The sequence below is a fragment of the Eubalaena glacialis genome, chromosome 18 (assembly GCF_028564815.1).
Source record: "Eubalaena glacialis isolate mEubGla1 chromosome 18, mEubGla1.1.hap2.+ XY, whole genome shotgun sequence".
NCBI lineage: Eukaryota > Metazoa > Chordata > Mammalia > Artiodactyla > Balaenidae > Eubalaena > Eubalaena glacialis.
This window is the reverse complement of record NC_083733.1, coordinates 56,909,537-58,007,443: the sequence shown is the minus strand read 5'-3', so window position 1 is coordinate 58,007,443 and position 1,097,907 is coordinate 56,909,537. Positions and strand designations below refer to the sequence as shown.

The window sequence follows — 1,097,907 nt, the reverse complement described above, 5'->3', positions numbered from 1 at the left end:
AGGCCCGCGCACCGCGATGAAGAGTGGCCCCCGCTCGCCACAACTAGAGAAAGCCCTCACACAGAAACGAAGACCCAACACAGCGAAAAATAAATAATAAATAAATTTATAAAGTTCCTACCAAAATTCTAAAAAAAAAAAAAAAAAAAAAAAAAGTATTTGCTGTTTATCTGAAATTCCAATTTAACTTGGTGTCCAGTATTTTTATTTGCTAAATCTGGAAACTTACCTTCAAAGAGGGGAATCCAAGTCCCTGGGTCTTTTCCCAGAACCCAGGAATCCCTCCTCAGACTCCAGGTCCCACTCCCACTCCTCTCCTCCCCTAGAATCCATGAATGAGGTACCCAGCCCCTACTCCCTCAGAACCCAGGAGTCCAGGCTCCCAGCCTCTTTCTCCCCAGAATTCAGGTGTCCAGGCCAGTTCAGGGTACAGTTGCCCAACGTGGGTTTCACAAGGCGGGTGGTGCCATCTATGGCACTGGCGGAACCGGTCTGGCTGAGCAGGCAAGTGAGGTGGCCCCCTTCCCATTGTAAGCCTGCTGCATCCTCCAGGGCCAGCCCAGCGGGGCTGGGAGCGGAACAGGAGGGACTCGGAGCCCTGGATGCGTCACCGTGTCTGGGTTTGGGTGTGTTGTATCTCTTTTGTGTGGTGTGTGCTTCTCTGGGTGCTGTGCATCTGTGTGGGGTTTGTCACGATGTGTCTCTCTTTGCGTGTTCCCGCATTCTGGGGTGTGACACGTGAGGAGGTCTTTTCTATTTGCGTGTCTGTATTGCCCTCCTGTGATCCTCCTTACTGTGCATCTGTGTTTGGGTGTGGTCTCAGTTGTGAAAGTTCCCTAATTCTGACTAGATTAAGGCAGGAATTATTTTTTGAGTGGTAGCTTTGTGTGCTGGACTCCAGAGCCAGAAAACCTTAGTTCAAATCTTGATGGCCTCTGAATGGCTGTGAAACCCTGGGCAAACCACTAAACTTCTGTGGACCTCAATTTTTCCATCTACAAGATGGGTTGCTGGGAATAGAGATGCTGAGAGGATTAAACGAGTTAATCCATGTAAAGAATTGCACCTGGCCCATAGGAAACATTTTTGTGTTTATGGGGATGACGACGGTGCTCTAGTTGCTGGAGATACAATAGTGAATAAAACCAGGTCTTTGCTCATGGACCTAGTAGGGATTAGATGAATGGCCTGTCTATGGCTGGGCATATAACTGCATAACTGGGGTGTCTGTTTTGCATGAGGAATGGGATATTTCTGTGTGTTGTCAGTGCGAGCGATTCCACGATTGTGTGCCTATGTGTGTGTTTGTAGGTAATTGCACGTGCCGTGTGCGGAGTCTCTGCTTGTGTGGGTGTAAATGCAAGATCACACCAAGCGGTGTTGTGAGGACACATGTTTGCTGTGATCTTACACTTCCGACTCTGAGGTGCCAGGGATGTGCCTGTATTTGGGGTCTTGAGAACTCATCTCTCAGCCACTCCTTTACATGCCCTGTAGGACAAGCTCATTTCAAAATGAGCTGCAGTTTCTCCCTAATGGGGATGGTGGGCCCAGTGGCTTCAGGAGAGACACCAGGGTGAAAGGGAAGGTGGGAGGAGACAGGTCAGGCCTGGGCGAGGATGAGAAAGAACATGATGGGAAAACAGAGAGAGATGGCGGATGGGGACAGAGGAAGAGCCGCACAGAGAGATGTGGATGTTCGTCCGTCCATTCCATAAGCATTTGCTGAGCCCCTGCAATGTGCCAGGACCTCTGGCAGGCATTGGTTCAAGGTAGAGAGACCTAGAGGGATGAAGACCCACCAAGAAAGCTTTTGCTGCCCCAGGGTGGCCCACCTGCGTCCACAGTGGGCCTCAGTGACAGTTCTGAGTGATGGGGATGCAGCAATGGGGAGGGACAGAGAGGGACCTGCCCCGTCTCCGATCCTCCCTGAGGCTGATCTGTCCAGATCAAAGAACATAGGCCGTGGGGGAAAGGATCCTCCCAGGCCAGGGGCACCCCTGTGAATCCTTTTCTTATCATCTCCTAATAGGATAATGACCCACCTGTACCCTCCTAATCACTATTTTCGACCTCAGTCAGGCCCAGCACCCACAGTGAGAAGGGTTGAACAAGCCTGGTATCTTGCAGTCGAGGAGGACATACCTGGGAGTCCCCATCCCTGGTCCTTCCTCCCCCAGACCCCAGGAGTCCCAGACCTCAAACCCCCACCCCCATCCCCTGGGAGTCCCAGCTCTCAGTCCTTCTGTTTTTGCTGTGTACCTTCTTTTCTCTCTCTGGGCCTGTCTGTCTTTATCTGTTTATCTCCATCTGTGTGTTGTGTCTCTCCTGTCTCTTTACATCTGTATCTTGATTCTCTCTCACTGGGCCTCAATTTTCTCACTTGTAAAATGGGATTAATAATAATAATAATCCAATCTCTTAGAGCTGTTAGGAGGAAGACATGAGATAATTATGTAAAATGCTTAGCACAGAACCTGGGCCACAGTAAATCCCATACAAATGAGTGTTATTATTTTTTATATATATATTTTTTAATTAATTTATTTTATTTATTTACTTTTGGCTGCGTTGGGTCTTCGTTGCTGCATGTGGGCTTTCTCTAGTTGTGGTGAGCAGGGGCTACTCTTTGTTGCGGTGCCCGGGCTTCTCATTGCGATGGCTTCTCTTGTTGCAGAGCACGGGCTCTAGGCACGCGGGCTCAGTAGTTGTGGCGCACGGGCTTAGTTGCTCCGAGGCATGTGGGATCTTCCCAGACCAGGGCTCGAACCCATGTCCCCTGCATTGGCAGGCGGATTCTTAACCACTGTGCCACTGGGGAAGCCCCTATTATTTTTATTGTTTTCAGTATTTTAATCTCTCAGTTGTATGCATGTTTTTCTCTTTGTTTCCACATGAGTCTCAAGTCTCCTCCTGCTCTGGGTTCCTTTTGCACACAGCACCCGCCCCTGGGTTCCCTTTCAGGGATGAGGAAAGGGCATTATCGAGGCCAGAGCTTCCCCTAAGCCTTTTCCTCTTCATCTCTACTCCAAGCCCCACCTCAGGACCCAGAACTCTGGCCTGGGGACAAGGCCTGGCTCCAGTACAATACAGAGCCACATAAAGTCCCGAACCCCAAATCTGTCTTCCTTGGTCAGGCCAGTGACTCTTGGGATCCAGGAATCCCTGTCCCTAGAGCGTGACCCTTCCGGTTCCCAGCTCCTCCCTCCCTCAAGATCCAGGAATTCGGACGCTCAGCCTCTTCCTCAATCAGACTCAGAAGTCTAGGCTCCTCAGTCCCTCCTCCCTCAGGACCAAGGAATCCGGACTCTCATCCTCCCTCAGGACAGGATCAGTCCGTCGAACAGCCCAGCTTCGTGCAGCCGAAAACCTCGTTCCAGGTCCTTCTGCAGTCGACCACGCCCTCAGCTATCTCCCATTTCTGTCTTTCTAGAGGCGTGTCTGACACGCGAGCACTCCGCGGCAGTCAGTCGAGCTGTGAAAAGCTACCCACGACGTCAGTCACTATCTTCCAGCCAATAGACACTCCGCCTCCTAACTCCCTGGGCCACTCAGGGCAGGGCGAGTTCCCTAGTAGGCGGGGCCCACAGCTCGAGTCTGACAGCGATAGACCCAGTCTCCCCGCCTGTCCTGCCGGGGTGTCAGGAGGCCGGGCCTTTGCCGGTTGGTGTTGGGGTCTGCTTCTTAGACGCTGGAGCGGCTCTTGAGTGGACAGGTTCTGCGAGGCTGTCCTGGTAAGCCCTTCACAGCACACCCAGTATTGGGGTTCTGGACATAGCTCGGATGGGAAACGGTGAGCCTTGGTGAGGCTTGAGGCGGAGCGGGGAGCTGGGTGCACAATCTAAGAAATTCATCCATCCATTCCCTTCCTCCCACCCTAAACTTGATTCTCGTCTGCCCCTACCCATCCTGCTCACCCATGCGTTCAGTCCTTCCTGCCCTCATTAAGTACCTCACTCATTGATTTCCTCATATAGCCACTCACTGGCACCCGTTCATTCACACACTCAGCCACCCATTACTTAAACATTTCCTGAGGCTTCCAATGTGCTAAGCCTCGTGCTGGGCGATGGTGGTAACCACGATGAATCAGGCCTGGGCTGTGTCCTCAAGGAGGCCAGGTCAGATGGGAGGACAGACCCACATATTGATATGCAGGGGTGGGCAGAGGCAGGGGAGTCCAAGAGAGTCTTTTTTGGGTTTAGTGGGTCAGGAAAGGTTTCAGAGGAGGGAACCTCCCTCTCCTGACTCCTCCTGCCTCCTTGATGTACCCCTGGATTGTCTCATGAAGACTTTTTTTTTAAATTGAAGTACAGTTGATTTACAATGTGTTAATTTCTGCTGTACAGCAAAGTGATTCAGTATATATATATATATATATATATATATATGTTCTTTTTAGTATTCTTTTCCATTACGGTTTATCATAGGATACTGAATATAGTTCTCTGTGCTATATAGTAGGACCTTGTTTATCCATTCCATATATAATAGCTTACATCTGCTAACCCCAACCTCCCACTCCATCCCACCCCAATCTCTTCCCCCTTGGCAACCGTAAGTCTGTTCTCTATGTCCCTGAGCCTGTTTGTGTTCATGAAGACCTTTTGATCTGTGTGCAAAACAACCCTCAGTACCTCACCCACCTCTCACACGCCTGAGTCTCCTCCCAGTAAAGAGTCTCACCGTCCACCTGCTCCCCCGTCCAGACCTGAGTGTCCCCTTCATCCCCCTGCCTTCCTGTAACCTCTGCTCCACCCTCAGTAAGTCCCATTTATCCAACCTCAGTTATGGCTCTGGGATCTGCTGCGCCCCTACTTCTACTCCTTACCTTCATGGCCTCTGCCCCAGCTCAGGGCTTGTCTTCCCTGTCCCCAGCCTCCTCTTTTGCTTCCAGGGCTCTAGTCTTGCCCTTTTCAGTCCGTTCCCCAGTTTCCCACTAGGCTCTTTCAGTGCCTGAACTGATCCTGTCCCTCCCCTGCTCAAAGCCCTTCTGTGGCTCCCACTGCCCTTCATTTATAGTCCAAACTGCACTCCAGGCCCATCACGATCTGCTGCTGACCACTCCCCACTTTGCACCTGAACTTCTGGCCAGGCAGAAGCCTTGACCACTGCCTGCTGGCTCCCACAACGTTGCGTGCTTCTTCTTCTTAGCAAACTTTTGCTCATCCTTGGATCACCTCCTCTGTGAAGGACTCCCTGACTACCACAGATGGAGTGCGGGGACTGTGACAGCCTGTGTCTGGGTCTCTCCCCACACCCTCCCTGAGTCCAGGGTCGGAAATTTCTTGAAGGCTGGCCCTGGATGGAAATCTCTGCTCCAAACTTAGGGCCTACAAAGGGTGAGGGACTGAGTGACTGTCACAGCTGGGCAGAGCTTGGGTTCCAGTATTTTGGGTGACCAGTTTGTTTCTGGTTTCCTGTTAGCTTTGCCCCAGTTCTCTACGGAGTTCGGGTTTTCTTTTCCTGGTGTATGCTGGGGCTGGGTTTGTAGAGAGGAGTAGCTGAGAAGCCAGAGTCCTGTGGCACTGTACCTGAATTAGGTCTGAGGGGGAGGTGGGTCTGTGTTAGTAGGGGGCGGTCCTGCCCTTCCTCACTAGAGAATCCAGGCCCGGAGACCCCTCCTTCCTCAGGATCCAGACCTTGAGCCTTCTGCTCTCCGGTGCCAAGTTTCTCGGTTTCCAATGCTGCCCCCTAGTGGGCGACCCCCACCCACTCTATTTGCGAGAGAGCAAACTAATTAAACACTTTTATTTACAAAAACAAACAAAGCAAACCGTTCTGCAAAGTAGGGTCAGGCCCCGCCCCTGCGGCGGTCGCGGCAGCAGAAGGCAGTGGTGGAGTGCAGGTCTAGCTGTCTCGGAGACTGGTTTGTGGGCGCCCCCCGCCCGCAGGCCAGGGTCTTAGCTTTCGGGGGCCCTTGCCCCGCCCCCCCCCTTGCCGCACCCTCGATTTAAGGCACAGCCCGCCCCCTTCCGCCCGGCCCGAGGGAGTGGCCGGATGGGCCGGGAGCCGCGGGCATGGGTCCCCGCCGCCCTTTCCGAGGCGCATGCATTACGGAGCCCTGCGCAGATGGGTACAAGAGGCCTTTAGTGTCGCCCCCCGCAGCCCCCCTCTCCCCGCGTGGCCTGGCTCCGTCCCACGGCTCAGACCGGCGGGCCCGGCGGATTGAGGACGAGGCGGATGCGCTCCACACACAGCGCCGCGGCCTGCCGCGTCTCATGGCACAGCGCCGCCAGGCTCAGGAAGCCGTGCGGCAGGTCCTCCACCACGCGCAGCGTCACGGGCTGGCCCAGGCTGCGTAGCCGCCGCGCGAACATGACTGAGTCGTCCAGCATGGGGTCCAGCGCGCACGCCTGCGGGACGGCGGGGGTGGGGCACAGGGGCAGGGTAGATGAACGCGGGCAAATACGTGGCCATGGGGGTGGATAGAGGCAGGAGACATGGGGAGGGGGGCGGAGAGTCGGAGAATGAGTTTAACTGGCCTCTGCTTAGCTTCTCCCTTCCCCCAAAGACCCACCCTCTCTTTTCCCCTTCCCCGACTCTCCAAGCCCAGCGCCTGCCCCAGGTACTCAACAAGACTCCCTTAGTCCACCCGTTGCCAGGCCTTCCCTCCTCTTCAGCTAGGCTTAGGCAGGCTTCCTCCATTCCCCCCACTCTGCCCCCGCTGGGGGCTCCCTTCTCCAGGTGCACCATTGCCCCGCCCTCCCCGCTCCTTGCCAGCTCCACCTTCCCTGTCTGGCACTCACCACGATGTGCACAGGTGGCAGGGTCTGCAGCATGCTGTCAGGTGCCAGCAGCGGTGACATGAAGGGATTCTTGACGATGGGCGACGAGTAGAGGGTCATCCGTTTGGTACCGTGGCTGGAGCGCCTGGGGTGGAAACCCTCAGGGAAGGCAGCACACACACCTTGAACTCTGTCCTTGGTGCTCAGCTCAGCCTCGGCCTCAGATTCTTCAGATGCAACCTCGGGCCGAAGTAAGAAGTTGATGGCTGAGGGTGTGGAGTGGCCACGTGCCTCCGCTGACAGTGACAGCTCTGGGGTGTCCGGTGTCTCAGAGCTGCCCCTTAGGCTCAGGTCATGCAGTGTCAGGCCCTTGAGGGAGTCCGTTCCCAGTGGGCCCTCAGGCTGGGCCAGTGCTGTTTCAGACACACTGCACCGCATCGGCTCTGCGAGAGGAGCAGGGTTAGGGGGCCAGCCAGGGACACAGATAAGCCTGGCTCTGTTGGCTGTGTGTATGGTTGGCTGGCCGGGAAGATCATGGGAAGAGCAGTGGCCGGTGGAGGAGTTGCACCCTAGGGCTGTGGAGGCCTAGAGTGTTCCCCCAGACTCCTTCCCTGGGAGTGGGCGGGGAACTCCAGGGTGCCCCAGGCTGCAACTCCAAGGGGGAGGTGGAAGGAGTCGCAGGTCTTGGAGGTGGAGCTGTGTGCTAATAGAGGGGTGTTTGTTTACTTCTGGGAGCCTGTTTCCTTCTCTGTACAAAGGGGATAAAAATAGCCCTTACCTCATAGGAGGTGGTGAGAACTCAGTGGGATAATAAGATTTGGGATTAGGTAGTGCTACCCCTGGGAGGTCATAATATATCAATATTTATGTTTTATTACCAGGTGCCCAGTTCCAGCTGCCTCCCTGGACCCAGCACAAGGCCCAGTCAACTTTTTATTGTCACTTGACACAGAGGGTATGAATGGATCAAAGTGGAGTAGTCAGCAGGCCCACATGGCTTGAAAGGAGGCTCTGTTCACAGGGAGCTAAAAAGAATCTTGAGGACATATCAGGTTCCTAGAGATCCCACATCTTTAGCCACGTAGATATGCTCCCAAAAGTTCCTTCGTGTTCTTCACTTCATCTCTTCCCTTTGTTTCGTTTTTTTGGGCCACGCTGGGCGGCATGCGGGATCTTAGTTCCCTGACCAGGGATCAAACCCATGCCCCCTGCATTGGGAGCATGGAGTCTTAACCACTGGATAACCAGGGAATTCCCCATCCATTCCTTTTGAATGACCAGACAAGCAAGTGCCCAAATGATGCTAAAGGTATGCTTCAGGCCTGCCTGGTATACCCACCTTGGCCTCAGCTCCATTGATTTTATCAGACTCATGCTGCTTACCACTAGGGCCAGGACCTTACATTTTTCAGTTTTTTTTCCACTTGCCTTTATAAATCCATAAAGGCAAAACGCAAGACGATATGAGAATAACTGCATAGGTGCCCTGTGCCCCAGAGGGTCACTGGAACAGAACTGTTGGCTAGAGTCACAGGGCACCAGTCAGGGGACCAGCATCTTCAAGGAGCACCTACTGTGTGCCAGGTATTGTGCTGGGTGCTTGGCACAAATAGGTGTGTGCAGTCCTTACAACAACCTTATGAGGCAGGTATTCTTATTGTACCCATTTCACAGAGGAGCAAAGCAAGGCTCACAGATACCGTGACCTGCCCACGTCAGCCAGCAACCAGCCAGTACCTGGTACAGTAGGGAGCTAGACTGGCGTGTGCGCCTCTAGGGTTTGCTCTTGTCACCTTTCTCCTACAAGGAAACCGCCTATGCCCAATGGTCCATGTGCCTAAAATTCAAAATCTCTTTTGTTTTTGGGTATATTTATTTGCAACCATTGGAATATCCTAATATTAAAAACTGAATTAAAAATAAAGCACATTCAATTGGAATGTTTTTCTGAATAACAGGAACTGTATCTACTTCTTTTTTTGGCCGCGGCTTGGGGGATCCTACTTCCCCGACCAGGGACTGAACCTGCACCCTCGGCTGTGAAAGCGCAGAGTCCTAACCACTGGACCACCAGGGAATTCTGTGGGAACTGTATCTGGTTTTTTTTTTTTTAATGTCTCTACTTTTGAACATGCAATTTCTATTACCCAGAAAATACTACTGAAAGTGATTTGAATTGGTTGTGCTTTAAAATCCTTAAAATGTTAGGAAATGGTGGGAAAAAATGGATCCCTGGATGGAAGTGATTTTTGGCTGCCTGAGGGTCCTCCTACCCACCCAGGGCTGGGAATCTCCTCCACTTCCTGAGGTCTGTCCAATCTTCTGATCTCCCCACGCCAGGGCCAGCCCCTGGAGGGGGTATATCCCCATGCACTTCTGTTAAAAGTCTGGAAAGAATCTAGGAGGGTTGGACTCCCACCGAGGGCCCAAGGGATTTGGGTGGGGTTCTTGGGACTGAAAATCAGGACCCTCGGCAAGCCTTCTGAGTCATTCCCCAGGGTGCCTTTCTGAGAGAGGCTGTTTAGAAAGCTAAATCTTACAGTTCCTGGGATTCTGAGTTGACCCGGGGGACCAGAGTCCTGGAATTTCTAGGATGTGGGCTGTCGTGGACAATCAAGGCTTTGTGGTAGGGACTTGGCACAGATATGGGGCAGAGCCAGGAAGGTGATCTCTGCTTCCCTGAGGGCCCAGGGCACAGCCTCTTGCCTCCCCCAGGACTTTTGGTGTGCCAGGCTGTCCCTCCTGGCCACGCTGGACGGGTGTGTGAGGAAAGGGCGTCACTCACCTGCTATGGGCACCGAGTTCGGGTGGGACTTATGCCCGCTCAGCTCCAGAAAGGAGTTGAGCCACGAGGAGGCGCCCAGGCGGAGGTCTCGGAAGAGCAGGGCTGTGTCCCGCTGCACCAGCCCCATCATGCCCAGCGCCTTCTGGCCCGAGTCAGAGTGGTCCTCGGTCTCCCCACCTGGGAGTGTATGTGGGGGGCTGAGTTGGTCTCTTCTCTTTCTGGGCCCAGTCTCAACACCCAGAACCTCAGGCATCTGTGCCCCCAGGGACCCAGAATATCTGATGGCTTCAGCAGGAACAAGGAGTCTCAGATTCCCTCTCCTTCATACCCAACGAGACAGGGCTCTAGTCTCTGACCCCAAAGGACCCAGGTATCCAAGCACCCGCAGGGCCCCAGTCGAGTGGGTGTGGGACTAACCAGCATAGGCACTGACACACTTGGAGAGTATGCTGAGGGGCAGCAGGGGGTCCATGAGGCTCAGAAGGCGGGAAGGAGAGGCGGTAGCCTGCAGCATTGTGGCCGGGTAGGCTGCCATGATGCCATCTGGCAGCCGCACCCCATAGGCCGCTGCCCGAAGGGACACGGTGAAGCAGAGATTCCCTCCTGCGCTGTCTCCTGCGAGGCATATCCGCTCACCCGTTGAGCCTGGTTTGGAGGGGGCTTGGTCAAGCCTGGCAGGGAGGAACTGGAGCTCTGGGCCAGGAGCACTGGGCTCTCAGAGGTCAGGTGTCGGGGGCCCAACCCCAGGGTCTAGCCAACTGCAATTTTAGACACTGGTGAAACTAAGGCAGGGATTTGGACCCATTTGGGGGATAGCGGTCAGAGGATAAGGCAGCCTTGGGACATGGAGAGGCCTGGAGATCAGGAAGCTCTGGGACGCTTGGGAGGCTGGAGGTCAGAAGCAAGGAGGGAGGGTGGTGGAAAGGGGAGACCAAGGGCACATTTCAGGAGGGAGGGGCATCGAGGCCAGCAGATGGAAGCCAGGGTTCAGGCTGACTGCACGCAAGGGCTACGGGCCCTGTGCCCTGAGGCACGGCCTCATCCTGTGCTTCCCAAGCTGTGGGAAGTGGGAGGTCGGAGGAGCTGGGAGAATGGGCTGGAGGGAGGCCAGGTGGCTGCCAGCACAGGACAGCAGTGGGTAGAGAAACAGGAGGAGGGAAGGAAATGTCGGAGGCCACGGGGAGGTGGGGGACTAGAGTGGGCGGAAGCAGGAGGCAGGAGGAGGAGGTGGTTGAGATGGAAGGTGGGAGCACCGCGGCGGAGCTGGAGGAGTGGGCGGGGGCGACAAGCGGGGTGAACAGGCGGCAGAGCGCCGGGTGGCAGGAGATGGAAGGGGAGGCGGGGCATGCAAGACTGAGGCCTGAGCAACTAATGGCTCGTTCCCCCTGCAGCAGGCCGGGGCGGGCCCGGGGAGCCGGTGGCAGTGAGGGGCTCAGGCTCACCGAGGAGGGCACAGTGCTTGACGGCCCAGCAGTAGGCGTAGAAGCACTCCTCCAGCGCCCGGGGGAAGGGGGCCTCGGGGGCCAGGGAGTAGTCGATGGAGAGGATGGGGGCGCCCAGCTCCTGGGCCCAGCTCTTGAGGTAAGGCTCATGGGATTTGGAGGTCTGGGCCACGAAGCCGCCGCCATGGATGTGCACTACCAGGCACCTGGAACGGGGTGCCTGCTGGGGGCGTGACCGCAGCTCCAGGCTCCTGGGGCCCTCGGACCTCACCAGGCTGCTGAGCTCCTCGCTGTCCTGGGGGTGAGGAACGAGGAAGTGGGTCAGGCCGGTGTGGTCTTCCTGGGCCTCACCCCACCAAGGGTATGTGCTCAGAGACAGGAGTCGGGGCAGGTGTGGGCAGTGAGAGGCGGGAGGACATCTGGGGAAGGTGCGCCCGTGCTCCTCAGCTCTGTACCTGTTCTGGCTGAGGCAGGGACCCTACCTGTCCTTCACGCAGGTCATAGGAGATGAGCCTGACGAGGACAGGCCCGGGGCCTGTGTGGGCCAGTGGGGGTGAGATGGTGACCATGACCTTGGGGTCAGCAGTCAGCGGCATTTCAAAGGCGGTGGGTGGCAGGCTGAGCAGGCGGCTTACCCTCACGGTGGCTGATGCCATGTTTGCTAGAGACTGGTGGGAGGGAAGAGAAGGCGCGCTGGAAGGGGCTGCTGGCAGGGGTTCCCCTCACACCTCCCCCCCGACCCCCAGTCTTTTTCCTCCTGTGCTATCCCTGGACCTGGAACACTGCAGAGGCCCGGGACGTGTCTCTGGGCCTCAGTTTCCCTATCATGCACCAGGTTGGGGCCCTCACCGTGCCCCACGCTCACCGATAGCACCTGGATCTCTGTGATATTCCAGAAGGCTTTCCAGAAGTGCACGTCCAGGTTCTGTACGATCCGCTCAAACTCGGCCCCACGCAGCTCTGGGTCGATGGCAAAGCGGCCGCCGGTGAAGAGGGAGCTGGCTGTCACACCTGGGGGTCAGGAGGGGTGTCAGGGAGCCCCTGGCAGCCTCGCTGGGGCAGTGGTGCGGAGGAGGGACAGGAGGGGAGGGGAGGCTGCAGGCAGGTCCCTGCAGGGACTCACTCAGGCCCGTCTCGTTGCGTTTGTAGTGCTCCCCGAAGGACACCAGCCCGATGGAGATGGTCTGCAGGAATGGCCGGATGGCGGGCGTGAACTGTGGAGACATGCCTCCAAGTCAGGGACCAGGGGTGGGCAGGAGTGGGGTGGGGCAGAGACGTGGGGGGTAGATGTGGTCATTCAGCAAATATTTAGTGAGCTCTGGCTGCGTGCCAGGCACTGCTCTAGGCGCCTTCACGGAGCTGATGTTGTCGAAAAGACAGACAATACTCAAATAAAGGCGTGCCATATAATGTGAAGTAACGATCGATGTTTGAAAAGACGGTAGGTGGAGGGGACAGACTGATGATTAGGGGTCTGACTCCTCATACGGGTCTCCAGGAGGGGACTTGAGGAGGGATGGGAATGAAGCGAGGGAAGGCTGTTCCCTGCAGGGGGCGGGACACATGCAAAGGCTTTGAGGTGGCTCTGTGCTTGGTGTGATGATGTGTGTGGCGGGAGCAGTGAGCCAGGGGAGGGGGCAGGGGCTGAGATCAGAGAAGCAAAGGCGGCTCACGTGGGGCCTGAGGATTTGGATTTGTTCTAGATGTGGATGGAGCCATAGAGGGTGGTGAGCTGGGAGAAGGATGACGCAGGGATCCCTGAAACTCAGCGAGGACAGAGATGAGGTGACGCAGGCAGTGGGGGCCAGTTAAGGGGCAGCAGGGAGACAGAAATGGGAAAGGTCAGAGACAGGGCCCGAGATCCTGAGGCAGAAAGAGTCAGATGGGGAGACCCAGCATCTGAGAGGAGCCAGACAGCTAAGAAAAGACAATAGAGAGACCAGATCAGAGGAAAAAGAAAGCCACAGAAGGCTGGGCAAGGGGCCCGCAGGGTTCTTCTGTTCATTCAGCAAATACTGGCCTGGGTCCTATTGCGTGCTAGGCACTGGGCTGGAGCAGGGGCCGAACGAGACCTAGACAGAGAGGGCCTCTGCCCCCTGGGGCTGGCATTTTACAGGGGCAGGCTGTCCTGCAACATGGCACAGCTGGGCCCTCAGAGAGGAGCCGTCAGGCATGGACCTGCCCCTGGCCGGGGGCCCAGTGGGCCAGAGAGCACAGCCGGGCTCAGGTGGCCCTGGGTTCTCACTCCCGAGCTTCGAGGGGACGGCCGGGACACAGGGAGGAGCAGGCTGGCCCAGCTGGGCCGATCAGTATTTGTAGATTCAGCTTGGGCGAGGGGAAGTTCCCAGGAAAGCCCAGGCTGGATTGGTGAGGATGGGCTGCCCCGCATGGAAGCAGAGAAAGGTGGGGTGTGGTGGGAAGAGGCTGAGAGACTGCCAAGCTCAGCTACACTGAGGCTGGGGGAGGCCCAGAGAGGGTCTGAAGGGGTACAGGGTTACACAGCTCCATATACTCCTGTTGGGGTTCCCAGATGTGGCTGGGGACTGTGGACCTAGCACTGACCCCAGATGGGGGCAAGTTGGGCCTTGGCTCTGAGCCTGGTGCCCCAAGTGCCTCCCAATTCTGAGTCCCCGAAATACTCCTCCTGTGAGTCCAAAGGCCTCAGGGCTGCTTCCCTGTCAGTTCTGAGATAAGCTGTGTCTCCCTGAGGGTGGTTTGGGTTGGGCAGAGGACAGGAGAAGGCCTGCAGCTGGGGGTCAGGGCCCCGGTTCAGGGAGGAGAGGGGCCACAACCAGGTCTTCCTCACTGCCACCAACTTGGATATGCTCCCTGGCTCTCCCTGAAACCTGAACATCTGGATTCTACTGTGCCTTAGGTGAGTCGATATGCCCAGGCTGACGTGGGTCCAGTTGAGAAGCTTGGGGCCCCTCCCCTTGAACCTCTGTAAAATGGGGCTGGCACCTTTCCTCCCTGCCTGCCAGGCCTCCGGTGGGGATGACTAAGTGGGACGTGCTCTTACAAACTGGCCTTGAGAACAGTACTGGCTACTCTCCTAGAGGGTCTCCAATGAATTCAGGTGTCAGACAGGTCACATAAAAGAGTGAATGGGGCTTCCCTGGTGGTGCAGTGGTTGGGAGTCTGCCTGCCAATGCAGGGGATATGGGTTCGAGCCCTGGTCTGGGAAGATCCCACGTGCCGCGGAGCGGCTGGGCCCGTGAGCCACAGTTGCTGAGCCTGCGCGTCTGGAGCCTGTGCTCCGCAGCAAGAGAGGCCGCGATGGTGACAGGCCCGCGCACCGCGATGAAGAGTGGCCCCAGCTTGCCGCAATTAGAGAAAGCCCTCGCACAGAAGCGAAGACCCAACACAGCCATAAATAAATAAATAAAATTAAAAAAAAAAAAAAAGAGTGAATGAATCTCCTGAGTGTAGGACGATAGGGAGCAGTGGAGATCCTGGTGCAAGAAGCGATGCAAGTTAAAGATTTCTTCTTCCACGGTAGATTCGGCCAAAGGGCCACAAGTTTGAGACCCTTCGTGCAGTGCTGTCTGAGCCCCAGACGGCTTCCCCTTCCTGCATCTGCTGTTTGCTGAATCCAGTAACACAGACCATTGTGGTTCCTCTACTATGCTACTGGGCCTGGTTGGGGCCCACCGTGTGCCTTCACCATGGGCCCGGAGGGGCAGGGCAGGGGGCTCACCTGGAAGCCCAGGCAGCGGCCGTAGAAGCAGCCCTTGTGCAGAGTGACGTACTCGTGCAGGAAGTCGGCAACGAGCCTCTCATCACCCTCGAAGAAGAGCCTCCCGGGCTGGTTGGTGGCCAGCAGGTGCTGAGCGTAGTAGGCCAGAGCACGGAGCTGGGTGAGAGCGGCCAGGTAGGCCTCGAGTTCGGCCAGGTTGTGGCTGGTACGGAAGAAGATGCTGCGGCGGTTAGAGGCCACGTAGCGGGACTTGTGCAGCAGGTGCCCCAGGCAGCAGCGGGCTGTGTGCACCAGGCTGCGGTACCCGTTGGCCGGCGTCTCTGCGTCCAGGTCAAAGAGGTGTGCCACGCTCAGCAGGCGGCCCAGGGTTGGCTCCAGCCCCAGTGCCTGTTCCCGAACACCTGCAAAGACGCCTGACAGCCGCCGTGCTGTCTCCCCAGGGCCCTGGCTGGAGAAGAAGGCCATGTTGTCCTCTGCCAGGGTCACCAGCGACTGTGTCATTGTGCGCAGGTCCATGCTGTGCGAGAGCCGTGAGGCTGCGGGCAGGTCGGGAGGCACATTAAGGCAGGGCTGGATCAGCTGGGCCCTGGCGTCCAGGAGTCCAGGCTCTACCCCCTCCTCCCGCAGACTCACGTCAGGCCACAGCCCCTCCTTCAGACCAAAGGATGGAGTCTAGGGCTCCAGTTCCTTCCTTCCTTGGGACCCATGAGTCCAGGTACCCACTTTCTCCCTCCTCAAGAGCCAAGTTTGATCCCTCAGTCCCCACCTTCATAAGACCCAGGAGTCCAGGCCCCAGAACCCTCTTCTTCAGGCCCCAGGAGTCCCTGTTCTCTCTTATTTGGGACACTGATTGATTCCTTAGCTCCAGCATCTGTCCTACAGCCCAGGAGTCTATGTAACCCTTTCTCCCTTCTAGGGACCCAAGTTCAGGCATCTGTCTCCATTTACTCTCCCGGGGCCCAGGACTCCCTCTAGGTTCTGAGCAGTCTGGACCCCCCGTTGGTCCCCTCTCTCAGGACCAGGAGTTCAAGCCCCCATCCTACCTCCTTCTCAGGTCCCAGGGGTCGCCCACAGGCCCTTGCCTTCTGCAATATTTGGGAGAGTTCAGCCCTCAACCCACCGATTCCCATCCACCTGGTGGTGTCCCAGGACCCTGGTCCCAAGCCCAATTCTCTTCCTGAACCCAGGAGTTCATATTTCTAGCCTTACGTACAACTGAGGGGTCACTCCTGCCCCCTCCTGGTCCCTCCAGTCTGGCTGTGGAATCCCCTCCAATCTTCTCTGGGGGTCCCCAAACCTTGGTTCCACTCCTCCCCCAGCTGGGTCCCTGGCCTTCAGGCCTGGCTTAGCTTGCACGGGCCAGCCCTGCTCCCTGCCTAGGATGGCATTCATCCCTGCCATTAACCTTGAACTCACTCTGCATCAGACTCTGTGCTAAGAGCTTTCTCTGTTTGCTCCTTTAGGTTCTCACTAACCCTCTGAGGCCCAGGCTGCCTCGGTTCATGTTTCAGCTGTTACTAGGAGCATTCCCATCTTACAAGAGAGGAAACTTGAGGCTCAGAGGTGTTAAGTAAGGAGATGAAAGTTGCATTGAAAGCGGCAGAGCAGAAGTCAGACCCAGATCTCTGGGGCCAGAGCCGTTACTTTTGCTGGTCCCCGTCCCAGGGCTCTGGAGACTGGGCCTCTAGCTCTGGCCCTCAAAAACTTGCCCTGGACTAGGCCTGACTCCCCACACTTCAGGGTCCCCGGTTAATCTTCCCTTCAGGATCCCTGTCCTGTCACCCAGGTCCTGGACAAGCTGTTCTTGCGCCCCTTGGCGGGGATGCTGCCCTCTGCTTCAGATACTCTTCCCTCCTGAAGCCCATCCAGCACCTTGCCTGACTCCCAAGTCGAGGGTCCCCTGATCCCCCAGAAAAAGGTGTCTCTTTTCCCTTCTAGGCCCTGGGGTTTGGCAGCGGCCACTCCTGTCTGTCAGCTGGCAGTGAACTCACCCCTCCCAGGCCTCTTCAGAGCTCCCCAGGGCTGGGACTGCTGACTGTGGCTACTGCCAGTTGCAGCCTGGGGTGATAATCCCAGGGAGGGGCCCAGCCTGCCCGGGGTGTGGCCGCCAGCTCCACCTCCCACCCAGAAAGGACAGTGAGAGCCCAGTGCTGTAAACAGAGCCTGGGGCCCGACTCCCAGGCTCCTCCTCTGCCTTTGAACCCTGGAGTTTGGGCCACCAAGGCCCTCCTCCCCCAGTCCCAGGAGTGCAGACCCCCAGTCCCCTCAACAGTTAGAAACTGAGGCATGCAGGTCCCCTGTCCCCTCCTCCCTTCGACCCAGAAGTCTCACCCTAGTCCTGAACAAAGTGTGCCCTCTCACCCAGCCTGGCTGCCCTCCTTCTCCCCAGGGTGGATTCAGGGAGCAAAAGCACCATGACTGACCGCAGCTCCTGCCCCCAGACTGGCCGTGGCACAGCCGGCCCCAGCTGGTGGGGAGAGAGAGGGCAGCCAGCCTTGCCTGTCCCTCCCAGGAGGACAACAGCCGATTAAGGGCAGTGCCAAGCTCAGCTAGGGGCCCAAGCCACAGGTCCTGCCGTGTGGTGTTCCCACCCTGGGCACCCTGCACCTGCCACTTACCCTTCCAGCCCATCCTGCTGTGACTGTCATTCCCACCTCACACATGGGAAACTGAAGCTCAGACACACTTCACCTTCGTTATGCCACGTGCTCCTTGCCTGGCCAGCTCTTTCTCACCCTCAGGACTCAGCTTCTCACCTCCTCCAGGAGGGCGTTCCCTAATTGCTCCTCCCCATCTAAGATGCACCCCCTACCACTGCTTTCTGCCATCATCTTTAAGTTGTTCTTCTTCCTAGAATTTTACATATTTGCAGTTTTCCATTTATTTGTTTCCATGTTTGTTGTTTGTGTCCCCCCAGGGGCAGAACCAGGCTTCATGGAGCTGTGACACTTTTACAAGTGGAGGTGGGGCTCTTTAGGAAAAAGAATAGAAAACCACAAGTATGATATTAGGTACAGGGCCTTGGAAGAGGCCTGTGCAAATGAGAGGCCTCAGTGTCATGTGCTTGGCTGTAGGTGAATCCTCCCCTGTCACTCTGCCTGGGATATCATCCCCATGGGGGCATGGGATGGCCCCAGGGTCCATCATGGGGCCTAGCACATAGCAGGTGCTCAGCAAATATTTGAAGAAGGAAGGAAAGGGAAGAGTCAGAGTGGGGGCAGGAGGGACTGGATGGGAGTTTGGGACAGGCCCACCCCTCCCCAGGACAAACAAACGGATGGACAGACAGAGGCCTCTGGAGTCAGCTCTGAGCTTGGTGGCTGTGACAACAGAACACCGGCCGAAGCCACCGGCCAGGTGATCCTAGATGAGCTTGGTCTCCTCATCTGGAAACTGCGCTTGGCCATCCTGCCCACTGAGGGCCGGAAATGATCTTCGTAAGCAGGACCCCACGGCGGCATTTCTGCTCGTGGTTTGCTTTGTGGTTCTCACTCAGCCTCACTGAGATGTATCGGGTCATTTTTCCATCTAACATACTGTACAATTTACTGCTTGTGCTGTTTGCTTTCTGTGTCTGACACTAGATTATAGGCTCCCTATGGGCAGGGATTTTGTTTTGTTCACTGCTGTACCCCCAGCCCTTGCTCATGCCCGGCACAGGGCTAGCGTGGTATTTATTGCATGGCTGCGGTTTCCCATTTTATAAAGCAGCTGTCATTTACTTCCTGTCTCTGGGGTAGGGCTCCTTATCGAACATGAGGGCACAGGAGACCTGGACAGAAGAAGTAACCTGCACAAAGCAGTGAGGAAGAGGCTGGATCCCAGGCGCTGCCCTTTGCCCTGTTCCAGGCGGCTCCCTGGGGGCTGGGCCGGATGGAGCAGGGAGGGTGGGATGCTGAGGTTGCCAGAGGCTTGCCAAGAATCTGAGGCAGAGGGCACTGGGGCAGGGGCAGGCCATCAGGGCCTTGGGTGAGGACTGGGGCAGAGGGAAGGGTGAGGGTCCTGCTGCCTGGGCACTAGCCCTTTGCCCTAAACGGTCACAGGACAACTGGACCCGGCCTGGATTTTGATCCCTGGGAACTGAGCAGGAGAGAGAAGGGTGGTAGGGAAGTAAGTGGGGGGAAGATGGAGGAAGGGCCAGGTATGGGGCCTGGGAGGGGCAAGGCCTTCTGAAGGGCAGAGGCCTGGGGGCAGATGCAGGCGAGGGGGCAGTGACCGTGGCTCTATCCCTGACTGTGTCTGCACGAAAGAGCAGACACTGCTCTAAGACAGCTGTGTGCCAGGCACTGCTCTCTTTCTGTGCTTTAGGCCAGGTAACTCGTTTCATCCTTTCCACAACCCGTGAGGTAGGAACCATCATGACCCATTTTGGCAGATGAGAAAACTGAGATGCAGAGAGGTGACATACCGCCCAGGGTCCCCGAGCCAGCAAGGATGGCACAGCTTCTCTGCTGTGTTTCCGTGTGTATCCGTGTTGCTCCTTCTGTCATGTCTCAGCTCTGTGCTTTCTGGGTGGGCAGGTGTGAGTATGTCTTTGAGGTTCACATGGAGGTACATACATATGTAGGTTCCTGTCATGCCTAGCATTGGTCCCGGCCTGTGTTTGTGGGTGAGTGTGTCTACATGTTTTCTCAGTCTGTGTGTTCTCGTTGCTCAGTACGTCTGCAAGCATATTTGTATGCATGTGTCACGGCCTATCTGTGTTGCTCAGCCTGTGAGGGTTTCTGTGTCTCTATTTCTCTTGGCCTGTGAGATTGTGTGGCCATGTGTTTGTATGTGTATGGACGTATATCTTTTGTGTGTGTGTGTGTGTGTGTGTGTGTGTATGGTACCCATCTCTTCCCATTTGCTCCAGTTCGAACCCAGGGCATCAGCATGGCCACCTCCCAGTCCCATCCAATCCATCATGAAGTCCTGTTCCCCCTGCCTCCCCTAGAAAGCACTGGAACCTGGCCCTTCTCCCACCTCCACTGCCCCTTTCTCTAGATGACTGTAACAACTCTTTCTGTGTCTGTTTTTGCCCCCTCCATGTCTTTTCCACATAGCAGCCAGAAGATTTTTCTAAAACTTAAATCTGGTCACACACTCCCAACCCTTCAACACCTCCACCTTTGCTCTCAGGATAAAGAGAGTCTGAGCTCTGAGCCTGTCTGAGCTTTCCTGTGTGTGTCTGGAGCCAACTCCAGTTCTATCCTTGGCTAATGATGATGTCTATGGCAGGGAGGATGATGAGTCTGGGGGTCTCTGGGCCCGGGGGCTATGTCAGTTTCTTTCCTGCACAGGAAATTCCCGTAGGTCCTCACTTGGACTGACATATACTCCTAATCCAGCAAGGACTTCATGTGTGCCTCTGCCTGAGGCTTGCAGCATCTCTGTTGGTCTGTCAGTGTTTCTCCAGCCCACTGAGATCTGTAAATAATGTGACCCCCTAGGGAACCCAGGTGACAGCACTTCCTTCTCCCAAGTGAAGGTTAGGCTGTCCAAAGCCAACCCAGGGCCCCTTAGTCCTAGGAGTAGGAGTCAGGAATTTAGGTCCTAGGGCAGCCAGGCTGAGGCAGGCAGACTGACAACGAATGGATGAGTGGATTGAATGAAGGATGGTGGGACAGGACAGTCTGAAGCTGTACTGCACCCCTCCTCCAGGCATTCCCCACTATAGGGCACCCCTTCCTCCTACCTGACTCACCCCTAAACTTCTTCTTTGGGCCACAGCTTCTAAATCTCTTCTCCATTACCGTCTCAAGAGTGTCAGAGACCTGAAAATCGGCGTTTGAACCATCTCCCACGTTGAAATCACAAGGCAAGAGCTGCCACGGTCACACAGCGAATACGGAGCTAGAGCGGGAACCCTGGTTCGGGACACTAACATTCTGGACTCTACTCCCAAGACGGTACTGGGGCGTCCGAGAGTTTCTATGCTGGAGGTGATATTTCCCTCTCACATCACCCGCTTCTCACAGTGAATTATCCCCGCAACCCCGCCCCGCAGGGCAGCAATGAGCCAGTCCACGGGCCCCCCCACTTCTTGTGGCAGGAGGTCAGTCCACTCGGTCCCCAGTTTCCCACAGGATGTCTAAGGTTCCTTCCGGCCTCCTCCCACTCACCTTTGGCTTTGCCTTGTCGCCACCGCCCGCGCCTTTGACTTTTGGACCCCTCTTGAACCTTCTTCGAGCCCGGAGCCCCAGCGACCACCGGGAACCTCATTTCCCTGGCCAACTCCATCAATTTTCCGCGGTCCGGGCCCCGGGGCCAATTCCACCCACCTGGGCCAATTCCAGCCGCCAGTCACCGCCCCGAGGATCAATCCTCGCTACGTACCACCGTCGGGCCCCCACACCACCCAATCTTGGACTTGCTTCTCTCTGGGTCCCGCCCTCTGAGCAAGGAGAGCCGCCCTCCACAGTCGGGTCCCGCCCCCCACCGCTAGTGCCTACAACCTGGTCCCGCCCCCTCGCACGCATTAAAGGGCCCGCGACCAACAAAAAAAGCATCCCTGGAGGCGGCTAAAAGCGTATTCGGTTAGAGCTAGTGGGGAGTCCCACGGGGGTCACCCCAGCAAGGAAGCCCCGATGTTGTCACGTGTTGGCTGTCATCCTTGTCTTCCCACTCACCTTCCCACGTAGGGATTGTCTAGAACGCACCGAGTCTGCCCGCCGAGAGGTGAGCCGGATGCCACTTATCCTCCGCCTAGGGGCGGGGAGCGGGCCAGGTCCTCGGGCAATTCAAAGCCGAGGCGGGGCTGCAGTGCAGGAGGCGTGGCTCTGCCAGGGAGCCTTTGGAGGAGGAAGCCCCGCCTTTCCCCCCTGCCCTCTGTCTTTTAGTTCTCCTATTGCTCCGTTTCTTGGGGTTCTCCTCTCTGCCCTGTCCCTCCCCGCGAGAATGGAAGGGAGGGAGCTGTAGGGTGCTCGGCGCCTGCGCACTAGCTCCAAGCCGTGCACTGGCCAGCAGGGAGGAGAGGCGGCCGCGGGAACTGCGCGAACCTGGAAAAGGCGGGAAACAGAGGAGGCTCGAGGCTCGCGCGTGCGCACACACTCAGTTGTCTTTCTGAGGGTCCCGGAGAGGCGGCTTTGTCTGTGGCGGCGCTGTGGTGAAGGCGTACCTTGAGACTGGGTTCGGGAGGCCCAGGGAAACCGCTGTTTAGCACCAGAAGCACCATCCCGTCCCTCCTCCCCGCCCTTCCAAATCACAAGAGCAGCTGTGGCACTCAGAGACACCGATGACCCTCTTCTCCTCAGTCCTGAGAGAGGAGGCCCAGCCCTTACGGGGGACACAGGCCTCTGGGCTGAGACCCCCATTACCAGCCTTCGGACTAACCGTCCTCACAGCGCCCTCAGCTTCCGGATTGGGGCCACCTTGTTTCCCCCCCTCTGGCTGTTTCACCAAGTCTCCCCACGTTCCCCGGAGAGAACTTGCGGCCCCCGCCTTGTGCAGGGCAGGGCTTCTGAGCGCAGAGAAGGAGCTCAGGGCCCGAGCCTGCTCCCCGGGGGCACCATGGCCGGCTTCGGAGGAGGGGCGGGGATGCTGCCGCCGGCGGAGTCTTGTGCCCACGACCCGCCCACACCGCTCCCCCAGCTCTCCCTCCCGTCAGCGCCGACCTTGCCTGGGACTTGGGCGGAGCCCCAGCGCCTCTCCCAGGCGCCCCCTTCCTGAGATCACAACCCACGAGGCCATGGGCCCGGCGGGCCTGGGACTCCCTGGGGACAAGTGTCTTCCTGCCCACTGGACAACCCAGAGAGCTCAAGGGTCGCTCCTGCCCGGTTTTCGGCCTGGCCTGCGTGGACACTCGCCGAGGGTAAGGGTCCACGTTCAGCAGGGTGCCGCGGTGGCCCACTTGGTGCCCGCCCCAGAGCGGTGCTCAGAGTTGGGGGCCCAAGGGATGAGTACGGGGCCCTCGCCCAGGGCCTTTTTTAGTTTCTGTTTGATTTCCCCCAGATCCCCGCGGGGAGGCAGCCTGGAGCAGGGGAAGGAGTCAGAGGCTAGCTGGGGATCCTGGCTTGGCCCCTAACTGCCCAGCCTCCTGCAGGATCCCTCTCTTCTCTAGGGCTCAGCTTCCTCCTCCGTCAAATGGGGCTGTTGATCTGTGTCTGCCGGCACTGTTGCGGGGTCACCTGAGCTCACCTGACATTCTGGCAGGTCTAAGTTCTTCCTGACCAAATGAATGACCATCCCTGGGAGGCCCCCTTCCTCCAAGCTCAACTTACCTGGGTTCCGGTAGTGTCTGGGGTTCTGGCTGCTGGTTTTCTTACTGGGTAATGACGTCCCACCAAATCCTGACATCACTTCATAACCAGGTTTCCCCTTGAAGACCAGCTTCATTCCCTGGGCCACTGTTCCACCCCTCTTGGCTGGCAAATTGGTCTCTAACATGAACCCCAAATCTGATTCTGGGCCTGAATCTGTGACCCATTCAAGAAATGTCTTATGTTCTGAGGCCGGTTGCTGTATGGATGGTTCGTTTGGTTTTGACAGAAATTGCCACTCAGCCAAAGATCCCTCTTGGGATTTGGCTCCCTGGGCTGGAGCTGCATGCTGGGCTGTAGGGTCTGACTGTCGCCTTCTCTCTTGGGACATCAGTTCCGTCTGGGCAGGTGGTCCATTTTGGGGTCCAGGTCCTACCTGGGCTCCAGCTCGCTCTCTCAATTCCGGCTCCTGTTGAGTTCTAGAATCTTTTCCCGGCCCAGGTCTGTGCTGTGAGGCAGCTTCCCGTTTCCTGAAGGGCACCCTTTGGATGGGAGGTGACTGCTGTGGTGCAGGCTCCTGTGGGGCAAGAAATTCCTGCTGCAAAGCAGATTTTTGCTGTGCTCGAGGTTCCTGCTGGGATTCAGCTTCATGTTGGGCAAGGGGTCTTTGCTGTGCAGTGTGCTTCTGTTGGGTATCGGGTCCCTGCTGAGCCTTAGATGCTGGCTGAGCTGTGGGTGTCTTTTCTGGCCCAGACTCTGACTGGGTGATGGGTGTCTGGTGTGGCTCAGGTTCCCAGTCAGGCCTAGAAACTAACTTAGAACCTGGCTCCATTGTTGTTATTTCCCTGAAGGGAGATGTTGATCTCCCAGGCTTCATCCTTCTCGGCCCCCACAGGCCTCCTTTGTCACAGATCCCTCACTGATTGCTCACGATGGCTCCCCCCTTTGGGTTCCACTCCTTCATCCTGGCATCCCTGCTCTTTCTTTTTTAAGGCAGTTGGCAAGTGGCCCCCTACTCCTGTGCCAGGTGATGTGCTGTTCCTCCTGCTTTGAGAGGAGGATTGGGAACAGGAGGAGGCTGTGTGCCCAGCACACTCTCCTATCGGAGGGGAGGGGCTTGCCCTGTTGTGTCATAAATAGGATCCCACCCAACTCACCACTCAGTTAAAATGCTGCTCCTCATAAGGCCAGCATCCCAACTTAGTCCTCTGTTCAACCTGGATGACAGAAGCCAGATTCTGGCTTGGTGTTTCTTTTCTTTTCTCCCCTTCTGATGTTTGAGGAAATGGTCAGAGGGGGAGGCAGGATCTACACATTTTTTTTTTTTTGGCTGCTGCGGTTTGCGGGATCTTAGTTCCCCAACCAGGGATTGAATCTGGGGCCACAGCAGGGAGAGTGCTGAGTCCTAACTACTGGACTGCCGGGGAATTCCCAGGATCTACACTGTTTTAATGTTTTCCTCTTTATTCATTCTTTCAAATGGTTGCCATTTTATTTCTTTATATTATCGTTCTGATCATTTTACTCCCATGTTAAAAAAAAGACACCCTCTCATTTTTTCACTTGAAGCCCTTTTCAGGACCACACCATGTCTCTAGCTTTCAACTCTGCTTCTGCAAATATGTATTCTGTAGTAGATTGGAAAGTTACAGAGTCAGATGACCATTGATGATGATGATGATGATGATGATGATGATGATGATGATAATCATAAATACTGGAAGCATTTTACCTGCTAGGAAATTGTGCCAGGTTTTTTTTTAATCTATATTATCTTTACTAAGACAATGTCTGATTCATTGCTTTAACTCCTTTCTTTGCCCCACCTAGCTCTTAGCTCAGAAGGGTTTGTTGAATGAGTAAAGGAATAACAGGTTGGGCAGTGGAGAAAGATTGAGGGTGGTGTTGGGGAGAGGTGTGTGTAGAATCTGGATTAAGTTTAGAATTTACAGGGTAAAATGGGTCGACTGGATTGAACGTGAATTTCCGGACCCCTTTGAAACAAAATGATTTTGCTCTATTAGATTTAAATATATTAATTGACTTACGTTTGCTACTTGCCTGGTTGTATTTAAGGTCAGGTGGTGCCAGCTAGGAAACCTGGATTTCCTGGTTTCTTTCAGGTAAGTAAGCTTAAGCCTGGGTAGGTAGAGGGCACAGGAAAAGACCGTCAGGAGAAGGCATTAGAGGGAGCAATAATTTTGGTGATAATGCTTTTTTTTTGAGAACACTAGAACGGTTTAGGGAGTAGAGACAGGGATAGGGAGCTTGAGGTGGGAGAAGAGCATCTTAAGGTGCGCTCACTGCTTTGTTGACTGAGAATGTTTCATCGGGAGGGTGGGCTCTCATAGCTTCTGTAAGGGCAGAGCAAAGCTTGCCAGCTGAGAAATTGCTGGCAGGCTCTGGAGGGCTTGGTTGGCTTCTTGTGGTGTCTTTAGTGTCCTAGGTTGAAAAGAAAAGGGGGAGACTACTGTTAATGCATTTTTTAAATTTAATTTTTATGAGAGCTTTTAAAATGTTAAAAGTAAGACTCATCTAGTGGAAAAATTAAAATGAAACTTATTTATTTTATACATAATAGTTTGTTCTCCATATCTTTTTGTAGGTAAACATAATAGTTTACTTTTAAAAAAACGAGCTTATACTGTACATATTGTTTTGCTCTGTACCTTTAACAAATCTTTTACTATTGCACAATATTTTATTTATTTATTTATTTTTGGACTGCATTGGGTCTGCATTGCTGCGCGCAGGCTTTCTCTAGTTGCGGCAAGTGGGGGCTACTCTTTTTTTAAAAAAACAATTAATTAATTAATTAATTAAATTTATCTTTTGGCTGCTTTGGGTCTTGTTGCTGTGCGGGCTTGCTCTAGTTGCGGCGAGCGGGGGCTACTCTTCCTTGCGGTGCGTGGGCTTCTCATTGCGGTGGCTTCTCTTGTTGCAGAGCATGGGCTCTAGGCTGTGAACTTCAGTAGTTGTGGCACGCATGCTCAGTAGTTGTGGCTCGTGGGCTCTAGAGCACAGGCTCAGTAGCTGTGGCGCACGGGCTTAGTTGCTCCGAGGCATGTGGGATCCTCCCGGACCAGGGCTTGAACCCGTGTCCCCTGCATTGGTAGGCGGATTCTTAACCACTGTGCCACCAGGGAAGCCCCTATTGCACAATATATATATATTTTAAATTTATTTATTTATTTGGCTGTGCCGAGTCTTAGTTGTGGCATGCAGGATCTTCGTTGCCACGTGCGAGATCTCAGTTTCAGTGTGTGGTATCTAGTTCCCTGACCAGGGATTGAACCCAGGCCCCCTGCATTGGGAGCATGGAGTCTTAGCCACTGGACCACCAGGGAAGTCCCTATCGCACAATATTATACATCTATAGAAGTCCATAAAACTTATGTGTGCAGTTCAATAAATAGTTACAAGGAAGATATTCATGAAACTACTACCCAGGCCTAGAAATAGAATATTGCCAACAACCCTCCTCCTTTTCTGATTACTAACCTCTCTCTCCCCCTCACATTGGTAATCCCAACTTTTATAGTAAACATTTACTTTTTTTCTTTATAGTTTTACCACCTACATATAAATTCCTAAATAGTTTAATTTTGCCTTTTTTTGAACTTTATGTATATGAAATCAAGCAATAACTATTTTCTTTTGTTTTTTTTTCTTTTATTCAACATTATGTTTGTAATATTCATTTATGTTGTTTTTTATTGTTCATTCTCATAGATGTATAATATTTGAATATAGTACTATTTATTTATTCATGGATCAGTTTTCAGTTTGGGGTAGTTATGAACAACGCTGCTATGAAATCCTTGTTCATGTCTCATAAGCAAGCATTCTTTTTGAGAATACATCTAAGAGTGGAATTGCTTGGTCACAAAGCTTAAACTTTAGTAAATAACCACCAGCACTTTTTCAAAGTGATTTAGCAATTTACACTCCCATTAGCAGGAGATGAGAGTTTCTCTGTTCTACTCTCTGCCAATACTTGGTATTGTCAGACATTAAAATTGTTGCCAGTCTGATGATAGATAATGATCTCTGTTTGGGTTTAATTCATATTTTTCCAGTTACTAGAAGGGTTGAGTGCCATTTCACATGTTTATTAGCTACCTGGATTTCTTGTCTCTGAAGTGCCTATTCAAATCTTTTTCCTATTTGTTGTGTTACCTGCCATTGATCTACAGGAATTCTTTATATAGTCTGAATAGTAATCCTTTGTTGATCATATATGTTGCAGACATTACTCCTACTCTGTAGACTGTCGTTTTATTCTTCCTTTTGGTTTTGTTTTGTTTTGTTTGTGCCACGCAGCTTGTGGGATTTTAGTTCCCTGACCAGGGAGCAAACCCGGGCCCTTGGCAGTGAGAGCGCTGAGTCCTAACCACTGGACCACCAGGGAATTCCCCATTTTATTCTTTTGATGATCAAAATTCTTAATTTCAATGAAGTCAGATTTATTAATCTTTTCCTTTATGACATATTTTTTGTATCTTGTTTCCTACCCCAAGGTCATGAATATATTCTCCTACATTCCTTTGTCTTTCATATTTAGATCTTTAATTCACTGAATTTTATTTTTGTGATGGGTTTAAAATAGGGGGGTCTCTGCACCTTTATTTCACTTAATGTATTGTGGATATCTTTCCAATGAATACATAATGATCTACCTAATTATTTTTGTCAACTGCAGAAGTGCCCAATTTGCTTTTGATGAGTTTTTAAACTGAGGTATAATTGACATGTAACATTATATTAGTTTCACGTGTACAACATAATGATTCGATATTTGTATACATGGTGAAATGATCACAGAATAAGTCTGTTAATGATGAACATTTAAAATTTCATTTATTTGTCAATACAAATACTGGTATAATTGATATGCTTGTACATATATCTTTGAGTATGCATGCTAATATTCCATACTAGAGATTGTGAAGTGAGATCACTGGTTAAAAGGTACACACATTTAAGTTTTTTTTTTTTTTGGCCACGCCTCTCGGCTTGCAGGATCTTATTTCCCTGACCAGGCATTGAACCAGGGCCCTGGCAGTGAAAGCGCCGAGTCCTAACCACTGGACCGCCAGGGAACTCCCTGTTTTTGATAGGTATACTACCAAATTGTATTTTACCTCCATCAACAGTGATAAAGATCTTGATTTATCTTATTCTTTTTAAAAAATTTATATTTTATATTGGACTATAGTTGATTAACAATGTTGTGTTAGTTTCAAGTGTACAGCAGAGTGATTCAGTTATACATATACATGTATCTATTCTTTTCAAATTCTTTTTCCATTTGGGTTATTACAGTGTATTGAGCAGAGTTCCCTGTGCTATACAGTAGGTCCTTGTTGGTTATCTATTTTAAATATAGCAGTGTGTACATGTCAATCCCAAACTCCCAGTCTATCCCTCCCCCACCCCCCTTCCCCCCCATAACCATAAGTTCATTCACTAAGTCTGTGAGTCTGTTTCTGTTTCTGTAAATAAGTTCATTTGTATCATTTTTTTTAAAGATTCCACATATAAGTGATATCATGATATTTGTCTTTCTCTGTCTGATTTACTTCACTTAGTGTGATAATCTCCAGGTCCATCCATGTTGCTGCATGGCATTATTTCATTCTTTTTAATGGTTGAGTAATATTCCATTGTATATTTGTACCATATCTTCTTTTGTAAAAAAATTTATTTATTTAATTTATTTATTTCTGGCTGCATTAGGTCTTCGTTGCTGAGCACGGGCTTTCTCTAGTTGCGGCAAGCGGGGGCTACTCTTCATTGCGGTGCGTGGGCTTCTCATTGCGGTGGCTTCTCTTGTTGTGGAACATGGGCTTTCGGCGCATGGGTTTCAGTAGTTTGGCACGTGGGCTCAGTAGTTGTGGCTCGCAAGCTCTAGAGCGCAGGCTCAGTAGTTGTGGCACAGGGGCTTAGTTGCTCCGTGACATGTGGGATCTTCCCAGACCAGGGATCAAACCCATGTCCCCTGCACTGGCAGGCAGATTCTTAACCACTGTGCCACCAGGGAAGTCCCCAGCGTATCTTCTTTATCCTCATCTGTTGATGGACATTTAGGCTGCTTCCATGTCTTGGCTATTGTAAACAGTGCTGCAATGAACACTGAGGTGCATATATCCTTTCAAACCATGTTTTTCTCCGTATATATGCCCAGGAGTGGGATTGCTGGATTGTATGGTAGCTCTATTTTTAGGATTTTAAGGAACCTCCATACTGTTCTCCATAGTGGCTGTACCAATTTACATTCCCGCCAACAGTGTAGGAGGGTTCCCATTTCTCCACACCCTCTCCAGCATTTATTGTTTGTAGACTTTTGGATGATGGCCATTCTGACTGGTGTGAGGTGATACCTCATTGTAGTTTTGATTCGTACTTCTCTAATAATTAGAGATGTTGAGAATCTTTTCATGTGGTTTTTGACTATCTGTATGTCTTCTTTGGAGAAATGTCTATTAAGATCTTCCACCCATTTTTTTGAGTGGGTTGTTTGGTTTTCTGATATTGAGCCATATGAGCTGTTTGTATATTTTGGAGATCAATCCCTTGTCAGTCACTTCGATCGCAAATATTTTCTCCCATTCTGTGGGTTGTCTTTTCATTTTGTTTCTGGTTTCCTTTGCTGTGCAAAAGCTTTTGAGTTTAATTAGGTCCCATTTGTTTATTTCTGTTTTTATTTCCATTACTCTAGGAAACAGATTGAAAAAGATGTTGCTGCAATTTAGGTCAAAGTGTGCTCTGCCTATATTTTCCTCTAAGAGTTTTATAGTATCTGGTCTTAATTTTAGGTCTTTAATTCATTTTGAGTTTATTTTTGTGTATGGTGTTAAAGAATGTTCTAATTTCATTTTTTTATGTGTAGCTGTCCAGTTTTCTCAGCACCATTTATTGAAGAGACTGTCTTTTGTATACCCTTGCCTCCTTTGTCGTAGATTAATTGACCAAAGGTGCATGGATTTATTTCTGGGCTTTCTATCCTGTTCCATTGTTTCATATTTTTGTTTTTGTTCCAGTACCATACTGTTTTGATGACGGTAGCTTTGTAGTATAGTGTGAAGGCAGGGAGCCTGATTCCTCCAACTCTGCTTTTCTTTCTCAAGATTGTTTTGGCTATTTGGGGTCTTCTTTGTCTCCATACAAATTTTAAGATTTTTTTTTGTTCTAGTTCTGTGAAAAATGCCATTGGTAATCATTGAATCTGTAGACTGCCTTGGGTAGTATAGTCATTTTGACAATATTGATTCTTCCAATCCAAGAACATGGTATATCTTTCCATCTGTTTGTGTTATCTTCGATTTCTTTCATCAGCATCCTGTGTTTTTGGAGTACAGGTCTTTTGCCTCCTTAGGTAGGTTTATTCCTAGGTATTTTATGCATTGTGATGCGATGGTAAATGGGATTGTTTCTTTAATTTCTCTTCTGATCTCTTGTTGTTAGCACATAGAAATGTGACAGATTTCTGTGTGTTTATTTTGCATCCTGCAACTTTACCAAATTCATGGATGAGCTCTAGTAGTTTTCTGGTAGCATCTTTAGGATTTTCTACGTGTAGTATCACGTCATCTGCAAACAATGACAGTTTTACTTCCTCTTTTCCGATTCGTATTCCCTTTATTTCTTTTTCTTCTCTGATGGCCACGGCTAGGACATCCAAAACTATGTTGAATAAAAGTGGCGAGAGTGTCTGGTTCCTGGTCTTAGAGGAAATGCTTTCAGCTTTTCACCATTGAGTATGATGTTAGCTGTAGGCTTGTAATATATGGCCTTTATTATGTTGAGGTATGTTCCCTCTATGCCCACTTTCTGGAGAGTTTTTATTGTAAATTGGTGTTGAATTTTGTCAAAAGCTTTTTCTGAATCTATTGAGATAAACATATGGTTTTTATTCTTCAATTTGTTGGTGTGGTGTATCACACTGATTGATTTGCAGATATTGAAAAATCCTTGCATCCCTGGGTTAAATCCTACTTGATCATGGTGTATGGTCCTTTTAATGTATTGTTGGATTTGGATTGCTAGTATTTTGTTGAGGATTTTTGCATGTTTGTTTATCAGTGATATTGGCCTGTAATTTTCTTTTTTTGCAGTATCTTTGTCTGGTTTTGCTGTCAGGGTGATAGTGGCCTCATGGAATGAGTTTGGGACTGTTCCTTCCTCTGTGATTTTTTGGAATAGTTTCAGAAGGATAGGTGTTAACTCTTCTCTAAATGTTTGATAGATTTTGTTTGTTGGGAGTTTTTAAATCACAGATTCAATTTCAGTACTTGTGGTTTGTCTTGTTCATATTTTCTATTTCTTCCTGGTTCAGTCTTGGGAGATTGTACCTTTCAAAGAATTTATCCATTTCTTCTAGGTTGTCCATTTTATTTGCATACAGCTGCTTGTAGTAGTCTCTTATGATCCTTTGTATTTCTTTTTTTTTTTTGAATTCCTTTATTTTTATTATTTATTTATTTATTTATTTTTGGCTGTGTTGGGTCTTCATTTCTGTGCAATGGCTTTCCCTAGTTGCGGCAAGTGGGGGCCATTCTTCATCGCGGTGCGCGGGCCTCTCACTATCGCGGCCTCTCGTTGCGGAGCACAAGCTCCAGACGTGCAGGCTCAGTAGTTGTGGCTCACGGGCCTAGTTGCTCCGTGGCATGTGGGATCTTCCCAGACCAGGGCTCGAACCTGTGTCCCCTGCATTGGCAGGCAGATTCTCAACCACTGCGCCACCAGGGAAGCCCTGATCCTTTGTATTTCTGTGGTGTCTGTTGTAACTTCTCCCTTTTCATTTCTATTTTATTGATTTGAGCCCTCTCCCTCCTTTTTAATAAATTTATTTATTTATTTATTTATTTTTGGCTGCACTGGGTCTCCGTTGCTGCGTGCTGGCTCTCTCTAGTTGCATTGAGTGGGGGCTACTCTTCGTTGCGGTGCGTGGGCTTCTCATTGCGGTGGCTTCTCTTGTTGCAGAGCACAGGCTCTAGGCATGCAGGCTTCAGTAGTTGTGGCACGTGGGCTCAGCAGTTGTGGCTCATGAGCTCTAGAGAGCAGGCTCAGTAGTTGTGGCGCACGGGCTTAGTTGCTCCACGGCATGTGGGACCTTCCCAGACCAGGGCTCGAACCCATGTCCCCTGCACTGGCAGGCAGATTCCCAACCACTGCGCCACCAGGGAAGCACCCCCCTCCTTTTTCTTGATGAGTCTGGCTAAAGGTTTATCAATTTTGTTTATCTTTTCAAATAACCAGCTTTTAGTTTCATTGATCTTTTCTATCGTTTTCTTCCTCTCTATTTCACTCTTTCTGCTTTGATCTTTATGATTTCCTTTCTTCTACTAACTTTGGATTTCGTTTGTTCTTCTTTCTGTAGTTGCTTTAGGTGTAAGGTTAGGTTGTTTATTTGAGATTCTTCTTGTTAGGTTGTTTATTTGAGATTCTGCTTGAGGTAAGATTTTATTGCTATAAACTTCCCTCTCTCTTAGAACTGCTTTTGCTTTGTCCCATACGTTTTGGATGGTCGTGCTTTCATTTTCATTTGTCTCTAGGTATTTTTTGATTTCCTCTTTGATTTCTTCAGTGATCCATTGGTTGTTTAGTAACATATTGTTTAGCCTCCACGTGTTTGTGTTTTTTACAGTTTTTTTCTTGTAGTTGATTTCTAATCTCATAGTGTGGTTGGAAAAGATGCTTGATATGATTTCAGTTTTCTTAAATTTACTGAGGCTCTCTTTGTGGCCCAGCATGTGATCAATCGTGGGGAATGTTCCATGTGCACTTGAAAAGAATGTGTATTCTGCTGCTTTTGGATGGAATGCTCTATAAATATCAATTAAGTTGGTCTGGTCTAATGTGTCATTTAAGGCCTGTGTTTCCTTATTGAGTTTCTGTCTGGATGATCTGTCCACTGATGAAAGTGGAGTGTTGAGGTCCCCCCAATATTATTGTGTTAGTGTTGATTTCTCCTTTTGTGGCTGTTAGCATTTGCCTTATATACTGAGGTGCTCCTATGTGTGGTGCATATACATTTTCTTTTTTTAACGGTGCATATACATTTACAATTGTTATATCTCCTTCTTGGATTGATCCCTTGTTCATTATGTAATGCCCTTCTTTGTCTCTTGTAACAGTGTTTATTTTAATTAATTAATTAATTTTTGGCTGTGTTGGGTCTTCGTTTCTGTGAGAGGGCTTTCTCTAGTTACAGCGAGCGGGGGCCACTCTTCATCGCGGTGCGCAGGCCTCTCACTGTCACGGCCTCTCTTGTTGCGGGGCACAGGCTCCAGACGCGCAGGCTCAGTAGTTGTGGCTCACGGGCCCAGCTGCTCTGCGGCATGTGGGATCCCCCCAGACCAGGGCCTGAACCCGTGTCCCCTGCATTGGCAGGCAGATTCTCAACCACTGCACCACCAGGGAAGCCCCAACAGTGTTTATTTTAAATTCTATTTCTTCTGATATGAGTGTTGCTACTCCAGCTTTCTCTTTTTTTTTTTTTTTTTTTTTAAATTTTTATTTATTTATTTTTTTGGCTGTGTTGGGTCTTCGTTTCTGTGCGAGGGCTTTCTCTAGTTGTGGCGAGCGGGGGCCACTCTTCATCGCGGTGCGCGGGCCTCTCACTATCGCGGCCTCTCTTGTTGCGGAGCACAGGCTCCAGACACGCAGGCTCAGTAGGTGTGACTCACGGGCCCAGTTGCTCCGCGGCATGTGGGATCTTCCCAGGCCAGGGCTTGAACCCGTGTCCCCTGCATTGGCAGGCAGATTCTCAACCACTGCGCCACCAGGGAAGCCCCTCCAGCTTTCTCTTGATTTCCATTTGCATGGAATACATTTTTCCATCCCCTCACTTTCAGTCTGTGTGTGTCCCTAGATCTGAAGTCAGTCTCTTGTAGACAGCATATATATGGGTCTTGGGTTTTGTTTTTTTTTTTTTGGCTGTGCTGTGTGGCATGTGGGATCTTAGTTCCCTGACCAGGGATCAAACCTGTGCCCCCTGCTGTGGAAGCGCACAGCCTTAACCACTGGACTGCCAGGGAAGTCCCAATACAGGTCTTGTTTTTGTATCCATTCAGTCCGTCTGTGTCTTTTGGTTGGAACATTTAATCCATTTATGTTTAAGGTAATTATCAATATGTTTGTTCTTATTTCCATTTTGTTAATTGTTTTGGATTTGTTTTTTGGGATGTTTTTTCTTCCCTTCCTCTCTTGTTCTCTTCTCTTGTGATTGATGAGTAACTTTAGTGTTGTGTTTGGATTCCTTTTTCTTTTTTGTGTGTGTATCTGTTGTAGATTTTTGGTTTGCAGTTACCATGAGGTTTTGATGTATTGATAGCAGTCTATATATAAACAAGATTGTTTTAAGATGGTGGTCTTTTAATTTCAAATCCATTTCAAATATCCTGCATTTGTACCCTCCTCCTCTCATGATTACTGGTTTTGATATCATATTTATGTGAGGATGATTTCCTACCTTTATAGTATGTTTGCCTTTACTAGTGAGCTTTTCCATTTGTAATTTTCTTGTTTCTAGTTGTGGCCTTTTCTTTTCTGCCTAGAGAAGTACTCACAGCATCTGTTGCAAAGCTGGTCTGGTGGTGTTGAATTCTCTTAGATTTTGCTTGTCTCTAAAGCTTTTGATTTCTTCAATTTTGTTGAATCTGAATGAGAGCCTTGCTGGGTAGAGTATTCTTGGTTGTAGGTTCTTCTCTTTCATCACTTTAAATATATCATGCCACTCCCTTCTGGCCTACAGAGTTTCTGCTGAGAAAATGGCTGATAACTTTATGGGAGTGCTCTTGCATGTTATTTGTTGCTTTTCCCTTGTTGCTTTTACTATTTTTTCTTTATCTTTAATTTTTGTCAGTTTGATTACTATGTGTCTTGGCGTGTTCCTCCTTAGGTTTATCCTGCCTGGGACTCTGTGCTTCCTGGACTTGGGTAACTGTTTCCTTTCCCATTTTGGGGAATTTTTCAGCTATTATCTCTTCAAGTATTTTCTCAGGTCCTTTCTCTTTCTCCTCTCCTTCTGGGACCCCTATAATGCGAACGTTGGTGCATTTAATGTTGTCCCAGAGGTCTCTTAGACTGTCCTCATTTCTTTTTCTTTTTCATTCTGTTCTGTGGCAGTGATTTCCACCATTCTGTCTTCCAGCTCACTTATCCGTTCTTCTGCCTCAGTTCTTCTGCTATTGATTCCTTCTAGTGTATTTTTCAGTTATTGTATTTTTCATCTCTGTTTGTTTGTTCTTTAATTCTTCTAGCTGTTTGTTAAGCATTTCTTGTATATACTCTATCTGTGCCTGCATTCTTTTTCTGAGATCTTGGATCATCTTTACTATTATCACTCTGAATTCCTTTTCAGGTGGGTTGCCTCTCTCCACTTCACATAGTTGTTCTTCTGGGGTTTTATCTTGTTCCTTCATCTGGGATATATTCCTCTGCTGTCTCATTTTGTCTAACTTCCTGTGATTGCAGTTTCTGTCCCACAGGCTTCAGGGTTGTAGTTCTTCTTGCTTCTGCTGTCTGCCCCCTGGCGGATGAGGCTGTCTAAGAGGTTTGTGCAGGCTTCCTGGTGAGGGGGACTGGTGCCTGCCTACTGGTGGGTGGAGCTGCGTCTTGTCCCTCTTGGGCAGGGCCGTGTCAGGGGGTGTGTTTATTGGGTAGCTCTTTATTCAGGAAGACTTTAAGCAGCCTGTCTGCTGATGGGTGGGGCTGTGTTCCTACCCTGTTGGTTGTTTGGCCTGAGGCGTCCCAGCACTGGAGCGTACAGGCTATTGGCTGGGGGCAGGTCTTGGTGGGAAAATGGTGGCCTTCAAGAGGGCTCATGCCAATGAGTACTCACCAGAACTGCCTCCGCCAGTGTTCTTGTCCCCACAGTGAGCCACAGCCACCTTCTGCCTCTGCAGAAGATCCTCTAATACTAGCAGTTAAGTCTGGCCCAGTGTCTTATGAGGTCACCGCTTTTCCCCCTGTGTCCTGGTGTGCACGAGACCCTGTGTTTACCCTCCAAGAGTTGAGTTTCTGTTTCCCCCAGTCCTTTGGAATTCCTGCAGTCAATCCCCACTGGCCCTCAAAGCCAGATTCTCTGGGGGCTCCTCTTCATGTTGCCAGATCCTTAGGCTGAGGAGCCTGACATGGGGCTCAGAACTTTCATTCCTGTGGTAGAACTTCTGTGGTATAATTTTCCAGTTTGTGAGTTGCCCACCCGAAGTGTATGGGATTTGATTTTGTTGCGATTGTACCCCTCCTACCATGTTATTGTGGCTTCTTCTTTGTCTTTGGATGTAGGATATCTTTTTTGGTAGCTTCCAGCATTTTTTTATTGGTGGTTGTTCAGCAGTTAGTTGTGATTTTGGTGTTTCTGTAAGAAGGGGTGAGCTCACGTCCTTCTACTCTGCCACGTTGTCTCCTCCTCCTGATTTATCTTATTCTTGATAATATCATAATATAAATCAGTTTAAGATTTGCCAATATACTTTTTATATGACATTTAATAACAGACTAGGGAGCAATCAAATTCTGTTTGACACCAACACTGGTGTCATCTCCAAAGATCAATGGCCAGGTCCCCAACAGCCCCATCTCCCTCCACTTTGATAAGCAATGGCATTCTATCATTAAAGAATTTGGTTATACCTCTCTAGTTGTAAGAGAACTGTATTCTGCTTTTCTTGTCTTCCTCTTTCCCCACAAGTTGACACTGAGTAGAAAGGGCTGAGGAGTGTGCTTATCCTGATCTTCATTTCATCTCTCTTATCTCTTCGCAACCCCTGCTTCAACCCTAGTTGATTCCACAGAGTGACTCTCGTTTAAGGAATGTCATTCTTTTGCAACTTACTGGTTTTCTTCACTCTGCCCTTGAAATGATCACAGGGACATGACTTCTTTGGCAGCCCGGGCACTGTCATGAGTTTTCTTTCAGGGGCTCTCAGGAATCAATCTGAAGTAAGGGGGTTGCTGCTTAGGAGGGTCAATAAGTTTGAGGGCTAGGACTTTACTTGCCATCTTCCTTGCCTCTTGATTCGTTTTCATACTGCAGTGGGTGTGGGAAAGGGTCAACCAAGAACAGTGGAGATATCCAGTTATATGAGCACCAGGGTCTCTAAGTTGTTTGCCTGACCTGTATGGGCAAAGAATTTGGTGGCAGGTTTGGAGGAGGCATCAGGGTATCATTAGGGAGACTGAAAAATAAGGAATAAGACCTAGGTGTCTGCCTTTTAGTGGCTGCTTTACCTCAAGCAAGCCTTGCCTCTCTGATTTCAGTCTTGCCTGTGAGTAAAATAAGGTTGAGAATGGCATCCAGGAAGGTCTTGGAAGGCAGCCCTGGGTTGTTGGGGAAAAAAAAGGGTAAGGGAGAGGGGGCAGCCAGAGATTCAGCCAGCTCCCCCTTGGACCTTGGAGGAGTCCAGCTCTTGCCTAAGACTCAGAAAGAAAATAAGTGTTGGTGCTGCATGTGATGGTCTTGTGGAGAGGGGAGAGGATGAGGTCAGCTCAGATAACATCTGCTCTGGTCTCAGAGGGATTCAGGGGAAAAAGCTGGGATGTTGATGGTGCATCGCTGTTGTCAATATTGAATTACTGACCTTTGCACTCACATTCTTGGGCGCCTTCTCAGAGCCACCTCCCAGAAGCCTGGCGTTGGTCCCTATGGCCTCTGGTGACCCATGTCGGAAGGAAACAGATCATTTCCAGTCACTGGAAAGCAAAGGCGCCAAGAGAATTGGTCCCCTGTCATTGTGCTACCGAGGTCAGTGCAGCTCCATTGCTCTTCCTTTTTTACTCAGGGATCTAGGGAACTTCAAGAGAGGAGTATTTTATATGTATTTTATTTATTTATTTATTTAGGCCACGCTGCGCGGCTTGTAGGATCTTTGTTCCTTGACCAGGGATTGAACCCAGGCCCTTAGCAGTGAAAGTGCAGAGTCCTAACCACTGGACTGCCAGGGAATTCCCTGTTATATTTTTTAAATTGTATAGTTCATTTATAATGTTGTGTTAATTTCTGGTGTACAGCAAAGTTATTCAGTTTTACACACACACACACACACACACACACACACACACACATATTCTTTTTCATATTCTTTTCCATTATGATGTATTACAGTATATTGAATATAGGTCCCTGTGCTATACTGTAGGACCTTTTTGTTTGTCTATTTTATTTTATTTTTTTTTAAGTTTATTTGGCTGCATCGGGTGTTAGTTGTGGCACGCGGGATCTTAGTTGCGGCATGTGGGATCTTTCGTTGTGGCACACAGGCTTCTCTAGTTGCGGCGTGCGGGCTCAGTAGTTGTGGTGTGTGGGCTTAGTTGCCCAGCGGCATGTGGGATCTTAGTTCCCAACCCACGTCACTGCATTGGAAGGTGGATTCTTAACCACTGGACCACCAGGGAAGTCCCCTATCTATTTTATATATAATGGTTTGTATCTGCTAATCCCAAACTCCTAGTTTATCCTTCCCCCACCCCCTTTCCCCTTTGGTAGCCATAAGTTTGTTTTCAATGTCTGTGAGCCTGTTTCTGTTTCATAAATAAGTTCACTTGCGTCATATTTTAGGTTCCACATATAAGTGATATCATATGGTATTTGTCTTTCTCTTTCTGACTTACTTCACTTAATATGATAATCTCTGGGTCCATCCGTGTTGCTGCAAATGGCATTTCATTCTTTTTTATGGCTGAGTAATATTCCATTGTGTATATGTACCACCTCTTCTTTATCTATTCATCTGTCAATGGACATTTAGGTTGCTTCCATGTCTTGGCTATTGGAAATAGTGCTGCTATGAACATTGGGGTGCATGTATCTTTTCAAATTATAGTTTTGTCTGGATATATGCCCAGGAGTGGGATTGCTAGATCATATGGCAATTCTATTTTTAGTTTTTTGAGGAACCTCCATACTGTTTTCCATAGTGGCTGCACCAATTTACATTCCCACCACCAGGGTGGGAGGGTTCCCTTTTCTCCACACCCAAGAGAGGAGTATTTTAAATGGATAAGGAATTGAAGTTTAAAGTCTGGCTTAGAGAAAAGCTTACCTGGAAGTAGGTTGAGAAAGAATGGCTTCTGGATGGAAAAGAGCACAAAAGGTAGGGGTTAATCAAGACCTTACATCCTCCCCCCATTAAAATCCTCAAGACTTAAGGAATGAGAGCAAGGAGTAGATTATTCCATTAACCAGTCAGGAACTTCACCTGACCTCCATGTTTGGTTGTATTTGAATCCATAATCCCAGTTCAACTATAAGAGGATGGTGTTTACCTTTGTTCCTCTGGAACAAATCCATTCTGTTTTGGCCTCCATTCAGGTCTGTCTTATCACCTGATGCTATCTTATTTGCATTTTGTGATACCTAAAATATTTTTATGACAATCAAGGATGATGTTTTATAGAGATTCTGGGACTAGAAATGGGCCCAGATGATGCTTCCTCTGTATAGGAGTTGCTCATATTTCCTGTCAGACTTAATTATGCCTTCACATGTTTCCCCATCACATTTGAACGCAGCTGTATCATTGCACAATTACACTCATAGTTTGTTGTTTGAAATGTGTTGTGGACTGAACTGTGTCCCCCTAAAACTCATTGAAGCCCTAACCCTTAATAACTCAGAATGACTGTATTTGAGGATAGGGACTTTAAAGAGATGATTAAGTTAAAATGAGGCCCTGATGGTTGGGCTCTAATCCAATCTGACTGGAGTCCTTATAAGGAGAAGAGATTTGGGCACACAAAGAGACACCAGGCATGTACATGCACAGAGGAATGACCAGGTGAGGAAACAGTAAGGAGATAGCCATCTGTAAGCCAAGGAGAGAGGCCTCAGAAGAAACCAAAGTTGCTGACACTTTATCTTGAACTTTCTAGCCTTCAGAATTGTGATAAAATAAGTTGTTGTTGTTTAAGCCTCCTAGCCTGTGGTATTTTGTTATGGCAGTCCTAGCAAACTGAAAATCTTTCTCCCTCATTAGAGTCTGAACGAATGGCTCAGTAGTCATTCAGCTACAGGGTTCCTGACACATGGTAGACACGTGGTAAATGTTTGTTTGATAAGCGGATGGACAGGTTGTCCAGAGAGGGCCCTTAGAGCAGCATCTGGTTCAATCCAGCCCTATTTCCCAGACTCTTTCTGCCCTTTCTGTCACACAGATGGAGGGTGTTGCATCATTTCCCTAAGTGCTGGTTTCCAAATGTTCTCATGTGCTGTTTTGAGTGGTGTTAATTTCAACAAGCATGGCCCCTGCTGTCTAAACTTTTCTAATATTTTACTCTTGCCTGACCTCTACTTCTGGTTCCGGAGAAAAGCCACAGAATATTGGAGCCAGAAGGTATCTTGGAGATGAGGTATCTTGGAACGCCTTCACTGATGAGTTTTTCTTCTTCATTTTAAAAAAAAATTGATCTTCATTGGAGTATAATTGCTTCACAATACTGTGTTAGTTTCTGTTGTGCGCAACAAAATGAATCAGCCATATGCATACATATATCCCCATGTCCCCTCCTTCTTGAGCCTCCCTCCTACTCTCCCTATCTCACCCCTCTAGGTTGTCACAAATCACTGAGCTGATCTCCCTGTGCTATGCTGCTGCTTCCCACCAGCAATTTTACATTCGGTAGTGTGTATATGTCGATGCTACTCTCACTTCACCCCAGCTTCCCCCTCCCCACCCCATGTCCTAAGTCCATTCTCTATGTCTACATCTTTATTCCTGCCCTGCCACTAGGTTCATGAGTACCATTTTTTTTTTCAGATTCCATATATATTCATTTTTAATGGGACATAACTATATTAGAGAAAATTTGTTAAGTCCAAAATAAACTTTACTCTTACCAACTGTTGGAATTTTAGTGTGAATACAATTTTTAAAATATAGTGATAACCACAGTATGTGAACGAATTTCTTTTTGTTCACTTTATAAGCTTGTTCCCATGTTGTCTTACAACATTTATAACAGACATTTTGAATGACTACATAACACTCCCAAGTATGCATACTTCAGATTACTTTAAAAAAAATTTTATTTATTTATTTATTTGGCTGCGCCAGGTTTTAGTTGCGGTACGTGGGATCTTCATTGCGGTGTGCGGGCTCTTAGTTGCAACATGCAAGATCTAGTTCCCTGACCAGGGATCAAACCCAGGCCCCCTGCATTGGGAGCTTAGAGTCTTAACTGCTGGACCACCAGGGGAGTTCCCAGATTACTTAATTGTTCTCTCATTGTTGAATATTTAGATTGTTTTATTTTTGGATATTGATAAATTTCTTTGTAACTGTTTTCTAAATGTTGGATTTCTGTCTCGGGGAAGATTTCCCAAGTGGAATTACTGGGTCAAAAGTTAAGAACAGTTTTATGTTTCTTGATATCTTTACCAAGTTGCTTTTAAAAGAGTTGTACTAATTAACTAAATCACTGTCCCTTTTATTTTCAGGTGAGGAAACTGAGACCCAGAGAGAGCAAATGAAATGTCCAAGTTCACAAAGGTAATGGTGACTCATCTGGAGCTAAAATCCAGGTCCAAGACTCCTACTCTGCTGTTCTTTCTACAGCCCTACATGACCTAATGTCATGGTGTAACTGAAAACGAAGCCGTTACTAAAGTATTATGTCCCCCAAACGTCAGGCATTTTTGGACCACCTTAATGATTTTTGCTATAGCTTATACCACCTCTACTATTATTTATTTCATACTTTTTTCTTTAAATAAATTTAATTTACATAACATCGTCATTCTATGCAATATTTTTTGTGAGATTATCCGTTTGATATATGCTTAGATTTTTTTCTAACATGCGTTAAAATAAGCATGTAACTATTAAAGTAAAAACTAATTTATGTTCTACCTAAAATCAGTTTTGGAATATATTGATACAATGTAATAAGCATGGACTTTATATCCAGGCAGACCTGGGGTCAACTGCTTCCTCTGTCAGTTAACTCTGCAGTCTGGGAGAAGTCACTTAGCTTCTATGATCTTTGGTTCTCTGGTTTGTAAAGAGTGGATATTAGTATCCACCTTGCAGTGTTGTTAGGAATAAAGGAGCTACTGGGGGCCTGGTGCCCAAGTAGGTATTCAGTACATGATGGTTATTATTGTGGTTATTATTGCAGACTTCTAGTTATTTCCCAAAGGGTGTGTCTATTGCTGGAATGTTTGTCTTTATTGCTTTCTGCTGATTTGCATGTGTAAAGAAGTAACTTCCACTTGTTAGTTTTTGCAGTAGATCTATTATTTTTTTGACTTTCCAGTTCTACTACATATTAGCTTTGTGACTTTGGACAAGTTGCTTAACTTTTCTGTGCCTCATTTACCTAATTTATAAAATGGGGCTAAAAAAAGTACATTGGTGTGTGTATGCATACATCTGTCCACCACAGGGCTTAGATGCAATAGCCCTTGTAGCAATGGGCAATACCTTGTGCCCAAGGTTTGTGTATATCATTCTCCCCTGGAAGGAGCCGTGGCTCTGAGGAGAAATGGCTGACTCCAAGGACAGGGAAGGAAAGTAGAAGATGAGCTTGGAACATCTAGTGGTGTCAGAAAGTCAGAAACTGCTAAAAAAAAAACCCTATATGTCAAAATGATGCAGAAGCCAACTTGAAGAAGTTCTTAGTGGCCGGTTTTGGGACAATATGAATGACATTATAAATAAGGATACTAATGGATTATAATCCACAAATATCCCTGAGAATTTACTTATATAAATAAATAATTGAATACCTGAATAAATGAGAGAGAAGGAAGAGCTCTTTTTTTTTTTCCCCTTGGCTGTACCACACAGCTTATGGGATCCTAGTTCCCCAACCAGGGATTGAACCCTCACCCTTGGCAGTGAAAGCACGGAGTTCTAACCACTGGACCACCAGGGAATTCCCCAGAAGAGCTCTTTCTTATAGTAGAATCCTAATTAATACATTTAGAAGGAATGTTGGAAATAGAAAATCACCATTTGGCTAAGACTATAGTAATACCTGTTGTAGGCGAGAATCATCAATGGATTTTAAAAATTAATGGGCAAAAGTATGACGAGAAGAAACAGGCTATTTGCATAGTTTCGAAGTATCTCTCCACAAGATACTTATTAACTACAGTGAGAATATAGTACCTTTATGGACACCGCCTTAACTAGTGTTCAAACTTAACATCACCCATAAATGAGTATTGTTACCGTGGGCCTCTGATGTGCTGAGAAGGCAAACGTCACTTCTGTGGTGTTCTTGCCAAAAATGCATAATCTGAAATTAGTCATGAGGAAACATCAGATAAGCCCAAGTTGAGGGGTATTCTATAAAATAACTGACAATACTCTTCAAAAGTGTCAAGATCATGAAAGACAAGGAAGGCTGACAAAGTACCCTAGATTGGAGGAGACCAGGAGAGATGATATATTTCTTCAGTGTAGGATCCTGGATTGGATTCTGGATCAGAAAAAGAATACTAGTGGGATGAATTGGGAGATTGGGATTGACATATATACACTAATATGTATAAAATAGATAACTAATAACCTGCTGTATAAAAGAATAAAATAAAATAAAATTCAAAAAAAAAGAACACTAATGGGATGATTAGCAAAATCTGAAAATTTGTACATTAGTTAATAGTACTGTATCATTGCTAATTTTCTGGTTTTGATAATGATATTATGGTTATGTATGATGTTATTTGAAAAAAACTGCATGAAGGATATATTGGAACTCTGATTATTTTTACCATATTTTTGAAGTCTGAAGAATGAAAAGTTAAAAAAAAAGACATTAGGGACTTCCCTGGTGGCACAGTGGTTAAGAATCCACCTGCCAATGCAGGGGACATGGGTTCAATCCCTGGTCCGGGAAGATCCCACATGCCGCGGAGCAACTAAGCCCGTGTGCCACAACTACTGAGCCTGCGTGCCACAACTACTGAAGCCCACGCGCCCTAGAGCCTGTGATCCGCCACAAGAGAAGCCACCGCAATGAGAAGCCTGTGCACCGCAACGAAGAGTAGCCCCCACTCTCCGCAACTAGAGAAAGCCCGTGCACAGCAAGAAAGACCCAACACAGCCAAAAATAAATAAATAAATTTATTTGTTAAAAAATCGTATCAAAAACAAGCAAACAAGACAAAAACCCTAGGGATAAACTTAACCAAGGAGGTGAGGTGAAAGATCTACATGCTGAAAACTATAAAACATTGATAAAGGACACTGAAGATGATTCAAAGAAATGGAAAAATATCCCATGCTCTTCAACTGGAAGAACTAATATTGTTAAAATGGCCATACTACCCAAAGACATCTATAGATTTAATGTGATCCCTATCAAAATACCCATGACATTTTTCACAGAACTAGAACAAATAATCCTAAAATTTATATGGAACCACAGAAGACCCTGAATTGCCAAAGCTGTCCTGAGGAAGAAGAACAAAGCTGGAGGCATAACCCTCCCAGACTTCAGAAAATACTACAAAGCTACGGTAATCAAAACAGTGTGGTATTGGCACAGAAACAGACACATAGATCAATGGAACAGAATACAGAGCCCAGAAATAAACCCACACACCTACGGTCAATTAATCTACAACAAAGGAAGCAAGAATATACAATTGAGAACAGACAGTCTCTTCAACAAGTGGTGTTGGGAAGACTGGACAGTTACATGTAAATCAGTGAAATTAGACCACTCCCTCACACCATATACAAAAATAAACTCAAAGTGGTTTAAAGACCTAGTATAAGACATGATGCCATAGAACTCCTAGAAGAGAACATAGGCAAAACATTCTCTTACATAAATTGTAGCAATATTTTCTTAGGTCAGTCTCCTAAGGCAAAAGAAATAAAAGCAAAAATAAACAAATGGGACCTAATCAAACTTAAAAGTTTTTGCAGAGCAAAGGAAACCATAAACAAACAAAAAGGCAATCTGTGGAATGGGAGAAAATATTTGCAAACAATGCGACTGCCAAGGGGTTAATATCCAAAATATACAGACAGTTCATACAACTCAATATCCAAAAAACAAACATTCCAATCAAAAAATGAGCAGAAGACCTAAATAGACATTGCTCCAAAGAAGACATACAGATGGCCAACAGGGACATGAAAACATGCACAACATCTCTAATTATTAGAGAAATGCAAACCAAAACCACAATGAGGTATCACCTCACACCAGTTAGATTGGCCACCGTCAAAAAGTCTACAAGTAATAAATTCTGGAGAGGGTGTGGAGAAAAGGGAACCCTCCTACACTGTTGGTTGGAATGTAAATTGGTGCAGCCACTATGAAAACAGTATGGAGGTTCCTTAAAAAACTAAAAATAGAGTGACCACGTGATCCAGCAATCCCACTCCTGGGCATATATCCGGAAAAGATGAAAACTCTAATGAAAAATTACATGCACCCTAATGTTCATAGCATCACTATTTACAATAGCCAAGACATGGAAGCAACCCAAGTGCCCATCAAAAGACAGTTGGCTTAAGAAGATGTGAAATATATAGATATAGATATAGATATAGATATAGCTATATACACACACAATGGAATATTACTCGGCCATAAAAAGAATGAACTACTGCCATTTACAGCAGCAACATGGTTGGATCTAGAGAATATCATACTATGTGAAATAAGTCAGAAAAAGAAAAATATTATATGATATCATTTATATGTGGGAACTAAAAAATAATACAAATGAATCGATATACAAAATAGAAACAGACTCACAAACATAGAAAACTTGTGGTTACCAAAGGGTAAGGGTGGGGAAAAGATATATTAGAAGTATGGGATTAACAGATCCACACTGCTATGCATAAAACAGATAAGCAACAGGATTTACTGGGAACTATATTCAATATCTTGTAATAACCTATGATGAAAAATAACCTGAAAAAAAACCCCAAAACTGAATCACTTTGCTATACACCTGAAACTAACACAATATTGTAAATCACTATACTTCAATTTGAAAAAAAAAAAAAAAGAATTGAGCCCGGCCACCACCGATCCCCTCTGCTTTGTAATTGCGCCACCTGGAAGCTCAGTGAGCTTTCCCCAACTCATTGCCTTTTTGCCTTAGTAGCTACTTTACTCACCTGATTGACTGAACCCTTACTAAGTTCACATTATCAATCGTTGACTCGTTACAACAGTTGTACATGCTAAGTGGTATTTTATTCATTTTAAGATGATAAACCTGAGGCTGAAGAATGTTAAGTATCTTGTCCAGGGTTGCAAAGTAAGCGACGGAGCCAGGATTTGAATCGCTTGAATTCAAGTCTGAGTGTCAAGGTCCAGGTGAGTCTAAACGTGTCGCCATGTTTGAGAATTATTGGTAGAGAGCACTGGCTCCACTGGGCAGTGGTTCCGCCTCCAGGGGACATTTGGCAATGTCTGGAGATATTTTTGGCTGTACTAACTGGGCGGGGGAGGGTGGTAGGGGAGAGGCTGCTCTTGGCTTCTAGCAGGTGGAGGCCACGCGGATGTTGTTAAACAGGTTACAAAGCACAGAGCAGCTCCCCCTCCTTACAACAAGGAGTTATCCAGCCCTAACGTCAGTGGGGCTGCTATGAAACGCGGGTGTCGAGTCTCCTAAGGGCAACATTTTGAACTCAGAAACCTGAGGATTGATTCTTTCACTTGGCAAATATTTACTGAGCACCGTGCGGGATAGCATGAGGGACGTGGAAACAATACACCAGATTGTGCCAGAGGGGAGGTTACAGTGTAGAAGGGCAGGGGTGGAGGTGGGAGAGGCACACCAACACTTCAACTTAAGGTGGAACATGAAAAGGGCAGAGAGTCGAGTTAGGCTTAAGCTTGTTCACAGGAGGGAGGGCTCACATATGGTCCTGGGATGAATCAAGGGAGGCTGTGGGAGGAGGTGGCTTGGGGTGGGTTTTGTGAGCAAAGTTGAGCTGGTGGGAAAGCACAAGACCAGCTCGGGAGCAGCCCGAGGTCTAGTTGAGCGGAGCACAGAGCACTTAATGCGAGGAGGGCTGGACTGGAAAGAAAGCTGTGGCTGGAGCTTGGAATCCAGGCTCAGGACTCTAGCCTTGGTGTCTGTCATAGTGGTGGAAAAGCCTTCCCTTCCAGAATGGTGGTCTAGGCCCCAGGGCTGGGGGGCCCAGCAGCTTCCAGAGAGCTCTCTCTATAAGGGACGGAATGTTGGAAATTGGGGTGGAGTCGGGAGAACTCCTGATTTTAGGACAGAGTTGATGCTCAGTATATAACAAAGCTATTTCACCTCAAAGTAGCCCTTGGGGAGATGTTCCCCTCGAGTGGTGACATAGGTCGGGGTGAGGTCTCTTCTGCACAGCTGTTCTGCTAAGGGCTAGGCCACTTCAGCTGTAGTGAAAAGTGGAGCCGATTCGGAGCCCCTAACCCAGGGTCTGCTTCCCAAAGGTGAGTTGTTCAAACAGGGCTTGGTGTGGCTACAGTTTCAAACGTGGGTGCTACCTGGTGGTGTGATTTTTCTAGTTTATCACCATACCGTGAAATAGCATTAAAAATAGTTGGGGCACGTCTGGTGCACTGTAAAGAATACAATCGAGGATGACTTATTGTCTGTGGTTGTACAGTTGCCTTCAACACCCTCCCACCACTGCCTCCAAGCCTGGCCCTGGGGACATTCATTACTCTCTAGAACAGGGATTGGGGGGAGGTGAGGCAGCAAATCTTTGTTGGGCCATTATTTTTTTCTCCCCCGCCAGCTACAGTTGCAGACACTTCCATACACACGGGCTTCTTTAACTTTCACAACACTCTTTGGATTTATGTACAGTTCTTTCCTTTTTGTAAGTGAAGAAACAGGCACTGAGACAGGCTAACTTGCCCCTAATCCCTGTAACCTAAAGGGGCTACATTTTACTGCATGTGTGGTCATGTTCTTTTCTGTTTTGCCATGTTTCTCCCCCGTCTTTATCTTTCATAGAAAAAAAATTTTTTTTTACCTGGATTTGAGCTGCTGTGGACCGTGGACACCAGCATTAGTGACAGCAACAGAAGGAGGGAAGAGATTAGAACTTTCATTTCAAAAGTTGGTGCTGCTGTGTGTTGCTTGAAGAGTGTGTGGAAGGTTCCCAGTGAGAGGGTCCCGAGTTCTTGGAGTGGCTCAGGCCATGCGTGGTACGTGGCTTGGGGGTCTGCGCTTTACTCCCAGGCCAGTGTTCCCATTAGAGGGCGAGAACGGCCAAGTGACGCTGGTCTCATTAGGTAACTGGACCATGTGATTTATGGGAATCTGGAAGGTAAAACTGGCCAAAGAGAAGGAGTGAAGCATATTCTTAGGAACATGAGAGGGTGACTGATAACTTGGCAGCAGTTCTCAGCCCCTCCCCTCCTCCCTCCCGCCTCCCTACGCGCCAGTGTGCTATGATTTCTTCCCCAAGTCTTTTTCCTTTTTTGAATTTCCTTATACATGTGAGTGACATTTTCTAGCTTAGTATCTGGCAGGAAAGAGAGTGCTAAGGGGCGGCAAAGAGAGAATCACGCGGCGTGTTTCCCCTCTGTCCTCCCCACTCCCGTCCTTGGATCAGCAATAGCAGTGCTGTTGTTTGAGAAGTTGCCGTGTCCCCACTGTTTACAGTTTCCTCCAAATCTGTGGCCACATAAGGAGGGAAGCAGAGAGGATCAAGGAGGAGAGGCTCTTCTCTCTTGCCCCGAACCCTGGCCTGGAGCACTGGGTCAAAGCAGGCCTCCTTGTTGTTGGTCAGGCAGGTGGCTGTGACCTTGTGGCTCCCGCCTAAAGGAGAGGGAACTGGGTTAGTGGAAGACCCTCAAGGCTTCAGGTCCAAGAGGGTTTGAGAAACAGGAGCCACAGTGGGGAAGGTGTTTGCCCAGGCTGCTGGGGCTCTTGTTTCAGACCTTGTTTGGAAACAGCCCAAAGTGAAAGAAGGAGGTGATACTGAGGCTGGGACCTGGGACCCTTTGCTGCAGTGCTGCAATGTTTGCGCCTGGACACACCTCTCCTGGAGCAACAAAATACAAAGAAACTGTATGGGACTAAAAATAACTGCATGCACTGGCAGTTGGGGCAAATTCTTGACAAAAGATAGAGACCAAGAAACCCAAATGCCACTTTTGAAGAGCCCAGAGCAAAAGCAGGGGGTCGGGAGCAAAAGCAGGGTACTGTGAATGCCCCCTGCACACAGTACCACCTAAGGAATGGGGAAACCACCTAAGCTACCCCTGCAGCCCGACCCCTGGACACACCCCTACCCTCACCCCATATAAGGAACAAGCTCACCCCCACTCAGGGAACAAATGAGCAAGGGAACCTGTTGTTTGTTCTCGCTCCCCCCTGCTGCAGCAGGGGCCCCAATAACCCCTTGCCTGAATTTCTTGTCTGGCCTCTGATCAATTTCCATTGATTAAGGAGGCCAAGAACCCTGGTGGGTAACAACATTACTTGGAGCAAACATCAAGGGTACAGAACATCAGCACTTACTAAACCTTACTAGTGCACGACTCGATGGGAAAGTAAAGCACCCCCTCAGGCTCCATGTGTGTGAAAAAAATTTTTTTTTTTTTTTCTGGTAAGGGACTGCACTTTCACATGCTTTCTAACATAGCAGGCCTAGTTAAAGGGTTACAAAAATATCACTCAACTCAACAAACATTTACAGAGTACCCACAAAGTGCCAGGCCCTACATAAGTTCAGGAACGTAAAAATGAACAATTAACAGCCCCTGTCTCAAAAATCCCCACCCAATTAGCTGCATGCTCCTCCTCGGCCCTGCCCTCCTCTCTGCCGTCCACCAACACAAATCCTACCCCACCCTCCAGACCCAGCCCGAGTTCCACCGAACCCAGAGTCCGTTGAGCTACTCACCGTCCATGGTGAACTGCTGCCACTTCTGAAACTTGGTAACACTGTATCTCTAGATTTTATGAAGTGTGTGTCATCTCCCTGGCTAAACTTGAGCTTCCTGAGGACAGAGACCATTGTTAGAATTTTCCAGGGAGGAGTCACATCAGTGGTTTACATCAGACCAAGCACAGACCGAGCCTCCAACTCAAGGACAATCTCCACTGCCTAGCACAGTGCCTGCCGCCTGCAGACGCTTTATAAAGTCTGTAGTAGCAAAGTCTACAGTCAACTCTCCAACATGTCCATAGGCAGAAATAATCTGAAATTGAGAGGGTAAGAATGAGCAAACAATAACCACGCCTGGCCTCTTCCCTCCTCTTGGCTGGAACAAAAGTCACACCACCTTTACTCACTCCTGCGTGGAGGAGCCAGGGAGGACTTCCTTGTTAACCTTCCCCTCAGCCCCATAAATATCACCCAGCACTTAAGCCCAGCCTCCCGCCGTCTTTGAACCCATTTCCTAAAGTCTCTGGAATGAGTCATGTTTAATAAGTGCTGATGTTTGGGGCAAGAAGAGCCAACCCTCCCAGCTCCTTAACTGGTGAGAAAGGTAAGATGAAGTGCATTTACAGATTTTGGCCACAGGGTGGCAGCACTGCCTAAGTGCTGGTATTTCCCAAGACTCCCCAGACGTGGGCGAGTCGGAGATGAAGTTAGGATCAGGAAAAGGGCACAAGGGAAGTGACTAGGTAAACTTTTTTTTTTTTTTCTGCGAAGTGAGAGAGTTGAGGTGAGTCTCAAACCATTGCATTTTAGAACTGGAAGACACTTTAGAGAAGTGTCTCAAACTTTAATGTGCTTATAGACAGATCACCAGAGAATCTTGTTCAAATACAGATTTGATTCTTCTGGTGGAGCCTGAGATTCTGCATTTCTCATAAGCTTTCGGATGATGCCGTTGCTGCTGGTTATTGGACCACACTCTGAATAGCAAAGCCTTAGAGGTCATGTAGATTAATTCTCCTTTCCCCCAATTTATGGATGAAGAGAGGCAGAAGTCCAGAGAGAGAAGGTGCCTTGCCTGACGTAGCCATGACTTCAGCACTTAGCTTTCTACATCTCAGCCCAAGCTTCTCACTCTTAGTCCACTTCCTGCCCCACTATATCGTGTGGCCCCCTTTCCTGTTGTGGTGGCATCTCTGTAGCTTGGGAACCAGAACTCTCACTTTTACCACCATTTGGTTTAATCTTTGCTCGAGGCATCACTTTGGTTACTCCCTTATTCGAAACCTTCAGTGGCTCTTCTTTTACCACAAAATCAAGTTCAAATGTCTCAGTCTCATTTTCATGGCTGTACAACATGTGGTCCCACTCTTGCAAGCTTACTTAAATCCATTGTTCCTTAACCCTGTGTTTCCTCTGTAGCTTTCCCTGCTCCTTCCTGTTCCCTAAACATACTGTGTTCAGTCCTCTCTCAGTGGTAGTGGTACTGGCGTGGGCTTGGAGTTAGATATACCTACTTCCTAATTCCAGATCCATCGATGACCTTGGCAAGTTACTTCACCTTTCTGAGGACCAGCATCCTCCTCTGAAATAACCCCTAAGTGGAGTAAATAAAATAACATATGCAAACCCACTCTCATTTCTGAAATCCTTTTCAAAACTTGCATCTACAGTGGTGCCTGACACTTGGTTCTCTGTGTTTGTGTTTCTCTTTGTCTGTTTCCATGAGACTTAACCAGTCAAAGATCTAACCTGAATCCTGCCCCTTTCGTGAAACCTTCCCCAGCCATTCCTCACCTAGTTGAGCCCACGCTTCTATAAGTTATTTCATCTGTCTATTAGCATTTTATTATTTGCCAGCCCTTTCAGTGAGACCCCATAGCGAGGCTTCAGGGATAACTGGCTGTGTAAGAATTGAGGGATAATGAATGAACTCTTGTTTTAGTATTCGCTGAGTTTTAGAGTACTCCCTGCCTTTCCTTTTGTCACTTATTGCCTAGCAGCACCAGATCCTGGTAGTCTGTGAATTCTTTAGGGCTAGTTCTTGTCAGGCTCCTTCCAGCCTCTGCATTTTGGGTAAGTTGGTGTTTCCCTTTGTATGTTATTGAATGCCCCCTCCAAGGAAGGGGTTGATGAAATCTCTTTCCAGAAACCCCCAGAAAATAACGGTAAGGAAGTAGAGCACAGTATCATTGCTTCAACAGCCTGGTGACAGGAGATGTGTACACTTTCCTATTTCATGAAATTTTTAACGAAGTCCTTTCTCTCTTTTATTTCAGAAGAGATTAAGGACAAAAGACCAGGTGGGGAGGGCAAGGTCGTTTAAGGGAGGTCACGTACCTCTGACCTAGATTCTGTGAATTATTCATTCAACTGTACCCGAAAGTGTTCACCTTTGCATGTGTGGTCATATATTTATATCACGTGATCCATGATTCCCTCCCTCAGTGGCACTTAGGAGCTCACATCAGGCTCATGACAGTACAATTATATGGTGTGTGCTTTCACTGCAGCAAAGGTTTCTCTGAGGTCTGGAAAGAAAATAGACCAGGAGGGCTGGACACTTTACCTAAGCATCCTGCCTTCTCTTTTACGGGACAGTAGTCTACTCACCCATCACTTTCTCAATCAGGCGATTTTTGGCCTTTACTTCCCCCTACCATGGGTTCATGCCAAAATCCAGTTATGATTATCTGTGCCTGGAACCAGCTGTTGTTTTAAAAAGAGAGGCCCAAGGAGTGGCTTCCTTGCTGATTTCCAGAATTCTAATCTTCTTGTCTCAGCTGGTGGTTTCCAACCCTGGATGCTAATTAGAATCACCTGCAGGACACCTAAACCTAGCAACGCCTGTGCCTTATCCTCAGAGAGGCTTTTTTGATTGGTCTGTGGTGTGGCCCAGGCCCTGGTAGTTTTAAAAAGCTTCCAAGCAAAATAATAGTCATTTCAGAGTGGAGGGAGCAGGAAGGGAAGGGTATTATAGGAAGAAGGAAAAGAATTTGAATAAATGCAGACATGGGAATGTAAAATGTGGGTTCAGATCTTACTGCATAGACCAAGGGAGCAGACAGGGTCATACTCTGGGGATTTTTGAATGGCAGCTTCAAAATTGGAACTTCATCTTAACAGATGATAGGAGTCACTAAAAAGTTTTGAGCCACATTAGCCAAGTGTTCAAAGTTAACATCACCAGTAATAAGATAATATCATGGGCCTGATATGGGCTGAGAAGGCATAGCACTGCTTCTGTGGTATTCTTGCCAAAATTGCATAACCTAAGTCTAATCATGAAGAAATATTAGATGATCTCAAACTGAGGGTCATTCTACAAAATAACTGGCTAATACTCTTAAATATGTGAAGGTTAGGAAGGTATAAGGAATTCTGAGGAACTTGCCCAGATTAAAGGGGATTTAGGAGACAAAACAACTAAATGCAATGTGGTATCCTAGATTGGATCCTAGTTCAGAGAAAGGGCATTTAGTGGGAAAGATGATGAAATTTGAATAAAATCTGTAGATTTGTTAATTGATTATATCAATAATAATTTATTGATTTTGATAATCTCTGTGGTTTTACCTACAGCATTAATATTTGGGGAAGTTGAGTGAAGGGTATATGGGAACTCGGACTATTTTTGAAACATTTTTGAATGTCTAAAATTATGTTAAAATGAAAAGTTAAGAAAAGAAAAGCAAAATAAGAAGCTTCCAGGTAATTAATGAGTTTCCAGAGTTGAGAACCACTTTCCTAAGTCATCTTGCCTAATACTGTCAGAGTAATCTTGCTGAAAATGCTTTTTGTCATGTTTATGACTTTCTCAAAACTTTTTAGTGACTCCTGTCATCTGTTAAGACGAAGTTCAAATTTTGAAGCTGCCATTCAAAAATCCCCAAAGCATGACCCTGTCTGCTCCCTTGGTCTATGCAGTAAGATCTGAACCCACATTTTACATTCCCATGTCTGCATTTATTCAAATTCTTTTCCTTCTTCCTATAATACCCTTCTCTTCCTGCTCAGCCTCCTGAATTATTTTTCATCCTAAGGCCTATTTCAGATCCTGTCCCTTCACTGAAGTCTTTTATGAGTATTTCTGTTAGAAGCAGTCATCTTTCCTCTCCTTGAATTCTGGTAGGTAGGATGGTGTGGAGTGAAAACATGAGCTTTAGATTCAGAAATATGTGAGTCTGAATCCTGGTTCCACTTCTACCAGTTCTTGGATAAGGGACAAGTTAACTGATCTTCTTGGAGTTTTGGTTTCTCATTGCCAAATGGGGATAATATTAGTACCTACTTTAAAGGGTCATTGTGAGCATTAGAGAGGTATAAACATAAAGGTCCCAGCACACAGGAGGCGCCATCCTCCTCTTGTTCGTAGCTCAGTTGTCCTCACAGAGATGGTGTGTGGTGAAAGGCTCTTGTCAAAATTTCCTCCAGAGCCTGTAAAAGATATTTGTGTCTGGTCAGCACTAAGATGACAGACACACTTGAACTGAATTGAGTGCCTGAGTCTTCAAGCAATTCAACTGAGAGTTTTTCCCCTGGAAGCCAACTCAGAAATAAGTGACCTATGGATAGAGGAATGTAACCCAACGGGGTGGGGGCAGGTAGAGAATGGGTTAGAAACATTGGGAGAAAGCTCTGATGCCTCCCACACCCACCTTTGCTCTCAGCAGGACAGCACTGAGGAAGTAGACTCCTTAGTAAGACTCCCTGAGCCATGAGTCCTGCATAGCAACCCTTCACTAATCCATTCCTTGCCCAGGTGATGTGTACACAGGTGTCAGGTCCCCTGTGAGTTGAATACTTTCACCTTTTCTGCTCCCTCTACCCACACAGCTCAGTGTTGGGTGCTGTGGTTCGGTCCCAGGTCCCAGGCCCCTACTACGGGTCTAAGAAGTCAGGGCCAGGAAATGGGGCTGAGGAGGAAGTCAGAGGCCAGCAGGCACTGAAAGAGGCAGGTGGGGCTGCCATTGTTCAAAGGCCACAAACTGGGTGTGTTTTATGACTGTTTTTGCATTTGGAGTCTCCTCTCCTTTGTGATCATTCCAGGGACTCTCCGTCCTCTTTTTCCTTCTCATTACACATTGTTTTCTTAGTGCACCCCCTATATGGCCAGAGAATGGCTGTGCAAATGTTGCAGGAAGGGGGACCCCTTCCACGGCCTGAGAGTGGGCTCTTGTCTAACACTCAGAAATGAATTGTCTGAGGAGACACACGTGCTGTTAAAGCAAGAGACTTTACTGGGAAGGGGCACCTGGGCGGAGAGCGGCAGGGTAAGGGAACCCAGGAGAACTGCTCTGCCATGTGGCTCGCAGTCTCGGGTTTTAGGGTAATGGGGTTAGTTTCCAGGTTGTCTGTGGCCAATCATCTTGCTTGGCCCATAGTCTGACTCAGGGTCCTTCCTGGTGGCTCACGCATCTATCTCTCAGCCAAGATGGATTCCAGTGAGAAGGACTCTGGGAGGTTGGTCATCTCCTCCCTCTTTTGGCCCCTCCCGAATTCTCACCGTTAGTTTTCAGAGGCAGCACCATGTTCCTTATCAGGATCTCCTGTTGTGAGACAACTCAGGCAAGCAGGCCTGGGGCGGGGGTCTCGGTCAATGGTTTCGGTCAACAAATAGTTGACAATTCAGTAAAAATGACTTTTCATGGGGATGAGGAACCTGAGCCTGTTTCTTTCCCAAGGAGATTGAAATTCATAAAAGCTAGCTCTTATGAAGGGATGTGTAATTGTGAGTGTAATGTTAGGGAACAGATGTGTAAGTCAAGGGCAAGACAGAAAACAAAATGCTGTGTTTGTTGAATCCTGAAAACAGAGGGGGCAAAATCATTCTGAAAGGTGGATTTCATTCAGGAGACCTCAGAAATCTTAGAGTGTCCTTTGCCCAGATTAGATAATTAATATTTAATTGAGTGAGAGATGAAGTTAAATTATGGAGTTGTACGACGCTGGGTAAATATTAACTTCTCTGTCTCAGTTTTTTTAATCTGTAAAAGCAGAGATTTTTAGTGAAGACTGTACCTACATATAAAGTCCTTAGGATAGTACCTGGCACGTGGTGAGTGTGAGTGAGTGTGAGCTATAATAATTATGGGAACAGGCAAAGATGCCACCCTGGTTACCTGGGCGGGGAGGCATCTTCTAGCCAGGGTCCTGGCAGGCCAGCTGGAAAAGAAATGACAGAGGGAGGTTTACCTTCCAGGAATGGAAGGATTAGGTAGCGGTAACTCATAAACAACGTTCTGGAAAATGTCTTAGAGCAAAATGTCAGGAATACCCGGAGGGTGTATGGCTTGGGTCACCGTTATTGTCCCTGGGAGTCTGGGAATGTGTCCTAGAGTTAAATGGTTTCACTGAAAGCCAAGCCTAGAAACAGGCTTCAGGGGATGTCTTGCAAAATGCACTCATTTGCTTAAGGAATTCCCTGTTGTGGCCAGGCATTACTTTTGTCTGTGTACTATCCTTATTCATAAGGTGTAAGGGAAAGACTGAAAAAGGATAAAATAAAGAAATGTATGTATAAATTAACAGGGCAGAATTAGGACTGGCAGGTGTAAGTTACGAGGACGTATATAAAAGCTTCATGTGAACGTAAAAGGACTTTTTAAAAAACAGATCTCTCCGTATAAATATAGTGAGCTATCTTGAGTGATATCAGATTCCATCCAAAGAAGCACTGAAGCAGAACCACAGGAAACGGATGTGTGACCATTTTAGCTAAATGGTTAGACTGCGTCACTGAAGTGAAAGGAGATGAAGGAGAAAATGGACAAGGGTGAGAGAAAATGGGACGGAAAAAGGCACGGGTTGAAAGGAATATTTACTGAGGGCTCATCACGTACCAGGCTCAGTGTTTAATGCCTTAGATATCTCACCTACTCTTTTACTGTCATTTCCTAATGCAGTAAGAGTTACCCTTATGTTACAGGTGAGGAAGAAGAGGCTAAGGGAGGTGAAGTGACTGGTCCAGGGTCATCCAGCCAGTTAGTGACAGAGCTAGTGTGTTTCACCTCGAAGCTTGTGCTCCTGCCTCAGCATCGGAAGAAAAGTTATTTCATCAGCGTCTTATAGTTTTTGGAGTACAGGTCTTTTGTCTCTTTAGGTATGTTTATTCCTAGGTATTTTATTCTTTTTGATGCAATGGTAAATGGGATTGTTTCTTGAATTTTTTTCTGATCTTTCATTGTTAGTGTATAGAGATGCAAAAGATTTCCTTGTATTAATTTTGTAAACTGCAACTTTACCAAATTCAGTGATGAGCTCTAGTAGTTTTCTGGTAGCATTTTTAGGATTTGCTATGTATAGTATCATGTCATCTGCAAACAGTGACAGTTTAACTTCTTCTTTTCCAATTTGGATTCCTTTTATTTCTTTTTTTTCTCTGATTGCCATAGCTAGGACTTCCAACACTTTGTGGAATTAAAGTGGCGAGAGTGGGCATCCTTGTCTTGTTCCTGATCTTAGCGGAAATGTTTTTAGCTTTTCACCGTTGAGTATGATGTTAGCTGTAGATTTGTCGTATACGGCCTTTATTATGTTTAGGTATGTTCCATCTATGCCCACTTTCTGGAGAGTTTTTATCATAAATGGGTGTTCAATTTTGTCAAAAGCTTTTTTTGCATCTATTGAGATGATCATATGGTTTTTATTCTTCAATTTGTTGATGTGGTATATCACATTGATCGATTTGCGGATATTGAAAAATCCTTGTATCCCTGGGATAAATCCCACTTGATCATGGTGTATGATCCTTTTCATGTATTGTTGGATTTGGATTACTAGTATTTTGTTGAGGATTTTTACATTTATGTTTATCAGTGATATTGGCCTGTAATTTTCTTTTTTTCTGGTATCTTTGTCTGGTTTTGGTATCAGTGTGATGGTGGCCTTGTAGAATGAGTTTGGGAGTTTTCCTTCCTCTGCCATGTTTTAGAACAGTTTCAGAAGGATAGGTGTTAGATCTTCTCTAAATGTTTGACAGAATTCACCTGTGAAGCCATCTGGTCCTGGACTTTTGTTTGTTGGGAGATTTTTAATCACAGTTTCAATTTCAGTACTTATTATCGGTCTATTTGTATTTTCTATTTCTTCCTGGTTCAGTCTTGGGAATTTGTACCTTTCTAAGAATTTGTTCATTTCTTCCGGATTGTCCATTTTATTGGCATACAGTTGCTTGTAGTAGTCTCTTACGATCCTTTGCATTTCTGTGCTGTCAGTTGTAACTTCTCCTTTTTCAAATTGAAGATGATACAAACAGATGGAAATATATACCATGTTCTTGGATTGGAAGACTCAATATTGTCAAAATGACTATACTACCCAAGGCAATCTACAGATTCAATGCAACCCCTATCAAATTACCAATGGCATTTTTCACAGAACTAGAACAAAAAATCTTAAAATTTGTATGGAGACACAAAAGACCCTGAAGAGCCAAAGCAATCTTGAGGAAGAAAAATGGAGCTGGAGGAATCAGGTTCCCTGACTTCAGACTATACTACAAACCTATAGTCATCAAAACAGTATGGTACTGGGACTTCCCTGGCGGTCCAGTGGTTAGGACTTCACCTTCCAATGCAGGGGGTGCGGGTTCGATCCCTGGTCCTGGAAGTAGGATCTCACATGACCTTGTGGCCAAAAAACCAAGTCATAGAACAGAAGCAATATTGTAGCAAATTCAATAAAAGACTTTAAAAATGGTTCACATCAAAAAAAAAAAATCTTAAAAAATAAAAACAGTATGGTACTGCACAAAAATAGAAATATAGATCAATGGAACAGTATAGAAAGCCCAGAAATAAACCACACACCTATGATGAATTAATCTGTGACAAAGAAGACAACATTATATAATGGAGGAAAAACAGTCTCTTCAATAAATGGTGCTGGGAAAACTGGACAGCTACATGTAAAAAAATGAAATTAGGACATTCTTTAACACCATACACAAAAATAAACTCAAAATGGATTAACGACCTAAAAGTGAGACTGGTCACTATAAAACTCCTAGATGAAAACATAGGCAGAACACTCTCTGACATAAATAGCAGCAACATCTTTTTTGATCTGTCTCCCAGAATAATGGAAATAAAAACAAAAATAAACAAATAGGACCTAATTAAACTCAAAAGCTTTTTGCACAACAAAGGAAACCATAAACAAAATGAAAAGACAACCCACAGAATGGGAGAAAATATTTGCAAATGATGTCTCTGACAAGGGATTAATCTCCAAAATTTACAAACAGCTCATGCAGCTTAATATCATCAAAACAAACAACCCAATCAAGAAATGGGCAGAAGACCTAAACAGACATTTCTCCAAAGAAGATATACAGATGGCCAAGAGGCACATGAAAAGATGTTCAACATCGCTAATTATTAGAGAAATGCAAATCAAAACTACAACGAGATAACACCTCGCACCAATCAGAATAGCTATCATCAAAAAATTCACAAACAATGCTGGAGAGGGTGTGGAGAGAAGGGAACCCTCCTATACTGTTGGTGGGAATGTAAATTGGTGCAGCCACTATGGAGAACAGTATGGAGGCTCTATAAGGAACTAAAAATAGAGCTACCATATGATCCTGCAATCCCACTCCTGGGCATATACCCGGAGAAGAACATGGTCCAAAAGGATACATGCACTCCAATGTCCATTGCAGTGCCATTTACAATAGCCAAGACATGGAAGCAACCTAAATGTCCATCGACAGAAGAAGGGATAAAGAAGATGTTGTACATTTATACAATGGAATATTACTCAGCCATTAAAAAGAATGAAATAATGCCATTTGCAGCAACATGGATGGACCTAGAGATTGTCATATTGAGTGAAGTAAGTCAGACAGAGAAAGAAATATCATATGATATCACTTATATGAGGAATCTAAAAAAAATGATATAAATGAACTTATTTACAAAACAGACACAGACTCATGGGCTTAGAGAACGATCTTATGGTTACCAGGGGGGAAGGGTGGGGGGGGGTATAGTTAGGGAGTTTGGATTGTCATATATACACTGCTATATTTAAAATGGATAACCAGGGATTTCCCTGGTGGTGCAGTGATTAAGACTCCGAGCTCCCAATGCAGGGGGACCGGGTTTGATCCCCGGTCAGGGAACTAGATCTCGCATGCTGCAACTAAGAGTTCGCATGCTACAACTAAGGAGCCTGTGAGCCGCAACTAAGGAGCCTGCTTGCAGCAGCTAAGACACAGTGCAACCAAATAAATAAATTAAAAGAAGAAAAAATAATAAAATGGATAACCAACAAGTACCAACTGTATAGCACAGGGAACTCTGCTCAGTATTATGTAACAACCTAATTGGGAAAAGAATTTGAAAAAGAATAGGTACATGTATATGTATAACTGAAAAAAAATTTTTTTTAAATTAAATTTTAAAAAAAGAAGAAACGTGAAAGAGGAGGAAGGCAAAGCAAGTTTTGGATGTGGGTAAAGTTTAGGCAGATAATGGTCCTCCCCAAATGTCCGCATCCTAATCCCTGGAACCTGTGAATGTTACTTTATTTGGGAGAAGGGACTTTGCAGATGTGATGAAGTTCAGGATCTTGAGATGGGGAGAGTATCCTGGATTATCCAGGTGGGCCCGATGTCATCACAGGAATCCTCATATGTGACAGAGGGAGGCAGGAGAGTCAGGGTCAGAATGATGCAGCGTGAGAAAAACTCCACCAGCCATCACTGGCTTTGCAGATGAAGGGGGCTGAGCACCAAGGAATGTGGGTGGCTTCTAGAAACTGAATCAGGTAAGGGAGTGGATTCATTCCTTGGCTCTCCAGAAGGAATGCCATCCTGCCAACACCTTGATTTTAGTCCAGTGACACCCATTTTGGACTTCTAACCTCCAGAACTGTAGGAACAGGGGAAAGAGTATATCGTCATTGCATTCCAGGAGGTTACAGTTTGCCACCCAGAAAAGGAGACTGGAAAAAATATGCCAAATTGTTAAACAATGATTAAGTCTAGATTATGGGTAGAAAATGGAATATAGGTGGTGCTTTATCTTTTCGTAGTGTATCTTAATTTTCAAAAATAAAAAATTAAACATCATTACTTTGTGATGTTATAAATAGGGGTACGTTCAACGAACTGTGGGAGCATGGAGAGGGAACCACTACTCATCTGCCTGTGGAGCCCCTTCCCGCTCTCTGAGAGAGCATGACATTTGAGTTTGCTGAGGCCAAAGGCAGAAGGTTACATGTAGAGGAACAGCTTGCGCCAGGAAAGGAAGGGAGGAATGATAGACTTTGTCTGGGGCTGAGCACGAGACCTTGTTCTTCAGTCTAAATGTTCAGTCACTTCAAAGGATCAGACCCAAGGAATGAATCTCTAGGCATCAAGGAATATGGTCAGAGATGGCTTAGGGGGCGAAACAAGACATTCTGGCAATTTGAAATCATATCAAGTAGCTTCAGACTTGGTGGCTGCGGAGGATGTGCTCATGAAATAGTTGTTGTTTAAGGCTCAGGCTTTTCTGCGTTTCCCTCTTCCTGTTTCTTGCACTACTGAGGTGGGCAGGTGGGCAGTTTCCAAATGAGTCCCCTGTATTTTGCAGGAGGGTACGTTTCCTTTGTTGAGGGATAGAGTTGGTTTTTTGTTTTTTGTTTTCTTTTACTTGTAATTAGGGAGATGATGGAGTAGCTTTCTTCTCTGTTAACAGTGTCATAATGGAGCCATCAAATCTCATCCTGAGCCCTCTGCCTTGCAGGGAACCACTCCTTTTCCTGACCCTCCTAGACCCTAGGAGACTCAGAGGCCTATGTGAGAAAAGAAAAACAAAACACTAAAAAACAAGAACCAGGGGTGAGAAAGAACTGTTGTAGTGCCCTTATTTTCTTAAAGTATGTGTTTCTTTCTCGTTTCCCGCTTCTCCACTCTGATATTTTCAGGCCAAGTCCTGATCTCTGGGCATAGAACTGGCTTCCTTGATCCTGCTGTGGTTTGGTTCTGCCCATCAAAACAATAGGCCTATTTTGTCCCTATAGTCAAAGGCCCTTGTGTTTGTCCCCAGGAGTTCCACCCTGAACTGGTGTCACAGTTTGAGCTTTCCTGTTCTGTTTCTTCCAGGTCATCTTAGAATCTGCAGGCTTGTGTGGTGTGGTAGGGGGTCCTGATTTGCATCCAGGGAATGGGGAGGGTTGTGGGGATCCCAGACAGTTGTGCTTGGGAAAGATTTCTAGGCCTGTTGGCAGAAGAAGCAGAACTGTGGGCCAGGGAACCTGCGCCCTGGGGCTGGTGACTAAGCTCTGACCTTGAATTGGTAGATTTACTCTTCTAGGCCTTACCTTTGCCTGCTGCAAAATGAGGAGATTTGACTAGATGAACTCAAGCCCTACAGCTTGAACGCCCTCCCATGCATTTTCTTTCCTCTTCCTCATTGAAATCTGTATCATCCCTTCGGGGCCCAAGGATCTACCATCAGATAAAATAAATTTGACTAATGCCTGTATGAGAGGGGACCCACTCCCAGATATCATGTAACCGGTTGCTGGTTTTTTAGGATGGAGTGAACGGGGTGGGTGTTTTTGGCCTGGTCTTATTTGGGGCTCTTTTTGGTGGCAGGAGGGATAGGGTTGTATGAAACAGTGAAAGTCTTGATGAGGAACAGCCAAGGAGTTTGGACTCTCATGAGTGAGGAGCTACCAGAGGTTTTTTGGTTGTTGTTTTTTAAAAAATTTAATTAATTTATTTTTGGCTGCATTGGGTCTTCGTTGCTGCGCACGGTCTCTCTCCAGTTGTGGTGAGCAGGGACTACTCTCTGCTGCGGTGCGCGGGCCTCTCATTGTGGTGGCCTCTCCTGTCGCGGAGCACGGGCTCTAGGCGCGAGGGCTTCAGTAGTTGTGGCACACGGGCTCAGTAGTTTTGGCTCATGGGCTCCAGAGTGCAGGCTCAGTAGTTGTGGCGCATGGGCTTAGTAGCTCTGTGGCATGTGGGATCTTCCCGGACCAGGGATCGAACCCGTGTCCCCTGCATTGGCAGGCGGATTCTTAACCACTGCGCCACCAGGGAAGCCAGCTACAAGAGTTTTTAAGTGGAAGTGACCTGGTCAGATCTGCGTTTCGGGGCCTGCTCTCTGGCAGCTGTTATGTTGGGAGAACTGTGGCTGTGGAGAAGTCCCCATGAGAGTCTGAGATCTGTAGTGGGAGAGCAGAGGGCACGGAGATCAGGGGACAGGAGAGCTTTGTGACGAATTGGCAGGCCTTGGTGAGTGACCAGAGAGGAGAGGGTGGTGAGGAGGAGGCCGGAAGATGAGCGGCAGCTGCGTCCAGTTTGGGCTCTTGGGTGATCAGATGTCATGAGCCCTGAGAGAAGTATGAGCGGTGGTTGCCTAGGGACCGAGATGCTAACTCAGATTTGGATATGTTTAGATAAGATGCCTGTGGACTGTGCGGGTGGAAATACTGTATGGGCAGTGGGGAGAGGTCTACAGGGAGGCTGGGGCTGCAGCGAGTGAGCGGTGGAGGCCGAGGTGGAGAAGAGGGAGCGAGCCCAGAGTCTATGCCTGTGCCGTACTGCTCGGCCTGGTCTCCTTGTCAAGGGTCCAGGGCTGAGTTCTACTCTTCATCAACCTTTTCTCTGTGATAGGGGTGACTTTTGAGGGTTTTGGTCAGATAGATATTCTTAACCTGGGGTCACATCCTAACCGCCTGTAAGTCTTGTGGAAAATGGGAGCTGTTAGTCGACGAGGGGGGAGGTGGAGAGGGGAGGAGGAAAGGAAGGACTTGTGGAGAAGATGGGAGAGAAGGGCAGGCACTCCGAACACACTATAAAGCACTGTAACATTCATTATGAAACAGAGCACAACGTGAATGTAAGGTTTTGTTGAGAGCACCATGTCCACGGGCAGAAGAGGGAGGGGTGAGACTGGGAGGGCAGAGGGGAAGAAGTATCTTAGAAGGATGAAGCTAGTATCTAGGCTACTAAGTCTAGAAACCTCCTTGGAAGGCTACTTTTTGCTGAAAAATTACTTGACCTGTCAATTTCTTGGGAGTAATGAGTTTTATATGTACATATTGCAATATGAACTCCTAACAGCCAACAAATTCAGCCTGCTTGCTAATAATTACAGAACAATTGACAACTAGTACCACTAGTCATGTACTAACAGAACAACTAATAGTCAGCAAACATTGTGTGCTTACTGCAGGCCAGGCAGTATGCTACAAACACTTTAACCGCAGTTGCACGGTGGTTCCTCTCAGGCCCGGCCACACTCGATGTGGAGGTGGAGCTTTGCGTGAGGTTCAGTGAGACGACCTCACTTGATCTTCACGAGGGCACGTGCAGTGTGTACTTTTATTAGCCCTTTTTTACAGATGAGGGGACTAAGGTGTAGTCTGTTGCCCAGGGCCTTGCAGCTGCAGTGCTTGAGCCAGAACTTGAAGCCAGGTTGCCTGGGGAACTTTCTACTTGTGCTCTAACCACTTAGCAGTCCTGTGGGGCAGTGATGAGGCGGGACTTCTCATGGGGTTGTCCTCAGATCATCTGCATCAGAGTTACCTGGGATGTTTGTCAAAAATTCAGATGTATAGGCCTCACCTTGGAGCAACCAAAAGCAGGACCTCAAACACTGATATTTGAGACTAACTGAGTTGGGGCTGGATGTCTGGTTCTGGAAGGCAATGGAATCCTGCCTTCTCCAGCCACCTGCAGTTTGGGTCTCGTCCCTCTGTGAGGTCGACACTGTAGTCTCTGCTTTCTTTCTTTCTCTGGGCCGTTGGAGGGGTACATTCCGTCCTGAGAATGCGTGAAATCGTGCTGATGCTTATGCTAGAGGAGGCGTTTGGAGACAGTGGCTTTTATTCCCATTTTCCTTTCACCCTTCATTTGCTTCTCTCCTCGCTTGTAGCCCCTCCCCACCCACTCCCCCTCAGGGGTGGGTTTCACTTCTCTTCCTGTCCCGGGTGGCTTCCCACCTGTGTGGGACCGGACTGGGGGAGGGCGGGGCGCCATCTGTGTGGTTTGGCGCTGGGGGGATGAGCGCTGGGACAGGAGCAGTTGCACGGTGGTTCCTCTCAGGCCCGGCCACCCTCGATGTGGAGGTGGTGCTTTCCATGAGGTTCAGCTGCTTCACCCCATGAGGAGCGGGGACATGCTGAGGGTTGGGGATGGTGGAGTTGAAGCCTGGCATGTGAAGTGGAAATCCTGTCACCCACACAGAGGTCTGCGTGCTCCCCATCTTTTCTGAAATGGAGGGTTAGTCTCCCTCAGGGCCCTGAGCCGGGCAATGCAGATAAACAGGAGGAAATATGAACCATCCCCTACGCGTTTGGAGGGCTGATCCAGTTACACTGCCTGCCCTGAGTGAGGACAACTGAGAGTTTATAGAGTTCAGTTTTGGGGATGTTCACACACTGGGTCCTTGGGGACATCCAGAGATGGGGCAGGGCCCTGGGCTGGGAGTGAGGAGAGCTGGTTCTGAGTCAGCTAAGCGACCAATTTCCTTTGTTACCATGAGAAAGTCACTTGCTCACTCTGGACTTGAGTTTCTTATCTGGAAATTGTTGGATTTGGGTGAGATCGTCTTTGCTCTCAAGTTCTGTTTCTGTGATTAGTAGCAGGGAGGCCAGGGTAAGTGTGGCAGAGCCCTGAATGCTTCTTTTCTTTTGGTCTCACGTGCCTGTGCCCCACCAAACGAGCAGGTTGTGAGTTCTGTTTGTGCCTCTTCTTGCACAGCCCTGTGTCTCAGTGGCCTGAAGATGTCCACTGTGGGTGTGGTGAGGAGAGTCTGTGGAGCCAGGAGCCACCCTGGCCCTGGGGAAGCAGGGCCTAGTCGGTAGGTTTCCTGCCATTTCTGAGAGTTCTCCTGTTTTGGGGTGATATGACTTCCCTTCCTGTTCTCGCATCGCCTCCTCAACCTACCCCTGAGCATGACATTCAGTTTCTGGAGTGGGCTATGACTGCTAACTTTCCTGGCTGTTTCTTTCCTGCCTGTGGTTTCCTGAAACATATAGCAGGAAATTCATTTCACAGCCACCAGCTTCTCTACTTCATGTTTTTCTCTTTCCCCATAGAACCTGACAGAACACACATGGGTCAGAGGGACACACGTGCGTGCTCCAGCTCCCAGCATTCGTGTATGGTGAATCAATATTCTTAATGTTGTCTGGGGGCCTGCATATCACATACGTGAACCCGTGTGGAGTCCTAATGTCTTCTCTGTTGCTGCCACTTAAGAGCTGAGGGTGGGTGCTACGAATGAGCAGGAGAGTATTACATGTACCTGGGTGTGTGCATGTGGGGCAGAGTGTGGAGTCAGTGGCAGTGATGGTGAGAAGAAGTGATTCAGGAACTGGGTTTGCTCTTTATGTTTCTGCTTTTTACTCAACATACCGGTCACTTGTGTTGTCAGAGGACTGATTAAAAAGGTGTCAGAAATTTCCTTAATGTGGTCTGAAATTCACTTTGTTTTATTCTTGGTTGCGTAATGTGTGAGGGTGTGGGGAGTGGAGGATGAAACACCAGGCCTTCTTGAACAGTCTGAGGTCGGCTCTCAGAAATTAGATGTTGAGTATTTAGCCATTACCACCCATGGATTTGTAAGTAGGACCCAGAGGATTTGAGAGCTTCTGTGACAGAGGAGTCATCCTGTTCTGGGAAGGTTAGAGGCACACTGACAAGCAGGAAACAGGCCACATTTGTGGCGTGTTTCTAACCTATATTTAGGCATTCTGACCTTTAAAACAACTTAATTTCACTGATACTGTCACCTACCTACCAACTGCCAGGTGCTGAATATTCAAAGCTAAATGTAATTCAGTCCCCGTCCTCAGGAGCTAGTAGTTGGTCTTTTCTTGAACCAAGGCTTTCTGGGCCTAGTTGCCACGGTTCCCAAATGTGTCTCACTAGGAAGCCTTTGGGGACTCTCAGGACCAGACTGATGAGGTCAAATGCTGGAGCGGCTGATGGAGAAGACCATTCTCCTGGAGCAGGAGCCCAGCTCCTTGTCCTTTCTAACCCTCCTTTTCAGCAGCACGGTGACCACAGGAAGTAGGAAACTGGACTCCTTACGAGATGCTGTGATAGGTAATGCGGTGGGGATGGCAACTCGATTGTCCCTCAGCTTGTCTCTCGGCTCCTCGAGACACGAGAGCCTGCCACAAGCATTGCCAGAGATGGAGAATGAGTGTATGTTCCTTGGGGACCTGGAAACAGGGTTTGTTAGCCACTGTTAAGAACAATAGCAGTGGGACTTCCCCGGTGGCACAGTGGTTAAGACTCCGCACTCCCAATTGCAGGGGCCTGGGTTCAATCCCTGGTCAGGGAACTGATCCCACATGCATGCTGCAACTAAGAGTTTGCATGCTGCAACTAAGAGTTTGCATGCCACAGCTGAGTTCGCATGCCACAACTAAGGAGCTGGCAAGCCACAACTAAGGAGCTGGCAAGCCACAACTAAGGAGCCTGCCTGCCGCAACTAAGACCCGGCGCAACCAGATAAATAAATAAATAAAATGTAAACAAATAAATCAATAAATAAAATAAATATTAAAAACATTTAAAAGGAGCAATAGCAGTGAGAAGTCAGGGCAGTGTGAGGCCTTGTGGAATTGTCTCTAGGGAACCACACTTTCCTTACCTGTTCAGAACAGGAGGATGGGCTGTAGCTAAGGGTGGGGTAGAGAGAAAGATGCACAAAATGCTCAGAGGGACTGGTGCCAATTTTTTTTCCTGAGGCTCCCATACTAAGCTCATATCCCCTCGACCATACCGAGGCACCAAGTCAACTTGGGTAGGACCTCCCCTCTCCACTGAAAATCCATTCTGCTAAGACTTCATGGTGCCCTCATGTGACTTCTTTTCCCCTTCAATACTGTCTTGGATATTCACTTTAGCCTGATGTACTTGTGTAAAATCACTGGGGTAGGGTGAGTGAAAGTTTTCCAGACCCCACATTCCTAGGATTGGCTCTGGGCCTTGCACATTTCTACTTCTCCAGGATGACTCTAGGAACTTAATTAAAACCTGGGTCCTACTGTGTCTCTTTCACCACCCAGCTGCTCCCTAAGGACAGTTTACCAAGAGACAGAGACAGGGATAGAGACACAGACAGGGAGAGAGACAGAGAGAGATTTCACACACTGGGCTGTGTCAGGTGTCCATGTGCCTCTGGAAACAGGTAGACCAGGCCTGGATTTAAATCCATGCTTTGTCCTTCATTAACTGTGTGACCTTGGCAAGTGACTTAAGCTCTAAGAATCAGTTGCTACATCCGTAAAATGCAGAGGATGCCCACATAATAGTTATTATAGTAGCCAATATGTATTGAGCACTTTACACTTAATTGAGTTAATCCTCATACGTTTCTAGGAATTAGTAGGGTAGCTGTCATTTGTCAGGTAAGAAATTGAGGCACAGAAAAGTTAACAGGTCCAAGTTAATGTAACTTGTAAGTGGTGGATCTGGGATTCTGAGTTTGGACAGTCCGACCCCAGGGCCTGTGTTTAACTACTGCAGTAGACTGTGTAGCTCACAGAACATTAACAAGAATTAATTGAGAAGAACATTTAAAGCCCTGGGTATAGTGCTTGCCACACAGTAGGCACTCAGTAAATGATAGCTGTTACCACCACAGGGGAGAAACCTGCTTCCACATCGGCATGTGGAAGATGTGGTCCTGGGTCAGGGCGAGGCAGGAGAGACACAGGGCTTCCTGCCAATCTGGGGTTCCCACAGTGTCAGAGCTTCTTCCAACCCACTCTGTTAGACAGGGCTTTTGGCAAAGTCTTGTCCCTGCAATCCCAAAGTTGTCTGACAGGCCCCGAAAGGAAAACACAGGAGCTGAGACTAGGTGGCCATAGGGAGGGGCTCCCTCCCAGGGAACCAGCTGCTCAAGAATCACTTTTCTGACTCTGCTTTCCGAGGAATTTGGCTTTTAATTTCCTGTCATCTTACGCATTTGGTCAGGGCTCCCAGATGAACTACCTGTGAAACAGAGTGGGGCTACTGCCTGGATGGGCACAGGGTGAAGGGTTAATACCATGAAGCTCAGGGGACCCTGCAAGGACCCTGGCAAACGCAGTGTGCGCTCAGAGGAGGGGTGTATCAAGCTTGCTATGTTTCTTGTCCTGTGTACCTTGGCTCCCCACCTGGCCTGGGACCAGCTCGGTCAGCAGTGAGCAGTTCCAGCCCACCCATCCTCGCAAAGTGCCAGCCGGGTTAGGGGCAATGTGGCTTATGACTAAGGGCTTTTCGAGGCTGGGGGACCTGGATTCCCTTCATGGCTCTGCCACTTCTTAGTTGTGTGACCTTGGCTGTTTATTCATGTTCTCTGAGCCTCAGTTTTCACATTTTTAGAAAAATTGTGAGGATCAAATGAAATACCATTAAACAAAGTACCTAGAATAGCAGCTTCCATACAGTAGGCGCTCAGTAAATGTTCTCAGTCACAGGTAGGTATAGTGACTGGGAAGGTGGAGAAACATAAAACACAACCCTTGCCTTTAAGAAGGTTTTAGTCTGGGTGGAGGGAGGGGTAATAAGACAGGTGAACATAGAAACCAGAGTGTCAGGACTGCATGTAATTAAACCCAGGCCAACAGGTGTAATGGACGGTGAAGCGCTTTGGGAGTTCAAAGGTAGGAGAGCTGCCCCATGGGCTAAGCTGGTCAGGGAAGTCTTCCTGAGCAAGTGAACCTTACATGTGTGGAAAGGTTGGAGAGGGAGGTGGAGGGACATTCCAGGAAAATATCTGAGATGAGGCCAGGTAGCGTAAGTGCAAGGGATGGAGAAGAAACCAGTTGGATTCAAGGGTCTGTGGGGGAGATTAGAGGGGGAGGAGGTTCAATAGGTAGGTTAGAGTGGGGTGTGAAGGCTTTGAATGTTATGCTAAGGAGTTTGGAATTTATCTGAAGGCTTTTTTTTAAATTAATTAATAAATTTTAAAAACATCTTTATTGGGGTATAATTGCTTTACAATGGTGTGTTAGTTTCTGCTTTATAACAAAGTGAATCAGTTATACATATACATATGTTCCCATATCTCTTCCCTCTTGCATCTCCCTCCCTCCCACCCTCCCTATCCTACCCCTGTAGGTGGTCACAAAGCACTGAGCTGATCTCCCTGTGCTATGCGGCTGCTTCCCACTAGCTATCTATTTTACGTTTGGTAGTGTGTATATGTCCATGCCACTCTCTCACGTTGTCACAGCTTACCCTTCCCCCTCCCCATATCCTCAAGTCCATTCTCTAGTAGGTCTGTGTCTTCATTCCTGTCTTGCCCCTAGGTTCTTCATGACCTTTTTTTTTTCTTAGATTCCATATATATGTGTTAGCATATGGTATTTCTTTTTCTCTTTCTGACTTACTTCACTCTGTATGACAGACTCTAGGTCCATCCACCTCACTACAAATAACTCAGTTTCGTTTCTTTTTATGGCTGAGTAATATTCCATTGTATATATGTGCCGCATCTTCTTTACCCATTCATCTGTTGATGGACACTTAGGTTGCTTCCATGTCCTGGCTATTGTAAAGAGAGCTGCAATGAACATTTTGGTACATGACTCTTTTTGAATTCTGGTTTTCTCAGGGTATATGCCCAGCAGTGGGATTGCTGGGTCGTATGGTAGTTCTATTTTTAGTTTTTTAAGGAACCTCCATTGTTTCCGTAGTGTATCTGAAGGCTTCTGAGGACGGCAGTGACATTGATATTAGGACCTTGATTCAGTGACTTATTCTTTTAACCTCTCTGGGCCTTAGACCCCTTATCTTTAAAGGAAGGAGTTTGGACCATGTGATCGTAAAGGAGTCCATGATTCAATGATACAGGAAGATTATTTTGGTGATAAAGTGCAGAATTGGTTGGAAGGGAAAACTGGAGGTAGAGGTATTATTTAGGAAGCCAGTGCAGTACCAGGCATGAAGCTTGTTGTTGCCTCTTGAAAGAGACTCCAGGTGTAGGTAGGGAAGGTCTTTACTGTATGTTTTAGGTACCTTGACATTCTAACTCTATACCAATTTGAGTCCTGCAAGATGCCTCCCCCGGAGACACCCACTCTTGGGGCACCTGGGGAAGTGGGGAAACTGGTAAACTGTTCTGGGAAAGGAGTGATTATTCAGTGGGTTTCAGGTTTATATCATTCCCCTTCTGCAGTAAACCGAGAAGGGCAAAATAACAGTAGTCCCTTATTGTTTGTCTTTAGATGTTGTGTAGAGTTTACAAAATAATGTCACAGGCATTATCTCCTTTCCTTTGCACCAGAGTCTCCTGAGGGGAGTTAGGCAGTGCTCCCTCCATTTTCTGGGTGAGGAGAGGCCATAATTTCTCAGTGTCTCGAAACTAGGCATCCTCATTCTACGTGCAGTTACCTTTCCCTGCTCCATGTTCCTCAGGCAGCAAATAGGAGCTCACTTCTTCCATTAATTAATTAATTCACCTCATATGTGTTAAGTGCCCAATAGGCATCGGGTACTGTACTAATTTGAGTCCACAAGAGAGCATATATTTAAGAAAAAATACTTTTTTTTGCTGATTGTAAAAGCAATACATGTTTATTATAGAAACTTTGTAAAGGTAAAGATTTTCCTCATCACACCACCTGGAGACATGGATGTGTTTAGACTTTTCTTTGCCCATTTTTCTATTTACTGAGATGACACTAGGTATATAACTTTACTGATTTTTTTTCACTTGTTATGATTTTTTTAATGTTATTTAAATTTTAACAAACATTTAAAAATGAGTGTATAACATTATATTAATGAATGATTCACAACATAATAATCTCCCTATTGTTGGACATCTGGGTTATTTCCAATTTTTTTCTCTTTTAAATATTGCTATGGTAAACTTCTTTGCATTAAGTTTGTTTTGCATTCTAGTTATTTCCCTAGGCTTTATTTCTGAACATGAACAGATAATTTGGTCAAAGGAGTTACTTGGGCTCTTGACAGATATTGCCACATTGTTTCCCAAAACTTGTTAGAATTATCTGTAATTGCATTGGCATTATATGAGTGAAGGTGAGTTTTGAAGTAGGAAAAGAAGCTGTTTTCTATTGTTTTGGCAAGGGTGGACATGAGGAAGACCTCTGGAAGATGAACCTGTCATTGGAGCCTGGCCCCAATACTGCCCTTGGTGAAAAGTATTAAGACACCCTAAAGCAGGGGTCCCCAACCCCCGGGCCACGGACCGCTACTGGTCCGTGGCCTGTTAGGAACCCCGCCACACGGCAGGAGGTGAGCGGCGGGCAAGCGAGCGAAGCTCCATCTGTATTGACAGCCTCTCCCCGTCGCTCGCATTACCGCCTGAGCTCCACCTCCTGTCAGATCCGCGGAGGCATTAGATTCTCATAGGAGCGCGAACCCTACTGTGAACTGCGCGTGCGAGGGATCTAGGTTGCGCGCTCCTTGTGAGAATCTAATGCCTGATGATCTGAGGTGGAGTTGAGCCGGTGATGCTAGCACTGGGGAGCAGCTGCAAATACAGATAATCATTAGCAGAGAGGTTTGACTGCCCAGAGACCATAATAAATCAATTGCTTACAGAGTCATATCGAAACTCTGTCAGTGAGTGGCAAGTGAAAACAAGCTCAGGACTCCCACTGATTCTGCCTTATGGTGAGTTGTATAATTATTTCATTATATATTACAATGTAATAATAATAGAAATAAAGTGCACAATAAATGTAATGCACTTGAATCATCCTGAAACCATTCCCCTCCGTTCCGGTCCGTGGAAAAATTGTCTTCCATCAAACCGGTCCCTGGTGCCAAAAAGGTTGGGAACCGCTGCCCTAAAGGATAGAACCATCCTTGACAAAGATCAGGCTAAGGCATATATTCCACAGAGGTTTTTTTCACAAAAAAGAGGAGAAAAGGTGTGTTTCAGGCAGCAGAAGAAATTCCAAGACCTCAAAATTAGAGTGATTTTGGGGTAGGGCAAAGGAAGCTGCTGCCAGGTAGCCTCAGGTGAGGCTACAGTACAGGAGAGGAGCCTAGAGTACAGAGAGGAGGGCTCTTCTCCCCCAGTGATCAGGACCAGCAGAGTTTACGTACAGCATCACCCAGGGGTTAATGAAAGGGAGGGGAAAGTAAGTCAGGCCAATCCCTTGGGGAGCTGGTCAGGGGCCTGAGCAGCTAGATCTGTTTTCCAAGGAAGTTCAGACAAGGCACGAGGTATCCAGTGAAAATTCTCTAGCTAGCCTTCAGTTATACTTGGCTGACAATTTCTATCTTTAAAAAAAATTCTTTTGTACTTTTCCTTTTCTTGTTCCTGTTGTTAGTGCCTACTGAAAAGTTAGTCAGACTTGGCTGAACTGAGTAGAAAAGATTCATTCTTACCTAGACACCATAACTAGGGTGGTTGAAAGAGCAACTCTAGAAAACAGATGGTGGTCCCATGGCCATCCCATAGCCCTTTTTTTTAACTTTAATGGCACCTTTTGCATTGTCATTATGCCTTGTTCTTTATCTGAGTACATATTTACTTACCCTCTTCTGAAAGCAGCTTAAGGATAGAAACTACGTCTTTGTTTCTGATTTTTTAAGTATTTGGCAAGATACTATTTACACTTTAGGTAACCAATGAATATTTATTACATTGAAGATTTTTCCATGTGCCTCACACTTGGATTCTAGCCAATGCTTGGTACTTTTCATTCATTCAGTCATTCATTCAATCCCTTAATAAGTATTTAGTTTCCTGAATGTCTACTAGATACTAAGCATATATAAAGTACTGGGTATACTAATTGGAATAAAAACTAAGGCTTCTAGTGGCCCTTAAGGAGCTCATAGTCTTGTGAGAGAAAGAGTCACTAAACAATTACAGAACAGAGTGTTGTGATTGAGGGACAGATGAGATGTTATAGGAAAACAGAGGAGGGTCTCCGAAATCATCCTGGGATGAGGGTGGAGGTGTTGAGTCTAGTAAGAGAAGGCTTTTTTTTTTTCTTTCTTCTTTTTTCAAGAGCTAAGCTCTAAAGGAGAAGTGAAAAATGAGGGAAGAGCTTTTCAGGCAGAGGGAATATCATGTGTAAAGTCAGTGACGTGGGAGAGTACCTCTATTCAGGGAATGCAGGTGGTTGAGTATGTTGTAACAGAGTACAGAGGGTGGTGGTTGGAAATAAGCAAGGAGCAGACTATGAAAAGCCTGGCATGCTGGGTGTAGATTTTGGATTTTATCCTCAAGGTGATGGAGAGCTGCATCTAGATTTGAGGCAGGACATTGATGTGATCAGATTTGTGATTTAGGGAGATCACTCTGAATACCAAAGTGGCTAACAGATTGAGTCAATGAGCTGGGGGAAGATGAGCTAAAGCTGGGACAATTTAGCAAGGGAAACCCCAGGAACAGGGTAGGTTGAGTTAGCTGTGGTTGCTGCTTCCTTCTTCTCTAGGCTACTCTTTTCCATCTGTAGGGACTAGGTCTTCAGTACCTGCTATAGCACCCGGTAAACAGGAGGCATTTAATAAATGCTTCTTAGATAGCTCACTCCTCTTTGTATCTCTCAAGCATAACATGATGGCTGACACAGGGAGGTGCTTGGTTCGTGTTAGGTAGCTCCACTGCTGTAGCTTGTGCTAGCAGCTACTGAGCCCTGATTTGAGTGTAGGTGGGCACCCTTTTTTTTTTTTTTTTGGGCACCCTTTTTCCTGTGGTCACAAACCAGGCAAATTTGCCTTGCAGGTTAGAACTGACCTGGAAGATATATTTTGCATGACCCTTCTCAAGATGTCTCCAAAGACATTCTCCATCTTGTGATGAGTTTTCGTTCCAAAGTAGACATGAGAGAGGCTGGGACCTAAGACTTGGAACCCTTTGCTGCAGAGCTTGCACCTGGACAAATGTCTCCTCAAGCAACAGAATACAAAGAAACTATAAGGGACCAACAATAATTGCATGCATGCACAGCTGGAGCAGATAAGCAACAACAAGATCCAAAAAGACCAAAACCTAACTGCCACTTCTGAGGTGCCAGGAGCAAAAGCAGGGTACAGTGCAAGATCCCTGCACACAGCACCACCAAGGGGGTGGGCAGACCACCTAAGCCACCCTTCAGGCCTGACCCATGGTTCTGCCCCTACTCTCACCCCATTTAAGGGACGAGCTTGCCCCTGTCCCCCACCCCAGGGAGCGAGCAAGGGAACTGGTTACTTGTTCTCGCTCCCTTGTGCAATTCCCAATAAAGCCTTGCCTGAATTTCTTGTCTGGCCTCTTATCAATTTCCATTGATTAAAGAGTCCAAGAGAGTAGAGTTATTTGGTGGGGCTAATGGCAGACTCTGAGAGGGCTCACGCCAAGGAGTACTTCCCAGAATTTCTGCTGCCAGTGTCCTTGTCCCCACGGTGAGCGACAGCCACCCCCCGCCTCTGGAGGAGACCCTCCAAGCTAGCAGCATACAGTTGTACCCTGCTTCTAAATTCATTCTAACAATTGATCACTTTTGATTTGGAGGGCAGACAGCAAAAGCAAGAAGAACTACAATTCTGCAGCCTGTGGAAGGAAAACCACATTCACAGAAAGATAAACAAAATGAAAAGGCAGAGGACTTTGTACCAGATGAAGGAACAAGATAAAACCCCAGGTAAACAACTAAATGAAGTGGAGATAGGCAGCCTTCCAGAAAAAGAATTCAGAATAATGAGAGTGAAGATGATCCAGGACCTCGGAAAAAGAATGGAGGCAAAGATCGAGAAGACACAAGAAATGCTTAACAAAGACCTAGAAGAATTAAAGAACAAACACCTGGAAGAATTAAAGAACAAACAAACAGAGATGAACAATACAAGAACTGAAATGAAAAATACACTAGAAGGAATCAATAGCAGAATAACTGAGGCAGAAAAACAGATAAGTGACCTGGAAGACAGAATGGTAGAATCCACTGCCATGGAACAGAATAAAGAAAAAAGAATGAAAAGAAATGAAGACAGCCTAAGACAACATTAAATGCAACAACATTCACATTATAGGGGTCCTAGAAGGAGAAGAGAGAGAGAAAGGACCCGAGAAAATATTTGAAGAGATTATAGTTGAAAAATTCCCTAACATGGGAAAGGAAATAGCCATCCAAGTCCATGAAGCACAGAGGGTCCCAGGCAGGATAAAGCCAAGGAGAAACACGCCAAGACACATAGTAATCAAATTGACAAAAATTAAAGACAAAGAAAAATTATTGAAAGCAACAAGGGAAAAACGACAAATAACATACAAGGGAACTCCCATAAGGTTAACAGCTGATTTCTCAGCAGAAACTCTATAGGCCAGAAGGGAGTGGTATGATATATTTAAAGTGATGAAAGGGAAGAACCTACAACCAAGATTACTCTACCCGGCAAGGATCTCATTCAGATTCGTTGGAGAAATCAAAAGCTTTACAGACAAACAAAAGCTAAGAGAATTCAGCACCACCAAACCAGCTCTACAACAAATGCTAAAGGAACTTCTCTAAGCAGGAACCACAAGAGAAGAAAAGGACCAACAAATACAAAACCATAACAATTAAGAAAATGATAATAGGAACATACATATCAATAATTACCTTAAACGTGAATGGATTAAATGCTCCAACCAAAAGACACAGGCTGGCTGAATGTATACAAAAACAAGACCCATATATATGCTGTCTACAAGAGACCCACTTCAGACCTAGAGACACATACAGACTGAAAGTGAGGGGATGGAAAAAGATATTCCATGCAAATGGAAATAAAAAAAAAAGCTGGAGTAGCAGTACTCATATCAGATAAAATAGACTTTAAAATCAAGAATGTTACAAGAGACAAGGAAGGACACTACATAATGATCAAGGGATCAATCCAAGAAGAAGATATAACTATTATAAATACATATGCACCCAACATAGGAGCACCACAATACAAAGGCAACTGCTGAAAGCTATAAAAGAGGGAGTCAACAGTAACACAATAATAGTGAGGAACTTTAACACCTCACTTACACCAATGGACAGATCATCCAAAGAGAAAATTAATAAGGAAATGCAAGGTTTAAATGACACAATAGACCAGGTAGATTTAATTGATATTTATAGGACATTCCATCCAAAAACAGCAGATCACACTGTCTTCTCAAGTGCATATGGAACATTCTCCAAGATAGATCACATCTTGGGTCACAAATCAAGGCTCAGTAAATTTAAGATAATTGAAATCATATCAAGCATCTTTTCTGACCATAATGCTGTGAGATTAGACATCAATTATGGGGAAAAAAACATAAAAAACAAAAACACATGGAGGCTAAACAATACGTTACTAAATAACCAAGAGATCACTGAAGAAATCAAAGAGGAAATCAAAAAATACCTAGAGAAAAATTACAAGAAAAACACGACAATCCAAAACCTATGGGATGCAACAAAAGCAGTTCTAAGAGGCAAGTTTATAGCAATACAAGCCTACCTCAAGAAACAAGAAAAATCTCAAATAAACAATCTAACCTTACACCTAAAGGAACTAGAGAAAGAAGAACAAACAATACCCAAAGTTAGTAGAAGGAAATAAATCATAAAGATCAGAGCAGAAATAAATGAAATAGAAACAAAGAAAACAATAGCAAAGATCAATAAAACTAAAAGCTGGTTCTTTGAGAAGATAAACAAAATTGATAAACCATTAGCCAGACTCAAGAAAAAGAGGGAGAGGACTCAAATCAATAATATTAGAAATGAAAAAGGAGAAGTTACAACAGACATGGCAGAAATACAAAGCATCTTAAGAGACTACTACAGGCAACTCTATGCCAATAAAATGGACAACCTGGAAGAAATGGACAAATTCTTAGAAAGGTATAACCTTCCAAGTCTGAACCAGGAAGAAATAGAAAATATGAACAGACCAATCACAAGTAATGAAATTGAAACTGTGACTAAAAATCTTCCAACAAACAAAGTCCAGGACCAGATGGCTTCACAGGTGAATTCTATCAAACATTTAGAGAAGAGCTAACACCCATCCTTCTCAAACTCTTCCAAAAACTTGCAGAGGAAGGAACACTCCCAAACTCATTCTATGAGCCACCATCACCCTGATACCAAAACCAGACAAAGATACTACAAAAAAAGAAAATTACAGACCAATATCACTGATGAATATAGACGCAAAAATCCTCAAGGAAATACTAGCAAACAGAATCCAACAACACATTAAAAGGATCACACACCATGATCAAGTGGGATTTATCCCAGGGATGCAAGGATTCTTCAATACATGCAAATCAATCAATGTGATACACCATATTAACAAATTGAAGAATAAAAGCCACATGATCATCTCAATAGATGCAGAAAAAGCTTTTGACGACATTCAACACCCATTTATGATAAAACCTCTCCAGAAAGTGGGCATAGAGGGAACCTACCTCAACATAATAAAGGCCATGTATGACAAATCCACAGCAGACATCATTCTCAATGGCGAAAAACTGAAAGCATTTCCTCTAAGATCAGGAACAAGACAAGGATGTCCACTCTCGCCACTATTATTAAAGGAATCCAAATTGGAAAAGAAGAAGTAAAACTGTCACTGTTTGCAAATGACATGATACTATACATAGAGAATCCTAAAGATGCCACCAGAAAGCTACTAGAGTTAATCAATGAATTTTGTAAAGTTGCAGGATACAAAATTAATGCACAGAAATCTCTTGCATTCCTATATACTAATGATGAAAAATCTGAAAGAGAAATTAAGGAAACACTCCCATTTACCATTGCAACAAAAAGAATAAAATACCTAGGAATAAACCTACCTAGGGAGACAAAAGACCTGTATGCAGAAAACTGTAAGACACTGATGAAAGAAATTAAAGATGATACAAACAGATGGAGATGTATACCATGTTCTTGGATTGGAAGAATCAATATTGTGAAAATGACTATACTACCCAAAGCAATCTACAGATTCAATGCAATCCCTATCAAATTACCAATGGCATTTTTTACAGAACTAGAACAAAAAATCTTAAAATTTGTATCGAGACATGAAAGACCCCGAATAGCCAAAGCAGTCTTGAGGGAAAAAAGCGGAGCTGGAGGAATCAGACTCCCTGACTTCAGACTATACTACAAAGCTACAGTAATCAAGACAATATGGTACTGGCACAAAAACAGAAATATAGATCAATGGAACAAGATAGAAAGCCCAGAGATAAACCCATCCACCGAAGGTCAGCTAATCTATGACAAAGGAGGCACGGATATACAATGGAGAAAAGACAGTCTCTTCAATAAGTGGTGCTGGGAAAACTGAACAGCTACATATAAAAGAATGAAATTAGAACACTCCCTAACACCATACACAAAAATAAACTCAAAATGGATTAGAGACCTAAATGTAAGACTGGACACTATAAAACTCTTAGAGGAAAACATAGGAAGAACACTCTTTGACATAAATCACAGCAGGATATTTTTTGATCCACCTCCTAGAGTAATGGAAATAAAAACAAAAATAAACAAATGGGACCTAATGAAACTTAAAAGCTTTTGCACAGCAAAGGAAACCATAAACAAGACAAAAAGACAACCCTCAGAATGGGAGAAAATATTTGCAAACGAATCAACAGACAAAGGATTAATCTCCAAAATGTATAAACAGCTCATGTAGCTCAATATTAAAAAAACAAACAACCCAATCCAAAAATGGGCAGAAGACCTAAACAGACATTTCTCCAAAGAAGACATACAGATGGCCAAGAAGCACATGAAAAGCTGCTCAACATCACTAATTATTAGAGAAATGCAAATCAAAACTACAATGAGGTATCACCTCACACCAGTTAGAATGGGCATCATCAGAAAATCTACAAACAACAAATGCTGGAGAGGGTGTGGAGAAAAGGAAACCCTCTTGCACTGTTGGTGGGAATGTAAGTTGATACAGCCACTATGGAGAACAGTACAGAGGTTCCTTAAAAAACTAAAAATAGAATTACCATATGATCCAGCAATCCCACTTTGGGCATATACCCAGAGAAAACCATAATTCAAAAAGACACATGCACCCCAATGTTCATTGCAGCACTATTTACAATAGCCAGGTCATGGAAGCAACCTAAATGCCCATCAACAGACAAATGGATAAAGAAGATGTGGTATGTACATACAATGGAATATTACTCAGCCATAAAAATGAACAAAATTGGGTCATTTGTAGAGTCGTGGATGGATCTAGAGACTGTCATACAGAGTGAAGTAAGTCAGAAAGAGAAAAACAAATATCATATATTAATGCATATATGTTGAACCTAGAAATATGGTACAGATGAACCGGTTTGCAGGGCAGAAATAGAGACACAGATGTAGAGAACAAACGTATGTACACCAAGGGAGGAAAGTGGTGGGGCAGGAGGTGGTGGTGGTGTTGTGATGAATTGGGAGGTTGGGATTGACATGTATACAGTAATATGTATAAAATGGTTAACTAATAAGAACCTGCTGTAGAAAAAAATAAATAAAATAAAATAAAAAAAAGAGTCCAAGAATCTGGGTTGATAACAGAGAGCGGGTCCTTTAAGATAGGAAATGTGTGTTTTTTTAATTGATTTTTTCTTCCCCTGACTTAATCACAGTGTATGATACATAGTAGGTTGTGATAGAAATTTGTTGCATGAATTTGAAATTAATTGTTTTGAACTTGAAATATGTTTCATGAAATATGTTGTAAATGTTGATTAGGTGGTGATTCCCCCTCAGAAGGCTTTTACATCTATAGCCTAACAGGGGTAATTGTGCATATTGAAGGCCTGAGAAAGAGAGCAACTCTAGGAGGTGGGAGAATTTAGCAGAATGGAAAGTAAGTTACTTCTCAGAAATATTTAGCAGTTGAACTGAAACAGTTTCAGAAAGGTGCTGGACCAGAGGTAGGTTCTTACAAAGTCCTAATGGGGAGATAGGGAAGCTCTGTGTTCCCTTTACCAGCTACCCTTATACAAATGGCTTTCGATTTTCCTCATACTCTTTAAGATTTTTTTAAATTGAAGTATAGTTGAGTTACAATATTATATTAGTTTTGGGTGTACAGCATAATGTTAAGTATTTTTACAAATTATACTCCATTAAAAGTTATTGTAAGATAATTGCTGTAATTCCCTGTGCTATACAATATATCCTTGTTGCTTTTCTGTTTCATACAGAGTAGTTTGTATTTCTTAATCCCATACTCCTAATGTGTTCCTCCTCATTTCCCTATCCCCTCTAGTGACCACTAGTTTGTTTTCTGTATCAGTGAATCTCTTTCTGTTTTGCTATATACCTTCATTTGTATTAATTTTAGATTCTGCAAGTAAGTGATATCATGTAGTATTTTTCTCTCTGTCTGACATATTTCACTAAGCATAATATTCTCTGGGATCATCCACGTTGCTGCATATGGCAGAATTTCATTCTTTTTATAGTTCACTAATACTCCATTGTGTGTGTATGCATATATATATGTGTGTGTGTGTGCATATACACACACACACACACACACAGACCGCATATTCTGTGTCCGTTCTTCTATTGCTGGACAGTTGGATTGTGTCCATATCTTGGCTATTATAAATAGTGCCAGTATGAACATTGGGGTGCATGTATCTTTTTAAAAAAATATATTTATTTATTTATTTATTTTTGCCTGCGTTGGGTCTTCGTTGCTGCATGCGGGCTTTCTCTAGTTGTGGCGAGTGGGGGCTACTCTTCATTATGGTGTGCGGGCTTCTCATTGCGGTGGCTTCTCTTGTTGCAGAGCATGGGCTCTAGGTGCTCAGGCTTCAGTAGTTGTGGCACGTGGGCTCCGTAGTTGTGGCTCACGGGCTCTAGAGCACAGGCTCAGCACACGGGCTTAGTTGCTCTGTGGCATGTGGGATTTTCCCGGACCAGGGCTTGAACCCGTGTCCCTTGCATTGGCAGGCGGATTCTTAACCACTGCACCACCAGGGAAATCCCTGCATGTATCTTTTTGAATTAGTGTTTTTGTTTTTTTGGATATATACCCAGGAGTGGAATTGTTGTCTCATATAATAGTTCTATTTTTAGTTGTTTGAGGAACCTCTATACTGTTTTCCACAGTGGTTACACCAATTCACATTCCCACCAGTGTACAAGTGTTCCCTTTTCTCCACATCCTCACCAATATTTGTTTCTGTAGCCTTTTTAATGATAGCCATTCTTTTTTTTTTTTTTTTGTACTGCTTGCTTTTATTTTATTTTTATTTTTGGCCATGTCACATGACATGCAGGATCTTAGTTCCCCAACCAGGGATCGAACCCATGCCCCCTGTAGTGGAAGCACAGAGTCTTAACTACTAGACTGCCAGGGAAGTCCCAATGATAGCCATTTTGACCTGTGTGAGGTGATACCTCATCCAGGTTTTTATTTGCATTTCTCTAATAATTAGCAACATTGAGCATCTTTTCATATGCCTGTTAGCCATCTATTTGTCTTCTTTGGAAAAATGTATATTCAGGTCTTCTGCCCTTTTTTAGATTGGGTTGTTTGTTTTTTTGATATTGAGTTGTATGACTTGTTTGTATATTTTTGGATACTAACCCCTTGTCAGTTATGTAATTTGCAAATATTTTCTCCCACTCTGTAGGTTGTCTTTTCGTTTTGTGATTGTTTCCTTTGATGTGCAAAACTTTTAAGTTTAACAAGGTTCCATTTGTTTCTTTTTCTTCTATTTCTTTTGCCTTATGTGACAGACCCAAAAAACTATAACTACGATTTATGTCAAAGAGTGTTCTGCCTATGTTCTCTTCTAGGGATCTTATGGTTTCAGATATCACATTTAGGTCTTTAGTCCATTTTCAGTTTATTTTGGTGGAAGGTGTGAGGAAATGTTCTAATATCATTGTTTTACATATAGATGTCCAGTTTTCCCAGCACCACCTATTGAAGAGACTGTCTTTTGTCCATTGTATATTCTTGCCTCCTTTGTGGTAGATTAATTGATCATACAGGTGCATGGGTTTATTTCTGGTCTCTCTGTTCTGTTCCATTGATCTATGTGTCTGTTTTTGTTCTGGTACCATTCTGTTTTGATTATTGTAGCTTTGTAGTATAATCTGAAGTCTGAGAGGGTGATTCCTTCAGCTTTGTTCCTTTTTTCTCAAAATTGCTTTGCAATTCAGGATCTTTTGTGGTTCCATACGAATTTTGGGATTGTTTAAAGTTCTGTGGAAAATGTCATGGGTATTTTGATAGAGGTTACATTAAATCTGTAGATTACTTTGGGCAGTGTGGCCATTTTAACAATATTAATTCTCCCAATCCAATAGCACAAGATATCTTTCCATTTTTTTGTATCGTTTTAATTTCCTTCATTATTGTTTCATGGTTTTCAGATTATAGGTGTTTCACCTCCTTGTTAAGTTTATTCCTTGGTTTTTTTTTTTTTTTGATGTGATTTTAAATGGGATTTTTTTCCTTTCCCTTTCTGATTGCTCTTTATTAGTGTATAGAAAAGCAACAGATTTCTGTATCTTAATCTTGTATCCTGCAACTTTGCTGAATTCATTTATTAGTTCTAATAGTTTTTTGGTGGAGACTTTAGGGTTATCTACATAATGTATAATTTCATCTGCAAATAGTGATAGCTTTAACTCTTCCCTTCCAATTTGAATGCCTTTATTTCTTTTTCTTGTCTGATTGCTATGACTAGGACTTCCAACACTATGTTAAATAGAAGTTGCAAGAGTGAGCATTCTTGTTTTGTTCCTGAATTTAGAGAAAAGACTTTCAGCTTTTCACCATTGCGTGTAATGTTAGCTGTGGGTTTGTCATAAATGGCCTTTATTATGTTGAGGTATGTTTCTTCCCTGATGACTGTTTTATCATGAATGGTTTTGAATTTTGTGAAATGCTTCTTCTGCATCTATTGAGATGATCATGTGATTTTTATCCTTCCTTTAGTTAACATGGTGTATCACATTGATTGACTTCTGAATATTGAACCATCCTTGCATCCCTGGAATAAACCCAACTTGATCATGGTGTATGATCCTTTTAATATACTGTTGGATTCAGTTTGCTAATATTTTGTTGAGAATGTTTGTATCTATAATCATCAACGATATTGGCCTTTAATTTTCTTTCTTTCTTTCTTTTTTTTTTTTGTAGCGTCTTTGCTGGTTTTGGTATCGGGGTAATGGTAGCCTTATAGAATGATTTTGGGAGTGTTCTGTTTTCTTTAATTTTTTAGTATAGTTTGAGAAAGATAGGTATTAGCTCTTCTTTGTATGTTTGGTAGAATTTACCTCTGAAGCCATCTGCTTCTAGACTTTTGTTTGCTGGGGGTTTTTAAAATTACCAATTCAATTTCACTACTAGTGATTGGTCAGTTCAAAGTGTTTATTTCTTCTTGATTCCATCTGGGCAGGCTGTATGTTTCTAGAAATGTGTCCATTTCTTCTAGGTTGTCTAATTTGTTGGCATATAACTGTTTATAGTATTGTCTTATGATTTTTGTATCTCTGTGGTATCAATTGTTATTTCTCCTCTTTCATTTCTTATTTTGTTAATTTTGCTTCTCTCTCTTTTCTTCTTGGTGAGCATGGCTAAATTTTTATCAATTTTATTTATTTTAAAAAAAGCCCCAGCTCTTGGCTTACTTTATCTTTTCTATTATGGGGGGGTCTCTATTTTATTTATTTCCTGTCTGATCTTTACTATTTCCTTCCTTCTGCTGACTTTGGGCTTTGTTTGTTCTTCTTTTTCTAATTCCTTTTGGTGGTAGGTTAGGTTGCTTATTTGAGATTTTTCTCGTTTCTTCAGGAAGACCTGTATCACTATAAACTCTCTCTTTGAACTTCTTTTTCTGCATTCCATAGATTTTGGATAGTTGTGATTCAATTTTCATTTGTCTCAAGGTATTTTCTCATTTCCTCTTTTATTTCTCATTGTCCCATTGTTTTTTTTAAACTTTTAATTTTATTTTGGAGTATAGTTGATTAACAATGTTATGTTAGTTTCAGTTGTACAACAAAGTGATTTCCTTATACATATACATGTATCTATTATTTTTCAAATTCTTTTGATCCATTGGTTTCGTAGTAGCTTGTTTATACGTGTTTGTTCTTTTCACATGTTTTTCCTGTAATTGATTTCTAGTTTCATACCATTGTGGTGGAAAAAATGCTTGATATCAATTCTATCCTCTTAAATTTGTTGAAACTTGTTTTGTGATCTAGCATGTGATCTATCCTGGAGAACATTCCATGTGCACTTGAAAATAATTATATTCTGCTGGTTTTGGATAGAATGTCCTGTAGATATCTATTAAGTCCGACTGGACTATTGTGTCACTTAAGACCACTATTGGGACTTCCCTGGTGGTCAAATGGTTAAGACTCCACATTCCCAGTGCAGGGGGCATGGGTTCAATCCCTGGTCAGGGAACTAAGATTCCACATGTTTCAGGGCATGGCCAAAAAAAGGAAAAAAAGACCACTATTGCCTTATTGAGTTTCTGTCTGGATGATCTGTCCATTGATGTAACGGGTGTTAAAGTCTCCTATTATTATTGTTTTATTGTCAATTCCTCTTTTTATGTATGTTAGTTTTTGCTTTATATGTCTAGGTGCTCCTGTATTGCATACATATATGTTAATGAGTGTAATATCCTCCTCTTGTATTGATCCCTTTATCATTATATAGTGCCCTTGTTTGTCTTTTGTTATAGCCTTTCTTTTAAAATCTGTTTTGTCTGATATGAGTATTGCTACCCCCACTTTCTAATCATTTACATTAGTATCCCCTCACTTTCAGTCTGTGTGTGCCTTTAGCTCTGAAGTCTATCTCTAGTAGGCAACATATAGACAGGTCTTTTTTTTTTTTAATCCAATCAGCCACTCGATATCTTTTGATTGGAGCATTTAGTCCATTTGACATTTAAAGTAATTATTGATAGGTATGTACTTATTACCATTTTACTACTCATTTTCTGGTTGTTTTTGTAGTTCTCTGTTCATTTCTTCTTTTTGTTTCTTCACTTGTAGTGTGATGATTTTCTTTAGTAGTATGCTTGTGTTCCTTTCATTTTAGTTTTTGTGTATTATTGTAGGCTTTTTTTTTTTTTTTTTTTTTAATTTAGACTGCCTGGAATCAGACTGCCTGACTGATTTATTTATTTATTTATTTATTTTTGGCTGTGTTGGGTCCTCGTTTCTGTGCGTGGGCTTTCTCCAGTTGCGGCGAGCAGGGACCACTCTTCATTGTGGTGTGCGGGCCTCTCACTGTCGCGGCCTCTCTTGTTGCGGAGCACAAGCTCCAGACGCGCAGGCTCAGTAGTTGTGGCTCACGGGCCTAGCTGCTCTGTGGCATGTGGGATCTTCCCAGACCAGGGCTCGAACCCGTGTCCCCTGCATTGGCAGGCAGATTCTCAACCACTGGGCCACCAGGGAAGCCCTATTGTAGGTTTTTGATTTGTGGTTACCATGGGGTTCACAAATGTCAACCTATAACTATATCTATTTGTTTCAATCTGGTAGTCATTTAAGTTCAAACACATTCTTAAACATCTACAGTGTTTTACTCCCCTCCCCAACAATTTGTGTTTTTTGATGTCATATTTTACATCTTCATGCTTATCCCTTAACTATTTATTCTAGTTATAGTTGCTTTTTACAATTTTTTTGTCTTTTAATCTCTGTACTGACTTATTTAAGTGATTGATCCTCAGTCCTTATGATATAGTTGCCTTTCCTAGTGGGATTTTTCCTTTCCTATAGATTCTTACTTCTTTTCCACTTAGAGAAGACCCTTAAAATTTCTTTTAGAGTAAGTTTAGTATTGATGAACTCTTTTAGTTTTTGCTTATCTGAGAAATACTTTATCTTTCCGTCTATTCTAAATGATAATCTTTCTGGGTAGAGTATCCTAGGTTGTAGGTTTTTCCCTTTCAGCACTTTGAAAATATTGTGCCATTCCTTCAGGCCTGTAAAGTGTCTGCAGATAAATTAGCTAATAGCCTTATGGGAATTCCTTTGTATATGACTCTGTTTTTCTCTTGCTACCTTTAGAGTTCTCTCTTTATCTTTAACTTTTGCCATTTTAATTATGATATGTATTGATGTGGATCTATTTGGGTTCATCTTGTTTGCCACCCTCTGTGCTTCTTGTACCTGGATATCTGTACTGTTCTTCAGGTTTGGGAATTTTCAGCCATAATTTTCTCAAATACATTTTTGATCCCCTTCCCCCTCTCTCTTCCTTTTTGGGATCCCTATAATGTGAATGTTGGTATCCTTAATGTAATACCAGAAATCTCTTAAATTGTTTTCATTTCTCAAAATTTGTTTTTCTTTTTGCTGTTCTGATTGGGTGATTTCCTTTATTTTATTTCCCAAATGACTTATGTGTTCTTTGGTATCACTTAGTCTGCTATTCATTCCTTTATTTATTTATTTATTTATTTGGCTGTGCCAGGTCTTAGTTGTGGTACACAGGATCTTTGTTGCAGCATGTGGGATCTTTAGTGTGGCATGTGGAATCTTTAGTTGTGGCATACGGAATCTTTAGTTGTGGCATGCAAACTCTTAGTTGTGGCATATGAGATCTAGTTCCCTGACCAGGGATCGAACCTGGGCCTCCTGCATTGGGAGCATGGAGTGTTAGCCAGTGTACCACCAGGGAAGTCCCTGCTATTCATTCCTACTAATGTGTTTTTAATTTCATCTATTGAATTCTTCATTTCTGATTAGGTCTTTTTTATATTTTCTACTTCCTTGTTAAAGTATTCACTGTGTACATCAATTCTTTTCTCTAATTCAGTTAACATTTTTATTACCAATTCTTTGAATTCTTTATCTGATAAATTGTTTCTTTCTGATTTATTTAGTTTTTCAGGGGTTTTCTCTTATTCTTTCAATTGAGAGTAGTTCCTCTGCCTTTTCATTTTGCTTAACTTTCTCCACCTCTATGAGTTTAGGTGAAATAGATACCTACTGTGGTCTTGAAATGGTGTTCTTGTGTGGGAGCATCCCTCTATAGACTGCATGTACCCAGTGCCTTTGGTGGGAAAACTGGATTTGACATGGACATAAGTCATGTCTTGCCTCTGAGTGTGCTGGTATCTATAACCTTTGTAGGGTGTGGGGCTGGAGATGGAGGGGCTAGAACTGGAGCCGGGTGTCTGGTGGGACTTCCCCTCTGCTCAGTGGCCATCACTGCCCTATTGGAGGCGGGGTCTGATACCAAGTTGCTGGAGAAGAAGCTGTGAGGGTTGGCCTGAACTGGCTCTGTTCCCTTTAAGTGTATGTTTTTCACTCTCCCCACACTGAGACCCCTGCCCCAGAGCAGGGGAGGGCCAAAGCAAGTGGGGCTCTTGTGAGCTCTTGGCTTGCATTGGCCACAGACAGAGGTCCAATGCACTGCCTGTGCAGACGCCTGTGGTTCTGCTCTGACATAGCTTTGGTTGCAAGTCCTCTTTGTCCCTCACAGCTGGTCACTGTCCCTGGTCTCTGCTACCCCTGCTGTGTTGTAGAACCACGCTGCAAGGCAGGTGGGGCCTATGTGGGATCTCAGCATGTATCAGGGTGAGCTGTGGTGGAGTAGCTGCCTTCAGAGATCTGGGCTGCTTCTGAGGAACTATTTGAGTAAGCGCCAACAATGGCCACCACCACCCCACACAGACTCTGCCCTGGGACTAGGTTGCCTCTGTGTCCCATGGTTGATTCTTTACCAATTCTTTATCACTGAAGAATTGATGTAAACAAATTTCTCTGTCTAATGTAAACTAACCAAAAAATGCACAAAGTCTAACACTCCAGTGTAGGGTAATAAAGCCCTTCTTGGGTTTAAATGGAATTGGGAGACTTTAATGTCTGTTTCTGCCCATTTCCACTCCTACTTCACGTCATCCTGGACCACACAGGGCTGGGTGACAGCATTACCCAGAAAAGTTTCAGCTGGGGAAGGGGGCCTATTAGCTGATTTTAGTCATAATTAACACAGTGCTTCCATCTCTGGAATTTATTGTTCCCTTTGTATTACCCTTTCCTTTGGGTCTTCTTTTTTCTTATCTACAAATTGCTGCCACCATTTACACTCCTTTTTCCCCCCTAATCTTCCCTTTCTCCTTAAACTCCTAGTTGTATCAAATTGTTCTTCAGTCCTATGTTAAGACAAAGTTATGAGACTCAAGTGAGTTATAGGATTCCTTTTACTATATCCAAGTATATCATATCCAAATAAGTATGGGCACCTTAAAAGTAGTTGTCCTAGTTGGCTACCTTTTTATTCCAAAAGTTCTGTCATTACTGAAAATATTTTAGTCACTTACGTAGAGTTGCTCTCAAAACTAGTCTGAGCCCTACAAGAAGACCAGTTTCACTTCCTTATAATCACACTGAGTATTTTAAGAGTCCTGCCACTCTGCTTTTTTCATTTGTCTTCCTGTTCCCAGTTCCCCTTTTCCTTGACTTCTCTAGTCCTCAAGCAAGAAGAGTTCTGAGTTCAGTGGGGCTCAAAGCACAGGGCAAGGCTCATCGTCATAGAGAGCCCAGGCAGGGAAGGGAGGTTGGCATGGTTCACAAGACTTTGACCTTTAAACAAAGCATGCTTACCCAGTTCTTTTTAGTCTGTCCTTTCCAGTGTCCCATTTCTGCTCTGTGATCCCTCCCCAAACGTTATAAAAGAAAAGAACCATCAAACCTAGGGCTGGGACATGGCCTTGAATCGTCCAACTCTTAGTGGTAACTTGGGGAGAATATGTAGGGAGAGACCCTTCAGAGAGCCCCATTTCCTTCTGCTCTCAGGTAGTTAATTAATGTTCTACCAGCACTTCCCACTCATGGGGAGACCAGGATCATGTTCCAGCCCCAGATTGCTGCTCAGGGCAGAGGGCACTTTGTACAGACAGTTGCGATTCAAGAGAGACCTGCATCTGAGCTTCATACTTCATCTTTAGAGTCTATATGTCTGTTGTCTTGTGTCTTCTGAGTTCTCAGACTCTGGATCTTCCTCTCTAAGTCTCTGCTTTGGAGGGTAATTGAGGATATCTACTAGTGGAGGAGAAAGAAATTATTTTGCATAGCAAAAATTAACATAAAACTGGACTCCTGGCCCATTGTGCCTCTCTCTCCTCCCCAGAAGTTTCTGACTACCCCCAAACCCTAGTGAGGTGTTAGCTGATTATTACTAATATGTCTATGGGTTCTCCTCAGTAGTGGGGCTATGTTTGAAGGCTTTATGTTCTGGCTACCATCTTACTTGCTTTTCTCTTTTCCAGAGATGTCTACTTCTCACAAATAGGTGTGAGGCCAATGGTCTATAAATTCATCCTCCTTTCACCCTTTATTAGTTGCAGAATAAGTGTTGCAGTGTCTGTTTAGATAATACAGCGGTGGGGAGAGAGATAAAGGAAGCGTTGGATCACCTGCCAGGGGGTGGACCAGAGAGCACCATTAGTGAATGAACATCTCTGGAGCAGAGTAAGGGACAAGGTGCAAACAAGGAAGGGAAGTGAAAGGAAACCAAAGAACTGTAAGAATTCAGGGTCTAATCCAGAGAAGAATAAATAGGGGCCTAGACAGAGCCTTTGGGTGGTCCCACCCCTGCTGCCTGAAAGAAGAGTTGCCTGATTGGTGCCTGTTATGGCCATGACCTTAGGCTACGTTCTGGGCTGTAGAGATCAATAGACATAGTCCCTAATTTGCAAATATACAGTCTAATCAAAGAAGATAAGTAACAAATAGAAATTAGATGAGATTTTCAAGATGTGTGGTATTGTGGGCTGGGATACTGCTTCCATCACTAACAGCTAATGTTTATTCTTCACCCATTTTTTTCTTAACTCTTTGCACATGGATTAACTCATTGACTCCTGACAACAGCCCTGTGAAGTAGGTATTGTTATAATCTGCATATTATACGTGAACAATCTGAGGCACAGAGACCTGACAGACAGCTTGCCTGAGGTCTCACAGTAGGGACTCAGGAGCAGACACTCCAGCACAGCTGGTCTGGCTCTAGAACATGTGCTCTTAAGTAACATAGCCTCTAGTAAGTCATCCGAAGAGTGTGCGGAAGCTCTGTGGCTTCACATCCGCATGCTTTGTACCTGCTTGCCTGCCCTTCTGCCTGGAAGACTCTTCCTTGTAGACTCTGATCAAGGGAGCCACTCATTTGACATCTTGTCTGACTCCTTCTGCCTATTCCAGGGCAGTCACTGTCCTCAGAGCTGGACTAGCAATTTGTGTAAATTTTGTTAAACTACTTAGCAGTCTATTTGTTGGAATATCTGACTCTTGTGTTATAAGCTTCTGGAGAGCAAGGATTTTTTGTCTTGAAAATTTCAAATAGTTGCAAAAGTAAAGCTAATAATACAATGAATCTATGTGTACTCATCACGCAGCTTCAGCAATTATCATTTCATGGCCAATCTTTTTAAAAAAATACTTATTTATTTATTTGGCTGCATAGGGTCTTAGTTGAGGCATGTGGGATCTTCATTGCCACATGTGGGATCTTCGTTGCAGCATGTGGGATCTTTAGTTGCGGCGTGCGAACTCTTAGTTGCAGCATGTGGGATCTAGTTCCCTGACCAGGGATTGAACCCAGGCCCCCTGCATTGGGAGTGCAGAATCTTAGTCACTGGACCACCAGGGAAGTCCCCTTCATGACCAATCTTGTTGCATCTATACTCCCTTCTCCAAATCTGGATTGTTTTGAAGCAAATCCCAGATATCAAATCATATCATCTGTAAATATTGCAGTTGTTTTACTAAAATATAAGGGCTTTTTGAAAAACATCATCAAAGTACCATTGTCACACTAAAAAGTAGTACTTCCTCAGTACCATAAAATTTTCAGTATTTGAATTTCTGCAATTACCTCAGAATTTCCCCCTTTCCTTCCCTTCCCATTTTTTGTTACTCCTTCATTTCTTTTTTGTCTCCCCCTTTTTTTACAGTAGAATTTTTTGAATAACAATCCAAATAAGGGCTTTATTTTATAATCATCATGTGTTCTCAGCAAGTGGCTTAGTGCTTGACATATAGTACATCCTCAATAAATGATGTTGAATAAATGAATCATCGGAAGTCTATAAAATGTCCTGGTTGAATTAGTGCAGCCTTACTGTAACTTTTGGTTGGTTTATTGGGATGGCTTTTGGTTTCTGATAACTTTAGTTAGGGGTTAACTTTGGTGCTGGCTCCTATCAGTGCCTGTGAACATTACTAAAGGTTTGAGGGCAATGAATGCACCTGTGACTCAGATTTACAGGCTAGCAGGAAATGGGCCATTGCTTTCTTGTCTCTGTTTTTTGTCTTTAGTCTCTTGTAATATCAAATTGAGTTTGGACCGACCCCGTTTGGCTTTTTCGCCATTTCTTCAGAACAGGGACCCTGAAGGAACTCCCTGAGAGCATGAACAACTTTCATATGGTGCTGTGGTAGGCAGCATTCTAGGATGGTACCCCAAGATTTACTCCTAACCCCTGGACTGTGAATATACGATGAGTAATCATGCATGTGATTGTGTTACCTTATGTGGCAAAAGGGATTTTGCAGATATAAATAAGGTTACTAATCAGTTGACTTTAAGTTTAACAAAAAGAGATGATCTAAGTGGGCTTAGTGTAATCACAGGAGCCCTTTAAAAGCGGGCAGTTTTTTCCAGCTGGTCTCAGAAGGGGAAATCAGAGAGATTAGAAGTGTAAGAGGGATTGGATTTAAGGGATGTTCTCCATCACTGAGATAGAGGGGGCCTCATGCCTAGGACCTGAAAACGTCCTGTAGTAGCTGAGAGTGTTTGTAACAGGACAGTGAGGACCTCGGTCTTAAAACTTCAAGGAACTGAATTTTGCGAGCTAAAAAAATGGGTGTTGTTTTAAGTCACTAAATTTGTGGTAATTTGTTTTGCAAAAGTAGAAAATGAATATGGGTGCTTTGTACCTGATAGGTTGAATTAGCTGCTCCTTTGTTTATTTTATTTTTAAAAATTCAGATAAAATTAAAATCCATTAAAAAGCACACAGATCTTAAGTGTACAGTTTGATTTTGGGTAACTGTACACACCCATGTGATCACCGCCTGAATTGAGGTGTAGAATCTTTCCATCAGCCCAAAAAGCTCTTGTGTGCACCTTTATAGTTAATTCTACTCCACTACGGTGAATTCTAACACCATTAATTACTATTGCTTAGTTTTGAACTTCATTAAGATGACATCATAGAGCATGTGCTCCTTTGTGTCTGGCTTCTTTTGCATAGCAGAATGTTTTAGAAATGCATTCATCTTATATTAGTAGTCATTTGTGCCCCCTCCCCTTTTTTTAAATTCCTATTTAATATTCCGTTGTATGGATATACCAGTCTGCTTATCCATGCACACGTTGATGGATATTTGAGTTGTTTCCACTTTTTGGCTATTGTGAATAATGCTGCTATGAACGTTCATGTATAACTCTTTGTGTGGTTATCTGTTTTCATTTCTCTTGGGTAAATACCTGGGTGTTGCATTGCTGGACTGTATAAGTGCATTTAAATGTATAAGACAATGCCAAACTCTTTTCCAGAGTGGTTGTGCCATTTTATGTTTCTACCAGCAGTCTGTAAGAATACCCGTTGTTTCCCATCCTCAACAACACTTGGTATCATCAGTCTTTCATTTATTTATTTATTTTTATTTTTAATACATCTTTATTGGAGTATAATTGCTTCACAATACCATGTTATTTTCTGTTGCACAACAAAGGGAATCAGACATATGCATACATATGTCCCCATATCCCCTCCCTCTTGAGCCTCCCTCCCATCCTCCCTATCTCACCCCTCTAGGTCATCGCAAAGCACCGAGCCAATCTCCCTCTGCTATGCTGCTGCTTCCCACCAGCCAACTATTTTACATTCGGTAGTGTATATACGTCGATGCTACTCTCACTTTGCCCCAGCTTCACCCTCCCACCCCATGGCATCAAGTCCATTCTCTATGTCTACCTCTTTATTCCTGCCCCGCAACTAGGTTCATCAGTTGATTGATGAACCTAGTTGTGGGGCATTTTTTTCTTTTTTGGATTCCGTATATATGCGTTATCATACGGTATTTGTTTTTCTTGTTTCTTCTTTTTGGATTCCATATATATACGTTAGCATACGGTATTTGTTTTTCTTTCTGACTTACTTCACTCTGTATGACAGACTCTAGGTCCATCCACCTCACTACAAATAACTCAATTTAGTTTCTTTTTATGGCTGAGTAATATTCCATTGTATATATGTGCCACATCTTCTTTACCCATTCATCTGTCGATGGACATTTAGGTTGGTTCCATGTCCTGGCTATTGTAAATAGTGCTGCAGTGAACATTGTGGTGCATGTCTCTTTTTGAATTATGGTTTTCTCAGGGTGTATGTCCAGTAGTGGGATTGCTGGGTCATATGGTAGTTCTATTTTTAGTTTTTTAAGGAACCTCCATACTGTTTTCCATAGTGGTTGTATCAATTTACATTCCCACCAACGTGTAGGAGGGTTCCCTTTTCACCACACCCTTTCCAGCATTTATTGTTTCTAGCTTTTTTGATAATGGCCATTCTGACTGGTGTGAGGTGATACCTCATTGTAGTTTTGATTTGCATTTCTCTAATAATTAGTGATGTTGAGCATCTTTTCATGTGCTTCTTGGCCATCTGTATGTCTTCCTTGGTGAAATGTCTATTTAGATCTTCTGCTCATTTTTTGACTGGATTGTTTGTTTTTTTTAATATGGAGCTCCATGAGATGTTTGTATATTTTGGAGATTAATCCTTTGTCTGTTGTTTCATTTGCAAATATTTTCTCCCATTCTGAAGGTTGTCTTTTTGTCTTATTTATAGTTTCCTTTGCTGTGCAAAAGCTTTTAAGTTTAATTAAGTCCCATTTGTTTATTTTTTTTTTTATTTCTGTTACGCTAGGAGATGGGTCAAGAAAGATCTTGCTGTGGTTTATGTCAAAGAATGTTTTTCTTATGTTTTCCTCTATAAGTTTTATAATGTCTGTTCTTACATTTAAGGCTTTAATCCATTTGGAGTTTATTTCTGTGTATGGTGTTAGGTAGTGTTTTAATCTCATTCTTTTACATGTAGCTGTCCAATTTTCCCAGCACCACTTATTGAAGAGGCTGTCTTTTCTCTATTGTATGTTCTTGCCTCCTTTGTCATAAATTAGGTGCCCATATGTGTGTGGGTTTATCTCTGGGCATTCTATCCTGTACCATTGATCTGTATTTCTGTTTTTGTACCAGTACCATACTGTCTTGATTACTGTACCTTTGTGGTATAGTTTGAAGTCAGGGAGCCTGACTCCTCCAACTCCATTTTTCTTTCTCAAGATTGCTTTGGCTATTCGGGGTCTTTTGTGTTTCCATACGAATTGTAAGATTTTTTGTTCTAATTCTGTGAAGAATGCCATTGGTAGTTTGATAGGAATTGCATTGAATCTGTAGATTGCATTGGGCAGTATAGTCATTTTCACAATATTGATTCTTCCAATCTAAGAACATGGTATATTTCTCCATCTGTTTATGTCATCTTTGATTTCTTTCATCAGTGTTTTATAGTTTTCTGAGTACAAGTCTTTCGCCTCCTTAGGCAGGTTTATTCCTAGGTATTTTATTCTTTTTGTTGCAATGGTAAATGGGAGTGTTTCCTTAATTTCTCTTTCTGATTTTTCATTGTTGGTGTATAGGAAGGCCAGAGATTTCTGTGCATTAATTTTGTATCCTGCAACCTTACCAAATTCATTGATTAGTTATAGTAGTTTTCTGGTGGCATCTTTAGGATTTTCTATGTATAGTATCCTGTCATCGGCAAACAGTGACAGTTTTACTTCTTCTTTTCCAATTTGTATTCCTTTTATTTCTTTTTCTTCTCTGATTGCCGTGGCTAGGACTTCCAAAACTATGTTGAATAAGAGTGGCGAGAGTGGACATCCTTGTCTTGTTCCTGATCCTAGTGGATCAGTTTTTCACCACTGAGTATGATGCTTGCTGTGGGTTTGTCATATATGGCCTTTATTATGTTGAGGTAGGTTCCCTCTATGCCCATTTTCTGGAGAGTTTTTATCATAAATCGGTGTTGAATTTTGTCAGAAGCTTTTCTGCATCTATTGAGATGAGCATATGGTTTTTATTCCTTAATTTGTTAATGTGGTGTATCACATTGATTGATTTGCATATATTGAAGAATCCTTGCATCCCTGGGATAAATCCCACTTGATCATGGTGTATGATCCTTTAATGTGCTGTTGGATTCTGTTTGCTAGTATTTGTTCAGGATTTTTGCATCTATGTTCATCAGTGATATTGGTCTATAAGTTTCTTTTTTTGTGATATCTTTTTCTGGTTTTGGTATCAGAGTGATGGTGGCTTCGTAGAATGAATTTGGGAGTATTTCTCCCTCTGCAATTTTTTGGAAGAGTTTGAGAAGGATCAGTGTTAGCTCGTCTCTAAATGTTTGATAGAATTCACCTGTGAAGCCATCTGGTCCTGGACTTTTGTTTTTTGGAAGATTTTTAATTATGGTTTCAATTTCACTACTTGTGGTAGGTCTGTTTATATTTTCTAATTCTTCCAGGTTCAGGCTTGGAAAATTGTACCTTTCCAAGAATTTGTCCATTTCTTCATGGTTGTCCATTTTATTGGCATATAGTTGTTTATAGTAGGCTCTTATAATCCTTTATATTTCTGCAGTGTCATTTGTGATTTCTCCTTTTTCATTTCTAATTTTATTGATTTGCATCCTCTCCCATTGATGAGTCTGGCTAAGGGTTTATCAATTTTGTTTATCTTCTCAAAGAACCAGCTTTTAGTTTTATTGATCTTTGCTATAGTTTTCTTCATTTCTATTTCACTTATTTCTATTTCATTTACGTTGTTCTTTCTCTAGTTGTTTTAAGTGTAGGGTTAGATTTTTTATTTGAGATTTTCTTGTTTCTTGACGTGAGATTGAATTGCTGTAAACTTCCCTCATAGAACTGCTTTTGCTGCGTCCCATGGGTTTTGGGTCATCGTGTTTTTGTTGTCATTTGTTTCTATGTATTTTTTTATTTCTTCTTTGATTTCTTCAGTGATCTCTTGGTTATTTAGTAGCGCACTGTTTAGCCTCCATGTATTTGTGTTTTTTACAGTTTTTTTCCTGTAATTGATTTCCAATCTCATAGGGTTGTGGTCGGAAAAGATGCTTGACACGATTTCAATTTTCTTAAATTTTCCGAGGCTTGATTTGTGACCCAAGATATGATCTATCCTGGAGAATGTTCCATGTGCACTTGAGAAGAAAGTGTATTCTGCCACTTTTGGGTGGAACGCCCTATAAATATCAATTAAGTCCATCTGTTCTAATGTGTCATTTAAGCCTTGTGTTTCCTTATTTATTTTCTGTTTGGATGATCTGTCCGTTGGTGTAAGTGGGGTGTTATAGTCCCCTACTATAATTGTGTTACTGTCTATTTCTCCTTTCATGGTTGTTAGCATTTGCCTTATGTATTGAGGTGCTCCTATGTTGGGTGCATAAACATTTATAATTGTTATATCTTCTTCTTGGATTGATCCTTTGATCATTATGTAGTGTCCCTCCTTATCTCTTGTAACTTCCTTTATTTTAAAGTCTATTTTATCTGATATGAGTATTGCTACTCCAGCTTTCTTTTGATTTCCATTTGCATGGAATATCTTTTTCCATCCCTTCACTTTCAGTCTGTATGTGTCCCTAGGTCTGAAGTGGGTCTCTTGTAGACAGCATATAAATGGTCATGTTTTTGTATACATTCAGCCAGTCTGTGTCTTTTGGTTGGGGCATTTAATCCATTTATATTCAAGGTTATTATCAGTTTGTATGTTCCTATTACCATTTTCTTAATTGTTTTGGGTTTGTTTTTGTGGGTCTTTTTCTTCTCTTGTGTTTCCTGCTTAGAGAAGTTTCTTTAGCATTTGTTGTAAAGCTGGTTTGGTGGTGCTGAATTCTCTTAGCTTTTGTTTGTTTGAAAAGCTTTTGACTTCTCTATCGAATCTGAATGAGATCCTTGCTGGGTAGAGTAACCTTGGTTGTAGGTTTTTCTCTTTCATCACTTTAAGTATATCCTGCCACTCCCTTCTGACCTGCAGAGTTTCCACTGAAAAATCAGCTGATAACCTTATGGGGATTCCTTTGTATGTTATTTTTTGTTTTTCCCTTGCTGCTTTGAATATTTTTTCTTTGAATTTAATTTTTGTTAGTTTGATTAATATGTATCTTGGTGTGTTTCTCCTAGGGTTTATCCTGTATGGGACTCTCTGTGCTTCCTGGACTTGGGTGACTATTACCTTTCCCATGTTAGGGAAGTTTTCCACTATGATCTCTTCAAATATTTTCTCAGACCCTTTCTTTTACTCTTCTTTGTCTGGGACCCCTATAATTCGAATGTTGGTGCATTTAGTGTTGTCCCAGAGGTCTCTGAGATTGTCTTCAATTCTTTTCATTCTTTTTTCTTTATTCTGCTCCTCGGCAGTTATTTCCACCATTTTGTCTTCCAGCTCACTTATTCGTTCTTCTGCCTCCGTTATTCTGTTATTTATTCCTTCTAGTGTATTTTTCATTTCACTTATTGTGTTGTTCATCTCTGTTTGTTCTTTAGTTCTTCTAGATCTTTGTTAAACATTTCTTGTATTTTTTCAATCCGTGCTTCCATTCTATTTCCGAGATTCTGGATCATCTTTATTATCATTACTCTGAATTCTTTTTCAGGTAGATTGCCTATTTCCTCTTCATTTATTTGGTCTTGTAGGTTTTTACCTTGCTCCTTCATCTGTAATGTATTTTTTTGCCGTCTCTTTTTTTTTTTTTTTTTTTAATGAGTGGGATTGTGTTCTTGTCTTACTGGTTGCTTGGCCTGAGGCTTCCAACACTGGAGTTTGTAGGTTGTTGGGGAGAGCTGGGTCTTGGTGCTGAGATGAGGACCTCCGTGAAACCTCATTCTGATGAATATTCCCTGGGCTCTGAGGTTCTCTGTTAGTCCAGGGCTTCCAACAGGGAGCTCCCACCACAGGAGCTTCAGCCCGACCCCCAGCTTGTGAACCAAGATCCTGCAAGCAGCGGGGGGTGGGGGTGGGGGGGGTTGGCAAAAAGAAAAAAGAGAGAACAATAGCAAAGTACAAAATAAAATTAGACTAGGAAAATAACAGATATGTTAGAAAGAATATAAAAATGAAAATATAGAAATATAGATGAATCAACAACCAGAAGGTGCAACAGTACCACAGTAGTAAAAAAGAGGAGGAGGGAAAAGAAAAAAAGAAAAAACAAAGGGGGAAAAGGCCTTGGCTGTGGAGGACGGGACCTAGCCAACGGTGAGCAGTGGGCGGGGCCTATGCTTAGGACCCACAGGGCTGGAAAAGGCCCTGGGGGCTGTGGGGGGGTGGGGCTTAGTCTCAACAGAACAGAAGGGGCCCAGGCGTGCCCCCCACCCCTGGTATCAGAGGGTGGGGGACCTCACCTGGGAGCCCAGCAGGCTTCCTGGGCTTGAGTGGGCAGGGCAATCGCCGCCCTCTGCTCGTCTCCTGCTCCTCCCAGAGGGCCCCTCCTGCCTGCCTCTCCTGATGTCCCCCGTCTCCCTCCTGTGCCCCCAAGGACCCACGTGGCCTGGAGAGGGGTTTGGAGGGCAGGGGATCTGCCTGCGAACTCAGCAGGCTCCCCAGGGCCCAAGTGGGCGGGGCAAATGCCCTCCGCTCCTCTCCTGCTCTTCCCGGAGAGTCCCTCCCACCTGCCTCTCCTGATCTCCCCGGCCTCAGGGGTGCTGATCTTGTCTAGCCTTCACTTCTCCTCCCCCTTCGGTCCCCCTACATCCTACCGGTTCACTCTGGGGTTCCTCCCGTCTCCTTGGGGGTCATAGTTCCCCACCAGTGGCCGGCAGGCGCCCTAGTTGTGGGGAGATGCTAACTCCGCTAACTTCAGTACTGGAAGCAGTACTTCCAGCAGAGGTGTTGAGGGCCTGGGTTATTTAGGTGTATGGGAATGGAGAGAATGACATAACTGAGAGATGTTAAACAAGGAATCAACAGGCTTCGACGATGTATTGAATCTAGAAAACGAAAGAGCAAGGGCTGAGGAAGCAGTGGCGTCACTGAGAGAAATGAGTGACCTGTGGGGCAAAGCCAGTTCAGATGGGGAGCAATTTCAGAAGGTATTTGGATGTGAGTGTCATGAGTTCTGGGAAGTAGAACCGGCTAGAGATATAGATGAAGAAGCCACCTGCAGAGAGGTCATGGAAGCTGTGGAAAGAGGGTGGTGTGGAGCGAGACAAGCAGGTCTGAGTAGGAAATCTGACGTCGGGGTGCAATGCACAGGGGGTGCTGATAGGAGGAGAGTGTCCAGAAGGAACAAGTTGTGTGTGGTCTCAGATGCTGTAAAAGTGAACAGTGTGAGGACAGTGAAAGTACCTTTTTTTTTTTTTTTTTTTTTTTTTTTTAATGTCTGAAACATTTATATTAACATATTTCCATACAAATAACCCAATGAAAGTTTAGTATTAGTTGTTTTGTTTGTTTGTTTATACTGCAGGTTCTTATTAGTCATCAATTTTATACACATCAGTGTATACATGTCAATCCCAATCGCCCAATTCAGCACACCACTATCCCCACCCCACTGCAGTTTTCCCCCCTTGGTGTCCATATGTCTGTTCTCTACATCTGTGTCTCAACTTCTGCCCTGCAAACCGGCTCATCTGTACCATTTTTCTATGTTCCACATACATGCATTAATATACAATATTTGTTTTTCTCTTTCTGACTTACTTCACTCTGTATGACAGTCTCTAGATCCATCCACGTCTCAACAAATGACTCAATTTCGTTCCTTTTTATGGCTGAGTAATATTCCATTGTATATATGTACCACAACTTCTTTATCCATTAGTCTGTTGATGGGCATTTAGGTTGCTTCCATGACCTGGCTATTGTAAATAGTGCTGCAATGAACATTCGGGTGCATGTGTCTTTTTGAATTATGGTTTTCTCTGGGTATATGCCCAGTAGTGGGATTGCTGGGTCATATGGTAATTCTATTTTTAGTTTTTTAAGGAACCTCCATATTGTTCTCCATAGTGGCTGTATCAATTTACATTCCCACCAACAGTGCAAGAGGGTTCCCTTTTCTCCACACCCTCTCCAGCATTTGTTGTTTGTAGATTTTCTGATGATGCCCATTCTAATTGGTGTGAGGTGATACCTCATTGTAGTTTTGATTTGCATTTCTCTAATAATTAGTGATGTTGAGCATCTTTTCATGTGCTTCTTGGCCGTCTGTATGTCTTCTTTGGAGAAATGTCTATTTAGGTCTTCTGCCCATTTTTGGATTGGGGTGTTTGTTTCTTTAATATTGAGCTGAAGGAGCTGTTTATATATTTTGGAGATTAATCCTTTGTCCGTTGATTCGTTTGCAAATATTTTCTTCCATTCTGAGGGTTGTCTTTTCGTCTTGTTTATGGTTTCCTTTGCTGTGCAAAAGCTTTGAAGTTTCATTAGGTCCCATTTGTTTATTTTTGTTTTTATTTCCATTACTCTAGGAGGTGGATCAAAAAAGATCTTGCTGTGATTTATGTCAAAGAGTGTTCTTCCTATGTTTTCCTCTAAGAGTTTTACAGTGTCCAGTCTTACATTTAGGTCTGTAATCCATTTTGAGTTTATTTTTGTGTATGGTGTTAGGGAGTATTCTAATTTCATTCTTTTACATGTAGCTGTCCAGTTTTCCCAGCACCACTTATTGAAGAGACTGTCTTTTCTCCATCGTATATCTTTGCCTCCTTTGTCATAGATTAGTTGACCATAGGTGCGTGGGTTTATCTCTGGGCTTTCTATCTTGTTCCATTGATCTATGTTTCTGTTTTTGTGCCAGTACCATATTGTCTTGATTACTGTAGCTTTGTAGTATAGTCTGAAGTCAGGGAGTCTGATTCCTCCAGCTCCGTTTTTTTCCCTCAAGACTGCTTTGGCTATTCGGGGTCTTTTGTGTCTCCATACAAATTTTAAGATGATTTTTTCTAGCTCCGTAAAAAATGCCATTGGTAATTTGATAGGGATTGCATTGAATCTGTAGATTGCTTTGGGTAGTATAGTCATTTTCACAATGTTGATTCTTCCAATCCAAGAACATGGTATATCTCTCCATCTGTTGGTATCATCTTTAATTTCTTTCATCAGTGTCTTATAGTTTTCTGCCTACAGGTCTTTTGTCTCCCTAGGTAGGTTTATTCCTAGGTATTTTATTCTTTTTGTTGCAATGGTAAATGGGAGTGTTTCCATAATTTCTCTTTCAGATTTTTCATCATTAGTGTATAGGAATGCAAGAGATTTCTGTGCATTAATTTTGTATCCTGCAACTTTACCATATTCATTAATTAGCTCTAGCAGTTTTCTGGTGGCAGTTTTAGGATTCTCTATGTATAGTATCATGTCATCTGCAAACAGTGACAGTTTTACTTCTTCTTTTCCAATTTGTATTCCTTTTATTTCTTTTTCTTCTCTGATTGCCATGGCTAGGACTTCCAGAACTATGTTGAATAATAGTGGTGAGAGTGGACATCCTTGTCTCGTTCCTGATCTTAGAGGAAATGCTTTCAGTTTTTCACCGTTGAGAATGATGTTTGCTGTGGGTTTGTCATATATGGCCTTTATTATGTTGAGGTAGGTTCCCTCTATGCCTACTTTCTGGAGAGTTTTTATCATAAATGGGTGTTGAATCTTGTCAAAAGCTTTTTCTGCATCTATTGAGATGATCATATGGTTTTTATTCTTCAATTTGTTAATGTGGTGTATCACATTGATTGATTTGCGTATATTGAAGAATCCTTGCATCCCTGGGATAAATCCCACTTGATCGTGGTGTATGATCCTTTTAATGTGTTGTTGGATTCTGTTTGCTAGTATTTTGTTGAGGATTTTTGCATCTATATTCATCAGTGATATTGGTCTGTAATTTTCTTTTTTTGTAGTGTCTTTGTCTGGTTTTGGTATCAGGGTGATGGTGGCCTCACAGAATGAGTTTGGGAGTGTTCCTTCCTCTGCAATTTTTTGGAAGAGTTTGAGAAGGATAGGTGTTAGCTCTTCTCTAAATGTTTGATAGAATTCACCTGTGAAGCCATCTGGTCCTGGACTTTTGTTTGTTGGAAGATTTTTAATCACAGTTTCAATTTCATTACTTGTGATTGGTCTGTTCATATTTTCTGCTTCTTCCTGGTTCAGTCTTGGAAGGTTATACCTTTCTAAGAATTTGTCCATTTCTTCCAGGTTGTCCATTTTATTGGCATAAAGTTGCTTGTAGTAGTCTCTTAGGATGCTTTGTATTTCTGCGGTGTCTGTTGTAACTTCTCCTTTTTCATTTCTGATTTTATTGATTTGAGTCCTCTCCCTCTTTTTCTTGATGAGTCTGGCTAATGGCTTATCAATTTTGTTTATCTTCTCAAAGAACCAGCTTTTAGTTTTATTGATCTTTGCTATTGTTTTCTTTGTTTCTATTTCATTTATTTCTGCTCTGATCTTTATGATTTCTTTCCTTCTGCTAACTTTGGGTTTTGTTTGTTCTTCTTTCTCTAGTTTCTTTAGGTGTAAGGTTAGATTGTTTACTTGAGATTTTTCTTGTTTCTTTAGGTAGGCTTGTATAGCTATAAACTTCCCTCTTAGAACTGCTTTTGCTGCATCCCATAGGTTTTGGGTTGTCGTGTTTTCATTGTCATTTGTCTCTAGGTATTTTTTGATTTCCTCTTTGATTTCTTCAGTAATCTCTTGGTTATTTAGTAACGTATTGTTTAGCCTCCATGTGTTTGTGTTTTTTATGCTTTTTCCCCTGTAATTCATTTCTAATCTCATAGCGTTGTGGTCAGAAAAGATGCTTGATATGATTTCAATTTTCTTAAATTTACTGAGGCTTGATTTGTGACCCAAGATGTGATCTATCCTGGAGAATGTTCCATGCGCACTTGAGAAGAACGTGTAATCTGCTGTTTTTGGATGGAATGTCCTATAAATATCAATTAAATCTATCTGGTCTATTGTGTCATTTAAAGCTTCTGTTTCCTTATTTATTTTCATTTTGGATGATCTGTCCATTGGTGTAAGTGAGGTGTTAAAGTCCCCCACTATTATTGTGTTACTGTCAATTTCCTCTTTTATAGCTGTTAGCAATTGCCTTATGTAATGAGGTGCTCCTATGTTGGGTGCATATATATTTATAATTGTTATATCTTCTTCTTGGATTGATCCCTTGATCATTATGTAGTGTCCTTCCTTGTCTCTTGTAACATTCTTTATTTTAAAGTCTATTTTATCTGATATGAGTATAGCTACTCCAGCTTTCTTTTGATTTCCATTTGCATGGAATATCTTTTTCCATCCCCTCACTTTCAGTCTGTATGTGTCCCTAGGTCTAAAGTGGGTCTCTTGTAGACAGCATATATATGGGTCTTGTTTTTGTATCCATTCAGCAAGCCTGTGTCTTTTGGCTGGAGCATTTAATCCATTCACATTTAAGGTAATTATCGATATGTATGTTCCTATGACCATTTTCTTAATTGTTTTGGGTTTGTTTTTGTAGGTCCTTTTCTTCTCTTGTGTTTCCCACTTAGAGAAGTTCCTTTAACATTTGTTGTAGAGCTGGTTTGGTGGTGCTGAATTCTCTTAGCTTTTGCTTGTCTGTAAAGCTTTTGATTTCTCCATCAAATCTAAATGAGATCCTTGCCGGGTAGAGTAATCTTGGTTGTAGGTTCTTCCCTTTCATCACTTGAAGTATATCATGCCACTCCCTTCTGGCTTGTAGAGTTTCTGCTGACAAATCAGCTGTTAACCTTATGGGAGTTCCCTTGTATGTTATTTGTCGTTTTTCCCTTGCTGCTTTCAATAATTTTTCTTTGTCTTTAATTTTTGCCACTTTGATTACTATGTGTCTCGGCGTGCTTCTCCTTGGGTTTATCCTGTATGGGACTCTCTGCGCTTCCTGGACTTGGGTGGCTATTTCCTTTCCCATGTTAGGGAAGTTTTCGACTATAATCTCTTCAAATATTTTCTCTGGTCCTTTCTCTCTCTCTTCTCCTTCTGGGACCCCTATAATGCGAATGTTGTTGCGTTTAATGTTGTCCCAGAGGTCTCTTAGGCTGTCTTCATTTCTTTTCATTCTTTTTTCTTTAGTCTGTTCCGCAGCAGTGAATTCCACCATTCTGTCTTCCAGGTCACTTATCCGTTCTTCTGCCTCAGTTATTCTACTATTGATTCCTTCTAGTGTAGTTTTCATTTCAGTTATTGTATTGGTCATCTCTGTTTGTTTGTTCTTTAATTCTTCTAGGTCTTTGTTAATCATTTCTTGCATCTTCTCAATCTTTGCCTCCATTCTTATTCCAAGGTCCTGGATCATCTTCACTATCATTATTCTGAATTCTTTTTCTGGAAGGTTGCCTATCTCCACTTCATTTAGTTGTTTTTCTGGGGTTTTTTCTTGTTCCTTCATCTGGTATATAGCCCTCTGCCTTTTCATCTTGTCTATCTTTCTGTAAATGTGGTTTCTGTTCCACAGGCTGCAGGACTGTAGTTTTTCTTGCTTCTGCTCGAAAGTACCTTTGAATTGGCCGAGAGATGGGTGCTGATTTTCTGCCGCTTCCAGTGGTCTTGGGAAGGGAGCCAGCACTGCAGAGGGCCAGGAGAAACCAGGGCACGAGGAAGGAGAAAGACAGCACACGTTTCAATTGCTTGGAAGTGAAGGAAATGAGATAACAGGCTAATTCAGGAATGAAGGTTATCCAGGTTAGAAGAGCTCTGACCCTCTGAGGGGCAGAAAGAAAGGAACAGGGTACAAGGAGGAGGGAGGGTGCTAGAGAGATTTCTATACCCCTGAGGCCGTGGAGACTGTTGGAGTGAAAGCTGTATCGCTGCATCTGATTCACTGGAGCCATCTGCGTGGGAAGTGTGATTTGTCCCTAGTAAAGAGGCCAGGAGATCTTCTACTCACGAAATCATCTTCTGTCCCAGAGGAAGACAGGTAGTTTCTTCCAGGCAGGTTGGAGCTGTGGCTTGTTGCTCTAGATAGACTCACTTTGTTAGCAGGTGTGCAAATGAATTTAGCGAATTCTCTGATCACTAGATCAGATACCATGTGGACTTAGAAATAGGCTCACGCTGACTCCCTATTAAGCAATTTCTGTTTCTTCTGCCTGTAAAGAAAACATTGTAGAAAATACTACCAACTGTGAGGCAGCATGTTGATGCCTGATATATAATTTTTATTATCAATATAGAGCAAATTTTACAAATAATTCAGAAGCGGCCTTAGCCAGGCAAAATTAAATTACACAGAATAGCGTGGATGAGGGGAGGTATATACAGTCTGTGTCAGGGTTAAAAAACCCTGAAAGAGGTTCCTGAGTACAGAGAACTCCCAACCAACCCTCTTTGAGGGGGCCAGTTCCACACAGCATTAGATCAAGTAATGAATATGGAATGAAACCTTTCTCTCAACAGCCTCAAGGAGGTTCCATCCATGCAGAAGGAGGCTGGGTGGGAAGTAGACGTGCCTCTCCTTCTCCTGCCCTTCCTTTTTATGCTGACACATTGGGTCTCATAGACCCCATGGGAGAAAACAAGTTTCAGAGGCTTTCACGGAGCCGAGAGCTGAGTTATAATCCTCCCCTTGTGTCCTAAGGAGCATCCGCACCAGTGCAGCTTTCTAGGTTGTAAACAATGCCAACTGCGTGGGTGGTCGTGTCCCCTTCAGGTGCTCCTGCTTCTCAAGAACTGAACACACCTTAGCAGAGGCCAAGGTTTCCTGAGAAGGTGAGTGGGGCAGATGGAACGTGCACAGGCAGAAGCACGGAATAGAATGGTGCTGATGGTTGGCCTGAGATGCCTAGAAACTGAGCGAGATCCATTTCTGGCCATGAATGTAGAAAACTGCTTCTTCTTATCTTCTTTTTGGAGCCCCTGACATAAAAGGCTTGAGGAGCTTCTGGCCAGAGGGACTTGAGGGGTTTTGGTGGCTTCTTTCACCTAAGGCAGTCAGATTGGCTTACACAGCAAATTAAGTAAACATAACCCCTTTCACATAAGCAAACAATTACAAAAATTTAAATGGCGAATGTCTCAGAAGGAAGGAAAAAACCCAATATCCCAAACTGTACATTCTTTAACCATTATTTAAATAATCTCTGCGGGGTAACTTTCTGATTCCTTTCCCAAATCCCAGCAGATTGTCTCTGTTAAGAGCTGATTGTCCTCTAAAGCAATAATCCCTCCATCTCTGAGCATTTCCTTTAATGAAGCCCATAAAGTTATTAAAACAGTATGTGCATTTTTTGCAATTTCCATTAGGATTCACTTATGGACTTTGAGAAGTTGTTTTCTAGTTGCTTCTAGTAAGTTCTCTGAAGACAGGCTTTCAAAGGTTTAGGTGGTATTCTAGTTAAGTAGTAAGTTGTTTAGCCCTGGTCCTGCAGGTAGACGACCCTGAAAGTGGACAAAGGTATAGAATTTCCCAGTTCAGAATTGGTTATGTATGTGTTTTCCTGTGAATGGTGGGTTCACACCGGGCTTCAGAGAGCAGGAGAAGTTTTTCCTTTTCCTCTCCTTTTCTGGCACATGCATTTCAGTGGATCAAGGCCATAATTTTCCAGGTTATGGCAAATTCAAGTTAAACTCCAATATGAAAGGACTGGGGTGGGAAGGAATGAGTGTGCTCTGAATAGGCAAGTTTAAAACCAGTTTAGGTCAGGAAATGGGGAGGCGTGGAGGTTCTGGCAACTCTCTCCCAAGGTCTGCTTTGCCAGAGTTCAATGACAAGGAAGGTTGGGTTTCCTACAGACCTCCTCCTGGATGTACCTTTTCATCTACTGACACTGAAGGAAGGGGCTGTGACCCGGCAGCCAGGATGTGCCTCATTAGGGATGAAAGGGGGGGGAAAGACACTATTCCCATTTTCCCCGGAGGGCAAAGGGATCTCCTAGGGATGGGGATGAGAAGCTTGGAATAAGTGCAGTGAGCAGGACTGGTTGCATTACTTATTTTTCACTTCTGAATAAACTGTTTCTGTGGCTGATGGGGAGGCTGAAGTTGGTTTCTTTGATTCCTGGGCATTGAAGTTCAGGGCAGAATATGCAACTTCGTCAATCTGAAAGGAATGAACAGCAGTCAATTAAATCAGTGTCATAGGCCAGGCCCTCACCTTGTCCAGTGTGATTCAGCACCACATGCTTTCACCACTTTGAAACTTTTAGTTCAAAGAAGTACTTTTATTACCCATTTTCTCTGCTTACTAACATCCTATTGAATGTTCATTAGAAGAGATAGATTATGGAATGCTACAATGGAATATGATGATACAACAATGAGAATAAATAAACGACAAAGGCACACAACAATATGAATGAATCTCACAAAACAATTTTGAATCAAAGAAGCCAGACACATGTATACACTGTATTTTTCATTTATGTAAGTGCATAGTCAGGTAAAACTAATCTAATGCACTGGAAATAAGGATAGTCATTACTCTTTGGAGGGAAGTAACTGGAGTGTTTTCTGTGTGTGTTTGTTGGGGGGGTTGATTTTTTTAAAATGACTTGGGTGCTGTTTACATAGGTATGTACAACTCGTAGAAACTTACACATTGTTAAAGTATACTTATGATTGAAACATTTTTCAATATAAATGTATATTCTATTGAAGGTTAAGATGAGAAAAATTCAGTACAATTATTAGAAAGTAAAGGAACTAAGACCTCAGATCTATTAGATTGGAAATTATCATTTGATAGTAAGAGCAGGGTCAGATTGGAGGCAGAAGAGGGAGAATGATCTAGTGCCTTCCTTGAGCTGGGCATTGTGTCAGGTGCTTCACCTTTGTTATGTCATTTAATTCCTTGAACTTCTCTTTGAAGGAGGCAGCATGTCCATTTTACACATGAAAAAGCCGGGGATCAAAGAGGTTAAGTTACCAGCCCAAGGTCCCAGCCAGGATTCAAGTTCACATCTTGCAGTGAGGTAGACTGGTGGGGGCAATACTTCTTTGTTTGTTGCTGAAGTGAGGAACTTTGACCCAAACTTGATCTCACTTTTGTATCTTCAAGAATAACCCATTCTACACAGAGATATGTCCATGAGAAAAGGAGCCAGTGAAACTGGCTGTGCTTACCTTGTTAGGTGAATTGTCAGAGTGGCCCTCACCTAGGGAAACAAAGGAGGGTTATCAACCCATGAAAATGCAGAGCTGACTTATGGCCTCAGAACGTCGTGTTCCTAAGCTGTTGTGCTTCTAGCTGAAGGAGGTGGCAGGTGGTGAGAGGGTGGGGTGGGGAGGTGGCCCATGATTAAGACTTAAGGAATTTGCTTCCCTCAGTCTGTGGTCCAGACCCCAGGGCATTAGACCAAGGAGGGGTGGGGAGAGGCCTCAGTGCACTTCTGAAGATTTCTTCCAGTTCACAAGGCCTGAGTTTTGCCCAGGTGTGTATCTCAGCAGCAGACTCCAGTGGCAAAGAGGGGCATTGAGGCCCACAGTACCCAGAGCACCAAAGGCAGGGAAAGTCTCACCAAAGGAGATGCCCGCATCTGTAATAGAGGCAGGAGGGGGAAGGAGGTAGGATAAGGAAATGGCTCCTGGAAACATGTCCATCTCATGGCCTGCTTGGCTTGCCTGGCCTAGGAGGGGCGAGTACCTCTCCCCCAGCTGTGTCTCAGGGGAATCTTTTGCAGCAGGAAGGGTGTGAGGACCTATGCCAGTTGTAAGACTGGGAAACTGAGATCCCCTCTAATAATTCAGAAGGTAGGGATTCACTTGGAAATCCGGGATTCCCTGCTAGGGCAGGGTATATAGTAGAACATACGAGCTCTCACGAGGTGAGCAGGTTTACTTACTCTGGTTGTGGTCTGAGGATTTGTGCTCTGTGAGGTCTCGCTGGTCACTTGCCCTAAATAAATAACAGACACTGTGACTGCTATTCCCAGGCACAGGGTCTTTGCTCCTTGAATTAGGAAGGACACTGTCAGCATGATTCCTTGGGGCTCCTCAATGTTCATTTATACCTTGGTTGGTCCTCTTTCCTCTGAGGACCTCCTTCTTCAATCTACCTATCATCCCTTCTAGTGTTTACTCCTCTCCTGCTTACTGGCTGTTCACATTTAGGGCCATTCATGCCAACTGCTTCTATTTCTACCCTGACACCTTTCCCCTTTTATAGATAGATGCTGTTTTTTTGTCACTTTATTTATTGCCCAGGAGGCCTTTGGTTGTTTCTGCTTTTCTTAGGTTCTCTTCCTGTCCTGTCCCTCTCTCCTTCTGCTACTGTTGTCGACAGAGCACAGGACTCCCTTCCTCCTGCTTCTTTCATTTCCTCATTAGTTTTCCTTCTTGGACCTTAGCTTCCCTGACTGGGGACAGAGGAACATAATTGGTTCTGCCCCCTCTAAACCAGATGGGGATGGGAATAACTATGTCCAAGAGAGAGTAGGGCACAGGAAGCATGAAGACCAGGGAAGAAGAGACCCACAGGAATTAATGCCAAGAAGAAAGACTTTAGGAAGAATGAGGAGCAGATCCAGGTCCAGAGACAGAGATGAAGTCTCCTTCCCTCTCCCGAGCATGGCAGTTAGCCTCGGAGAAAGCAGAACAAGAGGAAAGGCATCATACCCTTCAGTTTTTCTGAGGTACAGAAAATACACCAAGCCTGCTGTCAGAGCTATCCCAGCCAGGACTGCAATCACGATGCCGGCAATAGCACCACCTGAGAGGCCAGAAGAACTTCCTTGTGTTGAATCAACTGTCATCGAAAGAAAAACGAAGAGTCAATGAAGGTGACATTATTTTACAGTGGGGGTGCTCTGGAAAATAACTCTCAATATGAAATAGTCTCGACTTGTTCCTTCAAGGAATAAAATTTCTGTGGAAGGTTGCTGTGAGGTGACTAGCCGACTATATTTTTGTAATTTTTTTCTCTCTGACTGTATTTCTAGGTTGGTGGTTGGACATGCCTCAATTCTAGTGTGGCCTTTCTGCACTCAGATATTTTTGAAGGCTTTGGAAATGGAAGAAGCACTGATGGTTATTTTTCTATGTTATAGCTTCCCATCTTTTCATGATTACATCTTTCTCTGGGTGTGGCCCAGGTGTGGCCACCATGAATATGTGCCTGTTAGGTGTCTTGGTGGGGATTTATTGATGGAAGGTCCTCTGAATTCACTGCCCCTCTGCACAGAGACCACCCTTCACACAGGTTCCCAGCAGAAATATGAAATCAATCCCAATTCTGCGAGAAATGATTTTTTTGTGATGGGTGACTTTAGTTCAAGGACTCCTCACCAGATTTGCAGACACTCTCTTAGAACTGCACTGCAGCCTAAAACTTCCTCCTTCCCTTTCTCCGTCTCAGGGATCCAATATGCATCATGGTCTGAGGACCCTCCCAGGCTCCTCCCACTCCTGCCCCACTTTCCTTCACAGGCATTTTTCCCAATGAATGTCTTGTATGTCTAATCCCATCTGGGCTGCATCTCACGGGGTGAAAACTAACATACTAGACATGAAACTTTGCACTCAACTCCTTTTTTTCTCTCTTCCATATTTACTCAGTAACATGTTCCTATGGGTCTTTTGTGTTATGCCTTCCTACCTTTTGCCTCTTTGTTCTTTTTTATTTCAGTTTTCCTCACCATTCAACTCAAAACTGAAAATTAATCCTAATGTTAGCTATTGTTATGATGTACTTACTATGTGCCAGATTCTGTGCTATATATAATATTTCCCATGTATCTCATTTAATTCATATAATAACCCTGTCAGATAGACATTATTTCCATTTTACAGATGGAAAATCTGAGGCTTCCAGTAGTGAAAAACCCAAAGTCATATGGCTAATAAGAGGTGGATCTAGAGTTAGGTAGTCCTTGACTCTAGGAGTACCCGATTTCACATAGCCTAATGATAATAGTAGTAATTATAGTAGCTAACATTTTTGGAAAATTTTTCCTTTGTGTGTATTTTGCTGTGGGTTTAATTGAATATTACATTAAATCTGAAACAAAACCATGAAGCAGGTACTTTTATTGCAATTTTCAGTTGAGGAATCTGAGGCTCAGAGAAGTCAAGAATCCTTTGCAAGAATTTATAATTGTAAATGCTTACATTAAAAAAGTAGATCTCAAATCAGCAACCTAAATTTACAAGTTAAGGGACACACAAAAAAAAAACAAGGAAAAAAACCAAACAAACCAAAGCTAGCAGAATGAAGGAATCAATAACAATTAGAATGGAGATAAATAAATTAGAGAATGGAAAAACAGTAGAGAGAATCAATAAAACCAATATTTGGTTCTTCAAAAATATTAACAAAATTGACAAATCTTTAACTAGATTGACTAAGAAAAGAAGATTCAAATTACTAAAATCAGAGATGAATGTGGGAACATTACTACCAATTCTACAAAATATGAGTACTATGAATAAGCATTTGGCAACAAATTGGATAACTTCTACAAAATGGACAGGTTCCTAGAAACATGAAAGCTACCAAGATAAAATCACGAAGAAATAGAGACTATGAATAGACATATAAAGTAAGGAGGTTAAATCAATAAAAAACACTTGACAAAAATCCACTAACCTTTCATGATGAAAACACTCAAACTAGGAAAAGAAGGAAACCACCTCAACATAATAAAGGCCATATATAAAAAATCCACAGCTAACATCATCCTGAATGGTGAAAGATTGAAAGTTCTTCCTCTAAGGTCAGGAACAAGACAACAATGCCTGTTTTTTCCACATCTATTCAAAATAGTATTGGATGTATTAGCCAGAGCAATTAGGCAAGAAAAAGAAATAAAGGACATCCAAATTGGAAAAGAAGAGTAAAATTATCTCTGTTTGCAGATAACATGACCTTATATGTAGAAAACCATAAAGATCCCCTAGAAAACTGTTAGAACTAATAAACAAATTCATCAAAGCTGCAGAATACTAAATCAACATGTAAAAATCAGTTGTTTTGGGACTTCCCTGGTGGCGCAGTGGTTAAGAATCCTCCTGCCAATGCAGGGGACATGGGTTCGATCCCTGGTCCGGGAAGATCCCACATCCTGCAGAGCAACTAAGCCCATGCACCACAACTACTCATCCTGTGCTTTAGAGCCCGCGAGCCATAACTACTGTGCCCATGAGCCACAACACATAGAAGCCCACGCACATAGAGCCCGTGCTCCGCAACAAGAGAAGCCACCGCAACGAGAAGCCCATGCACCACAATGAAGAGTAGCCCCTGCTTGCCGCAACTAGAGAAAGCCCGCGCACAGCAACGAAGACCCAATGCAGCCAAAAACAAAAATAAATAAATAAATACTATTAAAAAAATCAGTTGTTTCTATACACAGACAATGAAACATTCAAAAAGGAAATTAAGAAAATTTTATTTACAGTACTATCAAAAATAATGAAATATTCAGGAATTAACCAGGGAGGTGAAAGATTTATACACTGAGAAACTATAAATAAACACTGCTGAAAGAAATTAAAGAAGACATAAATAAATGGAAAGACATTCCATGTCCATGGATTGGAAGACTTAACATGGTTAAGATGACAGTACTACCCAAAGTGATCTAAGATTCATCGCAATCCCTATCCAAATTCCCCAATGACTTTTTTTTTTTTTTTTCTGAAATAGAAAATCAGCCCTAAAATTCATATGGCATTTCAGGAGACCCCTAAAAGCCAAAATAATCTGGAAAAAGAAGAACAGAGTTGGAGGACGCGCATTTCCTGATTTCAAAATTTGTTGCAAAGCTACATCATCAAAAGTGTGGTACTAGAATAAAGACAGACATGCACAACAATGGAATAGTAAGCCCAGAAATAAACCTTCGTATATATGGTCAGATGACATTGACAAGTGTGTCAAGATGATTATATGGGAGAGTCTTTTCAACAAATGGAACTGGGAAAACCAGATATTTATACAACAGAATGAAGTTGAACCCTTACCTAACACCATATACAAAAAAATTAACTCACAATGCATAAAAAAAATCTAACTGTGAGAGCTAAAACTAGAAGTAAAACATAGGCTGAAAGCTTCATTACACTGGATTTGGCAATGATTTCTTGGATAGGAAACCAAAAGCACAAGCAAGGAATAAAAAACAAAAATCAGTAAATTGGACTTCATCAAATTTAAAAACTTTTATGCATCAAAGTGAAAAGACAACCCACAGAATGGGAGAACATATTTGCAAAACATATATATCTGTTAATGGATTAACATCCAGAATATGCAAAGAATTATTATAACTCAACAACAACAACCCAATGTAAAAATGGGCAGAGGAGGGCTTCCCTGGCGGTGCAGTGGTTAAGAATACGCCTGCCAATGCAGGGGACACGGGTTCGAGCCCTGGTCCGGGAAGATCCCACATGCCGTGGAGCAACTAAACCCATGCACCACAACTACTGAGCCCGCGAGCCTAGAGCCCGTGCTCCGCAACAAGAGAAGCCACCGCAATGAGAAGCCCACGCACCGCAACAAAGAGTAGCCCCCGCTCGCTGCAACTAGAGAAAGCCCGCATGCAGCAATGAAGACCCAAGGCAGCCAAAAATAAATAAATTAAATAAATAAATTTAAAAAAAATGGGCAGAGGAACTGAAGAGACATTTCTCCAAAGAAACAGTCTCTTCAATAAGTGGTGCTGGGAAAACCGGACAGCTACATGTAAAAGAATGAAAGTAGAACACTCCCTAACACCATCCACAAAAATAAACTCAAAATCGATCAAAGACTTAAATGTAAGGCCGGGCACTATAAAACTCTTAGAGGAGAACATAGGCTGAACACTCTTTGACATAAATCGCAGCAATATCTCTTTTGATCCAGCTCCTAGAGTAATGAAAATAAAAACAAAAATTGACAAATGGGACCTAATTAAACTTAAAAACTTTTGCACAGCAAAGGAAACATAACAAAATGAAAAGACAACCCACAGAATGGGAGAAAATATTTGCAATCGAAGTGACCGACAAGGGATTAATCTCCAAAATATACAAACAGCTCATGCAGCTCTATGTCAAAAAAACAAACAACCCACTCAAAAAATGGGCAGAAGATCTAAATAGACATTTCTCCAAAGAAGACATACAGATGGGCAAAAAGCACATGAAAAGATGCTCAACATCACTAATTATCAGAGAAATGCGAATCAAAACCACAATGAGGTATCACCTTACACCGATCAGAATGGCCATCTATCATCAAAAAGTCTACAAACAGGGGCTTCCCTGGTGGTGCAGTGGTTACGAATCCTCCTGCCAACGCAGGGGACACGGGTTTGAGCCCTGGTCCAGGAAGATCCCACATGCCATGGAGCAACTAAGCCCGTGTGTGCCACAGCTACTGAGCTGCGCTCTCGAGCCAGCGAGCCACAACTACTGAAGCCCGCACGCCTAGAGCCTGTGCTCCGCAACAAAAGAAACCACCGCAATGAGAAGGCCGCGCACCGCAATGAAGAGTAGCCCCCCCTCACCGCAACTAGAGAAAGCCCGTGCGCAGCAACAAAGACCCAACTCAACCAAAAATAAAATAAATAAATAAATAAAATAATAATTAAAAAGAAAAAAAGTCTACGAACAATAAATGCTGGATTGAGTGTGGAGAAAAGGGAACCCTCCTACACTGTTGGTGGGAATGTAAATTGGTACAACCACTATGGAGAAGAGTATGGAGGTTCCTTAAAAAACAAAAATAGAATTACCATATGATCCAGCAATCCCACTCCTGGACATATATTTGGAGAAAACCATAATTCGAAAAGATACATGCACCCCAATGTTCACTGCAGCACTATTTACAATAGCCAAGATATGGAAGCAACCTAAATGTCCATTGACAGAGGAATGGATAAAGAAGATGTTGTACATATATATACAATGGAATATTACTCAGCTGTAAAAAAAGGAATGAAATAATGCCATTTGCAAAACATGGATGGACCTCGAGATTCTCATGCTAAGTGAGGTAAGTCAGACAGAGAAGGACAAATATGATATGATATCACTCGTAAGTGGAATGTAATTTTAAAAAAATGATACAAGTGAACTTATTTACAATACCGGAACAGACTCACAGATTTCGAAAACAAACCTAACAAACAAACAAACAAAACAAAGGGGAAACGTCCAGGGGGGAGGGAAAAATTAGGAGCATGGGATTAACATATACACACTACTATATATAAAATAGATAACCAACAAGGACCTACTGTATAGCACAGGGAACTCTACTCAATATTCTGTAATAACCTATATGAGTAAAGAATCTGAAAAAGAATGAATATATGAATATGTATAACTGAATCGCTTTGCTGTACACCTGAAACTGACACAACATTGTAAATCAACTATACTCCAATAAAATTTTTTAAAAGATATACAAATGGCCAATAAGCACATGAAAAGATGCTCAACATCACCAATAATTAGGGGAATGCAAATCAAAACCACAGTGAGATATCACTTCACACCCTTTAGAATGGCTATTAAAAAAAAAACAACAGGGCTTCCCTGGTGGCGCAGTGGTTGAGAATCTGCCTGCCAATGCAGGGGACACGGGTTCGAGCCCTGGTCTGGGAGGATCCCACATGCCGCGGAGCAACTAGGCCCGTGAGCCACAATTACTGAGCCTGCGCGTCTGGAGCCTGTGCTCCACAACAAGAGAGGCCGTGATAATGAGAGGCCCGCGCACCGCGATGAAGAGTGGCCCCCACTTGCCGCAACTAGAGAAAGCCCTCGCACAGAAACGAAGACCCAACACAGCCATAAATAAATAAATAAATAAATAAACCCAAAGGTTAAAAAAAAAAAAATTTATAAAAAACAACAACAACAACAACAACAGAAAACAAGTGTTTGCAAGGATGTGGAAAAATTGGAACTTCTGTGCATTGCTGGTGGGAACGTAAATGGTGCAACCACTGTGGAAAATGGTATGTCAGTTCATCAAACAGTTGAACAAAGAATTGCCATTTGACCCAGCAAATCCACTTCTGGGTGTGTGCTCAAAAGACTGAAAGCAGGGATTGAACAGATATTTGTACACCCATGTTCACAGTGGCGTATTCACAATAGCCAAAAGGTGGAAACAATTTAAAAGACAATCAACTTACGAATGATAAACAAAATGTGGTATATACATACAAGGGAATATAATTCAGTCTTTAAAAGGAATGAAATTCAGATATATGCTATAACATGGATGGAACCTTGAAGACATAATGCTAAGTGAAATAAATCAGACCCAAAAGGATAATTATTATATGATTCCACTTATACAAAATAACTAGAATAGTCAAATTCATAGAGCCAAAGAAAGTAGAATGGTGGTTGCCAGGGTTTGGGTTGGGGGACTGGGGAGTTATTGTTTAATGGGTACAGAGTTTTAGTATGGTAAGTTCTAGATGGATAGTGGTAATGATTGCATGAGAATATGAATGTACTTATTGCTACTGAGCTGCAGTCTTAAAAATGGCTAAAATCATATATCTTATGTATATTTTACCACATTAAAAATGGTAACAGAAAAAAACAAAACAAAACAAGAAGAATCTTGTGAAAGTCACACTAAAATGCCAAACCCAGGATAAGAAACTTAAGTATATTTGCTTTAGAGATTAAGCTCTTATCTATTTTGCTATCTGTTTACTGTAATGGTCTCTTATTTGATATTCTGCCCCCTGTGACCTCTATCCATTTTGCACACCGTTTGTAGAGTAATTCTCCCGGGAAGATGTAGCATGGGGCGAGTGGTCATTTACATTTCACATCCAGCCTGAGGGGGTCACTTTTGCTGGAATTGCCCTGGTTGGAGACCTCACACTGATAATCCCCGGCATCCTCCCTCCTGACAGGGTTGATGGTGAGGGTGCTGTTGTCTGGGGACAGCTTCATCCTCTCTGTGAGCAGTAGCCTCTGGCCATTGAAAAACCAGCATATGGAGATCCCAGTGTCATTTGTGCGGCAGGTCAGCACCACGGTATTCTCATGTTCTGTGACTGTGGTGTTGCTGGCTTCGATGGAGGGCTGTGCCACTGGGTCTGTGGAGAGACAGAGGGGTGACTGACTGAGAACAGGTCAGGGGCCTGGGGCCACGCTCCTTCCTCAGAGGTCTCAGCCACTCCCGGGGCCCAGTGAGCTCTGTAAAGGTGATGCAGAGATTGGCCCTGACCCTGTGAACAAGGTCGTGGGTCTCTCTTCAGGTGACGATCCATAAGGAGAGGGCTGCACCTCCTCTCTGAAACCCAGATACCCCAGGGTGACCCCTGACCAGTCTCCCCAGACAGCTCTGTAGTATCGGCACCAGGAGCGTCTTCTCAGCCCATATGTCTAGCATCTTCAACATCAAGTGGGATTTTTCATTAACTTTCATTGACCTTTTCCCACAATTTTCTTTGACTTTAAAATAATTCAGGTCCTATTCCTTATATACACTTCCGAGTACACTGGGGAAGGCAGGCTTGCCAGCTCTGTGCATCTCTGGGGCCAAGGGAACTTTCCATAAAGTAGGGGAGGCATCTACTTCCTGTTAAATAATTTCTTAGACTGGCCCAACACAGTCTCCTGGACTGTAGAAGGGTTAAGTATCCCTCTGAGCCAAAGACAGTCTTGTTTTAAAATTCCCCAACAATAACTACCCCACATTTTCACTCATCCTGAGTCTGAGACATTAACTTTTTCTCCCATCAGAGGATGGTGACCCTGAGCCTCTCAAGACAGGAGCAGCTGTTGCCTCCCAGTCTTGGCTCAAGGCTGGGCCTGCCCAGATTTGCCTGGGACAGGAAGTCATGGCCAGCCTGATATCCAGGGGTGAGGGTCCATGTACTTGGACCTGAGAGGGATGGGTGTGGTCTGGCCTCCGGCAGTGGAGATTCAGTCGGGCTGCCTGGGGCACATAGGAACAGAGGTTACTCACAGATGACATTCAGGGTGAATGGGTCACTGCGGCTGACACTCACTGGGTTCCGAGTTTCACACATATAGGGTCCTGTGTCATTCCTTGTGACATGGAATAAAGTGAGAGTCCTGCTGTCCTCAGACAGTTCCAGCCTGGTGCTGTTGGGGAGGCTCTGATTGTTGATCCACCACATGTGGGAGGTGTTCGGAGTCTCAGGGCCACATGTTAACACTACAGTGTCCTCCTGCTCCTTGGGGTTGGAGTTGTTGCTGGTGATGACGGGTTTGGGTAACACCGCTGTGAAGACAACAGAGAGAACATTGCCCCTTTTATACCTTGATTCCTCCAATGGCATCTTCAATCAGAGTTGGCATTTCTCACCTTTGAGCCAAACTGAGTCCTTAAAGAATAAGGCAGGTCTGTGTATCACAAGACAAATGCATGAACATCTGAACTCAGAGAATATAAGGCCACCTGCTCTATGTCTGAGAGAAAGCACAGACTTCCTCAAGTGTCTGTCATGCATCAAGGTTTGATAGCAGTAACATAGGCCTGGAAATCAGAGACCCCTTGCTTCCTCATTTAGTTTTTTACTGACCAGGTCACTACCTGACTGACCTTGGGGTGTTCACCTGGAACATGCAGGTCCTGAGACCCTTCAAGCTGCACAGACCTACATTGCCTGGTGGAGATGTGTTTTCACTGAGTCCTCGATTTCCAAGGTTCCCTAGAGATAGGTAATGATGGGCCATCCCATAGTCCTTAAACCCCAAGAAGACTGGGCAGCATGGCCTAGAACTGGGTGTTTGAGCAGAAATAACACACGGGACGACCCAGAGCAAGCCTGGTGGTCAGTCCATTATTCAGGCTGCAGGGCCATGAGGTGGGGCAGTTCTGCACAGATGTTAAAGGTGATTGACAAGACAGTGACCCCATAAAGGCTAGGCGAGTCCAAGGAATGATTAGAAAAGAGTGAGGGGGAGGGACTTCCCTGGTGGTCCAGTGGGTAAGACTCTGCGCTCCCCATGCAGGGGGCCCGGCTTCGATCCCTGGTCGGGGAACTAGATCCTGCATGTATGCCCCAACTAAGAGTTCGCATGCCACAACTAAGAAGCCCGCCTGCCACAACTAAAAGATCCTGCATGCCGCAACTAAGACCCAGCCAAAATAAATAAATAAATGAATAAATATTAAAAAAAAGAGTGAGGGGGACATGCAGGAGCTGGCTGGCTTTGGCAGCAGAACCAATGTCTCTGCCCTTAGTCTTGGACAGAATTGATCGGGGAGAGGTCTGAGTCTCGTTTTATAAAGAGAGGAATGATTTAAATTAGTAGAAACGTTCTGTGTTATGTTAATAACTTTAGGAGAAGAGGTCCCTGTCACCAATTTCTGTGGACAGTCAGGCAGATGGGGAGGAAGCCCACCACTGGCATGTGGCATGTTTTCTTTTCTTTTCTTTCTACCTCAGGAAACACAGCTAGAGCTGGATCAAATTTGTCTGAGTTGGGCCAAGTCTAAGTGAAAGGACAGTGGCTTGGGCACCTCATCGTCGGAGAGTGTCCCACCTTATGATACACGTGCCATCATGAGGACACACGGGCAATGAAATAGGCAGTAAAGCAGTCAGATGGCACAGGGTCTGTCAGCCCCACCCTGGGAAGGTCTCGGGAACCCCTGAGAGGAACGGGAGGCCCACAGAAGGACGAGAATTTGAGTCACAAATCAAAGAGGTGAAGTGAGCCACTGGGGACTGCAGACCTGTCTTTCTGCCTTTGACTCCCTGGTTGAGTCATGTAGGGCTTAGATTCAGGGGTTGCATAACCCTGTTATGTGGTGTGTTCCACTTGTTGGCATCATGGAGGGAAAGAGCCCTGGACCAGGGCAAAGTGGGAGCTCATTCTCCTGGTGACCTGGGGAAACTGGCTCATGTTGGAGCCTCGCAGAGGCTGCTGCTCCCACTGATTTCTGTGTCCTTTACTATTGCCCGGGAGGGTAGGCCTGGCCACAGGTGTTAGCAGGACGGGAACAGGGCAGTCAGCCATTTGTGGGAGTATTTGTGGAAGGCTTAAGGGTAGGGGAGCTGTCAGGAGCAGGGCCAGTCCTGGCTGGAAAGAAGGAGGAGGAAGATGAGAGACACGGAAGCAGCAGAGAGAGCAAAAAATGTCCATTTACAAGTGACTTCGAAGTGGGGGTTACAAGTGCCTTCAAAGATCAAAGATCCAAGAGCCCCACCGCTGCCCAGAGGCAGGACCCCTGCAGCCCTGGAAAACCCTCCCCTGGCCGAGCAGCCCCACAGTCACCGTGAGACCTGGCTCCCAACGTGCTTTAGGGGCGGGTGGTCAGAGGATGGAACATGGGTCCCATCCCTGGAGAGACAGGTAATAGGTGTGGCCAGTACCTCCTAGGATTCTGCATCCAGATTCCAGTGCCTGAAGAGATTATAGGTCATTCTTCATTCTTATTCCTTCCATCCTTCCTTCATCAAAGAAAGATTGAGAGTTTACCTGTTGGGCCCTGTGCTGGTTGCAGGTGTAGGTTGGAGAGTGAGGAAACCGAGTCCTTTCCATGTTATTCCAGCGGGAGTGACACCCGGCACATTAGGAAACAAACAAATAAATGATTTCTCATCCAGTGCAAGGAGCTTGTGCATTGGCCACCTGAAGAGGGAAGGCCTGGACATTCCTGTCACTGACTATGATCATTGATGCAGGTAATTTAGTTCTAGAGTAAACAGGATTAATTTTCCATTTCCTTTCACTTTCCATGCCAGAGTCTCCCTCTGAGCTGGGGATGCCCAAGAAGAAAGGATCTGAACCAACAGCTGGTTTCTGGGTCCAAAGATGCACAACAAGGCCCCCGGGATGGAGGAGAGGATGGGGCTGTTATCTTGGCATGACTCTGATTGGCCAGTTGTGGTCTGTGTGACTCTGATTCAGTGAGTGTAATTCCCTTTAACTCAGTTTCTCCTCATTAAAATAGAAAAAATGGTAAATTGTCTCAGGATTGCCATGTTGCCTGTGTATTAACCTTAAATCATTAATAATTAACTGACCTAAAGCTGAGCAAAGAGGAGCTGACCATAAAAACTGCATCTACTATTAGTTGCATCCACAGGAGAGGGCTCCCTGGGCTGTGCCCCCGTGGTCAAGGAGCTGCCAGGAGCATCTTCTCTCCTCTGTTCCTCCCTAAGGATGCTGACCTTCCCCTGGAGTCTCCTTAGTCCCCCAGGTGGTCGGCTAATAACCTGGGGATCTAGCCCGTCTTGCTCTCCAGGCTGAGTCTCAGGTGAAGGCCCAGACTCCACCCCTGCTCAAATGTGGCTCTTGGGGCTGAGCCCTGGCTGGTGACCAGCTCTGAAGCCTTGGGACTCAGGCAGCTGGGAAATCATTGCTCCCAGTCAACCCCGTCCAGGAGGCTAAAACCCAACAGTGGCAAATGTTCTCCGGGGTCACTGGAGGCAGGAGCTGAGGAGCTGGGAAGGGGCTTCCCGGGGCTGAGATTCTCTGTGGGGATCCCAGGGGGCCCTCAGGCCAGGCCCATACTGAGTCCTACAGGGTCTTCCTCAGCGTCATGATCACAGGCAGGGGCCCAGGGGGTTGAACTGAGACTGATCTTCCTCTGCTGTGTTACTCCCATCAGCCCGGTCCTTCTTTCTGCACAGAATGTCTTCAGGGTCCGGATTCTGCGAAAGAATTCTGATCCTTTGAAGTTTGTCTCCACTGTGTGTGTGTCCTGAACTAAATGTTCAAACGCCAACCTGGGATGTAATACAGAGGGGGATGGAGACACAGTCCAGGCCTGTCAATCCTCTGTGTGTGAATAGAATTCACCCCACCCAACACCCAGAGGTCAGAGAGGAATCACTCACGGTATACGTGGAGTTGTCCAGTTACACTTTCAATCTGTAAATCATTCTTTGTAATGAGCAGGGTGTAGTATCCTGTGTCGTTCTGGGTGACGTTCTGGATCAGCAGGGATCCATTGGGGTATATTGTCTCTCGACCGCTGTGTGCAGGCCCAGTGGCATTTGCACTACCGTCTATTCTACGTGATGCAATTAGTTGGTCCTCTACCCTTTCTCCTCTGTACCAGCTGTAGCCTAGAAGATTCCCTGTCACATTGTGGACCAGTAGAAGAACATCCGTCCCTTCTGCAGCATTGAAGGGCACCGATTCAATAGTGAGTTGCACAGTGGTGGGCAGGTTCCAGAAGGTTACGAGTGAGACTAGGAGGGAAGAGAGAGAAATTAATATTCTGACCTATGTGTTGGGATGGAAAAATGGGGCCCTGGGTCCTGAGCAGGTCTCTTCATCCCTCAGCCTTGGTGTGTGTTTTTGTAGTGCATGTGTGTGTGTGTGTGTGTGTGTGTGTGTGTGTGTGTGTTTGCTACTGGTTCAGGGTCAGCAGCATGACCCCCATTACTTCAGCCCCTCTGAGCTTGTTATTTCCTCTGTTTCCCCAGGTGTCTGCCTGGCTCACTCCCTCGCTGCCCTCACATGCTTGCTCACACTCAGGGGCCTGTTGGGAGCTGCCCTCCCTGACACCTGCTCCAAAGACCCTCCGTCTTCACTTTCTGACCTTTCCCTGCTCCGTTTCCTTCATGACACTTGTCAGCACCTGACAGCACATTCTAGATCTCTTTGCTTGTCTGTCTTCCTCCCCATAGAGTGTGAGCTGTGGGATGGCAGGGACTTGTCTGATCCTGGTTGTAACCCAGGGCCTGGACCAGGCTCCAAATACCTGGTGAGGAAGGAATGAGTGTTCCTGGGCCTCCACCACCTGGTGTTTATTTGTCAATTTCTAAGGGTGGTGGGTAAGGACAGTGTTTAGCTTCCTGGTTGCGTTCTTTTCTGGATTGACACCCTGACATAAATTGTTATTGTCACCAGTTTTGAAAAATTACTGCTCAGTGATGAATAATTTGGAAAATGTACAGTAATTGAGGCTTTCCTGCCCCTCACCAATTCCAGTTCATTGAGATTTTCCTGTTGCTCAGTCCCTCCCCCCACCCTCCCCTGCTCCCATGTCCTCTCCCCTCAGGTCCAAACAGAAGCCCTCTGTCCCCTCTCAGAGCCCTGTCTCCCCCAGAGACCTCAGCCAGTCTCTGTTCTCCCACCTCTGCCCACACCCTGAAAATTGTCCCCTCTCACCTGCCAGCAGGAGCCCGTTCCAGGGGATGCACCCTCTGCGGGCATGGGCTAAGGGGGGCTCCATGGTGTCTGCTGTGTCCCTCCCTCTGTGAGAAGAGCTTCAGCTCCCGAACCGCTCACAAGCACTGCTGTCTGATGTGTGAGCTCTGCTGTCCTTCCTCCCTCTGTGCTGGGCCTCCTCCTGGGGCAGGAGCACTTTGCTGGGTCACATGGGCCGGGGGCGGGGTCTCTGCCCAGAACCCTCCCTCTCCCTCCCCTCTCATTCCTGCCTGCCTTCTCTCTTCTTCCCTCTTCTTTCTGCCTTTTTCAGCTTGACTTCTCAGCCTAGAAACACACACACACAATTTGCCATTGGTTGGGGGAGCACAAGCCTGGGGCTCAGTGTCCTGGGCATTCCCCACAGTTCGCAGTTGGGGTGCGCAGTCAGCCTCTCCCCCACAGCCTCCCCTTCCCCTTCTGGGTTTTCCCTTTAGAGCAGGAGCCCTGCGGCTACATCACGAACCCTTGTCACAGGAATGTCACCCACACTGTGCATTGGAATCACTGGGGAACTTTATAAAGACTGTGAATGCACAGATGACACCTTAGAAATGCTGTTTCAGCAGCTGCCCAGGTCACATGTATGCCCAGCCAGGCTGAGACCCCATAATGTGGGCTGGGGTAGACTCTTCCCCTCTCTTGTGCACACAGAGGGTCTGCAGATCCTGTGAAAGCGCAGAGTCTGCCTCAGCAGGTGTGGGGTGGACCCGAGAGTCTGCATCTAACTAGCTCTCAGGTGATGCTGATCATACTGGACTGCGGAGCACAGTTTTAGTAGCAAGGCTGATGGGGGCTCCTGTCCCCCCAGAGGCCGACCCACCCACCCCAGTGTTGGCCTCTGCTGTGTTCTGGCCTGGGGTCTGTCAGCACCACACAGACACCTAGAGGTCCCCAAACCAGGATATTATTTCCCTTTGTGACACAGAGGGTCTTTCCAATGTTCTCAAATGCTCTGAGACGGTTTCGTTCTGTTCCTGCCAGAAGGCTCCAGGAAAGGATTGAGGGGCTGGAAAGGGTGCAAAGTGAGTGATGCCTGGTGAGAGGGACGCTCCTTCTCTCTCCATGGGGGTCTAGCTGGGCCACAGCTTCCTGGGACACACACTGATGACCTGAACGAATAGTAGTTCCTAAAGGTGTGAAGTGGGCCAACTCCTGGCTGGATGGAGGAACTGTCCATTGTGGGGAGCTTGGAGAGCGCGAGGAGAGCTATGGACTAAGGTGACACTGGTGAGGGTCCGATTCTGCTGGGCTGAGGGAGGTCTGTAGCCCCTGGGGAGGCTCTAGCCTGTGGAGTAACTCTGCCGTTCTCTGGTGGACAAGGAGGGAAGTGCAGCAGTTACCGTGCCGTGCTGCTCTGCATGTTTGTTCAACACCATGAACTTTTTACGTGGGTTACATATCATGTTAATGCTCCATCATGTTCCAGCTCTGTGAGTCACAGTCTCTGTTGCTCCAAGAACTCCAGCCCCGTTCCTTAATGAGATGTCACCAAGCTCAGATTTCCAGGAATGTATATGAGTTTGTGTTTGTTTCCAGTAAGTTATACTGTGTGCATCCCTGGGAGACAGTAGTGTATGTGGCTGGAGCACTAGGTGATGGGTCTATGGGAAGAAGAGGGAGGAGCAGGGAACCAGGCATGTCAGGAGGGGAAGGTCTGTGTCAGGGGAGCAGAGGGGGAAAGGATGGACAGTCAACTTCCCCTCTCCCTCCTGGGGCCTGGGTCAGGTGAGAAGGGAGCTGGTTCACTCTTGTTCATCAAGAGCTGGGCCTCCTGTGTGCCCTATGCCCATGGCTGAACTCTCAAGTGTTAAGTCCACTTTTATCCAGGGTTGTTGTTGGCGCTCTCTGTACACATAGGCTATGAATGGAGAGGCCCCTGGTCTTGAGGTGGCTTCACACACACAGTCCCACCCAGGGCCTCGGGGTAGCTCCCACAGCGCCTGTGATCCTCTGCTTCTCCCTCCCCCATTCCTGGGGTTTCTTTCCTGTACCACCTTCTCCCTGGGCCTCTGTGGACAGCCTCAGCCAGTGACCTCACCTGCTTCCGTTCTAGGCAGCTATCCCTGTGATCTCTGCCCCCTCACAATCTCTGGGCCTCACTAGTCTCTCTCATTTTTTCTGACCCCTGATCCCTGTGAGGAAAGGGGGTTGAAGCTGAGATTGGTACTCTCCAGGTTCTACACTTTTTGGACAGCTTGAAAGCTAGGAACCCTGATGTGTCAGTGGAATCATTTCTGTGTCTCCCGGTGGAAGCATTCCTCCCTTTGGAACTAAGACCCCTAGGCCAGCAGAGCATAAAGTCATGGGAACAGGAAGTGTAAATTTTGCTAGTGGATCATTAGCGGTAAGTGAGTGGCATCACTTCCATTTTCACCTCTTGATTCCCGGACCTGAGAATCCTGGCTATGGGAGAAACAGCCCCACATAGTGGACTCTAATTCTGAGCATATCCAGCCTCCTGGAGTACCTTCCCCTGGCCCTGCAAGGTATTGCCACCTAGCTGGTGCTGAAATTGAGTTTCCGAAAGACCACTCTACTCTTCTGTCAAGCCAGCTGTTTCAGGATGGTAAGACTAGTGAATTCCATGAGCATGGGCCCACTGCTGCATTTCATTTGCTATGATCAGAAGCAATGCTGTGTGGAGAACCATGCTGGAGGATAAGGCATTCTGTGAGTCCATGAATGGTAGTTTTGGCAGAAGCTTTTGCTTTCAGGGAAGGCAAATCTGTATCCAGAGTAACTGCCTATTCCAGTAAGAACAAAATGCTGTCCTTTCGTAACAGAGGTGCTTCACTATGATCAACCTGCCACCAGGTAGCTGGCTGATCACCCTGGGGAATGGTGCCCTATCAGAGGCCCAGTTGGTCTCTGAGCTGACAGATTGGGCCCTCAGCGGTGGCTTGTAGCCAGGTTGGCCTTGGTGACTGGAAGTCTGTGTTGCTGAGCCCATGTATAACCTCCATCCCTGCCGCCATGGCCACTTTGTTCATAAGCCCACCAGGTGAAGGCAGGGGTGGCTGGGGAAAGAGGCTGACTGGTGTCCACAGAATGGGTCATTCTATCCACTTGATTATTTAAATCTTCTTCTGCCAAAGTGAATGGTGAGTATTCAGTGAGGTTTATCCACATATTTCTTCCCCAGACCTCCTTGTCACCAATTTTCCAGTCATGTTCTTACCAAATCCCTGACCATCCAGCCAAACCACTGGCCATAGCCCATGAATCAGTATATAATCACACGTCTGGCCATTTCTCCTTCCAAGCAAAATGAACCATCAGGTGCACTGCCTGAAGTTCTGCCCACCGAGACAATTTCCCTTCACTCTGACCTTTAGGGAAGTTTCAGAAAGGGGCTATAGTGCTGCAATTGTCCCCTTTCACGTGGTGCCTGCATATCAAGCAGGACTATCTGTAAACTAGGCCTAGAGTAGTTGCTACTTCTTGCTCTCTTAGTCCAATCAGCATAATGTCATCAAGGACCAGAGTGATGTCTTGTGAAAGGAGAAGGCTATCATGATCCCTGTGGACTAAATTATGACTTAGGGCTGGAGAGGTGATAAACCCCTGAGATAGGACAAGCGTATAATAATCCACTGTGCCTTCTCCTTGATCCATCTGTCTTCTGTACAGGCCAAATGGAATTGAAAGAGGATATGGTGGAAATCACCTCCTCATGATTCTGGTCACCAGTTCCACTGTGTGGGCTTTTTCCTCACAAGATTGCCAACCCTTCCCCTCCCCCTTCAGATGCCAATCACAAGTCCACGTTGTCACCTGTGCTTCTGACAGAGAGGCTACAGATCGGAGTGTCCAACAGCCCTCTCCTTGGGTTTGATTAATTTGCTAGAGCGGCTCACAGAACTCAGAAAAACATTTTACTTACCAGATTATGGGATTATTATTGAAAGATGTAATTCAGGAACAGCCAGATGGAAGAGATGCGTAGGACAAAGTATGGGGAAAAGGCACAGAGCTTCCATGCTCTCTGAGTGTTCCACTCTCCCCAAATCTCCATGTGTTCACCAGTCTGGAAGCTCTCTGAACCCTGTCCTTTTTTTAGTGAGTGCTTTATTTTTTTAAAATTTAAATTATTTTAAATTGAGGTATAATTGACATATATTACTTTCAAGTGTACAACGTAATGATTCAATATTTGTATATGCTGCAAAAATGATCACCATAAGAGGTCTAGTTAACGTCTGTCACCATACATAGTTATAGAATCTTATTCCTGTGATGAGAACTTTTAAGATCTACTCTCTTAGCAACTTTCAAATATGCAATACAGTATTACTAACTATAGTCACCATGCTGTACATTACATCCCCATGGTTTATTTATTTTAAACCGGAATATATACCTTTTGACTCCATTCACCCATTTCACACACACCCCACTCTCACCTCTGGCAACCACCAATCTGTTCTCTGTTTTTGAGCTTGGGGTTTTTTGATTTGTTTTAAATTCCACATATAAGTGAGATTATACAGTATTCGTCTTTCTCTGACATTTCACTTAACATAATCTCCTCAAGGTCCATACATGTTTGTAGTAAATGGCAAGATTTCATGTTTTTAATGGCTGAATAATATTCCATTATATATATATACAGCACATTATCTTCATCCATTCACCCGTCGATGGACACTTAGGTTCGTTTCATATCTTGACTAATGTAAATAATGCTGCAGTGAACATGAGGGTTCATAAATCTTTTCAAGTTAGTGTTTTCATTTTCTTCAGATAAATTCCCAGAAGTGGAATTGCTAGATCATATGGTAGTTCTATTTTTAACTTTCTGAGTAACCTCCATACTGTTTTCCCTAGTGGCTGCACCAATTTACGTTCCCACCAACAGCACACAAGGGTTTCCTTTTCTCCACACCCTCACCAACACTTGTTATTTCTTGTCTTTTGGATAATAGCCATTCTAAAAGGTGTGAGGTAATATCTCATGTGGTTTTGATCTGCATTTCCCTGATGATTAGTGGTGTTGAGCACTGTTTCCTGTACCTGTTGGCCATCTGTATGTCTTCTTTGGAAAAATGCTTACTCAGATCCTCTGCCCATTTTTTAATCAGATCGTTTGGTTCTGTGCTACTGAGTTGTATCAGTTCTTTATACATTTGGGGTATTTACCCCTTATCAGATATATGATCTGCAAATATTATCTCCCATTCAGTAGGTTGCCTTTTCATTTTGTTGATGGTTTGTTTCCTATACTGCGCAGAAGCCTTTTAGTTTGATGTAGTCCTACTTGTTGATTTTTGCTTTTGTTGCCTTTGCTTGTGGTGTCAAATCCAAAAAATCATCACCAAGAGCAATGTCAAGGAACTTACTGCCTATGTTTTTCTTCTAGGATTTTTATGGTTTCAGGTCTTACATTCAAGTCTTTAATCCATTTTGAGTTAATTTTTCTTTATGGTGTAAGATAGTCACCCAGTTTTACTCTTTTGCATGTGGCTGTCCAGTGGCAGGATGGGACTGAACGTTCCAACCCTCTAATCACTCCTTTGGGTCCACTAGCCACCAGCCCTCATCTTTAGATGCAGTCCAGTAGAGACCTCATTAACATAACAAAAGACACCTTCGTAGCTCTAAGCACTTAGGAAATTCCAAGGGTTTTAAGGAGCTCTGTGTCAGAAATGGGGATGAAGACCAAATGTATGCTTCTTATTATAAAGCACAATATCACACCTCCCCTGCATTCTTCAATTCCTTGATGGCAGTAATCTCTGCAGTCCCTCCAGGAATGTGGTATTGCTTTTGATTTATTTTCCTAGGTCGAGGCAGTTCTAGTGGCTTCCATTTAGCCTATCCCCCCAAAATAGCCCTCACTCCACAGGTCAGGGAACCAATGTGGGGATTCTGCCAGTTGCTGAATATATCTACTCCAATTATGCATTTCAAAACTGGGGAAATAACCACAGGATGAGTTCAGGGACCCACTGGGCCCTTGTGAGATGGCCTGGAGCTAAAACTCCCTTGCTTGTCTGATTTCCATACGGTCCTACTCTGACTGGTGGGCTACCGTGACATTTTGGGTCACCTGCAATTAGTGTCAGTTCAGAGCCTGTGTCCATCAATCCCCCCAAAAGTCTGATTATGTCTTTTTCCCTGATGTATAGTCACTCTGGTAAAAGGTCAAAGGTCACTTTGGGGAAGAAGTCTGGGAGAAATATTAACAGTAAAACAAAACAAAACAAAAGACCAAAACCCAAACTAAAAAAACAAAAGAAATATTAACAGTAAAAATTTGGGTAGTATAGTGCAGTCCTTCCTCAAGGAGACCTGGCCTCCCCTTTATTTAGGACTCTGGGTCTTTTTATTTTTTATTTTTCTAATTTATTTATGGCTGTGTTGGGTCTTCGTTTCTGTGTGAGGGCTTTCTCTAGTTATGGCAAGCGGGGGCCACTCTTCATCGCGGTGCGCGGGCCTCTCACTATCGCGGCCTCTCGTTGCGGAGTACAGGCTCCAGACGCGCAGGCTCAGTAATTGTGGCTCACGGGCCCAGTTGCTCCGCGGCATGTGGGATCCTCCCAGACCAGGGCTCGAACCCGTGTCCCCTGCATTGGCAGGCAGATTCTCAACCACTGCGCCACCAGGGAAGCCCCTGGGTCTTTATTTTTTATTTTTTAAATTTTTATTGGAGTATAGTTGATTTACAATGTTGTGTTAGTTTCAGATGTACAGCAAAGTGAATCAGTTATACATATACATATATCCACTCTTTTTGTTTTTAGATTCTTTTCCCATATAAGCCATTACAGAGTATTGAGTAGAGTTCCCTGTGTTATACAGTAGGTTCTTATTTGTTATCTATTTTATGTACAGTAATGTGTATACGTCAGTCCCAATATCCCAGTTTATCCCTCCCCTGCCTATCCGCTGGTAACCATGTTTGTTTTCTACATCCGTGACTCTACTTCTATTTTGTAAATAAATTCATTTGTACCCTGGTTTTTAGATTCCACATATAAGAGATATCATATGATATTTGTCTTTCTGCGTCTGACTTACTTCGCTCAGTATGACAATCTCTAGGTCCATCCATGTTGCCGCAAATGGCATTATTTTGTTCTTTTCTTATGGCTGAGTAATATTGCATTGTATATATGTACCACATCTTCTTTATCCATTCCTCTGTTGATGGACATTTAGGTTGCTTCCATGTCCTGGCTATTGTAAATAGTGCTGAAAAAGATACATGTACCCCAAGGATTCTGGGTCTTTAAACTGGCCCAGTCTGGGAATTGATTGAAGGACATTGACTCTTTTTTTCTTGATTCGATTAAACTTTTGTTCACTTGATTTAGAACTCTTTCACTTATATGGATCAAGTAAGAATTTGGTAGACTTCCTATTTCTTTCATTTCTAGGAACACCATGATCAATTAACCAGTGCCATTGTTCTCTGTGGCAGACTATTCTGATTGCAGCTTTGACTCTGCTGTCCATTATGGTGAGCATGGCCCACCTTGCCTTTGGTGATTAAGTACTGCGTCTTAGCCCTGCTACCTCTTGATCCAGTTTACCCCCATTGCATTGAGATTTCCCACTTCTGTGGCAGCAGTTCCCCCTGTAATTTCTGACCTCCAGAGAAGAGCCATCACAGAGCTCTTCAAGGCTGCTGGGGCTCCCTTACAAACTCATATCTCACAGTCATGGTGAAAGGTGTGTCCTCTGAACACTCCCAGGGTGGGTGAGCAGGTCTGAAATGATAAATCCATACCACATTCCAATCTCTCCAAGTCTTTGGATCCCTTTCTCTCTCTCTGAGTAAATGGTCTCTTCTCTGATACAGATACCTCGTGTTTCTGTCACGATAAACACATATAGATGGAAAACTTAGCAGTGACCTGGTGAGCTGAGTGGGAAAAACTTGGAGGTATTTTTCTCTGAGAAGACCTTCACGTGTCCCAGACCATGGAGCCCCAGAGGAGGGAGAGAGAGAATACCTCACACAAGTCCCAGGTGCTCCTGGAGTGGCTGAGGGGAGTTAGCCAGATGAGGAGATGCTCACAGATGTGGGCCCTCTGGTCAGGCCTGACACAGTCAGTCTGGAGGGTCCCCCGTTGGGGGTTTCTGTTTTCCTTGAGAATGTCCTATGCCGTGAGATCTTTTGTGCTTTTGACTTGAAGGGGACTTGGGCCATGGTGACAAGATCCCAGTGCAAGGAGGGAGGAGGTGGAGGATGTGGATGACCTGGGCTCACACGATGGAGTTGGGGGAAGTGCCTATTGAAAAGTCATCCTGTTTAGATGAGTGCATGAGAATGTCATGCAATTGAGAATGAGGGATGAGGACAAAAAGGGAGACCCATTTGCAGATGAGAGAGGGCCCTCTGTCTCCCCACAAGCAGAGGAGGAAGTCTGGCAGAGGAGAGCCTAGTCTGAAGAAGGGCGCCACTACCCCACAGGTTTCTGGGAACAGAAGACAGTCAGGGGTTTTGTGTCAGAGTCAGCCCAGCTTGGACCCCAGTCATGATGCCCAAAATAGCCTCTGCAGGGAGAAAGGTGCTGAGGCTCCTCGGCAGGTCCATTAATGGGAAAAGAGCAGGGAGAAGGAAATCTGCAGTGTTTGCACTTACAGGAGACTCACCCCTACCCCATTCAGATGGGATGCATGTCTCAGCACCGCTCTCCCTAGGAGGTGTGCGCTGGGACATCACTTCTCATGAGAGCAGGATCGTTTTTAAACAAAGGCACGTCTATCATTTTGTCTAAGGATGGTGGTTACTCTCCTCCCCAAATCATCCTGTCTCCACGCTTAGGCTACTTGAGGACATTTTTGGGTCGAGTGAGTCTAGCAGTTCCCACGGGGTGTGTGTGTGGGTGTGTGGATGTCTGGTGTGTGGGTGTGTGAGAGATACCTTTATGTATCCTGATGTCACCCTCTGGTTCAGATTAGCACTCTGGACATCAACTGCCAGACAGAGATGGGCTCTGACTCTTGCCTGCAAGGCAGGCAGTGCAGGACTGTGGCCACCCTGGGCATATCCTGCAGCACAGTAGAACTCTGGTAGGACCGGATGGGCCACATTCCCTTGGTCTCACACTTCAAAATGGTTAAAGTGGTGAATATTAGGTTATGTGAATTTTACCTCAAAAACAAAAAATTTAGGAGAGGATCCTACACCTTACCTTGTATAAAACTGGCACCAATACACTGCTGTGGGTGTATGTGAATGTCCATTTCTTCACACCCTAAGCACTCCCATAGTAATTATGCGGGCGCTGAAGGAGGTGTCCACCCATTTATCCATCGTTCTTTCCTTTCCTCCTACTCTGAACACTTTATAGCCATTTTTCTGTGCCAGACCCTTGAGTAGGAGTGATGGCCCCATTGAGAAACACAGCTAGACTCAGCCTGCCTGTCTCTCGGGTACTCAGGGATCCATAGGACACATGACGTGAGTATAGGAACTGCTCCTGAACATGTTGTTACAGCACAAAGGAGAAGAGAGTCAGAGGTGGGAGTTCGGAGGGGGTCCCTATTGTCCACCTTTGGAGGTTGGGATGAACTGTGGCAGCCGGCCAATGAGCCTGGCTGTAAAAGGGGAAGGAGCAGGTTGATGGAGAAAGGGGAAGAGGGCATCCCAGGCGGGGACTGTGTAATCAGATACGTGGAGGCAGGAGCAAGTCTTGATGGACCAATAGTTACGAGGGGACAGTGCATGTGGAAATGAGGTGATAAGGAGCAGGTGAGAGGGAGTTCTTGGGGAAAGGTGAGATGAAACAGATGGTGGCTTTTCTGAAGAGTTGGTGTGTTTTATAGGTATCTTTTCCCCCAGAGCCTGGGCTGAAGAGGCCAGGAGGGCTCAGGACACTGGAAGGGGCTAAGAAGAAGTTATGTTCATGATGTGTCTACCACCTATGGTTGCTTCCTCCTGCTCATATTTGTGTGGACATCAGCTGGCCCCGTTTTCTTTTTTTTCATCTTTATTGGAGTATAATTGCTTTACAGTGCTGTATTAGTTTCTGCTGTACAACAAAATGAATCAGCTATATGTATACATATATCCCCATATCCCCTGCCTGGCCCTGTTTTCCTGTGTCACTTCCTGCATTTGCAAAGGAAAAAGGCTGGGAGCTGTCCATGGTCTCTTGGTCCTCAGGGCAGTGTGAGGACAGCCCAGAGCTGTCCTCCCTGGGCAAGAGCTCTTGTGAATGTCATCCTTTCCTGTTAATATTCTCCCCACCACATTCTGCCACCAAAACTTCTCTTTCCCAGGAAATAAGGATGGGAGTTGGGATAATTTAGACATAATATTTTCCTGTGTGCCCCAGGAAAGAATGGACTCAGAGTTACAGGTGAATTTCTGCTAAGAGAAAATTGCCCTGAGCAAAAAAACCCAAAAACACAAAACAACAAAGGAGAGCAAGGGTCCTCTCTATTCAGATCACTTCCAGGTGATCCTGGGTGGGTCACAGACCTGTCTACTTTCCCAGGAAGTCCCTTACTCCCCAAAGAGAAGGCAAAAAACCCTGGAGATAAATGTTAAAGATTTAGAATTTTTTCTCAACTGGCGATGGCACTGACCGCCACTCAGAGAGCATTAGAAAATGTAGGGGCGGGCCATAGTTTGGCTCTATCTGTGACTTGACAGGCCTTCCAGAGCTTAGAATGTGGGGGCACGAGATTTTAAAATGTGGTAAAAGTCTCAGGACTGTCCCACAAAACAAGGAATTTCCCACCCAAAATGCTAGTATGTCAGCTCTTCAAAGGAAATGAATCCGTTAATTTTCTTTATAGTCCATATCTTCAACTGACACAGTATACATTTATTTACTTGTTTATCTTCTGTCTCCATAACTTTTAGAGAGTGAGCTCCATGAGAGAAGTGACTTTGCTTTATTTGCAGCTGTATTTTCTGACTCTATAATTAGGGAAAACCATGAGACTCATGTTTAAACAGTGTTTAAAGATGCTTTGAATGAAAAGAACAGAACATGAAAAGTGTCCAAAGGACCTCTTACCTGGTTTCTGATCTGCTGTATTATGCCTGAAATATTATTTTGTATTTATTGAAATGGCACTGTGCTACATATAAGGTTTATCTATCTCTATTTTTTCATTCATTATTATCTTCGTCGTTTAGATTTAGCCTTTAAAAAATATTTAAGTCTAGTTCAGTGGTTCTCAACGGTGTTGATTTTTCCTCCTAGAGGTATTTGACAAGGTCTGGAAGTATTTGTGGCTGTCAGAACTGTGGGTGAACTACTGGATAGAGGCCAGGGATGTTGTCAAAAATCCTGCAATGCACAGGGCCATCCCCTACAACAAAGAATTATCTCATCCAAAATGGGAGTATCCTCGCCCCGCAGTGAAACACCTTCTGCAGGCAAAAATCTTACTCATATACGTTTAACAGTAAAGACCATGGCAATCTCTATGATAATAAAGCAGCCTCTTATATTTCATATGAAAACAAACCTATATATATACAAACTGGGCAAATGAGGGAGATGCAGAAGGAAGCATGACTTCCTGGCAGGTCTGCTCCCCGGGGAGAAGGCAGGAAGGAGTGAGCAGGCAGGGGAAAGACAAGGGTTTTGAGAGAAGCAATGCCTCTCCAGTGTGGAGAGTAGGACAGTTCATGTCCAAAAGGGTCCTGCCTGGTTTCCTCCTGGGTCCCCACAGAGGCCTTGGTCACTTAGCTTTTTGGAAGAGAGGGGCCAGGAACCCCCATGGCAACCACTACCTCCTGGATGGCTGAGCCAGAAATCTGGAGGTGCTCAATTCACAAAAGTGGAAGGGGCTGAGACAGCTGAGATCTAAATTGGGGTGGGAGTGACAGGGACACAGGCTGCTTCTTGTGGGTGGGATTCCCTTGGGGCTGGCAAAGGTGGGTGCTGAGGTGTTGAGAGGGGTGGGGAGGGCGGGGCTGGAGGGGCTGCAGCTTGCAGCTTTGATGGGACTGAGACTGCAGAGGGGGCCCCAGTCTTCTGTGGGCAGGGCCCCAAAGTATGGGGGGAGGAGGGTGTCCACGGGAGGTGCAGAGCGGGGTGGGAGAGAGTTGGGATCTCATCATTCCAAAAAAATCCTTTGCTTGGCGGTCTCCACAGGAGTACAGGGAGTCGTGGAACTTGGCAGCCCTCGGTGGGAGCTGGTGGAGGTGGCCTGTGGTGGTCAGTGACCCCTGTTGATGAGATGCAGGGCCCAACAGGGTGAAAGCAGCTGGAACTTGAGTCTCCAGAGGTGCCTGGAGGGCCTCGACTTTTAGGGGAGACCCCAGTAGGTAGGCGTCCTCAGTAGAAAATGGGCCCTCTGCTGTTGACTGAGGTAAGGCCAGGGGCCCTGGAGTTTGAGGCTCACCCAGCTGAGGATTTGGGCCCTGGGCGGCAGGTGGTCAGTAGACAGGGGCAGCTGGATATCGGGCTGTGCCTCATTCTCCCAGACAGGAGGGAAGGCTTCTGTTCAGAGGCCCGCCTGGGCACAAGGAAGGAACCACCCCTTTCCTCCTCTGGGGCTTAATCACAGAGAACCCGTGCCCTGGCTCCGCCTTCCGCTCTCACTGCCAGGCTCCCAAAGAAGAGCGAGTCCTTGTCCAACATTGGTCTCCCTTTCTCATTGTCTGAGGACCTCAGCACGAACTCCCTGGCACTGGGGTCCGGGTGCTCCTCTGATGGTGGAGGCCTGCAGATCTGGGTACCTGCCCCGAGGATATGGAGGGGCCCCCTCTGAGCTCAGAAGAGCGACCATGAGGTCCTGAGGCCCTTCACGCCTCTCCAGTGTGGAGCAGACCAAACCTTGAGACTCCTGTAACTCTTCCTGGCATCAGGGAGAAGGTCGGATGATGGGATCCAGGATGTCTAGTAGGAAAGCGCCTCCAAGCCTAGGTGACCGCCATGTGCCAAGATTGGTGAGTGCCAGTTCAGCCACATCGTGGCGGGTGGTCGCAGGGACCAGGTGGGAACCAGCGCTCACAGTGGATGCTCTGGATGCAGTGCAGATCCAGGGCGTGGAGGCAGGGCAAGGGGAGTGCCTTTGAACAAGGACTCTACTTCCAGAAGTTCCCCAAGTTCTCAGATGCGGCAGGATGCCAGTGACAGCTTGCATCACAGGCAGGTGCCCCTGAGGACACGGGGACATCTTGGTGCAGTGGCAGCCCAGAGAGTCCTGTTCCCCACCCTCCCCCTCACCGCCGCTGACTTTAGAACCAGGGAAGATCAGACCTCAGCTCATCCCGAGTCTGGTTGCAGGTGGCTGCCTCTGGGAGAGGGGTCAGTAGCTGCCTCTAGTCTTATATTTGAGATTTAAAGGGAGGAAAGATAATTTCTGCCAGGTCAGGAAAATTACACATAGCCAGCTGCTTCAAGATGACGGAGAACACATGAGGACAGAAAGGCAGTCCCTTTCTACATGGTAAATATAAAGATAATAATCCACTGGAATGCTCTTTGAAGGACAAAGAAATAACTTAGTTTCATCAGTAACTGTGATGCGTGTTTTATTCTTCTAGCTCGTTATTATGTCACTTTTTGCAATTTTGCTTTTAAGGAAATGGTGAAAGTCGACGAATGAGTCACATTTTTTTAAAAAATTATTTGCTTTATTTATTTATTTATTTTTAAATATTATTTATTTATTTATTTATTTATTTATGGCTGTGTTGGGTCTTCGTTTCTTTCTCTAATTGCGGCAAGTGGGGGCCCCTCTTCATCGCGGTGCGCGGGCCTCTCACTATCGCGGCCTCTCTTGTTGCGGAGCACAGGCTCCAGACGCGCAGGCTCAGCAATTGTGGCTCGCGGGCCTAGTTGCTCCGCAGCATGTGGGATCTTCCCAGACCAGGGCTCGAACCCGTGTCCCCTGCACTGGCAGGCAGATTCTCAACCACTGCGCCACCAGGGAAGCCCCATGATTCACATTTTAGCATGGAAATGTTGATTTTACGTTGACTCTCCTATGATTTTAAGCTTTCATGAACCCATATACAACACCTCCCTCTGTGAACGCTCATACAATTTCTCTTTGTCCATTTCTACTAGTCATCCCTGTGGAGAGAGTCACACTTCCCCCTAAGGGTTGGAAACTATCTGACTACCAAAAAAAAAAAAGGCAAAAAATGTCCAAATGCTGCTGGGTAATGATGATGGCACTCAAGGTGGGGGTCTGTTCAAGGTGGGTGAAGGCAACTGTTTTTGAGAACTTTCCTCTCAAAATCATGGGCAGAAGGGACCTCCTGGGCCTGTCATATGTTGGAATGGAGAAAAGACAGAAATAGAGGTCAGTAATTTAAGGATCAAATCCAAGAGTAAACAACAGATTCTGCCCAGGGTCTGAGAGGCAGACAGTGAACGGTGAGGATACTGAAAAGACTTCCCTCCCCTGTTAATGAGGAAGCATCGAAGGCTCCTGTGGTTCAGAGAGGGCCCAGAGTTGGGGGGCAAGTGCTGTCAACTCACAGGTGCTGGGAATGAGATGCAGACATTTTCAGTCGCCACCTAAGTCCATTGTGTGGGGGGGGATAGATTCCCATTTAAGGAATGAAGCCAAAGTATATTATTCTGAAAATAAAAAGAAATTCCTATGGTATAATTTTCTTCTTAGTAACATATTTCTTCCAAATGATAAGGGGTTTTGCATTCATTGCCAAGACCCCTCTTCAGATGATAATAACATCAGAATAGCCTGTCTAATGACAGTGCATATAAATTTGTAATGTATTGTTTCTTTCCAATGTCTACAGAATTTCCCTCATCTGACTTTCAGTATAACCCAGTGAGTGACATTCTGATTCGTGGTTACACCCTTTGGGAAACTTGTCTTCCTGCTTGTGAGCTACAGCAGCCATAAGTTAATCACCCCTAAATATGCCTCCGGCTGAACCCGAATGTGCCCTCTGGCCAAGGTCAGCCCTAATCCCGCAACTCTCCGGGGCCCTCTTTGCTCTTCTTCTAGCAGAAACAGTCCACTAGAGGGCACTCATGCTCCTCCTTGAGCTCACCTTGGCCTCCTTTTCCATCACCTGAGAAAAATGCAAGTATTTTCACTGCCGCAAGCACCAGCCTTCAAATACTATAGATTTGCTCGGGGTGAAGCTCCTGGGACAGACATCAGGGTCCCCTGGGAAGAACCTCACTTGGAGGATGTGGCAGGATGGACTGGTGACTGGGAACCAACACCAGGATCCAAGTCACTGGTGAGGGGGATGGTTCCAGGCAGAGTGGGCAGGTGCCGGCACTGGGAGAAATGTCTGTGAGCCTGCGGCCCTGTCACTTAGGATCTGTGCACGTGGGCATTGGCTGGGCTGCTGTGGAATATTCCAGACTGGGCCTTCCATAGCAGGAGACGAGTCCTCCCTTGTACTTCAAGAACCTTCCTACTGGGAAAAATCAGGAGAGATGCATCCATCGCTGTGGCACAGGTTCTCTCAGGGCCTGAGGGGGCAGGTGGTGTCTGAGGTTCGCCATCAACTCCAGATCAGGACCCAGGGTGTTGGGAGTGTGAGGTCCTGCCACCCCGCCACTCAGGACACTGTTCCTGAACTTGGCCTCCCCTCCCCCTCCCTGCAGTGCAGGAAAGAGACCCCAGAGTCCCTTCATGTAGATTGGACAATGAAGGAGCACAGGTGAGATTCGGCAGGTGGACATGAGGAGAGGCTGGTGTTCCTGGAGGGGGAGCAGTTAGATGATGGGCAGACACCAGTGCACGGTCCGCCTAACCTAACTGCTGCCGCTGAATCCACGGGTGAGAGGTTTTCCTCTGGAGACTCCAGCCTCTTCCCTGCAAACATTTGAGAACGTCTCACTTCATCGCTTCCAGCTGAATTGCCTCAATTCTATCCCCCGACCCAGTCCTGCTTCAAGTCTCTGCCCCCAGCACACCTGGGCAACTGTGTTTGACAGCCCAGCTTTCCAGATGCGCCCAGGTCGTCAGAACGGTCATTAACGCCTCTGTCGCCACCAGAATGTAGGCTGAGTCCTGCCCTCCTGGTGGGCTGTGGGACCAGGCTCTCAGCCTCCATATCCTGATTATCAATCATCTCCCAAGAAGAGGCAGCCGCTGAACAAAAGAAAGATGCAGGGACAATTGTTATCCACCCCTTGTGTCTGCAAGTAGACCTGTGGGGGAGGAAGCCAGGAAATGGCTGAACTTCCTGCTCATTTAGATGTGGGTAGTGTTGCCCTGGAAATTTAACAAGGAACGCATGGGTGTTTTCTTGTTCTGTGGACACAAGATTTTGAGTTTGGGATCATAGGTTTCCGTTGGATGTCACCATCAACGTCAATCCCACCCATCTGGGGCACACACTGAAAATTCCTCAACCTGGGGCAAAGCTGGTGTTGGGGCCAAGGCACCGCCAGCCTGGCCACAGCGACCCTCTGTATGTGCAGCTGCTGCAGAGGTGTGATCTCTGTTGGGAATAGTGCTGCCTCCTCCCTGAGTGTCAGTACCCAGCTCCCTGGTGCCCTCCCCCATCCCTGCAGTCCCCACCCCTCTGAGGCCATCTGCCCACCACAGTCCCATCTCAACCCTCAGCAGACTCTGAGCGACTGTCCCAGAGACATCAAGTGGGTCATTCCCTCTCTTTGCTTTGCTCCTGAGGCCCACCTGGTGCTATACAGGGTCCTGTAGGTTTCCTGCAGGTTTCGTGTGTGTGATTGGCCCCTGCACACAAATGATATCTCGAGCTGAAGGAGTTTGAGAGTCACTTAAAAATATTTATTTTGGGCTTCCCTGGTGTGGTGGCACAGGGGTTAAGAATCCGCCTGCCAATGCAGGGGACACGGGTTCAAGCCCTGGTCCGGAAAGATCCCACATGCCACGGAGCAACTAAGCCTGTGCGCCACAACTACTGAAGCCCGCGTGCCACAACTACTGAAGCCCGGGCGCCTAGAGCCCGTGCTCCACAACAAGAGAAGCCACCAGATTGAGAAGCCCGCCCACCGCAACCAAGAGTAGCCCCCGCTCGCTGCAACTAGAGAAGGCCCGCGCACAGCAACAAAGACCCAACACAGCCAAAAATAAATAAAAATAAAATAAATTTATTTTTTAAAAATTTATTTTAAATGCAAGAATTTGTGATTAGGACTTCTACATCTAGTCAACCAGGGTTCATCTTGGAGACTGGATCACTCATCTTTATCTTCCCGCCTTCTTCAAGTTAGGATGACACATCCTCACCCTTCATCTGCCCCTTGCAGCTCCTCCTACTAGGAGAGCATATCCCCACCCAGCCCCATTCATCTCAGGCTTGGTCATAAAAACATTCTCAAAAAGCACGCCAGGATATTCTCAAGAACACTGAGAATTTGAGAACGTTTCCCTAAATAGTATAATTTGAGATATTTCACCAGTAAAACAGATTATTGCTATAGATTACAGGGGATTTGCAAATTGGGTACCTTATCCTAATCTATAAAACTAAACCAAAATACTTAATTATGTAATCAATTATGTAGAGTTATGTGGAATATTAGGAGATAAAAATATTACTTGTGAATCTAAACCCCACAGAAACAACAGAAAAAGGTCATTTGTTAAGGTACTGTTCTCCATTCTCCCACACTGAGGACTTCAGACAAGCATGTGTCACGGACTTCATTACTGTTTTGGACAGCTGCACCAACACCTCACATGTTTTGGACTAAGGTTAGGACCCAGACTTTAAAACTTTTGGAACGTGCACTGCAAATGATCATAGCAGGGCTGCCTGTATAAATTGCTACACCAAAGGGAGTCTTCATGGAGAAAATGGTCATGAGATTTAGTGTTCATGACCTTGCAACAAAGTTAATAGAAAAGGGAATCATCTAAGGAATGAAAGGACCTGGAGACCCACCCTCCCTACTCAGATAGGTTGAAGATGGAATCAAGTTGCTGATCGGCTGACCTTTCAATTTGATTATTTAAAATGATCCCTATGGATATATCTGTGTCAGGCTTCTGATCTACAGAAATGTAACATAATAAATTTGTGTTATTTTAAGCCACTAAGTTTGTGGTAACTTGTTACAGCAGCAATAGGAACCTAGTACACGGGAAGGCTGGTTAGACCTTGCTGGGTCCAAGTAGGAAATGATGGTTTGGACTCACGGTAGTAGCAGAGAAGTAAGCAGTAGAGAAATATGAGAAATGCTTTGGAGGGGGAGCTATAAGGCTTTGTTGACGGATTCCATGTTGGGCAGGAGGGAGAGGAAAGAAGCAATAGTGATCCCATGATTCTTAATTGAACAAGCAGGGGGATGGAAAGAACAGGATGAGATGTATGAGGAGGGAGCCTGTGTGGAGACCAGAAATGAACTTTTTAATTGTGTGCAGTTAAGGTGGCTGAGAGTGAAGGGTTTGACTGGTGAAGTATGGGCCCAGCTTAGATGAGAGGCCAGAGAGGAGTGGTGGGTGCACGTCCACCCAGAGTGATATGATCTTACAATGTTGACCTGGGTTGAGGTCTTCTGGCTTATAAGGTGTGGCTGAAATTGAGCGGGTAGTGGGACAGCTAACAGGGCACACAGACTGGAGATCTGACCTCCACCAAGAACTTCCTGTGCTACAGCGTGTCACGCTGTTTCCTGGGTGCCCTGCTGGTGGCCAGCACTGTCCTGTACGTTACAGCTAAGGAGTCGTACAGTCACTGGTCAGGTCATTATTAACCACTGCATTCTCCCCGTCCTCCTTGTTTTCTGTGTTAAATTGTGAGTAATTGCATGTCTGTACTTTAGTGACGCAAGTAAAAGTGAAAGTAATTCAAGGGGCACTTTGTCCTGAGTGTCTTTTCCTTGTGCACCTTGAATATAATTTAAAAAAAATAAATAAAATCTCCATCACCAGGGTACCGGTAGAAGCGAACACCCTTTTATTCCCCTCAGACACATTTCTTCCCACACAATCAGGACCAATAAGAGGAAATGCTGAATACGTACAGGGGTTTCTTGAAAGTCTATGACCGTGCACCTCACAGCAGGCACACTTCCAGCTCATGGAGTCAATGCTGCTACTCCTTGTAGGCCCATGACCAAGCATGACCTAGGGAACACTCAGCCTCACATGGAGGTCCCATCCTGACATAAAGGAAAAAAATGACAGGAACGCTGCTTGTGTGAGGGCTGCCATTGCCCAAGGAACATCCTCGGTTCTCTCTGGTGACCAGCATACGGGAAAACTTGTTGGGCTCAGCTTTCTAAAACATTAGACCCACAGGGTACCTACCCAACTCTGTCAATTTACTGTTTCTTTGTCTAAAAGGTATCAAAACTGCCTACTGTGGTCACTTCGCTGAGTCTCATATTTTTACTAGCTCCCAGACACATGAAATTAAATTTGTTTTTCTCCTGTTAATCTGTCTTATGTCAATTCAATTATTCGATCAACCAAAGAACCTAGAAGGGAAGAAAGGAAAAGATTTCCTCCCCTGCAATAGCAGAACCAGACAAGAAAACTAGAGACCAATTTCACTTACAAATGTACGTACAAAATCAAGTTAAATATTAGTGAACTAAATACAGAATTAATAATGAACAAATAAACAAAAAGTTCTCATGACCAAGTAGGGTTTATATCAGGAATGCAAGTATGTTTCAGTATCAGAATGTAAGTCTCCAGGTCCACAGTAAAGGAGAAAAAGTTATTATCTCCATAGATTTAGTAAAATTATTTTATCAAATTCAGCCCTATTTTATGAAAAAAAAATCCTTTGAATCTCCTAAAATACTGGGAAAGGGAAACACATACATCCTCATACAGTTGTCTGAAGACTAAATTAATCCATATAAGTAACAGACTTAGAACAGAGCCTGGTGCCCATGAAACACTAAACATATGTGCACACATCCTGGTAAAACTTCTCTCACATCCCGTCTTTGTCTTTCCCTGTGTCATGGTTGCTTTTCTCAGTTACATCTTCCAGGTCATTTGGTTGGTCTTTTAGAAATTCCATGCCAGTTATTCAACAATTACACTGAATATTTTTTTCTGTTTACATTTTTAATTTCCAGGAAAACTTTCTTATTCTGACTGCACCCTTCTCATGGGAGTTCATCCAACAATCTTCCTGACTCCCTAAAAAGTCATCACTATGTTTAAACGTTTCCTTCTGAACTTTTAAGTAAAGTTTCTGCCCATCATGAACTCCACTTGTCATCGTCTTTTTGCTCCACATCCTGCCTACACTTGATGTCATCAGAAGGTTTCTGGATTGGCTACCTAGTTTTGTTCATTACCCTCTCTTCCTGTTTTGTTACTGACTCTCTCGGGTGTGTTATGATTCTTGGTTGTAAAGTGCATATTTATTAAGGACTCAGTGATTGTCATGGGCATATGGCAAAAGTTCGCTCTGTACTTTCATCCAGTCTATACCGGGGTTTTATTTTTTTCTTCTTAAAAAGTAAGCCTGATAAAAAAAACTTAAAACTTTTTTTGTTTTCATATTTCATATTGAATATACTTAAAAGATTTATTTGTAACATCTATGAGGGTATGGAGAGTGACAATAAAAAAAAAAAACCCATCCACTGTGTGTCTTCACCCAAAGGCCCTGAGGGCTCTGGCCCACACCCACTGCCCACCCAGCCCCCAACAGCAATATGCAAACCAGTTGTCTACCCTTATTTTTTCTATTTCTCAATGATTTATTTCATTTTGAGTGTTTCTGAACTTCTAAAAATGAAATTACACTGAATTTTCTACCACCTGCTTCGTTCAGTCAAAATTACATTCCCAAGACCCACTCAGGTACATGTGCGTGGCTGGCTGTGGTTTTTGCATTTTTCATTGTTATATAGTCTCCCATTGTATTAATTTACCACATTTTATTTCTCTTATATTGGTTACTTGTGAACATTTGAAATTTTTTGGTTTTGTTTTTTGCCATACAGACATACTGCCACTATGAACATTCCTCTTTATACATGTCTGCTGTTGCAGGCACACACATTTCTAGGGCATGACATCTTTAGCTTCTCTACTGGGCTATGTCTTCCTTATTGATCGTAGGGGTTCTTTATGTATTCTGGATACAATTCTTTGTCAGCTAGATGTGCTTTCCCCAGTTGTGGCTTGTCTTTTTACTTTCTTTATAATGACGCTTCATAAATAGATGTTAATTTTAATACAGTAGAATTTACCTTTTTTGCCTTTTTATTAGTGCTTTTTCTACTTAATTTAGAACACTTTCCCAAGGGAAGGTGTAGGCAGTCGTTGCGCGGCCTCTCGGGCTAGAGGGGCGGGAGCATGTCTCCCTCCTGGCTGACCAAAGACGGACGACGGGAGTTCTAGAGGCTGGGAAGTCCACGATCAAGGTGCTGGCAGATGGCAGATTCAGTGTCTGCCGTGTGGATGAAAGGCTCTTGGTGCTCCAGCCAGGCATCAGGGCTGTGCCTCTGAGGTGGGAGAGCCAACTTCAGGACACTGGTCCACAAGAGACCTCCCAGCTCCACGTAATACCAAACGGCGAAAATCTCTCAGAGATCTCCATCTCAACATCAAGACCCAGCTTCACTCAACGACCAGCAAGCTACAGTGCTGGACACCCTATGCCAAACAACTAGCAAGACAGGAACACAGCCCCATCCATTAACAGAGAGGCTGCCTAAAATCATAATAAGGCCACAGACACCCCAGAACACACCACCAGACATGGACGTGCCCACCAGAAAGACAAGATCCAGCCTCATCCACCAGAACACAGGCACTAGTTCCCTCCACCAGGAAACCTACACAACCCACTGAACCAACCTTAGCCACTGGGGACAGATACCAAAAACAACGGGAGCTACGAACCTGCAGCCTGTGAAAAGGAGACCCCAAACACAGTAAGATAAGCAAAATGAGAAGACAGAAAAACACACAGCAGATGAAGGAGCAGGGTCAAAACACACCAGACCTAACAAATGAAGAGGAAATAGGTAGTCTACCTGAAAAAGAATTCAGAATAATGATAGTAAGGATGATCCAAGGGAAGGTGTATATATATTCGTGTGTGTCCAATTTTTCCAGAATCTTTTATGAATAATGCTTCCTTTCCCCATCTTATCTGTAATGCCACCTTCATTATAAAGTTTCTATGTGTATGTAGGAGTGGTTCTGCATTTTGTATTGAGTTCCCCAGTGTGCCGATAGTGTTAAATAGTGCAGCATGATGGTACATCTAGAAAACTAGTAGGTCAGTTTCTAGTAGGCAGCCTTGTTACTTCTCTTCAGGACTCCTTGTTATACTATTTAATTTTAGAATTGGCTTATCAAGTTAAAAGGGTACTACTAGTAGGATTTGATTTGGAAGCTCATAATTCTATATATAATTTGGGGAGAACAGATATTTTCATCATACTGAGTCTTACTGTTAATGAGGATAGTCTTTCTCTCTTTACCTTTTTAGTTATTTACAATCTTTTATTTATTGCTGAATGTCTTTCAGCCAATTTCATGTTTTTCTTTTTTTTTTTTTAAAGCATATTCATTTTTATTTATTTATTTATTGGCTGCACTGCATGGCTTGTGGGATCTTAGTTCCCTGACCAGGGATTTAACCCGGGCCCTTGGCAGTGAGAGTGCTGAGTCCTAACCACTGGACCACCAGGGAATTCCCCAGGTAATTTTTCTGTATAAGGCCTTTGCCATAATGTTCCTTCTTTATTCCTAGATTGTTATTTAAAATATTATCTTTTAAAAACTACATTTGCTTTTATAAAGCACCGTCATCAAGTCTCGCATACGGAATTTATTTCTGGCAACCTTGATGACCTACAATATTGGTTCTTATAATTTATTGGATTCTTTTCAGTTTTCTATTTAGGCAGTTATATCACCTGTAAATTATAACATTGTTTCTTCTTTTTTAGTGTTCAGAACTTTTATTTATTTATTTTTTTGTCTTGCTGCATGGCAAGAATCCCCTATATACCATTAAAAGTGCTGATGGTGGCCACCTGTGCCTTTCTCCCTGATCTTTAAAAGTATGCTTGCTGTAGGATTTTGTAGACTCTCTTTATCAGATTAAGTAATGTCCTTTTATTTCTGGTTTACTGAGTTTTTGACATAAATTGAGGATGAATTTTATGAAGAGGCTTTTTTTAAACATCTTTTGAAAAATTCATATGGTTTCCTCCTGTAAACCATTAAAGCTGTGTCAGTAAAGTGTCAGGATACAAAATTACTAATTAATACACAGAAATCTGTTGCTTTTCTACACACGAATAATGGACTCCAGTAAGAGAAAGCAAGAAAATGATCCCATTTACAGTCACATCAAAAAGAGTAAAATACCTAGGAATAAGTTTAACCAAGAAGGTGAAAGACCTGTACTGTGAAAACGTTAAGACACTGAGGAAGCAAATTGAAGATGATGCAAATAAATAGAAAGATATCCCACTTTCATGGATTGGAAGAATTAATATTGTTAAAATATCCATACTACCCAAAGCAATCTACAGATTTAATGCAATCCCTATCAAAATACCTATGACATTATTTCACAAAACTAGAACAAATAACCCTAAAATTTGTATGAAACCACAAAAGACCCTGAATAGCCAAAGCAATCTTGAGAAAAAAAGGATCAAAGCTGGAGGTATCACATTCCCTGACTTCAGACTACACTACAAAGCTACAGCAATCGGAACAGTGTGGTACTGACACAAAAACAGACAGATAGATCAATGAAACGGAATAGAGAGCCCAGAAATAAATAAACCCACGCATGTCAATTAATCTACAACAAAGGAGGCAAGAATATACAATGTGGAATAGACAGTCCCTTCAACAAGTGGTGTTGGGAAAACTGGACTTTGGCATGTAAAAAATGAAATTAGGACATTTTCTTACACCGTATACAAAAATGAACTCAAAATGGATTGAGGACCTAAATGTAAGACCTAAAACCATAAAACTACTAGAAGAAAACATAGGCAGGGACTTCTATGATGGCACAGTGGTTAAGACTCCAAGCTCCCAGTGCAGGGGGCCCAGCTTCAATCCCTTGTCAGGGAACTAGATCCCACATACATGCCACAACTAAGGAGCCTGCGTGCCACAACTAAGGAGCTGGTGAGCCACAACTAAGGAGCCTGCCTGCCACAACTAAGACCCAGTGCAACTAAATAAATAAATAAATATAACAACAAAAAACATAGGCAGTACACTCTTTTACATAGGTCTTATTTTTTTTAAGATTTTTTTTGATGTGGATCATTTTTGATGTCTTTATTGAATTTGTTACAATATTGCTTCTGTTTTATGTTTTGGCTTTTTGGCCATGAGGCATGTGGGATCTTAGCTCCCTGACCAGGGTGGTGGAACTGCACCCCCTGCATTGGAAGATGAAGTCTTAACCACTGGACCTCCAGGGAAGTCCCTACATAGGTCTTAGCAATATATTTTTTATCTGTTTCCTTAGGCAAGGGAAACAAAAGGAAAAAGAAATAAATGGGACCTAATCAAACTTAAAAACTTTTGCACAACTAAGGAAACCATCAGTGAAACAAAAAGGCAACATACTGAATGGGAAATGATATTTACAAGTGATATGTCTGATAAGGTGTTAATATCTAAAATATATAAAGAACTCATACAACTCAACATCAAAAATCCAAACAACCAGGGACTTCCCTGGTGGCGCAGTGGTTAAGAATCCGCCTGGCAATGGAGGGGACACGGGTTCGAGCCCTGGTCCGGGAAGATCCCACATGCCGCGGAGCAACTAAGCCCGTGCGCCACAACTACTGAGCCTGCCCTCTAGAGCCCATGAGACACAACTACTGAGCCCACGTGCCACAACTACTGAAGCCCACACGCCTAGAGCCCGTGCTCCGCAACAAGAGAAGCCACTGCAATGAGAAGCCTGCACACAGCAACGAAGAGTAGTCCCCGCTCGCCACAACTAGAGAAAGCCCGTGCACGGCAACAAAGACCCAACGCAGCCCAAAATAAATAAGTAAAATAAATAAATGAAAAAAAAAACATGCTCATCATGTCTTCCAAGGATTCAGTTATTTCGTTTATGGAAGACAAAGCTTTAGGATTTCTACAGGACACTTTGGCTGCATTCTCATGGATAACGTACAGATACTTCCAACAGACAAATTGGTGAGCTGTCTAATGAACCAGTCCCCAACACTCTTAAAACCAATGTCTACTCTTCTATTGAAAAGGTTCTTATTTTAATGGGAAATTTTGTTCCCATTAAACTTGAGTTGGCAGAAGGAAAAAGAGGATGAATACAGAATGAGAATCACTCATGGGATTTACAAATAGTAAAACCAGAGAGGAAAGAAAAAATGAAAGGGGCAGGGAAAGAGTGCACCTTGCTTAATCTCCTCACACAATCCCCGGGTCTGAAGCCCTGGAAGCCCTGTCCTCTCCTCACCTCAGGAAGTCCTTGAGTGGGGCAGGAGAGATGCGTGAGCCCCCTTGGAGGGTTGAGTACCAAGACATTGCAGGAAAGGCAACCAGAGCAACTGCCTCTTTGAAAAACCATCCTCATTAGCAACAAAACCATGGATTGGAAGACTTAATATTGTTAATGTCAATACTGCCCAAAGCAATGTACTGATTCAATGCAATCCCTATTCTAATCCAAAGGACATTTTTTACAGAAATAGAAAAAAGTCATTCTCAAGTTCATATGGTATCTCAAGGGACCCCAAGAGCTAAAACAGTCTTGAAAAAGAGCAAAGTTGGAGGCTTGCACTTCCTGATTTCAAAACACATTACAAAGCTACAGTAAAATAACATGGTACAGGCATAAAGACAGACATATGGACCAACGGAATAGAATAGAGAGCCATAAATGAAACCTCCTGTGTATGTTCTAATGATCTTTCAGAAGAGCACCAAGACTAGTCAATGGGGAAAGGACAATCTCTTCAACAAAAGGTGTTGGGAAAACTGGATATCCACATGCTGAAGACTGAAGTTAGACCCTTATGTTATACCATATACAAAATTAAATCAAATGGATTAAAGATATAAATGTAAGACCCCAAAATATAACACTCACAGAAGAAAACATGGGGGAAGAAACCTTCATGACATTGGATCTGGCAATGATGGCTTCGATATGACACCAAAATTTAGGGAACAAAATCAAAATAGACAAATGGGACCACATCAAGCTTAAAAACTATTGGCCATCAAAAGATACAATCAACTGAATGAAAAGCGAACCTACAGAATGGGAAAAAGTATTTGCAAATCATATATCTGGGGGCCCCGGTGGCGCAGTAGTTAAGAATCTGCCTGCCAATGCAGGGGACACGGGTTCGATCCCTGGTCCGGGAAGATCCCACATGCTGCGGAGCAACTAAACCTGTGCGCCACAACTACTGAAGACCTCGCACCTAGAGCCTGTGCTCCACAACAAGAGAAGCCACCGCAATGAGAAGCCCGTGCACCGCAACAAAGAGTAGCCCCCGCTCGCCGCAACTAGAGAAAGCCCGTGTGCAGCAACGAAGACCCAATGCAGCCAAAAATAAATAAATAAATAAATAAATAAAATTTATTAGAAAGAAAATCATATATCTGTTAAGGGGTTAATGCCTAGAATATATAAAGAAACCCTACAATTCAACAACAACAACACTAAAAAATCCCCAAATTACCTGATCAAAACATGGTCAAAACACTTGAATAGACATTTCTCCAAAGAAGATATACAAGTGGCCAACTAGCTTATGAAAAGATACTCAACATCACTAATCATTAGGGGAATGAAAATCAAAATAACAGTAGGATATTACCTCACACTCATAGTAGGATATTACCTCACACTCATTTTATAGTGGCCATCATGATGGCCACTATAAAATGCATGCATGCACACACACACACACACACACAGGCATGCAGCAAATAACCTGCGTTGGCAGGAATGTGAAGAAATTGGAAACTTTGAGCACTGTTGGTGGAAGCATAAAATAGTGAATCTGCTGTGGAAAACAGTATATGGAGTTTCCTTCAAAAATAAGAAATAGACTTACCATATGATCCAGCAAACTCACTTCTGGTTTTATATCCCAAAGAATTGAAAGCAGGATTTTGAAGAGATATTTGCACATCCATATTCACTGCAGCATTCTTCACAATAGCCAAGGGATGGATGCAACCCAAATGTCCACAGACAGAGGAATGGAAAAAGAAAATGTGGTCTATACATACAATGGAGTATTATTCAGCCTTAGAAAAGAGGGCACTTCTGGACTTTATGCTAAGTGAAATAAGCCAGTCACAAAAAGACAGACACTGTGTGCTCCCACGCATATGAGATATCTGAAACAGTCAAATTCGTAGAAACAGAAAAAGAACAGTGGTTGCCTGTGGCTAGGGTGGGGAGTTGTTAAAGTGTAGAATTTCAGTTCTGCTGATGAAAACGTGCCAGAGATCTGTTGCACAACTAGGAGCCTACATATACAGCCACTGAACTGTATACTGGTTAAGGGTTATGATGGTAAACTTAATGCTATGTGCTTTTTACGATAATTAAAGTTTTTTGAGGGAGAAATTTGGGGTTAAGAACCCTGGGGCTTTTGAGAACCTCCTGCCTTGAAGGGGAAGCTCTGGGCACGAAAAGTACAAAGTGTGGGTGGTTTGAGGGTTCATTTCCTGTTTCCAATCAGCCTGCTTCAGCCTCGGGCAGTTACTCTTGGGGCCTTTGAGATGGGGGTGGAGGCCCAAAGCTCCAGTGATTCTGGAGAGTAGAGAGGCCAAGGTGGACGGGGAGAGGTCTGGCAGGGGTGGAGAGAGGGGTGGAGGCAGTAGGAGTGTGGACGGCGGGATGGATTAAAGGATTCAAGAGAGCTGAAGAGGCTAAGGTCTAAAAGAAAGGACGAAAGAGGATCAGAGGTGGTGAGGAGGGAGACAGCTTAGATGATTCCACAGAGTACTTCCCAAGTCTATCACCCTGTGTGGCCATTGAGGTTCCTCTTGTATTGAAGTGGTTTGCCTTTTCTGAAGATATTAGATTGTGTTAGCGCCGCAATGGTGAGGCATGTAGTCAGCGGCAGGAGAGGAGAGAGGAGGAGAGTTACCCATGGCATTAAGAGATAGTTAAGGCAAAGAGAACATTTTTCAAAGGGACACCAAAAAGATCTCCCTTGATTCATTTCTTGCCAGGCACAGTCCCCAAGTTAGGGCAGCAAGGGAACCCTCTCAGAGCCTGTGGGAGCTGTAAAGTCACGTGAAAGGGAACCAGAACAACCGCTCAGAACATCAGCCATCGTCAGCACCAGGAGAGCCAGATGATGCACTTGGGACCATCTTCATTCTGTATTCAAGGGTACCATTTGACTTCACATTAAGAGACATGACTTCTGTCTTTTTTCTTTCTTTATTGTGGTAAAATGCACATAACATAAAATTTACCAACTTAACCATTTTTACGTGTACAGTTCACTGGTGTTAAATAATTTCACATAGTTGTACAACCATCACTGCCATCCATACCCATAACTCTTTTCACCTTGTAAAACTGAAACTATAGCTATTCAACAAGAACTCCCCATTCTCCCTTCCACACAGTCCCTGGCAACCACCATTACACTTTCTGCCTTTATGATTTTGACTACACTTAGTACCCCATGTAAGTAAAATTGTAGCGTATTTGTCTTTTCTTACTGGCTTATTTCACTCAGCATAATGTCCTCAAGTTTCATCCATGTTGTAGCATATTGCAGAATTTCCTTCCTTTTTGAGGCTGAATAAATTCCATTGTATGTATCTACCACATTTGGCTTATCCATTCATCTGTCCATGGTGACTTGGGTTGCTTTCACATTTTAGCTATTGTGAATAATGCTGCTGTGAACAAGTGTGTACAAACATCTCTTTGAGACCCTGCTTTCAATTCTTTTGGGTATATACCCAGAAGTGAAATTGCTGGATCATACAGTAATTCTACATTTAATTTTTGAAGAACTGCTGTTCTGTTCTCCTAAGCAGTTGTTGCATTATACATTCCCAGCAAAGTGCCCAAGGGTTCCCATTTATTCACATCATCGCCAACACTTGTGTTTTTCTGGGTTTTGATAAGATCCGTCCTAATGGGTGTGAGCTGGTGTCTTGATGTAGTTTTGATTGCATTTCCCTGGGAGACATGATTTCTTGCCACAGTTTCTGAACCTCACCAACAGCCCTGGGCCATGGTCCCCACGCTGGACTCATATGCCCTGGGCTTGTTGAACTGACCTTCCCTTTCCCTGGGAGTTTTTGCAGCTTTCAAGTCCCTAATGCCTGGCATCACTGCCTGCCAGTGGTCTGAGAGACCAACTTTGCAGGGGCTGCCCTTCCAGATAACACATAGCAGGGGTTTGGGGTAGTGATGGATCTCTGAAGTCACAGAAGGAACCCCTGCAGGAGTCAAGAGAGACTGTGGAAGGGAAAGGGTGTGAGAGGAACAACCACCCAGTGGGGAACCTCTCCTGGGTCTGACCTGCAAAGATGCAGCCTGCAGTGCTCTGGCTTTTTAGCCTTTAACACTCAAAACATAGCTTGGAAATATCCACCTCTACAGCAACAATGAGAGGTCCTGTCACTTTAAATCAAAAACAGAGGGAACAAGTCCTGATGGTCCTTTTGCTCTCGAGCCTCAGCCTAGATCCCTGTCATATTAAAACTTTGTCAGGTGGCCCTAAGAAGAGGGCGTTCCATGCTCCTGAGGGAGAGAAGTCTTTAAACTGGACTAATTTGAGGACATGGACTTTATACACAATTTCTGAATCCTAGTAGGTTTAATATCAAACCAACCGTTGAAGGGAAAGGGCAAGTTTGGATTAGTGTTTGCAAGAGCATGTTATACTATGGAAGCCGTTAATGTATGAAGAAGGAAAACTGTATGGAAATAGTTTTGACTCCTGGGGAGTTACCCTCCCTCCAATTTTATCCCAGATCCTCTGGGGTATTCCCCGATTTTCTCTGTTTTCGAGGCTCCACTCACTCTAAGGTCATCTCAGCCCTCAACCCCTTCTCACCTCTCCCTGCACCCAGGCTGCTCTTCAGCATCTCCTGGGGCCTCATTTTCACCTCCTCAAAGCCCCCTGAGGATCTTGCTAACTTGCAGGCTGGGCCACAGGTCCTACTGAGTGTCACACCAGCCAGTCTGGCTAGAGGGTGATGACTGCAGGTGGCTCACGGATCTGGGCGCTGTGGCTCATGCTTATTGGCTGGGAGCACCTCTGATGTGTGGGATGAGCAGAGGCCATATCTTTTATTTCTTCCACGGCTGACTCTCCAGGGATGAAGTGAGAACCGGGACTGAAGCAAAAAAACACACTCACTGTGTTTTGCAAGCGTTCGTGTATTTCATGTGCAAAGGACAATGCCATGGAAGGGCTAGTGGATATCATGGGTGCATTTCCCATGGATGAGATAAGGATATCCCTAACAGACAAATAATGGTATAGCCAAAGAAATAATCAATGCTGTTGTTGAACTAGAAGTCTAATTTCTAATCGAGAGGATGCTTATATTTGTGGTGGGCAAGATGGCTCCAGTTCTATACAGCCAGTCGGTCATGGAATGTTTAAAAACAATGTCATCTTTTGTTTTTTTAAGATAATGAGTTACAAACCAGTAGCAATGATTGTAGTTTAATATTGCTTACAAATGAATCACCCTGAACTGTTGAAAAGACAAAATCACATCTGGAAATAGTGCTCATGGTTACACAACATTGTGAATGTACTTAATGCCAAATGAATTGTGCACTTAAAAATGTTTAAAACGGCAAATCTGATTTATGAGTATTTTACTACAGTAAAAAATAAAGGTAAAAGAAAGGAATGACCCCTACTTGCTTGAAACTTACAACCTAATAGCGAGTAAAAGATTCAAGGTAAGTTGACACTCGGAGTATGATATGTGTTATTAGAAGTTCAAGAAAACAAACTCTAAACCTCAATCTCTAGATTCAGGTGTAGTTGGGAAAACTGTGAAGTAAATAATGGAAATGACCATGAATTCAGGGAATTGTCACTTCTAGGTTAAAGGGAGTTTGTGGAATGTACACAGAGATGCTTCTAAATGACAGCAATGAACTATTTCCTGACATCAGTGGTTACCCAGGTGTTAGCTTTATCATATTTTATTAATTTATATGGTATGACCTTTCTCATACTTTCTAACTAAACTAGCTTATAAAGTACTGTTCACTGTTTTGTTTCATAATCATCTTGTTTTTAAACATATGATTGCCTTATCTTTAATATAAATAATATTTTTAAACATAATGACCCATTTTTGATAAATGACATTCTATTGCCTTTTACAATTAACAAACTCTTCTATTAAAATAAGATTATATGATTCTTTCCAAATATAAAATAATCCTGTCTCCCAATACAATCCCACGTTCTTGAAGAGTAATGAGCTTGTGCTTACAGAAAATAAATAGATCATATCTCCTTATTAACTGTAAAAATATTGCCCTTTGAAAAGTGTAATATGCTTTTAAAAGTACAATGACCTTTTCCATTTAAAGTATCCAGATCACGCCCATAGACATCTGATGATCCTAACTTTAATAAATATAGGTGTCATTTCCTGAGGAAGTGTAAAAATCCTGCAGCGATGAAAATGAGAGAAATAAGACCACACACGCCAGCTTGGCTGTATCTCAGAGAAATAATGTTCAGTAAAAGGAAGGCGGACACTAATCAGTGTGTCTAATATATGTAAGTTGTGTGAGTGTGTGTGTGTAGATCAGTACAGAGAACGAGAAAAGAGTCTCACTGAATCATGTGGCTTGGTTAAGAGATAACACCAGTGTGAGCCTCTCTTTCCTCTTTATAAAAGCAGCATGAGAACAGTGTGACTCTCCCAGGGTTGCTGCAGAGATGATGTGAAGGGAGACATGATAAGCAAGGAGAGTGGAACCTCCAAAAGGATGCCACTATTCCTTCTCCAGCCTGTATCACCCAAGATTTTGGTTCCTCAGTATCCCCCATACAAAAATTAATCATGTATTATCATGGCTGTAGTATCTAAAGTTTTCAGGTCTCTCATCATTTCAGACATGGAGCAATTTTAATATCGGGGCGTTTTGTTACATAGTAATGCATATAAGCAATGAGGACCAATCTTACACGATTCCTACATGTTGACAGGGCTGGAATTATTTACATTTTACAGGCAGTGAAACTGAAGTAACTATACTCAATTCCAACACGCAATTATTCACAAGTGAGTTAATTCATTTTTTGAATAATGAGCACCCCTTCTGTGCAGGTTTATAGTGGTTGTAGGGGACACAAAAGTGAATGAAACAGTCACTGGCCTCATGGAGGAGATAGCGATAAGTCCTGTACAGGGAAATGAACTGGGATGAAGGAGATAGGGACTGAGTGAGTTGGGGGGTGGGGGTGGGGTCTCTCTATTTTATAGAAGTTGGTCAGAAAAATCCTCCATGACAAGATGACATTTGAGGGAGACCTGAAAGAAGAGAGGGAGCAGTCATGTAGGTCTCTGGAGGAAGATTATTCCAGGGAGTGGGAAAAGGCAGTGCAAAGGCTCTGGGGCAGGAGCTAGCTTGGCATGTCTTTTTTTTTTTTTTTTTTTTTAATATATTTATTTATTTATTTATTTATTTATTTATGGCTGTGTTGGGTCTGCTGCTGCGCGCGGGCTTTCTCTAGTTGCGGTGAGCGGGGGCTACTCTTCGTTGCGGTACGCGAGCTTCTCATCGCAGTGGCTTCTCTTGCTGCGGAGCACGGGTTCTAGCCGCGCAAGCTTCAGTAGCTGTGGCGCACGGGCTTAGTTGCTCCGCGGCATGTGGGATCTTCCCGACACGGCTCGAACCTGTGTCCCCTGCATTGGCAGGCGGATTCTTAACCACTGCACCACCAGGGAAGACCTAGCTTGGCATGTCTGAGGGTCAGAAGCCACTGTGACCACAGTGTATGGGATAAGTAGAATGATATGAGAAGTAGAGGCAGGGACCAGATTGTACAACGTAGTGTTCCTCAGTGGGTGATCTGCAAGGAGCTAAGGAGCTTGGGCCAGGAAGTGAATCAAATCACATCGCTAGCTGCTCTGTTTATTTCACCTGACATTTTCTTCACTGTAGACTTTCTAATGTAGGGCCTTGTGGGCTGTGGTGAGGAGTTTGAGTTTTGGTGTAATTGAGATGTAAGCAACAGGGAGGGGTTGAGTGGTAAAAGAATGACCTCACTTGGGTTTTAAGAGAATTCATCTCTAAGGATCGAGTGATCCTACAGTGAGGAGATTGCTATAAGGGAAGGGGGTGGGAGCAAGGAGGCAGCAGGAAAACCAGTTAGGAGACTGTTACAGTAACCCCATGCGGGACTGATGGTAGTTTGGACCTGAGTGTTTAGATTCTATTAATATTCTGTAGACAGACTGCAGTGTTTGCCAGTGGATTGGCTATTAGTGCAAAAGCGAGAGAGGAATCAAGGATAATGCCAAGATTTCTGACATGAGCACTTGGAAGGATCGAGTTGCCCTTGACTGAGAAGAGGAAGACTTGGGAGGATCAGGTTGGGAGGTGGAAGGAATAAATGTCTTGCTTGTGGACATGTTATGTTGGAAGAGACCCATGACGGGTAGGATAGGTACCCCAGATTGACTTAGCTCATTCTCTTCCAACCCCATTAAAAAACACATGAAAGGGACTTCCCTCGTGGCACAGTGGTTAAGAATCCGCCTGCCAATGGAGGGGACACGGGTTTGAGCCCTGGTCCGGGAAGATCCCGCATGCCGCGGAGCAACTAAGCCCGTGCGCCACAACTACTGAGTCTGAGCTCTAGAGCCTGCGAGCCACAACTACTGAGCATGTGTGCCACAACTGCTGAGCCCGTGCACCTAGAGCCCGTGCTCCTCAACAAAAGAGGCCACCGCAATGAGAAGCCCGTGCGCCGCAAGGAAGAGTAGCCCCCGCTCGCCGCAACTAGAGAAAGCCCGTGAGCAGCAACAAAGCAGCCCAATAAATAAATAAATTTATTTAAAAAACAAAACAAAACAAAACACATGAAAGCCTGGGAAACCGAAGACAGCAATTCCAGGATTCACTGACAGCAGATTCACCCATGGTATGTTGTGGAAGAGGGAAGTGGTTCTTGTGAGATAAATGTTGGGTTTCTCCCACCTCTCAGGGCTGTGGAGGTATTGGATCCCAAGTTTATTTTCCCCAGAAGCTGAACATGGGAAAGCATTTGCTGGTGCAAATCACAGCACAAGTGCTCTGGCCCAAAATCACTGTGGCAGCAGTGTCCTGATTCAGCATCCTGAGTCTTAAACCCAATGATAAGTGTCCTAAGAAACAGAAGAGGAGAAGACACTCAGAGGAGAGGGCCACATGAAGATAGAGGCAGAGATTGGAGTGATGCTGGCACAAGCTGAGGAATGCTGACAGCCACCAAAAGCTGGAAGAGGAAAGGAACTGAATTTCTTCTAGAGCCTGTGGAGGGAGCGGGGTTTGGCCAATAGTTTGATTTTGGAGTTCTGGCCTCCAGAACTGTCAGAGAATAACCTTCTGTTGTGTTAAGAAACCAAATGTGTGGTAATTTGTTGTGGCAGCCACAAGAAACTACTGCACTGTCCCCCTCAAGGGTGAGGAGACCACCCCCGGTACAGACAGGGACAGCCCTGTCTGCCCAACATAACCTCCATAGTCTCTCAGATCCTGTGCAGGCTTGAGGGGGCACCTAAGTGCCTGTGGCTATCACGTCCCCAGCTCCACCCGCCTGACCACTGCTGCATCCCCCAACCTGTTCCTGGCCTGAGCCTGTTCTGTTGTCCAGGTGCACAAGGACAGTCACAAACTCTCTCCTCCCTCCTGCATTCAGATGCAGGCACCTCCTGTGCAAAGGGGCTTCCTTCATCCCTCGAGCCCGGTCGTGCTAGGAGGACAGGACCTGAGCTGGAAGCCTTGACTTTCAGGGTGAGGAGTTTGCCATCTCTTTTTTGAGGAAAATTATGGCTTTTTATAAAATCAGTGTGTTTCATTTATTTTTTTTAATTAATTTTTATTGGAGTATAGTTGCTTTACAATGTTGTGTTAGTTTCAGGTGTACAGCAAAGTGAATCAGTGATATGTATACATATATCCACTCTTTTTTAGATTTCCTTCCTATTTAGGTCACCACAGAGCATTGAGTAGAGTTCCCTGTGCTATACAGTAGGTTCTCATTGGTTATCTATTTTATACATAGCAGTGTTTATATGTCAATCCCAATCTCCCAATCCACCCCACTTATTCTTTTTGATCCTAAAATCATCTCAAATTTGCTCACTGATTTGGTGAGACAGAGCCGAATACCTGCCTATTAATTGTCAGCGCCCCAAACATGAAGCTTTCAAAAGAAAGAAAACCCTTCTGTTGGGGATTTAAAGACAGTCAGAGCTCACCATTTCTGTAGGTTTCTTATGGATTGAGATTGGAGTAGATTCACAAGGAGCATGAACACATCCATTTGCCCTGTGAGGCAGGGTGGGCTTCAGGGGCTGGCAATCTGAGCAGTCACAGTCACTCAGAAAGACCTTGCAAGGTTAAGACTCTGCTTTCATCATCTTGAAATTCGTAATAATTTTTTGAACAGGGAGCCCTGCATTTTCACTTTCCACTGGGTCCTGCAATTTATGTAGCTGGCTCTGCCCCTAGGAACGACCATGGGTTGATGGGCTCCTTCTGGGAAAAGAAAGGTTTGATCTTAGTAGGAGCTGCAGTTTGTACTTTTGACACCAGAGGGCAGCACCACCGCAGGGTAACCTGGAGGGTTGTGCATGGAGACTTGGAGGAGTTTGACCTCTTCTACTCTGTCATTTTAAGTCTCTAAAAGTCGGTCAGACTGACTACCCTTGCTGCGCTCTGAGGCTCATAGTGGGAAGATGGTGCGGCTCTGTTGTCCTTCATGATGCAAATACCGACTTCACAATCCAAGGGAGTTGCGGGGCGGGGGGGGGAAGAAATCACAACTAGTTGGGTCAGATGTGAATAGCAATATATATACACATAATAAAGTTCATACTAAATGTTGGTCTTATGAAAATACTGCCGAAATGAGGATAGGAACGGGGTGTGTGTTGTGATGTGGAAGAAAATAGCTGAGTCCTCATTTTCCAAGAGGGAAGACCTTAGATAGTCCTAAATTTAAAAAACCCGTCAATAGCCCCAACACATGTGAAACAGAGATGCTTGGGTTCCATCCAGAGGAGCTGGTGCGGTTTGGAGCAGATTTGCACAGCGTGGCCCCAACTGGAGGAGCCAGAATGTTCCCCGTGATCACTCTGAAGCAGAGCACACAGAGACACAGGGCTTATCACACCACGTCCAGTGTTGTCACAAATCCTAGAGAAGAGAATATCCAACAGGAGGAGGAGGAACTGCTTTTGCTCACGGTTTGAATTCAGGAATAGAATGGTAATGTTGGGACTTCCCTGGTGGCGCAGTGGTTAAGAATCCGCCTGCCAATGCAGGGGACACGGGTTCGAGCCTTGGTCGGGAAGATCCCACATGCTGTGGAGCACCTAAGCCCGTGCACCACAACTACTGAGCCTGCGCTCTAGAGCCCACGAACCACACTGCTGAGCCCACGGGCCACAACTACTGAAGCCCGCGCGCCTAGAGCATGTGCTCCACAACAAGAGAAGCCACCGCAGTGAGAAACCCCGCGCACTGCAACAAGAGTAGCCCCCGCTCGCCGCAACTAGAGAAAGCCCGCGCGCAGCAACAAAGACCCAGCACAGCCAAAAATAAAAATAAATAAATTTATTTTTAAAAAAAAGATTCACTGTCAACAGCTTTCCTATATAACATACAGAGTGTTCATTATGTTAATCACGTTGTATATTACATCTCTAGTGCTTATTTATCTTATAACTGGAAATTTGTACCTATTGGCTGCCTTCATCCAATTCCTCCTCCCCCCATATCCGCCTCTAGTAACCACAAATCTAATCTCTTTTTCTATGAGCTTGTTTGTTTGTTTGTTTGTTTGAAATATAATTGACCACAACTCTATGCTAGTTCCTGGTGCACAACATAGTGATTCAATATTTCTATACATTACAAAATGTTCACCATGCTAAGTCTAATTACCATCTGTCACCATACAAAGATATTGCATTATTATTGACTATATTCTCCATGCTGTACATTTCATCCCCGTAACTCATTTACTTTGTAACTGGAAGTTTGTACCTCTTAATCTCCCTCACCTATATCACTTATCCCCCCACCCCTTCCCCTCTGGCAACCACCTGTTTATTCTCTGTATCTATGAATCTTTTTCTGTTTCGTTATGTTTGCTCATTTGTTTTGTATTTTAGATACCACATATAAGTGAAATTATATGGTATTTTTCTCTGACTTATTTCACTTAGAATTATACCCTCTAGGTCCCCCCATGATGTCACAAATAACGAGATTTCATTCTTTTTATGACTGAGTAATATTCCATTGTATATATACACCACATCTTCCATCTCCGTTCATCTATTGATGGACACTTAGGTTGCTTCCATATCTTGGCTATTGTAAATAATGCTGCAATGAACATAGGGATGCATATATCTTTTTGAATTAGTGTTTTTGTCTTCCTCCCTTTTTAAAAAGTATTACTTTTCTTATTTATTTGGAAGGATCTAGTTGCAGATTCCAGAAAGAACCCCAAAGACATGACTGAAGATCTGGCTCACCTAGGAAGCTCCTTTCTGGATGAACAACCTGGGAAATCAGGATGCTACTGCCACATTGATTTTGGGCCACAGCACCTCTGCTGCAATTTGCACCAGCAGATGCTTTCCTTTGTTCAGCTTCAGAAGGGGACAAACTGGGACCCTAAGAGCTGAGGGAAGCACAACATGCATCTTACAGGAACCACTTCCCTCTTCCACAACATGAATCTGCAGTCAGAGATTCTGGGAATTGCTATCATTAGCTTCCCAGGCTTTCATATGTTTTTCAAGGGGATTGGAAGAGAATGAGTTAAGTCAACCTGGGGTATGTGTCCTGGCTGTCATGAAGCATCTCCAGCATAACATGTCCACACCAAGACTTTATTCTCCCCCACCTCCCACCTGGTCCTCCCAAAGCCTTCCTCTTCTTTGTCAAGTGAACTCCATCCTTCTAGGGGCTCAGGTGGGAAAACTTGCCGTTATCCTTGGTGCCTCTCTCGCTCTCGCACTAATCTCTAATTTACTGCCAATCTACTTGCATTATATAATTAGAATGCAAAATTCAGGTCCAAACCACCCTGACTCCTACATGGTGTTGTAGTAATAGTCTCCTAACTGGTTAATTTTTGCTATTTTAGTTACAGTGGGTCTTGGTTCGGACCTCTTTGGATTGATCATCTTTGGGACTCTCTGTGCTTCCTGGACCTGGATCACTGTTTCCTTTCCCACGTTAGGGAAGTTTATAGCTATTACGTCTGCAAATATGTTATCTTCCCCTTTCTCTTTCTACTTCTTCTAGGATCCCTATAATGTGAATATTGTTATACTTGATGTTGTCCCAGAGGTCGCTTAGACTGTCCCCATTTTTAAAATTCTTTTTCTTTTTTTCTGTTTGGCTTGAGTGATTTCCACTACTTTGTTTCCCAGTTCACTCATCCATTCCTCTGTATCATCTAATCTACTGTTGATTCCTTCTAGTGTTTTTTATTTCATTTATTGTTTTCTTCCACTCTATTTGGTTCTGTATATTTTCTAACTCTTTGTTAAACTTCTCACTGTGTTTATCCAGTCTTCTCCCAAGTTCTTTGAGCATCTTTATGATCATTTCCTTGAACTCTCTATCAGGTAGATTGCTTATCTCCGCTTCACTTAGTTTTTCTTTTTTTTTCCTTTTTTTTTTTTGGCTGCGTTGGGTCTTCACTGCTGCACGCAGACTTTCTCTAGTTGCGGCGAGCGGGGGCTACTCTTCGTTGCGGTGCGTGGGCTTCTCATTGCGGTGGTTTCCCTTGTTGCAGAGCATGGGCTCTAGGTGTGCGGGCTTCAGTAGTTGTGGCACGTGGGCTCAGGAGTTGTGGCTCGTGGGCCCTACTAGAACGCAGGCTCAGTAGTTGTGGCACACGGGCTGAGTTGCTCCGCGGCATGTGGGATCTTCCCAGACAAGGGTTTGAACCCATGTCCCCTGCACTGGCAGGCGGATTCTTAACCACTGCACCACCAGGGAAGTCCCCACTTAGTTTTTCTTTTGGGGTTTTATCTTGTTCCTTTTTTGGACCACCAAAGAGATGAGTGGTTACCTTTTTAGGTTTAGCTGCAGCATGCTGCTCTGATTGACATTGAGTAATACTGGGTGAAAAGGAGTATTTATGGGCAGATTCAGAACAGGTATCATTAATTGGACAGGTAAGAGGGTCTTATTTAGTGATATTGGTGGTGGCTTGTCCAGAACTAGAATTTCTTCTAAAATAAAATCCCCAAAGGCTAGTCAATCTAAACTCTGGAAAGGTGAAATCCACCAGGGTAATCCAGAAGTGCTGGACATAGGTAATTGGCCACAAACCCAGCAATTGGATTGATTTTTTAAAAATTTATTTATTTATTTATTTATTTTTGGCTGTGTTTAGTCTTCGTTGCTGCCCCCGGGCTTCCTCTAGCTGCAGTGAGCAGGCTTCTCATTGCCGTGTTGTGGCTGTTGTTGTGGAGTGCAGGCTTTAGGTTCATGGGCTTCAGCAGTTGCGGCACGTGGGCTTCAGTAGTTGCAGCACATGGGCTCAGTAGTTGTGGCTCACGGGCTCTACTAGAACGCAGGCTCAGTAGTTGTGGCACATGGGCTTAGCTGCTCCGCGGCATGTGAGATCTTCCCGGACCAGGGCTCGAACCCGTGTCCCCTGCATTGGCAGGCGGATTCTTAAACACTGCGCCACCAGGGAAGTCTTGGATTGATTTTTGAAACTTGCATATGATTGAGCCCAAGAAAGAAATACATTTGGTTCATAAGCAAAAGTGTGAGCAATTATCAAATTAATTAGTATACAGGTCTGGTCTAGCATCTTCGGTCAGCTATGCACTTCAGATGTCATCTTCTTCTCATCCTGGTCTGGTAGTGCTGGTCTTAGTCAAAGCTGAGTGTCTGAAACAGGAGTTGTAGTCCCTTTAGGAGGGGAGGCCTTTTTGAGTAGAGAAATGTGAGTCCAAGAGCTTACTCCTTAAAGTTCTGCAGCACAGGGATTTGTTAATAAGACCTGATGTGGCCCTTTCCAACACAGCTGTTAAGAATCCTATCTGGGGCTTCCCTGGTGGCGCAGTGGTTGAGAATCTGCCTGCCAATGCAGGGGACACAGGTTCGAGCCCTGGTCTGGGAAGATCCCACATGCCGCGGAGCAGCTGGGCCCGTGAGCCACAGCTACTGAGCCTGCGCGTCTGGAGGCTGTGCTCCGCAACAAGAGAGGCCGCGATAGTGAGAGGCCCGCGCACCGCGATGAAGAGTGGTCCCCACTTGCTGCAACTAGAGAAAGCCCTCGCACAGAAATGAAGACCCAACACAGCCAAAAATAAATAAATAAATAAATAAATAAATAAATAAATAAATAAGGGGGGAAAAAAACGCTTTAAAAAAAAAAAAGCCTCTGAGAGTTTTGCCAGTTGAGTTTTGATAATACCTTTAGTTCTTTCTACCAATCCTGAAGATTGGAGATGCAGTAAAAATGCCTCATTATTGGCCAAATATCACAAATGGATTTAATTATTTGTCCAGTAAAGGGAGTCCCCCTGTCACTATGCAACTCAGAAGAGACCTCCCAAACAAGAATTATTCTTTCCAATAAGAATTTACCTACTGTTAAAGCCATTTCTCTCCTGCAGGGAAAACCTTCAACCTAGTTTGAAAACATACAGATCATTACCAAAATATATTTATATCTTTGAGATGGTGGCATTTGGACAAAGTCCAATTGCCATACCTCAAAAAGTCCCTTAGGAAGGGGAACCTTGAGTGAGCTTGAGATCCATGAAGTGGTTTTCCAGGATTATACTTGTGGCAAATGGTACATTGGGCATATGCCTTGTGGGCTACCTTAGGGGAGGGTTTCCAAATATATTGTTTATCCCATAAAAATCATTCTTTCAGGACCTCAATGGGTTGACAAATGTATGTGTAAAGGTAATTGAGCCCTAGAGGCACTATAGGCCTCTTATTTTGTTCAAACCATATTTTTGAGAGATCAGAGAATCCTCCTTTCTTCTTCCATATTTGTTTTCCATCTTCTGGGCCTTATTCTTGAGCCTGTAGAACGAATTTCTTAACAGTTACCTTGGGGTCAGTTTTGAGTAGTGGAGATTCTCAGAGCTGGACAGAAACAGAACTTAAAGCAGCTCATTTAGCTGCTGAGTCAGCAAATTGATTCCCTTTACTCTCTATTGAATCAGATTTGGAATGTCCAGGTATTTTGATAATGACCAATTGTTTGGGTAATTGTATAAAGTCTAATAATTCTCAGAAGAGCTGCCCATTTTTTATGGGTTGGCCTGAAGGAGTAAGAAATCCCCTTTGCTTTCCAGAGCATTCCAAAATAATGAGCCACTCTGAAAGCATAGCCGCTATTAGTGTAAACATTTCCTACTTGGGCCTTAGCTAGCTGACAAGCCCCGATTAGAGCAATTAATTCAGCTTGTTGTGCCAACGTTGCTTCTGGTAAGTAAGAACTTTCAGTTACATCCACAGTGGATGTTGTTGCATACCCAGCTCAGTAATGTTTCTGTTCATCCTTTAAGTAAGTTCCATCGGTAAATGAAACCAAGTCAACATTATCAATAGAAATTTCTTGTAAGTCACTCCTAGGAGTGAAGATAGTCAGTTAGTAAAGTGCACTTGTGGCTGTTTTCCTCCTGTAGTGCTGGAGGCAAAGTCGCAGGGTTAAGATGATTGCATTGAGCCAAATCTGTATTAAGTGAAGAAAGCCACAATACCTCGTAAGAAGGCAAGTCGACTCACGGAACGGCGCTGAGTATGATGAGAATTTATAAGAGATTCAATCGAGTGTGGAGCATAGATAGTCAAAGGTGACCCCATGAGAAGTTCTTTGGTAACTTTGCACAAGAGAGCTGTTGCTAAAGTAGCCTTCAAATAGGGTGAGAGTCCTTTTGCTACTGACTATAATATCCTATGGGTCGATGCAGGTCACCATGCCTCTGAGTTAGCCCATGTAGGGTGCTTCCTAGGCCTTCATGCACAAAAGGAAAAATGGTAATTTATAATTAGGATGGCCCAGTGCCGGAGCCTGAGTCAACGCAGATTCTAAGTCACCAATAGCTTTTTCTCCTTCTTTTGTTCATTCAGTTGGGTCTGATCAGTCAGACTTCAGTAACACATAAAGGGGTTTGGCAATGAGGGAAAAATTAGGTACCCAATTTCTACAATATCCAGTCAGACCTAGAAATCCTCTTAGCTGTTTCTTTGTTTTGGGAAACAAGAAAGCCAGTATTCCCTTAATTCTGTCAGAATCAATTAACAATCCTTCTTTAGATATCAAGTGACCTAAATATTTCACAATTGGTAAGCAGAATTGCAGTTTGTCTTTGGATACCTTAAAGCCCCTTAGAGGCTAATTGTTTTTACAGATAGTGTCTCTTTAAGAGTCCTGCTTGGTTCTAGAACACAAAAGCAAATCATCTACATATTGAATTAAAGCAGAGCCATTAGGAAAGTGCACCTCAGCCAAATTAGCTTTAAGTATTTGAGAAAAATAAGTAGGGCTTTCAGTAGAGCCCTGTGGCATAACTGTTCAGGTATACTGATGATCTTCCCACGTAAAGGCAAAAATAATACTGGCTTTCCTTTTCCACTGGAATACTAAAGAATGCACTGCATATTTCTATTCCTGAAAAACAAAAGATGTCTCCTGGAAGAGCTGAGAGCAGGGTGTGAGGATTAAAAACCAGGTGGGTGGTGAAGGATCACAATGTTATTTATAGTGCTTAGATCCTGAACAAACCACTAGCCTTTTTCATTTGGCTTTCTTACTGGCAAAATGGAGGTATTGCAAGGACTGGTAGAAGGAATATAATATTTCTTTGTACCAGTAATAAATATAATATAAAACATAATATTTTATACTGGTACAAAAATATAATATTTTTGTCAGGGAATTCCTGAATGACAAGTCTTATTCTATTTAATGCCTCTGTTCTAAGTGGATATTGTCGGATATTGGGTAGAGGCTTGGAATTACCAATATTTACATTAATAGGAGTAGCTGACTTGATTTCCCTAGTATCTGAGGAAGAAGATGACCATAATTCCTCAGGCACTTGTAAATTGTTATTTCCTCTCAATTTACCTGAACTTTTGTTTTCATAACCATCAATTTCTCTGTAATTATGTTCTGGTCTGCATCTAAGTTTTCTAAATCTAAAATTATATAGCTTTTAGGTCAAAAGGCAATATGGGCATTGTATGCCTCTTAAAGGTCTCTTCCTATCAAATGAATTGGAACACATTTCACCAAAAGGAACACAGAAGTCTTCTGTGATAGTTCCCAGCTGGAAAGTTATTGGCTCTGATTTTAAAACTTGCATAGGTAAGTTAGAAACCCTTACCATTTGAACCGACTGTTTACTCCAAGGAAGAGGGCAATGAATGAGGGTAGGGTTAAGAACAGATAAGGTAGCCCCCGTGTCTACAAGGGCCTTAGAAGTTTCCCCTCCGACTGTGACTTCAATTTCCTGTAAGGTGTTGGTGAGAAGGAGGGGAATGCCCTCTCATAATCGTTGGAGCATCCCTACTCCTTGTTAATCTTGCCTTGTTCTAACTCTCTTTTGCACTTGTGGCAGTCTCTTTTAAAATGCCCAGGTTTTTTTGCAATAAAAACCAGGTGTTCTCGATGGACCACTGAACGGTTGTAGCTGCACATTCATCACCTTGGCAGCTCTTTCTTTTTCTCGTTTCTGTAAGGTTTTAGAGAGCTTGTCAGCAATAGTGACAAGCATATGAGTATGCAGAGTAGCTCAATCAAGTTCATATCTTTTTTTTTAAAGTTCATATCTTTTAACCAGTCATGCCAATTCTTCATCTATTCATTCTAGAAAAATAGAATTTAATATTGGGTTGTTCTGAAGGTTCAGGAAACTCTTTGGATCCATGCCAGAATGTTGTTTGAATGTCTTTTCAAATCTTGCGATTTCAAATCAGAAATCGTCTCTCCTGGCCTTTGTTTGCATTGATGAACTTTTGGAATACCCTGATAAAGATTGTGGGCAATTTCTCTACATTTCTGGTGATCTTCAGTCTCATGTTTATGAAACTCTTCCATAGGCGTCTTCCAATCTATCTCTTGGAGCCATTCTTTTGCTTTACTTTCAGAGACTAGTAAATGTATGAGCTGGTACAAGTCTGAATATCCAGGCTTGTAAGTTCCTTTTTTTTGGCTGCGTTGGGTCTTCGTTGCAGCGCGCGGGCTTCTCTCTAGTTATGGTGTGCAGGTTTTCTCTCTAGTTGTGGCGCGTGGGCTCTGTAGTTTGTGGCACGTGGGCTCTCTTGTTGAGGTACGCAAGCTCAGTAGTTGTGGCGCGCGGGCTTAGGTGCCCCGCGGCACATGGGCTCTTAGTTCCCCCACCAGGGATCAAACCCCCGTCCCTTGCATTGGAAGATGGATTCTTTACCACTGGACCACCAGGGAAGTCCCCATTCTCTCCTCTTTTCACGCTGACTGCGTGCTTTACCATGCTGGCACCAATTCAGTGCATAATCCCAGAAAAGGCAAGTTTCCCTAAAAACAATGCAAAATTCAATAATCACTACAGGTGACTATGGAACTCCACAAGCTAGCTCTTCCAAGACCTCTCCCTCCCTTCACCCTGCTGGTTTTCCCCCTTTTCTCCACTTAGACCTTCCCTTTGCTTCTCTGCGCCTTTTGGTCTCTACTTTCAACAGCCTACCTGCCCCACTTCTTTATCCGTCACTCTCGACCCTCTCTTCCTGCTCTTGCCCCCTCAACTCCCTGCAGTCACCTGGGCCTTAGCCTTCCTCTTCGCGTTAGAGGCTCCCCAGGGTTCAAGACCTCAAGATCATCTGAGTCTGAGAAACCTAATGGGAAGCAGGCTGGATGTTTTATCCACTCAGATGGGCTTTGGAGACACTCACATGACCCCTAGTCACTCCTCAGAACCCTGTCTGCAATTTCCTTCACAGCCCCCATAGGATGGCACTCAGGGCAAAGGAAATCTTTCAAGGTCTCCTCACTAACATTGGTGGGAACGCTGCTGCCCTCATATTGAGCAAGTGACATCACCTTGCCCGAACTGCTGAATACACAACCCTGGTAGCTGTCTAGGTGGGACAGGGTAAAGCCACATATTATCTATGAGTCAGTGACTTGACATGTTTGAATTGAAGCTATAAGCTCTCTACTAGTGTCTGTCTGTATGTTTTTGTATGTATCTATCCATATTATGCATGCATAATATTTTGCTACTCTGGAAGGTTTTAATTAATTAGAATATAAAATCCCTTTAAGGAGCTCTATTCTGACAAGTCTAGTGAGTTCTCCTATGAATTGAATATTCTGAAAATGCTCATACACTAAAGAATGTGTATGTATTCTCTTGAAACATTATGTCAACAGTAATTACATCCTGAAGGATGTCTGACTGAAGTTAGTTTTCAGATTCTTATGTTAACTTAAAACCTTATCCTTTTCCTCAACAAGTACACTAATGGATAATCATTAAATAGCTGGATCCATTCTAAATAAGAAAAACACTGAAGTATGAATGACTAAGCATAAGTGTCAAGGTATGAATATTTTTCAATGTGCACATTTTGTCACATTTAGAAGGTATCCTATGAATTTATAGTTATTTATTCTGATTGTGCTTGTTCTTCCTGCTCATTAGTGAGAGAAGTTGCCCAGGTTCCCTCTCACACCCGCCCTCTCAGGGATCTGAACCAGACCCTGCACCTACGGCCAAGACCAGGGAGGAGCCCTCTTCTCAGTTGAGAATCTTCTCAAAAGGGTTCTGCCTTTCTGCCTTCCTCCCTCTTTCTTTCTTGTCTTTCTTTCTTCTTTGTTTCCTTCTTTCTTTCCTTCTCCCTTCCTTCCTTCCTCCTTTCTTTCTGTCTGTCTTTCTTTCTTTCTTTCTTTCTTTCTTTCTTTCTTTCTTTCTTTCCTTCTCTCTCTCTCTCCCTCCCTCCCTCCCTCCCTCCCCCTCCCTCCCTCCCTCCTTTCTTTCTGTCTGTCTTTCTTTCTTTCTTTCTTTCTTTCTTTCTTTCCTTCTCTCTCTCTCTCTCTCTCTCCCTCCCTCCCTCCCTCCCTCCCCCTCCCTCCCTCCCTCCTTTCTTTCTGTCTGTCTTTCTTTCTTTCTTTCTTTCTTTCTCTCTTTCTTTCTCTCTCTCTCTCCCTCCCTCCCTCCCTCCCCCTCCCTCCCTCCCTCCCTCCCTTCTTTCTTTCTTTCTTTCTTTCTTTCTTTCTTTCTTTCTTTCTTTCCTTCTCTCTCTCTCTCTCTCTCTCTCTCCCTCCCTCCCTCCCTCCCCCTCCCTCCCTCCCTCCTTTCTTTCTGTCTGTCTTTCTTTCTTTCTTTCTTTCTTTCTTTCTTTCTTTCTTTCTTTCTTTCTTTCTTTCTTTCTTTCTCTCTTCTCTCTCTCTCTCTCCCTCCCTCCCTCCCTCCCCCTCCCTCCCTCCCTCCCTCCCTCCCTCCCTCCTTTCTTTCTTTCTTTCTTTCTTTCTTTCTTTCTTTCTTTCTTTCTTTCTTTCTTTCTCTCTCTCTCTCTCTCTCTCTCTCTCTCTCTCTCCCTCCCTCCCTCCCTCCCCCTCCCTCCCTCCCTCCTTTCTTTCTGTCTTTCTTTCTTTCTTTCTTTCTTTCTTTCTTTCTCTCTTTCTTTCTCTCTCTCTCCCTCCCTCCCTCCCTCCCCCTCCCTCCCTCCCTCCCTCACTCCCTCCCTCCCTCCTTTCTTTCTTTCTTTCTTTCTTTCTTTCTTTCTTTCTTTCTTTCCTTCCTCCCTCCCTCCCTCCCTCCCTCCCTCCCTTCCTCCCTCCCTTCCTTCTTTCCTTTCTTACTTTCTGTAGTAAACAGCTGGTCTGCATAACATACTTTCTCAAACTTTTTTTCCCCACACGGACTGAACTGCAAAATGTTTCGCTTTTAAACCAAAGGAAGAAAATGGTACTTTTTTTGTTTATAATTCTTAGCTAACATAACAGAGTTGTACTCTAAACAAAAAGTCATTTAACTCAAAACAATGCAACAGACCACCATGACTAACATATTTTAAAAGCACACATTTTTCAGTTCCCCGCCAGGTAGCTGGCCTTTGTGCGCAGGATGTGAACTAGCACAGCTGCTGAAGCGTGATAGCTGGAGAGAGACCTGGATGAGCAGAGGCACACAGGCCCTAACCCCAACCGTGCTCTATTCCACGTACATTTCACCTCTCAAGAAGGGAGCGGACCCAACAGATTTTCGAGAGATATTCTGTTCTGGAAGCTCGACAGTGTGTGGAGTGTCGATACTCCTGGTGGGGCCTCGGCATGGGGCACACGTCCCACCCGCCCCACATGCCTGCACCGGCCTGCATGGGCCTGGCTCTGCCAGGGGGAGCCTCATCTGGGCCGACCTCGGCATCCTCACTCCTGGCTTTCTTTGTTATCTTCCCAAACTCCCTGTACATGTCCAATACTGAGTCCACGGGCATAAGAAGTAGAATCTACCGTCTGGGTTCTGTTGGATTTTGTCTGCTCAGGTTGGCCTCTGAACATAGGGTTGATGGTTGGAGAGTCTGGTGTCCCACCAGGTGGGATGTGGGAGCTCAGACAGGGCCCCTCCGTATCCTCGGGGCCGGTACCCAGATCTTCAGGCCTCCACCATCGAAGGAGCACCCAGACCCCAGTGTCAGGGAGTTCATGCTGAGGCCCTCAGATAATGAGAAAGGGAGACCAACGTTGGACAAGGACTCGCTCTTCTTTGGGAGCCTGGCAGTGAGAGCGGAAGGTGGAGGCAGGGCACAGGTTCTCTGTGATTAAGCCCCAAAGGAGAAAAGGGGTGGTTCCTTCCTCGTGCCCAGGTGGGCCTCTGAACAGAAGCCTTCCTCCCGTCTGGGAGAATGAGGCACAGCCTGAAACCCAGCTGCCCCTGTCTGCCGACCATCTGCTGCCCAGGGCCCAAATCCTCAGCTGGGTGAGCCTCAAACTCTAGGGCCTCTGGCCTTACCTCAGTCGACAGCAGAGGCTACCAGTGGGGCCCATTTTCTACTGAGGATGCCTACCTACTGGGTCTCCCCTAAAAGTCGAGGCCCTCCAGGCACCTCTGGAGACTCAAGTCCCAGCTGCTTTCACCCTACTGGGCCCTGCATCTCACCTGCAAGGTCACAGACCACCACAGGCCACCTCCACCACCTCCCACTGTGGGCTGCCAACTCCACGGCCTCCTGTCCTTCTCCTGTGGAGCCCACTAAGCAAAGGATTTTGTTTGAAATGATGAGATCCCAACTCCCCATCATCCCGCTCTGCACCTCCTGGGGACACCCTCCTCCCCCCACCTTGAATCCACTTTGGGCCCCACCCACAGAAGACTGGGAGTGGAGATGGGGGTAGGACTGAAGGCCAGAATGAACTTGAAGGGAGTGGGACCTTCTCCTTCTTTGTTGACTAGTCAGACTGAACATCCCAGGAGTCCACAGGAGAGAGCTGTGTACAGGTGTCAGTGCAGGAGTAGTAGGTGCCAATGGTCTGGGCCACCTGCCCTTGTCTAATCCTGGATGTACCACTTCCATTCGTCATGAATGCTGCCCTCCCCACCTGACCTTAGTTTGCGGGATGTGACAGAACGAAGGACATGATGACAAGTTCTGGCTAACTGGTCACATTACATCCCACGCCTGTCTCCTGAGGGTTAGGAGCAGATTAGGAGCTGTTTTGCTACTGCTGTAGAGAGCCATGGCCTTGCTGCATGGAATTCTCTCATTAGGTTCTGCCAGAAGCCCCACAAAGTACCATTCATCCTCTTACATGGAGTTTATGGAGATTTATGTGCAGTAACTTGTCCTTTACTCTGGAGGGTGGTCCAGCAGCCCTCAGACTGTTGGAGCCCTAAGAGCTTCATAGATGTGGCAGGTCCCTGAATGGTCACAGATGAGGATGCCCCACAGACCATGGAACTCTCACACACTGCTTAAGTTGCTGATAACTAGAGCTGAACCTTGTCATTGGCATCATTCTCACCAATGGATGTCATAGTCATCTTTGATGTCATTGTCACTGATCAATATTAGGAGTGTTACTCTACCACCCTTTGAAATGTATGTGTCATACTAGGCACTCAGAATACTTGCCATTTCTTGTTCATCAGGTCTGATTATCTTGTGGTTATCAGTATAGTGGACCAGGACTTATGCGCTGTTCTGCCGGTTGTCCAGATCTCTTGGGACTACATTGGGAGGGAGCCTGAGACCGTGGATGCAATGCCGTTGTGCTTCCATTGTAAACGCACACTGCTGCTTGCATACCTATGCCAAACAGTAAAAGATTTTAATAGTTAACACTGGAAGTGACTTGCCTGTAAAGAGTGCCTTTCTTTTGAAAGAGCTCTTTGAAAACTGAAAGATTTTTTTTTCATTTTTATTGGAGTATAGTTGATTTACAATGTTGTGTTAGTTTCAGGTGTACAGCAAAGTGAATCAGTTATACATATACATATATCCACTCTTTTATTTTTAGATTCTTTTCCCATATAGGCCATTACAGAGTGTTGAGTAGAGTTCCCTGTGCTATACAGCAGGTTCTTATTAGTTATCTATTTTATATATAGTAGTGTGTATATGTCAATCCCAATCTCCCAATTTATCCCTCCCCACCCCCTTATCCCCTGGTAACCATAAGTTTGTTTTCTTTTTTTTTTTTTTAATTTATTTATTTTTGGTTGCATTGGGTCTTTGTTGCTGCGTGGTGTGCGGGCTTCTCACTGTGGTGGCTTCTAGTTGTGGCACGCGGGCTCAGTAGTTGCGGCGCACAGGCTTAGTTGCTCCGCGGCATGTGGGATCTTCCCGGACCAGGGCTCGAACCCATGTCCCCTGCATTGGCAGGCGGATTCTTAACCACTGCGCCACCAGGGAAGCCCCATAAGTTTGTTTTCTACATCTGTGACTCGACTTCTGTTTTGTAAGTAAGTTCATTTGTACCCTTTTTTTTAGGTTCCACATATAAACGATATCATACGGAAGATTTTTCTTCTAAACAATAACAAAAAATGGCTTTATTTCTGTGATGGTTAATTTTACGTGTCAACTTGACTGGGCCATGAGGTGCCCTGATATTTGGTTAAACAATTTCTGGATGTGTCTGTGAGGGCGATGAGTCGGCGTTTGAATCTATAGACTGAGCAAAGCAGACTGCCCTCCCCAGTATGGGTGGGCACCATACCATCAACTGAGGAGCCTGAATAGAACACAAGAGTGGCGGGAAAGGAGAATTCACTCTCTGCCTGACAGCTTGAGTGGGGCTGTTGGTCTTCTTCTGCCCTCACTGTGGGACTAATGCCATTGGCTGTCCTGTTCTCAGGACTTTGGGCTTGGACTGGAACTACATCCCTGGCTTTCCTGAGTCTCCAGCTTGCAGACAGCACATCACAAGGCTTCTCAATTCCTTATATCGCTTAACATATATTGGGTTAGCCAAAATGTTCAGTTGGGTTTTTCCGTAAGATGTTATGGAAAGATTTTGGCCAACCCAACACATATATACATACATATATATGTATACATATACTTACACATGCACACACTCTGTTTGGTTTCTCTGGAGAGCCCTGATACAATTTCCTAACAATATTTCTGACCCTCCCATGCTGGCCCTAGGCAGTAGTCCCCTGCCGCCTACATACAAAACCCACAAGCCCTGGACATGGTGAAATGACCTTCCCTTTTCCTGGGAATCTCTGAATTAGGTGACTTCATAAGTCCCAGCTTCCTTGCCCACCAGATCATCTTACCAGGGGTTGTCCTCCAGGGACGCACTGAACCTCAATGACTGCCCAAGCATTTGACTCCTGCCCTTAGAGTTGTGGCTGAACTGTTCACCTGAGCCCCCCTGTTTCACTGCCACTTCCTTCTGACTTCGTTTCAGATTTTCTCCTTTCCACTTACGAAAAACTGTTTACTGGTCCTACCTTGGTGGTACAGTCTGTATTATTCTTATCTCAGAAGTATAATGCCCAGGCCATGCTGTTAAAAATAAAAATATATACTTAGTGTTTACCTGGTTGAAAAAGAAGCTTTTTTTAAAAAATAAACAATTTAGGTCTTAATGCTGAAGTCTTTAGAAATTTACATTTTTTTTAAAAAATTATTTATTTATTTATTTATTTATTATTTTTTACTGTGTTGGGTCTTCGTTTCTGTGCGAGGGCTTTCTCTAGTTGCGGCGAGTGGGGGCCACTCTTCATCGCGGTGCGCGGGCCTCTCACTGTCATGGCCTCTCTTGTTGCGGAGCACGGGCTCCAGACGTGCAGGCTCAGTAGTTGTGGCTCACGGGTCTAGTTGCTCCGTGGCATGTGGGATCTTCCCAGACCAGGGCTCGAACCCGTGTCCCCTGTATTGGCAGGCAGATTCTCAACCACTGCGCCACCAGGGAAGCCCCAGAAACTTACATTTTTGGCTGATGTGCATACTATTGGCAATAGCATGTATGGCTGCTGTGACAAATTACCACAAATTTAGCAGATTCACAGCACAGATTCATCCTCTAACAGTCAGCAGTCTTGACATCTCCAATAGGTTTCTCTGGGCTGAAATCAGCGTCTGCAGGACCACGTTCCCTTCTGCTGCTCTTGGAGACAATTGGATTCCTTGCCTTTCCAGCTGCTGGAAGCTCTCCTCATCCCTTGGCTCATGGCCCCTCACTACATCCATCACCTTTTCTCCCTCTGGTCCATCCTCACATCACCTTCTTCCTTCTTGTACTCAAATCTCTCTCTGGCCACTCCCAGTATAGGGACCCTTGTGATCCCATTTAGATCCTACCTGGATAATCCAGGATCATCTCCCCCAAGTTAAGATCCTTAACTTTATCCCATGAGCAAAGGCCCCTTGATCACGTAATGTAACTTTCACAGGTCACAGAGATTAGATTGTGGATATCCTTGGGGACCCTTATTCAGCCTACCACAGCATGAAAACAACTTCAAAATGTTTCGTTTCTTATATAAAAGCTTTTAAAGACTGTCCACTTCCCCTTCTGAGTACTGGATGGTGGTGAGATGTGGCCCCAGTGGTTGAACCACTCGGCGGTGCTGCCACAATACCGCAGGAGGAAGCGCTCGTTGCACCTCACGACTTCTGGCATGTTTATGATTAGACATCATGGCGGTCAAACAAGTGGGAGGGAAGTAACCTGGTACCTCAAGTGACGCCATGTACCGTGTCACAGGCTCATCGTCCAGGACCACTTCCTTTGTGAAATGCGCATGTCCCGTGACTTCTCTAAGAGGAAATAAACTCAGGACGGGGACTGAAATGAACAGACACACCTCACGTTTTCCCCCATGGATTTGTTTAGTTCGCTTATCAAGAACAAGGCCATGGAAATTCTAGCAGGTACGGTGGCTGAATTTCTCACAGGGAAGGTAAAGAATATCGTAAAAGATAAACTAATGATACATGGAATGGAGGGGGCCCTGACACCCTTAAACTGGTTGGTTACATACCAAACCAAAAGGATACTGATATTTCTGCTAGACAAGATAGCTTCGGTGGCATACAACCAGTTGGACATGAGTTGTTTAAAAAACTAAGATCACATATATCTTTAAAAAGATGTTTGGTCGCCAACCGGCAGAAGTGATGGTGCTTTAATTTCTCCTAATATATCTGTTCGGTATCTAAAATATCTTTGTGAAATCTTAAAAGACAACATCACGTATTATTGTATAAGACAACCCATCATAACAGCAGAAACGTAAGTTTTGGTGCTAATTATAAATCCCAACTCTGCCTCCCTGACAAAAAGAGGATTTGAAACTGGAAAAATATTTCAAATATTATGATAACCATGTTCAGAAGACACAGATAATTGTACTGGATTCTTGAACTGGTTCCCAAACTGTGGGATCATCAACCACTGGACAGGTATTTTGATTCTGAACGTTTGCCCTTGAAGTACTTGTACTGACACTGCCTCCCTGACAAAAACACAGACTTGAAACTAGAGTAATATTTCTAATATTATGATAACAATGTTCAGGAGACACAGGTTACCATCTTGGCTTCTTGTATTAGTTCCTACACTGTGGTTTCCTTAAACACTGGCAAAAATTTCGAAACCAAACTTTTGCTGTTACCATCAACGTACCAATTCTCTCTTCCTGAAAATGAATAGACTTGACAATGGAGAAATAAAGGATTTCCGAACTGTAACGTGGACTCATGCCTGTTTCTGTGCAGACTTCCTTCTCCTGCTGGGGTGAGTCTCCAGCTGGGCGCAGAGCAGGGGAAGGGTCAGACCTTGAGTGAAACCAGGAGCAGCGGGAAGGACAGCGCCCTGGGGCAGGAGGGCTGAGGGGTCTGAGCCCGGATGCGGTTGAGGGCTGGGGAGGTTTCCAAGGGGACATTCTGGAGGGGAGTCCTGAGGAGGCGTCCGTGTGGGGAGCAGGCGCGGCGCTGTGGGTGCAGAGCTGGGAGCTCGGGGCGGCCGCTTCCCCATCTGAGCCGAGGGGCCCCAGGAGCCACGGCGGCCTGGAGAGGAGTCGGGAATGCACAGGGCCCGGGCGCAGGTCGTCAAGGGACAGAATAGGGTCGAACAGAGGGAAGGAGAAGCTCTGCGCCCCGAAAGAGCCCTCAGAAGGGTAAGGACCCACGTGGGAGGGGAAGGGTGTGGACCAGTGTGGACTCCCACAAGCTCTGTGCTTCCCAAGGGGGCCCGTGAGGCTGACGCTTCAAAGAGCGCCAGATGGGACTGAGGCCTCTTTTTGCCTGAAGAAGTGGAACCGCCCAAGTAGTCCCACCCCTGCGGAGTTATTCCTCACCCCGACTTTCCCCGCCCATCCTCCAGGGCAGTGACCCTCTCTTCATCCCCTGCGCCCTGAACTCATCCCCCCTCCCCGGCTTCTCTAGATACTTCTGGGCTCTGCCCACTACAGTCTCTCTCATCCACCATTTCCTGCCCTCCCCACTCCCTGTGTTCTAGATTCTTCTGCCCACGATCCCCTCCACCCCAGGGCCCTGGCTCCTTTTCCACTTCCACTGTGGTCTCAGTTAGTTTCACCTACTCCCACACCTCAGCACCTTGCAAACTCGGCGGAAGGACGTTTGGAGCCCCGAGGTAGACCCGAGGTTTCCTACAGGGCTTCCCCAGATGCTGGAGGCCCCACCCAGACCCACTCTGAGAGCAACCCTGCCCTTCTCAGCCTGGTCCCAGCTGGAGCCTGGAATCCCTGCCCTCGTGTCCCCACCCCGGGCCCTCCCTTCATTGGCCTCCCTCACTTCCCCTGGGCTGGAGTCCAGGAACCTATTCTGGCCCCCGCCAAGTCCCCTGCTCTTTTGAAGGGCCCACACCCTCAGCTCAAGCCTTCTGTCTCCTGCTGGGTCCTGACATCCTCCACTGCCTCCTCATTCTCTGAATTTCTAGCCCCAAGGGATTCAAATCTGCCCCTGAACCTGGTTTCCTGTGCCCTTTCTCCACCCCCTGTTCTTCGGGGTCACTGGGACTCTTCTGTGCATGGAGATATGTGCCTGTGTCTTACTTCCTGCACAAACAGATGCACAGCACACAGAAACATACACGCACACACACAGGCATGTAACCACACGAATACGCACACACACACCCGTGTACACACACGGGTGTCAACAGGCACATACCTACATACATCCACACACATATACACATACATATACGTATTCACACACAAACCCGCACGGGCACACACAGACACACACTCAGCCCAAAGAGTTCCCACACCAAGGTCTTGATTGCTAGGCTCTAAGTGGTGCCACAAGGGGCCCTTCTCTGAAAGCCACTCCCCCTGGGCTGGGACTGGAGTGCATCCCTTCTCTTGCTGACTGTTCAACCCTGACTGTGCTTTGGAGTCAGCTTCATTTCAGACTCTCACCTGCAGAACTATAAGGTCAGGAATGTGACATGTGTGCGCTGGTTGGTTATAGCCGCCAAAGGAAACTAAGACCCCTGCCCTTCTTGAGAGATTGTGCAGATTTCAAAGGAAGTAAGTGCCCTTGTATTCTTTTTCAGGTAGACTGCCTATTTCCTCTTCATTTGTTAGGTCTGGTGTGTTTTGACCGTGCTCCTTCATCTGCTGTGTGTTTTTCTGTCTTCTCATTTTGCTTATCTTACTGTGTTTGGGGTCTCCTTTTCACAGGCTGCAGGTTCATAGCTCCCGTTGTTTTTGGTATCTGTCCCCAGTGGCTAAGGTTGGTTCAGTGGGTTGTGTAGGCTTCCTGGTGGAGAGGACTAGTGCCTGTGTTCTGGTGGATGAGGCTGGATCTTGTCTTTCTGGTGGGCACGTCCACATCTGGTGGTGTGTTGTGGGGTGTCTGTGGCCTTATTATGATTTTAGGCAGCCCCTCTGCTAATGGATGGGGCTGTGTTCCTGTCTTGCTAGTTGTTTGGCATAGGGTGTCCAGCACTGTAGCTTGCTGGTCATTGAGTGAAGCTGGGTCTTGATGTTGAGATGGAGATCTCTGAGAGATTTTCGCCGTTTGGTATTACGTGGAGCTGGGAGGTCTCTTGTGGACCAGCGTCCTGAAGTTGGCTCTCCCACCTCAGAGGCACAGCCCTGATGCCTGGCTGGAACACCAAGAGCCTTTCATCCACACGGCTCAGAATAAAAGGGAGAAAAAATAGAAAGAAAGAAAGAAAGAGGATAAAATAAAATAAAATAAAATAAAATAAAGCTATTATAATAAAAAATAAGAAAAAAATTATTAAGAAAAAATTTATTAAGAAAAAATTTTTTAAAATTTTTAAAAATAAACATTAATTTTTTATAATAAAAAATAAGAAAAAATTATTAAGAAAAAAATTTATTAAGAAAATAAATTTTTTAATTTTTTAAAAATAAAAAATATGAAAAACTTATTAAGACAAAATTTTTGTAATTTTTAAAAATAGAAAATAAGGAAAAAATTATTAAGAAAACATTTATTAAGAAAAATTTTTTTAAGTTAAAAAAACAAAACAAACAAACAAAAAAACGGACGGACCGAACCCTAGGACAAATGGTGAAAGCAAAGCTATACAGACAAAATCTCACCCAGAAGCGTACACATATACACTCACAAAAAAAGGAAAAGGGGAAAAATTACTATATCCTGCTCCCAAAGTCCACCTCCTGAATTTGGGATGATTCGTTGTCTATTCAGGTATTCAACAGATGCAGGTACATGAAGTTTTTTGTGGAGCTTTAATCCGCTGCTTCTGAGGCTGCTGGGAGACATTTCCCTTTCTCTTCTTTGTTAGCACAGCTGCCGGGGTTCAGCTTTGGATTCGGCCCCGCCTCTGCGTGTAGGTCGCCTGAGGGCGTCTGTTCTTCGCTCACACAGGACGGGGTTAAAGGAGCAGCTGCTTCGGGGGCTCTGGCTCACTCAGGCCGCGGGGAGGGAGGGGTACGGATGCGGGGCGAGCCTGCGGCGGCAGAGGCTGGCGTGACGTTGCAGCCGCCTGAGGCGCGCCGTGCGTTCTCCCGGGGAAGTTGTCCCCAGATCACGGGAGCCTGGCCGTGGCGGGCTGCGCCGGCTCCTGGGAGGGGCGGTGTGGAGAGTGACCTGTGCTCGCACACAGGCTTCTTGGTGGCGGCAGCAGCAGCCTTAGCGTCTCATGCCTGTCTCTGGGGTCCGCGCTGATGGCCGCGGCTCGCGCCCGTCTCTGGAGCTCGTTTAGGCGGCGCTCTGAATCCCCTCTCCTTGCGCACCGCGAAACAAAGAGGCAAGAAAAAGTGTCTTGCCTCTTCGGCAGCTGCAGACTTTTTCCCGGACTCCCTCCCGGCCAGCTGTGGTGCGCTAACCCCTTCAGGCTGTGTCCACGCCGCCAACCCCAGTCCTCTCCCTGCGATCCGACCGAAGCCCGAGCCGCAGCTCCCAGCCCCCGCCCGCCCCGGCGGCTGAGCAGACGAGCCTCTCGGGCTGGTGAGTGCTGCTCGGCGCCGAGCCTCTGTGCGGGAATCTCTCCGCTTTGCCCTCCGCACCCCTGTGGCTGCGCTCTCCTCCGTGGCTCCGAAGCTGCCCCCCTCCGCCACGCGCAGTCTCCGCCCGCGAAGGGGCTTCTTAGTGTGTGGAGACCTTTCCTCCTTCACAGCTCCCTCCCACTGGTGCAGGTCCCGTCCCTATTCTTTTGTCTTTTGCCTTACCCAAGTACGTGGGGAGTTTCTTGCCTTTTGGGAGGTCTGACGTCTTCTGCCAGCGTTCAGTGGGTGTCCTGTAGGAGCAGTTCCACGTGTAGATGTATTTCTAATGTATCTGTGGGAAGGAAGGCGATCTCCGCGTCTTACTCTTCCGCCATCTTGCCCCCTGATCCAAGTGCCCTTGTAGACAAGAGCTTCGGGAATTTCTGGGGGTCCAGTGGTTAGGACACGGCGCTTTCACTGCCAAGGGCCCAGGCTCAATCCCTGGCTGGGGAACTAAGGTCCTGCAAGCCGCTCAGCGTGGCAAAACAACAACAATCCCTAGAGTTCCTCAAATTATTGATTTACACTGTGTGTCTTTTTCTTGACTAGACCCTGCATTCCTGGAGGGCAGGAACTGAGTGTTTCTTTGGGTGAGAATCTCAGGCGTGTGGTCAACTGCTTGTGGTATACGAGCTTCAGCTCAGCCTTGTCGATCTTTAGGATGTGAATCTGCCAAGAGAACTGAGTGGAGCCTTTCTGGTTATGGGAGGGGCATGAGCCCAGGCCCAGAGTTGCAAATGGATGGAAGGCATGCTTGAGTGCACTGGGGGCACCCCGTGTAGTGTCTGCACACCCGGTACAGGACATGGGAGTTTTATGCTGTAGCCGCTGGGGACAGGGACATTGATGGCAGCCGAGGTGAGGAGTTAAGAAGAGAAACTAGGGACTTCCCTGGTGGCGCAGTGGTTAAGAATCCGCCTGCCAATGCAGGGGACACGGGTTCGAGCCCTGGTCCGGGAAGATCCCACATTCCACAGAGCTACTAAGCCCATGCGCCACAACTACTGAGCCTGTGCTCTAGAGCCGGCGACCCACAACTACTGACCCCCGTGCCACAACTGCTGAAGCCTGCGCACTTAGAGCCCGTGCTCTCCAACAGGAGAAGCCACCGCAATGAGAAGCCCCCGCACCGCAACGAAGATCCAATGCAGCCAGAAATTAATTAATTAATTTAAAAAAATGCTCTGTAATGTCCTATATGGGAAAAGAATCTAAAAAAGAGTGGATATATGTATATGTGTAACAGATTCACTTTGCTGTACACCTGAAACTAACACAACGTTGTAAATCAACCATACGCCAATAAAAAATTTTTTAAAACGTAAAAAAAAACAGAACAAAACGTTAACTAAGAAAAAAAATCTAAGTTAAAGCAAAATACTCAGTGGCTGGTTAATATGTATTATAAAACAACAATAACAACAACAAAGTCAGAGATGGTTTTGTATAAGCAAACTTTGGCAGGATTCTGAAGAAAAAATGAGACTGGGCACAATATGCCATATTAGGAGTGAAAAGGAAAGAATGACAGACAACAGACAAGAGGTGGACTTTATGAGCATCCTTATTGCAACTACTTGAAAACAAAGATAAAATGAAGAACCACTTACAAATGTGAACTTAAAGCAGACTTAAAGAGTCAAGAAAAATACAAACCAGGAGTAGCCCTACTGACCACAAAAGAGAAGCGGTTCTCTTTTTAAACCTTCCGAAAATGGACACGCCAAACCTTGATTGACAGGGGTGTTTTACAAACATTCAAGGAACTAAAACACACTCATTTCGACATGTAAAGAGAGAACAAATGACCTTATCTACAAAACAGAAATAGAGTTACAGATGTGACTCTACAGTTACAGATGTGAAAAGCAATCTTATGGTTACCAGGGGGTCAGGGGGTGGGGAGGGATAAATGAGAAGATTGGGATTGACACGTACACACTACTACATATAAAACAGGTAACTAATAAGGACCTACTGTATAGCACAGGGAACTCTATTCAGTACTCTGTAATGGGCTATATGGGAAAAGAATCTAAAAAAGAGTGGATATATGTATATGTATAACTGATTCACTTTGCTGTACACCTGAAACTAACACAACGTTGTCAATCAACTCTACTCCAATAAAATTCTTTTTTAAAGTAAAAAAAAGAGTAAACCTTTAGCTGAGAAAGAAAATATAAATCAAAGCAAAATATTCAGTGGCTGCTTTATATGTATGATCAAAGAAACACAAGAACAAAGTCAGAGATGGTTCTGTAAAAGCGAACTTCGGCAGGATTCTGAAGAGGAAATGAGACTGGGCACTAGAAGCCATACTAGGAGTGAAAAGGAAAGAGTGACAGACAACAGGCAAGAGGTGACCTTTCTGAGCATCCTTATTGCAAGTACTTGAAAACGAAGATAAAATGAAGAACCACCTGCCAAAACAAACCGAAACCTGACTGAGTCAAGAAGGAGGAAAACCAAGAGTAGCCCTATTAACCAGGGGGAGAAGAATGCCAGGTGCAGAGTATAATTCATATGAAATCAGAGAATGAATAGTTTTGTTTAGCTTTGTGAATGACAAGTCTAGCTACAAGTGTTTGTTAGCAGCTAAAGAATAAGCAAGGTCGCTTAAGTCTTGCAGCCTTTTTGGCCGGTGTGTGCCTAACGCCGTTTACTCATTTCCGTTTTTGGCTGCAGCAGTACATCAAATGGTGCCATGTACCGTGACGTGTCACACGCTGATTGGCCAAGACCACTTCCTCTGTGAAATGGGCACGTCCCATGACTTCTGTCAGAGGATATAAATTCAGGACGAGGACTGACAAGAGGCAGTCCTCACATGTTGTCCATGGGGTTACTTACTTCACTGATCAAGGACATGGCCATGGAAATGCTAGTGAATATGGTGACTGAATTTCTCACAGAGAAGGTAAAGAAAGTTATAGAAGATAAATTAATGATATATGGAATGGAGCAGGCCCTGACACCCTTAAACTGCTTGGTTATGTACCCAATTAAAGAGATGCTGAGATTTTTACTACACATGATGGCTTCAGTGGCATACAAGCAGCTGGACGTGAATTCTTTAGAAAATAAGGCCATATATATTTTTAAAAAGATGTTTGGTCGCCAACCAGCAGAAGTCATTATGGTTTAATTTCTACTTACATATCCGTTCGGTATCTATACTATCCTTGTGAAATCCTAGAAGATAACACCATATCTTAGTGTATAAGAGGACACATCATTGTGAGAAGCTGACAGCAGAGTTTCGGTTTCCTTACTAATTATAAATCCTAACTCCACCTGCCTAACAAAGAAGACTGATTTGAAACCAGGGGAACATCGCTAACATTATGATAACAATGTTCAGGAGACACAGCTTACTGTCTCGGCGTCTTGCACTGGTTCCTCAACTGCGGTTTCCGCAAACACTGGCAAAAATTGAGAAACCACACTTTTGCTGTTACCGTCAACATACCAACTCTGCCTTCCTGACAATGAATAGATTTGACCCTGGAGAAATAAAGTATTACCAAACTGAAATGTGGTCTCATGCCTGTTTCTGTGCGGACTTCCTTCTCCTGCTGGGGTGAGTCTCCAGCTGGGCGCAGAGCAGGGGAAGGGCCAGATGGTCACCAAGAAGGACCCTGTGAGGCCTTCCCAGAACAGGCCGCCACCCATGTCCTCTGCCTGTCTTTTGTCTGCAGAAAAACTTTAGTCAAAGAATAAATTTAGGGACTTCCCTGGAGGTCCAGTGGTTAAGACTCCGCACTTCCACTGGCATCTGTGTAAGTTCCCCGGCGTGTACTCCGAGGCCCCTTCAACCTTGTCTGCCTGAGGAACTTTTGGTTCCTTCTGGGGAACATTCGGTTCCCGTCTGGGGATTTTCCATTTTGGAAATCCCATCTGTAAGGTGCCACTTGGACTAAGGTCTTGGGCTTAACGGGACTTGGAAGCAGCCACTCTGAGCTTTATGCTGTCTGTTTTTTCCCTGGTGTAGGCTTCCATCATCTGGCGAGGTCTGGTTTGTATCTGGCTCACACGTGTCTGATCAAAACTGGGAAGCGCTTCTTTGATTCCACCTGACAGCCCTCTAGGAAAAATTTGGGCAGACTGGTCGACCTATAGTTATAAACCTATAAATAAGGAAAAAATGGTTTAACACCGTGTGGTCACAATTTTCTTTAGACTCTGGAGAAAACTGGTTGAGATGAAACTCTTGAAATTCCAAAACTGGTTACGATTGCATGTGCAGTTAGAGAAAGCTGGCTTGATAAAACACTTTTTTTTTTTTTTCAGAACACTGACCCTGAGAGAACAAAAGTATTCTTAGGAGAAAACTTGAAGTCTTATCATGTCCTTGAAGTACAAACACAGCCCACATTGGCTTGGGTTAATTAGAGAACTTAAAGCCAAGGGGGGTTGGGGGTGGGAGGAGGGAAGAAAAAGAAGCCTTTTGACTTCAAGTGTGTAAACTGGACTATCTCACTGGTAGTCGTAAACTGATAAGTTTAATTGCAATGCCTGGTTCATGAAATGTAAAAAGATGAAATAATGAGATCTCTGTTTGTCTGTCTGTATGTAATGTCTCAGTATGAGCCTTTGCCTTTCGATAGTACTGCTGAGGTGAATTTGTAAATGAGCTCTATTTAATTGGCTTGAAGAAAAGTAAGCACTTACAAATCAAATATTTCTAAGGTTCACATCATCTGGGAAATGTTCAATATTAAGTTACTCTCTGGTATTGAAGTCAGTTAAGTTTGTCGTTTAAGTACGTGAGTTAATACAGACATGTCTTTAGAGTCATCAGCGTTAAGTAAGTCATCAGCATTAACTTTCATTGTACCTTTCATAGGTATACTTGAAGTCAGTGAGGTCATATCTGTTGCAAAGTTTGTCATCCAGAAAATTAACTCGGTAGGATGATATTGTCCTAAGTAATAAAATAAACGGTATAGAAGATTTTCGGTAAGCTCTTTAAAATAACTATGTTTTGTTGTTCTGGATTCTTAGTAATTTAAAACTTTAGAGTGTTGCTAAATTAAGTTAAATGATGAGAATTCATTGAGGATCTAAATCATTTTAAGATAAAATCCTGAAACATTAACTGCTGAACACATCTACGTTTACTTACCTTTGCCTTCTTATGAAAAAGCACCAAACATATTGGGGTTTACTAAACACACATTTTGTACCACGTTAAAGAAAAATTGTGCTATGAAAAAAATGTACGTATTAGAGGTTATAAAATATAATGCTGGTTAAAAAAAAAACCATTCAGTTATTTGATTCTTGGTTTTGTTAAGGTTTTAGGGGTTAAAAATGGTAATATGTAATAACACCTACTAAAAACGATAAGGGAAGCATTTCAGTATGGAAAGCACGTAGGATATATGTTGTCGGCAAAAGAAGGTGTAGAAAATAAAAATATTTTTTGTTGAGAGATAAGAGGAGAATAATTTTGTCCCAAAACTTGCTGGTTTTGGATGGAGAAACATAAGGGACACATTCTATAGACACAGAATATGATAAAAGAAAAAGAAAAAGAGGGGACATTAAGAAGAATTTTGTACGTTTCAGGTTCAATTAAGATTAAATTAAATTTAATGAGGTAAATGAACTTTATTATTAATCGTAAGCTGCTACAAGACTGGAATTTGGTTTTCTCTCTCGGTTAGAGAACAAAGACTTCCTGGAATATTGAGCTGTCTTTGATTCCAGACTGATTCCCTAGCTAACTTAGAGTTTTCCAGAGGAACCCTGAGGCATCTCAGAGAGAAATATTAAATTAACTAGGGTTACTTGGTATGTTAAATTACATAAGAAGCGTTACCAAATGAATGGTAAGCCTTCTCAGGTTATACTGTGGATTGATGTTATTAATACAGATATTCTAAAAATTATGGAATTCCTACAAATCTGGTATGTCCTGAAATTACCAAGTCATAATTCTGGTTATCGTAACCAAGTTTCTTTATCGATTACACTGTGATCAGGTGTTTCGCCCGGCCTTTAATTCCTTCTGTCATTTATAGATAGTTGTTGTGGTACTCTGATGCTTTTGTAAAAGTGCTTCATCTCCAAGAAGAGTCATAAGAAAGACCGTTCTGACAAGCACTGGTCTCTGATAAATTTCACATTCTACCCCTGAACTGGGTAAGAAATTTAAAAATCCTAATAAAAAACCTGATGGCTTCATAAAACTGTTTAAGAAAAAAGATTAGTTACTGAGTACACTGGTAAATATGGTTATAATGTTCATGGGTTTTTTGTCTGGAATATTACCGGTTTTGTCTGTGATTCCCAGATACAGGGAAGCCCTTCCCCTCAAGCTACTTTATGACTTGCAACAAGGAGGTAAATTACCTCTGTGAGTAAAATTAAATTATTTTTCTTTTCTCTCTGCATGGTTCCTCCAGAAATTAGAGATTCTTGTTTTTTGAGCAGCCTTATCAGGTAAATAAAAAGGACTGTCTCCTGACATGTACAGGAATCTTAATATTTGGGGGACCTCTAGAAGAGAGAAATCCACCCAAGCAAAATCTGTCAGGCCTTTGGCATGGATTTCCTGAGCCTGAGAGGGTTTTGTTTTTGCTTTGGGGGAGTGCGGGGTGCAGGGGAATTCAGTCTGAGACTCTTGAGGAGTTCCACCACAACCAGTTTGGAAGAACCTATGTGGTGAATGGACCGGACTTATTTTAGAAACAAATTAGTCTCGTTTGATGGAGATGAAGGTAAAAAGAGATTATGCTTCAATAGGTATTAAATTCTAGTTCTGTTCATTGAAGTCAGTACTTATGAAAGTTATTGTGTTAGACACACTTTTGCCCTGACGTTCAGGAGAAAAAAAGCTTACCTAATGCAGTTTTCACAGTTTTCACAGAGTATAACCACTTGTGACGTATCACGGCCTGCTTTAAGTCTATTGCTAAAAGCACATGTACAATGCTTGTGGGACAACTGGATATAAATGATAAGATGTATGGCCTATAAAACATTTTCCCATTGACATACCTCTGAGCCGGTTCATGAGATCTGAATAGTCTTCCCCCAACGTGGAGGACTAGACAAAAAGAGGCCCAGCACTGAGGGACATGAAGGAACCCAGAGAAGGCAACTGGGCCACTCTGGCATCCTTGGGAAAATATATTGATTATCAATGCTGTTTATGAAAAGATTTACAATCGAAAGGGAAAATGAAGAAAGAAATTTTCACATATTGAACTCAGGGGAAATCATTCTGGCTTATAAATGATTAAATTTAAACTTTAAGCTAACCAAAACAGCTTCTTTGTGGCCTATGAAATGTGCGTTGTACGTGCTTTAGCCATTAAAATTTTTTGCATTAAAAAAAAAAGAAAAATCAAAATGGAATAACTGTGGTTCAGACATCCAAAATGGAGTTAAGTGGTCATTGTGGATGTGGGTTCAGACATGTTCCTATATTACTGAAAACTTGAGTTTTCTAAACTTTATCAGACTAAAGGACACCATCGGCCATTTTCAAAACGGTATCTGCTAGCAGCTTCCAACTGCAACCGTTATGATCTCAAGGTCTTCTTGTAACTATGAAACCTTTCTCCTACTTTAAAAATAGTAATGGCAGGGCTTCCCTGGTGGCGCAGTGGTTGAGAATCTGCCTGCCAATGCAGGGGACACGGGTTCGAGCCCTGGTCTGGGAAGATCCCACATGCCGCGGAGCAACTAGGCCCGTGAGCCACAGCTACTGAGCCTGCGCGTCTGGAGCCTGTGCTCTGCAACAAGAGAGGCCGCGGTAGTGAGAGGCCCGCGCACCGCGATGAAGAGTGGCCCCCTCTTGCCGCAACTGGAGAAAGCCCTCGCACAGAAACGAAGACCCAACACAGCCAAAAATAAATTTAAAATTAAAAAAAAAAAAAATTAAAAAAAAAAAAAAGTAATGGCAAATGAGACAGCTCAAGCTATAGCCTCTCAGCAAAAGGCTACTTGGTTACTAAATATATAGAAAAAGGAAACATTCCAAAACTCATTTTCCTGGTTGCCATCTAAAAGAGGAGGACTCTTTTGAGAAATACTACAAGTGTGTGTTTTAACTATTATCCTCATTGTAATATGTCTAATAATTTTCAAATATTTGTCGAGGGGCTATGAAAAAGCAATCAAAGAGAGAAATCATATTTTCTTAATACAAAATATTGATGCTAAGCTTGGAACTCGAGATTAGTTCCAACTCTGGGTTCATCCCCAAATTAGGTAGGACTACTCCCAAAGGAATTGTAACCGAGCAGGACCCTATGAGGCCTTCCCAGAATAGACCACCACCCATGTCCTCCGCCTGCCTTATGTCTGTAAAAGAAACTTTAGTCAAAGAAGAAATATAATCAGAGAAGTGAGAAAATATAGAAAGAAAGGAAAACAGTCAAGCAAGACAAAATACTAATACTTTAGCCATTACACAAAGTCAAGGGCCTTTCGTTCTTCCTCAAGGACTATAGATAATATTCTGAGCCACGTCCTTTGACCTGCTTTGCAGGTCCTGAAACCAGGCGGAAGAACTTAACTGTGTGCTGCCCACGAGCACGGAGACCCCAGACCAGTTGCAACCAGAAGGTTGATGATGCTGACTCCCAATTACCTCACCACCGACCCATCAGAAGAATGTCCACGAGCTGATCACGCCCTGCTCCTTGAACACGATAAGACTCCTCACTACTCGCTCCAGGACGGGACACACAGTCTTGAGGGCATTAGCCCGCTGTGGCCCCCTTTGCCTGGCAAAGCAGTAAAGCTATTTCTACTTCACCCAAAACTCTGTCTCTGAGATTCAATCCGGTGCCAGGGTACAGAGGCCAAATTATGGAAACAAGATGTGGAGGGAACCCAGCAGCAGCAGGAAGGACAGCGGCCTGGGGCAGGAGGGCTGAGGGGTCTGAGCCCGGATGCGGTTGAGGGCTGGGGAGGTTTCCAAGGGGACATTCTGGAGGGGAGTCCTGAGGAGGCGTCCGTGTGGGGAGCAGGCGCGGCGCTGTGGGTGCAGAGCTGGGAGCTCGGGGCGGCCGCTTCCCCATCTGAGCCGAGGGGCCCCAGGAGCCACGGCGGCCTGGAGAGGAGTCAGGAATGCACAAGGCCCGGGCGCAGGTCGTCAAGGGACAGAATAGGGTCGAACAGAGGGAAGGAGAAGCTCTGCGCCCCGAAAGAGCCCTCAGAAGGGTAAGGACCCACGTGGGAGGGGAAGGGTGTGGACCAGTGTGGACTCCCACAAGCTCTGTGCTTCCCAAGGGGGCCCGTGAGGCTGACGCTTCAAAGAGCGCCAGATGGGACTGAGGCCTCTTTTTGCCTGAAGAAGTGGAACCGCCCAAGTAGTCCCACCCCTGCGGAGTTATTCCTCACCCCGACTTTCCCCGCCCATCCTCCAGGGCAGTGACCCTCTCTTCATCCCCTGCGCCCTGAACTCATCCCCCCTCCCCAGCTTCTCTAGATACTTCTGGGCTCTGCCCACTACAGTCTCTCTCATCCACCATTTCCTGCCCTCCCCACTCCCTGTGTTCTAGATTCTTCTGCCCACGATCCCCTCCACCCCAGGGCCCTGGCTCCTTTTCCACTTCCACTGTGGTCTCAGTTAGTTTCACCTACTCCCACACCTCAGCACCTTGCAAACTCGGCGGAAGGACGTTTGGAGCCCCGAGGTAGACCCGAGGTTTCCTACAGGGCTTCCCCAGATGCTGGAGGCCGCACCCAGGCCCACTCTGAGAGCAACCCTGCCCTTCTCAGCCTGGTCCCAGCTGGAGCCTGGAACCCCTGCCCTCGTGTCCCCACCCCGGGCCCTCCCTTCATTGGCCTCCCTCACTTCCCCTGGGCTGGAGTCCAGGAACCTATTCTGGCCCCCGCCAAGTCCCCTGCTCTTTTGAAGGGCCCACACCCTCAGCTCAAGCCTTCTGTCTCCTGCTGGGTCCTGACATCCTCCACTGCCCCCTCATTCTCTGAATTTCTAGCCCCAAGGGATTCAAATCTGCCCCTGAACCTGGTTTCCTGTGCCCTTTCTCCACCCCCTGTTCTTCGGGGTCACTGGGACTCTTCTGTGCATGGAGATATGTGCCTGTGTCTTACTTCCTGCACAAACAGACGCACAGCACACAGAAACATACACGCACACACACAGGCATGTAACCACACGAATACACACACACACACCCGTGTACACACACGGGTGTCAACAGGCACATACCTACATACATCCACACACATATACACATACATATACGTATTCACACACAAACCCGCACGGGCACACACAGACACACACTCAGCCCAAAGAGTTCCCACACCAAGGTCTTGATTGCTAGGCTCTAAGTGGTGCCACAAGGGGCCCTTCTCTGAAAGCCACTCCCCCTGGGCTGGGACTGGAGTGCATCCCTTCTCTTGCTGACTGTTCAACCCTGACTGTGCTTTGGAGTCAGCTTCATTTCAGACTCTCACCTGCAGAACTATAAGGTCAGGAATGTGACATGTGTGCGCTGGTTGGTTATAGCCGCCAAAGGAAACTAAGACCCCCGCCCTTCTTGAGAGATTGTGCAGATTTCAAAGGAAGTAAGTGCCCTTGTATTCTTTTTCAGGTAGACTGCCTATTTCCTCTTCATTTGTTAGGTCTGGTGTGTTTTGACCGTGCTCCTTCATCTGCTGTGTGTTTTTCTGTCTTCTCATTTTGCTTATCTTACTGTGTTTGGGGTCTCCTTTTCACAGGCTGCAGGTTCGTAGCTCCCGTTGTTTTTGGTATCTGTCCCCAGTGGCTAAGGTTGGTTCAGTGGGTTGTGTAGGCTTCCTGGTGGAGAGGACTAGTGCCTGTGTTCTGGTGGATGAGGCTGGATCTTGTCTTTCTGGTGGGCACGTCCATGTCTGGTGGTGTGTTTTGGGGTGTCTGTGGCCTTATTATGATTTTAGGCAGCCCCTCTGCTAATGGATGGGGCTGTGTTCCTGTCTTGCTAGTTGTTTGGCATAGGGTGTCCAGCACTGTAGCTTGCTGGTCATTGAGTGAAGCTGGGTCTTGATGTTGAGATGGAGATCTCTGAGAGATTTTCGCCGTTTGCTATTACGTGGAGCTGGGAGGTCTCTTGTGGACCAGCGTCCTGAAGTTGGCTCTCCCACCTCAGAGGCACAGCCCTGATGCCTGGCTGGAACACCAAGAGCCTTTCATCCACACGGCTCAGAATAAAAGGGAGAAAAAATAGAAAGAAAGAAAGAAAGAGGATAAAATAAAATAAAATAAAATAAAATACAGCTATTATAATAAAAAATAAGAAAAAAATTATTAAGAAAAAATTTATTAAGAAAAAAATTTTAATTTTTAAAAATAGACAATAAGGAAAAAATTATTAAGATAACATTTATTAAGAAAAAAATTTTTTTAATTTTTAAAAATAAACTTTTTAATTTTTTATAATAAAAAATAAGAAAAAATTATTAAGAAAAAAATTTATTAAGAAAATAAATTTTTTAATTTTTTAAAAATAAAAAATATGAAAAAACTTATTAAGAAAAAATTTTTTAATTTTTAAAAATAGAAAATAAGGAAAAAATTATTAAGAAAACATTTATTAAGAAAATTTTTTTAAGTTAAAAAAACAAAACAAACAAACGGACCGAACCCTAGGACAAATGGTGAAAGCAAAGCTATACAGACAAAATCTCACCCAGAAGCGTACACATATACACTCACAAAAAAAGGAAAAGGGGAAAAATTACTATATCCTGCTCCCAAAGTCCACCTCCTGAATTTGGGATGATTCGTTGTCTATTCAGGTATTCAACAGATGCAGGTACATCAAGTTTTTTGTGGAGCTTTAATCCGCTGCTTCTGAGGCTGCTGGGAGACATTTCCCTTTCTCTTCTTTGTTAGCACAGCTGCCGGGGTTCAGCTTTGGATTCGGCCCCGCCTCTGCGTGTAGGTCGCCTGAGGGCGTCTGTTCTTCGCTCACACAGGACGGGGTTAAAGGAGCAGCTGCTTCGGGGGCTCTGGCTCACTCAGGCCGCGGGGAGGGAGGGGTACGGATGCGGGGCGAGCCTGCGGCGGCAGAGGCTGGCGTGACGTTGCAGCCGCCTGAGGCGCGCCGTGCGTTTTCCCGGGGAAGTTGTCCCCAGATCACGGGAGCCTGGCCGTGGCGGGCTGCGCCGGCTCCCGGGAGGGGCGGTGTGGAGAGTGACCTGTGCTCGCACACAGGCTTCTTGGTGGCGGCAGCAGCAGCCTTAGCGTCTCATGCCCGTCTCTGGGGTCCGCGCTGATGGCCGCGGCTCGCGCCCGTCTCTGGAGCTCGTTTAGGCGGCGCTCTGAATCCCCTCTCCTTGCGCACCGCGAAACAAAGAGGCAAGAAAAAGTGTCTTGCCTCTTCGGCAGCTGCAGACTTTTTCCCGGACTCCCTCCCGGCCAGCTGTGGTGCGCTAACCCCTTCAGGCTGTGTCCACGCCGCCAACCCCAGTCCCCTCCCTGCGATCCGACCGAAGCCCGAGCCGCAGCTCCCAGCCCCCGCCGGCCCCGGCGGCTGAGCAGACGAGCCTCTCGGGCTGGTGAGTGCTGCTCGGCGCCGAGCCTCTGTGCGGGAATCTCTCCGCTTTGCCCTCCGCACCCCTGTGGCTGCGCTCTCCTCCGTGGCTCCGAAGCTGCCCCCCTCCGCCACCCGCAGTCTCCGCCCGCGAAAGGGCTTCCTAGTGTGTGGAGACCTTTCCTCCTTCACAGCTCCCTCCCACTGGTGCAGGTCCCGTCCCTATTCTTTTGTCTCTGTTATTTCTTTTTTCTTTTGCCCTACCCAAGTACGTGGGGAGTTTCTTGCCTTTTGGGAGGTCTGACGTCTTCTGCCAGCGTTCAGTGGGTGTCCTGTAGGAGCAGTTCCACGTGTAGATGTATTTCTAATGTATCTGTGGGAAGGAAGGTGATCTCCGCGTCTTACTCTTCCGCCATCTTGCCCCCTGATCCAAGTGCCCTTGTAGACAAGAGCTTCGGGAATTTCTGGGGGTCCAGTGGTTAGGACACGGCGCTTTCACTGCCAAGGGCCCAGGCTCAATCCCTGGCTGGGGAACTAAGGTCCTGCAAGCCGCTCAGCGTGGCAAAACAACAACAATCCCTAGAGTTCCTCAAATTATTGATTTACACTGTGTGTCTTTTTCTTGACTAGACCCTGCATTCCTGGAGGGCAGGAACTGAGTGTTTCTCTGGGTGAGAATCTCAGGCGTGTGGTCAACTGCTTGTGGTATACGAGCTTCAGCTCAGCCTTGTCGATCTTTAGAATGTGAATCTGCCAAGAGAACTGAGTGGAGCCTTTCTGGTTATGGGAGGGGCATGAGCCCAGGCCCAGAGTTGCAAATGGATGGAAGGCATGCTTGAGTGCACTGGGGGCACCCCGTGTAGTGTCTGCACACCCGGTACAGGACATGGGAGTTTTATGCTGTAGCCGCTGGGGACAGGGACATTGATGGCAGCCGAGGTGAGGAGTTAAGAAGAGAAACTAGGGACTTCCCTGGTGGCGCAGTGGTTAAGAATCCGCCTGCCAATGCAGGGGACACGGGTTCGAGCCCTGGTCCGGGAAGATCCCACATTCCACAGAGCTACTAAGCCCATGCGCCACAACTACTGAGCCTGTGCTCTAGAGCCGGCGACCCACAACTACTGACCCCCGTGCCACAACTGCTGAAGCCTGCGCACTTAGAGCCCGTGCTCTCCAACAGGAGAAGCCACCGCAATGAGAAGCCCCCGCACAGCAATGAAGATCCAATGCAGCCAGAAATTAATTAATTATTTTTAAAAAAAAACTCTGTAATGTCCTATATGGGAAAAGAATGGATATATGTATCCACTCTAAAAAAGAGTGGATATATGTATATGTATAACTGATTCACTTTGCTGTACACCTGAAACTAACACAACATTGTCAATCAACCATACGCCAATAAAACATTTTTAAAACGTAAAAGAAAAAGAACAAAACGTTAACTAAGAAAAAAAATCTAAGTTAAAGCAAAATACTCAGTGGCTGGCTAATATGTATTATAAAACAACAATAACAACAACAAAGTCAGAGATGGTTTTGTATAAGCAAACTTTGGCAGGATTCTGAAGAAAAAATGAGACTGGACACAATATGCCATATTAGGAGTGAAAAGGAAAGAATGACAGACAACAGACAAGAGGTGGACTTTATGAGCATCCTTATTGCAACTACTTGAAAACAAGGATAAAATGAAGAACCACTTACAAATGTGAACTTAAAGCAGACTTAAAGAGTCAAGAAAAATACAAACCAGGAGTAGCCCTACTGACCACAAAAGAGAAGCGGTTCTCTTTTTAAACCTTCCGAAAATGGACACGCCAAACCTTGATTGACAGGGGTGTTTTACAAACATTCAAGGAACTAAAACACACTCATTTCGACATGTAAAGAGAGAACAAATGACCTTATCTACAAAACAGAAATAGAGTTACAGATGTGACTCTACAGTTACAGATGTGAAAAGCAATCTTATGGTTACCAGGGGGTCAGGGGGTGGGGAGGGATAAATGAGAAGATTGGGATTGACACGTACACACTACTACATATAAAACAGGTAACTAATAAGGACCTACTGTATAGCACAGGGAACTCTATTCAGTACTCCGTAATGGGCTATATGGGAAAAGAATCTAAAAAAGAGTGGATATATGTATATGTATAACTGATTCACTTTGCTGTACACCTGAAACTAACACAACGTTGTCAATCAACTCTACTCCAATAAAATTCTTTTTTAAAGTAAAAAAAAGAGTAAACCTTTAGCTGAGAAAGAAAATATAAATCAAAGCAAAATATTCAGTGGCTGCTTTATATGTATGATCAAAGAAACACAAGAACAAAGTCAGAGATGGTTCTGTAAAAGCAAACTTCGGCAGGAGTCTGAAGAGGAAATGAGACTGGGCACTAGAAGCCATACTAGGAGTGAAAATGAAAGAGTGACAGACAACAGGCAAGAGGTGACCTTTCTGAGCATCCTTATTGCAAGTACTTGAAAACGAAGATAAAATGAAGAACCACCTGCAAAAACAAACCGAAACCTGACTGAGTCAAGAAGGAGGAAAAGGTGCCCGCTTCTTCCAGGAGACACGACCCTGAGTCAGAGTGCAGCCTGCCTAACGAGCAAAGAGTGGGCTGTAGTTCACCCCTATTCAGTCGCTCTGCCAGGCACCCCTGTGCAAGGCACAACTCCACATCTGTGTATGGTGACCCTGTACTGAAGGAGTCCAAGGTATGTCCATTGTTCTCAGTCTTCAGGCAGACGATGTAAACAAAGAGCTTTGCAACTGTAAATAGGTAGCTATTTTAGTTTAAAAGTTTAAGCTATTCAGCTTAAAAATATGTAAATATTATTGGTATCTTTCTTTTTAACCAAATCTTTCTAGTTCTCTTAGAAGAAAACAACTGATGTGAAACACCTATTTCTTCTCTCCCTAAAAAATGTGCTTATGCTTGAACTGTATTGACTGTGTTATGCTGCATATACCAGACATTTCATTCTGAGCTCAATTACCCTAGACACCAATTACCAAAGAAAAAGAGGCTATGGTTATGTAACACTGTGCATTATGTATTTAGAGCTACATTACTCTTCAGGAACTAACTAAAAGCTTTTTAATTGCTTTAATAATGATCATAGAAGGAATATGAATGTTGCCCATAAATCACTGCTATTTAGAATAGTTTACTATAGTAAATCAAATATTCATATTGTGATATCTGTTTAAGCAATGGAATAATAAAGATGTGATCACAATAAATTTTTTTCATTACTTTAAAAAAAAAAAAAAAAAAAGACGGAGGAAAACCAAAAGTAGCCCTATTAACCAGGGGGAGAAGAATGCCAGGTGCAGAGTATAATTCATATGAAATCAGAGAATGAATAGTTTTGTTTAGCTTTGTGAATGACAAGTCTAGCTACAAGTGTTTGTTAGCAGCTAAAGAATAAGCAAGGTCGCTTAAGTCTTGCAGCCTTTTTGGCCGGTGTGTGCCTAACGCCGTTTACTCATTTCCGTTTTTGGCTGCAGCAGTACATCAAATGGTGCCATGTACCGTGACGTGTCACACGCTGATTGGCCAAGACCACTTCCTCTGTGAAATGGGCACGTCCCATGACTTCTGTCAGAGGATATAAATTCAGGACGAGGACTGACAAGAGGCAGTCCTCACATGTTGTCCATGGGGTTACTTACTTCACTGATCAAGGACATGGCCATGGAAATGCTAGTGAATATGGTGACTGAATTTCTCACAGAGAAGGTAAAGAAAGTTATAGAAGATAAATTAATGATATATGGAATGGAGCAGGCCCTGACACCCTTAAACTGCTTGGTTATGTACCCAATTAAAGAGATGCTGAGATTTTTACTACACATGATGGCTTCAGTGGCATACAAGCAGCTGGACGTGAATTCTTTAGAAAATAAGGCCATATATATTTTTAAAAAGATGTTTGGTCGCCAACCAGCAGAAGTCATTATGGTTTAATTTCTACTTACATATCCGTTCGGTATCTATACTATCCTTGTGAAATCCTAGAAGATAACACTATATCTTAGTGTATAAGAGGACACATCACTGTGAGAAGCTGACAGCAGAGTTTCGGTTTCCTTACTAATTATAAATCCTAACTCCACCTGCCTAACAAAGAAGACTGATTTGAAACCAGGGGAACATCGCTAACATTATGATAACAATGTTCAGGAGACACAGCTTACTGTCTCGGCGTCTTGCACTGGTTCCTCAACTGCGGTTTCCGCAAACACTGGCAAAAATTTAGAAACCACACTTTTGCTGTTACCGTCAACATACCAACTCTGCCTTCCTGACAATGAATAGATTTGACCCTGGAGAAATAAAGTATTACCAAACTGAAATGTGGTCTCATGCCTGTTTCTGTGCGGACTTCCTTCTCCTGCTGGGGTGAGTCTCCAGCTGGGCGCAGAGCAGGGGAAGGGCCAGATGGTCACCAAGAAGGACCCTGTGAGGCCTTCCCAGAACAGGCCCCCACCCATGTCCTCTGCCTGTCTTTTGTCTGCAGAAAAGGTGCCACTTGGACTAAGGTCTTGGGCTTAACGGGACTTGGAAGCAGCCACTCTGAGCTTTATGCTGTCTGTTTTTTCCCTGGTATAGGCTTCCATCATCTGGCGAGGTCTGGTTTGTATCTGGTTCACACGTGTCTGATCAAAAGTGGGAAGCGCTTCTTTCATTCCATCTGACAGCCCTCTAGGAAAAATTTGGGCAGACTGGTTGACCTATAGTTATAACCCTATAAATAAGGAAAAAATGGTTTAAGACCGTGTGGTCACAATTTTCTTTAGACTCTGGAGAAAACTGGTTGAGATGAAACTCTTGAAATTCCAAAACTGGTTATGATTGCATGTGCAGTTAGAGAAAGCTGGCTTGATAAAACACTTTTTTTTTTTCAGAACACTGACCCTGAGAGAACAAAAGTATTCTTAGGAGAAAACTTGAAGTCTTATCATGTCCTTGAAGTACAAACACAGCCCACATTGCCTTGGGTTAATTAGAGAACTTAAAGCCAAGGGGGGTTGGGGGTGGGAGGAGGGAAGAAAAAGAAGCCTTTTGACTTCAAGTGTGTAAACTGGACTATCTCACTGGTAGTCGTAAACTGATAAGTTTAATTGCAATGCCTGGTTCATGAAATGTAAAAAGATGAAATGATGAGATCTCTGTTTGTCTGTCTGTATGTAATGTCTCAGTATGAGCCTTTGCCTTTCGATAGTACTGCTGAGGTGAATTTGTAAATGAGCTCTATTTAATTGGCTTGAAGAAAAGTAAGCACTTACAAATCAAATATTTCTAAGGTTCACATCATCTGGGAAATGTTCAATATTAAGTTACTCTCTGGTATTGAAGTCAGTTAAGTTTGTCGTTTAAGTACGTGAGTTAATACAGACATGTCTTTAGAGTCATCAGCGTTAAGTAAGTCATCAGCATTAACTTTCATTGTACCTTTCATAGGTATACTTGAAGTCAGTGAGGTCATATCTGTTGCAAAGTTTGTCATCAAGAAAATTAACTCGGTATGATGATATTGTCCTAAGTAATAAAATAAACGGTATAGAAGATTTTTGGTAAGCTCTTTAAAATAATTATGTTTTGTTGTTCTGGATTCTTAGTAATTTAAAACTTTAGAGTGTTGCTAAATTAAGTTAAATGATGAGAATTCATTGAGGATCTAAATCATTTTAAGATAAAATCCTGAAACATTAACTGCTGAACACATCTACGTTTACTTACCTTTGCCTTCTTATGAAAAAGCACCAAACATATTGGGGTTTACTAAACACACATTTTGTACCACGTTAAAGAAAAATTGTGCTATGAAAAAAATGTACGTATTAGAGGTTATAAAATATAATGCTGGTTAAAAAAAAAACCATTCAGTTATTTGATTCTTGGTTTTGTTAAGGTTTTAGGGGTTAAAAATAGTAATATGTAATAACACCTACTAAAAACGATAAGGGAAGCATTTCAGTATGGAAAGCACGTAGGATATATGTTGTCGGCAAAAGAAGGTGTAGAAAATAAAAATATTTTTTGTTGAGAGATAAGAGGAGAATAATTTTGTCCCAAAACTTGCTGGTTTTGGATGGAGAAACATAAGGGACACATTCTATAGACACAGAATATGATAAAAGAAAAAGAAAAAGAGGGGACATTAAGAAGAATTTTGTACGTTTCAGGTTCAATTAAGATTAAATTAAATTTAATGAGGTAAATGAACTTTATTATTAATCGTAAGCTGCTACAAGACTGGAATTTGGTTTTCTCTCTCGGTTAGAGAACAAAGACTTCCTGGAATATTGAGCTGTCTTTGATTCCAGACTGATTCCCTAGCTAACTTTGAGTTTTCCAGAGGAACCCTGAGGCATCTCAGAGAGAAATATTAAATTAACTAGGGTTACTTGGTATGTTAAATTACATAAGAAGCGTTACCAAATGAATGGTAAGCCTTCTCAGGTTATACTGTGGATTGATGTTATTAATACAGATATTCTAAAAATTATGGAATTCCTACAAATCTGGTATGTCCTGAAATTACCAAGTCATAATTCTGGTTATCGTAACCAAGTTTCTTTATCGATTACACTGTGATCAGGTGTTTCGCCCGGCCTTTAATTCCTTCTGTCATTTATAGATAGTTGTTGTGGTACTCTGATGCTTTTGTAAAAGTGCTTCATCTCCAAGAAGAGTCATAAGAAAGACCGTTCTGACAAGCACTGGTCTCTGATAAATTTCACATTCTACCCCTGAACTGGGTAAGAAATTTAAAAATCCTAATAAAAAACCTGATGGCTTCATAAAACTGTTTAAGAAAAAAGATTAGTTACTGAGTACACTGGTAAATATGGTTATAATGTTCATGGGTTTTTTGTCTGGAATATTACCGGTTTTGTCTGTGATTCCCAGATACAGGGAAGCCCTTCCCCTCAAGCTACTTTATGACTTGCAACAAGGAGGTAAATTACCTCTGTGAGTAAAATTAAATTATTTTTCTTTTCTCTCTGCATGGTTCCTCCAGAAATTAGAGATTCTTGTTTTTTGAGCAGCCTTATCAGGTAAATAAAAAGGACTGTCTCCTGACATGTACAGGAATCTTAATATTTGGGGGACCTCTAGAAGAGAGAAATCCACCCAAGCAAAATCTGTCAGGCCTTTGGCATGGATTTCCTGAGCCTGAGAGGGTTTTGTTTTTGCTTTGGGGGAGTGCGGGGTGCGGGGGAATTCAGTCTGAGACTCTTGAGGAGTTCCACCACAACCAGTTTGGAAGAACCTATGTGGTGAATGGACCGGACTTATTTTAGAAACAAATTAGTCTCGTTTGATGGAGATGAAGGTAAAAAGAGATTATGCTTCAATAGGTATTAAATTCTAGTTCTGTTCATTGAAGTCAGTACTTATGAAAGTTATTGTGTTAGACACACTTTTGCCCTGACGTTCAGGAGAAAAAAAGCTTACCTAATGCAGTTTTCACAGTTTTCACAGAGTATAACCACTTGTGACGTATCACGGCCTGCTTTAAGTCTATTGCTAAAAGCACATGTACAATGCTTGTGGGACAACTGGATATAAATGATAAGATGTATGGCCTATAAAACATTTTCCCATTGACATACCTCTGAGCCGGTTCATGAGATCTGAATAGTCTTCCCCCAACGTGGAGGACTAGACAAAAAGAGGCCCAGCACTGAGGGACATGAAGGAACGCAGAGAAGGCAACTGGGCCACTCTGGCATCCTTGGGAAAATATATTGATTATCAATGCTGTTTATGAAAAGATTTACAATCGAAAGGGAAAATGAAGAAAGAAATTTTCACATATTGAACTCAGGGGAAATCATTCTGGCTTATAAATGATTAAATTTAAACTTTAAGCTAACCAAAACAGCTTCTTTGTGGCCTATGAAATGTGCGTTGTACGTGCTTTAGCCATTAAAATTTTTTGCATTAAAAAAAAAAGAAAAATCAAAATGGAATAACTGTGGTTCAGACATCCAAAATGGAGTTAAGTGGTCATTGTGGATGTGGGTTCAGACATGTTCCTATATTACTGAAAACTTGAGTTTTCTAAACTTTATCAGACTTAAGGACACCATCGGCCATTTTCAAAACGGTATCTGCTAGCAGCTTCCAACTGCAACCGTTATGATCTCAAGGTCTTCTTGTAACTATGAAACCTTTCTCCTACTTTAAAAATAGTAATGGCAGGGCTTCCCTGGTGGCGCAGTGGTTGAGAATCTGCCTGCCAATGCAGGGGACACGGGTTCGAGCCCTGGTCTGGGAAGATCCCACATGCCGCGGAGCAACTAGGCCCGTGAGCCACAACTACTGAGCCTGCGCGTCTGGAGCCTGTGCTCTGCAACAAGAGAGGCCGCGGTAGTGAGAGGCCCGCGCACCGCGATGAAGAGTGGCCCCCTCTTGCCGCAACTGGAGAAAGCCCTCGCACAGAAACGAAGACCCAACACAGCCAAAAATAAATTTAAAATTAAAAAAAAAAATTATTAAAAAAAAAAAAAAGTAATGGCAAATGAGACAGCTCAAGCTATAGCCTCTCAGCAAAAGGCTACTTGGTTACTAAATATATAGAAAAAGGAAACATTCCAAAACTCATTTTCCTGGTTGCCATCTAAAAGAGGAGGACTCTTTTGAGAAATACTACAAGTGTGTGTTTTAACTATTATCCTCATTGTAATATGTCTAATAATTTTCAAATATTTGTCGAGGGGCTATGAAAAAGCAATCAAAGAGAGAAATCATATTTTCTTAATACAAAATATTGATGCTAAGCTTGGAACTCGAGATTAGTTCCAACTCTGGGTTCATCCCCAAATTAGGTAGGACTACTCCCAAAGGAATTGTAACCGAGCAGGACCCTATGAGGCCTTCCCAGAATAGACCACCACCCACGTCCTCCGCCTGCCTTATGTCTGTAAAAGAAACTTTAGTCAAAGAAGAAATATAATCAGAGAAGTGAGAAAATATAGAAAGAAAGGAAAACAGTCAAGCAAGACAAAATACTAATACTTTAGCCATTACACAAAGTCAAGGGCCTTTCGTTCTTCCTCAAGGACTATAGATAATATTCTGAGCCACGTCCTTTGACCTGCTTTGCAGGTCCTGAAACCAGGCAGAAGAACTTAACTGTGTGCTGCCCACGAGCACGGAGACCCCAGACCAGTTGCAACCAGAAGGTTGATGATGCTGACTCCCAATTACCTCACCACCGACCCATCAGAAGAATGTCCACGAGCTGATCACGCCCTGCTCCTTGAACACGATAAGACTCCTCACTACTCGCTCCAGGACGGGACACACAGTCTTGAGGGCATTAGCCCGCTGTGGCCCCCTTTGCCTGGCAAAGCAGTAAAGCTATTTCTACTTCACCCAAAACTCTGTCTCTGAGATTCAATCCGGTGCCAGGGTACAGAGGCCAAATTATGGAAACAAGATGTGGAGGGAACCCAGCAGCAGCGGGAAGGACAGCGGCCTGGGGCAGGAGGGCTGAGGGGTCTGAGCCCGGATGCGGTTGAGGGCTGGGGAGGTTTCCAAGGGGACATTCTGGAGGGGAGTCCTGAGGAGGCGTCCGTGTGGGGAGCAGGCGCGGCGCTGTGGGTGCAGAGCTGGGAGCTCGGGGCGGCCGCTTCCCCATCTGAGCCGAGGGGCCCCAGGAGCCACGGCGGCCTGGAGAGGAGTCGGGAATACACAGGGCCCGGGCGCAGGTCGTCAAGGGACAGAATAGGGTCGAACAGAGGGAAGGAGAAGCTCTGCGCCCCGAAAGAGCCCTCAGAAGGGTAAGGACCCACGTGGGAGGGGAAGGGTGTGGACCAGTGTGGACTCCCACAAGCTCTGTGCTTCCCAAGGGGGCCCGTGAGGCTGACGCTTCAAAGAGCGCCAGATGGGACTGAGGCCTCTTTTTGCCTGAAGAAGTGGAACCGCCCAAGTAGTCCCACCCCTGCGGAGTTATTCCTCACCCCGACTTTCCCCGCCCATCCTCCAGGGCAGTGACCCTCTCTTCATCCCCTGCGCCCTGAACTCATCCCCCCTCCCCGGCTTCTCTAGATACTTCTGGGCTCTGCCCACTACAGTCTCTCTCATCCACCATTTCCTGCCCTCCCCACTCCCTGTGTTCTAGATTCTTCTGCCCACGATCCCCTCCACCCCAGGGCCCTGGCTCCTTTTCCACTTCCACTGTGGTCTCAGTTAGTTTCACCTACTCCCACACCTCAGCACCTTGCAAACTCGGCGGAAGGACGTTTGGAGCCCCGAGGTAGACCCGAGGTTTCCTACAGGGCTTCCCCAGATGCTGGAGGCCCCACCCAGACCCACTCTGAGAGCAACCCTGCCCTTCTCAGCCTGGTCCCAGCTGGAGCCTGGAACCCCTGCCCTCGTGTCCCCACCCCGGGCCCTCCCTTCATTGGCCTCCCTCACTTCCCCTGGGCTGGAGTCCAGGAACCTATTCTGGCCCCCGCCAAGTCCCCTGCTCTTTTGAAGGGCCCACACCCTCAGCTCAAGCCTTCTGTCTCCTGCTGGGTCCTGACATCCTCCACTGCCCCCTCATTCTCTGAATTTCTAGCCCCAAGGGATTCAAATCTGCCCCTGAACCTGGTTTCCTGTGCCCTTTCTCCACCCCCTGTTCTTCGGGGTCACTGGGACTCTTCTGTGCATGGAGATATGTGCCTGTGTCTTACTTCCTGCACAAACAGACGCACAGCACACAGAAACATACACGCGCACACACAGGCATGTAACCACACGAATACGCACACACACACCCGTGTACACACACGGGTGTCAACAGGCACATACCTACATACATCCACACAAATATACACATACATATACGTATTCACACACAAACCCGCACGGGCACACACAGACACACACTCAGCCCAAAGAGTTCCCACACCAAGGTCTTGATTGCTAGGCTCTAAGTGGTGCCACAAGGGGCCCTTCTCTGAAAGCCACTCCCCCTGGGCTGGGACTGGAGTGCATCCCTTCTCTTGCTGACTGTTCAACCCTGACTGTGCTTTGGAGTCAGCTTCATTTCAGACTCTCACCTGCAGAACTATAAGGTCAGGAATGTGACATGTGTGCGCTGGTTGGTTATAGCCGCCAAAGGAAACTAAGACCCCCGCCCTTCTTGAGAGATTGTGCAGATTTCAAAGGAAGTAAGTGCCCTTGTATTCTTTTTCAGGTAGACTGCCTATTTCCTCTTCATTTGTTAGGTCTGGTGTGTTTTGACCGTGCTCCTTCATCTGCTGTGTGTTTTTCTGTCTTCTCATTTTGCTTATCTTACTGTGTTTGGGGTCTCCTTTTCACAGGCTGCAGGTTCGTAGCTCCCGTTGTTTTTGGTATCTGTCCCCAGTGGCTAAGGTTGGTTCAGTGGGTTGTGTAAGCTTCCTGGTGGAGAGGACTAGTGCCTGTGTTCTGGTGGATGAGGCTGGATCTTGTCTTTCTGGTGGGCACGTCCACGTCTGGTGGTGTGTTTTGGGGTGTCTGTGGCCTTATTATGATTTTAGGCAGCCCCTCTGCTAATGGATGGGGCTGTGTTCCTGTCTTCCTAGTTGTTTGGCATAGGGTGTCCAGCACTGTAGCTTGCTGGTCATTGAGTGAAGCTGGGTCTTGATGTTGAGATGGAGATCTCTGAGAGATTTTCGCCGTTTGGTATTACGTGGAGCTGGGAGGTCTCTTGTGGACCAGCGTCCTGAAGTTGGCTCTCCCACCTCAGAGGCACAGCCCTGATGCCTGGCTGGAGCACCAAGAGCCTTTCATCCACACGGCTCAGAATAAAAGGGAGAAAAAATAGAAAGAAAGAAAGCAAGACGATAAAATAAAATAAAATAAAATAAAATAAAGCTATTATAATAAAAAATAAGAAAAAAATTATTAAGAAAAATTTATTAAGAAAAAAATTTTTTTAATTTTTAAAAATAAATTTATTAATTTTTTATAATAAAAAATATGAAAAAACTTATTAAGAAAAAAATTTTAATTTTGAAAAATAGAAAATAAGGAAAAAATTATTAAGAAAACATTTATTAAGAAAAAAATTTTTTTAATTTTTAAAAATAAACTTTTTAATTTTTTATAATAAAAAATAAGAAAAAATTATTAAGAAAAAAATTTATTAAGAAAATAAATTTTTTAATTTTTTAAAAATAAAAAATATGAAAAAACTTATTAAGAAAAAATTTTTTAATTTTTAAAAATAGAAAATAAGGAAAAAATTATTAAGAAAACATTTATTAAGAAAATTTTTTTAAGTTAAAAAAACAAAACAAACAAGAAAAAACGGACGGACCGAACCCTAGGACAAATGGTGAAAGCAAAGCTATACAGACAAAATCTCACCCAGAAGCGTACACATATACACTCACAAAAAAAGGAAAAGGGGAAAAATTACTATATCCTGCTCCCAAAGTCCACCTCCTGAATTTGGGATGATTCGTTGTCTATTCAGGTATTCAACAGATGCAGGTACATCAAGTTTTTTGTGGAGCTTTAATCCGCTGCTTCTGAGGCTGCTGGGAGACATTTCCCTTTCTCTTCTTTGTTAGCACAGCTGCCGGGGTTCAGCTTTGGATTCGGCCCCGCCTCTGCGTGTAGGTCGCCTGAGGGCGTCTGTTCTTCGCTCACACAGGACGGGGTTAAAGGAGCAGCTGCTTCGGGGGCTCTGGCTCACTCAGGCCGCGGGGAGGGAGGGGTACGGATGCGGGGCGAGCCTGCGGCGGCAGAGGCTGGCGTGACGTTGCAGCCGCCTGAGGCGCGCCGTGCGTTTTCCCGGGGAAGTTGTCCCCAGATCACGGGAGCCTGGCCGTGGCGGGCTGCGCCGGCTCCCGGGAGGGGCGGTGTGGAGAGTGACCTGTGCTCGCACACAGGCTTCTTGGTGGCGGCAGCAGCAGCCTTAGCGTCTCATGCCCGTCTCTGGGGTCCGCGCTGATGGCCGCGGCTCGCGCCCGTCTCTGGAGCTCGTTTAGGCGGCGCTCTGAATCCCCTCTCCTTGCGCACCGCGAAACAAAGAGGCAAGAAAAAGTGTCTTGCCTCTTCGGCAGCTGCAGACTTTTTCCCGGACTCCCTCCCGGCCAGCTGTGGTGCGCTAACCCCTTCAGGCTGTGTCCACGCCGCCAACCCCAGTCCTCTCCCTGCGATCCGACCGAAGCCCGAGCCGCAGCTCCCAGCCCCCGCCCGCCCCGGCGGCTGAGCAGACGAGCCTCTCGGGCTGGTGAGTGCTGCTCGGCGCCGAGCCTCTGTGCGGGAATCTCTCCGCTTTGCCCTCCGCACCCCTGTGGCTGCGCTCTCCTCCGTGGCTCCGAAGCTGCCCCCCTCCGCCACCCGCAGTCTCCGCCCGCGAAAGGGCTTCCTAGTGTGTGGAGACCTTTCCTCCTTCACAGCTCCCTCCCACTGGTGCAGGTCCCGTCCCTATTCTTTTGTCTCTGTTATTTCTTTTTTCTTTTGCCCTACCCAAGTACGTGGGGAGTTTCTTGCCTTTTGGGAGGTCTGACGTCTTCTGCCAGCGTTCAGTGGGTGTCCTGTAGGAGCAGTTCCACGTGTAGATGTATTTCTAATGTATCTGTGGGAAGGAAGGCGATCTCCGCGTCTTACTCTTCCGCCATCTTGCCCCCTGATCCAAGTGCCCTTGTAGACAAGAGCTTCGGGAATTTCTGGGGGCCCAGTGGTTAGGACACGGCGCTTTCACTGCCAAGGGCCCAGGCTCAATCCCTGGCTGGGGAACTAAGGTCCTGCAAGCCGCTCAGCGTGGCAAAACAACAACAATCCCTAGAGTTCCTCAAATTATTGATTTACACTGTGTGTCTTTTTCTTGACTGGACCCTGCATTCCTGGAGGGCAGGAACTGAGTGTTTCTTTGGGTGAGAATCTCAGGCGTGTGGTCAACTGCTTGTGGTATACGAGCTTCAGCTCAGCCTTGTCGATCTTTAGGATGTGAATCTGCCAAGAGAACTGAGTGGAGCCTTTCTGGTTATGGGAGGGGCATGAGCCCAGGCCCAGAGTTGCAAATGGATGGAAGGCATGCTTGAGTGCACTGGGGGCACCCCGTGTAGTGTCTGCACACCCGGTACAGGACATGGGAGTTTTATGCTGTAGCCGCTGGGGACAGGGACATTGATGGCAGCCGAGGTGAGGAGTTAAGAAGAGAAACTAGGGACTTCCCTGGTGGCGCAGTGGTTAAGAATCCGCCTGCCAATGCAGGGGACACGGGTTCGAGCCCTGGTCCGGGAGGATCCCACATTCCACAGAGCTACTAAGCCCATGCGCCACAACTACTGAGCCTGTGCTCTAGAGCCGGCGACCCACAACTACTGACCGCCGTGCCACAACTGCTGAAGCCTGCGCACTTAGAGCCCGTGCTCTCCAACAGGAGAAGCCACCGCAATGAGAAGCCCCCGCATCGCAACGAAGATCCAATGCAGCCAGAAATTAATTAATTAATTTTTAAAAATGCTCTGTAATGTCCTATATGGGAAAAGAATCTAAAAAAGAGTGGATATATGTATATGTGTAACAGATTCACTTTGCTGTACACCTGAAACTAACACAACGTTGTCAATCAACCATACGCCAATAAAACATTTTTTAAAACGTAAAAAAAAAAAAGAACAAAACGTTAACTAAGAAAAAAAATCTAAATTAAAGCAAAATACTCAGTGGCTGGTTAATATGTATTATAAAACAACAATAACAACAACAAAGTCAGAGATGGTTTTGTATAAGCAAACTTTGGCAGGATTCTGAAGAAAAAATGAGACTGGGCACAATATGCCATATTAGGAGTGAAAAGGAAAGAATGACAGACAACAGACAAGAGGTGGACTTTATGAGCATCCTTATTGCAACTACTTGAAAACAAAGATAAAATGAAGAACCACTTACAAATGTGAACTTAAAGCAGACTTAAAGAGTCAAGAAAAATACAAACCAGGAGTAGCCCTACTGACCACAAAAGAGAAGCGGTTCTCTTTTTAAACCTTCCGAAAATGGACACGCCAAACCTTGATTGACAGGGGTGTTTTACAAACATTCAAGGAACTAAAACACACTCATTTCGACATGTAAAGAGAGAACAAATGACCTTATCTACAAAACAGAAATAGAGTTACAGATGTGACTCTACAGTTACAGATGTGAAAAGCAATCTTATGGTTACCAGGGGGTCAGGGGGTGGGGAGGGATAAATGAGAAGATTGGGATTGACACGTACACACTACTACATATAAAACAGGTAACTAATAAGGACCTACTGTATAGCACAGGAAACTCTATTCAGTACTCTGTAATGGGCTATATGGGAAAAGAATCTAAAAAAGAGTGGATATATGTATATGTATAACTGATTCACTTTGCTGTACACCTGAAACTAACACAACGTTGTCAATCAACTCTACTCCAATAAAATTCTTTTTTAAAGTAAAAAAAAGAGTAAACCTTTAGCTGAGAAAGAAAATATAAATCAAAGCAAAATATTCAGTGGCTGCTTTATATGTATGATCAAAGAAACACAAGAACAAAGTCAGAGATGGTTCTGTAAAAGCGAACTTCGGCAGGATTCTGAAGAGGAAATGAGACTGGGCACTAGAAGCCATACTAGGAGTGAAAAGGAAAGAGTGACAGACAACAGGCAAGAGGTGACCTTTCTGAGCATCCTTATTGCAAGTACTTGAAAACGAAGATAAAATGAAGAACCACCTGCCAAAACAAACCGAAACCTGACTGAGTCAAGAAGGAGGAAAACCAAGAGTAGCCCTATTAACCAGGGGGAGAAGAATGCCAGGTGCAGAGTATAATTCATATGAAATCAGAGAATGAATAGTTTTGTTTAGCTTTGTGAATGACAAGTCTAGCTACAAGTGTTTGTTAGCAGCTAAAGAATAAGCAAGGTCGCTTAAGTCTTGCAGCCTTTTTGGCCGGTGTGTGCCTAACGCCGTTTACTCATTTCCGTTTTTGGCTGCAGCAGTACATCAAATGGTGCCATGTACCGTGACGTGTCACACGCTGATTGGCCAAGACCACTTCCTCTGTGAAATGGGCACGTCCCATGACTTCTGTCAGAGGATATAAATTCAGGACGAGGACTGACAAGAGGCAGTCCTCACATGTTGTCCATGGGGTTACTTACTTCACTGATCAAGGACATGGCCATGGAAATGCTAGTGAATATGGTGACTGAATTTCTCACAGAGAAGGTAAAGAAAGTTATAGAAGATAAATTAATGATATATGGAATGGAGCAGGCCCTGACACCCTTAAACTGCTTGGTTATGTACCCAATTAAAGAGATGCTGAGATTTTTACTACACATGATGGCTTCAGTGGCATACAAGCAGCTGGACGTGAATTCTTTAGAAAATAAGGCCATATATATTTTTAAAAAGATGTTTGGTCGCCAACCAGCAGAAGTCATTATGGTTTAATTTCTACTTACATATCCGTTCGGTATCTATACTATCCTTGTGAAATCCTAGAAGATAACACCATATCTTAGTGTATAAGAGGACACATCATTGTGAGAAGCTGACAGCAGAGTTTCGGTTTCCTTACTAATTATAAATCCTAACTCCACCTGCCTAACAAAGAAGACTGATTTGAAACCAGGGGAACATCGCTAACATTATGATAACAATGTTCAGGAGACACAGCTTACTGTCTCGGCGTCTTGCACTGGTTCCTCAACTGCGGTTTCCGCAAACACTGGCAAAAATTTAGAAACCACACTTTTGCTGTTACCGTCAACATACCAACTCTGCCTTCCTGACAATGAATAGATTTGACCCTGGAGAAATAAAGTATTACCAAACTGAAATGTGGTCTCATGCCTGTTTCTGTGCGGACTTCCTTCTCCTGCTGGGGTGAGTCTCCAGCTGGGCGCAGAGCAGGGGAAGGGCCAGATGGTCACCAAGAAGGACCCTGTGAGGCCTTCCCAGAACAGGCCCCCACCCATGTCCTCTGCCTGTCTTTTGTCTGCAGAAAAGGTGCCACTTGGACTAAGGTCTTGGGCTTAACGGGACTTGGAAGCAGCCACTCTGAGCTTTATGCTGTCTGTTTTTTCCCTGGTATAGGCTTCCATCATCTGGCGAGGTCTGGTTTGTATCTGGTTCACACGTGTCTGATCAAAAGTGGGAAGCGCTTCTTTGATTCCATCTGACAGCCCTCTAGGAAAAATTTGGGCAGACTGGTTGACCTATAGTTATAACCCTATAAATAAGGAAAAAATGGTTTAAGACCGTGTGGTCACAATTTTCTTTAGACTCTGGAGAAAACTGGTTGAGATGAAACTCTTGAAATTCCAAAACTGGTTATGATTGCATGTGCAGTTAGAGAAAGCTGGCTTGATAAAACACTTTTTTTTTTTTCAGAACACTGACCCTGAGAGAACAAAAGTATTCTTAGGAGAAAACTTGAAGTCTTATCATGTCCTTGAAGTACAAACACAGCCCACATTGCCTTGGGTTAATTAGAGAACTTAAAGCCAAGGGGGGTTGGGGGTGGGAGGAGGGAAGAAAAAGAAGCCTTTTGACTTCAAGTGTGTAAACTGGACTATCTCACTGGTAGTCGTAAACTGATAAGTTTAATTGCAATGCCTGGTTCATGAAATGTAAAAAGATGAAATAATGAGATCTCTGTTTGTCTGTCTGTATGTAATGTCTCAGTATGAGCCTTTGCCTTTCGATAGTACTGCTGAGGTGAATTTGTAAATGAGCTCTATTTAATTGGCTTGAAGAAAAGTAAGCACTTACAAATCAAATATTTCTAAGGTTCACATCATCTGGGAAATGTTCAATATTAAGTTACTCTCTGGTATTGAAGTCAGTTAAGTTTGTCGTTTAAGTACGTGAGTTAATACAGACATGTCTTTAGAGTCATCAGCGTTAAGTAAGTCATCAGCATTAACTTTCATTGTACCTTTCATAGGTATACTTGAAGTCAGTGAGGTCATATCTGTTGCAAAGTTTGTCATCCAGAAAATTAACTCGGTAGGATGATATTGTCCTAAGTAATAAAATAAACGGTATAGAAGATTTTCGGTAAGCTCTTTAAAATAATTATGTTTTGTTGTTCTGGATTCTTAGTAATTTAAAACTTTAGAGTGTTGCTAAATTAAGTTAAATGATGAGAATTCATTGAGGATCTAAATCATTTTAAGATAAAATCCTGAAACATTAACTGCTGAACACATCTACGTTTACTTACCTTTGCCTTCTTATGAAAAAGCACCAAACATATTGGGGTTTACTAAACACACATTTTGTACCACGTTAAAGAAAAATTGTGCTATGAAAAAAATGTACGTATTAGAGGTTATAAAATATAATGCTGGTTAAAAAAAAAAACCATTCAGTTATTTGATTCTTGGTTTTGTTAAGGTTTTAGGGGTTAAAAATGGTAATATGTAATAACACCTACTAAAAACGATAAGGGAAGCATTTCAGTATGGAAAGCACGTAGGATATATGTTGTCGGCAAAAGAAGGTGTAGAAAATAAAAATATTTTTTGTTGAGAGATAAGAGGAGAATAATTTTGTCCCAAAACTTGCTGGTTTTGGATGGAGAAACATAAGGGACACATTCTATAGACACAGAATATGATAAAAGAAAAAGAAAAAGAGGGGACATTAAGAAGAATTTTGTACGTTTCAGGTTCAATTAAGATTAAATTAAATTTAATGAGGTAAGTGAACTTTATTATTAATCGTAAGCTGCTACAAGACTGGAATTTGGTTTTCTCTCTCGGTTAGAGAACAAAGACTTCCTGGAATATTGAGCTGTCTTTGATTCCAGACTGATTCCCTAGCTAACTTAGAGTTTTCCAGAGGAACCCTGAGGCATCTCAGAGAGAAATATTAAATTAACTAGGGTTACTTGGTATGTTAAATTACATAAGAAGCGTTACCAAATGAATGGTAAGCCTTCTCAGGTTATACTGTGGATTGATGTTATTAATACAGATATTCTAAAAATTATGGAATTCCTACAAATCTGGTATGTCCTGAAATTACCAAGTCATAATTCTGGTTATCGTAACCAAGTTTCTTTATCGATTACACTGTGATCAGGTGTTTCGCCCGGCCTTTAATTCCTTCTGTCATTTATAGATAGTTGTTGTGGTACTCTGATGCTTTTGTAAAAGTGCTTCATCTCCAAGAAGAGTCATAAGAAAGACCGTTCTGACAAGCACTGGTCTCTGATAAATTTCACATTCTACCCCTGAACTGGGTAAGAAATTTTAAAATCCTAATAAAAAACCTGATGGCTTCATAAAACTGTTTAAGAAAAAAGATTAGTTACTGAGTACACTGGTAAATATGGTTATAATGTTCATGGGTTTTTTGTCTGGAATATTACCGGTTTTGTCTGTGATTCCCAGATACAGGGAAGCCCTTCCCCTCAAGCTACTTTATGACTTGCAACAAGGAGGTAAATTACCTCTGTGAGTAAAATTAAATTATTTTTCTTTTCTCTCTGCATGGTTCCTCCAGAAATTAGAGATTCTTGTTTTTTGAGCAGCCTTATCAGGTAAATAAAAAGGACTGTCTCCTGACATGTACAGGAATCTTAATATTTGGGGGACCTCTAGAAGAGAGAAATCCACCCAAGCAAAATCTGTCAGGCCTTTGGCATGGATTTCCTGAGCCTGAGAGGGTTTTGTTTTTGCTTTGGGGGAGTGCGGGGTGCGGGGGAATTCAGTCTGAGACTCTTGAGGAGTTCCACCACAACCAGTTTGGAAGAACCTATGTGGTGAATGGACCGGACTTATTTTAGAAACAAATTAGTCTCGTTTGATGGAGATGAAGGTAAAAAGAGATTATGCTTCAATAGGTATTAAATTCTAGTTCTGTTCATTGAAGTCAGTACTTATGAAAGTTATTGTGTTAGACACACTTTTGCCCTGACGTTCAGGAGAAAAAAAGCTTACCTAATGCAGTTTTCACAGTTTTCACAGAGTATAACCACTTGTGACGTATCACGGCCTGCTTTAAGTCTATTGCTAAAAGCACATGTACAATGCTTGTGGGACAACTGGATATAAATGATAAGATGTATGGCCTATAAAACATTTTCCCATTGACATACCTCTGAGCCGGTTCATGAGATCTGAATAGTCTTCCCCCAACGTGGAGGACTAGACAAAAAGAGGCCCAGCACTGAGGGACATGAAGGAACCCAGAGAAGGCAACTGGGCCACTCTGGCATCCTTGGGAAAATATATTGATTATCAATGCTGTTTATGAAAAGATTTACAATCGAAAGGGAAAATGAAGAAAGAAATTTTCACATATTGAACTCAGGGGAAATCATTCTGGCTTATAAATGATTAAATTTAAACTTTAAGCTAACCAAAACAGCTTCTTTGTGGCCTATGAAATGTGCGTTGTACGTGCTTTAGCCATTAAAATTTTTTGCATTAAAAAAAAAAAAAAATCAAAATGGAATAACTGTGGTTCAGACATCCAAAATGGAGTTAAGTGGTCATTGTGGATGTGGGTTCAGACATGTTCCTATATTACTGAAAACTTGAGTTTTCTAAACTTTATCAGACTTAAGGACACCATCGGCCATTTTCAAAACGGTATCTGCTAGCAGCTTCCAACTGCAACCGTTATGATCTCAAGGTCTTCTTGTAACTATGAAACCTTTCTCCTACTTTAAAAATAGTAATGGCAGGGCTTCCCTGGTGGCGCAGTGGTTGAGAATCTGCCTGCCAATGCAGGGGACACGGGTTCGAGCCCTGGTCTGGGAAGATCCCACATGCCGCGGAGCAACTAGGCCCGTGAGCCACAACTACTGAGCCTGCGCGTCTGGAGCCTGTGCTCTGCAACAAGAGAGGCCGCGGTAGTGAGAGGCCCGCGCACCGCGATGAAGAGTGGCCCCCTCTTGCCGCAACTGGAGAAAGCCCTCGCACAGAAACGAAGACCCAACACAGCCAAAAATAAATTTAAAATTTAAAAAAAAATTATTAAAAAAAAAAAAAAGTAATGGCAAATGAGACAGCTCAAGCTATAGCCTCTCAGCAAAAGGCTACTTGGTTACTAAATATATAGAAAAAGGAAACATTCCAAAACTCATTTTCCTGGTTGCCATCTAAAAGAGGAGGACTCTTTTGAGAAATACTACAAGTGTGTGTTTTAACTATTATCCTCATTGTAATATGTCTAATAATTTTCAAATATTTGTCGAGGGGCTATGAAAAAGCAATCAAAGAGAGAAATCATATTTTCTTAATACAAAATATTGATGCTAAGCTTGGAACTCGAGATTAGTTCCAACTCTGGGTTCATCCCCAAATTAGGTAGGACTACTCCCAAAGGAATTGTAACCGAGCAGGACCCTATGAGGCCTTCCCAGAATAGACCACCACCCACGTCCTCCGCCTGCCTTATGTCTGTAAAAGAAACTTTAGTCAAAGAAGAAATATAATCAGAGAAGTGAGAAAATATAGAAAGAAAGGAAAACAGTCAAGCAAGACAAAATACTAATACTTTAGCCATTACACAAAGTCAAGGGCCTTTCGTTCTTCCTCAAGGACTATAGATAATATTCTGAGCCACGTCCTTTGACCTGCTTTGCAGGTCCTGAAACCAGGCAGAAGAACTTAACTGTGTGCTGCCCACGAGCACGGAGACCCAAGACCAGTTGCAACCAGAAGGTTGATGATGCTGACTCCCAATTACCTCACCACCGACCCATCAGAAGAATGTCCACGAGCTGATCACGCCCTGCTCCTTGAACACGATAAGACTCCTCACTACTCGCTCCAGGACGGGACACACAGTCTTGAGGGCATTAGCCCGCTGTGGCCCCCTTTGCCTGGCAAAGCAGTAAAGCTATTTCTACTTCACCCAAAACTCTGTCTCTGAGATTCAATCCGGTGCCAGGGTACAGAGGCCAAATTATGGAAACAAGATGTGGAGGGAACCCAGCAGCAGCGGGAAGGACAGCGGCCTGGGGCAGGAGGGCTGAGGGGTCTGAGCCCGGATGCGGTTGAGGGCTGGGGAGGTTTCCAAGGGGACATTCTGGAGGGGAGTCCTGAGGAGGCGTCCGTGTGGGGAGCAGGCGCGGCGCTGTGGGTGCAGAGCTGGGAGCTCGGGGCGGCCGCTTCCCCATCTGAGCCGAGGGGCCCCAGGAGCCACGGCGGCCTGGAGAGGAGTCGGGAATGCACAGGGCCCGGGCGCAGGTCGTCAAGGGACAGAATAGGGTCGAACAGAGGGAAGGAGAAGCTCTGCGCCCCGAAAGAGCCCTCAGAAGGGTAAGGACCCACGTGGGAGGGGAAGGGTGTGGACCAGTGTGGACTCCCACAAGCTCTGTGCTTCCCAAGGGGGCCCGTGAGGCTGACGCTTCAAAGAGCGCCAGATGGGACTGAGGCCTCTTTTTGCCTGAAGAAGTGGAACCGCCCAAGTAGTCCCACCCCTGCGGAGTTATTCCTCACCCCGACTTTCCCCGCCCATCCTCCAGGGCAGTGACCCTCTCTTCATCCCCTGCGCCCTGAACTCATCCCCCCTCCCCGGCTTCTCTAGATACTTCTGGGCTCTGCCCACTACAGTCTCTCTCATCCACCATTTCCTGCCCTCCCCACTCCCTGTGTTCTAGATTCTTCTGCCCACGATCCCCTCCACCCCAGGGCCCTGGCTCCTTTTCCACTTCCACTGTGGTCTCAGTTAGTTTCACCTACTCCCACACCTCAGCACCTTGCAAACTCGGCGGAAGGACGTTTGGAGCCCCGAGGTAGACCCGAGGTTTCCTACAGGGCTTCCCCAGATGCTGGAGGCCCCACCCAGACCCACTCTGAGAGCAACCCTGCCCTTCTCAGCCTGGTCCCAGCTGGAGCCTGGAACCCCTGCCCTCGTGTCCCCACCCCGGGCCCTCCCTTCATTGGCCTCCCTCACTTCCCCTGGGCTGGAGTCCAGGAACCTATTCTGGCCCCCGCCAAGTCCCCTGCTCTTTTGAAGGGCCCACACCCTCAGCTCAAGCCTTCTGTCTCCTGCTGGGTCCTGACATCCTCCACTGCCCCCTCATTCTCTGAATTTCTAGCCCCAAGGGATTCAAATCTGCCCCTGAACCTGGTTTCCTGTGCCCTTTCTCCACCCCCTGTTCTTCGGGGTCACTGGGACTCTTCTGTGCATGGAGATATGTGCCTGTGTCTTACTTCCTGCACAAACAGACGCACAGCACACAGAAACATACACGCACACACACAGGCATGTAACCACACGAATACACACACACACACCCGTGTACACACGCGGGTGTCGACAGGCACATACCTACATACATCCACACACATATACACATACATATACGTATTCACACACAAACCCGCACGGGCACACACAGACACACACTCAGCCCAAAGAGTTCCCACACCAAGGTCTTGATTGCTAGGCTCTAAGTGGTGCCACAAGGGGCCCTTCTCTGAAAGCCACTCCCCCTGGGCTGGGACTGGAGTGCATCCCTTCTCTTGCTGACTGTTCAACCCTGACTGTGCTTTGGAGTCAGCTTCATTTCAGACTCTCACCTGCAGAACTATAAGGTCAGGAATGTGACATGTGTGCGCTGGTTGGTTATAGCCGCCAAAGGAAACTAAGACCCCCGCCCTTCTTGAGAGATTGTGCAGATTTCAAAGGAAGTAAGTGCCCTTGTATTCTTTTTCAGGTAGACTGCCTATTTCCTCTTCATTTGTTAGGTCTGGTGTGTTTTGACCGTGCTCCTTCATCTGCTGTGTGTTTTTCTGTCTTCTCATTTTGCTTATCTTACTGTGTTTGGGGTCTCCTTTTCACAGGCTGCAGGTTCATAGCTCCCGTTGTTTTTGGTATCTGTCCCCAGTGGCTAAGGTTGGTTCAGTGGGTTGTGTAAGCTTCCTGGTGGAGAGGACTAGTGCCTGTGTTCTGGTGGATGAGGCTGGATCTTGTCTTTCTGGTGGGCACGTCCACGTCTGGTGGTGTGTTTTGGGGTGTCTGTGGCCTTATTATGATTTTAGGCAGCCCCTCTGCTAATGGATGGGGCTGTGTTCCTGTCTTCCTAGTTGTTTGGCATAGGGTGTCCAGCACTGTAGCTTGCTGGTCATTGAGTGAAGCTGGGTCTTGATGTTGAGATGGAGATCTCTGAGAGATTTTCGCCGTTTGGTATTACGTGGAGCTGGGAGGTCTCTTGTGGACCAGCGTCCTGAAGTTGGCTCTCCCACCTCAGAGGCACAGCCCTGATGCCTGGCTGGAGCACCAAGAGCCTTTCATCCACACGGCTCAGAATAAAAGGGAGAAAAAATAGAAAGAAAGAAAGCAAGACGATAAAATAAAATAAAATAAAATAAAATAAAATAAAGCTATTATAATAAAAAATAAGAAAAAAATTATTAAGAAAAATTTATTAAGAAAAAAATTTTTTTAATTTTTAAAAATAAATTTATTAATTTTTTATAATAAAAAATATGAAAAAACTTATTAAGAAAAAAATTTTAATTTTGAAAAATAGAAAATAAGGAAAAAATTATTAAGAAAACATTTATTAAGAAAATTTTTTTAAGTTAAAAAAACAAAACAAACAAAAAAAAACGGACGGACCGAACCCTAGGACAAATGGTGAAAGCAAAGCTATACAGACAAAATCTCACCCAGAAGCGTACACATATACACTCACAAAAAAAGGAAAAGGGGAAAAATTACTATATCCTGCTCCCAAAGTCCACCTCCTGAATTTGGGATGATTCGTTGTCTATTCAGGTATTCAACAGATGCAGGTACATCAAGTTTTTTGTGGAGCTTTAATCCGCTGCTTCTGAGGCTGCTGGGAGACATTTCCCTTTCTCTTCTTTGTTAGCACAGCTGCCGGGGTTCAGCTTTGGATTCGGCCCCGCCTCTGCGTGTAGGTCGCCTGAGGGCGTCTGTTCTTCGCTCACACAGGACGGGGTTAAAGGAGCAGCTGCTTCGGGGGCTCTGGCTCACTCAGGCCGCGGGGAGGGAGGGGTACGGATGCGGGGCGAGCCTGCGGCGGCAGAGGCTGGCGTGACGTTGCAGCCGCCTGAGGTGCGCCGTGCGTTTTCCCGGGGAAGTTGTCCCCAGATCACGGGAGCCTGGCCGTGGCGGGCTGCGCCGGCTCCCGGGAGGGGCGGTGTGGAGAGTGACCTGTGCTCGCACACAGGCTTCTTGGTGGCGGCAGCAGCAGCCTTAGCGTCTCATGCCCGTCTCTGGGGTCCGCGCTGATGGCCGCGGCTCGCGCCCGTCTCTGGAGCTCGTTTAGGCGGCGCTCTGAATCCCCTCTCCTTGCGCACCGCGAAACAAAGAGGCAAAAAAAGTGTCTTGCCTCTTCGGCAGCTGCAGACTTTATCCCGGGCTCCCTCCCGGCCAGCTGTGGTGCGCTAACCCCTTCAGGCTGTGTCCACGCCGCCAACCCCAGTCCTCTCCCTGCGATCCGACCGAAGCCCGAGCCGCATCTCCCAGCCCCCCGCCCGCCCCGGCGGCTGAGCAGACGAGCCTCTCGGGCTGGTGAGTGCTGCTCGGCGCCGAGCCTCTGTGCGGGAATCTCTCCGCTTTGCCTTCCGCACCCCTGTGGCTGCGCTCTCCTCCGTGGCTCCGAAGCTGCCCCCCTCCGCCACCCGCAGTCTCCGCCCGAGAAAGGGCTTCCTAGTGTGTGGAGACCTTTCCTCCTTCACAGCTCCCTCCCACTGGTGCAGGTCCCGTCCCTATTCTTTTGTCTCTGTTATTTCTTTTTTCTTTTGCCCTACCCAAGTACGTGGGGAGTTTCTTGCCTTTTGGGAGGTCTGACGTCTTCTGCCAGCGTTCAGTGGGTGTCCTGTAGGAGCAGTTCCACGTGTAGATGTATTTCTAATATATCTGTGGGAAGGAAGGCGATCTCCGCGTCTTACTCTTCCGCCATCTTGCCCCCTGATCCAAGTGCCCTTGTAGACAAGAGCTTCGGGAATTTCTGGGGGTCCAGTGGTTAGGACACGGCGCTTTCACTGCCAAGGGCCCAGGCTCAATCCCTGGCTGGGGAACTAAGGTCCTGCAAGCCGCTCAGCGTGGCAAAACAACAACAATCCCTAGAGTTCCTCAAATTATTGATTTACACTGTGTGTCTTTTTCTTGACTAGACCCTGCATTCCTGGAGGGCAGGAACTGAGTGTTTCTTTGGGTGAGAATCTCAGGCGTGTGGTCAACTGCTTGTGGTATACAAGCTTCAGCTCAGCCTTGTCGATCTTTAGGATGTGAATCTGCCAAGAGAACTGAGTGGAGCCTTTCTGGTTATGGGAGGGGCATGAGCCCAGGCCCAGAGTTGCAAATGGATGGAAGGCATGCTTGAGTGCACTGGGGGCACCCCGTGTAGTGTCTGCACACCCGGTACAGGACATGGGAGTTTTATGCTGTAGCCGCTGGGGACAGGGACATTGATGGCAGCCGAGGTGAGGAGTTAAGAAGAGAAACTAGGGACTTCCCTGGTGGCGCAGTGGTTAAGAATCCGCCTGCCAATGCAGGGGACACGGGTTCGAGCCCTGGTCCGGGAGGATCCCACATTCCACAGAGCTACTAAGCCCATGCGCCACAACTACTGAGCCTGTGCTCTAGAGCCGGCGACCCACAACTACTGACCGCCGTGCCACAACTGCTGAAGCCTGCGCACTTAGAGCCCGTGCTCTCCAACAGGAGAAGCCACCGCAATGAGAAGCCCCCGCATCGCAACGAAGATCCAATGCAGCCAGAAATTAATTAATTAATTTTAAAAAATGCTCTGTAATGTCCTATATGGGAAAAGAATCTAAAAAAGAGTGGATATATGTATATGTGTAACAGATTCACTTTGCTGTACACCTGAAACTAACACAACGTTGTCAATCAACCATACGCCAATAAAACATTTTTTAAAACGTAAAAAAAAAAAGAACAAAACGTTAACTAAGAAAAAAAATCTAAATTAAAGCAAAATACTCAGTGGCTGGTTAATATGTATTATAAAACAACAATAACAACAACAAAGTCAGAGATGGTTTTGTATAAGCAAACTTTGGCAGGATTCTGAAGAAAAAATGAGACTGGGCACAATATGCCATATTAGGAGTGAAAAGGAAAGAATGACAGACAACAGACAAGAGGTGGACTTTATGAGCATCCTTATTGCAACTACTTGAAAACAAAGATAAAATGAAGAACCACTTACAAATGTGAACTTAAAGCAGACTTAAAGAGTCAAGAAAAATACAAACCAGGAGTAGCCCTACTGACCACAAAAGAGAAGCGGTTCTCTTTTTAAACCTTCCGAAAATGGACACGCCAAACCTTGATTGACAGGGGTGTTTTACAAACATTCAAGGAACTAAAACACACTCATTTCGACATGTAAAGAGAGAACAAATGACCTTATCTACAAAACAGAAATAGAGTTACAGATGTGACTCTACAGTTACAGATGTGAAAAGCAATCTTATGGTTACCAGGGGGTCAGGGGGTGGGGAGGGATAAATGAGAAGATTGGGATTGACACGTACACACTACTACATATAAAACAGGTAACTAATAAGGACCTACTGTATAGCACAGGGAACTCTATTCAGTACTCTGTAATGGGCTATATGGGAAAAGAATCTAAAAAAGAGTGGATATATGTATATGTATAACTGATTCACTTTGCTGTACACCTGAAACTAACACAACGTTGTCAATCAACTCTACTCCAATAAAATTCTTTTTTAAAGTAAAAAAAAGAGTAAACCTTTAGCTGAGAAAGAAAATATAAATCAAAGCAAAATATTCAGTGGCTGCTTTATATGTATGATCAAAGAAACACAAGAACAAAGTCAGAGATGGTTCTGTAAAAGCGAACTTCGGCAGGATTCTGAAGAGGAAATGAGACTGGGCACTAGAAGCCATACTAGGAGTGAAAAGGAAAGAGTGACAGACAACAGGCAAGAGGTGACCTTTCTGAGCATCCTTATTGCAAGTACTTGAAAACGAAGATAAAATGAAGAACCACCTGCCAAAACAAACCGAAACCTGACTGAGTCAAGAAGGAGGAAAACCAAGAGTAGCCCTATTAACCAGGGGGAGAAGAATGCCAGGTGCAGAGTATAATTCATATGAAATCAGAGAATGAATAGTTTTGTTTAGCTTTGTGAATGACAAGTCTAGCTACAAGTGTTTGTTAGCAGCTAAAGAATAAGCAAGGTCGCTTAAGTCTTGCAGCCTTTTTGGCCGGTGTGTGCCTAACGCCGTTTACTCATTTCCGTTTTTGGCTGCAGCAGTACATCAAATGGTGCCATGTACCGTGACGTGTCACACGCTGATTGGCCAAGACCACTTCCTCTGTGAAATGGGCACGTCCCATGACTTCTGTCAGAGGATATAAATTCAGGACGAGGACTGACAAGAGGCAGTCCTCACATGTTGTCCATGGGGTTACTTACTTCACTGATCAAGGACATGGCCATGGAAATGCTAGTGAATATGGTGACTGAATTTCTCACAGAGAAGGTAAAGAAAGTTATAGAAGATAAATTAATGATATATGGAATGGAGCAGGCCCTGACACCCTTAAACTGCTTGGTTATGTACCCAATTAAAGAGATGCTGAGATTTTTACTACACATGATGGCTTCAGTGGCATACAAGCAGCTGGACGTGAATTCTTTAGAAAATAAGGCCATATATATTTTTAAAAAGATGTTTGGTCGCCAACCAGCAGAAGTCATTATGGTTTAATTTCTACTTACATATCCGTTCGGTATCTATACTATCCTTGTGAAATCCTAGAAGATAACACCATATCTTAGTGTATAAGAGGACACATCATTGTGAGAAGCTGACAGCAGAGTTTCGGTTTCCTTACTAATTATAAATCCTAACTCCACCTGCCTAACAAAGAAGACTGATTTGAAACCAGGGGAACATCGCTAACATTATGATAACAATGTTCAGGAGACACAGCTTACTGTCTCGGCGTCTTGCACTGGTTCCTCAACTGCGGTTTCCGCAAACACTGGCAAAAATTTAGAAACCACACTTTTGCTGTTACCGTCAACATACCAACTCTGCCTTCCTGACAATGAATAGATTTGACCCTGGAGAAATAAAGTATTACCAAACTGAAATGTGGTCTCATGCCTGTTTCTGTGCGGACTTCCTTCTCCTGCTGGGGTGAGTCTCCAGCTGGGCGCAGAGCAGGGGAAGGGCCAGATGGTCACCAAGAAGGACCCTGTGAGGCCTTCCCAGAACAGGCCCCCACCCATGTCCTCTGCCTGTCTTTTGTCTGCAGAAAAGGTGCCACTTGGACTAAGGTCTTGGGCTTAACGGGACTTGGAAGCAGCCACTCTGAGCTTTATGCTGTCTGTTTTTTCCCTGGTATAGGCTTCCATCATCTGGCGAGGTCTGGTTTGTATCTGGTTCACACGTGTCTGATCAAAAGTGGGAAGCGCTTCTTTGATTCCATCTGACAGCCCTCTAGGAAAAATTTGGGCAGACTGGTTGACCTATAGTTATAACCCTATAAATAAGGAAAAAATGGTTTAAGACCGTGTGGTCACAATTTTCTTTAGACTCTGGAGAAAACTGGTTGAGATGAAACTCTTGAAATTCCAAAACTGGTTATGATTGCATGTGCAGTTAGAGAAAGCTGGCTTGATAAAACACTTTTTTTTTTTTCAGAACACTGACCCTGAGAGAACAAAAGTATTCTTAGGAGAAAACTTGAAGTCTTATCATGTCCTTGAAGTACAAACACAGCCCACATTGCCTTGGGTTAATTAGAGAACTTAAAGCCAAGGGGGGTTGGGGGTGGGAGGAGGGAAGAAAAAGAAGCCTTTTGACTTCAAGTGTGTAAACTGGACTATCTCACTGGTAGTCGTAAACTGATAAGTTTAATTGCAATGCCTGGTTCATGAAATGTAAAAAGATGAAATAATGAGATCTCTGTTTGTCTGTCTGTATGTAATGTCTCAGTATGAGCCTTTGCCTTTCGATAGTACTGCTGAGGTGAATTTGTAAATGAGCTCTATTTAATTGGCTTGAAGAAAAGTAAGCACTTACAAATCAAATATTTCTAAGGTTCACATCATCTGGGAAATGTTCAATATTAAGTTACTCTCTGGTATTGAAGTCAGTTAAGTTTGTCGTTTAAGTACGTGAGTTAATACAGACATGTCTTTAGAGTCATCAGCGTTAAGTAAGTCATCAGCATTAACTTTCATTGTACCTTTCATAGGTATACTTGAAGTCAGTGAGGTCATATCTGTTGCAAAGTTTGTCATCCAGAAAATTAACTCGGTAGGATGATATTGTCCTAAGTAATAAAATAAACGGTATAGAAGATTTTCGGTAAGCTCTTTAAAATAATTATGTTTTGTTGTTCTGGATTCTTAGTAATTTAAAACTTTAGAGTGTTGCTAAATTAAGTTAAATGATGAGAATTCATTGAGGATCTAAATCATTTTAAGATAAAATCCTGAAACATTAACTGCTGAACACATCTACGTTTACTTACCTTTGCCTTCTTATGAAAAAGCACCAAACATATTGGGGTTTACTAAACACACATTTTGTACCACGTTAAAGAAAAATTGTGCTATGAAAAAAATGTACGTATTAGAGGTTATAAAATATAATGCTGGTTAAAAAAAAAAACCATTCAGTTATTTGATTCTTGGTTTTGTTAAGGTTTTAGGGGTTAAAAATGGTAATATGTAATAACACCTACTAAAAACGATAAGGGAAGCATTTCAGTATGGAAAGCACGTAGGATATATGTTGTCGGCAAAAGAAGGTGTAGAAAATAAAAATATTTTTTGTTGAGAGATAAGAGGAGAATAATTTTGTCCCAAAACTTGCTGGTTTTGGATGGAGAAACATAAGGGACACATTCTATAGACACAGAATATGATAAAAGAAAAAGAAAAAGAGGGGACATTAAGAAGAATTTTGTACGTTTCAGGTTCAATTAAGATTAAATTAAATTTAATGAGGTAAATGAACTTTATTATTAATCGTAAGCTGCTACAAGACTGGAATTTGGTTTTCTCTCTCGGTTAGAGAACAAAGACTTCCTGGAATATTGAGCTGTCTTTGATTCCAGACTGATTCCCTAGCTAACTTAGAGTTTTCCAGAGGAACCCTGAGGCATCTCAGAGAGAAATATTAAATTAACTAGGGTTACTTGGTATGTTAAATTACATAAGAAGCGTTACCAAATGAATGGTAAGCCTTCTCAGGTTATACTGTGGATTGATGTTATTAATACAGATATTCTAAAAATTATGGAATTCCTACAAATCTGGTATGTCCTGAAATTACCAAGTCATAATTCTGGTTATCGTAACCAAGTTTCTTTATCGATTACACTGTGATCAGGTGTTTCGCCCGGCCTTTAATTCCTTCTGTCATTTATAGATGTTGTGGTACTCTGATGCTTTTGTAAAAGTGCTTCATCTCCAAGAAGAGTCATAAGAAAGACCGTTCTGACAAGCACTGGTCTCTGATAAATTTCACATTCTACCCCTGAACTGGGTAAGAAATTTAAAAATCCTAATAAAAAACCTGATGGCGTCATAAAACTGTTTAAGAAAAAAGATTAGTTACTGAGTACACTGGTAAATATGGTTATAATGTTCATGGGTTTTTTGTCTGGAATATTACCGGTTTTGTCTGTGATTCCCAGATACAGGGAAGCCCTTCCCCTCAAGCTACTTTATGACTTGCAACAAGGAGGTAAATTACCTCTGTGAGTAAAATTAAATTATTTTTCTTTTCTCTCTGCATGGTTCCTCCAGAAATTAGAGATTCTTGTTTTTTGAGCAGCCTTATCAGGTAAATAAAAAGGACTGTCTCCTGACATGTACAGGAATCTTAATATTTGGGGGACCTCTAGAAGAGAGAAATCCACCCAAGCAAAATCTGTCAGGCCTTTGGCATGGATTTCCTGAGCCTGAGAGGGTTTTGTTTTTGCTTTGGGGGAGTGCGGGGTGCGGGGGAATTCAGTCTGAGACTCTTGAGGAGTTCCACCACAACCAGTTTGGAAGAACCTATGTGGTGAATGGACCGGACTTATTTTAGAAACAAATTAGTCTCGTTTGATGGAGATGAAGGTAAAAAGAGATTATGCTTCAATAGGTATTAAATTCTAGTTCTGTTCATTGAAGTCAGTACTTATGAAAGTTATTGTGTTAGACACACTTTTGCCCTGACGTTCAGGAGAAAAAAAGCTTACCTAATGCAGTTTTCACAGTTTTCACAGAGTATAACCACTTGTGACGTATCACGGCCTGCTTTAAGTCTATTGCTAAAAGCACATGTACAATGCTTGTGGGACAACTGGATATAAATGATAAGATGTATGGCCTATAAAACATTTTCCCATTGACATACCTCTGAGCCGGTTCATGAGATCTGAATAGTCTTCCCCCAACGTGGAGGACTAGACAAAAAGAGGCCCAGCACTGAGGGACATGAAGGAACCCAGAGAAGGCAACTGGGCCACTCTGGCATCCTTGGGAAAATATATTGATTATCAATGCTGTTTATGAAAAGATTTACAATCGAAAGGGAAAATGAAGAAAGAAATTTTCACATATTGAACTCAGGGGAAATCATTCTGGCTTATAAATGATTAAATTTAAACTTTAAGCTAACCAAAACAGCTTCTTTGTGGCCTATGAAATGTGCGTTGTACGTGCTTTAGCCATTAAAATTTTTTGCATTAAAAAAAAAAAAAAATCAAAATGGAATAACTGTGGTTCAGACATCCAAAATGGAGTTAAGTGGTCATTGTGGATGTGGGTTCAGACATGTTCCTATATTACTGAAAACTTGAGTTTTCTAAACTTCATCAGACTTAAGGACACCATCGGCCATTTTCAAAACGGTATCTGCTAGCAGCTTCCAACTGCAACCGTTATGATCTCAAGGTCTTCTTGTAACTATGAAACCTTTCTCCTACTTTCAAAATAGTAATGGCAGGGCTTCCCTGGTGGCGCAGTGGTTGAGAATCTGCCTGCCAATGCAGGGGACACGGGTTCGAGCCCTGGTCTGGGAAGATCCCACATGCCGCGGAGCAACTAGGCCTGTGAGCCACAACTACTGAGCCTGCGCGTCTGGAGCCTGTGCTCTGTAACAAGAGAGGCCACGATAGTGAGAGGCCCGCGCACCGCGATGAAGAGTGGCCCCCTCTTGCCGCAACTGGAGAAAGCCCTCGCACAGAAACGAAGACCCAACACAGCCAAAAATAAATTTAAAATTAAAAAAAAAAATTATTAAAAAAAAAAAAAAAGTAATGGCAAATGAGACAGCTCAAGCTATAGCCTCTCAGCAAAAGGCTACTTGGTTACTAAATATATAGAAAAAGGAAACATTCCAAAACTCATTTTCCTGGTTGCCATCTAAAAGAGGAGGACTCTTTTGAGAAATACTACAAGTGTGTGTTTTAACTATTATCCTCATTGTAATATGTCTAATAATTTTCAAATATTTGTCGAGGGGCTATGAAAAAGCAATCAAAGAGAGAAATCATATTTTCTTAATACAAAATATTGATGCTAAGCTTGGAACTCGAGATTAGTTCCAACTCTGGGTTCATCCCCAAATTAGGTAGGACTACTCCCAAAGGAATTGTAACCGAACAGGACCCTATGAGGCCTTCCCAGAATAGACCACCACCCACGTCCTCCGCCTGCCTTATGTCTGTAAAAGAAACTTTAGTCAAAGAAGAAATATAATCAGAGAAGTGAGAAAATATAGAAAGAAAGGAAAACAGTCAAGCAAGACAAAATACTAATACTTTAGCCATTACACAAAGTCAAGGGCCTTTCGTTCTTCCTCAAGGACTATAGATAATATTCTGAGCCACGTCCTTTGACCTGCTTTGCAGGTCCTGAAACCAGGCAGAAGAACTTAACTGTGTGCTGCCCACGAGCACGGAGACCCCAGACCAGTTGCAACCAGAAGGTTGATGATGCTGACTCCCAATTACCTCACCACCGACCCATCAGAAGAATGTCCACGAGCTGATCACGCCCTGCTCCTTGAACACGATAAGACTCCTCACTACTCGCTCCAGGACGGGACACACAGTCTTGAGGGCATTAGCCCGCTGTGGCCCCATTTGCCTGGCAAAGCAGTAAAGCTATTTCTACTTCACCCAAAACTCTGTCTCTGAGATTTAATCCGGTGCCAGGGTACAGAGGCCAAATTATGGAAACAAGATGTGGAGGGAACCCGGGAGCAGCGGGAAGGACAGCGGCCTGGGGCAGGAGGGCTGAGGGGTCTGAGCCCGGATGCGGTTGAGGGCTGGGGAGGTTTCCAAGGGGACATTCTGGAGGGGAGTCCTGAGGAGGCGTCCGTGTGGGGAGCAGGCGCGGCGCTGTGGGTGCAGAGCTGGGAGCTCGGGGCGGCCGCTTCCCCATCTGAGCCGAGGGGCCCCAGGAGCCACGGCGGCCTGGAGAGGAGTCAGGAATGCACAAGGCCCGGGCGCAGGTCGTCAAGGGACAGAATAGGGTCGAACAGAGGGAAGGAGAAGCTCTGCGCCCCGAAAGAGCCCTCAGAAGGGTAAGGACCCACGTGGGAGGGGAAGGGTGTGGACCAGTGTGGACTCCCACAAGCTCTGTGCTTCCCAAGGGGGCCCGTGAGGCTGACGCTTCAAAGAGCGCCAGATGGGACTGAGGCCTCTTTTTGCCTGAAGAAGTGGAACCGCCCAAGTAGTCCCACCCCTGCGGAGTTATTCCTCACCCCGACTTTCCCCGCCCATCCTCCAGGGCAGTGACCCTCTCTTCATCCCCTGCGCCCTGAACTCATCCCCCCTCCCCGGCTTCTCTAGATACTTCTGGGCTCTGCCCACTACAGTCTCTCTCATCCACCATTTCCTGCCCTCCCCACTCCCTGTGTTCTAGATTCTTCTGCCCACGATCCCCTCCACCCCAGGGCCCTGGCTCCTTTTCCACTTCCACTGTGGTCTCAGTTAGTTTCACCTACTCCCACACCTCAGCACCTTGCAAACTCGGCGGAAGGACGTTTGGAGCCCCGAGGTAGACCCGAGGTTTCCTACAGGGCTTCCCCAGATGCTGGAGGCCCCACCCAGACCCACTCTGAGAGCAACCCTGCCCTTCTCAGCCTGGTCCCAGCTGGAGCCTGGAACCCCTGCCCTCGTGTCCCCACCCCGGGCCCTCCCTTCATTGGCCTCCCTCACTTCCCCTGGGCTGGAGTCCAGGAACCTATTCTGGCCCCCGCCAAGTCCCCTGCTCTTTTGAAGGGCCCACACCCTCAGCTCAAGCCTTCTGTCTCCTGCTGGGTCCTGACATCCTCCACTGCCCCCTCATTCTCTGAATTTCTAGCCCCAAGGGATTCAAATCTGCCCCTGAACCTGGTTTCCTGTGCCCTTTCTCCACCCCCTGTTCTTCGGGGTCACTGGGACTCTTCTGTGCATGGAGATATGTGCCTGTGTCTTACTTCCTGCACAAACAGACGCACAGCACACAGAAACATACACGCACACACACAGGCATGTAACCACACGAATACACACACACACACCCGTGTACACACGCGGGTGTCGACAGGCACATACCTACATACATCCACACACATATACACATACATATACGTATTCACACACAAACCCGCACGGGCACACACAGACACACACTCAGCCCAAAGAGTTCCCACACCAAGGTCTTGATTGCTAGGCTCTAAGTGGTGCCACAAGGGGCCCTTCTCTGAAAGCCACTCCCCCTGGGCTGGGACTGGAGTGCATCCCTTCTCTTGCTGACTGTTCAACCCTGACTGTGCTTTGGAGTCAGCTTCATTTCAGACTCTCACCTGCAGAACTATAAGGTCAGGAATGTGACATGTGTGCGCTGGTTGGTTATAGCCGCCAAAGGAAACTAAGACCCCCGCCCTTCTTGAGAGATTGTGCAGATTTCAAAGGAAGTAAGTGCCCTTGTATTCTTTTTCAGGTAGACTGCCTATTTCCTCTTCATTTGTTAGGTCTGGTGTGTTTTGACCGTGCTCCTTCATCTGCTGTGTGTTTTTCTGTCTTCTCATTTTGCTTATCTTACTGTGTTTGGGGTCTCCTTTTCACAGGCTGCAGGTTCGTAGCTCCCGTTGTTTTTGGTATCTGTCCCCAGTGGCTAAGGTTGGTTCAGTGGGTTGTGTAAGCTTCCTGGTGGAGAGGACTAGTGCCTGTGTTCTGGTGGATGAGGCTGGATCTTGTCTTTCTGGTGGGCACGTCCACGTCTGGTGGTGTGTTTTGGGGTGTCTGTGGCCTTATTATGATTTTAGGCAGCCCCTCTGCTAATGGATGGGGCTGTGTTCCTGTCTTGCTAGTTGTTTGGCATAGGGTGTCCAGCACTGTAGCTTGCTGGTCATTGAGTGAAGCTGGGTCTTGATGTTGAGATGGAGATCTCTGAGAGATTTTCGCCGTTTGGTATTACGTGGAGCTGGGAGGTCTCTTGTGGACCAGCGTCCTGAAGTTGGCTCTCCCACCTCAGAGGCACAGCCCTGATGCCTGGCTGGAACACCAAGAGCCTTTCATCCACACGGCTCAGAATAAAAGGGAGAAAAAATAAAAAGAAAGAAAGAAAGAGGATAAAATAAAATAAAATAAAATAAAATAAAGCTATTATAATAAAAAATAAGAAAAAAATTATTAAGAAAAATTTATTAAGAAAAAAATTTTTTTAATTTTTAAAAATAAATTTATTAATTTTTTATAATAAAAATATGAAAAAACTTATTAAGAAAAAAATTTTAATTTTTAAAAATAGAAAATAAGGAAAAAATTATTAAGAAAACATTTATTAAGAAAAAAATTTTTCTAATTTTTAAAAATAAACTTTTTAAATTTTTATAATAAAAAATAAGAAAAAATTATTAAGAAAAAAATTTATTAAGAAAATAAATTTTTTAATTTTTTAAAAATAAAAAATATGAAAAAACTTATTAAGAAAAATTTTTTTTAATTTTTAAAAATAGAAAATAAGGAAAAAATTATTAAGAAAACATTTATTAAGAAAAATTTTTTTAAGTTAAAAAAACAAAACAAACAAAAAATACGGACGGACCGAACCCTAGGTCAAATGGTGAAAGCAAAGCTATACAGACAAAATCTCACCCAGAAGCATACACATATACACTCACAAAAAAAGGAAAAGGGGAAAAAGTAATATATCCTGCTCCCAAAGTCCACCTCCTGAATTTGGGTGATTCGTTGTCTATTCAGGTATTCAACAGATGCAGGTACATCAAGTTTTTTGTGGAGCTTTAATCCGCTGCTTCTGAGGCTGCTGGGAGACATTTCCCTTTCTCTTCTTTGTTAGCACAGCTGCCGGGGTTCAGCTTTGGATTCGGCCCCGCCTCTGCGTGTAGGTCGCCTGAGGGCGTCTGTTCTTCGCTCACACAGGACGGGGTTAAAGGAGCAGCTGCTTCGGGGGCTCTGGCTCACTCAGGCCGCGGGGAGGGAGGGGTACGGATGCGGGGCGAGCCTGCGGCGGCAGAGGCTGGCGTGACGTTGCAGCCGCCTGAGGCGCGCCGTGCGTTTTCCCGGGGAAGTTGTCCCCAGATCACGGGAGCCTGGCCGTGGCGGGCTGCGCCGGCTCCCGGGAGGGGCGGTGTGGAGAGTGACCTGTGCTCGCACACAGGCTTCTTGGTGGCGGCAGCAGCAGCCTTAGCGTCTCATGCCCGTCTCTGGGGTCCGCGCTGATGGCCGCGGCTCGCGCCCGTCTCTGGAGCTCGTTTAGGCGGCGCTCTGAATCCCCTCTCCTTGCGCACCGCGAAACAAAGAGGCAAGAAAAAGTGTCTTGCCTCTTCGGCAGCTGCAGACTTTTTCCCGGGCTCCCTCCCGGCCAGCTGTGGTGCGCTAACCCCTTCAGGCTGTGTCCACGCCGCCAACCCCAGTCCTCTCCCTGCGATCCGACCGAAGCCCGAGCCGCAGCTCCCAGCCCCCGCCGGCCCCGGCGGCTGAGCAGACGAGCCTCTCGGGCTGGTGAGTGCTGCTCGGCGCCGAGCCTCTGTGCGGGAATCTCTCCGCTTTGCCCTCCGCACCCCTGTGGCTGCGCTCTCCTCCGTGGCTCCGAAGCTGCCCCCCTCCGCCACCCGCAGTCTCCGCCCGCGAAAGGGCTTCCTAGTGTGTGGAGACCTTTCCTCCTTCACAGCTCCCTCCCACTGGTGCAGGTCCCGTCCCTATTCTTTTGTCTCTGTTATTTCTTTTTTCTTTTGCCCTACCCAAGTACGTGGGGAGTTTCTTGCCTTTTGGGAGGTCTGACGTCTTCTGCCAGCGTTCAGTGGGTGTCCTGTAGGAGCAGTTCCACGTGTAGATGTATTTCTAATGTATCTGTGGGAAGGAAGGCGATCTCCGCGTCTTACTCTTCCGCCATCTTGCCCCCTGATCCAAGTGCCCTTGTAGACAAGAGCTTCGGGAATTTCTGGGGGCCCAGTGGTTAGGACACGGCGCTTTCACTGCCAAGGGCCCAGGCTCAATCCCTGGCTGGGGAACTAAGGTCCTGCAAGCCGCTCAGCGTGGCAAAACAACAACAATCCCTAGAGTTCCTCAAATTATTGATTTACACTGTGTGTCTTTTTCTTGACTGGACCCTGCATTCCTGGAGGGCAGGAACTGAGTGTTTCTTTGGGTGAGAATCTCAGGCGTGTGGTCAACTGCTTGTGGTATACGAGCTTCAGCTCAGCCTTGTCGATCTTTAGGATGTGAATCTGCCAAGAGAACTGAGTGGAGCCTTTCTGGTTATGGGAGGGGCATGAGCCCAGGCCCAGAGTTGCAAATGGATGGAAGGCATGCTTGAGTGCACTGGGGGCACCCCGTGTAGTGTCTGCACACCCGGTACAGGACATGGGAGTTTTATGCTGTAGCCGCTGGGGACAGGGACATTGATGGCAGCCGAGGTGAGGAGTTAAGAAGAGAAACTAGGGACTTCCCTGGTGGCGCAGTGGTTAAGAATCCGCCTGCCAATGCAGGGGACACGGGTTCGAGCCCTGGTCCGGGAAGATCCCACATTCCACAGAGCTACTAAGCCCATGCGCCACAACTACTGAGCCTGTGCTCTAGAGCCAGCGACCCACAACTACTGACCCCCGTGCCACAACTGCTGAAGCCTGCGCACTTAGAGCCCGTGCTCTCCAACAGGAGAAGCCACCGCAATGAGAAGCCCCCGCACCGCAACGAAGATCCAATGCAGCCAGAAATTAATTAATTAATTTAAAAAAAAAACTCTGTAATGTCCTATATGGGAAAAGAATCTAAAAAAGAGTGGATATATGTATATGTATAACAGATTCACTTTGCTGTACACCTGAAACTAACACAACGTTGTCAATCAACCATACGCCAATAAAACATTTTTAAAACGTAAAAAAAAAAGAACAAAACGTTAACTAAGAAAAAACATCTAAGTTAAAGCAAAATACTCAGTGGCTGGCTAATATGTATTATAAAACAACAATAACAACAACAAAGTCAGAGATGGTTTTGTATAAGCAAACTTTGGCAGGATTCTGAAGAAAAAATGAGACTGGGCACAATATGCCATATTAGGAGTGAAAAGGAAAGAATGACAGACAACAGACAAGAGGTGGACTTTATGAGCATCCTTATTGCAACTACTTGAAAACAAAGATAAAATGAAGAACCACTTACAAATGTGAACTTAAAGCAGACTTAAAGAGTCAAGAAAAATACAAACCAGGAGTAGCCCTACTGACCACAAAAGAGAAGCGGTTCTCTTTTTAAACCTTCCGAAAATGGACACGCCAAACCTTGATTGACAGGGGTGTTTTACAAACATTCAAGGAACTAAAACACACTCATTTCGACATGTAAAGAGAGAACAAATGACCTTATCTACAAAACAGAAATAGAGTTACAGATGTGACTCTACAGTTACAGATGTGAAAAGCAATCTTATGGTTACCAGGGGGTCAGGGGGTGGGGAGGGATAAATGAGAAGATTGGGATTGACACGTACACACTACTACATATAAAACAGGTAACTAATAAGGACCTACTGTATAGCACAGGGAACTCTATTCAGTACTCTGTAATGGGCTATATGGGAAAAGAATCTAAAAAAGAGTGGATATATGTATATGTATAACTGATTCACTTTGCTGTACACCTGAAACTAACACAACGTTGTCAATCAACTCTACTCCAATAAAATTCTTTTTTAAAGTAAAAAAAAGAGTAAACCTTTAGCTGAGAAAGAAAATATAAATCAAAGCAAAATATTCAGTGGCTGCTTTATATGTATGATCAAAGAAACACAAGAACAAAGTCAGAGATGGTTCTGTAAAAGCAAACTTCGGCAGGAGTCTGAAGAGGAAATGAGACTGGGCACTAGAAGCCATACTAGGAGTGAAAATGAAAGAGTGACAGACAACAGGCAAGAGGTGACCTTTCTGAGCATCCTTATTGCAAGTACTTGAAAACGAAGATAAAATGAAGAACCACCTGCAAAAACAAACCGAAACCTGACTGAGTCAAGAAGGAGGAAAAGGTGCCCGCTTCTTCCAGGAGACACGACCCTGAGTCAGAGTGCAGCCTGCCTAACGAGCAAAGAGTGGGCTGTAGTTCACCCCTATTCAGTCCCTCTGCCAGGCACCACTGTGCAAGGCACAACTCCACATCTGTGTATGGTGACCCTGTACTGAAGGAGTCCAAGGTATGTCCATTGTTCTCAGTCTTCAGGCAGACGATGTAAACAAAGAGCTTTGCAACTGTAAATAGGTAGCTATTTTAGTTTAAAAGTTTAAGCTATCCAGCTTAAAAATATGTAAATATTATTGGTATCTTTCTTTTTAACCAAATCTTTCTAGTTCTCTTAGAAGAAAACAACTGATGTGAAACACCTATTTCTTCTCTCCCTAAAAAATGTGCTTATGCTTGAACTGTATTGACTGTGTTATGCTGCATATACCAGACATTTCATTCTGAGCTCAATTACCCTAGACACCAATTACCAAAGAAAAAGAGGCTATGGTTATGTAACACTGTGCATTATGTATTTAGAGCTACATTACTCTTCAGGAACTAACTAAAAGCTTTTTAATTGCTTTAATAATGATCATAGAAGGAATACGAATGTTGCCCATAAATCACTGCTATTTAGAATAGTTTACTATAGTAAATCAAATATTCATATTGTGATATCTGTTTAATCAATGGAATAATAAAGATGTGATCACAATAAATTTTTTTCATTACTTTAAAAAAAAAAAAAAAAAGACGGAGGAAAACCAAAAGTAGCCCTATTAACCAGGGGGAGAAGAATGCCAGGTGCAGAGTATAATTCATATGAAATCAGAGAATGAATAGTTTTGTTTAGCTTTGTGAATGACAAGTCTAGCTACAAGTGTTTGTTAGCAGCTAAAGAATAAGCAAGGTCGCTTAAGTCTTGCAGCCTTTTTGGCCGGTGTGTGCCTAACGCCGTTTACTCATTTCCGTTTTTGGCTGCAGCAGTACATCAAATGGTGCCATGTACCGTGACGTGTCACACGCTGATTGGCCAAGACCACTTCCTCTGTGAAATGGGCACGTCCCATGACTTCTGTCAGAGGATATAAATTCAGGACGAGGACTGACAAGAGGCAGTCCTCACATGTTGTCCATGGGGTTACTTACTTCACTGATCAAGGACATGGCCATGGAAGTGCTAGTGAATATGGTGACTGAATTTCTCACAGAGAAGGTAAAGAAAGTTATAGAAGATAAATTAATGATATATGGAATGGAGCAGGCCCTGACACCCTTAAACTGCTTGGTTATGTACCCAATTAAAGAGATGCTGAGATTTTTACTACACATGATGGCTTCAGTGGCATACAAGCAGCTGGACGTGAATTCTTTAGAAAATAAGGCCATATATATTTTTAAAAAGATGTTTGGTCGCCAACCAGCAGAAGTCATTATGGTTTAATTTCTACTTACATATCCGTTCGGTATCTATACTATCCTTGTGAAATCCTAGAAGATAACACCATATCTTAGTGTATAAGAGGACACATCACTGTGAGAAGCTGACAGCAGAGTTTCGGTTTCCTTACTAATTATAAATCCTAACTCCACCTGCCTAACAAAGAAGACTGATTTGAAACCAGGGGAACATCGCTAACATTATGATAACAATGTTCAGGAGACACAGCTTACTGTCTCGGCGTCTTGCACTGGTTCCTCAACTGCGGTTTCCGCAAACACTGGCAAAAATTGAGAAACCACACTTTTGCTGTTACCGTCAACATACCAACTCTGCCTTCCTGACAATGAATAGATTTGACCCTGGAGAAATAAAGTATTACCAAACTGAAATGTGGTCTCATGCCTGTTTCTGTGCGGACTTCCTTCTCCTGCTGGGGTGAGTCTCCAGCTGGGCGCAGAGCAGGGGAAGGGCCAGATGGTCACCAAGAAGGACCCTGTGAGGCCTTCCCAGAACAGGCCGCCACCCATGTCCTCTGCCTGTCTTTTGTCTGCAGAAAAACTTTAGTCAAAGAATAAATTTAGGGACTTCCCTGGAGGTCCAGTGGTTAAGACTCCGCACTTCCACTGGCATCTGTGTAAGTTCCCCGGCGTGTACTCCGAGGCCCCTTCAACCTTGTCTGCCTGAGGAACTTTTGGTTCCTTCTGGGGAACATTCGGTTCCCGTCTGGGGATTTTCCATTTTGGAAATCCCATCTGTAAGGTGCCACTTGGACTAAGGTCTTGGGCTTAACGGGACTTGGAAGCAGCCACTCTGAGCTTTATGCTGTCTGTTTTTTCCCTGGTGTAGGCTTCCATCATCTGGCGAGGTCTGGTTTGTATCTGGCTCACACGTGTCTGATCAAAACTGGGAAGCGCTTCTTTGATTCCACCTGACAGCCCTCTAGGAAAAATTTGGGCAGACTGGTCGACCTATAGTTATAAACCTATAAATAAGGAAAAAATGGTTTAACACCGTGTGGTCACAATTTTCTTTAGACTCTGGAGAAAACTGGTTGAGATGAAACTCTTGAAATTCCAAAACTGGTTACGATTGCATGTGCAGTTAGAGAAAGCTGGCTTGATAAAACACTTTTTTTTTTTTTTCAGAACACTGACCCTGAGAGAACAAAAGTATTCTTAGGAGAAAACTTGAAGTCTTATCATGTCCTTGAAGTACAAACACAGCCCACATTGGCTTGGGTTAATTAGAGAACTTAAAGCCAAGGGGGGTTGGGGGTGGGAGGAGGGAAGAAAAAGAAGCCTTTTGACTTCAAGTGTGTAAACTGGAGTATCTCATTGGTAGTCGTAAACTGATAAGTTTAATTGCAATGCCTGGTTCATGAAATATAAAAAGATGAAATGATGAGATCTCTGTTTGTCTGTATGTATGTAATGTCTCAGTATGAGTCTTTGCCTTTCGATAGTACTGCTGAGGTGAATTTGTAAATGAGCTCTATTTAATTGGCTTGAAGAAAAGTAAGCACTTACAAATCAAATATTTCTAAGGTTCACATCATCTGGGAAATGTTCAATATTAAGTTACTCTCTGGTATTGAAGTCAGTTAAGTTTGTCGTTTAAGTACGTGAGTTAATACAGACATGTCTTTAGAGTCATCAGCGTTAAGTAAGTCATCAGCATTAACTTTCATTGTACCTTTCATAGGTATACTTGAAGTCAGTGAGGTCATATCTGTTGCAAAGTTTGTCATCCAGAAAATTAACTCGGTAGGATGATATTGTCCTAAGTAATAAAATAAACGGTATAGAAGATTTTCGGTAAGCTCTTTAAAATAATTATGTTTTGTTGTTCTGGATTCTTAGTAATTTAAAACTTTAGAGTGTTGCTAAATTAAGTTAAATGATGAGAATTCATTGAGAATCTAAATCATTTTAAGATAAAATCCTGAAACATTAACTGCTGAACACATCTACGTTTACTTACCTTTGCCTTCTTATGAAAAAGCACCAAACATATTGGGGTTTACTAAACACACATTTTGTACCACGTTAAAGAAAAATTGTGCTATGAAAAAAATGTACGTATTAGAGGTTATAAAATATAATGCTGGTTAAAAAAAAAAACCATTCAGTTATTTGATTCTTGGTTTTGTTAAGGTTTTAGGGGTTAAAAATGGTAATATGTAATAACACCTACTAAAAACGATAAGGGAAGCATTTCAGTAGGGAAAGCACGTAGGATATATGTTGTCGGCAAAAGAAGGTGTAGAAAATAAAAATATTTTTTGTTGAGAGATAAGAGGAGAATAATTTTGTCCCAAAACTTGCTGGTTTTGGATGGAGAAACATAAGGGACACATTCTATAGACACAGAATATGATAAAAGAAAAAGAAAAAGAGGGGACATTAAGAAGAATTTTGTACGTTTCAGGTTCAATTAAGATTAAATTAAATTTAATGAGGTAAATGAACTTTATTATTAATCGTAAGCTGCTACAAGACTGGAATTTGGTTTTCTCTCTCGGTTAGAGAACAAAGACTTCCTGGAATATTGAGCTGTCTTTGATTCCAGACTGATTCCCTAGCTAACTTAGAGTTTTCCAGAGGAACCCTGAGGCATCTCAGAGAGAAATATTAAATTAACTAGGGTTACTTGGTATGTTAAATTACATAAGAAGCGTTACCAAATGAATGGTAAGCCTTCTCAGGTTATACTGTGGATTGATGTTATTAATACAGATATTCTAAAAATTATGGAATTCCTACAAATCTGGTATGTCCTGAAATTACCAAGTCATAATTCTGGTTATCGTAACCAAGTTTCTTTATCGACTACACTGTGATCAGGTGTTTCGCCCGGCCTTTAATTCCATCTGTCATTTATAGATAGTTGTTGTGGTACTCTGATGCTTTTGTAAAAGTGCTTCATCTCCAAGAAGAGTCATAAGAAAGACCGTTCTGACAAGCACTGGTCTCTGATAAATTTCACATTCTACCCCTGAACTGGGTAAGAAATTTAAAAATCCTAATAAAAAACCTGATGGCGTCATAAAACTGTTTAAGAAAAAAGATTAGTTACTGAGTACACTGGTAAATATGGTTATAATGTTCATGGGTTTTTTGTCTGGAATATTACCGGTTTTGTCTGTGATTCCCAGATACAGGGAAGCCCTTCCCCTCAAGCTACTTTATGACTTGCAACAAGGAGGTAAATTACCTCTGTGAGTAAAATTAAATTATTTTTCTTTTCTCTCTGCATGGTTCCTCCAGAAATTAGAGATTCTTGTTTTTTGAGCAGCCTTATCAGGTAAATAAAAAGGACTGTCTCCTGACATGTACAGGAATCTTAATATTTGGGGGACCTCTAGAAGAGAGAAATCCACCCAAGCAAAATCTGTCAGGCCTTTGGCATGGATTTCCTGAGCCTGAGAGGGTTTTGTTTTTGCTTTGGGGGAGTGCGGGGTGCGGGGGAATTCAGTCTGAGACTCTTGAGGAGTTCCACCACAACCAGTTTGGAAGAACCTATGTGGTGAATGGACCGGACTTATTTTAGAAACAAATTAGTCTCGTTTGATGGAGATGAAGGTAAAAAGAGATTATGCTTCAATAGGTATTAAATTCTAGTTCTGTTCATTGAAGTCAGTACTTATGAAAGTTATTGTGTTAGACACACTTTTGCCCTGACGTTCAGGAGAAAAAAAGCTTACCTAATGCAGTTTTCACAGTTTTCACAGAGTATAACCACTTGTGACGTATCACGGCCTGCTTTAAGTCTATTGCTAAAAGCACATGTACAATGCTTGTGGGACAACCGGATATACATGATAAGATGTATGGCCTATAAAACATTTTCCCATTAACATACCTCTGAGCCGGTTCATGAGATCTGAATAGTCTTCCCCCAACGTGGAGGACTAGACAAAAAGAGGCCCAGCACTGAGGGACATGAAGGAACCCAGAGAAGGCAACTGGGCCACTCTGGCATCCTTGGAAAAATATATTGATTATCAATGCTGTTTATGAAAAGATTTACAATCGAAAGGGAAAATGAAGAAAGACATTTTCACATATTGAACTCAGGGGAAATCATTCTGGCTTATAAATGATTAAATTTAAACTTTAAGCTAACCAAAACAGCTTCTTTGTGGCCTATGAAATGTGCGTTGTACGTGCTTTAGCCATTAAAATTTTTTGCATTAAAAAAAAAAAAAATCAAAATGGAATAACTGTGGTTCAGACATCCAAAATGGAGTTAAGTGGTCATTGTGGATGTGGGTTCAGACATGTTCCTATATTACTGAAAACTTGAGTTTTCTAAACTTTATCAGACTTAAGGACACCATCGGCCATTTTCAAAACGGTATCTGCTAGCAGCTTCCAACTGCAACCGTTATGATCTCAAGGTCTTCTTGTAACTATGAAACCTTTCTCCTACTTTAAAAATAGTAATGGCAGGGCTTCCCTGGTGGCGCAGTGGTTGAGAATCTGCCTGCCAATGCAGGGGACACGGGTTCGAGCCCTGGTCTGGGAAGATCCCACATGCCGCGGAGCAACTAGGCCCGTGAGCCACAGCTACTGAGCCTGCGCGTCTGGAGCCTGTGCTCTGCAACAAGAGAGGCCGCGGTAGTGAGAGGCCCGCGCACCGCGATGAAGAGTGGCCCCCTCTTGCCGCAACTGGAGAAAGCCCTCGCACAGAAACGAAGACCCAACACAGCCAAAAATAAATTTAAATATAAAAAAAAAAAATTATTAAAAAAAAAAAATAGTAATGGCAAATGAGACAGCTCAAGCTATAGCCTCTCAGCAAAAGGCTACTTGGTTACTAAATATATAGAAAAAGGAAACATTCCAAAACTCATTTTCCTGGTTGCCATCTAAAAGAGGAGGACTCTTTTGAAAAAAACTACAAGTGTGTGTTTTAACCATTATTCTCATTGTAATATGTCTAATAATTTTCAAATATTTGTCCAGGGGCTATGAAAAAGCAATCAAAGAGAGAAATCATATTTTCTTAATACAAAATATTGATGCTAAGCTTGGAACTCGAGATTAGTTCCAACTCTGGGTTCATCCCCAAATTAGGTAGGACTACTCCCAAAGGAATTGTAACCGAGCAGGACCCTATGAGGCCTTCCCAGAATAGACCACCACCCATGTCCTCTGCCTGCCTTATGTCTGTAAAACAAACTTTAGTCAAAGAAGAAATATAATCAGAGAAGTGAGAAAATATGGAAAGAAAGGAAAACAGTCAAGCAAGACAAAATACTAATACTTTAGCCATTACACAAAGTCAAGGGCCTTTCGTTCTTCCTCAAGGACTATAGATAATATTCTGAGCCACGTCCTTTGACCTGCTTTGCAGGTCCTGAAACCAGGCGGAAGAACTTAACTGTGTGCTGCCCACAAGCACGGAGACCCCAGACCAGTTGCAACCAGAAGGTTGATGATGCTGACTCCCAATTACCTCACCACCGACCCATCAGAAGAATGTCCACGAGCTGATCACGCCCTGCTCCTTGAACACGATAAGACTCCTCACTACTCGCTCCAGGACGGGACACACAGTCTTGAGGGCATTAGCCCGCTGTGGCCCCCTTTGCCTGGCAAAGCAGTAAAGCTATTTCTACTTCACCCAAAACTCTGTCTCTGAGATTTAATCCGGTGCCAGGGTACAGAGGCCAAATTATGGAAACAAGATGTGGAGGGAACCCGGGAGCAGCGGGAAGGACAGCGGCCTGGGGCAGGAGGGCTGAGGGGTCTGAGCCCGGATGCGGTTGAGGGCTGGGGAGGTTTCCAAGGGGACATTCTGGAGGGGAGTCCTGAGGAGGCGTCCGTGTGGGGAGCAGGCGCGGCGCTGTGGGTGCAGAGCTGGGAGCTCGGGGCGGCCGCTTCCCCATCTGAGCCGAGGGGCCCCAGGAGCCACGGCGGCCTGGAGAGGAGTCGGGAATGCACAGGGCCCGGGCGCAGGTCGTCAAGGGACAGAATAGGGTCGAACAGAGGGAAGGAGAAGCTCTGCGCCCCGAAAGAGCCCTCAGAAGGGTAAGGACCCACGTGGGAGGGGAAGGGTGTGGACCAGTGTGGACTCCCACAAGCTCTGTGCTTCCCAAGGGGGCCCGTGAGGCTGACGCTTCAAAGAGCGCCAGATGGGACTGAGGCCTCTTTTTGCCTGAAGAAGTGGAACCGCCCAAGTAGTCCCACCCCTGCGGAGTTATTCCTCACCCCGACTTTCCCCGCCCATCCTCCAGGGCAGTGACCCTCTCTTCATCCCCTGCGCCCTGAACTCATCCCCCCTCCCCGGCTTCTCTAGATACTTCTGGGCTCTGCCCACTACAGTCTCTCTCATCCACCATTTCCTGCCCTCCCCACTCCCTGTGTTCTAGATTCTTCTGCCCACGATCCCCTCCACCCCAGGGCCCTGGCTCCTTTTCCACTTCCACTGTGGTCTCAGTTAGTTTCACCTACTCCCACACCTCAGCACCTTGCAAACTCGGCGGAAGGACGTTTGGAGCCCCTAGGTAGACCTGAGGTTTCCTACAGGGCTTCCCCAGATGCTGGAGGCCCCACCCAGACCCACTCTGAGAGCAACCCTGCCCTTCTCAGCCTGGTCCCAGCTGGAGCCTGGAATCCCTGCCCTCGTGTCCCCACCCCGGGCCCTCCCTTCATTGGCCTCCCTCACTTCCCCTGGGCTGGAGTCCAGGAACCTATTCTGGCCCCCGCCAAGTCCCCTGCTCTTTTGAAGGGCCCACACCCTCAGCTCAAGCCTTCTGTCTCCTGCTGGGTCCTGACATCCTCCACTGCCCCCTCATTCTCTGAATTTCTAGCCCCAAGGGATTCAAATCTGCCCCTGAACCTGGTTTCCTGTGCCCTTTCTCCACCCCCTGTTCTTCGGGGTCACTGGGACTCTTCTGTGCATGGAGATATGTGCCTGTGTCTTACTTCCTGCACAAACAGACGCACAGCACACAGAAACATACACGCACACACACAGGCATGTAACCACACGAATACACACACACACACCCGTGTACACACACGGGTGTCAACAGGCACATACCTACATACATCCACACACATATACACATACATATACGTATTCACACACAAACCCGCACGGGCACACACAGACACACACTCAGCCCAAAGAGTTCCCACACCAAGGTCTTGATTGCTAGGCTCTAAGTGGTGCCACAAGGGGCCCTTCTCTGAAAGCCACTCCCCCTGGGCTGGGACTGGAGTGCATCCCTTCTCTTGCTGACTGTTCAACCCTGACTGTGCTTTGGAGTCAGCTTCATTTCAGACTCTCACCTGCAGAACTATAAGGTCAGGAATGTGACATGTGTGCGCTGGTTGGTTATAGCCGCCAAAGGAAACTAAGACCCCCGCCCTTCTTGAGAGATTGTGCAGATTTCAAAGGAAGTAAGTGCCCTTGTATTCTTTTTCAGGTAGACTGCCTATTTCCTCTTCATTTGTTAGGTCTGGTGTGTTTTGACCGTGCTCCTTCATCTGCTGTGTGTTTTTCTGTCTTCTCATTTTGCTTATCTTACTGTGTTTGGGGTCTCCTTTTCACAGGCTACAGGTTCGTAGCTCCCGTTGTTTTTGGTATCTGTCCCCAGTGGCTAAGGTTGGTTCAGTGGGTTGTGTAAGCTTCCTGGTGGAGAGGACTAGTGCCTGTGTTCTGGTGGATGAGGCTGGATCTTGTCTTTCTGGTGGGCACGTCCACGTCTGGTGGTGTGTTTTGGGGTGTCTGTGGCCTTATTATGATTTTAGGCAGCCCCTCTGCTAATGGATGGGGCTGTGTTCCTGTCTTGCTAGTTGTTTGGCATAGGGTGTCCAGCACTGTAGCTTGCTGGTCATTGAGTGAAGCTGGGTCTTGATGTTGAGATGGAGATCTCTGAGAGATTTTCGCCGTTTGGTATTACGTGGAGCTGGGAGGTCTCTTGTGGACCAGCGTCCTGAAGTTGGCTCTCCCACCTCAGAGGCACAGCCCTGATGCCTGGCTGGAACACCAAGAGCCTTTCATCCACACGGCTCAGAATAAAAGGGAGAAAAAATAAAAAGAAAGAAAGAAAGAGGATAAAATAAAATAAAATAAAATAAAATAAAGCTATTATAATAAAAAATAAGAAAAAAATTATTAAGAAAAATTTATTAAGAAAAAAATTTTTTTAATTTTTAAAAATAAATTTATTAATTTTTTATAATAAAAATATGAAAAAACTTATTAAGAAAAAAATTTTAATTTTTAAAAATAGAAAATAAGGAAAAAATTATTAAGAAAACATTTATTAAGAAAAAAATTTTTCTAATTTTTAAAAATAAACTTTTTAAATTTTTATAATAAAAAATAAGAAAAAATTATTAAGAAAAAAATTTATTAAGAAAATAAATTTTTTAATTTTTTAAAAATAAAAAATATGAAAAAACTTATTAAGAAAAAATTTTTTTAATTTTTAAAAATAGAAAATAAGGAAAAAATTATTAAGAAAACATTTATTAAGAAAAATTTTTTTAAGTTAAAAAAACAAAACAAACAAAAAATACGGACGGACCGAACCCTAGGTCAAATGGTGAAAGCAAAGCTATACAGACAAAATCTCACCCAGAAGCATACACATATACACTCACAAAAAAAGGAAAAGGGGAAAAAGTAATATATCCTGCTCCCAAAGTCCACCTCCTGAATTTGGGTGATTCGTTGTCTATTCAGGTATTCAACAGATGCAGGTACATCAAGTTTTTTGTGGAGCTTTAATCCGCTGCTTCTGAGGCTGCTGGGAGACATTTCCCTTTCTCTTCTTTGTTAGCACAGCTGCCGGGGTTCAGCTTTGGATTCGGCCCCGCCTCTGCGTGTAGGTCGCCTGAGGGCGTCTGTTCTTCGCTCACACAGGACGGGGTTAAAGGAGCAGCTGCTTCGGGGGCTCTGGCTCACTCAGGCCGCGGGGAGGGAGGGGTACGGATGCGGGGCGAGCCTGCGGCGGCAGAGGCTGGCGTGACGTTGCAGCCGCCTGAGGCGCGCCGTGCGTTTTCCCGGGGAAGTTGTCCCCAGATCACGGGAGCCTGGCCGTGGCGGGCTGCGCCGGCTCCCGGGAGGGGCGGTGTGGAGAGTGACCTGTGCTCGCACACAGGCTTCTTGGTGGCGGCAGCAGCAGCCTTAGCGTCTCATGCCCGTCTCTGGGGTCCGCGCTGATGGCCGCGGCTCGCGCCCGTCTCTGGAGCTCGTTTAGGCGGCGCTCTGAATCCCCTCTCCTTGCGCACCGCGAAACAAAGAGGCAAGAAAAAGTGTCTTGCCTCTTCGGCAGCTGCAGACTTTTTCCCGGACTCCCTCCCGGCCAGCTGTGGTGCGCTAACCCCTTCAGGCTGTGTCCACGCCGCCAACCCCAGTCCTCTCCCTGCGATCCGACCGAAGCCCGAGCCGCAGCTCCCAGCCCCCGCCCGCCCCGGCGGCTGAGCAGACGAGCCTCTCGGGCTGGTGAGTGCTGCTCGGCGCCGAGCCTCTGTGCGGGAATCTCTCCGCTTTGCCCTCCGCACCCCTGTGGCTGCGCTCTCCTCCGTGGCTCCGAAGCTGCCCCCCTCCGCCACCCGCAGTCTCCGCCCGCGAAAGGGCTTCCTAGTGTGTGGAGACCTTTCCTCCTTCACAGCTCCCTCCCACTGGTGCAGGTCCCGTCCCTATTCTTTTGTCTCTGTTATTTCTTTTTTCTTTTGCCCTACCCAAGTACGTGGGGAGTTTCTTGCCTTTTGGGAGGTCTGACGTCTTCTGCCAGCGTTCAGTGGGTGTCCTGTAGGAGCAGTTCCACGTGTAGATGTATTTCTAATGTATCTGTGGGAAGGAAGGCGATCTCCGCGTCTTACTCTTCCGCCATCTTGCCCCCTGATCCAAGTGCCCTTGTAGACAAGAGCTTCGGGAATTTCTGGGGGCCCAGTGGTTAGGACACGGCGCTTTCACTGCCAAGGGCCCAGGCTCAATCCCTGGCTGGGGAACTAAGGTCCTGCAAGCCGCTCAGCGTGGCAAAACAACAACAATCCCTAGAGTTCCTCAAATTATTGATTTACACTGTGTGTCTTTTTCTTGACTGGACCCTGCATTCCTGGAGGGCAGGAACTGAGTGTTTCTTTGGGTGAGAATCTCAGGCGTGTGGTCAACTGCTTGTGGTATACGAGCTTCAGCTCAGCCTTGTCGATCTTTAGGATGTGAATCTGCCAAGAGAACTGAGTGGAGCCTTTCTGGTTATGGGAGGGGCATGAGCCCAGGCCCAGAGTTGCAAATGGATGGAAGGCATGCTTGAGTGCACTGGGGGCACCCCGTGTAGTGTCTGCACACCCGGTACAGGACATGGGAGTTTTATGCTGTAGCCGCTGGGGACAGGGACATTGATGGCAGCCGAGGTGAGGAGTTAAGAAGAGAAACTAGGGACTTCCCTGGTGGCGCAGTGGTTAAGAATCCGCCTGCCAATGCAGGGGACACGGGTTCGAGCCCTGGTCCGGGAAGATCCCACATTCCACAGAGCTACTAAGCCCATGCGCCACAACTACTGAGCCTGTGCTCTAGAGCCAGCGACCCACAACTACTGACCCCCGTGCCACAACTGCTGAAGCCTGCGCACTTAGAGCCCGTGCTCTCCAACAGGAGAAGCCACCGCAATGAGAAGCCCCCGCACCGCAACGAAGATCCAATGCAGCCAGAAATTAATTAATTAATTTAAAAAAAAAAACTCTGTAATGTCCTATATGGGAAAAGAATCTAAAAAAGAGTGGATATATGTATATGTATAACAGATTCACTTTGCTGTACACCTGAAACTAACACAACGTTGTCAATCAACCATACGCCAATAAAACATTTTTAAAACGTAAAAAAAAAAGAACAAAACGTTAACTAAGAAAAAAAATCTAAGTTAAAGCAAAATACTCAGTGGCTGGCTAATATGTATTATAAAACAACAATAACAACAACAAAGTCAGAGATGGTTTTGTATAAGCAAACTTTGGCAGGATTCTGAAGAAAAAATGAGACTGGGCACAATATGCCATATTAGGAGTGAAAAGGAAAGAATGACAGACAACAGACAAGAGGTGGACTTTATGAGCATCCTTATTGCAACTACTTGAAAACAAAGATAAAATGAAGAACCACTTACAAATGTGAACTTAAAGCAGACTTAAAGAGTCAAGAAAAATACAAACCAGGAGTAGCCCTACTGACCACAAAAGAGAAGCGGTTCTCTTTTTAAACCTTCCGAAAATGGACACGCCAAACCTTGATTGACAGGGGTGTTTTACAAACATTCAAGGAACTAAAACACACTCATTTCGACATGTAAAGAGAGAACAAATGACCTTATCTACAAAACAGAAATAGAGTTACAGATGTGACTCTACAGTTACAGATGTGAAAAGCAATCTTATGGTTACCAGGGGGTCAGGGGGTGGGGAGGGATAAATGAGAAGATTGGGATTGACACGTACACACTACTACATATAAAACAGGTAACTAATAAGGACCTACTGTATAGCACAGGGAACTCTATTCAGTACTCTGTAATGGGCTATATGGGAAAAGAATCTAAAAAAGAGTGGATATATGTATATGTATAACTGATTCACTTTGCTGTACACCTGAAACTAACACAACGTTGTCAATCAACTCTACTCCAATAAAATTCTTTTTTAAAGTAAAAAAAAGAGTAAACCTTTAGCTGAGAAAGAAAATATAAATCAAAGCAAAATATTCAGTGGCTGCTTTATATGTATGATCAAAGAAACACAAGAACAAAGTCAGAGATGGTTCTGTAAAAGCAAACTTCGGCAGGAGTCTGAAGAGGAAATGAGACTGGGCACTAGAAGCCATACTAGGAGTGAAAATGAAAGAGTGACAGACAACAGGCAAGAGGTGACCTTTCTGAGCATCCTTATTGCAAGTACTTGAAAACGAAGATAAAATGAAGAACCACCTGCAAAAACAAACCGAAACCTGACTGAGTCAAGAAGGAGGAAAAGGTGCCCGCTTCTTCCAGGAGACACGACCCTGAGTCAGAGTGCAGCCTGCCTAACGAGCAAAGAGTGGGCTGTAGTTCACCCCTATTCAGTCCCTCTGCCAGGCACCACTGTGCAAGGCACAACTCCACATCTGTGTATGGTGACCCTGTACTGAAGGAGTCCAAGGTATGTCCATTGTTCTCAGTCTTCAGGCAGACGATGTAAACAAAGAGCTTTGCAACTGTAAATAGGTAGCTATTTTAGTTTAAAAGTTTAAGCTATCCAGCTTAAAAATATGTAAATATTATTGGTATCTTTCTTTTTAACCAAATCTTTCTAGTTCTCTTAGAAGAAAACAACTGATGTGAAACACCTATTTCTTCTCTCCCTAAAAAATGTGCTTATGCTTGAACTGTATTGACTGTGTTATGCTGCATATACCAGACATTTCATTCTGAGCTCAATTACCCTAGACACCAATTACCAAAGAAAAAGAGGCTATGGTTATGTAACACTGTGCATTATGTATTTAGAGCTACATTACTCTTCAGGAACTAACTAAAAGCTTTTTAATTGCTTTAATAATGATCATAGAAGGAATACGAATGTTGCCCATAAATCACTGCTATTTAGAATAGTTTACTATAGTAAATCAAATATTCATATTGTGATATCTGTTTAATCAATGGAATAATAAAGATGTGATCACAATAAATTTTTTTCATTACTTTAAAAAAAAAAAAAAAAAGACGGAGGAAAACCAAAAGTAGCCCTATTAACCAGGGGGAGAAGAATGCCAGGTGCAGAGTATAATTCATATGAAATCAGAGAATGAATAGTTTTGTTTAGCTTTGTGAATGACAAGTCTAGCTACAAGTGTTTGTTAGCAGCTAAAGAATAAGCAAGGTCGCTTAAGTCTTGCAGCCTTTTTGGCCGGTGTGTGCCTAACGCCGTTTACTCATTTCCGTTTTTGGCTGCAGCAGTACATCAAATGGTGCCATGTACCGTGACGTGTCACACGCTGATTGGCCAAGACCACTTCCTCTGTGAAATGGGCACGTCCCATGACTTCTGTCAGAGGATATAAATTCAGGACGAGGACTGACAAGAGGCAGTCCTCACATGTTGTCCATGGGGTTACTTACTTCACTGATCAAGGACATGGCCATGGAAGTGCTAGTGAATATGGTGACTGAATTTCTCACAGAGAAGGTAAAGAAAGTTATAGAAGATAAATTAATGATATATGGAATGGAGCAGGCCCTGACACCCTTAAACTGCTTGGTTATGTACCCAATTAAAGAGATGCTGAGATTTTTACTACACATGATGGCTTCAGTGGCATACAAGCAGCTGGACGTGAATTCTTTAGAAAATAAGGCCATATATATTTTTAAAAAGATGTTTGGTCGCCAACCAGCAGAAGTCATTATGGTTTAATTTCTACTTACATATCCGTTCGGTATCTATACTATCCTTGTGAAATCCTAGAAGATAACACCATATCTTAGTGTATAAGAGGACACATCACTGTGAGAAGCTGACAGCAGAGTTTCGGTTTCCTTACTAATTATAAATCCTAACTCCACCTGCCTAACAAAGAAGACTGATTTGAAACCAGGGGAACATCGCTAACATTATGATAACAATGTTCAGGAGACACAGCTTACTGTCTCGGCGTCTTGCACTGGTTCCTCAACTGCGGTTTCCGCAAACACTGGCAAAAATTTAGAAACCACACTTTTGCTGTTACCGTCAACATACCAACTCTGCCTTCCTGACAATGAATAGATTTGACCCTGGAGAAATAAAGTATTACCAAACTGAAATGTGGTCTCATGCCTGTTTCTGTGCGGACTTCCTTCTCCTGCTGGGGTGAGTCTCCAGCTGGGCGCAGAGCAGGGGAAGGGCCAGATGGTCACCAAGAAGGACCCTGTGAGGCCTTCCCAGAACAGGCCGCCACCCATGTCCTCTGCCTGTCTTTTGTCTGCAGAAAAACTTTAGTCAAAGAATAAATTTAGGGACTTCCCTGGAGGTCCAGTGGTTAAGACTCCGCACTTCCACTGGCATCTGTGTAAGTTCCCCGGCGTGTACTCCGAGGCCCCTTCAACCTTGTCTGCCTGAGGAACTTTTGGTTCCTTCTGGGGAACATTCGGTTCCCGTCTGGGGATTTTCCATTTTGGAAATCCCATCTGTAAGGTGCCACTTGGACTAAGGTCTTGGGCTTAACGGGACTTGGAAGCAGCCACTCTGAGCTTTATGCTGTCTGTTTTTTCCCTGGTGTAGGCTTCCATCATCTGGCGAGGTCTGGTTTGTATCTGGCTCACACGTGTCTGATCAAAACTGGGAAGCGCTTCTTTGATTCCACCTGACAGCCCTCTAGGAAAAATTTGGGCAGACTGGTCGACCTATAGTTATAAACCTATAAATAAGGAAAAAATGGTTTAACACCGTGTGGTCACAATTTTCTTTAGACTCTGGAGAAAACTGGTTGAGATGAAACTCTTGAAATTCCAAAACTGGTTACGATTGCATGTGCAGTTAGAGAAAGCTGGCTTGATAAAACACTTTTTTTTTTTTTTCAGAACACTGACCCTGAGAGAACAAAAGTATTCTTAGGAGAAAACTTGAAGTCTTATCATGTCCTTGAAGTACAAACACAGCCCACATTGGCTTGGGTTAATTAGAGAACTTAAAGCCAAGGGGGGTTGGGGGTGGGAGGAGGGAAGAAAAAGAAGCCTTTTGACTTCAAGTGTGTAAACTGGAGTATCTCATTGGTAGTCGTAAACTGATAAGTTTAATTGCAATGCCTGGTTCATGAAATATAAAAAGATGAAATGATGAGATCTCTGTTTGTCTGTATGTATGTAATGTCTCAGTATGAGTCTTTGCCTTTCGATAGTACTGCTGAGGTGAATTTGTAAATGAGCTCTATTTAATTGGCTTGAAGAAAAGTAAGCACTTACAAATCAAATATTTCTAAGGTTCACATCATCTGGGAAATGTTCAATATTAAGTTACTCTCTGGTATTGAAGTCAGTTAAGTTTGTCGTTTAAGTACGTGAGTTAATACAGACATGTCTTTAGAGTCATCAGCGTTAAGTAAGTCATCAGCATTAACTTTCATTGTACCTTTCATAGGTATACTTGAAGTCAGTGAGGTCATATCTGTTGCAAAGTTTGTCATCCAGAAAATTAACTCGGTATGATGATATTGTCCTAAGTAATAAAATAAACGGTATAGAAGATTTTCGGTAAGCTCTTTAAAATAATTATGTTTTGTTGTTCTGGATTCTTAGTAATTTAAAACTTTAGAGTGTTGCTAAATTAAGTTAAATGATGAGAATTCATTGAGAATCTAAATCATTTTAAGATAAAATCCTGAAACATTAACTGCTGAACACATCTACGTTTACTTACCTTTGCCTTCTTATGAAAAAGCACCAAACATATTGGGGTTTACTAAACACACATTTTGTACCACGTTAAAGAAAAATTGTGCTATGAAAAAAATGTACGTATTAGAGGTTATAAAATATAATGCTGGTTAAAAAAAAAAACCATTCAGTTATTTGATTCTTGGTTTTGTTAAGGTTTTAGGGGTTAAAAATGGTAATATGTAATAACACCTACTAAAAACGATAAGGGAAGCATTTCAGTATGGAAAGCACGTAGGATATATGTTGTCGGCAAAAGAAGGTGTAGAAAATAAAAATATTTTTTGTTGAGAGATAAGAGGAGAATAATTTTGTCCCAAAACTTGCTGGTTTTGGATGGAGAAACATAAGGGACACATTCTATAGACACAGAATATGATAAAAGAAAAAGAAAAAGAGGGGACATTAAGAAGAATTTTGTACGTTTCAGGTTCAATTAAGATTAAATTAAATTTAATGAGGTAAATGAACTTTATTATTAATCGTAAGCTGCTACAAGACTGGAATTTGGTTTTCTCTCTCGGTTAGAGAACAAAGACTTCCTGGAATATTGAGCTGTCTTTGATTCCAGACTGATTCCCTAGCTAACTTAGAGTTTTCCAGAGGAACCCTGAGGCATCTCAGAGAGAAATATTAAATTAACTAGGGTTACTTGGTATGTTAAATTACATAAGAAGCGTTACCAAATGAATGGTAAGCCTTCTCAGGTTATACTGTGGATTGATGTTATTAATACAGATATTCTAAAAATTATGGAATTCCTACAAATCTGGTATGTCCTGAAATTACCAAGTCATAATTCTGGTTATCGTAACCAAGTTTCTTTATCGACTACACTGTGATCAGGTGTTTCGCCCGGCCTTTAATTCCGTCTGTCATTTATAGATAGTTGTTGTGGTACTCTGATGCTTTTGTAAAAGTGCTTCATCTCCAAGAAGAGTCATAAGAAAGACCGTTCTGACAAGCACTGGTCTCTGATAAATTTCACATTCTACCCCTGAACTGGGTAAGAAATTTAAAAATCCTAATAAAAAACCTGATGGCGTCATAAAACTGTTTAAGAAAAAAGATTAGTTACTGAGTACACTGGTAAATATGGTTATAATGTTCATGGGTTTTTTGTCTGGAATATTACCGGTTTTGTCTGTGATTCCCAGATACAGGGAAGCCCTTCCCCTCAAGCTACTTTATGACTTGCAACAAGGAGGTAAATTACCTCTGTGAGTAAAATTAAATTATTTTTCTTTTCTCTCTGCATGGTTCCTCCAGAAATTAGAGATTCTTGTTTTTTGAGCAGCCTTATCAGGTAAATAAAAAGGACTGTCTCCTGACATGTACAGGAACCTTAATATTTGGGGGACCTCTAGAAGAGAGAAATCCACCCAAGCAAAATCTGTCAGGCCTTTGGCATGGATTTCCTGAGCCTGAGAGGGTTTTGTTTTTGCTTTGGGGGAGTGCGGGGTGCGGGGGAATTCAGTCTGAGACTCTTGAGGAGTTCCACCACAACCAGTTTGGAAGAACCTATGTGGTGAATGGACCGGACTTATTTTAGAAACAAATTAGTCTCGTTTGATGGAGATGAAGGTAAAAAGAGATTATGCTTCAATAGGTATTAAATTCTAGTTCTGTTCATTGAAGTCAGTACTTATGAAAGTTATTGTGTTAGACACACTTTTGCCCTGACGTTCAGGAGAAAAAAAGCTTACCTAATGCAGTTTTCACAGTTTTCACAGAGTATAACCACTTGTGACGTATCACGGCCTGCTTTAAGTCTATTGCTAAAAGCACATGTACAATGCTTGTGGGACAACCGGATATACATGATAAGATGTATGGCCTATAAAACATTTTCCCATTAACATACCTCTGAGCCGGTTCATGAGATCTGAATAGTCTTCCCCCAACGTGGAGGACTAGACAAAAAGAGGCCCAGCACTGAGGGACATGAAGGAACCCAGAGAAGGCAACTGGGCCACTCTGGCATCCTTGGAAAAATATATTGATTATCAATGCTGTTTATGAAAAGATTTACAATCGAAAGGGAAAATGAAGAAAGACATTTTCACATATTGAACTCAGGGGAAATCATTCTGGCTTATAAATGATTAAATTTAAACTTTAAGCTAACCAAAACAGCTTCTTTGTGGCCTATGAAATGTGCGTTGTACGTGCTTTAGCCATTAAAATTTTTTGCATTAAAAAAAAAAAAAATCAAAATGGAATAACTGTGGTTCAGACATCCAAAATGGAGTTAAGTGGTCATTGTGGATGTGGGTTCAGACATGTTCCTATATTACTGAAAACTTGAGTTTTCTAAACTTTATCAGACTTAAGGACACCATCGGCCATTTTCAAAACGGTATCTGCTAGCAGCTTCCAACTGCAACCGTTATGATCTCAAGGTCTTCTTGTAACTATGAAACCTTTCTCCTACTTTAAAAATAGTAATGGCAGGGCTTCCCTGGTGGCGCAGTGGTTGAGAATCTGCCTGCCAATGCAGGGGACACGGGTTCGAGCCCTGGTCTGGGAAGATCCCACATGCCGCGGAGCAACTAGGCCCGTGAGCCACAGCTACTGAGCCTGCGCGTCTGGAGCCTGTGCTCTGCAACAAGAGAGGCCGCGGTAGTGAGAGGCCCGCGCACCGCGATGAAGAGTGGCCCCCTCTTGCCGCAACTGGAGAAAGCCCTCGCACAGAAACGAAGACCCAACACAGCCAAAAATAAATTTAAATATAAAAAAAAAAAATTATTAAAAAAAAAAAATAGTAATGGCAAATGAGACAGCTCAAGCTATAGCCTCTCAGCAAAAGGCTACTTGGTTACTAAATATATAGAAAAAGGAAACATTCCAAAACTCATTTTCCTGGTTGCCATCTAAAAGAGGAGGACTCTTTTGAAAAAAACTACAAGTGTGTGTTTTAACCATTATTCTCATTGTAATATGTCTAATAATTTTCAAATATTTGTCCAGGGGCTATGAAAAAGCAATCAAAGAGAGAAATCATATTTTCTTAATACAAAATATTGATGCTAAGCTTGGAACTCGAGATTAGTTCCAACTCTGGGTTCATCCCCAAATTAGGTAGGACTACTCCCAAAGGAATTGTAACCGAGCAGGACCCTATGAGGCCTTCCCAGAATAGACCACCACCCATGTCCTCTGCCTGCCTTATGTCTGTAAAACAAACTTTAGTCAAAGAAGAAATATAATCAGAGAAGTGAGAAAATATGGAAAGAAAGGAAAACAGTCAAGCAAGACAAAATACTAATACTTTAGCCATTACACAAAGTCAAGGGCCTTTCGTTCTTCCTCAAGGACTATAGATAATATTCTGAGCCACGTCCTTTGACCTGCTTTGCAGGTCCTGAAACCAGGCGGAAGAACTTAACTGTGTGCTGCCCACAAGCACGGAGACCCCAGACCAGTTGCAACCAGAAGGTTGATGATGCTGACTCCCAATTACCTCACCACCGACCCATCAGAAGAATGTCCACGAGCTGATCACGCCCTGCTCCTTGAACACGATAAGACTCCTCACTACTCGCTCCAGGACGGGACACACAGTCTTGAGGGCATTAGCCCGCTGTGGCCCCCTTTGCCTGGCAAAGCAGTAAAGCTATTTCTACTTCACCCAAAACTCTGTCTCTGAGATTTAATCCGGTGCCAGGGTACAGAGGCCAAATTATGGAAACAAGATGTGGAGGGAACCCGGGAGCAGCGGGAAGGACAGCGGCCTGGGGCAGGAGGGCTGAGGGGTCTGAGCCCGGATGCGGTTGAGGGCTGGGGAGGTTTCCAAGGGGACATTCTGGAGGGGAGTCCTGAGGAGGCATCCGTGTGGGGAACAGGCGCGGCGCTGTGGGTGCAGAGCTGGGAGCTCGGGGCGGCCGCTTCCCCATCTGAGCCGAGGGGCCCCAGGAGCCACGGCGGCCTGGAGAGGAGTCGGGAATGCACAGGGCCCGGGCGCAGGTCGTCAAGGGACAGAATAGGGTCGAACAGAGGGAAGGAGAAGCTCTGCGCCCCGAAAGAGCCCTCAGAAGGGTAAGGACCCACGTGGGAGGGGAAGGGTGTGGACCAGTGTGGACTCCCACAAGCTCTGTGCTTCCCAAGGGGGCCCGTGAGGCTGACGCTTCAAAGAGCGCCAGATGGGACTGAGGCCTCTTTTTGCCTGAAGAAGTGGAACCGCCCAAGTAGTCCCACCCCTGCGGAGTTATTCCTCACCCCGACTTTCCCCGCCCATCCTCCAGGGCAGTGACCCTCTCTTCATCCCCTGCGCCCTGAACTCATCCCCCCTCCCCGGCTTCTCTAGATACTTCTGGGCTCTGCCCACTACAGTCTCTCTCATCCACCATTTCCTGCCCTCCCCACTCCCTGTGTTCTAGATTCTTCTGCCCACGATCCCCTCCACCCCAGGGCCCTGGCTCCTTTTCCACTTCCACTGTGGTCTCAGTTAGTTTCACCTACTCCCACACCTCAGCACCTTGCAAACTCGGCGGAAGGACGTTTGGAGCCCCGAGGTAGACCTGAGGTTTCCTACAGGGCTTCCCCAGATGCTGGAGGCCCCACCCAGACCCACTCTGAGAGCAACCCTGCCCTTCTCAGCCTGGTCCCAGCTGGAGCCTGGAATCCCTGCCCTCGTGTCCCCACCCCGGGCCCTCCCTTCATTGGCCTCCCTCACTTCCCCTGGGCTGGAGTCCAGGAACCTATTCTGGCCCCCGCCAAGTCCCCTGCTCTTTTGAAGGGCCCACACCCTCAGCTCAAGCCTTCTGTCTCCTGCTGGGTCCTGACATCCTCCACTGCCCCCTCATTCTCTGAATTTCTAGCCCCAAGGGATTCAAATCTGCCCCTGAACCTGGTTTCCTGTGCCCTTTCTCCACCCCCTGTTCTTCGGGGTCACTGGGACTCTTCTGTGCATGGAGATATGTGCCTGTGTCTTACTTCCTGCACAAACAGACGCACAGCACACAGAAACATACACGCACACACACAGGCATGTAACCACACGAATACACACACACACACCCGTGTACACACACGGGTGTCAACAGGCACATACCTACATACATCCACACACATATACACATACATATACGTATTCACACACAAACCCGCACGGGCACACACAGACACACACTCAGCCCAAAGAGTTCCCACACCAAGGTCTTGATTGCTAGGCTCTAAGTGGTGCCACAAGGGGCCCTTCTCTGAAAGCCACTCCCCCTGGGCTGGGACTGGAGTGCATCCCTTCTCTTGCTGACTGTTCAACCCTGACTGTGCTTTGGAGTCAGCTTCATTTCAGACTCTCACCTGCAGAACTATAAGGTCAGGAATGTGACATGTGTGCGCTGGTTGGTTATAGCCGCCAAAGGAAACTAAGACCCCCGCCCTTCTTGAGAGATTGTGCAGATTTCAAAGGAAGTAAGTGCCCTTGTATTCTTTTTCAGGTAGACTGCCTATTTCCTCTTCATTTGTTAGGTCTGGTGTGTTTTGACCGTGCTCCTTCATCTGCTGTGTGTTTTTCTGTCTTCTCATTTTGCTTATCTTACTGTGTTTGGGGTCTCCTTTTCACAGGCTACAGGTTCGTAGCTCCCGTTGTTTTTGGTATCTGTCCCCAGTGGCTAAGGTTGGTTCAGTGGGTTGTGTAAGCTTCCTGGTGGAGAGGACTAGTGCCTGTGTTCTGGTGGATGAGGCTGGATCTTGTCTTTCTGGTGGGCACGTCCACGTCTGGTGGTGTGTTTTGGGGTGTCTGTGGCCTTATTATGATTTTAGGCAGCCCCTCTGCTAATGGATGGGGCTGTGTTCCTGTCTTGCTAGTTGTTTGGCATAGGGTGTCCAGCACTGTAGCTTGCTGGTCATTGAGTGAAGCTGGGTCTTGATGTTGAGATGGAGATCTCTGAGAGATTTTCGCCGTTTGGTATTACGTGGAGCTGGGAGGTCTCTTGTGGACCAGCGTCCTGAAGTTGGCTCTCCCACCTCAGAGGCACAGCCCTGATGCCTGGCTGGAACACCAAGAGCCTTTCATCCACACGGCTCAGAATAAAAGGGAGAAAAAATAAAAAGAAAGAAAGAAAGAGGATAAAATAAAATAAAATAAAATAAAATAAAGCTATTATAATAAAAAATAAGAAAAAAATTATTAAGAAAAATTTATTAAGAAAAAAATTTTTTTAATTTTTAAAAATAAATTTATTAATTTTTTATAATAAAAATATGAAAAAACTTATTAAGAAAAAAATTTTAATTTTTAAAAATAGAAAATAAGGAAAAAATTATTAAGAAAACATTTATTAAGAAAAAAATTTTTCTAATTTTTAAAAATAAACTTTTTAAATTTTTATAATAAAAAATAAGAAAAAATTATTAAGAAAAAAATTTATTAAGAAAATAAATTTTTTAATTTTTTAAAAATAAAAAATATGAAAAAACTTATTAAGAAAAAATTTTTTTAATTTTTAAAAATAGAAAATAAGGAAAAAATTATTAAGAAAACATTTATTAAGAAAAATTTTTTTAAGTTAAAAAAACAAAACAAACAAAAAATACGGACGGACCGAACCCTAGGTCAAATGGTGAAAGCAAAGCTATACAGACAAAATCTCACCCAGAAGCATACACATATACACTCACAAAAAAAGGAAAAGGGGAAAAAGTAATATATCCTGCTCCCAAAGTCCACCTCCTGAATTTGGGTGATTCGTTGTCTATTCAGGTATTCAACAGATGCAGGTACATCAAGTTTTTTGTGGAGCTTTAATCCGCTGCTTCTGAGGCTGCTGGGAGACATTTCCCTTTCTCTTCTTTGTTAGCACAGCTGCCGGGGTTCAGCTTTGGATTCGGCCCCGCCTCTGCGTGTAGGTCGCCTGAGGGCGTCTGTTCTTCGCTCACACAGGACGGGGTTAAAGGAGCAGCTGCTTCGGGGGCTCTGGCTCACTCAGGCCGCGGGGAGGGAGGGGTACGGATGCGGGGCGAGCCTGCGGCGGCAGAGGCTGGCGTGACGTTGCAGCCGCCTGAGGCGCGCCGTGCGTTTTCCCGGGGAAGTTGTCCCCAGATCACGGGAGCCTGGCCGTGGCGGGCTGCGCCGGCTCCCGGGAGGGGCGGTGTGGAGAGTGACCTGTGCTCGCACACAGGCTTCTTGGTGGCGGCAGCAGCAGCCTTAGCGTCTCATGCCCGTCTCTGGGGTCCGCGCTGATGGCCGCGGCTCGCGCCCGTCTCTGGAGCTCGTTTAGGCGGCGCTCTGAATCCCCTCTCCTTGCGCACCGCGAAACAAAGAGGCAAGAAAAAGTGTCTTGCCTCTTCGGCAGCTGCAGACTTTTTCCCGGGCTCCCTCCCGGCCAGCTGTGGTGCGCTAACCCCTTCAGGCTGTGTCCACGCCGCCAACCCCAGTCCTCTCCCTGCGATCCGACCGAAGCCCGAGCCGCAGCTCCCAGCCCCCGCCCGCCCCGGCGGCTGAGCAGACGAGCCTCTCGGGCTGGTGAGTGCTGCTCGGCGCCGAGCCTCTGTGCGGGAATCTCTCCGCTTTGCCCTCCGCACCCCTGTGGCTGCGCTCTCCTCCGTGGCTCCGAAGCTGCCCCCCTCCGCCACCCGCAGTCTCCGCCCGCGAAGGGGCTTCCTAGTGTGTGGAGACCTTTCCTCCTTCACAGCTCCCTCCCACTGGTGCAGGTCCCGTCCCTATTCTTTTGTCTCTGTTATTTCTTTTTTCTTTTGCCCTACCCAAGTACGTGGGGAGTTTCTTGCCTTTTGGGAGGTCTGACGTCTTCTGCCAGCGTTCAGTGGGTGTCCTGTAGGAGCAGTTCCACGTGTAGATGTATTTCTAATGTATCTGTGGGAAGGAAGGCGATCTCCGCGTCTTACTCTTCCGCCATCTTGCCCCCTGATCCAAGTGCCCTTGTAGACAAGAGCTTCGGGAATTTCTGGGGGCCCAGTGGTTAGGACACGGCGCTTTCACTGCCAAGGGCCCAGGCTCAATCCCTGGCTGGGGAACTAAGGTCCTGCAAGCCGCTCAGCGTGGCAAAACAACAACAATCCCTAGAGTTCCTCAAATTATTGATTTACACTGTGTGTCTTTTTCTTGACTGGACCCTGCATTCCTGGAGGGCAGGAACTGAGTGTTTCTTTGGGTGAGAATCTCAGGCGTGTGGTCAACTGCTTGTGGTATACGAGCTTCAGCTCAGCCTTGTCGATCTTTAGGATGTGAATCTGCCAAGAGAACTGAGTGGAGCCTTTCTGGTTATGGGAGGGGCATGAGCCCAGGCCCAGAGTTGCAAATGGATGGAAGGCATGCTTGAGTGCACTGGGGGCACCCCGTGTAGTGTCTGCACACCCGGTACAGGACATGGGAGTTTTATGCTGTAGCCGCTGGGGACAGGGACATTGATGGCAGCCGAGGTGAGGAGTTAAGAAGAGAAACTAGGGACTTCCCTGGTGGCGCAGTGGTTAAGAATCCGCCTGCCAATGCAGGGGACACGGGTTCGAGCCCTGGTCCGGGAAGATCCCACATTCCACAGAGCTACTAAGCCCATGCGCCACAACTACTGAGCCTGTGCTCTAGAGCCAGCGACCCACAACTACTGACCCCCGTGCCACAACTGCTGAAGCCTGCGCACTTAGAGCCCGTGCTCTCCAACAGGAGAAGCCACCGCAATGAGAAGCCCCCACACCGCAACGAAGAGCCAATGCAGCCGGAAATTAATTAATTAATTTAAAAAAATGCTCTGTAATGTCCTATATGGGAAAAGAATCTAAAAAAGAGTGGATATATGTATATGTATAACAGATTCACTTTGCTGTACACCTGAAACTAACACAACGTTGTAAATCAACCATACGCCAATAAAAAATTTTTTAAACCGTAAAAAAAAAAGAACAAAACGTTAACTAAGAAAAAAAACTAAGTTAAAGCAAAATACTCAGTGGCTGGTTAATATGTATTATAAAACAACAACAACAATAACAACAACAAAGTCAGAGATGGTTTTGTATAAGCAAACTTTGGCAGGATTCTGAAGAAAAAATGAGACTGGACACAATATGCCATATTAGGAGTGAAAAGGAAAGAATGACAGACAACAGACAAGAGGTGGACTTTATGAGCATCCTTATTGCAACTACTTGAAAACAAAGATAAAATGAAGAACCACTTACAAATGTGAACTTAAAGCAGACTTAAAGAGTCAAGAAAAATACAAACCAGGAGTAGCCCTACTGACCACAAAACAGAAGCGGTTCACTTTTTAAACCTTCCGAAAATGGACACGCCAAACCTTGATTGACAGGGGTGTTTTACAAACATTCAAGGAACTAAAACACACTCATTTCGACATGTAAAGAGAGAACAAATGACCTTATCTACAAAACAGAAATAGAGTTACAGATGTGGCTCTACAGTTACAGATGTGAAAAGCAATCTTATGGTTACCAGGGGGTCAGGGGGTGGGGAGAGATAAATGAGAAGATTGGGATTGACACGTACACACTACTACATATAAAACAGATAACTAATAAGGACCTACTGTATAGCACAGGGAACTCTATTCAGTACTCTGTAATGGGCTATATGGGAAAAGAATCTAAAAAAGAGTGGATATATGTATATGTATAACTGATTCACTTTGCTGTACACCTGAAACTAACACAACGTTGTAAATCAACTCTACTCCAATAAAATTCTTTTTTAAAGTAAAAAAAAGAGTAAACCTTTAGCTGAGAAAGAAAATATAAATCAAAGCAAAATATTCAGTGGCTGCTTTATATGTATGATCAAAGAAACACAAGAACAAAGTCAGAGATGGTTCTGTAAAAGCAAACTTCGGCAGGAGTCTGAAGAGGAAATGAGACTGGGCACTAGAAGCCATACTAGGAGTGAAAATGAAAGAGTGACAGACAACAGGCAAGAGGTGACCTTTCTGAGCATCCTTATTGCAAGTACTTGAAAACGAAGATAAAATGAAGAACCACCTGCCAAAACAAACCGAAACCTGACTGAGTCAAGAAGGAGGAAAACCAAGAGTAGCCCTATTAACCAGGGGGAGAAGAATGCCAGGTGCAGAGTATAATTCATATGAAATCGGAGAATGAATAGTTTTGTTTAGCTTTGTGAATGACAAGTCTAGCTACAAGTGTTTGTTAGCAGCTAAAGAATAAGCAAGGTCGCTTAAGTCTTGCAGCCTTTTTGGCCGGTGTGTGCCTAACGCCGTTTACTCATTTCCGTTTTTGGCTGCAGCAGTACATCAAATGGTGCCATGTACCATGACGTGTCACACGCTGATTGGCCAAGACCACTTCCTCTGTGAAATGGGCACGTCCCATGACTTTTTTTTTTTTTCACACACACCGTATTTTATTTTTACAAGAGATAAATACACTGACACCAAGCATTGTACATGGATGACCACAACAAAAGCAACAATGATTGCAATTGCCAAACATGAAACACACTCATACTATGTCATAATATTGACATTCAGTCCAGTAATCCTCCACTACGTCCCATGACTTCTGTCAGAGGATATAAATTCAGGACGAGGACTGACAAGAGGCAGTCCTCACATGTTCTCCATGGGGTTACTTACTTCACTGATGAAGGACAGGGCCATGGAAATGCTAGTGAATATGGTGACTGAATTTCTCACAGAGAAGGTAAAGAAAGTTATAGAAGATAAATTAATGATATATGGAATGGAGCAGGCCCTGACACCCTTAAACTGCTTGGTTATGTACCCAATTAAAGAGATGCTGAGATTTTTACTACACATGATGGCTTCAGTGGCATACAAGCAGCTGGACATGAATTCTTTAGAAAATAAGGCCATATATATTTTTAAAAAGATGTTTGGTCGCCAACCAGCAGAAGTCATTATGGTTTAATTTCTACTTACATATCCGTTCGGTATCTATACTATCCTTGTGAAATCTTAGAAGATAACATCATATCTTAGTGTATAAGAGGACACATCATTGTGAGAAGCTGACAGCAGAGTTTCGGTTTCCTTACTAATTATAAATCCCAACTGCACCTGCCTAACAAAGAAGACTGATTTGAAACCAGGGGAACATCGCTAACATTATGATAACAATGTTCAGGAGACACAGCTTACTGTCTCGGCGTCTTGCACTGGTTCCTCAACTGCGGTTTCCGCAAACACTGGCAAAAATTGAGAAACCACACTTTTGCTGTTACCGTCACCATACCAACTCTGCCTTCCTGACAATGAATAGATTTGACCCTGGAGAAATAAAGTATTACCAAACTGAAATGTGGTCTCATGCCTGTTTCTGTGCGGACTTCCTTCTCCTGCTGGGGTGAGTCTCCAGCTGGGTGCAGAGCAGGGGAAGGGCCAGATGGTCACCAAGAAGGACCCTGTGAGGCCTTCCCAGAACAGGCCCCCACCCATGTCCTCTGCCTGTCTTTTGTCTGCAGAAAAGGTGCCACTTGGACTAAGGTCTTGGGCTTAACGGGACTTGGAAGCAGCCACTCTGAGCTTTATGCTGTCTGTTTTTTCCCTGGTATAGGCTTCCATCATCTGGCGAGGTCTGGTTTGTATCTGGTTCACACGTATCTGATCAAAAGTGGGAAGCGCTTCTTTGATTCCATCTGACAGCCCTCTTGGAAAAATTTGGGCAGACTGGTCGACCTATAGTTATAACCCTATAAATAAGGAAAAAATGGTTTAACACCGTGTGGTCACAATTTTCTTTAGACTCTGGAGAAAACTGGTTGAGATGAAACTCTTGAAATTCCAAAACTGGTTACGATTGCATGTGCAGTTAGAGAAAGCTGGCTTGATAAAACACTTTTTTTTTTTCAGAACACTGACCCTGAGAGAACAAAAGTATTCTTAGGAGAAAACTTGAAGTCTTATCATGTCCTTGAAGTACAAACACAGCCCACATTGGCTTGGGTTAATTAGAGAACTTAAAGCCAAGGGGGGTTGGGGGTGGGAGGAGGGAAGAAAAAGAAGCCTTTTGACTTCAAGTGTGTAAACTGGACTATCTCACTGGTAGTCGTAAACTGATAAGTTTAATTGCAATGCCTGGTTCATGAAATGTAAAAAGATGAAATAATGAGATCTCTGTTTGTCTGTCTGTATGTAATGTCTCAGTATGAGCCTTTGCCTTTCGATAGTACTGCTGAGGTGAATTTGTAAATGAGCTCTATTTAATTGGCTTGAAGAAAAGTAAGCACTTACAAATCAAATATTTCTAAGGTTCACATCATCTGGGAAATGTTCAATATTAAGTTACTCTCTGGTATTGAAGTCAGTTAAGTTTGTCGTTTAAGTACGTGAGTTAATACAGACATGTCTTTAGAGTCATCAGCGTTAAGTAAGTCATCAGCATTAACTTTCATTGTACCTTTCATAGGTATACTTGAAGTCAGTGAGGTCATATCTGTTGCAAAGTTTGTCATCCAGAAAATTAACTCGGTATGATGATATTGTCCTAAGTAATAAAATAAACGGTATAGAAGATTTTCGGTAAGCTCTTTAAAATAATTATGTTTTGTTGTTCTGGATTCTTAGTAATTTAAAACTTTAGAGTGTTGCTAAATTAAGTTAAATGATGAGAATTCATTGAGGATCTAAATCATTTTAAGATAAAATCCTGAAACATTAACTGCTGAACACATCTACGTTTACTTACCTTTGCCTTCTTATGAAAAAGCACCAAACATATTGGGGTTTACTAAACACACATTTTGTACCACGTTAAAGAAAAATTGTGCTATGAAAAAAATGTACGTATTAGAGGTTATAAAATATAATGCTGGTTAAAAAAAAAAACCATTCAGTTATTTGATTCTTGGTTTTGTTAAGGTTTTAGGGGTTAAAAATGGTAATATGTAATAACACCTACTAAAAACGATAAGGGAAGCATTTCAGTATGGAAAGCACGTAGGATATATGTTGTCGGCAAAAGAAGGTGTAGAAAATAAAAATATTTTTTGTTGAGAGATAAGAGGAGAATAATTTTGTCCCAAAACTTGCTGGTTTTGGATGGAGAAACATAAGGGACACATTCTATAGACACAGAATATGATAAAAGAAAAAGAAAAAGAGGGGACATTAAGAAGAATTTTGTACGTTTCAGGTTCAATTAAGATTAAATTAAATTTAATGAGGTAAATGAACTTTATTATTAATCGTAAGCTGCTACAAGACTGGAATTTGGTTTTCTCTCTCGGTTAGAGAACAAAGACTTCCTGGAATATTGAGCTGTCTTTGATTCCAGACTGATTCCCTAGCTAACTTAGAGTTTTCCAGAGGAACCCTGAGGCATCTCAGAGAGAAATATTAAATTAACTAGGGTTACTTGGTATGTTAAATTACATAAGAAGCGTTACCAAATGAATGGTAAGCCTTCTCAGGTTATACTGTGGATTGATGTTATTAATACAGATATTCTAAAAATTATGGAATTCCTACAAATCTGGTATGTCCTGAAATTACCAAGTCATAATTCTGGTTATCGTAACCAAGTTTCTTTATCGACTACACTGTGATCAGGTGTTTCGCCCGGCCTTTAATTCCGTCTGTCATTTATAGATAGTTGTTGTGGTACTCTGATGCTTTTGTAAAAGTGCTTCATCTCCAAGAAGAGTCATAAGAAAGACCGTTCTGACAAGCACTGGTCTCTGATAAATTTCACATTCTACCCCTGAACTGGGTAAGAAATTTAAAAATCCTAATAAAAAACCTGATGGCGTCATAAAACTGTTTAAGAAAAAAGATTAGTTACTGAGTACACTGGTAAATATGGTTATAATGTTCATGGGTTTTTTGTCTGGAATATTACCGGTTTTGTCTGTGATTCCCAGATACAGGGAAGCCCTTCCCCTCAAGCTACTTTATGACTTGCAACAAGGAGGTAAATTACCTCTGTGAGTAAAATTAAATTATTTTTCTTTTCTCTCTGCATGGTTCCTCCAGAAATTAGAGATTCTTGTTTTTTGAGCAGCCTTATCAGGTAAATAAAAAGGACTGTCTCCTGACATGTACAGGAATCTTAATATTTGGGGGACCTCTAGAAGAGAGAAATCCACCCAAGCAAAATCTGTCAGGCCTTTGGCATGGATTTCCTGAGCCTGAGAGGGTTTTGTTTTTGCTTTGGGGGAGTGCGGGGTGCGGGGGAATTCAGTCTGAGACTCTTGAGGAGTTCCACCACAACCAGTTTGGAAGAACCTATGTGGTGAATGGACCGGACTTATTTTAGAAACAAATTAGTCTCGTTTGATGGAGATGAAGGTAAAAAGAGATTATGCTTCAATAGGTATTAAATTCTAGTTCTGTTCATTGAAGTCAGTACTTATGAAAGTTATTGTGTTAGACACACTTTTGCCCTGACGTTCAGGAGAAAAAAAGCTTACCTAATGCAGTTTTCACAGTTTTCACAGAGTATAACCACTTGTGACGTATCACGGCCTGCTTTAAGTCTATTGCTAAAAGCACATGTACAATGCTTGTGGGACAACCGGATATACATGATAAGATGTATGGCCTATAAAACATTTTCCCATTAACATACCTCTGAGCCGGTTCATGAGATCTGAATAGTCTTCCCCCAACGTGGAGGACTAGACAAAAAGAGGCCCAGCACTGAGGGACATGAAGGAACCCAGAGAAGGCAACTGGGCCACTCTGGCATCCTTGGAAAAATATATTGATTATCAATGCTGTTTATGAAAAGATTTACAATCGAAAGGGAAAATGAAGAAAGACATTTTCACATATTGAACTCAGGGGAAATCATTCTGGCTTATAAATGATTAAATTTAAACTTTAAGCTAACCAAAACAGCTTCTTTGTGGCCTATGAAATGTGCGTTGTACGTGCTTTAGCCATTAAAATTTTTTGCATTAAAAAAAAAAAAAATCAAAATGGAATAACTGTGGTTCAGACATCCAAAATGGAGTTAAGTGGTCATTGTGGATGTGGGTTCAGACATGTTCCTATATTACTGAAAACTTGAGTTTTCTAAACTTTATCAGACTTAAGGACACCATCGGCCATTTTCAAAACGGTATCTGCTAGCAGCTTCCAACTGCAACCGTTATGATCTCAAGGTCTTCTTGTAACTATGAAACCTTTCTCCTACTTTAAAAATAGTAATGGCAGGGCTTCCCTGGTGGCGCAGTGGTTGAGAATCTGCCTGCCAATGCAGGGGACACGGGTTCGAGCCCTGGTCTGGGAAGATCCCACATGCCGCGGAGCAACTAGGCCCGTGAGCCACAGCTACTGAGCCTGCGCGTCTGGAGCCTGTGCTCTGCAACAAGAGAGGCCGCGGTAGTGAGAGGCCCGCGCACCGCGATGAAGAGTGGCCCCCTCTTGCCGCAACTGGAGAAAGCCCTCGCACAGAAACGAAGACCCAACACAGCCAAAAATAAATTTAAATATAAAAAAAAAAAATTATTAAAAAAAAAAAATAGTAATGGCAAATGAGACAGCTCAAGCTATAGCCTCTCAGCAAAAGGCTACTTGGTTACTAAATATATAGAAAAAGGAAACATTCCAAAACTCATTTTCCTGGTTGCCATCTAAAAGAGGAGGACTCTTTTGAAAAAAACTACAAGTGTGTGTTTTAACCATTATTCTCATTGTAATATGTCTAATAATTTTCAAATATTTGTCCAGGGGCTATGAAAAAGCAATCAAAGAGAGAAATCATATTTTCTTAATACAAAATATTGATGCTAAGCTTGGAACTCGAGATTAGTTCCAACTCTGGGTTCATCCCCAAATTAGGTAGGACTACTCCCAAAGGAATTGTAACCGAGCAGGACCCTATGAGGCCTTCCCAGAATAGACCACCACCCATGTCCTCTGCCTGCCTTATGTCTGTAAAACAAACTTTAGTCAAAGAAGAAATATAATCAGAGAAGTGAGAAAATATGGAAAGAAAGGAAAACAGTCAAGCAAGACAAAATACTAATACTTTAGCCATTACACAAAGTCAAGGGCCTTTCGTTCTTCCTCAAGGACTATAGATAATATTCTGAGCCACGTCCTTTGACCTGCTTTGCAGGTCCTGAAACCAGGCGGAAGAACTTAACTGTGTGCTGCCCACAAGCACGGAGACCCCAGACCAGTTGCAACCAGAAGGTTGATGATGCTGACTCCCAATTACCTCACCACCGACCCATCAGAAGAATGTCCACGAGCTGATCACGCCCTGCTCCTTGAACACGATAAGACTCCTCACTACTCGCTCCAGGACGGGACACACAGTCTTGAGGGCATTAGCCCGCTGTGGCCCCCTTTGCCTGGCAAAGCAGTAAAGCTATTTCTACTTCACCCAAAACTCTGTCTCTGAGATTTAATCCGGTGCCAGGGTACAGAGGCCAAATTATGGAAACAAGATGTGGAGGGAACCCGGGAGCAGCGGGAAGGACAGCGGCCTGGGGCAGGAGGGCTGAGGGGTCTGAGCCCGGATGCGGTTGAGGGCTGGGGAGGTTTCCAAGGGGACATTCTGGAGGGGAGTCCTGAGGAGGCATCCGTGTGGGGAACAGGCGCGGCGCTGTGGGTGCAGAGCTGGGAGCTCGGGGCGGCCGCTTCCCCATCTGAGCCGAGGGGCCCCAGGAGCCACGGCGGCCTGGAGAGGAGTCGGGAATGCACAGGGCCCGGGCGCAGGTCGTCAAGGGACAGAATAGGGTCGAACAGAGGGAAGGAGAAGCTCTGCGCCCCGAAAGAGCCCTCAGAAGGGTAAGGACCCACGTGGGAGGGGAAGGGTGTGGACCAGTGTGGACTCCCACAAGCTCTGTGCTTCCCAAGGGGGCCCGTGAGGCTGACGCTTCAAAGAGCGCCAGATGGGACTGAGGCCTCTTTTTGCCTGAAGAAGTGGAACCGCCCAAGTAGTCCCACCCCTGCGGAGTTATTCCTCACCCCGACTTTCCCCGCCCATCCTCCAGGGCAGTGACCCTCTCTTCATCCCCTGCGCCCTGAACTCATCCCCCCTCCCCGGCTTCTCTAGATACTTCTGGGCTCTGCCCACTACAGTCTCTCTCATCCACCATTTCCTGCCCTCCCCACTCCCTGTGTTCTAGATTCTTCTGCCCACGATCCCCTCCACCCCAGGGCCCTGGCTCCTTTTCCACTTCCACTGTGGTCTCAGTTAGTTTCACCTACTCCCACACCTCAGCACCTTGCAAACTCGGCGGAAGGACGTTTGGAGCCCCGAGGTAGACCTGAGGTTTCCTACAGGGCTTCCCCAGATGCTGGAGGCCCCACCCAGACCCACTCTGAGAGCAACCCTGCCCTTCTCAGCCTGGTCCCAGCTGGAGCCTGGAATCCCTGCCCTCGTGTCCCCACCCCGGGCCCTCCCTTCATTGGCCTCCCTCACTTCCCCTGGGCTGGAGTCCAGGAACCTATTCTGGCCCCCGCCAAGTCCCCTGCTCTTTTGAAGGGCCCACACCCTCAGCTCAAGCCTTCTGTCTCCTGCTGGGTCCTGACATCCTCCACTGCCCCCTCATTCTCTGAATTTCTAGCCCCAAGGGATTCAAATCTGCCCCTGAACCTGGTTTCCTGTGCCCTTTCTCCACCCCCTGTTCTTCGGGGTCACTGGGACTCTTCTGTGCATGGAGATATGTGCCTGTGTCTTACTTCCTGCACAAACAGACGCACAGCACACAGAAACATACACGCACACACACAGGCATGTAACCACACGAATACACACACACACACCCGTGTACACACACGGGTGTCAACAGGCACATACCTACATACATCCACACACATATACACATACATATACGTATTCACACACAAACCCGCACGGGCACACACAGACACACACTCAGCCCAAAGAGTTCCCACACCAAGGTCTTGATTGCTAGGCTCTAAGTGGTGCCACAAGGGGCCCTTCTCTGAAAGCCACTCCCCCTGGGCTGGGACTGGAGTGCATCCCTTCTCTTGCTGACTGTTCAACCCTGACTGTGCTTTGGAGTCAGCTTCATTTCAGACTCTCACCTGCAGAACTATAAGGTCAGGAATGTGACATGTGTGCGCTGGTTGGTTATAGCCGCCAAAGGAAACTAAGACCCCCGCCCTTCTTGAGAGATTGTGCAGATTTCAAAGGAAGTAAGTGCCCTTGTATTCTTTTTCAGGTAGACTGCCTATTTCCTCTTCATTTGTTAGGTCTGGTGTGTTTTGACCGTGCTCCTTCATCTGCTGTGTGTTTTTCTGTCTTCTCATTTTGCTTATCTTACTGTGTTTGGGGTCTCCTTTTCACAGGCTACAGGTTCGTAGCTCCCGTTGTTTTTGGTATCTGTCCCCAGTGGCTAAGGTTGGTTCAGTGGGTTGTGTAAGCTTCCTGGTGGAGAGGACTAGTGCCTGTGTTCTGGTGGATGAGGCTGGATCTTGTCTTTCTGGTGGGCACGTCCACGTCTGGTGGTGTGTTTTGGGGTGTCTGTGGCCTTATTATGATTTTAGGCAGCCCCTCTGCTAATGGATGGGGCTGTGTTCCTGTCTTGCTAGTTGTTTGGCATAGGGTGTCCAGCACTGTAGCTTGCTGGTCATTGAGTGAAGCTGGGTCTTGATGTTGAGATGGAGATCTCTGAGAGATTTTCGCCGTTTGGTATTACGTGGAGCTGGGAGGTCTCTTGTGGACCAGCGTCCTGAAGTTGGCTCTCCCACCTCAGAGGCACAGCCCTGATGCCTGGCTGGAACACCAAGAGCCTTTCATCCACACGGCTCAGAATAAAAGGGAGAAAAAATAAAAAGAAAGAAAGAAAGAGGATAAAATAAAATAAAATAAAATAAAATAAAGCTATTATAATAAAAAATAAGAAAAAAATTATTAAGAAAAATTTATTAAGAAAAAAATTTTTTTAATTTTTAAAAATAAATTTATTAATTTTTTATAATAAAAATATGAAAAAACTTATTAAGAAAAAAATTTTAATTTTTAAAAATAGAAAATAAGGAAAAAATTATTAAGAAAACATTTATTAAGAAAAAAATTTTTCTAATTTTTAAAAATAAACTTTTTAAATTTTTATAATAAAAAATAAGAAAAAATTATTAAGAAAAAAATTTATTAAGAAAATAAATTTTTTAATTTTTTAAAAATAAAAAATATGAAAAAACTTATTAAGAAAAAATTTTTTTAATTTTTAAAAATAGAAAATAAGGAAAAAATTATTAAGAAAACATTTATTAAGAAAAATTTTTTTAAGTTAAAAAAACAAAACAAACAAAAAATACGGACGGACCGAACCCTAGGTCAAATGGTGAAAGCAAAGCTATACAGACAAAATCTCACCCAGAAGCATACACATATACACTCACAAAAAAAGGAAAAGGGGAAAAAGTAATATATCCTGCTCCCAAAGTCCACCTCCTGAATTTGGGTGATTCGTTGTCTATTCAGGTATTCAACAGATGCAGGTACATCAAGTTTTTTGTGGAGCTTTAATCCGCTGCTTCTGAGGCTGCTGGGAGACATTTCCCTTTCTCTTCTTTGTTAGCACAGCTGCCGGGGTTCAGCTTTGGATTCGGCCCCGCCTCTGCGTGTAGGTCGCCTGAGGGCGTCTGTTCTTCGCTCACACAGGACGGGGTTAAAGGAGCAGCTGCTTCGGGGGCTCTGGCTCACTCAGGCCGCGGGGAGGGAGGGGTACGGATGCGGGGCGAGCCTGCGGCGGCAGAGGCTGGCGTGACGTTGCAGCCGCCTGAGGCGCGCCGTGCGTTTTCCCGGGGAAGTTGTCCCCAGATCACGGGAGCCTGGCCGTGGCGGGCTGCGCCGGCTCCCGGGAGGGGCGGTGTGGAGAGTGACCTGTGCTCGCACACAGGCTTCTTGGTGGCGGCAGCAGCAGCCTTAGCGTCTCATGCCCGTCTCTGGGGTCCGCGCTGATGGCCGCGGCTCGCGCCCGTCTCTGGAGCTCGTTTAGGCGGCGCTCTGAATCCCCTCTCCTTGCGCACCGCGAAACAAAGAGGCAAGAAAAAGTGTCTTGCCTCTTCGGCAGCTGCAGACTTTTTCCCGGGCTCCCTCCCGGCCAGCTGTGGTGCGCTAACCCCTTCAGGCTGTGTCCACGCCGCCAACCCCAGTCCTCTCCCTGCGATCCGACCGAAGCCCGAGCCGCAGCTCCCAGCCCCCGCCCGCCCCGGCGGCTGAGCAGACGAGCCTCTCGGGCTGGTGAGTGCTGCTCGGCGCCGAGCCTCTGTGCGGGAATCTCTCCGCTTTGCCCTCCGCACCCCTGTGGCTGCGCTCTCCTCCGTGGCTCCGAAGCTGCCCCCCTCCGCCACCCGCAGTCTCCGCCCGCGAAGGGGCTTCCTAGTGTGTGGAGACCTTTCCTCCTTCACAGCTCCCTCCCACTGGTGCAGGTCCCGTCCCTATTCTTTTGTCTCTGTTATTTCTTTTTTCTTTTGCCCTACCCAAGTACGTGGGGAGTTTCTTGCCTTTTGGGAGGTCTGACGTCTTCTGCCAGCGTTCAGTGGGTGTCCTGTAGGAGCAGTTCCACGTGTAGATGTATTTCTAATGTATCTGTGGGAAGGAAGGCGATCTCCGCGTCTTACTCTTCCGCCATCTTGCCCCCTGATCCAAGTGCCCTTGTAGACAAGAGCTTCGGGAATTTCTGGGGGCCCAGTGGTTAGGACACGGCGCTTTCACTGCCAAGGGCCCAGGCTCAATCCCTGGCTGGGGAACTAAGGTCCTGCAAGCCGCTCAGCGTGGCAAAACAACAACAATCCCTAGAGTTCCTCAAATTATTGATTTACACTGTGTGTCTTTTTCTTGACTGGACCCTGCATTCCTGGAGGGCAGGAACTGAGTGTTTCTTTGGGTGAGAATCTCAGGCGTGTGGTCAACTGCTTGTGGTATACGAGCTTCAGCTCAGCCTTGTCGATCTTTAGGATGTGAATCTGCCAAGAGAACTGAGTGGAGCCTTTCTGGTTATGGGAGGGGCATGAGCCCAGGCCCAGAGTTGCAAATGGATGGAAGGCATGCTTGAGTGCACTGGGGGCACCCCGTGTAGTGTCTGCACACCCGGTACAGGACATGGGAGTTTTATGCTGTAGCCGCTGGGGACAGGGACATTGATGGCAGCCGAGGTGAGGAGTTAAGAAGAGAAACTAGGGACTTCCCTGGTGGCGCAGTGGTTAAGAATCCGCCTGCCAATGCAGGGGACACGGGTTCGAGCCCTGGTCCGGGAAGATCCCACATTCCACAGAGCTACTAAGCCCATGCGCCACAACTACTGAGCCTGTGCTCTAGAGCCAGCGACCCACAACTACTGACCCCCGTGCCACAACTGCTGAAGCCTGCGCACTTAGAGCCCGTGCTCTCCAACAGGAGAAGCCACCGCAATGAGAAGCCCCCACACCGCAACGAAGAGCCAATGCAGCCGGAAATTAATTAATTAATTTAAAAAAATGCTCTGTAATGTCCTATATGGGAAAAGAATCTAAAAAAGAGTGGATATATGTATATGTATAACAGATTCACTTTGCTGTACACCTGAAACTAACACAACGTTGTAAATCAACCATACGCCAATAAAAAATTTTTTAAACCGTAAAAAAAAAAGAACAAAACGTTAACTAAGAAAAAAAACTAAGTTAAAGCAAAATACTCAGTGGCTGGTTAATATGTATTATAAAACAACAACAACAATAACAACAACAAAGTCAGAGATGGTTTTGTATAAGCAAACTTTGGCAGGATTCTGAAGAAAAAATGAGACTGGACACAATATGCCATATTAGGAGTGAAAAGGAAAGAATGACAGACAACAGACAAGAGGTGGACTTTATGAGCATCCTTATTGCAACTACTTGAAAACAAAGATAAAATGAAGAACCACTTACAAATGTGAACTTAAAGCAGACTTAAAGAGTCAAGAAAAATACAAACCAGGAGTAGCCCTACTGACCACAAAACAGAAGCGGTTCACTTTTTAAACCTTCCGAAAATGGACACGCCAAACCTTGATTGACAGGGGTGTTTTACAAACATTCAAGGAACTAAAACACACTCATTTCGACATGTAAAGAGAGAACAAATGACCTTATCTACAAAACAGAAATAGAGTTACAGATGTGACTCTACAGTTACAGATGTGAAAAGCAATCTTATGGTTACCAGGGGGTCAGGGGGTGGGGAGAGATAAATGAGAAGATTGGGATTGACACGTACACACTACTACATATAAAACAGATAACTAATAAGGACCTACTGTATAGCACAGGGAACTCTATTCAGTACTCTGTAATGGGCTATATGGGAAAAGAATCTAAAAAAGAGTGGATATATGTATATGTATAACTGATTCACTTTGCTGTACACCTGAAACTAACACAACGTTGTAAATCAACTCTACTCCAATAAAATTCTTTTTTAAAGTAAAAAAAAGAGTAAACCTTTAGCTGAGAAAGAAAATATAAATCAAAGCAAAATATTCAGTGGCTGCTTTATATGTATGATCAAAGAAACACAAGAACAAAGTCAGAGATGGTTCTGTAAAAGCAAACTTCGGCAGGAGTCTGAAGAGGAAATGAGACTGGGCACTAGAAGCCATACTAGGAGTGAAAATGAAAGAGTGACAGACAACAGGCAAGAGGTGACCTTTCTGAGCATCCTTATTGCAAGTACTTGAAAACGAAGATAAAATGAAGAACCACCTGCCAAAACAAACCGAAACCTGACTGAGTCAAGAAGGAGGAAAACCAAGAGTAGCCCTATTAACCAGGGGGAGAAGAATGCCAGGTGCAGAGTATAATTCATATGAAATCGGAGAATGAATAGTTTTGTTTAGCTTTGTGAATGACAAGTCTAGCTACAAGTGTTTGTTAGCAGCTAAAGAATAAGCAAGGTCGCTTAAGTCTTGCAGCCTTTTTGGCCGGTGTGTGCCTAACGCCGTTTACTCATTTCCGTTTTTGGCTGCAGCAGTACATCAAATGGTGCCATGTACCATGACGTGTCACACGCTGATTGGCCAAGACCACTTCCTCTGTGAAATGGGCACGTCCCATGACTTTTTTTTTTTTTCACACACACCGTATTTTATTTTTACAAGAGATAAATACACTGACACCAAGCATTGTACATGGATGACCACAACAAAAGCAACAATGATTGCAATTGCCAAACATGAAACACACTCATACTATGTCATAATATTGACATTCAGTCCAGTAATCCTCCACTACGTCCCATGACTTCTGTCAGAGGATATAAATTCAGGACGAGGACTGACAAGAGGCAGTCCTCACATGTTCTCCATGGGGTTACTTACTTCACTGATGAAGGACAGGGCCATGGAAATGCTAGTGAATATGGTGACTGAATTTCTCACAGAGAAGGTAAAGAAAGTTATAGAAGATAAATTAATGATATATGGAATGGAGCAGGCCCTGACACCCTTAAACTGCTTGGTTATGTACCCAATTAAAGAGATGCTGAGATTTTTACTACACATGATGGCTTCAGTGGCATACAAGCAGCTGGACATGAATTCTTTAGAAAATAAGGCCATATATATTTTTAAAAAGATGTTTGGTCGCCAACCAGCAGAAGTCATTATGGTTTAATTTCTACTTACATATCCGTTCGGTATCTATACTATCCTTGTGAAATCTTAGAAGATAACATCATATCTTAGTGTATAAGAGGACACATCATTGTGAGAAGCTGACAGCAGAGTTTCGGTTTCCTTACTAATTATAAATCCCAACTGCACCTGCCTAACAAAGAAGACTGATTTGAAACCAGGGGAACATCGCTAACATTATGATAACAATGTTCAGGAGACACAGCTTACTGTCTCGGCGTCTTGCACTGGTTCCTCAACTGCGGTTTCCGCAAACACTGGCAAAAATTGAGAAACCACACTTTTGCTGTTACCGTCACCATACCAACTCTGCCTTCCTGACAATGAATAGATTTGACCCTGGAGAAATAAAGTATTACCAAACTGAAATGTGGTCTCATGCCTGTTTCTGTGCGGACTTCCTTCTCCTGCTGGGGTGAGTCTCCAGCTGGGTGCAGAGCAGGGGAAGGGCCAGATGGTCACCAAGAAGGACCCTGTGAGGCCTTCCCAGAACAGGCCCCCACCCATGTCCTCTGCCTGTCTTTTGTCTGCAGAAAAGGTGCCACTTGGACTAAGGTCTTGGGCTTAACGGGACTTGGAAGCAGCCACTCTGAGCTTTATGCTGTCTGTTTTTTCCCTGGTATAGGCTTCCATCATCTGGCGAGGTCTGGTTTGTATCTGGTTCACACGTATCTGATCAAAAGTGGGAAGCGCTTCTTTGATTCCATCTGACAGCCCTCTTGGAAAAATTTGGGCAGACTGGTCGACCTATAGTTATAACCCTATAAATAAGGAAAAAATGGTTTAACACCGTGTGGTCACAATTTTCTTTAGACTCTGGAGAAAACTGGTTGAGATGAAACTCTTGAAATTCCAAAACTGGTTACGATTGCATGTGCAGTTAGAGAAAGCTGGCTTGATAAAACACTTTTTTTTTTTCAGAACACTGACCCTGAGAGAACAAAAGTATTCTTAGGAGAAAACTTGAAGTCTTATCATGTCCTTGAAGTACAAACACAGCCCACATTGGCTTGGGTTAATTAGAGAACTTAAAGCCAAGGGGGGTTGGGGGTGGGAGGAGGGAAGAAAAAGAAGCCTTTTGACTTCAAGTGTGTAAACTGGACTATCTCACTGGTAGTCGTAAACTGATAAGTTTAATTGCAATGCCTGGTTCATGAAATGTAAAAAGATGAAATAATGAGATCTCTGTTTGTCTGTCTGTATGTAATGTCTCAGTATGAGCCTTTGCCTTTCGATAGTACTGCTGAGGTGAATTTGTAAATGAGCTCTATTTAATTGGCTTGAAGAAAAGTAAGCACTTACAAATCAAATATTTCTAAGGTTCACATCATCTGGGAAATGTTCAATATTAAGTTACTCTCTGGTATTGAAGTCAGTTAAGTTTGTCGTTTAAGTACGTGAGTTAATACAGACATGTCTTTAGAGTCATCAGCGTTAAGTAAGTCATCAGCATTAACTTTCATTGTACCTTTCATAGGTATACTTGAAGTCAGTGAGGTCATATCTGTTGCAAAGTTTGTCATCCAGAAAATTAACTCGGTAGGATGATATTGTCCTAAGTAATAAAATAAACGGTATAGAAGATTTTCGGTAAGCTCTTTAAAATAATTATGTTTTGTTGTTCTGGATTCTTAGTAATTTAAAACTTTAGAGTGTTGCTAAATTAAGTTAAATGATGAGAATTCATTGAGGATCTAAATCATTTTAAGATAAAATCCTGAAACATTAACTGCTGAACACATCTACGTTTACTTACCTTTGCCTTCTTATGAAAAAGCACCAAACATATTGGGGTTTACTAAACACACATTTTGTACCACATTAAAGAAAAATTGTGCTATGAAAAAAATGTACATATTAGAGGTTATAAAATATAATGCTGGTTTAAAAAAAAACCATTCAGTTATTTGATTCTTGGTTTTGTTAAGGTTTTAGGGGTTAAAAATGGTAATATGTAATAACACCTACTAAAAACGATAAGGGAAGCATTTCAGTATGGAAAGCACGTAGGATATATGTTGTCGGCAAAAGAAGGTGTAGAAAATAAAAATATTTTTTGTTGAGAGATAAGAGGAGAATAATTTTGTCCCAAAACTTGCTGGTTTTGGATGGAGAAACATAAGGGACACATTCTATAGACACAGAATATGATAAAAGAAAAAGAAAAAGAGGGGACATTAAGAAGAATTTTGTACGTTTCAGGTTCAATTAAGATTAAATTAAATTTAATGAGGTAAATGAACTTTATTATTAATCGTAAGCTGCTACAAGACTGGAATTTGGTTTTCTCTCTCGGTTAGAGAACAAAGACTTCCTGGAATATTGAGCTGTCTTTGATTCCAGACTGATTCCCTAGCTAACTTTGAGTTTTCCAGAGGAACCCTGAGGCATCTCAGAGAGAAATATTAAATTAACTAGGGTTACTTGGTATGTTAAATTACATAAGAAGCGTTACCAAATGAATGGTAAGCCTTCTCAGGTTATACTGTGGATTGATGTTATTAATACAGATATTCTAAAAATTATGGAATTCCTACAAATCTGGTATGTCCTGAAATTACCAAGTCATAATTCTGGTTATCGTAACCAAGTTTCTTTATCGACTACACTGTGATCAGGTGTTTCGCCCGGCCTTTAATTCCGTCTGTCATTTATAGATAGTTGTTGTGGTACTCTGATGCTTTTGTAAAAGTGCTTCATCTCCAAGAAGAGTCATAAGAAAGACCGTTCTGACAAGCACTGGTCTCTGATAAATTTCACATTCTACCCCTGAACTGGGTAAGAAATTTAAAAATCCTAATAAAAAACCTGATGGCGTCATAAAACTGTTTAAGAAAAAAGATTAGTTACTGAGTACACTGGTAAATATGGTTATAATGTTCATGGGTTTTTTGTCTGGAATATTACCGGTTTTGTCTGTGATTCCCAGATACAGGGAAGCCCTTCCCCTCAAGCTACTTTATGACTTGCAACAAGGAGGTAAATTACCTCTGTGAGTAAAATTAAATTATTTTTCTTTTCTCTCTGCATGGTTCCTCCAGAAATTAGAGATTCTTGTTTTTTGAGCAGCCTTATCAGGTAAATAAAAAGGACTGTCTCCTGACATGTACAGGAATCTTAATATTTGGGGGACCTCTAGAAGAGAGAAATCCACCCAAGCAAAATCTGTCAGGCCTTTGGCATGAATTTCCTGAGCCTGAGAGGGTTTTGTTTTTGCTTTGGGGGAGTGCGGGGTGCGGGGGAATTCAGTCTGAGACTCTTGAGGAGTTCCACCACAACCAGTTTGGAAGAACCTATGTGGTGAATGGACCGGACTTATTTTAGAAACAAATTAGTCTCGTTTGATGGAGATGAAGGTAAAAAGAGATTATGCTTCAATAGGTATTAAATTCTAGTTCTGTTCATTGAAGTCAGTACTTATGAAAGTTATTGTGTTAGACACACTTTTGCCCTGACGTTCAGGAGAAAAAAAGCTTACCTAATGCAGTTTTCACAGTTTTCACAGAGTATAACCACTTGTGACGTATCACGGCCTGCTTTAAGTCTATTGCTAAAAGCACATGTACAATGCTTGTGGGACAACTGGATATAAATGATAAGATGTATGGCCTATAAAACATTTTCCCATTGACATACCTCTGAGCCGGTTCATGAGATCTGAATAGTCTTCCCCCAACGTGGAGGACTAGACAAAAAGAGGCCCAGCACTGAGGGACATGAAGGAACCCAGAGAAGGCAACTGGGCCACTCTGGCATCCTTGGGAAAATATATTGATTATCAATGCTGTTTATGAAAAGATTTACAATCGAAAGGGAAAATGAAGAAAGACATTTTCACATATTGAACTCAGGGGAAATCATTCTGGCTTATAAATGATTAAATTTAAACTTTAAGCTAACCAAAACAGCTTCTTTGTGGCCTATGAAATGTGCGTTGTACGTGCTTTAGCCATTAAAATTTTTTGCATTAAAAAAAAAAAAAATCAAAATGGAATAACTGTGGTTCAGACATCCAAAATGGAGTTAAGTGGTCATTGTGGATGTGGGTTCAGACATGTTCCTATATTACTGAAAACTTGAGTTTTCTAAACTTTATCAGACTTAAGGACACCATCGGCCATTTTCAAAACGGTATCTGCTAGCAGCTTCCAACTGCAACCGTTATGATCTCAAGGTCTTCTTGTAACTATGAAACCTTTCTCCTACTTTAAAAATAGTAATGGCAGGGCTTCCCTGGTGGCGCAGTGGTTGAGAATCTGCCTGCCAATGCAGGGGACACGGGTTCGAGCCCTGGTCTGGGAAGATCCCACATGCCGCGGAGCAACTAGGCCCGTGAGCCACAACTACTGAGCCTGCGCGTCTGGAGCCTGTGCTCTGTAACAAGAGAGGCCACGATAGTGAGAGGCCCGCGCACCGCGATGAAGAGTGGCCCCCTCTTGCCGCAACTGGAGAAAGCCCTCGCACAGAAACGAAGACCCAACACAGCCAAAAATAAATTTAAAATTAAAAAAAAAAATTATTAAAAAAAAAAAAAAAGTAATGGCAAATGAGACAGCTCAAGCTATAGCCTCTCAGCAAAAGGCTACTTGGTTACTAAATATATAGAAAAAGGAAACATTCCAAAACTCATTTTCCTGGTTGCCATCTAAAAGAGGAGGACTCTTTTGAGAAATACTACAAGTGTGTGTTTTAACTATTATCCTCATTGTAATATGTCTAATAATTTTCAAATATTTGTCGAGGGGCTATGAAAAAGCAATCAAAGAGAGAAATCATATTTTCTTAATACAAAATATTGATGCTAAGCTTGGAACTCGAGATTAGTTCCAACTCTGGGTTCATCCCCAAATTAGGTAGGACTACTCCCAAAGGAATTGTAACCGAACAGGACCCTATGAGGCCTTCCCAGAATAGACCACCACCCACGTCCTCCGCCTGCCTTATGTCTGTAAAAGAAACTTTAGTCAAAGAAGAAATATAATCAGAGAAGTGAGAAAATATAGAAAGAAAGGAAAACAGTCAAGCAAGACAAAATACTAATACTTTAGCCATTACACAAAGTCAAGGGCCTTTCGTTCTTCCTCAAGGACTATAGATAATATTCTGAGCCACGTCCTTTGACCTGCTTTGCAGGTCCTGAAACCAGGCAGAAGAACTTAACTGTGTGCTGCCCACGAGCACGGAGACCCCAGACCAGTTGCAACCAGAAGGTTGATGATGCTGACTCCCAATTACCTCACCACCGACCCATCAGAAGAATGTCCACGAGCTGATCACGCCCTGCTCCTTGAACACGATAAGACTCCTCACTACTCGCTCCAGGACGGGACACACAGTCTTGAGGGCATTAGCCCGCTGTGGCCCCCTTTGCCTGGCAAAGCAGTAAAGCTATTTCTACTTCACCCAAAACTCTGTCTCTGAGATTTAATCCGGTGCCAGGGTACAGAGGCCAAATTATGGAAACAAGATGTGGAGGGAACCCGGGAGCAGCGGGAAGGACAGCGGCCTGGGGCAGGAGGGCTGAGGGGTCTGAGCCCGGATGCGGTTGAGGGCTGGGGAGGTTTCCAAGGGGACATTCTGGAGGGGAGTCCTGAGGAGGCGTCCGTGTGGGGAGCAGGCGCGGCGCTGTGGGTGCAGAGCTGGGAGCTCGGGGCGGCCGCTTCCCCATCTGAGCCGAGGGGCCCCAGGAGCCACGGCGGCCTGGAGAGGAGTCAGGAATGCACAAGGCCCGGGCGCAGGTCGTCAAGGGACAGAATAGGGTCGAACAGAGGGAAGGAGAAGCTCTGCGCCCCGAAAGAGCCCTCAGAAGGGTAAGGACCCACGTGGGAGGGGAAGGGTGTGGACCAGTGTGGACTCCCACAAGCTCTGTGCTTCCCAAGGGGGCCCGTGAGGCTGACGCTTCAAAGAGCGCCAGATGGGACTGAGGCCTCTTTTTGCCTGAAGAAGTGGAACCGCCCAAGTAGTCCCACCCCTGCGGAGTTATTCCTCACCCCGACTTTCCCCGCCCATCCTCCAGGGCAGTGACCCTCTCTTCATCCCCTGCGCCCTGAACTCATCCCCCCTCCCCGGCTTCTCTAGATCCTCCGGGGCTCTGCGCACTCCTATGCCTGGCCCATCCTTGATTCTTTCCCCCTCCCTCTCTCCACGTTCTAGATTTCAGACAGGCTGGGAGCCGGGACTGTTTGCTGCAGTGCTTGCACCTGGACACACATCTTCTTGAGCAACAGACTACAAAGCCTATCTAAGGGACTAAAAATAACTAAACACACATGTGCAGTCGGGGCAAATTATGAACAAGATACAAAAGACCAAAAACGCAGTAGCCACTTCTGAGGTGGAGAACAAAAGCAGGGTACTGGGCATGATGCCTCCACAGCACCACCAAGGGGGTGAGCAGCCCACGAAAGCCACCCCTCCCTGGCCCAACCCCTGGGCCCACCCTACCCTCACCCCATTTAAGGGAACACTTCCCCTTCACCCCAGGGAGCAGACAAGGAAAACTGTTGCTTGTGTCACTCCCTCGTGCTGCACCACCAGCCCCAATATGCCTTGCCTGAATTTCTTGTCTGCCTCTTATCAATTTCTATCGATTAAGGGGTCCAAGAACCCTGCTCCCTAACACACTCTTCTGGGTTCTGCACACTCCTAGGTCGGCCCCCTCCTCCATTTCCTCACCTACCCCCTCCCTGTGTTCTAGAGTCTTTTGCCCAGGTCCCCCTCCCCTCCCTGGGCCCTGGCTCCTTTTCAGCCTCCACCGTGGTCTCAGTTAGTTTCACCTCTTCACACATCTCAGCATCTTGCAAACTCGCTTGAAGGGACATCTTAGACTTCCCAGGTGGACATTAGCTTTCGTACAGGGCTTCCCCAGATGCTGGAGGCCCCACCCAGACCCCCTCTGAGAGCAACCCTGCCCTTCTCAGCCTGGTCCCTGCTGGAGCCTGGAATCCCTGCCCTCGTGTCCTACATCTCTAGTCCCAACCCCAGGCCCTCCCTTCATTGGCCTCCCTCACTTCCCCCAGAGTCAAGTCCAGGAACCCTCTTCTGACACCCCCATGCTCAAGGCCCTTCTTTTTAAAAATTCTAACATTAAAAGTTTATTATACTTTTTACAATTTTTAAAGGCTTTCCATTTACAGTTATTACAAAATATTGCCTATATTCCCTGTGTTATACAATACAACCTTGAGCCTGTCTTACTCCCAATAGTTTGTACTTCCCACTCCTTCTCCCCTAAATTGTTGCCCTCCCACTGGTAACCACTAGTTTCTTCAATGTATCTGTGAGTCTGCTTCTTCTTTGTTATATACACTAGTTGGTCATATTTTGCTAGATTCCACGTATAAGCGATATCATACAGTATTTGCAACTATTTTCTCCCATTCAGTAGGTTGTCTTTCTTTAGTCGGTGGTTTCCTTTGCTTTGCAAAAGCTCTTAAGTTTAATTAGTCCCATTTGTTTTTTGTGGGTTTTTTTGCTTTAGTTGCCTTTGCCTTTGAAGACACATCAAAAAAATTCTTGCTTCGAATTCTGTCAAAGAGTGTTCTGCCTATGCTTTCCTCTAGGAGTTTGATGGTGTCCGATCTTACACCCCAATCCGTGGCTGGTGGCCCCATCCTCACACAGCCTGTTGCTTCTGTATTCACTTCATCTTGTCACTTCTGAGGTCACATCTGCCTGTGTCTCTCTCTTACAAGGACACCTGTGATTTCATTTAGGGCTCACCTGGATAATCCACCATAACCTTCCCATCAATATCTTTAATGGAATCACATCAGCAAAGTCCCTTCTTTATAAGGTAACAGTCACAGGTTCCAAGGATTACAACGGTGATGTCTTGGTGGGTAATCATTCAGCCTACCATACTGCCTATCTCCTGTTCATCAGATCTTGGGGGTTCGCCCCCCACAGTGGCCTCCTGTGTGGGAAGAGCATATTTCAATGTCCTTAATAAGGTCCTACTTCAAAGGGCTTCACAGGTGGTTCCCACGCCCGCTCCGCCCAGTTTCTCCCGTTTCTAGTGAAGCTGTGGCAGCCGGTATTTGGCGCCATCTGGTGGACACAGGGTGCCACAGCAGGTGTGCGTCCAATAGAAATACAGTACAAGCCAGGTATGTAATTTTTCATTTTTTAATAGCCATATTGAAAAAGAGGTGAAAATAATCTCAATAGTATAGCTTACCTAACCCAATGTATCTAAAACACACTCATTTTGACATGTAATCCATAACAAGAATAGCGATTACTTTCAAATCTTTGTTTCATACTAAGCCTTCGAAGTCTGGCAGGTATTTGACACTTAACAGCACCTCTCAGTTCACACCAGCCACATTTCAAGTGCTCAGAAGTCACACGTAGTGGTTGGCTGCCATATTGGACAGCACAGAGCTAGAGGAAGATTGAGGGGCAGAGAGAGGGGTGAGTGGAGGGAAGGTGGGGGGAGGGGACTCTGAGAAGGGATACAGCCTGGGGGAGGGGTTGGCCTGGCCATAAAGACCAAGAGGCAGTGGAGTTAACATGTCCACGTGTGCGCACACACGAGATGGGCCTTTGCACGCCTCCCATGCACGCATTCAAGATGCAACAGAATAAAGCAGAAACTAACACACCATTGTAAAGCAATTATACTTCAATAAAGATGTTTAAAATATATATATATTAAAAAAAAAAAAAAAAGATGCAACAGAACCACAGATGTGATCTCCCCCCAGAATCACCCTCTTCTGTGTCCCAGTCCCCCAGTCCCGAGGCTAACACCCCTCCCCCCACCAGCCCTGCCCATCGGTCCCCTGAGCCTCCCTCCCCCGGGCTCTCCTCCCCTCCCCACAGCCCTGCCTGGTCCAGCCCCATCCTAGCCCACCAGGGTCCTCTACTGACCAACACTGTAGCTTTTTGAAATATAATTCACACATCATAAAATTCACCCATTTAGACTTCCCTGGCGGTCCAGTGGTTAAGATTCTGCTCTTCTAATGCAGGGGTTGCAGGTTGGATCCCTGGTCGGAGAAATAAGATCCCACAAGCCACGTGGCATGGTCAAAAAATATATACATATATATATATATATAAATAAATAAGATAAAATTCACCTTTTTAAAGTGTAGAATTCAGTGGTTATAGTATATTCATGTTGGATAACCATCACTGTAGCTAACTCCAGAACATTTTCATCACCTCAAAATAAAACCTTGTACCCATTAAGCAACATTCCTCATTCTCCCCTCCTCTCCACCCCTGGCAACCACTAAGCTACTTTCTCTGTGGATTTGCCTCTTTTGGACATTTCGTATAAATGAAATCATACCATATGTGGCCTTGTATCTGGCTTCCTTAGTGTAGCATAATGTTTTCAAGGTTCATCCATAATGTGGTGTGTATCAGTCCTTCATTCCTTTTTATGGCTGAATAATGTACAATTGTATGGATACATGACATGTTGCTTATCCATTCATCCTTGCCTTTGCCTTAGGAGACAAATCCAAAACAAATATTATTGTTGTGATTTGTATCAAAAAGTGTTCTGCCTATGTTTTCTTCTAGGTGTTTTTGACTTCAGATCTTACACTTAGGTCTTTAATCCATTTTCAGTTTACTTTTGTGTATAGTGTTAGAAAATGTCCTAATTTTATTCTTTTACATGAGTTGTCCAGTTTTCCCATTTACTGAAGAGACTGTCTTTTCCCCTTTGTATATTCTTGTATATTCTTCCCCTTTGTATATTAATTTTTTAAATTAATTATTTATTTATTTTGGCTGCACCAGGTCTTAGTTGCAGCACGTGAGATCTTCCTTGCAGCATGTGGGATCTTTTTTTTTTTAGTTGCGGCACGCAGACTTCTTAGTTGTGGCATGCATGCGGGATCTAGTTCGCCGACCAGGGATCGAACCAGGGCCCCTTGCATTAGGAGCACAGAGTCTTACCCACTGGGCCACCAGGGAAGTCTCTACCATGCTGTTTTGCTTACTGAAGCTTTGTAGTATAGTCTGAAGTCAGGAAGCATGATATCTACAGCTCCATTTTTCATTCTCAAGACAGTTTGGGCTATATGGGGACTTTTGTGTCTCCATACAAATTTTAAAATTATTTTTTCTAGTTCTTTGAAAAATGCCATTGGTGTTTTGATAGGGATTGCACTGAATCTGTAGATTGCCTTGGGTAGTAAGGCCATTTTAACAATATTAATTCTTCCAATCCATGAACACAGTATATCTTTCCATCTGTTTGTGTCATCTTCAGTTATTTTCATCAATATCTTATAGTTTTCAGAGTACAAGTATTTTACCTTTAGTTAGATTTATTCCTAGGTATTTTATTCCTTTTGATGCAATGGTAAATGAAATTGTTTCCTTAATTTCTCTTTCTGATAATTCATTGTTACTGTATAGAAGTGCAACAGATTTCTGTATATTAATTTTGTATCCTGCAACTTTACCAAATTCATTGATGAGCTCTAGAAGTTTTTTGGTGGCATACATCTTTCTATGTATAATATCATATCATCAGCAAACAGTGACAGTTTTACTTCTTCCTTTCCAATTTGGAGTCCTTTTATTTCTTTTTCTTCTCTGATTGCTATGGCTAGGACTTCCAAAACTATATTGAATAAAGCTGGCGAGAGTGGGCATCCTTGTCTTATTTCTGATCTTAGAGGGAATGCTTTCAGCTTTTCACCACTGAGTATGATGTTAGCTGTGGGTGTTGTCATCTACAGCCTTTATTATGTTGAGGAATTTTATCAAAAGCTTTTTCTGCAGCTATTGAGATGATCATATGGTTTTTATTCTTATTGATTGATTTGCAGATATTGAAAAATCCTTGCATCCCTGGGATAAATCCCACTTGATCATGGTGTATGGTCCTTTTAGTGTATTGTTGGATTCTGTTTGCTACTATTTTGTTGAGGATTTTTGCATCTGTGTTCATCAGTGATATTGGCCTGTAATTTCCCTTTTTTGTGATGTCTCTTTCTGGTTTTGGTATCAGTGTGATGCTGGCCTCATGGAATGAGTTCAGAAGCATTCCTTCCTCTGAAATTTTTTGGAATAGTTTCAGAAGGATAGGCATTAATTCTTCTCTAAATGTTTGGTAGAATTCACCTGTGAAGCCATCTGGTCCTAGACTTTTGTTTGTTGGGAGTTTTTAAATTACTGATTCAGGGAATTCCTGGCTGTCCAGTGGTTAGGACTCCACACTTCACTGCTGAGGGCCCAGGTTCAATCCCTGATCAGGGAACTAAGATCCTGCAAGCTGCACGGCGTGGCCAAAAATAATAATAAATAAATAAATAACTGATTTCATTTCAGTACAGCAAGTCCCCTACATAAGAACGAGTTCCATTCCAAGAGTGCGTTTGTAAGTCCAATTTGTTCGTAAGTCCAGCAAAGTTAGCCCCGGTACCCAACAAACACAATCAGCTATATAGTACTGTGCAGTGATAGGTTTATAATACTTTTCACACAAATAATACATAAAAAACAAACACAAAAAATAAAGAAAACGTTTAATCTTACAGTACAGTACCTTGAAAAGTACAGTAGTACAGTACAACAGCTGGCATACAGGGGCTGGCATGGAGTGAACAGGCAAGAAGAGTTACTGACTGGAGGAGGGAGAGGAGGTGGGAGATGGTAGAGCTGAAGCATCATCAGCAATAGGAGATGGAGGGCAAGCTGAAATTTCACTCACACCTGACGTTGATGGCACAGGTTCTGGTTCCTTGCTGGATTCAGTTCTATCTACCCTCTTGAAAAAAACGATCCAGTGATGTCTGGGTAGTACTGTACCAGCTACATCACCGCTGCTTTTACACTTACTTCTGGACATCCTGGGCTTGAAATAAAGATACTGTGCTACTGTACTCTATACGGTACTGTACAGTAAAGTACACAAAAGCACAACCACTTGTAGAGGATGCATGCACGTGACAATGTACACCAGACACATGAACTAACTTACGTGACTGGACATGCGAACGCACGTTCACATCTTTGAAAGTTCACAACTTGAAGGTTCGTATGGAGGGGACTTACTGTACTGGTAATTGGTCTTTTCAATTTTGATCATATATTTTGATGCACAAAATTATTCAGTTTTGATGAATTCCAATTTACCTATTTTTTTTTTTTGGTTACTTGTATCTAACCACCACTTGAAACTCCTCTAACCCACCCTCCACACAGCAGCTAGAGGGAGCTTTCAAAACTATGTCCCCTCCTGCTCAAAACAGTGCCATATTTGTGATTTAGAACAGTGCTTCTTGCATCAAATATGCAAAGGAAGCACCTGAGAATCTTACAAAATGTAGATTCTGATTCGGTAGGTCTAGTGTGGAACCTGACAATCAACACATCTACCAAGCTTCCTGGTGATTCTGTGGCAGTTTGTGTTTTCTGAAAATGACCACAGCAATATTTCCTGTTGTTACTGAACTGAACTTGATTTTGCTTGCCCATTGTGCAGCAAAGTCAATCTTCTGGCACCGAGTTGTGGTAAAGGAAAGTATAGCATTTATTTGCAGGCACCAAGCAAGGACAATGGGCAGCTTGTGCTCAAAAGACCCAAACTCCCTGATGGTTTTCAGGAAGGGTGTTTTTGGTTTTGTTTTTTGGCCATGCTGCGTGGCTTGTGGGATCTTATTTCCCTGACCAGGGATCAAACCCGAGCCCTCAGCAGTGAAAGTGCGGAGTTCCAACCACCGGACTGCTAGGGAATTCCCTCAAATGCTACTCTTAAACCAGGTTTGTCAGGGGAAAACAGAAACACAGTCCTCCACTACCACAGATTATGCAGTCAATTTCCCACATTTGGGGAAATCACAGGGGTCAGCACATCCAGAGTGCAATGGATAAGCCTCACCCTGGGAAAACCACCTTCATGATCATGGTATCTCCCCTGCCAGGTAAGTATTAGGAAGGATTTTTAAAGGCAATTTTTGAGGTTAGGGCTTCAGGATACATGACTTTCTTCTGTTTGGTTGGTGGTGAAGTAACAGGGTGATGTTTCAGGAATCTTAATCATCAACCTTCTGGTTCCAACCAGTCTGGGGTCTACTTGCTTGTGGTCAGCATTTAGTCACCATCCTCCACCTGAGTCGGGGTCTTAATTTCTGCAGAACAACTCAGAGATATGCATCAGACCGCTATATATATCGCCTGAGGAGGAACTAGCACTCTGCTTTATTGCTGAACCATTGTTTAAGCCATCATTACTTTTCTTGATTGACTGTTTTTCCTTTGTTTCTGCATTCTCTCCCTTCCCTAATTCCTAGTAACTGTTTGAATCTGCTCTTTGGAACTCAGGGAAGGTCTAGGAGACTAAAGCCTCTTTCTGCAAACAAGAAACAGGGGACACAGAGGGGCTTTTGTACCTGGGAGGGCCCCACAGGGTCCTGCTTGGTTTCCCTGGCCCACATGCTTCCAGAACCTTGCACTCCCCATAAAGAGGTGGGAACCATTTCCCCTTCCCCTGAACCTTTGCGATTGCCATAACAGGTGGAATATGGTGAGGGTGACTGCCTGGCATCTGAAGCTAAGTTTTACAAGGCAATATGGCTTCCACCTGGCTCTCTCTTCATGACAGTTGCCTTTGGAACCCACCCACCATGCTGTGTGAAAGCCAATCTCACCCATGTGGAGAGATGACCTGCAGAGGAACAGAGGCCCCAGCTAATAGCCAGCATCAACTACCAGACGTGTGAGTGGATGTGCCTCCAGAGGATTCCACCTGAAGAGCAGTAGCTCACCGTGGAGCAGAGATGAGTTATCCCCGCAGACTGCAGATTCATGTGCAAAATACATGCTGTCATTGCTTAAAATAACTGAGTTTTGGGGTTTTTTGTTATGCAGCAGTAGATAGCTGCAGCAATGCTCATCCTGCTGGTCCATGGACCGCACTTTGAGTAGCAAGAAGCTAGATCACTAGACCTTCTAGGACTTTTGCATGTGCAATTTTCCTACTTGTTACTCTTTTCCCACTCTCTTTCTTTGCTTGGCTCATATTTACTTATTCCTTAGGTCCTTTTCTAAGAACACTTTCCTGATGTTTCAGGCTGGGCCTCTTGCCTGATCTGAGTCCTCTCCCATCCTGCTCCATGCTCCCCGGTGAGGAAAAATGCACGCTTACATTTTTGCAATTCTTCTTCAAAACACTTTCTATTTGGGAGTGAGGATATTCCCAGAGAAGTGAGATGTTGGCAGATGGGGGAGTCCGTGCTCCCCCATCCCAGCCCTGATCATCTTAGCTATCTCTGTGTGTTAAGGGGTCCCCCCACCTTGCTGGGCTGGGAGCTCCAGAGGGCAAACTTGGTGCTGACTTGATCATTGCTGGATGTAGCTCAGTAAGTTGGCATTGAGAAGGACAGTACCGGGGAGGGGGAGCTGACCACATTCACCCAAACTTCCCTGAGTGTTTGACTGAGGTGATTCCCCCATAGATGTCACCTCTATGGCCCAGGACATGGCCCAGAGCAACTCCCATCCAGATATCAGGGGCCACCCACCATGCTGTTCTTGAATAGTAAGCATTCCCTCCCCAGTCGCCCCCTCCAGTCTCCCGTCTGTGCCTCCTTCCCTCCCAGTCTCTTTCCCCTCAAGAGGCAGAGAACCTTGGCATTTGTGAAGCATGACTCAGACCCTGTGGCCATGGAGCCCCACCTCCCCAGCCCTGGTGACCCCCACGGACTCGATGTAGCTACCAAGAGACCCGGACTGCCCCCAGCCTCTTTCTAGAGTGCCCAGTGTCGGAGAGGGGGCTCTGCTCATTTGCATGCTCTTGGGGTATCTCTCCCCTTCCCTGGGTATTGGGGTCTGACTTCCAGCATTCTCCCCAGTACCACCCCCTACAGGAGAACTCCCAGCAGCTGCAGACCTGGCTAAGGTAGGCAAAGGAGGACCAGTTTGAGGATGGAGCCCAAACCCCCAAACCCCTCGAGTCTTGGGTGACTCCAGTGCACAAAAAGAAGCCGGGTATTTTAAATTTTTATTTTATTTATTTTTGTCTGCATTGGGTCTTTGTTGCAGTGCGCGGGCTTCTCACTGCAGTGGCTTCTCTTGTTGCGGAGCATGGGCTCTAGGCGCGCGGGCTTCAGTAGTTGTGGCTCGCGGGCTCTAGAGTAGAAGCAGGTTTTTTTGAAGATGGAAATCCCCATGGACAGGAATTCAGCACCTGCCAGCATCTCACTTCTCTGGGAATAGCCTCACTCCCAACCAGAAAATTGCTTTGAAGAATCGCAGAAATGCAAGCGTGTATTTTTCCTCACTGGGAGTAATGGTTTTATGAAGAATGTCCAACTGTCTTCCCAGAAGAGCTGTCTCTCCTCAGGTTGGAGCCCTCCACCTGCTGTCTTGGGCATCTTTTCTACAAATGTGGACCTGGGCAGGAGTTATATTTGCAGCCCTGCTTCTCGTCGGCTGCCATCTGCAGATATCTGCCTGTCTCCTGCAGGTGGCGCTGTAACACAATTGCAACGCGTCTGGGAATATCGCTGAAACCTCGCCGCTCATCTGTTCACACCCACATTCCTTTTTCAAACGTCTGAAATAGTGCAGTGCAAGAGAAATACAGTGGGAGCTACTTATGTAATTTTAAGCTTTCTAGCAGTCATATTTTAAAATGTAAAATGAAATAGATGAATAAGCACAGGAAAAGATGCTCAACATCATTAATTACTAGGGAAATGCAAATCAAAACCACAATGAGATACCACCTCAGACATTAGGATGCCTATCATGAAAAAAGGAAAAAGAAAAAAAAAAAAAAGAGAGAATAACGTGTTGGCAAGGAGGTGGAATGTTGGAACTCTTGTGCACTGTTGGTGGGAATGACAAATGGTACAGCCAACAGTATGGCACTTCCTCAAATAATTACAGAGACTTACCATACAATCCAGGAATTCCACTTCTGGGTACATACCCAAAGAATTGAAAGCAGAGACTTGGACAGATATTTGTACACCCTTGTTCAGAGCAATGTATTTCACCACAGCCAAAAAAGGTAGAAACAACCCAAGTACCCACTGACAAATAAAATGTGGTTGTACATACCACATGTATGGAATATTATTCAGGCTCAAAAAGGAAGGAAATTCTGATACACACTGCAACATGGATGAACCCTGAGGACATTATGCTAAGTGACATAAGCCAGTTACGAATAGACAAATACTGTGTGATCCCACTTACATGAGGTCCCTAGAGTAAGCAAATTCATAGAGACACAAAGTAGAAGGGTGGTTGCCAGGGGCTGGGGGAGGGGGAATGGGGACTTGTCGTTTAAGGGGTACAGTTTCCGTTTTGCAAAATGAAGACACATTCACACAACAACGTGAATATATTTCACACTACTGAATTGTACACTTAAAAATGGTTAAAATGGTAACTTTTATGTTATATGTATTTTACCACAGTAAAACAGTTTACAAATAAACAGGTGAAATTAGCTTTAGTCATATTTTTACTTATCCCAACATACCCAGAATATTATCATTTCAAAATGTAATTAATTTTTACGATTATTGAAATGTTGTCTATTCTTTTTATCACACCCAGCTTGGAAATTCAGCGTGTATTTTACACGTACAGCACACCTCAGTCAGACCTAGCCACTTTTCAAGCATTCAATAGCCATCTGCATGCATCTCCATCATATTTGCAAAGACCCATGCCTCCCCTGCAACACACCTGCAGCGCATCTGCAAATACACCTAGAGTTTCTCTGCAAACCTCCCACATCACCTGCAAACACGCCCGCAGCTCAGGGGCCCACCCCTCAATCTAATCTCCAACATTTTCAGAGAAAGCACTTACTCAAGGAGCGCGTGCCAAAGCCAAATCGACGTTTGCAGGTTGATTTGACCTGCAAATCTCCCCATCTTCTTGGCATAAATTTGCATACCATTCATGTGTCCAAAAGCACAGCAGCAGGGCCTCAGATAGTCATTTCAAAGTCAGGGAGGCGGTGACCTGGGGCTGGACCGCAGGCCCCCTCCTGCTTCCCTTCCAGCTCTCTGTCCTCCTCCTCCTCCAGGAAGGTGATCAGTTCCTCCTGAAGTGCCCCCATCTCCAACCCCAGACTGCATAGCTGGCCCAGCAGCTGGACATCCACTAGGCGGAGGTTCACCTGCGGGTGGGAAGGGGGAGTCATGGGCATCCCACCCCAGAGGGCAAGGGGTTAGTATGCCTCTGCCGTGAAACCTGGGTGGGAGCAGGTCTCAGCTCAAGTCCCAGAAAAGATTCTTTGCCTGACCAAACTTTACTCAGGATCCTGAACCTTTTCCTAGGCCCATCAGCACTTCTTTGTAAAATCCAGTTTTAGCAAGAATCCCCCCTCCTCCTTATTTGATCTGGGCTCCTCACCCTCCACCCTCCCCCAGGTGATGGCGGCTCACCCTGACCTGCCTTCAGCAAGAATCCTGCTAGATAGGTTGAACCAGAATCCCCCCTATACCCCTGATGTTTCCTCTTAGGAATTTTCTACCCCCTGACCCCTCTCCTGCTCCTTGGCTGTAAATTCCCCCTTGCCCATGCTGTATTCAGAGCTGAGCCCAATCTCTCTCCTCTACTGCAAAATCCCCATCACAGCAGTCTTCATACCTAGAGCCTCACCATCTTTAACAGGTGTCATAAATTACTTTCTCTTTAACAGTCCTGGCCCACAGCACCGCAGGTGGGCTCCTCACTGTGTCCCTGGACTCTGCCATCCTGCTTCTGTCTCTGATCTCTGCCCTGTCTCCCTTTGTCTTGGTCTCTCCATTTCATTGTCCCTCGCTATCTCCATCTCTCTCGTTCTTTCTCTGTGTCTTGAGTCTTAGTCTCTTTGTCTCTCTTATTAGGTCTCCCTCTCTTGTGATCTGTCTCCATCTCTCTGTCTCTACTTGGCTGTCTCTGTCTGTCTCTGTCCTTCCATATCCCTGTCTTTCTGTTTGTCTCTATTTCTCTGCCCCTGCCTTGGACTGTCTCCACCTCTCTGTCTTTCAGATTTAATGAGTCTGTCCTTGTTGAGGCTCTCAATCTCTGCTTTCCATCTCTCGTCTCTTTCTGGGTCTCTCTGTCTCTGCCTCTCTCTAGTCCTGTCTCTCACTCTTTGCGTCTTTCTGTGTCTCTGTCTGTCTCCATCGTTCTCTGGGTGTGTCTGCCTCTGCCTCTATTTCTCTATTCCTGTCTCTGACTTTCAATCTCTGGCCCTTTTTATTTACATTCCTTCCTATTCATTTATCCACCCCCCCACCCCATCTCTTACCCCTCCAAACCCCTCACTCACCAGCTCCTTCCAGATCCACAGCAGACTCTCCCTGGCACCTCCAGTGTCAGCCCCTGGGAACATGAGGGTCTGACCCACCCTCTTCACTGGGGGCACCACCCTCAGGGCCCGTGGGGGTGGGCCCAGCCCTGGGGGCACCAGTCCAGCCTGTCTCAGCTGCTTCCACAGCTCCATAGTCTCTGAGCAGTGGCGGCCAGGAGCAGGAAGTAGCAAGGTCCAGAGTGACCCAGTCCTCTGGGGAGCCGGGGGCTGGGGGGGGAGGGAGTAAAGGGCAGTGGGGGTAGGAGAGGGCCAGCCCCACCCCCTCAGGCAACCCAAAGTCCATTCTCCACTGAGAATCAGCAGCTTCGTGTGTTTTTGTTTTTGTTTTGTTTTAATCAAAGTCTAACCTCAACTCTGCTCCAAGGATCCAACCTCAGCCCCTCTGGCGGAGGTCAAACTCCACCTCTCCCTACCTCTTCTCAGGCCTGACCCCTCACCAGTGTGTGGATGCCCGGCCTCACCTCGTCCCGCCCCCTCCTGGGTCCCACCCACTCCTCCTCCCCAGCCTCCCCTGCAGCCCTCTTCTCCACTTGATCTCTGGCTTCCCCTGGCTTGGTCCTTGCCTGTCTTCTCCACTCGGGCCCTCCCAGGGCTTCCCAGACAATGTGCCTGAGGAGCCAGGAGTGGCTTCCGGGAAAACGATCCCTTGGCCAGGGTGCCTCGGTGTCCAGGCTGTTGGCCCACAGCTGAGCAGCCAGTTCTGCCGACCCTAGACTTGCCCAGAGACATTATCACTAGCAGCTTGGGCCCCATCATGGAGAAGGTGGGGAGGCACTGCGGGCCTCCCTCAGCTAGAACCCCTCTTGCAGGGGTGTTAAAATTCGACCTATACGTCAATGGCTCCCAAGTCTCTGACTCCAGTCCTGACCTCTAGACCACTACTCAGCATCTCCAGCTGGATGTCTCAGGCATCTCAAGTTGAATGTGGTCAAAACAGAACTCTCAGCTGGGATCTACCCCACTGTATTAGTTTCCTATTGCTGTTGTAACAAGTGACAACACCCTTAGTGGCTTAAAACAATACAGACTGATTATCTTACGGTTCTAGAGGTCAGAAGTCTAAAGTGGGTCCACAGGTCTGGGTTCCTTCTGGAGGCTGTAGGGGAGAATCCATTTCCTAGCCTTTCCCAGTTTCCAGAAGCCACCTGCATTCATTGGCTCATATGCCCTTCCCTGCATCATTCCAACCTCTTGCCCTGTCATCACGTCCTCTACTTACTGACTTTCCTGCCTCCATCTAAATAGGACTCTGGGACTTCCCTGGAGGTCCAGTGGCTAAGACCCTGCACTCCCAGTGCAGGGGGCCCGGGGTTCGATCCCAGGTCGGGGAACTAAAATCCCGCATGAGGCAATTAAGAGTTTGCATGCCACAACTAAAGATCCTGAATGCTGCAACTAAGACCTGGCGCAGACAAATAAATAAATTAATATTTTAAAATAAATAAATAAATATATAAATAAATAAGACTCTTGTGGGACTTCCCTGGCAGTCCACTGGTTAAGACTCCACACTTCCACTTCAGGGGGCACAGGTACGATCCCTGGTCGGGGAACTAAGATTCCCACATGCTGCGCAGCGTGGCCAAAAAATAAAAATAAAAAATAAAAAGTAAAATAGAACTCTTGGGACTTCCCTGGTGGCACAGTGGTTAAGAATCCGCCTGCCAATGCAGGGGACATTGGTTCGAGCCTTGGTCTGGGAAGATCCCACATGCCGCGGAGCAACTAAGCCCGCGAGCCACAACTACTGAAGCCCGCGCGCCTAGAGCCCAGGCTGCGCAACAAAGAGAAACCACCGCAATGAGAAGCTCGTGCACCGCAACGAAGAGTAGCCCCTGCTCGCTGCAACTAGAGAAAGCCCGCGTGCAGCAACAAAGACCCAACGCAGCCAAAAATAAATAAATAAATATAAATACATTTATAAAGAAAAAAAATAGAACTCTTGTGATTACATTGGGCCCGTCGGGATTATCCAGGATAATCTCCCCATCTCAAGATTCTTAATCACATCTTCCCTTTACCATACAACGTAACATATTCACGGGTTCCAGAAATCAGGATGTGGACATTTGGGGGGTGGGGGAACTATTCAGCCTACCACACCTACCCTTCCATACCTGCTATTTTCCCCCTCTCCAAAAATGGCATCGCTATCCTTTTAGTTTCTCGAGCTATTGGCTCTGTCTTCAAAACAGACTCATAATCTGAGCACTTAGCACTTCCATTGCCCGGTCCCTGCTGCTACCCCCATTCATCTCTTGTCTGGACGATTGCAGTAGCCTCTTTGCTGGCCCCGTGCTTCCCCCCTTGCTCTCTAAGGTCTGTTCTCCACCTGGCAGAAATGATCTTTAGAAAATGTAAATCAGATCGTGGCATGTCCCGGCGAATGGAATAAAGCACAGTTTCTTGCTCACCTCTCTGACCCAGTCTCCCACCTCTCTCTCTGCAAGCTGGTCCCACCTCTGGGCCTTTGCACCGGCTGTACCTCTCTGCTTGAAACACTTTCCCCCCAGATCTTTGAATGGCTGTTTCCTTGTTATCCTTCACCTCCACTTAAATGTCACCACTTCACAGAGGTCTTTGCTGATGGCCCTGTGCCCCGTCACTCCCTATTATATTGCCTGTTTTTATTTGCCTCTTATCAAACACTGTCTGAAATTATCTTGCTTATTCATGTGTTTCTTATCCATCCTCTCCCTGCCTGGAATGTCGACTCCCTGAGAAAGAGTCTTGGTCCCATGGCAACCTCACTACCCGGAACAGTGCCTGCCACGTGGTAGGGACTCAGTAAATATTTGTAGAAGGAATGAATGAGTAATTCTATCCGCAAGACTTCATATTGAATTTTCACACTAAGATGTAGCCTGGAACTCCAAACTGAAATTGCCAACACATCGCAATACTAGTCTTGAGATCTCACCTCTGTCCTTTACCCTGAGGTCTAACCTCACCATCTACTCGACGCTTCCCTTCCCTGACCCTGCTTTAAAGAAGAGGCGGACAGTTTCTCAGCGCATCATTCCCTGTTCTAAGGAGGTAGCAAGTTAGAGGTAGAAGAACAGGGAACCTCAGGCGGACTATGAGTGCAGTCGGAGGGAAGGACGGTATTCCAACAGGAAGCACTGCCCACGCTCTCCTAGGGAAAGGCTGCCGAGTCCCATTTTAAGGCCCATGGCAGAAGCAGCTCCAAGCGATCCCTAAACCCGATTAGAGTAATAAGTGTGTGCTCCTTTAAGAGGAGGGCTGGAAAATGGAGGGGGCGTGGCCATAAGAAAAGACGCCCAACCCTGAACCGGGTGGGTTAGATAAGAAAAGACCAGCCCCTTCCGGTTACGTAATCCTAGCGAGATGGCGGCCCCCAGGGCGGTAAGTGAACGAAGCTTCGGGAGCCCCCCCCCCCTAATTAGTGTCCGCTCTGCTTTCAGGGCCTCTGTCGGCGCCCAGGGAACAAGTAGCGAGGGGGAGCAGGGGTCCTCTCCCGCTAGGCGTCGAGCTGGGCGCGGAGACGTGTGGCCGTCGGGGGCCGGGAAGGATCGGTGAGGCTCACAGGCCGCGGAGGAGAGAAACCAGTGGCAACCAATGGGGAAGCAGCGCGTGCGGTCCGAGAAAGCGCGCCCAGCCAATCAGAGGGAGGGATCCAACTGCGAGCGCCTGGAGCGGAGGGGCTGGCGAGAGTGGGACCTGCAAGGGATGAGGGTTTGGGAGGGATTGGCAGAGAAACTGGGGTTTGAGGTGCAAGGGTAGAGAACCGAAGGTGAGGGAAACTCATGGGAGAGTTAGAAATTTTGATGGAAAATCAAAGGGATGATGGGGGGGTGGGGGCAGGATCCAAGAGGTGAATTTGGGAATTCCAAGGGGAGGATTTGCCATATTGTAGAGAGAATTTAGAAGGAATTGGGCAAAATCAAGGAATGGACCTAGGAAAACTTAAAGTAAGAGGTTGGGAACTTAAGAGGAATTTTAAGGGAAAATAAGGATTTGGGCAAAATTATCGGGAGAATTTGGTTAAAGCAAAAAGAAATTGAGGCAGACTAAGAGAAAACTTTGGAGGGGAAATTGAAGGAAGAGTTTGGGAGCTTTAAGAGGTAAGTTAAGGGTGGTTTGGAGAGAAATTAAGATTATATTTGGGGGAAAGGAATGCGTTATTCAGGAAGTCTCTGGTGGGATTTGGATAAAATTAAGGGGAGAATTTGTGGGACATTAAGAGTTCAGATAATAGAGGTTTTGAGAGAAAGTGAGGGCTTAGGGGGAAATTGGGGGGAGAATTTAGGAAAACCAAGACCGTTTGGCCAAATCAAAGAGAATTTGAGGTTGATTAAGGGGAGGAACTTGGGGGAAACATGGGGAAATTTTACGGATCCGAAAGAATTGGAAGTTTTGAGAGGAGAATTAAGTGAGCAGGGAAGCACTGAGGAGGGGAGATTTGGGAGCAGAAGCAGGGGGCTGTGTGTCTCGCAGGAGGCTCCAGGCTCAGCCTCTCCTCCCCTCTCCTCCTCCCCAGTCCCTTCGCCTCGTGGCTCCAGTATGGAACGGGGGTACCAGCGGCATCCGTGGCCTGAGCAGGGCAGTGGACCCGGAGGGCAGTCAGAGGAAGGGGAGGACACTGCTCCAGTTCCTGGCTGACCGCTTCTATGATGTGGAGGCTGTGAGGGGGTACCTGCTTCAGAAGCAGGTGTTGAAGGTGCTCCAGAAAAATCGGTGAGAACCCCTGGCCTGCACGACCCTGCTGTTCAGGCCTCCCCAGTCAGTGCCCACCCTGCCCTTGCCACTCCAGGCAGCCCTGGGGCTTCCAGTGCCAGCCTTGCCCACTTGCATCTTCGTCTCTAGCCCACACACTTCCCAAGCCCTCCGGCTCATAGACACAACCCAATGCCCACCATCTCTTCTTGGAGGTCTAGCTGGCACTTCAGACCTAACATGGCTAACCCTTGGTTTCCCCCTTAAAAAGTCTTCTCACCCCCAAGCCTTCTCCATCCCAGTTAACGGCACCATTGCTTACCCGGTTGTTCAGACCACATTCTAAGGAATCCCTGATTCCTCTCTTTGCATCCCTTCCCTCCACATCCAGTCCATCAATAAAATACCAGAATATCCCAAATTTGACCGGTGGTCACCTCCTCACTGTTTGTAGCCTGGTCTGAGCCCTTTCGTTTTATGGTTGGATTACTGCAGTCGTCTCCTAACTGGTCACCTTTTGCCCCCTATTATAGTCTACACAGCAGCCAGAGGAAACAGATAACATTACTACTTTGTACCCTCAAATGGGGCCTTCCCTCGCAATCCAGTGGTTAAGACTTCACCTTCCAATACAGGGGGTGCAGGTTCAATCCCTGGTCGTGGATCTAAGATCCCTCATGCCTCGTGGCCAAAAGACCAAAACATGAAACAGAAGCATTATTATAACCAATACAATAAAGACTTTTAAAATGGTCCACATCAAAAAAAAAAATCTTTAAAAAAAAACAACCCTCAAATGGTTTCCAACCGCAACTAGAATAAAAGCCAAACTCTAAGGCCGAAAACCTGGCCCCTACTGAGCTCTGAGACCCCTACCAGGGACACCCCTCACCCCCGCCAGCATGGTGTCCTTATTGCTATTTGTTCAACCATCGTAATTCAAGCCCCTGAGCCTTTGCACTAGCTGTTCCCTTAGCCTGGCAGATTCTTACCTTGACCTCTGCATTCCTTCCCACACTCAAATCTCTGCTCAAGTGTCACCTCTTCCGATAAGCATTTCTTAACACCCAAATTAAATTAGCCTCCTCTATCCCTACCCCTGACCCAAGCCACTCCTGGTCTGTCCCTTGGTGTGAATTTCATCACTGAATTGATACTCTGCAATTTGTTTTTACTTCCTGGTTAGCTGTTTCCCCAGTGAAATAACTTCACAAGGGCAGGGACAATTATCTGCCTTTGGATTACCACTGTCCCCTGGCGCCCAGCACTCCATAGGCCCTCAGTGCATATTTGCAGTCTTTGTCTGCCCGCCTGCCTGCCAGTCTGTCCTGTGCTGTGGACTCTGACCCTCTCAGCAGCACTGGGGCCTGGCGAGGGGTGTGGGGTTCCCAAGGCTCACCCTCGGCTACTGTTCTCCCGGCAGGTCCTTCACCTACATCAAGGAGCGATATGGCCCCTACGTCGCAGGTGCCTCTTTCATCCTGAAGCAGGGAGGCGCAGTCAAGTATGATGGCAAAGGTGTCAGAATGGGGTTGGGGGAGGCGGGAGAGCGGCTCTCTAAGCCCCGGGCTCTTCAGTCAGTCAGACAGGCTTCCGAGCGCGCCCTGGTCTCTGCCCCCTCCTGGCTGTGTGGCTGGGGACTTGTTCCTGAGCTTCAGTTTTGTCATCTGTAAAATGGGATGGTAGTTGTGTCTAACCTACAAGGTGCGCTGTAAAGAGTCAAAGATATTTTGCAATCTGGACACTTGTCACAGGTCACAGGCTGGCTTAGCACGTGTGCTCAGTCGGCGTTAGTGCGTCTTTTCCTTCCTCCTTTCCCCTCCTTTTTCTTGCCTTCCTCCTCCTCCCTTTGTTTTTCCCCTTTACTTTCCTTCTTTTTTGAAAACAATTCATGTAGGCCTCATCTGTCCCTCATCTTGGTTCCAAGTAAAATTTTCACTTGGTTTGAGTACTTCCTCCAGCACCTTCCTTAGAAATGATGTACCTGTCTGAAAACACCTCAACTTTTGCCCACCTACAAGGATTCTTGTCTTATAGCTCTTCTCTCTGTTATCAGTAACCTCTTCGACCCTCAACTTCCAGGTATGTAAAATTGGCCAGACGTTCCATCTTTGATGGGGTTGTCAGGGGATCCAGTGAGACCAGACACGTAAAGCCCTTAGTGCAGGGCCTGGTGTGTAGTGAGTGTGCCATGTTCTCTTATTACGGGGCTGGGAGTGTTCTCAAGAGGTTCGTGGCCTGGGGGACCCTGCTGACGCTCCCTCTCTCCCCTTCCAGGTTTCAGGACAAGGAGTGGATGCGGCCAAATGGGCGTGGCCTCTCTGGTGAGCTCTGGAAGCTCCGGGAGGTGCCTGTAGAGGCTGTTGACGCCAGCGGCTGTGCCATCAACTACCAAGGCCTGGACAACCTCTGTGAGTAGGGTGTGGCGGGGAGGGGCGGAGATGGGGGGAGGTGGGCAAGGCTGTGTGCGTTACCTTTCGCGGTGGGCTCCAGCAGGGCCCTTGGTGCCGGCTGCCCTCTCCCCCTGCAGTGGCCCTGAGGGAGCTCCAGTCCCTGTCGCTGCGGTGCTGTCCCCACGTGGATGACTGGTGTCTCAGCCGCCTCCACCAGCTAGCCGACTCGCTACGAGAGCTCTCGCTGGCCGGCTGCCCCCGAATCTCTGAACGGGGCCTCGCCTGCCTCCACCACCTCCAGTGAGACCTCAGCCTAGGCTGGGCCCCCAGCCAGGGAGGGGCGCTCTTGGGCACTTCCCACATCCCTGCCTTCACGGTGGACCTAGAGCGTTTGCGGTGGGTCAGCACAGATGAGTGGCGCAGGGAGCCTCTAGGAGGATGGGAGGACTCCTAGCCTGCCTTCCTTTTTGTTTTAATGAGACCCCAAGAAATTTACACTGTTGCAGAACAGTAGGAGCCAGATCTCACGTAGTTGAACAAAGATTTTTATTAGAAAGCTAGGGGTTTAAGTGGGGCTGGGTACACCCCCCATACACTCGCTCCCACAGACGCCATCCTCAAGCGTGTCCTCGCCCCCCCCGCCCCAATCTTGCCTCCTCAGGAACCTCCGCAGACTGGATATCTCTGACCTTCCTGCCGTGTCCAACCCAGGCCTCACTCAGATCTTGGTGGAGGAGATGCTGCCCGACTGTGAGGTTCTGGGGGCTGACTGGGCCCAGGGCCTCAAGCTGGGGCCAGAGGAGCAGCCCCGGGACACGGCCAGCAGCCCCATCCCTGCCTAGCCTTTGGCCCCGTCCGTGTCGAGCTGGGCCTCATCCGGGCTGTGCTGAGAGGTTAACAGCTCATTTTTCTTCTAGCTTCCAGCTGGGTTCACTCAACTCGGGGGGGTCGGGCTAGGATCAGAGGCGCTGGCAGGTCAGAGGCAAGGAAAGTGAGGTGGTTTGTCCCCTCCCGCAGGGGTGCTCTGGCTGGCTGCACCCTGGGTTGAAGCTCACAGCTCCTGTCAGCCTGTCAGGCAGCCCTTTGCACACACTTCTCTCCTTCCCAGTTCCGGGAACCCCTTCTCCTGCCTCTTCAGGCCTGGGGGAGGGAAGGGCTTCTGGCCGCAAGTAGCCCCAGGGAGCTGCACTCTCCTTGCGGTGCCCCCACAGCGTGCCCACCTCTATGTCAAGAAACTTCTCTTGACTTTTGTCAGAGGACTCTCGTCGGATTATCTCACTTGAGCGTGCTACTGTTTCCCGCCAGGACCTGACTGATAACAGAAGGTGCGACAGGCATTTTATAGGGATGGTTCTTCCCTGTGTGGGATGACTCAAGCTCACTGCAGGCTGCAGCATCCCTGGCCCACACCCACTAAATGCTGGGAGCACCCCAAGCCCCACAGTGTTCTCGCTTATTGAGTTACTGACTCAGCTCCAAATTCAGCTTTCTTGTTTGCTCTGTGAAAACTGATCTGGGCCTTTGAAATATTTTTCCTTTGCTAAGTGGCCTGATAAGGTTTGCCAGTAGAGGGCGCTCGAGAGACGTTCCTTGAGAGAGGCAAGGCCTTTGCTTCCTGGCGGTGCTCAGGTGTGCCAGCTCAGCGGCCCTGCAGCGCACCTGCTTCCTGAAGCGTCAGGTGGTCGGCAGCTTCCCCGGCACCCCCCACCCCTGACCTGGCAGTCCTACAGAGAGCCTCCACTGAGGCACCTCCCTGTGAACGCCTCTCCACCACACCCCTGAAGGTGGATTCCCAGTAAATTCCAAGGCACCTTACCAATGAATCTCCTTATTTCACTTTGCTGTTAAAGTCATTAATTCTCTATATTAAACTTTCCCTGTTCAAATTACAGTATGGTTTTTCGTCTCTCCAGACTGGATCCAAACTGATAGAGCACTGGCATTTGGAGTGTTCCCAGAGATAAACACACAAAGGTGGGATTTGGGGGTTGGTTTGATCCTGCCTTTGGCTTGAGTGCATTGCTGAGCTCCTCGGCAGTGGGAAAGGAGACATTAGAAATCCATGGGCTAAATGTCCATCGACAGATGAATGGATAAAGAAGATGTACATATATACAATGGAATATTAGCCATTAAAAAGAATGAAATAATGCCATTTGCAGCAACATGGATGGACCTGGAGATTATCATACTAAGTGAATTAAATCAGACAGAGAAAAACATCATACGATATCACTTATATACAGAATCTAAAAAAAAAAAATGATACAAATGAACTTACAAAACAGAAACAGACTCACAGACTTAGAGAACCAAGCTTAAGGTTACCAGGGGGGAAGGGTGGAGGGGAGGGATGGATTGGGAGTTTGGGATTGACATGTACACACTGCTATATTTAAAATATCAAGATAGGGAATTCCCTGGTGCTCCAGTGGTTAGGACTCCGCGCTTCCACTGCTGAGGGCGCAGGTTCAATCCCTGGTTGGGGAACTAAGACCCCACAAGCTGCGTAGTGCAGCCAAAAACATTTAAAAAATAAAAAATAAAATAGATAACCAACAAGGACCTAATGTATAACACAGGGAACTCTGCTCCATGTTGTGTAATAACCTAAATGGGAAAAGAATTTGAAAAGAATAGATATATGTATATGAATCACTTTGCTATACACCTGAAACTAACAACATTGTTAATCAACTATACTCCCAGTATAAAATAAAAATTAAAAAAAACCAAAAATCCAATGCATGCAACCGCAGCACGAAAAGGCTATCGCCTGGGGTCGTGATGAGGTGCCAACTGAAGCCTTGTGCCCTGGGAGGCCCTATGGCTGCTGCACTTGATGCTGTGGCAGTAATGACAGTTCTAAAGATAGGGCTAGGCAGATTGCCTGGAGTGCCCAGCTCAAGTCACCCCTTCAGAATTGGAACGCTCCCATGACAGTCCCCCACCGCCCCCCGTAGTTCTTACTTGTAGATACTGCTGAAAATACAACACAACATTTAGGTTTTCGAGTTGCTGAGTTATGACAGTTGAATTCCCAGTCTTGACAAGTTTCTCATACGAAAGTGAGGGCACTGACTGGTAAACAGTGGGATCCAGAAATCTGGAATCGGGTCATCTGGTTGGACCCAAAGGAAACAGATGATCTCGAACTCCCAAGTCACTGGGGGCCTCCCTTACCGGTGTGAGGAGACCACCAGCGATCCTGCTCTCGAAAACCCTGTGAGGACCTCCCCTGGGGCAGATGCCTTGAAAGGCGGACCTGCTTTTCTCAAGACTTATCACAAGCATTCCCTGCTGCCACTAGACCCACAAATGCCAAGGGTCAAGTCTCAGCACGCTCCAGAGGACAGGTGCTCACTATGACCCAGAAGGGAACAGCTCTTACACTGAAGGGCAAGACTTGCAAACAGATGTAGAGTCAACCCTGGGGAACCCGCAGAGGAGTGGGTTCTCAGGGTGTTAGGCCAGTGAGAGTGGATCTCACACTGCATGGGGCCAAGTTCACCGATAGGGCACTTACTAGAGATTCTGGGTATAACAAGTTAGCTAGTGCAGCTGGGGAGGTCCTGACAGCTTTCTTAGTTGGCTGACTGGCATCTGGACTCAACAGTGACCTACGGTTACTAAGGCGAGAAGCCAGAACCGCCCTGGCATAATCTGGAGAGGGAGATTCAAAGGCTGGGGGAGACAGGAAGATGGGGTCCACCGCTTTCAACCCGCACACCCACCCAACCACGTTCCACAAGAGGGCACCTCTTTAGTCATTCTCGACATTCGACTTTACCTCTTCCGGCTGCTGAGCAGTTTCTCTCTCCTGACTGGAGGATTTGCAGGCTGATGCACACTGCAGCCGAAACTGTCGGCTCGGCCCCCGGTGGAGGAACCTCCGCGCCCTGGGAGAAGCTAGATGAGCCAAGAGTCGGGAGGCCTGGACCGCCCCACCCCGGCCTGGGGGGAAGAGGGCTTGGAGACCCCTTCCAAGGTTGCTCAGGGCCCTGCCCCAGCCAGCCCACTCCGGCTTTTATTCCATCAGTATTCCCCACCTTCTCCGTACCCTCTTCCTCCATCTGGTCCCATGGGCTCCATTATTCAATCCTGGGGAGAGGGAATCAGCTAGACAGATAATCAACTGCTGCTGCCCTGTCCAAAAGACAGGGTTCCTGAGGTGATGTGGACAGTTCCCAACCCGGGGGGGGGCGGTGAAGGGGGTCGGGCCGGGCTCACTGGGGGGCCCTGCGTCCCAGCCCAGGCTCCAGGAGGTCTGGGATGAGGCGGCCCCACCTGCCTGCCACCCCAGACAGCCGATGCAGCCCAAACAGCAGACGCCCCCGGAGGGCTGCGACGGAAACACAGGCAGACACCCTCTCTGGTCCCGGGGGGCCGGATGGGAGTGTCCCTGGAGTCACCATGCCGCTGTAGGCAGAGCCAGGGCCTCAGGGCGTGGCAGGCCCAGGGCCGGAGTGTGGGACCAGGGAGGGACGGAGGAGGCACGGGGGTCAGCTCGGCTCCAGGGCTCCTGGTGCCCCCACCCTTCACTGCCCTCTGGCTTGGCTCCCCCTCCCCCCACCCCTTCCATCCGCTCCTCCCCGGCTGCTCCCCGGCTGCCCTCTGGGTCTGGCTGCCTCTGCCTGGCTCTGGCTCGGCTGGCAGACTCCCTGCTCTCTGCTCCCGCCCCGTCGTCCCTCCACCTGCCCCTGCACATCTCTCCACCCTCCCCAACAAGGGCTTCCCTTATCTCTCGCCAGCTGTCTCCACCTTCCCGTCCTCTCTCTCTCTTCTTGCAGCTCTCTCCTCTCGGCCTTCCTGAATCTCTGCCGCCTGTCTCTCCTCCCTGCCTGCCCCTGGGGTCTCCCTGGCTGTCTCTTCATTCTCTGTAATGTCTGTCTCGGCCTGTATCCCCTCCTCCTCACCAGCCCCCTTCCCCATCCCCACCCTGACCCCTGACTCCGGGCCACACCCCCCCACCTCTGGCAAGGTCACCCGTGCCCTCTCAGCACAGTCACCCCTCCGCCTCCTCCCCCGGCCAGGCCCTGCCCCTGGCCTCCGGCCTGGCCACTTTAGGACTCTGCCTGCCCTTGGGCCATTCTGACACTTCCCAGCCCCGGCTCCGGTGGCCCTCGGCCTCACCCTCCCCCGGACTCTCTCCCAGGCCCCGGGTTCTCCCCTCCCCGGCCCGCCAGCTCCCGGTCTCTGCAGCCACCCCTGCACCTTTCCCGCTGTCTCACCAGAAAACCAGCCCCAACACGCCAGAGCCCCATCCCTCAGGTCTGCCTCCAGCCCTCCTCCCCCCCTCCCCCTCCCTCAGCCCCGCCCCGGTCCCTCCCGGCCCCTGGGGCCCTCCCAGCCTCCCGCAGACCGGCTGGGCTGGGCTGGGCTGGGCTGGAGAACAACAGTGCTGGAGACACCAGCGCTGCCGGACGAGGGCAGAGGGAGGCGGCGGGGAGGGCCGGCCCAAGGCCCCGGGCGCTGGAGCTGGCCAGAGCCGGACCCAGAGGTAAAGGGGAGGGAGCCGTGCCTGGGGTGGGGACTGTCGGGCGAGAGGTGACCCCGGTGATCCTGACTCCTGGTGAGGGGGATGAACTGCGGGGAGAGGGAGGTTGGAATGGCGGAGTCCCTGGTCTCTGGGGTGGGGATGGGGGATAGGTAGCCTCCCGGGTTTCTACGAAAGTAGAAGGAGCTGGGCTGAGTGGGAAGAACAGGGTGCTGGAATGCGAGTGGAACAGGGATTCGCAGGTCCCGGAAGAGAGGAGAGTCAGGGTCGTTGGTGGAGGGCTGGTGTAGGATCTGAGACTACCAGAAGCCTTAGAGGGCTTGGCAGGGACCGGGGGCCCGTCCCTGCACCCCAAAAGGCCCCTGTGGCTCTTTCGCAGCTCCCACAGCTGCCCTTTCCTGGGCCGGGTCATGCGCTGCCCCAAGTGCCTTCTCTGCCTGTCAGCACTGCTCACACTCCTGGGCCTCAAAGTGTACATCGAGTGGACGTCCGAGCCCCGGCTGGGTAAGGCCTACCCGGGACCCCGCGGCACCCCACCAGGCCCCACGCCAGCCAGCCCCGAGCCCACCCTGCCGGCTAACCTCTCGGCCCGTCTGGGCCAGACTGACCCTCTGCCCTCAGCTTACTGGAACCAGCAGCAGTGGCGGCTGGGGACCCTGCCCGGTGGGGACAGCACCGAGGCGGGGGACTGCCGCGCTTGGGGAGCTGCCGCTGCGGCTGAGATCCCCGACTTCGCCTCCTACCCCGAGGACCTCCGCCACTTCCTGCTGTCGGCAGCCTGCCGGAGCTTCCCACGGTGGCTGCCCAGGGGCGGCGGCGGCCAGGTGGCCAGCTGCGAGGGTCCCGACGTCCCCTACCTGCTGTTGGCCGTCAAGTCGGAACCAGGGCGCTTTGCGGAACGACAGGCCGTGAGGGAGACGTGGGGCCGGCCGGCTCCCGGGGTCTGGCTGCTCTTCCTGCTGGGGTCCCCAGCGGGCGCGGGGAGGCCTGACCTAGGCCCCCTGGTGGCCTGGGAGAGCCGCCGCTCCGGCGACCTGCTGCTCTGGGACTTCCTGGACGCCCCGTTCAACCAGACGCTCAAGGGCCTACTGCTGCTAGCCTGGCTGGGCCGCCACTGCCCCGGCGTGAGCTTCATCCTGCAAGCCCAGGATGACGCCTTCGTGCACACCCCCGCCCTTCTGGACCACCTGCGGGCCCTGCCGCCCAGCGTGGCCCGTGGCCTCTACCTGGGTGAGGTCTTCACCCAGGCCAAGCCCCTCCGGAAGCCTGGGGGACCCTTCTACGTGCCTGGGTCCTTCTTTGAAGGCGGCTACCCAGCCTACGCAAGTGGGGGCGGCTACGTCATCGCGGGCCGCTTGGCACCCTGGCTGCTGCGGGCGGCGGCCCGCGTGGCCCCCTTCCCCTTCGACGATGTCTACACCGGCCTGTGCTTCCAAGCCCTGGGCCTGGCCCCCAGGACCCACAAAGGCTTCCTCACGGCCTGGCCGGCAGACCGCACTGCTGACCCCTGTGCTCTCCGTGACCTGCTGCTGGTACGGCCCCTCAGCCCCCAGGACAGCATCCGGCTCTGGAAGCAGCTGCGGGACCCTCAGCTCCAGTGCTGAGACTCGGAGGTGGGGAGGGGCGGGGAGGGCAGACCTGGCCTGGGCCTTGGTGCCAGCCCCTTGCTCAGCCTCTCTTTCTAGGCCTCGGTGCGAGGAAGGGGGTCCTGGAATGGAGGCTGCCTGAGCCCTCCCTGGGCCTCCCCAAGAGGCAACAGACTGTTTCCGTCTTTCAGTTTTTGAAAAATATGCACTGCCCACTCTGAGGCCTGGAGTCGTCGTCTCTGTCTACGGGGCCTTGAGGTAGTTTACAGAGCAAAGCTCAGCTGCACCCTGACCTTCACACCAGACACTCTCCCCACCCTTACTGGGCAAGGCCGGCTCCGATGGCCTCCTGGTCACCTTGCTGGACACCAGCTTTGACCCGTTCTATGGGAGACAAGAGGCCATCTCCGGAGGACCCCACCCCCATCCTGTTTGCTGAAGCTGACCTTCCAGCTTGCAGAAGTTTCTGGAAGAAGAAGATAGCTCAACAGCCTTGGCCTTATTTATCTCAACTGGAGAAGCAGGGGTGGTCCCAAACCACTCATGCTGGCCTCTCCTCCCACATCCCAAACTCCAGGAAACAGAAACCAGAGGTAGCATGGAGCCACATGCAGAGACATAGTTTATTCACTCCCTGCTGACCACCTCTCAACTCTGAGTAAGTTCCGCAGGCTGACCTGCCACGTCCACCCCCAGGCCTGAGGGGCTTCCAGTCCTGGAGGTGCCCTTGCCCAGCCCCTGGGAGAAGACCCTGTAACTAAAGGCGAAGAAGGGGCTGACCAAGGCCCCACCAATGTAACAGCCCGGAGGAGCAGGAGCCGCCCCAAGTACTGCCCTGGCCCGAGTACGTTGGAGGGAGCTGTCAGGGGGAGGGGTAGCATCCTGCCCGTCGCCTCTGCCCCTCAGAGGCAGAGCTGAGGAAGGTGGGGACGGGGCAAGTAGCCTCACTTCTCGAAGTGATCCAGGGGGTAGTGTTCCCCATAGGTCTGGAGGTGACGGGCCAAAGACTCCTGCTGCTTGCGGAGCTGGGTAGGCATCTCCTGATACACATCTGAGAAGAGCAGGTTGGGGCTGGGCTTCAGCTTCCGCTCGGCCTGCTCAAAGGCCTCCATCACCTGGGGGACAAGCGGCAGTGGGCAGGCAGCAGACCTCTCACCCAGGAACCTGCTTCCTACCTGTGGGATCCTGGTGAGGGGTTAAGCGCCCTGAGCCTCAAGTTCCCACGTGGACAATGGAAATAATCATCGTAATAGTGGTGACGGGCTTCCCTGGTGGCGCAGTGGTTAAGAATCCGCCTGCCAATGCGGGGGACACAGGTTCGAACCCTGGTCCGGGAAGATCCCACGTGCCGCGGAGCGACAAAGCCCGTGCGCCACAACTACTGAGCCTGCGCGCCACAACTACTGAAGCCCGCGCGCCTAGAGCCCGTGCTCCGCGACAAAGAAGCCACCGCAATGAGAAGCCCACACACCACAACTAAGAGTAGCCCCCGCTCACTGCAACTAGAGAAAGACCGCACGCAGCAACGAAGACCCAGCGCAGCCAAAACTAAATAAATTTAACAAATTAAAAAAAAAAAAAAAGAAAAAAAAATAGTGGTGACAACTAATGTCCCAAATCCCAGCATCTCCATCCTTAGCAGAACCAGGCACTATACTAAGAGTATGGAATTGATTCAGCCTCTCAGCAGCCCTAAGAAGCAGGCAGCTCAGAGGTGAGGAAACTGAGGCACAGAGAAGACGAGGGACGTGCCCACGATGACGTGGTCAGGGGCAGAGCCAGGAAGCACATGCTGCCCGACACCAGGGTCTGCCCTGCCCACTGGGCCGCAGTGCTTCTGGTGTCTGATGACCAGGGCCGAGGAGGGCAGTGCACAGACTCTGAGGGTACCTCAGTATCCCTCTCCAGAGGCAAAGGAGCTGAGGGCAGAACACGGCTGAGGTGCACGTGTCCTGGCATCATGACATTAGAGACGTCACCAGGGTTACCCCCGAGACTGCCAGTTCAATGGCCCCCAAGCCCCAGCCTCCCCATCCTTCCAGGGTTCTCTGTGACACACCATCCCGGAACACGACCCCTGGGGTGGTTTCCAACAGAGGGCGGCCCTTCCTCACCTTCTTGCGGGACTGCTTCCTCCAGGCCTTCTCCTGCTCGTCGCCCCACCAGCCACAGCTCTGCAGGTAGTGCCTCAGCCGGGAGATGGGGTGGTCCTGCTTGTCCCAGTAATTGACCTCATCCACTGAGCGGTACGCCGAGCTGTCGTCACTGGTGCTGTGGTGCCCGATCCTACCAGCGGGAGGGGGACCCAGGGTCAGGCTGGCGGCCCTCAGGTGAAGGTCAGGAAGGAAGTGGTGGACTAGGGGAGAAGGGGGGAGATGGAATAAAGGCCGGAAGGGGCTACACGGTACAGGGCAGTGGGGTCGTGCCGCGGGGACGGTGATCAATGTGGGGGAGGTGCTGAGGGCAGCAGCGGTCGAGGCTGGGGGCCAACGGGGGGCGGCAGGCACCTGTAGGTCATGGCCTCAATGAGGAAGGGCTGGTTCTCCGCCACGGCCCGCCGCCGGGCCTCCTTGGTGGCGTTGTACACAGCAAACACATCATTGCCGTCCACGCGGATGGACAGGATGCCGTATCCTGGGCCTCGAGCCGCTGTAGGGACAGGGAGGCAGGTCAGGCCCCAGGGCTCAGGTGAGACAGGAGCAGGGAGTGGGGAGAGAGGGGAGGAAGGAGAGGGCGCAGGCAGGGCGGGGAGCAGCCACCAGGGCCCGTACCGATGCCATCCCCGCGGTACTGCTCGGAGGTGGGCGTGGAGATGGCGTAGCCGTTGTTCCGGCAGAAGAAGATGACGGGGCACTCGAGGGTGGCGGCGAAGTTGAAGCCGGCGTGGGCGTCCCCCTCACTGGCCGCGCCCTCTCCGAAGTAACAGATGACGACCCTGTTGGCGTTGGCCCGCTTGGCCGCGTAGGCTGCCCCCACCGCTGCAGGCGCAGAGACACGGTCTCCCTGCACTCATACCCTCCCCGCATCCACACCCTCGCACCCCAACCGGGGCTCCGGCCCTCAGGCTAGCTGTTGCCAGGCTCTGAGGGGAAAGAAAACACCTGAGCCGCCCCTCCCGCTCCCCCAGGAGCTGCCCCGCCCACAGTCTCCTCCCCTCGGCTGACGGCAGCTCCATCCTTCCAACTGCCCAGGCCACAAACTTCAGCATCTTTGACCCCTGACTTTCTGCCACGCCCCTATGCCCGCTGGACCTTCAAAACGGAACCAGAATCTGACCGCTTCTCCCCACTCCTTAACCCCTCCCTGGCTGTCCCGGCCCCACCTCTGGCCCCAGCAGCCTCCTCCCCAGCCCCCTGCTCCTCCCACCCAGCCTGTTACCCTCGGGGCAGCAGCCGAGCCGGCAGGTGGTTCTGCAGCGACTCCTCCCCCTCCCCCAGCTCGGGTCCACTCTGGGTCAAAGTGTCTTCAAAAGGCGACAGCCTGAGACCCCACCTGTGCGCACCCCTCCCTCCACACCTGCCCCACTGGCTCCTCCTGGCACCTCCGACACATCATCGAGCAGGCACCCGCCTCCAGATCCCGAGTGGCTCCCTCTCTCACCTCCTTCTGGTCTGTACTGTCACCTGGGGACACCTGTCCCCACCTTCCCCCGTCAAGAACCGCTCCCTCTCAGCTTTATTTTTCCCTGCGGGCCTTATCACCCCTGACATACTCAGGGGTGTTACTCAGGGTGTGTTACTTCATCCTGTTTACTGTCCGTCTCTCCCACAAGTGGCAGCACCAGGAAGGCTGAGGTGTTTGCTGCCTCTGTTCAATGCACCTAGAATGGCACCCAGCACACAGCACACAGCACGGACTCCGTACACTGGCCAACTGAGTGACTTAACTGGTCACCCAAATGGAAGATGAGGGCCAGGCCCCACCTTATGGAAAGCCTATGAAATGGAAATCAGTGAAAATGCTGCCTCCTCCCAGAAAGCTGCCCTGTCCGCCTCCCACCTCAGACACAAACCGCTCCTGTTAGAACACACCGGGCGAACGTGCCCAGGGCCCTCTGACATGCCAGGCACTCTGCTAAGCCCTGTACACATCAGCTCATGTGTCTGCCCTGGAGCAGACTGACCCTCGACCAAGTGCAGGCTCCACAGGGCGGGAGGCGGGGGTTGTCCACATCCCTGTTTTTGCACTGTGTGGCCGTAGCCCTGCCCCTGGCGGGTCTGCTTCACAAGCAGTCACCTTTAACAGAAGCCACACCGACTGCGCTAAGCATCGTGGGCTTGCGGAGTAAGCTTTAGGGGAGTCACTCAGGACAGAGGCAGGGCCGGGCCGGGGTGGAGAACCCAGGCTCTGGAGCCACATGGTCCACGATTTGAGTGCCTACTCTCCTTGCTACCTGCCGGGTGACTTTTAGTAAGGAAGCTGGCACACGCTCAGTCCCACGCAGCTGGCTGTGCCGGTGAATGGACACAGGGGGGGCACAAGCGTGGGCAACTGAGAGCGTGACTGTGCCTGCTCAAGCCTGCTGAATGGGGCAGAGACGCCACTAGAGCCCTCCTACGAGGGTCCCAGACAAGAGGGGTCTTGTAAGTCTAGAGCCCAGACCAGCGCTAGGACCGTGACGCCACCAGGAAGCCCCCGGAAGGGATGGAGGAGGCTAGGGCCCGAGCAGGGTAACGATGTCAGACTGTGTGTGCGGGGCCCAGGGCGTACATCCTCACCCTGAGGGATCTGCGTGGCCAGTGGAGAGGAGATGGTGACGAAATGGCGCTCCCTGCAGCCATAGTGGACGGGCATCTGGCGCCCCTTGCCCAGGTCGCTCACGTTGCCGTAGCACTGGGCCATGAACAGTTCCAGGGGGTAGTTCCGGTACATGAGCACACCTGGTGCAGGAGAAGGCAGGGTTACCGTGGCGGGTGATGTGCGGGACAGGCCAACCCTGTGAGGGCCCCTGGGCCAGGCCCTTCCTGCCCGGGACCTGTTCCGCTGACTGTACTACAGCAGGGAAGGTGCGTTCGGATGCTTATAGGGACCAGGCGGGTGCAGGAAGCAGGCGGGCAGAGCAGAAAGCACAGGCCTGCCTCAAGACGGAGGCTGCTGTTCAAACCAACTAACCTCTGCCCAGGGAGGCCAGATGGTCCAGTTTTTCAAAAGGAGCAATCCAGCTTGCTTTTTCTGGGGGGGGGGGCACTAGGGGAGAGGAGGGGAAGCTACCTGATTTTTAAGCGTTTCCACTAATTCATCTACTTAAAAACAAAATTATCATATGAACCAAATAAAAGTACGGGCCGTGCTCACGACCTGTGGACTAGAGGAAATATTCAAACCTGCTCATGGCAGTAAAATCCCTTCTTCAAACAAAACCCCGGTGGACGCCCACCTCGTCATCAAAGGCGCCACAAGGTCGCACCTCTGTGACCCAAGCTTCGCACCAGCTGGCTCGCACAGCTGGTGGGGCTGGCGGGTGTTCCTTGCAGCCGCTCCAGTGGGAGGTGGGCAGGGGCCTCCACTCTGCTGCGAGGGGGACCGACACAGGCTCCAGGGTTTCCAGCACTGAGGACAGCTCAGTGAGCGCTACGGTTTTCAGTGCCCTTGTTCTCCCCACTTCACAGGAGACAGAGTCACACGGGGAAGTAGCTGCCCAGTCAGGACTGGGACAAGCGGGGCCTGCCTTTCCTCCTTGCCCCGCACAGGCGCCCTCGGCAGCTGCCTGGATGCAGGGCCTTCCATGACCCTTGGTGCAGGACGGCTCACTCCTGCAGAGGCGGCCGGGGCCCAAACAGCCCCCGTGTGCAGAGCCCAGTGGCTGCCCGTAACTCCAGGACCCTCGCTCCAGGCCCTGCTTGGAGCCCTACCCAGAGAGATCCCCTCAGCAGAAACAGTGGGAAGCACTTAGCAAACGTGGCAGGGGCCTGGCTTGCGGCCCAGTGCCCAGGCAAATCTAATGATGCGGAACCACGGACAGTACCGCAGGGCGTCTGTTCCCCTGGAGCATGTGGGATGGGGGGGTCTGGTGCAGCTGAGACAGTAGATAGTCCGAGAGCAGACTGGAAGGCTGTGCTGGTCCAGGGAGCGCTCCGGGCAGCCTGCCTGGCCAGGCCACACCTGCCCACTGAAGAGCTGCCCCCGGGTGAGAGGCCTTGGTCACGACATCGCCTCCGACTCCGAGTGCTTACCCCACGCCAGGCCCTGTGCTGAGGGCTTTGTGTCACCTGCCCTGTGAAACCCCTCAACAACCGTCTGGGGAGGGTTCACCGTCTCCCACTGCAGATGAGGAAACTGAGGCAAGGAGCAGTTAAGCAACCTGCCCAAGATGGTGCAGCACCTGAGAGGAGGGGTCAGATCTGGCTCCCCTGCTGGGCCCCATGCCAACAACTGCTCTGGAACCCCACCCTCAGCCCCCCGGGCTCACTCCTGCGCCCCCAGTCTCTCCTTAACACTCATCCGTTTTCTTCATGCCTAGTCGTTGCTCCTTCCATCCTCTCCCTCGTTCACTCAGAAGTTAGCCGCTCCCAGGCTGGAACACGCCCGCCCATCTGCTTCGGCTGCGTGAAGGATACGGCACCTGGGAAGAGGCCAGCTCGGCCTGACCTCACTGCAGGCTCCCGGCAGCCCCGCAGCGCAAGGGGTTGCCATCCCATCCTAATCTCTATCTCAAAGATGAGAAAACTGAGGCTCGGAGAACGGAAGTGACTCTCCCCCAAATCGAACAACTGGTCACCAGCAGGGCATGGAATGGTCAGGAGCACAGGCTCTTAACTACAATACTGCCCGGCCTCCGCGGAGGGGAAGCACCCTTAGGCCTCCCTGGCAAGGTGCCGCTCCCAGAAGAGCACACTGGTAACTAACGTGGGCCTCGCCTTCACAGCAGGAGGGACTGGGCCTGACCTGTCTCGATGGGGACCACAGACCCAGGTCCCTGGCACCTGCGCCACAGGGCCGGGCCATGGGCAGACGTACCTGCCTCCCGGTACTGGCCAAACACCAGGTCCGTGTTGTCCAGGGCTGCTGCACTCCCCACGTGCGTCCCCTCCTCACCATAGTTGGTCATGTAGAAGGATATCCGGCCCTGGGGGTGGAGGAGGGCCCAGAGGGCCGGGTTCAGTTAGACTGGGCAATGACAGAGAAACATCCAAACACTGACCAACTTCTGATTACTCTGTGATTCAACAGATGCTTCCTGAAGGCCGGCTCTGGGTCAGGCCATGCTGGCGTTCCTGCCTTCACAGAGGAACCGCCAGGTTGGTTAGAGCCAGGGTGATGGGGCTGCGTGATGGGGGCTGAAGAGGTACCCGCCCCACTGTGGAGGGGCATCGAGGAGCAATGCCTACGCCGAGCAAAGGTAGGGAGGGTGGAGGTTTCCAGGCAGAGAGAACAAGAAAGGCCATGAGGTCAGAAGGGCTGGGACATAAAGTGGGAGGGGTGGAGAACGACGAGGAGGGAGAGAGAGGCAGGGCCCAGGTAGCGCAGGGAATGACGTAACCGGACTTTACCCTGAGGACGATGGTAACCCGCCAACAGTTCTCAGGGGAGAGATGTTTTCAAAATGTCTCCCAGGCTACCACGTGGGAATGGATGGAGGAGACAGGAATGAGTGCCAAGCGCCAGGTGGGAGGGGGCGCGGCCTGGCCTGGTGGTGGCAGGCGGCAGGGAGAGGATGGCCGAGAGGCTTGAGAAGCAGAGTGAGTGGTGCAGGGAGCGGCAGCCCCTGTTGGTTCGCTGCACCGGTGCCCAGGGCAACTCCCTTCTCCTGAGCCCCCTAATCCCAGAGCCTGGAAAAATATGTTCCCAGCCTCCCTTACAGTCAGAAGTGACCACAGGACACAAGTTCCAGCCAGAGAATTAAGTGGAAATCTGCTTTTGCTTTCTTGATAAAAGAGATCACTGCAGCTGCTGCCACCCCTTCCCTCCAGGTTTGCACACAGCCATGAAGCCTGGACCTGTGGCAGCCATCTTGTGAACGTGAGGCCACAAGCACAGGGCGGAAGCCAAGTCGCCCACGACGGTGAAGCAGAAAGGGAGGAAGTCTGGGTTCCTGATGGTGGTGCTAAGCAGCAGAATGGATTTCTAACTAAATACCTAAGGGCAGAGTGAATGAGAGGGGAAAGTGATAGTGAGGGGGTGGGAGGGGACAGGGAATACCAGTAGGTCTCCAGTTTGGGCAAATGGGTGGACGGCGGTACCGTCACTGAGAAATGGCCTAAGGGCGGAAGAGGAGCAGGTCCAGGAGGAAGGTGCTGAGGTCAAGTCTGGACGGGCTGAATTTGGTGAGGGACACCCAGGGTGAGAAGCCAAGTAGATCCGGGGCTAAGAGGTAAAGTCTGGCTGGAGATCCGGGAGCCCTGGCACAGAGGTGGAGGTAAGCAGGACTGGATGTAAGGTAAAAATGGAGCCAACCGGGTCAGCAGCCGCAGGACGCCCTGTGCCCAGGCCTCATGTGTGCCGCAGGGGCCTCCTGTCGCAGTGGGGGAACCAGATGAACAACACCTTCTTCCAAGTGGGGAGCCAATTAAAAGCGATGAGTGGGGCGGATGCTGGGTGCTGAGGGCCTGGCAGGGCTGTCGAGGTTGGTGTGGGGAGGAGCCTGAGAGGGGGGCCCCCTGAGGAGACAGGACCTGGGCTAGTGGCAGAGGTCCCTGGTTGCCTACCCGGTATCAGATCCCTCTTCCTCTTTGCTAACAGATCTCATTCCACCACAGACAGCACCTGCCCGGACTAAAAGACTACTTTCTCAGTCTCCCTTGCAGCTGGGAGTGACCGATTGAAACGTGTGATGTTATTTGGTGGGACTGCCTGGAAAGTTCTATAAATGTGGGTGTGGGGAGATAGCTGGGCGGTGCCATGTTTGACCTTCCACCCTCCTTCTACCTCCTGCCTGGAACGAGACATGATGGAGGCGGCTCCAGCAGCCATTTGGTTTATGAGGGGCCCTGGAGGCTAGAAGCCAGTGCTGGGTATCCAATGACATTGTGGTGCCACCATACCAGCCCCGACCACCTATTTTCACATTTCTTTCATGCAAGACAAAAAACCTATTAATCTGTTTAAACTACTGCTTTTATTTCTGTTGGGATGGGGGGCTGCTGGGATAACCCTAGCTAAGGAAGGCTGAAACCTGATGGCTGAGCTGATCTTACTGAGGGTTCCCTGTGTCAGCCAATGGGCAAGGGGCTTGACATGCCGGGTCTCACAGAATTCCCACCCCCACCCGGTGGGGTGAGGCGGGGTGGGTTCTCTTGTTATTTCTATGTTTTAATACACTAAAGAAACCGAGGCAAAGACAAGAAAAATCACCTGCCTGAAGTCACATCTGTGACTGGGCCCACGTCCGTCAGGTTCCAAAGCCCCCGTCTGCACAGCCAACCCAGGGGTCAGGAAGGAGCCCAGGCATGTGAGAGAGGGTGGGAGGGGTGGTCTGGCACTGAGGCCACGCAGAGGGGAGCAGACGGCCGAGGCCACAGTGAATGGGAGGCAGGCTGGACAGGAAGGGCAGGGGTTAATGCCGTGGACGGGAGGAGCCAAGGGAAGCTTCTGGGCTGGGCGGAGAACCCACACACAGTGCTCCTGTGAGCAAGACAACCAGGGAGCTGGCTGCTCGCCTGATCTGCTCCGAACTGTCCTCCGTGGGCCTCGTGCTTTCAGTCCACAGTGGGGTCACAGTGGGGTCACCTGGGGGCCTGATACAAGTGCAGATTCCCAAGCCCATCCCCACTCCTGAGGACGAGCCTGCCCAGCGTTCTTCCCGCTTTTCTAACAGGAATCCCAGGCTCCTGCTCTGTCTCCGCAGCCTGGGAGGGGCGGACTCCAGGCCTCTGCTCCCTCGGTTCCTGGGGATGGGCACGTGGCCCCGGCTTGGCCGGTCAATCACATGGGCTGGCTCAAGGAGGGGTCTGTGACCAAAGCCTGGCCAATAAGCATCAGCTCCGGGCCTTTTGCTGGAACATTAGGGACCAGACATTCTCTTTCCACTGCTAAACAGAAAGGATAATAATTGCAAGACTGGTATCCATGACAAATGCCAGTTTCACTGTTCCTAAGGCCATTACGTAGGCCACCATCAATCCTCACAGCAACCCCATAAAGTAGCTAGAGACGAGAAAACTGAAGCACTGAAAGGCTAAGCAACTTTCCCAGGGCCACAAAGCTAGAGAGTGACAGAATGTGGACCCTAACTGCAGTCTCGCTCCAGAGCCCGTACCCGGAACCCTTTCTCTGCCACCTCTCTGTGAATCTGGAGCTTCCAGAGACCACCACAGCTTGAGAATGAAGGAAGCCAAGGCAAAGGAGAGTAGAAAAGACACTCAGAGAGAGAAACAGGTCTGAAAACATGTTCTGAGCCCCCTGGGTCCAGCTGTGCCTGAAACAGGGCCTTCCGGACTTGCAGTTAGTCGAGTCAACCAATTCCCTCTTTGCTGACACTGCTTTGACCGGGTCTCTGTCGGCTGACGCTAACACCGCTGAGCGTCGCACCGCAGCACACTGGACACGGGCACTCCCGGAAGCACCGAGAGCCACCCTGTTTCTCAGGACTGTAAGTGCCTGAGAGGAAGGGGAGTCCAGTCTTCTCCTGCCTGCCCTCTCCCAGCACAGCTAAGCCCCCAGCCCGGCGTACAGTAGGCTTTCCGTGATCTGGTCCACCCTTCTGCCCTCGGGCAGGACCCTCCCACCCTCTTCCTCCAGAGCCCCAGCAGAACCCCAAGAACTCTAAGGACCTCAAGACAAGGATCTCCATTCCACTCCCTCCTCCTTGGGAGCTGTCTTTTGGCCCAAACACAGGTAGGGGGCCTCAGGCAATCCCATGCCCCTCTCCCCAGCCCGTCCCCGCGCACCTGTCTCTGGGACTCATAGAGGATGCGGTCCATGGTGTTAAGCAGCGTCATGGTCTTGTAGAACTTGAGCACCTTCTCCTGGGGCAGCTGCAGATGGAGGCACAGACAGATGTGGGCCAGGTGGGACCAGAGGGCAGGAGACGGGCAAGGGGCCTGGGCATGGAGGCACGGGGTCGGGGGGAAGCGGCCTCTCACGTGGGGATCCTCGCTGGGGTTGATGATCTGGCCCTGCCGGTCCATGACGCGGTAGATGGGGATCCCAGAGATGACATTGGGCTGGATGAACTCTAGCCTGTCTATAAACTCCGCTGAGGCCCCTGGGAACTGGGGCTTGTCATCCAGGGACGAGAAGTGCTGCTGCTGCCTCTGGGGATGCTGGGGAGAGAAGGCGGGGGAGAGGGGGGAGGAGACACCCATGTCAGGAGCAGCAGAGGTTCTGCAGGCTCAACCCCGCAGCGGCAGGCAGCACGGCCCGGTGATTAAGCCACCACAGCCGCGGTGGACTCTGGGGCCTGATGCACAGGGTCTGAATCCCGGCTCCGCCACCTTCCCAATGTGTCACACTTTGGGCAAGTTCCTACAACTGCTTTGTGTCTCAGCTCCTCAGCTGTAAAATTGGGGTGAAAAAATCATAATATCTATCACACAGGGTTGCTGTAAAGGTTAAATAATCTAATAAAGTGGCAGGCAGCTCAAGAACCAGTAGTTATTATTATCAGAGGCCCAAAGTCCTCACCCTGGCATTTCAAGGCCTCTCCAGGGCTGACCGCCGCTACCCCGTCCTCTCCGTCTCCCACGGCTACCACAGACACACACACACCCCTGCACAGCGACCTCCAGTCAGCCAGAAGGGCTCTTTATTGACCCCTCTACCCACAAGGAGGCCACCCAGCTTAGAGCTTATGTCTGTGAGCCCTTAAGAGTCAGCCTGCCAAGTTCAAATCCCTTGCTGAGTGACCATGGGATGGGACTTCCCCTCTTCAAGTCTCCCCTTTCTCAACCTGTAAAATGGAGAACACCTCATGGAAACATTGTGCGGCTCAAACAAAATCACGTGTATAAAATGGCGAGCAGAGTACTTGTACGTACAGTAAAGGCTCAAAAAGATGCTGATTATCGTTTCTACCACCACATCTCTTGCTCTCTTCTCTGTACTGAAGGCCTCTTTCCCCATCACCTCGCAAACTGCTCCACACACTTTACCACCCTCTCCACTCCAGTTCAGGAGCCCAGACTGATTCATTCAACAAATATTTGAGCACCTGCTTCGTTCCACGGCCTGTGCTGGGTTCTGGGCACCTAAGGGAGGCAAGACACCTGTCCCTGCCGCCCCGCAAGGAAGATAGAGCCCCAACAAGTAACACCCAGTGGATAAGGGTGATGCGTATTCTCCCAGGAGAAGCCATGGGGCGAGAGCAGAGTGGAAAGAGGGTAAGGTTCCCCTGAGGAAGTGATATGAGAGCTGGGACCTGAAGGATATCTAGGAGTCAGGGAAAGAGCATTTGAAGCTGGGGTAACAGGACACGCAAAAGGCAAAAAGTGAGCAATGGCACGTCCCTTGTGGAACTGGGAAGGAGTCCCGTGGGAAGCATCACACCCCCCCCCCCACCCCGGCTGAGAGGAGGCCTGTTGGGGAAAGCCTGGGAGAAGCCTACATGTGCACCAGGAAGGGAACCAATTCCATTTCTCGGCACTGGAGCTAGAATGCCTTGAACTAGTCTCAGCATTGCAACAGCGCCCCTATATTAAGCCTTTGCCAGGTACCAGGCTGAGGTCCGCATGCAGAACCCTCACTGAGTCCTCAGAGCACATCCGTGAGGCAGAGAGTATGTACTGTTGCCCTTCAGACGAGGAAATCCAGGTTCAGGGAGGTAATATAACCTCCCTGCACCAGGCCCCAGGGCTAAAACAAATAAGTCAGGACTGGGCTTCAAACCTGGGCAGGGCTGACATCCAGACCCCTAAACCCAGGCCCCCAACCCCGGCTGCCACTGCTGGCCCACTTTGCACACGTCTGCATCTTTACTTTCCACCGGCCGCCAGGTTCCTCTCGGCTCAGTAACTGTGGCTTCACTTCCAATAGGCGCTGAAGAAGAATGTCTGGGCTTGTCATGAGCTGGATCCCACACATGGGTGCTCAAATGTGTTCCTCGCCCTCACTCCTTTAATTGCGGCAAAGAGGCCGTCCCAGGTTCCAGCAGGGGAATGTGAACACGTGTGCGTTTATCTGCATTTGTGATTGTGAGGATATGAAAGAAATTATACTCCCAACGGCAGGGCAGGTCCAGGCCTGACAACAGCACGGCAGCGGCCCAACTCTCGCAGACCGTGCTTCCGCCTTCGGAGAGCTCACGCGGCCGGACCCTTCCATTCACCTAGAGGATCCATTCCTCTCATGTGTATCTCCCACACACATCACAAGCTCCAGGGAGGCAAGGAGCATGTCCACATCGGTTTACAGAGCACACACTTCAACAGGCAATTACTGACCGAACGGATGAATGAGCGGTTAAGTTCACTGGCTTAGAATCAGACTGACCTGGGTTCCAATTTCTCAGCTCACTGCACAGCCCTCTGCAAAACACCGTGTCTCTGAATTTCCTTATCTGCGAAAAGGCTGCAGAGGGCTGCTACAAAAAGTTCCTAAGGCACAGGACACGTTACATGCTCAAAAATTGGTAAAAGAGGAAAAAAACCAAAATCTAGGGTCAGGAAATGGGAAAAAGGAAATTGACTGGCACCCTGGGAAGATGGGGAAAAGAGGAGTTGGGGAGAAGGGCTGACTGCATCTCAAGACTGTATTGTAATTTCAGACCGAGGCCCCAGCGGACACTCCAGAGAGAGACTGAGACACAGGGGAGACGCCATCTGGGGAGGGGCTCTAGGACGGGAGGCCAGGGGCCAGGAGGACAGGGTCACGGGGCTCCGAACAAACCCTGGTGTCAGGGCAGGACTGTCTGCCGCCAGAGGCTGCAGAGCTACGGTCAGGGTACCTTGATGCCCCCTGTACCCTGGAGTTGGGCTTTGGCTGTGCCCCCTCTTCCTGGGCCTGTAGAGATGAAGGTGGTACCTACCCCACGGTTACTGTGTTGATTCCTTGAGCTACCAAAGGGCTCGGCACAGTGCCTGGCCCTGAGGAAATGCTCCATAATGGGAGTGGGTGCTAAAATGCTTGCAGAGGAAGTATGCGTCTCCACCCATTTTTCCTTCTTTTTGGTGGGGGAGTGGGTTTGTCCTGGTGGCAGTGACCTACAATGGCAGAAGCTGCACAGATTTACACAAAGCCTTGAAGCCACGCTCTCTCCTACCACATAGGACACAGAGGCCTGTTCTGGAAGGCGAAGGTCTGCCCCACAGGTACTGGGGTGGCCCCTCCTCGAGCCACTCCCTACGGGGCCACAGTTAAGGGCAGGGACTCGGAGCTGACTGCTGCCTTCGGGAGTGTAATTACAGCTCCCGGAGCCTCAGTTTCCTCATGTGTAAACCGAGGGCGGTGTGAGCATCTATCTCACAGATGGTCCTGAGGATTTTTTTTTTTTTTAACAGTGTTTGTTTTTTTTAATATTTATTTATTTATTTTTGGCTGCATTTATTTATTTATTTATTTATTTCGTTGCTGTGCGCAGGCTTCTCATTGCGGTGGCTTCTCTTGCTGCGGAGCACGGGCTCTAGGCGCGCAGGCTTCAGTAGTTGTGGCATGAGGGCTCAGTAGTTGTGCCTCGTGGGCTCTAGAGTGCAGGCTCAGTAGTTGTGGCGCACGGGCTTAGCTGCTCCGCGGCATGTGGGATCTTCCCGGACCAGGGCTCGAACCCATGTCCCCTGCATTGGCAGGTGGACTCTCAACCACTGCGCCACCAGGGAAGCCCGGTCCTGAGGATTTAAGGAGCCCCTGTGTGTACAGTGCTCAGCCCAGTGCCTGACACGTAACAAACACTCGATAAATATGACTAGCTAACAAGTGTACTTGACGACCGTAGTGGTCAAACAAGTAATCATTGAATATTTGCTCCAAGTCAGGGCCTGAACTGAGGGCTGGGGACAACGGGGAGAGACGGATGACAGACACTGAACACACAAGTTACAGTCAGGGAGAGGCGATGTCAGAGGAGGCAGGATCGCGGAGAGGTTAGTTACCACACAGGCAGGGTAGGATGAGGGCTGGAGAGCCAAGCGGCCTGTGTTTGAATCCTGGCTCTGTCCCTTTCCAGCCACGTCACCTTGGGTAGGAGACTGTCTCCCTGAACCCACGTCCCCTCGTGGAAATAAGAATTTCTATTTCACTGGCTGGTGGTGAGGCGGGTATAAAGCACCTGCCGTAGCTCGAGGAGGAAGCCTTTCACTAGCTGCATCACATGCAGCTTCCTGGAGAAGGGGGAGCGAAGCCGAGGCCTGAGGGACGAGCAGGGGTGAGCCAGGCAAAGGCTGGGGGGAGAACACATCAGTCCTTGGGAAGGACAAAGGCTCTGAGGCAAGAGGAGAGATCCCGGCACCCTGGAGACCACCTGGCTGTAGCCCGTTAACCACGGCAGTTAACTACGTGCCTCGGCGCCACACCAGGCACCTGCTGTATGATGCCTGTGTCTCACTGAACCTGCACGGCACCCAGGTGAAGCAGGCGCCATGACCACACCTCCGTACCACACAGGTGGCCCTGAGGCTCAGAGGGGTTAGGTGACTTGTCCATGACCCAGGGAGATCATGAGCAGTGACGTCAGCATATGAAGCCAGGCAGCCTGCCCACTACAGGGAAGCTGGAGAGAAGAGCGGGGTCCAGCCAGGGAAGGCTGTGTGGATGGTGCCAGTTAACCGAGTCCTCTGAAGCTAGGACAGCTGAGGCCAGCCAAGCCTGCTCTCTCTCTGGAGTCTCAGGCGCTCTGCCTCAAACAGTGCAAAGCTGACCTTGGCTTTACTTCCAGCTCAGGAATGTCAGTGGCCTCATCAGCGGCCTCCCCTTCCAGGGGGATCCGGGTGGGGAGGCCAGGGAAGTGTGGAGATGGATCAGGCTTTCTCTGGCCTCGGGGACCCGGGGGCTTTAGCAGCACTAAGCTCCCCCAGCCACTGAAGAGGGGAAGCATCCTTTCCCTGCATCAGTCAAGGCCACAGCAGATTCACTGTTCCTGGAGGAAAACAGCAGCCCCCATTTCTTGAGCCCTTACCGAGCACATGGGTATATGTGTAAGTGCTTCCTAAGAACTGTTTCCTTTAACCCTCACCGTATCTCTCTGAGGGAGGTACTGCTATTGCCCCTGTTTTACACATTGAGACCGGTCACGGGGTCAGGAAAGCTTCTCTGAGGAAGTGAACTCTCAGCCTGACACCTGAAGGACCATATCCCTACAAAGGCCTCCGGGTGGGAGGAGCTCATCCAAGGAAAGGGGAAAATGGCCAGCGGGGCTGAAGGGCAGTGAAGGGAGGGCATGATGGGGGCTGAGGTCGGCTCTTCCCACCCCCTCTTCCCACCAGTCCCAGGCAGAGGCTGATGATACACACCAAGTCTGGACTAAGCAGGATGTTGCAAGACCTGAACTGAAGCCCTACCCCTTCTCCTCCTGGCAGCCTGGTACTGTGGAAAGAGACTGGGCTTTGGAGTCCGGAGCTCCAAGTTCAGACCTCACCTCTCTGAGCTTCAGTCTCCTCCCCTGTAATAGAAGAAAACTACCAGTACATACCTTGCAGTATGGCAGTATTAAATACAATAACGGTGTCAGTTGGCACTATAAATGATAAAGTGCTTCATTAAGACACTAGCCAAGGACTTGCCTGGTGGCGCAGTGGTTAAGAATCCGCCTGCCAATGCAGGGGACACGGGTTCGAGCCCTGGTCCGGGAAGATCCCACATGCCGCGGAGCAACTAAGCCCGTGCGCCACAACTACTGAGCCTGCGCTCTAGAGCCCGCGTGCCACAACTACTGAAGCCCGCGCGCCTAGAGCCCGTGCTCCGCAACAAGAGAAGCCACCGCAATGAGAAGCCCGTGCACCGCATAAAGAGTAGCCCCCGCTCAACGCAATTAGGAAAAGCGCAACGCAGCCATAAATAAATAAATAAATTTATTTAAAAAATTAAATGAGAACTTCAGTTCCTCTGTCACGCTAAGCCACATTTCAGGTGCTCAGTAGCCACGTGTGGCTAGTGGCTACTGTACTGGACAACATAGATATAGAACACTCCTATCATTACAAAAAGTTCTATTGACCAGATCAGGCTCAAAATCTTTGACTAAATGCTACTACTCCCTCCCTCCCCTAAAAAAAAAAAAAAAAAATCCTTTTTAAATCTTAAGAAAAAAACAAGTGAAATACTTAAAAGTGGAGAAGAAAAAACAGGGACTCTAAAAATATATAAGCAAAACGTAGGCACTCTGAAAGACCTCCTGCTCCCCCCAATCCAACCCGCCAAAAAAAAAAGGAGGAGAAGTAAGCGGGAAGGGCAACAAGGTGACTGAGCCAGGAAGGAAGCAGATTTAATCAGTCATGAATGACCCTTCCCTACTCCTGCCCCAGTACAGCCCACCCCCACCGCGCAGGCCCAACCAATGGGCTCTAGGGAGCTCAGCTGCGGGGAATCTGACTGCTCCAAAAAACAAAAACAAAAAAACTGACCGAGAACAGCCCAAAGGCAGGGACTCTCCCACCTCCATCTTGTTCCAGCAGCCCTTCGGAAATTACCTGCTTCAACTCCCTTCCTAGATGTCCCCATACCTCACTCCCAGCCCATCTTCTTGCCCCCGTTTCTCTCCCTAGCTAGAGCTTCTTCCCAGATTCCATCTTCCCTTCCCAATGGTTTGGGCATCAGATGGTCAGGCCCAACCCCACAAGATCTTGATAGATTTCCCGCCAAGGCCCTCACCAATCCAGACCCTCCCAAGGTCACCTCCTTTCTTCTCCCCCATCTCCGAGGCCAGTTTCTGTCCCTTCCCTCCACCCTCACTTTCAACAGCGGCCGACATTCCGATTGCACCAGGTCCTGTTCTTAGCACTTTACACATTTAATTTACACAACCCTATGATGTGGCCATTGTTAGCATTTTACAGAGGGGGAAATTAGGTCCAGAGAGGAGCAGTCCCTTGCCCAGAGCTACAGAGCTGGAAAGTGGCAGATTAGGGACATGGCGCCACATAGTCTAGCTCCTGAGCCCATCTTCTTAACCATGACTCTCTTATATGCGAAATCTTAGTTCACAGCTTTTCTCAGCCCCAGCCTCTCTCCTAAATAACGGCTCCTAACTAGATTTCTGCTGTGTGAGCTAGCAATTAGCAGCATCAACCTAACACTTTTGACAAGAAACAAGGCATTTCTCAAGTGTTTCTAAGAAATGTGGGCTAAGTGCTCTGTCTGGACCTCTCTCCCCCCGCCCCCGATCCCCCTCACTCATTAATTCAACAAATATTTATTGACCATCTTCTCTGTACAGTCACCAAAACCGACAAGGCATTCTATCAAGGGGCACAGGATCAAACGACTTTTTTACGCAATTCATTTTAAAATCAGAGTTGGAGTAAAGGGCACCATAAAAGCCCCTGATGGGAAACCTGATCTCTCTTTTCTCCTCCTTGAAGGGGGGCGGGGGGGGGGAGTCTTTACCGAGAAGAAAGTCTGTCCCTTACAAAGGCAGTTTTCTCCAACCCCTGAGAGGAAAGGTCACACCTTCCCCCCCCGCCCCCGATCCGTGTCCTCCAAGTGGCCTCCCCTGGGGAACGGCGGCAACTAATAAGAAACTCCCTCGCTCTCTCCAAGTTGTCTCTCTCCCTCAGGGTTACAAAGGAGCTGCCTGGCTTTTCTCCTCCTAAGGAACTGGAAGTTCTTCCCTTGGGTGTGCTCTCCAAGTGGTTCTCCCAGCCCTTGTCCCTTCTGTAACAGCCCTTTTTCCACTCCCTACAGGGAACCCCCCACTTTGAAGACAGCATAAACATCCCTATACCTCCTTGGAGAAGACTCCCTGGTGTCCCAGGTACTCACTGATCTAGCCAGCCCACGAGCCCCTGGCCGCCGCAGGAGCAGGAGGCCAACCCGGCCCAAGCCTCGACTTGACCCCCAAACCCTCGCCGCGGCAGCCGCCACCGCCATCTTGGCTAACAATCCCTCGCCGATCCGCCCCTCTCCTCGGCGAGCTTGGGGCTGCCCCTTCATAAGCCTGACGCAAATGCCAGCATCACCCTGCCAAGAAACCACCTGCTACTAGTCCTGCGGTCTCTAGGACACATATGTAGGTGGATAAAACAATCTAGCTTCCTCAAAATTACTCTGACCGCCTCATCGCAGTTGTTCCTGTAACAGGCAAGGAAGAGGGCAACCGGACCAGAGCCTCAGGGTTTCAGGGCCCGGGGACCTCGGGTAGGACATGTCAAGGCCTTCCCTCCCTTCTCTTCTATCCAATGGCTTTCCTGGACTTTCGAGGCGGGAGTGGGAGGGACCAAATTGTTAGTAAACGCGGAGCCACGTGCGGGCGCCGATCCTGGAGACCCCACCCCCCAACCCCGGTCGGCGCGTGCGCACTAGGTACGCAGTCTGTACGCGAGCGGGCGCTTCTGAGCGGAAGCGACAATCCCGGCTGCACGTGGGCTCCGGAGCGATGGAGGGGACGATGCAGACTGAGACTAAGATCCGCGCTGAGTCTGGAATAGAGTCTGGCTCTCGGGGCCCCAGTTGTAGCCTCCGGCACTTTGCCTGCGAACAGAATTTGTTGTCCCGGCCCGATGGCTCGGCCTCTTTCCTGCAAGGTAGGAACTCACCCAGGTCGTATTCGTTTCAGGGCGCGGTTACAGTGTACTGTGTTAGCTGGTAAATATTCCTCCTGGACTGGTGCAGTTCTTGCCGGGGTGGATACTACTGCATACGTCAGTAGACATATACCTCTCCCTCCAGACTATCCGGGAGAAGATATTTCCACTTTGGTAAGTACTCAGAATGAGAGAGGGGCAGACTTCCTCTTAAAAACGAATACTCCAGAATAGGGGAAATCTCCTTACCCGGGTGTCTCCCTTGACTAGGTTCCTCCCCCGCCTGCCACACACGCATCCTGCGTCCATACATCCCAGGGTGAGGCAAACCCGTTTGTTCGCATAAATACCCAGTAGAGTGGCAAATCACCACTAGCGGTTTAATTACTCCCTGGACCAGTGGCAGATCTTCTACCGAAGTAGATACTTATCAGATTGAGGGTGATGTCCCCAGCCCCACCCCCACCCATTGGGTAAATATCCCTTTGACTGGGATACACAACTCTTCCTATATCCCTAAGATTGGGGCAGGTCTTACCTATTAGGTAAATATCCCCTTCCCCTAGCTAAATAATTCTCAGACTAGACTCACCTCCCTGACCCCGGGAAATATTCCTCTGGAGACAGGCCTAAAGATCACCCCCATAAATGCTTCAGACCCTGCCTTAGGGCATTATCTCAGACCCAGGTACAGAACCTGCTTTCATTCATTCCTTCATTGAACACATGTATTTTTGCTAACACTGAGAATACATGGATAAAACATTTTTTTAAATCCCTGCCCTAATGGAGTTTACATTCTTGTCAAAGAGACAAACAAAAGATAACTAAGTAAAATATATAGTAATATTCTGTGGAGAAAAATATAGTAGGGAAGAGGACTAGGGTGTGCCAGAGAGGGTTGCAGTCTTAATTAGAATGGTAAGGAAAGGCCTCACTGAGATGGTACCTTTTGAATAAAAACCTAAAGGTAAGGGAGCAAACCCTAAAGGGATCAAGAGGAAAGCTTACCAAGCATTGGGAACCACAGGGGTAAAAGCCCTGAGGCCAAAACTTGCCTGGTGAGGAATAGTCAGGGGACAAGTGTGGCTGCACCAGAGACAGGAGGCGGGAGGGAGGTAAGGAGGCTTGCCCGTCATATAAGGCCTAGTGATTGAGAATGGAGCTGTGTGACATGATCTGAATATATATTAACAGAATCTGTCTGGCTGCACTGTTGAGGTTAGAGGGGGAAAGGGGGAGGCGAGGGTGGCTCAGACCAGAGTGGAAGCAGTGCAGGTGGTGAGATTCTGAAGGTAAAACCGACAGATTTTGCAGATGGTTTGGTTTGGGAATATGAAAAAAAGAGTCAGGGATAACGCGAAAGTTTTTTTCCCAGATCAGCTGTGCTGGGAGAAGATGGGTTCAGTTTGGAACATTAAATTTACAATGCCTAGTAGACATGCCTGTGGCAATGTGGACTGGGCAGTAGGACATACAAGTCTGGAATTTGGAATCCTTCGGCTATAAATGGTATTTCAAGCTACCGATTGGCAAATGGTATTTCAAGCTACCGATTGGATGGAATCTCCAAGAAAATTAGTATAGATGGAGAAGAGAGGCGGTCCCAGGACTAAGCCCTGGGTCTTCTAGCTTGTGCAGAGCTAGGAAGAGACACTGAGAAGGAGCAGCTAGTAAGGTAGGAGGAAAACCAAGAGAGGGCGGTGACCTGGAGCCCAGAGAAGAACGTGTTTGAGCTGTAAGGGCCAACCAGCTGCATTGGTCCTCCTGAGAGGCTGCATCACGTGAGGATGGGCTAGACCTGTGGGTTGACAACTTGGACGTATGTCATTGGTGGCGCAGTCAAGAACTGTTCTGGTGGAGGGATGGGGTCAAGGAGGAAAAGAAAGAGTCAGTGAGTGGAGACAGCTCTATAGAAGCTTTGCTGTAAGAGGATCAGATAAATGGGGCAGGGGTTAGATGGGTGTGGGGTCCAGAGGGGAGGGACTCTTGTGCTCACGTGAACCACAGACAGCTCATCTGGAGTAACAGGAAGGAAGGCCCCAGTATGGATCTAGTTCTACTTGGATAATTTCCCCCTTCGGGTACATTCTCCTAGAGCCAAGAGAATCCCCCCCCCCTTGTGTGGCAGCTCCTCCTCCCCAACCCCAGGGGAAAAAAAGGCCTCTACCCAGGACCTCCCCAAGGCTTAGCTCTCTTGCTAAATGCAGATGCCTGGAGTTTCTTAGAGCTTAAGAAATACTGAGCCCCTTTTGTGTTCTAAAACCCCAAAGCCCAGGACCCTGGAGCAGGGTCCTTTGCAGACCTTCAAAAGTGTGTCCCACATGCTTGTGGCCTCAGAATCTCTGATGAGGTTAAGAATGCAAAGCCTCAGAACCTACGCACTCCAACTGAGGCTGGCCCTCTACATTTTTGAATTAATTGCTGTGGTGATTCTGATTGCAGGCCAGTGTTTGGAAGCTTTGTTGAAGCTCCGTTTCTTCCCACTGCAGGTTGCAGGCCCAGCCACACAGTAGAATGGCCTGTGGAGCTCTGAGGCTGCTGGTGCCTGAGCCCCAACCCCCAGCAATGGAATTAGGCTCTCTGGGGGAGGGACCTGGGCATCAGTATCTTTTAAAGCTACGCAGTGAGTCCATTGTGCAGCCAGGGTTGAGAACCACTGCGTCATTAGTGGTTGTTTTTAACTGGAATAAAGTAGAAGATATCAGAGTATATCAAAGCAATAACGGTAAGACTTGTTTTTGAGGCTTTTGTTCCATTTACATGCACACAGATTTGGGTGAGTTTTAGGTCCTGCTCTATTTCTTATTGGGAGTTAGGGTCAGAAAAGTTTGCAAGCTGCTGTTGTGGTCCAGTCTCCTCATTCTGCAGATGGTGGAACTAAGGTCCAGAGAAGAGAGCAAAATCAGCTGAGGTTACAGAGCCAGGAGGAAATAAGCAGGTGTCAGGACCCACCCCCGGATATTTATCTCTTTCTCAGATGTCCTGACTGCTGCAGAGTTTGGGGATGTGAGCCTGAGGGAAGAGAGCTGGGCTAAGGGAAGCTTTGGATGGAGAAGTTGGGACCAGCAGCAGTAAGAGGGAGAAAGTTTAGCTCTCAGGAAGAACTTCCCATTAAAGTTTATAATAATAGCTAAAGTCTTTTGGGCACTCAGCCCTTACAGGCAGAGTCCTAAGTGGTTTTCTTTTTATCTCATGTAATCCTCACAGCTGTGAGGGAGGTACTGTAGTTGTCCCCATTTTACAGATGAGGAAGTGGAGGCAGAGAAATGAATCAAGTGCTCAAAGAATCACTACCAACAAATGGTGGGCCACAGTGAGGGTGATGTGGGCAACCCTGGCCACCTGGCTCAGGGCCCACAATGTTAAGTGCCAGGCGTTGGGCCCCAGAGGCAGGGAAGATTTGGGTGAGGCCTCCCATGCTGTCTCCCCAGGGGATACCTCCGTCCTGGCAGGCGTGTACGGGCCAGCAGAAGTGAAAGTCAGCAAAGAGATCTTCAACAAGGCCACACTGGAGGTGACCCTGAGGCCGAAGATCGGTCTGCCTGGTAATTGGGCCTCTCACCTCGTGTCTCCCTCACTGCTTTTCCTGGTCTCCACTCTCCCCTCCCTCCTCTCATCACCCCTCAGCTATTTCTTTCTTTTCTTTATTTATTTATTTTGGCTGTGCTGGGTCTTAGTTGCAGCATACGGGCTCTTAGTTGCGGCATGCATGCGGGAACTAGTTCCCCGACCAGGGATCGAACCTGGGCCCCCTGCATTGGGTGCGCGGAATCTTACCCACTGGACCACCAGGGAAGTCCCCTGCCCTCAGCTATTTCTGTCTCTTTCTCCAACTCTCTGCTTCTGAGTCTCTGTTTCTGTCACTTTTCTCTCTTTTTCCCTCTCTCCATCTTCACTTTCCCCTCCTCTTTCCTGGCTCCATCTCTCCTCCTTTCCATTAACCTGTTTTTCCACTCTTTTACTCTGTCCCCCTCACTCCCCAGGGCTGGGCCCACTGGGATGGGGGTGGACAGCAGCACTGGACATGGGAGCTCAGAGGTTCTCCTCCCCGGGAGGCTCCCTTGGTGGGTGCTGGAAGTGGCAGGGGTCGGGTGGGTGGCAGTCAGGCCCTGCCTCCTTCCCACTGGGACTCCTCTGTCATCCATTCAGGGTCTTCCAGTAACCCGGACTGGGACTGCAGGCCCTTTTCCAGAGGGTTTGGGTGGGGCATATGGAGGAAGGTGAGCCAGATGGAAGGGAAGAGCCTGACAACCCCACCCCACCCCTGATTTCCCCAGGCGTAGCGGAGAAGAGCCGGGAGCGGCTGATCAGAAACACGTGTGAAGCAGTGGTGCTGGGAGCTCTGCACCCCCGCACCTCCATAACCGTGGTGCTGCAGGTCGTCAGCGATGCTGGCTCTGTATCCTTTCCCCCAGGCCACCTCCTCCAGGAAGTCCTCCAGAATCCAAAGCCTGTGCCAGTGACCTCAACTCTGACCCAGAGCTTGGATTTGAGGCTCAACACCGGGGGAGCCCTGAGCAGGTAGAACCTTAGGTTCAGCAGCTCAGCCTTGAAAGATCGCTGTGGTTTGGTTGCAAAAGGTAGAGGCCAAGGACCAGAAACGGGCATTTCTAGACGGCTTTGCAGGTGCATGGCCTTGCGTTGGGCAGGCACTTCACAGATGAGGGAAAAGGAGGACTATTGTGAACCCATTTCACAGAGGGGAGGCAATGGAGGGTCAGTGGCAGAGGTGGGACTGACTGATTGTGAAGCTGGGCCCTGGGGAGAAAAGACTTGAGGAAACTGAGGTGGGGCCAGCTGTCTGACTCAGGCCTGTGCTCACCTTGCACTGTGCCAGGGCCACACCTCTCCCCTGGACTGTGGACTCCCTGAGGACACCGACCCCTCCCTCTGTCACCCTGCCCGTCTATCGCCTGGTAGCACTGCATGCTCTAGATACCCCAGCTCCAGGCCTGGCTCTGCCACTGCCTACTTGTGTGATCTTGGAAGGCTTCTGCCCTCTGTTTCCCTGAAGGTGCGTATCTGTTGAATATCATTATGATCCCTGCTTGAGGCTCAGAGGGGATACGTGACTTGCACAAGGTCACACAGCTTAGAGGTGGCAAATTCAGGTCTGGAACCCAAGGATACTTGATCCCAGAACTACTCTACCTTTCTGTGATCAATTAGTGATGTCTGCTGCAGGCACTGGCAGGGTGAATGGAGGCATGGATATGTTCTGCTGACCAGCCCTCCAGTAGAAACTCTTAACCTGGGAATTCCCTGGCGGTCCAGTGGTTAGGACTCGGCTCTCTCACTGCTGAGGGCCTGGGTTCAATCCCTGGTTGGGGAAATAAGATCCCACAAGCTTCACAGCACGGCCAAAAAAAAGGAAGAAAAAAAAGAAACTCTTAACCACTGCCTGTGGCACTCAGCTCCTGGCCTGTTGCCTGAATGCCGCCTGCATGGCACTGGTGGACGCAGGTGTGCCCATGCGGGCCCTCTTCTGTGGGGTCACCTGTGCTCTGGACTCTGATGGGACCCTCCTGCTGGACCCCACAGCCAAGCAAGAAAAGGTAGGTATGAAGGGTAGGGTGGTAAAAGGCCTTGGGCAGACACTCTTCCTCTCCTCCTCTAGGCCTCACTTCTCCAAAACAGTTGGCTTGTACCACCTCAGTCTCAGCTGGCAAGCTCTGCCCTGTTCATCTGGGCAAGTGCTAGAAACCCAGCTCTAACCGCTGAAGCAAAAAGGGAATTGATTTTAAGAGGTTCAAAAACAATAGCAAAGGAGGAAAGAGTTTTTTCTTCACTGGCTCAAGGTCACAGTGTGCTAGGGTTCTGGTTATTCCCAGTTACCTGCCAAGGACTGTAACAGTCACCTCCAGTCGGGAAAGCAGGAGCCCCTTGGGGGATTGCAGACAGAGAGAATTTAATGCAGGGAACTAGTTATAACCATATTGGAAGAGCTGAAGGAGCAGAAGGGAGGAAGAGAGGACACCCAGAGATTAGAAGCCGGAAGCCAGCTCCTGCTCTGTGCTGGTGGAGACACTGGTACAGTCAGATCTAGATGCACAGAGATGGTCTGGCTTTGCCCTGGCTGCTGAAGTCCAGAACCCACCCCATCTCCATGCCTCCTGTGGCAGGTGATAGACCCCAAACTCCTGCTGCAGTGAGGACCAGGATGCTCTCTCCTCCCTCCTGGTCTCCCACCAGATTCCTGGTAGAACCTAACTGGCAAGGGAATCTGGGAAATATAGTTTGCTGGCTTCCAGCCCCAGGGGTACAGAGCACTGCAGGGAGATGGGAGGCACCGGGGAGTGACCGGCACTGGGGCTGCTGCCCCTGTGGCGCAGGATACTGTGCTCTGAAGCCCCTGTCAGAACCATGTGGTGGAATTTGGCATGGGGAGCGATTACTCAAGGAAGCAGGAAGGGGTGGTATGTAGACCAAAAAAAAAAAAAAAATAGATACGTGAGTGAAAAGCAAGCCCCCTCTTTGGGACCAGCTGAGATTGTGTCTGAGGAGAGAGTCCCAGGTCCCCCACCTTGTACCCCTCATCCCTAGGAGGCCCGGGCAGTCCTGACCTTTGCACTTGACAGCGTGGAACGGAAGCTGCTGATGTCCACCACCAAGGGGCTCTACTCTGATGCTGAGGTACCAGTGTGCAATTGGGGGTGAATGCCAGATCCTTCCCACCCACCTGACATGAGGTCCTGTCCCAATCCTAAGAAGCTTAAGGAGGGCCCCTTCCTTGCATCCCTTCTGTAAATAGGAGTTTTCAAACTTTGTAGCCATAGAAACCTTTGTGGGAATTTTAAAGGGAAGACCAATTTATGAGAAGAGGGGCACAAGTTGAAATCAAGAGATGGGGGCACCTGGAGGCCTCCCAGCTTCCAGCTCAGAGCTGTGCACCCCGGAACTCGGGGTGTCTGAAAAACAGAGTTTGGCACCTGTTGGGCCAAATGGTCTCCAAGAATATTTCCCACCTGGCCCTCCTGTGAATCCAGGTATACATGGCAGTAAAGATTTGGGGTCTCAGGTTCCATGGCTTTTAAGACTATTTGGAGTCACAGGGCCTGTGGCTCTAAAATTCCAATCTGGCCCCGGAGCTCAACAAGGTTGGGGTCACGTCCAGGGGTCAGGATGCCTGATGCCATTGGTCTGAGGGCCTGGAGCTGCTGGAACCTGACCCCTGAGGCCTTCCCCTTAAAGGAGCCCATGAAGTGGGGAAGAAGGAAATGCACAGGGAGTAATCCCCGCTCCACCTGCCTCCCCTTGGGGGGCGGGGCTCCCGGTGAACGGGGAGGTGGGGCCCGTCAGGCCGTGTGGGTGCAGGCCTGGGCCCGCAGCACTGAGCCCCTCTCCCTTCCCAGCTCCAGCAGTGCCTGGCCGCAGCCCAGGCTGCTTCCCAGCACGTCTTCCGCTTCTACCGGGAATCTCTGCAGAGGCGTTACTCCAAGAGCTGAGGCACGCCGGGGCAAGCTGCCCCTCCCACCACCTCCAGCGTCAAATAAACTGGTAGCCCAGCCCTGCTGAGAAAGTGGCTATAGCCAGCCCCTGGGCCCAGGGGGCACAGACCCCACCCCACCCCAGGAAAACACTAGTAGGATGGTGCATTTATTGACTGAATCTACTCATTTTAACAGCCCGGTGAAGTGGGACTGCTGTTAGAGTGTGCAGGCCCTGCTGGGTGCTGAGGCCTCAGCAGTGAATGAGGCTCACGTCCCAGGTTCGAGGAGCAGTGAAGTGATGGACAAATAAAATTGGTGTTTTTTGGATGGTGGATGCTATTTAAAAACAAACAGGGAAGACGGGTTTAGGTGAGTCGGGGAGAGGGCAGATTTAATACATCAGTCGGGGACACCTCCGTGGAGAGGGGAACATCTGAGGGAAGCCCAGGAGGAGGCCAGGGACGAACTCAGGGACTCATGGACATGTGGGGGGAGGACCCCCTGGCAGAGACGGGCAGAGGTTCAAGGACCAGCAAGGTGGCCAGTGTGGCTGGAGCAGAGTGACTAAGGGGAGAGTAAGGAGATGGTCGGGGAGGCAGTGGGCTTTGTGGGCTTCGGAGGGGAATCTGGCTCTGAATGCTGCTTTTACCCACCCGACAACCCTGTGAGGTGTGGCTGTTGTTACAGTCTCTGTTTTAAGGTAAGGAAACAAGGGACTTCCCTGGTGGCGCAGTGGTTACGAATCCGCCTGCCAATGCAGGGGACACGGGTCCGAGCCCTGGTCCGGGAAGATCCCACATGCCAAGGAGCACATAAGCCCGTGCACCACAACTACTGAACCTGTGCTCTAGAGCCCTCGAGCCACAACAACTGAGCCCACGTGCCACAGCTGCTGAGCCCACGCGCCTAGAGCCCGTGCTCCACAACAAGAGTAGCCCCCACTCGCCGCAACTAGAGAGAGCCTGCGTGCAGTAACGAAGACCCAACGCAGCCAAAAAAATAAATAAAATTCAAGAAAGAATAAGGTAAGGGAACAAGCTCAGAAGCCAGTTAACTGCCAGAGGTCACCAGCTAGTTACGTGGTGGAGCACAGGTCCCACTCAAGACTCCAGACCCAGGGACTTCCCTGGCCGTCCAGCAGTTAAGACTCCACGCGTCCACTGCAGGGGGCACGGCTTCGATCCCTAGTTGGGGATCCCGCGTGCCACTTGGTGCGGCCAAAAAAAAAGTCCAGACCCAGAGCCCTCACTATGCAGACAAACACCGGAGGTGCCAGCGCATTCTGGACCTCGGGTCCCTGTCTGTGAAAGGAAGTGACCGAGGCCTGTTGGTTCTCTGTCAGGGGTGATAGCAACCCCCTAAGGGGCTTTTGGAAATGGGTGTATTTTCAGTTCTGATTTGACTGATCCCCACCCTCACATTCAGGGAGCAGGAGCCAAGATCCCGCTAGCATCCAGCAAGGAATAACGTTCCCACAGGTGGGCCACATGGCTGCCAGATCCTGTCTGCCACTTATGTTTAGGGGTTTATGGTGAAAATGACACGTCTGGGGGCCCTCTGCTGCACACTTCACATGCTTAAACTGGCCCACACGGTGCCAATTGCCCCTTTGAGCAGGTGTCATTTTCATCCCCAGTAAACAAGAAGGAAATGCATAAATAGCTTGAAATTACACCCGTGAAGATGCGCAGGAGAGCACAAACAGGGAATAGTGTTTTCTTCTAGCAAGATTAAATGGCATTAAGTGGAATGAAAAAACTAAACCACTTTCACTTCATTACTTGGTAATATCAGGCTCCATTTAATGTACCTCTGATAAGCTCAGAACAGGGCTGTTTTGCCTGCCAGAGTGCCAGCACTTTGAGGCCTGAAGGTCCCATCCCTCCCAATCTCAGGGTATGTGATGGGGCTGCCTCCTAGCCCGGGTGGGCCACTGAGAGGGTGCCTGGGGAAGAGGACCTTTGGGGTACCAGAGCAGCCTGCTCCATTCTCCTCCCCCACGAGGCGGAGCCTGTGCAGTGAAGCCAAGAGATGGGGAGACCAGACTTATCTGAGGCCCTCAATCCAGTTCTCCCTCAGCTTTCTTCCCCTTTGTTGTGTAAGGCAGTCTGAGTTGGATTTCTGCCACTTGCTGTCGAAGGAGCTCCGGGGGAGGCTGCTGTTTACACTGTATGACTCATTTAGTCTTCAGAACTGTTCCAGGTGTGGGAGAAACTAGTCCCATTTTGCAGATGAGGAAAAGTGAGGCTCAGAACGTACGTGGGCAGAGGTTACACAGTGAACTTGGAGGAGGAAGGCCTTGGAACCTGGCTTTCTCTAATTCTCTACCTATCACCCACGTTGTGAAGAGAATATTCTGCAATTTGGAAGCCCTCCGAGCTTCCTCGGATTCCCTCTTCTCTGGCTCTGAGGTGTCCGGGAGCACCCCGGGGGGCAGCCTGTCACTCTGGCCCGTCCCTTCCGCCTTCCCACACACACAGACAGACACAGGTTTGGCGGCAGGAGTGTCTGGTGTTTAATCGCTCTTTGCGGCCTCCAGGAAGAGGGGTGGTGGGGGAGAACCGACTCACTCCCCGTTTCTGGATGCTGCCGCCGCCGCCGCCGCCTCATCCACGTGGATTCTCCACTCCGACCGCGGACGCGCTGGGCGGCCGGCCTCTGGGTTCACAGTGGGGACCGCAGGGGCAACTAGGGCGGGTCCTGGGAGGCGAGGTAGGCGGCCAGGGTCACCAGGGCGGCCGCGTATGTGCACACGCCCAGCCCGACGGCCAGGACCCCCAGCAGGAAGGCGCGGCGGGAGGCGGCCCCTGCCCCCTGGACGTCCCCCTCGGCCCAAGCCTTGTTGGTCTGTGGAGGCGGTGCAGCGGTGACTCAGGTATCCCCTCATCCCACCCTACTTCCCGCAGCCCGACCCCTTCCCCACCCAACACACCCATGTATTCATTCATATGTTCCAAAAACATAGGGAGCAGCTACTGTGGGTCAGGCACAGTTGGGCACTGGGGCTACTGGGTGACTAATAAAAATATACATATATTACTATATGCCACAGTTCTAACTCGCTGAGCCTCACGATGACCCTGAGGCAGGAATTATTCATTCCCATTTTACAGATGAGGAAAATGAGGCACCGGGAGTTTAACCGGCTTGCCCACAACCTTACCAGAGGGTGGCAGGCCTAGGATTGGAGCTCAGGTTCTTAACCACCACTCTGGGCTGCCCTCTGTGAAAAATGCCTCATTTTACCCCTGAATGTTTCTATGTAAATCCTTTTCTCCATCACTTTTTTTTCCCCCAAGCATGCCTCTTTTTTTCTTTTCTTCTGAATGCATTTTTCTCTTCTATATCCAACCCCCTCCCAGCTCCACCCACAGACTGACCTTCTGGGCCAGGCAGAAGGCGGCAATGCCCACAGGCCAGAAACAGCACAGCATGGAGAAGACAGCCAAGCCGAGGTGGTCGTGGGGTAGGAGTGGGGAGAGAAGGCTGCCCCCATCCCAGTCCGAGTCACTGTCACTGGATGACACATCCTATGGGCAGGAGACAGCCTAAGTGGTCATCTCCACCCATCTTCCTTGCCCCACTGCTCCACTCCCCATGCCCCCAAAGACACCAAGAGAGAAAAATGTTCCAAGAGGTAGGCTCTTGACTTGCCCACATCCTGGATCCCTCTGACGGGAAGCTCTGAACCCTGTCTCCAGAGAAAAGCCTCACCCACACTCAAAAGCTTTGAGTTCAATTTCAAGGAGTTCACAGGTCCACTCATGGATACTACAGCTGCTTATAAGCTCTGAGTTAAAAACCGCTGAAGTGGAGACAGAAACCAATGGGGACTGGACCCTGCAAAAAGATGGCGATTAGGGGAGCCAGCTCTGGTGGCCTAAATTACTAGGACAAACCTGCCTGCTGAAACTACAGGTTCTAGGTTAAAAATATATATTTTTTAATCTTGCATCAAATAGCTCACAAGACTTTAAGGAGTTACTGTAAAGCCAAAACTAAAGTGAAAATCAAGGTTAATTTAACAGAGAGGTCAAATGAACAGAGAAGGCCCCTTCTGCCCTGCAGGCATTTACCAATCCCATTTACCAATCCCTGAATGAAAAATTAACCTTTCATTCAGACCTTGAACTAGATTAAAAATGATCTTTAACTGGTAGTACCCCCAGACAGCTGACAAAAGCAAACCAAATCCTCTCCTGAGGAAGGTACTTTCATTCTAGGCCTCAAAACAATTTTTCAAATACAATGACCAGCATGCAGTCAAAGATAACCAGGCACACAGGAACCGTGGAGGAGAACTAGCAGAAATAATAAGGCCCTCAAAGTCTTCAAATAATGGGATTATTTGACACAAACTATGTCAAAGCGAAGCTTACTGCCACAGTGTGGCTGACTGTGTTTCCAAAAATGGCCACACCCATCTGACTGATAATCTTCTCATCAGGGGTGAGGTCTATGTCCACTTTCCTTGAGTCTGGGCAGGTTATGATTCATTTGTAATTGATAGAATGTGGTGGAAGTAATGCAACACGACTTGCAAGCATAAGTCAGAAAAGGTGAGGCAGCTTCTGCTTTGCTGAAACACTCCTGCTGGAGGTTGGAGGCACATAAGGAGTCTGGCTGCCCTGAAGCCGCCATGCTGTAAGCCCAAACCAGCCCACATGGGGAGACTCCTGCAGAAGCCCTGAGACTACATTAAGAGAGAGAGAGTCAACCAGACCCCAGCTGCTTCAGACCCTGACTGTTCTACCTCTAGCCACTGGCTGACCGCAACCTCATGAAAGACCCTGAGGCAGAACCACCCAAGTCCTTCCCAAGTTCCCAACCCATGGAAACCATGAGCCATGATAATGATTGTTGTTGTTTTAAGCTACTAAGCTTTGGGGGTGATTTCTTATATGGCAATAGCAACTGGAAAACCATGTTTAGCAGATAAAAGACATGCTTGACAATATGCATAAGGAATAAGAAATTATAAAAAATGACATTAATTGGAAAAAAAGAGAGAGAGAGAACAGAGGCACAGAGATGCATCGGCTTTGGAAAGAGATAGACTGATAGAGAACAGGGGGGTCAGAAATCAGAGGGAAGACAAACAGAGCCAAAGGGAACAAAGATGAGAGATGAATCTGGAGAGAAAAAGGTAAAGAAGCCAGCGGGATGGAGAACAGGAAAAACCACACCTGGAAACCCAGGAAGGCCACACGCAATTGCGAAGTGAGACTCCAGGCCAGCAGCTGGCAGCTGGAGTTGGCCAGCAGCCTGCCGGATGTTGGCCACAGCTGGATTCACCTCCAGCCCCCTCCCCCAGCTCCCACTAAGGAGCCTACCTTAGTGGTCCTGCTCCTACCTCAAGGTCGGGGAGCCCTGGCTCCCCCAGTACAGCGCTCACAGAAGGAAGAGATGGTGGCAGGAACTGCCAACCCCTCAGTGATTCTGAAAAGGCTGTCTCTCGAAAGGGAGGCCCTGGCTCAGGCTCGCCAGGCTTCTGGACAGGGGGCTCACCGCCTACACCCACCAGCAGAGGCTGTTGGAGCTCTGGAAGACTGGGGTTGTCCATGGCTGGGGAGAGGCTCCCAGAGGGGCTTCCTGGGGGTAGGGGAAAGAAAAAGACAAGTTGTAAAACTCTCACTTTTATCCTTCCCCTGACTCCTGGCTTTGGAGAGACTCCAGGCAGAGACTAGGTAGCTGAACCATCCTCAGACCCATTTTACAGATAGTAAAACCGAGGCCCAGAGAGTAACAGAGGTTGGTCTAAGTTGTGAAGAGAACTCAGGACTCTGGACATTCAGTTCCAGGCTTCCCTCTCCTCAGGCAAAAACCACACACCTGTTGCACATTTATTCCAAACCATGCCTTACACACTTACTTGGCCCATGAACTACACACCCATCCTGGGTTGACACTCTCATCCCTCTCCCCCACACCCATCCCCAATGATGCTTAGTTCACACACCACCTGTGCCCCCAAGCCTGCACACTCTCAATACCCAAGTCCCCTGCCACACATACCCATCCAGGCAAGCCCAATCCCCACCTCCACCTGTGTACATTCACGTCCCAAGGGACTGTTTGCATACTTGCCCCAAACAACACGAGCTCCCAACGGTCTTACACACTCACCCCAAATAACTCCTTGCACATTCATCCTAATCCCCCCAGCATCAGATTCTCCCCAGGTGCACATATATGCACAGGCTTCCCACACATGCAGGCTGGACACTCTCCCCCGTCCCCATCACTTCCCTTGCACATGTGCCCAAACACCCAGGGCCACACACCCCTCTCTTTCTCTACCATATCCATGGCCCACACCCACCCGCTCCGCTGACACCTCCTGTTTTACCAGAATCCACCTTTGCACACTTCCCCCATAACACCACCAACCCACCACACAACTCAACCACGGAGACTATTCTTCTCGCCCTCACAATCCCCCTGGGGTGGGTCCCCAAGTCTCCCGCCCTCAGTCCAAACCTAGCTTGAGCCGATTTCCTGGCCAAGGTTTTGCCTCCCTGTCCCCAGCGCCAGGACCCGGGAGAAGAGCGGTGCCCCCCCAGCTGCGCCCCTCACTCACCGCCCACGGCCATAGGCCGGGACCTCCTGGGCTCTCCGCACCGACACCCTCCCCGATCCTGCCGCTCAGGTGGGGGAACTCAGTGAGCCCCGCGCTCCTAGGGCTCTGGGCCTGGGGGCGCGGGGTCTGAGAGCTCCGCTGCGCGCCCCTCTCAGCGCCCCGGGCCCGCGGCGAGGGCGGGGGTGGGGGCGGGGCGGTGGGCTCCCGGGCTCCGCCCTCAGAGGAGGCCGCGGGGAGGGGGGCGGGGGGAGGATGGGGCCTTGAAGGCCGACGTCAGAGCCCGGCGCTGGCCCTTGCCACTCCGGGTGCGGAGGAGCCGGCGGAGGTCTCCGAGGTCGGCGGGCCCTGACATCCCGAACCCAGACCCAAACGCTGCAGGACGGAGGACGGGGCGCCCCGATTCTCCAGAGCCTTCCTGGCTTGTCCCTGCTTCCACCCCACTGCCCTCCCCCCTCCCCAACAGTAAAAACAGCAACCCCGGCTAACTGCGGGCACGGTTCTTAGTGCTTTACATATATACGTACACGTTTATTCCCGAGAACGACCTAAGAGGCACTATCATTGATTGTCCTGTCGTGCCCAGGAGGAAACGGGCGCAGAGAGTTAGAACTTGACTAAAAGCGTGCCGCCGGGTCACTGAGTGAAGACTACGCCCGGCGCGGGGGTTAGATACCCTACGTTCATCAACGCACGGACTCCTCTCAGTAGCTCTATTTCTATCCCTATTAGGCAGTTAAGGAAACTGAGGCTCAGAGATGTGTGCTCACTTGGCCAAGGTAAACAACTGGTACTAGGACCGACCCGAAGATTGTAACCCAGGGCTGTATTTCTTGCCGGCCCAAGTGGAGGGGAGAAAGCAGAGGCAGAGCGTGCGGCGGGGGCTTCCAGGGAAAGGGGCGGTGCTGGGAGTGGGCCAGGGATGGCGTGCTGCCTAGCAGGTGGTACAGGTGGTGGGACCCACACAGACCTGAGTTCCTTTCCAGGCTCTTCAAAGCACTCGTTGTGTGACCTCTGGATAATGGCATCACCTCTCTGAATCCCAATTTCTTCATCTGTGAAATAGGGTAAATACCCCCTGCCTCTTAGATGTGATAACATATATAAAGCACTTAGATTAGGTGCCATAACAAATGTCCAACATTTGCCCCAAACTAGGCACTCTGAACGTGTTTGATGGTGTTTAGGAATATAATTATTTACATCCGTCTTCATCAGTCTAATTAAGGGACTCTTCTCGCCCAGCAGTCCTCCACCTCCTTCAGGGAGGCCACCCAGCTTGCACTGGCTTCTCTTTCTCGGAAGCCCTCCATCTCACCAGTCCCAGACAGCCAAACTGGAGGATTCCCTTCCTGATGTGGGGCAGGCCAGCATTCCCTCGCTCCAGGGCTCTGGGGCTCCGTGCCAAGAGTCCAGATGCTGGAGCTGGTACAGGCCCCACTCCTGGGGAGAACAGACGGTGTCTGGAAGTGACCTTGGCTCAGCCAGAGTTTCTGGCAGACAACAGGCAGGGAGACCCACAGGAGCATAGATGAGAAGGAGAGGGGGCAGAACTGTTTTATGGGGAGAGACACCCTTGTTACTCTGTATCTCCTTAACCTCGCTCTTATCACTATGAAACATATTACATATTTCTGCTGGTTTGAATCCTCCCACCAGTGCCAGCTCCAGCTCGGCTGGGATTTGATCTCTTTTGTTTACTGCTGTGCCTCAGAGCCTAGAACAGTGCCTGACCCCAAGCAGGACTTTGATACATATTTGTGGGGTGAGGGCATGAATTCTCAGCAGCCTCAGTTTTTTGTTTTTTTTTTAAACTTATTCTACATTAAGTGTTTTTTTGTTTGTTTGTTTGTTTTTAATTAATTAATTTATTTATTTATTTATCTATGGCTGTGTTGGGTCTTCGTTTCTGTGCGAGGGCTTTCTCTAGTTGTGGCAAGCGGGGGCCACTCTTCATCGCAGTGCACGGGCCTCTCACTATCGCGGCCTCTCTTGTTGCAGAGCACAGGCTCCAGACGCGCAGGCTCAGTAATTGTGGCTCACGGGCACAGTTGCTCCGTGGCATGTGGGATCTTCCCAGACCAGGGCTCGAACCCGTGTCCCCTGCATTGGCAGGCAGATTCTCAACCACTGCGCCACCAGGGAAGCCCCAGCCTCAGTGTTTTACCAAATCCCTGAGCAGTATGGGTCCCTTTCGACCCCCCTAGGCCACCATAGAGATTTATTCATTTCCAGTAGATCTCTCTGGCCACCATCAGCCTCGTACAGTCTCCCCACCCCTTCCAGGATGTCACTGGAGGCCCAGGCCTCTTGGGGTTTGTGATGGTCCTGGAATATTAAACACAAAATTCCAGCCAGGATCATCAACAGAAGCCTAAACCACTGAGTGAAAGTTTGATGAGGAACAGGATATTTATTTAGTCTCAAAGTATCCTCCCACAGATTACTTATTAATTACAAAGGGAAAAAAATAGTATTAACGGACAACACCAGCAGACATCACCTAAAACCAGGTGATAGAAGTTAACATCACCAGTATCGGGACAAATGAACATCGTGTGCCTCCTGATATGCACTGAAAAGGACACAACATCATTTCTGTGATGTTTTTCTGCCAAAAATGCATCATCCTAATTGAATCATGAGAAAACATGGGACAAAGCCCAACTGAGGGACACTCTATAAAGTACTTGGTCTGTACACTTTAAAAATGTCAGTGTCATGAAAACTTAAACAATAACAAAAATTTAAAAGCTGGCAGCCAGTTCTAGATTAAAAGTGACTAAAGAAACATGACAACTAAACAAAGTGTGATCCCGGATGGAAAGCAGATGGTGACAAGGTATGTTATTGGGACAATGGGAGAAATTTGAACATAAACTATAAATTAGATGATAGTTTTCTATCAATCTTAAACTGATACTTGGGGAAATGTTAAATTGGTATTATGGTTATATAGGAGAATCCCCTTGTTCTTAGGAAAATTTTACTAATATAATATTATGAATTATATTTACGAATATAATATATTTGCACATGTGTGTATGTGTGTGTGTGTGTGTGTGTGTGTGTGTGTGTATGCAGAAAAGCAAGCAAAAGAATTGAACAAAACTTCACAGAAAGAGGAAATCCAAGGGAGAGATGAACATTTAAAAAGTTACTCAACTAATCATCAGGGAAATGCAAATTAAAATCACAGTGCGATACCGATATACACCCACCAGAATGGCTAAATGAAAGAAGACACCACCAGGAAGTGTTGGTGAGGATATAGAGTGGGGAAACTCTCATACACTGCTGGTGGGCATCCAAATTGGTCCAACCACTAGGAAAACTGTTGGGCAGTTTCTACTATAGCTGAACGTATCCTATGACCCAGCAATTCCAGTCCAATCAGATATGAACATATGTCCACCAAAAAACAAATTCCCATCAACAGATGGATAAAGTGTAGCATCTTCACACAGAGGAAACTATATAGCAATGAGAATGAAAGAGCTACAGCCACATGCAATAGCATGGGATGAATTTCACAAACAAAGCACAGACCAAAGACAGCAGACACAAAACAATGCATATCGCGAGATTTCATTTATATAAAGTATGAAAACAGGCAAAATTAATCCATATTGTTAGAAGTCCAGTTAGTGGTTTCCTTTGGGGGCATCCTGGAAGAGGCATGAAGGGCGTCCTGGTGGGGCTGGTCATGTTCTTTTCATGAGCTGAGTTCTGGTTACCAGGTGTGTTCAGTTTATGAAATTTAATTCAGCTGTTCACTTATGATTTGTGCACTTTTCTGTACACTTCAAAACATTTATTTTTGAAAAAGAGCAAGTTAGATCTAAAGATATGGATAACTTTCCAAAATGTATCACTGAGCGAAAAATGCAAGATGTGGGAATTCCCTGGTGGTCCAGTGGTTAGGACTCAGTGCTTTCACTGCGGATGGCCTGGGTTCAATCCCTGTCAGGGAACTAAGATCCCACAAGCTGCGCAGCGCCGCCAAAAAAAAAAAAAAAAAAGCAAGATGTAAAAGAGTATGAACAGTCACCCTGTTAAGCAGTACAGCACTTCCTCAAAAAATTAAAAATAGAATTATCATATGACTCAGCCATTCCACTTCTGGGTGTATACCCAAAAGAATTGAAATCAGGGTCTTTTTTTAAAAAATAAATTTAATAAATTTTTAAAATAAATTTATTTATTTTATTTATTTATTTTTGGCTGTGTTGGGTCTTCGTTGCTGTGTGCAGGCTTTCTCTAGTTGTGGTGAGGGGGGGGTTACTCTTCATTGCAGTGTGCGTGCTTCTCACTGTGGTGGCTTCTCTTGTTGCGGAGCATGGGCTCTAGGCGCACAGGCTTCAGTAGTTGTGGCATGCAGGTCCAGTAGTTGTGGCATGCAGGTCCAGTAGTTGTGGCACGCGGGCTTCAGTAGTTGTGGCATGCGGGCTCTAGAATGCAGGCTCAGTAGTTGTGGTGCACGGGCTTAGTTACTCTGCAGCATGTGGGATCTTCCCAGACCAGGGATCAAACCCATGTCCCCTGCACTGGCAGGGGGATTCTTAACCACTGTGCCACCAGGGAAGTCCTGAAAGCAGGGTCTTGAAGAGATATGTGTACACCCATGTTCATAGCAGCGTTATTCACAATAGCCAAAAGGTGGAAGCAACCCAACTGTACATCGACAGATGAATGGATAAAGCAAATGGGGTGTATATATAAAATGGGATATTATTTAGCCTTAAAAAGGAAGGAAATTCTTTGATGACCATTTTGTAATGTACAGAAATACTGAATCATTATGTTGTGCACCTGGAACTAACATGGTGTTGTAGGTCAATTATACTTCAAAATAAATAAATAAATAAATAATTGCCATATAATTAAAAAAAAAAAAAAAAGAAGGAAATTCTGACATGCACTACAGCATGGATGATCCTTGAGGACATTATGCTAAATTATTCTAAATGAAATAAGCCAGTAATAAAAGGACAAATAATGATTCTACTCAGATGGGGCACCTAGAGTAGTCAAATTCATAGAAATAGAAAGTAAATAGGTGGTTTCCAGGGGCTAGAGGAAGGGAGGGATGGGGAGTTTTTGTTTAATGGGTACAGAGTTTCAGTTGTGCAAGATGAAAGGAGTTCTAGAGATTGGTTGCACAATTATGTGAAGTACTTAATGCCACTGAACTGTACACGTAAAGATGGTTAAAATGGTAAATTTTATGTTATGTGTATTTTATCACAATTTTAAAAACTTTAAGAATAAAAAGTACAGGAACTTCCCTGGTTGTGCAGTGGTTAAGAATCCGCCTGCCAATGCAGGGGACATGGGTTCCAGCCCTGGTCTGGGAAGATGCCACATGCCGCGGAGCAACTAAGCCCGTGCGCCACAACTACTGAACCTGCGCTCTAGAGCCTGTGAGCCACAACTACTGAAGCCCGCGAGTCTAGAGCCCGTGCTCGGCAACAAGAGAAGCCACCACAATGAGAGGCCCGCGCACCGCAGTGAAGAGTAGCCCCCACTCGCCGCAACTAGAGAAAGCCCGCGCGCAGCAACGAAGACCCAACACAGCCAAAAATAAATAATTAAGATAAATAAATTTTTAAAAAAAGAATAAAAGATACATAAATATTCAGTGTGCTTCTCGTAAAAAAAAAAAGTAAAATATGCCATTTCAGTAACAACAACATAAACAATAAAAACCATCAATAATAACAAACGTTTATAATGCTTCTTATGTGCCAGGCACTGCCCTAATTTCATTAGGCATTTGTATTCATTATTATTGCTGCATAACAAATTATCCCCCAAAACTTAGTGGCTTAAAACAACAAACAGGGACTTCCCGGGTGGCGCAGTGGTTAAGAATCCTCCTGTCAATGCAGGGGACACGGTTTCGAGCCCTAGTCCAGGAAGATCCCACATGCCGCGGAGTGACTAAGCCTGTGTGCCACAACTACTGAGCCTGCGCTCTAGAGCCCGCGAGCCACAGCTACTGAAGCCTGCGCGCCCTAGAGCCCGTGCTCCACAACAGGAGAAGCCACCCCTCGCCGCAACTAGAGAAAGCCCGCGCGCAGCAACGAAGACCCGACACAGCCAAAAATAATAAATAAATAAACAAACATTTACCATCAGACAGTTTCTGTTGGTCAGGAATCTGTTGATGGCTTACCTGGCTGGTTCTCGCTCAGGGTGTCATGAAGCTACAATCAGCATGTTGGCCAGGTGCAACAATCACTGGAAGATTTGATGTGGCTGAAAGACGTCCTTCCAAGATGTCCTTCCAGCACTTCACATGGTGCTGGTTTGTTGGCACGGGGCCTCGGTTGTTCTCCATTTGGGTCTCTCTGCTGCCTGCTTCACTGCTGTCACAAATGGTGGCTGGTCTCTCTCAAAGTGAGCCATTCAATAGAGAGATGGATGAGGAAGCCTCAATGCCTTTTATGGCTTAGTCTAAGAAGTCACACAGCAACACTTCTACCATATTCTGCTGGTTAGAAGCAAGTTACAAAGTGCAGCCTATACTCAAGAGGAGGGAAATTAGGCTCCACCTAGTGAAAGAAGGAGTGTCAAAGAATCTGTGGACATATTTTAAAACAGCTTCATACATTCATTAAATCCTGACAATAATCTAACAAGGTGGGTACCATCACTCATTCTCACGTTACAGATGAGGAAACTAAGGTACAGAGAGGCTAAAGGTCACACAGAAGAGCCAGAGCTAAGACTTAAATCCAGGTAGTTGAACTGGGAAGCATTTTCTTAATCACTAATGTCAACCAGTGGGAAAGAAACAAACTGATGAAAAAAATATTTAAGAAGGAGCATTGTATGAGACTTTTGTTTGTTTTTTGGCCATGCCACGTGGTATGCGGGATCTTAGTTCCCCAACCAGGGATCGAACCTATGCCCGCTGAAGTGGAAGCGCGGAGTCTTATCCACTAGACCGCCAAGGAAGTCCCACGTACGGGACTTTGATGACTGGTTGGACGTGATAAGTGATGGAGTTGAGGATGACACCCATAACCTCCATATTCCTTTGATACTGGGAGATGTGTATCCAAGAGAGGCAGGACAGCAGGAAGTTAAGAACATAAGGTGTGGGGACGGAGTGAGACAGAACTATAATCAATTTGGGTTTTTTTAAAATAAATTTATTTATTTTTTATTTATTTTATTTTTGGCTGCGTTGGGTCTTCGTTGCTGCGCGCGGGCTTTCTCTAGTTGCTGCGAGCAGGGGCTACTCTTCGTTGCGGCGCACCGGCTTCTCATCGCGGTAGCTTCTCTTGTTGCTGAGCTCAGGTTCTAGGCACGCACGGGCTTCAGTAGTTGTGGCTCAAGGGCTCTAGAGCGCAGGCTCAGTGGTTGTGGTGCAGGAGCTTAGTTGCTCCGTGGCATGTGGGATATTCCTGGACCAGGGCTTGAACCCGTGTCCCCTGCAGGCGGATTCTTAACCACTGCGCCACCAGGGAAGCCCATCAATTTGGTTTAAGGCAAACGATTTTGCCCTAATTTCTTCATCTTAAATAAGGCTGATAATTACCTACCCTGTGGGATATCTGTGAGGATTAAAGGAAATCATGCATGCAAAACAATCAGTTTACAGCGGCCGGCACGGAGAAATTACTCGATAAATGGTAGCTTTCAAATATACCTATTAGTGAAATATTATTGAATTGTATACCTATTGAATTATTTTATCTATATAAATACTATCCTATTGAAACGTTGCCCTCTCCCTATAACTTTCAGCTGGTGACTCCAACTTTTGCAGTCCCCGTTTTGCAAAAAGTAGAGGAATAAGTTCCTTTTGGACTGCCAGTCTGGGCTGGAGGAATAAGGGACGAACTACGGTGGGGAAGGCACCGCTCAGGAAATCAGAATGTGTGAGTGCCTCTGACTCAGTCATTCCCCTTGTGTCCATTACATGGATGCGATAACTGAGACCTAGAGCTGTGCAAGGTCACAAGTTACTGACAGTCCAGCCTTCAAAAACAGGATTTTTTGGAGATAAAGAGGCCTCAGTTCCTCATTTCTCATACCCCTTCCCCCAACCCACCCCCTGCTTGCTCAGAATCAGCACTAACAGTGAAGGAAGTTGAATTTATCAGTTCTTGAGGAGCTTGGAGGAATTCTAAAAAGGAACCCCCTCCCCAGCTTCTCTGAATGAGGGGTTTTTTTTTCCAGTTATGAGGCAGGGGGATGCACACAACGACGTGAGGGAGATTTCCCCCCTGGCTCTGGCTCAAGTCTCTGACTTGTGGCCCCGGTTGAAAGAGAGTTTTAGGGGGCACGGGACATCGATGGATTTGCTTATTCTGTTATGAGAGTATCTGGGACAAACAAATGGTGCCCAAACTTCCTCAGCCACGCTCAAGATGGCCACATAAGGCCACGCCGCAAATGGCTGAACCGTGGTTCGCGGTTGGAGAGACGCCTTTCCCAAAATGGAGAGAGGGGAGAGAAAGTGTCCATCACAGGTTATCCCCGCCCCCATAGATTGCTAGGGCCAATTAGCGACCCGCAGGGCGGGGACAAGGCCAGGGGAGGAGGCTGCCGTTGCCCCAGCAACAACCAGGGAGCCGGGAGGCGGGCACGACTTCGGAGGGATCGTCTTCTCAGCAATCTTGCTGCCGGGAAGGTCCTGTGAGAGGCGCGAGCTAGGCCTGGGAAGTCAGCGCCTGCGGAGAGAGGGACAGGTCAGGTCCATGAACTCCAATCCCCGCTTTCGCCTCTCCTAACCGTTAGACGCTCTGAGGTAGGAATAACGCATGCGCGGGCTCAGAGGTGGCGCTAAGGTGCCCTGCACTTAAAACGCATGCGCCTCATGGCGGTGGGGGGCGGAAATCTGACCCGAGGAGGCGGTGCTTTTGTGTTGTGGGCGGAGCCATGTGCCCCTGGGGCGGGACTTTACGCTGCAATGAGCAGGATGAAAAGGTTATTTTAGAGGCAGGCAGAGTTAGATGCCAGCTTATTGGAGCGTCCGTTTCTCGCCTCATTTTTCTGCGGCTCTCCTGGAGAGGCAGTTAGTATCATGGTCAAGACCGCAGCCTCAGTGGCTTGACGAAACTAGCTTGGAATCCCAAGTACTGCTCCTTACTTGGTGGGCCTCAGTTTTCCCATCTATTAGGTGGAGATAATTGTACACTTTTCTCATAAGGCTATGATTATATTTTCCCCCCTCAGGGCCATGGCTGAGGTGCACGTGATTGGGCAGATCATGGGGGCCACCGGTTTCTCGGAAAGTAGCCTCTTCTGCAAGTGGGGCATCCACACAGGTATTCCCGGGCATGGTTCATTTCCGCACCAAGACCCCGCAGCCTAGACGCCTCCACCTACTTTCCTTCATCCCCTGACCTCAGTCCCTGATCCTCAGCTTCCATGGGCCCTCAGGACTCCTAACCCTGACCATGCTTTGTTCATGGGAGTCTAGGCTCCCTTCTTATTATCCCTTCCCATCCCATCTCTGGGGACTCAGACTCCCACTCTCTCAACACACATTCCCTAAGGATATGAGACTATAGGCTGGACCCACCCAGCTACCCACAACACACACTACCAGTCCTCAAAACACTTGACAGCAGTAACGACACTGCTTGGACTTCATTCACTGTCTTAGGGGTGCTCTGGGTGCCTCCCCCATCTTAACTCTTTGCTTAACCATCTCCATTTATTGAGCTCTTAATGTAAAATGGAAGTTTCCATCTTGAAATGAAGAGGAGAGGCCACCGTCCTGTATTCATATTTCTCTGTGAGAATGTAGGAACCCTGTTCTGACAGTCATCCAAGTCCATCCACACAGGCCCAGGAGGGACCTTGGAGGTCTCAATTTTCATGCCTCTCCGTCAGAGGCAGTATAGTGTGGTGGGTGGTGTGATGGCTAGGGCCACAGGCCACCAGGTCTGGGCTCAAATACGAACTCCCTTGCCTATTGATTGGGAGCCTTTGGACTTGACCTCTCTGAGCCTCAGTTTCTTTGTCTGAAAATGAAGCTAATAGCAGCTGAGGCAGCAGAGTGCTGAGGTTAAGAACACAGACTGCCTGGGTTTCAAAACCAGCTCTTGCTTATTAATTATGTGACCCTGGCCACTTGTCTTTGCCTCGATTTCCCTTTCTATAAAATGGGAATAATAACACTATTTACCTCATGGGGTTGTTGTGAGGACTAAATGAATATCAGTAGCACTTAGAAGAGGGCCTAGACTTGTAAGTCCTCAGTAAGTGTTTGCCTGGCTTGTGTAAAAATTGGATGGGCTCTTGTTCGTAAAGCCCTAGGTATGTTGCCTAGCACAGATAAATGCCCAAGAAATGAGCGTGGCCATTGCCATCATCATCTTTTCAGGCCTGGGGTTCTTTGCGATTTCACTGGTGGGTAGGTTGGTGCTTGAGATTCCCTGGGAAATTGGGATCCTCCAGCTGAGCAAATAAGAAGCAAGGCCTGGAATCAGACTTGGTTTCCAGTACCCTTCCACTCACTTGCTCTGTGACCCTGGCAAGTGCTATTCCCTCTCGCAGCCTCAGTTTTCTTATCTGTGAAGTGTGACTATTTGTCCTTCATAGGGGTGTTAGGAAGTCTTGTATGTCAGGATCCTGACTCAAGGCTTGGTGCTTTCCTCACCTGGCCCGCAAGGGAGCAGTAACCAACATGATTTTTATTATTTCAGGGGGGCTCTTGGTCAGGGAGAAGGGGGCTAGGGGGCAGTTAATCCAATAGACAGCCAAGGCGCAGTCAGATAAAGGGCTTGGTCTCTGCCGTCAGTCAGAGCTCCATTTGAGGGATTTCCCTGGCGGTCCAGTGGTTAAGACTCCAAGCTTCCCCTGCAGGGGACACAGGTTCAATCCCTGGTCGGGGAACTAAGATCGCACGTGTGGCGTGGCACGGCCAAAAAAAAAAAAAATAACGGAAACCTAAAAATGAAAGCAGAGCTCCATTTGAATCAGCTCCACCATGGGACCTTGGTCTGCTGCGGTCCTGCTGTAGCCCCAGCATGGAGAACAGTGCTTGGCACAGAGTAGGTGTTCAGTAAAGGTTTGTGGAATGAAAGGTAAAGGTTTCTTTACCTGTAAAATGGGGATTGTATTAGCCCCCACCTCCTAGGATCATTTATTTGTCCAACAAACATTTATTGAACACCTTCTGTGTACCAAGATCTGGGTTTGAGGTTCTAGGGATCCAGTAGTTTACAACATCCCTGCTCTCTTGGGGCTCACAGCAGGGGAGACAGAAAAGAAATAAGCAGGTAAAGACGTGAGTGCAATGATTACAGATAGTGTACTAGGGACTAGGAAGAAATGAGATGAGAGATGATGTGAGAGGGACTGGTTAGTTCTGGGATAGGAGGGTGAGGGAGAACCCCTCTGTGAAAGTGGCACTTGAGCTGATCCCTGAAGGATGAAAAAAAGCCAGGCATAGGGACATCCAGGAGCAGAGTTTTCTAGGCAGAGGGAACAGCCAGTGCAAAGGCCCTGAGGAGGGGAAAAAAGTAGGAGCAGTGAGGCTAGAGGGTGGTGAGGAATGGGGAAAGTGATGGGAGATGAGTTCAGGAAGGGGTTGGGGGGGGGGCACAGGCCAGGCCATGTAAGGCCTTGTAGACTCTCCTCCTGTGGAGGAGAGTCTGTAAACTGGGGGTGGGGTGGGGATTAAGAGTCCCAGAGGGTGGATTAAATGAATTCATTACTAAAGCGCTTAGCGCAGCGTCTGGCATTTAGTAAGCAGTCGGTGCATTTTTGCTATTATTATCACCCTCAGTAGGATTGCTATTACGACACACTGTTCACGATTTGCTTTGTGCTTCAGCTTGTGAAGGACCGCCTTGGCTCCATCTTAGTCCTTGGACTAGGCCTCTAAACGTGGGGTGAGAACAGTAGTAAAATGATCCCCAGCACTCACTATGCCCCACTGTTCTCAGTGCCTTGTGTGTATTAACTCATTTAATCTTCTCACGAGCCTGGGAGGAATGCATTATTATTACACCCACCTTACAGATGGGAAGACGGAGGCAGAGAAAGGTAACTGGCCCAAGGTTGCACGGGCAGGAAGAAATAGTGCCAGGATTTGATCCCAGACATTTGGCTCCAGAGTCCATGCTTTGCAACCCTCCGCCCCCCAATGCCAGGGAAAAATGGGGTCCTACAGCCACAGTGGGATCCCCTTCCTGATGGCTGCCTCCCACCCCGCCCTGCCTCATCCGTGTCCTGGCTCTCCCTGCAGGGGCAGCATGGAAGCTCCTGTCAGGCGTACGGGAGGGCCAAACACAGGTGGACACCCCCCAGATAGGGGACATGGCCTACTGGTCCCATCCCATCGACCTGCACTTTGCCACCAAAGGCCTACAAGGTGAGTTCCCGGCCTGGGCCCCAGGCTAGACTAAGGGGAGGTGGGTTAGCGGCACTCAGTGCTGTGGGGACTGGAAACATCAAGTGCTGTTCCTGCCCTTTGGGTCCCTTTCCTGACCAGGCTTGGCCCTGGAGAGGGTGAGCTGAGGCCTCCCCAGGCCGGCTCTAGAGTGCGTTAGGAGTAGGGCAGAGGCCAGGGGTGGAAGGGGCAAGGTCAAGGGGAGGGCCAGGGGGAGAGGGAGGTGGCTTTCACAGAGACAAAGCAAGAGAGTCTTCAATCAGCAGGAAGCTGGGAGGGGTTATGAGAGAGAGAGGTGAGGGCTGGTGGCTATTCTGCAGGCAGGGCTCCTCAGCTGCTCAGAGGGGAAATGAATATGTGGGGGAGGAGGGGTATCAGAAAACCTCTTCTGGCAGAAAATTTGGGTCATTAAAGAGGGGTGGATTCCAGGAAATAGCCTAGGTAAATATGCCATATATTTCTACCATATAAATAATAGTTACTGAGCGCCTGCCCTGTGTCAGGTGATGCCAGGGAGATATCAGTGATTGAGAGAGCTCCCCAGCCCTGTCCCCACACAGTTCATCATCCCTTGGGAGAGACAGAGCTGCCCTCAGACAGTGGTAACCCAGAGTGGGCAGGACTGGGATGGGGGATCTTGAAGGGCTATGGGAGGCCAGCGGAGGTACCTGACCCTGCTGGGGGGTTCAGGGAGGGCTTCCTGGAGGAGGGGGATGTTTGAGCTTTGCTGTGAAAGGACAGTAGGAGCTATTAAAACAGAAAGATGAAAGAGGGTTCTGGGCAGAAAGCCATGTGTGGAAGCCTCAAGGGGGAAAGTGAGCCAGGGGTATTTGGAGGACCGAGGGAGAGCAGGAGGGCTGCAGGGGGTGAGGTGGCAGGGGACAGGGGACAGGCCATTGCAAGGCCTTGAATGCCAGGCCGCAGAGTGGAGGCCATATCCTGAAGGCACTGGGGAGCCAAAGCAGGCGATTGACAAGTCAGGTTTTGCTTTTAAGAGATCCCTCTGGCTGCCTTGTGGGTGATGGATTGGAAGGTGAGGCAGGCAACAGTCCTTTCAGCTCTTAAGGACCCCGAGTCTCTGAATGTGGGCATCATCCTTGCCTCCTCTTTTCTCATACCCACCCCCCAATTCTGTCCATCAGGAAATCCCATTAGCTCCACCTTTGAAGTGCATCCTAAATCCCACCACTCCCCCTACCCTCTTCCCAGCACCCTGATCTGTCCACCCTCACCTCTCACTGGGCTATTACAGTAGCCTCTTTACTGGTGTTCCCACCTCAGCCCCATAAGTCTGTCCCCCTGTGAACACCTAAGTTAGGTAACATTCCTCCTCTGCTCAGAACCCTCTGTGGTCCCCACCTCACTCAGGGTAAAAGGCAAAACCTTACCGTGGATCACAAGGCCCTGCTCGATCTGGTTGTGTCACCTCCTCCCCCTCTCCCCCATCGCACTGCTGCAGCCACATCGGCCCCACCAGGCAGCTCCCACCTCAGGGCTTTTGCACTAGCTATTCCCTCTGCTGGGAGCGCTCTTCCCTAGATATCCGCATAGCCCCCACTCCCTCTCCTCCTTTAAGCATTCACTCAGATGTCACCTTCTCAGGAAAGTTTTGCTTGATCACCCCCTTTCTAAAACTGCATGCCAGGACTTCCCTGGTGGCCCAGTGGTTAAGGCTCCACGCTCCCACTGCAGGGGGCCCGGGTTTGATCCCTGGTCAGGGAACTAGATCCCACATGCATGCCGCAACTAAGAGTTCGCATGCCACAACTAAGGAGCCTGCCTGCTGCAACTAAGACCCAGTGCAACCAAATAAATAAATATTTAAAAAAAAAACAAACAAAAAAAAACTGCATGCCTACCCCCACCGTACCCAGCTTGTTTTTCTCCGGAGCAGTTATTACCATCTGACATACCCTATAATTTGCGTATTTACTGTGTTCGTTGTTTAAGATGTCAGCTGCACAAGGGCAGGAATTTTTGTCTCCTCTGTTCACTGCTGTGTCCCCAGCTTCTAGAACAGGGCCTAGCATGGAGGGACTCAGAAAGGAGGGTGAAATGGGGCTGGGTCTCCAAGGGCTTTGCCTACAGGCTGAGGAGCTGAATTATATTCTGAGTGAGGACACTGGGAAACCTATGGAAGGGAGAGAAAGATGCTTCCAGCTGCCAGGTGAAAGTTGGATTGGAGGGAGCAGGAAAGAAGGCCCTGAGGCCAGAAAAGAGGACAGGGTGTGGCCACGGGGAGGGAAGGAGGGAGGCATCGAGGACAAGGCCCAACATACTCACCTGGGGACTGGGCTCCCCTGAGACGGGGACACAGAGGAAGAGGCCACGGAGAGGTAAGTCAACAGAGGCCAGACCTAAAGGGCCTTGAATGTTGAGGTCGGACTTTATACTGAGTGCATTGGGGAATCATAGAAGGGTTTTGAGCAGGGGAGGAATACGGATTCAGAAGGATCCCTTTGGCTGCTCTGTGGGGGTAGGAGTCCAGAGAGGAGGCTGGGGCAGAAACCTGGCGGGGAAGGACTGGGCCTGGGATCTCCAGGAGCTCCTGCTGGACTATACCCATCCCACTTTGCCTCCCTCCCTCCTATGCTGCAGGTTGGCCCCGACTCCATCTCCAGGTATGGTCCCAGGACAGCTTCGGCCGCTGCCAGCTTGCAGGCTATGGCTTTTGCCATGTGCCCAGCAGTCCAGGCACCCACCAGCTGGACTGCCCCACATGGCGGCCCCTAGGCAGCTGGCGGGAGCAGCTGGCAAGGGCCTTCGTGGGTGGCGGGCCTCAGCTGCTGCATGGAGATGCCATCTACAGTGGGGCTGACCGCTATCGCCTGCACACTGCCGCCGGTGGCACCGTGCACCTTGAGCTGGGCCTGCTGCTGCGCCACTTCGATCGCTATGGCGTCGAATGCTGAAGGACCCTGTATGGACCGCTGGCCCCCAGCCGTATCTCTGGACACCCGGTGAGGGGCAGGATGGCACAGGCGTCAGAAGCGTGGGCTCTGGAGACTGTCAGACCTGACCCCAGCCAAGGCTGGTGTGGCTTCTATCCTGACTAGCATCTCAAGCCCAGTGACTGCCCCTCCCAGGTCCAGTTTCCCCATCTGTAAAATGGGGGCAGTAAATGTGTGGGTTCACAGGGGTTGGGTGCAGAGAAGCTGTTGGCACATGGAAGGGCTCAGTAAAGGAGAGCAGTTCTTTCAGATGTGAGTGCTTTTCTGACCTTCATCTGTTGGATGTCCAGTGCCCCATCCTCCTACTGTCACCCTCCTTCCTCAGGCCCCCTTCCCCTGTCCTCTGCCTCAACCTCTGACCCCCTCCCCACCCTGGGTGATGCTCTTATGGCCCCCACTCCTTGGGGGTCCCCCTCCTCTGTGCCCCTCTCCCCACTGGCTCCCTGTCTTCTGGCTGACCCTCTCCCCCACTGCCCCAGCTTCCCACTCTCCACTCGGGGTGGTCGTCCTCGGATTCCCTGTACCCTGCGTCCCCATCCTCTGATTGAGCCCTCCCCGCCAGGTCTTTATTCCCTCGGTGACCCTCGCACAGTCCTCAAAGCCACACGCAGCACAGCCGCCCGCTTTGGTAGCGCTCAGCCGCCAGGAGGCAGCACCCTGTTGGTGGGGCGGAGCCGGGTGCCCGCCCCCTCCCCCCAGGGCGTAAGGGACCCCCCTTGGAGCCCGCCCACGCGAGATGAGGACTGTGGACCGGCCCCCCCATGCCCTCCCCCTGAGGGCCGCCCCCGCCCCGCGCGCTTCCTGGGTGGGGCCGGGGCGGCTTCAAAAACCCCCGCCGCCCCAGCCGGTCGCCGCTGCCGCCGCCCTTCGCGCCCCAGGCCGTCCCACTCCCTTCCTCCCGCCGCGGATCCGCCAGACAGCGAGGCCCCCGGCCGGGGGCAGGGGGGACGCCCCCTCCGGGGCACCCCCCGGCTCGGAGCCGCCCGCGGGGCCGGCCTCAGCCGGGAACGGAGAAAGGAGCCGCCGAGGAGCAGCCCGAGGCCCCAGAGTCTGAGACGAGCGGCCGCCGCCCCCGCCGCCGCCGCCGCCGCCGCCACTGCGGGGAGGAGGGGGAGGAGGAGCGGGAGGAGGGACGAGCTGGTTGGGAGAAGAGGAAAAAAGTTTTGAGACTTTTCCGCTGCCGCTGGGAGCCAAAGGCGCGGGGACCTTCGCGCAGCGCTGCTCCGCGAGGCAGGACTGGGGGACCCCAGACCGCACCTCCACCCTGCACCGCCTCGGACGCTTGCTCCCTTCCTTCCCCCCACACGGCGTTCCCCGGGCGCCCCCATTCCGGATCAGCCCTCAGGAGCCTCAAATCCGACTCCCGCGAGGACTCGACCCCAGACATCGGTCGCACCCCCCCGCACGGCCCCCAACTCCCAGCCTCTCTCTTGAGCCCCCGCGCATCCAAGGACCCTTCTCCTCCGGGATCCAGGAGACGGGATCAATCTCAGACCTGCCTCAGCTTTCCTATTCAAGACCACCCACCTTTGGTACCAGATCTCGCTCATCTCGGTTTTTGCCGTGGGATACCGAGAACACACCCATCAGAGATTCCCCTCCAGCTCCGCTCCGCTCTCCCTGAGGGCCTCAACTCCCCCCCTCCCCAGACGCTCCTACCTTTCCTCGGGAGACCCCCCCCCAGACCCTATAGGGGCGGGGCCTCCCTCTTCCCACCCCAGCCCGGCTCGCGCTCTCGGCTGTGCCGGGGGCGCCGCCTCCCCCATGCCGCCCTCGGGGCTGCGGCTGCTGCCGCTGCTGCTGCCGCTGCTGTGGCTACTAGTGCTGCCGCCTAGCCGGCCGGCCGCCGGACTGTCCACCTGCAAGACCATCGACATGGAGCTGGTGAAGCGAAAGCGCATCGAGGCCATCCGCGGCCAGATTCTGTCCAAGCTTCGGCTCGCCAGCCCCCCGAGCCAGGGGGAGGTGCCGCCCGGTCCGCTGCCCGAGGCCGTACTGGCCCTTTACAACAGTACCCGTGACCGGGTGGCCGGGGAAAGTGCCGAACCTGAGCCTGAGCCAGAGGCGGACTACTACGCCAAGGAGGTCACCCGCGTGCTAATGGTGGAAAACAGCAACGGTGAGCTCGGAGGGGCAGGGGAACCCTGGAGGGGAGCCCCCAGGGGGCGCCGGAGTGCAGGGGTCACGGGGAGGAAATTACTGGTAGAGGAAACTGGCTGGAGGAAGAGGACCCCCGGGGGCGCCGGGAACTTGGGAGGGGGAGTCCCAAAGAGGATAGGGCTGAGCTCCCTACCCCCCAGGTATCTGGTCTTGAAGAGGAGATAGTGAGCGGAGTGGACCGCTTTTGGAGGGCTATAGGAACATGCGAGATCGTGGGCGGGGGGAGTCCCTTAGAGGGAGAGAAGCGAAGCAGTTACGGGGGGGGTGTTGTAGAAAAAGACTTCCCCTTGCAGGGTGCACTAGAGTGCGGGGGTCGTGGGTGGGGCCCGCAGAGAGGGAGCTCGCTTTGGGAGAAGCGAGGACCCCGGCATTGGGGAGAGGAGAGGTAGTGGGGAAAGCTGACCCAGAGCTCAGGGGTCATGAGGCAGGAAGATTCAAGAAGGACAGAAAAACTAGGTGAAGCGAACGCCAGAGGTTCCAGAACGTGGAGAGTGGACGCATTTGCACACGGCGCGAAGAACACGCGGGATTGGGGATGGGCTTAGAGAGAGAGGCGGGGAGGGGGTGATCAATGCGCGGTCAAAAGGGGGCGTGAGGTCGTAGGGTGGGGGAAGCTGGCGGGAGAGAAGCGGAGACCCCAGGGGGATGCCGAGGATGCGCCGCGAGGTGCTCTATTTCGCAGACGCACGTGAGAGGAGGAAGCCCAGCGGAGGAAGCGAGCCCCCAGGAAACCTAGAATACTGGGTCGTGGGAAGGGGTATACAGAGCGGAGAGACAAGCGTGGGAAAGGTGGACCTGGGAGGGGGCAGAGGAGAGATGGACGGTGCCATGCTGGGAGCAGCGAGCCTCCGCCACGCCGCGGGATGGAAGGGAGAGGGCTGAGTGAGGAGGAGTCGAGCCGTAGAGGGAGAGGTGGGTGGGTGCGACTCTACAAGGCCCGGGTGAGAAAACCAAGCTGGTAGGGGTGAGGAAGCCCCACGTGTGTGCCACGCGCGGGGGGAGGAGCCTGCGCTTCCGGAAGGGGACAGGAGAACCCCCGCAGAGCTGAATGCTGAGAGCCTGGACCCCAAACTCCTAGTTCCTCTCTAGGAGGCTGGGGAAACCCCAGCGTCCGGCCGCCTAGCCCTCCCTCCCTTCCTTTCCTTCCCGTGCCTCGGGGGGCGGGGATCGCGCGCGGAGCCTGGGGCGAGACGAGGCAGGTCTGGTCCCCGCCCTCGCGGTGGCGGCGGCGCCTCCCGCCCCCTTCACCCCCAGCTCAGGGCGGCACTACCGCTGGGCCCGCCCCCTCGGCGCCCGCGGAGACCCAGGCGTCCCGCGTGGCCCGGAGGCTTGGGGGCGACCCCCCTGCTTTCACTTTCCCTCTTGGGCATTAGACTTGTGGGTCTCTGGCCCATTTGTGCACCCAGTTGCCGCTTCAGCCGAATGACACCCCTACCCTCCCACATCTCCGTCTCACCTTTTCCGTCGTAGCTTCACCTTGGTTGTAGAGATTTTTCCAACACTGATACCTTCAATCTCTCTTCATTCCTCTTCTGCCTCCATCTCGCTCCCAAACCCTATGTCTCTCTTCCCGTATGTCTCTGTCTCCCATCTCTGCCTTTCCATCTCTCCCGCATCACCGTTACTCTCTCTGTCCCAGTCTGGGTCTCCCAGTTTCTGTCTCTCCATCTCTTCCCTCTCTCTCTCTTTTTCTCCTCCATACCCTACTCTCCATCTCTCTCTCTGACCGTCCTGCCCCTTCTACCTCTCTTCTTCCCTATCTGTCTCCCAGGCCTGGGCTCTACCCTTCCTTTGGGGTCTGCTGAGTAACCCCTGGGCCAAGATAGGGCTTTTTTTGTGCAGGGAAGGGGCTGGCCCGGCTAGAGAGGGGAGGAGTAGGGGAAGGAGGCCCACTGAAGGGGCTTCCTCTGTCCTTTCTCATCAGATGTCTCCGCCATTTCCATGCCCCCACTGCAGAGGCCTAAAGCAGCTGTCCCAGTTGATCCAGGAGTTCATGGATTGCCCCCCTCTTTCCCAACCCCAAACTTTTCCTAGACTAGAAAACTCTTCCTAATTTTCTCTGTTCCCCTTCCCCCGCCCCCGAAGCCATTCTTACCTAGAATGAACTTTGCCTTCTCTAACCAGCTGGGGAAGGAAACAATAATTATAATAATAACAACAACAACAAGCGTAATGTCACATTAGCAGGGAGGCAGCATAACCTAGGGGTTAAGAGCACAGTCTCTGGAATCAGACTGGCTGAGTTTGAATCCCTACTATGCAGCTTCCTGGCTGCGTGATCTTGGGGCAAATTGTTTCATCTCTTTGCCTCAGTTTTCCCATCTATAAAATGGGTATACTAATAGTATCTTCCTCATGGGGTTGTTGAACACACACATTAGAGTAAGCATTGTATGCAGACTCTGTGTGACCTACTTTATCTGCATCATCTCACTTATTTCACACTATCATCCTGTAATCAGTCCTTGTCTTACAGGTGAGAATCTGGTACACAGAGAGGAATTCACTTGCCCAAAGTTCCAGCGCTTCAGTTAGGAAAGCCTGGGCTGGGAGGCAGAGAACTTGATGTCAGGTTGATCTTTCCCAAAGAATAGGAAACTGAGGCTCCGAGAGGGCTTGTGACTTGCCCAAGAAAGAAGGCAGTAGAGGCACAGTCCGATCCAAATGCCCTTGATCCCTGTGCTGTGACATAACTTGCATTTGAGGCTCCAAGTGCTGGGGAGGCCTAAGCAAGCAGAGCAGTCCCCACCCCTGTGCCAGCTTTGTACTGAGGGGGCACTTCCCAGTTGATGGGAGGGAAGGGTGGATAGGATCCCGTGTAAAGAGGTGGAAACAAACCCAGAGAGGAGAAGCCAGTCACCTAAGGTCACACAGCTAAAATGTGTTAGGGTTAGACTCCAACCCAGGGCTCTTTGACTTGGGGTGCGCCAGCTCCTCTGCCCCTGTCAAACCCTGACATCCCCGCTCTCGGCTCCTTCTGCCTAGAAATCTATGGGAAAATCAAGCGTAGCCCACACAGCATGTATATGCTCTTCAACACATCGGAGCTCCGGGAAGCGGTGCCCGAACCTGTGTTGCTCTCTCGGGCAGAGCTGCGCCTGCTGAGGCTCAAGCTAAAAGTGGAGCAGCACGTGGAGCTGTACCAGGTGGGGGCGAGGGCCCCAGAGGTGGCCTGGGCTGGGGCGGTGCTGGGGCGGCTGGAAGGCTGGTGGCTGCAGGGTCCATGGTGACCGATCCTGAAGGCACAGACTGTGGAATCAGGGCTCTGAAACTTTCAGACTCCTAGAGCCCTAGAAGGTTATAAACATTTAGAAGGCCGGAATCTTAGGAGTTGGACTCTAAGAACTCAGGACTTTTGAAAGTTTGAATCTCTGTAAAGGTTGCAGACTTTCAAAGTGCTCTGTCCCCGCACAGTGGCCACTAGCCACATATGGCCATTTAAGTTGATTAAAATTAAATAAAAGAAAAAATTCAGTTCCTCAGTCTCACTGGCCATAGTTCAAGTGGCCTGTAGTCACATGGGGTTAGCAGCTGCTATTTTGGACACCACAGATAAAGAACTTTTCCATCATCACAGAAAGTTCTCTTGGTTAGCTCTTTTCTAGAAGAGTCTCCAGGAAGATTGGAGCCTCAAGAAGTTCTGGATTCTCTTGAAGGTTATGTGACCTAGAATCCCTGTCATGTGGAACGTTAGATTCAGTAGTAGATGTTAGACTCTTACAACAAGGGAACTTTGTCTGATGTTAACTTCTTGGAGTCTAGAGAATTAGCTTTTATCCTGCCAGCTCCCAGGGGATCGTTCCACATGGATGTCAGGCGTCTGCAACGTCTAGGTTTGTGGCATGTCAGACTCGTAGGTTTGTAGAACATGAGTCCTCTGGAATGTCTCAGGCTCATTGAATGTGTAATTCTTGGGGTGCCACTGAGCACTGGCGTTATGGAATGACTTCTAACATAACTTCTAGAAAGTGATAACTTGGGGCTTCTCTGGTGGCACAGTAGTTAAGAATCTGACTGGCAACGCAGGGGACACGGGTTCGAGCCCTGGTCCGGGAAGATCCCACATGCCGCGGAGCAACTAAGCCCATGCGCCACAACTACTGAGCCTGCGCTCTGGAGCCCGCGAGCCACAACTACTGAGCCTGTGTGCCACAGCTACTGAAGCCCGCGCGCCTAGAGCCCGTGCTCCGCAACAGGAGAGGCCACCGCAATGAGAAGCCCGCGCACCGCAACGAAGAGTAGCCCCCGCTCGCCGCAACTAGAGACAGCCAGCGCACAGCAATGAAGACCCAATGCAGCCAAAAATAAATAAATAAATAAAAAATAAATAAATACATTTTTTTAAAAAAAGAAGGAACGTGATAGACTCTCAGAATTTGGGGGGCCAAATTTGCAGAACTGTCTATAGTCAGTGACCCCTACGATGTCAGTAGGAGACTCGTGGCATCGTGGGCTGTCCAAGCTGAAAGGGGCCGCCTGGCATTTCATCAGTGAGGAAACCAAGGACAAAAGGGGAGAGGAATTTTCCACGGCCATGCCGGGGTCAGGCATAGAGGCTGAGCTGCCCAGGTGCCTTGACCCCCCAACCTGGGGTTCTCTCCTCACTCTGGGCTGCTGTGGGGTGGGTGGCTCCTGTGGGCCCCTCGGTTTGGGTGTCTGGGAGGGGACTGTCTGCAGGACTGTGTGGAGGCCCTTTTCGGGGAGCGGAGGGAGTCGGGGTGCAGTGTACCTGAGGGCTGTGTGGCAACATCTACCCACTGTCTCTCCCCCCAATTCATTATCCCCCAGAAATACAGCAATGATTCCTGGCGCTACCTCAGCAACCGGCTGCTGGCCCCCAGCGACTCACCGGAGTGGCTGTCCTTTGATGTCACTGGAGTTGTGCGGCAGTGGCTGACCCACGGAGGTGAGGACTGCTTGTCTGCCCCACCCCTATTTTTTTTGTGTTTTTTGGCCGCACTGCGTGGCATGTGGGATCTTAGCTCCCCGACCAGGGATTGAACCTGCAGTGGAAGCGTGGACTGTTAACCATTGGACCACCAGGGAAGTCCCCCCCACCCCTATTTTGTAATGGGATTGACCCCATTGTTTGTCCTGGGGCTCCCCTGCCTAGCACCGCCCACCCCATGTTGGTGCCAAAGAGCCCAGACCTGGGCCTCCTTCCAGGCACTCAAACCTGAGTGATTAATGGTAAATCCATTTCCTGAGCACCTGCCCTGTGCTGGGTGATGCTGGGGACACAACAGTAATCAAAACAGCACCATACTTGCCCTCATGAAGCTTATCATCCCTTGCTCGGGTTAAGGGATTTGGGGGAAAGACCTGAAAACCAGGTAGTAATGTCCCAGAGTGGGCAGGGTTGGGAGAGGGAGCCCAGAGGAGGTGCCTGACCCAGCCTGGGAAATCAGGGAGGGCTTCCTGAAGGAGGGGACATTAGCACGGTTGTCTGAGGGATGAGTGGAGCCAGCCTGGGAAAGACGGAGGGGCAAGAGTGTTCAAGGCAGAGGGATAGGCTGTGCAGAGCCCTCGAGTCCAGGGAGAGCCTGACACACCTGATCTGTCTGGAAGAGGACTGTCTGTCCTGTGCCATCTGAGTCCACAGTACCCACATCTCCCTTCCTAGTCTCCCTCTCATTCATTCCTTCACTCAGTAAATGCCAGTAGGTTCCTGCTATGTGCCTGGCCCTGTGTGGGTGGTGTGGGGGACACAGTGGTAACCATGACAACTTCTAGGCCTGCCCTCATGGGGCCCACAGTCACTTCTAGACACCTAGGAAATCTTGCCAAAGCCCTAGCAGGGGGCCCTCCTGACTCCCATTGTGATGGCCACAATGACCAGGGCCGGGATGGGGGAGGCCATAAGTGCTGTGGGAGCCGAGAGGGGGCATCCAAACCCATCTGGAGGGGTCCAGGAGGGCTTCCTGGATGAGGATGATTGTGTTGAGACTCATGAGATAAGTGATGGTTTGGCCAGAGGAAAAGATGGGGGTTAGGGAGCAGGTGAGCGCTGGGACAAGTGTCCTGGGCTGATTGCTGAGTCCAGAGCCCCCAGCACAGGGTCCAACACATAGTGGGAGCTTAGAAAGGCATTCACTCATTCGTTCAAGAAACCTTTCTTCCACACCGGCCCTGGGACAAGAGCCCAGGCACTTGCATCCCAGCCCTGCCTTTTCCCACTTTGGGCAAGTCACTCCCTCTCCGTGGGCCTTGGCTTCTTCATCTGTAAATTGGGGAGCTTTGGTGAGGATTAAAGGAAATAATACACAAAAAGTGTTTAGAACAGGGTCTGGCACCCAGTGCGAACTCAGGAGATGTTTGTTTTTACGACTGTGGGCCAGGCCCAGCGGGGAACAAGAAAACAAGGATCCCTGCCCCCATGTATCCTGCTTTGCCACTGAGAACAAAGAGGGAAATAAATAGCCAGATACAAATGTCAGGGTAAGTGCTATGGAGAAAATAAAGTGCTGTCATAGTGGGGGCGGGGCTGTGTCCTGGAGGGCTTCCCAGAGGAGGTGGCCTTTGAGCTGAGACCTGGAGGAGGAGGAGGCTGCAAGGCAAAGGACTGGAGCACGAGGGTGCAGTGAGAGGGTAGGCAGGGGAACGGGCAGGAAGGAGGTCCCCCCACCCCCACCCCGGGGGTCTGCTACTTCCTTTCTCTTCCCCCAGGGGCTGGGTGAGCCGCCCCCTCACACCGGCTTCCCTCTCCCCACTCCCACAGAGGAAATAGAGGGCTTTCGCCTCAGTGCCCACTGTTCCTGTGACAGCAAAGATAACACACTCCAAGTGGACATTAACGGTGAGGCCCACCTCCCCGGCCCAGCCCCATGCCCACCAGTGATGTGTGTGTGTGTGTGTGTGTGTGTGTGCGTGTGTGTGTGTGTGTGTTTCTTCCCCTTGACCATCTCCCATTCATCCATCTGAGAGTGTGTGTATGTCTCCCCCACCCTCCCCACCGCCTGACTCCCAAACCAAAGCAGGGTTCAGTTCCGGCCGCCGGGGTGACCTTGCCACTATTCATGGCATGAACCGGCCCTTCCTGCTCCTCATGGCCACCCCGCTGGAGAGGGCCCAGCACCTGCACAGCTCCCGGCACCGCCGAGCCCTGGACACCAACTACTGCTTCAGGTGAACCTTGCAGCCTTCCCCTGACGCCTTCTGGGCTGGGGGCCTCCTTGCCGTCTGCTGAGCGGGCACCGCAGATTGGGCACCTGGCTGGTGCTATGCTTGGGCTGGCATCTCCTTCAGCCTGGAGCGTTCAGGGGATGAGGTCCGAGGCCTAGGATGCTGGGATGTGCGAACTGGGAGTCCTCGAATGCTGAGATCAGGTGGCTCTCTTGGTGGTGGGTTGGAATCAGAGACTATTAGAATGTTGAACACTGAGAATGTGGGAATTCAATATTGGAGGGTCGCCACGTTAGAGTCCTGTACTGCTGGCAAGGTTGGGGTTCGAGCATGTGGGGATTCTAGGATGTTAGAATTCGGTAGTCATTATTGAAATCTGAGAATGTTGGACTCAAGGGATGTTGGGATCCTAGAACTTGGGAATTCAGAACTGGAAGATTGCCCATGTTGGATTCCTATACCATTGACAGACTGGAGTCTCCCGTATCGGCAGATTGGAGCCCTTGAATATTGGGCCCAGAATAGTGGAATCCTGTGTTAAAATATTAGCATCCACAAATGTTGGAGTTGGAGAAAGCCAGAGTATTGGTAACCTAGAATGTTGGGACTCGGGGCTGGAATCTTGTGAGAATCTTGGAAGGCTGTGATCTTAGAAAGTGGCAGCTTGGACCTCTTGAGTGATGGGCTCAGAATTGTGGAATGTTGGAATGCAGTTTTGAAATACTGGAATTCAAGAATGCCAAGATCCTGGAGAGCTGGAATGTGGGGATCCTAGAAAGCTGGAAAGCTGTTGGTGTGTTAGAATCTTGAGAGGCTGCTGTATTGCAGTCTAAGAAAATTGAAAAGTTGTAGTCCTAGAATGTTGAAGTTCAGAGTTAGAATGTTGCGAGTTTAGAGTGATAATGTGACCTTGGCCCTCCCCTGCTTAATATTTTGATGGTGCCTTTGGGCTTTGTTACATGCAGTTCTCCTGCTGGGAAGTCAGCTCTGCTCCCAAACTCCTTCACCACCAGATCCTACCCTCTGCCCAACAACCCTGTGAATGAATGAATGGATTGAGGTCTTGAGTGCCAACAGCTTATACTATTACAGAGAGAGAGTGCCAGCCACATGAGGGACACAATGTCACTTAGGAAGTCTTGCCAGAAAATCAAACCTGAAGCTGATCAGTACGGTAGATCCAATTTTCCAGAAATAGAAGAACAGAGAAACATGTTAAACAACACCATGGTCGTGCAGTCAGCAACATCTAGATTGTGGGAAACCTGACCCAGTTTCTTCAACAAATACAATACAAAGGGGGGAAACAGAGAGATGGTTCTGCAGACTTTAAAAAAGAATATTAAAAGATGTATCAAGCAATTGCCATGTATAGACCTTATTTGGGTCTTTTTTTTTTTTTTTTTTTTTTTTTCTTTTTTGGCCCGAGCCACGCAGCATGTGGGATCTGAGTTGTTCCCCGACTGGGGATCAAACTGTTGCCCCCTGCAGTGGAAATGCGGAGTCTTAGCCACTGGACTGCCAGGGAAGTCCCCCAAGTGGGTTTCTTTTACTCGTCAGACCCTGTTGGGTCCTGGTAGACTGGAGGGCAGAGTTGCAAGGGCTGGACTGCGTGTATCACAGGACCTGGAATGCAGCAGGCCCCAGGCATGCACCTCAGGGTCACCTGGAGGGCTTGTTAAATGGGGCCTGCTGTCTCCCACCCCCCCCACCCCCAGTTTCTGATTCAGTGCGTCTGGGGTGGGGCCTGAGAATTTGCATTTCCCACAATTTCCCAGGTAGTGCTGCTGCCTCTCCAGGGACCCTATAGGGAGAACAGTTGAGTTGGATAATAGAATCACACACTTCAAATCTTAGGACCTCAGCACCCTGGCACAGTTGGATCAGAAATGAAAGATTATTCTGGACAGTCGTTCTTCCCCTTTTGTGAGTCCGGGAACCCCTTGAGAAGTCGAAAGCCAGGAACCTTTTTTCCCCAGAATATGCCTATACATACACACGTAGGTGCATATGGTCTGGGGGGCTCAGGCCCCTCCCTCAGCCCGTCCATGGATTTCCTGATGCCTCCTGGGCCCTTAACAACATCTTATTTGATCCAGCATCCCTTGCATCTTTGTACAGATGAGGGAACTGAGGCCCAGCCAGACTGGGGAGGCGCCAGGCTGAACTCACAGGAATCTAAGTTTCCTAACTTCCTTCTCAACGTCCTGTGGCTCTTGGAGACGCCTTGTCTTGCCCTGGGAGATCCTGTCACATTGCCTCTTCCCCCTCTGCTTAAGCTGGCATGGTTGCACTGGGCAGATGAGGCCACAGACTCCAGGGCAGCACAGAGTTAGCTGTGAACCTGGCCCCAAACTCCACCACATGTAGGCTACAAGTGAACAGACAACATCCCCCTTTCTCTGAGGCTCAACTTCTTCATCCTTCAAATGGGAATAATAATAAGACCTGCCTTGTAGGGAATTCTCTATTGATTTTTTTTTTTGGCCGCACCGCACACATGCGGGATCTTAGTTCCCTGACCAGGGATCGAACCCGCACCCCCTGCAGTGGAATCATGGAGTCTTAACCAGTGGACCGCCAGGGAATTCCCGCTATTGATTTTTTTTTTTCCTCTGTTGATTTTTGAGTAGGAAAATACATGCACATGGATCAAACCCAGAAAGGATACTCAGAGACCCTCCAGCTCCGGCCCCCAGCCCCTCTATGAGGACGCTTTTATTGTATTTGTGTCTCCTCCCAGAGAGTCTCTGTATGAGACACTTACACATAGCCATGTATATATTTTTTATTTTGTCCAAATGGTAGAGTCTTTTTTGGGGGGGGGGGAGTACTGCATTTTCTTTCTTTAAATTTTATTTTCTGATTCTAAAAGTAACACATACCCACTATCGAGAATTTGGAAAATACAGAAAGATATCACCCATCACATTACCACATATAAAATGTCACTGTCAACATTTTAATATATTGCCTTCCAGTCCTTCTATTCAAAACAGAATTTGGATCATGACTGTACCTGTAACTTTGCATAGTGTTTCTTTCACATGTTATGAACACGGAATTGAAAGTGTTCTCAGCTGCCCATGAGTCAAGCTTTTTAGTCAAGTTCCCAGCCCATCTCAACCATGGCCCCAGGGGCCAGTACAGAAAATGCCCCATTTCCTTCCAGACATGCAGGAGCCGGGGCCGCAGACTGGGGAGGACTGACTTTTGCATACGAGCCTGGGACACAGATCATGAGTCCAGGGCAGTAGAGTCTTACACACCACCACTCTCCAATGTGCTTTTATTTTTTATTTTATTTTGTTTTTTAAAAAGTATTTATTTTTTTGCCCGTGTTGGATCTTAGTTGTGGCACACAGGCTCTTTGTTGCGGTGAGCGGGCTCTTCGTTGTGGTGCGCGGTCTGGCTTCTCTCTAGTTGTGGCGCACAGGCTCTAGAGCGTGCGGGCTCAATAGTTGCGGCGTGCAGGCTTAGTTGCCCTGCAGGATGTGTGTGGGATCTTATTTCCCCGACCAGGGATCGGACCCACGTCCCCTGCATTGGGAGGAGGATTCTTAACCACTGGACCACCACGGAAGTCCCTCCAATGTGCTTTTAAAAGACCTAACATATTGATCAATTATTTTATACAGCCAATACTTGCTAAGCACCTGCTATGTGCCAGGCACTGTTGCAGGGACACATTTAGGGGCAAAATAGACAAAAAGTCCTGTCCTCAGAGGAAGACAGAAAATGAACAGATAAATAAATCAATATCTAATAAAAGAGTACGTGGCAAGAAGGAAAACAAATCTGAGGAAGGGGAAAGAAAGAAGTCATTGTGATGATTTATTTTTCCTCTTCTGATTTAAATTTTTTTTATTAGGGGAAACTTTAAATGTATTCATAAGCAACCAAGATGGTACAAGGAACCCCCATAAACTCTCATCCAGTATCAACAAGTATTAAGATTTGCCCCATTTCAGCTGCAGTCATTTTCACGTTTTCTCATATAACTGAAATGCTGTTATTACACTGTATGGAATTAACAAACATTTGGATTGGTATTTTGGGTAGGATGGTCCAGGAAGGACTCTGAGGAGACGACATTCATTTGTTTGACTGATATTTATTGAGCACCTACTGCATGCCAGGCAGTGTTCTAGGAGTTAAGGCTCCCTGAGTGAGGGATGTTTGAGCATACACACAAATGGAGTGAAGAAACAGAGCCAGAGTGGGTATCTGTGGGAATAGCAAGCCAGGCAGAGGGAACAGCAAGTGCAAATGTCCTGGGCTGGGACTCAGGAACAGCGAGGATGGTAATGTGGCTGAAGGAGAGTGAGAGTGGGAGTGGGGAGGGAGTTGCGATCAGCCAGATCTGGTAGCGCCTTGTGGTCCATGGCGAGGGCTTGGGCATTTGCCTTGTTCAGAGCAGAGGAGCGACGGACAGTCTCTAGTACGTGGCCCCAGAAGGCAGGGATTTCTGTCTGTTTTGTTTGTACTGTGTCCCCAGTAGTAGTTCAATAAACATTTGTTGCACATGTAGAACATATCAGTACACATGGAGCTGCATTGTGTTTTTTATGTTCCAGTGTGTGGATGTGCTGTGATTTATGTAGCCATCCCCTCTGGATGTTCATTTGGCTTCTTACAGGCTTGAGCATTGCCTGAGATAGTGTTTATGAGGATGCCCTTAGCGCAGTGCTGGACTAGAGGAAGTGCTTTATCAGTGTTAGTGATGATCATTACTATTACTGTTATTGCTGTTATCATCACAGGGGTTGCAAGGGAGACCAAGATGGAGACCGTGCTGGCGGGCAACCAGGGTGAAACACATGCACACCCGGGGAGGGAGGGGCAGCCCCTCCGCTCTCCTGACTCGGGTTCCTCCCTCCCTCCGGCCTGCAGCTCCACGGAAAAGAACTGCTGCGTTCGGCAGCTCTACATTGACTTCCGCAAGGACCTGGGCTGGAAGTGGATTCACGAACCCAAGGGCTACCATGCCAATTTCTGCCTGGGGCCCTGCCCCTACATCTGGAGCCTGGACACGCAGTACAGCAAGGTGCGTCTGGAGCCCTGGCTGGGGGTGGGATGAGGGTAGCAGGAACCGAGGGAGGAGAGGGAGAAAGAGAGGTAAAATCAGATGAATTGGCGAGATAGTAGTCAGAAAGAGAGGAGACAGGGAGTTTGGCGGGGAGGTGGCAAAGGGATGGGAGAGAAACTAGAGGCAGGGTCTGAGCAGTTAGAGACACGAGGCAGAGGGAGACAGATATGGGGGGACCCATGGAGACGCATAACTTGGGCTAGGGAAGAGGTGGGGAGATGGAAGGAGAAAGAGAGAAGCGGAGGGACACAATGAAAGAGAAAAAGGCAGGAGGATAGAGAATTAGGAAGATGGAAGGAGAGAGAAAGACAATGAGACACAAGTCAAGAGTGGAAACTGGGGAGAGGCAGAGAAACAGAAAGAAACGGAATGAGATAAGACAGAGGGAGATAGGGAGAGGCTGGCGGGGTGGGGGTACCCTCCCCATGACCCCCGACCCTGACCCCGCCCACCCGCCCCGCAGGTCCTGGCCCTGTACAACCAGCACAACCCGGGCGCGTCGGCGGCGCCGTGCTGCGTGCCGCAGGCGCTGGAGCCTCTGCCCATCGTGTACTACGTGGGCCGCAAGCCCAAGGTGGAGCAGCTGTCCAACATGATCGTGCGCTCCTGCAAGTGCAGCTGAGGCCCCGCCCCACCCGACAGGTCCCGCCCACCCCGGCAGGCCCGGCCCCGCCCCCGCCCGCCTCATCAGGGTTGTATTTAAGGACACCTCACCCAAGCCCACCTGGGGTCCATTAAAGGTGGAGAGATGACTGGGTCTCTGTGTCGTTGGGCGCCTGACTGGGGTTTCCCTTCCGACGTTCCCCGACCCCCCCCCCCCCATCTCCTTACATTTACACTTACATCTGCCTCCTCCTGTCTCTGCCCATCATTCATTTGCCCCTCCTCACACAAACACTTCCTTAGCGCTTGTTATGTTCCTTACTCCTGGTGAACACGGGTTAGATTTATTTATTGAGCACCTTGGACCCTTATGTTAATAACTCATTTAACCACCATAACAAAGCTCTGAGATAAAGAGACTCTGATAACACCCACTTTAAATGTAAGGAAATGGAAGCCCAGAGAGGTTAAGGGAATAGTTCCTGCCTACCAGGAACCTACTTTCTGGGGAGGAGACAGACATAGTAAAGTTGTGCGAAAACAGGAAAGCAGGATGGGTAAGAGATGGCCTTGGGGAGGAGGGAGGGCTTCTTGGAGGAGGTGGCATTTGGGACTTGAAGGAAGCCAAGAGGGTGTTCTTGGTAGGAAGACAAAAGCAAAGGCCTGGAAGTAAAGATGAACTTGGGGTGAGCTACACAGGCAGTAAAGAGGCCAGTGCGGTTGGAAGGGAGGGGCGAGGGGAAGGGTGTTAAGATCTGAGTCAGAAAGTAACACTCACAGGCCAGAGAGTAATAACAACAATTCTCCACTCCAGGTATGGAGCTACTAGCTCATGGCATTCTCCCCACAGCCCAAGAGAGCAGGGGTTGGCAAACTATTGCCTGCAGGCAAATTCTGACTCGCTGCCTGTTTCTGTAAATAAAGTTTTATTGGAGCACAGCCATGCTCATTTGGTACGGTACTGTCTGTGGCTGTTTTAGTGCTACTAGGGCAGAGTTGAGTAGAAACTGTGCAAAGTCAAAAATATTTACTATCTGACCCTTGACAGAAAATGTCTGCCAACTCCTGCTATGGAGATCATTTGCTCCCCACTCCACAGATGGGAATACTGAGGCACAGAGAGGTTAACTTATTTGTTATGGTCACATAGTTAGCAAATGGCAGAGCTGGGATTCAAACCCAGGCAGCTAGAGTTGAGGGCTTATGCGCACAACTTCTGCATTGCTCCTGCCTTCCAGACCACATCAGGCCTGTGGGGACCTGTGAGAACTTGTACTCTGAGAGCGGCAGGCACCATGACAGGGTTTTGAACAGAAGAAGGATGTGATTTGACTTAAGTGCTCAGGGGGTCCCTCTGGTTGATGGTTGAGAGTAGACTGAATGGGGGTGAGGGTGACCGCAGGGAGACCAGTTGTCCAGGAGAGAAATGACAGCACCCTGAGCTGGGGTGGGTTTCCCTCTGCTGTGTTTCTTCCCATCTGCTGGGGTCTTGCTGATGAATTCTCTCCCGCTTCCTCTTTCTCTGGCCTCTCAGTTTCCCCTCTTCCTCCCTGGTTTCGGTTCCCCCTCCCTCTCCCCTGCCCTTCTCAGGTCTGGGGCCTTGACCTGCTTTGCTCAGTGACTGCCCTGGGGGAGGATGGTGTGAGTGCTGAGCTTTCTTTGTAGGTGGGTTAGTGGCACTAGGTCTGGATGAGTGGGCCCCGGGGCCTGCCCAGCCCAGCCCAGCAGTAGAAATGTGGTTACTCCTCCTGGCCCAGGTCTGGGAGTCATAGAGGGCTGGGGGTGAGGTGGGGGTCGGAGGAGTTCACTATCCAAGGATGTGCTGCCATCGTCACCAGCCTCTTGTGTGGAGATGCTTGCAAGGACACAGTGACATGAAGTGTAGTCTCCGCAGCCCCGTGAGGTTGCGGCACGTGTATTCACACATTCACACTCATACAGAGGTTCAAATATGGACAATGCCCCACGCAGACACAGTCGCCTCTCAGAGACACAATGGACACACAAACTCCTGCAGGATCCATGACACATGGACTGGGACACCTGGTGGCATGTGACACACACCGCCCCATCACACGCACACAGCCCAGCCTTGGAGCTTGGCTGGGACACAACGTAAGCAGAGACTTCTGTAGGGACAGAGCAAGACGCAATCACACAAATACATCCTGTAGGATCCTAGGCACGACCACCACACTGCGGACACAGATGCAGAGGCGGCCGTGCCATGACAGACACATTCCTCACAGCATCGGAGCCCCGTCAGGAAATGAAACAGAGACTCCGGCCCCGACCCACCGACAGTTACACAAACATCCTCCATGGGGTCACGGTCACAAACAGGCACCGTGTGCACGCACAGGGCCTGACACGTCACAATCCCACCCAGACACATACCACACACGGAGATCTGACACGTCAGGATCTCGCAGACCGCTAGGCGGTCGTGCCCACTCGGCCTGACATCTGCCGGCCCCACACGCTCAGGCCTGGGGAGTCCCACACGGCCCTACGGACGGTAGCCGACCCGTCATACTTAGACGCACTGTCACACCCCGGGTCCCAGACGGAGAGTCCCGCACAGCCAGACACACCCCCGGGGCCGTGGCCCTCACACGCCCGGCTCGCGCCTCGGCCCAGGACAAGTCCCGGCCGCACACTGGGCCGCGCGCTCCCGCGGTCGCCGAGCCCTGGCCACGCCCTCGGGCCACACCCCGCCCACCCGCCGGGGCGCCGGGGGCAGGGAAAGCCGCGGGCTCAGCACCTTCCCGGCCGCGGGGGCGGCTCCTGCCCCGCCCCTCCCGGCACCTGGCCCTGCGGGAAGGCCGGGCCGAGCCCGGCCCGGGCAGCTCCGGCCCTCAGCCAGCCGCAGGGGCAGGCCCGGGGGTTCGGGGCGCCCTGCTCCCCTCCCCCGCCTCTGCAGGCAGGCCGGGCGGCGAGGGAAGTCGTGGGGGGGAGCCTGGGTTCCGGCTGGAGCCCCGGCTTCCCGTCCTGCCCCCAAGGGGCAGGAAGCAGGGCCGGGGGAGGCCAGCTCAGGCCTTCCTGCCCCCTCCCCCAGACAGGCCTGGGACCTGGGACGGGGTCAGCGTGAGAGGGAGAAAGGGAGGGGGGAGGTGGGGGGGGAGAGAAAGCCCCCTTCCCCCTAGATCTCTGGACATCCAGCGCGTTGGTGTCTTTCGTGTTTCTAATGTGAATTTGTGTGTGTGTGTGTCCCAGCAAGCTTTGTGGTGTGAGTTTTGTGTGTCCAGCATAGGGGCCTCTAACACACGGCTGGGTGCCTGACGGCTGTTTTGGGTATGCACCACGGGGGATTTTCAACTCGTGTGTCTCCAGCACGGGTTCAGCTCGTGTCTGTGTGTGTGTGTGTGTGTGTGTGGAGACTGTGCTGCATTTGTCGTGCCTGCACCTGTGTTTTGTGTTTCTGCTGCACAAGCCGGTGTGCACTCTGGGTTCTGTGTCCGGACGCTGTGTGACTCGGCTAGTCTGTGCGTATGAGTTGGTTTTATCTATCCCTGGGGTGTGTTGTGTCTGGATTTTTTTCTCAGCGTACTTGCTCTTCTTTTCTGGGTGTAAATTTGCACATTCTTAGCATAAGTTTGATTAGAAGTGTGGGTGTTTTCCGTGTATGTTTATGGGTCTATGAGAAAAGTGTGTTTCCAGGAGGTATTGTGTGTGTGCGTGTACATTGTGTTTCCTACTCAGGATGTTTTCACTGCGTGTGTGTGACGGTTCCCAGTGTTTGTGTCTGTGGGTGAGTAGCTTCTGGGTTACGTTTTGTGATCAGTGTGTGCGTCGCTGGTATTCCGAGCATGTTTGTGTGTCTACGGGGTGTGTCTCCCACATGCTTGCTGTCCTCCTCCCAGTGTGTCCATCTCCGGGACTGGTGTTCTCAGCCTCTGTGGGTGTCTGTGAGCAGGTGGTGTCTGCATTTTGTGTCCCCACACGTGGGCTGATGACTTCAGTGTGTGAGCAGTCGTGTGGGTCCCTATTTTGCTCTATCACTCTTGAGTTTTTGGTGGGGTGTGTTCACGTTCACGAGCAGCTGCACGTGTGGGGCTGCATCTGTGCTGGTGTTTCCCGGGAGGGGGGCATCCTGTGTCCCTAGTGAAGCCGCTGGCATCCCGAGCTATGCGGCCTCCATGCTGAGTGGAGGCTGTGTCTGTGGCGCGTCCCCTTGCCGGCTGGTGCCACGTTGGCTCGGGCTGGCCGTGGCGGGCAGGGCAGGGCAGGGGCTGTGGTGGGCACTGGAACCACGCCCAGACCTCGGTATAAATATCTTGGGCTGCCGGCGGCTGTGTTTACTTGGCCCCAGCCCGGGGGCGGCAGCAGCCGGGCAGGTCTTGGGGGCGGGGGTGACCAGGCCACAGCACAGTCACTTCCTTCTGGCCAGACAGGCCGCAGCCTCCCTGCCCCCTTTCTGGGTGGGGGCGAGGTGGTGACCCCTCATTCTGGGCTCCCAGGGGCCACCAGTGAAGCCCTGACCCCGACACCCCCGCTGGGCTTCCCAGGATCTGGGAGAGAGACCAGCAGAGATGGGACAAGGGCGGTGGGCCAGGAGACAGCGGAGAGAGGGGTAGGAAAAAATGAGGGTGAAGACGAGAGGAAGAGGGGGGCCTCTGACAGAAAGGCACGGGGACGCGGAGACGGAGACGGAGAGGGAGGGAAGGACAAGGAGGGAGAGGAGAGAAGAGGAGGCAGAGGCCCGGGCATAACAAGGGGGAAGAGAAGGGGCTGAGAGAGGGGAGACGAGAAGCGATGGGGAGACGATGACAGAGAGCTGCAGAGACAGACCGAAAGGGAAGACGGAGCTAGGGGAGAGGCAGAGGAAGGAGACAGCAGCAGCAGGGAGAAGGGACAGCGAGGCAGGCGGCTGGAGGGGATGAGGAGAGAGGGGCAGGACGCAAAGAGGTGTCAGACATGGGGGGTGGGGTGGCAGCCAGCAGAGCCTGGCCAGGAGGACAGACAGGAGACACGGGGGTGGGGGCCGGATGCCCTCGGAGGGGCTCTCCCCTCCCTGACTCAGCCTCTCCGCCCACCCCAACCCCAGAACCAGGAGTGGAGGGGCAGGCGCCTCTCTGGGCACCTCCAGGTCTCAGCGGGTCTGAGGCTGTGATGGGGGAGTGTCTCTGGGCTCCACCTCAGTCTCTGAGACAGACGATCCTTCTCTGCCATCTGACTAACCCTAATTCTGACTCAACTGCTGTCTCTCATTACTTAAAAAATGTATGTAACAAATTTAGGTATGGCACAGTGTATCACAAATTTAATGATCAAATGATAGACTGGTGAAAAATGTGCACATCACCCAGGGCTGATGCCTGTATTATGAAAGACCTCTCACAACTTGAGGGCATCAATGCAAGCACCTGAGAGAAAAACATCTCTCCCAGTTTGAGTCCAGCGGGCTGGATCGCCTTGGGCCTCCTCTGGGAGACACCCTATCAGTACTGACAGTTTATACTGCATGGGACCTCTGTGATGGTTCAGTGACTCAGGTACTATACACTAGATGATGCCGTCCGTCTGTGCATAGGAAGGACAGTGCCTAGCGCGCCAGGAGGGCCCCAAAGGTGTTAGCTGCTGTTATCCTCAACAGCTAACTCTCCTTCAGTCGTTACCCCTGAAGAAGTCTGTGTGTCTGTCTACTCTGCATGGCCCTGAGAGCGGACAGGCAGGCCAGGAGGTGGTCTCCAGGACTTACGATTCTACACCCGAGTTTCCATCTCTGATGGCCACGTGGCCTTGAGTACGTGACATCTCCATTCTGGGCCTCCTGTGACCCACATACGGAATGGAGCTGAGCCCCTCGTTCGCGGGGCTGTGTGGAGGATTCAGTGCGGCATCAGGCACCTTGCTGGGACCTGGCACAGGGCAGAACTGCTCAGTAACCGGAAGTTTCCTTATTTAATAGTCTGTCTGAACATCCCTCGGCCTCTGTCTAGCTCTCACTTTCTGTGTCTGGCTCTAATTCCAGTTGAGCCAGAGGGCAGAGGTGAGGCCTGGGGGTCAAAAGCTGTGGCCCCAGGAGTCCGTGGGGTCTCCCCGGCACTCTGGGCCGCATGCTGGAGGAGGCAGTTTTGAGGGTCCTTCAGGCCTGGCTCACAGGAGTGAGGGGTCCCCGGGCCCCACCTCTCCAACACATGGCCTGTGTCCTCCCCCGCTAGCAGCTGGCCCCTTCCCTGCGTCTGTCTACTGGGGGAGCGTGAGCTGGGTATGGGGGCATGGGAAGGCGGGATGCCTGGGTTCCCACAGGCCAGTGGCTGAGTCACCAGGCGGCCATCTGGCTCCCATTAGCCCAGGGCGGCAGGGGGCTCCGTGGGGCCGGCTTGGGGCAGGGATGCTGGGGCCGGCTGTGTGTGTGTGTGTGTGTGTGTGTGTGTGTGTGTGTGTGTGTGTGTGTGTGTGTGTGTGTGTGTGTGTGTGTGTGTGTGTGTGTGTGTGTGTGTGTGTGTGTGTGTGTGTGTGTGTGTGTGTGTGTGTGTGTGTGTGTGTGAGATGACTCAGGACCCATGATAACAGCCTGTGCATATTTGGGAAGTGTAAACAGGAGAGGGAGAGGGAGGTGGAGGAAGTGAAGGAAGGGAAAATTGTGGCTGGGCAGAGGGGGGCTGGTGGGGCTGCGAGGAGAAAGCCCCTCCTCTCCCTCTATACCCAACCTGGCAGGCCCACGATCCCATGCTGCCCCTGCTCACCTCTCCCAAACCTGGGTCCTGAGGGAGAGGTGAGAGCCGGTGGCCACCCCCAAGGTCGCCCCACTGCCCACAGCGAGGCCCGATTACTCAGCAGTCAGGCTCTGTGGCCCACAGCAGCCAGGATGGGGGATGCTCAGGGCCTTGGTTGCGGGGGGTACTGAAACCCAGAGATAAAGGCTGAGAGACAGAGAGGGACAGAGCCAGCACAGAGGCTGCGAAAGATGGACGTGTATGGGCGGGAAGAGCCATGGGCCCAGAGAGGGAGGCCGAAGGAGGTGGAACGCAACAGAGGCAAGGAGGTGCGAGTGTGAGACTGAGCCTCAAGCACAGAGGGGCAGGAGAGCAGAGGCGGGGCTGGGGAGGGAGAGGCGGAGCGCCGCTCTGGGTTCCACCTGGCCAGCTCCAGCGACAAGGGCCCCACTGGCCTAGGTCAAGGGGAGGATGTTCATCCTGCGCCCTGCTGTGGGAACAGAGGCCGGGGCACAGAGAGAGGGGGGAAAGAGGGAGAGACACAGAAAGCAGGAGACAGAAAGGTGGTGAGAAAAAGACTGAGAGAGAGGAGAGAAGAGGGAGAGAGGCACCAGGGTTCAGGGGGAGAAGGAAATGGAGAGCAAGGGGGAGGGAGCTGCGGAGATGGGACCAGACCCAGCGAGTCTTGGTGTTAGAGGGCAGCCACCCTGCTGTCGCCTAGAGAAAGTCACTGAGCCGGCCTGTCATCAGCGGCCTTGCTGGGGCGGGGGACGGGGTGGGCGGGGTGGGCGGCCGCAGCCATCAGTCCCCGTCCAGCTCTGGGCTGGGTGCGTCCTCGGGCTCCTCCTCATCGAAGTACCTCTCCTCTTCATCCCGGGCCACTATGTCCAGGTTGTCGAAGTCAGGGTTGTCGTCCACGGTGCTGCAGGGGGAGGGAGCTGTCAGGGGCTGGCTCTGCCTGCACCCCAGCCTCCCCGCTTCTGTGGAGAGGAGCTGGGGCCTGGGGCCCCCTGAAGTGAAAGGCCATACGCTGGCAGCTGTAAGTCAGAGCGAACTTACAGCTGGGTTATGTTGGATCTCTCAGGGCTTCAAACAAAAGGCAACATTTTCCAAAGCAGAGATTTTACATGAAAACTTCTGGTTTCTCTTAAAAAGCCAGAAGATGTGGTGACACATGGGCCCACATCTGGGCCCTGAGGCAGTGGTTCTCAACCAGGAAGATTCTGCCCCCCCAAGGAACATTTGTGATAACTGGAGACATTTTGGTGGTTACAAGTTGGGGGGCTGCTACTGGCATCCAGTGGGTGGACGTCAGGGATGCTACTCAGCACCCGCCACACAGGACAGTCTGCACAAAGGGTTATCCAGCCCCAAAGGTCCACAGTGCTGGAGTTGAGAAACCTTGCCCTCAGGCCACAAGTTGAGAGGAGGACCCCCGGTTGTGCTCCAAACCCTACCAGGCTCCCTCACACTCTCTTTGGTGCAGGAAGCCCTGTCCAATCCAGCCCCGCCACCCCTGATGAGACCGCCTACCGCTCACCCCTCGCACACCGCGCTGCTCCTCTGTGCCCCTCAAGGCTCTTGCACCTGCTGTTCCCCCTGCCAGGAACGCTCTTCCCCAGGGTATTTATGTCGCTTACCCCTCACTTCCTGCAGGTCTTTGCTCCAATGTCACCTGCTCAGAGAGCCTTCCCTGGCCACCTCATCACCCTGCTCCCACCCCCAACGCCGGGACCCTGCTTTGTCTTTCTTCCTGGCCCCATCACCACTAGATGTTTCGCACCTCCAGCACCTCCATTCCGCTCCTTGCTGCCTTCCTCGCCAGAGTGGGACTCCTTCAGGGCAGGGAACCCTTCCATCGGTTTTGTTCCCTGCTTGATCCCCAGAGTCTGGACCCAGCAGCGCTGAGCACCTGGTGGCTGAATGCAGCTCAGCAGCTGCCCCGCGGAGAGGGGACAGGCTTCAGTCCCCACCACTCCCCATTCCTCACACCAGGGCCGACTTCCTCGTGGGCACTTGGCTTTATGACAGCAGTGGTGCCCTTACTGAGGGCTCCCCACAGCCCGGGGACTCTACTCACTGCTTTGCATGGAACACAGACCAGTCAATGTAAAAGCGGATCAGCCAGACTCGCCTCTGGAGCTGGGGATCCCGGACTGGACCAGCGATGCTCTGGTACCAGGCGCTGCTGTAACTGTGGCAATCATGACACCACCCCCCGCGCCCCCGCCGCCATTCTACTGACGAGGCCCTGAGGCTCCGCTTGTTCATATGTCATGGGGGCTGGGTTTGAAACCACACCTGATGTTCCAGACCACAAGGCGAGGCTGCCTCTGTTGACAAAACCATTTATCTTTTACTCCGATACTTCACTCGCCTGTGTCCTTTTCCCTGATGGCAAAATCCTTTTCCAAAGCAGGTGGCCCAGGTATCTTATCCCTGGGGTTCTACTGGAGGAATGAACAACCAGCACTGCAGGGGCACCCACCACAGGCCCCTCCACACCAGGCATCACCCTGCCAGGGATTACTTCCTGCAGCATGAGGAGTCCGGGGTCCTGGGGGACACTTAGGAAGCTTGGGGTAGTGGCATCCTACCAGGCCACCACCACCATCTACCCAAATGGGAATGTTTCAAGTGTTTTATCAATATGGAGCTGAATGTCAGCCCTGCTCACTCCCCTCCTTCAGGTAAGGGGACTGAGGCTCGGAGATGGACAAAGCTACTCCAAGGTCACCCACTGATCTCTGATCTGAAACCCTTAGGCTGTGTGACCCCAGAGCCCATGTCCTGTGGGGTGCCGGGCTGGGGGACTGGGGCAGGGGGCGCGGGGAGGGCACGAGAGCACCTGTAGTCAAAGTCTCCATCCTTGCCGTCCAAGAAGTGCTGGTGCATCCGGCTGGTGAACTCTTCCCGCAGGATCAGCCTCTCTTCTGAGTCGGGGACCCAGGCCTCCGAGTCTATGCCAGGCCTCTGGTCTGCAGGGGGAGACACCCAGGGTGGGGTGTGTGAGGCCTGTGCTGAACACACCTCCACAGAGAGCTGCACCCTTCGTGCTGGGCGGCACTGGGAACACAGCAGTGACCGAGACGGCCCCGTCCCTACCTTCCTGGGGCACACACTGAACACGTGACAATACAGTGCTCTGGGGGCCGCAGAGCAGGGTCGGGACCTGACGCCTGAAGGGTGGTAAAGGGAAGGCACTCCTGGCAGAGGGAACGGCATGAGCAAAGGCCTGGAGGTGAGGGACTGCTTGGTGTCTTTGAGGAGTGGGGACAGGGATGCTGGAGAGGACGGGAAGGGCCAGGGCACTCGGGCAGGCAGGGGAGGGATGTGATGTCTGCTCCCGCAGGTGGGCCCAGCCTAGTGCGGTGGAGCTGAGACGCGCAAGCCTGGGGCTGGGGTGTGCCGACACCGGGGCCTCCCCACTGCCGGCCCTCACCTTCCTCGTCGCTGTCCTCCTCCTCTTCCTCCTCCTCCAGGCAGGCCTCCTCCTCCTCCTGCTGCTGGAGCAGCCGCTGCTGCAGCTCCCGCTCCTGGTAGGACTGGAGCAGCAGGTCGGAGAGCGGGCAGGCGGGAGCGCCGGGGGGGCCGGGCTTGGGCGGCTGGTGGGCCGGGGTGCGGGCGCTGAGCTCCTCTAGGGTCAGGTACTGCCCGATGTACTGCTCGTACAGCAGCGGGGCCCGAAACCGCATCTGCTCGTCGCTGAAGTACTCGCCCCCTGCGCGGAGGAGACAGGGTGGGCGTGGAGTCAAGGGCCTGCAGGCGAGGCGAGGGGCTGGGCGGAGGGTGAGTGTGCCTGCACAGACCTGTGTCCACCCAGGCGTGGGACGGCGCTGACAGGAAGCCGTAGACACACAAGTGTGAGTGTGATCGTCCACATTCAGGAATGTACGCACACACGCACAGATGCCTGAGGTCGTGACCACGAGAACTCATGCACGTGTCTAAGCACGTGTGCGCGACCAGGCCTGTGTCTACGTGTGGACTCATGTGTCCAGACGTGTAGGGTACACAGTCAGGTTGCTGGACATCCTGGCCTGAGGCACTGGTGGCCTAGGGCCCGTGTACAACTGGGCAGGATTCACGTGTGTGTGTGTGTGTGTGCACGCGCGCGCACACTGCTGTGGGTCCCTGCATCTGGGAGCTGGTGTGCAGGACGTTGCGGGCAGGTATACTGTGCACGGAAGCCAGTATGTAGACTGTGTGCGCCTGTCTGCTGAGCCCCGTTCTGGCTTTTGGTGCACACACCTGGACACGCCTGTACTGCTGGGCACATAAGTGTACATCTTCATGGAGCAGACGTGTGTGTGCACAGCGTCAGGTCTAGCAGGGCATCTGCCCAGGTGTGGGTGTCCCTGTTGGTCTTCCAGACCCCAGATCTCACCTCTCCCCAGAGCGTTCCTCTCTGCAACTACCCCTTCTGTGAGCCTGGCTTCCCCACTCCCCAAACTCAGGGCCTTCATACCTCTCCTGATGTCTCTTCCTGCATAGGCAGCTCTGTCCCTCAGATAACAGTTAAGCCTGCCCAGCCCCTCCCACCGCTGGTCCTAGCCCCGCCCTCAGAGCCCAGGAATCCTGTGACCATCCCTGTCCTGCCCTCCATCTTGCCTTCTCTCTCTTACCCCTCTCTCTCTGTTCCCAATGTTTCCCACCACATTCTGTTTCTCTCCCTCCTTCTCCCTATCTTTCACTGTCACTCTCTCTCTCTGGGTCTCAGTTTCTCCCTCCCCTCCTCTGGCCCTCTGTCTCCACCCATCTCTGTCTCTCTGGCTTTCTCAGTTTCTGCCACCTAACCCCACTTCTTTCATTCACTCATCCTCCCTCCTCTCTTCATCCCTGCTCCTCATCTGTCACTGTGTTCCACTCTCTCCGGATCCCTTTCTCCACAGCCTGTGCCTTCTGCCTAACTAGAATCTTAACTCACTCTCTCCTTCATTTGCTCTCATCTTTTAACATTAGTTCTGGTGTCTTTGGTCACAAAGCTGCTTGTAACTACATCATGGTCAAAAAGGTACCAATCTCACAAAAATAATAAATAAATAAACAAATAAAAAAGAGAAAGGTACCAATGTTTTCCTTCATGCTCTTCACATGTGTTTTTTTTTCAAGAGGCCTTTGCCTGCCCTGGGTCATGAACATTTTCCCCTAGGTTTCTGTCAATGCCTCTGTGTACAGTGTGAGGTAGGGATCTAGTTTCCCTGAGGGATAACCAGCTCTCACAGTGCTGGATACTGTGTGTCCTCGGCCTGCTGGTCTGAAATGGCACTTCTGTTATCTACTAAATTCTGACCCTTCTCACTGCCTGTCCCATTCTCTTCCCATGGGTCCCTGTTTGTCTCTCCCTATCTCACCCTGTCACCTCACATTTCTGTCTCCGTCTCTCCCCGGGTCCCTGTCTTAAAACTTATCTCCCAGGATCTCTGTCTGCGTTTCTGCTTCTGCATCCTTGTTTCTTACTTCCTCTGCTTCAGTCTCCCCTCCCACCCAACCCGTCCGCCCCCACACCTTGGATGAGCTCACGCAGGGCAGCGTAGCGGCGGTTACGCAGGCGGGTGCGCAGGGTGCGGGGTCGGGTGCTGCCTTGCCGGGCCACCTCGGCGCAGTAGAAGTCCGCGCGGTGGTCACCGCGCAAGTGGCCAAAGCAGGCCAGGTGCTCCTCCCGGAGGCCCGTGCGGAAGCGCTCCAGGAACACCAGTGGCTTCTCATGGTACAGCTGGCCCAGGATGGCCACCTTCTCCTGCTCGGTCAGGTCGGGCTCGCCCTGCTGCTGGCTGCACACGGGCAGGCGGCTGGCAGCCACGGCGCGCAGCATGGCACTCACTGCCGCGTCCTCGACCTCTGGGGGGTCAGTGTCTAGGGCCCTTGGCGCTCCCTCTGCTGCTTCTGCCTTGTCCTGGGGTCTGGATGGGACCGGCGTCCAGCTCAGCTCCCCCCAGTGCCCAGGACTGGGCTCCGCGCAGCCTGTGGGGAGAGGGGAGATCAGTCAGTCCAGGGATGGGAGAGCGGACGGTGCAGTGAGTGAAAGGGACTGGGTGCTCACTGACTCACTCATTTCACATTTATTGAGCACCTACTATATTCTGGGCACTGTTCTAGGCCCTAGAGATACCACAGTAAGCAAGAGATTGACAGTTTAGTGGGGAACACAGACATGTGAAAACATAGTTAGTGAAAACATATAGTGCGTTAGGTGGTTCCAAGAGCTGTGTGGGAAAATAAAGAGGGAAGGAGGAGGGAATGGGGGTGAGGCTGCAATTTTAAATGGACAGTCACAGAAGGCCTTGCCAAAAAGGTGACATTTCGGTAGAGACCTGAGGTGGTGAGGGACTGAGCCACGAGATTTCTGTGGGAACTGGCAGAGGGAACAGCCAGTGCAAAGGCCCTGAGATAGGAGTGTGCTTGGTGTATTTACTTGGTCCTTGACCACTTCATTCATTGATTCACTCAATTTTGCCTTTTCCCTTGCTCACGAAATCATCAATACATTCACCAACTTGTTCACTCACTCACTCATTCATTCTCTCCTACTCATTTGCATATCCATCCAACCACTCTTCAGCAACTCTAAATCTATGCTGGGCCCTGAGCTGGGCAGTGCTGAGGATCCCCGGAGGGATCCAGTTCAGCTCCCAGGGAGCACCCTGTCTGATGCGGGAAGACAGGCAAGGTCAAAGACAGCACAGGCACTGGTAACAGAAAAGCTGAGCGCTGGGCAAACCCTGGCGCAAGCTGCTTCTCAAAAGTGGTGGCAACTGGGGCAAGGCTACAGCAAGCAGGAAATAAGTGAAGACAGGAGGTACAGACAACTCCTTTAGCTTGGCTGGGGTGGGGAAGAGAAAGAGGGTGGTGGTTATAGGCACAACGGGTTTCAGGGAGGGTTTTAATGACTGAGGCAAGAGAAGACTGGGCTGGACCAGGTAAAGGGGTTGTGGAGGAGGGGACAGGAGGGGGTCGTGGTTAAAAAGACGCTTGGGAGGCCGAGTAGGACAAGTCATTGGAATGAAGGGCTGGGAGGTGAGGGAGGTATCCAGTTAAGGTCCAGGGCTCTGGCCAGGGGACTGGTCAAACTGTCCCTGACACAGAGACATGGATGAGGAGTAAGTCTGGGGGAAGATGCTGAGGCCGGTTTGGGACATGGATGGTATGACAGGCCCAGGAAACATCCAAGGGGAGGCATTTACAAGACTGCTGGTACATGGGAGACTTCTCAGAAGTGTTGGACTGGGGACTGAGTTATGGGAGTCGTCAGAGCAAAGAACAGAAGTAAAGCTGAAGGAAATAAGAAGTCGCGGGGAGGGTGGGGGGAGTGTGTAAGGTATGAAAAGAGAAGAGGGGCCAAGAAACAGTCCTGACTGGATGGGGAGAAGACATGTCTGTGAAGGAGGCTGTGAGAGGCTAAAAAATGGCCCCCAAAAGATAGTCACGTCTTAATTCCTGGAACCCGTGAAAGTTACCTTACATGGCCAAAAAAAAAAAAAAGGGGGGGGGGGTCTTTGCATATATGATTAAATTATGGATCTTGAGATAGGGGGATTATCTTGGATTATCCAGGTGGGCCCTAAATGCCATTACAAGTGTCCTATAAGAGGGAGATATGACACACACAGAGGGGAACACAAGGTGAAGACAGACAGAAGCAGAGATTGGAATGATGTGGCCACAAACCAAGGAATGCCAGGAGCCACCAGAAGCTGGAAGAGGTGAGGAATGGGTTCTCCCTTAGAGCCTCTGAGGGAGCTCTCCACGGCCCTGCTGACACCTTGATTTCAACCCAGTGATACTGACTTCAGACTTCGGGCCTCCAGAACTGTGAGAGAATAAATTTCTGTTGTTTTAAGCCACCCAGTTTGCGGTCATTTGTTACAGCAGCCACAGGAAACTAATACTGGCTGAGCAGGAGGAGCCCAAGAGATAGGAAGGATATCAGAAGGAGTGGTGTCACAGAAACCAAGGGACTATTTTCAAGAAGGATGGAGGGGTCAACGGCATTGAATTCTCCAAGTAGTCTAATAAGGAAAAAACTGAACAGGGTGACTCAGTTTAACTACACAGGGAGGTCACTGCGGACCCCGATGGGTGCAGTTTCTGAAGGTAAAAGCCAGACTGCAGTGGGTGGGTAGTGAGGAAATGGGGGCAAGTGTGCATGACTCTTTGGAGAAGATAAATGGTATCTGGAAGGCAGCATGGAATCAAGGGATAGATTTTCTTTTTAGGTTAAAGCTTTTTTCTTATTATTATGGAAACTTTCAAACATGCACATAAGTAGAAAGTACAATGACCCCTCCCCCCCCCATATATCCATCATCCAGCTCCAAAAATGACCAATTCTTGTCCTGTGATGTTTCAACCAACCTCTCAACCGCACCTCACCCCACACGGGATTACTCTGAAGCACCAGGATAGAATTTTAAGATGAGCAAAACAAAAGCATTTTAGGTACTGATGGGGAGGCATCAGGAGAAATAAAGAGCCTGAAAATGCAAGAGAGAGAGATGGGGGAGCACAGAAATGGATTAACGACCCCGAGGAAGCAGATGGGACTGTGGACTTTCGGAGAAGGGGAATTAGAATGAAATGGGTGGAGCTGTTAGTATAGTCTAAGTAGAGTTTGCATGGGACAGGAGGAAGCAAGGGAAGGAGATAACTTGAGAAGCACGGTTGGCTGGGACAATGAGAGAGCCCAGGACATAGAGGTTTATGCTAGCCTGAGAGCTTGGTAAGGAACTGGATTAGCCTGGGACACGGAAAGAGCCGGCTGGAACTTGGAAGAGGTTAATTTCGGGGGAGGGGATGGGGTAAAGGAGGTCAGCCTGCAACGAAAGGGGTTAATTTGGACAAAGTGGTGAAGGGGACAGGTAGGGCCGACGGCAGGTGTCCCCTTTTAAAGAGTCCTCCTTCGCCTTCACGGGGAATCATTTCCCAGTGACACCGCAACTCCACCCTCCCGCCGCCTCCGCATGGCCAGGACCTCACCTTCACCGGGTTCCGTCGCCGCCGTCGCAGTCGCTGTCGCTACGGCCTCCATCCCGATTCTCTACGGCTTGTTACCTGCCGTGGCAGGCCCCGCACACCAAACCCGCCCCCGGTCCTCAGCGGCCACTTCCGGCCGAGCACAGTCCCGGGGCCGGGTGCGCCGCGGCACCAGGAACCAGAGTTCCGGGACGAAGTTGGATTTTCCTATGCGCATGCGTGCTTCCGTCCGGCCCCGCCCACCCCAGGCAGGAAAAGGGCGCCAGGGTCAGATAGATTCTTCCGGCACGCCGCACCCCCGCAATTTGAACCGCTACGAAATTGGACTATCAGGAGGGAAGGCTTGTTCACCCTGTGCACTGCTGTGACTCCAGAGCCCAGCATGCTTAATTTGGGGATGAATGGTTTGAATGACCACCCTCCAGGGCCTCTGAGGGCTTGGGCTCTGGTTTAGACCCCAGTCTATCTTATTTCTTCACCACCTCAAGAATATTTACTAAGCCTTGTCGCTTGCTTCTGTCACCACACCCAGTCCCTGCTTAGCATGAGATAGGTGGTGAGATCAGAGACTCAACTTCCCACTTTGTGCTCCGAGGACCTGAAGAATCTTCAGGTGTGGAGAGACTTTGGTCCTGATTTGCCCTAGGTGACGGGTAGGGACTCACATTCAAGTGTTACCAGTGCCCTGAGTAGGCAGGGCTGATGGACCCAGAGGTCCAGCTAAGGGAGCTGCCCACCCCAGCCTGGAGGGCCCAGGGAAGGTTCTTTTCTGAGAGTAAAGGACACCCAAACTGAGACTGGAAAAATCAGGAATCAGGATAAGAGGGAGGTAGAGAAGGGTCTCATAAAGGAGGATGGGCAAGGCAAACCCCCGGAGAGGAAGGCAGGCATCAATAGTTCTGGTTGCTTCTGTATGGCCAGGGAATAGGAAAGGAGTTCTAACTTGAAGGTCATGATCGGGCTGCAAGGATTGGAAAGCCTCACAAATCTTTATGCAAAATTCCATGTACACATGTATTTCCAAGGCAGAAGTTCATGGCATTTAGATTCTAAAAGGGATTTGTGATTCCCCTAGAACAAACTAGTGATCTTAAGTTTGAAAGGGGAGTGGTAAAAGGTAATGCCAGTGAGGTCACCAGGGGCCAGGCATGTGGAGCCTGTAAGCCATATTAAGTAGCTTGAGCTCCTTTATCCTGTGGGGAGCGAGCAGGGGGGTATCAGGGTAAGGGACTGGAGGTCAGACAGATCTGTGAGGAGGCTGATGCAGTAACCCAGATATTAAGGCCAAAGGCAGAGGAATAACTTCCTGTTTGCATTCCCAGGATAAGGGACCTGGAAGAAAGTGGCTCATTTGTCACTTGGGATAGATGGGGACTGACTACACTTGGACATATTGCCAGGAGAGGCCAGCAGAGGGCACTGTTGCCCAACACATGGACCTGCAGGGAAGGGGACTTCCCAGCCTAGAGGACCTGAGGCCCTCCCTCAGTAGGGAGAGGCCACTCTAGGATTCCCTTTAGCCCAACTAGCCATCAACCTTGGCTCCACCTCATGTTCAGATGCCTCGCATCTGACCTCAAAAGTAGTCAACCTTTCTCCTCCCTGTTTTGTAGCCTGTGTTCCCTTCACGAGGCTCTGAGACAGTTCCTGTGAGGGAAGAGATGGAGCTGAACTGGCCACTCCTGAGCCCCAGCCTTGTCCCTCACAAGGGGCCAGGAGCACAGCATGCCTAAGGGGATTGAAGAAATGACTCAACTTGCTGGGGAAGGAGGATAGGCTGTGGGGATGCAATCAGAAAGTCTTTTATCCCAGCTCATTCCTATCTTTGAAAAATCTCCCTTCTCCACGAAGCCCTCACCTCACCACCCCCCCAACCCCCCAAGCTCTCACAGCTGACCTTGGCGCTGTCACCATTCCATGACAGGTCCGTGTTACCTCTGGACTGAGAGCCCCATGAGGGCAGGGTCCAGGACTGCCTTGGTCATGCTGTGTCCCCCTCAGCACTGTCCAGAGTGAGTGTGGATACGGAACAGAGCAAGTACCTTACACTTACTGGCTGGATAAAGAAGCTCCTGGAATCCCCACTAGCCTGGATCCAGGAGCACGGTCAAGAACCATCCTAAGTCCAGCACACAGGCCAGGCCTAACGTGGATGGGCAGTCACACCAAGGGATGACCCCAACAGTCCAGCCCTAGTTTCCAACCATCACCCTACCTTGCTTGCTCTCTGCCTAGGGACTTGTTCCATCCTTTTCTACTCACAAGTTCCGGGAGGGATTTGGGACTGGGGGTGGACTGGAAAGGGCAGAGACCAGAGAACCACGTTAAAAATGAACTAGTGGATTTTAAACTGAGGGCCCCAGGTTTAAGGGGGCATCCCCAGCACCAAAAATGGGGACAGGCACACAAATCCCACAATCAGTGTTTAATGAGTGAGTAAATAATGTCCCCTTGAAAAGGCCCCCACCCCAATTAAAGGCCAACTGCAGTAACACTTCAGGGTTGAAACCTTGCTTCCTTCCTGCTAGGAGGTGCCATGTCATTTATTGAAACAAAACAAAAACAAAACAAAACGAAACAGGGCAAACACATTTCTTAATAAGTGCAGTTTGTTAAAGTCCTGTTAAAACATATGGGTCAAGGGGAAGTAAAAATAATCAGAGGATCACTGTAGGAAAAACCTTTAGGTCTGGCACCTGGGAGACCTTTGGAGAGGAGGCAGTGGGAGAAAATTCATGTTCTGAAAGGAAGGAGCCCCCCAACTCCCTTCTTCCCTCTCACCCGATTAATCCCACCAGAAACTACCAAGACGCCCGGAATAAAAGGTTTCAAGTTCAATAGTCACACTCTCTCCAAATACAAAAGGCAGGTACAATTCAACGCAACACAGAAGCTTGTGTGCAAAGTTACGGGAAACTGAGACATTGTATAAAAAGTTAGGTTAAAGATGATTCTGTGGTTTTGTTTTGTGTGTGTTTTGTTTTGAGGGTGTGGCTCTTCCTCGGTCACCTGAACTCAGCAAAGAAATGGTTATCCTGATGAAGTATCAACAGCCGACCCACAGTAAAAAGGGACAAATTCTAAAAATTAAAAAAAAAAGCATAATTACCAAAAAAATATGTCGCTTCTTCCTCCCTCTGCATTTTGCTTTTTTAAACTTGTGTGTTTTTAAGTTTTTGATTTTTTTTTTTTAAATCCTGAAAAGCAGACAGTAAAACAGCTCTTGGAAGAATTTACAACCAACTGCATGAGAATCTGGGAAGCTGAGGGGCTGGAGCAGGGCTGGGACCAGAGTACAGGAAGGGGCCCTCCCCACAGCCCTGTAGCCTCACTGGATGACCAAGGGAGGGGGGTCTTTAGTCAAAAAGGAGGAAGGGAGGAAGAGGAAGAGGAGGGGGGTGGGGGGACAAACAAAATAAATGGTCATTGTTGCCTGTTTGAATCCGGAGGAAAATGCCCGGCCCTGTGTGGGGGAAGAGCCCCTTGGAGGGGAGGCAGCCCTGGGAGGACCCGTCCCCCAGCACCACGTGACCCGGTGGGGGTGGACAAGGGGGGCCAAGGTGGGCGCTGGTGGAGGAAGCCGGCAGGGGCCTCCAGGACACACTGGCTACTGTGTGCTTGTGCCCCCCTGTGTGTTCCCGGAGTAGCTCCCGTAGTCGTAGTTCCCGTAGTACGGCGGCCACTGGCCCTGGTTCTGATAGTACTGGTTCCACTGCTGGGCATACTGGGGAGAGAGAAACCAAGAGCACCAGGTTGTCGTTCATCCAGACCCACATCTGGCTTCTCCCCTGACACCACCCTCACCCATGGTGGAGATGGGTACGGTGATGACAGTCAACACATAGGTCTGACAGAGAAATCAAGGTACCTTGGGAGGATAAGTGAATGACCTGATGTCACATGGGTGGGCAGTTAGAGACTGAAGCCCAGGTCTCCTGGCTTGCCAACCTAATGCCCTTTCAGGTATAGCTAGATACCATGTTCAAAATACTCAAAAACAGGTATGGGGCCTAGCATCAACCAATCAGAATGGACACTGGCCATGGTGCTGAAGCAGGGTTTGAGGCCCCCTGCTAAGCACTCTGCTTGCTGCACTGGGGAGAGGAACTAGGATGGCAGTTACTTAGCAGCCAGTGTAGAAGTGTTCAACAAACGGCATGGCTATACTGTACTAGATGCACACCAGCCCAAGGCCAGAGGGCTGCCCATCTTTTTAGGGATAAGCAGGGACATGGGTCTGGGAATACACATCCCTGTGGGGCCCCTAGAAGTCTCCCCATTCTGCCCCCCTCCGCTTCTGGCACTTACCTGTTGGTACTGGTTATAGCTGGGCTGAGGGTAGGTCTGTGCGGTGGGGGGCGGCGGAGGGGTGTAAGGGGCTGGGTTGTAGCCGCCGTAGCTCCCATAGTTGTAGGCAGGTGGTGGCGGAGGTGGAGGTGGTGGAGCTGTGTAGCCCTGGCTGTAACCTCCCTGGTTGTAGGGAGGTGGCTGGCTGTAACTCGGCTGGAAAGGGGAGGGAAAAAAACAGGTCTCTGTGAAATAGCCAGCTCAGCTGGGATGGAGGAAGGGCCTTTGTAAGCAGTGGGTCCACAAAGGAACTTCCCTGGTGGAGGCTGTTTCAGGGCTGAGAAGGAGGTGGGTCAGCTCTGTGACATGGCAGGACAGGGTAGGATCAAGAGCTACATTCTGGACTCTAATCCCAGCTCAGAGACCCTGGGGGAGCAAGGCACACAGCATCTCTTGAAATCCCAGTTTTGTTTTTTTTTTCTGTAAAATGAGAATTACAACAGAGCCACCCCTTTGGATTGCCTTGCGTACTCACTAAGCTTACGTGCACCATCCACTGGGCACAATAAATGGTGGTATTTGTTACAGGAAGACCTGCTAAGAAAAACAGTAGTGGCAATTTCCTAAGTGCTTCCCATGCCCAGGCTGGATCCTTAACTCCTCTAATCCCCCCATCAACTCTCTGAGGCAGGCTCCATTGGCTTCGTTTTACAGAGAAGGAAGGTGAGGCTCAGGGAGGTGAAATCACTAGGCCCAAGCCATACAGGTAAAGTGGCAGAGCTGTGACTTGCCCCCAGGTCCGCCTAGTTCCAGAGCCTTACCTGCAAAGCTATGATGTCATCTTCCCCTCACAACAAACCTTGGAAGTGAGTTCTACTACTAACTCTAGTCCTTTATGAGGAAAACGAGGTCCCGAGAGGTGAAGCTGTTTGTCCAAGGTCACAAAACCAGAACGCTGTGGGGCTGGGGTTTGAATTTGCGTCTGCCCAACTCCTGTTCTAGGAAATATTCTGGTTAGACCAGGACTAGAACCATTCATCTGTGTCTCCTGGCAGCTGCCTCCAGGCCTGGACTGTGGAAGGTGCACAGCAAATGGGGACTGCTCTGGTTAAGGGGCCTGAGCGTACCAGAGCTGAGCACTGGCTCTCTGAGAACTCAAACTGAGCCTGGAGCTGCTCCGCAGTGAAGCTCTCAGGGCAGAGGTCAAGTCCTCACCAACCTCAGAGTCTGTCCCTACATCCCGAAGACAAGGGGATCAGCCCCTTCAAGCCTAGGTTGAAAGGGTAACTCCAATTGAGTGCTTTCTTGGGGATTCAGTGAGGCCAGTGACACAGCCAAGAGAACGCAGCCAAGCGAAATATACTTGCTTGTGGGACCAACACATACAGCCCGCCCTGAGAGGGACGACAGAACAGGTAGGTCCCCGATTTACTCTGGGTCTGGAAGGCATCTGGGAATATCTAGGGTCTGTCTCAGCCAAAAGCACTGGCAGGGAAGGGAGAAAGGGCAGGGCTGGAGGTAAGAGTGAAGACCTGTGGCTGGAGCACATGCTGGTGATCTCCCTGGACCCACCTCCTCTCACCTGTTCACACACACGCACGCACGCTTATCCTCTCACCTGTGGAGGGCTGTAGCTGCTGACAGTAGGGGTGCTGGTACTGGCGCTCGAGCCAGGGATGTTGCTGTTCTTAGTGTAGCTGCCGGCCCCTGGGGGGTTCCGAGCAGGGCTGTAGCTGGGTGGCGGTGGAGGCTGCTGCGGCGGTGGCTGCGGTGGCGGTGGCTGCTGTGGTGGCGGCTGTTGCTGGGGAGCCCGGTTGTAGCTGCCTCGGGTGTTGGAGTTGTTGTTATCCCGGCTGTTGTTACCCCAGCGGTTCTGGTTGTAGCCACCACCTCCACTGCGGTTGAAACCTGCATTGGAGAAGCAGGTGAGAGGCCCTGCTGTTCTGTTTGGGACCCTCAGGAGCTGGGCTGTCTTGGGGACTGCTGTAGCTCCAGTGTGACCAGGCACAGAGCAGGAGCCCGGTCCCAGTGGACGAATAAAGCACCCCCTCCGGCCTTCCCCAGAGCCCTGGGAGCACTCCCCGATGCCGCCCTGGTAACACTCAGTTGTCATGGCCTGCTGACAGGTTTGTCTTGCCCATTGGACTGTGAGCCTGGGACCAGGGCTGTCTTAGTTTCTACTGTGTCCCCAACATCTAAGCACTGGGGACAGTCCTTTTCAGGCTTGGCCAAATGGGCTGGCCTCTTCTGAGCCTTTGTGCAGTTTTCGTGAGCCCAGAACCCTTCCCCCAGCCAATTCCTACTGGCTCCTGGACCTCAGCTTAGACATCAGCACTTCAGGAGGCCTTTCCTGAGCCCTGCTCCCCTGCAGGCTGGATCAGGTATCATTGGAGCTCAAAGTACCCCCGGGCTGTGCCATTCAGCCCAGAATCCTTCTGGACCGTCACTACAGGGTGATATAGTGCCTGGGTCAAGGCTCTGTCCCCAAAACCACCCAGCACAAGACTGAAACAGAGTAGAGCATGCTTATTAAATCATGATCACACACTTCAGAGACAGCGTAACTTAGTAAGAACCTGGGCTCTGGATCCATCATCACTTGATCCCAACTATGGATTCAGCTGGGTGAATCCTGGGCAAATTAACCTCTCCAAGCCTGTTTCTCCATGTGTTTTAGTAGCAAAACCAGTCCTAATTTTTGCCCTGTGCCAGGTCCTGAGGTGGGACCCAGGACTGGCGGTAAACTCGGTCTGGCCCCTCTTCTCAAGGAGCTCATGGTCAGATGAGGGGTGGGAAAGATTCATAAAAATAATAGCAATGCAACATACAAATGGGCAAGGGCTTCAGAAGCAATGTCCAGGGGGAGCATGACAGGGGGAGAGTTTCCCTGAGGCCCCAGACTCTGATTTATCTTAGTTCTCTACCAGAGTTCAGCCCACAGCGGTGACAGGGAAACGTCATCTGCTGACTGAGGAAGCAGTCACAGAACGCAACCCTGAACCAGGAACCAAAAGCAGGGACAGCTCAGTGTGAGATGCCTCACCTCCTCGGTAGCTGCCTCCTCCGCTGCCTCCTCCTCGATTCTGGAAGCCTCCTCGGTTGCCCCCGGGGGGACCTCGGTTGTCATAGCGCTGGAAACCGCCGCCACCCCCACGGCCCCGGAAGCCGCCACCACCTCGGTTGTCAAAGCGCTTTTCAGGGGGTGGCCCAGCCTTGCGGCCTTCCTCATTGTATTGCCTCACCAGCTTGTCTGCTTCCTCTCGCTGCAGCTCAATGAACAGCACCTCGTCCAGGAAGTCCCCAACATCTGGCAACGTGAAGTTGGCTAGGAGGAAGGGAGGGCCCCAGAGGGAACAAGAAGAGGCGGTCAGCACCTTCTGAGGTCTGGTCTCCTTCACCCCCAGGACACTGGCCTGCCAGAAGGGAGGAGCAGGAGGGGACTGCAGTATGAGCAACAGAGGAGAGACAGGGTCCCAAGCTCGGCCTCCCTGACAACAGTAAGGGGCTAACAAAGACCCTCTCCTCCCTTTCCTGAAGAGGTGGCTAAGCCCCACCAAACCGATGTTTTATATATAACCCAGGGAGTGAGCCTGGCAGGTGGAATCATCATCCTTATTTTTACACAGAAGCAAACTGAGGCTTGCTCAGCCAGCCCACCCAGTGGGTGCCAGAGGCAGACGACCAACCATGCAGGTCTCTCGGCACCTGTTCCCACACATCCTCTCCCTCATCCTGCCCCAGCCCCATCTAGTCTGAAAACCCTGCCCCAGGAGGGATACAGGCAGCTTTTCCATTCACAGCTGTACTAGACAGAGAAGGGACAAAGCAGTAAGCACAGAAAGAAAGAACAAGATAAAAAAAAGAATAATCAAGGAGCTGGGAAGGGAAAAACCGTGCGAGGCCCTTTTTCTCTTAAGGACCCTGCTGCGATGTTCCTCTGGGAACTGCTCATCTCCTACCTTTCATTTCTAAGACCGCGTGATCTGGGACATCCTTCCCTTCTTCGTCGGTTCGCTTTATTGTTCGGTCTTTTAGGTCCTCATCAGTGGGACAAATTACAATAGCTTTGCGCTGGAAGCCTTCAAATGGTCTCATTTTTCGTCTCTGGGCTGACCCATAAACATTTGTCTAGGGGTAGGTAACAGAAGAGGCAAGAGATGGTCATTACAAGTTGGTTTTTTCCTCTGTGGGGTATTATGTAGGCCAGGGACTGAGAAAGGGATACCAGTTCTCCTAAGCAGAGAAACTCAGGAAACTGCTCCTCTTCACTTTTAAGGTTCTTGAGACTACCCTCAGAAAATGAACTGACTTGGGAAGTGGCTGCTGACAGTGACAGGACAAGGGATTCCTAACGTTTGGGCTTTGCTTTTTTAATCCTATTTGTTCGTGGTATTGTGCATTACAGCCCCCTCGGCCCCCATTCTAAAAGTAACACATGCTCACAGTAAAACAAATTCAGAGTACAAGCTGTAAAGTTTAGAGTAAGAATCCTTTCATCCACCTACTGCCACTCCTACTTCCCAGAGATGACCTGTATTGAATTTCTTATGTATTTCTAGAAATATCTGTGTGATTTTTAACACTAATGCAATCAAACAACACACACTCTTCTGAAGCCTTTTTTTCACTTAATGTTTCTCTGTCATTTTTCTGTGCTGGTGTTCTCCTCTTTTTCCTTTTGGGCCGCACCACGCAGCTTGCGGGATCTTAGTTCCGACCAGGGATTGAACCTGTGCCCTCGGCAGTGGAAGTGCGGAGTCTTAACCACTGGACCGCCAGGGAATTCTGTGGTATTCTCCTTTAATAATATTTATAGAATGGATGCCATAATTAACCAGCCCCTTTGACAGTTGTATAGATCGTTTTCATCAACACTGGGGTTCTTTTATTCCCTTAGTCCTGCTCTGAAACACCAGACTCACCCACAAGCTTCTAACCAGGGAGCTTGACAAGGCAATAACTTGTGCTTTTAGCAAGTGCAGTTTTGCTACTAACTTTCTCTTCCCTTCTTCTAGGTGATGGTTAGGTGCTTCCTGGGCTGGTGCTGGCATAGAGCGGTGCTCTACGACACATCTGATTGAGAGCCGTAGTAAAGACAGCTTCCGTTCATTGAATACCTCCCACATGCTGGGCCCTTTGGGACTGGTGCCCAGATCTGTCAAACCCCAGTGCTCCACGGACTCAGACTGTGTACCTGAATCACTCGGACGCTACTGAAAAAGAGAGTGGCTCAAACCCCACCAGAGTATTCCCCAACCCCGGTCTCTGGAGGTGGGACCCAGGCACCTGTATGGGTATCTTTTCCCATTCAGACACTCAACAGAACTGGAGTAATAAGTAATGTTGCATTTAAACAACTTTTAGTAGCTCTGAAAGGTACTCAAGGGAGAAGCCACAGAGGGGAAGAGATGTGTAAAGGGGCATGCACAAACAGACAAAAAGTGTTGTATTTTGAAGCTGCAGCCTGGCGGGGTGGAAAAGCCCAGCATCAAGTCCTAGTGTGGCCACTCACTCGCTGTGGCCAGTCCTGGTAGTTGCTTCACCTGTTAAAATGGAAGAAAAAAAGCCTCCCTCCTGGGCCTGGTGAGGACTGAGCGGGAAAAGGACCACAAAACAACTGACCAAGTGTGAGGAACTCCTGGAGTGGGGGCTACATTGTGGCCTCCAGGGCGGAAGCTGCCTGGACAGAGGCAGGTAGCGCAGGGGCGATGGCTCAGCACACCCTGGCTCTAAGATGACTTGGTCAAGTCAAACTGTGTGGCCCTGAGTGAGTGATTTCCACTCAGAGCCTCAGTCTGCATACCTACTAAGTCTCAAGCCCTGAAAGGGGAAAACAATAGGAAGTTCACAAGGTCACCATTAAGACTGAAGGAGCTCATGTGAGTAAAAGCCCTTGGTTAGCCCAGGGTCTGGCTCACAGCCAACACTCAACAAATGGAGGTCACGGTTGATATGATGTGGCGTCACTGGGTGGGGTGCACTGGATCTTCTTACTGTAAGGCTGAGTTGAAGCAACTCAGACCAAGGGAACGTCAAGCTATAGTGACTTCCCAATAGAAAGGCAGGGACGGTCAGACAGGGTGGAAAGAACACAGGCTCTGGGAACAGGCTCGAGGTTGAAATCGCAGCTGTGCCCTCTACTATTTGTGAGGCTGTAGACAAGTCACCTAATTAGTCTGAGTCTCAAATTTCTACATCTGAAAGACAGAGATCCTATCACCCTCCTCCTGGCTCTGGTGAGGATTTATAGATGTGAAAATGGCAGGGAAAGAAGTCTGCAAATATGACCAACAGGACTGACACTATCCTAGGAGAGGCTTCCCAATGGAAAGGACCAAGGAAAGTTAAGTTTGAGGAAAAGATGAGGCACAAGACAGCTTATTCCAAAACACGAGGAACAGGAAGCTGGGTTATGGGTCAGCCAGAGGCCAGGGACGCCAGTGCACACCTGTTGGGAGATGTGGGCTGTGGGTACAGCTGTTTTCTAAACCAACCCAACCCTGTGGCCCTGACACACACAGCAGGCAAAGATGGTCTTCCCTGTTCCCCAGGGAAAATGTCTCAACATTAACTGGGGGTGGGGGCCCGCAAAGTGGGTATGTGTGGTGGGCATACACGTGTTATCTGTGCCTTGAGCACTGGCCCAAGGAGAGGCCTTGAGCCACAAATGGTTAAAAAGCACACAAGTTACAAAGGAAAAGTCAAGTCCTTCTCCTCACTGCTCTTCCTAGACTCCATTCCTAAAAGCAAATCAGGTGGCATCTGGTCACAGGAAGATAGAATTTGCTTTCCTGTAGCTAAATAATGAGGTTTTCTCCTGGCACAAAACCCAGAGTAGGCGGGTGCCAGGGGTGACTGTGGCCCCAGCCACTCTGTGGACAATCCATTCCACTGTTTGCTTGCCCATAAGACGTGATCCTATTTTGATTCCTTTGAACCCCAAGGACATGGATAAACATCTCTTGGTGGTCTTCTATGGATGAGACCTACCCCGTCAATGTCCTGATGAGGGGACAGAGAAGAGAAGCATCACTGCCAAGAGGGCTAGTCCCTGCAGCTTCACAATGGGAGGAATGGGGGCAGAGCAGACAGCACTCATCAACAGCTGGCCTCTGTCCTGGGAAGTGGCTAGACTCTGAGGAATGGCTCCTCAGACATTCTGGAACTGAGGTGCTGAGAACCCTCTTGGTGACAATTTTCAAGACCGCGCCTCCCTCCCCTCCCTCCTCGGCTTGAGGAAGGAAAGAAGAGCATCTAGGCCAGCCAGCAGAAATGCAAATGCTTTGGCTTCCCTGGAGGAAAGGGAGTTAGCTGTCGGTGCTGTTGCCACAGCAAACACAGCGAGGTCAGAGCCCCTGGGCTGGCCCAGCGCTGCTGTGGTCACTGGGGGCTGCTGGGGGCCGCTGCTAAGAGACCAGCACAACAGCAGGGCGGCTCTTCCGGCTGTGCGGGCTCCCTCCGCCTAGCTCCTGCTTCTCCCAGTCCCACGCTGCTTGAAGATGCTGCCTCTGAGGAGGTCTGGGGCCGCCTATGTTCCCTGGGCCCAGGCTACTTCCATTCCCCTGTGACGTGGGCCAAAGGACAGGGGCTGGGTTTCTCAGAGCAGCCGTGGGGGTAGTTTTGGTGTGTGACAGTCTGGGGGAGTAGGGAGGAACACAGCAGGCCGCTCACAGCCTGAGGTCTCTAAGAGCCCCTCTGTCCCCTGTCAACTCTTGTCCCTCACCCACAACTCAACAAGGTCAGGCTGGCAGCAGGAGAAACAGGGTTGGATCCCAGGGGAGCAAACTTAAAGCTGGTGACACAAGAGTTCACTCTAGGCTCAGTGTGAGGTGAACCCAGTAGAACGAACCACTTGAGAGGGAAGAGACTTCGCCAGAGTGTCAACAATGGAATGGGCTGAGGCTCTGGGGGTGGGGGAGGAGAGAGGAAAGAAACATCCTCTTCTCCAACGCCTGCCAACAAGAGGCAGTTTACTTTGGGTCTCCACTGTAGCCCCGGGTTTCTGTTTCAGGCAAAGGCGTGGCTCTTGCTAAAAGGGATGCAAAGCAGGACTACAACCCTTTGTTCTGAGGGCGATGTTGTCATATCCAGCCCTGCCTCTGATCACTGCCTGGCCTAGCTCTGGGCTGTTAGACTCCTAAGAGAACTCCTAGCCTGCAGACCTCAACCCTGGGGGTGGTTTGGGCCCTCACATATGGCCCTGCAGGGGCCTTCTCAGAAGCCTCCAGGAAGGCAAGTTTGCTGCCTCACAGAGCCCAGCTCCTACTCTGCACCTTGGTAGGCAAGGGACAGGCCAGGCAGCGTTTCATTCCAGAGGATTTCCACTGGCAACAGAGCCACCTGAAGCAATGTGGCCTACCTCTTCTTTCTTTTCTTTTTCTCCTCGGCTGTTCCACTGCTCTAACACCCACATGATCTGAAGAGGGTACTCAGGTCACCATGGAACGTAGGTAAAAGCCCCAACTACACGGTTCACTTGGCCTAGCTTGGCTTCTGTAGCTACGTTCTCCTCCCCTCTCAAGGAGGGGCATTTCTGAGGTCAAACTACCAACAGGAGACCCAGAAGAGCCGAATGTGAGGAGGTCTGACCACTCAGGAAAAACCAGAGAAGAAAAAAGATGGTGCTGGGCTGAGATCCAGGGACCGCAGGGACTTTGCCTGTAGTACCAGTTTCTGCTCTGGGAATCCCATGTAACTCAGGAGACAGCTAAGCATCAACCTACCCCTCACTGCCAAGGCTGGTGGGGTAGGAAATGACAGGGTCTGGCCTGGGGCCTGCGCTGTATCTCCTACACACACGCTCACCCACCCAGGGTTTTCTGGAACACACTTTTTGGGGTTTAAGCCAAAATAGGTCGAACCACTGGCTTCAGACCTCTTCCCAGGCCTCAGCAGTCTCTAGTTTCGGGCCCCAAGTCAATCCTCCAATCTGTGGCTAACCAGAGAGCCCTGCTCCCCCACCTTCAGAGTTTAGGTTCTTTGGCCTCGCTGTTGGCCTAGAACACTTGGCCTGACCTGCATGTTCCTCCACCAGGAGGCCAGCAGCCCTGAAGACCGCAGGTGCACCTGGAACAGCCCTGGACCCTGTCCCTGAACAAGGCAGCGTAAGCTGAGAGGGCCAACGGCAAGTCTTCACTGTGCTCAACTGTTCTGTGCCTGGCTGAGGGGCTGGGGCCCTGACCTCTAGAGAAAGCCCACTTTGAAACGCTGGACAGAGATGTTAAGACAATTATAACCCCTAGGATTATAAACATTCTCCACGGGCCACATATTTGAAATGGGTTTCACAGCTGATTTAACTAGTAAACTGAGAAAAAGACAGGCAGGAAATACTTGCTGGGGTATCCAAAAAAGGAATTCTCAAGGTATTAAAACACCACTGCTCTCTCTTTCAGGACAGAATCCCACTGGGGCCAAGCTGGACTACAACTCCAGAATGCCCTGACAAGAAAAACGGGGCACAGGGAGGCCAGGGTTAACGAACAAACAAAGTCTTCAACGGCGGAGAAGGCTGGCTGTATGCGTTACTGATGGGGCTGAGCTGGGGCAGCAACCCTGAGTAGCTCTTGGACTACCCTGTGCCCAACCGTCCCCTTCCCCCATAAATATATTCTAAACTTTAGCCTAGTTAGTAGTTTTTTAATCAAAATTTACTATTATGGGATCATGTCCTGTCTTCTTCACAAATGTGAGTCTTCAGGGTTCAATCCCATGGTTGCGGCATTGGTCACTGGATAAAAGTAGTACACCTTTTCATGTCTACTTTCCAGAAAAGCAGAACCCAGAGTAAATCTCACATCTCCACCATCACAGAAGAATGCCAATTGTATTGCATAGCCTTGGCCAACTGAGCATAACTGTTTCATCAGCAAACCAGATTTCTACTCCCAGTACCTAACTGCTTGGCAAGATCATTTAATTTGTCTGTCATAAAGAACTATCACCAGCCAGCAGCCATTTTTTTTGTCTTTAAGAATAAGTTCTTACTATGTACTCCTTTCAAAGGCTGGATATCGAGGCATCAATTTTTCAACTCTAAACACTAGATTACCAGTATATTATAAAAGGATATAATGCAGGAGCAGCGAGATGGAACAGACGCAAAGGGCAAGCTATGCGGGAAGGGGCACAGAACTTCCATGCTCTCTGAAGGTGCCACCCTCCCCAAATCTCCACTTGTTCACCAACCCAGAAGCTCCTGCTTAATTGTTTAATTGTTTTGTGTAAGATGCTCACTCCTATGCAAAAGCACCTTGATCCCCTGGAGTTTCCAACCACTTGTCTTTCTTCCTTTTTTTTTTTTTTAAAAAGGTTGGAAGTTGGCTTTAATTTAATTTACTTATTTATTTTTGGCCTCTCCATGCGGCTTGTGGGATCCTAGTTCCCTGACCAGGGATCGAACCTGGGCCCCCTGCAGTGGGAGCGTGGAGTCCTAACCACTGGACTGCCAGGGAAGTCCCTCCAACCACCTTTCTGATCAGTCAACCACTAAAGCCAGCTCCACCCTCATCAGAAGGCCTTTGAACTCATGGTAACCAAGTACCCAGGACCACACATACGGAAGGCACTCCAGTTAAGGCTGCCAGGCTGGGGATGCTACTTAGTTTACATATTTGCACACTTACAGGTTTTTAAGAAAACATAAATACAAGGCTGAGGGGGAACAGAGGCTTGTTTGTACATCCTCAAATACAAAATCTGCTACTTGAGAAAGCCCTCAGGACAAACGTCAAGGAGGTCTCATAGGTGGTAAACATGAAGCACTCATTACTCTGAGACAGGGATCTTTAACCATGTTTGGGTCACTCATACTTTTAAGAATTCCGAAAGCCATGGACGACCTTCCTATCCCAACTCAAAACTTTTTAGTTAAAAAAAGAACATATCTGGGACTTCCCTGGCGGTCCAGTGGTTAAAACTCCACGCTTCCAATGCAGGGGGCATGGGATCCCTGGTCAGGGAACTAAGATCCCACACGCCATGCAGTGAGGCCAAAAAACAAAACAAACATATCTGCATCTTCATACAAAATTCTGTGTTTAATTTCAAAAGTTCCCAAATTGCCTAATATTAAGAACCTTGCTCTTCATTGAAATGCAGGTAAAAAATACGTGACATAGAGGTACCTGACAGTCATAAAAACATGCTAAGGGAAGCTGGGACACACCTATTCTGTAGGCTAACAACCACCTCCAGCTACTATGTGCCAGTCCCCATGTTAGGTGTGTGGGCACCATTTTGAGCTGTGTTTTACAGACCAGGAGGCTCAGGGCATAAAGTCAGCTGCCCACAGGCACGCAGCTAGGAGGCGGCAGAGCTGGGATTCAAGCCCAGGTCTGTCTGGCTCAGAAATCCATGCCTTTCCACTTCACAAAATTTGCTCTCACAAAATGTTCTTTTGTGCTGCTTGGGGCCTGAGCTAGGCCTGGATTGCTGCTCCAGACCCCTGCTTGCAGACCAGACTCAGAAAGCTGTGTTAAGAGTCTGGGACTGTGCCATCATGTATGGCTGACCTCTAACCAGTACTGCAGTCCAAAAGCATTATGGGGAAAAAAACACAAGGACCAGAGAGGAATTCCCAGGCACCCAATGGCCCCCTCCCTCTCCTGGGGCATGACAGTCACCAGTAAGTACCTGATCTAGGATATAGTTGCGTTTCTTCCGGGCAGCGATCTGGATGAGGCGGTTGAGGCACTGGGTGGCCTGCTGGATCAGGACGTCCCAGCGGCCGGCGTAGTTCCTCTGACGGCGTAGGCCCATCACCTGTGGGCAGGGGGTGGTGAGGGGTGGGTGGTCCTGTTTGCTGAGCAGTATTCAGGGAGTGGGAGGTGGATAAGGAGAGACCAGGGGCTATCCTTACCCGCATCTTATCCATGATGGCATTGGTACCCAGGATGTTGTACTTCTTGGAGGGGTTGGAGGCTGCATGTTTGATGGCCCATGTGGTCTTACCAGCGGCAGGCAGGCCCACCATCATCAGAATCTATAAGAACAGGCCCAGGAGGGACACTGTGAACCAGGAACAGTGTGTGGCATGGCAGCCTGGCATCACCCTGATTTGACGGTGACCGTGAGGGTGACTCTAAACCTCATGGCCACCTCTGGGAAATGGAAGCAATAACAGCGTCTACCTCATAGTACTGTTGTTGGGATTCAAAGAGATGAGGGTTGTCAGACTCTCAGCAGAGGGCCTGCTCTTATGAGTATTTACATTTTTGTTTAGGCAGGATTCAGGGGCCTCTGAAAGGGAAAGGCCCACGGAATAGGCACAAGGAGTGCTACAACCTTCCTGGAGTCTCAGATGGGGACAGACTGTATGCATAAGGATGAGAATCATTTCTAATCAGTACGTTTACAATTTGGCAAACACTGGATGTAACCAAAATGCCCAAAAAGAGGAAAATAGTGAGGCTAATAACAATGAGTTTCAAAAGAGGTGTTCATACGGTGGCACAAAGCTCACAAAATAACATTAAGTGAAAGGGCAGGATATCAAAATGCTTATACCATAAGATCTCAACTGTAAGTGTGTGTGTATAAGTGGCACCTAGCACACCAAAAGGCATAGGATAAGCTCCAAAACTTTCAAAGGAAACTTATTTGTGGATGGTGGAATTAAAGGAAACTTTAATTTTCTTTATATTTCTTAATTTTCTAGAATAAACACAAAATCACTTATATATCAGAAAGAAACATTATTTGAGGACAAAGACCACCAGTACAGCTTCTGCAGCCAAATCAGCTCTAAGTCCAGTTGCCATTTTTGTCCTCGGAGAGCCTTGGATGGGAGCGTGGAGCTGCACAACCTCCTCCAAGAACTCGCTCACCAGGAAGTGCCTTCACACCCTCTTCCGCTGGGAGGAAAGACTCCTTTTCCAAGATTCTGACCACACCCGAGGAGCAGTGTGGCAACTTCCTTTTGGAATCTTTCTGACATTTAGGTGTCTTACTTTGGTCCCTCCCTCTTTGGACTAAGCCACACACCCACAGCCCTCACCTCACTCTCACAGCAGCTTTCACCACACTCAGCTGCTGAATGTCTCCCCTCTGTCTTGGCAGCAACATGGCTCTGGAGAGGCGGCCACCAATTCTGGCTTCCGGGCCCACTCACCTCACACTCTGCCTTGCTCTTTGGTCCGACAGTGCCCCGGATCCGCTCACTCAGGGGAAGGTGCTGGATGAAGGTGAAGCCTGGCAGGACAGAACAGTAGGGCTCTGCCCTCTGCCCGAAGTTGAACTCCACTGCACAATTCTTCACCAGGACATGAGGGTAGAGGGCCTGACCCCCTAAGGCTTCCTTCTGGATTCGGAAGGCAATGCCCATCCACTTCCCATTTTTGGTGAAGGAAAGTTCCACGTCATTTCCACATTCAAAGTCCTAGGAAAAAAAGCCAGAGAAAGATAACTGCCAATGTTCTGCTTAAGGCACTGGGAGGCACAAGTCAGAGCAGATGCAGGGAATGAAAACAAAGCTGGCGTCCCAGATTCAAGTGCGTCCCTCCTCAATGTACAGATGCATTGGGAAGCACCAGGGAACAGCTCAGACAACATGCAGCCCAAAGCCCTCCTTGCCCAAGACCCAAAAAGCTGGTGGATGTGAAGTGTGTAATTTTAGGAAGCTCCAAGTATTTGAGTCTTGTGCCTAGCCTGAGATGGAGAGGAAGGCAAAAGCGGTCCTGTCCATTCTCATCCACAGCAAGATAACAGATGGAAAGAAAGCCACAGCAGGGTCTTTTAAGTCAGGCCCAGCTCTACACGTGCATTCATTTATATGCTCTTCTTGATGCTTATGTCTACAGTGATCCGGGCCTGACACAGCTCAGAGCCTAGTGGGGAATTAGACAAGGACACCATCCTAATTCAGTAAGAGCACCTACACAGGAGCAAGATTCTCTGAGGAGGAAGTCAAGTCCTGAACAATAAACGGGAATGAGCCAAGTCTGGGGTGAGAGGAGAGAGTCCTAAAGAGAAGTGTTGTTTGTGTACAAATCTGGCAGTGAGAGAACATAGGGTCAGACTGGCTGAAGCATAAAGGATTGGGGATTGGGGATTGGGGATTGGGGATTGGGGATTGGGGGTGGGGGTTGGGGAGTAATTTCAGGTACAGCTGGAGAGCCAGGAAGGGACCATATTCATTAATTCAACAATTTATTGAGTCCTTACTGATCAGCTTAGTGGTTAAGATCCTGTTTTGGAAGGCAGGCTGCTTCAGCTCTACCATTTACTCCATCTTCAGTTTCCTTATCAAAAAAGAAGGGCCAGGGACTTCCCTAGTGGTGCAGTGGCTAAGACTCCAAGCTCCCAACGCAGGGGGCCTGGGTTCGATCCCTGGTCAGGGAACTAGATCCCGCACACCGCAACTAAGAGCCCTCACGCAGCAACGAAGATCCCGTGTGGCACAACTAAGACCCGGCACAGCCAAATAAATAAATAAATAATTTTAAAAAAAATTATTAAAAAAAAAAAAGAGGGGCCATGATAAGATTCTACACTGCATAGAGTTGTTCTGAGGATTTAACAGGTGAACGTGCTTACTACAGAGTGAGTGCATAATGAATGCGTGCTCTCATTCCAAGATGCCAGGCACTGCTCTGGGCTAAAGTGGTGGGGAGGAGACATGGTCCCTGCTCTCAGCGAGGGAGGGGCTCTCTGTTACCTCAGAAGTTTGGATTCGTGCTGACAGCAGCAGAGCAGAGCCCCTGACTTGTTTCAAATAGGGGAACGGCCTGGTCAAAACTGTGTTTCAGAAAGATCACTTTGGCTGCAGGGTAAAGGTTAACAATTACGGGAGACTCAAAACTTGGGATCATACAGGAGATGGAAGCAAAGGTCGGGTTCCTGATAGAAAAGTACAAGACGTGGTATTCCCTCCCTTTTGCATGCGGAGACCACCTTGGGACTTGCCCTTTGAGAAGCTGTGGAAGTCCCTTCCCCCAAGGGGCCTCCTCACCACCCTCCTCAGTGCTCACAGGGCACAGTTCTACACAGTCCTTTATATCTGTAAGTGTCCGTAAGCGCCCACACAGGTCGAGACCACGCAGGGCAGACATGCAAACATCTGTTGGACTAAATCCTGCCTCGATCCTCACAGCACGGTCCCTGCCATGTCTTCTCACCTGAGCAAGAGTGGCCCAGGTCACCTTTGCTCTACTGCGGAAATGAACATCGTGGGGGTTAGCCTTCCTTACGTCCACCAGCTTCACTATAGGAACTTACCATGTTGTACACAAACCAGCACCCGCAACTGACAAACCCACCACCGACAGCGCCAACTGTCAAAGAGGCAAGGGTAGCTGTGTCACTTCTGCAAAACCATTCCTGACTGCCACACCAGGGCCTACGGACCCAAAGTCCTTAAGCCTGGCATTATTCAAAGTGTGCCATTTTTGTAGCCTTACCTTTCACATCTCCTATTGTCGTCCCTGAGGTTCCAAGTATTTTACTCCTTATGGTTTGCTGAAATGAGTTATACTGTTCTCTCTACCTGGAAGGCCGTTTTGTCCTTTCTGTTTTGTGAATGTTGAGAACTCAAGTTCTGACACAAACGTCCTCCCCACCAGTTCCTTCAGGTCACTGATTTTTCACACCCCTTCTAACCCTTCACTCTGAGTCTTTTAAAGTGATGGCATTCTTTAAACAAAGGAAACTGAACATAGAATCTTAAAAGTAGAAGTAAAAATGAACAGGCTGAAGCAAGAGTCAGGCCTAAAGTTCCAAACTACCACACACTCACAGAACCTCACGCTCAGATGGGACAGAGTCTGGGGAACCCAGTCACATGCTGATGAAACATTAAATTGCTACAACCTCCCTGGAGTACAGTCTTGATGGTAGCTATCAAAAATTAAAAATACACCTTTGACTCAGAAGTTATACTTTCAGAGGTAAATGTTACAACCATATTCCCACAAGAATGCAAAGATGTGCAAATTGTTCATGCCAGCACTGCTAAATGTGCTCCAAAGGGAAAGTGGGCGAGACTAAATCACACAGGATATCCATGTATGGGAACATGAAAAGCCCTCCAAGATACTCTGGTAAGTGGGAAAAAGATAAGCTGTCACTGCAGCACTGACTTCCAGCAAATAATTTCCAGGTCCACCAGGGGAAACTGACACCTGCATCAGAATACTAGGCAGCTACTAAGTAAAAAGGTGAGAAACTAACCAAATGTCCATTAATAGTTAATATCCGTTATTATAAACATGGTAGATCAACACAATGACTACAGACTATATAAAAGAACGAAGAAGTCCTCTGTGTAGCGATATATTAAAAAAAAACCTCTAAGATATATAGTTAAACAAAAAAAGATACAAAATAACATGTATAATATGCTACCTTTTGTGTAAAAGAAGAAAAATAACAATCACCTTTCTTGTATTTTGATAAAGAAATCCTGAGTACCAGTGGGCTTACGTGTAGGGGAGGGCATATGTGAACCATGGGTGGAGGGGGAAGGTCTGAAGAAGACTTTATACTGCATACCTTTCTGTATTTCTGGATATTTGTGGATACCACAGGAATTTATTAACTATTCAACAATGTTTTAAATTCAGCTAGATCTATACTATCTGTGCATACAGGGAAAGATAGCTGAGACTTACTGTTAAATGGAAAAAAATGCAAGGTCTGGAACAATGTGCAGAATATAAACATGGTTAATTTTTGTTTAAGAAAACATGCTTTTTATTAAAAAGATAATGAGGTTGTGAAAGACAAAGGAAGACTGAGAAACTGTTTCAGACTAAAAAGACATGACAATAGAATGCAATTCGTGATCCTGAACTAGAAACCAAATTGCTCTAAAGGATGTTGTTGGGACAGCTGACAAAATTTAAATGTGGACTATGGAGTGGGTAATAGCACTAAATCAATGTTAAATTTTATAACTGTACTGTGGTTAAGATAATAGCTCTATTCTTAAGAAATGCATGCTAAAGTATTAAGGAATAAAGACACAATGTAGATAACCTACTCTCAAACAGGTCAGATAAAAATCATATACATATATGTACATATATTTGGGAAAAATGGTAAAGCAAATGTCAGAATCTGGACAGGGCTCTATGAGAATTCCATGGTTTTTCCTTAAGTTTGAATTATTTCAAAGAGGGGGAAAAAAAAGAAAGAAAGAAAAAAAAAAGCGTACCTGTGTACAAATATGAGGACGGAGAGGGAACAAAACCAAGAAGAAGCATCCACCTGGGTAGCCTCCTCCCTGGGGCTTCATGGCACATTTTACAAACACTTAACTTCTAGTGATAATAGTGTTAAGTAGTATTTACTGAGCATTTATTATGTGCCAGACGTTGTTGTAAGTGCTTCTAATGGGTTAACTTAATGACTCCACATGAAATTCTAGGGTAGATGCAAAGATTCTCATCGAGAGGAAACTGAAATACAGGGAGGGTAGTCCAGGGCTGTGAATGGAAGACCACGGACTGTGTCTGGGTCTAGGGATTCTGGCCCCAGAGGCAACAGCCACACTCCACAGCACTGTAAGTGCTGGTCACTGCTCTTGGGGACTGAAGTTCAGCAGCAGTTCAGGCACCCTCTATCTTGTTCTGCTTTGCATCCATCCCCACCGTCCTCAAAGGCAACGCACTATTGGAAGCCTGGCTTAACCAATGTGAGGTGAAGGAAGGAAGAAGTTTTGGGATAAGATGATGCTAAAGTGGGACAAGAGCCAACATCACTGCCTTTGAGAACAGACAGGCTATTCTGTGGCAAAGGAAGATAAGAAATTCCTCAGTCTGTTTAGAAAATGTAACTCTGGTATCTAAGAAGGGAGGAAGGTTGTGCACACCTGACATCCCCAAACTGCTTCAGGGTGCCACCTGACGGCTTTGCACAAAAGACCTGAAGGGGTAGAATGGCAGAATTTCGCACAAAATGACTGCAAACATTCCAGCGCATCAAAGAGAAAGAGGTATGGCGAGAGTGGTTGGACACAGGGCAGACAATGGACAGAGGTATTCTGAAAAAGAAGTCTGCAGGTTGACCTGACAGGACCAACATTTGGTTCTGCCAACTCCCACAGGCTGCCAGCACTCACCGCAAAGCAGCCAATCACATCATTCTCTGCAAACTTGTCTCCGTAGTTTTCAAACCGGCTACTGGTGGACTTCTTCCCAGTGCCTCCATAGCCATAGGAGAAAGGCTCTTCGCCTGATGGAAGAAACAGGCAAAGGCAGGTTAAACCTGCGATGGTCACAACAGCCTTTATGGCTGTCATGTAGTTTTAACTAAAAAAATCATTTTCTTTACTAGTTTTACTAATCAGATGCTTTTGGCAGGGAAGGTAAGAAAGGTTCCGTTGAAAGGAAGCCCCTCATTATGCAGAACTTCTGAGGGCTTGAGGGCTTTAGATGTTAAGTCTGGGAGTAGGAGCTGAACTGAACCGCTTTGCACAGAAAGGGAAAATTTGGAAAAAAAAGGGAGGAGGGAAGAGAGGAGCTGGGATGGAGGAAGGTTGTATACTGTGATGCATCCCTTCGCTGTGACATTCAATATTCAGTTAAGTCTCCTAATGGCGTCAACTTTTGGTGCCAATGAGTTTTGGTCAGAAATCGGTAAAAGGATTTTGCTTCTGCAGACCGTGAGGTCTAACCCCTAGGAAAGGTACTGGATTGCCTTAGGCTACAGAACTGGGTGCCGATGCAATATGACTGAGACCCCAAGGGCCCTGGCTGACATCTGGGTTATAGAGAGATCCTAGGCCAGGAACCCAAGGAGCATCCTGCCAGTAAAGCAGGAGCCAACAGCATAAATTCCAGGCCCAGTTCTAGTATGAATCAGCTGTGTAACCTTGGACATCTGCTCCACTGTTCTGGGCTTTGTATCTTTATCTGTATCAACTACTTTCCACTTATTCCTCAAAACTGAAAGAAAGATAAAAGGAGATGACACATGAATCTTAAATAAAAACTGCTAATACGTATCAAAATGAAAAGTGCTTACTGGTTTTAACCTAGCATTTCTACTTTTAAAGATCAGACTAATTACACACAAGGACAGCTCAAGTGTTTAACAGCAAAAATTTGCAATCAACTTAAATGACCTACAAAACATTGATAAATAAGTGATACAACTGTAAAGTGAAAAATTATGCAGTGGTCAAAAAAGCTATACTTATTTACAAAAATATACCATTGGATATTAAGTGGGAAAGAGCAATCAGGTTACAATAGTCCGTATAATGTGCCCCATCTGAGAAACACAAAGGACAAAGGAACTGTCTGGAAGACTACAGATGAAAATGTTAACATTGGTCGTTATCGCACAGGTTTAGAAGGATTTTCATTTTTCTCCTCTGTAATGGCCTGAATTTTCACAAGGAGCACACATCATTTTCACTTTTTTCTTTACATGTTATTTTCATAATCAGAATGTTTTTATGACCAAGGAAGAAGGTCTCAGCATTGGTCACTGAAATCAGTCACTTGGGGTCAGAAGGTCACTGAGGCCTGGGGTTCTGTGAAAATTCAAAACCTCTCGAGGCAGGCCCTGCCTCTCTCCACCAGCCAGCCCTGGCCCCACTGGTCTCTGCTTTCTCTTTTACTCTGGGTTAAGCTCTGGACAGAAAATTCCAGATAGGATTTAATGGGACTTGAGGAACTTATTACTTTCAGCTTGGTTTGAGAACAGGAGACAACTGGTCTTTTTTTTTAAGAAAGGGAACAGTTTTCTAAAGAGAACTTTGGACCCTCTTCTTAAAGATGCAGGATAAATTTTTGTAGAAAAGTTGTTATATCACTGTGGTCCTTCCAACTGAATCCTGTATGTCCGAAGATGGGCAGCGGCACAAGCCTAATCCTTGTTGTCTGTTCCATCCCAGGATAGTTCTGTTCTGGGTCCAATGCGGGAAAGAGAAACTTAGGAAGCTTGAGAATCCAGGGACAGAGGCACCCGCTCTACTCTGGATTGTTTGGCTGACCTCCTCTTACCTAGCTGAGTGCTGCAGGAGTCCAGGGACCAACCAATACGGACAACGTGTGGGTCGGGCTCTGTAGATGGAAGGTGCTTCACAGAGATTTCCTCATTGATCTGGGAACAGAGAACAAGAGGGCTCAGAAGTGATTCTCTGGAGGCTGATGGGTTACGAGGCAATACAGGAGGGAAGTGCGCAGATGTTAAAAAAAAAAACAAAACAAGAATGGCTTTTGTTGCTGGGGAAAAGGTAACCACACTGCTCTGAAGGGCCTGTTGTACTGAAACCAGGGCCTCTAAAGGGCTTAGGAGAGTTCAGGGCCACAGAGAAGGGAATTTCAGAAAGTTATTTTTTAGTTTTAACACTTGCTGCAGGGGAAACAGGGACTCCCGTAACATTTGGTGTAGAAACATAAATTGGTACAATGTCTTTGGAGGGCAAGTTAGCAGTCTTTATTAACTACAAATGCACATGCTCTATAACCAAGCAATTCAACTTCCAGTTTATCCTATAGATACATACACACAAAAATATTCAGTGAGGCAGTGTTTATGTTGAAAAGGAAGGAAGGGAGGGAGGGAGAAAGGAAGTAGAAACCACCTATAAGGCACTGGTCACATTATGGCACATCCCTGACACAGAATATGATGCAGCGGTTAAAAAGAATGAGGCAGGGCTGATACACTGGGGTATGGAAAAATGTCCAAGATACAGTATTAAGTAAAAGCAGCAGAAAGAATAAAAGGTACCTTCTGGGGACTTCGCTGGTGGCGCAGTGGTTAAAAATCTGCCTGCCAATGCAGGGGACACAGGTTCGATCCCTGGTCCGGGAAGGTCTCACATGCCGTGGAGCAACTAAGCCCGTGCGCCACAACTACTGAGCCTGTGCTCTAGAGCCTGCGAGCTACAACTACTGAGCCTGCGGGCCACAACTACTGAAGCCCACGTGCCTAGAGCCCCTGCTCTGCAACAAGGGAAGCCACCGCAATGAGAAGCCCGCGCACTGCAACTAAGAGTAGCCCCTGCTCGCCGCAACTAGAGAAAGCCTGCATGCAGCAATGAAGACCCAATGCAGCCAAAAATAAATAAAAATTAAAAAGAAAAAAAAAAGGTACCTTCTGACTTAACCTTTAATTAAATCAGAGGTTAGACTGTCTAATAACCAATATCTATCTGCATTAGATTGTGGCTTTTGGAAAGTTACCCTCTGTCACTGAGTTTTGCACACACATTTTTCACATTTTAACATCTCCAAAGTCAGGATATATCTTACAATTGATGTGTGAAAGCCCTCTGTCAGTATAATTGGGAGGGTTTCTCTACGAGTAGCACAAAACAATGTGCAACTTAGAATCAACATCTTAGCCAAGCAAATACGATAACCCTTGGTCTTAGCTTCCATCTCTGAAAAATGGGGGACAACAGTACGTATTTCATGATGATACTGTGAGGATTAATGGAGAGATCCATGAAAAGAACTTGGCACTGTATCTAGCACATGCAATGTGTTCTGTAAGTATCACCTATCATAAATAAGTTTGGATATGCAAAGGATACACAAGAAATTGTTAACACATAAGGTATCTCTGGAGGGTAGGATGGGGATTGGGAGGAAGTGAGTATAACTCCGGTTTTTACCCTATACTTTTTTGTGCCTTCTGAACTTTATTAAACACGAGCACATATTATTTTCATAAACATAACCGGACGTGGAACTGTGGAGAGATGATGGTAAAGGATGACCTGATGGCAGAACTTTTCTTTTTCCTGCTCTTCCCTGGCCTCCCTTTAATTGGTGATGAGCAATTCTTTCTAGCTCACTGTTCTTCCAAACAACTCCTTTTCCCGGTTCTACAAATACGTCATCCCTAGAATGGTTGGCTATACAATACCTGGGTCAAACCCCATCAAGGAAAAATCTGTTTGATGAAGCAATGTATGGTCGGCCTGCTTTCCCCATATATTATTTAGCAATGACATAGTTCTTCTGAGTTCATTTTACTTTTTTTTTCTTTTTGCTGGGACACAGTCTATGCTCAATCAAATCTCTTTTGCAATCATGGCTCTGACCAAGGTGGTTGGTGACAGGCTATTCCAAAGGATGGACCTATTTTCTGTCCCGATCCCGTCTGGTTGCTCCCACTCACCTTCATCTCAAAGCACACACGGCCCCTTCTGACCCCATAGCTGGCACGGGCTCCTGACCACAGGTATGCAAAACCTTCAATTGTAAGTGGGTAGCCACTGCTCCGGTCTCGGGCCACCTTGAAGTGGAGGTCGCAGTTATCTGTGGAGGAAAAAGCCTGTATTTGGCTGATGTTTTAATGGTCCCGAGAGGGACAGACACAGGCAGAGGTAAGTTCCCCAAGAGTGTTAACCAGGAGTACACAAGCTGACACACTGTGGGGGCAGGTTCATGAGAAGCCAGCCGCATCGCCTAACCAGTCTCCCTTTCAGCACAAAGGCCCTGGACTACTGCAAACTGGCCTGCACAGGATGAAAGCAGCCACTCCACATAGGAACGAGGGTTCTTCACCTGGCTGAGGTCCCAGGATGGCTGTCAGGGGGGGCCCCTGGAAATAATACACACATACTTCTAATGGGGATGTACACTTGCTAGGGAGAGGGTCCATATTCTTACCAGTTTCAAGGGATTTTAGAATTTAAAAAGGTTAATCCCCACTGCCATACACTTCAACCATCTCCCATGCTAACTCTATTAGTGTGGAAGCCAGACTCCTGCTGCCAACAGCTGCACAAACATCTGAGCCTGATCCACACCCACCACCCAGGACCACTGTCAGGTGCACCACAGACTCCCACCTCCTCGTGTGGGCCTAGGACTCTGCTGCTCGGACTCTCCTCCCTCTTCAAGTCTTTTCTGACCATCTCGTCCAGTAGGCTCTCTCCTTTCTCTAAAGGCTGAGTGCCATGGTCTGTACAACTGGCATTTGATCAGATGCTGCTTCATGGACCACCGCCACCCAATACTTTAAAAAATGTTTAGCTTTACTCTGGGTATACTGTCTTTGAGATCTTGTGATAGAAGGGACTGTGTACGAGATGTCTTTATCTCTTCCAAAGCATGTAGCCACTGGTCTATAAACATGAGCTACGTAAAGAAGTACATGAATGAACTGCTATTAACTTTCCGCTCTGTTGAAAAGTGCAGTTCTCAGACTTGATTGGGCTTCTGGGTGTGTTTAAAAATTCGGATTCACAGGCTCTACCACTTAGAATTTGTCTTAGGAGGTCTGAGGAGGGACAGGACCTCTATATTCATTCCCCCAAGTGTTTAGATGCACAGTCAAGGGGAAAGCCACTTATCCAGAGGAAAGAAAACTGAACTGGAGGACAGAGAGCAGGGCAGGCCAGGTTAATGCCTGAGAAGACAAAACGGCATTGGTTTCACCAGGAACGTGAGCAGCTGATGGAAACTGGGGAAACGGCCGTCAAAGAGTTAAGTTTCCCCAGCAGCACTCAGGTTCCCCTCCCGCTTAAATGACAACCCTCCGTGTTTACAGGGCGCTAGGGTTTTCCAACTTGCTCTGGTATCCACTCTCTGATGAGTGTCACTCAAAGTCGTCTGAGGTATTAGGGCAGGATTATTCCTCCCTGAAGAGAAGCTGAGAAGTAGAATGACTTGCCCAGAATCTCACAGTTAGAGCTGAGAGCAGATCTTCTCTCTCCAAACCAGCACCCTCATTCCAGAGCTCTGCTGTTTCTCACATCTGAACTAACACTGGCTCTGGATGGTGCCGGGCAGGAATTCTGTGAAGGTTAAGGCAGCCTCCCAATACTGACTGGAAGGCAGTATCAAACAGGCACTCCAAAGACTCACATGTGTCGATGGCAACAAGGGTGTCGTCAAAGTCATCTTCATCCTCTTCAGCGGGAGGCTGAGGAGAGCGGCCCCTGTGTCATAAAGAGGTATTAAGTTACATGAGAACGGACAGACAAGGGAAGAAGGGAACTGAAGGTTCTGCTTGAATTTACAAGTGACCTCCAAGCTGCTTCCTGGATTTCAAGTTCTTGCCACAGAGGTTAGCAAAAGAACTCTGGAACTTTATATCCTTGCAGTGAGAGCAATGACTGTTAACTCCTAGGGTAGAGTCAGGGACTGAAGAGGGCCTGCTCTGCTAACAAGGGCCATCAGAATCATTTAGAAAGCTTTTCCAAGAAGACTCTTCTCTCACACCCCCAGATTCTGATCCACCCCTTTACACGCTGAGAATTACCTCCATGCTGAACTGTGTTACCAGTGGGAGGCTATGGTAGCCCAAAGAGTACTGGGCCAGGAGTGGGAATCTGTAACAATTTAGATAAACCTTTTATTACAATTTGTCCATATTCCAGGCTTCCTAAAACTCCACATCTGAAAGGATTTGAAATGACCCATTTTTTTCAGTCTCTTTCTCTTTAAAAGTGTCCTAAATTATGAACAAGAGACACTCCTACCAGAATACTAAAAGGAACTATGCGAAAATACTGGTGGTTTCCAACATATGGGAATAAGGGCAAGGGGTGGAAGTGTGGAGTCTTAATGTTCAGCGTGCTGCCTGGGACGGGCTGGATGGCCTCACCACCACACGCTCAGACCAGGTACACTGGGCCCGTCTAGCTCCCGGCACTCCCCCAGCAGCAGGCTTCCCTCTGGTGGAGTGCCCTTCTGACCCTGCCAGTCCAAGGCTAGCACAGAGCCTGGTGCGAAGAGAGATCATCACATGATAAGTCTATCCTAGGAAGCTTTCTCTGTCACCCCTGGATGAAAGCAAGTGCTCGTCCTCTGCTCTCCATCAGCAAGTAGCTCTAGGTCTCTGTTCTATGGGGGGTAGTAGGAGAAACTCATAAGAGGTGGGTTCCATCTCCTGACTTTAGTCACAGCCATGAGACCCAGGCCCTGTCTTAAACAGTCACAAGCTAATTAGAGGATGGACTCCACCAGATAGGAAATGAAATGTGTCAGATGACCAGCTCAGATGAATAGAGAAGGAGTGATCATTCCTAGTTTCCCTGATTGGAAAAGGCTTCACACAGGAGCTGAAGGAGGGAAGGAGGAAGGGGTAGGTCTGGGCCTGGGGGCGAAGGGAGGGGGAAGGCTTGTCAGGAAAGGGAAGAGGAAATGACCGGGTTGGGGGGGGGGGGGGAGGCCACTCCCACCCATGAGCTCCTGACCCTCACACAAAACCCACTGTCCAAATCACCTGTGCCTCCAGGGTCTAGTCCAAGGGTGGGCACGTGTGAAAGCACTATGAGTGCTGATAATGAATGAATGAACAGATGGAGGAAAGGGGTGTGTTTCGGAGTAGATGAGGAAATAAATCTTTCTTTCAACTGAGGGATATCAAGCAACCGTTAAGAACAGAACACTGTGCTGGACTGCAGGGCAGTGGGGCAAAGGACTGAAAAGGCAGGCTGGCATCTCACATGTGCTTGAACTTTACCCTGCAAGTAATGGGAAGGGAAGAACTGAGGGAAGGACCAAATATTTAGCAAAGTTGAACCTGGTAGCGAGTGCAGGAAGAACTGGGGGAGAGTGTGAGGGAAGGGAGAACTCTGCTCTGCCCCTCCTGGCTAGTACGAAGGTGTCAGTGGGCACCAGGCTACAGACATACAGACCTACTGGAAAACGGGTGACCACTGCCTCACAGACCCACCTCCTATCCTCTCGGTGCTCGAAATACCCCCGTCCCCGGTTTTCTTCATAAGGCCTCTTGCGACTCTGGAACTGCTGTCTGTCTGGTTTGAGTTGAGATGCTTCAGGCGGGAGGAAGCTGGTGGGTGCCTCTTGCTTCACCTCTGTCTTCACTTCTACTGTCAGGACAAATCCAGATGGTCAAGACACTCAGAAACTCCTCAGCTATCACTTTTCTGGTCCCCTTTACCTCAGGAGATACTGGCACGATCCTGACTATGGTGACGAGGTCTGGGCACAGGCAGCTTGCTGAATTCAACGGAAGCCTGCTGAGGGAGCCAAGACGGCTGTCCTGGATAACAGGGCTAGAATAAAGGGAGGCTGGGGATGGCCATCCAGGCACATCAGCACCAGCAGTTGATGGGGTAACAGATGTCAGTCAGATAACTCTCAGGCTTCGTGGGGAGGGAGCGGGGACTTCAGCACTAAACAAGGACAAGCTCGCTAAGGGCCTACCCAAAGGTGAATGACTGCCTTGGCTACCTTGCCAAAGGCCCCATGAAAGTTGGCAGCTACCTTGGCCTGCACCAAGTGGGAGGGAGCCCCAAAGACTTCTAAGATTCCACAGTTCCACATTCTCTAATTTCTCCTCCCAAAGAATCTCTTCACTTCAGCTCCTACAAAGTTTCTTCAGTCTAGCAATGGAGGGGAGAAAGTCAATTCAACAGTGTTGTGGTCCCACAGCTAACTCTACCGGCTTTAATCACTCTATTACAAAGCCCAGAATCATTCCAGAAGGGAGGGTCTGCAGTTAAGCCAGCCCACAGGTGTGATGGTCTCATTAAGTCACACCACAAATAGGAAGTCAGGATGGGATAACATGCTGTGGACCACAGGAAAATCCCAGTCTCAGGCAGATTCCAAGGATCCGTGCCTACCGAGAGAAACCCATGGATTCAATGTAGCCTCATCTCTCTCACAGCATCTATGGATGCTGTGGATCACTCACATCTACACATTTCAGCATTCAACTCAATACCACCATGGATCACTCCCTGGCTTTGGCATGCAGACCAAATCTCTCAGAGAAGGCTCCTCGTTTCCTAGGGCAGAGATGGTGCTCACCCACCTGAAGAGAACGTCCATGGTTCCCAGCACAGCGCTGGGCTCACAGGAGCCCTTCATAAATGTCTGCACGGAAAATACTCTCCTTGGGCCAAATGATCCCACAAGTCTCACAGAGCCTGACACAAATCTACGGTTTAACCTACATTCATTAAAATCCTGAGCCACCCACAAGAAATGTCTGGGGATTTCACTTTGTGGATGAACCAGAATGGAATCAGATAGAACCAGCTAGATTCACTAAGAAAAGGCACTGGGGCCACAGCACAGTGAAAGGAGCACAAGACTGGGAGCCAGTCCTGGCTCTGTCATTACTCAACGGTAGGACCCTGCTTCCCCAATAGCAGGACACTACTGGTGAGGAGTGCTGCTTACTGACCAAGAGCAATGGCCCAGAAGCCAGTTTCCTGGTTCCAACCCCGGCCCTGCCACCTCCCCCATCTGTAAAATGGGGAGACAGCTACATTACAATTGTGTTTCCCAAACTGGCACTACAGGGAACTTTGTTCTACAAAGACACATTTACATGCTTGGGAAATCCTGGGTTTAAACAATGTGACACAGAGTTTTTCCCAATCCAGGACTTCTCAGCATCTTTAATGCTCTAATGAGCACAGTGACTCTCCCAGAGGTGGTACAGAATACGCTGCATTTTTCAGATGCATTTGTCCAAGGAACCTTTTTCTGAGAAGTCCCTAATAACATCTCCTGGAATGATACTCTTCAGAACGTGGGAAACACTGGACTAGATTTAGAAGGTCCTTTTTGGCTTCCACATTCTAAGATTCTAAGTAAGACTCAAATATTGGCCTCCAGGTCTCAACTCTCTAGGGTGTTGGTACTAACATCTGAAAACATACCTTGAAGACTCCCCTCTCCTAACACTTGGGAGTGGGACTCAGTTCTTTCCTTCAAAAAGACCTTGCCAGAGTGACAAAGCCCAAGTGGAATGCCCAAGAGAAAGATGCAAAGTCTCTGGGAAGATAGGCACTAGGCAGAAGGTAAGGGCCACCCACACATAGATTCTATTTCCTTCAAGAGAGACAGATCACGTGCGTTTTCCCACCTGGGCGATAGGCCTGCTGCTGCTGGTCCATTTCCAGCGTTCTCCTCTCGTAGCCTGACTCGTTCTCTTTCTTGATGACCTGCGTCTCATAGAATTGGTTCTGCATGGTAATATTGTCCATGACATCTTAAAACAAAAAATGGCCAGTTAGAAGGGTGTTTCTTGGGACTAGAGGTAGCTTTTTAATGCAAAATGACACCATCCCCACTGGGGACAATTAGTCTGCCAGAGGCTAAAAGGTGTGATAACAACCTCAGATGGAAACCCACCTGGGCAATCAGGGGCCCCAGCTGCCCGAGGACATGCTCTCTTGCCCTTCAAAAGTTTGGAGATCTATCTGTGATTGGGTTCTACAGAATCCTAACATACAAAACCCAATGAAGCAGAACTGCTCTGGTTGAAGCAAGGAGATGGGAGAGTCAGAGAAGGGGTCCAGCTTGACCTCGCCCTCTAAGCCCCCACTAGGGTGGGGGGTAACTCCACGGACACCTGGGATTCCATGGAGCACAGTTTAAAAATTACCAGCCTAGCTGTCCTCTGATATGGTATAATGCTTGGAGAGCTACCTTTAGGGTACAACCTTAAAAACTGTTTAGAGCACAAACCAGTCCTCTGTCCGACCCAATTCACTATTCCCACCTGCACAGCCAACCCTCTTTAAGAATCTCTTCCACCCTGCAACAGCTGTAAAGATCAGGGGTAACCATCTCAGTTGAAGAGGAAATGGGGGAGGAAGGAAAGGAACTGTTAAGAAAACAGGAGTCATGATAATAGTGGCCTTCAGACTCATTAGGGATAAATCCGAAAATATTTGGAGTTAGGTGGGAAGGGTTTCAGGAAGGTGTCTTGTAGGTCCAGGAGGAACTCAACTGAAGGGTGGCAAGAATAACAATATCAGGGAATTCCCTGGAGGTCCAGTGGTTAGGACTCGGCACTTTGACTGCCAGGGCCAGGGTTCAATCCCTGGTTGGGGAACTAAGATCCCCCAAACTATGCGGCACGGCCAAAAAAACAAGAAAGAAAGAAAGGAAGAAAGGAAGGAAAAAGAATAATAACATCAACTACTTATGGAGTACATACTACATACCAGATGCTGGGATACAGCTCAGAATAAGCTTGCCTCACTAAAACCTTCAGTTTAGTAAGACAGACACACGTTAAACAAATACGTAAGCACAAAAATTATGATTGGGTTAAGGGCTATGAAGAAGTACCAGGAGCTAAGATCAGGGACCCAGAAAGTAAGAGATAAGCCTTTACTCAAAGGATACACAGGTGATGATAATTCAGTGACGAGAATGGAGAAAACATTCCTGGGGTTGGGATGACACATGTGAGAGCTCAGAGGTGGGACTAAAACCTGAAACTCCCTCAAGAACCTTGTAGGCAAACCCAGAGAGAACTCTGGAAACCTAGGGTTAGTAGTAAGCAGGTTCTCCACCCCAGGGGCAAGCTTTGCTAGGTGCCTCCAGAGCCCTACTAGTGGCTGTGCCAGGACTAGTGAGGCAGAACCACAGGGAAGGGCAGACTATTCTGCTGCTTGCTAACTGATTGGATCCTTTCTCAGAGGACAAATATATCTGGGCACAAACCAGGTGCGGCCAAAGGGAGGAAAGTCACAGATCACGTGGTCTGCTACAGGTCTGTTTACCAGGGTTGAAGGAAGGGTTGGAGGGGGGCATAAAAAGGGACCCAAAGGATTTTGTTGCAAGGGATAGGGGAGAAAGGAAGACACAGAATAACTCCTTAATTAGAACACAGGGGACCCTTTCAAACCATTTTCTTTCTTCCAGGCTCCAAGCACAGTGTTCTTCTCGCCACGGAAGTCTCACATCTCTCTTTCTGAGAATCTCCTGTGCTCACAGAGGAAGCCGTGCTCAGAGAAGCTAGGGTTCTGGGGCCCTTCTCCGCTCTCTAAAACATCCACCTCCTAATAATAGACAGGTCCAGTGCTAAGCCCCTTATGAACGTAATCTCATTCATAACAACCCTGGGGGGTGGGGACACTATTATTATCCCAATTTTACACACAAGGGAACCAGGGCTCACAGAGGTGAAGCGACTTGCCCAAGACAAAATCTGAGTCTAGAGTCTATGCTCTAAAGCACATCACTTTTCTTTGGAGCCACCTCCAGCCATTGGCCCTTCTTCCCAGGCATTCCTGCCAGGGTCTCGCCTGCCCTAGGCAGGCACACTGGGCCACTCCTTCCTTCCTTCACAGGTCTCTGCAATGGGAAGTACTTTTCCCAGCATCTGAGTCCTAGACAATAGCTCTCCACCCCAAACCTACCCTCAGATTGCCCTGCTCCAAGAGATTCCATCTCTCTTCAACAAGTAAATACCCAATGCCAACCCCAAATCCAGTCTATTCTCTGACCCCCTTGCTCTCCCCATTTCCTTAGCCCTATGGCTGAGGATACCCTCTTTTCAGAGAAACGACACAAACTCTGAATGCCAGAGTCCTTTCTACTTACTCTTCAACCTCTCCGATCCCTGTCCTGCTAGAAAGCCACCCTTTTCTAACTCCAGATTTAGTCCCTCCCATACCGGGGTCGCCTCCCTTCAGAAAGTAACAGATCTACTCCATCCCCTCTCCTTCAGAGTCACACCTTCTGGCTGATGCACAGGTTCCCAGCTACCCCTTGAGGCCCCTCCAATCCCTGGGCACAAAAATAATTGCTTCTGGGGACCAAGGAGCCCTCTTGTGGAGATGCTCAGCCCCAGAAACACTCCCCCCTACTCCACCCTGAGGTCCCCAGCCAAGTCAACAGGTTTTCTTTCACTCTCCACATCCTACACACTCTCCCCTCCCCTATATTTGACAGACCAGCTACACACTCCTGTGCTAGACACAAGGATCCTCTATCCCCTAGATACTCCATCGAGTATCTACTTGTTATCTACACCCCCCCCCCCGCCAGCTACCCTTGTTCTCCAAACATCCCATACTGTTAATCTAAGATCATTCAGCAGTAACCACTGCGTTATCTGTTCTCAGAGCCTTCCCAGCTCTAGACCTCCAGGTCTCTCACCCAGTGAAGCATCCTTCTCTCCCCCACCAGCTTCTGGACACCAAGGTTCCATATACCTCCTCTACAAGTCAACCAGAAGGTCCCCAGATTGCCAGCATCAAATGCCCAGGTTGCCCCTGCCTCAAGGTTGGCCTTTCAGCCCCGGATCTGAGTCCCCCAGGCCATCCTCAGTCAGATGGGAGTCCCCCCTAGTACAATCACGTGGTGGTCTCCCACATCCCCTAAGTGCTCCCCAGTCAAACACCAGAACACACAGTCCATCAGACCCTCCCCGGCCAGACACCAGCACTCCATTTTAACCAACCCATAAGAATTCTCGGTACCCCATCCAGCAGCAAACTCCAGGATCCTCCATCCTCAAAACTCTCCCAGCCCTCAAAACACGGCTCCCAACGCCCAGCCCATAGACTGGGCTAGCATGGCTCCCAAGCCTACCCAGCTGCAAACCCTAAGATCACCATTTTCAAGATCCTCCTCGGCCCCCCGATAGAAAACCTTCTGTTCTTCCGACTGTCTCCGGCTCCAGAAACCACGGCTTCCGGTTTCCGAGCCCTAGGCTCCGGAATCCTCTACACCCCCGGACCTTCCTCATCTCCGAAACCGAGAGCCCCCACTCCAGTATCTCCCCTGCACCGAACGCCAGGATCCACCCCCCGGTCGTCCCAAGGGCCTTGTCCCCAGATCCTTTTCAGCGGCGGATGGCGCGATCCCCCGATCCTCAGATCGTCTCCCCGACCTCAGGCGCCGGGATCCCGCGTCCCACAGCCCTTCCTCGGCCCGGACTCCGGGCTCCCCGGCCCCCGCCCCGCGCACTCTCACAATGTCCGTCGGGCCCCGAGTAGCCGCCGGGCTCCGGGTGCGGCTGCAGCCCGGGCGGCGGTGGCTGCGCGGTCCCCTCCAGCTCGGAGCCCCCCTCGGTCTCGACCTCCTCGTTGTTGTGCCCGGGTCGCCCCGGTTCGTCGTCGGCCTCGAGCTCCCGCTCGTCGTCGGGCTCCTCGGCCTCCAGCGCCGCCTGCAGCCGCTCAGCAAGCTCGGCCTTGAGGCCGCGAGTGTCCAGGCCGCGGCGCTGCAGCTCCTCGCGAAGTTCGTTCACCTTCAGACGGCGTACATCCATGGCCCGGGCCCCCGGGGCGGCCCCCGAGCCCGGCCCGGCCTCCCAGGGCTCAGTCCCCCTTAAACCTTTCCTGTCAGGAGGCGAAGGGGGAAAGGGGGGGGGCCCCCACTCCAATGGCGGCGGCGGCGGCTCAAAATGGCCGCCGCCACCACCTCCCCCCTCCTCCGTGGCCCCGTGCGATGCAACACGGGTGCGAATTGGCCATCGCATGGGGGCAACGGGCGCGGGCCCAGGGGCTCAGCCAATCAGAGAGCGTCTTTCAAAAGAACGTCAAAGAAAGGGCTTAGGAGCTGCCGGGGAGGAAGCGTTGGCCTACGTCGGTGCCGGGGCCGAAGCGGGAGGGCGGGAAAAGGAGGGAGGAGGAGCGCGCGGTGATTGGGTAGTGTCCGCGCGCCCGCTCCCGTAGGGTCAAATGAGGGAAAGGGAGTAAAGATTTGGACCAATCAGTGATGAGATCTCAGAATGAGCGTTTCTCCCCCCAACCCACGGCCTTTCCTGTGCGGTCCTTTCATCAAACTACTGTCTCTGTAACACATATCTTGATTGGTCTAAATCTCCCGCCCCTAGAGGAGTACAAGCGGGTAAAACCACTAGAAACCAATCAAATGGAGGGTCAGCAGACACCCCCGCCCCCCTTTCACGATTGCCTTTAGGAAACCGGAAAGAGATGAATTCACTAAGGACCTGCCCCTTGCCGTTAGGGCGGTTTCAAAACAGTCTGTCCACCAATCTCAGTTACTGTCTTATCTCACTAAAGCTAGTACAGTTGCATCGTTTTAGGAAAACCTACCCAGATTGGCCGTTCTGGTTACGGTCGGCCTTACGAATATTGCTGTAGAGGGAAGTATACGAAATCGAGATTAAGTAGATAAATTATTCTTAATCTGGAAGAAACTCAGTTGCCTTTATGAAAAGCAACCCTTTGACTTAAGAGAATCCTGAAGGTTTGAAAATAGAGGCTAGACTAACAGCGGGAGAAAAGTTGTAAAGGGAATCGCACTCTCTCCCCTTTGATAGTACATCTCACGGGGCGCCTCTTTATAGCTGCGCTACCGTCTTCCTCTATGGTTGGTATCATACGTGGAATGGGCACTCTGCACGCGATCATAGAGCCTTCCCCTCCGGAAAAACCTCCACAATTTCAGGGGTCTCTACCCCACATCCTCTAAACTGCTGTTCAGTAGATCCGCCTGTTCGGTGTCTATATTGACAAGCTCAAACACACAGGTCCGTAGTTAAGCCTCACTCTACTAAACTCCACAGAGTTTCACAATGTCTAACACTGCACCACCTGTCGCCTCTAACTCAAAAGACACAAAGCTTCTGTAAGGTACACTACCGAGATACACAATGCAAACGCCCGCTGCCCACTGAGCCGTACCTAAAGCCCACAAAAGCCACACAAAACCTCTACTTAGACAAAGGCGCACACACAACACAGATAAACAAATGGCGTGTGTGGGATCAGAAGCATCAATTCAGGGGATAATACACCAAACTTCGGTGTAGATGAGCCCACTAAGGTCGCCACAGGCAGGCGGCTTCAAATGATAAAGACACACAGGACAGTTACACTACAAGCTTACACCACGGCAACATAGACACACAGCACCCACTCAGAAGCGGGACAGACACTCACGTGGGCCCGTAGGTTCCAGTCCAGACACCCCGCCCCTCGCCCACGTCCGACTTCCTCTCTCCTCCCAGCTTTCCACAATGATTTGTTCTAAAAAAGTTTGTGGCCCGGATTGAACTGTTCTCCGTTCGCAGGAGCCACCACCTGGGGGCGTCCGGGCGCTGCCAAGGATTCCTCCATCTGCTGCTGGACACACCCAGGAACTTGTGCCTGCGATGCTTGCAAAACACAGTGGGCTTGTCTTGGCAGGAGTCCCTTTGCGGGCTCGTGATGATCGGAGGTGCTCTGTGCCTGTGTTTCTATGTGAATCTGAACGTTTGGGTGTGTGAGTGCCCTCTACGTACTCTATATTTCTGAGTATTTGTGTATGTATCTGTTACTCTAGTTTCTTCTATTCCTGGTGACTGCCTGCCTGTGCATGTTTGTAAACATGTTTGTATCTGTGTAATTTTGTGTTTCTCTGTGTCTGAATTTGTGTCTCTGTATTTGTGACGAGGTGTGCTTGAGTATGTCCATTAATTCATGGGTCTGTTACTTTGGAGAGGGGTAGGGTCTCTGTGTGACCCTGTGAATATCTATGTGCCTATTCCTCACTAGGGGTTTCAGTGAGTCTGCTTTTGTTTGCCTGTCTTTTTGTCTATGTATATGTTCATTTCTACCCTCTTTAGGGAGGGGAGAACTCCAAGACCCCACCAAACCGTCCTTTTTACTGGGGAAACTGAGTTGCCAGGGAGAGGGGCCATATGACAGCTAAGTGGAGACAAGAGGAGACAGAAGCATGGTTACAAAGTTTTATGTGATCTGAGCCCCTCTGGAGGTTTCAGAGTCCACACTCTGTTCAGGGGGCATAAGGGACTGGCTCAGGGGGGCACCATGGCCCCAAAGGAGGGAGTTTGTCCTTTGGGGAAGGGAGGCATCCTTAATGCATTGCACAGGCTTGAGGGTGCACACCCCACATGAGGGGAAGAGGAAGCAGAGGTGGCTAAGAAGGGAAGGATAAAACTATCCCACAAAGGATAAAACTATAAGTTTAAAACCTTGGAATTGTATCTTAGAATTCTAGACCTGTAGACTTTTAGAATCTTACAACATGTGAATCTTAGAACTATAGTGCCTAGAATCTTAAGACTTGGAACTGTGAATTCTTGGCCCCTTAACTAAAATCCTGGAAAGACAGAATGCAGCATAGAACTTAAAGGTGTCCAAAATTAAAAATGATTAAAACTTTGGCATCTGGTTAGTCACCACCAACTGTAGAGTCTTATACCATAGATGCTGAGGATCCAGAATCTTGGACCAATAGGATCTAGAGTGCCTTGGAACACAGAACAGAACAACATTAGAATCTTAGAGTTTAATAATCTAGAATCTTGAAGCATATGATCCGGAATCTTAGACATAGAGAATCTAGGTTCTTAGACTAGGTCTTGGAACATTGCATCTTAGAACATTAGACCTTAGAACCTCCATCTTTAGACTCTTAGAACTTTCTAATTGCAGATTCTAGCATTTTAGATCTTTAGGATCCAGAATCTCATAACAAAAGTTTCGAGGATCATAAAGCCTTAGAACCTATAACTGACCAGCATTAGAATCTTAGAACTTGAGAAGATCAGATCTTGAAGCTTTATGATCTAGAGTTTTACAGCCAGAGAAATTATACTCTATGAGGCTCAGAACATCAAATTTTAGAACATCAGACCTTAGAACCTCCATGTCTAGAATTGTAGAATTTTTACAATTGTAGAATCTTACACTCTAGGGATTCAGAACCCTAGAAAAATAAAATCTAGAATCATAGAGCCTTAGATCCTAGAATTAGAATCTTAGGGCTTTAGAACCTAAAATCTTGTGGGCTTTATCAAGACTCTTAGAACCAGAAAAGTCTAGAGCCATAGAATCTCACAGCCTTAGAATATAGGCCTTAGAACTTCCATGTCTAGAACCTTAGCACTTTAGAATTAGAGACTTTGGAATTTCAGGTCCTTAGAATCAGACCCATCTTTGAAACTTAGAACCTCTGAATCTAGACTCTTTAAACCTTAGAATCTAGAATCTTGGAATGTTAGACCTGGGAGGACCCTTAGGGATTGCAGTCCAATCCCTTCCTTTTACACACGGGGACACTAAGGTGTGGAAAAGGGAGAGGATCTGTCTGGGATGGAAGTGGAATGGGTAGGAGGAGAGGGCTAAGGTTGGGGGTAAAGCCAGGAGTGGGAAAGTGAGGGGGGGGTCCCCCAGTGGCAGTGCCTAGCTTGGGTCCTGAGAGGGAGTCCCAGGTGGAGGGTTGTCTCAGGCGCCATCCTCCTGCCCTGGGGGTGCTGGGGAGCTCCTGTCAGCAGGCAGGGTGGGGCCAGGAGCTGTTGAAGGGCAGAGGACATAGCGTCCAGCAGGATGGACCTCAGCGGCGGTGAGGCAGCTGCAGGAATCCTTAGGGTCAGGCTGAGTTAGGGGGTCAGCTCCTCCAGCAGCTCCAAGTGGTTCAGGATGACCCCCACCCTCATCCATGTTGACATAGAGGATTTCGTCTGGCTCCTGGGCAGGGGGCAGGGCCTTCAGCGTATTCTCCAGATCTTCCCGAAGCTCTGCAAAACTCGGCCGGTCTCGGGGGTTTAGCTCCCAGCACTGGGACATCAGGGCATACCTAGGGTAGCAAAATGAGGAGTGGGAGACTGAACAGGGGAGCATTCTGGGAGTTTGGGGGTATTTTAGGACACTCAGAGGACTGAGGGTATTACAAGGGAGTGGAGGAAACTGTAGCAGTTCGGGGGGCATCTATGGGGACTTGGGAATTCTCAAGAGTTTCTGAGGTGGGTCCTGGGACAGACACACTCAGGAACTGGAAAAAGTCTTGGGAAATCTCTCTGGGTAGGGGGTGATGTTCTAGTGAGGGTTTGCTAGAGTAAAGCTTCCCAGTGTGGTTCCCCAGAACAGACTCTAGCATCAAAGCTTTGCAAGCTGTATTGGTTTAAAATATGTACTCAGGGACTTCCCTGGTGGTCCAGTGGTTAAGACTCTGTGCTCTCACTGCAGGGGGCACGGGTTCGGCCCCTGGTCTGGGACCTAAGATCCCGCATGCCACACGGCGTGGCCATAAATAAATAAATAAATAAATAAAATTAAATATGTACTCAAATTCTTTGACATTCCTCCCTTCAAAAGATGGAGGCTACCTTCCCTCCCCTTGAGTGTGGGCTGGATTTAGTCACTGGATTCTGACTCGGCAGCAATGATAGTGTGTGTGATTCTGAGACTAGGTTGAAAAGGTATTGTGGATTCCTCCTTGTTCTTTCTCTTGGAATGCTCATCTGGGGGAGGCCAGCCACCATGTCATGAGGAAACTCAAGCAGCGCTATAGAGGGGTCCACGTGGCAAGGAACTGAGGCCTTCTGCCACAGCCATGTGAGTGAGCCACCTTGCAAGAGATCTTCCAGTCTCAAACTTCAGATGGCTTCAGCCCCAGCTGACATCTTGACTGTAACCTCATTAGAAACCCTGATCCAGAATTACCCTGCTAAGCTGTTCCCAGACTCCTGACCTTCAGAAACCATGCGAGGTAATAAATGCTTGTTGTTTTAAGCTACTGGATTTTGGGGATATAGATAACTAATACACCAGCTATACAGCCTTTGGCAAATGATTTTCCCTTGATGTGGGCCTCAGTTGCGCATCACCTGCCTATGGGAATAATAAGGGTGCCAACCCACTTCATATGGCTGTAGTAAGGACCAAATGACTTAATGCACGCAGAACACTTAAAACCATACCTTCTAGTAAATTGTATAGAAATGTTAGCTATTCTTCCTGCCCTCAGCTCTTGGAGCACCCAAGGAGGACCTGGAGAGTCTGAAGCCCCAGGCTCTCCCCTCCTGACCCAAGCAACATCTTCTCTTTACCCCCAAAGTGCTCTTCTCTGTGTGTTCCATGGGATGGCAAAGTTTGATAAGCACCACCCTGAAGGATTCTGAGAACATCTCACAGGAGCCTGGAGAGTTTGGAGAAGCTCATTATAAGGGTTTGGCAGAGGGCTCTGGGTGTTGAAGAGCACGTGGCGGGGGAGTGTGGGTGCTCAGGAGCCTGGGCGGAATTAGAATTCTTTGCGAGTGGGGACGTGTCATTATTCACTGCCCACGGATACCTGGCCGGGGTAGGGGTGCTGCTCCAGCCTGCGTTCCACACACAAAGCAAAGGAGGAGAGGGCACCTTTTGCTAATTCATGCCTCATGGGCTAATAGTGGTTCCGTGGAGCATGGGTGAGGGGGCAGGTGGGTTCCTCAACAGTCTGAGGGATCCTGTGGTTTTAGAGGGTCCTGGATACGTCAGGGCCATGCGGGGTGCTCAGAGTTTTGGGGTAAAGTCTGAGATGCGGGGAGGGGATACTAAGGGTCCTCACAGTCCGTCCAGACAGTCCACAGGCTGCTTCAGGCGGTTTCCCTGGCGCAGGTAGTCATAAATCTCGCTGTTCTCCACTCCTGGATATGGGGTCTGGCCTCGAGTGGCAATCTCCCACATTGTCACCCCAAAGGACCACTGTGGTGGGGCAGAAGGGAGAGAATTTAGGGGGTGTCTCCTGCACAGACGCCCTCACCCAACATACAGATTCATGGGTATCCCCACACTTACGTGGACACAGCTATCTTTGTGGGTGCATCACAGCTACTCACAGAAACGCTTTGGTACAGGTACACAGTTACAGAGGCAACTTGTGTGCACACATAGACCTGCCCACCCGTGCAAACAATTATACGCTCCACGGACACGTGGTCTCGGGTCACCCTCCACACCCTGGCTATACACATGTATACACTTACCACTGCCTCTCCCAACCTAAACTGTCTACATATCACATGTAGCAACCTGTCACCATGCACCCATGAGCCTGTGCATACCCCCGGCATGTCCACACCACCGTTCACAGATGCCCGCCACACGTGGTCCGTGTGGCAGACCCCTGCGCAGGGAAGCCCTCACGTCCCTGTGAGCCCAGGTCTGGTGTGAGATGATCAGGCCACGCCCTCTCCCTGCTCCCCACTCCTGCCAGGGGTGCACGTACGACATCGCTCTTGCTGGTGTAGACGCGGTCAGCCAGGCTCTCGATGGCGATCCACTTGACTGGCATCTTGGCGATGCGTCCCTGGCGGTAGTAGTCCCCGTTGTAGATCTTCTTGGAGAGCCCAAAGTCCGCCACACACACCGACATGTTCTCGTTCAGCCTACCAGATTGGGGAGAGGAATGGGGTCACGGCATCAGCCCCCTCCACCAGGAAGCCTGCCCTCATTCTCAGACACGTCTCCATCTCTTGCCCTGGCTGTCCTGCTTGGGGCTGGGGATCAGTCTCCCTGCCTTGCCCCAGACTGGGAGGGAACTGTGTTACTTCTTATACCCTCTGTAAAAAGTGGGTGGGAAAAGGGCTGCTATGGGCCTTCCCAGCTCTGGCTTTTTGCCAGATTCTAAGGTCCTTCCTAGGCTCCTTGGGTTGGAGTCTCTGATTTTTTTTTAACTGTGTTTTTGAAGTATACTATATACACAGAAACATGCACAAATCTTAAATGAAGAGCTCACTGAATTTTTTTTTTTTTAATAAATTTACTTATTTATTTATTTATTTATTTTTGGCTGAGTTGGATCTTTGTTGCTGCACGCGGGCTTTCTCTAGCTGCAGTGAGCGGGGGCTACTCTTTGTTGTGGTGCACGGGCTTCTCATTGCAGTGGCTTCTCTTGTTGCGGAGCACGGGCTCTAAGCGCGCAGGCTTCAGCAGTTTGGCTCGTGGGCTCCAGAGTGCAGCCTCAGTAGTTGTGGCGCATGGACTTAGTTGCTCTGCGGCATGTGGGATCTTCCCAGACCAGGGCTCGAACCCGTGTCCCCTGCATTGGCAGGCGGATCCTTAACCACTGCGCCACCAGGGAAGCCCGAGCTCACTGAATTTTCATAAACACACCCAGGTAACCAGAAACCAGATTAAGAAACAGAACATCGTGGGGCATCTGTGTAATGGAATACCACACAGCAAAGAAAAAGAACTACTGATACATACAATGACATGGACTAATCTCAAAACTTCATGCTGAGCAAAATAAGCCAGACGCAAAGGAGTCAAAATTGCGATTCCACTTACATGACATTTAAGAAGAGGTGACAGAAGTTGATGGGGACAAAAGTACAGAATAGTGGTTACCGCTTGGGGGCAGTGACTGGGAAGGGCAGGAGAGAGCCTGCCACGGGCCTAGAATTGTTCTTTATCTTGATCTAGCGGTGGTTGTTTCCATGGGTCTATAGACACGTAAACATTCATTGAACTGCATGCATAAAATGTGCATATTTTAGTGTATGTAGAATAGACATCGATTTTTTAAAATGAGAAAGAACGATTACCGGTACTTCCTTCCTGGCATATAATTACCCCTCCTAGGGTGATCAAGATCTTCACTTCTAGCAGCATGGATTACTTGTGCTTGTTTTTGTGCTTTATATAAATAGAAGATTCCCTGATTCTTGCATCTGAGTTTCTGGGATTCTGTTTTTTTAAGAATTGATGATTTCGGGGACTTCCATGGTGGCTCAGTGGTTAGGAATCCACCTGCTAATGCAGGAGACACGGGTTCGAGCCCTGGTCTGGGAAGATCCCACATGCCATGGAGCAGCTAAGCCCATGCGCCACAACTACTGAGCCTGCACTCTAGAGCCCGCAAGCCACAACTACCGAGCCCGTGTGCCACAAATACTAAAGCCCACGTGCCTAGAGCCCACAACAAGAGAGGCCACCGCAATGAGAGGCTCACATGCAGCAACGAAGACCCAACGCAGCCAAAAATAAATATTAATTAATTAATTAAAACAAAAAGAATTGATGATTTCTACCCAGGGTGATGGACTTGGGTAATGACCAACCAGAACAGACCCTGGAGGCCCCTAATATGCTAGGAGTTAACCTTTAACTGCTGTGTCTGGGGGGAGGGGGGTGGAGATGGGTGATACTCAGGCATCTAAGCTGGTGGCTGTGGAGCACATGGGAAGCTTGGGGAAGTGGCCAGTTGCCAACTGGTAAGGAAGTATTTTAATATTTTAACAACTTAACAGAAAATGTGACAGGTGCATAACAATTGATTGTCCGCTCTGATTTTTGGTGTCACTGTTACATTGTGGGCTTGACTAGGATCAGCCCACGTTACAGAAATAAAAGAACTTCCATTTTGACTGAGTCTATTCATGCCTTTAGACCTCCTTTCCAGTTTATAGGAAATAAAGGGAACACAGGAACAAGGCAAATGCCACCACAAGGAAACAGACACAACTTATACATGGGACATCCTACAAGAAAGCTGGCCTGATCTCTTCCAAAAGAATATGCCACAAAACTATACACAGGTAGTGGTGGTGGAGGGTAATTCTAGATTAAAAGGGACCAAAGGGGTACAACAACCAAACGCAATCTGGGAACTTTGCGTAGATCCTGGTTTTGGGGGAAGAAATATCCCGAAAAGACATTTTGGAGGACAATCGGAGGAACTGGAACATGGATATGATAGTAGGTTGTGTTACAGAATTATTGTTAATCTTCTTTGGTGTGATAACAGAATTGTGATTGTTTAGGCATAAGTCCTGATTTTAGGAGATACTACTGAAGATTTAGGGGTGGAATGTCACCATCTTGGCAACTTACTTTCAAATGGTTGAGGGGAGAGAGAGAAAGAGAAGAGAGGACAAATGTGGCAACATCTCAACGAGGAGGAGATATGGGTGTTCATTGCACAATTCTTTCAACTTTTCTGCAGATTTGGAATTTTTCAAAGTAAAAAGTTGGGGGGGTGGTGGAATTCCCTGGCGGTCCAGTGGTTAGGACTCCGCACTTCCACTGCAGGGGGCACGGGTTCGATCCCTGGTCCGGGAACTAAGATCCCGCATGCCCTCGCGGTACGGCCAAAAAAAAAAAAAAAAAAAAAAAACTGGGGGGGGGGCGGGGGGGGGCGGGGGGGGGCGGGGGGGGAACAAAGACATTTGTGAACATTTGCATGTCCTATAGAAGATTCTCTGATTCTCTTTTTTTTTTTGGCCGTGCTGCATGGTTTGTGGGATCTTAGCTCCCCGACCAGGGATTGAACCTGGGTCCTCAGCAGTGAAAGTGTAGAGTCCTAACTACTGGACCACCAGGGAATTCCCAAAGATTCTCTGATTCTCCAGCTTCTATTTCTGAGTCCAAGAATGTAATGAGACTAATATTCTAAGCCTGTGTGTACACACACACATACACACACACACCTCGCCCTCACTTTAGCCCTGGTTCTGGCCTATTTTCTGCTTGTCCCTTGGCAGGGGGTGTGGTCTCTTTATCCAGTGTGGCCCCTCCCCAAGGGTAGCCCCAGGTAAGACACTCAGCATGGAGGGGGACAAAGATGAGGCTTAAATGTCACCACCCTCATCGGTCACCTCTGCCCTTTTGCTCACCACATGCTACCCACCGAGCCCTCCCTCTTGTCACTTTTCTTCACATCCCAGTACTCCTTCAGGATCTCGGCTCAGGGCCCACCTCCTCCAGAAAGCCGGCCCCAGCCTCCTTGCTCACCTCTCTATTCCACGCCTGAGCTCTGACCTGCCTGAAGGCTGTGTGTGTCTAGCGCCCTCTTCCATCCTGGGGAGGAGGGCGGGGCGGGGGGCGGTGTCCCGGAAGGAGGGGGGATTCCTGGAAGGGTGGAAACTCACATGCAGTTCCTGGCGGCCAAGTCCCGGTGTATGAATCTCTTGGTACTCAGATACTCCATGCCACTGGCAATGTCTGCCATGAACTTCACCAGCATCTGAGTGGGCAGGAACTAGGGGGGCCGGGGCAGGAGGGAGTAGAGGTCAGCAGAGTCCCCGAGATCTATCCCTCCTCCCTTCCTCCCTCCTAGCTCTGCCCTGCGATGCTTTCCCAGGGCTCCAAGAATTAAATCCCATCCCTTTCTAACACAGCCCTATGTCATCCCCTCCTGCCTCCCTCTCTGTCTTGATCTCCTATTGTTCTTGCCCTTGACATATGCTCCAGCAGGGAGCCCCCTTTCTGGTCTTTAAACAAGCCATGCTTGTTCCCACCTCTGAGACTTTGCACATGCTGTGCCCTCTGGTGGGACTGCTTTCTCCCAGATCTCCCCACCTCCCACCAGCTGGCACCTCCTTCAAGGTCCCCTCCTCAGTGAGACCTTCCCTGTTCACCCAAATTAATTGCCTGGCCTCCCTGTCACTCATCCGGCTCTATTTCCTTCCTAGCACTTAAATTATCTTGCTTATTTATTTAACTTATTTATTGTCTGGTCCCCCCACTGGCAGACAGCTCCATGCAAGCAGGCTCCTGGTCACCTTGGCCTTCCCAGTGTCTGAGCAGTGCTGGGTACCTGCTAGGTGCTCAATTAACACTTGTGGGCCAGACAATAAAATGCTCTCACCACTGGCTGGTCCCCAAGCCGGGAATAGAGAAGGAAACTGTGTAGGTCTCCGTGTTTCATGAAAGGTAAGATGACCACGGGTGCCGGGAAGCCCTCTCGTTCAGAACCCTGGAAACAGACGCCTGAGTGCCCCCAGGCAGCCCTGTCACTGGAGTTGGGCAGAAGGGGAAGCCACCCCCTCTCCCACCTTCTGTCTCTCCCTCCCCCTCAAGTCTGGCCTCCAAATTGTTGAGGAGGGGGGTGATGGACCAAGCTTCAGAGAAGCCATTTCCAGCACTGTTCCCAGGGTTGTTTCTCCAGCCCTCCTGGGGACCTCAGCTATTTCTGGGAAAGGTCAGATGTCACATTCCAAGCTGAGGGAGAGAGGAAGGGGGGAACTTGCTGACTCTCAGGGAGCGGGGAGGAGGAAGCCTGGAGGTTTGATTTTCTCAGTGCCCAAGGGAGGGGTCTTCCCTCTGCTGCGGCCTCCACGGGGCCTGTCGACCCCCTAAATCTGCCCTCCCTCACCAATGAGCCTCATGACGTTGGGGTGGTCGAATTCTTTCATGCAGACGGCTTCACTCAGGAAATCCTCCAGCTCTGACCTTGTGCAGATGGCAACTTGGGGGAGAGAGGAAGGTGGATGAGGAGGAGAGGTGGGGAGGGAGAACTCTTTCCCTCCTCCTCCTCGGCCTCATCACCATCATCATCCTCTTCTTCTTTATCAAACGTGATTTGTAAGTACCAGGTGCTGTATTCAGCGCTTTACATCTATTAACTCATTTAATCCTCTGAGGAGCTTCCATTACTTTCCCCATTTTAAAGATGGGGAGGGGCTTCCCTGGTGGCGCAGCGGATCCACCTGCCAGTGCAGGGGACATGGGTTCGAGCCCCGGTCCGGGAAGATCTCACTTGCTGCGGAGCAACTAGGGCCGTGCACCACAACTACTGAGCCTGTGCTCTAGAGCCCGACAGCCACAACTACTGAGTCAGCGTGCCGCAACTACTGAAGCCCGTGTGCCTAGAGCCCGTGCTCCGCCACAAGAGAAGCCACCGCAATGAGAAGCCCGCGCACCGCTACGAAGAGTAGCCCCCGCTCGCCACAACTAGAGAAAGCCCGCGCGCAGCAACAAAGACCCAACGCAGCCAAAAAATAAATAAAATAAAAATAAATAAATTAAAAAAAAAAAAAGATGGGGGAGACCAAGGTACAGAATGGTTAAGAAACCTGCCTAAGGGCACACACAGCTAGCAAGAGGACTAGGCAGAGCTCAAACGCAGGCAGTCTGGCTCCGGGGTCCATGTGCAGCTCTGTGCTAGGCTGCTTCCCAGCACAGTCGCAGCAGCCCTGGGAGCCCTACCCTTGTCCCTGTTTTGCAACTCAGGACACTGGCTCATAGAGGCAAAGTGACTTGCTCAGCGTCACACCGCTGGGATTCAAACCCAGGTCAGGAATATAACCTGGTATGCAAGAGGCACTCAGTAATGAATGAGGGAATGAGTGATAACTCCATAACCCAAGCTTTTAGCCACTGTGACTCTGAAAGGATCATTTCTCCCTTCCCTCCAGCCTGACCCTCTAAGCTTCATCCCTACGTGGAAAGGACTTGGCCCTGGACTTCCTGTGCTGTGAGAACCTGGACTGGCTCCCACCCTCTCTGATGATGTAAGTAATACGGTTTTAGTCCACATTAATTGTGAGTTCAATGTGCCAACCCCAGCATTAAGTGCTTCGCCACACAACACCCTAGGAGGTAGGGACGTTATGATCCTTTTCTCCAGATGAGGAATGGGAGGCTCGGAGAGGGATAGTCACTAACCTGAGATCACACAGCGAGTAAATGATGAAGCCAGGTGTGCCTCATTCTCGACCTTCCCCTGCCCTGCTATGCATCACAGGGGGCTGGGCCCTTTGAAAACTACATTTCCCAGGCTCCCTTTCCTGCTGTTTCCTGTTGGAGTCTGCCAATGGGAAGCACTGATGGGAGATTGACAGGTGGGCGAGTGGAGGGGAGAAGTCAGGGCATTTCATCCTCTCTCTTTCTGCTTCCAGTATTGCCTTGGTGGTGGCTGTGTCTCCTTTGTGTTTCGAGCTCCCACAAGGTAGCCCCTAACTCTGTGATTCCTAAATCCCATCAGGGAGCTCTGGCTGTGGGCTCTGGTAACACCACTTCCTGCCTCTGCCCTTCGGGCCTGGGGGTGGAAGTGACATAGTGCTGCTGCTAATTGTCTCACTGCTCGCAGCTGTTCCTTCAGTTTTCCCTACACCTTTGTAGTAATCTCCCTGTATTAAGTTCCCTCTGTTGAAGGACCTGGCAGGGACTCCATTTCCTGTCCGGAAACACTGAGGTTCTGTGGTTGGGCTAAACTGCTGTTACCTTTCCGGTTCTTCTGCTTCCTTAGGGGAACAGGGAAGGGACCTGAGATTAAGGGATGGGGATCCCGCATGTGTGCACATGCATGTACAGACTCACTCTTCATTGTCTTCACAGCCACCTTGAGGATGGAGTCATCCTGGTTGAGCTGGCCTTCCATCACAGCTCCAAACTCTCCTGTGGGGGACCAGAGAGAGATGCTGACCTCAGGGGGGCGCCGTAGGGACTGCATTTCCTGTGGTTGGGCGGGGGTGGGGAGGACTTCATGGTTCAGGGAGATGTGTGTGTGTGTGTGTGTGTGTGTGTGTGTGTGTGTGTGTGTGTGTGTTATGGGGGGACTCACCTTCTCCCAGGGTCTTCCCCAGGGCCACCTTATGCCGGTCCACCATTACATCCCGCAGCTTCTCCTTCAGCTCTTCACTGATGCCCAGGCTGTTCACTGCATGGGAGGTAGGGGTAGACAGAGCCATGGAGCAAGGCTGACATCCAGACGACACTTGCCAATAAGGATACAGGCGTGCTCATTTTATTGCGCTTTGCTTTATTGCACTTTGCAGATATTGTGTTTTTTACACATTGAAGACCCGTGGCAACCTTGTGTCGAGCGAGTCTATAGGCGCCATTTTCCCAATAGCATTTGCTTGCTTCATGTCCCCATGTCACATTTTGGTAATTCTCGCAATATTTCAAAACTTTTCATTATTTTTATATTTGTTATGATGACCTGTGATCAGTGATCTTTGATGTTACTACTACAAATCACTGAAGGCTCAGATGGTGGTTGACATTTTTCAGGAATAAAGCAACTTAAAATTAAGGTATGTACATTGTTTTTAAAGATATAATGCTATTGCACACTTAGTAGACTGCAGTATAGTGTAAACATAACTTTTATATGCATTGGGAAACCCCAAAATGCATGTGACTCGCTTTATTGCATTATTTGCTTTATCGTGGTGGTCTGGAATCAAACCCACCATATCTCTGAGGTATGCCTGTATACCCATTGTTAAAATGCTGAAATACTTCTGCATTCATTCAAAATTAGCTAATGCCCAGAGCACCCTCCCCCCAGCCCCACCCTAGCTTCTCCTCTAAACCCCCTGAATCTTCCCCCAGAGCAGCAACTGAAGGGTTAGAGCCTGGCACATAATCTTGCACCAGTGGGCACCCTGATTGGTTAGCGTCCTGCCGTACCAGTTGTTAAAAACATTTCTTAACTGTTTATTGAAGTATAAACTGCAAAAATCATGAGTGAGCAGCTCAATGGATTTTCACAAACCAAACACAGCAGTGTAACTAGCACCCAGGTCAAGAACAGACCATGACCTGCCCTCTCGGGGGAGTCCACTTCCCTGACTTTTCTTAGTCTTTTAGTCTTTTCTGTTTTGGGATGATTAGTCTTTTCTGTTTTGGGATGTTATAAACATGGAATCACATAATATGTTCTCTTTTGTGTCTGGCTTCTTTCACTCAACACAAAGTCTATGAGATCACTGTAATGTAGTTGTTGTGTGTAGTTGGATTTATTATTTTCACTGCTGCGTAGCAGTCGTTTTCCAACTTATTGGCCTCAGGACCCCTTCACATTCTTAAAGTTATTGAGGCCTGAAAAGAGCTTTCTTTTATGTGGGTCATCTATACACCAGTATTTATTGTGTTCAAAATGAAAACGGAAAGATTTTCTTTTCCTTTTTCTTTTTTTTTTTTTGGCCTCGTGGCACAGCATACAGGATCTTAGTTCCCCGACCAGGAATCAAACCCGCGCCCCCTGCAGTGGGAGCATGGAGTCTTAACCACTGGACCGCCACTGCCAGGGAAGTCCCATGGGTAGATTTCCAAAACACAAGGATACACAAGCACGTGTGCAATCAATCAACAGGACGATGACATCATCACATATTAGGAAGCCTCTGGAAAACTCCATGGAGTGCTTGCGAGGGAATGAGAGTGCGAAAGGGCAAAAGATGTCTTGGTGTTAATATGAAAATAATTTTGACCTCGTGGACCTCCTGTGAAGGTCTTGGGTACTCCCGGGGACTCAGGTCACACTTCGAGAACTGCTGCTGCACGTTATTCCATTAGATTGCTGTGACCTCCTCAATTCCTCTTCCTTCTCCTTTTCAACAAATGTCTTTCCCAACCCCTTCTGGTGTCTCCCTGGGGCCCTGGCAGTCTTCTCACTGTGCCAGGAAGATACCTAACTCCGTCCCTTTTCTTTCTGGATCTGTTTCCCCAACTAGAGAGATTAAGAGATTGGACTGGATGGCGTCTGAGGTCCCTCCTTAGCTGGGACCCTCTATAATGCTACAATCCTCTGAGTGTCTATAGTTCTAAGATTCTATGATTTTTAAGATCCTAAGGGTCTATAGCCCTGGGTTATAATTTTTTAGGCCAAGATCTATTCTACCTCTCTCACATTCTTTAATTCCAAGAGGCAGTTAAGAGGATGGACTTGAGAGCGAAACTGCCTGGGTTTGAATCCCAACTCTCCAGCTCACAAGCTGTGTGGCCTCCAGCAAGTTACTTAATCTCTCTATGCTGCAGCCTCCTCATTTTGAAGTGGGGCGGGGGGATAACGTACCTAACTCATTGGGTTGTTGTGAGGATTAAATTAAGTGACATGTGTAGAGCACTTAGAACAGCCCCTGTCACAGAGGAAGTGCTAGGGTTGGCTGTTATCATCAGCATCATAATCATCTCATCAGCAGCATCTTCTTCATTGTCATCATCATCATGTTTATCATTATCATCATTATTAAGATGTTGTTCTAAGATCCTATGGCTCTAAGTTTGGTCTTTCTAAGATTTACTATGTCTAAGATTCAATTATTCTAAGGTTGTGTGTGGTTCCACAATTCTGTTGCTCTGTTGCTTGTTGTTCTGTGGTTCCAACATCCTAGTATTCCAAGGCCTTCAGAAACTTTTGGTTCATGCATCTGCAGAAGCCCAGCAGGCCCAAAGCTCTATACTTCTTATCCCAAACCCAGGCAGGGAGGCATGGGGTTCACTTACAGGTGGCTTCAGTGGTCCGACGGCTGTAGGACTTGCGAACACGGTACCTGACCACCAGCTCGCCCCTCTCCATTGTTGGTTCGAACACCTCTCTGGGGGGAATAGAGGGGAGATGAGGGCAGGGCAGAACCATGTGGAACCCCCTCCTTCCACCAACAGTGAAAGCGAGTGCCATCCCCACCCCCAGGCCTGCCTGCCCTCTCCTCCAGTGTTTGCTGAGCAAGTCTTGGACGGCTACCTTCTGCCTTCCATTCACTCCCCAGAGCCTTGCCCTCATTCTGATTCTTGGTAACCTCTCCTCCTGCACCAGCCTCCTCACGGTCTCCCCACTTCCGGCCCCTCCATCCCAGTCCATGCTGGCCTTCCGACCCACGTGGCTCCAGCTCACCCATAGCGGGTCTCTTTCTTCCGCCGGTGGACGAGGAACAGGGCCAGGATGAGGACACAGGCAGCAGCCACCACTGCTCCCAGCAGTACATACCACCAGGGCCACGAGAAGGCAGGGACTGGGGGTTCACTCACTGTCAGGGGGTACGCAGGACAGGTCATGGTTGAGGTCTTGGTTCCAGCTCCCTGGGCCCCAAGGGGGTGATGTTGAAAGGAGGCAGGTGTGGATATATTTGATGAGGCATGTGACAGGTGCATTCCCCTATCTGGGGAGACTGGGCTGGGCTGGACAGGGCATGCAGTGGATACGATAGGAGTGGATGTTAAAGGAAGAGTGTGAAACTTGTAGGACGAGTACGGTGAGTTAAGAGTGGGATGGACAGGGACTTCCCTGGTGGCGCAGTGGATAAGACTCCGCGCTCCCAAGGCAGGGCGCCCGGGTTCGATCCCTGGTCAGGGAACTAGATCCCACGTGCATGCCACACTAAGAGAGTCCGCATGCCGCAACTAAAAAACCCACACGCCTCAACTAAAGATCCCGCATGCCGCAACTAAGACCTGGTGCAGCCAAGATAAAAAAATAAATAATAATAAATAAATAAATATTAACGAAAAGAATGGGATGGACACTGGGGGATTGTGTGATGTGCGTGGAAGGAGTGTGGGATGGGAGTGAGAGACCTGTGCAGGGTGGGCTGTGCAATGTAATGTGAGCAGGCGATGGTTGTGAGTAAATCTCAAGTGGTGTATGGGTGTGTGATACGTGTGATGATTGTGCAAGGAGGGGGGACTTGGGTGTGGAAAACAGAAGAGTAGGGAGAGAACGCATACAGTGTAGGACTGGTGCACGAGGCATGTGCAATGAATATGCAAGGAGTTTGAGGCTCCAGGGACCAATGGCCAAGGAATATTTTTGAGGAGTGTGTGATGGCTATAGATGGGTTTTATTTTTATTTTTGGCCGCCCTGCGCCTTCTGAGATCTTAGTTTCCTGACCAGGGTTCGAACCCAGGCCCTTGGGAGTGAAAGCGCCGAGTCTTAACCACTGGACGGCCAGGGAATTCCCTGGAAGGGTTTTTGTAAAGCAAGGGATGAGAGTAAAATAAATGTGTAAAGGGGCATAGTGTGCAAAGGAGTGTGTAAAGAGTGTCAGGTGAGTACTGGAGGAACTGGGATATGTGAGGATTCAAGGAGTATTCAAGGAGTTTTAGATACAAGGAGGAGCGGTATTCATAAGGATGTAACTTTGGTGTGAGAGGAGTGTGGAACAAGCGCGCAAAGGACATGGGAAGGGAAGATGAGAAGCATGGGATGAATGGAAAGGGGGTGCAAAAAGGTGGGAGTGAGTGTGTAAGGAATGGAGGATGGGTATGTGCTGAGTGTACCAGGAGTTTGTTGTGGGTGTGTGCAGAAAGCGGGCATGGGTTAGGATCGGCTTGGGGTGAGGGAATAATGTGTAAGGAGTGTCGAGTGAGTGTGCAAGGAGAGTCACAGAATGTGGGATCGTGTGGACTGAAAGTTTTACAGTGCTTGCAATGTTGGAGGTATGGTGAGTGTGTAAAAAGTATGCAGAGTGTGTGAATGAGAAGTGTGGGTGTGCATTGGGTTTGGGAGGCACGTGTGAGGAATGAAGGGTTATAATGGGACGAACGTGAAAGGAGGGTGGGATTAGTGTGGAAAGGTATGCAAAGAAATGCAGGAAGGCGTGTAAGGATATTTAAGGACAGTGGGTTGAGTTACAAGAGGGGCTGTAATAGTGCTAGGAGGGTACAATGGGTGTAGGAGGAATGTTTGAGAATTGTTGGAGAAATATTTGAGAAGGATGGATAGGAGGGGGATAACTCACCTGTCTGTTCATTTATCCATCCATCCACCCACCCACCTACTAATTGATTCATCCACCCAACTACCCATCCATTCATCCATCCATCCATTCATCCACCACCCGTCCACTCATTCATTCATTCGCCATCCACCCATCAATTCATCCATCCATCCATCCATCCACCACCCACCCACTAATTCATGCATTCATCCATCTACACATCCATTGATCCACCATTCCATCCATCCATCCATCCATCCACCATTCACTGTGTACCTACAATGCACTGGGTCATTCCAGCCACCTCCATCAAGGACCACACAAACCCAAGAAGTAGAGGATTAGAGTGATGAGTTTGAGAAATATGAAAGGGATGTGAAAAGGGTATGTGTGGTGATGGGGTCCTCACTGGGCAATGAGGGAAGGGAGGGAGAAGAGGCGGGTGCGAAAGTCCTTACCCAGCTGGTGGATTGGCTGTCCTTGTCCTGTGAGGAGAAAGGACAGAGGGAGGACATGCTCAGAGAGGGCAAGACTGGTAAGACACGGGTGAGGGAGTGAGGCTCTCAGTACGGTTCCAGGTAGGAACAGAGCCTAGACTGGGGTAATGCTCAAAGGTACAGGGAGCAAGTCACGGGCATCTGGGGGAGACTAGGTCCCTGTGGGTAGGTTGAAGGGGGCTGAGCATGGCTTTGGAGTTACCTGGGCGCCAGAGCACCAGGGGCACAGGGAGGCTCCAGGGTCCATCCCCAGCGGCGGTGTAGGCTGCCACGCACACCGTCAGGTTGGGCACAGACCCGTCCCCCCGCAGCTCCAAGGTCACTTCTCGCCTTAGCCCTACGTCCATTAGCACCTAGGACGTCCAGACGTGGCATCAGAGTAGAGCTCCAGCCCCTAACACTTAAGCCTTCATCCTCAGCCTCAACTCCCCATCTTTCTCAAAGCCCTCTCCTCTCTCCTCATCTCCAGTCCCTCATGCCCTACCTCTTCCTACCCTGCATTTCTCATCCCCCATCCCGTCCTCTCCTTTCCATTCTCCATCCCTACACCCACTAAAATAACAGCTCCACCAGGACTGGGACTTTGTCTTATTCACTCCCACATCTTCAAGTCCTAGCATGATGCGTGCAACACGGTACTTTTGTTGAAGAACTGAATTCTCATCTTTTCACCCTCATCACTCCATCCCCTTCTAACTCCCCACCCTCTCTCCCACCCCATCTCTCCACCCCAGGGTGCTGCCTGCTCAGATAGTACCTTTGTGCCAATTAGGAAGAGGCACCCCTTCCTCAAGATGTTATGCCACTATCTGCTGTAAAACTGTCCTGGTAAATATAGGTCTACTGAAGCGCTTTGTACGTGATTCATAAATAGCCATCCCTAACCCTCTCCCGGACCCCTTTAACCGTCCCACAGTGTGCTCTCCTAGCACAGTGTGATGGCATCCTACCCAACCTGCTCAACTGTCCATGTCTGCCCTGTCATCTTCTCCCCACCACTCCTCCCTCCTCCACAGCCACTCCGCCCCAACCTAGCCAGCAGCACCCACCTCGGGGGTATCCTGACCTCGATAGGCCAGTCGGTACCCTAATAGGGTGCCCTGCAGGGGCGCCCTTGGCTCCTGCCAATGCACGAGGGCTTGGCTCCCATTCCGCATGGCGCTAACGTTCTCAGGAGGGCCCAGGGGCACTGGAGGACAGGGAAGAGGGGAAGCTGGCATCCCCACCTCCTCCTGACCCCCACCCCTGTTCCCAGGAAGTAGGGGCAGGGTACAGAGGGCACGCACGTGGGCAACTCGTGCAGGCCTCCCACGAGCAGAAGCAGAGGTAAGGGGTCCGGGAGAGATGCCAGTGCGCCACGCTGAGGAGCCGGGGACCAGGCAGGAAGGAGATCGAAGCCACATGGGTTCAATGGGTGAGAGGAGATGCCGGGGATTGTACTGATGTACGCAAGGGTCAGTGGGGCAGTGAGCGACGTCTCCTGGCCACCAGCCCCTTCTTACCTCCCTCCGGCGTCTCCACAGGAAGCCAGTGGGTCCAGGGTGAGGGGCCCTGGCTACTGACACACGCCACCCGGATGTGGTAAGGGGTGTGAGGATGGAGTTTGCCCAGCCGCAGTTGGTGAGGTGGAACAGATGCTTGTAAGGTGAGGGGTTCCTCTGGGGGGTCTGGCTCTCCCAGCCAGGTGCCCACCCCATCGTCTGACAGCACAGCCTGGGGAAAGAGGGGCGCGTGAGGACAGGTGGCCACGCAATCACTGGAGGTGCTCACACAACTCTCAGTGGTGATGATCCTGCTGTGACGACACAACTTTGCAAGGATGTGTGTGTGTGTCACAACTCCATGTTAGTGCAACATGGGCACCTGCGTTTGCAAAGCAAGGAGACCACCCAGCTGCACAATGTGACTCTGCCATCACTTGCAAGTGCCACTTCTGACAAGACTTTCCCTCTCTGAGCCTCAGTTTCCTCATCTGGAAAATGGGGGCTTAGAGGAGCAAATGCCTTCCAGGGTTGCTTAAAGATTCAATGTAGGACAGTTGCACAGTGCATGGCAGGTGGTCAGCATCAACAATAATGACAATGACATTCAACCACAGGCAAAAGCAATGTCCCACAATAGAAGTCAGAAAAGGGAATTCCCTGGTGGTCCAGTGGTTAGGACTCCGTGCTTTCACTGCCATGGGCCCGGGTTCAATCCCTGGTGAGGGAACTAAGATCCCGCAAGCCGAACGGCTCAGCCAAAAAAAAAAAAAAGTCAGAAGAGTGGGCATCTCTAGGGGCTGAGGGAGCCTTCAAGGGAGCTGAGAAGTGTCTGCATCTTGATTCAGAGGGAGGTCACATAGGTTAAACAGTCTAGGTGAACTCCAAAGGTTATACACATTATGTATGTTATACCTTAATTTTAAAAAAGAAAAGCCTTGGGACTTCCCTGGTGGCACAGTGGTTAAGACTCCATGCTCCCAATGCAGAGGGCCTGGATTCGATCCCTGGTCAGGGAACTAGATCCCACATGCATGCCGCAACTAAGAGTTCGCATGCCACAATTAAGGAGCCGGCGAGCTGCAACTAACACCCGGTGTAACCAAATAAATAAATAAGAAAAGCCTTTTACAGATCTGAACTCATTTGATCCTCACCTCAGCTTTGCGTTGTAAGTATGTGCTGTGTTTATGCCCATTATATGGATGAGGACACTGAGGCTCAGAGAGATGGAATCACTGGCCCAAGGACACCAGCTTGTCACTGATGAAGTTGGGGCCTGAACCCCATCCTGTCTTCAAAACCTTTGCCCTACTGACAACAAGAACGTCCATTCAAGAGCATCAGTAATAGTAATAATACTTCTCTTCTGTTCAGAGAGGCAATGCAGCTTAGTGCTGAAGAGCACGGATACTGCATCTGGTATTCAAATCCAGCCTCTACCACTCCCTAGCTCTGCACCTCAATTTCCTCATCTGTAAAATGGGATAACAACAGTGTTTCCCTACTTTGCAGGGTTAACTGAATTGACTCTCGTAAGTGTGTAGAAGAGTGTTTGTGCACGTCGAGAGTTTGTCATTATTATTTTGTGTGTGTGAGGTTGTCTGGCCGTGAGTGTCAAACTCTGCACATCCTGCACAGCGGCACAGGCTGCTACATCCACCTGGTCGCCAGGAGTGGCACAATCAGGATGGCAGGGGCCACGGCTGGGGAAGACGTCTGTACAGCCCTTCCCCACAGAACCACAACCCGCCACGGCCATACAACCCACAGCCACACAGCTCAGGGGTGCTGCCTTCACCCTGGGGAGCAATCAGGCGATGTAACCACGTCACACAGTGTGTTGGGAAGTTTACTGCTTAAGGCCAGATTCCTTTGGGTCCAAATCTTGGCTTGGATATTATTTGCTGTGTGATTTAGAGTGAGTGTCTTAACCTCCCTGGGTCTCAGTTCCTGTCTCTGGAAAATGGGCTTCCAAGAGTCCCTCTCTGTCAAGGTGCGAGGTTTAATGAAATGATGCATGTGAGCTGGCTTGCACATCCTGCCAACAGCTAACATTTTTTGAGTGCCAGCTGTGTCCCAAGCACCTTGCCAAGCACATTCCTGGATGAGCAAATTGCCTTCTTACCACCACCCTTTGGGGTCAATTTCTTTTTTCATTCCCATTTTACAGATGAGGAAACAGAGGCCCAGAGGGATTCAGCAGCTTGCCCAAAGTCACACAGCCCCCGTGTGGGGAGACAACAGCATTGCAAGGCCTGGGGAGGAGATGAGCAGATGGTGGGTAGCAGGATGGGGGGAGTAGGTCTCCATGCCTGATCTCTGACCCACAGTGACTGACCAGAAGGGGAACCTCTGCTGGGACAAAGGGGACGTGGGTGCAGACAGTCAGGCTCCCCCTGCCCACTCCTACTTCTCTTTTCCCTGGGTTGGCTGTGACCTCCCACTTGAACCCTTAGCCCATGCACAGCAGGAAGTGAGACCTGGAGAGGGAAGAGGGCACACTTCTGCTTTCTTGGGGACACTGGATGGATGTGGGTTGCGGGTACAGTTGGTGTCTGACCTGGCATTTGAGGTCTTCCCAAATCAGCCCGGCCTCTGGGATTGAAACGGTTTTATCCTTTTTAGCCATTGGGGAAGGCAGGTCACTTCCCCTCTCTGGGCCTCAGTTTCTTATCTTGAAAAGGGGAAGATGAACAGCCACTACTTTCTGGGGTTAAAATGTCAAGTGAATGTGAGATTGTCTCCAGGGCCAGGGTCTTTCTTATAAGAAAGGCAGCTCCCGTTTAATCAAGCACTGGCTCTAAATGGTCTTTAGGAGGTCAGGAGTGCCCTTTGGGTTTGGCGAGACAAGGGTTCGAATCCCACGTCTGCCACTTCCTGTCTGTGACCTTGGGCAAGTTGCTTAACTACCCTGAGCCTTAGTTACTTCATCTGGAAAATGGGTGTATCCATAGACCCTACTTCACAGACACTCGAGGGGCTGTGTGAAAAGCTGTAACGCAAGGCGCAGCACATAGGTGACATTCAATAAAAGTTGGTCATTTTCCATTATTGTCATCTCCCATCACACACACTGTCCCATCCTCACTTAAACTTAAAATCTCAGAGAACTTCAGGCCAGAACTGGATCTCATATTCAGAGATGTGTGTTGGTTTGTTTTTCTTATTCTAGAGTAGAAGCAACTTCAGTGCAGAAGGCTGGGTCTAGCTCTTCTCAGTTGTTAGGTATTCTTCCAGCAAACATTCCCTAGTCGATGTCTGGCCCTGCGCTGGGCAATAACAGGGACCCAGTGGTGGCTAAACCAGGCCAGCCCTGCCCTCCCAGAGCTCACAGTCCAGGGGGAGACAGACACCCCCAGACAGTGACAACCCAGGGTGGTCAGGGCTGGGACAGGAGAAGTACAGGGCTGTGGGTACCCAGTGATGACTCTGGGCCCTGCTGTCTCGGGGTTCCCATTCCAGCTAGAGTCAATATCACTAACACTAAAAAAATGAAAACAGCCAATAGTGTTTTTTGTTTTTTGTTTTTGGCAGTGCCACATGTTTTGCGGGATCTTAGTTCCCCAACCAAGGGTTGAACCCACGCCCTCGGCAGTGAAAGCGCAGAGTCCTAACCACTGGACCGACAGGGAATTCCCAAAAGCAGCCAATAGTTTATTACACATTTCCAAAGTTCCAGATACTATTTTAAGTTTGTTAATTGCATTCACTCATTGAATCCCCACAGCCAGCCTATCAGGTAGGTACCACCATTATGCCCATTTTATAGATGACAGAACTGAGACCCAGGGAGGTTGTGTCACCCGCCCAAGCTCATGCGGCCAGCAGCTGGTGGAGTCAGGATTTGAACCCAGGACATCTGGCTTAACCCAAGGCTTTAGTGCTTCTCAACACACGAATGGGTGGGAAGGGCTGGTTTCCCAGGGAGAGGATGAGGGCCTGTGGCTGTGGACGGAAGGAGGGCTGAGATGGAGGTGAGGAAAGCCTGAGGTCTCACCTGCAGGGTGCAGTGGGTGAGGGGATAAATGCCGCTCAGACCTGGGGTCCAAGCCACCTCCAGCTCCGTCGGCTGGCTGGAAACCAAGTGGAGGTCGCGGGGCCGCTGGGGGAGCACTGTGGACAGAAGAGGGGAGGAGCTGACCCCTTGCCCAAAGCTCCCCACCCTGCCCTCAACCCCAGCTCTGACCTTTGACCCAAACCCCCCACCCTCTGACACCCAGCTCTCCAGCTCCCTTTCCTGTCACCTGTGATGGTGGCCGTGCGGGATGTGGTGACCCCCTTGGCGTTATGGGCTTCACAGGAGAAAGAAGCAGTCTTGTTCAGGCCTGGGGAGTCATATGAGGGAGGGGCCCAGTCAGAAAGGGGAAGGAGGGGCTCCTGGGCCACGCTGAGCATCCCTCCACTACGCCCTACCCGACAGGGTCAGTCTAGCACCCAGGGGCACCTGCTTGAAGGGAGATTGTGGGAAAGGGAGATAATGCACTGGGAACACAGGCCTCCATCCCCAAACACAAGGCCAGCTAACACCCTACCCCACAGACACCCACACCCACACAGATAGAGACACATGCACACGTACACACACAGACACATACACTCAGAACCACATACCTAGACACACACAGGCACACACACTCACACACATGCTTATGCACAGAGATACACATACATACACAGACACGCAGACGCACAGAAACACTCATACTCACAGACACACCAGACGTACGCACCAGCACACACAGTTATACACACAGACGCACACACTCACATACAGAAACGCACATACTCGGGGACTTCCCTGGTGGCGCAGTGGTTAAGAATCCGCCTGCCAATGCAGGGGACATGGGTTCAATCCCTGGCCTGGGAAGATCCCACATGCCGCGGAGCAACTAAGCCCGGGCGCCACATTTACTGAGCCTGCGCTCTAGAGCCCGCGAGCCACAACTATTAAAGCCTGCACGCCATAACTACTGAAGCCTGCGCGCCTAGAGCCTGTGCTCCGCAACAAGAGAAGCCACCGCAGTGAGAAGCCCGCTCACCGCATCAAAGAGTAGCCCCCGCTCGCCGCAACTAGAGAAAGCCTGAGCGCAACAACGAAGACCCAACGCAGCCAAAAATAAATAAATAAACAATAAATTAATTTTAAAAAAAAGAAACAAGGTAATCAAAAAAAAAAAAAGGAAACGCACATACTCATACCTAGACACACACAAACACACAGACGTACACACACTCACAAATACACACAAGAATAGACAAAATCACACTGAGCCACACAGACACCTGTCTCGAGGCATACACATCTAATAGATACACACTTAAGAAACAGGCCCTCATGGGGGTGTGGAAATGTAGAGGTGTTTGCTCATTGACAAGCTTGGCTGCTACCAATCCCTCTCCCCCGCACTCACTCACTCTAGCTCCACTGGCCTCCTGATGTTTCTAGACGGTACTATGCATGCTCCCACCTTGGGAAATCTGCACTTCCGTTCCCTCTGCTTGGAACAGCATTCCCACAGACATCCGCGTGGCTCCCTCCCGCCCTCCTTCACATTTGTCACTCAGATTCCACCTTCCAGTCGCCTCTGTCCCCAACCACCTTGTTGAAAACTGGAACCTCCCCTCCACAACTAGCCTCTTCCCTGCTTTACTTTCTCTTTGATTCTTCTCATCACAGCATCCTTTACACAGTCCTATGTATCCCGTTCACTGTGTGTTGACCCCACTAGCATGTCAGCCCAGAAGGGTAGGGGTTTCTGTCTGTTTTGCCTCCTGCTCTATCCCCCCTGGGGCCTAAGATGGCCTGGCACACACTAGGTTCTCCATAAATGTTTGTTGAATGAGTGGATGAATTTATGTGGATACATTTATGTACTTATGAGCACTTCCGGGTGTGTACGTAGCAATGTGAGCATGTGTAATTCCGTGGGTGAGTTCGTGTGTTTTTGAGTGTCTGGGGGTGGATTGCCTCCCCTTTCCCAGTGTGGTGGTGGTGGTGGGAACACAGGCAGATACACACACATGCACACACACAAAGGCACATACAAGTACACAGACAAACACAAGAGACGCAGACACACAAACACAGAGAGATACACAACACACAGAGCTATACAACATACACAGATTCACACACACGACAACAGAGACATGCACACCCACAATGTCTGGGTGACAGGATGTAAGGAGGACTAAGTCTTCAATCTATGTGTGACTGCAGATCTGTATCTGCCTGTGTTTCTCTGCGTGTCTGTGGATGCTATACGCGTGCGTGTGTCTCCTGCGTTTGTTCTGCGCTGTGCTGTGTTCCCACCACCACCAGCTACCCGCAGACACAAAGTTTCCTTTTCTCAGTTAGCAGAGGGAGTGGAAGGAGGGAAAGGCGGAGAGGCCGGAAGGGGGTGGGCAGGGAAGCTCCTCAGCTCCGCTGCCCAGGCCGCAGTTCCCAGCCAAGGTCAGGTGTCCGGGCCCGCAGCCTCCGCTGCCCCGGGGAGGGACAGGACAGCCCCGGGCGAGCTGCCCGAGGGGGCGGGGAACCTGGGTCCCGTCCAGCCACCTGGCACGTGGGGGCCCGCCAGGGTCACCGCGCGGGAGCCCGCGCTGCCCGCCGCCGTTGGAGCCCTGGGGCGGGAGGGGGGTCTGGAGCCCGGTCCAGTTCCGACCGCAGCATTCCTGCCCCCGCGTGAGTCACCGGGGAGCCCCCCCACCCCCGGCACTTCCGGCCGGACTGGGATCTCCCTTCCCGGGCCCCAGCGGCCCGCACCTTGAGGGAGGGGGAGACAGGGGCGAAAGGGCCTGGGACCCCCTCCCCTCCGGCGGGCTCTCCCTCTACGACCAGCTCCAGATGTGCTTTCCAGATGTACCGTCCCTCTCCCCCTCGGCGCCCCGCGCCACCCTCCCCCACCCCAGAGCGCATTTTGCTTTTTCCGAGGGAATTGGAGGGATGGAAGGAGAGAGGGGGCACGCCCTGAGTCAGATCCAGGGACAGACACACACAAACGGACGAAATTCCTTGATACAGCACACACCACGAATTCCTACACACACACAATGAATCACACTTAACGTACAGGGGCCTACAGGGCACGTTACTAGCCCTAAAGCAGAAAACAGCAGCACTGGTTAACTACACAGGAGGATGCTGTCGCAAACAGGCAGTGACACAAAAGCATATTCTATGACTGACATGTATACACAAGGGGCTGACGCTGACGCACATACACAAAGAGAGACACACACATACACAAACACAAACACGCAATCGAACGAGCACACACTGACTACAGACACCTAGCAACACAATACACACCCAGGCTGAAGCTGACAGACACACAAACCTCCCCGCAGTTCGAGGTACACCCACCAAGCAACAAACATACGTTGAGGTTGAAGTGGACAAACGGATACACAACAGGACACAAATCAGGTTGATGTTGACTGGCTCACACAGAAACACAGCCAAGCCTTCAAAACAGAGCTGGACACACTCAGGTTGCTTCAGACACATTCCTCAAGATGCAGGCTGATATGGAAACACACACTTGCATCGACACACAGGGTTGCTGCAGACACACAAGCGTGGAGATGCTGCCTTGTGCATATAGGTGGCACAGACACATATATACACACTGGCTGGTGAGTACCTCAAGTTCATCCACCAAGAGGCAGTCAGGGCTGGGACTGACATACCAGGAGAGCAGACAGAAGCAGAAGGGTGTTGTTACTACCTGCTGTGAATCACACACACACACACACACACACACACACATGTCTATAGGGGTCCATGGGACAGAGTCACATACCAACATGCTCACCCTGTGACATATACACAGATGTCACAGAGCCATCCATACACAGCCACAGGCAGTGGAACCACACCAAGAAACACACCAAGTTGTCCAAGGACACATCCTGAGTCCACAAAGAAACAGAAGCTCCCACTAAGACACACTGACACCTAGAGGCACACGCCTGTAAGCTGGCATCGTCACCTCTATACAGGGAGGTATGGAAAATAGCCACAAGACACACTGCCGTCCATCACTCTGCCATCTCTCTTCACACACACATACGCACTCCACCCTCTCACAGTGAGTCACAGCTGTGAACACACAAACACAAAGAAGGACAGATAGCAGGCCGACACTGGGACACTTAGTCACACACACACACACACACACACACACACACTGACAGCCCCTGAGAAACTTACAGAAACATGCCATAAGGACCCAAACACAGTGGGACAGACACCGAAGGCGACAGAAACATAGCTAGTCTCACACACACACACACACACACTGACAGCCCCTGAGAAACTTACAGAAACATGCCATAAGGACCCAAACACAGTGGGACAGACACCGAAGGCGACAGAAACATAGCTAGTCTCACACACACACACACACACACACACTCACACTCTGAGACATCCACAGAAGCCGGCCCTCACTAAGGCACACCTTCATACAAACAGGTAGATGCACTGAGACACAGATCCAGAGGGACAGGGACACACCCAGACCTCCCACCCCGCCCCACACACAGAGACACACACAGAGATCCCCACCTGGCAGCTCCCTCACACGCTGATACACACACAGATCCTCTCACACCTGTGCCCCCCATTTCTCCCTCTTCCTGGGATGGGGTGGGGGAACCATCCCCCTCTCCCTCCCTTTTGCCCGGGTCCTGCCAGGCTGACTCAGGCCCCAGAGCTGTGGGCCTGAGTCACCCCTCTGGAGGCCGACATGCTCACCCCTGCTTCCTCGTACACTCAGGGCCCCCGGAATGCTGGGAATGTGGGCACCTCCTTCCACCCTAAGAGACCCTCCGTCAGGAGTCCCCTCCCCACGCCAGCAGATGGAAGCAACAGGTTGGGGATGCTGCAAGCCGATGCCCTCCAAGGTCCAGCTGCCTCCCTCTGACTGACTCAGCCTCCCCCATCTGTGTTCCTCTGCCTCTCCTTCCTCAGTGAGGGGAACCCCCTGTGCTCAGGGTCCCCCAACTCTGGCTGACCGCTGCGTGACCCCAAGCTAGGTCCTGCCCCATCTGTGAGGTGTGGAAGGGGATGGTCACCCTGAGGCTGGGAGGGTTTCTCCTTTCACTCAGACCTGTCGTGTCTCTCTCCGTCTTGGGTTACTTCTGTAAGGAGCTAGAGGAGAGGAAGGCCCAGTTGATTCCGGTGCCCTGCTTGGGGTCAAGGGCTGACACAAGGGGCATCAGCCCTCCACACACTTGGCCATGGAGCAGCTCAGAGGAAACCCAGGACAAAGAATTCTCTGCAGAGAGGCTGGCATGAATGGAGGGGGAAAGAGCAGAGAGACGGGGAGACAGACACACAGAGCAACAGAGAGAGATGGAGAACAGAGAGACAGAGAAAACATACAGAGGGAAACGAGATAGATGGGGACAAAAATGCAGAGACAGAGATACTCAGAGACAAAGAGAAAAAACTAGAGGGAGACTCAGAGACAGAGACAGACAGAGAAGGACAGAGGGACGAGCAGACCCTCACACAGAGGCATGAAGGGCTCCCCACTTCCATCCTGCCTGGCCCTCTGCACTGAGCTGACCACATCGCTGGACTCACCTGGAACACGGAGTGTGTGCTGGGCACTGTGGTCCACGGTCGCAGCTAGGGAGACAGCATCCTGGAGCCAGAGTAGGTCCACGGGCTCTGGGGGTCCCTGGGCCTGGCAGCTTAGGTTGAAGGGAGTGTTGGCAGCCACAGTCCTGTCCTCAGGCTCCTCCAGGAAGTAAGGCAGGCCTGGGCGGGGGGGCAGTGGTGAAGGCTGGGGTCCCTCTGAGCCCCCTAGGTGTCTGACTCACCACTAGGATGTTGTAGGGTGCAGGGTCTTTGACCCCTATGTCTGACCCCTCAGGACACCTCTACCCCCAGGAAACATGATCCCAATATCTGACTCTCCCCACCAATGTCTGAGCCCCAGGACATCTGAGCCTCTCATGTCTCTTTTCCAGAATGTCTTACTCCTGTTCTTCATGCCACTTTACCTATGAGGAAAGTGAGGCCCCTGGGGGGTGGGGGAGAGGGTTCAGTTGTGCCTCAGATCCTTGATCTGATCCCCGAATGTCCTGCCCCAACCATGTCTGACCCCAGGACAGCTGACAGCCCCAAAGATATCTCCCCCCCCTGCCCAAAACATACAATCTTGTGCAGGCCTGCCCCCAATAATTTATAGACTCCTCCAGCTGCCTGACCCTCCAAGATCTCTGACATTCCTAGGTTGTACGTCCCCAATGCACGCCGTGAATCCTCCAGCACCTCTGACCCCTCAGGATTCTTGGTCTCCCACGACCTCTGAGCCCAGGGCTCACCCTCCAGCCCGACGTAGCCAGGCTGGGACACGAAGGTCTTTCTGCCCAGGACCACGGCACACTGGTACCATCCAGCGTCTGAGAGCTGCAGGGACGAGATTCTGACAGGGCAAGAGGAGGGATAGAGAGGTTCAGGGTCAAAGCTGCACCCGGGGAGGGGGTCCTCAGAGCTGAAAGAGGAGAGTCTGGGCTGGAAACTCGTAAGACCGAATAAGTGGGTACTATTATTAACTCATTTTACAGAAGAGGAAAGTGAAAGCCAGGGTTAGTTATGTCACATGCTCAAAGCCACGCAGCTAGCGAGTGGCCACACTGGGGTCCAGCCCAGGTGGGGCTCCTGCGAGTGACTTTGCATGCACCATGTGATAGAGGTGGGGACACAGGGGTCAGGAGGGATGCGGGTCGTGTCTGGTTAGGGGAGGCCGGGCACCTGAGTTGGCTGACCACTTTCCAGTCATCCTGCCCGTCTTCGCCCAGGGGCACCTGGGTCTGGGTGCTGTCTGCCAGCTCTAGGACCTGTCCATCCCGAAGCCAGGTCACCTCGGGGGGCTCCCCCTGAACCTGGAGCTCACACCGAAGGGCCCCCATGAGTCCTCGGGCACCAGTGATGTTCCCTGGACTCCCCACGAAGGGGTGCCCCGCAGCCTGTGGGCCTGCAGGGAGATGGGGAAGAATTCGCTCAGGAAACCCTGCTCCCCGCCGACTCCTCGGTTCCACCCCTGCCGGCCTGCCTACTGCCAGGACCCCGCCAGGCCCTTAGGCCCACATAGTTGCAGAGTGACCTCAGCAAGGGGGGTGGAGGGTGGAGGCTTTGAGGGGAAGATGGGAGCCTTCCCAGGGGACTGGGGTCCAGCCTCCATCCTCCGTCCGTTGGGAGTAGGCCCGGGATCTGGCAGCCTCCCACGCCCTGACTGCCTGGCTGGCCTGCCCTCCCTTAGGGTCTCTAGAGACTTGACAGATTAGGCTGGTGGATGGTGGGGAAGAAAAGGGGATGGGAGGGAGAGGAGAGAGAGAGAAACAGGGAAGGAGAGGAGAGAGAGAGAAACAGGGAAGGAGAGGAGGGAGAGAGAAACAAGGAAGGAGAGTCAGAGAGAGGAACCAGAGAAAGTCAGGCAGACAGAGAGGGACAGACACTCGGAGCGACAGAGGATAAGAGATGGAGAGAGACACCCCCAGAGGGGAAAAAGTGGTCGGAGAGACACACAGAGGGAAACGGACAGAAAGAGACAAAAACAGACTGACAGAGACAGTGACAGAGACACCTAGGGCACAGGGAGAGATAAAGACAGAGACTGGAGAGAGAGAGAGAAATGGAGATCCACAGAGATGGTAGGATTGGAGGCAGAGCCCCTGGCCCCAGAGGTGGAATGCGCAGACAAACAGCCATGGGGTAAGGAGAAGTGGGGGGGTGACAGTGACGAGGGATTTCCCCTAGGGCTCTGGAGCCTCCTCATCCCGCTGCCTGACTTAGGGGTCCTTTCTGGAAGATTCCTTTCCAGGCAGCCCCCAGCTCAGCCCCTCTCCCCAAGGCCCCCAACTCAAGTCCAGCCCCTCCCCTTGCCCTCAGCTTCTCCTGTCTGTCTGTCTGTCTGTGTCCATCTCTTCCCGTCTCTGACCCTCTTAGTTTCTGTTTCTTGTCCTTTTGCTCCTCTCTCAAGAGTCCCTTTTCCTTTCCCTCTCTTGGTTTGTCTCTGTGTACACCCTCTCCCTCTGTTGTCCCAAGGAAACTCCCTGAGCCAGACCAGGACTCCCGACTCACCCCCCTCAAACACCTGCCATCCATCCCTCTCCTCTCCCTCCTCCCCCAGCCCCCCCCATCACTCACCCTTGGGAGCCACGCACCCCCAGCAGCACAGCACCCAGCACCAGGCCAGCAGGACCCTGCCCATCCTCGGGGCACCACGCAATCAATGCCAAACTTTCCTCAGAAGTTGCTGAGCACCCCGCGGGGGAGGGGGCAGGGCCGGGTTGTGCCCGGCCCTCCCCCCAGCTCCGGGCTCCCCGGATTTGGCACTGCCCGCCTGGCACAGCGGGGCGGGGGGCGCCCTCACCCGGCTCTGCTCAGCGGCGCCTTCCCAGCTCCCCTGCCTCCTTCTCTCCCTCCCAGATTTCGGGCAAAGCTTTCCCCGCCCCTGGCTCCCCCCTTGCCTCCGCCCACCGGCCGGAGCCCAAGGGGCCACCTGGACCTCGAGGGGTTAACGCGGAGAGAAGAGGACCAGCTCTGTCTTAAAGGGGCCCTGGAGGGAGGCTGAGGAGGGGGAAGGGGGCCCCAGGTGGCTACGCCCCTAATCGTGGGCCAGCGAGGCAGGGAAGCTGTGCGTCTCCCTAACCCGGCTCTGTCCCTCTGGGCTCTGTCCCTCTGGGCTCTCTCCGTGTCTGGTAAACATTCCTCCAGAACTCCGCTCCCCTCTGCGATGCCCCCCTCCCCTGCCTCCACCCCCAGCCCAGCCCAGCCAGGCACTCCCCCTCTCACTCACAGCTCCTCAGACAAGGACACACACACACACACACACACACTCACAGATGTCATCCACACACAGAGGCTGGGACAGGAGGAGACACGCAGGGGCACGCCACCGGCTCACACTCAGACAAGCCAGGTCAGGAGCTCCTCCATTCCTGGAGAAACCTCAGAAACCAGAAACGGGAGGACACTGCTGCGTGGGCATCCCTGGGGGAAGACTTGGGGAGACGTGGATCCTCATACAAAAGAGATCCACGTGGGCACGGAAACAGGACATCAGTGGATGGGCACTCACAGGGGTGCCCAAAGACCTGGGTGGGAATCCCGCCTCTACCACTAACCCTGTGAACTTACAAGTGACTGGCCTCCCTGAGCCTCGGTTTGTCCATCTGTAAGGTGGGAATAACAATAGAACCCACTTAGTAGGCTACGGGGAAGCTGTCCTGGGACAGTGCACACGTGCAGTTTTTTGCACGTGGTGAAGACAGCTGACAAGGTGCCCTTGATTTTTTGCATCTCATCTGTATGTCTCTCTGTGCACTTGCATTGCTGTCTCCCTCTGGTGGATTGTGTATCCTGATCCTTGTAGATCCAGGGCCTGTGTGTTGGTTCTCCTGCTTGTCCATTTACTTCCCACTATGTGTTTTGCACATGGTGGAGGCGAGGGGGTCTCTGCAAGCCTGAGTGTCTGTGTAGGAGGGGGCTGGGCACCCATCTCTCTGCTCTTGGCTGTTCTGTTTGTGTATTGGTATCCCTACAGCTCCTTATAAACTCCTCTCCTTTCAGCCTCCCGATGTCTCTCTCACCTGCCTCTTCTCACTCCGAGGAGTCCAGCCCCATCCTTTCCCACCAGGACCCTGCCTTGGCCTCCTCCCTGGCCTCCCCCCAGGCCTCCTTGCCTCCACTCTTACTCCCCCCAACCCATCTCCCATTCATAAGCAGAGGGATGTTTCTGAAACTCAAATCTGACCCTGTCCCCTCCCTGCTTAACCTTGGCTCCCCACTGCCCTCAGGGCGAGCTCCCGGCTCCACAACCTGGCACTCAGGGCTCTTCCCCATCAGCTTTCCTGAGCTGTGTCATTTGTGTCCCATTTCAGTGACAGCCTCAGCATCTATTCTGCCACCCAAGCCTGACCCTCAGGGTCCTCTTGGACACCCCCCACCCTCAATAAGTTTCCAAGTGCCAAGGAGGATTCGATTTAGCTCCACAAACCTTTCTCCTGCCTGGCCTTGCTGTTCTCCATGGTCTCACCCTGGTCCAGCCCCATCTTCTCCCACCTGGACCCCTGCTCTGGCCTCCTCCCTGGTCTCCTGGCCTCCACTCTCCCTCCCTTTAACCTGTCAACAGCAAGAAGAATGTCTCTCAATCCCAAATCAAATCCTTTTCCACCTTTGCCCTAAACCTTCCAAGATAAACCCCCAAACTGCTTGCCTCGTGACCCCTCATGTCGACCTGGCTCCTTTCTCTTGTTCACAAGCTTTAGGGCCTCCTCCTGCAGCTCTATGCCCCCAACTCCTACACACCCCTCAGCCCCATCTCAATTGTCCCTTCTCCTTGGCATCACTGCCTGGTCCTTCCCAGTCAACTCTAGGTCCCCGTGTTGTTCACTCCTAACACTTTGTCCTTTTCTTTGGCTTGGGTTGTCACAATATATTTATTGGTGTGACTGTGTGTCTCATGGTCTGTGGGCTCTGGGAGTGTAGGCACTGGGTATATCTTTGGTACCACTGTGTCCCCACCACCCTGTAAAAGATCTTTCATAAAGGGGCCAATTAATTATTGTGGCATTTTGGAGGGATGCAAATATGTGCAAAGATCTGCCCACTTGTTTGAACATGTTGGGTGGCCCTACACACCTAGGACACGTGTGGACCCAGCTGTGTGCGTGGCCAACTTGAATCTGTGTTCGTTCTTTCAAGAACTATTTGCTGAGTATCAAATATGTGTTTGCAACTGGCTTTCAAATGCATTTTATTTATTTATTTTTTTATACATAGTATTTTAACTTTATTTTTTATTTTATTATGGTCCCGCTGTGCGGCATGTGAGATCTTATTTCCCCCACCAGGGATGGAACCCTAGTCCTACAGTGGAAGCGCGGAGTCTTTTAAACCACTGGACCACCAGGGAAGTCCCTCAAATGCATTTTAAAAATGAGATGGGGGAGTTCCCTGGCGGTCCGGTGGTTAGGACTCGGTGCTTTCATTGCTGAACTACTGAAGGTGCAGGTTCCGATCCCTGGTCGGGGAACTAAGATCCCGAAAGTCATGAGGCGCGGCCAAAACAAAAAAAAAAAAGGTGAGATGGACAGGTGCATAGAAATGTTCCCTGTGGCAGAGGCGGGGACTCCACAGTGAGCAAGACTGCCCTCATGGAGCTCCTATTCCAAGTGGAAGAAGGGAAACAGCCAGAGAAATATTTATCAGATTGCAACATGGTCAGTGAAGAAAAATAAAGCTGGGGAAGGGATAGCAAGGGGAGGGGGGGGAGTGCCATTTTAGAGAAAGTAGTCAGGGAAGTCCTCTCTGAGGTTATGATCAAGATCTGAAGTAAATTAGCAAGTGAGTCATATAGGAAAGGGCATTCCAGGCAGAGGGAACAGCCAGTGCAAAGGCCTGGGGGCAGGCTTGCAGAGAACTTCAAGGAGAAGACCCGTGTGGCTGGAATGGATGGGGGTCAGGGAGGAGGTGAGGTCAGGGAGGGCATTGGCCTGGGCAGGAGGACTTTGGCTTTTATTCTAAATATGACAGAATGCACTAAGGGGCTATTCCCCCCACCCAGCTTTACTGAGGGATAATTGGCCAAAATGTGTAAATTTAATGGGGAATTCCCCAGCGGTCCAGTGGTTAGGACTTGGCCCTTTCACTGCTGAGGGCTCAGGTTCGATCCCTGGTTGGGGAATTGGGGAACTAAGATCCCACAAGCCACGCGGCACGCCTAAATAAATAAATAAGTAAGTAAGTAAGTAAGTAAATAAATAAATAAATAAATAAATTTAAGGTGTACAACATGATTTACTACATGTATATATTGCAAAGGGATTACCACAATAAAGTTAATTAACCCATCCATTACCTCACATAGTTACCATTTTTTGGTGTGTATGGTGAGAACATTTAAGATCTATTCTCTTAGTAAATTTCAAGTATACAATACAGTATTAGCTATAGTCACCATGCTGTACATTAGGTCCCCAGAACTTATTCATCTTGTAACTGAAAATCTGTACCCTTTGATCAACATCTCCCCATTTCTCCCCCACCCCCAGCCTCTGGCAACCAGAATTCTTTTACTTAATTAAGTAATTAATTAATTTTTATTGAGAAACAATTGACATATAACACTATATTAGTTTCAGATGTACACAGTGATTCAATATCTTAGCAACTTTCAAATGTATAATACAGTATTATTAACTATAGTCACCATGCTACATGACATCTCTCTGTTTCTATGAATTCAGCTTTTTTAGATTCCACATATAAGTGAGATCATACTGTATTTGTCTTTCTCTGTCTGATTTATTTCACTTAGCATAATGACTTCAAGGTCCATCCATCTTTGTCACAAATGGCAGGATTTCCTTCTTTTTTATGGCTGAATAATATTCTGTTATATCACATTTTCTTGTTTAAAAATTTTTTTTTTTTTTTAAATTTTGGCTGCGTTGGGTCTTTGTTGCTGCGCGCGGGCTTTCTCTAGTTGCGGCGAGCGGGGGCTACTCTTTGTTCTGGTGCGCAGGCTTCTCATTGCGGTGGCTTCTCTTGTTGGGCGGAGCATGGGCTCTAGGCACGTGGGCTTCAGTAGCTGAGGCTCGTGGGCTCTAGAGCGCAGGCTCAGTAGTTGTGGCCCACGGGCTTAGTTGCTCCGTGGCATGTGGGATCTTCCCGGACCAGGGCTCGAACCCATGTCACCTGCATTGGCAGGCGGATTCCTAACCACTGTACCACCAGGGAAGCCTGTCACATTTTCTTTATCCACTCATCTGCTGACACTTAGATTGCTTCTGTACCTTGGCTATCGTGAATAATGCTGCCATGGACACAGGGGTGCAGATATCTCTTTTGGGATACTGATTTTGTTTCCTTTGGATATATACCAAGAAGTGGGACTGCTGGATCCTATGACAATTCTATTTTTAATTTTTTGAGGAACCTCCATATTGTTTTCCATAGTGGCTGCACCAATTTACATTCCCACCAACGGTGCACAAGGCTTCCCCACTGGCGGGCAGAGCAGGGGAGAGACCTGATTTGATTTGGTTTTAAAGGCCAGTAAGTGAAAAGTTGATGGGAAACTTTCTAACAGAGGGATCAAGACCTGGACACACTATATGGGACTATTTATTATTGAGATGTGATGCGCCTGGAAGGGGCCCAGCCCACCCAGTGAGGAGCTCTTGGGCCAGAATGAACCCAAATCTGATCTAACTCCCAGTTTACAGAGAATTCCTGGCAATGGAAAGACATCTTGAGTAGCACCCCAAAGATGCCATCAGCCAAATCTGGGATGTGAAAAATGGCACAGGGCAAATGACCCAGTTTCTTTAAGAAATTAGTGGCATTACCAAAGGGGAAAGGTGGGGAGGGATAAATTAGCAGTTTGGGTTTAAAATATACACCCTACTATATATAAAATAGATAACCAGCAAGGACCTACTGTATAGCACTCAATATCTTGTAATAACCTATAATGGAAGAGAATATAAAAAAAAGAATTATATATATTTATGTATATGTATAATTGAATCCCTGTGCTGTACATCTGAAACTAACACAACATTGTAAATCAACTATATTTCAATAAAAATTAAAAAAATAAGTGGCATACAAAAGGTTGGGGAATGGTTACAACTTTAGAAGACCTAAGCATCCAAATGAAGGCACTGCATGATGAGCCTTCGGATGTTGATTTGAACAAACACGCCTATGAAGTACATTTCTGCAACCATCAGGGAAATGTGAACACTAACACAGCAAAATTGCTAACTGTGATAGGTGTGAAAATGGGTATCTTGGTTGTGACTCTTAAAAAGTGGATTTTAGGGAATTCCCTGGTGGTCCAGTGGTTAGGACTCCACACTTTCACTGCTGTGGGCCTGGGTTCAGTCAGGGAACTAAGATCCTGCAAACCGTGTGGCCAAAAAAAAAAAAAAGAGTGGATTTTAAAGGGGAGTTATTTTCTTAATAAGTTAGGAGTCTTTCTTGGGCATAATGAAAGTTTTGGGTATAGATAGTGTGATGGTTATACATTGCGAATATATTTAATGCCACTGAATCGTACACTTACAAGTGGTGAAAATGATAAATATTATGTTATGTATATTTTACCCCCCCCTAAAAAAAACAAACTGAACACCACACTGATTGTAAATACTTTTACTTTGGGGTCCAATAATTTTGTTTAAGACATTTTGAGTTTATGTTTTTCTTTTGCTTGCTACTGGAATCATCCTAATTCATGTCAACTTTCATATTGATGCAGTGCAAGGTCCATCCTTCCTCAAATAAATGAATTTGCTGGTATTTCTGATCCCAAAGTTCCCTGAATGTGAATTTTGAGTGCAAAGGAAAGCAAGTCATTGCCTTAATTTAAAAGGAGGAAACCTCAAACCTCATTCATTCCTTTTCATATCACACTGACATAAAAAGTAGTAATAATAAATCCAAGAACTTAGCATGTATTTCGTTCCTATTAAGTTCCAGAATTTTTCACATCTCTTCTTTTAAATTTGGCAAGTCTTTTAGATGCTAAATCCTCAGTGAAGGTGTCATCAACTAGAAAGTGGCAAAGTTAGGATCTGATCCCCATCGCATCTTTCTATTTTCCATCATATCACTGTTTTGTGCTACCTCTGTAGAATTTAAGCCAAAAAATAAAGTGATAACATCATGGAAAATTTAAAAAAAAAAAAAAAGGAAACTTTAGCTAACGATCTATGCATTGCTGAAGCATTCAGAGGTCGATGTCTGCAATTTATTTGTTTGTTTGTTTTCGGCCATGCGGCATGGCACGCGGATCTTAGTTCCCTGATCAGAGATCGAATCTGCGCCTCCACAGTGGAAGTGCGGAGTCCTAACCACTGGACCACCAGGGAATTCCCTGCAATTTTTTCTGAAATGCCTAAAAATATGAGCTGGCTGGGCAGGTGGAAAGAAATGTGCTAATGCAGCATGGCAACCGAAGTGGGAGAGCCTAGGCGGTAGCCCATGGGTATTCCCGTATAATCCCCTCAACTTTGCTGCATGTTTGAAAATTGTCATAATAAAATGTTGGGGGGAAAAATGTCCTTTACTATTAGAAATGTGTATTCAATTATTTTCTGAGGTTTGCTTTAAAATCACTGTAAGAGAGTGATAGATGAAATAAAAATAGCCGAAAGTTGATGATTATCGAATGAGGCCCGGTCATGGGCCCACGGGTTCATTGTACTATTCTCTCTACTGTTGTGTGTTTGAAAACTTCCTTATTAGATAATTGACAAAGAAAAAGATGCTTCTGGCTCTCTAGTGAAGAGAAGGGAGGAGGGAAAGGGTGGCAGGAGAGGCCAGAGTGAGGGTAGGGTTTGTGTTTCGGCGTCTGCTTTCAGTTTGGGAGGGTGCCCAGGGTGGGAAGCAGTCACCTTCGGTTTTTCCCTAACTGAGGCCCCCCAACTCCCCTACCCGCACGCCTCCCACCCCCTGCCCTAGGCCTGCAGTTCTGCCCGCCCCCCAACATCAGCCTCGCGGGAAGCGAGGCCCAGGACAGCTCCCTCCCCACCACCCTCCACCACCTCCACATCTGCTACTGATGTCAACAGCCAGGGTAGGCGGGGGCCATGTTTTTTGGTTCCCGCCTAGCCTCCAGGGAGGGGTGGACCCCCCCATCCCCGCTCCTTACTCACAATGATGGACACTGTCACACACATACTAGGCCCTGCCCTGGGCCAGAGACAAACTTTTATTGCAAAATGGGGACCTTCGAGGCACAAGGACGTCAGACCTGGCCTCCTCCCTGAAACAGGGAGTTGGAATCTGGCTCCATCCACTGGGTCTAACTGGAGGCGGGTGGGGGGAGCAGGGGAGGTGTTCAACATGGTTATATAAGCTGGAGTGTGTGTGTGTGTGTGTGTGTGTGTGTGTGTGTGTGTGTGTTTTCCCCTGATCTGAGTTTCCACGTATGTCCAAGTTTACTTTGTCCCCAGGCTTGTGCACAATTGCACACTGGGGTGTGTCTGTATTTGGGAGCATTTGGGGGATCAGGCTGCCTGGAAAGGGGTGCCCTTGAGGGCTGAAGGTGCGGAGGAGGCCAGGGCTGGGCCTCCGTGGGAGTCGTATATCTTAGCGGGAAGATACCCCGGAGGTGGGCGGGTGTCCCACATGGGCTGGCTGTGTGGTTCAGTGGTTGGGGGCATGTGGATGGCGACAGTCTTAGGCCTGGATAGCGGTACGGTCACTCGAGGGCTGAGGACAGAGACGGTCTCTGTGTGGTGACATGAGCTGGCATGGGGCATGTTCTCTGCTCTAGGCTTCCAGAGACGGTGGCCCTGGTAAGTTTGATGAGTTAAGAAGGCACATGGGCTGCAAACACTGTGGCTGTTTCCGTGGCTTGTGAAGGCGGCAGCTGAATCCCCACGCGTGGGTTGTGGGTCCAGGGGAGCTGTGCTGTGTATGAGTTGGTGGGTTATCCGGGCATGTGGTTGTGATTCCAGATGGACTAAATTTATGTCAGTAGAAAGCTGCGTGGCCGAGTTGCCTTGTGGCCCTCGTGGGTGTGTCTGGGTGTGTGGTTGCGTGGGCCGATGACCCTGTGGATGTGTAGGCTGAATATATGTGTGACCGACTCTAGAAAACAGCTACAGGTGTGCGAATGTGGCTGCCTGTGGTGTAGACGTGTGGCTCAGGAGACACAGCCGTGTCCATGGCAACCGCCAAGGCTACCACCTCCCAAGTTTCCCTTCTTCATCCGGTCCACACAGTGGGGTGGGGTGGAGGTCAGCGGGGCTGGAATTGCAGCTGGAAGGCTTGAGGGATGTTGAAAAGGCCACTGACGGCTGGCTGGAGGCTCAGGGCACCTGGTGGGCATGGGTTCCCCAGCGAGAAGGCCTGTAGGATGGCGGTGAACAGGAGGAAGAGCTCGGTCCGAGCCAGGCCCTCCCCGAGGCAGACACGCTTACCTGGAGGGGAGACAGATGGCTCTGGGCCAGCCGTCCTCACACCCAGGCCTGTGGGAGGACCAGTGGGTGGACAGGGGCGGACCCAGCAGATACCTAAGGAGAAGGGCAGGAAGGCCTTGTGCTTTTTGAACTTTCCGTCTGCATCCAGGAATCGTCCTGGGTTGAACTCCTCAGGCTGTTTGAAGACCTCGGGGTCATGCAGGATGGAGCCAAGGAGGGGGAAGACCTCCGTGCCCTGAGGGGAGATCATAACAAAACTACAAACATCCCTCACCCCCCAGGCCTTCAGTCCTCGAGGGCAGAGCACAAGGGTCTGGTGTGCAGGGGAAACCGGTTCACAGAACACAGCGGCATCAATGTTTATCGAGTGCTTATCATGTGTCAGGCACTTTATTAAGCACTGTATATGCATTGCCTCATATGTCATAGGTGCACGTATTATACTTACACACACACACTCACGTACACACAAACTCACTAAATCTTTTTAACAAGTCTAGGGAACATTTAGTAATATGATCCCATTTTAAAGATGGGGGAGGGACTTCCCTGGTGGTCCAGTGGCTAAGACTCTGCGCTCCCAATGCAGGGGACCCAGGTTCAATCCCTGGCCAGGGAACTAGATCCCACATGCATGCCACAACTAAGAGTTCGCATGCCACAACTAAGGAGCCCTCTTGCCGCAACTAAGACCCGGCACAACCAAATAAATAAAAAAATAAAATATTTTAAAAAAACAAACCAACGAAAGATAATGTCTTAGAGGCTGCTTATAGGGCGGGGAAGATAACTCCACTGGTTAAACAGGGTGCTAGGAACAGTCAGGTCTGTAACTCGGTAGTAAAAATGGATTAAAGGATAGGGCTAACACTGATGCAACAGTGTGGAATATTAAAAAAAAAAAAAAAAAAAAAAGATGGAGGACTTCCCTGGTGGTCCAGTGGTTAAGACTCTATGCTCCCACTACAGGGGGCACGGGTTCCATCCCTGGTCAGGGAACTAAGATTCTGCAAGTCGTGTGGTGCAGCCAAAACAAACAAACAAACAAAAAGTGGGAAAACAGAGGCCCAGAGAATTTAAGCAACTTGCCCAAAGCAACATTTGGACATGGCAGAGCTTGTTATTTTTACATTTGTTTTTAAACTTTGGGGCTACGTTGTGATTCAGCTGTGGCTGTCCTAAGGCACTTGGCTAAGAGTCCAGCTTTCTGCCACTATGATCTTCTGGAGGTGAAGGGTGGGTGGATGGGGGCTGCCCATGAAGGCTTCCCCCGCCCAGGTTCGGGGAGAGGGGCAGCCCCTTCCGCTGAGATCAGAGTCCCCATGTTCCCAGGACTGTGGTGGAGGGTGAAGGAAGGTAGGCAGTACGAGGAGAGGGCGAGGGATCTCCTTTGTTAGAGACTCTGGCTAATGGGGCTCTGAGTTGGGAAGGTGAGTGAGGCTTCAGGAAAAGGCCACGCTAATGTTAAAATAAGAGAGAGGCAGATAGCAGTGGTTAAAGCATAGGCTCTGGGTTCAAATCCTGCCCCTACCGCTTGTAGGCTGGGAGAGCTTGCCAAGTCTTCTAACCTTTCAAGGCCTCAGTTTCCTCATTTGTAAAATGGGTGTGATAATGATGTAGTGTTGCTCTGAAGATTAAATAAGGTAATACATGTAAAGCATTTAGAATAATACCTGGCACAGAGCAGATCCTCGATCACAGATGCCTGTTATTGCTATTATCATTATCAGTAGTTGCTGTAGTTGCAAGAGTCATTGCTTTAGCAATAGTCGCTGCTGTGGTGTACATAGGAGCCCCACCCCCTGCACAGAGTTCATTCGGTGTTTTACAAGCATCATTTCACAGATTCCTTACAATCCCTAGATGATACTATTATTATTCCCAATTTAGAAGAGGAGGGACTTCTCCGGTGGCACAGTGGTTAAGAATCCACCTGCCAATGCAGGGGACATCGGTTCGAGCCCTGGTCCGGGAAGATCCTACATGCCGCGGAGCAACTAAGCCCGTGCACCACAACTACTGAGCCTGCGCTCTAGAGCCCGTGAGCCACAACTACTGAGCCTGCGTGCCACAACTACTGAAGCCCGCGCGCCTAGAGCCCGGGCTCCGCAACAAGAGAAGCCACCGCAATGAGAAGCCCGCGCACCACAACAAAGAGTAGCCCCTGCTCGCTGCAACTAGAGAAAGCCTGCGCGCAATGGAGACCCAACGCGGCCAAAAATATATAAATTAATTAATTAATTTAAAAGAAAAAAAAAAGGAGTAGATGGAGGTTCACAGGGTGAAGTGATTTGCCCAAGGTCTCAGCTAGAAAACAGCAGGACTGGATTCTAACTGCTATGAACTGGAGTCTACAATGAAGCTCAAGGAGGGAGCAGCTTGCCCAGAAGGCACCTTCGGTTTCCAGGGAGAGGTCGCCCCCTGGTGGTGCTGCTTCTGAGTTGCTCTGGAATGAAGGGGCAGGAACTGAGTGAGAGAGAGAGAGAGAGAGTGTGTATGTGTGTGTGTGTGTAGGGAAGGAGGGAGAGCCTGATTGTGTTTGCAGCCGGGTGGAGGGTGAGGGCCTCCGTCGGCCCTCAGTTCTCAAATTGCCTGTCACGTTATCTGATTGTCCCCACCACGATTGGAAGGGGTAGAATTAGGATCCATTGGACACGTGGGGGAAACCGAGGCTCAGAGACAGAGTCAAAAGGCAAGAAAAATGTACACAGAAAGAAACAAAGAGAGATGCAGAGACAGGGACACAGAAAAAGAGAGGAAGATGTCAGCCAGAGAGGAGAGAGAAAGAGGAAGAAGATGCAGAGAGAGAGACAAACTAACCAAGATCCAGAAGAAGAGACAAAGATAGCAACGGACTCAGGCCCTCAGGCCCGGGACAGAGACAGCCGCTGGGCCTGGCTGACCCGCACACCCACCTGGGGCAGGGTGTACCCCCGGAAGCGGGTGGTCTTGACGAGGGCTCGGGGCAGTCCCATGGGTACCAGCGCCAGCAGCCGCTGCGCCTCATGCAGAACCGCGTCCGTGTAGGGGAGGCGGGCTCGGTCCCACAGGCTTGGCGCCTGGCCGGGCCCCAGCTCCCGCGTCAGCTCCTCCTGCACACGCTCTGCACCCAAGAAAAGGAGAGTTGGAGGTCAGAGGTGGGGCGGGGCCCTGCGATCCTTCCCTCGGACGCCCCATCTTCTTTATTTTTAAAGGTTTATTTATTTATTTATTTGGCCATGCCACACAGATCTTAGTTCCCCAAGCAGGGATTGAACCCGGGCCCTCGGCAGTGAAAGTGCGGAGTCCCAGCCACTGGGCCGCCAGGGAGTTAGTTCCCGGATGCTCCCTCTTCCTGAGCAGCTGTGGTTAGGGGTGAGGCTGGCGGGCAGGGAGGAAGAGTCCTCCAGCCCTCTGCAACCCGGGTCCCACACACCCCGCGTGGTGGGCATCACATCTCTCCTCTTTCAATTCCCACAGCAATCCTGTGAGGTGGGGGACCATAATCTAGCCCCATTTCCCAGATAAGGACACTGAGGCCTAGTGAGCTGAAATCGCAGCTGACTCCTTGATTCCACCAAGGCACCCAGGTCCCATCTTCCAGGTCAGCCCACCCCACTGGCTCGACAGCACTGGATGCAGTTGCATGACCCTGAAATGCTGGAGTTCCTTGGGGCATATTCCCAGCCCTGCCTCACCCACTTACCCTCCCTCACCAACACAGCTTCAGGTCTTGCCTGTGCCCTGATAACCCCAATTTGTTTCTTATCTCCAGTCCTGATCCAGGTGTCTCGTGGCCTTCTGGATGCCTCTCCCTGGTGGCTCCAGGTCCCTCACACTCAAATTGTCCCCAAATGGCTTCAGCATCTCCCCTGAAATAGCCCCTTATCCCTTTTGTCTCCATCTCAGGGTGGCCTCATGGTCCCCCGGTCCCCTGGCCAGAGCCTTGGGCCTGTCCCTGGATGCCTCCCTCCCTTGTCATTCTCCACCACCTGCCTACTTGGACCCCTCTCTCCTCCCCACAGCTTGGCCCAGCCCTGTTTGTTCTCTCCGGCCTAGGTCCCTACCTTGTCCTCTGCCTTGGGCTCCTGGCATCCTCTTTCAGACCCTACAACCTACCTCTTCATGACAGACCAAAGGATTTTTCTAAAATGCTCATTTGTCCCTGCCCTCCCCTGTTCAACGACCTTCCATGGCTCCCCATGGCTCAGGATTAGGTGCACAATGTAGCACCAAGGCAGCAAGGCCGGAGACGCCTCCTGCCTCATTTCTCATTTTGCTAGACCTCTCACGGCAGCCAGCAGTCGGCAGACTTCTTGCTCTTCAGACGCCCCAGATGCCAGCTCATTCTCGCCTCCAGGCTCTGGCTCAGGCTGTCCACTCCCCTAAACATTCTTCCTCTCGAGCCCTCCCTCCTGTTCCCAGGGCCTGGCTGGTGGAGAAGCTGCCTACCTTGGACCTGAGGATATTTCAGCAGGAGCAGGAGAGTGTAGCGAATCGTGGTGCTGACTGTCACCGTCCCGGCGAACAACAGATAAACGACCGTCATCAGCAAGTTCTTGTCAGTGAATTCTGTGTTTGGGTCTTGCTTCTCCTGGGGGAAACCAGGCAGAGGGGCTCAGAGAACACAGACTGCGGGGAGTAGAGACCCAGTACAGCCAGGTTTGGGGTGCAGCACAGCAAGTTATAACTTTGTCAGGGAGTTTAAATAAATGTGTGGGAAAGTTGGGAAGTGGGCTCTTGATATTAGTTCTCTCGGGGTGAAATGTTTTAAAAAGAAAGAGAGTGGCCACTATAAAACAAACAAACAAACAAACAAACAGAAAATGACAAGTGTTGGTGGAGACGTGGAGAAACTGGAACCCCTGTCGCCAAGGGGTTATATAAAAGGGTGCAGCTGTTACGGCAAATGGTGCAGCGATTCCTCAAAAAGGTAAAATAGATTTACCATGTGATCCAGCAGTTCCACTTCTGGGGATTTATCCAAAAGAGTAGAAAGCAGGATCTTGAAGAACATTTGTATACCTATGTTCATAGCAGCATTATTCATAATAGCCAAAAGGTGAAAGCAACTCCAAGTGTCCACTGATAGATGAATGGATAAAGAAAATGTGCTATATCCACACAATGGAATATGATTCAGCCTTAAAAAGGAAGGAAATCTTGTCACACGCTACAATGTGAATGAAACTTGATGACATTATGCTAAGTGAGATAAGCCACAAAAGGACAAATAATGTGTGATCCCACTTATATGAGGTCCCTAGAGTAGGCAAATTCATAGAGTAAGGAAGTAGGAGGGTGGGGGCTGAGGGCTGGGGGAGGGAAGGATGGGGATCTGTTGTTTAATGGGTATAGAATCTCAGTTTTGCAAGTTGAAAGTGTTCTGGAGATGGATGGTGGTCGTGTGAATATCTAACACCACTGAACTGTACACTTGAAAATGGCTAAGTTGGTAAGTTTTATGTTATGTGTATTTTACTATAATTAAATTAAAAAAAAATTTTTTTTTGGCCATGCCACACGGCTTGTGGGATCCTAGTTTCCTGACCAGAGATCGAACCCGGGCCTCCTGCAGTGGAAGCACGGAGTCCTAACCACTGGACCGCCAGGGAATTCCCATTCCCTTTCATTTCTTAAATTAAAAAGATTTAATTATATTTGAGATTAACAGATACACACTACTATATATAAAATAGATAAACAACAAGGACCTACTGTACAGCACAGGGAACTATATTTAATGTCTTACAATAACCTATAATGGAAAAGAATCTGAAAAAGAATATATATATGATTCAGTTTCATATATATATATATATATATATATATATATAAAACCGAATCACTCTGCTGTATACTTGAAACATTATAAATCAACTATACTTCAGTAAAAAAATAAAAATTAAAAAAATTCGGGGGACTTCCCTGGTGGCACAGTGGTTAAGAATCCGCCTGCCAACGCAGGGGACACGGGTTCGAGCCCTGGTCTGGGAAGATCCCACATGCCACGGAGCCACTAAGCCCATGCGCCACAACTACTGAGCCTGCGCTCTAGAGCCCGCAAGCCACAACTACTGAGCCCGTGTGCCACAACTAATGAAGCCCGTGCGCCTAGAGCCCGTGCTCCGCAACAGGAGAAGCCACCGCAATGAGAAGCCCAAGCACCGCAACGAAGAGTAGCCTCCACTCGCTGCAACTAGAGAAAGCCTGCTCACAGCAACGAAGACCCAACGCAGCCAAAAATAAATAAATAAAAATAAATAAATTTATTAAAAAAAAAAATTCGGGAATTCTCTGGCTGTCCAGTGGTAGGTCTCCGTGCTTTCACTGCCGAGGGCCCAGGTTCAATCTCTGGTTGGGAACTAAGATCCCACAAGCCACATGGTAGCCCCCGCCCAAAAAAAAAGGGCCACAGAGTTAAGAAAAAAAATCTCTCTCTCCATGAACAGGGCGGCTGCATTTATTCAAAGGATGTGGCCCTGAATATCTCCCATAATTGCAAAGTATGTACAATTCAAAACTAATTATTTCCACAGGGGTCATCTTTATTCTAATTTTCTCATATGATAATTGTTCTCACATAATTAATAAAGAGGTCTTTATTAGTCTAATTAGACATTGCAAGGTTTCGTAAGTAAATGATTGTAATTCATAGGAACTTTCCTGTGTGGGTTGGGGGAAGTCATGGTGGGGATTGCCGGCGGCAGGTCACTGGGCATGAGGCCTGGGCAGGGGGCTGAGGTTGAAGGGAGGAGAAAGAGGAGAGATGCAAGTGACTCAGACACACATTCACAGAGCGACGTGCAGAGAGAAAGAAGGAGGGTGACAGAGTGTCCCAGCTATACCCGGGTGTAGGGGCTGGCCAGGAGGCCCCCCAACCCTAAGCTTCCCCCACCTTTGCCATCTTCAGCAAGAAGGCATCCACAAGGTCGCGTGCGGGGCCTGAGGCGTCCAGGCTCCTCTGGTGCCGCTGTATCTGCTGGACGGCGAAGGCAGCCACCGTGCGCACTTGGCCGAAGAGCTGCGTGTAGGGGCCCGGGAGGTGCTGCAGGAGCCGGGAGAACATCTCGTAGGTCTGCGGGGGGACGGGCAGCCGTTTTCACGGGGGCCTGGCCCTGCACCAGGGCGGAGGGGCGGGTGGGCAGGGCGCTCTGGGGTTACCTGAAAGAGGTGGGCAGGAGCCTTTGGGGAGAGAGGGGTCCCACCCCCTTACCTGGGCCCACGGGGAGCTGACCCCCACGACGATGCCACCAGCCGCCCGGACCATGGCCTTGAACTCCTCATTGTCATAGGGGAAGCGGAGGCGGAAGACGAGGGAGCAGATAATGTTGGAGGTGGCCTGGGCCAGCAGCAGTGAGGGCTCAAAAGGCGATCCTGCGGAGGAGGGGACAGGGAGGGGGGTTGTGATGGAGATGGGCAGAGGGGCGCTGACGTAGGGCGGAGCCGGTCCAGGAAGGTGGAGTGGGGGCCAGACCTGACCGGAAAGAGACAGGCACAGAGAGTGAGACAGAGACAGACAGGGAAAGAGAGAGTTAGACACAGAGAGAGACAGAGAAAGACAGAGGCAGACTTACAGGAGAGAAAAACAGAAAAATAGGGACTTCCCGGGCGGTCCAGTGGTTAAGACTCCGCATTTCCAATGCAGGGGGCGCGGGTTTGATCCCTGGTGGGGGAACTAAGATCCCACACGCTGCACAGCCAAAAAAAAAAAAGAGAAGAGGCAGAAAGAGTGACGTGACAGTACGAGGGACACAGAGACCCTCAGGGAGACAGCAGGACAGAGGCAGAAGGTGGAGGAGGGGAGGGGTGAGTGACTAGAGTCCCCAGCCCAGTCCACGAGGGAAGGCCCTACCACACTCGGGCGCCCTGCTGACCTCTGGTCCTCCGGAGCGCCTCCACCAGACACTGGGCCTCCACCCGGATCAGCTCCTCTCCTTCTTGTTTCCCCATGCCCAAGTCCCGCAGGGCCAGCGTGGTGAACTTCCTCAGCTGCCTCCATCGCTCCCCATTAGAGAGGAAAACCCCTGCACAGAAGGCTAGACTCAAGGAGGGACCAGCCCTCCCCCCTTCCCCAGGATTCCTCCCTTCCTCCCAGTGAGGTGCCCTGTCCTGAGCCCATATGAGCCTAGCCCAAGGAGGAGGACTCACGAGGTGCTCAATAATTGCCTAACCTTGCATCTGATGGTGACCTTCTCCCAAGGAGTTAGTAACTAGGATTATCCAGGCTCCTTGTGTTCTGTGTTGAGTGAAGATTTCTTCCTTCCTTCTGCCTATGCATCTTTTTATTCCTCTATTCACCCACCCATCCATTTATCATTCCTTCCTCTTTCCTCTTTCTCCCTCCCTCCCACCCTTCTATCCATCCATCCATCCAAACATTTATGGAGTATTATTGGGTCCCATGACCCATGCCAATTGGAGGTTGAAAACGGAGGGAGGAGGATGGAATTGCACTGTTTTCCTCCTTATCCAAGAGGCCTGGACAGTCCCTTCCCTGGTCTGAGCTGTTTCCACTTGTAGAATGCCAGTCTATAGCGGCCTTCTGGACGCCTCCTCCTGGATGTCCCCTGCCCACCCATCCCTCCACTGTGTCCCAAACTGGCCTCAGCAACTCTCTTCCTTGTCTCAGCCGCCGACCATCCCATCCCCTGGCTAGAGCCCTGCATTCCTCTCCCAACCACCTCCCCTCCCCACTCAACGGCCCCAGCCCTGGTCCAGCCCAGTCCCCTCACTGGGCTCCCACACAGCAACCAGAGGATCTTTCTAACGCTGACTCTACCCTTTCCCAGAAACACCCAAAGTCCAAACCCTGGCTTCACTCGGGCCCTGCATCATCAGGCTCCGAAGACTTCTCCAGCTTTGCTTCTAATTCAATTGCACTGGCCTTTTCTCACTTCCTCAAAGGTGCCAGGATGCCCCCTCTAGGCCTTTGCCCCGGCTGTTCCCTCTGCCTGGATCACTCACCTCTTCATCCTCACTGAACTAACTCCACTCAGCCTTCAGGTCTCGGTTCAAATGTCAACTCCGCTAGGAAGCCTTCTCTGATTCCTCCCGTTCTCCCCTCCAAACCCCTCTGCTCCCCCGGTCAGTAAAGGCCCCCTGTGTCCTGCTCTTAAGGCTGTACCTCTCATTTTAGAAATCTAGTCTCTCCCTCCATTGTCTTATTGCAAAGCCCACATCTCCCACAGTAAGACATGTCACCACATCTGTCACCTCTTTGTCCCCAGTACCAAGCCAGGTGTAATGAAAATTTGTCAGTTAATGAGTGAATGCTTCTTCCCTCACCTCCATGCTTTTGTACGTGCTGGTCTCTCTGCCTGGAACGCCCTTCCCACTCATCCTATGAGTCTCAGCTCAGACATCCCGTCTTTTAGGAAGACGTCCTGGACAACCTCCACCCGACAGGCTGGGCCAGGCGCCTCCTCCAATTCCTCTCTGGACTGTCTGGTGACAGGTCTGTTTCTTCCTGGCCCATGCGCTCTGGGAGCAGGACTGAGGCTGTTTATTCAAGGCTGTGTTCCCTGGAGCGCCCAGCACCGGCCTCCAGCTTTCAGTCTTAACAGAGAATAGTTTGTACATTTTGAGTGTTTGCCCATTAATTCCCAGTGCCTCAAATGCTCTCCCTCTTCCTCCCAGCCCTGGGGCTTCGCCTGGAACATTAATAACACTACTACAACCAGGTAACTAATGAGTGCTTACTTCGTGCGATCCTCAGTACAATCCTATGCAATAGGCACTATTATCATCCCATTTTAGATGAGAAAACAGAGGCCCAGAGACACTGAACCGCATGGAAGGTCACATACCAGTAAGTGGTGGCAGGCTCTGAGTGAAGGACCCAGCAGCCTCCAGCTCCCCTTTTGACTCACCATGGCCATCAAAGGTTCCGTTCAGTGTTGCCACCAAACCCCGTCCGCTGAACGCCTCGGCCTGACCTCCCAGGGCCTCCTGCACAGCCTCGCGCCCAACCAGGACCACCACGCGCCGCCAGGGTCCCAGGTACACGGTGAACACTGGTCCGTACTTCTTACTCAGCTGGGAGCAGGGAGCGAGAAGGGGTGAGTGACGTGGGGAAGGCTGCTGCCTTTTAAAGTCTTGTGTCCACCGTGGCCCCTGTCGCTGGATGAGCCACCTAAGAGGACCCCCTCCTGCCTCACCCCAAACCGAAGCAGTCCCTTTGGAAGATTCAGTTCTTGTTTTGCACTAAGCTCCCAGCATTTCACCCTCCCCCCCCCCCCGCCCCAAGAGTCCTCCTTCCCCAAACTCCCTCACGCAACACACTCTCTGGTCCCCATTCCCTTACCCCCTGCAGAGCCCTAACTTCTGACACTGGGACAACCCAGAACTCACCCCTGCTCCCACAGCACAGACCTATAGCAGCAAAAATGGGCAGCTGCAGCTGTGGCCTCCCATAATCCCTCATCTCCCCACCCCCGAAAAAAAAAACCCCAAAAGACTAACTACCCCTTTCAATCACTGCTAAATCCTCAAATTCTGGGGCAGATACCACGGAGCACTGGTACCATCTCTCCCCAAGATCGCTACCCCCTCCTTGCCATGTCTGGAAGACACCGGAATGGGGAACCTCTGGCCTCTTTTCACTACCTCCCCCCCCCCCCGGCCCCCAAGCCAAAAGTTTGGGGACTGCCTCAGCCTTCTTTCTCTCTCTCCTTCCTTTCTCTGTCCCAGGAACTTCCAGCTCCCTCCCTCCTAGCTGAGCTCCGCCTATCCCCCCCTCCCCCAGCCCCCCAGCCCCATCGGTCTCTGCAGACGGATTCCTGGAATCCTACAGCCTCTGCCTCCAACTCCCCCGGGGACACCCTCTCTTCTTTATCCTCTGCCCCCTCCTCAGGATGCTCACGTGTATCTCCCCACTACCTCTCCCTCTGGGTCAAGCCACCACCATCACACCATCAGTTTCTCTTCTGCTTGAGGACTCTTCTCTCTCACCTTTGGTTCCCTGCCCCCCCCCCCCAACCTTCCCAGGATTCTGCCAGTCTCTCTAACCCGGGACCCCTGCCCCTCTGGATCCTGCTTTCCAGCTCTCACGCCCTCTCCAGGATTCAGGGGGCAGGATTCTGCTCCTCCTAGCCCGGGTGCCCCACCCCCTCTCCCCGCGACTCCCCCAACTCTCTCAGCTCTGCCCTGGGACCCTTCATTCGCATCCCCTAGGATACCTAAGGGCCTCTCTGCGTGGTGTGTCTTCCTGGGGTCCCCTCCCTCTCCTGGTCCTGGTACCCTCCCACCCCCTCCTAGCCAGGACGTCGGCGCGGCCCCTCACCCGTAAGAGCCCCAAGTACAGCGCCCCAGGCCGGAGCTGCAGGAGGTTCCCCAGCAGCGGCAGCGGCGTGGGCCCGGGGGGCAGGTGGCCTCGCGTCCGGGTCCCAGGCAGCGCCAGCGTCAGCACCAGTAGCAGCAGCACCAGAAGCAGCGCCCAGGTGCCCGCCGCCTCCATCTCGGCAGGTTGGCCGCTTCTCAGGCTCCCAGACACCCCACGCGGCTGGGCCAGTTGGGGGCGGGTGCCGGGCGGCTCCTTCCCCGAAGAAATCTGGCGGAGGGAGGCGGGGCAGCTAGCCTTTCCCCCTGCCTCCCGGCAGGATTCTCTCCCCGCCGCCGGATTTCTTTCTCGCAGACCACCGCCGCCGCCAGGTGTCCGGGACACACTCTCGAACGTTAGTCTCTCTCGTCACCCAGGTTCGAGGGGGCGGAGACAGCTCTTTGCGCCACAGGTAGGGCGTGGGCAGGCGGGAAGAGCCTGGAAACCAGAGACTTTGGCCGCCTCCAGGAGGCCACACCCCGTGCCTGGCGGTGACCCCGCACCGTCCTCCCCGAGTCCTACCTCCCTCCTCACTGTTATCCGGGTGTGCATTCGCGTGTGCGTGCGTGTGTGGGGTCTTTAAGCCAATTTCCTCCAGCATCTTACATCTTCACCACGAACTAGGAGGAGGGACGTGACCTTGAACCATACATAAAGTAGCTAACCCACAAGGACTTACTGTACAGCCCAGGGAACTATACTCGATAGCTTGTAATAACCTCTCTAATGGAAAAGAATCTGAAAAGGAATATATATCTGGGACTTCCCTGCTGGTGCAGTGATTAAGAATCCGCCTGCCAATGCAGGGGACACGGTTGGAGCCCTAGTGTGGGAAGATCCCACATGCCACGGAGCAACAAAGCCCGTGGGCCAGCCTGCGCTCTGGGGCCCACGAGCCACAACTACTGAGCCCGCGTGCCACAACTGCTGAAGCCCGCGCGCCTAGAGCCCGTGCTCCGCAGCAAGAGAAGCCACCGCAATGAGAAGCCCACGCACCGCAACGAAGAGTGGCTCCCGCTCGCTGCAACTAAGGAAAGCCCCCGCGCAGCAACGAAAACCCAACGCAGCCAAAAATAAATTAATTAATTTAAAAAAAGAATATATATATGTATGTATAGCTGACTCACTGTGCTGTACCTGAAACTAACATGACATTGTAAATCAACCATACTTCAATAACAATTAATTAATTAATTAATTAACAAACAAAAAAACAATAAAGGATTTGAGGTTCAGAGAGTCTTAGGCCACACAGCTAACAAAGCGGCACAGTTGGGATTTGAATTCAGACCGGTCTGAATGATTGACTAAATCATTCATTCACTTAGCAGTATAGTATAGTGGTTAGAAACGTGATGTCTAAAGCCAGACCACTTGAGTTCACAGCCTAGCTTCTCTGTGACTCTGTTAATTCTTCTGTAAGAATGGGGATCTGTTTCAGAATTAAATAGTTACGTGTGGGAATTCCTTGGCTGTCCAGTTGTTAGGACTCCGGGCTTTAACTGCCGAGGGCCTGGGTTCAATCTCTGGTCCGGGAATTAAGATCCCACAAGCCGTGCAGCCAAAAAAAAAAAAAAAAAACGATAGGTACATGTGTACATAACTTAAAACAGGGCCAGGTGCATATATAACAAGCATTAAATAAATGCAAAGCTAATATTCTTCCAATTAATTGTTATTGAGGTCTAGTTGTAATAGAGAGAAGGACCTTGCCCTCTCAGAGCACTTGTCCCCATGCAAATGAACTTGTAAATTAAGATAATTTCAGGAAGTGCAAAGGCCTGCCAGGGGAATGGGCTTGTTGAAGCAGAAGATGGTTACAATGTCAGATCCATGCTGTAGCCCCAGCATCTAGAGCAGTGCCTGGCACACAGTAGATGCTCCATAAATATCTGTTGCATCAAAGATTGAATGTAGGCGATGATGCTATCGAGGTCGGCAGGGACGTTGTGGAAAAGATTTGGCATTTTATTTCTAGTGCAAGGGGAAGCAGTTGAAGGGTTTCCAGCAGGAAGTTACTTGGTTTACTTTGCATTTTCATTTAGCATTTTATTAGGAAAACTTTAAAACATACAAAAGACACCTATATATTCACCATCCAGCTTCCACCAATAACATTTTAACTATCCTTGTTTTGTTATGTATCTATTCATCTTGTCTCAATTCATTTTTTTTTTTTTTTTTTTTGATGCGTTTCAAAGACAGTTGCAGGGCTCTCCTGGTGGGGCAGTGGTTAAGAATCTGCCTGCCAATGCAGGGGACACGGGTTCGAGCCCTGATCCAGGAAGATCCCACATGCTGCGGAGTGGCTGGGCCCGCGCGCCACAACTACTGAGCCTGCCAGCATAGAGCCCGTGCTCTGCAACAAGAGAAGCCACCACAATGAGAAGCCCGCGCACTGCAACGAAGAGTAGCCCCCGCTCACCGCAACTAGAGAGAGCCCGCGCGCAGCAACGAAGACCCAGTGAAGCCAAAAAAAACCTAAAAATAAACAAAGACAGTGGCAGACACCAGTACCCTTCACTCCTAAACACGTAAGCATGCATATCATTTGCTAGAGTTAATATTCGCGTACAGGTCATTCCTTGCCACCTCCCAGGTAAATTTACACACGATGAAATGCACAAATTTCGACACATAGGTACATCCTCCGTGTGACCAAACTCCTATAAGGATACAGAGAGTTACCATCATCCCAGAAACCTCCCTCCTGACCTCTCCCGTCAATTCCCCCACTCCCACCACTGTACTGATCAATGCCACCCCGCCCCCCACCAAAGATTCGTTTTCTCTTTGCATTTTTTTTTTTTTTTCAGCCGCGCGGCTTGTGGGATCTTCATTCCCCTGAGCAGGCATCAAACCTGGGCCCTTGGCAGTGAAAAGCGCAGAGTCTTAACCACTAGACCTCCAGGGAACTCCCCTCTCTTTGCATTTAAAAAGATCCTTCTGGCTGCCTTCTGAAGAAGGAACTGTGGGGAATGGGGAGCAGGGGAAGAAAAAGCTGGAAACCTAGTGCAAGCAAGGTCCAGGCAAGTGATGACAATGGCTAGGAGCAGAGTGGGTAGCAGTGGGGAGAGAAAGAAATGGATACATTTGGGATTTATTTGGAGGTAGAGCCAGTAGGATTTGCTGACAAATTGAGTTTGAAGGCAAAGGAAGGAACCCGGGTTTTTTTCTGTCGAATACAAGTAATTCTGGTATGAGGTAAGGAGAGATTGTATTACAAAAGACTATTGCAGGGGCTTCCCTGGTGGCGCAGTGGTTAAGAATCTGCCTGCCAGTGAAGGGGTCATGGTTCGATCCCTGGTCCGGGAAGAACCCACATGCCGCGGAGCAACTAAGCCCGTGCGCCACAACTACTGAGCCTGTGCTCTAGAGCCCGTGCTCTGCAACAAGAGAAGCCACCGCGATGAGAAGCCCGCACACCGCAACGAAGAGTAGCCCCCGCTCGCTCGCCACAACTAGAGAAAGCCTGTGCGCAGCAAAGAAGACCCAACACAGCCAAAAATAAAATAAATTTATGAAAAAAACAAAACAAGAGACTATTGCAGTAGAGGGACAGAGACCATTGCAAAGACAATGAACAACACCAGAATGTGATAACCCAGAAGGATGTATTTTCTAGTGAAACAAATGTTTTCCCTAATCCTAGATTGCTTTTGTCCTCAGCAAGTGGGAAGGAGCTGGGGACCAACAGAGGTGAAAAACTGGTGAAGCAGGTTTTACGGGAGGGAGCGGAATCAGGAATTCTCTTTTGGCCCGAAGAAGTTGGAGACGCCCGTTAGCTATCCCAGGAGAAGAGCTGAGTGGACAGACAGGTTAGAGGTTGGACTTGGGACCTCCCAAGACCCTCCAGAAGGCAAAGGAGAAACTAAGAACTGGCAACCACTTCATGGCAACAAACTGTAGGCCAGCCTCCCCCCATCTCTCTCCAGTTTCAGGAAACACCCCTGGGATGTCAGAGGCTAGAATCAAGGCCCGAGGAGACTGCAGAGAACATTCTGGCCATGTTTTGAGAGAAAGGGTTTTGGCCTAGAATAGAAATTTCAAGATTGCAAAGGTCTAAGTGTCTACTGTTTTAAGATGAACTTGATTGCAAAATCCTACAGATAAGAAAATGTAAAAGTTCCCAAGATTCTAAAGATTCCAAGACAAGACTACCCACTACCGTGGTAATAAAATTCAAGTCCCTCCTGGTGGCCTACAGGGCCCTTTTTGGGAATCTGTCCACTGGCTGCTGAGTTTGACATCATCTTGGCCCACTCTATTCTCTGCTCATGATAGTCCACTCGTGCTAGCCTTCTTTCAGTCTTTTGAACATCAAGGTGGCCTCAGGGCCTTTGCACCAGCTCTCTGTCTGAAATGCTTGGCCTGGAGATTGAGATTGGCTCATTTTCTGTTCTCAGCTTAAAGGCCGGTCCCCTCCAGAAGAGACTTTTCCAGATGAAACAAGCTGAATTAACTCCTTCCCAAATCCCAGACCCTGCTTTAATTTATTAAATAAGGTATTTAATAAATATTAAATGAATTAATATTTTCTAAGAACTTACAATAATAGTGCCTGGCATATAGTCAGCTTTGAATGTGTTTGTTAAATACATACAGAATTTTCTTCGTAACCTCTTATCACTACCTTGAACGCATCTTATATATTGATTTACATTTTCATTCTGCCTTCCCCCACCAAAATATTCTCTCCATGATGGCAGGGACTTCTGTCTGGTTTACTGTTGTGTCCCCAGTGCCTGGCATACAGTAGGTACTCAATAAATATTTTGTTGAATGAGTGATTTGAATACAGTTTGCTAGTCTCTCAAATTCATCTAAAGAGCAATCAAGGTTCCCAAATTCTCAGTCTAAAGAGCAAAGATTCAGAGATTCCTATCATAGATTTTGCAGTAACTGAGTTATCTGTGGTGGATCCTGGCCTCTCCTCCCCTGGACTGGGAGATGCCCATACATCTTGTTCTGTGGCTGACAGCTGACCCCTCACCACCTACTTCCCATCAGACCCCCTCTGATCTGGACTGGGTGAGAACCTGGGTGACTTTTAATTTATTTATTTTATTAATATTTTGGCCATGCTGTGTGACTTGCAGGATCTTAGTTCCTAGATCAGGGATCAAACCTGGGCCCTGGCAGTGAAAGTGCGGAGTCCTAACCACTGGACTGCCAGGGAATTCCCCCCTGGGTGACTTTAAATTTAGCCTCCTATGATGGATTTTTTTTTTTTTTTTAAGATTTAAAATTTTATTTATTTATTTATTTATTTGGCTGCATTGGGTCTTCGTTGCTGCGCGCGGGCTTTCTCTAGTTGCAGCGAGTGGGGGCTACTCTTCGTTGCGGTGCATGGGTTTCTCCTTGCAGTGGCTTCTCTTGTTGCGGAGCATGGGCTCTAGGCACATGGGCTTCAGTAGTCACAGCATGCAGGCTCAGTAGTTGTGGCACATGGGCTTTGGAGCGCAGGCTCAATGGTTGTGGCCTACAGGCTTAGTTGCTCTGCAGCATGTGGGATCTTCCCGGACCAGTGCTCGAACCAGTGTGCCCTGCATTGGCAGGCGGATTCTTATCCACAGCGCCACCAAGGAAGTCCTATGATGGATTTTTTAAGACCACTCTGGGGGCTGCCAACCCCAGGGTTCCAGCAGGCTGAGTGGTAGGTGGGTTCTGGAAATTACTGGGGTTTATTTTGCTTGAGATCCTCCAAGCCTTACAGTTCTAGAACCTGACTTGCTATGTGGGGATGAGCCATGGCCATCTACTCTCTGGCCTATGCCTTCCCAGTAATGTTCTTTTCCCAGCTCTGCTTATCTTAGTTTCTTTGCCTTCCCTCCTGCAAAGCTACCCGACCCAGCACCCAGAACTGGGCAAAGGGGAAGTTTAAGATGAGTCTTGGGGTTTCCCTGGTGGCGCAGTGGTTGAGAATCTGCCTGCTAATGCAGGGGACACGGGTTCGAGCCCTGGTCTGGGAAGATCCCACATGCCGCGGAGCAACTAGGCCCGTGAGCCACAACTACTGAGCCTGCGCGTCTGGAGCCTGTGCTCCGCAACAAGAGAGGCCGCGATAGTGAAGAGGCCCGCGCACCGCGATGAAGAGTGGCCCCCGCTTGCCGCAACTGGAGAAAGACCTCGCACAGAAACGAAGACCCAACACAGCCAAAAATAAAAATATAAAAATAAATAAATAAATAAGACCCGGCGCAACCAAATAAATAAATGAATATTTAAAAAAAAAAAAAAAGAAGATGAGTCTTGCTTCCTTCCTGCTACCCTGGGCTTAGGGCTTCCCCAGATTCCAAGAGCATCCTTGGCTGTGAGTAACATGAGGGACTTGACTATGTCACAGACCACAGGCAGCAATGTTGTTTGGTCTTCTGCTGCTGTCCCCCATCCCATCCCTTATCCCATCTCTCATCCATCCCCTCATCCACCCCCTCATATAACCTCTCACTCACCACTTCATCCCATGCTCTTGAAACCAAATCCCCCTAAAACCACATTCCCCTGCTGAGTTTATGATTAACCTCTCTATCCAAAACTGTATTCCCTTTCTTGTCCCAGCCCTGTTCCCCTCAGCAGGAGGGAGCAGGATCCTGTGGGGCCTTCCTGGGTACAAAAACCCTTTTGTGTCCCTGTTTTCTTGTTTGTAGAAAAAGGCTTTTGTCTCCTAGGCCTTCTCTGAGTTCCAAAGAACAGACTTAAGCAGTTACTAATTAGGGAAGTGAGGGAATGCAGAAGCAAAGGAGGAGCAGTTGAATAAGAAAAGTAATGATAGCTTAAACAATGTTTCATTGGTTCCATCGATAAAACAGGGTCCTGGTTCCTCCTCAACTGATATACACAGCAATCTGATACATATCTTTGAGCTGTTCTGCAGAAACTAAGACCCTCCACCCCACCCAGGTGGAGGATGATGACTACATGGACCACAAGCAAGTAGACCCCAGACTGGTTGGAACCACAAGGTTGATGATTAAGATTCCTGAAACATCATCCTGTTACCTCCCCATCAACCAATCAGAAGAAAGTCCACAAACTGCAACCTCACCCCAAATGTTACCTTTAAAAAACCTTCCCTGAAAGTCATTGGGGAGTTTGGGTCTTTTGAGCATGAGCTGCCCATTCTCCCTGCTTGCCACCCTGCAATAAATGCTGTACTTTCCTTCACTACAACCTGGTATCAGTAGATTGGCTTTGCTACATGGTGGGCGAGTGAACCCAAGTTGGGTTCAGTAACACTCTTACCCCATCCTCTCTTTTCCTGATACCTTCTATGTATCATACTGTAGTGGGGGAGGGGAGTTAAAAAAAAGTAAGGCACTGCCCCCATAAATTCACATCAGGAAGGCAGCCATAGGCTGAGAAAAATAAAATTGAAGGTCTTTCCTGTGAAGATTCTTGCTCCCTCCCCTCCATCTACAACTGTATTTGATTATGATCTGGTTCCACCTACCCTCCCTTTCTGTTTTAGAAATAATTATTTCGAATACAGAGACAGGACAGGTTTTGAGGAATTGTCATGATTAGTTGTGTCTGCACACTTATCTTTATTATATCTTAGCATTTTTACCATTTATTTATTTAGAGAAAGAAAATATTCTGGACTGAGTTGGGGTCTCCTGTGTCCCCTCCCAGATGTCATATTCCTTCCCCCCCTCCCTGCCCCGGTCCCTCCCTTCCCCAGGGAAGCCACTCTCTTACTGTTAATATTCTGACATATCTTTTTATTCTTTTACTACATATGTGTGCATCCAACACAGTATTTGGGAAAGTATTCTTTTGCAGGTTCAAGAACTTGATACACAGGGCAGCACATAGCATACACATATCTTTATGCAACTGGCCTTTTTTCTTGGTTTTCGGGATCATTCATATCCAGTACATGCAGCTCTGGTTCATTTGTTTCAACTTCTGGGAGGTATTTCATGGAATGGCTCTGACACAATGTCTCCATTTCTCTTACAGAAAGCAGTGTATCTTTCTCTTGGTTAAGAATTTCCTCATTTCAAATGCCTGAGTCATGGGGGTCTGGTTCCTTCTGCCTGCAACATTTGGTTTCAATCTGCCCCCTCCTATCTTCCCTTTGGGTCCAACCTGGTCTCCTCCTAGAGCTCCTGGCATCCAGGCCTGCAGACTCCCATCCACCTTCCACTTGAAGCCAGAGGGTCTTTAAATTGCCCATCTTTGATAATTTGTGATGCTGGTTGTGCCCCAAGCCCAGAGCTGTACGGCATCCAGGGCAGGGACAGGGTCCATCTTCCTCACCCTGCAACACCTGGCCAGGAAGACACAGATGTTAAGTGGGATGGAAGTGTACAGTCTCAGCAGCTGACTTTGGAATTCTCTTAGGGGAAGAACTGCCTTCGTTGATGAAAGTATGTGGTTTAGCCAGTTGGTGGAGGTGAGGTGGGGATGGGGGTGGTGGGGTTGGGTGGGGGGTTGGTGGGTGGGAGATTGTGGGGTAGGAGGGTGTGGAGTGGAATGCTGAATGGTTTAGCGTTCAAAAGGAACAGGAAAAGTTTGGGGAGATGGGCTGGAGGCCCAAGTGTGAGATTTGAAGGGCTGGAGCCTCCAGTTTGGAAACTTTTGAGAACAGGAATTATCTGAATTCAAGTCTCTGCCTTGCCACTGCCGCAGCTCTCTGTGTAACTCTAGCAAGTTATTTCAACCTCTCAGTTTTCCCTATCTGTAAATCGGGCTCATAATTGTACCTACCTCCCAGGGATATAGTCACCATCAAATGTGATAATGCGGCTACTCTGCTCCTTGGCCTGCACAGAACATTTTGGTGAGCCCTAAGAGCAGGGGCTGGGTTTTTGGTTCACCTCTGAATCCTTGGGCTTTAAAGCCTCAGTAAATAGTTAGACCAGATCCCTCACCTCCCACCCCAGGCTGGGTTAAAGAATCTCCTTGGGGTCCTCCTAGAAAAGGCTTGAATCCTATTATCCCCTATTAATGCTTTGAGGGAGGAGCTGGTATACCATCTACATCAGATGAAGAAATTGGGGCAGAAGAAAGTCAAGGTTACCTGCTCAGGGTCACATAAGTATCTGTTGCTTTGGATTGTTTCTTCCCTCTCCTATCTCAGTTCGGGAGGACTGTTTTGCTCCAACCCTACCCGGCAACTTGCCTGTTACAGAGTGGTTGCTCTGGGCTGTGATGAAGAAATGAAAGAGTGGGACTTCCCTGTCAATCCAGTGGTTAAGACTCCACACTTCCATTGAAGGGAGCAAGGGTTCCATCCCTGGCTGGGGAACTAAGATCCCGCATGCTGCTCAGTGCGGCCAAAAAAAAAAAAAAAAGTGTTTAAGAAATGAAGGAGTGAGCCCCATTCTGATGCCCACCCTTCCATATCCTGGTAGGACCCCGGAAGGGCCTGACCCCCATTCGCTCCCACGCTCCAACCCTCCAGCTCCCTCCGTGGCTCACACACAACTTCCACCTGGGGGCGCCCTCCGCCCCACAGGTCACTGGACTTCAGCCTTGAGGGGTAGAGAGGGGAGATGACCAGAGAGGGGGAGAAAACCTTAGACTGGAGGGAGCGAGAACCTGAGAGGGACGGAGGATAAACTTCCCCCTCCCTTCCCTCCTCCTCCTCTTCCACCTGCCAAGTGTGGCCACCTGGGTTCGAATCCTGCGCTGACCTCGAGAAGCTGTGTGACCTTGGTCAGGCGAGCTAATAACCTCCCCTCCCTCTATTACAGTTATAAAATGGGGACATTATATTAGTATACCTTCCCGGGAGGATTAAAGACATCGCATGACTAATGGCAAATCCTGGGAGGCAGTGTGAGTGCTACAGCTCACTGCTGTGTCTTTCTGGATGTGCGTAATGTGTCAGACGTGGCGCTCTGATCTCACAGCAGCCCAAAGTCAGTGCCATTGTCTCCATTATCGTTTTCCATAGAAATTCAGTTACACAAGTAGTAGATGATTATGAGCTCATTAAAAATCTCAAAGACTAGGGGTTCCCTGGCGGTCCAGTGGTTAGGATTTCGTGCTTTCACTGCGGAGGGCACGGGTTTGATCCCTGGTTGGGGAAATAGGATCCCGCAAGTGGCGTGGCCAAAAACGAAAAAAAGAAAAATCTCAAAGACTGCACGGAAAGAATCCCTTCAACTCCTCACTCCCTGGACCTGCCCATTTCAGCCCCCAGGCCCAGCCCTCAATCTGGGGGAACACCTAAGGTTTCTCATGTTCTCAGTTCTGCTGCCCGAACAGGTCTGGACTGGTTCCATTATTTTCTATCTTTTTACCAAAGGAGACCCACCCTTGGACAGCTGACAGAAGGCCCTGCCCAGGGTCAGGAGGTCACTGGCTCCTGGTGTCACTTTGGGAATGTCACATTCCCCCTTTGTCTCCAAATCTAAAGTAAATTCCACCTGCATTTAATTCTGTGTTATTTCAACATACCCCAGCTTCCCGAATAAGAAGTGGCTGGAGGAGATCCAGAGGGCGGGGATGCAGAAGGTCCCTCTGTCTGTTCTTAGTGCTGGAGGCCCCAGGAAACCCTGGCCTCAGCTCCTTACATCCAGAGTTGATGCCAGCTAGCTCCATGGCCAAGCTCAGCTGGGCGATGCTGGGGTCACAGTGGTGACAGAGACAGCTTTGCCTCTAGTGGGGTAGTCAGATCAGTCACGTTGACTGCCCAGTGTGGTCTGGGCTGGGATGGGGGAAGCACAGGCAGAGGGGTCAGGTCCTGGAAAGGGGAGGCACAGGGGACTGTGGGAACCCAGAGTACGTGCCTGCCCCAGCCTGGGAGTAGTGGGTATCAGGGAGGTCTTCCTGAAGGAGAGCATACGTGCTTCTGAAGAATGAGTAGAGGAAGATCATGGGGAAGAGTGTTCCCTGCAGTGGGAACAGCATGTTGGGAGGTTCAGAGTAGAGGAACTCAGGGTTGTGGATGATGATTCCAGCACAGAGTGCTGGGGGCAAGTGTGGGAGGTGGTGTCTCCCCTCAAGGAGGGGCAGGACTTGGGAGGAAAGAGAGGAGCAAACATTCCAGGTGGGGAATCAGCCTGTCCTGAGACCTGAGAGGTAGCATGGACACCCAGCAAGGCCCTTGTGGCTGGATGGGAAGGGGGCAGGCAGGGGCCAGAAGATGCCAGATCTGCGCAGCGGGCATAGGTGTGGGGTCCTTAGCAGACAGAAGCCCTGTGCATTTGAAGCCCTGGGAACGGCTGGGTTTACCCAGGAGAGAGAGCAAGGAGAAGACCTGGGTCCTAGCCCCTGGAATCCTTACTTTTGGAGGTGAGTAGAGGGGGAATCAAGAAGATTGAGGGTGAAGGGCTCCAGAGAGAGGAAGATGGCACCACCGGGCAGGTGGAGGAGAGGTACTCAGCCAACTCCCTGCCGGAGTTTGTATAATACTTTTCAAAAACGATGTGTAGCTAATATCTGTTTTGCATTAAAATTTATGTTTTTGGAATTCTGTGTCAGTCTTGGAGATCACTGGAGATACTTCTCCTCTCACTTACTATTTTCTTTTTTTAAACTTTTTATTAAAACAATTTTTTAAACTTTTATTTTGGCTGCACTGTGTGGGCCACAGCAGTGAAAGCGCAGAGTCCTAACCGCTGGAGTACAGGGGAACTCTCCCTAGCTTACTATTTTCTAGGAAGTTTTCACCAATATTGAAAAATTTATGACCAGAGTTGAGTGTTTTTAAAAATCGTAGCTTTGGGGATCCTCCTCTGTGAACCCTTGAATTTGGTACCACAATTTGACTGAGTTCCTTCTCAGTTACCTGAAGAGCAGTAGTCTTCTTTTTTTGTTTGTTTTAATTTTTAAAATTTATGCTGCATTGGGTCTTCTCTAGTTGCGGCGAGCGGGGGCTACTCTTCATTGCGGTGCCCGGGCTTCTCACTGTGGTGGCTTCTCTTGTTGTGGAGCACGGGCTCTAGCCGTGCGGGCTTCAGTCGTTGTGGCTTGCGGGCTCTAGACCGCAGGCTCAGTAGTTGTGGCGCACGGGCTCAGTTGCTCCACAGCAACTGAGGATCCTCCCCGACCAGGGATCGAACCCGTGGCCCTGCATTGGCAGGCGGATTCTTAACCACTGTGCCACCAGGGAAGTCCCAGTAGTCTTCTAACTACTTTGCTTATGTAGCACATAAAACATTTTGAAAAAGTTTATATCTGAACATTTTTAAGTTGATGGCAAACTTTTTTTCATAAGTTTAAATTGTTGCAATTTCTGATGTACTGTAAATATTGGCATTTAAAAATAAAAGGTATGCCACTCTTTTTAAAAATATGTATTTATTTATTATTTTATTTTTCATTTATTTGGCTGGGCCGGGTCTTAGTTGCCGCACTCAGGATCTTCCTTGCCGCGTGAGGGACCTTTACTGGATTAACCTTAGCCCCCTGCATTGGGAGTGAGGAGTCTTAACCACTGGACCACCAGGGAAGTCCCTGCCACTCTTTCAAATATGTGCAGTGGAATCTTTGAGACCTTTGATCCACTAATAACCATTTAAAGAAAAGACATAAGAAAAAAAAAAAAGACATAAGCATCTTTTTCTTTTTAACATTTTCTTTTTTATCTTTGAAGTTCTATTTCATTCCACTGCCACCACACAATTTTATCCTAATATATTTTTGTGCTTAAATGACTTTTAGTGGCATATTATCATATTTATGCCCCAAAAATATATGTAAATAAATAGAAATTAAATAATTTTTTTCTTGTGACCATTAGGCTCTAAGCAATTAACATTTTCCCTCCTGAATTGGGTTTTTAATACAACTCATTTGTACACAAGTGATCAAAACAGAAATCTTTTCATAAGTTGATATGTAATTGTTAAATATAAAAAGCAAAATTATATTTCTTAAGATGAATGAGCTTTTTCCTAATTAGTTCTTGTATCTGTGAATAAATAGGACTCATTTTACTAACAGAATTCTGCTCAGTATGTATGATGCCAGAGTCAGGGAGTGCCAGGTGCAAAAAGCATCCAGGCTTAACAGGTGCAGGGTGTGATGGGGGAAGCCAGAGGCATTGGTGGGAACCTCTCCCTGTTGACATTCTGATATCTAAAATTTTGGCACAATTTCTTTTTTCTTCTTTTTTTTTTGAAAAACAAATGAGTTTATTTTAAAACAAATCTAGCAGTAGAGGAGACTTGATACCAACCTTAATTCAGTAGGTAACTAGTTGTACATAAGAAGCATTCCTATGGAGAACTCTGTCCCAAGGAACTTTGTCTGCTAACTCATCTGGGATAACCATAAATGGGCTGTTTGAAAATAATGCCCAAGGATCTCAGGAACATAATAGAATTGCACACCCACAAAGCACTCTTGATATTATCTACTAAGGTTTTTCTAATCTGGGCTTTTTTCTTTTTGGCAGCATTGTATCAAACGGAAAACTCACACTTCTGAAGATATTTCTTAAGTACTCACCTGCATACTACGGTTTCTCTGTCCTTCTCTGAAATTGTGAAAAATTCAAGTGTGTTCCTTCACACTTCCTTTTTCTTAAATGACATTTATCAAAATAAGGGTAAGTAAAAAGGCACTTGTTTTAAAAGCTATCCATTCTTAGGGAAGGTTGGAATGTGTGTACATCATAGTACCGAATATATATAGGAAAATCGGAAAGCATTTCATTTCTGGGAGCCTTCTTTAAACATTGGAAATAACTGGTTTGGTACCTATAGAAAGCAACTAGATTTTTCTTTGTAATCAAACTCAGTCTCTCACTTGAACCTACCTTAAAAGCATGTAAATTTTAATAAACACTATATCTGACAGATATTAAATACCTGAATGAAATGTGTAGCCTTCATTCAATCATACATTTTTTTTTGAAATTTATTTATTTACTTATTGGCTTCATTGGGTCTTCGTTGCTGCGTGTGGGCTTTCTCTAGTTGTGGCGAGCGGGGGCTACTCTTCGCTGTGGTGCACGGGCTTCTCATTGCAGTGGCTTCTCTTGTTGCGGAGAGTGGGCTCTAGGCGCGCAGGCTTCGGTAGTTGTGGCGCACGGGCTTAGTTGCTCCGTGGCACGTGGGATCTTCCCAGACCAGGGATCGAACCTGTGTCCCCTGCATTGGCAGGTGGATTCTTAACCACTGTGCCACCGGGAAGTCCTCAATCATACATTTTTAATATGTAGTAAAAATTTGATGGATTGACTTGTCCACATGTTTCATCCGGATGTTTTGAAGTCAGATAAAAAGGTTCATCTATAATCTTTTCCCACACTTAACTTTAAAATCACTGTAAATATAAATAAAATACTGTGTAATGAAAATTATATATAAAGTGATACACTGGAATGAAAAATGTTAGTGGGGAGACAAAGGGCTTTAAACCTTCACAGATAAATAGATCCCCATATGGTTAAACAGTGATGGAAAATCACTAGAAGTAGATAAAAAATTGGATTAAAAAGTCATGGTATCCGAGAGTTAAAAGCATGAGAGTCATATGGAAAAGATTAGAGATCTAGGATAGAATTATAGCGCTTAAATATACATCTTTGGAATCTTGAAATCTGGATTTATACTCTCACTCTCTCTCTACCTCATTGAGGGAATTGATTGCCTTTTGATCTTAAAACCTCCCTAGTTATTAGCATACAATAGGGATGAATAACTAACGATATCTTAAAATATGTATACTAAAATTTCCTTTGTTATAGGGTTTGGGGATAGGTACTAAATGATGTAATGGGTGTAAAATGCTTCCTGTAGTGTTTGGCACACAGGGCTCATTAAGTTGGCACAATTTCTTTTGAAGATAAACACCTAAGGCAATAGCTGAGTTCCTTAATCTTTTGAGAAATTTCTCCCCGAGGCAGGGGCAGGGCTGAGATGACTTCAGGGAAGCCCAAAAGAGGTGCTATAAGAGCCTGGATTCTCTTCCAGGACCTCAATGAACAGGGGCTGGCCAATCTTAACCACTGTGCCACCGGCCACAGAAAGCCTGCCACAGAATGTCCATATCAGGGGACGTTCCAGGAGAGTCCACATCAGCAGAGCCCTGACCCCAGGTAAAAACTGACTGCTGATCCAGACCCCAGAATGAATCTTAACCCTGGATCTACACTGAACCCTAAATCCAGCCATGGAGGGAAATCCAGGGAGAGGGGAGAGCCTGGGCAAAGCGCAGGAGGTGAGACATAGGTGGTCTGATTGGGGGGACCAGGCTGTTTAAGCCAGAGGGACTCCCCAATCCTTTGTTGCCACAAAAGCCACTGCAGGGATATGGAAGGGAGGAGGTTGAGGCCGGGGATCATTCAGGTACGGAGCCCCCTTTTCATCCCATTTCAGAGGGACTTGATACTTGGGTGTATTAATTTCCTATTGGTGCAAATTATAACAAATTTAGCGGCTTAAACCAACGCAATTTTGTTCTCTTAGAGTTCTGAAAGTCACACATCTGCAATGAGTCTTAGGGAATTCCCTGACGGTCCAGTGGTTAGGACTCTGTTCTTCCACTGCAGGGGGCACAGGTTCAATCCCTGGTCGGGGAACTAGGATCCCACAAGCCGCGCGGTGTGCCCCGCCCCCCCCCCCAGGAAAAATGATAACTATAAAAGAATAAAAAAGAAAAAGATTGATAGATTAAAAAAAATAAAATGGGGATAATGATAGTGCTTTAAAAAAAAAATGCAATGAGGGACTTCCCTGGTGGCGCAGTGGTTAAGAATCTGCCTGCCAATTCAGGGGACATTGGTTCGAGCGCTGGACCGGAAAGATCCCACATGCCGCGGAGCAACTAAGCCCGTGCGCCACAACTACTGAACCTGCGCTCTACAGCCAGTGAGCCACAACTACTGAAGCCCGCGCGCCTAGAGCCTGTGCTCCGCAACAAGAGAAGCCATCGCAATGAGAAGCCCGTGCACCGCAACGAAGAGTAGCCCCCGCTCACCACAACTAGAGAAAGCCCACGCACAGCAACGAAGACCCAACGTGGCCAAAACTAAATAAATAAACAAATTTATATTAAAAAAATACAATGAGTCTTAGGGGGTTAAAATCAAGGTGTCTTGATTTTAACCAGCAAAGCTGGTTCTTTCTGGAAACTCTAGGGGAGGCTCTAGGGGAGAATCTGTTCCCTGCCTCTTCCAGAATCTAGAGGTTGCCCACATTCCTTGGCTCATGGCTGCATCGTGCAATCCATTGTCTCAGTCTCCTTCTCTGACTCCGACCCTTCTGTCTCCTAAGGACCCGTGTGATTACAATGGGCCACCAGGATAATCCAGAATAATCTACCCATCTCAAGATCCTTAATTTAATCACACCTGCAAGGTCTTTTTCACCAGGTAAGGGAGCATGTTCTGAGTATGAGGGCCTAGGCAGCTTTTGGGAAGGGGGCCATTATTCAGCCTCCCATTCTGGAGCACAGCTGATCCAGGGACCTCAGTCTCTTACAGAATTCCTTCAGGAACCAAATCCTGGGATGCCTTTGGTGAGAACTCCCCTCTGCACTCACCCTCTTCCCCTCTCCTCAGTTCCTCAATTGACTTTATCGCCATTTCTACTTAAATCAACATTGAGTGTTTACATTATTATGACTGTGTAATAGAGTTTCTAGCTGGGCCATGTAGTGACCTATAGCTACTTGTTCTTTCTCCCACAGGCATGTTTTTCCTAAAGATGATAACTGCTTTGTCTTTCATTTGCTTACTTTTCTGGGCGCTTGTCAGTATTTCATCCCTAGATTCTGACATAACCAGGAAACTCTCACTGCGATCAAGCATATCAGGGAATCATCATGAGACTAAAAAGAACCTCATGGGTCACTTTTGAAGGATGCTGAGGAACAAATTCATTTTTTGGAAAACTGATAAATAAAAGAAAGAATCAAGCATTTCTTTTGCTTTTTTTTTTTTTTTTTAAATAAAACTGTACTTTGGGAACCCCCCGCCCCACTTTCTCTTAAGCTGAAGATCTTGATTCTTAATACTTTATTTTTTTTCTTTCCTTTTTTTTAAAAAATTTGTCCAAGGCAGACATGATGTAAGGGATATGCACCACCAGAATAACTGTCTGGGCCACAGAAGCCATGCTGCAAGCCCACCTGGGTGCTGACTGCCTCTTAACACTTTTAAAAATTGTCATTGCAGCGGTGGTATGGATCCTGTCATTTAAGCGGAGAACAGGGAAGCAAAGGTTTTTCCCCAAACCTCTAAGGTGGGGTTTTGTTTGGGGTGGATTTTTTCCCCCCTCTGGATTTTTACTTTTAAATCTTAAAAGGATATACAGCAGGCCTCAGGCATGACAGGCAATGAGCAGGTGAACAAACGATGGAAAAGTGTTCCAAAACTCCAGTGTTAGCTAACAGGCTTCTGAATGTATTGCTGTGGTCCACAGCGAAGGCTGGAGAAGGTAGCAAGGAGATGCTGTATCAGCTACTGCAGCCTTAAAACAACGTTGGTGTCTCTTTGGGCTTTAAAGTTGTTCCTGTGCAGCTTATTTTTTGTTTAATCAAATAAAAAAGAGGGTTTTTCCATGGGAAAAAATACGTATTTATTTGCTTTATCTTTGCTATGTCAACTGTTATCTATTTATGCATCAAAATCATATGGCTATATCGTATTTCGTATTTGCTTGTACTTTCAGATCTTTGATCCATTTCAAGTTAATTTTGGGTATCACGTGAAGTAAAAGGCAGGGTTCATTTTTTTTTTTTAATTAATTTATTTTTTACTGAAGTATAGTTGATTTACAATGTTGTGTTAATTTCTGCTATACAGCAAAGTGATTCAGTTATATATATATATATTGTTTTTCATATTCTTTTCCATTATGGCTTATCACAGGATAGTGAATATAGTTCCCTGTGCTATACAGTAAGACCTTGTTGTTTATCCATTCTATATATAATAGTTTGCATCTGCTAACCCCAAGCTCCCAGTCCTCCCTTCTTCCACCCCCCTCACCCTTGACAACCACAGATCTGTTCTTGAAGTCTGTGAGTCTGTTTCTGTTTCATAGATAGGTTCATTTGTGTCATATTTTAGATTCCACATGTAAGTGATATCATATGGTATTTGTCTTTCTCTTTCTGACTTATTTCACTTAGTATGTTAATCTCTAGGTCCATCCATGTTGCTGCGAATGGCATTATTTAACATTTTATTTTTTTGAAGTTTTTTTTTATTTTTTGGCCACATGGCATATGAGATCTTAGTTTTCTGATCAGGGATTGAACCCATGCCCCCTGCATTGGAAGTGCAGAGTCTTAACCCTTGGACTGAGAGGCAAGTCCCCAAATGGCATTATTTCATTCTTTTTCATGGCTGAGTAATATTCCATTGTTTATATGTACCACATCTTCTTTATCCATTCATCTGGACATTTAGGTTGTTTCCATGTCTTGGCTATTATAAATAGTGCTGCTATGAACATAGGGGTGTGTGTATCTTTCCGAATTATACTTTTCTCCAGATATACGCCCAGGAGTGGGATTGCTGGATCATATGGCAACTCTATTTTTAGGGTTTTTTTTTGAGGAACCTCCATACTATTTTCCATAGTGGCTGCACCAATTTACATTCCCACCAACAGTGTAGGAGGGGTCCCCATTCTCCACCCCCCCCACCCCAGCATTTATTATTTGTAGACTTTGTTTTTTTTTTGGCTATGCCAAACGTCACGTGGGATCTTAGTTCCCCCACTAGGGATCAAAGCTGTGCCCCCTGTGGTGGAAGCGTGGAGTCTTAACCACTTAACCACCACCAGGGAAGTCCTTTTTTTGTTTTGTTTTGTAGACTTTTAAAAAATTAATTAATTTAGTTTTGGCTGCGTTGGGTGCTGTGTGTGGGCTTTCTCTAGTTGTGGAGAGCGGGGGCTACTCTTCGTTGTAGTGCGTGGGCTTCTCATTGCAGTGGCTTCTCTTGTTATGGAGCTCGGGCTCTAGGCGTGCAGGCTTCAGTAGTTGTGGCATGCAGTCTCAGTAGTTGTGGCTCGCGAGCTCTAGAGTGTAGGCTCAGTAGTTGTGGCGCATAGGGCTTATTTGCTCTGTGGCCTGTGGGATCTTCCCAGACCAGAGTCGAACCAGTGTCCCCTGCATTGGCAGGTGGATTCTTAACCACTGTGCCACCAGGGAAGTCCCTCAACAGTCTTGACTCATCTGATTCTTGAACATGGTGTATCTCTCATTTATTGTCTTAGTTTCCTTGAGTAATGTTTTGTTGTTTTCAGTGTACAGGTCTTACCCATATTTTATCAAATTTATCCCTTAGTATCTCATGATTTAGTTGTGATGGAAAATTATGTATATTTTGTTTCAGTACATATGAGAAGTACACACAGCAAGTATCTGCTCAATGAATTGTTACAAAGTGAAACCCAGGTTAAGAGACAGAATGTAGCCTGCATCCCTGAAGCCCCTCTACTGCTCCTCCCCATGACTGGTATCTCTCTCCTCTCAAAGAAAAGCACTTTCCTGACTTTCATAGAGTTTTAGTGTGTTTAGCATTTTACCTCCTAAGCATGCAAACTTAAATGCCTGTTTCTATGGACTTTGCATAAATGGAACATGTAATACATATTGTTTTGCATCTGGTTCCTTTGCTCAAAGTTATGTTTTTGAGATTCTTTTTTTTTTTTTGGTCAAAGAGAACACATTTTTTATTTTATTTTATTTTTTTAACTTTTTGGCTGTGTCACAGGGCTTGTGGGATCTTAGTTCCCCAACCAGGGATTGAACCTGGGCCCTTGGCAGTGAGAGCGTGGAGTCCTAACCACTGGACTGCCAGGGAATTTCCTCATCCTTTTTATTGTATAAAACTGTAGTTCATTCATTTTCCTTGCTTTATAGTAATTGATTTTATGACTATGACAATGTGTCTGTTCTGGTCCTTTGACTTTTTTTTTTTTTGCCTTCATTTTTTTTTGTAGGTATAATTTACATACAGTAAACACAAAGGTTTTAAGCATACAGCTTAACGAGCCATGTTCATAATAGATATAGAATTTTTTTATATACAGAGGGCGGCTGTGTCTTGCCCTTTTCCAGCTGATACCCACCAGATGGAACCACTATTCTGACATCTGTCATCTAGAGTACTTTTGCCTATTTTAAAACTTCACTTAAAAGTATCTGTTCAAATTGTTTGCCCATTTTTAAATTGGGTTGTAAGTTTTCTCATTACTGAGTTTTGAGAGTTCTTTATAAATTCTGAATAAAAGTCCTTTTATTAGATTAAAAAAATCGTTCACCTAAAGGGAATCATATGCTATGTATAGTATGCATTCTTTTTCTAAATTTTTTTATTTTTTGGCCACACCACATGGCATGTGGGATCTTAGTTCCCTGACCAGGGATTGAACCTGTGCCCCCTGCAGTGGAAGCCTGGAGTCTTAACCACTGGACCTCCAGGGAAGTCCCTCTTTTTCTAAATTTTAAAACTTTGGGGGCAAAGTAATTTCAAACCTAAAAAAGTTTCAAAAATAAATATAGTATAAATAACATCCATTTGGTGTTCTTTACCCAGATTAAATTGGGTTAACATTTTATTTCATTTCCAATATCATTTGTCTCCCGTGCCCAATATCTATCTAATACTTTTCCTGAATCATTTAGGGTGCATTATTACACACAACATGGCCTTTACCCCTAAATATTTCAGTGTGTATTTCCTAAGAACAGATATATTCTCTGGTACAGCTGCAGTCTGCTTATCAACTTTAGTAACGTTAACACCGATAACAATACTTTCATCTCCTACTGTTTATATTCCAACTTTGTCAATTTGAGAAGCAAACTGACAACTTTGAAAAGGAGTGGCTGAGTTGTACTGTTGTCTGAGTGATGCTACACTCCAGAGGTATCACAATAGCCAATGGCAAAAACCCTGGAACCAGACCACTGGGGTCAATCCAGCCTCTGCACCCCATCAGCAAAGTGACCTTGATCAGGTATGTGACTTCTTCATGCCTCAGTTTCCCCAACAGCAAAATGGGGATAATTTTAGGGATACATAAGTGAAAGTATTTACAGGCGAAAATTGATACACCTGGGCTTTGCTTCAAAAGAGTCCTGATTTTTGTGGGGTATGGAGGGAGGGGATGTTGAGAGTATGGATGAAACAAGATTGGCCATGAGTTGATCATTGTTGAACGATGATGGATACATCGTTATATTTACTTTTGTATATGCCTGAAATCTTCCACAATAAAAATTATTTTTTTTCAAAGAAAAAAGAGTAAAGTAACAGTGGAGAGGGGTGGAGATGATTAATTATTAATTAACTGCCTTAAAGGGTTGTTAGGAGGAGGTATTAAAGAAGTTAATTTAAGTTAAATCTAAGTAAAGCATTTAAATCAGTGCCCGGCACATTGTAAATGCTCTGTGTTAGCTATTACCTTTTTATCTTGTTTTCTCTCCTCCTCCAGAAGCAGCTCAGACAAGATACCACCAGGTGACGCTGTACCCCCAGCTCCATAGGGAGTCAGGCGCAGGAGATGATTAGCCCTGTGTATGAATCCAGCTCTGTTGCTTCCTAGCTGAGACCTTGGACATTTACTATCTCTGCATTTCATTTTATTCATTTCTAAAGTGGGGACAACTATAGGAATGGTTCAGTGACAGTGATGTAAAGTGCCTGATGCGTTATCCGGTGCATGCATACCTTTCGGGACACCTGTTTCTGGGGTTGGACCTGCCTCTGGGCAGTATTTCCTGTCTTTACTAAGGGGATTCTCCATCTGCCCAAGTGACTGTGAGAATCTGGAGGGGTTACAAACAGGTTGAGAGCTTTGTCCCCTAGCCCTGCCACATGCATTCCTTATTTATTTATTTATTTTTGGCCGCATAGCTCGGCATGTGAGATCTTAGTTCCCGGACCAGGGATCTAACCTGGGCCCCCAGCTGTGGAAGTACGTAGTCCTAACAACTGGACCACCAGGAAATTCCCTGGCCTTTACATTAATTAATACAGACAGTCTCTGGGCCTTCTGCTTGGAGATGATCTGATGGATACCCTTGGTCCCACCTGCCATCAGTAACGTGGCCAACATCTGTCTGTAAGCCCAGCTCTGTTGACTCCCCTCAGGGGTCTAGAGCTCTGATAACTGTTGCTGAGAGGCAAACTCTCGAGGGTGGGTTCCAAACAGTGAATGGCTGTGCAGTTGTGCAGGCTGTTCACTGCACAAGGAGTGAGCAGCAAATGCAACCTGCTCACACTTTACCTGCCAAGTCACCCACCTTGGTGCAGAGCTGCATCCAACCACAGGAGGACACTTTTTTTTTTTCAAGAAAGTATCGCTAACACTCATCAAACTGCACTTTGACTAATGGCTCTGCCCAGATGAGATCATTGTTTCCATCTAGAGGGAGACTCTTTTTCTAATTAACACAAAGTCACCCCATTGGCCCTGAGTTTAGATGCAAGAACCAGGAGCTGTCAAGATTTCTGGTATTACAGACAACCTCCATGGAGTTCCTGTAATCAAACAAGGGCTCGTATGCCCATAGCGCAGAAAGCCCAACTCTGGGTATTTGCAGCAAAGTAAGGGCCTATTTGTAGGGCACCAAGCAAGGGAGTGGGAGACAAACCTCAGATCCACTCCAACTCAGTCTTTGAGTGAGGGATGTTTTAAAGAGGAAGAACAACAGAATTGGGATTAATCATTGTCTTGTGACATTTCTTAATCATAGTTTCGGGAGTCGGGATGTCTTCAGTTTACGATTCTGTAGCCAGGGGGCCCATGGCTTAAGGGTCTCCGAGTTCATCTTGCCCTGGAGAAACAACCTGAGTTTGTAGTTAACGATGATATCTTTAATAGCAATTTTAGTACATTAATGATGTTATGACAACAGCAATCTTAGTCACCTGACTCTGGTTAATTAGTGTTCAAGTCAGCACAAGATTGAGGTTAGAGGCGACAAGAGAGGGATTGAGGTCAGAGGAGACATGCAAGGGAATAAAGTTTTGGATAGAGAGATTGATCATGAACTTGGTAAAGGAACTCAGTTTTAGGGGGACTCACTTTCATTCCCAAGAATTGAAGCATCTCCTAATGCAGGTTCAAGGGAGTTGTCTAAGTATACTCTCGGTCTGTGGTTGATCGAGGCAATTGTAAGACCCCCCCATGAACAAGAAGAAGCAAAGCAGCCCCACTGCAGGACGGATGTCCTCCTCTAAACCCCCTGCAGGCTGGACGAGGAGGACGAGGTGGAGAATTAACTTTCAGAGAAGAGAATTAGAGGCAGCCACGTTGGTTGTTAAAGGGAGTCACTCTACTGCTATGAAGTTGGCAGTTAGAAGGCTTTCCCTTGCAAGTAGCAGAATTGTTGAGAAAGGCAGCCTCCCGTGTGCAGTTTTTTGGTCCCCTCTCTGCTGCATAAGAATGGGCCTTGAGGGAATTCTCTGGCGGCCCAGTGGCTAGGACTCTGCGCTTTCACTGCTTTGGGCCTGGGTTCAATCCCTGGTTGGGGAACTAAGATCCTGCAAGCAGTGTGGCACCACAAAAAAAAAAAAAAAAAAAAAGAAAAGAAAAAAATGAAACTCTTAAAAAAAAGAGAAAAACAGAAAAAAAAAGAATGCGACTTGAGCCTGGAACACTTCCTTACCAAGAGATAAGGAGCCGTCACAGCCTGTGCTGGGCTTGTCGCCTTGTGAGGGAGTAGTTTTCCCATTATGGACTCAATGAGTACTCACTCCTTTGTTCTGCCTAAGAGGATGTGTCAATGGCCCTCAGGCACAGTGTCAGCTTTCTGAATTTCAGACCCCATGGGGGAGGGGTCCAGGTCCTGTTACTGCAGCACGAAATAAGGTGGGTGCCGTTACATCATGGGCGTTGGCTGCGGAGCGGATCGGTAGGTCACGGTGGGCCGGGGGGCAAAGCATTGCAAGGGGCTGGATCTCCTGCACTCTGCCTCCTTTCTTGCGGGCAAGGAAAAGCTATACTGCTTGAGAGTGGTGTGCAGGTTGTCTGTTCTCAGTGACCTTGAATCATGCACTGGTCTCTTCCCTGGATGGCACTTATTTGCCTCTTTGTCTTGCTGCACAGTGAAACAAGAATTTTGGATCAACAGTGGATTTAAAAAAAAAAAATTTTACTGGAGTATAGTTGATTTACAATGTTGTATTAGTTTCAGGGGTACAGCAAAGTGAATCAGTTATACATATACCTATATCCACACTTTTTAAAGATTCTTTTCCCATATAGGCCATTACAGAGTATTGAGTAGAGTTCCCTGTGCTATACAGTAGGTCCTTATTAATTATCTATTTTATATATAGTAGTGTGTATATGTCAATCCCAATCTCCCAGTTTATCCACCCCCCTTACCCCCAGGTGACCATAAGTTTGTTTTCTACATCTGTAAATCTATTTCTGTTTTGTAGATAAGTTCATTTGTACCAACAGTGGATTTAATAATCAAGGTATTTAATTATCTTACAAAGCAAAAGTCTGGAGGTAAGCAGCGCGAAAGCTGATTCAATTAGTTAACGAGGTAATAAAAAGCCCAGTTTACTCCATCGTTTTGCTCCATTATCCTGTTTGTTGACTTTTAGGCCTCAGCCTCATTGTCTTATTATTATTATTTTTTAATTGAAGTATTATTGATTTACAATGCTGTGTTAATTTCTGCTGTACAGCAAAGTGATTCAGTTATACATACATATATATATGTATATATATACATTTTTTTCTATATTCTTTTCCATTATGGTTTATCACAGGATATTGAATACAGTTCCCTGTGCTATACAGTAGGACCTTGTTGTTTATCCATTCTATATATAATAGTTTGCATCTGCTAATCCCAGACTCCCAATCCATCCCTCCTTCTCCTCCCTTCCCCGCTTGGCAACCACAAGTCTGTTCTCTAAGTCTTTGAGTCTGTTTCCGTTTCGTAGATAGGTTCATTTGTGTCATATTTCAGATTCCACATATAAGTGATATCATATGCTATTTGTCTTTCTGTTTCTGACTTCACTTAGTATGATAATCTCTAGGTCCATCCACGTTGCTGCAAATGGCATTATTTCATTCTTTTTTAAGGTTCATTGTCTTATGATTGTAGGTGGCTGCCATGGCTCCAGCCATCATGTCCTTGAATGACATTCTCCAAAGAAAGAAAGCAGAGGACAGGCGGCACTTTAAGAGGACTCCTCTCAGGTTCTACTCTCTTTTTATTAAAGGAGGATAATCTTTTTTTTAGAACACCAGAGCAGGAATCCCCCCTACATCTCATTGACCAAAACTTTGACATACAGAGACGCCTAGCCAAAAGGAATGCTGAGAAAATGAGTATTTCCAAACTCTTTGGTAGGACACATGTCCTCACAGTCAGAAGAAAGAGTGGGAATATCTGTGGTATAGGCAGTCAACGAGCTCCACCGCAGAGTGAAGAATGGTTTAAATTGCCATTTGGTTGTTGATTTTGGACATCTGACACCTCACTGTCCTGTGTGCCTTGCACGTCACTCCGAGTTCCTTGATTAGACACTGGCACAGAGATTAGACTTAATTTTAGGGAGAAGGGTAAATGAGTTTTGGTTGTGTGTGGGAGAGTTGCTTTTTGTTGAGTGGGGACATTTTTGAGCTGCAGGTGTGAGCAAGTGGGTGTGTCTTGATTCTGATCTCCTCAAACGAGGACTACAGCAGACTAGGACTGAGGGATCTACTATTTACTGTCATCTGACACGTTCACTTCCTCCCCTACCTGGTAACCTGCTGATTTGGGGAACTTCCCCCACACCACCTTGTCCCAGGTGGACTGTCAATCACTCTGTCCTGCCCCTCCCACCATCCTCGAGGATGAGCAAATGGCTCTGGCTGCTACCGTTGAAAACTCATGGTTGGGGCTTCCCTGGTGGCGCAGTGGTTGAGGGTCTGTCTGCTAATGCAGGGGACACGGGTTCGAGCCCTGGTCTGGGAGGATCCCACATGCCGCAGAGCAACTGGGCCGGTGAGCCACAACTACTGAGCCTGCATGTCTGGAGCCTGTGCTCCGCTACAAGAGAGGCCACGAGAGTGAGAGGCCCGCGCACCGCGATGAAGAGTGGCCCCCGCTCGCCGCAACTGGAGAAAGCCCTCGCACAGAAACGAAGACCCAACACAGCCAAAAATAAATAAATAAATAAATAAATAGAATACCATGGCCAAAAATTAGTAAAAAAAAAAAAAAAAAAATGAAGTGATAGACCAAAGCAGCCCCCTCACCATCATCTCATTCTCAGACTCATTCATTAAAAAAAAAAAAGAAAGAAAACTCATGGTGATTGGACCAAGGATAGGCATGTGACCAAGGCAGAGCCAATCAGAGTCTCTCCTGAGTTATGTAAAGCTGGGACTGCTGAGGACCATCTCTCCTACCGAAAGATGTGAGCATGAGGGCAGAGTGAAGCCATAACAAAAAGTTGGTGGGGGGCAAGGCAAAGGAGGGAGGGGGAGAGAGAGAGAGTTATTGAAGCCAGATACACTCTTGGAATACCCTATTATGGGAACTAATAAATAACCCCTCATTGTTTCCTTTTTGCTTTCTTAACTGGTTTGAGGTGAGTTTCTGCTGTTTGCAAAGGAAAGAGAAACAGTACTTACATGTTTATTATCAGTCTCCTCTGCAGACATCCAAGGTCCATGAAGGCAGGAATTTTGGTTCCCTGCTGAATTCCAAGTACTTGGCACAGTGCCTGGCACATATTAGGAGCTCAGTAAATGGTTTTTGATTTAATAAACAAACCCTAACGATTGAATCTCCATGACCAGACCCCTACTGTGTCAGCCAGAGTGAGCTGAACACCGTTGGCGTTCTGCTTTCTAGAGTTGTGACTGTCCACTTGGTATTACATGGATGAGACCATGTGACCAATTCTCACCAAAAGAATGAGATGAGAAGTGATACATGTCACCTCTGGGTCAAGGTGATTATGCATCTGGGGTGAAATCATCTATACCCTTTCCCTCCACCAGCAAGAAGAAGAGCCACAAAATGGAAACAAACAGAAAACCAAACCCATCTCGCCTATGTCCTTAAGTCACCACTAGGGGGAGACCTGTCAAACCCTCATCCTAATGGGATGTGAGCTGAGAAATAAACTTTTGTTGCTTTAAGCCCCTGAGATTTTGGGGTTCTTTGTTATAACAGTTAACCCACCCTGACTATTACACCTAGGAGCCACCCTAGCCTCCTCCCTCTCCGACACCCCAACATCCAGTGTCATCCTCTCTAATCCAGTCTCCAAATCAGAGTGAATATATATATATTTTAATTTATTTGTTTTTGGCTGCGTTGGGTCTTTGTTGCTGCGCGTGGGCTACCCCTTGTGGCTCGCGGGCTCTAGGCACGCGGGCTTCAGTAGTTGTGGCGTGTGGGCTTAGTTGCTCCGTGGCATGTGGGATCTTCCAGACCAGGACTCGAACCCGTGTCCCCTGCGTTGGCAGGCGGATTCTTAATCACTGCACCACCAGGGAAGTCCCAGAGTGAATATTTTATTTTATTTTATTTTGGCCACACCATGCGGGTTGCAGGATCTTAGTTCCCCTACCAGGGATCGAACCTGGGCCCCGGGCAGTGAACGCACCTAGTCCTAACCACTGGACCGCCAGGGAATTCCCCAGAGTGAATGTTTTAAAGCACAAATCTAATTGTGACTCTCTCTGCTTAAAATCCTTCATGGTTCCCTAAGGCCCTAAGAAAAAGTCAAATACCTGTTTTTATGGACTTTGCATAAACGGAACATGTAATACATATTGTTTTGTGTCTGGTTCCTTTGCTCAAAGTTATGTTTTTGAGATTCTTTTTTTTGTTGTTGTCAAAGTGAACGCATTTTTTATTTTATTTTATTCTATTTTATTTTTTTAACTTTTTGGCCACGTCACACGGCTTGTGGGATCTTAGTTCCCCACCCAGGGATTGAACCTGGGCCCTTGGCAGTGAGAGCATGGAGTCCTAACCACTGGACCGCCAGGGAATTTCCTCATCCTTTTTATTGTATAAAACTGCAGTTCATTCATTTTCCTTGCTTTATAGTAATTGACTTTATGACTATGACAATGTGTCTGTTCTGGTCCTTGGACTTTATTTTTTTTGCCTTCATTTTTTTATAGGTATACTTTACATACAGTAAAGCACAAAGGTTTTAAGCATACAGCTTAATGAGCCATGTTCATAATAGATATAGAATTTTTTTATATACAGAGGGCGGCTCTGTCCTGTTCTTCTCCATCTGATACCCACCAAATGGAACCACTATTCTGATCTCTGACTGGTATTACTAAAATCAATTTGTAAAAGAGCTCTATTTAATTGACTTAAAAGTAAGTGTAAAAAAGTAATAGTTGGGAATTCCCTGGCAGTCCAGTGGTTAGGACTCTGTACTTTCACTACCAAGGGCCCAGGTTCGATCCCCGGCCGGGGAACTAAGATCCCAAGCTGTGGGGTGTGACCGAAAAAAAAAAAAAAAGTAATAGTAAAATTCCAGAAGATTAGAATGGTCTTTTGGTAAAGTATCAAATTTTGGTTGTAAAGCATTTAGTTAGTTGAAATAAGAAGACTGGGCAGAGGGACTTCCCTGGTGGTCTAGTGGTTACGACTTTGCCTTCCAATGCAGGGGACGTGGGTTCGACCCCTGGTCGGGGAACTAAGGTCTCATGTGCTGCAGGGCAACTAAGCCTGAGTGCCACAACTACAGAGCCCATGTGCCCTGGAACCTGCACCACAACTAGAGAGCCTGTGCGCCGTAACTAAGACCCAACGCAGCCAAAAATAAGCAAACAAACAAATAAATAATATTAAAAAAAAAGAAGTGGAATTGCTGGGTTGAAGGCTATGCCTGTATTCAGCTTCAATACTGCCAGACAGTAATTTCCAAAATGGTGAAAAAAAAAAAAAAGTAGACTGGGCAGGAAGATGATCCCTTGAGTAATGAATTAGAAAAGAACAAGAAGATATCACGAATGCTACTCATAAAGAGCTTCAAGAACTTTCTTCACCCATTAAAGACCTTGTTCTCAAATCTAGGAAATCATCAGTGACAGATCTTAATTTATTTTTGTCATATAGTAAACATTTTCCCCCAAAGTTAAAGGTGATTGGTTACAAAATAATATTCACTTCATAGTCCCCAATGCCCCCAACAGCTCCTGCCACCAACGCCATTCAATTAAAACAATATATTCAATGGAAATCTTATAAAAATGTGAACTTTTTGTAAATTGGGTTCTTCATGGAAGATTTCTTTTTCACATTATAGTTCTAAAATTGCACATTTCATGTTCATTTTCTTTCCAGGTGATAAATGAAAAGTACACGCTCCAATACCTTTCTTCTCTAGGGAAGGACTCATTTGTTGTGTTACTGAATTTCAAGTGACATTATTATATTTATGCACATTAGGCAGAAATGTGTCATGTTCTTTAAAAGAAATCCCTTTGGTGTCAAAAATCAAAATAGTTATTTTATTTTAAAATTAATAGAGAATGCTTCAAAGCTAAAATACAGAAATTTACAATTTTAAAACTAAGTCTTTGCTCTTATTTCTGGCAGATAGAGGGTCTCCCATCTCCACCACAGGAGTGAACTTTTATGTGGTTGGGGGGTTTCAGGGATGTCTTTACAGGTGCAGAAGAACACCAGAGGGGCCCATGCATTGCCGTGCTTTACTCTAAAACAAGATCCTAACAAGAGTGAGAGAAAAAAATGTCACTTACCCCTAATAGGTATAAGTCACATTTTAACATTGTAACAACTAAAAATTTAATACAAATATTTTTCTTCAACCCAGCTTGCATTTCTAAATTTCATTTTTTATGGTCACTTTAACATTTAATACTTTGTTGTAGGGGGATCTATAAGTGTACCTAAATAATTGAAACTTTTTTTTTTTCAAAAATGGAAATTCTTACTAAAAAAATAGGTACTCTTGTTTTCTAAAGATTATTAGTAGTCAAAAGTAACTAAAATAGCTCCTTGGAGTAATTGTTTCAAACAAATGATTTTTAAACAACAATTTATCATATATGAAAAAGGAATTTGATTATTTTGAATATAATAGTAAATTAAATCTCAAATATTCTTAAAAATACTATTTTATATAATTCCTTATATGGTATTTAAAACTCTATGTTTAAAAATGTTTGAATACAGGGAATTCCCTGGAGGTCCAGTGGCTAAGACTCCGTGCTTTCACTGCTGAGGGCCCGGGTTTGATCCCACAAGCCATGCGGTGCAGAAAAAAAAGTTTGAATACAAAGATCAGTCTACCACTACTATAATTCTAGATAAAGTATTAATAGTGATTGAAAAAAATTAACATAATTGTCAACTTATTAAAGTGGATAGGAATGTAACACAAATTTTAAAATGTTTTCCATTGGTAATTTTCTATTAATCTATTTTTATATCAGCAAAGAAAGAAAAATGACAAATTCCCTGTGACAAGAAACTCCAATTAGTTTTATTTGTTGATTCAGCTCTCAAAATATTGAGCACCCAACCTAATTTTTTTATTCAGTCTTTAAGGATCTTACCATTTATGTTTCAGCAGATACCAAGGTAATCCACATTTGTGTCAAACTAGATTGCAGACAGTGAAGCAAATGAAATCATTCTGACTTTCTTAATTTGTGAAAATAAAAATAGAGGAGGTGATGAAACAAAAAAGAAAACCATTCCATCTTAAAAAAATAAATTCAATATTTCTAAATGTAATAGAAACTAACCCCCAAATTTTCAAGATTATGTGATCTAGGATTAATCCTTAGTAAATAAAATTTGTTTGTTGATTTAATTAAATAGGCCTATCTTTAGAGTTATCAGCATTAAATGTGAAACTTTTATTGTACCTAGGTTTACTAAAAGTTAAATAAGTTCATGTTATCTCTGTTACAGAATTTGTGAACAAGAAAAATAACTTGTGACATTTTCATAAGTAATTAAATAAGTATAAATGGGATAAGAGTTTTTAGAGGAACTCTTTAAGAATAATTATGTTTTATGGTATGTCTACTTAAAAATAGTTTCTCCAAACCTTTTTGGTGACTTGAAACTTTAGGGTTTTGCTAAATTAAGTTGAATGATGAAAATTTATTGAATACCTAGATTATTCCCAAATAAAATAAGATACTGAAACATTAATTACTGAACATAGGTTTCTTTTTTACAGAGAAAATGAAGATATTTAGGACTATTGGTAAATATATTTGGTGCCACATTGAGAAATTTTCTACAAGAAAGCACGTGTTTTTAGAAGTTGTAAATAGTATTTACAAGTTTGCCAGTCTACAGAATGCTAATGTAAAATTGCCCACTTCTTAGTTTTCACTAGAACTTAAGGTTTTTAAAGGTTAAGGACTCTAATCAACCTATGTGATTAAAACTACTACAAAGTTAATAAGGAAAACATCTTTATATGCAAGGGGAAAGAAAGGTATAAAGAATGAAAATGAATTTTGTTAAGGGAAAAGAAAGTAATTTTGTCCTAAAGCTGGTTATTTCTAAATGGGAAAGAAAACAAGGGACAAACTAAAATGGACATAGAAAGTTGTAAAAGGTTTGTTTTGTGAGAAAAAAGGAATCTTCGGAAAGGAATTTTATGTGTGGCCAGGAGTGGCTAAGATTAAAATGAATTTAATTAAGTTAATGAGTAAGCTGATGCAAAGTTAAACTTTGTTTTTTTTTCCCTCTGTTAAGAGAACATTTTCTTGGAATATTGATCTGCTTTTGATAACAGATTGCAAAATTTATTTTACCTTTTAAGTAATCCATTGTAATTTTCTCTATTTGCCTTTGAAATCTTTTATTGTCACATTGGTTAAGTGAATAAGTATTGTTTCACAGTGACCTATGATTCTACTTGACCAAGTGTTTTAGAACCTTTTGATATATTTGACAAACTTCCTCAAATCAAATTCTAAATGAAGTACCTTTGACCTCTAACTAACTCTGAGATTTTCAGAGGGCCCCTGAAACATCTCAAAGAGAGATATTAAATTAATTAGGCTTATTTGGTATATTAAATTATATGGGAAGCATTGTCTAATAAGTGATAAACTTCTTAGGTCATATTGCATGGATAAATGTTACTAATAAGTGTTCTAAAATTACATGAAATTCCTAAAAATCTGTTACATTTTGGTATAATGTCATCAGTCATAATTCTAGTTATTACCTTAAAATGCATAACGGACAAGTTTTCTTTGCCAGTTACATTATAATTGGATTTTTAACCATGCCATTTTAAGTCTTTTGTCATTTATAGATTGTTATTGTTTTACTCTGATGGTTTTGCAAAAGATTCATAGAAAGAACTTTTTGACAAGTACGGACTTCTGATAAACTTTCAGACCATACCATTGAACTGGGTAAGAATTCACAGAACCCTAAAAGAGAAGCTGATGGCTTCATAAAACTGCTAACAAAAGATCAAGATTAAGAATTAGTTACCTAAGACTGAATGAATTGATGAATATGATTATAATTTTTATGATTTTTGTCTGAAATATTACTGTTTTTTTGATCTTTGTTTTCCAGAAGTAAGGAAACCTTTCCTCTTAAGGTAACTAAGACTTGCAGCAATTTGATAAAGTATACGTTTGTAAACAAAGATGAAACATTTATCTTTTTCTCTCTGCCTGATCCCCCCAGAATTTGGAAACTCTTATTTTGGGGAATGGCACCAGAAAAAGAAAAAGACACCTGGAGACAAAAAGGATTTGACTCCAACAAAGAGCTTTGGATAGGCCCAAACGGGAAGCCTATCCTTTGTCTGGAGCTCAGTACCTTATTTTACAATATATTCATGAGTTAACTCATTGGAACCCAGACAAGATGGTATTATGGGATCAACAATATTTTTAGAAGGCTTCTTTTACAATAGCTCAGAAGGTTTATTGAAGATGTACTGCTTGTCCAAAATATAACTCAGGGAAGCCATTGCATAGCTCTCAAGGACATTTTCCGTTACCTGCACGTCCCTTTGAAATTTGGCAGATTGATTTTGTACAAATGCCTCCCTCTCAAGGTAATCAGTACATTCTTGTTACGATTTGTATGTTTTCGCATTGGGTTGAAGCATCCCCATGCAGACAGACCACAGCACAATCAGTAGGGAAATTTATTTTAGAATGGGTGATCCTCGTCTGGGAGTCCCCTTAGAAATACATAGCGACAGAGGAACTCATTTTACTGGACAAATTGTAAAAGAAATTTGTAATATTTGGCCAATTATGCAGCATTTCCATGGTGCTTATCATCCCCAGTCTTTTGGGTTAATGGAAAGAACAACTGGAAAAATTAAAACCCATTTGGCTAAAATTGTAGATGCTTTTTCCTTACCCTGGTCTAAGTCCATTCCATTGGTCCTCCTCAACCTCAGAGCTACCCTTTCGGCAAACATCATTGTTTTCCTTTTGAGATTATTATGGGGAGACTAATTAGGTTGGTTAAAGGATTATGTGAACCCATATTATGGAAAAGGGATATATTACATTATTACAAAAGTTTCACTGAATTATTATTATTTTTTTTTTTAAATTTATTTTTGGCTGCATTGGGTCTTCGTTGCTGTGCACGGGCTTTCTCTAGTTGTGGCGAGCGGGGGCTACTCTTCATTGCGCTGCGTGGCTTCTCGCTGCGGAGCACGGGCTCTAGGCATGCGGGCTTCAGTAGTTGTGGCTCGCGGGCTCTAGAGCACAGACTCAGTAGTTGTGGCGCATGGGCTTAGTTGCTCCGCGGCATGTGGGATCTTCCCGGACCAGGGCTCGAACCCTTGACCCCTGCATTGGCAGGCGGATTCTTAACCACTGCGCCACCAGGGAATCCCCACTGAATTATTAAAAGGACATTTTAAGCTTGTTTCTGAAGCCTATCACACTAATTTATCTTTGGATAGGGAACAGATGTGCCATGACTTACAACTAGGAGATTATGTATACTGGAAAAGACATCATTTAAAGGATTCTCTCCAACCTAGATGGAAGGGCCCTTATCTGGTATTCTTAACTAGCTCATGTGCAGCAAAACTGAAGGGAGTTGACGCTTGGACTCATATTTCCCACTTAAGAAGGGCCCCTGCAAGGGACAGGTCCATAAAGAAGACTTTTGATCTCAAACTCACCCTGAAGTGACACTTGAACAAGGAAGAAACGACACCCATACCAAGATAAGAAGAAGATGACATCAGAAGTAGACAGCTATCCCAAGATGCTGGACCTGACCCATATGAGTATTTGTAGTGTTTTCTTGATTTCTTGGACTTCTGCATATGAATCGAAATGTTTTTCTAAGGACTTCCCTGGTGGCACAGTGGTTAAGAATCCGCCTGCCAATACAGGGGACACGGGTTCAAGCCCTGGTCCCACGTGTTGCGGAGCAACTAAGCCCGTGCGCCACAACTACTGAGCCCGTGTGCCACAACTGCTGAAGCCCGCACGCCTAGAGCCCATGCTCCGCAACAACAGAAGCCACCACAATAAGAAGCCCGCGCACTGCAATGAAGAGTAGCCCCTGCTCGCCACAACTAGAGAAAGTCCGTGCGCAGCAACGAAGACCCAACGCAGCCAAAAATAAATAAATAAATAAATTTTAAAAAAGTTTTTCTATTATAGGTACACTCCTATGCAGATTTTTAAAAATCAATCCAATTGTTGGGTTTGTGGTCAGTTACCTATGTCTAGTACCTCTGGTTTTACCTTGATGGATTTCTCCACTCCAAAGCTCTGATTGGATGGCCCTTAGAAAATTTATTTATTTACTTTTTTATTATTATCTTTTTTTGGCCACGCTGTGTGGCTTGTGGGATCTCAGTTCCCCGACCAGGACAGTGAAAGTGCCAAATCCTAACCACTAGCCCCCCCAGGAACTCCCAGAAAATTTATTTTAGAAGAAAAAAAAATTATAGTTCTATTCTGGCCAATATTGATAATACTAGATGGGATCCCCTTTTTTGGTCAGTCAATCATCTTGCTCTGACCTTGGTCATAAATATGAATTTTCTTTAAAAGGTACTCAAGCTCAATCAGAGCAATGAGCTAAATTTCAATTATTTGGTTACCTCTGCGCTTTGAACAAACAGACCCTTAGGTAGTGGATACATATCTCAGGATGAATTTCAATGACCCCAGATTCTTGCATCTTCCCGTACATAGAAAAGCACTAAAATCATTAGCTTGAGGTATCTGTTCAGTGTGTCCAGCAGTCATCTTTACCAAGATGTATGCCTGACTGAATGTATTTCATAGCCAAGAATTGTATGTAAACTGGTTTCTCACCTACCTCTTTTTTTTTTTTTAATATTTATTTGCTCTACTTTTTTTTTTTTTAACATCTTTATTGGAGTATAATTGCTTTACAATGGTGTGTTAGTTTCTGCTTTATAACAAAGTGAATCAGTTATACATATACATATGTTCCCATATCTCTTCCCTCTTGCGTCTCCCTCCCTCCCACCCTCCCTATCCCACCCCTCTAGGTGGTCACAAAGCACCGAGCTGACCTCCCTGTGCTATGCGGCTGCTTCCCACTAGCTATCTATTTTACGTTTGGTAGTGTATATATGTCCATGCCACTCTCTCACGTTGTCACAGCTTACCCTTCTCCCTCCCCATATCCTCAAGTCCATTCTCTAGTAGGTCTGTGTCTCTATTCCCGTCTTGCCCCTAGGTTCTTCATGACCTTTTTTTTTTTCTTAGATTCCATACATATGTGTTAGCATACGGTATTTGTTTTTCCCCTACCTCTTGAGAGCAGTTTCCTCAGAGCTAACTGAGCTGCCATCTCCCAGGCTATCATCCTCAGCAAGATCTTGAATAAAACTTAACTCACAGCTCCTATGTTGTGTGTCTTTCTAGGCTCCAGGTAATGCCGAAGAGGGTGAAGCACGTGGTCTGACCTTAGGATGTAGTTGCAAAAGGAATTCCTCCGGCGACTGATGGCTTGATGCTTGCGGTGTGTATTTGCCCTTAGAGGCAGGTTCAAATGAGTCCTGTGCTCAGGGATGTCAACTGAGAAGACCCCTACCCCCCATCCCAAACTGCCTGGGCTTTGCCGCCTTTCTCCATACCTTTGCTGGATTAACTGGATGTGAATTCTCTGAGCTGAAGATCCTGCCTTCTTCTAGAAATGTCACATTAGAGCTCCAAATAGGGATAATTTTTTTTAACACCTTTATTGGAGTATAATTGCTTTACAATGGTGTGTTAGTTTCTACTGTATAACAAAGTGAATCAGTTATACATATACATATATCCCCATATCCCCTCCCTCTTGCGTCTCCCTCCCAGCCTCCCAATCCCACCCCTCTAGGTGGTCACCAAGCACGGAGCTGATCCCCCTGTGCCATGCAGCTGCTTCCCACTAGCTATCTATTTTACACTTGGTAGTGTATATATGTCCATGCCACTCTCTCACTTTGTCCCAGCTTACCCTTCCCCCTCCCCGTGTCCTCAAGTCCATTCTCTACGTCTGTGTCTTTACTCCTGTCCTGCACCTACGTTCATCAGAACCATTTTTTTTTTTTTAGATTCCATATATATGTGTTAGCATATGGTATTTGTTTTTCTCTTTCTGACTGACTTCGCTCTGTATGACAGACTCTAGGTCCATCCACCTCACTACCAATAACTCAATTTCGTTTCTTTTTATGGCTGAGTAATATTCCATTGTATATATGTGCCTCATCTTCTTTATCCATTCATCTGTCGATGGACACTTAGGTTGCTTCCATGAGGCTCTTACACCAGTACAATAAGAATAGACACCTGATGTATGGCAGGAGCAGGGTGGGGAGGTTCCTTGCTGAGCCCAGTGTTAAACCTTTAGGTGCTGTTTTCTGGGGAGGCCCTGGGGTGCTGGGGTGCTCAGGGTCATATGGAAGCAGTAGGGGGAGATCCTCAGGACAGTGGCTATTTACCAAGCAGCCCGGGAAGTACTTAGATATTTTATCAATATTACAACCTTGTCAGTCTTTGCCCCGAGAACCTAAAATGCTAAAGTTCTGTAATTTAAGGACTCCATAGCTCCATGTGTCAGTGTAGCAACAGCAAGGAAGAGCGGGGACTTAAATTTCAGCAAGGTCTGCCTTTGATTCTGCCCCTGCCACTTCCTTCATCTCTTGGAGTCCCTGTTTTGCCACATGTAAAATGACATACTGGCTGTAATGCATGAGCACAGGATTAGCTCTAAGTAAAATATCACTTCATTGGAATTGTTGCTGGGTGTAGTATAAACCTTGACAGTTGGCTTTTTTTCTTTTTCTTTTTTGTAATGCAATTGCCTGACAAGCTTTGATTGTCAGAGGCATCCACTTCAGAGGTATCTACTTCCAAGGAGGCTATCTTAAATAAACACATTGCCAGTCGCCAGACTAGGTAAAGAGCCAGGCCACCTTCCCCCACCTAGGCTCTTTGTTTTTAGAGATCTTGATTGACTTCAATAACTGACCATTTGAGCTACTTGCTTTTTTCTCTTCCCACACTTCAAATTCCTGCTCTTATTTTTTTTTTTTAATTAATTAATTTATTTATTTTTGGCTGTGTTGGGTCTCCATTTCTGTGCGAGGGCTTTCTCTAGTGCGGTGAGCGGGGGCCACTCTTCATCGCGGTGCGCGGGCCTTTCACTGTCGCAGCCTCTCTTGTTGTGGAGCACAGGCTCCAGACGCGCAGGCTCAGTAGTTGTGGCTCACGGGCCCAGTCGCTCCGCGGCATGTGGGATCTTCCCAGACCAGGGTTCGAACCCATGTCCCCCGCACTGGCAGGCAGACTCTCAACCACTGCGCCACCAGGGAAGCCCTGCTCTTATGTTTTGAATTCACCGGTAAAGAGGGAGCCAGTGAAACTCTAGGTCCCCACCCTTGACCCCAATAAAAGCAGAACCCCAGGCCTGCTCTCTCTGTCTCTCTTTACTGGAGACCTGGCTGTGTGGCCCCAGCTGTATCATGTAATTTTCAGGTCTTATAAATAATAAATCTCTATGTTTTCAATGTTTCCTGATGGTCATTGCTGAAGGGCATCTTGCAATCATAATAAGAACACCGAGGGCCAGTTCAGCCACAGCACTGCTTATTGATAGGCTGAGACCCGCACAGAACACTGGGCTGCTTGTGAAGCAAAACAATGTTATGGTTAAGAGCTTGAGCTCTGAAGTCAGGCAGATCCTGTTTAAGTGGCAGGTCTACCGCCTACTAGCTGTGTGACCTTGAGAAAGTCAAGGTCACCTACTAGCTGTGTGACCTTGAGAAAGGCCTTTTGCCTCTTTGAGTCTCACTTCCCTTACCTCCCTCTCTCTCTCTTGCTCACTCAACGCCAGACTCACTGGCTCCCTCCCTGTTTCTGAACACAGCAGGCCCACAGACCCCAGGGCCTTTGCACTGGCTGGTTCTTCTGCTTGGAATGCTCTCCCCCAGTATATCCAAGTGGCTCCCACCCTCATCTCCTCGATGTTTTTGCTCAAATACTCTCCTTCTCAGGGAAGCCTCCCCTCACCTATTTAAAATTTCCACAGCTCTCTGCCTAGCATTTCCTTTGCCTTTACCCTGCTCTATTTTTGACCACAGCACTTAACACCATCTGATACACCACATATTTTTGATTTGTATTTTTTTAAATTTAAGTATAGTTGATTTACCACGTTGTGTTAGTTTCTGGTGTACAGCAAGGGAATTCAGTTATACATATATGTACATATTCTTTTTCATACCCTTTTTTTTTTTTAAATATCTATTTGTTCATTTGGCTGCACCAGGTCTTAGTTGCGGCACTGGGATCTTCACTGCCGCGTGCGGGATCCTTAGTTGTGGCTTGCAGGCTCTCAGTTGTGGCATGCAAACTCTTAGTTGCAGCATGCACGTGGGATCTAGTTCCCTGACCAGGGATCGAACTGGGCCCCCTGCATTAGCAGCACAGAGTCTTAATCACTGGACCACCAGGGAAGTCCCATCATATTCTTTTCCACTATGGTTTTTTAAAATTAGTTTATTTTATTTTATTTATTTTTGGCTGCCTTGGGTCTTCGTTGCTGAGCGTGGGCTTTCTGTAGTTGCGGCGAGCAGGAGCTGCTCTTCGTTGCTGTGCGCGGGCTTCTCATTGCGGTGGCTTCTCTTGTTGCGGAGCGCGGGCTCCAGGCACACGGGCTTCAGTAGTTGTGGCACGCGGGCTCTAGAGCCCAGGCTCAGTAGTTGTGGTGCATGGGCTCAGTTGCTCCACAGCATGTGGGATCCTTCTGGACCAGGGATCAAACCCGTGTCCCCTGCACTGGCAGGCGGATTCCCAACCACTGTACCACCAGGGAAGTCCCTCTTGTCTCTTAATTATTATCTATCCCCTTCCCCTCTCCCTCAACACATGCATAAATGTCAACTCCACAAATGTAAGTAGCTTTTTCTATTTGTGCCCTGCTGTATTCTCAGCATCTAGAACAGTGCCTAGAACATAGTAGATGCTTGATAAATAATTTGTTGAATGAAGACTAAAAATGGTCTGTGAGGCAGATATTTGTATTACTCTACTTTACAGATGAGGGAACTGAGGCTGTGAGGGGGACCATCACTCGACCAAGGTCACACAGTAGAGTAAGTGTCAGAGCTGGGGTTTATTTAAAAAATGCATTCATTCCGGATGAAGAAGATGTGGTACATATATACAGCAGAATATTACTCAGCCACAAAAAAGAATGAAATAATGCCATTTGCAGCAATGTGGATGTACCTAGAGATGATTATACTAAGCGAAGTAAGTCAGAAAGAGAAAGACAAATACCATATGCTATCACTTCTATGTGGAATCTAAAATATGACACAAATGAACTTATCTACAAAATAGAAACAGACTCACAGACATAGAGAACAGACTTGTGGTTGCCAAGGGGGAGGGTGGGTGGGGACAGATGGACTGGGAGTTTGTGATTAGCAGATGCAAACTCTTATATAGAGAATGGATAAACAAAAAGGCCCTATTGTATAGCACAGGGAACTACATTCAATATCTTGTGATACACCATAATGGAAAAGAAAATGAAAAAGAATGTATATATACGTATAACTGAATCACTTTGCTGTACAGTAGAAATTAACACAACATTGTAAGTCAACTATACTTGACTAAAATAAATTTTAAAAAAATGCAAATACAAACCAAACAAATAAACCCCCCACATTCATTCAGCAAATGTTTATTGAGCACCTACTCTGTGCCAGATGCCGTTCTAGGAGCTGGGGATACAACAGTGAATGAAGGGAGCCCCAAACCAAGGTGTCAGACCCCAGAGCTTATATGTGGACCCTATAAAGCTTCCATGCTGTGTGTGTAGGGAAACTGAGGCCAGACAATGGAAGGAAGGCACAGGGTCCCAGCCAGGAGACGGGCGCTCAGTGTAGGAGGTGGGCTTGGCTCTGCAGGAGCTGTCGTGGTTGCAGGATGAGCTGGAAAGGTGGTGGCTGCTTCCCAAAGCCACTGTCCTGGGGCTGCAGGTCCAGAGCCGCAGGAGGGCAGTGGCGACGTGGGTGAGAAGCGCTGTAACAGCCACGTCAGGTAGAGAAAGAGCTCAGTCCGGGCCAGAGACTCTCCGGGGCATGCTCGGTGCCCTGGGGGAGCAGGGAGACCGAGATCAGAGATGAGGAGGAAGAAGCAAAGAGAAGGGGGTGGGAAGGACACATTGGAGGTGAGAGGAGATCTGGAGAGAGAGGCAGGGAGGGGGAATACATCAGAGGGGCGCTCTGAGCCACTGTCGGAGCCACTGATGGTTTACGACTGTGATTTCAGTTCAGAAATCTTTCCTGACTTCCTCCTTGAACACTGAAACTTCATTCTGCCATAAGTCAAGAGGTCAAGTACTCTTGTCCACCTTTGTGAAGACAGGTACGTCCTAGGTGGTCACCTTAGTGAGTGTGGACAGCTCCATCTAAGAAGCGAAGCTGTCCCTGGGTTTGGGGAGGAGACTGAGGCATTTCAGTATCTTCCCAGAGGGACCATGTTTGAAGTGCTGAGGCTTTCAAAGACTCCCGGCATCAACCATGTTTCAAATACGCCACAGAGTCAGGTGGGAATACTGTGGATCAGCCCTGCTTTAGATCATCCTTGGGTCTGTGTCCTTCTGTCTTGCAGTAGCAGCCCATAAAATCAGGCAGTAGCTTCTTAAATGAATGTATGTGACCCAGGAGTTTGCTCCTAGAGATTGTTCCTTCAGCAACACTCCCCCCGGGGAGGCTCAAGACCCATGCAGAACAGTGTACATTGGAGCAAAGTGAAAAACTCGAAACAATCCATCACTATGGGGATGAGTGAATACATTATGGTGCACCAACAATGGAAGCCACGCAGCCATTAAGAAGAATGAGTTAGAACTCTGCATGCTGCAAAGGTACAATGTTCAAGATGGATGGTTAAATTAAAAAAAAAAAAAAGGTTCACAATGGGATGCTAGGATTACCTATTTTGTAAAACATATACATACATTCATATTTATGCTTGCATTTGTGTAAACAGATTTTGAAGGATATGCAAGAAACCATTAACTGTGCTTATCACTAAGTTTAGGGCTTACAATCTAGGAATGGGATCAAGGAGGAGGACTTTACTCTCATTTTATTATTAATTAATTTGGCTGCGCCATGCAGCTTGCAGGATCTTAGTTTCCAGACCACGGATTGAACCCGGACCCTTGTCAGTGAAAGCACCGAGTCTTAACCACTGGACCTCCAGGGAATTCCCATACTTTCATTTTATATACTCTTGTTCTGCTGGATTTATTTTTTATTCAGTGTTTGCTTTATAGGTACAATTAAAAACTAGTTCAAATAAAATGATTAGCCAGTGTTTACATAGCTGTCTAATTTTTAGATAACTATTACAGAAGCGATCGTTTAAAAAGTATTTTGTATTTTCGATTAAATGTTCTGTTTATTTTATCTAGAAGTTGGAGGATTATGCTTAATTAAAAAATTTTATTTTATAGCAAATGGAAAACAAACAAACAAAAAAACCCAAAAACCCAAAAAACCCTTTTGGGTGTTTTTCACAGGCCTGGCACTATCTACAGCTCCTGAGTGAGAACTGATCTCAGAATTAACTGTGGCTGCGGTGTCTGTGCTCCTCATCCGCCCTCCTCACAGGAGCCTGGCCTGTATGTAGCATGTGTCTTCCCAACCAGCAGTCAGAAAAAAAATTTTTTTTTTTTTAATTTATTTATTTTTGGCTGCGTTGGGTCTTCGTTTCTGTGCGAGGGCTTTCTCCAGTTGCGGCGAGCGGGCCACTCTTCATCGCGGTGCGCAGGCCTCTCACTGTCGCGGCCTCTCTTGTAGCGGAGCACAGGCTCCAGACGCGCAGGCTCAGTAGTTGTGGCTCACGGGCCTAGTTGCTCCGCGGCATGTGGGATCTTCCCAGACCAGGGCTCGAACCCGTGTCCCCTGCATTGGCAGGCAGACTCTCAACCACTGCGCCACCAGGGAAGCCCAGAAAATCACTTTCTTATGTTAAAGGAGGAGGTTCAGAGAGGGAAGGCATCCTCCCTGGAGTCATACAGCAGCCCCTGGCCTGGACAAAGGCATGGACACTGACCTGCAGAGAAGGGCAGAAAGGCAGGGCTCCTCTGAAAAGCTGCGTTGGCATCCAGGAACCTCTCGGGCTGAAAGGAGGAGGGATCTTGGAACTGCTCAGGGTCATGGAGAACAGAGTGGAGCAGTGGGAACACCATGGTGCCCCGTGGAAGGAGTCTGTCCAGACGTTCATGGCTGCCCACCCAGGAAAGCAACCTGTGTTGCTTCTTGCACGTTGACCCAAAACTTCCTGGTCTACTCAGCCCTGGGGAACAGCAGGGTGGGGAGACTGTGGCCTTTGGGGTCAGCAGACCTGGGCTCGAATCCCTGCTCTGTCACTTCCCAGCTGGGAGACTGGGCAAGTGACTTCTCTCTGAACTTCAGTATCTCCATCTGCAAAATGGGCATAATCATAGCATCTATTCAGAAGAGTCCATGAAATAGTGAGAATCACCTGGCACATAATAAGCTCTCAACAAATGGTTATTATTATTACTCGGGACTACCACATGAGGCCACAAAGGTTGTGCCTTGCACAGCAGGACTGGAATCCCAGAAGGGCCCTCTTTCTTCATACCATGCATTCCACAGTCCACTTGCCCAGAGAAGTCTATTTCTTTTTTCTTTTTTCTTCTCAAATTCTCACAAAGATGCATCACAATGGCTGGTGGCCACTCTGGTATTATTTACATCACTTCTGACCACAAAAGCAGATTTCAGCCCTTTGTGAGAACACTCACCTGTTTCAGATCATCTTTAGCTGTTTTTTTTTTAATCACATTCTTTTTTTATTTATTTATTTATTTAATTTATTTTTGGCTGTTTCTGGTCTTAGTTGCAGCACGTGGGATCTTTCGTTGTGGCGCGTGGGCTCAGTAGTGTGGCTCGTGGGCTCTAGAGCGCAGGCTCAGTAGTTGTGGCGCACGGGCTTAGCTGCTCCGTGGCCTGTGGGATCTTCCTGGACCAGGGCTTGAACCCGTGTCCCCTGCATTGGCATGCGGATTCTTAACCACTGTGCCACCAGGGAAATCCCTTGTTTTGTTTCTAAAAGAAGCAGTTTCAACAGCAGGAGCCAGAACAGAGGTTATGCAATCAGAGGATCCGGCCAAGTGGGGAATGGGTGAAGGTGGTGGGGATGGGGAGAGGGAGCAGGGAGGAGGAGGGGGAGGGGGAGGGGGAGGGTGGGGGGGGATACTTCCTGGAATACTTCCGTAGCCTGTTGTCTTTTTAATTAAATTGTCTTTTAGTGAATATTTATTGAGTAGCCTCTCGGAGGTGGAGACACAGCAAAGACTGAGACAAATCCAGTGGGAGAGGCACTTACGCTGGAACAGTGACAGGCAAGCCAATATTTTCCCAGTACTAAATCAACCCAAGGGCCAGGTACCAGACAACTAAGACAGCCCCTATGCTCCAGAGCCCACTGGAATGATTCAAATTAGCCAGTCCTATGCTGCTGACTCTGCCCTGCCTTTCCCAGTAAAGGCTGTGGCCTGTGTCTTCCTCTTATTCCTTTCTGCCTCTTGACCAATGCTGCTGCCTTTTCCTGTGGCCCTGCGTGCTGTGCCTCTCATTCCTGGGGGGAATGTGGCCAACATTAGACTTTTCTTGAATGGCATTGACCTCTCCATGTTATCACTCAGTCACCTCCATCAATTAGAATCCCATGGGTACAAATGAGACAGCCCTAGAGGCTGGGGAATCTGATCTTGTCAAGGCGCTGAGCCTGGTCCCATCACTCCAGGGCTGGGGGTGGAGGGACAGAATGCACGGGCTCAGGTGACCCGCAGGGCAGAGTGGTGAAGAGCAGGGGCTGAGCCACTGTGCTGAGTTTGGATCATGACCCTGCCATTGTCCAGCGCTGTGAGTTTGAGTGAGTTTCTTAAGCTCTCTGTCCCGCTTTCCCCATGTAGAATCCCTTCCTCCAAGGGTCACCAGGAGATTAACTGAGTTAATACTTGTAAGAAGCATGGAGCGTCTAGTGGCCCGTGGGGAGCGTGATACATGAGTTAGTTGTCATTACTGATCGACAAGGGTTTAGTCAGCATATATGACATATTAATGTAGGCATAGGGACTCTAGCAAATAACAAGAAACTCAAAGTCCCTCCCCTCGTGGAATTGGTAACTTCTAGCAGACGAGACAGTCTTAAAGCAAACAGCGTATTGAATAAATAAGATGACTCAGCTAGTGATAAATGCCACGAAGCAAATTAAACAAGGAAATATGATAGATACTGACTGGTGAGGGCTGCTTCAGATTGGGTGGTCAGAGAGGGCTTCTTGGAGGCGGTGACTTCTGAGAGTCGATCATGGGAAGGTGTGCGGAGGCACGTTCCTGGCAGAGAGAGCAGCAAGGGCAACGTCCTTAAGGTGAGAGCCAGCTTGACAAACTCTAAGAGCCATCAGACGTGGCCTCTGACAATGACTCCTCCTACCCAAGTGACAGCTCCATGAGGACAGGGATTCTTACTGACTTTTTCATGATTGTGATTATTTGCTTTGCTCCCTGTGAACCCCTCATCCTCCAGAATAGTGCCTGGCACATAATAGGGTTCATAATAACCATGTGTGGCATACATAAGAGCTGTATCTTCCAGGGATCCAAAATACTTGTGCACAATTTCTCCAGGTGGGCACGACAGTCACGTTGCACAATGATTTCAGGGCATTTGTGGGCTCCTGCTATCAATCTTTGGATTCCAGGCAAAGAACCCTCACTTCTCCAAATTTGGGGGTTGGGGGGCACATCCTTAAAGTCCCCAGTCATTCCTCTCTTGGGAGGGGACGTGTTGAAATGACGGACTGGAGACAGATTGCCTGAGTGTTGCATCTTGGCTGTTAGCTGGTGACCTTGAGAAGTGATTTTGAGGCAGGAGATAGATGGGCCCCAGGCTGAGCAGCTAGAGTTCATTCCCTGTGGACAGAAACTCCAAAATATCGACAGCAAGACAATCGAGAGAGGAGGCTGGGCCCTGCCCAGATAATAGATAAAAGACCGTCTATTCCTCATTCTTGAAATTAAGGAGACCTCCCTGACTATACATGCACAGAAAGGCTCCCTGGAGGTCAAAAGGGGATGGGGTGCCACCCCATAGTAAGTGATGCTAAATACCCGTAGGCCTCTTTGCTAGAATCCATCTCGGCTAAGAGATGTGCACACACAGAGAGGAGGACCCTAAGTTATAGCAAATACAGACTCAGAACCAAGCAAAGCAAGATGATTGACCAAAGGAAACCCAGATGAAGTGCCCCAAAAAAGTGATTCAAACCACCACGAGGGCATGACTCTCTGAGCCCGCCCGTGTGTCTATCCACACGTACTGTACTTTTTTCTTCTAATAAATACTTTATTTGCTTCACTACTTTCCATCTCTATGTGGAAATTCATTTCTACACAGCTGACGGGCCAGGGCCTTGTCACTGGTCACTGGCCCCTAGTGGTGTAGTGGCCAGGATTCAGCACTCTCACTGCCGTGGCCCGACCTCAGTCTCTGGCGGGGAACCAAAATCCTGCTTCAAGCCGCTGCAGGCCAAGGCCACCGGAGGTCAACTTCACCCTCTGCACGGCTTCATCTCCACCTTTGTAAAATGGAGATAATAGTCGCACTTACCATGTAGCGTTGCTGTGGGGCCAGGTGAGACGTGTGCAAAGGACTTAGAATGTGCCTGGGACATAGTGCCAAGTGTCAGCTGCAATGATCATCACTGAGGCTTGTTGCTGGTATTAAGAGATCAAGTCGGGCTTCCCTGGTGGCGCAGTGGTTGAGAATCTGCCTGCCAATGCAGGGGACACGGGTTCGAGCCCTGGTCTGGGAGGATCCCACATGCCGCGGAGCAACTGGGCCCGTGCGCCACAACTGCTGAGCCTGCGCGTCTGGAGCCTGTGCTCCGCAACAAGAGAGGCCGCGATAGTGAGAGGCCCGCGCACCGCGATGAGGAGTGGCCCCCACTTGCCGCAACCTGAGAAAGCCCTCGCACAGAAACGAAGACCCAACACAGCCATAAATAAATAAAAAAAAAAAAAAAAAAAGAGATCAAGTCTGTCAGGGCCTGGTACGCAAGACGTGTAAGACACACTAGAAGAATATTGGCTGAGTTGGCTGCTCACAAGGCCTGGCCAGGTCGCCAACCCCTTTGTTTGGATTATATATCTCCTCCCTGCTGCTGCCTCTGTTTCTGCCTCAGGCAGGTCTCTGTGTCCTTCGCTGGACTGTTCTCTTCTCTTTGTGTCTCTTTGCCCCTCTCTCTGACTTTCTATCCCAGTCCTTTTGTGTTTCTCTGGCTCTCTCCTCTGAATCTCTATTTCTTGCTTCTCTAGATCTCTCCAGGTCTCTCTCAGTCTTTATCTGTGTCTACACATCTCTGAGCGTGTGTCTCTCTAGCTCTAGCTCTCCCTTTCTCTGTATGTGTCTCTCTCCATCTCTGGCTCTGTCTCTCCCTCTGTCTGTGTTTTGTGTCTTTCTCTGGTGCCTTCTCCCTGTTTCTCTGGGTCCTAGTTAATCATTCCCTCCCTCCTCCCTCCCCCACATCCTCTCCCCACTTCTCTCTTTTCATCTCTTTGACACTTTGTCTCTTTCTCTCTCTCTCCTTGGCTCTCTTACTCTCCCTCTCCCTCCTTCTCCCTCCCTCTCCCTCTCCCTCTCCCTCCTTCTCCCTCCCTCTCCCTCTCCCTCCCTCTCTCTCTCTCCCTCTCCCTCCCTCTCCCTCCCCCCCTCTCTCTCCCTCTCTCTCCCTCTGTCTCCCTCCCTCTCCCTCCTTCTCTCTCCCTCTCCCTCCCTCTCTCTCCCTCTCCCTCCCTCTCCCTCCCTCCCTCTCTCTCCCTCCCTCCCTCTCTCCCTCTGCCTCTCCCTCTCCCTCCCTCCCTCTCTCTCTCTCCCTCTCTCACCCTCTCCCTCCCTCTCTCTCCCTCTCCCTCCCTCTCTCTCCCTCTCCCTCCCTCCCTCTCTCTCCTTCTCTCTCCCTCTCTCTCTCTCTCTCCCTCTCTGTCCCTCTCCCTCTCCCTCCCTCTCTCTCCCTCTCCCTCCCTCCCTCTCTCCCTCTCTCTCCCCACTGCCACTCTTTCTCTTGCTTTTGGTCACTCTGAAATCGCTTTCTCTTGCTCTTTTCTTACTTAACACACGTTGCTTGTTGTTGTTTTTGCCCCATACCTCCCCATCTGGCTCGCTGCCCGCGGAGGGAGTAAGAGGGAGCTGATTATATAACTGTTTGTTATGAGTTCAAGGGGGTGAGGGATGTGGAGGAGGCCAGGAAGGAACATTTTCTCCCTTCTCACCCTTCTTAGCCCTCTCCTTTTTCCTCAATCCGTCAGCCTGGCCTCAGACACGCCTCTCCCAGCTCCATTCTTCCTGGATTGGGTGGAGAGATCCGATAACTGGCCCCCTCACCTGGAGACAGTAGAGACTAAATAGCACAGGACCGGAAGGAGTTGGGGGTGCCTAGAAGAGGAGGCAGAGGCTGCAGGCAGTGAGAGCTTCCCCCAGGAGACAGGCAGGCACTAGGGTTCTCCCCAAGCCCCTAGAAAAGATACGAAGCCACAGAAACAAGATGTTGATGGAAATTTTGGGGAACCATCCAATTCAGCTGGCTGAAGCCTAGGACATCCAGTTTCTGGGACCCCAAACCGAGATTTCTGAAGGCAGAAGGAGGGATGCCTGGCCTCCTCCCGACCCCACTGGTTTTGGGCTTTAACAAGGGAGAAAATGCTTTACTATTTACCCCCTTCCTGGGGATTCTTGGTCACCATGGTGCTCCAAAAAATTCTGTAGGTCACTGCCCCACCCACCAGAGGAATATATCAACCACCTTATCCTCCCAACACCTACACCTATGAGTGGAGTAAGGGATCCCCTTACTCCATTCATAATCTCACTACCTCTTACCCCGATACACACAAGCTGGTCCCATCCCTCCCCCCTCACACACACACAGCCCGGGGAAAGGAGCCCTAAACAAGTCACCGGTGGGAGATAGTTCCTGGAGGGGCAAACTGGTGTGCTAATCTTAACCCTGCCCCTTGAGAGCCTAGTGACCCTGGGCGGCTCTGTTCAAGTGTGAAATGGGGATGGTCACAAAGATGTGAATTTCCATGGGAGTGTCAAAGTAAAGAACTTAGCACAGAGCTGGCACACAGAAGAGGCTCAGGAACAAGCAATGCCCCCGCCCTTCTCCCTGACTCCCCTGCTGGTCCAGCACCCATGCTGTCATCTGCCCACTCACTACCTGCCGTCGGCCACAGTCTATGCTCAGCCCTGCTTTAGCCACCGGCCCCACTTACAGTAAATTCCTCCCTGAGAACAGATTTCAAAGGGCTGAGGATAGGTTGTTGAGTGATAGAGATGGCACCATGCTCATGGCTTTCAGTACATTTCATCCCTACAACAACCTTGCGAGGGAGGTACTTTTATTGGTATTCTCATTTTTCAGAAATGGAAACAGAGGCTCAAAGAAATGAGGTGTCTACTGTATAGCACAGGGAACTCTGCTCAGTATCGTGTAACAACCTAACTGGGAAAAGAATTTGAAAGAGAATAGATATATGTATCTATATAACTGATTCACTTTGCTGTACACCTGAAACGAACACAACATTGTTAATCAACTATACTCCAATACGAAATAAAAAGTTAAAAAAAAAAAAAAGAAATGAGGCGTCTTGTTCAAGATCACACGCACCAAGAAAGTAGCAGAAGCAGGACTTGAACCTGGTTCCCCCTAACTCTAGACTGTTCCATGACCTTGGATGTGCTCTCAAAGGACAAAGTTGGAGGGTGTGGACATGAGTGAGGAGGGGACTGAATGGACGAAGACAAGAGAATCACTTCAGAAGTTATATAAACCCTGCAGCATGGCAAGCTCCCAAATGGGATCCAACCCCCAGGAAATTTAATCTGAAGGTGTTCAGGTTACTGAAAAAGCTGGATCCCAGCATCTTTGTAGCCAGGGCCCATGGCCAAGGGCAGTTCCTTCTTCCTGGTTGCACAGAGATCCGAGAAGTCTTCACACTTTTCCTGTTTGTCACATGTCCATCCTGGTGATCTTTACCATCTGGAAGAACATGAACAAAAGCAGCAAGATGCCCAAAGGTATTTGTCTCTGCTATGTCTGGGAATCTGACTGGGACCCCACTCCCCATCCCAAACTTTCATAATGAGGAGTACATTAGCTGGTTATCAACCCTGCTCTTTGAAGAGTGTTTTCCTTTTGTTTCCCTATCAGCCCCTAATCAATCCCTATGGTAGACACTGTTAGTTGTTCCCTTACATTCTTCCCTCCTTTCTTTGGTAATAGAACCCTTAAATCTGAGCTGAGCTCAAGATCATCCAAAATAAAGACTACATTTCCCAGCCTCCCTTGCAGCTAGGCATGACACTGAGGCCAGAATCGAATAAGATCTGAGGGGAAGCCATGTCTGCCACTTCCAGGTTGTGCCTTCCACTCCCGTGCCCATCATCCTGCTGGTTGGAGTGTAGACCCAGCACGTGAGGTGGAAATCCATCTTCAACCATGAGGATCAGGGCAATGCCCTGGGAAATTGTGGAGCAAAAGACAGAAAAAACCTGGGCTTTTGGCACTGGAGCTGCCATATCAGCTCTGACTGCTTACACTCAGACTGGCACATCAGAGATAAACTGTTATCTTGCTGAAGCCACTATTATTTTGCGGTCTCTGATACTATCAGATACAACACCCTTTCCTCTTATGACTTCCTAATTGAACACCCCCAACCCAAAATTTATAGGAACTATACACATCTACCCTCACAGAGACTTGCAGTCTAAGATCCATCTATTCATCTCCAAGTGTCCATGCACCAATTTCAAAAAGCCTTCCCCTTCCAGGGTGGTTCATTCAACCTTCCCTTCTTCAGTCTGTCTGTCATTCAGGTGTTCTTTCATTTATTCACATCCAACCAGGCAATTATGTCAAATTCTTGTTATGTACCCTTCTGATAGCATCCATTCTTTTATCTTTTGTCCTCTGATACATTCATCCATCCCTCCTTCCTACCATGCATCCATTCAACCATTCATTCACTCTTTCTTCCATCATTATGTCTTCTCATCCACTTATCAGTACCTTTATTTATTCAACCTTCCATTCACTAACACATTCAACCTTTCATCCATTTACCATCTTCCCATTCATTTATCCATTGATCCATTCACATCCGATGATTCTTCTCTCCATTTTTCCACACACACAGCTATTCATCTATCCACCCTCCCATCCATTCATTCTTCTTTCCATCATTCAATCATATATCCTTCCATTCAATCCTTACTTTCTTCCATCTTTACCAGCTTTGATTCTTCTAAACATCCACTTCCCCTCTATCCATGTTGTCCTCATCAGGAAATTCCACACTGAAAGATACGCTTTCACTTCCTCGTAATCTAACTTTCTCAATGAGTCCTGACCTATCTTTTACTTTTTTTTGGAGGGGAGAGGTTGGGAATCTGGTATCCTTGTCCAACTTTAGAAGAAAAGGGGAAGGGAGGAGAGGAACAATGAACTGGGCCCTTATGAGGAGAGAAAATAGGAAGACTCAGAAATGGGCTTCCATGCAGTTCCAGATTTTGTTATATTTAGAATTGAGTACTTCATTTTCTGGGTGCTAACTTAAATAGTATTTTAAAATTTTTGAGATTCCGATTTTTCTTTACTGTTATACAAGAATACATTTGACTTTTGTTTGTTAACATTATATTCTCTGACTTTGCAAAACTCACTTACTAGCTCCAGTTTTTTTGTGTATTCTTCAGGATTTTCTACAGAGACATTCATATCATCTGTAAATAAGGACAGTTGTATTTCTTCCTTTTCTATGTATGTGATTTTTTTTTCTTGCCTTACTGCATAAGCTAGGACTTCCAGTGGATATTAAGGACTAATGAGAGAGAACATTCTTGCCTTGTTCCAGATCTTAGGGGGAAAGCATTCAGTCTTTCCCCTTTAAGTATGATGTTAGTTATAGGTTTTTCACAGATACCCTTTTTAGATTAGGGAAGTTCCATTCTATTCTTAATTTGCTGAGCTTATTTGTCATAAATCAGTGTTGAATTTTGTCAAAAGCATTTTTTGGTATCTATTGATATCACATTTTTTCTTATTAACTTGGTTAAATATCGATACATTGATTTTTTGTGATGTACTATTCTTTTTATATATTGCTAGGTTTGATTTATTAATGTTTTCCTAAGGATTTTTGTACCTACATTTATGAGAGATATTGGTCTATAGTTTTCTTATAGTGTCTTGCCTGTTTTTAGTATTAGGATAATGCTGACCTCAGGAAATGAGTTTGGAAGTGGTCCATCCTCTTCTGGAAGAAGCTGTTTAGAGTTGCTGTTATTTCTTCTTTAAGTTTTTTGTTTGTTTGTTTTTGTTTTTAAGTATTTAGTAGAATTCATCAGTGAAACATCTGGGCCTCTAGTTTTCTTTTTTCTTTTTGCAGGTTTTCAACTACAACTTCAAGTTCTTTAATAGGCATAGGGTGTTCAGGTTACCTATTTCTCCTTTTGTGAATTTTGGTAATTTGTATCTGTAAAGAATTGGTATATTTCATCCACGTTTTCAAATTTATGGGCATAGAGTTGTTAGCACTATAGTTTTGTATTATCTTTTTAAAAAATTAATTAATTAATTAATTATTTTTGGTTGCATTGGGTCTTGGTTGCTGTGCGCGGGCGAACAGGGGCTAGTTCGGCGAACGGGGGCTACTCTTCATTGCGGTGTGCGGGCTTCTCATCGCGGTGGCCTCTCTTGTTGTGGAGCACGGGCTGTAGGTGCACAGGCTTCAGTAGTTGTGGCACATGGCTCAGTAGTTGTGGTTCGCGGGCTCTACAGTGCAGGCTCAGTAATTGTGGCCCACAGGCTTAGTTGCTCCACAGCATGTGAGATCTTCCCAGACCAGGGCTTGAACCCATGTCCCATGCACTGGCAGGCGGGTTCCTAACCACTGCGCCAGGGAAGCCCCTGTATTATCTTTTTAATGTCTGTGGATCAGTAAAGATGTTCCCTCTTTCATTCTTGATATTGGTAATTTGTACTTCTTCCCTTTCTTCCCATTAACTTGACTAGATCAATTTTATTGGTCTTTTCAAAAGAATCAGCTTTTGGTTTTATTTATTCTCTCTTCCCACTATTATCGATTTCATCAATTTCTGCTCTAATTTTTATTATTTTCCTCCTGCTTGCTTTAGATTTAATTTCCTCCTCTTTCTCTAGTCTCCTAAGATGGAAACTTAGGTTACTGATATTAGATGTTTCTCTTTTTTTTTTGGCTGCGCAGCATGTGGGATCTTCGTTTCCTGACCAGGATCGAACCTGTGCCCCCTGCAGTGGAAGCACAAAGTCTTAACCACTGGACCACCAGGGAAAACCCAAATCTTTCCCTTTTTCTAATAAAGCCTTCAATGCTGTAAATTCCCTCTAAGCATTACTGCAAATTTTGACTTTCATTTATTTCAAATATTTTTAGTTACATTTGAGAATTCGACTCATGGGTTATTTAGAATTATGCTGTTTAATTTCCCTAGCATTTATTTATGTTATAACTGGAAGTCTGTACCTTTTGACTACCTTCATCCAATTCCCCTTCCCCCTGTTCCCTTTCTCTGGTAACCACAAATCTGATCTCTTTTTCTGTGAGTTTGTTTGTTTGTTTTTGAAATATAATTGACCTACAACACCGTGTCAGTTCCTGCTACACGACATAGTGATTCAATATTTTTATACATTTCAAAATGATCACCAAAATAAGTCTAGTTACAATATATCACCATAAAATATATGACATAGTTATAACTATATTCCCCACACTGTACATTTCATACACATGACTCATTTATTTTGCAACTGTATGCCGCTGTCCAGTTTTCCCAACACTATTTATTGAAGAGCCTGTCTTTTCCCCATTGTATATTCTTGCCTATTTTGTCACAGATTAATTGTCCATATAAGTGTGAGTTCATATCTGTGCTCTTTATTCTGTTCCATTGATCTATGTGTCTGTTTTTGCACAGGAAACCATAAACAAAATGAAAAGACAACCTACTGAATGAGAGAAAATATCTGCAAATTATATGACTAATAACAGGTTAATATCCAAATATATATAAACAGTTCATACAACTCAATATCAAAAAAGAAAACAACCCAACTACAGAATGAACAGAAGACCAGAATACACATTTTTCCAAACAAAATATACGGATGGACAACAGGCACATGAAAAGATGCTCAACATCGCTAATCATCAGAGAAATGCAAATCAGAATCACAATGAGATATCACATTACACCTGTCAGAATGGTTATCATCAGAAAGTCTACAAATAACAAATGTTAGAGAGGGTGTGAAGAAAAGGGAACCCTTGCACACTGTTGGTTGGAAAACTGTATGGAGGTTCCTAAAAAATCTAAAAATAGAACTACCATATGATCCAGCAATTCCACTCCTGGACATGTATCCAAAGAAAATGAAAACACTAATTCAAAAGGATACATGCACCCCAATGTTCATAGCAGCATTATTTATGATAGCCAAGATACAGAAGCAATCTAAGTGGCCATCAAGAGATGAATGTATAAAGAAAATGTGGCATATATACACAATGGAATATTACTCAGCCATAAAAAGAATGAAATTCTGCCATTTCAAAAACATGAATGGACCTAGAGGGTACTATGCTTAGTGAAATAAGTCAGACAGAGAGAGGCAAATACTGTTTGTTATCACTTAATATGTGGAATCTAAAAATAAAACAAATGAGGGCTTCCCTGGTGGCGCAGTGGTTAAGAATCCACCTGCCAATGCAGGGGACACGGGTTCAAGCCCTGGTCCGGGAAGATACCACATGCCGCAGAGCAACTAAGCCGGTGCGCCACAACTACTGAGCCTGCGCTCTAGAGCCCGCGAGCCACAACTACTGAACGCTTGTGCCACAACTATTGAAGCCTGTGTGCCTAGAGCCCGTGCTCTGCAACAAGAGAAGCCACTGCAATGAGAAGCCCGCACACGGCAGCAAAGAGTAGCCCCCGCTCTCAGCAACCAGAGAAAACCCGCGTGCAGCAGCGAAGACCCAATGCAGCCAAAAATTAAATAAATGAATAAATAAATAAATTTTAAAAATAAAAAAATAAATAAAACAAATGAATAAATATAACAAAACAGAAACAGACTCACAGATACAGAGAACAGATTAGTGGTTACCAGAGAGGGAAGAAGGTGAGTCAAAGCAGGGGTAAGGGATTAAGAAATACAAACTGCTATGTATAAAATAAAGAACAACAGGATATATTGTACAGCACAAGGAAATATAGCTATTATTTTGAAATAACTTTAAATGAAGTATAATCTATACAAATATTGAATCACTATTGTACACCCAAAGCTAATATAATATTGTAAACCAATATACTTTGATTAAAAGAAAAAGAGAGAGAGAGAGAAAGCAGGAAAGAAATATGATTGGACTAAGCCATGGATAGAGGTGACTTTTCAATTTAGAAAGGAGTCACTAATGATTAACAATGCAGGAATATTCACAGATTTTATGGCAGGGAGCTGACATATCTTCAGATTATCTAGCTTATCTGTAGTTGGAGGTGATCATAACAGAACGCCAGATAATTTTGAGAGCCATGGGGATATCTGTGACACTGTAACTAGACCCGTTCAGTATCTTAATCACGTACTGTGACAAATGTAGCTGTGGGAAGGGGAGATATTTGGAGTTCTCTGTGATTAGTAGATGTGGTGAAATGTTGTGGGAACATGATAATTTAGTTCCTGTGTATATGTTGAAACATGGGTGAAACAGATCTGTAAAACTGAGAGAAGGGAGTGCATGTTTGGTAGATGGAGATTCTCCTGTGTCAGGAGAAACTGGGCATGGGGACTGACTATGTGAACATACTGAAAAGAGAAGAGCTGTAGTAAGAGAAAGGGGGTCTCTAATCATTGATGTGTGAGGGGACATCCAGGTAATACATAGATTCAATATTTTCCCCTCAGGAGGAGGATGTTTAGAACTTTGAGATTCAGAGAATACAGATCTAAGTTTAAATTTTAGCTGAGTCATTTTATAGCCATGTTGTTTTTTCATTTTAATAAAGATTTCTGAACCTAAAAAACAAAAACATTTCTTGTAAAATTGGTTTCATGGTGCCGAACTCTTTTAACTTTTGCTTGTCTGCAAAACTTCTGATCTCTCCATCAAATCTGAATGAAAGCCTTGCTGGGTAGAGTAGTCTCAGTTGTAGCTTTTTCCCTTTCATCACTTTAAATATATCATGCCTCTCCCTTCTGGCCTGCAGAGTTTCTGCCGAAAAGTCAGCTGATAGCCTTATGAGTGTTCCTTTTTATGTAATTTGTTGCTTTTCCTTTGCTGGTTTTAATATTCTCCCTTTATCTTTAATTTTTGCCATTTTAATTAGAATGTGTCTTGGTGTGGTCTTATTTGGTCTTGATCCTGTTTAGGACTCTCCATGCTTCCTGGACCTGGATGTCATTTCCTTACCCAGGTTAGGGAAGTTTTCAGTTATTCTGTTTTCAGATATGTTCTCTGCTCCTTTCTCTCTTCCTTCTCCTTCTGGGGCCCCTGTATTGCAAATATTAGTATGCTTGATGTTGTCCTAGAGATCTCTTAAACTGTCTTCAATTTTTAAAATTCTTTTTTCTTTTTTCTGATCCGCTTCAGTGATTTCCACTACTCTGTCTTCCAGCTTGCTGATCTGTTCCTCTGTATCATCTAATCGACTGGTGATTCCTTTGAGTATATTTTTAATTTCAGTTATTGTACTATTCAGCCCTGTTTGGTTCTTCTCTATTAACTCCTTGTTAAAAATTTCTAACTTCTCACTCTGTCCATGCAGTCTTCTCCTGAGTTCTTTGACCATCTTTATGATCATCTTTATGACCATCTTTGACCATGAACTCTTTATTGGGCAGATTGCTTATCTCCACTTCACTTAGTTCTTCTGGGGCTTTATCTTGTTCCTTCATTTGGAACATATTCCTGTCACCTCATTTTGCCTAATACACTGTTTTTATTTCAATGTACTTGGTAGGTAGGTTATGTTTCCCGACCTTGGAGAAGTGGTCTTTTGTGGGAGAAGCCCTATGCAACCCAGTAGTATACTCCCCTCTGGTCACCAGTACTGTTTGATCTAGGGGTGCCCCTTATGTGTGCTGCATGAGCCCTCTGGTAGTAGTGAGCTGTGGTCTGGTAGATGTGGCTAGCCCCAGTCTGGTTGGTTGCCAGGCCCTGCCTTGTGTGGAGGTGGCCAGCCACTAGTGGTTGGGGCTGAGACACAAGATGGTGGCTGGTTGTGGAGCTCCAGGGGGTCCTGGTGCTAGTGCTGGCTCACTGGTGGGCAGGGCTAGGGCTCAGGGGGTCCTGGCACTGATGCCAGCCTGCTGGTGGGTGTGCTGGGTTCTGACAGGGCAGGCTGCAGGGTTGCTGTGGTCCTAGGGCTGCTGTCCTCCAGTTGGTAGGTGGAGCCAGGCCCAGGGGGTCCTGGAGCTAGTGTCAGCCACTGATGGGTAGAGCCGGGTCTTGGGGTCACTGACTGCAAGGCCCTGGGTGCCTCAGAGTTAGTGTCAGTCTGCTGGTGGTTGGGGCTGGGTCCGAATGTCTGGCTGTGGGGCCTCAGAGGTCCTGGCGCTAGTGCTGGGGCACTGATGAGTGGGGCTGGGTCCTGGGGTGGCTGGGGGCTCCGGGGGTCCTACAGCAGCTGGCCTGCTGATGGGTGGGGCTGTGTCCCCACTCAGTTAGTTGCTTGGCCTGAGAAGTCCCAGTAATGGTGTGTAAAGTCTGGTGGGTCGGGGGCAGCGTTGGATCCTGAGGCTAATAAGCTAAAGAGAGGATTTAAAAATCGTATTTGCCAACACCAAAGTCCTCACAGTAGAACGAGCCCCTCAGAATGGCTGCCCCAGTGTCTATGTCTCCAAGGTGAGCTCCAGTTGCCTCCTGCCTCTCCAGGAGGCTCTCCCAGATCAGCAGGTGGGTCTGACCTAGACTCCTTTCATAGTACTGCTTCTGCCCCGGGCCTCAGAGCATGAGGTTTTGTGTGCCCTTTAAGAGTGGAGTCTCTGGGGACTTCCCTGGTGGCGCAGTGGTTAAGAATCCACCTGCCAATGCAGGGGACACGGGTTTGAGCCCTGGTCCGGGAAGATCCCACATGCCGCAGAGCAACTAAGCCTGCGAGCCACAACTACTGAGCCTGCATGTCACAAATACTGGAGCCCACATGCCTAGAGCCCGCGCTCCGCAACAAGAGAAGCCACCGCAATGAGAAGCCTGCGCACCGCAGTGAAGAGTAGCCCCCACTCGCCACAACTAGAGAAAGCCCGCGCGCAGCAACGAAGACCCAATGCAGCCAAAAAATAATTAATTAATTAATTGATTAATTTTAAAAAGAAGAGTGGAGTCCCTGTTCCTATAGTCCTCTGGCTCTCCAGAAAGTAAGCCTCACTGGCCTTCAAAGCCAAAAGTTCTGGGAGCTCATCTTCCTAGTGCAAGACCCCCAGGCTGGGAAGCCCAATGTGGGGCTTGGACCCCTCACTCCTTGGGGAGAACCTCTGCAACTGTAATTATCCTCTTATTTGTGTGTCACCCATCCAGGGGTGTGGGTCCTGACTATACCAAGTCTCTGCCCTTCCTGTCTATCTCATTGTGGTTCCTTTTTTATACCTTTAGTTGTAGAAGATCTTTTCTACTAGTCTTCAGGTCTTTCTCATCAATAGTTGCTTTGTAAATAGTTGTAAGTGTGGTGTGTCCATGGGAGGAGGTGAGCTCAGGGTCTTCCTACTCTACCATCTTGGCCACTCCCTCTCTTCATTTCTTTATATAGATCCAAGTTTTGACCTTAAACATATTCTTTCTGCCTAAAGAACTTCCTTTAATATTTCTTTTTTAAAAAATCTTTATTGGAGCATAGTTGATTTACAATGTTGTGTTAGTTTCAGGTGTACAGCAAAGTGAATCAGTTATACATATACATATATCCACTCTTTCTTAGATTCTTTTCCCATATAGCCCATTACAGAGTATTGAGTAGAGTTCCCTGTGCTATACAGTAGGTCCTTATTAGTTTTCTATTTTATACATAGTAGTGTGTATGTGTCAATCCCACTTTTAATATTTCTTATAGGTCAAGTACACTGGCAACGAATCACCTCCCCTTTTCTTTTGTCTAAGAGAGTCTTTATTTGTCCATCACTTAAATTTTTAGTACAATACACACAACATAAAATTTGCCATTTTAAACTGTAAAGTTTAGTGGCATTAAGTACATTCACTTTGTTGTGCAACCATCACCGCTATCCATCTCCAGAACTTTTTCATCATTCCAAACTAAAACTCTGTACCCATTAAACAACAACTCTTCATTTCTCATTCATTTTTAATAACTTTTTTGCTTTATATAAAATTCTTGGTTGACAGCTTTTTTCTTTTAACACTTTAAAGATGTCACTCCATTGTTTTCTTGCTAGCATGGTTTCTGATGAGAAGTATACTATGATACTTATTTTTGTTTTTCATGGGTAAATGTGTATTTTCCTTTGGCTGCCTTCAAATTTTTCTCTTTGCCTTTGGTTTCCTGATGTTTGAATATAATCAGCTGACATGTGGGTGTTTTGGTATTTATCCTGTTGGTGTCCTTTGAGCTTCTTGGATCTGTGGCATGGTTTCCATCACTACTTATGGAAAAAAATTACAGCCATTATTTCTTCTAATATTTCCAATGTCCCATTATCTCTTTCTTCTTCTTCTGGTATTCCAGTCATGCACATGTTACACCATTTGATAGAGGCATAACTCTATCTTAGTGTAACCACTAAGTTCTTCCATCCCTATGGAAGAAGGGAGAGGATAAAGAAGGAAGGAGGGGGTGGGCTTCCCTGATGGTGCAGTGGTTGAGAATCCGTCTGCCAATGCAGGGGACACGGGTTTGAGCCCTGGTCTGGGAAGATCCCACATGCCGCGGAGCAACCGGGCCCGTGAGCCACAACTACTGAGCCTGCGCGTCTGGAGCCTGTGCTCCGCAACAGGAGAGGCCGCGATAGTGAGAGGCCCGCGCACCGCAATGAAGAGTGGCCCCCGCTCGCCGCAACTGGGGAAAGCCCTCGCGCAGAAACGAAGACCCAACACAGCCAAAAATAAATAAATAAATAAATAAATTTATTAAAAAAAAAAAAAAGGAGGGAGGAGAGAGGAAAAAGAAAAGTGGTGGTGGGGGGAGATGAGAGAGAGAATGAGGGAAGAAAGAAGGGCAATATGAAAGGGAGAGTCTTTGAAAGAGAGAAGTGAGGGAGAGAGAGAGAGGGAATATAGAGAGAAAGAGATGAGAAAAGAGAGGGAGGATGGAGGGAAGAGGAAAAGTTGAGGGGAGAGAGTTAGGAAAGAAGAGAGAAAGAAGAGGAGGAAAATAAAAAAGGATAATTCTCAAAAAAGATGCTGTACATATGTCAAGATTATATAATTCATTAATGAGGGAACTCGGTGTAAAGACAACTAGTCCAAAAGACTAATGAAACACTAGGATTTTTATAGCCAAAAAAGGGAAAAGAAATGCTGAGTTAACTACAAAACTGGCTAATGTCTAATTTTATTGCATTTTTTTTTTAATTTGGGGGAAGGTCACCTTCTCTAACAAATAGAAAAATATAGTCATCATGAGTTAACAGATTTACAGAATTGTAAAATGATTAGACATTGATCAGTTGTGCAAAAGAAGTGATATCCTATTTTGAAATGAGATTATCTTTAAATGGACCTGTTAGAAAATATGCTTAGCTTGACATGAAAAAGTCCCATAATTACTTTTTAAAAATTTCTATGTTTTGGATAATTTTTCATAGCAGAAAGGAAGAAATTCAGAAGCCCCATTCATTATCCTTTTCACTTTCCAACAGAAGAATGACCCCTATGCCAAACTCAGCCTCTAAAATTTGGTTCCTAAGATTCTGCAAGTTTTGGGGGTTTTTTGTTTTGTTTTTCGGAACTGAGAACAACAGTTATGCACTGGCTGTACCTTCCTGCTCCTACTGAAAACATCTAGGTGGAGGTGAAAGGTCATCCTGCCCCTCTCCCCACATCTCCTCACTTTCCTAAAGCTGATCCCCCACTGCCAACTGGAAGAATCCATAGAGCACTGAAAACTTAAAATTATAGAATTCTGGAATCCTCAAACATTAGAACAACAGATTTGGAGAACCACAGAATCTTAGAAGAATGCCAGCTTGGGGAGGCTGTTTAGTTCGGTCTTGGAATCATCCCACAAAACACCTCTTCTTAGACTTTGCACAAAGTTTAAATGAGTCTTCTTAGACTATGCCCAAAGATCTCCCAGACCCACTTATCTTACCTCCCTGGAAAAAATTTCAATTCTAGCTATCCTCCCTTCTACTGAAGCCAGAAAAGAAGACAACAGAGTGGGATGGTGAGAGGGGCTGTTCTGAGAATACTTTTTCTCCAGCCTGTCTGAATTGGAGGACAAGACTCACAACCACCACCATCACAGATAATTAAGAGTCTAATCCTGAAGGAGTGTAAGTGTGTGTGTTGGGAGGGGGTCAGAATGGAAGGGAGAGGCAGAAGATGGGAGAGTCTAAGGAGGCAGGCTAGAGCTGACTCTTACCCCACGAAAGACGTTCTAGCAGCATATCCGAGATCGAGAAGGTGGTGCTTTGTGAGTCGCTCAGTTTTCCCAGAATTCCTACCACTTCTGGACACAGGACACCTCAGCATAAACAGCCAAGCCTTATTCCAAACCTGCAGGCTTCCTAACGGATTCAATTTCCACGCCAGAGAATCAAGACACATGAGAAGGGCTTTTGGATTGTGTTTAATAATATGTATAGGTAGAATATAATACCCAGGAATTTTGTTTCAGGTCAGTAAAGAAGATTTACAAATATTTGGTACAAAAAGAATTGAAAACCATTATTTAGATTATTACAGAGAGCAATCACTAGGTCATGTCTCTAGAGGTGATCTTCCCCTCTAGAGATTGGGACTCAGAAGTGGTCCCTACATCTTAGACTTTGAAAATGAATATGCACACACACACACCAGCAAAGTTCTGATAAACCAACACAGGTAACCTTTGATTGTTACTATTTAATATATCTTTAGTAAAAACAGTAGAACTTGTTGAATTAAACCCTTTCAATAAAATTATTTCTTTTGCTATACTAAATCTTCATCTTACTCTCTCTCTCTTTTTTTTTTTTTTTAACCGGTTAACTAGGGTCTAGCAAAGAGAGAGGAGACATCTCTGTTCTCTATCAAGACTTTCTAAAACAGTATGGTTACCCTATTTGACAGACAGGGAAACTGAGTCCAAGAGGGTTAGGTGACTCACCCAATGAAGAAAAGATGGAACTTAAATTTGAACTCAGATTGTACAACCCTTAATGAAATAGCCTAAAAATGATGTTCAACTGTTTCCCACGTCCTACCAAGACACGTTGAACTGGAAACTGAGCTGAGGGAGAACTGAGGAACTGGAAATATGAAGAAAGGGGAATGGCCCCAGTGGATTTCCCCAGATGAATTCAATCTATCTTTATTCAGTCGGGAGATTATAGGTTATATAATCACCGCCACCCCACCCCACCCCCACCCCCAGATAAAGCAATCTCTTCCTTGATGGCATCCATACCCGGAAAACTTGAATCCCAGGGTGTTCAGATTTCTGCACAGCTGATTTCCCAGAATGTATTTAGGCAGGATCTGGTACCCTGGACACAACCCCTCGACCTGGCACCATGGAGCTGAGAGGGGCCTTCACCATCTTTCTGGCACTCTGCTTGTCTTGTCTGCTCATCCTCATCATCTGGAAACGGACCAGCAAAGGGGGGAAGCTGCCCCCTGGTCCCACACCGATACCTTTCCTGGGGAACCTGTTGCAAGTCCGTACTGATGCCACTTTTCAGTCTTTCATGAAGGTGAGTCTGTCTACTCCTCTCATAGAGCTGGAAGCAATTAATTCTATAGACAGATAATGTAGAAATTTCTGACTTCTAAAACACAGGCTCTTGGAAACACAACCTTAAATGTCTGGAATTTCAGAATCTGAAACTCTTGGAAACACAGACTCCTAGCATGTTAAACCTTAAGACTCTCACAACCTCAGGACTTTGGAATAACCTTACCTTCTATCCTTAAACACAAGAACTCTTGCACTCTGTTGGTCTTTGAACTTTGAGACTCAGTGTCACGAAATCTTAGGATTCTAGAAATTTAGCACTTCAGAGGCAGAAGCATGGATCTTGGAGTTCCATCTCATCCAGGTCCATTATTTTATAGATGCAGAAACCAAGCCTTGTGGCAGCGTTGGAGGATCTTTCCCAGGATGATAGAAGCCAAGGCTTCTGAGCCTTTTCCTCAGTAGTCTTTCCAAGCCCAGAGCTCACCTTTATCTGTTAGTCCCACATTTCTATCTCCTTGAAATCTCCATCTCCTAAAATTCTTGTTGGTTGTTACTTGGTACTCCAATCAGCCTCCTCCTCTTATGTCTTCCTTCACTCTCAGCTCAGGGAGAAATATGGCCCAGTCTTCACTGTGTACATGGGTCCCCGGCCGGTAGTTGTTTTATGTGGACATGAAGCAGTGAAGGAAGCCCTGGTAGACCGAGCAGATGAGTTCAGCGGCCGTGGAGAATTGGCTTCAATAGAGCGAAACTTCCAAGGTCATGGTAGGTAACAACAACAACAACAAAAATAAAAACAAAATGTAATCACAAAGTGTAATGTACTTCTATGTCCCAGGTTCTTTGATAAGTACTCTAAATGAATTATTGCAGTGACTCCTCTGAGGGAGCTATTAATGTCTTACTAATTTTGCAAATGAGGAAGTCGAGGGTGAGAGAGGTTAGATAATAACAGTCAGTGGTAGAACCATTTTATTTTAAACCCAAACCATCTGACTCTAGAATATCTTCTGTGTTACTTGTGTCCTTATTTTTAATGGATTAGTGACACTCTTTGTGTACTCACTCAAGCCCTCATAGCCAACCTTACTTCTTATTTTCCTATACGTACATACACACCCAACCCATAAGTCTCTGCATCCTCCCTTTAGATAGATACCTTTCTAATGTTACCTACACATCCATCTCTAATTGCCCACATCCTTCAATTCCAAGCAGCCTCACAACATTCTTTTGATACTTCCATCCATCCATCTATCCCTATACTTTTCCTTCCACCCTTCCATTTTTCCATTGATCCATACATCCACCAAAACAATCCATCCATCCATTAGACTTTCTATACAAATATCTTTCCATCCAATTGATCTATACATTTATCAATTAACTTTCCATTTACCCATCTATCCATCATTCCATCCATCCATTCATTTATCCTTCCATCATTCATCCACCTATTAATCTTTCAATCATCCTTCCAGCCATTTATCCATACATCTGAAACCACCCATCCATTAACCCTTCACCCATCCACTAAGTCTTTCATCCATCCATTCATCAGTCATTGCAGTCATAAACTCTTTCTCCCATTCATTAATCTATCAAAATCATTTCATTAAATTTCCAAATACTAATTCACCAATCCATGTACATCTGGAAACTTCTAAATACTGCTTACTGCGTGGTAACTCCTTTTGTGTAGGTATATTGATGTACAGGTGTGATCTTCTGTGTACGCTTATGTGTTTATGTCTAGAGAATCCAAGTAGAACATAGAAAATAGAAGTAGTCTCCCCATTCTGGTGTACTCTATATGGCATTCTATCTATATCTCCCTCCATATTCCTATGCATCCATCCATCCTATGCATCTATCCAGTTCCAGGTCTCTATCTTGTAAGAAACTCTCCTTGATCTCCCCCAATCACTACTAGCCTGATTTCCTTCACCTCAGTCCTGGACTGTTTTTGAGGTCCAGTAGGGAGGGAACTTTAGTCTCCCCATTAAGCCTGGGAGGTTGGAAAAGCATCCCCGAGAGCAGAGTTTACAGCTGTCATATTCTGGCACCCTCCCAGTCCAGCACAGAGTTGGGCACAAAAAGGAGTGGAAGCAGGAGCCTGACACTTAGATTCTGGCAGGTGTAGCTCTAGCTAATGGAGAACGATGGAGGATTCTCCGACGCTTCTCCCTGACCATTCTTCGGGACTTCGGGATGGGGAAGAGGAGTATTGAGGAGCGGATCCAGGAGGAGGCTGGCTTCCTACTAGAGGAATTACGCAAGAACAAGGGTATGGGGGCCACAAGGGGGAGGGCTGCAAGGGGGCTGGGTGGTTGTAGAGAGCTCAGTCATGACAAGATGGGCCTTGGTGGGAGAAAGCTTTGGAATGAGAGAGGATGAAAAAGATGGAGGATTTACTGAGATTTCCAGCCAGAGTCCATGTTAAAAGTTCACATGGGGCTTCCCTGATGGCGCAGTGGTTGAGAATCTGCCTGCCAATGCAGGGGACACAGGTTCGAGCCCTGGTCTGGGAAGATCCCACATGCCGCGGAGCAACTAGGCCCGTGAGCCACAACTACTGAGCCTGCGCGTCTGGAGCCTGTGCTCCGCAACAAGAGAGGCCGCGATAGTGAGAGGCCCGCGCACCGCGATGAAGAGTGGCCCCCGCTTGCCGCAACTAGAGAAAGCCCTCGCACAGAAACGAAGACCCAACGCAGCCAAAAATAAATAAATAAATAAACAAAAATAAAGGAATTCCTTTAAAAAAAAAAAAAAGTTCACATGAAAGACCCTTAGGGATCACTTGTCCAGAGACTTGAATCAGTGGATCTCCAGGGGTTTTTGAGCTCCTGATATCAAATGCAGACTTTGGCGATATGTGAGTTTGTGCCTTTTCTTAGTGACAGGGTTAAATTTTATTACATCTCTCTGTCTATCTATCTATCTAGGTATACATTCACACATATACATACAAAAATACATAATTTTGGTAAAAACCACGTAATGTAAAATTTTGCCAGCCTAACTATTTCTAAGTGTACAGTTCAGTAGTGTTACATATATTCACATGGTCGTGAAACAAATTTTTAGAACTCCATGGATGCTAAATGGTCTGCATAGAGACTTTGAAAGTTCACGTACCCCTAGAAATTATTTGCAAAACTGCATTTTTGTGAATATATGCATTGTTTTAGAGAAATTGCCCCCAAATCCACTGACCTGACCGGCATCCTATTTTATAGATGGTGCAGCTGAGACCAAGGGAAGGATTTTCCTAATAGCTCAGATGGAATCATTGGTAGAGATAGAGAGATCAAGCCATTCTTTTTTTTTTTTTTAATGTGTCCTGTACCACCACTTCTTTCCCAAATGTGTGACTCTCCAGCACAAACAATTAAATACTAATAACAAAAAATAATGATTAAGCTCCACTAGCATTTTTTTTCAAGTTTTTTAAAATAAATTTATTTATTTATTTTATTTATTTTTGGCTGCATTGGGTCTTCGTTGTTGCGCACGGGCTTTCTCTAAGTTGCGGCGAGCTGAGGCTTCTCACTGCAGTGGCTTCTCTTGCTGCGGAGTACGGGCTCTTAGGCACACGGGCTTCAGTAGTTGTGGCTCACCGGCTTAGTTGCTCCGCGGCATGTGGGATCTTCCTAGACAAGGGCTCGAACCCGTGCCCCCTGCATTGGCAGATGGATTCTTAACCACTGTGCCACCAGGGAAGTCCCTCCACCAGCATTTCTTGTGTTTACTACATGTCAGGCATTGTGCTAAGTATTTCACATGAATAATTATATTGAATTCTCATGAACCAATGAAGTGGCTACTAAACAAACTTGCAGATTGGGAAATCTAGACTCAAAACACAAAAATGAAGTAACTAACAAATGCTGTTAAGCAGTTGAGTCAGGACTCATATCTGCAACTGAATGATTTCACATCCCATGTTCCTACTCATGGCCTCCAACTTCCATCACCCAGGGGCCCCCATCGAACCTACTTTCTTCCTGAGCCGCACTGTCTCCAATGTCATCAGTTCCGTCGTCTTTGGAAGCCGCTTTGACTATGAGGACAAGCAGTTCCTGAAGTTGCTGCAGATGATCAACGAGAGTTTCATCGAGATGAGCACACCCTGGGCCCAGGTGCCCACCAGCCACCTCTCTGTCCACCCCCCAACCTGAGTTAACTAAGCCCCTGCCTCTACCTCACTTATCCTCCCCACAATCCTGGGAGGCAAATATCAAAATGTCCTGGGTCTCCAAGAAGCAAAGAGCCTCATGCAAGCAATTCTCAGACCCAATGCTGGATGTTGAGCCCAACTATTTGACTCCAGACTCAGCCCATGCTGGCCTCTGGTGCCCATTGTTGACAAATCCCCTTTGCTTATTCCCCACAGTTATATGACATGTATTCTGGAATCATGCAATATTTGCCAGGAAGACACAATCGCATCTACTACTTGATAGAGGAGCTCAAGGACTTCATTGCCTCCAGGGTCAAGATCAATGAAGCATCCCTTGACCCCCAAAACCCTCGAGACTTCATTGACTGCTTCCTCATCAAGATGCACCAGGTACCTCTTCCTCTTCCCCCAATCCTTTCCTCTCATCTCCTCAATCCCTACCACCTACAACTTTAAACTCATCTGTAAACATATTGACAACAAAAAAGCAAGTATTGTTTCACATGGTTTACTTTTATTTATAGATGAGATATAGAAACTGTAAAGGCATAAACTCTTACACTCTTAAACTTTGAATCTAAAAATTCTAAGAACATGGAAACTTAAAATCTTACACCTTTCTAATCCTATATGCCAGAGACTTACAAATATAGAAAAGTAGAATGAGTCTTTAGAGTCTTAGAATTGGCGGAGCTCAAACATTTAAAGTCTAAACTTTTGAGTTTAAGGTTAAAAGTTTAAAGTCTTGGATATGCAGCAATTTAGAAGCTTAATACCTCTATATCATGGATACTTAGAATTTTAGAAATTTATATTTTTTTATTGTAGAACCTCTGTACTAGGCAGTTTTAAATTTTGTTACCCTAATGTCCTAGAACTTTCAAAGGCAATGTCCTGTCAACTTTCTGACAAAGCAATCTCTACTTTTTTCTCCTTCATTCTCCCCACTGTTCACTACACTTCAACTATACCGGCAACTATGCTGGCCTTCTCTTTGTTTTTTCTCACCCGACACACTTTGTGGTTCCACGCCAGGCACACTTCTGCCTCAGGACCTTTGCTCTGGCTGTTTCCTCTCCCAGATACTCACCTGGTTCACCCATCTTTTGTGTTTTCACAAAGCCCTACCTTATACACAGGGAGAAAATAAGATAGAGGCAGAGAAGGGTGATTCTATTTATTATCCCTGTCATTTTCAGGATAAAAACAATCCCCACACAGAATTCAACCTCAAGAATTTGGTCCTCACCACTCTCAACCTCTTTTTTGCTGGCACTGAGACTGTGAGCTCTACGCTACGCTATGGGTTGCTGCTAATGATGAAGCATCCTGAGGTAGAAGGTGAGCGTCCACCTGAGCTGCTTACCTGGTAACTCTCATTTCCAACAGGAAAGAAGACATCATCTTGAAACCTTAGAACCCTACAGCTTTAGACTCTTCACACTTTAGAAACTTAGGATGTGTAATCTCAGAATCTCTGGCTTGGAAGGCCGTTTAATTTAATCTTCTGCTTGGTGCTTGTAATAGTTTATGCAGTAAATTATGAGAAACTTAGTAGCTTAAAACAACAAAAATCTATTATCTTACAGTTCTGGAGTTCAGAAGTTCAAATAGGCTTTCACTGGATCGAACCAAGGTAGATCTGATTCCTTGCTTTTTCCAATTTCTAAAGCTGTATTCCTTTCATTCCTGGGCTCACGATTTTTCCCTCGACTCCAAAGCCAGCAGCATAGTGCCTTCAAATCTCTCTTTGCTTCCAATGTCACATCTTCTCTGACTCTGACCCTTCTGCCTCCTTCTTATATAGACATTTGTGATTACATGTAGGGCCAACCTGGATTACTCAGGATAATCTCCCCATCTCAAAATCCTTAATTATATCTGCAAAGTGCCCTTGGTCATGTAAGGTAACATTCACAGGTTCCAGGGGTTAAGAGGTAATATCTTTTTTTTTTTTTGGCCACACCACGTGGCATGCGGGATCTACCCCAACCAGGAATCGAACACGTGCCCCCTGCATTGGGAGCGTGGCGTCTTACCCACTGGACCACCAGGGAAGTCCTGGAGGTAATACTTTGATGGCCATTATTTAGCCAACTATAGTGCCAGAATCAAATAGAATCCATCACCAGTAAATTGCAATCTGGTCTGGTTGGGTAACTCCAGTAATGAGAAATTCATTACTCACCAAGGAAAATCCCCAGTTTTGGTCCTTTTCCCTTCTTTTTTTTGTTTTTTTAATTAAATAATTAATTTATTTTTGGTTGTGTTGGGTCTTCGGTGCTGCACATGGGCTTTCTCTAGCTGCGGCAAGTGGGGGTTTCCCTTTGTTGTGGTGCACGGGCTTCTCACTGTGGTGGCTTCTCTTGTTGCAGAGCACAGGCTCTAGGCACGTGAGCTTCAGTAGTTGTGGCACGTGGGCTCAGTAGTTGTGGCTTTCAGACTCTAGAGTGCAGGCTCAGTAGTCGTGGCAAACGGGCTTAGTTGCTACACGGCATGTGGGATCTTCCCAGACCAGGGCTCGAACCCATGTCCCCTGCACTGGCAGACGGATTCTTAACCACTGTGCCACCAGGGAAGTCCCCCCTCTCCTTTCTAATGCAGTTCAAAACAAACAAACAAATTTCTCTTGTTACAGATAATGGGAGAGACTAACTTGTTTCCACTCAAACTCATGTAGTCCCTCCTTCATTGTCCAAGTTGTCTTTTACAATCTAAATCATCAAATATTTAATGGACATCGTCTACGTGCTAGGCACTATCCTAATTACTTGCATAATGGATTTTATGTAAAATTTACAACTCTATGAGTTTGTTAGACCGTCACGTCCATTTTGAAGATGAAGAAACAGAGGCTCAGAAGGTAAAGTCATTCGCCCCAAGGTCACTCATCCAGGAAGTGCAGAGAGGAGTAACTGCACCATTAGTGTTCTTAATCACTGTCACATCATTGTTGTCATTTGCTTCAATCCTGTCCTCGTTACCTATTTCCCAGCCTGTCAAAAATCTGTGCATGGCAGCTCAGCTGGGAGCAGGACACTGCCCTGAGCATCAGCCTTCCATGGTTCCTCAGTGTTTTCAAGATAAAGATCAAATGTCCCAGCTGACATGCAAGGCTCCACTCCTGCCTCCTGGTCTGATGAGTGTTTATCAGCCCCACCAATTCTTATTCTTGTCAGGTTTTAAGAATAAAGAGACAGTTCAAATACACATGGCCTGCTCCCTCAGGGTCCACAGGTGCTGAAGATACAAACCCACAACCCAACCCTGGTCTCTAGAAACACCTCCTGCATCATTGTCTGTTATGTTTTCTGGTCTCTTCCAGCCAAGATCCATGAAGAGATTGACCAGGTGATTGGACCACACCGGATCCCAAGTGTCGATGACCGGGCCAAGATGCCCTACACAGATGCCGTGATCCATGAGATACAGAGACTGACAGATATCGTGCCCATGGGTGTCCCCCATAATGTCATCCGGGACACTCATTTCCGAGGCTACCTTCTGCCCAAGGTGGAGTTGTACCTTCATTGTCACTTCTCCCTCCACTGTGCCCCTCTCTCCTCTGCATTCCCTACCATACGCCATACCTTCATACTCCAACACTGATTTCTCCTAACTGCCCCCATATTCATCCCAGGGCACCAACGTGTTTCCTCTGCTTGGCTCAGTCCTCAAAGACCCCAATTACTTCCGCTACCCAGATGCCTTCTATCCCCAACACTTCCTGGATGAGCAGGGCCGCTTCAAGAAGAATGAAGCCTTTGTGCCTTTTTCTTCTGGTAGGTGTCTATGGTCTGAGTCCCTACCACCACCACCCCTGCAGAAACATGCTAGATATATCCCGCAACCCTTGGTCTGTATTTGACATTCAGGTTTGAATGAGAAGTTGAATGCTATTTCATAGAATCATACAATCCTAGAATCCTAGAATTCCAGAATGATGGAATATTAGAACCATTGACTCTGATAATTAGAAAAGTAATAGCACTAAACAGGGGTCAGCATATTTTTTCGAAGGACCAAATAGAAAATATTTTAGGTTTTGCTGGCCATATGGCCTCTGTGTGAACTGTGCAATCTGCACTACTCAGCTCCACCATTGTACTACAAAAGCAACCATAGACATTCATAAATAATGAGCATGTCTGGGGAATTCCCTGGAGGTCCAGTGGTTAGGACTCCGAGCTTCCACTGCATGGGGCCCGGGTTCGATCCCTTCTCGGGGAACTAAGATTCCACAAGCCACACAGCACCGCCAAAAAATAAAAGAGCATGTCTGTGATGGATGCCAAAGAAAACTATAGACATATAGACAATAAAATTTGAATTTTGTTTAATTTTCACATCACAAAATATTATTTTTCTCTGATTTTTTTAACCACTTAAAAATGTTAAAAGATTCTTAGTTTGCAGACAGTACAAAACAGGCAGCAAGGAAGATCTGCCCAATGAACAGTAACTTGGTAACTCAATATCTTAGAACAATTGTATTTTAAGTGTAAGCCACATTGAACCTGGTGTCAGTGCAGTGTTAGGAAACAGGACCCCACTTCACCACTTACAAACACCATCAGTGGGGCCATGAATGAGTTACTTCAGCTCCCTGTCTGTAAAATGGAGAGTAATCTCTCCAACCCATTGGAAGGGTGACTGACAAACAGCAAGCACTATTTTTTTTCCCATTTTTATTGGAGTATAGTTGATTTGCAATGTTGTGTTAGTTTCTGCTGTACAGCAAAGTGAATCAGTTACATGTATACGTATATCAACCCTTTTTTTAGAGCAAGCACTATTTAAGTGTGACGTTTTATCTTCCCTCACCAGTTTCTGGCACCTAGTAGGCACTTCATAAACCTTTAAGAACTGGAAATGAAAAGAATCTTCAAATTCGTGGATCCTTTAGAACCATTCATTCCATGCTAGAATCTGTTCGAATTTGAGCCATCAAAGGAGTAGCTTCCACGTGTTGAGCCCCTATAAGTGGAAGATCCTAGCAGAGCACTAACTATAGAAGCCCACTGCATCTTTATAATAACCCTAAAAAGTGGGTGTTATCATGACCCCAGAGATGCTGAGGAGGCAGCTGAGGCGGAGGGGTGGTGGGACCGGAACACTCTCCCTGCTCCCATTATCCCGTGCAGCTCTGACCCTCCCTCCCGCCCTCTTCTATGCCCACAGGAAAGCGCATCTGCCTGGGCGAGGCCATGGCCCGCATGGAAATCTTTCTCTACTTCACCTCCATCCTTCAGAACTTCTCCCTACGCTCGCTGGTGCCACCCGCTGACATCGATGTCACGCCCAAGGTCTCGGGCTTTGGCAACATCCCTCCGACCTATGAGCTCTGCCTCACGGCCCGCTGAGCGCCCCCTGTTGGATGTGGCAGGAACCGTCGGAGAACAGAGCCCTGCCCACGTGTCCACACGCATCCAACCTCTTCATCTTCCTGAATTCTCACAACAGCCCTAAGAGAAGGCACTATTACACTGTCAAGGGACACAGGTCAGCGAGGTTCACCCAGAAATAAGGAGCTGTGTATCTTCTACATCCAGCAGAAAAGCAATGCCCTGTCCAAGACTTTGGCAAAGGCTTGCAGATTTTAAGTTCATTTGTTCACCTCCAGCTAGGTTTCTGACTGTACCAAATTCTTGTTGTAGACTCCATACCTTTATGTTGTTCCTTTGACTTTTCCCTGATAAAGACCAAAGGCAGCCAATGAAGAATAAACATTATAAAATTTTTAAATGGTATAGTGCATTAGAAAAGCAAAGTACGGAAATGGGCTAGAGAATTCCAGAATTGGAATTTTAAATTGGTGGCATGGGTGGTTTCACAAGGTAGCGAGGAGCAAGCTGGGCAGATACCCGGGAAGGGAGTGTTCCTGGCAGAACAATCAAGAGAGCAGAGTCATAAGGCAGAAGACTATGTGTGTGTGCATGAATCCACAAGGAGACATGTGGCTGGAGTAGAGGAGGAAATGAGAGAGTAGGAGTGAATGAGATGAGGCAGAGGGTTAAAGGGCTGGATTGTGTGGGGCCTCGTGGCCTTTGGTGAGGACCTGAGCGAGATGGAGGTCTTTGGGAAGGTTGGTGAACATAGGGTGACATATATCGACATGTTCTAAATGGCTCGCTCTAGCTGTTATACAATGAATAAACTGAGGGAGGGAGGGGGGACAAAATCAAGGACCAATTAGGAAGCTACTACAAGCAGTGATGTTGGCTCAGACACAGCAGAACCAGTGGAGGTGGGGAGAAGATGATGGATTTGGGATTTATTATGATGCATGAGATTGCAGGGTTTGCTAATGTATTGAACACGGGGCATGAGTGAAAGAGGGGGTTCAGGTATCACTCTAGGGATAACAGTTCATCCTTTATAACTTCTCTCTCAACATGACACCTCCCAGAGGCTCCCAAGTCCCCTAACAGTCAAGGTTCCTATTTTTAATCAACATAAAATGTCTTTGGCTACTTTAAGTAGAAAAGTCTGCTAGCTATTGGAAGGTGATTGGTTAGCTCACAAAATCAATAGGAATTCTGGAAAGCTAGGCTAAGAATATGAGTAGGAAAAAAAAAGAGCTGTGCCAGGAGAACATCAGCCAAGGTAATGACCAGAACCATCCAGCTAGGGGCTGCTGCTGCCACTGCCACCCCACCCAATTCCCAGGCACTGAACACTACTGCTTTGGGACTCTTGACCCATTGAAGCCACTGTGGACAACTTCCTAATTGTGTCTGTGGTTTTGTGTCACATCCTCCAGCAAGAGTCAAAGTTCCCAGCAGGATGATCCAGTTAGCCAAGCCACAGTCAGAATGTGGTGAGGAAGAATTAATGGTACCCCTTCAGCTGTTGTGGTGGGAGACAAAGACTTTCCCCTGATGAAGAGTCACACAATATGGGATTTTCCAAAATTGGAAGAGTTTTGAGACTGGGTATGTGATAAAGAACAAAAGTCATGATGGACAGTATGTAAATTGCATCCTTCAGGAAACAGAGGTTTAGACAGAGCTGGGAGTGCATCATTTTATTGGGGGGTAATGTGTGGGAAAGACAAAAGAGGAAGAAAGCAGAGTGGGTCAGGAAAAGTCTTCAGACCAGGATACAGATCTGACACCCATGAAAGGAAAGAAGGGAGGGAGAAGAGTTGGGCAGTGAGAGACTAGGACCACCATGGAGAGTCACCTAATGGGTACCTCTGTAGTGAAGATTGCTGTTAGGGGTGTCTCACATTGGACAAGAAATGGTCATGCCTTGTACCCACCTTCACTTTTATTGATGAGGAGAGTCAATTAGATACTTCCTAGAAATTCCAAGAGCTATAAGGCACTGTAGTCATTCAACACACATCCCTATTATAAATGGGGCCCTGTGGAAGGAACTGATGCCATAATGGTGACCAGGATAGATTCATTCAGTGACCTCATGGGGCTCACAGTGAAGTGAAGAAGACTAACATCTCTGGACAGTGACAGCAAGAGTAGCCAGGGCTCTGATGGAAGGACAGGATAGTGTCGAAGGCTATGATGCAAGAAGAGAAGCCCAAGGGTTTGGGGTGACACCAGATGGTATGAGAAAGTTTTGAGAGAGTCAATATCCCTTTTATTTCCTTGGAGTAAGTTCTTCTCAGAAATTAGGTGAATCAATTGTCTTTATACTTTCACTGGTAGGAAGAACACATCAGGATATATGAGTCAGAGAGGACATTTTCTTTACTTTTTTTTGGCTTTTAAAAAGGTTTTATTGGGATATAATTCACATGTCATAAAATTCACCCACTTAAAAGTGTATAATTAAATGTTTTTTGATACATTCATAGATAGGTGCAATCATCACTGCAGTCGATTTTGGAACATTTTCATCACCTCAAAAATAAACCTCATACCTTCTAGGTGTCACTCCCCTACTCTGTCACCCCACACCCCACCCTAAGCAACAACTAATCTACTTTCTATCTCTATAGGTTCTCTGTTCTTGACTTTCATATAAATGGAATCATGCAATATGTGGTCTTTTGTGACTGGCTTCTTTTGCCTAGCATAATGTTTTCAAGGTTCCTGCCAGTGACAGTATGTATCAGTATTTTATTCCTTTTTATGGCTGAATAAATTCAATTGTATGGATATACCATAATTTGCTTATCCATTTTTCTGTTAATGGATGTATTAGCTTGCTAAGACAGGTAGTTTCCTAGGTACCATATCAAAATATCACAAACTGAGTGGCTTTAAAAAAAACAACAACAGAAACTTTGGCCATGGCTCAGGACTTGGCTCCTGAAAATAACCCCCACTGGCCTTCAAAGTCAAATGTTCTGGGGGCTCATCTTCCTGCTGCAGGACCCCCTGGCTGGGGAGCCCAATGTGGGGTTTGGAACCCCTCGGTCCTTGGCAGGAATCTCTACAATTGTAATTGTCCTCCTGTTTGTGGGTTGCCCACCTGGGGGTATAGGTCTTGACTATGCTGCATCTCTGCCCTTCCCACCCACGTCATTGTGGTTCCTTCTTTATACCTTTAGCTGTAGAATATCTTTTCTGCTAGTTTTCAGGTCTTTCTCATCAATAGTTGCTCTGTAAATAGTTGTAATTTTGGTGTGCCTGTGGGATGAGGTGCGCTCAGGGTCTTCCTGCTCTGCCATCTTGGCCACTTTAGCAGGTGTTCTATTAATAGTTGCTAAATAAATGAACCACGTGTCCAAATTTTCTTTCCATTTCCCAGTCCTACTCTGAATAGTCTCTCCTCTTAAGAGCATAGCTTTTCTAACACTCTCGCCAATGAAAGTTACTCATTCAACCACCTCCAATGAGTCTCAGGGTCAGAATTAGGTTCAATACCTCTTATGTCTCAACACCATTTTGACATTCTTGAGCACAGACATAACAGGTGTTTTTAAAATTTTGTCTGCTAAATTCCAACATTAGGGTCATGCTAGGGTTGTTCTCCATCAATTTCCTTTTCTCTTGAGTATGGTTATATTTTCCCGTATCTTCATATGCCTAGTAATTTTGGATTTTATCCTGGATATTGCAAGTGGTACATTGTAGAGACTCTGGATTCTGTTATGTTCTGCTGAAGAATATTGATTTATTTTGTTTTGTTTTCAGGGAGCAGTTAATTTGACTGAGCTCAAAGGCTCAGCTCTGAAATCTTATTTCAGTTCTTTTAGCCTTGGCTGACACCGCTTGGAGTTTTCCAGCACATAAATAGCTCAACAATCAGTCAGAAATTTGGACACAGTTTATACATAGAATTTGGGGCTCCCCCTCTCTTTCTCTCTCCTTTTTTGAGGTTCTACCACCACTACCACCAGGTGTTATAATCACCCTAAACTCTGTCTTCTGGTTCTTCAAGTCAGAAAAATTCCAATGTTTCTATCTGTGTTTTAGCCACCTCCACGGCACCTTCCAGGGCTTGCCTTCAGGCCAAAATGTATAATAAACAGGAAATTCTCTTCCTCTAGCTCCCTTCAGTATCTACCTGCTTTATTCACTTTTCGGCAATTTCAGGGAATTGGGGTTTTTTTTAATGTTTTATTCTGAGTTTATAGTTGTTATTTTCAGGATACTTGTCCCTATAGAAGCTACTCAACCATAACCAGAATCAGAAACTCCTCAGAGCACGTCTAGAGTATGACCACAACATCCACTTATAAAAATTCTTTCTGGGCTTCCCTGGTGGCACAGTGGTTGAGAATCTGCCTGCTAATGCAGGGGACACGGGTTCGAGCCCTGGTCTGGGAAGATCCCACATGCCATGGGGCAACTGGGCCTGTGAGCCACAATTACTGAGCCTGTGCGTCTGGAGCCTGTGCTCCACAACAGGAGAGGCCGCGATAGTGAGAGGTCCGCGCACCGCGATGAAGAGTGGCCCCCGCTTGCCACAACTAGAGAAAGCCCTCGCACAGAAACGAAGACCCAACACAGCCAAAAATAATAAATAAATACCACTTCTGTGCAACGACTCCCACATTAAAAAAAAAAAAAAAATTCTTTCTTTTTTGAGTCTGCCTCCTTCATCCCTGTCATCTAGCAAACTTTGCCCCCTCTCTCTACTCCAAGACCTGACATTCTTCTGAGAAGGAGCCACTTCAGTGGCCATGGGCATGAGCTGTCCAAACAATCAGACAAAAGGAAACTTGACTTTGTTCTCTTCTTTGGCCTTCTACTTCACTGCATTCCAGCCAACACTCCCACCAGCCCTACCCTGATCTTTGTCATCACTGCAATCTGAAACACAAACATCTCACTCCCCGACCAAACCCCTTGTTCTCCAGGCTCACTCACCATTTCACTGCCAATAGCCTGGATGGTAACACTGGTTGAGCAGGTCTTTGGTTAATGTTCCAAAGAATACAAAAACAATAAAAGGTCAAGTCTCCTCCCTATTAAGAGACCTTTTAAATATACATCTTTAACATTTTGGAATGTTTTGTTTCAGGCTTACAAGGAAGTTTTTCAAAAACCACAGGCTATCAAGGACAGTTTTCTGATGGTTCATAAAGAAGAAAAGGTGGAGCTTGGCAGTCTAGAGTGGTGGTGAAGAGCATGAAAGTTAGAGTCAGTCACACGAGGCCATGTTCAGGCTCTACCTTTATTGCCTGTGAAACCCAAAGCAACTCACTTCCAACTCTTTGGACCTTACTTAACTCATTTGCAAAATGGGGATGACAAAACCAACACCATAGGCTTGCTATGAGGACTTTAATAAGATCACACTCATTAAAAATTTCACACAGTAAGATGCTAAGTTCAATGAATGATATCACTATTGCAGTACTAGTATTTAAATTTAAAACAAGAAGGCTAACTTAAGATTCTCATTTGGGGAATTCCCTGGCAGTCCAATGGTTAGGACTCCATGCTTTCACTGCCAAGGGTGCGGGTTCAGTCCCTGGTCAGGGAACTAAGATCCCACAAGCCGCACGGTGTGGCCAAAAAAAAAAAAAAAAAAAAGATTCTTGTTTGGAAATTTGTTGGAACTAGTTAGAGGTGGTGGTTTCTCAACACGGTGAACGTACCAAATGCCACTGAACATTTTATGGTGTAAAAATTTCACTTCAATTTTTAAAAAAAGATTCTCATTTGGACAGGGTCATACATTTCAGGCACACTTGTGGGCATGAGCCAGGTTCTTCCTAAGAGTTTTGGTTCAGGCTAGGGGGTAGAGGATAGAGAGTTAATTGATAAAGTTGGGACAGGGAGCAGGGAGGTGTTACTGTGAAATATACCTGTTCTGTTCCATCCATCTCACATATCCAAGACCTGGCTTGGACCGCCCTGCTCTCTTCCCTTACCTGTGAACTCATCCCACAAGACCCAGTTCAAATGACACCTCCCCTACCAGGCCTTCCCAATCCTCAACCCTAAGTAGTAATTTATTACTAATAATTACTAATTAAAACTAATGGCATCATTGAGGACTTTAATTTATCCAGGTCTGCTCTCCCACTAGTCTAAGAAATCCCTAAGAGCAGGGACTATGCCATGGTTCAACACATCCAAAGTTGAGCTCGTTTTCTCTTGCCTCAGACCTGCTCTTGACCTGTGTCCCCAAACCAATAAACAACACTACCATCTCTCCCCAACACTAGCCTCCTCCCTCACCACAGCAAAGTCAACATATAACCAAGGAAGAATTAGTTCTTCCTTCCATATCTTTCTCCAAGCCACCCTCTCTCCCCATCCCCATGGTCCTGTCCTCTCTCACCTGTAGAAGTCACTTCCTCATCTCTCGGCTTATGGTCTCATCTCCAAAAATCTGAAGAATCTTTCTGAAACACAAACCTGACCACTTTGTTCCACTGCTTAAAAGCCTTCTGTGACTCCCCGTAGCTTCAGGACAGAGTCCAAACTCCCCCAACCCAGTTGCATATGGTCCACCAGATCGGACACCTGCTCATGGCTCCAGATTCACCAGTGAACATGGCCCCAGATCTCTGTGCTCTAACAAGCTCTCAACCATGCTCCACGGGCCTCTGGCCTTTATACAAGCTGATTCCTCTGCCTGGAACTCTCCCTATCCTTCCATGGAAAAATTCCTACTGAGCCCTCTAGTGGTTTACCCAGAAGCTACACGGTTGAATCAGGTGTCCCAACCCTGAGCCCCGCCATCTTGACCTTGACCTTTCTGCCTGTGCCTCCTCATCCCAGCTCTGAGCCCTCTGCCTGTGCCCCCCCATCTTGACCTTGACCCCTCTGCCTGTGCCTTCTCATCCCAGCACTATCCATTCTGAGCTGTCCTTGCCTGGTGACTGATCTGTCTCCCCCTCTGGAGTGAGAGCTCCATGAGGGCAGGTCCCAGGGCTGTCTTGGTCACCCCTGTGCCCTCAACATCACCCAGCACAAGCTGGCATGAAGTAGTGGGTTCAATAAACACTGGTTGAATGCCTCTATTAAAAGGCTTAAGAGCCTGGGGATAATACTGTGGGAAAGAGAATTTTCTGAGAAGAAGTTGATCCAATAGGAGTGACCTACCTCAGAATGTTCTCAGGACACATCTGTCCTATGGAAGTTTTTCTACTTAGTATGACCCTTGAAGACTGAAGGAGGTAATATCCTGAAAAATAAGGGAACTATTTGTTTGTTTGTTTTTTAAGAAGGGAAATGGAGGGACTTCCCTGGCTGTCCAGTGGTTAAATATTCACCTTCCAATGGAGGGGGTGCGGGTTCGATCCCTGGTGGGGGAGGTAAGATTCCACATGCCTCACCGGCAAAAAGCCAAAACATAAAACAGAAGCAATATTGTAACAAATTCAATAAAGACTTAGGGAAACGGAGCTGGGCCAGGGCTCTTGGAATCCAAACACAGACAGGAACAAGCAGGTCTCAGACATTCCCATGTTCACAACATGGCCTGCGTGCCTACACACCACACCAGAATAAACACACAAAAACATCCATACACTTACGTATAGTCACAAGTTGTACATGCACACACATAGGTGTGAATACACAGTCTACGTGTTGGACCCAGAGACACACATGTAAATATCCCCCAACAGACATATATCCCAAAGCATGTACTCATGTTACCCACAGGCAGATGCAGAGATTGGCAAGCATTCAGGCACACTGGCAACGGACACATTCACATCCTGTCAGGCACTCACACAGATGTGCACATATAGCCATAAAGAGGTATGGATACTCACTTATGCACAAACACACACTGCACAAAGATGCATAAGTGATAGGAGTCCTGTAACTCCTTGTTCTGGCAATATTGGCCCTTTGAGTTTATCTTGTTCTTTGTTCTTGGATCACACCACACATACCTGGACTTAATCTTCACAGTTGGTGTTTACTGGGGATAACTAACATTATTAAGGAAAAATGTCAGCGAGGGAAAAACAGCAGGACCACTCCTCTTTTCTCTACTCCCACTTTCAGCATCCCAGGGCCCCTCTCTGTTTCTGACACTGGAGTTTACCCAAATCTCTCCTGACATAGTTCTCTCTGCCTGTTAATAACAGCCCTGACACACCAGGAATCACGTCTAACGGGGACTTCACACACCCTCAAATACAACCTTCTCTTCCCAAATACTCCCTTTCCACTGGTGGGGAAACCCAATCGCAGGAAGGGGAAGTGAGTGCAGAGCAGGAGAGAAAGGGTTCACATGTGTGCCCCTTGCCCACTCTCTGTTTTCTGTCCTCAGTATACCCACATGTAAAATGGGAAACATCAATAATAATAATAATAATAATAATGGAAATGATACAATCGATGTAGTGGGCTTCCCTAAGGATCTGGGTTGGGAACCTTTGGGGCTCTCTGTGAATTCTAATCCTTGAGACAGTTGGGATTTTTCAGTATCATATTGGTGTTTATTACTATTTCCAAGCTCTGGCCAGTCCCTCTGCCAGCTGAGACCATGAGTTACTCTTCTCCAGTTCTGTGGGAAGTTCCATGGAAGTGCAGCTATGGTCTTCTACCTCTTGCCCAACCACAGAGAGTCAGTTCTATGACCCCTATCCTGACCTCACTTTGAGGTCCCAATGAGAATTCTGGGAATCAAGAGGCAGCATTGTGTCCAAAGTAAAAGCAGGTCAACATCTGGGGTCAGATGCTGACTCCATGATCCAGCTGGACTCTCCTCCCAGGAATACCGCATCCACAGCCCGGGGTCCTTTCTCACCTCAAGACCCTCAAACCCATTCCCTGGAATCTCCCCCCACTATGAGACCCTTCAACCTACATCTCTCCTCACCAAAAGACCCCCAAATCCACAGCCACATGTCCTGTTTCATTCTAATACCATTATATCCAGATCTTTGAATTCTTCTTTCCCAAGACCCCAAAATCCACCACTTTGGGGTCCCTTCTTACTCTGAGATCCCAAATCCAAAGCCCAAGGGCTCCCCCAAGCAAATATTCCAAAATCTTCAATTCTGGAACTTATCTACTGCCCTCCGCAGCCTAGGGTAGTCCCTCCCGAGGGAACCACAAATTCCATGTTGGGGCCCACTCTCTGTTAATCTGATCTGAGGTCCCTCTCCTCCTTCCTTGCTGGCTCTGTCCCAAGCTAGGTGGGGAGCATAGTGGGGGGTATAGTTGGGAGGTGAAATGAGACAATTATGTAATCAGGACCAAAGCCGGCCCTTCTCTCCCAGGTAGTACAAAAGCAAACCATCCCAGACATCACCAACTGACTGTCACCCCCAGTGCCACCATGCTGGCCTCAGGGCTGTTCCTGTGGCTTTGCTGGCCTGTCTGACTATACTGGTCTTGATGTCTGTCTGGCGGCAGAGGAAGCTCCAGGGGAAACTGCCTCCTGGACCCACCCCTTTGTCCTTCATCGGGAACTACCTGCAGCTGAACACCAAGCAGATGTACAACTCCTTCATGAAGGTGTCCCAAGGCAGAGAGATGGGTGGGATGGGATAAGGGTGGTGGCCTGCCCAGTTTGGTTGGGGCCTTGTGGCTGGGAATTGACAATGTTGGACCAGAGTCATAGGAAAGGAAAGGGGAGTTTTAAAGATTCAGTATCAGGGTCCTGGCCAGGAAAGACCACATCTTGGGATGTCCAGCTCCTTGACCGTCAGAGCCTGTAGGGAAATGCATCTCGGTATGTGAGATCTGGGTCCAGGGCCAGTTCAGAGTAGAGGCTGCTCTCTAACCACTCCCACTCACCGCCATCAGATCAGCGAGCGCTATGGCCCTGTGTTCACGGTCCACCTGGGGCCCTGGCAGGTCGTGGTGCTGTGTGGATATGACACTGTGAAGGAGGCTCTGGTGGACCAGGCTGAGGAATTCAGTGGACGAGGCAAGCAGGCTAACTTCAACTGGCTCTTCAAAGGCTATGGCGAGGGGGACCTCGGAGCGGGGAGCAGGGGGGTGTGGTCAGGCAGACTTGATGGCTTCAGTGTCCCCAGCCTTCTTCTCCTGACTCCCTCTGGTATTCTCTGTCCCCATTCCTGTTCATTGTTGCCGCCCCCTCTGTCTCTAATTTGTCTTAGCATTTCTGCATCTCTATTTCTCCCTGACTCTCTCTCCCCTATCTCCCTGTTGTCTTTCACTAGATGTCTCTTCTTTCTCTGTATCTCTTAGAAGCTCTTGGGACTTCTGCTTTGGAACCCTGGTCCTCTATCTCCATATGCCTTTTTGTCTTTTTCTCCTTTTCAACTTCTGTGCTTCCCCAGGCTTCTCTCTCCTTCCCTCTCTCTCTTCTTTCTTAGTCTTAGAATCTCACATTATTTCTGTTTCAAAATCCCCATGCCTCCATCTCCTGGTAACAGTCTCTCCTCCTCCCAGACCCTCTCTGTTTCTCTCTCCTTATTTTTCTCTCTTCTCCAGCTCAGTTTCAGAATCCTTCACAATTGTTATATCCGCCTCCCAGATCTCCAAGTATCTCACTTCCCCTCCTTCCCTCCTCTGTCTCTTTCTCTTCCTGTGAGTGTCTCTGTATCTCTCTTTTCTCGGTGTTATCTTTCCTGCCTCTCTCCTTCTGATTCTGTTCTTGCAACTCGGTCTCTATCTCTTTCTGCGTTTCTCTGAGTTGTATGTCTCTCTCTGTCTCTGTCTCTCTCTTTCTCCCCCGCCCACCCCGCTCCTTCCCTCCCTTGCTTCCTCCCACCCTCTTTCCCTCCCTCCCCACCCCTCCCCGCTCAATCTCCCACTCGCTCGCTCTCTGCCCACCTTTCTCTCGCTCTCTGTCTGGGCCAGGGGGCTGATCTGGGCCTGCCCCGCCCCTCTCTGCCCCGCCCCGACGCCTAAGCTCCCTCCGCAGGCTTGGCGTTCGGCAACTGGGAGCGCGCCAAGCGGCCCCGGCGCTTCTCCATCACCACACTGCGGGACTTCGGCGTGGGCAAGCGCCGCATCGAGGAGCGCATCCAGCGGGAGGCGGACTTCCTCATCGAGGCCTGCCGGGGCACGCGCGGTGAGTGGGGGGACCCCGGAGAGCGCGAGGAGGAGGAGGAGGAGGAGGAAAACAGCCGGCACCGACACACGCATTCTGGCCCCGGAAGGGGTCCAGGTTGGGCGAAGGCGTTTGGCCTCCCAGCTCTGGGGTCTGAGGCTGGAAGTCTGGCTCAGCACTTCCGTGCTCTCCTCAAATTCGCAGACTGGCATCAGACCGCCAAGCTGACTCTCCCCCAAATCCCTGTCTCTCCCCAACCCCACCCCATCCCCCAGGCGCTTTCCTCGATCCCACCTTCTTCCTGAGCCGAACCGTCTCCAATGTCATCAGCTCCATCGTCTTCGGGGGCCGCTTTGACTACGAGGACAAAGAGTTCCTGTCATTGCTGCGTAGGATGCTGGGAAGCTTCCATTGCACAGCTACGTCTACCGGCCAGGTAACCCGTCCCAGCCTGGCTCTACCATGCCTCTACCTCAACCTGCCAACTGCTCCTCCACACCAGGACAGGCGCCCCAAACTCCCATCCTCCAACAGACAGGATCCCCTCAAAACCAGCCCCCCACTCTCGGACAACTGAACAGTTGCACCAGAACCCGGGACAGGTGCCCAATACTCAGTCTCCAAGCACACCTGGATATCTCAAAAGATGCTCCCCCCACCAAAAAAAAAAAAGAAAGAATGAAAAAAAATAGACACTGCAGGCAAGATACATGTGCTCAACCCAGCTTTCTCTTCTCACCAGCGCAGGTGTCCTCACCCCAACTTACCTTAATATCTAACAGATGCTCCCTTTTAAGATATTCTATCTTTGCATCTGAATTTCTTAACACCTGGACAAGTGATCACCTCAGCCCTCTTCCTGAACACCTGGTGCCGGAAAATTCAGCCCAGCAAAATCATTTGTTATCTACACAGGTGTCCCAAACCAGCCCACTGGAATATCTAGACAGTGCCCCCTACCCAGCTCGCTTAAATATCTCAACATTTAGACAGGTACCCCAAACCAAGACCCCTAAACATGTAAACACCTGGACAGATTGTTCCCCAAACACCCAAATAAGTGTCTTCCAGCCCAGCTCACTCAAATACCTACAGAAGTGCCCCCTATTGGCCCATTTGAATATATGAACACCTGAACAGGTATCTCCCCGCTTTAACACCTGCACAGCAGCCCCACTTTAATACCTTAACACCTGTACAGAAGCCCCCAATCCAGATTCCCTAAATATCCACACAGTTGTTTCCAACTGAGACCACCTGAATGCCTAAACACTTAGGTGACCCCCCCCCTTCCAAGTCCCACCTAAATAGCTAAGCACCTGGACAGGTGTCTCCCAAGCCAACCTCACCTGAATATATGAACACCAGATGTATGCTCCAATCCAGCATCACCTGAACATCTGAAACCTGGATATGTGTCCCAGTCCATCTCACTTTAATTCTTGGACAGGGTCTCTCACACTTAACTCATGTGAAAACTTAGATATCTATTCCCATCCAGCCCCATCGAAATACCTAAACATCTGGGTAGGTGCCTTTAACCCAGTGCCTTCCTTGCCCTGCGACAGGTCCGACTCCCACTGGGTCCTGAGCACTGACAGCTGTCCTTCGCTTCCCTTCTTCTCTCCCCACCCTCAGCTCTGTGAGGTGTCCTACTCAGTGACGAAACACCTGCCAGGGCCCCAGCAACAGGCATTTAAGGAGCTGCAGGGGCTGGAGGACTTCATAGCCAAGAAGGTGGGGCAGAGCCAATGCGCTCTGGATCCCAACTCCCCATGGAACCTCATCGACTCCTTCTTCATCCGCATGCAGGAGGTACACGCCAGCAGCCAGTAAGGAGAGGTCCAAAGCCAAGCAGAGGGAAAGCAGGCTGGGGGTGGTGGAGAACAGAGGCCCATTGAAATCATCCCCCATCCTAATAATTCTCACAATCCCAATGATAATTAACCATCACTGTTCCATCTACTGAGCCCTTGTCCTCAGGCAGGACTTGTGCATGCAAATCATAATAGCAAGCATTTCTACAACACTGCCATGTGCCAGGCACTAATTTAAGTGCTTTACGGTATCCGCCTATTTAGCACGCACGACAGCTCTTGGAGTAGGCTCTCTATTGTGACCCCAATTTTACAGATGAGGAAACTGAAGCCCAGAGAGTATAAGTGCCCAGTCTGAGGTCACACAGCGAGGAAGCAGTGGACCCTAGCTCAGACCCTTCTCTGACTCTAAGGCTGGTGCTTTTCACCACCTTGCACGCACCTTTCGTTCCCTGGTTATCAGATACACCTGTGTGGACAGGGGACCTGGCTTTACTATGCAACAGTGGAGGGTCCCCACCCCCATCTGGTTGTCAGTCTCCCTTCTATGATGAAAGGAGGTGGGGCTTTATGGAGTCTGAAGTTCAAGGTGAAAGGACCCAGGGAGGGATTTCTCCATAGTGAGCGGCAGTATTTTCAGTGAAGGAATATGATGCTGTCGCTTAAACTTCTGCCTCTGTGTCTCAGAAAAATGTGTCTCTCTTTAACGCTCTCATGCTGTCATGCCATCTCTCTGTCCCCCTTTCTCACTCACTGCCTCTCTCTAGCCCTCTGTTTCTAAACATTCCTACCATTTAAAAAATGACAACTAAGCTGATAATTAAAGGACAAATAGTCAGCTGGCAAAGAGTGTGAGGAGGGCATTTGGGGGCAAAGCCTGCAGCCTGGGCAAAGGCCTGGAGGCCCGGAGAGAGCCTGGCAGAAATAGAGTCCCTCGGACTTCCCTGGTGGCGCAGTGGTTGAGACTCCGCGCTCCCGCTGCAGGGGACACGGGTTCGATCCCTGATCGGGGAAGTTCCGCATGCCCCAAGGTGGGGCCACAAAAAAAAAAAAAAGACAAAGAAATAGAGTCTCTCTTCCCACCTATGGTCTGGATCTAAAAGAGTCAGGTCCAAAAGGAAAACCCCCAGAAGGGCCCTGAGAGCCTGGGGGAGTGGGCTCGGCCTTAAGCCCTCTCTCCACGCAGGAGAAGAACCCTAACACGTAGTTCTACTTGAAGAACCTGTTGCTGACCACACTGAACCTCTTCTTTGTGGGCACTGAGACGGTCAGCACGACCCTGCTGCTCATGAAGCACCCGGATGTGGAGGGTAAGGCTGGAGGGGGCAAGGAAGTGGGGGCCACAGACCCTCAAAATTCCTCTAAGCCCGCTGCAACGGTCCCACCTCTCCCAGGTCCCTGGACCCTCAGACATGCCCTGCTATCCAGGGACAAGGTGATATTCGCTGATAGGCACCAGCCGAATTTCACCAGCTGTTAAAATATTGAAAATATCTGAACTGATCGGTGTATAGTTCCCACACGGAACCAACCAAGTGCCCACTGCCTGCTCCTCCAGACCATCCCTCAAGACTCTTCCCTTGCACCCCCCCTATGATTTTGGCAGGACCAGGTGAACAAGACCCTGCACCAACAGTGCCTATGGCCTGAATGTTCTATGTCCATGTCACACGTGGATGTCATGCATGTTGTACCTACTTGGACAATCATCCCTGCCCTGAGTCCTCACAATAGCTAAACACGTTCCCCCTCCTCCCCAAGCCAAAAGCCATGAGGAGATTGACCACGTGATTGGCAAGAACCATCAGCCCAAGTTCAAGGACGGAGCCAAGATGCCCTACACAGAGGCGGTGATCCACGAGACCCAGAGACTCTGAGACATGATCCCCGTGGGCCCGGCCCGCAGAATCACCAAGGATACCGAGTTTCGAGACTTCCTCCTCCCCAAGGTGCTGCCCCACCCAGCCTAAAGGGATCTCCAACCCACTCCCTGTGACCCCGCACCCCGTTCCCCTTAGAAGCTTCCCAGCCCCTGTCCCGCTCCCTCAAAGACTTTCCCAACTACCGTGTCCCTTCCACCTTCCCACTCAGAGACTCCTGAATCCCATATCTCCCCAGACCTCTTGCCTCAGGGAATATGAACCCTATGTCCCCCCAAAAATCTTGTCTCAAGAGACATAACCCCCTTGTTCCCCCAACCTCCTGCCTTGGGAGACACAAACTGCATGTCCGTGAAAACTTCTGCCCCAGGAGACACAGGGCCCATGTTCCTCAAACTTCTCTTCTCAGGGGACATGAACCCCATGGCTGCCAGACTTCCTGTCTCAGGACCATGAATCTCATGTCCCCCAAAGCTCCTCCCTCAGAGGACCCCAACTCCCATGCCTCCCACTTCCCTTCGCCTAGGTCACACAAATTCCCCCTCCACCCCCAGGTGCTTTCAGCACACCCATCCCCAACTCCACCTTATCAAAGTCCCCTCCGTCCTCCCAACCAGGGTGCCGAAGTGTTCCCTATGCTGGGCTCCGTGCTGAGAGACCCCAAGTTCTTCTCCAACCCACGAGATTTCAACCCCCAGCACTTCCTGGATGAGAAGGGGCAGTTTAAGAAGAGTGATGCTTTTGTGTCCTTCTCCATCGGTAAGACGCACTGCCAAGCCAACACCACCAGGGGCCTCCTTCATCTCTAAGGTGTAACCTAGTATCTTTCTCCAACTTGGAAGTCCCTCTTACCATATACCCTGGAGCCAACCAGCTGCAACCCCCGTAACTACCAAGAACCTGGGCCCAGGCAAAAGAAAAGGGATGATTGTACCCATTTCAGAGATGGGGAATATCATGGCCCAGACTGAGTCAGAGATTTGTCCAAGGTCACTTAAATTCTTCAGATTCCTAGAAAGGCGATGGCACAGCAACCATATTTGATTGTGTATTTGAGGAGAAGGGGAACCTAAAGTTCCCATTGCTACAGCCTGTTTTGCTTCACCCCACCCCATGTTCTAGGGAAACAGGCTCAGAGAGGAGTAGCAACTTCTCTGAAAATCTCTCAGGCCTCGATATTCCAGCCCGTCCTCCCTGGGAGAATACAGCTGGGGGTCGATAGTGGGGTCAAGGTAGCAATGAAAACAAGCCTCACCTCCATGCCTCCCCCCTGTTCCTTCAGGAAAGCGGTACTGTTTCGGAGAAGGCCTGGCTAGAATGGAGCTCTTTCTCTTCCTCACCACCATCATGCAGAACTTCCGCTTCAAGTCCCCACAGTCACCCCAGGACATCGACATGTCCCCCAAACACGTGGGCTTTGTCACCATCCCACGAAACTACACCATGAGCTTCCTGCCCCGGTGAGCCAGGACTGTGCCAGGGTGGGGCTGGTGGGAGGAGCAAATGGGGGCGGGAGGGGCGGGGCAGGAGGGGCGGGGCGGGGTTAGGGGAGGGGTGGGGCTAAGGATGGGGGAATGATGGACGGGGGTCAGGGGAAGGAAGGGGCAAGGTGGATAGGAGAGGAAGAAACAAACAGACTCTGTTCACCTTGCTAGAGGTGGGTTGAGAGGAAAAGAAACCTTATACTATACTTTGAATAGTAACAATAACAGATATTATTTATTGAGCAAGTACACTGTGTCAGCTCTATGCTAAAAGCGTCATATACTCACCTCACTTAATGCTCACAAACCTATGTCACGGGGAACAGTATTCATGCCCATTTTACAGGTAACAAAGATGAGGTCCAGAGAGTTTAAGTCTCTATCTGAGGTCCCACAGAACACAAGTAAGTACTCAGCAAGTACATGAACACAGATCTGTATAGGGATGGCCATACTTAACCCACAGCCGTTTGGGGGGGATTCTTAAAAAGCACCCCTTCCTCAAGTGAAAAAACAACAACTTATCATACTATTACACAACCTGAACAGCTCTGTCCAGGAGATTTTTTCCAGAGCCCTGACAGGCAGCTGACCTGGCTTCACTACACACTTGCCCACACCCTTGCCCACTCGTGCACACTTTGGATGCCAGAGCATATTTCGTGCCCACCACCAGATAAGGCTACTGTGTCTGATCAGAGTCAGACCTGGGGACAGGAGTCAGACTTCTTAATGAAATGGGTGGGAGAGAGAAACACTTTCAGAGAAAATGCCAGGAGAAGTTTGGTAGCAGCACAGCCATGTCTGTGTGTGTGCGTGTGTGTGCGCATGTGTGCAAAACTTGCCACACTTGAAGGACCAGTGATTGAGGTCAAGTGAGAGGAAATCTGGTCCTTTGAACCCTGCAAGTTTCATAACAGGCTATGATTCTCAAGTTTCTCAATTTCCATGATCTGTGTTTGGCAACTTGGTTTCCACAAATTGGCTGCTTCCTACTCATTGGAGGGAAATAAGGATCCACAGGGTCACACTCTTTATTATTACAAACACACTATTTAACAATCCAGAGTCAGAATCAAACTTTATCCATCCCTGTGCATGTCACCTTAAGAGGTTTCTAGAAACCACACCTGGGGGAATCTTAGAATTGTGGCATAACTAAACGGTCGAATCTTGGAACGGCAGAGTCCACAATTCATAATCTTGGAATCTCGGATTCCTAGAACCTTAGACTCAGAACATTTGAATTACTGATGCTTGGAACTCTTGATGCTTAGAATTTTAGCATCAGAGTTTCCTTTGCCCACATCCTTGGGAACTGCATTCCCAGCCCCTCTGGTGGCAAACGTCAGATCTCCAAGCTGAAAGTTCCTTCTGAGAAAGAGTCAAGAGAGGAAAGGAGGGGCTGGAACTAGCTGGGTTCTGCCAATGAGGCATATCTCCAGGGGAAGATAGAGTGGCTAGTAAGTCTTTGCCCAGCAAGAAGGGAGACGAGAGGGAAGAGAGAACAAGTATTAATCTCCAGAGTCCTCAAACTTACACCTGAAAAGGGAAAAGCAGGAGTCCATCAAGGCATTACCAAAGGTGCCAAGAGAAGTCACATTCTAGCCACCAATGCCTCGAGCTCACCTGTCCAGATAGGGCAGTCTCAGCTTTGTTGCTCTGGAAGAGGCAGTGACCCAGCCCAGCAAAGAGACAGTGCTGGGGCGGAGATGTTAACGGGAGCCCTGGATTCTGGTCCAGGCTTTGCTGCTAACTCTTTGGGCCTTCCTGAGGCTCTCATCTGTCTCCTTCCTCACAGGAATTATTTGAAGATTGAAACATAGCCTGGTGTTGAGCTTTAAAACTCAGTGGCTGCAGGAATGGGAGGATGACAGTGGTGATGTTTCTGGGTAGCTTGTTTTTCACTACTCTCTTCTAGCAAAACAAGAATCCTGCTCTTGCCGTAATGACAGGCACAAGTAGCATGTGTTGAGTGCCTGCTGTGTGCCAGACACTGTGCTGAGCCCCTTGTATGAGTTTCCTAGAACTGCCAGACCAAAGTGTCACAAGCTGGGTGGCTTACACCAACAGAAATGTATTATCTCAGAGTTCTGCAAGCTAGATCCAAAATCAAGGTGTCAGCGGGGCCATGCTCCCTCTGAAACCTGTAGGGGAATCCTTCCTTGCCTCTTCTTAGCTTCTGGTGGTCTGCAGCTCTTGGTCTTTGGAGTTGCTTGGCTTGCAGCTGTGTAATTCCAAACTCTGCCTTTGTCATCACATGGTGTCGTCCCTGTGTTTGTCTCTCTTCACATAGCCATCTTTTTTTTTTTTAATTTTATTGGAGTATAGTAGATTTACAATGTTGTGTTAGTTTCAGGTGTAGAGCAAAGGGAATCAGTTATGCATATACATATATCCACTCTTTTTTAGATTCTTTTCCCATATAGGCCAATACATAGTATTGAGTAGAGTTCCCTGTGCCATACAGTAGGTCCTAATTCGTTATCTATTTTACATATAGTAGTGTGTATATGTCAATCCCAATCTCCCAATTTATCTCTCTCCCCTTTTCCCCCTGGTAACCATAAGTTTATTTTCTACATCTGTGACTCTATTTCTGTTTTGTAAATTAGTTCATTTGTACCATTTTTTTTAGATTCCACATATAAGCGATATCATATATTTGTCTTTCTCTGTCTGACTTAGTTCACTTAGTATGATCATCTCTAGGTCCATCCATGTTGCTGCAAATGACATTATTTTGTTCTTTTTTACGGGCCATCTTTTTATAAGCATACCAGTCATACTCCAGGATGACTTCATCTTAACTAATTATATCTTCAGTGATTCTTTTTCCAAATAAGATCACATTCTGAGGTACTGGGAGTTCCGACTTCAGAGTACCTTCTTGACAGTTCAATCCATAACACCACTTACGCATGCACTCATTCAACCAAATAAAGTGTCTGCGAGGTGAGTCTATGATGATCCTTGTTACAAATGAGCACACGGGCTCAGAGGAAGGTTAAAGAATCTGCCTGGACTTCCCTGGTGGCGCAGTGGTTAGGAATCCGCCTGCCAATGCAGGGGACACGGGTTCGAGCCCTGGTCCGGGAAGATCCCACGTGCCGCGGAGCAACTAAGCCCGTGTGCCACAACTACTGAGCCTGCGCTCTAGAACCTGTGCTCCGTAACAAGAGAGGCCACTGCAACGAGAAGCCCGCGCACCGCAACAAAGAGTAGCCCCCGCTCGCCGCAGCTAGAGAAAGCCCGCACACGGCAACAAAGACCCAACACAGCCAAAAATAAAATAAATAAAATAAATACATTTATTTTTTAAAAAAAAGACATTCTTGTCTACAAAAAAAAAGAATCTGCTCAAAGTAGCACAGTTAGGACATGACAAAGGCAGATTTGGATGAAAGACAGTTGGATTCCAGTGTGCCTCTCTTGAGGTTCCAGAGATGATTCAGATGGAGCCCCTGCCCCCAGAGGAACTCTGGAGGAGGGGGGTGATTCTCAGAAGAAATGTTTTGGAGAAAGGAGGTAGAGGGACAGGAATTTAGATGTCACATCACCCCTGACTCAAACTCAGGATGTTCCACATGTGGCTGCTCCCAGGACGCATGCAAACCTGTACGCACACGTGCACACAGATATCTGTATAGCTGGAGCAGTGCTTTTTTACTCATGAGAGGCACTCTGATATTTTGTCTTCCCTTCTCTTTTGTTTTATTATTTTTTAAATGCTTGTTGCAGCCCGTCGAGCTGCTCATGAATCATTAATGGATTACGACCTGCAGTTTGAAGAACAAAAGCTTAAAGGAGAAATTCCAAACTCCCTGGGCTAGTCTCCAAGACCGTTTCTAGCTTGGGCTCTGCCCTCCTCTCCCAGTCTCGTTTCTCATCACATGTCACTAAACAGATCCTATTCCCCAAGCTCACCAAACTTCTGTTACTGTGCATGGATTATTTACGTCTCCAGGCATTTGCACTGACTGTTCCCTCTGCCTAGAATGCTTTTTCTGCCCTCTCCACTGAAGTGAAGGACTGTTGCTGTGGTAATATTCACAGAATAACAATCAAACAGGAAGGAAAGAACCCCTTGTTCCTCTACCAAGATTCCATTCTCCCCCTAATGGTCCAGCAGGATCCAGCAGGAAATGGAGAAAAAATGGTTCACAGGGTTCCCAAAAAGTTACCACAAAACAAAGTATTAAAACGTGGCTTTTACATTATAAGTGATTTTTTTTTTTTTTAGTTCTCATTACAAGAAAAAAATTCTACGTATGACAGATGTTAACTAGACTTACTGTGGTGATCATTTCACAAAATATACAAATCATTATGTTGTACACCTGAATCTAATATAATGTATGTCAGTTATACCTCAGTTTTAAAAAACTTTTTTTCCCATTTGCTATTGAAAAGATCAGTTCCAGTTATATGGAAAATCCATTTATTTGTAATACCTACATTCTCTGACAATGCCAGGAGGAAAAAAACAAAAAACAAATAAAAACCCATGAGGCTTTGGGACTTCCCTGGTGGTCCAGTGGTTAAGAATCTGCCTTCCAATGCAGGGCACGCATGTTCGATCCCTGGTCGGGGAACTAAGATCCCACATACCGAGGGACAACTAAGCCAGCGCGGCCCAACTACTGAGCCCATGCACTCTGGAGCTCTCGCTCTGCAACGAAGAGCCCACTCGCTGCAACGAAAGATCCCGAGTGCTGCAACTAAGACCCAACACAGCCAAATAAATAAATTTAAAATGAGGCTTTGACATGTAATACCCAACACAGTGTATATTAGCTACATAGCATCCTTCTCCACAATCTGTTCCAGAAAACAGAAAATAAGGAAACACTTCTCAACTTATTCTATGAAGCCAGTATTTCCCTGATGCCAAAACAAGACAATGATAGTACAGAAAAGAAAGTCACAGACCAATATCCCTCATGAATATAGATACAAAAATTCTCAACAAAATATTAGCAAATTAAAAAAATATATATTAGCAAATTAAATCCATCAATATATAAAAAGAGTAATACACCAAGTGAGGTTTATTCCCAGGGTAGAAGGCTGGATCAACATTCAAAAATAAATGTTGAGGGGACATCCATGGTGGTGCAGTGGTTAAGACTCCGAGCTCCCAATGCAGGGGGCCAGGGTTCGATCCCTGGTCAGGGAACTAGATCCCACATGCATGCCACAACTAAAAGCTCGAATGCCACAACTAAGGAGCCTGTGTGCCACAACTAAGGAGTTGGCAAGCTGCAACTAAGGAGCCGGCCTGACGCAACAAAGACCCAGCACAACCTGATTAATTAATTAATTAATTAAATGTTGACAAAGGATCAAATGCAATTCAATGGAGTAAATACAGTCTTTTCAACAAATGATGCCAGAACAACTGAATATCCACATGGAAAAAAGAAATGAATCTAGACACAGCCCTGACACCTTCCACAAAAATTAATTCAAAATGGATCAAGGATCTAAATGTAGAATGAAAAAGAAGAAAACTTTTAGAAGATAACATAGAAAACCTAAGTGACCTTGGGTTTGACTGTGACTTCTCAGATACAACACCAAATGTACTTTCCAATTGATAAGTTGGACTACATTAAAAATCAAAACTTCTGGGACTTCCCCGGTGGTGCAGTGGTTAAGAATCCGCCTGCCAATGCAGGGGACACGGGTTCGATCCCTGGTCCGGGAAGATCCCACATGCCACGGAGCAACTAAGCCCGTGAGCCACAACTACTGAGCCTGCGCTCTAGAGCCCGCGAGCCACAACTACTGAAGCCTGCGGGCCTAGAGCCCGTGCTCCGAAACAAGAGAAGCCACCGCGATGAGAAGCCCGTGCACCGCAGCGAAGACCCAACCAGCCAAGAATAAATAAATAAATTTTTTAAAAAAATCAAAACTTCTGTTCTGCAAAGGACAGTTAAGAGAATGAAAAATACAAGCTACAGACTGGGAGAAAACATTTGCAAAGCATATATCTGATAAAGGACTTGTATCCAAAATACACAAAAAAAGACATAAAACTCAGCAATAAGAAAAAAAAACAATTTTAAAATGGGCAAAAGATCTGAACAGACCCCTCACCAAAGAAGACATACACATAGCTAATAAGCATATGAAAAAATACTTAACATCATATTTCATCAGGGAATTAACAAATTAAAAAAATACTGAGACGGCTTCCCTGGTGGTGCAGTGGTTGAGAGTCTGCCTGCCAATGCAGGGGACACGGGTTCGAGCCCTGGTCTGGGAAGATCCCACATGCCGCGGAGCAACGGGCCCCATGAGCCACAACTACTGAGCCTGCGCGTCTGGAGCCTGTGCGCCGCAACAAGAGAAGCCGCGATAGTGAGAGGCCCGCGCACCGCGATGAAGAGTGGCCCCCGCTTGCCGCAACTAGAGAAAGCCCTCGCACAGAAACGAAGACCCGACACAGCCAAAAATAAATAAATTAATTAATTAATTTAAAAAAAATACTGAGATATCCACTACACACCTATTGAACTGCTAAAATCCCAAACACTGACAAGGCCAAGTGTTGACAAGGATGTGGAGCAGCAGGAACTCTCATTCATCACTGGTGGGAATGCAAAATGGTACAGCCACTTTGGAGGACAATTTGGCAGTTTCTTACAAAGCTAAACATTGTCTATCATAGGACTCAGCAATCGTGCTCTTTGGTATTTACCCAAATGAGTTAGTGAATTTCCTATTCTTGAATTTCCTTGAAATCATCAAGTCCCAGCTCTTTTTTTGCTTAATATTTCTCTCCTCAATTTATCTCTGCCTTCTCTCATTTTACTATAAGAAGTGAGAAGAAACCAGATCACATCTTCAACACTTTGCTTGGAAATATCCTCAGCTAAATATCCAAGTTCATTGTCTACAAGTTCTGCTTTCCATACAACTGTAATAGCCAATTCAGCTAAGCTTTCTGCCACTATATAATAAGGATCCTCTTTCCTCCAATTTCAAAAAATATATTCGTCATTTCCTTCTGAGTCCTCACCAACAGTGTCTTTAACATCCATATTTCTACCAACAATCTGTTTAAGGCAATCTAGGCATTTTCTATCGTGTGCCTCAAAATTCTTCCAGCCTCTACTCATTACACAATTCCAAAGTCACCCACATTTTTAGGTATTTGTTACAGTGGCACCTCACTTCTAGTACCAAGATCTGTACTAGTGTCCTATGGCTACTACAACCCATTACCACACACTTGGTGTCTTAAAACAACAGAAATTAATTTTCTCAAAGTTCCAGAGGCCTAAAGTCTAAAATCAATTTTGCTGGGATGAATCAAGTTTTCAGCAGGCTGTCAAAGATGGGGGGAGGATCTGAGTACAAAGGGAAGCACAAGCAACTCTTTGGGATGTTGGAATTATTCTGTATCCTATCTGCAAAGGTTATAAGAAGCTATGTAAAACCTCACTGTAAAGAGGGAGTTTTACAGTATGTAAAAATAGGGTATTTTTTTTAAAGAGGAATTAGAATTTTTTTTAAAGAGTGAACCGACAACAATGTCCTACTGTATAGCCAGGAAATTATATTCAATATCTTGTAATAACCTATAATGAAAAAGAATCTGAAAAAAAAAAATATATATATATATATATATAATTGAATCACTTTGCTGTGCACCTGAAACTAACACAACATTGCAAACCAACTATACTTCAATTTTTCAAAATTAATTAATTAATTTTTTAAAAGAGTGAGCCCAGGGACTTCCCTGGTGGTGCAGTGGATAAGACTCCATGCTACCAATGCAGGGGGCCCGGGTTCAATCCCTGGTCAGGGAACTAGATCCCACATGCATGCCACAACTAAGAGTTCACATGCCACAACTAAGGACCTGGCGAGCCGAAACTAAGGAGCCTGCCTGCCACAACTAAGACCCGGTGCAACCAAATTAGAAAAAGAAAAAAAAATAGAAAAGAAAAGAAAAAAAAAGAGTGAGCCAAGTCTATAGGCAGATTTATGGAGGAAAAAAAAAAACACCTAGCTGCAGGTAGTCTGAAATGTCCTGTTAGTTTTAGGCTACTCTGAACAGTCATGTTACATTTAATAATCTTATCCATAAAGTCTTAAACATGAAGCCTCATGAAACTGTGAGACAACAGACACTGGAAATTGAAAGGGCTTTCTGCAAAACCCACTTCTTTAGAGCTTATGGAAGCCAAAGGCTAGGCTTTGATACAGTGCCACGTTAAATGTCTAATGAAAAAGGCTTTGCCATCCAAAGGATTAAAAAATGTACTGGAAAAAGTGCACAAGAAAACATCAAGCAAATCCTAGTTGACATCTGGACAATTTCCAAAACAGCTATTCTATGCTATTCAAAATGTCAAGGTCGGGAATTCCCTGGTGGTCCAGTGGTTAGGACACCCGCTTTCACTGCCAAGGACCTGGGTTCAATCCCTGGTCGGGTAACTAAGATCCCTCAACCCCCGCGGCGTGGCCAAAAAAGAGACAAAAGTGGCTTTACCCAGTCCAGCAGCTGAAGCTCGGCGCTCGGGTTACCCCTGCAGCGACGCCCCCTGGTCCCACCGATATCACTGATGCTCCCGTCCCTTCGCTTCAGTGTGTACGCGTGACAATGTGTACAACTACCTCATCAGAGTTGTCCTTATTGGAGATTCTGGGGTTTGAAAGAGTAATCTCCTGTCTTGATTTACTCGAAATGGGTTTAATCTTGAAAGCAAGAACACCATTGGAATAGAGTTTGCAACAAGAAACATTCGGGTTGCTGGGAAAACAATAAAGGCACAGATATGGGACACAGCAGGGCAAGAGCTATACCGAGCTATAACATCAGCACAGTATCGTGGCGCTGTAGGTGCCTTATTGGTCTATGATATTGCTAAACATCTCACATATGAAAATGCAGAGTGATGGCTGACAGAACCGAGAGATCACACTGATAATAACATTGTTACCATGTTTGTGGGCAATAAGAGTGATTTGTGTCATTTCAGGGCAGTTCCTACAGATGAAGCAAGAGCTTTTGCAGAAAAGAATGGTTTATCATTCACTGAGACATCTGCTCTAGACTCTACAAATGTAGAAGCTACTTTTCAGACAATCTTGACAGAGATATACCACATTGTTTCCCAGAAGCAAATGTCAGACGGACGTGAAAATGACCTGTTCCCAAGCAACAATGTGATTCCTTTTCTTGTTCCACCAACCACTGAAAACAAGCCAAAGGCGCAGTGCTGTCAGAACATGTAAGGTGTTTCTCTTCTCCCCTGGAGGGCTGTGTATAGTCCAATTCCCAGGTCTGAGATTTAAATATATTTGTAATTCTTGTGGTCAATGACAACAACAACAACAACAACAAAAAGACAAAAGTGGAGAATCTATTCCATATTAAAGAAAATCAAAGAGGCTACAACTAAATATAATGCATAATCACAGATTGGATCCTGAACTGAAGGAAAGGGGCAATTGCTACAAAAGGCAGTATTGGGACAATTGATGAACATTTAATACAGGCTGTAAATTTGATAAATTATTGAATCAGTGCTAAAATTTCTGATATATAAATATGGATATGGATATGGAGAAATAGAACACTCAAGGGAACAACTATACCCTGCACAACATATGGACCTATTAGGTGATTGCTCATGAAAGAGCTATCTTTAGAAAGGAAGAGAGAGAGAGGGAGGAGGAAAGAAGTCATTAGGTGGCATGCTGAGGTCCATCCTCCTAAGAGCAGACTACTCACCAGGACCCTTAAATACCTCTGCTGCTGCCCATTCCTCTGTTGCAACAAAGATCTTGATCCTCGGGGTTATAGGGGGAAACATTTGTGGAACCACCGTGGCACAGTGAAGGGGTTCATGCAAATTTGACTTAAGCCTTACAAAGAAAGTAACTATCGACATGGGAGATGACCCTAACCCTGAAAATACTGATTCGAAGGTCTCTGGAATAAGAAATGTATAAATATGAGCAGAGTAGAGATATCCACCCCCTCCCCGGAAGTATATCCAGTGAGAAAGAAAGAAAGAAAGAAAGAAAGGTGGGGGGGGGGGGAGGGAGGGAGGAAGGGAGGAAGGAAGAGGAAGAGAGGGAGGAGAGAAGGTGGGGGGATAGAGAGAGAGAGAGAGTCCTGAATACAGGGAGAGAAAACAAAACAAAACAAAAACTGGAGAAACAAGTCCCCAATTTGACCTAATTGGAAATCCAAGATTTACTGAAAGAATTTTTACATTCAGAAGATTAAAGGGACTGAAGAGCTTTTGTGCCTTTACACACAGATTCCAAATTAACTTTAACATGTGCTGAAATGTGCCAATTGGCAAGCCTTTGTGATCGTAATCAATACAAGGGCTCAAATTACAGTTACACCTGGAGATCCCACTAAATTTAAACAAGATACTCCCTATAATCTTAAGGGAGTTGCTGAATATAAAGTGAAAGACCAACAGGAATGCCCATATTAGCCATTGGAACTATTGCCTTGCTTAAATTCCCCATGGTCATAGCACTCATTACTCTAAAATATGCCATAGTGGGTACGGATAACCAGATACAACAAAGATTATACACCAATAAATTGGATAACCTAAAAGAAATAGACAAATTCCTAGAAACATTCAACCTACCTAGACGGACTGAATCATGAAGAAACAGAGAATATGAACAAATCTATATCTAGTAAGGAGATTGAATTAGTAATCAAAAACGTCCCAACAAAGAAAGCCCAGGACAAGATTGCTTCGTTGGTGAATTCTACCAAATATTTAAAGAAGAATTAATGCCAATCTTTCTCAAACTCTTCCCAAAAAATTGAAGAGGAATTTTTCAGTGTTTTGAACATCAGTCTTAGCAATATCTTTCTGGATATGTCTCCTCAGGCAAGGGAAACAAAAGCAAAAATAAACAAATGGGACTACATAAAACTCAAAAGCTTCTGCACAGTAAAGGAAATGATCAACAAGAACAACCATACAGAGACAACCTACTGAATAGGAGAAGATATTTGCAAATCATATATCTGAAAAGGAGTGACTATCCAAAATATATAGAGAATGCTTACAACTAACAATAAAAAAAAATTTTTTTAATGGGTAAAAGAGGGACTTCCCTGGTGGTCCAGTGGTAAAGAATCTGCCTTCCAATGCAGGGGACATGAGTTCAATCCCTGGTTGGGGAACTAAGATCCCACATGCTGTGAGGCAACTAAGCCCTCAAACCACAACTACTGAGCCTGCACGCCTCAACTAGAGAGAGAAAACCCGCATGCCACAACTAGAGAGAAACCCGTGCACTGCAATGAAGAGCCCACACACCACAACAAAAAGATCCTGCATGCCACAATGAAGACCTGATGAAGTCAAAAATAATAATAATAATAAATAAATTTTAAAAATGGGTAGAAGAGCTGAATAGACATTTTTCCAAAGAAGACATACAGATGTCCAAAAGGCACTTGAAAAGATGGAAGACAGTATTTGTTAATAATGTTCATACTACCTAAAGTGATCTACAGACTCTATGCAATCCCTATCAAAATTCCAATAGCATTTTTCACAAAAATAGAAAAAACAATCCAAAAATTAATATAGAACAACAAGGGATCACCAAATAGCCTAAAGAATCTTGAGGGAAAAAAAGAAAAAAACAAAGCTGGAAGCATCACACCTCCTGCTTTCAAAATATATTACAAACCTACAATAATTAAAACAGTATGGTGCCAAACACAAAAATAAATGCAAAATGGCTTAAAGACTTAAATATAGGACATGACACTATAAATCTCCTAGAAGAGAACATAGTTGCAACAAAGATCTTGATCCTCGGGGTTATAGGGGGAAACATTTGTGGAACCACCGTGGCACAGTGAAGGGGTTCATGCAAATTTGACTTAAGCCTTACAAAGAAAGTAACTATCGACATGGGAGATGACATAAACAGTATCAATGTCTTTTCTTTTTTTTTTTTGGCTGCACCACTGAGCTTATAGGATCTTAGTTCCCCCAACCAGGGACTGAACCTGGGACCGTGGCAGTGAAAGCATGGAGTCCTAACCGCTGGACCGCCAGGGAATTCCCACCAATGTCTTCTTAGGTCACTCTCTCAAGGCAATAGAAATAAAAGCTAAAATAAACAAATGGGACCTAATCAAACTTACAAGTTTTGCACTGTAAAGGAAACCATAAACAAAATAAAAAGACAACCTACGGACTGGGAGAAAGTATTTGCAAATTATGTGACCCACAAATGCTTAATTTCCAAAATATACAAGCATCTCATACAACTCAACAACAAAAAAAAACATACAACCTGAACAAAAAATGGGCAGGAGACCTAAACAGACATTTCTCCAAAGAAGACATACAGATGGCTAACAGGCACATGAAAAGGTGTCCAACATAGCTAATTATTAGAGAAATGCAAATCAAAACTACAGTGAGGTACCACCTTGCACCAGTCAGAATGGCCATCATTAAAAAGTCTACAAATAACAAGTGCTGGAGAGGGTATGGAGAAAAGAGAACCCTCTTGCACTGTTGGTGGGAATGTAAATTGATACAGCCACTATGGAAAACAGTATGGAAGTTCCTCAAAAAACTAAAAATAGAGTTGCCATATAATCCAGCAATCCCTCTCCTGGGCATATATCCAGACAAAACTATAATTCAAAAAGATACTTGCACCCCTATGTTCATAGCAGCACTATTCACAATAGCCAAGACATGGAAACAACCTAAATGTTCATCAACAGACGAATGAATAAAGAAGATGTGGTACATTATTTCATTCATTTTTTATGGCTGATTAGTATTCCTTTTTATATACAAAGGAATAGTAATCAGCCATAAAAAATGAATGAAATAATGCCATTTGCAGCAACATGGATGGACCTAGAGATTATTATACTAAGCAAAGTAAGTCAGAAAGAGAAAGACAAATACCATATGCTAACACATATATATGGAATCTAAAAAAAAAAAAAAAGGTCATGAAGAACGGGAATAAAGACGCAGACCTACTAGAGAATGGACTTGAGGACACGGGGAGGGGGAAGGGTAAGCTGGGACAAAGTGAGAGAGTGGCATGGACATATATACACTACCAGATGTAAAACCGATAGCTAGTGGGAAGCAGCCGCATAGCACAGGGAGATCAGCTCGGTGCTTTGTGACCACCTAGAGGGATGGGATAGGGAGGATGAGAGGGAGGGAGATGCAAAAGGGAAGAGATATGGGGATATATGTATATGTATAACTGATTCACTTAGTTATAAAGCAGAAACTAACACACCATTGTAATGCAATTATACTCCAATAAGGATGTTTAAAAAAAAAAGAATGTATATATATATATGTATAACTGAATCACTTTGCTGTACAGCAGAAATTAACACAACATCGTAAATCAACTATCCTTCAATATTTTTGTTTGTTTGGCCGTGCGGTGCAGCATGCAGGATCTTAGTTACTCCAACCAGGAATCGAACCCGTGCCCCCTGCAGTGGAAGCACGGAGTCTTAACCATTGGACCTCCAGGGAAGTCCCTATGCTTCAATTTTAAAAATTAAATCTAAAAAATAATAATAAGTAAAAACAGACCATAGTCAGCAATTAATAACCGCCCCCCATGACCCACACTCATAGATTGAATAAAAAATAAATCACACAAGACACAGTAAGGATGAAGATAAATAAATAGGAGAGGGTATACCAGCCTAATGTCTCCTGAAGAAAAGACAATGTGGCTATACATACTTATATGAAACAAGATTGACACTATGGCAAAAAGAAATTATTAGGAATAACAGGAATATTGTGAAAAAAGGACCTATGCACCTGGAAAATATAAAAATCCTGACACATAACAATATAGCCCTAAATTACAAGACTTTAACTTATCCCCATGAGTAACTGATAAATCAAACAAATTTTTTTAAATAGTAAAAGTATAGAATATTTGAAAAAGATGCTTAATTAGGTAGACCCATTTAACAGCTAGAGGACCCTAAACTCTTAGAGAATCCTCACTATTTTCAAACACACATGGAGATTTTACAAATACTAGCCATATACCAGGCCAAGATACAAACCTTAATAAATGTTAATGGAATAATAGTACAGACAATACAATCTGTCCACAATGTAAAAAAAAAGAAAAGAAAAGAAATCAATAACAAAAAGAGAAAAACAAACACCAAAATGCTCAGAAATTTTAAAGCATACTTCTATACAGTGGATGGACCAAGTAGAAATCATATTGGATATTGAAAACGTTTAGAGCTGAATGATGAAATCATTACATCTCAATACTTAAAGGATACAAACTTCAGAGAGAAGTGCTTATATGAAAATAAGAAAACTGAAAATTAATGAGTTCAGCATCCAATACAGGAAAAATTTTTAAAATAATTACAGAGCAAGACTTTTTAAAAGGTCAAAGAAAGAGACCCGTGAGGGTCTCTGCCTCTGCTCTCAGCCAGGAGATTCCTAAGCTCGCCTTTACTAGTCAACCAAGAGTTTAACATTGTGTACAGTGAGACCACTCAGCATCCTTGTTTAGGGACCTAGGAAACAAAGTCTGGGCTCCTCAGCCTGGCATTCAAATAGCAGAAATGAGTGAAGCACAAAACAACAACAACAAACACACACACACACAAACAAAACAGTAGAGAGCTTCTAAGTTAGGGAACCAGAACGCTTCCACGTGCCAGGTCCCAAACTCCACGAAGGAGCCCCACAGGGGCTCCTTTGTTCAGGACCTCCCTCTGTGTATCCCTTCATCTGCCTGTTGATTTGTATCCTTTAATATTCTTTATAATAAACTGGTAACTGGTAACCTAGTGAGAGAAAAAAAAAGTAGAATCTATGAGACCAAAAACTCCTTTAAGAAGAAAAAAAAAAAATTGTTTAACTTCTTACAATATTTGTGACAAGCAGAATTCTGAAAATGATTCCCCATGACCCATACCTCCATATAATCCCCTTCCCTTAAGTGTGGGTGGGATGTATGAATAGGATGGCATTATCACTCCCTTGACTATGTTACATTCCATGACAAAGGGGATTTTGCAGATGTAATTAAGAGTCCCAAATCTCTTGATTTTTTGAGTTAATCATAAATGAGATTATCCTGGGAGGACCTGACCCAGTCAGACGAGCTCTGAAAAAGGGACTGGCCCTTCCAACAAAGGATTCGTGATCGGTCTAAACTCCTATAAACCAACAAGAAAAAAACCAAAAGGTATTAAAAGGCAGTTCACAGAGGAGGAAGGGGAATGGCCAATACACACATGAAATGCTCAACCCAGTAATCATTTGGAGAAAAGTAAATTAAACGAGATATTTCACACTCATCAGATTAGCAAAAGTTTATAATTGATAGGAACAAATATTGAAGGACAACACAGGAATCTTTATATACTGTGGGTGGGAGTATAAATTAGTTAAACTAATTTTGCAGAGCAATTTGGCAATTGAGTTCAAGTTGCACATATATTGCACATATATTGCACATATATTGCACATATATTGCACATATATTGCACATATATTGCAACCCAGCAATTCCACTTCTGGCAATCAACCCTAGAAAAATTCTCACAGCTGTACACAGGAGACAGCCCGACTAGAGTGTCAACTCCGTGAGAACAGGGCTTTTTTTTTTTTTCTGTTTTCTTTGCTGTATTCCCAGTAACTATACAGTTGACCCTTGAACAATGCAGCGTTTGGAGGAGCTGCCTCCTGGCAATGGAAAATCCGCCTGTAACTTTACAGCCGGCCCTCCGAATCCTCAGTTCCACATCTGCAGATTCAACCAACCCTGATCATGTACATATAGTACATATTTCCTGAAAAAAAATCCAAGTCAAGTGGCCCCGCAACACAATTCAAAGCCGTGTTGTTCAAGGGTCAACTGTAGTTAGTTGGTCCTCGATTAATACTTGTTGACTTGATTAATGAGTGACATGGTCGTATTGAGGAAGATTCCTCTGGTTCCACCTAGGAGCTGCGGACTAGAGGCAGAAGAGGAGGTAAGTAGTGATTTGGGTAGAAATTGACAGGGTCCATGATGGTGGAGACCGGGTCAGAGAGAGTAGTCATCCCTCCCCTGTTGCACCACTCCCTAATTCCCCAGTAAACTCATCTCCTTCATCCTCTGAGTATGGACATCGTGAGGGTCCCCTCTACCTCCACTCTCAGCTGGGAGATTCCCAAGCTCATCTTGACTAGTTAACCAAGAGTTAAACATTGTGTACAGTGAGACCCCTCAGCATCCTTGTTTAGGGACATAGGAAACAAAGTCTGGGCTCCTCAGCCCAGCATTCAAAGCCCTTGAATACCCAAATCCTTCCCCCTACATTTATTTTATTTTATTTTATTTTTTATTTTTTTAATTTTATTTATTTATTTTATGGCTGTGTTGGGTCTTCATTTCTGTGTGAGGGCTTTCTATAGTTGCGGCAAGTGGGGGCCACTCTTCATCGCGGTGCGCGGGCCTCTCATTATTGTGGCCTCTCTTGTTGCAGAGCACAGGCTCCAGACGCGCAGGCTCAGTAATTGTGGCTCACGGGCCTAGTTGCTCCGCGGCATGTGGGATCTTCCCGGACCAGGGCTCGAACCCGTGTCCCCTGCATTGGCAGGCAGATTCTCAACCACTGCGCCACCAGGGAAGCCCTATTTTATTTTTTAATTAATTTTTATTGGAGTATAGTTGCTTTACAATGTTGTGTTAGTTTCTACTGTACTGCAAAGTGAATCAGCTATACATATACATATATCCCCTCTTTTTTGGATTTCCTTCCCATTTAGATCACCACAGAGCACTGAGTAGAGTTCCCTGTGCTATACAGTAGGTTCTCATTAGTTATCCATTTTATACATAGTATCAATAGTGTATATATGTCAATCCCAATCTCCCAATTCATCCCACCCCCCCTTTCCCCCTTGGTATCCATACATTTGTTCTCTACATCTGTGTCTCTATCTCTGCTCTGCAAATAATGTTATCTATACCATTTTTCTAGATTCCACACATATGCACTAACATACAATATTCTTCTCTTTCTGAGTTACTTCACGCTGCATGACAGTCTCTAGGTCCATTCCCCCCTACGTTTAAATCCCCCTAGGGACCTGAGAGGTGATCAGCAAGTGATTTGGGCTGCTTCATCAGGCACCCTTCTCCATCTGTCTTTCACTCTCACCTCTGGGGTCTTCCACCTCCCGGAGTGTGCCTTTGACTGTCAGCTTGTGTGATAACTCCCTTCCTGATGTTTCCCTGTGTTTTTCTGATTTGTGCCCCTTCCTCCCCTTCTTCCCCCTTCTTTGAAGCTCCTGTACTTGTAGCCTTTCCTCGTCACCTGACTGTCATCTGTTCTGCTGAGATGGAACATCTGTGGTTGTTTGATTTCTTCCAAGTGTGCACTCCTCTCAATTTCTCCTTTGCGTATTCTTCTGCAATCCAGCCCCCATTGCTATACGTAGTGGAACTGCTTAATGGGTAGTTCTCACCCACACTGATGTGCTCCCAGAAGGAGGGGGGAGTTCCTCTCCTGCTCCACTCAAATCCCCAGTTCCTTAAGTCTGTCTTCACTTCATCAGCTCCCCTATCTCTGCTTTCAACCCCAGGCCAACTCTCCAAGTCTATGACTGAATAAGGAAGCTACATTCCCACTGCCCTTGACCCTTTACATGCCAGAGGGAGGGTGAAGGGACAATGAGGGGGAGTGTCTCTGAGTCCCCAGGGTTGTAATGGAGAAGGCTCTGGGGGGATGTGAGTGCGCTTTTCTTCAGGGAGCTCCCTGTGCCCAGGGGCGGAGGGGAAGGAGATAGTGCCACCTTGCATTCCCACAGGCAGATGTAGGAAAGGATGTAGGCTCAGGAAAGGATTTGGTGGACATGGGGGCAATTTATTCTCTCTCCCTTCTGTAAGAATCCAGGTATTAATGTTAGTGGGGTGGGTTTGGGATTCTCAGGTTCTAGAATGCAATGATTCAAACCCCTTCTAAAGCTTTCCTGGGGTGGCAAGGGGGTCTCAGAGCTGGGCTGTGCTTGGTGGGACTGGAAACCTCATTTCTCTCCACCCCTTCTCGCACCCTCACCTGCCGCTGACATAGAGGAAAGGTTCAGGACCGGGGCACAACTCAACTTCAGGGCTGTAAACTGACACTGCGCAAACCACCTCAGCCTCTTCTTTGGAATTCTCCCTCCCTTTTCATCCCTGCCTCACCCAGGGAGAGAATATCAGGGTACCTTTACCTGGGCTTTGGGAGCCCAGGAAGGATTAAGAACAGTTCTCAGGTACCAGCTGTTCACACTGTCAGGTGCTCTGCTAAGCCTGTGACATGCCTGAGTTCACTGAGTTCCCTCAACAACCCTTTGGTGCAGAGACCAACATCCCCATTTGTCAGACAAGGTCACTGAGGCTCAGAAAGGCGTGGTCCTTTATCTAGGACACCCAGAAAGGATGAGGCAGAGCTGGGATTCATGCCCAGGTCTGCCTCACTCCAGAGTCCACACCTCCATAACATCTACTGATTCACTAAACATTCCTTGAGCACTTATGAGTCAAGCAATGTGGACATAGTAGCAAACAGACATAAGTTCTGCTCTCTCGGGGTTTACTTTCTAGGAGGGCAGAGAGGCTGTAAATAGATAAACACATGTCAATTCTAATGTCAGGGAGTAGTGAGTGCCTCAGGGAATACAGCAGGTAACAGCTGCAGAGGAATGGAGGTGGCTCTTTCTGATAGAATGGTCAGAGCAGGCTTCTGTGAGGAGACTTTGAGCAGACACCTGAATGAAGTGAGGGAATGAGCCAAGCAGATGAGTCGGGAGAACAGAGAAGACAGTCTGTGGAGCTAAACCCAGCTTGCAGACTTTTTAAAATGTGTTTCACATGGTATCAGAAGAGGACTTTGAGTCAACCAAGTTCTTGTTCCATCACCAAATCCTCCCAATTTCTTTTTTTTTTAATTGAAGTATAGTTCGTTTACAATGTTGTGTTAGTTTCAGGTGTACAGCAAAGTGATTCAGCTATATATATTATATATATATTTATACATAAGGTATATATACTTTTTCAGATTCTTTTCCATTATAGGTTATTACAAAATATTGAATATAGTTCCTTGTTGTTTATCTATTTTATATATAGTTTGTGTGAATATGTTAATCCCAAACTCCTAATTTATCCCCCCCCCCCCACTTTCCCCTTTGGTAACCATAAGTTTGTTTTCTATGTCTGTGAGTCTATTTCTGCTTTGTAAAGAAGTTCATTTGTATCATTTTTTTAGATTCCACATATAAGTGATATCATATGGTATTTGTCTTTCTCTGTCTGACTTACTTCACTTAATATGATAATCTTTAAGTCCACCCATGTTGCTGCAAATGGTATTATTTCAATCTTTTTTATGGCTGAGTAATCGTCCACTGTATATATATATGTATACCACAATTGCTTTATCCATTCATCTCTCGATGGACATTTAGGTTGCTTCCATGTCTTGGCTATTGTCAATAGTGCTGCTATGAACATTGGGGTACACGTATCTGTTCGAATTAGAGTTTTCTCCGTATATATCCCCAGGAGTGGGATTGCTGGATCATATGGTAACTCTACTTTTAGTTTTTTAAGGAACCTCCATACTGTTTTTCATAGTGGCTGCACCAATTTACATTCCCACCAACAGTGTAGGAGGGTTCCTTTTTCCCCCCACCCATACCAGTACTTGTTATTTGTAGACTTTTTGACAGTGGCCATTCTGACTGGTGTGTTAACTACTCCCAATTTCTGATTCCTTTGAAAACCCGGAGCTGTGTCCTTTGGGGCTACTCCATCCTCCCTCCCCAGGCATAGCATCTAGTATGGCCCCTGTGCACAGCCCACCTACCCAGGTGCAGAGTGGTGCTGTCCAGGTACCAGGTTCTGAAGAAAAGTTCTCATGGAAAAAAAAATTTCTCATGGACAGTGCAGAGGAGCTTGGAGCCTTCAAAGAGTTCCCTTCCACTGTGGGATGGTGAGGCCAGCACTGGGACGTCTATCCCCAAACTCCCCCTATTCCTTGATACCCAACCTAGAGGTGCACTTGGGTGCTTAGAGAGCATGTAACCAAAACAAACAAATTTAAAACACAGTTCATTCATTTATTCAATATGCAGCTCATTTATTCAATAAGCAGCTCTAGTGCTAGGAATCACCCAGTAGGCTCTGGCAGTCATACTCTTGTCAAAGGCTGGCAACCATTCTGACTGGTCAGTGCCCATGCCAAACACTTGCAAAAACTTTTCCCACTGAAACTGTTATTCAGGCCCATCCTTTACCCCTCAGCTTCTCCCTCACTCTGCCCTTCAGTCTCCCTTCCCTGCAGCTCATGACTCCGTAGACTTGAGGCTCCTCAACAACTCCCCGAACTCTTCCTGCAACCTCTCCAGTGCCTCTTCTGCAGCAGGAGATCTTGCAGTCAGAACACAAGAAAGACAAAAACTGCTAAAAACTCTATTCTTTCATGGAATCCAGGATTTGGGCTAACATCTGACCACAGTTCTGGGGTTAGCAAAATTATTATATATTATAGAATTAGAAAGGGATAATGGGACTCAGGCTCCCTCAAACGCCTCCTTCACTGTGAGTATGTAGGATTACGACTCTATGCATTTGTCGAAACCCGTAGAACTGTACAGCACAAAGAGTGAATTTTATCATATGTAAATTTTAAAAATCCACCAGGATGTAGGGGAACTCAAAATGGAATACAAACTGTAACAACTGAACCTAACTGTATTACCAGTTATATACTCTATTTACCTAACTGCTTTACTTAAAAAGGGTGGGGATGAAAAGAACTAACTGAAGTAACTTTGGGAAAAAGAAACTTGACTGTATATTGTATGTCTAAAGACAAAAATAACTGTACACAAATACTGCACTCTAGTTACTAAATTTATTTCTCACTGGGTATGGGTTAGCAATTGTGAGACTATTTTATGTACATATGAAAGTTGAACAGATAAATAAATAGATTGTAAAAAAAAAAAAATGAGAGTCAAATTCTTGCTATCAAGGAAAGAATTTTCATGGGACTTCCCTGGTGGTGCAGTGGCTAAGAATCTGCCTGCCAATGCAGGGGACATGGGTTCGAGGCCTGGTCTGGGAAGATCCCACATGCTGTGGAGCAACTAAGCCCATGCACCACAACTACTGAGCCTGCGTGCCACAACTACTGAAGCCTGCACGCCTAGAGCCCGTGCTCTGCAACAAGAGAAGCCACCACTATGAGAAGCCTGTACACTTCTACAAAGAGTAGCCCCGGCTCGCCGCAACTAGAGAAAGCCCTCACACAGCAATGAAGACCCAACACAGCCAAAAATTAATTAATTAATTAATTTTTTTTAAAAAAAGAATTTTCAAATAGGGAAAGCTAGAATGGACCCTGTGTGTTAGATCGAAATCAGAGATATCAATATAAATTGTTTTTGAGAGAGAAAGAGAGAGAGCTCTCCAAGCTCTGTCCACTGAGAGGGCCAAATAAGCAAGGATATCCCACTAGCAATAAGCCCAGCTAATACCCAGATCTTGGTTTCTAAATACCATCTTCCAATAAAAGGAATCAGGACTCTTTAGAGAAGTGGTTGATTCCAGGGCTGGGACAGGGAAAATATAAAAACATTTATGGGAATTCCTTGGCTGTTCAGTGGTTAGGACTCTGTGCTTCCATTGCAGGGGCCATGGGTTTGATCCTTGGTCGGGGAACTAAGATTCCGCAAGCCGGAAGGCGCATATGTGGCTCAGATTCTGGTAGGTGAGCGAGCATAGTGGTGGAGAAAGAGCTAATTCTCTTCCGATTGCTATTTTCTCTATGGGATAAGAAATGGGACCACCAAGAGAGTGATGTGGAAGGAAAGGGTCATGGAGGTTTGAGGGAGCAGGAAAAAGTGTAACAGTTGGGGCTCAAGGAGAGGCTAATTAGAGATGAGGAAGGTTCAGCTGCCCTTGGTGTGTTTCAGTTTCTCCACCAGCGTTTCCCAACTGGGTTGGACTTTGCCCCCAAGCGGACATTAAATAATGACTGGGGTCATTTTTGATTTTTTACAGCTGGGCGGAGGTCTGCTACTGACATCTAGTGGGTAGAGACCAGAGATACTGCTAAACATCCTGCCACTCATAGGACAATCCCCCCACCCAAAAAGAATGATCTAGCCCAAATGTCAATAGTGCCAAGGTTAAGGAAACTCACAATACATCCCTCCCTACCCCATGTTCCCTCTGTAGCAGAAGAGCAAGTCACACCACCAGAAGAACTCAGAGCCCCTTAAAACTCCCCTTCTCATGAATCCCAAGTTCCCCAGTAAGGCAGTCCCATCAGGCCCCTCTCAACCCAGTTCTAGGGTCAGGGAAATGTCACTTACGGGGTTCAGGTAGATCCAGTACTGCTCCCTTCCCCCAGAAGTAGGGGTAGATGCCAAGGGAAACTAGAAATACATAATCCCGTAATCAAGCCTTCACCCCTCTTCCAGGACCTGCCCTAACCTGCCTTTCTGGGACTTAAATAATAGCATGGGCCCCATCTCCATCCCAATGTATTCCTGGGACTGGGGTGTCAAATCCCACAGAACCTCCAAGCACTTCCTCCCCGCCCCCATGGGAAAACTACCATCGTGTCTACCAACGGACCTGGGGGGGCACCAACACCTCCACCTGGCGTCCCAGCCCCAGAGAGGTCTGGGGCTCTCTCCCCCACCCTAACCTCCAGGAACTGGAGTCCTAGCCCAACTCCAGGTTTTTGCAATCTGCCCTTCTGACCTAGCAAGGAGTTGAGTAACTGTGGCCAGTTTCTGGGGCGGGAGCCAAGAGCAGACAGAGCTGGTGGGGAGCTTAAGAGAGCCTCGGAGGTGGAGGTGAGGCAGGAGGTAAATGCCTCCCCCCCCACCCCAGGGTAAAGCAATTGGAGATTTGTTCCCTGTGGACCAATACTCCAAGACAAGCATAGCAGGACAATCGAGGGAGGAGGCCGGGACCTACCCAGATAGAGTATAAGAGACCACATATTTCTCATTCTCTAAGTCAGGAGACCTCCCCGACTACACATGCACAGAAAAGCTCCTTGGAGGTCAAAAAGGGAGGGGGCGCCACCCCATAGTAAGTGATGCTAACTACCCACAGACCTCTTCGGTAGAATCCAGCTTGGCTAAGAGATGCACACGCACACATGGGAGGGTCCTGAGATAAACTGAATACAGACTCTGAGCCAGGCAAATCAAAATGATTGGCCAAAGGAAACCTGGAAGAAATGCCCCCTTATAAGTGATTTAAACTGCCACAAGGGCGTGACTCTCTCTCTGAGTCTGCCCATGTGTCTATCCACACGTACTGTACTTTTTTCTCCTAATAAATACTTTACTTGTTTCACTACTTTCCGTCTTTGTGGGAATTCTTTTCTGCAAAGCCGAAGGGCCAGGGGCCTTGTCACTGACCAGTGGTCTAATGGCTAGGATTCGGTGCTCTCACCACCACGACCCGACCACAATCACTGGCCGGGAGCTGAAACCCTGCTTCAAGCCGCTGCAAGGCCAAGGCCACCAGAGATCAGAGGTGTACGTGGGCAGTAGTGGGGGTACCATTCACGTCTGAGGTCCTTTCTCCTGAGGCTTCTGCCTGCCCCGCCCTTCTCCCAAATCCTCCTTCAACCTTAGCCTGGCTTCAGTCCTGTCCACTGCAGTCCAGCTCTTGGAGGTGTGAGAGACAGAAAGAAAAAGAGACAGGGAGCCACCCAGACAGTCAGGAGAAGATGGTGACTGAGAAAGATTACAGGGAGAAAGAAGCAGAGAGAAAGAGAAAGGGCACAAAGAGAATTAGAGATGGAATAGAGGGTGAAAGATAGAGACCCAGAGACACAAAGGGAGAGAGGATGAGAGAGACAGAGACATAAAAAGAGACAAAAAGTTTCAGAAGCAGAAGCAAAGAGACGCATACAGAATTTCAGAGACAAACTGCAAGAGACAGAAAAGGGGGAGAAGAGTTGTGAAAATGGGCCCCCAGAGAATGAGAAAACTTCTGCCCAGGACAGAGATCCTGCCCCCATCCTTGCCCCTTCATTTTGCCACAGCTCTGTAACCCCAAACCAGACCCAGAACCAGATCCAGGGTCCCCAGTGGCAAAAAATGGAGAAGACTTCACCCCAATCCAGGGCAGATGGACACCACTGGCCACAGTGAGAAGAGCTGAGGTGAGCCTATAGGAGGAGGAGGTGGGGTTCCCAAGGAACCCACTCAGGGCATCATTGCAGCTGGCTGTGAGCCCCGGCCCCATGCAAATAATGCAGGAAGACGGGAGGGATTAAAAGTCACTGGGAGAACTAGGAAAAAGGGGGGCAAGGTGGTGTGGACAGAGATGATTTAAAAGCAGCCCCTACCCCCAGACACATTCAGAGCCCCTGAGCACACATCTGGAGCAGCCACTGCCAGTCGGACCAGACCCTCCAGAACACACCTCAGCTGTCCCAACAGCTCAACAGGTAAAGGGCAGATCACAGAGGAGGGGGTAGCTCTCAAGAGAGGGGGTCACTGGCTCCATCTCCCTGTCTCTGAGATTGGCTGGGGTCTCCCTTGTCATCTCCTCTGTGGGCTCTCAGGGTCTCTGGGTCTGTCTCTCGGGGGCTCTCTCTGGGACTCTGTTGTTTCACTTACCAAAGTGTTTCAGAGCTCCGAGCCAGGACTGGGCACTGGACACTCTGTACTAATGCTTTACCCAGTCAGTGGCATCTCTCTCTGGAATGTGACCCCTGGGTTCAGGACACCTTTCTGTCTGTTTCTGCTTCTGCTCTGCCTCTGTCTCAAGTCTCTCTTGGTCTCTGTCTCTGAGTGTCTCTATCTAACATTCCCTGTCTGTCTGTCTCTCTCTCTCCCTCCATGTCTCTCTGTCTCTGTGTATCTCTCTTTTCTGTCTCTGTCACTCTCTTTTCCATCAGCCTCTGGGTTTGGCTCTGCCTCTTCCTCTCTCCGTCTGTCTCTCACCCTCTTCCTGTCTATCTTTCAGTGTCCATCTCTACGTCTCTCAGTAAGTATATATCTCCGTCTCTCCATCTCTCTCTTCTCTTTCTCTAGCTCTGTGTCTCTCTAGTTCTATCTCCTTTCTCTAGTCTCTCTCTGTCTGCCTCTCTGTGATTTTCTCTGTCTGGCTATTCCTGTGTCTTGATTTGTCTGTCTCTGTCCTGTGTGTCTCTGTCTCTCTTTATCACTATATCTGTGTGAGAGTCAGTCTCATGAAAGATGATAGATGATAAATGATAGATAGGGGACTTCCCTGGTGGCGCAGTGGTTGGGAATCCGCCTGCCAATGCAGGGGACACGGGTTCGAGCCCTGGTCCAGGAAGATCTCACATGCCGCAGAGCAGCTGAGCCCACCACAACTACTGAGCCTGCGCTCTAGAGCCCACGAGCCACAACTACTGAGACCACGTGCCACAACTGCTGAAGCCCATGCGCCTAGAGCCTGTGCTCCGCAACAAGAGAAGCCACCGCAATGAGAAGCCTGCGCACCGCAACAAAGAGTAGCCCCCGCTCGCCACAACTAGAGAAAAGCCCACACGCAGCAACGAAGACCCAACACAGCCATAAATAAATAAATAAATTTATTTTTAAAAAATGATAGATAGATGATAGATAGACATCCATAGATATTTGGATATCTCACTCTCATTTCTGTCTCATCATCTCCAATTGTACCTCTCTGGCTCTCTTAGTGTCTGTCTCTATCTCTCTTCTGTCCCTCTCCATCTGTCTTGATTTGTCTGTCTCTCTGTATTTTGACTACCTCATGCCCTTTTTCTCTCTCTCTCTCCCTTCCCCTCTCCCTCCTTCTCTCCCCTGTCCCCTGGCCTTTCCCTGTCTCTGCCTCTGTCTACTTCCTTTCTTCTCTCCATCTGCACCCATTTCCAGGGTCTGGGGAAGGCAAGTTCCAGAAGGAGATGAGGAGTGAAGGAATCCCACTCCCTCCCCAGAGCTGCCTTCTCCCCATTGTACCTGCCCACCCCCCTCCCCCAAACCCCCTCCCCCCACCCAGGTGACTGCAGGGGCCTTCACCATGGACAGCATAAGCACAGCCATCTTGCTCCCGTTCCTGGCTCTCGTCTGTCTGTTCCTGACCATCGGCTCAAGGGGCAAAGACCGGCCGCCCCCAGGCCCCAGACCCCTCCCACTCTTGGGAAACTTGCTGCAGCTTCGCTCCCAAAACGTGCTGACCTCCCTCACCAAGGTCAAAGGCCTAGGCTTCGGTGAGGGGAGGGACAAGGGGGAGGGGTCTCATGACCCCAGACCCCCCTGTGACCTCTGTCTTCTTACCCTCAGCTGAACAAGGAGTTCGGCTCAGTGTACACAGTATTGGGGCCCAGGCGGGTGGTGGTCCTCAGCAGGTACCAAGCTGTGAAGGAGGCTCTTGTGGACCAGCGGGAGGTGTTCAGTGGCTGCGGCGACTACCCTGTCTTTTTCTTTTCTTTTTTTTTTAATATAAATTTATTTTATTTATTTATTTTTGGCTGTGTTGGGTCTTCGTTGCTGCACGCAGGCTTTCTCTAGTTGCGGTGAGCGGGGCTACTCTTCGCTGCAGTGCACGGGCTTCTCATTGCGGTGGCTTCTCTTGTTGTGGAGCACAGGCTCTAGGTGCACGCGGTCTTCAGTAGTTGTGTCTTGCGGGCTCTAGAGCACAGGCTCGGTAGTTGTGGTGCACGGGCTTAGTTGCTCCACGGCATGTGGGATCTTCCCAGACCAGGGCTCGAACCCATGTCCCCTGCATTGGCAGGTGGATTCTTAACCACTGCGCCACCAGGGAAGTCCACATCACCTTTTCTACGCAGACCCTTCTGCCTCCCTCTTATAAGGACCCTTGTGATTATATTAGGCCCACCCAGATAATCCAGAATAATCTCCCATCCCAAGATCTTTAACTGAATCACATAGGCACAGGTTCTTGGAAATTGGGACATGGACATCTTTGGAAAGGGGGCCATTACTCAGCCTACCACACCACCCTGGTTTGGCTCATGATGGGTCAGACCCTTAGCTAAGCACTTCCCAGCCACACACTCACTGACTCCTTATAACAGCCCCACGAGGAGAAGACTATCATCAAGCCCATTTTACAGATGAGAAAACTGAGACTCAGAGAAGGGAAGTCGGTTCGTCTACGTCATGCCTAGACTAAGAGTCCAAGCCAAGATCCAAACTATGTCTATTTAACTCCAGATTCAGTTTTCTGGGCCGTGCTATCATGTAATGGCTAATGCACGAATGTGTTGTTTTGGTGTTGTTTTCTGTGATCTGTTGGGTCGTCAGATCATTGGGTGTTAGGCTGTGTTGCTGTGTGTCATTGCCAAGTGAGGTTATAGTATTGTCAGACACTGTGTGTAATATTGTATTGTGTTGTATGTTGTGTGTATGTTGTATTGTGTATGCTGTGAGCTGTGTTGCCAAGAATATCCTGTACGGCAGTTTGGTATTGTTGTCGATGTGCTGCAGGATGGTGTGGATTCTGTGCTGCCTGTTGTGTTGCCAGATACTTTTGGGGTGTTGTTATGCTGCATGTTAGGTGGCCAGGAGCGTGTGTTCTGTGCTGCTAGTGGTGTTACCGCCTGGGGTCTGGTGTGTTGCACACTGCGTCTCCCGAGCCGCGCCCCCGACCCATTAGCCCCTCACCCTCAGGAGAGCCCTTCGACCCCGTTTGTGCTGAGCCTCTCGGTGTCCAACATTATCTGCTCCGTGATCTTCGGCACCCGTTTCGACTACGACGATAAGCGTCTCCTCACCATTATCCACCCCATCAATGACAACTTCCAAATCATGAGCAGCCCCTGGGGAGAGGTCAGGAGGCCTAGTTCCACAGGCGAGAGGGTTGGGGGTCCAGCCCTTCCAGGGATATAGGGGAAAGCAGTGGACAGGGAAGGAATTGCGATTGGCCCTGCCAGGCCCCGCCCCTTTCTGTCTGACCCTGCCCCCGAGGTATGCGGCCCTGCCCACTCCACAGGGGCTCCACCTACACAGAGCCCCCGCCCCACCCTACACACACACACACACACACACACACACACACACACACACACGCACCCTACCTCCCTGCCTGCCTGTTCCTCCTCATCCCTACAGCTCTGCTGCATCCTCAGCGGTACAATATCTTTCCGAGCCTCCCGGACTGGGTGCCCGGGATGCACCAACACCTTTTCCAGAACTTCGGACACATGAAGGACCTCATCGCCCGCAGCGTCCGTGACCACCAGGCCTCCCTCGACCCAAACTCTCCCCGGGACTTCATTGATTGCTTCCTTACCAAGATGGCACAGGTAAGCCCTGCCTGGAAGTCCCATCTCTGGTCTGACCTGCTATCCTGCCTCAAACCAACAAGGATCCCGAGTTGAGCGCGTTTGGGTCTAATCTCCCCACATCCGGGTAGTGAAGCTGGAACACCTGGCTCTGCTGGGGCCACTCGGGGCCTCCGCCAATTAACAGCTCTTTAAGAAATCGTTAAGGATTTGTTATTGTGGACCCCGCGGCTGAGATTCTCCCTACCCTGCCCTTCCGCGCTCCCCAGCTCCCCAAGGAAAGAAAGTTAAAGAGAGGAGGGACTGAAGTGGCACCCAGTAGCAGTTGTGCAGGTCTGTGGGGAGCGGGTCGCACAGGATCCGAGCCCGCAGGATCTCCCCCCGGCCTTGGCTCACATCCCCACCTCTTATCCCCCGCAGGAGAAGCAGGACCCGCTGAGCCACTTCCACATGGATACTCTGCTGATGACCACACACAATCTGCTCTTTGGAGGCTCCGAGACCGTGGGTACCACGCTGCGCCACGCTTTCCTCGCGCTCATGAAGTATCCAAAAGTGCAAGGTGCGATCGCCGGGAGCCTGGTGGGGAGACCCGCCCACGCGGCGCGGTAGAGCACACCCGCCCCTCCCGCCTCGAAGCCCCGCCCACAAACAATGAGCTCCGGCCCAGTGTGGCTGGAGTGAGAGCCTCCAGCTCGCGCCTGGGTCGCACAGCCAAACCCGCAAGCCCACCGGAGGCTGACCCCACCCACGTGGTCCCCGCGGTCCACACAGCCTGCCGGGTCTGCCGGGACCCAGACCCCGCCCGCATGATCTTGCTTTGCCGCCCACCTCTGACCCTGCCCACACAACTCGCACAGCCCGCCCAGAGCCCGGCCCCAGAGCCTCAGCCACTGGGCCTCCCCAGGAACCCATCTCCTCCCACACAGTCTGAACGGCCCGCACCGCACAGTCTGCGACCCCGCCTCCCCAAACCCCACTTCTGGGTCTTTCGCGGAACCTTGGCCTCCAGGACGCTGTGTGGAGACCGACTGGGTCTTTGCCGCCTGCTTCACCCCCGATTTCTCAGCTCTCCCGCACACCCCACTCACTCCATCCGTCTTCCTCCTGCAGCCCTGGTCCTCGAAGTCCCGCCGGCAATCCCATCAGGGGCCTGGACTCCAAGCAGCCCCGAACCCCCTCCGCACAACCCCGCCCCTAGGAGCCCTGGCACGAACGAAACTTACGCCCTCACCTACATCTCTGAACTCAATGCCTCCCTCCGAAGCTCCGGCTAACCTTCACATGCACCCCTGCAGCGCCCCCCGCCCCCCGACTCGAAAGCATTGACTGGACCCCTTCTACACGCAGGCACACACCTCTTCTCAGCACAGTCAAGCCTGCTGATACCCTCAACAACGCTCCCCCCTCCACCTCCAGCCCGCGTACAGGAGGAGATCGACTGCGTGTTGGGACGCGCGTGGCTGCCTGCGCTGGAGGACCGAGCGCCATGCCTTACACAGATGCGGTGATCCACGAGGTGCAGCGCTTCGCAGACGTCATCCCATGAGCTTTCCACACCGCGTCACTCGGGACACGACTTTTCAAGGCTTCCTGCTACCCAAGGTGCGCTGGACACCTGGCAAACGACACCTGAAACCTTAGGAAGAGGCATCCCAGGCTCTTGCAACAGGCATCCGCGGCTCTAGCAAGGAATATCCCAGGCCCTAGCAATCAGCACCCCGGACCTTAGCAACTGGCAACCCAAGCCCTAGCAACAGATATCTGAGGCCCTTAAATCCAGAAACTCAGCCCTATGCCACACCATAGTGGACTAGACCACGTCTTGAACCCCAGACCTCTTCCCTATGGCAGGTTCCTTTCCTAAGACCCCTCTCTGAAATCCCCAAGGTCTGAGACTTCATCCTGGGGAGCCCCTGTCCCTAAATACTGTTCTCAGAGACCCCACTCCCGCCCCAGGAACCCCAAATCTGTTCCTACGATGGGGGTATCCCGCATCCCTGCCTCAGACCCCAACAAAACCATTTCCAGCACCCATCACTGGGAACCCTAGACTCCCACACCCTAGACTTCCTGGACCCCTGTGGAGTCCTATGCTCCACCACCCCTTATCATGTCCCCAGGACTCCCAGCTCTGTACAGTGGAAATCCTAGTTTGGGAACCTCCCAGCCCTTCTAACACCACCGATTCTGCCTCTCCACCCACACGGGGCATGGATATCATCACCCTCCTTAATACAGTCCACTACGACCCCAGCCAATTTCTGACGCCCCGGGAATTCAACCCTGAGCATTTTCTGGATGCCAATCAGTCCTTCAAGAAGAGCCCTGCCTTCATGCCTTTCTCAGCCGGTGAGAGTGGTCAGGGGCAAGATCCAGTCTTTCTGGCCCAGTATTCCACCTGCATTCCCCAGGCCTAATTCCACTCCCCAAACCCTCTCACTTCTTCGTCCCATCCCATCCTCAGCTTTGGATATGCAAAGACATTCCTTCTCCTTCCCAACTCTGCTCCTATAGGCCGATAGCGACTGAAATCCCCGCGGAGGGAGGCAGGGAGTCAGGATAATATTGTAATTTAACTTGGACTTGGTCACTGTCAGTCTCTCCACTGGGTGGTGCAGTTGAAGTGGTCCCGGTTTTTCTTGGCTTTGGTCTTTACCCGGCTGAAAAAAATCTTTCCTGTTTAACTCAGTATTAGAAAAGGGGGTGGGGTGAATAATAATAGGTAACTTACCATATTGCCTGCTGTACACCAGGTGCTACCTCTGAGAGTGGTGGCTAAGAGCTGGGCTTTGCTGCCAGACCCCAGCTTTGTCATCTTCTAGCTGTGTGGCCTTGGATATGTGCCTCGGTTTTGTTTGTTTTTTTGAATATTTATTTATTTATTTATATATTTGGCTGCACCAGGTCTTAGTTGCAGCATGCAGGATCTTTAGTTGATGGGATCTTTAGTTGCGGCATGCGAACTCTTAGCTGCGGCATGTGGGATCTAGTTCCCTGACTAGAGATCAAACCGGGGCCCCCTGCATTGGGAGTGCGGAGTCTTAGCCACTGGACCACCAGGGATGTCCCTGTGCCTCGGTTTTTACATGTATAAAATGAAGATCATAAAAAGGTCCACCTCTTGGAGTTATTAAGAGGATTAAATTAATAGCAGTATAGTGCTTAGAGCATTATATATGTTCACAACAACAAAATGAGGCACTATTACCCTCCCCATTTCAGGTACCTACCCAGAAACCGTGGCTTGCCCAAGATCACGAAACTAGTACTCTCAGAGTTGGAATTCGAACCCCTGCAAGGTTGCACTTGCAGCAGGTCCACGATTTACTTAAACTGTCTTTTCCAGACCTTTAGATGGATGGGTCCGTGAGTACCCAGCCATTATTCTCATGTTTTCCTTTGAAAGTTGAGGGGGCCCCTCACCGCATCTTGTCTCATTGCTCCTGCCCACCCTTTCTCCCTGTGGGAAGCCGGCTGTGCCTGGGCGAGTCGCTGCGGCGCCGGGAGCTCTTCCTCTTCCTCACCGCCATCCTGCAGAGCTTCTCGCTGGAGCCGCTGGGGGCGCCCGAGGACATCGACCTGACCCCGTTCAGCTCCGGTCTCTGCAATTTGCCGCAGCCTTTCCAGCTGTGCCTGAGCTCGCGCTGACGCCGCATCCCTTCCAGGTTCGCCAGTGAGCGTTGAGGACCGCCCGTTCCCCTGCGCCCCATCCCTCTCGCTGTCACACTCGCTTCCCCTCACCTTGTGCCTGCCACTGCCCATCCCCCATCGCTCCTGTCTTTACCTTCTGCGCCCCCAGAGGCAGAGAAAGCCAAGGGGAAGGGGAAGCGCATGCCTTGTTTTATCCACAGAACTCGTTCTATTGCGCACACTTTGGGGGATTTTGTATCAATTCCTAATAAATTATTTTTATAATAGATTCGAACCTGCCTTGGCTGAATTAAAGGGAGGAGGATAGTCCTCTAGGATGGGGAGAAGGAAGGTCTGGCTGCAGAGAGGGGAGACACCTGGCTGTGATGAGTTCAACCCTCACCCTTAGGGCGGTTAAAAACTGGGATAAATTGTTTCCTGGAGACAGGCTGGAAGGTAAAGGCTATGAGGGCTCGAATGAAGACAGGCAGAGAAGCCAAGGCCGAGAAAAAGACAGCAGCCTAGAGAGATATGGAAAAGGTCTGCAAGAGATGCAGGGTGCTGTACAAAGATGGAGATGTAAGCAGGGAGAAAGTGAGAGACCCGGAGAAATAAACAGACCTAGAGACTGAGAAATCACAATTACTAACACTTACCTAGTGCTTCCTATTCACACACTGGTCCAAATGCCTCATTTAAATATCCCTATGAGGTAAAGCAATTTTATTATACAGTTTTACAGGTGAGCAAACTGAGGTTGCTCAGAGAGGTGAAGTGACTTGCCCAAGATTACACAGCCAGAAACGGGCACAGCTGGGTTCGGAACGCAGATCATCTGGCTCCAACACTGCTCTTCAAACTCTTATGAGTCAGAGACACAGAGGAAAGCAGAGAGATAAGAGACTGAGATCTAGGGAGGCGAAGAGAATAGAAGACAGAGACAAAGAAAGAAACAAAAATGACCAGAGAAAGAGCAGAAGGGCAATGAATGGGGAAGTGAGGCACTGGAAGACTGAAACTCTCCCCCATTTCTCATCCCGCTCATTGGACTGTTTCTTTGTCTTGCAATTCCTCCCTTTGGGGTGGGGATAGCGGTCCCAGGCATGGGGCCTCCCAGCTTGGGACTGGACTTGACAAGCTGACATCTGCTGACAGTAGCTTTTCTCAAGGAGCAGGCATCTCAAGTTTCATTGAGCTGGAGTCAGACTGAATGAGGCTGGCCCCGCCAGCCATGGGCAGAGGTGACCTGGAAGGCCCTAGCCTGAGTGGAGTCTCCCCAAGGTCACCCAGAAGCTGGGACATGCTCTTCTGAGTATGGGCCTGGCTGGAGGGAGGCTTATAGGTGGCCCCCACATGGGGTGGTGGCTCCCTAATCCTCACACTGTTCCCACCACAGGCCAAGCACAGAGTCTGCCCCAGGGCCCAGGCAGGGACGCAGAGGTGGAGGGGGGAAAGGAGAGATTCAGAGGTCCTGAGAAAGAAAGATGGAGAGATGCAGAAGAGAAACACATGACGAAGAGAAAGAGACAGACAGAGATAGAGAGATACATAGAGAGAGATCCTGAAAACCAAAGACTGGGAGTGAGAGAGACAGAGAGACAGAGGAGGAGAAAGAGAGGAACTGAGAAAAGGGGAGAGACAGAGATGCCCAAAGAGAAGGAAGACAAGGAGATGCTAAAGTCAAGATGGAAATTAAGAGAGGCACAGAGCTGAAGAGAGACAGAGATCTGAAAGCACAAAAAGAGAACCAGAGAGAAGCCTCAAGAGATGAAACAGAGACAGGTAGGAAGGGAGACAGTCACAAGGATTCAGCCAAAGATAGAGACCGAGAGAAATAGAGTCCGAATTATAGAGCAACAGAGAGAAACAGAGACAAGAATTTATATCGTCTAAGAGTAAATGACAAACTTGAGATTAGATTTGTAATGTGGAACCAAATGAATTAAAAGGGAAGTATAATATTTTAACCATAATTCAAAAAGACACATGCACCCCCATGTTCACTGCAGCACTATTTACAATAGCCAGGTCATGGAAGCAACCTAAATGTCCATCAACAGAAGAATGGATAAAGAAGATGTGGTACATATATACAATGGAATATTACTCAGCCACAAAATTGGGTCATTTGTAGAGACATGGATGGACCTAGAGACTGTCATACAGAGTGAAGTAAGTCAGAAAGGGAAAAATATCTTATATTTATGCATATATGTAGAATCTAGAAAAATGGTACTGATGAACCTGTTTGCAAGGCAGAAGTAGAGATGCAGATGTAGAGAACACACGTATGGACACCAAGGAGGGAAAGGGGGGGTGGGATGAATTGAGATATTGGGATTGACATATATACACGAATATGTATAAAATAGACAACTAATGAGAACCTGCTGTATAGCACAGGGAACTCTACTCAGTGCTCTGTGGTGACCCAAATGGGAAGGAAATCCAAAAAAGAGGGGATATATGTACACACATAGCTGATTCACCTCGCTGTACAGCAGAAACTAACACAACATTGTAAAGCAACTATACTCCAATTAAAAAAGAGAGAGAGAGAGAGAAACAGAGACAGAAATAGGGATGAAGAAAGCCATGCATTCATTCAGCAACATTTACTGAGTGCCAACTGTGTGCTGAGCACTATTTTAGGTGCTGGGGATACAGAAGTGAACAAGACAAAATGCCTGCTCTTGAAAAGAGCCTGAGAAAGAGGATCCATTGGAGAGGCTGGGGTGGGAGTTGGGGGAGGGGGTGGCGAGGGCATGCTTGCTGCACCCTTGCTGTCTGCAGAGTCAGTGCCTCTGAGCAGTGCCCTGCCCCTCAGCCCCTGCCAGTCACCAGGTTCCCAGACAGAGAAAGGCTGACAGGTAGGGAGACGTGCTACACAAACAGGCAGGAAGACGGGAAAGCAGAGACAGAGGGAGATTAAGGTAAAGGCAAACTGGAAGAGGCAGGGAGAGAAAAAGACAGACATTGAAAAGAGAGAGCACACGAGAGAGAAGACAAACATGAACAGAGGTAGACACTGAGAGTGAAACAGAGAGAGAGAGAGAAATGGGAAGAGAGAGAAAGAGAGAGAGATGAACAGAGAAACACAGAGACTGAGAGTGAGAGAGACACTCCCAGAGACAAGCCCAGTCCCAGACTCTGCACAGCCCCCTCACCGTCTCCCCAGGTCTGGGCCCTGTGCCAGGCACCTGGCAGAAGGCTGGATCCGGCAAGGCAGGGTGGGTGGCAGGGTGGGTCGCATTCCTGAACAGTCTGTTCTAAGTACAGACTCAGCCACAACCCCCGCCCCTGGCCCATCGTGGCCTGGCTTCAGGCGGGGGTGCCCACTGAGGAGTCTGGGGGACTGGAGACCAGGGGTGTAGCAGCATAGGCATAGGACATTTGGGACATCTGGGAGCCAGAGCATTGGGAATAGAGATGACAGGAGTTCAGGGCAGGGTATAAGTATGGAAATACAAGGGCGTCAACCGTGGGAAGGCAGCCAGGAGTCATAGGATAGGCATGGAAGTGCCAAGCTGATGGGCACCAGGATGCTAGGGGACTTGAGTGAGCATCTGGGAGACATGTATGGCATACAGAGCTCCAAGGGCAATGGGTGTGGAAGTGACAAGGGCTCAGGTGTGAGTCCCCAGGAATCACAGGCACAGGGCACAGGAGTGCCAGGCTAATGGACACATCACCAGGAGTGTTCTAAGAAGTGTATTTAGGAGTCAGGATGTTTTTAGTTATCAGAAGTACAAGGTACAGCATTCAGTCGTCATGGGCCCAGAGGTGTCCGGGGGATTAGGAATGCACAGCTACAGGCCAAGTGAGATGGACCCAAAGGTGCTGTGGGTTCAGGAGGGTGCACCTGTTGACCAGGTATGCTGACATGAAAATGCTAGTGCATTAAGGCTACCAAATAGGACAGGCTGAGGCAGGCACAAAAAAAAAAAAAGGCCGGGAGGAGCCGAGCCCAGCAATGATAGGGCTGGGGGCGGGGTGCAGACTTTGGGTTGGGCAATTACAGAATGAGCATCCCAAAGGCGGCCACCCCTCCCACTTCCAGTCTCCATCCCTGCTCCACCCAAGACCCCAAGGGAATCAAAGAGAGGCAAAGAGGTGCAGGCAGCCAGGCGGGGTTGGCGTGCACCCGGCACTCAGACGCAGGCGGCCCTACCCCTGGGCCCGTACCGCTCCCGCTTCTGCGGAACTCGCTGCAGCTCGAGTCTGGACACCTGGACCGTGCACTCACGGAGGTAGCCCCGACAGTGGGTGGGGTAACAGAATTCTGGATTCCTGGAGGTGGGGCTGGGGGCTAGAATTCCTGGTTCTCTGAATGAAGACAGAGCTGAGGGCTCGGACCCCGTGAGTCCTGACAGAGGGTGAGGGGCCTGGAGTCCTGCCTTCCGGGAAAGGAGACTGGGGGTGGGAAGTTAGATCTGGAGGGAAAAGGGGCAGTGGCCCTGAGCTCCTGGTTCAGGGCGGAGTCGCGCTGCCACCCCTACTCCCGGGTCCCAAGGGAGGAGGAGCCTGGGGCGGGCACTCTGGTCCCAGGGGACGGGGAGCAGAGAGGTCTGTTCTGGCTCAAGGCTGGGGAGGTACTGAGGGCCCAGATACCTAGTTCTGAGGGTGCAGGGGGCTGGGGACCTGGACTTCTAGATTTTGAGGGAAGGCGGTGGGGCTGGACTCCTGGGTCCGAAGGAGAAGGCAGCTGGGGGACGGGCTCTGGGGTCTCGATGGCGGAGGGGTCAGGAGCCCAGACCCGGGCCCGCTGAGCACCGGCTCCGTGTAGCTCCCTGGCCGCTGGGGTCCGGTGTTCACGGTGTGGCTGGGCCCGCGCCCTGCAGTGGTGCTATGTGCAGCTACGCAGCGCTGCGGGACGCATTAGTGCTGCAAGCGGATGCCTTCTCCGGCCGCGGGGCCAGGGCAGTCTTCGAACGCTTCACACGCGGAAACGGTGAGGCCTGGGCGGCGGAAGTGCGGACCGGGAACGTCCAGTTTGCGATACAGAGCGAAACCGGGGGAAATGGAGCGGGGCCTAATAGAGTCAAGGCTTCTGAGGAGAGGTTGGGGCGGAGCCACAGTGTAGGGGTCGAATGGGGGTGGGGGAGGCTGGTTCCTTGTGCAGCCAGTAGAAGAGAAGAGCCTAAGAGTCAAGGCCAAAGAGAGCAAGCACGGGGATCAGGAATCGGGACCAGCAGAGGTGCGGCCAATGTGTGGACAGGGCCGAGAAGGCTGGGGTAGCAACCAAAAGACCTGGAAATGAAGCAGAGCGAAGAGTTGCGAGGAAGTCGACTCCACTACGGGATGCTTCCGGGATGGGGCGTGGCTAACTCCCCGGCCCGTCCCCTTCTTTGTTCCACTCCCCCAGGCATCGTGGTTTCTAACGGGCAGCGCTGGCGGACGCTGCGCAATTTTGCACTTGGAGCACTTCAGGAGTTCGGCTTGGGTACGCGGACCATCAGGGACAGTGTCCTGGAAGAGGCGCCTTGTCTGCTTGGCGAATTTCAAGACAGCGTTGGTACGGCCTGGTCGGAAAAGGATAGGGCCCTGTTGTGGGTGTGGCCACTGGACACCTGTTGTGGGTGTGGCCTAGGGAAGGCGTTTGGGTGGAATGAAGCCAGTAAACCCAAGGGCTGGGTGGGGGCCGAGCCACAGCGTATTACCTTGTCATGTTCCCACTCCCAGGAGCTCCGTTCGACCCCTGGCGGCTACTAGATAATGCTGTATCTCATGTTATGTGTTCCGTGGTCTTTGAGAACCGCTATGGCTACGAGGACCCAGAGTTCCTGAGGTTCCTGGACCTCTTCAATGACAACTTCCGCATCATGAGTTCCAGATGGGGTGAGGTGAGAGGGTCAGCCCCCATCCCTCCCTCGTGTGCCCAATCTATGCCAAATTCCGAGTACATGGACCTACCTACACTGGATCATTAGAATGGAGCAGTCTTAGAATCTTGGAATGGAAGAGTTTTAGAACTTACATCAAAGTCCTGGTCCAGTCTCCCCATAGGGAAACTAATGGTCTTGTTCAAGGTCCTATTGATTTCCTGTCCCCCGAGATGTACATTTTTCCCTCCCTCCTAAAATGGCTCCCAGGCCCACACCACGGAATCTTCCGAAACTTAGCAGAGCTTAGAGTTTTCATCTCTCAGCAAACCCAGCAGCAACCGGCAGCCCAGGGAACCCCGCAATTTCATCGATTGCTTCCTGGGTCAAACTGATAAGGCACAGGGTCCTGCTGCCCACCAGCAGACGCCTGGCTCCTCTACCCACAGGAACAGAAGGGCCCGGAGAGCCATTTCCAGGAGACATTGGTGATGATGACGCACAACCACTTCTTGGGCAGTACCGAGACCACAAGCACCGCCCTGCGCTATGAACTCCTCTTTCTGCTCAAACACCCAGAGGTGGCAGGCTTGTGAGCTGGACAGCTCGGGACGAGGCGGCTAGGGTTTCGGGTTGGCTGGAGGCTGGGCTACGCATAGTTCACATCTCTGCCGGCCCCAGCCAAAGCGCAGGCGGAGCTGGATCCCGTGGTAGGTCGAATGTGCGCCCCAAGCCTGGAGGACCAAGAGCGCCTGCCCTACACCAACGCCACGCTGCAGGAGATGCAGAGCGTCTTCAGCGTGCTACCGCTGGAGCTGCCGCGTGCCCTCACCTGTGATGCCCACCTGCGCAGCCACTTCCTGCCCAAGGTGCCCACCAAGACTGGGGATCCTGCGCAGGGGCTGGGGAGGGCCTATTAACAGAGATCAGCAGGCCTAAGCGTCCAGAGCACTGACTCTGGGAGCAAGGAAGTAGGCCTTCCTTGCCACTGGCTTCGAAATGGGGTCTTGGATGGACGTTTGGAAGAGTCACTTGCCAATTTTTCAAGTAACCCTTGCACATCTCCCCTGGGCACCTTCATGATTCCTCTCCTTGTGTATGCACACCAGGATCTCACCCAATTTAAGGACCCAGACTGTTTCAATCCCACCAACTTTCTGAATGACAAGGGTGAGTTCCAGAGCAACAACTCCTTCATGCCCTTTGCCCCAGGTCTGGGCTGGGCAGGGAGGGGACCAGTCTGGACATGCCACGGGGTGCATGGGTTTGTCACTCCACACCCCCACGTCCCCAGGAAAGCAATGTGCCTGGGTGCAGGCCTGGCCCGATCCGAGATCTTCCTCACCTCCATTCTACAGCAGTTCTGCCTGCTCCCTGTGGGGAGCCCCGCCAACATCGACCTCACCCCACAGTGCACTGGCCTGGGCAACGTGCCCCCAGCCTTCCAACTCTGTCTGGTGGCCCGCTGAAGTCAGGTTCAGCCACCCTCTGCTCACTGGCTCTCAGACCTCCTTACCCTCTTTGGTCAATAAAGGCCCTGAATTGCAGATGGAGGGGTCTTCTTACCAACAGGGAGTGAGAGACAGTCAGATGTGTGCAGCTCTGAGGTAAACTTTTATTTCTTGGCTGACAGGACTTGCAGACCCATGCTCCTCCCAGCACCTTTTATCCTGCCCAAGCAGTGGCAGCCTAGTCCAAAAGGTGCCATGGCCGAAGGGGTTGGGGAGTCACTTCACATTCCAGGCTGGAGGAGTGGGGGGCTTGGGGATACTCCCCCACAAACCTTTGCCAGCAAGAGGCCATGACTCACCCCAACCCCAAATCCTGCATTCTGGTGGGAAGTGGCAATGCCTCCTTCCAGCTCTCCAAACCTGAGAGGGACATGCATGACCAGACAGGGCAGGACACAGGCCCCCAGCTCCAGTAATGGCAGTCCCCAACACCGGCCTCCGCCCAGGTCACAACCCCAGCCCCCATCCCAGGGCAGCAGGGGTCTCTCCTCCTCCTTGGTCCTCAGCGATGGATGGAGCCCTCCACACCAGGCAGAACAGAGGCAAAGTCAGAAGCAGCGGCAGTGGCGGGGAAGGAGCAGGCACCGTGACTGGCGGCACCGGGGCCCAGGGCTCCCCCGAAGTCAGGGCAAGCTGTCTGTCTGCGCAGCTCTGGGGCCAGCCACTAGGTGGGCGTAGTCGGCTGTGATACGGGTACTTGGACACCTTTCTGTCCTGATGCAGGGGGTGAAGGGGGACAGGAGACTGAGTCATCAGGGACGGAACTAAGAGACCAAGGAAACCTGGGAAGATGGGGAGATGACCAGAAGAGATGGGGCTCATGCTGGGGATACCAGGAGAGTGAACTGTCTAGGGAAGGTAGGCAAAGATGGGGAAAAATGAGTGACAGGATTCAGTGAGAGACTGATGAGGTGGCTTGAGGCCTAGGGAGGTACATGGAATAGGAAGGACTTGAGGGAGGGGGACACCGTTTGGGAAGCCGGTACCTAGCTGATACTTGTCTTTGGCTGCTGCTCGCTCCTTGGCATCAAAATACCAGACAGTGATGGCGTACCTGGAGACCAGAGCAGCCCCAAAGGGTGGTTAGAGATCACTTTTCTTCAATTCCAGCCACTATATCCACCCCCTGAGCCGCCCCCTCTTGGCACTCCATCACTTCCTAGTCACTTCAGGGGTCTGACAAGACTTTGCTGGCACAGGGGGAGCACCTGGGCACATTCCCAGAAATATGGACCATACCTGGTGGCATAGGCTGGTTTCACCTCATGGGGGTTCCGCCGATCAGACCAGAAAATGAGCAGCCGGTCAAAGAGTGGCTCAATGTTGGCTACCACGGGACGGCCCTCAGGGAATATCTGCAGCAGGCCGCCATGCACCTGAAGGCAGGCCAGAGGATGAGGCAGGAGGCTGGGAATCCTGCCTAGAGCCCCCGCCTTGCACTGCCGGCCCCCAGGAGCCCAGCAGGGGGCATAATAACTGCACACATCACTCCCTCCCACCACTCAGGCTCTCAAAATGAATGACAACCCAGAGTCTGCATCACCATGGAGATGGGCAGGAAGCTACTTAAGAAGACAGGAAATGGGGCGGGGGAAGTGCTCGTTAGGCTGGGGGCTGGGCAGACAGCACCATTCCCCAAAGAGGGGGAACTGCCGCCACACAGTCAGCTGAAGAGGAGGTCCCATTTCCCAGAAAGAGCCATTGGGCACATTCCACCGCCCCCCAGTGGGTTGGGAAGAGGAAGGGGACAATGCTAGAAGCTGAGCTGGGAAAGGAAAATGCAATGGATGCACGCCACCCCACCCCCAACATCCTACCTTGACGTCCCAGTTCTGATTCAGGTAATAGATGCAGGTGATGCAGCGCCCATCGCCATGGGGATTGTCAACGTGTCTCACGTACCCCAGCCCGTTACCTGGGTAACATGCCACCATGGCCTGGCAAAGACGGATGGAGAGGGTTTACTGAGGCTAGCTGGCAGGGACTTTTGAGGAAGCAGCCATTACCTCCTCTTCCTCACCCCTCTCAGCCCCTCATCTTCCCTCAGGTGTCCTGGGCTCCAAGGGTTCCAGCACCCAGACTTTCTCCTTTTTCAGCCAAGCCTCCATCCACAAGAAACCTCAGCTCCTGGGCCTCAATAGCCCAACACACACACACACACACACACACACACACACACACACACACACACACACATACACACACACCACCCACGCCCCTACCCCCCGTGTCTGGCGCCGACATGCAGCTCAATGAGCAACTGAGGGCTTGGTTTTTTAAAGATAACCCGACTCCACATCAGACATTTCACTAGGATAAAAGCAATTTAAACATTTCCTGGTGTGCAGGGATGTGGCCTCATAGCCCCACACCAGGAGTTCTCTCCTTGAGCTGTAGAGTTGGAATGACCTGGGACACTGATACCCAGGCCCACCTCAGAGGTTCTGATGTACTTGGTCTCAGGTGGAGCCTGGAACTTTTAAAGGTTCCCCAGGTAATTCTAATGTGCAGCAATGCTGAGAACCACTGACCTTAACTATAAAGAATACCCGCTAAATAATCTGTCTCCTACACAACTGAACAGGTACCAAAACCTAGAATGTGACCAGAACCTGAGATCTAATCCCAACTCCAAGGATAACCTGCCAAGTAGCCCTGGACAGTCTCATCACCTGAATGGGCCTCAAAACACCTCATCTGTAAAATGGGGCTAATAAACACCTTCGGTTTACAGCAGTAGCATGAACCCCTCCGAGAACATGACTTTGGAGGCTCCTGACCCCCACAGATCTGAGTCAGACCCTGTTCCAGGTCTCGGCTTCTGTGTGTACAGGTCTAGCCACAGGGTTCTCGCCTCCTCTCCTGGATAGCCGCCACTGCCCTAGGCAGCCCTGGCCATCCTGAGTCCTGGGCCTAGCCACTCGGGGCCTGTTTCTCATCAGGTACCCAGCAAAATGATGGATGTGATGTGAGGAAAAGGGCCCAGGTGTTCCTGCAGACCTATCTCCTGGGTTCAAGTCTCAGTGCTGCCACATAAGCTGTGATGTTGGGCAGATGACTGAACTTCCCCGTCTCCAGTTCCTCATCCATGAAATGGAGCTAACAACTACTTTTTTGGAGATTTTGCCGGTTTTGCTCGAGGGTGGGGAGGGGAAAGGGGTCCAGTGCTGCAACCTCTTCCCGCACAACCCATCCCCACAGCAGCCAGAGGCTGTTTACTCCAGCTCACCACTGCTCAAACCCCTTCAAGTTCCTCGCTGCATCCCAAGAGAACACAAATTCCTGACCACAGCCTCCAAGGCCACTAGCCTCATACACTATCTCCAGCCTGGAAATCCTCCTCACTCTTCTCTGACCAGGCCAAGCTCATCCTCAAGGCCTCTGCACCTGCCTGAACACTCTTCCACTGGTCCCCCTTGTTATTCAGGTCTCAGGACCAGGAGCACCTTGAGTCCTCTAGCTGAAGGCACCTCGGCTGATTTCCCATTCCATCCCTCTCAATGCAAAATCAGCACGGGTACTTGTTTACCTAGTACTGGCCCCTAGGGCCAGGCCTGTCTCCCTAGTGCCAAGGAGGTAGGTGCTGATTAAAAGCACTCCTCTGGGTCTCAGGGCCTCCATTCCGTCCTTCCGTGCACCCTCACAGGGTCTCCCACCATGCAGGCAGGGACACACTCTGTAGTCTGTCAGGGAGTGGGACTCCTGTGTGTGCGAAGGGTAGGCACAGGAACAGGCCCTTTAAGGCCCCCCCTCCCCCCACATATACTCACCTGGGAGTGGGGCTGGGGGTGGCATCCTTCGGCCCCAGAGAAGCATCTACTTCCTGCCCCCACAAGGGAAGGGACCACAACCAGAGTAATGGGGAAACTTGCTCCTCACACTTCCACCTCCAGGAAGGGGCAGCTAGGATCACTGGGCATGCACCCCCCCCCCCAATCAGAATCCCAGGTCTCAGCCAACAGCAGCAGGCCCCACCTCCAAACTGCTCTTAAAGGGGCCTCCCGGGGTCGCCTATGATAGTCCTTGATGCCAGTGGGAGTCAATTCCCCCCCACCTGCAGGTCAACTGAGCAGAGGAACTAGGGAGAGGAGGAAGGCAAAAGAACACAGGGGCGGCGCTCAGGGACCACCGAGAGGCAGCCTGTTACCAGCCGAAACCACACTGATGATCTGCGCCCCCCACCGTGACCACCCCACACTGTCTTACTCCAGAGCCTGGGAAGGGAGCCCAGATGTTGCCCTCTGAAGGCGAGGAAGCCTGCAGTTGCTGCCTCACTGGGGCAGGGGAGGGTCTGAGAGGAACTCCAGTGGCTGCGTTGGCTCCTCCCCTCCCTTCTTAGTCCAGCCAGGCATGTTCTTACCTCCCAGGGCTAAAAAGTCTCAACACCCACCCCACCACTCCTCCAGGGCCCTGCTCCCAACCACATCCAAGGCACCAAAGGAAAAGAGATCTGCGCCCTCTCCTCTCCCCTCCCCTCCTGAAATGGCCACAGCCTAGCTGGGGAGTTAACCTGGTTTTCCTATCCTGTGAATGAGCAAACAGGGGCTCAGAGAAGCATCCTGCCCTTGGCCACTCAACTCCTGTGGTCTCCCCACCAACCTCCCTCCTGTGAGGATGGGGGGCCCTGGGGAGAAGGTGCTGAACACCTTGTGGCTAGGGAGATTCCCACTGACCTCTCCTGCCCCTGGGAGGGGCCGCCTCTGGCCCTCCAGCTACCAAAGTAACAGGAGGGAGAGGGAAGCAGGACAAGTTCCAGCGGGGCTGGGGGGCTGGGGAAGCCAGTATGGCTTCGGCCCGGGGGAGCCCTAGTCCTCGAGCCAGCTCCAGCCTGAGACGGAAGCTGCAGAGACAGAACCCAAGACAGGATCTGAGGGAGGAGGGAGAGGACATCAGGAGCACAGCCTCATGCCTGCAGGGCAAAACACAGTCTGTGCCATCAACCCGGCATCACTGGTGCTGTGCAGTGGGCACTCCCTACAGGGCCTTGTCCAAACACCACCAAACCTTGGACTCAAGGCCAGGATCCTCACACCCCTCCATGAGGAGAATTAACATGTCAGCAAGCCAAAAGGCCCTACGGACTACTGTCTTGTGCAGGGCTCCTAACCCCAGGTTCTTGAATGGGCAGCTGGAGGCCCAGAAGGCCCTGATCACTGACCATAAACTCCAATCAAATGAGCACTTTTCTTAAGACAGGGTCTGTGGTTTTTGGCAGATTCTTAAAAAGGCCCAGGTTCCAAAACAAAAGATTAATAACTGCTACTCTAAAACAAGAGAAAGGGACCAAGAAGAGATACAAGGGCAGAGGATCAAGGAAACAGACCAGAGCCAGACAAGGATAAAGTGATGGAGAGACAGAACAGACAGGATGGAGGACAGGGTCTAGGATGCGGAGGGATGGGAAAGATAGGGACATAACCTCCACCTGGGCCAGCACACAGCCACCCCCAGAAAGCCGTCCGTGATGCAAATGCCACAGTATGGCATACAGTACACAGTGTAGCCCAGCACCAAGCACAGTGGGCAGTGCCTCCTCCCTCAGCCCGGCATCAGCCTCACCACTGCCACCCTCCCCCCTCCACCTTCTGGTTCTCCTACCCGGGAGACAGGACAGACAGACCAGAGACAGACAATGGACATGATGGACCAGACATACACGAGTAGATGAAAATATAAGGGAACAGGGAAGAACAAAGACAGGGGCAGACAGACAGGTACAGACGGCAGAGGCAGAAACCTGCGCCTGTCTACACTGAACATTCTTGGTCTAGGATCCACGGACAGACATCAGGCGGCTGTGAACCCCACCATGGCCCATGCACAGATGTGGGGCTATGACTGTCAGCACCTCTCCTCAGGTTCCTCAAGAGGATCCCTGGCAAAGTCAAGAACCATGGTGACTACGGGCCAAACCCATGGTTTACAGGTACACAAACTAAGGGCACAGGGAGTGAGAGCCCAAAGTGAGCTCCAACAGTCCCTGCGCCAGAGCTGCCTAAATTCTGTTGTGAACCCACAAGCCTGTCTCCAAACCCACTGGTGCTCAGAGCACTAGGCATCCAACAAGTGCTGGGCAGCCCCCCACCCCACCACCCGGTCCCTGCAGCCTCACCTTGGTGCGCCCATTGATGACGTAGCTGCCCAGCCTCCCAGCACAGTGGCGGATTACAGCATCCACGTGGGCCATGAGGGCACCGATGCTTCGGCAGCCTGGCTCATGGCCTTCCACCCAGGCAATCTGGTCCCCACGGATGCTGCGTGGCGGGATAGCCCGCTGGCTCACTAGCTGCCCATCACGCAGGCGCCCGCCCCGCTTCAGGGCCTCCACCTCTGCCAGCACTTGGCCACCAAGTGCCGCCCCCAGGAAGCTGTCCTTGACGCAGATGCCATAGTACCGCATGCAGGGCACAATATAGTCCAGGGCCAGGCGCTCAGGCGCAGCGGGCAGCACCTCCTCCCTCAGCCCGGCGCTGGCCTCACCACTGCCACTGCTGCAGCCCTCCCCCTCTGCCTCCGCCTCCTGGTTCTCCTGCCTGGCCCAGGGCCGCTTGCTGGGGGCGGGGGCATCCCCACCATCCTCTGCCCATTTCCGTTTGGGGGCCTCGGGCCGGGCGCCCTGGGCTGCCAGTCGCTGGCACCCCTTGGTGACCAGTGCCGCAGCACCCTCACTCTGCAGCGGCCGCAGCTCGCCGCCATCCTGCCCACCGAAGCCCTCCCGCAGGGGGCTGGCTGTGGTGGAAGTAGCTGTGGCTCTGGGGGTCCCACTCCCCGCCGAGGCCTCACCAGGCCCTCCTGGACGGTGGTAGGAGGACAGCAGGGGACAGGGCAGGTAACTCTCCACCCCCATCCTGGCCCTGCTAGGCTCCAAGGGCTCTGACACCGAACCCGGCAACTGAGGGAGAGCCTGACTCAGGGGCTGCGGCTGGCACGGGCTGTCCATGGCAGCAGTGTCTTCATCCCCCGCGCATGGAGGGCACGGCCCAGGCCCATGGTGCCACCCTCCTCCACCTCCTCCTCCTCCACTTGATGCAGCCGGGGGCCGGGGCGGCTGGGCCTGGCGTGGGGCAGGATGAGGCAGGGCAGATGGCAGAGGCTTTTCTCGTGCCCTGGGGGTGCTTGCTGGTCCCCAAGTCCTCTGCTGTCCCTAGGGGCTTGGGAAGGGACCTGTCACGGTGGCTGGAGAGAGAAAGAGAGAGAGAGAGAGAGAGAGAAAAAGGAATGTGAGAAGAGCTACAGGGAAGAGGGCTGGGGGTGGGGTGGGGTGGGGAGTGGTAGGGGCAGTAGATAGGAAGACAGACTTAGCTACAAAGACCCCAAAACCTGAGGCCACGTGGGGAAAAAGACTCTGGGACTTGGGTGGAATCACTAAGAGACAAGGGGCAGTAAGGGGGCAGCTGGAGGAGTGAGACTGGGTAGATGACCCACAGGCAGAGGACTGCAGTGGGAGCTGTGGGCGAGAGACATCCTCAGACAGACACAGACCCACAGACAGAAAAGAAGGAGGGAACTTGAAGTAGAAAGGGATGGCGGAATGGGAAGTAGGAGAGTTAGAAACAAACAGACCGGGGGCGGAGGGGGGGCGGGAGGGGAAATCTGCCTGGAAGACACAGAGGGAATGTGGGGATCTACAGACCGTGGAAACTGGGGGGTCCAGAGACAGAAACACACACCGGAGAAGAGCAGGGAGGATGGACCTGAGACAGCCGGGCAGAACCCAGCCCAACAGGAGGAAGCCCGTTAGGGGCTGACACACACCCAGACGGAAGGGAGGTCCTGAGACAGACAGACGGAAGGGACCCGTGGGAGCAGGGTCCACAGCGACAGAGGGAAGGGTGGAGGAGGGCTCATGCACTCGGGGAAAGGACGACGGAAAAAGCGCCCCCCTCCCAAGTCCCTTCGGTGCGGGTCCTGGGGCCCCTCGGGGCACAGCAGGAGACGAAGACAAGGCCTAAGGACCGTTGGAACCCCGTGTCCCCACCCCTCCCCTCCCCCTCCGCCCGCTCCCCGCTCCCCTCCCCAACCCCCCCAACGGCCGGCGCTTAACATGCCCGGCGCGCGTTCCCTCCCCCACGCCCCACCCCCACCCCCACCCTCCCCTCCCCAGGGTCGCCAGGCTTCGCCACAGAGTGCTGGGCGCGCGCCCCCGCACCCCGCCCAGCTCGCGCCGGCGCCCGGCCTCAAGCGCCTTCTCCGCCCCGCTCCATGCCCTCCCCGCGGTATCCTCACCGAGGTTTTTCCTCCGGCCCCGGCGCCGCCGTTTGTGCCAGCCGCCCTGCGCCGCACAGCGCGCCATACCCCGCCCCCACCACCCGCGATGCTCCGCCCCCGCCTCGCCCGGTGGGCACGTGACCGCATCCGGGCGGAGGAGACCAGGGCTTGCGCAGGCGCGAGCCGCGCGGGGCGGGGCGAGGAAATTCAGAACAGCCTCTCCCTCGAGAAAGGGGAAAAGGATCAGTCGCCGACGCAAGGTTTTTATGCACTCTCCGCTCCGCCCCTTCTGCGCGAGAGGAGGAACGCAGTTAGGAAGGGCTGGATCCGGTGGGGGAGTTTCGGCGCATATTATGCCAAGCGAGTGGGAGGGGTATGCAAATACGTCTATTTACATAGACAGGCCCGCCCCCTTGGAGCCGAGAACGCGGCGGAACGATGAGTAGCAGGGTAGGGGAGCGGCATACAGATCATCGGTATTATTTACATGGACAGCTCCGCCTTCTCACAGCCCAAGAATAGGAATATTGAGAAACGTCTGCGCAATTAGTTGAGAAATGTATGTAAATTTGCACGACAGTAAGTAATTTACATAAGGACTTTTTATAACGGAGGAAAAAAAGAGCGGAACGTCCTTGAGAGAAGGGAAGAAGAACCAGAAGGGACGTGCAAACATTCTGACCCGCTCCACCCTGCCCCATCGGGACAACTGTGTGGCGCCCGAATAAAACAACCTAGGAAAGCTACTCAGAGAAGACATTTGCATGACAGCCTCGAGTCTCTGGACGACCTGACCTGGGAGGACTATGCAGATGAGGTCCTTTAAATGCCCCACCCCCTCCGCCAGCACCCAGGCTGAGCAGGGACTCAGGCCTCCCGTGAGGGTGGTTTAAGGCCAAACTGGGGATGGGAGAGCAGTTGGGAGTGTCCTCAGTGGGCTGCACCTGTCCCTGGCAGAGCATGTGCGGGTGTCAGAGGTTCACCTGGACACAGGAGGCAACACACACTGATCTCAAATATGCACAGGAGTCCCGGTGGCACAAAAGCCCACACAGTCTTCAGGGGCACACCACAGGGTTCGTGGTCACACACAAGTGTATCAAAGGAGTCAAATGCACAGCAAAACACACACAGACCTCAAGGGCACACAAACACAGTCACACACTAAATAGACACTGCCTCAGACTTTCAGGCATCAGACATGCATAGCTATCACCCACCGGGCCCAGACCCAGGGCTCAACTACAGGCCTGAATTCTCATTCCCTAGCTTTGGTGTCCCAAACAACGCCAGCCTCACAGACACAATCACCAAGGACACAGAGTAGTCATAAGCAACGGTGTCACACACACAAGCAGCACACATTCCTACAGATCCCATCACACCCATCACAGAGGGACATTAGTGTTACGTATGTGGGCAAACTCCCTCTACAACAGACACCTGAGCCATGGAGTCATGGTGGACCCCCATACCATGTCCAACCCAAAAACATGGCCCCCAAACACCGTCAGTGACCTCTTTTGCACCCCCTCCCTCCCCACCACCCCAAAATGATGGAGGCTATGACACAGGTGTAAACAATGCTTTATGGAGGTGGGGTGGGGACGGGACAGGCCTCCAGGTAATAAATAACACATACTCGCAATGGCAGGGCCAGGGGAGCTGAGGCCAAATGGCCCTGGTCTCGGGCTTTGGAAACTCTTTGAGTATGGTTAGGGGTTCAGGGGGAAGAGGGGTTAGCCAAGACAGAGGAAGCAGCAGCAGGTACGGATTCCCCCTTCCCCCGTGGCTCAATCTTGCCCCTCAGCCAGGCCCCACCAGGCCAGGGAAGGGGGACAGGTGGCGGGGCAGCTTCTCTGGGGCCAGGTCAGGTGAGGGGCTCAGCCTCCCAGGGCCTGGGTCTGGGCCCCAGCCAGAAGGACAGGGCTGGTCCTGGAGAACGGGTGAGCTGAAAGAAAAGTGTGCCGTGAACTGGAGGGATCTTAGGTCTGTCGGCTGGTGTCTCTGTCTCATTTCCGGGTATCTTCCTGCCCACCTATCTGTGCCTGTCTGTCCATACTTTTCTCTTTCTCCCAAAGTTTCTACATTGTCTGACTTTCTGTTTCTTGTCTGCAGGTACTTTGGGGCTCTAGAGCTGAGGGCACGTGCATCTCCCTGTTTACTTGTCTCAGAGAGCTGCCTCCTTGAGTCTGTAGAGGGGCATCTCAGTGTCTACATTCTGTGTCCCCACCTTTGCACCTCTGTGTTCCTCTATGTTCCTGGATCATCCAGGCTCTAGGTCTCATTTCCGTGTTTTCCAAACCGAGGAGACACATCAGTTCCTGTTTTGTAGTTATCTGCAGATAGCATTACCTGGGAGCTTCTAGAAATCCCCAGATCACTTCAGAATCTCTGGGGTAAGGCCCAGGCATCAGTATCTTTTAAAGCTCTCCAGGTGATTCCAATGTGTACAACTGCATTAGTGGGTTGGGAAATCAGTTTGGTGGGCCTTGAGCAATTGTTGTAACAGAATAAAATAGAAAATATCATAAAAATTAAAATGTTAACGTATTAAAAAAAAAAAAAAAGAAAATTTCAGAGTGCTTCATATGTTGGTCCATAGCGACTGAAAGCAGATGGGTGGGGGCCAGAAGCTGGGGAGAATGGAGAATGAATGCTTAAAGGGTATGGGGTTTCCTTTTAAGGGTGATGAAAGTGCTTTGAAACTAGACAGAAGTGGTGGTTGCATAACCTTGCGAATGTACTAAATGCCACTGAATTGTACGCTTTAAAATGGCTAAATTTGTTGTGTGGATTTCACCTCAATTTTAAGAGAAAGAATATTAATACGAGAACGTGTGTTTTAGTTTTATACGTGTGTGACTGTATTAGATCAACAAATAAAGTATATTTCCTCCTGTAGAGTGCAATCAACAAAGTTTGAAAATGCAGTCTTATTACATTTGATTCACTGAGGGAAAACCCTGAAACAGACTCAAAACTAAGCTCTGAGGCGAAGAGTACGCACCCATCTGATTCTACATAGCCCAGAGTCTTTAAAATGGATAAGAAGAAGAAAAATAATAAACAGCCCTCGTTTATCAAGTCTTAGTTTACTGACTGTCAGGCCCTGTTCTAAGCACTTTACATGAATTAACTTAATCTTCTCAACACTCACATGAGGTGGGTACTATCATTAGCCCCATTTACAGATGAGGAAACCAAGGCCCAGAGAGGTTAAATAATTTGCCCAGAGCTATGAAGTGACAGAGTTGGAGTATAAACGCAGGCAGCCCAGCTCTGGAGTCTGTGATCTATCACCTTCTCAGATGGGTTAGACAAACACCATACAGATAACCATGATCAACTCTGTCAGTTGAACGCTTTGAAAAGGAGGGGCAGTTGTGAGACCGCCCATCTAGAGGGAGTGACCCCATTTGGGAAGCCTATGAAGGTTCCCTGCAGGAAGAGGCATTTTAGCAGAGACCTGATGGTGAATGGGAGTTGGTGCCAGAAGGGAGGACAGGCACAGCAAATGCAGAGGCCTGCAAGGAAAAGAGCCCTGCCCGAAGAGCTCATCCTTGACTCCTCTCTCACACATTCCATATCCATGCATCAGGAAATTATGTTGGCTCTGCTCTCAAAGTACATATATCCAAAGTCTAACCACTTTGCTCCACAGCCATCCTGGAGCTGCCAGTGGCTGTGGGGTGGAGGGTGTGGTGGGCATGAAGCACAGAGACAAGAATTGTCAAGACATACACACCCGCAGAGAGGTGGGGACAGGACCAAATCCTGTAGGAACTTTCAAGCCTGTCAAGGACTTTGGACCAAGCACAGGGGAACAAGCACGGCTTCCTGGAGGAGGGGGAGGAGGTTACCAGAAAAGAGAGGGAAGGAATCAGATTTGTGATTTAGGAAGACCCAGTGACTACATGAGGAGGGGACAAGCCTGGAGACACAGATCAGGGAGGGTACAAACCTATTCACTTCGCAACCCCTCCTCCGCCCCCACCCTGATCCTGTCCATCATCGTCTTTCACCTTGACTTTGGAGTGGCCTACTCACTGGTCTCCAGGCAACCACCCCTGCCCCCTTCAGTCTCTCTATATGCAGCCAGAGGGGCCCTGTGAACACCTGAATCAGATCTTGTCCCTTCTCTGCTCGGAGCCCTCCTATAGCTCTCATCCCACCCAGTGTATAAGCCAGGGTCCTTGCCGTGGCCCGCAAGGCCCTAACTCATCTGCTTCCTCCCACCCCAACCTCATCTCCAGCTCACCTAGTCCCCGGCACACGCGCACGCGCACACACTCCACTCCAGCCACGCTGGCCTCCTTGGACTTCCTCACCCAGGGGAGGAGGCAGGACCCCACCTCAGGGCTTCGTACTGGCTGTTCTCTCTGCTTAAAACACTCTTCCCCCAGGTCCCCACATGACCCCTCCCTCAGCTCCTTCAGGTCTTTGCTCAGATGTCACCTTCTCAGTGAGGCCTCCCCTCATCATCCTATTAAACACTCCACTCCTCCACCTCCCCTCCCTCCTTGATTCTTCTCCATAGCTCTTACCGCCCTGCCTACTATACAGTTTGCTTGTGTATCTTGTTTATTGTCCATCTCCTCCACGAAGGCAGGGATTTTTGTCTATTTTCCCCACTGTTGTAGCCCCAGTGCCGGGAACAGGGCCTGGCGCAGAGTAGGCACTCAACAAACATTTGATGAATTATGAATGGGAGGGTCAGAGATGCAGGGCAGAGAGCCGGCGGTAGGATGGGAAGGACGGGTGGTTTCCCAGAGCCGGGAAGATGGCCCCTTTAACTCAAGTGTTCTTGTGTCTTTCTTCCTCACTCTGTTTCTCTTGTCATCTCTCCTTTTCTGTGTCTCTGTCTCTGCTCCGTACTCCCCTTTGTCAGGAGACCAGCCCTGCAGCCCGAGTCCCCAGTATCCCACCTGGCTCTGCAGGTCTCAGCAGCCGCAGGGCTGAGGGGCCACGGCCTGGGCACTCCGAGGCTGCCGCAGCTGCCGAAGGGAGGCGTCACCATATTGAATGCCGGAGCCCATCCTCTCGGGGTCAAGCTCACCTGGGGGGAGCGGAGAGGTGAGGACTGGTCCCTTGGAGACCCCTGGACCCTGCCTTCCACTCCCACTCCGGGCAGTTGGGGGCCTCACCTGAGTCAATCTTGTTCAGAATGGTGCGGGCACACTTCAGGAAAGCCTCCTCCACGTTCTCACCCGTGAGAGCACTAGTTTCCAGGAACATTAGCTCTGGCGGGGCAGACAGTCGGAAGGTCAGGGCCTCAGTCAGTCCCCATCCTCCACTCCGACTCTGACCTGCTGCCTCTTGTTCTGTTCCTCAAACGTTCCACCTTTGCCTTCACTCTGGGCCTCCGTACATGCTGTTCCCCTGCTATGAATGCCCCCTTCCCCAGGTACCCACCGAGCTCTTCCTTCAGAGCTCAGCTCACATCTCCTCCTCCAGGAAGTCCTCCTGACCTCCCAGGATGAGTCAGGTGCCTCCTCTGGGCTCCCACAGACCCCTGTGCCTCCCCGCTCCCAGCCCTGACCTCTTAGGGCTGTCACTATCCGGAAATGGTCCTCCCCCTGCCCCCCGGACTGTGAGGCCATGAGAGCTGGGTCCAGGGCTGTCTTCATCACTGTGTCCCCAGCACCATCTAGCACAGGCCCATCACAGTGCACCCACCAGCCATGCGACAGCCATCTCACAGTAAGTAAGAGCCAGGATTCAAACCCACATCTTTCTGATGGCAAATCCTCTAAACCTGCAGGTTACAAACTGGAGGAACATGGACAGACCCTAAGCCAGCAGATTTTGGCCAACATGATGTTTTCAAATGAGTTTAGACCTGCTTACCTTTTGTTGTTGTTGTTATGTTCACTAGTTTATTTTTTAGATTCCACATATAAGTGATACCAAACAGTATTTGTCTTTCTCTGTCTGACTTATTTCACCTAGCATAATGCCCTCCAAGTCCATCTATGTTGCTGCAAATGGCATTATTTCATTCTCTTTTACAGCTGAGTAGTATTCCATTGTGTATATATATATATATATATATATATATATATATACCACATCTTCTTTATCCATTCCTCTGTTGATGGACACTTAGGTTGCTTCCACATCTTGGCAATTGTAAATAATGCTGCTATGAACATTGGGGTACGTGTATCTTTTCGAATTAGTGTTTTTGTTTTTTTCAGATCTATACCCAGGAGTGGGATTGCTGGGTCACATGGTAGTTCAATTTTAGTTTTTTGAGAAACCTCCACACTGTTCTCCATAGTGGCTGCACCAATTTACATTCCCACCAACAGTGTAGGAGGGTTCCCTTTTCTCCACATCCTTGCCAACATTTGTTATTTGTGGTCTTTCTGATGATAGTATCCTTGCATACCTTTCGATGTGGCTGTCAGTCTTGTCTACTCCCCTAACGCCAGTGCCTGCTAACCTGGGGTCTACCCTGTCCCCTCTCCCTTGCTCACAAAATGTACCCATCCCCTAGGGCCATCAGAGTTTGCAATCTCCACCTTATACCAATACCCTGTGCTGCCTCCCCATAGTGGGCGAAACCTTCTTAGCAGCCAACGTGAATCAAGCGCCCATCCATCCAGGCAGTGCTGAGAACTCCCCATGGACCACATCCCTTAAGCATCACGCACTATGTGAAGCAGAAACGCTGTGATCCCAGCTTTCCAGATGAGGAAACTGAGGACCAGAGTGGTCACACAGCTCGCAATGTGGCAACACCCAGATTTGAACCCAGACCTCTAAATCTCCACATTCCCCTGCTGGGCAGAGCTACAGAGAGCCAGGAGGCCCACGGGCCCCACTGTATAGCCCCCCGCGCCCAGCCCTCACCGTTCTCCTGGGCAAAGCGGGAGGCCTCCAGGAAAGTGACCTCACGCTCCAGGTCCAGGTCCTTCTTGTTGCCACAGAGAATGACCACGATATTGGGGCTGGCCAGCGTGCGGGCGTCCGTCAGCCAGGCGGCCAGCGAGTTGTAGGTCTCCCGGCTGTGGAGAAGGGAACCAGGAGGGAGGCGGACGTGGGTGGGGGGCAGCCCAAGCCCCACCCCGCCCCACTCCGTGCACCCACCTGGTGATGTCATACACCAGCAGGGCTCCAGCCGCCCCTCGGTAGTAACTCCGTGTCACCGACCTGTGGGGCCAGGGGGACCCAGTCACCCCCGAGGCTGGGGTGTGCCCCAGGACTGCCCCCCTCTGCGGAGAGAGACTGGTGGTTCGGAGGCCCCCCTTCACTGCTGGCCCATCCCCCTAAACCCGGCCGTGGTCTACAGTTTCTCTCACTCGCGGTCTCTCTGTTTCCCTCAATCTCTATCGCACTTAGCTGCCTGCCTCCGCCTCAGTCTCTCCCTACCTTTTTTTTCATTTTTTCATTTTTTAAAATCTTTTGGCCGTGCCACTTGGCTTGTGGGATCTTAGTTCCCTGACCAGGGCTTGAACCTGGGGCCCCAGCAGTGAAAGCACTGAGTCCTAACTACTGGACGGCCAGGGAATTCCCTCTCCCTACCTTTGACTCTCTCTGTGTCCCTGTCTTTCTGCACCTCTTCATTGGTCTGTGCCTTTCTGTCTCTTGTGTACATGTGTATCTTTAATTCTCTATTTCTCTCCATCTCTGTTGCTCTGGCTCTGTCATCCTCACCCTTTCCCATTCATTCATTCATTCATTCAACATTTTCTGTCATCCCCCCTTTGCCCAGTCCTAGCCAAGCACTACACAACTACATCCGCTTGGCCCTCTCCTGCTCTGTTTGGGGGAGGCCCCCTTCCCAGAGTGGCCGACTGTCTGCTCCTCCCTGGAACAGGCTGGGTCCCTCTGGAACTCATGCAATCACGCCGCAAGCATTTATGGAGCACTTACTGCCAGCCCGGTGCACGTCGTACACCTATCTCCCCTCCACCCTCTCTCAGTCTCTATCTCTGTGCACCTCACGCAGAGAACTCACACACAAATATTAACTCAGCAGCTACTCAGTGCTGCCCGGGGACCACGCTTCCCCATGGACTGGATTCCCTTGTTTCTCTCTCCCTGCTGTCTGTTTCTCAGACTCAGGGTTTCCATGTGTCTGTCACCTTTTCTGCAGAGATGTACTGAAGACATACTGTGTGCTGAGTCCTACACATTTACCTCTCCCCCCAAAACATCCATTTCTCCATCTCTCTGGCCACCCCTGTCCCACTCCCCCTGTCTCTCACCTCTGTTTCTCTTTGAGTCTCCTTATCTCCCTTCTCTTTCTCTTCTCTCTGTCTGTCTCTCTTTCTCTCTCCCTTCCTGAGTGTATCTCTCTTTCAAGTTTCCTTTTCTGTTTTAGTCATTCTGTCATTCTCTACCCCTCGCCCCACCCCAAGCATCTCATCTCCAGGCCTCGTTTCTCCCTGGGGACAAGTCTCCGTCCCTCCAGCCACATGGGTCTATCCCACAGAGTCTCGCTAGGGTCTGCCGTCCCTCCCTGGCCCTCTCACCCTTCATTATGCTTCCTTCTCAATCTCTTTTTCTCATTGTCTCCGCCGTCCTCTCTCCAAGACGCCTTCTTTCTTTGACTACATGGACCTGCTCATCACACTCTCTTTCTCTCTCTCTCCCTCTACCTTGCCTGCCCTCTCAGCGTCTCCTTGCTCCTGTCATTATGTTTCCAGGTTAACTCTGCACACCGCTATCCCTCCTCTCTCCTCCCCTCTCCCCTACCTTCTCTCCATGGGGGCCCAGCCCACCTACCGAAACCGCTCCTGGCCGGCTGTGTCCCAAATCTGTAGCTTCACGGTCTTCCCACCCACGTTGACCACCCGAGATCCAAACTCCACGCCGATTGTGTGGTTGGAGTCCTGTTTGACTGGGAGTGGGAGGGGAGAAGAGGCAGTGCGGGGGCTCAGAGAATTCCCTGTCCTCCAAGGCCTCCTCAGCCTGTACAAACCCATTCTCATTGCTGGGGTGACTGAGACTCAAGGAGGACCTAGCAAAGAGCTTATACCAAGGTAAGGACCAGGCAGCCAGCACTGGAGTTGTACCTCTGGCCAGCCCTGCCCCTGCCCACCCCGGCAGCTGCCTACTTGCCCACACCATGGCCATGCCCACAGTTTAGTGCTCCCAGGACCACTGTCAGAAACTCACACTTATTCTCAATGAACTGATGAAGGAGACATGATTTGCCCGTTCCTGCACTGCCAATCACCAGGAATTTGAAGAGGAAGTCTGAGCGGATGGAGCCAAATTCAAGGAAACCCATGCAGAGAGAAAGACAGACATGAAAAGATGGAATCCAAAGACCGTCACAATTATGGGGAGAGGACAGACACAGACAGTTACAGAACAGTGGGTAACAACTGTAACGGATAACTCTTATACAGTGCTTACCACATACCAGGCACAGTTCTAAAGGTCTTTACATCAACAACTCAATCCTCAGGAAAACTCTGTGAGGGAGGTATACTAATAATTACCCCCATTTTCCAGACGAGGAAACTGAGGCCAGAAAGGTTAACTGACTTGTCCAAGATCCCACTGCTAGGTAGAGCTGGGATTCAAACCCAGACCAACTGGCTCCAGAGTCCAAGATCTTACCTATTACCTTGCTAAAGCCTCTTGAAAACCATTTTATCAAGGACTACAATCTTGCCCTTGCCCCACACAACTCACCTCCTACCACTTTCTGATTCATTCATTCCACTCCAGCCTCTGGCCTTTAGTCTACTCCCTGAAGATGACAAGCTGGTTCCTACCTCAGGGTCTTTGCATTGTTCCCTCTGCTTTTCTGTGTTTGTTGAATGACTGCAGCTCCCTCTGACCCCTAAACCAGTGCTCCTTTTACCGCACCCTGTTCTCCTACTTCCTATCTATCCATCCATCCTGATTTTCCAATTCTCAGTCCCTCCATCCCTCCCTCAGCGCAAGGCCCTACCCCTATTCTCAAGCTTAAGCCCCACCCCTTGCCATTAGCCCCACCGCCTAGTTAAAGGACAACTCACCCCCAACCGCATTCCAGACCTCTCCCAGAGCAATCCCAGGGTCCAGAGCATCCCTTCAGCGTCCCCCCAGGGATCAAGGTTGATCCCTGCCATTCACACAATCAGCCCCGCCCCATCCACTCAGGCTCCGCCCAGACACATTAAGGCTCACCCTTTCCCTCAAGACCTACCATGATCCATCTGGACTGTTTCCCTCAAATCCCGCCCCAGATCTATTTCGCCCAGACACCAGACCCTCAGGCTCCGCCCAAACTGATTAAGCTCAGCCTCAGACCCACTAAACCCCTCCCAGCATCAACTAGGCCCTGCCCCATAATACCTGACCCCGCCCCCTGATATATAAAGCCCCGCCCCATACCCACAGGCCGCATCCTTTCTGGGCCCAGACCCCAGACCCCAGCTTCCGCCCACCACCCTCACCGTAGGTCTCAGCCATGACTCGGTCGCGGCCGCTTAGGGCCGCAATATGGCGACGCGGCCGCGCCTGCTCCTCGGCTGGCAGCCGCTCCACTCGCGCTGCAGCCCCGGCTCCTTCCTACTCCCCGGGCCGGCGCCGCCACTTCCGCCTCCACCCCCCTCCGGCGCGACCCGCTAATGCTGTGGGACACCAGGCCACGCTTCCCAAGACAAGGATTGGCGGACTCTGCAGGCAGGGGGCGGGACAAAAGCGCAGATTGGTGGGGAGAGAGGGGCGGGGCCTAAAGGGGCGGGACCAATACGAGCGATTGGCGGTGCCAGAGACGCTTCGCTGAGCAGAGAAACGGATTTGGTCAGGAGTCCGGGGGCAGAGTCGAGGTTCCAGATTGGGTAGAAGCGGACTTGCGGGCGGGGATACGAATGCAAAGAAGGGAGCAGGGGTAGGAGCCGATCCAGAGCTGGGGCGTACTGATCTCAAAGGCAAGGAGGATGAAAACTGGGATGGTACGCATGATACGCACAAATTAACCTCCTACCTCCCTTTGCGGATAATCTTCCAAGAAATCCTAGAAAACCTCTGCTCTGTGATTTATGTCTTCCTCATGGTCCAATTGGCTCATTCCCAATAGTTCAATAGTTCTCTTATTGGTCTAGAGAAGACACTATAATCCCCCAGTTTGGCTGTTTAGTTGTTCCATCTTCTCATCTGTTTGTAATATCTAAGCTTACAAGCCCACCTCTGGTACCCAGCTTGGAGCAAAGAGCTTTTAGTCAGTGAAATTCTGCCTAGCAACCACTGACGTTACCACAGTCAGTGGGTTGATTGGCTAGATTCAGAGGCCTGGGGAAACACTTCCTTTCTAGAGACCCACCACAAAGACCACAGAGACCCATAGTTTGCACTTGGCTGATGTATTTGCATAAAGTCAGCGAGAAACAACAGCAGAGACAGCGGTAGACTGAGCTCACTGGCAGTAGAAATCCCATTTCTGAAAAAGAGAAAGGGGAAACAGTGGGGAGAAAACTAGCGGTCACACCACAAAGGATCCAGTGGTTTTAGCAAATGATGCAGCCACAGGCGCCAGGTTTCGCTGCACAAGTGCTATGCAGATTAGCCTAGAGCCCTCTACCCTTTGCACCTCTCAATCGGACTAGGATTTAGAAATCACTCCTCATTTTTCAGATAAGAAAAGGCAGGGGATTTGTTCCAGCGCATACAGCTAGGATGCCAGGGAGCCAAGGGTAGGAGCATCTTTGCCCAAGGGCCCTCCCTCCAAGTCCCTGCCAGCCCCCAAGACACTCACATCTGTCTTCACATCAGTTTTACCAGGCTTCAGGGTCTGGTCTTCGCGTACAATGCTACTGGGGAAATAGCCCAGGCGAGCAGCTATGTCTCCATAGTAATCTCCCTGAACCTGGGGAAGAGGAGTTAAAAGCCGGGGTCTGGGAAGATGGCAAGCTCACTCCTGCTGAAGGTCTTTGCACTCTCTTCTCCCTGATCTCGGCTTGGCTTGTTCCATCCTTGTCATTCCAATCCCAGCTTAAAGTCACATGCTCGAAGGTCCTCCCTGACCACCCCATGTGAATTAGTCACCCAGTCACCTTATATTAATTCTCAAAGCAGCACATATTGCTATTTTTGATGGCTTGTCTCCCTCCATTAGAATAAAAGGGGTCATTCTTTATTGTACCCACCATAGTAGGTGCCCTAATAATTGCTAAACAAAGTAAAGTAGACCACAATAGCCTCCCCTCCAAAACTATATTTCAGTTCACTCCCTCAGATTTTCCCGTCAGGTGAAAAATCAGGGTGCACGCCCACCCCAGCCACCCTACCCTTTCCTCCTCTGTTCTCCCAAGACTCACGCTGCCTCCCCAGAAGAGCCGCCCTCGGCCCTTCAGCTTGGAGAAGACATACACGACTTGGCCCTGGCGTATGGTCAGGAAACGGCAGTCGGGGGCCACGTAGTCCTGAAGGGCCACGGCCATGGAGATGGGGTCTGGGGAAGGAACAAAAGGGAGTGACGGCACCCTCCCCACAGGCTAGCAATCCAAGCCCCCAACGCCCCCAACCTCCAACGCTTACGGCTGCATTCCTCGTCAGCACACAGCTTCCGGTCGGCCAGCTTGGGCATCGGGTGGCCCCCGACACTAGGACCTGGGAAGGCAGACAGCAAGACAACACCTAGAAACACGGAGGACCGAGCCATCGTGGACTGTGAGCAAGGGAGAGCCTAAGGGAGGAATGGGGTCTCCACTGCCCTCCTGCCCTCCCTCTCCAGCAGCACAAGGAGGCCTGTGTGCTGGGCCTTGTCCCCGCCTTAAACCAGCCCCAAATTTCACCCACACCACCTAGACTCTGCTACCCAGCCAGAACCATTTCAAGGACAGGGTGAGGGCTGCCAGCACAAGCAAACACCCAGATAGGCTCCAGGCAGCCCAGGCCACTCCAAGTAACAGCCACCCCCTCAACAGAGACGGGGTTAAGACAGGCAAGTTAAGATATTCAATTCTATCTTTTATGAGTTGGCTTGGGGACCTGGGCCCCTCTGCTCTCCCCCGCAGGGACAGAACCAGAGGAGCCAGTATGGAAAAACCACCTTGGAATTTCCTGTGCTGAGGGGCAGCAGAACAAGGCAGCCCTCTGATTGCCAGGAAGTCCCAGCTCCCAAGTATGGAGTGAATATTATATGTTGGACCTTAGGCTAGGCGATGCCCTACCACGATCACTATTTATCCTCATAAGCCACTTCCTGACTGGGTGACCTGGGCTAAGCTATTCCTCCTCCCAGAGCCTCACCTTTCTCATCTGAAATAGAAATAATAAAAACTAGTAGTTATTTATAGAGCATTCACCATGCATATTTTTATTAACTCAAATGTATACCCTGCACCACCTTTAAGAGGAGCGATCATAACCCCATTTTACGTAGAAATGGAAGCACAGAGCCTTAAAGGTTACAGAGTTGGGAAGTGGAGGGGCTAGATCTGGCTCCAGGCCCACACCCATCACTGCTGATCTTGGAGCTCAGTCAGTTGCCCAGGGTCAGAATGAGAAAGTGGCAGAGGATTTGTACTCAAGTCTCATTTCTAAAACTGTGCTTCAAACAGAGATCCACATGCCTGAAGACCCACCTCTTTCCTCAGGTATTCTCACCCCTGGTCAGCAAGTCCGAACTTTAGTTTTAGGGGAAGCGGATGGACATACACAGGCTTGGGGTGGGGAAGAATTCATCAGGGGCAAAGACTGGGCCTAAGCCATCTCCACATACCCAACACCCAGCACCAAGTACCATGAGACCATCAAACAGCTCTACTCAAATATCACCTCCTCAGAGGGGCTTCCCTTGATCACCCGTTACTGCTCCCCAGCTCCACCAACACATCACCCCATTATGTCAGTTCTGCTTCTATCAGAACCCAGCATTTGAAATTAGCTTGTCTATTTCATTTGCCACCGCACAACCTGTGCCAAGAGCAGTACTTAGTGTGTAATAGGTACTCGGCAAGTTATTTGCTGAATTTATTCAGTGCTTGCTATGTGCCCGGTGGGGCGGCAGTGGGGGGGGTGGGGGGTGGGCGGTGCACCACAGTATTAACACAGGAAGAGTCCTCTTTGCACAGGAAGAAAATGAAGCTCAGAGTGCAGACATTAACTGCCCATGGAGGAAACAGCCAGGGAGCCCCCCAGCAGGCGGACGGTAGAAACCAGGATCCACGGACCACAGACCCCGCGTTCCCACGAGCCATCTGCAGTAACACTGCGCCATTTAGTGAAGACGGCAATCGCCTTCCCCTTTTCATCTTTCAGATCCTACAAGGCGAAAGTGTGCATCTGGTGCCACAAACCCTGATGTTCAAATGCTTCCAACACTGATGTTCCTCTTTAATGGAGGGAGTGGAGCAGGAGGCTGGGGCTCAGAGCCTTGACAGGACAAAAATATCCAGCAAGAATTTAACACTATGTTTTACTGTATATATTTTTGTGGTTTATTTTCTACTTCTGGCAAGTGATCGCACTTTCCCATCTACATGGTGTGAGAAAAGGTTTTAAGCTATATATATATATATATATATATATAAATAAATATAACATACTTTAGTCGATTTAAAAATTGCCAGGTCCAGTGTATGACAGACTGCAAATGAAGGTCCCCCATTCAATCTCCCCTTCTTATCCATAGCTTCAGCAGGGTACGTGACTGTCCAGCCAGGAACCACATTTCCTAGCCTCCCCTGCAGTTGGGGCACTGGAGGGGAGATCGGTTCAGCCATCTGCCCGAAGCTCCTGGCTGGCATCCGGCCAGCGGGGGGAGCAGCTGTGTGTGAACTGGCCACACTCCTGGTACCAGCATCTGATCAGGAGCTTCCCATGTGTGAAGTTTAGGCACTCCCAACGGCAGCACTGACATCTTCCTGAACCCTAGAGGCTGCAGCTCAATCGAGGGCTGCAAACTTGAATTCAAATGTCTCCAACCCAGACTGCCATCACTAACATCCTTCCGACGATTTCATGAATACCCAATTCCCTTCCCTTTCTTCCTGAAGTACCTAGAATGGTTTCTGTGGGACTCTTACTATGACAGAAGGCATTTTTGTCTAGAAAAAGATGAAGAAAAACCTCTTTCCTAACACTCTATCACGTTAGAAAATTATTGGAATCAACATGCAAGTCTACGAAGTGAATGGTGTGCCATTAAAAGTGGCATCCTTGCGAAGTACAGAACCTGCCCAACTGTACCTGGCAGCATGGGTTTTAATTTCCTGCCCTGAATGCTGATTGAGACAAAATAAAAATCTGCCAAAGTGGTAAAAGTGACTTTAGTTTGGACAATGTTGCTACACTATTCTGGGTTTTCCCAAGGTTGCAAATCCCCAACATGCTGAGAGGCCCAAACGCTCAGAATATTCTGATGTGCAGGGAAGGGAAACACACAGGACAAGAAAATAAAAACAACAAATGGTTGTGAAAAAAACAAACCTCAAAAAAACACTTTAATTCCAGCCTAACAGCGCCAGGTGCAATGTCTGGGGACAGACTCTGGGTACAATGCTGTGTGGCGACCATTCACTCACACACAGCTCCAAGAAGGCCCCCGAGGGGGACTTACCTTCAGGGGGCTGAGCCAAGGGGGGGAGGGGATGGCCCCAGAACAGGGGGCAGAGACATGGGGAAAGGGTGCTACTTCTTGGCAAAGGAGATCTTCATGGCGTTGTTCTGGGTGATCTTGAAACCCTGCAGGGCGTCGCGTGCGGCCCCTGCCTGCACCTCATTGTCAAACTCCACGAAGGCGATGTCATGCCGCCCTGGGACCAGCCGGACCTCCTTGAAGCCAGGGAACCTGAGAGATGGTCAGAGACCTCAGGAATCCAGACTTAGCACTTTCCCCTAACACTCTGGCATCCAGGGGGTAGGGGCCAGGAATGTTGCTAAACATCCCACAATGCGGAGGACAGCCCCAATAACAAAGAATTATCTAGCCCAAAATGTGTATGTCGCTAAGTTGATAAACCCTAATATAAAAAAGTATGCACAAAGGAAACATACCATTTAAAGAAAACTGTTAACATGAGCACCCATGCAACCATAACCTCCATCAAGACAAAGAACACTGCCCCCTGCCCACCCTCCACGTCCTCTCCCAATCGAAGGAATCACAGAAATAACCACTCCAGAAATAACCACCATCCCGACTTTCATGATCTGCTGTTTCTTTCACTTCCCTCTTCTCATTCCTTACTTCCTTCCCCATTAGGCAACCATCCTCATGTTGTTTACTGGTTATCCTTTTTTCCATGAGTATCCTTAGAAAATATGCATTGTTCTGTGGACATGGTATATGAATGAATGGTATTCTTTTTCTGTTTTATTCAGTTTCTCAAAATTGCCTCTCGGCACTAGTATAAAGAACCATGTACGCTGCTCTTGCTGTTCCCTCTAACTGCCACGTGGCATGCAGTCGCGAGCACCTGCACTTGACCTCTCCCTTCTCCCAGGCTGCCTCCGGCTCCCTGCCACACTGTGAGGAATGCCCTACCCACAGCCTCTGGGGCCTTGTGTTAGAATTTCTGTAGGATATACAGTTAGAAACAGGTACAGATGAAAATGGTATAGGTGAACCTATTTGCAGGGCAGGAATAGAAACGCAGACATAGAGAATGGACATGTGAACACGGGGGGGTCAGGGGAGGGTGGGATGAATTGGAGATTAGGTTTGACATAAACACACTACCACGTGTAAAATAGATAGCTAGTGGGAACCTGCTGTATAGCACAGGGAGCTCAGCTCGGTGCTCTGTGATGGCCTAGATGGGTGGGATGGAGGTCCAAGAGGGATGGGATATATATACACATATAGCTGATTCACATCATTGTACAGCAGAAACTAACACAACATTGTAAAGCAATTATACTCCAATAAAAAAAAAATGTGGGGGGAAAAAAAAAAGCAGCAAAGCCACCAGGTGAGCATGACTAAACAGTGGCCAGTTGCCCTACACAACGGCCACAGTGGTCTGCATCCCATCTGCAGGGCACGCGGCGTCAAGCATCCCTACCTCCCATACTTGCCGTCTAAACAGGCTGACTCCTACCAGTCTAGCCAGCGTTCAGTGACATCTCACTGTTGTGTGACTTGTCTATGTCCAATTTAGAGACTGCAAAGATGAGACCCAGAGCCTGGATCGCCACCGCAGCCCCATGAAGGCAGAGGACGGCCCACCCGCCCTGCACTGCTGCCCTCCACATCCCGCCGCTGCAGGCCCGACTGCAGCCTCCTCCTTTTAACCTCTAGTCGTTGTCCCGCCTGTGCAGCCTAAGCAGGCCTGGGACTCCACCAGCAGAACTGTGAGGCTCGTCCATCCCCACGGTGCCACCTCCTGGCCATCACCCTCTGGCCCCCGCTCAGCCACAGGCCCCACTTACTGGTTGAAAAGCATGGAAAGCATGAGCTCGTTGGTCTCTTCAGGCAGGTTGGTGAGGAACAAGATGTGATTTGGTGGATTTTCTGAAAGCTGCAGGAGAGCGACGGGAGCCCATTGAGTCTGGTCGGGGATCTACAGCCCTCCTGCTCTCCAGCCCCTGCCCCACCCCACCCCACCCCCGCCCCTTCCTGAATTCTTTCTAGTCCTTCACCTGACATACCCTGTGTTGCTGCCTGTCTTGCCCCCCCCAGACTGTAAGCCACAACAGAGCACTGCTGTGCCCATAAGCAGGTGCTCAGAAGTTCACTGAATGAACCTAGGTGCAGCCCACCCCCACTCCAGCCTCACCGTGACCTTCCAAAGCTGCTCCAACAAACACACCAACTTCTGTCCCAGGGCCTGACGCCATTGCTACATCCTCATCCTCCAATATCACCTTCTCAGGGAGGCCTGCCCAGACCACCCAACCTAAAACAGTGCTCCCACCGGCCCCTTGCCATTCCTGTCTTCTGACTATAGCAGACCCCAGGAGGACCAGACACTTACAGGCTGTGCAGGTGGCATCTGTCCCGGCATAAGCTGCTGTGGAGGCATGGCCCCTGGTGGGATCTGGCCGGGTGCGAGGCCCGGAGGCGGGATCATGCCGGGGGGTGGCATGTAGGGAGGCTGGCCCGGCATGTGGTGCATGATGCGGGGCGCCTGAGTCATCGGCGGCATGCCCTGCAGGGAGAGAAGGACAGGACTGAGAGGGGCGCCAGCAGGTGGGAGGAGGCGTGCTTTCAGTGTCGGCAGGAAACAGAGAGAAGAAAAGGTTACAGGAAACCCAGGGTGTGAGAGACACAGGGAGAAAGATCCAGTCTTGGAAAAGGCAAAAAAGGCACCCAAAGAGGGATGGATGGAGCAAAACAGACCCAAAGTCACAGCAGACATTAAATCAAAGAATTTAAAAAAAATTTTTTTTTTAACATATAAAAATTGGTCAGGGGGACTTCCCTGGCGGTCCAGTGGTTAGGACTCTGAGCTTCCACTGCAGGGGGCGCGGATTCAATCCCTGGTCGGGGAGCTAAGATCCCGCATGCCATGTGGCGTGGCCAAAAAAAAAAAAAAAAAAATCGCCAGAACGGCCTAACTTTGTTTAGAAACGTATGAGTAGAAAAATAGCCTAGGAAAAAAAATAAAAACATTATCAACTAAAAGGGGTGGAAATAAACACTGTAAGCAGCATGCTGTACTCCTGCTTCTAAAAATAAACTTCATGGAAAAAGAAACGGACCCAGAGAACAGAGAGTGGAAGGCAGAGGTGGCTGGGAATGGTCAGGGCAGGTGCATGAAGACGTGGGAGGGCTGGTGGCAAGGGGAAGGGAGACAGCCTGAAGGCCAAGAGCATGTGCACCCAGGGGAGACAGGAGCTGGAATCATATCTAAGAGTCAAAGGTGGACAGAAAGCTGGGCACAGAAGAGTGGAGAGGGTAAGAGTGGCGAAGCTCGATGGTAAGCCAGACACCATCACCGACACAAGACAAAATAGAGTGCAACCCATCAGAAAAGCTGACGTGGAGGTTCGGAGACCTGAGTGGGTCCAATTCGTCCATTTTTCTTTAATACTTTGTGCTTTCTGTATCCTGTTTAGAAAACAGGATGTTTCCACTCTTTATGCCCTCACCAAGGTCACAGACATCTTCCTGTTTTCTTCTAGAACATTTATTGTTGTAGCTGTCACGTTCAGGTCTATGATTCACCTCAAAGTAACTTATACATCGTTAAGGCAGGGCTAACTTTTCCCCTTACAGATATCCAATTGGCCCGGTATCATTTATTAGGGGAAAAAGCCCTTTTACCACTGGACTGCAAGTGGTACCTTGACATACGTGGAGTGACTACATACACGTGTGGATGTTTCAGGACTCTATTCTGTCCCACTGGTCCATCTTTCTACCCTTACGCTAATACCATACCATCTTGATTACTATACTGCAGGCCCCCAGCTTTGTTCTCCTCGTCTGCCTTGCTTTGCTTTTCCAGACATTTACAGACAGCCCGTCTGTCCCCACAAGTCCCTGTTGGGATTTTGATTGGAATCGTGTTGAATTTTAAATCAATTTGCAGAGAACTGAAGTCTTAATAGCAGTGAGTCTTCCTATCCATTTGCTGAGGTCGTCTCCAATTTCGCACAGCCATGTTCTATAGTTTCAGTGGGTGGCCTTGCACATTTTTTGTTGAATTTACTCCTCGGAGCTATTTTTCAATTTGAAGTCTACTTGTTTGTGGCCAACGTGTAGAAATAAAACTGACTTTTTCCATACTGACCTTATATCTGGTGACCTTGTTAAATTAAATTCTTTTTAATCCTAACAGTTGACTAGTAGTTTTCTCTGGATTTTCCACACAGACATTGACTTAGAAGACACAGACAGCAAAATCAAGGTCAATGAGAAAGAGAAAACAAACGACTGAGACACAGAGAAAGAAAGATCCTGAGAAACAGGCAGGCACAGACATTTCCAAGTGGAGATACCGTCATTCACATGCTCAACCCCTCCCTAGAGACAGGCACACAATCTCTCTAAGAAAAATGGAAGGGGGGGGGGGTCTGAATCCACAAGGGGAGACCCCTCCCCACCCCACCCCAAGCCAGCCCACGTGGCTGAGGAAGACCTGGTGGTGAGAAGGCCGCGTCTGTGGGCCCCAGCTTACCGGGACAGGCCCCTGGACGGCGCCCACCACAGGGGCGGCCGCCCCACCCTGCACGGCCTTCTTGGCAGCCGGGGTCTCCTGGCTCTTGGGCTTCCTCTTCTCCCGCTTGCGGTCCCGCTCCACAAAGGTGCCCTTCATCTTGGCAATGATATCCGAGTCAGTCTTGGCGTACTGGATGCGCTGCCAAACCGAGAGCAGAAGGGCTAAGGAGACAGGTCTGGGGCCAGACCACCCGGATGCCAAACCAGACCTTGCCAGGAGCTTGCTGGGTAACGTCACAGAAATCACTTGGCCTCAACGTCCTCATCTGTCAAACAGGGACTGCGGTATTTCCCACTTCAAAGGACAATCGTGAGGACGATGAGTTAAAGTGCTCCAAACGGTGCCTGGCACACAGCAGGTGCTCAGTCAGTGGCTGTTGAGATTCTGAAGGGAAGACGGGACAGCCCCAAGCAGCAGGCCCAAGGCAGAAGGAAGGAAACAAGGTCAGGACAGGAGCACTGTGCAGGGGGGTTTCCATCACACAAGAAGGGAACTGAGTCTCCAGGCTAAATCTCATTCATTCGGCAGTTTATGGAGCACCTATATTTGCTCTGGCGGTACAGCAATGAGCAAATCACACAAAAGCCCCACTCTCATGGAGTCTGCTCGCTGGGAAAGATATGACAGACATTAAAAAGTGAACTGGAGAAGGGGATGTGAGGAGCTGAGAAGAACTGAAATTTTCAGAGTGTGGCCAGGAAAGACCTCAGTGAGAAAACACTGGTGTAGAGACAGAGGGAAGGAGGGAGCCACACAGACATCTAGGGAAAAGAGCATCCTAGCAAAGGAACAGCCATCAGAGCTAAGGAGTGCAGGGTGTGTTCAAGGAAAAGCAAGGAGGCCAACACAGATGAGGAGGGAGAAAGCCAGGAGCCATGGAGTGTTATAAGCAGGCGAGTGACAAGCTCTCACCTGTGACTCCCAAGGAGCGCTGTGGCCACGGGATGGAGAGTGGCCTGTGCAGGCGTCGAACCAGGGAGAAGGGTGGCGGCTGGGACCAGGTGGGTGGCAGGGGAGGAGTGAGAAGAACGAGTGGAGGGTTTTGTTTGTTTGTTTGTTTTGGGGGCTTTTTGGTTTTTTTCTTCTCTTTTTTTGGTAGAGGTTTTGAAGGTAGAGTTGACGGGACTCACTGACAGAACTCACAGTGGCTCAGTGCTTCATATGGTCCAAGCAATGATTTCAGAGAAAAGCAGGGGAGGAGGGTCCACACAAAAAGATTTACTGGTTTCAGTCCTCAAAAGTGAATTCCTGGCTGCTCCAGAGAAGCAACGGAAGATGTGGCAACTGTGGGCTCACCTACCCAGAGGCGATGACAGGCAGAAGTCAGAGCGGCCCTCTCCAGAAGGAGGTGAGGGCTCCAGGCTGCCCCGCTAAACCCGGGGCCAATGTCTTCCACATGAAGTGACCTGCCTGGGACCTGCAGGCACTGACACTTCTCTCACCTCCCCAAGGGAACTGGTTCAGGGAAGCATATTACAATCAGGTGAAACTGGAAAACTGACTGAGGAACAAAGGAAAAAGCCCAAAGAATCAAAAACATCTCCCACTGATAACGGCAGGAATTCTAGTTCAGGGCAGGGACTTTAAGCCACTCCTCACCTCCTGGACGGCAGTCCCCACGGCCGCCCACTTGGCCTCCTGAACATCCGTAACCCACTTCTTCCCATCCCATGGCCCCTGCCCTGGTCCCGGCCCAACCCCACCACCTGGGAGCCGACCCAGCCTCACCTTCACAACGGAACCCCATCTCCCTCCTAACCCCCCTACCCAACAGCCACAGGCAGCCCCCAAACCCTCCCTTGCTTCCCCAGCACCCTCGGAATCAAGTCCACTTTCAGGACCAACTCCAGCTCCTTAGCCTGACTTCTGACTGGCTCTCCAGGCCAGGCCCTCCCACCACGTCCCAGCCTTCACTCCAGCTAAGGGAACTTGACTCACTTCAACTACACGTGCCCTTGGTTATCTCCAGGCCTTAGTCCACTGTCTTTCTCCCTCTCCTCCCCCAGCTACTCTTCTCCAAGTCTTACTCATCCAGAAAGGCTTCCCGGCAAACTCCCAGAATGGGTGAGAGGCCGCGCCTAAGCTCCCTCAGCTCTGTGCACTTGCCCGGTCCCAGCCCCGACCCCTCCGGGTCGTCGCCATCTGGAGGCAGGCGTGTCTCTCCAACTGCACTGTGGGCCCGAGAGGGCAGAGCTGGGCCTTCCCTTGATCACTGTGTTTCCACAGCCCCAGTGCAGTGAACAGTGGATGCTGAGGACTAGCAAGAGAAACTCCCGTCCTCAATGGTCTGGACCACAGGCGACAGGAAGTCCAGAGCCATCCAGCCTGCAACAGCACCTTGCACGGGCATACACCCACACCCTCCACACCCAGTGCTCACCATGGGCTTGTCGTAGAAGGGGAAACCCTGCATGGAGCGCAGGGCATTGGTGGCGCTGCTGACCTCCTTGAAGATGACAAAGGCCTGGCCCCTCATCTTCAGGCTTCGTGATACCAGGATATCCAGGATCTGGCCAAACTGGGAGAAGATAGCGTACAGGGACTTCTTCAGCTCTGCGGTGGGGGGAGGAAAGACCCATAGGTGACTGGAGGCCTTGGTATCATGTCCTGCGTCTCGAGCTCCCGTTTGCAGAGAAGACGCAGCCCAGGATGGAAACCATCAGTCCACTGACAACGAGTACAGAGCAATACCAGCAGCAGCCCAGAACCACTCAAGTGGTGGCGTGCACTCCTCTGTAAGAGATCGACGGTAACAGTACCTACCCCTCAATGTTGCTGTACGAGCAACGTGAGTCACACATACAAAGGACACACGGTAAATGCTCGATAAACGCGAGCACTTCTTCTCATTGTCTCCAGCACCTTGACACACGCCCCTCTGATGTGGCCCTGGCTGACTTCTACCACCTCATCTCTCCCCACACTCCACCTTCACTGGCCTTCATACCTCCAGCCACACTGGCCTTCCAGCCCTTTCTCAGGCCCATCACAGCAACTCTGCCTCAGGACCTTTGCATTGGCTGCTCCCTCTACTAGGAGCATCCTTCTGATGTGTACATGGCCTCCTTCCATTCAACCAGGGCTCAGCAGATATGTTGCCACCTGAGGCATTCCCTGACCACCCTGTGTAAATAAGTGCCCTCTCATGTCACTCTCCCCCACTCCTGGGACCCTACTTGCTCTTCCTTCATGGCATTTCCCACCTCCTGACATCATGTTTGTTTACTTGTTTTTTAGCTCTCCTTCTGAAGAGCTACAAGCCTGTCTTATTACCTTATCCCCATGAGCAGTACGGTCACCAGCACACAAACCTCCAAAACCATTTGCATGAATAAAGGTACCATTAAATGATTTATGGAAATAACTTCACTAAATTCTTACAACTACTCCATGAAGCAGCGGTTATAACTGTCTCAATTTTACTAACACAGATAGAAGCTCTCAGAGGATCTGTCACTGGCCCAGGAGGAGTGTCCCAAGGGTGCTGGGAAGACCCTGAAGAGCCAGGACCAGGACAGGGACAAGGACCCAAGTCCATCTGAACCCAGTACCACCATACCTCACTAGCAAACTGCCACACCTGACAGCCAGAAAAGGGTACCAGTCTTATGCAAAGAAGGTATCTGAGCTTAAGATGCTTGGTCAAAGAGATATAGGAGAGGAAACAAAAGGCGGGGCAGGGTAAAGAGGGAAGCAAATAGCCAAAACTTCTGATGATATTTCTGTGCTTTGTCTCCACTCCCCATCCCCATGAACCCAGTTTGGGCTTTAGTCATTCCGCTGGACCCTGGGCCTCTCCCCAGTCTCCTTTCTTGCCCACTCAAGTTCACCCTCCACAGCTGGAAAGATCTTTCACAATTGCATCCCTTGCCTGGCTCCCCAAAGCCCTCAGGACAAAGTCCAACACCTCACCCAGCCCACAAGGCCCCATGAGCCAGAGTGCACCGCTCACTGGAACGTTCTCCATGAGTCATAGGCCTCTAAGTCTCAGACACACAAAACTACAGTACATGTAGTTCCCAGAATGCCCTGGGCTCTCTTTTGCCCCTGGATATTTGTACATGCTGGTCCAGGTTAGGAACTCTCTTCCCCCACATCATAACATAAACACTGCTTTTTCTACCTGTTAGGCTTTTCCAAAATGTCTCCTTTTCTATGAAACTGAATGAATACCTCTTTCTAGGTGCCCCATCTCAACCCTGACTACTCTGCCTGTGCTTCCCCAATCATGGCCCTGGCTACTCTGGGATATCACTGTCTGGTAGCAGGTCTGTCATCCCTATTGGACTGTGGCTCCATGAAGCTAGGACCAGGACTGTCTCAGTCACCAGTGTGTCCCCAGCTCCACAAAGCACTTGCTGGGCACAACGTTCTAAAAGTATATGAGGGATTTATGTGGCTCGTTTTATTATCTTCAACAGAAACTTTATCGGTAACATCAAACTTAATCCCAGCGAGCTCCTTTGGTTCTCCTAACAATTTTCTTGAGGCAATAATAAGAGCTAACACTTATCCAACCCTTACTAACCGCTGGGCACCATAAAAAAAGAGAAGATGAATGGAAGTTTAGCTAATATAATCCCCAAAACACCCACACAGAGACGATATGACTTGCCCAGTCTTCCTATATAGAAAATGAGTGTAAACAAAAAGTGGTAACTTGCTCAAGAAAATGGAAAAGTATGTCTGATGTCAAGAATTGAGTTCTTAAGCAGAATTCCATACTGGTGGTGTCAACCACTTTTCAGTGCTGTGTGACCCTGGGCAAATCATATCACCCCTGAGTCTCAGTTTCCTAATCCGAGAAATGGGAAGAATAGGTCCTTCCTGCAGGGTTGCTGTGAAAATTAAAAGTAACCAAGATTTATATTTACGTCAGCACCTGGTACCGAGTGTTAGCCATCATTATTGTTCATTTCATTTTCATTTTGAAATGAAACATTTCATTGTGGACTAATCACTGACCAAGACAGTTGCAGTTCTTACCCTCCTGGAGCTCACAGGCCAGGAAAGAGACAGCCCCATGACAGCCCAGAACAGTCAGGGCTTGAAGGGGCATGTCCAGGGTTATGGGAAGTCAGAGGCAGGCGCGTGGGCGGAAAAGGGAGGGGGAAGGCATCCTGGAGGAGGGGTCCTGTGAACTGAAACCTTGAAGCATGAGCAAGTGACCAGGTTAATTGGCAGAGCGTAAGATGAACTGAGGAAATGTGAAAGGCAGAGGAAGCAGCATGTGCAAAGGCCGAGGGGTTAACTCTAACAGTTTGAGTGGACAAGGCTGAGGAAGAGACATGGATGCTGGGGACAGAAGAGGGGGCCGGCTCTTGCGGGATAGCCTGGAGTCCGGACTATCCCGAGAACTCACCATCCTTCTTGATCTTCTCGTTGAGATTGTTGATATAAATAGTGTGGTTGGGGCGGGTCTCGGGAACTGCCATGGAGTGAGTTGCTGAGGTAGGGCTGAAAGAATGAAAAAGTCCCACTCAGCCCTGGGTTTCTGCAAATCCTTCGACCCAACGCGGGCTGTTTAGGGATCCTCCTTTCAAGAGGAAGTCAGGTAAAGCAGAGAGAAGGGAAGAGGGAAGAACAGCTCGGAAAACAAAGCAAACGCAGGACACCGCTTCTCCTCCCCGCGTGGTGAGGGAAATCTCGTGAGGTTTACTACGAGTCCCAGAATGCTCTACGCGACTCAGTAGGCGAGTGTCCTAGGTGGCGATTCCCACTGGCCCACGACCTCAAAGGCGGTCCAGGAGAAAAAGCCCGGATGTAGAGGCAGTTAAGGAGGGAGGGACGACTTTGCAGAGCCCTGGCCTCGAGCAGCAGGAAAAGAGTTCCCCCACACGGGGCGCGGGAAGACCCGGGCGCCAAGCCCTCCACCCGCCAGGCGCCCACGGCCGCCAGCGCCCGAGGATACTCACCGAAAGAGTCTCAGCTCCCGCAAGTGGCTTCTGCTACGTTGCTGAGCGCCGACCACAAAACTTCCTCTCCTGGTCCCGCCTTTGTCTTTCTACAAGCCAATCCCTGCGCGGAATCCTGGTAGCTTGGCCAATCAGAATCCTGGGCCCAGATTTTGCCAATCAAAACGGCACTTGGGTTCCCGCCTCAGCAGGAAAACTCCGCCCACCGCCTGCAAGCCCTCCTCCTTTTGCGGCACCCGGGGCTACGGACCAATCAGTGAAGGCCGCGCCCTTTCTCGCGCTTCCTGCCAATCGGAACGCGATTCTCGCGGCAGTCTCTTCGGAGGCCTTTCTTTGGAAGCCCCACCTCTCCCCAGCCGCTACGCGTTCTGTGTCACGTGATTGTTAAAGGGGCGGACACGAGTTGCGAGTTTTACCTCCGGGTTTGGGGAAGGTTGTGCGCCGCGGCCGCCATTTTGCTGGAAGGGGAGGCGCGTCTTAGTTCGCGACTCCGTACCCTATCCCAGCGGTATCGCGGCTCCCAACGACCTCCGATCTATGAGCCTTCCCCAACCCACAAGACTCTTCCTGTTGCGCTCTGATTTCAGGACTTTCTCCACGACTAGGCTGTTTTCCCTGCCAGGTGTCCTTTTGACCTCTTGACCTCTGACTCAAAGGTCAGCTCTAAGGTTCCAAACTCGGGTCTGGGATGCGAAGGGGCGATCTGTTCTAAATTCCCCAAGTCTTTAGCACTGGGGCCGTAAATCCCACGCTTTAGGTGCCTCGTCCCAGGTCTGAGCTTTCATGTCCTGAAATTGAACGCCAGGTTTCCAAATCTAGCCAGGGATAAGAAGTTAACTCCTACTAAGTGTCACTCCTTGAGCCCTGCATCCCAACTTATACCACAAATCTGGTTCCACATTAAAGGACCCCGTTAACCCTCAGATTCCTTGTGATTTAAGTCAGCCTCAATCCCAGCTCCCAGGGTTCCAGATTTTAGCCCTGGTTTTTTCAGTCCCACTGCTCAGCCCCCAAAATCTGGAACTCAGTTCTAAAACCTTCAAAATCTCCATCCCTGCGACCAGCACATTTTGGAGGATCCTTCCCTCTCTCATTCTCGATCTTCCAACCCAAGTCACAGACCCCAAAATGATTTCTCCATGCTCTCCTTCTTTAGAGCCACCAATTCCTCCTCCCCAAACCCCTGCATCCCAGGCCCCCGTAATTCCACCTCCTCTCCTACCCCCAAATCTCCCGGAATTAGCTTTTCCACCTTCTCCCTCAAGTCTCCAGACCCCTATTCCCCCACCACCCCCACTGCCGCCTCCACCCCCTACCACCGGGTTTTCTCCCCCTCACGTCTTCGGCTTGGAGAAGAGCCAGCTCCTGAAGGAGGCCTTGGAGAGGGCCGGCCCAGTCCCCAGGAGCAGAGAGGACGTGAAGAGGCTCCTGAAGCTGCACAAGAACCGGTAGGGTCCCCATGCCCCTTCCCACCCACCCACCCAGGGTCTCACCCAACCACTTGTCCCCAGATCACTGCTGCCATCTCCTCTTGGGGTTTCCCATTTCCTCAAGGTCAAACAGTCTGACTGCTTCAGCCCCCTTTCTTAGACCTCTTCAGTGGCGGTGTGTCTTCAGCAATGAGGAAAGCTGCCCTCACAAGAGCACCTCGTCCAGTGGGAGAGACAGATCCCTTCCTCCACCAAACAGTGACAGCCCAGAGTGGTCAGAGCCATGAGGAGGGAGCCCAGAGGGAGTGCCTGACCGAGGCTGGGGGGTCAGTGGGGCCTGCCTGAAGGAGGGGATCCCTGAGTGCTGTCGAGCAAGTTATGCTGGGGTACGTGATGAGGAGAGTAAACAGCTTGTGCCCAGGCCCAGAGTGACGTGAAGAGATGTTCTTTTCAAGGACCTGCAAATATTTCTTTATTGGGACAGAGGAGGTGGCACATGTGGGTTTCCCAGGTGGGCAGGAGCAGACCACACAGGGCATGGCAGGGCGGGCGTGTGAAGGAAGGTGGACCGTCCTCAGGGCACTGGGGAGCTGTGGAATGGATCTGTGCCCTTCCAGGGAGGGAGAGAGACTGCCTTGGAGGAGTAGAGTGGTGAGATTGGAGTCTAGGGGCCCAGGAGGAAGCTGGAGCATCAGGAGATCAGGCAGGAGGGGAGGGGGCTAGACTTGGGCTGGAGCTGAAGGGAAGAGGGTCAAGTGACCTGCCCAGACTCACTGAAGAAACTTCCAGCTCTCTAGACAAGTTTATAATCTGCACTAAATGCCCCAAGCATAGTGAGGCAAATTTTTTGTTTGTTTGTTTTTTGTTTTGGCCGTGCTGCGCAGCTTGCAAGATCTTAATTCCCTGACCAGAGATCGAACCCGTGCCCCCTGCAACGGAAGTGCAGAGTCCTAACCACTGGACCGCTGGGGAATTCCCCCATAATGAGGCAAATTTAATGCAAGTAACAACTACCTGTTATATGCCAGGTGCTGTTCTAAGTGTTTTTACTTATTAATTTAACCTCAGCAATTCCATGAGACAGGAACTGTTTTTTTTTTTTAGTTGAAGTATAGTTGATTTACAATGTGTCAGTTTCAGGTGTACAGCACAGTGATTCAGATATATATATGTAAAAACATACATATATACGTCTGTATATATTCTTTTTTTTTTTTTGTATATATTCTTTTTCAGATTCTTTTCCCTTATAGGTTATTATAAAATATTGACTATATAGTTCCCTGTGCTATACAGTAGATCCTTGTTGTCCAGTAGGTCTTATTTTATAGACAGTAGTGTGCATCTGTTAATTCCAAACTCCTAATTTATCCCTCCCCCTGCAAGATAGGAACTATTATTGTCCCATTTTCCACATGAGGAAACTGAGGCTCATAGAGGTGAAGTCACTTAGCCACGGTGCTTAGGAGAGGAAGGGCATGGCACTGGGGCTCCCTGCTTCGAACCACTGTACTGTGATAATCATCTCCTCTCATCAGGAAGGTGCCCCCCTCAGCCTTACTCTTTCACTGGCTTTGGGATAGAAATATAAGCACATTGCCCAGCACCTCCTGAGCCCTGGTGGGGGAGAGGGGGGAGGGGTTGGGATCACCAAAATATTCTGAGCGGCGTCCCCAGGAATGGGGCTGGGGAAGCCTGTGAGGTGTCTATCAAGGTGATCTCTTAGGCCTGGAACAGTTGTTACCTGGTTTTGCTCAAGGCTGAGTGGAAGGGATTCCCACCGTATCTAACTGCCTGAAAAACAAGTTTGAGAGGGGAAAAGCATTCAGAGTTTGGGTATTGATAAAATTCATATTTTATGGCAAGACGAGAGAATTTTAAACATGAAATTTTTCTTCGCCCATTGGGGCCTCCTCCCTCCCATTTAGCATGTATTGTGCGTTTGCATTAACCAGACCTCCTTAGGGGATAACATTTCTTCTTGATCTCATCAAGGGTCACAACTCCTTAGGAGACAGCTTTCCTTCTTAATTTTGTTAAGGGATCGCAATGACCCATGACCCATAACTTGCTTTGTACTTGTAGATCTGGATTGAGTAAGCTGTCAATAATATGTCATTTGACATATAACCAACCCTTTGTCTCAAAAACTTATATATAACTGTGTTTTGATCTCTCACAGGTGGAACAGTCCTCAGAGCTTTCTGAGAGACTGTCTCCCAGGTTATAATCCTCAGGTTGGCTCGAATAAAATTTTCTCTTTCTTTCTTAGATTGACTATTGATTAATTTTTTCATCCATGGTGTAGAGACACCCCTTCTAATAACTTAATCCCTCTGGCTCCTAGTTGCAAAGCTTTTGCACATCTGCTCTCTGCCCCTTCAGTAACTGAGGGAAAGAGCAGGGAGCAGCAGGCAGAAGGATGATTCCCACTGAGCAGATGTGGAAACTGAGGTTGGGGAGGGGCGGGGTCTCAACAGGGATGAAGGAAGTCTGGCCCAGCCAAGAGCGGCCCTCGGGCCTTAGGACAGCTGGGCCCATGTTCCTCCCCTTCAGCATCCCTGACACCCCACTCCCAGCCAGCCCTCGATGGGGGGGACCCTAGGAGCTGGTTCCCGCATGACCTGAATGCGACTGTGATTCAGTTTCAGAAGTGACCTGCAGTGGATCCTCTTCTGTGCTGACCTGCCCTCCCTCATCCAAGAAGGCCCTCAGTACGTGCCCTAATCCGGGACCCCAACGCCTTGGCCGGCCGTGTGTTCTGAGCCTCTGCCCTCGCCAGGCTTTGTGAGGATTGACCCAGGAGTGTGGGAAGAGTGGGTTCATCCCAGGCAGCCTGGGGAGAAGGAGGAGGCCGAGGAGGGGAGGGAGAGGGGGAACCTACCAGGTGAGGGTCCTGGGTGCATGCGCAGTAAACAGTTGGAACGAATAAGCAAGTGAACAAACGAACCTGGTCCATTATCTCTGACACCACCCTGGCACCTGCTCCTCCTAGAAGCCCAGGTGACATCTCTCCCTACCCTCCTACCCACACCCCCAGCCCTCCAGCCCTGGTTCAGGCCTTGGCCAGCCTCTGTCCCAGGAGGGGGAGTCAGGTCTCCCCACTTGGCCTGGGAGAGGAGAAGGGAATTCCCCCAGGGCGCAAATCTGTTCCCCACACTCCAGTTTCCAGGCGAGAGGGGGCCCAGGAAAGACACGAGTTAGGGGTTGGGGGGCTGGTCCTGTGTCTCCCCAGGTGCGGGCTGGTGGCCTTGTGGATGGCAGGCGCTCTCCTGGCGCCCCTCAGCGGCACCCCCCTGGAGAGACTGGTGCAGGTGGCCATGGAGAGAGGTTACACGGCCCAGGGGGAGATGTTCTCAGGTAGGTTGGGTGTGGAAGGGATTCAAGCCAGGTGTGCTGCAGGAGGGGACTGGAGAGCTTGGCTAGGACACACCGGGCACATAAGGGGGCTTTGTTCCATTCTTTGGGCCCTTGTCCCCCCCCCGCCCAGTAGAGCAGAGTGTCACAAGGTGGACTCTGGAGCCAGGCCACCTGGGGTTTCCAGCCCAGCTCTGCCATTTCCTGCTGTGTGACCACGGACAAGCAGCTTACCCTCTCTGTCCCTCATTTGCTGCATTTGTTCAGAGAGGTGATGGTCAAGGCGAGAGTTACAGGCGTTGATTCCCGAAAACCTTTGGCATGGTGCCAGGCACACAGCGATCGCTCTTTCTGTGTCTGCTCTGTCCCTGCAGTGACTGACATGGGCAGGCTGGCCCAAGAGGCACTGGGCTGCCAGGCAGAGGTGCTCTACGGCGGCCTGGGTGGTCCCAACAGAGACCACGTCCTGCAGCACCTCGTCGCCGGACATCCCCTGCTTATCCCGTATCCCAGGGCCAGGAAGGGAACAGCAGGGCAGGGGTGGAGACGGGTGGGTCCCAGGGCCACACCACAGCTTTGGCCTTAACCCCAGTGCCAGCTATGACGAGGACTTCAACCACGAGCCGTGTCAGAGGAAGGGCCACAAGGCCCACTGGGCAGTGAGTGCAGGTGGGTCCCCCCTCCCATGCCCTGTGCCCTCACCCTGGATCTCCCCAGCCCCCTGTCTCCCCTCCTCACATTCTTACCCTCGCACTGGCACCTCTCCACTACCCAAGGCAGGCACCAGGGTTGGGCCGTCCCTGTCCCTACAGGGTACTTAGCAGGGACCTGGTCAGCAACAGGCACTTCAGTGTCCGCCAATCAGGGTTTTCCACAAACAGAAACTCAGAGCGCAGACAAGGATCAGACAGTCTGGGCTGCAGACTTGGTCCAGCCACTTCCAGGCTCTGTGACTCTGGGCCTCCATTGCCCTATATCTGCAGATCAAGGCGACAGTAGCACCCACATCATAGGCAGAAGACGTAAAACTCTTTGAACGGTGCCTGGTATGTTACACGTCTCAGTAAGTGTTAGCTACGGTCAGCATCCTCGTCTTCCCACCTGCCTGAGAGGAGGCCAGAGCTGCACGTCAGGTGGCCTGGATGGAGGCTCCCTTGTGTGCATGCCTCTCTGAGCATTGCTCTTCTGGACAGCTGGTGACAACTAGGTGACGATGTTTGCTCTGTTCAGTGCCGCCGTGGCACCTCCCTGTGCTGACAGGCTGTTGGAGGCCGGACTTAAAATGCCTGCAGCTCTAGAGCGCAACACCATGGGTCCAAATCCCGGCCCTGCTGTCTGCCTGCTGGCCCGTGCTGACCTCTCTGTGACAGCGTGGGGATGGAGGCAGCACCTACCCTGGAGGGCTGTGGTGGGACTCAGGGAGCCCCAGCCCCTCGTCAGGGCTCAGCTCCCACTCACAGCCTCCCTCTCTCCTCCCAGGGGTCCTGCTGGGTGTGCAGGGTATGCCCAGCCTCGGCTACGACGAGGACCCTGAGCTGCCAGGCCTGTTCCACCCAGCACCCGGCACGCCCCGCCAGCCACCGTCCCTGCCAGAGGAAGGCTCCCCAGGAGCCGTCTACCTTCTCGCCAAGCAGGGCAAGAGCTGGCACTACCAGCTGTGGGACTACGACCTAGTCCGGGCCAGCAACCTGCAGCTGACGGACTTCTCGCCCTCTCGGGCCACCGATGGCCGGGAGTACGTGGTGCCCGTCGGCGGGCTGCGGGCCGGCCTCTGCGGCCAGGCCCTGCTCCTGCGACCACGGGACTCCGGCCACTAGCCTGCTGCAGCCCCGAGCCGGGGTGACGGGGCGCGGCCACAGCTCGGCTGTGTCACCTTTCGCAGAGTGCCCCATCTTCTCCTCTGTGCGACAGCCTGGGGGCTTGGGCTGGATCTCTGAGGACCTCCAGCCAGAGATCCTTCATGCAGGGTCCCCCCCGAATCCATCCAGTCCCAATCCTGGGCCTCAGCTCCCCCAAGCCCGTCCCCACAGTATTGAGCACCTACTCTGGGCTGGGGTTATAGCCAGGAGCCCCGCAGACAAGCGCCCTCTCTGCAAGACAGAGACTGCCCACCGCTCAGACCCCAGGGCTTGTGCACCCCGCCTCGGTATTGCAGCCACCCGTTTCTGGCTGCTGTCCGCCCTCTCTCTGGACCCCTTGCTGTTTCCCAGTGTCCATGTGGAGCCGGGGAAGCCTTTTAAAACGCAAACCAGGGACTTCCCTGGCGGTCCAGCGTTTAGGACTCCGCGCTTCCACTGCAGGGGGTACAGTTCGATGGGGGGGGGGGGGAACTTGAGACCCTGCATGCCATGTGGCACAACCAAAAAACAAACAATGTAAACCAGGTCTCAGCACTCCCCTCCAGAGAAGCCTCCAGCACCTACCTCCTCGATACTTCTTGCAGGGCAGGGACTAAACTCACCCCGCCCCAGGTCACCTCCCTTACCCCAGGCTGTTCTTCCTCACGCTTTCTGCCACCAGCCAGGCATAGTGGCCTCTCAGGTGCCTAGGGTGTCCTGTCTCCCCCACCCCCAGCCCTGTGTTACAGACAATTCTGGAACCACTCTACCCTGGCTCCTTGTCACTTCCTCCGGGAAGACTCCCTTGGGCTGCGCACCTCCTCCACCTATGTATTCTCCTGATTTAAAAACAAAAGCAAAAGCCTCCAAGACTAGTTTTTTGTGCCAACCCCTTTACACCCGTTAACTCATCAAATCCTCCAACCCTGTAAGGAAGGTACTAGATCCTCCCTGTTTGACAGATGGAGAGACTGAGGCCTGAAGAAGTGCAGTCACTGGCCTAAGGTCACATGGCTGGCAAGTGGCAGGGCCGGGATTCAAACCAGGCAGAGTGTACCTATACAGATGGGGGAGGGGGACAGGGAAAGAGAGAGAGCATTTAACGAATACCTATTGCATCCTTCAGAAAGGGGAGGAACACATCTGTCTTGGTCACTGCTGTGTCCCCCATGCCCAACAAAGGGTTTTATTAGAAACTACAGTGTAGTGTTTCTTACCCACCCCAGCCCTGACACCCTGGTTGGCACTGTATCTGGTGCACTGTCCTGGGAGCCCTGGAGGACAGGGCTTGGAGTTGTCTTGGTCACCCCTGTGTCCCCTGCACAGAGCCGGGCACAAGAGTAGCAACTCAGTGAAGCGGATGAATGAACCCGGCCACTCTGAGCCTGCCTCTGCCCCAGACCAATCATCCCATCACCCCACCCGACGCTAATGCTCCAATTATGAGCTTTGAGCCCACAAGCCCCAGATGCAAAAGACAAAGGTGACTGTAAATGTGCTGTTTATTGGGGTGTCGTCATGGGAAGGCAGTGAAGCAGTTTTGCCTCCTGTTCCCCAGCGCTGCCCCATCTTAACAACTACCTCTCATATAAATAAGTATAAAGATGGTCAGTAGAAAAGGAGCACACGTCAGCTGGAAGACCACGTTAGAGCTTTGGCTAAGGGAGAGGGGGGCACCTGTCCTCCCCAAGCCCAGCCTTGTGGGCCAGGAGCCCAAAGTTAGGTGCAGGAGGAGGACAGAGGGGCACTACCCACACCTCAGAGTGCTGGGGTCTTTGGTTTGGACCAGGTTGCAGGCCCACCTACCCTGCACCGCAGGCACAAGCGGGGCCTTTTCACAGCAGAGGCCAGGGATGGGGGCCCTCCCGAGGAAGGCAGCTGGTTCCCGAGCCTGCTTTTCCCTTTTCCTTCTGAATGCCCTTCCTGCCACCACAGTCCGCTAGGAGGAAGGAGACAGAAAAGGGTAAAGGGCAGAAGGAGGAAGTCCCGAGGCTGAGGCTGGCGCCTGAGGAACAGGGCTGTGCTGGCCACGGTGCTGGCGTGGGACGTGGCTGTGGTTTCAGTCTGCAGGGGGCGCAGCAGAGTTCTCCCAGGAGCAGGGCAGGAGCCCACGGGGCCAAGGGCGGGCAGGACAGGGTGAACGGGGCCCTGCCCAGCAGTGGCAGGTCTCAAGCCAGTCCCAGGGTGCCACACCCTCAGAGCCTCTGTCAGCACTTGGAGGGACCCCAGATGAAGAGACTGGGCTGTAACTCTCCCGGGCGGGCCAGCCAAGGGCTGCTGCATTTGTTCACAAATGAGGTCCGGTTCTCTGGCCTGCCAGGGGCAGCTCGCAGAGGGAGGGGCTGACGAGGAGGCCGAGGTTACAGTCATCCGTGTGGTGACAGGCCTGAGGTCACGCCTGTGCCCTGCAGCACGTGCACGTGGTTTAGTTGTGGCCCCTGCAGCCCCTCAGAAGCCTTCCTGGCTGGTCAGGGGACCCAGTCTGGTTCTGACTCACCGCAGGACCCAGCCGTGGCACGCGCCTCTCAGGCTCTTAACGACCTCCCCGCCCCCGAGAGGGTGCGGTGCCACCCGATCGCCAAAGCCCTCTGCATCTTCTGCATTGGTCCTGCGTGGTGTGCAGTGCAACCTTTCCCATCCCTGGACTTCAGGCCCCCATGCATCTCGGGGTCTCTCCAGCCAGATGGGCACCATCCAATAAATAAACGTGATGGTGGGTGAGCAGGTCAGCTATGGGCCAGGCCCTGGAGGAGGCGAATCACGTTGTCCAGGCCCCAGAGGTAGCCGTCCTCGCGGTTGCCCTCAGCCCAGGGCAGCCGGTGGCTGAGTGTCTGGTGGTCAGGCAGGGCCACTGTCTTGCCAAAGTCGATCATCCAGACCTTGGCCAGGCCGGTGTGGTCATGCACAAAGAGGAGGGAACTGCCTACCACCTGCAGAGGGAGAGGCAGGAGGTTAGAGGGAGGGGCAGGCACTGGCCAAGGTGCCGGCCCCACAGACTGCTGGGCGGGGTGGCTGACGGCATGAACTTTGGAGCCAGGCTGCCTGGGTTCAAACCCTAGCTCTGCCACTTACGGCTGTGTGGCCTTGGGCAGGGGACTTAACTTCTCCTTATCTCTGTGTCCTCGTATACAAAGTGGGAATAACGGAATAAGAGTACCATTTACCTCAAAGGTTGCTGTGTATATTATGTGTGAATTAATCCATAGAAAGCTCTTAGAAGAGTTGCCCGTATAAACAAATGCAAAACAGTGGTAACTATTATCCTTTTTCAAGCTGAGGTACAAACTCAAATGCCTGCAGGATCCTGAAGCCGTCAGAGGGGCCTGACGGGGACTGAGGGAGTGGATAACGCCTCCCCGCGGGAAGAGGCAGCAACCACTCAGCCCCAGCGGACTGCTGCTGGTGACGCCAGGCAAGTGGCTTCCTTTGTCCGGCTCGGTTTCCTCATCTGTAGAATGGGGGTGATGGTTAACTGCCCCGCCTCCTGGGGTCACTGCAGCATTCCACGTTCCACAGCTCACAAGCTGCCTTGTGGAGCTGGCCACACAGCCCTCCGGAGATACTGGGTTGTTTTTTCTTTTTTAGTTAGAAATACATTCCTTCCCTTCATCTAACGCCAGGTTTGCAAGCCTCTCCCTTTTTCTAGTCGGGTTTCAGACACCAGTGCTCCCAGAGAACCCGGATGACTGGGCAGGCGAGCAGGTGGCTGTCAGAAGAGGCAGACGCTGCCCAGCTCTGGATGGCTGTTGGCATGTGGCGAGCGGCCCAGGGTTACCATGTCTCTCGTGGTGCCAAGAGAAACTGGAAATCCCGATTTTAGTGTGAACTCTCATGTTTTCAATGTTGGCAACTAATTTTTTTAAATGTTTAGTCACCGGGCAGGTGAAACCAAACCTGAGGACAGAAGAGGTGGGGTCCCCAGGCCTCCTCTTCGTGACTTGCGTGTAAAGCTCAAAGGCAGTAACAAGGGTGATGAGGGTGATGTTTGGTGATAACAAACGTGACCATAAAAGCTGGCACATACTGCAGGGTTCCTATGGGCTGGGCTTTAACTATATTAATCCACTTAACCTTCGTTACACCCGTGCAGCAGGTGCTACTGTTACCCTGTCCTACAGGTCAGGAGACAGGCCTGCGGAGCTGCTGCCCAGGCTCAGGTGGCTGGGATTCGAACACAGGCTGGCCTGACGCCCAGATCGGTGCTCTTTCAGAAGTCAGTGATATCAGGAAAAAGAGGAGAGAGGGGCTTGAGAGGGGAGGCGGAAGAACTCGGAGATAGACACAGTGACGTCACCACGGACTTTCTGAGACAGCCCCAGAGAGACGAATGTTTCCAAAGAGACACAGGCTGTGGAAAGGAGAGAGAGGAAAGGGGAGGGGGGAGAGCCACCAAATGAGGAAGGCAGGTAACAATAATTGTAAATAATCATGGGTATAAAATAATCACAAGAGCACTTCTGTGCTCCTTACGGCGCTCTGCATTTGCTCATCTCCCACCTCAGCAGCTCTATAAGGAAGGTACTACTGTTCCTCCCCACGTTAGGAGGAAACTGAGGCCTGAGAGGGTAGGTCATATGCCCAGGGTCACACAGCAGAGCCAGCCTTCATCCCAAGGCCACCTGGCTGGGGTCCATGCTCCTAACTGTCCCACCTCCCTGAAATACCTCGTGCTGCCTGCCCTAAAGAAGCAAACCCCAAAACTCGGGGCTTCCTTTTGTAGCTTTGGCCTGTGACCCTGTTGGTGGTTTCTCCTGAGTACCACCTGGACCCCGACACTCCCCCTCACACAGGGCCCTCTCTTCCCATGGTGGCCGGGGCTCGCACCTCGTGGGTCTTGAAGAAGGGGGAGTTCTCCAGAGCTTCACGAAGTTCTTCTAGGCGTGCCACATACTTTTTCTGTGCATGAGAGGGAGGATTTCTTGGTTAGCTTATGGACTTTGTGGGTCCTTACCCACCTTGAGGTCTGACCTCATCCCATACCTCCAAAGGAGTAGGCATACCCCAGCCAGAATGGGATAAAGGGGGCCATGGGGAAATGGGAGGTGGGGGGGGGCAGGGATTGGATGCATCAGGGTGGCACAGACAAGAGTGTGGTTGGGGACTTCCCTGGTGGCACAGTGGTTAAGAATCCGCCGGCCAATGTAGGAGACACGGGTTTGAGCCCTGGTCCGGGAAGACCCCACATGCCGCGGAGCAACTAAGCCCGTGCACCACAACTACTGAGCCTGTGCTCTAGAGCCTGTGAGCCACAACTACTGAGCCCGTGTGCCACAACTACTGAAGCCCGCGTCCCTAGAGCCTGTGCTCCACCACAAGAGAAGCCACCGCAATGAGAAGCCCTCACACCACAACAAAGAGTAGCCCCTGCTCCTGCAACTACAGAAAGCCCATGTGCAGCAACGAAGAGCCAATACAGCCAAAACTAAATAAACGAATACAATAAATAAAAATTTTTAAAAAAAAGAGTGTGGTTGGTAGATTACATGAATACCCACAATTCCTAGCAGCTCCTCCCACCAAGAGGTGGAGTCTTTCCCTTGTAATCTAGTCTTGGTCTCATGACTTGCTTTGGCCAATAGAACATGGCGAGAATGATGGTGGCCATTCTGAGCCTAGCCATCCAGAGGCTTTGCTTTTTCACTTGTTCTCTTGGCCCGCTGCTTCCACCGTGAGAACAAGCACACGCTGGGCTGCTGGTTCGAGCCAGGAGCCGAGACAGTGAGGCAGCCACCAGACGTGAGAGCAGGGCCCTCCCACCAGCTGGCCTGATGGTGAACAATGCCAGCCAGTGTCAGCCAACCTCGGCCCAAGGCAAAAGACCGTTGACGTGGGAGGAACAACGATGGTGGCGGTCCTAAGCTGCTAAATTTGGGGGCATAGGTGTCCCGCTCACCAGGATCGCGCGGTTCCCATCCACAAAGTCCTCCAACACCTTTGTCACCTCCTCCAGCTTCCGCGTCTTCTTGAAGTTAGTGTTGCAGGTCCCATCGGCTTTCTACAGGATGAGGGGTGTCATACCTTTTCCTTCCCACGCCCAACACCAAGCAGCCTCAGGCACCTCCAGGGGCCACCTACCCGCCTCCAGGCTCACCTGCTGTTCAGGGGAAGCTAGCCCACCTGCCTAGCCCCAAGTCATACTCCTAAACAACCAGTCCTTCAAGTCTAACCTTGAACCCCCTGGTTGAGCCAGTCTAGCCAAGTGGGCTTTGGAGCTGGGTGGATCTAGCTTTGAATCATGGCTCTGCTAATTCCTAGCTAGGTGGCGTTAAGCAAGTCACTTCACCTGCCTCAGCCTTGATTTCCTCATCTGGAAAATGGGAATTGTGTTAGTATCTACCTCCTAAAGCTGGTATAAGGATGAGGAGAGATTGGGTGTGTAGGATACACTGCACAGTGCCTGGCACATAGTAAGTAAGCACTCAGTAAAAGAGACTAATGTTATTTTTTGTCTGAGAGGGGCACAGAGAGCCCCCTGAGTCATTCTGCCATGCTGTGCCAGGTGCCCTGTGGGCAATGGTTAACATGGAGGTAACAGCACAGGTAACAGCACAGATGAGGGATGCAAATACTGAATAAGATCATCACAAAGGGAGATAAGAATAATGGAGTATAGGGAGTTATAAGGAGGTAAAGAGAGGGCCCTGAACTAGTTGGATGGAAATCAAGGAGGGCTTCCCAGAGAAAGTGAAACTTGGAAGGAGTCAGGAAAATGACTGGGAGTCAGTCAACCAGGGGAACAGGGGAAAAGTAGTCCTGGCACAGGAAACAGCATGTGCAGAGGGCCTGTGGCAGGAGAGAACAGGACCCTTTCAAAGAAATGAAAGTGCTTCACTGTGCCATCTACAGGGGACTGTGGCACATCCACAAAGAGCTATTATAGAAGGAATAGGAAGGAAGGGAGGGAGGGAGTTAGGGAGGAAGAGGATCTCCTATCTCTCTACGAAATGATATGGGAAACTCTCCAGGACTATGCCACCTTTTGTAAAAAGAAAAAAAAGGGAGGAGGGACTTCCCCGGTGGTCCAGTGGCTAAGACTCCACGCTCCCAATGCAGGGGGCCCGGATTCAACCCCTGGTCAGGGAACTAGATCCCACATGCCGCAACTAAGAGTTAGCATGCCGCAACTAAAAAGATCCTGCATACTGCAACTAAGACCCAGCGCAGCCAAATAAATAAATTAAAAAATGGGAGGAAAAGGTAGTATATACAACTGCATTTGTTTGTATATACAGGAAGAAATATAAGAAACTGATAAAGTGGTTCCCCATGAGGAGGGGGTGGTGGAGGGACAGAATGGGAAGGAAGGCAACAGGGTTGGGAGAGAGATTTCTCCTATATATCCTTTTATAATATTATTTTGACTTTCGAGCTGTGTGAATAGCTATTCAAACAATTAGATTTAATTTACAAAAAAAAGAAAGATAGGGGCTACCCTAGTGGCGCAGTGATTAAGAATCTGCCTGCCAATCAGGGGACATGGGTTCGAGCCCTGGTCCGGGAAGATCCCACATGCCGCGGAGCAGCTGGGCCCGTGAGCCACAACTACTGAGCCTGCGTTCTAGAGCCCATGCTCCGCAACAAGAGAAGCCACCGTAATGAGAATCCCGCGCACTGCAACGAAGAGTAGCCCCCGCTCTCCGCAACTAGAGAAAGCCCGCGCACGGCAATGAAGACCCAATACAGCCAAAAATACATAAATAAAATAAACAACTTTTAAAAAAAGAAAAAAGAAATGAAGAAAAGAGAACATTTTTCTCCATAAGGAGGAAAAAGCCCCTCCAGCTGCTGTGTTGGATGATGGATCAGAGGAGGCGAGACCAGCATCTGGGAGGCCAGGGAGGCTGAGGCAGGAGAAGATGCAGCTGGACTAGGACAGGGTCTGGGTCTTGGGGAGGGGAAAGAAGATGGAATCAAGAGACCTTCAGGCAGATGGATAAACAAAACTTGGTCTGTGATAGACACAGGGGTAAGAGAGAAGCAGGACCCCTCCTAGTGCATCTTTCCATCCTCTGCAGTCTCCTGCTCTCTCTCCAGATCTTGCTTCTTTCCTGCTTTCTCTGACACCCTGGTTCCTTGGGAAGCCCTGCCTCAGATCTAGCTCTTAGCCCTCTACAAACAGGCTAGAAGCTCCTGGCCCTCACCTTGATGCCCTCGATCCGGAAACCCAGGGTGGAGGTCGAGCTCAGGGTCTCCCTCCACTGCATGTAGCGGGGCTTGGTGACTGCACCCTGGGCATGTTCCTCGGGGGTGGGGGCCCCAGGGTCCACAGCCACCATCTTCTCATACATGTCCTTCCGGGGCCGGGGCCGTTCTCGCGCCTTCACCAGCTCCTCCTCCAGGTAGGTCCTGGGACACAGAGGATATAACAAGGGAAATTATGAAGAACAAAGCTGGAGGACTTACACTCCCTGATATCAAGGCATGTTACAAAACTACAGTGTGGCACAAGAATAGACAAATAGATCAATGGACCAGAACAGAGTCCACAGATACACACACGTGTACGTTCACCCAATTTATGACAAAGAAGGCACCACAATTCAGTGGGGAAAGGGCAGTCTTTTCAATAATTGGTGCTAGGTCAATAGGATATCCATATGGCGGTGGGGAGAAGGGAATGAACCTCGATCCTTACCTCAGGCCATATACAAAAATTAAATCTAGGTGGATTGCAGATCCAAATGTGATAATTAAAACAAAGCTTGTAGAAGAAAACATAGGAGAAGATCTTTGTGACCTTAGAGTAGGCAGATTTCTTAAACACAAAGCTACTAACCATAATGAAAAAAATTGACAACCTGTACTAAATTAAAAGTCCTTCTCCAGGGCTTTCCTGGTGGCGCAGTGGTTAAGAATCCGCCTGTCAATGCAGGGGACACAGGTTCGAGCCCTGGTCCAGGAAGATCCCACATGCCACGGAGCAACTAAGCCCGTGAGCCACAACTACTGAGCCCGCGCTCTAGAGCCGGCATGCCACAACTACTGAAGCCCGCATGCCTAGAGCCCGTGCTCTGCAACAACTACTGAAGCCCGCATGCCTAGAGCCCGTGCTCTGCAACAAGAGAAGCCACCGCAATGAGAAGCCCGCGCACCGCAACAAAGAGTAGCCCCCGCTCTCAGCAACTAGAGAAAATCCGTGTGCAAGCAAAGACCCAATGCAGCCAAAAAATTAAATAAATGAATAAATTAATTAATTTAAAAAAAAATTCCTTCTCGGGACTTCCCTGGTGGCACAGTGGTTAAGAATCTGCCTGCCGGTGCAGGGGACATGGATTTGATCCCTGGTCCAGGAGGATCCCACATGCTGTGGAGCAACTAATCCCGTGCACCACAACTACTGAGCCTGCGCTTTAGAGCCCGCGAGCCACAACTACTGAAGCCCGCATGCCTAGAGCCCATGCTCCGCAGCAAGAGAAGCCACCGCAATGAGAAGCCCGTGCACCGCAACCGCAACAAAGAGTAGCCCCCACTCTCCGCAACTAGAGAAAGCCCACGCGCAGCAACAAAGACCCAACGCAGCCAAACTAACTAAATAAATAATTAATTTAAAAAAAAACTTCTGTTTATCAAAAGACGTTAAGAGAGTGAAATGGGAGAGTTGGAGTATGTGTGTGTGTGTGTGTGTGTGTGTGTGTGTGTATCTCCAGCAAAGGACTTGTATCCAGAATATATAAAGAATTATAAACCTTTCTAAGAAAAAGAAAAAGAGAGACCAGTAGAAAAATGGGCACTTTTCCAAAGAGGATCTCCAAATGGCCAATCAATGCTCAAGTTGTTTGGTCATCAGAGAAATCGAAATTAAAACCATAACTATTCACCAGAATAGTTAAAAGTAATAAAACAGGTAATACAAAGTGTTGATGAGAAGATAGAACAGAGCTCTCATACACTGATGGCGGGAAAGGATGCTGGTACAACCGCTTTGAAGATTGGCTTGGCGCTATCTTCAAAAATGTCCCCCCGACCCTTCACCTCTGCTCCATGGCTGCCCCTGAACCTACCTGCTGCCCATCTTGCAGTCCATGATGGAGGGGTTCTCAAAGTCTGCCAGGAGATCTTCCATCTGGTTGAAGGCCTGGCCATCCTGCTGCACCATGCCATAGTAGGCTGGCACGAAAGGTCGCAGGGGGTCGCGCATCAGCCGCTCCAGGCTGCGCTGCTCATACTGACAGAAACGCTTTAGAATCCAACCATCCTCTCCTGCCTGGAAGTTCCCTATGAGCAGCAGTCAATGAGAGGGTCAAAAACTGAATGAGCAAGAGAATCCCCCCACCTCCTGTATGTATCAGGTCCTGGCCACCATCATCTTGCCTGACCCTTCCGCAATACTTTCTCTCCCTACCAGCAGTTCTCAAAATCTTGGCCAGAGGTGGTGAAGGAAGGACCTAGTTCTGCATTTTGTTTAAACAGAGTCCTGTTCACAGCACGCTGTGTCCTCATTTGTTTTGTAATTTTGGATTATGAGCTCTCGATCAGCAATGGGAATTTTTGTGAGATCTGAGTCAACAGCATGACTCTCCAAAGCAGATTTGCATTTGCTTCTGCCTGGAGTCCCAGAGTGCTAACAATCAGGGCCTTGTTAATTTACAAATCTGGCATTTTGTCGGCCATGCAGATAGTGTAGATTAGAATTACAAATTCTTATTGAGGCAGATAGTATTTTCAGATTATATTTTCCAAAGATGGCTGCAACAGTAGCTCATGTCCCACATGCTCTTCTAGAATTTTGCCACTCCCATCAAGAAGTGGAATCTAATTTTTTTCCTCTTGAATCTGAGAGGGCTTATGGCAGAAGAAACACTGTGACTTCAGAGTCTAAGTCATAAAAGGAGATGCAGCTTCCACTTTGTTGGCAGAGACACTTGCCTTTCAGTCCTGAGCTACCATGTAAGAAATCTGATTATTCTGAGGCCACCATACTGTGAGGAAGCCCAAGCAACTACACAGAGAAGTCACATATAGGCTTTCTAGCTGGCAGCCCCAACTGAGAACCAGCCAACAGCCAGCATCAACTGCCAGGTGTGTGAATGAATGAACCTCCAAAGGTCTCCAGCTTGCAGCCTTCGAGTTGTTGTAGCTGAATTCCCAGATATCACAGTGCAGCAACAAGCCATCCCTGCCATGCTCTGTCTGAATTCCTGACCCAAAACTTGTGAGTGTAATCAAATGGTTGTTTTATTCCACTAAGTTGTTTGTTTGTTTTTTTAAACCACCACTAAGTTTTGCGTTTTTCATTTTTCGTGTTTTTTAAACTCAGCAATAGTAACTAGGATGCATACAGATGGCAGGCCTATGTTTACAGTTTTAGGGGGGCCTTGCCTTTCTCTGACTCAGTTCTAAGGATGAACAGGCAGATAAGTTCCCTTCCTGCCTCCCTCTGCTGGTGGGTACAGTTGGTCTAGTCCGGCCCACAGCCTGTTTTTGTAAAAAAAGCTTATTGGAACACAGACACACTCACAAATTTATATATTAACTATGGCTGCTTTTGTGCTGCAACCACAGAGCTGAGTAGTTTATATTTATTATCTAGCCCTTTACCAAAAATGCTAGATTCTAGGCCTTGTGCTATTATGTGCTAAAGAGATTGTGCTAGGTCCTGGGGAAAAACCATTATAGCTGTTGTTTATTGGGGGCCTACTCTGCTCTGGCCACACGGTGAGGACGGGGACTGGTAATTGCCATTTATGAGGGGTCTGTCTCTCAATCTCAATATACATCTTGATTTTTAACCCTTTAGTTTACCCTGCAAGGGAGGTACGATTATCTCGCATTACAGATGAGGACACTGAGCCCCAGTGAGGGAAAGTAACTTGCCCAGGGTCATCCACAAATAAAGAGCGGAACTCGGATTTGAGCCCAGGCCCATCTGTCCCCATGGTCGAAGATTTGGCCCCTGCCACCGGGGTAACAGGAAACAGCCCTCCATCCTGATGTATGAATGGCCCAGCCCAGGCCTAAGCACTTTCCATGAAAGCCCCATGAGCGGGCTTCCCTGGTGACACAGTGGTTGAGAGTCTGCCTGCCAATGCAGGGGACACGGGTTCGAGCCCTGGTCTGGGAAGATCCCACATGCCGCGGAGCAACTGGGCCCGTGAGCCACAATTACTGAGCCTGCGCGTCTGGAGCCTGTGCTCCGCAACAGGAGGGGCCGCGATGGTGGGAGGCCCGCGCACCGCGATGAAGAGTGGCCCCCTCTTGCCGCAACTGGAGAAAGCCCTCGCACAGAGGCGAAGACCCAACACAGCCATAAATAAATAAATAAATAAATAAAAATTAAACTTTAAAAAAAAAAAAAGCCCCATGAGCTGGAGGCCGTCACCAAGCCCATTTTACAGATGGGGGAACTAAAGTACAAACGGCAGTTCCTTCCCCGCCCAGGCGTCTCTGCCCAGCCCTGCCTGTCCCCCACCCGCCCTTCTCCCCCCACACTCACCAGAGTGTCCAGACAGCTGGACCCAAGGGTAGTGTTTTCGGAAGGAGACCATGAAGGGCGAATACTTCAGCACTGTCTTCAGCTTCTTCCACGGTTTGTTCTGTGTGGGGCAGAAAGGGTGGGGTCAGGGCTAAGGCCGGGGACGGAGGGGGATGGCGCTGCTGCCATGAGATGGCACCAAGGTGGACCTGGGGTCCTTAGGGGGGCTTCCTGGGATCCCTGGGCCCAAGCTCGTTGGGGTGAGCAAAGCTCACTGACTTCAGCAATCACAAACTCCCCAGAGGCCTCAGCAAAGGCGGAGAGGAGTCTGTCCATTTGTCTCGGTGTCATCACTTTGTATCTGTGTCTCTCTGTCCTCGAAGGAGTAGAGATAGGCTAGGTTGTGTTGCAGTCACCAGCAACTCCCAAATCGTCCCCTGACATATATACACCAAAAAGGTGGAAGCCTGCTGTCCCTGAATTAAGTCAGACCTTCCAGGGAAAATGATAAAGGCAGGAGTTGATGAATGGAGGCCGAACCACAGAGAGAGACAGAAACAGAGACAGATGACAAAGTGATGACAAAGACAGGGACAAAGATGGAGACCGCAGCAGTCATGACAGCTGCTTACCAAATAGCTCCAGCCTGTCCCGCTACCAGGGATATCCCTGCCCTCTTGAACTTAGCTTTGGCCAATGAAATGTGAGCAGACGTGTCACTTTTGGGTGGAAGCCTTAAAGCCAATGAGTGACTCTCCATGTTCTTTTCCCTATTGTAGAAAGGGGTGGGGGACTGTAGGAAGAGAAACAGAGGCTGAGTGAAAACAGCATGGAGCAGGGCCGCCTCACCCACCACTGACCCACAGTCAATGTGAAGTAGGAAAGAAAATAATCCTTTGTTGGGAATTCCCTGGTGGTCCAGTGGTTAGGACTCCGTGCTTTCACTGCCAAGTGCCTGGGTTCAATTCCTGGTTGGGGAACTAAGATCCTGCAAGCCTTGGGGCCAAAAAAAAAAAAAAAAAAAAATCCTTTGTTGTTCCAAGTCACTGAGTTTGGGGGCTGTTTGTCACTATAGCAAATCCTGACCTCTTCCGACTGACACAGAGATAGGCACAGAGTTACTAGAAGAGAAAGAAATATAGAAAGACAGAATGGTAGACACAGATACAACGTAATGACAGAGAAAGAAAAAGAAACATAGATGCAGAGAAAGAGAGAGAGCAACAAAAAAACAGAGAAGCAAACAGAAAACAAGGATTTAGTTGTATCACATCGACTCAAGCAAGAGCTTCTTGAGACCTGGTTACTGCCTCATTCATTGCATTTGCATATGCACGCACACGCACGTGTGCACACGCGCACACACACAAATATCTTCTCTGCTCCAAGCACACAGCAGGCCCTTAGCAAGGATTGGGAGAATGAGTCGTCTCCAGAGAAAAAAAGCTATGTGGCTCATCTCCCCCCACCCCAGGGTCAAGGCCATGTTCTCTCCTACCCCCCAGAGCCCAGCTACCTAGCAGACATCTAATGGACGGTGGTAAGGTCAAACACAGGCAGGGGTTGGACTGAAGGATTCAGGAAGGGCTATTCCCTCCCCTCTCCAGCTGCCAGCCGTGGAGAGGAGGTGATGAATAAAGGTTCCTGTTTACTAAGCACCTGGAACATTCCAGGCACAATGACAAAGGCTCAGTGTGCCATAACCTACTTAATCATAAAAACACAACCCCAGGAGGACTGCTGACTGTGTTACAGAGGCGGAAACAGAGACTCAGACGGGTGAAGTCACCTGCCTAAATCACACAGCATAGTGCTGGGGTTCTACCTCTGGTCTGACTCCACTGCCCTGGGCTTATCCATTACAGCCCTGCTAGATTACAAGCCTTGAGGGTGGGGACTGGGGTTGTCATGGTTACAACTGTGTCCCCAGCCATGGTCTGACACACAATAGGTGCTCCAAAAATGTAGCTTGGGTTGAAGGAGGTTGATTAAATGTCTTTTTTTTTTTTTTTTTCATAAGCAGGTTCAGTATCTTCTTTCTCTCTCTTTTTTCTTAGATCTGATGGTTAATCTGGGCTTTCTCAGATGGCTTCATCACGGCCTCAGCTCACATCTCCTCCTCCTCCAGGAAGCCCTCTCTGATACCCCAGGTCTGGCCAGTCACCTTCTCTAGACTCCCACAACCCTCTGGGCTTCTCCCATCCCAGCCCTGAGCACTCTGAGCTGTCACTGCCTGGTGATGGGTCTGTCTCCTCCACTGGCCTGGGAGCTCCATGCGGGCAGTGTCTGGGTCACTACTGTGTTCCCAGCAAAGCCAACATGGGGCCAAACACAAATTAGGGACCCGGGGACTGTCTGTTGTTTGATTAGGAGGACAGGATGGATGTGAGAAGGAAGGAAGGTGGCGGGGGGGAGAAAGTAGCTGGGCCTTTAAGGTCAGATGGGATTTCAAAATGAAGCAAGAAGGAAGCGAGGGGTATTCTGGGTGGTGGGAACAGCTTGAGCAATGAGCGGAGGCAGGATGGCTGCAACATGTTCAGGGAACAGTGTGTACTTCGGCTCCGTTGCAGCAGCAGAAGGGAACAGGAGGGGAGAAAGGAAGCTGAACGTAGAAAGGAGCCTGGAGACAGGAAGCTCTGAACACAGGACTGAACTCCTGATCGCTATCAGGCAGGCCCTGGGGAGCCACGGAAGACTCTGGAGATGGGAACGTTCAAAAATTAGTCAGAGCTGGGTCCTGGAGGCAGATTCTAGGGGATGAGGAAACACTGGAGACAGGGAGGCCTGGGAGGAAGGAAAGTTAGGGACGGATCCACAAACTGCAGGGGTGAAAATGACTGGGTTTTCAACTCAGCCAGCACTGAGTTAGAATCCAAGCTCCGACCAGACGTGGCCAACTCTAAGCGAGTGACCTCACTTCTCTAGGCCTTAGTTTCCCCTCTGTAAAATGCAGATAATAATCATCCCGATCTTATAGTGGTTTTATAAGGATTCAAAGAGTTAACACACATATAGCACTTGGAAAAGTGCCTGGTATTCAGTAAGGGTTTGAATCTCAGCTCTGTGTCTTCCAAGGTCTGTGACCTTGGATGAGTCTCTGTGCCTCAGTTTCCTCGTCTATAAAATGGGGATCATAGTATCTACCTCATAGGGCTGCCGTGAAGATTAAGATGAGTTAATATAAGCAAAGAGCTTAGCACAGGGAATTCCCCGGCGGTCCAGTGGTTAGGACTCTGTGCTCCCAATGCAGGGGGCGTGGGTTCGATCCCTGGTCGGGGAGCTAAGATCCTGCATGCCTCGGAGTGTGGCCGAAAAAAATAAAATAAAAAAGAAAGCTTAGCACAGGGCTGGGTATGAGCGAGTGATAGCTGTTATTTTTGTTTCTTCATTCACTCCAGCTCAGCTGCTCTGAGATACCAAGAAGATGAGGGAGTAGGCAGAGGGAACAGCAATGGCAGAGAGCCCCAGAGGGTCAGCGCCTTGGCTCCGGCACAGGCAGGTTGGGGCAGGTCTATCTCTTACATCTGTGGCCACATGTGTGAGCACGTTCCTAAAGGGAAGCATGTGGGGTGAGGGGGGCTCAGGGCAGATTCCAGCCAGGGGCCCCAGGACAATGGGAGGACCCAGCAGGCAGACCCACCGGAGGCTCTCACACCTGCCTATGCGCTGACCCTCCCTCCCTGAACCTGCCCTGATGGTCTTCCTGATTCACCAGAGAACCGCACCCAAGCTGCGGATGAGGGTGGAGGATGTAAACAAGAGTCTGCAGGAGCACCCTGGGGAGATGGGGGGCAACGCAATGGGGAGATGGAAGAGTCCCTGGCCAGGCTGGGGGTCCCTTAGCATTTTGGGTTCACACAGCTCTTTGAGAATCTGATAATAGCTGGGAGCTCACTCCCTACAAAAGTGAATGAGCTAAGGGGTGGTGAAGGCTGATGACCCTTTAAGGCAGCTACAGGCCACAGACTTAGAAAAGTGGGGTAGAAAGTGCACCCTTTCTGTCTGCCTAAACTACTGTTCTTTAGAGTTTGGGGTCACAGACTGTGATCCAACAGAAGTCACAGACCCTTGCTGCAAAAACATGTGTATACACACACAGATTCACACAATTTCAGGGATTCCTGGGTACCATGAAGTTGGCCAGTGGCCATCCATTTTCGACCCCAGGACTGGAGGCAGTGGGCGAGGGGAAATGAAGAGAATTAGCAAGAGGCTGCCTGGAGAGGGTTAGTAACCCTGCTGTCGGATGGAAGAGGTGCCTGGAGATGAAATTGCTGGTGGAGTTCTAGAGAACTTCTCAAAGGAAAGGCGGGGGCGGGGAGGGGGGATACGGGATCTGTGGGGATGTGGCTCAAGGGCAGGATGGGTCCCACTCACCCCAGACCTGTCCTCGGGGTCGCTGGAACCTCCACCCCCGGCCACCACGTCATCCTCAGACTCGTCGAAAGAGGAGGCAGAGGAGAAGCCTCCACTGCCCCCTTCAATCTGGGAGGGGGGTCCCACTGGCTGAGCCTCAGGCTCGGGGGTTTCAGGAGTGATGATGAGGCGGGGCACAGGGGTCAGGGGGCAACACTCCTGGTGAGAGTACAGGTGAGTCACCAACTCCCCGTGTTCTGGTTCCTCTAATGAGCCATCTTGGTTGGGTTCCCCCAAAAGGCAGTCTGTCCCAGGCTCTGTCTGGGGTCCATGAGTATCTTGTGTCTGGGGTCCATCAGTGCCAGGCTGTGGCCAGAAGCCATCAGTATCTTGTTGTGTTGGGAAACCATCGATGTCAAGCTGTTTCCAGGCTGTTTCCGTATCCTGTTGTATCTGGGAGCCATCAATGTGCTGCTCTGTCCAGGGGTCTTTGGTATCCTGTTGTGTCCTGGAGCCATCAGTGTACAATTCTTTCCAAGAACCATCAGCATTTGGCTCTGTTGAGAGAGAGGCTCCTTCTGGCTGAGTCCGGACGCTGGACCTGTTCTGGTGGGTCCAGAGGTTATCAGCCCTGGGCTTGGCCCTCTCTGGCTGGGTCTGTGACCCATGTATTTCTAGCTCTACCCAGGGCCCATCAACCCCTTGCTGTGCCCAGAGGTTAGCCCTCTCTGGCTGACACTGGAGGTCAGACCTGTGTGGATCAGTCCAAAAGCCATCTGTCCTAGTCTCCGTCCAGTCACCGGCTGTCTCCAGTTCTGACCAGTGGCTGCTCCTTTCTGGATGTGTGCAGAGGATGGACCTGCCTGGCTCCGTCTTTTGGCTGGGCCGCTCCGTCCCCGCCCCGGAGCCAGCTGCTTCAGGCTCAGCCTGTCCGTCGGTCCCCGACTCAGGCCCGAGGCCGGCCCTCTCGGGCTCGATGTGGAGGTTGGACTCCTCGGTCCGGGCCCGGGGCCCGCCCCTCTCCGGCCGCCCTGCCGGGCCCCCTGCGCTGGGCCCAGGTCGTTGCTGTCCCGGCTGCCGCCGCCGCCCCCCTCGCGGCGCCGCCAGTCCCATGCGGGCTGTCCCCGGCAGCGCCCCAGCCTCCGCCTCGCTCAGGTTTCCTCGGCACGGGCAGCGCCTCATGCCCGCTCCCTAGGTTCGGGATTCGACCGGGCCCAGCCCCTCCTGCCCCTTTAAATCCCGCGAGGGGTGTGGCTGGGGAGCCCCGACTCGCGGGTTCCGGCCCGCGGAGCTCCAGCCCGCCCAGCCAAGCAGGGGTTAACCGATACTCCCCCCCCCCCCACACCACCCCGCCCACAACTCGCGGGGAAGGCCCCGAAGCCCCGCCTCGCCGGACGTGACGTAAAGGGGTACGGGCCTTGTCTGGCTCCTCCCGTCTCCATTCGCGCGGCGAATCGCGAGTGCCTGGAGCTAGTCCAGGTCTGGTGTGGGGCGCCGGGATCCTGGTCCCGGACTAGTGGGGCCCCGCGCAGCACCCTCGCAATTAACCCTACCTCCCCACACCCTCGAGTGACTAGTTTAGTCTCCCTATAACCCCCGGCGACGAGTCCAGCAGCGCGCCCATTCTTCACGCAGCGCCGGGAAGGACTTTCGAAGAGTTGGGAATTCCACTTGCGTGAGTTCGAGACCCGCCTCTGCTAGTTCCTAGCTGTGTTACCTTGAACGAGTGACTTCCTCTCCCAACCCCCTGCCCCAGCCCCAGACTCAGTTTTCTCACCTGTAAAATGAGGATACATTATATTACTTGATTGTTTTGAAAAATGTGTGTTCAATGCCACAAGAGCCAGTCACTTTTACCAACTGGGAAGCTGAGGCCCAGAGCAGTGAAAGAATTTGCCTAGGGTTAAATGACGGGCAAAACCAGGGTCTTAATCTCTGAAGCTAGAACGCCTGGTTTCAAATCTTAGCTCCAGCACTTACTTCCTGGATGACCTCTCCCAACAGACTTGTCTCTTCAGAGCCTCCGTTTCCCCATCTGTAAAAAGGGTTGTTATGGGGATTTTTATTTATTTACAACAGTATTTACATTTGTATACTTGCTTTGTGCCAGGCGCTGCACGTACCGCTTTATACCCAAAATCTTGTAAGGTAGGGATGATCATCATCCCCATTGCACCGTCAAGGAAACAGAGGCACAGAAAGGCAAAGCGGTGAGTCAAGATCACACATCTAGGGAATTCTGACAGTCCAATGGTTAGGACTCTGTGCTTCCACTGCAGGGGGCCTGGGTTCGATCCCTTGTCGGGGAACTAGGATCCCGCAAGCCGCCTGGAGAGGCCAAAAAAAGGGGAAAAAAAGATCACACATCTCAATTGTGTAGATTTGAACTTTGGCTCATCTAATCCAAAATTTGGGTCTTTGGTCACTATTTTTTTAAAATATTTATTTATTATTTTACTTATTTTGGCCGAGCCAGGTCTTAGTTGCAGCATGCATGCGGGATCTAGTTCCCTGACCAGGGATCGAACCCCGGCCCCCTGCATTGGCAGTGCAGAGTCTTACCCACTGGACCACCTGGGAAGTCCCTTTGGTCACTATCGAGTGATACAACTTGATTTTGAGGCTGGGGGTGTTGGAAGAAGAGCCGGAAGTAGGAATATTTTATGTAAATCAGTCCTGCCTCTGCTCAGAATCCTCAGTGGTTGCCATTCTACTCAGGAAAAAAGCCACAGTCTTCACCGTGACTACCTCTAGTGTACCTGAGCTGGCTCTGCTTAACCTCCCAGACCTCATCTAATCCTTTTCCCCTCACTCACTCTGCCCATTGGCATCTTTGCTATTTCTCTGAGATATCTTCCAGCACAGGGACTTTACACTGGTTGTTCCCTCTGCCTGGAACATTCTTTCCTCAGCTATTTCAATCGCTCCTTCCCTCACCTCCTTCAGGTCTTTACTCAAATGACGTCTCCTCAATGAGGCCTTTCCTGACCACCCTATTTAAACGTGCACTCTTCCCTCCTCTCCCTGCCCTTCCCTGGTTTATTTTTCTCTTTAACAAGTGTCACCTTATTACATATACTTATGTATTTTATTTTATTGTGCCTCTCATCAGAAGCCAGCACCAAGAGGGCAAAGATTTTTGCCTGTATTGTTCCTTGCTGTGTCCCCAGTGCCTAGAAAAGCATATGGTAAGCGCTCAATAGAAATTTTGAAAAGAATAGTTTTTCTATAAGAAATTTCTCTCATGTATAGAGCTCTTGTTCTGTACCAGCTCTGTGCCAACCTCTCTGCAGACACTATTTCACTGCATCCCTTTCTCACTAACACTGAGCAAGAGGGGATGCCATGGCCCCACTTTATAAATGGGGACACTGAGGGTCAGAGCTCTGCCAGCCTGTAGCCTTTGCTTGTAGCCACCAGGCTATTTGATATGATCTTATGTATCTGATACCAGGCTTGGTACCATGAGTCACAGCCCTGTAGGATAAGTTATTGTCATAGGTGCTTTTTATATATTTTGCCCCCAAGAGTGAGCTGCCACATAGCTCCTGAGTCAGACCCTTATGTCTGGAAGAGTACAGGGGGTGGTTTCTGTTTTGAAACAGTCACCTGGAAAGGGGCGTTGGGCACAGATCCAGGGCTATAAAGTGAGTCATCTCTTTACAGACCAATGGGAAGTCATAGCAGGGTCCCCCTAATGCATCATACAGGCTGGGAAGCTGAGATCCAGAAAGTGTTGAGGCTCTTCTGAGGTCACGTAGCACAGGGACAGAGACAGGGAAGTCTGATTCCTGACAAAGGGGGTTAGACAGGGTTTGGGGGAGGCAGTTCTGTGTGGGGAGTGTCATATCCTCTCTCCCAGTGGTGGGAGAGATGTCCCAGCCAGCTGCTTCTGTTCCAGACTGTGAGAAGAGGGGTGAGTCAGTTTACTGGCGGGGGGAAAGCAGGCTTTAAGCCTGTCCTCCCTCCCCCATCAACAACACACTCACCCAGATGGGCTGGGAGCTGGTTTTCTGGGATGCCAAGGCTCCTGAGTCAGCACTGGGAATCTTGGCTGAGTGTGCTCTGGAAAATGTCAGGCCTACAGGAAACAAAGGGCTCCCACTCACACCATCCTGCAGGTGGGCGGGGAGCTGAGAGAGCCGGGTGTAGGAGGGAACAGGGGCCCAGTGTGCAAAGGGCTGGGTGTGAGGGAGTTTATGCACACCGAGGGAAACAGTTGGTGAGCAAGGCAGGGGGGTTATATGTGCAAGGGAGGAGGTTGGGTACCAGGATATGGGTATTTGAAGCAGAGGGTGAGTGTGCAAAGTGGAGGGGCTCCATGTGAAAGGGAAATGTTTGCTGGGAAGATGTGTGTTCAAAGGAGAGATGTTGAGCCTGCTAGGGGTACAAACAAGGAAAACGGAGGCTGACAAAATGTTCGCGCAAAGGAGAGGTGTGGAGTTTGTAAAGGAGAGGAATGTTTGTAAAATAGACGTGTAGGAAACGAAAAGGTCCGCCGCGGACAACGCACTTTGAAGTGAGTGTAAGGGCACAAAATGGCACGTGAGCGCTTCAGCCGTGCCCCAGCCCACCCTACCCTACCCTACCCTACCCTACCCTACCCTACCCTACCCTTAGGCCGTGGCCCAGCCCACCCCGAGGCCCCTCCTCTGGCCCCGCCCCCTCACGTACAGCGGTGCGCATTTTGTGCCAGTCAGCGATCTCCTCCTCTGTCATTCGCTAGCTGACCGGAGGGGGTGGGCATGAGAAGACTCCCGGAAATGCAGGCCCCCCACCCCCCCACCCCGCGCGTAGCTGACCCAGAGCCGGGGAGTGGGTGCTTAGCAACCGGGGGAAGTGCCCAGTAACCGGGTTGGTAGGGGGGAACACAGGAAGAGGTGTGGGTGCTTAGCAACCAAGGGGAAGGCGGTGCCTAGCAACGAAGGGGTTGCTCAGAGGAGTGGAGAGGTAGCCCTGGAGGATCTGTGGGTGTCTAGCAACGGGGGAGGACCCTAGCAACGGCGCGGAGTGGGACCAGGGGAAAGTGGTTTGGAGAGGTGTTCGGGAAGAGTTATGGGTTCTTAGCAACAAGAGATGGAACCAGGCAAAACTGGGGGCCTGTTAACAGGGGAGGAAGTCTTTGGTGGTGGGAGTCTTAAGGTGGACACGGAGGAATGTGAGGCAAAGACGAGCAAAGCAGGGAGGTCTGTTTATAAATCATCCCTCCTCTTCTCCCCCAGACAATGTGGCTGGAGGTGGGGGGCCTATTACGGGGGACCTGTGGACGGTGGGGCCGGACTACTGGTCTGCCTTGTGGGGCCCTGGGGACTGGGCCCCTCTGCTGGGTAAGAGGCTGGGGAGGGGTCTCCAAGGGGAGGAGGCTGAGGGAGGTTTCAGGGAGTCAAAGGACAGGGAGGGGTCTAAAAGGGCCAGGCCGACGGTACATCCTCCACTCGTTACCAGTGTTCACGTCTCTTGCAGGGGCCATGTGGGGGTCCTTGGACCCAAAACCTTCACCAGGATGGGCCTGGCAGGGGCCTGGGTGAGGAGGACATTCGTAAGGCACGGGAGGCCCGGATCAGGAAGGCACCCCGGCCCCAGGTATCATGGCCCCACACCCAGCAACACCCCATGAAGGCAGCTGGCCTCCCGAACTTGGGGAAGGGTGTGGTGGCAGGTTGGTTGGACTTCCTGGGTGCTGTGTCCACCTTTTCCCGCTCAGACCTTCTCCCCGTTTCCCAGCTGAGTGACCGTTCTCGAGAACGCAAGGTGCCCACCTCCCGCGTCAGCCGCTTGGCCAACTTTGGGGGTAGGTATGACTGTGGGAGATTGTGACCTAGATCAGAGGAGGTGACATTTACACAATGAAGCAAGGGAGAGAGTGGATCAGAGACAGAGAGAGGAGGGAGAGATGGAAAAAGAATGAAGGCAAAGTCCTGTAGAACCAAGAGAAATAGAGAGGAATGTTATGTTTATTGAGAACTTGGAATGTGCAGGGCCCCATACACATGTGGTCTCTGCACTGAATTAATGAGTGTTTGTTTCCGTTCTATAGATGAGGAAGTGGAGGCTAAGGGAGGTGAAGTGACTTGACCCCGGGTCATGCAGCAGGATTATTCAAACTTCAGGTCACAACCTGCATGAAATAATTTTCTTTTAATTATTTATTTATTTATTTTTGGCTGTATTGGGTCTTTGTTGCTGCGCGTGGGCTTTCTCTAGTTGCGGCAAGTGGGGGCTACTCTTCGTTGTAGTGCGTGGGCTTCTCATTGCAGTGGCGTCTCTTGTTGTGGAGCACGGCTCTAGTCGCGCGAGCTTCAGTAGTTGTGGCATGTGAGCTCAGTAGTTGTGGCGCACGGGCTTAGTTTCTCCGCGGCATGTGGGATCTTCCCGGACCAGGGCTCGAACTCGTGTCCGCTGCATTGGCAGGCAGATTCTTAACCACTGCACCACCAGGGAAGCCCTGCGTGAAATAATTTAGCAGGTTGCAACCAGCATTAAAAAGAAGAATGGAGGACTTCTCTGGTGGTGCAGTGGTTAAGAATCCGCCTGCCAATGCAGCGGACACGGGTTCGAGCCCTGGTACGGGAAGATCCCACATGCCGCGGAGAAACTAAGCCCGTGCGCCACAACTACTGAGCCTGCTCTCTAGAGCCCGTGAGCCACAACTACTGAACCCACGTGCCACAACTACTGAAGCCCGCGCACCTAGAGCTCGTACTCCCCAACAAGAGAAGACACCGCAATAAGAAGCCCACGCACTGCAACGAAGAGCATCCCCCGCTTGCCGCAACTAGAGAAAGCCTGCGCGCAGCAACGAAGACCCAACGCAGCCAAAAAAAAAAAGGAAGAAGAATGGAAAATATGTGTACATGTAGAGTAAGGGAAAGTCTTGTTTCATGAAATATATATACATCGGTCTCTACCGGTTATAATGCAAATGTCTTCTTTACTGTGGATCATGGTTCAGGTTTTAAAGATACTGATTGAAGGAGTCAAATACACTGGTTAGAGCTTTGGCACCAGGCTGCGCGGGGTTCAACAGGTGATTCTGCCGCATCCTCACTTTGTGACTCTGGATAAGTTACTTAACTCCTCTGAGCCTCGATTTCCTTTTCTGTAAAATGGAAGTTTTTCTGTAAAATTTCTCTCATGAGGGTGTGAGGACAAAATGAGTCAATGCATAAAAGGCACTGGGAATGGTTCCTGGCATGGCGAAAAGTGCTCAGAAAATGCCAACTACGATTATTTACAGAGATGGTGACAGTGAAAGAGGCAGAGTGACTCGAGATGTCCTTAAGGACAAGGAGACAGAGGAGGCAGAGGAAATCAGAGCCGGAGAGCTAACATCCAAAGGAGGAACTGAGGGAAAGAGGCCTAGACAGACATGCTGGGTGGATGGAAGGGCAGAGATGGAGAAATAACTGACTTAGAAAAGGAGAGGTGAGCATGAAGAAGAGGAGATGTGGACAGAGAAACAGCAGTCATAGGAAGACAGAGAGTCCTGGGGGGATCATTTCGGGTCCTTCTTACCCATTGGCTGCACAATAGAATCATCTGGGATGCTTAAAAGGAAAAGAATTCTGAGGCCTCATCTCAGGCCAGTTCAACCAGTGGTAGGGCCTGGGCATCGTATTTACAAAAGCTCCTCACATGACTCTGTGTGCACCCAGGGGTGAGAACCACTAACCCGGGAGACAGAGACAAGGAGAGAGGGATGGAGAAAGAGGCAGTCTCACCTCCAAGGCAACCTCAAGCAGGGAGAGAGTGAGTAAGAGACTGATTTGGAGACGGAGGGATGCAAAGAGCTGACTACAAAGAGTTGGGAGACAGGTGTACATAAAGAGAGACAGAGAGGAGAGAGGGTCAGCGGGGTGGGGAGGGGGTGGGGGAGGAGATCGCCCCAGGGCAAGCGGGCACTCAGGCTGCTCTCTCACTCCCCAGGACTGGCTGTGAGCTTGGGGCTGGGAGCACTAGCTGAGGTGGTCAAGAAGTCCCTGCCCGGAGGACGTGTACAATCAGGTACGTGAGCCACGCTGCCTGGGTCCACACCCTGGCCTTGCTGTGTGACCTGGGGTAAGTGGCTTCACCTCTCTGAGCCCCAGTTTCCTCAACTGGAGAATGGAGCTGATGATAACATAGCCACCTCTTAGGGTCGTGGTGGAGTGCTCAGAACAGGGTGAAGCTGCTGTCAGGATGGTGTTGAGTAGAAGCAGGTCATGAGAGAAAATAATGTCAGCCATCCAGAGTTGAGTTCTTAACTGTGAGCAGGAGAGGAAGCATGAAAATAGGAGTGCCAGTGAGGGTCTGTGGACAACAGAGACGGACTGGGCTGTGTAGAGATCAGCATTTGTGGGTATGATTCCGCAACATGTTGATGTCTTGAAACAAAAACAGGGGTGGATATTCTAGATGAAAAAGAGACTAGAAAGATAATAACTGACAAATGGAATGTGTGAGCCATGGTTGGAAGTTTGAAAAGAAAATAACTATAAAAGACTTCTGGGGACGATTGGGAAAATCTGAATATGACTGGGTAGTAGGTATTCAAGAATTAGTGTGAATTTTCTTGGGTGTGATTTTGGCACGGTGATTGTGTAGGGGATTATTCTTATTCTTCACACAAGTTGAGTGCAAATCAGTCAGCAAAAGTATTGGTCAGTGTCTGTATTGGTACACACGCACAGATAAAGCGGGTGAGGCATCATGTTAAAACATTGAATCAGGTGTGCAGGTATTCACGGTGCTATGAATGCAGTTTTTCTGTCTATTTGGATCTTTTTCAAAATAAAAAGTTGCGGGTAGGTAGAGGAATAGGCTTTAGGGTAAGGCCAGACTGAATCTACACCCTGCTTTGCCACTTCTGTGCTGTGTGCCCCAGGGCCAGGCACGGTACCTCTCTGAATCTCTTGCTTCCTCATTTTGAAAATTAAGGCATTGGTAGTTCTTACTTCCTGGGGTGTTGTGGAGGTTCAGCCAGAGAATCCACAGAGACACTTAGAATTCTGCCTGGCACAGGCTGAGCCCTCAGTAAAGAGCTCAATAAGTGTTTTATGAAATAAATAAAAGCTTAATAAACACTATTGAATAATAATATAATTTGCATATAGAACTGTGCACATATCATAAGCGTATAGTGTGGTTCATTTTCACAGAGTGGATGCATCTGTGCACCCAGATCAAAAAACCCTAGAACAGCAGTTCTCAAACTTTTTGGTCTCAGGATCCCTCTACACCCTTAAAACTGAGGAATGGATAAACAAGATGTATTATATCCATACAATGGGATTTTATTCGGCCATAAAAAGGAATGAAGGACTGATCCATGCTATCGTGTGGTTGAATCTTGAAACACTATCCTAAGTGAAAGAAGGCAGAGACAAAAGGCCACTTTTTTTTTTTTTAAGGCCACATATCGTATGATTCCATTTATCTGAAATGTACAGAAGAGGGAAGTCTACAGAGACAGAAAGTAGATTAATGGTTTCTAGGAACTCAAGGGGAGGCGGGTGGGGGAATGGGAGGGGGTAACTGCTGACAGGTTAGCAGTGATGAAAATGTTCTGAAATTGATTGTGGTAATAGTTGCACAACTGAATATACTAGAAGCCATTGAACTGTGCACCTTAAATGGGTGAATTATACCATATATGAATTGTATCTCAATAAAGCTATTAAAAAATAGAATGAGAACCCCAAGAACTTGTTTATGTGGGGTTGTATTTATGGATATTTGCTGTATTAGAGATTAAAACTGAAAAAAATTTTAAACACAAGAATATACACACACACACACACACACACACACACTTTCTCTCTCTCTCTCTCTCTCTCTCTCTCTCTCTCTCTCTCTCTCTCTCTCTCTCTCTCTCTCTCTCCATCAACCATCAGAGCAATGACAGCATCACAGGTCACAGAGCTCCTGGAAAACTCTACTGAACATTTGTGGGTGAATGAGAGTAAAAAAGGGCAAATAACATATTAATATTATTATGAAAATAGTTCTGATCTCACAGACCCTCCTAAAGGGTCTCAGGGGCCCCCAGAACACGCCTGGAGAATTGCTGCCCTCGTTCTCCAGAAGCTCTTCTCGTGCCACATTCTGGTACCTCCCCCCCTCATTAAGGGTCACCACTGTCTTGGCTTCTGACCCCCTGAGATTAGTTTTGTCTGTTTTTGCTCCTTTATACGCATGTAATCAGACAGTGTATTCTCGTATGTGTCTGGTTTGTTTTGCTCAGCTTTCTATTTGAGAGATGCATCCATGTTGCTGTGAGCGGTTGTAGGTTGTTTATTCAACACTGTAATAGTCACCCTGTGACTATTCCACAGTTCCTTTGTTCGTTCTACTAATGGTCATTTGGGTTGTTTCCAGTTTGGGACTGTTATGAATAGCGCTACCATGAGCCTTCTTGGAGTATCTGTTGGTGGACACATTTATGCCTTTCTCTTGGGGATATACCTAGGAGGCAAATTGCATCAGGTATAGGTGTGTGCTTTACTGGAAACTTCCCAGCTGCTTTCCAAAGGGCTTGGGCCATGGCACTCTCATCGGCAGTGTTGGCGTTCAGGTGCCCCGCATCTTTGCCAACACTTGGTATTGTCTTCTTTTTTGTTTTAGCCATTTTGGTAGGTGTGCAGTGGTGTCATACTGATTATTTTTGTGGTTGCCATACTAATGATTATTCTCTCCACCCTAGAGGGAGGCTCCCGGCCGGGCTCCAGCCTTTTCCTTTCGGAGGCCAATGCCGAGCGGATTGTGCAGACCTTGTGTACGGTTCGGGGGGCCGCCCTCAAGGTTGGCCAAATGCTAAGCATCCAGGGTACAGCATGACCCTTGACTCCTGACCCCTGACCTCAGTTCCACCCTACCCCACCTACCACCAAGCCCCAACTTCAGAGACTCCCACAGGGGCCCTCCTGGCCTCTCCCCTCACCGCTTCCCTCTTCCCGATGTCTCCCAAGACAACAGCTTCATCAGCCCCCAGCTGCAGCACATCTTCGAGCGGGTTCGCCAGAGCGCCGACTTCATGCCCCGCTGGCAGATGCTGGTGAGTGCCCAGAGGGTGAAAGGCTGGCGAGGGAGGCATGCCCCACCTGCCTGGCCCTCCTGTCTTCATGGCTGTGCTCCCTGTCTCACTCTGAGCCTGTGTCCCCATCTGTTAAACGGGGACCACTAAAGCACACATCTCATAGGATTGTTGTGATGAGTAAATGAGAGAATGGTGCAGAGCACTTAGTCGAGTTCCTGGCAGGCTCAGGGCTCTGTCAGGGCTGTTAAAGAGGTGGTGAAGTGCTGTGGTCAGGGACCAGACTTCGGGAGTTCAAACCCTGGCTCTGCCGCTTACTGCCTGTGCGGTTAGACGTGTGGCCTGCCCTCTCTGTGCTTCAGTTACCTCATCTGTGATTGGTGGTAGTCATAGCAACGGCCACATCATGGGGCTATGGAAATCAGTGTATATGTAAAGCACTTTGAAGGGTCCCTGACATCCCGTGAGTGACATGCAAGTGTTAGCTGTTCTTATTACCGGTCTTTTAATTAAAGGAGGGAGTGTCTGTAAATAGATTGGCACAGCGCCAGGCACTGAGTAAATGCCTGGGCAAGGGTGTGGAATCCGGAATCCAGCTGCCTGCCTTCTGAGCTCTGTTTGGCTCCCTCGCCATGTGACCCTGGGCAATAACTGCCCTTCTCTGAGCCACTCTATACAGGGCCCAGCCCACAGGAAGCCCTCTGTAAATTTTAGCTCTCCTTTATCACATTAACTTTTGAGTTAATAATACAATATAGGGTATAATGAAGGATTATTATCAATCTTAACCCTACATAATAGCAATCCACACATCGGCCCGCACAGCCTCGGGAGTATGGGCTCAGGCTGGGCCTCCCAGTCTGCCAGCGCCTGGCTCATCACCTTGGTCAAGAGATCTCTCTCTGAGCCTCAGTTTCCTAGTCTGTAAAGTGGGGTAGCGGCCAAGAGCTTGGCCCAGGGCCCCGCGTGTGGTGAGCGGGGTTATTAACGCGCAAAGCGCTCAGCACAGAACGTGAACCCGGCTGCCTGAAACCATGATGACGATTGTCATGACCACTCTCCCCAGAGAGTTCTGGAAGAGGAGCTCGGCAGGGAGTGGCAGGCCAAGGTGGCCTCTCTGGAGGAGGTGCCCTTTGCTGCTGCCTCAATCGGGCAGGTGCACCAGGGCGTGCTGAGGGACGGGACGGAGGTGGCCGTGAAGATCCAGGTGAGAGGGGAGGTGGGGCGGGGGTGGGCTGGGCACCCGGCCGCCCCAGCGGGGTGACTCCCATCCTCCTCCCCTCCCAGTACCCAGGCGTCGCCCAGAGCATCCAGAGCGACATCCAGAACCTGCTGGCGGTGCTCAAGATGAGCGTGGCCCTGCCGGAGGGTGAGGCGCCCGGTCCACCCTGACTGGGGGAGGGTCGCCCTGAAGAGGGAAAGCGGGGCTGGATGGGGGGGCGGGGGGCCAGCTCGGGGCAGGGTGCGCCCGTGTGTGTGAGCCTGAGTGAACGCCTCAGTCTGCGTGTTTGAGACAGAACAAAGGGGCACCAAGGCGGGGAAAGCCCAGAGTAGTATGGGCATGTGAGAAAAAGACAAACTCAGAGATGCCAACGGGAGCCCAGACAGAAATCCAGAAACAGACACACAGGGGGTGTGTGGAGAGGGACTGGAGGCCTGAGAAAGAGCCACAGAAACAGGAAGGGAGTGTAAGTGGGACCTCGTGTGTGTGTTACAGCACGTGAGACAGCGCCTGGGGGAGATGGAGCAGAGGTGTGTGTGTGTGTGCGCGCGCACGAGAGAGCGAGGAGAAGCGAGAGTGAGAGAGTCAGGCCCGGAAGTAAGCTTCAGAGACACTGAGAGCAGTGTGGGAGAGTATGGAAAAAAGGACAGAGGGACTCCCCTGGCGGTCCAGTGGTTAGGACTCCACGCTGCCACTGCAGGGATCCCAGGTTCGATCCCTGGTCAGGGAACTAAGATGGGAACTAAGATCCCACGTGTCACGAGATGCGGCCAAAATATTTTTAAGAAAGAAAAATGGACAGAGAATAGGCGGCAGATGTGACTATGATAGGGGCCTAAGGACCGCTGTGTGTGCCTGAGAAAGAGACCCGAGCAGAGAGGCTTCCGCGGAGCCCGCAGTTGTGTGAAGGACAGAGGCGGAGCGCGTGGCCAGACAGTGCGGGTAGAAGGCATGGAGCAGACGGGGTGAGGGACGGTGAGACAGGGACAGAGTGAGAGGCACGACTGGCAAGAGAAGACATCCCTGAGTGGGAGCCTGAGGGGCCGGGCAGGGGGCGAGGGGCAGGCTGTGGCCTTCCCTGCCTGACACGGCTGCCACCCCTCAGGCCTGTTTGCAGAGCAGAGCCTGCAGGTCTTGCAGCGGGAGCTGGCTTGGGAATGTGACTACCGTCGTGAGGCGGCTTGTGCCCAGAACTTCAGGTGAGCTGAGGCCCCTACAGGCCCCTGGAGGCCCCCTTCCTCCCTCCAGCTTCCCTCCCGGGCTGAGAGGGCGGTGGATGCCCTCACAGCCTCGGCAGCTGGAGCCCGGCGGTAGGGCTGGCGGACTCTTTCTCTTCATTTGTTCATCCATCCATGCCTTCACTCATTACTTCGTTCACGCCCTGTGTCCCCTGTGAGCTTAGGCAGGTCACTTCCTCTCTCTAAATGTCTCTACTTTCTCATCTGTCAAATGGGACTCAGAACCACTGCAGGCTGATGGGGGAGACAGACTTGTCAACAGGCATTCCGTCACACGAGATACCGTTACACCCACCGGACTAACAGATGAAGCAGTCTGTCTGTGTCAAGAGTTGGAGAGAACGGGGCTCCAGGGCATCCTTTGTACACTGTGGACAGAGGGAGAAATTGATACAAGCATTTTGGAGAATGGTTGGGCATCATCAAGCCTCAGTGTTCACATCCAACCCAACAGCTGCCCTCCTGGCTAAATACTCTAGTGACCCTTAATGCCAGTGCACACCATCAGACTTTTCCGGAATACTCAGAGCAGCAATAGCCCCAAACTGGAAACAACCCAAATCTATCATATTCATCCAACAGGGGGCATAAATAAGTTATGGTATATTCATCAGCATAATTCATATAGCATCAAAAATGAATGAACTACAGCTGCATGGAACAGTGGTTGTATCTTAGAGGCATCCTGATAAGTGGCGATTAATTACACCTCAGTGAGACCTTCCACAGCTTGGAGCACGGCCCACACGTTTACTGAGCCCGGCTCTGTAGATACGAAGCGAGAGAAAGGGCAGTAGAAGGCAGTGGTTAGGGGCATGGGCTCAGATGTGGGATCCAGTCAGGATCCAGTCCTGGGTCAGCCCTTAACAGGCTGGGTGGCCTTAATCTGCCCAGTGGCCTTGGGAGAGCGTCCTCCTCAGGGGGAGTGAGGATAAAAGGGAATTGTGCTGACTGAATGCTCAGCAGAGCCCTGCCCTATGAGGAGCGGATCAAACATCAGAGATTTGATAAACAAGGACAAAAATACAAGCCCCCAAAGTGGGACCTGGAGATGGAGAGTGTCAGGTGGGCTGGGCCAGAGCACTCCAGTGTGGGATCTGGGGAGACCACCACCTCACAGGATTTCCCAGTGCTCTTAGGATAAAACCCACATCATTTCTCATTTCCCCGGCTCCTCCCCATCTCCCTGTCCCCCCACCCCCCAACTCCAGCCGTCCCACAGGTCCCCAACCAGAGGCCTCGCTCATATTCTTTGCCTCCCAAATCTTGCATTGACACACCTATCTCAATCTATTATTGGTCTGTTTGTTTGTTAGAGTGTGGTCTCTGCTGTGCGTGGGGGGGGGTCACGCCTGGGGCTCATCTACTGCTCTGTCACCCAGCATCATCCAGCACAGGGATGGACACCGAGAAAGGTTCTTTCCCTTTATTAGCCAGTGTTCAGAATAATGACTCCAAGGAGTGGCCAGCGAGTATCACTGTGGACTCGGAGATTTGTATATGAGTGACTATTTTTTGGATGGATTAATTGATAAGTTGATGAGAAAGTAATGCTCATCAAGCTTAATTAATACACTGAGTTCATCCTGGGGCGACCAACAGAGAAGTGTTTCCGGAAGGGAAGTGGTAATTGGGTCTCCAGCAGCATCCAGCTTTGGGGCAGACACAGAGTGGGTGCCATGGAGATATTTGTTGAATGAGTGAATGAATGAAATGTCTGAATGAATGTCAATCCAACCAGGTATTGGCCATCACTCCAGACAGACAGGAAAGAGGAGGGCAGGAGGAAAGGCAAGACAAAGACTGTTCATGGAAGACTCCTCAGAGGAGGGGGAGGCCTCAAGCAGGGCCACAGGGGCCTGAAGTGTGAAGTCCCATCCCCGCCCCTCCCATCTGCCCCAGGCAGCTGTTGGCAGACGACCCCTTCTTTCGGGTGCCAGCCGTTATTCAGGAGCTGTGCACGACGCGGGTGCTGGGCATGGAGCTGGCTGGAGGGGTCCCGCTGGACCAGTGCCAGGGCTTGAGCCAGGACATCCGGAACCAGGTACATGGGGCTCATGGGACAGTAGGGAGGGTGCTGCCCTGGGGCACAGCTGGCAGGGCAACCCAGACCCATGGTCCCTCTGCAGGCCTCAGAGGGCTTTACAGGGGCACATGGCTCTGAGATGTCTCTTACTCCTTCTTCCCACCCCAGATCTGCTTCCAGCTCCTGAGGCTTTGTCTCCGGGAGCTGTTTGAGTTCCGATTCATGCAGACGGACCCCAACTGGGCCAACTTCCTGTATGATGCCTCCAGCCACCAGGTTGGTTCCTTGTGATGTGTGTCAGGGTACATTAGCTGCTGTAACAGATATTTCCCAATATGGCAGTAGCCCAACACAGTAGTAGTTGATTACCCATGTAACAGGCTGGAGTGGCCCTCCTCCATGCAGTGAGTCAGGGACCCAGGCTCCTTCCCTTTTGTGAGTGTGCCATCCCCTGGGACTTGAAAGGCTCTCCTTCCAGTGCAAGGGGAAAGAGAGGTTGAGAGGGTAACCCACTGTCTAACTGCTTTGGCCGGAAGTGACTCATCATTCCCTTCACCATTCCACTGATAAGAACTGGTCATGGGGCTAGTCTAGATGCAGGGGATGCTGGGAAATGGAGTCCCTGGCTAGGCAGTGGCTTCCTAGTGGCAGTGGAGAAGAGGGAGCACCACTTTTGCAAGACAGTCATCATTACCACACCCATCATTCACTTAGAACACACCAAGCACCTACTGCCTCTTGAAAGTTATGCCAGGACAACCCTGATCCTTGCCTTCCCAGAGTTCCCAGTCCAATGCAGGGACCCATCACCAGACAGTATGACCTGTAGTTAATACCTTGATGGGGAAGCACAGGCGAGGGGCCAGTGATGGGGGGGCAGGCACAGGGGGTGGTGGGAAGCCAGGAAAAGTGGCTGACCCTGCCTGGGGTGGGTGGGGTCAAGGAAGGTGAAACCAGAAAGACAAGAGAAGGACAGCCATCTAAGGAGCAGGGAAGAGCATACTTGGCAAAGGACACAGGCTGTCCAAAGGCCTGGGGGTGACAGTTTGGACTGAAAAAACCTCAGCGTGCATGGTTGCTAAGTGTTTCTCCAAAGTGGTCTGTGCCATTCTGTCCCCAGAGGGGTCTTTCTGAAACACAAATCTGGCCAAGCTGTCCCTTCTACAGCTTCCAGCACCCTCAGGATCAAGTGAGCCCTGTGCTGAGTGTGACATGGCCCCACTTAGTCCAGCCTCAGTCCCTTGACACCCTCTTCCCCCCAAGTGCACAGACACCCTGCATCCCTCCAAGGCTCGCACCCCAGGGTGGGGGGTGTTTTCCTTCCTCAGGAGTGGTGATATGAGGCCTGACATCAATTTATTGGGTCTCAACAGCAGTTTTTGTTTTAAAAGGATAGAATGTGTTGCAGATGGAAGGGATGCATATTATTTCAGGACACTTTTGTTTTATGTTTATATGTGCATGTGCACTGGTGCCCAGGATAATCTGCATTTCTTTTTTTTTTTTTTTTAATAACTTTTATTTATTTTATTTATTTATTTTTGGCTGCATTGGGTCTTTGTTGCTGCGTGCGGGGTTTCTCTAGTTGTGGCGAGCAGGGGCTGCTCTTCGTTGCGGTGGGTGGGCTTCTCACTGCGGTGGCTTCTCTTGTTGCAGAGCACAGACACTAGGCACGTGGGCTTCAGTAGTTGCAGCACGTGGGCTCAGTAGTTGTGGCGCGTGGGCTCTAGAGCACAGGCTCAGTAGTTGTGGCGCACGGGCTTAGTTGCTCCACAGCATGTGGGATCTTCCTGGCCCAGGGCTTGAACCTGTGTCCCCTGCATTGGTAGGCGGATTCTTAACCACTGCGCCACCAGGGAAGCCCCTAATCTTCATTTCTTACTGTGGGTTATGATAAACAGTTTGAACTCCACTGTCGTAGAGAAACTTACACACATGTTCATGGGGTACTGCTTTTTTTTTTTTTTGCCATTTTTTAAACATTTCAACTTTATTTGGTTCATTTTATCTACATTCTTTATTTTATTTACTTATTTTAAATCTTTAAAATTTATTTATTTATTTATTTTTGGCTGCGTTGGGTCTTCGTTGTGGTGCGCGGGCTTCTCCTGTTGCGGAGCACGGGTTCTAGGCGCACAGGCTTCAGGAGTTGTGTCTCGCGGGCTCTAGAGCGCAGGCTCTAGAGCGCAGGCTCAGTAGTTGTGGCGCATGGGCTTAGTTACTCCACGGCACGTGGGATCTTCCCGGACCAGGGCTCGAACCCGTGTCCCCTGCATTGGCAGGCGGATTCTTAACCACTGTGCCACCAGGGAAGTCCCTTTTTTTGAATTTTATTTTATTTATTTTTTTATACAGCAGGTTCTTATTAGTTATCTGTTTTATACATATTAGTGTGTGTATGTCAATCCCAATCTCCCAATTCATCACATCACCACCTCCCCACCCCACCCCGCCACTTTCCCCCCTTGGTATCCGTACGTTTGTTCTCTACATCTGCGAGCACTGCTTCTAACAGCAAAACCTAGAAATAACCACAGTGCCCATCAAGCAGATAAATATGATATATTCATGCAACAAAATCCTACATGGCAGTGAAAAAATGAATGAATGAGCTAGAGCAATGGGGATGAATTGCAAAACCATGTCGAACACAAAGAATTTGCAGAATAACTATCATAAATACCATTTATATGAAGTTTTAAAATATGCAAAACATTAGTATGTTTTGTTCGTGGATCCACATATGTATAGAAAATGTAGCAACACATGCATGGGAATTTCAGGAAACAATTTAATAATAAAAATAATTTCAGGAAAGTGGTGACCCTGGAAGAGAGGGTGGGGATGGGGGGGAGGTAGGATCAGGCCCCACTTAGATTGGTAGTGTTTTATATTTTAAACTGGGTGGTAGGATTTGTGGGTGTTGATTTTACTTTCCCATATATTTTATTATTCCCCAGATTTTTTTTTCTGAGCCTAAAACATGTTGTTATAAAAACAACTAGGACCCCAAAAATATAAACCAGGTCCCTTGAGCTTCACGTGGGGGTGGATTGATGTGTGGAGACCGGAAGCCAGGAGCCCAGGGGAGGCAGCTGGGCGGGGCCTTGGGCAGGAGGGGCAGCGTGTGGGGAGAGAGGGACAGACCCTGGCACCCCCATAGACAATGGGGAGCACTGGTGGACTCCCAGTGTCCCTTTCACCATCCTTCATTTCCAGGTGATCTTGCTGGACTTTGGTGCAAGCCGGGAATTTGGGACTGAATTCACAGACCATTATATCGAGGTGAGTTCCCCCAATCCTGGGGTCTCTGAAGGGTCGAGCCTCAAGCCAGATAGTAAGGCTTGTAGAGAAGGAGAAACACAATATCTGGAATGAAGAAATAAATAATAGTGATATTAATAGCAGCTAACAAATACCAAGCACTTAATATTATGTCAGGCACCGTTTTAAGTGCTGTACATGTGGTAACTGATCTAAACCAGAAAGCAACTCTATGAGGTGAGACCATTTTTAACCCCATTTTACAGAGGAAGTAACTGGGGCTCAGAGACGTTAAGTCACTTGCCCAAGGTCACAGCAGACCTGGGATTCAAACTCAGGGAGTCTGGTTACACAGCCCATGTTCCCAACCCCTCACTAGCTGCCTCCTAAGAGAAAGGCCCACGATGGCCAGCCTGTCACCTCCGCACACCCGATGCTGTCCAGGGTCTTGGTGTCCAGCCTTGGACATGCCTCCCCTCCAGCTGCTCCCTAGTGAGCAGTTTTCTCTTTTAAGAAGTGTTTCCTCACTTTATGTTGCCCGTCCTCCCCACCCACAGGGGTTGATTTGTCTCAGAGCCCACAGAAAACACCATCTCATTAATTTGTTGAGATTGGACATTCGACCTGGGTCTTCTTTTTTTTTTTGGTTGCGTTGAGTTCATTGCTGCATGAGGGCTTTCTCTAGTTGTGGCGAGCTGGGGCTACTCATTGCTGCGGAGCACGGGCTCTAGGTGTGCGGGCTTCAGTAGTTGTGGTGCACAGGCTCAGTAGTTGTGGCCCACGGGCTTAGTTGCTCCGTGGCATGTGGGATCTTCCCGGACCAGGGATCGAACCCGTGTCCCCTGCATTGGCAGGCGGATTCTTAACCACTGCACCACCAGGGAAGTCCCTCAACCCGGGTCTTCTAATCACTGGGTCATCAATTCAAACGTTCTCTGACCCCGCTCTGTGCCTAGTCCTATTCTAGACGATACTGGGGACAACAGTGACCAATGCAGTCCAGTATCTGCCTTCACAAAACTCACAGTCCAGTAGGGGGACAGACAGAAAGGACCAGAGTGGTCAGGGCTGGGATGGGAGAATCACGGGCGACTGAGGGAGACCGGATGAGGAGCCTGGCCTGACCTAGGGGGTCAGGGAGGGCTTCCTGGAGGAGAAGACATCAGAGTTGAGACCTGAGGGATGAGGAGACCAATCAGGAAGGAGCTAGGAGGGTACTCCAGCCAGATAACATGGGCAAAGGCCAAGGGGTGAAAAAGGATATTCCGACTAGAGCAGCACTTCTCAAACTTTAATGTGCATGAGAACCCCACCACCACCATGATCATGTTAAAATGCAGATTCTGGTCTGGAGTTAGGCTTAAGATGCTGCCTTTCTAACATGCTCCCAGGTGATGCCAAAGCTACTTGTACAGGGACCACACTCTGAGTAGTAAGATCCTAGAGGACCAAAGGGAAGTTCACATTCGGACTGGGCAGGCAGGTGGGGACAGAGCAGGAGCCAGCGGTGAGGCTGGAGCCCAGTTGCTCTGGGTCTCTGAAGCCATGCTTTGCAGCTTGTACTTTATTCGGGTGCCCTGGGGAGCCATGGAAGGGATTGGAGCAGGGGAGGGACATAGAATTCGGAAACTCCTGAATGAAGAGTGGTCTTTTAAGACAGGCCGCGAGCCTGGGCGGGTGGGGGTTGGAGGGGGTTCTGGCCTGAGGACTGGGGGATGGTGGGGCCACCCTTTAGATGGGGACAGGAAGGAATTGGTAACCCCCCTCCCCCCTCCCCCCCCAACACACAGAGGCTCCTTGGGGCCCTCTCTGCAGGCCACTCGAGGCACAAAGCCGAGGCCTCTCTGGGTAGTTGGGACATCCCCTGCCCCTCCCCACCACAGGCCTGTTCAGCACAGCCCTCCTGCTGCCTCCCCAGCCTTTTCCAGTTTAAGAAAGGCCTGTCACACTGACCCCCCAAGGACCACAGGCGTGACAGATGGCCAGACAGGCTGGGGCAGGGGGAGCTGGGACAGAACAGAACCGCCAGATTTAATCCAGTATTCCCCTTCCTCCCAAGAAGGGGCAACTCAGTGGTGACGGGTTCGTCCCAGTTCCCCTCCTCTCCTTGCTATTCCCCACTCTGAGCCTGTTCCCTCGTCTGTGAAGTAGGGACCCTCCTATCTACCTCTTAATAGTAATAGTAGCTCATAATATTTATGGCCTTTCCTACACGCGGGCACTGTGCGAAGCACTCCACAGATACACCTCCTTCATCCTCCAAGAACCTGACAAGGAAGATGCTTTCATCATCTCCACTTCACAGATGAGAAAGCAGAGGCCCAGAAAGCAAAGCGACTTGCCCCAGAGTCAGCCAGCAAGTGGCAGAGCTGGGATGGAGCCCAAGCAGGCTGGCTCCCACTTCTGTCTGTCTGTCCATGTGCCCTCAACTCCTGCCCATCCTGCGTGGCTGGAGAGCTGCTTAGCTCCAAACACTGATTTGCTAAACAAGGGGTTTTCACCAAGGGCCTCCGGAGTGAGCGCCACTTGGGACTAAACCCAGCCGGGATCCCTGCCTTCCTGGGGCTCCAAGTCCAGGGCAGGAACCAGACATCAACCAGGTGATCACAGAGATGGCAACATCAGAGGCAATTCTGGGTCATGATCACATACTTGCCCAATTGAGTGTTTGGACCCATGGGTACCACTTGACATCTGCTTTCCTCTGTGCTCTTTCACTGTGGTAGTTTCCAGGCAGGCTCTGCCTTCCCAGCCAGGTGGGCAGAACACCTGACCGCTGCAGCCCCCAGGCTCTGGAACAGTCTTGAGAGAGACACAGACAGGGGTAAGGTGGGGAAGGAGAGGCTTCTAGGTGAGGGGGCTTAGGTAGATGAGAACAGAAGTGGGTACTGGCAGGGCCCGGCTTCTAGCTCCCACCTCCAGACCCCTCCTTGAACCCCTCTGACCCTGTGCCCACATCCGTCTCCCCAGGTGGTGATGGCTGCAGCCAACGGAGATAGAGACCGGGTCCTGCAGAAATCACGAGACCTCAAATTTCTCACAGGCTTTGAGACCAAGGTTGGGAGAGTAGGGGCTGGTGTCTCTTGGGGGGAGTGGGGAGCTGCTTCTCTCCACTGGGGAAACTGTGGATGAGTGAGGAACTCTAAGGGGGCTGCTTATCTGTACTGGGGGTTCTAGGGTGATGGGGGGAATGGGGGCTGCTTGGCTACTCAGGAATCCTGAGAAAATGGGCACCACTTATCTGTTCTAGAGGGAGGAATGGGGGACTGCTGGTGGATACGGGGGGGTCGGGGAACAGAGGCTGCTTCTCTGTTCTAGAGAGAGTGAGGGCTATTTGTCTACTGGAGGCCCTGAGAGGACAGGAAGGGCCCTTTCTTTTGGGAGGAGTAGGGGGCTGCTTGTCTCTTAGGGGCTCTGGAAGGGGTGGAGGCTGCCTGTTACTCTTTGGGGAGTTGGGGGCTTGGTTTATACGTGAGACTCTGGGGGAATGGAGGGCTGTATGTCCACACTGGTTGCCTCTGGTTTCCCCGACCGCTAGGCATTCTCAGACGCCCACGTGGAGGCCGTGATGATCCTGGGGGAGCCCTTCGCCACCCAGGGCCTCTACGACTTTGGAGCGGGTGATACTGCCCGCCGTGTGCAGGGCCTCATCCCTGTGCTGCTGCAGCACCGGCTTCGCCCACCGCCTGAAGAGACCTATGCCCTGCACAGAAAGCTGGCGGGGGCTTTCCTGGCCTGTGCCCGCCTCCATGCCCACATCGCCTGCCGAGACCTCTTCCAGGACACCTACCACCGCTACTGGGCCAGTCGCCAGGCATAGCCACTGCCCGAAGCCTCCTAACCAGAGGGATGTCTGCTCAGACCCCTCAGAGACTCCATCTCGGGATTCCAGCCCCATAGCAGTCCATCCCCTGCTCTGAGGCCTCCTTCCCTCTCTGCTGCAGGTCTGGGGACCCACCTTGGGCTTGGGACTAGGGAACTCCAGCTTCATACCCCCGTATCCTGCTCTCCCCACTCCAAAGGGAGCATCCAGGAACTCTACCCAGCTATTAATTTATGTCTGCCAACATGTGAGAGAGCCTTAGGCCCCTCCGCACTGCCATTGTGGAGATCAGACTCACCTAGACGGGGAGCCCCTGACCTCTGCCTCAGGTCTCCCCCAGATGTGGCCGGTGTTTGAAACTTCGGTCCTAATAAAAGTGGCCCTCCCCTTCCCCCAGCTCTTTTCTCTGTGCTGGGTGGGGAGGGAGAGGAGCTCGCAGGCTGCCTCCAGGTGCAGATGGCCAGCCCCCCTCCTACCCTGTTGTCTGAAAGCCCCAGTCCTGCCTGGGCCATCTGTTGCGGGGACCCTCCTTCTCCCCTTTCCCTACCCCCCACCCTGCCCCTTCCGCACGTGCTGACCACCTGCTCCGAAGGCTGTGGCAGCTGAGAAGGCCTCCCCCCTCACCCCCACCCCCGGCTCCGCCACAACACACACACCACCTCCCAGCCTCCTGGCTCCCTCCACTCGGCTCCCAGCAACCTCGCTTTTGCTAATGGGCCTTAATGCCCCTGCCAGCTGCTTTGCCAAACCCACAGGATTGGGCGGGTGCGGGGGCACTTGGGCGGCCAGAACCGCTCCCCGGTCCCAGCCTGGCGCCCCCGCCCCCAAAGCTGAACCGATCGCGCACCAGGACGCCGGGGTCTGTTCATTCCCCCTCCTTTCCTGGCAAAAGTGCCTCGTCACCGCTTCTGCCCGCCCCTGCTGGGCTGGGAGAACCGTGGGGTGAGCTGGAAGATTTGGGGATGAGGGACCGCGAGGCGCCTCCCGAAGCAAATCTTTCGAACGCGGAACTTAAGGGGATCTGAGGTCAGGGGTCACGGAGGGGAAGGGAGCCCACGCCTGGATGGACCTAGGAGAACGTGTCAGCGAGATTCACGTGCGTGCTCAGCCCCGGACTGGCCAGTGGGCGTGGCGGGGCGGTGGCCACACCGGAGGAGGCGGAGTTGTGATTGCGTATAGGCGTGGCCTGCTGGTCAAGGGGCGGGGTCTCTTTGCATATCCAGCAAGCGGCGGGGCTGGGGCGGGGAGCCGAAGCGGGAGGGGCGCTCCCCCGCCCCTGGAACGGAATCCTCCCGGGAGCGGAGCAGGCTAGCGAGCTTGCATCCCGCACCATCCCCCGGCCCCCGGCCCCGGCCCGCGTCAGACCGAGCTGCCGCCGCCGCCGCAGCAGCAGCAGCAGCAGCAGCACTCGGGGATCCGGGCCCAGCCGGGGCCGCGGGAGGCGGGGGCGCCAGAGCCCTGGATGTCCCGCAGCGCGGCGGCCAGCGTGAGAAGGGCGGGAGAAGGGGGCTCGGGTGGGGGGCGGCGCCGCTGCTGATGTGGCGGAGGGTGGGAGGCGGCCGCGGCGCCCGGATGGAGAAAGGGTGCCAAGGCGGGGGAGGGTGGTCCTGGGTGGGGGTCCAGGAATCGACTCCCCTCCAAGCCAGATCTTGGGAGACAGGGGTCTCGGGCACAGGCCTTGTCTTGCCAAGGCTCTGGAGATACGGATCCCAGACACAGACCTCCCCCTCAAAAAAATCAAGGACAGGGGGACAGATTCTAGGTACAACTCCCTAGGCAAGATTTTGGGGATGGGGTCTGGGACGCAACCTCCTTATCAAGTCAAGGCCTCTAAGAGGGGATTCCAGACCAGACGCAATCCTTACCCCTCCCGGCCTGAGGGGCTCTCTGAGCACAGCAACCCTCTAGGCAAGGTCTTGAGAATGGGGTCCCTGGGCACAGCTTCCCCACCAAGCCAAGGCCCGGGGGGATTCCTGGCACAGTCCGTCCCCAGGCCTCAGAGGCGTCGGGGCACAGCATCCCCCCATGCTTGGGCGGCGTCCCAGGAACAGACCCTTCTCAAAACAAGGTCTCTGTGCTTGGGACTCTATCCCCCCAAAGCCTCAATAAAATAAAGGGAATTTCAGGCAACCCCATACACAAAAAGGCTTGGTCAAGGGTGCCAGGGCACAGGTCTCCTGGGCCACCCTCTTTGTCCCTGGGGCTGCCCAGCTGTCTGGGAGGGGCTCCACCCACAGACAATGCACCGCCTCCCACTCCGGTTCTGGCCCCCCAGGCTCCAGGATTCAGGCTGGGCCAGGGGGCGGCTCCCCAGGGACCTGGTGCAGCCCTGTCTGTCTGCAGCGTCTGCGGTGATGATGGCTTTGTGTGTGGTACCTGGGGGGAAGCGGGGAAGCAAGCGATGGGGAGGTGGCTAAGAGTGTGACCCTGTGTTTTTGTGACTGTGGCTGCCTGTGTGTGTATGTGTGTGAGCTGCAGCTGGTGACTCTGAGGAATCGTGTGTTTCGTGCTTGTGGTTGTGTCCGATAGCGTCTGTGATTGTGTCTCTGTATGTGACCCCAGCATTTGTCTGGCTGTGTATGTGTATATGACAGCTGCTCGCTCACTGTGCAGAACCCTATACTTTTCAGTCTGTGTTTGAGTGTGTGCATGGTTGTGACTATGTGGTTGTGTCTTTGATTATGTCTTTTGTGACCCCATGTATGTACCTTGGTAACTCTAACTGGGTATGTGACAGTGTATCTGTTGAGTAGGGGGTTGGGCATGTGTGTGGCTGACTGAAGATGTGGGTGGATTGTGACTATAAGTGGAGTTGTGTCTATGACTCTGTGTCCATGTGCGACTGTCCTAATGACTTCGAATGTTTGTGACTGTGTCTCTAACTGATTTTATATGTGTGTCACACATGTGTTTGTATGATACACAACTGTGCCTGCAACTTTAGGTGTATGACTGCCATTGTATATGAAGTCACATTGTGCTTATGTGACAGGTTGTGTGCTGGCACTGTGACTTGTATGTTTTCGGTTGTGTGTTCAAAGCCACATCTATGTGTGTGGCCGGGATTGTATAAATGACTACATCTAGGTCTGTGTGTTGATACTGAGTGATTCTGTACATTTATAGTTGTGTACCTGTGATTTGGGTTATGTATTTGACTTGGAGTCTGAAACCCTGACAGACTATTAATAGTGGGTTATTTCACTGCATGTGACTCAAGCTATAGGTGTGTCTGTGTGTGGTGGCACCAGTGATTGTGTGTGTGTGGGGGGGGGATGTGTATGTGACTGTGGCTTCTGTATTTGTGTGTGACCTGCATGTCTGTGACCCTGGGTGACTCTATATACTTGTGTCTGTGTCATGGTCTGTAAGAGTGTGTGTCTGTAGCTGTGTGGCTGTTTGGGGTGGGTGGGTGGGTGTCCCTGTCTGCGTGCTGGGCGGCTTATGTTTGAATCTGTGTGATTTGGTGACAGAGTGACTGTCTCCTGGCTCCACACATGACTATCCGGAACTGTGTCTTCTGTGTAAACGCAGCTATAAATGCTCTGTCTGGGTCACTGTATTTCTAATCACATACCTGACTGTGTGCTTGTGTGTGTGAAATGGAAACTGTGTGCTGATGTCTCTGTGTGTGAGATATTGTGTGTCTCTCCACACGGGGGCTGTGATTGTATGTGGCCCCATACGTGTCGGTGTGACTTACGTGTTTGCAGGAAGAGAGACTGCGTGTTTCTCTGTGATGGTCTGACATGGCACAGCTGGGGGTGGGATGGTGGGTGACTGTGAAATAGGTACCATGACCGTGATATATGGCTGGGTAACGTGGACACTCATGCTGTGGGACTTTGCATACATGACCGTTTCTGAAATGCGTATGGCTGTGACTCTGAGCCACTGACTGTCTGGCTGTGTCTGAGTGTGGCCGTCCTTGGGGAGAACTGTCTCTGGATGGCTGTATGCATGTCCTGAGTTTGTGTGCCCATTTCTCTCTAATGCACGGGCCGTGGCCATCGGGGTCTGTGTGTGTGCTTGGGTATGGAGAACCATCCATATACGTGTGGCTGATACCATGACCAAGTGTGTGCCTCTACGACTGGGATGTATGGCTGTGTGACAGTGTGTGACCAAAAAGGTGTGTTGGTGTGACTGACACAGTTGGGGTTGAGTGTCCTTGTGCAGCTGTGTGCCGGTCGATGATTAAACACATGTGGTTGTGGCTGGGTGTGACTGGGTGTGACCAAATGTGTGTCAGTATGTCTGCATGCATCCCTGACCAGATGTCAACAGGCAGCAGGGGAGCTGTATGTGACAAGTGTGTGTGCCTCAGAGCTAATAGGTGACCTCCCGCAGGGTGTGATTCTACACGGGTGGGTCTGTAATGTGAGTATCTTGGTTGGGTGCCCGAGGAAACAACTGTCATTGGTTGGCCATGGGCTGCCCCAGTGGGTGTGCCCGGACCCAGCTCTTTGTATATGGCAGAGAAAAGAGAAGTGCAAAATATCAGTTACTGATATGACCAGACGTTTGTGGCAGTGCCTGGGCAGCCTGGGACTCTACATACCTGTGGACAAATGGTCTGTAGCAGAGACTGTGTGTCTGTGAACTTGGATATGTGGCCAGGTATTTACAGTGGCTGTGACTGTTGATGTGTTTCTGTGTGATCCGGTGTGTGTCGCTGTGGTTGTCTGTGTAACTAATTGTGCAGAGCTGTGACCAGGTTCTAGGGACAATTGGGGACCGGAGTTGCATGTACACATGTGACTGTATGTGTGTGTGCAGCCCTGGACATGTGTCTAGAGGGCAGGCCACCCCCCTTCACACCATCCCCTTGGGTACAGACAGCCTCCTGAGGCCAGGACATCCCCAACAGATGCTCCCGAAACACACCTACTCGTTCCTGGGCCCTTGCAACCAGGTGGCTGATTGCCTTAGTAACAGTTGCTATGACAACCAGGGCTCTCATCAGAGATCCTGAGATGAAGGGGGGTTGGCTGATGTCCAAAGAGGGGGTGAGGTAGGGGACTGCGCCCTATCCCAAGCCAGCTTCTCAACTTTTCCTCCCTCCGCTGGGCAGGGCGGACCCAGGAGTCCAGAGCAGCATCTGCCCCCTGCCCCCTGTGGGGCCCTGGGGCCCCCTGAAACCTCCAGGACGGAGCCAGGTGAGTGGCCAGCTGGGGACAGGGGGAAGGCTGAGTGAGGGGGTGGGTCTGCCTCGCATAGCCAAAGGAACTGTCCCTGCGGTCACACAGGCTTAATCACACTCACAAGTGGACACCCCCAAATGACTTCCCGGCACACCCAGTGACCTCGTTCACAGACACACCCACCTAGACTAGGTCTCACACACGCACACACACACTTGGACACTCAGACACACACCAACATCCCCACACCCACAGGTTCACGGTCACACAAACATACAGACACAATCCTAGACAACAACCAGACTCCCTCACAGGTGAGCACGGACACTCACCAGATACAGACTCAGGGACTCTCAAGGGATGCAGTCTTGTACAGTCTCCCCAACAACACACACAGACCCACACTTTGCAGACAACAGCCGCACTTTCACAAGCAGACACAGCCTCACAGACAGCACCCGTGTGCTCGTGCCTTCACAAACAGCTACACTTTTGCACACACAGTCTCACAAATAACACTCAGCACCCTCATAGACAACAGCCACATTCTCACACCATCACACCCTCACAAATAACACTCACAAACACACTCTCAAAGATGACAACCTCATGTCCTCACACACCCTCACAGATGCACGGTTGCATACAGACACACCCCCAGGACAACGCTCATGGACCCACATTCTCTGCAACAACACCCACCTTATCTGACCCAGACACACCCTCACAAACAACAGCCACAGACACACAGCCTCACCACCAACAGCTGCACTCTTGGACAGATGTGGTATCTTGGGTAACTCTCACAGACACACACTGTCATGGGCAGTGGTCATCAAAGACAATAGCCACATCTTCACACAGACACACAGCTTCAAAGACAACAGTCACGGACACACCCTTTCAAAGACAACAGCTTCATGCTCAAACACAGACCCATCCTCACAGGCAACATTCCCTGACACACACTCACCACCACTCTCACACATAGCTACTCTTCAGCCACGAGCTTCAGGGATCTACACTCACAGACGACAGCCACACTCTCGGACACAGACATCCCCTCACAGACAGCATTCACAGACACCCACTCTCATCAACAACCATTCTCAGACCCGCGTCCTTCCGTACAGCCTTCAGCTATATACACACTCACAGACAATAAGTGCATGCTCAGAACTAGACACCCTCACACACAACACTCAGGAACACACCAAGGAATTCCCTGGTGGTCCAGTGGGTGGGACTCCGTGCTTTCACTACCGAGGGCACGGGTTCGATCCCTGGTCGGGGAACTAAGATCCTGCGAGCCGCGCAGTGAGGCCAAAAACAAAAAAAGGAACACACCAGCTGCACACTTGCTTGCACACACAGGCGGAGTCTCATCTGTTGGTGCTCTGTCCTAGGTGTCCCCTCACACTCCTCCTGGGACTCAGTATGGCTTCTCAGTCAGCGAAGGCTGTCTTAGTGACTGGCCACCACCTCCATCCCTACCTCTGACATCGCAGGTGCACGCCTCCCCAGGGGCCTCTGCCTTAGAACAGACACATTTGTCAGAGGGGCTGTATCTCAGAGTTGCAGAGACCCGCCCCTGTCCCCAACACCCTCTGGCCTGGGCTCTGAACCTCAATCCCTGGACCTTCTGAGTCCCCCACATCGGACCTATGCACGTCTCAACTCCTGTGCCCTCTGACCACCGCATCCCCTGACCTTGTACCCCTAAAACCCCTGACCTCGTGACCCCTGACTGCTATGCCCTCTAACCCCAATGTCCTCCACTGCCTTAACTTCCCATTACTTTGGATCATCATGCCTCTTGACTGTCGCATCCCGAATCTCCAGACCCCTAAAAGCTGTGACTCACGACCACCCCCCCCACACATCCCAGACCTCCCTGCCTCTTAGCCCCATGTCTTCTGAATCCCCACTGCCGACTCTCCCACTCCCCCGCCTTCCAGTTGCCCCCTTTGCCAGTATCCCCTAACTGCTGCCAGTCTGTGTTCCCTGGATGTCATGTCCTCTGACCCAGTGACCCCCTAACCCTGTAGCCCTACTGCCATGTTATCTGACCCCTTGCTCCCTGAGCCCTATTTCCCCCCACCTTGAGCCCCATGCCTCTGACCCTTGACTCGCACCCCTGTCTTCTGTCAGCAGACGGGGCGGGCACCATGAACAAGCTACGGCAGAGCCTGCGGCGGCGGAAACCAGCCTACGTGCCTGAGGCATCGCGCCCACACCAGTGGCAGGCGGACGAGGACGCGGTGCGCAAGGGCACGTGCAGCTTCCCGGTCAGGGTGAGTGGGCGGGGCTCGTGTGGGCGGGGCTGCGGCGGTGTGCGAGCTGTTTGCTGTGCGCGTGCGTGTCCAGTGTGTTGTCCGTTGCCCGGTGAGGTGGATGAGACCGAAGAGACTTCACAGCCCCAGAGAACTGCGGGTCCTGCAGAAGCAGGACCCCACGGCCCGAGTCCCTTAAAGTTGGGATTAGAAACCAAGACCCATTCTCTTGTGCCAGGAAAATATTACCTGGGGGGTGGGGGGCGTCCCGCCTGGAGTCACGCTATTCTGTGGGAGCTCACAGCTTCCAGGGGGGCACTGGAAGGTCACAAAAATTCTGTAGCATTTGCAAAGCCCTCTACTGTTAAGTGCGTTCTGGTTTAGACCACCATGACCCTTTACAACATACACGAAAATTTATAAGGGAGACAGCAGGATTCAGGTTCAACTCTCCACTCATTCCCTTCCTGGTTGGGTGACAACAGACGATGGTCACAGCGCCCCCCCCCCCCCACCTTGTTTTCCCTTCCCCTAGAAGCAGACCTTGCGAGGGAGGGGCTGTTGGGAGGTGCAGGAAATGCTGGTGAGAGTGAGGAAGGGAAGGCAGCCAGTAAAGGATGTCTTACTAAACTATAGCTCTGAGCAGCTGAGCTTGATGCCACTAGGGAACTGTGGGAAATTGAGCCATCCCACCCACGGGGTGAGGGAGCTGGGGCGTGTGTACCCCAGCTCCTATCAGTCATTGCCTGGGGCCAGTCCTCAGGCACAGACGCAGACGCTGTCATTCAGAAGGACACCAGGAATGTGTTAAAGGCCAAGGATAGAGGCACGTGGGAATCATTACTCCATGATGTGCTTCAGTCTTCTCACCTGTATATCTGGGATAAGAATGGGGTACCCAGACTTCCCTGGCAGTCCAGTGGTTAAGACTTTGTGCTTCCACTGCAGGGGGGCATGGGTTCCATCCCTGGTCGGGGAACTAAGATCCCACAAGCCATACGGAGCGGCCAAAAAAAAAAAAAAGGTCCCCACCTTGCAAAGTTGAGGTAAAGAGTAAATGAGTTAATTCATATGATGTGCTTAGGACATTGCGTGATGCATCGCAGCGGCACAGTGAGCGCTAGGAATGATTGATTACTGTGCTTGTTTCATCTTCTCCCATCCCCTTCGCACCAAGTACCTGGGCCACGTGGAGGTGGAGGAGTCCCGGGGGATGCACGTGTGTGAAGATGCTGTGAAGAAGTTGAAGGCGGTGAGTGAGAGGCTGGAGCAGGGAGGGGGCAAGGTCAGAGCAGAAGAGCCAGCCCTGACCACACCCTCTGTCCTCCTCCTCCACTCCAGATGGGCCGGAAGTCTGTGAAGTCTGTCCTCTGGGTGTCAGCCGATGGGCTCCGGGTGGTGGATGACAAGACCAAGGTAGGGGGCCCGTGGGCCTGGGAGTGTGCACCAGCGGGCCCCTCTCCTCACGCTGCTCGAACGGGGCCAGGGACGCCTTCTCACCCACCTCTAGGATGTCCCTCCCTCAGGGACCTTCTAGGCTCAGACGTGTGTTCCTGTAACATGTTGGCACCTCTCACAGTCATAATTCAGGATTGAGTCCTGTGGCTATTTGTGAGCTGGCGTGGATAGTGGGTGAGAGCACGGACCGCAGAGCAGCCACTTCAGCTCGGGTCCCAGCTCACCCACTTACCAGCTGGGTGACCCTGGGCATGAGGGGTATGAGATTTAACCCTTCCGTGCCTCACTTGCCTCATCTGCAAAAATGGGGATAAAAATGGACCCAACCATTAAATGAGAAAGTATATGCAAATAGTTTAAAACTATGCCTGGTACAGCAGAAGTGTTCCGATCAACGAATGTTAGCTGTTATGTGCTTATTGTCTGTCTACCTGGCCAGATGGGAGCACCAGGGGCCGGGATCCGGGTATCTGTTTGCTCACCATTGAATTCCCTGCCCCTAGCACAGAGACTGCCCGAGGAGACAGCCAGCGCATGAAGACAGTTAGGTTAATGACTGAACAGGATTGACACCCTCCAGCAAGCTTTGCCTGACTCCCGTCCAACTTGGGTCAGGCACCTCTTCTTGCTCCCGAAAGCCCCTGAGCCTCCCCGATCCCAGCCCTGAGCCCTCTTCCTGTGCCTCCCTCATTACAGCGTGGCTGTGACTCTGGCCTGTCTTCATCTGGTGATGAGTCTGATTCCCGCACTAAACTGGGAGCCCCATGTGAGCAGGGCCCACAGCTGTTTCAACAAGTGCAGGATCCCCACCCGGTTCAGGACAGGATATAGAGCAGACACAAAGGGAATATTAAGTGAATACATGAAAGACAGTACCCATGCCTTTCCTGGCCTCCCTGGTGCCTCCCAGGACCTGCTGGTAGACCAGACCATCGAAAAGGTCTCCTTCTGTGCTCCTGACCGCAACCTGGACAAGGCTTTCTCCTATATCTGCCGTGATGGGACCACCCGCCGCTGGATCTGCCACTGTTTCCTGGCGCTCAAGGACTCCGTGAGTATCCCCAAAGCCCAAAGCCAGCTGACTGTCTCCCATGCCCTGGTGTCCCACGCCCAACCCCAGCCCGCTGTGTGGTGTCAGGCAAGTCACTCACCTTACCTCTCCTCTCCGTGACCTCATCTGGAAAAGGGAGTGTATTCACAGCCCCTAACTTAGAGGATTATTGTGAGACTTGAGGGGGTTGATACAGAGTATTTGGAACAATGCCTGGCATATAGGAAGCACTCAGGAAAACATTAGTTCTCATCCTCCTCCTTGTTATCAATAGTTCTTCATGTTTCTCTAACTTTTCTCATTGAGGAGCATATACATACAGTAACATGCGCAGATGGCCCAGGCACAGCTCCATGAATTTTTGCTTATTTTTAAACCTCACCCAAGTCAAGCTGTAGTTTCCTGCCCCCAGCAGCCCCCTTGGGCCCTTCTGAAACAACACCCCCCAGGGTACCCACTCTTCCTTCAGAGTTGATTCATTTTGCCTGTGGTTCTTTATATTTTTGGGGGGAGGGGGGCGTCAAGATCCCCTCTGAGAATCTGATGAAAGAGACAAATGGACTGTCTTCTGAGAAGCATTCTCACAGGATTCTGAGGCTTGTGACAGAAAACCCTCAGATACCAGTGATTTCGGTGAAATAGAAATTTGTGTTTCATGTGAAAGACATCCCTAGGCAGGCAGCACAGCGTTGGTGTGACTCCTCTCCACTCAAGGGCCATGGTTCCTTTTATCTTGTTGCTATGCTGGAGTATGGCTTCCACTCCATGATCCAAGATGAATGCGCATGCTCCAGCCTTCACATCTTCATCCCAACTACATAAAGGAGGGAGGCATGAAGAGGGGCACACCCTCTGCTTTTTGGGAGGTGTGTATTGGCCTTTTGTGACCTATTGGCCTTTTGTGACCAGCTTCTTTCACTTAGCATAATGTTTTCAAGGTTCATCCATGTTGTAGCATCGTATCAGTACTTACTCCCTTTATATGGCTGAATAATATTTGTATGGATATACCACATTTTGGATATACCATATTTTGCTTATTTATTCATCCATTGATGGACATTGGGTTGTTTCCACCTTTTGGCTATTATGAATAGTGCTTCTCTGGACATTTATATGCAAGTATTTGTTTGAATACCTGTTTTTAATTCTTCTGGGTATATACCCAGGAGTGGAATTGCTGGGTCATATAGTATGTTTAAGTTTTTGAGTAATTGCCAAGTTGTTTTCCTTGGTGGTGACACCATTTTACATTCCCACTTGCAATGTATGAGGGTTCCAATTTCTCCACATCCTTGCCAACACTTTTTTTTTTATTCTAGCCATCCTGTAGGTGTGAGTGGTATCTCATTGTGGTTTTGACTTGTATGTCGCTAATGACTAATGATGTTGAGCATCTTTTCCTGTGCTTATTGGCCATTTGTATATCTTTTCCAGAGAAATATCTATTCAAATCCTTTACCCATTTTTAATTGGGTTGTTTGTTTTTTTACCGTTAAGTTGTAAGAGCTCTTTATATATTGTGGATACTAGATGCTTATCAGATACGTGATTTGCAAAACTTTTCCCCCATTCTGTGGGTTGTCTTTTCACTTTCTTTTTTGGGGGGATTGAACCTGTGCCCCCTGCACTGCAAGCACAGACTCTTAACCACTGGACTGCCAGGGAAGCCCCATCTTTTCGCTTTCTTGATAGTGTCCTTTGATGTGCAAATGTACACATTTTGATGAAGTTCAGTTTATCAATTTTTTTTTGTTATTTCTGCTTTTGATGTCATATCTAAGAATTCATTGCCAAATCCAAGGTTGTAGAGAGTTACCTCATGTCTCATTCTAAGAGTTTTATAGTTTTAGCTCTTATATTTAGGTCTCTGATACATTTTGAGTTAATTTTTATAAATCGTGTGAGGTAAGAGTCCACCTTCATTTTTTTTTCACGTGCATACTGTATCCAGTTGTTCTAAGCACCATTTGTTAAAGAGACTATTCTTCCTTCACTGAATGGCCTTGGCACCTTATTGAAAATCAATTGACCATAGATGTGTGGGTCTGTGTCTGATCTCTCAGTTATATTTCGTTGGTCTATATGTCTCTCCTTATGCTAGTATCACACTGTTTTTTTTTTGTTTTATTTATTTATTTATTTATGGCTGCGTTGGGTCTTCGTGGCTGCACATGGGCTTTCTGTGGTTGCACCAAGCGGGGGCTACTCTTCGTTGCGGTGCGCAGGCTTCTCATTGCAGTGGCTTCTCTTGCTGCAGAGCACGGGCTCTAGGCGCATGGGCTTCAGTAGTTGTGGCACGCTGGCTTAGTAGTTGTGGCGCACAGGCTTAGTTGCTCCACAGCATGTGGGATCTTCCCAGACCAAGGCTTGAACCCATGTCCTCTGCATTGGCAGGCGGATTCTTAACCACTGAGCCACCAGGGAAGTCCCGTATCCCACTGTTTTGATTACTTTAGCTTTGGAGTAAGTTTTTAAATTGGAAAGTGTGAGTTATTCTATTTTATTCTTTTTCAAAATTGTTTTGGCTGTGCTGGGTCCCTTGCAATTCCATATGAATTTCAGGGTCAGCTTTTCCATTTGTGCAAGAGTCCATTGGGATTTTGAAAGGAATTGCATTCAATCTGCAGAACACTTTGGGAAATATTGCCCTCTTAGCAATATTAGTCTTTCAATCCATGAACACGGGATGTATTTCCATTTATTTAGGTCTTCTTTAATTTCTTTCAACAGTGTTGTGTAGTTTTCAATGTGTATGTCTTTTACTTCCTTGGTTAACTTTATTCCCAACCATTTTATTATTTTAGATGGTATTGTAAATGGAATTGTCTTAATTTCATTTTTGGATTGTTTGCTGTTTGTGTATATAGATGTAACTGATTTTTTTGTGTGTTGATTTTGTATCCTGCAACTTTGCTGAATTTATTTATTTGCACTAACTGTGGATCCTTTTTGATGTTCAACATATACGATCATGCTATCTGCAAACAGAGGTAATTTTACTTCTCTCTTTCCAACATGGATGCCTTTTATTTCTTTTTCTTGTCCAGTTACTCTGCCTAGACCTTCCAATAGAGTGTTGAATAGAAATGATGAAAATGGCATTCTTGTCTTGTTCCTGATCTTAGGGAAAAGCTTTGTCTTTTACCATTGAGGATAATGTTAACTGTGAGTTTTTCTTTTTTCAATAAATTTATTTATTTATTTATATTTTATTTTTGGCTGCATTGGGTCTTTGTTGCTGCACCCGGGCTTTCTCTAGTTGCGGTGAGCAGGGGCTCCTCTTCGTTGTGGTGCACGGGCTTCTCATTGCGGTGGCTTCTCTTGTTGTGGAGCACGGGCTTCAGTAGTTGTGGCACACGGGCTCATTAGTTGTGGCCCGTGGGCTCTAGAGCGCAGGCTCAGTAGTTGTGGCGCACGGGCTCAGTTCCTCCGCAGCATGTGGGTTCTTCCCGGACCAAGGCTTGAACCCGTGTCCCCTGCACTGGCAGGCGGATTCTTAACCACTGTGCCACCAGGGAAGTCCTGTGAGTTTTTCACAAATGTCCTTTATAAGGTTGAGGAAGTTCCCTTCTATTCCAACTTTGTTGAGTGTTTTATCATGAAAGGGTGCTGGATTTTGTCAAATGCTTTTTCTGTGAGAATCGAGATGATCATGTGGGGTTTTTTCTTCATTCTATTAATGTGGTTGATTGATTTTCATATGTTAAACCAACCTTGCATTCCTGGAATAAATCTCACTTGATTCTTTTAATATTCTGCTGGGTTCAGATTGCTAGCATTTTGTTGAGGATTTTTGTCCCCAAGTTTAACTTTAAGAGGTGGCTGAGCATCTTGTTTAGGGAACAGAAGTCAGACATACCTCATTAGAACCCCAGCTCTGCCACTCACTTGTTATAGTGGGCATGTTGACTGAACCTTAATTTCTTCATTTGTCAAATGGGTTCATAAGATTGTCCATCTCCTGGCACTGTTGTGAGGATTCCATAAAAGGATGCAAATCAGGGCTCAGCCCGGGGCTAGACAAGATTTCTGCTGACACATATGTGAGTTTCCCTGTGCCTGGCTTTGTGCTGCATGCCTTGCACATATTTGTTCACCTAATTCCTGCAACAACCCTGTGAAGTGGGTGCTGTTAGAGCCCCCATTTTACAAATGAGGAGGCTTGGGTACTGGGAAGTGATTTTCTTGAGATCACATAGCTGGGAAGTGGGAAGCCAGCATCAATCCCAGGCTCTCTGGCCTTGGCGTCTCTCAAGTAGGCACCCAAGAAACAGGGGTTGTTGTTTTTACCCCCAGTACTTTACTACAAAATATTTTCAAGCATGCAGCAAATTCAAAAGACTTGTTCAGTCACCAGTCACCTGGACAACCCCCACCCAGATCCTGCCATTAACATTTGTCTGGGCTTACTTTATTGCTTATCTCCCCATCTTATTTTTTGATGCATTTCAAAGTCACAGACATCAGAATACTTCCCCCAGACACTTCAGCATACATACCATTAAGTAGAATTCATATTTGTTATCAGCTCTTTTTCTTTTGAAGCGAAATACATGCTGACCACAAACCTTAAGTGTACATTTGCTGGGTTTTGACAACTGTATACACGTGTATAACCCAACCCCCTCATCAAGATCTAGAACATTGCCACCACCCCAGACTGTCCCCCCATGCTCCTTCTCAGTCAGTCCCTATGCCCACCCCTAAGAAACAACCACTGTTCTGATGTTTTTCACCATAGATTAGTTTTGCCCATTCTGTAACTTCATATAAGTGGAGCCATCCAGGGACTTCCCTGGCAGTCCAGTGGTTAAGACTTCACCTTCCAATGCCGGGGAGTGTGGGTTTGATCCCTGGTTGGGGAGCTGGGATCCCGCATGCCTTGCGGCCAAAAAACCAAAACATAAAACAGAGGCAATACTGTAGCAAATTCAATAAAGACTTTAAAAAAAATGGTCCATATCAAAAAAAATTAAAAAAAAAAAAAAAATGGAGCCATACAGTATTACACTCTTTTCTCTGGCTTTTGTCCCTCATTTTGCAGATGTGCACTGAGGCCCAGAGAGGTGAAGGGACTCATCCGGAGTCACCCAGCATCCAGCTGCTGGACCCCGGGGCTCCTGGCGTCCGGTCTGCACTGCACAACGTCGCTAATCCTGCCCCAACCTCTTCCCACAGGGCGAGAGGCTGAGCCACGCAGTGGGGTGTGCGTTTGCGGCCTGCCTAGAGAGGAAACAGCGGCGGGAGAAGGAGTGCGGAGTCACGGCTGCCTTTGACGCCAGCCGCACCAGCTTCTCCCGGGAGGGCTCCTTCCGCCTGTCCGGGGGTGGGCGGCCGGCTGAGCGAGAGGCTGCCGACAAAAAGAAAGGTGGGCGTTGCCCGGAGGGTGGGGCGGGGCTGGGCACCGAATGGTCCCAGGGTGGGGCCAAGGGATCCAGATTGGGGGGAGAGCTGCAGAGGTACAGGGGCTCTACAGTTTACAAAGCAAAAAGGAAACACACACACAAAATCCAAAACAACAAAATTTTTTTAAATTATTTTATTTTTGGCTGTGTTGGGTCTTCTTTGCTGTGCACCGGCTTTCCCCTAGTTGCGGAAAGCGGGGGCTACTCTTCGTTGTGGTGCGCGGGTTTCTCATTGCAGTGGCTTCTCTTGTTGCGGAGCACGGGCTCTAGGTGCGCGGGCTTCAGTAGTTGTGGCTCGTGGGCTCTAGCGCGCAGGCTCAGTAGTTGTGGCGCATGGGCTCAGTAGTTGTGGCAGACGGACTCAGTAGTTGTGGCTCGTGGGCTCTAGAGCACAGGCTCAGTAGTTGTAGCGCATGGGCTCAGTAGTTGTGGCACACGGGCTCAGTAGTTGTGGCTTGCGGGCTCTAGAGCGCAGGCTCAGTAGTTGTGCCGCATGGGCTTAGTTGCTCTGCGGCACGTGGGATCTTCCTGGACCAGGGCTCGAACCCGTGTCCCCTTATTGGCAGGCGGATTCTTAACCACTGCACCACCAGGGAAGCCCCCCCAAATTTTTTTAAGTAAAAAATACAAAGCAAAGCACCAACCACAAAGTTTGGTTACAGTTTATAAAGCGTACTTCAGTTTAAGGAGTCCTCTGGGCAATATTCTGTTGGCCACAAATCCCAGCAAAGCTCACCGAGAGCTTTATTATCTGCTAACCCAGGGAGGTTCCCAGGCTTTTCAAACTGTGTATCCACCCTGTTAATGGGTTGTGAAGTCAGCTTGCTGGGTTGTGGTTAGCATTTTAAGAAATGAAATGGAAAAGAATAGAAAATATCAGAGTAATTGAATGTAGTAAGGGTAAGTATAGTTCAATGATACTTTTATGTCAGTATATCTGTTTGTGTGTGTGTGTATGGAATGGGTTACCATGTGAACGGTATTTCTTATTCTGGGTTGCCGTCATGAAAGTTTGAAAAACTTTTCGGTAAACTCTAACATTCTAGGTCAAAGGCAAATAGTTTATAAGTTCTCAAACTGTGGTTTTTAAATATACGTGTATTATGTGCTGAGTCAAAATGTAATTTTTAATTTTATTTTACTTTTTTTTACTGTTTCTAGTTTTTACATTTTTGGAAAACACTGCTTAGAATTTACAAAGAATCCTGAATTGGGATTCAGGATAAAGGAGACTGAAGAGATCTGACAAATATTAATAAATGCAATGTGTGATCCTGAATTGAATCCTGGATATTGTATATATAGATATATATTCAACATTCAATTCAATATATATACATATTGAGTATATGTATATAAAATATATACATTGGAAAAAATATATATATATATGAACATCCATAAAGGACATGAGTAGACCAGTCGGGGAAATTAGAATATGGACTGTAGACTAGCTAACAGTATCATATCCATGTTAAATGTCCCAAGTAGGAAGTTGTCCTGTGGTTCAGTAGGAGTCTGTCCTTGTTCTTAAGTACATGCTGAAGGTTTTAGGGTTGGGTAAGCTGTCTGCAGCTTAGTCTTTTTTTTTCCCTTGTTGTTTATCTATTTTATATATAGTAGTGTGCATCCGTTAGTCCCAAACTCCTAATTTATCCCCTCTCCCTTTTCCCCTTTGGTAACCATAAATTTGTTTTCTATGCCTGTGAGTCTATTTCTGTTTTGTGAATAAGTTCATTTGTATCTTTTTTTTAGATTCCACATATAGGTGATATCACATGATATTCGTCTTTCTCTTTCTGACTTACTTCACTTAGTATGATAATCTCCACGTCCATCCATGTTGCTGCAAATGGCGTTATTTCATTCTTTTTTATGGCTGGGTAGTATTCCGTTGTATATATATTACCACATCTTCTTTATCCATTCATCTATTGATGGACATTTAGGTTGTTTCCATGTCTTGGCTATTGTATGCAACTTACTCTTAAATCATACTGAAAAAAGATTATGGAAGGAGAGACAGATCAAATACTGTAACAAGTTAACACTTGTTAAGAGTTAACAAGTGTAACAAGTTAACACAAGAGAACATGTGTGCTGCTTGTTCCATTATTACATCTTTTCTGTAAGTTTAAAATATTTCTAGCTAAAAAGTTAGGAAAATAAGTTTTTATCACTTGCTAGAATATTAGAGTTTACAACATATGTTTTTCTTGGTAAACTATGTGACCATTTACAAACCTCTTGACAAAGTTAAGGAGTTCTTCACAGCTTACAAAATATTTTGCTGTTTACATCATCTATTAGAATTTATAAAGAATTTTATCATTGGTAAAGCAGATTACAAAGTATAGTTAACAGAGGGCCTAAGTACATATATTTTTTTTAGTGAAAACCTGTCTTTTATGTATATATATTTATTTATTTTGTTGCACTGGGCCTTAGTTGCGGCAGGCGCGCTCCTTAGTTGTGGCATGTGACTCTTAGTTGCGGCATGCATGTGGGATCTCGTTCCCTGACCAGCGATCGAACGCAGGCCCTCTACAGTAGGAGTGCGGAGTCTTAACCACTGCGCCACCAGGGAAGTCCCTATATGATATTTTATTGTTTGCAAAAGAACACATTGAGTACACTGAGTTTACTATTTATATGGGATATTAGAATTTACAAAGAATGTCATATGCTTTAGAGTTTGCAAAGGATTTTGCTGTTTCCAAAGGATATTATACGTTCCAGGTACTTTGCATTGTAGAAAGCACTTGAGAGCTTGCACCGCAAAAATGAGAGTTTACAAAGTGTGGTATATGATTTGCCGAACACGTCACAGTGTTTTGCCGATGATGCACTGATTCACAGTCTCAAGGCACCGCACATTCACAAAGAGCTCTCTTCAGTTCAGGAGTTACGGAGCAGTGCACTTTCCACAAAGTTGTTTACCAAGCTTTTGTGGGATTCCAGAGCGTTGAACATTCACTGCCTCAACTGACCCTCTCAGGAGATCAGGGAAGGCAGCAGAGGAATGTTTATCCCAGGTTTAGTTGGGGAAACTGGAGCCCGGAGAGGGGAGGAGACTTCCTGAAGCCCAAGGTGGTGGGGGGCAGAGGTGGTTTCCCAGTTCCAACCTGTCCCAGGCTGTTTCCACTGCCCCCAGCCTGGCCTGGGTGAGAGCCTCACCGCCCCCTCATGGAAGATGGGAGAAGCACTGGGCAACCTCCCTGCCCTCTTTGGGCCTGAGTTTAACCTCACTAGCATTCAGGCTGCGGCTCAGGTGAGGCCTTGATGGGAGGATGGCTGTGTGTTTGTGTATTGGCAGGGGTGGGGAGACCCTGCCATGGAAGAGCCCGCTTCTTATGCTGAGTGGGGAGACCAGGTACCTGCAGAGGACTGAGAACAGCCCCAGAGGGGAGGGAGCCCAGGCTGAGGGGCTGAAACAATCTGGAAAACTCCTCATAGGAAGAAGTATGCCAAGCTGGGTCTAGAACAATGGGTAGCAACTGGAGGACGGGAGGAGGTACTTGAGGTGGGAAGAATGGTGGGAGGTGACAGAGAGCAGAGCAGATGTGATGATGGAGGAAGACAGCATGATGTGGAGAGACCAGGCCAGAGGGAGAGACGGGTTAGCTCAGTCATCTGGAACTCAGACTCTGGAGTCAGCCTGCCCCTTCCTTCACAGTATGGCTCAGGCAAGTCACTTGCCATTTCTGGGCCTCAGTTTCCACATCTGTAAAATGGGGATAATGACAGTATCAACCTCACTGGGTGGTTGTGAGGATTGAATGAATTAATACTTGCAAGGCACTTGGAACAATGCCTGATACATTGGTCATGCACCAAAAAAGTGTTTGTTAAATTAATTAGAAAGGGAGACAAAAGGTCTCAGAGGGAGAAATAGCAGAAGCAGCAGAGGCAGATGGATGGGGGACAGAAAGCCTGAGACACACAGAGGGTCAGGTTGGGTGACGACTCCCCCGCGGGCCTCCTGGGGAAAGTGGTCCTGGCTTGGGTGGGGATGAGAGACATTTGGGGGCTCTGACCAGCCTGTCTTAAGGGCAGGGCACACTGGGTGAGGAAGGCAGCATTGGAAAACAATCAAGGGGTCTGGGTAGGAGAGGCCTCCAATGCCAAGGTGAGCTATCTAACCACCTGTCTCAACCATGTCTCCAGCAGAGGCAGCAGCTGCCCCAACTGCGGCTCCTGGCCCTGCCCAGCCTGGGCACGTGTCCCCAACACCGGCCACCACATCCCCTGGCGAGAAGGGTGAGGCGGGCACCCCAGTGGCTGCAGGCACCACTGCGGCTGCCATCCCCCGGCGCCATGCCCCCTTGGAGCAGCTGGTTCGCCAGGGCTCCTTCCGTGGGTTCCCGGCGCTCAGCCAGAAGAACTCACCTTTCAAACGGCAGCTGAGCCTACGGCTGAATGAGCTGCCATCCACGCTGCAGCGCCGCACTGACTTCCAGGTGAAGGGCACAGGTGAGCCTGGGGCTCTGCAGGAGGGAACATCGAGATCAATGCCGCTGTCTGTTGTAAGCAAGAGATAGAGAAGAGGTGGTACACACCATGATTTTTTTTTTTTAACATCTTTATTGGAGTATAATTGCTTTACATTGTTGTGTTAGTTTCTGCTGTATAACAAAGTGAATCAGCTATACGTATACATATATCCCCATATCCCCTCCCTCTTGCATCTCCCTCCCACCCTCCCTATCCCACCCCTCTAGGTGGTCACAAAGCACGGAGCTGATCTCCCTGTGCTATGCGGCTGCTTCCCACTAGCTATCTGTTTTACATTTGGTAGTGTATATAAGTCCATGCCACTCTCTCAGTTCGTCCCAGCTTAACCTTCCCCCTCCCCGTGTCCTCAAGTCCATTCTCTACGTCTGCGTCTTTATTCCTGTCCTGCCCCTAGGTTCTTCAGAACCATTTTTTTTTTTTTAGATTTCATATATATGTTAGCATATGGTATTTGTTTTTCTCTTTCTGACTTACTTCACCCTGTATGATAGACTCTGGGTCTATCCACCTCACTACAAATAACTCAATTTAGTTTCTTGTTATGGTTGAGTAATATTCCATTGTATATATGTGCCACATCTTCTTTATCCATTCATCTGTCGATGGACACTTAAGTCACACCATGATTAATTAGCACTGCCTGCCACAGGCAAAGGAGAGGAGCAACATGTGATCAATTAGCAATGTCTGCCATCAGTCTGGGAGAGAAGAGAGGTAGTGTAAGCTGTGATCAATTAGCAATGTCTGCTCCAGGCAAGGGATAGCAAAAAGGTGGCGTAAGTCACGATCAGTTAGTACTGTCTGCTGTAGTTAGGGACTTGAGAGCAGTGGCATATGTCATGATTGATTAGCAAGACTTCCATGGGCAAGGGAGAGGAGAGAAGCTGCCCAGATGCCATGTTTTTGCTCAAGAGGAGACTGAGGCACCATAGGCTAATGCTCCCTCCAAGCTTTTGGCCAGTAGAGCCATGAGGTCTGGCCAGGTCAAGGATCCAGGTTCAGAGGAAAGAAGGATTGTGATTAACAATGTCTGCTTAGGGCAGGGAGAATAGAGTGATGACAGACATCATGACCTCCTTACAGTGTCTGACTTGAGCAAGAGAAAAGAGCGAGGTGGCACACCACATGATTGATTAGCAAAGTTTGCCATGGGCAAGCGAGAAGAGAGAGCAGGAGTATTATGTTTTGCCCAAGAGATGACTCCCAGAATTTGGCTTATGGAAACATGAGGTGAAGGGCACAAGTGAGCATGGGAATCATGGGGTCAGGGTGCATAGTGATGGATTCGTGATGTCGCTTCTGGGTAAAGGATTGTGCAGAGGCACCACCCATCATCATCGATTAGCCATGTCTTCGAGGGAAGATGGAATTGCAAGGACCAGTCCTTTCTTTCAGCATTTGGCCAGTAGAGCCACAAGGCTCTACTGGTGAGGGGTAAGGTGAGCAAAGAGTTCAATGGGAGAAAAGCATCATGTTTGATTACTAATGTCTGCCATGGACCAGGAAGAGGAGAGAGATGGCATATGTTGTGATTTAAAAATGTATGCCATGGGAAAAAGGGAGGAGAGAGGTGGCATGGAACCATGTTTTGCCTGAGGGAGACAGGCAGGAGAGCTGCCTTTCCTCCCAGCTGTCAGTGAAGTCATGTGGTCTGGCCCGCTCTCCTGCTTCCATATGCCAAATCCGAGACACCTACCCCTTATGGCCCTGGGGACTGGTGTGGGAGGTGTTGATCTGTATCCAGGAGGCTGGGCTACTGCAAAAGGTGACTGCTGAGCAGATGCCAACGCTTGTTGAGAATGACGCACGCTCACTCCATGTTGTCCAGCATCCCATGTACTGCATGCACCCTCAGATTTGCTGTCCTCATTAAGTAACCTGCCATTAAGCACACCCCCAGGGCTGTCACACCTGCTCCCTGAGAGGTGGCAGGCACCCCAGACTTTATTTAGAAGCCTCGCGTGCCTGTAGCCAGTTGCCCACTTGCTTGGATGTAACTTGTCACACAAAAATTTCACGGACTCACACAGATGTCCCACTCCACTGCGGGTGTCACACACACTCAGAAGTCACACACTTAGTGGTGGGCAATCAAAAATCACACACACTTGGAAGTTGCAGGACCAGGTGTTACCATTACACACACTTAGAAAGCACATATCCAATACAAACTACTGTATATAAAATAGGTAAACAACAAGGCCCTACTGTATAGCAGGGAACTATATTCAATATCCTGTAATAAACCATAATGGAAAAGAATATGAAAAAGAATATATATATATGTATATATGTATAACTGAATCACTTTGCTGTACACCTGAATCTAACACAACATTGTAAACCAACTATATTTCAATAAAAAAGAAAGAAAGAAAGCACATATCCAGATGTCCCATTCAGAAATCACACACACAGATTAACACACGCTCACGAACGACACACCTGGATTCACACAAACTTGTGTGAATCACAAGTCACATATGCTAATTCATGCTGAATTCCATACATCACGCAGGCAGATTGGCTCACGCTGGGGAATCACAATCGGATGCCACAACCTGGATTTCAGTCACACTCAGATGCCACCCCCCAGAAGCTGCACACCCATTTGGACTAACAGGCACAGTCATCATAGAAATGACCTGGAAGCCACCTACTGTCCCGCCTGGGCAGCCCCACGTCACACCTGCTGACTCCTACAGCTAGTTTCTTTCTGATGCTCATAGGAGCATCACACACATTCCCTTGGAGGTAGCCACTCGCTGAGCTGTCACAGGCACTTGTCACACGCCACACTTGACGGTCCTCTTGTTTATTTGGATGGTGCCTTTGCTCATCCTAAGCCCTCACGAGGCCACCACACCTGCTCAGCGTGTCCTGTCTTGCAGGCACAGGTGCATCTCTGCCCTCATGACATATGTTATGGGCCAGGCCACTTCTGCACTCAAAGCAAGACAGATGATCCCCAGCCAGTGACCAGCAGCGTGGCCAATATCCATTCTGACTAGTCAATGCTCTTGCCATACATGTGGTTGAACATTTTTTATTTATTTTTTTGGCCGCGCCACACGGCTTGTGGAATCTTAGTCCCCTGACCAGAGATTGAACCGGGCTCTGGCAGTGAAAGCACCAAGTCCTAACCACTGGACCGCTAGGGAATTCCCTGAACATATTTTTAAATTAATATATATTGGTAAGCATTTAAAATATTTCTTCTGGTTTGCAGCTACATACAGCTCTTGAGGTCCTCCTTGGTTTGGGATCCCTGTGACTGTCTGCCATCAGATGTCACACACTACTTGGCTGTTGTACCACTCAGATGTCACACACACACATATGTGCACAGTTACCATTTTTGTGGCCATGGCCACTTAGTTACTGCAGAGGGGACCCGCCGACCCACACACCTTGTGAGGGCCACCTGCGGGGATGGGGTCAAGGGCAGAGCCTGGGCCTGTTCGCTGACCTCCACCCTTCCCTGACTTGCCAGTGCCTGAGATGGAGCCTCCCAATGCCAGTGACAGCGACAGCATCAGTGCCCTGTGTACACAGATCAGCTCATCTTTTGCCAGTGCTGGAGCACCAGCCCCAGGGCCACCGCCAGCCTCAACAGGTAAACTCAGCCCTTCTCTTGGGGCAGATGCCCTGCAGTGCCCCTCCTGCATCCCCCTGCTCCTTTCAGGGCTCCTGCAGAGACTCTGGGAATCTTGGAATCCCACAGGCTTAGAACCATGGATCATCTAAGAGCCATGGGATTACCTAGAACCATGGATCATTTAAGAGCTATGGGATCATCCTAGAATCATGGAATCAATCACTTTAGAACCATGGATCATCTTAGAACCACGGGGTCATCTCAGAGCCGTGGGTTCATCCTAGAACCATGAGATAACATAAGAATTATGGGGTCACCTTAGAACCATGGGATCAGTTTTTAAACCTTGCTGTCTTAGAACCATAAAATCTAGAAACCTACAGCCTTTGAATCACAAGATATTAGAACCTAACAGATTTGGAGCCAGGAAACCTTGGAATCTTACAGCCTTAAAAGAGTGCTCTCTGAGAAAATAGTGCCAAGGAATCACCTTAGAGCCACGTGCTTATCCTAAAACCATGGAAGCACCTTGGAATTACAAACAATGTAAATTTAGAACTCTAGAACCTTAGAAAAGACAAACTTAAAAACACTGAAACTTACCCACTATGTTAGAATAGTACACTCTGAGAAAGATCCATGCAATCTTAGAATCTTAGCCTCCTAAGACAATACAGTGTCAAAATATTAGAGCCAAGGGTGATATTAAAAAATATTTAATAACAGGTTTGCTACTGACCAATCAGAAGGGAAGCCGGCCTGGGTGATTGTCAGTCGTGCCTATACTTTTTCATCTTAGGACCTTAGAATCTCAGAAATGAATTTTCGTAGCACTGCGTGACCTGTGGTCCAGGATGGTGAAGCCATTTGCCCAAAGCCCATGCAGCCAATGAGAAGCAGAGCTGGATGCAAGGCAGGCGGCCCGGTCCAGAGTCTGATCCCCAGCCTGGGGTTCTCTCTGCGGCAGCGCATGCCCCCTAACTGCCCCTCTCCTCTCTCCAGGGACTTCTGCCTGGGGTGAGCCCTCTGTGTCCCCTGCAGCTGCCTTCCAGCCTGGGCACAAGCGGACCCCTTCGGAGGCCGAGAGGTGGCTGGAGGAGGTGTCCCAGGTGGCAAAAGCGCAGCAGCAGCAGGCAGCCTCGGTGCCTGCCGTGCCCCCCGGCCTGCAGCCCTTCCCCGCCCCCGTGGGGCCCTTCGACGCCGCACCTGCCCAGGTGGCCGTGTTCCTGCCGCCTCCACACATGCAGCCCCCTTTTGTGCCCGCCTACCCGGGCTTGGGCTACCCGCCCATGCCCCGCGTGCCCGTGGTGGGCATCACACCCTCACAGATGGTGGCCAACGCCTTCTGCTCAGCCGCCCAGCTCCAGCCCCAGCCTGCCGCCCTGATTGGGAAAGCTGGGGCCTTCCCACCCCCTGCCGCACCCAGCGCCCCTGGGGGCCAGGCCCGTCCTCGCCCCAATGGGGCGCCCTGGCCCCCAGAGCCAGCACCCGCCCCGGCCCCTGAGTTGGACCCCTTTGAGGCCCAGTGGGCAGCGTTAGAAGGCAAACCTGCTGTAGAGAAGCCTTCCAACCCCTTCTCGGGCGACCTGCAGAAGACCTTCGAGATTGAACTGTAGCCCAAGCCACCCCATCAACTCCAGGAGCCCCACACCTGGGAGTGGAGGCCCAACCTCTCCCCAGTACTGCTCCCTGGGGCTGCACCCTCCTGACGACCTCTCTAACCCTTCTCTCGACCACCTCCCACAACCAGTACAGAACCGACATTGTGACGCCCAGGTTGCGATGGGATGGAATTCAGGGACGGACCCAGCCTGGCTAAGGGACCCATTTCTCTGCCAGACTTAGGCTGGCATGGCCCCCTCTCCCCGGACCCCAGACACAGGGGAATGGCCACAATCCCACCGAGGGCCCTCGGTTCAAGCTATATTTCCCAGTTTCTGTTGTTCACCTTCTACCTTCCAGTATTGGGTGGGATGGAGGAGGGATGCCCACCTGGGGGCCCTCCTCGGCCCCAAACGAGTGCCCACCCCAAGTTTGGTCATTCCCCCCGCCCCCATACACAGCACAAGCAAAGGGCTTCCTTCTGCCCACCTGCTGCGTTCACTGCCAATGCTGTGCTCACCCCTACCACCCCTCCCCTCCCCTTGGGGGCCCACATGTTCTTTGGGCCAGGGTCTCATGGGGGTAGGGGGCCAAGTTGGGGGCCCAGGAGGCAGGTAGGGGGAAGGGGAAGAAGATGCTCAGTTACCTCACGTCAGTGCCCGCTGGGGAGGGGTCCGGGAAGAAGGAAGGGGGTGCCTGGCGGGTACTTTTCTATCTTTTATTTCCAGATTTTTTTGTATCTAAACTTGCAGATTTGTATTATACAAGGACAGCCAATAAAGGAAGAATATAATGGTGCCCCTCTAGAAGGCAGGGTGTGTGTGCAGGGGGGATGGTGTGGAGACCGAGCCTTTCCTCCTGTGTCATCTCCTAAAACCAGAGAGAGTAAAAAGGGTCTCCCTGCATATTCACCTCTGAGTCGTAGCATGGGAGCAGGTAACACTGACCCAGCACTCAAGAAGTGGGTTATTAATGGGTACCCCAAATTAATCACTCCATTTCTGATTCTTACAGATTTTGAAACAAGGAATTAAAAAAACATATAATCTGCTGCTAATAACTTCAGTATTAAAATTTTAAATAATTACGTTTGGAGTAGCATATCTTCGAGCTGGCGAATTCACGTTTCAGCAACTGCATTTTCCGTAACTTAAGCCAAAGTGTCATCTGACATGGCAGCACGTTTTTAAGTCTCTCTGTTGTTTCTTGGGTTCCTTGATACAATCTACAAAGTTATATATTTTAAAATATATAATATATAAATTATATATTTAATTCTTTATAGCTCTCTAAAATGATGAGATTGGTTTCGTGAAACCCAATATTATATCCCCATTTGATCAGGAAGTTGAGTCACTTACCCAAGGTCACACATCTGATTAGTGGGGGAGCTGGGATTCAAGCCGAGCTTCTGGTCGACCTCAAGGCCAGTCACTGAACCACCAGGCTGTGAGGGAACAAGCCTAGGGTCTGCCCTCAAGGGTTTACATTACAGCCCATCAACCGGCTGGATCCTGGACTAGGGGACCTGTGACAGATGGCTCGCCAGGGCACCAAGGGGGTCCCTAGGGAGCAAGCAAAGGACACTGCTTGAAAAGAGCCACGCTTTCTTAATCCAAGCCTTTGCAGATGTCATTTCCTCTGCCTGAAACACCCATTCCTGACACTGCACCTTCTCCCAGAGGAATGCTACTCATTCCTTTTTTTTTTTTTTTTTTTGTATTGCAGTTTGCTTTATTTTCCCCCAATAATAGAATGTCCTGGATGCCATTTCATACAGATGAGTCACATATAGATCTGTGTCACCTCTCTTTTAAGACTTCATAGGATGCTACTCATTCTTCAGGCCTCAGCTCAAATATCTCCCCTTCTTAGAAGTGGAGCCTCTTCCAAGGCCCCGCCCCCATCCAATCCTTTCAAAGCTCTAGGACCCATCAGGCTGAGTCAGGAGCCCTCTGCTCCGCTTGGATCTTACAGGGCCCTGTGCTTCCCGCATCCTGGCCCTAACTCCTCTCTGTTTCCCCCAGCCCAGGCCTGACCCATTCTGGGCTGTCACTATCTGGCCCCCCACTGGACTGTGAGTGAGGGGTGGGTCTGGGGCTGTCTCGGTCACTCTGGTGTTCAGGCACAAGGCCAGAGAAGAGGCAATCTCAGCAATTCACCGCTACAAACCGCTGGCGAGTGAGAGGGGCAGAAAAGGCCTAGGACTTGGAGATGATTCGAACTACTGGACTGATGGAGAAACAGGCCACGCAGCACACAGAACATCAGGGACAGAGTCAAGACCGTCTTCCATGCCAGAGGCTGATCTTTACACAAAACCATTCTTCGCTGTGCCCAGAGCAGTCTTTCTCAGACACCCCTCCGTGCCCACCCCCCCTACCCCCCCCACACACACCCCAATCCCCGTAGAAGCAGATGTTTTGGGCCCGCGGAGTTCCACGGATCCCTTATCTCCCGAGGACCTCCCACGGACTCCTCTTAGCCAGTTTCCCCATCTTCCCTCCCACGCCCGATGGAAACTCTCGCTCTTCACGGCGCTTCCCTCTCCACAGAGACCATGGATCTGGGATTAACCTCCCACTCTCACTTCCCCCAAGCTTCGGCTCTCTCAGAATAGACCCGGGGACGCGGAGTTAACGCACCGGCCCAACCCAGTAGCCTCGTTCCACCTAACACCACGTGATGCACTCCCCCCACCGCCCCCATAGAGGGCTTGCTTAGGGCGACGTCCAGCTCAGGCGGCTGCAGCGCCCCATTCCTGGTTGGCTTTGGAAAGCTCCGCCCCCCAGGCGCCTCCTCTCCAGGAACCACCCCGGGCGGCGCGGACTATTTTGGAACCTTCCACGCCAGACTGCGCTTAGCGCCCCGCCCCTTTTCGGAGCTCTCTGGAAAGCTCCGCGCTGCGCTGCGGCCTCCCGGGGACCAAGAACAGACCCCGCCCCACTCGCGAGCTGCTGCTCCCCGGCGCTGCTTCCGCCACCCTACGAAGGGCCACTCGCCTCCCGTGTTGCCTCTGTCTCTTCGGAAACATTCCCCCGACAAACAACCCCCCGCCCTCAAGGCGCCGCTCGGACCTCGGGCTCCTGCAAGACCCAGGGGATCACGGTAGAGTCTCCCCGAGCGCAGTAGAACAGCACCCCCGTGTGGCCCTGTCCTCCGGAACCCGCGGAATGGCCGGATTCGTGGGCTGCAGCAGAGACCCGCCAGACCTATGCTAAGGTAGAAAAAAGTGTTTAAAAAAAAAAACTAGCGTCACTGTCATGGACAACATCATCCTTCAGGGTCTGGCTCAGGCGTTCACTCCGCTAGGAAGTGCTCCCAGATTCCTCCCATCGAGATCTCAGACATCCCCCCCCTGTGCTTCCCCTATGCTGGCCCTGACCCCTGTGCCTGTGTCTCCTCCATCCATTCTGGCCCTGACCCTCTGGGCTGTCACTGGGCCTGTGAAGCCAGGGACAAGAGCTGTCTTAGTCACCACTGTGTCCCCAGCATCGCCCAGGGCAGCGCAGAGTAAGGTTCAGACGACCTGCAGGGCACCTCCTAGGGAGCATTCATTTAGTCCCTCACACATATTTTGATTAGTTTTGTTTAACAGTTTTGTTGAGGTGTATTCTACATGTCATAAAATTCACCTGTTTTAAGTGATGTAATGATGCTGAGTGATTGATTCTGCAGAGTTGTACAGCCATCATCACAATCCAATTTTTTTTAATTTATTTTTTACAATCCAATTTTAGAACATTAACGTCACCCTAAAAAGACCACTTGTGCCCACTTGCAGTCAATTCCCATTCCCATTCCCAGCCTCAGCCGCAGGCAATCACTGATTACTTCCCTTCATTATGTATTCTTTTCTTCATTTTACAAGCATTTTCGGAATACTTGCTTCTATCAGGTATTGTGTGCTGAGGATACACAATGACACACACAGGCCCTGCCCTCAGGGACCTCAGAGTCTGGTTGGGACGATGGCTAATGGGAAGATATATTTGCTTGCTCATTCCTTCATTCAAAAATATGTATTGAACACTGTGCCCGCTACTGTTCTAGGCCCTAAGGATATAGCAGTGGGGGGAAAAAGAAAAAATCTCTCTTTGTTGGAGTTAATATTCTAATGAGAGGATTAAAAAAAAGAAATAAGCAAGTAGATATGTGATTCAATGGTTGTAAGCCATGGCAAGAGTTTGCCTTCTGGTCTAAGAAGGACGGGAAACCACTGGAAATTTTCAGCAGGGGGGTGACATGATCTGATTTACATTGTGTAAAGGTTCACTCTGACTGCCACGAGGAGAATGGATTATGTGGAGGCCAGCAAGGGTGAGAGTTAGGGTTGGGGGGGTGATGATGACTTAGTCTAGGGCAGGAGCAATGGGAAGGGGAGAGAGTGATTAGGAGATAAAATCAAGATATCAAGTCAAGGACCTTAGTGGGTCAGTTGGGGTAATTTGCATATGGACTATAGTATTATATTAATCTTAAAGTTTCCTGGTGTGATAATGGTATTGTGCTTGTGAAGGAGAATGTCCTTGCTCTTGAGACATGTCTGCTGAAATATTAAGGGTGAAATGTCACAAAATGACTGCAAGCAATTCTCAAATAGACCTTTTTCTATTTACAACTCTCTACCTATAGATATCTATATACATAGCTATCGATATATATTCACCAGTTTTTAACAATTAGTCATCTCACTCTCACTTTCTATCAATATCTGTATCTATATCTATATCTATTTATCTATCTATCTAGAAAGAGAGAGAGCTAATTGTTAAAACTGGTGAATCTCTATCAAGAATATGTGGATATCCCTTATACTTTTCTTGCAATTGTTTTTTTTTTTAAACAAACAATGTTTTATTGAAGTACAGTTGATTTACAATGTTGTGTTGGTTTCAGGTGTGCAGCAAAGTGATTCCGTTTTATAAATATATTCTTTTTTGGATTTTTGTTTTATTATATTGGATATAGTTCCCTGTGCCATACAGCAGGTCCTTGTTTTTTTTATCTATTTTATGTATAGTAGTGTGCATCTGTTAATCCCAAACTCCTAATGTGTCCCTCCCCCTCCTTTCCCCTTTGGTAACCATAAGTTTGTTTTCTGTATCTGTGAGTCTATTTCTGTTTTGTAAATAAGTTCATTTGTATCATTTTTTTAGATTCCACATACAAGTGATATCATGTGATATTTGTCTTTCTCTGTCTGACTTTCTTTTCTTGCAATTCTTTTTTTTTTTTTTTTTTAATTTATTTATTTTTGGCTGCATTGGGTCTTCGTTGCGGTGCGCGGGCTTCTCATTGCAGTGGCTTCTCTTGTTGCAGAGCACGGGCTCTAGGTGTGCGGGCTTCAGTAGTTGTGGCACGTGGGCTCAGTAGTTGTGGCTCGTGGGCTCTAAAGCACAGGCTCAGTAGTTGCGGTACACGGGCTTAGTTGCTCCGCGGCATGTGGGATCTTCCCGGACCAGGGCTCGAACCCGTGTCCCCTGCATTGGCAGGCGGATTCTTAACCACTGCACCACCGGGGAAGTCCTTCTTGCAATTCTTGTGCACATTTTTTTTTTTTTTAAATTTGGCTGTGCTGGGTCTTAGTTGCTGCATGCAGGATCTTAGTTGTGGCATGCAGGATCTAGTTCCCTGACTAGGGATCGAAGCCGGGCCCCCTGCATTGGGAGCTCGGAGTCTTAACCACTGGACCACCAGGGAAGTCCCTCTAGTGCACATTTAGAAATTTTCAAAATAAAACGTTGGAGGCGGGGGGAGCATCTGTTTTGGAGGTAAGCACAACTCATTGATGGGTTGGCTCTGTGGAGTGAGGAGGGGAAGGTGCCCTCCATGTTGCCCAAGCTCCTGGCTTGAGTTCCTCAGGGGAAAGTGCAGCTCTGGTGTGAGATGGGGAAGACTCTGGTGGTGGAGGAGGACAAGTGTGAAGGGGAATGTTGACAGTTTGGGAAAGACATACTCGGTGTCAGTCAGAGGCTTGTCAAGAAAAGAGAAGGGACTTCCCTGGCGGCCCAGTGGGTAAGACTTCGCACTCCCAATGCAGGGGGCCCGGGTTCGATCCCTGGCCAGGGAACTAGATCCCACATGCATGCCCCAACTAAGAGTTTGCCTGCCACAACTAAGGAGCCCACCTGCTGCAGCCGAGACCTGGCGCAACCAAATAAATAAATAAATAAATAATTTAAAAATACATTTTTAAAAAAAAGAGAAAAGAGAAACCACACCAGGTATTTCAACAGAGAGAATTGAATGTAAGGATCAGGCTAAACAGTGAGACCTGCCTGACCTCCAAAAATCAGTTTATCCTGAAGGTGTTGGAAGGTGGGGCTGGGACTCTGAGGAGAGGGCTGGGCCCTGTCCAGACCCCAGAGACACCAGGGATGTGTTCGTTGGAAGACAGGTGGGCACATGGACAGTAGGTGAAGACAAGGCCCCTCTCTGGCTACATCTGTTCAGGTTGGCTCCAGCTGTGCGATGGATGGCAGAGGCCTGTGGGAGATGGGCCAGGCTGGGATTGGGAGCCGGTCAGCCTGGAGCCCACATTTCATTCTCCAGGCAGTTGGGTCAGAAGGCACTAGATTGGGTCGGGCATATTTTTCCAGAGATTTTTTTTTTCTTTTTTTGCAGGGGGGTGGGGTGTGCCACGCGGCTTGTGGGATCTTAGTTCCCCAACCAGGGATCTAACCCGGGCCCTCGGCAGTGAAAGCTCGGGGTCCTAACCGCTGGACCACCAGGGGATTCCCTCCAGAGATTTTTCTTTGTAGAAGAGCTCTATTTTTTATTTACTTTATGCACCCATAGAGGAGAGACAGAGATAGAGGATGGGATAGAGAGAGGAGATGAGAAAGAATGAAAGAGAAAGAGGGAGATTCACTTTTGAGGAGCCGCAGGGTTTTGGAACAATCTTTGAAAAAGCCTTCATTCACATTTTGTGGCTGCCCCATAACTAGTGTGATTGATCCGTGGTTGTGGGAGTTTGAGCATGATTTGCTGCTATAAACAGTGCTATGGTGGACGTCCTTACTGCTAAATTCTTCCGTGCACATGTGCACACGATAAACCCATATTTTATTGACCCCTTCCTCCCCTGCTTGTTACCACCTCTGCAATCAGAATGCAGCTTACAACGCTCGTGTGTTATAGTTTAACTGGCAGTTATCTTTTCTCTCCTGGTGATTTGAAGTAACAACGCATCTTACCATCGATGGCCTCTTGGATGTGAATGGTCACTGGAGTAACAGTAATACTCAGAGAAAACACTCTTGTAACACTTACTATGAGCCAAGGTAAGTCATAATAACCCTGGGAGGTGGATACTGTTATTGTCTCCATTTCCTGATTGAGCCACAGAGTGGTTAAGGAACTTGCCCAGAGTCGCACAGCAAGGAAGTGATGGAGTGAGAATTAGAACCTAGGCAGTAGCTCCAGAGTCTCTTTGTATGTCTGAGTTTTGCAGTATTTATTTATTTATTTATTTGGCTGCACCGCGTGGCTTGCGGGATCTCAGTTTCCCGACCAGGGATTGAACCCGGGCCCCCACGGTGAAAGCCCAGAATTCTGACCGGTAGGCCACCAGGGAACTCCCAGTTTCCAGCATTTAGTACCAAGTTGAACATTGTAGTTGAGATGCCTCCCCCACCACACATCCCCCCCAACCCTGTTTATATGCAAGAGACCCCACTCCAGGTCCCAGATAACTGGATCAAAGAGATACCAATCCATCCAAAGGGGCACTTTGGACATTTGAGGCTGCGTTGTCCTGTACACTGCAGCACGTTTTGAATGTCTAGCCATCCCAGCCTTATAAATGCCTTTAGAACAGGTCTCAAAGTTTGGTCCAGGGTACCCTGGGAGTCCCAAAGACCTATTGTGCACAAAGTTAAAATTATTTTCATACTATTACCAGGACGTTTTTCGCCTAGTTCACTGTCATTTTCTCACGAGAAGTGGGATTTGCCTGCCCTCTTTTTGGATCTGAGCAGGCTTGTGAGTTGCTTGTAACCAGTAGCATGTTGCAGAAGTGATACTGCATGATCCCCAAGGCTAGATCAGAAGAGGTGAGGCTGTTTCTGCCTCTTCCGTGAAACAGAGACACTGAAGACCAGAGCTGCCATGCAAGAACTTTGACTGCCCTGAGGCCACCATGATTAGAGGAAGCCCAAACCAGCCCGCATGGAGAGACCACGTGGAGAAGCCCTGTGACTACAAGGAGAGAGAGAGAGCTGCCCACACACCCCCAGCTGGTACCTCAACTGGGACACCCCACTGTCCCAGCTTCAGCCACCAGCTAATTACATCCATATGGGATCCCAAGGCAGAACTGCCCAGCTGGACCCTTCCCAAAAATCTGACCACAGACATGGTGAGAGATAAAAGGCTTACTGTTGTTGCTTTAAGCCACCGTGTTTTAGAGAGATTTGTTATCTAGCAATGGTAACTAGAAAGAGGGTGGAGTACAGAAAATAAGGAGCTTGCAGAGAATTGCAGCCTGGAGAGCTGAGAATAGACATCTGTTGACAATAACAGCAGCTAATATTTAAGTGCTTTCTGTGTATGAGCACCATTCTAAGTGCTTGGCATTAATGAACTCATTTAATCCTCACAGCAGCCCTAGGAAGTGAATGCCATTACTATCTCTGTTTTACGGGAAGCAAGGCAGGGAGGACATCGGGAATTGGATAAAAACGGAACTTGAACCTCGGCTGTGGCTTCAAGCAAAGGGCATTACTGTTGAGGAACATATGACTTGGCTCAGCCAGTCTGGGCATTTGGGTCCACCCCAGGCCACAGTGATTGGCTCTGGCACGGCCGTGTGACCTCCGCTGGACAATCAGAGCCAGCCTTATTACTTTGTTGGGGAAATCTGAGACAAAGGTGCTCCCCTTTACCTGGGGGATATGAATGAGGGTCCCTCTGGCCCAAAGGCTGCTGGCAGCTGTCTTGGGAACTGCCGATGGAAAAGGTGGGGCAGAGGGATGAAAAGAAATGGGGTCCTTGGTGACACTGCTGAACAGATGTGTCAGCTTTAGCTGAAGCCAGCCAAGTGTGGAATTTCCAGTTACAAATTTCCTTTACAGTTTAAGCCATCTGAGTCAGCTTTTCTGTTGCTTGTGTCCAAGATTAATCAAAATATTTAACAACCAGTGATGTGGGCACTGAGCGGTCAGAAGGCTTCATTGCTGTGCCTGATATTAAGGCTTCTTTCCCCCCTGTATTGGGAGGTCTGGGAAGTGGGGTGAAGGGGAAGTTAGAGTGGTCACAGTGTGGAAAATGTGCAGATCTTGAGGCAGCATGATTTACCAACCAATACAGAAATAATTTATTTAGTATCTCAACAATCAACGTAGCAAGATAGCTTGTCCAAGCTGTGAAAATTAATAAACGGAAGCCTCATTTAAAATGAAGTTGGGCGGCCAGAAGGGGGAGCTGTCATGCCCTGCCTCTCTAGGGCAATTATAGACAGGACAGGAAGAGATGTACCTTTCTATTTTCAACAGGAAGAAGGTTACTGCTTTACTACCCATCAGGAGGAAGGAAGAATTTCTTCTTGCCCAGCAATGGTCCAGCCACTAAAAGGCTGTTACAACTCTGCCAAAGAAAAGCGATTAAACTTCAAGCTCCCAGTTTCTTCCACTGGACTCTGTTTATAACATCCCCTCCCAACTCTCCCTTCTCCTCTATAAAAGAATGTCCCTCTCCTTTGTTCTCCCCACTTGCTTGTGCCTTACCATAGAATCCATGTCCCAAATTGTAATTCTCTGCTATTCCCAAATAAACCCATTTTGCTGGTAAAATACCTGGCTCTTTTATTGTTTTAGGTTAAAAAAGCTGAATATTAGCTTTACTTGCCAACTGACGCAACCCCCTTTTGACATGTGCTAGAGTGAATGGATTTCTGTTTCCTACAACTGGGGGAAGAAAAAAAAACCCTCTAATGAACTCTAGTCATGAATCAAACCTTTAGGAAATAACAAATAGCAGTGAAATCTCACTTTAACCGTATGAGGTCATTTCAGCTTCGGGTCAGGCAGAAACACTATGGAGGTTTTGACTGTGAGCTGCCAGGGGATCCGCACCCTTTGGCCCAGCAATCCCACCACTGGGACGCACAAGGATGTGCATCGAGGCATTATTTATAATGGGAGGAAATTGGAAACAGCTTCAATGTCTGGCAACACTGCCCTTTTGAGTAAACACCATGCAAACATTAGAGATTGTGTTTATGCAAAGATGTTTTAACAAGGGAACAGCTTATGTTTTAAGAAGGGAAAAAGCAGGACTGTATAAACAATTTGCTCACACAGTTATGTAAAACACACACACACACACACACACACACACCCCACTTCTCAAGCCTGAATAAAATAGAAAAGGCTGAAAGGAAATACATCAAAATGTTAACTACAGTAGTGATGTGGGATTGGGGAAGAGGTATCTTTGTCTTTCTAGTTTTCTGTATTTTCGAAATTGTGCTTAACCAACAACGAACTCTTCTTTTTAATTTTATTTTCGAAAATTTTAACGTAGGTCATGAACATTTCCAAACAGCTACCAAAAGCAGAGAGACAATAAACTCACATGGGCCCGTCACTCAGCTTCAAGAACTGTCAACATTTTGCTATTTCATCACCTTTCCCCTCTATTTGGAAATACTTTAAAAAAAACCACAAGTGATGGACATCATGTCCATTCTTTTTTTTTTTTTTTAATTTTATTATTTATTTATTTTATTTATTTATGGCTGTGGTGGGTCTTCGTTTCCATGCGAGGGCTTTCTCTAGTTGTGGCAAGCGGGGGCCACTCTTCATCGTGGTGCGCGGGCCTCTCACTATCGCGGCCTCTCTTGTTGCGGAGCACAGGCTCCAGACGCGCAGGCTCCGTAATTGTGGCTCACGGGCCCAGTTGCTCCGCGGCATGTGGGATCTTCCCAGACCAGGGCTTGAACCCGTGTCCCCTGCATTGGCAGGCAGATTCTCAACCACTGCGCCACCAGGGAAGCCCATGTCCGTTCTTAGATACCACAATGAACATCAAAGTAAAGGGGGGGGGCTGCATTTCCTTATATAACTCCAAAGCCTTATCACATCTAACAAAATTAACAAAATTTTAAATATCATCTCACAGCCAGTCCTTATTCAGGTTTCCCCCAACTGTCTCAAAAACATATCTTTACAGTGGTTCTGTTTGAATTGAGATACAGACAAAGTACATTCACTGTTTGGTTTTTTTTAAATATTCTTATTTACAAACAATAAAAGTCATCCATGGGTGTGTGTGTGTGTGTACACCGTTTTATAAATTTTAATAAATGCATAGAATTGTATAACCACCACCACAAGCAGGATTCATGGCAGTTCTGTCACTCCAAAAATTCCCTCAGGCTTTGTAATCAAGTGCGTTTGGTTTTTATGTTTCTGTATTTTTTCTTTTTTTCTAATGGGAGGAGAAAAGCAGTAATCGGAGGTGGTGGAAGCCCTGAAGTTATCTAAGATTTCAAAGCACAGGGTTAGGTAGGAGACCTGGGCTCCAGTCCTGCTCTCTGGCTTGGGGGTCTTCCTCTCTTGGAGAGGCAGTTTCCTCATCTGTAAGGTGGGTGCTGTGAGGACCCAGTGAGTAAGGAAGGGTGCCCAGGAAGCTCTCAGTGATAGCAGTGCTTAGTCTGACCTGCCCTTCCTTCTTTATTCTCAGCCCCCCAGGCTGAGCCATCTCCTTATATCCTCTCCTCCCTCGCCCTCACAGCCAACGTGACTCTGCATTCTGTGGTTTCTACTTTCCGTGGGACTGGAATTCACCCCCTCCTCCAGCCCAGAGTCCACAGGGCCTGTCCCATCTGGGTGCTTGCCTGGCCTCCAGCCTTCCCTTGGGTCACCTGGGCCCACTCAGCACGCTCCGCCCACACCCCCCAGCTTCCTAAATGTCACCACACCCTCTGGTGTGTCCCTGGATATCACAGAGACCTGCCAAGTGCCTCCATTCCCTATACAAGATTATTTCCCATAATAATCAGGAAATGAAATAAACAATATTAATGGCCAGAAAAGAGATGCAAAGGCTGAACTGTTCTCAAACCTCATATATATATAATCGTGCCAATAAAAAAGAATTTAAAAATAAATATTACAGTACAAAAAGAAAAAAAAAGTAGCACTGCTATTTATTCAAAGTTTATTGAAAGATTCAAAGTTGGAACTTGGATCCTTTGGTTACAGTCTGATGTAATAACACTTCATGTAAATAATTGTGTTTTTTTCTTCTTGAGGAGAGACAGATTGGGAGGGAGGAAGAGAGACAGGGAGGGAGAGAGAAAGAGACACAGAGAGAAACCAAGAGAGAGCGTGCAAGCAAGTTGCATTTCCAGTGGCTACTTTACAGGGAGTCTCAGCGCTGAGTCCCGCCGTCCAGACATTGGGCCCTGAGCACTTGGGGGGCACGCTGCAAAGCGACCCCCCCCCCCATCAGTACTAAGGGCAAGGGTATCGCAGGAGCATTACTTCCCGCTGCCTGGATGGGATTCAGAAATCCCATCCCTCCTTCTCCCTTTACAAGACCCCCTCCGCATACATCCCCTCCCCGGCCTTGTGCCCTGGCCCCGGCCCGCTCGCTGCCTGAGTTCTGAGTGGGAAGATGTGCTTAGCAAGCTGAAGAAAGGAACTGAGGCGGCGGGGCAGGGTGTGCGGGTATAAAAGCACATTGTGTTGGGAGAGAGGGACCTGAGGGCTGGAAATGTCTTGTTTCTTAAGTTGGGTGGTGGGAACACGGAGGTTCATTCCATTTTGTTTTCGTTTGTTTTGTTTCTTTAAGCTGTTTATTGAAGTCGACGCGCATGCAAAACAGTACAGACCATAAGTGTTCAGCAGGGTGAATTTCCGCCAGTTGAATGCACCTCGGTCACCAGCTCCCAGACCAAGAAACAGTTTGGCTCCTTTCAGCACGTCTGCCCTCCCATCAGGGTCACCCTCATTCTGACTTCTGACGGCATAGACTGTTTTTTCCTGTCCTGAATTTGATGTAAATAGAATCAGAATATATATTATCTCGAGTATCTGGCTTTTTCCACTCAACGCAGTGTGAGACTCATTCTTGTAATCGCGTGTAGTCATAGGTTGTTCTCATTGCGGATCCCGCTGTGTGGCTGTACCCAGTTTATTTATCCGTTCTCCATTGGTGGTGAGGGAGTGAGCCAAGTGGAAAGAGTCTCCCAGGCAGAGGGAACACCCAGTGCAAAGGTCCTGAGGTGAGAACATGTCTGGTGTTTTAGAGAAACAATGAGGAGATCCATGTGCCTGGAGAGGACTAAGCGGGGAGGAGAAGGAGGGGACGAAACCAGAAACAGATGTTGCAGAGTCGTGTGGGCTACAGAGGGGGCTCCAGCTTTTACTCTGAGTGAGATGGAGCAGGGGAGGGACTGGACCTGACCTGGGCGTTCAGAGTCCCTCGAGCTGCTTGAGAAAGGGACTCGGGGGGCAGGGGTGGGAGCAGGAAGCCTGGGGGGTCGTCGGAAGTGTTTAGGCTCAGAATACACTTTTTCTCTGTGTGATTAGTGATATATTTTATTCACTCCAACCATCTCACTGTGTGATTTTATTGTCCCCATTTTTTTCTATGCTTCCCCCCCCACCCTCATTAAGGCTTCTTTGAAGTGACTGCGTTTTTTTGTTGTTGTTGTTGATGTTTTTAAATTTTATTTATTTATTTATTTATTTTTGACTGTGTTGGGTCTTCGTTTCTGTGCGAGGGCTTTCTCTAGTTGTGGCGAGCGGGGGCCACTCTTCATCGCGGTGCGCGGGCCTCTCACTATCGCGGCCTCTCTTGTTGCGGAGCACAGGCTCCAGGCGCGCAGGCTCAGTAGTTGTGGCTCACGGGCCCAGTTGCTCCGCGGCATGTGGGATCTTCCCAGACCAGGGCTCGAACCCGTGCCCCCTGCATTGGCAGGCGGATTCTCAACCACTGCACCACCAGGGAAGCCCAATGACTGCGTTTTTTGTTTGTTTGTTTTGTCTTCTGTTTTCTCACTCTTCCTTTTCCCTCCACTAATTTGGAATCTAGGCACCATTTCTATTCTTTCAGTAGTAATCCTTGAAATTTTATCATGCACACTGTAAAAAATCAGATCTGAAGTTTAATTAAAAGTTTAATCTTCAGACCAAACACTACCTGGATCATAGAGCACTTTATCTCCCCAGTTCTACTTATATTGATATTGTTGTCCAGAATTTTAGATCTCAAAAAAAATTTTTTAAGCTTTTTTTTTTTTGGAGATAAATTCAAATTTACACAAATTTGCAAGACTAAGAATAGCATAAAGAACATTCATATACTTTTTACTTGGGTTCATTTCTTGTTAACATTTTTACCCTCTTTAACATTTGCTCTGGGGACTTCCTGGTGGTCCAGTGTTTAAGACTCCACGCTCCCAGTGCAGGGGGCATGGGTTCAATCTCTGGTCAGGGAACTAGATGGCCCAACTAAGACCCGGCGCAGCCAAATAAATAAATAAACAAGTATTTAAAAAAGAATTTGCTCTGTTATGTTTGTGGGGGGAAGGGGAGTTGTATAATTTGAAGCTAAGATACATAGACATGGCCTTCTACTCCTAAATAGTTCAGTGTGCATTTTCTAAGAATATAGATATTCTTTTACATAACCACAGTACAATGACTAACGTTCATAAATTTAACATTAACACGCAAAAGTTTCCTACTCTACTATTTGTATTCCAGTTTTGTCATTGACCCAATAATGTTCTAATTTATAGCATAACTTTTCCTCCAATACAGGACAAGAGGATGTATTGTACAACACAGGGAATACAGCCTATATTTTATAATAACTATAAATGGAGTAGAGCCTTTTAAAATTGTGAATCACTATATTGTACCTCTGTAACATATAATATTGTACATAAGTATACTTCGCTTAAAAAATACAGGACAAGACATCTTTTATAGGCAGAGTTGACAGAATTTGCTGATAGATTTGATGTAGGATGTAAAGGAAAATGTCAACTTCCTGAAACATTTTGGGGATTCACTGGACCCAGAGGCACAGATGATATACGTCAGGAACAGTCTCTCTGTTCATCTCCCAGCCCTGTTTTCCCTTGTGTTGGCTTCACTTTCAGACTAGCTCTTCCCTCAGGGGAGCCCCCAGTGCTCCAGGCCTATGCCCTTCCAGTACGGCGAGCCTACGAGGGCCCTCCCCAACAATCCCGCAATGGTTCCAGGACTGACTCCCATTGGTCCGACTTCAGGGACACGCCCAATCCTGAACCAACTGCAAAGGCCAAGGGCAGGGATTCACTCATTGGCCAGGCCTGGAGTCTTCCGGTGGGATCAGCCGTGTGGACTCCGAGGGAAGAAGGCAGTACTCCCAAAGAGAGAGAATAAATGCTGGGCATACAAAGCAGCACCCAGTAAGGACCTGCATTCCTCATTCCTGGGGGCAGTGGTTCTCAAATCCTGGCCCCCAAATCAGCAGCAGCTCTTGGGAATTTATTTGAAATACAAAGTCTAGGTCCCTACTCCAGACTTACTGGGAGCGGAGCCCAGCAATCTGCCCTTTAACAAGCCCTCCAGGTGATTCTGGTGCCCTTGTTTTAGGATAAAAGCTGAGTCGCTACCACAAAGACACTTCAAAATATGATGACTTAAGTAAAAAAGTTTATTCTCACATAATACTCTCTCACATAATACCCACAGGTGAAATGATCCAGGCTGGCAACGTGGTGACAAAGACACTTCAAAATATGATGACTTGGGGCTTCCCTGGTGGCGCAGTGGTTGAGAGTCTGCCTGCCAATGCAGGGGACACGGGTTCGAGCCCTGGTCTGGGAAGATCCCACATGCCGCGGAGCAACTAGGCCCGTGAGCCACAACTACTGAGCCTGCGCGTCTGGAGCCTGTGCTCCGCAACAAGAGAGGCCGCGATAGTGAGAGGCCCGCGCACCGTGATGAAGAGTGGCCCCCACTTGCCACAACTAGAGAAAGCCCTCGCAAAAAAAAAAAAAAAAAAAAAAAAAAATATGATGACAAGTAAAAAAGTTTATTCTCACATAATACTCTCTCACATAATACCCACAGCTGAAATGATCCAGGCTGGCAACGTGGTGATCCAGGGACCCAGGTTCTTTCCACTCTAACACACAGCTGTTTGAAGCAATCCCAAACCATCATATTACTTCGCTTCATGATTATTTTTGAACTGTTCAGAAAATGAACTCCGGAGACAAATTGCCTATGTTCAATCCAGGCTCTGACACTTAGTAGTTGTGTGATCTTGGGTGAGTAGTTTCCTTACCTCTCCGTGCTTCAAATGAGGAAAATGCAAATGTAACAGAACCCCTTTCATAGGGCTGATGTGAGGATTAAATGAGGTGATATGTATAAAGCAGCACAGTGCCTGGCACATAGGATGCACTGTTTATGTATTAGCTACGATGATGATGATGATGATGGTGGTGGTGGTGGTGGTGGTGGTGAAGAAGAAGAAAATGACGTTGACGGCGACGATGATGACTGCAGTCAGCAGACAAAAGGCTGGAACCGGAGGTCGGTGCTCGCTGATGACTGTATAAGCATCAGCCACTAGGGGGCGCGGGCGGCTTGGGACGCGCTTACTCCGTGACCGTCAGGGGGCGCTGCGGCGCTTGTCTGGCGAGCGTGGTGACAGTCTGGACTATTTCCCTCTGGACATTCCAGAGGAGAACGCGCTGGTCCCGGCACGTGCCAAGGACCCCACAGCGCCGGGGCTAGAGGTTAGTGAGGAGGATGTAGGCAGGAAAAAGCTAGCTCTTTGGCTCACCCTCCAGTCCCGGCGCGGGGTGAGAGGGAAGTTTTGGGCTCTCAAAACCCCACCCCACACCCAGGATACTGAAATTCCAACTCAAAGTTTTCCAGCACTGTTGGCTATCCCAGTCCCCATTCCTGGGACATTTATACAGCAAGATGGTTGTGGAGGGTAATGGGATAACTACCGGCTGCCCAGGCACAGGCCCTTGAGGGAATGGGAGTATTTGGGAATTGCCTACAACGTTTGTGTGCTTTTCTTCTGTGAATGTCCAGCGCTTTCAACAGATTCTCAAAGAGATCTTTGAACAGAGACTGTTCAGAACTCTCTCTCTTCCTCCAGGAAGCCTTCCCTGATGTTCTCTCAGACTGGCTCAGGTGCCTCCTCTGGAAACCCACAGCCTCTGATCTTCCCTATCCCAGCCCTGACCCCTCTCCTGTGCCTCTCCCATCCCAGCACAAATGGTCATGTCTGGCAATGCATCTTTGTCCCTCACTGGAGCTCCGTGAAGGCAGGGACCAGGGATTTCTTGGGCACTAAAAATGTCACCAGCATTGTCCAACACAAGGGCTGACATACAAAAGAAAGGGGAGGGGGCATTTAAAGGATATTTGCCTTCCTTACCTGTAGGCCTTTGCTGATGCTGTTCCCTCCACCTGGAACACCCTCTTCCACTGCTTCGTCTGGTTCATTTCCCCATATTGTTCAGGTCTCAGCTCAGGCATCTTCTCCAAGAGCCCTCCCTAGCTCCTACCTCTTAAGGCTGGGCTAAAGTTTGTGTTCTCAACACTCGCTTATTACAAAGCAGATATTATATAGAAAATATTTGTTAAATGAATGAATGACAGGTCAGTGTTTGGGCCAGGGTCCCTGTATCAGCTGAAGGGTCACTTCTTGACTCCCTTTGTAGAGTTTCTTTTTCTTTTTAACCGCTTCATTGAGCTACAATTCACATACCATACAACTCACCCATTTATTACTATTTTTTTAATTGGGGTATAGTTGTTTTACAATGTTGTGTTAGTTTCTACTGTACAGCAAAGTGGAGTTCCCTGTGCTATACAGCAGGTTCTTATTAGTTATCCATTTTATACATATTCGTGTATATATGTCAATCCCGATCTCCCAATTCATCCCACCACCACCCCCCACTTTCCCCCCTTGGTGTCCATACATTTGTTCTCTACAACTCACCCATTTAAAGTGTACAATTCAGTGGGTTTTAGTACAAAGTTGTGCAACCATCTTCCCTTTGTGGAGCTTTGAGCCTCTCACAGTCTGACATCCCTCCCTGCCAAGGTCCCTGTGCTAAGTGTTTCTCACTGTCCCATTGAAGGGGAAAGAGTCTGGCCCCCAGGTGAGGAAGATCAGGTGATGAACAAGATCTAGCCATCTGCCCTCACCATCTGACCAACCACAGAGCTCGGCATTTCCAGGAAGGCCTCGGGTTATGATAACAATCACTGAGCACTTGCCAGATGCCAGGTGAAGTTCGAAGCACTTGACATACAGAATGATTCATGTAATCGCCACCAGCACTCCTGTAGAGTAGACACTATTGGTATGATCCTCCATGTGGCACCAGTGGGAAATCGACCCTTCCTGAAGCTCATGAGGGGTCAGGTCAAGAAGGAGCCCCTGTTCCCCATTTATGCAACTTGAGCTGAACCTGGAAGATTAAAATTGATATCTCATGGACCAGACCCACAGGTTGGTTATAAAAAATATTATTATTTAAAATGGGGACATTTCCCTCTCTTTTCCATCCAGTCCTTAAGCAGAATGTCCCTGGTTGCGTATCCTCACCTTTGTACTTTGATTTTCTTATCCTGCACCTGCTTCCCTCTAGCATCACTCACCTGGTCCCTGAAGCATTTGAGTGTGAGAACCTAACACTAACAGGTGGGTGAAGAATGACTCAGGTACAGTCTTTTGTATTGTTTTTTTTTTTTTCCAGTGCCAATGGACTCCCCCACTCCTGACTGTCCCCTGTCCTCTGAGCCTATGCCCACCCAGGCTTTTTGTTCTTTCTGGGAGGAGGAGACCTTTGGACTCCCCGCATGGTCAGGAAGAAGGCAGCGGCCACTGGGGAGGAGGTCCGTGCTGGGCTCTTTACCAGCACACACACAGTTCATCCCCGCCTCCACATGTCCTTGCACAGGCCACCCACCAGGACTGCCACTCCCTGCTCTGCCACAGCCAAATCGCAGCTGGAGGCCCAGGTCTGGATGCACCCCTCCAGTGACTCCTGCTCCCACCTCCTCCCCATGGCCCACTTGTACCAGAAAAGCTCTAAACTTCTTTTGGGGGGGGGGGGGGAATTCCCTGGTGGCGCAGTGGTTAAGACTCTGCACTCCCAATGCAGGGGGCCCAGGTTCGAGCCCTGGTCAGGGAACTAGATCCCACATGCATGCTGCAACTAAGAGTTTGCATGCCACAACTAAGGAGCCAGCGAGCTGCAATTAAGGAGCCCGCCTGCCTCAACTAAGACCCGGTGCAACCAAATAAATAAATTAACACTAATAAATAAATAAACTTCTTTGGGAAACAGAGGAAATCTGGGGTTCCCTGAGCAAAGAGGGAGCGCCCTGAGCAGGGGCTGAGGCTATCCCATGCCACCCCTTCCTGGGGCCTTGCACAGGGGGAAGTGGGGGCTACAGACAGGATCTACTGAGAGGGTCAGGAGTATTAAAAATCCAGAGGTAAGACCTCTCTCGAGATCAGAGAGAGAATGAAACAGGGAGATAGGGAAAGAGAAAGACACAGCAGCAGAGACCAAAAGACAAAGACACGGAGAATTAGGCAGAGAAAACAAGCAGAAAGACAAGAGACAGAAGACAGAGACAAAGAAACAGACATAGGAGAAAAGCAAAGACCAAGGGAGGCAGAGATAGACCAAGGGACAGAGGCACGGGAATGAAGAAGTAGGGACGGCGAGAGGATGTAATTTAGTAGCTCAAAGAACAAACTCTAGAGCCAAAGTTTGAGAAACATTAGGCAGACAGAGACAGAAGATACAAAATAGGTGTTTTTTAATTGAACATTTTTATAAAAAGGAGCGGGAATATGAAGGGGACCATGGGCTAAGCCCGGGCCCGCGGCGTCTGTAGGAAGGGTACTCCTCCTCCCCGTCTGTCCCATCGACCATCCTCTCCTCCGGGTCCGGCATCCCTGTGCGCATGCGCGCAAACAGGAGGGAGGGCGTGTGCAGCCGGGACCCCGCGTGCGCAGGCGCGGAGTGGGCGGTCCAGGGCTGCTGGGGCTCAGGCCCGGGGCCTGGCCGGCGTGCAGTGGTGCGGCTCGTGCGAGGGTGCGAATCCTGGGCGGCAGATGCAGCGGAACGAGCCATCCGTGTTGACGCAGCGCGCGTTGACGCAGAGCTGGGCGGCCGCCTCGGCCTCGTCACACTCGTTGATGTCTGGGGAGGGGGGCGATACCAGGAGCGCTGTTCAGAGCTGGGGACCCAGGAGCCCACGTCCCTGGCCCCTGAGGCTCCTGGTGCAGAGGGGTGTGCATGCTGAGCCTCCCGCTGGAGTGGAATCCAGCCACTACCACCTGTTGGCTGTGTGAGCCTGGGCAGGTAACTTAACCTCTCTGTGCCTCAGCTTTGTGTTCTGTGAGATGAGTGTGGTAGCCCCTAAGACACTATGTTTTTGTTAGAAAAACAATACTAATGATGATATCAACAACAATAAGTGCTTACTCTGTGTCAGACATTGTTTTAAGCATATTACATGTATTAACTTTATCCTCCCAATAACCCTGTGAGGTAGGTACTGTGCAAACTGAGGCCTAGCGTGGGGAAGCCCCTTACCCCATGTCACACAAAAAGCCCACACTCTGCCCAGGGGGTTCGCAGACCAGCTCACAAAGACCCTGAGTGCCCAGCCCCCTGCTATTTCTTGGCTGTGAGGCTTTGAGGAACTCAGTTCTCTTCTCTGAGCTTTACACATAGGCCTCACTGTCATTGTAGATCGATGTTCACGACTCTATGAAATGGGTTCTACGACTATACTCATTTTTCAGGTAAGAAAAACTGAGCAAGGGACAGTGACCTGTCCGGGGTCACACAGCAAGCTGCTGGACTGAGCCCGAGGTCTATCCAACTCCCCCAGAGTCCCTGATTGTAACCACTCTGCTTTACTACTGCCTAAACTAGGCAGACATAATTCCTATTCGATGGGAAGACTGAAAGCTCTTCAAAGAGGTCAAGCAAATTGCCCAAGGTAGCCCTGGGAGTTCTTAGAAATCACGCCTGCAGGATCCTATCCTTCCATCCTGCTTCAAGCTCAGCCACAGTGCTGTGGTCAAGCTCCGCTTTCCTCCCAGCCTGACCTGTCCTTCAGGCAAGCCCCATCCCTGAGCAAAAATTACTTTCTGCTCCCCACCGGGGCTGGCCGGTCTCCTCGACGTCCCTGATTACCCACCCCTAGTAAAGGCTTCCACCCTCTCTTGTACCCAACCTCCATGCCGGCCCCGGCCCACCCCTCACCGACGCAGGCCATGCGGGTCATGTCCAGGCGGTAGCCGTCGAAGCAGTCGCAGGTGAAGCCCTCGGGGACACGCACACATCGGCCATGGGCGCAGCCGTCCAGGATCCCGCACTCCTCCGCCTCCAGCCCTTCGTAGGGCCCAGCCTGGGCGCCTGCGGAGAGTGCGGGGACTCCGGGGTTCGGGTGGGGCCGCGCCCCAGGTTCGGTGGGTCCCCTTCTAAAACTGCCCATCCCGCTCCAGGGCTCTGGGGGGCGCTGTGAGGCCAGGATGTTTACGTCGCTCTGCTCTCTCTAGCTTTCCTTCTGTCCTCATCGCTTTCTAGGTAGGTCTACAGGGATATCTCTGTTCCTCTTCATCCCTGCTCTCTGTCGCTCTCTCCGACAATATCTCCGTTTTCCCATCTCTCTGAGCCTGTCTCTCCCCCGGCTTCTCTTCGTTTCTGTCTCCGTCTCTCCTCCTCCCCCCTCCTTTCCTCCCTTCCCCATCTCCATCTCTGTGCACACCTGGCTTCTCATCTTAGTCCCCATCACTCGGGCCGCAGTACTCACCAGCATAGCTTCCACCTTCAGGCGACTCCTCAGGCTCTGGGACGGAGCCACGGGTGTCGCGGGACCGATAGCGCCAGCGGGAGCCCGGGCCGGGTGGAGCAGGAGCCTCGGATTCACCGTAGGGGCCACCATCGTCCTCAAAGTCGGGCATGTCGAAGGGTGGCGTCCCGTAGGGGGCCTCCCGGCGCGCGAAGGGCCCAGGTGGCGGTGGGTAGGGGTCATAGGGTAGGACGGGTGGCAGGTACAACTCAGGCCCATACGGAAGGCCCTGGTAAGGTGAACCTATGTCTGGGCCATACTCGTAGGGGAGTCCAAAGCCACCTGGTCGCGGGGGTCCATAGGCGGGGGGGCGCAGCACATTGCACAGGGCCTCAAAGTCATCTGCGAACAGGAGCCAAGCCTAACAATCAGCCCTTGCTTCCTCGGCACCCATCATTCACGCCCCCCCTTGGGGAAGAGAAGCCCGAAGGAGAGGGTGGGTAGGGCCGTGGGCTGAGGCATTAGAGGGGCTTCAAAGGAGGAGACTGGGATTGCAGGGCTGGGATCAGGAGTACTGAGGACTGCAGCTAGAAATCAGGGTCCAAGTGCTGGAATTTGGGGGCCCATGAGATCTGGGGCTAGGGGCCTACAAAAATGGGATGGAGGTGTTTTAGGGACCAGGACTGGGAAGTACCAGGGGCCTGATGGGTCAGGATGCATGGGAGGGGATCTGAACCATGGGACCTGGAAGTCAGAGGAGCAAGGGCCTAGGACTGGCACTGGTTTCCCAAGGGCTGAGAATTGGGAGACTCAGGGCTTTTTAGCGCCAAGGCATGGAGATCTCTGGAGCTGTGTGTTGGCTTCTTAGGCACCTGGATGTGGGTATCCAAGCCACTGGGACTTGGAGGTTTGTGAGCTATGACCAGAGTCTGTGAGCCAGGATGGCAGGATCTGAGCAGCTGGTATTGGAGGTCTAAAGGTCCAGGATTTGGGGGAGGGGTCTCATGGGCTGTCTTGGGCTTCTAGAGACCAGGAGTTGAAGGTCTGAGAGATCAGACCTTAGGACCTTTTGGGACTGGAACTATGAGACCTGCTGAGTCAGGCCTTGGGGTTTCTGTGGTTGAGGCTTGGAGGTCTTTGGGTTATGACTTGGGGTCTAAGATTTAGGAATGCACTGGGACATAGGGGTCTGAGGGACCAAGTTTTGGGAGACTTTGGGGTCTAAGACTAGGAGTCTGAGGACCTGGATTTGGAGCCTGAGGGGCAGAGTCTCGGAGTGTGGCCCAGGCAGGTGGCAGTACCTGAGTCCTGTGCTGGGCAGAGGGCACAGTCCATGCCCCAGGCCTCGCCATAGAGGCAGCAGCACTCTGTGTAGGTGGCCTGGCGATCCAGCCGAGGGCGACTGCACACGAGGTCAGCCCCCACTTCCTGCCAGCACACGCCCAGATTGTCGTCTGAGGGCAGAGACAGCATGCATCAAGGCGGGAAGACACTCAAGTCCTCCCAAATGCTCAATCTCCTCCCTACTGGAGCAGCCCAGCCATCCTCTCCCTGTCACCAAATCCTTCTCAGCAGCTGTGATCTGACTCCTAGAAGTCCTCTGAGGTAACTCCAGATGAGTATGGGGCTTGGTCTGGCACAAGGCTATCATATAGGAGGGTGATAGGGTCTGAGAGGAGGATTCTATCCAAGACTGGCTGTTGCAGGGCTCTGTGACCCCAGGGCAGTTGCTTTTCCTCTCTGAGCATTGTTGAATAAAGTCTCAGGATGTGGGAGGACGTTGTAGGAAAAGGAATTGGGAGGAGAAGAGACTTTGGGTCAGTGGGCAAAAAGAGAGAGAGGACCCAAAGAAATAAACACAAACACATCGAAAGAGTCAGAGACTCAAAGAAACACAGGAAAGCAAAGATGCAGAGAGAAACAGACCTAAAAGCAAAGACAGAGGCAGAGAGTGTCAGAAATTCAGAGAAAGGCCTAAAGACAGAAACCCACAGAGAGGTGCAAAGAGACAGAGACCCACAGGGAAATAATAGCACACTTTTAGCACTTAGTAAGACCAGGTCCCATTCTGTTCTTAAAAATAAAATTCCTCAGAGCCACCCTATAAAGTAGGGGCTATTGCCAATCCACCCAATGTGCAGAAAGGAAGTTGGGGTACAAGAGGCGATAAGGAACGTGCACGTGTACACAGGGCCAGTAAGTGGCAGGGAGGCTCCTCTACAACCTTCGCCTTTAACCAGGCCCGCTGGCCTCTTGTTCCGAGAGTCAAACACCGAGACCGGAAGCTAAATGGGGCGTGAAGGGGCGTGGCCCGGGTGCGGGGCGTGAGGCTGAGTGGGGGTAATGAGGGGCTGGGCTGCGTGGGAGAGACTGGGGCGGGGCTAACCGGCGGGGCGGGGCGGGGGGAGGGGTTACCGAGGCTCTGGCTCTCGTTGGAGACGCAGCGGCGCCCCGAGCCGTCCAGCACAAGTGGGGGCTCGCACGTGCAGTGATAAGAGCCTATGGTATTGACGCAGCTGCCGCCCTCACAGGCTGGCTCCTCGTCCGCGCACTCGTCGTTATCTAGGGAGGCATGGAGGAAGTGATCAAGAAGCAGCCCTCTCCCCTTTCCCATTTCCCCGGTGCATTGACGGTGGGATAGATGGAGTCTAGACTCCAGGAAGGACTTCCTGCTGGTGCTGGCCACATTCCAGAGAGGAGCTGGAGTGGCCAAGGCTTGGGGAGAGTCCCAGGTGGGGGTGTGAGTGCCGGTGGAGGTGGGGTTCCTACCGATGCACTCCAGGCGCTGGGCATGATAGTAGTAGCCATTGCTGCAATAACATGAGTAGCCTGGGGCCGTGTTCACGCACACGCCGCTCTTGCACACCTGGTCTCGGAAGAGCTGGCACTCGTCCACATCTGCGGGAAGGATGGTCAGAGGCACACTCCCGCACCAAGAGAGACGGGGGGAGGTGGGGGAGGCAGGCCAGGTTGTGGGGTGGGCTGGATGGGGGGCGGGGTGTAGCTGCGGGGCGTGATCAGGGAAGAGAAAGACAGAGATGGCAAGAGAGACCCAGAGGGAGAGATACAGAAGATAAGGGTGGGAGGGGGAGAGACAGAGATAAAGAAAACAGAGATGGGGTGAGACAGAGCTGGGCCTGGGGGCTGAGGGTGGGCGGGCCTTACCTCTCCGGAGGCTCGGGTCTCCGCTGGACGCCAGGTAGCCCCGGCCGTGGGGGCACAATGACTGGTACTCAGCTGCACACAGAGACAAGGCTGAGCCCAGACACCCGTGGCCCAGCCCCTGCCTTGGGCCTGCCTGTGCCCACTTGCCTCAGTGCCCCCCCTTCACTGCCCAAGTCTTCAGCCCCTGTGCCTGTTTGTATCCACCTCTCAGACTCGCGCCCACCTGGCTGGCAGCTCACTCTTGCCCATGCAATACCAGCACCTAAGTCCCTTGTCCAAATGTGGCCCTTTGTCCCAGTCCCACGTCCGCCTATTGCTACCCAAACCCTCGGCCCTGTGTCCACCCAGCGGCCCATGCCCACCTGTCTCGGTGCTTGGGCACTGCTGGATGCGGCAGCCGCTGCCCCAGCCCTCACCCACAGTGCAGCAGCACTCCTGCCACGTCACGTTCCGAGCCAGGATGTTGTCACATGCATCCGGAGCTGCCGTGTCAAAGTAGCACTCCCGGCGCCCGCTGCCCACAGGGCCCTGCCTAGGTGGGCTGGGCCGGCGGGATGGGGGTGGTGGGAGCCTGGCTGGCAGACTGGGGCTGGCGGGTACGTGGGGCTGCGGTCCCGGGAACGTGCCTGAGGAGAGAGTGTGGGCTGAGCCTCCAGCCCCTGTGTTATGGATGGGGAAACTGAGGCCCCCATGTGGCAGAACCGACTCCACACCTCTCAGCATCTGTCATCATCTCTCTCCCATTCTCACCTCCTCTAATTTCTGTACCTCTTGCCTCCCCATCTCACTCTCCCAAGAGTCCGGCCCATCATCCAAGCTGCAGTTCAGGTAGGAGAAGAGGGGATTTCCCTGGCCTCTTGGAGGCCTCCCTGGGGCCTCACATCCAACGTGTCCCAATCTGGTCTCAGAATCTTCATACCCAAATCTAGACCTAGGCCTGGACACCTCTCCCTTACCCAGACAGCCCCACAGCCTGTCCACTTTGGCCTCTTGAGCCCCTCTCCCACCTGCCCTCTCCTCCCCTCCCATGGCCCTTGCCTTGGTCCAGCCCTGTCCTCTCTGCTCAGGTCCCAGCCCCACTCCAATCCACCTTCACATGGCAGCCAGAGGAAGTTCCAAAATCTGATCATACCCCTCTCCCGCTCAAAACCTTTCCATGGTGCCAGAGTGCCCTCAAGAAAAGTCCAACCTCCTGACCGCGGTAATAAGTCAGTGTGGTCTGGCGCCTGACTCCTTCTGCAGCCTCACTTCTCCCCACCCCTTCCCTTGCTCTGTAGAGCATGTCACCCTGAACTTATTTCAGTCCCTCAAACATGTCAGGTCCTCTCTTGCCTTGCCAGGCCTTTGCCCTTGTTGTATTCTCTGCCCAGAATGCCCTCCCTCATCCACTTGGCTTGGCTTATTTCTACTCATCCTACTACTCTCAGTTCAGACATCCCCTCCTACAGGAAGCCCTCCCGAACTCTCCTTCAAGGCTGGGGAGGCACCTCCTCTGGATTCCCACCACGCTCTAGCCTTTCCCATCACAGGCTTGTTTGCTCTGGCCTGTGCCTCCTCCATCCCAGTCCTGATTCCTCTGGGTTGTTACCATCAGGTGATATTGCTATCTGCCGCCACTGGATTGTGAGCCCCTTGAAGACAGGGTGGTCTCTCCTGGTCACTACTGTGTCCTCAGGGCCCAGAAAAGGGCCTAAACTCAGTGAACATCTGCTGAATGAAGGAATCTGGTAAAGTCAGAACCAGGATCTACTTCTCCTGACACTGAGTCCCACACCCAGGTTAACTCATGTGTTCTGAAGGTTTTTGTTGTTTAAAACAACAGCATCTAACTGATGGCAGCTGTCCACATCAGGAATGGTTAGATCCCATTATATTTTTGCGGGGCCGGCAGCCGTCAGTTAAGTAGACATTGATCTCAGTCTCACCAGCAGACGTCCGAGGGGGAACACAGCGCCCAGTCATGGGGTCAAACTCCTCAGGGCTGTTGGGGCAGACACAGAGGAAGGAGCCTTCCACATTCTCACACAGGGCAGCTCCACACACACCCTGTAGCGTTTCACATTCATTCACATCTGTGAACAGGAGACAACAGGGAAGAGGGAGTCAATGGTTGTAAACTTCTGGAATTCCATAAGTCTAAAAGTCTGGGCTTTGAGTATGAGTACTTTAATGGCCCAGATCCCATCATCTACTTGTCTTCTGGTGACAAACCCTGAATTTCCCTTGGGAGCCCTCTGCTCCTCCATTTTCAACCTATGTTTTGAGCAGGCCAAGCAGATTGCTGCATTTCTCTGATTCAGAGACAGGCAGTGACCAAGCTGGGCCAATCAAAGCCAGTCCTGGGACTCGTTCTAGAAATATGAAGAAAGAGCCTCCCTCTGTAGCCAGGGACGTCAAGCTAAGGATGTCAACCAGAGGTGCTAGGGCCACTTTTGTCATTGTGAAAAGAGAATCGGCCTGAAAATAAATGCATTAGAGGATAGCAGAGCTGGGAGACAGCTAGCCTTGTTACAATTCCTGGATCCACGTATGCCTGAAGTTCAAATATTTCCCAGAACTTCAGTTTAATGCCCCTTAAACAAATGAAGCCTGTTGTGTTTGCATTTGTCAAAACTAAGTGAATGTATAATTAAGACTCATGCATTGCACTGTATGTAAATTGAACCTCAAATAAAAATATCCGTAAACACAAATTGAACTCTGGTTAATGACATGCATTATGCACAGAAGAATTTAGGGGGAAGTATATTGAAGCCTGCAATTTAATTTTAAAATTTTATCCAAAAAATTTTGTGGATTAATGGAAAGATATGTGAGGAAACAAGCATAACCAAATGATAATAATAGAATATAGATCATGGGTATGCTGATGTTCATTCTACAGGCCTTTTAACTTTCTGTATGTTTAGAAATTTTCCTTGGGATTTCCCTGGCGGTCCGTGGGATTTCCACGGCGCTTTCACTGCCGTGGCCCGGGTTCAATCCCTGGTCAGGAACTAAGATCCCACAAGCCGCGGGGAACGGCAAAAAAAAAAAAAAAAAAAAAATTCCTCGTAAAATGTTGGGAAAAAAATAAAGGATGCTTATGTATAATTAAGATTAGTGCAGTTTTGGAACTTCCCCGGCAGTCCAGCAGCGGTTAAGACTCTGCGCTTCCACCGCAGGGGGTGCGGGTTTGATCCTTGGTCGGGAACTAAGATCCCGCATGCCGCGCAGTGCGGCCAAAAAAAAAAAAATTACTGCACTTTTACTATCTTATGCATGCATTTTTAAAGCATGCCACAGATAAAATCTGGATAAATAGGGGTTCCTGAGTGACATGAAGATGATCTTATATTCCAAGGTCTAAATTCCATACCCCTAAAGTTTACATGCATTCAGATCTATGGAGAGAAGCAGGGCCTGACAACCTCTTCCCCACCCTCTGGCCCCACCCACCCCCTGGAGCCCCGTACCCACGCAGTGACGCCCGTCCCGCGCCCCCTCGTAGCCCTGGTCACAGAGGCACTGGAAGGAGCCAGGCAGGTTCTGGCACATGGCATGGGCCCCGCAGAAGGACCGGTTCCGGCATTCGTCCACATCTGCAACCACCAGACAGTCAGGCCATTGCTGGACCTTCTAGCCCCTCCACATCTCACCCATTGCTCCAGGGACACCCACCCTGGCATCCGCCCCCTGGCGTGGGCTGGTAGCCAGGGTCACAGGCCGGTGTGCAGCGGTAGGAGCCAGGGGTATTCTCACAGCGCTGGGCTCCACAAATCCCTGGGCCATATTCCTGGCACTCATCCACGTCTGCAAAAGAGTGGGGAGGGGATGGGGGAAGGAGAGGGGAGTCACAGGCCTGGATTCACAGGTTCCTGGTGCTGCTTCCCGTTCCCATGACTGAGAAGTCTCTGACTCTGGTATTCTAGGAGTCTGAGCCTCTAAAAATCAACAAGCACTGATACCTCTTAAGGCGTCTTACCATTTCTCAAATAGCCTAAACATGGTCCCGCCTCAGGGCCTTTGCACTTGCTGTTCCCTCTGTCAGGAACACTCTTCCCTCAGCCATCTGCATGGCTCCCTCCCTTGCTTCACTCAAGGGTCTAGGTCAAGCCCTCCTAGCGCCCCTACCCCTACTGCCCTGTCATCTCTGTCCATTTATCCTGCTTTACTTTCCTTCTTAAACTTCTTATATCCATGTAGTTATTGGTATGCCAACTGTCACCTCCCTAGAATGCAAACTCCACGTCGGCAAGGATTTGTGCCTGTCTTGTTCCTCATTGTATCCCCAGGGTGTAGAACAGTGCCTGATACACAGTAGGTGCCCCCAAATTGTTTGCTGAATGACTCGAGTTCATATTTACATATTTATTGTCTGTCTCTCCCCCTAGAACGTCAGCTCCGTGAGGACAGGGATTCTGTTTGACTCATTGCCTGTTCTACTGCCAGTGTTGCACACAGTAGGTGCTTAATGAATTCTTGTGGAATTAATGAATGAGGTCCCATGAAACTAGGTTTCCACGAATCGGGGGTCTGGCAACCCAAGAGCCCAAGGCAGTCCGCAGTCATTTCATCTGTTCCACAAAATGCTGACCCACACACCATCGCCCCCCATCCCCAACTCTGGGCTGCTTCTGGAAGCGAGGCTTGGCCTGTTTCCTGACAGGAGTGTCTTCCCCTATCGTCCTGCCTCCCCTCTACAAAAAAATATAAAGACACGCTGGTGGCTTGTTTTCACCACGATTAGGAGACAGTTAAGTACGTTGGTTGGGAGCCCTTTCCCTCCCCTCCCCCCAAGTCCGTGAGGCCTGGAGCCGGCTTCTGCGACACTTCGTGGGGTGGGGCAGTGATCTCACCGTCACAGGTGCCCTCAGGGCCTGCGTGGTAGCCAGGGTCGCAGTCGCGGACACAACGGTAGGAGCCGGGGGAATTCTCACAACGCTGGGACCCGCACAAGGCCGGGCCCCGCTCCCGACATTCGTCCACGTCTGCGGGAGGGAGGCAGGGCAGTCAGATGGGGGAGGCAGGGAGGGAAAGGAAAAAAGGTGGGGGAGTCAAGGAGGGGAGAGGAGAGTCAGAAGAGGGAGGCGGGAGTCGCAGGAAAGGGGAAGGGAGAAAGCAGCAGAGGAGAGGCAGAGTGGGGAGACAAATGGGGGAGACCAGGAGGCAGAGGTGAGAGGGACCAGGCAGAGGCGAGGCCTCTCACCGAGGCAGGAGGCGAGGTCTGGGCCAGCGCGGTGTCCTGGAGGACAGACGCACTCGAAAGAGCCGTCGGTGTTGGTACAGATGCCGCTCTGGCAGAGGTCCTCCTCGCTGCATTCGTCCACGTCTGCGGGACAGTGTCGGAAACCGCAGGCGGATCTCCTTCTTTGCTTAACACTCCAAGCCACGCCCCTCCACCGCCCTTTCCCCGCCCCTCCAGCTCCAAGACCTTAACGCCTTCCCCACCTGCCTTAGGCTCCTCCCTTTCCTGCAAGCCCCACCTCTCCGACGGGTTTGGCTCCATCCTTTCCATTCACTGCCCAATTTATCCAGACTCCGCCCTTTCCCCTTTCGTCTCCCAACTTCGCCCCTCCCTTTCCCCACCCTTTCCCGATCCAGGCCCAGCCTGGGTACGGACCGAGGCAAGAGGCTCCGCGAGGTCCGGGCCGGTAACCGGGAGCACAAGTACAGGCAAAGGAGCCGTCGGTGTTGAGGCACTCGCCGTTGGGGAAGCAAAAGTCGCCCTCCAGGCACTCGTTCACGTCTAGGGTACCCAGAGATAGGGCTGCGGGGTTACCAGACCCGCCCCCGAGACCCAAGCCCCGCCTACAAAGGAGCAACCCTGTCCCCCAAGCCACACCCCGATGGCCGGTTTCTAAATTCCACCTGCAGTCCCTTAGTCCAGCTCCCACCTCCCCACCAGGCTTTACCCAGGAAGCCAAGTCCCACTCCCAGCCTGTCCAGCCTTTTCCCCGCCCAGCCCACCTGCGCAGGGCCCGGGCCGACCAGGTGGTGCCCGGTAGCCTGGCGCGCAAGTGCAGCGGAAGGAGCCTTCAGTGTTAGTGCAGTGGCCGTGGGGGCCGCAGGAGGCGCCCGAACGGCATTCGTCCACATCTGTGGGAATGGGGATTTCAGAAGGGGTTCTGTCTAGGAACACACTGATGGATCCCCTTGGGGGAGAGGGGTCTGAAGAAGGTGATGGGAAGTGTCTTGGGTTGGATATGAGGTGAAGGCTCCATGGCAGAAGTGGGTAGGGGAGACTGGGGTTGGGGGTCCTTGAGTCTGGGTTTCTGGGAACTCCCTGTGCCAGGATCCTGGGGTCAGGTGAAGGGACTCTGGACTGAGACAGGAGTCAGACATTAATTAGGATAAGGGGTCAGGTATTATACACCAGGATAATTAGATGGCATTCTGGTCAGGGGCCAGAGTCTCTAGTCAGGGGTCAGGGTCCAGGATCATGGACACAATCAAGCCCCAGGGAAGGTGCTCTGAGAAGGGGCAGGGGCAGTGAAAGAGGCAGCATCAAGCATCACACAGAGTCACGGGTTGTAGTCAGGGTTGTGGTCAGTAGTTATGTTTAGGTCAAATGTCACAGTCAAGTTTAGGGGTCACAGGTCACATACAGGGTCAGAGGACAGGCAGCATCAGGGGGGTCACAACTGCTATCAGGGCTGAGGTCAGGGGTTATCAGCAGGGTTCATGGTTAAGGTCAAATGTCACAGTCAAGCTGAGGGTTCATTGGTCACAGAGTCAGAAGTCACACTCAGGGCCAAGGGTCGTGGTCCAAATCAGGAACTGCAGTCTGATCAGGGGTTCATAGTCTAGGTCAAGAATTGCAGTCAGGCTCTGGGGGTTGTGGTCCAGGTAAGGGGATTGAGATCCAGGTTAGAAGGTTGTAGGCCAGGTCAGGGGTCATGATCTGGGTCAGGAGGCATGATGCAGGTCCAAGGTCACACCCAGGGCCTGATCTCACCAGTACATCGGCCATGGTGCAGGTGGTGACCAGCAGGACAGGCCCTGCACTGGAAGGAGCCAGGTGAGTTCACACACTCCTGCCCGGGACATGCCAGGTGGTTCTCACACTCATCCACATCTGGGGAGCAGAGGAGAGGGTGGCTTTGGAGGAGTGGCCCAACGCCCCCCTCACCCATCCCCACTCCTCCCTCCCTCCCCGGCCTCACCCTCGCACTCAGAGCCGGCAGCACTGGGTTGGAAGCCCGTGGGGCAGACGCACTGGAAGCTGCCTTCTGTGTTCTCACACCGGCCATAGGTGCAGGGCGGGGGGCTACGGGCACACTCATCCACATCTGGGGCAGAGGAGACCAGTGGGGCTGAGGAAGGGGCCTGGACCCATTGCCATCACCACCCACCCCAACATTCTACTCTGGAGGAAGCGTCCTGGACTTTGTTCAGGCTGCTCCCTCCTCCCAGAAGGACAGACCCTTTCATTGTTTCCCCATTAGTGGTCTCTCCAGCTGCCAGGATGCGGCTAAGGCACCACCTCCTGCATGTTGCCTTCCCTGACTCATAGTTGTCCCTTCCTCAGGGTTCCCACAAGCACAAGAGTATCATCCAAAAAATGAGGAGGAATGGAGAGCACCCTCATATTTGGAGAAAGGGGAGAAGATGCTGGAGCCAGACCCTCCCCACCCCCTCAATACCCCCAGGCCTCTGTCCCTGTCCTCCTTCACTGATCCTCATCGCTCTGCCTCTCTCTCCCAAACCTGTCTCCAGTCCCTACAGCAGATGGGGGTGAAGTGGCTTTGGACTCAGCACCCTCACCTTGGCAGGGGGCCCCCGGCCCTCGGGAGCGGAAGCCAGCAGGGCAGGCACAGTGAAAGGAGCCTGCTGTGTTGTCACAACGGCCTGGCCCACAGGGTGGTGGCTCCTGGGCACACTCATCCACATCCTCTTCACACGCTGAGCCCCGGAAGCCAGCCGGGCACACACAGTGGAAAGAGCCAGGCAGGTTCTCACAGACCCCTCGGCCACACAGGCCGGGGCTCTGGATGCATTCATCCACATCTGCTCAGAGCAAGGGACCCAGGTCATACCTCCTTTATGCCCCTTCCGCCCCCCCATGCTCTATTCTACCTCCCTGACCTCCATCGCTCTGACCTTCCACCCTCCATCATCCTGCCACCCTGTCGCCATGGTTCTGCTCTCCACCTTCCATCACTCTGCCACCTTATCTGTCATCATTCTAACTCCATCCTCCAGCCCTCTACTTCCTCAGTCCCTATTAAGCTGCTTGCCTGCTTCCTAGAACTCTGTCTTTCTAGTCCATATCAGTGGGCCTCCTTAAACTCTGTCCTCCACAACTCTACCCCTTCCCCCATTAATGACGTCTCCATCCCCCATCCCTCTGTTTCTCCATCCTCCATGACTCAGCCTTTCTGTTTTCCAACACTTGGCCTCTCCATCCCCAACAGCCTGCATGTCTGGTTCTCAGAGCCTGGCCTCTTTCTCCCATCAATCAGCCTCCCTCTGCCTCATTGGCTCGGTATCTCCATCCCTCACCACTGCCGCTCTACCCTTCCCCCTACATGCCCAATCCCTCACCCTGGCAGCTGGCTCCGTGGGGCGCAGCCTGGTACCCAGCGGGGCACACGCACAGGAAGCTGCCTGGCGTGTTCTCGCAGCGCCCACGGTCACAGGGTGGCGGCACGCGGTGGCACTCGTCCACGTCTGCGGGCACAAACCGCGTGCCTGGGACTGGGTCAGACACTCCGCCTCCTCGCCTCCCCCAGAAGGCCTGGGGAGGCGGGGAGGCTGGGAGGCGGGGAGGCGGGGAGGCGGGGACGGGAGGGGCGGAGTCAAGCTTCGGCCAGGGCCAGGCCGAGGCAGGAGCCAGGGGCGGTAGAGGGGCTCGGAGGGGCTCGGTTTAAGGCTGAGGCGGAGCTTCAGCGGGGAGGACAGGACAAGAGTTGGGGACCCAGCTTGGGCAGAGGCAGAGAGGGGAACCGTGAGGGGGGCAATTTGGGGAGGGCAGGGCCTGGGCAGGGCAAGGGCGGGAAGAACAGCTTTGGGGACCGAACAAAGGGAAGGCAGGAGCGAGGGAAGGGGTGGTTTGGGGACGGGGCACTGGTGTGGCAGGGTGGAAATCAGGAGTCATGGTGAGGAGATAAAGGTTGCAGCAGTTGTGGGACAGGGGAGGGGCCTTGGAGAGGGCAGGAGCTAGTCTGGAATATTGAAGGGGCGGGGCCAAGGGAGGGGCGGAGCCGGGACCCAGTCAAGGAGAGAGGCCGTACAGTAGTACGGCAGGGACCGGCCCCGACGGGAAGGGCCGGCTGCGCCGGAAAGAGGCAGTGGTGGGGCCGAAGTGAGAGCGGGAGCTGGTCTGGAGACGGGGTCAGGGGCCAGGCCAAGGCAGTAGTTGGCCTGAAGGGACGTGGGGAAGAGTGCGAGGGCGGGAACTGCTCCAGAGGGAGAGCTGGAGCGAGACCCCAGCTGGGGTGGGGCCTGGATTTCTCACCCAGACACTCCGCACCCCGCGGGCCAGCTCGGAAGCCCGGCCCGCACACGCAACGGAAGCTGCCTGGCGTGTTTTCGCAGCGCCCGGGAGCACAAGGCGTGGGAATGCGGCGACATTCGTCCACGTCTGAGGGTACGGAGGGGTCTGGTCAGGAGGTGACAGGGTAGAGCCGCCCGCCCCGCCTGTCCTCCCCCTCGGCCTGGCTCACCAATGCAGCGCATGCCCTGCGGGCTGAGCCGGAAACCGGAGTCGCACGCGCAGGTGTAGCCACTGGGCCGGGGAATGCAGCGTCCCGGGCCGCAGACCTGGGGATTGCGTTGACACTCGCCTGCAGAGGGACCTGCGGGGGTCCAGTGAGCCAGGGTTCACCCATCTATGAATCTTCTGTCCCTTTCATCCCAGTACAATTCCCTCAGATCCTCTGCCTAAAACATCCTCCTGGATGTCCCCCCTCAAGCCCAGTTTTCCCCCTCTGATGTCCCTCTCCTTTATCATGGGACATTCCCATCAGATCCTCTGCCTGAATCCTCCCATAATGCCACTCCAAAGTCTTCATTTTTTAATATTTTGCTCCCCAGTCTTCTGCCTGAGATATGCTCTTAGTGTCCTCCGTGAAAAATAATTATTTGTCTCACGTTAACTGAGCACTTACTATGTGCCAGATACTTCAGAGGCAGCTTGCTGAATCCTCACAATGATCCGCATTTTATAGATGAAGAAACTGAGCCTCAGGGAGGTTAAATTGACCTTCCCAATTGACACAGAACTTGCATGCAGGCTTGCCTGACTCCAGCTCCTGATGTAACCACCACCCCACCCTTCAAACCTTTATCTTTTCCCACCCATTCCTTAACTCCTCTGGCTGTCACATCCTTATTTGTTCTATTGTAGAATCTTCACTTTGGAGCCCCCCACCCAGAACTCCTGCCTGTAATACCCCCATCAATGCCGCTGATTCCCTCTACCGCACCTGATTCAGGGATCTCTGGACCAGTCCAGGCAGGGATGCTGGGCAGGGGAAGCTCAGGGCCCGGACGGGGCTCTGGCCGGGGTTCTAGCCGTGTCTCAGGCCGGGGTTCTGGGCGATGAGTGGGCAGAAAGCCTGGTAAAGAAGGGCTATCAACAGTGGAGACCTGGGTTTGGGTGTCCCTACTCATCTCCCCTTGGAGACAACACTCCCTCCTCCAGAAACCAACTCACCCTCCTCCAGAAACCAGCTCACCTGTGCGTGGCCGAGAGGTGGAGGACGGGGCACGGGGCTGGCTGAGGGACACTCGGGGTGGTTCCTGGCCCAGGGGTCTGGTGTTGTAGCGGAGGTCGGAGGCCGAGTAATGGTAGCCAGGGCCAGCTGGGCAGATCTCCCGAAAACCCTCTGGACACAGGAAAGGGAAGAAGATGGGCAGAGAGAGGGCAAGAGCAGTAGGGGGGAATGAGAGGGAAGGGGGGTGAAGGAGAGAGAAAAGGGGGGGCTAGGGTCTGGCCTTGACCATGAGTAGGGCTTAGCCTGGGAGTGTGTTAGGGGTTTGGGTTGGATGCTGAAATGGGGTCTAAGAGTGACTGGGGGGACCTGGGGTCTGGGAGCATCTGGGGGGAGTGTAGTCTAAGGGAATTAGACCCAGGGATGTTCTGGCATGAGGGTAGGGTGGACATGGGACCAGCTTCAGGCCCCAGTGGCCAAAGAATGGGACATCTCAGAGGCTAAAGGTGGGACCAAGGATGTTTTTCCCTCTTTGGGAGGATGGCAGGGACCGGAGTTGAGGGCAGGGTCTGGTTTGGTGTCTACAGGGACAGGGTTGAAGACCAGGAAACAGTCAGGTCCATTGTGGGGTCTGGTTTTATGAAGAAGCAAGATTGCCTGGGAGGTGTCTCCGGGAGGGGCGTGTCTGGGGCGGGGCCCAAGGCGGAACCTAGGTTGAAGGCAGTGTCTCAGAAGCTGGGGAGGTGGCCAGAGCCTGGGGACAAGGTTGGGCAGGCAGCCTATCTCAAGGGCTAGGGGAGGTCGAGGCTGGGGGTGACGCTCGGCAGACACAGCCTAACTTCAAGGTCATGTGCAAGCCAGGGTGGAGTCCATTCTGAAGATAGGCTGTCTCAGATGCTGGGTGCGTGGCCAAGGCTAGGGCCCAACCTGGTTGGAGGGGCTGGGGGCGGAGCCTAGAATGGGGGCTGTTTGTGTCAAGTCTAGAGAAAGGCGGGCAGGAGGCGCTCACCTGAGCCAAAAGGTGGGCAGAGCTGGCAACCCCGGCCCCAGGCTTTGCCTACGCGGCTGCAGCAGCAGATCTGTTTGGTGATGTTGCGTAGAATGGGCAGCGAGCAGCCGCCGTCGCGGAGCACGCGGAAGCAGGGTCCCTTGGCCTCTGAGATCACGTGTTGGGCTGGGGGTGGGGGAGGAAATTCTTCAGGGCGGGGTTGGGAGTGTAGTGGGACTAGGGGATCTGGGAGGTAGGGGAATGGTCCCAGGGAGGGTTTGGTGGGTGTGAGGGGCATTTGGGAAAGCTCTGAGAGAGTCTGAGGAAGATCTGAGGGGTCTGGGAGGTCTGAAAATGGTTTGGGGCTTGAGGAGAGTCTGAGGGGTGAGTGAGAGAATCTGGGAAGGATCTCAGGATCTGAAGAAGGTCTGGTGGTCGAGAGAGAGGAGGAAATTTGGGGGCTTGAGAGGAGCTGATGAAAGTCTGGGGATCCTAATCCAAAAGGTTTGAGGGGTTCTTAGAGGAGCGGAAGAAGGTTCAGGGAGTCTGAGGGTGAATGAGAGTCTGAGACGTTCTGAGGGGGATCTAAGAGTGACTGGGGGGACCTGGGGTCTGGGAGCATCTGGGGGGAGTGTGGTCTAAGGGAATTAGACCCAGGGATGTTCTGGCATGAGGGTAGGGTGGACATGGGACCAGCTTCAGGCCCCAGTGACTCACAGATGCAGCTGCTGCGGGACGAGTCAAGCAGAAAGCCGTCGGGGCACACGCAGGTGTATCCGCCATGCGTGTTCGCACACTCCCCGTGCTGGCAGCGCCCGCCAGTCTCGCACTCATCCACATCTGCGAGGGAGGGGGTGGTTCCAGTGGCGTCAGGGGCAAACTCCCTGCCAGCCCCGTCCCAAGCTCCTCCCACGCCTGCCCCAGCTCACCTTCGCAGGACCCATTAACCCTTTCAAAGCCAGCTGGACACGGTCCATCTGGGACGCCCACTTGGTCGGAGTTTCCTGTAGAGAGAGAAGAGGGTTGGTCCGGGGCGCGCGGAGCGAGATGGAGTGGGCGGGGACGAAAATGGGGTGGGAGGAACTAAAAGGTGTTGAGTGTGGTTTGAGTGCAAGGTCAGCCTTAGGTTGGCGATCTGCATGAGTAGGCCTATGGTACAAAGGCCGAGTGAGAACAGGGTAGCCAAAGTCAGAAAGTGGGGTGGGTGGTCCCAGACGGTATGGATAGGTCTAGACTGGAAATGATCCCCACAACGGGTAGGCATGGCTAGAATTTGTGTAAGGGTATATCTATGGGCAGAGTACGAGAAGCAGCGGGGTTCTCACTCCTCCCCAGCTCCGAGCACCTCGGGGACATCCTGGGGCTTACCCAGGAGCTCCGAGCACGACTGACAGTCGTGAACGCCCCAGGCCAAGCCGGCCCCTCTGCAGCAGACCTCCTGCGTCCGGAGCCCGGGCAGCGGGGACGCACACTGTGGGGAAGTGTAGGGTGAGCGCGCCCCCGCGCGGTGGCACGCTCCGGGCCCCTCCCCACCGGCCTCCTCTCACTTCGCCTCCGCGCAGCTCCCGAAAGCAGTAACCGAAACCCGAGGCGTCCGAGTAGCCGTCCTCGCGCGGAGCGCTCTGTGCCAGCACCGTGTAGGGCGCTGCCGCCTCCGCGCGAGCCGCCGCCTCCGCCCGCGCCACTGCCTCGGCGTCCGCCTCCTCCCAAGGGCCGGACACACGCTCCACCTGGTGCACCACCACCGACGCCTCCTGCGGGTGCTCCACGTGGACGCTCACCATAGACGCCACGCCTGGAGAGAGGCACGGCGGGGCAAAGTGGGAGTAGGAATGGGGGAAAGGGCGCGCTGGAGAAGGGTACTTAAGAGAAGGTAGGAAAGATGGGAGTCAGAGGAACGGCGAGGTGGTGGACAGAGGGGGCGGAGGGGACTCCGGCCGCACTTTCCTCACCATGCTCATCGTCACGGTGGTTGGCCAGTGGCATGGTGTACACAGAGCGGGTGAAGCCTGGCATGGCCGGGGCCGGGGGTCGGGCGCCCGATGAGTGCAACTGGCAGAACTTGCCAGCGAAGTCCGGGGGACAGAGGCAGCGGTCAGGCTTCACGCACACACCTCCGTTGTGACAGATCAAGGGACACAGGACTAGGGGGAGAGCGAGGACACTCAGGGCCGGCAACCCTCCTTGCAGCCCCCCTGGGACGAGCGCACTCAAACGAGCTCAGTCCCTAACGTTGTAACTACACCCTCAAAGGTATCACTCAGTTCAAAGTCGTTCCGCCATGAGCTGTCTTGAGTCATCTCCCCCCTAACCCTGGCCACTTGCCTTGGCTGGGTCCAGTCGTACAGCCCTTGATGGTATAGCTCCGCCCACTGGGTCCACTCACCACGCCCTCCAGCTCCTTCTTCACTTTCATTTCACCCCGCCCTCCCTCTCGAGTCCCACTTTCTGGCCGAGTCCACGGCGTACCAGCCCCGCCCAGACAGCGTTGTACCCGCCCGTAGGCTCAGCCCCGCCCACTCTAGCTCTTGCCTTCGCATTTAGCGCCGCCCATCTTTTACTGTTCAGCCCCTCAGACCCAGCGCTGGTCACTTCCATTGACCAAACCCACATTTTGCCACTCCCTGGCACTACCCCTTGCTCGCAACTCCGTCCTTACCATTCTAGGCACGCTCACACCCCGTCCGGCAGGGTCCACTACGTTCAAGCTCCGCCCACAGGCTGTTCGGTTCCCCCCCTCCCCTTCTACGCACCCTGCCCACATCATCTTCTTCTACCCGAGGGATTGTAAACCCCGCCTATTAAGACGTCTAACCTGCTGCCTTTAGCCCCACCCACCTTCCTTTCCTCAAGTTAATTTGCCCTGGCTCAGTCGCTCACGCTCCTCTCACCCCACCTCCCGGCTATCTGGACGTCCTAGCCACCCCCCGCCCCCCGCGCTTTGTCTCCTCCCACCTCCCCTTGGCTCCGGCTCTCCAGTTCTAGGTCTGACTTCCCGCCTCCAGTAGCCCCGGGGCGGGGCCAGCGGGAACGCGCCTACTCTCCCCTAGGCGCGCCCTCGCTGGGCCTCAGGCCACCTCTGGGCGGGGCACTACCAGCTGTGCGGCGGGGTAAACAAAGAGGGGTGCGGCGGGGGCAGGGCGGCGGCTCCTCATTCCGGACCCTTGGGGAGCCCCGGGCCCGCTGAGCCAAAGAAGGCCGGACGTATCCTGCGAGGGCACCCCCTCCCTTTCTCCCCAGGGGCTGCCGAGAACAGCTGGAGACAGCTGTGCAGAGGGCAGGAAGGGGGCAGGCGGCCGGGGCCGTCCAGGAAGGCGTGTCTGGGATTCTGAGCCACACACTGGAGAGAGGAAAGCATAGAGGGAGCCCCCTCAATTTATAAGGGTAAAGAGACTGCACTCCTGGGAGGAGATCAGTTAGAAGGCAGCACTCTGGGGTTCAAAGACCACTGGAGGTTTCTGGAACAGAAAGGGAGCCTATCCCAGAGGAAACGGAGGCACCCTTCAACAGAAGGAATCCCTTAAGTCCTTTTGGGGAGAGTTACCTAAAAACAGGACTCTAGTGTCTTCTAGGGAATGGCCAATTGGAGGGTGCTGAGAACAAGGTTTAGATGGAGAAGTGGGATTCTTGGGAGTCCCCAGCCCAAGAGAGCCTCAGTTGTCTGGGAAGACTGTAAGATACTGTGGAATCCCCCCTCCCCTCTCAGCTAAGGGATTAGGTACCCAAGTCGTTTTGATTAATGGCTGCTTGGGGGGAACACAGTATCTGTAGTCCTCTTGGGAGGATCACTGATCAAGACCAACTCTGGGTTTCTCTGAAGACAGATGGATCAGAAGTTCCTGGGGAGGGAGTCAGCTGGAAGGGAAGGACTTGGATAGACAGGAATCGGGGATCACTTGGAAACAGAAGAAAATAGGAGCCTTTTGTGGGAAGAGAATTCGGCTAGGGAGCAGAGTTATCACTGTATATAATCTGTAATCCGGGGTTTCCCCTGGATGTGGGGAGGAATAGCTGAGGGACAAAACTAGAGTTCTCTGGTGAGGGGCACAGTCTGGGGAGATTACATCAGAAGAATGTGAGGGAATTTCACTGGAGGGGCTGGTCTCCGGAGTCTGTTGATAGCGGTGCAGAGGGACTTAGGGCGTGAGGGCAGAGACTCTGGGCTCCCCTAGTTAGAGAAGTCAGGCCAGGACTCCAGGGTGCTCTAATAGGAGCCCTTAATTAAGTGGCAGGCCTAGGAGAGGCTTAACTAGGAATCAAGATTCCAAAATAGGAAGGGTCTCTGTTGGGGGTTGCGGGTGGTAATCCAGCTAAGTCTGGGGGCATTTCCTAACCTCCAAAGACACTTGTCTGTCTTCTATCATCCTGAATGTAGGCCCCCCGCCCAGCACCCTGAGGGCCTCCACACCAAGGGTGGGCCGCTAGATGGGCACAGGCAACTCCATGTCCCACACCCTTGGAGGGATGAGGGGCTGAGGACATCGAGGTCCTCCTGAGGTCAGCCCCCTTCACAGACCCCTCCTTGTGCCTCCAGGGGCTTGGCACCCGCCTGGGCAAGGCTTCTGGCACAGGCCCGTTGAGGCTGGGCTGGGAGGGAGTGAGGGAAGGAGGGAGGAAGGGGAGGAGAGAGGGAGTGGCAGCGGGCGGGGGCTCAGGCGGGAGATGAGCTCACGCCGGCCAGGGCTGGGTTGGCTGGGGGCCAGGCTGGGCGAGTTCTCCGGCGCCAGGGGCCCCCACTCCCCACTCCAGAGGGCCTCCGGGGCTGGGGGCAGGTAGGCCCAGACCCTGAGAGCCCACCCACCACCATACTCTGGGGCCAACAGGTGGCCCACCCCCCCACCAAGGGCTCTCCATATCTAGGGGAGCCTGGTGCGCACACGCCTCCTGTCCCCTCTGCCCCCAGGGGGCGCCTTTTCCCCTAGGCCTCCAGTCTGGATTGCTCTTCCACGTGCGACCCTTGCAACTCAGGGTCCTGCAGAGACCCTCCTTCTACGAACTCTTTCCCTCTCAGCTCTCAGGATCAACTTTCCACACCCCAATCCCCCTCCTCACAGGCACTCCCATCCTAGACTTTCCTAATCCCTCCCACCCAAAGAAGCTGAAAGTGGAAAACCCCCCATGGCCCTGGATTTCTCCCTTGGACTCTGGGGACCCCTTACTCACAGTCACAGAATTCGGACCCCTTTCCCCCAAGACCCCAAGACCCTCAATTCTGGTATTCCCCACGTTGACTCAAAGGCACAAAAGTCAGCCCCCAATCCCCTCATATGCGACATCACAGGTCCCTGAGAACCCTCATTGCTTGCGAAATCAAGACCCTCAGGACCCAACCCCAAAAACCAGGAATTTGAGGCTCTCTTCCTTAAATAAGCAGGGATTCCCCAGCACTACTGCGCAAGGAATCTGGGCTCCCCGCGCCCTGGGGACTGTCTCCCCCATCCCCGGGGATCCTCCTCCACCCGGGGAAGCCCTCCCTCGGGACCACCACCCCGCACTCACAGGCGCGGAAGCCGGGGCCCCCCGGGGCCGCCCCGCCGGGCGCGCCGCTGTCCACGCTGGTGGCGTTGCGGGGCGCGCAGGTCGGGGTGCAGCGGGGGCCGGTGGGCCCATGGACGCAGCTCAGGCCGCACACGGCCGGGGTGAAGCGCACGCGGAGGCGCTCTCGGGGCCGCCCCAGCCCGGGCTGCGGCCGGAGCAGCGCCAGCAGCACCAATAGCGACACCCAGAGCAGCCGCGCGCCGCCCGCCATGGCTGCAGCGCCGCGCTCCGCCGCGCCGCCGCCCCAGCCCGCCCGAGGGGCCCGGCCGCGCCCGCCCGCCCGCGGGGGAGGGCGGCCGCGCCCCCGCTCAGGCCCCCCCCTCCCCACCACTCCCTCCCCGGCGGCCGCGCGGGGGCGCGTGGGGCCGGGCGCGCAGCCAGAGGCGCGCAGGCTAGGCGCTAGACTCGCAGGGGGGAGGGGGGCGCCCCCTCTGCCCCCGACTCGCACCAACAAGTGAATGGGGCCCGCAGGGGAGCGGCGGGGAAGGGAACAGGTGGGGGCGGGCCCGTTTCCCCCCCAGACAGGGCTGAATCCATAAAGAGGAAAGAGTAGTGGGGGCCGCATTTGGGGAGGAGGCTAAAGGCTGTCTCTGCCTTAGTCACAGAAAAAGGAGCTTCATCTGGGTAGGCGGCTGCCATGGCACATCTGGGCAGCCAGGTGGCACATCTGGGGGAGAGGAGAAGGGTCGGTGCACCTGGGCACATGAAGGAATTGGGGGTTTGGATGGTGGGCAGAACGCTGGAGGGGCACATTTGAGGACGCAGTCACATCTAACCAGGACCCTCACACCTGGTAGAAGTCAGAATGGATTAGGGGAAACGGTGGATTGAGACTGTGGGCGGGGGTCTTCACATCTGGCCGGAGGCCCACATCTGGAAGACTTTAGGGAGGAGGGGACACATCTGGGCTGAAGGCCACAGCAGGAGGGGGACTTTTAAGGGTGGTTGAGACTAGGGGGTGTGCTAGCCCCGGGGCCGAGAGCCGGAGCGGGAGGAAGGCAGGAGGACGGTCGGGAAAGTAGTGGGAGGCCTTTGGCCCCTAGCCGCCCCGCAGTTTTGGGCATTCGGTAACCAGGCAGGCGCCAACCGGCACAATCGCTTTTGTTGTCTGGGCTAGTTCGGCCGCTTTCTCTGCCGGGACAGCGCCCCCCTCTTCGGCCGGCAGTGGGGAGCCCGGACGCTTGGCTTCCCGGCCCCACCCCCGCGGGTCAGCGCCTCTGGCCAGCGTCTGGTCCTGTCCCGGACTCACCTCTCGCTGCCGGACGCCGGGGTCCCTAGAGGGGGCTGCGTCCTGGGGAGGGGTGCTGAGCTACAATGGGGGGCGGCTAGGCGGCGGCTGAACCGTGGGAACCAGACGGCTTTATCTGGCCCGGAACCCCCCGCCCCCCGGCGGAGGAAGGGCGGACGTTCTTACCCCGGGACTGGCCGGCAGGGGCGCGCTGTGGGGGCCTCCTTCTCAGCAATGCCCGGGCCCCCGGCCCGCGGAGCCGCCGTCGCCTCAGCAGAGCTCGGGCTTCCTGCAGCCTGGGTGGGAGGGGGCAGAGAAGGAGCTGTCACCGCGGTTTGGCTGACCCCCCTCCCCTCCCCGCGACTGGAAGAGACCTCCCACACCAGGAGGTCTCCCAGTGGAGGCTCTGCGACCCCCCCCCCATCTCTTTATGGGGACCAGGCCTTGAGCATTCGTTGGAGGCTTGGAAGAAACAAAGTCAGTGGGAGAAACAGAGATGAGGAAGGGAGAGAGGGAAGAGAGACACAGAGGCAAAGAGACAGGTAACTATGAGAGAAAGAGACAGATGGAAAGAACAAATAGAGAGGAACATGAAGATGGAGACAGAGAGATAGAAACTGAAAGACCCAGAGACAGCGATTGGCGAGAAAAGGAGAAACAGAAACGGAGACACAAGTTGATAGAAACAGAGAGCAAGGGAGAGGAGACCCAGGGAGCAGAGAGAAAGATGGGCCAGAAATGGTGGCAGAGTTGGGAGCATCTAGTAGGGGAGGGTTGCACACTCACGTCAGTCGCTGCCAGTTAAGGGACACCTGTTTCTTCCTCACGCTGGGGCTGGGGCTTGACAGCTCTGGGAGCACTGGAGTCAGGCACCACTGAGGGCCTGCACACTTTTCGGGCCGACAGCTCTGGACCCTGCAGGAGGCTTCAGAGACAGCCAGGGACTAAGTGGAAAAGGAGGCGACTGAGTTCCTCTCTCATCCAGCTCTCCAGCTGGGATGAGGGGTGAGGAAGGGAGCCCCCAGCTCCTCTGCTCCTACCACCTTTCCCCTCCTACCTATACCTCGCCTACAAGAACCCACCTCTGAAGCAGCGGCTCCTCCTGGGCGATCGGCCTGGGCAGCAGCGACAAGCAGCAACACTATAAATAGAGGGGTGGAAGTCACTCAGGGCCCTAGCACTGTAGAACTCCCCAAAAGAAGGCAATGAGGGATAGGGGAGGGAAAGCCAAGATAAGGTTTGAAGGTGCTCGAGATTGATGTGTGACCAATCTGAGGCACTGTGCTCGATGCCTCAGTTTCCCCATCTGTACAATAGGAGGCAAACGGGTTTAGGCTCTCCAGGGATGAGGGTCACAGCAACCTCACGTTTATTTTTCTTCTGAAGTGTTTGAGGTAAGGTATTATTGGAAAAGACATTTAAAAGTCTTTTAAAAATGATTTTTTTTAAAAAATGATTAAAAAAAAAAAAAGACTTAAAGAGGATTTCTAAGCGCACTTCCAAGCCCGATCTGGGAACCTAGAACCCCGCCCTCCCCGCACTTCCCTGTCCTGGACTCAGCCGTCATCCCGCGGTTGGCCGGCAGATGGCGCCACTCCACAGGCCTCAACGGCTGGGGAGGGAGGTCCGCCTTTGACTACGGGTCCAGCAGGGTGCAGAGGTGGAGGGGGATACAGGAGCCACAGCCCAGTACTGGGAATCCCGAGGCCTGAGTTCTAGCCCCTTCCTGCCCTTCCACGTTGTGTGTCCTGGAGCCAGAGTCTCCTGGTCTATGGGTCTCAGTTTCCCGCCTGACCAGGAGGAAGGAGTCGTTCTTGGAGGAATCTCCGCGCCGGGAGGGTCTCAGATTCTGGCTGGCGGAACCCTCAGCTTGGGCGCAAGTGCGTCGCAACCAAGGGGCCCCCCAGACAAATCCATTATCCCCAGGCTAAGGGGGACGAGGGACGAGGCCGCGCGCGCCGGCCGGGAGAGAGGGGCAGCGGGGGGATGCTATGAAGGGGACGTCGGGCGTATGGACTCTTTTTAGATGGGTGGGGCCCAGTAGGGGAGGAGGCCGCCCGGGTGGGAGCCTTCCGGACCCCCGATCCTGCAGTCATCCCTCCCGCCTCTTCTCCGGGTTAACCCCTTCCCAGCCCCGCCCCCGGCGCGGCTCGGGTTACTAAACGCATTCGCAGAGACCGAGGCGGGAGCTGAGCCCGGGGCCTTTGTAACGGAGCGCTGGGCCGCAGGGCGGGGGTGGGGGGGTACTGGGCAGACTGTTTCCTTCGATCTCGTCACCCGGTAGACAGGAAGAGTGGCTATAACCCCCTAAATCTTTAGGAAATTCTGGATTTCTTGCCGCGAAATCACTGGTACCTCATTCAAGCCTGGAATCCGCTAATTCTAGGAAACTAAAGCACCCCCCCCAACCCTCATGAAATCTGAGGGCCCCCCATCTCCGCACAAATTTCCACAAGCCCCTCCACCATCAACCCCAAACTCCACGTCTTCCTCACTCATTAGGAAAAGGTCTCTTAATTAGTTCAGGCCTCCCCGCTCCCCAGAAAACCAGGACATGTCAACTCCCCCTTAAAGTGCCCTGATAACCTCCCATACTCTTCCTCCTTAAGCACCCAGTTAGTTTGGGGGACCCCATCCCAGCTCGGCCCCACCCATCTATCATCTTAGGAGAACTCAAAGCCCCATCCCCATATAAACTGGGACCCTTCTCCAAATAAACTCTAGAATTCCCTGGAGCCACATCCGTCTCTACCACACGGGAGGGGAATCCCTCCCCTCAAAATCTCAGTACACCTCGGATTCTAACCCCTACAAAATAGAGGGCCCTAATAAATTCAAGAGCTCTGGTTCTTCATCCTTATCACGAAGCAGTGGGTTCATATTCCCCTAAATCCGAAAGTCCTGGTCTTCCTAGACCTCCAGACTTATTGGGTAGAGGCGGCACAAGGACGAGGGGGCCGCAGCGGGGCTTACCCGGCCGGGCGGCCCGGGATCACCGCAACCTCGACGGCCTGGCTGGGGCTGGGGCCGGCGGCGGAGGCGGCGGCGGCGGCGGCTGCAAGGAGAGCCAGCAGCAGCACCAGCAGGAGGGGGCGGCGGCCGCTGGGGCCAGGCAGCCGCATCGTGTCCGGCGTGGAGTCGCGCTCCAGGCGGCCAGTCTGTCCAGCGGGTCAGTCTTGGCGCGGCCCCGCCTCCCGCCCCCGCCCGAGGCCGACTCATTTTCTCCACAGTCGCAGTCTCAGGCTGCGAACTTCCCTCCAATCAGAGCCCGGTTCCGCCAGGGGGCGCTGCCCGCGCGACCAATCAGGAGGCGAGAGGGGAGGGGTTAAATAGACAGGTGCCGGGCATGGGGCTCGGGGACCAGGAATTTTCAGTGCTGTCGGGGGTACTGGCTCAGTGAACCCCGTTATAAAGGAGAGGCCTCAAGTGTGGAGTTGCTGGGACTCCTCCCAGTCGATGCGCAGGCGGTGGGCAGATTCCCCTAAGCTAGATTCCCACTGGAAGACCTCATCCCTCGGCCCACAGTCCTGGGAGAAGTCCATCAGAATTTGCTCCTCGACTGGCGTAAATTCTGGAAGACCCCACAGGTGCCCACTTCTCACGAGAGAGACTTGGGATTCTGGGGGCAGAACGCCAATCCTAATCCTGCACTGAGCTCCAGGTCCGGCCCCTCTGAGAATCCCAGGCCCACTCTGGACCTTCCCAAAGGATTTGCCCCTTCTCAAAGCCCTGTGTTTCAGGGGTTCCAGGCTCAACAAACAATAGCTTGTTCCTCAGAAGGCTGTAGCCTCTGCCCCTCAGAGGACCCGGGCTCCGCCCCTGACCCACAGACTCCACTCCCACAGGGCTCCCGGCTCTGCTCTCCTATTTGCACCCCTCTTCACAGCCACTCCTAGAGGGTACAACAGTCCCCTCCCTGCCTGAATATTTAAAGGCTCCCAAGAGCACCCCTCCCACTCCCAGAATTGCAGACTTTCTCCTTAAAGAATTCCAGTCCTCTCTTCCTAGGGACCTCTACTATTAGGAGCCCCAAGCCACAAGTGGCCTTAGTCCCCACCCGCACCCGCTTTAGTGGGTTCTAGGCTCCAAGCCCTGCTCACAACCTTCCAACTCAGAGGGTCTCAAGCCCAGCCCCGCCCTTTCATTATAAATTCAAGGCCCCACCCTCTTTCCTCAGAATTACAAACCTCGCCTCTCTGCTCCCAAAGGCATCAGAGCTTCAGAGCCTGCTCCCTAGTTGCCCCCTTCTCCTCTGAGTTTCAGGCCACACCCTTTCCCACAAGAACTGGGCCAAGGCCCCACACTTAGGATCCCAAACCTTACCCCTTTCACCTTTGTCCCCCATCCGGGGACCCCGTCTCTCAAAGCAGTTTGATTCTTAAGGTTCCCAGTTCTGTAGCCTTAGCCCCGCCCCGAGTAGATCCCAGCCTCCGCCCACACAGGGTACTAGGCCTGACCATACGGCTGACCCCAGACTAAGAACAGCAATCAATTCAGCTTCGACTTCATCCCCAACTCCTGCTCCTTCTTCCAAGGGATGTGCAAGGAGGACAGGGGACCCCTTCACCCTCCCGCCTTACCTTGAGGCACACGGGCTGATTCACACAGTCACACTCACACCCGTTACCGTCACCTACAGCAATCCATGCCTACACCCAAAACTGACACCCAGAAGTCTGGGCCCACCCACCGTCCAGGGACACACAGCCCCTTGGAGCAATAACGACGGCACTCAGGCCCCACTCAGGGGCATTTGTGAGTTGTCCCAGCTCAGTGATGGAGTGCCTGGCTCTGTCCACTGACTATGCCCTGTGTCCCTGTCTTCATGTAGCTCCCGCGATCCCTGCTAACATGACCCTGCAGGACAGTGTGTCCCTGCCCCCGTTGCCCCCCTCCCTGTCTCCTACCCTGTGGCTGGAGCATTTGCTGGGGGCGCTGCCGAAATTTCTCCCTTCTGCTTGGGATCCAGGGCATCTTCAATGCTCGTTGCTAGGCAACAGCCTCTGGCTCACCACTGCAACTTCCGGGGATGGCGTTGGCTTCCCCTCCCCCCCAGAATTTGGAGTTCCCAGCTCCCAATCCCCCCCTATCAGTGCCACTATCTTCCAGGGTTGTTTCTATGTCTCTCCTGGATCCTGACCTGATCTCGACCCTTCAGAATCCCTGAGTTCTAGAGCCTTGGCATTCCAGAAGCTTCCTCCATTGTATGTGTTCACACACGGGGTTTTATCCTGGTATTAAAAAAACAAACAAATCTTTTTAGTGTTCTTGATTTTCTGACATTCTCTTCCTCAGTTCTAGAATCACTAGCATCCCAGAAACACAAGTGTTCTGGATTCCCTGGCATGGAAAAAAAACGATCTCAATAATCTAGCTCTGTGAGCATTACAAAATACCCCCATAGTCTAGATCACAGACATTCCAGAACACTCATGTTTTAGAATCACTCACATTTTAGGCCTCCCACTCATGTTCTAGATTCTCTGGCAATCCAGAAGCCCTTGACATTATGGATTTCTTAGAATGCAAACAAATCCTCTAGTGATCTAGAAGGGAAGGGCTGGCATTCCAGAATATGCCTATGCTCTAGATTTCCTAGTAATCCAGATTCCTTTCTGTTTCCTATAATTGTCAGCATTCCAGAGTGCCTGGCTTGCAAAATATTCCTACTGGTGTAGATTCATAGGCATTCTAGAAAACTCCTCTGTTCTAGAATCATTGACTTTCCAGGTCCTTTTTCAGAAACTTCTACAGTCTGGATTCTTTGATATGCAGGGAGGAAGCCTAATACTGCTCATCCACTAGCACTCTAGAATATTCCTGTGTTCTACATTTCCTAACATTCTAGACCCCACTCCCCCATGTTACAGAAGTTCTGGCATTCCAGAAACTCTGGAATTCCAGGATTAGCATATTCTAAAATCCCTTGTTCTTAGTTGGCCCACTTTCTCTTCTATTCATTGACCCAAGGAAAAGATGCAGAAAACTTCCCTGAGGAGTTGACATAGGTAGGTATTAACTGGGGAAAAACCTCAAGGATGTCAGGCTGGGGTGAGCTGATCCTGTCCTACATACCCTCCCTGGTGTGGGCAAGAGAGGGGTGAAAGACTGGGCAGCCAGGGATATGGGCCAAGTGTTTGCAGTGGTGAGGTTTGGGGTACAAATGTCACCTAGCCGACATCTGTGTTTCTGCCAATCTGTACCTATTCATCCCTGTTTGTGGTAATAGTACCCTGAATCACCTTTCAGGAACTCTTCCTCCACTCTGTCAACATGGGGCTGACCTCACTGCCTGCCTCGTGAGGGCACATGATCCCTGGAAGGACACAGTGATTGGTTCAGGAATGGCCATCTGATTCAGTTTAAGTCAATGAGAATCAGTCCTGTGATTTTGCTGCTGCTAGAGAGAAAAATGTTGCTAAGGAGCTACCTGGAGTCATCTTGGCACAGAGGGGGTAAAACCTGACTGAGAATGATCCCAGAGGAGAGCAAAGCCAAAAGGTGGAAAGATATTCTGGATGAGTGTTTGAGCCCTGGATCCAGCCATGCCTGAAGTCAGAGTGTAAACCAATTCCCCTTCTTTACTTAAATCAGGAGAGACAGATGTTCCTGAATCTACAGCCAGGGACCTGGTTGGGCACCACGCCTCTCTTACCCTTTCCCTAGGGGTGCCCAAACCCTCTCAGAACGTGACCAAGGTGTTGGCAGTGAGAACTTTATTAGGGAAGGGTGACTTTGGCTCCAGAAAAGGGAGATGATGGGGGCCTAGTAACACTAACCATTCCAAGGAGGCCCTGGCCCTGAACCCAGGGCTGTGACAGGAAGCGGGGCAGGCACCTGAGTCCCCCAGGGCCTGGGTATCTCAAGGCACCATGGCAGCCGTGGTCAGAAGGAAGTTTCAGTGAGCTTCATCTTGGGGGGTGCAAGGGGAGCCCCGAGACCCGCGGAGGGCCGGGGGGCTGGTGTCGGTGGCCGCCGGGGCTCCGGCCCGCTCCGCACCAGTTCCTGGCAGCGTTCCACAAAGCTGCCTCCCCAGCGACGCCGGGCCTCAGCCTGGGGGGGGCTCGGGCTCCCACGGCGGCTGGACAGGGAAGCGCTGCTGAAGGCTGAGTGGAGACTGAGGGGGTGATGAGGGTCAGTGCAGGTCATCAGGGTGCAGCTGGGTCCCGCCTGCCCCCAGGCCACCGTGTTCTGCCCTCCGCCCCATTGCTCAGAAGGGGAAGTGGAGTCACGCCTACCTGGTGAGAGAGGTCCGGGGCGAGGGGCTGGGGGGAGCGCCCCTCAAGGAAGCCAGCGGGGCTAGTTCGCACTGCTCCAGCTGTTCCAGCAGCTCTTCCTCTGTCAGGCCCCCTGCTGGGGGGGGCACGGAAGCAGGGTCAGGGGCAAGACAAGGGCACAGGCCAAGAGACAAAGGTCATGTGCAAGGACCAAGGTCGGGATAGGAGGAAAGATGCAGAGGTCGACGGACAGGGGTCAGAAGCTAAGAAAGAGAGGTTAAAAAGCAAGGGCGAGGAGGGGTTGGGGGGCAGGGAAAGGGGCCAGAGGGCAAGGGCTTCGCCTCCTCGTGGCGAAGGAGGTTGTGGAGAGGGCTCAGGGTGAGTCTGTGGGGCTTGGGACGGGACTGGAGCGGGGAGTACCAGGCGCCTGGCCGAGGCCGTCCATGGCGGTGGTCAGGTCCCACAGGGCCAAGCTGCCGTTGGCCTGGCCAGTGAGCAGGTAGCGCCGGGGCCGGGAGCCCAGCCTCCGGGAGCCCTCACACTCGAGCACCGTGAAGGCGGTGGTGGGCGAGCCGTCCACGGAGCGCACGGAGCACACCCTGAGAGGGGAGGGGCAGGGGTCACCTTGGCCACACCAGGGCCTGGCCTGGTCCCTCTTCACATCTTTCTACCCCGCCCAGGCCTCCGTCCCCACCGTCCTTGTGGTTTCAGTTCCTGCTTCTCGGATGAGCACCCAAGCCTCCATCCCTCCCAAATCTACTGTCTTGGGTTCCAGCCCTGTGGGGACCAGGAGCCTCCTGGACGTCCCCAGCCCCACACACCCACCATGGGGCCCAAATGGGATTCTCCCCCAAACATGTTGCCCTCCCTGTTCCTGTCTCAGGAAGGGCCCAAGACTCATCCTGGGTGCCTCCCTCACTTCCCAGCATTCCCCATGGCCAGCCCCCTCCTCCCCTCCCCATCTGGCCCTGATCCAGCCCTGCCCTCTCCGGCCAGGCATCTGTCCCAGCCTCCTCCCTGGGCTCTTGGCCTCCTCTCCAACCTCCAGACCATCCCCCTGAGAGCGGCCATGGCTCCCCAGGACACTCAGGACAGTCTCAGCGCTTCCATACGATTGGCAAGGCTTCGCCCCTCTGCAGCCCCATTTCTCACCTCTTGGTGCTCCAGCCCCCAGAGACCACGTGCACGTCCCTGGTTATCCTCTCTGGCTGTTCCAGCCTTTGCACATGCTGCCCCTTCAGCCAGGCACAGACTTTCCCCTCCCTCCTTTCTTCTGTTCGTTCCTATTTATCCTCAAGGTCTCTGCTCTGAGTCCCCTCTTCAACAGGCCCCCCTCCCAGGCTGGAGGAAGCACCGCCTCTGGGCTCCCACAGCTTCCCGTCCCTCCCCCATCCTGGCCCTCGCCCCCCAGCCTGCGCACACACCCCCAGCCCCCAGCCCGGCCCTGACTACACTGGGCGATCTCTGCTTGCGGTCCACCAGGGGCACCTGGGATTGTTCCAGCTTCACTCCCATCCACACACGTCACACCTTTGATACCCCAAACTCCAAACCTAGGACCAGGCTTGTGCTCCTTCCCCGCCTCTGCTCCTGCGGTGCCCCTTGGCTGGGATGCCCTTCTGACCTCCCTGGCATCTTGCCTTCTCCTCTGACCACCCTCCCCGTTTGACGGGATGGTCCTCACCGCTGACCAGTGGAGGAAAGACGCACGAAGAGCTGGCTGGCATTTGGTACCACCTTCTGAATGAACACTTGCTGGTCATCCCGCTCGCCGTAGGGGCCTGGGCCAGGTAGAGAGGGGCAGTCAGGGCCAGCTGGGGTCCCTGTGACCTCCAGATCCCAAGACTCTGCCCCCTTCCCCACTGATGAACCTCCCCCCCAGGACCAGGTCCCCATCCCCAGGTGGCTAGAGTTGGGCGAGGTCAGAGAGGGTTGGGGGTCAGCAACAGTCAGTGGAGTTCAGGCACATCAGGGGCAGGGGGCGGATCCTGGGTCCGCAGGAATCAATGGGGGTAACAGAATTCAACTGGGATAGCTGGGAGTAAGTGGCGGTCAATAGGGGTCAGGTGGTGATGGGTGGAGGTCAACCCCAGCAGCTGGGTGGGTCAAGAGAGGTCTACAGGGGTCAGGAAAGGGATCAGTGGAGGCCAGTGGAGGTCAGGCAGGGTCCGTGCGGTGGGGGACCCGGGGCTAGGAGGCACCAATGTCATTGCCAGCACTGCAGCCGCCATGCCCGTCGGCCGATTCCAGCGCCAGGATCTTGAATGAAGCGAGCGGGGTGGAGCCAGGCTGGGTGGAAATCATGCCACGGAAGCGAGTCACAGACCACGTCCGCACATGGTTGTTGTCGGCACAGACTGAGGAGCCAGGGGGCAGCAGCAGGTCAGGCCCGGCCGTGGCATCACCACTGCCCGACCTTCCTGAGCCCCGGGATGACCTCCTTTCAAAGGTGTCAGGATTCAGGCCCCTCTGAATTCTTCCCTTTCAGAGAATTCTCTCTTCCCCAGAACTCCAAATAGTTAACAACCCCGTTGGCTCCGCCTCCAAATCATTCCAGGGCCTGATCTCACTTTTCCCTGTCCACTGCTCCCACCCCACCCCTACCCTGGTCCCGTCCATCTCATCTCCTGCCTGGACCATTGCAGCAGCCTCCTCCTTGGCCTTCCTGCTCCCATACTGTCCCCACACACAGTCAGAGGGACCCTGTGAACACCTGTGTCAGGTCACAGCCCTCCTCTGCCGTGAGACCTCCCGTGGCACCATCTCATTCAGGGTTAAGGACAAAGTCTTCTCCATGGGTTACAAGGTCCCACTGACCCACCCCATCACCCCCCACCCTCTTCCTCACCCACTCCACTCTGGGCCCAGTGGGCCCCTGCTCTCCCTTAGACACACCAAACATCCTCCCACCTCAGAACCTTCGCAATGCCTGTTCCCTCTGCCTGGAATGCTTGACCCCACTGATCTGCACTGCTCATTTCTGTTCAGAGCTCCTTCCTCAGGAAGACCTTCCTGAACCATGCACTCTCCAGTGATCCTGGCACTCTCTTGGCCTCTCACACAGCTTTGTTTTTATTCATGGCCCCCATTCCCATTGCCAGATAGTGATTTATATTTTTATTGATTTATTGTCTGCTGCCCCCGCTAGAGCATCAGCTCCACGAGGGTAGGGACTTGGCCTGTCTTATCACTGTATCCCCCGTGCCTGGCAATTGCTAAATTGATTAATTTTCCCCTCTCCCTGGCAAATCCACTCTCCCCCAGACTGGTCCCCTTCACGGAATTCTCCAGAGGCCACTCCCCACATACTGTCTCTCCCCAGTGGAAACCCTCATCCACCTGGCTTCGTGCTCACAGCTAAGCCATCCCTCCTGCAGGGAGATGGGCACGCGGGGCAGCCGGGCGAGGCTCACCTGAGATGAGGTGCTTCTCTGACAGCATGATCTTGGTGACGGGGCTGCGGTGCACGGTGAAGGTCTGAAAGAGCTGAGGCCCCGAGCCCACGGTCTCGGGATGCTGCACGATGACACGCACGCCCCCTGAGCTGGTGCCGTAGGCGATCTCGATCCAGTTCCCACTGTCACCTGGTGAGGGGCCGAGGAGGAAGAGGGTCACAGAGAGACAGAAACCAAGGCAGAGAGAAGAGGCAACAGACAAAGAACAGATGCAGAGTCAGAAAGTAAAGGGAGAGGGAGAGATGGAGAGAACAAGGTGGCGAGACGTGGGAAACGGAGGAATGGGAGACAGAGGGACACGGCAGAGAAACCAGAGACAGAAATTAAGACACAGAGAGAGACAGATTGACATATGTACACTAATATGTATAAAATAGATAACTAATAAGAACGTGCTATATAAAAAATAAATTAAAATTTTAAAAAAGACAGAGAGAGACAGAGCTGAGAAGAGGGGGAAGAGAGATAGAAAAATAGAGAAACAGGGAACCAAGAAACAAATCACAGGGAGGGATACAGAGACAGAGACTGACAGAGAGAGAGATGGAATTCGAGAGAAAGACAGAGAAACATAGAAAGGGACATATAAACAAACAGGCCCGGGTTCAGTCTCTTCAGGGAACTAAGATCCCGCAAGCCACATGGTGGGGTCAAACAAACAAACAAAATCAGACAGACAGCAAGACAAGAAAATGAAACTCGACCCAGCGTGCCTGAGGGACTCCCCAACCTTGCCAAATTTCCACAGGGGAAAGGTATGTTGTAACGTCACAAACTTAATGGACCATCTTAAGGAATGTGGGTAAAATGTGGTTATAATATTTTATGCAGGAGTTATAAGCAACGGATTCAGGTTATGAATAGCAACATGGATGGATATTTAACCTAGGGCAGGATGGAAAAAATTAAGATATATAAACTGAGTTATATACCCCATACCATTTATGCAAATTCAAAAACATGTCCATAATATCCATTTTGTAAGGACACATACAAATGAAAATATAAATGCTAAACATGACAGAATAGTGGCACGTGGTGAGGAGGGGGATGGGGAGGAAAGGAGTAAATCAATGAAATAAGAAAGGGGCCTTAGGAATTCCCTGGCGGTCCAGTGGTTGGGGCTCCGCGCTCTCACTGCCAAGGGCCTGGGCTCGATCCCTGGTCAGGGAACTAAGATCCCACAAGCCACATGGTGTGGCCAAATAAATAAATAAATACAGTTTTAAAAAAGAAAGAGGCCTTATGTGATGACATGCTGTGAAGTTAATTATTAGTTTACTCCTGCTAGAAAAAAATGCACTGTGACCCCTACCTCACACCATACACAAAAGTTAATTTGAAATGGAACAGAAACCTATGTGTAAAAGCTAAAACTGCAAAGCTTCTAGAAGAAAACATAGGGAAAAATCTTCACAACCTAGGGGTAGGGTAAGAGATCTTAAGCTCCAAAAAAGCACTAACCATTAAAAAAAATTAATCGTTACCCAAAGTGAAAAAAGTCAGACACAAAAAGCCACATACTGCATGATTCCATTTACATTAAATGTCTAGAACAGGCAAATCCATAGAGACAGAAAGTGGATTAGAGGTGTCCAGGGGCTGTCAGGAGGGAGGACTGGGGTGTGATTGCTAACAAGCATGGGGTTTCTTTTTGGGGTGATAAAAACGTTCTGGAATTAGATAGTGGTGATGGTGGCACAACTTTGTGAATCTACTAAAATTACTCAGTTGTGAATTTTATGGTATGGGAATTATATCTCAGTAAAGACAAACAAAAAAACTATTTCTCTGCATTTGCAATCAAGAAAACAAAACACAAAGATTGTCTCAAGTGAGAGAACTCAGCTTCATCCACTGTAACACATGCATCCTTTTTGTTTGACTGTTTATGTTTTTTTGATTTTGTTTGTTTTGGGTTTTTGTTTGTTTGTTTGTTTTTGGGGGGGGGTTGGCCACGCTACACAGCTTATGGGATTTTAGTTTCCGACTAGGAATCGAACCTGGGCCCTCGGCAGTGAGAACTCAGAGTCCTAACCACTGGACCACCAGGGAATTCCCAAGACATGCATCCTCTTTGTTTTAGGAGCGTGCAAGCATCATGCCCTAATCACAGATATGGGAAAGAAACATCAAGATCAACTACTAGAGGTCAATTTTGCCCCTGGTGAAGAGGCCCGCCGTGGCCGAGCACCTAGAACTGTGCTTATATATAAGTGGTGCTCAGTAACTGTTTGTTGAATGACTGTATGAGTTGAATCTGTCTCCCTCTCCATAAATCTCACTGGGTCATGCTACACAAGTGATGGGGAGACAGCTGCGGGCTGGGACCGGGGCTGGCTGCTGACGGCAGGGCGGGGAGCTGAGCTATAGCTTACTGGTCTTTGGGGTGAGGTAGACGCTCAGGGCTGTGACTCCATCCTCCGCCGGGTCCCGGTAGAGCTCGCTGACAAGGAGGTCATTGTCCTTCATGCGCAGGGGGAATTTCTGCACATCTGGGGTGGACAGGGAGGATAGAGTGGGTTTGTTCAAGGTACCCCAGCCTTTCCCCTCCTCTCCCACCCTCAGGGGAGGTTCTCAGGCAGCTGGGGTGCCGGCTGCTGCTCACCCACGTAGTAGATGGAGCCGTTGTTGCAGCCCAGGAGGAGGAAGGAGCCTGCAGCATCGTAACTGGTGATGGGCTGCACCTCCTGGACCTGGGGGTGGAGCAGGGTGGGCTGTGGCCACGGTGCCATCCCTTCCTGCCTCTGCCTCTGCAGTGCCCCTCCTGGCATGCCCATGCCTCCCTGCTCCAGCACCCTCCCTCCAGTTTCTAGGCCCACTCCTCCCCAGCCTTGCCTGCTCCAGGCCTGCATCATCGGCGTCTGTCTCTGAATGGCTCTTGGTTGGCGCTTCTGTCTCGTGGCCTCTCCTTGACTCTGTATTTCTGACACTTCTTTATTCATCTCCATCTTTCTCTCTGTGTCCCTTCATCTACTACAGTCATTTAGTCCTGGTTTCTCTCCATCCACCCTCTTTCTGTCTCTCTGGCACCTCTGACCTCCTGTTTCTATTTGTCTGTTTCTCTCCGTCTCTGTTTCTTTCTCTCTCTTTTCTCTGTTTGTCTGTCTCTCTCACCCAAACACTCACACTTTAGAAAACAACGCTGTGGGTGTATTTTTTGTTTTACATGTTGGACAGAGCTTGGGGCGAGTGCAGAGAGAATGACGGACGTTTGCACGTCTGTCTCTGGGTTTCCGCCTCCTCTACCATCTCCCCTCACCCGGTCTCCCACCCAGTGTCTGGAGAATCCTCTCTTCCTTTCCAAACTCACCATCGTTCACGTCAGCCACGAAGGCCTCCTGGATCCTCCTTTGGCCTTTATCATACCCCATCCTACCCCACCACTGGATCTGGCCCACTGCTGGGTTCCCTGGTTCTCTCCAGGTCGGGTGGGGCAGAAAGGAACCCCTCCCTGGGTCTGACTGGTCTGGACACCCGAGAAAGAGGCAGCCAGGCTGGCCAGTGCCCTGACCTGCCAGTGCTTGGTGACGGCGTTCCACACCCCAATGCGCCCTGTGTGGCTTGTGGCAATGAGCTGGTTCCCGACGAAGAATAAGGCCTCCACAGGCACGCCCAGATGGAAGACTCCTGCACAGGGTGAGGAAGGCTGAGCCAGGGCCCCCTTTCACGGGGGAGAAGAGGGGTGGCAGGAAGAACTCCAAGGGCCAGAGGATTCAACTTGGTCATAGAATCTTTACAGGCTAGAGGATTCCAGCAGGAATTACAGAGGATTACAATGGGCCAGGTTCCTGCCGGGGTGTGGGACTCTAACACGGTGTGGAATTCTAACACAGCTAAGATTTTCAACAAAGGCAAAAAACTCTATGGGCGGCAGAGGATTCTCACGAGGATTAAGATTTGTGAGGGAACAGATTAGTCTAAGGAGTCAGATTTCTAATGGGAACAGATTCTAACAGGTCTGGGATTTTACCGGCATGGAGAATTCTACCAAAGCAAAGAGATCTAACAGGGCAGTGAATTCTGACGGAGGAGAGAATTTTATGTGGGTGGAGTTTTCTACCAGACCAAGGAATGCTAACAGGATACGGAATTCTAAAGGGCTGGAGCATCCTAATAACGCAAAGAGAATTGTGGCACGTGGGCTGTTTTAACAGGCCACAAGTTGGAGTAGAATTCTAAAGCACAAAAGGGTTCTGGAAAAAGCCTGGTGCCATACCTATCTCAGAGCCACCGCCTTCTGCCTGCAGAGCCCACAGCAGAATCTCGCTGCCCGTGGCTGCTGCCACCATCTTGTCATGCTCACCCAGGGCCCCACTGAGCACCCGGGTTGTGAGTGCCAGTCGCTCAATGGGCCAGTCCAGGCGGGGACTGGAGAACACCAGCTGCCAGCCAGAGGCTTCCTTCAGCCTGGAAGATTGAGGGACATCATGAACCCTCACCCTGAGCCCTCCCCATCAACAGGGCTTAAGGTGTCCTCCCACCGCCCTCCCTGAGCACCTATAGCAGACAAGAAACTGGGTATAGGCCACGGCGATCCAGTTGTGGTGTCCACACACCAGGCGCACCATTCCCGGCTCCTCTGGTAGCCCTTGGGGGGAAAGGCAGGGATCAGGGCAGGGTCACAGGGGCCCACTGGCTGCCCCAATCTCCCAAGAGACAGAAATGTACCTGATGGGGAGGGAGGGGCTTTCTCATCTAGCATTCGGCCCAGCAGCCCTGCATTGCCCAGGTTGGGGGGCATCGTGTTGCTCCGTCGAACAGGGGCTGGGCGTCCCCCTGCTTGCTGGGGCCCCACCAGGCTGTGCCTGTTCCGCCGCTTCACCGGGAACACTGTGGCAGGGAGAAGGGGCAGAGTGACAATCATTGTAATAATTGTAATAATTGTCACATAGCAGGCACTTAAAGTGTGCCAGATACTGATTTTGCCACGTGGGTAGCATCGTCTCCTAGAGAAAAGATTTTCGGTGGTGCAGGGACATGGCGTTAAATGAGACTGAATCACACAGCGAGCTGCTCCCTTTTCAGTTCCTTTGAGCCCATCACAAAGAAATAATCAGTTTGGGGCTGCCACGATATTGATACCTCTTCAATATTTGGCAATCTTTCCTTTTAAGAAATGGAAGCCTGTCCCATTGGCAAACAACAGCATCTACCCAGAGTTTAATTACATTGTTATGTTTGGGGTTTATTTCACGTCTACTTATTTATGGCATGAAGGTAGTGACAAAAAGCTTCTATTTAAAACAATTAAAAAAAAAAACCAGGGTCAAACTAAGTTAAGAGAACAATACGTCTTCATATTTGGCAAACTTCATGAAGGTAGTAGGTCTTGACTGAGGTTAGGGAAATAAAGCCATAAACTGAATTTCCCCACTCTGTTCCTTCTACCTATCAGCAAAGCCTAGTAGATTACAGTTCCCAATAACCACTGGTGCATATTTTCCATGGCCAGCGGGCTGGCTGCTCCATGGAGATTACAGTCAATAACTCTCCTTTAATATTTCTCCCCTCCATGCAAAGGACACCAGTTCTCCCTAAGCCTCCGTACAAGGAAATCAAACCTGGACTACAACTCCCATTGGGCTCTAGGGTAAGCTTCTGAGCCTCAGGGGGACTAGCCTGGCCCATTGCCTCATTGGAAATGCTGTTTCTTACTTCCTTTCCAAGCATCAGTCCAAGTAGCTGATATAGAACTACAACTCCCATAGTGTCTCAGGGCCCACAGCTCAGGCACCCAAGAGCTGAAGCCTTATGGGAAATGTAGTCTTTAGTCCCCCCTCCATTCCTTAGTAGTTCCCACCTGGTGGAGGCAGGTAACCATTGAAGAGGACGTTTCCGCAAGAAGATCGATCCAACTCTTCCCGAAGCTGCAGACGACGAACTAAGACGGAAGGACTCAAAGGCTGGGACTTGGAGAACACTGAGGCAGATCCCTTTCCCCCCTCCCCCATCTCTTTCTCCACAGAATATCACCACCCTCCTGAGACCCAGGACCAAACCCAGTGCTCTCAGCTCTAACCCAAGCTTCTTTCAGGAGAGAGGGGAAAGGGGGAGCATCATTAGAGAGCTGGTTTTCTATGGGATGAGGATGCTAAAGGGGGCCCCACTTACCCAGAGGAGTGAGTCCATAGAACTGGGCTTCGTGGAGGAGGCTGGAACCGTGGACACCCCTGGGTAGTAGAATTGACTAGGGGTCAGGGTCTGGGGAGTGGGAGTGGACAGAGAATTCTGAGGACGAAGTTTTCAAAACTGCACAGAGAATCTCAAGAGGTAGAAAATTTTGATGGGATCAAGATTATAAAGGAGCAATGATCTGGGCGGTGAAAATGTGTGTGTGTGTGTGTGTGTGTGCTTTGTGGTGGAGAATTCTAAGGACGCATAATTTAAATATGATCAAGGAGCTTAAGTGAACATTCTGAAGGGAAGAAGAGACTTCCGGGGGGAGGGTGAAGACGGTGGGGGACTCCCCTTTATCTTCCATGCCAACCTGGGGTCCAACTCCTTGGTGCGCAGGAAGTTGAGGATAGGGGCGAAGACGGTGGGGTCCCTGTCGATGAAGATCTGCGGGGAAGGGAGGCAGAGGATAGATAGGGCAAAGAGCGGGGCTGAGTGGGGATCCTGTCCCTCCTCCTACCGGCCTCCCCATATCAGCTGTTGCTCTACTCACGGCTCCGGTCTCATCTTTCAGTGTTGAGATGCGTCCGCTCAGAAGACTGCAGGGAGGGGACCAGAGCAGGTGTCACAGGCCGGGGTGTGTGTGTGAGGGGGAGATTAGGTCTCCCCATACCCTCTCCTCCCGCCCCCCCCACCCCAAACTCGCTCTCCCAATCACCTAGAGAAGAAGGAGTCTGGGATCCAGGTGAGAGTCTGGCGAGAGGTACTGAATCTGTGCGGGGACCGTGAGCGGACGCGAGATGATGGAGGGAGGATGAGGAATGCGGCCCCCAATCTCAACCCGGTGAGTTCCCTTCCCTCCCCCAGCACCCATCCAGGCTCCCGCGCCTCCAGCAGGGGGCGGAGCAATCCTTGATGGACAGGAATTCCCCCGGGAGAGGCGGGTACTCCCACCCCGTTCCCCGCTCCCGAGAGTAGCGCCTCAGGAAACTCCTACACTCACCTCTTGCCTCCCACGTTCAGATGAATCACCTCCCCGGGAGGTCCCCGACCTGGGACCCCGTCTGCTGCAGGGGCCGCGGCTGCCATGGCCCCTGGGTTAGCCGGCCGGCCTGCACCCGCTTCCGGGTGTGCATCCCGCCCCGCCCCCACCGAGTGCTCATTGGACAGAAGACTCCCGGAGCCACCGGCGATTGGGTAAAGCGCTCACCCGTCGCAGTTAATTTCTCCGCCTCCTTAAAGGGTCCCGCCTTTCCTGTGCTGGACGGGGCGGACCGAACGGCTCCCTTGGGGAAGTTTAGTTACCACGGATAGCAAAACGTTCCTCCATCCCTCTGGGGTTCCCGATTTAGGAATGGCATATAGGCGATTCGTCGGGGACACGTGTTTAGACCTCGAAATTAGTCCACACCAAGAGGGACATCTAAATGTTCTCGGCAAGACAGTTTCTTCCCCTCGCCCCACCCAGCCCTCCTGGGCGCAGCCCATGTAACGCGAACAAACCAGCACAGACCGTCAAAGCCAAAGGATTTATTATAGGTACACAGAGTGCGCGCCTGCCACACGCCCCCACACCCCTGGGTCCCAGCGGCTTCTCCAGGTGGCCATGGGGGCTGCCCACAACCCGGTTCCCCCACTCCCCAGGAAAGTGCTCCAGCCAGAAGCATGCAGGGGGAGGGCTTCCCCTCGCCCCTCCCCTCCCGAAGTGGCATTTACAGCTGGAGGGGGGAGGAGAGAGGAAGATAGTTTTGAGCTTTGACGCCCCTCCCATTAAAAGCCTTCGCGGATGCGGGGCGGGGGGAGGAGGAGGTCGATGTTTTGCAAAAATAAACTAAGTCAGGAATTAACCGCATGGCTCTGAGACGGCGGAGTGCGGGGGCTAGGGCCCCTTCACTCCCCCTTCCCAGACAGAGATCAAGGCAGCATTGGAAGTGAGGTAAAGGCGGGGAGGGGGGCGTCCCCTCCCCACCCCCTAGCACCCTGGATGGTCCAGGGGACCTCACCAGCGCCCCCATGCCCATCCCTAGGGCGGGAATTATCGCCCCTACCACCCCAGCTTCTCGGGGCTGGATCTGGGCATCCGGGCAGGGAGCTTGGCTCAACTGGCCCCTTACCCGCCCCCCCCCCACAAGCTCAGTTATTGCATAAAAATAATGGAGCCCCAGCACCTGGGGTGGAGGTGGCGAGCGGGAAGGGGCCGAGATATGGCTATAGGGGCAGCAATCCCCCCACCACTTCTTGGGGTGCAGAAGTCCCCTCCTTTCCGGTGCCGGTCAGGGCGCGTCCGCAGTGTTGGTGGGACTAGAGCCCCCCGCCCCTGCGGAAGAGAAAGTGTCTTTGTGCCCACAGTGCGGGGAGGAGGGGCGGGGAGGTGAGTCAGGCCCTGCGGGTGGGAAGTCACTTCCGGCGCCCGCTGGCCCTGCGCTCCCCCGCCTCCCGCTTGGGATTGCCCTCGTCTGTGGACGACGTGGTGGGTTGTGTCTGGCCCCAGCGGGCGATCTCGGCGTGTTCCCCCACCGAGGCGGCCACAGCCTCCAGCCAGCCGTTCATCTCCTCCTGGAGAGAGAAACAGGACACAGTCTATATTTGGAAGAGAGGAGACTGATGAATCTAGAATCAGACTGCCCACTCTGAACCTAAGTTTCCTCATCTATTAAATGGATAATAATAACAATAACAGTAATGATGATGATGATGATGATGTAAATAGTTACATAGCACTTATTTTGTGCCTAGCTCTGTTCTAAGCACTTTTGTGGATTAATTCACTTAATCCTATGCATTTGGATTATATCTAACTCCCACTATAGAGATAAACAACAAGAAGCAATAATATCAGCAGACACAAAGCACTGTAATTTTACGGGCCCTGTAAGTGCTCTACCTGTATCAACTTATTTAATTCTCACAATAATCCTATGATGGAAAACTATTTTTATCTCCATTTTAAAGATAAGTAAAAGAGGCATGGAGGGAATAAAGGCCTACTTCATAGCCTCTTGTGATGATGAATGAGGTAACAAGTGTTACTATTTTCAGCATCTCTTCAAACCACCTCCATGCCTGCTCCTCCTCCCCTGACCTCTCTCCTTAGCCCCAGTCCCAAGGTCCACTCACATTCTTGTCTCTCACCCACCTCCTCCTCCCCTCCCCACAGGCCTGCCCTAGTCCAGCCTTGTGCTCTCCCACTTGGGTTCCTGCCCTGGCCACCTCCTGTGCTCCACACCTCCACTCTCGCCCTCTCCAATCTATCCTGCACATGGTAGCCAAACGGATCTTTCTTATGCATCACTGTAACCCTCCCTTGCTCAAAACTCTGCCATGGCTCCCTAGTGCCCTTAGAATAAACTCCAGCCTCCTCCGAATGACCCACAGTGTCCTTAAAGATCCAGCCTCTGGGAACCTTTCTGAGAACTTTCCTCCTTGAACTCTCCTCCAGCACAGTTAACCCTGTGCGATTCTGTACTTCTGGTTCTTTGCACTTGTAGTTCATCTTTTTTTTTTTTTTTTTAAGCTAACTCCCTCCCAACTTTCCAGTTTCATCTCAGAGGCCAAGGCAAGGAGGTTGGATGTTGTCCTGGGGCCTCCAGGCCAGCCCCTGATCTTCCACCTCCCCCCAGCTAGATTAGGAACTTCTTCTGGTTTCTCATTGCCCATGGGCTTTCCCATTTCAGCCCTGGTAACTCTGGCTTGTGCTTCTCCTCTTCACAGCCCCATCACTCTGGGCCAGGAGTCAGCCAGCTAGGTGGTTCACGAGGTCGAATAGGGGAGAGAAAGGAACAGATCTCACCTCATCTTTAGCCTGGAGCAAAAACTCACTGCCGTCCTGGGTTCTGTGGGAGAGGACACAGGATCTGGGGGCTCTGAGGCAGAGCCCCAGCCCACCCATCCACCAACCGTCCTCCAGGGAAGCAGGGTATTGCTGGGAGGGGGAAGGTGGGTCTTGGACCCTCCCTCTTGCCCATTGAGGGGGCTCACTGGAGCTTGAAGACGTGTTTCTTTTTCTTGTAGTCACTAGCCACCTCGCTGGTGGCCTTGTGCAGGCTGAGCAGTGGCTCCCCGCCATGTGTGCCCCCCGATGCTGGGCCCTTGGCGTCCTTGTAGAAGCCCAGCTCCCCCTTGCTGAGCACGCAGTACAGGCTCACCCACGACCTGGGGTGACGACATGGGGCTCAAGGCAGAGTCGCAGCACTCTGCCTGAGTACTCTTCATTAATACCCTTCATGGGCTGAATGTGCTTGAGCCTTCCTCCCTCTGGACCTTTGCCCTAGTTGGGCCATACACCTGGAGTGCTCTTCCTTATGGCAGTTGCTGAGCTGAGAGGAGGGTCTAAGTCTCTGGGTACCAAGCCTTTGTCCCGGCTGGGCCCTGCTGGGGTTGGCCTTCCTTATCCCCTCCCACACTGAGTTTCCTGAAGGCAACACTTAAGCTGTCTCCTCCACAGGCCTCTGCTTGGGCATGTTCCTCGCCACTCCTCCACCACCCCCATCCCGAACCCCGAATCCCCTGAAGGGAGATCTATTGGTCTATTGGTCTACTGTCTGGAGTGAGGAATTCTTGTCTCCCCATTCAGCGGAAGCCCCAACCGAGGAGGAAGTCTCCCACGATCAAAATACATCCAGGTGCCCCTGTTTATTCCCACCTTGGTCTCAGCACAAGGAGGAAAGACTACCTCCACAGGCAAAACCTCAATCTGTTCTGCCTAACTCCTTCTGCTTGTTCAACGCTTCCCTTATGGGCTCCACCTCTCCCCAGATTCTGCCTCTCAGTTGGACAAAAAAGGGTTGGACAATCCGGAGCTGGACTCCAAGAGTACACACATCACTGTTAGGCCCCCATCTGGAAACCTATATGAGGTGCCCCCCACCCCTCAGCCCTCAGTTTGGGATCAGGCCCTTCCTCAATTTGAAATTGAAATAAATGAACCCACCCCACTCACTGGTTGAAGGACCTCTCCAGGCTCCACCTCACGAGCCTTGAGAATCCTCTAGACTAGACCCCCCATCGTTTGCTATTAGCTCTAGTTAACTCTTGGGTTGGTTGCTATGAGATTGGGTAGTAATAACTTTTTCTTCAGGTCCCGCCCCCATCTAAGCTCCACCCACTCACCCATTGGACGCACTAACCTTAAGCCCCGCTCCTCCGGTTCACCGATTGATTCTTTGAAGTTAAGGCCCCCTTTTCAGGCCTCGCCTACCCCGCCACGGGTTGGGCGCCCTAAGGTTTAGCCCCACCCTCCTCTTCAGACCCACTTATCCATTCATTTGGCCCTGAGCTTGGGACCCGCCTTCCAAAGCCCCGCCCACACGCTCACCGGTTGGACGACTTGCGGTTAGCGTCGAGCTCGCGCTTGCGCAGCAGGAAGCCCTCGTGCTGCACTGTATGAGTGGGCGGTGGCGGAGGTGCGGGGGCGGAGCTGCCCTGGGCCGGGGCGGACCGCGAGCGCCGGCTTCCCCCGCCCTCACCACCCTCTCGGGGCCGCGGCCGCCGTCGCGGCTTGGGCCGGTCACGCGCCCGCGGCCGGTCCGGCCGAGGTGTCCGCTCGGGCGGCTCAAGCCCGTTGGGCAGGCGGCCGGGGGGAAGCTCGCGAGGCTGAGGCAGCGACGGCTGTGTGAAGGGAGGGGGAAGAGGGGTGCTGTCCATAGTGGGGTGTGGGAGCCATCTGTCTGGGGGAACTCACAGGTCTGGGGGTCCCATCTGTCTGCAGGGCAATCTGTCTTGAAGGCGAGTATGGGAGGATCTCAGGGTTGGAGGCCCAACTCTTAAGGGCTCCCCCGGTCTTGGGAGTGGGTCTGTCAGGACTCCTACGTTTGGAATCCCTCTCGATCTTAGGGGGAAGGGAGTTAGACCTATGGAGGTAGGGGGTGCAGGCAGGTAGATGTCCTAACATCTTTGTAGGAGGAATCTGGGGCCTCCTGTGTGTGTACGGCTGTCAGTAAGGAAATTTGAGACCCCCACTGGGCTAGAGAAAAAGTCCAGGACAGATGTGGGAAGAGTCTGGAGTCTACTTGTGTGTGTGGGCGGGGGGGAGGGGAGGGCGGTAGGAGTCTCTTAGGTCGGTGGCCTCATCTTTCTAAGGGAGAAAATTTCAGATTGTGGGAGGCATCTGGGGGCCCTCTCCATCCCCTGAGAGCCTCTGCAGGGTTCAGATAGGGGGGCAGGGCTAGGCACTGGTGTTTCTGGGATTCTGACTCCGGTTCTGAGGAGAGGGGCCCCCATACCCCCACCCATACCGAGGCTCAGCTTACCCCAACAGGGAGCCCTGGGCCTGCCTCTTTCTCCTGCAGCTGCTCCACAATGTCAGCCAGGGTGGCCTTCCTGGGGGTGGGGGGGGTGGGCACAGAAAGACCCAATGGAACTGGGATGCCTTCTCCCAGAGACCAGCCTGGCTGGCTAGAGGAGCCTCAACCTCTTAGCCTGAGATGCCAGGTCCCTGTCCACTTCTGCAGCTGCCTGTCTCAGATGTCTGCCTTACACACCACAGGTGCTCAGCACATGTCTGCCAAATGGAAGATGGAACCTCTCTCCCCTCTTGAGTTTTAAGCAACACAAAGACCAAAATGCAAACTGGTGCCTTCAAGCCCTTGAACATACTGTTGCCTTTTTCCACCCACCCCCTAAGCTTTCAAGCTCCCTGGACTTCCCCCATCCCAGCCCTGATCATTCTGGGTCACACTCTCTGGTGACAAGTCTGTTTCCCCCACTGGACTGTGAGCCCCATGAAAGCAGGGCTGGAGCTGGTTGGGTCATTGCTCTCCCCAGCACATACCACACACAGAGTGGGCACTCAGCCAATATTCACGAAATACAAAATTAAAAGGGGTCAGGAAGTCATTATCACTGAAACGTATTTGACCAAAGGCCTCTTTCTGGGGACACAGCTGGTTGAAGTGATGTGCACAACACACTCAGGATTCTGAAAGGCCTGGGTTCCAGTCATGCTTCACCCAAGCTGAGTGACTTGCCCTCTGTGAGCCTCAGTTGCTCCATCCATAAAATGGATATGATTACAGCACCCAGTTTATAAGGCTGAGAGAGACTGTGATAAAGGGTCTTAACTCCAATCAGGGAGGTGATGGTTCCACCATTAGCCCAGTGGAGAAACTGAGATTCAGAGAGGATAAAATCCCTGCCCAGGGTCATCCAGGGGATTTGATGCAGGGGTCAGAAACTCAGTAGCAGAGAACCTGCACCTGGAGGAAGCCACTGTCATTGTGGGATAGTGGGAACGACTCCCAACCTCTTCCAGCCTCAGTTTACATCTCTGCAGAATGGGTGCCACAAATGTATCTCCCTCCCTAGGCAGTTCTGAGCCCGGAAGCCCTCTCCACTGGGCCTGTGCGGCTCCAGGAGCCCTCCGTGTCCCCCTTCCTCCACTCCCTGGGCACATGGGGCCTCACCCCTTGGCCAGGTCTCCTCTGGTGGGCATCTCCTGTTCGCTGGACTCCTGCCGCTCCAACCGCCGCTCGCGCCGTTCGCGCCGCCTCTCCATCTGCTCGTAGCGGCCCAGGGTAAGGCTGTGTGCCACCTCATGTTCCGTTGACTCTGGCCGCTCTGGCCGCCGCCTCCGCGCAGCCTCCTCAGATTGCTCGGCCGATTCCTGCCGCTCCTGCCGCCGCCTCCTGGGCAGCTCCTCCGCGTGATCAGCGGACTCCTGACGCTCTGGCCGCGGCCGGACCTGCTCCGCTGCCGCGGGGGCCCCAGGGGTCTCCGCGGCGTCCTCTGGTGCAGCCGGCAGGGCCGTGGGCTCCACCCTCCCCGGGACCTCCGGCAGCCGGTCGATGCGCGGCTGGAGGCGCTCCGGCTTGAGCTCCTGGCGCACGTACCCCACCCGGGTCCGCACCTCGGCCGAGAGCGTGTCCGAGGCCCGGCGGGCCAGGGGCTCCAAGCCCCTCTCATAGCCCCCTGGTCGCAGCAGGGGCGCAGCCTTGGCCGCCAGTTCCGTAGGGTCTCCAAAGAACTTGCGCCCCAGTAGTGGGGTGGGTGGCTGCTTGCTCTGTTCTGCCTTGAGTTTCTCGATCTGGGGACAGAGGGGCCAGGCTCAGGTGGAAAGGCGGGGTGGGGGCGGGGCCTGGGAAGGTGGCTCTGGGTCGTCTAGCCTCACCACCTAGTTTATTAGTTATTAGTGAAAAAGCAAGGTTGTCCAGGCCTGTCTCTGCCAGGAGCTTAATTCCTATCTTCTCCTGCGAACACCTAGTGTTCTTTTAAGAATTGGCTAAATCATCACTTTCTCTAGGTGCCTTTCTGCCCCCCCCCCATTGCCTCCTTCCTTCAAGACCTTAAGACTTTTAATTACAATGGTCTCTTCTCCTCATTCTTCAAGTCTCAGATCAGACACCCCCAGGCCAAGACAAGTGTTTCTGGGCTCTCACGTCCCCCTGTGCTTCCCCCATCCTAGCCCTGGACTGTCGCTGGTGACAGGTGACAGGTCTGTCCCCTCCCCCCTTCAACCCTCTCCCCCAACCCCCGTACCCCCCAGGACTGGGAGCCCAATGAGGGTGTGTCTCGGCTCTCACTCAACACAGGGCTGAGCCCGTGTGTTTGTCTCATACAGAGAGATGGGTGTGGAGCCATAGGAGGGGCGCTGGGGCAGGAAATGGGGTGCTGACCGTGGTCAGGCGCCGTAGAGAGCTGAACTTTTCTTCCCAGGCCGCGGCCGCTTTGCGGAAGGCCTCGTGTCGCCGGATAAGCTGCTCCACCTCGTCCACGCTGCTCCCCAGCTCCCGGCTCTGCAGGAGCGGCTCCTGGGCCGTCAGCCAGGCATCAGCCACCACTGCCTCCTGGGCGAACTGATGCACTTCAAGCACTGAGGAGAGACATTTGGGGTAAGGGTGCTGGGGGCACCTGTGGGCCCTTCACGGGGGCAGTGGCTATTTTTTCTGGCCTTCCACACCCCCTCTGGCTTCCCAGCCCTGACCACTCTGGGCTCTGCAGGAAGGAGAGAGGCGGGGGCTATTTCTGAGGGCACCAGCTTCTCCCCTAGGTGTCTGCCATCAGGGAGTCAATGATAGGGCAGCTCCCTTGTCCACCCTCCCAGGCCTTCATGTTTGCTGCTGAGGACCCACGGGGTGTGCAAAGCATGACTGTCACCCTCTGGGCTTTTCCTGACACGCTGGGACACATCCCTGTGCCCTGTGTCTGGGGCCCCACTCACTCTGCTGCAGCCACTCCCAATGGCGGTCCCACTTGTCCGACACCTCCTCCTTCCTGGTTCCCAGCTTGTCCAGCTGTGCCTGTATCTGGGAGTGGCGGGTGGGTAGGGAGAGGCGTCAGGGGTGGCTCCCACCCCGATGGGCACAGATGGCAGAGGGAGACCCCTGCTCCCCTCCCACCTCATCAGCCACGGCACTCTTGTTAAGCAGCAGAGAGCGCCCCAGCTCCTGGCAGGCTGTCAGCTCGGGCATCCGTGCCTCCAGCTCAGTCTTCAGGCCCTGGTGGTAGTTCATGAGCACCTCCACCGATGACACGTCCCTACAGTGGGTGGTGGGTAGGAATCCGAGCCATGGGCCGCCTCCCTCGACCTCCCCCACCCCTCCGCATACGCAGCTCCTGATGAGCCCAAATCCCTGAGGCTGGGATTCCACACCACCTCGGGACACCCCCCTCCCATGATCAAGTTCTGAAGGGCCAATCTTCTTCACTGATTCAACGATTCCAACTTTCCCAAAGGGCTAAAATGTCCCTCTTTGGTGATTCTAACCTAGAATTTCAAGATCCAATTTTTCTAATTTTCTAAAGCTATACTTCTGAAGCTTCCACTAGCCAATGATTCTAACCTAAGTCTGTGCTGTCCCGTATGGTAACCACTAGACATGTGTGGCGGGTGAGCACTTGAAATGTGGCTGGTCTGACTTGAGATGTGTTAAAGTGTAAAGTGGACACCATATTTTGAAGATTTAGTATAAAGAAGAAGGTAAAATTATCTCAATAATTTTAATATTCACTACATGTTGAAGTAACAATATTTGGGGTATAATCGGTTAAATAAAATGAATTACTAAAATTAATTTTCACTTGCTTCTCTTTACTTTTTTTTAATGTGGTTACAAGAAAATTTTAAGTTATATATGTGGCTCACATTTGTGGCCTGCATTGTGTAACTATTGGACAGTGCCGTTCTAAGCTGTTATATGGCCAAAGCAAAATTCCAAATTTCTGAAGGTTCTGTCAGTCAACAAGCGTAGCTTGATAAGACTTAATACGTCCAGGGACTTCTCTGGTGGTCCAGTGGTAAGGACTCCACGCTTTCACTGCTGAGGGCCTGGGTTCGATCCCTGGTTAGGGAACTAGGATCCCACAAGCCACACGGTGCAGCCAAAAAAAAAAAAAAGACTTAATATGTCCAAATTTATTTCTGATGGTCCCACATTGTAATGATTCCTACCTAAGACTTAGTATGCCTAGAACAATCTCCCTGATTCTCCCCTATCTCCCAAATGTACCCTCCCCGAAATTGTCTACCTCAGTAAATTCACCCATCATTCATCCGTGACTCCTCTTTTTCCCTCAGCCCCTTAAGCTAATCCATCAGTCAAGACTGGACATTTATAACTTGAAAACATATTCTGTGAAATGATATGAAATCTGAGATTTGTTTTAAAATAACTCCGTCAAGGGTGGAGGGGACGTTCGGGAGTGTATAGATGAAGATGGGCCAGGTGTTCACTGTACACACGTGGGTTCCCTATGTGTTACCGCTACATCTGTGTAGAGGTGAAATTTTCCATAATGAAAAGATTTTCTCAATTCCTAAAATCAATCACGCCGCCTCATTTCTTCAACGGCCACACTGGGCCAAGCCAACGTCACCTCTCACCTGGATGATGGCAGCAGCCTCCTGACTGGCCTACCTGCTTCCACCCTGGCTCTCCACAATCTATTTGCCACAGGTACCTGGAGTGATCTTTCTCAAATGTGTATCATATCACATCACTCCCCTGCCCTAAGCTCTCCCATGGCTCCCATCTCACTCCAAGCAAAGGGAAACTCCTCACCATGCCCTATTGCCCCTCTAACGTCACTTCCTACCATTCCCCACTCTCCCCCCTCACTCCATCCAGCCACAAGGACCACCTAGCCTTTGCTGAAACATGTCTAACGACAGCCTACTTCAGGGCCTTTGCACTCGCTGATCCCTCCACCTGGAAGACCCTTCCCCCCAAAACTTTACCCAACTCACGATCACTTCACTCAGGTCCCCTTACCTTGCTCTATTTTTCTTTTATTACTCGCTGAAATAACATTACGTGTTTGTTTATTTACTTATCTGTTGCCTGCTTCCTCCCTCAGAATGTAAGCTGCATCAGGGCAGGGGCTGGACCTTGCTCACCATCTGGCATACAGTAGGCATCAATAAATATTTGCTGAGTAAACGAATGCAGGCTCAAGGCCCTACAGTTCACAAAAACAATGTTATGTATCCACCACTCTCCAGGCCCTTGTTTTCCTGGACACACTGCTGGGCTAACATTTCCCAGCCTCCCTGGCAGATAGGTTGGGACCACTGAGCCAACAGAACATGAGTGCAGGTTTAATCCCTAAAAGCTCCCATGGTATCCTCCCGCTCTCTTTTTCTCATCTGTAGCTGGATGCAGAAGGTCCAGCAAATCACCCCAGGGCTGATGATGGAAGAACACTGGCTCCCAATCACCATGGGACAGGCTTCTGCTGGATACTTACATCAAACCGTTATGTGAGCAATAAGTCAGTGCCTACTAGGCTAAGCCCCCAATACACCTCCCTGTCCCTATCTTGCGTCAGCCCATCCCATGCTGCGACACCTCCACAAAGGCAGGAGGATGCACTGTGCTCTGAGCCCCAATGCCAGGCCTGACAAGGGGTCTTAAAACACAAGAAGCATGTAGAACAGTGCATGGTAGGCAGAGATGCCGCACAGGTATCGGCTATTGTGATTTTTTTATGGGAAGGGGACTGCTGATGGGCTGGGGGTGGCTGCCCAAAGGCAGGTAAGAAGCCCGAGGTGGGATGAGGGGCACCTGGGCTTGTCAGCTGCCCCAATCTGGCCGGCGATGCCATCCATCCAGGAGAGCAGGTCACGGGCCTGGCTGTGGAATCGCAGGGCGTCGGCTGTGGAGCTCACGTGCAGGCGGGCGTCCTCGCAGGCTGCCAGCAGCTCCTTCCAGCCCAGCAGCACCTCCTGCTCCCGGCTGGCGATGGCCTCCGCGTACTCGCCCGCGTACACCGTCCGCAGCTGGGCTGCCCCCTCCTGGAGCTGGCGTACCTGAGGGGCATGCCAGGTCGAGCACCAGCCCTCCACGGGGTCCAGGCTCCACCCTCTCTTTCCCGCATCTGCTGGCTGGGTGCAGAGCCTAAAGAAGTAAGGAGCCTGCACCCTTGAGATTCCAACTGGGTTTCATTCCTATCTGCTGCCTGATTTCTTTTTGACTTTCCCACTTTCTGACTTCTTTTAGACCCACTACCATATTTCTCTCATGTCTGCTGCCTGATGTTTCTTTGACTTACCTGCATTCTGACTTCTTTTACACCTACCATCAGGTTTCTTTCAGTCTACTGTCTGATTTCTTTTAGTCTGAGAGCTCTATTTCTATTGGGTCTGCCACCTCATTTTTTCAGGCCCACCTCTATCTTGTTTCTTTCAGGAAACGCTTCCTCCACCCTGACATCTATTAGACATGCTGTCCAATATTTTCCACTCAATTTTTTCAGACCCACTCCCTACTACCCAATTTCCTTCAGAATCGCTATTCAATTACTATCAGGTCTCCTGCCCAATTTCCACTGGTTCTGCTGTGTGAGTTAGACCCACTGCCCCCTCTCCATGAGCTCAACCACCTGATTCCTTTTGGAGGGACCACCATACTTGTATCAGATCCACCATGTAATCACTATCAGTCTCTCTGCCGGATTTCTAACAGTCATCTGTACGATGCATATAAAATAATTGTCCAATTTCTACCTTCCATTAGACCTGCAACCCAATTTCCTTCAGTTCTACTGCTTGAGTCCTATTAGGCCCACAGCTTCATTTCCATCTGATTTCTCAGATCCACCTCCTAATTCCTATCAGACCCACTGCCTGATTCCTATTAGCTCGGATTTCCATTCATTAAATCCAAACCCACCAAATTTCTTCGAGGAAAATGTGATTTCTATCAGAGACCTGCTGCCTAATTTCTATCTGCCCCACAGCCAAATTTCTCTCAACGCCCTCCCAATTCCTTTTAGACTCTCCATCTGGATTTGGGTAACAGTTTCTAGGAGAACCCCTGCCCAATCTCCACTGGAAACACTGTCTAATTTCTATCAGGCATGCTATACCACTTTTCTTCCGTCACTGTCTGAGTCTATGCAGCATGCCATCAGTCCGTTCTCTACCTGCCGCATCATGTGATTTCTCCCTGTTCCGTGGTCTGTTTTCTATCTATCCCACCATCTAATTTCAATGTGGTCCACAGCCTGATTTTTGCCTGCTCTGCTGCCCCCATCCCTTGGTCACACTGTCCAGGCCCTCCCACCTGCCCCTCCTGGCCGCCAGCTCCCCACCTGGGACACGAGGAGCTGCAGGTCATGTTCAAAGGCGCGCAGGGTCCGCTGCATGGAGCTGGTGCTGGGCCTCGGCTCAGGCGGGGCGGTCAGGCGAGGCAGTCGCCTCCACTTCTCCTCGATCTGTCCTTGAAGCTCTCGGGCATCGCTGAAGAACTTATGCAGCTCCCGAGAGGCGGCCAGCAGCTGGGCCCGGGTGCCCATCAGCTCCAGAAGCTCGGCCCAGGCCTCGTTCAGCCCGTCCTTCCACTCAGCCATGGTGGCCGCCGCTGTGTGGCCGCCCTCGATCAGCTCGTCCACCATCTGGTTCACTGCCGCCAGCCGCTCCCGCCCTGCCGTGCCGGTCTCACTGGCGAACTCCGAGAATTTCTCCTGCAGCACCTGCCACCAGGAAATGGGGGGGCCCAGCGTGGGCAAAGGTGCTGTACACGCCAGCCCCCTCCAACCCACCATCTTGTGGCAGGTGAGAATAATAACAACACTAATGATGACAATCAGAACAAAAAATATCCGACACTTACTGAGCACTCATTCTGTAGCGATAATAGTAACAACAATAATAAAAATAAGAGGATAAGAATAATAACTAACACTGTGTTAGGCCCTGTGTGTGCTCAGTACTGTCCTAAGGGCTTTACATTATATTAATCCATCTGTGTCTCAACAGAGCCATGAGGTGGTGCTATTACAATTCTCCTATTGTGGGTGGGGAAACTGAGGCCCAGAGAACCTTAGTAGCAGACACAGTGGCCACTGGCTCACTGTTCATTCCTGGTGCTGCTCACCGTGACGTGCTCAAAGTCCTGGCCGAGCTCAGGAGAGCCAGCTACCACCTCCTTCTCTGCGATCCAGTGCTCGAGCTCGTCCACCTGGCGGCTGAGCTGATACAGCCAGTACTGCTGCTCCAGGCCCACCCGGCGTTCCTCGCCCAGCTCCTTGAGTGCCACGTACAGGCGGTCCACCTGAGACTGCCGCCGGCTGATCTGCTCGCTGCTGGGGGACAGGGAGGGGCAGGGATGGAGCCCCCTGAGACTTCCAGGACAGAGCTCTGACCCCCTGCCACCCCCCGCTCAGGGCAGAGCTGTGCAACCCTTCAGGCAGGCCACCCTTCAGGCAGGGTTGAGTCCCGTCCGACTCCTTCAGGCGGGACTCTCTTCTGCAAGCTTGGATGCAGCCAACCCAGCACTTGCATCTCAGCGCTCAGGGAAAACTCTGCCTTCCTAAGCTTGATAAGCTCATCAGCCCCTCTCACCCCCTCCCTCCACCCCCTCCCAGCCTTCCAGTCTGTGGTCCCACACCTGGCCCCTCCAGCGACCTGAGTGGGACTCCAGACCCCCTACTTGGGTCCCCAGCCAACCCATCTCACCTCCAATCCCAGTCTCCAGGCTCAGGCGGACAGAGGTCTAGCTCTGTGCCTCTGTCTCAGATCTCACCCCTCGGCCCAGCCTCCTAGATGTGGGCCCTGCACTTAAACTCAGGGAGGCCATGTGACCCGCTGTCCAAGAGGTCTCAGGCCACGCCCAGTCACAGTGCTCCAGGCTTTTCTGTCCTAGGGAGAGGACCCTTCTCTGTCCTGAGCTCTTACTTCTCCCCTCAGACCTAGACATCACCCCCCTCCCCTACACTCAAATCTCAGTGCTCCCGGCCCCACCCCCTCAACATCCCTGCGCAGCGCTCCTCTCTTCCCGGCCCCCAGCCACTCGCCAAAATCCGAAAGCACCAGCCCGGGGCAATGAGGGACTCCTCCCCCCCCAATGTCCAATCCTGGCCTTGCCCCAATTTCCAACAGCGAAGCTCCAGATCCTGCTGGACCGTTCCCTAAGAACTGGCCCGGCCCCTGCGTGGCCCCGATCCCCCGCCCGCCCACCTGTCCGGGTGCCCCATCTCCAGCAGCGCCCGGCACTGGCGCGACAGCTGCGCGATGCTTTCCTCGTAGCTCTCCACGCCCTGCTCCAGCTGCAGGTGCTTCTTGATCAGCTGCAGGGTGCTCTGTTCGTCCTGGGGGCACACGGCGCCCGCGATGAGGCGGCAGGGGCCGGCCCCGGGCTCCAGCGCCCCCAGGCCCCCCCCGCACCCCCAGCCCGGGCGCACCTTGCCCTTGTCCTCACTCATCATGAGCAGCTCCTGCTCGCCCAGCCACGCCTCCACCTCGGCCACGTCGAAGTAATACTGCTCCACTTGGAAGGCGGCGTCCAGCACCTGCTGCCGCCGCTCGGCCGCCTCCCGGAGTCCGGCCCAGGCGCTCTGCAGCTGCTCTTGGCCGCGGCGCACGGCCTCAGCCTCGGGGCTGCGCAGCGACGCCAGGGCGCCCGCGCGCTCCAGCACCTCCTCCAGGCGCGTCCCGTGCGCCTGGATCTCCCGCCGCAGGCCCTGCGGGTGGGAGTGGAGAGGAGCGTTCAGAGGGCGCCTCCACGACTGGCGCCGCCCAGGAGAGGATAACAAACAGCCGCAGATGGCCCACCACGTGCCGGGTACCACTTAAGCATTTTGCGGTTCCTCGCTCACTCATCCCCCCCCACGTTGCAGGCGGGAAAACAGGCACGGAGAGGTGAAGTACGTTGCCAGAGAACAAGCAGCTAGTAAGGGGGTGACAGGATTTGAACACAGGAGGCTCGATCCAGAGACTCTGCTCTCAAACAAGATGCCCGATGATAACAAGATTACCCCCCTAATGCTTTCAACACAGGCCTAAACACAGGTATCATTTACATGCGTATCATTTACATACAGTGAAGTGCACAAATCTTAGGGGTACAGCTCAACACATTTTCACACATTATACACCTGTGTACCCAGATCAGGATACAGAATTCTTCCATCACCCCCAGAAGGTTCTCTCCACCAGCTCTGTAATTGCTGAGTACTTTAGTTAACCTCTCCTATGCCTCGGTTCCCCAACTGGTAAATGGAGTTAATAATAATAGCCAACACCAAGTGCCTGCCAGACACTTTGCTAAGTAAGGGCTTTGCGTAATGTAGCCACTCTTTTTTTTTTTTCCCTGCCACACCGCACGGCATGCAGGGTCTTAGTTCCCCACTAGGGAGCGAACCTGTGCCTCCCGCAGTGGAAGCGCAGAGCCCTAATCACTGCACTGCCAGGGAATTCCCTGCAGCCACTCATTTACTCCTCACTCCAACGCCAGGAGCCAGACATCATCATTCTCATTTTACAGATGAGGAAACTGAGGCACAGGGAGGTTGAGGAACTTGCTGAAGGCACATGGCTAGTGGTGGCCCCCTAATATCTACCTTGTGGGGTTGCTGTACTGTGAAGCACTTAGAACTGTGTCCGGCATGCAGTAGGTGCTCAATCAACATCAGTGGCTATTATTTGTTTAACAGCCCCCGTGTAGCCAGCACTCTCTCACACACACAGCTGAGCTCCCCCAATTTTAAGCATTAAGTGCACTTGATCAGTTTCCTCAACTGTGAAAACGAGGGGCCAATTTTGTTTGTTCCCAACACTGTTGACAGCCAGGAGTATTTTCATCAAGACAGAAAAACAAAAATCAAAGAAAAACTCCAGGCTCTTAAAGAATTCCACCAAGTGCAGCATAATCACGAATCTTTCCAAAATAATTTCTGTACTCACCTTCCCACCATCCTTCAATGCCCTATTCTCCCAACTTAGATTTTTTTAAAAATAAAAGGTGGTAATGACAATACCTACCTCACAGGGTTATCGTGGAGATTAAATTAAATAACTGATATAACCCCCTAGGACAGTATTTGGCACATAGTAAGTCTTTAATCAATGTATTATTATTATTGTTATCATTATTATTATTATTTTTTGGCCGTGCCGCGTGGCATTCGGGATATTAGTTCCCCCGACCAGGGATCGAACCTGTGCGTGCCCCTACAGTGGAAGCGTAGAGTCTTTTTTTGGGGGGGGATGGGAGTTTTTTTTTTTAACATCTTTATTGGAGTATAATTGCTTTACAATGGTGTGTTAGTTTCTGCTGTATAACAAAGTGAATCAGCTATATGTATACATATATTCCCATATCCCTTCCCTCTTGAAGCGTAGAGTCTTAACCACTGGACCACCAGGGAGGTCCCATCACTGTATTATTATTACCCCTCTTATATATGTCTTACTTTGGGCTTTGGTGAAAGAGCGGCTTTGATCAAAGGGTTCCTCTGCAATTGGGTTCCTCTGCAAAAAGGTTCCCTAAGCAATTGGAGAACCACGGCTCTAGACCAAGTCTCTACTTATTTAGATGTGGAAATTGAGTCTCAGAGAGGTAAATAAAGGTCCAGAGATATTTAGCGGCTCAGAAGCCCCCCACTGTGCTCGGTGTAGGTGTCAGCCCTCCGATTATCTCTGTCCTCTCTCCCTATAGGTGTCTGCGGTTCTTGTTGGTTTGTTTTCTTTTTCGTGGCCCAATAGCCAGTGTCCTTATTTCTAGTCACAGGACCCTAATTTTCATTTGGGGAATCCCCTTGTCTCCATCTCAGCCCAGATAAAGTTAAGGCTGTCCCCACCTACAGGTTCCAAGGGTGAGTCCTTAGTCCAGACCAGGCCATTCAGAGCTGTCTAAATCCCTGGCTATCATGATTAGTTCAGCGTGGACATGTGATTCAAGTTGAGCCCAAAAGAGTTATTCCTGGGACTACTGCTGAAATTATTGAGAGAGAAGAATTCTCTTCAGTTTTACTGGTGGGATATAAACTTGAATCTGTTGGAGTTCTTTTACCAGCAGGAGAGGAGAGCTGGCCTGAGAACAAAGCTAACAGGAAAAAAAAAAATATGGAAATGAGAGATTCATGACATCTTGGAAGCATCTGATGCATCTATCTGCGGTCCATGGTCTCCTCAATTACAAGAGCCTATAAATTCCCCTCTTTGGCTTTAACCACCTTGAGCTGTTTTCTATCATTCGCATCCAAATGTGTCCTAACCCACTCCCTTGCCGTGGCTCTGCTCACCTGGTTCTTTTTGATGTACTGCTGGACCTCCTGCAAACCATTGCCTCGCTCTGTCTGCATGGCCAGTGGCAGCCGCTCCTGGACCCATGCCTGGAGAGGAATCAGGGAGCAGGTCAAGGGAAGGACACAGGGAGCAGGGCAAGGACCCCTCCCTCCCAACTAAACTGTAAGCATCCAAGCCTCCCCAGCATCCAAGGCCCTTCCTCACCTAAAAGTCTGCTCATGTCTTCAGCGTCCTCTGGACATGTTCTGTCTTGCTCTCTGCACTCGAGCCAGGCTCATGCTTACCTCTGGCCTTTGCACAGGCAGGTCTTGCTTCCTGGAATTCCCTTCCCACTCCCTCAGCAGGCTCCCTCATATGCACTCTTCCTTCACGTCTCAGCTCAGACATCCCCTCCTCCAGGAAACTCTCCCTGACTTTGGAACTTGGCCAGATGCCTCCTCCTGGCTTTCACAGCCCCCTGCTTCCCCCATCACATTCCTAACCACACTGGGTTGTCACTGACTTAGGACAAGTCTATTTTCCCCTTTGGACTCTGAGTCATCTGTGGGCAGGAACAGGGTCTGCCTTGGTCACTCCTGTGACCTAGCATCATGTAAGCACAGGGTTGGGCCCAGAATGATCAAGTGAATGAGCAAATTAGTGAATGACTGAATGAGGAAATGAATGGATGAGTGACAAGTGAGTAAGTGAATAATAAGTAAATGAGTGAAAGAAGGAATAAAGGATGAGTGGATGAATAAATCAATAACTTCATGAATAAATCAATGAGTGATTGAAAGTGTTCATGAAATTTGAAAGAGTGAAGGAATGGGTGAATAAGTGAAAAAGTTAAGGACTGAATGACTGAGTGAGTCTACCTGCTTATTAGTGGATAGGTCCCTCAGCCATCTCCACCCTTGAACCCTCCTAAGTCCCATGGCCCCGCCCCCATCCCAGTCTCCACCCCCTCTGCCCACTGGCCCGCCTCTGGCCTCATGCCCCGCCCCACCCTCGCACACCCCTCCTCTTATCCTGGCCCCGCCCCAGATCCCCGAGCGGATCCTCACCAGCTCGTCCTCGATGTCGTGCGCCACCTGGTGCAGCTCCTTGGAGGCGAGCAGCAGGCGGCGGCGCTCCTGCAGCGGCTCGAGCAGACGCACCAGGCGCTCGCCCACCGCGTTCTGCCGCTCGCCCACCAGCTCCTTGCTCGCCGGCTCCAGCGGCAGCGCCGCCGTCTGCGCCTGCAACTCTCCCACCTCGCGGTACCACTCCTCCACTTGAGACTCCATCGACTGTAGGGACAAGGGTAGGGTCAGCAGGCCCCACCCTCCCTCCTGATCCCGCTGTGGCTCTCCAGGACCTTTATGGTGACAGCCAAACCCCTGGTCGAGGCCCACTATTCCACTCTCCCCGGCCCAATTCGTTCCAGAAGCGCTGCCCTCCTCTCTGATCCTGCAACCCACTAAGCTAGTTCCTGTCTCAAGGCCTCTGCCGTAACTATTCCCTCGGCCAGGAATGCTCTTCCCAGTCAATCAGATTTCAGCTCAGCTGTTACCTTTTCAAAGAGTCTTTCCTGACCCCCTGGACTAAAGTGGCCCATTAGTTCATTAGTTCTCAGAAAAACCCTTCGAGGTTGGTGGTATCCCTATGTTACAGAGGAGGAAACTGAGGCCCAGAAAAGTTAGGTAATTTGTCCAAAGAGTCAACCTTTCCAAATATCAAAAATAAATACAAAGCTATAATGGCTGATGTGCCACAGGGATAGACAGAAAGTGCAAAAGCAGACCCAAATACACAGGAGAATTCATACAGTTTATAGATGCCATTTCCAACCTCCGAGGAAAGGATGGGTTATTCAATGAATGGTCAGGGGCCAAGTCGCTGACCAATTTAGCTGGATCCCTTCCTCACTCTTTATGCTGAAAATAATTCCAGATGGATTAAAGACTTAAGTGGAATAAGTAAATCCATAAGGCATACTAAGAAAACCGGGGCAAATGCTTTTATAATCTTGGGATGGAGAAAATCTTTCCAAGCACATAAACTGTAAAGGGAAAGATTTATAAATTTGGCCACAAAAAATACTTCTGTTTAAAAAAAATACTTTTGCAACAACCAAAATTTCTAGATTTAGTTAAAGGCAAATGACAAGGTGGAAAAATAGTGTGTGTTAGAGCAAGGCACTAGTTTCTTTAACAGTAAAAGAATTCCCTTTTATCCTGCTTCCTTTGTCTCTGCAGCACTTAACCACCATCGGATAACTGTCTTTACTTGTGAGGCCTTTTTTTATTGGTCTCCTGCTTCTGGAATGTGAGCTTCATGAGGGCAGAGGCTGTGTCAATTCACCTCTGTATTCCCAAGTGGCTAGAACAGTGTCCAGCATGTAATAGGCCTTCAATTGCGGTTTGTTCAATGCACAAATGAATGACATCAGCAAAGAGAGATTGCCCAAAAGAGAAATGGGCATTAGATGTGAACAGGCAACACAAAGAAGAAAAAATAAGCGCACGAAAAGATTCCCAGTCTCACTAATCAGCAGGATAATACAGATTAAAACAAGGTATCCTTTTCTATTCATCAGATTGGCAAAAATTTAAAAGATCAATAATATCTAGTGTTGGCAAAGATACAGGGAGATGGGCTCACTTAGCCATGGTCAGTGGTGGTGTAAATTAGTAGAGCCTTTTTGGAAGGCAGTTTGGCAGGTCCTATCAAAATGCAATATGTGTCAAAATGCTTTGATCCAGCACTGGCACTTGCACTTCTAGGAATGTTATTTAAAGAAACACTGGCACAGGGACTTCCCTGGTGGCGCAGTGGTTAAGAATCCGCCTACCAATGCAGGCGACACGGGTTCGAGCCCTGGTCCAGGAAGATCCCACACGCTGTGGAGCAACTAAGCCTGTGTGCCACAACTACTGAGCCTGCGCTCTGGAGCCCACGAGCCACAACGACTGAGCCCGCATGCCACAACTACTGAAGCCTGCGCGCCTAGAGCCCATGCTCCGCAACAAGAGAAGCCACTGCAATGAGAAGCCTGCACACTGCAATGAAGAGTAGTCCCCACTCGCTGCAACTAGAGAAAGCCCGTGCACAGCAACGAAGACCCTATGCAGCCAAAAATAAAATAAATAAAATAAATAATAATAATAAAACTTAATTAATAAAAAAAAGAAACACTGGCACATATACACAAAGATGTTTGTCCGAGGATGTTCATCATAGCAGAGATGTTTGTCCAAAGATCTCATCATAGCAGAGCTTATAATGGGGAAAAAAAAATGGAAACAACCTCGATGCTCATCAAGAGTGAAACGGTTAAACAAATCCACATCAATATTGAATAATACCCAAGATTTACTGTTAAGAGGAAAAAAATTTTAGAACATACTTATGAATAGATATTTGTAGTGGATTACACATGCATAAAAATTCCCTGGAATAAACAAGAAATTAATAACAGATGGTACCTATTGAGGAGATGAGAATTTAGTGAATGGGGACAGGGATGAAGGAGAGACTTTTCACATAGGATTTTTTATATAGTTTTTGGTGTCTGAACCATGATATTTATTTATTCAAGAATTTAAATTAACCATGAAACACAAAAAAAATAAAACCATCGGTAATCCATATAGGTACATCTATTAACACACAGAAAGAGATCTAGAAGAATGCACACCAAATAATAGTTGAAGTCCCCTTTGGAGTGTGGGATCCGGAGGCATGTTGAAGTGAGACTTTATGTTTTACCGAAGATTTCTAGGTTAGTAGGATCTTTTACCAAAAAAAAATTTTATGTATTGTGTGATTCTAAACAGATGGGGGAAATCTAGAAAAGAAAACAAAATAATGGAATTAAGTGGTAACAGATTACAGCAAAAGACTGCAACCCAAAGCTGGAAACTTAAGAACCAAATCAAGACTTTTGTTGGAAGGTTCTGTAGTGCAGAGGGGTTGGTTTTGCCTGCCTAACATCTGTCCCTTCCTTTGCAGCACCTGAAAACCCGCTCTCAGGTCCTGAACTTCTTGAGGAACTAATAAAACCTAGAGGGCCAAGGTGGCCACATGATCTAAACCTGGCCAATCAGAACACTGGGTCAGGGATGGTCATATTACCTAAGCTGGGCCAATGAAAACTATTCCGGCTTCCTAAGGGGCTGATGAAACCAAGCGGTCCAAGAATGGCCATGTGATTCAGGCCTGGTCAATGAGAACACTGAATCACCCTGGCCACAAGGATTGGGTAAGAGATGGCATGTAACCTAAGATCAGCCAATGAAAACTCTTCCCACTTTTGCTGGAAAGGTGTGTGAGCTCAAAAGGGGTGGTCTCCTTCTCATCGTATTCCTAAAGGTAGAAGAACACAGACCGGGGATACTGGAGACAATTTTGCCACCAAGAGGGAACAGGCTCCCCAGTGACGAGGCCAACACAGAGAAAAGCAGGGTGCAGAAACAAAGACAGAGAGATTCCTGAGGACGGAATTTGAGGAACCGATGCAGCCATGCCCCAATCTCATACCCCCTGGATCTTCCAGCTATGTGAGCCAACACTGTCCCCTTTTAGCCTAAGTCCTATGAACTGCACCCCAAAGAATCCCAGCTGATACGGTTCACAATCTGTAGGAGTCATAAAAGTGGGTAAAAATCAAACCTTATAACAAGTCAAAACCATGTACAATGGAAAAAATTTTAAAGGCACAATTATAAGTGGCAGAAATCAAAGAAAAATGAAATAGTCATCCCCAAAAGTTTTTCGCTAAGAAAAACATTGTAGTGATGTGTAGAAAAATAAAAATGCATTAGAATTCAGGAAACTTTCAAATATAGTCTGAAATATGAAGGTTATAAGTTCCACTTCCCCATGAAATGAAAACTCCTCTACCACCTCTCCAGCAAGTGGCCGTGTGACCTGAGATGGAATAATTCCAGGGGCTGCCACTTTTCTACTTCCACAAAAATGCCACATATTTTGAACACCCATTTAATGTGTATCCTTTCCTGCAAACATGGGCTAAGGATACAGAAGTCCAATGGTCCTTAAACACATGAAAAGATGTTCAGCCTCCTTCAATGCTTAGGAAAATGCAAATTCAAATAACTACAAAACAGTATCTTTCACTTCTCAGATTAGCAGAGATGAAGAAGCTTGCTAATACCTAATGATGGTAACCATGTGGGGAGATGGATGGCTATCACACTGCAGGTGTGTCCACTGCCTTTTCAGGAGAACACTTGGCAATATTTATCAAAAAGTTTAATGCGTACACCTTTTGGTCCCAAAATTTTACTTTGAGGATTATTTTCTACAGAAATATTTGCACATAGGCTCAAATACATATGGACAGGGATGTCTGTTGTGGCATTATTTATACTAGCAGAAGATTGGAAACAGCCCGAAGGTTTCTCAAAGGCTGGTTAATGACATTGTCAAACTACCCCTGGAATACCATGCAACAGTTTAAAAGGACAGACTATATCCTAGGTTTTGTGACAAGGAAGGATGCCTAGGGTGTTTTGTCAAGTGAAAAGGCAAGCTTCACTATAGTCTGTATGTCACGTGTATGTGTGTGGGTATGCATAGTATATTTCTAGAAGGATAGAGAAGAAACAGTTGAGAGCAGTTACACCCCTGCGGAGTGGGGCTTGCATGTGGAGGCAGAAGGAAGACTTTTCACTTTTCACATCATACCCTTCTGTTTGAACTTCTTGCCATAACAGCAATAATGGGTAACACATTGCTCTAAGCTCTGAGCACTTGACAAGAATGAATTAGTTTAATCCTCACAACAGCATATGAGGTCAGGGAAGATGGGGATGTTTGTATTGTTCACAACTGGAGCCCAGCTCCTGGCTCCATGCCTGGCACAGAGTAAGTCTCCATAAATGTGTGTTGATTTTGTTTGCTGGATTGGTCACCATGCTCTTCTGCTTGTCTTGGTATTAAAGGTTAACATTTAAAAAAAAAGTAAACTAGCTTTAAACGTTAAAACCAAAGGAACAACATGGATGATTCTTGAAAACATTAAGTGAAAGAAGCCAGACACAAAGGACAATATATTGTACGATTCCATTTATACGAAATGTCCAAAATAGGCAAATCTGTAGAGACAGAAAGTAGACTGGTAGAGGGAACTAATGGGTGCGGGGTTTCTCTTTGGGGCGATGCAAATGTTCTGGAATTAGATAGTGGTGAGAGTCACTCGACTTTGTAAATACACTAAAAGTCACTGAATTGTACTCTTTAAGAGTGTATATTTTGGGAATTCCCTGGCGGTCCAGTGTTAGAACTCCGTGCTCTCACTGCTGAGGCCCTGGGTTCAATCCCCGGTCGGGGAACTAACATCCCCCAAGCCGCGCAGCACAGCCAAAAACAATAAAAAATAAAAAAAATTTAAAAAGACATTAAAGGTAAAAAACAAAACAAACAAACAAAAACCAGAAAAGCCTACTTCCAAAAGAGCTTTAGGCGCTCTGCTGCATGGTGACACACAAGCCCTGAACCCCACATCAACCTGATTCCTACTCGGATCCACCTGCTGTCTTCCCATATTCCAGCTGGGGAGATTGAGGCTCAGAGACCATCAATGCCTGGTCCAGAGTAAAAACTGCCAGAACCAGAATTTGAACCCAGGACCACGTGACCACAAAACCCTAGTGGCCCTCAGTCACTCTGCTTCTCTGTAATTGGGGATGATGCGGCTCAGAAAGGTGGGGTCACTTGTCCTCAGTCACACAGTAGGAGAACGAGGGTTCAAACCCTGGACTGTGTAGCTCCTGACTCTGGGCCATGATGAGCTAGATGAAGAAATGTGGGGCAAAGAATGAAAAGGGGCGAAGAGGGTGTTTTCTCGGCCAGAGAAAAGAGCCTGGCTTAGGGTGGGAGGTAGTCTTTACGGACTCAGCTCAGCGGCTGCAAAGACTCCAAGTGCATCTTTCCCTGACTGGTCCCCCTTAGATGGCAGGAGACCAGCTCCCCGCTTCCCTCCCCAAGCAAGAGCCCATGGCTGAGCCAGGCCAGCTGGTCAGACCCCTGGGGACTGGGAAAGCAGGGGTTTGGGACTCTACCATCTGGCCCCTCAGCCGGGAAAGACAGTTGGAGGAGGCCTTGAAGGAGGACTCTGGGTCACATGGCCTAGACCTGGGAGGCGGGGTTCCAGGAAGGCTGCTGCAGCAGCTGGGGTGGGGGACAAGGGGAAGGACACGACGGGGACACAGGGATGAGGAGAGATCAAGGGAGGGGGGCAGAGATGGAGAACTGAAATGAAAAGAGACGGAGAGAAGAGAGTGAGAGAGTAAGACAGAGAGAGATAAAGAGACAGAGACAGAGACAGAGACAGAGAGACAGACAGGTGAGAAAAAAAGAGAAAAAAACTAAGAGAAACAGAGACACAGAGGAACTGGGGGAGCACGGCTGGGAGACAGGCCCAGAGTGAGGCAGAGGGGGGAGGGATCACTCTCACAGCCACACCCCCTCAGACCCCGAGCCAGCACCTCCCGCAGCCCAGCCTGGCCCTGGTGCCCTGAGGGGTAGGGCAGCCAGGAGATGTGCCCGGCTGGACCGAACCCCTCCCTCCTGCATATGCCCAGTGCCTGGGATCTCAGGCAGGCCCCAGGGGACAGCAGGGCCTTGGGAGGCCGCTCCCCTCCCCAGTGGCAGCTCCTGAGGCCCAGCTGGACTCCATATGGGGGTCTTGGCCCACTGAGTCACTCCCCACCTCAGGCTCCCTCTGCTGGGGAAAGGGGCCAGGAGTCCTATGCTGGTCCTACCCATTGCTGCGTGACCCCCCCACCCAGGCTGTCATCCACCCTGGGCCTCAGTCTCTCCCTTAAACAATGGGGACCTCACCTCCTGGTCCCCAGGGCTTGGTGGGCCTAACCTCCTCCATGTGGAGGGAAGAGCCGGCTCTGCACTTGTCTAGGGCAGGAGGCCCCAAACCTTCCCTCTGAAACCTAAATGGCCAAAAAGGGAGACAAGGATGCTCAAGGTCACCAGTTCCCCCCAAAATACAAATGCAAAGACCACAGTGAGATACGCTGCCTATTCACCAGACTGGGAAAAAAATCTAAAAAGTCTGCCAACACCAAGTGTTGGCAAGTATGGGTAGAAACAGGAGCTCTCATTTGCTGCTGGGGCAAGAGCATTAAATGGCATCAGGACTCAGGCGAGCAATCTGTCACAACCAGGTGAACTATAAACTGACAGTTCTAACTTTCGGCACTATATTAATGTCTCATATAGCACCTCCCCCCGCCCCGCCAAATACATTTTTTAAAAGCTACATGGATGGGGGGACGTGCCAAACTGGAATATAATCAAAAACAAATGAAACAACTATTTCACATAAATAACATAATCTATGGAAGGCAGAGAAATAACCCAACTTTTGAACACGGTATAGTGACGATGTGCCCTCTGGCGGAAGACCATTAAAAATTTAAAACCTGTAAGCAAGAATTGTCTCTTAGTTAGATTGGCTGGGTCAGCAATTCTGAAACTACATCATGCAGTACGTCTTGTAATCTTTACAATGTTCGTATGAAATCACTACGGTTATTATGTCCACTTGACTGAAGAAGAAACTGATGCACAAAAAGAAGTATTTCCAAGTTAGCCAGTTGGTAAGTCACAGAGCTGGGCTTGACCCCAGGCAGCCAGGCTCCAGCATCCATGGCCTTGACCTTGGCAAGTACTGCCACCCAGAGTCCCGCTGTCACCAAATGGCTTAGCATTAGGGTCCTTCCCTTTGCACAGAGGAGGTGCCTGAGGCTCAGACCAGAGGCAAAGCCACGTGCCTAACATCACACACCTAGTAAGTGGCAGAGCTCTGATTCCATCCCACACCTGCTGAGTCCTGAGTCTGTGCTTTTATTCACTGCAATGAACTGCTGAGGAAGAGTTAGTAATCATCGTAAGACAATGAATAATCCTAGTAATAGTTGCTGCTGTGCTGGAGGTCTCCATTTGCCCCTCCTGACCAACAGTCTAAGCTTCTCCATCCTGCTCTGTGCCCCGGGGTCGGCGGGGGCGGAGTGGGGTGGGCTGACCTGTATGGACCACAGCAACTGGCTCCCCTGCCTTCTGGTTTCCAGGTGGGCTGGGCTCAGGCTTGGCTACATAATTTGCAGGGCCCGGTGCAAAATGAAAATGCAGGTCCCTTGATTCAAATGTTAAGAATTTCAAAACAGGACAGGGACTTCCCTGGCGGTCCAGTGGTTAAGAATCCACGCTTCCACTGCAGGGGGCACGGGTTCTATCCCTGGTCGGGGAACTAAGATAATGCATGCTCCGCGGCACGGCCAAACGAATTTCAAAACAGGAGAGCAGAGCACAAAACCGAGTGTGGGGTCCCGTGGGACTGCACCCATGAAGTACGTCCTGTGAACTAAGGGGAGCGGACCTATCATTTCCCGGCTCCTCCCTGCAGCAGCGGCCATTCTTGCCTAAGGGTCCCCGCTCCTTCCAGGCGACTCTGCACCCCTGTCCTCCCCCACCCCCCTCACCCCTGCCCGGAAGTGAAGCTCCCTGCTATTGGCCCCAAGGCTTCCCCATTCCCTGCTCACACCTTTGTCAAGACTCTCGATAGGCCCTCTTCAAATCGTCCTCAGTGGAGCATGCCTTCTGTTTCCTGTTGGGATCCTGACAGTCACAGATCCCCATTTGCTGGGAACTCACCCACATCCCAGTGCACACCTTCACCCGGCCCTGGGATGCCCGCGCTGAGGCAGTCCTACTTAAGAAGGGACGACAGAGGTTCAGAGAAGGACTACACTTGCGCCCTGGCTGGGATTTGAACCCAGGTCTGTCTGCCACCCCTTAGGGCTTTCATCACTTGGCCCCTGGCTGCTACTACTCCTTGCTCCCTCCTCTGTCTGACCATCCAGGCCACCACTTGTTTCTGCCGATATTCCAGGTGATCCCTCAGAGCAGACCTGGGGCCGAGTCATCCCTGTGTGACCACTGCCTGCCCAGCTAATGCAGTGTGGACCTCAGGCAGTGATGGATTTTTCAGAGGCCAGTGAGAGGGTCATGTTCGCCACTATGGTCTGGGAGTATCGAGGGAGGAGGGTGGATGGGAACTAAATGTGGTCCTGAATGGCCATGTGGTGGCTGTGTGACTTTGGGAGAGCCAGGACTCTTTGTGTGCTGTGGTGTCCTCACATGTCCAGTGAGGATAAACCACAGCACTTCCCTCGTAGGGCTGCTGGGGAGGAGGAACAGGTTACCAGTGGCTGGCACAAAACACAGATCAGAGGTTCTCAAAGTGTGGTCCGGGTACTCCTGGGGATTCCCAAGATCTTTTCAAGGGGTCTGCACGGTTACAACATTGTTTAAAAAAAATACTAAGCTGTTATTTGCCTTCATCCCTCTCATTCTCTTCCAGGTGCACAGCAGGGTTTTACAGGGACCGTATGACCAGTGCTATTGCAAGAGACACTGAATGCAGAAGCAGAGGTGAGAAGCCAGTGCTCTTTTTTTTTTTGGCCACACCGGGTGGCATGCAGGATCTTAGTTCCCCGACCAGGGATCGAACCTGTGCCAACCACTGGACCGTCAGGGAATTCCTGCCAGTGCTCTTTTAAGCCAGGCATGAAAGGGAGCTGCAACATTGAAAACGATGGCAATCTTCTGCCTACATTTTTTTGTTGTTTTGGAAAATATAGTTATTCTTCATAAAAGAATGCTTTGGGGTTCATATGTGATTGATTTATTGTTGTTGTTTTAAAACAAATCAATCGTTTAAATATGTCTCAGTTTTCATTTTTAATATAGTAAATATTAAACACGCAAACAAGCTCTTTGGGATCTCAGTGATTTTAAGAGGTAAAGGGATCCTGGAGACAGGACAGTTGAGAACCGCTGGGGTACAGAAAGCAATGATGTCCCTGACATCCTATTCAGATCTGTTGCTCTCTGCTTCTTTGCCCGTCTCCCGCACCAGAATGTGAGCCTCAGGGGGGCCATGAGTTTTTGTCAGTTTTGCTTACTGCTGTATTCCAGAAAGGCGCCTAGCGTGTTGACATAGGTGCTCAATAAAGATTTGCTGCATAGATAACTGAGTAAATACTAATTAGTGTCATGTGCTTTTATTATCAGTCGACTTTGTTTTCTTCTTGCCAGACACTATGTCAAGTACTTTAGAAGCATAACTATGCAGGAGTGGTGAAGAGTTGAGGGACCTGGATTTGAATCCAAGCTCTGCCACTGGCTACCCTGGCCCATTAGTTCACCTCCCAGAGCCTCAGGCATTGTTCCTGGGATGTAAAGGCAGGAGTTGTCACACCTTGGGAGGTGAGACGCAACTCCTACATTCGCACCTCCAGTCAGCGCATCAAACAGTAAGATACCAAGCACCACAGGCTGCCAGGCTAGGAGCAGAGATAAAGCAGACACTGTGTCTGTTCTCTAAGAGCCACTGTTTTGTAATGGAGACACTGGCTAGCTGTGTGTCCTTGGGCCAGGCGCTCTACCTTCTGTGCCTCAGTTTCCCCGTTGGTCAAATGGGGGATAATAACAGTACCAATCTCTTAGGGTTGCTGGGAGGAGTCAGTGAGAGCTCGGCACAGAGGCTGGTGGGGGAAGCACTCCATGAATGCCGTTATTTTATTCATTTATTTATTTTGGCCGCCTGAGTGGCATGGGGATCTTAGTTCCCCCACCAGGGATCGAACCCGTGCCCCCTGCACTGGGAGCACGGAGTCTTAACCATCGGACCGCCAGGGAAGTCCCATGAATGCTGTTATTATTCTGTGCAAAGCCAGCCCCCTATCTCTGGGCCTTGGTTTCTCCATCCAGGAAACAGGTGTCAGGGTCCTGGAAAACCCTCAGTGTGCTTGTTATCTACCTACTGCTTTTTGGCTCTAAATCTTTCCTCCCCCTTTGTACCCCCTGCCCTAGGGGTGCTGGGTGCTTCCAACAGTGGCTACTAGCTGGACTGCCTCAGTATTCCCTTTCTGTTTCCAGCTCTTCTAACACATTTGAAATAAACCCCTATCTTAAATCCCCTCTGTTTGAAATACCTCAAGTGGGATCTGACCCTGACTCTGGCCCCACTGTGTTTAGAAAGCCCCCGTCTGTGTCAGCCAGGCCGTACCTGCAGCTTCTTGAGCTGGCTGTTGACAGTGGCCAGGTCCCCACCAGGGTCCACATCTTGCAGCTGGCTTTCCATGTGAAGGAGCTTCTTGTCCAGCTCAGCGAAGCTCTGCACCAGCTGGTCGGCCTTGCTGGCCTCAAAGAGCTGCCTCGCCTTGGCCTGGGTGGTGCTCTCCAGCTCCGCCCAGCACTGCCGGATCTCACCCAGCTTCTTCCGCACCGAGGCTGCCAGCTCTGGTTTCTCCTGCATCAGTTGCTGGCCCTCCTGCCCCAGACGATGGGAGGCAGGATATGAGGGGGAGGGAGTGGATGGTGGGGAGGGATAGAGAAATATGGGGGCAGCAGAACATAGGGAGAGATGTGGAGAGAGAGACAGAATCAAGGAGTTGGAGACACACAGAGAGACAGAGACATGAGGGGTGGTTGCAGAGAAAGCACCAAGCATGGGAAGAGAGACGAGGAGAGACAGACAGATAGACAGAGGTGTGGGGAGGGAGACAGACAACACAGAGGCATGAGAAGGAGACAGAGAGACAGATAGCCATAGAGTGATGGATACAGAGACGTGCACAAAGTTAGAAACATGGGAAGAGGACCATAAGACAGAGAAGGGGAGCGAGAGACAGAGATGGAAGAAAGAGACAGAGAGAGAGAGAGGCAGAGAGAACAAACCTCCATTAAAGTCAAGGAGAGTGGCTTTGCCACGTGCCACCATTATGGGGCATCAGTGGCCATTTAATGGTTTAAGACCCACCTGGGTGCCTCTGTTTGAGTGAAAAGAGTGGGGGGATCCAGGGCAGCAGGTCTAGGGGCAGTTTTGGGGGTTGATGCTTAGAGCAAAAATCTGCCTGGGTCCCTCCAAGCTGAAGTCAAGCTCCAATATATGTTGGCCTAGAGCCACGTATATCATATTACATATTAAAAATAACAATACCATAGCAATTACAGCTCCTAGGTGCCTGGCCTTGTGTTAAGCACTTTATGTACTCAAGAGTCTATATTTATTATTTCCTAATTTTAAAGCAGAGCATAAACAACAAGGTCCAATTGTATAGCACAGCAAACTATATTCAAAACCTTGTAATAAACCATATGAAAAATAATATATATACATGTATATGTATGTATATATGTACATACATATATACAACTGAATCACTTTGCTGTACACCAGAAACTAACACAACGTTGTAAATCAACTATACTTCAATAAAAAATTTAAAATTAAAAAATAAAAATAAAGCAGAGCAAACTGAGGCTCAAAGAAGTTAACACAATTCCCCCAAGGCCCCAGAGCTGGTAACAGGCATAGACAGAATGAGAACCCAAGGTTGTAGGAACCCAATGTTCACTTTAACCCCAGCTTCCCAGGGCTGCCCCAACCTGACTACCTGACTTTCTATTTTAAATGCTCCAAATGGTGTGGAAGGAAGCCTGGTGGGGGAGATTATAAGAAGGAGTGAAATATTTAACAACCATTCAGAAGAGATGTTGGCCATTTTATAGACAGGCAAACTGAGGCTCAAAGAGGTTACATGAATTACTCAAGGCCACAAAACTAGGAGCAGATGTGGAAATTATCTGAATCAGTTCAGGGGTATGAGAAGAGCAGGCTGGCAGTGGGGGGTGAAGGAGGTAAGACATGGGTTCCCTGGAGGCCCCTGGCACCTGGCATGGGCAGCGGGTCCTTCTGCATACTCACCCTCTCAATCTTCTCCAGCCACTCCTTATTCTGAGCCAGCTCTGCCATGAACGCCTGATGCCGGAGCCATCTCTTATGCAGCTTGTGGCCGTCTTCCCGCGTGCTGTCTCGCGCCATCAGCATCTTCTCATGGATCCAGCCATCCAGCTGTGCAGGATGGGGGAGGGGCTCAGCCAATTCCCCACAACCTGCCATAGCCCCCCCCATCCCCTCCACAATGTCCCAGGTTCAGGGCCTAGGCTTCTAGGACTGGGGAGGGAGAGAAGGGTGGGATGGAAAAAGCTGTGCAAGTGAGGCCTTTATGGCAGGGGTGTGCAGCTTAAGCCCTTTCCTAGGGAGTAGGAGATGGATGAAAGGGTCCCCAGAATGCATCATCTCTTAGCCCTCTGTCCTCAGGGCAGCGCTTCTCAACTCCTCATAAGCCCTAAGCCCCAAAGTAGGGTTCCTGGGCCAGTCTTCCCACCCATAGCCAAATCAGCCCTCCCAAACAAGCCCTCCAACCTAATTTAGCTCACTTCCAATTCAGTCTTGCACCCCTCACCCCCAGCAATACTTAGACCCTTCAATTCAGTCTCAGCCACCTCCAATAAGGACCAATTCAAGATCTCCAACCCATTCCCAAAGGTATCAGGTGAAGCTCCCGTATCTAGTCCCAGACCCCCAATATGGCCAGCTGAACCCCTAAAAAACCTCCCAACTAGTGCCAAGTCTAGTTCCCTCTAAACCATCCCTCCAATGTGGGGTAGACCCATCCCCTGCAACCCAGATCCAGCCTCCTTAATGAGCCCACAGGACTCCCCAAATCCAGCCTTGAGGATCCAGCCCAAGACCACAGTTCGCCAAAACCATGATGCATTCTGGCCCCCAACCAAAGCCAACCCCCCAAATGCAAGCATCAGGGCTACCTTCTGGCTCCCCAAATGAGTCTACCCCAAATGAGATGCTACAAATCTAGCATCAGACTCTCCAGCATGGACCAGATAGAACCTCCGCAGCCAACCCCCACTCCCAAACTAAAGCCAGTTCTAGTGCCCCCACTCACCAACAAAACCAGTCATCCCAAATGCAAGCAACAGGAGTGGGCCCCTCTCACTACCCTCAGCAGGACCAGTCACAGGGCTGCTTTCTGAGCCACCCCTCCCTCCCAATGAGGCTTGTCCCTCAAGCAGGAACCTCCCCACTCATGACCAAACCTGGCACCTGGGCAGTCTGCTCCTCCCCTTTCTCCTCCCCCCTCAGTCACAAGATCCTCCTCCTCCCTCTTGGAAAAAAAAACAACAAAAAACCACGGACTCTGGCTTACAGTCATAGCCAAGGACAAATTCACAGTCGGCCAAACCCCACTCCATGTCCCCTGAGCATGTGTTCCCCAGAGGTCCAGGACAGCGTCATACTCCCTCATACATACACAGACACACACACGAGCCAAGTCAAATGCTGAATCCCCCAATGCTATCAGATTCCCGACAAGCAGGGAAGAGTTTGCCAATGGCAGCCACAGCTCATAGGGAAGGCAAAGCCCCTGAAGGAGAGGTACTCTGTCATCAAGGTAAAGCCCCCCAAAAGTGACTGACCCCCATCACTGAGGGCAAAGCCAGAGTCCCCAACAACCCAGGGAAAAAGCTCCCAAATGTCAGAGCCCTCCAAACCCAGAGCAAGTCCAAGATCCTCATCGCCCAAGGCAGACCCCCGCAAAAATGATTCGCCCCCATCATCTAAGGCTAATACAGATTCTGTAAGAACCAGGGAAGAATCTCTCCAAAGGTTAAGAGTCCCCCAACCCCAGGGAAAATCTCAGATGCCCCATTACCCAGAGCAGAGGCCCCTAGAGAGGTTGGGACCCCCTTAACCCCCGGGTCAAATCCACACTACCCCAGGAGTAGCCTTAGAAATCCTCCCTTTCCGCTACTCTCCCTTGGGACCCGGCCCCTCAGTCCGGCCCGCAGCAGCACCGCGGACAGCTCCCGGCATCTGGGCCCCTCCCCAGGGCTGGGGTCCCTGCGCCTTACCGACCCGCCCCCGCGCCGCCGGCGCCCCTCCCTCCCGCGGCGGGCGGGCGAGCACGCGCCCAAGCCCCCTCCCCCGCCCGCCTCGGCGGGGGTGCGCGTCAGCCCCCTCCCCTGGGCGCCCCCGAGACCTGAAGTGGCGGAGGCGTTGGCGGGCGGTCCCTGCAGCGGGCGGGCGGGCTCTCGCCCCTCTACCGCGACGGCGGCGGCAGCGGTGGTGACGGCTGAGTCTCCGGCGGACGCGCGCCCTATCCCCCGCCACCGCGCAGCGGCAGCGCGCCCGCCCGCGCGCGCCCCCTGCCTGCCTACGTGCCCGCCTCTCTGCCGGGCCCCAGATGCGCGTAGAGGAGAAATCATCACCCCCTCTAAAGCATGGGGAGGGGGGGTGTTCCTGCGCCATCTCAGATGATTGCTGCTTGGTCCAGAACAATCTAAAGAGAGGGGGAAGGGGCTCCTGGGCCAAATCAAACGGGTGGGGGGGGAGAAGGGGTAGGCTGGGGCCTGGGCTACCTCAGCTATGTGAGGGGGTGAGGTGGGGTGGGAAGGGGCTCAGATTCCTGGCTACCTCAGCTCTACAGGGGTGAAAAATATGGGAGGGCGCCGGAAATATCTCTTATAAGACTTCAGTCCAGAATAATCTCCAGTGGGAAGAAGGGGGACGGGGGTTCTTGAACTCATCTCTAGTGGGCTCGAGTCCCAGACCCATCTCTAATGGACTTGAGTTGGGAGGGGGAATATGGAAGCTCTTATCCATTTAATGTGTGGGGAGAACATGGGGGTTCACCATGGGGGGAATCAAATCATCTTTAATTGGAGAGATTCGGACCTAGTTCCTGAACCATCTTTGGTTGGGGGAAACTTAAGTACTGTATCATCGCGGAGGGGGTACTAATTATCCTGAGTCAGATAGATAGATGAGACCAGGACCATCTCTGTTTGGGATTAGGAAAATGTTTACTGGGCCATCTCTCATGGGGCCATCTCTTATGTGGTCAGGGTCCAGAATAGTTTCTATGGAATGCAGGGTAAGGAGAGAAAGGCAGCATATCTCCTGAGCTGTCTCTAATGGAGAAGGAGACCTGGACCACCTCTGATTTGGGGCGATCCTAACGGTTGTGTAGTTCATCTCTAAAGGGGCAGAGCTTGATTCCTGGACACTGTTAAAGGGGCGAAGGCTTGGTCGGGGACTGTCTCTGACCGAAGCTGCGCTCTGGGCTTCTGGTCCACCCACGGCTCCCACCACCCCTCTCCTGTCTCCCGTCCCTCTCTCCCCAGCAGAGAGCTTCTCACGAATCTCCGGCGGGGAAAAGTGAGATCAGCGCGCGTCCCCGCGGGACCTGTGGGCGCGGACGCGCGCCGTTGCCAGGGGCGCCCAAGGCCCCTCCCTCCTTCCCCAGCGCGTGGGTGGAGGAGACTTGAGGAGCATGCGCACTGAGGCCAGGATCCGCACGCCTCCTGGCGGCGCGAGGGGAACATCGCTCCGCGACCCATTTAGACGGGGCGTCCCCTCCCCCACTGCGCCTCAGTCCTGGAGCACTTCCCTGCCTAGGAAAGAAGTCCCTGTGCCCCAGCACAGCTGGAGTTCCTACCTCGTGGCAGTCTCGGAGGAAGTGCTGCAGCCCAAGTTGGTCGTGTAGCTTCTGCATCCATTGCTGGGCCCGTAGTTGGTTTTCTTGGCTCCTGGGGGTGGGGAGATAGGAATTGGGGGAAGCCTGTGTCTGGGGGCGCTGGCAGTAGGGCTGTGAGGGCGTCAGGCTTGGCAGGGCTAGGAACCTGGGGCATATGTACGAGCGAGGAAGAGGAGAGAGCAAGGTAGGGATGGGAGTAAAGGCAAAGAAACATCAGTGGGGGCAGAGCCAGGGACAGAGCTGGGGGAGGAAGAGAGAGGAGGGAGGGAGAGGAAGGCGGGGGAGAGAGAGAATGGGAGAGAGAGGGACAGAGACAGACAGATATCTGAAAAGAAAGAAATACCCTTAGACACAATCCCATAGAGAGAGATAACAGACCTATACAGTAAGAGATACCCAGAGAGATAAAAACTTAGAGAATGAGAGACACCTAGGGAGAAAGAGAGATCAGGAGGGAGGGATAAGATTGACGGGGGGGGGGGGGGGGTGGGTATGCAAAGGCTTAGAGAGATAAACAGGAACACATACAGGTACAAGACCAGAGACAAAGAGAAACAAAGACTTCAAGAAGGAATGATTGACAGAGACTTGGACGAGAGACAGACAAAGAAAGAGACCCAGAGATAGAGAAAATAGGAAAACACAAGGAAAGAAATGAAGCAAGGGTAGTGCCAGAGACAGAGAGAGAGATAGAGAGACAGAGAGGAGAGCAGTAGACAGGAAGCAGAGGGAAGGAAAGTGACAGAGAGGGTCCGGGGAGGGACAGCCCAAAAAGGGACAGGAAGAGAAGTGGCCAGATGCCCCCAGTAAAAGACACAGCCAGACAGACAGAAGGCTGCAACAGAGTTGGAGAGAGGGATGAGAGCAGGGCAAGGATAGATGCAGCTGGAGCCACACGGAGGCAAGGAGGGGCAGGCCCTTGGCCTAAGTGAGCTGGCCGGGCTGGACCCCGGCCCCGCCACCCCGGAGCCAGCAAGCACCGCAGCCCCACGCAGTCTGGCCTCCTGCCCACAGTGCAGGGCAAAGTGCCCAAGAGGCCTGGTGGAGAGGGCTGAGGGGGTCCCTCTTTGCTGTGCCTTGAACAAGCAGCTCCCAGCTCAGGGCCTTGGCATTGGCTGTTTCCTCTGCCTGGAATGGTCTTCCCCCCAAAGTGTACTCAAATGTCACGTTCTTAGCGAGACCCCTCCTGATCACTCCCCAACACTTTCTGGCTTTCTTTCCTTCTTTAACTTTCTCCTTTGCACTTAACACTATCTAACACACTGTATATGTTACATATTTCTCTTGTCTGTCCCCCCCCCCAGGATGTCATTCCATGAGGGCAGGAATTTTTTGTCTGTTTTGCTCACACCTGTATCCCCAATGCCTAGAAAAAGGAGCTGGCACACAGTAGGTGCTCAATACATATTTTAGGAATGAAAGAAAGCAAGAGAGACAGAGAGGCAGAGAGAAAGAGGGAGGGCAGAAATAAAAGTAAAATATCCGAGAGAGAGAGAGCGAGAGAGAGAGGCAGAAGAAAAGACAGAGAGATGCAGATATAGGTAGAAAAAACAAGGAGAGAGAGACAAAGAAATAGAGATACATAGTTGTACAGGGAGATGGAGGCAAAGAGATGGAGTGTGTGGGAGAAAGTTACAGAGAGAACCAAGGGCAGAGCTGGATGGAAGGGCCAGAGACAAGCAAAATATGTACTCCCTCCTGCCAAGACTCAGCTCAGGAACCAGGAAATAGGAAATGCCTCTGAAATTGAACCAGACTCAATCCCTCCAGGCCTTCACCAGCCAACTTGTCAAGCATCAGTCCTAGGGATGAGGAAAATCCCTTGTTTCCGGGAGGGTGAGAAAAGAGCTGTGACCTCTGGCAAGTCTGTTCCCCTCTCTAAGCCTCATGTGCCGAATGCAGACAAGATGCAAGAGCGCCCTGCACGCAGTGCTGGGCCAGGTTCCAGGCGAGGTGAGGCTCGTGGAGAGAGAAGTGACTTGCTCTGAATCTACAGGTTGAGAGGCAGAGCTGGGACTAGGACCTGGCCCTGTTTGACCCCAGGGCTCCCACGGCCCCCTGCATCTCTCCCATCCTGGCCCTGACCATTCTGGGCCATCCTTGTCAGACAGCACGCGAGCTCTATGAGGGCAGGAATCGTGTTCTGTCCTGGTCACCGCTGCGTGCCCAGCATTGCCCCACACAGGGCCTGGAACACAGCGTGGACTCAGTACTTGTTTAATTGCCTGAAGAATAAATGAATAGGGACTTCCCTGGTGGTCCAGTGGCTAAGACTATGTGCTCCCAATGAAGGGGGCCCGGGTTCGATCCCTGGTCAGGGAACTAGACCCCGCATGCTGCAACTAAAGATCCCACATGCTGCAACTAAAGATACCGCATGCCGCAACTAAAGATCCCGCACGCGGCAACAAAGCTCTCACGTGCTGCAACTACGACCCGGCGCAGAAAAATAAATAAATAAATAAATATTTTAAAAAAGAATAAATGAATAAACAATAGAATGAAAGGAGCCATTAATGACTGCAAAGGAATGAAGGCGCGACTCAGAAGGAACAGCCCTCCAGGCTCCTCCTCCTCCTCATTCTGCAGAGCCCGGCAGAGAGCAGACACTCAAGAAATGCTGGGTAAAAGAAGGAAGGGGCCAGGCCTGGAGTGGAGGACCCTAGATCATGAATTTGCATCCTCAGGATGAGAATCTCCATAAAAGTTTTCCTTTAGGAAACTCCAACCTTGTCCCAAATGAATTTAGGGAAAAAAGACGCCAGAGACCGAAAAGACAAGGGTCTGGGGCCTCGGGGCTGTGGATGGTGGTGGAGGGACTGGGTATGATTTCCATCAGGAGATAGAGGATAGAGCAGCACTGGGCTCTCTTCCTGCCTCGCTCATGCCAGAGAGGAGAAAGCTGGGGTCACCAGGACGGGCAGAAACAGCAACAATGACGGACAGAAAGAAGTGGGCCTGGGCTTCCCTGGTGGCGCAGTGGTTGAGAATCTGCCTGCCAATGCAGTGGACACGGGCTTGAGCCCTGGTCTGGGAAGATCCCACATGCCGCGGAGCAACTGGGCCCGTGAGCCACAACTACTGAGCCTGCGCGTCTGGAGCCTGTGCTCCGCAACAAGAGAGGCCGCGACAGTGAGAGGCCTGCGCACTGCGATGAAGAGTGGCCCCCACTCGCCGCAACTAGAGAAAGCCCTCGCACAGAAACGAAGACCCAACACAGCCAAAAATAAATAAATAAATAAATAAATAAATTTTTTTTAAAAAGAAGTGGGCCTGAAGGAAATCCTATAAAGGACTCTGCTTGAGGGCTGGGTTTTTTTTTGTTTTTTTTTTTGCGGCAGGGAGGGGCTGCTGTTTTGTTCAGGGCTTACAATAGTGCCTGGCGCACAGCAGATGTTAACATTTTAACAACCAGTCCGGCTATCCCAGGCTGAGGGCAGGCTTGGGAGAGAAACTTTTCATTGTACATCCTTTTGCAGCTTTTGGGTTATCAACCATAAGTTACCTTTTCACAGATCATCAATTTAAATCGAATCTAAAGCAATATGGAATTAAATAGAAATCAAAGACACAGAGAGGGAATTCCCTGGAATTCCAGTGGTTAGGGCTCCACGCTTCCATTGCAGGGGGCATGGGTTCGATCTCTGGTCGGGGAACTAAGATCCCGCAAGCAGCGTGGCACGGCCAAAAAAAAAAAAAAAAGAGAGAGACAGAAGAGCAGAAATGTGATGGAAAGAAAGGGAATTCTGGCCTCCTCGCCCCTCCCCTGTGCCAAGATCCCACCCCCTGTGCCCCTGGGGTCTGAGGGACCTACTTCTCCAGCAGCCGAGTCACGGCCTCCTGGGCCTGCTCCCCGTAGGCGTTGCCCTGTCTCAGCAGGCTCTCAGCAGCCTGCACGGCCACCTGCATCTTCTGCTGGTTCAGCTCCATCGTGGTGAGAAAATCCCGGTGCCGTTTCAGTGCCTCCTCCACCGACTCCACGGTGCCCGGCAGGTCCAGACCCGACAGTGCCATCTCCTGGGAATGGGGGAGGGGTGATGCTCCGTTTAGCCCTGCTTCATTCCAGGACCAGGGAGAGGCTGCCAGCCTGCCTTGCCACCACTTTCCTCTCCCTTGCTCACTGTGTTCTAGCATTGAACACGCCAGGCATGGTCCCACTTCAGATCCTTTTCCCATGCTGGTCCCTCCAGATAGCCCCATGGCTGGCTCTTTCACTTTCTTCAGGTCTCTGACCATCTGTCAAAAATAGCATCCTCCTCCCCCAGCCATATCTCTTTATCCTGCTTTATTATTTTTCATAGCATATACCTGACATGATATTATATATGCTATTACTTGTTTATCATCTCCTCCCCCACATACACACACACTAGAATGCCAGCCACACGAGGCGGGATTTTGTGTTTTGTTTCCTCTGTGCTCAGCCGCAGAATAGTGCCTGGCACAGAGGAGGCACTCAGTAAATATTTGGTTAATTGCTGAAGACTGACCTGGGTCCTGTGTGACTTTAAGGAAGTTCTTTCCCTCTCTGGGGTTAGTTTTCTAACTGGTAAAATGGGTGGATCAGAAAGGGTCTCTCAAGGCCACCTCAGCTCCAATGTTTAGTAACCTCATGATTCCAGGGGCCCCCTGTCTGTTTCTCCAGATAATCCTCTAACTGGGTCAGCTTTCTCTAGATAACCAGCACAGGTAGTCATGCTTTCTAAAATGATCCCTAGGGACTTCCCTGGTGGTCCAGTGGTAAAGAATCCACCTTACAATGCAGGGGACGCAGGTTCGATCCCTGCTCAAGGAACTGGGATCCCACGTGCCATGGGGCAACTAAGCCCGCGTGCCACAACTGCTGAGCTCGCGTGCCTCAACTAGAGAGACCGTGTGCCGCAAACTACAGAGCCCACGCGCTCTGGAACCCGCGCGCCACAACTAGAGAGAAGCCCACGCCATAATGAAAAATCCCGCATCCCACGGGCCGCAACTAAGACCTGATGCAGCCAAATAAATAAATTAAATGATCCCTAAAAGCTGGTACCTACTCTTGGACAATCTGAAAACTGTGTGTTCCATCTTGTCCAAATCCTCAAATTTGGTTCCCATCCCAGAAAGATCCCCCAAATGGATCAGCTGTTCCCAGATAACCATGGCACTTGATTCCTCAAGCCATAAAGGCAGTTACCCTCTCCAGAGAATCTGCAAATTGCCATTCCCAATAAGAAGATAATCTGCTAATTTAGGCCCCCAGAACCACTTAATCCACCATCATTTACTGACCCCAATAATCTCTCAGCCCGAATTCCCTCTACCATAATCTTCATCCTCTGTTATCCACCCCAAGATCTTCTTTAAACCCCATTAACCATCACCAATCAACCTCATACTCTTATTTCCTTCCAGACAATCCACAAACCCAAGAAGCCACTCCAATGAACACCCAAATGCATTACTTACTCAGAATAGTCCACAAACTGTTAGTCACCTAAACTAAGACACCACCCCACACATCGTAATCCTCAAATTCTATTACACACCCACCCACACATGTTCACACCGGATGCTCCACAAACCCAGCCATCCGTATCAGATACCTGCCACACACACACACACACACACACACACACACCCCGCCGCTGACAGCAGATAAGCCACGAAGCCAGTGGTCCCCGCAGACACACTTCTCCGCACATTTCCCTGTCCCCGAAATCCCCCGCGGCCTCAGACCCCCACCCGCGTCAACCCCGAAGCGGGCACCTGGTCGCGCAGCACCGCCCGCGCCTGGCGTAGGTCGCGCAGAAAGAGCTGGTAGACGTGCGCCTGGACCAGCGCCTCCCTGCGCGCCTCCCACAAGCCGAGCAGCTTGTGCCAGCCAAGTTCGAGGTGCGGCAGCCACTCGTCGAGTGCCAGGCCCGGGCCCAGCTCGGTGCCGTCGCCCGCCAGCAGTGCCTCGCTGGCCGCCACGATGCGCGCGAAGTCCTCCTCGCGCTGATCCACTTCCTCCTTGAGGGCGGCGTGGCGCGCCAGCAGCGCGTCCGCCTCTTCCAGGCTGCCGGGCAGGGGCCCCTCGCCGCCGCCCGCCGTCTCCTGGGCGCGCACCAGCCAGTCCAGGAAAGCGTCCAGGTCGTGCAGGAAGCGCTGTAGGCGCCCGGCCGCCGCCAGCGCCTCGCCACAGGCCTGAGCCGCGCCAGCCAACGCGCCCCACTCGGCGCCCAGTTCCTCGGCACCCTGATGCAGCCGCGCAGCCTGAGCCGGGAAGCGCACAGCCAGCAGGGCCGCCTCCTCCTGGAGGGCCGCCTGGCGTGGCTCTAGCGCTTGCAGAGCAGCCTCCAGGCCGCTGAGGCGCCACTGCAAGGCGCCGCCCGCGCGGGGCGCGCTCTCCACAGCCCTCCGCTTCTCGCGCACCTGGGCGCGCACCTCCGCCACCTCCAGCAGGTGGTTCTCCACCAGCAGCACCGCGTTCACCTCCTCTTTGCGTTGTTCCGCCAGCTCCACGATGCGGTTCCACCTGCCCAGGGGAAGCAGGGCGGCTTAAGGAGGACGGAGACCCCTCTTGGGTGTGGAGGGCCCATCGACCCTAGGTAGAACCCAGCCACTGTGTGACCTTGGAATGTCACCTTATCTCACCGAGCCCCAGTTTCTGTCTGTGTAAAATGGACTCTACCGGGTACATTTGCTTAGAACAGCGGTTCTCAAAATGTAATCTGAGCAAGGGCAAAACTATCTTCATCAAAATGCTAAGATGCTATTTGCCTTTTCACTTTCATTCTGTCCCGAGTGTACAGTGGAGTTTTCCAGAGGCTGCAGGACAAAGACTGACTGCAGAAGCAGACCTGAGAACTCAGCTGCCTTCTCTTAAGCCAGACGTTAAACAGATGTGCAAAAACGCAGAACAACGCCATCCTTCTCGCTACATTTTTTTTTGTTTTGAAAGGTTTTTCTTTTTTCATTAAAACATGTTAGCTATGTTAACAGACTAAGTTTATTATTGTTATTTTTAACGACGTAATATTTTTAAATTACTCAGTATTAATTTCTAATATAGTCAATATTGATAGATATAACCCACTAAAACAAGCTCTTTGGGGTCCTTAATAGTTTTTAAGAGTGCAAAGTGTTCTGAAACCAAAGAGTGTGGGCACTGCTGGCTTATGACATCAGATAATACGTTGGATGCAATGAATAGTTACTGAGCATGTACTATAAGCCAGGTGCTAAGGCAAACCTGTTTTATTCCAAAATAAATAAATGGGGAAAATTACGCATTGCCCTGTGCCTTCAGGCAAGTGATGATATTTCTCTGGGCCTCAGTTCCCTTTCATAGGCAGTGTATGGTCCAGTTTATAAGCACAGAATCCGAGCCAGACAGCCTGGCTGTGTCAGGCTCAAAGTCAAATCTGAGCTATGTACCCTTTGGTTAGTAACCTTCTCTGTGCCTCAGTTTCCCCGCCAGTAAAATGGACATCGCACAGTACCTACCTCATAGGGGTGTTGTGAGAGTCAAATGAGTTATGGTTTGTGAAGTGCTAAAAACAGAACCTGTTAGCGACTATTACTGAGTGGGGATAATAGTCCCCACTATTGATATGGGGACTTGATATGGTCCCGAAGACCATATCAGGGCCTTTGCCTTGGCTGTGCTCCCTGCCTGGAATGCTCTGTACCCTCCCTCCCCTCCCCCATATGTACTCTTCCTGTGGCTGGATCCTTCTCGTTCCCCCCACCCCCCTTTTTTTAAGCTCTGCCCTCACCATCCTGAAATCCTTTTCTCAGTCAGCCCCCAGGGAAGTGGCCCCAAAGCAGGCTGCCCTCCCTTCTCAGGGAAGCTGAAGGAAAAGGGCTTCCCCCAGGTCCACCCGAGCCCCCCGGGTCCCTCACCCGGAGGACCCACCTGATGGGGGGACCTTCCTTGGCTGCCTTCTCATCCCCTTTGAGGGCCCAGCTCAAAATGTTATGGCTGACCACAAGATCTAAAATCACCCCCAAGCTCCAGTTATGCCCTACCAGGTCACTCTATTTCCTGCATAAATCCTTAAAACTCTCTAAATATCTTGTTCACGTATTAGTCTATTTGTGAACTCTCTGTCACCTCTAGAATGGACACACCACAAGGGCAGAAATGAGGACTCTGAAATCAGAAGGACTCAAGTTCAAGTTCTGCTCTGGTCAGATCTGCCATGTGAACTTGGGCAAATCATTTCCATCTCTGATCCTGTTTCCTTATTTGGAGAATGGGGATAATTATGTCCACTTCATTGGGTGTTTAATGAGTTCATATGGCTAAAGCACTTAGCACATCATCTCACTAAATGCCGTAAATCACTATTGCTGTCATTATCCTTTTAGGCCCTGGTGCCCTGGGATTGTTGAGTCTACAGAGACTTGGAAATCACTGGATATTGGGATCTTCCAGCACAGCAGTTAAGGGCACAATCTTTGGAGTCAGACAAATCCAGGCTTGATCCCCATAACTTGCCATGTGACCTCAGGCCACCTTCACCTCTCTGAGCCCCCATTTCCTCCTCTCTCACATGGGTAATTTACACCCCACAGAATTGCTGGGAAGACTGAATATATATATATATGATCAAGAGCCCCAGTTCTGGATTCAGGCAGAACTGGGTTTGATTCCTACTTACTAGACTGAGTAAGCTTGAATAAGGATTTCACCTCTCTGGATCTGTGTCTTTATCCATGAACCCTACCTTGCAAGAACTGTTGGCAGTGTTCGAGCGGGAAAGATTTAATTTGTTGCTATTCTTAAAGAGTTCTGAATTCTGGAAACTTTACTATGGAAATTGGGATATTGGGAGATAAAACAAAAGTGCTTGGAAAATTTCCCGGCAGATAGTGGATACTCAATAAATCATTTCTGAACAAGTAAATTAATACCCCATTGAAATGTATTGTGTCCTCATTTTACCACATCACCACTAGCACTGGGTATTTTAATTTTTTTCAAGATTTTGCTAATTTACTAGATGGCCCTTATCATCTCCGGGATTTGAAAGTGCACGTTCTTGACTTCTACAGTTGGTGAATGAGGAAAAGAATGATGGGAAGAACTGGTGTGGGATACCTAGAAGAACTTCCAGCCCCAGGCCTCACCTACCTGCTGTTGAGGTGGTCCTGGCAGGAGCGCACCTCCTCTGAGCTGGGGTGGCCTCCTTCCACCAGTTCCTGAACTGTGTGGTTCACATCCAGGACACGGTCCATCAGACTGTTCATCTCCTGGTCCAGACTCTCAAATCTGCAGAAGAAGGATGGACGTGCTCAGAGAGGCCTGGACCCTGGGGACCTGTTCACTGGCTTTTGGGAAGCTGCCTTCCCCTGGTTCTTCTCCTAACTCTCAACCTCACCTCCTCAGGCTCCTTTGCTGGCTCCTCTTCTTCTACCTGCCACTTAAATGTTAGATTCCTCAGGGCTCTGTCCTGGGCCCTCTGAGCTTTCCCTCACATCCTGCCTGGCCCATCTCACACACTCCCACAGTCCTTGCCCCTGAACCCATCACTCACACATCTGTCTCCAGCTTCAACCTCATTCCTTTTGAACCTGTCTCCAACATTAAAGCCTGCTGTGCATCTCCTCCAGGGTCCTCACTGTACTCAAACTAGCTTCAACATCTCCCCCAATTTGTTCTTCTTCTGGGTCTCCATCTCAGGGACAGCCCCCGCCCCCATTCCCTGGGCTCTGTTTTGGACAAACACTCCCCCCAAGCCTGTCTGCCCCCATGGCCTGTCTACTTGGGCTCCAGCCCTGGTCCAGTCCTGTCCTCTCCTACCTGAATCCTCCCCCCAGCTGCCTCTCTGGGCTCCCAGCCACCATTCTCACCCCCTCTAACCTACCCTCCACATGGCAGCCAGGGAAATCTGTTTTAAGCTGGCCATGGTCCTCCCTTGTTTAAAACAATGCCCAAGGCTGTGGCTCGGGTAACTGTGGGCACAGTAACAGCGGGGACCAGGCCTGTGTTTCCAGCAATGCTCAGCGCAAGACCTGGAACAGGGCAGGAGCTCAATAAGTACCCACTGAATGAGTGGATGGATGAACATGCTGAGAGAGAGAGGTGCAGAGGGTTCATCCACTATTTTAACAACCCATTTCTAAATCTGCCAACAGACAAATCAGTATCTAATGTGTCACATGGTGGTAACTGCTATGAAGAAATGTGAAGTGGGGTGAGGGAAGAGAAAGTGACAAGGGTCAGAACAATTTTATAGCTAGGGAGGTAACATCTATGCAAGGGCAGTGGGAGTCCCAGGGAGAGGGGTCAGGCTGGGACACCCCTGGAGGAGCTCAGGTTAATTTCGTGCCAGGTGACTATAAGCCTCATAGTAATAATAGCAGCTGCTCATGGAATGCTCCCTGGACCCAAGCATTTGCTAAGTAGTTTGCACATACTAAGTCATTTATTGTTCTCCAGTAGCCTGTGAGGTTGGGACTAATATTCCCATTTTACTGGAACCCCCGGTTCCAGGTGAGTGGACATGGGAACTGTTGAACCAAGGAAGGCGAGACTGTGTGCGTGAGAAAGGGGACCGGGGAATCCCACCAGGGCGCGCTCACCGGTGCTGCACCACCTCGACGTCGTCGAGTGAATCGGGCACACGCATGGCGAGCAGCCACTGCTCCTTCTCACCGATCCACAGCTCGCACGCGTGCACCTCGCCGAACATGCGGTAGACAGCGAGGGCATCCCGCAGCCACTGGCGCCGCAGAGCAGCCACCTCGGTCACCTCGGAGAACAGCTGCTCGGCCTCCACCACGCGCACCTGCAGTGCCACTACCAGTGGCCCGGCGCCGCTGGCGCCCCCCAGTGTCGCCAGCTGACGCCGCAGGCCGCCCACGGGCCCGCGATGCGCCTCCACCTCCCCGGTGAGCGCGCGGTGCTGGCGGGCCAGGCGGCGGCTGGATGCTTCGTCGTGGCCGAAGTCGCCCGCGGCTGCTAGGCGGTAGGCGTCGCGGAGCCAGTCCAGGAGCCCGTCGAGGTCAGCACCGAACTGGTGCAGCGCCCGCGCCTCCTGCAGCCGCCACTCGCGCCGCGCCACCGCCTCTTCCAGCCGCTGCCAGCGCCGCCGCGCGCTCGCCGCGCGCTCCGTCAGGCCCGCCAGGTGCACCGTCTCGGCGCCCGGGCCCACGGCGCCACCGGCCGCGGCCAGCTCCTCGCCGCGCCGCAGGGCCTGCTGCAGCAGCGCCCGCCGCCCGCCCACCTCGCCCTGCAGGATCTTGTGCTGAGCCAGGAGGCGCGCGGTGCTGTACAGGTCGTGGGCGCCGCCCGCCGCGCCCGCCGCGCCGCCGCCGCCGCCCGCCGCCTCTAGGAGGCGCTCCTTGTCGCGGGCCCAGCTCTCGGCCTCCTCCAGCTCCTGCAGCAGCGCCCACAGGCTGCGCGAGGCCTCCAGTTCCGCGCGCCGCCCAGCCGCCCGCTCCTGCAGCTCCGCCAGACAGCCGTGCACGTGGTTCACGCGGTTGCAGATGACCTGCGGATCGCAGGGCTGGTAACCTGGACCAGGAAAAGGGGCAGATCCCGGGTTGGGCACGGGCCAGGAGGCGTCCAAGAGAGGGTGGTACAAGGCTACCTGCCTAGTTCTTGGCCCGACTTCATCAGATGCCAGGTTACACCTCCCCTCCTCCAGGCAGCTTTCCCTGACACCCCAAATCTGGAGCAGGCGCCTTCTCTGGCTCTCCCAGGCTTCTCTGCTTCCCATCCCAGCCCAGACCACTCTGCCTGTGACTCCTTCACCCAGCTCTGAACCCTCTGGGCCGTCACTGACAGTCTGTCTCCCCTACTAGACTGGGAGCCCTGTAAGGACAGGGCCAGGGACTGTCTCCAGCACACCATGTCCCCACCACTGCCCAGCACAGGTTAGAGCCCAGAGCAGTCACCTAGTGAAAATGGTGACTTATTGATTGAATGATGAATGGAAACAGAGATTCAGAGAATCCTAGAATGTGTATATTTAGTGTAAATATACAGTGTTTTCCCTTCAGAAATGGACCAGATGAAACTTCTCTACTCTTAAGCTATGCTTCTGGGTTCCCTCTCTCATCCTCTGTCACCTTATCTATTAACCCAGTGATGACCTAAACTCCTTTTTTGTCTTCAAATATTTCACCTTCCTCCTGGACCTCTGGTTTGTGACTGAGAACTGTGAGATTAACTTAATGGGTTGCAGCCAGCATTTCTTTAATGAAATGGACTAGAATGAATAGAAAATATCAGAGGTAAGAGGAAGCATTGTTTTATAAAGACTTTGTGTCTCTGTGTGTCTGTGTGTGTGTGTGTCTGCACGTGTGCCTGTGAACTCTGGGTCATGAGGTAAATGTATTTCTTACTGGGTCAAAACAGTATGAGAGACACTGCCCTAGATGGCCTGTGGGATTTCTGCATTTCTGGACATTCACTGAAATTGACCCAAATACGGAGGCATCCAACTGAATAATAAACATCAACAGCATCCATGTATCTGGCCCTTACTCTGACACACTGTCATTTAATTCTCACAACCATTCTACGAGGCCAGTATCCTCCTTAGCCCCATCTTGCAGATGAAGAAACTCACACCCAGGGAGGGAAGCTACTTGCCCAGGATCAGCTAAGAAGTAGTCGAGCAGGACGCCACACTCTGGACCACTTATCAGACAGCGCTGCCTCCCGTCACCATGACAACACACACCCCACACTAGCCTCTTTGCTGTTTCCACGGTGCTGCTGGCGCATTGTCACCAGGCACCGAAACCTCACAAGGAAAAGACCGAGGGAGCTTCCTTGACAAATATCTGTAAGAATGAGGATGAAGAGTGAAGATAAAGGTCATATCACATGAAGATGAAGGTCACCTCGTGGGGTCATGAGGTTGGTGATGGGCTGAGCTAGGATGGGGATGTCCGCACTGGGACTTGGAAGGAGACCTCAACATCTGCTCTTAGGACATGACCCAGTCCATGAGGGTGAGAAACCCCTGACCATCCTGCAAGCTGCACAGCCTCTTCCTTTCCTAACAATGCTCCAGGATTCCCAAGGGCCATGGCTCCAGATAAAGGAGTGAGACAGACCAGCCTCCAAACCCTCTCTCTGATCAGCTCTGCGGCTTTGGGCCTCAGTTTCCTCATCAGTGAGAAAGAAAAAAGCAGCCCTGATGCTGTCAGCACTCATACACAGTTGCACAGGACAAAATATCAGACAAGACCACTCTGCAATAGGGATGGAGCGGGACGAAGACAAGACCGTTCCACAATCACGTCTGAGAGCACCCAAAACAAAGTCACTGTGCAAACCACAAAAACGGCCACCCCCCTGCCCGCCCCCTCACCTGGCCAAGGTGAACCACTCCTGCCAATCCTGTTCCTCCCACTACCTGGATAAAAATGATTAAGATGCGCAATCATCTAATTACCCCCACTTCCTGACAGCATCCAATCTGCAGCAAAACACACTATGTTAAATCATCCCAAATCACCTAACACAAGCCCACATCCTATAACAAGCCCCTCTTAACATCCTCTTACTAAGATGCCCCATGGTTCCCCTGGTGTGTGCAAAGAACCAAAAAACCCAGCTTGGTTTGACTACAGCAGGGTTCCTGGTGGTCTTTGGCTGGAGGGCGTTGACATCAGTAAAATGAGAACGTTTTTAGAGCCAGTCTGGGTTTTGCCTATCAGCATCCATGTCCCTGCTTCTGCTAATGGCGCCCCAACCCCCTCCTTCTCAGTTCATGTCTTTGGAGGGAGCTGACCCCACTCTTGGCTCTGGGAGGGCATGTCACATAGATGTGGCCAATTAGATCACTGGATAGCCTGGGGCCATTATGCTTGGCTGAGTGATGGGAACGGGACCCACAGTGGGCTAATGAAAACTTTCCTTGGACCTTTTGCCAGGATATTGAGAGAAAGGGGCCTGTCTCTTGCTGGGTCTGCAAAGCTGCTGGATGATCCCAGATTTACACCACAAGGGGAGGGACAGCCCAATAGTGACACAAACATAAAGGCTGGAGTCAGAGACAGATGGAGTCTTAAAAGCATCACTGAACTATCCCTGGATCCAGCCATACCTGAAGCAAAACTCATCCTTTCCTGCACATTTAGTTACATCAGCCAGTACATTCCCCTTTCCTCCTTAAGTGAATTGAATTGAGTTTCTATCACTTGATGCTAAACAGGCCTTGACAATAATTACCTTACCCAGTCTTTTTACGGTATTCACTGAGATCGGCTGTGAAAGGCTTAGCACATAACAAGTGCTCAAGAAACGTGAACTATGACTGCAGAATCTCAAAGCAGGAAGAAGTCCTGTGGTCCAACCTCTCACTCAAGGCACTAATTTCCCATGTGATATCCCTGATGGAGTGTGATCCTAGTTGGTGCTTGGATGCCTCCAAAGATGGGGAGCTCACTCCTTCATTCTGTCTCTCAGGAGACATTCTACTTCTATTAGCAACAGCCCTCAAAGTCTCCACCCCAATCCCCAACCTCAGACTCACCCTGAAGCTGGGAGAAACGCAGGGCAGCAGCATTGAGCGCCTCCACGCGCTCACTCTGGGCCGAGATGTCCCCCTCCAGCAGTCCATGCTTCTGCAACAGGTCCTCTGCCTCCACCAGGTGCTGCCCACACTCCCGGGACAGCAGCTGAGCCTACAAGTAGGGGCAGCCCTGAGTATATTTTTGGCATTGGCCCTTAGGCCACCCCCCCCCCATCGCCCATGCCAGCCCTCTGCTTCTCTACTCCATCACTTGAACTCTGATCTGTCTCAGTCTCCGTGTGTCTGTCATCATCTCTCTCCATCTCTGTCTCTCTGGATGTTCCATCTCTCATCATCTCCACAATTCTGGGCTCTGTCTATGTCACCGTGTCTCCCTCTCTATGCCTCCATCTCCCCCTTCTTCTGTCTCTCTTTGCCTTCCCCCCTTTCTCATTTACACTTCTGTCTCCATCTCGACCTCTATCTCTTTCTTTCCATGTCTCTCTCTCTTTTTTTAAAAAATATTGGGACTTCCCTGGTGGTCCAGTGATAAAGAATCCACCTTCCAATGCAGGGGACGCAGGTTTGATCCCTGGTCAGGGAACTAAGATCCTACATGCCGCAGGGCAACTAAGCCCACGCGCCACAACTACTGAGCTCGCACATCTCAACTAGAGAGCCTGCGTGCTGCAAAACTACAGAGCCCACACGCCACAACTACAGAGCTCATGCGCCCTGGAGCCTGTGTGCCACAACTAGAGAAGAGAAAACCCTCATGCCACAACTAGAGAGAAGCCCGAGCGCCGCAACGAAAGATCCGGCATGCCTCAACTAAGACCCGACGCAGCCAAAAATAATTAATTAATCTTTTAAAAAACATTTATTTATTTATTTATTTGGCTGTGCTGGGTCTTAGGTGTGGCATTCGGGATCTTCCATTGCAGCATGTGAGATCTAGTTCCCTGACCAGGGATCGAACCTGGGCCCCCTGCATTGGGAGTGTGGAGTCTTACCCACTGGACCACCAGGGAAGTCCCTCCATGTCTCTCTTCGTGTCTGTATCTCTCTCTCTTTGCTTCCATCCTTCATATCTCCATCTTGCTCTGTGTCTGTCTATCTATCTCCAGTAGGTCTCTCTCTTTCTCACATGGATTCCATCTTCCTATGTGTCTTTCTCTGTAGCCATTTAGATTTCTGTTGCTACCTTTGGGTCTGCTTCTCCAGCTCTCTCTCTTTCTTTCTCTGATTTCTCTTTCTCTCAAACTGTCGTGATCTTCCTCTGACTTAATCTCTCTGTCTCTGTCTGTCCCTGACTCGCTCTGTCTCCATATTACTGTGCATTTTTATCTATTTCTCCAGATATTTTTCTCTCTCACACACACTTTCTTTTTCTGCCTCTCTGTCTCTCTCTGTATCTTTCACTCTTTCTTTCTGTCCCCCTTTCTCTTTACCTCTTTCTGTCTCTCTCCCCTTCCCTCTCCATCTCTGACAGCTCTTTCCGTGTGTATACACTCTCCTCCCCTTGGGGCAGGCCACGCCCATCACTGGCCCCCGATCTGGCCCCTACCTGCATCTCCTCCATCCAGTCCACCATGTACACCATCTCCTGGAAGACTTTCTGCAGGGCCAGGTTCTGCTCGAGCCGTGTCCGCCGGGCACCTACCAGCCCAGTCAGCAGGGCCCACTGCCGCAGGACACTGTCACGCTGGGCTGCCACTCGGCGGGCATCATAGTAGCCTTCAATCGCCAATGCCTGGGCCAGCTCTGCCACGCCCTGCACCCGCTCCTCATAGGCTGCAATGTCTGCCTCAATCGCTTCATGCTTCTTCATGGCTGCCTCCACTGCTGGCAGCTCATACCCAAAGTTGTCCTGGGGCAGGGCAGGCCACAGACACTCATCCACGTTGCCTCAGCAGTCAACCTGTTACCTTGAGCCTGTGTGACCCTGGAAACTCCCCCACCGGCTCCTGTTACTCTGGAGACCAGTCCCATCCTTCTCTGTTACCCTGGAGACCAGCCCCACCACCCCAAGTTACCCTGGAGACCAGCTCCACCCTTCCCTGTTACCCTGGAGACAAGCCCCACCATCCCCAGCTACCCTGGAGACCAGCCCCACCACCCCAAGTTACCCTGGAGACCAGCTCCACCCTTCCCTGTTACATCTCTAACCCTAAACTTGTTACCCAGGAAATAGGCCCCATACTTCCGTTTCCTTAGAGACTGGGGACCAGGCCTACCATATCCTGTTACTTAGGAGACCAATTCTATCCTCCTGAGTTACCCTGGACACCAGATAACAACCTCCTTTGTCACTTAAGAGATAATTAAATATTCTCCCTATTCTGTCCTCTCTAGTTACCCTGGAGACCAGTCTCACCCTCCTATTACCCTGGAGAGCAGTCTCACCCTCCTATTACCCTGGAGAGCAGGCCCACACCCCTCCCCCACCAAACACTTAGGAAACCAATTCTCCCTTCCCACCTTCATTTGTCACCTAGGAGACTAATCCAACACTTCTCTGTTGCTTAGGAGATCAAGTCTCTCTCTCTGGTCCCAGGGCCATCAGCGCCACCCTCCCTCCCTTTCCCCCGGAGCCAAGCCCTACGCCCTGTACCTGGGAGACCAGGCGCTGGTTCTCATTCAGCCAGCTCTCCCTCATAGCCACCTTGTGGTCAAACCTCTGGGCTAGTAGTTCCAGCTTCTCCTGCCGGATCAGCTCAGCCCGTAGGGCAGCCTCCCGCTCATGTTCTGCCTTCTCCAGCTGTCCCCATGCCTAAGGAGGCAGGAGGAGGCAGTCAGATTCCAACAACTGCCCACAGTTTAATGGTCCTGGCTTCTCTATTTGAGGTCACTCCTAGCACTTATGGCACCTTTGCGCAGATTGGAAAAAAACGTTGCTTCCTCGGGACCCTTTACTGATGGAAAAACCATCAGAATGAATATCCAGTCCATGATGTCTGCAATGTGAATGGCTCCCTTGAGCAGTGCACAACCTACACAATTTCACAGAGCAACCCTTCCTCTCCCCTACATCCTCAGCCTCACCTTGTCAATATCCCAGATGCCACAGCCCTCCCGGGGCACGTAGAGGCGACGGTTGCTGGCACGCAATTTGCTCTGGATGCTGAAGAGCAGCACCTCCAGGTTCCCCTTCTCCTGAAACCTGAAGGGGCCTGAGCTCAGGAACCCTGCCTTCACACCTCCACCTGCTACCCTCCCTCCTGAGCTGGGCCTCACTTGACGGGCTTCTCCAGCGTGCAATAGGCTGTGAAAGCCTGAAGCTGCTGCTGCACCCCACTCAATGAGTTGGCAAACTTCTGGTTGCTGATGAGGCCCACGGTGCGGTGGATCCAGGCCAGCAGCTCGGCTGCCAGCTCCTCGTAGCGCTCAATGATCTTCCCCACCTCCAACACCTGGTCCAGGACCTGACCCGGCAAAGGAAGGTGGGGTCAGCCTCATCCCAGATATGCCCCCATATGGTTCCCAGGCTCCCACCCTCCCCATTCCTTGGCTCCTCTTACCTTCCCAATTCGCTTCCCCTCCACAGCCAGAGCCTTCATCTTAGAGAAATAATGGTAGAAAGAGACCACATAGGTGATGATGGACTTCTCATCTGGAGCCTCCATGTTCACATCTGATGATTAAAGGAGAGTGAGGGAGCATGATGATGAGCGCTCTGACAGAGAGACTGAAGGTATTAAGTGGTGGGAGGGAGAACTCACTCTTACTTGCTGTGTGACCTTGGGCAAGATAACTAACCTCTCTGTTCCTCAGTTTTTGTATCTGCCCAGTGGGCATCTACCTCATGGGATTAAATAGTGCCTGACACATATAAACCACCATAGAGAAATTATCTATAATGATTTCTTTTTTTTGGCTGCTTTGGGTCTTCGTTGCTGTGCACGGGCTTTTCTCTATTTGCAGTGAGCAGGTTTTTCTCTCATTACGGTGGCTTCTCTTGTTGCGGAGCATGGGCTCTAGGCACGCGGGCTTCAGTAGTTGCAGCTCATGGGCTCAGTAGTTGTGGTGCACGGGCTTAGTTGCTCCACAGCATGTGGGATCTTCCCGGACCAGGGCTCGAACCCGTGTCCCCTGCACTGGCAAGTGGATTCTTTTTTTTTTTTTAATTTATTTATTTATTTATTTATTTGTGGCTGTGTTGGGTCTTCGTTTCTGTGCGAGGGCTTTCTCTAGTTGGGGCAAGTGGGGGCCACTCTTCATCGCGGTGCGCGGGCCTCTCACTACCGCGGCCTCTCTTGTTGCGGAGAACAGGCTCCAGACGCGCAGACTCAGTAGTTGTGACTCACGGGCCTAGTTGCTCCACCGCATGTGGGATCTTCCCAGACCAGGGCTCGAACCCGTGTCCCCTGCATTGGCAGGCAGATTCTCAACCACTGCACCACCAGGGAAGCCCTGGCAAGCGGATTCTTAACCACCGTGCCACCAGGGACGTCCCTCTATAATGGTTTCTGGAACACACTATTCTACCTTCTACCTCAGGGCCTTTGCACATGCTGTTCTGTCTGAAACACTGTTCCTTTTCTTCATGCCAAACTCCCACTCATCCTTCAGGGCTCCACTCGACTTAAGTTTACTCAAATAAGCCTTTCTGTTCATCCTGTCTAGAGACGGTCTCCTCCTGTTATTCTTCCTCATAACATCTTATCATTTCCTCCTAGAACGAATCACAATTTATAATTACATATTCCCTTATGTGATTATGTTCTTACCTAGAGTTTGAGCTCCATGAGGACAAGGGCTATGCCTGTCTTTTGCCACTGTTCCTTCCATGCCCAGCACACAGTAGGAGCTCAATAAATACATACACTAAGTGTATGAATGGTATGTGAAGTTTGAGGTCAAGGACACGGCCTTTGGAGGCAGCCTGAGCTTGAATCCCAGCTCAACCACTTACTCACTGAATATCCTTATAAAATAGACCTAACTTCTTTGAGCTCAGTTTCCCCATTGTTACAGTAAGGATAGTCACAATGCCAGCCACCTAGAAACACTATCAGTATTAGAGAGAATAACCTGGCACAGAGGAGAAACTCAGTAAATCCTGATTATCATTTTAATTTACTCATTGAATGCACAGCATTATACTTTGCCCTTATTCTTCCTCATCTCATGAAACTGACATCCAATAAACACCTACTATGTGTCAGGCACTGTAAGAGGCAAGGTAGAGGAATGATTCAGACCATGAATTCTGGAATCAGAAAGTCCTGTTTACTGGGTTTTCAGTGTGACGCTGGGCTACTGACTTCACATCTCTGAGCCTTTGTTTCCATCACTTTATAACAGGATTGATGACTTCTATCCAACCGGGTAGGTGTGAGGATGAAAGGGAACAGTGTTGATACAATTCCCAGCCATGTGCTTGGCACATGGTAGATGCTCAGAAAAAGGGAGCAACCCTTATTCCAGATATGGGGGATTGGTGGGGTATGATTATGGCCATTATTCCAGAGATGGGGGGTTGGTATTGGGTGAGATCATGGACTGGGAATGAGGTTGAAGTCAAGAGTGGGGTTGGGAATAAACTGAAAATGGGAAAGGGGTTGGGGATGAGGACAGAGTTGTGGATGGGGACAGACAAAGGGATGGGCTGGGGATGGGGAGGGGGGTGGGCATGGGAATAGGACAGTGCTGCAGGTTGGGTTGGGGATGGTGTTGGCTTCAGGGATGGGGCCGGGGTTAGGAAGAGAGGGGGGGTGGGTTTGGTGGGGAGGTGATTAAGGATGGGGTTGGGGAAGGGGGGTTAAGCTGAACATAGGAATGGAGATGGGGTTGGGTTTGAGGTAGAGATAGAGAAAGTAGAAGATGTGGGGATGGGAAGGAGGTGGGATTGGAGATGAGGAAGCGGGGGGAGATGGGAGGGAGCTGGAATTTGAAATGGCCTTGGGGTTTAGGATGATATTGCAGCCAGATGGGGTTGAGTTTGGGATGGCACTGGGGTTGGGAGTCCCCCAAGAGGAAATCTGGGCTGGGGCCATGCAGGGCTCACCCTCAGGGTCCAGCAGACGTGCCAGCCCCAGGTGCTGCTCAGCCGTGCGGAAAGCTCTCTGCAGGTTGTAGTTGGCGTTGGACTTGGTGAGTTTGCTGAAGTCCACGAGATCGGGCCTGGGCAGGGGCACAGAGAAGGCAGGCAGCAGGCAGGCTCCAAAGCAAGTGGGCAAATGGATGAAAAGACATCCTTGTCTGAGTCCCACCCAGGGCGAGGGCAGGAGGAGCACAACCCGGCCAGCGGGAAAGCTGTGTGTGCTGGTGCGTGTCTGTACAGCACTTAGCTGTGGGTGTGAGCGCTGCGTGAGGGCACATGTACGTCTGACTTCATGACGCACACGTGTCTACGTGGGTGTGTTTCTGTATAGTATTATGTAGTGCTTGGAAGTAGAGGTCTGGAGCCAGTGCTCCTGCCTCAAGCCCCAGCTTGGCCATTTCCTGGCTGTCACTCTGGGTGAGCTACTGCATCGCTTTGTGCCTCAGTTTCCTCGTTTGTAAAATGGGTAGAATAATAGCATCTACCTCATAGGGTCATCGAATATTAATGACTTATTGGAAAGCACTCAGGCCAATGCCGGTACACCCAGTAAATGGTCTCCTTGTTAGCAGGACCCTGGTTACAGCTTGCGGGTTTCTGGGTATGTAGGTGGGGCTGAGTCTCCCCATATGTGCATGAGTGTGTACATATGGGTTCTGGCTTCCCTCACACTAGAGCAAGTCCCTTCCAGTCTCTAGGCCTCAGTTTCCCCAGTCTGTCACATGGTCAATCATGATGTGGGTATAATTTGTCTGGGTACCCTTCCTCAGCCAGCTGAGCCCCGGGCCCTGAAGTATGAATAGGTGGGTTCACAGGGAGCCAGATGGGAGGCCTGGGAGCTCACCATGAGGAAGGACTTTCTGATGGGAGGAGATGCTGTGCACACTCCAGAGTGGACCATCCATGGGGAGTGAGCTGCCCACCCTGTGGGCATCCAAGCAGCAGGAAGAGGTAGAAGCCATATATGTGCATAAGTATATTCCTGTGTGCACACATCTGTGCAAGGGCACACGTGTTTCCATGTGTGCATAGTGTATGTGGCCCGGACATGGGTCTGTGTGTGCATCTGTGTGTAAGTGTGTGTGTTAGAGCACGTGTGTGAACGGAAATGTGTATGTGTGCAGAGAGGTGAAGGGGGGGGTCCTGTGTCTGTGTGTGTCATCTATATACATCCGTGTACAGATGTGTACCTGAGGGATGGGGGCGGGGGTAGGGTGCAGGGTAGGGCTGCCCCAGGCCAGGTGGTACCTGTGCCGGTGAATGAGGGCATTGAAGGCCAAGCCGTCCCGCCAGCTGGTGGTAAAATTCTGGATGTTTACCTCAGGGTAACTGGCAGCGTGGAAGGGAGAGACAGAGGCAGAGATGGAGAGAGTCAGGAGGAAAGAGGCAGGAAGGGAGAGACAGACAAACAGAGATGGATTGATGGATGGTTGGATAGATAGATAGATAGATAGATAGGAGATAGATGATAAAAGATAGATGATAGATAGGTAGGTAGATAGAAGGGTAGATAGATATAGATGATATATAAGTAGATAAGGAAGAAAGAAAGAAAGGGAAAAAAAGAAAGAAAGAAAGAGAGAGAATGAAAAAGAAAGGAAGGAAGGAAGGAAGGAAAGGAAGGAAGGAAGGAAGGAAGGAAAGGAAGGAAGGAAGGAAGGAATGAAGAGAGGGAGGGGAAAGAAAGAAAGACAGAAAGAAGGAAGGAAGGAAAGAAAGAAACAAAGAGCCAGGAAGATGGAAAGAGAAAGAGAGAGGGAGGGAGAAGAAGGGGACAGGAGAGGAGCAAGAAAGAGAGAGAGGCAGAGGGAATAAGGAAGAGAAGGAAAGAAGGAGAAAAGAGGAACGGACAGAGAGAGAAACAGAGAGAGAGCAAGATACAGACAGAGATGGGGAAAGAAAGGAGTGGGGAGAGAGATATAGGAGGGGAGAGAGGAGGGAGGGAGAGATTGGAACAAGGAAAAGCAGACATAGAGGTAAACACAGACACACGGAAGAACGGATAGCATTACAAGACAGACAGAGAGCCCCAGGAGGACAAGAGTCAGAGAAAGCCCAGTCTGCATCCATACTTGCCCCTCCCGCCTTCCTCCCAGGGCTGCTCTCCAGAGGGCACTTCAGTTTCAGGTCAGGCCCCTCCCAGCAGGGGGACCAGGGACATGCCCGGTGGTGTCTGTGAGCCCCTCTTCCCAACCCCACTGAAGGTACCAGGACCCTGAGCTGCCTGAGCCCTGGTGTGTGCCCCCCTAGGCTAAGGGGTGGCTGCTTTCAGGGGTGGGGGGGCGGGGGAAAGCTTGGAAATAGGGTCGGGGGTCCACCCAGGTGCACATGAGGCCTTTTGAGGTACAGGACGAGATGGGGGGAGAGAAGGGAGCAGGATGGGGACAGCCCACCACCTTCCGGCATTGTTCCCTGAGGAGTATGAGTTCTAAATTTGAACCTGGCCTTCCGGATTGTTATACAGGTTTATTCATCAAGGTCGGAAGAGTTTGCTACCAGTTCGTTAATTTCAGATGTAACTTTTGATGCTGAGGATTTGGGCTGCCCCTTGCACTCCTGTCCCAGAGGGAAGTCCAGAGGTTAGGGCCCAGCCCTCCTGGGGGTGGGGGAGCTTACCCAGCTGTCTTCATCTGACACCACAAGAGCAGCGCGTCCTTGGCCGAACGAGTCTCTCTGTTGTCCTCAGTCTCAATTTTGATGACTTGAATCTGTGAGGATACAAAACACAGCTGTTGGGGTGTGGAGGGCTTGAGCCTGGGAGTGGCAGAGGAGATGGGAGAGGCAGCTTCAGGCTGAGGGTGGGAGCACCTTCTCTCCCCCTCCCCTTCCCTTATGGCATGTCCACTCCTCCCTCCTCCCAGAGTCTTTCCTGCCTGGCCCCCTCTTCACCTCCCTATGGCCACACGGTGGTCCAGCTCCAGTCTCCTTCTTGGGCTCCCAGCTCCCAATTTTGGCCATGACCCCCAACCCAGAGGGATCCTTCTAAATCTGATTATGCCCCTCCTCTTGATAAAACTCTCTAATTTCTCCCCATCTCAGACAGAGTAAGATCAAATTGCTAATCACAGATCACCAAGGCCCTGCCGACCCTTCTGAGCTCAACTCCTCCCTGTCTCCCCCCTGCCTCCCAGTCTCTAGCCATACTGGTCTTTCTGTACCTGCAACATGCCAAGCTCATTCCCACCCCAGGGCCTTTGCATCTGCTGTGCCCCCTGCCTGGAATGCTTTCTCCTTTCATCTTCATTCAGCCATCAGCTTCTCAGAGAGCCCTTCTCTGGTCACCAAGGCTAAAATCTCAACACAATCAACTGGATATTTTAGATCGCTTTTACTGCTTTATCATAATCTATTCTTTTCTCATAGCTCTTTTTACTTCTCTGCCTAGAATTGATCCTTTTCCCATACATGTCTTGTTTGCACATTGACGTGTTTATTATCTGTCTAAACCCCCTGCCCATGTCTTGCTCCATAAAACAGAAAATTTGTCTATTTTGTTTCTGAACTGGAGCAAGGTTGCCTGGATTCCAGTTCCAGCTCCACTACCTAGCTGTGTGATCTTGAGCATATTACTTCACGTCCCTCGGCTTCAGTTACCTCACTGGTAAAATGGAATAATGAATAGTGCCTAATTTATGGGGTTGCTGTGCATATTAAATGCCAAGTGCTTAAAAGAGAGTAAAAACTATGTAAACGAGGATCATAATGATGGTGGTGATAACGATTTTTAAAAACAGGGTTCCTGGAACATATTAGGAATATTTTTGGGATGATTGATTGAGTGGGTAAGGGACACCCTCCTAAGGCCCCACCCCGGGGGGTGGGCTGGGCTGGGGTCACTTGGAGATCACCTGGAAGCGGAGGATGATGGTCCAGACCAGCCCGAGGGTCAGTCGGTGGTTCCCGTCCACGATGTCATGTGAGCCCACGTTCTCCAGGTGCACACGCTGCTCCTTCAGGAACTGCAGTGCCTTGTCTACATTTTCCAGTGAGTGGATCCTCATGCGACCACGCGTGGGCCTTGGCTAGGGCGGCAGGGGCATTAGGAAATCCGGCACCTGGTCAAGAGCACTGTGCCCTCGACCCCACCCCTTCCAAAGAAGGCCACCCCCATAACTACGCTCCCCAACCCCATGTCCAAGTCCAGGCCACGCCCCTTCGGTCTTATCAAAGACCCAGGACCTAATCCTTCTAAAGAAGGCCTGCCCCGTTCATAGCCAGAACCTTTCAAGTCATGTCCTTTCAGAGCTTTTTCAAGTTCCTGGCCTCGCCCCTTCAACTTAAGCTCCACCTCCAAACTGATAGCCACACCTTTTATTATGAAGCTCCGCCCTCTGCCTGTAGCCATACTCCCTCCCTTTCCGTTGGATCTCTGCCCCAGGCCACCAATGTTTTGCCACTAGTTCCACCCCTCACTTCCTCCTTTTCAGGTCCCTGTCTAGAGCCACGCCCATTCCTATCAAGCCCCGCCCCACCCCAGGACTCTCCTCTTTTTTTATAGCTCTATTCCTTCCAAGGGTGTTTGTTCCTATTCTATTGCCATGCCCCTCACGACTTCCTGAGCTTCAGGCTCTGGTCCTTTAATCAATCTCTAGCTCCATCAGAACCCCACCCTTTGCGATGAAGTCCTGTCCAAGCCCAGAAATACAACTGCAACCCATACAACAAGCCACACCCATACAAGAGTTCCGTCTCGTCCCCCAGACTCCCGCGACCTAGGCCTCACCCTTCCGATGACAACCACACCCTCAACCATAGACCCCCCTACAACAGAGTTCTGCCCCTGTTTTATAGCCATGCCTCCTACTACCGCATACCCAGGCCGGTCCCTTCTAATAAAGCTCCTCCCTTTTCCAATAGCCCCACCCCTTCCAGCGGAGCCCCACTCAAGCCCAGAGTCCCGCCCCGAAGGGCAGCCCTCTCTGACTGAATCCCGTCTCGGTTCCAAGCCACACCCTCAGGCTCCTCACAACCAAGCTCCATCACTGGGCCATAGCCCCGCCCACCCAAATGAGGTGCCTTTTACCCACCCAGCCTTTCTAGGTCGCTCCATCAACCCGTTAGCCAGGCCTGCAGTAGTCCAGCCCGAGACGCTAGGGCCGCCCCCTTTACCCAGCCCTTCTGGCCCCCTCACCAGCTGCTCCCCGGACAGCACTTCCAGGAGCCGCGTGAGCACGAAGCCATCCCTGAGGTCCGCATAGAGGTCCCCGATGTGGCAGCCAACGCGAGCGAGGTGCGAGTTCACCCACTTGGTGAAGGTTTTCTTCTGCACGGCCTCCCGCTCATCTGAAGGACAGGCCCTGATGAGCCCTCGTCTCCTCCAGGAACTCCCCCTTCCAGCTTCACCCCAGCCCTCCACCGCCCAGCCAAATCCTGCTCAGGCCCAGCTCCCTGCAACTATCAGGTCTTTGGGCAGGCGGCTCCTCCTACCTGGGACGCCCTCCCCCTCCCCCCCCATGCCCACCTGGAGACCGCTTCTCTGTCCTTTAAAGTTTTCCTGAGATGTCACTTCCACAGGAAAGCTGCCCTGTTTCTTACCCTAGTCAGCGCTGTTCATTCGTTCAGGAAATATCTGAGCACCCACTATGTGCCCCACACTGTTCTAGGCTCTGAATACGAGGCAGAGCTCAGTTTAGTGGGGACACATAATACGCTAGGGAGCCACAGAGGGTTAAGGAGGGAGAAGGACAGGATGAGAGTTGGGTCTCAGGAATATCTCTGGCTTCTGTGGGAAGGGTGCATCAGAGAGAGCAAGAATAGCAGCCCAGAGCCCAGGGAGGAAGATATTGGGGAAAGGACCCAGGAGAGAGAGGAAGAGGCTGGACCAGGGCAGAAGCTGAGGGGATGGGAGAAGGGGGCATACTGGAGAGTTATTTAGAGATGAAGAAGTAAGAGTCAGCCACTGACAGGCTGTGGGGAATGAAGAGGAAGGAATATGCTAGACTGAATGTTCCTTGAGAGCAGGAACCACATCTCCCCCTCTGTAGTAGCTGGACTGCCAGGTTTCCCACATCCCTGGGGCAAGAAGTAGGCAGAGATTACTTAAGCGGGGTGGGGAGGGGGAATGTGTACAACTTCCGCCTTGCTTGCTTACAAAGAAATTGTTTGGGACCTCTCTTCCCTCTTCCCGTTTTTGTTTTTGTTTTTTTGGTGGCGTGGCATTCGGGATCTTAGTTCCCCAACCAGGGATGGAACCCATGCCCCTGCAGTGGAAGCGCAGAGTCCTAACCACTGGACCACCAGGCAGGGAATTCTCGCCCCATTTTCTTTTTTTTTTAATAACAGTTTTAGGGACTTCCCTGGTGGTGCAGTGGTTAAGAATCCGCCTGCCACTGCAGGGGACACGGGTTCGCTCCCTGGTCCGGGAAGATCCCACATGCTGCGGAGCTACTAAGCCCGTGTGCCACAACTACTGAGCCCGCGTGCCTAGAGCCCGTGCTCTGCAACAAGAGAAGCCACCGCAATGAGAAGCCTGTGCACCACAACGAACAGTAGCCCCCGCTCGCTGTAACTAAAAAAAGCCCACGTGCAGCAACGAAGATCCAAAGCAGCCAAAAATAAATAAATTAATTTAAAAAAAATAACAGTTTTAGTATGAGCTACATTCCCATACTATAAAATTCACCCTTTTAAGGTGTAAATTCAGTGGTTTTTAGTATAGTCACAGAGTTGTGCAACCATCACCTCTATCTAGTAACATTTTTATCACCCCAAAAAGAAACCCTGTACCCATTAGAAGTCACTCCCCATTCTCCTGTCTCCTAACCCTAGGCAACCATTCATCTATTTTCTGTATCTAAGGATTTACCTATTCTGGATACTTCACATAAACGGAATCATGCAGGCCTTTTGTGTCTGGCTTCTTTCACTCAGCATAATGTTTTCAAGGTCCGTCCACGTTGTGGCATGTATCAGTACTTTATTCCTTTTACAGTCAAGTAATATTCCATTGTATCGGTATACTACATTTTACTTATCTGTCCATCAGCTGATGGACATTTGGGTTGTTTCCACTTTTTGGTGATTATGAACAATACTGCTACGAACAATCAGGTACAAGTTTTTGTGTAGACACGTGTTTTCAGTTATCTTGAGTATCAACCTGGGAGCGGAATGGCTGGGTCATCTGGTAACTCTATGTTTAACCCTTTGAGGAGATGCCAGACTGTTTTCCAAAGCAGCTGAACCATTTTACATTCCCACCAGCAATGTACAAGGGCTCCAATTTCCCCACATCCTCGCCACCACTTGTTATTTTCCTTTTTTATTTTATTTTTTAAAGTTACGGTCAACCCAGTGGGTGTGAAGTAGTTTCTCAATGTGATTTTTTTCCCCCAGGTTCATAATTTATTGTACAAATTGAGTATCACATGATAAGTTGACATTAGTTTCTCCAGGCATGAGAACTTATGAGATGAGGTACAGTTTAGAATCCATTTATGTGGCTTTCACAGCTGGAGTTGTTTTGGACCTTAACTTGAAGTATAAGACTATCCAAGCAATGCCTCTATATGTGGCCAGTACACAATTCATTCTCCCTGTGAGAGTATAAGAGTTGAAATATTTTTTGATACCAGTGAAATGGAATTGGGTGTCAGTTTCTGGACCTGCCACGATTTCAGCCTTCTAAAAGGCACAAACCGCCAGCCTCTCTCAAGGTGGTTTCGATTTGCACTTCCTTAATGATGAATGATTTTGAGCATCTTTCACATGCTTATTGGCCATTTGTATTGCTTCTTTGGTGAAATGATCTATGCAAATCATTTGCCCACTTTTTATTTTATTTTATTTATTTATTTAATTTATTTATTTTTGGCTGTGTTGGGTCTTCGTTGCTGCGCACGGGCTTTCTCTAGTTGAGGCGAGCGGGGGCTACTCTTCGTTGGGGTGCGGGGGCTTCTCACTGCAGTGGCTTCTCTTGTTGCGGAGCACGGGCTCTAGGCACGCGGGCTCAGTAGTTGTGGCTTGCGGGCTCTAGAGTGCAGGCTCAGTAGTTGTGGCGCACAGGCTTAGTTGCTCCACGGCACGTGGGATCTTCCCGGACCAGGGCTCGAACCCGTGCCCCCTGCATTGGCAGGCGGATTCTTAACCACTGCGCCACCAGGGAAGCCCTGCTTGGCCTTCCTCACTCTTTCCCTGACTCCCACAGCTTGAACACCAAGGTCCACAGACCACGGGATGGAAGAAGGAACTGGGAACCCACACTAACTGCTTGGAGCAGAGCCTCCTTGCCAGTGAGGCTGCTCATGTAGGGACTATCCAGGGGAGAGAAGTAAGCGTCTATCTCCTTTAAGCCACTGTATTGTTGGGTCTCTTGTTACAGCAGCTTAGCCTGTACAGACACTGTTTGCATTTCATCACTAAATAATTTAGCAGTCGCACTTTTAAGTTTCCCATGAGTGCAGAAATCATGATCTATATTGCCAGTTTATTTCCATTTTTAGCCATTTGAAATCTCCCAATAATTTTATTTCCTAACATAAACCATTTGTAACATTATCAACTACTGCATTTGACTCTGGCAATAGAAAATACACATTGCTAGAAAACACACACTGACTGACCTGTATTTTTTTGTGCTTCAAGTTGGATCTTGAATGTTTGCCTCTAATTTGAAAGTGAATATGCAGAAACGAACAGTAAATCCAAATGGCAATCTTGTTTGCCTAAGTGTGGGTTCTGTGCTGTTTGGATAGGATGGGGGACCTGTGTGAACACATCGATCACACACGAGGAAGTGATGACAGAAAAGATGCTGAACTGGGTATTTGGTGATTCTGCCTTCCAAAGGCGATGCCCATAGCAGATTGTGGTCCATGCTGAGGGCCAAGTAGAACTTGAGTGCATCCCCAGCGTGGTGCAGAATGAGGGCAACTGGATTCAGCCCTGCTTTTACTGATGACCAGCTATGTGACTTCAAAAGCACATCCCTCCTCTTTGGGCCTCCATTTTCCCATTTCCAAAATGAGGGTTTAGGACTAGACCAGGATTTCTTCAGTGGGTCTTGGGGACCCTGGGTGTTTGGGAACTCATGCTTGGAAGAGAAGGACCCAGGAGAATATTTTTAATTTTGTAACTTCATTTCAATGATCCTCAGAAAAAATTAATAGAAACACATCCTGGACTCTCTGGATGGTGACTTTATAGAGGACTATGCTGTGAGACTTGGGGGTTTGTGATTACAATCTCATTAGCATGAAGCTGGGGTCCAGAACTGAAATGCCCACCAGGGCCAGGCAGGCTCCACATGAGAGAATGAGGCCCTCCTAAAAAGGGGCAGCGGCCACGTGGCCCTGACATCTGGAGTCTCACAGGAATGAAGGCCCAGTGTTGCCATATCACATGATAGCCCATGAGGTGCCAAAAATCTGGAGATAAAAATCTCCCTGTTTTTAAATGTTGGCAACTGATTTACGTTGTTATAAAACACAGTGGGGCTGAAAACCAAATGTGTCCCAGAGTGCCACTTCTGACCTAAGTCGACATTGAATGTTTACTGTGTTGGTGAGTGCGTGTGGCTACCTCACTGGGTGTCTTCCGCCTGCCCCTCAGGTGCCTTCTCCCCTCTTCTGCACCTACTCTGAGCCCAGGGAGGCTGGCTGGCGTGAACTATGTGAATGGGCTCACTGGCCCTTAAAGGCCTCAGACTTTTGGTTGGGTTTCGCTAGCAGGAGATGAGAGGAGAGAGAAAGGGCTGAGGGACTTGTTCCCTCCCTGCCTGACCAGCTTCCCCAGGACCTGGTGCCTCTCCCTACATCCCCCACTCCTCCTGGGGATGCCTCTCTCCCCTCTCACCACTCCCTGCCCTGCCCCAGTCCCTGGGGGTGGGGAGGAACCTCCACACCTCTCTAAATAGTCCCTTCATTAAACTCTCCTCAATTTTACCCCTTTGAGGGGGCCATCTGCTTCCTCCTGGCCCTCTAGCTGGCACACATACCTTTGGGTTGTCAAGACTCCAAGGCAAATGACAATCGTCCTACCTCTGCCATTGTGCTCATATTATTTTGCCATTTATATATTCTTCCCCACTGTGGTAGTCACCAATCACAACTGAAATGCATTTCCTTAGAATTACACTTTAATTTTTCACATCTTTAATACATTGAGGTTTTCATAGAGCAGGAACTAACTACTCCCGTATCTACTACTGGTTACAGAGAAAGGATAGAGAGAGACAATATGTAAATGATATGTTGGCTATTAGTCTGGGAAAAGTTAGGAAGCTGGAGACACTAAGTATTGGTGGAAATGTGAGGACATCATAACCCTCATGCCTGCTGGTGGGGCAGCCATTCGGAAGGCAATCTGAGTCAAATTAAATTAGTGCACAGCCGCCATGAGCCAGCAATTCTTTCCCTATGTATATGTCCCGTAAACTTTTCCACGCTGGTTTATAAAGAGCATGTATGACGATGTTCAGTGTAGTGCTATTAGGGGGGAGGGGGCAGGGACAGGCTGGGGGTTGGGGAGAGCCTGGTTGTCCATTATTGGGAAAGTGGAACATGGCGAGTGCACACCTTCAACTCCATGCAGCGGTTAGAAGCCAGAGCAGAGGCGCACAGAGCCACATGGATGAGTCTTGAGGCTATAAGGCATAGTGCTGAATGAGAACATAATGCAAAAAATGCAATCGAGACTATGATAAAACACACATCGATTAGCAATACCTGCATGTACAAACCCACATGTATAGGGCTCCCAGATTTATGACAAAGTGAAATTGCAGTTCAGTAGGGAAAGGAAAGTCTTTTCAATAAATGGAGCTGAGTCAACTGGACATCCATGTGGGGGAAAAAGAGAACCTTGACCCACACTGTACACAATAATAAATATACTACATACCATTTGGCTTATAAATCTAAATGTGAAAGGAATACAATAAGGCTTTCAGAAGAAAACATCAAAGAATATCTCCATGACCTTGGAGTTGGCAAAGATTTCTTACACAAGACACAGAATTTTAGCCATACAGGAAATAATGATTAAGTAATGATCAAATTAGACTACCTTTAAATTAAGAAATACTGTTCATCAAAAGGCAACATGAAGAGAATGAAAAGGCAAGCCACACAGTGGGAGAAAATATTCACAACACATATATCAGACAAAGGACTTGTAGCCAGAATATATAAGAACACCCGTAAAACAATTAGAAAAAGGCAGGAAAATTAATAGGAAAATGGGCAAAAGACTTGAATGGGCACTTCACAGGAGGATATCCAAATAGTCAGTAAATATATGAAGAGGAGCTCCACTTCATTAGTTATTTTTAGTCATCAGGAAAATGCAAATTAAAACCACAGTAGAATGCACACCCATTAGAATGGTTAAAATTACAAAGACTGACCACACCAAGGGTTGGATGTACAGCAACTGAATCATTCATACACTGCTGGTGGGAATGTAAAATGATACAAACTGGAAGTTTCTACTAAAGTTAGATATACACATACCTTATGACCCAACAATTTCACTCCTGGGTGGGTATAAGCCTCAAAAATGAGTGCGTATGTCTCTCAAAACATGTATATTTAGAGCAGCCATAATCTGTAATAGTTTGTGATACTACAAATCACTAGTTTGTAATAGTCTAGTTTGTGACATCCCCAAATTAGAAGCAAACCAAATGCTCATCAACAGGTGAATGGATAAACCATGGCATTTTCACACTGTGGAATACTATACAGCAATGAAAAGGAACAACCTACACGTACAGGTAGACATGGGTGAATCTCATGAGCAGCGTGTTGAGTGAATGAACCCAAACACAGAAGGGTACCCACTGCATGGTCCTATTTATATAAAGTTCAAATGCTAGCAAAATGAATGTACACTGTTAGAAGCTAGGACAGTGTTTACTCCCGGGATGATACAAAGGCAGCCTGAGAGCGGCTTCTCTGGGGCTGTCAGATTCTGTTTCCTGATCTGGTTACCAGGGGGTGCTCATTGTGGAAATGCTGGACACACAATATATCTGCCTTTCTGTGTCATGTAATACTTTTTAGAGTTAAAAAAACATGGATACATGCACACTAATTAGCAACGCACGTGTTGCGAAGAAAAAGATTTGCGTTAAAACAATCAGAATGATTGCCTATAGGAGAGAAGGCATTGGTGTGAGATATGGGACTAAAAGAGAATAAAGGAGTAGATCAAGAGGAAAGGGGCTTCCAACATTGTGAAGCAACTATAGTCCAATTAAAAAAAAAAAAAGAGGAAAGGGGCCTCCACACAAACTGTGGAGCATGGGACTTCCCTGGTGGTCCAGCCGTTAAGACTCTGTGTTCCCAATGCAGGGGGCTGGGTTCAATTCCTGGTCAGGAACTAGATCCCGCGTGACGCAACTAAAAAGATCCTGCATGCTACAACTAAGATGCAGTGCAGCCAAATACATAAATAAATATTTAAAAGAAAAGAAAAACAAAAAAACTGTGGAGCATGATTATGGGAACTCTCTGTAATGAATGGGATCCGGACAATTTTTAAAAATATCTTCATGCAGGGACTTCCTGGCGGTCCAGTGGTTAAGACTCCACGATTCCACTGCAGGGGGCATGGGTCCGATCCCTAGTGGGGGAACTAAGATCCCGCATGCCGCACAGTGCGGCCAAAAAAAAAAAAAAAACCACCTTCATGCAAAAACGCATTACGGAGGACTCTGCTCAAGGGTTTGGCCTTAGTGTGAACAGAGAAAAACCATGAGAGAAGTGGGCAAAGGGATGCAAAAGAAAATGCACCCTAGCTGTCTACGTCATGTTAGCATCTTGACCAGCAGGATAGCAGCATCTCGAAGTCACTGTTAAGCTGAAGTTACTGGTTTTGTGGTTTGGGTCTGGAATCCAACATAATGTGTTTTAGTTGTAGAGAACCATAGGCATAAGAGATATAAACAGAGTTGTGTGTTTTTGTGCATTTAAGAAAACCATATTTCAATGATAACACTTATATGTGGAATCTAAAATACGACACAAATGAATTTATCTATGAAACAGAAACAGACTCACAGACATAGAGAACAGACTTGTGGTTGCCAAGGGGGAGGGGGGTGGGGAAGGGAAGGATTGGGAGTTTGGGATTAGCAGATGCAAACTATTTTATCTAGAATGGATAAACAACAAGGTCCTACTGCCTAGCACACGGAACTACAATATATTCAATATTCCGTAACAAACCATAAGGGAACAGAAAACCATAGTTCTAATAATTTAAGTAGACACAGGGAGTATATGAGAATTTTTTTTTTTTTTCTTAGAGGGGTCCCTACATTTCTCTGGACTCGATGCTGTCTGAGGTGTCCAGGGCTGGTGCTCTCTGAATCAGTGGTTCTAAGAGTTGAGGAGTCCTTGATCCTCACGTTACCACATCCCACCTCTGCTTAAAATCTCACCATAGCTCCAGGTGCCCTCACACTCTTTGGAATGGCCTACACGGCCCCTCAAGATCTGGCGGCCACTGGCTCCTTGCCTGCCATCATTTACTCACCACTTCGCTCCAGCCACTCTCAACTTCTAGAGGTCTTGCCTATGCTGTTCCCTCTCTCTGGAATATTCTTCCACTCTCTTCCCCAGGGTTCACTCTTGTTTGTCCATTAGGGCTCAGCTCAGCCATCTCTTCCTCCAGAAAGCACTCTGATTCTCTAGACTGGATCAGACCCCTCACCTGGTCTCCTACAGCCCTGAACTTGCACATCTGGCCTCTGCCTGTGCCTCCCCCATCTCGGCCCTGATCCCTGTGGGTCATCATTTTGGGCTGGATCTAACTTTCCCACAGGACTGGGAGCCCTGGAGGAGCAGGACCAGGGCTGCCTCAGTCACCACCATGTCTCTCCTATTGTCCAGGACAGGCCAGGCGCAGAGCAGTCACTGACTAAATATTTTGTGGATGAAATAATAAATTCTAGAATTCTAAGTTGATACATTCCCAAGTTTTTTAATCTATGAGTCTAAAAATACAATTTTGGGACTTCCCTGGTGGTCCAGTGGTTAAGACTCCACACTTCAAATGCGGGGGTGGTGCAGGTTTGATCCCTGGTTGGGGAACTAAGATCTCACAGGTTGTGCGTCACGGCCAAAAAAAGAATAAAAAATAAAAATTTTTAAAAAAATACAATTTTGGGCTTCCCTGGTGGCGCAGTGGTTAAGAATCTGCCTGCCAATGCAGGGGACACGGGTTCGAGCCCTGGTCCGGGAAGATCCCATATGCCGCGGAGCAACTAAGCCCGTGCGCCACAACTACTGAGCCTGTGCTCTAGAGCCCGCGCGCCACAACTACTGAGCCCACGTGCTGCAACTACTGAAGCCCACGTGCCTAGAGCATGTGCTCCGCAACAAGATAAGACACCACAATGAGAAGCCCGCGCACCGCAACGAAGAGTAGCCCCTGCTCGCCGCAACTAGAGAAAGCCCGTGCGCAGCAACGAAGACCCAGTGCAGCCATAAATAAATAAATAAATAAATTTATAGAAAAAAAAAATTTTAAGTTTCCATGAGTATATGTTTATATTCTTCTAGGTGTCTAAACCAGAGGAAGCTAGCAATCCATGGGTTGAATCTGGTTCAGACTTTGTGCACTTACAGTTTTTTGTTTTTTGTTTTTTGGTTTTTTTGATTGGGAAATTGCAGATAAACATCAGAGCTAGCAGCCCTGGGCCTGCATTTCCCCATGGTTAGAGCAGGTGACTAGGGAGACCACAGTCCCCAGGCCACTCACTCGTGTATGTCACCTGCTTTCCCAGAGGCCCTTGAGTTTAACAACCTGCTCGACATCTTATAAGTTTCCAAGAATCTTAATATTGAAGATCCCAGGATTGTCAAATGCTGAGTTACTAAAATTCTGAGATTCTAAGGGAACTCATTCTGACTTTTGGATTTTAAGATTTCATGACTCTTGACAATATATATTTTATGTGTGTAACACTCCATGTTTCTGAGATATTAACATTCCAAGGGTCATCGTGCTAAGGGTCTAATGTTTTAAAGGCTTATGATTATGGAGTTACATGTCTCTGAAGGGTCTTTGTTCATAAAACTTTAATATTGATGATTAAACACTTCTGAGGTTCTAAAGCCCCATGAATACAAAGTCCTAAAGTTCAAGGGCCTACAGTTCCAAAGGTCTAAGGTCCTAAGATTCTATAACTAGACAGTTCTCTGGTCTTTGCTTATATTGTCCTAAAACATCCAAGTATGGTGACCAACCATTCCAGTTGTCCCAAGACTGAGGGTTTCAGTGCGAAAAACATGAACATGTGGTTATTCTTTCTTAAAGTGCTCAGGGTCCACGTTTCTAATCTGAAATCCTATAGATTTAGGATTATAAAGCCCTAAGGATCTATGTGCATTAGAGTTTAAGTTTCTGATGTTCTAAGACCCTAGCAGCCAACGATTAAAATGTCTTAAGATCTGCGATTATAAAGTTCTGTTTACATGAGTCTCCACTTCTAAAGGTCTTGGGTTCAAAGAATCTCTGGGTATGACATTCCAAGGTCCTAAGATGCGAGGTTTCAGCATTTCGGGGTTCTAAGGAAGTCCGCTTAGAAAGTCCCACGTTTCTGGGATTGTACTGATATGTTTCTAAGGTTCTATGGCTGCACTGCTCCATACAGCAGCCACAGCCACATGTGGCTATTGAAATTTAAATTAATTAAAACTAAATCAAATTAAAAATTCAATCCCTCAAATAGCACTGGCCACATTTCAAGTGCTCACAGCCACAAGTATCAGTGGTTAGTATATTGGACATCACAGATACAGAACATTTTCCCATCATCATGGAAAGTTCTATTGGACAGTGCTGGTCTAAAGATTCAAGGTCCAAATGTCTGTAACTCTCTTCCCATCCTCCAGGCCATCAAGGTACAAAGACACCACCCCAGCAGCTTCCTCCCTTCCTTCCCTCCCACCCTTGCACCCCAGCCCTCCTCCAGGTACCTGCCAAGGCCTTGATCCGGGAGCACTCAAAGAGTGAGGCGGCCGCGGTGGAGGCGGCTGGTTGCTCCCGCTCCCAGCCCCGATCTGGACTCTCCCAGCGGGCTGCAGGGTTGTTATTGTTAGGGGCTGGCGGCCCCTCCATGTTATCCACTTCCCCTGGTACCTGCGCCATCAGGGAAGGTGAGGCCTGGGGATGAGGAGAGGACGGTTAGGGCTAGAAACAGGGCCTGAGTTCAGAGGTCCCACTTCTAACAGCAACTGGCTGTGAGTCCTGTTCCCTCTCACCTTCAATTTCTCTGTCTTTAGAAGGGACATGATAATAATGACAATAATGTTCACGCTGACCACATCATAGGGCTGTGGTCAAGCACCAGGTTTAGTGCAGGGTAGGGGCTCGGCAAACTGTCACTGTTGGGACTTCCCTGGCCGTCCAGTGGTTAAGACTCAGCGCTTCCACTGCAGGGGTCACAGGTTCAATCCCTGGTTGAGGACCTAAGATCCCACATGACACAGAGATCCCGCATGCCGTGCGGCAAAAAAAAAAAATTGTCACTGTTATTATTGTTAGAAAGATAGCATTGTTATCAATAGAACTCTATAAGGCAGTAATAACAATAATTCACATTTATTGAGCAGTTGCACTGTGCTCAGTACTTTATATGCATTATCTTATTTAATTCCCACAAATTTAATTCTGTAAAGAAAGGTACTATTAAGCCTATTTTACAGAGGAGGAAGCTGAGGCACAGAGGGGTTAATTCACTTGCCCAAGGTCACACAGCTAGTGAGTAACCAGGATTCAAATGTAGTCACTGTGATCAAATAACTGCATTAATGGCCTCAGTTCTTCATCCTTATAGCCACACCCTTTGCCATATAACTCTTCAGTGTTCTCCCACTCTGGGGATGGGAGGAATGGAAGTGGGGGGTGGGGGGACATGCCTTACCCCTTGACTCTGGGTTTGGCCACATGACTTGCTTTAACCAACAGTATTAGGTAGAAGTGCTGGTGAGTTCTGAGCCCAGGACTCAGGAGACATTGCATGTTTTTGCTTGTGTTTGACTGTGGCCATGAGAAAAACACTACTAGGCTAGTCCAGGTCCAAGGCCCTCATCACAGCCAAGGTCAGCTAGAGCAACCAACAGTCAACATCCCCCTACCCATCCCAACTGGTGAATAAGCTCATATTAGCCCAGCCTAAGTCGCTGACCTCAGACTGACTTGAGGCTAAAAAAATGCTTAGTGTTTTAAGACACTGAGTTTGGGGTGGTTTCTTATGCAGCATTATTGTGGCAACAGCTAACTGACATACTGTCTGACTCCAGAGCTATGTTCTAGAACACTGCCAGGTTGTAAATATGAAAGTTAAGGGTGTGGGAGACATTAGATACATCTCCTCCACCCTCTGGAACCCCAGGCCTGATTCTAAGACTAAGAAAGGAGGGAGTTGGGAGGAGATCAGTGTCCCCATTCTTAAAATATTCCGACAGTTGCCAATTCACCAGATTTTAGGAAGGCAGGGTCTAGGTCTTGGTCAGTGTAGTGGAGACTGTCCCTTTCAACAGACACTCAAAAATCCATTATTATTTTTCCCTTCTTCCACGGAAAGCTGTAAGTGGGCACCTGTGTGACCTTGGCTGAGTTACTTACCCTCTCTGGGGCTCAGTTTGTTCATCTGTAAAGTGGTAATGATAGTGGTACCCATTTCCTAGGGGTGTTTGAAGATGACAGGATTAATAATGCAGGGAACATGGTATCTAGTACACAGCAAGCCCTCAATACATGGGCCTTGCTATTATTATTCATCCTCCAGTCACATATCTTAGCAAATAAAAGTGCCTGTGCTGGAGTCTGACAGAAATGAGTTCAAGTCCTGCTTTATTCTTGCTGTATCTTTAAACCCGATTACCTTTAACTTGGCTTCTCTGTGCCTCAGTTTCCCTCCCTGTGAAACGGTGAGCACAAGTGTTTCCTCAATGGAGGATACTTGGAGATGGAGAGGCACTTAGCACTTCGTGATCTCTCAGGCAGTCTGGCGGTGGAACAGCCCTGGCCATTACGTGATTCAACGGGAGAAGGAAGGGAGAAGGTGGTGGCGGAGGTGGAAGGGGGTGTCCTGCAGACTCCAGGAAAGGTTGGCCGGGCGAGGCTGGGGATGGGACCTGAGATAGGATGCTTTAACCCTTCCAAGGCCGCGCCTCTGTCTCCCTGCAGTCTAGTCACCGTTCCCAAGGAGAGGGGCCTGGGAAGGACAAGGCTTGGATGAAAGACCCACGCATGGCGCGGAGGCTGGACTGGGTTGAGGGATGGGAGCTGATTCTGCCCTCGACACTCCGCCTCCCCCAGCCGGGGGGACCCTCGGGCCTCAGGCCATGCCCAAGGCGCGCGGGGGAGGGATGCTAGGGCAGGTGGGAAGATGCTGGAGGGAGGGGCTATCCATCCCCAAGCCGCTCACCTGGGCCCGCGGCCGCCGGTGCCGCTGTCCCCGCTGCTGACCGTGCCCGACCGCCCTCCCTGTCGGCGTCCACGGCCCGGTCTGGCAGTCTCTGCTCGGCCCCACCGGCCCAGCCGCTCGGCCAGATCCGCATGCGCCGCGGCCGCCGGCGCGCCTCCTCCCGCTCGCGCGGCCGCCGCGCTCGGCGCGCCCCCGGGACCCCCTCCCGCCCGCGGTCCCCCGCCAACCCCGGCCGCCTGCAGCGCCGGCCCACGCGCGGTCACACACCTGGCCACGGCGTGTGATACACAGCTGCAGGGGCCCGAGATAGCGTCACACACAGTCCACACTCTCCCGGGGTCACACAGTCCCACACTGCCACACACACACACGGGGTCACCTACAGCGTCACAGACATTATCCACATCCACACACTCGCACTGCCACCCCCTCACATGGGGTCTCACAGGGTCAAATATTCAAACCGTCTCACGCAGTCATAAGCTCACACGAGGTCCCGCCCTGGAACAGGGCCCGACAGCGTCACACACTGTAAAACACTCAAATACTGTCACCACCATTCACGCGGTGTCATACACAAGCACACATATGCCACACACTGTTGCACACCTCCATGAGGTCACAAAGAGTGTCATATACTCACACATCACACACGGCTTCACTATCACACAGCATCACACACTTTTACACACTCAAACTTGTTACACCCCTTACACACTCACATGGGGGTCATACATCCTGCACTGTCACCCACTTACACATCACACAGTCACAGGTCACAAATAGCACCACCACAACAGTCAACACCCACAGCCACACTCAAATGATGGCACGTTGTCACACAACTTACATGACACACGCAGTGTCACACACTGTCTAACAGAGTCACACACTCCCATATAACACAACTCACACATGTCCCACACTCACACCATATCCCCCAGCGGCATGGATGCATACAGCATCACAGACTGACACACTGTCACCCAGTGTCACCACAAGGTCTCAGTCTCATCAATGTCTTCCACACGTGGTGTCACACATAGTCTCATACTGTAATACGGTGTTTTATGCAGAGAATGGCACATGGTATCACCCACAATCATGCTCTCCCTTGGCGTTATTCACAGTCACACAGGGCCACTCGGGCACATAGACACGCAGTTACACAGTGTCACACCCACACTGTCCTCCCTCACTTTTTCCCTTTGTAGCGTAGAGGAGGCCTTGGGGGCGTAGTGTGAGTCCCAGATCAGCCTAAGGAGAGAGATGTGGGTGTGGCCCGCGCTCGCCCCGCCCCGCCCTGGGAGTTTAGAGCTCGGAGGCGGGGCACTGGGTTCACCGTCGTAGACCGCCAGATACGGCCACGCCTCCCAGTCTAAGTGGCGGGCTGGAAGGCGGTGCTGGGCCGCAGGCGTAGGCGAGCCGACTCCCGCCCCGCCCACCCCGTTCTTAACTAGAGGCGTGGCCTTATGGCCCCGCCCCTCGGCCGGAGTCTGGGGCAGGAGGCTGGCTGAGGCGTGGCCCTCTGAGCGGCCCCGCCCCGTCTCTCCCGCTAGGGAAGGACGGAGAGGGCGGCCTAGCAACCAGTCTGTTCCCGCGTGTCCTGCGACTCCGCGGCCTCGCACCCCCACGACCCCGCAGCATGGCCGTCAAGAAGATTGCCATCTTCGGCGCCACCGGCAGGACCGGGCTCACCACCCTGGCACAGGCGGTGCAAGCAGGCATGAGCTGGGGCGGGCAGGGGGTGTCACGGGGTGCACAGACGGAACTTTAGGAAGTGGCATCATGGGGTCGGGCCGAGGCTGGTTGGGGCCATCAGTGCCTTGGTGTGTGAGGACCTAGGGGGGTAAAACAGGTGGCCACGGGGGGCAGAAACGGGGGATGCTGTGAGGTCCAATTTTATGTGAGCCCAAGGAACAGGTATTGGCCCTAGGAGGCTGGGGGACTGTAGTGACAGGTTTAAATCCAATGCTCTGACGAAATGTAGTTGTTATTGTGGCGCTGGTGGTTGCACACCCAGCAAGGGCTTAACTAAGCCAGGCATTGGGCTGGCCTCCCAGCACTGTCCTCTCTTAGCACGTGTTAAATCCGCACAGCACTCATGTCGGGTGGGAACTAGTATCACCTCATTTGACAGGAGAGAAAACTGAGGCCCACTGAGTGATCTGCCCAATGTCACATAGCTGGAAAGTGGCAGTGCTGGAATCTGTACCCAGTGCTTGTTCTTTGTTTGTTTGTTTTTTTTTAATTGAGGCCACCAATGGGTCTTTTTTTTCCCCCCACATTTTATTTACTTATTTACTTTTGGCTGCGTTGGGTCTTCGTTGCTGCGCGCGGGCTTTCTCTAGTTTCAGAGAGCGGGGCTACTCTTTGTCATGGTGCGCGGGCTTCTCATTGAGGTGGCTTCTCTTGTTGCGTAGCATGGGCTCTAGGCGTGCGGGCTTCAGTAGTTGCAGCACGTGGGCTCACGTGGGCTCAATAGTTGTGGCTCGTGGGCTCTAGAGTGCAGGCTCAGTAGTTGTGGCACACGGGCTTAGTTGCTCCACCACATGTGGGATCCTCCCGGACCAGGGCTCGAACCCGTGTCCCCTGCATTGGCAGGCAGATTCTTAACCACTGCGCCACCAGGGAAGTCCCACCGGTGCTTGCTCTTAACTGCCACAAGTCCACCGGCTCTTGGTTTGGGCACCAAGGCTTAAAGTTGAAAAGGTTGAGGGATGGGTTGCCGTGAGCACCTAATGGAAAGAAGATCACGGAGACAAGGGTGAAGACTTGAGCACACGGGTCCCGGGAAAGTCAATGAGCACTGAAAATTTGCAGTTGCCCCAGGAAAGGGGGCAAGAAAGGGGATCAGTATCATGCAGCAGTACCCTGCCCCCACCGTCCAGACTTCACCAACCCCCATGGGAGCCTGACACTTCCAGATATAGCGCCCCACCCTTGCTGGCCTTGGTGACTCTGAAGATATTGACTATCTGGTTGCCCCAAAAGGGTGGAGGCCGCCAGGATCCCACTCTCAGCCGTCTCCTAGCCCAGCTCTCCCTTCAAGGGACTCTGCCTGAAAGTTCCCCATTCGGCCCACTGCTCTCCCCATCCCTGGGAAGACCTAGTGAGGATCTTGGCTTGTAGGGACAGGAGAAACGAATTTGCTGATAAACATTTCCTGGGGAGGAAGTAAGAGGGAGAAGTTGAGAGTTGCTGAGTCACCCTGAGGAGCTGGATTCCCATGTGACTACCTTTCTCTCAATCCTGGTCCCAGCTGGTGACAGCTGGGACTGCACCTGGGGGTGTGGAGCGTTGAGGCCTAGGGGAGTCCCCGGCTTCTCACTGTGGCTCTGACAGCTGTCTTCAGAGCCACAGTGAACCTGAGCCTCGCTGTCCCCATCAGAAAAAGGAAGGGCTTGAATGAGCTCGGCTTTTATTTACCTCAGTGATTCTGTAGGACTGAGTCCTGACAGGCACAGACTCTGGTGCCTGTGTGTCTGCATTCCAAACCCCAGCTCTGCCACTTAACAACTGTGTGGTCAAGTGCCTTGTCATCTGTGTACCTAGATATCTGTAAAGTGAGGATGAAACTAGTAGAACTCGACCTGGGGTTCTTGAGATGATTAAATGAGATATTACAATATATGGAAAATGCTTAGAACCGTGTCCAGCATATAGTTGGTGCTCAATAGGCACTCCTTGGCTGAGAGAACTCAGATTATAGCTGGGTGATCCTGGCCCAATTACCTAAAATTGCCTTAGTTTCCCCATCCTCAAAATGGGCATATAATACAACCTACTTTGTGGGGTTGTTGCAATCTGGGGCTTTTCAAACTGTGGGTCATGAGTTCTGAAATATATTTAATTGGTCACAACAGTGTCAGAATGTATCACATGTTAAATATTGGTTTTATGAAACTTTCGTTTCAATTATATATGTATGGGTTTGTGTATACTGGGTTTGGAAGTGAAATCTATTTTGTAGGGAGGGTTGAGATCAAAAAAGCTTAAAAGGGGCATGATCTCTACAACTGACTCTCACATCGTTAGGAAAAAACTTTATACACATATATAATTATACATGTTATGTGTATATTTTATATATACACAGAGAGAAAGATAAAGCAAATATGAGAATCTAGGTCTTGCAACCTTCTTATAGGTCTGAATTTATTTCAAAATTAAAAATTAACAGAAAAAGATAAATAAAGTAAGGGATTTGTTAAACAAAAAAAAGAAAGAAAAGAAAGAAAAAGAAATGTTTATAAATAACCTAAAAATGCTCTTGTTCTTTGTAAAGGGCAAAATTTGTGAATTCTAACACTATAGTTTGGTATGGTAGCCACTAGCCACATGTTGCTATTAAAATTTAAATGTGGGTTGTGTTAAAATTTTTGGAAAAAAACGTCATTCATCTGCAGAAAGAGCTTAGCACAGCACTTGGCACATAGCAGGCTCTCTCTCTCTTTTTTTTTTTTGGCTGTGCCACACAGCCTGTGAGATCTTAGTTCTCCGACCAGGGATTGAAGATTGAACCTGGGCCCTCAGCAGTGAGACTGTGGAATCCTAACCACTGGACTGCCAGGGAATTCCCTAGGAGGCCCTCAATAAATGTCACTAATCACCAATAATGTACCATTAACAGGCACTCTTGTGCTAGGCCTGTGTCAGAGCTCTCACTGTCTGTGAGAACGTTTCTCCTCCAAAATACCCGCGATTTACTAGGATCCGTTTTAACTAATACAGTGGTAATTAACCAGTGCCTGCAGTGGCATCATGAAAGCTCCCATTGCTCCCCGATGTGTGTGAGGGCAGCACAGGTGTCATTCCCTTATGAAAGGTGGTCACGCAGGATGGGGATGCTAGGGATTGTGATTTTCACTTTAGAGAGGAGACTGAGGGCCAGTTAGGGAAGGTGTTTCCTGAGGTTCCTCAGCCGGTAAGAGGTGGAGCTCGGACTTCCCTTGCGGTCCAGTGGTTAAGACTCTGCACTTCCACTGCATGGGGCACAGGTTCGATCCCTGGTCAGGGAACTAAGATCCCACATGCCCGGCTCGGCCAAAAAAAAAAAGAGGTGGAGCCAGAGTTCAAACCCAGGTCTGTGGGACAGTATATCGTGTGCTTTTGTGTTGATATAAAAGTCAGGGAGATGGTGGCGAATATGTCACAGTCCCTGGACCCACAGGGCCCTTGCTTGATTCCAGGTCAGCATAAGTAGGGCCATGACAGAGGAGGCACAGTTGGCTGGGGGTTCTGGGGAAAGAGGGTAAGGGTGCTCCAGGCAGAGGGGCACGTGCAAAGGCCAGGAGGCAGGAAACAGCATGATGCATTTGAGGAACTGAAAGAAGTTCAGTGTGTGAAAAGGGCCATGGCTCCAGCACAGGTGAGAGAGGAGAGGCCATATCCTGGGGGGCCTTGAAGTCTGTCATAAGGAACATGGCTATCTCAGGGCACTGGGGGGGTCGGGGGAGGGATCTGAACCAAGGGCACTTTGATATAACAGTGGAAAGCTCTACCTGGCTACCATGTGAAATATGGGTTGGAGGGGTTGAGAGAGGCCAGGAGCCCAGGGAATACTAGACCAGGACGGGAAAAAAGATTGTGAGATGGTGAAAAGGTATAGTAACAACCAACACCCATATAGTGCTCTTTCCTGTGCCAGACACTCTTCTAATCTTTTCATTTGTTTTCAGTTTGCATTTTTTAAATAGCAGCTTTTTTAAGATATTTTTCACATACCATACGATTCACCCATTTAAAGTATACAGTTCAGTGGTTTTTAGCATATTCACAGACTCGTGCAAACCTCACCACAATCAGTTTAGAACATTTTCATCAGCACCAAAAGAAAGCCTTAGAAGTCACTCCCCATTTTCCTGCTCAACCCCTTCCCCAGCCCTAGGCAACCACTCACCTGCTTTTTGTTTATATGGATTTGCCTGTTCTGAACCTTTCATATAAATGGAATCATACACTATGTGGCTCTTTATGACTGGCTTCCTTCACTTAGCAAAAAAATTGTTTGTTCAAAGTTCATCCCTATCGTAGCATGTGTATCATTTCTTTTTATTGTTGAATACCATTACATTGTTTAGATATACCACATTTTATTTACCCATTCGGTTGATGGAAATTTGGGTTGTTTCCACTTTTTGGCTATGATGAGTAATGCCTCTATGAACATTCACGTATGAGTTTTGTGTGAACAGATGTTTTCATTTCTCTTTGGCATACACTTAGGAGTGGAATTGCCGGGTCACGTGGTAACAATATGTTAACCTTCTGAGGAACTGCCAGATTATCTTCCAAAGCAAGTGTATCATTCAACATTCCCATCAGCAGTGTATGAGGGTTCCTGTTTCCCCACATGCACGTCAACATTTATTATGTCTTTTTGATTATGGCCATCCTAGTGGGTATGAAATGGGATCTTGCTGTGGTTTTGATTTGCATTTCCCTGATGGCTAATGATATTGAGTATCTTTTCATGTTTTTATTGGCCATTTGTATAACCTCTTTGGAGAAATGTCTATTCAGATCTTTTGCCCAGCTTTTTTTTTTTTTTAATTTAATTAATTAATTTATTTATTTAGGCTGTGCCGGGTCTTAGTTGCAGCATGCAGGATCTTCGTTGAGGCATGCAGGATCTTTGTTTATTTATTTTTTTTTTGGTTGCGGCACGTGGGATCTTTTAGTTGCAGCATGCGGACTTCTTAGTTGCAACATGCGAACTCTTAGTTGCGGCTCGCGGGATCTAGTTCCCAGATCAGGGATTGAACCCGGGCCCCCTGCATTAGGGGTGTGGAGTCTTACCCACTGGACCACCAGGGAAGTCCTTGCCCAGCTTTTAATATTCATCTTTTATTATCAAGTTGTAGGTGTTCTTTATATATTCTAAATACAAGTCTCTTATCAGATATACGATTTGCAAAATTTTTCTCCCATTTTGTGGGTTGTCTTTTCACTTTCTTGATAGTGTCCTTGGAAGCACAAAAATTTTTAATTTTGATGATGTCCAGTGTATCTATTTTTTCTTCTGTTGTGTGTGCTTTTGGTGTCATGGCTAGGAAACCATTACCTAATCCAAAGACGCAAAGATTTATGCCTATGTTTTCTTCTAAGATTTTTTTTTATTAATTTATTTTATTCTAGTTATTTTGGGCTGTGTTGGGTCTTCGTTGCTGCACACGGGCTTTCTCTAGTTGCAGTGAGCAGGGGCTACTCTTCGCTGAGGTGCACAGGCTTCTCATTGCGGTGGCTTCTCTTGTTACGGAGCACGGGCTTTAGGCGCGCAGGCTCTAGAGCACAGGCTCAGTAGTTGTGGCTCACGGGCTTAGTTGCTCCTCGGCATGTGGGATCTTCCCGGACCAGGGCTCGAACCCGTGTCCCCTGCATTGGCAGGCGGATTCTTAACCACTGTACCACCAGGGAAGCCCTCTTCTAAGATTTTTATAGTTTTAGCACTTACATTTAGGTCTTTGATCATTTTGAGTTAATTTTTGTATATGGTGTGAGGTAATAGGGATCCAACTTCATTCTTTTACATATGGATATCAAGTTGTCCCCGCATCATTTGTTGAAAAGACTGTACTTGCCCCATTGAATCGTCTTGGCACCCTTGTCAAAAATCAACCAACTGGGCTTCCCTGGTGGCGCAGTGGTTGAGACTCTGCCTACCAATGCAGGGGACTCGGGTTTGAGCCCTGATCTGGGAGGATCCCACATGCCGCGGAGCAACTAGGCCCGTGAGCCACAGCTACTGAGCCTGCGCGTCTGGAGCCTGTGCTCCGCAACAAGAGAGGCCGCGATAGTGAGAGGCCCACGCGCTGCGATGAAGAGTGGCCCCCGCTAGCCGCAACTAGAGAAAGCCCTTACACAGAAACGAAGACCCAACACAGCCAAAACTAAATAAATAAATAAATAAATAAAAATTTAAAAAAAAATCAACCAACTACATTAAACTTTTAGAAATATTATTTAGGGAGTTCGCTGGTGGTCTAGTGGTTAGGACTCGGCGTTTTCACTGCTGTGGCCCCGGGTTCAATACCTGGTCAGGGAACTAAGTTCCTGCAAGCTGCGTGGCGCGGCCAAAAAAAAAAAGAAATGTCATTTAAACCCACAATAACCTTATAAGGTAGAGACTATTATTAGTGTCATTTTACAAATGAAGGCCCTAAGGCCCAGACAGGTTAAGTGATTTGCCCAGTGTCACAGCTAGCTAGTGGTAGGGCCGGACAGAATTCAAACCCAGGGTTGCTTTGAGGATTAAATAAGCTAATAAATGTAAGGAATTTGGCACCTGGCATATAGTGAGTGCTCTCTAAATATTATGTATCATTATTATCATTATCACTGCCCCAGAGTGTACAAATTTCTAATCATTTGTTTTTTACATATATGATGACAGCTATCAAGAGGAATGTAACAGGGGGGTTCCCTGGCGGTCCAGTGGTTAGGACTCCGTGCTTTCATTGCCAAGGCCCCGGGTTCAATCCCTGGTCGGGGAACTAAGTTCCTGCAAGCTGTGTGGCGCAGCCGAAAAAAAAGGGAGAGAGAGAGAGAAAAATGGAACAATTTTGTTGTTTTCCCTTTTCCTTTATCACTTTCAGAATAATGGATTAATCCTTTGATAGGTACCAATGATGACCAATGAAGTTTCTTAGTATCATTATGAACTCACAGATTTTTGTATATTTGATGTACTTCAGTTCTTTGCCATCAGTATTCTTCTGGACAAATCATATTGCCCCCTTTTTGCCTTGTGGGAACCCCTTCAAGTGGCTTCTGTGTCCTCTTGACATCACCCCATCATTTTTTAAACACCACCTTACCAGCTGGAGGTACAAGATAAGATGTTCCAGGCTCATCTTGTCCTCTCCCTGGCGTGGCCCAGCAAGCAACCATTTCTTCAACGAGCTCTGGCTCATTTTTCATGAGAATGCTATTTAGAGGCTGTCTTCATCAGCTCAGGCCACTATAACAAAATGCCATAGACCGGGTTGCTTAAACAACAGACATTTCTCACAGTTCTAGAGAGCGGAGAGTTCAAGATCAAGGTACTAACAGGTTTGGTTTCTGATGAGGGCCCTCTTCCTGGCTTGCAGATGGCCGCCTTCTTGTTGTGTTCTCACATGGTAGAGAGAGAGAGAGAGAGCCTTTGTCTTCCTCTTCTTATAAGGACACTAATTCCATTATGAGGACCCTACCCTCATGACCTCATCTAATCTGATTACCTCCCAAAGGGTCCATCTCCAAATACCATCACATTGGGGGTTAGGGCTTCAGCATATGAATTCAGCATATGACACAAGCATTCAGTCCATAACAGAGACTACAACTACTAATTTTATTTTTTTTGCAATACACATAAACATTGATATATTTTGCCATTATTTAAAACAAAGGAATAAATATGTTGGTTGTAAACTTTAAAAGGGAGGGTATGTGTCAGAAAGGGGACACAGAGTTACAGAGTTATCCAAAATTCTTTTGGGGGGTGACATGCCAAAGTGATGTTCAAACTGTTTAGTAACCACCAAGACAGGACCCAGCCCTTCAGAAGTAAGACCTGGGGACCCAAACCCAATGATGGACAACCTTTGGGCAGCTCATGTCCTTCTCTGTACCTCAGCTTGCTGGAGGACCATGGATGGGGGGCATAGACCAGTGTGATGCCAGGCATTAACCCTTTAGTTGCCGGAGGGTGGAGAAGTCGCAGGAGTGGGGAGTGAAGGGAAGAAGAGACCCTTGGAGGCATCAGAGCAGGCTATTTATGAACTGACATCAAGGTATCACCTTATTTTAACAACCAGCTGGATATCAACTGTGGGTATGCCAGCGAAAATATTTGAAGACCATTGTCTCAGAACAGGGGACCTGCGGGATGGATTTGGGGGTTCATGGCACCCTCCGGGACCCAGCCCGGGGAGGCTGGGAGTGCCAGCCCACAAGCCGACTGACCTGCCTCTCTGCCCCTCTTTGCAGGCTATGAGGTGACAGTGCTGGTGCGGGACACCTCCAGGCTGCCCTCAGAGGGGCCGCAGCCGGCCCACGTGATAGTGGGTGACGTTCGGCAGGCGGCCGATGTGGACAAGACTGTGGCGGGGCAGGACGCCGTCGTCGTGCTGCTGGGCACCGGCAATGACCTCAGTACTGGGCCCCCCCTCTGCCCATGGCCCACCCCTGCACCTCGGCCCCCAGCGCCACCCCCGCCCCCAGCCCCGCCCCTGCCGCCGCCGCCGCCGCCGCCCACCAGTGACAGTCACTCTCTGTCTCCTCTAAGGTCCTACCACAGTGATGTCCGAGGGTGCCCAGAACATTGTGGCGGCCATGAAGGCCCACGGCGTGGACAAGGTCGTGGCCTGCACCTCGGGTGGGTGGCGGGGTCATAGGGGTGGGGCTGAAGAGTGGGGGGTAGGTACTGGACAGGCAGCCCAGGGGCTCCTACAAGGTGGCATTAGAGCCACTCCAAGTTACTGTGTATTTATTGAGCACCACCTGAGTGCCTGAACCTTGCTGGATGAGGCCAGAGACACAATACAGCCCTGGGCCCTGCGCTCATGGTTCTCACAAGTAGGAGGGAAGTGGCAACAGAGCCATCATCAAACAGTGACCAGTCAGCGCCAGGGTTGGGGGAAGCACAGGCAGAGAGGTCAAGGCCAGGATTCGGGGGGAGCATGGGCAGGGGGATCAGGGCCGGGATGGGGGAAGCCTGGAGGACTCTGGGGGCCCAGAGGGGTGCCTGACTCATCCTGAAAAGGGGTCAGGGAGAGGGCCTCATAGAGGAAATGACAGAGCCATGTACACACAGGCCAGGTCTTTACCCTCACGGAGCTCCCAATTTATGAGGAGATGGTATTAAACAAATGGTTGCCCGGAATAATCTGAAAGGAAGGCTGCAGAGTGTGTAACAGGAGCAGTTAATGCTAACAGCATTTCTTGAGCTCTTATTGTGTGCTTGGCACCATCTGAGCGCCTTACAGATGAATGCCACTTAATCCTCTCAAAACTCCTTTGAGTAGTACTTATATTCACAGTGGAACATAGTAGGTGCTCAGTGAATAGTAGCTGTTCTTATTGCTTCCTAGCTAAGGGAGTGGAGGCACAGAGAGGCCCATCACCTTACCCGAGATCACACAGCCTGTGGCTGGCAGAGCTGGGGTATGGAACCGGACTGTCTCCATGGTCCACACTCCTCACCTTTGTTCCATCACACATTGTCTCCGGGGGAAGGGAAGGGACATGAGGGAGCAGTGGGAGGATAAGGGGACTCCAGGCAGAGAGATCAGCATTTGCAAAGGCTGTGAGGTGGGAGGGAGTGTGGCTGCAGCAGAGCGAGTGAAGGGGAGAGTGTTGGGTGGTGAGGTCAGGTGGGGCCTCGTGGACCTGATGGGGCCTTTGCTTTTACCCTGAGTGAGAGAGGGTCACAGATGAGTCTGACCCCTCTGGCTGTGCCGGGGGAACAGAATGTGGGGGGCAGGGGCAGGGAGACCAGGGAGGAGGCTGCTGCCATGGTCTAGGCAGGAGGTAACAGTGGATAGGAGCAGGCGGGGTGAGAAGCCTGGAGAAACTGGAGGGCAGTAGTGAGCCCCCCATACGGGTTGGTCCTGGCAGGAGACCTGCGGGCTATGGGCCTGGCCAGGCTGTCCTCAAGCCTTGGCTGATCCTGCCCTGTGTCCCCCCAGCCTTCCTCCTGTGGGACCCGTCCAAGGTGCCCCCAAGACTGCAGGATGTGACTGATGACCATATCCGGATGCACAAGATACTGCAGGAGTCGGGCCTGAAGTACGTGGCTGTGATGCCACCACACATAGGTGAGTGGGTGGGGACCCAGCTGCAGGGTTACCACCAGCCTGCCCCCTCCTGTCCTCTGTCGACATTCACTGGGCCTTCCCTGGCCAGTTGAAAATTGCAAACCTTCTGCCCACAATTTCCAACCTCTTTCCTGCTTGATTTGTATCTCCTTTCTAACATACTTTTCAATTATCTCTGTTGTACAAACTATCCAAAATTTTAAAACGTAAAACAAAAGCCCTCATTTATGATGACTCTCTCAGTACTGGGAGCTGACTAGGCTCTGGGGGCACTTCTTGCTGAGGTCTCGCATGCCGTTGCTCAGTAGCTGGCAATAGAATCGTGTGGAAGGAAGCCTCACGACAAGGCTCGTGGTAGGTGCAGACTGTCTGTCCCTGGAACACCTGCACGCCGCCTTTCCTAGCGTCAGATCTCTCAGGGCTGCTTCCGCTGTATTCTCTTTATTAGAAGCAAGTTATGGGACTTCCCTGGTGGTCCAGTGGTTAAGACTCCATGCTCCCAATGCAGGGGGCCCAGGTTTGATCCCTGGTCAGGGAACTAGATCCCACATGCATGCCGCAACTAAAAAGATCCTGCATCCCGCAACTAAGACCCGGTGCAGCCAAATAAAATAAATACATAAAGACATAAATAAATAAATATTAAAAAAAAGAAAAGCAAGTTATACTGGGGCTGCCCCACATTCAAGGGACAGGGACTTATGCTTCACATCGTCTCTTTCTTTCTTTTTTTAAACCCATTTATTTATTCATTTATTTGGCCACACCATGCAACATGCAGGATCTTAGTTCCCTGATCAGGGATTGAACTCATGCCCCCTGCTGTGGAAACGTGGAGTCCTAACCACTGGACCACCAGGGAAGTCCCTCGTTTCTTTCTTTATCTTACTTAGCGCGTGTCTCCCACACTAGAATTTTGAAGTCTGAAGTTTTGTTGGAAGCACAGATTTTGTCTTGTTTTGATTACAGCTGTGTTCCTAGTGCCTAGAACAGGGCTTGGCATGTAGTAGGTGCTCAGTAAATATTTGTCCCATGAGCTAATACCGGGGAAGATGCCTCACCTCCAGGTGGTGCTGTGGAGGGAACCACACCCTCTTTTCCCCTCCCAGGTCTGGAATCCACATTGAGAGAGAGTCAGACCGAGGGAGAGATGCATTTACAAATGTCTCTTGCATAGGAAGTGTGTGCCTGGCCACGATTACAACTACCAATGATGTAGTCTCTGCTCTCATGAGGCTTACGTTTCTAGCGGGGGAGACAAACGAAATAGATGATCTATATTACTGTTGGGTCGTGCTACGCTGAATGAAGAAACCATAAAGTTCAGTGAAGGAACTTCCCTGGTGGCGCAGTGGTTAAGAATCCGCCTGCCAATGCAGGGGACACGGGTTCGATCCCTGGTCTGGGAAGATCCCACATGCCGCGGACCAGCCACGGAACAACTAAGCCCCTGTGCCACAACTACTGAGCCCATGCGCCACAACTACTGAAGCCCGCACGCCTAGAGCCTGGGCTCTGCAATGAGAAGCCCACTCGCCACAACTAGAGAAAGCCCATGCGCAGCAACAAAGACCCAACGCAGCCAAAAAACAAAACAAAACAAAAACTCGGTGAAGAGAGTAAGCCTCAGCTATAAGCAGAGGCTCTCTAAGGAGATGGCCCTTCCCCCAGATACTCACCTGATTCCCCACCTCAGGGGACTACATTCAATGTCCTGGGCTAAACCGTAATGGAAAAGAATATTAGAAAAGAATGTGTATATATATATATATATATATATATATATGTTTAAAAAAAAAAAACAGACACCAGGCCTGTTATGTTTTGTGCTATGAAAAAACATTAAAAAAAAAAAAAAGATTGTTCCAGGTTAAAGGTGACATGGCGACTGAACTGGATCCTGATTTTGAGGGGAGGGGGAGGTCGGAAGATATTTTTTGGCAGTTGGGGAAATCTGAATATGGGGTGGATTCTAAATGATGTCTCTTGCATAGGAAGTGTGTGCCTGGCCACGATTCCCCTCAGAGGGAATCAGGTGAGTGTCTGGGGGAAGGGAGGACATTCTGGGATGAGGGAACCGCAGTGTGGATGCCCGAGCCAGGCACTTGTATCTCCTTCACATTTGCCTGCCTGCTGGATGAGCACTTCTGCTGTGCCCTCTGCCTTCTGCTTGGAGAAAGACGAGCCCTGCACGTCTAGAGGTTCAAGTAAGCTCAATGTTGAGGTTCAATTCAGGATTCTCGTTGAGACGAGAATCCTGAGCTCTGAATCAGTGGTGAAGCGGCATGGCAGAGAAGCCGGGCAAAGTCTCAGCCCCAGCACTTTGTGGACTTAAGGCCCGTGGCCTCTGAGCCTCAGTTTCCTCATCTGTAAACAGGGTTCATGATATTACTTCTTGACCTCCCAGGTTTGAAGTGAATATCCAGAGAGAGCATGCCTAAAAATTATTTAACACAAAGTTGTTTTTTTTTAGTTCTTCTTTTTTTGAATATTTATTTATTTTATTTATTTATTTTCCTTATTTTTTTTTGGCTTCGTCAGGTCTTAGTTGCGGCACACGGGATCTTTGTTGAGGCATGCGGGATCTTTTTCGTTCCGGCGCGCGGTCTGCTCGGGCTGCTCTCTAGTTGTGGCCTGCGGGTTTTTTCTCTTCTCTAGTTGTGGCGCGCAGGCTCCAGGGCGCCTGGGCTCTGTAGTTTGCAGCACGCCAGCTCTCTTGTTGAGGCGCGAGAGCTCAGTAGTTGTGGCGCACGGGCTTAGTTGCGCTGCGGCACGTGGGATCTTAGTTCCCCGACCAGGGATGGAACTCATGTCCCCTGCATTGGAAGGCGGATTCTTTACCACTGGACCACGAGGGAAGTCCCAGTCCTTTTTTTGTACGTGTATGAAAACTTTGAAACCTCCAGAAAAGTTAAAGAAATTAAAGGTTTGTGAATACCCGTAAACCCTTCATCTAGGTTCACTTGTTAACATTTCGGCCTTTTTGCTTTCCCTATCTATCTAACTATCTGTCTATCTATCCATCTATCTATCTATCTATGCATGCATCTAATGTGTATGTGTATATATGTGAATACATATGTAGTGTATATATATTTTTTAAATAAGTGTGTATTTATATATATTTCTTTTTTTCTTTCTTTCTTTTTTTTGGCTGAACCATTTGAAAGTAGGTTGCAGACATCGGCACACTCTACTCCTAGAACCTCTTGATAGGCATCTTCCAAGAAGAAATATTTGGATATGAACCACAGTACTGTTATCGCACCAAGGGAATTGACATTAACTCTACCACATCATTTAGTATCCAGCCCATATTCAAATTTCCCCAACTGCCAAAAAATATCTTCCAACCTCCCCCTCCCCTCAAAATCAGGATCCAATCCAGGACCGTGTGTTGTGTTTAGTCGCTGTGTCATATTTAACCTGGAACAATCCTCCATATCCTTTTTTTTTTTTTTTTTTAATGTTTTTCATAACATGAAACATAACAGGCCTGGTGTTTTTTGGGGTTTTTTTTAACATATATATACAGTCTTTCTAATATTCTTTTCCATTATGGTTTATCCCAGGACATTGACTGTAGTCCCTGTGCTATACAGTAGGACTTTGTTATCCCAGGTGTCTTTTAAAATATCCCACGTTCTGGATTTCTGTAGTTATTTTCTTACAGACTCAGATTAAAAATTTTTGGCAGGATTGCCACATGGGTGAGGGTGTGTGTTTCTTATTGCACATGATCCCAGGTTGTCTCTGCGCTGGTATGCTGCATTTGATCCCTAAGTTAAGTTGGTCACTGTCAGAATGCAGGCGCTAGATGCTCTGGTAACAGCCAGGTCATGGTGGGGGAGGGCAAGGGGGGCACAGAGCAAATGTAGCCTTTGCCACTGCGAAGTCACCCTTTGCAACCATGGGACATAACTTCCTCTCTCCACGACTCAATTTGCCCACTTGTAAAATAGAATTAATAATAGTCCCTAGCCCATTCTCTGCTTTATTTCTCACCATCTAACATATTGTCTGTTTTACTTTCTTATCTTATTAGTTGCCTTTTCCTAGTGACTGTCTGCATGCTGAGGGCAGGGATTCATATCTGTTTTGTCCCTTTCAGGGTGCCCAGCACCTGACATATAATAAGTCATCAATAAGAATTTGGCGAATGGGACTTCCCTGGTAGTACAGTGGTTAAGACTCCGCGCTTCCACTGCAGGGGGCGAGGGTTTGATCCCTGGTCAGGGAAGTTCTGCATGCTGCGCCAAAAAAAAAAAAACTCACTTAGCGAGTGAATGAAGTAAAGGGTACAGATTAGTGCCCTGCACGTGGGAAGGGTTTCATACATTGTTGGCTCTTATACCATCTTATACCATCTGGGCTGGGCACACTGTAGACACCCTGGGATGATCATTGAAGTGATCACATGTTGGTTGCAGGAGGGGAAAGGACATCTGATTTACCCAGTCCCTTTGTCTTTACCTTGCAGGAGACCAACCGCTGACTGGGGCCTACTCAGTGACCCTGGATGGACGAGGGCCCTCGAGGGTCATCTCCAAACACGACCTGGGCCACTTCATGCTGCGTTGCCTCACCACTGATGAGTACAATGGGCACAACACCTACCCCTCCCACCAGTACGACTAGGGCTCTGGCCCCGTCCAGGAGGACAGCATCCCAGGAAATAGAGAACAAAGGAAGGGAGCAATAAATCTTGAGCCAAGAGCTTCGAGTTATTTTAGAGTACCCACCTCTGTGACTCTTCCTCTCTCTGGCTCTATCTGGATGTCTCCGTGTCTCTGTCTGCCTCTGTGTGAGATTTTCTGGGTATTCATTCATTCATTTCCTCGCTTGGTCCTGTGCTGGGGACCCAGTGGTGACTGTGAGGACCCAGTGGTGACCCTGCCTTCACAGATCTCACAGTCCAGTGGGAAAGACAGCCCTGCCCCTGTCAGTGACAACACAGAGTGGCCAGGACTCTGACAGAGGAAGTACAGAGGGCTGAGGGACCCAGCTTGAGGAGTGAACAGGGTTCTGTGGAAGAGGGGCTGTCCCACCTGAAACCTGGTTTAGTGAGAATGAGCCAGGAGAAGGTTCTAAGGAATGATAGCATTCTGGGCAGAAGATACCACATGAACAAAGGCCAGGAGGCTGGAGAGCACATGGCCCCTTTGAAGAACTAAAATCTATCCCCTACAGTTAATAACACTTTGCTCAGAGGAGAGAAGCAATCAGCCCCAAGAGGCTGTTCGAAGGACACTAAACTGTCCAGGGTCGAGTAGAAAGTTTAAGCTTTAGTCTAAGGTGTTATGCAAGGAGTGGAGCAGGGGAGAGGTGGGGAGAGGACACAGTCAGGTTTGAGTTTTGTAAAGCTTCCCTTGGCTACTGTGTGAAGGTGGGTCAGAGGATGAAAGGGTGGACGCTGGGAACCCAGGGGGTGCCCAGAGGCAGAGAAGGGAGAGTGGGCGGGAGAGAGCCTGAGTGGACAGTTCATTGGGGAGGGGAGGGAGGCATCCAGAAGGAAGCCTAGGGCTATATCCTGGAGATGGGGTTTTACGGGGGCCACCCTGAGAATGAAACCCTGGAGGAGCAAGTCTGAGGGGGGGAAGGGGAAGAATTGCCCCTTCCTCATCATGTCCTGCTTTGGAATTTACCTTTGTTCCCTAGAGACACCTTTCCCAGGCCTGAGCAAGCCAGTGCTCTCTCCCCTCCATACCCCCCCGCACCCCCCCCAAAATCCATTCCAATCATGTACTGCTTCTGCAAACAGCTGGATGACTTGGTTAACACATTCCAACCGATGAGAACTGGTCTGAGGAGCCTTAAACCTTCCTTCCCAGGGGTGGCCTGGATAAAACTGCCTCCTCCGCCCCTTGGTGACAACTTGTTGTGGAGGTGAGGCAATGCTGGTTCAGGCTTTCAGGGCACTAGCACTGTTTTATTTCTGCCCTCTTTATTTCTTTCTGTCACATTGTCTGGGCATTTAACACACTTTCACTGGGTGCCTGCTTTGTGTCCAGCCCTGTGCTAGGTGATGCTGTGGACCAAGCAGTGGGTGACTGAGATAACCTTGGTACATGTCCTCAGGGGGCCCACAGTCCAGACAGAGACAGCCCAGGGCCAAGATGGGGGAGGCAGGGGCAGAGGAGTCAAGGCCAAGATAGGGGAAGCACAGGACACCATGGGAGTCCAGAATGGGTCCTAACCCATCCTAGAGCCTCAGGGAGGGCTTCTGAGAGGAGGAATCCTTTGAGATGAGTTCTGATGAGAATTCTGGGTTCCGGGAATTGAGGGTGTATTTTCAGGCTGGGAAAGCAAATTTAAAGATCCAGAGGCCTTTTATTTTTCTCATTTTTGACAACTTGTTATGTACGTGGGATTGTTGTAAACACTGGGGATAAGGCAGGAAGGAAAACAGAATCTCTGTGTTCATGGTGGTGGAGAGCACTTGAAGCCATTTTAGAAAACCTGAAAGTCAATCGGTGTGGCAGGATTGCAGGGAGCAAGGAGGAGTGTGCATCAGGCCAGACCTGAAGGGCTTTGAGGCAAAAATATGAGTTTGGACTTTGTCCCCAGGACAGTGGGGAGCCGTGAACCAGTTTCCAGCAACAGGGGTTGCCACCCTGAGAGGAAGGATGGGGCGTCGAGAGGATGTATGAGACACCACCAGAGGACGCTGCGGAAAAGTCCTTACAAGAAGGCCGCGGGGTAAAGTGGGGGGGCAGAAGAACAGGGGCGGTGAAGGGGCGGGGTTGCGATCGCCCAGGCAACACAGGCCACGCCAAACTATTGGCTGGTCTTCAATGCGTCATCCTCCTCCGCCCCGCAGCGTCCGCCTTCGGAACCCAGGGGGCGCGGCCCCAGCGAGAGGCTCAGCCCCGCCCGTCCGGAAAACGGGTTGGAGTGGCGAGTGCCAGCCACTCTTGCTCCGCGACGCGGTCCAAGCTAGTATAAAGAGATCGTAGCAATAATGACGATCTCGGAGCGAGGATAGTAACTGAATTGAAAGAAACAGCGTTGATATCCCCTCCACTCTAGAGACGTGGCCCCGCCTCCCAGCTAGTTGCAATCCTTTAAATGGTCCGCGGAGCAAAGGAGGGGAGGACCGGTGGGGCGTCTCCTGGCGACGGCCTGGTGGCCCCGCCCAACTAATCCGCGCCCCGCGGCGGGCAGCACTCCAGCCAATCGTGGCTCGCGGCTCGGCTCCCGGGCTGAGCTGGGTGGGCCTGAGGCCAGACTGAGAGGCCCCGGGGAGGTGAGCGAGGGCCCTACCCAGCACTGGAGGGTCGCAAAGCCGCGGGTGTTCCCGGAGGTGGTCATTGCGAACCTGGTAGCTGAGGTGAGGTATGGCTGCCTGGCTTGGGATCTGCCTTGGGTTGGGAGAGGTGGAGGCGCGCCTCCGAGAGTTGCGGAGGCGGGGTACTGGCGGGAGTAGGGGGCGCAGATTAAGGGGAGGGTTAGGGACCGGAGTTTCGAGATCCTGGACGGAAGGCGAAGTTTTGGTGGCAGGATCTTCAAGTGAAGGGAGTTTGAAGCTGGGACATGGGGTGTTTGGAGAAGCAAGAAAAGTAGAGAAGGAACTTTTGGGGTAGGAAATCTGAAGATTAGGACAATTCGGGCCTCCGGGACGGGTTGAATTCGGGGTTCTAGTGTTCAGGAAAAGGTGTGAGGGGTTGGGCTGGGATCCCAGGCATTTGGAGAAGCGCGAGAACTAGGGGCAAGGACTCTTGGTCTCCAAGACGCCGTATCGGAGAGGGGGTGCTGGGGAGAGTTCCCTGTCAGGTATTGGAGCCAGAGGGGGAGAATGGAGGTGAAGTCGAGAAGCGTTTGAAAGACGGGAGAACAGGGGAAGTTGACGGGAGAAGGTCTCAAAATTGAGATACCTAGTGTCCCGAACGGAGTGCGTCGTAGAGCATTTGTAAATCTTTGAGCATTATGTTGGGGTCTGGGTCTCTGAACCCGAGAGCAGTTTGAGGGGAAAATCCAGGACCTTCTGCGGTCCGAAGAAAAGCAGTTTCAGAGCCAGAGTCTGGAGTGGGGGAGGGGTGTTCCGGGCTTGGAGCTCAGACCCTCCGCCCTGGAGGCGGTGGAGGGCGGGGCTCGGCCGGCGCCCGGCCGCTGGGCGTCCGGGTTTGCTTCCCCCACGTACTGCAGGCCCCTCTGCGCATGCCCTGGGGGAGGGCGGGGAAGGTTAGTTCCTGCGGCGTGCGGAGCCCTCCGGGAATTGTAGTGCGTGCTCAACGTCAGTGCGTGTACCTGGCGGCTGTTGGCCCACATTTCCCAGAAGCCTCTGGGCCAAATTGGGGCGTGTCCGAATGCTGAAAGGAGACTCCGTAAAGGGGCGGGGCCTGTACAGGGCCGACGTCTGGTTGGATGGGCCGGTAGGGGCGGGGCTTGGCTTGAGTCGCGTTCTAGCAAGTTTTCCTGCGGGGCGACCCCTGGGAGAATCTGAAGGCACCCTCGAGGGCATGAGGGAGGCTCCTTCACTGTCATTGGGCGCGCTCCCAAGTCAGTTAGCGAGAGGGCATGGACAGAAACATCTTACCTGTGAAAGAAGAGTGTCCATAGATAGGTGCCCTTACAGGGCTCCAGGTGGCTGGAATATAGTAGGCACTCAAATAAAATATCGAATGAATAAATGGCAACTAACTCTTGTTCATTAAGTGTGTAATGTCACATTACTTCCCAAGATCACACAGCTGAGCAGTGTGAAAGGCAGAATTCAAACCCAGAATTCTCTGCTTTGAGGCCAGGTCTCTGTACTCAACCCCTGTCTTGTGTATGTCACATTTGAAGAAGGGTATTGTGGAAAGAACAGCTTTAAGATTTAGGGGGACTTGAGTTAGTATCCTCATCTTGCAGATGAGGAAGTTGAGTCTCAAGGAGGTAAATTCACTATTTGAGCCCACATGGGCAAGTTAAGTGGGATTCAAACCCAGCTGTTTAAGTCCAGATTTTGTTTTCTTTTTTTTTTTTTTTTGATGTGGATCATTTTTAAAGTCCTTACTGAATTTGTTACAATATTGCTTCTGTTTTATGGTTTTCTTTTTTTTTCTTTCTTTTTTTTGGCCGCGAGGCATGTGGGGTCTTAGCTCCCCAACCAGGGACCGAACCTGCACCCCCTGCATTGGAAGGCGAAGTCTTACCTACTGGACCGCCAGGGAAGCCCCCCAGATCTTGTTTTCTTTTCTTTTCTTTTTTTAATTAATTAATTTATTTTTGGCTGCGTTGAGTCTTCGTTGCTGTGTGCAGGCTTTCTCTAGTTGTGACAAGCAGGGGCTACTCTTTGTTGTGGTAAACGTTTCTCATTGCGGTGACTTCTCTTGTTGCGGAGCACAGGCTCTGGGCCCATGGGCTTCATTAGTTGTGGCACGCAGGCTCAGTAGTTGTGGCTCATGGGCTCTAGAGCGCAGCCTCAGTAGTTGTGGTGCACGGGCTTAGTTGCTCCGCGGCATGTGGGATCTTCCTGGACCAGGGCTCGAACCCGTGTCCCCTGCATTGGCAGGTGGATTCTTAACCACTGTGTCACGAGGGAAGTTCCAGATCTTGTTTTCTTAATCATATACATTTACTCTCCTCCTTAGCCTTGTGGGATTCATGCTATCTCCATTTTATAGATGCAGAAACTGAAGTTTGGATCATTACAAATCAACAACAACCATACAGGAGATTCAGGGTTTGAACTAGCCCTGGTGTGTCTAACTTGCCCCTCTTCTCTCCACAGGGCATCATGGTAGGAGGCTTGAAGAGGAAACACTCAGATCTGGAGGAGGAAGAGGAGGATGAGAAGTGGGACTGGGGTCCGGCAGGCCTGCGGAGCTACCAGCAAGCCCTGCTCCGTATCTCCCTAGACAAAGTCCAGCGAAGCTTGGGCCCCCGAGCACCCAGCCTTCGCAGGCATGTCCTCATCCACAATACCCTCCAGCAGCTCCAAGCTGCGCTTTGCCTGACTCCTGCACCTGCCCTGCCCCCAGAGCCCCTCTTCCTGGGCGAGGAGGACTTCTCCCTGTCGGCCACCATCGGCTCTATTCTCAGGGAGCTGGAGACCTCCATGGATGAGACTGAGCCCCCTCAGAATCCAGTGGCTCCCCCGGGCCCCCAGAATGAAGTGCTGCCCCAGCCCGATCCAGTCTTCTTAGAAGCTCTAAGCTCCCGGTACCTGGGGGACTCTGGCCTGGATGACTTCTTCCTGGACATTGACACATCTGCAGTGGAGAAGGAGCCTTCACTGGCCCCACCAGAGCCTCCTCACAACCTTTTCTGTGCCCCAGGGTCCTGGGAGTGGAATGAACTAGATCACATCATGGAAATCATTCTGGGATCCTAAAACTTTGATGGGGGGTGCCTCTTCCTCATCGCAGCCTTGGTGGGCTGAATCCCTGGATGCAACTCTGTGTGTGTGTGTGTGTGTGTGTGTGTGTGTGTGTGTGTGTGTGTTTTGATGGGGGCTCTAAGCAGTGGCTGTGGCCTCCTTCCCATTTCAGGGTTCCAAATTGTCTCGCATGTATGTGTGTGTCTGGTTATCGCAACCTTCTGTGAAGGTGGGTCTTCCTGAATTAATTTATCTGTTCCAAATGCCTTAATGAGACTCTGTTTCTGGGAGTCTGATTTCCCACTTCCACATTTGTTCTGCCTTTCCCTCCAGTTCCTACTCCCCTTGTGTCCACTGGGGCCTCAGGGAAGATAGTTTGGGCCTGTCAAAGGATGACAGGGATGTGCGCCTGATTGCTATGGAAACCCAGCCTCTGCCTCTTGCACCTCCAGGTAGTGGGAGGGGCTGGCCTCCTCCCCACAGGCTGAACCCCACCTCCTTCACAGGACCGCAATCCAAGCAGCCTCCTGATTCATGACCAGGCCGGACCACGTGCAATAGGGTGGAAACCAAACTGCTCCATGCCACATTATTTAAAAGAAAGGCGGGTTTTGTGGTGGTTTTTTGTTTCTGTTTTTGTTTTTTGATTGTTTGTAATGATTTTTTTTTTTTTTTTTTAATAAAAGTACTTTGGAAGGAGTGGTGTTGCCTAAAGTTTCTAAACTTCAGTGGGTTAGTGGGAGGGACCTGGTAATTTCCCTAGACTCCTGTACCCCTTCCCTGTCAAAGGTGGGGCAGGTATATTATTAAACATAACATTTATTGAATGCTTTTTAAGAGCACTGTTCTACCTACTTTATTTGAATTAAGTCATCTAATCCTCATGATTATACAGAAATAGATACTGTTACCACGTTTTACATAGGAGGAGCTTGCGGTTCAGAGAGGCCAAGTCACTTGCTCAGGGTCACACAGCCAGGAAGAATGAGGACCAAGGAGCTAGAACTCAAATTCAGTCTACCTCCAGAGCCTTCTTAACAATTGTATTTGTTGCTTCTTGGTAGATTTAGATTCCCCAGACACATGGGTGGACACAGGAGAGAGAAACTGGGTCACATGAATTACATGTCAAATGATAGAGCCCTCTGGCATGTAAAAGTCAGCCCTTTCGTTGCATGAAATGTGCTGGTGAGGCCCAGAGGAGAAAGAAAATGCCCAAAGACCCCCAGTACTAACAGCAGATCTTTCTAGAAAACTGTTGGCTAGGAAGCAGAGTAAAGTTAATGGTTCTAATGATTTATTTAAGAGGTGCAAGCCCAGGCTGGTGAGAGTGAGGGGAAAAAAAGGGAGGCCAGGGAAGATGTGTTGAGATACATTGCTGCAGGGACTTCCCTGGCGGTCCAGTGGTTAAGACTCCATGCTTCCAATGCAAGGGGTGCAGCCAAAAAAAAAGATATATTGCTGCACTGGCTAGGCCTCCACAAAGACCTTTGAAGACATGGCAGCAGGTAAGGTTACACAGCACTTAGGGACTTTTCTAGAAGGGTTGCAAGGAGGAACCGCACCTGGGTGTAATACACAGGGAAAGGAGGGGGATTTTGCCTTCGTTTTCTGGCTCAAAGCCAGATTCTCACCCTGAGAGGGGCATTGCATCTAAGTCTGAAAACAGCTGGGTAACTTAACAGGTGGGTGCCAATCCAGAGAAAGAGGAGGTGGTCAAGGGATCTCAAGAAGGTACATGGGGTCCACATTGAGATGTGGATGGCCAGTGGATCGTGTCTAACTTCTAGTTAAAACTTTTGGTGACTTCTCACACTCAGAATAAAACCCCAACCCCTGCAAGGCCTGACAATCTTGCTTCTAATTTCCCCAGTTTAATCTCCCATTCTCCCCTCCCTCGCAACTCCAGGTGGCCCCAGGGCTTTTGCACTTGCTGTTAACAGCACAGAGGACACTTCCTCCATAGTTTCACCAATCTAAATGTCCCCTTCTCAGAGAGGTCTTCCCTGCCCTTCCTAGTTCAACATGACCAGGTGCACCCCCAACCCAGCCCACTTCCCATTGTTTGATTTTCTTAGTAGCACCTATCCAACCTCAAGTTATTTATGACCTCTTTATGCTTAGGCTCCTGGTCTGTTGGAGAAATCTCTCAGAGAGAGGGGTCATGTTGTAGTGCATAGAACTATGCTTGGCACAGATAAGCACTCAAATTTTTGTTGCTGTTGTTGTTGAGAAGGCGAACTCCCAACTTTGCAATGGCCAAGCCTCCTTCCCACCTCTCTCAACTCATCTCCCCCACACCATTCTCTGCTCTTCTTCAAACACACCATGTCCCACCCTCAAGACCTGGAGTAACACCTACCTCACTGAGCGATCATGCCAAGTGTGTAACAGGGCGTCTGATGCACACCAAGTATTCCAATATTGCTCAAATTTACTGAGTGCCTACTGTGGACCTGGCATTCTTCCAGGCACATGAACAAAACAGAGTTCCCGCTCTCATAAAGCATCATGGTAGAAGGCTGAAAAATTCACGAGTGTGTACTGTTTACTGAAATAAACAGTAAAATGTAGTCTGTCCAGGGGTGATAACTGCTGTGGAGAGAAAGCAGGAGAGTGATGGGGGGGTGCTGCTGTATAGATGGGATGGCCAGAGAAGGCCTCACTGACAAGATGACATTTGAGAAAGACCCGAAGGAGGTGAGAAGTGAGCCATGTAAATCCGTGGGGAAACAATCCTGGTGGCAGGAACACAGTGCAAAGGCCCTGTGGTCAGAGCATGAGTGGAGTGTTTGAAGGACCATTTGGAGGTCTGTGTGGCTGGAGTAGAGGGAGCAAGGGGGAGAGTACTAGGAGATGAGATGAGAAAGAGTTGAGGGGGGTAAATCATGTAGAGTCTTGTGGGAGTCCCGTAGGGAGCATTTGAGCTTTACCCTGAACCCTGAGTGAGATGGAAGGCATGGGATGGCATTGAGCAGTGGAGGAAGGAGATCTGACTCACTTTTACATGGACTCTCTTTGCCCTGAAGATACGGGAGTGAAGAGCAATCATGGAGCTTGTTAGGACCACAGTGAGTCCAGAATGAGGAGCTCCCCAACTTTCAGATCATCACACTGAGGCTCAGAGAGGCCCAGCTCCGCCCGTCAAGAAACTGGCAAGATAAGTGGAAAGGCTGGCCCTGCAGAGGGAACCGGGTCCCTGAGGGCAGAGTCCGCGTTCCCCAAGCTGCCCTCCCCCCCGGCCCCGCGGTGGGGGATGGGCCTCGGCCACCTCGGTCCCTCCCACCTGCCCACTCTCCGCCCCGAGCTGGATGCCCGGGAGCCCCGCCGGCGCCTCCTCTCTCCCCAGGGGCCAGGTGGGGCGGCCGGCTGGGGGCGGGGCGCTCCCCCGAACCCCCCTCCCTCCCCAGCTGGCGGAGGCTCCGCCCCAGGGCTGCCTGGCCTGTGGCTTCGCTTCTGGTTTCATTTCCCAAGGCCCGGGCTCTCTCCTTTTCCCTCCCCCGAGCCTTTGAATTCCTGGCTCCTTTTCCACTTTCAGGTCTCAGGTCCAATGTCACCTCCTCAGGGAGACTCTCCCGGACCACCCTGGCTGCAGGCACCTCTCTCCCGGCCTCTCTATTACCCCGTCCTATTTGTATTCTCCAAGTCAACTGAACAGAAGCAGAAAGTATCTTCCTCATTTATTCATCTTCCAGGGTCTTCTCATCCCACTCGGAGTGAAAAACAAAGGTCCAAAGAGTGCTCTCAGCAGCGGTCCCCAACCTTTTTGGCACCAGGGACCGGTTTCGTGGAAGACAATTTTTCCACAGACGTGCGTGTGTGTGTGTAGGGATGGTTCAGGCGGTAATGCAAGCGATGGGGAGCGGCAGATGAAGCTTCTGTTGCTCGCCCTCCCGCCGCTCACCTCCTGCTGTGCGGCCTGGTCCCTAACAGGCGGGGGACTGGGACCGGTCCGCGGCCTGTAAGTTGGGGACCCCTGCTCTAAAGGGCCTGAAAACTTCTCTGACCTCTTCCCTGGCAGCAGAGACAGCACCTCTCAGCCCAGGGCCTTTGCACTGGCCCTTTCCTCTGGCTGGAACACTCTTCTTCCAGAGCTTTACTACCTCTCCCACTTCATCAAGTCTCTACTCGATGTCACCTCTCCGGAGACCCCTCCGCCACCACCAGCTGCCTGTCCAAACTGCACACCCTTTCATTACTCTCGTCCTGCTCTGCTTTTCCTTTTCACTTGTCACCTTCTAAGATACTAAGTAATTGCTTTATTAAGTTTATTATTGTCCACCTCCTCATATCAGGGATTTTTGTTTATAATTTTACTGCCATATCTTCAGTGCCTAGAACAGTGCCCGGCACACAATTTATTTGTTTTCGTATTTCTTTTTCCACCCCATCCATCCCCTCATCCATGAGAAGAGAGGCTCTGTGAGGCGATTCCAGAGCTGTAGCCCCATTGTCTACAACAGTGCCCACAACATAGTAGGTGCTCAATAAACACATGTTAATCAAACTCCTCAGACTCCTGTGAGCTCTTCTTCCCTTTATGACCTGGAAAGAGCCACTTGGAGACTCTGAGTCTCCTTTTTCCCAGGCCAAAAAGATAGGTTGCGAGGGAAATTATGTGAATTTGCCTAGCAGATTAGCATTTTACCCTCTCTTTATTATGAAAAATTTTAAGCACAGAGAAATGATAGAAAAAAAAAAAGTATGTCTTCTGAGCACTTGAATACCCTCCCACCTAGATTTAATTTTCAACATTTTAAGTTTCCTTTACCTGCAGATGTGTATGTACATTTTTTGCTGAACCATTGGAGAGTAAATTGCTGACATCTTGACATTCTACCCCTAATTAATTGCTCAGCAGACATCTCTTGAGAGTAAGGACACTTGCCTACAAACCACAATCCTTTTTCACATCTAAGAGAATTAAGAATTCCCTAATATCTAATATTCAGTCTATATTCAAATTTTCCCAGTTTTCTCAAGAATGTCTTTTATAGAAGTTTTTACGCCCAAATCAAAACCAGAATCTAATGCAGGTTCACATGCCTATTTGGCTGTAATAAAGAAATTATATAGTGTCTTTTATTCTGAAACTTCCTCCCCCTCAACCCCACCAATCCCTTCTTGTGATTTCTTGAAATTGAATTTTTGGTAGAACAACCCAGTTGTGCTGTAGATGTCCCATATTCTGTTTTTGTCTGATTGTGTTTGTGTTTAATTTTGTACATGCGAGTTCAACTCTTGCAGAAACCCTATTTGGCAGGTACTCTAGCTGAGTTTTTTTTTTTTTTAATCTCCTTGTATAATTATATATATATATATTTTAAATTTATTTATTTATTTATTTATGGCTGTGTTGGGTCTTCGTTTCTGTGCGAGGGCTTTCTCCAGTTGCGGCAAGCTGGGGCCACTCTTCATCGCGGTGCGCGGGCCTCTCACTATCGCGGCCTCTCTTGTTGCGGAGCACAGGCTCCAGACGCGCAGGCTCAGTAGTTGTGGCTCACGGGCCTAGTTGCTCCGCGGCATGTGGGATCTTCCCAGACCAGGGCTCGAACCTGTGTCCCCTGCATTGGCAGGCAGATTCTCAACCACTGCGCCACCAGGGAAGCCCTATATTTAAACTTTTTTTTTTTTTGTCTGTGCCCCACAGCATGCGGGATCTTAATTCCCTGACCAGGGATTGAACCCGTGCCCCCTGCAATGGAAGCGTGGAGTCTTAACCACTGGACCACCAGGGAAGTCCCTGTTTGTGTTTGTCACTCTCTGTTCCCTATATAAGCTGGAGGTTGGGTCTAGACACTTGATGAGACTCAGTTTATGAAATTTAACAGGGAGACTCCACAAGGAATGTTGTGTACTTCCTAACGCATCACATCAGGTGACACTGCTGTGGATACAAAGTTTCATTACATGGTTAAGGTGTTGAGCATCACACCTCCACAACATAAAAGGATATTTCCCCCTTTGCAGTTAGCAAGGAATCTGTGGGATGATTCCTTGGAAGCTGTCAAGATCCTGTTCCCCACTAAACTTTTACCCTAAGGGGTGAGCATCCATTGATAACGGTTGCCTGAATCAACCAGTCTAGTTAGCATTTTTTAAAATTAATTTATTTTTATTTTTGGCTGACTTGGGTCTTTGTTGATGCGCGCGGGCTTTTCTCTAGTTGCAGCTAGCGGGGGCTACTCTTTGTTGCGGTGCGCGGGCTTCTCATTGGGTGGCTTCTCTTGTTGCGGAGCACATGCTCTAGGCGCGCGGGCTTCAGTAGTTGTGGCACTCGGGCTCAGTAGTTGTGGCTCGCGGGCTTAGTTGCTCCACGGCACGTGGGATCTTCCCGGACCAGGGCTTGAACCCGTGTCCCCTGAATTGGCAGGCGGATTCTTAACCACTGTGCCACCAGGGAAGCCCTAGTTAGCATTTTTGATATCTTACTTTGGTCAGGAGTTTTATTCACAAACAGTTCTTCCCATAGAAGGAGTTAGCAAATGAGCTACTTGAAGAAGGTTAAGTCCCATTGTCGGTTTATCCGACAAGTATTAAACTCCTGCCTACTTGCGCCCCACCCTGAATGTCTCACTTGAACTAAGCACCTGTGCTATTACCACAACAGCTATTAATACTGAAAAAAAGGACACGTTACACACCACTCTGAGCATTTTGCAGGAATTGTTTTATTTAATCCTCAAAACAATCCTCTGAGCCAGACGCTATTTCTCTCATTTTAAAAGTGAGGAAACTGAGACCCTCCTAAGGGACTAAAGCACTTGCCCAAAGTCAAACAGCTACTTAGGGAATGGAGCCCAGGGTGGGATTCCAGTGGCATCCCACCCCCACCCTCCCACTCCAGCCTGTAACCACGATTGAATACAACTACCCAGCATTCCTGATATAGTGCTCTTATAGGTACTACCTTATTTTAATTTTCCTAACTCTCAAGAGGTAGGCAAGAAGACCCCCATTTAACAGACTTTGTAGGCTCAGAGACCAAGGTCACACACCGAGTGAGTGTGAGTCCGAATTTGAACCCAGGCCTAGCTAGCCTAGAGTGTAGACCCCTGTTGGGGCTGGGTGCGAAAGAAGCTCAGTTACTGGGTTTGGCAGGTGCGTGGACAGGTGTGAGGGGCCCGCACCTTAGGAGACAAAAGCCCCAACCCACCACTGTCCCACAGGGCAAAGAGCCACCCTACCTTCCCCCCTCCCCTCACGCAGCTGCCCGGACATGCGCCCTGAAGCCAACTTCCTCCCTCTTCGAACCTGCCCCCTACGGGCTCCGCCCATCACCGTCTAGGACCAATCCCTGGATGAAGGGCGGGGTTGCCACGGGAGTGGGCGGTAGCTAAGGGGAGTCAGTAGCCTGGAGTCGTGAGCCGGTGTCAGAACTGCGTCTCTCAACTCAGGCGCTGGTTGTTGAAGGGGACCGGGCGAGCAATGCTGCCGCCACCGCTTCCTGATTGGCTGCGGGTGGCTCCCTCTTCGTTCTGATTGGCAGCTGGTGAGCTGGGTATGTAAATGAAGGGAAGAGGCCTGGGAAAGAAGGGGTACTGGCCGCGGGGTCCTTTGGCAGGTTCGATCCCCGGGTCCGGCAGGTGCGCGCCAGGGCTGCCCGGGATCGAGACGCACGGGCCTCTCTGTGCCGCCCGCCCCGGCCAGGCCGGGTGAATCACGCCGCAGCCCGGGAAGGGGGCGGAGGCGCCGGCTCCCTGGCTCCGGCTGCGTGACTCACCCGCCCCCGCCGCCGCCGCTTCGGGAGGAGTAGCCTCCACTGCCTTCCGGAAGCGAGCGGAGGCCGAGAGGGCAGAACAGCTCTCCGGGGATCCCGGCACGCAAGGTCCCGGGTGGCAAGCAGGAAAGACCGCGTCCCGCGGGGCAGCGTAAAGGGTCCCGGGGTATGGGGAACCAGAATACCCGGGGGAAAGCCGGCCTAGTGCCGCTAGGGGGCGCCGGGACCTGGGGGGGGCGGAGTCGGGGGTGGGGGCTGAATTCCTGCGGTTCCGGATGCTCGGGTCTGCTGGGAAGGAGGCGAGGACCCAGTTTTGAGTAGTGTGAGGGGTCACTCTTAAAGTTCTGCTGGGCAAGGATCTGGGTACTGTACCTGCAGGCTGCCTGGCTTAAAAAAGCAGGTTGGCTCAGGGGCACCCACCCCGGGGAAAGTGTGTGTCCTCAGACTTCTCTCCGTGAACCCCGTGCCCATCAGGATTTTCCGGCAAGCTCTGTCCACTGTCTCCCAAATAAATCCTGAATTGACCAACTTCCTTCCATGTCCACTACCGCCTTATACTCCCAAGTCACCATCTTTGCCGACCCCAAAGAGTGCAGTAGCCTTCGAATGGATCTCAGGGCCACCCTCCCCGCCGCCCCCCCGCCCCTCTCCGTCCCCCCACCCCTTCCTCTTAGCGGCCAAGGGGATCTTCTGGAAACTTAATCAGTCCACAACACCACTCTCCCTGCTCAAAACCCTTCAATGACTTCCCACCACACTCACAATAAAAATCCAAGCTCCTTGCCTCTGCCTACTCTCGGACCCCCTCTTCCCCAGCACCCAGCCCCCAGCCCCTGTCTCTCTGTGCACTGACCACAGAGTCTTTTTTCAGTTCAAACTCATCCAGCCTCTAGGTCTTTCTTTGCCTTTGTTGTTCTTTATTCCCAGAATGCCTTCCCCCTGGTTCTTCCATGGCTGATTCCTTCTCATACTTGAGGGCTCATTTCAATTGTCACCTCCTCAGGGGAGCCTTCCTTGACCACTCTCCAGAAACTTTTAGTATCTTCCTAGCACCATCTGTACATTTCCTGTATTTGTCTATTTATCTATTGTCTGATAGTATTAGTAGACAATAAATATTTGATTAAACCATGTGAAACAATTGCTTTTGTGGGTAAAAAAAAAAAAGGTTGAATATTGGACATTTCACATGGTTCATTGCAGAAATAAATAATAATAGTTATTATTAATAGTACTTATTCACAGGAGTAATTGCTATGTACCAGGCACTGTTTTAAGTGCTTTTTGTATCTCATTTATTCCTTAAAACAACTCTAGGAAATAGATACAATTATCATTCATGTCTTAAAGTTTCCCTAAGAAAGCCTAGGCTCAGAGAGGTTAAGTGATTTGCCGAAGATCACACGGACAGCAGTGGTACGAACTTCACATTGGCTTCCCATAAGTGAATGACTCTTCCCTCCCCACAGATGATGCTGAGCAAGGGCCTGAAGCGAAAGCGGGAGGAGGAGGAGGAGGAGAAAGAAGCCCTGGCAGTCGACACCTGGTGGCTGGATCCTGGCCACCCAGCAGTGGCACAGGCACCCCCAGCCGTGGCCTCCAGTTCCCTCTTTGACCTTTCAGTGCTCAAGCTCCACCACAGCCTGCGGCAGAGTGAACCGGACCTGCGGCACCTGGTGCTGGTAGTGAACACACTGCGGCGAATTCAGGCGTCCATGGCACCCACAGCTGCCCTGCCACCTGTGCCCAGCCCGCCTACAGCCCCAGGCATAGCTGACAACCTGCTGGCCAGCTCTGATGCCGCCCTCTCAGCGTCCATGGCCAGCCTTCTGGAGGACCTCAGCCATATTGAGGGCCTGAGCCAGGCTCCCCAGCCCCTGGTAGATGAGGGGCCACCAGGCCGCCCCACTGGGGGAGCCCCACCCAGCTTGGGTGCCTTGGACCTGCTCGGCCCAGCCACTGGATGTCTGCTGGACGATGGGCTTGAGGGCCTGTTTGAGGACATTGACACATCCATGTATGACAGTGAACTTTGGGCACCAGCCTCTGAGGGCCACAAATCTAGCCCTGAGGATGGGCCAGGCAAGGAGGAAGCTCCAGAGCTGGACGAGGCCGAACTGGACTACCTCATGGATGTGCTGGTGGGCACACAGGCACTGGAGCGGCCACCAGGGCCAGGGCGCTGACTCCCCCCAGAGCTGGGATGTTGATCTGGTGTCCAAACTGAGCCTGGTGGCTGGACCAACTCTCCTTTGAAAGACACAGCTGGCTTCCCTAGAGAGGGACTTTGGAGAGAAAGAATCCAGTCCTGGGCAACTTCACCTCCATCCTCTGGTCTCTGGCTGATGGGGGGAGTCTGGAATTGGCCCTTGTGATGAAATGACAGGGCCTAGTGGCTGGAATGTGATTGGGCCAGGCCCAGTGCTGAATCCCTGGAGGCACAGCTTGGTATACTCTTTCCCTGATGTGGGAAAAGACCCCAACCGGTTTTTTTGAGATTAAAGCCAGTCGTGGGAAGTCTCAAGTCTGTGTATTGCTTTATTTCTGGGCTAAGGCGAGGGTGATAAAATAACCTCTAACATTTATTGAGCCGTGGACACCCAGCACAGTTCTAAGTACTTGACATGTGTTAACTGATTTAATCCTCATAACAAGATGGGCATATTATTAGCCCCATTTTACAGTTGAGAAAACTGAGGCTCCAAGAAGTCATCACTTGAGGAGATAGGTTTCAAACTTTACTGCTTTTTGGTCTGAGAAGCAGACCAGTTAGGTCTGGTAACTGGCCCTCTGGAAAACTCCTGGAACATACTCAGCCAGGTCTCCCTGATGTGGCCGTGTGTGTACATGGTGGTGGAGGAGGAGCCCCGGGCCACTGTTTGAAAATGAAATCTAGTCCTTGCCTGGAGTCTACCTGTGTGTCTTGGGGGCTGGGGTGGGGGCAGATGGGAGCTTTCAGAATGAGCCAGAAATAAAAGCACAAAGCTAAAGGCTGGATGGAGCCTGTCCTTGGAGCGCTGAGAGCCAGCTCTCCAGGAAAACACTGAAAGAAAGGGAGACTCCAGCAAGTTTTAAATAAAATCCACTCCGGGTCTCAAATCTCTCTTTGGGCAAGGGATAAGGCAGCTTGGAAGCTGATTTGGAAATAAAGTCACCAAGTGTGGTGGCTTGACAGAACGGCAGGCGATCCTGCTTTCCTTCTAGAAGAAACTCGGGCCCCAGCGAGCTGGGGCCACCTGCCTGACAGCCTGTGTGGTAGGGTTGGCCTGAGCGCCGGGTGTCTGCACCGCCCCCGCCGTCCAGCCGCATTCCTGGCCCCGCTGGGAGGGGCCGCACACTCAGAGGCCTGGCACGGGACCCAGGCAGCGTCCTTCCTGGCGGCCGTGGGGGCAGGGCAGCGCCAGGGGTACGGGAAGGGGGGGGCGGGGCACGATGAAAGCTGCATCGGGGGAGGGTGGAGGTGGGTTGGGGGGAGGGGCAGAGGGTCGGACGGTGACCTGAGGGGCTGGCTGCACTTCGAATGCAGGAAGCCCCGGCTAAGGGACACTAAAATCGTGGGGCCCGGGTGCCTCCACTCTGGCCGGAAGCTTCAGGGAGGCTGAAGCTGGGGTGGAAACGGGGGGGTGGGGAAGGGAGGGGGGACAGGGGAGGGGAGAGAGGCAGGCAGCTTCGGCCGGCCGCTCAGGCCTGGAAGGGGCGGGCAGAGTGGAGCTTCCTGGAGGAGCGGAGGAAGTCGTGCCCATTTCTGGAAGTGGATGGGATGGCCCCGGGTGGGGAGTGGAAATGGCCCGAAGGGAGCTGGTGCCCAGGCTGAGGGTCTTCCGGGTGCCTGACTCCAACACCTGGTGACTCCAGCCCCTGGGCAATGGGACTCAAACTCGGTTTTAACCCAGACCCAGACCTTGGGAGTTTAGGTTGAGCTCAGCAATGCCCCCTGGTGCCCAGTCTGGGGTCTGTCCTGCCACTGCCTTAGATTCCCTGGAGACCTGACCAGTGGTCAAGGAGTCCCCAGTGCGGGGTCAGCAATGCGTTCTGTTTACAACACCCTGAGGACCTATTTCTGATGTCTCTGGGTGCCAAACTGGGGGATAATCTGTGATACCTACTTCTATTTTTTTTTTTTTGGCTGCGTGTTGGGTCTTCCTTGCGGCGCACAGGCTTTCTCTAGTTGCGGCGAGCGGGGGCTACTCGTCATCCGGGTGCGCAGGCTTCTCACTGCAATGGCTTCTCCTGTTGCGGAGCACAGGCTCTAGGCGCGTGGGCTTCAGTAGTTGTGGCTTGCGGGCTCTAGAGCGCAGGCTCAGTAGTGGTGGCACATGGGCTTAGTTGCTCTGTGGCATGTGGGATCTTCCCGGACCAGGGCTCTATCCTGTGTCCCCTGCATTGGCAGGAGGATTCTTAACCACTTGCGCCACCAGGGAAGTCCCTGTGATACCTATTGATGCAGACAGCCTACCCATCTGTCAACGATGGTCCCATCTGCCCCTGTGCCTGTTTGGCAAGCGTTGCTCCCGTCTCGGCAGAGTCTCTGTGTATAGTTTCTCCGGTTGTGCACCGCACATAGGCTCCATATTTAAGGGGCTACCACACGTCTCACACACCATGCATTTACATATTTATTAAGGCAGTTTCTCAGCAGATGGAGGTCAAGTGCCTTGGGGAAGGGGTGTGCCTTTTGCACAAAAGCAGCATATGGGCTAGATCAGCCCTGGTCCCATCTCCCTGGTGCCCTCGGTTTATGACAGCTTGTGCCTGAAGACCTGCCCTACTCTCCCCATGTCTGACCCCTGGACGATTGTGCAGCTCCCTGGCTCTGGTGCGCCCCTCCGCCCTCAGGCTCAACCCCAGGAGGCCACACTACCTCGGCCAGCAGATTCCAGGGCCCACACCATTCCTAAAGGAGCCGCCAGCCCTGGAAGTGGGGCTGCTTTTCACAGAGCCTCTGTGTGCTCCCACCACGACACTCCCCAGGCCAGCTACCCTACATGGGCATTCACAGGGACCCCCATCACACACATACACTTCTTTCCTCCAGCACCTGGGAGAGCTGTCCTTGGTCTCCTTCTCCCTCCCCGTCCTTCCCTTCCCTCATTCAGCAAAGATTTATGGGTACCTACCCTACTGTGTGCCTGGCCCTATGTAAAAGGCAAATCTGACCACATCTCTCCCCGGCTCTGGGCCCCTCAGAATGTATCCCAGTCCTCGGGGGGATCTGAACCCTGTACCATCCAAGGCTCACCTTCTGCCCCTGTCCCATTCACTCATTCAATGAGCATTTACTGGACATCTACGGTTTGCAGTCCCAGTGTGGAGATCTAACGATGCTTAGTCAATGATGATGATGATGATGATTATTTTGGCTGCATTGGGTCTTCGTTGCTGCGCACGGGCTTTCTCTAGTTGAGGCGAGCAGGGGCTACTCTTCGTTGTGGTGCACGGGCTCCTCATTGCGGTGGCTTCTCTTGTTGCGGAGCATAGGCTCTAGGCACACAGGCTTCGGTAGTTGCAGCACACGGTCTCAGTAGTTGCGGCACGTGGGCCCTAGAGCACGCAGGCTTCAGTATTTGTGGTGCGTAGGCTCAGTAGTTGTGGCTCGTGGGCTCTAGAGCACAGGCTCAGTAGTTGTGGCGCATGGGCTCAGTTGCCCCGTGGCATGTGGGATCTTCCCAAACCAGGGATCAAACCTGTGTCCCCTGCCTTGGCAGGCAGACTCTTAACCACTGTGCCACCAGGGAAGTCCAGTCAATGATTATTGACTCAATAAGCCATACTGTGTTGAAAGCCAGGCCACCTGTGTTTGAACTTCTGCTTTGCCGTTCTGTGGCTGTGTGACCCTAGGCAAGGTTCTCGACTTCTCTGGGCCTCAGGGTCCTCATCTGTAAGCTGGGACAGTAAGAGTACCTACCTCAAAGGGCTGTTGTTCTGAGGGGAGAGTGTTCTAGGCAGAGGGATGTGCAAGGGTTAGGGAGTGAGGGACCCTACAATCTTTTCAGGAATCTGTAAGCTGCTGGGTTTGATTGGAAACAGGGGAAAAGTGGTAAGGTAAGTGATGGAGCTGGAGGGGTTGGCAGGGACCAGGGCACACAGGGCCCTGGGTGGGGGAACTTTACTCTGAAGGTACTAGGGTAAAGGAATCTGGAAGTAAATGGATCTCTCTGGCTGCCATTGGTGGGAGGTGAGACTGGGGGCCAGGAGTCCAGAGGGGAGGGAGGCCACGGAGGGACAGAGAAGCCTTGGAGAGGAGAGGGGAGGGGAGGGGAGAGATGCTGGAGAGGACAGGCTGTGGGGGTGATGAGCTGCAATAGAGAAGGGGCCTAGGATGAGACCCAGGGCTCTAGCCAGGGGACTTGGGGATGGTGGCACCACCCTGGGATGGTGACCTGGAGGGGGAGCAGGTCTGGGGTTGACACTGAGGCCAGAGAGGGACACAGTGGGTGCAGGGGTCTGTGAGGACACCCAGGGGCAGGCATCCAGGCGGCTGGGCCCCTGGGACTGGAGCTCGGTAGAGAGGGCAGGGGGCGGGAGCAGGCATAAAGGACGGGGGTGAGGAAGACAGCAGTTTCCCTGGGCTGCACTGGGTAGGACCTGGCTCCTGCTTGGCTCAGACTGGGTGGGGAGAGGGTGGTCCCTGAGGAGAGCCTTTCACCTCCTTCCCCAGCTCTGCAGGATGTCCTGTGTTTATGGAGGTGGCCTTGCCCGGAACTGGGACACTGGTGCCACCCCTTAAATTCAACTTCCCTTGGCCACACCCCCTTGGGTGAGGAAAAGCAAGAGACAGAGAGAGACAGAGAAGGAGAGACATAGAGAGACACGGAGAGAGATAAGGAATGAGGACAGAGACACAGAGGGACACATAGACAGAGACACAGAGAGAGAGACATATCTTTCACCACAAAAAACTCAGAGCAAACTGCGAAAGGAGGCTCCCTTCACCTGCTAAAGGGCAGCTACAAAAAACATACAGCTAACATCATACTTCATGGCAAAAGACTGTGCTTGTCCCCTAAGATTGGGAACAAACAAGGATATCTGCCCTCTGAGACCCGGAGAGGGACAGGATAGCCTGTACCAGCCTCCTTGTCTGTTTGACCCTGAGCAGCAAGGGGTGAATTTTCTTCCCAGCTCTAGCCTGGTCTGTCATCAGATTGTTTCCACCCTCCACCCTTTGTCCCTCCTGTAGGTACCCAGGGCCCTAAGAACAAAGTCGCAGCCCCTCTTCGTGGCCCTGCTGTCCCTCCCCTCATCTTCCCCTCACTCTCACGTTCACCAGTTTCTCAAAGGGACCCTTTGCACGGGCTGTTTCCTCTACCTGAAACCCACTCTCATTTATCCACCACCCGCAGCTTGGCATGAACTCCTATGTATCCTTCAGGTGCCAGCTCAAATGTTACCTCCTCCAAGAAGCCCTCCATGCCATTTCTGATAGTATCAGAGTGCCAGACCCCTCTTACAGACCTGGATCCTTTTCTCAGAGCACTTAGCTCAGAGTGTGTAATGATACACTCATTTCGTTAGTCACTTCTTTAGTGTCTGCCCCCCTTGGACTGTGAGTCCTGTGAGGGCACAGTCACAGTCACTGCTGTGTCCCCAGCACCGCCCAGCCCAGGGATGGATGGATACAGAGGAGGTGTCTGCAAATAGCTGGTGAATAAGTGTATAAATGAGAAGGAGATGCAAAGGAAGGGGCATGTGTGGCTCTAGAGACACAGCCATGAACAAGGACACAGTTCTCAGCTCCTGGAAATTTCCTATGCGCTGAGCTCCGTCTGGATTCAGATCCTTTGCACAGGCTGTTCCGTCTGCCCATGAAACTGTTCCACTCCCTCTTCTCTCTCTCCCTCTTTTTTGTTTGTTTGTTTGTTTTGTTTTGTTTTGTTTTTTTGGCCAAGCTGTGTGGCTTGCAGGATCCTAGTTCCCTGACCAGGGATCAAACCCATGCCTCCTGCAGTGGAAGCACAGAGTCCTAACCACTGGACTGCCAGGGAATTTCCACACTCCCTCTTCTCTTGCCTAGATCCTATGGGTCATTCAAGTCTCAGTTCACATGTCCCCTCCTACAGGAAGCCTTCCCTGATCTCCCTTCCTAGGGTGAAGCAGGTACCTTTCCTGGGCTACCCCAGCAAGGCTCTGACCTCTCTGCCTGCAATTCCCCCATCCCAACCCTGGCCACTCTGGGTCTGTCTCCCTGTTGGACTGTGAACTCTGTGAAAGCAGGCCCAGGCTATCTTGGTCACACTGTGTCCCCAGCACCATCCAGCATGGGGCTGGGCACAAGACCAGGTGCTCATTGACTGCTTGCTGACTTTGGATAAAGGACTGCTCCCTCTCTCCCCGCTGGTGCTTTGCCCGTGTTCCTCCTCCCTCCTTCTGGAAAACTCTTCCCTAGCCTTTTACCTGGCTCCCTCCTCCTCAACTCTCCAGTTTGACTCCAGGAATCCTATCCTGAGCCTGCCCCCCGTGGTGAATTTAGGTCTGTCAGTGTCCCCAGTGCCCAGCAAAGGGCCTGTCACCAAGGGCTTGTGAATGTTTGTTGAATGAATAAATGAACAGATGAATGTTTGAATGAATCAATGAATGAGAGAGAGAGAGAGAGAGAGCGCGCACCTGCAATGGAGGAAGGGTCTCCTCAGGCCCATCAGCAGCCCTGACCACACTGTTCCTTCCACCCTTCCCGGGAGGAGTGTTCTGGCTGGGTTCCGCCACACCCCAACCCTTGGTGGCTGCCAGGCCTGGAAGGCATTTCCCAGAGGTCAGCACATTCCTGCCTTCCCCGGTGGCTGAGAGTGGGCAGGGGGCATTTCGGAGAGAGGGGAGGAGGGCCCTAGCATTCTGGGTTCCTGCCAACCAGCTCCTAGTCCCCCGTGCCCCCGTGCCCTCGGGAGTAGGCCCCAACTGCTTAGTGTGGGGAGGGGGATGAATTCGCAGAGGGGCCAGCTGAGCCGATGTGAAGGCTGAGGGTGCCGACGGAGCTGAGGGCCTGGTGGCCGTGCCTGGCTGGACAATGGGGCCGAAGCTGCTGACATGCATTTTGGGGGTAATCCCCAGCCTCTTCCCAGCCCCAGCCCCAGGCCCGGGCTCAGAGAGCCAGGAGCATCCGAGGCAGCGGCCGGGTGGGTGTGAGGGGCATGTGGGGGTACTTGTGCTCCCTGTGCCGCCCCCCGGGGTCTGGTGAGTCAGGGCAGGCTGGGGGCCGGGGGTCAGGGGATCAGGGTGAGGCCTAGTGGCCTTGGTTTGGGAGTTGGGCAGGTCTGGGTTCAAATCCTGGTGCTACCTATTACCTGCTGTGGGTGACCTTGGTGTCATTCCCCTCTCTGAGCCTCCTTGTCTGTTTTATGAAGGGAACAGACGTGTATTGCAGGGTCTTTGGGGTCCAGCAGAACTAGGGTTGGACCCCAGCTCCACCACCCCCTGGCTGTGTAGCTAAAAATTGGGCATAATCTATCTTGCGTCCTTGATTCCAGGAACCGAGCTTTGGGTGCCCAGCACAGTATTTAGCACATGATAGGTGCCCCGTGAAATGGCAACTCCATTAAACAGAGAAGTGGGGCTCCCCTGGCCCCAGTCTCACTCAGGCCAAAAGTCCCCTGACAAGTCTAGCTGGTCCCCTAATTTGTGTGAAGAATACAAAATATGTATAAGTAGCATTCACTCCGGGCCCGGCACTTATTAAAGTTTTTAGTCTCTCTTAACTCATTTTATCTTCACAAGAAACCCATAAGGTGGGCACTTTTACTATCCCTGTTTTAGAGATGGAGAAACTGAGGCCCAGAAAGATGCTGCGACTTGCCGAAGTTCACACAGCCAGGACACGGCTGAGCTGGGATTTGAACCCAAATTGACCAGGAGAGGGAGTAGAAGTTTAATCTAGGGGCCCCAGGAACCAGCGGGGCCATGCCTGGGTGTGGAAGCCAGGGAATAGTGCTGGTGAGGGGCTGAGTCTCCAAGTGGCACTAGCAACGTGCAAATCCCAGGAGCGGGGCTCATGGTGGAGGTCTCAGCCCAGGCAGGGGAACAGCACTGGGCTGTCTCGGCTTCTCTTCCGTGGTTCCCACCCCCTTGCGGGTGGACGTAGCTGGGAGATGGGGATGTTTGTTTCCCTACCACCCACCCCATGGTGATGTCATACCTGGGCAGCCAATGGCTGGGGTCTCCCCCTCCTCCCCCTCCCCATTCCTTTTCCCCCCCAGCTTGGGGCTGGGGCTGAGCAGACGGACCAGGAGCTCTCGAGGTGTCTGGAGGCCCAGTGGTAAGAGACCGGCCCGCCAGTTCCCTTCCTGGCCAGGCTGGGAAGCCGTGGGAATGAGACCCAGGATCTTGGGAGGTGCTGGGAGGGTATCTGGGGCCCAGGAGGCTGTGTGGTATAGGAGTTAAAGGTACAGACCTTGGAACCAGACCCTGGGTTCAAATCCCAATGTTCTCTTCTTTCTAGCTGTGTCGTCTTGGGCAAGATATTTCATTCTTTGTGCCTCTGCTTTCCCATCTCTAAAATGGGCTGAGGGAGGCTACCTCCCAGGGCTGACATGAGAGTAAATGAGTTGCTGCTTATAAAGAGCTGGGGCAGGATGCTGAGGGTGGGACAGGCTTTTTTGTCCCTGGAATAGAGTGCTGGGGAGGCAAGGCTGATCTTGTTGGTTGGAGGCTGGTCCCCGAGCTGCATTTTGTCCCTCACCCAAAGCTCCTCTTTGGTAGGGGAGAAAGTGGGGCCACTGTGAGCAAAGGCTGGATATGAGACACTTTGAGATGCACAGACACACTTGCTGTCAGAGACTAGTTTATGTTCCTTGAGCACTTACTATATTCTCTGAATATTCTAAGCACCTACTGTTGTCTCACAATTCCTCAAAGCCACTCTTATCGGCTCCATTTTACAGATGAAGAAACTGAGGCCCTGAGAGGTGAAATACCTTGCCCAAGTATTCAAACCTGAGGAGTGCTGGAGCAGGCCCTAACGGAGGCAGCTGGAAGCCACTGCCAGAATGCCTCTCCCCCCCACATCACTAGATGGCCTCAGACAACACCTAGGGGCCCGGATGAGTCAGGTCTACCCCCCACTCCCATTGCAAGGGCACCAGATCCCTCTGGTGGTTGAGGTGGCTGAGGCTCTGAGAGGGGAGAATTCCTAAACGAGGTTGGCGCCAGCCATGGTGGGGGGAGGAGGGTACACTGAGGCAAATCTGGGGGATTCCTCAGCAGGCCCAGCTCGGCTGAGGGGCCCAGAGTACAAATGACAACCCCTCACCCCAGCCACCCTGAAGGGCATGAGTGACATCTTAAATGGGCATCTAAGTTGTGATTTCCCCAGGGAGGTGTTTTCAGGAGTTAATGAGCCCAGGCAGGGAAGGATCTTTGCACATAATAAGTGCTCAAGAAATGGGGACTCTCAGAATTCTGGAAGCTCAGGAATGTACTAGGGCAGCGTCACAGGAATTGCTCAAGAAGTGGGCTCTTGGCCTCTGGAGGGTCCTGCCTGGCCTTAATTCTCCAGGGAATCCCCATTAGATCTTCCCCTAACACAAGTCAGCCCCCCCAACCCCACCTCCCTATCCCTCCTTCCCCTGCCTAGTGGGACAGGCAGATCTGGGAACAGAGAGTGCCCGGGGTTGGGCACTTCCAAAGCTGCTTCCTTCCGAAGCTGCTCCCACCCCGTCCCACCCCAGGAGCTGGGTACGTGGCTCAGGAAGGGCACAGCTGGGCTAAATATAACCTGGGCTGGGCAGCTGTCCCGGGCAGGGATGAAGAAGCAGGGCACTCTCTCTTGCCCTCACCCTGGCTGAGCTTCCTGTGCCAGCCTCTGGGTGTGACCTTCTCTGGCCTGTCCTGGAGCAGGGAGCTTGCGGCCTAGGGGATCCCCCCCTCCTCTCCACCACCTCCTACAAGTAGCAGGCTTCTCTCACCCCCAGCTCAGGACAGACACTACGTTATATCGGGGAGTCAGAGTTAGCATTTCAGACCTGGGTTCAAGTCCCAACTCCCTCACAGTGATATCCTGGCTCTCTTTTTTTTTTTGGCCAGGCCACGCGGCATGTGGGATCTTAGTTCCTTGACGAGGGATCGAACCCGGGCCCCCTGCAGTGGAAGCACGGAGTCCTAACCACTGGACCGCCAGGGAATTCCCTGTGATATCCCGTTTCTTAACCCTCATTTACTCATCAGTAAAATGGGGTACCATGAGGCCATGTCTATAAAGTGTCTGCCTGGCTCAGGGTTGGCACCAACGAGGTCCCTCTAAAAATGCCTGTTCCTGGCACCCTTGATCCCCTCTGCCCAGCCCAACTCCTGCCTCAGCTGTTTTGCTGCTTGGGCCTCCTCCAGTGCTCAGAGCCACCAACGCAAGTGAAGGTGCAGCGTTGGGGTCAAGGGCACAGGTCCTAGCTGTGTGACCCCAAACAGGTCACTTCCCCTCTCTGAGCCTCAGTTTTCAACCCTAAAATAGCCATCACATCCAGAGTGATTTCGAGGCCTAAGGGTGCCAGCATAAGGCCCAGTTCAGAGGAAATAATCCAGATGTGGGAGCCAACCACTACTTGGAGGGGCTGGGGGCTCACAGGGGAGACCAGGACCCCTAGGAGAGCCAGAGAGGAGCCTTCTGACACCGTGGGGGGGCCAACCAGTGAAGTGGGTACAGCTGGAGCATTGAGGGGGTCCCTGTGTCCTCTATCCTGGCCAGTGGTGGGCTATGAAGGGCCATTGTGCAGCTGGGGGTGGGTGGGCAGGGGCGGAATGTGACCGGGCACAGCAGATGGGCCATTGTTTGAGGGAATGTGCCGCGTGAGGCCTGACCTTTCCCTGTGGAGTGGGGGTTGGCGGGTTGGCATGCCAGCTGGGGGCTGGGAGAACAAGGCCAGAGTTGGGGGCTCGGAGGAGGGAGACAGGATCCATCCCCTTTTCCCCAGAAGGGCCTGTCGGGGAGGCTGCACGCAAATCCCGGCTCTACCTCCTTCTCGCTGTGCTGTGTGACCTTGAGCGAGGTCCTTGGCCTCTCTCAGGGCTTAGGGTTTTCTCTCTCTTTTTTTTTTTTGAAACTATTTTTTATTGGAGTATAGTTGATTTACAATGTTGTGGGGTTAGGGTTTTCTGCGGTGAGGTGGAAAGTGAAGGTCTTAGCACAGGACTGGCAAAGAGTAACCACGCAATGCCCTTTAGTTATCATCCGTATGAGCAGCTGGAGCTTTCAGACAAGTTCAAGTCCTGCCTGGGTCATTTGTGACCCAGGAAAGTGACTTTCCTTCTCCCGGCCTCAGGTGTCTTCTTTGTAACAAGCTCAGTAATTGTATTGACCTCACAGGGGTGTTCTGAAATCCACATGCAATGACCCCCGTGGGATATTCGACACAAGATCAAGACCACAGGAAGTTCTTAGTGATAATCATAGCAAGTGCTTATGAAGTGCCCACCATGTGCCTGGCACTGTATATTTACAGACACATTTGACCCTCCTAACAGCCCTGGGAGGTAGGTGCCCTCATTCTCCCCATTTTATAGATGAGGAGACTGAGGCACAGAGAGGTGAGGTGATTTGCCTACAGGGAGTACATGGCAGTGGATATAATGATTTTACAGTGAATTTGGCCCCCTCAGTCAGCTGAGGTGGTTGGTGTAGGGGCTCTGCTGTCAGAAAGGCCTAGGAGTCAGTTCTAGCTATACTGCCTGCCGTGTCACCTTGGATAAAGGTCTTCTGAGCCTTAGTGCCCCCACCTACACTATGGGGATAGAGTACCCTTTTTTTTTTTTTTTTTTGGCCACACCGCGCAGGATGCAGGATCTTAGTTCCCCGACCAGTGATCAAACCTGTGCCCCGCGCAGTGGAAGCGCGGAGTCCTAACCACTAGACTGCCAGGGAATTCCTGGGGATAGAGTATTGACAGAGTGTGGGAAGGGTCAGACACTCAGGAAGCAATCAGTGGGGTTAGCTGATAGTAATGCTCACGTTATTCTTCTTAGAGCCCCGGACCCAGGAGGCCCAAGGAGCTGGAGGTGACCCTGAGGTGAGCAGTGGCTGGTGCCACATGCCCCTCCCTGCCCCTCCCTCGCCTGTCTGGAGCCTCATGACCTGGTCTCTCCCTGGCAGGCAGCGAGACCCCAGAGGAAGGGCGCGAGCCCCGCAGACGACTGTGCACCACCCCAGGCTGGGCTCCTGTTAGGAGGGGGTGCTTGTTCCCAGGCAGTGGTAAGAGGACAGCTGGGATGGGGGGGCCCTTCTCCCCTTCTCATACCCACCTTGACCTCTCCCTTTAAGCCCAGCCTTCTCCTCTCATCCTCTCCTGGCCTCAAGCCTCCATCCCTGCCCCTGCAGGCTCAGAGGCAGCTGCTCCATGCAGAACTGAAACTGGTCCTGCAGCAGAAGGGAGAGAGGAAGCAGGAGCCTGGGGCCCAGGTGACTCCCAGCAGCGCCATGGAGGCCAGGAGCCGGAGTGCTGAGGTGAGCACCCACCACATCCTGCAAGGGGGACTTGTGGGGCCTTGGTGGGAGGCACGGACTAGGGTAGCAAGGAGACACTCCCTGGCTTCTCTGTGCCTCAGTCTCCCCATCTGTGAAATGGAGATAGCTGCAGGGCCTATTTTATGGGTCACTGTGAAGGAAAAAAAAATTAACATTTGTAATGTGCTTAACACAGTACCTGGCACAGACTAAGATTCAAAGAAGCTAATTCATTGAGCATAATGGAATTATATTAACAATGATAAGCTTAAAAAAATAGAGTAGAAACCCTTCATCAGAAGAGGCAGGATGGTGTAGGGGTTAAAGACATGGGCTTTGGACCCATGGGCTTACATCCCAACCCTGCCACTTCAGTTGTACAGCCCTGAACAGATGTCCTGAACTTTCTAACCCTCAGTTTCCCCATCAGTGAAATGGGGCAATGGTCCCCACCTCTGAGGGTGCTGAGGACTCACACTTGTGTCATTTGCCCAGGGCCTGGTACCTAGGAAGCCTCCTCGAATGTTAACGGCTTTCACTGTTATGGAGACAGAGCACTAGCACTGACTGCATCCCATTGGATGCTAGGCACAGAGTGGGTCTCCTTTTACAGGAGCCAAGCTGAGGCCGAGGGGTGGCAGGCAGGGGGTAAAGTGCATGGAGGCCACTGCCTACAGGACGGCTTATGGGCTCTGAGGTCACAGACCTGAGGTTGAGGCCCCACCGCTTAACTTGCTGTGTGGCATTAGGCAGTCACTTCACTTCTCTGGACCTTTGTGTCCTACTCTGTGACTGCCCAAGCTGCGGGGAGGATGAAAGGAGATGCCACACATAAAATGCTTAGCCCAGGGCCTAAGGGTGGTGGTGATGGTCATGCTTTTCCCTGCTGCCTCTACCACAACTCTTTCTACCCCTTCTCACCATGCTCCGCCCAGCTCTCCAGTCCCCGGGCCACTGCTGTGGAGCATCTGGCCAGACCTGCTTTCCCCTCTCCAAGCCCTGGGCTCAACCGCAGTCTGTACCAGCCTCGATGCACTACCCACTACAGCAACCCCTCACATCTCTGTTGCTTCAGGTCTCAGCTCACAGAGACTCCTTCCAGTACACCCATGTTACCCAACTTTACAGTAGGGAAATGGGTCCAGAGAGGGCAAAGCCCCCCCCCCCCCCCCCCCGCCGAGACACACAGCAGATTGGGTTCCTGGATGGTTGTGGAACTGAGGCCTTTCACTGTGTCTCCTGGGAAGCCCGGGTGTGGATCCCACAGTGCACTGCTGGGCCAGGGCCAGGTCAGCACCATTTACAGTAAATACCAGGAATACCACGTCTGCCAGCCCACCACTCATTACCCACGCACCCTTCTTCACTGGATTCCCTCTCCAATGGGCGTTATGCAGGGCTTGGGGTCATAGGGCACAGTCACACACATCAAGCCTTCAAGGAGGCCAGTCCCACCTGCACCCCTCCATACAGCACCACTAAGGGTCGGCCCTTTCTTCGGGACCCCATCCTCCATCCCACCCCTGTTCTGCTGTTATTAAAGCCCCTCCCCATAGTTCAAGCCCGTCCACAGACTATGGGTCCCCTCCGCACCTCCACGGTTACACTCTAGCCGCACCCATCTATCTTTCGCCGCTCCTCTCAGGCAACCGTCCTCCATCCGCAAATACTCCAACCCTAGCCCCGCCCCGAACTGGCCACGCCCCTGGGGGGGGAGGCACAGCCTCGCCCTCATATCAGGCCCGCCTCTCAGTCACCACTCAGGTTCCTCTGGCTTCCCCACCCCGCCCCTCCTCTACAACACCGCCCCGCGCCCCGCCTCTCCCGACAGCGGAATTTGGGGCTCCACCAGGCCTTTGGGGCTCCACCAGGCCTGTGAGCCTCGAGAGCCGTTGAACCCTTTCGCGGGGTCTCACCGAGCGAGCGGCCCTCGTGCTCACTTAAAGGGGAGATGCTGGAGAGGGTGGGCCCGCACAACCTGCCTGAGCCCCGCCGAGGCGCCTGTGCCCTGAGGACCCGGTTAAGAGCCGCTTTTAAGCGCAATGGCGGGCTCTGGGCGAGGTCCCGCCCTAGCGCCCCATGGCGACCCCTCGCCGCCCTCCGCAGGAGCTGAGGCGGGCGGAGTTGGTGGAGATCATCGTGGAGACGGAGGCGCAGACCGGGGTCAGCGGCATCAACGTAGCCGGCGGCGGCAAGGAGGGAATCTTCGTCCGCGAGCTGCGTGAGGACTCACCTGCGGCCAGGAGCCTCAGCCTGCAGGAAGGTGAGCGGGGCGGGGGCATGGGGCGGGGCTTTCCTGCGGGGGCGGGGTTGGGAAGCTGCCCTGGGTACCGGGACCAGGAGGCGGGGTTAAGGGCTAGGGGCGGGGCTTTGCGTTACCGATCGGCTTTGCGGTTGATCCGAGCAGGAGCTCTGGAGGTTCATTGTCTCGGTTCGACTCCCAGATGTGCAGTTTACTATCTTGTGATCTTTCTGTGCCTCGGTTTTCTCACCTCTAAAATGGGACTAATTCTAGTACTTATCTCATAGGGTTATTATGTGGATTAAATGAGTCAGTATTTGAAAACACAGCACGTAGCTAAGTGGCACATGGTAAGCACTAAGTAAGTGCTAGTTATTGTTTTGTTGTTGAGGCTGAAGAAAAGAGGCGGAGTTAACAACTTGGAGGGGGTGGGGAGGGGAGCTTAGTAAGGGATATTTTAGGTAACATGGCTGAGGCTGATGCGATTTATTCATGCAACAACTATTTACTAAGTGCCTTCTATTTCCAGATATTATTCTGGGTGCTTGGGCTACTGCAGTGAACAAAACAGATAACACTCTCTGCACTTATGGAGCTTACGTTCTAGTGAGGAGAGACATATTTAAGCAAAATATGTAAAATACACAGTAAATTAGAAGGCGATATATGCTTACGGACGCCAGGATGGAAGCTGCATTTTAAATAATTAATTAATTAATTTATTTATTTATTTATTTATGGCTGCGTTGGATCTTCATTGCTGTTCCCGGGCTTTCTCTAGTTGCGGCGATTGGGGGCTGCTCTTCGTAGTGGTGGGCGGGCTTCTCATTGCAGTGGCTTCTCTTGTTGCGGAGCACAGGCTCTAGGTGCATGGGCTTCAGTAGTTGTGGCACACGGGCTTCAGTAGTTGTGGCACGTGGGCTTAGTAGTTGTGGCTCACGGACTCTAGAGCGCAGGCTCAGTAGTTGTGGTGCACAGGCTTAGGCGCTCCGGGGCATGTGGGATCTTCCCGGACCAGGGCTTGAACCCGTGTCCCCTGCATTGGCAGGTGGATTCTTAACCACTGTGCCACCGGGGAAGTCCCGGAAGCTGCATTTTTAAATAGGGTGAGCCAGGAAGAGCAGAAAGGCCTGAAGAAGGTAAGGGAATGAGCTATGTGGCCATCTGGAGGAGCATTCCAGGCAGAGAGAACAGCCATTGCAAATGCCGCAAGATGGGAGCGTGCCTGGCTTGTTGGAGGAACAGCAAGGAAGCCAGGGTGGATGGAGTAGAGTTAATGAAGAGTAGAGTAAGAGATGAGGCCAGAGAGGTAAGAGAAAGGGTAGTTTTTAGAGGGCTTTATAGGCCATGGGGAAGACTTTGACTTTTAATCTGGAAGGTTTGTGAGTGAAGAAAGAACATGAATTGACTGTGTTGAAATGCTGTGTTAGCGGTAGACTGGTGGTGGTGGGGGGCAGGATGGGGAGCAGGAAAAGAGGCTACTGTGATTATCCAGGTAAGAGATTGGTGATGCTTGGGGCCAAAAGAGTGTTATTGGAGATGAAGAGAAGGGTTTGGATTCTGGATATCATTTGGGTCTCAAGCAGGGGTTCAAGCAGATGAAGTCTGGGACTTGACCATTGGACTTAACTGCACAGAGGTCACTGCATGGCATCTTGAGAGGAGCAGTTCAAGGCTCTGGGAAGCGGGTGTCAAAAGTGTAATCGGAGAGGTGGAAATAATGCAGCTAGACAACTCAATGAATTTTGCCATCAAGGTGAAGAGACTTCAGGACTGGATATGGGGTGGGTTGGAAAGAGAAGGATCAAGGATGTGTCCAGGGATTCTCGACCTGAGAATGGAGTTGGTAGTCCCACAAATGGGGAACACTGGGGCTGGAGCTTGTTTGCAGGAAAACCAGGAATATAGTTTGGATCTGTCAGATGAGAGGTGGACCCCAAGGTGGAGATGTGGAGGGATAGTTGGATATTTGAGTCTAGGATGGAGGGGGGAGTGCTGGGCTGGAGAGATACAGTTGGGAGTCAGCATATTTATGATCTTTAAACTCCTGAATCTGGATGAGCTTCCCAAAGGGATGAGTGTAGCATGTAGATGGAGCAGAGGAGAGGTCCAATGCCTGAGCTCTGGGACTGTGTGTCTTTAAGAGGTCTGGGAGATGGGGAGGAACCATCCCAGGAGGCTGAGAAGGAACCTCGAGGGAGGTTCCAGAGGGTGTGGCACCCTGGAAGCCAAGCCAAGCAAGTAGATGAAGGAGAGGAGAGTGAAGCTGGGTCTCAAGCAGGAGTTCAAGCAGATGAAGTCTGGGACTTGACCGTTGGACTTAACTACACAGAGGTCACTGCATGGGACCTTGAGAGGAGCAGTTCAAGGCTCTGGGAGGGGGGATGTAAAAAGTGTAACTGGAGAACTGGAAATAATGCAGCTAGACAACTCAATGGATTTTACCATCAAGGTGAACAGATAAATGGGGCAGGAGCTCCAGAAGAAGTGAGGTCAAGACAACCTCTCTTATGGGAGAAAGAATGGTATGTTGTATGCTGATGGGAATAATGTAGACGAGAAGGACAAATTGATAATGTGGGGAGAGAGGGGAGAATTGCTGGAGTGTGTCCCTGAAAAGGTGGTGGAGGGATTGACCAGAGCTAGGAGTGGGGATGGTTTATCCCTACCTAGAACAGGTGGAGAGTGGAGAAAATCGCCACAGGATCAGGGGGGTGAATAATGGGGCGGGAGCTTCTGGAAGTTCTCTTCTGATTCTGTTCTCTCAGTAAAAGAAGCAAAGTTAGTGTCTGAAGTGTGCGGATGGGGGAGGGGAGTAGAAAGGGGAGGGGTGTGACCTGAATAGGCTTGGATTTGCTCAGTGAGGGAGACGGTGCTAAGGCCGAGGCCATGGCTTTGTCCTTAAGTGTCAGAGCCTCAAACCAGGAGGAACTTTGCGTCTCAATCTTGTGCTCGGGTATAGGCGGGGCCAAAAATTTGGGAGGTGCCTCGCTGCACAGGCTCCAGAGGAGTGGGCGGAACCAGGCCTGGGCGGAGCCGAGAGATGCCCACGCCCCGCCCACCTCCACCTGGCCTGCAGGGGACCAGCTGCTGAGCGCCCGAGTGTTCTTCGAGAACTTCAAGTACGAGGACGCACTACGCCTGCTGCAATGCGCCGAGCCTTACAAGGTCTCCTTCTGCCTGAAGCGCACTGTGCCCACCGGGGACCTGGCGCTGCGGCCTGGGACCGTGGCCGGCTACGAGATCAAGGGCCCGCGGGCCAAGGTGGCCAAGCTGGTACGCGTGCTTAGCCCGGTTACGGCCCTGGACTGCCCCAGCGATCCTGTCTCTGCGCCGTGAGCCCCACTGCCCCACACTGGTGGGCCAGCCTTGCCCTCTGTCTCGTCACTAACCCAGCGCTAATCCCATCCACTGCCTCCTGTTCTCTGCCCCTAAACTCCTCCCTGGGGAGGGGGACCCACCCATCCCAAACCAGGACCCTCACCCACCTCGTCAGGGGTCCTGAACCAGGGCGCTCTGGACCAGAGAGGCCAGGTTCAAGCCTGAGGGCAGCTCATTTACTACGGAGTGACCCTTGACAAGTTTCTTTCCCTCCTTGGGCCTCAGTTTCCCCATCTCTAGAGTGAGGGTTTGGGGGAAAATCCTGGATGAGGAGCCAGAAGTCTTGGGTCACAGTTTCTACACTCCTGTTGATTCACTGTAAGATTCTAAATGAAAGTCTTTGCCTTCCGGGGCAGTAAGAGTGAAATGACAGGCAGGAGGTGGGGATGGTGTTTTGGGGACAAGATGCTCAATCCAGCACATCCCCAGCCTGGTAAAATAACCACATGGGGCTCCCCCTCTCCACCCCAGGCCTCCCACTGTCCCACCGCCTCCTGCCTCTCTCCTCTCTCCCCAGAACATCCAGAGTCTGTCCCCTGTGAAGAAGAAGAAGATGGTGGTGCCCGGGGCCCTGGGGGTCCCTGCAGACCTGGCCCCTGTTGACGTCGAATTCTCCTTTCCCAAGTTCTCCCGTCTGCGTCGAGGCCTCAAAGCCGAGGCTGTCAAAGGTCCTGTCCCAGCTGCCCCCACCCGCCGGCGCCTCCAGCTGCCTCGGCTACGTGTCCGAGAAGTGGCTGAAGAGGCCCAGGTAGCCCGACTGGCCGCTGCCGCTCCTCCCCCCAGGAAGGCCAAAGCAGAGGCCGAGGTGGCTGCAGGAGCCCGATTCACAGCTCCCCAGGTGGAGCTGGTTGGGCCTCGGCTGCCGGGTGCTGAGGTGGGTGTCCCCCAGGTCGCAGCCCCCAAGGGGCCGGGGGAGGTGGCCCCTGCAGCAGAGGTAGTCAGCGGCTTTGCCCTCCACTTGCCAACCCTTGGGCTGGGAGCCCCAGCTGCACCCGCTGTGGAGCCTGCGGCTGGAGGGATCCAGGTCCCCCAAGTGGAGCTGTCCACCTTGCCCTCGCTACCCACTCTGCCCACACTTCCCTGCCTGGAGACCCGGGAAGGGGCTGCGGCAGTGACGGTGCCCACCCTGGACGTGGCAGCACCTACAGTGGAGGTGGACCTGGCCTTGCCTGGTGCAGAGGTGGAGGCCCGAGCAGAGGCGCCTGAGGTGGCCCTGAAGATGCCCCGCCTCAGTTTCCCCCGCTTTGGGGCTCGAGCAAAGGAAGTTGCTGAGGCCAAGGTGGCCAAGGGCAGCCCTGAGGCCAGGGTGAAGGGGCCCAAACTTCGAATGCCCACCTTTGGGCTTTCTCTCCTGGAGCCCCGGCCCGCTGTCCCTGAAGCCGTTGAGAGCAAGCTGAAGCTGCCCACCATCAAGATGCCCTCCTTTGGCATCGGGGTCTCACCGCCTGAGGTCAAGGTGCCCAAGGGGCCTGAGGTGAAGCTTCCCAAGGCCCCAGACGTCAAGGTCCCCAAAATGCCCGAGGCAGCCCTTCCAGATGTGCGACTCCCAGAGGTGGAGCTCCCCAAAGTGTCAGAGATGAAACTCCCAAAGGTGCCGGAGATGGCTGTGCCAGAGGTGAGGCTTCCAGAGGTGCAGCTGCCGAAGGTCCCTGAGGTGAAACTCCCGAAGGTGCCCGAGATGGCCGTGCCAGAAGTGCAGCTCCCAGAAGTGCAGCTCCCGAAAGTCCCAGAGCTGAAGCTGCCAAAGGTACCCGAGATGAAATGCCCTGAAATGAAACTCCCAAAGGTGCCTGAGATGGCTGTGCCAGAGGTGCGACTCCCAGAGGTACAGCTGCCAAAAGTCTCGGAGATGAAACTCCCCAAGTTGCCTGAGATGGTCGTGCCGGACGTGCACCTCCCGGAAGTGCAGCTACCAAAAGTCTCGGAGATGAAAGTCCCCGACGTGAAACTCCCTGAGATGAAGCTCCCGAAGGTGCCCGAGATAGCTGTGCCAGAGGTGCGACTCCCAGAGGTACAGCTGCCAAAAGTCTCGGAGATAAAACTCCCCAAGTTGCCCGAGATAGTCGTGCCGGACGTGCACCTCCCGGAAGTGCAGCTGCCAAAGGTGTCAGAGATGCGGCTGCCAGAAGTGCAGGCGCCAAATGTCCCAGATGTGCATCTGCCGAAGGCACCTGAGGTGAAGCTGCCCAAGGCTCCAGAGGTGCAGCTAAAAGCTGCCAGGGCAGAGGAAGCAGAGGGGGTAGAATTTGGCTTCAAGATGTCCAAGATGACCATGCCCAAGCTAGGGAGGGCAGAGTCCCCATCTCGAGGCAAGCCAGGTGAGGCTGGTGCTGAGGTCTTGGGGAAGCTGGTGACACTTCCCTGTCTGAAGCCAGAGTTGGGCAGCGAGGCTCGTGTGGGTGTCCCCTCTCTCACACTGCCCTCAGTGGAACTAGACCTGCCCGGGGCCTTCGGCCTGGAGGGGCAGGTCCCAGCAGCCGACATGGGCAAGGTGGAGCAGTCGGAAGCCCCTGGGGTGGTAGCAGGGGTCGGGGAAATGGCCTTCTGGTTGCCTTCTGTTGAGATCGTCACGCCACAGCTGCCCACAGTGGAGGTTGAGGAAGGGCAAGCAGAGATGACGGAGGTGAAAGTCAAGCCTTCCTCCAAGTTCTCCCTGCCCAAGTTTGGACTCTCGGGGCCAAAGGTGACCAAGGCAGAGGCTGAGGGGGCTGGACGAGCTGCCAAGCTAAAGGTGTCCAAGTTTGCCATCTCACTCCCCAAGGCTCGGGTGGGCACCGAGGCGGAGGCCAGAGGGACGGGGGACGCAGGCCTGCTGCCCGCCCTCGATCTGTCCATCCCACAGCTCAGCCTGGACTCCCATCTGCCCACAGGCAAGGTGGAGGTGGCAGGGGCTGATGCCAAGCTCAAGGGGCCCAGGTTCGGCCTGCCCAAGTTTGGGGTCAGAGGCCGGGACAGCGAGGCAGGAGAACTAGTGCCAGGGGCGGCTGAGTTGGAGGGCAAGAGCAGGGGTTGGGATGCGAGGGTGAAGATGCCCAAGCTGAAGATGCCCTCCTTTGGGCTGGCTCGAGGGAAGGAAGCAGAAATCCAGGGGGGGCGAGTCAGCCCCGGGGAAAAGCCAGAGTCTACGGCTGTGCAGCTTAAGATCCCTGAGGTGGAATTGGTTACCCTCGGGGCCCAGGAGGAAGGGCAAATGTCCGCAACCAGACAGGTGGGCACTGAGGGCCAGGACGGGGGGCCGAGGGTGCCGCTATGCATCTCCCTGCCCCAGGTGGAGCTGCCCAGCTTTGGGGAGGCTGGCCTGGGTGCCACCCCCGGGCAGCAGGCCAAGAGTGCACCTCCTCCAGCAGAGAGCACACCAGGCTATAGGATCCAGGTGCCTCAGGTGACCTTGTCTCTACCTGGAGCCCAGGTGGTGGGTGGTGAGCAGCTCGTGGGTGAGGGTGTCTTCAAGATGCCCGCTGTGACAGTGCCCCAGCTTGAGCTGGACGTGGGGCTGAGCCGAGAGGTGCAGGTGCGTGAGGCAGCCACGGGTGAGGGCGGGCTGAGGCTGAAGATGCCCACGCTGGGGGCTAGAGATGCGGCGGGGGGTGAGGGGCCTAGGGACCAGACCCCAGGGGCCGAGCGCACCTTCCACCTCTCGCTGCCTGACGTGGAGCTCTCCCCGCCCGCTGTGGGCAGCCACGCTGAATACCAGGTGTCCGAGGGCGAGGGGGATGCTGGACACAAGCTCAAGGTGCGGCTGCCCCGGTTCGGCCTGGCACGGGCCAAGGAGGGGGTTGAGGAGGCCGAGAAAGCCAAGAACCCAAAACTCAGGCTGCCCCGCGTGGGCTTCAGCCAGAGCGAGGCGGCCGGTGGGGAAGGCTCCCCCAGCCCCGAGGAGGAGGAAGAGGAGGGCTGCGGGGAAGGGGCCTCCGGGCGCCGAGGCCGCGTCCGAGTCCGCTTGCCCCGTGTGGGCCTGACTACCCCTTCCAAGGCCTCTCGGGGGCAGGAGGGCGAGGCGGCCCCCAAGTCACCTGGAGGGGAGAAGTCACCCAAGTTCCGCTTCCCGCGGGTGTCCCTAAGCCCCAAGGCCCAGGAGGAAGGTGGATTCCGGGTCCGGCTGCCCAACGTGGGGTTTTCCGAGACGGGGCCTCCAGGCCCCACGAGGATGGAGGGGGCTCAGGCTGCCGTCATCTGAAACCCCTCAGCAGAGGGAGGCTCCCCTCCCGTCTTCCCATCCCCCTCCTCGTTTTGTGTGTGAGATAACTAGCACTAACCCTCAGAGGGCTGGGAGGCGGGCGACTGACCGGGTCAGGGCCGGGGAGTCCGTGCCTGGCTCTTTGGCAGGCGTGCCCGTGTCTTGCCAAGCCATGTGAATAAAATAATCCAGAGGTAGCTTTGTGTCAGGTCTCCTCTGTGTGTGTTTGTTGAGGTTGGGGTGGGGGGGGGGGGGGCGGGTGCAGAGAAAGGAGTCCCTTGAGGATGGCCTGAAGGGATCCTTTGTGCAGTGAGACAGGCCACCCCTGGTCTGAGGAGAGTCTGGGAGGCCTTGGGGTGGGCCTGGTGGGAGGGGGCTGTCCTAGCCCTTCAGAATTCCCAGGGGCCTCTGAGCTGGGGAAGTTCCCCAGCAGAACCCAGCTGCGGGACCCCTCTGCGGGAGACTCTGCCTGTGCTGCGGGACCCACTCCTGCCAGGACAACCCCAGGGCCTCCACCCCAGGCACCCGGCTGCCCTCTTAGGACTAAGTCCCAGGGTCCTCAGCCCCAACTGGGGCTGGGCCTCAGCCTCCAGGGACCCATCTCCACTCAGGATCCAGGTCCCTTAGCCCCCTCCAGGGTCCCCAGGCTCCCCCATTTCTCTCTGAGATGCCCTAGACAAGCTGTCCAGTCCCGAATCTCCCCCTGGTGCCACTATAGCCACCCTTCCACTCTCTTCACATCTCCGCCCTCCCATTCTAGAGGAAGAAGGGCTGTGCCCTTGAGTTGTCCCAAACTCCTCACTTACTCCGGTACCTTCTTCCTTCAAGCCGACCCCACCTTGGGTCACTACCCATCACATGCTTCCTCTTCATCCACACCAAACGTGGCAGGAGTTACCTACGTTCCTGGTGCACACCCCTTGCCCAGGCCCCCAGCATTTGGGGTCTTCCTCCTGCCACAGCTGACCTGTCAGTGTCCTCAGTGGCCTGTCCGTGGTCATGCTCAGGGCCTCTTCTGTCTCCTGTGTCCTGACTTCTCAGGGCTCCTTCCTCCTTCCTGAGTGCTCTCTTCTCTCTCTCTCCCGCACCCCTCCTCTCTCTCCTCCTGTCCCTTGGGCCCTCAGGGCTCCTCCCAGGCCCTCATCCATCCCCACACCCTCCCTGGGCCATGTCGCCCTCCACTCCTCACCTCTGTGCTGATAATTCCCAAAATCTCTCCTGGGTCCACATGGGCCTCCAGTGCACGTCTGCATCTCTGCACACCCCCCTGACGTCTCCTGGACACTAGGAGGTTGTGTCCAGTGGTTCAGAGCTTGGCTCGAGAGCCAGACTGCTCAGGGTCAAAGCCTGCCTCTGGCACCCACCTGGGTGACCTTAGGCATTTTTAAAATTTCTTTTGGCCTCTCTTTTCTCTTCCATAAAATAGAGGTATTGAGATGTATATTGTAAGGATCAGATAAGGCTTCTAAAGCACTCAGAACGGGGAGTTCCCTGGTGGTGGTCCAGGGATTTAGGACTCTGTGCTCTCACTGCCGAGGGCCTGGATTCAATCCTGGTCCGGGAACTAAGACCCCACAAGCCGCGTGGCCAAAATAAATAAATAAAAATTAAAAAAAAAACCCCAGCAACACTCAATACCCGTTTAAATGTTTTAATGTTAAATTTCCTAACGTCCTCTCCCCCAAACTGGTCCCGGTCCATGTTCCCGCCTCAGGGACCATCCCATCCCTATCAAGGCCAGAGCCCTGCACGGCTCCCTCCTTTCCCCCAACCTGGCCTCCTGTGTGTCTCATCCATCTGCCTCTTCCCCTGCCTCCCCAACCTCTCCCACCCGGGCCCTGCTGCAGGCTGGGGCCCTCCACTCTTGCCCCCTCCAATCCGCTCTTCTTCACACAGTAGCTTTCTGACACTCAGATCTGACCCTGGGGAGTTCCCTGGTGGCCTAGTGGTTAGGATTCGGCACTGTCACTGCTGTGGCCCGGGTTCGATCCCTGGTCGGGGAACTGAGATCCTGCAAGCCGCGCGGCGCAGCTAAAATTTAAATAAATAAATAAATAAATAAATAAAAATCTGAACCTGCCCTTCCTTGTTCAAAGTCCTTCTGTGGCTCCCCAGTGCCCTCAGGACAAAGTCCAGACTTCTTAGCCTGGCATTCAAGACCCTTTGCAACCTGGCCCTCCTTTAGCCACGCCTCCCCCAGGGCAGCCACAGGCAGGGGCAGGTGTTTTCTGAACACAGACACACACACAAATCCCCTAGCTCGGGAAGCCTGGCGTTCCTCACCTCTGTTTAGGAATGTCCCATTCCTCTATGCCCGAGGCCCACGATCAGACTCCCCTCTCCGTCGACCCTTCTCCTGTCCAGCCCCTCCAGGGTTCCGCCACTGGACGGGGGAGGGGGCATTACCTGCCACCCCACCCCCCATTCCAGCCAGGGGCTCAGGTCTCCAACAACAGAACCAGAGCCACTCAGCAACGCTGGAACCCATTCAGGGGGGCCTGGGGCCCCTCATCCCAAGCCAGGAGGGCTTCGGGGGAGGGGTGCACCCCCTGGCAGACTTGCCCTGCGGCCCAGGGGTCTGGGGATTGTCAGGGAGGTGGGGGTGAACCTCGCAGGGCGAGGCACGAGTGCAGTTCTCTTTCCCCCACTGGGGGGACCTCGGGGCCAGCGTCGGGGCGGAAGACCTCGGAAGCAGAGCCCGTGGGGCGGAGGTGGCGGCAGGGCAGTGTCTGGTGGCAGAGGCACCATGGCCACCATCCAGTCGGAGACTGACTGCTATGACATCATCGAGGTGCTGGGCAAGGGCACCTTCGGGGAGGTGGCCAAGGGCTGGCGGCGAAGCACGGGCGAGATGGTGGCCATCAAGATCCTGAAGAACGATGCTTACCGCAACCGAATCATCAAGAACGAGCTGAAGCTGCTGCGTTGCATGAGGGGCCTGGACCCGGAGGAGGCCCACGTCATCCGCTTCCTCGAGTTCTTCCACGACGCCCTCAAGTTCTACCTGGTCTTTGAGCTGCTGGAGCAAAACCTTTTCGAATTCCAGAAGGAGAACAACTTCGCGCCCCTCCCCGCCCGCCACATCCGCACGGTCACCCTACAGGTGCTCAGAGCCCTGGCCCGGCTCAAGGAGCTAGCCATCATTCACGCCGATCTCAAGCCTGAGAACATCATGCTGGTAGACCAGACTCGCTGCCCCTTCAGGGTCAAGGTGAGCGTGGCCATCCAGCCCTGGACGCTCTCCTGAGGCTGAGGTTCCCCTTGTCCTACCTCCCAACCCTGAGGTCACTCCCTCCCTGGCCATGATGGCTCTCCCCACCTCCTGGCTCTGAAATCCCTGTCTCCCCATCCCAATTCTGATATCCTCTCCCACTCAGCCCTGAGGTCCCCCCGTCCTTGTTCAATTCTTAGCTCAGCTCCTCTGGCCCAGTCCTGTCCCTGTGGGACTGACATTCTAGTGGGGGAGATAGAGTCGCCAAGGTAAATGAGTAAAATATGGTATATGAGTGAGAAGGAGACAAGATAAAGTAGGGAGGAGGAGGAGGTGGGGTGGTGATGAGTAAAACTTTAGACTCTGTGGTCCGGGAGGCCTCCCTGAGAAGGTCACATTTGAGGGAAGTCTTGAAGGAGGGAGGGACCTGTGTTGACATCTGGGAGAAAGTATCAGTGCAAAGGCCCTGAGGTAGGAGTGGGCCAAGTATATGTATTTGAGGAGCATTGAGGAAGCCAGTGTGGCTGAAACAGAGTGACTGAGGGGAAGAGGGAGGAAATAAGATCAGGGAGGTGATGGGGCCAGGTCGTACAGGGCCTTGTGGGCCACAGAAGGGACTTGGGTTTTATTCTGTGTAAGATGGAGCCATAGGAGGATCCTGGGCAGAGGAGGGCTGTGATTGGACGCAGGTGTTCACGGGCTCCCTCTGGCTGCAGGGACGGGGAAAGACTGAGGGGACAGGAGCAGGAAGACAGTGAGGGGTGACTGCCCCACTCCAGGTGGGAGATGTGGGTGGGACTAGAATCAGGGTAGTGGGAGGAGGAGATGTGGGTGGGTTTGGGGTAGATTTTCTTTTTTTTTCTTTTTTTTTGGCCACAACGCGAGGCTTGCGGGATCTTAGTTCCCTGACCAGGGATTGAACCTTGGCCCCGGCAGTGAAAGTGCTGAGTCCTAACCACTGGGCCGCCAGGGGATTCCCTCCGGGTAGATTTTAAAACAGGACTTGCTGGTAAATCTTATGTGAAGTGTGAGAGAGGAAGAGAGGGCTTGAGGGAGGAGGAAAGCCTGTTGGCCTGAGCGACTGGAAGGATGGCAGCAGCATCCTTCATCATGAGTTTGTTCATCAACAAACATTTTCTGAATGCCTGCTCTGGGCCTGACCCTGTGCTGGGCACACAGGCACCTCCTCTGCGCTGTCACAGGTCCCTGGATTCCCCCATCCCGGCTCTGACCCCTCTGTCTGCTGATGGGTTTGTTACTGTCTGGTGATGGTTCTGAACTAGGAGCATCGTGAGGGCGGAGCCAGGGGCATTTTGGTCACCACCATGTCCTCGGCATGTCCCAGCACAGCGCCTTCATGAAGTCAGTGCTAAACGAATGTCAGAGACACAGGGAGATACAGAGACAGGAAAAGGCAGATCATTCTGTCCCAACAGATGGGGGGATAGAGACCCAAGGAAGGAAAGTTTTCCGCAAACAAAGCAGGAGACAGACAGGACAGAGCCACAACTCCTGGCCAGCGCTGGAACCCCTACCGCATTTGTGGAGTGAATGAATGAATCCCACGAACGTTGACTGAATGATCAGGGTCAGGCAAGCTCTCTGGGACTCAGGCCTCAGCCATCTGTGTTCAGGGTCCAGATTAATAACCATTTCGTCATACTGCCTTCTGCAAATAGAAGGTGAGGGATAGCTGAATGAAAAGCAGAGAAACTCAGGGAGGGAAACGGAGGGAGGGACTAAGATAGAGTCACAGAGATTCAGAGTGAAACATGGCAGATCGCCCCAGAGGCATCGGGAGAGAAAAGGGCTTTCAGTCATTCACGATGTTAGTTCAACAGGTGTTCATCAAGCACCTGTATAAACCTGGGGCCCGTGTGGGGTGTTAACAATGCTTGATGGTGAAGACAGAAGAGGACCTGGGTGTCAGGGAGGTGTCCTTCTAGTTGGACGACCCAGAGATGGGGACAGAGAGAGACACTGAGAGTTGAGGGACACAGACAAGTGACGAAGAGGCAAAGAAAGAAAAGAGAGAGACACCAACAAGAGACAGAAAGAAAGAGAATGACAGGAATAAAAAGCCCATTCATTCATTCATTCGTTCACTCTTTACTGAGCCCCTACTGTGTGCCAGGCACTGTTCTAGGGATCTAGGGATGCAGCAGTGAACAGACAAAATCCCTGCCCTTGTGGGACTGATATCCTAGTTGGGTAGAGAGACAATGAACTCCATACAAAAGTAAAAATATGTGGTACGTGAAATGGTGTTAAGAGCTATGGAGAAAAGCAGAGGGCTAGGGAGGTGGATAGGAAGGGAGGGGTGTGCTGTTTTTAATAGGATGGTCAGCGGAGGCCTCCCTGAGAAGGTGACATTTGAGTAAAGACTTGAGGTGAGAGAGGGGAGCCGTGTGGACATCCGGAGGAAGAGCATTCCAGGCAGAGGGAACAGCCAGTGCCGAGGCCCTGAACTGGGAATGTGTCCTGCTTGTTCAAGGAATAGCGAGAGGCTGGTGTGGCTGCAGCTGGGTGAGTGAGGGGGAAGGTGGGAGGAGGTGCGGGCAGAGAGGGGACCAGGCAGATTGTTGGAGCCTTGTGGGCCAGGGTGAAGACTTTGGCTCTTATCACAGGATGTGGTAAAGCCACAGGAAGATTCTGAGCAGGAGAGAGACGTGATCTGACTTAGGTGGTCACAGGGTCCCTCGGGCTGCATGTGAGAAGCAGACTGGAGGGAGAGGGAGGAACAGGGAGACCAGCAAGGAGGCCCTTACGTTAGTCTAGACAGGGGATGAGGAGGACAGGACCAGGGTGGGGCTGTGGCTGGGATGCAGAGTGGGCAGGACAGAAGGTGTTCTGCTGGGGCTGCCCTTCTGTGAGAAGGTGGACGTGTGGTCCCTGGGCTGCGTCATGGCTGAGCTGCACCTGGGCTGGCCCCTCTACCCAGCCAGCAAGATTTGCTGATGGACAAGGCATGGGGTGAGAGAGAAAGAGACAGGTCTTTACCCTCATGGACATAAGTTCTAGGGGAGAGAAACAGAGACAGAGAGACGAGTATGCAAACAAGAGACAAAGGCTGGAGGAGACAGATAGGGACGTAAACAAGAGATCAAGATTCACAGATGTAGCGACAGTCAGATGGCAGATGCAGAAAGACACTGGCAAGAGACGCCAGAGAGGCCCAGATCGATCGGCTGTCCCGGCCAACTTGCCTCCCTCCCTCCGCTCAGGTGATCGACTTCGGCTCGGCCAGCATATTCAGCGAGGTGCGTTATGTCAAGGAGCCGTATATCCAGTCTCGCTTCTACCGGGCCCCCGAGATTCTGCTGGGGCTGCCCTTCTGTGAGAAGGTGGACGTGTGGTCCCTGGGCTGCGTCATGGCTGAGCTGCACCTGGGCTGGCCCCTCTACCCAGGCAACAACGAGTACGACCAGGTGCGCTACATCTGTGAGACCCAGGGCCTGCCCAAGCCCCACGTGCTGCACGCCGCCTGTAAGGCCCACCACTTCTTCAAGCGCAACCCTCACCCCGACGCCACCAACCCCTGGCAGCTGAAGTCCTCGGCCGACTACCTGGCTGAGACCAAGGTAGGGGGGCAGGTGGGGCAAGGGCCGTCAGCGTGGCAGCTGCCGCGTCAAGAAAAAAATCTAGGTTAGATCTCAGAGAGGACTGGAAGCTCAAGGGCCAGCTGCGGGGGTTGTCACAGCCAGAGGGATCCGAGGGACACCCCAGGTGGGACTCGAAGTCAGGGCAGCCTGTCCGCCACCTCTGTGGCTGTGGTCATCAGACTTGTGTGGCAAGAGTCTGGCTGAGACAGCAGAAAGGCCTGGAAGTTTGGGCCAGCCGTGGGAGCTGTCACAGCGAGAGAGGGGTCTGAGCGAGACCAAAGGTGGGACCGAAAGTATATGGCAGATCCTCTGATGACTCCTGAGCTGGTCGTGGTTTAAAGAATTTGGCAAGAATGGTCTGGGCTTGACTCCTGGGAGGCCTGAGGGCTGGGATCACATGTGGGGATCATCTGTGGCAGCAAGAGGGATCTGGATTTGATTCCAAGCAGGACTAGAGGTTTAGGGCAGCCCTTCTGCTAGCTGCTGGCAGGGGCTGGACCCATGGCATGGGGAAGACTGGAGGGCTGGGGTGAGGTGTGAAACTTGGGTCAGTGAGATCCCTGGGTTAGACAAGAGGAGGACCAGAGATCACAGTCAGCTGTCCTTCCTGCAGCAGTAGGAGGGGTCTGGATCAGACTAGCGGGGTTCTGGTGTTAGTGAGCAGGTGTGCCCCCCCCCCCCAGATGCAAGAGAGCTCCAAGTCAGACCATGGGCAGAACTGGAAGTCAGGGTTCCTGTGGGTGGACTTCATTGCCACGAGAGAGCTCTGGGCCAGACTGGAGGGCCCACCGGAAGCTGGGGGGTCATGTGTGGGCTCCACAGCAGAAGTACCTGGGACCCAAGTCCTGGACTCGATGTCAACCCCTGCCCCACCCTGTGTCCCACCAGGTGCGCCCACTGGAGCGCCGCAAGTACATGCTCAAGTCACTGGACCAGATTGAGATGGTGAACGGCGGCGGGGCAGCCCGTCGGCTGACCTTCCCCGACCGCGAGGCGCTGGCGGAGCACGCCGACCTCAAGAGCATGGTGGAGCTGATCAAGCGCATGCTGACGTGGGAGTCGCACGAACGCATCAGCCCCAGCGCTGCCCTGCGCCACCCCTTCGTGTCCATGCAGCAGCTGCGCAGTGCCCATGAGACGACCCACTACTACCAGCTCTCGCTGCACGGCTGCCGCCTCTCCCTGCAGGTGGAGGGCAAGACACCTATGTCTGTTGTGGCTGCCATGGAAGACGGGCCCCCGTACTACGGTCCGGCCGAGGAGGAGGAGACCGTGAGTCTGGGCAGCGGGCCTTTATTCCGGGAGGAGAAGGCTCCGGGCATGCAAAAGGCCATCGATCAGCTGGACGACTTGAGTCTGCAGGAGGCGGGGCGTGGGCTGTGGGGCGAGACCAGCACCGACGTCGTCCCCGACGTGCTGGCCCCACTCAAGGCCGCTGCTGCTGGCCGCTGGGTGCCCGACTCCGGCCCCGAGCCCATCCTGGCCTTCTACGGCAGCCGCCTGGCAGGCCGCCACAAGGCCCGCAAGCCCCCCGCAGGCTCCAAGTCCAACTCCAACTTCAGCAACCTCATCCGGCTGAGCCAGGCCTCGCCCGAGGAAGACGCCCCGTGCAGGGGCGGCGGCTGGGCGGAAGGAGAGTGGCGAGGGGCCTCTGTGGAGCCGCCTGCCATCCCGCAGCGGGACGGGGATGGGCCGGACATCAAGGACATGACCGTGGATGCTGAGGTGACCCAGGGGGCAGCTAGGATGCAGGTGGTTCTGGGTTCAGGGCCTCCCCAGAGCTCTAGGATCGGGGCATAGTGAAGCAACCTTGCCTTCCGTGCATTTGCATGGCCCACGGCTGGCTCAGGGTCCAACACACACTACCTGCCCACTCTCAGGATGTGACGAGGCTCAGTAAACACTAATACACCCGTAGGATGTGATGAAGCTCAGCAAACACTAACCCATATTAAGGCTGTGTAAAAACTCAGAACACAGTAATCCACATACGGGAAGTGATAGAGGCCGAGTACTCTGAACAAGGCCGTGGGACAGCTCAGCCACCCCCAGGAAGATGTGACAGAGCCTCAGCAAACACACCTACAGGACACATTAAGGTCTCAGCACACAGCATTTAAGCCTCCAAAACGGGATGAGGGTTCAGGATGTACAAAATCGTCCTCAGGAATTGACAAGGATGCAGTTGGGATCACAAGGAGTCCATGAGGGGCAGGATGGTTGTTCCGGGGTGGGGTGGGGGGCGCTTCTTGGCTGATGCCCATCTCTTCTCCCCAACAGAGGCCAGGCCCTGAGTTCTTCGACCTCAGCAGCTGTCCTGGGGAATGGCTGGGTCAGCCAGACTGGACCCTGGAGGGCGTCGGGGGGCCACGGGCTCAGGGGCTCCCACCACGCCACACCCACCCGCATGGTCCACCCCGGGCCACCAGCTTTCTGCAGCACGTCGGCGGGCACCACTGATGGTGACCCCACCCCTGCCCATCACTGGGTGATGCGCTAGCGGGGCTGGCATCGCCTCCTCAGAGCTATCCCCTGAACCGACAAATTATTCTTACAGAAAGATAATTATCCAGAAATTCCCCATTCTCCCCTCAACCCCCGGCTCACGGCGCATGCCTGCACACACACCCCGAACACAGGAGGGTTTTGGGGTCTGGCCCGTGGCCCCCTCGGCCAGAGGGACGCAGGAAGGGGGCTGCACCCCACTGGCCCTCAGCACACCGTCGGCCCTGCTGCCTCTGTTTATTTCAATAAAGCACCGTTCAGCAGTACTGCCTCACGCCTGTCCTCCCCGCCTGAGGCCTAGACTGGCACTGGGGGGGGGTTCAGGGGGGCACCCAGGCCCTGCTCGCTAATGCTGCACCCAGTCAGCCACTGGCTCAGGCTGGAGGCTGTGCTTGGCACACTGACCCATCCCTTAAATATGCTCAGTGCCTGGCACGCAAGAATCCACCCTCAGAACATTCTCAGTGCTCAGCAGATGCCAATCTGAGCTTGCCAGATGCCAGGTTCTCAGCGTCTGTTGACCTGTCTTTGCCACGCGTGACAGGCTTGGCATGCACTCATCCATGCTTGGGACGCGCGAAGTGTAAGTTCACTCAGCAGGTGTATGCAAATTCACGCTGGGTACGTGCTCTCGTGTCCAGACGTGCGAGTCCACCCTCGGGCTACGGCAGTGGCTCAGCGCGCACTCATCTGGCTGGGGACGTGCCGAGTGTGCAGCACACGCTGCGCCATGCTGGCTACGTGAGGCTCGGTTCATGCCAGCCCACAAGGTCACACGCGCATGCTCAGCACGCACTAGCTCACGTGCATTGTGCGCCGAGGGCTCAGCGCACGCCAGCCCGCGCTGGTCACCCACTGCGGGCTCAGCACACACCAGCCGTGTGCTGAGCGTCCAGTACACACCAGACCACACTGGTCACGTGCTGAGGGCTCAGCATGCGTGAAGGTGTCCCCACCAGAGGCCCATGCCAGCTGTCCCCTACCCGGCACCCCACCTCACACCACTCAGTCAGGCACAGGCTGTACACACAAGTTATTTACTTCTTATTATGACCTCAGGCCCTCTTTGCCCTGGAAAGTGGGGTGGGCCAGGGGGCCAGGCCCAGCATGCACCCCTACTTCTTCGGGGGCTGATCCCTCCCCCAGCTTGGCTGGGTCCTCTGCGGCCACAGCATCAGGCTGGCGGGGGCGGAGGTAGAAGCGGGAGAGCAGGGGGGGAGCCTGTGGGAGCCACAATGGGGCAGACAGAAGCGGGGGCGCGGGGACGGGGATCGAGACCCGGAACACCCGGGCCCGCGGGGGCCTCGCAGGCCTGGCCTGTCCGCTGGACCGGGCCTCAGAGCAGGCGACAGGCGTTGCCCACGCTGTCGGCTGAGGTGTCAAGGTCATGGCTGTAAGGGGAGTCCCAGTCCCTCAGGAAAACGGCCTCCAGCTGGCTCCGCAGGCCGCCCCGCCCGTTCTGCGTCACCAGCAGCGAGGTGCCCGCCGTCTCGGTGAAGTAGCTGCCGGACCAGTTGGAGGTTCCTACAGGGAGCGGGGGTCCAGAGAGTCAGGGCCCGTGGTGCTGCCTGGACCCCCTTCCGTCCCCCCACCCCGGCGGCGCTCAGGACACTCACCGATGTAGGTGGCACGTTCAGTCACCATGTACTTGTTGTGGTTGACGCGGGTGTAAGGGACTCGGGCCTGGGTCTCGTCCGCAGGGACCACAAAGAGTTTCTGAGAGGGAGGGGAGATGCGGGGTTGGGTTAGAGAAGCCCCAGGGTCTGGGGTGGGGAGTGGAACCAGGTCTGCGGGACTGGGGACTCAGCTGCTTCCCTCGCGGGCCTGGGGGCCAGAATGGGTACTCGGTAAACGCCGGCTGAAAGGGAGGACCCTGTCGCCTCATATGCCACCTGTTCCCTCTAGAATGACTCCTATTCATCCCTTAGGGCTTACCTCAGATGTCCCCTTTTCCAGAAAGTCTTCCGCGACCCCTCAGGCTGCGGCAGGAGCTTCTGCTGGGCTCCCCCATCCCAGCCCTAATCCCTCTGCCCGTGCCCGTGATTCTGGCCCATCAGGGCACAGCCCACTCTGGGTCGTCCCTGTCAGAAGACAGGTGAGCTCCACGATTGCTGTGTCCCTGGTACTGCCCTGCACAGGGGCTGACGGGTAGGTCTGGGGTAGGTGCTTACCACCTGGATGTCAAAGTGGGTGTGGTTGTCACGCAGGGCAGCCAGGGAGAGCAGGAAGGCCCGCATGGATGGCTCAGAGTGCCCCCAGCAGCTGACCAGCAGGCGCACCTTGACGCCCCGCTCATAGGCAGCCCGCCGCAGCCCGTCGTCAATGGCAGGCCAGAACCTTGGGGAGGGAGGTGCAGGATGCGGAGGGAGGCCTCACTTCAGCTTTAGGGAGCCAGGCCTGGGTCCCGCTGCAGCTTCTGAGAAGCCCCAAGCCCACACCCCATCTCTAGCTCCAAGCCCTGCCCCCACCACCAATCTTCTCATTGTCTTGTCTGCTGCCCCCAGACTACCTGCTCTGAGCCCCCAGAGTCCAGTCATCCCCCCTTCCTATCCCAGATCTCAAACCCCAACCCTGCCGCCCCAAACCTGAATACCCTTAGTCCCACCTCCCAAGCCCGTCATCCCATATCCAGCCCGCACTCCCCGCCTCCTACCTGCAGAAATCCCACATCCCGCACCCTCTGCCTTAAGCCTCCAGTCCCCTGTCTCCACACCACCCCCCGAATATTCTCATCCTCTTCTCTGTCCCCTTCTCCTTGTCTTGAGCATCCAGACCCACTCTCCCTGTCACCTCTGTCTCTCCCCATGGCGACCCCTCCCTCTGTCCCCTGGCCTTGGCCCCGTGCCTGCTTTCTGGGCCCCATCGCCCTCTCTCCTGTCTCCTCTTCCACTCGCGGTGGCTCCCTCCCCCAACCCCTGTCCACACGCCCAGCGGTACCTGTGCGGGTGGGAGAACTCCATGGTGGGCAGGTAGTTCATGATCGCGATGTAGATGAAACTCCGGGCATTGTCCACCACGTTGAGCAGGGCTTTCAAGTCTGGGGTGCGGCCACTTGGACACAGTGGTGGGGGTGCACTCTGGGGGACGAGGGGACAGTCAAGACACATGTCCTTCACAGTGGACCCCTGCTACAGACAGCTTGTCACGAGCCAGGTCCTGCGGGTCTCACTAATGCTCAGCCTCCATGAAAGGGAGGGATAATTACCACGTCCTTTTTTGCAGGTGAGCAAACGGAGGCTCAGAGAGGGTAAGTGATTTGCCTAAGGTCACACAGCTGATAAATGGAGCCAGGGTTTGAACCTAGGCTGTCTGGTTCCAGAACTTATGCTCTAACCCAGTGGTTCTCGACATGAGGTCCCTGGTCAGGAAGCAACAGCATCACCTGGAAACTTGTTAGAAATGCAAATTCTTGGGCCTCACTGCCCATGGCACACAGAATCAAGGTGCTGGGGTGGAGCCCAGGAATCTGGGTTTCAACAAGCCCTTCTGGTGATTCTAATGCATGCTCAAGTTTGAGGACCTCTGCTCTAATCACTTTTGTCCCTGACTTACAGTCCATCCTGATGGCACTCCTCATGTGCCCAGCCACACCAGGCCCTTCACCCAGCTCTCTCCATCCTCACAACAGGTGAGCAAACTCGAGCTCTGAAAGGGGCAGTGGTAACAGGGGAACCATTAATGTCCCGTGGGAGGTCACTGGAGCAAAGGACCCCAATGAATCGTGTCCCTCCATCCATGCCTTAGTGTGGCCCTCCAGGATGACACTGGGCTTGGCCAGGTGACTTGCTCGGGGGGACCCAGGTTGGCCACCCCAACCAGTGAAAATATCAACAGCTAAAAACAGCGGTGCCTTGTCCAGAGTGCCAAGGGCAATAGTGGGTGCTGTCCCATAGAACTTCCCACATTGATGGAAATGCTCTCTATCTGCACTGTCCAGTATGGCAACCGCTTGCTATGTGTGGCTGCTGAGCACTTGAAATGTGGCTAGTGTGACTGAGGAACTGAGTTTTTAACTGTAGTTCATTTTAATTGATTAAAAATGCGACATGCAGCTATACTGGACAGGTCACCCAGGGCTCAGCCTGCATGGACCCAGCCGTGCCTCCTCACGTGAAACCAAGGCCTAGGGAGGTTGGGACACAGCCCAAGCCCCTGAGTGAGCAGGAGTGACAGCCAGTGGTCAGGAACCCCCATCCCTACCAAATCACTGGGAAGGGCTTGATGGGGGCCGAGAGAAGGGATGTGGCCGGGGTGTGACGGGCCCCTCTTCCCTCGGACTCACTGCCAGGTAGGCCAGAGCAGGGGTTCCGTTGAGGCAGATTTCCATTGGTGTCTCTTGATTGTAGCGGGTGTCATAAGGCCGGGGCCAGGTTGACGGGATGGAGCTGCCTGCCTGGCCCAGGTACCAGTAGGCCTCGAAGATCTTGGTCAGGTCTCGAGCTAGGCAACTGCAGTTGTACATGACCACGCCCAGCTCCTTGACCTATGGGAGGGCAATGCTGAGCCCGGGGGTGGTGGCCTGGTGCCCACACATGACATGGACACCTGCAGCCCCTCCCCCTGCCCCCCCAAGTCCCGCTTCCTGCCCCTTGCCCTTCTATCTCCCCCTCTCTCTGCCCCTGTCTCCCTTCTTTCTGCCCCTTAACCGCGCCCCCCCCTTCCCCCAGCTAAAGTCCTGGGATGGACACGATCTTGACTCAAGACTAAAATCTTAAGTTTTGGTGAAAATCAGTTATTCCAAAGCTCCAGGTTTCCTGAACCTTTGCATACACTGTTGCTTCTACCCTCCACTGAGCTCCTACTCAGTCTTAGGTCTCAGCTGACAGTTTCCTCCTCCAGGAATCCTGCCTTGACTGCCCAGCCTGTGTCAGGCATTCCTTGAGGCTCTCAGGGTCCCTTGGGCCTCCTTCATCACCTTCTCTGGTGACAAAACTGCCTCCCCATTGGACTGGGAGGGCAGGCACAGGGGATATCTCAGGGACAGCTGTGTCTTCAGCATCTCCCTGCGGAGCTGGTGAGATTAGGGGTTTGGAAAGTATTTGTTGAGCAAATGATCACTGCCTAAGCTGTACCCTTTTCCTGTCCTGTGCCAATTCCTACAGCTCCACCAGTTATCAGATTAGTTTTCACCTCTTTTGGGAGACTTTCCTTGGTACCCCAGGTTGGGTCGCCCATCCTGGCCCTGACCCCTCCACTTGTGCTCCCCCCTCGCCACCATCTCAGACTTGACCCTTCTGGGCTGACACTGTCTGGTGACAGGCCCGTTTCCACCCTGGACCGGGGGTTCCAAGAGGTCCACCACGTTCCCAGCATCAGAACAGGGCTGGGCTTAGAGCAGGCACGCAGAGAGTGAATCATGAAGGTCAAATGGGTGGACAGGGCCTGGAATGTCCTGTAGATGCCATCGGGGATCAGAGGGGCTTCCCTGAGCAGAGCAAGGGTGGGTAGGAGGTGGGAAGGAAGCCATTGCAGAGACTGGAAGAGAGGACTCTGGGGTTGAGCTGGGGCACAGTTGGAGGCCAGGCGCCCTGTGGGGCAGGGAGCGGCCTAGAAGCGCGGTGGGCAGGGTGCAGGCAGACCTGGGTCAGGGAACGCCAGTCCATGTTGGCACTGCCGAGGTAGAAGTGGGTCTGGTCTACCACCCAGAACTTGGTGTGCAGGACGCCATGGGTCAGCTTCTGCATATCCACCATGCGGACCTGGGCACCTGGACGGACAGCGGTGGTGGTCAGGGGCTGGCTTGGGCAGCCCCAGGCCCAGCCCACCCCCAACTGCCCCCTAGCTCACCGCTTTGCAGCAGGGCCTGCAGATCTGCCTGGGGCTGGGGCCCACTTGGCTTGCTCACGGCAATGCGGACCTTCACACCTCGGGGTGCCAGGGTCTGTAGCTGCCGGAAGACCTCCTCGCCCTGGGCGGAGGGGAGAGCCTCTGAGGGGCTGGATCAGCCAACTCTCCAACCCCACGCAGCACACCCCATGGAGTTGTTTTGAGATTAGGCTTCTAGATCTGATCAGGCTTTACATTAGCCGGTACACTCAGGGAAGGCTTTACACAGGTAAAGATGTTAAAACCTTTATCTGTTTTATTTTATTGATGTTTTTGCCACACTGTGCGGCATGTGGGATCCTAGTTCCCTGACCAGGGATTGAACCCGTGCCCCCCGCAGTGGAAGTGCAGAGTCTTAACCATTGGACCACCTAGGAAGTCCCTTTATCTGTTTTAATAATTGGCGCTCTGAGCCCTGCTAGGGCCTCCCTGCCACTCCTGCCCTTCACGGGACCTTCCCAAGATCCTGACTTGGAAGTATCAATGCCCGTCACAGAAGGCACCTCTGGGCACCTTGCAGGATGTTGGGGGCACAGTGCAGGCTTGGGGTCTGGGAAGGTTTGGGTGAGGCTTGATGATGCCAATAACATTAATAGCAACAGCCATTGATTCCCTGGTTTCTACTGTGAGCCAGGCCTCTTCTAAGCCCCTTTACATGTGAACTCACTGACTTCTCACCACTCTCACTGATGAGGCAAATCTGAGTATATCCCAAGGTGCAGATGGGGAAACTGAGCATTGGAGAAATCAATGGGGAAGCAGGATTTGAACTCAGATGGTCTGCCTCCTAAGTCTGTGCTTTGTGCTTTGAACCATTCCAGTAGGAACCAGCAGGGCGTGGGAGCTCATGACTTTTTTTTTTTGGCTTGTGGGATCTTAGTTCTCCAACCAGGGATTGAACCCGCGCCCTTGGCAGTGAAAGCGCAGAGTCCTAACCACTGGACCGCCAGGGAATTTCCAGCTCATATCATTTTTAACTGTCGTATATTTTTTCAGGCAGTGCTTAATAAACCTCACAATTTTAATACATTTTAAGCCTACCTCTGACAAAGAGTGGCAGCAGGGAAAGCGGAAAAAAGGGACAAATTCACCATGTCTTTCAATGAAGGGCTTATCCACCTAGGCTGTTCCTTTTCAAATCTTGAAGTTTTATGTTTTTTAAGTTTGTCTGCAGACCCTAACAAGGCTATCAGAGCAAATGCTTATAAAGGGCTGACTCTGTCGGGCATTGTGCTATAATTGGCAGGGATTAGCCCGTTTCATCCTCACAGGAGGGGAGTGCTAGATATTGCCCTTCTACAGATGAGGAAACTGAAGACCGAGAGGTGAGGTGACCTGCCCAAGGTCACACAGCTGGGAAGTGGCAGCCTGGCTTGAGGCTGGGCTGGTACTCACTCCATGTTTCCATTTCTTTGTGTGACAGGGTCGGGGCAGCTTGTGGGTGAGTGATATCTGCCAGCCTAATCCCTCGTAACCAAACCCATACCCTGACATTCAGAGGCCTCCAGATGACTGTGACAAAACACCCCCAGTCCAGAGGGCCATGTGAAGACAGTTGCTTCCAAACACCTGTGTCCAACCCACTGTGTGAGACATGTCCACCTGCCTCCCGGGCTATAGGGAAACCCCTTTCGTCCACCTCCCCAATGCCTCCCCCCGCCGCCCCCCGCTGCCAGCCAGGGCCCAGGTTGCCAGGTACCTGCTGAGCAGAGGGCTCCTGAGTGTGGGTGTCATTGTTGGTGAGGGTCCAGTAGAAGGAGGCAATGTCCAGGCTGCTGTGGGCACCGGCGAGCAGGCCCAGCCAGGCCTGGCTGGTGGAGGGGTTGCCCGTGGAGGCATTGGGGAAGTCCAGGCCCTCGGGAATGCTCTCCACCAGCACTGCTCTGGGGGGTGGGGGGAGGCAGAATCAGCCATAGGGGGCTGGAATGTGAGTGCTCACTTGTCTGCCCACGGAGGATGGAAGACTATGTGTATTTGTGTCTGTACTCATGATTCTCTGTGTGTGTGCATTTGTCTGTCTAGAAGTGTGGAAGGAAGGTTGTGCATGTGGATGTCTGTGTGTGTGTGTGTGTGTGTGTGTGTCTCTGTCCACAGATGTGGATGGAAGATGCCATGTGTGTCTGTTCACAGACAGATAGAAGATGATGCTGTGGCTGCCATGGCAACAGTGTGGGGGAAGGTGGTGGGCATGGAGGGAAGAACCGTGACGGTCCACTTGGGAGTCGGCGATCACCTTATTCTGTCTCGACCACTGGGTGCAGGCCCTGCTTAGTGCGTGTTGAAGTGTCCCTGGCCTGGCAGGGCCCCTCCCCCCACCATTCGAGGCGCCCATGCCCCCCTCCACTTACTCGCAAGGGTCATAGCAGGGGGCTGGGCGTTGGTTGGGCCCAAAGAGATGCAAGTCGCCGTATTCCCATAGAAACAGCTGAGTCATCAGGGCACCGAAGCCCACAACCGCCAGGATGAGGACCAGCAGGACCCAACGGGCTTTCTGTGGGGAGGAGGAGGCGATCAGCCAGCCCAAGGAGGGCAGCCCAGGCCATGGCTGAGACAGAGTGAGGGTGGCGGTGGGCTCCTACCTTTTCTGCAGCTTTCCATGCCTCGATCTCGTTCATGGGTAGTTCGTTGGCGGGCTCCTCAGCAGGCACCTTCAGCTGGGCGACAGGGATGATGGTGTGTGGGGGTGACAGGGCAGCTCAGTGGGGCCCCCACCCTCTGCTGGGTCCAGCCCCTCCCCACTGGGTCCCCCATCCACCTACCTCCTGGTACATCAGTTTAGGCTTCATCTTGCTGGCAGCCAGGGGTTATACAGATTCCAGCAGGAAAGTGGGTGTGTCAGGGTCTCCAAACTGCGGGGAACAAAAGCTGGCACTGTGTGGGGTGTTCTAGGCTTTTGGGGGACATCACAGAAAGCAGATCAGCCTCGGGCTCACGGGACTCACTGGGTCGCCTTGTCTGTGATCACGGGGGCCACTGGCACTGCGCCTGTCACCCCTAAAGGAGGAAGCTGACTGCTGGTCAGTTGGGATTTCGAAATCCCTCAAGGTCCAACTCCTCTGCTTTCCTCCTATCCCTCTGCGGTGTCCTCCCTGCCCCCCTTTAGTGCCCACCATGCCCCCCCCAAGCGCCCACCCTGCCCCTCATCAGCACCCACACTGCCCCTCATCAGCACCCACACTGCTCCCCATTAGCGCTTTCCCTTCTCTGAGCTCTAACCTATACATTCCCAAAATGACAGCTCCGGATTGAGTCAGCGGAGCCCTAAATCTTTGTGCCTGTCTTCTCCCAGCCCTGGGATTACCCAGAAGTCATTTTCCAGGTGGCTCCTTTGCCCTCACCCTCAGGTAAGCACTAGACAGCTCAGGCCGGGAGCCCAGGACCATCGCGGCCTCCCCGCCAGACCCCAGCCCATCCCCGCAACCATCCTCCCCTACCCTACCCCAGAGGGGCCTCGGCCTTACTCGGCAGGCGGCTGCTGCTACCTCCACGGGGCCCCAGCTTCTGCCCCCACAGGCTGAGCAGGGGCGGGAGGAAGGAGGGGGCGGGGCCCGAGGGGGCTCCGCCCACTGCAGCGGGGAGTCTGCGCAGTGAGCGCGCCGGTCCGGGCTCACCGCAGGGAGAAGGGGGGCCCGGCCGCCCAGTCCAGCCAACCTGACGGGGGTGGAGGGAGAGTACATGGCTGAGCGATCGGCTTTGCTACGGTCCACCCTAGAGCCCCCATGTGGGGTAGGGAGGCCACAGGTAAAGAGAAAAAAGTCCCCCACATCTTTTCTCGTCTGCAAACCTTGTGAATTTTTGTACAATGGGCATGTATTACCTGGTCAAAAATAAATACATAAATAAGATTGACTTTAAAAATTATAAAGTGAAATGGAATGATCAAGGCTGAATAACATGATTTAGGGACGTAGCGATGAAATCAGCTTAGAAGACACAGCCCACGCTAAGGGAGGGGAAGAGCGGTAGGGGGGAAGGGGATGGTGGGTTTTCCCTTGGACTGTGGATTGCAGTCAGTGTTAGTTAAAAAAAAAAAAAAAGTCAACTGATATTTTGATAAGGATTTTAGAAACCTTGTCTCTTAATCCAGGCTCTGGCTGGAGGGGTAAGCAGGGTTTCCCACATACCATCTCATATCTCCGAAGCAGGATTTAAGGCCACAGATGGAGAAATAAATTGGAGGTCCCCCTCCCCGCCCACCTTTCTCAATGAAAGAGGGGCAGGACCCCCTTCCCCACATCAAGGCAGGAAGTCAACAAATGCAGAGAAGGATTATTACTGAGGGAAGCAACAGCGTCGGAAGTGGTTGCCTTGACAGCGGGATTTGGGGGTGGGTCAGGATTTCTTTTTATCGTCCGCCTATTTTTTTTTAAAATTGTGAAATATGAGCGACTTACAGAAAAGAAGAGAAAACATCTCTGTGCAGGTTAAAAAATAATTATAAAGCCTACACAGGTGTTGCCGCCTCCCAGGTTTTGTCACGCTTTTAACAATTCATGCGCACGCATTAATGTGTTTTAAAGAAAGAAGAAAAAAGGAAGGACATTCCAAAAGGGAGGCAGGTTCTCTCCTCACCGCAATATCCTGCCTAGATCTGAAAGGATAATTTGGAAGCCCCTTTCCCCCCAACGTCCGATCCCAGACTGTCATTGTCAAGGGCGGAAGAGCACAGCTAGATCCCCTCCTATCATTGCAGGTAGCGAGCCAAACGGGGATGGGTCAAATGGATCCAGCAAGAAATGGTAACAGATCAAGGTTATTTGGAACTCCAGAGGTCACCAAGAGAAGCAGAAGATAACAGTCTTGGATGTGGCTGACCGCAGGGTTGGAGGGTGGGGGGAGGGGGAGGCATGGGGCGGGAAACAAGTTTGCCTTTTATTTATTTATTTATTTGTGAAGGGCCTTGGTGAGAAATGTTTTATTTAAGAATATGGGGTTGGAACAGCAGGTGATGTGAAATTAGGGAAGCTAAGATAAACAAAAACAAAACTGGGCAGAGGTAGGGCGCGGAGCTGTGAGGGACGTCACTCTGCAAGGTGAGCCAGGGGAACTGGGATGGCCGGTAATAAATCAAAAATAGGAAGAAAATAGACGGCATTTCATTCAGTTTGTTAGCGACCTTCTGGCTTTCAAATTGTGCCGTGATGACAGGTCTGTAATGATGGGTTTAATTTTGACTTGTTATATTTTTATCAAAGCAATACACCTAAGGTATCAATATTTAAAAAGAAAACTAGTCCTGAAGAGGTGATGTAGACTGGGTTAGATTGGCAAGGCAGTTAACACTGTGGCTTCCAGAGCCAGGTGCCTGATCTTAATATGAGCCTCAGTGTGTACGTGACTGACTTCAGAGGAGTGACAGTGCGTCTGTGCCCTAGTTTCCCCATCTGCAAAATGGGCACAGCAAGAATAGCACCTACTTTTTACAAGGCTGTTCATTAATTTTGCACTCATTTATTGAGTACCTGTGCACCAGGTATTGTTTTAGGCACTGGGGCTATCACTGTGGACAAAACAGACGTGAGGAAAGACAGACAAAAAACAGTATTAAATTAAATTATATGTTAGAAGGTAGTAAGTGCTATGGAGACTCAGGGAAGAGGGACAGGGGTGGGGCCGGGGTTGGGATTGCTTGCAATTTTAAATAAAGAGGTCAAGGAAGGCCTCGCAGAGAAGGGGATACCTGAGGGAAAAAAAACTTCAAGGAGAGGAGGAATAGAGCTACTGGACATCTTGGGGAAGAGTGTTCTAAGCAGAGGGAACAGCCAGTGCAAAGGCCGTGAGGCAGGAGTGTGCCTGGTGTGGATAGGGAAGAGCAAGGAGGCTGGTGTGTCTATAGTGGACTGGCCTGTGGGAAGAGGGAGAGGAAGTAAGTCTGAGGTCACAGGACCAGATCATGCTGGGCCACCTGGACTGTGGCAAGAAGGATGGGGCCACAGGTAGGTTCTGAGCAGAGGAGGGAACATGGTCTTCTTTGGGAGTTGTGGTGGGTTGAATGGGGGCCTCAAAAAAGATATGTCAGATGTGGTCATCACTCCTGGAACTTGTGAATGTGACCTTATTTGGAAAAAGGGTCTTTGTAGATGTAACTAAGTCAATGATTTAAAGATGAGATTATTCTGGATTATCTGGGTGGGTCCTAAACCCAAGGGCAAGTATCTCTAAAAGAGACAGAAAAGAGACATGACCAGGGAGGCAGCGATTGGAGTGATGGGCTGCAAACCCGGGTACACCTGGAGCCACCGGAATCTGGGGGAGGCAGGGAACAGAATCTCCCCTAGAGGCTCTGGAGAAAGCACGGCCCTGCTGACACCTTGATTTTGGACTTCTGGTCTCCAGAACTGTGAGAGAATAAATTTCTGTTGTTTTAAGCCACGCAGTTTGTGGTCATGTGTTATAGCAGCCCCAGGAAACGAATACAGGTGTTTACAGGCTCCCTCTGGCTGTGTGGGGAACTGACTGGGGTGGGCGTGTGATTTGGGGGAACACTGAGGAGGAGCAAGTTTGGGAAAAAAGACCAGGAATAAATTTTTTTTTAAATATCAAAAATAAATAAATAATGTGTTTTTTGAACATGTAAAATTTGAGATGTCTAAAATCTGAGTGGCTCCTTCGAACTAAAGGAATTCATATATATCAAGTGCATAGAATGGGCATGCAAGAGGTTCTCAATAAATATGATTGTCTCAAGGGTCCTAACAGCCAAAAAGAAAAGAAAAAAGGCATGATTCCCTCCGCCTCCATCCTCCCCACCCTCGGCCAGGCAAGATGCCTGCTTTTTACTGTGGGCCTTTACTATTTTAAAAAATGCACATAGGCCTTCCATGGAAATTAAATTATGAGGCTCAGGCTCCTAGCTGCGGGGGCCCTTCCCCAACATCCCAGTCTCCAAAAGAGGACTGTGGCCTCAGCTGGATAGGTATCCAGCACCCTCAATCCCCAGATCCCTAGGGGGAGCAGGGCAGGGTGAAACTGAAGCAGGATATGGACAGCCGAGCCGACAGAGCCAGGCCGGCAAGTGCTGGCCTTCTCAGCTCATCTCAATTCCAGGGTTCCCAGGAACCTAGAACTCACCCTGGGGCTCCAGTGCAATGTGCAGGCTGGTCCTCATGCCCTGCTTCCTCGCTGGTGTAGGGGGCACCTCCACCAGCAGGTGTGCCCCCTCCCAGTGAAACAGGAGGGAAGGGGGCAGGGCACAATCTTTAAAAGAATGACACAGTCGTTGAGGATACAGCATAAACTGGTTAGAACCAACCAGGTCCAAGGTGGCAGAAGATTTGACTTCCAGGAGACTTTGAGCCTCATTATATACATTAGCACAGGGGTCCCCAACACCCGTGCCACGGATCGCTAGCAGGCCATGGGCTGTTAGGAACGAGGTGGCACAGCAGGAGGTGATCGGTGGGCGAGTGAGCGAAGCTTCATCCGCCGCTGCCCATCGCTCCGCCTGAACCACCCCACCCCCACCCCGCTCGTGGAAAAATTGTCTTCCACGAAACCGGTCCCTGGTGCCAAAAAGGCTGGGGACCGCTGCATTAGCAAATGCTAAATGACACAACCATAGGTGCCATGACAGTTCCAAGGTGACCATAAAAGACCAAAAAGTAGGCGGTGGCCCGATTCCTGGAAATCTCCTCCCCTTCCCCCAAGAAAGTTGGAATAATCCTCCCACTCATTAGCCAATGAAATTACCCAGCCCATAAAAACTAACTACCCCGTATTTCCGGACCTCTAGCCTTCTGAGATGGCCCACACTCTATGGAGTGTGTTTTTCCCAGGGCCGTTCTTGCCTTTTGAGATGAACCACATTCTGTTTATGGAATGTGTATCTCTCTAAACAAATCCACTTTTTACCTATCACTTTGTCTCTCACTGAATTCTTTCTGCGCTGAGACATAAAGAACCTAAGCTTCATTAAGTTCTGAGACCAGGTGTGTGGTTTCAATGAAAAGAACGTGGGTTCAAATCCCACTCTGGGTTTTGGTTGGGTTCGAGTTCCAGCCTGTGGGGCTGAGTTGTGCAGTTTCACCAGCCCACAGAATATCTCCCTGTTCCCTTGGCTTGTGCCCTGCCTGACTTGGGTTGTGAACCACAGGGCACAGAAAAGGAGGAAGCAAAAACCACCTGGCTTTTGAGACACGTGTTGGGTCACAGCTCCCTGAACACCCGTGAGGGTCGGGGTGGGAGACTTGATCCCTCTTCCATAGCAGCGTTTTGGGTTGGAGGGGCCAGGGTTCAGATCCCACCCCTGTCACTTTCTTATTCAGTGACATCGGGCATGGGGCTTTACCTCATTCATAAAAAGGGGATCACTTTATACCCATCTGGGGAGTGGTGGCTGGGGGATCTCTGAATGGTTTAAAGGGGTGCGTCTTGCAGTCCCAAACCCCTGGGTTCAGATCTCAGCTCTGTGTGTTACTGAGAGAAGAGGCTCCCTTCTCTGAGCCTCACTTGCATTCTCAGAACAATGGGTAGACTAATATACCAACCTCACGTTTGCTGGGCAGAGTCAGTGAAACCATCCATAGCAGGCAGGTAGCACAGATACAAGCTGGCTGGTTAGCTGTGTCCCCTAGTACCCTGGACACACTTTTATCATAGATAAACTTATATGTGTCCCTTAAAAAGCTAAGTCTATGTCTGATTTATTCCTCTACCCACCCTGTGCCCAGCATGTTGTAACCACTCAATAAATGTTTATTGAAAATGGAAGAAAAGAAGCAGTAGAATGGAAACCCTTGAAAAAAGACTTTCTTAGATGTCTCTCTAGATCTAGTGACACTCAGTGTATGCACAATGTGTAAGTAGCTCGTGTTCTAAGCCCAGGGCAATAGGGTAGGTGCAGATAATGGTACCTCAGCCTGAGGGTAAAATTCAAGGTCAATTCAAGGTTGATTCAAGCCGTATGAAAGTGCAAAGAAGGGCGTGGGGCCAGTTAGCTGCTGAAGCCCACGTGAAGCACTGGACAGCCCATACCTCAGGAAACATTCACTAACCTATGGACCTTCCATACGGTTCAAAACAGAACTGTTCTTGGGTTTAAAAGAGCCGATTTTCATTCTATTGTGCAGACCCCTTCGGACTGACTGCACAATTGTCTGTGTTCAAGTCTACAGAAAACAGAACAGAGCACTGGTTTTGTAAACTTTTTGTTTGTTTTGTTTTCAGCAGTAGACCTTTTATTTCAAAGGACCCCCTAGAAGGTGCCCCTTCTAGGGAGAGAAGATGCTCAGTATGAAAAACAATTAAATAAGTAAAAAAATACACACACAACCCCCTGTCCCCCAGCACCCCATCATGAATGGCGAATACTTCTGAACTGGAACTCAAAAATCTAAGCTGTCCCATCCCTACTCAAACCCCCTCTGTGGCTCCCCATTGCCTCCAGGACCAAGTGCAACCATCTTACGATGTCCTCTTGGGCCCTACGTGGACAGCCCCTGTGGACCTTCCCCACCATTACAGCTTCAGTCCCCCTTTCTGACTCCAAAGCTGTCTCCGATTCCCACCTCCTCCCTGAATTTCAGCTCCGGAAGTCCCATGGCCTCCTAGACACCTCCACCCAGGTGTCCCTAAGCCCCATACACCCACCATGTCTCCAACTGTCCTTAGGATCTCTCCCAAACCTGCTCCTCCCCCGGGTCCCCCTTTCAAGGACAGCTGTTCTACCCATCCTTCAGGTCTCAGCCTATGTGCTACCTTCTCCAGAAAGCCCTGACTCCCCCAGAGTCCTGGGCCTTGTCCTGGACCGCCCACAACTTATCCACTTGGCCTCCCAAGCGTGTCTCCCACCCACCCCTTTTCTCTCCCTTCCATGGCACCGAACTGGCCTCTCCCACTTGGGTCCCCACTCCAGCCACATCCCGTGGCTCCCGGCCTCCACTCAACCCTTCCAATTCCCCCTCCATCTGAGTCTGACTTGTCCCCCCTCTGCTCAAAACCTCTCTGTGGCCCCCCGGTATCTGCAGGATAGTCTCAGCTCCTCACTATGGCTCCCAAAGCCCTGAATGATCTCCCCTTAATAACCTCTTGGGCTTATTCTCTTACCATCCCTGATGCCCTAGTCATATTTAATATTTTTCAGTTCCTCGAACTGAAACCACACTTTTACCACCAAACCTGCCCACAGCTTCTCCTCCTGCCTAGCATACCTTTTTCTCCACTTCATGTTGCTTATTCCTATCAGCTCGTGTACCACCTCCTCCAGGAAGCCCTCCCTGACCCCCTGTCTGGTCCAGGCATCCTCTTTGGGATCTGACAGTCCCCTGGGCTTCTCTATCCCAGCCCAGTCCCCTCTGCCTGTGTTTCCCCCAACCTGGCCCTGACCACTCTGGGCTGTCACTACCTGATGATGGATCTGTTTCTCCCACTGGACTGCAAAACCTGTGAGGGCAGGGCCAGGCTGGCTCAGTCACTGCTGTGTCCACAGTATCACCCAGCACAGGGACAGTACATGGCAGATGCTCAGTGGCCAGTTCATCCATCTATTCATTCAATGAGGATTTATTCAATGACTACTGCTGACAAGCCCTATCTAGAAATTGGAGATACAGCACAGAAAAACAGAAAAAAAAAAAAAAAAAAAAAGTCCCTAGGAAGGAAGAAATTCTTTTGAGGGAGTAAGACAGTAGATTAAATGAGCGAAACATACAGTTGGTGCCTTGGAGAAAAATAAAACAATGAAAATGGTTGATGTCTCAGTTCAAAAAGAACAACACAACACATCTGGGGCAAAGAAGCATTATTATCCCTGTTTTTCAGATGAGGAGGTCGGGCTAAGGGAAATCACTGCCCAGGTCACACGGCGTTGGTCTGTCGGCCGAGAATTTGAACCCAGAGCTCAGTTCTGTTCCAGGACACTACACTGTCAAACCAATTCCCGAACACAGAATTAGGCAGAATGTCTTTTCCTTGCCACCCTCAGGGAGGTCTGAGCCTGTGAAAGGATAGGATGTGGGAGAGCGGGGCTCCTTATGTTTATTGAACCAGGCACTGCTCAAAACACTTCATATATTCAATTCTAACAGCAGTGTTTTTTTTAGCCCTGCTTAACAGATAAGGGAACAAAAGACCTAGAAAGGTTAAGTCACTGGCACAAAGGGACACAGCCAGGAAACAGTGGAGCCAGAATTTGAGCCCAAGCTGCCTCAGGCTCCCAGGTAGACAGCTGCCTCTCCTGCTGTGTAACATCTGTAGATCTGTGACTCCCTCCGTCCCTCCCCAGTAGCCTCTCAAAACCCCTACCAACATCCCTCCCCCACCCCACCCCACCCCAAATCTTTGAGAGGGACATTTGAAGCTTTCTCCAAATACAAAGGATATGTGAGTGCAGCTTTAAGAAGAGGAGTCTGGCTGTCCTTCCAACCAGGCTGCTCTTGCCAATCCATCCTTGGTAGAAGTTCTCCAGCTGCTGCTGCTTCTTCATGTCACGTCATGTCACATCAGATCACATCCCTCCTCTCCTCCAAATCCTCCCATGGCTCCCATCTCACTCAGAGTAAAGCCAAAGTCTTCTCCATGGCCCATGAGACCCCAGATGATCTGCCCCCAACACCCCGCTGACTTCATCCCCCATCCCTCTCCTCCCTCACTGGTCTCCTTGCTATTCCTTAAATATTCCATGCATGCTCCTACCTCAGGGCCTTTGCATTTGCTGTTCTCTCTGCCTAGAATGCCGCTCTTCCCCCAGATAGCCATGTCACTCTCTCCCCTCTTCAAGTCTTTGTTCAAATGTCACCAGATCACCCTACTTAAAACTATAATCTTTGCATCCCCCAACTCCCTCCTAACACATCATATAATCTACTTACCTGTTTGTGTACTGTCTCTTACCCCTGCTAGAATGTAAACTCCATGAGGCCAAGGATCTCTGTTCACTGATGTGTCCCCAATGCCTAGCACAATGCTGAGCATGTAGAACATGCTTAATAAATATTTACTGAATGAATTAACTTGCATTTTCATTCCCATGTTGCAGATGTAGCAACTGAGGCACAGGGACCTTAAGCCAGCTGCCCAAGGTCATGCAGCTATTTAAGTACTAAATGCTAGAACCAAGATTGGAACCAGGGTGTTCCAGTCCCCAGGCACACATTGTAATGACTGCCCTACACGGCCATGCTAAGGCAAGCTGAGTGACTAAGATACTTACCTTTCCACCTGGGGATTCAGGGTTGCTGAGGTTTGACCAAGGTGTGGTGAGACCTGCCTCATCTCTCTGCACCCCCAATTCTATAAGTCAAGGGAAGGTTGGGTCTAAGCTATCTAGAGTCTTCCCCCCACCAAGCGCTCCTCGACTCCTGCCATTGGCTAAGTGCTCTCAATTTGGGGGTGGGGAAATCAGTCACTCCAACAAGGTAAGGAGATAGGGATTAAGTATTTACATGAGCAAGGTTCGTGATGGCTGATGGGTCACCCCCTCAGGTGTGGTGATGTGGCAGAGGTGAGGACAGCATAGAGATCATGATGTGGGACAGCAGGGGTTGGCTGCTGTGGCAGAGAGTATCAGAGTGGTGACGACACCACGGTAATGATGAGGGCAGCTGGGGGGAGGGGGAGAGTGACAATGAGGAGGGGATGAAGGTGACTGGATGAGGGTGAGGGTGAGATGATTAATCATATTAGCTCAAATTGCCACATCAAGCTGGGCATGTAACAAGAATAAACTAGCAGGATCCTCACAATCATCCCTGACATAGGTGTCCTTGTGTGCGTTTCACAGATGAGGAAGCTGAGACTGCAAACGTGTGATTAGGTGGTCAAGGTTACCCAGATGTTTAGTGGTGGAGCCAGGATAATGGGCTCTAGTACCCGGTATGTGAGAGGGGACACGGGGAAATAACGGAGACATGAAGGGAAGAAAAACAACTGTAAGGCAGGGTAGGTCCTTATGGGGACAACTAGAAGCATTAGGCACGGGCAGTGACTGTCAGAGGAGCAAAGGTGACGGGGAGGGATGGAGACATAAAGGACGAGGAAGACATAAGGGAAGCGTGAGCGCAACTTAAGGAGATGGAGACAGGAGGCGTGCGAAGGTGACACGGGGGTATAATGACGATTTATGCGAAGGACTTCGTAAAGGAGTAATAGCAACAAAAGAGGGGTGCAGGCGATATGAGAAGGCGACACGACTTAAAGGGGGGTGACTGCGACATTTGGTGGCCATGGGGACTTAAAGGGAACGAAATCTTGTTAAGGGGGCTGACGGCGACATAAGGAGGGTGATGGCGACATAAGGGGAGTGGTAACGATTTAAGCGGGATGCAACATAAGGGGAGGAATGGGGACATAAAGGGACAGAGGACGATATAAGAGGAGAGATGCATTATAGACGAAGGACGACACGAGGAGGGCAGCCGAGAGGCCGCGCCCCCAGATCGCATATTACCTGCTCTCCACGTCTCCCACTCCGGGACTCAGCCCCGCACGCACCTTCTAGGCTGGAGCCCCGCCCGACCGCCCCCGCCGCGCGCAGGCGCACTCCGGCTAGACTGCGGGCCGACGGGGGCCAGGCAATTGCCTTTCTCATTGGCCGCGCTCCTCGCTAGCGTGGGGAGGGGGAAGTGCCTGGGAGACTGCGGGTGGTCACGTGACGGTTGCCGCTGTGCTCTCGCTGGTGGCTACCCGGAGGGCTAGAGCGGCCGCGGGCCGGTAAGTCCGGCTTCCGGCGGCGAGGACGGTGCTTCCGGGGCGGGCAGCCGGGCCGAAGGAGGAGGGTCTGACAATTGGCGCCGCCGGGTGGGAGGGCGGGCGGCGCGAGTGGGCGCGGGCCCAGAGGGCCAGGTGAGGCGCGGGCCGTGGGTGGTGGGACTGAGTTGGATGAGGTGGGGATGAATGGCGCCCGGGGTTCCGGACTCAGTTCTGGCGCCGCTGTGCGGCTCGGCTCTTGACAAGCTACTTCTTTCTCTGAACCTCAGTTTCCTTCTCTGTAGAATGGGGATCAGAATCTGGCTATGGCATCCTCTTTATAGGTTGGAGTGAGAAGTCAGCTCGTGCATGTCGGAGCCCCTAGCTCAGCGCCTGGCACACTGCTCACTTGGTTGCTATACTGTTATTGTTTGTATTGTTGATGATGTTTGTACTTGGTGTGGAAGATCTGGGTGTGGGAGCGTGGAATTGGGAGCCAGCAGATTTCAGTTCAAGTCCTAGCTACACTTTGTGGTAGTGGACCTGTGCCTTCACCTTTCTGAACCTCGTTTTCCTCGTCTATACAACGAAGGCTAATAGCCCCAATATCATAGAGTCATTGTGAGGATGCTGATGAAATGTGCGTGTAAACTCCTTAGCATAGGACCTTACAGTATAGAGCAGGAGCTCAATAGATTGGGACTATAATAAAAATGATTCTGAGAGTCATTGGTGTAGATGGGACTTGCAAGGAAGTAGAGAGGAGAAAGGAAGCCCAGAGACGGCGATAGGAAAAACTTGGAATCTGGAGCTGGGCGAATCGACATCTTGCCACTTACTATTTGATAAATTTTGCCAAATCCCTTAGTATTACGTTTTCCTTTTTCTTTAAAACTGATGCATTTTCCTCCAGTCAGTTCATTTGAGAAAGAAAATTTGTATTGCTTTCTTAATGGAATACTAGCATTGCTGGCCGTGAGAAGAAGGAAAACTTAACCTGAACTCCAGTGGAAGCAGAACGGTCTATTAAACTGTAGACAGAAACTGAAAGAATTGAAAAGGGAATAACTTGTACTATTGTGGTTCTATGTTGTCAGATCCCATGGACCCTGTTAAGTTATACTCTGTTCTCAGCTCACACTTTGCATATGACTGACATCAGCTCAGTGACTGTCCTACCCTTTTCCTGACTCACTTAAGATTTATTTAATGCACATGTACAAAACCTGCTGAACATTGTTCTAAGGGCTTGGCGTTTATAAACTCTTTTAACCCTGCTAAGCACTTTAAGAATAGATATGCTTATCCTTCTTTCTCTTTTTAATTGAAGTATAGTTGATGTACAATAACTCCTATCATTCTTATTTTATAGTTGAAGGCAGTGAGATCCAGAAAGGTTAAGTCACTTGCCCCAGAGTCAGGGTTAGGAAGTGGTAAAATCGAGATTTGGAGCCAAGCCTTCTAAGGGCTTAGGATGGGGAGTCTGGTGCATGGTGATTACTTGAATTTTGGGAGCTGTCATTTTTCTATTATTGTTAATGTTATATAATCTTCACTGTTCAGAAAGTCAGTGCTGGAGATGGGCTTTTAATGGTGGAGAGAGGACATTGAGTCCAGCAGGGAATTCTGCAGTTATAGTGGGAGGATACCAGTACTTAGAGCTTCCTAGTAAGTGTTAACTGAAACTTTGCAAAGACAGACCACAGTGCCTCGCTCATAGTAATCCCTTGACCAGTGTTGATCATAGCCACTGACTGACTTGGGTTCAAACCCTGGCCCTGTAGTTACTTGCTGTGTGACCTCGGACCTGCCACTCTAATCTGTAACTTGGAGATCATTTTTACTTTTTACCGCAGGTGGTTGTGAGGAGTCACTGAGATGTGAACATATTCAGTGCCTGGCACGTAAACATTCAGCAGGAGCTACTGCATGGGCATTGGAATCAGGGAGAACTTGTTTTTGAATCCTAGTAAAGTGCGTGCTAGATGTGGCACTTGGCAAATGACTGCACCACAATGAGTCGGTTTTTTCATTGATTAAAATGGGGCTAATTATAGTCCTCACTCATGAGGAGGTTGTGAGGCATCAGCGTGATGCCTGGCATTGGTCCTGGTGCATAGTTAGTGCTTGGTATGTGAAATGCTGTTGTTCTGTCTGACTTAACTGAAGCCTCTCCATGCCTTGCTCTTTGAGAGATGTTGGTTGTATTGTCTTTGTCCAGTGGTAAAATCCCGAAGGGAAAAGGGATCTTAGGAGCCAAGTACAGGGTGAAGTGATGTCCGTGGTCATGTTCATCATCCTACTTGGGAGTAGAGGAGAGAGCCTCACATCTGGGGACTTTGGGAAGGCTTCACAAAGCAGGTGGCAGCCAAGCAGAGTGATGGAGAGCTTGCCAGGAGGACAGGAGGAGCAAACATTCCAGGCACAGGTGACATTCTGTGTGAAGAGTGGGTGGTGGGCAAAGCACTTGGGTGTTAGAGGGAAAGCTGGGGTGGGAGGCCGGGGGAATAAGAAGAACCGGCACTTCTAGAGTAGGTACTTAGTATACACCAGGCACTCTTGAGCGCTTTGTACATAGAAACTCATCTAGCCCCACGGCAGTCCTCTAAGGCAAGTAATGTTTGTACCATCCCGGTTTACAGATGGGGACACTGAAGCCCGACTGGTGAAGTCACTTGCCAAGGTCACACAGCTAGTAAGTGGTAGAGCCAGATTTGAATCCTGCAAGTCTGGTTCCAGAGTCCTTACTCTTGTACCATCTCTGTGATACCATCAAAATGGGGGGGGGGCGGGAACGGGCAGATTGTACGTGATGGTAAACAGAAAGGTGCTGGACAGTGGGCCTTCTGCACCCTGTAGAGGAGGCGGAGGAGGGGTGGCTGAAAAGGATCAGAACTGGGGGCTGGAGTGGGTAGAGGGGAGCAGCGTGAGGGGAGAGGGCAGGGACTGAGAAGAGGAGGCGGGCCAGGTGGGAAGTTTGGGCCAGGGCAGCATGGGACAGGTGGTCCTGGAGTCAGGTAGTAGCGAAGCATCAGGTGAGGAAATGATTTCTGTTAGTTCTCTTTCAACACTGCTGTTCATGTGCAGGAGGAAGTCTCCGTTGGGGCTAATATGTCTTTAACACCTTTCTGGCACCTGCTGATCTTACTCAAGCGAAAACTGGTTTTCCATTTCTGCTCTGGGACCCCCTCCTGACTGGTGCCCCACCGCTCTGCCCTGGCCGCTCTCACTTGCCTCCTTGCTCCCTCCCCTGTTCCTGTTGCCCCACGGACATGCCAGATGGGCTCCTGGCTCAGGGCACTGGACTTGCTGTACCTTCTCCTGGAACACTCTTCCTCTGTAAAACTGCATGGCTCACTCCTCCACCTCCTTCAGGTCTCTAAATGTCACTTTAGAGAGCTCTTCTCTGACCACCCATTTAGAATTGCAAGCCCTCCCTTCCCGGGCCCTCTGTGTTTTCTTCATAACGCTAAAGGCTTTCTGACACGTGATATTGTCAACTGGTTTGCTTGTTTACTCTCTGTCTCCCTGTTTCCCATGTCCCCACCTAGATGCCAAGCTCTGGAGTTTGTTTGTTTGTTTTTTGCTGCGCCTTGCGGTATGTGGGATCTTAGTTCCCCGACCAGGGATCGAACCTGTGCCCCCTGCAGTGGAAGCGTGGAGTCTTAACCACTGGACCACCGGGGAAGTCCTCAAGCTCTGGTTTTTGTTAACCTCAGTATTCCTGGCTCCTAGAACAGTGCCTCACACACAGTAGGTTCTCAGGAAAGAGTTTTTGAATGGGTGAATGAATGTGTATTTATGGTTAAGGTCTTGGGCAGGGGGTGTCTTTTTTTCTGTCCCTCTCTTATTCCAGCCAGAAACTTGTGAGGTGTGTGGGAATGGAGATGTGGACATTTGCTGCCCCTGGGCCTTATCCGAGGCAGGAGTGATAGTTGTGGTGACAGCTCTGCCCCAGGCTGACTTCCTGCCAGCTGCTCCAGGCTATTCCTGGGCTGTGAGCCCCCAGCCCAGGAACTCTCCTCTGGCAGGCGGACAGGCAGCGAGAGAGGGACGGACACTTAGCCGGCGGCGACTCATGGGTGCTCTCCCCTTGTTCTCTCTTGCAGGCTCCAGGGAGCAGAGTGAAGGCGAGGGAGACAATGGTCTCTGTAACTATGGGTGAGTCTTCTCTCTGGGGCCCCCTCTCCCCTCTGCCCTTTCTGAGGTGTGACCTTGGTGGGGGGAGCAGGCTGGGGGAGGGAAGGCTGGTCACTGGCAGGAACAGCTGTGCTCCGGGGAACGTGGAGGGAGGGCCAGGGCCTGCTCAGGGCCTATCCACCTCCGCTCTGTATCTTGGCCTGCTGACAACGTATTTTGGCCATAAAGAACTTGGGTCCTGAAGTCCAGCAGATTTCTCATATGACCTCTCAGAGCCTCGATTTTCTCACCTGTAAAATGGAGATAGTAACATCCTGGGATGTTGTAAGGATTAGGAGGTTATTGCATGTAAAATCTTGGGCATAGTTCTCAGCAAATGTTAGCTGTTATTATTCTCATGAGCTTTATCACCACATTCTCTTCGAACTCTGTACTTGGGGATTGCCAAAGCACAGAGATTATTAGCTGGTAGCTTTTAAATTTTTGGAGATTTGTATGTATAGAAAAGTACATAAAACATATTTGTGTGGTCATAAGAGCAATTAAAAAGCAAACATCTGAGTGCATCCTTTATGATTCTATTTATATAAAGCACAGAAGCAGGCAAAATCAATCTATGCTGCTAGAAAGTGTTGATTGCCTTTGCGAGGCAGGGAGAAGTGACTGCCTAGGGAATGTGAGGCGGGGGATGCTTCTGGAATGTTGGAAATGTTTTATTTCTTGATCTGGGTACTGGTTACATGGGTATGTTGGTTTATGAAAATGTATCGACTTGTGTGTACTTTTGTGGGTGAAAACGATAGTTCAATAAAAAGGTTTTAAAAAAGCACCCCCCCCCAACCACCGTCCAGGTCAAGAACTAGAATATTGCCTGTCCCCCTGAGGGCTCCAACCCGATCACACACCCCCTCCCTCCTCCAGATGGAATAAACCACTGTCTTGTCTTTGTGATAATCTCTCCTTACCTTTCTTATAGTTGTACCACTAATGAAAACGTTCCTATAGACTTGGTTTTGAACTTACGTGAATGCAGTCATGCCATGAGTTCTTCTGCATCTGGCTTCTGTTGCTCCGCGCCGTGTCTGAGACTCATCTCTGGTGCTGTGTGTAGTTGCAATTCTTTGCTCTGCACTGCTCCGTAGTATTTACTGTGTGAGCAGCCACCATTTGTTTGTCGATGCTATTGTCAGTGGATGTTGCATTGTTTCTGGGTTGCAGACAAGCTGCGGTGAATCTTCTAGTGCACGTCTCCTGGTGCGTACAGCAAGCCACACCTCTGAGTCCAAGACACACATGGTGGCCCATATTAATATTTCTGAAATGGGGGTGCGTCTTACAGCTGGCGCTTGTGATCATTTAATTGGCAGCATAATTTCCTCCTTAGTAGGATGCGAAATGATGGTGAGGGCCAGACAGGAGGACTTCTGCAGTTCCTTGACGTTGCTTCAGGCAGCTAGCTACCCCCAACCTATGTGGTGTTTTTCCTCCCCTTAATAACAGCTTAATTGAGAGGCAGTTCACATTTCATACAATTCACTGAAGCGTACGATTCAATGGTCTTTATATTCTGTGTTCGCAGACTTATGCAACCGTCACCGCAATCAATTTCAAAATATTTTCATCACTCCCCCCAAAACCCGAATACCCGTTAGCAATCACTCCCCCCTCCCCCCTGCTCTCCCACCCAGTCCCTGGCAACCACTAATCTACTTTCTGTCCCTACAGATCTCTACAGCTTTACCTCTTCTGGACATTTCACATAAATGGAACTATTGTGTGGTAGTTTTTGATACTTAGACAAAGGTGCCTGCTTTTGGCTAAGGGAACCCAGGGCCCCATGCCTGGACAGGTGGATAGTGCCTGTGAAAAGCAGAAAAAGGTCCCCCTTTCCTCTGGGCTGGTAGAGGATGTCCTGAGGGCATGAGCTCCTCACTTGCCTCAGGCCCAGGGAGACTGGCCTGTGGCTGGGTGGGCAGGGGCCTCTTCGGGAGGGGATGCACCTGAACCCCCTACCCGCCACCCATGCAGTGTCTCATCCAGAGTGTGTCTCTTTCCCTGCTCTGAGCCTCAGTTGTCTTATCAGCAAAATGGGCATAGTAACACCAAATTTCTTCTTATCTAAAATAGCATGGATTGTTGGATGTACTGTTATGTACCCTGAGAAAGATTAAAAAAAAAATGTTGCCAATTAAATTGTGGCACACCATCAACTGTGAGGTAAATCCTAGTTTCAGAGATATTAAAATGTGAAAAAAAAGTTCTCCTTGGAACCCATGATCTTCTCTAACACCTGGCCTGAGAGGTCAGGGTCAGTTTGAAGGTCACACCCAAGAGGCCAAGAAAGAACTTTGGAAGCAATAAAGCTACGTGGATGGGGTCTGCCTGGTCTTGGCTCCATGTGTAGCAGTGGCATCACCATCACCATTATCCCCTTCATCATCATCATCATGGCTGCAATGGTTTGAGGACATCCTCTGGGCCACGTGCCATTTAGAGCCCTTTTTGTGGACTTTCTCTTTAGTCTGCACAATGATCAAGGACGTCAGTGCTGTAATCACTAGAATGTCAGCTCCATGAGGAGAGGGACTCTGTCTTGTGCCCTGCGGTATCCCCAGTGCCTAGAGGAGGACCTGGTGTGTGCCACGTGCTCAGTACATACTTGTTGAATGTATTACCCCAGAGGGCACCGAAGCACCAAGCGTTACCTTGCCCAGAGTCCCTCAGCCGGGAGATGGCAGAGTCAGGATTTGAACCCATGCTCCAAACAAAGCCTATGCTTTGGCCTCACTCTGAGGCCGGGCTGCTTCTGTGTTTGTGTGTGTGTGTAGAGGGGGGTTGCTTCTGACAGCCAGGGGTCAGCTCTGCAACCCTTCTTTCCATCCACCTATGAATCCTGTCACCCTCTGGGCCCGCACCTGCTGATGGGGACCTGGGTGGAGAACCCAGAGTCCTGGCTCCCCCAAACCAGTCATTGGCCAAGCATGGGGGGGGGTGATTGCTGCGGGTCACGCTCCAGAGCAGGGTAGAGCTGCAAGGAGAAGGGCAGTATGGAAGCACAGGGGCTCGGGGAGTCTGCTTCTTGTTAGCAGGGTGGCCTGGGACGAGTCCCCCGACCTCTCCCTGCCTCAGTTTCCTCACTGGCAAAATGGGGGCGTCAGTGCTGCTTAACTCACAGGGCTGTCAGGCCGGCTTAGTTCCATCGTATATGCAGAGCTCTGAGGCCCAGGGCCTGGCATTTGATAAGCATTTAATGTGTGGGAGCTGCTGCTGCTCTTCTCTAAGGAGAGTGATGTGAATAATGAGTCTTGTCCACGCCCCCTCCCCCCAGCCACTTCCGAGTGGATCCAGTTCTTTAAGGAAGCCGGCATTCCTCCGGGACCTGCTGTCAATTACGCAGTGATGTTTGTGGATAATAGGTAAGGCTGCCCAGGGGACAGGGCTGAACTTGGGGAAAGGAGGGGAGTCAGGGGCTGGCTGGCCCACCCACCCTGGCCCACTGGTGGCCTCCCTGCTGACCCTCCCCTGCAGGATCCAGAAGAGCATGCTGCTGGATCTCAACAAGGAAATCATGAATGAGCTGGGCGTGACTGTGGTGGGCGACATCATTGCCATCCTCAAGCATGCCAAGGTGGTGCACCGCCAGGTGGGTGCTCCGCTCGACCCCTCTGTCCCTGGATTTAGGGTGGGGTAGAGGGGCAGTGGCAGAGCCGACTGGAGGCTTGGAAGTAAAGGTAGGCAGACTGGATTCCAAGGCTGGTTCCACTGTTTGCTGTGTGACATCGGGCATGTTGCCTAACCTCTCTGAACCTTACTTTCTCCACCTGTAGGATATACGTAGGCAAACCAGTTTCGCAGGAGGGTAGTGAGTACTAAGTTACATAAAGCCCTAGGACAGTGTAAACAGCAGGCCTCAGTAGGGGCTCGCTACAGGTATTATTATTACTAGTTCTCATCTTCCTCATGATAGTTATCCTTACCAGGACTCTTTCTCTGTCCCCAGAACAGGAGCTTTCTATGTGGGACCCAGTTGGTGGCTTGGCCAACAACATGGTGGTTTCATTCTTGGCCCTTCTGCTTACAGTGACCTTGGACTAGTGATTTCACCTCCCCGAGTCTCTGAAACAGGCTTTTCACACAGCCCTGCTGCATGGGGTCGCTGTGGCCATCTACCAGAGAGTATATGTGGCCCCAAGTGCCAGGCCTGGAGTGAAGGGCTTGTTTAGTTATGATAGTTAGCACTTACCAAGCACTTGCCGTGGCCTGTCAGGCCCTGTCTTCATCCTCTACGCATATGAGCTCACTTACTCCTCCCTCCACTTGACTGAGAAGGAAGCTTGCTTCAGAGCTGCGCTCTCCAGCACTGCACTTTACCGAGTGATGGCTGCTGGGGATATTCTCGTCAATTTTAGTAGCTCCCTCCATCCCAGGGACAGGCCTTCGTCTGTCCACCATCCAGGACAAGACCCCGCAGTGAGGGCTTTCTCAAGCCAGGGATGTTAGCTGAGTTATCACGGAGGTCACTGAGCAAAATGATTTCTTTAAACTTTTAAATTTGAGACCAATTTTAGATTTATAGAAAAGTTCCAACAGTAGTACAGAAAGTTTCTGTACTTCCTTCACCCAGCTTCCCTTAATGTTAACATCTTCCATAGCCATGGTCCATTTGTCAAAACTAAGAAATGGACATTAGTAGTATGCTATTGTTAACTAAATTATAGACTATTTGAATTTCATTAGTTTTTCCACTAATGTCCTTTTTCTGTTCCAGGATACGACATGGCATTTACTTCTCACGTCTCCTTAGTCTCTTTTGATTTGGGACAGTTTCCTAGTCTTCCCAGGTTTTTGATGACCTTCACAGTTTTGGAGAGTACTGGTCAGGTGTTCTGTAGCATGTCCCTCAGTTTGGGTTTGTCTGATGCTTCATTATGATTAGGAGGGAAATGTTTTGAAACCTCTAACAGCTCAGGCTCTGATCCCCCGAGTTTTGCTCAGATATCTGGGTTCCCTCTTCCGCCAGCTCATGCCCCTGTCCCCATGGTAACCGGGCACCTGTTTTCTTTACAGGACATGTGCAAAGCTGCCACTGAGTCGGTGCCCTGCAGCCCCAGCCCCCTTCCAGGCGAGATTCGCCGAGGCGCCTCTAGCGGTGAGTCCCATGTGTTCAGGCCTCCTTTCCTTCATTCTTACACTCCGGCAGTGAAGGGGACACACCTGGAGTTTGCAGAGGTGGAAGCAAAGCCATCCGAGGCTCTCGTCTCTTAGGTAGTGAGTGGCTGTATATACAATGGATTTTCGTCTGTGGTCGTTCCATTTCTACACAGCCATTGCGAACACCGAGTCAGTGAATACTGAATCACTTCTTCCAGGGGAATACGGGGTCACCACATTTTCATCATCTAACCAATACACAACCTTATTTATGTGTGTTTCTGTTCCAAGACACCTTATTTAATATATGGTGTTGATTCATAAACATTGAACTCACAGCCCACAGCACTAAAACTCATGCCTGAACGAAGCTTATTGAACGCACGTATTTTTTCTGTAAGGCACATCCCAGCCTTCTTGAACTTGGGACACTAGACAGCACCTTATCACCATGCTTGGGGGCCATTTTAAACAGCAAAATCACTAACAAAAAGCACAAAGATGTGAAAATAGCACTAAGGAGACCGTAAATAGACTGTGGCACTAAATAGACTTGTTTACTAAGTGAGAGCTGCAACAGGAAGGCAGAGCGTCGCCTTGGTTGACCTCAGTTGGGAACGTGTGTTGGGTGACTCAAGTTTTTTGCCTCTCTGTGCGTGTCTGTGAATGACCACAGAGCACCACGAGTGTTGGTTTTGAGGTTACGTATAAATTTGTGAACAGGCGAATTTACAAAATGGAATCTGAATGGTAAGAATCAACTGTATTTATACTTTTGTTTTTTTCAGCAGTGTGACACTTAGAAAATTTAACATACGTATTAATTAGCTTTCGCTGCTTAACAAGCCACCACAAAACTGGCTTAAACACAGACTCTTTTAAAAAAAATTTTATTGCAATATAGTTGATTTACAATGTTGTGTTAGTTTCAGGTATACAGCAAAGTGATTCAGTTATACACACACACACACACACACACACACACACATACTCACACACATATATATATCTTAGTTCCCTGACCAGGGATCGAACCCGTGCCCCCTGCAGTGGAACGAAAGCTTGGAGTCCTAACCACTGGACCGCCAGGGAATTCCCTATATATATATATTTTTTCCAGATTCTTTTCCATTATAGGTTATTATAAAATAGTGAATATAGTTCCCTGTGTTACATAGTAGGTCCTTGTTGGTTATCTACTCCATATATAGTAGTGTGTATATTTGAATCCCAAACTCCTAAATTATCCACCCCCCCTTTCCCCTTTGGTAACTATAAGTTTGTTTTCTCTGTCTGTGAGTCTATTTCTGTTTTGTAAATAAGTTCATTTGTATCATTTTTTTAAGTCTGTCTGATTTACTTCACTTAGTATGATAATCTCTAGGTCCATCCATGTTGCTGAAAACACAGACTTATATTTCTCATGATTCTGTGACTTGGCTGGTCACTTCTGCTCTGGGCCAGCTCAACTGATCTCAGTGGTCACTTGGCAGCTCCTAGATCTCTTGATCTAGGATGGCCTCCCTCACACATCTGATGGTTGGCTTGGTGTCATCTGGGCCAAAAGAGATGACTTGGCCCCATGTCTCTCATTATTCAGCAGGCTAGCCCAGGCTCATCTACACTGTGGTGATTGTAGGGTTCCCAAAAGCAGCATAAGAAGGCAGGACCCAATGTGCAAAGCACCTCTTAAGTCTCTGCTTGTATAACATTTGCTTCTGTCCCATTGGCCAAAGCCAGTCACATGGCTAAGCCCAGCATCAGTGTGGTCAGGGCCCACCCAAAGGCATGGACGAAGGGAGGTTGAACAAATTGGGTTCGTTTCTGCAATGGTCTCCCTCAACTGACATACAGAAAAGGGTTCCGATGACAAAGGGGCAGCTGAATGACTTTTCACAAATGGAGCACGCACGTAGCCTGCAGCATCCAAATCCAGAAACAGAAAAGATGACTGGCATCACTCACCCCCTCTCAAGGGTTTCCACTGCCCTGATTTCTAACAGCTTAGGTTAGTTTTGCCAGTCTTTCAAATCTATATAAGTGTAATCAGGTAGTAGGTACTTTTTATGCCATTCTGAGTATCTTAAATAGTTTAAAATAAGTTTAAAAAATTAAAATAAAAATACTGATGGAGAAAATAGGCAGTTAGAAGAGTAGGGGAAACAGGCACAGATGGAAGAGGGTGGAGAAGAGTACCCCAAAACATTCCGGTCACTTGTGTACACTTTGTAATATTGAACACGTGTGTCTGCACTGGGAGGAACAAAGAACAGTTCTTTGTACTCTGGCATCTGACTGCAGCTCAGCTTCAGTCGCTCACAGACAGAGCTGTTTTCCCTCCACCCAGGTGATGCTTACCTGGCGTGATAGAACATCATATCCCTTTTAAGCAAGACCTTGCCCTCTGTGGCCATTGCAAGAGGCAGGCCCTCTCAACTGCTGATGTTTTGTAGCAGAAAATCCCGATCGTGTTGCATTTGGCCTGTCAGAGTGCTGTGAGCGGAGGCTCTGGGCGCAGATTCCACACAGCCACTCATCAGAAAGCCACCCCTGGGAATTCCCTGGCGGTCCAATGGTTAGGACTCGGCGATTTCACTGCTGGGGCCCGGGCGAGGCCAAAAAAAAAAGAAAGAAAGCCACCCCTATCGGGCTGAAGAAATGTCTTGGGAAGATCACGGGAGGGTGTATGCCAAATCATCAACAGCAGTGAGCAGGCCTGAAAACCGACCATCTCTTCCTGGGTGATGGGGAGGGAGAAGGTCTCGTTGGGAAGGGCCAATCCCCGGACTTCTGGGTGCCAGCAGTGCTCCAGTTCCTGACCTGGGTGGTGGGTATATGGGAATCGGTGTTAAACGATCTGTGTAGGTTTGATGTATTTTTCTGTATGCTGTAGTTATAATTTAAAAAATAACCAAGCAATATGGAATTATAATCAGGTGTTGAGGGTCATTATGGGGGACTTCAGGAGGCTTTGAGAGACAGCACATGGCAGAAAGAGAGAAGGCTTTTTTGGGGGTAGGTAGGACAAAATACCAAAGTCTGAAAGCCATTGTGGGGCGGGGGTTGGTGCTGGGCCTGCTGAGCAAGTGGTAGTAGCGTGAAGGTTCCCCCTCTCCCCTCCCTGCAGGGCTTCCCCAAGAGCTCAGCAAACCCGCACCCTGAAGCTAGCAGCAGCTGGAGACACAATCCGTCTCCTCCCCCCGCTGGAGTTGGCCCTCCAGTCTGCTCGCTGTAGCCCACCTTGCACCCTGGGACATCCCTTCTCCTGCTCCACAGAATACAGGGGTGCCAGAGACTGCTCCCCACCCCTCTTTTCTTGCCCCAGCCCAACTGGAGCCAGACCCACATTGCCCAGGGCCCTGGCTGAGTGACCCCACTCCCCGAGTCCCAGTTTCTTCATCTATAAAATTGGTTTACAGTGGAGCCTGTCTAGTAGGGGTGTTGGGAGGCTCGGTGACCATGTTCATCTTTTCAGTAGATGTTTATTGAAGACCTGTGAAGTGCCAGAAACTGTGGTTGGCACTGGGGATACAGCGATAAACAGACAGTGTCTCCTCGTGGGCCTTGCAGTCTTGTGGGAGAGTCTACCAGTAAACAAACAAATGTAATTTTAATGTCAAGCAGTAGTAAGGGCAGGGAAGTATTCTCTGAGGAGATGCCGTCTGAGAGGAGACCTGAATGCAGAGACAGAGCAAGCCATTGCTACTGGGGGAGCTGCACGCCAGACCTATGAACAGCAAGTGCCCTGAGCGGGCATGTACTTGCTGAGGGAGGAAGATCCTGGAGGCCAGCGTGGTGGAGGGAGAGGGGAGGGAAGAGCTCAGTGCAGGGCTGGGTAACTGATAGGTGAAGTGTGCTAGGAACCCATCTGGTCTGGGGCCTCAGGAAAGGCCCCCAGGGCAGGGAGGGGCGGGCTGGTTCCTGGGAAGACAGGCCCACCCCAAGCATGCTCGTCTTGACAGTGCAACCACAGGGTGCCTCTGGCTGCCCTTTCCCCGTGGGGTCCCAAGGTTGCCTTCCCCATCCTGACCCCCTTCCCAGGGCCCCGCCCCACTGGACTCTCCTCTTTCCTCCTGGCAGCCGCCTCCCGGATGATCACCAACAGCCTGAACCGAGACTCCCCACCCGGCACTCCCCCCAGGCGGCCGGACACCAGCACCTCCAAGATCTCTGTCACCGTGTCCAACAAGATGGCAGCAAAGAGTGCCAAGGCCGCTGGTGAGGGGACTTGGGCAGGTGGTGGGAGGAGCTGGAGGCGAATGTGGGTTGGCAGACGGTATTTTGGGGGACATGTTCCCAACGTTGCAGGGTGCTTTGGAGGCCACAAGGTGTCCAGAGTGTTCAGACTTGGTCAGATCACTGCACCTCTGTGGGCTTCACTGTAGAGGGGGGCTGGTGGCACCCTCCCCAGAGGATGGTTGGAAGCACTTGAGATGGTGTCTTTAAGCGTCGTGGGTGCACCGCAGTTCTCACGCGGTGGCTGTTTCAGTCTTTTTGTACTTTTTACTTTATTGTGGTAAGAGCACTTAACGTGAGCACTACCCTCTTCGCAAAATTTTAAGTGTACAGTACAGTGTTGTTGACTATGGGTGGTTCAGTCTTTTTTAACAGATGGTCACTGAGCCCCGCAGTGGTGCCCGGCCCTGTGCTTGATGCCTGGGGTCAAAGGTAAAGAAGCTACCTTTCCTCTTAGCGGCCAGAGGGATCCTTTAAAACCTTCAATCTGATCCTTTCACACCCTTGTCTAGAACTCTCCAGGGCTTCCCATTGTTCCACTAATAAAGTCGTCTTCCCCCATGGCCTTACTGGGCCCTGCGACACGTGGATTCACTTCTCGCTTGCTGCCTCGGTTCCCCTCCAGGCTCCTTCCCGTCGTGGGGCCTTTGCCCTGATGTTCCCTTCTCCTGGACCTTCTTCCTCCACAGACTTTTCCATGCTTGGCCGCTGTTCCTCTTCCAGGTCTCAGCTGGTAAGCTGGGAATGGGACTCTGGCCTTTGGGCTTCCAGGCCCTCCTTCTGTCCGTCACGCCCTCCTGCCTTTGTTGGACCCATCCCCACAGCAGTGATCTTGGCCCAAGAGGAAACTGAGGCCCAGGGTGGCGGCTTGGCTGTTCCGGCCCCCAGCCCCATCAGCCCCGTCCACCTCCATCACACGTGCTCCCTTTCGGCCACGCTTGTCTGCGAGTGCCTCATCCTCCTTCTGATCTTTCGATTTGTGTGCCATGAGCAAGAAAGTTAAAATTCATTTCTAAAGTATTGAAAAGATGGGGAGCCTGGGAGGGACTGGCTCTCTTCCCCTCAACACATTTGAGGAGAGTCTTTCTTTTAAATTGAGGTGTAATTTACTTATGCATGATGCACAAATTGTAAGTATATACCTTGATTAATTTTTAAAAAGTGATTACACCTGTGAAAGCACCACCTAGATGGCTTTTCCACCACCCAGCAGTTTCCCCATCTGAGGGGATTCTGGCTGGGCTGGGAGGTGAGCCTGCTGGGGGACAGAGGGACAGAGCCACAGAGAGCCTGGGAGGCCTGCCACAGCCTTCTGCGACCCCACTGTGCCCAGACCCCTGAGTTTCCCGGTGGTTCAGCCAGTGGCCTTGGGGGTGGCTGGGAGGATAAGGGATTCCAGTCACGCGAACGCATGGCGATAAAGGGCACGTGTGTGCCCCTACCCCAGGAGAACATTCCATCCCAGAAGATGCTCACCACCCCCTCCTCCCCCAGCAGCCCTGGCCCGCCGGGAGGAGGAGAGCTTGACTGGTCCCACCAAGCGGCGCCGGGTCACGGCCGAGATGGAGGGGAAGTACATTATCAACATGCCCAAAGGCACCACCCCCCGGACCCGGAAGATCCTGGAGCAGCAGCAGGCAGCGAAAGGTACTGGCCCCGGTGGGGAGTCGGGGGCACAGGCTGTGTTTCCCTTTTGCTGCATCTTGCAGGGTTGGTCACGTCCTACAGGCATTGGCCCAGAAGCAGGCTCTGATGGGGTCCAGGGGGCCTTGGACCAAGGGGATAGTGATGGTGACCATAGTAGAGGGGGACGCATCACTGCCTCTGTCCTCTTGTCCTGCAGTTAGCGTAGCAGGGCTCCTCGGTGCCTCAGTGGCACCTCTTCCCCGAGGGACCATGGCACGGATTCAGTGCTAGCCTGCCTGTCAAGTGAGTGACCTTGCCTGGCTGAGGGCAGGTGCCCAAAACAGTAGGAACCGTCGTGATGAGCCAGAGGTGTCTGGTTGAGATTCAGTCCATAGCTGGGATTTGTATCTGGTGGTACAGAGATGGTCTTCCTTACAGTGTTCCATTTAGAATATTGTAAACGTTCTCATGGAAAAACATCCAGCGGATGCAGAAGCATGTACAGTAAAAACAAACTCTCTCCCCTCACTCCCATATCCCACACCTATTGTTAACCTTTCCAGACCAACATCTATGAACGTAAATGCATCTGTTTGTACATTTACACATATCTAGGCATTTTTTTCTTTTTAAGCACAAATAGCATTATCCTATATGTATTGTTCTATAACTTTTTTATTGAAGATCTTTTCATCTTCTTCATTCTTTTTAATGGTCGTTTAATATTTTCATAGTACTTCCATATTGTAATCTAGTAAGCATTCGCCTGTTAATGGCTCTTTAGGCTGTTATTTAGGGAGAGCATTACCATTCATCAGATTCTCTGAGAGGCCCATGGCCCAAAAAAGAGGGAAAGGAACCAGAGGGATTAAGAACTCTTCCCGCACATACACTTCATGAATTGGTACTAAGGTGTTAGGACCGGAAGTGTCCATTTTAGTTGATCCTGCCCACATTTGACACTAGCCAGAAGTGTGTGGGTTAAGGTCAGTGTTAACCGACAACAAAGACGTAAAACCTAACTGGGCCCAGTCGGTGCCTGCTTGGACCAGAGCTGCCTGGGGTCTGGGCTGGCTGTGTCGACCCCTCCCTGTCTGCACGGCGCTCAGCCAGGCCTGGGCCCACAGGGGCCGCCCAGCAGGCGCTGGCTCATGGCCTCACTTCCCTCCCAGGTCTCCACAGGACGTCTGTGTTTGATCGCCTTGGCGCCGAGACCAAGGCAGACACGACGACGGGGAATAAAGTGAGTTGGAAATGGGGGAGCCACTGGGGACTCTCAAATTCTTGTCTTCCCTGGGTGTTGTTCCTGGCATTTCCCACATACATCTCACCCTGTCTCACCCACCTTTCCAGGCCCAGTGCCCTTCTCTGCACTGGTGGCTTCCCTGTCCGTCTTCTATCCCAACCTCTCTCCCGATTTCCAGCGCCGGGGGTCTGGCAACTCATGGATGCCGCCCTCGGACCCCTCCCACCACCACGTCCCCAGATTGTCCTCAGCATCTTCCCCCAAAGCAAATCCTCCCCTGGGCCCTGTCTCGGGTGCCCCACCATCCCCACTCCAGGCAGTCTTGAGTCTGATGGGGCCATCTGTCCCCACCTGTCTGCCACCTCTCCCTGCCTGCATAGGGCAGTGGCCTCCTAGCTGGTCTCTGCACAGCTCCTGTGAACCCCTCCAGCCCTTCTCCCACAGCGGCAGCACGTGCTGCCCCCAGGACAGGCCCTCCCCCCTCGCCCTCGGGAAACCCTTCAGAGGCTTTTCACCACACGCTCAGGCGCAGCCCACTCTTCTTCCTCCGCCTGCGGTCCCGCAGGCCTAACCACGGCATGTGCTTGGGAGACGCAGCCTGAGCCCATCGCCTGGCACAAATCCGTCTCTGCCACCGCCTGGCTGCGTGGCCTTGACCGTGTCACCTAAGCCCTTTGTACCTCAGTTTCCTCCTCCGTATAGTACCTCACAGCGTGGTCGTGAGGACTAAGTGAGGTGTAGCTGCGTGGCGCGGGGGCTGTCTGGTGCAGTGGTGAGCATCTTTGTTTTATTTATAAATTTTAAAATTTTTATTTTATTATTTTTGGCTGCGTTGGGTCTTCGTTGCTGCACGCGGGCTTTCTTTAGTTGCGGCGAGCGGGGGCTACTCTTCGTCGCGGTGGGCGGGCTTCTCACTGCGGTGGCTTCTCGTTGCCGAGCATGGGCTCTAGGCGCGCGGGCTTCAGTAGTTGTGGCACAGGGGCTCAGTAGTTGTGACTCGCGGGCTCTAGAGCGCAGGCTCAGTAGCTGTGGCGCACGGGCTTAGTTGCTCTGCGGCATGTGGGATGTTCCCGGACCAGGGCTCGAACCCGTGTCCCCTGCATTGGCAGGCGGATTCCTAACCACTGCGCCACCAGGGAAGCCCTGGTGAGCATCTTTAAATGGCACCTTTGAGTAACTCTGGTGGAGCTCTCCAGCTGCCTTTTCTTCCTTGCTCACCAGGGCTCACCCACTCTGGCTTTTTCTCACTTCCTAAATCTTATCATGAGTGTGATGTTAACACTCAGGATCATGTGGCTTGAAGACGCAGCCATGGAGAGAGCTTTGCACGTAGTGAGCGTGCTGTAAATATGACTCTTATTCCTGTCTTGGGGACTTAGACGGCACTCTTTACTCTCTTAGACGTTGATGCCTTAGAGAAGGCTGTCCTGAACTCCGAGAGGAGATGAGGCCTCCCTGTCCCCTGCTCTCCAGCGCTCCCCTCTCCTCCCAAGAACACTAATTAAGGCTCATGGGATCTCAATTCCCAGGGATTGAACCTGGGCCCTCGGCAGTGAGAGCGCGGAGTCCTAACCACTGAACCTCCAGGGAATTCCCTATCGTAATTAGAGAATTACTTGTGCTACAGCCGATGCTGGGTCTGTTTTCCCCACTGGAGTGTGAGCCCCCTGAGAGCAGGACCAGGCCTGTCCTGGTCACCACTGGGTCCCCAGCACTGCCCAACACAGGGCCAGGTATCGACCGGGACTCAGAGAATGTCTGTGGAGCGAATGACCAAATTTGCCTTTTCTTTCACGTTCACCTGTAGACCTTTGCAAATGGTCTTCCCTTTCGCCTCCCCTTCCCCTCCCTCTTTATCCGACTCACTTCCACTCGGCTTTCAGATCTCATCTCTGATGTCCCTCTCCAGGGAGCCTTCCCTGAACTTCGGGCAGGGAGGGGGCCTCTCCTGGGCTCCTCCAGCCCCCTGGGCTTGCCCTCTCATGACTCTGATCACTGTCTAGTGTGTCACCGATGGGTGTTTTTCCTGCCTGTGAGCCCCATGAGGCAGGCACAGATGAGGCAGCTCTCTGTGAATGCATGTTGAGTGACTGAATGACTCACTTGTCCTGTCTGTCCTCTGACCTCCACAGCCCACAGGAGTCTTCAGCCGCCTGGGGGCCACCCCAGAGATGGACGAGGATCTGGCTTGGGACAGTGACCACGACAGCAGCAGCTCTGTCCTGCAGTATGCCGGCGTCCTGAAGAAGCTAGGCCGGGCCCCAGCCAAAGCCAGTCCCCAGCCCGCACCAACTGTCAAAGCCAAGGCCACCAGCTCGGCGGCAACGGCTGCCGCCCCAACGCTGCGGCGCCTGGCTTTTTCCTCACGACCTGGGCTCGAGAGGAAGCCGGAGTCCCTATCCAAAGTCAGCATCATCCAGAGACTGGGCAAGGCTGCCCTTGTGCCGGAGGCCCAGGACAGCCAGGTCACGAGCACCAAGAGTAAGTCCTCGGCTGAGGTCAAGGTCACCATTAAGAGGACTCTGGTGGGGCCCCGGGGGAGCAGCTCCAGCGAGGGCCTTGGTGCCCAGATGGACCACGCGGGCACTGTGAGCGTGTTCAAAAGACTGGGCCGCAGGACCTTCTAGCCCAAGGGCGGGGCGCAGGCCCCTCTCCAGACTCCAGGCTCCATCAGAGTCTTCAGCGAGGGCGCGCTCACCCCTCCCTGCCGGCTGCTGGATGACACTGCTTGTCTCCCTCAGGCATTCTGCCAGCCTGAGCTCTCTGGGTATTCACTCGGTTTTTCTGAGTCTGAGATGGTCATTGTGGCCCGGCCTTGCCGCTCTGGGACTTTCCCTTCTCTCCCGTCCTCTGTTCTCTCCTCTCTGACCGTGGCCTTGGCAGGACCCACTTTTCTACCTCTCCGAGTGCCAAGTGCCCTTTTCCTGTCCTCCATCCCCCATCCTCCCTCTCAGCAACATCTGCGGCCTCAAACCCCGGCTCCGGGCCTCCCTGTCCCCCAGGGTGGGTGTCGTCTGAAGGGGCTCCCGTATCATACCCCCTCCCCCCCGACTGCCTCACTTCCCTCCCTCCTCTGCCCCCCCCCCCGATGCTTTGACTTCTCTCTCTCCGTCTCTTCACTCTGTTCATTTCTTTTCTGTTTTCTGTCCCTGTGGCAAGGCCCGACTGTCCGCTGCGTCCTGCCTGACCCTCCTGCACCTCCGGCCTCCCAGCGGCCCCCTCGTCGGCGGCGGTGGCGTCGAGCCTGTAGAGACTGTTAGCCGCCGTCACTCCTAGGCTGGAGGGACCTCCCCAGACCCCAGGCTGCAGCTGGGGCACCTGCCTGGGCATCTTTTTCCCTGAAAGTCGGTGGCGGGTGGCGGGTAAGGGGCACTAAGAAGGGAAGCCAGCACCGAGAGAAGAAAACAGCTATTTTAATATATTTTTGTGACTTTCAGACCGTTTCCCTCCCCTCCTTCAGGGCGAGTCGCAGGACTGTTTTTCACATGAAGCACAGTGTGGGCGGGGCACCCACGAAGTGTTGGGCCTCGTCTCTGAGGGTCAAGCTCCCCACATACATAGGTAGGCCATGTTTTTGCTGCAGGCCCTGAGGTGAAGGGAGTCACGGTCATGGTCATCATCTAGTTGGGCCTCCTCCTCCCCTCGGCAACCCGCAGGGCTTCTGTTCCTCTGCCCTCCCCTTCCACAGATTTCCCCTGTTTCTGCCGCTCTGCCTGTGGATGGCTTTCCAGACTGCAGGCTTCATTTGTGTGGGTGCCTTGACCGTTCCCCTACTCACCACTGCATAGCACCCACTCTGTGCCAGGCCTGTTCTAGGAGCTGGGGATCCATCCATGAGCAAGGCAGACAAGTCTCTTCCCGCGTGGCTGACCTCTCTAGCCAGGGAGACAGGCAGTAAAGTAATCAGTAAATCACAATTTGCCATTTGAACCATTTTTAAGTGTACTGTTCAGGGGGTGCCCAAAGACTTGGAAGGGTGACTGCAAGTGACCAGGACCTCTTTAGATGTTTGGGGCAAGAAGGCCTTTCAGAGGAGGTGACCTGTGGGGTGGTCTATGTGCAGTTCAGGAGGAGAGCGTTGAGGCAGAGGAAAACAGCCAGGGCCACAGCTCTGAGGGGGGACAGAGAACACGGAGAGCACCAGCGTGGCTGGCAGGTCAGTGAGGGGCCGGAGGAATTCGGACCTCATCCCAAGAGCGCTGAGGAGTTTGGGAGGGTCTAAAGCAGGCAAGTGATGATCTGAGTTGCCTTTTACGAAGATCGCTTGGGCCACTGTGAGGAGGACAAGTTGCTGGGAGGGCAGGGGCGGAGGCGGGGAGGCAGCGTGGGGAGAGATGGTGGGTGGGGAGGAGGAAGTGGGTGGACCTTGGGTGCGCTTCGGAAGGGGCAGCGGGATTCTCCACACGGGTGGATTGGAAACTGGGGCAAGGGGAGGGGCTGGATCACACCTAGATGGAGGACTTGAGCATCTAGAGGAAGGTGCTGTTGGTGGAGCCGGCTGGGGCGGGAGGGCGCTTAGCTGTCGGGGTTGACTGAGAGGTGAGCAGGCTGCTGGGGCAGCAGCTTGGGGGTGCTCAGAGTACAGCCGTGTTCAAAGCTGAGGGCCTGGTGATACCAGCTGGAAAAGGGTATAGAGAGAGGAGGGGACGCAGAAGGGAGTTGGGGCCCTTTTCCCATGTAGAGAACAGGATCTGATAAGATTACCAAGGAGTGGGCAAGGGATTTGGAGGAGAACTAACTGCAGGTAAAGCTGAGATTAGAATTCATCCATTTTTTTTCTTTCATTGTGGTAAAATATACATAACACAGAATTTACCGTTTGAACCGTTTTTAAGCGAACTGTTCAGTGGCATTAAGTACATTCATATTGTTGTATAACCATCACCATCATCCATCTCCAGACCTGTTTTTGTCTTCGTAAGTGATCATCCACCTATTTTTAGGTTTTTAGTAACGTCATTTGGGGAGGCAACTGTGTGTCAGGCGGTGTCCCAAGCACTGGGCTTGCGGTGTGAGGGGCCGGACTTCAGTATGAGGGGCAGTGGTAGAGTGGTAGAGGGAGGACCCATAGACCCCTCTCCTGGGAAGGGCCCAGGCCAGACCCTCGTGGACCTTCTGGACCTCAGAAGGACGGCAGAGGATGGCAATGTCGAGAAGAATCCAGAGGCCGCCCTTTTGTGTCAGGGCCACAAGGAGGCGCTCACACATATACACAGGTTTCTTGCTGATCTTCAACTCTTTTTTTAACCGCCTCCCCTAGTAATTTCCTTGAGTTCCACTTCATGGATAATTTTAGCAACTGCCAGGGTTAACTGGAAGAGTTCCAGTTACTAAATTTAAGAGCACGGGGTAATTTCTTGATGTGTAAAAGGAACTGAAATGATATAAAAGCATGTATAGCTCACTTCTCATGAAAAGCTGATGAGGTTAGTCGAGTCACTCTTGCCTCCTTCGAGAGGCGCAGAGGGGAACGAACTGCTGAAGGCCTCACCAGCTGGGAAGCGGCAGCACTGGGCTTGCCACCAGGGAGGTGACCAGGACCCTCGCCCTTTAGCCCCTGCCCTGTGCTGCCTCAACCGCAGATTTGCGACAAGGCCCTTTTGGAAAGGGGAGGGTGGGGTCATAGGAGAGTGGTTTTGGATTTGCTATAGTTGTCTGTGCGTACATGTTACCCCGCCCCCACCAACTTACCCTAGGGAGCATTTGCAGCTCTGGGAGGCCTCGGGCCTTGAGGGTCATGCCCATCCTGCCACCGGCTGCCAGACAGGGTGGAGCCGGACACCTCCTCGGCCTCCTAGCCGCTCCAGAGTGCCAGTGTCCCACTCCTTTGATTTGGCGATTCCCCCAAACCAGCCCCAACAGCTGTGGCCCACAGGGGTGCGTTATTTTTTCTCTGGTTCTGTGAAACGTATTTGAGCATAAATAATACATACACAGGGTGCAAAATGCCAAGATACAAAGGGCTTCACGGTGAAAAGTCTCTTCCCAAGTCTCCTAGCTCCCCAGTCCACTCCTCAGAGGCCACTAGTGTTACCAATGTCTTGGATAAGCCTTCCAGAGATGTGTGTGTGTGCGTGCGTGTGCACACACACATACATTCACGCATACATACAAGAGGAACACACAGTGCACACAGACGAGCACACACGCACGTTAACGGCCTAGCTTACTTACCCAGTCCTTTTTGGAAGGGAATTCAGGTTGTTTCCAGTTCCTTGTTGTTACAAGTAGTGCTGCAATGGAGAAAGGTGGGGTCAATTCAGGGGTGAATTTGAAGAACTCCAATCATATCACTTTAGTGCAAACATTGTTATTGGGTCACTCGCAGATCTGAATGAGGTTCTCCCCCAAGATTATTGTCACTCTTCAGATGATTTACTTATATCACCCCATTCCAAAAATGAATTAAGAACAGTTGGACTCCTCTAATTGGAGACCGCTGGAGGAAGCGGATCAGGGGATGCTAAGAGCTAATATGGACCACCACCTAGGAAGTACAAAATACACGCTTTGCTAAGTTGATAGGGCTTAAGAGGTGCTTTGTGCACTGGGGCCTGCCCTCTTATGCTGCTTTTGGGAACCCTGCAACCACCACTGTGTAGAAGAGCCTGGGCTAGCCTGCTGGATAATGAGAGACATGTGGTGCGGCCAAAAAAAAAAAGTAATCTTAATATGGAACCCCAATATATAAAACATGCTTAAAACAGAAAAGCAGTAATTTATTAGCATACATTTAAATGTTTATTTTGCATTAATTCATGCAAACAACACAAAATTCAAAGGTACAAAAGGATATGTACAATAAGACTGTTTTGTGCCCTACTGGGCAAAAGACTAGCAAAAAAAAGTCTCAAGTGTTGGGGAAGATTTGGAGTAATAGGAGTGTATATAATGCTGTTGGAATGTAAGTTGGTATCAACCATTTTGGAAAATAGTTTGATAGGTTGTAGTGTAATTGAAGATGACATATTCTCCAACCCAGTAACTACCCTTCTGGAGAAGCTTACACATGCACACAGGACATGTATCAGAATGTTCATAAGATCACTGTTGTAATGCCATAAAAAACTTGGAAACAACCCAAATATCCATCTGCTGGAGAATGGGCAGATTGTGACATAGATGTTCTAATTATCTAATGCATAATGAATCACCTCAATACTTAGTGGCTCAGGTCAATAATCAGTATCTCTTATGGCTCTGGGTGCTGACTTGCTCAATTAGACTGTTATAACGGGCGCTCTCACGCGCTTGCTGTAAGATCTTGGCTGGGGCTGGCGTCCTCTTGAAAGCTTCCCCAGTTGTCTGGTGGTTAACCAATACTGGCACTTAGATAAAACCTGAGTGTGGGCTATCAGCCAGAATGCCTACATGTGGCCTCTCCATGTGGCCTGGGCTTCCTTACAACATGGCAGCTGGGTTCAAAGAGCAAGCTTCTCAAGGGAGTCAGGGAAAACTGTATTGCCTTTTCTAACCTAGCATTGGAAGTCACTCACATTGCTTCACTTCTGCCATAGTCACTAGCCCACCTAGATTCAAGAAGGACCATAGGCCCTACCTCTCAGTGACAGGAATGTCAGTGTCTCATTGTAAGAAGAGCATATGGGATGAGAGATCACGTTGTGGCCATCTTGGAAAACTATACAGGGTTGGCCAAAAAGTTCATTCGGGTTTTTGTAAGATGGCAAGGAAAACCCTGAACAAACTTTTTGGCCAACCCAGTACATCAATACTGGATGTATTACATTATGTATTGGATGTGGAATATTACACTTCAATGAAAATGAACTAAAGTTGTACATATCAATATGAATAAAGCAAAACATTGGGTGATAAAAGCAAATTACAGAAGAATATGTGTAGTTTTAAAATATGCAAAATAGGGAGTTCCCTGGTGGCCTAGTGGTTAGGATTTTGGGCTTTCACTGCCGTGGCCCAGGTTCAGTCCCTGGTCAGGGAACTGAGATCCTGCAAGCCGCGTGGCCAGCAACAACAACAAAAAAAGCAAAATAATGCATATTGGTTATAGATACTTAGAGTGTAATGAAATTATAAAATGCATGGGAATGATAAACTCCAAATGTAGGACAGTGGATCACTTCAGGGGTGGGATGGGATGTGATTGGAGAGGTGCACATGGGGTCCAACTGTATGGTAGTGGTTTTTAAAGTTGGGTGATGGGCACACAGGTGTTCATTGTGTTCAAAGTTTTAATACTTTCTTGGTTTAATACTTTCTATTACCAATTAAAAAAAACCAATTCTCTCTCCTACTCTAGATGCCTCAGTCGTCCAGTTCCCCTCTCCAGGAGCAATCAGTGTTACTGGGGTTTTATGTGTCCTTCCAGAAACATTTCATTTATAAACATAACTATATTTTCTCACTCAGATGGTAGAATATATGATAGTTTTACACTTTGCTTTTTTTACTTAATATATATCCTGGAGAGCATTTCATATCAATTCACCCATTTAAAATGCACACTTCAGTGGCTTTTGGTTATTCACAGAGTTGTGTCCATCACCACAAGTTTAGAATATTTTCATTATCCTCAAAAGAAACACCCACACTCCTTAAGCATCAATCCCCAAGTCCTCCCATACTCTACCCCACCCCCCGCTCCAAGCCCTTGGCAACCACTAATTTACTTTCTGTCTGTATAGATTTGCCTCTTCTGGACATTTCATATAAATGGAATCATACAATATGTGGCCTTTTGTGTCTGATTTCTTCCACTTAACAGGTTTTCAGGGTTCATCCATGTTGTAGCATGTGGCAGTACTTCATTTCCTTTTGTTGATGAGTAATATTGCATTGTGTGGACATTGGGTTGTTTCCACTTTTTGGCTATTATGAATAATGCCGCTATGAACATTCATGTACAACTTTTGTGTAGACGTATGTTTTCAATTCTCTTGGGTATATACCTAGGAGTAGAATTGTTGGATCATAAGTTAATTCTATTTTTAATCATTTCAGGAACTGCTGGACTGTTTTTCAAAGTGGCTGTACCATTTTACTTTCCCATCAGTAGCGTATGAGGGTTCCAATTTCTCCATATCCTTGCCAACACTTAATTATCTGTCTTCTTGATTATTGCCATCCTAGTGGGTTTGGAATTATATCTTATTATTGTGGTTTTGATTTGCACTTCCCTGATGGCTAATAATCGTAAATATCTTTTTAAAAAATTAATTAATTAATTTTTGGCTGCGTTGAGTCTTTGTTGCTGCGCATGGGCTTTCTCTAGTTGCAGTGAGCGGGGGCTACTCTTTGTTGTGGTGCGCAGGCTTCTCATTGCAGTGGCTTCTCTTGTTGCAGAGCATGGGCTCTAGGCACGCCGGCTTCAGTAGTTGTGGCACGGAGACTCAGTAGTTGTGGCACGGAGACTCAGTAGTTGTGGCTCGCGGGCTGTAGAGCGCAGGCTCAGTAATTGTGGCGCACGGGCTTAGTTGCTCCGCAGCATGTGGGATCTTCCCGGACCAGGGCTCGCACCCGTGTCCCCTGCACTGGCAGGCGGATTCTCAGCCACTGCGCCACCAGGGAAGTCCTTAAACATCTTTTAATGTCCTTATTGGAAAGAGCTTCCTTTTAAACTAACTGCATAGTATTCCCTTGTGTGGATGTACCTTTGAACCAGTCCCTTATTGTGGCCATTTAGGTGGTTTCTAAATCTTTTTCTATCACAAACAGCGCCTCTCGTGTATACCATCGTTTGCTCATGTGTGAACATATCTATAGGGTAAATATCTAGGAGATAAACTGCAGGGGCAAAGGGAATGCTCCTGTTTTATAAGTTTGAACGTATGCCATTTGTGTGTTTAAAAGTAAATATTGAGAATAATCAGATTTGTTTGAGGAACATTCTAATTTTTCCTCCAGTGTTGACGGCTAGCAGGTTCACATCAGAATAAGCAGCCATTTTATTTCCCTATTTTATTTTGGCTAAACCTTGCATAATTCAAGACTGACTTTTACATAGACTTGAATGTCAGGTTGAGGCAGGGGTTCAGAGCACATAAACCTACATTCATTGTTCCAAAGTTCTCCCCTAGAGCTGCCTTTTCTGCTCCCTCATATTTAATGCAGTGCTTGTTCCTAAATAACCAACATAGCATATCCTGGTGATCATTTGGCCTTCTTGATGGTCTATTACGGTTAAGAGCTTGAGCTGTTATGATTAAGAGCAGCTGTGTGATCTTGGGCAAGTTACTCAACCTCTCTGTGCTTTAGTTACCTCCTCACTAAGATGGGAGTAATAGTAGCATCCACCTCACAGGATGATTATGAGGATTAAATGAGTCAATTCATGTGAAGGGCTTAAACAGTGCCTGGCACAGTGTGGTTATCTAATCTGTCTGAAATTGATGATTTTCAGGGAAGATTTTCCATACCAGCATTAGCATCATCACTTAAAGAACCCTTTAGTGACATTCTCACTGGCTACAAAAAAGAGCTTTTGGGGTAACTCTTTATTTTAATATAATTATAAACTTACAGCAGAGTAGCAAGAATAGTACAAGAGATTCCTGTGTACTCTTCAGCCAGATTTGCCAACTGTTTGCTCCATTTGTCTTATCATTCTCTCTTCTCCCCTCCCCGTCTCCATAAGCGCGTCTCACACACACACACACACACACACACACGTTGTGTTTTTGAACCATTTGAGAGTTCAGTTGAGCATGATGTCCCTTTACCTCGCAATACTTCAGTGTGTATTTCCTAAGAACAAGAACATTTTTTTTCATAAGCACAGTACAACCATCAAAACCAAGAAATTTAATGAGGATACAATACTCTTATCTAAACCTCAGTTCATATTCCAATTTCATCAATTGTCCCAATAAAATTCATTATTGCCATTTTTATCCCCGGCTCAGAATCCAATTCCAATCATGTGTTGCGTTTAGGTGTTATGTCAGAGTTTCCTTTTAAACAGTGAATGTTTCCATAACAACACAAGGGTCCAACTTTCTCCAGGAAGGCTTGATGCCTGCAAGTCAGCTGGGTTCCAGCCGGGATGGTCAGCTCACGTGGCGCCATCTTGTGGTAACAGCACAAATAGAGTTTATAAATCGTCTCCTGGGGCAGCTGTGAAGTGATTTGAGCTAAAAAGAAATAAGGTGATATTGATATCATCTCATTTTTTCTCAATAATGTGGGAAACTATGTTTTAAATATTTTTCGGTCTTTCCTGGTGGCGCAGTGGATAAGAATCCGCCTGCCAATGCAGGGGACACGGGTTCAAGCCCTGGTCCGGGAAGATCCCACATGCCCCGGAGCGCCTAAGCCCGTGCGCCACAACTACTGAGCCTGCGCTCTAGAGCCCGTGAGCCACAACTACTGAGCCCACGTGCCACAACTACTGAAGCCCGCGCGCCTAGAGCCCGTGCTCCGCACAAGAGAAGCCACCGCAATGAGAAGCCTGCGCACCACAGCGAAGAGTAGCCCCCGCTCGCCGCAACTAGAGAAAGCCTGTGCGCAGCAATGAAGACCCAACACAACCAAAAATAAATAAAATTAAATCTTAAAAAAAAATTATCAATTCAAATAATCCACATACCTTAACAGCATAAAATGAGATTTTGCTGTATCTCAAATCTGGACTCAAGCAGGTGAATTCCAGTGCTGTGGGTAAAAACATGGGCTTGGCCTGAGACATCTTTGGGAATGGATCTGGGCACCACATTCTGGCTATGTGATATTTTGCAGGAGACTTCCCCTCTCTGGGCCTATATTTACTTCTGCAAAATAGGCCTTACAGAGACTTCTACCTGCAGGAACATATTCAGGTCATGGATATAGTGACCAGCACTGTGCCTGATATGTGGGAATTCTTCAATAAAGGTTAAGAGATTATTATTATTTGTTCAACTTTTTGTGAGTAGACAAGTTCAGACCTGAAGTAAAATTCACCCCAGTACAGAGCTTTAACTTTCCTAATCAAAACCACATTCAGTCAACAAATATTTATTGATCCCCAAGTCCCAACTGTGTGTTAGGCATTGTTCTAGACGCTGGGAATACAGCCCAAGACAAGTCTTTGCCCTCATGGGCAAATTTATGTTCTGGTTTTGGGGGAAGACAGTTACAAAATTAAAAAAATTCTTTAGTGTTAAGCGCTAGGTAGAGAATTCAAATATGCTGAAAAGAAGTGACAGTATGGCTCTTTTGGATTTGGGGTGACCAGGGAAAGCCTCTCTATAGAGATGAGATTTGAACTGAGTTCTGAAAGACAAGGAGTCAGTCATGCAAAGATCAGGATCAGGGGGATGACCAGTCCAGGCAAAAGGAACAGCAAGTGCAAAGGCACTGAGGTAGGAACAAGCTTGTCTTTTTGGTGGGGCAGAGAAGAGTTTAGTGTGTCTAGGATATGGTGGTCAAGGGTGAGAGTAGCTTGAGATGAAGTTAGTAAGATAGGGGCAGCTCACATAGGTCCCTGAAGACCATGGTGAGGCCTTTAGCTTTTTTTTTTATAAATTTATTTATTTTATTTTATTTATTTTTGGCTGCGTTGGTTGCTGTGCGCGGGCTTTCTCTAGTTGTGGCGAGTGGGGGCTACTCTTCGTTGCGGTGCGTGGGCTTCTCATTGCAGTGGCTTCTCTTGTTGCAGAACACGGGCTCTAGGTGCGCGGGCTTCAGTAGCTGTGGCACATGGGCTCAGTAGTTGTGGCTTGCGGGCTCTAGAGCACAGGCTCAGTAGTTGTGGCACATGGGCTTAGTTGCTCCACGGCATGTGGGATCTTCCTGGACCAGGGATCGAACCCATGTCCCCTGCATTGGCAGGCAGATTCTTAACCACTGCGCCATCAGGGAAGTCCCAGGCCTTTAGCTTTTATTTCATGCAGGATGAGAAGCCATCTACATGTTCAGAGCAGATCGATAAGGTGTTCAGTCTTAAGAGTAGAAAAAGTTTTATCCCAAGGTTTGCACTAAAGCACATTTAGCCTCACCTTACATGTTTTGGAAATCTGCGATGTGTTAAAAAGTTGAATGTGCATGGTGCATGGTATCTTCTATTAGAATTTTTGAACGATAAAACATTTTATAAAAAGGAAATTGGAACCAACATTTACAGAATCCCTTATCTGTACTACTGCCAAACACTTAAAATGACTCTAAAAGGATCTTTCCAACACAGTAGCATCTAGGGTGGGGCTTAGTAACTTCTGGCTGCGGCATCAAAGATATTATTTCAACATTTCTGTATAGTGTGGGAAACTCTTTTAAATAAAAACTTTTTTTTTTTTAACAGTTCCAGTCTTCTTCGGGAATCTGATCAATGCTATGGACTTTCTCCCTTGAAAATGCTCTGCTTAGGATGAAGAAAGGGGGAAATCTGAGTATTCCTGCTTGTATCTCCTGATCACCCACGTAGCAGGGAGAGTCCCCCCCAGAGCCACTGCCAGGGATAGACCCCCCCCAGACTTTGTCAGGTGGAGTGGAAGCCTCCCCATCTGGAGCTACCAGGAGGTTCTTTATGGCTGGCCCAGGCAGCTTGCCCCATCACCATTGGAGCGCAATCTTTGAGAAGGGTTGAAATGAACTCTAGGGGCTTATTCCCACTCCCTGGGGACAGAAGGGGACTTTGAGGAGATGCCCTTTCCATCCCTCAGGGCAGGATTCTTCATCATCTTTTTTGAATCAAGAGGCCTTTGAGCAGACTAAAGATGAGAAGCTTTGGGCCCTTCTTCCCAGAAAAGTGCCTGTGCAGCCCATATTTATAGTCATAGGCGGGAAGTTCACAGAATAGATTAGAGGGTAGAGAACAATTTGGGGTTTTAGGAAATTTTCTCCTCAATCACCCTTGATGTGGAAATTGAGAGACTGAGACCCTCAAACAATAATTAAGTGGTTTGCCAAAGCAACACAAGGGACAGAAGTAGGGCTATTACTTTCCATTTTCCGGCATGATATGAGTTCAAAGCACAGGCTCTTGTATCAGACTACCTGGGTTCAAATCCCGCCTCCACCCCTAACTTGTCCTGGGACCCTGAGCAAGCCCGTTAACATACTGTCCCACTTAACCTCCAAGATTGTGTTGACAGCAACAGGATAGCATTGGTGAGATTGTGTCAGGAACAGAACCTGGCCTGTAATAATTGCTAAATGAATTCTATTGCTACTGTTTTGCGACGAGGAAAGGCAGGCTCAGAGAAATGATGTTATTTTGACAAGGACACAAGAGAGGCATGATTAGAACTAGGGCCCATCTATTTCCAAAGCCAGTAAGTGTTGTTCGCTCCCAGACTAGTGTTTTTCAAACTGCAAGGCACGACCCATTAGTGGGTCAGAAAATCAGATCAGCGGGGTCTCAAACAGCACTGAAAAAAAAAGTTAAATATCAGAGTGCATCATACATAGGGTAAATAGCATTTGGTTGCACTTTTTTTTTTTCTTGGCTGCACCTCACAGCTTGTGGGATCTTAGTTCCCCAACCAGGGACTGAACCCAGGCCCACAGCAGTGAGAGTATAGAGTCCTAACCACTGGACTGCCAGGGAGTTCCCTTTGGTGACACTTTTGTTTCACGGGATTGTAAATATACATCTGTGTGTTCTTGGTCTTTTTTTTTTTTTGATTGCACCATGGCTTGCGGGATCTTAGTTCCCCAACCAGGGATTGAACCCGGTCCCTCGGCAGTGAAAGTGCCCAGTCCTAACCGCTGGGCCACCAGGGAATTCCTACTAGGTCTTAAAATAGTTTGAAAGCCATTACCCTTTACTACTAGTGCCCCTACAAGTTCAGACACAAGCACACGGAAGCTTTCAGTGAGATCTCTGTGTCTTGTAATCCATCCTGTTTCCCAGGAGGGGCAGGGATTCGAGCTAGCCCAGGAAGACTCAGAGGTAGGGGAATGGGCTATGAGCTGTACATCCTGGAGTGGAGTAAATCGAGTAGGCCAGAGTAACCTTGAGTCTAGATTAGAGCAGAAGAGCTACTTTTTGAAACAAATATTCCTCGAGAGCCCACTCTGTGCCAGGACCTTTGCTGGTTAGTGTTAGGTACACAGCGATGACTAAGCTAGTCCTGGACTCTTCCCTCTTGGGGCTCACTGTGCAGTGGAGGAGACAGATCTGTTACCAGGCAGTGAGAGGCTAAAATGGTCAGGGTTGTAGGGGGGAGGCTCTGGTCAGAGTGTGATGGGGGAAGACCAGGAATTAGGAACACAAAGCAAAGAGTTCCAAGCTGGAGACCCACCAGCAGAGGGCTAGTTCCAGCAGTAGGTTTACCTCTGGGGAAACTACCACCCCTGAGTAGGACTTTGCCTGAGACACTCTCGCAGACTTAGGTGGACCCAGGGTTCTTCAACTCCCAGCCAGGCCTTCTGTGTGGCATTACTGGAACCCAAATTCATAAAGTAGGAAGCCCCACCCAGCCCATGAGAGAGCAGGGACCGGGATCCGGATGTCTCACAGCTGTCTACTACACTAGCTAATACACGGGTCAGGATCTGTGCAAAGCTCTTTTTTTTTTCCCCCAGGGCTATTTTAAGGCCTTTGTAGGCCCAAGTTACCCCGTAAAAAAGTTATATCCCATATTTAATTGCATATATATATCATGAGCAGATAGGATTAATATTTTGGAGTTATAGCATGTCTAATTGACTTACACTGTTCGGTTTACATAAAATAGCCCAATAGCCCAGGGGCGCAGCTATGATTGTTTCCATTTTGCAGAGGTGGCTACTGAGGCACAGAAAATGGTAAAGCCTTCTGCCCACAGTCACCAGTAAGGAAATGCAAAGCTGGGTTTGTGTGGCTTCAGAGCCTGTGCTCAACCATGAGAGGAAATACTGAAAAGGAAACCCTTCCTAACGCCTGCTCCAAAGCTCTTTTAGAGCCTCAGAACCTGAACTAAGGGCGAGAGCGGAGTAAAACCAGATCAAAGCGCATGTAAATAAGGACCAGGGGCTGCCGGGAAATATCATCACGGCTAGCCTCCAGGGAAAGCGGGAGTCAGAGTCTTACTGAGCCTGCGCAATCTTCTTTTTTTTTTTTCTCCCGTCCGGCGCCTGCGCGAGGCACATCCCTTGCCCACACCGGGTCAAGCTTGCCTAATGTACGCAGGCGCCCTTCTCTGAGTCGGCCACCTCCCCTTCCTTGCGCTTGCGCTCTAGCGCTCTTCGAGTCCCTCTCTCCCTCTCTCGCGTCAGTTCCTGTTTGTGGCGGGAGAAGGCGGTATTTCCGTCCAGAGGGTGGGAGGGGGTGGTAAGCGGGGGCTGGGGGGAGGGGGCGGGGGGGGCCGCGCCGCGCGAGCCGTTGGGCCTGGCTCCGCTAAGGCGTTGCTGCTAGTGCTGCCGCCGCCGCCGCCGCCAGGAAACACAAGGAGCGGAATCAAGCGTAGCGTGGCGATGGGCAGGAGTAGAACCCCGCCAGAGAGGCTGGGCGGCCGCCGGTGACAGGTGAGTGCGCCAGCGCGTGTCCCCAAGCGCCCCCCCCCGGCGATGGTCGCGTCCGGACCCCCAGCAAAGCCGCGCTGGGCCGTACCACCGGTGCCCACTGGGCGGGGACCGTAGTCCTTGAGCCCCCCCTTCCGGGACTGAGTTGGGGAGGCTGCGCGGGGGCGGTTGGACTAGCCCCGAGGGGGCGGGGGCGGCGGGCTGAACCACTGAAGCTGTAGGGGGCGCATATCAAAGTGTGGGGACCGAACTATTGAAGGGCTGGAGGCGCAGACCCCTGCGTGCTGGGCTGGGGTTGAGCCAGTGGGCTGGGAGGGGAGAGCCCGCCTGGTGTGCGAGGGCTAAGCCTTTGAGGGGGCGCGTCTTAGCAAGTGTAGGGGGCTGTGGAAATAGTTCCTAGAGTGTGCTTAGAGAGGTAGGGGCTTCTGGGGAGGGAGCTGTACCTAGTGTGGCCCGGGTGGCGCCCTTTGGGTTGTACCACTGAGGTCCTGGGGGGAGCCATCCTTAGAACGTAGAGCCGCGATGTGATGTTTATAATTTTGAGGGACCGCGCTGGGCGGGGGGACGGGCCCGAGTGGGTGTTCAGGGGAGTACTTTGGGAGCGCTGTAACGCCGAGCGATGAGGAGGGGGTTCTGCCTCCTGTGTTTGGTGGGTGGAGCTTGGGGGTTTACGCTGAGCTGGAGGGGGAATCACCCTTTATTGAACTTCTTATTGACTTTGGGGGGAATTGGATGGTCAGTGGGACTGCTGTCTACCCTAGAACCGTTTCGTGTTATTAAACCTTATTTTAAGGTGTGTTGGGACACCTCTGTGGCAAATTCTTCCCATGGTTTTGGCTGGGGCGTGGGGGGGAGACGTCTTAGAAGCCGCTTGTTTTCTGAGCTTTCGGCTCCATATTAGGGAGGGGAGTGGGTATGGAGCTTGGATTTGAGGATCTGTGTCCCTGGACCTGCTTAAGACTTGGGAGGAAGGAGTGCTTCGAGGGACACTTCTCCCCGAGGGGAGGGTGGCTGGGACATCTTTATCCTTGGAATTCTGAGCACCCCTTTCCTCTCATTTGGAAGGCACTTGGGCTCAGCAAGAGGCCTGGGTGTAATTAGGTCTTCCATGGTCTGCCCTTGAACCTTGTTTACTCTTCCTTTGTCAGAGAAGCATCAGGAGCTCTGGGCTGAGAGTGGTTGGTGGTGGGTGCCAAGGGGCCAGGCACCACCCCAGGCCCCTCCATCCTGGCCATGAGGCCAGACACATGTTTGTGTCTCCTTGATCCAGACGCCCATCATGTTTACGCTCCCCACCAGGCGATAACAGTTGGCTTCACCGTTAGGCGGCAATGAGGCTGAGTGCTGTTTTCCCAGCTGTTCCTCTCTGCATAGGCCAAGGGGACTTGGTGGCGGTGCCCCTGCCCCACACTGACCCAGGGAGGAAGGCTGCTCCGAAGGACTTGGGGCGGCCAAATCCCCCACGAATCTGGTTTCTCACTGTGGTTGCTGGGTGGGAGCTTGACTCCTCAGGCCAGCCTGTGACCTTGGCTTGCTCCGTAACCTTTGTCCTGGGTCTGGAGTTCCCAGAGGGCTGGCCATAATCCCTGATTGACCCAGCTAATGTGGGCTGGTGATGTGGTCAAAGGGGGCAGACAGTCGCTCTGGTCCACATCATCAGCTTTCAAGCTAACTGGCTTCCATGGGTTGTGGTTGCTGGAGAGAACGGTCCCTGAGTCTCTATGAGGCCACGGTGGCTCTGTAGAATTTCTCTGCACCAGGGGTTCCTTCTCTGGTCTGCCAGCTTTTAGAGAGGGTTTGCCTGATGGGATTAACAGCAGTAGTAAAAACAATAATCTTGAAACCAATGGCTGATATTTATTGAATGCATTCTGTGTGCCATACACTGTTCAGAATGCTTCATGTGGATTAACTTGCAGAATGCCCACAGCCTAGAGCTTTGTGTACTGTTGTCATGATCTCCATTTTAGAAGGGGAAACTGAGGCACAGAGTGGCAAATCATTTCCAGAGCTAGTGAATTTTATTGAACATTCACCCTATGTCAGGCATGTGACAGGCCTTTTACACACATGACCTCATTTATTTTTTATTCTTTTATTTTTATTTATTTATTTATTTATTTATTTATTTATTTATTTATTTTTGGTTGCATTGGGTCTTCGTTGCTACGCACGGGCTTTCTCTAGTTGCGGCAAGCGGGGGCTACTCTTCGTTGTGGCATGTGGGCTTCTCATTGCGGTGGCTTCTCTTGTTGAGGAGCATGGGCTCTAGGTGTGCGGGCTTCGGTAGTTGTGACACGCAGGCTCAATGGTTGTGGCTCGCGGGCTCTAGAACGCAGGCTCAGTAGTTGTGGCGCACGGGATTAGTTGCTCCGAGGCATGTGGGATCTTCCCGGACCAGGGCTTGAACCCATGTCCCCTGCATTGGCAGGCAGATTCTTAACCACTGCGCCACCAGGGAAGTACCCCATGACCTCATTTAAATCTCAAAACACACCCATGGGGTAGGTATGGTTATGCCTGTTTTATAGACTCCTATGAGCTAGGTAGCAGTGTGATACCCATTTTACAGATGAGGAAACCAAGACACTTGCTATGAAGTGAAATGATTTGCCCGACATCTCAAAGTTGGAAGTGGTAGAACTGGGATGTGAACCCCTGGCCTGGTTTGGCCTCAAGTAAACTGCTTGTCAACAGGTAACTGGAACAGTGGTTTAGTTGAATCCAGGGGTGGATATGGTGTTTCTGTCCGTTTTTCAGAGTCAGAAATTGGGACTCAGAGGAGGAATTGCTTCGTTCTAGGTCTGTCAGACGCTTGGGGGCCAGACTGGGGTTTGAATGAATTCTTTGCTCATGGTCCCAAAGCTGGAGAGGGTCTCTGTCACCTCAAAGCTCCTGCCCTAGACCCTGCTAGCTGCACCCTTGGGCATTTCCTTCCCCTCACCCTTGGAGCCTAGGGCTGCCATGAGCACCTCTGCCGGCAGCCAGTCTAGCAGTTTCTGGACTTGCTGATAAAACTTGTTCCCTCCTCAGAGTTGAGCCAGGGCATCTTTTAACGTGGGGTAGAATGTCTGCTGGGAGCTGGGAGGAAACAGCAGGAGAGACATGTAGGGGGTGACACAGCTACCAGGGGACCCATGTTTGAGGTCCCTGCACAAGGATGGTGTAGTGGGCATGTGTGCAAGTTCTGGTGCTTTCACGTTCTAGTTGTGTGACCTTGGGCCACAGTGTTCACCTCCATGCAATGGGCTCAGAATGACATCCCCCTCAGGCTTTCGTGAGGATTAAATGAAGGAATCCAAGAGAAGCTCCTAGAACGGTGCCTGGCACTGAATAAATGCTCCAGTGGCAGTCTGAGGGCATCGATCCTTCCCCACCACCCCCACCCTCAGTCCTCTCAGGCATCATCCTGGAATCCAGCCCCCCAGCCTGGCCCAGCCAGGATCCAGGATCCAGGAGTCTGCTGTCCTGGTTTCTAAACTCTGTAAAGAGCTGTACTGAAGTGCTTCAGTGCTTCAAATCCAGCCCTGCCATTTGCTGCCTGTGTGACTCCGAGCAGGTTCTCAATTCTTCTGAGCTCATTTCATCATTTGTGTCATGGGATGATGATAATTCCCTCCTGATAGGTTGTCGTGAAGGTTAAACAGGTTAATTTCTGGAGAGCACTTATAACTGTGCAGGTGTAACAGTAAGCCTGCAGTAAACGTTTCCTGTTATCACTATTTAAGAAGAGCGCTTGGCACAGGGTGAGCCCTCAGGATATCTTAACAATTGTAATTCTTATTACTTCCGCTAGGATTTTGAAGGCCCTTCCCAGGTTACAGAGCCTTGTCAGGTAACACCAGGAGGAAGGCAGGGCTGAAATTAGCATCTCCATTTTCCAGGTGAGGAAACAGGAGGTTCTGGAGGCTTGAGAGGTGGGGCAAATGCAGCCCCCAGGTCCCCGCCCTCTCCTACACAGTTGCTGCCCGGAGCCCCTCCTCCGAGGTCTAAACTCTAGCTCCTTTCCAGATGTCATACTCTGCTAAACCCTTTTCCTACTTGTGCTTTTATTGACTCTCCACCATAGCTCCCAGGAGTGGTGGTAGTGGCCTTGACCTGGGTGAGAACAGTCCTTTTGAAGGCCGAGAGGCGGAAGGGTGGTCTCCACCAGGGAGGGTAGCAGCAGTGCTTGTGGGAGTCGGGGCCAGACCTCTCACAGCCTCGTGGGCCTGGGAAGGAAGTGTGGCTTTGATCCCGAAGGCATTGCAGAGCTGAGGAAAGGTTTTCATTCATCTGCCACCATTTATTGAACACCTGTTCTGTGCCTGGCATTGCTTCAGGTGCTGGGGATACAGCGGGGCACTTAACAAAGGCCCTACCCCCGTGGAGCTGAGGGAGACAAACCCTAAACCTGCTGAATAAACAAGGGGCAGGTTAAAGGGAGGTGCTTGGCAATTAAAATCAGGTGCGATGGGCTGTCAGCAAGGCCTCTGAGCTGATCTCAGATTGACAAGGTGACCTGAGAAGGAACAGCCTTGGGGTGTGGGGGGAACCACAGTGCAAAAATTGCAGGGAGGACTGAGCTCAGTGAGGTGCAGGGACAGGCTGCACAGAGGCCTGTGTGGCCCTGCAGGGTGAGGCGAGGAGCGGGTGGGCGGCAGGCCAGGGGCTGAGGGCAGGCAGGGTCACTCAGAGCCTTGTAGACCATCTTGAAGAGCAGCTTGGTCAGATTTAGGGTTTTAGAAGATGCCTTTTGCCATATGAGAGGTTCTCAGGCTTCTGCCTGGGGTGGGGGTAGATTTTAGAGCCGGTCAGGGAGTTTCACATGCCTCCCACTTCCCTCTTGAGTAGAATCTCTGCTGTAGAAAGAGCGAAGGCCTTTTTGGTTGCCTCCCTCCTCTGTGGTTTTCACACCGTGTTTCCCAGGGCCCATGGCTTTTCCCTTTAGGGACAGATGGGGGAGGCTCAGTGGGCTAATTTTCTGCCCACCCCTCCTCAACCAGACAGCTAATATCAGATAACAGCACAGAACAACAGTAATACCTGCTAAAAACTATACTTGCTGATTCTGCCTTCCACTCAGCTTATGGCCTGAGGGCCTGCAACATTCCTGGCACTGCTCTAGAACTTGGAAGACTGGGCCTTATGGGCCTACCTTCTACTGGAGGCAAGTACCCAGCAAACAAACTAATAATAGGACATCAGGTTGTGATGAACGTTTCAAAGGCAAAATGAATGGGGGACAGGGGAAAGAGAGTGGGGACGTTACGTTTTAGCTGGAATGATCAGGGAGGGCCTCCCTGGGGAGGTGACCTGTAGGTAGGACTGGTGTGCAGTGAAGAGCCATGGGAGACTTGAGTGAAAACCCCTCAGACCGAGGAGGAATCAGCTGTGATTCCCACCTCCCAGGGGTGAGAAATGAGGCCTGGAGAGCCTTGGTAATCTGTGCAGGGTCCCCCAACACTGACAGGCTTTGTATTTGGGCAGAGTGGCTCCAGAGTCCCCCCAGCCCAGGAAGGTGCTTGGTAACCATGGACTTCTAATCCCACACCTGAGCCTGGAACTGAAGGCTTAGCGCAGTAAGCGGGAGCCTGGGGCTGTTGATTTTCCCAGGCTCAATCTGTAGTGTCTTCCTGGAAGGAGCAGAGCCCCTCAGAGCAAACATCCTTGGGCCTCCAGAAATCCCTTGGGATGGGGGGGGGTGGAAAGGAGTATTTTTTTCAGTTGATCTCCAGGCCTCTGGGGGACCCAGGGACACCCCTCCCTGGGCCTCTCTTCAACTTCCCAAGAGCTCTCAGTGGAAGGCTCTCAACCACCAGGCCTCTGGGCTGCACGGTGGGGTGGTTCCGTGGCAGGCTCTTCTGGACAACCAGCCAAGCAGCAAGAGGCCCAGCTTGGGGAGACAGCCCTGGGAGCGGGACCGGGAGGGAGGGAGGGAGGGAGCAGGGGTGGGAGGGGTGGTGGAGTGGGAGCTCAGCCTGGCCCCTTGGGGGCAGGACCTGCTGCCAACTCGGCACCCACGTCAGGTCCCGGCTGTCCTGGGTGCGGAAACAGGGGACAGCAAGCCAGGGCTGGCTGAGGAGAGACTACATGTCAGAGGTTCCTGCAGGAAGTTCCTCAGGCCCAGCTGTCCTGCCCAGGAAGCTCTTCCACAGATGTTGTTTCTAAGGGTGAAGCCAGAAATCCAAGGCTGCCTTGGTTTGCCACCTTGTGGGCCCTTTCCAAACGGGCTGGGGTGGCTGCCGCTCCTTTGCCCCCCTCCCCAGGCCTTTGCAGCCTGGTTTCAAGTTGTTCATCATCTGTGTAGTGGTCTGGGCTGGGGGCAGCCAACCTGGGTGTGAACCCCGCTCCTGGCTCCTGTCTTGGTTGCCATGCAACGGTGGGGGCCTGATTTCATCCCTCGGAGATGCATTTTGCTCAGCTGACGGCACATCCCTGCCGAGAGGGGCTGTAGGGAGGATTCAGGGAGCTAACGTGTCAGAAAGTACGTGGCATGGGGCCTCCAGAGAAGGTGCTCAATGGATCTGAGCTGCTGTTGCTGGAGGTTGTCAGGCTGGGCACCTGAGAGCAGAGAAGGGGCTCTGGATGTGGCCAGCCTGGGCTTATTAGTTGGCAGGGAAGGAGTGGCAGGCCAATTAGCTGAGGTTCCCACTGGGGAGGGCACCGGACAGGAATATTCATCACGCCCATCGCTGAGCAGGGGCTCGGCCAGACGCTATGAGCACTCCGTGCATGCTCTTTCAGACACACGGCAGACCGTGAGGTAGGCAGCAATCACCCCATTTTGTGGAGAGGAAATTGAGGTGCAGAGGGCTACATAGAATGCCCGTGTTTTGCTGAGAGCTGGCAGAGTGGGCTCTCTGTGCCAGGCACTGCTCCAGGGCTTTACATGCCTGCTTCCCACCACGACCTGGGAGCTCGGTGCAGCTCTTCTCCCCAGATGAAGACCCGGGAGGTCATTGGATTTACCCAAAGTTGAAGTTTTAATAGGTGACAGACATGAAATTTGAACCCAGCTCTATCTGGGGTCAAGTCTGCCTTTTTAAGACTGGCTCTTCTGTCTCTGACCAATGCCATGGCCGCTCTTTCTGGGATTGTTACTGCTGTTCTTTTTTGCTTTCTCTTCTTCTAGACAGAGCTGGCACAAGGTAAGCCTCAGTTGTCCTGGAAATGAGTGAGTTAGATCCACTTGATGCCTGCTTGGGAGAGGGGTTGCGGCTGCCTCTCATGCCCGTGGAGCCCTGACCTTGGCCAGCTCCATCCTTCCCCAGAGGCCAGGGGGAAGGGATGAGGGTGGAAGGTACTGATTCCTGAATGGCTTCTGGAGCCAGCTTTGGCTGTTTCTGGTCATTTGTATATTCCATTCTCTCACCAGATAATTTACTGAGTACCTACTTTATGCCACGTATAGTTCTGGACACCAGGGAGCAGCACCTAGTCTAGAGGAGGACGCCACGAGGTAATGTTTGCCTTACTGGTGCTCCGAGGAAGGGAACAGAGATCTAAGCTGGCCATGGTGGGGGGGGCGGGGGGGGCGGGGTGCGTTGGGGAAGTCTCCTGAGGTGAGGCATTCAGGAACTGGGCCAGGCAGGGTAGAGTCTGGGTAAAGGCCCTGAGGTGGGAGGTACCTTGATGTGGTGGTGCTACTGAGAGTAGGCCACTTGATGGAGCTGGGGGAGAGGGAGGGAGCGGAGGATGGCAGGACCCAGGTTGTTCGGACAGGTCTGGGGTCCCCTAGGGCCGTGCTTCTCAAACTGGTGTCCAGAGACCTAGGTGGGGGGTGGCCGGTTAGGGTGTTGAGCATATGTTTTGGGGTGGTGTCTGCGAGTTGTCTGCTTTCTTTCTAGCTGTGTGTTTTCATTTATATGATATTTTTTAAAAAGTTAATATGGGCATGTCATGAATCATCTGGATAATTCCTTTTAACCAGCTAGTGACAGTATTAACATAGCTGCCACTTCCATAGCTCTGGCTAACTGAGGCTCAGGCTGGCCCTTGACTTTGGAATTCACCTTTATGTAATTGCTGCCCGTCTTCCAAAGCGCCGGCCTCACCCCCAACTGTGCTGGAAGCACGTTTCATTGGGTCCCCACGACGACCCTGGGTTGTCAAAAAAGTCATCTTTTGAAATCACATAATAAACGCTTGGTCTGGTTGGTATTAAGATCAAATTTTATAGACCGAGGATGCTGACCTTCAGAGAGGCGTCCCTTGCAGCCTGGAAGTGGAAGTCAGGATTTGAGTCCAGCAGGACTCCAGGTGTGGGTTTGGGCCTCAGAGCCCTGTTCCAGCTCTCTGGGGTGAGCAGGTCAGGGTCGTGGCTCGGGAGTGATGGTGTAGTGTGGGAGCATCTCCTCGGCAGGCCGGGATGATCCAGCCCTCGGGCCTGTGAGCATCCGTGGTACTTGGCTCACCCTCACCCCCGCCCCTGCCTTCAGGCTCCTGCTGCCTCATTAAGAGAGCTTCTATAGAGCTACACCTCCAATGTGCTAGCCACTAGCCATGTGTGGCTATTTAAATTTTAAGTAATTAAAATTAAAGTGAAAATTTAGTTCTTTAGTTGGACTAGCCCCAGTAGCCACATTTCCATCATTACAGAAAATTCTGTTGTCTAGATCAGCCATGTCCTGCACTCACCCGCTGTTATGGTCTTGAGCACACAATTTAGTCTCTCTGGGTCTCTGTTTCCTCTTCCAAAGAATGGGGATAGTAATAATATCTACCTCACAGGGTGGCTGTGAGGATTATTAATACGAATCCAGGCCAGGCACGTTGTGAGCACTCAGTAAATATTAGCCCTGGTTAGGACCCTGCCTGTTTGCTCCAAGGTGCCCTAGGGATGATGTGGGGACTCACACCACCAGGCCTTGCCTCAGGGCGTGGCTGGGGAGGCAGGTGGAGGATGGCGGTGCGGAGCTGCTCCCGTGAGGGAGGAACCCCTCAGCCAGACGGAAGGGGCCGTGTGTGTGTGTGTGTGTGTGTGTGTGTGTGTCGGGCGGCCCTGTTCTTCTGCAGGGCATCGAGGATGGTAAGGGAGGGCGGGCTGGGGTGTGGGAGGGGCTCGGTTTCTTGGGAGTGAGGGTAGAGGGAGGTGGAAGAGGCTCAGGCTGGGACGCCGTGATCCAGTCTCCTCAGCTGTGTCCTAGCTGTCCAGCCTTCCTGTCCTCAGTTTTCCCCATCTGTGAAGTATGGGTCCTTGTGGTCCCCAAGTGAGCCAGGTGGTGGGAGTGTCAGGCCAGCGCATAGGGCTTCTTCTGGGCACAATTCCTGGAGGAGAAGGCTGGGATACAGCTCCTGCCTCACTGGGGCCAGGGGATTCCATACACTGCACCCTTTTCAAGCTGACACTTGCCATCTTTCTCCAAGAAATAGCCACAGCCCTTTGTTGGTTTTTGTTTTTTGTTTTTGTTTTTGTTTTTGTTTTGGCTGCACCGCGAGGCTTGCAGGATCTTAGTTCCCCGACCAGGGACCCGGGCCCTGGCAGTGAGAGTGCCGAGTTCTAACCACTGGACCTCCAGGGAATCCTAGCCACAGCCCTTATAGTGGCCTCCCAGGCCCTGCCCAGCCAGGTCCCCGGCTTCCTCTGTAGCCACACGTGCCTTGCTCCCCTCCGCCACCTCCTGTGTCTCACGCAGGCCACACCTTGGTGCTGTTCTTCCTTGGCCTAGACCATTCTCCCCCAGGTCTCCACGTGGCTGCCTCATCTCTTTCAGGTTTGTGCTCAGATTTCACTGTCTCAGTGAGCCCTGCTCTGACCACTGTTTATAAAATCGGAAACCCTTGCCCGCTTCCCACACACCTAGTTCTCTATATGCTTCTTTTCTCCATAATGTTTGTCAGTTCTGGTGTACTGTATAACTTATCTGTTTATTTAAATTATTTGTTTTAATGTCCAACCACCCCCCCCCCCCCATAAATTCCCCCAGGACAGGGAGTTCTGTTTTGGTCACTGCTGACTCTCCGGTGACCAGAGCAGTGCTGACACAGCAAGGGTGCCATATTTGTGGAATGAGTGAATGCAGGTTTTTTTGTTTCCCCTCCACTTGGCAGAACTCTGAGCTCAAAAGCTGTGGTTCTGTTTGCCACCCCCACTCTGAATTGATGAAAGCTCTGGGCCTGGCCCTGGCTGGGTGGGGCTGGGGACACAGTGCAGACCAGGACAGGCCCTGTCTCTGCCTCATGGAGCTCTGAGTCTGGTGTGGGAGGCGCCATTACCCAGATAATTAATTATGCGAGTGACTGAGCACGGTAGAGGTGGTAAGTGCTGTGAGGGGACAGGAAAGCCGAGCTTTGAAGGTCTGTGACTTGTGAGGCAGGGGGCAGTCAGGGCAGGCTTCCCTGAGGAAACAAGGATTTGGCAGGTGAAGATGGGTGGGGGACTAGCATGTGCAAAGGCCCTGGGGTGAGGGGGAGAGAGAGAGCAAGGAGTAAAGGGGAAAGTGGAGGGGCAGGGAGAGCATGCTGACCAATGAGGCTGGAGAACAGGCAGGGGCCACCTCAAGTGGTCCTTTGTGGCCTCCATAAGGGCCTGTGACGTGATCCCGGAGCAGAGCTGTTTTTGGAGGGTCCCTCTAGCTGCGACATGGTGCTCTCGAGTGTTACGGGTCTGTGGCCAGGCCGACTCAAACATTTGACATGATTTCTGTGGGTGCTGAAAGGCGGGCAGAGCGGGGCAGTGTGGGGCTGGTGGCAGGGTGGAGAAGGAAGTCTGCTCTGGTGCTTATTCTTGTCCCAGTATTGTTTGCAGCCCACCCACGTCTTCAGCCTGCCTCCAGTCTTACCTGCTCCAAGTAGACAGATGGGGCAGTTGTGGGGAGCATGTAGTGCTCAGGAGAAGAAAAAGTGTCTTCAATACTGCCTTCTTACCAAAGAGACAGTATAGGTAAAAATTCACATTACAGAAGCGTGTCATGTAGGAAGTGATGGTCCCCATGTCTCCACCTGCTGGGGAAATGCTAACACCTGATAGGTGTTGAGCAGTCATCGTATCGGGCTCTGTTTGAAGGCCTTTATGTGGATAAACTGATTTAATCCTCACAGCAGCCTTGGACCTTTGCTCCACAGCAAGTGGCGGAGCTGAGGTTGAAATGCATTTGGTTCCCGAGGCCACCTTCACTCCTGCTCCCATTATTCTGCCTCTGTTGGCTCTTTGGCACAGTTCCTTCTCTGCACATAACATTTGACATATACCTCGTGCCCTCCCGTGGAAGACACTGTTCCCCGTAAGAGCCACTGTTGATCACATAACCGCTTTTCTGAAAAGGATGCTGCAGATGAAGTTTATACGTGGTTTGTGAGATGCACGTCAATCTCAGTATTGTCAGCCTGTGAAAAAATAAGCATATCAGAATTGAGGCGATGTGGTGCATACACGTTTGTGCTTCAGAAAGGGATCAGGTCGATGTTCTGTTGTGCCGTGAGCACACTGAACGCTGACAGGCAGTGTCAGCGTGTCATGTTGAGGTTGGTTCTTGCGCGTGGCACGCCTGCGTCGTGTTCTGTCTGGTGGGTGGACCTTCACCGAGGGTTGGGTGCTTTGCTGGGCTCTTCCCACACATGAGCCTGCGATGGAGGCACTGCTGTCATCCCCATTGCATTGAGGAGAAAACTGAGACTTGGGGGGGCTATAAAGTTGACGGGCAGGGACGTGAATCCAGGTGTGCCTTAACTCCACAGGCCACTTGGGCCCGTGTGGTCCCAGCCCAGCTCCATACTTCCTGATCAGGTGATGGGGCAAGTTATTTCACCCCTGTGACTTAGTTTCTTCATAAAAATGGAGATGATAATAAGAGTGCCTTGGGAATTCCCTGGCAGTCCAGTGGTTAGGACTCTGCGCTTTCACTGCCTGGGGCCTTGGTTCAATCCCTGGTTGGGGAACCAAGATCCTGCAATCCGTGTGGCGCAGCCAAGAAAAAAGAAAAAGAAAAAGTTTAAATATAATTATACGAAGAGATTAAAAAAGAACCAAAACTGTCAGCTAAAGAGTGCCTGCCACATAGGGTTTCTGCGAGAGTTGAATTCTCATGTACAAAGCGCTTAGGTGTGCCTGGCGTGTGCCAGGTGCTGCGTAGGCATTGCCTCTTTCGTACTGGCATCATATTAACCGTTGTGACGATACCAGACCATTGTTGTGGGCATTTAGGTTGCTTCCTGGGTTTCACTCTTCCAGCAACAGTATTCTCAGAACAGCGGTTCTCACCAAGGGGATGGCCTTGCCTCCAAGGGACATCTGGTCATGGCTGAAGACATTTTTGATGGTCAGAACTCCGAGGGAGGCTGAGCTGTTGGTTTTAGCAAGTAGAGACCAGGAATGCTGCTAAAACCTCTTACAGTTTGCAGAACAGCCCCATGACCAGAATTATCTAAATGTCAGTAGTACTGAGGTTGAGCAACCCCGCCTGAGAACCTGTGTGCACCTGCATAAGCGTTTTCTGCAAGAGAAATTGCTCCAAGGACATGTGCGTTTTCCACTTTTTCAGTTTTGCTAAAGTGCCCTCACAAAACGCGGGTCCAGTTCACAGAGCTGCGGGTGGCGAATGAGGGAGTCGTTTTGCTTGCCCTGTGCGCCTTTCCTCCCACATTCCCACGGGCAGACACTGCCTGTCGAACCACAGGTTCCTATTGTCTTTGAATTTCTCTCCTGAGCAAGTCCTCCTGGGACTTGTAGGTGTGGCGCAGATTACAGAGCAGGTGACAGAGGCTCCTGCAGGGTCAGGGTGTCAGGGCGGAGCCCCACCCCATTGTCTGCAGCCCCAGGAGATGCAGAGCCTCTGCCTCCCCCTCCTGCCTCCTTATCCCATCTGTGCTGTCTGGCATGGAAAGCAGGTCAGGGAGAGGGGGCGAGAGAAAAAGGACTTGACGAGGGGCAAGGAAAGGAATTTAACTTATTTTGAACATGTTCTGGGCACAGAGCTTCACTCTTACCCATGTTCATTCCACAGATAGTTATTAAGTACCCACTGTGGACCTAGCACCGCGCAGGGTTCTGAGGATCTGAACGTGAGGATCGGGTCCTGCAGTGCCCGAGCAGGCCAGGCCCTGCCCTTACCGTGCTGACATCACAGTGGAGAGAGGTCGACAGTAAGCTTGTAAACAAGTAAACATGTACAGTCGAGCCGGTGATGATGAGCGCTTTACTTTCATCAAGGATAACGGGAGGTCCTCTTGACCACGGAGGGTATGGAGGCTTCGCGAAGAAAGAGACGTGAGCTGAGGCTGAAGAAGGTGGGGCAGGGCCCCACGGATACTTGGAGAAGACAGTTCTGACTGAGGGGGCAGCATGTGCAAGGGCCCCAAGGTAGGGGGGTCCAGGTGTGTTGGAGGCACCGGTGCCTTGGAGGGTTCGGAGAGGTGAAGGGGGGGATGATGCAGAATAGGGTCCTGGGCTCCTGAAAGGACTTTGGCTTCTTTTACTCTGGGTGAGATGGGGACTTGGGAGGGTTTGAGCAGAGGAGGGGGTTTCCTCTGACTCAGGTGGTCACAGGGTCCCAGATTGTAGGAGGGGCGAGGACAGGAGCACTGGAGCTCACTCACCTAGGCCACACAACCCCTCTAGTAGCGGGAGCCACAGTGACCTTAATTTTACAGATGAGAAAAGAGGTTTGGAAGGACCTTTTCCAGGACCCAGTCCCTTCCCAAGGCTGCCAGCTAGGACAAGGCAGTCATCTGAGGGCCTCTCTCCCCCTGGCCCTGTGTCATCCTGTAAATCACCTCTAATGGACGTGACTCCAGCAAGGTGAGATGAAGCTTCTGAGGGAGCTACAGTTTGGAAACCATTGAGAAATAAGACCTCCGAGGCAGACAGAAATAAAAAGTTCTGAAATTAGGGACTTCCCTGTCGGTCTAGTGGTGAAGACTCTGTGATTCCAATGCAGGGGGGAGAGGTTCGATCCATGGTCGGGGAACTAAGATTCCGCATGCTGCACGGCACAGCCAAAATAAAAGTCCTAAAATTAAAAAAAAAAATTTACTAGAGTGTTTAAGACATACACTAGAATAAGTCAGTGATATCCATGTACTTAGCAGATATTTAAAACATCAAATCTTGCCCTTGCCCCTTAGGGACCCGTCTCCAGTTACCTCTCCTTTCCCTGCTCAGAGCTGACCACTGTGGGTGGTGATTTTCATTCCCTTTCAGCTTTCTTCTGTGTTAAACATACCAACACTCCAGCCCTGCCCCTCCGGGGTGCATGTCCCTCCTCCGGCCGGATCACTGTACAGATGGGAGCACTAAGGCCAATGAGGGTGTCGCTTGCAGCCGCACAGCCAAGAAGCAGCAAAGCCTGGGGCTGAAATCCAGAGCCTGCGGACCCCAGATTCCTCTTCCTTATTCATTGGTGACTGGCCTGGAGGTGAAAATCCAGGCAAGCCAGCCTTGGGGTTGGGGGGAGCCCCAGAAGCCAGGAGGCCCGATTTTCGTTCCCCTATATCTTCTGGGCTCCCAAACCCAGGTTCTTTTTTATTGTGACTTTGTCATAAAATACAGAAAAATATGTTCAACGTATTTTATACAGTACAGTATAACAAATAACTGTAAAGCTGTGATTCTCTGTAATCACAATAGAACATTGTCAGCTCCCAGAAACCTCCCTCCTCTGTTACTCCCAAATGTAACAACTCTCCTGACTTTTGGATATTTGCTTCCTTGATCTTCTGCACAGTTTTACAAGTGAGAAACAAATGGTGTCATGTTGCCTGTTCTGAACTTGCTGTCCATGGACTCATACTTGATGTGTCATTTTGCATCTGGCTTCTTTCACTCCGTGTAAAGTTGTTAACGCTTCAGCCCTGTTGTAGGTATCAGTAGTTCCGTCCCTGTGTGGTGTTGTGCTCTATGAATTTACCTTAGTTTGTTTATCCATTCTGCTGTGCGTGGATACCTGGTCTGTTTCCAGTTTTGAGGTTACTGTGAATGTTGCTGCTGTGAACATTCTAGTACATGTCATTTGGTAAACAAATGCGCTCATTTCTCTTAGAGGGCTGTGGAATTGCTGGGTCATGGGGTAGGCATATGTTGAGTTTTAATTGTTATTGCCAACAATTTTCCATAGTGGTTGAACCATTTTATACTCCCACCAGTACCGATTCCTTTACATTTTTGACAACGCTTGGAGTTGTCAGTTTTTAAAATTTTAGCCATCCTGGTGGGTGGTTTCAATTTGCATTTCCCCATAACTAATGAAATTGTGTGCATTCCTTCATTGTGTGAGTGTCCTCTCCTTTGAGGTGCCCTTGCTCTTTTCACCTTGCCTCCCAGGTGGCTCACCTCTAACTGACAGCTGTAGCTCCTGCCCAGATCCTCAGCAATTGAAGCCCAGACACCCTACGGAGCAGTGGGTGGGCTGGGGCCATGCAGGCACTCCCCTGCTGTGCTGATGCCCGGCTTCCAGAGGCAGGTCTGGGTGTCCTCCATCGGGAGCTCCCCAGGGAGCAGGCCATCTTCTTGGCTGCGGTGGTGATGGTGTTTCGTCACTGCAGGACTGCGTCACAGATACCTCAGCGGAGGCGCCACCCTCAGTGGGAGGATGGGCAGGATCCAGGCAGGATGCAGGGGATCTTTCAGTTCCTCCCCCGCCCTCGCCCTAGCTGCTGCTTGCTGGCTTTTTAGTCGCTGAAGTGAGAATGTAAAAAGTGGCTCTGGTGGGCCGAGCTGCAGCCAGGGCCTCCACCACTCCTCAGCTGGGAGACCCAAGGTAAACACTTCCCCTCTCTCAGCCTCTGCCCTGCCCTGGGCATGGTCATGGCCCTCTGGTGGGGTGGTTGGGAGTGATCAGGAGAGGCTCTGGAGGAGCGCCCTCACGCTCAAGGCCACCCAGCTGGCATTGGCTCCTGGACTCTGCAACCCTGACCACTCTCGGCCACACCCGGCTGCCTTCACCTCTCTCTGATCTTGGCAGCCACGTGTTTGGGTGTTCACTGGGGGCCAGGCAGTGGGCCGAGCCTCTGCACACAGTGGGTACTTTCGTGCTGCTGACAGCCCTGGTGCTGCTGAATCACAGAGGCTCCGAGAGGTGAAGTTGCTGGGCTGGGGAGGGTGGGGAGGGGAGGGGAGGGGAGAGCTGAGATTGGACACGAGGCCCCTGTCCTTTACTTCCACATCCACCCTTCCTTTGGACTCTGGGTTCTCCATCCCAGCCCTATTTGGGAACCTAGCCCTATTTGGGAACCCAGCCCTATTCTGAACTGAGCTCGTACCAGGGGAAGGTGCAGTGTTGGCCCCCGTGTTGGAGAGGAATTCCCTAACTCCCCACCACGCCTGCCTCCAGGCCCTAAGTGTGCTCTCTGCCCCGGCTCCTTACCCTGTGCCAGCCACATTCCCCAAGCTCCTTCCCAAGCTTCCTCAGGGGCTTTGCACTTGCTCTTCCCCTGCCTGAAATTTGCTCCCTACATGTTGGGTCACCTGTCCCTCATACAGCGTGGCTAACACAGCACCCATTCCCTGCCCTCCTTTCCCCTGTTCACTTTTCTTTGCTGCCACCTGACATTGTGGCCTGTGTACTGTCTGCCTCCCCCACTGAAATGTGAGCTTCCTGAAGGCAGGGGCTGTGTCTTAGTGACTGTCTGTCTCTGGAACCCAGGCCAGAGTCTGGAGCTTAGGACATGCTCAGAAAAAGATTGGTGGCGTGAATAGATTCTGGAATTGTTTCTGAGGCTGTGTCTTGTCCTGGGCTGGGGATCTTTTGGGGAGACTTGGGTTCGTTCACTGTGCATTCAACAGAGAGCCAGACACCGGGCTGGTGCACTGAATTAGTGTTTAGAGGTGTGGGGAGAGTTGACCAGGAGGTGCATGGAGAGGACCCAGTCCAGCCTCTGAGGTCAGGAAGGCTTCCTGGAGGAGGCATTGGTTCAGCTGAGACCTTAAGGAAGAGGGGGAACTCACAGAAGGTGTTGGGGATGGAGGCCAGAGGGAAGGGCCTGAGTGCCAGAAGCCTGGCAGAGAGTGAGGGCGGGGGAGGAGGGGCTGGGGAGGTGGGTAGTGGCTGGTGTGGTAATCATTGTCACGGTCATTAGCCTTTCTTGAGGGCTTTCTAGGTGCCTTTCTGCTTATGCCGGGCCTTGTGGTGGAAAGGACCTTGTTCTGTGTTCTGAGCACACTGGAGAGCCACGGAAGGGTTTTGAACAGAGAGGGACAGGGTCAGATTTAGGATGGAGTACAGGGGTCGAGAGCACAGGCTGGGAACCCAGGGAGAAAGCCAGGGCGGGAGGGGAGGTGGGGAGGGGAGGTGGGGAGGGGAGGTGGGGAGGGGAGGTGAGGAGGGGAGGTGGGGAGGGGAGGTGGGGAGGGGAGGTGGGGAGGGGAGGTGGGGCGGGAGAGGATCAGGAAGCCGTGGATGGCAGAGAGGACTGCGGGCGGAGCAGGGGTGGGGAGCAGCAGAGGCCAGGGCCTGAGGGGCCTGGAATCCCAAGCTGAGGAGCCTGGCTCTTTCCCGAGGCCCGTGGGAAGCCACGGGTCAGATTTGAGGGTCCCTCTAGGTGCTGAGGGAGACAGATGGGAGGATGGGAGGCCAGGGAAGAGGTGGCGTGAGTCCTCGTGGGAGAGGACAGCGCTGGACCTGAGCCGCGTTGTAGGGAGGCTGGGGTGGAAACCCTGGTCACATTAAGACTGAAGCACAGACTGGTGGATGTTTTGGAGCGAAGATCTGGCGGTTCTGGGTGTGTTCGGTCTGTGCGTGTGAGCCCCGGAGGTGCCAGCTGTACCTGCTGGGGGAGGGGGCCCCTGCTGGACCCTGTCTTTGCAGCTCAGAGTCCAGAACGTGATTTCTCCCCCGCTGTTTACGTCCCTGACACTGTCCATCTTGTCTTCCTCCGGCTTCCTCCCACTTACCTCCCTTCCCTCTGCCTGGGGCCCGGGCAGCCTGCCACCGTCACATGCCAGGCAGTAGTGTGTCCAGCCCACCAGCTCCCCTGGGGCACGAGAGAAAGCTGATGCCCGCGGTGTCCCCAGAGCCAGCTGCCACTTCTCTGGGGGCCACCGTAGCTCCTGACCTGCTGTCCGCAAATAACCCCAGGCCAGGAAAGGCGAAAGGCGCCTTGAGCTCCATGGCCCCTGTCCAGGCCTGTGGCTCCAGGTAGGGGCCCAGCTGGTGGCTGCCTTCCCCCCTTTCTCCCCTCTGCCCCGGGAACCTGAGACGAAGCAGCGGCCTCGGCGTCCATCAGTCTGTTGGCTGCTGGTCCCTGAGGACGGAAGCAGAGGTCTCTGGGAGGGGACCATGGCCTCGGTCAAGCCCCCAGGACTGGTTTCTGGGCCCCAGATAAGTGTACACGCAGTAGGTTCCTTTCTTGTTGAAGATGCGGAGCACTGAGACCTTTCTTTCCTCTGTCATCTGGTGGGGACAAGGAGGGAACTGAGGCTGAGGGAGTGATATGAGGTGGCCTGGTGCCGGGGTGGGGGTGGTACTCGGTTCGCTAAAGGTGGCAGGTTGGTGGTTCCTTGGTTTGGAAAGGAGAGAGTGAGTGAGAGAGAGAGAGAGCGAGAGAGAGCGAGAGAGAGAGAGAGAGAGAGAGAGAGAGAGAGAGAGAGAGAGAGGGAGTGTGTGTGTGTGTGTGTGTGTGTGTTTGGGGCTGGCAGGCAGATACTGGTGGCTTTGAGCACTCCCTCAGGTGCCCAGGGCTGTCTGATTCAGCCCAGGTGACCTCAGCGCTGGGGCATGGGAGTGACGCAGGGGGCGGGGCTGCAGCTCCTCGACTGCCTCCCGCCCCGCCCCGCCCCGCCCCGCCAGGAGTGACGGTGGGTGGAGGGGCTGCCTCTGGTCAGCACGGGTGTCCTGAGTGTCCGGGCACAGGCCAGGGAGCTCTGCTCCTTCCAGAGTGGGCTCCGAGGGCAAGCTCGTGTCCTTTCCCCCAAAGACTGGGCTCCCTGGGGACATGGCCACCTCTTCCCCCTCAGCCTGGGCCCCAGGGCCGGTCTCGGCCCACCCGCCCTGGCTCCACCCTGTCCGAGCAGCCCGAGGGGCCTCAGAGGCGGGCTGTCCCGAGGGAAGGCGCTGAGGCCCAATCCCCCTCCCACTCTGACAGGCTCCTCTCTTGTCTTGCAGACTGTGCTCTGTCCACCGCACCTCCTGCATGTCCTGCTGCCCTGAGCTGTCCCGAGCTAGGTGACAGCCTGTCACGCTGCCACCATGAACGAGGTGTCTGTCATCAAAGAAGGCTGGCTCCACAAGCGCGGTAAGGGGCTGCTTTTGCCCACGGGATTGCGTGTCTCCCCCTTCCGCCCTGGCTCTCCTGGCAGCTGTGCCCTGAGAGGCAGAGGTACAGGGTCTTTACCACCTGAGGAGCCAGCATTCCAAGCCCTGTCTGCCTCCCTCCCTGCCCCTGGCCACTAGCTCCTTACCAGCCCGTTTCATGGGATCTTTGAAAGTAGTCTGGACAGAGGGACTGTGGCTGTGCCTGGGCCTGAGCCTCCAGGCCTAGCTGGACCTCCTGCATGAGCCTCCAGGCCAGGCCTCAAGTTCTGCCTCTGCATTAGTGATCCTGTTTGTAGCCCCATTTTATAGATGAAGAAACTGAGGCTCAGAGAGGGTCAGTCACTTAACTGAAGTAACACAGTGAGATGATATTCAGCATTTATTCATTCAGCAAATACTCATGGAGTGTGTGGTATGCCGGGCTGGCCACCCCAGGCTCTGGGGACACTGTGGTGCCCTCATGGAGTTTGCGATCCATTGGGGGATGGGGACAAACAATAAACAGACATGATGTCAGGTGGTGATAAGTGCCGTTGTGAAAAATAGGAGCTGTGAGGGGGAACGGGCTGGAGGAAGATGGGGTTCAGTGGAAGCGGCTCGAGGAGGGGACAGTGAACAGAGGCCTGGAGGCGGTGAGGGAGCGAGCCACACGGATAGACAGGCAAGGGTGTTGCAGGGCATGAGACTGTGCCTGGACCGGAGAGTTGACCAGCGTGGCTGGTGCAGCGCGAGCGAGGGCGAGCTGGAGGAGGTGGGCAGAGCGCTGATGCAGCATCAGACCGTCGGCCCTCGACGCCATGGAAAGGGCTTTTAACTCTCCCGGTGTTCAGAAGCCCAGAATGTTGTGAGCCGGCGCGTGACCCGATCTGGTTGTGCTGGTGGGCAGCTGAGAAATGAAGTCATTTACAAAGAGACTAAGAGACTAGACCCTTAGGCCCCAGGCCCCTGCCCCAGAACCAGCGCACTTAATGCCCGCGCTGCCGTGTGCAGGGGCAGCTAGGAAGAGGCACGTGCTGAGAGTCAGCTTGTCCAGGCGCCCAGGAGCGAAGGAGGCAGACTGTCCTGGCTTCCGCGGACCTTCCCCTGCGGAGGGGGATGCCAGGCCTGGGGGCAGCCACTCTGCGCGCTTTCATTCACTCAGCAGACATCTGTTGAGCAGCTCCCGTGTTCCAGGCACTGTTCTAGGTGCTGGAGACACAGCAGTGAACCAGATGAGCCGAAAGTCCCCATCCTTTTGTTGATGTCTTACATTGGGGGGGAGAGCCCATGGCACCTGAGTAGACAGGTGTGTCCAGTGGGTGGTGAGTGCCACGGAGGAAAGCCGAACAATGTGAGGAGGAGGAGGGGTGTGAGGGGGAGCTATCCCAAACGGGGTGGTCAGCGAGGGCCTCACTGAGAAGGGGGGGTTTGAATAAAGATCTGAAGGGAGGCAAGGGAGTGAGCCCCACAGTTAACTGGGGCAAGGGCGAAGGGGACAGCCCATGAGTCCACAGAGGGGAGTGGGCTAGGCATGTTTAAAGGGGGCGAGGAGGCTGGTGGGGCTGGCCCTGCAGAAACTGGGAGAGATGCCCGCCCATCCTGCCCTGTCCCAGCCCGCAGACATGGAGCAGTGATGAGGGACGGAGGTGGCTCCCCAGGCCAGGCCTCCCCCATCAGACTGAGCAGGGGAGAATCCTTTCCTGCTGCCCTTTCCAGGCAGGGTGGTACTCAAGACAACTTGGCCTACCCGCCCAGATTGGGCCCTGAGTTTGGGGCTGTTGATGGGGCTTTCTGAACCTTGGCAGGTGTCAACCCTGGCTCTGCCACTTCCTCTCAGTGTGACTGGGTAAGCTATGTCATCTCTCTGAGCCTTGGTTTCACATCTGTAAAATGGGTCAACAACCCAGGCCTCTGAGATTGTCAGCTTCATGAGGGCAGGGATTTTATCTGGCTTGTTCACTGATATGTCCCCAGTGCCCTAGAAAAGTGCTTGGCATGCAGTAGGCACTCAATAACTGTTGAATGAACGTTTGGGATTGTGTGTGTGGATAGTGCGAGTGTGTTAGGGTGTGCCAGGGTCTCAGGCTCCTGAGTTTCCATGGCCCGTGGCTCGCTAGGCTGGGGTGGCGGAGCCCTGAAGGTGGCCCGAGAACTGTGGCCGGGGCAGGGCTTTGTCTCTGGCATTAATGCTGATGGCATTAAGTGGATCTCAGCCCCTCCTAGGCCTTCAGTGTCTCCACTTACCTGCATGGACCCAGACAAGCTGCTGAGATGACCACCTGCCTTGGGTTTGTACCATACCTACACACATGCGTGCGTGTCACTCCTGGGTCTCTCCAGTGCCTGTCATTCTGAGCAGCAGCTGGCAGAGGTGGGTAAGGCGAGGTGGGCCCTGCAGCTGTTTGGACACCCCCACTACCCCACCCCACCCCACCCCTGGTGGTTGAAATAACAGCAGCTCCGGCTTACTGTGTGCCCACTCTGCCGGGCCTGGGGCTCTGCTCTAGGCAGACCCAGTTTTGTTGCATTTCCATTACTGCCCCGTCAGGTGGGCACCATCTCACAGACCAGGAAGCTGAAGCTCGGCAGGAAGACTGACTTGCCCAAGGTTTCAGCAAGGAGGTGGTAGTGCTGAGGTTCAGGCTCCAACTCCTGAGCCAGCTCCTGGCTCACATGCCGCCTCTTGCTCAGCAAGGTCCACTCAAGGAATGGGTCCCTTATGCCATGTGCGGGTGTCCTTTCTGACACAGCCTCAGCATACTCTCTGCCAGGCCCCAGCAGGCCAGGCCTCGTCTGCCAATTTAGAGGCAGACAGCATAGTGGTCAAGAACATGGACAGAGCAAACCTGGGTTCCAATCCCAGCTCTCCCGGTCAACAACTGTGAGCCTCAGGCAAGTAATGAAACCTCTTTGTGCCTCAGTTTCCTCATTTGTAAAATGGGATTGTTGTGAGGATATTTTTCCTTCTAGGTTTCTTTTTTTTCTTAGCTTGTTATCGATATATAAAGCACCACAGGTAGTGCCTGGATTATAAGCTTACCCCCAAACCTGTGTCCAGGTCAAGAAATAGAGTCAGTCAGTCCCCAGAAGCCCCTGTGCCTCTCCCAACCTCCAATAGAGTAGATGAATTTTTCTAGTTTTGTTTTTCTTTCTAAAACTGAGGTAAAATTTACATAACACTGAATTAACTGTTTTAAAGTGCACAATTCAGTGGCCTTTAGTACATTCACAGTGTTGTGTAACTACTGCCTCTGTCTAGTTCCCAAACATTTTCATCTGCCTGAAAGAAAGCCCTGTACTCGCTAAGTAGTCAGTTCTCATTCCCCCTCCTCCCAGCCCCTGGCAGCCACCAATTTGTTTTCCGTTTTTATGGATTTACTTATTTTGGACATTTCATATAAATGAATCATACAATATGTGGCCACAAAAGTCTGGTTTCTTTCACTTAGCATAACTTTTTTAAAAAAAATAAATTTATTTATTTTTTTATTTTTGGCCGTATTGGGTCTTCACTGCTGCACACAGGCTTTCTCTAGTTGCGGCGAGCGGGGGCTACTCTTTGTTGCGGAGCGCGGGCTTCTCATAGCGGTGGCTTCTCTTGTTGTGGAGCACGGGCTCTAGGCGCGCGGGCTTCAGTAGTTGCGGCACGCGGGCTCAGTAGTCGTGGCTCACGAGCTCTAGAGCACAGGCTCAGTAGTTGTGGCACACGGGCTTAGTTGCTCCACAGCATGTGGGATCTTCCTGGACCAGGGCTCGAACCCGTGTCCCCTGCATTGGCAGGCAGATTCTCAACCACTGCGCCACCAGGGAAGCCCCTAGCATAATGTTTTTGAGGTTCATCCATGCTGTAGCACATATCAGTACTTCATTCCTTTTTTTTTTTTTTAATTAATTAATTTAGTTTTGGCTGCGTTGGGTCTTTGTTGCTGCTCGCGGGCTTTCTCTAGTTGCGGCGAGCGGGGGCTACTCTTCGTTGCAGTGCGCGGGCTTCTCATTGCGGTGGCTTCTCTTGTTGGGGAGCACGGGCTCTAGGCGCACGGGCTTCAGTAGTTGTGGCATGCGGGCTCAGTAGTTGTGGCTCGCAGGCTCTAGAGCGCAGGCTCAGTAGTCGTGGCACATGGGCTTAGTTGCTCCATGGCATGTGGGATCTTCCCGGACCAGGGCTCGAACCCATGTCCACTGCATTGGCAGGCGGATTCTTAACCACTGCGCCACCAGGGAAGTCCCTTCATTCCTTTTTATAGCCAAACAATATTCCATTGTATGAATATACCACATTTTGTTTATCCGTAGGTCTGTTGATGGACATCTGAGGTATTGCTGCCTTTTGGCTACTGTGAATAGTGCTGCTATGAACATTTGTATACAAGGATTTGAGTACTTGTTTTCAATTTTGGGGGTGGGTATACACCTAGGAGTGGAATTGCTGGGACGTATATATCCATTAGGTTATATTATTTATAATCTATTATATATAGTTAGATAATGTAGGTAAGAAATGTATAAAATCTGGGTCATACATTCTGTATGTGTAATCTACAGCGTATTCTGTATTTAACTTTTTGAGGAAGCGCCAAGCTTCCACAGGGTTGCACCATTTTACATTCCCACCAGCAGTGCACAGGGTTTCAATTTCTCCACATCCTCACCCATACCTGTTCTTTTTCTTTTAGTTTTTTTGTTTCTGTTTTTGTTTTTTTTAATAAAAGCCATCCTGGTGGGTATTAAGTGGTATTTCGTTTTGATTTGCATTTCCCTAATGACTGATGATGTTGAGCGTCTTTTTATATGCTTGTTGGCCATTTGTATATCTTTGGTGAGATGTCTGTTTAAGTTCTTCACCCTTTTTTTTCTTTTAAGATTTGGGTAAATTATTTTTATTTTTATGCCTATTCATATCTTGTATCAATTATGTTATATATGTATTTTAAGATTTAAATCTTCAAAAGTGTCAATACTGATTTTTGGCATATAGTTCATAGTTTTATACAATCAAGTCTATCAAGTTTTTTTGCTCTTTAATTTTTTTTTTTTACATCTTTATTGGAGTATAACCATTTTACAATGTTGTGTTAGTTTCTGCTGTATAACAAAGTGAATCAGCTATATGTATACATATATCCCCATATCCCCTCCCTCTTGAGCCTCCCTCCCACCCTCCCTATCCCACCCCTCTAGGTGGACACAAAGCACTGAGCTGATCTCCCTGTGCTATGCGGCTGCTTCCCACTAGCTATCTGTTTTACATTTGGTAGTGTATATATGTCATTGCTACTCTCTCACTTCATCCCAGCTTACCCTTCCCCCCACCTTCACCCATTTTTTTAATCAGACTGTGTTTTTGTTGCTTAGTTGTAAGAGTTCTTTATATATTCTGGATATTAGACTCTTATCAGGTATATGATTTGCAAATATTTTCACCCATTCTGTTTGGTTGTCTTTTTATTTTCTTGGTAACATCCTTTGCACAAAAGTTTTTTATTTCAATGAGCCCACTTGATCTGTTTTTTTCCTTTGTTGTCATATCTAAGAATCTGTTGCCAAGTCCAGTGTCACGAAGATTTACCCCAGTGTATTTTTCTAAGAGTTTTATAGTTTTAGCTCTTATATTTAGGTAGATCCACTTTGAGTTAATTTTTTTAAATGGTATATGGTATAGGGTTCCAACTCTGTTCTTTTGTATGTCGGTATACAGTTGTCCCAGCATCATTTGTTGAAGAGACTGGTCTTCCCCCATGGAATGGTCTTGGTATTGTTGTTGAAAATCAGTTGCCCATAAGTATGTAGGTTTATTTTTTGACTCTCAGTTCTACTCCATTGGTCTATATGTTTATCTTTATACCACACTGATTTGATTATTGTAGCTTTGTAGTAAGTTTTGAAATCAGGAAGTATGAGTACTTTTACTTCTTCTTTTTCAACATTGCTTTGGCTGTTTGGAACCCCTTGCCACATGAATTTGAATTCCATGTAAATTTGAGGGTTGACTGTTCCGCAACAGCAAAAAAGGCTATTGCAGTTTTGACAGGGAATGTGTTGAATCTGTAGATGGCTTTGGATAGTATTGTAATCTTAACATCAAGTCTTCCAATCCATGAACACAGGATCTTTGCATTTATTTAGGTCTTTAATTTCTTTCAGCAGTGTTTGTAGTTCTTTAATTTCTTTCAGCAGTGTTTGTAGTTTTTAGTGTATAAATCTTTGCCTCCTTGTGCTGTTGTAAGTGGAATTGTTTTCTTAATTTCCTGTTTGGATTATTCATTGCTGGTGTATAGAAACAATTTGTTTTTGTGTGTTGCTCTTGCTGAATTTCTTAGCTCTAGTAATTGTTTTGTGGATTATTTGTGATTTTCTGTATATAAGATCATGTTATCTGCAAATGAGATACTTTTACTTATTCCTTTTCAAGCTGGATACTTTTTATCTTTTTCTTTTTCTCTGGCTAGAACTTCCATTACAGTGTTTCATAGCAGTGGTGAAAGTGGACATCTTTGTCTTGTTCCTGATCTTAGGGGAAAGTTTTCATCCTTTCATCATTGAGTATGTTGTTAACTTGTGGGTTTTTCATAGATGTCCTTTATCCTGTGGAAGAAATTCCCTTCTCTTCCTAGCTTACTGAGTATTTTTATCATGAAAGAGCATTGGATTTTGTCAAATGCTTTTTCTGTGTCAATCTGGATGACCTTGTGTTTTTTACTCTTCATGATATATACTGCATTGATTGATTTTCATGTATTTGAACCACCCTGGCAGTCCTGGGATAAAACTCACTTGGTCATGGTATATAGTCCTTTTATTGTGCTGTTGAATTTGGGGTTTTGCTAGTTTCTGAACCTTACATACATGGAATCATTTAGTATCTAATTTGAAAGAATTTAACAAGTTAAAACCTATAAGATACTTAGGACAGTGCTTGGCAGGCACAAAGTACCACTATATAGTACTATCTGATCATCATCATCAATTAACGGATAGCCTCATAAGAGGAGACAAAGACATAGAGAAGTGAGGTGACTTATTGGAGCCCACCCTGCCATCCTGCCTCTCCATGTGCTATGTGAGTGAAGGGCCTGGCACACTCTTTGCTTGCCCAGTGGACTGATGATAAAGAGCATTTATTGATTTATTGGTGTGCTGGGCCCTAGCTAGGCTGGGTGCTTTATGTGTGCTTTATATTTGCCATCTCATTTTTTTTTAGCAACTTGAGATATAATTCACATACCATACAATTCAGCCATTTAAAGTGTACAGTTCAGTGACTTTTAGGGTATTTAGAGTTGTGCATCCATCACCACAATCGATTTCAGAACATTCTCACTATCCTAAAAAGGACTCCCCCTTGGCCATCACCCTCCAATCTCCCCCAAGACTCGCCCCCTCCTCAGCCGTAGGCAACCACTAATCAACTTTTCATCTCTGTAAGTTTCCCTATTCTGGACATTTTATGTAAATGAAATCATATAATTTGTGATCCTTCGTGACAGGCTTCTTTCACTTAGCATAAGGTATGATTCATCAACCTTGTAGCATGTATTAATACTTCATTTCCTTTTTTTTTTTTTTTTTTTTGGCCGCATTGCACGACATGAGGGATCTTAGTTCCCCAATCAGGGATCGAACCTGTGCTCCCTGCACTGGAAGTATGGAGTCCTAACCACTGGACCACCAGGGAATTCCCAATATTTCATTTCTTTTTATGACTAATATTAATATTCCATCATACGGATATGTCACGTTTTGTTTATCCATTCATTAGTTGATGAACTTTTGAGTTTCCACTCTTTTTGTTCTTTTAAGATTTATTATTTATTTATTTATTTATTTAATTTATTATTTTTGGCTGCGTCGGGTCTTAGCTGCAACTGCAGCACACAGGATCTTCGTTGAGGCATGTGGGATCTTTCGTTGAGGCATGTGGGATCTTTCGTTGAGGCATGTGGGATCTTTCGTTGAGGCATGTGGGATCTTTTGTTGCAGCACACGGGCTCTTGCGATGTGGTGCTGGGCTTTTCTCTAGTTGTGGCGTGCGGGTTTTCTCTTCTCTAGTTGTGGTGCACGGGCTCCAGGGCGCATGGGCTCTGTAGTTTGCGACACGCAGGCTCTCTAGTTGAGACGCTCGAGCTCAGTAGTTGTGGCATGTGGGCTTAGTTGCCCCGCGGCATGTGGGATCTTAGTTCCCCAACCAGGGATCGAACCCGCGTCCCCTGCATTATAAGGTGTATTCTTTACCACTGGACCACCAGGGAAGTCCCTCCACCCTTTACTATAATGAATAATGTTGCTGTGGACATTTATGTTTTTTGTGTGGATATATGCTTCACCATCTTATTTGAGTCCTTAGCAGCCCTCTGAGGAGTGGGTCTTTAGAGTGTGCACCTGTATGTATGTGGGTACAGGGTGCCTGGATATTCACGGTTAGAAAAAATGGAAGGGGTCAAGGAGCATTTGGAGGGCACAGCAACAGCTATACCCCGCCTGGCACAGTGTTTTGACATTTGATCCACCTGCACAGCTGTACTGGTGAACACCCGCCCATGGGATTTGGCCTTACAGGGCCACAGGGCATGTGTGTTTGGAAGCCTGGGCCTCCCCTGGGACTGGGCCACGCGCTGGCAAGGATGGCTCGCTGCTGGACACACGCTGAGGCAGCTGGTACCCTGAGGCACTGTGGCAGGCGCCTTCCTGCCAGGCATGACCTCTGGATCACTGGGCCCAGCCCAGTGCCCAGCCTGCATTAGCAGGGGCCGCCTCGAGGGTTTCTCCAGGAGAAGCACCCTCCTGCCCACCCTCTTGTCCATCCTCCTCCCACTGTGGTGCCCGTTGTGAGGCACTGCCACGCTGGGCTGGCTGCCCTGACCTCTCTCCCTCCCACCCTGCCTTCGTACAGGTGAATACATCAAGACCTGGCGGCCCCGGTACTTCCTGCTGAAGAGCGACGGCTCCTTCATTGGATATAAGGAGCGGCCCGAGGCCCCTGACCAGACCCTGCCCCCCTTAAACAACTTCTCTGTCGCAGGTGCGTCTCAGGGGCTCAGAGAATGGCTGGCAGGTCTTGGGGACACGTGGGGCTTGATCGTTCTTGGGCTGTGGGCCTGTCTGGGGCCTGTTTGCCCTCAGATCTATTTCCCACCCTTTCCCTGCTCCACCTCTGTGTTACTGGGCCTGGGGGGTGTACTGGTCAGCAGTGGAGAACGGAAAGAAGAGAGAAGCTGGGGCATTTTCCGGCCTTCTGTCCCCTCTGTGGTACCCGAAGTGGTGCCTTCTTGCCAGACACTGACCAGTGAAAGCTTGGCCGGTGCAAAGCCCTTGCCTGGGCCTCACAGAACCTGCCCTCAACCCACTGCCACCTTCCTTCCCCGCTGACCTGATTGGTCACCACATCCTTGTCCCAACTCCTTAGAACATTTCAAAGACACTTACCTCCACCGCCACCTCGTAGCCCAGACCACTGTCCTCTCCCCACTAGCTCCCTGCTCTAGCCTCTTCCCCAGCCTCGCCTCTCGAGGCCACCCCACCTGCTTGCTCTGGAATCCAGCCCCACGCCCCTCTCTGTCCTGCTTAAAGCCTTGTCCTGGTGGCTTTCCTGTGTGCTGGTGACCCCCACGTGGCTGTTCCCAGCCCTGGCTTCCCTCCTGAACTCTCCCCACCTGTGCCAAGGAGCTTCCTGCATGTTTCTCCCTGGGATACCCACCATGGGATACCCACCATGTCCCAAACTGGCCTTTGAGTCTCCTCTCCCTCCCCAACCTTCTCGTACTCCCCATCTCCTTCTCTGGGAGGGCCCTGTTGCCCCCTCATCCTCAGGCCAGAGGCCAGGGCATCGTCCCAGATGCCTCTCCGTACCTCCTCTGTGGCCCATCTACCTGCCTTTCCCTCCCCTCCCCTGCCCCACTCTGGTGTAGCCCCAGCCTCCTGGGCTCCCGGCCTCCATTCTCTCTCACCCTCTACACGGCAGCCAGAGGGATCTGTCTAAATCTGTTCATGTCCCTTCCCTATTTAAAGCCTTCCATGGCTGCCTGCTGCCCTCAAGACAAAGTCCAGATTCCTCACCATGCCCCCTGAGCCCCGCAGGCTGGCCTCTGCTCACCTCTCCAGCCTGTCTCTCACTTCTCCCCGCCTCACACGGCATTGGCTCTTCCCTAAGTAAGCTGGGCCCTCTCTCACCTCTAGGCTTCTGTGCACGACGCACCCGTCTGCCTTCAGGGCTCAATGCAGAGATGCCCCTTCCTCAGGGAAAGCCTCCTGAGCCCCTGGACTGGGTTGGCTGCCTCTTGGGCTCCCCACCCCAGTCACAGCCCTGACCACTGAGCCATCACTGGAAGGGCTGTCTCCCTTCCACATACGCACACTGGACCTTGAGCCCTGCGGGGCAAGGCCAGGGCTGTCTTGGTCACTAAAGTGTCGTGGGGCTGGCACACGGGAGGTGGCTTGGGGAATGTGGGGTGCAGACTGGCATGGCTGTCCCTTTACCCTCCCTGCTCACATCCCTCTTCTGCAGAATGCCAGCTGATGAAGACCGAGAGACCGCGGCCCAACACGTTCGTCATACGCTGCCTGCAGTGGACCACAGTCATCGAGAGGACCTTCCATGTAGACTCTCCGGATGAGAGGCAAGTCTGGGCCTCTGTGTGGCGGCCCTTTGAGAGGCGCCAGGCTCTGTGTGAGGAGAAGGGGCGCAGATGGACAGATTGCCCTGAGCCCCTCCTTAGGAGTTTCCCATCTCAGCCCTTTTGCCAGCTAGGACGTGCAGGGCTTCTCAGCCCTCAGACTCCCACCCACACCGCCCCGTGTCCTCAGACTGGGGGCTGCATTGGAATCGCGGGGGCGCTTGTTAACAGTGAGGAGCTCTGGGCCACTTCGGGACCTCTGATTGGAGATCTGCAGAGGGTCAGGGAGCCGCATTTTTAATGAGCATCTCCATTGATTTTGAGGCAGGTGGTCCAGAGACAGTTTTTTAAAAGATCAATTTAATAATCAGAAGAGATACAGATTCACCTAGTTGAGAAATCAAACAGCAGAAGGAGGTGTCTAGTGAAAGCTTCACTCTCACTGCAGCCCCGTACCACCCCCCGTCCCCGACCCGCAAGTTAACTGCTGTTCTTATGTGTCCTGTAAGAGCTTGCTCACCGTGAACGCGGACGAGCTCACTCAGATAGGACTTCGGTGCCCTGCTCCCCTTGTTTTTTCTTTTTACACAAAAGGTGGCATTGTACCCAAACTGTTCTGAACTTGCTTTTTATTTAATGTATGCTGGGGACTCTCTCTGCTTCAGTATATATAGAGTTGCTGCTGCTGCATTTTTTTTTTTAACAGCTGCACGTCTGTGTCCCCGAGTTTGTTTAGCAGTTCTTTATTCATGGTGACTGGGGTTGTTTCAGCCTTTTGGGCTCATTAGAATAATGAGATAATTATAATTAGATAAGCAATAATTAGATAAGCAGTACCTTGTGCTTATCTTGTTCGACATACTTGTAGTTAAATCTGTAAGATGAATTCTTAGATGTGGGATTGCTGGGTCACAGGGGAATATGCATTTGTAATTTTGAGAAATGCTTCTTTTAGGCCATGTCTAAGAGTGTCCTTACAGCCTTGTGTTTTCAAACGCTTGGATTTTTACCAAACGTTTGGTGAGTTTGAGTGTCCTTTCGTGTGTTCAGGGGCCATGTGAGTTTCCCTTTCTGAACTGTCTGTTGATATCCTTTGTCTGTTTTTCTTTTGGGTACTTGGTCTTTTGCTTATTCATTTCTGAAAGCTCTTTATAAGAGAGCTTAGATCTTTGTAATGAGTGGCAAATATTTTTCCCTCACTTTGTCCCTTTGGCCTTCACTTTGAGAAATATTCCTTTAGCTTGTCTGTGGGGTGAGGATTCAGCTGATCCTCTGGAAAACCCTAAAACAGTGCTGTCCAAGAGAAGTTTCTGCCATGATAGAAATGTTCAATAGCTGTGGTGTCCAAGAGGGTAGCCACTACTCACATATGCCTGTTGAGCATTTGAAACGTGAAATGTGGCTAATGAGACTGAAAATGGAATTTTGTATTTTATTTAATTATCTTAAATTTTTAAATAGCCCCATATGGCTAGTGGCTACCTTTATGGACAGTGCATTTCTAGAGCATACACAAAACAGTATCATAAGACATATTACTGTAATCTATACTGTAATTGTCATTACAAAGCTTTCCAAGATTAAAAATATACCTGCCCCACCATGGGGATGGATGACCATCTCAGGCCCGCTGAGGTGTTACTCAGGTGAAAACTGGGCACAGAAGCATGGGCTGCCAGTAAAAGCAAATTGAGACCGGTAGGTGCATAGGGTCTAGGTGTTGGGCTGAGTTTTGAGGAATGGGTAGGAGTTGGCCATGGAGGTAGGAAGAAGAAGGTGGCTTCAGGAAAAGGGACCAGCATGTGAAAGGCCTGGAGGCGAGGCAGCTTGTCATTCCAGAGACAAGAGGGTTAAGCATCACTAAAGAATCAAGGGCCAGGGGTCTTGGAAGAGGGGAAGCGGAGGCCTTGAAGCTGGCAAGCTCAGCTGGCGCCTGGACTCCAGATGGAGGTCCCCACAGGGCTTGGCAAGCAGTGAATCAATTGGGGTTTGTCACAGGGTTGCTAAAAGATTCAGGGGGATGATAAACAGGAAGCCCTTGACTCAGCAGTACCTGGCACACACTTCGCAAGCCTGGAGAAGGAGCAGTGGGGAGCTGGCAAAACGTTTTAGTAGGCAAGAGACCTGCTGTAGTTTCCATTATAGGAAGATGCCGTGCTCTTTGGCGTGGGGAAGAATCCCTTCACTAAGACTGTGCGGGCTAGAGAGCCCCCAGCTTCCTCCTTCTCTTCGTACCTGCCACTGCCACTGGAAAGAAATCTGATAGGATTGCTCTGAGACCAAACCCCAGATTGCTGACCTTAACCCCAGGGAAGGTGTGAGCCAGAAACCCAGAAGAGGGAGGCTGCTCTGCTCATGGCTCTCCTCACTGCCCTGCCCGGGCCTGAGCCTGGGGAGGGGTGGGGGCCGGGGTGAGGACCGACAGGGGCCACGCTGGTGACTGGTGGTTGCCTGGGTGCTGCAGCGGCCTGCTCGCTTCCTCCCCCAGTCGGCTCTCCCCAGGGCACCTAGAGTGATTCCCCTACTCCCTGCCCCACCTTGTTGTTTCAGGTGGACAGAACAGTTGAAAGAACAGTATCGTAAATGAGCAGCTAGATACCCTGCACCTAGGTTCAGCAATTCAACATCTGCCATGTTTGCCTCATCTGGCTGTGTTTTATGCTGCATCTTGAACTTCTGTTCGTACTTTGTGACACGTTTCTCCTTAATACATCAGCAGGCATCTCCTAAGAATAAGGACTTTCTTCTACAGAATCCTGGTGCCCTTATCATACCTGAGACGATCATTGATAATATGTATTTACTAACATCCTCTCTAGATCTGTGCCGTAGTTGAATTTCCCCAGTTGTCCTCAAAATGTTGTTTTCCAGACCAGGATTTGAAAAACCAAGGTACATGTTGTCTCTTTGTCTTTCTTCCCCGACCATGACATTACTTTTTTTTTGACAAGCCAGACTAGTTGTCTTGTAGGATGTCCCATACTCTGGATGTGTCTTATTTTTGCTTTTTGGCACTGTTTTCTTTGTTCCTCCGTGCCTGTATTTCCTGTAAACCAGAAATAAGGTCTGAAGCAAGGTTGGCAAACTATGACCTGGCCTCTTTTTTTTTTTTTTTTTTTCAATTAATTAATTTATTTATTTTTGGCTGCATTGGGTCTTTGTTGCTGTGCACGGGCTTTCTCTAGTTGTGGCGAGCGGGGGCTACTCTTCATTGCGGTGTGTGGGCTTCTCATTGCGGTGGCTTCTCTTGTTGTGGAGCATGGGCTCTAGGTGCGCGGGCTTCAGTAGTTGTGGCACGTGGGCTCAGGAGTTGTGGCTCGCGGGCTTTAGAGCGCAGGCTCGGTAGTTGTGGCACACGGGCTTAGTTGCTCCACGGCATGTGGGATCTTCCCGGACCAGGTCTCGAACCCATGTCCCCTGCATTGGCAGGCAGATTCTTAACCACTGTGCCACCAGGGAAGTCCCTGGCCTCCTATTTTTATAAGTAAAGTTTTATTGGAACATACCACACCCATTTATTTACCAATTATCTATGACTGTTTTTGCTGTCCTGTGGCAGAATTGAGTAGTGACCGAGCTGTGACAGTGTGATCTGCAAGGCCTAAAATATTTATTATTTGGCCCTTTCCAGGAGAAGTTTGCAGACCCTTGGTCTTGGCAGGTATACTTAATAGTGCATCACATTAGTGTGATCTTTTTAATGTAAATCTTATCTTGTAATTTCTCTGTTTAGAACTCTTAGTGGCTTTTAGTTCCACTTGGAGTAAACTCCAAAGTCGATGCTCTATTCTACAGAGTCCTACATGATCTGGCCTCCTCTCCAGAATCATTTGCTACCACCAATTCCGTCAACTTCAGCCACCCTGGTCTCCATGCTGTTCCTTAAACATGCCAAGCACACTTCCTACCTCAGGACCTTTGCACTTGCTGTTTCCTTTGCTTAGAATCCTCTTCCCCCAGATATCATTACAGTTCTCTTTCTAACTTTGTGAGGTCTCTGCTCAAATGCCACCTTCTCAGAGTGTCCTGCTCTGCCTTCCATGACTGTTACCTTTACCCTGCTTTATTTTTCTTCATAGCATCTATCCTACCTGGTGTGACATTTTCTTTTTTCTTCTTTTTTTTTCGGCCATGCAGTACAGCTTGCGGGATCCTAGTTCCCCAACCAGGGATCGAGCCCGTGCCCTGCAGGGGCCTGCAGTAGAAGCGCGGAGTCCTAGCCACTGGACCACCAGGGAATTCCTGACATTTCCTGTTTATTTATTTGTGCCGGGAATATAACTAGGTGTTCAGTAAACGTTTGTTGAATGAATAAAAGAATAATTAGAACTAACGCTCTGTTGAGCCAGACCTTACTCTAACGTCTTTACATGTATTAACTCATTTATTCTCACAACATTTCTAGGAGGGAGTTCCTCACCTGCTAAAGAGGCATAATGATGGTGAAGCTGAGGCACAGAGAGTTACAGAATAAAAGAAAGAAGAAGCTCTGAAGGGCCTGGGTTTTCCCTACCAGGCAGGGCTGGACCTGGGTCAGCCAAGTCAGCCCATCTGAGAGTGTCTGAACAGAGGGAGACCCCAGATGCCCTCCAGCTGTGAACACCCCTCTGGTTCAGAGGAGGGCCCTTGTTAGGGAGAGAGGTCCCCCTCTGCCATTAGACCAGCAGTCAGCTGTTATTTCTGAGGCTGTGACGAGGACAGGCCTGTGCACTAAGGACAGCTCGGCCACCCCCAGTTCACCGAGCTTCCCTCCAGGGTGCAGTTCGTTCTGCTCAGCAGGGTAGCCCAGGGCTGGGGCCCAGGGTCTGGAGTCAGACCAGCCACTGTGCCACTTCCTCAGTGGGGCTCAGTTCCCTGGCTGTCGTGAGGAACGAAGAGGACATGGATGTGGATGCGCCTGGCCTGGGCGCCCCGTGGAATCGCGCTTGTTGGTGCCTTTTTCTCCTCCGTCTCCTGTGCCCCCGGCTCCTTCCGCCTCGGTCCTGCCGTGGCCTCCTCGTGCTTCCTGTCTCGACTCCCAGTCCGTACCCCACGCAGCTGCCGCCTACTTACAGCCGACATCAGATCCTGTCACCCCCCTGATAAACCCTTCCAGGACTTCCTGTGATGTTAAGGATCAAGACGTAAATCCCTCACACAGTGGCTCATGGAGCTGGGTGTGGCCGGTCCTCCCTCCTACCCTCATCCCTTCCATTCCTCTCTCTCTGTTGGCTCCAGACATGCTGGCACCTGCTGTGCCTTCCACAGACACCCCAGGCTCCCTCCTCGGGCCCTTGGCCACGCTGGTCACTCTGCCTGTATTCTTTTCCCTCTTGGCACTTCGCAGGCCTACCTCCTTCCCTCCATTTCATTTATTTCACAGCTAAGTCCCTGTTCTTGGCACTGGGGATGTCCCACATTCCAGGGGCGTCTTCCAGATCCTGGCTTACATGCCACCTCCTCAAAGCGGCCTTCCCTGACCACCCTCTGAGAAGGGGCTTCCTCTCCAGCCCCTGCCTTGGAGCCTTGACATACTTGTCTTCTCCCTTAGGCCTGGAGCTCCAATGGGGCTTGTTCCCTGCTGCACCCTCAGCACCCAGAACAAGGCCTGGCACGTAGAAGACACTCGGGAGGGATTTGCAGGCTGGCTGGGTGAATTCTCATAACCCTTTGAGGTGTTTACTCTGTGCCTGGCACTGTCCTGAGCGCTTTGTATCGTGTGCTCCCTCACACGACCCTCTGGTCCCCGCTCCACGTGTCAGCCCACTGAGGCACCGGAAGGTCAAGTGGCCTGCCCGGTGTTGCCTCCGGGAAGGGGCAGGACTCCCGACAGGCGGCTTTCCTTCACCCGCTTCTGGGCTCCTCGGCACGGTGGCCCTTATTCCCTGAGCCTTCCCGCGAGTTTGCCCTGCTTGATCCTCCGGGGCCTGGTGGGCCTGGTCTGGGAGGAAGCTGCAGCTCATCAGGGTGGGCAGTGTGGTGCCGGGGCCGGGGGGAGCCCAGGCACGGGGCTCAACTCCGCTGCCTCGTAGCCTTGTGACCTCCGCAGGTGACTCCACCTCCATGCGCCTCAGTTTCCTCATCAGAAGCATGGCCCCTCCCCCTCCAGCCCCCTTGGGGAGCATGGAATGCGGTGATGTGCATTATTTTTCTCTGCGTGTCCCTCGGGGCAGGAGGCTCTTTCCCCTGGGGGCTCTCCTTTGAGGGGTGGAAGGCACGTTAGCCCCGGCCCTGGGTAGGAGCTCCCCTCTGCCCCAGACACCATGTTGCAAACCCTTGAGGAGTATCCTGGACGGAGGCCCTTGCTTTTTCTCTGAAATTCTGAGTGCTGCAACCTTGCCACCTCGGTCCAGTTGGAACAGGATCGGGGGCTTGTCGGGCAGCGGGAGAGTTACCCCCGACCAGCCTCCTGCATCTCCGTGGGTTCTGGCTCCAGATGGGATGGGTCCAGGTCTCACCAGTGTCTTTAGCCCTGTCCTTGAGTCAAGCACTTTCTCTGGGTGCAGGCTTTGCACACAGCAGCTCGCTAGCGTCTCAGTGCCCCCAGTGTACCAAGGAGGGGGCGAGCTGGGAGGCCTGGGCTTGCCCAGGTGGCAGAGTTGCTGTTTGAGCCCCAGCTCTGCTGCCCAGAGAGGCCCCACAGAGCTGCTTCCGGTGCTCCCTCCCGCGGTGTGGAAGCTCCAGTCTTTCGTTCATTCAGGTCCTGTTGATGGACTGCGTTCTCCCTTACAAACAAAGATGATAGCACACTACATATCTTGGTCTGCAAGTTGCTTTTTTTATGTGACAGTCCCTCGAGATCTCTATATGTGAAGTATGTACGTATTTTTTTCTTTTTAGTATATTCAGCACGTCTTAGGAGATCGGTGAATTTCTTTTTTTCTGTCCACGGTCATATACCCAAAGTCAACATTTTAAAATTTCTAAGAGGACAGTTATGATCAGATAAAGCCATGGGATATGCTCCCCCACCCCTATTTTTTTAAAAAACAGGAATATTAATGTAAGGATAGGGATTTGTACTGTTATTTGTTCCAAAGAGGGCACGGGTAAGACGCGTTGAGAAATGCCAACCTGAGGCAGTGGGTCAAGGAGGGAAGAGGCTCGCGCTGCTGTGCCTGGGTGTGCGCTGGGGTTGGGGCTGCTCGGGATTTGGGTTGCCAGTCATTCCCCAGATACTTACCAAGTACCCGCCGGGGTGCTGGCTCACACCGTGTATGAACAGACCAAATCCCTGGCCTCGTGCGGGGGTGTGGACATATGTGGCTTGTGGGGCCCTCAGACTCTGCTCAGGCTTGGGGAGGGCTGGCGTGCCAGCACCTGGTATTTGTGCGCATGGTACACATGCATCTGTCTTGGGAAGCGTGATCTCGTGAGTGACGCCACTTGGACAGGCGGAGCTTCTAGGTGTGAACTGGGACCCATCGGCTTGGTTGCTGCTTTGCTCAGCGAGGCACGGAGCTCAGCCAGAACTGTGCACGTGGCTTTTGTAGACATAAGCAAAATCCATAGGGGGTTCAACAAATACTGGGCTCAGCCACCTAAAATTGTGTGGTGGGTCCAAAATAATGGGGAGGTGTGGACAATTTAGTATCGTTCAGCAGCTTCATATTTTTTTCTTTTTGGTGTGTGGTCTTTCTTACTTACTTCTCCTAGATGCATTTTCCCTCTCTACAGAAAGAACTTTTGCAAGTATCAAAAGAAAATTCTTTCCCAACAAGTTCTACATCATGAGTGACAGAACTAGCGTATTGTTCTTAAACCCGTCTGCCTTCTGCTGGGACCTGCTTCCGTGTCCGCCACCTTCTCTCCCCCATCCCTGCCCCACCAGGATGGTCCCTGACCTGTCCTCGCAGCAGACGGGCACCTCCAGGGAGTCATGTCGGTCAGCTCTTGCCTTGAAGATCTCCAGCTTTTTTGGCTAATGAATGCCTCCTTCTGCCCTTGATTCTCTTTTGCAAAACACTGGTCACTTGTGCACATGAGCTTGTCATTCGTTCTGAGGGACTCAGAGGAGCACTGTCTCTCTCTCGTTCAAGGTTCAGGGTGGCGGCTTATTTTCAAGGGGCTGTGAAGAAAGGCAGTCTCCCCTCTAGTCACGTAATTGCTGCCTGACTTCAGGTGGCCCTCAGGTCCGGCCCCTTCTGGGACACAGATGGTCTCTGTCCTTGTTCTGCTGTTGCCCTGTCCCGCCCACCACAGCCAGAGGGTCTGTCAGATTTCAGTCTGGTCCCTCCAGCTCCACTAGGTCAGACACATCTCAACAAAATGCCCGAAGGTGCTTGGCCATTTGCTCGTCCATCGTGGGGCGTGGGGCTCGGCCTTTCCTGCCCCGAGGCACAGGCGCCCCAGGACTCTCAGCTCCCTGGATGTGTCCCCGCACAGGGAGGAGTGGATGCAGGCCATCCAGATGGTTGCCAACAGCCTCAAGCAGCGGGGCCCGGGGGAGGATCCCATGGACTACAAGTGTGGCTCCCCCAGCGACTCCTCTGCAGCCGAGGAGATGGAAGTGGCAGTTAGCAAGGCGCGGGCCAAGGTGGTAAGTGCTGGGAAGGCAGGTGGCCAGCCGTTGGGGCCTACCAGTCTGTGAGCACCCCTCTTCCTCTCAACCCTGGCCCTGCCGCCCTTGATTTCCATACCGAGAGCACGGGCCCAGCCAGGACACTTCCTGACTGCCCTGTAGACTGGATGATTTCAGGTTGTAGATGCCCCGGTGCTGCTCTGGGCCCACAGGGTGAGGGGCAGCCTTATCCCGGGGGGTCGTGAAGACCCGTCTACCCCCACGTCAGAACCCTAGGCTCAGCCTCCCAGGGCCCCGTCCCTGGGACAGCCGAATGGTGGGAGAGCCTTGGTCTGAAGGCCACTTCAGAACAAACAGTTGCTGCCCGCAGCCTCCCTTCCTGCTCCTGCCTGAGCATTTTGGCAACAGTGTCCTTTGATTTTTCCCTTTTCTTTGTTAAAATTTCTTCCCATGGGCCACGTGCCAAACACTGACTGTCCGACTCTCTCCCCATCCCGGGCAGACCATGAATGACTTCGACTATCTCAAGCTCCTGGGCAAGGGCACCTTTGGCAAAGTCATCCTGGTGCGGGAGAAGGCCAGCGGCCGCTACTACGCCATGAAGATCCTGCGGAAGGAGGTTATCATCGCTAAGGTGGGCCCTCCCAGGGCTGCTGCAGGCTGGCTGCTGTGGGGGACACAGTTCGGAGCCCGACGGTGGTCAGGAGCACGCGCTGGGCGGGACGCTTCCCGGGTCTGCTGCTGTGTCCCCCAACCCAGACCCATTGCTCAGTCCTGTGAGTCCCCGGAGAAGGGGAGCCTGAGGCCCAGAGAGTGGGGCCCTGCCTGCTGAGTCCCCCACCCTCTGGGCACCAGGAAGGAGGGTGGGGGGAGTGTGACTGGGGCCTCACCCAGCAGGTGCTGTCAGGCCTGAAGGAAGCCCCTGTGGCAGCAGAGGGCCTGTGGGGAGGCCACAAGGGTGGGGCTTGGCTCAGGGTGTCTCAGGAGGAGGCTGGGCCAGGAATGGAGTTCTATTCCTTTTTTTCCTTATTTAAAGTTTTTAAAATAGGAAATTCCTAACATACATAAAATTTTTTAAAGAAAAATAAATATAATGGACTCCCATTTAGCAGTCATCAGCTTCAACATTAACTAACATTTGGCCAGTCTTGTTTCATTACCTTTGCCCTGCTCGTTTTTTGTTCTGGAGTACTTTAAGGCATGTCCTAGACATCACAGATTTTCAGCCATACCTACTTAGATGTGTATTTTTAACAGATGATGATTTTAAAGACTATAATCATGGTACTGTGATCATATCCAACAGAATTAACAATCCCTGGTGTCATCGGTCCACGGCAGGCTTTCTCAGCCTCAGCACTGACATTTGGACCAGACCATGCTCTGCTGTGGGGCAGTCTTGTGCACTGTGGGACATGTAGCAGCACCCCTGGCCTCTACCAGGGCACCCCTCCACCCCCGAGTTGTGACAGTCAAAAATGTTCTTTGACATTACTACTGATGTTATTACATTATCTCCTGGAGACAGACTCGCCCAGTGGAGAGCCAGTGTCTGGGCACTGCAGCTCCCTGGGCTACTGCCGTGCACTCAGATACCAAACTCAAGCCCATGTTAGAGTCCTGGGAGGGGAGGGCCTGTGACGCTGTGCTGGGCCCGCCCCCTGAGTTTCTGATTCATGGGTCCGAGGAGGGGGCCCGATAATTTGCATTTTTCCAAGTTCCCAGGCGACGCTGATGCTGCCAGTGTGGGGACCACACGTGGAGAACCGCTGCTCACAGCCTAGAGTCCTGATTAGATCCAGGTCCTTCAAGAACATTTATAGGTGGTGATTCCCGTGGCCTGTGGCATCACCTTAAGGGTCTCAAAATGTCTGCTCGCCCCCCCACCAAGGATGTCAGAATTGACCGTGGGTTCAGGTGGTGATAGCCGGATCCTCCCTTGTGAAGTCACCGTCAGCTTCTCGCCTTATGGTTCTGAGAGCGAGCCACGGAGTGTGCTTGCCGGGGCCTGGAGTTTCATCAGGGCTTGTGAATGGAAGCGTTCTGCTCCTGCCGTTCTGTCTGTGTATTGACTAGGAATGGAACTGGATATCACCAAGATGTTGCTCCCCCATCTCTCAAGTGGGGCGAGGTGGGGGTGGCCGACATGGTGGTGCCCTCCAGCCCCTCACCCAGCCTCTGTCTGCAGGACGAAGTCGCCCACACGGTCACCGAGAGCCGGGTCCTCCAGAACACCAGGCACCCGTTCCTCACTGTGAGTAGCACTCTTGTTCCAGGCAGGGCCTCGCCTGCCTGTGGGGCCTCCGGGCCGGCCCCCTAGGACAGAGCTCAGGGAAAGAGCCTGACCCCTACCACTATGAAGAACAGACTTGGTGTTGGCCAGATGGCTGGGGCACAGTGTTGTGGGCTCTCCGGGCAGCCTGAATCAAGACACCAGGGGTGGCAGCTTCTTCGTAGATGGTGCCTTCATGTCAGCACCTCAGCCGATTGATGATACCAGGTTATAAGATGGCCCCAGGAGAGCATGGCTGCTGTCTTTATGGGTTAGAGGCGCTTTGTCCAGCTGGTCGGAGTGGGAACGTTATTTTTTTATGTTTTAAGAGGTAATCCTAGGAGCAGATGTATTATTATTGTGCTGCCTATCAACTTAGGCTGAGCAGACATCTCTTTGGCTACAGTCTCCATCAAGGCCAGCAGCCATCAGTTGAATGGACCAGGTTGAAGATGGCTTATGGGTTGTTTCTGTAGCTCACTTGCTGGCCAGGTGTCCTACTGAGCCAAAGCACTTGTTCAAATGAAATCTTACGAGGTTCTTCAGTGTAGAAGACAGGGAGCAGTAGAGTTGTTGTGAGCAGGGGGTCACCTAAGGGTCCTCTTAGGAACTCTCTGTAGGGCTCCTTAGAACGCAGTTTGAGAACTACTTGTTTGTTGGCAGATCGCTTGTCCAGCCTGTTTTGGGGGTTGGCTCCCAAGCCATTGCCAACTCCCAGCCAGCAAACCTCGTGTGTGTGTGTGTGTGTGTGTGTGTAGGTTTAACCCATTTGACTGTAACATGGGAGGAGGAGAGATGTGAAACAGCTCTGGTTGCTCAGAACATAGTTTCTCCCCTGGCTGTGCCTCTTGGAGGCCTAGTTGAAGGCAGAAGACAGGATCGTTGAGCACAGTAGCCCTTTCCCTGCTGTCAGGGCATGAGCTCACTCATACGCCACAAAAGGTGGAGCTGAGATCTGAACCCTGGCCGCCTGATTCCCACGGCCTGAGCCAGGGTGGGGGGGTGTATGTGCAGAATCAGCAGCGCCCCTGCCTCCCAGGGCCGAGCGGAGAGCCCTCCTTCTTCCCACCTCCTATCCCGCCTTCCTTCCCCACAGGCGCTGAAGTACGCCTTCCAGACCCACGACCGCCTGTGCTTCGTGATGGAGTACGCCAACGGTGGCGAGGTGAGCTGCGGCTGCCCCCAGGCTGCCTTTCTGGGTGTGGGGGGCAGAGGGAGACTTAGTGGGTGTCATCTTGTTCCATCCGCCCCCCTCCCCTTGAGGCAGGCATCACCATTTCTGTCATGCAGGAGGGGAAACAGGCTCAGAGCAGTTAAGTGACTTGTCCAAGTTCCCACAGCTAGTGAGTTGGTAGGCAGGATGCAAACTGAGGTCCAGAAAGCCGTGCAGAGGACTGTGTGGGTGGTTGGCCAGCAGCGCTACAAGGACGTTCTTAAAGGCCGCGGAGAAAGCGTCTGCGGGTCAGAACCCCCACTCCTCTGCTGTCAGTGCGGTCTCCTGATGAGAGCACTCAGCCACTTGCCGTCGCTCACCCGTCACCCGCTGCTCGTCCCTCACACCCTTCTCTCTGCACGCAGGGGTCACTCACTGGCTTCATCTCTCCCATTTGGTCTCACAGCTTGTCACTTGCTCCTGAGTCATGGTCCTCTGCTTCCTGGCTGTCGCTCCTCGTTCGCCTGCCCCCTCCTGCCTCCCGCCTTACTCTGCACTCGGCACTCAGCGCCTGGTGTCTGTCCTTCACTCTTTATCCCTTGCTCTTTTTTTCTTTCTCTTTTCTTTTCTTTTTTTTTTTTTTGGCTCACGTGAGTTCTTCTCTACTCACCGCCCCTCACTTGGGCTTTCCTGCCGTCACTTGCCGGTTCGTGGGGCAGGCGTCACCTCGTCACTGGGCTGGGTGCCGGGGCCGCACACGGTCCCCTCCTCCCCTCCTCTGGGCCGGGGTCTCACCTCCCCTGCCTCCTCTGCTGGCAGCTGTTCTTCCACCTGTCCCGGGAACGCGTCTTCACGGAGGAGCGGGCCCGCTTCTATGGCGCGGAGATCGTGTCAGCCCTGGAGTACCTGCACTCGCGGGACGTGGTGTACCGGGACATCAAGGTGAGCGCGCCGTTGCCTCCTGGCTGCGCAGGCCGCGCACCGGCCTTCTGCCCGTCTGCTGAGCGTCCGCCTCCATGGAGGGTCTGTCTGTCTTGTCCTTCTCGGAGCTGAGCCTCCCACCCAGGCCCAAGGTGGTGGTTCCACAGCAGGTGGCCCTGCGTGGGGCCCTTCCAGGCTTCCTGCTGTGCAGCCAGAGGGTGTCGGTTGGTCCAAGCGCTTTAGAAGATGGCCCGGCCGAGCCCACCAACGCCAGACACACGTGTCCCCTGTGAGACAGTCATTCTGCCTAGGCGCATGCGCGGGAACAGGTGCCTGTGTCCATCTCAACATGGACGCACACGCTCCTAGCAGCACTGTGTACACTGACCCCAGACTGGAAGCAACCCGAGTGTCCGTTGTCGGAAAGCGGGTGAAAGACATGGAGGTGTATCCATGGAACTCTGCAGTGGAACTCTGCACAGCAGTTCAAGAGGACAAACTACAGCCACACACGATAGCCTGGGCGGGTCTCACGGGCTAAGGCTGAGGGCAAAGCCAGAACAGATGAGGTGAATCTGTATCGTTTACAGTGTGTATATAGGTGGAAAAAATTTTTAAAAAGCAGAGAAGTAAAGTTCTTTCTGTGTTGGAGGAGGTGGTGGCTAATAACAGGGAAGGGGCACGTGGGGGCTTCTGAGGGGCGGTGGTGTTCTTTATTGACCTGGCGGAGGTTACACAGAGGCCCTCTAAAGTGCCCATTTGTGTTAAGTTTAGGAAAAAAGAGAAGAAAGATAGTGTTCCTTACGTCCAAAGTGTGACAGCCGCAGCCTGCAGCGGGGGAAGCAGTTTGGGCAGGACCTGGCTCCTGTCTCTCCCTGCCCTGCTTTTTACCAGCTCCCTGGGGGCAGTGGGCGCTGGGGAGGTGCCGGGTCTGGCTTCCCCCTGAGCCTCGGAGGGCCTAACCCTGTGCTGGGGTGTGACCTCTGGTCCCGCCTGGAGCCCCTGGCACAGCTGCCACTACCCCAGGCCACAGCCTCCTCCAGGGAAGGGCAGGGGTGTGTGGAGTTTCAGGGGTGGCAGGAAACCCTGAGATACGTTGTGTCCCTGACACATTGGCTTTTCCAACAGCTGGAAAACCTCATGCTGGACAAAGATGGCCACATCAAGATCACTGACTTCGGCCTGTGCAAAGAGGGCATCAGTGACGGGGCCACCATGAAAACCTTCTGTGGGACCCCTGAATACCTGGCGCCCGAGGTATCTGGGGCCGGAGGGCCCAGGGGCGTGTGAGGCCAAGGGAGGAGGGGGCCCTCAGCCCTGTGTGCTTCCCCCGCCCAGGCCCTCTGAGGGCAGGGCTCCAATTCTTTCGGTGGCCCTCCCAGCCCCGGGCAGGGCCGTGTCCCCCTTGGGCCCCTCCCAGCGCCTCGGCCCCGGGGGCGTGGGCCGGGCACCTTATTGCGCCTCCCCGCTCAGGTGCTGGAGGACAACGACTACGGCCGGGCGGTGGACTGGTGGGGGCTGGGCGTGGTCACGTACGAGATGATGTGCGGCCGCCTGCCCTTCTACAACCAGGACCACGAGCGCCTCTTCGAGCTCATCCTCATGGAGGAGATCCGCTTCCCGCGCACGCTCAGCCCTGAGGCCAAGTCCCTGCTTGCTGGGCTGCTTAAGAAGGACCCCAAGCAGAGGTGAGGGCTGGCGTCTGCCCCGCCCAGCCCAGTGTCACCTGCCACGTCCCTCGGCCTGGAGGGGGCAGCGTCCACAGGTGCCCTCGCCGGTGGGATGCTTGGTGTGTGTGGATCATCCCCACAGCTGGCACTTAGGGAGCGCTCCCTTGGCTAGGCCTGTCCTTAGCCCTCTGGCCTCCCTGCCTTGTTTCATGGGGACACTGAGGAACAGGGTGGCCCTGTACCCAGCCTAGGGTGGCAGAGCCAGGATGTGAAGCGGCCGTCTGCCAAGCCCACCCTCTCAGCTCGCAGGATGTGACCCTGGGCACAGGAGCTCCCTCCCTGAGCCTCGGATTCCTCCTCTGTGAGGTGGTGGTCTGTGGCGGGACAGAATCATTAAAGGTTGTTCAGGGCCTGCACGTCGCAGGTCCAGGCCTGCACCGACAGCCCGTCTCCCAGGCCCTGGCTGCCCCGGGAGGCGGGTGCTGATGGCCGTCTCTGCCCAGGCTCGGCGGGGGGCCCAGTGATGCCAAGGAGGTCATGGAGCACAGGTTCTTCCTCAGTATCAACTGGCAGGACGTGGTACAGAAGAAGGTGAGCACCACTGCCTGCCTGCTGCCCGCAGGAGCCCGGCCGCTCCTGGGCAACCTTGGCTGAGGCCTCCGTTTCTCAGGCACCTGAGCCTGGACTCGTCTCCTCCACAGCTCCTGCCACCCTTCAAACCTCAGGTCACATCTGAGGTTGACACAAGGTACTTTGACGACGAGTTCACCGCCCAGTCCATCACAATCACACCCCCGGACCGCTGTGAGTGTCTGAGGCCCCCTCTCCCCGTGGGCCTGGCTGGGCGGTGGAGGGGTGGGGTCTGCTCTTGGCCCAGTTCTCCAGGAGGAAGCTCACAGGTCCCCCTCCGTGTCTGGGCATTTTACCCTGCAGTATGTTCGCCAGGGCTTTCGCCGTTGGCCCACTGGTGGACCTGGTGAGGGTCACCAGGAGCCATTGGCCGCAGCACTCGGGGGAGAGGTCTGGGCAGGAGACACTTGAGGAGTCATCAGTGCCCACAGTTGTCTCCCAAGTTGCTCAGGTGTTTGGGGCTGGATGGGTTTGGTGATTCTGTAGCTGTTTGAGTTCTTACTGTCACCTGCCCAGTGCTGGAGACACAGCAGTGATGAGACAGGCCTGGGCCCTGCCCTCAGGGAGCTCAGAGTCCAGGTGGGCTGACAGCCCAGAGTGATCAGGCCTGTGGTATTAGAAGTACAGGGTCTGGAGAAGCTCAGAGGAAATGCCTGACTTGGCCTGTGAGTCATGGCTTCCTGGAGAAGGAGACATGGCAGCTGAGACTTGCTCTTGGCAGAAGGAGTGGCATGTGGGACTCCCAGAAATGGGAGCACTACAGAGGTCAGAATAGATGGGGGAAGGGCGAGGGCATCAGGGCCAGAGCAGGAGGATCTTGGGGGCCACTGGAGGAGTACGGACGTGTTGCACGGGGAGCCATGGAAGGGTCTTGGGCAGGGGAGGGAAGGGTTACATCAGGGCTTTAGCAAGTACCCCCTCCTCGGCTGCATGTGGAGGGGAGGATTGTTGGGGGTATGAGTGGTGCCCAGGGCAGGGGCTGGGCCACAGAGGTCTGGGCTGGACCCCGGTGTGGCCTGGGGCAGAGGAGCTGGGGGGAGCTCGGGAGGCTGAGTGAGCAGGCTGTGGGGCCCGTGGGCCAGGGCTCTGGCCTGGGGTGGAGCTGTGGCTGAGAGGCTGGGTCTGCGAGGAAGCCCCTGAGCCTCGGTCCGGTGGTCCCCGTTCTCGTTCTCGGGGACAGCGCGCCAGCTGGGGCTTGCACTGTGGTCTGGCTGCAGCCCTTCCTGGGGCTGGGTGGGGTGCCTGGGCCCTCTGCAGGCCGGTTCTCCCCAATCCACCTCCACCGACCCCGCAGATGACAGCCTGGGCTCACTCGAACTGGACCAGCGGACCCACTTCCCCCAGTTCTCCTATTCGGCCAGCATCCGAGAGTGAGCGGAGCGAGCAGCGCTGCCCGCCGCCGCCGCCGCCACGGGACGCACGCGCGGCTGCCATCGCCACCGGGGGGCTTTTTTAAAAACTTTTTATTTTGCCTTTTTTGTTTGTGTCCCCATCCCTCACCTCCTGACCCCCATTTCCAGTTTTTTCTTCAGCCCTCTGCCAAACTCACCTCAGCGGTCCTAGTGGCCCTGCCTACAGGATCCTGTCCTGCCCTCACCTTTGTGCCCAGACCAGGATTTGGGAGACTCTCCACTGCCTGCCCCAGGACCAGGCCTTTGGGCAGTTGGAGAGATGCCGGTTTTTAATCAACATAAAGCCCCAGTGAGGGGTGAAGCATGGAGCCGTGGGGCCTACCTGAATTTCTGGCTGGGGCGCCCACAGGCAGCCCTGCCTCTGGGTTGCTGCTTCTGTCAGAGGCTGCCTTCTGGTGGGCCGCCCGGTGGACAGCGCCCTGGTGCTGCCTTCCTTGCCCTGTCGTTAGGCTCGGAGTGGCCTGGCGTGGGGCAATCCAGCCCCCTTCTCCCATGGGGGCGGAAAAGCAATAATATCCAGGGATTGGGGGTGCGGGAGTAGGCGAGGGCCTTTGGAAGCCGCATGCAGGATTGGGGGTTCAGGGCTCCCTCGTGGGGAGGGGGCCTGCTCTACCCTGTGGGGAACCGGGACGGGGCCCAGGGGGTGGGCGCTGCCTCCTGGCCCTGTCTTCCCCCATCCCCTAAGCTGCTCTCCTGACCCTGGGGATGAGGCAGGAGGAGCATTTGGGGGCTGACTTCCCCACCCAACAGCCCCGTGCCTTACCAGGGCTTCCTTCAGCCGGCCTTACCTCCTGCTGGAGCCCGGGCCTGGCCCCGGCTCCTCCTGAGGATGGGGGCCGGGATGTCCCCCTTCTCTCTGCCTGGGGCGGAGGGGCGCCAGCCTCGGCTGTTACACATCTCGCACCGAGACAGTATTGGGCCCGGTGGACTTGGGTCGAAGAGGGGGTGGGGCTGGGTGTCTGGTACGAACCGAGGTAGGGGCCTCTGCGAAGGGAGGCTCCAGGCCACCTCACTCCTTCCCCCTCTCCGGGCCCCGCGTTCTGCAGCCTTAAGGTGAACGTGTCAGTGCTCTGGGCACTCAACGTGCGTGCCTCAGGCTGTATGTGTCTGTGGGTGTGCCTGTGCATCTGGGATGCAGATGCACGTGGGGTGTGCGTGTGTGCATGTGTGTTGGGTATGTGTGTGCGAGGGCAAGCGAGTACCGGCCTCGAGTGTGCGTGGTGTGTGGGCTCGGGCCCCGCCCCTGGCTCAAGCATTTCAACCCGAGGGGGAGGGGTGCTAGCCTAGCAGGGGAGCCACACCTGAGGTCCACTTGTTGCCCTGTCCCCCCTGCCTCGTTCCCCCCAGCATCTCTGGGGTTTGGGATTTAGTTTCTGTGCTTTTGATCACCCCAGCCCACCTTCTGTAGGTAGGTCACAGAGAGACATTCTGGGGGGGGGGGGTTGGTTTGGGTGGGTGGGTTCTGACTTTTCCTGTCTGTGTGTGTTTGTCGTTCACCTGACAGTTCTCCCTCCTCCCCACCGGCCTGTCCCCATCCCTCGTGTTTGTACGGTACAAGCAATAAAGACACTCATTTCAGCCTGGGGCCCACCACTCTGGGCCTTTCCTTGCTTCCAGAGTCTGGCCCCGGGCATCAGCTGCCTCCTGCTCCCGTCCTTCTGGTCACAGGGCCTGTTGAGCCACGAGGAGGGGGTGAGGTGTGCTCAAGCTCAGGGTGGAGGGTGGGGGCCGCTGGGGGGGAAGCTGCCGAAGAGTTGGGGGAAGGCGCCTGGGCGGGAGGTACAGTGGACTGAGACCATTGCAGTCCCTCGGAAGCTGCTTAGGCAAAAAGAGGTGGCGTGGAGAGACGGGGGTGGAAGGGGTGCGAGGTGTTGCTGGGCCCTGGAGTGGGCGTGGGAGGGAGAGGACTCATTTCCTGTGGCCCTTGAGCCCTGGAAGGGGGCACTGCCTGCTCGCCCCATCTTACCTATGGCCCCCAATTCTGACACAGAACCCTTGGCGGATCAGTGGGATGTGTGGTGGCAGTCGGCTGGGAGCACCTCAGGTTGGGTTACAGCCTTCACAGCTCTGGGACCCCTCTGGCACCTGTCCCTTTAACCCTGGAGTTACCATGCTTGAGTCACTCCTCTCAGACCCCAGGGCCAGGGCTGCCCCTGCGGAGCCCTGGCACAGGTGAATTTAATGTCAGATTTTGCCCGAAGGTGTAGGCCTTCACACACACGGAGCCTTTGAGATTGTAAATGGGGGTAGAGGAAAGGTCAGATGCTACAACCAAGACTCAAGGAATTTTTTTTGTTTTCTAATTTCATATGGACTTTATTATGAATTGAGTTACAAAAGTATGTCCTGGTGGTCATATGATAAACGTCAGAGAGGCTTATAAAGAAAAGCCTTTTAAAAGCAACTATACTCCAATAAAAATTAATGAAAAAGAAAAGAAAAGCCTTTTACTCTTCCCTCTTGTCCAGCCCCTGGAGGTGCCCGGTGCTAGAGTTCCTTGTCCCACCACACTGTCACTCAGACCTTCGTGTGGGTCTAGCCCCGCATCTACCTCAGCCAATTAGTGGTGTCTTAACAGCCCGCGGAGGCCTCCCCTGGGTCCCTCAGCTGCTGCCCTCAGTTGAATGTATATCCGTAGATGTAGTGGTGCTTCTTATTTCGGTAGGAGAACTTTTCCCAAATAGGGAGTTTTAGAGGGGAGTGTTTTAATAAATTTTACCAATTAGGAAAATTAAATTTTGAATAGATCTGTCTTTTGTCACGTGCATTTAGACAGTTTCACGAGTTTTGTGAAAGGAGGAGGAAACTCAAAACCACCCCCAGGCCTTGAGCGGTCATTCTGGTCCTCATGTTACCCCTGTGCCAGTGGACACAGTGCCGTGAAAGGCTGTCCCTCTGTCTGCATAACTCCTCCCAGCTGAGGTCGTCAAGCTGCTGGGCTCTGTACTGCTGCATCTTACCCCTCCCCCTTCCTGCCGGCATATGTACATCAGTAGGCTTGCTGGGTCATTGGTAGAAACGAGATCCTCCTCTCTGAGCCACTTTTCTGCATTTGGGGGACTCCTCGTGGACACTTGTCATGCCTCCAGCTGCTTCACGAGCTTTCTCTGCTTTCTCGGGTTGGATGTGCCTCAACTGATTCAGCTGCCCCCTGTCGACAAGAATTTACTTGGTTTCCAGTTTGTTTGCTGCTACCAGCAGTACTGTAATAAACCTTTGACAGTGTAACAATCCATCTTATCGCGCTTGTGCTTTTTAAATTTTTGTGGCCTACATTCTAGAGTTGCTGTATTTTAATACATGCCAGATAGCTTTCCCCAAAAGTGTAGCGATTCACATATTTTTAACTTTAATTTTGAAATAATTGCAGACTCGTTGAAAACTTTGAAACTTTAAAGAATAGTACCACAGTGATTCTAGGACTGGAGCAGAAAATGTACAAGATGAACCCGAGCATCTTGTGCCCGAAAATAAAGACCTACTAGAACCAAACCAAACCCTCACTGACGGGGCATTGAAGGGACACAGGAGCCAATGGGAAAGAGCCCCCAGTGGCCACAGCTGAAAGCAATTTGAGCAACAATAAATAGCATAGTATTGGGTTTTACCCAAGGGGTAAAGTAAATGAGTCTGTGCTGATACAAATGACAAATGGTGAGAACAGACATATCTCTACAGAATTCCAGATAATATCTGTAAATAGTCTGCCTTCAAAGAGGGGAAACATGGCCCCCACTCCTTTGGTATGGACTGCAAAGTGACTTGCTTCCAAAGAGTACAGTATGGAAAGGGGGGAAGGCAACTGTTTAGTGGAGAAAGTGGAGCTGCATCAGGCAGGTGGTCAAGGTCAACGTCAAGTGGTGAATCATGTCGGCAATGTGTACCTCCTATGGGAGGCGATTAGATGATACTTTACCTCTGGGGTCTTTCTGAAACACTCTCAGTCTAATAAAGAGAAAACACGCATCAGGAAGATTCCAGCTGAAGGATGTTCTGCACAAGACCCGACCACTGGTTCTCAGAACTGTCAAGGTTGTTCAAACGAGAGCCTGAGAAGCTGTCACAGCCAAGAGAAGCCTTAGGAAACATGAAGACTAAATGTAATGTGTCCTGAATGGGGTCCTGGGACAGAGAAGACATTAGGTAAAAAGTCAGGAAATCTGAATAGTGCGTGGACTTGAATAATACTATGTCCCTATTGGTTCATTAAATTGTGACAAGACCACACTAAAGTGTTAATAGGGGAAACTGGGTCTGGGTATGTGGGAACTCTGTCCTCTCTTTGCAACTTTCCATAAATCTCCAAAATTTATTTTTAAAAAGTACGAAAATTTTTCATCTACCCTTCACGCAGGTTCTCCGTGATATCCTACACTGACTTTATCCACACCCCCCCCCCGATATTTATGTATCTGTCCCAAAACAAGAACATTTTCTTACATAATCACGGTCCAATTATCAAGGTCAGGAAGTTAACATTGATACAATGCTTTTCTCTTGGACCTTGATCAGATTTTACTAATAGTCACATTAATGTCCCTGAATACGAAAGAAAAGTCCTGGCTAATGACTCAGTCCAGGCTCACACGTTGCATTCAGTTGTCTGGTTTGAAGCTTACAGGGCCGTTATTTTGCAGAATGCTCCTCAATCAGGGTTTGTTGCCTGATGTTTCCTTGTGGTTATATGTAAGCTATTTTTGAAAGGAATTCCCCGAAATGAGATGCCCCTCTCAGTGCATCCTATCAGGAGGCACATGAGGTGATCTGTCCTTTTCCTGGTGATGACTTGGATTCCTTGGTTAAGGTGGCGTCTGTCAGATTTCTCCTCTGTAAAGTTACTACTTTCCCTTTGTAGTTATTTCGTACAGGCATATCTCATTTTATTGTGCTTTGCTTTATTGCACTTGGCAGATAACTGCATGTTTTACAAATTGAAGGTTTGTGGCAACCCTGTATTGTCAGATGATGGTTAGCGTGTTTTTTGTTTTTCTTTTGTTGTTTTGTGTGTGTGTGTGATTTTTTTTCAATAAAGCATTTTAAAATTAAGGTATGCACATTGTTTCTTTGGACATAATACTATTGCACACTTAATAGACTACAGTATAGTGTACACAACTTTTATATGCACTGGGAAACCAAAAAAAATTGTGTGACTCACTTTATTGGGATATTTGCTTTACGGGGGTGGTCTGGAACCAAACCTGCACTGTCTCTGAGGTCTGCCTGTACTGTGTAGAGATACTCTGAGCATATGAATATCCAGGTTCTCATCAGGGGTTCAGGCAAAGGGAACAGCAAGTGCAAAGGTCCTGAGGCAGGCAGGTGTCTGATGTGCTTGGGGAACATAAAGAAGACAGGGTATTTCAAAAGGACTGAGGAATGGGGAGAGTAGAAGGAAATGAGTTTAGAGAGGTAACAATGTGCCAAAAGGACCTTGTGCTGAAGGTAAGGAGTTTGTTTTATTTTAAGTATGACAGAAAACCAGTGGTCCGGGATCTCACACTCTTCTCTCTGCTCACTTTTCCAGCCTCACTGACCTCTCAATGCCTGAAAATAGCAAGCTCTCCTACCTCAGGGCCTTTGCTCATGCTGTTCACTCCACCTGGAATATTCTCACCTCTCTTTGCGTTTCTGGCTCCTCCGCTTACAGGTTTCAGTTTCAACATCACCTCCTCAAAGAGGCCCTTCCAGATGATTTAAAAATTACATCCAGCCTGGTCACTCATTCATTCAACAAATGTTTGAGTACCGACTATGTGCCAAGCCCTGTTCTAGGCACTGAGAATACAGCAATGAAAAACAAAAAACTAGATAAGCCCTACCCTCATGGGGTTCACATTCTAGTCAGGAGGGAGACAATAAATAAAGCAGTAAGTGCTAAGAAGAGAATAAGTGCATAGAAAGAATGGGAACAGGAAGTGCTTAGGATGGCACTTTTTATGGAGAAGGTAACATCTGAGTAAACACTTCACAGGAAATGAAGGATCTCTGACGGAAGAGGTTCCACGCAGAGGGAATAGCCAGTGTAAAGGCCCTGAGGTAGGACTGTGCCTGGTGTGGGTGAGGATGAGCCAGGAGGCCAGTGTGATGGGAGAGGAATGAGTGAAGGGGATAGGAGATGAGCTCAAAGGTGTGTTTGGGATGGGAAGATAATATAGGGCCACTTGGACTTTCAACTTGAGGGATATGGGAGCCACAATGTTCTGAAGAGAGGCAGAGTGTGATCTGACTTATTAGGTGTCACAGGGTCATTTCCAGCTGCATGTGGGTAGCAGACTGTAGAGGATGGGTACAGGGAGAGCAGTGAAGAGGCCGCTGCACTAGTCCAGACCGATCGCTGGTGACTTGTGCGGGTCACTTCCACAGTAGGCTGTGGGCTTGGTAAAGGCAGCGACCACAGCTGGTTTGCTCATCCCTGAATACCCACTACAGGGGACAGAGGCCCTCTATTAATATTTGTTATGTGATTTTATAGCTCTCATGCCTTGAGCTTTTACTGTATTAATCCCTGTGCTGGACACTTAACAAACCATCTTACAAATTCCTCAGGACAACTCTGTCGGCTAAGTTTTGAAATCCTTACTTTATAGCTGAGGAGAGTGCGACTCAGAGGGCCTGCGTCTGGTCATATAGTAAGTAGCAGGAAGAGGATTTGATCCAGCTGTCTGACCTAGAAGGTTTGGAGGGTGCAGAGCGAGCCCACGTAGCATTCGCCATTGCCTGTGCGCCTGCCCAGGTGAGGCGTGCTCAGCGCGCATGCGCCCAGGCGCATTTAAAGCGCCCACCGCGGGTCCTCAGCTCCAGCGGGAAGAGGCGGGAGCTCGGCTTGGCCCTTGACTCCAACCTGAAGGATGCTGGTGAGATACAGGAGCCAGGTTCCCACCTCCTGGCTTGGGCCTTTCTCCAGGCCCTGACCCCACCCCCTCTCCCTTGCAGAGTCCAACTGCCCCCCTCGATCCCAAGCCTCGGAGCACCCCAGTCCCCGACGGTGTCCCCGCGGGAAGGAGGGTCTCCCCAGGATGCCCGGAGAGGCCCCCCGGGCCGTGCGCGCCGCCGGGGCTGGAGGAGGCTCTGAGCTCGCTGGGGCTGGAGGGAGAACGTGAGTACGCCAGGGATATCTTCGCCGAAGTCATGGTGAGTGGGACCGGGGCGGGACACTCGTGGACCAGCGGGCTTTGGGCAACTCTGGCGCCGCCCACATCCCTGGAGGGCAGCAGAGGCTGTCGGGTTAGAGGAAGCCAAAGCTGACTCGTTTGCCCAACGCCCACTCAGCAAGCATTCCCTAACTCCCACCTCGCCAGCCCCTCACCTCACTTCCCACCCGACTTTGCAGCTTTTACACCACTGCCACCCACAACTTGGCTTTTTTCTCGCACTGTTACCTGTGTGGTTTCCACTGCCGGGAATGCCCTTTCCCATCTTCCCCAGGCTGTCTGCAGCCCCTCCTTTGGTATTGCATAACCTCTCGTACTTGTCCCTCACATTTACTCACTTACCAACTATTTAGCGAGTTATTAACAAATGTTTCTGAGCATGTTCTAGGCACTGGGGATGCTGTGATGGACAACATGAGATAGTCTGTCCTCACTGTGGGGAGACAAACAAACAAATGCGGGCGATAATTTCAGAAGGGCCACAAAAACCAAACACAGGCCACGGTGGTCCACAGTTACCTGTCTGAGACAGGCACTGCCAAAAGAAATACTGAAGGGATGTGTTTATTTAACAAACATCTTGTGAGCATCTCTCCTGGATCAGGGTCTCTGTTAGGAACCAAGACACAGCTGTGATCTAAACAGAAATCCCTGCCCTCGTGGTGCCAGCAGTCTAGTGGGGCAAAAAGACAAAACATTCAAGGAAACACAGGGTATCTCCAGACTGAAATACTATGAAGAAAATAAAGCAATGAGATAGAGATGATGGGGTGCAAGGATAAGTATAGAAAAAGTCAGGGAAATTTTAGCTGAGACTGGAATGACCGAGAAGTCAGCAATGCAAGGAGTGGGGAATGACCATTTCAGCTGGAGGGAATGGCTGGTATGTAAGTGCAAAGGTCCTGAGGTAGGAATGAGCTTGGCATAGTCTAGGGCCAAAAGAACGCTGGAGTAGTGGAGTGTGGGTTGTGAGGGGAGAGAGGGAAGAGGTGATGTTGGAGCAGGGCCTGAGAGAGTCTGAGAGCAACTGGGATTTTCTCCTAAGGGTACTGAAAGCCAAGGAAGGGTTTTAAGCAGGGGAGTTCCTTGGTCAGATTTATACTTTAGAAAGACCCTCTGGGTGCTCTGAGGAGGATGGGTTGAGGCTTGGTGACTAAGATTGGAGTCTGGGAACCCAGGAGGAGATGCTCAGGAAGTCCTGTGGCCATGGGGGCTAGACTGGAGAGATTGAAAGTGAGGCATCCAGGGTTCTAGATGGGGACACGGAAGAGCATATTCGGAGGGGACGTCGGAGGCCAGTTTGTGTGTGGCACTCATGACATCCAACTGGTGCGAGGAGATTGCTGCACCCAGGGCTGGAGCCCGGGAGAGAAGCCGAGGCGCAGGTGAGGAGAGTGAGGCCGTTCCTGCCCGACCCCAGGTGTGCCGCGCGCTGCCCCGGAGGGCCCTGCCCCGCGCCGTGACCCCGGAGATGCGCGCGCTAGTGGTGGACTGGCTAGTGCAGGTTCACGTACGTAATGGGGAGGGAGAAAGGGCTGGGCCTGCGTAGCATCCTAGAACCGTGGTGATCACCTGCGCCTCTCCCCAGGAGTACCTGGGCCTGGCGGGGGACACGCTTTACCTGGCCGTGCACCTGCTCGATTCCTACCTAGGCGCGGGCCGAGTGCGCCTACACCGCCTGCAGCTGCTGGGCGTGGCCTGCCTGTTCGTGGCGTGCAAAATGGAAGAGTGCGTGCTTCCAGAGGTACTCCCGGGGCGGGGCTTGGGAGGGTGGAGCCCTTCCTCGCCGCATCACAGATTAAACGCCTACTGTGTGCCAAGCGAGCACTTTACCTACTCTTGGAATCCCAGCATGTCTGTCTGTGGTAGAGGCTACCAGTGTGTCCCTTTAACAGAGGAAGAGACTGAGGCCCAGAGAGAGGAAGACATTTGCCCAAAGGCAAGCATTTGGGACTTGAACTCAGTCTTGAATAGTTATAGTAGTTATAGTTAACATGCATAAACTCAGTGCCTTATCAGAACTGCCTGGTGAAGTAGGGAGTAACATCTCCGTTTTATGGATGAAGAAACTGAATCTCAGAGAGCTTCAGTGGATGTCCATGTCACACAGAGAGTAAATGGTAGGGTTTGAGCTCGGGAACGCAAGTCTATCTGACTCTGAAGTTTCTGCTTCCCACGATTTCCAGACAACAAATCAATGGCCCCATTTTACAGACCAGGAAACTGAGGTCCAGAACAGGGACTGAACCGATCCCAGGAGCTCAAGGGCAGGGAGTAACAAGCCGGGGTTCAAGATTCCTCCACCTCTTTCCCCCCAATTCCCAGCCCGCCTCCCTCTGCCTCCTGGGCGATGGCTCCTTCTCGCGGGCCGAGCTTCTGTGCGCGGAGCGCCGCATCCTGAGCCGCTTGGATTTCCGGCTGCACCACCCGGGCCCGCTACTTTGCCTCGGGCTGCTTGCTGCGCTGGCCCGGAGCGGCCCCCAGGTGCGCGGGGCAGGGGCGTGACCTGCGCGGCTAGGGGCGTGGCCTGCGCGGGAAGGGGCGTGACTTGATTGCGCCCCGCCACAATGGCAGGTGTTGCTACTTGCCACTTACTTCCTGGAGCTGTCTCTGCTGGAGGCCGAGGCAGCAGGATGGGAGCCGGGTCGCCGTGCCGCTGCAGCGCTGAGCCTGGCACACCGGGTGCTCCACGGGGCGGGTTCCGGGCCCGAGCCGGCGCTTTACAGGTATGGCCGCGGCGGAGGGTCTCTGTGGCTTCAGGGCCTACCTTCTTGGTCGCCGTCTTTACCGTCTCAGAGAATGTGAGACAATTAGGTGTGTGTGCGGGGGGCTGGGGGCTGGGGTGGGGCTAGACTTGTTTGCTGGGTGCGAGAGAGAATGGGGTGTCTGCCTCGTCTGGGGGGTCCCATTTGCTTTTCTCTGGGGGTGTCTGAGAGACTGGGGTGTTTGTTCAGATGTGGGGGCCCTTAACCTTGCCCCAGGGTGAAAAATAGGATCTCCTCAGGCCCAGAAGATGCTCTAACTGCGTTCCAGGGTTGAGAACGAGAGGTCTGCCAGCCTCGAGTCCCTTAGCTCCCTTCCTGGCCACGAATTGGTGTCCATTTAGCTGCTGGAGTGCCTCATCTCCTTGTTAACCATGCCACCGCGGGGCAGGGTGAATCATCTTTTCCTCCAGCCCGTGCTCTAGGGTAGAGCTGGATGTCTGTCTGCCCATCCTCAGCCCCAGTCTTTCCCTCTCCGCGTGTCCTGGCTCTCCCATAGCCGCGCTCTGAGGGAAGAATAGGGGGTCTGCCCCTCCTCGGCGCCCTCCAGTCACTCTAGATGATGGACCGCGTGTCCGACCTCGAGAGAACTCCTGAGAAGTCCTCGGGGACCCAAGTCAGCTTGTCTTCTCAGCCTCGAGCCCCAAGCTCCGAGGACAGGTCGTCTCCTATTCCCCGCTACCCCTGCCCCATCTCTGTTTCTCCGTCTCTCCGCCGCAGCCGGGCGGAGCTGGGCCCGGTCGAGCCGTGCATGGTCCGCGCCGCGCTCCGAGGCCCTGCGCCCGGCCTCGCCGCCGTCTTCCTCAAGTACGCGCGGCCCCAACGCCAGGGCACCAGCCTCGCCGCCGCCCGCCTGCTCCGCCACCCCCCGGCCGGGCCTCCCTGAGCCCCGAGACCCCAGCAAAAAAAGACTCTCTTTGTGCGTCTGTCTCCCACTTCAATAAAAGAGTTTTTTATTCCGAGCGCTCTCTATCCTCAGTGGTCGAATTCTGGCCCCTGTCTCGCTTTTGATTGGTCACTTCCCGGGCCTCTCACCCACCTGATTGGATGTTCTCACCAAGTCCCTTAATGGCTTCTGGGAGACGCGATGAGAATGCTGGACTCCGCCGCCAGGGGGCACTGGCGGGCTTCCGCAAGCGCCGCTGAGCGGGACAAAACGGGGATCCCTAACGAGTTAGATAGGGATGCTGAGAGGAAAATCGCAATGCAAGCGAAGGAAACTCGGTCTTCGGGTTGGGGAGAAGCTAGGAGCAGTGGTGACTGTGAGAAACTGAGAATGCCTGTCCTAGTCATGAGGAATGCTAGCTACCTTGATGTTGCCAGATTTTGTTCACGAAGGAAGCTGAAAATCTGTGATTCCATAAATATCTCTGCTCTTCTAATGCTGGCAACTAATTCAATATTTTTAACGGTTGCACAAATCTAACACATCACGTATACTGGCCTGTGAGAGTCATCAGTTTGTGATAGTATGGGCCTTTGACAGCAAGAGTTTGTTAAATGGGATCTGATTTACTTAACCTCTGAAGTGCCACAGTGTCGGTAGGTATAATATAGTACCGACCTCTTGGTGGTGTGATGAGGACGTGAGTTAACATAAACCTAAAGCTTTAGGACCGTGTCTGACACTTAGTAGGTGTTGCGAATGTGCTAGCATTGCATCCTAGCAGGATTGTGAGGTACAGTTGTCCCGTTTCTACCGAGCCCCTAGCACCTAGCCATTTGGTAGGTGCTCAGAAAATAATTGTTATGAATCAGTGGGTTTCCAAGTTTTTAATTAAAACAAAAACATGCCCGAGGTGCAGAAAGGTGACCAAAGCTGTTCTGGAATCCAATCTTGGGAATATTAGACCCTTAACCAAGCCTGGGTTTGGAGGTGCAGAGAGGAGGAAGTTTTCACCACTGAGGTGCTCAAGTTTGGAGGATCGGGGATCGGGGAGAGACTCAGCAAAGTACAATAAAATATAGAAGCAGATGCTGCAGTTGGGATGAAAGGTGTCATGTTCAGGTTTGGGCCTGTTGGGTGGGAACTGCCATGGGACCTCCGGGGGAAGGATGTGCAGTGGGAAGGGGAGGGGACAGTGGAAATGCAGGCTTGGTGCTTGGGAATGAGACACGAGCTAGGGTCTCGGGTGTGTGTGTGGGGGGGTAATGGTGCTAATACATAGTTACTCATTTATTCAACAACTATATGTGGATGCCAACTCAGAGTCAGGCACTTACGATCACATATCTCACAGTCTCATGGACGATAAGAAACACTCACTGGCTGTTATTTGCCCATTACTGTACCAGGCCCTGTGCTTTACCTGCATAATATAATTCAGTTCCTACAGCTACTCTGAAGTAAGCTCACTTGTTACCTCCCTGTTACACAGAAGGAAGGTGGAGGAAGACCAAGGAGCTTGGCCAAGGTCCCACCACTGAGTAAGCGGCTAAGGAGTGTTGAAGGACAATCATTCACCCTCAGTTTTTCTCTCAAAAGCCTCTCATGTATTTCCTTCTCTACACTCTTTTATTATTGTGATCCTCACTCTGGGCTGTCACTTGACTGCTTTCCCACTGGTTTTCCTACCCAGACAGTGAGCTCGATAAGGGCAAGAAGCAGATCTCTCTTGTTCATCGAGTTCTCCCCTCCTCCAGGAAGTCTTCACTCACCACCTCAGCCTATGCTGGGTACCTCCTCTGGGCCATCAGAGCCTGTTGTGCTTCCCGCGTCCCAGCCCCGACCCCCCTGCCTGTACTTCCCAGGCTAGCCCACTCTGGGCTGCCACTGTCTGGTCATTGGTCTGTCTCCCCACTTCCCTAGGGACCCAGTGAGGGTAGAATCTGAGGCTCTCTCAGTCCCTGCTATGTCCCAGCATCACCCAGCCCCAAAGTTGGGCACAGAAAGATATCAGTGAATATTTGTTTGTTGCATAGATAAATGAATGGGTTCCAAAGTTGCTATCATAGTCCCATGTTACTGATGAGGAAACAGAGTTCCAGGTAATTCAGGTGATTTATCTAAGTCATACAACTAGTGAGAAAATAAGCAGGTATTTGAATCTGGGCAGCTTGAGTCCATAGCCTGTGTTCTTATCCAATATGCCAAATGCCTAGCGGTCTGAAAACCAGCCTTCCACGAGGTTGTTATCTTCCTGCTCTTTCTCCCAGACTTGTTCTTTCCTTCTAGAAAGGTTTAGGAGCTTTGGGCATGGGAGAGGAGAGCAAGCAGGAGGGTTGGGAGGGTAAGGGGAGTGGGAAGAAGGGATTTGAAGGAGAGAGTGGGGAAGTCTTGAGGGGTTTCTCTAGACCCATAGGGGGCAGCCGGAGTCGGCTACCGGAGGTGCGGGGGCGGAGAAAGAATGGGGACCAGCCCCGCGGGGGGGCGATGCGGTAGCTGCAGCGGCGGCCGCAGGAGTTTCCCACAATGCAGCGCGACGCGCTGTCCCCGGTGCTGATGCTCAGCGCTGCCCCAGAGCCTCCGCCGCGCCCGCCTCCCGCCCTTTCCCCGCCGGGCCCCAGCCCCCGCCATGGGTCGGCTCGGTCCAGTCCTGCCCCAGAGCCGTCGGGGGGCCTGGGTGCGGCTCTCGACAGCAGCCTGCGGGCCGCCGTGGCGTTTAAGGCGGAGGGTCAGCGCTGCTACAGAGAGAAGAAGTTCCGGGAAGCCATCGGCAAGTATCATCGGGCACTGCTGCAACTGAAGGCGGCGCAGGGGGCCCGCTCTGGAGGCCTGCCCGCCCCCGCCCCCGGGCCCGCCACCAGCCAAGGGCCAGCCCGCCTCAGCGAGGAGCAGCGGCGCCTGGTGGAGAGCACGGAGGTCGAATGTTATGACTCTCTCACTGGTACGGGGCCGTCGGGGAGCGCAGAGGGTGCATATGTGAGAGGGGTGGGACGTGAGAGGCAGTAGTCAAGCCTTGGGGGGGCTGGAGGCTTCAAGGGGCTAGGGCTGGGGTCTGTGGTGGGAGACCTCAGAACTTGATCAGGAAGAGGGGTTGGGAGTCTAGGGGACCACAGGGAATGGAAGGAGCTGGGATGCAGGAAATGGGCTTTGGGCTGCGACCTGCGAACCTCAGGTGAGAAAAACCTACCTTGGATGAGCCATTCAAGGATCCATCCCTCACCTCTGAGATCACCCTTAGTACTCTCCCCTACAGACACCGCCCAGCTAAGCACCTGTGAGCCCCTGTCTGTGTTTTTCGCGCCCTCTAGCGGCGGTGCAGATTGATTCTGTCTTGATTGATCAGAAGCTTGGCCGGCCCCCGGTGGCCTGAGCAATCCCTTAGGCCGGGTTCAGCCGTGGGAAAGGGAAGGGGTCCTCCACAGCCTGAAGGCCAGGCTCCTCGCGGTCAGGTGAGGCCTGGGGTGTCGACAGGCTCTGCGAGTGTTGGTCGTGGTGCCCCCGCAGCCTGCCTGCTGCAGTCGGAGCTGGTGAACTACGAGCGGGTGCGCGAGTATTGTCTCAAGGTGCTGGAGAAGCAGCAGGGCAACTTCAAGGCGACCTACCGCGCTGGTATTGCCTTCTACCACCTGGGCGACTATGCACGCGCTTTGTGCTACCTGCAGGAGGCCCGCAGCCGGGAACCCACAGGTGAGGGGGCGGGGAGGGAGCAGGGAAAGGGGCTAGAGAGGAGGAAACAAGGGCAGGAGGATCAGAGCAGAGCTGCTTCAATGAATGCTGTACCCCTTACCCCACGTCCGGCCTCCACCCATCTACTCCTTGCACACCCCCTCATCCACTCACCTGCCGTTCGTTCGTGTCCACTCACCCATCGTTCCTCTGGCATTCACCCAACCACCTCTCATCTGTTCCATCACGAGCCCATCCTGCTGCTTCCTATTCACCTACTCAGCCACTTCCCTGGCCACTCACAACCCCCTCCCCCATCTCCATTTCCCCCTCCCCCTGAATTAATTCATCTACTCACTCACTAACCTGTTCACACACTCACCTATTCATTCACCTGTTTCCTGGCAGTGCCAGGAGATTGGCAAGGGGCAGGGTTGGCAGAGCTGGAGGCTTGTTCCTTGCCCTGTGGGATGTCATAGGGTGTGTGTGCGGTGGGGTGGCGGCAGACAAAATACTCAGTTCTGTATTAAGAGCCACTGAAGAGGGAGCACAGCAGGTGCATGACACAGGGTGTGGGAGCAGGGGCAAGATGAGTTTTCCTGCTGAGCAGTTTGGAGAGAACAGGCTTCTTACAGATGTCACTGGAGGGTAAGAAGTGTGACAGGAGTCTCTGAGAAGAGGCATGCCTGGCAGAGGGCACAGCAGATGCAGAAGTGTGGACGTGTGATACGCCCTGCTCTGCTTGCTCGGTTGGGGCTTTTGGAGAAGGGCTCTGGCTCTACCAGCCGTGGTGGGGGGGGTGCCGCCGAAGGCCAGGGACCATGAAGTGTGAGCCAAGGTAGTGCAGATGTCACCTGCTGCCCCAGGACACACAGATAATGCCCTGCCCACCTCCCCTGCAGACACCAACGTCCTGCGCTACATCCAGCTGACTAAGCTGAAGATGAACCGTTGCAGCCTCCAGCGGGAAGACAGTGGGGCTGGGGCTGCGTCCCGGGGTGTTACTGGCTGAGGCCAACCCGGGGGGACTGTCCCTACCCCCACTGCCCCCCACCTCACCATGTAACTTCCCCTGACTCATGTGTTTGCTGGTAAAGCACTTGTCACTGGTGACCATAACCTCTCCGTGTGGTATTCTTGTGGGGGCCTGGGCGGGGACATGGGCCTGGACTTCAACCCCTGGACCTCGGAGATCCAGAGAGGCCTGGGAGCATGGGGGGGGGGTCCCACTGGGGATGATCTAGGATCAGGGCCCGGCACAGGGAAAGACACACAGCCAAGCGTGGTAGGGGGCAGGGGTTACCTTTAATGCTGCATTTTGTGCCGAATCCCCCATGATGCCCTGTCCCTGAGTATCCCTGCCCACCCTCCCCCCCACCGCAGGGCAGGCACAGGGCCCCGCCCCCGGGATACAAAGGAATAAATTAATTGCCCTCCCTCCCCCCTTCCCCAATAAATAGAGTGAGTATCCTGCCCAGGGCCTCCCCTGCCTTGTGGCACGGTGGGCTGGGGCGGGGCCTGGGGCGCTACATTCATGGCTGCCCAGGCGGGCGGTGGTGGGCAGGCCTCAGCAGGAGCCGTGGGCCCCGCACAGGGGCACTGTGCTGTCCTGGCTCTGCCCCTCCATATCCATGTCAAGCAGCGTGGGCTGCATGCTGGGGGGCCCGGGGCTCTCCGGAGTGTCCGGCCTGCTGGGAGGAGAGATGCTGAGTGTCTGGCCAAAGGAGACCAGTTTCCAGGGGTCCAGGCGGGGACGGCTGGCAGCTGGCCTGGGTCGTGGGGCGAAGGTCAGGGTGGTGGGGCGGCCAGGGAACTCGGGGGGCCGACGGCGGGTGGGAAACAGGCCCTGGGGGTCGGGCAGGCGGGGGAAGTCCAGAGGGTCTCGAGGGCCTGGTAAGAGAGGATCAGATGAGGTGAGTGGCGTGGGCCAGAGGGTGGTGTTTAAAAGCCAGGAGCATTTACATGAAAATTGGAATTTGACTTCTCTTGAAAAATCTGCTGATTTTGTTGGGCCCACTTTCCAGCAGGGTTTGGACCTTTACCTAGCCACCACCCCCCCACCCCCCCCCACCACCAATTGCTCACTCATCTGGGTGCAACTCTGGGCACAGTCCTTTATCTTTCAGAGCCCATTTCCTTGCTGCTACTCTAGACAAAGCCCTCATCCCTCGCACCTCTCTGACACTGGGCCAGGTTCACAAAGACCCACAGAGACTCCTCAGGCATGTTACTGTCTGTGAATGGGGATGACAGCACCTTGCTACATAGGTGAGGATTAAATAAAATGATAACAGTAATTGTAGAACAAGTAGCACAGTGCCTGATAGGAAGCCCTTAGCTCCTATCTGTTCTAATCATCTTTGTGAGTTAGTAAACTATATAGAACAGGGCACAGCACATGGGTGTTAGCTCTAGTAATTGTTGTTGCCATTAATGTCACCTGCCTGGCCCCTGTAGGCATTAGAGTTTGCCACCCCTACTTCATCCTGCATCTCAATTACCCAGGGACTCACAATGCCTCACAAAGCAGTGGGGGCCATGGGGACACAGACCCTTCCTCCCCATGCTCAGCAGGAGGAGGATGCCTTAGCATCCAGGGGGTCGTCGCTGGGCTGGGACATAGGTCTTTGGCGGGGGCACGGGAGATGGGCCTTTTTCTGCGCGCTGGGCGCGTGGAGCCTCACTCACCAGGGCCGGGGCCGGTGGGCACGGGCGCCCCCCGCTGCCCCAGCGCCCCGTCTGACGGCGTCCTCCGGTGCCCGCGGCTCACAGCGTGCGCGGCCGTGACGTGGGTGGGCATGAGTGACTGGCGGGGGTCCTTCTTGAAGCTCTCCAGCTCCAGGTCCACCAGGGGGTTGGTGCTGGGCGCGGGTGGGGAGGGCGGCGGGGAGGGCGCGGCCGGCGCGGCTTCGTCGCTGTCGGAGCGCAGCAGCGAACGCGTGGAGTTGCAGTCGGACACGGACGACAGCGACACGAGGGTGGCCGAGGGCGCCAGGCCCGGGCCGGGGGCCGCGTCATCGCGGCGGCTCGGGGAGCGCCCGGGTGGGCTGAGGCCCCGCGGGAAGCGGCCGCCGCGGGGGAAGAAGAGGCCATCGAGCCAGCTCCGCTGCTCCTCGCCGTTGGCCGAGCGCACCTCGGCCACGTCGGCGCCCAGGCCCACGGCGCCCAGCAGCGTGGCGCAGCCCAGCAGCGCGAGCTCGCAGCGCCGCCGGGAGCCGTGCCCGGGCCGGGCGGGCGGCGTTGGCTCCCACGGCGCCCGCGCCCCGGGGGAGGGCTGGCTGGGCAGCGGCACCGTGAGGTAGGACGGGGTGGTGTAGGGCGAGGGGGGCACGCTGCTGCCTCCGTCCGCCTCCGCGAACTCCTCTGCAACCGGGAGAGGGCCGTCACTGGACTCGACTCACTTAACTCTAGGCGCCTGGCCCCTCGGCCCCCCCCCCCCCCGGATCTGGAGGCAAGGGGTTGCCCCAATGAAATGACCCCTCCAACAAGAGCACCAAGGCCCACTAAGCGTGGTTCCCGACTATTTCTCCCCTCAAACCCCCTCCTCCTGGGAACGATCCCCACACCCCAGGGACCGGCTGCTCCCATTCCAGGTATGTGTCCTACCCTCCGGCCCAGTGAAATCCGGCTCCCTCCTTGCAGCCCTGGGGAATGGTCACCCCTTGGTCTTGGGTTATGGTCCCCTTTGCCAGGGAATATTCCTTCCCCCTCCCTTTTAAAGGCGCCCTCACCCTCTTACCCATCTCATTGAGGCTAGCAAAGCCTGGGGTGATGGGAGTGTGTTTCGGGGATTTGCCCAGGTTGGGGGCACTTGACGACCACTGTTTGCTTCCTTCTCCCAGGGCCTTCAGCCTGCAGGGGTCACCAAAGATGGGGGGTTATAGGCCTCCTGGCTGCCAAGGGCCTGGGGAAGAGGCACAGGGTGTGGGATGGGCTCCATGTAGCCAATACCTCTCCTCTCCTCCAGCCCGCTCCTTCTGCAGCGTGGAGCTGGGCCCCCAGGTCCGGCCCTTCTTCTTGCCCCCAACCAGTTCTTCCTTCTTTGGGGGTCCACTGTTGCGGCCCCACGTCCCACTGCCACCACTGCTGCTGCCACTGCTGCTACCTCCACCACCATCCACAGGAGTCACTGGGCCGAGAGAAGCCACTTGGTTAGTGGGTCTCAGTCTGTCCCCGCTGAGCTCCCAGCCTTACTCTCCCCCGACTTGGTCCCACCCTCCAGCTGGAAGCCCAAGGGAGCTTGGGCTCTAACCCCAGTCGTGACCCTTCCCTGCTCTGCATCCTTCCACAGCTCCCCACTGCTGTCAGGACGACGTCCCGGCTCCCTCAGTTTCATCACCCATCACTTCTCACAGCCTAACCCTTCAGCCATCCATTAATTCCCAAAGGTTTACTAGCACCTGCTATGCGCCAAGCCCTGTGGCAGGTGCTGAGAAGACAGCAGTGGTCAAAGCAGACAAAAGTCCCTGCCCTGGGGACTTTCCTGGCGGTCCAGTGGCTAAGACTCCGCACTCCCACTGCAGGGGGCCCGGGTTCAATCCCTTGTCAGGGAACTAGAGCCCACATGCTGCAACTAAAGATCCCACACGGGGCAACGAAGATCCTGCATACCACAACTAAGACCTGGTGCAGTCAAAGAAATCAATAAATATTAAAAAAAAAAAAAGTCCCTGCCCTGAGGAGTTTACATTTTAGTGGGTGAAGACAGACGGTCAACAAGAGTCACACTAGGTACGTCATCTGGGTAGGGGGCTAGAAGGTGGTAAGCGCTGTGGGAAATATAAAGCAGGTAAGGGGTTTGGGGAGTTAGGGAAGGTCTCATGTGTGAGAAGGAGAAATCTGAGCAAAGACTTGAAGGAGGTGAGGGAGTGGGTCAAGTTGATACCAGGGAGAGGAGCCTTTCAGGCAGAGGGAACAGCAGATGCTGAGGCCCTGTGGAGTGTTCTGGAGCAGACTTGTTCCCTGCAGAGTCAGTTGCTCTCTCTCCTCTGTTCCTATCACACGTTGAACGTACCCCAAAACTAGTACTGACTACCACTGTTTGGTCATTATTTGTCTTTGCGTCCCCCCAGGAGAATGACCTCTGGGGCCTGGTACAAAGCAGGTGCCCAAACAGAAGTGTGTGTAGGGGGTGGTGTGTGGGGCGAGGCCAGGGGTGAATGATGGGGCAGAACAGACTGGGGAGCTGGCCGGGTATCCTTCAACTCATCAGCAAACCCTGACAGCTGTACCTCTGCCATGTAGCTGACTCACCATCTCCCCTCTTCAAGGCCCCCGCCCTGGCCCAGCCCCCTCGTCTCACTTGTCTCCCACCTTTACTCCTGCTCTCCTCCAATCCCTACTCCTCACGGTGGCCAGAGGGAAAAGGTTAATTTTACCACATCACTGCCTTGCTCACAGCCCTCCAGAGACATCCCCGTCTCATTTAAAATAAAATCCAGATTCCTTATCCCGGCTCTTAAGGCCCAGTGTGATCCTCCCCTGTTGAACCCTTGACCATAAGCCTAGTGCTCTCTCTCCCGTTCATCCTACTCCAGCCAAGTTGGCCTTCCCAGCTGATAAACACACCATGCTTGTTCCTGCCTCTGGGCCTTCGTCTTTGCTGTTCCCTCTGCCAGGGACACTGTTCCTTCAGATCTCTGCATGTGTCACTCCTCCTTACCATGCAGGTCCCTGCTCAAACCTCGGCTTCTCTGACAGGCCTTCCTTGTGATTTAAAAACAGCAACTCTTCTGTTTTACTCCCTTCCCTGATTTCCTTTATAGCGCTTATCACTATAGGAAATTACCCTGCTCACCAGCTTGTTTACTTGTTGTCTGTTTCCCCTCATGAGAATGAGGGAGGGGACCCTGCCCACCTGGTCTCCTGATGTTGCTCTGGCTTGGTACAAGGTATGTGCTCAGAGAAGTCTGTTCACTGACTGACTGGTCAGGGCCTTGGGAGATACTCACGGCGAATGGCCCTCAGCCGGGGGATGATGCTGGGGCTCGCGGGCGGGCTGACCCCATCTGATCCTTTCCGTTTGTCCAGGGTTGGAGAGGCCTGGACCGTGATCTTATGTTCAAAGCCTGCGAAAAGAAAGACTTCCCTAAGCACACGGTTGCATGGGTAGCCAAAGAGAAGGTCCCTTTGTAGAAGGATAGAAGGAATGCCACCATTTTGTATTCCTTCATGCAGTGGTTCTCAAAGTGTGTTCCCAGACCAGCAGCGTCAGCGTCAAGTGGAAACCTCTTGGAAATGCAGATTCTTGGGCCCTCCCTTAATCAGGAACTGTGGGGGTGAGGTGCAGCAATCTAACTGCGGTGTCAAAGTCCCCCAGTTTCCTCTGATGCACACTCGGGTCTGAGAGCTGCTGCCCTGAGGATCTAGGCCTGAGTGTCCAATATGGTGGTCATTAGCCACGCACGGCAAGTGAGCGCTTGAAATGTGCCTTGTGCAACTGAGGAACTGGAGAGTTCTACCTTTATTTAATTGTAAGTAATTTAAGTTTACCTTTCAAAACAGACACTCAGTTCAGTCATCGGAAACATTTAAGCATGTTTGGAACAACTTTGGTATGTGAATCTGCTTTTTCAACTGTACATTTTATGAAATCTAAATAGAGGTCAAGATTTTTTGATGAAAATTTAGAGCCCAGATTGAGATGCACTGTAAATATAAAATACACACTGGATTTCAAAGATTTAGTGTGAAAAAAAGAAGGTAAAATATCTCATTAACAATTTTTCTTGTACTGACTACATGTGAAACTACAACATTTTGGGTATATTTGGCTAAACAAAATATATTAAAGTTAATTTCACCTGTTTTTTCCCCTTTTTAATATGGCTACTAGAAAATGTAAAATTACACATGTGGCTTGCATTATATTTCTGTTGGCTGGTGCTATTCTAGGCACTGCTTTAGGGCTTGTAACATCTGTTGTAACAAAGAGAGAGAAATCAGTATGATGTGCCTTCTGATGTTACCTAGGAAGCAATATTAAAAAAAAAAAAAAATCAAACCTGAACTTGAAACTGATTAAGCCCTGAGATCCAACTATGAGGTTGAGCCATGTGAAACTTCTGTTTCTATAGGTCAAAAATGGCTGAACATCAGCAATTTCACATGGTTTAACCTAATACCAATTTATAGGAAATTCAGGGGACAGAGGGACATGTTAAAAGATACCAGGGGGATGCAAGCAGCAAAATCAGACTGTGGGAAATGCTACAGGATAAATGATGCAGTTCCTCGACAAATTATTGGCAAGGAGGAAAAAGAGGCAGATTAAAAGATATTAAACAAATAGCTGGGAGATAAAACTATAAGGAAAAGTAAGGAAGTGATTGCCCTAAAAGTCAAGACAGGGGTTACTCTTAGGGTGCGGCAGGGGGATGTGTTTGGACAGGGCGTGTGGAGGCATATGGGGTGGCTGTAGGTTCTCCCTGCTTTCATGGGAGAGGTTCTACTAACACATTAAGCTGTACAGTTCTTTGGTCATTTTCTGTAGGTGTGATATATTTAGCAATAAAAAAAGTTTAAAAAATAAATAAATAAAAGGGAGAGATAACCCCCGGGTTAGGGATGCTCTCAGCGGCCTCTCGGGGATGCTCAGGGGACGTGGGCGGGTACCGGAGGGCAGGCTGATGTGGCTGCTGCCTTCTCGCAGCTTGAGCAGGCGGCTGCGCTTGAAGTTGCCCTTGCGTTTGCGGACCCTGGGCTTCTCCTGGCTCAGCTGGCACATGAGCAGGTGCAGCTCCCGCTCCACAATGTCCATCTCGCGCTCGGCCAGCTCCTGCTCGCGCCGCCGCAGCTGCTCTTCCTGGAACCGCTGCTCCTGCGCCGCCCGCAGCAGCTCCTCCTCGCGGCTACGGAGCTCCTGGAGAGGAGATGAGGGGCTTGGGGCTAGGAGCTTAGCTACTCTGCCCCTGGGGATGGCTCCAGGGCTGCTGGGTCTGGTTGGTGTCCTGCTCAGGGCTGTCCTGCTGTGGGGCAAATTGGGGGCACAATCCAACTTACACTTCACTAGCCAGGCTGGGTGCCAGGGCAGGGGACTGTGTTAGCTCAAAGAAAGGGGTGGCTTTTCTTTTTTCCTTCCTCTTTGATTTTTAATTTTTTAAGTCTTCAATTTGGAAAACATCCACAAAAGGAGAGAAAGTGCACCCCGTGTACCCACCATCCAACTTCAACAATTTTCTATACTTTGCAAATCTTTTTTCATGTATCACCTTCCTTCTCTCCTCTCTCCCCATTTTTGCTGTAGGATTTTAAAGCCAATCCCAGACCTCATGCAGTGTCACTTGTAAGTACTTCAGTGCAGGGTGCCTTTTTTTTATCAACCTTCCAACAGGAGGCTGTCTTTTCTTAATATGCAAAAAAGGCTCCCTTGGCCCTGCATGGACCCAAAGACCCCTGGGCTCAGGGGAAGGGACTCTGCCCCATCCAAGGCGTCAGAACTCAGGGATCTTGCTCCATCCCTCCCACCTTGCCTCCTGCCTTCACCTTCTCCTTGGTCCGGAGGTCATCGAACATGTGTTGAATCTCCAGCTTCCAGTCTTCCTGCAGCGAGTGGAAAGACTCCAGCGGCATCTGGAACAGGGCTGACTGTTCGATGACTTCAAGTTGCTTCAAGATGCTGCCAAAATCTGGCCGCCCGTGGGGGTCTGGGTCCCAGCATTCTGGGTGGGGGTAGAGAGGACAGCAGTGGGAGTGGAAATGTCAGTGGCCATGCTCTGGGGTATCAGCCTGCTCAGTGGAGGCAGGACTTTAAGGGACTGTGGACAAACAGCTCCCATGGAGCCGAGGGGAAGGAATTCAAAGCCAAATTCCTGGCAATGTTTCACTTGGTGAAACTCTGGGGAGAGAAACTCAGGGACCTGTTCCCTGACTGGTGGTAGAATCAAGGATCAGGGAGGAATCCCAGGGCCAGTGAGTCCTAACAGGTTGCCCTCAAGAGCTGTGGGCCTAGCCAGAACACAGGTCTGGAGGCCATGGAGCCAACTGTGGGGGAGACTGTTCATGGTCCCATGGTTCCAGCCCCTTGTCCCTCACTCCTGGGCCCAAAGGTATGGATGGGTGTGAAAGAGTGAGGTCTGGGCCTGAGGGCCCCTGCCACCCCTAGCTGAGCCTACCCTCTCCACGGGGCCCTGGCTCACCCTCCAGTAGGCGGGCAAAGGGCTCGGGGCATGTGGAGGGAATGGGCAGAGTCAGCTTGTTCATAGCCACACCATATGCCACGGCCAAGGCGTCGATTTCACGGTAGGGGACCTCACCCGTCAGCAGCTCCCAGAGCAGAACTCCGAAGCTGCAGGTGGGGGAGAGGGAGGGGTGATGCCACAGCCCACCCTAATCCTCACCTACACCCCAGCCCTGCCTCCAGTCCCATGGTGGGCCTCCCTCCCCCCAGCAGCCAGCCCTGGCCAATGAGGCTGCAAGACCCTGATTTGACCTCCATCGGCCTGATCTGGTGGGGTTGGTTCTCTGATGTCTCTCCTTCGCTCTGCCTCTCTTCCCTCTCTTCTGCCTGAAAACCTTCAGTGGGTTCCCCATGCCCACTGAGCAAATCCACCCTTCTTAGCCCTGATCTTGATGACCCCTGCAGCCTCGCCTCTAAACACTCTCAGCCCCGTACCACCCCCAGCTTCATCTTGCAGCCACGCTGAACAGTTGAACAAACACTGTTCTTCCTAACCTCTGGCCTTTGCACATGCTGTTCCCTTGGTTGAGAACACCCTTTCCTTTGCCTAACGGTCCTTTAAGTCACAACTCTGGTGCCCCCTCTACCAGGAAGCCTTCCTTGATTCCACAGCCTCCAAAGCTGGGTTGGAGGCCCCTTCACTATGTTTCCATAGAACCCTCTGCACTTACCTCTAAAAACAAGTTAACGCTATTTAATATTTATAAAGCACTTACTCCAGGCCAGCACTGCTCGAGGCCTCACAACAGTCCTGTAAGGCAGAAGGCACTGGTATGACCCTCATTTTATCCAATGAGCAGGTGCAGGCAGAGAGAGGTTAAGTTGTTTGCTTAAAGTCACACTGCTCGTAAGTGATGGAGCCACACTGAGACTTAGGTCTGTCTGATGCCCACGACAGCGTCCTTAATGGCTACATAATTCCAGAGCATGCATCACTGTGCTACAATCACCTGCGTGTCCATCTTCTCCAGTAAACTGTTCTCCTTCTGGATCCTGATCACTGTTTCATGCAGTGCCCAACACGTAGTAGGTCCCCGTGCTCCCCCGTTGCATGCATTCATTCAACATACACTTATTAAATGTCTGCTGTGTGCCAGGCATCGTTCCAGGTACTGGAATAAGATAGACACCACCCCTGCCCTCATGCAGCTGACAGCTTCCCCTCCTCTCTCAGTGACAGCACTGGTAAATTTGAGCTGGGCAAATGCTGCCTGAAATAATTTTCCATCCTCCTTTGCATCTAAGTGTGCCCATATGGCAACAGTTCTGGCCAGTGGGATATAGAAGAGTGTGTAGTGTGCAACTAACTTCCAGGAAGTGTCCTTAAAGGGAAGGGGTCCCCTTTCCTCTTTTCTCCTTCCTCCTGGTTGGGATATAGACATAAAATCTGGAGCTCAAGCAGCCATTGTGGACCATGAAGTGGACTTGGGAATGGAGGCTATACAAGGTGGAGAAAAGTTAACAGTGGCTTGTAACTGGAGGGGGCCAGACCCTCCCCTTACAACCTCTGCCATGTCTCTGGAAACCTGTGGGGATGTTTTGATTGTCACAATGACTGGGGAGTGCTACTGACATTTGGTGGCTGGGAATCATGGATACTTAACATCCTGAAAGGTACAGGACAGTACCACACAAGGAAGAATTATCCTGCCCAGTGTCAGTGACACCACAGTAAAAAACCCTAACATAGGACTCAATCCCTAATGCTGGGGGTACTATATCATGTAAAAGTCATGGGCTTTCACATGAGAGCAAAAACATTAGTCTTGTTTTTATTTTGGGTTTTCTGTTCCTTGCCACTGAAATATGGCTTCTATAAATGTTTGGGACCATAAATGAATGCCTTATGTGAAGCAAGACTAAACTTCCCCCCAAAGGGCTGCGCTGCTCTCGTTGAGAATTCCTGTCTTATTTGTCTGCCCCAATACCATGACTTTGCGGCTCGGTCCATCTGGAGCCTAGCCAGGGACTGATCTGGGTTTGGCTTCCCACCGCAAGTAGAAGGTTGAGTTTCTGCTGTCACCAGGTCTCGCAGGCAATGAAGAGCCTTCTCATTGGCCTCCTGCCCCAACTCCTGTCCCCTACAATCCATCAGGCGAGGGAGCCTTTGCGATGTTAAATCAGATCATGTCATTCACAAATGCCTCTAATGGCTTTCCAGTGCACTTAGAATAAACCTGGATCTGCTCCCTCACCCACAAGGCCCTCCGGCTCTCCCTCCTCCATCATTTCCTACTACTTTCCTCCTTGCCTGCTCTGCTCCAGCCACATGTTCCTTTCTGGAACATACCATGCTCGTTCTCACCTCAGTTTCTCCTTCGTGGAAGCTGTGCCCTCTTCCTGGGAAGCCTCTTCTCCTAAACTTTGCATGATTGGCTCCTGCTTGTCATCCAGGACTCAGCTCAAGTACCACTTCTCAGAAGAGCCTTTCCCAAAGTCATCTCCAGTCCTCAGAGTGCTTTTCAATCAACCTCCTAGCTCGTAACACTGTCTAGTACTTTTCTGGTGGATTAACTTACTACCTTTTAAAAATTATTTTTACAATTTCAACTTAAAAACAACCTTTTTAGCTTCTGAGGTATGTATTATTCCCGTGGGCAGGAAATGGGTCTGTTTTTATATACTGCTGTATCCCTAGCTCCCAGTGCAGTTGGATGGATGAATGAATGAATGGTTACCTTCAAAGGTCTCAATTTCCTGTTTGATGAGTGGGGGCAGTGTAATGGATGGTGACTGAGGGGTCTTTGGTGCTGACCACCTATCTTTACACTTTGGGAATTTTCAAACGTAATCCAAGTCCTCCTCAGCTGCCACTTCTGCTAGCAGAGCAGCCACCTGCTTTTGTGCTTCTCTGATGGTCCGACCTTGCTGGCGGGCCCCTTTGCCAGACTCGGATCCCCGCTGCAGTGGCAGACCGTCCCTCCCACTCTGCCGTTTCCCCCTTCCTCCCTCCTCCCTTCCCAGGAGGCCTCCCCTGTCCCACCGTCAGCACCTCCAGACGTCACTGCTTTTGGAGAAGAGGGAGAGACGGATAACCTCCGGAGCCATCCAGGCGTAAGTCCCCGCAGCGCTCATTTTGGTGGTCTTGTGCCACTCACGGGCGAGGCCGAAGTCTGTGATTTTGAGCACCGTATCTGCGAGGTTGTGGTTCTCGATGGCCTCCAGAATTAGAACTGTGGGTAGGAAGAAAGGTGGGTCACCCCAGACCTGCTGGGCTGCAGACCCGTGTGTCCTGCCCCTGCCTCAGCTGGAATCTCCTACTTGTTCTCTCCCTGCCACCTGGGGTCGCCCCCCTCTGCAGCAGCGCCTTTCCTGGCCTCGAAGACCATGAATGCTTTCCTGATGGTCTAATCCCTGCCTCAGGCTCCCATGAGGGGTTGGGGAGCTTCTCCTGAGTTCACTGGCCTCCTGACTCCAACTTGGGCTCAGGGAAGCTCAGTGAAATGTCAATGGCCACGGCCTTGGTTCTCCTTGGTCCAGGCCTTGAATTCCCAACCACCGCAGAAGTGGCAACTACAAACCATGAGCAGAAGGGGATGGTTTTCCTTTCCTTTTTGTCACCTGCTGTGGGTAGCTGCATTCATGGCCCCAGTTCTGCTCCTTTCTGTGTCACACTCTTTGTATCTCCGCATCCTTTACTCTGGGTTGGCCGTATGACTTGCTTTGTCTGATAAAATGAGGCAGAAGTGACAGAATGCTAGTTCCAAGCCCAGGCCTCTCATGTCTGCTTGCCCTCTTGCCCTTCCGCCATCACTATGAGAACGTGCCTCGGCTAGCCTGCTGGTCCAAGGAACATGAGAGATACTTGGGGCAAAGCCTCTCCAGCTGAGCCCCGCCTAAATCAGTTTACCCTCCATCAGGCCTGCAAATGTATGAGCAGTAATAAAGGACACTGAGTTTTAAGACACCAAGTTCGGGGAGGGTGGGAGGGTTGTTACACAGCATTATTATGACAAAAATCTGACTGATATATCCCCCAAGCATATTGAATGGTTCCAACTTACTTGCTGCCTAGGGTTATTACTAACAACAATAACAACCATGGCTAGTGTTTATTAGGAGCCTATTATATGACAGGCACTGTGCTAAGCCCTTTATACAAATTAACTAGCAAGCAACCCACTTTATTGACTAGCAAACTGAGGCTCAGAGAGATGAAGTCACTTGGCCGAGATCACACAGCTAGAAAATGGTGGGGGGAGTTCCCGGGTGGCCTAGTGGTTAGGATTCCGGGCTTTCACTGTCGTGGGCTGGGTTCAATCCGGGTTTGGGAACTGAGATCGCGCAAGGTGCACGGTGCGGCCGAAAAAAAGAGAAAATGGTGGGGCAAAGACCCAAACTAGATCTGTCATCAGAGTCCAATCTCTTAACTGCTGTGATATTCTACTACCTTCTGTCAAACAGAAGGTAGTGTACAGTATCCTGCCTGGGTTTGAATCCCAGCTCTGCCAATTATTCGTTGCATAACCTTATTTACTTTATTTTTAACACTACGATTTCTCCTCTGTTAAATGGAGATGATAATGGCATTGACCTTCTAGGGTTGTAGTAAAGGTTTATTTCCTGAAGTAATAGTAGGCCCTCTAAAAGCATCAGCTCTCTTTATTAGTGTGTGATGTTGCCATAATTGTTCCTTATTTCTCTACCTTTATCTTTGGCCATTCCTGGCTACTTCTCCAATCATCATAACAATGAGGCAATTCTACTGTCATACCCGTTTGGCAGATGAATAGACTAAGTTTTAGAGAGCTCAGACCACTGCCCAAGGTAACACTGTTGGTAATCTTGTCCCTTCTTTAAAACCCAACTCAAATGTCACCTCCTCCTGGAAGCCTCTTGAGACTCCCTAGCATGTGACTCTACCTCTCAGAAGTCCTCCCTTCTCGAGTCACCAACTTCCTGTTTGTGGAGTGACCCTGTGACAGAGGGAACACCCCATGGTCTTACACTTTATTTCTGCATCTCCCAGGCTGCGCTTAAATCGATTCACTTAAAAAAATATTTATCTGATTATGTTACCCCTGCTTAAGACCCTCTAATGGCTTCTACTACATTGAATAAAATATCCAAAGCCCTCACAGTGGCCCCCAAGGTTAATGTGATCTGGCCCGTCTACTTTTATGACCTCACCTCCTTCCACCTCTGCCTCACTCCTGCTCTTCCGACCTCTTCGGTCTCCTTGCTGTTTCTCCAACACGGCAGCTTCATCCCCACCTCAGGACCTTTGCCATGCCCGGATCTTTGTAAAGCTGGGTCCTCTGGGTTCAGGTCTCTGCTCAAATGTTGCCTTCCTGGAGCTCTGATCTAAAGAGCTCCCTCTGCCCCATCCTTAATCCGCTTTATTTCCTTCAGAGTCCTTGATACTCTCTGAAATTTTGTTATCTATTTAAATATCAACCATCTATTTTTGTTCTCTAGACTATAACTTCTATGGGGGTGGGGGGGGGGTCTTGCCTCGTTCACATCTGTAATCCCAGAGCCCAGGACAGTGCCTAGTACACTTAATTCTGCTTCAGAATTATTAGTTGCATAAAACAATGAATGAATGACGTCAGATGAGGAGCTCCTCAGGGGAGGCTGAACGGGGGAAGCTGTACTGTGGAGGCCCTGTTTCCTCTGTCTCAGGCATGGAGCAGTTCCATTGCCCAAGCAGGAAGCCCTGGCCTAAGAGCCCCACCAACCCTTTGTCCAAGTGGCATTGGCTACAGAAAAACTTGGGGGAGTGGGAGCATGTCCTGATACCCCACCTGCAGGCTGTGAATCAGCAGGGGCGAGGCAGGGCTGAGAAGGGACCCCAGCCTTCAAGAGGAGCGTGTTGGCAGTCCTGCCTCCATTTACCCAGCATTTCAGGAGTCAGAGCATCAGCATCAATGGAGATGGGGACCATCTTTCTGTCTTGCTCAATTCTCTGGGGCTGGCGCAGGGCTTGGCGCACCCTGGGCACTTGGTAGCTATCTATCTGTTGACTGTATGAATGCCAGGCCTGTCAGGTAAGGAAGACTCCGTCCCTCTATCCTAGGGGCTTGCAGTTGGTGGTGGTGAGGCCTAGCAACGAACATGAAACAGTGGCATGGGGTCAAACAAACTTCAAGACATAGAACTGACGGGAGTCAGAAATAGATGAGATGTGAGGGCTGAGGACAAAGAGAAAACCCTCACATATCACGTGAGGGCAGGGAACATGCTGGCCCCACTCACTATTGATCTCTCTTGCTTAGTATATGATCTGGCCCAGTAAATACCAAACGAAACAATAAATTGAACAAATAAATGCAGAAATGAAAGGGAGTGACATGAGGCAGAGGAAGGACGGGAGGGCCAGGAAAGTAGGATTTTTTTCCCTGCTGTATCCTAAGGGTCAGGACAGGGCCTGGTACACAACAGGTGCTCGGGAAATATCTGGGAAATGAACGAATATCCGGGGAATGATTGTGAGTGCCGTAAGGGCAGAAACCATGGCTGTTTTGGTCCCTGTTGGGCCTCTACTTGATAGATGCTCAATTAATATTTGACATCATGAGAAGCTCCTTGATCTAGATGTAGGTTCTGGGGAACCTTGCCTTCCATCTGTCCCCAGACCTCATTCAACCAACCAATCAACTTTTGAAAGTCTATGACAGGCCAGACAGCTTGGATGCTTTTACATAAGCCACATCCCTTTTCCTCCTCCCTCATCTTTCCCAGTGTGTCTTGGCTAGCTGGGGCAGAGGCCTAGGAGGACACCAGGAAGTGGTTCTCAACTGAGGGCTAGTCTGCCCTCCAGAGGACATTCGGCAATGTCTGGAGACATTTTTGGTTGTCATAACTGCGGGATGGGGGGTGGAGAATGCTAATGGCATCTAGTGGGTAGAAGCCAAGGATGCTACTAAGTAACCTACATCACACAGGACAGCCCCCTGCAATCATCCGGCCCCAAATGTCAATAGCGCTGAGACTGAGAAACCCCGACTCCAGGCCAGGTTCTATCTGTCTCTGCCTGGTGGACTCTGGCAGCGTGGATGGACAGTAAGTGCCATGAAGGCAGGCACTGTACCTGTCCTATTTACAGCAGTGAGCCCAGGGCCTGTCACAGTGTTCATTGATACATATTTATTGGGCTACTGTGACTGTAGCCTAGGAGGCAGGTATTCCTTCAACCTTTCTGGGCCTCCTTTTCCTCTCTTAACGGGGCAAGGACTGCCTCACCTGGCCCTGAAGGTATACTGCTGCCCCTTCTTGCCCCAGGCAGTGTCTTCTGGTGTCCCCATCCCACCACCTAGGCTTGTCCTCACAAGGTTCTACAGAAGCAAGTTTTTTGGGGAGGACACCACTTACTGTTGATGGACTTGAGGTCCCGGTGGATGATGGGCACAGGGGCATCATTGTGTAGGTAGTTCATGCCCCGGGCCACCTGCACAGCCCAGTTGACCAGCACGTGAGGGGGCACCCGGCGCCCTGCCAGCACCCTGCTCAGTGCGCCCCCCCTGGCATACTCCATCACCAGGCAGAGGTGTGGGGGGCTGAGGCAGGCGCCCCTGAGGGCAATGATGTTGGGGTGCTGCAGGGCTCCGAAGAGCCGGGCCTCCTGGCGCACCTGCTCTGCTGTCACTGCCGGGTCCCGTTCAGGGTCCAGCCGGGCGGCCTTGACCGCCACCTCCTCGCCATGCCACAGGGCCCGATAGACCTTGCCAAAGCCTCCTACACCGATGATCTCCTCCAGCTGCAGCTGGTGGAAGGGGATCTCCTGGGGCAGCTGGAGGTCCGCGGGCGCGGCGGGGGTGCCGGGGGCCACGTAGTTGCTGGGGAAGACGCCCACACGGCCGCTGGGTAGCTGCCCGGTCCACCAGCCCTCGTCGCCCGACACGGCACAGTCCTGGGAAAGCACCTGGACGCGGTCGCCCCTCCGCAGGGTCAGCTCCTCGTCACCCGCCGCCTCGTAGTCGAACACTGCGGTCCAGACGGGCCCCGCGGGGGTCGTGCCCCACTCCTTGGCCGCCCCCCACTCCTCCTCCTCCATGGGGGTGGGGCCAGGGGCTGCGGGAGGCCGCTTCACACAGGCTGCCCGCGGGATGCAGAGGGCGGGCCCCGGCGGCCAGGATGGGGGGCAGTCCCTGCGGGTTCTAGGGGGCTCCTGGGGGCCATGGCTGGGAGGCCCTCCACAGGAGCAAGAAAAAGCCTCTTTAAAAGGGCAGGGTTGTCCCCTCTGATTCAGCTGTCCAGACAGGGTGGGGTGGGGGAAGGGCGGCGGGTTCACCTCTCCCCCCTAACCGTCAGGGCGCTAAGAAGGCCTGGCCGCGCGGCTGCCGAATTCCTGCCGGGGTCCGCCGGTGGGGGACGAGGGTGAGGGAAGCAGGCAGCCCCCTTCCCCGCGCCTCTCACCCCGCGCAGCTCCACCGGCGGCCCCCGGCTCCGCATCCCGGGCCACGATCGCCGGGCGGGGCGGGGCTGGCGGAGCCCCCCCAGGACGGGGTGGCGCGCCCCTCGGCCTCCTCACGCGCGGGGCGGCCGGGCGGCCCCCATCCTCAGCATCGGGCTCCCGGTCGGCCCCAGCCCCTGCCCCCGCCCGCGCCGCTTCCCGGGGCCGCCGGCAGTGCCTGAGTGGCGTGTTCGCTGCCGCCGCGCCGCGGTGCCTTCTGGGAGTTGTAGTCTCCGGCAGCGCGACTTCCTGGTCAGTCCCCAGTCCCCCAGCCTCCGGAGCTCGGCTGCGGGCCTCGGGCCGAAGTGAGGACTGCGCGTGGGCGAAGGAATTCTCCTGGGGAGATGAGCCTGGCCTCAGACCCTCCCTGGGACGCCGTGGGCCGGACGCCTGGAGGAGGAGAGGAGGAGAGGGCCGAGCGCTCCTCACAGACCCTGCGGGGCCGCGGCCCAAGGTGGGGTTGACGGTGACTGACGCGCTTCGCAAAGCGAAAAGTAGCAGCTGCGTGAACGGTGGTTACTGCCCGAAGCCTCTACCGCAGGCCAGGACTAGGTCCCCGCAGCTGGACTGCCCCTCGGGGCCCCGACCCGAGGTGCACGCCGGGAAGTGTAGTCCGTTCGCGAACTGGCGCTGTGGGGCAGGGCAGCACCCCAACCGCGAGCAAGGGAGAGCTGCTTGGTGGCTCCAGCAAGCTGGGGGGTCAGGCTGATGGTGAGGCCTCTGGGGGAAGACGGGGCTGGGAGGATGTTTATAGTGTCCCTGGGGAAATCACAGCCACATCTGCTTTCCCCACCAGCCCTATCTGCTTTCCCCACCAGCCCTGGGTTCCTCTGCCTCTTCAGTCAGAACTCGAGAAACCTCGCCTTCCGTAATGGGAATTTCAATTTTCTCGGGCTTAACGGGCATCTTATGCTGAGTGCTTTGCATACATGGTAGCATTAAATCCTCGCAAAGCCCCTAGTTTACAGATGACGCATAGAGAAATAAAGTCACTTGTCCAAGGTCACAACTATAAATGGCAAAGCAACAATCAAAGGCATATATTCCTCTCTCTCTCTCTCTCTCTCTTTGGCCGCACCGTGCGGCAGATCTTAGTTCCCCAACCAGGGATGGAACCGGTGTCCCCTGCAGTGGAAGCTCAGAGTCTTAACCACTCGACCGCCAGGAAAGCCCCTCAAAAGCATATTTTAAAATTAAAAACAACCACCACCACGACAATCATGATTTTTAAAAACACTGCCTTCCCATTTAAAGAGTGAGGAAACTTGAGTCCTGCAGAGGTTCGATGACTTGCTCAAGATCTGTAAGCTTGTAAGCAGCAAAATTCTGGGTCTTTTCACTTAACCTCTCCTTAGTGGTCTGGGGGTCTGGCGGGAGGAGAGAAGAGGGGAACTTTGATGGGCTCTGGTGCCCAAACTCCAGAGAACTGCCCCACAGTATCATGGGAAGTTGTTCCGCGCTCAGAGGGAAGTGGGTACCTGCTCTCCTGTGAGGGAAACTCTGGACCTCTCAAGAATGCTTGTTGGAAGAGAGGCCCCGCTGCATTCTGAGTACAGGCGTTTCTGCTATAACCTGACACATGCTTTCCTGAAAAACCTGTAGTTCTGCAAAACAGTGCACTAAAAATGACAAGGCTTTATGGGAAAAATAGAATTAGGGACAGATTGCTCAAAACGTATGCAACTTAGAGTGCTACAAAACCAATAACGTTTACTTATTTTATTTTTTAATATTTGTTTAGTTGCACCCGGTCTTAGTTGCCACACGTGGGCTCCTTAGTTAAGGCATGCATGTGGGATCTAGTTCCCTGACCAGGGATGGAACCCAGGCCCCCAGCATTGGGAGCACAGAGTCTTATCCACGGCGCCACCAGGGAAGTCCCAATAACAATTCTAATAGAAATACTAGCACAGTTAAATATACACGGGGTACTTGCGCTTAGCAATCAATACTTTAAGTGCCTTCTTTGCAGTCTTACAGGCTGGGGCTTGTACTTCAGTCACGGAGATGCGGGCTGGAGATAATTAACTTCTAATGGAAACCATTTTCTTCAAAATTAAAAATCTGATCCAAGGTGTAGTCTTCTTCATTAATCTGTTATTTTAATGTGGGAAAATATCGTTGCAGTTTGTTCATCTGCTTTCACAGCTTTGCCACATACCATACCATTGTAGCAAGCATTATGGTCTTTGAAATCACTAAACGATCCACGGTGGATCTAAAGGAAGACATTTTCTATAGAGTTGCAGCTTTTCCCCTTAAGATCTTCTTTTATCACTAAGGCTTCCTCTTTGCCTGTGAGAAACCTTGCCCTTGATTGCTTCAAAATGTTAACTTCCTAGAGAAAATTGCATATTAACCAACATGACTGTGATATGCTGACATCGTTACTCTGTTTACGAATTGTTTATGGGGTGATTCAAGTCAAAGAAGGTGGGCAGCAGAACAGGTGATCTCCAAGCAGATGCCTAGACTTGGGTAAGGAGAGGGACCTGGCTTGGTTCTAAACCTGGTAGGCTCTATAATGGAAATGGAGAGTGGAGTGGCATTTGTCAAATCCATAAAAAAGTCCTTTGGATTTTGATTGGGATTATAATGAATAAATTATTAATTTGGGGAGAATATGACTTTGTAATATTGAGTCTTCTATTCTTGGACAGGTATATTTTTTTCCTGGGATATCTTACATGGCTTTCTTTGGTTCACTCACTGGATTTTACTGTTTTTACTTATTTACTTGTGGCCGGGATTTTGTTATTTTTTCCTAATCAGTTACTGCTGTTTTTAATGCTGAACTTGGATCTGGCTACCTTGTTGAACTCACTCTTACTTGTTCTAGAATACCTTGACAGATAATTCTCTATACTGTTCTAGTTAGATGACCCTGGTGTCCAGGGAAAAAAAAGACAGTTTAGTTTTTCCAATCTTTATAACTCATTTCTCACCCCTCCCCCTTTGGCTGAGGGTTCCAATACAATGTTGAATGACAGTGGTGATAATGGACAATCCTTGTCTTGTTCTAGACTTTTTAAAGGAATGCCCCTAAGGTTTCATCATTAAGTATGATGTTTTCAGTAGGTTTCTAAATTTTATTCCTAATTTGCTGAGAAGTTTATTTTTTTTTAAAGCAGGTGTTGACTTTTATCAAATGCTTTCTATGCATTTGTTGATATGATCAGATGACTTTTCTGCCTTAATCTGTTAATGATGAACCATCCTCCTCTGTTTCACTATTGCTGGATTTGATTTAATAACATTTTCTTTAGGGTTGTTGTGCATTTGTTTTCATGAATGGAATTGACTGACTCATGGTTTTCTTTCTCGTGCTGTCCTTGCCCAGTTATGACATAAGGGAAATGCTAGCTCTGTTCTACGATTTGGGGGAACCACCTACCTTTTCCTGCAGTCTGGAATGGTTTGTGATATATTGGAGTTATCTGTTCTTTGAACATTTGGTAGAATTTGACTGTAAGATCATCCATGCTTGGTGCCTTTTTGGCAGGTCTTTGGTTATAATTTCAACCTCTTCTGTGGATATTGGTTTATTCAGATTTATTACTTTCTCCTGAGATAAATTTTTGTAATTTATATTTGCCTAGAACAATATCTATTTTATCTAGGATTTCAGATTCATTGGTATAACTTTATGCATATTATTTCTTATGAATCCTATGGATCTGAAGTTATATTTCTTTTGGCTTCCTGATATTTATTTGTTCCTTCTCTTATTTTTCTGGATCAAATTTGCCAAAAATTTAAAGTTTTATTGGTCTTTAAAAAACTCCCAGCTTTTTGTTCTGTTGATGATCTCTTCTACTTATTTGTTTTGAGGGGGGGTATTTTATTTCATTAATTTCTGCCTTAATTGTTGACTCATTTTTTTCCATTTTAGTATTTATTTTGTTATTATGTATACCCCAGATTTTGATTTGTACTGCTTTCATTGTCATTCAGTTCCAAAAAAAAGTGTAATTTCAATTCCCCTTAACCCCCAAATTATTTAGAAAGTGGTTTTTAATATCTAGGTATATGGATTTTTTCCTTGATTATCTTTTGTAGTTGATTTCTAATTTTATTTAATGAATGTATTTCAAATGACATAAATTCTTAGGAATTTGTTGAGGTTTCCTTTATGACCTAGTATGCGGCATTTTTTTGTTTTGTTTTGGAAGTGTGCTGTTTTTAAAGGATGTACATTCTAGTTGTTGGGATAAGAGGTCTGACTATACAAGTTTATTAATGATCTAATTCTTAACTATTATATCCTTACCTTTTTTTTTCCTGTTTGATCTATTGGCTTCTGGAAGGTGTAATAAAGTCTCCCATTATGAGTGAGGATATGTTCATTTCTCCTATTATCTCTATCAGTTTTTGCTTTATACATTTTGAAGTTATGTTGTTAGATGCATAAGGGTTTATGATATTAATATGACATCAGTGAAGTATTCCTTTTATCAATATGAAATATCCTTTGTTGTCCTTCCTAATGATTTTTGCTTTTAATGTGTCTTTTTTCTTAACATTTCCTTGGTACTTCTGTTCTCTTTCATTCATTCTTCTTTTTTTGCTTTTTCTGTGGGTTGATTTTACCATACTGCTTCATTTCTGACACACTATAGCAATAGTTTGTGTAAAGCTATCCTCTTATATTATTTTTTCTCCATATCCCCATTCCCACTTTCATTTCTTCCTCCACCTCAAAGACGCACTTTCTGATTTATGTTTAATTTATGGTTCTTGGATATGTCTATATTTCTAAAACATGTATAGTGTCTATATGTATATGTTTTTAATTTACAAAAATTATACTAAGTAAATTTCTATTTTTACATTTTTTGCTCAATATTGTTTTAAGAGCAGTCCACGTTGTTTGTATATCTAGTTAATTGTGTCTGTTTGCTGCATAGCACTCCAATTTATTAGTTCACCATCCTTAATTATTCACCTACTAATGAAGAAGACCTACATTGCCTTGAATTCTTTGCTACTACAAACAATACTTCAATCAACAATCTTGTATTTATATCCTTTGGGACCTGTGTGAGAGTTTCTCTGGATTATATACCAAAATTGGGATTGCTGGATCATAGGATATACATACTGAATTATGCTAACCAAAGGTGCATGGTAGTTCCAAATTCTATATGTCTTTATTAATACTAGTTCCTCTCTGACCTTTTAATTTTGACCACTCTAAAATATGTTGTAATTTTCTAACTGATTTTGAGGGAGGTTGAGCGTCTCTTCAGACTTGTTAGCTAGTTAGATTCCTTTTATGTTAATTGCCTATTCATATCTTTTGCCCCCTTTTTCTTTTTTTTTTGGCCACGCCACATGGCATGTGGGATCTTCCCCGACCAGGGATCGAACCCGTGCCCCCTGCATTGGGAGCATGGAGTCTTAACCACTGGACTGCCAGGGAAGTCCCTCCATTTTTATATTGGGATTCCTACTCTTAAATATTTGCAGGATTTTATTGTATATTCTGGATATTAATCATATTTTTTTTGAAGCTGAAAATGTCTTCTCCCGGTTTGTCACTTATTAGTGAACTTTTTCAATCATGTCTTTGGAAGAAATCTTTAATCTTAATATAGTCAAATTCATCTCATTATATAGTTTATGTTTTCTTGGTTTAAACATCTTTATTCACTCCAAAGTCATAAAAACATTCTACATTTTTCTACTAGCTGTTCTGGGTTGAACTGTTTCTCTTAAAAACAGATATGTTGAAATCCTAACCCTCCCATACTCCAGAATGTGCTCTTATTTGGAAGCAGAGTAGTTGCAGATGTAATTAGTTAAATTAAGATGAGGTCATACTGGCATAGGATGGGCCCCTAATCCAATATGACTGATGTCCTTATAAGAAGACAGTCACTTGAAGACAAACACAGAGAGGGAGAATGCCATGTGATGAGGAAGGCTGAGATTGGAGTTATGCAGTGCAGCTGCAAGCTGAGGAACTTCAAAGATTACCAGCAAACCAGCAAAAGCTAAGAAGAGGCAAGGAAGGATTCCCCTACAGCTTCCAGAGGGAGCATGGCCCCACTGACGCCTTGATTTTGGACTGGTAGCCTCCAGAACTGTGAGACAATACGTTTCTGTTGTGTTAAGCCACGCAGTTTGTGGTACCTTGTTCTGGCAGCCCTATGAAATGAATATTCTAGCTTTATAGATTTATCTTTCGTATTTAGGTCTCTAATCCATTTATTTGACCTTCGTATTATGGTGAGAGGTAGGGAACCAACTTCTCTTTTCTCCTTACAAGGAACCAGTTTTCCCAATACCATCCTTTAACAATCCATCTTTTCCCTTCTGATTAGGATGCTTATTCTGAAATATCTCAAGGTTTTTTATGTACACGTCTCTTTCCTCTCTGTTCTGTTGCTTTGATCAGTTTGTCTGCTTATGTGCCATTCCATTTTCGTCTTCTTTTTTTTTACTCTGGCTTTTGGGTATATCTTATCTGATACAGAAAATTTCTATTTTTTTGAGCCACTCTTATCTATTTGTGAGTCTTGATTCTTCCACATGCAATTTTGAATCCATTTATTGTGTTTCTAAAAAAAATCTTTCTGGAATTTGGGCTTGCATTGAATTTATAGCTTGATTTAGGTAGAAGAAACATCTTAATAACATTAAATTGTTACATTCAGGAACATGGTTCATCTCCCCATTTGCTAGATTTCTTTTGTTTCCTTTAATAACATTAAATTCTTTTTTTTTTTTGGCCACACCACGTGGCTTGTGGGATCTTAGTCCCCCAACCAGGGATTGAACCCTGGCCCTTGGCAGTGAAAGTGCGGAGTCTTAACCACTGGACCGCCAGGGAATTCCCTAAACTTTTTTTCTTCATAAACATCTTGTGGATTGACAGGTGAATTCCTAGATTACTTTTAAACTTTTGTTACTATTCTGAATGGAATCTTATTTTTTGTTAGAGTTTCTAGTTATTTACTATTATGTAGAGGAATGTTATTCATTTTTCCAGTTTGATATTATATTTGGCCAATTTGCTGACTTACAGTTTTAATGGTTTCGAGTTTCTGTATGGAATACCAAATCACATCCAAATGACAATTTTGTCATCCTCCCTCCCATTCCTTATATACATATTTATAATGTCTTATTGCAATGACCAGGACCCCTAGGAGTGAACAGTAGTAGTGATTGTGTTCTTCCTGATTTTAAAGGGAATGAGCTTAAGGTTCCATCTTTTTTTTTTTTTTTTTTTTAATTAATTTATTTATTTTTGGCTGCGTTGGGTCTTTGTTGCTGCGCACGGGCTTTTCTCTAGTTGAGGTGAGAGGGGGCTACTCTTCCTTGCGGTGCACGGGCTTCTCATTGTGGTGGCTTCTTTTGTTGCAGAGCACGGGCTCTAGGCGCACGGGCTTCAATAGTTGTGGCATGCGGGCTCAATAGTGGTGGCACATGGGCTCAGTAGTCGTGGCTCGCGGGCTCTAGAGCGCAGGCTCAGTAGTTGTGGCACACGGGCTTAGTTGCTCCGTGGCATGTGGGATCTTCCCGTACCAGGGCTTGAACCTGTGTCCCCTGCATTGGCAGGCGGATTCTTAACCACTGCGCCACCAGGGAAGCCCAAGATTCTGTCTTAATTGTGTGGTGTGTGGTAGATTTTTAGTAGATAGTCCTTAACAAATTATGGAAGTTCCTTTCTATCCCTAGTTTTCTGAGAGCTTTTATCATAAATAGATGTTGAACTTTATTAAATGTTTTTTTCAATCCATGGAGGTGACCATATGACTTTCCTCCTTTATTCCATAATGTAGTGCATTACATTGTTAACTTTCTGATGTTTATTAAAACCTACTCAATTATGTTTTATTTTTATTTTTCATACATTATTGTATTTGCTTATCTAATATTTTATTTAGGAATTGTATTTACACTTAGTAAAATGGGCCTCTAATATTCTTTTCCTAAATTGTCCCTATTCAGTTTAGGAATCAAGGATATACCAGCTTCGTAAAATGAATTTCTCTTCTTTTTCTCCCTGTAATAATTTGTATACAGCAGGTGTTACTTGTTACTTGAAAGCTTGGTAGAATTCCCGTTAAACCTTCTGGGGCTTCTTTTAACTAAAATTTCAGGTTCTTTAATTGTTGTTGGTCTTTTCAAAGTTTACTGTTTCTTGTTTCAGTATTGGCATTTTCTATTCTTGTGGAAATTTGTCCATTTTGTCAGTTTTCAAGTGTATTGGTTTATGTAGTTCAAAAATTTATTTTATCATTTAAGAATATCTATAGTTTCCCCCCTTTTTAGTTATGCATTTTGTTTTTTATTTGCATGTTTCTTTTTTTCTATCAGTCTTGCCTGAAGCATTTCTATCTTATTAGAATTTCAAGTTGCCAAGTTTTGGTTTTTGTTGATCTTCTCTACTTTTCTACTTTGTCAATTTCTGCCTTTAAATTTTTTTCTTCTTGTTTTTTTTTGGATTTTTCTCTGTTGTTTCATATTTAAGTTCCTAAAATGAGGCTTCCTTCATTTGTTTTCAATCTTTTGATAAGAAATATTCAAAGCATAGACTACCCTTGAATCATTGCTTTGGTAGTGCTTTTGTTGCCATTCAGTTATAAGGATTTATTTCTTTTATGTTTTATTTTTTAACTCAATAGTTATTCGTATTATATTATTTAAGTTTCCAGGCTTCTGTATTTTTGTTTTTTAGAGCCATCTACACTAGGATGGATAACTATGGTATAATAAAGAGAGTCCAGAATGCAATGCCTCAGAAGACATTTATTTATTTCACAAAACATCCCAGAGTAGGTAGGTGGCCCCGCCCCAAGAAGTCATCAGGTCCCACCTTTCTTATTGCCCTGCTTTGAGCATCATCCTGACTCACATGGCTGAAGCCATCTTAGGGTCACCAAATCTGTGTTCCCCTCTGTGAGAAGACAGAATGAAGAAGTATGGAACAATTAGCTTCATTTTAAGGACTTGACACAGAGTTGCCCACCTTACTTCTGCTTATATCCCACTGGCCAAAAATTAGTCATATGGCTACAGGAGACAGAGTACTAAAAACAGAAAGTGAACCAGTTACATTAACAGAGAGAATTTAATAAAAGGAATTGGTTGAGTTAGTGAAATAGATGTTGAGATGACAAAATGGGGATATTGTATTAACCAGAGATAATAGATGCAGAAATCAGCTTTCACCCCCTAGGACTGGGGCAACAAAGGGAATAGGTTTCTAGTTGTTTACTATTATGTAAACATAATAGAGTTATTAAAATCATGATAGGGTTATTAGAATCTAGAAGGTTGAAGGAATACTTCGGTAGAGCTGGAACCCAGGCCTCTGACAAGGGGACGGCTGGTCTTTGTATGTCAGAAAGAGAAAAATGAGACTGAGAGTATGGAAAAGACAGGAGTCAGCTGCTGCCATCAGGGGGAAGAACCACTGCTGGGGTGATGCTAACAGGAAAGGGAAGCAAAACAGGAAGAAGCACGTACTTTCTCCTTTCAGCCTTTGGTCTTTCTTTTTTGTGCTTCCTCTCAGCAGAACCAAGTAGGGAGCTGGTGGCCTCAGAGCCGCAAAGCAGAGTGCCAAAGGGTGGGTTTGGGTTAAGAAACAAGGGACTAGTCACCAACACAGTTCACCCACCCTTTTGACCACTCAGCATCCATACATATCTTTCTACACATATTTGAACTTCCATTTAAGAACCATAAAACATCATGTTTCACCTAATCTTGAACAAAGATGCTCTCATCTGCTCTCCAAACAGGGGAGATACAGAATTCCTCCAGTCATATTATCCATACCTGTTTTGCTTTTTTCTATTATTCTCCTTACGGCATTCATTTGGATTGAGTCTCCTCCCAACATTTCCATTTTCCCCTCTATGCTATGTTGGAAGTTTTACACTTACTTTCTGTTCTTTTAGTGTTTACTCTAAAAATATCATCATGTGTATTCAACAAAATCCTCTCCATTTATGTTTTTCAAGATTTTAGTTCTTTTTTAAACACCTAAATTTGACATTGTTACTGTACTTTTGATAGAGTTTTGATATTTTTGATATGTTTACCTTTTTTTTTGTTTATTTTTTCTTTTCTTATCATTCCTTCTTGTATTTCAGACCTTCATTCTAGAATTAGTTTTATTCTTCCTGAAGTATATCTCTTAGAAGTTCTTTTGAAGAGGGTGTCTTGGGAATCAATTCCTAGTTTTTGGTTTGTCTAAACAATAATTTTATTTTTGTTCTTGAAAGACATTCTGCTGGACAAACAATTCTAGTGTGACAGTTATTTTATTTTAGCACTTTGAGGATCTCATTCCACTATCTTCTGGCTTCCATAATTGCTGTTGAAAAATAAAAAGTAATGCTTTGGCTTTTCTAATTATTTTCTCTTTAGTGTGCTAAAGTTTACTATATATCTAGCGTGGATGTTTTAAACTATGTTCTGCCTGGGATTCATTGGGTTTCCTGAATTTGAGGAAGAATCTTTCATCAATTCTGAAAAATACCCAGATATGATCTCTTCATATGTGCTTCTCTCCCTTCTATTATCTTTTTTTTTTAAAAATATGAATTAGGGACTTCCCTGGTGGCACCGTTGTTAAGACTCTACGCTCCCAATGCAGGGGGCCTGGATTCGATCCCTGGTCAGGGAACTAGATCCCACATGCGTGCCGCAACTAAGAGTTCGCATGCCACAACTAAGGAGCCAGCGAGCTGCAACTTAGGAGCCGGCAAGCTGCAACTAAGACCCAGCGCAACCAAATAAATAAATAAATATTTAAAACCATGAATTAGATGTACGTTGGACCTTCCCACTCTTCCATATTTCTTAACCCATTGTTTATAATGTCCATCCTTTTTTCTCTCTGTGCTGTGCTCTGTGTAATTTCTTTCTTTTTTTAAATTAATTAATTTATTTATTTTTGGCTGCATTGGGTCTTCGTTGCTGCATGAAGGCTTTCTCTAGTTGTGGCAAGCAGGGGCTACTCTTCGTTGCGGTGCATGGGCTTCTCATTGTGGTGGCTTTTCTTGTTGCGGAGCACGGGCTCTAGGCGCGTGGGCTTCAGTAGCTGTGACACGCGGGCTCAGTAGTTGTGGCGCATGGGCTTAGTTGCTCCGTGGCATGTGGGATCTTCCCGGACCAGGGCTCCAACCCATGTCCCCTGCATTGGCAGGCGGATTCTTAACCACTGCGCCACGAGGGAAGTCCCTGTGTAATTTCTTCAAGTACATATGTGTTCTAGTTTCTTCTCCTTTCAGCTGTGATATAATCTATTTAATATGTCCACTGGGTTTTAAATTTTTCATATATGTAATTTCTAGTTTTTCTTGTTCAAATCTTACTTGCCAATCTTTTTTTTAATAGTTTTTTAAATAATTAATTAATTAATTAATTTATGGCTGTGTTGGCTCTTCGTTTCTGTGTGAGGGCTTTCTCCAGTTGTGGCAAGCGGGGGCCACTCTTCATCGCGGTGCGCGGGCCTCTCACTATCGCGGCCTCTCTTGTTGCGGAGCCCAGGCTCCAGACGCGCAGGCTCAGTAGTTGTGGCTCACGGACCCAGTTGCTCCGCGGCATGTGGGATCTTCCCAGACCAGGGCTCGAACCCGTGTGCCCTGCATTGGCAGGCAGATTCTCAACCACTGCGCCACCAGGGAAGCCCCCTATTCATTTTTAAATTAATTATATCCTGTCCCTGGCTTTCATGGACAGCAAACTCAATTACTCATTAACCTGATAGTTCTCTTATTCAGAGAACACTGAAGGACTGTTAATATCCTAAAACTAAGGAATGTCTCTTATGGGCTGAATTGTGTCTCCCCCCACCCCTACCCCCAAACTCATATGTTGAAGCCCTAATCCTCAGTACCTCAAAATGACTGTATTTGGAGATAGGGCCTCTAAAGAGGTTAAGTGGACAACAAAAAAATGGTAATTATGTGAGGTGATAGAGGTGCTAACGAACCTAATTGTGGTAATCATTTCATACTATATGCATGTATCGAATCATTACATCATACACCTTAAACTTATGCAATTGTTATATGTCAATAAAGCTAGGAAAAATAAAAATAGATGCAATGTGGCATCCTGCTTGGGATCCTGGAAAAGAAAAAGAACATTGGTGGAAAAACTAGGGAAATCCAGATAAAGTCTGAAGTTTCACTTAAAAAACATAAAAATAAAGTAGGATAAGTGCTACTAAAAATTTCTAAAATACAATGAGAGGACACACCAGGAGCAACTAATCAGGACACAAAGATTTCAAAGCAGAATAAAAATCTGGATGTAATTTTTTCAGTGAAAAACCCAAGGTACCTGCCTCTAGAAACAGGCAATTATTCTAAAGGTTAACTGACTTGTTTTATTGTTGCTGTTGTTATTATTATTATCATTTATCATTTTTGTCTCTCCCTTGCTATACACACACACACACACACAAACACTAAGCTTCATGATAAAGGGGTCAAATCTGTATTATTCACTTCCTTACCCCCAGTATCTAGAACAATGCCTGGCATATGGTAAAACAATGCCTGCCTCGAAAAATATATATGGTGAGTGAATGAATGAGCCATAGAATTGGAAATACCATAATTTAGTCAATCACTTCCCTGTTAACAGACGTTCAGATAGTCTCCAATTCAGATTGGTTTTGTTGTGATTGCCTTCTAGTGCTGTTATATACAACATATCTTTAGCTACTGAAGCATATCCTTAGCTACTAATCCCTTCGTTCCTGTAGTATGGATTCCTCAAGGTAAAACTTCTGTCACAGCTTTATGCCCCCTTTTTAAAAAATTTTAACAGGAAATGCCTTTCCTAAAAGGTTGTGATGATTTACTGTCACGCCAGCAGCGTATAAAACTTTCTTATTTCTTTCCCCACTCTAGATAATGTCAGTTGTTTTAATATTTTCCAATTTGTTGAATGAATAATTGTATTTCATTTCAAATTAAATTTAAAAATCTTAAAACACTGAAAAAAAAAAAAGAGGTTAAGTGGAAATGAGGCCATTAGGGTGGGTCCTAATCTAATCGTGTCTGGTAGTCCAGTGGCTAAGACTCTGCGCTCCCAATGCAGGGGGCCTGGGTTCGATCCCTGGTCAGGGAGCTAGATCCCACATGTTGCAACTAAGAGTTTGCATGCCACAACTAAAGACCCTACATGCCGCAACTAAAGATTCTGCATGCAGCAACTAAAAGATCCCATGTGCCACAACTAAGATCGGGTGCAGCCAAATAAATAAATAAATAAATAAAATATTTAACAAAACAAAACAAAAAAACCAAAGAGACACCAGGGATGTGTGTGCACAGGGGAAAGAAGGCAGTCCTCTGCAAGCCAAGGAGAGAGGCCTCAGAAGAAGCCAAATCTGCCCACACCTTGATCTTGGGCATCTAGTCTCCAGAACTGTGAGAAATAAATTTCTGTTGTCGTTTAAGCCACCCAGTCTGTGGTACTTTGTTATGGCAGCCCCAGCAGACTAATACTGTCTCCGATGCTATAATTTCAGACACCATCTTAGTAGCGTAGAAGGAGGAAATATGATTTGACACTGGGGCCTTTCCAAAGCTGTTCCCCATCACACCCATTGCACAGCCTGGTTTGGCGGACAGACTTAACAAGCCCAGGCCTAGGATGTGTCTCACTCACGTATCATGTTTCTTTTTTCAGGGTCCTGCTGCTCAGGAATGAATCTGAGGACAGGCAACATCTTGGTGACGCTCCAGACTTTCCAGCTGACTTGGTGTAGAGGACCTGTGGGAGGTGCTGAGGAGGACTGAGGGAGAGGTGAGAACAGCAGGAGGTAGGGAGGGGGAAGAGGGACAGAAGCACTCTCTCAGGCCCAAAACCAGATTCTCTGAATAGGTGTGGGTGAGGAAGGCATTTTATGAGGTCTAGAAACACAGGGGGAAACGCAGGAAGGGAATGATGTCCGGTGAGTTTAGGACTAAGTGATTCAGAGGTGGCGCAAGCATCCCAGCCCTCTTTTGCCTCTCTTGATTAACTCGGGAGGCTCATTCAATCGTAAATAATTGCATCTATTCACCTGTATTAATTCCCTCCCTCAGACTTCATGTATGACAAATTCATTCTCTCACTGGAAAAATATTTCCTGAGCATGATCAATGTATTGGGCATATAGCAGCCGAGGAGACAGTCTCTGCCTTCACACAGCTCCAAATCTGGGAGAGCAAGCTCTCACAAGAGTGAGTGTTTCACAAAATGGCTTAAAGACTTAAACATGAGACATGACACCATAAAACTCCCAGAAGAGAGCATAGGCTAAACATTCTCTGACATAAATATAATGTCCATCAACAGATGAATGGATAAAGAAGATGTGGTACATATATACAATGGAATATTACTCAGCCATAAAAAAGAACGGAATAATGGCATTTGCAGCAACCTGGATGCAATGCAACTAGAGATCATCATACTAAGTGAAGTATGTCAGAAAGAGAAAGACAAATACCGTATGACATCACTTCTATGTGGAATCTAAAATATGGCACAAATGAACCTATCTATTGATCCAGAACAGAAGCAGACTCATAGACATAGAGAACAGACTTGTGGTTGCCAAGGGGGATGGGGGGAGGGAGAGGGATGGACTGGGAGTTTGGGGTTGGTAGGTGCAAACTATTACCTTTAGAATGGTTAAACAACAAGGTGCTACTGTATAGCACAGGGAACTCGATTCAGTATCCTGGGATAAACCATAATGGAAAAGAATATAAAAAAGAATGTAGGGGCTTCCCTGGTGGCGCAGTGGTTGAGAATCTGCCTGCCAATGCAGGGGACACGGGTTCGAGCCCTGGTCTGGGAAGATCCCACATGCCGCGGAGCAACTAGGCCCGTGAGCCACAGCTACTGAGCCTGCACGTCTGGAGCCTGTGCTCCGCAACAAGAGAGGCCGCGATAGTGAGAGGCCCGCGCACCGCGATGAAGAGTGGCCCCCGCTTGCCGCAACTAGAGAAAGCCCTCGCACAGAAATGAAGACCCAACACAGCCAAAAATAATTAATTAGTTAATTAATTAATTAATTAATTAAAAAAAATACTACTGTTAAAAAAAAAAAAGAATGTATATAAGTGTAAAGCTGAGTCACATTGCTGTACAGCAGAGATTGGCCCAACATTGTAAATCAACTATACTTCAATAAAAAGAAAATTGAAGAAAAAAACATTAAATACATCTACAATATCATTACAAAAAAAAAGAGTGAGTGTTTCAGAAGGGGCAGTAGGGGTGCTGCGGGAGCCCAGGCACAGAAAGAACCAACTAGACCTGAAGGCCTCAGTGAGGAAGCTGAGACCTGGAAGATGAGGAGGGGTGGGAAGGGTGAGAGTTGCAGGTTCCAGAGAACTGGGTTGTGAAAGCCCTAAAGTAGTTAAAGTATCAATTCATGACACTGGGGAAGCCCCATGTGGCTGGACTGTGGAGTGACGGGGATGGTGGCCCAGGCTGAGGCAGCAAGCAGAAGCCCGCTGGGAAGAGCGACCTGGGAAAGGGAAAGGGTAAGGACTTTAGACTCTCCCGGAAGGCCAGTGGGAAACCACAGAAGGATTAAGCAGGGAAGTGACTACTAGATCATGAATGGATTGTAGAGCAAGATTTGGAAGGTTGCTGTTGTAGTAGTACAGGAGAGAGATGATGGTGGCTTGGAGGAGGGTAGCTTCTGTGGGGACCGAGAGAAGTGACAGAGTTTGAACCTCTGGCACGTGGTAAAGGACCTGATATGGAGTGAGGGAGCAGGAGGAGGTAAGTGTGACTCTCAGATTTCTAGGGAGACAGAAGAGCTAGGAGAGAAGAGAGAGGAGAGAAGAGGTCTAGCTGTTACTCTAGGAGCTCTGTTAAGGGGAAGAAGGATCTTTTTTTTTAAGAGTATGGAGAAGGAATAATAATATCTGGACACAGCCTTGGGATGCCAAGGGATGGCAGGTTGTATTACTGTCCACAGTGCTTGCTGTCTCTCCTGAAATATACCCACTTGATATCAAGCTTGGCCATATGACTCGCTTTAGCCAATGAAATGTGAACACAGTGATGTATATCTCTTCCAGCTCACGGCTGTCCATGTCTCTTTTCCCTCTGCCAGGAGGGTGGCAGTGTTTCAGAGGCTGCCCCATCAGCCCAGGTTAACAAAGGAAGAAGTGGAGCAGAGCCCAGCCCACCCCTGTTGGACATGGCACCAGAGTGAGTCTTTACCTTTATGTGAGTCACTGGGATTTGAGTTCATTTGTTTCTGTAGCATATCCTGATTACTTCTCTCCTCCTCCAGACCTTGAGGTGTTTGGCAAGTGGGGGGGATGAAGAGCCTTCAGTTAGGATTGTGGGATTATCTTTGGAGAATGGTCCTGTTTTAGTTAAGGTAAGAGTTGGAAGGAACATTGAGGGAAAGATTTACAGGGGTTGCAGTGGAAGAGTTTGGGAAGGATGGAGTGAGGCAGGAGCGGGTAGAGCAAAAGACAACACAGAGAATGATGGAGATGAGAGAACCTGAGATGACGAGACAAGCTTGTGTTTGGGGGGATTACCAAGGGAAACAAAAGAGAGGAAACATGATGAATTTGGCCATGACACCCCTTGGAGGGCAGTGGGCTCTCAAGTTCGAACCACATATTGCTTCAAAAGGTAGCCTCCTAGTCCCATCCACTCCCTCTCACCTCACTCTCTTAATGTTTCTTGTCATTCTCATCAAAATCAGCTCACTTCTGAGTTGTTGGTGTCCTTCTGATAGAATGTGACTTCCATGCTGTAAGAGTCTGGCCTGAGTTGTTTATCACTGTACCCTGAATTCCAAGCACAGGGGCCCAGCTACCTGCGAGATGAATGAATGAATGAATAAAACTTATGGATCCATCCTGTTCGTCATGGTCTCTCCCATCAGTAAGAAGGGTGGTTCTCAGCAGTCTGTAAACCTAGGTTTGACTCTTGGCTCATATTTTTCTGTCTTAGTCATTGTGGGCAAATTACCTAACCTCTCTGACCTTGGTTTCCTTAGCTTTAAAATGGGATACTCATAGTTATCTAAGTCATAGGGCTCTTCTCAGAATTAAATGAGATGATTTATCTCATTTAAAGGACTCAGCGTGTTGAACAACTATCCAATTCTTTGGTACTTGTTCTGTCCTAATTTTAGAAAGGCATCTATGCTGATGCCCAGTGCAGACAAATATCCCAGTCCTCTGTACTAGAACTCCACACAGTTTTCCCAATCTGTTTGCTCCTCAACAGAGGAAAAGAGATTTGTCCAGAGACCCACAGGGTATACTGAAGACCCAGCCAGGGCTTTCCCCACTACGCCTTAGAAGGACGTGGCTCTCTCAACTAGTGAAGAATGTGACTCAAAGAAATATCCAGGAAAAAAAAAGAGAGGGAGAGAGAGAAAGAAAGAAAAAGAAAGAAAGAAAGAGAGAGAGAAAGAGAGAGAGAAAGAAAGGAAGGAAAGAGAAAGAAAAGAAAGGAAGGAAGGAAGAAAGAAAGAAAGAAAAGAAAGGAAGAAAGGAAAGAGAAAGAAAGAAAAGAAAGGAAGAAAGAAAGAAAAGAAAGAAAGAAAGAAAGAAAGAAAAAAGGAAGATCTAGCAGGCAAGGGAGTGGATTCGTTTCCTATAGCTCCTTAACAAATTACCACAAACTTAGTGGCTTACAAGAACACAAAGTTACTATCTTACAGTTCTGGAGGTTAGAAGTCTAAAATCACTCTCACTGGGCTAAAATCAAAGTGTCATAGGGCTGCATTCCTTATGGAGGCTTGAGGGGAGAACCCATTTCCTTGCCTTTTCCAGCTTCTAGAGACCACCTGCATTCCTTGGCTCGTGGCCCCTTCCTTCATCTTCAGAGCCAGCGTGACATCACTCCGAACTCTGCTTCCATCCTCACATCTTCTCTGACTCTCCTGCCTCCCTCTTTCACTTATAAGGACCCTTGTGATTACATTGGGTCTACCTGGATAATCTGGAATCCTCTCCCCATCTCAAAATCCTTAGCTTAATCGTATTTGCAGCGTCTCCCTTTTGCCATGTAAGATAACATATGGACAGGTTCCAGGCATTAGGACATGAACATCTTTGGAGGGTCATTTTTCTGCCTACTACAGAGGGCAAGTTGGAAATGTGCTCTCAGGCCTCAGAGCACTCTTTGCCCCTCTCTGGCCTCTCCGGCTGTTGCTGATCTCATTTCTTTCCCCCCTTTTCCCATTTTTCCCCCCCTGTCCTCACAGCTTACTTTAAAACAGATATCATCAGCTAGAGGCATTTGCTCCAAATTGCCTAATCCTTAAGAATGGTGGTTCAAGTTAAGGTCCCCTCTGATTATGTCCACTAGAAAGAGCTTGATCAGAATCTCTAGGTGGAGCCTCTAGAATAGCACAGTCCAAGAGAAATAGAATGTGAGCCACAAATGTGAGTCACATATATCATGTCAGATTTCCAAGAATCCTGTTTAAAAAAAAAAGGTTAAAAAGAAATAGATGGAATTAATTTTAATAACACATATTGTATTTAATACAATGTATTGGACATATGATTTTAGCATGCATTTAATAGAAAAATTATTAATGAGATATTTTATATTGTCTTTGAAATCTGGTGTGTATTTTATGCTTCAGGACATCTCAATTCAGACTAGCCACATTCCAAGTGCTTAATACTGATAATATTATACTGGATGGTGCAGGCCTAGAACCTAAACTCTGCAAGAGCCCCAGGGCCTAGAACAGTCCCTGGAGCAGTGGGTGCTCAGATTTGTGGAATGCAGGAATTAGTGGACTGCTCTGTTCAGGTTTAGGCTCTTTTTCAAAAGCCCTGGGCCACTGACTCAAAGAAGGAAGCCTGGTACTTCCCTGGTGGCGTAGTGGTTCGGAATCCGCCTGCCAGTGCAGGGGACATGGGTTCGAGCCCTGGTCCGGGAAGATCCCACATGCTGTGGAGCAACTAAGCCCGTGTGCCACAACTACTGAGCCTGCTCTCTAGAGCCTGCGAGCCACAACTACTGAGCCTGCGAGCCACAACTACCGAAGCCCGCTTGCCCGCTCGCCTAGAGCCCGCGCACTGCAACCACTGAAGCCCGCGTGCCTAGAGCCAGTGCTCTGCAGCAAGAGAAGCCACCGCAGTGAGAAGCCCACATACCGCAACAAAGAGTAACCCCCTCTCGATGCAACTAGAGAAAGCCCACGTGCAGCAACGAAGACCCAACACAGCCAAAAAAAAAAAAGGAAGCCTAACTGGGGGGGGGAGTGGGGGGAGGGGGGAATCCTGTGCATCTAATTTGCATAATCCCTCCCAGGTGTGCTTGCTCTCCAGGCAACTTCCCTCTAGTGATTTCCACTGGGTCCGCTCTTACCCAGGCAACCCTTTTTTATTTATTTTTTGGCTGTGCCACGCAGTTTACAGGATCTCAGTTCCCTGACCAGGGACTGAACCCAGGCCACGGCATTGGAAGCCCGGAATCCTAACCACTAGGCCATCAGGGAACTCCCTAATCCCAGGCAACCTTGAAAAATGCACCATTGAGCGGTGCTTAGTCCTGTCTGGAAGGTAAAGGACAGAAAGGGACTCTCCATGGAGCCAATTCCCAGGAGACCTCCAGGGGTGGGTGGGTGAAGAAGAAAACCCCCAAGCCAGCCCTTTGTGATCTGGTTCTGGTCCCTACTCATCTCCTGCCTTATCACATTGTTCTGGACTGAATCATGCCCTCCCCCCTCAAATCTGTACATTGAAGCCCTGACCCCCAAGTGTGGCTGAGTTTGGAGATAGGGTTTTTAGGGAGGTAATTAAGGTTAAATGAGGTTATAAGGCTGGGGCCCTAATCCAATAGGACTGGTGTCCTTATTGGAAGAGGAAGAGACATCAAAGGCATGTGCACGAAGAGAAAAGGCCGTGTGAGGACACAGTGAGAAGGTGGCTGTCTGCAAACCAAGGAGAGAGGCCTCAAGAGAAACCAACCGTTCTGGCACCTTGATACTGGACTTCCAACCTCCAGAACTGTGAGAAAATAAATTTCTGTTGTTAAGCCACCCAGTCTGTGCTATTCTGTTATAGCAGCCCCAGCAAACTAACACCTACCTCATCTCTCACCAGTCTTCAATGCTGCCCTTCAACTCCACTCCATTAGTTCTGGCGTAAGCCAGTGGTCCTTCTTTCGGAGAAGAACTTTTTCTCCCCCTGGGTGATACACAAGAAGTAGCAGAGCTAGCCACTCAGCTGGGTGCATTTTAGGGAGACAGAACTGCCCCAGAACAAGTAAAGGAGACAAGCAGGAGTGCCTGCTCTATGTCAGATCACTGTCAGTCACTGAACACGTCACTCCATTTAGTCCTTAAAACAAAACACTATGAAGTGAGTACCACTGACCGCGTTTCAAAGAAAATAACTCCAACAGTGAATATTTACACTCTGTCTAAAGTGTCAAGCACTGTGCTCTGGACCTAACATGCATCACCTCATTTAATCCTCACTGCGACGGAGGAGGTGGGAACCATCATTACCACCACTATTCTATAGGAAAGGCAGGCAGGCCCTGGGCAGTTCAATCACTTGCCCAAGTGCACGGAACGGGCAACTGCCAAGCAGAGCAGTCTGGCTTCAGAGTGCTCACTCCTGCCCCCTGCACTCCGCCTTCTGTCCGCGAGTTACCGGAGAGTCAGGCAACCATTGCCCAAGTCAACCATTGCCCAAGTCAAGCTTGCCCAAGGTTAAATAACGATCATCTGCATTGGGCTGCATGGGAACTCGGTTTTATCAAAAGTGCTGTTACATTCACTCACAGGTGTCCACCCTACGAAAGATATTGTGCTACCAATGTGGAGTCTGAAGACCAAAACCCACAGTTACTGGCTAAAAGGAGGATCAGTGTAGGGGAAAGATGGTCATGCAAATAGTTATAATCCAACTCACTGGAGGAAGATATTGAATCCAGTGGGATCCTATAAACAGCTCAGTGTTTGCCTTGGAAGTCCTTTTTCAGGGGGGAATTTATGCTGGAGAAAAACCAAACAAGACTGGTCATAAATCACTTAATTAAAAAAAAAAAAGTATTGCAGTAGAAACAGAAAAAAAGCAAAATCTCTCTCTTAACCACATAACCACATAAGGATCTTAATAGCCTTTGAATTTAAGAACAAGCTTTGTAAATTATTACTGAATCTTTTTTTTATCATCTTTATATGACTTTATAACCGACTCTAATTTTTACGACTTTATAAACCGTCTCTAATTTTTAAAGCAACCATTGCTTTTCATTTATGGATTTCATCTAAAAATATTTCAAGCCTTAAAAAAAATTCAGGTATAAATATCTTTAACAGGACAAAAAACTAACAAGTTTCATTAGCAGTGGGAGTGTTCTTATCTTTTTTCTCCTTGGGTGTTAAAAACTTGAGAACAGTAACTACTGTGGAATTCAAAAAACTCATTTGCTCTGAGATTGTCTTTGGCCTTCAAATCCAGCTAACACTTTATGGATTGAAAACTAACTTCCATTCTTAAAGCGGAAGCACATATTCTGATCTTCTGTTTTCCTCTGAAAAAGGAATTTATGTGCTTTTCAACAGATGAGGCAATAGTATATTCAAAGCATAGCGACTTGAGAACATGATTTGCTTTAGGAAACTCAAAAATTTCTGTATTTCTGGAACATAAAGTTCAGGAAAGGAGATGAGACTGGGTTGAAGATAACCTTGAAGAGCCTTTTATGCTGCATTAAAAAGTTCGGGGACTTCCCTGGTGGCACAGTGGTTAAGAATCCACCTGCCAATGCAGGGGACATGGGTTTGAGCCCTGGTCCGGGAAGATCCCACGTGCTGCAGAGCAACTAAGCCCGTGCACCACAACTACTGAGCCTGCGCTCTAGAGCCCTCATGCCACAACTACTGAAGCCCGTGTGCCACAACTACTGAAGCCCGTGCCTAGAGCCCGTGCTGTGCAACAAGAGAAGCCTGCGCACGGCAACGAAGAGTAGCCCCCGCTCTCCACAACTGGAGAAAGCCCGCGCACAGCAACGGAGACCCAATGCAGCCAAAAATAATAAATAAGTAAATAATTAAATTTAAAAACAAAGTTGAAATTTCACCCTGATTGGCTGGCAGGCAGTGAAAAGGAAAAACGCTGCTTCCTCCTCTAGTCACCACTCAGCTCTCAGTACCAGTCACCAAACGTGTGGAGGTTTTTCCCACACCAAGAAATTCTCCAATTCTCTGGGGACACCAACTACATGTCTTAGAATTCAATTCAATTCTGACACCACCTACCTGGAGTTAGCTTGAGATCCCACCCAGGTTAAGGGCTCAGTCCCACAAGCCTAACCCCCAACTTAGATACCTATTGCAAGCAGTGGGTCTTCAGGTTACCTGCAACCTCTGTCCCACTTGGCTACGAATCGGGGGTTCCCATCACCCCCTCCTCGGGTTCGATAATTTGCTAGAACAGCTCACAGAACTCAGGAAAACAGTTTACTTACTTGTATTGTAAAAAGGATGCAACTCTGGAATGGTTGAATGGAAGAGACGCACAGGGCAAAGTATGGGACACGGATGCAGAGCAGCGTCCATACCCTCTGCAGGCGTGGTGCCACCCTCCCAGCACCTCCCCGTGTTCACCCAACCCGAAAGCTCTCGGAACCTCTTAGAGTTTTTTATGGAGGCTTCGTTACATAGGCATAATTGGTTAAATCCTTGGCCTTTGGTGATCAACGTCCAACCTCTCTCCCCTCCCTGGAGGTGAGGCGGGTGGGAGGCTGAGTTCCAACCCTCTAATCACAGGATTGGTTCCCTGGCAACCAGCCCTCATCCTTGGCTTTCCAACAGCCACTTCATTACCATAAACTCGGGTGTGGTTGAAAGGGGCTTGTGAAGAATAAGACACTCTTTTCACTTTTATCGCTCTTATCACTTAGGAAATCCAAGGGTTTTAGGGACTCTGTGTCAGGAAAGGGGACAAAGACCAAATATATCTTTCTTAATATAAATCACAATATCACAGGCAGCTATTGAAAAAATTTTGGCAAGAGTCTGAAATGATCGGTTATACCTATTTATAAAGTTTCTCTTGACGGCACCCCTGAGGATGGATTGCAGAGGACCAGGAAGATCATGTGCAGTCAGCGTCGATTGTGAAGTTATTGTCTCTGAGCTCCCAGCCCACCCTCCTATGTTCTGCTTTGTGATGCTGAGCTGGGAAACCACATTTCTGCTTTACCAGGTGGTTCTGTTTTAGACCCTGGCAATGGGGTTTACTAGGAGATTGCAGAAGTAGGGTGATTAACTCATCCTGGTTTTCCCAGGACTTCTCCAGTTTTAGCACTGAAAGTTCTGCTTCCTGGGAAACTCTTCCCAGGGTGCTTGGTCACCTTATGCAGAAGGGACTGACTTGCCTGCTGTTCTTGTGAGTGTTACCCAGCAACACTTCTTCACTCTGATGGTGGTGGCAGTGGCGGCAGCAGCAGCACTGTCTTCCTGTAGCAGCTGCTGAATCCAATTTGTAGTTTTCTAACTCTCGCAAAACCAGTTTCATCAGAAACATCAGCGCCAGCTGGCTAGTGCCCCTTCTTTTGCATCTGTGTTCCCCCAGCTCTAGGTGTGGTCCCTGCTTCCTGCAGTTGCTACTTCTCTGCTGTCTTAGAGCTGTAGTTCTCAGAGTGTGGTCCCCAGACCAGCAGCATCAGTATCAGCTGGGAACTTGTGAGAATTGCAAAACTCCGGGCCCCATCCCAGACCCATCAGAGACTCTGGTAGTTGTCGTCAACAGTCTGCCTTTTAACAAGTCCCCCAGGTGATTTGGCTAAGGTTTAAGAACAGCTAGCTGCCTTAGAGTTCTTTTTTTTTACCCTTTCAGTTATCTAGATAACAACTTTATACCAAGTTGGCAGTTCCTTGTATTATATAGTCCATATGTTAAATTCTCTCTGTTAGAGTAACTGGTGTGGGTTCTCCCTCCTTACTGGGCCCTGACTGACTGATCCAGAGCCTGCTGCAGTAATACAAGTTAAAGATGAAGACTGTCCAAACTAGAGTAGTGGGAGTGGGCTGGAGAAGAGGGACACACAGAAGATATTTAAAAGGTCTTGATTACTATTTGAGCAGAGTGAGGAGTCTAGGACAGCCCCCACTTTCCTGGCCGGGGTCGCAGATGGACTGTGGTGCCCGTTCACACAATACAGGCAGTGTAGGAAGAGGGATGGGGCGACGGTGGTGGAGATGATTGATTTGCTTTTGGATTTGATCAGGTTCCAATAGAGATACTCAGGTGCAGACATCCCATCGGCAGATAGCTATAGGGTCTTGGTGTGTGTCTTTTTTTTTTTTTTTTTTAATTTATTTATTTTTGGCTGTGTTGGGTCTTCGTTGCTATGCGAGGGCTTTCTCTAGTTGCGGCAAGTGGGGGCCACTCTTCATCGCGGTGCGCGGGCCTCTCGCTATCGTGGCCTCTCTTGTTGCGGAGCACAGGCTCCAGACGCGCAGGCTCAGTAGTTGTGGCTCACGGGCCTAGTTGCTCCGCGGCATGTGGGATCTTCCCAGACCAGGGCTCGAACCCATGTTCCCTGCATTAGCAGGCAGATTCTCAACCACTGCGCCACCAGGGAAGCCCTTGGTGTGTGTCTTTACGTTAGAATCCGTGGGGTTGTGGGGACAAAGGGTAAATTTGCTAGCTATTGCCAAATTCTCCTCCATGGAGGCTTTACTTTTTTGCGTTCCACTAGCAAGGTGTGAGAACCCCTGTGTCCCCATGGCATTGCCAACAGAGTGTTGTCAAACGCTTGGAGTTTTGCTAATCTGATAAGTGAGAAAAAGAATCTCCGTGTGGTTTTTAAAAATTATGAGTGGGGTTGAGCATATTTTTGTATATGTAGAGGACATTGGCATTTCTTTTTATGTGAACTTCTTCTTCATGTATCTTGCCCACTTTCGATAGGTTTCTTGGTCTTTTTTTCCTCAATTTTTAGATGCTCTTTATATTTTAGGGACACTAACCCTTTGTCTGTGATATAAGTTGTAAATTTTTTTTCCTTCATTTTGTCATCTGTAGTTTTTAGTTTGTGCCTGGTGGGTTTATGTTTTGAACCTGCAAAAGGTTTTCATTTTTGCTTGGTCATTTGACAAAATTCTCTTACATTGCTTCTGGATTTTGATGAACAGTTTGGCAAATTTACCCCGTTCCCATACTCTCAGGTCATTAGGAGACTCACCAGTGTTTTATTATTTATGAGGTTGTATTTTTCCACTTAGTTCTTTGATATACTTCGAATTTAATCTGGTATCCAGTGTGAGGAACAGACTCAAGCTTTTCTTTTTGTTTATCTAGTTGCTCTAACACCACTAAATTAAAAACTTCCCTAAAGTTCCTTCCTAAATTAAAAAGTATTTTATGATCATATTAATTTCCCTAAGCAATTGTTTCTATTTCTGGATTGATCTGTTTACTTATTGATGCACCAATAACACATTGTTTTATATGGTTTTTAATATCTGTTTTCTCCTCCTTCTTATTTTTCAGTTTTTCCCCCCATATTTGCCTGTTTTACTTTCAAATGAACCTTATAATCAAGTTGTCTAGCTCTAGGAAAAAAACCCAGTGACATTTTTATTAGGCTTGTGATACATTTACAAATGAACTCAGGGGCAATGACCTCTTTATAATATTGGCAGTCATTTTTGTTTCCATCCTTGGAATCCGGGCGCCATCTGGTGACCACTGTTCACAACAGCAATTATTTTCTCTAAAAAAGCTGCTCAAAGCAATAAACACTTGTCACCTCACACACACTTTCTGTGAGTCAGGTGTTGGAGGGTGGCTTATCTGGATGTTCCTGGCTCGAAGCCCTGGCTCATCCTCACTGCCAGGGCCTCACTCATCAGAAGGCTTGAATGGAGCTGGGGGAATTCCCTCCCAAGGCGGCTCAATTCCACATCTGGAAGACCAGGCTGGCTGTTGGCAGGAGGTCTCAGTTCCTCACCATGCAGCCCTCTCCATCGTGTCCTTATGACACGCATCTGGCTTCCCCCCAGAGCAAGTGGACCTAGAGGGAGTGAGGTGGAAGCTGCAATACTAGTTAATTTTAGACTTAGAGAAAGTTTGCTGATAGTAGAGAGAATTCCCGTGTGTCTCTCATCCTGCTCCCCCGGTGTTAACTCTATAGTACAATGATCAAAACCAGAAAATTAACATTGGTACCATATTATTAACTTAACTACCAGCCTGATCTGAATTTTAACAATTTTGGGGTTTTTTTGTCTGTGCTGTGCAGCTCGCGGGATCTTAGTTTCCCAACGAGGGATCGAACCTGAGTCCAGGAAGTGAAAGCGCTGAGTCCTAACCACTGGACTGCTAGGGAATTCCCAAATTTTAACAGTTTTTCTACTGATGTCCTTCTTGTGTTCCAGGATCAAATCCAGGATCCCACACTGAGTTTAGTTGTCAGGTGCCCTTAGCCTTCTAGAGTCTGTGACGGTTCCTCTGCATTTCCTTCTCTTTCATGACCTTGACACTTTTAAGGAGTATTTATCGGCTCTTTTATTAAATGTCCCTAAATTTGGGTTTGTCTGATGTTTTTCATGATTGAAATGAAGTTATACATTTTTTCCAGGAATACCACACAGATGATGCTGTGTCTTTCTCAATGCATCATATCAGACATGTCAGCATGTCTTGTTATGGGCGATGTTGACCTTGGTCACTAGGTTAAGGCACAGTCTGCTGCACTTCTCCAATGTAAAGTTACTGTCTCTCCCTTTGCAATTAATAAGTATCTTGGGGGAGATACTTCATGACTGTACAAGTCTTGATTCTCCTCAAACTTGCAGCTGCTAATTTTAGCATCTGTTGGTGGATCTGGTCTGCGACAGTTGTTACTGGGGCATTTGCCTAATAGTGATTTTTCATGTCCCTTTCTCCTTCTACGTCTGTTAGTTGGAATTCTATTGAAAGAAAGAGCTGTTCCTTCTCCCCATTGCTTATTTGATTATTTACTTAGATCAACATGGACTCATGGATATCTGTTTTATTCTATGGGTTAAAACCTCATATTGAGAGTCTTTTAAATTTTTGACAACCGGCTGGATATGAAACGGTATGCTATTATGGTTTTAATTAGAATCTTTCTGAATACTGAATTCTAATGAGGTTGGGCATCTTTGGCTGTTTCCATTTGTGGCCTCTAGGAAATGCTTATAGCAGCTATTTTTTTTTACGCTTCTTATTATTAAAAAAAAATTTTTTTTGGCCGTGCCATGTGGCTTGTGGGATCTTAGTTCAACGACCAAGGATTGAACCCAGGCCCTCGGCAGTGAGAGCATGGAGTCCTAACCACTGGACTGCCAGGGAATTCCGTACACTTTTTTTTTTTTTTAAACATCTTTATTGAAGTATAATTGCTTTACAATGGTGTGTTACTTTCTGCTTTATAACAAAGTGAATCAGTTATACATATACATATGTTCCCATATCTCTTCCCTCTTGCATCTCCCTCCCTCCCACCCTCCGTATCCCACCCCTCTAGGTGGTCACAAAGCACCGAGCTGATCTCCCTGTGCTATGCGGCTGCTCGTACACTTTTTTAAAGTTAAAAAAATTTTTTATTGAAGTGTAGTTGATTTACAATGTTTCAGGTGTAAAGCAAAGTACAGAATATATATATATATATATATGTATATATATATTCTTTTTCAGATTCTTTTTCATTATAGGTTATTACAAGGTATTAAATATAGTTCCCGGAGCTATACAGGTCCTTATTGTTTATCTGTTTTATATATAGTAATGTGTATCTTTTAATACCAAATTCCTAATTTATCCACCCCGCCTTTCTCCTTTGGTAACCGTAAGTTTGTTTTCTATGTCAGTGAGTCTATTTCTGTTTTGTAAATAAGTTCATTTGTATCATTTTTTAGATTCCACATATAAGTGATATCATATGATACTTGTCTTTCTCTGTCTGACTTACTTCACTTAGTATGACAATCTCTAGGTCCATTCATGTTGCTGCAAATGCAATTATTTCATTCTTTTTTACGGCTGAATCATATTCCATTGTATATATGTACCACATCTTTATCCATTCATCTGTCGATGGACATTTAGGTTTCTTCCATGTCTTGGCTATTGTAAATAGTGCTTCTAGCAGCTATTTTTTATTCTTCTCTTGTCTTTCAGGTCAGGATGTCAAGCTCACAGTACAGATATGAATCTATGTCTTGGGAAGTAGGCCTGAAATACACTAGGGCTTGTCTATATGTTAAATGCAACTTCTAGGCTTCATAGTCCATCCATATGCTGATGAATCCTGTTGCAGTTTGACACTGAAATGCAGTTTGAAGTGCAAGACACGTGTGGAAGGGAGAGGGAGGCACGAGGGTTGCGTGGATGGAGAATTTGAACTGTGATGCAGGTACAACATTGACCTTGGTTGACCCCGCAAGGGGCTCTGGAGTATAGATAGCCCATTAGGGTTGTTTCCTATTTGGCACTAATTCCTGGACCTTATATTTTTTCCCCTTTCATTTTCACTCTCCCACGAGGACTTACACTCTCCCATGAGGACTTAGTGGCGTTTTGCAGAGGTTACGTGTATGGTGGTGTCATTACTCTGCCAGCTAATGGAATGTGTGCATAGTTTTTTTTTTGGTGTGTGTATTATTTTCAATAACAGCTTTATTGAGATATAATTCACATACCATACAATTTGCCTATTTAGAGTACACTATCCAAAAAAAAAAAGTATACCATCCAGTGGTTATTAGTATGTCCTCAAAGGTATGCAACTATCAGCACAATCAATTTTAGAAACTTTTCACTTCCCCCCAAAGAAATCCCACACCCATTGGCAGTTACTCCCTGTTCCCCCGACCCCTAGCCCCTGGCAGTTACTAATCTACTTTCTTCTCTATAGATTTGCTTATTCTGAACATTTCACATAAAATGGAAACATTCAATATGTGGTCTTTTGTGACTGACTTCTTTCACTTAGCATAATATTTTCAAGGTTCATCCACATTGTAGTCTGTATCAATACTTTATTCTTTTTTTTTAAATTTATTATTTATTTTATTTTATTTATTTATTTATTTTTGGCTGCGTTGGGCCTTCGTTGCTGCGTGGGCTTTCTCTAGTTGTGGCGAGCGGGGGCTACTCTTCGTTGCGGGGCGCGGGCTTCTCACTGCGGTGGTTTCTCTTGTTGTGGAGCACGGGCTCTAGGCGTGCAGGCTTCAGTAGTTGTGGCTCGCGGGCTCAGTAGTTGTGGCTTGCGGGCTCTAGAGCGCAGGCTCAGTAGTTGTGGCGCACGGGCTTAGTTGCTCCGCGGCATGTAAGATCTTCCCGGACCAGGGCTTGAACCCGTGTCCCCTGCATTGGCAGGCGGATTCTTAACCACTGCGCCACCAGGGAAGCTCCTTCATTCTTTTTTATTGCCAGATAATATTCCATTGTATGGACAGACCACATTATATTTATCTATTCATCAGTTGAGGGGAATTTGGATTGCTTCTACCCTTGAGCTATTATGAATAATGCTGCTATGATCATTTGTGTACAAGTTTTTATGTGGACATATGTTTTCATTTCTCTTGAAAAAAAATATATACTTCTGAGAGGAATTGTTGGGTAATATTAACTCTATGTTTAACCTTTTGAAAAACTTCTCAACTGTTTTCCGAAGTGGCTGTACCATTTTACATTCCTGCTAGTGGTGTATGAGGGTTCTGATTTCTCCACATCTTTGCCAATAATTATCATCTGTCTTTTTGATTATAGCCATCCTAGTAGGCGTGAAGTGTTATCTCACTGTGGGTTTTGTTTGTTTGTTTGGTTTTGGTTTTGGGTTTTTTTTTTGGCTGCGCTGCGCAGCATATGGGGTCTTAGTTCCCCGACCAGGGATGGAACCTGTGCCCCCTGCAGTGGAAGTTCAGAGTCTTAACCACTGGACCGCCAGGGAATTCCCCTCACTGTGGTTTTGATGTGTATTTCTTTCATGGCTAATGTTGAGTACTGTTCTTGTATTTTAAATATTTATCAGTTTTAATTTCTAATATAGTAAATATTGACAGATAGAACTCACATAAATAAAAGTGCGTTGGGGTTCTCAATAATTTTTAAGAGTGTAAAGATAGCTTAAAGATTAGGCTATCTAATGGCACAAAGTTTAAGAACCAGGGATTGGGGTTTGGATTTACCAAACCCACTTGGTTCCTGACGGTGGTCTCAGATATTGACTCAATAATCCTGTTTAATAATCTACCCGCAAACTTCAGTGGCTTCAGCAAACACTTAGCCTCCTGATCACTGGACTGAGGTCAACTGCAGTGTGTCTGATCTAGAGCGGGCTTCAGTGGGTGACTCTGCACCAGCCCCCATGTTAGCTGGGCTTGGCCCTGAGCTGTTGGTTGGATTCAGGTTTATTCTGTATGTGTTTACTCTGCAGCCCAGGCTGAAGGGGACATAATTTCCTCAAGGGCTAGAGTGTTTAACATCACTAGAGTGTTTAAACCTTTGTGCGCCTTGGTGTCTGCTAACATTCCTCCCTTGGCCAAAGCTAGTCATGCGGCCGTGCCCACCATCAACTGGGAGGGAAACTAAATTCTGCCCACTGCAGAAGTAGGAGGAGCCAGTGTTTGCTGATGCCTAATCCCAACCTCAGAGATAGGGGCTCTGCACTCCAGTGTATGCACGGCTCGTTTCCTTTTCCAGTCAGAGAGCTGACTTGCATCCCTCGCAGAGTGTGTCACCGTGTAGGACACCTCCCTGTGCCTGGTGCCTGTCCCTATATACCACATTCCTTGAGCTGGCTGAACCCAAACAGTCACCTGCTGCCAAAGTTGTAAACTGGGGACCTGCAGGCCCACATTCTGTTTTTAAAAGCGTCATTTACTTGCCACATACCCAGATTGGTTGTTTTCACACGAAGTCCCTATTTCTGTCTTAACTTGAAAAATTCTGAAATCTGACCCACATTCTCCCATGGTGACAATCGATTGAGCTGAGTAGTGACCACCAGCCTGACCTTTTCAGTTTGCCCCAGTCCCCTTCCCTCCTTATTGCCCTACACTTGTCTTTCTTCATCCATTTACCTTTTCTCTGTGTCCTTTGTGAGCATATTAAAAAAAAAAAGTGGTAAAATACACATTACATACAATTTTACCAATTGCCAGCTTAACCACTGGAAAGTGTACAACTCTGTGGCATTAAGTACATTTATAGTGTGGTGCAAGCATCACCACTATCTAGTTCTAGAACTTATTCATCACTCCAAAGGGAAACCTGGTACCCATTAAGCATCCCTTCCCAATCCTCCTTCCTCCAAGCCCCTGGCAACCACCACTCTGCTTTCTGTCTCTATGGATTATGAACGAGTATGAATTTTTAACCACTGCTCCAGATAAACCCTAACTAGTTTGAAAATCAACATATATAGCATGATTTTATTTTGGTTAAAATGTATTTGTATATGTATCTGTAACACTCGTAGATGTCTGTTGATGGGTAGGAAAAAAATGTCTGAAAAAATATGCCACAAATTCTAAGCAGTAATTACCTGTAGGAATTGGGATCAGAAAATATTCACTTCTTGCTTTGCACAATTAACAAAGAGATGAGAGTGTGGGTAACTTTTGCTTTATTTTTGTGTATTCCTTCCCCCCACTCTGTATAAGAAGGAAGAAATACAGAAATACATCTGGGAGGTGTTTCAGCTATAAATACTGGAGCCTGCCCTATATATGGCCTGCTTATAAGTGAGATAACCAACTAAATCCCTAATTGTTTTAAACCATTTGATTTGGGTTATTCCTGTTGTTTGCACCCTAATTGATATCTTTATAATAACTGTAACAGGCAGGTGCTTTTGTCATTTTCTGCAAAAGGAGACTGGTGTTGAGAGATGTCTAGAGACACCAGCTAGCAGATGCACAGGATTTTTTCTTGCCCTAAATCATCTGCAGCTGGGAAAGGGTGAGAAACAAATGAATGGCGGAGCTTCCTAGATAAACACCTTCCTTCACTTGGGCTCTGGGTCTAAGAGAGGGTAAAGCCCAAGCGCCAGATCACTAGCGAGGAGAGCTCACACTCAGGGCTGCTGATTTACAACTGTGGCTCTGGGCCGGGTGGTCTGGGGGAGAATCCCCCTCCTTTTACCAGGTTGGAGTCTATGCAATCGGTGTTCTTCTGGCGCCGTATTGGGGCCGGCTCGTGGCGCCTAACTCAACCCCAGGCTCTTTACGGGAGTTGGGGTGGCAGTGAAGGGATGCCTGGTCTGGGTCCCGACCCCTCCCAATGATGTGTTTCTGGAGACCACTTCCATCCCATTTAACAGGGGGGGAAACCATCATAGAGAAGGGCATGGATTTGCCCAGGGTCATTGAGGTAATTTCTTTGGAGCCAAGTCTGGAATCTGTGTCTCCTGCTTGCAAGTCCTTGGTTTTTTATACTCAATTGACTCTAAAGGCAGAAAACGAGTAGCCTGTTCTTTGTCTCCCCTCCTGAAGGGCTGTGGGCGATGCAGGGGAGGAAAGAGCAGAGAGAGAAAGAGAGAGAGAGAGAGAAGCAATAATAATAGCTGTGCTTAGATCGTGCTTACTGTTATATAAGCACTGCTTTAAGTACCTTACCTTCTGTATGTTAACTAGTTTAACCCTCAGGAGGTAGTAGTTATTATTGTCCTCATCCCCATTTGACAGACAAGAAAACTGAGGCACAGAGAGGTTTGTAACTTGCCCAGTGTCACAGAACTAGTAAGTGGTTGCGCCAGGATGTGAGCCCCAAATGTCTGATTTCGAATCCCATGAGTCAAATCCCAGTTCTCAGGAGATGCCAGTAATCAGGCAGTAGGTGTGCCCTGACCTCGCAGACTCCTACTTCTCGTCTGCTCCTTTCAACCAGAGACCTGAAACTTCTGCCGTCACCACGATATCACTTCTAGTAATGCCTGCCGCTACTGTCACTCACTGAACTTCTACTATGTGATAGGTGCTTTATGCATAGTCTGTCTATTTTTGTAAATAAACACCTGAAAAGAAGGCTTTTTTTTTTAAATGGCTTTTTTATTATTTATTTTTTTAATTAATTAATTAATTTTTTTGGCTGTGTTGGGTCTTCGTTTCTGTGCGAGGGCTTTCTCTAGTTGCGGCGAGCGGGGGCCACTCTTCATCGCGGTGCGCAGGCCTCTCACTGTCGCAGCCTCTCTTGTTGCGGAGCACAGGCTCCAGACGCGCAGGCTCAGTAGTTGTGGCTCACGGGCCCAGTTGCTCCGCAGCATGTGGGATCTTCCCAGACCAGGGCTCAAACACGTGTCCCCTGAATTGGCAGGCAGATTATCAACCACTGCACCACCACGGAAGCCCAAGAAGGCATTTTATTCCCCACTTTAAGATGCGGAGACTGAGGATCAAAGGCGTAAAGTAATTTGCTCAGAGAATCATTTAATTAGGGAAGGTGCTTCTTTTCTGTTCTAGGTGGACTCTGGATGCATGTAAGATTTCAAATTGAAGAAGGGTAGACATCAGAGTAGTAAACTTTAGCTGATTGATAACATCAAGTGCTGCCAAGTATCTGTGGAAGATGACAAGCTCATAAATAATGCTGGTGGGAGTGTAAATTGGTACACTTTTTGGAGAGGAAATCTGATGGTCGTAAAATGCAATTTAAAAACACATATACGGGCTTCCCTGGTGGCGCGGTGGCTAAGAATCCACCTGCTAATGCAGGAGACACGGGTTCGATCCCTGGTCCGGGAATATCCCACATGCTGCGGAGCAACTAACCCCGTGCGCCACAACTACTGAGCCTGTACTCTAGAGCCCGCGAGCCACAGCTACTGAGCCCGCACGCCACAACTACTGGAGCCCGCACGCCTAGAACCTGTGCTGCGCAACAAGAGAGGCCACTGCAATGAGAAGCCTGTGCACGGCAGTGAAGAGCAGCCCCCGCTCACGGCAACTAGAGAAAGCCCGTGCGCAGCAACAAAGACCCAACGCAGCCAAAAATAAATAAAATAGATAAATTTTTTTAAAAAACCACATTTATGCTGAGACTTCCCTGGTGGTCCAGTGGTTAAGACTTCACCTTCCAATGCAAGGGGTACCGGTTCGATCCCTGGTGGGGAGCTAAGATCCCACATGCCTCACGGCCAAAAAACCAAAACATAAAACTGAAGCAGTATTGTGACAAATTCAATAAAGACTGTAGAAAAAAACACATATACCCTATTGAATCACTTTGCTGTACAGCAGAAATTAACACAACATCATAAATCAACTATACTTCAATAAAATAAAAAATAAAAACACATATACCATATGACTTAGCCATTCTGTGTACATAAATCAATCCCACAAAATAATTTGGGCATATAAAGACATAGGCCCAAGGATGTTCACCGCAGTTCATTTTCTAATAGCAAAAACGTTGGAAACAGCTTAAGTGCCTCTCAATATAGGACTGGCTAGGTAATTATACTTCAAAAAATATAGAACAGATCTCAAACAAACTAGCATTATACCTCAAGGAACTAGAAAAGAACAAAATAAGCCCAAAGTTAGCAGTAGGAAGGAAATAATAAAGATTAGAGCAGAAATAAACTTAGAGAATAGGAAAACAACAGAAAAGATTAACAAAGTAAGAGTTGGATATTTGAAAAGATAAACAATATTGACAAACCTTAGCTAGACTCAACAAGAAAAAAAGAGAGAACACTCAAATAAAATAGAAATGAATGAGGAGACATTACAGTAGATGCCATGGAAATATAAAGGATCATAAGAGACTGCTATGAGCAATTATATGCCTAGGTTGTTCTAGACAACCTAAAAGAAATAGATATGTTCCTAGAAACATATAACCTACCAAGACTGAATCATGAAGAAATAAAAAATCTAAGCAGACCAATAACAAGTAAGGAAGGAAATTGAATCAGTAATCAAAAATCTCCCAACAAAGAAAAGTCTAGGACCAGATGGTTTCAATGGCAAATTCCACCAAACACTTAAAGAAGAATTAATACCAATCCTTTCAAACTCTTAGCAAAAATTGAAGAAGAGGGAACACAAGGGGGGAAAGTGGTGGGGGGGTGGGTGGTGGGATAAACTGGGAGATTGGGATTGACATATATACACTAATATGTATGAAATAGATAACTAATGAGAACCTGCTGTATAAAAAAATAAATAAAATTCAAAAATTCAAAAAAAATATAGAATACTATGCAGCTGTTAAAAAGAACAAGGTAGAGTTGAACATGCAGATCTGGAAAGAAACCCACAACGTATCGTGAAGCCCCAAATCAATATTTAGATAAATTTTCTTAGCATGACCCCATATATAATAAAAAGTAATGCATGCATATGGTTTTCTCTCTATATATACATCTATAAAGATTGTTCATAGAAACAAAGTCTGGAGAAATAAGCACCAAATACCTAACAGGTGTTATGTCTTGGAGTTGGAATGGGCAAACTTTCATTTCTTATTTATATAAATCCCAAACAAGTGATGGAATTGTGGGTGATTTATGCTTTCTTGTTTGCATTTCTGTTTTTGATATTAAACAATACAGAAACTCTTTGAGATACATATCCCACAGATGACAAACTGGGAGCCAGTGATAGAATCCAGCCTGCAGATATATTTTACTTGGCCCACATTGTCATTTTTTTCTAATTGAATAGTCGATAATAGTTGTCAATGTTTTACACTGTGCGATATTTCACATAAAATTTCAGATTCCTGGGTACTTTTGAAAAACAAACAGGAGATCTGGCAACTCTGGGCCTGCATTCATGGCATAGCGACTTGGAGCTGAGTGACGGACAGGTGCCCTCCAGGTAATCAGAAATTGCAGGCTTCCTTATTGTTTTCTCTATCCCAAGACTCAGCATCAGTTGCTATTTATCTTTATACCTGCATCATAATTATTTTTCTTTAAAAATTAACTTGCCATAAAATTAACCATTTTAAAACTGTGCAATTCAGTGGTTTTTTAGAATATTCGCAGAACTGTGCAACAATTACCACTACGGTTGTCCCTTGGTAGCCATGGGGGATTGATTCCAGGATCGCCACAGGTACCAATATCCGAGGATGCTCAAGTCCCATAGTCAAGTCCCTGTCTGTGGTTCTGCATCCATAGCTTTAACCAACCTCGGATCATGTAATACTGTATGTATTTATTGAAAAAAAAAATCCGCGTATAAGTGGACCAATGCAGTTCAAACTCATGTTGTTCAAGGGTCAACTGTATATAATTCCAGAACATTTATACTACTGCTAAAAGAAACCCCAGATCCTGGGAATTCCCTGACGGTCCAGTGGTTGGGACTCCGTGCTCTCACTACCAAGGGCGCTAAGGGCCCGGGTTCAATCCCTGGTCAGGGAACTAAAATCCCACAAGTCGCGAGGGGCAGCCAAAAAAGAAAAAAAAAAGAAACCCCAAATCCATTAGGTCACTTCTCATTGCCTTCTCCCAGCCACTGGCACTGCTCATCTACTTTCTGTCTCTATTGATTTGCCTGTTCTGGACATTTCTTTCTTTCTTTTTCTTTTTATTATTTTTTGGCTGCGTAGGGTCTTCGCTGCTGTGTGTGGGCCTTCTCTAGTTGCGGTGAGTGGGGGCTACTCCTTTGTGGTGCGCCGGCTTCTCATTGCGGTGGCTTCTCTTGTTGCGGAGCACAGGCTCTAGGCGCGTGGGCTTCAGTAGCTGTGGCATGCGGGCTCAGTAGTTGTGGTGCATGGGCTTAGTTGCTCTTGCTCCATGACATGTGGGATCTTCCCGGACCAGGGATTGAACCCGTGTCCCCTGAATTGGCAGGTGGATTCTTTTTTTTTTTTTTGGCAGGTGAATTCTTAACCACTGCACCACCAGGGAAATCCCTGTTCTGGACATTTCATATAAATGGAATCATTTGTGTCTGTTTTCTTTCACTTAGTGTAATTTGTTCAAGGTTCATCCATGTGGTAGCATGTATCAATATCAGTACTTCATTCCTTTTAATGGCTGAATAATATTCCATTGCATGGATATAGTACATTTTTTTCCTCCATTATCAGTTGATGGACATTTGATTTGCTTCCACCTGTTGGCTATTGTGAATGATATAAATGCTGATATGAACATTTGTGTAGAAATTTTTGTATGAACACGTGTATCTAGGAGTTGAATTGCTGGGTCATATGGTAACTCTATGTTGAACTTTTTGAGTAACAGCCAAACTGTAATATAGTGCCTGCACCATATTACATTCCAAGCAGCAACGTATAATGGTTCCAATTTCTCTACATTCTTGGCAACACTTGTTATTATTATTTTTTATTAGAGTCGTCCTAGTGGGTGTGAAGTGGTAGCTCACTGTGCTTTTATTTGCATTTCCCTGATGGCTAATGATGTTGGGCACCTTCATATGTGCTTATTGTCCATTTCTGTGTTGGAAAAATGTCTAATCAAATCCTTTGTTGGTTTTTAAGTTGGGTTATCTTTTTGTTGTTGATCTGTGAGAGTTCTTTATATATTTTGAATACTAGACGATAATCATATATGTGATTTGCAAATATTTTCTCCCATTCTCTGAGTTGTGTTTTTACTTTCTTGGTTGTGTCCTTTGAAGCACAAAAGTTTTTAACTTTAAGTCCAATTAATCTTTTTCTTTTTGTCACATCAGAGAAACTTTTGCCTAATCCAGGCTCGTGAAGATTGTGCCTATGTTTTCTTTCTTCTTTTTTTTTTTTTAAGCACAAATCTGTCACCCCTGACAGACAGTTTATTTATTTATTTATTTATTTTATGTTTTCTTTTAAGTTTAATAGTTTGGCTCTTACGTTTAGGTCTGTGATCCATTTTGAATTAATATTTATATGGTGTGAGGTAGGGGTCCATCTCATTTTTTTTTGCATATGACTATCCAGTTGTCCCAGCACCATTTGTTGGAAAAATTATTTTTTCCCAATTGAATTGTCTTGGCACCCTTGTCAAAAATACATTGGCCACATTTGTTTTTCTCTGTCTGATTTATTTCACTTAGCATGATACCCTTCAGGTCTGTCCATGTTGCCGCAAATGACAAGATTTCATTCTTTCTTATAGTAAGTCAGACAGAGAAAAACAAATGCTGCATGATTTCACTTATACATGGAATCTAAAAACCAAAACAAATGAACAAACAAAACAAAACAGAAACGGATTCATAGATACAGAGAACAAACTGGACATTGCCAGAGGGGAGGGTGGTAGGGGGATGGATGAAATAGGTGAAGGTGATTAAGAGTTACAAACTTCCAGCTATAAAATAAATAAGTCATAGGGATGTAATGTACACATAGGGAATAAAGTCAATAATATTGTAACAACTTTATATGGTGATGGATGGTAACTGGTCTTATTGTGATCATCATTGCCTAATTTATAAAAATATTGAATCATTATGTTTTATACCTGAAACTAATATAATGTTGTATGATAATTATAACTCAATAAAAAAAAAAAAGAAATAAATTGACCATAGATATATGGGTTTATTTCTGGACTCTTAATTCTATTCTACTTTTCTATGTCTATTTTTATGCCAGCATCATACAGTCTTAATTAAGACTAAGCTTTGTAGTAAAAATGGAATTAGAAAGTGTGAGTCCCCCAATGTTCTTTTTTTTTCAAGTTTGTTTTAGCTATTCTGGATCCCATGCATTTCCATATGAATTTTTGGATCAACTTGTCAGTTTCTGCAAAAAAGGCAGCTGAGATTTTGATAAAGATTGCATTGATAAATTTGGGTATAACTGCCATATTAACAATACTAAGAGTTCTGATTCATGAACATGGGATGTCTGTCCATTTATTTAATTCCCTTCAATGATGTTTGTAGTTCTCAGTGTAAAAGTCTTGCACTTCTTTTGTTAAGTTTATTCCTATGTATCTCTATATTTTTGATACTATTGTAAGTGGAATTGTTTTTTGAATTTCCTTTTTGAATTGTTCATTGCAAGTGTATAGAAATAAACTGATTTTTGTATATTGATCTTGTATCCTACAACTTTGCTGAACTAGTTCATTAGTTCTAATAGATTTTTGTGGATGTCTTAAGATTTTATATATGTATACAAGATCATGTTATCTGCAAATAGAAATAGTTTTACTTCTTTCTTTTTCATCTGGATACCTTTTATTTCTCTTTATTGCCTAATTTCCTTGGCTAGAACCTCTGATAAAATGTTGAATAAAAGTTGTGAGACAGAATATCTTTATTTTGGTCCTGGTCCTGATCTTAGTGAGAGAGCTTTTAGTCTTTTACTGTTAAGTATGATATTATTGTGGATTTTTTGGTGGGATTTTGTCAAATGCTTTTTTTTTTTTTTTGCAACTATTGAGATGATCATGTGGTTTTGGTCCTTTATTCTATTAATATGGTATAGTTCATTGATTGATTTTCTTTTAACTTTTTTACATTGGAGTATAGTTGATTAACAATGTTGTGTTAGTTTCAGGTGTACAGCAAAGTGATTCAGTTATACATATGCATGTATCTATTCTTTTTCAAATTCTTTTCCCATTTAGGTTGTTACATAATATTGAGCAGAGTTCTCTATGCTATACAGTAGGTCCTTGTTGGTTATCCATTTTAAATATAACAGTGTGTACATGTCAATCCCAAACTCCCTAACTATCCACCCCCCGTCCCCCCTGGTAACCATAGGTTCATACTCTAAGTCTGCAAGTCTGTTTCTGTTTTGTAAATAAGTTCATTTGTATATATTGACTGATTTTCATATGTTGAGCCAAATTTGTGTTCCTGGGATAAATCCTACTTTGTCATGATGTATAATCCATTTTTTAAAATGTTGGTGGATTTGGTTTGCTAGTACTTTGTTGAGGATTTTTGTGTCTATATTCATAAGAGATATTGGGCTGTAGTTTTCTTTTTTTATGATTGTATTGTTCAGGTTTTGGGGTCAGGATAATACTGGCTTCATTGAGTGAGTTGGAAAGTGTTCCCTTCTCTTCAGTTTTTGGGAAGAGTTTTGTGAAGGATTGGTGTTAATTCTTTAAATGTTTGGTAAAATTCACCAGTGAAGCCATCTGGATCTGAGCTTTTCTTTGTGGGAAGTTGTTTGATTACTAAATTCCTCTTGAGTCAGTTTTGTTTTGTTTTGTTAGCCACGCCGCATGTGGGATCCTAGTTCCCCAACCAGGGATCAAACCCACACCCCCTGCATTTGAAACATGGACTCTTAACCACTGGACCACCAGGGAAGTCCCCTTTATCCGTTTTGGTAGTTTATATCTGTCTAGGAATTTTTGCATTTTATCTAGGTTATCTAATTTATTGGGTAACTTTGGAAATCCTATGCTCCCCTCTTCTCCAAGTTTGTTTTTGTTGCCATTTGTTATAGTAGTTATTTGTTTAGTGATTTTTTCCAACTTTTCTAAACTCATCCTATAACGTGTGTGTTCTTTGTTGTGTGTGGATCCTGAAATCTCCGCTCAGTTAGCTTATGGATTAGCTAATGATTGCAGAGATTTCCTGAAATGCCTGGAACCAGCGTGTCTTCCAGTTTCGTCGAGGGACTCTGTGTGTTGGGGCGTGCTTTAACACTTAGTCAGGCAGTTTAAAACTCTGCCTTAGCCTTCACTTTCTGCTGGGGCAGAGCCTCAAGGTCAGCACAAGGTGAGAGCTTCGGACTTCCTCAGGTCTTTCTTGAGCAGGCACACAACCTTGGGCATGCTCATAGCTCTATGCATGGGCATGGCTTTCTAGATTCTCAGAATATTGCAGAGATTTTCAAAGCTCCTATGGACGTCTCATTCTCCAGGTCTTCCTTTTAAGCTTTTTGCTTAGTATATTGTTTGCATGTACTATTATCCACAACTTCAGGCAGCCATGCAGACATGGAATTAAACAATTGCCTGTAATTTTTTTTAACAAATGCCAACCCCCACTGAGAAGGCTTTTTCCAGTGGGAAAACTCTAAGGTAAAATACAAGACCCTTGCAAGTAGGGTCTTCCAGGGACCCACCAGACGGGGCAAATAATGACACCTCTTTGTGAATGTGGCTTTATAAGTGCTCCAGCCCTGTTGTACTCCCTCTGGTGATTGCAGGCTGCTGGTTTTCACCTTCATGAGAGCTGTTGTTTTTCAAGCCTACTGCGGAGCTGGAATGGAGGAGATGGGACAAAGGCCAAGTTAAAATGCCACAAATCTCACTGTTCTTACTGATTCAGCCATTTTTCTTGAATAAATGTTCCCCACATTGCTGCAAGCCTTTCATTAATTTCCAGAATTCCGGACTTTTTTTTTGCACGTTTTCTCACTAATTTTATGGAGGAGAAACATTTTTGGTAGTCCTTACTCCACCACTCATGCTGATGCCACCCCTATTATTTTTCTTATAATATAGAATTATTAATATGCACCCTTGTCCCTATCTAATGTGATGAGAGTAGAGATGAGAATATTGCATACTTCCAGAAAAATATTATGGTAGTCATCTGGACTGTTTGTAACTACTCAGTTTCTCCTCCTTCACACCCCATTAGTCATAGCCATATGACATGCTTTGGTCAATGAAATATAAGCAGAACTGATAATGTGTAATTTGTTTCTTCCCTTCCGCATTGCTGTAGAGATGATGGAAACACAGTTTGAGATGAATCTCCATCAGACTGGGTCCTTTAGTGACTAAAATGAGTATAGCCTCCTGTTTAGCCATAGCGGACATGTAGCATGAGCAAATAAATATACTCGTACTACGTTAAAGCATCAAGATTTTGGGGGCTATTTGTTATTGTAGCATAACTGAGCCTATCCTGAGTGGCATAAATGCATAAAGGCATACTTGTTTGTGGAAGTTAAGAGTACTTCTACATGTTCTATGTGCCTGGTGGGCCTGTGTTGAAAGAATGCAAAATAAGATATGATTATGAAATAAACCACAGTAAGAAATGGTGACACACAGAATACTTAAAACTCAGTACATTAAATAAGAGAGATATAGGACCTATATGAAATGAACTCTATAAAATCATTTCTGAGAACATTAAACGAGCTGCACAAGTGAAAAGTCACGCTTTTGAATAAGGACCTTAAAAATTTAATCATATAATTTCTCCTAGAACATAAATTCAACATGGTGCCGATTAAAATCCTCAAAGGACTTCTTAATTGAGTAAAATAATCTTACAGCTTATATGGAAGAAGGATGTCTCATAAAAAGCAAGAAGATTATGCAAATAAAGAAAGCTGAGGACTTCCCTGGTGGCACAGTGGTTAAGAATCCACCTGCCGATGCAGGGGACATGGGTTCCATCCCTGGTCTGGGAGGATCCCACATGCCACGGAGCAACTAATCCCGTGCACCACAACTACTGAGCCTGTGCTCTAGAGCCCACGAGCCACAACTACTGAGCCCCTGTGCCACAACTACTGAAGCTCGCGTGCCTAGAGCCTGTGTTCCGCAACAAAGAGAAGCCACCGCAATAAGCCCACGCACCACAAGGAAGAGTAGCCCCCCGCTTGCCGCAACTAGAGAAAGCCCACGCGCAGCAACAAAGACCCAACGCAGCCAAAAATAAATAAATAAATAAACTGAGAGGAGGTTAATCTTATCAGATATTTAAACTCTCCATAAAGCCATTGAAATAAAAATAGTGTAGTACTGCCATGTGACGAGGCAGATATATCAGGGACATTAGAAATAGAGCCCAGGGGACTTCCCTGGTGGCACAGTGGTTAAGAATCTGCCTGCCAATGCAGGGGACACAGGTTCGATCCCTGGTCCAGGAAGATCCCACATGCCATGAGGCAACTAAGCCCGTGCGCCACAACTACTGAGCCTGTGCTCTAGGGCCTGCGTGCTGCAACTACTGAGCCCGCATGCTGCAACTACTGAAGCCCACGTGCCTAGAGTCTGTGCTCCGCAACAAGAGAAGCCACCACAATGAGAAGCCCGCGCACCGCAGCGAAGAGTAGTCTCCACTCACCACAACTAGAGAAAGCCCGCGCGCAGCAGTGAAGACCCAATGCAGCCAAAAAAAAAAAAAAGAAATTGAGCCCAGAAAAGATATGATTTTATCACATGTGAAGGTGGTATTTGAATTTGGTAGGAGAATGGCTTGTTTTAAAAATGATGCTGATATAACTGGAAGAAAATAAAGTACGATCCCTATATCATGCCATACAGAAGACAAATTCCAAATGGACAAAATACTCAAGGATAAAAAATCAGTAAAAATCTTAGAAGAAAATTGAAAAAATTTTATGTACAATTTTATGAAGGGCAGGTCCCTTTAATTAAGATAAGAATCTTAAGTCCATATAATAAAATATTAATATATTTGACAATATAAAAATCATATGGCTGATGATGACCATAAACAAGGCAGTGGGCAAAATTGTAACATGCAAGGCAGATGAAAGATAGTTGTACAAATAAAAGAATAATAAGTAGAAGATTGGGCAAAAGATATAGACAGATTATAGAATAAAAAATCCAAGAAGCCAATAAACATATTAAAAGATGCTCTGCCTTTAGTATCCAGGGAAGTGGAAGTTAAAGCAAAAGTGAGACATCATTACATATCCATTCATTGGCAAAACAGAAAATGACTTGTAAGGCCAATGCTGGTTGGAATGCTGGGAAAAGATCCTCTCACATATTGCTGGTGGCAGTGTAATTTGTTACAAAAATTCGGGAAATCAATCTGGCATTATATATTGAAATAAAAAAATACACATACCCTTCAACCCAGAAATATTCTATAGGTCTATTCTATGGAAACAAAAGCATCAGTACATAATACGTGCATAATCTCATATACGTGTGAGATTTTCATTATATCAGAGTTTGTAGAAGCAGAAAACTAAAACAATCATAATAACCATTAGTGAGAAGTTGAATAAATTGTGGTACATCAAGTTTATGAAATACTATGTAGACAGATAAAAGAATGAGTTAAACACAAGCCAAACTTGAGATTTTAGATAGTGTTGTGAGAATTTCAGCATCAAGAGATGGATATATAATGTGACACTATATTTGTAAAACAAAGACAGAATTCATGTGTGTGTGTGTGTGTGTGTGTGTTGTGGGTGTGTATAAAGACATCCTATCACACATTGGTAGAAAAATCCCAGTATAACACATAAAAAAGAAGACTTAGAATTATGCTGGAACTTCCTCTTATTTACACTTGTGAAGGTTCTCACAGGTCTCTGAGGTGGAGGAGTTAGATTTGATATTAAAACTATAGTATAGTTTTCATATTTAGTTACTTACAAATAGGTACAGTAAATTCTTTAGTTTCTCATAAAAATAAAAACTTATGACCAACATATTAAAAAATGTTGCATGATGAAAAATATGGTGAAATAAAAAGAATTGAAATTTTAAGTTTTTTTGTTTTTTAAGAAACTTTTTAATAGAAGCATGACATACAGAAGAATGCATGATGGATAAATGCACAGCTTGATGAATTTTCTAAAGTGAATATACCCATGTTACCACCACCCAATCAAGGAATAGAACGTTAACAGGGTCCCAGATAGTTCCTCTCATGCCTCTTCCAATACTACCGCTTTCTTCCTTCTGAGAGGTAAACACTATCTTGTCTTCTAATAACCTAGGTGAGTTTTTCTGGGGTTTGACCTTTATGTAAGTGAAATCATTCTGTACTCTTTTGTGACTGGCTTCTTTTGCTCAACATTATATGTGGAATATTCATCCAAGTTGCTGTATATAGCATCAGTTCATCCATTTTATTATTGTACAGTATATCACACAACTCATTGCTGGAGGAATTATGCACATTCTGTGTGACTCCATTGGGAGAAGACTATTATAAGCTTGTATGTAGTTTCTTTCAGACTTTGCTCATGTACCTTTTCCCTTTGCTGATTTTGCTTTGTCTCCTTTGTATCCCTTAATAAGGATAATAAATTATAGCCACGAGTATGACTAGATGCTTAATCCTATGAGTCCTCTTAGTGAATTGTTGAACCTGGGGGTGGTGGTCTTGGAGACTTCTGATACAGATGGTGTCAGAAGTGGGATTTGCTAGACCCACCCCTGACTCACTGAAATGAAGGTGAAGGGGTGGGCTATGATGAAACTTTGGTTCCTGGGTGGCTGTGGAGTCATCCATGGCATGAAACAGCACTGAACTGCAGTCTGTTGTGAGAGGTAAAAGTTATTTATGGAGTATGAAACTAATAGATCATCTCCAGGACAGTTGGCTCGCTGGATGCCCTGGCTGCTTTTGGCCGTGCTCGCTAAAGTGAGGGGGAACAATGCAGCCTTAGTGATGCTTCTAGTTTTTGTTTTCTCTCCAGGCAGAGGAGAAAAGTCTTTTAAATCCTCTCTTCCCTTCTCCACTTGCATTCCAGCCATTATTTTTCCTGAAAGCTGTATTATTAACTTTGTAAATGCTAACTTTACTACTAGAGGTTTGAGTAAACTTTCAATGAGGAAAAAAAAAAGAGGGAGGTATTTTAATTGCTTTGTATCTTGTTAGTCTTGCATATGGATGTATGATAAAATTGACATAAAATGTTAAATGCTTTTAATTTCATAAATGCTAGAGAGATCATCCGTATAGGAAAAGTGGCAAAGAAAAAGTGTTAGGGGAACACAAATTCCTTGCTTTTTGCCACTGATGGGTGGATTAGAATTAACTTTTTTTTTGGTGTTTTTTGGGGGGTTTTTTTTGGGCCACAGCATGCGGGATCTTAGTTCCCTGACCAGGGATTGAACCCATGCCCCCTGCACTGGGAGCACAAAATCTTAACCACTGGACCACCAGGGAGTCCCGAGAATTAAATTTTTTGAGTATTGGAAACAGAACAAGTTTCCATAGGTGATGATCTTTTACTATGATTTTTGCCTATTGGAGTCAAAGGAAGAAATGAGACAACATAAAAAGAGGCAATCTCCAGATGGAGATACACTTTTGGAGTTTTAAGAAGCAATTTTCAGTGAGTGCACTTCTACTTGCTAGATGGGATGCTGCTGGATTCATGAATCGCTTAATAAAGCCAATTAGATCTTCAAAAAAAAAAAAGCAATTTTCAGTTTGCTAATAAGCTCTTGTGAAATTGTATATCTGACAACTTATTTTTTTATTAAAAAAATTTTATTTTATATTGGAGTATAGTTGATTAACAATGTTGTGTTTGTTTCAGGTGTACAGCAAAGTGATTCAGTTATACATATACATGTATCTATTCTTTTCCAAGTTCTTTTCCCATTTAGGTTATTACAGAATATTGAGCAGAGTTCCCTGTGCTGTATAGTAGGTCCTTGTCGTATATCTGACAGCTCTTAGAGGCTGATGATTTTCTGGCCTGAGGTGCACATTTTGAGTGGATCAATTTGGACTCAAAGTTTGACAAGATAAAAAGGGCTTAGGAAAATCTTGCTTGTCACTGGGGCTTGGAACATGGCTGTCTGGCGCTGTAGTGTCTTTGCTGAGGCTGAAGAAATTCTGCTGGCTTTTTAAAAATCCTGAATCAACAGATTCTAATTCCCTGGTGCTGTCTCTAAGTGAAAACCTGCTATGAGCTGTGCTGAAATGAAAGCAGGTATAGCTCAATAAATAGAACTCACACTCTAGGACTGTTACAGATTTAGGGCATCCCTCTGTGGGGGCCAAAACTGTGACAACATAGTGCATGCTGGCTGGACCATCTGGGTCACTCACAGGTGCCCACAGGAAAGGGTTTATTCTCTGATAGGACCATCTAAAATTGAGCTCCCAATAAGCTCTGTGTTTTTAATGCCAGGTAATTGCTTTTATAACTTATGATTCCTGCCCCAAAGCTGCAAGTTGAAGGAGGACATCACAAGGACTGTGACCCCTCCACCCACTCCTGACAGATCTGGCTCTTGACCCCTCTCTTGGGGGATGTCTCATTCCTTCTGACTTGTGTTCAGCTTTCTGGATTAGATGCAGTTTGCAACAATGGACTGATAGCCTGACTCTACTTTTTTCACCTTCCTCCTGGTACACACATCTTAGGAAGGCAGTTTGATTATTAAATACAGCTACCCCAGAAAGGGATTGATCTTTTCTAGACTACTTACCCAATAAATGATCAGGATTAAGGGGGTGGAAGGTTATGTAAACCCATTTTGAAATTTTTGAAAATTCAGGATTCCATCCTGACCAATTTCTGAACAGAACGTGTCATTCTGTTTGTTATATAATTTTTTTTTTCTATGAAAATACTTTCGTTTCTCTTTCACACAACTTTTCCAGATGAAAGGTCCGAGTGAGAGTAGGGAATGATTGAAAAAAAATATGAAGTTATGACTGCCGGGTGAGACACACTACTTTTGTAACAATGAAGGAAAAAAAAAAAAACCCCTCTCAAATCCCAGCATCTGAGGGAAGCAAGGAAGAGAGGGAGGGCATTAATGATCTTTTGCTTTTCAAAACTGCTCCTGGAAGCTTTCCCTTCCTAAAGAAAAATGCCTCTGCTGTTTTTCAAAACTGCTGCATGTGCTTTGAATTCTAATTGACTGTTGACCCTACAATCACACCTGACAGAACTGATGAGGAGACAACAGGAGGTGACCCTGGCTCCTGCACGTTCCAGGCAAAACATCTTTAGATGTTGTCCACACCTGTGAGGCAGATGAACGGGTGTAATGGAAAAGCAAACCGTTTGGAACTGACTGCCTCGGGCATTCCTTCTGAAAGCAAGGACTGAACTGAACCATTTGGACTGGTCTGGCAACCTTGGGGCAGGAAGGCCCAGGGCAGGCAGCCACGCTGGGGGCTCTGTGAACCCGTTCTGCCTGACCAATGCGTGTCCTGCTTGGGGTGCCCTAACAATTGTAAACTCTTTGCTTCCAGGGGAACCGCCTGTGCCCTCTGGGGTTGTTCTTCTCATGTGTGAGGTGCCCTGACACGGCCTCAGGCCTGGAAGGCTTTGGGGTCAGCTTCAGCTTCCTGGCCAGGGTATGCTGTGCCTGAGTTGATGCTTCAGGCCAGGCAAAAAAGTTCAAACAAAAACTTGAGGAGGAAGCCACTTGGATTTCTTTTTGAACTCTGGCAGCGGACTTTTGCCCGGGGTAAAAATCTGAGTTCTCAGCCTCTTTCTGAGTCTAGATTGGTAAATAATCCAAGGGAGAAAGTCACTGTGGATCATCAGTGGTAATTTACCATACCCTATAAAATTTTCAGATCTCACCTGTTGTTCTCAAGGCCCCTCCCATATCTCCTTCGTACCTGGATACCTTGGGAAGTTCAACTCTGGTTTTCTGAGGTTTTGGTTTAGTTACTTAGCCTCCTGCCCGGCCACATTTTGCTATTCAGCAAATGTCTTAAGTAGGAAATCAGTTTCTTGAAGCCCCTGAAATCTCCATTTGATCCCTGCCACCCTCATACAACTTCCAAAAGTTCTGCTGGTTTCTCTATGTCTCAGCAGTGGCCCTGTTCCTGCGCCAAGTCCAGATTCACAGTCTTTGTGGTTTTTTTTTTTTGGCTGCACCCCACGGCATGTGGGATTTTAATTCCTTGACCAGGGATCGAACCGATGCCCCCTGCAGTGGAAGTGAGGATTCTTAACCACTGGACCGCCAGGGAAGTCCCCAGATTCACACTCTTTGGACCATACCCAGAGTTTGCAAAGCACCTAGAGAGACATGAGGATCCCCAGCATTTGTCTGAAGATTCTTCCCTCTCTGGAATTTTATTTCCTCAATCCTTGTTGTTTTCACAGCTCTCTGATACCTTTAAAATATGCTCGTAGTAATTGAGCTGGCTTTTCTAGCTGTTCTGAGCAGAAGCATTGGCTTGCTTCAAACTATGCCATCCTACCCAAACATGAATGTCTTCTATTTTTTTCTGTTTAAATAAACTTTATTGTGTTATAATTGACATACAATAAAATGTACCACTGTAAGTGCACAGGTCAATGAGTTTTGACCAATATATATTTGACCCATGCAACCATCACTACAATCAAGATATAAAACATTTCCACCACCCCAATATGTTCTGTCAAGTTCCTTTGGAGTAAATTCCACCTCCTTCCCCAGTTACAGGCAACTAGGCAACCACTGATCTGCTTTCTGTCACTACAGATTTGACTTTTCTAGAATTTCACAAGAATGGAATCAATATAGTATGTACCCTCTTGTGCCTGGCTTATTTGCTCAGCAAAATGTTTTTAAGCTTCATCCTTGGTATTGTATCAGTTGTCCATTCTTGAGCAGAATTCCATTCAATTGTATCATTGTTCATTGCTGAACACTGTTCTTGTCTGTGAATATATCATAATTGGCTTATCTGTTCACTGGGTGGCTTCCAATTTTTGGCTATTATGAATAAAGCTGCTAACAACATCATGTATAAGTCTTTGTGTGGACATACATTTTCATTTCTTTTGGGTAAATACTTAGAAGCGAAACTGTTGAGTTGTATGGTAAGTATAGGTTTAATGTTACAAAAATTATTCGGAATTGTCTTCCCAAGTGGCTTTAACATTTCACTTTCCTGCCAGCAATATAAGAGAGGTCCAGTTGCTCTTCATCATCTGTCTTTTACATTTTGAGTGGTTGTGTAGTGGTATCTCACTGTAGTTATTTATTTATTTATTTATTTTTGGCTGCATTGGGTCTTCGTTGCTGTGCACAGGCTTTCTCTAGTTGCGGCGAGCAGGGGCTACTCTTCACTGTGGTGCGCAGGCTTCTCATTGCGGTGGCTTCTTTTGTTGCGGAGCATGGGCTCTAGGCGCGTGGGCTTCAGTAGTTGTGGCATGTGGGCTCAGTAGTTGTGGCTCACGGGCTCTAGAGCGCAGGCTCAGTAATTGTGGCACACGGGCTTAGTTGCTCTGCGGCATGTGGGATCTTCCCCGACCAGGGCTCGAACCCATGTCCTCTGCATTGGCAGGTGGATTCTTAACCACTGAGCCACCAGGGAAGCTCTCACTGTAGTTTTGTGTCTCCCTGATGACTAATGATGCAGAGCATTTTTTCAGGTGCTCATTGACCATTTATATATCTTCTCTGAGAAGTAACTGATGTTTTGCTCGTTTTTCAATTGAGTTGCTTGGACTCTTCTTATAGATGTGCAAGAGTTGTTTATATATTCTGGTTACCAGTTGGTTATAGCATTGTGAATATTTCCTTCTAGCCTGTGGTTTGCCTTTTTATTTTCTTAACTGTGAATTTTGAAGAACAGAAGCCTTTAATTTTGAGGAAGTCCAAAATTTTCTTTTGTGGTTTGTACTTTTGTTCTGTTTAAGAACTCTGCACCTACCTCAGGGAAGCAAGTATTTTCTCCTTGTGCATTTATAGCTTTAACTTTTAGATTTAGTCCTATGATCAAATTTGAGGTAATATTTGTCTAAGCTGTAAGATATGGATACAAGTTCTTTTTCTTTTTGCATATGGGTGTTGAATTGTTCTCTATGTCTTCATGTGAATTTAAAAAATGAATTTCTTATGTATAGCTAATTGTTGGGTCCTTTTTTATCTAGCCTCACAATCTTTGCTTTTTTTTTTTTCTTAAGACACACATATGGGGTTTAGGGCCCACCCTCATCTGGTGTGACTTCATTTTTTTTTTTTTTTTAATATTTGTTTACTTATTTGGTTGTGTTTGGTCTTAGTTGTGGCAGGCGGGCTCCTTAGTTGTGGCTCGTGAGCTCCTTAGTTCGGTTCACCGGCTCCTTAGTTGTGGCATGTGAACTCTTAGTTGTGACATGCATGTGGGATCTAGTTCCCTGATCAGGGATTGAACCCGGGCCCCCTGCATTGGGAGCAGGAAGTCTTAACCACTGTGCCACGAGGGAAGTCCCAGTCTTTGCTTTTTAATTGGAGTGTTTGGGCCATTTATAATGTGATTGTTCATATTGTTGAGTTTAAATCTACCTTTTAAAATATTTTCTCTCTATTTTCCCTCTCTGTTATTTTTCCTCCTTTTTGTCTTTTGTATTAATTGAGTATTTTTAAAGGATTTCTTGTTATCCCCACTATTGGCTTATTAGTTGTATATCTTATTTTTTTCTTGCTGTTGCTCTAGGATTTACAATAGAAAACTTTTCATAGTCTACCATCAAGTAATACTGGACAACTTCACATATAATGTGATAGCCCTACAATAACATATTTCCATTCCCCCACTCATTCTTTATGCAGTTGTCATATATTTTACTTCTACCTATGTTATAAACCTCACAACATACTGTTACAATTTCTATTTTTAAAATAATATTTCAAAGAAATCAAAGATAGAAAAACTTTTACATTTACCTACATAGTTCCCATTTCCAGTGCTCATTATTTATTTGTGTATATCTAGGTTTCCATCTGGTATCATTTTTCTTCTATTTGAAGAACTTCCTTTAACTCAAAAGTTAAAGGAAGTTAACTCTTTAACTCAGTAAAAGTCTGTTAGTGATAAGTTCTCTGTTTTTGTGCATTAGAGAAGTTGTTTTAAATTCACTTGAGAAAGATATTTTATTTGGGTATAAAATTTTAGGTTGACAGTTTTCTCCTTTTCAGCTCTGTAAGATATAATTCCATGGTCTTATGGTATGCATAGTTTCTGATAAGAAATCATCTTTGTTCCTCTTTTCCTAACATGTGTTTTTCTTTGGCTGCTTTTAAGATTTTATGTTTAACTATAGTTTTCAAGAATTCAATTTTTATGAGTTTCAGTGTGGTTCTTGGACCTGTACTTTATAGTTTTATCGCACTGAGAAAATTATCAGCCCTTATTCCTTTCAAAATAAATATTTTTCCCCTTTTCCTCTTTCAATTATGTGCATATTAGCCCATTTAATATTATCTCACAGGTAAATGAAGCTCTGTTACCTTTTATTTTATTCTATTTTTTAAATGTTTCAGTATCTTGTTTTATTTGGAAATGATCTAGCTGTTCAATAAACTTCCATCACTTTATTTAGCACAACTCTAGAATTTCAAGTTGCCAAAATCTGGAAAGACTATTTTAGATAGATGTTCTAAACATAATTATTCTTTTTTTTTTAAACATCTTTATTGAAGTATAATTGCTTTACAATGGTGTGCTAGCTTCTGCTTTACAACAAAGTGAATCAGTTACACATATACATATATTCCCATATCTCTTCCCTCTTGCATCTCCCTCCCTCCCACCCTCCCCATCCCACCCCTCTAGGTGGTCACAAAGCACCGAGCTGATCTCCCTGTGCTATGCGGCTGCTTCCCACTAGTTATCTATTTTACATTTGGTAGTGTATATATGTCCATGACACTCTCTCACCCTGTCACATCTCACCCCTCCCCCTCCCCATATCCTCAAGTCCATTCTCTAGTAGGTCTGTGTCTTTATTCCCATCTTGCCACTAGGTTCTTCATGACCTCTTTTTTTTTTTTTTTTTTTCCCCTTAGATTCCATATATATGTGTTAGCATACTGTATTTGTTTTTCTCTTTCTGACTTACTTCACTCTGTATGACAGACTCTAACTCCATCCACCTCATTACAAACACCTCCATTTCATTTCTTTTTATGGCTGAGTAATATTCCATTGTATATATGTGCCACATCTTCTTTATCCATTCATCCGATGATGGACACTTAGGTTGCTTCCATGTCCTGGCTATTGTAAATAGAGCTGCAATGAACATTTTGGTACATGACTCTTTTTGAATTATGGTTTTCTCAGGGTATATGCCCAGTAGTGGGATTGCTGGGTCGTATGGTAGTTCTATTTTTAGTTTTTTAAGGAACCTCCATACTGTTCTCCATAGTGGCTGTATCAATTTACATTCCCACCAACAGTGCAAGAGTGTTTCCTTTTCTCCACACCCTCTCCAGCATTTATTGTTTCTAGATTTTTCGATGATGGCCATTCTGACCGGTGTGAGATGATACCTCATTGTAGTTTTGATTTGCATTTCTCTAATGATTAATGATGTTGAGCATTCTTTCATGTGTCTGTTGGCCATCTGTATATCTTCTTTGGAGAAATGTCTACTTAGGTCTTCTGCCCATTTTTGGATTGGGTTGTTTGTTTTTTTGTTATTGAGCTGCATGAGCTGCTTGTAAATCTTGGAGATTAATCCTTTGTCAGTTGCTTCATTTGCAAATATTTTCTCCCATTCTGAGGGTTGTCTTTTCGTCTTGTTTATGGTTTCCTTTGCTGTGCAAAAGCCTTTAAGTTTCATTAGGTCCCATTTGTTTATTTGTGTTTTTATTTCCATTTCTCTAGGAGCTGGGTCAAAAAGGATCTTGCTGTGATTTATGTCATAGAGTGTTCTGCCTATGTTTTCCTCTAAGAGTTTGATAGTGTCTGGCCTTACATTTAGGTCTTTAATCCATTTTGAGTTTATTTTTGTGTATGGTGTTAGGGAGTGTTCTAATTTCATACTTTTACATGTACCTGTCCAATTTTCCCAGCACCACTTATTGAAGAGGCTGTCTTTTCTCCACTGTATATGCTTGCCTCCTTTATCAAAGATAAGGTGACCATATGTGTGTGGGTTTATCTCTGGGCTTTCTATCCTGTTCCATTGATCTATGTTTCTGTTTTTGTGCCAGTACCAAACTGTCTTGATTACTGTAGCTTTGTAATATAGTCTGAAGTCAGGGAGCCTGATTCCTCCAGCTCCATTTTTCGTTCTCAAGATTGCTTTGGCTATTCGGGGTCTTTTGTGTTTCCATACAAATTGTGAAATTTTTTGTTCTAGTTCTGTGAAAAATGCCAGTGGTAGTTTGATAGGGATTGCATTGAATCTGTAGATTGCTTTGGGTAGTAGAGTCATTTTCACAATGTTGATTCTTCCAATCCAAGAACATGATATATCTCTCCATGTATTTGTATCACCTTTAATTTCTTTCATCAGTGTCTTATAATTTTCTGCATACAGGTCTTTTGTCTCCTTAGGTAGGTTTATTCCTAGATATTTTATTCTTTTTGTTGCAATGGTAAACGAGAGTGTTTTCTTAATTTCACTTTCAGATTTTTCATCATTAGTGTATAGGAATGCAAGAGATTTCTGTGCATTAATTTTGTATCCTGCTACTTTACCAAATTCATTGATTAGCTCTAGTAGTTTTCTGGTAGCATCTTTAGGATTCTCTATGTATAGTATCATGTCATCTGCAAACAGTGACAGCTTTACTTCTTCTTTTCCGATTTGGATTCCTTTTATTTCTTTTTCTTCTCTGATTGCTGTGGCTAACACTTCCTAAACTATGTTGAATAATAGTGGTGAGAGTGGGCAACCTTGTCTTGTTCCTGATCTTAGTGGAAATGGTTTCAGTTTTTCACCATTGAGGACAATGTTGGCTGTGGGTTTGTCATATAGGAAGCGGGGAGTCTTAACCTCTGGACCGCCAGGGAAGTCCCAAGGAAGAACTTAGTGGCTGTGGGAGACCTCTGCTGTCTTGGACCCCAGCCCTACCGACCTGTCAGTGAGGGTGGGCGAGAGAGAGGCACTCAGAAGGAGGAGCCCGGGGAGCTGAACCAGACGGAGGCTCAGGCCCCAGTGTTCGCACTTGAGCAGCCCAGGAAGGGGGGGCGGGATTGCGGGATCACCTGTGACGGTCGCCGAGTGTGGGCGTGAGGGCGCGCGTCGTGCACCACACAGGGCGGGGCAGGGCCTCCGCGTGCTGCCGTGATGGGGAGAGGGAGCGTGTGGACCCTGAGCGAGCTTTGCTGTGGCTTTGTGAGTGTCACTGGGACTGGTGACCCTCCTCTCTTGCTTCCTCCTCCCCTTACAGCGGGGGTGGGGTAGGGGTGGTAATGGCTGCAGCAGAGCAGTGGCCCCGGTAGGAGATCAGATATTGAGCCTAGAATGAAAGTTTAGTTAAGAAGGCACTTCCCTGGTGGCACAGTGGTTAAGAATCCGCCTGCAAATGCAGGGGACACAGGTTTGATCCCTGGTCCGGGAAGATCCCACATGCCACGGAGCAAGGAAGCCCGTGCGCCACAACTACTGAAGCCCGCCCGCCTAGAGCCCATGCTCTGCAACAAAGACAAGCCACTGCAATGAGAAGCCCGCGCACCACAACGAAGAGTAGCCCCCGCTTGCTGCAATTAGAGGAAGCCCGCGTGCAGCAAGAAAGACCCAACGCAGCCAAAAATAAATAAATAAATAAATACGTTTATTAAAAAAAAAAAAAAGAAGAAGGCATAGACCTGAATTTGGGATGGGAATTTTAGAGCTGGAAGTGCCCCTGAGGGTCCCCCAGGAGGGCAGTTACGTGTTGAGAACCACAGCATTCTCAGAGCTCTGTCTCCAGGAACCAGATGCGAACTCAGGGATTGATCCTCCTTTTACTTCCGTCCCATTTTGTGCAATGTAAGGGAAGGTGTGGCCCTGAAGGTGATTTCAAATTTAGTCTGGGCTCCAAGAAAAGAGTGGGGTCTCATGCTTGCCTTCTTCCCTAGTCATACCATTATCCAAAAGAAGGACCCCAAAGAGGCTGAGAGTATTACTGCTACACATCTAGAAGTCAAGTGTGAGTTCGTGTTTTGCTTTTGTTTAAGAAATGCGCTTTTGCTTTTAGAATATAGATGTTCTAGGAAATTCTGCGACCCACCATTGTGGTTCCCCGTTATTCCTCACCTCTCCGCTTAACTGTTCGCTTAGCCATTTGGCAAATCGTTCACATCTTCTTGTGCACTCTCTTTTCTAAGGTGATATGGAAATAAACCGCCAGAGCTGAATGTTAAAGCTTCACTTTAGACTCTGATTTGGTAAGGAGGAAATTAGTGTTTAGGTGGAATTCCACACCAGATATCTTTTGTCCTTTAAGGGCCTACTTTTCAAAGCAAATGAAGAATGGAGATGGCTAGATGATTTCAATCAATCTGTGAGGCTTTCAGGAGTAGGAAAGTGATGACACAGAAATTGGTTTCAGTAAGAGGCAGGGTTTTTCCGGGGAGTTCCATCAGCTGAAATTTGTCGTACTGGCCAGGTCTCCTTTGAGGTTTGGCGGCCCAACTTGTGTTTTGGACTTTTTATGTGCCTTTTTGTGAGGCAGTATAGTGTTGTGGTTAAGAATAGGGGCTGTGGATCCTGAGTATCTGGGCTGGCATCTTGGCTCTCTCTTCCTAGCTGTCTCAGGCTTGTAATGAACATTAGATGAGTTAAATGTGTAAAGCCCCCTAGAGCATTGCCAAGCACGTAATAAGTTTTAGCTGTTGTTTATGTGTGGCCATCTTAACTCATTCCCCTCAACTTTCTAAACAACAGGAACATTAGAAATATGTGATCCATTGTGATTGCTGCCTGCATATTAAGAAAATGAGTGAGATGCTCAAGTGATTTAGAATAGAAATTCTTAACCCGAGTTCCTGTGATTCCATTTATGGTTTCAGGGGACCACAAACCCCTTGAAACAGTATATTGAAGTGGTTAGAAAATTTTAAACGTGAGTTTTTAGGGGAGAGAAACTATAGTAATGTCAGGAGATTATCAAAAGTGTGCATGACCCAAAAGTTTTGGACTCATTGATCTAGAACTGTAGTTCTCAACTGGGGGTGGTTTTGCCCTCCAGGGGACATTTGGTAATATTTAAAGATAATTTTTGTTGCTACACTGTGGGGCAATGGTACTTGGATCTAATGGGTAGAAGACAGGGATGTTACTAAACATTCTACAATGCATAGGATAGCCCTCTCCACCCCAACAAAGAACTACTGGGCTCAATATGTCAGTAATGCCAAAGCTGAGAAACCTAGTCTAGGGACTTCCCTGGTGGTCCAGTGGCTAAGACTCCATGCTCCCAATGCAGAGGGCCGGGGTTCGATCCCTGGTCAGGGAACTAGATCCCGCATGCTGCAATTAAAAGATCCCTCATGCTGCAACGAAAAAATCCCGCATGCCACAACTAAAAAGTCCCGCATGCCGCAACTAAGACCCGGTGCAGCCAAATAAATAAATAAATATTAAAAAAAAAAAAAGAAAGAAAGAAACCTAGTCTAGAGTCAAAAGACTGTGATACCTGGGGTGACATTTAAAATGATCTTGTACAAACTGAGTAAACAAATCATACTAGGCTCATGTGGTAGAATATTCTGCACTTAATAAAATGAAGTTTATAAAGAATTGAGAAAAGAAAAAATTTTGATATAATGTTAAGTAATATTCATATTATGAACAAAAGTATTCAAGAAAACGTTACATTGTATATGAATCCTATTTACTAAGCTAGAGTTTTATAAGACATTCTGTAAGGGTGATACCCAAAATGATATTTTAATTGGTTTTTCAGTGAAGAAGAGAACTGAGCATGGTATTGTATATTCCATGCATTTTCTCACTCAGTCTGAGGATGTCACTTACTGCATTGTGTTCTTTCAGAAAAGAATCTTGTTAATAAAAATGTCTAATTATATTGGTAAGATACAACTAAAGGATGTTAGAACTGATTGATGTTATTTCTTAGAGTCACTTTGATTTCTTTGTTGACCCTCATGACAAGCTTAGTTTTTTAATAGTTGGAAGTATTGACTCCCTGATAACTGTTTTTACTTTTATTTTTTTAATTTGGAAGTAGCTTTATTGTATATTTTTGATGATGGAATAGCATGGAGCTGTTTTTATCAAGTAACTTAAAAAGAAGGAAGTCAATATTGTAGTCCCTCTCTAGAGATAGGCATTATTGATGTTTTGGTTTGCATTTTTCCAATTGTGTTTTCTGTGTGGATATATGAGAATCAGTTTGAAAAACAAATCTAATTCAGTCACAGTTTTCACTCATTTCTGGGTCTGTGGAGAGAAGAGCAAAGTACCAGTGCCTCTCCCACTGAAGCTTCTGTGCCAGAAGCCACCTTTTCTCTGTGTCTTTATGAGAACACTTTTTGCTAATGTTACTATTTAAGAATTGCATTCTACAGGCGAGACTCTGAATATTTTTGTGTAGCATTCTAAGAAAGAGCAGTCCGTACACTATATTTTACTATATAACTTATATAAGAAAAAGTAAAACAGTAGAATTAAGTTTCTTTAACAAATGTAATTTTCTTTATCCTCAATAGTAATAACATATATCAAGCAGTTATTATATGTAATTATGTGTTTTAATCAAATTTTCTTACTTTTCTTCCCTACAACCCTCTGTGCTTGTTACTCTATTTTTGTGTTACTGCTGAGGAAACAGAGGCACTGAGCAGTTACTAATTGTCCTTGTTCAGATTCACATCCTGAACATGAAAACAAAATTTGTGGTTTTTTAAAAACTAATAATAGGATACCATATTTGAAATTAGGTATACTTTAAAAATCCTGCTTGCCTCATTCATTCATCATGAATTTTTTTCTTCATCAATTACTGTGGACCATTATAGTAAATAGTGGCCTGGTATACCATCATATAGTGAACCATAGTTTATTTAACCATCTGCCAACTGATTAGATATTTAAGTTTCTAATTTTTGGTCATCATATAGTATCCTCTGATGATCATCCTTGTATATATATTATTTGTGCTTCCATAGCTGTTTCCTATGGAAAATTCCTAGAATTGGAATTTGGGTTAATCATTAGCACAGTCAGGTACCTGCAATATGGTGGATAAATGTAGTATGATAATATTTGGAGGATGTAATGACTAAAAAGACACAGCCGCCATGTTTAAGTTTCTTATTATCCAGCAAAGAAGGTAAAATCTGAATGAGTACGGCAGAGTATGATAAAATCCATTAGAAAAATTCATCTACCATACCTTGAGAGTTTACAGGAAATTTACATTTTTTAGTCTATAGTCACCAGACCTTGACCAAATTATAGTAAGCCCATGGAGTTTCTGAAGAGTTAAATAATGTTGTAAGATCTGTACCTTACTTTGAAATTCTAAGTATGTTAAATGCAAGTGACTTATAACAGAAGATGATTAAACAATGGCTAAAATAATAGGCTCAGAAACATAATAAACCTTTGTGAAGAAGACATGAAAGAAGCAGCAATGAGACTTCATTAATGTATATAAGACATTGCTTGGGGACTTGTAGACATTATTTCTAGAAATTATTCTAACATAGATAAACATAGACATCTTAGTGTTGGTTCAAGAATTGGGAAATGAAAGAAACAAACCCATTAAGTAAAACCAAGAACTCATTAGAGTATCCTGAGTTTTTTCCCCAAGTTCAAAGAGAGGCTGTCTAAATAAAAGGTTGTCTTTCATCTAGTTTAGAGAACAGTTTCCTCAAAGGAAAAACATGTACTATAGGTACACATATATATGGATGTGTCTCTATATAAGTGTAACTGTTTATATATTCCAAGTTAATTCCTGGCCATTAATATAATTACAACAGTTATGAAGTACTCTTACGCAAAAAGTAGAGAACTGGGGCCACAATACAGAGATAAGAACTGTTAACATGGCATATAATTTTCTAGAAGTTTTTTTCTGTCAGTGCCTGTTAGTCTTTTTCTTTGTGTTTGTATATACATATATTTTACAGCTGTAATCATGTCATACGTCCTGTTTTGTAATCTGATTTCTCTGCTGATAAATATCTTGAATATTTAATGACTACTTAATAATCCATGACATGGATGTTCTGCCATATTTAATCGGTTGGTTTTGTTGGACTCAGAGTGCTGGACACTGCCTGAGCGAATCCATCTACATCCTTTCCAGCTTTCATGCTTTGTCCCACTTCCCGCAGTCCTTAGGTCACAAAGAGGTGCAGGTTTGGATGATGTGACCCCTTCTCAGCCCTGAAAGGTGGAACTAGGGGTGGAGAATATACTCAGAGCAGGATGAGGGGCCCAGTCCTAGGCTTAGATATGCATCCCAAGAATGGAGGACTGGCCAGGATCCTTCCTGCAGGGATATTGTGGAGAACAACGGGTTCTTTGAGGTTGAGGAGAGTGCTTGATTTTGTCTGGACTCCTCTTGTTTGCTGCTATTTTGTATCTGAGAGAGAGAGAGAGAAGAGAGATATTGATTCAGGGGGAAGGGTAGGGAGTGTGTGTGTGGGGGGGTGCTGAAGGGGGAAGAAATGGAAGAGGAGTCTTAGGGGAGTATTTAAGATGTAGAAATGGAGGAAAAAATTGTTCTATTAATTTAAGTCACTTTGAGAGCACTGAGGCACAGCTTAGCTTAAGCCCTTCTTTTTTTCTAGGAGAGGAAGCATGAGGAAGATTGACCAGTTTTGTAATTCTAAAAACATGGCCCACGTAAGTTGGTATTTTTTTTTCTTTGAAATATGATGACTTTCAGGTTAGGTGACTATTCATTATTATTTATCCTGGAGCTTCCTACCTAAGGATCCAAGATCTGACACCCCCATTTGTCCCATTACAGTGAAGGTTGGTAAGAAAAAAGTTCAGTGTTTTTCCTGTTCATGCCTTTCCTTTCCAACAGGTGTTGTTTTCTTTGAACACATTGTTCAATATCTGCTCTGTGCTCAGTTCTCTGTTAAGGGGAATGTTGGAGAAGTGGGGAGTCAGTCCCCACAAGGAAATTGGGGTTTGTGGGGTTTGAGAAATTAGAGATGATTGTTTCATTTGACCACACTTGGAAAAACCTTGGAACTTCTCCACAGACTTGAGTTTTCCAGGTAGATACGGTAGAATTTGATATTGAGTGACCTCAGTCTCCGTGTGTGACAAGATGATCTACTTTATGAGGCTTTTAGGAAAATGTTCAGTGAGGGTGGTAGACGGTAACAGGAAGATCATCCAGTTTGTAAATGGTAGATGACTTTGACCATCCTAATATATAAATAGAAAAGAATGATTAAATCTAATATGTCAGTTATATGAACTCCTATGCAGCTTATAAAAATCTTTTATCATGACAAGAAATAATGTGCTTGATATTATATAATGAGCTTAAGGAATGAGAACATTCTGAATTTTATGCAAACTCTTTTCTAAGGTAGATATTTTATATAAAACTTGAGGGAAACATTTCACGAAAAAAATTTTCCTTATACCTTAAAGGATAAAGATGGTATAGAAATGCATGTTTACTGAGCATTGTGAGGCAGACACATAGTAGGCACTGTGCTTATTTAGTAGGGAAATTCAGATTTTGTACGCTGGGATAAGTAAATTATCCCGCAGCATGCAACAAGTTTGCTGTATGGCAGCAGGATTCTTCAAGAACATGTAGGCATCCTGTGAAGTTCCATATTGCTCTTTTCCTGCAGTGCAGTCCTCCACCTCCTCTCCTTTCATCTTGAAATGATTTCCTTCAGTTTCACCATAATACAAGTGTTTGTGTTTTCAGGGATCCGTGATGTTCAGGGGCATGGCCATCAGCTTCTCTCAGGAGGAGTTGGGAGTGCCTCGACCCTGCTCAGAGGGACTTGTATCGGGATGTGATGTTGGAGAACTATATCACCTTGGTCTGCCTGGGTAAGACTATTTCCTCCCCCAATATTAGTTAATACTAAATATTAATTCATATTAACTTAAAATTAATATTGACTAATTATAATTATTAATACACTGCTAGTGTC

General features: G+C 49.1%; 41 protein-coding genes, 3 long non-coding RNA genes, 2 other non-coding genes and 1 pseudogene across 97 annotated transcripts; 25 read left to right on the top strand and 22 right to left on the bottom strand.

Annotated features, from left to right (window-relative positions):
- Positions 1-6,106: 6,106 nt before the first annotated feature.
- Positions 6,107-23,664, bottom strand: LIPE (lipase E, hormone sensitive type). Of its 2 annotated transcripts, none has more exons than XM_061172328.1 (10): positions 22,854-23,664; positions 14,653-15,188; positions 12,079-12,169; positions 11,821-11,966; positions 11,438-11,623; positions 10,956-11,250; positions 9,931-10,158; positions 9,514-9,690; positions 6,750-7,171; positions 6,107-6,356 (listed from the first exon to the last, which is right to left on the bottom strand). In XM_061172328.1, the coding sequence occupies exons 1-10, from the start codon at positions 23,662-23,664 to the stop codon at positions 6,147-6,149; spliced, it is 3,102 nt and encodes a 1,033-aa protein (XP_061028311.1). In that variant the 3' UTR covers positions 6,107-6,146. The 2 variants fall into 2 exon arrangements, with proteins under 2 accessions (XP_061028311.1, XP_061028312.1); XM_061172329.1 differs by lacking the exon at positions 22,854-23,664 and adding an exon at positions 20,757-20,958.
- An 83,946-nt stretch (positions 23,665-107,610) lies between these two features.
- On the bottom strand, positions 107,611-123,750 carry LOC133077583 (carcinoembryonic antigen-related cell adhesion molecule 7-like). Its single transcript, XM_061172376.1, has 8 exons — positions 123,687-123,750; positions 122,405-122,761; positions 118,555-118,833; positions 117,401-117,679; positions 110,238-110,367; positions 109,466-109,518; positions 108,747-108,778; positions 107,611-107,724 (listed from the first exon to the last, which is right to left on the bottom strand). The coding sequence occupies exons 1-8, from the start codon at positions 123,748-123,750 to the stop codon at positions 107,611-107,613; spliced, it is 1,308 nt and encodes a 435-aa protein (XP_061028359.1).
- A 163,075-nt stretch (positions 123,751-286,825) lies between these two features.
- LOC133079250 (U1 spliceosomal RNA) lies at positions 286,826-286,988 on the bottom strand. The gene has a single exon (XR_009698129.1). It is a non-coding gene; the product is annotated as a U1 spliceosomal RNA (small nuclear RNA).
- A 2,053-nt stretch (positions 286,989-289,041) lies between these two features.
- On the bottom strand, positions 289,042-292,662 carry ERICH4 (glutamate rich 4). The gene is given in 4 exon segments (XM_061173344.1): positions 289,042-289,613; positions 290,973-291,197; positions 292,338-292,595; positions 292,597-292,662. Coding segments are annotated over 3 exon segments (516 nt in total). The 3' UTR covers positions 289,042-289,613; positions 290,973-291,005.
- A 3,039-nt stretch (positions 292,663-295,701) lies between these two features.
- Positions 295,702-301,340, top strand: DMAC2 (distal membrane arm assembly component 2). The gene is made up of 6 exons (XM_061172989.1): positions 295,702-295,745; positions 296,881-297,077; positions 298,480-298,560; positions 299,334-299,467; positions 299,587-299,749; positions 300,111-301,340. Exons 1-6 carry the CDS (start codon positions 295,728-295,730, stop codon positions 300,289-300,291), a joined length of 774 nt encoding a protein of 257 aa, XP_061028972.1. The 5' UTR covers positions 295,702-295,727; the 3' UTR covers positions 300,292-301,340.
- Positions 298,335-643,921, top strand: ACTMAP (actin maturation protease). Of its 2 annotated transcripts, XM_061172986.1 has the most exons (6): positions 637,082-638,096; positions 640,724-640,792; positions 641,314-641,438; positions 641,810-641,939; positions 642,034-642,104; positions 642,915-643,921. In XM_061172986.1, the coding sequence occupies exons 1-6, from the start codon at positions 637,777-637,779 to the stop codon at positions 643,250-643,252; spliced, it is 1,053 nt and encodes a 350-aa protein (XP_061028969.1). In that variant the 5' UTR covers positions 637,082-637,776; the 3' UTR covers positions 643,253-643,921. The 2 variants fall into 2 exon arrangements, with proteins under 2 accessions (XP_061028970.1, XP_061028969.1); XM_061172987.1 differs by lacking the exons at positions 637,082-638,096; positions 640,724-640,792 and adding an exon at positions 298,335-298,338.
- B3GNT8 (UDP-GlcNAc:betaGal beta-1,3-N-acetylglucosaminyltransferase 8) lies at positions 304,662-308,071 on the top strand. Of its 2 annotated transcripts, none has more exons than XM_061172996.1 (2): positions 304,662-304,949; positions 305,326-308,071. In XM_061172996.1, exon 2 carries the CDS (start codon positions 305,357-305,359, stop codon positions 306,548-306,550), a length of 1,194 nt encoding a protein of 397 aa, XP_061028979.1. In that variant the 5' UTR covers positions 304,662-304,949; positions 305,326-305,356; the 3' UTR covers positions 306,551-308,071. The 2 variants fall into 2 exon arrangements, with proteins under 2 accessions (XP_061028979.1, XP_061028980.1); XM_061172997.1 differs by lacking the exon at positions 304,662-304,949 and adding an exon at positions 304,967-305,021.
- Positions 307,127-325,443, bottom strand: BCKDHA (branched chain keto acid dehydrogenase E1 subunit alpha). Of its 2 annotated transcripts, none has more exons than XM_061172994.1 (9): positions 325,316-325,443; positions 317,554-317,733; positions 317,359-317,445; positions 313,490-313,598; positions 311,251-311,412; positions 309,304-309,510; positions 309,040-309,181; positions 308,647-308,818; positions 307,127-307,647 (listed from the first exon to the last, which is right to left on the bottom strand). In XM_061172994.1, the coding sequence occupies exons 1-9, from the start codon at positions 325,421-325,423 to the stop codon at positions 307,477-307,479; spliced, it is 1,338 nt and encodes a 445-aa protein (XP_061028977.1). In that variant the 5' UTR covers positions 325,424-325,443; the 3' UTR covers positions 307,127-307,476. The 2 variants fall into 2 exon arrangements, with proteins under 2 accessions (XP_061028977.1, XP_061028978.1); XM_061172995.1 differs by lacking the exon at positions 307,127-307,647 and adding an exon at positions 307,686-307,827.
- Positions 325,866-333,834, top strand: EXOSC5 (exosome component 5). The gene is made up of 6 exons (XM_061173046.1): positions 325,866-326,076; positions 329,511-329,624; positions 330,357-330,478; positions 331,494-331,634; positions 332,623-332,712; positions 333,432-333,834. Exons 1-6 carry the CDS (start codon positions 325,929-325,931, stop codon positions 333,522-333,524), a joined length of 708 nt encoding a protein of 235 aa, XP_061029029.1. The 5' UTR covers positions 325,866-325,928; the 3' UTR covers positions 333,525-333,834.
- On the bottom strand, positions 336,026-340,271 carry TMEM91 (transmembrane protein 91). 5 transcript variants are annotated; one of them, XM_061173001.1, is made up of 4 exons: positions 340,090-340,271; positions 338,843-339,101; positions 336,890-337,039; positions 336,026-336,209 (listed from the first exon to the last, which is right to left on the bottom strand). In XM_061173001.1, exons 1-4 carry the CDS (start codon positions 340,100-340,102, stop codon positions 336,116-336,118), a joined length of 516 nt encoding a protein of 171 aa, XP_061028984.1. In that variant the 5' UTR covers positions 340,103-340,271; the 3' UTR covers positions 336,026-336,115. The 5 variants fall into 5 exon arrangements, with proteins under 5 accessions (XP_061028984.1, XP_061028981.1, XP_061028985.1 ...); XM_061172998.1 differs by having other exon boundaries at positions 336,126-336,356; positions 338,863-339,101; XM_061173002.1 differs by having other exon boundaries at positions 336,126-336,209; positions 338,863-339,101.
- Positions 348,637-355,641, top strand: B9D2 (B9 domain containing 2). Of its 2 annotated transcripts, none has more exons than XM_061173409.1 (4): positions 348,637-348,791; positions 349,279-349,370; positions 352,304-352,429; positions 355,046-355,641. In XM_061173409.1, the coding sequence occupies exons 2-4, from the start codon at positions 349,283-349,285 to the stop codon at positions 355,357-355,359; spliced, it is 528 nt and encodes a 175-aa protein (XP_061029392.1). In that variant the 5' UTR covers positions 348,637-348,791; positions 349,279-349,282; the 3' UTR covers positions 355,360-355,641. The 2 variants fall into 2 exon arrangements, with proteins under 2 accessions (XP_061029392.1, XP_061029391.1); XM_061173408.1 differs by having other exon boundaries at positions 348,637-348,850.
- TGFB1 (transforming growth factor beta 1) lies at positions 357,154-370,520 on the top strand. Of its 2 annotated transcripts, none has more exons than XM_061172928.1 (7): positions 357,154-357,517; positions 360,544-360,704; positions 362,347-362,464; positions 364,277-364,354; positions 364,536-364,683; positions 369,574-369,727; positions 370,233-370,520. In XM_061172928.1, the coding sequence occupies exons 1-7, from the start codon at positions 357,163-357,165 to the stop codon at positions 370,389-370,391; spliced, it is 1,173 nt and encodes a 390-aa protein (XP_061028911.1). In that variant the 5' UTR covers positions 357,154-357,162; the 3' UTR covers positions 370,392-370,520. The 2 variants fall into 2 exon arrangements, with proteins under 2 accessions (XP_061028911.1, XP_061028910.1); XM_061172927.1 differs by having other exon boundaries at positions 364,533-364,683.
- Positions 375,621-386,168, bottom strand: CCDC97 (coiled-coil domain containing 97). The gene is made up of 5 exons (XM_061173612.1): positions 386,011-386,168; positions 382,543-382,998; positions 380,477-380,755; positions 379,883-380,012; positions 375,621-377,956 (listed from the first exon to the last, which is right to left on the bottom strand). Exons 1-5 carry the CDS (start codon positions 386,060-386,062, stop codon positions 377,836-377,838), a joined length of 1,038 nt encoding a protein of 345 aa, XP_061029595.1. The 5' UTR covers positions 386,063-386,168; the 3' UTR covers positions 375,621-377,835.
- On the bottom strand, positions 388,503-423,915 carry HNRNPUL1 (heterogeneous nuclear ribonucleoprotein U like 1). 4 transcript variants are annotated; one of them, XM_061174390.1, is made up of 15 exons: positions 423,839-423,915; positions 418,054-418,179; positions 415,885-416,041; positions 414,069-414,142; positions 412,375-412,514; positions 410,244-410,343; positions 408,353-408,465; positions 403,406-403,672; positions 402,155-402,277; positions 401,929-402,057; positions 394,254-394,422; positions 393,338-393,619; positions 391,913-392,202; positions 390,316-390,510; positions 388,503-389,731 (listed from the first exon to the last, which is right to left on the bottom strand). In XM_061174390.1, the coding sequence occupies exons 2-15, from the start codon at positions 418,172-418,174 to the stop codon at positions 389,615-389,617; spliced, it is 2,277 nt and encodes a 758-aa protein (XP_061030373.1). In that variant the 5' UTR covers positions 418,175-418,179; positions 423,839-423,915; the 3' UTR covers positions 388,503-389,614. The 4 variants fall into 4 exon arrangements, with proteins under 4 accessions (XP_061030373.1, XP_061030370.1, XP_061030371.1 ...); XM_061174387.1 differs by lacking the exon at positions 423,839-423,915 and adding an exon at positions 421,905-422,349; XM_061174388.1 differs by lacking the exon at positions 423,839-423,915 and adding an exon at positions 421,905-422,348 and having other exon boundaries at positions 415,885-416,038.
- Positions 424,613-455,516, bottom strand: AXL (AXL receptor tyrosine kinase). The gene is made up of 20 exons (XM_061172993.1): positions 454,978-455,516; positions 453,583-453,805; positions 453,153-453,253; positions 452,407-452,583; positions 447,059-447,139; positions 446,812-446,927; positions 442,833-443,043; positions 442,380-442,519; positions 441,533-441,683; positions 441,292-441,318; positions 439,011-439,143; positions 438,623-438,714; positions 435,951-436,046; positions 435,707-435,784; positions 433,761-433,853; positions 433,254-433,375; positions 432,535-432,644; positions 428,889-429,048; positions 428,229-428,365; positions 424,613-426,479 (listed from the first exon to the last, which is right to left on the bottom strand). Exons 1-20 carry the CDS (start codon positions 455,039-455,041, stop codon positions 426,128-426,130), a joined length of 2,664 nt encoding a protein of 887 aa, XP_061028976.1. The 5' UTR covers positions 455,042-455,516; the 3' UTR covers positions 424,613-426,127.
- On the bottom strand, positions 462,574-475,422 carry LOC133078204 (cytochrome P450 2S1). 2 transcript variants are annotated; one of them, XM_061173147.1, is made up of 9 exons: positions 475,036-475,422; positions 473,624-473,789; positions 471,629-471,778; positions 470,968-471,128; positions 470,650-470,829; positions 468,204-468,345; positions 466,688-466,875; positions 463,866-464,007; positions 462,574-463,772 (listed from the first exon to the last, which is right to left on the bottom strand). In XM_061173147.1, exons 1-9 carry the CDS (start codon positions 475,207-475,209, stop codon positions 463,591-463,593), a joined length of 1,485 nt encoding a protein of 494 aa, XP_061029130.1. In that variant the 5' UTR covers positions 475,210-475,422; the 3' UTR covers positions 462,574-463,590. The 2 variants fall into 2 exon arrangements, with proteins under 2 accessions (XP_061029130.1, XP_061029131.1); XM_061173148.1 differs by lacking the exon at positions 463,866-464,007 and having other exon boundaries at positions 462,574-463,701.
- On the top strand, positions 464,319-464,391 carry TRNAG-CCC (transfer RNA glycine (anticodon CCC)). The gene has a single exon. It is a non-coding gene; the product is annotated as a tRNA-Gly (tRNA).
- On the top strand, positions 537,298-547,007 carry LOC133078627 (cytochrome P450 2G1). Its single transcript, XM_061173731.1, has 9 exons — positions 537,298-537,477; positions 538,064-538,226; positions 539,599-539,748; positions 541,443-541,603; positions 541,858-542,034; positions 542,844-542,985; positions 544,970-545,157; positions 545,285-545,426; positions 546,826-547,007. Exons 1-9 carry the CDS (start codon positions 537,298-537,300, stop codon positions 547,005-547,007), a joined length of 1,485 nt encoding a protein of 494 aa, XP_061029714.1.
- Positions 540,964-558,354, bottom strand: LOC133078628 (uncharacterized). The gene is made up of 3 exons (XR_009697913.1): positions 558,295-558,354; positions 541,462-541,552; positions 540,964-541,141 (listed from the first exon to the last, which is right to left on the bottom strand). It is a non-coding gene; the product is annotated as an uncharacterized LOC133078628 (long non-coding RNA).
- On the top strand, positions 556,315-563,161 carry LOC133078625 (cytochrome P450 2A13-like). Its single transcript, XM_061173730.1, is given in 11 exon segments — positions 556,315-556,333; positions 556,336-556,493; positions 556,785-556,947; positions 557,872-558,021; positions 558,276-558,436; positions 559,639-559,815; positions 560,375-560,377; positions 561,004-561,127; positions 561,579-561,766; positions 562,315-562,456; positions 562,980-563,161. Coding segments are annotated over 11 exon segments (1,467 nt in total).
- Positions 566,103-572,508, top strand: LOC133077695 (ras-related protein Rab-11B-like; annotated as a pseudogene).
- Positions 589,273-595,150, top strand: LOC133077694 (cytochrome P450 2F5-like). Its single transcript, XM_061172470.1, is given in 11 exon segments — positions 589,273-589,443; positions 589,536-589,829; positions 590,330-590,358; positions 590,891-591,044; positions 591,344-591,520; positions 591,920-592,061; positions 592,919-592,981; positions 592,984-593,037; positions 593,040-593,103; positions 593,709-593,891; positions 594,973-595,150. Coding segments are annotated over 11 exon segments (1,509 nt in total).
- LOC133078364 (cytochrome P450 2F3-like) lies at positions 599,728-602,468 on the top strand. 2 transcript variants are annotated; one of them, XM_061173384.1, is made up of 4 exons: positions 599,728-600,083; positions 600,498-600,647; positions 600,815-600,975; positions 601,404-602,468. In XM_061173384.1, the coding sequence occupies exons 1-4, from the start codon at positions 599,981-599,983 to the stop codon at positions 601,548-601,550; spliced, it is 561 nt and encodes a 186-aa protein (XP_061029367.1). In that variant the 5' UTR covers positions 599,728-599,980; the 3' UTR covers positions 601,551-602,468. The 2 variants fall into 2 exon arrangements, with proteins under 2 accessions (XP_061029367.1, XP_061029366.1); XM_061173383.1 differs by lacking the exon at positions 599,728-600,083 and having other exon boundaries at positions 600,290-600,647.
- EGLN2 (egl-9 family hypoxia inducible factor 2) lies at positions 602,989-610,879 on the bottom strand. Of its 4 annotated transcripts, none has more exons than XM_061172673.1 (6): positions 610,692-610,867; positions 608,578-609,641; positions 604,283-604,402; positions 603,705-603,841; positions 603,452-603,519; positions 602,989-603,174 (listed from the first exon to the last, which is right to left on the bottom strand). In XM_061172673.1, exons 2-6 carry the CDS (start codon positions 609,403-609,405, stop codon positions 603,089-603,091), a joined length of 1,239 nt encoding a protein of 412 aa, XP_061028656.1. In that variant the 5' UTR covers positions 609,406-609,641; positions 610,692-610,867; the 3' UTR covers positions 602,989-603,088. The 4 variants fall into 4 exon arrangements, 3 of the variants coding, with proteins under 3 accessions (XP_061028656.1, XP_061028657.1, XP_061028658.1); XM_061172674.1 differs by having other exon boundaries at positions 603,041-603,179; positions 610,692-610,859; XR_009697801.1 differs by lacking the exons at positions 602,989-603,174; positions 603,452-603,519 and adding an exon at positions 607,139-607,305 and having other exon boundaries at positions 603,753-603,841; positions 610,692-610,878.
- Positions 612,245-621,236, bottom strand: RAB4B (RAB4B, member RAS oncogene family). Its single transcript, XM_061172990.1, has 8 exons — positions 621,077-621,236; positions 619,803-619,883; positions 619,410-619,524; positions 617,769-617,831; positions 617,532-617,686; positions 615,821-615,916; positions 615,602-615,732; positions 612,245-612,624 (listed from the first exon to the last, which is right to left on the bottom strand). Exons 1-7 carry the CDS (start codon positions 621,090-621,092, stop codon positions 615,617-615,619), a joined length of 642 nt encoding a protein of 213 aa, XP_061028973.1. The 5' UTR covers positions 621,093-621,236; the 3' UTR covers positions 612,245-612,624; positions 615,602-615,616.
- MIA (MIA SH3 domain containing) lies at positions 621,976-624,990 on the bottom strand. The gene is made up of 4 exons (XM_061172991.1): positions 623,160-624,990; positions 622,940-623,073; positions 622,378-622,488; positions 621,976-622,062 (listed from the first exon to the last, which is right to left on the bottom strand). The coding sequence occupies exons 1-4, from the start codon at positions 623,281-623,283 to the stop codon at positions 622,039-622,041; spliced, it is 393 nt and encodes a 130-aa protein (XP_061028974.1). The 5' UTR covers positions 623,284-624,990; the 3' UTR covers positions 621,976-622,038.
- SNRPA (small nuclear ribonucleoprotein polypeptide A) lies at positions 626,052-636,726 on the bottom strand. Its single transcript, XM_061172988.1, has 7 exons — positions 636,649-636,726; positions 636,096-636,190; positions 633,114-633,286; positions 630,692-630,871; positions 628,544-628,717; positions 627,999-628,087; positions 626,052-626,415 (listed from the first exon to the last, which is right to left on the bottom strand). The coding sequence occupies exons 2-7, from the start codon at positions 636,166-636,168 to the stop codon at positions 626,256-626,258; spliced, it is 849 nt and encodes a 282-aa protein (XP_061028971.1). The 5' UTR covers positions 636,169-636,190; positions 636,649-636,726; the 3' UTR covers positions 626,052-626,255.
- Positions 643,922-644,766: 845 nt separating the features above from the next.
- ITPKC (inositol-trisphosphate 3-kinase C) lies at positions 644,767-661,316 on the bottom strand. Its single transcript, XM_061173382.1, has 7 exons — positions 660,063-661,316; positions 655,707-655,806; positions 653,275-653,488; positions 651,415-651,619; positions 649,167-649,268; positions 648,098-648,169; positions 644,767-646,203 (listed from the first exon to the last, which is right to left on the bottom strand). The coding sequence occupies exons 1-7, from the start codon at positions 661,221-661,223 to the stop codon at positions 646,000-646,002; spliced, it is 2,058 nt and encodes a 685-aa protein (XP_061029365.1). The 5' UTR covers positions 661,224-661,316; the 3' UTR covers positions 644,767-645,999.
- Positions 661,317-661,472: 156 nt separating this feature from the next.
- COQ8B (coenzyme Q8B) lies at positions 661,473-683,017 on the top strand. 6 transcript variants are annotated; one of them, XM_061173334.1, is made up of 17 exons: positions 661,473-661,716; positions 662,152-662,251; positions 663,154-663,229; positions 665,264-665,368; positions 665,505-665,624; positions 665,766-665,832; positions 667,968-668,045; positions 670,723-670,845; positions 670,988-671,073; positions 672,119-672,259; positions 672,340-672,421; positions 673,380-673,473; positions 675,415-675,556; positions 675,707-675,814; positions 678,758-678,823; positions 681,773-681,859; positions 682,341-683,017. In XM_061173334.1, the coding sequence occupies exons 2-17, from the start codon at positions 662,196-662,198 to the stop codon at positions 682,620-682,622; spliced, it is 1,713 nt and encodes a 570-aa protein (XP_061029317.1). In that variant the 5' UTR covers positions 661,473-661,716; positions 662,152-662,195; the 3' UTR covers positions 682,623-683,017. The 6 variants fall into 6 exon arrangements, with proteins under 6 accessions (XP_061029317.1, XP_061029319.1, XP_061029318.1 ...); XM_061173336.1 differs by lacking the exon at positions 662,152-662,251; XM_061173335.1 differs by lacking the exon at positions 665,264-665,368.
- An 834-nt stretch (positions 683,018-683,851) lies between these two features.
- NUMBL (NUMB like endocytic adaptor protein) lies at positions 683,852-708,256 on the top strand. Of its 5 annotated transcripts, none has more exons than XM_061174583.1 (10): positions 683,852-684,111; positions 687,700-687,784; positions 689,924-690,063; positions 691,220-691,294; positions 691,384-691,458; positions 692,411-692,551; positions 697,733-697,922; positions 702,130-702,432; positions 705,968-706,090; positions 707,075-708,256. In XM_061174583.1, the coding sequence occupies exons 1-10, from the start codon at positions 684,088-684,090 to the stop codon at positions 707,686-707,688; spliced, it is 1,770 nt and encodes a 589-aa protein (XP_061030566.1). In that variant the 5' UTR covers positions 683,852-684,087; the 3' UTR covers positions 707,689-708,256. The 5 variants fall into 5 exon arrangements, with proteins under 5 accessions (XP_061030566.1, XP_061030564.1, XP_061030565.1 ...); XM_061174581.1 differs by having other exon boundaries at positions 702,127-702,432; XM_061174582.1 differs by having other exon boundaries at positions 689,921-690,063.
- A 2,314-nt stretch (positions 708,257-710,570) lies between these two features.
- Positions 710,571-717,441, top strand: LOC133078588 (uncharacterized). The gene is made up of 4 exons (XR_009697908.1): positions 710,571-710,896; positions 714,858-714,960; positions 715,764-716,036; positions 717,172-717,441. It is a non-coding gene; the product is annotated as an uncharacterized LOC133078588 (long non-coding RNA).
- Positions 717,442-727,474: 10,033 nt separating this feature from the next.
- On the bottom strand, positions 727,475-754,181 carry LTBP4 (latent transforming growth factor beta binding protein 4). 5 transcript variants are annotated; one of them, XM_061173652.1, is made up of 33 exons: positions 754,010-754,181; positions 752,119-752,177; positions 751,823-751,961; positions 751,223-751,332; positions 746,223-746,414; positions 745,818-746,065; positions 745,639-745,741; positions 745,200-745,274; positions 744,988-745,110; positions 744,292-744,456; positions 743,307-743,456; positions 743,055-743,186; positions 742,293-742,424; positions 742,085-742,210; positions 741,172-741,297; positions 740,392-740,634; positions 739,791-739,916; positions 739,583-739,702; positions 738,595-738,723; positions 738,248-738,373; positions 737,834-737,956; positions 737,484-737,615; positions 736,306-736,437; positions 736,101-736,226; positions 734,571-734,717; positions 733,008-733,271; positions 732,646-732,717; positions 732,250-732,378; positions 731,896-732,042; positions 730,782-730,934; positions 729,502-729,882; positions 728,952-729,104; positions 727,475-727,877 (listed from the first exon to the last, which is right to left on the bottom strand). In XM_061173652.1, exons 1-33 carry the CDS (start codon positions 754,156-754,158, stop codon positions 727,723-727,725), a joined length of 4,887 nt encoding a protein of 1,628 aa, XP_061029635.1. In that variant the 5' UTR covers positions 754,159-754,181; the 3' UTR covers positions 727,475-727,722. The 5 variants fall into 5 exon arrangements, with proteins under 5 accessions (XP_061029635.1, XP_061029636.1, XP_061029637.1 ...); XM_061173653.1 differs by lacking the exon at positions 736,101-736,226; XM_061173654.1 differs by lacking the exon at positions 738,595-738,723.
- Positions 754,182-757,737: 3,556 nt separating this feature from the next.
- Positions 757,738-768,956, bottom strand: SHKBP1 (SH3KBP1 binding protein 1). Of its 2 annotated transcripts, XM_061174518.1 has the most exons (18): positions 768,829-768,956; positions 768,544-768,597; positions 768,379-768,424; positions 768,199-768,272; positions 767,823-767,881; positions 767,512-767,592; positions 766,380-766,541; positions 766,209-766,299; positions 765,928-766,118; positions 765,223-765,338; positions 764,317-764,404; positions 764,087-764,203; positions 761,667-761,837; positions 760,455-760,610; positions 759,938-760,034; positions 758,674-758,852; positions 758,275-758,389; positions 757,738-758,153 (listed from the first exon to the last, which is right to left on the bottom strand). In XM_061174518.1, the coding sequence occupies exons 1-18, from the start codon at positions 768,912-768,914 to the stop codon at positions 757,922-757,924; spliced, it is 2,115 nt and encodes a 704-aa protein (XP_061030501.1). In that variant the 5' UTR covers positions 768,915-768,956; the 3' UTR covers positions 757,738-757,921. The 2 variants fall into 2 exon arrangements, with proteins under 2 accessions (XP_061030501.1, XP_061030502.1); XM_061174519.1 differs by lacking the exon at positions 768,544-768,597.
- A 1,034-nt stretch (positions 768,957-769,990) lies between these two features.
- Positions 769,991-840,281, bottom strand: SPTBN4 (spectrin beta, non-erythrocytic 4). Its single transcript, XM_061174409.1, has 35 exons — positions 840,110-840,281; positions 829,315-829,466; positions 828,032-828,205; positions 826,800-826,891; positions 825,432-825,512; positions 824,148-824,263; positions 821,659-821,771; positions 821,375-821,562; positions 821,183-821,300; positions 820,752-820,910; positions 819,705-820,007; positions 818,159-818,309; positions 814,248-815,181; positions 812,797-812,934; positions 809,442-810,192; positions 807,511-807,713; positions 803,658-803,748; positions 800,063-800,209; positions 798,362-798,625; positions 787,332-787,556; positions 786,282-786,371; positions 783,441-783,719; positions 783,217-783,347; positions 782,135-782,339; positions 781,350-781,730; positions 779,822-780,066; positions 777,158-777,296; positions 776,980-777,064; positions 776,435-776,631; positions 775,226-775,845; positions 774,074-774,143; positions 773,140-773,432; positions 771,804-771,977; positions 771,616-771,658; positions 769,991-770,381 (listed from the first exon to the last, which is right to left on the bottom strand). The coding sequence occupies exons 1-35, from the start codon at positions 840,279-840,281 to the stop codon at positions 770,223-770,225; spliced, it is 7,683 nt and encodes a 2,560-aa protein (XP_061030392.1). The 3' UTR covers positions 769,991-770,222.
- Positions 831,618-837,923, bottom strand: LOC133078862 (ATP synthase membrane subunit K, mitochondrial-like). Its single transcript, XM_061174024.1, has 2 exons — positions 837,840-837,923; positions 831,618-831,806 (listed from the first exon to the last, which is right to left on the bottom strand). The coding sequence occupies exons 1-2, from the start codon at positions 837,921-837,923 to the stop codon at positions 831,618-831,620; spliced, it is 273 nt and encodes a 90-aa protein (XP_061030007.1).
- A 3,803-nt stretch (positions 840,282-844,084) lies between the features above and the next one.
- On the top strand, positions 844,085-859,143 carry BLVRB (biliverdin reductase B). Its single transcript, XM_061173290.1, has 5 exons — positions 844,085-844,289; positions 852,538-852,702; positions 852,836-852,925; positions 854,238-854,366; positions 858,847-859,143. The coding sequence occupies exons 1-5, from the start codon at positions 844,211-844,213 to the stop codon at positions 859,002-859,004; spliced, it is 621 nt and encodes a 206-aa protein (XP_061029273.1). The 5' UTR covers positions 844,085-844,210; the 3' UTR covers positions 859,005-859,143.
- Positions 859,144-861,515: 2,372 nt separating this feature from the next.
- SERTAD3 (SERTA domain containing 3) lies at positions 861,516-865,339 on the top strand. 2 transcript variants are annotated; one of them, XM_061173356.1, is made up of 2 exons: positions 861,516-861,696; positions 864,082-865,339. In XM_061173356.1, exon 2 carries the CDS (start codon positions 864,088-864,090, stop codon positions 864,682-864,684), a length of 597 nt encoding a protein of 198 aa, XP_061029339.1. In that variant the 5' UTR covers positions 861,516-861,696; positions 864,082-864,087; the 3' UTR covers positions 864,685-865,339. The 2 variants fall into 2 exon arrangements, with proteins under 2 accessions (XP_061029339.1, XP_061029338.1); XM_061173355.1 differs by having other exon boundaries at positions 861,516-861,701.
- Positions 865,340-872,033: 6,694 nt separating this feature from the next.
- Positions 872,034-874,906, top strand: SERTAD1 (SERTA domain containing 1). 2 transcript variants are annotated; one of them, XM_061173244.1, is made up of 2 exons: positions 872,034-872,170; positions 873,859-874,906. In XM_061173244.1, exon 2 carries the CDS (start codon positions 873,859-873,861, stop codon positions 874,573-874,575), a length of 717 nt encoding a protein of 238 aa, XP_061029227.1. In that variant the 5' UTR covers positions 872,034-872,170; the 3' UTR covers positions 874,576-874,906. The 2 variants fall into 2 exon arrangements, with proteins under 2 accessions (XP_061029227.1, XP_061029228.1); XM_061173245.1 differs by lacking the exon at positions 872,034-872,170 and adding an exon at positions 872,435-872,555.
- Positions 874,907-881,176: 6,270 nt separating this feature from the next.
- On the top strand, positions 881,177-896,811 carry PRX (periaxin). 3 transcript variants are annotated; one of them, XM_061173426.1, is made up of 8 exons: positions 881,521-881,557; positions 882,577-882,635; positions 886,331-886,374; positions 886,458-886,556; positions 886,683-886,808; positions 888,915-889,071; positions 892,130-892,326; positions 892,949-896,811. In XM_061173426.1, the coding sequence occupies exons 5-8, from the start codon at positions 886,782-886,784 to the stop codon at positions 896,606-896,608; spliced, it is 4,041 nt and encodes a 1,346-aa protein (XP_061029409.1). In that variant the 5' UTR covers positions 881,521-881,557; positions 882,577-882,635; positions 886,331-886,374; positions 886,458-886,556; positions 886,683-886,781; the 3' UTR covers positions 896,609-896,811. The 3 variants fall into 3 exon arrangements, with proteins under 3 accessions (XP_061029408.1, XP_061029409.1, XP_061029410.1); XM_061173425.1 differs by lacking the exons at positions 881,521-881,557; positions 882,577-882,635 and adding an exon at positions 881,177-881,499; XM_061173427.1 differs by lacking the exons at positions 881,521-881,557; positions 886,331-886,374 and having other exon boundaries at positions 882,597-882,635.
- Positions 896,812-899,354: 2,543 nt separating this feature from the next.
- HIPK4 (homeodomain interacting protein kinase 4) lies at positions 899,355-905,934 on the top strand. Its single transcript, XM_061173428.1, has 4 exons — positions 899,355-899,819; positions 903,044-903,400; positions 904,310-905,146; positions 905,702-905,934. The coding sequence occupies exons 1-4, from the start codon at positions 899,355-899,357 to the stop codon at positions 905,879-905,881; spliced, it is 1,839 nt and encodes a 612-aa protein (XP_061029411.1). The 3' UTR covers positions 905,882-905,934.
- Positions 905,935-906,947: 1,013 nt separating this feature from the next.
- PLD3 (phospholipase D family member 3) lies at positions 906,948-925,243 on the bottom strand. Of its 3 annotated transcripts, none has more exons than XM_061174453.1 (13): positions 925,137-925,243; positions 915,192-915,403; positions 914,512-914,601; positions 914,332-914,406; positions 914,101-914,243; positions 913,452-913,635; positions 911,714-911,834; positions 911,506-911,633; positions 910,209-910,409; positions 908,864-909,003; positions 908,098-908,263; positions 907,543-907,642; positions 906,948-907,450 (listed from the first exon to the last, which is right to left on the bottom strand). In XM_061174453.1, exons 3-13 carry the CDS (start codon positions 914,536-914,538, stop codon positions 907,263-907,265), a joined length of 1,473 nt encoding a protein of 490 aa, XP_061030436.1. In that variant the 5' UTR covers positions 914,539-914,601; positions 915,192-915,403; positions 925,137-925,243; the 3' UTR covers positions 906,948-907,262. The 3 variants fall into 3 exon arrangements, with proteins under 3 accessions (XP_061030436.1, XP_061030434.1, XP_061030435.1); XM_061174451.1 differs by having other exon boundaries at positions 915,214-915,403; positions 925,137-925,242; XM_061174452.1 differs by lacking the exon at positions 915,192-915,403 and having other exon boundaries at positions 925,137-925,241.
- Positions 925,244-925,446: 203 nt separating this feature from the next.
- On the top strand, positions 925,447-946,048 carry C18H19orf47 (chromosome 18 C19orf47 homolog). 7 transcript variants are annotated; one of them, XM_061174447.1, is made up of 12 exons: positions 927,776-927,803; positions 928,018-928,070; positions 928,927-929,128; positions 929,485-929,536; positions 932,844-932,931; positions 933,044-933,158; positions 934,583-934,664; positions 938,747-938,884; positions 940,397-940,549; positions 941,701-941,771; positions 943,907-944,255; positions 945,235-945,271. In XM_061174447.1, the coding sequence occupies exons 4-12, from the start codon at positions 929,518-929,520 to the stop codon at positions 945,261-945,263; spliced, it is 1,044 nt and encodes a 347-aa protein (XP_061030430.1). In that variant the 5' UTR covers positions 927,776-927,803; positions 928,018-928,070; positions 928,927-929,128; positions 929,485-929,517; the 3' UTR covers positions 945,264-945,271. The 7 variants fall into 7 exon arrangements, with proteins under 7 accessions (XP_061030433.1, XP_061030428.1, XP_061030432.1 ...); XM_061174446.1 differs by having other exon boundaries at positions 940,400-940,549; positions 943,907-946,048; XM_061174444.1 differs by having other exon boundaries at positions 943,907-946,048.
- A 25,381-nt stretch (positions 946,049-971,429) lies between these two features.
- AKT2 (AKT serine/threonine kinase 2) lies at positions 971,430-1,006,075 on the top strand. Of its 5 annotated transcripts, none has more exons than XM_061174336.1 (14): positions 971,430-971,454; positions 977,192-977,321; positions 986,208-986,336; positions 987,819-987,930; positions 996,292-996,445; positions 996,930-997,061; positions 998,616-998,681; positions 999,796-999,864; positions 1,000,672-1,000,794; positions 1,001,902-1,002,030; positions 1,002,247-1,002,461; positions 1,002,947-1,003,034; positions 1,003,145-1,003,247; positions 1,004,594-1,006,075. In XM_061174336.1, the coding sequence occupies exons 2-14, from the start codon at positions 977,276-977,278 to the stop codon at positions 1,004,776-1,004,778; spliced, it is 1,551 nt and encodes a 516-aa protein (XP_061030319.1). In that variant the 5' UTR covers positions 971,430-971,454; positions 977,192-977,275; the 3' UTR covers positions 1,004,779-1,006,075. The 5 variants fall into 5 exon arrangements, with proteins under 5 accessions (XP_061030319.1, XP_061030318.1, XP_061030317.1 ...); XM_061174335.1 differs by lacking the exon at positions 971,430-971,454 and adding an exon at positions 973,773-973,849; XM_061174334.1 differs by lacking the exon at positions 971,430-971,454 and adding an exon at positions 976,168-976,225.
- A 5,202-nt stretch (positions 1,006,076-1,011,277) lies between these two features.
- Positions 1,011,278-1,015,344, top strand: CCNP (cyclin P). Of its 3 annotated transcripts, none has more exons than XM_061173538.1 (7): positions 1,011,278-1,011,342; positions 1,011,422-1,011,619; positions 1,013,060-1,013,149; positions 1,013,228-1,013,383; positions 1,013,965-1,014,123; positions 1,014,214-1,014,365; positions 1,015,122-1,015,344. In XM_061173538.1, the coding sequence occupies exons 1-7, from the start codon at positions 1,011,337-1,011,339 to the stop codon at positions 1,015,285-1,015,287; spliced, it is 927 nt and encodes a 308-aa protein (XP_061029521.1). In that variant the 5' UTR covers positions 1,011,278-1,011,336; the 3' UTR covers positions 1,015,288-1,015,344. The 3 variants fall into 3 exon arrangements, with proteins under 3 accessions (XP_061029521.1, XP_061029520.1, XP_061029522.1); XM_061173537.1 differs by having other exon boundaries at positions 1,012,979-1,013,149; XM_061173539.1 differs by having other exon boundaries at positions 1,012,979-1,013,149; positions 1,014,901-1,015,198.
- Positions 1,015,345-1,017,813: 2,469 nt separating this feature from the next.
- On the top strand, positions 1,017,814-1,019,965 carry TTC9B (tetratricopeptide repeat domain 9B). The gene is made up of 3 exons (XM_061173651.1): positions 1,017,814-1,018,228; positions 1,018,792-1,018,974; positions 1,019,856-1,019,965. Exons 1-3 carry the CDS (start codon positions 1,017,814-1,017,816, stop codon positions 1,019,963-1,019,965), a joined length of 708 nt encoding a protein of 235 aa, XP_061029634.1.
- Positions 1,019,966-1,020,363: 398 nt separating this feature from the next.
- MAP3K10 (mitogen-activated protein kinase kinase kinase 10) lies at positions 1,020,364-1,036,682 on the bottom strand. 2 transcript variants are annotated; one of them, XM_061172898.1, is made up of 10 exons: positions 1,035,446-1,036,682; positions 1,031,124-1,031,304; positions 1,028,091-1,028,239; positions 1,027,438-1,027,613; positions 1,026,568-1,026,814; positions 1,024,905-1,025,021; positions 1,022,905-1,023,082; positions 1,022,693-1,022,805; positions 1,021,642-1,022,316; positions 1,020,364-1,020,843 (listed from the first exon to the last, which is right to left on the bottom strand). In XM_061172898.1, the coding sequence occupies exons 1-10, from the start codon at positions 1,036,125-1,036,127 to the stop codon at positions 1,020,521-1,020,523; spliced, it is 2,841 nt and encodes a 946-aa protein (XP_061028881.1). In that variant the 5' UTR covers positions 1,036,128-1,036,682; the 3' UTR covers positions 1,020,364-1,020,520. The 2 variants fall into 2 exon arrangements, with proteins under 2 accessions (XP_061028881.1, XP_061028882.1); XM_061172899.1 differs by lacking the exon at positions 1,035,446-1,036,682 and adding an exon at positions 1,033,262-1,033,334.
- A 102-nt stretch (positions 1,036,683-1,036,784) lies between these two features.
- Positions 1,036,785-1,096,619, top strand: LOC133078267 (uncharacterized). The gene is made up of 4 exons (XR_009697856.1): positions 1,036,785-1,036,980; positions 1,050,195-1,050,311; positions 1,052,626-1,052,723; positions 1,096,564-1,096,619. It is a non-coding gene; the product is annotated as an uncharacterized LOC133078267 (long non-coding RNA).
- Positions 1,096,620-1,097,907: the final 1,288 nt, after the last annotated feature.

Coding starts and splice junctions, on each gene's coding strand:
- LIPE (XM_061172328.1), bottom strand. CDS start 23,664: ATGGAGCCAGGTTCTAAGTTAGTTTCTAGGCCTGACTGGGAACCTGAG. Junction 15,189..22,853: donor CAGACACTACCGGAACCCAG/GTAAGTTGAGCT, acceptor ACCTGCCCGCAG/CCTCACGGCTCTCGCACAGC. Junction 7,172..9,513: donor GAACTCGGTGCCCATAGCAG/GTGAGTGACGCC, acceptor CTCCTCTCGCAG/AGCCGATGCGGTGCAGTGTG.
- LOC133077583 (XM_061172376.1), bottom strand. CDS start 123,750: ATGGAGCCCCCCTTAGCCCATGCCCGCAGAGGGTGCATCCCCTGGAAC. Junction 122,762..123,686: donor GAACGGGCTCCTGCTGGCAG/GTGAGAGGGGAC, acceptor CTTCCCTCCTAG/TCTCACTCGTAACCTTCTGG. Junction 117,680..118,554: donor ATTCACCCTGAATGTCATCT/GTGAGTAACCTC, acceptor GTCTCTCCACAG/ACCCAGTGGCACAGCCCTCC.
- DMAC2 (XM_061172989.1), top strand. Junction 297,078..298,479: donor AAGGTGCTCCAGAAAAATCG/GTGAGAACCCCT, acceptor TTCTCCCGGCAG/GTCCTTCACCTACATCAAGG. Junction 299,750..300,110: donor GCCTGCCTCCACCACCTCCA/GTGAGACCTCAG, acceptor TTGCCTCCTCAG/GAACCTCCGCAGACTGGATA.
- B3GNT8 (XM_061172996.1), top strand. CDS start 305,357: ATGCGCTGCCCCAAGTGCCTTCTCTGCCTGTCAGCACTGCTCACACTC.
- BCKDHA (XM_061172994.1), bottom strand. CDS start 325,423: ATGGCGGTGGCGGCTGCCGCGGCGAGGGTTTGGGGGTCAAGTCGAGGC. Junction 308,819..309,039: donor ATTGAGGCCATGACCTACAG/GTGCCTGCCGCC, acceptor TCCCGCTGGTAG/GATCGGGCACCACAGCACCA. Junction 307,648..308,646: donor GGAAGCAGTCCCGCAAGAAG/GTGAGGAAGGGC, acceptor CTTGTCCCCCAG/GTGATGGAGGCCTTTGAGCA.
- EXOSC5 (XM_061173046.1), top strand. CDS start 325,929: ATGGAGGGGACGATGCAGACTGAGACTAAGATCCGCGCTGAGTCTGGA. Junction 329,625..330,356: donor GCCGAAGATCGGTCTGCCTG/GTAATTGGGCCT, acceptor TGATTTCCCCAG/GCGTAGCGGAGAAGAGCCGG. Junction 331,635..332,622: donor CCACAGCCAAGCAAGAAAAG/GTAGGTATGAAG, acceptor CCTCATCCCTAG/GAGGCCCGGGCAGTCCTGAC.
- TMEM91 (XM_061172998.1), bottom strand. Junction 337,040..338,862: donor CAGGGCTCCCCGACCTTGAG/GTAGGAGCAGGA, acceptor TCCTGCCCATAG/GATGTGTCATCCAGTGACAG. Junction 336,357..336,889: donor CCTTCTGCCTGGCCCAGAAG/GTCAGTCTGTGG, acceptor CCGCCTCCACAG/ACCAACAAGGCTTGGGCCGA.
- B9D2 (XM_061173409.1), top strand. CDS start 349,283: ATGGCTGAGGTGCACGTGATTGGGCAGATCATGGGGGCCACCGGTTTC. Junction 349,371..352,303: donor CAAGTGGGGCATCCACACAG/GTATTCCCGGGC, acceptor CTCTCCCTGCAG/GGGCAGCATGGAAGCTCCTG. Junction 352,430..355,045: donor TGCCACCAAAGGCCTACAAG/GTGAGTTCCCGG, acceptor CCTATGCTGCAG/GTTGGCCCCGACTCCATCTC.
- TGFB1 (XM_061172927.1), top strand. CDS start 357,163: ATGCCGCCCTCGGGGCTGCGGCTGCTGCCGCTGCTGCTGCCGCTGCTG. Junction 364,355..364,532: donor ACTCCAAGTGGACATTAACG/GTGAGGCCCACC, acceptor CCCAAACCAAAG/CAGGGTTCAGTTCCGGCCGC. Junction 364,684..369,573: donor GACACCAACTACTGCTTCAG/GTGAACCTTGCA, acceptor TCCGGCCTGCAG/CTCCACGGAAAAGAACTGCT.
- CCDC97 (XM_061173612.1), bottom strand. CDS start 386,062: ATGGAGGCCGTAGCGACAGCGACTGCGACGGCGGCGACGGAACCCGGT. Junction 382,999..386,010: donor GGCGACGGAACCCGGTGAAG/GTGAGGTCCTGG, acceptor CTCTCCCCACAG/GCTGCGCGGAGCCCAGTCCT. Junction 380,756..382,542: donor CCTGCGTGAGCTCATCCAAG/GTGTGGGGGCGG, acceptor TCCTCCGCGCAG/GGGGCGAGTACTTCAGCGAC.
- HNRNPUL1 (XM_061174387.1), bottom strand. CDS start 422,199: ATGGATGTACGCCGTCTGAAGGTGAACGAACTTCGCGAGGAGCTGCAG. Junction 402,058..402,154: donor CCATCATGGATAAGATGCGG/GTAAGGATAGCC, acceptor CCCTGCCCACAG/GTGATGGGCCTACGCCGTCA. Junction 390,511..391,912: donor GCAGCTACAGCCCTCCACAG/GTGAGAGGATAA, acceptor TCCCCTTTCCAG/CCGAGTTACAGCCAGCCACC.
- AXL (XM_061172993.1), bottom strand. CDS start 455,041: ATGGGCAGGGTCCTGCTGGCCTGGTGCTGGGTGCTGTGCTGCTGGGGG. Junction 433,854..435,706: donor GGCTGTGAAGACAATGAAGA/GTGAGTCTGTAC, acceptor CTCTCCCCCAAG/TTGCCATCTGCACAAGGTCA. Junction 432,645..433,253: donor GGCTTGGGGACCAGCCAGTG/GTGAGAGCATTT, acceptor CGGCCCCCCTAG/TTCCTGCCCACTCAGATGCT.
- LOC133078204 (XM_061173147.1), bottom strand. CDS start 475,209: ATGGAGGCGGCGGGCACCTGGGCGCTGCTTCTGGTGCTGCTGCTACTG. Junction 471,129..471,628: donor GGCGCTCCGGAGGACCAGAG/GTCAGCAGGGCG, acceptor CCTCCTCCGCAG/GATCGCCTTTTGAGCCCTCA. Junction 463,773..463,865: donor CTTCCTGCCCTTCTCCTTAG/GTATCTGCTGGG, acceptor TCTCCCCTCCAG/GTAAGCGTGTCTGCCTCGGG.
- LOC133078627 (XM_061173731.1), top strand. CDS start 537,298: ATGGAGCTGAGAGGGGCCTTCACCATCTTTCTGGCACTCTGCTTGTCT. Junction 545,158..545,284: donor GAGGCTACCTTCTGCCCAAG/GTGGAGTTGTAC, acceptor TATTCATCCCAG/GGCACCAACGTGTTTCCTCT. Junction 545,427..546,825: donor CTTTGTGCCTTTTTCTTCTG/GTAGGTGTCTAT, acceptor CTATGCCCACAG/GAAAGCGCATCTGCCTGGGC.
- LOC133078364 (XM_061173383.1), top strand. CDS start 600,389: ATGAAGCAGAGCGAAGAGTTGCGAGGAAGTCGACTCCACTACGGGATG. Junction 600,648..600,814: donor CGAATTTCAAGACAGCGTTG/GTACGGCCTGGT, acceptor TCCCACTCCCAG/GAGCTCCGTTCGACCCCTGG. Junction 600,976..601,403: donor TGAGTTCCAGATGGGGTGAG/GTGAGAGGGTCA, acceptor CTCTACCCACAG/GAACAGAAGGGCCCGGAGAG.
- EGLN2 (XM_061172673.1), bottom strand. CDS start 609,405: ATGGACAGCCCGTGCCAGCCGCAGCCCCTGAGTCAGGCTCTCCCTCAG. Junction 603,520..603,704: donor AAACCAGCCTATGCCACCAG/GTATGGTCCATA, acceptor TCTGGTCTCCAG/GTACGCCATCACTGTCTGGT. Junction 603,175..603,451: donor CAAAGACAAGTATCAGCTAG/GTACCGGCTTCC, acceptor GCATCAGGACAG/AAAGGTGTCCAAGTACCCGT.
- RAB4B (XM_061172990.1), bottom strand. Junction 617,832..619,409: donor GCCGGCCAGGAGCGGTTTCG/GTAGGTGGGCTG, acceptor CTGGCCCCACAG/GTCGGTGACACGGAGTTACT. Junction 615,733..615,820: donor TCTGAACAAGATTGACTCAG/GTGAGGCCCCCA, acceptor CGCTCCCCCCAG/GTGAGCTTGACCCCGAGAGG.
- MIA (XM_061172991.1), bottom strand. CDS start 623,283: ATGGCTCGGTCCTCCGTGTTTCTAGGTGTTGTCTTGCTGTCTGCCTTC. Junction 623,074..623,159: donor TGCTGACGAGGAATGCAGCC/GTAAGCGTTGGA, acceptor TTCCTTCCCCAG/ACCCCATCTCCATGGCCGTG. Junction 622,489..622,939: donor GGCTCTTCTGGGGAGGCAGC/GTGAGTCTTGGG, acceptor CCTCTTCCCCAG/GTTCAGGGAGATTACTATGG.
- SNRPA (XM_061172988.1), bottom strand. CDS start 636,168: ATGGCAGTTCCCGAGACCCGCCCCAACCACACTATTTATATCAACAAT. Junction 628,718..630,691: donor CCGTCCAGGGGCCTGTCCCG/GTAAGCTGGGGC, acceptor CTCTCCCTGCAG/GGCATGCCGCCGATGACTCA. Junction 626,416..627,998: donor CTTTCCATGCTTTTCAACCA/GTAAGTGGGGCC, acceptor ACCATCTCTCAG/GTTCCCTGGCTTCAAGGAGG.
- ACTMAP (XM_061172986.1), top strand. CDS start 637,777: ATGATTTCTCCATGCTCTCCTTCTTTAGAGCCACCAATTCCTCCTCCC. Junction 640,793..641,313: donor CTCATCCAAGAAGGCCCTCA/GTACGTGCCCTA, acceptor GTGTCTCCCCAG/GTGCGGGCTGGTGGCCTTGT. Junction 641,439..641,809: donor CCAGGGGGAGATGTTCTCAG/GTAGGTTGGGTG, acceptor CTGTCCCTGCAG/TGACTGACATGGGCAGGCTG.
- ITPKC (XM_061173382.1), bottom strand. CDS start 661,223: ATGAGGCGCTGCCCGTGCCGAGGAAACCTGAGCGAGGCGGAGGCTGGG. Junction 655,807..660,062: donor ACCCCGAGGACAGGTCTGGG/GTGAGTGGGACC, acceptor TGCCCCACACAG/AACAAACCGTGGAAGAAGCT. Junction 653,489..655,706: donor CCAGCTGTCTGGACACTCTG/GTGAGTGTGGGG, acceptor TGCTGCTCATAG/GGAACTTCCAGGCAGGAGAG.
- COQ8B (XM_061173334.1), top strand. CDS start 662,196: ATGATCATCATCCCCATTGCACCGTCAAGGAAACAGAGGCACAGAAAG. Junction 663,230..665,263: donor AGTGCCTAGAAAAGCATATG/GTAAGCGCTCAA, acceptor CTTCTCCCCCAG/ACAATGTGGCTGGAGGTGGG. Junction 665,369..665,504: donor GGACTGGGCCCCTCTGCTGG/GTAAGAGGCTGG, acceptor CGTCTCTTGCAG/GGGCCATGTGGGGGTCCTTG.
- NUMBL (XM_061174580.1), top strand. CDS start 684,088: ATGTCCCGCAGCGCGGCGGCCAGC. Junction 690,064..691,219: donor CGTGCAGCTTCCCGGTCAGG/GTGAGTGGGCGG, acceptor CTTCGCACCAAG/TACCTGGGCCACGTGGAGGT. Junction 702,433..705,967: donor CTTCCAGGTGAAGGGCACAG/GTGAGCCTGGGG, acceptor CTGACTTGCCAG/TGCCTGAGATGGAGCCTCCC.
- LTBP4 (XM_061173652.1), bottom strand. CDS start 754,158: ATGCGGCTGCCTGGCCCCAGCGGCCGCCGCCCCCTCCTGCTGGTGCTG. Junction 742,211..742,292: donor GCAGGGCATGCGCTGCATTG/GTGAGCCAGGCC, acceptor CCGTACCCTCAG/ACGTGGACGAATGTCGCCGC. Junction 738,374..738,594: donor TCGGCCCGGGCCCTGCGCAG/GTGGGCTGGGCG, acceptor TGGGTACCCTAG/ACGTGAACGAGTGCCTGGAG.
- SHKBP1 (XM_061174518.1), bottom strand. CDS start 768,914: ATGGCAGCCGCGGCCCCTGCAGCAGACGGGGTCCCAGGTCGGGGACCT. Junction 768,598..768,828: donor CTGAACGTGGGAGGCAAGAG/GTGAGTGTAGGA, acceptor GTCCCCGCACAG/ATTCAGTACCTCTCGCCAGA. Junction 766,300..766,379: donor AGCCCCTCCCTCCCCATCAG/GTACATTTCTGT, acceptor TTTCCCCCCAAG/GGCTACCAGAGGAGCCGGGA.
- LOC133078862 (XM_061174024.1), bottom strand. CDS start 837,923: ATGATGACCCACAGGGATCAGGGCCGAGATGGGGGAGGCACAGGCAGA. Junction 831,807..837,839: donor TCAGGGCTGTAGGAGACCAG/GTGAGGGGTCTG, acceptor TGTGCCTTTTAG/AAGGCTGAAATCGTGGCAGG.
- SPTBN4 (XM_061174409.1), bottom strand. CDS start 840,281: ATGGCGCAGGTACCAGGGGAAGTGGATAACATGGAGGGGCCGCCAGCC. Junction 818,310..819,704: donor ACTGGATGGAGGAGATGCAG/GTAGGGGCCAGA, acceptor CCCTACTTGTAG/GCTCAGCTGCTGTCCCGGGA. Junction 777,065..777,157: donor AGAGTGCCGTGGCTGATGAG/GTGGGAGGGGAG, acceptor CGCCACTCCCAG/ATACAGGCACAGCTGGACAA.
- BLVRB (XM_061173290.1), top strand. CDS start 844,211: ATGGCCGTCAAGAAGATTGCCATCTTCGGCGCCACCGGCAGGACCGGG. Junction 852,703..852,835: donor GGGCACCGGCAATGACCTCA/GTACTGGGCCCC, acceptor GTCTCCTCTAAG/GTCCTACCACAGTGATGTCC. Junction 854,367..858,846: donor TGTGATGCCACCACACATAG/GTGAGTGGGTGG, acceptor TTTACCTTGCAG/GAGACCAACCGCTGACTGGG.
- SERTAD3 (XM_061173356.1), top strand. CDS start 864,088: ATGGTAGGAGGCTTGAAGAGGAAACACTCAGATCTGGAGGAGGAAGAG.
- SERTAD1 (XM_061173244.1), top strand. CDS start 873,859: ATGATGCTGAGCAAGGGCCTGAAGCGAAAGCGGGAGGAGGAGGAGGAG.
- PRX (XM_061173425.1), top strand. CDS start 881,391: ATGGGGCCGAAGCTGCTGACATGCATTTTGGGGGTAATCCCCAGCCTC. Junction 886,375..886,457: donor GAGCTGGAGGTGACCCTGAG/GTGAGCAGTGGC, acceptor TCTCCCTGGCAG/GCAGCGAGACCCCAGAGGAA. Junction 889,072..892,129: donor GAGCCTCAGCCTGCAGGAAG/GTGAGCGGGGCG, acceptor CCTGGCCTGCAG/GGGACCAGCTGCTGAGCGCC.
- HIPK4 (XM_061173428.1), top strand. CDS start 899,355: ATGGCCACCATCCAGTCGGAGACTGACTGCTATGACATCATCGAGGTG. Junction 899,820..903,043: donor GCTGCCCCTTCAGGGTCAAG/GTGAGCGTGGCC, acceptor CCCTCCGCTCAG/GTGATCGACTTCGGCTCGGC. Junction 905,147..905,701: donor ACATGACCGTGGATGCTGAG/GTGACCCAGGGG, acceptor TCTCCCCAACAG/AGGCCAGGCCCTGAGTTCTT.
- PLD3 (XM_061174453.1), bottom strand. CDS start 914,538: ATGAAGCCTAAACTGATGTACCAGGAG. Junction 914,407..914,511: donor CTAAACTGATGTACCAGGAG/GTAGGTGGATGG, acceptor CCTGTCGCCCAG/CTGAAGGTGCCTGCTGAGGA. Junction 913,636..914,100: donor CCCTGCTATGACCCTTGCGA/GTAAGTGGAGGG, acceptor CCCACCCCCCAG/AGCAGTGCTGGTGGAGAGCA.
- C18H19orf47 (XM_061174450.1), top strand. Junction 933,159..934,582: donor CCAAGGTGGTGCACCGCCAG/GTGGGTGCTCCG, acceptor TTTTCTTTACAG/GACATGTGCAAAGCTGCCAC. Junction 934,665..938,746: donor TCGCCGAGGCGCCTCTAGCG/GTGAGTCCCATG, acceptor TCCTCCTGGCAG/CCGCCTCCCGGATGATCACC.
- AKT2 (XM_061174336.1), top strand. CDS start 977,276: ATGAACGAGGTGTCTGTCATCAAAGAAGGCTGGCTCCACAAGCGCG. Junction 987,931..996,291: donor GTAGACTCTCCGGATGAGAG/GCAAGTCTGGGC, acceptor GTCCCCGCACAG/GGAGGAGTGGATGCAGGCCA. Junction 999,865..1,000,671: donor AGTACGCCAACGGTGGCGAG/GTGAGCTGCGGC, acceptor CTCTGCTGGCAG/CTGTTCTTCCACCTGTCCCG.
- CCNP (XM_061173537.1), top strand. Junction 1,013,150..1,013,227: donor ACTGGCTAGTGCAGGTTCAC/GTACGTAATGGG, acceptor GCCTCTCCCCAG/GAGTACCTGGGCCTGGCGGG. Junction 1,013,384..1,013,964: donor AAGAGTGCGTGCTTCCAGAG/GTACTCCCGGGG, acceptor CCCAATTCCCAG/CCCGCCTCCCTCTGCCTCCT.
- TTC9B (XM_061173651.1), top strand. CDS start 1,017,814: ATGCAGCGCGACGCGCTGTCCCCGGTGCTGATGCTCAGCGCTGCCCCA. Junction 1,018,229..1,018,791: donor ATGTTATGACTCTCTCACTG/GTACGGGGCCGT, acceptor GTGCCCCCGCAG/CCTGCCTGCTGCAGTCGGAG. Junction 1,018,975..1,019,855: donor CCGCAGCCGGGAACCCACAG/GTGAGGGGGCGG, acceptor CCTCCCCTGCAG/ACACCAACGTCCTGCGCTAC.
- MAP3K10 (XM_061172898.1), bottom strand. CDS start 1,036,127: ATGGAGGAGGAGGAGTGGGGGGCGGCCAAGGAGTGGGGCACGACCCCC. Junction 1,027,614..1,028,090: donor CTTTGCCCGCCTACTGGAGG/GTGAGCCAGGGC, acceptor ACCCCCACCCAG/AATGCTGGGACCCAGACCCC. Junction 1,022,806..1,022,904: donor CGGGCTGGAGGAGAGGAGAG/GTATTGGCTACA, acceptor TGACCCCTGCAG/GCTGAAGGCCCTGGGAGAAG.